The 1,108,625-nt window shown below is 42.0% G+C and overlaps 95 protein-coding genes, 12 long non-coding RNA genes, 4 other non-coding genes and 4 gene segments (V, D, J or C); 50 read left to right on the forward strand and 65 right to left on the reverse strand.

Moving 5' to 3' along the window:
- Positions 1–3,833: 3,833 nt before the first annotated feature.
- On the forward strand, positions 3,834–23,758 carry pde5ab (phosphodiesterase 5A, cGMP-specific, b). Of its 2 annotated transcripts, none has more exons than XM_077543506.1 (28): positions 3,834–3,931; positions 4,003–4,064; positions 4,133–4,320; positions 4,395–4,555; positions 5,079–5,140; positions 5,257–5,405; positions 5,486–11,395; positions 12,806–13,277; positions 14,611–14,784; positions 15,279–15,368; positions 15,491–15,562; positions 15,925–16,014; positions 16,080–16,220; positions 16,774–16,841; positions 17,983–18,094; positions 18,168–18,255; positions 18,423–18,598; positions 18,748–18,798; positions 19,830–19,976; positions 20,044–20,169; positions 20,289–20,383; positions 20,477–20,564; positions 20,648–20,748; positions 20,988–21,065; positions 21,165–21,228; positions 21,880–21,954; positions 22,042–22,125; positions 22,560–23,758. In XM_077543506.1, exons 7-28 carry the CDS (start codon positions 11,316–11,318, stop codon positions 22,677–22,679), a joined length of 2,592 nt encoding a protein of 863 aa, XP_077399632.1. In that variant the 5' UTR covers positions 3,834–3,931; positions 4,003–4,064; positions 4,133–4,320; positions 4,395–4,555; positions 5,079–5,140; positions 5,257–5,405; positions 5,486–11,315; the 3' UTR covers positions 22,680–23,758. The 2 variants fall into 2 exon arrangements, with proteins under 2 accessions (XP_077399632.1, XP_077399633.1); XM_077543507.1 differs by having other exon boundaries at positions 18,171–18,255.
- Positions 23,759–23,884: 126 nt separating this feature from the next.
- On the reverse strand, positions 23,885–26,961 carry mad2l1 (MAD2 mitotic arrest deficient-like 1 (yeast)). The gene is made up of 5 exons (XM_077543508.1): positions 26,740–26,961; positions 26,142–26,288; positions 25,383–25,503; positions 24,254–24,357; positions 23,885–24,161 (listed from the first exon to the last, which is right to left on the reverse strand). Exons 1-5 carry the CDS (start codon positions 26,801–26,803, stop codon positions 23,989–23,991), a joined length of 609 nt encoding a protein of 202 aa, XP_077399634.1. The 5' UTR covers positions 26,804–26,961; the 3' UTR covers positions 23,885–23,988.
- A 2,298-nt stretch (positions 26,962–29,259) lies between these two features.
- On the forward strand, positions 29,260–37,996 carry sh3gl2b (SH3 domain containing GRB2 like 2b, endophilin A1). Its single transcript, XM_077544320.1, has 8 exons — positions 29,260–29,448; positions 31,135–31,203; positions 31,277–31,493; positions 31,607–31,740; positions 31,819–31,977; positions 33,270–33,373; positions 33,439–33,569; positions 35,346–37,996. The coding sequence occupies exons 1-8, from the start codon at positions 29,404–29,406 to the stop codon at positions 35,540–35,542; spliced, it is 1,056 nt and encodes a 351-aa protein (XP_077400446.1). The 5' UTR covers positions 29,260–29,403; the 3' UTR covers positions 35,543–37,996.
- A 1,520-nt stretch (positions 37,997–39,516) lies between these two features.
- Positions 39,517–43,184, forward strand: LOC144035026 (acidic leucine-rich nuclear phosphoprotein 32 family member D-like). 2 transcript variants are annotated; one of them, XM_077544325.1, is made up of 7 exons: positions 39,517–39,685; positions 41,221–41,370; positions 41,453–41,575; positions 41,654–41,837; positions 41,933–42,024; positions 42,168–42,243; positions 42,323–43,184. In XM_077544325.1, exons 1-7 carry the CDS (start codon positions 39,632–39,634, stop codon positions 42,400–42,402), a joined length of 759 nt encoding a protein of 252 aa, XP_077400451.1. In that variant the 5' UTR covers positions 39,517–39,631; the 3' UTR covers positions 42,403–43,184. The 2 variants fall into 2 exon arrangements, with proteins under 2 accessions (XP_077400451.1, XP_077400452.1); XM_077544326.1 differs by having other exon boundaries at positions 39,518–39,685; positions 42,326–43,184.
- Positions 43,185–43,266: 82 nt separating this feature from the next.
- Positions 43,267–48,653, reverse strand: LOC144035019 (coronin-2A-like). Of its 2 annotated transcripts, none has more exons than XM_077544315.1 (14): positions 48,506–48,653; positions 47,045–47,245; positions 46,862–46,978; positions 46,644–46,793; positions 46,372–46,572; positions 46,193–46,309; positions 45,851–45,955; positions 45,656–45,752; positions 45,298–45,413; positions 45,146–45,236; positions 44,927–45,063; positions 43,771–43,935; positions 43,474–43,542; positions 43,267–43,389 (listed from the first exon to the last, which is right to left on the reverse strand). In XM_077544315.1, exons 1-14 carry the CDS (start codon positions 48,518–48,520, stop codon positions 43,321–43,323), a joined length of 1,650 nt encoding a protein of 549 aa, XP_077400441.1. In that variant the 5' UTR covers positions 48,521–48,653; the 3' UTR covers positions 43,267–43,320. The 2 variants fall into 2 exon arrangements, with proteins under 2 accessions (XP_077400441.1, XP_077400440.1); XM_077544314.1 differs by having other exon boundaries at positions 44,927–45,066.
- Positions 48,654–48,877: 224 nt separating this feature from the next.
- On the reverse strand, positions 48,878–51,377 carry LOC144035025 (uncharacterized). Its single transcript, XM_077544324.1, has 9 exons — positions 51,240–51,377; positions 51,058–51,123; positions 50,873–50,976; positions 50,363–50,504; positions 50,262–50,288; positions 50,114–50,193; positions 49,949–50,039; positions 49,353–49,496; positions 48,878–49,280 (listed from the first exon to the last, which is right to left on the reverse strand). Exons 1-9 carry the CDS (start codon positions 51,268–51,270, stop codon positions 49,159–49,161), a joined length of 807 nt encoding a protein of 268 aa, XP_077400450.1. The 5' UTR covers positions 51,271–51,377; the 3' UTR covers positions 48,878–49,158.
- A 1,416-nt stretch (positions 51,378–52,793) lies between these two features.
- On the reverse strand, positions 52,794–61,041 carry LOC144035009 (FHF complex subunit HOOK-interacting protein 1A-like). Of its 5 annotated transcripts, none has more exons than XM_077544297.1 (18): positions 60,937–61,041; positions 60,152–60,254; positions 59,338–59,524; positions 59,078–59,261; positions 58,475–58,696; positions 58,244–58,406; positions 58,067–58,178; positions 56,933–57,034; positions 56,787–56,843; positions 56,620–56,706; positions 56,268–56,435; positions 56,123–56,202; positions 55,793–55,968; positions 55,607–55,718; positions 54,561–55,516; positions 54,093–54,271; positions 53,368–53,488; positions 52,794–53,261 (listed from the first exon to the last, which is right to left on the reverse strand). In XM_077544297.1, exons 3-18 carry the CDS (start codon positions 59,440–59,442, stop codon positions 53,032–53,034), a joined length of 3,054 nt encoding a protein of 1,017 aa, XP_077400423.1. In that variant the 5' UTR covers positions 59,443–59,524; positions 60,152–60,254; positions 60,937–61,041; the 3' UTR covers positions 52,794–53,031. The 5 variants fall into 5 exon arrangements, with proteins under 5 accessions (XP_077400423.1, XP_077400426.1, XP_077400424.1 ...); XM_077544300.1 differs by having other exon boundaries at positions 59,338–59,651; XM_077544298.1 differs by having other exon boundaries at positions 60,067–60,254.
- A 1,021-nt stretch (positions 61,042–62,062) lies between these two features.
- On the forward strand, positions 62,063–71,301 carry LOC144035015 (carboxypeptidase Z-like). 4 transcript variants are annotated; one of them, XM_077544310.1, is made up of 11 exons: positions 62,063–62,360; positions 63,134–63,163; positions 63,830–64,204; positions 66,336–66,566; positions 66,639–66,877; positions 68,360–68,521; positions 68,595–68,753; positions 68,897–69,032; positions 69,156–69,295; positions 69,365–69,464; positions 70,168–71,301. In XM_077544310.1, exons 1-11 carry the CDS (start codon positions 62,273–62,275, stop codon positions 70,518–70,520), a joined length of 2,013 nt encoding a protein of 670 aa, XP_077400436.1. In that variant the 5' UTR covers positions 62,063–62,272; the 3' UTR covers positions 70,521–71,301. The 4 variants fall into 4 exon arrangements, with proteins under 4 accessions (XP_077400436.1, XP_077400434.1, XP_077400435.1 ...); XM_077544311.1 differs by having other exon boundaries at positions 62,174–62,360; positions 66,339–66,566; XM_077544308.1 differs by having other exon boundaries at positions 69,156–69,464.
- A 6,475-nt stretch (positions 71,302–77,776) lies between these two features.
- Positions 77,777–102,493, forward strand: LOC144035030 (uncharacterized). Of its 2 annotated transcripts, XR_013288346.1 has the most exons (8): positions 77,777–77,884; positions 80,018–80,091; positions 82,064–82,116; positions 98,188–98,267; positions 98,342–98,584; positions 99,188–99,270; positions 100,994–101,157; positions 102,400–102,493. It is a non-coding gene; the product is annotated as an uncharacterized LOC144035030 (long non-coding RNA). The 2 variants fall into 2 exon arrangements; XR_013288347.1 differs by lacking the exon at positions 98,188–98,267.
- LOC144035029 (homeobox protein HMX3-like) lies at positions 78,543–81,044 on the reverse strand. The gene is made up of 2 exons (XM_077544328.1): positions 80,568–81,044; positions 78,543–79,227 (listed from the first exon to the last, which is right to left on the reverse strand). The coding sequence occupies exons 1-2, from the start codon at positions 80,749–80,751 to the stop codon at positions 78,812–78,814; spliced, it is 600 nt and encodes a 199-aa protein (XP_077400454.1). The 5' UTR covers positions 80,752–81,044; the 3' UTR covers positions 78,543–78,811.
- Positions 81,647–86,812, reverse strand: LOC144035021 (alpha-2 adrenergic receptor-like). Its single transcript, XM_077544319.1, has one exon. The coding sequence runs from the start codon at positions 86,810–86,812 to the stop codon at positions 85,532–85,534; it is 1,281 nt and encodes a 426-aa protein (XP_077400445.1). The 3' UTR covers positions 81,647–85,531.
- On the reverse strand, positions 88,440–99,311 carry LOC144035010 (protein Dok-7-like). Its single transcript, XM_077544302.1, has 13 exons — positions 99,170–99,311; positions 99,039–99,084; positions 98,332–98,562; positions 97,242–97,442; positions 96,518–96,637; positions 94,689–94,787; positions 93,806–94,488; positions 93,601–93,649; positions 92,745–93,167; positions 91,813–91,901; positions 90,955–91,024; positions 89,654–89,827; positions 88,440–88,931 (listed from the first exon to the last, which is right to left on the reverse strand). The coding sequence occupies exons 1-13, from the start codon at positions 99,221–99,223 to the stop codon at positions 88,795–88,797; spliced, it is 2,376 nt and encodes a 791-aa protein (XP_077400428.1). The 5' UTR covers positions 99,224–99,311; the 3' UTR covers positions 88,440–88,794.
- Positions 99,593–108,270, reverse strand: hgfac (HGF activator). The gene is made up of 14 exons (XM_077544312.1): positions 107,485–108,270; positions 107,360–107,411; positions 107,044–107,137; positions 106,814–106,887; positions 105,746–105,889; positions 105,300–105,431; positions 104,614–104,724; positions 103,667–103,841; positions 102,383–102,480; positions 102,017–102,281; positions 101,305–101,444; positions 100,974–101,114; positions 100,275–100,417; positions 99,593–99,976 (listed from the first exon to the last, which is right to left on the reverse strand). Exons 1-14 carry the CDS (start codon positions 107,548–107,550, stop codon positions 99,803–99,805), a joined length of 1,809 nt encoding a protein of 602 aa, XP_077400438.1. The 5' UTR covers positions 107,551–108,270; the 3' UTR covers positions 99,593–99,802.
- A 94-nt stretch (positions 108,271–108,364) lies between these two features.
- Positions 108,365–132,229, reverse strand: rgs12a (regulator of G protein signaling 12a). The gene is made up of 18 exons (XM_077544296.1): positions 131,960–132,229; positions 129,082–130,860; positions 128,421–128,513; positions 119,034–119,055; positions 118,547–118,710; positions 118,017–118,109; positions 117,806–117,949; positions 117,413–117,595; positions 117,177–117,327; positions 116,999–117,096; positions 115,655–115,846; positions 115,480–115,553; positions 115,267–115,393; positions 115,020–115,116; positions 114,711–114,766; positions 114,383–114,497; positions 113,106–113,645; positions 108,365–109,430 (listed from the first exon to the last, which is right to left on the reverse strand). Exons 2-18 carry the CDS (start codon positions 130,825–130,827, stop codon positions 109,162–109,164), a joined length of 4,164 nt encoding a protein of 1,387 aa, XP_077400422.1. The 5' UTR covers positions 130,828–130,860; positions 131,960–132,229; the 3' UTR covers positions 108,365–109,161.
- Positions 111,557–119,828, forward strand: LOC144035031 (uncharacterized). Its single transcript, XR_013288348.1, has 6 exons — positions 111,557–111,695; positions 114,431–114,786; positions 114,975–115,568; positions 115,673–115,852; positions 119,229–119,405; positions 119,485–119,828. It is a non-coding gene; the product is annotated as an uncharacterized LOC144035031 (long non-coding RNA).
- An 862-nt stretch (positions 132,230–133,091) lies between the features above and the next one.
- msantd1 (Myb/SANT-like DNA-binding domain containing 1) lies at positions 133,092–135,070 on the reverse strand. The gene is made up of 3 exons (XM_077544323.1): positions 134,475–135,070; positions 134,096–134,401; positions 133,092–133,436 (listed from the first exon to the last, which is right to left on the reverse strand). The coding sequence occupies exons 1-3, from the start codon at positions 134,729–134,731 to the stop codon at positions 133,151–133,153; spliced, it is 849 nt and encodes a 282-aa protein (XP_077400449.1). The 5' UTR covers positions 134,732–135,070; the 3' UTR covers positions 133,092–133,150.
- Positions 135,071–136,806: 1,736 nt separating this feature from the next.
- dtx4a (deltex 4, E3 ubiquitin ligase a) lies at positions 136,807–145,744 on the reverse strand. The gene is made up of 8 exons (XM_077544306.1): positions 145,082–145,744; positions 143,164–144,226; positions 141,368–141,429; positions 140,221–140,382; positions 140,079–140,140; positions 139,650–139,970; positions 139,445–139,534; positions 136,807–138,466 (listed from the first exon to the last, which is right to left on the reverse strand). Exons 1-8 carry the CDS (start codon positions 145,287–145,289, stop codon positions 138,236–138,238), a joined length of 2,199 nt encoding a protein of 732 aa, XP_077400432.1. The 5' UTR covers positions 145,290–145,744; the 3' UTR covers positions 136,807–138,235.
- Positions 145,745–145,756: 12 nt separating this feature from the next.
- Positions 145,757–145,828, reverse strand: trnaa-cgc (transfer RNA alanine (anticodon CGC)). The gene has a single exon. It is a non-coding gene; the product is annotated as a tRNA-Ala (tRNA).
- Positions 145,829–149,186: 3,358 nt separating this feature from the next.
- coro1b (coronin, actin binding protein, 1B) lies at positions 149,187–156,449 on the reverse strand. Of its 3 annotated transcripts, none has more exons than XM_077544317.1 (12): positions 156,257–156,449; positions 156,063–156,170; positions 154,980–155,188; positions 154,786–154,908; positions 154,573–154,702; positions 153,265–153,446; positions 153,073–153,192; positions 151,906–152,010; positions 151,689–151,834; positions 151,555–151,612; positions 150,428–150,724; positions 149,187–149,688 (listed from the first exon to the last, which is right to left on the reverse strand). In XM_077544317.1, exons 3-12 carry the CDS (start codon positions 155,181–155,183, stop codon positions 149,566–149,568), a joined length of 1,488 nt encoding a protein of 495 aa, XP_077400443.1. In that variant the 5' UTR covers positions 155,184–155,188; positions 156,063–156,170; positions 156,257–156,449; the 3' UTR covers positions 149,187–149,565. The 3 variants fall into 3 exon arrangements, with proteins under 3 accessions (XP_077400443.1, XP_077400444.1, XP_077400442.1); XM_077544318.1 differs by having other exon boundaries at positions 156,243–156,449; XM_077544316.1 differs by lacking the exons at positions 156,063–156,170; positions 156,257–156,449 and having other exon boundaries at positions 154,980–155,216.
- On the forward strand, positions 156,355–164,942 carry LOC144035012 (oxysterol-binding protein 1-like). 2 transcript variants are annotated; one of them, XM_077544303.1, is made up of 17 exons: positions 156,355–157,652; positions 157,831–158,003; positions 158,917–159,125; positions 159,363–159,531; positions 159,658–159,769; positions 160,242–160,428; positions 160,645–160,762; positions 160,849–160,906; positions 161,376–161,540; positions 161,667–161,912; positions 162,188–162,308; positions 162,371–162,474; positions 162,719–162,814; positions 162,910–163,097; positions 163,372–163,607; positions 163,883–163,921; positions 164,016–164,942. In XM_077544303.1, exons 2-17 carry the CDS (start codon positions 157,867–157,869, stop codon positions 164,156–164,158), a joined length of 2,328 nt encoding a protein of 775 aa, XP_077400429.1. In that variant the 5' UTR covers positions 156,355–157,652; positions 157,831–157,866; the 3' UTR covers positions 164,159–164,942. The 2 variants fall into 2 exon arrangements, with proteins under 2 accessions (XP_077400429.1, XP_077400430.1); XM_077544304.1 differs by lacking the exon at positions 163,883–163,921.
- On the forward strand, positions 157,058–157,146 carry trnar-ucu (transfer RNA arginine (anticodon UCU)). The gene is given in 2 exon segments: positions 157,058–157,094; positions 157,111–157,146. It is a non-coding gene; the product is annotated as a tRNA-Arg (tRNA).
- A 151-nt stretch (positions 164,943–165,093) lies between the features above and the next one.
- Positions 165,094–168,787, forward strand: LOC144035023 (N-acyl-aromatic-L-amino acid amidohydrolase (carboxylate-forming) B-like). Of its 2 annotated transcripts, none has more exons than XM_077544322.1 (7): positions 165,094–166,352; positions 166,424–166,653; positions 166,725–166,920; positions 166,997–167,090; positions 167,369–167,476; positions 167,547–167,659; positions 168,520–168,787. In XM_077544322.1, exons 2-7 carry the CDS (start codon positions 166,424–166,426, stop codon positions 168,757–168,759), a joined length of 981 nt encoding a protein of 326 aa, XP_077400448.1. In that variant the 5' UTR covers positions 165,094–166,352; the 3' UTR covers positions 168,760–168,787. The 2 variants fall into 2 exon arrangements, with proteins under 2 accessions (XP_077400448.1, XP_077400447.1); XM_077544321.1 differs by having other exon boundaries at positions 165,094–166,347.
- Positions 168,781–172,681, reverse strand: LOC144035028 (claudin domain-containing protein 1-like). Its single transcript, XM_077544327.1, has 4 exons — positions 172,204–172,681; positions 171,120–171,227; positions 170,775–170,912; positions 168,781–170,565 (listed from the first exon to the last, which is right to left on the reverse strand). The coding sequence occupies exons 1-4, from the start codon at positions 172,493–172,495 to the stop codon at positions 170,345–170,347; spliced, it is 759 nt and encodes a 252-aa protein (XP_077400453.1). The 5' UTR covers positions 172,496–172,681; the 3' UTR covers positions 168,781–170,344.
- A 2,229-nt stretch (positions 172,682–174,910) lies between these two features.
- On the reverse strand, positions 174,911–178,705 carry LOC144035013 (uncharacterized). The gene is made up of 4 exons (XM_077544305.1): positions 176,091–178,705; positions 175,911–175,975; positions 175,513–175,658; positions 174,911–175,433 (listed from the first exon to the last, which is right to left on the reverse strand). The coding sequence occupies exons 1-4, from the start codon at positions 177,846–177,848 to the stop codon at positions 175,348–175,350; spliced, it is 2,055 nt and encodes a 684-aa protein (XP_077400431.1). The 5' UTR covers positions 177,849–178,705; the 3' UTR covers positions 174,911–175,347.
- A 5,187-nt stretch (positions 178,706–183,892) lies between these two features.
- Positions 183,893–185,662, reverse strand: LOC144035032 (uncharacterized). The gene is made up of 3 exons (XR_013288349.1): positions 184,354–185,662; positions 184,195–184,259; positions 183,893–184,107 (listed from the first exon to the last, which is right to left on the reverse strand). It is a non-coding gene; the product is annotated as an uncharacterized LOC144035032 (long non-coding RNA).
- Positions 185,663–200,470: 14,808 nt separating this feature from the next.
- Positions 200,471–218,126, reverse strand: LOC144035353 (uncharacterized). Its single transcript, XM_077544976.1, has 23 exons — positions 217,984–218,126; positions 217,429–217,631; positions 209,394–209,458; positions 209,142–209,311; positions 208,328–209,049; positions 208,177–208,241; positions 207,922–208,097; positions 207,128–207,720; positions 206,980–207,044; positions 206,725–206,900; positions 206,175–206,551; positions 206,027–206,091; positions 205,772–205,947; positions 205,177–205,571; positions 205,029–205,093; positions 204,774–204,949; positions 204,140–204,573; positions 203,993–204,057; positions 202,312–202,487; positions 201,909–202,114; positions 201,527–201,588; positions 201,296–201,444; positions 200,471–201,219 (listed from the first exon to the last, which is right to left on the reverse strand). The coding sequence occupies exons 2-23, from the start codon at positions 217,429–217,431 to the stop codon at positions 201,128–201,130; spliced, it is 4,473 nt and encodes a 1,490-aa protein (XP_077401102.1). The 5' UTR covers positions 217,432–217,631; positions 217,984–218,126; the 3' UTR covers positions 200,471–201,127.
- Positions 218,127–247,926: 29,800 nt separating this feature from the next.
- On the reverse strand, positions 247,927–255,677 carry zcchc4 (zinc finger, CCHC domain containing 4). Its single transcript, XM_077544591.1, has 18 exons — positions 255,396–255,677; positions 255,202–255,320; positions 254,903–254,985; positions 254,344–254,616; positions 254,050–254,130; positions 253,875–253,947; positions 253,634–253,784; positions 253,456–253,556; positions 253,261–253,382; positions 253,092–253,167; positions 251,698–251,749; positions 251,385–251,522; positions 249,165–251,032; positions 248,810–248,860; positions 248,562–248,725; positions 248,413–248,477; positions 248,170–248,336; positions 247,927–248,075 (listed from the first exon to the last, which is right to left on the reverse strand). The coding sequence occupies exons 1-13, from the start codon at positions 255,481–255,483 to the stop codon at positions 250,944–250,946; spliced, it is 1,446 nt and encodes a 481-aa protein (XP_077400717.1). The 5' UTR covers positions 255,484–255,677; the 3' UTR covers positions 247,927–248,075; positions 248,170–248,336; positions 248,413–248,477; positions 248,562–248,725; positions 248,810–248,860; positions 249,165–250,943.
- A 589-nt stretch (positions 255,678–256,266) lies between these two features.
- Positions 256,267–272,732, forward strand: ablim2 (actin binding LIM protein family, member 2). Of its 5 annotated transcripts, XM_077544313.1 has the most exons (21): positions 257,964–258,126; positions 260,210–260,359; positions 262,004–262,187; positions 263,309–263,421; positions 263,508–263,634; positions 263,715–263,808; positions 263,924–264,011; positions 264,098–264,156; positions 264,546–264,623; positions 264,705–264,848; positions 264,920–265,037; positions 265,182–265,382; positions 268,543–268,650; positions 269,003–269,056; positions 269,329–269,366; positions 269,967–270,075; positions 270,165–270,223; positions 270,410–270,470; positions 270,579–270,586; positions 270,677–270,757; positions 270,916–272,732. In XM_077544313.1, exons 1-21 carry the CDS (start codon positions 258,111–258,113, stop codon positions 271,027–271,029), a joined length of 2,004 nt encoding a protein of 667 aa, XP_077400439.1. In that variant the 5' UTR covers positions 257,964–258,110; the 3' UTR covers positions 271,030–272,732. The 5 variants fall into 5 exon arrangements, 1 of the variants encoding a protein (XP_077400439.1); XR_013288341.1 differs by lacking the exons at positions 257,964–258,126; positions 265,182–265,382; positions 270,916–272,732 and adding exons at positions 256,267–256,647; positions 266,940–266,999 and having other exon boundaries at positions 270,410–270,586; XR_013288340.1 differs by lacking the exons at positions 265,182–265,382; positions 270,916–272,732 and adding an exon at positions 266,940–266,999 and having other exon boundaries at positions 257,965–258,126; positions 270,410–270,586.
- Positions 272,733–273,215: 483 nt separating this feature from the next.
- On the forward strand, positions 273,216–288,952 carry afap1 (actin filament associated protein 1). 3 transcript variants are annotated; one of them, XM_077545260.1, is made up of 18 exons: positions 273,216–273,268; positions 277,931–278,059; positions 278,323–278,405; positions 281,093–281,201; positions 281,282–281,493; positions 281,677–281,856; positions 283,615–283,695; positions 283,831–283,906; positions 284,020–284,175; positions 284,662–284,873; positions 284,983–285,128; positions 285,229–285,343; positions 285,974–286,138; positions 286,608–286,737; positions 287,054–287,218; positions 287,352–287,542; positions 287,684–287,851; positions 287,964–288,952. In XM_077545260.1, exons 2-18 carry the CDS (start codon positions 277,933–277,935, stop codon positions 287,988–287,990), a joined length of 2,343 nt encoding a protein of 780 aa, XP_077401386.1. In that variant the 5' UTR covers positions 273,216–273,268; positions 277,931–277,932; the 3' UTR covers positions 287,991–288,952. The 3 variants fall into 3 exon arrangements, with proteins under 3 accessions (XP_077401386.1, XP_077401385.1, XP_077401387.1); XM_077545259.1 differs by lacking the exon at positions 273,216–273,268 and adding an exon at positions 274,698–274,855; XM_077545261.1 differs by lacking the exons at positions 273,216–273,268; positions 285,974–286,138 and adding an exon at positions 274,698–274,855.
- A 784-nt stretch (positions 288,953–289,736) lies between these two features.
- senp3b (SUMO specific peptidase 3b) lies at positions 289,737–296,323 on the forward strand. The gene is made up of 12 exons (XM_077545230.1): positions 289,737–290,098; positions 291,357–291,482; positions 291,678–292,331; positions 292,485–292,598; positions 292,685–292,796; positions 292,884–293,031; positions 294,622–294,669; positions 294,763–294,840; positions 294,909–295,046; positions 295,203–295,286; positions 295,377–295,427; positions 295,527–296,323. The coding sequence occupies exons 2-12, from the start codon at positions 291,395–291,397 to the stop codon at positions 295,635–295,637; spliced, it is 1,626 nt and encodes a 541-aa protein (XP_077401356.1). The 5' UTR covers positions 289,737–290,098; positions 291,357–291,394; the 3' UTR covers positions 295,638–296,323.
- A 950-nt stretch (positions 296,324–297,273) lies between these two features.
- On the forward strand, positions 297,274–302,657 carry LOC144034969 (eukaryotic initiation factor 4A-I-like). The gene is made up of 11 exons (XM_077544200.1): positions 297,274–297,396; positions 298,476–298,518; positions 298,604–298,736; positions 298,820–298,959; positions 299,029–299,197; positions 299,905–300,014; positions 300,090–300,233; positions 300,302–300,439; positions 300,542–300,631; positions 301,800–301,879; positions 301,964–302,657. Exons 1-11 carry the CDS (start codon positions 297,374–297,376, stop codon positions 302,106–302,108), a joined length of 1,215 nt encoding a protein of 404 aa, XP_077400326.1. The 5' UTR covers positions 297,274–297,373; the 3' UTR covers positions 302,109–302,657.
- Positions 299,658–299,798, forward strand: LOC144035742 (small nucleolar RNA SNORD10). Its single transcript, XR_013288499.1, has one exon. It is a non-coding gene; the product is annotated as a small nucleolar RNA SNORD10 (small nucleolar RNA).
- A 3,288-nt stretch (positions 302,658–305,945) lies between the features above and the next one.
- LOC144035555 (transcription factor Sox-19a-like) lies at positions 305,946–309,174 on the forward strand. Its single transcript, XM_077545322.1, has 2 exons — positions 305,946–306,926; positions 308,061–309,174. The coding sequence occupies exons 1-2, from the start codon at positions 306,283–306,285 to the stop codon at positions 308,317–308,319; spliced, it is 903 nt and encodes a 300-aa protein (XP_077401448.1). The 5' UTR covers positions 305,946–306,282; the 3' UTR covers positions 308,320–309,174.
- A 5,938-nt stretch (positions 309,175–315,112) lies between these two features.
- On the forward strand, positions 315,113–320,271 carry LOC144034840 (centrosomal protein of 83 kDa-like). The gene is made up of 15 exons (XM_077543923.1): positions 315,113–315,225; positions 315,375–315,513; positions 315,711–315,803; positions 316,490–316,621; positions 316,712–316,963; positions 317,025–317,156; positions 317,227–317,341; positions 317,416–317,560; positions 317,647–317,796; positions 317,892–317,967; positions 318,037–318,131; positions 318,216–318,312; positions 318,378–318,481; positions 319,996–320,118; positions 320,244–320,271. The coding sequence occupies exons 1-15, from the start codon at positions 315,113–315,115 to the stop codon at positions 320,269–320,271; spliced, it is 1,794 nt and encodes a 597-aa protein (XP_077400049.1).
- Positions 319,998–328,249, forward strand: cep83 (centrosomal protein 83). Of its 2 annotated transcripts, XM_077544908.1 has the most exons (17): positions 319,998–320,146; positions 320,244–320,402; positions 321,529–321,726; positions 321,802–321,940; positions 322,030–322,122; positions 322,208–322,339; positions 322,413–322,664; positions 323,309–323,440; positions 323,562–323,676; positions 323,769–323,913; positions 323,982–324,131; positions 324,349–324,424; positions 325,155–325,312; positions 326,335–326,464; positions 327,147–327,250; positions 327,333–327,513; positions 327,588–328,249. In XM_077544908.1, exons 2-17 carry the CDS (start codon positions 320,293–320,295, stop codon positions 327,687–327,689), a joined length of 2,217 nt encoding a protein of 738 aa, XP_077401034.1. In that variant the 5' UTR covers positions 319,998–320,146; positions 320,244–320,292; the 3' UTR covers positions 327,690–328,249. The 2 variants fall into 2 exon arrangements, with proteins under 2 accessions (XP_077401034.1, XP_077401035.1); XM_077544909.1 differs by lacking the exons at positions 319,998–320,146; positions 320,244–320,402 and adding an exon at positions 320,500–320,718.
- Positions 328,250–328,399: 150 nt separating this feature from the next.
- LOC144035316 (uncharacterized) lies at positions 328,400–331,191 on the reverse strand. Of its 2 annotated transcripts, XM_077544912.1 has the most exons (4): positions 330,780–331,191; positions 329,634–329,812; positions 329,468–329,549; positions 328,400–329,374 (listed from the first exon to the last, which is right to left on the reverse strand). In XM_077544912.1, the coding sequence occupies exons 1-4, from the start codon at positions 330,907–330,909 to the stop codon at positions 329,160–329,162; spliced, it is 606 nt and encodes a 201-aa protein (XP_077401038.1). In that variant the 5' UTR covers positions 330,910–331,191; the 3' UTR covers positions 328,400–329,159. The 2 variants fall into 2 exon arrangements, with proteins under 2 accessions (XP_077401038.1, XP_077401037.1); XM_077544911.1 differs by having other exon boundaries at positions 329,468–329,812.
- A 337-nt stretch (positions 331,192–331,528) lies between these two features.
- aldh1l2 (aldehyde dehydrogenase 1 family, member L2) lies at positions 331,529–345,214 on the reverse strand. The gene is made up of 23 exons (XM_077544988.1): positions 344,989–345,214; positions 343,876–344,020; positions 342,742–342,976; positions 341,851–342,016; positions 340,854–340,955; positions 339,673–339,762; positions 339,389–339,523; positions 338,787–338,912; positions 338,599–338,690; positions 338,226–338,370; positions 337,158–337,277; positions 336,920–337,047; positions 336,428–336,578; positions 336,094–336,164; positions 335,897–336,002; positions 335,684–335,771; positions 335,503–335,596; positions 335,324–335,423; positions 334,372–334,470; positions 333,981–334,146; positions 333,137–333,242; positions 332,847–333,046; positions 331,529–332,159 (listed from the first exon to the last, which is right to left on the reverse strand). The coding sequence occupies exons 1-23, from the start codon at positions 345,034–345,036 to the stop codon at positions 332,104–332,106; spliced, it is 2,769 nt and encodes a 922-aa protein (XP_077401114.1). The 5' UTR covers positions 345,037–345,214; the 3' UTR covers positions 331,529–332,103.
- Positions 345,215–346,633: 1,419 nt separating this feature from the next.
- Positions 346,634–363,121, reverse strand: sult4a1 (sulfotransferase family 4A, member 1). 6 transcript variants are annotated; one of them, XM_077543179.1, is made up of 9 exons: positions 355,527–355,662; positions 351,819–352,025; positions 351,665–351,738; positions 351,277–351,407; positions 350,922–351,002; positions 349,028–349,154; positions 348,821–348,915; positions 348,493–348,631; positions 346,634–348,332 (listed from the first exon to the last, which is right to left on the reverse strand). In XM_077543179.1, the coding sequence occupies exons 3-9, from the start codon at positions 351,729–351,731 to the stop codon at positions 348,187–348,189; spliced, it is 786 nt and encodes a 261-aa protein (XP_077399305.1). In that variant the 5' UTR covers positions 351,732–351,738; positions 351,819–352,025; positions 355,527–355,662; the 3' UTR covers positions 346,634–348,186. The 6 variants fall into 6 exon arrangements, with proteins under 6 accessions (XP_077399305.1, XP_077399306.1, XP_077399302.1 ...); XM_077543180.1 differs by lacking the exon at positions 351,819–352,025 and having other exon boundaries at positions 355,527–355,674; XM_077543176.1 differs by lacking the exon at positions 355,527–355,662 and adding an exon at positions 362,921–363,121 and having other exon boundaries at positions 346,636–348,332; positions 351,665–352,025.
- Positions 353,507–362,189, forward strand: ttll12 (tubulin tyrosine ligase-like family, member 12). Its single transcript, XM_077543171.1, has 14 exons — positions 353,507–353,710; positions 354,559–354,716; positions 355,496–355,694; positions 355,787–355,946; positions 356,282–356,415; positions 356,523–356,599; positions 357,576–357,692; positions 357,900–358,088; positions 358,336–358,447; positions 359,257–359,408; positions 359,691–359,772; positions 359,871–359,939; positions 361,401–361,539; positions 361,892–362,189. The coding sequence occupies exons 1-14, from the start codon at positions 353,567–353,569 to the stop codon at positions 362,041–362,043; spliced, it is 1,884 nt and encodes a 627-aa protein (XP_077399297.1). The 5' UTR covers positions 353,507–353,566; the 3' UTR covers positions 362,044–362,189.
- A 1,403-nt stretch (positions 363,122–364,524) lies between the features above and the next one.
- Positions 364,525–387,168, reverse strand: LOC144034435 (NACHT, LRR and PYD domains-containing protein 3-like). Of its 3 annotated transcripts, XM_077543167.1 has the most exons (9): positions 386,927–387,168; positions 379,120–379,182; positions 375,387–375,496; positions 370,209–372,036; positions 369,966–370,136; positions 366,468–366,638; positions 366,132–366,305; positions 366,011–366,057; positions 364,525–365,942 (listed from the first exon to the last, which is right to left on the reverse strand). In XM_077543167.1, the coding sequence occupies exons 4-9, from the start codon at positions 371,834–371,836 to the stop codon at positions 365,353–365,355; spliced, it is 2,781 nt and encodes a 926-aa protein (XP_077399293.1). In that variant the 5' UTR covers positions 371,837–372,036; positions 375,387–375,496; positions 379,120–379,182; positions 386,927–387,168; the 3' UTR covers positions 364,525–365,352. The 3 variants fall into 3 exon arrangements, with proteins under 3 accessions (XP_077399293.1, XP_077399294.1, XP_077399292.1); XM_077543168.1 differs by lacking the exon at positions 386,927–387,168 and having other exon boundaries at positions 379,120–379,273; XM_077543166.1 differs by lacking the exons at positions 375,387–375,496; positions 379,120–379,182; positions 386,927–387,168 and adding exons at positions 372,599–372,664; positions 372,971–374,662.
- Positions 366,302–392,836, forward strand: LOC144034443 (T cell receptor alpha variable 19-like). The segment is given in 4 exon segments: positions 366,302–367,586; positions 368,226–368,390; positions 391,990–392,096; positions 392,166–392,836. Coding segments are annotated over 2 exon segments (432 nt in total).
- Positions 388,785–391,368, reverse strand: LOC144034441 (uncharacterized). 6 transcript variants are annotated; one of them, XM_077543184.1, is made up of 5 exons: positions 390,817–391,368; positions 390,698–390,745; positions 389,209–389,415; positions 389,088–389,129; positions 388,785–389,022 (listed from the first exon to the last, which is right to left on the reverse strand). In XM_077543184.1, exons 2-5 carry the CDS (start codon positions 390,735–390,737, stop codon positions 388,907–388,909), a joined length of 405 nt encoding a protein of 134 aa, XP_077399310.1. In that variant the 5' UTR covers positions 390,738–390,745; positions 390,817–391,368; the 3' UTR covers positions 388,785–388,906. The 6 variants fall into 6 exon arrangements, with proteins under 6 accessions (XP_077399310.1, XP_077399313.1, XP_077399309.1 ...); XM_077543187.1 differs by lacking the exon at positions 390,698–390,745; XM_077543183.1 differs by having other exon boundaries at positions 390,698–391,368.
- A 7-nt stretch (positions 392,837–392,843) lies between the features above and the next one.
- Positions 392,844–394,415, reverse strand: LOC144034447 (uncharacterized). 2 transcript variants are annotated; one of them, XR_013288217.1, is made up of 3 exons: positions 394,247–394,415; positions 393,323–393,425; positions 392,844–393,099 (listed from the first exon to the last, which is right to left on the reverse strand). It is a non-coding gene; the product is annotated as an uncharacterized LOC144034447 (long non-coding RNA). The 2 variants fall into 2 exon arrangements; XR_013288218.1 differs by lacking the exon at positions 394,247–394,415 and adding an exon at positions 394,063–394,232.
- A 1,437-nt stretch (positions 394,416–395,852) lies between these two features.
- Positions 395,853–400,398, reverse strand: LOC144034437 (protein NLRC3-like). Its single transcript, XM_077543170.1, has 5 exons — positions 399,370–400,398; positions 398,998–399,063; positions 396,608–398,435; positions 396,365–396,535; positions 395,853–396,202 (listed from the first exon to the last, which is right to left on the reverse strand). Exons 1-5 carry the CDS (start codon positions 399,623–399,625, stop codon positions 395,980–395,982), a joined length of 2,544 nt encoding a protein of 847 aa, XP_077399296.1. The 5' UTR covers positions 399,626–400,398; the 3' UTR covers positions 395,853–395,979.
- A 10,879-nt stretch (positions 400,399–411,277) lies between these two features.
- Positions 411,278–413,337, reverse strand: LOC144034446 (uncharacterized). 3 transcript variants are annotated; one of them, XM_077543188.1, is made up of 4 exons: positions 413,095–413,337; positions 411,702–411,908; positions 411,581–411,622; positions 411,278–411,515 (listed from the first exon to the last, which is right to left on the reverse strand). In XM_077543188.1, the coding sequence occupies exons 1-4, from the start codon at positions 413,132–413,134 to the stop codon at positions 411,400–411,402; spliced, it is 405 nt and encodes a 134-aa protein (XP_077399314.1). In that variant the 5' UTR covers positions 413,135–413,337; the 3' UTR covers positions 411,278–411,399. The 3 variants fall into 3 exon arrangements, with proteins under 3 accessions (XP_077399314.1, XP_077399315.1, XP_077399316.1); XM_077543189.1 differs by lacking the exon at positions 413,095–413,337 and adding an exon at positions 412,828–413,064; XM_077543190.1 differs by lacking the exon at positions 413,095–413,337 and adding an exon at positions 412,380–412,714.
- A 1,503-nt stretch (positions 413,338–414,840) lies between these two features.
- LOC144034444 (T cell receptor alpha variable 19-like) lies at positions 414,841–415,715 on the forward strand. The segment is given in 2 exon segments: positions 414,841–414,975; positions 415,045–415,715. Coding segments are annotated over 2 exon segments (432 nt in total).
- Positions 415,716–415,722: 7 nt separating this feature from the next.
- LOC144034448 (uncharacterized) lies at positions 415,723–418,764 on the reverse strand. 2 transcript variants are annotated; one of them, XR_013288220.1, is made up of 3 exons: positions 418,216–418,764; positions 416,210–416,312; positions 415,723–415,978 (listed from the first exon to the last, which is right to left on the reverse strand). It is a non-coding gene; the product is annotated as an uncharacterized LOC144034448 (long non-coding RNA). The 2 variants fall into 2 exon arrangements; XR_013288219.1 differs by lacking the exon at positions 418,216–418,764 and adding an exon at positions 417,134–417,278.
- A 9,803-nt stretch (positions 418,765–428,567) lies between these two features.
- Positions 428,568–444,182, reverse strand: LOC144034436 (NACHT, LRR and PYD domains-containing protein 3-like). The gene is made up of 9 exons (XM_077543169.1): positions 444,083–444,182; positions 437,045–437,508; positions 436,668–436,733; positions 434,286–436,113; positions 434,043–434,213; positions 430,643–430,813; positions 430,307–430,480; positions 430,186–430,232; positions 428,568–430,117 (listed from the first exon to the last, which is right to left on the reverse strand). Exons 2-9 carry the CDS (start codon positions 437,298–437,300, stop codon positions 429,528–429,530), a joined length of 3,303 nt encoding a protein of 1,100 aa, XP_077399295.1. The 5' UTR covers positions 437,301–437,508; positions 444,083–444,182; the 3' UTR covers positions 428,568–429,527.
- On the forward strand, positions 432,026–438,308 carry LOC144034449 (uncharacterized). The gene is made up of 3 exons (XR_013288221.1): positions 432,026–432,091; positions 432,300–432,458; positions 434,009–438,308. It is a non-coding gene; the product is annotated as an uncharacterized LOC144034449 (long non-coding RNA).
- LOC144034442 (T cell receptor alpha variable 19-like) lies at positions 443,402–445,453 on the forward strand. The segment is given in 3 exon segments: positions 443,402–444,475; positions 444,610–444,716; positions 444,783–445,453. Coding segments are annotated over 2 exon segments (432 nt in total).
- A 7-nt stretch (positions 445,454–445,460) lies between these two features.
- Positions 445,461–452,957, reverse strand: LOC144034439 (putative RNA-binding protein 46). 2 transcript variants are annotated; one of them, XM_077543173.1, is made up of 10 exons: positions 452,812–452,957; positions 451,725–451,907; positions 451,436–451,616; positions 450,658–450,814; positions 449,487–449,616; positions 447,900–447,994; positions 446,843–447,227; positions 446,557–446,756; positions 445,932–446,034; positions 445,461–445,716 (listed from the first exon to the last, which is right to left on the reverse strand). In XM_077543173.1, exons 1-10 carry the CDS (start codon positions 452,828–452,830, stop codon positions 445,697–445,699), a joined length of 1,473 nt encoding a protein of 490 aa, XP_077399299.1. In that variant the 5' UTR covers positions 452,831–452,957; the 3' UTR covers positions 445,461–445,696. The 2 variants fall into 2 exon arrangements, with proteins under 2 accessions (XP_077399299.1, XP_077399300.1); XM_077543174.1 differs by having other exon boundaries at positions 451,725–451,920; positions 452,812–452,910.
- Positions 452,958–454,074: 1,117 nt separating this feature from the next.
- LOC144035177 (T cell receptor alpha variable 20-like) lies at positions 454,075–455,080 on the forward strand. The segment is given in 2 exon segments: positions 454,075–454,151; positions 454,218–455,080. Coding segments are annotated over 2 exon segments (459 nt in total).
- A 1,019-nt stretch (positions 455,081–456,099) lies between these two features.
- LOC144035176 (uncharacterized) lies at positions 456,100–459,816 on the reverse strand. 2 transcript variants are annotated; one of them, XR_013288384.1, is made up of 5 exons: positions 458,833–459,816; positions 456,979–457,185; positions 456,865–456,906; positions 456,345–456,799; positions 456,100–456,215 (listed from the first exon to the last, which is right to left on the reverse strand). XR_013288384.1 is itself a non-coding variant. In XM_077544673.1 (4 exons), the coding sequence occupies exons 1-4, from the start codon at positions 458,963–458,965 to the stop codon at positions 456,687–456,689; spliced, it is 495 nt and encodes a 164-aa protein (XP_077400799.1). In that variant the 5' UTR covers positions 458,966–459,816; the 3' UTR covers positions 456,170–456,686. The 2 variants fall into 2 exon arrangements, 1 of the variants encoding a protein (XP_077400799.1); XM_077544673.1 differs by having other exon boundaries at positions 456,170–456,799.
- A 748-nt stretch (positions 459,817–460,564) lies between these two features.
- Positions 460,565–462,883, reverse strand: rpl18a (ribosomal protein L18a). Its single transcript, XM_077544672.1, has 5 exons — positions 462,771–462,883; positions 461,366–461,545; positions 461,124–461,253; positions 460,946–461,055; positions 460,565–460,710 (listed from the first exon to the last, which is right to left on the reverse strand). Exons 1-5 carry the CDS (start codon positions 462,786–462,788, stop codon positions 460,618–460,620), a joined length of 531 nt encoding a protein of 176 aa, XP_077400798.1. The 5' UTR covers positions 462,789–462,883; the 3' UTR covers positions 460,565–460,617.
- LOC144035737 (small nucleolar RNA SNORA68) lies at positions 461,605–461,737 on the reverse strand. Its single transcript, XR_013288494.1, has one exon. It is a non-coding gene; the product is annotated as a small nucleolar RNA SNORA68 (small nucleolar RNA).
- A 2,057-nt stretch (positions 462,884–464,940) lies between the features above and the next one.
- Positions 464,941–488,251, reverse strand: LOC144034494 (potassium voltage-gated channel subfamily A member 1-like). 8 transcript variants are annotated; one of them, XM_077543285.1, is made up of 8 exons: positions 487,052–488,251; positions 486,657–486,794; positions 486,016–486,242; positions 480,726–480,833; positions 480,551–480,638; positions 472,488–472,573; positions 468,164–468,377; positions 464,941–468,069 (listed from the first exon to the last, which is right to left on the reverse strand). In XM_077543285.1, the coding sequence occupies exons 6-8, from the start codon at positions 472,522–472,524 to the stop codon at positions 466,623–466,625; spliced, it is 1,698 nt and encodes a 565-aa protein (XP_077399411.1). In that variant the 5' UTR covers positions 472,525–472,573; positions 480,551–480,638; positions 480,726–480,833; positions 486,016–486,242; positions 486,657–486,794; positions 487,052–488,251; the 3' UTR covers positions 464,941–466,622. The 8 variants fall into 8 exon arrangements, with proteins under 8 accessions (XP_077399411.1, XP_077399410.1, XP_077399413.1 ...); XM_077543284.1 differs by having other exon boundaries at positions 480,502–480,638; XM_077543287.1 differs by having other exon boundaries at positions 472,443–472,573; positions 487,052–488,250.
- Positions 474,117–482,333, forward strand: LOC144034495 (potassium voltage-gated channel subfamily A member 5). Its single transcript, XM_077543291.1, has 3 exons — positions 474,117–474,938; positions 475,507–476,642; positions 480,527–482,333. The coding sequence occupies exons 1-2, from the start codon at positions 474,300–474,302 to the stop codon at positions 476,497–476,499; spliced, it is 1,632 nt and encodes a 543-aa protein (XP_077399417.1). The 5' UTR covers positions 474,117–474,299; the 3' UTR covers positions 476,500–476,642; positions 480,527–482,333.
- On the forward strand, positions 483,510–489,688 carry LOC144034496 (CCR4-NOT transcription complex subunit 2-like). Its single transcript, XM_077543292.1, has 15 exons — positions 483,510–483,606; positions 485,198–485,343; positions 485,416–485,488; positions 485,747–485,897; positions 486,037–486,222; positions 486,288–486,343; positions 486,674–486,799; positions 486,880–487,010; positions 487,104–487,227; positions 487,299–487,455; positions 487,526–487,587; positions 487,699–487,748; positions 487,813–487,913; positions 487,985–488,129; positions 488,200–489,688. The coding sequence occupies exons 2-15, from the start codon at positions 485,212–485,214 to the stop codon at positions 488,284–488,286; spliced, it is 1,581 nt and encodes a 526-aa protein (XP_077399418.1). The 5' UTR covers positions 483,510–483,606; positions 485,198–485,211; the 3' UTR covers positions 488,287–489,688.
- A 1,832-nt stretch (positions 489,689–491,520) lies between these two features.
- Positions 491,521–506,809, reverse strand: ptprb (protein tyrosine phosphatase receptor type b). 2 transcript variants are annotated; one of them, XM_077544477.1, is made up of 40 exons: positions 506,344–506,809; positions 504,801–505,143; positions 503,513–503,653; positions 503,290–503,433; positions 502,877–503,134; positions 502,523–502,789; positions 501,442–501,558; positions 501,220–501,366; positions 501,032–501,149; positions 500,812–500,963; positions 500,454–500,729; positions 500,192–500,250; positions 499,897–500,101; positions 499,711–499,808; positions 499,466–499,631; positions 499,155–499,279; positions 498,926–499,073; positions 498,438–498,707; positions 498,194–498,369; positions 497,975–498,125; positions 497,140–497,240; positions 496,877–497,042; positions 496,526–496,807; positions 496,173–496,451; positions 495,952–496,101; positions 495,737–495,876; positions 494,998–495,131; positions 494,820–494,926; positions 494,647–494,752; positions 494,477–494,557; positions 494,392–494,409; positions 494,239–494,320; positions 494,082–494,172; positions 493,930–494,006; positions 493,730–493,864; positions 492,587–492,709; positions 492,355–492,521; positions 492,131–492,266; positions 491,954–492,059; positions 491,521–491,863 (listed from the first exon to the last, which is right to left on the reverse strand). In XM_077544477.1, exons 1-40 carry the CDS (start codon positions 506,392–506,394, stop codon positions 491,841–491,843), a joined length of 5,916 nt encoding a protein of 1,971 aa, XP_077400603.1. In that variant the 5' UTR covers positions 506,395–506,809; the 3' UTR covers positions 491,521–491,840. The 2 variants fall into 2 exon arrangements, with proteins under 2 accessions (XP_077400603.1, XP_077400602.1); XM_077544476.1 differs by having other exon boundaries at positions 494,477–494,560.
- A 324-nt stretch (positions 506,810–507,133) lies between these two features.
- ptprr (protein tyrosine phosphatase receptor type R) lies at positions 507,134–517,450 on the reverse strand. Of its 2 annotated transcripts, none has more exons than XM_077544479.1 (16): positions 516,438–516,584; positions 515,644–515,831; positions 514,157–514,270; positions 513,933–514,082; positions 513,768–513,875; positions 513,638–513,706; positions 513,485–513,570; positions 513,316–513,411; positions 512,878–513,055; positions 512,694–512,778; positions 512,505–512,584; positions 510,989–511,126; positions 510,807–510,917; positions 509,185–509,333; positions 508,952–509,065; positions 507,134–508,748 (listed from the first exon to the last, which is right to left on the reverse strand). In XM_077544479.1, the coding sequence occupies exons 2-16, from the start codon at positions 515,644–515,646 to the stop codon at positions 508,637–508,639; spliced, it is 1,593 nt and encodes a 530-aa protein (XP_077400605.1). In that variant the 5' UTR covers positions 515,647–515,831; positions 516,438–516,584; the 3' UTR covers positions 507,134–508,636. The 2 variants fall into 2 exon arrangements, with proteins under 2 accessions (XP_077400605.1, XP_077400604.1); XM_077544478.1 differs by lacking the exon at positions 516,438–516,584 and adding an exon at positions 517,087–517,450 and having other exon boundaries at positions 507,135–508,748.
- Positions 517,451–518,294: 844 nt separating this feature from the next.
- Positions 518,295–521,647, forward strand: LOC144035071 (tetraspanin-8-like). The gene is made up of 9 exons (XM_077544442.1): positions 518,295–518,549; positions 518,989–519,057; positions 519,684–519,800; positions 519,886–519,960; positions 520,027–520,122; positions 520,185–520,298; positions 520,373–520,411; positions 521,004–521,087; positions 521,160–521,647. The coding sequence occupies exons 1-9, from the start codon at positions 518,310–518,312 to the stop codon at positions 521,295–521,297; spliced, it is 972 nt and encodes a 323-aa protein (XP_077400568.1). The 5' UTR covers positions 518,295–518,309; the 3' UTR covers positions 521,298–521,647.
- Positions 521,648–521,970: 323 nt separating this feature from the next.
- rab21 (RAB21, member RAS oncogene family) lies at positions 521,971–526,841 on the reverse strand. The gene is made up of 7 exons (XM_077544443.1): positions 526,303–526,841; positions 525,213–525,272; positions 525,033–525,140; positions 524,901–524,964; positions 522,772–522,826; positions 522,614–522,702; positions 521,971–522,442 (listed from the first exon to the last, which is right to left on the reverse strand). The coding sequence occupies exons 1-7, from the start codon at positions 526,435–526,437 to the stop codon at positions 522,303–522,305; spliced, it is 651 nt and encodes a 216-aa protein (XP_077400569.1). The 5' UTR covers positions 526,438–526,841; the 3' UTR covers positions 521,971–522,302.
- Positions 526,842–529,388: 2,547 nt separating this feature from the next.
- On the forward strand, positions 529,389–536,999 carry myrfl (myelin regulatory factor like). The gene is made up of 23 exons (XM_077543646.1): positions 529,389–529,498; positions 529,922–530,009; positions 530,189–530,244; positions 530,329–530,548; positions 531,092–531,277; positions 531,363–531,558; positions 531,623–531,699; positions 531,762–531,872; positions 531,937–532,042; positions 532,129–532,329; positions 532,397–532,505; positions 532,576–532,685; positions 532,751–532,896; positions 532,970–533,116; positions 533,477–533,530; positions 534,388–534,434; positions 534,923–535,069; positions 535,145–535,192; positions 535,265–535,349; positions 535,421–535,495; positions 535,566–535,677; positions 535,762–535,833; positions 536,820–536,999. Exons 1-23 carry the CDS (start codon positions 529,411–529,413, stop codon positions 536,907–536,909), a joined length of 2,571 nt encoding a protein of 856 aa, XP_077399772.1. The 5' UTR covers positions 529,389–529,410; the 3' UTR covers positions 536,910–536,999.
- On the reverse strand, positions 536,224–538,571 carry cradd (CARD and death domain containing adaptor protein). Its single transcript, XM_077543654.1, has 2 exons — positions 538,104–538,571; positions 536,224–537,314 (listed from the first exon to the last, which is right to left on the reverse strand). Exons 1-2 carry the CDS (start codon positions 538,456–538,458, stop codon positions 537,013–537,015), a joined length of 657 nt encoding a protein of 218 aa, XP_077399780.1. The 5' UTR covers positions 538,459–538,571; the 3' UTR covers positions 536,224–537,012.
- A 787-nt stretch (positions 538,572–539,358) lies between these two features.
- On the reverse strand, positions 539,359–541,824 carry sco2 (synthesis of cytochrome C oxidase 2). Of its 2 annotated transcripts, none has more exons than XM_077543653.1 (3): positions 541,280–541,824; positions 539,818–540,362; positions 539,359–539,747 (listed from the first exon to the last, which is right to left on the reverse strand). In XM_077543653.1, exons 2-3 carry the CDS (start codon positions 540,359–540,361, stop codon positions 539,512–539,514), a joined length of 780 nt encoding a protein of 259 aa, XP_077399779.1. In that variant the 5' UTR covers position 540,362; positions 541,280–541,824; the 3' UTR covers positions 539,359–539,511. The 2 variants fall into 2 exon arrangements, with proteins under 2 accessions (XP_077399779.1, XP_077399778.1); XM_077543652.1 differs by having other exon boundaries at positions 541,266–541,820.
- Positions 541,825–542,129: 305 nt separating this feature from the next.
- dclre1c (DNA cross-link repair 1C, PSO2 homolog (S. cerevisiae)) lies at positions 542,130–547,116 on the forward strand. 2 transcript variants are annotated; one of them, XM_077543647.1, is made up of 15 exons: positions 542,130–542,360; positions 542,439–542,490; positions 542,759–542,843; positions 543,285–543,344; positions 543,417–543,472; positions 543,541–543,642; positions 543,745–543,817; positions 544,056–544,196; positions 544,603–544,704; positions 544,771–544,907; positions 544,977–545,031; positions 545,581–545,669; positions 545,737–545,831; positions 546,201–546,287; positions 546,350–547,116. In XM_077543647.1, exons 1-15 carry the CDS (start codon positions 542,252–542,254, stop codon positions 546,952–546,954), a joined length of 1,848 nt encoding a protein of 615 aa, XP_077399773.1. In that variant the 5' UTR covers positions 542,130–542,251; the 3' UTR covers positions 546,955–547,116. The 2 variants fall into 2 exon arrangements, with proteins under 2 accessions (XP_077399773.1, XP_077399774.1); XM_077543648.1 differs by having other exon boundaries at positions 542,255–542,360; positions 542,439–542,619.
- cpm (carboxypeptidase M) lies at positions 543,850–553,415 on the reverse strand. Of its 3 annotated transcripts, none has more exons than XM_077543650.1 (10): positions 553,307–553,415; positions 552,935–553,099; positions 552,518–552,615; positions 550,405–550,577; positions 550,017–550,116; positions 549,837–549,942; positions 549,178–549,348; positions 548,947–549,099; positions 548,719–548,867; positions 543,850–548,636 (listed from the first exon to the last, which is right to left on the reverse strand). In XM_077543650.1, the coding sequence occupies exons 2-10, from the start codon at positions 553,095–553,097 to the stop codon at positions 548,394–548,396; spliced, it is 1,356 nt and encodes a 451-aa protein (XP_077399776.1). In that variant the 5' UTR covers positions 553,098–553,099; positions 553,307–553,415; the 3' UTR covers positions 543,850–548,393. The 3 variants fall into 3 exon arrangements, with proteins under 3 accessions (XP_077399776.1, XP_077399775.1, XP_077399777.1); XM_077543649.1 differs by having other exon boundaries at positions 549,837–549,945; XM_077543651.1 differs by having other exon boundaries at positions 549,837–549,945; positions 552,935–553,023; positions 553,307–553,412.
- Positions 553,416–558,268: 4,853 nt separating this feature from the next.
- Positions 558,269–573,651, forward strand: LOC144034841 (uncharacterized). The gene is made up of 15 exons (XM_077543925.1): positions 558,269–559,911; positions 559,984–560,154; positions 561,917–562,090; positions 562,165–562,211; positions 562,280–562,852; positions 564,040–564,113; positions 566,898–567,156; positions 567,481–567,546; positions 568,101–569,928; positions 570,001–570,171; positions 571,032–571,769; positions 571,842–572,012; positions 572,176–572,349; positions 572,424–572,470; positions 572,539–573,651. The coding sequence occupies exons 1-15, from the start codon at positions 558,284–558,286 to the stop codon at positions 573,126–573,128; spliced, it is 6,711 nt and encodes a 2,236-aa protein (XP_077400051.1). The 5' UTR covers positions 558,269–558,283; the 3' UTR covers positions 573,129–573,651.
- On the reverse strand, positions 563,572–566,558 carry LOC144034544 (uncharacterized). Its single transcript, XR_013288243.1, has 3 exons — positions 564,308–566,558; positions 563,989–564,202; positions 563,572–563,803 (listed from the first exon to the last, which is right to left on the reverse strand). It is a non-coding gene; the product is annotated as an uncharacterized LOC144034544 (long non-coding RNA).
- Positions 573,652–574,546: 895 nt separating the features above from the next.
- LOC144034540 (thyrotropin-releasing hormone-degrading ectoenzyme-like) lies at positions 574,547–624,991 on the reverse strand. Of its 2 annotated transcripts, XM_077543371.1 has the most exons (22): positions 623,926–624,991; positions 623,159–623,240; positions 610,262–610,479; positions 607,433–607,712; positions 597,833–597,959; positions 591,981–592,135; positions 589,372–589,485; positions 585,333–585,470; positions 585,020–585,085; positions 584,245–584,310; positions 583,798–583,976; positions 581,699–581,787; positions 581,433–581,566; positions 581,305–581,360; positions 579,760–579,907; positions 579,577–579,680; positions 579,394–579,501; positions 578,916–579,083; positions 577,433–577,573; positions 577,286–577,367; positions 575,525–577,208; positions 574,547–574,882 (listed from the first exon to the last, which is right to left on the reverse strand). In XM_077543371.1, exons 3-21 carry the CDS (start codon positions 610,393–610,395, stop codon positions 577,056–577,058), a joined length of 2,442 nt encoding a protein of 813 aa, XP_077399497.1. In that variant the 5' UTR covers positions 610,396–610,479; positions 623,159–623,240; positions 623,926–624,991; the 3' UTR covers positions 574,547–574,882; positions 575,525–577,055. The 2 variants fall into 2 exon arrangements, with proteins under 2 accessions (XP_077399497.1, XP_077399496.1); XM_077543370.1 differs by lacking the exons at positions 623,159–623,240; positions 623,926–624,991 and adding an exon at positions 612,242–614,967.
- LOC144034542 (uncharacterized) lies at positions 598,933–606,436 on the forward strand. 2 transcript variants are annotated; one of them, XR_013288242.1, is made up of 2 exons: positions 598,933–599,737; positions 602,564–606,436. It is a non-coding gene; the product is annotated as an uncharacterized LOC144034542 (long non-coding RNA). The 2 variants fall into 2 exon arrangements; XR_013288241.1 differs by lacking the exon at positions 598,933–599,737 and adding an exon at positions 599,744–601,307.
- A 148-nt stretch (positions 624,992–625,139) lies between the features above and the next one.
- On the reverse strand, positions 625,140–634,337 carry LOC144034541 (tetraspanin-8-like). The gene is made up of 9 exons (XM_077543372.1): positions 634,169–634,337; positions 632,679–632,735; positions 629,408–629,527; positions 629,253–629,327; positions 627,126–627,221; positions 626,878–627,012; positions 626,773–626,805; positions 625,594–625,677; positions 625,140–625,516 (listed from the first exon to the last, which is right to left on the reverse strand). Exons 1-9 carry the CDS (start codon positions 634,226–634,228, stop codon positions 625,424–625,426), a joined length of 753 nt encoding a protein of 250 aa, XP_077399498.1. The 5' UTR covers positions 634,229–634,337; the 3' UTR covers positions 625,140–625,423.
- Positions 634,338–636,443: 2,106 nt separating this feature from the next.
- Positions 636,444–641,388, reverse strand: LOC144034704 (uncharacterized). Of its 3 annotated transcripts, XM_077543662.1 has the most exons (9): positions 639,663–641,388; positions 638,472–638,537; positions 638,274–638,399; positions 638,034–638,108; positions 637,857–637,952; positions 637,714–637,790; positions 637,577–637,670; positions 637,388–637,471; positions 636,444–637,317 (listed from the first exon to the last, which is right to left on the reverse strand). In XM_077543662.1, the coding sequence occupies exons 1-9, from the start codon at positions 639,810–639,812 to the stop codon at positions 637,237–637,239; spliced, it is 849 nt and encodes a 282-aa protein (XP_077399788.1). In that variant the 5' UTR covers positions 639,813–641,388; the 3' UTR covers positions 636,444–637,236. The 3 variants fall into 3 exon arrangements, with proteins under 3 accessions (XP_077399788.1, XP_077399787.1, XP_077399786.1); XM_077543661.1 differs by having other exon boundaries at positions 636,444–637,471; positions 637,577–637,646; XM_077543660.1 differs by having other exon boundaries at positions 636,444–637,471.
- Positions 641,389–641,531: 143 nt separating this feature from the next.
- Positions 641,532–647,295, reverse strand: LOC144034705 (tetraspanin-8-like). The gene is made up of 8 exons (XM_077543663.1): positions 647,113–647,295; positions 644,991–645,053; positions 644,788–644,907; positions 642,493–642,567; positions 642,331–642,426; positions 642,146–642,256; positions 641,984–642,067; positions 641,532–641,908 (listed from the first exon to the last, which is right to left on the reverse strand). The coding sequence occupies exons 1-8, from the start codon at positions 647,167–647,169 to the stop codon at positions 641,837–641,839; spliced, it is 678 nt and encodes a 225-aa protein (XP_077399789.1). The 5' UTR covers positions 647,170–647,295; the 3' UTR covers positions 641,532–641,836.
- Positions 647,296–647,651: 356 nt separating this feature from the next.
- On the reverse strand, positions 647,652–685,241 carry LOC144034703 (F-box only protein 15-like). 4 transcript variants are annotated; one of them, XM_077543658.1, is made up of 14 exons: positions 685,034–685,241; positions 684,767–684,855; positions 670,276–670,416; positions 670,090–670,176; positions 669,342–669,446; positions 669,032–669,265; positions 668,436–668,727; positions 667,172–667,254; positions 666,734–666,852; positions 666,548–666,666; positions 660,889–665,159; positions 660,737–660,820; positions 650,504–650,606; positions 647,652–647,955 (listed from the first exon to the last, which is right to left on the reverse strand). In XM_077543658.1, exons 3-11 carry the CDS (start codon positions 670,377–670,379, stop codon positions 664,890–664,892), a joined length of 1,413 nt encoding a protein of 470 aa, XP_077399784.1. In that variant the 5' UTR covers positions 670,380–670,416; positions 684,767–684,855; positions 685,034–685,241; the 3' UTR covers positions 647,652–647,955; positions 650,504–650,606; positions 660,737–660,820; positions 660,889–664,889. The 4 variants fall into 4 exon arrangements, with proteins under 4 accessions (XP_077399784.1, XP_077399783.1, XP_077399782.1 ...); XM_077543657.1 differs by having other exon boundaries at positions 670,276–670,393; positions 684,768–684,905; XM_077543656.1 differs by having other exon boundaries at positions 684,767–684,905.
- Positions 647,819–664,631, forward strand: ptpro (protein tyrosine phosphatase receptor type O). Its single transcript, XM_077543655.1, has 26 exons — positions 647,819–648,122; positions 651,950–652,211; positions 652,289–652,444; positions 652,576–652,728; positions 652,809–653,246; positions 653,375–653,536; positions 653,664–653,860; positions 653,933–654,053; positions 654,272–654,465; positions 654,548–654,659; positions 654,816–654,979; positions 655,745–655,865; positions 655,943–656,076; positions 656,144–656,282; positions 656,457–656,577; positions 656,657–656,725; positions 657,485–657,568; positions 659,314–659,349; positions 659,456–659,537; positions 659,619–659,709; positions 660,931–661,007; positions 661,218–661,352; positions 661,440–661,562; positions 662,278–662,432; positions 662,501–662,778; positions 662,914–664,631. The coding sequence occupies exons 1-25, from the start codon at positions 648,072–648,074 to the stop codon at positions 662,745–662,747; spliced, it is 3,624 nt and encodes a 1,207-aa protein (XP_077399781.1). The 5' UTR covers positions 647,819–648,071; the 3' UTR covers positions 662,748–662,778; positions 662,914–664,631.
- Positions 671,100–681,852, forward strand: dyrk2 (dual-specificity tyrosine-(Y)-phosphorylation regulated kinase 2). Its single transcript, XM_077544827.1, has 7 exons — positions 671,100–671,226; positions 674,002–674,105; positions 674,722–675,034; positions 675,114–675,277; positions 675,684–676,073; positions 676,654–676,744; positions 676,843–681,852. The coding sequence occupies exons 1-7, from the start codon at positions 671,187–671,189 to the stop codon at positions 677,463–677,465; spliced, it is 1,725 nt and encodes a 574-aa protein (XP_077400953.1). The 5' UTR covers positions 671,100–671,186; the 3' UTR covers positions 677,466–681,852.
- A 1,945-nt stretch (positions 685,242–687,186) lies between the features above and the next one.
- ifng1 (interferon gamma 1) lies at positions 687,187–689,687 on the reverse strand. Its single transcript, XM_077543926.1, has 4 exons — positions 689,526–689,687; positions 689,344–689,415; positions 688,299–688,547; positions 687,187–687,339 (listed from the first exon to the last, which is right to left on the reverse strand). The coding sequence occupies exons 1-4, from the start codon at positions 689,643–689,645 to the stop codon at positions 687,187–687,189; spliced, it is 594 nt and encodes a 197-aa protein (XP_077400052.1). The 5' UTR covers positions 689,646–689,687.
- Positions 689,688–691,237: 1,550 nt separating this feature from the next.
- Positions 691,238–693,911, reverse strand: LOC144035481 (uncharacterized). Its single transcript, XM_077545204.1, has 4 exons — positions 692,856–693,911; positions 692,164–692,235; positions 691,822–692,055; positions 691,238–691,501 (listed from the first exon to the last, which is right to left on the reverse strand). The coding sequence occupies exons 1-4, from the start codon at positions 692,973–692,975 to the stop codon at positions 691,388–691,390; spliced, it is 540 nt and encodes a 179-aa protein (XP_077401330.1). The 5' UTR covers positions 692,976–693,911; the 3' UTR covers positions 691,238–691,387.
- A 2,303-nt stretch (positions 693,912–696,214) lies between these two features.
- On the reverse strand, positions 696,215–699,039 carry il22 (interleukin 22). Its single transcript, XM_077543262.1, has 5 exons — positions 698,360–699,039; positions 697,466–697,528; positions 697,226–697,375; positions 696,971–697,030; positions 696,215–696,449 (listed from the first exon to the last, which is right to left on the reverse strand). The coding sequence occupies exons 1-5, from the start codon at positions 698,534–698,536 to the stop codon at positions 696,372–696,374; spliced, it is 528 nt and encodes a 175-aa protein (XP_077399388.1). The 5' UTR covers positions 698,537–699,039; the 3' UTR covers positions 696,215–696,371.
- On the reverse strand, positions 698,383–706,837 carry mdm1 (Mdm1 nuclear protein). 2 transcript variants are annotated; one of them, XM_077543259.1, is made up of 15 exons: positions 706,571–706,837; positions 705,911–705,998; positions 705,749–705,832; positions 705,472–705,671; positions 703,660–703,878; positions 703,472–703,581; positions 703,275–703,341; positions 701,076–701,299; positions 700,817–701,013; positions 700,670–700,716; positions 700,434–700,599; positions 700,297–700,359; positions 699,169–699,798; positions 699,046–699,094; positions 698,383–698,529 (listed from the first exon to the last, which is right to left on the reverse strand). In XM_077543259.1, the coding sequence occupies exons 1-13, from the start codon at positions 706,580–706,582 to the stop codon at positions 699,689–699,691; spliced, it is 1,587 nt and encodes a 528-aa protein (XP_077399385.1). In that variant the 5' UTR covers positions 706,583–706,837; the 3' UTR covers positions 698,383–698,529; positions 699,046–699,094; positions 699,169–699,688. The 2 variants fall into 2 exon arrangements, with proteins under 2 accessions (XP_077399385.1, XP_077399384.1); XM_077543258.1 differs by having other exon boundaries at positions 699,046–699,798.
- Positions 706,838–707,971: 1,134 nt separating this feature from the next.
- LOC144034483 (ras-related protein Rap-1b-like) lies at positions 707,972–712,685 on the reverse strand. 2 transcript variants are annotated; one of them, XM_077543260.1, is made up of 9 exons: positions 712,668–712,685; positions 712,310–712,430; positions 710,758–710,827; positions 710,582–710,650; positions 710,440–710,496; positions 710,208–710,348; positions 709,943–710,086; positions 709,782–709,877; positions 707,972–709,424 (listed from the first exon to the last, which is right to left on the reverse strand). In XM_077543260.1, the coding sequence occupies exons 3-8, from the start codon at positions 710,812–710,814 to the stop codon at positions 709,791–709,793; spliced, it is 555 nt and encodes a 184-aa protein (XP_077399386.1). In that variant the 5' UTR covers positions 710,815–710,827; positions 712,310–712,430; positions 712,668–712,685; the 3' UTR covers positions 707,972–709,424; positions 709,782–709,790. The 2 variants fall into 2 exon arrangements, with proteins under 2 accessions (XP_077399386.1, XP_077399387.1); XM_077543261.1 differs by lacking the exon at positions 712,668–712,685 and having other exon boundaries at positions 712,310–712,448.
- A 719-nt stretch (positions 712,686–713,404) lies between these two features.
- On the reverse strand, positions 713,405–725,402 carry cand1 (cullin-associated and neddylation-dissociated 1). Its single transcript, XM_077543256.1, has 26 exons — positions 725,085–725,402; positions 723,661–723,736; positions 723,521–723,588; positions 723,288–723,442; positions 723,085–723,208; positions 722,497–722,584; positions 722,259–722,427; positions 722,073–722,178; positions 721,421–721,566; positions 721,203–721,354; positions 720,976–721,116; positions 719,574–719,715; positions 719,202–719,410; positions 718,956–719,124; positions 718,799–718,888; positions 718,471–718,624; positions 717,964–718,201; positions 717,694–717,882; positions 717,479–717,622; positions 716,129–716,264; positions 715,867–716,043; positions 715,703–715,798; positions 715,469–715,638; positions 714,673–714,837; positions 714,477–714,584; positions 713,405–714,350 (listed from the first exon to the last, which is right to left on the reverse strand). Exons 1-26 carry the CDS (start codon positions 725,150–725,152, stop codon positions 714,126–714,128), a joined length of 3,705 nt encoding a protein of 1,234 aa, XP_077399382.1. The 5' UTR covers positions 725,153–725,402; the 3' UTR covers positions 713,405–714,125.
- A 1,390-nt stretch (positions 725,403–726,792) lies between these two features.
- dvl2 (dishevelled segment polarity protein 2) lies at positions 726,793–739,951 on the reverse strand. Its single transcript, XM_077545288.1, has 15 exons — positions 739,429–739,951; positions 735,628–735,697; positions 733,431–733,588; positions 732,379–732,488; positions 732,139–732,268; positions 731,978–732,068; positions 731,798–731,867; positions 731,282–731,421; positions 731,115–731,191; positions 730,956–731,023; positions 730,724–730,858; positions 730,515–730,646; positions 729,458–729,634; positions 729,111–729,335; positions 726,793–728,333 (listed from the first exon to the last, which is right to left on the reverse strand). Exons 1-15 carry the CDS (start codon positions 739,587–739,589, stop codon positions 727,774–727,776), a joined length of 2,304 nt encoding a protein of 767 aa, XP_077401414.1. The 5' UTR covers positions 739,590–739,951; the 3' UTR covers positions 726,793–727,773.
- Positions 731,734–738,151, forward strand: LOC144035535 (uncharacterized). The gene is made up of 2 exons (XR_013288455.1): positions 731,734–731,876; positions 737,396–738,151. It is a non-coding gene; the product is annotated as an uncharacterized LOC144035535 (long non-coding RNA).
- Positions 739,952–740,465: 514 nt separating the features above from the next.
- On the forward strand, positions 740,466–744,320 carry LOC144035532 (uncharacterized). 4 transcript variants are annotated; one of them, XM_077545293.1, is made up of 4 exons: positions 740,466–740,661; positions 740,960–741,129; positions 741,252–741,290; positions 742,472–744,320. In XM_077545293.1, the coding sequence occupies exons 3-4, from the start codon at positions 741,257–741,259 to the stop codon at positions 744,247–744,249; spliced, it is 1,812 nt and encodes a 603-aa protein (XP_077401419.1). In that variant the 5' UTR covers positions 740,466–740,661; positions 740,960–741,129; positions 741,252–741,256; the 3' UTR covers positions 744,250–744,320. The 4 variants fall into 4 exon arrangements, with proteins under 4 accessions (XP_077401419.1, XP_077401418.1, XP_077401416.1 ...); XM_077545292.1 differs by having other exon boundaries at positions 740,468–740,749; positions 741,220–741,290; XM_077545290.1 differs by having other exon boundaries at positions 740,468–740,661; positions 741,220–741,290.
- Positions 744,321–749,535: 5,215 nt separating this feature from the next.
- Positions 749,536–783,598, reverse strand: LOC144035530 (insulin receptor substrate 1-B). Its single transcript, XM_077545287.1, has 4 exons — positions 782,905–783,598; positions 770,889–771,190; positions 766,977–770,088; positions 749,536–752,229 (listed from the first exon to the last, which is right to left on the reverse strand). Exons 1-4 carry the CDS (start codon positions 783,317–783,319, stop codon positions 752,222–752,224), a joined length of 3,837 nt encoding a protein of 1,278 aa, XP_077401413.1. The 5' UTR covers positions 783,320–783,598; the 3' UTR covers positions 749,536–752,221.
- LOC144035536 (uncharacterized) lies at positions 772,662–790,925 on the forward strand. The gene is made up of 3 exons (XR_013288456.1): positions 772,662–772,749; positions 774,515–774,597; positions 790,795–790,925. It is a non-coding gene; the product is annotated as an uncharacterized LOC144035536 (long non-coding RNA).
- agfg2 (ArfGAP with FG repeats 2) lies at positions 785,575–792,937 on the reverse strand. Of its 2 annotated transcripts, XM_077545294.1 has the most exons (14): positions 792,532–792,937; positions 791,383–791,476; positions 790,766–790,881; positions 790,377–790,515; positions 790,212–790,311; positions 790,040–790,129; positions 789,913–789,945; positions 788,361–788,546; positions 787,781–787,853; positions 787,646–787,689; positions 786,735–786,821; positions 786,564–786,653; positions 785,849–785,919; positions 785,575–785,772 (listed from the first exon to the last, which is right to left on the reverse strand). In XM_077545294.1, the coding sequence occupies exons 1-14, from the start codon at positions 792,696–792,698 to the stop codon at positions 785,725–785,727; spliced, it is 1,338 nt and encodes a 445-aa protein (XP_077401420.1). In that variant the 5' UTR covers positions 792,699–792,937; the 3' UTR covers positions 785,575–785,724. The 2 variants fall into 2 exon arrangements, with proteins under 2 accessions (XP_077401420.1, XP_077401421.1); XM_077545295.1 differs by lacking the exon at positions 789,913–789,945.
- A 923-nt stretch (positions 792,938–793,860) lies between these two features.
- On the forward strand, positions 793,861–805,522 carry acap1 (ArfGAP with coiled-coil, ankyrin repeat and PH domains 1). 3 transcript variants are annotated; one of them, XM_077543542.1, is made up of 23 exons: positions 793,861–794,109; positions 795,555–795,612; positions 796,653–796,772; positions 796,849–796,902; positions 797,059–797,117; positions 797,203–797,386; positions 797,463–797,507; positions 797,964–798,059; positions 799,347–799,421; positions 800,355–800,467; positions 800,563–800,614; positions 800,728–800,828; positions 800,888–800,999; positions 801,073–801,263; positions 801,321–801,390; positions 801,464–801,558; positions 801,915–802,105; positions 802,182–802,229; positions 803,252–803,427; positions 803,498–803,607; positions 803,895–804,005; positions 804,080–804,141; positions 805,205–805,522. In XM_077543542.1, exons 1-23 carry the CDS (start codon positions 794,057–794,059, stop codon positions 805,300–805,302), a joined length of 2,274 nt encoding a protein of 757 aa, XP_077399668.1. In that variant the 5' UTR covers positions 793,861–794,056; the 3' UTR covers positions 805,303–805,522. The 3 variants fall into 3 exon arrangements, 2 of the variants coding, with proteins under 2 accessions (XP_077399668.1, XP_077399667.1); XR_013288256.1 differs by having other exon boundaries at positions 793,862–794,109; positions 804,080–804,847; XM_077543541.1 differs by having other exon boundaries at positions 793,862–794,109; positions 804,080–805,522.
- Positions 805,523–805,592: 70 nt separating this feature from the next.
- slc16a13 (solute carrier family 16 member 13) lies at positions 805,593–810,555 on the reverse strand. 2 transcript variants are annotated; one of them, XM_077543549.1, is made up of 7 exons: positions 810,363–810,555; positions 809,855–809,899; positions 808,553–808,786; positions 808,334–808,477; positions 807,923–808,179; positions 807,121–807,652; positions 805,593–806,767 (listed from the first exon to the last, which is right to left on the reverse strand). In XM_077543549.1, the coding sequence occupies exons 3-7, from the start codon at positions 808,782–808,784 to the stop codon at positions 806,550–806,552; spliced, it is 1,383 nt and encodes a 460-aa protein (XP_077399675.1). In that variant the 5' UTR covers positions 808,785–808,786; positions 809,855–809,899; positions 810,363–810,555; the 3' UTR covers positions 805,593–806,549. The 2 variants fall into 2 exon arrangements, with proteins under 2 accessions (XP_077399675.1, XP_077399676.1); XM_077543550.1 differs by lacking the exon at positions 809,855–809,899.
- trip6 (thyroid hormone receptor interactor 6) lies at positions 810,410–835,303 on the forward strand. Of its 3 annotated transcripts, XM_077543544.1 has the most exons (14): positions 810,410–810,555; positions 812,028–812,113; positions 812,239–812,379; positions 814,585–814,767; positions 820,753–820,813; positions 828,802–829,030; positions 829,805–829,908; positions 829,977–830,090; positions 830,708–831,235; positions 832,126–832,222; positions 832,307–832,476; positions 832,637–832,815; positions 832,885–833,005; positions 833,814–835,303. In XM_077543544.1, exons 6-14 carry the CDS (start codon positions 828,811–828,813, stop codon positions 833,943–833,945), a joined length of 1,665 nt encoding a protein of 554 aa, XP_077399670.1. In that variant the 5' UTR covers positions 810,410–810,555; positions 812,028–812,113; positions 812,239–812,379; positions 814,585–814,767; positions 820,753–820,813; positions 828,802–828,810; the 3' UTR covers positions 833,946–835,303. The 3 variants fall into 3 exon arrangements, with proteins under 3 accessions (XP_077399670.1, XP_077399672.1, XP_077399669.1); XM_077543546.1 differs by lacking the exons at positions 810,410–810,555; positions 812,028–812,113; positions 812,239–812,379; positions 814,585–814,767; positions 820,753–820,813 and adding an exon at positions 826,502–826,733 and having other exon boundaries at positions 829,980–830,090; XM_077543543.1 differs by lacking the exons at positions 810,410–810,555; positions 812,028–812,113; positions 812,239–812,379; positions 814,585–814,767; positions 820,753–820,813 and adding an exon at positions 826,503–826,733.
- On the reverse strand, positions 811,073–823,170 carry bcl6b (BCL6B transcription repressor). 2 transcript variants are annotated; one of them, XM_077543548.1, is made up of 12 exons: positions 822,405–823,170; positions 822,246–822,328; positions 821,318–821,506; positions 820,761–820,979; positions 814,828–814,947; positions 814,566–814,743; positions 814,234–814,400; positions 814,076–814,155; positions 812,955–813,044; positions 812,639–812,769; positions 812,251–812,388; positions 811,073–812,164 (listed from the first exon to the last, which is right to left on the reverse strand). In XM_077543548.1, the coding sequence occupies exons 3-12, from the start codon at positions 821,497–821,499 to the stop codon at positions 812,024–812,026; spliced, it is 1,446 nt and encodes a 481-aa protein (XP_077399674.1). In that variant the 5' UTR covers positions 821,500–821,506; positions 822,246–822,328; positions 822,405–823,170; the 3' UTR covers positions 811,073–812,023. The 2 variants fall into 2 exon arrangements, with proteins under 2 accessions (XP_077399674.1, XP_077399673.1); XM_077543547.1 differs by having other exon boundaries at positions 814,828–814,950; positions 822,405–823,168.
- A 545-nt stretch (positions 835,304–835,848) lies between the features above and the next one.
- sst5 (somatostatin 5) lies at positions 835,849–836,549 on the reverse strand. Its single transcript, XM_077545189.1, has 2 exons — positions 836,286–836,549; positions 835,849–836,118 (listed from the first exon to the last, which is right to left on the reverse strand). The coding sequence occupies exons 1-2, from the start codon at positions 836,412–836,414 to the stop codon at positions 835,951–835,953; spliced, it is 297 nt and encodes a 98-aa protein (XP_077401315.1). The 5' UTR covers positions 836,415–836,549; the 3' UTR covers positions 835,849–835,950.
- Positions 836,550–839,292: 2,743 nt separating this feature from the next.
- On the forward strand, positions 839,293–845,427 carry LOC144034471 (uncharacterized). 2 transcript variants are annotated; one of them, XM_077543233.1, is made up of 17 exons: positions 839,293–839,315; positions 839,399–839,439; positions 839,510–839,599; positions 839,669–839,796; positions 839,857–839,991; positions 840,054–840,122; positions 841,204–841,374; positions 841,668–841,764; positions 842,030–842,220; positions 842,790–843,134; positions 843,201–843,318; positions 843,391–843,596; positions 843,681–843,798; positions 844,546–844,718; positions 844,791–844,870; positions 844,987–845,288; positions 845,353–845,427. In XM_077543233.1, the coding sequence occupies exons 1-17, from the start codon at positions 839,311–839,313 to the stop codon at positions 845,373–845,375; spliced, it is 2,292 nt and encodes a 763-aa protein (XP_077399359.1). In that variant the 5' UTR covers positions 839,293–839,310; the 3' UTR covers positions 845,376–845,427. The 2 variants fall into 2 exon arrangements, with proteins under 2 accessions (XP_077399359.1, XP_077399358.1); XM_077543232.1 differs by having other exon boundaries at positions 839,296–839,333.
- A 1,017-nt stretch (positions 845,428–846,444) lies between these two features.
- On the forward strand, positions 846,445–848,874 carry LOC144035542 (uncharacterized). Of its 2 annotated transcripts, XM_077545307.1 has the most exons (4): positions 846,445–846,555; positions 846,626–846,847; positions 848,164–848,406; positions 848,473–848,874. In XM_077545307.1, exons 1-4 carry the CDS (start codon positions 846,544–846,546, stop codon positions 848,641–848,643), a joined length of 648 nt encoding a protein of 215 aa, XP_077401433.1. In that variant the 5' UTR covers positions 846,445–846,543; the 3' UTR covers positions 848,644–848,874. The 2 variants fall into 2 exon arrangements, with proteins under 2 accessions (XP_077401433.1, XP_077401432.1); XM_077545306.1 differs by having other exon boundaries at positions 848,164–848,874.
- arhgef15b (Rho guanine nucleotide exchange factor 15b) lies at positions 848,772–860,733 on the reverse strand. The gene is made up of 16 exons (XM_077545305.1): positions 860,489–860,733; positions 857,735–858,177; positions 855,191–856,057; positions 855,074–855,119; positions 854,926–854,978; positions 853,731–853,936; positions 853,491–853,651; positions 853,268–853,420; positions 853,054–853,183; positions 852,177–852,251; positions 852,014–852,106; positions 851,788–851,951; positions 851,524–851,688; positions 850,147–850,217; positions 849,970–850,074; positions 848,772–849,007 (listed from the first exon to the last, which is right to left on the reverse strand). The coding sequence occupies exons 2-16, from the start codon at positions 858,099–858,101 to the stop codon at positions 848,847–848,849; spliced, it is 2,817 nt and encodes a 938-aa protein (XP_077401431.1). The 5' UTR covers positions 858,102–858,177; positions 860,489–860,733; the 3' UTR covers positions 848,772–848,846.
- Positions 860,734–861,421: 688 nt separating this feature from the next.
- On the forward strand, positions 861,422–876,240 carry hdlbpb (high density lipoprotein binding protein b). 3 transcript variants are annotated; one of them, XM_077544240.1, is made up of 28 exons: positions 861,422–861,520; positions 862,946–863,024; positions 863,848–863,949; positions 864,206–864,357; positions 864,442–864,657; positions 864,724–864,930; positions 866,512–866,727; positions 867,698–867,904; positions 868,419–868,526; positions 868,801–868,905; positions 868,985–869,063; positions 869,138–869,277; positions 869,342–869,446; positions 869,516–869,629; positions 869,695–869,781; positions 869,850–869,981; positions 870,044–870,262; positions 871,268–871,489; positions 871,570–871,788; positions 871,930–872,071; positions 872,140–872,267; positions 872,341–872,445; positions 872,519–872,653; positions 872,721–872,864; positions 873,737–873,916; positions 874,167–874,283; positions 874,367–874,528; positions 876,009–876,240. In XM_077544240.1, the coding sequence occupies exons 3-28, from the start codon at positions 863,874–863,876 to the stop codon at positions 876,099–876,101; spliced, it is 3,810 nt and encodes a 1,269-aa protein (XP_077400366.1). In that variant the 5' UTR covers positions 861,422–861,520; positions 862,946–863,024; positions 863,848–863,873; the 3' UTR covers positions 876,102–876,240. The 3 variants fall into 3 exon arrangements, with proteins under 3 accessions (XP_077400366.1, XP_077400368.1, XP_077400367.1); XM_077544242.1 differs by lacking the exon at positions 861,422–861,520 and adding an exon at positions 861,524–861,652; XM_077544241.1 differs by lacking the exon at positions 861,422–861,520 and adding an exon at positions 861,529–862,732.
- Positions 876,241–878,562: 2,322 nt separating this feature from the next.
- Positions 878,563–897,343, reverse strand: neurl4 (neuralized E3 ubiquitin protein ligase 4). Of its 2 annotated transcripts, none has more exons than XM_077544239.1 (29): positions 897,162–897,343; positions 893,816–894,314; positions 893,207–893,272; positions 892,636–893,129; positions 892,078–892,189; positions 891,917–892,005; positions 891,675–891,747; positions 891,259–891,526; positions 891,001–891,182; positions 890,835–890,920; positions 889,786–889,948; positions 889,480–889,690; positions 887,451–887,527; positions 887,285–887,363; positions 887,050–887,219; positions 886,766–886,894; positions 886,530–886,669; positions 886,244–886,462; positions 886,063–886,161; positions 885,830–885,982; positions 884,587–884,754; positions 884,361–884,519; positions 884,102–884,281; positions 883,938–884,031; positions 882,645–882,752; positions 882,401–882,545; positions 882,209–882,321; positions 881,967–882,126; positions 878,563–880,457 (listed from the first exon to the last, which is right to left on the reverse strand). In XM_077544239.1, the coding sequence occupies exons 1-29, from the start codon at positions 897,324–897,326 to the stop codon at positions 880,250–880,252; spliced, it is 4,809 nt and encodes a 1,602-aa protein (XP_077400365.1). In that variant the 5' UTR covers positions 897,327–897,343; the 3' UTR covers positions 878,563–880,249. The 2 variants fall into 2 exon arrangements, with proteins under 2 accessions (XP_077400365.1, XP_077400364.1); XM_077544238.1 differs by having other exon boundaries at positions 886,530–886,672.
- Positions 897,344–898,212: 869 nt separating this feature from the next.
- shbg (sex hormone-binding globulin) lies at positions 898,213–903,128 on the reverse strand. The gene is made up of 8 exons (XM_077544244.1): positions 902,982–903,128; positions 902,234–902,331; positions 901,838–902,027; positions 901,546–901,707; positions 901,167–901,323; positions 899,430–899,566; positions 899,128–899,332; positions 898,213–898,483 (listed from the first exon to the last, which is right to left on the reverse strand). The coding sequence occupies exons 1-8, from the start codon at positions 903,048–903,050 to the stop codon at positions 898,356–898,358; spliced, it is 1,146 nt and encodes a 381-aa protein (XP_077400370.1). The 5' UTR covers positions 903,051–903,128; the 3' UTR covers positions 898,213–898,355.
- Positions 902,982–912,996, reverse strand: zbtb4 (zinc finger and BTB domain containing 4). The gene is made up of 2 exons (XM_077544243.1): positions 912,975–912,996; positions 902,982–912,222 (listed from the first exon to the last, which is right to left on the reverse strand). The coding sequence occupies exon 2, from the start codon at positions 912,204–912,206 to the stop codon at positions 907,146–907,148; it is 5,061 nt and encodes a 1,686-aa protein (XP_077400369.1). The 5' UTR covers positions 912,207–912,222; positions 912,975–912,996; the 3' UTR covers positions 902,982–907,145.
- A 21,124-nt stretch (positions 912,997–934,120) lies between these two features.
- polr2a (RNA polymerase II subunit A) lies at positions 934,121–946,402 on the forward strand. The gene is made up of 28 exons (XM_077543559.1): positions 934,121–934,473; positions 935,083–935,215; positions 935,290–935,426; positions 935,517–935,690; positions 935,794–936,075; positions 936,256–936,417; positions 936,511–936,731; positions 936,812–936,944; positions 937,036–937,160; positions 937,281–937,491; positions 937,571–937,780; positions 937,863–938,031; positions 938,105–938,199; positions 938,282–938,485; positions 938,565–938,787; positions 940,077–940,260; positions 940,342–940,513; positions 940,599–940,704; positions 940,829–941,034; positions 941,115–941,378; positions 942,047–942,254; positions 942,334–942,434; positions 942,507–942,794; positions 942,905–943,108; positions 943,195–943,381; positions 943,455–943,568; positions 943,660–943,809; positions 943,884–946,402. The coding sequence occupies exons 1-28, from the start codon at positions 934,387–934,389 to the stop codon at positions 945,032–945,034; spliced, it is 5,901 nt and encodes a 1,966-aa protein (XP_077399685.1). The 5' UTR covers positions 934,121–934,386; the 3' UTR covers positions 945,035–946,402.
- Positions 946,403–947,400: 998 nt separating this feature from the next.
- On the forward strand, positions 947,401–954,801 carry capgb (capping protein (actin filament), gelsolin-like b). The gene is made up of 9 exons (XM_077543560.1): positions 947,401–947,522; positions 950,544–950,737; positions 950,820–950,974; positions 951,653–951,814; positions 952,304–952,453; positions 952,535–952,621; positions 952,707–952,839; positions 953,430–953,521; positions 954,552–954,801. The coding sequence occupies exons 2-9, from the start codon at positions 950,545–950,547 to the stop codon at positions 954,615–954,617; spliced, it is 1,038 nt and encodes a 345-aa protein (XP_077399686.1). The 5' UTR covers positions 947,401–947,522; position 950,544; the 3' UTR covers positions 954,618–954,801.
- Positions 954,802–955,174: 373 nt separating this feature from the next.
- On the forward strand, positions 955,175–961,433 carry LOC144035219 (butyrophilin subfamily 3 member A1). 2 transcript variants are annotated; one of them, XM_077544749.1, is made up of 10 exons: positions 955,175–955,249; positions 956,265–956,360; positions 956,444–956,598; positions 956,670–956,774; positions 957,695–957,823; positions 957,898–958,011; positions 958,415–958,543; positions 959,770–959,848; positions 959,945–959,971; positions 960,074–961,433. In XM_077544749.1, the coding sequence occupies exons 2-10, from the start codon at positions 956,327–956,329 to the stop codon at positions 960,595–960,597; spliced, it is 1,296 nt and encodes a 431-aa protein (XP_077400875.1). In that variant the 5' UTR covers positions 955,175–955,249; positions 956,265–956,326; the 3' UTR covers positions 960,598–961,433. The 2 variants fall into 2 exon arrangements, with proteins under 2 accessions (XP_077400875.1, XP_077400876.1); XM_077544750.1 differs by having other exon boundaries at positions 955,203–955,249; positions 956,269–956,360.
- A 286-nt stretch (positions 961,434–961,719) lies between these two features.
- On the forward strand, positions 961,720–964,744 carry hacd4 (3-hydroxyacyl-CoA dehydratase 4). Its single transcript, XM_077544975.1, has 7 exons — positions 961,720–961,785; positions 962,039–962,145; positions 962,250–962,377; positions 962,440–962,549; positions 962,636–962,742; positions 964,402–964,527; positions 964,611–964,744. Coding segments are annotated over exons 1-7 (663 nt in total). The 5' UTR covers positions 961,720–961,783; the 3' UTR covers positions 964,694–964,744.
- Positions 964,733–989,533, reverse strand: focad (focadhesin). 5 transcript variants are annotated; one of them, XM_077544969.1, is made up of 44 exons: positions 989,293–989,533; positions 987,520–987,578; positions 986,597–986,671; positions 986,282–986,436; positions 986,114–986,212; positions 983,002–983,103; positions 982,699–982,924; positions 981,434–981,643; positions 981,268–981,355; positions 980,201–980,394; positions 979,439–979,699; positions 978,512–978,616; positions 978,311–978,412; positions 978,120–978,247; positions 977,044–977,170; positions 976,170–976,304; positions 976,016–976,066; positions 975,858–975,941; positions 975,593–975,737; positions 974,514–974,702; positions 974,245–974,366; positions 973,477–973,569; positions 973,262–973,350; positions 973,151–973,192; positions 972,970–973,078; positions 972,767–972,883; positions 971,350–971,588; positions 971,177–971,266; positions 970,952–971,099; positions 969,457–969,576; positions 969,042–969,164; positions 968,895–968,972; positions 968,579–968,650; positions 968,385–968,487; positions 968,235–968,315; positions 967,202–967,330; positions 967,006–967,121; positions 966,677–966,937; positions 966,519–966,608; positions 965,867–966,044; positions 965,697–965,794; positions 965,109–965,360; positions 964,948–965,023; positions 964,733–964,878 (listed from the first exon to the last, which is right to left on the reverse strand). In XM_077544969.1, exons 2-44 carry the CDS (start codon positions 987,574–987,576, stop codon positions 964,805–964,807), a joined length of 5,433 nt encoding a protein of 1,810 aa, XP_077401095.1. In that variant the 5' UTR covers positions 987,577–987,578; positions 989,293–989,533; the 3' UTR covers positions 964,733–964,804. The 5 variants fall into 5 exon arrangements, with proteins under 5 accessions (XP_077401095.1, XP_077401097.1, XP_077401096.1 ...); XM_077544971.1 differs by lacking the exon at positions 989,293–989,533 and adding an exon at positions 989,121–989,165; XM_077544970.1 differs by lacking the exon at positions 989,293–989,533 and adding an exon at positions 988,522–988,540.
- Positions 989,534–989,906: 373 nt separating this feature from the next.
- mllt3 (MLLT3 super elongation complex subunit) lies at positions 989,907–1,006,386 on the forward strand. Of its 2 annotated transcripts, XM_077543902.1 has the most exons (14): positions 989,907–990,058; positions 990,779–990,959; positions 995,852–995,934; positions 996,026–996,169; positions 996,541–996,579; positions 997,287–997,415; positions 998,734–999,297; positions 1,002,260–1,002,329; positions 1,002,458–1,002,511; positions 1,003,436–1,003,574; positions 1,003,673–1,003,769; positions 1,004,827–1,004,895; positions 1,004,990–1,005,061; positions 1,005,261–1,006,386. In XM_077543902.1, exons 1-14 carry the CDS (start codon positions 990,047–990,049, stop codon positions 1,005,390–1,005,392), a joined length of 1,785 nt encoding a protein of 594 aa, XP_077400028.1. In that variant the 5' UTR covers positions 989,907–990,046; the 3' UTR covers positions 1,005,393–1,006,386. The 2 variants fall into 2 exon arrangements, with proteins under 2 accessions (XP_077400028.1, XP_077400029.1); XM_077543903.1 differs by lacking the exon at positions 1,002,458–1,002,511.
- A 1,609-nt stretch (positions 1,006,387–1,007,995) lies between these two features.
- LOC144034831 (uncharacterized) lies at positions 1,007,996–1,011,059 on the forward strand. The gene is made up of 4 exons (XR_013288289.1): positions 1,007,996–1,008,620; positions 1,009,072–1,009,228; positions 1,009,333–1,009,519; positions 1,009,661–1,011,059. It is a non-coding gene; the product is annotated as an uncharacterized LOC144034831 (long non-coding RNA).
- On the reverse strand, positions 1,011,045–1,013,113 carry LOC144034830 (histone H2A.Z). The gene is made up of 5 exons (XM_077543904.1): positions 1,012,971–1,013,113; positions 1,012,615–1,012,692; positions 1,012,425–1,012,538; positions 1,011,490–1,011,619; positions 1,011,045–1,011,403 (listed from the first exon to the last, which is right to left on the reverse strand). Exons 1-5 carry the CDS (start codon positions 1,012,971–1,012,973, stop codon positions 1,011,342–1,011,344), a joined length of 387 nt encoding a protein of 128 aa, XP_077400030.1. The 5' UTR covers positions 1,012,974–1,013,113; the 3' UTR covers positions 1,011,045–1,011,341.
- A 2,680-nt stretch (positions 1,013,114–1,015,793) lies between these two features.
- Positions 1,015,794–1,037,064, forward strand: lrch4 (leucine-rich repeats and calponin homology (CH) domain containing 4). 3 transcript variants are annotated; one of them, XM_077544867.1, is made up of 18 exons: positions 1,015,794–1,016,394; positions 1,026,798–1,026,942; positions 1,027,972–1,028,101; positions 1,028,193–1,028,298; positions 1,028,383–1,028,629; positions 1,028,697–1,028,793; positions 1,029,721–1,029,838; positions 1,030,022–1,030,122; positions 1,030,191–1,030,243; positions 1,031,385–1,031,558; positions 1,031,666–1,031,737; positions 1,031,808–1,031,862; positions 1,031,930–1,031,999; positions 1,032,199–1,032,324; positions 1,032,402–1,032,493; positions 1,032,573–1,032,710; positions 1,034,182–1,034,259; positions 1,036,804–1,037,064. In XM_077544867.1, exons 1-18 carry the CDS (start codon positions 1,016,223–1,016,225, stop codon positions 1,036,900–1,036,902), a joined length of 2,073 nt encoding a protein of 690 aa, XP_077400993.1. In that variant the 5' UTR covers positions 1,015,794–1,016,222; the 3' UTR covers positions 1,036,903–1,037,064. The 3 variants fall into 3 exon arrangements, with proteins under 3 accessions (XP_077400993.1, XP_077400991.1, XP_077400992.1); XM_077544865.1 differs by lacking the exon at positions 1,036,804–1,037,064 and adding an exon at positions 1,034,683–1,036,596 and having other exon boundaries at positions 1,015,798–1,016,394; XM_077544866.1 differs by lacking the exon at positions 1,036,804–1,037,064 and adding an exon at positions 1,034,683–1,036,596 and having other exon boundaries at positions 1,015,804–1,016,394; positions 1,032,208–1,032,324.
- A 10-nt stretch (positions 1,037,065–1,037,074) lies between these two features.
- Positions 1,037,075–1,038,307, reverse strand: LOC144035292 (uncharacterized). Its single transcript, XR_013288408.1, has 3 exons — positions 1,038,215–1,038,307; positions 1,038,100–1,038,132; positions 1,037,075–1,038,001 (listed from the first exon to the last, which is right to left on the reverse strand). It is a non-coding gene; the product is annotated as an uncharacterized LOC144035292 (long non-coding RNA).
- Positions 1,038,308–1,039,178: 871 nt separating this feature from the next.
- Positions 1,039,179–1,092,180, forward strand: adam19a (ADAM metallopeptidase domain 19a). The gene is made up of 23 exons (XM_077545115.1): positions 1,039,179–1,039,385; positions 1,045,396–1,045,475; positions 1,064,315–1,064,391; positions 1,071,199–1,071,280; positions 1,073,775–1,073,851; positions 1,075,794–1,075,980; positions 1,076,962–1,077,027; positions 1,078,334–1,078,405; positions 1,078,467–1,078,633; positions 1,078,882–1,078,966; positions 1,080,402–1,080,544; positions 1,080,624–1,080,801; positions 1,082,650–1,082,739; positions 1,082,990–1,083,185; positions 1,085,819–1,085,927; positions 1,086,850–1,087,054; positions 1,088,376–1,088,453; positions 1,088,857–1,088,965; positions 1,089,063–1,089,204; positions 1,089,326–1,089,419; positions 1,090,034–1,090,249; positions 1,090,342–1,090,520; positions 1,091,226–1,092,180. The coding sequence occupies exons 1-23, from the start codon at positions 1,039,268–1,039,270 to the stop codon at positions 1,091,269–1,091,271; spliced, it is 2,796 nt and encodes a 931-aa protein (XP_077401241.1). The 5' UTR covers positions 1,039,179–1,039,267; the 3' UTR covers positions 1,091,272–1,092,180.
- Positions 1,092,181–1,092,616: 436 nt separating this feature from the next.
- On the forward strand, positions 1,092,617–1,094,712 carry rwdd (RWD domain containing 4). Its single transcript, XM_077545358.1, has 6 exons — positions 1,092,617–1,092,830; positions 1,092,935–1,093,015; positions 1,093,505–1,093,614; positions 1,093,683–1,093,833; positions 1,093,911–1,094,019; positions 1,094,113–1,094,712. The coding sequence occupies exons 1-6, from the start codon at positions 1,092,807–1,092,809 to the stop codon at positions 1,094,259–1,094,261; spliced, it is 624 nt and encodes a 207-aa protein (XP_077401484.1). The 5' UTR covers positions 1,092,617–1,092,806; the 3' UTR covers positions 1,094,262–1,094,712.
- Positions 1,094,713–1,101,437: 6,725 nt separating this feature from the next.
- ing2 (inhibitor of growth family, member 2) lies at positions 1,101,438–1,103,255 on the reverse strand. Its single transcript, XM_077544635.1, has 2 exons — positions 1,102,958–1,103,255; positions 1,101,438–1,102,319 (listed from the first exon to the last, which is right to left on the reverse strand). Exons 1-2 carry the CDS (start codon positions 1,103,100–1,103,102, stop codon positions 1,101,598–1,101,600), a joined length of 867 nt encoding a protein of 288 aa, XP_077400761.1. The 5' UTR covers positions 1,103,103–1,103,255; the 3' UTR covers positions 1,101,438–1,101,597.
- The window catches only part of LOC144035159 (macrosialin-like), a 7,664-nt gene continuing 2,127 nt past the window's right edge, over positions 1,103,089–1,108,625 (forward strand). The window contains exons 1-4 of one of the 3 annotated variants that reach the window (XM_077544632.1): positions 1,103,089–1,103,256; positions 1,106,038–1,106,363; positions 1,107,587–1,107,706; positions 1,108,252–1,108,318. In XM_077544632.1, the coding sequence (XP_077400758.1) occupies positions 1,103,133–1,103,256; positions 1,106,038–1,106,363; positions 1,107,587–1,107,706; positions 1,108,252–1,108,318 (637 nt within the window). In that variant the 5' untranslated portion in view covers positions 1,103,089–1,103,132. Of the gene's footprint in view, positions 1,103,257–1,104,837; positions 1,105,009–1,105,384; positions 1,105,592–1,106,037; positions 1,106,364–1,107,586; positions 1,107,707–1,108,251; positions 1,108,319–1,108,625 lie in introns of those variants that run through there. The other 2 variants (XM_077544634.1, XM_077544633.1) reach the window with 2 other exon arrangements.

The raw sequence follows: 1,108,625 nt of genomic DNA on the forward strand, positions 1-1,108,625 counted from the left end.
CATTTTTAGACAAATTCACGTTATGGCCAAAAACATTAAATGCTTTACTGGGGAACATTGTGATTAATTTATGCCAAATACCACCCGAACTTTAAAAAATAAAAAACTGAAATAACGGCAACTGCAAAAATTATTTCAATTTCTTGAATTAACGGTGTGTTTCTTGGATTAACTGTGTGTTCACATTTTGCAGGCTCACAGACAGAAACAATGAGTGCTGCACCATGTTTATCAGCCTTGCTACTGCTTTACGGTAAATCTGCCATTTTGTGCTAAGAAGAAAATGACTGCTCACTTGAAATGTAGGCGACTAATCTTTCCAATCTTCATATATTCACCCAAGTTGTGATAACAGGAAGTATACAAGAGGTAGAAACAACAACCGGAATGGCGACAACAACCGGAGTAGAGACAACAACCGGAATAGAGACAACCGAAATAGCTACAACAACCGGAATAGTGACAACAACCGGAGTAGAGACAACAACTGGTGGTGCAACAACCACTGGAGGTTTAACTACAACTGAAGGTGTGACAATAACTGAGGGTACAACAACCGGAATAGTGACAACAACCGGAGTAGAGACAACAACCGGAATGGAGATAACAACCGAAGTAGAGACAACAACAGCAGTAGAGACAACAACAGCAGTAGAGACAACAACTGGTGGTGCAACAACCACTGGAGGCTTAACTACAACTGAAGGTGTGACAATAACTGAGGGTACAACAACCGGAATAGTGACAACAACCGGAGTAGAGACAACAACCGGAATGGAGATAACAACCGGAGCAGACACAACAACCGGAATAGAGACAACCGAAATAGCTACAACAACCGGAGTAGACACAACAACCGGAGTAGAGACAACAACCGGAGTAGAGACAACCGAAATAGCTGCAACAACTGGAGTAGAGACAACAACAGCAGTAGAGACAACAACTGGTGGTGCAACAACCTCTGGAGGTTTAACTACAACTGAAGGTGTGACAATAACTGAGGGTACAACAACCGGAATAGTGACAACAACCGGAGTAGAGACAACAACCGGAGTAGACACAACAACCGGAGTAGAGACAACAACCGGAGTAGAGACAACAACTGGAGTAGAGACAACAACCGGAGTAGAGACAACAACCGAAGTAGAGACAACAACCGGAGTAGACACAACAACCGGAGTAGAGACAACAACCGGAGTAGAGACAACCGAAATAGCTACAACAACTGGAGTAGAGACAACAACAGCAGTAGAGACAACAACTGGTGGTGCAACAACCACTGGAGGTTTAACTACAACTGAAGGTGTGACAATAACTGAGGGTACAACAACCGGAATAGTGACAACAACCGGAGTAGAGACAACAACCGGAGTAGACACAACAACCGGAATAGAGACAACCGAAATAGCTACAACAACTGGAGTAGAGACAACAACAGCAGTAGAGACAACAACTGGTGGTGCAACAACCACTGGAGGTTTAACTACAACTGAAGGTGTGACAATAACTGAGGGTACAACAACCGGAATAGTGACAACAACCGGAGTAGAGACAACAACCGGAATGGAGATAACAACCGGAGTAGACACAACAACCGGAATAGAGACAACTAAAATAGCTACAACAACTGGAGTAGAGACAACAACAGCAGTAGAGACAACAACTGGTGGTGCAACAACCACTGGAGGTTTAACTACAACTGAAGGTGTGACAATAACTGAGGGTACAACAACCGGAATAGTGACAACAACCGGAGTAGAGACAACAACCGGAGTAGAGACAACAACCGGAATAGAGACAACCAAAATAGCTACAACAACTGGAGTAGAGACAACAACAGCAGTAGAGACAACAACTGGTGGTGCAACAACCTCTGGAGGTTTAACTACAACTGAAGGTGTGACAATAACTGAGGGTACAACAGCCGGAATAGTGACAACAACCGGAGTAGAGACAACAACCGGAATAGAGACAACCGAAATAGCTACAACAACTGGAGTAGAGACAACAACAGCAGTAAAAACAACAACTGGTGGTGCAACAACCTCCGGAGGTTTAAATACAGCTGAAGGTGTCACAATAACTGAGGGTACAACAACCGGAATAGTGACAACAACCGGAGTAGAGACAACAACCGGAGTAGAGACAACAACCAGAATAGAGACAACCGAAATAGCTACAACAACTGGAGTAGAGACAACAACAGCAGTAGAGACAACAACTAGTGTTGCAAACACAACCACTCTATCGACGACAACAACCAGGGTAACAGCCTCCACACCTGATTTGGTTGTAGTTGTCCGTGCGGTACTGCTTAAACCATACGTACCAGAACTTGCTGTCCCCAATAGCCCACAATTCAATGATCTTGCTCTGCAAATTTTCAACATTGTGAGTACAGTACATTGTTTGTTTGGTGTTTCATTGTTTGGCAACACTGCAGCTAACATTTGCATTCTCGCTACAGTATGACCCCATATACAGAAGGAGCTACACAACATACATTCTCTGTATTGTTCAACGCTTCAGGTAACATCGCCTCCGAACCAATGCCAATGTCATCATTTAACAATGTCAATAACGCATCACTACTGCAGACCTGCCGTGGCCCTGACACGAATGGGAAACACAGAGGTGGATGTGGACATCTTGTTCAACAACAACAGCACGTCCGGTGAAGTGATTCCTAGCGCAGGCGACGTAGCCACAACGTTACAAGAGACCTTGGCTGACCCCAACAACACCTTCAACCTCACCTTTGATCCTCAGTCCATACAAGTCATTGGTAAGCTGTTGCCCGTCCAGTCTTGGTCCACTTCTGAATTAATCTGCTTAATGTTTTGCAATGATATTCACAGAGAGTAACACAAGCACTGTTGCACCAACAACCAAAGGTTCAACAACTGCAGTAGCAACGACAACTGCAGGTTCAAATACAACCAGTGGCGCAACAACAACCGCAGGTTCAAATACAACCAGTGGCGCAACAACAACCGCAGGTTCAAATACAACCAGGGGAGCAACAACAACCGCAGGTTCAAATACAACCAGGGGAGCAACAACAACCGCAGGTTCAAATACAACCAGGGGAGCAACAACAACCGCAGGTTCAAATACAACCAGGGGAGCAACAACAACCGCAGGTTCAAATACAACCAGGGGAGCAACAACAACCGCAGGTTCAAATACAACCAGGGGAGCAACAACAACCGCAGGTTCAAATACAACCAGGGGAGCAACAACAACCGCAGGTTCAAATACAACCAGGGGAGCAACAACAACCGCAGGTTCAAATACAACCAGGGGAGCAACAACAACCGCAGGTTCAAATACAACCAGGGGAGCAACAACAACCGCAGGTTCAAATACAACCAGGGGAGCAACAACAACCGCAGGTTCAAATACAACCAGGGGAGCAACAACAACTGCAGGTTCAAATACAACAAGGGGCTCAACAACAACTGCAGGTTCAAATACGACAAGAGGCTCAACAACAACCAGAGGTTCAAATACGACAAGAGACTCAACAACAACCAGAGGTTCAAATACGACAAGAGGCTCAACAACAACCAGAAGTTCAAATACAACAAGGGGCACAACAACAACCAGAGGTTCAAATACAACAAGGGGCTCAACAACAACCAGAGGTTCAAATACAACAAGGGGCTCAACAGCAACCAGAGGTTCAAATACAACAAGAGGCTCAACAACAACCACACCAACAACGACCACAACCACAGCAACGACCACGACAGCAACGACGACCACAACCACAGCAACGACCACGACAGCAACAACGACCACCACAACCCCTGCGCAACCTGATAGGATTATAGCTGTCGCTGTGGTATTGATTGAACCATACGTACCAGAACTGGGCGACCCCACCAGTCAACAATTCAATGCTCTTGCTCTGCAAATTTTCATCATTGTGAGTACATTGTTAGTTTGGTGTTTCATTGTTTGGCATCACTGGAGCTAACATTTGCATTCTTGCCACAGTTTGACAACTTATACAGAGCGCGGTACGCAACCTACAGTCTCTGTATTGTTCGAGGCTTCAGGTAGCATCGCTTCCGAACCAATGCCAATGTCGTCATTTAACAATGTCAATAACGCATCACTACTGCAGACGTGCCGTGGCCCGGACACGAATGGAAAACACAGAGGTGGATGTGGACATCTTGTTCAACAACAACAGCACATCAGTTGAAGAGATCCCCAGTGCAGAAGACGTGGCCACAACGTTAAAAGAAACCGTGACCGACCCCAGCAACAACTTTACCCTCACCTTTAGCCCTGAGTCCATACAAGCCACCGGTAAACCATCATTCATCCAGTCCTGATCCACTTCTGAATTCAGCCGCTTAATAGTCTGCAATTGATATTCACAGTGATCACGACAACCGTTGCGCCGTCGACGCGCTCTACCACCGCTGAGGCACTCACGACGCGACGGTTGACATTTCGATCAGCAGGAGAGCAGTTCAACACGGATTTGTTGGATTCATCTTCAGCAGCATTTATCACTCGAGCCTTCACTATCGAGAGAACAGTAAGCACCAGAGCTCGCACTTACTGATATAAAACACTTTGAAATACCTTCAAATGTCAACATTTCTATCATAAAATGCCTGAATATGTCTCATATTTCACTTTACTTTAAATGACAAAACCTTTTTGGAAAAGTGTAAAACATACATCCCATACTTCACCAGTGGCAAGATTACAACTGAAACAAACTACATGAATTGTGGTAACTCGTGCAAAATTATGATACGACATTGTTCATTCAAAATGCTGACATTTTTCTAGTAAAACATTTAGCTTGTAATATATGACCAGCAAAGTAACAATACAACTTTCAAGGTGTCAAATTATATATATTTTTTTCTTGTAAATGACATTTTTCCTTCTTTTTTTCCCCTTGTCAAATGCCAACATTTGTCACACATTATTTCATCAGCATTTAACTTTTAAATGGGCAAAATATTGAAAGTGCCAAGTTTTTTTGTAGTATTTCATCAGTTTTTTGGTAGTACTGCATATGACTTAATCCTGTGCTTATGTTTCCACAGCTTAATCCTTTGTACTTAAGGGAAATCTCTTCATTCCGCACCTCAAACGTAGTTTCATTCAGGTCAGTTGTCGCTCAAGACGCTCAGAACAATAACGATAATAATATAATAGTAATAATAATAATTTAATGATAATACAGATTCAAGGCGTACAAATTGTGTCTTTTCCGTTTGGCAGTAACGGCTCCATCATCAACAACGTGGACATGAATTTCGCATCCAGCTCGGTGCCCAACAACAGCGCCATCGTTAGCGTTTTGGTGAACGCTGCGCCCAACATCACGGCCTTTGACGTGGACACCTCGTTCATTTTTCTGGATGGCGAGCGTAAGATATTAGAAATGTGTCAATTTCCCCTTGAGGTTAGTTAATGGAATCAATGTCAATGTTGTTTCTTGTTTTTACAGAAGTTTCAAGTGGAGTGAGCCACAAGACGAACCTCATCAGCACCTCCTGCCTGGTGCTGTTGTCATGGTTACTGGCAAAGCAGCAATAATTCCGCTTTTTTTGACATCTGCATCCAAGGGAACAGATGCTAATATGAAAAATGCTGTTTTTTGTTTTTTAATATCATGATTCATTGATTGGTAGTACTAGGACTTTAAATATGCCAAATTATTCAATTTTTCTTATAAAATGCCAACAACTCATCCTGTAGTATTTATTTTGTGTTAACTACAATAATACAACTGAACTAGAAAAAATCCCGCGGAAATTTTGAATGGGACTGCTGACTCTTGTAAATGAGCTGAACAGTTTAAAATTTAAACCACTGGAATCGCTCAAGAAATGTGGAAGTTAACCATAATCAACATCAACTAAAAATATCTCACTGTCCCTTTAAGAAAAATGCACTTTCACGCACACACATTTCACTTTGTAAATGAGCTGAACAGTTTAAAATTTAAACGACTGGAATCGCTCAAGAAATGTGGAAGTTAACCATAAATCAACATCAACTAAAAGTATCTCACTGTCCCTGAAAATGTATTTAAAAAAATGTAAATGAGCTGAAGAGTTTAAAATTTAAACGACAAAAATCGGTCAAGAAATGTGGAAGTTAACCATAATCAACAGAAACTAAAAATATCTCACTGTCACTTTAAGAGCGCACACACATTTTTGACTTGGAGCCGTCACGCGCCCCACAAAAGCCTCTCACGACTTAACGGTTTGAGATACAGATTCAAGAAATGGCTCGTTAGAACGGCAAGGGTTTGGGGAACACGAGCATGTTCTCATTTTTTTAATCGGATGAAAAATGACCAAATGAGAGCAGGTTGAAAACTTATGATTTATCAGAAATGCAGGGGTAAAGGCGCCTGAATTTAACATGGAAGAGATAGGAAGTTCGTCCGACTTGTCCTCGCTTAAAGTGAAAATAAAGGTACTAAATGACACCTTAGCCAAATAAAAGTTAGTTTGTCTGAAAGAAGACACTCATGACAACAAAATGTGAGAATTTGATGTCTAGTGAGCAAAGATTGTGGCCATGGTGACGAGTTGAAGTGAAACTTTTGGAAGTACATTTATTTGTTCCTGCCACTCTAAAGTTAATTGCTCCACTCTGGCACTAGCAATACACAACAATGGGAGAAGGCTATTTGTCTGCTGTTTGCTCACTGTCTTTGAACAGAGGGGAGAAGCTTACATTCCTTAAAATAAATTTCGACACTGAGCTAAAGATGGGAATATTGCTACAAAATGAGCTAAAATTCATATTGGCCGGATAACGTATGCGCGCGCAGCGTGTCTTGGAAAAAGGTGCTTGATCTGTAATTTGTCCCCCCTTTCTCCATTCATTTCCTATGGGAGTTTTTTGGGAGTTTTTTGGGAATTGCGTCGCCATGGTAACTCGAAATTCCTAGAAAAGTAATGCCGCACCGAGTCAGATCGAGCCGTATCGTTTGATACCTCATTTGTCCCGGTGCGATCTACGGTACGGGCCGCATTTTTGCGGGAAAATCTGGGGATTTTCTAGGGTGGAGAGTAATATGTGCTGCTTTCAGCAGTCCCATAACTATAACGAAGGGAACATTTTCATGACAAAATAATTTCATTAATAAATAAAAGGCCATTTTTTCTTTTAAAATGCCTACATTTGTCTTATATTTCACCCGTCTGGTAGCTATACGATTTTTAAAGTGACAAATTATGCAGTAGTTCCTGTAAAAGTGTGATGTAATTTACAGTTGACACAAAGTGTTTATTTTAAAATTAGAATAACTTAGTGGGGCTGCATAGCACTTACTAGCGAAAAATTTTTTTTTTTTTTAATATTGAACAGTCAAATGAGAATGTTCTTTAAAATGCTAACATTTGTCTCATATTTCACCATTGTCAAAGTTATAACTTTAAACGTGCCAAATTATGGAAATATTCTCCTAAAATTGATCATTTGACTCATTTAATGGCAACACTTGTCTTGTAAAATTCCAGAATTTACCTTCTAATACACGGGTCTTTTAGCATTAGAGCCTTATTAAATGTGACAAATTATGACATTTTTTCGCTTAACTTTTCTCTTGTTTCAGTAAATATCGACACATGACCCGCATTTTACCACTGTAGTATGACAAATGTGCCAACTGATTACAATTTCCTTTTAAAATGCCATCATTTTCCTTGTAGTAAACATTTGTTTTGTATTTCACCAGTCTGGTAGCATTACAACCTTCAATGTGCCAAATTCATAACATATTCTTTAGAAACACTACGTTTGCTTCTTGGACCAGACAAAAAATGGCAACCTGACCCTTGTAAAATGAGCAAAATATTTTTGGAAAACAATTTTCTCATAAAATAGGTACATGGTTCTTGTAAAATGACAACAGCGTACATCGACGGCCAAAACCTCTGATGCATTTCCAACCGTTAACTTATGACATCCCTGGTTCACTGTATAGTCCAGGAGTCCCCAACTCTGGTCCTTAAGGGCACCTGTCCAGCATGTTTTAGATGTTTCCCTCCTACAACGCCCCTGATTCAAACAATAATGATCGTTATCGGGCTTCTACAGAGCTTGCTATTGAGCTGATCATATGAATCAGGTGTGTTGGAGGATGGACACATCTTGAAAATGCTGGACGGGTGCCCTGAGGACCGGAGTTGGTGACCCCTGGTATAATCGGTCATATTTTTTTGTGTTTTCATTACTGTAAGCGTGGGCAGGAAATGACTTTGCAGATGATCCAGGCAAAGGAATGAGCACTTGCTGCCTCTTCTGCTCTTCCTGTGACATTTACTTTTGTTTGACATTGCGCAGACGCGTTTGTCTGGATTTTGTCAAACTTTTGCCGCATCGAGAGAAGCCGTCAGAGCAGGGTTTGATCTAGGCTGCCGTGCAATTCTGAAGCAAAATTTGTTGAAATTGAGGAAAAACAAAAACTCAAGTTGAAATCATGGCACCGTTGCTGTATTACAAGGTTTTTGTGAGACGAGCTTAAACTAGAAATTTTGCCACAAAAAGATGTAAAATAACAAGAACACAAATAATTTCCATTGACTAACAATGGTGCATGAAATGTTGCAAGGAAGAGAGAAAAAAAATCATTCCGAGAAAAAGAAAAGCCTAGTTTTGTAAGGATAGTCGTAACAGGAAAAAAATCACAAGAATAATGTTGTAACATAAGGAGAATTAGGTGGTAAGTTATTTTGTGAGAAAATAATTGCATTAGAGTTATTTTAATATATAAAATATATCTAAGCAATTTTTGTTTGTTTTTTTATTAGAAAAATTGCAGAATTTGGCGAGAGTGTGAACATAAAAAGTCATACTAAGAAAAAAGATAGTAGTTTAACAATACATGGATTTTTTTTGGCCTTTTTTTTTTTAATTAAAAAATATACAAAAAATATACACATACATAAAAGTATACTACTACTACTAACGTAACTGATACGCCCATAAAAAAGTCTATAAATGCGTATATCTATAGTTAAAAAAAAACAAAAAAACAAGAACCCACAAACATTTTAAACTTATAACATTGGCCTTAAAAATAAATGGCCAACAGATGATTTGATTTTATAAAAATGTACTTAAACGTGCACGTACATGCATGTGGCGAACACTGTCTCAAAACGTAGCTCCTCCCCAACATACAGTCTGAAGCTTGCCTAGCAGACAAGCTAATGGTTACCCATTTAACAACTAGTCGCTAATTTGAGCAAACGACAGCCAACTCTACACTCTCACTCGTTGACTCCCACGTCACTCACCGGGCCAGGTCCCACCTTTTAAAGTCACAGACACTAGTGTAGAACGTGCGGATGGCGACCTCAAGTGGACCAAAATAATACCTGCACTTAACATGCATATTTTGTACTATTGTTATGCATAAAGCTTATAAATATCCATTATTACATTATGCATACCGCTTATATAGACAGTAAATAATAAAAACAATTAGATGCTGGCTACTTTGCGGATTTTTATCTATCAAACCAAGGTCTCCGAACGGTTTGGAGCCTCACTAGCATGAAATAGACTCCCGATTGGGGTGTAATGTCCAACCACCCCCACCAATCCACCCTTTCCTCTCCTCCAGGGACAACGAGCAACCATCTGCCAGTAAGGGAACACCGCCGGTTGGGAAAGGGTGTGGGGTGGGGGGGTCCATCTGGAGGGACCAAAGTCAAACCAACAGACACATAAAAGGCCGGAAGCCATGAAACAATCAAAGTCAAGCATCGACAGGCCACCCTATGCCATCTATAAAAAATAATCCGCCCCTTTGACTATTGTAAAATGTGTTTTTCTTTGTGTGTATGAGCCTTCAGTGTGTTTTTAACCCTGGAGAACCCAAGAACCCTTTTCTTTTTTGGAAAATTATGAATTATACATTAAATGACTGCTATAAGTTCACTGAACACCAAAATATGTGTTTTTTTCAATTTTAACCGTTGTTTTTTTGAACTCTTTGAGCTCAGAGTTGCTAATTTATAAAAATATATCTATAAAACATACTCCTAGGCATTCTGCAACATGATATGAAATAGATTAACAAAAAAAACACAATTTTACCATCTGATGGCTTGCTGAGAAGATGGTTTTGTTTGGATTGATTTCCAGCTCAACAAAACAGCATGTTGCCAGCCATCTTGTCACCACCACTCTGGCTCATGCAAGTGCAATATTCATCCACTAGATGGCCCCATGCAGGGGTCAGAAGTGGCACTCTGTATTGAATTTGTAAAAAAAAACAAAAAAAACTCTTTGTTATTTGAGTAACAGAATTTATAGGGGCCAAATTTGACCCCGTGGGTTCTCCAGGGTTACATGAAATAACACCGTCAGGTTCTTTACAGAGTACCGTGCAATATAAAAGTAAAGCCTACCTAGTATATGCAGTGTCTCAGTGTCTTGCCATAGTTTGGCTTTCAACTCTCGATCGACATACCCTTTAAGTAATACAATGCCGTTCTCTCTTGAACCATAGCTATGAATTCATCTTCTCGATTTTATGTCCAGACAGACATTATAATTACGTCTTTTTTTTTTTTATTCTCAATATATATGTATTTTTTTTTAATGGTAACATTCTGACTTTTCCCCTCCCTCAAAAACGGATAACTTTTATTTATGACTATCTTGGAAAAATACGACTTAATTCTCATAAAATTCTGACTTTTTAATCCGAGAAAATACGCTTCTGTTCTTGTAAAGGTTACAGCTTTTTTTCATTATTCTCACATTAGCCTACAATTTCTTTTCTTTTTTATTCTCAATATTTTTGTATTTTTTAATGGTAACATTCTGCCCCCCCAAAAAAAACGGATAACTTTTAGATTAGTATGGCCTGGACCCAAAATGTTTGCCAACCTCTATTTAACATAAACTTACACGCGTTCCAATGTAAGCGGGGGGTTTGGGGATGGAAGGTGGGCGTTATGTGACTTTGCCCCTGACGCTTGTAACCCCGCGCTCCGCCACTGCGCGTCCGTCGGAGCCGGTTGGTGTCTGTGTTATCTCCGCATGTTTGACAAGAGAGGAAGTGTTTGCCTGATCTCTTTCTTCCTCCCTCACTCTCTTCTCTGAATCTAATCCCACACACAATAAAAAAAATAAATAAATAAAAAGTGGCCGTCCTGTGATTCGCGCGCGTTGCACGTTGTTTACTTTTTCTTGCTCGCTTCCGCGCATTAGTCTTTTTCTTTTTTTTTTCTTCTTCTTTTTTTCCCTGCCATATGGGGGACCGTCGCGCTTTTGTGGATATATAGAGGCAGAGACACGCCATGGAGGAGGACATGATGGAAGCGTGGTTAGACGACCACCTCGACTTCACGCACTCCTACTTTGTCAGGAAAGCGTCCAGGTAAAAAGCGAGCGACGTGCGCGTGCGTGCCTGTTGTTGTTGTTGTTGTTTTGTTTTAACGCGCCTTTATCGCGCTCAAGTGTGCTCCTACTTGCAATGTGCATGTTACATGAAAATTGCGCAGGGGTCATTCAATGATTAACTTTTACTGCACGCTGTTTAATTTGTGCTCTCCAAGGCGTCCTCGTGATAATTAGGCAACAAGGTAAAATATGTGTGCACTTTCAATCACTGGCCGCTTTTTAAAAACACTTAACACATTATTAAGTTTATGTTAAAACACATTCGAGTGAAAAGCGTGTAATTCCACATTTTGCGACGATATTAGGCTACATTTTCGTCAAATATGGCAAATAAAAATGATCATTTTAAATATCAGTTATGCACAAATGAATTTGATTTTAAGGGTTGTAGATATACATTTCATGTTAAAACAATGAATTCTCTGCGTTTTGGTAAAAATAAAAGATAATATTTGCTTGACAAAATATGATTTAATTCGACAAATCATATGCTAACCTTAATAGCAACGACGCTGAAAGGATATTGTTAATAACAGGATAACAGCTAATTTGCCACTTTTGACTGAAAAAAAAAGAAGATAATGTTATGAAACAAGCTACTTTTCTTAATTCGTTAAAGTAGATAACGACAATGGAAATAAAAAAGTCCAAACACCCCAGTTCAAATGCCAGGTTTTTGTGGTATTAAAAACTTTTTCCAACGTTAATGTGACTATGCCTCTATTGACATTTTCCCCCCAATCATTTCAAGAGTCGGAGTAAAAATAAACACCTGAGATAATGCGGTTGCACAAATATGCACACCCTCATAAAACTGGCAAAGTGTCTGGCTGTTTTTAGAATTAACTAATCACATTCAAACTCATGTTACAAAGGACAAAGCACAAATATGCCACCATGTGAAGTCCCTCTGAGTAACCCCAAATAACTTTGAGACGTTCAAGGAGGCTTCTCCTGACTATTTTTTGTAGTCAGCATCTGAGGGATCTCACTATTCAAAAGGTATCAGTCAGGAGACAGGTACGAATTAATTTTTAAAGGCAGTGAGTGACATTACCAAGAACTGGACGTCCCTCCAAAATTGATGAACAAGTACACTCATAAGGTAGGCTGCCAAGAGACAAAACTTGATCTCCTGTCTTCTTTATAAGTCTGGGATATGGGACAGAGTGGGAAGGAAAAGCCTACTAAAACATTAGAATTTTACCTGGGTTAATCAAAAACTCTTTAAAACTGTACTACAACGGTACTGTTTTGCTATTTAGACCAAGCTTTGGCGACATCTTTGGAAAACTCCAAAAGAGCACAAAAAATGCAAACGTTTTCAGTAAATGACTGATGGAGTTGTTGATGATCAATGAATTGACTTTTATGGCCTTCCTAACAGGGACATGGTGAATGCCTGGTTCGCTGAATGTGTCCACGCCATCACACCTGCCTCCAAAGACAATCCATCCTCCTGGGATCCCGCCGTCCTTAGCGTTTTGGACAGTCACGCCCCCGCAACCGCCGCAGTTCCCAACCAACCCTCCGGAGCCCCGACTCGCAAAATTTCCGTATCGGAATTCGACCGCCCTCTCCGGCCCATCGTGGTGACGGACGTGGAGGGCTCGGTGACGTTTTTGAGTGACGTAGACCACAAGAGCGTCCCCACGTGGGGCTCTGGGATGCTGGACGGTGACGGCGGAGGTGGAAGCGCCAAGGTGGGGAGCGGCGGCAGTAACCGAGGCGATCGTTGCGCTCGACTACTGGACCTGGTGAAGGACGTTTCCAGCCATCTGGACGTGACAGCACTCTGCCACAAGATCTTCCTACACATCAACGAGCTCATTGCTGCTGACCGCTACTCACTATTTCTGGTGGGGTGGGGAGATAATATACTCTTAAAAACAGGATGTTTCTTCTCACAATAACACCTCAGGGCATTGCCACTTTTTCATTGACTTGTCAATGGAAAAAGCCCAAATGTGTGGTTTGGGTCGGATGAGTTTGGAGGATAGGATCCATCATACCAGCGACCATAGTTTAGATTAGTGGTATTGAAGGATTGTTTTGCCCAATCAGATCTCAGGCTCCATTTGGTGCCATAGTTGCAAAGAGCAAAAATCTGCGATAATTGATGCTCCCCTAAAGAAGTTTATAATTGAAAATGGATCCTCAATTCACATCAACATAGTTCCTTGGTACCACGATACCGCAAGATTGGCCTCACGGGCACAAAAATAACTAGTGAGTTTTGCAACGAATAACGACTCAACCCCGCCCCCCATAAAGGAAATCCGTAAACAGGTGACTTTGTGAATGCTCCATTAGCAAGAGGAACGTTTCTTTAAGCAACCAGTTTTCAAATACGCCTTGCAGGTCTGAGAAAAACAAGTCCTCCAACAATAACGACCATATCGGTCGTTTTACCATGCACCAAAATACGACCAAGTGTTACATATTGTAGTTTAGCGACCTCAATCAGCCATGTTCTATCAGCCTTGTTAAAAAACAAACAAAACAAAAAAAAGTAATGGGAATCAAACTCAGGTCATCTGGTTGGACGACAAATGTTTAATCTACTAAGCTAACGGGCCAGTATAAATCTTAGTGTTTTTTTTTTTTCTGTGTTCACAACTTTACATGTACTGTGTCAATTCACCGTCACGGACTAATGGTTGGGGTTAGGAATTGGGATGAGACCTTCAGTGAGATTGTACAGTACACGTTACGTCTTTACATGAGACACTAATGGTTGAGGTTAGGAGAAGGCACAGTGAGGTTGTAGACCGCTACAAAACATGTAGTCAACACTAAAATCACTGATCAAATAGCTCAGTCAGATAAACACTCGTCTTCGGACCAAAGATCGGACCGGGTTTGAGAGTTGGTTTTCGCTATTTAACATGGCCGATAGAGGTCACTAAACTAAAATACGCCACACTTGGTCGTAATTTGGCACCTTTTCAAAATGACCTATGTGGTTGTATTTATTGGACTGTCTCTCTGAGAAGGAAGAACATTTACCGCTTCTTGCCATAACAGACAGGGACTCTTAAATGCTACTGTAGCGTTCCTATCCCAGGAACCTATCCAATAATCCAGAGGGGATGAATTTAGTTTATCTTGGGTTACAATAAAGAGAGACATAGCGGTCACTTTAAGGCGACGGCAAGGCGCTATAATAGGCCATTTTGTTTGGGGTTTCAGGTGGGCGAGGACAGCTCTAACACCAAGTTCCTGGTCAGCCGCCTGTTTGACGTGGCCGAGGGATCCACGCTGGAGGAATCGTCCAGCAGCAGCATCCGACTGCAGTGGAACAAGGGCATCGTGGGACACGTGGCCGCCACGGGACAGCCGCTCAACATCAAGAACGCTTATGAGGTAACGTTGACGCTTACACGTTACTATCCAAATCGTTGCCTGAATGTTTAGCAACATTGAATGAGTGCACATTGTGCCTTCATCATCTCTCCTACAGTTGATTAAGCAGGTTCCTCTGATTGCTCTGTCCAATTAGTGCACCTCTTTATGCGAGTGCTCTTGAATGTTTAAGTGTGTTTATCATTATTTATCCGGTTCAAACAGGCTAATGCAGCGGTCTACATCAACTTCCACTTGTCAAACAGATGGACTCACATTAGATTTAAATCAAACTCAACCGCACAGAATTTGATAAGATTAAGGACATGCATTGTGACCGTTCAAAGTTCACGATTTTTTGGGGGTCAAATTCAGACGGCTGTTTGCAATTTTACCTGAATTATGCTAATTTCTCATACAGTCATTGAGTGGATGTTCAGGTCAATCATTTAAGCCGCATCTTTGCTTTTGCATTGGGCATTTTAAATGTTTTTATTCTGGTTTGCCCACCCCAGGACCCCCGATTCAACGCGGAGGTCGATATGATCACAGGTTACAAGACGCAGAGTATTCTGTGCCTTCCCATCAAGAACCACCGAGACGAGGTAATGACGGTATTGTGCGATCATAAAAACAAAAAGAACCTCTGAAAAGCAGTCCACACGAAACCCATAAATGCTCAATGAAAGTGTAAAGGAATGAAGAGTCTCAAACCACCCGTTGGCAGGTTGTTGGAGTGGCTCAAGCTATCAATAAGAAAAATGGCAAGGATGGAGCCTTCAGCCAACAGGATGAAAAGGTACGAAAACTCCTATTTGATAATTTCTTGGCTATTCTGACACTCACCAGGTGTCGAACACTGGGTAATCACTCGTAGAATATTCATTACGTCACTCCGGAATCGAGGAATAATTTGTCATCAAACTCAAAACACGTGTACAGTTCGGTTGGCTCCCCCCCCCATTTGTTGTTGGCCCCGTTACCGGGGTAACCCAGTTGCAATGTTCCGATAATTGAGAGTGAATGAGAATATTCACTAAATGTGAGTTTCACAAGAATACCTTGGTAATGTTACGATAAACAAGAAAAAAGTTGTGATGTTAGCATTTTATGAGAAGTAAGTTAATCATTAAAAAAAAAAATGTTTTTCTCACAAAACAGGACTTCTCAGCTTACTTGGCCTTTTCGGGCATCGTTCTGCACAATGCCCAGCTCTATGAGACGTCCCAGCTAGAAACCCGACGTAATCAGGTACACTAATCTTCTCGTTATTGATACACCTTATGTTGGATTCGTGCAAATAATGATTTGCTCAGGTGCTGTTGGAACTGGCCAATCTCATCTTTGAGGAGCAGCAGTGTCTCGAGGTTTTACTAAGGAAGTTTGTGGGAACCATCCTGTCCTTCATGCAGGCCCAGGCTTGCACGGTCTTCATTGCTGAAAACGACTCCACAGAGGTCAGCACCACAGTGACCCTACAACACCTCTGGCGGGCCTCATATGGGCCACGAGCCATAGGTTCTCCACCTTTTGGCTTTCAGGACATTGACATGCCTGAAGGAAAACATCCTTCTCAAAACTACTTAGCCTTGCCAGTGACCCCAAGTAAAGTCCAAACATTGAAGGATCTTTTTCTATTTAAAGCCCTTTTTATGACCCAAGAGAGTAACGGGCTGCAAGGATTGGGAGCAAAGTTTTCCTAAACAAGAAAAAAAAAGTGATTAGTTTATCTTTAACATCCTGTTAAAATGGGAAAAGAATCTTTTTTTTTGGGGAGTGCATGTTGAGCAAAAACAAGTCCCTATAAGGTGGGCGGGAGCAGAAGAAAGACAAGGAATGTTGAAATAAACTCCCAATCTGGCAAGGTTTAATGTGTAATGGAGCATTGCTTGTAACTTGGACAAGTTGCATTGTCTTAATGGCTTCATTGGAAGAAATAAAGAGGTGATTTATCTTGTGAAAAGTAACTAAAAGGAAGAAAACTTCACTTTTTTTTTGTTTCTTCCCCAGAAACCCTTTTCCAGTGTCTTTCATATGGAATATGACGGGCAGGGTGAAGTCCTGAATTTGCCCAACAGGTAAGGCTGAACGTAAAAGGTATAACGTCGTTACATTTTATTCAGTATAATTGAACAAGAAAGTTGGATTGTCATAAGAAAAAGAAACAGATGCAACTCTACGAGTAAGTCAAAATGATACGGGAATAATGTCGTAATGTAACGAGAAACAAGTTGAAATGGTCCGAAAGCAAAACTTGTTGTAATGTTATACAGGGATGTGATTTGACCAAAGTGAAATTATCTGAAAATTTAGCCGGGGGTCTGGGGGCCGCTGGCACCCAGCTAGGTCCAGGGCAGCGCCCTGGTGGGGGGACAAGGGGGGCCCCAGAGCTCATGGGTTTTCCGTGTTTTTAAGTACTTTCAATGCACTCACATGACAAAGAAATAGACAAAACAACAGCATAAATTTTCAATGTATATTGAACTATCCCATATAAAATGGCAGTTTTAGTCAACTCAAAATCAGTCACATTCAAAAACATTGGACTGCCTTTGCTTTTAAAAACTATCACTGAGAATATCATCATATCTAACTAATGTGATTACTAAGTTAACACATAAATAATGTTGAAGAGTTCAAATTTCATGAACAAATAATTGTATCATGACCAAATGAAAAGTAACTCATATTAGAGCATACCACAAATGTCTTTATTATAGCAGAAGATGTTATCTGTCGGAGTCATGTGCATACACAATGAACTAAAAAAATAAAAAATAAAAAATCTGATTTTTTTTTTGGGGGGGAGATAAAAAAAGCGGAATTCTGCGAATTAGCGGAAAAATCACATCCCTGGTTATAAGAAAAAAATGTCTTGTTACTAGAAGCAAGTGTTGAAACTACAGGAATAAAGTTGCCATGTTATGCGAACGAAGTTTCCACACAAAAAATGCTGCCAAAATATGACAAGACAAGTTATACGACAGAACCAAGTCTGACTTTGCTTCTATGACTACTTTATATTCTCTAGTAGTTTGTTTTTTTGTTTATGCCCTGAATAATACTTTGGAGCGTGCCCATTTACAGTAAACTGTACGGTTCCCCCTTTGGCAAACTGATACAGATATGTCATCCGATGGCCATGCTAAATTCATGAAAAAACTCAAATTTGACATTTTTTTATTTTAATGATGAACATTTTGCTGTAAATCTCCTCAGAGAATCTCCTCGTGTCAACCAGATCAACTACATGTACGCTCAGTATGTTAAAAACACCATGCAGCCCCTCAACATTGCCGATGTCAACAAAGACCAACGCTTCCCCTTAACGGTCTGTATTTAAAAGTTTTTTGGGGGGCTACTTTCTTTTTCTTACTACAAGTAAAGTCTTTTGTTTTATCTAGCAGTGTGAAAAGCAAAACCAGACCAGCAAACAGACAAAGAGTTTGCTTTGCACTCCTATCAAGAATGGCAAGAAAGACAAAGTCATAGGTAGGAGCTGTGGTTGATGGGTAGGATATGCCGCAACTATCAGATTAAGATCGTTACAGCAATAAAAGTTATGTTACGGAGTTTTACGAGAAGCAATTTGCAATGTTCCAAGAAGCAAGTCACAAGGTGTCAATTTTGAGATATTAAAGAAACATCCACATCTGTAGGTTGCTGCCAATTGGTGAACAAGACGGATGAAGTGTCGGGCGCCACAAAGACGTTCAACAGGAACGACGAGCAATTCTTGGAGGCCTTTGCCGTTTTTTGCGGCCTCGCCATCCAGAACACGCAGATGTACGAGACCGTGGAGAGGGCGATGGCCAAGCAGCAGGTCACTCTAGAGGTCGGTACCCGCCGTATGTTCAGCTCAGAAATCAGCTCAGCCATCATTGAAAGGATCAGGGTGATCCCAAATTGAGCCTCTAATGCACGACTACTGCTGTCTGCAGTTTACAAATTTTTATTTTTTATTGCTGCTGCTGTGTTTTGCAGGTCCTTTCATATCACGCTTCTGCTGCTGCAGAAGAATCCCAGTGGCTACAGGTAACCAATATACTTAATTGGAGTATATGGCCCACACTTTGCTGAATTGTTTTATCTTGGTCATATTGGAGGGTTCTTGAGTATAAACTGCCTCTCTAAAGTCATACTATAGTATCTCACATGGATTCTTTTTTTTAGCCATTCAGAGTTGGACTCGGGATGTTTAGGGAACATGTCCTGCTAGAACTGGTAGCCGAATGTCCACCTGCAGAATTTTCTGGTTGGCAACAGAATTCATTGATCCATTAATCACAGCAAGTCGTCCAGATCCTGAAGGGGAAAATCAACCCCAGACCGTAAAAAAAAAACATCACCGTCACGACCATCATGTTTGACTGTTGGCAAGATATTCAAGTCAGTTGCTAACAACTTTAAAAAAAAGTTTCCAATTTTTGTCTCGTCAATTCATAGAATATTTTTCATAGTCTTGGGGATCATTAGGATATTTGTTGGCAAATCTGAAACGAGGCTTTGTGTTATTTTCACCTCATTACCAATAGTTTTGACTTTGGAACTCTCCCACAGATTCCCTAATGGGTCTTTCTTCTGGTCAAGTCATTAACACTGATCTGAACTGAGGTCCGTAAGACTCTGAATGGTTTTGTTCTGGGCTTGATTGTGACTTTTTGGGCGAATCTTCCCTGCACTCTTGGGAGTAATTTTAGTTTTGACTGTTTTTTTTGGAGTCCCAAAGGACTCTGATCACTCTGTTCCTCATTTGTTCTTGAATTTCTTTGGCTTATGGCAAGATTTACTGCGGGTTTTTTTTTTGAGATCTTGTAAGCCTACTTCACTTTGTCTGGTACTTAGGTAGGTACTTAAGTGATTTATTGATTCAACAGATCTGGCGGTAATCAGGCCTTGGCGGAGCCAGTGAACTAGACCTCAAATTTCCAAAAACAGTAAACTCATCATTTAACAAAAGGGGATTATTTTTTCACAAAAGGACAGAAATACTTGTTCAACACCCCCACATGTTTTTTAAAACACTGCAGTAATTGTTAACCAGTGTACATGTGTCCACTGGGCAGGCAGCCACAATCCCGTCGGCCCAGTCGCTACGACTTCTGGACTTCGGCTTCAGTGACTTCGACTTGTTGGAAACCGAAACCACGTTGGGTACCGTGCGCATGTTTGTCGACCTCGACCTGGTGCACAACTTCCAGATGAAGCACACGGTACGTTGTCATAGTCAAAACAATTCATCAACGCGGATGAACAATAACAATGACTTCTACACTTTAGGATTTATGCCAGTGGATTCTGAGTGTGAAGAAGAACTATAGGAAGAATGTGGCCTATCATAACTGGAGACATGCTTTCAACACCGCCCAGTCTATGTTTGCTCTCCTTAAATCGGGGCGCATGCAGGTTAGTGAGGTAGTATTAATGGTGGAGCAGCACAATCATGCACAGTCAAGGCCATTTTTTTGCACAGGCGAGCCAGTAAAAAGCACATTTCAAAATACCTGGCATTTGTTTGCCGACAGAATCGTCTGAGGGATTTAGAGATTCTGGCTTTGATGATCGCGACTCTCTGCCATGACCTGGACCACAGAGGTGTCAACAATTCTTACATACAGAGGTAAAAAAAAAAAAAAGCTGTATAAAAGTGACAAAGGTACGCAATGTAAGTCAGCCACTGGGTATTACTATTTAACATGTGTTAAATAATTAGGAGTGAGCACCCACTGGCACAGCTTTACTGCCACTCCACCATGGAGCACCACCATTTTGACCAGTGCCTCATGATCCTCAACAGTCCAGTAAGTGCACAATTACACTAAACAGGGAGCCTTTTTATTCCCTTGCTGACACATGCATGGTTCTAATTCTCTGACTGTTCCAGGGCAACCAGATCCTGAGTGGCCTTTCCCTGGATGAGTACAAATGCACTCTAAAGATGATTGAGAGGGCTATTTTATCCACCGACCTGGCTCTGTACATAAAGTAGGTACAAAACAGTGCAAATACAAACGAAGTAGGGGAAAGATAATATCCAATTCCCAATTTCTTACCAATAAAATATGCATTATTTTTAACTATTCATGTAAATACGACGTTTAACCTATTCTCTTGTGACTTTAGTGTTCCAATTTAAAACTTTTTGCTAATTATTCCCTTGTACTCCCTCATAATTTATTTCTCGTAAAATTGCAACTTTTGACCCATAATTCGTCTGTCAACAGGAGACGCGAGGAGTTCTTTGAGCTCATTCTTAACGGGCAGTTTGTTTGGGAGACTGATCACCACCGAGACTTACTTAGGTGAGATCAACTCATCGAGCCATGTGGGATCATTTTTTATAGACCGGTACCGTACATACTGCCCCTATATTCACAACAGTTCTGCATTTCCCCATTCAGGTCAATGCTGATGACTGCATGTGATATATCAGCAATCACCAAGCCCTGGCCTGTACAAAAGAGGGTAACCAACCTATACTGGAGAAGAAATATGATAAATCGTGAAAAACCATAAGAGTTTGTGCCAAAACATTATTTAGTTGTTTGTGAAACTTACAAAAAAATTGATCCAGTGTGAGGATAGGTTTGCACTCATTCCAACATTTACCCTGTAAAATTACGACTTAATTCTCATTAAAAAAAATTATAGTTGTCTAATAGTTTCCATTTTCTGATGATTTTTTTTTTGTTATACTATTAAAACAGCTTAATTATTGTATGTGTTTTCCCCTTTCACTTGCAATTGCAATACTGATATTGTTGAACTCTATCCTTCTCTTCACCGTGAAGATCGCAAGGAAAAAACAAAACAAACTAGCCTTGCACAAGGTATCTTGCAGCTGCGTTCCAAATATTTTATCTCCCTGGTGATCTTTGTTAATCTGCACCTTGTTAGGAAGCGCAAGCCTGGTGGAAAAAGCACTGAGCCAGTCATTTGCAAATGATGTTTGTTAACATGATGCAAGCACTTATTTAAGAATAATTACTTGAATTAAAGTTGTTTTAATTGCATTTTCCCTTTAAAATTAATATTTCTCATTAAAGACATTATTAGTGTTGTTCTTTTTACATTTCTTCCATTTAAGTTTGAAATTCTGTTCTTTGTCCATTGCAGATCGCAGAGCTAGTGGCAACTGAATTCTTCGAACAAGGGGACAAAGAGAGACTAGAACTGAACATTGAGCCCAGTGTAAGGCAGCGTTATCACAACTTAGGAATTGCATCCTTTAGTTTTCATTATTATAACACACGTGGCTACAATCTCATTTTGTTTCAGGACTTGATGAATCGGGAGAAGCGAGATAAGATTCCCAGTATGCAGGTCTCCTTCATCGATGCCATCTGCACACAATTATATGAGGTAATTTACTGGTAAATGAATTAACGGCTCAGAAAAGAAATGGATGGATGGATATTTGAAATAAACACTTTAAAAATATGATAAAGTCATGATACAGCCATTCTGTAATAATATACGTATATAATGTAAACAAAACTATTTAAAAAATATATCTCTGTTTTTTTTAACTGTTTAAGCACGAAAACACTTGTGGTTGAAATTTGCAAAAAAAAAAAAACATGCAATACAATATATCAATAAATCGTGATAGGGTCATAGGAATAACTGCTTTTTCAAGTGTAAAAAAAAAAAAGTTTGTCATCTTGAACACAAACAGCAAAAATTACAAGCTTACTGATTTTCTGTTGAATCGTGATAACATTTTGTTAATAAGATGGCGATCGAGATGATTGATCATCGATTGATCACTGTCCCCCCCCCGTTTTTCATCTCAGACCTTGGCGGGCATGTCCGACTATTGCTCCCCTTTGCTGGAGGGATGCCGGACCAACCGTCAGCATTGGAAGTCCTTGGCCGAGAAGTACGAGAAAGGCCTGGTCAACAGTCTGGTGTGATTGCCAATGAGGATGCCCATGTGGCTTGTTCACATTCATCCTGTCTCACTCATTTAATTCAGACTCCCCCCTCCATCCTTTTTTTTTTCCTAAGGTGATGGGAGAGGGGGGGTTGTCATTTTACAACTTATACTTAACAGAGCCATCATGAACAGCAGCCTACTGAACTAACTAAAACTAATGATACTGCGATAGCTCGCCAAATATATTTTAGAGCAATTGTGCAATATACTGGATGAAAACCATCAAAAGTATATCACAATATCGAGTTAGTGCAATTGCGGAGTAACAACGCAATGCGATATATGCGGTACCGAAAGGATGTGATAAATTATTAGTGTCAACTGATACATGACAATATGTTGGCTCAGATTAAAAAAAGGGAAAATAAATTTCCTTGCATGTATTTTCAACCATGAAAAAAGGTAAAGATCTGTGGTTACCATGGCGATGGGTTGGCGTATCGGAGGACCAGCTTGGTCTCATCGTGCAAAACAGTTCGTGTGCAGTGCTTCTCACAAACACAAGTCATTGGTCACTATTGTCTTATTTAGTCATTAAAGTATACGGTACAGAAGCTATTTATTATTATTTTTCACCAAGTGGCTTTGAACTCATAGCTAACACACGGGGAAAAAAAACTTATAAACATTGGGATGCGGATTATATCCACAAACTACTGCTGTGTCACTCTCACAAAGTACAGTCAGCCTGGCATATTTATTTGTTTAATATATTTATTAGTTGAATGTATATTATCTTTTTTTAAAGCACTTTTCCAGAAGATTTTTTTTAATTTGGTCTTTTTCATACTAATTAAACAAAAATGCTTTTTTTTCCACTGCCTTGTCATAAAATCACAAATGCATTTTTGAAAGTGTACAGTGATTAAATTCAACATGGATTGACAGCCTGGATTTTGTAATCAGTTAGTGACAATAGGATTATCCGGACCTACCTCTCCAGTGACATTGCCCCATGAAATAAATTCTGTTCAACGTGTTTTTGCCTTTTTAATGTCACACCTCTGATAATAGTTATTTGCAGCAGATCATTAAAAAGGAACACAAAGAAACACATGTTGAACTTATGCTTGTGCTTACCTTCTCATGCTTGCTTTACGGATGTTTCAAAAAGTCCAAGATGTTTGTGTTAAAGCAGGGGCGGGTGTACAAGTTGTAATTTAATAAAAGCCATACTAAGTATGTGAAAAAAAATATGTTTATTATTATTGTATGTGTGGGTTAGATGTTTGGGATTTTCTTGATTGTTTTGGTTCTTGTCTCCCACCCCGGGCTTTAAATGCGTTTTAAAGAGGGCACGTCTTCTTGTAAGTGACCAGGCTGCACACCTTGTGGATGCTCGTGGTGAAGGAACGCAAGTGCACCTCCTCTGGTTGGCTGATGCGGTGCGGCCCAGACTCCTCCCACTGTTCGGGAATGGCGAGGTCTTTGTCGGTGTAGATCAGGAGGTTGAAGCTGCCTGGTGGGGGGGGGGGGGGGGGAGTGGGAAGACGACATGAGCCGAGGCGGCCGTTGGAGGGGAAAATCTTGTAAGTGGACGACTGGTCTTACATGGCGTTTCCAGCAAGGGTAGGAAGGTCACGGAGGCAGTGATCTGTCGGAGAACAGCGCGGATTTCACCCTGGATCATTTGAATGGGTTTTTCTCGAGTGGCACTAACAAACAGATCACAATCAATACTTGCATTACAGTGAAACCCATATTCAAGATTCAGATTTTTTTTTTAACCTGTCACTAAACAGTTCACATTTTTTGCCATTTTATGCTCAGGCATAAAATATATACCGTACTTTTTTCATTCACATGGTAAATTCAATGCTCCAGTAAAAAAAAAAGCAAAGCAAAGCAATAAAGGCATTATTTTGGCACCGTCTGGTGGCATATCAGCTATGGTGAAGTGAACGGAGAGCTTTCAGTGTGCTTTGCCACCATCTTGTCGCATCTGGTTGCCTAGTAACTATGTTGAAGTGTGTTGGAGTTTCTTATGAGACAAAAAAATACTAGGCTGCCATCTTGTGGCACCCATGATATAATGGAAAATTTTATATTTGATATTGTCTTAAAATGCAATTATTTGAGTAATTTCAATACACAAGAAGCCTACTTCATTCATATGTACTGTATGTAAAATGAAAAGAAACTAATTGCATCATACCTGTAGGAGCATATTATAACATTCATTGTTTTTTTCTGGTTAACTGATCAGTGTATTTGAGTAGAAGTTTGTTGGTTTTTTTTGCCTCAGTGGGTGTTTCTACCGGAACTGGAAACAGTTATTGACCGCACCTGAACTGTCATCCCTGCCGCACGCACACTATACGCAAAAGGTTCTTGTTGTATGTTAAATGATTAAATCATTAAAACATTGGAAAGTTTAGTTTCAACAGATGTGGAATTACGACACTACGTTCCGGTATGACATCACAAAAGTGTCGACTTGCCTTAGCCCTTACAATACGCTCTCAAATTGAACCGTACCATAAGAAATAAAATTGTTCCACTTTAAAATCGAACCATCCTTGAATCGAATTGCATCCCATGTATTGAGATACATATCGAATTGTCTTTTATTGGAGAGATGCACATCCCTAGAAGATATTTTCTCCCTCCTGGCTATTGTAAGGACTTTTGTGGGTATTAGGTAAGTAGGCAATAGTAAAATTAATATGGCGGCACCCACCTGGACTCCATGGCCGACTTGTCACACTCGATGTCAAACTGCCAGCGCTCCAATACCTCGCTCGTATCCAGACATGTGATCACCAACACCAGCTTTTGAACCGTGCAGTTGAGCAGCCACTCTGTACCACGACATAGGAATTGCTATGATATGCGGTGATATGCAAACCTGAGTTTTTGTCCTTAGTTTGAGTTAGAGTGGTGTTTTGTTTTCCCACAAGTCAGAAATCTTACAATTCCCAGCAGAGTGCGCCCATTTACAGGTAGGCCTAAAGGCGCGCTCTGCTATTGGTGTCAAATATTAAAGGGGACCAACCCATTGTGGAAAATATACATTTTAATGTTTGCAAGTAATACAGTAGTTTAATCTGTGAAGTAACTGAGTGACTTTTAGGGCAGTGAGCATTTAGAAACCTTCCATCCATACCCACATCAAGAGGCATCTGCTGGACCCTAATACGGTGAAAATGTACTTTTGAAGGAGGTCAACTAACATCAATGTAAGCATAAGCTTAATTTTTCAAGTCGTTAAAAATCAACCTTTTAGGTCCTGGAGCACCGTAAAACCTACCACAAACACACACATAGATATTCCCAGTGCAGCCCACAATTAAAAATAATTGCACTTAGGAGGGCATGAATTATGCAAAGCCCGGATCATAGGTGAAAACGCAAATGTTACAAGTTGTATCTCATAAGTGCCAGCACCGTATTAGCACAACTGTATTGAAGTAAGAAACATCACACTCTGTCAATTTACCTTTAAGTTGTGACACCACGCTGTCAAGATAGTTCTTCAGTTCAGAATTTGACGTCACTTGGAGACTCATGTCATACTGGCTGACTCTGGTGAATTGCTCCGGAGGATAGATGCCGCGCTGGTACAAGATACTGTTGATGCCATAAGCTGTGGAATGAGTATAAAAATAAATAAATGTCATCATACAACTCATCGTGATTCACTGTGATGATCCCCAATGCATCCTTAACGCTCAGAATAGAAAATCTGTGGTTCCGTTTCAGCACTTATAACAATGCATCAATCATTTGATCAATTATTGATCCTTGTGAGGAATAAGCGGTTCATTATTATTCTTTTGGCATTTAAATTATGTTCCAAGTTAATAGGCGTTATTGTGACCATTTTTTTGGCTTTTTGTTGGTTCTGACCAAGCCATTTCAAAATAAAATACTGCCCACGGGTTAAGTCACGGGTGTCACATGGCATTTTTTTCATCAACGTATCATATATATGTCCCTGCGATCTATTTTGAATAGTTTTGAATGGATTTTTTAAATCGTGTAATGTATTCAGTAGTACTGGGGTCCAAAAAGGATGAGACAAATACGGTACTTACAAAAGAAATCCGCCACAAGCTCCGCGCTTCCTTTGAGAGTGATACCTTTCAGTGTGCTGGTCATTGTTTGATTTTCGTCGCTATTTGTCCTTCTTTTTAAAAGCTTTAACGAACGTGCACCGTGTTTTCTTTCTTGCTAAAGTTGCTAAAACGCTGCCCGCGGTTTTGTTTGAAAATGTTCTACGCATGCGCAAGATATTTTTTTCTTCTTCACCTCTAACGGCGTCTACACTACCGTTTTAATGACGTATTAGCGCCATCTGGCGTCGTTTTTGCTGTGCTTATAGAGTACAGTACAGTATTTCATTTAATTCATTTTGAAATTGACAATGCATATTGTTGAACATAATGGTACAATACCGCAACTGTATTGAAATTAGCATACAGCCAATTTACATTCGTTGTCTATTGTCCGTAAAAGGTCCCCCAAAAGTTGCACTTGTCAAGTGGTCAAAATAAAATGGTAATATTGCAAATTTGCGCTGTTTGTGGCATTTAGCGTCATCTAGTTTTTTTGTTTTTATTTTTAATTTAAAATACAAACAAAAATAGGTATAATCCCATTTCAGTAATTTTCAGAATTATTATGCGTCATCAAGTGGTGAACTAATAGAACGAAACGATTGTCATTGGTGGTGGGGTAGCGAACCCGTGCGAATTTGCAATGTCGGAAAGTGACGGTACCACTCCACCACCTGGAGACCCAGGATGCTCAGAATTGTCAATAGAAGTTTTTCAAAGAACTAAATAAACCACAGCCTAATAATAGTAATTAATAATACCCCACAAGTAGTTTTAATAACACATTAGGGCAACATGACTGCAAGACTTGTAGCAAAGAAATAACTTAGTTATGTTTTTTACAAAATAAAAGCTAATAATTTAGCTAATAATAGCTTCATACCTCCTGCTTTAATACAAACCACTTCAATCTTAACAGATTTTAAGATTTTTTTTATGAAGTTAACCTTAAGGAGCAAATTAATATTAAAATGGGAGCTTCAAATGGTGCAAAAAACTAGTTAACATGACTCCCTCTCAGGCATTATGCTACAATTAGTAAATAAATAGACTAATAGTAACCAAACAGACCAACGGCATGAGAATGAATAAGACTCACTGGCAAAAAAGTTACTTTTCACAAGCACGTGACAATTTCAAACATCCGGGCATTTCTGATATTTCCACAATGCAACTCAGGGCAAATGCTTCGACCACCGACGACGTATTGGATTGCTTTTGCCTGTGACTACTGGCATAATACAAACCAGACAAAAATTACAGTTCATCACATTTTGAAGTCAAAATAATCCTAAAAATCAAATTACAATGATTTTAAATCCAATGCTTTTAATTGCACAGACCACAGAGAGCTTCCTTTCACCGTTATTAGTTGTACCCTTAGCTGGTCATCACGTTATCTTTATTGATTTAGTGTAAAGCGTTAAACTAGCTAAATAGGTGGACATTTGACTAATTTATGCTTAGTTGTTTGTGCTGTATGAGACAGCTACTTCACAACAAAATTATAAGAATTGAGAGCAAACAAACAATACAATTTCACTGGATTCATAACAGTTACAGTGTGTGTGCGCGTGAGTGTCCCACGGCGTCCGTGACCGTGCTAATAACGTTAATGTGACAAAGAGAGAGAGAGAGAGAGAGAGAGCTAGGTCGGGTGTATAACCCCTCCAACCCCCGCCCTCGCATTTAATCGTGCATCTTTTCTAAAAGATTGTGTCAACATTGACCTGTCCTCAGTAAACTGTTTATAAAAAAATGTAAATAAACTTTCCATAAGGCCCTTTTTTGCGAGGGCTGAGAGGGGCAAGGGTGTCAGCACCTGCACTATGGGTCTGCCTGTGCACGCCAGTGCCTCAGACCATACTTTAAGTCTACCTACAAAGAATTCCTACGTTTGAGAAGTTCTTTTTTAAATGAAAGAACACTGAAAATTCGAAACTTCTGCACATTGTCCCACTTCAATCCCCTCGAAATTGTGCATGTTAAAGTTAGTGTGTGTTGCCTTCAGATTTGAATGCCTCGACTAGTGATCCCCCCCCCCCCCAAGATACAGCCGATTGGTTGTTTTTTATTTGTTTGTTTTTTATTTGTGTTTTTTGTCTTGAGATACGATCAAAATTCTGAAATACAAGTCAGTGCGCTTCACACCCCAAGGCTAGATTAGATGGTGGCAGCAAACTTCACAACATGCAAGTGACACGATCATCAATTCACATTGGTTTGATTGCAGTAGTATAAAAAACAGTTTGTGGCGCTACTTCACCACTGAGATAGCAAGAAGTCATGTTTTGTGCTAATCTTTTTTTGTGTTTCACTTATTTTAATTTTCCTTTGTGAGAGTGAGTGCGCGAAAACAAGAGAAAGCCCCATGTATTATTATTATTATTATTATTATTATTTGCAGCTAGCCCAGTGCCTTATTTGATTTTTTTTTTTTTTTAATGCTTCGCTCCTCCTCCTCCTCCTCTTCCTCCTCCTCCTCTTCCTCCCCCTCTCTTGTCTTTTCTGTGGACTGCAAAGCGAACGCAAGGCAGCTGCCTCGCTCGGTGCAATCATCATCACGAGTGGACGCCGAGTGGACGAGCGTCTCGCCCGTCACCACCTTTTCTTCGCATTCGAGTCCATTTTGGAGCCGCGGTGATGTCCGTCGCGGGGTTGAAGAAGCAATTCCACAAAGCCACGCAGGTACGGCGTCGTGTGCGCGCGCGCGCATCCCAGCATCGTTGCCAACATCCAGACGTAAACACGACGCGCCCGCCGGGCTGCCTCCAAGCACATTGCCTCTACGTTTTTCTATTTCTTCACAAGGGAAGTGCACATACGTGGTCTCTTGCAGTTTGTCAAGCATTTTTCAAGGAATTGTGCGTGTGCGCGGGTGTGCAAGCTGTCTACTGGGTGGCTGGCACGCGCACGATGGGATGTAATGTTACGTAACAGAGAGGCCTTTGAGACGGCGCTTCTGATTGGCTGTTGCTGCACACAACAGGGAATTCCCTCCATCCTCCATCACAGCATCTTTCCCTTCTAGATGTTCACTCCATCATCCTCAGTTCGACTTCCTGGCCCCTCCCAATTCAAGTTCTTCACCCTCAAAACGTTCATATCGAACTCAAGTTTTTGTGTGCCCTTAAAAACATCACTGCCATGAACCCAAACAACAAACGTGGACATTCCCACCCAGCAGATCAGAAAGTGGGACAAATCTCTGCATGTGTGCGTGTTTGTGTGTGGGTGTGGGTTTGCGTTAGACCTGAGGCGCCGCAGCGGCCACCGCCATCATCATATGCGAGAAACGAGACACCTCAGTCACCTGACTGAATAAATCATGAGCAGAAGGGTGAGGGAAGTTGTAAGGCCTCTCTTTCTTGGCTGGTTCGATAAAGTGTAACTACTGTACGTTCTGTAGTATTTTGTGTTGGATGTGTGCCTTTCAAGGGCCTAGTGAGTGATGTCACATGCCAGTTCTACACTCATTCGCTGGCACACATGTCACTCACCAGGTAAGGCCGCACCTTTAAAAGGCATACACTCACAAGTCACAGATACTACAGTATCACTATTCAAGTACTGTGTTCTAATTGAATAAATACTTGATTCAAAAATATTCGATACCTGGAGCCCTACTTGGAAATTCTAAGTCAAATGACCACTGTATTTCCATTACATCTTATACGCCGTATTATTCTCAAATGAGTTGTTGGCAGGTCGCCATGGTTACCATCACGACGGCACAGCAGTCTTTAATTTCACAGCGAACTGAAAAAGGCTTTTGTTTTGGCGGGCTCTTGAATGCAACATGTATAATTCCCTACCCCGCACCCCCTGCTGTTCAGAGGATGATGTCGACATGGCAACCGCACACGTGTGAGGGCTGGACGAGTGCAACACACGCACTGCGGTTGGCGGGGTCAATAATTGATGGCCCTCGAGGGAATCACACGTGATGTTAGTGTGTGTGCGTGTTGACGTTTGCATTGACTTGCCATCCAAATTGACGGGGTGGTCATCGGTCGCCATCAAAGATGGCTGCAGTTTTTCCACTTCCTGTTTGATGCGTAGACGCGTCTGGATCGAATGCACGCAAACACACACTCGCACAAGGCCTCGTCTGAGGAGGGAATCGTGTAATAACTTCCGGAGATGTTTATGTAACATGAGGAGGGCCCGTCTCCATGGTAACTGCATCCTCACTCCGCATGTTTGCGTCTTGATGCTCTTTTGTTCAGTTTTTTTTGCCCTTGAGTGGGAGGAGAGTTATGTTTTGTTTGACCCACCTGGTCACATGACTGACCGCAGCTCTGTTGCGCTCTTCTTCATTTTCTTCATGCACTTGTCCGCACTCCTCGTCTTTACGCTTTTCTCCCTCCACAGAAAGTCAGCGAGAAGGTGGGCGGCGCCGAAGGAACCAAGCTTGACGATGACTTTAAAGAAATGGAGAAGGTAAATGCGTTGACGTGACGAGGAAGAGGATGAGACGCAAGTGTCTTTAGTGCTTATACGTTTATCTCGCAAGAAAGTGGACGTGACCAGCCGAGCGGTTTTGGACATCATGACCAAAACCACCGAGTACCTGCAGCCCAACCCGGCCTCCAGGGCCAAGCTCAGCATGATCAACACCATGTCGAAAATCCGCGGTCAGGAGAAGGGACCAGGATACCCACAAGCCGAGTCTGTACTGGGAGACGCCATGTTGAAGTTTGGACGGGAACTGGGGGAGGACTCCTGCTTTGGTAAGGAACCTCCTCTTGCTCATCCAACCCTCATCTTCAGTCACATCCTCACACTCCTCCTTATGCTTTTCTCCCTTATCTTCCTTACCTCGACCTGGTCCTCCGTCACCCAGGCCTGGCACTCATTGACGCGGGCGAGGCAATGAAGGAGCTGGGCGAGGTGAAGGATGCCCTGGATATGGAGGTGAAACAGAACTTCATCGACCCACTGCAGAACCTCCATGACAAAGATCTGAAAGAGATCCAGGTGAGCAGTACAAGGGGGCCAAAGGTGACCACAACCCACACATACTCACATGTCCTTCTAATCATCGCTCCTCCTTAGCACCATCTGAAGAAGATGGAAGGTCGCCGTCTGGACTTTGACTACAAGAAGAAGCGTCAGGGGAAGGTGCAGGATGATGAGATCAAACAAGCGCTGGAGAAGTTTGACGAGAGTAAAGAGATCGCAGAGCAGAGCATGTTCAACCTTCTGGAGAGCGACGTAAGACCTCCACCTCCTCTGTGTATTGCTTTGATAGGCTGTCATCAATTAGGCCAGGGGTCTGCAACCTGCGGCTCTGGAGCCACATGTGGCTCTTTAGTCCCGCTCCTGTAGATCTCTAAAAAAGTTCATAGAAATTTTTATTTTTTTTTAACTTGTTTTATTTTTATTTTATTTTTACTTTTTTATCCTTTTTTTTTTTTACTCAAAATACTTTTCAAATAAGCTAACGATTTAACTAAATATATTTTTTAGGTTGTGAGATAAAGAGCGATGAAAAGTAGACAGTTATTAAATTTACCTAAAAATGTCCAAAAAGGAAGAGGAAAAGCAGAAAATGTACATAGAATGTCCATGAAATTGCCAAAGATGTCAGAAAATTGAATACAAAAGGCGGAAAAGAAAATATTCAAAAAGTAACCATAAAATGTCCAAAAATAAAAGAAAGGCAAAAAATTACCGTAAAATAACTTTGAAATTGGCCAAAAAATCAGACAATTAATTTTAAAAACGATAAGATGTCCAAAAAAGGATATTATAAATATGACAGAAAGTCAGAAAAGTTAAAAAAATAAAATAGAATTACAAAAAAAATTCAAAAATGAAAAGTACACAGTAAATTCTGTAGACTAAATGTGACTCTGTTTAGAGTGGGACCAAATAGACTCACTTTCAGAGTCATAAAAAAATAAACAATTGGGGGAAAAAAGTCACACAAGGGTTGAGAAACAAACTCACGACCTTCAGCTTGGGAGACAGCCGATCTTCCCCCTGAGCCACGCAGCTCCTGCTGTGTGTTAGTATATCGCTCATGTCAACTGAAATCTTCCTAACTCTAGAATGGGACCATTTTACATAGACGAAAACATCGTTTTTGGTCTGTTGGAGATAAGCAAACAGTAGGAGGGGCATAGCTCAAATGGTAGTGTGGCGGTCTCCCAAACTTCCCAAACTGAGTTCATTCCTCAACCCTTGAGTGACTTTTTTTCGTCCCAATTCTTTATTTTACTCTCTTCCAAGTGTAAACTCTAAAACTGAGGCTATTTGTTCCCACTCTAAATAGAGTCAAATTTACTCTACAGAATTTACTGTGTAGAAACAAATTAATGTCTCCGTATTGGACGCTGCTGTCATATTTGTGTGTTGTGGTGCGTTTTGTGGCTCCAGACATTTTGTTGTTATTTATTTTGCCTAAAATGGCTCTTTTGAAAGTTTGCTGACCCCTGAATTAGGCCAATGACAGTACTGTAATCAACTGGAGCAGTATGAGATTCAGTATACTTGCGTTGCAGATTGAGCAGGTGAGCCAGCTGGCAGCGCTGGTGCAGGCCCAATTGGAGTACCACAGTCGCACCGCTCAGATCCTCCAGCAGCTCTCCAGCAAGATGGACGACAGGTATGCAACAACCATGTCGTCATCGGGTTTCTTCATTCTAAAAACCTCCAACCACCAACCATCAGGATAAAGGAAGTGTCCAGTAAGCCCAGGAAGGAGTTTGTTCCTAAACCACGCATGACCTTGGAGCTGCTGCCGCCTAGTGAGAGCCACAATGGTGGCATCCACTCTGCCAAATCGCCCGGAAGATCACCAGGTACAAATCTTTATATACTTAGGTACTTACCTACCTACCCAGACATCAAAGTACCAACCTGGTTACCTAGCTATTGAGGAACCCAGGTACAGAATTTGGATAAACATGGTTCCTACCTTGGTACATACCTACCTACCTTGGTATCTAGCTAAGTACCTACATAGGTAGGTAACAAGGTCCTACCTACTAACTGTACTTAGATACTAATGTACCTCCCTAGCTACCTACACTGGGATCATAGTACTGTACATACCTAGGTACCACCTACAAAGCAACCAAAGTAGATGGGTCACAATGGTTGAACCAAAGTCTTTACTACAGTATGTTAGCATGTATTGCAAAGTGCCTGAGAGTGGCTAATGGTAATTGGGATCAATGTTATGGTAATTTTAAAACTTCAAACAACTGCTACTTTTCAGAAATGAAACTAAGGAGTTGCACTGACTCATTTTCCATTTAAATTAATCTTCGAGGGCAACACTTTTCACTTACTTTTTTCACATACACAATATCACTATTTCGCTCAAATAATGTTCACAAACCTAAATCTAAATCTGTGATAGTGAGCACTTCTCCTTTGCCGAGATAATCCACCCCACCTCACAGGTGTGCCGTATCAAGATGCTTATGCCCCCCCCCCCAATTAAACAAAACTGCACCTTTCAGATTGACCTTTAATTATAGGCAGTCTAAGGCACACTTGTGCACTAATTATGGTGTCTAATCAGCATCTCGATATGGCACACCTGTGAGGTGGGGATGGATTATCTCGGCAAAGGAGAAGTGCTCACTATCACAGATTTAGACTGGTTTGTGAACATTGAGAGAAATGGTGATATTGTGTATGTGGAAGAAATTTTAGATCTTTGGGGTCATCTCATAAAAAATGGGAGCAAAAACAAAAGTGTTGCTTTAAATATTTTTGTTGAGTATACAGTTGTGTTCAAAATAATAGAAGTCTAACATGATTAACCAGATCAGTCACTTTTTTTTTTTGTAGAAAATCGGGCCTATTTATCGCATACCAGGGATCATGGATCAGTTCTTATATATCAAAAGAGGTCATGTTGCCTTATGCTGAAGAAGAAATGCCCTTGAAATTGGTCTTTCAAGAAGACAACGACCCCAAACATACCAGTAAACAAGCAGCATCTTGGTTCCAGACCAACAAAATTACAGATATGGAGTGGCCAGCTCAATCCCCGGACCTCAATCCGATAGAAAACCTATGAGGCGATATCAAAAGTGCTGGCAAAACCAAGAAATGCATAGGGACTGTGGACTGTTGTCAAATCATCCTGGGCTGGGATACCCGTTGATAGGTGCAAAAAGTTGGTCGATTCCATGCAACACCGATTTGAAGCAGTTCTCAGAAACAGTGGGTGTACAACTAAATATTAGTTTAATGGTAAATCCAAGAAAATTTTAAAGTTTATAAAGTAAATATATTTAAATCTGTAAAGAAAAATACAGACACTGCTATTTTTTTGATCAGCACAATTTTCTTTTCTTTTTTTCTTAAAAGCAATTAAAAAATTGACAAATGTTTTTTTCTTGTTTTGATTTAGAATATGATCTGCAGGGTTCCTAACGCATGAAAATAAAAACTATTGGACTACTACTTTAGTATTTTGACCTTCTTTTTTTTTTTTTTACACAACTGTAGCTATCAGGTGTGTGACTCCAGGATTGGGGAAATCTGTTTTATACTATTGGTCTATCCAATAGTTGAAAAACTGCTTGATGAACTCTGAAGTGAGTGCACGTGTTTCGCAGCGCCACTGGACCAGCCGTGCTGCCGGGCGCTCTACGACTTTGAGCCGGAGAACGAAGGCGAGCTGGGCTTCAAGGAGGGCGATGTCATCACGCTGACAAATCAGATTGACGACAATTGGTACGAGGGAATGATCCACGGCCACTCGGGATTCTTCCCCATCAACTACGTCGACATCCTGGTGCCGCTCCCGCATTAGGGCCCCGCCACCCACACGGCCATCGCCACGGTTCTGTTTTAGCATCCTCCTCTTCTTCCTCCTCGTTCTGTCTTCTTCTTCTTTTGCTGTGCTTTGTGCGACTGCGTTGATGTTGGAGAAGGCGAGGCTGCGGGACTCAAGGGGGAGCGAGCAAATGACCACATGATGTTCGCTGGCTCGGCGCCAGGCAGCAGCGCTACCGAATGGGTTAGGCCCACTGCGTGTGCGTGTTGAGTGTGTTTGTTGTCTTGTTTGCGTCGTTCCTGTCAGGGCGCCGTCGCATGGCTCTCACCTCGTCTTCTTTTCCTCCTTCTTACACCACGTCGGGCTGTTTGCATGAGCTAGCCCCTCGCGTGAAGCAGCAATGCATCATGGGATCACAGCTGCTCAGCAATAAGTAAAAGTGTTGGGCAGGTTTAAGCGGACACTTCCAAGTTGAGTGTTTTGTGTTGAGAGGCTGCTTGTTGACCTTTTATGTGGCTTTTGCATGCGGGACGGTTACTTGACTGATTGATTGATTAATTGATTGATTGGTGTTACATACTGTATGTCACAAGGTCACTGAATTGTGAGTGATTTAGTGGCAAAAGCAGCAGTAGTCGTGGCTTTGTTAAACATCACCAGTCAGTATCTATCCGCTGTATTCAACCTACACAGCAATGCAAAACCACACAAGTGTACTGTACTGTATATTCCCATGGCGAGGCCACTCAATGGCGTCCGTTGTGCTCGGATGTCTTGTGTGCATGCCAGCATCCTCCATATCCACGAAAGGAATAGAAACAGTGTTCAGCCATGCTAACTTGACCGTATTCAATATCAGCGGCGGCCGCTAATGGCTAATGTGTTCACATATAAGTGAGTATTTCACACAGTGGTGGGAAGGAGCAAAGTACAAATACACCCTTACTGTACTTGTGTTACAGTTTCAGGTATCTGTATTTTGCTTGAAGGGGGAGTTTTTATTTTTATTTTTTTAAGAAACCACCGCGCACACCTCTACAACCTGACACTGAACCGTTAGCTTTGGCTTCAGGAGTTTTTTTTATTTATTTAATTGATTTTACCTACCAAAACAATTAGTGTTATGCTAACACTATTAAATCTTGCTACCACCGTAGCAGCTGTGGCTAACAGCTTGTTTATATTGCTAATGTTAGCGTATTATTGCTCGCTATTTTGTTGTCGCTTGACAGCGTTCTCTGTGACTAGTGCTACTTGATACAATACAACTAGGCACTTTCATAATTGTGCATGTCACTGTGAAATGAGGCTACAGGACATTCGAATCTTGTGTGCAGTTTTAAAACTTCAAACTCCCCCTTTAAGTATTGTGTATCGGACATTTGTTTATTCATTCATTTAACAAAAAAAATTCTACTCCTAAGTTTGTAGACATAGGCTTGCTACTTTTTTCAATGTCCACGGAGGCAGGAAACAAAACTGGGAAAACAGTGACATTGAGGAACGTGAACTGGGGAGCATTAAACGATGACGAAATTGTTTGATGTTGTCGACTACAAGAATGATTCGTGGTAAATGTGTTTTGTCTGCCAGCCTAAAAACCACCAGCTGCTGGTCAAAAATGTTGTCTAATCTGAAACCCCCACACAAAAGATTAATGTTTTTTTTTCTCCTCATTTGTTATCATCAACTAATTTAGCATGTTTTGTAACTTGGTTAGCAAAGCATGGGAACATGTTTTGCTTGCATAGAATTTTACACTGTACTTCACGTACCGGTACATACAGATTGTGAGTACTTTTGCCACCTCTGATTTAGCAAAGCACAAGGTGACATTCTCAAGAGTGACTGACCCTGCATAACACACAACACAAACACTATCCATATAAACAGCTATCCACTGTGAGGGCAATTAAATAAAAAAAAATCCAATAAGATAATCTACGTTTATGGGCTGCATGCTTTGCGTCATGGTGGCCTGATGCTCTATTGTGTACCTCCTTGTATCCCCTTTCTGAGAGCTTTTTTAAAAATTATTTTGTCTTTGTCAATGGCGGCGTCTATTTTGACCTCAGTGAGGGACCCGTGCGGCCTTCGTCGTCACATCACATCACGAAGCGTAAGCATACTTGAAGATGTATGCAGCGGCATTTTGCCATTCGGACCAGAATCGGTGTGATCGTGTGACCTTGCTTTGCCTTGCGGCTGTATAAAATAGCCTCATACCTGTCTGGTGTCTTCGGCTGAGCTACTCGTGTACTTTATTTATTGTATTTATTATTTATTTATTCCTGTGTCCTTTTGTGTGTGGTAAAGAGCATACACCTGTGGCGTATTTTGGAGGAAGAGATGTGATCCAAGCTAGCCTGTGATACTAACTGTTGCTCTACTCGTATTGAATGATGATATCACATATGATACGATCAGTATATGTATATCTGCTTGTTGTGAGAAGACCTGCAATGTACTGACAATAAAGGATTAACACTACAGAGGCACACTAGTATTTTTACTAAAGGGAATAACTCCCATTAAGACCCTGTAAAGTGAATTCAGATGTTTGTTTTTAAATGTGCAAGTTTCAAGATCATTGCTGAAAATGTCAGACTGAGAACTATGTAATAGTCAATTGTGGGTATGTCGTGTTACACTGTTTTCACTATTTATAGCACATTTGCCACACAGTTCTGATGAAGCTCCTGCGTGGAATTTCCATGAGCTTCAGACTCCGGCTCAAATAGAAAATGGATGAATATACAAATGCATGTAGAGTACTTAAAGGATCCATGTACAGGTGCTGGTCAGAAAATTAGAATATAGAGGGAAAAGTCCATTGACAGTAGTTTAATAATGTTTCAAAAAGGAAACTTTTGTTATTTCACCACACAGAAAGTAAAATTGTACACACCTTTTTACAATGTTAATTATTATGGCAGAAAGACACAAAAATAAAAATAGTCCAGTGTTAAAAAAAATTAATATTTCATGTGACCAACAAAAAAGGATCTCAACACACAGAAATGTTGGCCTTTTGAAAATGTTATTCAAGTTATATGCCCTCAGTACTTTGTTGGGCCGCCTTCTACATTTAATATAGCATCAAGGAGCCTTCTAAACCAGACAATTTATAGACTGAGAAAAACCTCTGCAGTTGTGTTGTCAAGATTGGAACACAAGGAACCTACAATGTTGAGCTTTGTTACAATATTCTAATTTTGCGAAACACTGGATTTTTTTTTGTCTTTCTGCCATAATCATCTAAATTGAAACAAATAAAGGCTTGAAATATTTCACTTTGTGTTGTGAACTAATGTAACATGCAAGTTTCACTTCGTGATTCTGTTTTCATGTAGTTTGCCCATGTGTCCACCGGGAGCGCTGCAGAACTTGTTTTCGTTTTGATTCAGTTTCCCTCCTTTCCTCTGACGCATTTACGTGCTCTCCAAACAGTCGGATATTTAAAAAGAATTATATATATCTTTATTTTTACAAGCTACGTAAAGTCATCGTTACGCTCAAAAGAAATGTACTTGTATACTGAAAAAATAAGTCAACAAAATCAACCCCTACAACCTAGTTTAAAGCAAATTAGCATTTAGGTTACATAAAGCGCTATATAAATTAAGATGAGTTGAATTGCGATGACTTGCTAAGTTAAGTGACTAAATGTATTGTCACGGAAATGTGTTCAAATAATTGACATAGCACACGAAATTTGGAGCAGTAAACGGCTGACCCACTTCTTTTTTTTTTTACTGAAACATTGAGACGAAAGATAGACAGGACTAACACGATTCCATACAGGAGGTACAAAAATAAGAAATCGAATGAACGTAACCTGAAAGAAAAACACACACAAAGAACGTGTGGTAACTTTCAAAATACGCCTTAAAGCATTTTACCGCACCGATATCAATTAATTAAGTTGGACTGTTAGGGAACTTCATTTTCAATTACACTACGAGCTCCGGTTTTTATCCACTTTGAAAAGTCTCCGCCGGAAGTAGTCCGTTTCTCACCAAAAAATACTTCACACTCATCCGGCGTGTTTTGGACCTGCGAGGACCGCGGAGAAACAAGTTTGTCGTGCTAGACACCCGAATTGAATAAAAAAAAACTGAGGAAATGGATTTAAAGAAAAAGCTTTCGTTGGAGCTTGACCAACGGTCACCGAAAGACGTAAGTATCCGCTTTTACGGTTCGTTTTGCGGGAGATACGTTCACGTTACGGCCAAAAACAGCACGGTGTGAAGCTGACGAGCACATGGCGCACTATTTCATGGTTTCGAAACTGTCCAAACGGAATAAAAACCGGTGAACGATGGGCCAAGTTCGGCCAGGCAGTCCGAAGCGAAGGTGGATTTAATGGCCGAATTTCGCTTATTTTGGTAGCCGACGTCTTTCATCTCTGACCCGGCCGTGCGGACACATGGCGCCATGTTCTTTATTGTATTTGGCGTGTGTTACGCGCGTACGTTTTAGTTAACTTTTGTCCTAAATCGGGTCAACGTGTGCATCGGCGTTAGACTTATGTTCAAGTATCTAACGTAAATGAATTATTTTATAACATGTATGAAGCCGATCGGCGCATAAGTGCACGTGCTCGAATCAGCAATAGCATTGAAGTTGAATAAGTAGTAATAGGAGTGGTGCGATAAAAACAAACTAAACGAACCTTCGCGTTTTTTATTATTTTTTTTATTGTGGACTTTTCAGTACCACCATGACTGGTGCTGATGCTAGGACGTTTCCAGGTATTAGTCGGAGCCCGAGTCCGTGGCGCGTCCAGGGCGCGCAGCTAGGCGGTTTGCTAACGCTAGCTGCTAGCTAGCCAAAAGGTTCTTCGTTACGAACTTCGACGTGACTCCCTCTCTGAGCTCAACGTCAACCCCTCTGTATTCCTAACTCTTTGTACACGATTACGGTACCGTAATTGTTAGCTAGCACAAGGCTAGATTAAGCAACGATTGTTTCCAATTTAAGATTTGACCAAGCACAGCGGTTCCTTGATTTAAGACTTGAATTGGTTACATTCATTAATGGAGTAAAAAAACAACAACTGTATTGTGTAAAATCGTCATAATAGAAGACAATTTAAATAAATTAACTGATTGTTTAAAGTGTATTACTGTATAATAGCATTTGTGTTGTTTCTTTAAGGGGCGTGGCCTAGTGGGATGATTAGTTGGAGTCGGTTTGCGACGGCCCTAACAAAAAATAGGGCTGCACAGTATACCGGTACCTGTATTGATATTTCTGCATAGTTCAGAAGAGAAAAAGTAAAGACGAATTGTGTTTGCTTATGATTAGTCAGCCCAGAGAAATGTCTTTATGTGTAAAAATAATATTCACAAAATATATAATATGTATAAAATCTGCACAGAATCAATGACAACACCCTATATATCCTGGACATACTAAAAAATAATGTTTTTCATTGTTAAATATTGCCATAGAATATTGTTTTAAAATGTTTTGCAGATGATGCATGAATCAAATTAAAATATAAACAAAAGCTGTTGTCCAGAAACGCTGTCTATCTATAATTAATCTGTGAAGCGAGTGTAGATTTACAGGATTTTTTTGTAGAATATTTTCAAAATAGCATTATAGACTTTTTTGGGGGGGGGGGGTAGATATTTATTTTAATTTATTTATTTTTCAGCCCATATTTTGAATGTTTTCACCCACCCAGTTGGTTATATTGCACTCAGGTCCAGGAGCTGGTTCTAGACAACTGTCGCACCGTTGACGGGAGAATCGAAGGCATCACAGAGGAGTTCTGCAATCTGGAGACGTTGAGTCTCATTAACGTCTGCTTGACCAGTTTAGCAGATATTCCCAGACTGGACAAACTGAAAAAGGTGGGCGCACGTATACATCATGTAATTCTTTTCAGGCACTGCATTGTTACAATCAGAGAACTGAGTGTTTGGTCCCTCGCAGTTGGAGCTGAGCGACAATAGGATATCAGGGGGTCTGGAAGTTTTGGCTGAGCGGCTGAAAAGCTTGAAGCATCTTCACCTCAGTGGCAATAAGTTTAAAGACATCAGCACCCTGGAACCGCTGGTATGTCTAGCTAGGAAACTAAATCAGAGGTGAAATAACCCCATTACTAAAACCCTGCACACTTCAACTTCCTACCAGAAAAATCTACCTCAGCTGAAGAGCCTGGACCTCTTCAACTGCGAGGTGACCAACCTGGCAAACTACAGAGAATCCATTTTTAAGCTGCTTCCCAACCTGACCTACCTGGACGGCTTTGACATCGCCGACTGCGAGGGGTCCGACTCTGAGGGCGAGGTGGACGGAACTGAAGACGAAGACGAAGGTGAGGCTTCCGGTCCTCATCTCCAGCAACTTAACCGACCTAGCACCCTAACCCCCTCCTTTTTTCTCTTTTTTTTTTTTTTTTTTTACTTACAGGCTGCGACTCGGAAGACTTTGAGGACGAAGAGGAAGAGGACATTGTCGCTGTAGAGGATGATGACGAAGATGACGAGAGTGGTGATGATGAGGTGAATTCAACACAACATTCATGAGGCGCATCGCTGACTAGTGCGTGTGAAGGGATGGAAAAATGTGTTGTAAATAAAGTTTTAAGTGCACCTGAAAAGCTATTGAACTTTCAAACCCCATATCTGATGTCCTCTCTCTGCAGGACGGCGGACACGTGAACGGAGATGCTGACAGTGATGAAGATGATGATGATGAAGAGGAGGATGAGGAGGAGGACGGTACGTACCCACACCCACTCGACCAGCACACTGCTAATAAGCATATTGAGGAATATTAAGGGCGGTTTTGTTGTCCCAGTAGATGACGGCTCGTCTCCGGCCAAAGGAGAGAAGAGGAAGAGGGACCCTGAAGATGAAGACGACAAAGATGACGATTAACTCCCATGTGACCTCTCTCTCGCCAACTCCCGGGCTGCATTCCATTTCTCCAACTGGTACCCTCCCACTGATGCCATGTCACTCTTTTTTTGTGGTTGTGCGTTTTTGTGTTTTGTTTTTTGTTTTTAATAACTGGCATCGAAAGTTGACTTTAAAATTTGACAAGACGTGTTATTCAGTCCCGCGACCCTAGTGCGGATGAGCGGTTCGGAAAATGGACAGATTGATGTTATTCAGTTTTCTGTCGATGACGTCATTGGTGTCATCCCAAAGTTTCTCAGGATTTAAAGCTCCTACTCTGCCGGCATCAAGGTAAACGCATCACAAGAAGGCCGTTAAGCGTTTTTGTTGAACACATCTCAAGAAGGTCAATGAGTGTTTTTGTCATCGATATTTAGAACAGTCACTTTTATATTTAGTCAAGGTAAATATGCAATGCCAGAGGAGGTACTTGCACCCAAATGTCCCCCAATGAACCAACTGATGATGTCGTCAACCCCTCAGAGTGCTCAGGGCAAAATGTTTCCTCTTTCATAGTCTTTTTTTTCTCCTTTTTTTCCTCCTTGCTGCCAACACCCCCCACCCCACCCCCCAGAAATATGTTGATTGTCCGAGTGGGGAACTTTTTAGCCCCGTCCTCACCCTACTCTTTTTGCCTTTACGTTTACACTGACTCGTTTTTTTTGTTTGTTTGTTTGTTTTTGTTTACTTTCTGTAAGTTAAAGGAAAGACTACAAAAAAAACCTACAAAAATGGAGTTTGTAAATAAAATCTTAACATTTTTTTCTGTCTCATATCTGGATTGATTTCCTGGGCCTCCCGTCAGCCCCCAAAACAATTTAATTCAAGAAGTGCACAAATAAAGTGGTTTGATCCTTTTATTGTGGTTCTGTGCTGAAAACGTGAGCATGTCAGCTGTCACCGTGTCGCGCTCTGGTGGTTGTTGCTGCTGCATCTGACTTCCTGTTCCAGCTCGGCGATTCTCACCTGTCAGTCGGCAGCAAGAAGACTCGGGTTAGCAAGGAGGGAAGCCGTGCAATTGTTTTTACGCTGGCAACTGCATATACTGACATCTTTCTGGTCGAGTATTTCTCTGAGACCTCGGATCTCCTCTTGCTGTTTGTAGAACACCTCACGGAGCTGAGAAAATAAGGTCAAGATCAAATTCTCAAGTGATTGATCACCCACTATCGGGTAATTGGAATTGAGCTAATGTTACAGGAAATTTTTATTTTCTAAGAAATCTAATTTTATTGGAAGAAACTATATTTTGAAAATCTTAAAAAAAAAAAATCTTCATGTGCGACCTTTTAGAGCTCACAGTAGCTACCTTCAAATTGTCAATGCTGTCCAAAACCTTGTTTTTACCTCATACTCATTTGTGGGTGGCGGCCTCTCCGTGGGCTCACAGCAGTGGGGCGTGACATCATACATCCACAGCTGCGACTCCTCGTCTGGCTGCGTCCCTGAAAGCTTGTGCTCCGCTCTGTGGTATTTGGCATCCTGGTAGGCCAGCTGCTCCTCCAAGAAGTTCTAGTGCACCAAAAACAAAAGATGTATTCAGTTTTGTTTGCCGTCATTACTCAGCGAATTGTTTATTCATCCACGATGTCAACATGGGATGTACTGTATTGCTTATTACGCTAGAACCGGCGTCACTAAATTTCTGGAAGCTGAAAGCTACTTCTTAGGTGCTGATTAATGCGACGCAACACCCGTTTGATTGCCAACACGTTTGCTCAAAAGATCTTTAATAATGTTATGGTATTGTAATGCCCTTGTATGTATGTAGATAAAGGGTGACACAGTTGCTGTTGCTCCTTCAGTCGCTTTTACTCCCACAAGTGGTTAACAGAATGCATATTCATTCAAGAGCTGCTATCAGCCACAGCCTGCGCCCAATCACTCTGCACATTGACCTCCTCACGACAACCTTCAATAGCACTCTTACGCTTTCATTTGAAATGGTCCTTTGATCATCTGTTGCTTTTCATTTCCTTAGCAAAGACATCAGACACACTTATGACAAAGTTGTTAAGGGGAAAATGTCCAATAGGCAGACGACAGCTTTGATACAAAGATGTGTGCAAGAGAGACTTAAGTTTTGAACATCTACCAGGACAACAACCCTCGAATGATCAACTTGGAGAAAGGCCGCTCCAAGTTCAAGGAGACAGTTGCTGATGATACTCCCGCATCGGATTGGCCAGTCATAACCGACGTTGTACAAGAACAAACACCTAGAGTGCCACTCCTTAGTTTTTTGAGACTGAAGGTTGTTGCCTTGCCCCCAGAAATCTTGCTCAACCTGGTGTTCAGGGATTGCTTGGGAACACAGTTTGACCCTGGAAAATATTTGTCGTTTTTGTCGATGAGGGCGATTCTCCAATGAAATAGGTGGAATCACACTTGCGCCACGGTCGGCGACATGCGCAGATTACTGTTAATCGATGGAGGGGTGCTGCAAGAAGAGCACCGGCAAACCCTGATTAATGATATTCTCACTCACCCCCCTTGTTAGTACCTTTTCAATGAGGCCAGGGGTCCAGTGTGGTAGCACTTCTGTGTCAGGGCCCTTGGGGCACCATCTTTTCTTAGCAAGGCTTTCTGTGTAAGGGTTGACTACTCTAGTGCCAGGATGTAGCGATATCAAGACCGGGCCTGCTGGAGCCAGTGGAAGAGTTTCTGCTGAGTCATTGTGGAAGACCATCATCAGCTGTCATTGTTCAGACGGTTCACTGACCTCTGTTGATTCCTGCTAGCCACTCTTGAGCTGTCATGGCGGCCCGGTTTCCCGCAGTCATTGGGTAGAGATCCTCGTGGAATGTCGTCGACTGATAGGACAAAACATTGAACCTTTCCACATTGTTAACCAAGCTCACAAAGAAAACCAACCTTCTTGCGTGGCACAATCATTGACAACGGTTCCACCAGGCCTTTGACGGCGATGAGGCGATAGAATCGGAAAATCTCGCAGACGTTGACATCCAGGCCACGCTTTGGCATCACTGCTGCAGTGCGACAAAGACCATGTTAGCATAGAGGAAATCATTTGGCCTTTTCAAAACAGCCATATACTTGAACTCTAAAGGTAGCTGCCATTCTCTTGTTGAGCTAGTTTCTGATGTTTGAACTCTGCCACTGATGATTTGATTTTGTTCTACAGCAAAAAAGTAGCCAACTGATTTGAACATTTGTCTTGAATTGTATGGACTTTGAATTTGTCTTGACCTCATGTTGGTCTGCATCTCACCAAGTCCTTTGTGAGGCAGCGGGGACCTGAACTCGGTCAGAAAGCTGATATAAGGTTTCTCCGTACTCAGCTCGTAGTACCTGATGTTCCCGTCACCCTGCGGCACACACACCTCAGCTGAAATTCAAGTATTGGACTTCAATGATGTAAAGCTATGGCAGCTTTGCGAATCACATATTGATTGGATGTACTAACCTTCCCAGCTAGGTAAAGCATGTCGGTGTCTGGATCAAAGAAAGGGAAGAGGACGCCTGCAGAACCGTCTAAATCTTCTTCGTATAGAGGCTCCGACAAGTCATCCTGTTCCCAATACAACACAAGATGATGCTGTGGCTTCCTTCCTGTCTTTTTGTACGATCATAAACTAATACAGAGTCAGGTATATTTGGCTTTTGGGTGAAACTGGATGAACCTAACCCCCAGTACAGGTGATTTTGATTTAACATTCTTTCAACTTTAGAATCTATTTGTCCGACTCTTAAATGTTTCCATACTTTTTGCATTACATGCTAGTTTCTGAAACGGAACAAAATTTACCGGGTCCCAGAGGACGATCTGTCTGTGGTTCCAGGGCGAGAAACCGGTGCTCAGCAGCATCTTTAAGCCTCTGATGTACATGACTTTGCTTGCTCTGTGAGACTTGTTGCAGGACACCTACAGTACCAGAACACAAGGTCATGCATTCTCGTCACAAGCCTCACAAGACAAAAACACACCTGGAGAGTCCTTCCTGTGCGAGGATCCAGCACTCGAACGCGTCTGTCCTTGGACGCAACTGCCAGCCGGTTTCCTTCTTGGTTGAAGCTGACGGACAGCAGCAACATCTCTGACGGGAAGCGGTGGTGGACGGGCGCCATGATTACACGCACCGGACATCTGAGCACCGCCCCATCTTGGGACACGTCCCAGAGGAGGACCTAGAGCCGAGAAAAAGATCTGTTCTGGATCTATTTCTAAGACCATTATTGCCTTTATTTTGGCCTCTAACCTTGTAGTCGTACGCCGAGCTTAGAAGAAGGCTCTCGGCAGTCGGATGCCACTCGATAAGCCCCACCCTCCTAGAATGACCAATCAGAGTCTTCCTGGCCTGGGTTAGGTTCCGTTGGATGCCACAGAGCGGAATGTCCCAGATTTTTACCTGTGTGGTGACACGTTTAGCCGTGTGCGCCAGTAGAACGAGAGCAGAAGACAGGAATCTACAATCACCGTGCAGTCCTCCGAACACGAGGCAATGCAGCTGTCATCAAATGGGTTCCACTTGACATCAAGAACCTGAGCCCTGTGACCGCACACCCTTGGATGCTGAGGGTCGACTCTACCTGTCTAAAAGATTGAAAAGTCAAACATCTCCTTTTGTCAGACTACTGATGATTATGACGGTGTGACTACATGATGGATGGGCAGCACCAGGAAGGACCCGCCCCCAGTGCACTCGGTCACCATGGCGATGAAACAAGGGTTGACGGCGCAGTACTGGTTGTCATGGACACCACGTGTGATGGGAATTCCATCGTAGCTGCGCTCCCTGCCGGATGCTTTCCCAAAGACGTGGCGGAACTTGGAGCAATGAAAGGATGAGCGCCACGACATCTGTAGGAGAGGAACGGAGATGTGTGCAAACTCAGCGGCTTTTGTGGCCCCCTGACCATGAGGGGGGCTGAAAAATGTGAGCATTTAAAAAAAACAAAAAACAACTGTTGTATAGTTGTACTCTGACTCACAAGTGCCCCAATTTATGAGTTTTTCAAGTTTAAGACTGTCGCTTGGGCGTTATGGTGGGAGTTGGCCCCCAAATCAAATTCTGTTTTGGACCCATTAAAGGCTTGGGCTGCAGTGTGTGTGTGCCTACTGAGGTCAATGTGCTGCATGATCAGGTCACATCAATTATGTAAACGTAATTGTTAGGTTTAATATTCTCATCAATAATAAATCAATACACACGCACACACAAAGTGACAAATTGGTCATCTGTAACAGATCACCCCCTCATGTTAAATATTCATAAGTGGCATTTAAACTTCCTGTTTGGCAGATGGGGGTGGAAAGCAAGACAGGAAGATGCACTGAAAGCATCTGTGAAGGAGTCACACGTGCTACTTGATGATGAAAGTTAATTGGAAATCACTTTTTGTAGATGTTCGTGAAGTTAAGCGTACGCAACCATACAACAACATGGCATCGTGTTGTTCTGTGGTTGAAGTAAAGGTTGTTTCACTGTCATACTAATGTTGCGAACACTAAGCAACAGCGAACACCCTAATTCACAGAAACGCTCAAATTGACTCAAGTTGCCAAACAGTCAGAGAATTGTAATTGTTTTTCACTTCCCATTGGTTGTACCACGCGAATAAGAAAAAAAGTGAAGGTGGCTGGTAAATATTTAAGATAGCAGGGCAGTCATTTTTTCAACCAGTAGGTGTTGTACGTAGACCCCAGCTACAGTTTAGAGACATTGTCCAGGGCAGGATTTGGTGCCCAGTTAACATGGTTCTTTCTGTTCTGCAGCCTACAATGGGGAAGGTGCAGAAAAATACATGTTTCAATACTTACTGGCTTGGTTTTCAGTCAAATTTCTTTATTTAAGACACTCTAAAAAATTATGAAAATGGCTGCAGTTGTATCCAGAGGTTAGTGAGAAGTCCACAGACTCCACAATGGCTGGTATGTTACCAAATAGAAAATGATTTCATGTAGCCATGCTTCCCTCTGGGGCCGCATATAATGCACATGCCAGAAACCGCCACGGTGACCACGCCACAAAGCTACAGATTAGCTTGGCACAAAGACTGGAAATGGAAGGACCGGCGTGTCACTTATTCAATGTATGTCAATATTCTTACTCTGTCTTACCTCTGACACAGTCATTTAGAGATGACACCTGGCAACGCCTAGACGACAGCTGGAAAAACACCTGGATGAAAGCTGGGCTACTCAGAAAGCGCAGACCAGTCTCAAGTACCGTAGAAACACTGCGCGTCACATCGCCTCCTGATCTCTGATGTTCTGCCTCCCCGGGCACATGAGCTGAGGGGGGTTTATGCACGGCTGCCCGCACACAAACACACTGCAACATGTGACACCGTCGCCAGACACGCTGAGGTGGCCTGCTGATGACAACTTCACTGCTGCAAAAGGTGATAGCTGAGTTTCACACAACTCAACCTCAACTAACAAACAATCTCTCTTTTAAAATCATGTACTGTAGTATAAAACAACAGAGCATTGTTTCCCAACCTTTATTGAGCTGAATGGCACAACACCAAACAAAAATGTTTCAAAATCACACATTCTGATATAATTATGATATTGTCTCAATGTACTCATTGTGAAATCTGGGCCTGTTTCATTGAACACAAAGCTATAAATCTGTTGTATGAAAGGCAACAGGGTAATTAATACGCAGGTTAATTGTACATTCTGCCATCTAGTGGAAAAACATTTGATTATTCTGCCTATCACTATATGTTGCTGGTACATATGAATGGAAATCTTTTTCAATCTCATCAGTCCAAATAGGAAGAAGAGAGTGAGATTGAGGACAAGGAAGCTTCTGGAGAAGCGATGAACAGGTCTAACGGTAATGGCTCATTCGGGTCCTTTTCAGCCAACAAACCATTGGAATCAGCTAAACAGAACATAAGATAGAACCACAAAATGTTATTTCCACGCAAAATGTAAAACATCTGTGTTGTCTTACGTGAGGTGATGTCGTCTTGGTCAGGCTCCTTTTCAGTGGCTACTGATGAATCAGACTTCTCGGGTGAGAGGACCGGGATTGCCGGTTTGGAGTCTCTGATGTCAGAAGCCTTTGAGTGGTTTACATGCGCCTCTTCTTGTAGCACTACGAAGTTAAGGTACAGTCAGATTCATGACACCCGATTCTGAACTTTTAAGAAAAAACGGTACTGTGCCCCTCTGTTTGTGGAGCTGTGCAGTTGGCCACTGGAGACATGGAATGGTCACAGGGGGTCTCGTGGTCTTATGGGATCACAACATTTGTCAGCATATGGGATCTGAGCTAACGGAATTATCAGCTTTTTTTGCTGGCAAATCTAGTGTCAGACTACCAGTAACTCTTTGCTAGTCCAATTACTTCAGTGTGGTAATAGGATTAATGTACCTTCTGCCATCAAAGGGAAGTTTATGGGCCAGCATTACTGATTCTGAAGGCCCCGTTTTGATTGATGGCCCACAACTGGCTGTAGGTTAGCTGTCTGAACACTTAACACCTTGCACCAGCACTAATCATTACTGGCACCAGTTCAGTGTGAAAAGCAGTATTTAAGAGTGCACCTTGGTCATCCAGGTCGAGGACCTCAAAGTTGCCCGCAGTCTGTTCCGCATCATACCCAGGAGCCGCACGGCGTAGGTTAAACGAGTATGTCTGCAAGGAACATCAAGCAATAAGAAGATCACTTATCCATTCTCAAGGGTGAGGCGTGCCACTGTCACGCTTACCCGGGACGCCCTCCTCAACTGGTAGAGGATGATCAGAAGGATGACTATCACCAGGATCAGCAGCACCAGCAGAGCGAAACCTAACGAGCCGGGGCGGCATTTTGTCAAGGGTCCAAACAGAACATCAACATGATCACATTATTCTTACCCGAAGCATGGGGACCCGCAGGGGATACTGAAAGAGACATCCATTATCAGTAATGCCATCCACTTGTTCTGGGTGCTGGTGAATGTCCATTGTGACTTTACCTGCCTCTGTTGTGACACTTTTTGTGGAAATTGTGGAAACTACAGTGATGTCTGCCGCTGGTGTTGTGGTCTTCTGCTCGTCAGGATCATGGACTTTGCCGCTTGGTGTCTTGTTTTCTCCTTGTGTCCCAGGTGTTTGTCCCTATATATTGAGGTTTAATTATTGTTTCTATGACAGCAAGATTTAAACCACAGATGTGTGTTTAATTTGGAAAAATCCAAGAATCTGAAAAGATCTGAAGAAATTAATGCAGTTGTTTAGAACAATGATTTTCGAAGTGTCATCCGGGTACTCACCGAATATGCTGAAACTGTGCATAATGTAACAGATTAAACGGGGGGTCCCGTTTAAGTTGTATTTAGATATTAATGTAATCATGTAGTCTTTACAAAATTATTATATTTTAATGGATGTCATTATGGTGGCCCTTGAGGAGCCAAGTATATATATATACATTTAGACGGTACTAAAAGTTTGATAACGGGCTTAGGATAAACATGAAGTGGCACCATTGCAGTTGACAGCACATCAAGTTGATTTGCCAAAGTCCGATTCTGATGGGACGCCATTGGTGTTGTCGATGACTCCATGGTGGGAGACGCTAATGTGGGAGCTTCAGGAGCAAATATGAAGAAGAAGACATGAGATGCGGACTGGCAGGAAGACAAACATGTCAACTCCATTTTGACTGTACCTGAGGTGCGGTTCCCTTGCATCGCTGTCTGGTTTTGTCCTTGGCAAACAGACGCTACTGCTAAAACTGAAAAGACCAAAAGTGTTAAGCTTCATCTGGAGACTTTGTTTGTCTATCCATGTGAAGGATGCATGAAAGTCGAGCGCCTTTCTCCAGTGTGTGAGGTCTGAAGCTGCACCCACCGAGGAAGGCGAGTCGAAGGCTCATCTTCATTGCCGTTGAACAGACGCTGATGCAGCTTCACATCTCAGTCTGATGAAATCCCGCCAGAAGGCTCCTCTGCCGGTTTAATACCTTGTAATTTTATTGTGCGACGCTCGCAGCACTGTTGGCCTCCTTTTTCAGGAAATGACACACCAACCACAGGGTGAACAAAGGCCGCAAAGACACAGGATGTAGTTGCTCGCTCTCCTCAGTTATCACACTTAACATGAGATCACTACCTTTTGTCCAGATCAAAAGCTTGAAATGAAGTTAAGTCGGTGGGGTGTGGATTTGCCGGTCAATCTACTGTACATTGCCACCTTCACCTATCGTCACAAGCTGTGGGTCGTAACAAAAAGAACAAGATCACCGATGCTAGCAGTTGAAATGAGTTTACTCTACAGGGTCTCTGGGCTCTCCCTTAATGCCTAGATACACCGATCCGACATCGGCAGTCGGACAGCGTTGAGCCGACGACATGCGCCGTCTGATTAGTTTATAAATTACTGTTGTAAAGTCAGATCGAATTTGAATACGTCGGGGAGGCGTTTTCAGCAAATTTGACATGTTGAATCGGCGTTGGGGCATTTGATCACTGTAATTGACTGTTAGCGAGCAAATCTGAGCACAGGGCAAGAAGAGGAAGTGACGAACGCGGATAAACAGGGCTAATGGAAAGCCTGGACCATTTTTTCCCCGCTCATTTTGCGCATCGTCACCCTGCTGTACCCTTCGCATTTGAACATACAATGTCTGTCTGGACAGAAGATCGGGAAGATGACTTTGTCTCTTTGGTTCAAGAGAGACTGGCATTGTATTACCGTTAAAGGGTATGCCGACAAAGGTATGAAAGCCAAACTATGGCATGACATGGGGACGCGACTGGATATAGCAGGTAGGAGCTACTTTTATATATACGATACTGTGTAAAAAGCCGGAGGGTTTCATTCACATGGGAGGACATCGTGAGAGAAAAAGTAACCGGTATGCATTGCTTACGTTTTTATATCCCGCCCCCGTAAAGAAGTTTCCGGTTGCCTTTAGGAATAATGATTACTACTGCCGATGTTATGGAGGGGAATTACTTCTCGCGCATGCGCTGAATGTACATAATAGTCGGGGTCGGTCCGGTGTGTATTTATGTAATTTTTCTACACGATGTGCCGATGTCTGGCCTGACATCACAGGGGGTAGGCGTCGGTCACATTTGGCCAACGTCGGATTGGTGTATCTAGGCCTTTAGTTGATGAGTGAAAATCTCGGTGGCACAGGCATCTGTTAAGGATGACACAGGGATGCCTCCTGAGTGATATATTCTGGACATGTGCCACTAGGGGGAAGCCCAGAAGATGACCAAGGAGACAGGGGAGAGAAGTCTGCCGAATTTCTTAGGAGCACTTTGGAATGACCCCCAGAGGAGCTGGGTGAAGTGGCTTGGAAGAAAGAAATCTGAGCTTTCCTGCTTAAAATGCTACCCCTTTACCAACCCCTGCATAGATGGAAGCAAATAGATTGATAACACACATTCAGTGTCATAGTGAAAAGGACCTTCCCCAAACTGTCCCCACAAAGGTTTTTCTTTTAATTGTATGATCTATAGAAAATACATTTAATCCACAAAGACACAATGAAAAGAAGGATCAGCACTTGTATTCAACATAAATAGAATCATTTACACATTGCGCAACACAAAATTTCAAGGGCTTCCAGGACATATAAATAACGAAGATGGCTGTTCAAAATGTCATTTTCAGGTGAAGCCTGCCTCTGCTACTCCTCTGTGGTCCAGTCCGGAGTGATGCTATGCTCCAGGGCGATGGCGGCCAGCTCCTTCAGGAATTCTGCATATAGGACAATGGCGAACACTCGGCTTTTGTCTTGGGGTGGGATGGCGGGACAGGGAGGCAGCAGACCAAGGTGGGGGGCTGCTAGAGAGTTCCTCACAGAACCGTTGGGAAAAGGGCGGTCCGGATCTTCAACACCCTGAGACTCGAAGCTCTCTAGAACACATCCAGATGTGTTGGGCCTCAATGCATTTCATCATTAAGCACAGGTTCAGCATTGTTTTGTGGACAAGTAGCCACTGGAGTAGTAACGCTCACTAACCTTGAATCTTGCTGTCTTGGTCTTTAGCCAACAAAAATCTCCATGCCTGTGTGACCATGGCGGGGTACTCTGGTCGGTCCCGGATGTAGCGCTCAATTTGGCCGTGAAGTGACACCAGCACCTACTCAAGCACACACACATTTTGAGAGAGCCTTAAGGCTGTGGTCTTCAAGGGGTCTGCGAGCCGTAACTTGGGGGTCGGCTTTTCTGGTCAGTGATGGGTATGTATTGAATTTAACAAAATTTTATCGAAGTTCCTTTCTATTAAACAGATCTTAAATACAGCGGTGCTTTGAAATATGCGTTTAATTTGTTCCATGACCATCCTTGTAACTCTAAACATGACTTTTAAATTGAAATTGAAATGAATGGAAATTCCATTATTCATTTCCAGCTTCCCCAAAATGAGCCAACAAAAAATGTTGTAATGGTTTTTAATTATCCACCTTCTGGTGTACACGATTTGGCCATCAGGAAGCAGTATAAACAGTCATGATGACACAAACTAAAGTACTAAGTGATTCAATAAACTGCAGTCATTTTCCACCAGAGATAAAGAAGTTATGCCTGGGAGCATTGTTAAATGTTATACATGAAGTAAGTTGAGTTCACTGCCAACATTAAGTATTCGTATCTCAAGCTTGCGCTCACAAGTCAAAGTAATTGATGGCTCCTATTTTGAAAATTTTCTTAAATAAGGTAAGTACAGTAAGTCCGCGTGTTACCTGTTGCAATGTGCACACACCAGCCTGCTGGTGTGTTTGTGTGCTGAGCAGGAATGTTCTTAGCAGAGGTTGCGGGTACGACGCTAGCTGAGCCAGAATGCCTGTCACCAGCAGGTTGACGGCGATCGAGTTCTCCAGTAGGTTCTCCAGCCGGGACAGAAGGACACTGATAAAGGGCCCTGTGGCATCATGAGAAAATATTTGTGTGAATGAGATTTGGTGAAGAAATTTGCATTAATAATTCAACAATGAGTCCGCTGTGAGGATATAACTTTAACCCAGCAAGCTGGTGAACTGAAGGATGTGGAGTGGGTCCACTTGGTTGAGTTGACCCTAAACAATGAAATTGGTCTTGTCTTTTGTACAACTATATGGCTCTGCCTATTGAGGTTGTTTACAAATCGTGCCATCAGAGAAAGCTGTCCTTTTTCACCTGGAAGTTTGTGATGTCATGGTCTATAAACCCACCTGTAAATGGAACACTGTGCCTCTCCCCATCTTCTTCTTCCTCCTCTTCCATTATCTCCTCGTCTCTTTCCTCTCCATCCTTACAATCCTCCTCTACCAGTCTTTGCTTCAGCTTTTGAATCCGCCTCCTGAAGGTGGATATGTCATCCAGGATGTTGTCGCACCCTGGCTCTACCCCTAAAGAGTGCATTAGTTCATGGTACTGGGACAGAAAGTCATGGTTGTCACCCTGGACTTTGTTGTCAGGCAGATTTGGCAGCTGACACGTGGAGTCTGTGTTTGTCAGTATTGGATTGCCGTTGAGTAAATTGTGACTTTGTGCATCCAGTGCGCAGTCTGCATTGCAAACGTCAGTAATGCCACCGTTGATGTCCTCACTTCTTCTCGACTGGCTTCCATGATCCTCACTCCGTCTTCCTTCCTTCCCTCCTTCCTCACTCATCCTCCGTGATGACATTATACAGTTAACGGTTTCATGTACCGTCCTTCCTGAAACGCCGCCTCCACGTGCTCGTCGATTCGCTGCTATCATTTTTTCCAAAATAGCATCCTTGCCATCTTTTTGGGCCACAAGATCGTAGACCAGAACATCCTCCTCAAATTCATTCTCCTCCACATAGGCGCCGTGCACCAGCTTGATGGCGCTGCGTCGCATCTCTTGGATGTGGCGAGGAAGTAAAGGTGGTAAAGGTGCGAAAGAGCCACCAACCGAAGACGATGGATCCTCATCCACAAAGAGGTCATCCCATTCCAGCTCCAGAGTAGAGCCGGGTCTTCCTCCTTGGTTACTCTTAGATACAGTGTCCACGGAGGAAGAGGTTGGAGAGGCACCAACAGAGTCGCTCTTTAGTTTCTGTTCCATGTCTTCATCATTTGTGTCCTCCACTGTTTCAGATAGGTCTTGGACAGGTGGTGGGTTGTAGCCATCGTAAGATGCAGACCAGTACCTACACCCCCTGCGGGACACCATATCAACACAGTTTCTTGGCACCAGATGCTGCCAAAGCAATATTTTGATATCATCGCTATCGTGCAGAACCTCTGACCTGTTGGAGGCGGCGATGGCTTGTCGGGCATCCGAGAGGTAATGGAGGTAGTTGCCTTCCATTAGGAAGTCAGAACCTCGCCAGTAACCAACACTGTCAGCTACTGACACATCTGACCAACACAGAGCACAAGTTCAAATGCGTGAAAGCTACACCATCACCAAATAACCATCACCAAATACCCACCACCTGATCCTTTGGGCCAGTGAATGTGCTCTGAAGCTCCGTTTGTGTTCGGCAGGTGGACAGGGCACCAGGAGGGCAGGAGGAGCAGAAAGGAGGCGGCGCTCGAGGAGCACCAGGCCTTATGCTTTAAGGAGGACCGCTGGTTCCTGCTAAGGTGGCTGCAAGCAATTAAGAACCTGACGACACATGACACTTAGCTAAACAAGTGTTACTCCCCTAAAGCAGGTATTCCTTAAAAAAAAGATTCAAGGAGAAACCTGTCCAAGGACACCCTCATAATCCTAATGCCAAGTGTATCCTGAATTGGCTATTTTTTTTCATCGGGCTGACCTGAAAACGAGCTGCAGCATGACGTCCTCACAGAAGAGACCGATGAGCGTCCTAAACAGAGCCAGCGACACCGTGCCTAACTGAGGAGCACCACGTCGAGGTCATCTCATTGATTTGGATTTGGATGTGCTGTCAGACGCGTTACCTGGAAGGGTGTGTTGACTCTGCTGACCAGCGTGTCCAGGATATGCACGTTGTCGTGGGTGTGCAGCAGGATGAAAGACAGGAAGGTCTGCAGGAGGGCGGGCTCAGAGATGGAGCGCAGGAACAGGTCCAGGTAGGCTGTGGTCGTCATGACTTCCTCCACAGTCAGCTGTACACAGACACATGCATACTTCAAAACTTCACAACTTTACATTGCAAAAAGCTAAAAAAAAAAAAAAAAATTATGAAAAGAACAAGGATGTAATTAAAGAAACGTGAATAGAAGAAGCTTGGGCAATAATGTTGAAAACTTTGAATCAACAAGATGAACAACAAAGGATGTGTTTGTGTACCTTATGTAGTGCAGGGGCCAACACAGGCACCAGGAACCCATTGTGGATGTAACTCAGTAGCTGGGAGCGGATGGAAGGATGAGTCACCTGGGAGAGAGGTTAGGATGAAGCACAATGTTGTTGTCTTTCTAAGACCATTATAGTTTGTGTGAGGGTTTGTCCATTACGCTGGTAACGGCGCTGCAGAAGCCAAGCGAGTGCAGGAAGTGGACAAGAGCCGGAACCTGCCGAAATGTCACATCGGTGTCATTTGCTCATACGCAATAATGCCCCTCAAGATATCACACTCTCTGTGTGTGGTGGTCCTTGTTACCTGTTGCCAGTCGGACCGGTCCAGACAGTGCCAGTCTTCGCTGTAAACCTGCAACCTGGCTGGCAGAGAGGAGTAGAGGCCAGAAAGACCAGTGGCCAGAACCTGCACCCAGTACACAGCTTGATGTTTAGTACTGTCACCGCTAAATCACTGCCAAATTGACGTTATTGAAAAGGAAGACAATCTGTAATTTTGGTACAGATTTGTTTTATTGTGGGCCAAATCACTTCCCCGTGCCGCTCTCCTAAAGGTGAATATAGGTCACAACACAAAACCGAGTTTATGGATCAAAATTCCAGAGTGGATTATGTGGAAAAGGAACACGAGAGATTTTTTAAAAATTTGGTTCCTTAGCCCATGGAAAGGGGAGGAGCCACAGATTCAAGCGCAAATCAAAACAAGAGCAGCGTCAGTGGCAGTGATGCTGCTCCATTCACATGCAGCAGATTTGCTAATCCCGCTCTGGACCGCCAGCCAATCTCGTGCTGTTTTACTAATCTGCTCTCGACAAGGAGATTGAGGTCAGCGTAGTCACATGACTTTAAATCTGAAGGTGACATGTAACGTTGGTTGCCACACACTAAAACTCCTCATATCACTATGTAGTTTTTTTCTATATCGTGGATTAGTGGACTATGTAGTTCACAAAATAAAAGATAACTCAAAATCCCATAGTAGTGATCACGGAGTAGAGAATAAATAAATGATTAAGAACGTTGTGTGTGAATAAACTAAATAAATGAATAAATACGTAAGGAATAAGTAAATGATTTGTTTGTGATAGATTCAACATGGCCTGTAGTTTGCTGTAAATAAACACTGAACCCGGTGTCCTCTAATGGCTGATGGTGAATGTTGCACAGCGCCCTCAGGTGGTGTGGAGCCCTCGCAGTCCCTCCTAAAATTTAACCGGGAGTAACTTTCCCCTGACCAAACTCCTTGAGCGTGTTAGTTTGTTACATAAGGTGCGACAGTGAGATCACAATGAGCTGCCACCTCACCATTAGCGTTATCATGAAAAACATTCATCAACTAACTCATTTTTTAATTATTTGAGGCCCTTTGAGTAGTTGTGGTGGTGTTTGTATGTGCTCATGAATAATGTATGTTGTGTGTGTGTGGGTGGGGACTTACTGGGCAGAAATACGTGTTCTGGGCAATGTGCTGGGCCACGCGAGGTTCGGAAGCCGAAAGCGACATGATGAGCAGAAGAGCTTCTCGGGCCTGCTGACCGACCGGACCTTGTCTGAGGGAGTGGAAGGTTCAGCATGTTCTGCTTGGAAAGATTTTGACTCAATGTGTGTTAAGAACCTGTGTGTGTACGGAATAAGGAGGGAGAAGAGCAGGAAGTTGGCAGCGCCTTGGTCCTCGCTGGTGTGGAAAAACAGTTCCAGCACCGAGGGGTCCTTCACCAGAGTTGCGCACAGCCGGTTCAACAGGAGGACCAGCTCGGCCTCCACACAGCTGCCAGTCTCTAAAAAAGTGAACATGCTCAACCGAGTGGACAATTCTCATGAGACGACATCACAAAGCGTAGCATACCTGTACCAGCGCCGCCGCAGGAGGCCAGTAGCGTCATGAGTGGCCGCAGCAGCGGCTTATGGTGCAGCAGTGGCTGGTGGGCCTCGGTCAGGAGCATTTGGTACATCCTGAGCTGCTCCAGTTTCATGTCCTCAGTAAACTGTCGCCTCAAGCTCCACAGGAACAGGCGCTCCATTACACCCTCCAGAACCACAAACTCCAAAATGGGACCCATCGCTCCTCCTGAGGATTAGCATCACCAGCATGTTTATGGCAGTGTTGGGGGATTCAAGTCATATGACTTGACTCGAGCCAGACTCGTGTTGCCATTTTGTTTCACTTGTCTTTACTGCATGACTGATTTCTATTGTGCGTACAGCACTTTGTATGCAGAAATGGTTGTTTTAAAGTGCTTTATAAATAAAGTTGAGTTGAGAGTTGAGCATAGTGACGTGAAACTTATTTCAGTTGGACTTGTTTGAACCTGTAAGCACCTGCTAAAAATAGGTGAGAATGGTTGTTTGTGCTCTGCAATTGGCTGCCGACCAGTGCAGGGTGTCCCCCACCTCTCCCCCAAAGTCCTCAACAGTTACTACCCGAAAGACTGATTGTTTTGGCACTCACCTTGACCCGCTTCCTCCTCCATGAGCAGCAACAGCATGTGTTCCACATAGTTCTGAACGGCGCTGGCCTCGTCAACTGGGATGGACGCGAGGCGGGCGCTGCCGCTGCCGGCGTGACCCGAGAGAAAACTCAGCGCGCTGGTGCAGCTGCGGCCCGGCTCGTATTTCTCCAGGATCTTCACCACCTGGAGGCCAAGGAAATCCGGTGAACAGGGGAAGCCATCACATGACACTAGTGGCTATTTAGAACTCCAGGCTCACCTGTGCCCAGTGATTCTTAAACACGATCATGCACGTCTCCGGGTCCACTCCTCGCAGCGTCAGCGACTTCCTGCGGTCGCCGCCGGCCGCAGATAAGGCCATCATCCTGACTTGTGGCGGGACGGCTGCGGCATGTTTGGAGGACGGCGTGCGGATCTGGCCGTTGCTCTCAGCCCAGGATCAATTGCTGAACAGTGGCAATGTGTATGAGAGTACAAATCTGATCTCTGACAGTGTTGGCTTGAATTCAATGCACTTTGGGCTACTCCTTCTGGTGTGTGTGTGCCTTGGCCACTTGGGGGCAGTACAATATACTGTAGATATGGAGAAACATGAAGAAGATTTCACAACTGACTCAACTCTGACCAATTTTCGCAAAAGATAATATAATAATAATAATAATATAAGCCTGTTAGTATTGTTGAATTGTCAGTCTACTGTCAGTGCATCGTTTGTACCCAAATATTAGTAACTTAAAGCGCTGTAATGCCGCCACATAGATGCTATGAGTTACCCTGACTATATAGCATTTCTTGTCATCAGCATTAAGCATCATCATCAGCAAAATGAAATACACAGCTCTATTTTACATTTAATTTGACATTAAACATTAAACTGACACCATCTAGAAATTGTGTCATTTTTTTACTCATATATCGAAACACCACACTCGTATCTCAAGGCACCGCCGTACTTTATCGTTACAGAAAAGATTTAAAAAGCACTTACTCCACTTCTATGTTAAAGTGTCCTGAGCAGGACTAAGAGGTTGTCAGCAGCCACATGTAAACAGGAAAACGAGAACGGGACCCACCCAGAGTGTTCCGGGACATTCCGTAAATTCCCAACTCCAAGAAATCCTTATAAGCACCTCCAGCACCGCAACATGGATGTGCCAGTCGCTGTCTGACCGCTGCCTGGGAGAGAAACACCATCAAGTAGCAAGTGCTTACAAAGATCACGTCCACAACGTTCCAAGTAAATCACAATGCCCTACTGTTGAGTTATTTCAAAAACAGGCCAATGAGTTTATCATTTGGTCAGTGGTGGGTGATCACCTTGTCGCCCTCACAAAAATAAAAGCCCTAACGTGTTTGTGGAGGAAGGAGATTAATCTCGAGTGAGATGGTGATGTTTAATCCCAAATGACCTGCGTGTGTGTATGTGTGTGTGTGCTGTCCCCATTAATCTCAGACTGTCACATGCCATCACACAACCAGAGATTAAGCGCACAACACAAAAGGAGGGCTTCTTTTTTTTATTTTTACGTGCTGTTCATTTAAATGACTTGTTCTGACAATGACACAGTGCCATGTTGTACAACACACACACACACACATGTGCAGAAAGGTCAATTTGGAATGTTTTGGAGTTACGGTTGGCCAACATTTACAGTGTCTCGAAATGACTAACATAAAAATGCATTTTTTTCATATTTAAATGACATTTTCAACATTTTATTCATTTGGAATACTAACAAATAACACAATTTCCGATTATGCAAAAGCTGGTGCTATGTTGCTGTCTATTACACAGAACTCAGGGACTAATATTATATTTAAAACAAGTCAAACTAATAATTCAGTTGTTTTAATTTACCTTGGCAGCTGTGATTTAGGGGCCTGGCATGGTAGTCACTCCTGAGGGGCGTCCCAAATACTTCGTGAGCTGAGCTCCACTTCTGGGGCTTTAAGTGTCTGAGCTGTCAATCATTGCAAGTTCATACTTGACCACGCCCACTGGTTGCGCACGCCACGCCCCTGGGGAGGCAGACCCATTTACTTGATGTTTTTCATTTTCATAAAACGCTTGCCTTAAGACTATGGGACCCAATTTCATATTTGCAATAATAAAAAAATTGATATTTTTTTAGGGGATAATTAAAACTATAGTACCTTCTTTTAGCGTTTATTACACACCTATTTTAAATTTGTTTTAACTGAAGTCGATTTTAGCCGTGCCGTTGTTTTGAGCCCCAGGTTGGCCGAGCTTCCTTTTATGGATGTGGACCCCTGCAGGGGATCTTCATTAAATGCTTAACAACCAGCAAGGCAGCATCCCATCTAGTATTCAGTTACTCTGTCATATGGGAGCAGTACAGAGAAGTCCTGGCCACTGTACAGTACTTGGAGAGCTCATCATTTTCAGAGGTTGTGCACTAATCACAGTCTTTCATTTCCAAAATTTGGCTATCATCTAATATTAACAACGGTTTGCATTGAAGAGAGGACAAAAATTTGCTTTAAACTCCGCTAGCTTAATGCAAACTAATCATGGGAAATGCCGCAGACAGGCTAAAGAACAGATTCAGTACTATAACAGTACTCACAGGCTGTTCTTTATCCTCTGCAAAGACTAATTACTACTGCAGCCTACTGAGCAATTTAGAATTCACTGCAAATGTCCAACTTTCATGTAAAATTATGCCACGTTTCTTATTAAAAACATTTCATTCCACAGGTGGTTTCTGGACTCAAATCAGGTTTAAAAAAAGGCAGTACTTTAAAGTACAGTAACCAAATATTTGTACTGTAAACCGGCTATCAATTCAGGGACTCTCCACAGCGGTAGAAGTATTTGTACTTGGATACTTATTAAGGCATCAGCAACATAAAATGACCACAAGGGGACAGCAAACAACACCTGATTACGCCTCCTATTGGCTTACGCGACGTCACGTGACCAAAACCCCAACCTTTACGACAGCTGTTTGACTTTACGACGCGTCACCTGTCAGCCAGCCAATAACGGGCCTCAGAGTTCCCAACTTGTTAGTTCTTAGTTGGTTTTCGCTGGCATCAAAACATTATTTGGGTGGCTCGTAACATAATGTCGATGCGGCGGAGGTTGTAATAAAGTCGTGCTTACGAGGGGAAGTGCTCTCTTTTTTCTTCTTTTTTTTTTTGCCATCTCGCTGGAACACAAAGTGTGGAAAATGCGCATCATGCTCCTCATCGCGCTGCAAATTCTCAGCGCCGCGCTGGTGGCGGCTTTGCCTCCACGGTGTGACTCGGAGGTTCGAGGTAATGTCTGCTTGTGTTTGTGGGTTTTGTTTTGTTTTTGTTTGCCATTCCACTAATTCCATTACGCGTGCATGCTGCGTCAAAACGCACCGTGGTTGCGCTTCTTGGCTTCCTCCTCGAAACTTTCTGTCTGCTTTTACAGCTTTTGCACAATCAAAAAGTTACCCCAGATCTAATAATTAGTCAACATTGGACCGAAGTTGTATTTCCTATGTATGCAGTGCTTTGGACCTCATGTTATGCTATTGTCATAAATCCATTTTGTTGACATTATCGTGATTGTGGCCGCATAACGTTCTATTAAACCAGCTGTGGATCCAGTGGAAGGTTACGTGTTCAATTTGCACATTATTTTGTAATGTTAGGAGAGAGAAAGTGGTCTTTTGTACAAGAATCGAGTAGTATTTCGATGTGAAAGTTAAACATTTTTCAGTTGAAGTTCAAGTAGGCTATGAAAACTAAAAACACTCAAGGCTACCAGAATAAAAGCACATTTTTTAACGACATAATTTAACATATAGATAAAAAAAAATGAATATTATAAGAAAAGTCAGGAATTTTCAGAACTTTTTGATCCATTATTACATGAACAAAAGTCATAAATTCTACATGAACTTCAACAAGAATACTGTCATTTTAACCAAAACGTCATAACAAAGTAATTTTACAAAAGCAGACTTTGGAAAATGTAACCAACATGAAAACACAACTTGATGCTTCATGTCTTCATTTGACAAGAAAATGTGTTCTAACTTTGCCTGCGTGTCTTCCAGGTCACTGCAAGCCAATCTTGGAAGAAAAACGTGAGTGTTAAACTCTTCCGAGGGGGAGCTTTCAAGACCTACAGTAGTCTCTAACAATAAGTCACACTGATGGAATGTGACTTCAAAAGCCATCCGGCCTGTGTCACATGTGTTGCATTTGTAGATGATCCACAGCTGCATGAAATGTTCACATTCTCATTTCCAGCAAACATCATATGAACAATCTCACTGCCAAACAATAATGTTCCCCCAAAATTTTTTATTGGAAAAACCCCATCTCAAATTCACTAAAACACTACTTACTGACTAAAATGGGAGAAAAAAGATTTTTTTTTTGTGAAAACAGGGACTAGTATACCTCAAACTATAAAAAATAAAAATGAGATTGAGAAAGGGCTTTTAAGGGCAAGTAATTTGCCAGTTTTTATCGGCTAATCTTTTTTTTTTTTTCTGGAGAGCTCAGTATTGCTCATCCGGTAATTTTACCGATTTGACATGTCATCATCATTGCTCTCTTTTTATTTTTATTAATTTTTTTTTATTTTAAATTTTGTATGTGGGCTAATCTTTGATCTCAAATCCAAAGCGAGGCAACACCGCCACCTACAGGGATCTGTTAGTCATTGCAATGTTTACAAAGCTGAGTTTCACTTAATAATCACCTTGTTGAAAGTCTATCCCCGCCCTTTTCATTTTGCGCTTCAGCCAAATGCGAGGAGATGCAGCTGTCGTACTGCGACGACATGGCCTACACGCACACGCTGTTCCCCAACATCCTGGGCCACGCTAGCCGCCAGGAGGCTGAGAGCGGCGTCGAGTACCTCCTCATGAGCGTGCTGGAAACGCTGCTGGGCGGCGAGTGCCACCAGGAAGTGCGCATGCTGGGCTGCGCTGTGCTGGCGCCGCGCTGTGAGAACGACAAGGTGCTGAAGCCATGCCGGCGGGCCTGCGAGGCCGCGCGCAAGCGCTGCGTCCATGCCTTCGAGGGGATCCAGATGGCCTGGCCCTATTTCCTGGACTGCGACCGCTTCTTTGTGGCTGACGAGGAAGGATGCTACGACCCGCTCCACGACCTACAAGGTGAGTGCCACATTCGCGGCTGCTATTTTATTTTATTTTATTTTATTTTATTTTATTTTATTTTATTTTATTTTATTTTATTTTAATTTAATTTTTTTACACATGAAAAGTACCTGCAGGAACAGGAACGGAAAACTGTCAGGGACTGTCAGGCTAAAGAAGTTAACGCCAATGAATGACAATGGGGAAAAAAAGACATTTGCCATGCCAGAAAAGGAAGGGACAGCCTGCAGGAACAAGAACTCAGACTAAAGAAATGACAGTCCTATAGTGATTTTTACATTGGACAGGAACGGAACTAAAGGTGGGACTAAAAAAAAATTGCACCAAAAACTGAAAGGAATCTGCTGTTTAACAGGGACGAAGGACAGTTCTCATGCAGTAACAGGACCAGAAAGTCAGCAGGAAACAAGAGATCAGTCCCAACACATTATGTCCCCCACCCTCCACAAAAAAAGCACAATAAACAAAACTGTGAAAAATGACACCTGCAGGAACAGAAACTCATATCAAGGACATTACAGTACTGTAAAAACAGCACTACAAAGGTAAGGACGCTGAACAGCGTTAATTTATAGTTGAAAATTACAACTTTTAGCAGGAACAGAAACTTAGATTGAAGATATTACTGTCAAAATAGCAAGGATTAGGTTACTGAATCATCTTATTTAAATAGGGATAACTCTCCTGTAGAAGCAGGAAGAGGAAGTCAGAGAGCCTGCAGGAACATGAGTGCAGACTTCATAAATTGCTCCAAAAACATCACAGCAGCATTATGACACTCAACTGTTGAGTGAGATTGCTAACTCCGCTGCAGGAACCGGAACAGAAAATCAGAAAAATAAACTTTTTTTCTTCTTCCAAAAGCAGCACTGTAAAGATTATGAAGCTGAATAGAGATCTTGCATGAACGCGGATGTAGATTAAGGATTTTTTTTTTTTAAACATCGGCAAAGGGATGACATAACTGGTCTAGTTAGTTAAAGAATGGCAATTTTGATGCAGGAACAGGAACCAATATCTCATACAACAGGAACATAGACTAAGGAAACTTAAAAAAAAAAAAACACACCGCTAAAAGAATTGTGACACTGATCAGGTTAGCTTTGGTCTTTGTTAGCTGAAAAAAAGACAACTTCCAGGCAGGAACAGTAACAGAGATCCCACAGGAACAGGAACGAAGACTAATTCCTAATTTCCTTAAAAAGAAACGGCACAAAAAGGATGATACTACTGACTGCTCTTTGTTAGTGAATAATCACAACTATCCTGCAGCAACAGGAACAGAGAGTTGTACGGAACAGGAACATAGGCAAACAAACACGCGAGGCAATTTCCTGTTTATTTGCAGTACATTTACAAGAGAATCACTGCTCTGTATTATATATGAAATACGAAACAATATTATCATCTGTCTTGCTTGCCAATATGTCCTTTTGTATTTCATGTCGTCATTAAATTGACAAACAAATCTTATCTTTACTGAAGACTTGTTCCGGTTTCACATTTGAATTTGACTGAACAAATCAGAAAACAATTGATTAAAAAAAAAAGTCTGTGAAACTCAGGGAAAGGGATGCTTCGAGTTAAAAAGTTTTGGTTGAGTTTTGCTGCGGAATGTTCCCATCTGGCATGCACACTTACTCGTCGGGGTCCAAGAAAGTTCGAGTGGAATGCCAGATTTCCCCAGCCTCCCTTTTGGACGCGCTGCCTTTTCTTCCGTCTGTTTTCATTGGACACTTGTTTTTATTTCATTCTGATCTTGATTTTTGCGGTCACGACTTTAGTATCGAGAAACATTCCAAGCCCATGGACAAGTTTTTTTCCCCCCACTCATTACACTGTACAGTATTATGAGAATTAATGTTGTTTTTTTTTAAAGTTGTGAGAATGAAGTTTTTGTTAGAAAAATGTACTACAATAAATTTAAATCAAAGAAAAAATTTGAACTGTTTTGAGAATAAAGTTATTTAAGTCATAGGAAATTAGGCTGATTCAAATTTCCTATACAATTGAACAGCCATAACTTATGTTTGCTATCACTGCTCTGTATTGAATATAAATGAACGGATTCAAAAACATTCGGTTGGCCGGGTGCCAGTTGTTAAAAGTCGACTCATTCCTTTGGCAGCAGCGCAATCGGACGGCGATGACGACTACATGTTCTTAGACGCGCCCCCGGTGGAACCAGCGCTGAAAATCAAATACACGTATCACTCCAACGCTCAGCTGAACAGCATCTTGAAGAGGACGGAGCAGGAATGCGCCGACATCGCCAGAACCTACAGCATCGGCCGCAGCACCGACGGCAAGGAGCTGCTGGTCATCGAGTTCTCCGACAGCCCCGGACAACACGAGTTGCGTAAGTCCGCTTCTGTCAAAACCATCCATTCAGAATCCATCCACTGGTCCTGAGCAAGTATTTTTTGCGCAGTGGAGCCGGAGATGAAGTTTGTGGCCAACATGCACGGGGACGAGGTGGTCGGTCGCCAGATGCTGGTCTACCTGGCGCAGTCCCTGTGCTCCGAGTACCGCTTGGGCAACGAGCGCGTGCGCACCCTGATCAACACCACGCGCATCCACATCCTGCCCTCCATGAACCCCGACGGCTTCGAGGCGGCGCTGTCCGGCCACAACGACAGGAACAGCGGCGCCGACGACGAGGATGAAGTGGTCAGTGCTGATCAGGGAATATTTTTCTTTAAAAAATCTAATAAAAAAATATATATATATTAATTTAAAAAAATCTTAATAGTATGCAAATTCTAATTTTTTAAAATTAAAACAAGACATTTTTTAAGGAAAATTTTATAATGGGAATACAATTCAATTCCTTATAATTTTAAGTTAAATATATGACAAAATGTTCAATGTTACAGGAAAATAAGTACCTGAAAATAAGCACTGAAGTGGTATGGCAATACCACTTGGAGAATCTCGTCGTATCGTTAGAATTAAAATGTAAATTAATTTCAAAATCTGTCATAATACTAGGGGTGTGCCAAAAAAATAGATTCTCATAAGAATCGTGATTCTCATTCAGTACGATTCAGAATCGATTTTATTTAAATTATTTTATACTGTCTTCCCTTTGTTTGTGTGTGCCTTTTAGTGGGAGCGCTGTTCATGTTGTACCCGATTTGACCACTTAGGGGCAGTGTGGTTCCACGTGGTCTCATACACTGTTAAGTTGTAGCCACATTAGAGAGTAGAAGGAAAAAGTCACGATCAAGTTATTCCAATAAAAGTTGGGGATTTTTTGCAGCGTGGAGCCATTCTTTTGAGTAATAAAAGTGCCTCATAAAAGTGCCTCAAGTAGAGCGCTAATTAGCATTATTGAGTCAGACTGGAGTAAATCATTACGGTTCCTTGAACATCTATAAATTGAAGCAAAAATCATTGACAATCAAATCATTTTGAATCAAAAAGCGTTCTTAATCAAAAATCGATTCTGAATCGAATCGCACACCCAAAAATCAGAATTGAATCAAATCGTGAGACATTCAAAGATTCCCACCCCTACATAATACAAGACATATATTATATTACAATATATATATTACAATATTAGAATCCTACTTTTACCTGAGACAGATTCTAGTCTGTTTTTAAAATTAAAAACGTCACATTCGGATTAAAAAGACACAGTGTTATAAGAAAAATGTTGAACTATTATGAGAATAACAAATGGAAAAAAGTCATAAAGTTGCAAAGAAAGTTACAAAATGTTTAATATTATGAAAATAGTGTTCTTTTTTCCAAGTAAAAAGCATAAAAAGGCATAGTATTATGTGAATAACTTGAAGCTTTTAAATTAAAAAAATGTAAAAATTCACCTTGTCATGTGCTAGAAGTTGACAGTCATCATTACCAGAAAAAAAACTGTCATAAGACTTTTTTTTAATGGAAAGTGCGACAGGGGTTCCCTCTGGTGGTGACAAAAATAATCACTTCATTGCCTTACAGATCAGTTGCATTTAATGTGGAAGAAATGTTTGTTTGTAAGCATTTATTTTAGTACAATATTGACTTAACTTTTATGTAAAAAAATTTAATTTGATAGTAATTATTTTTTGAGTGCAAAAAATTTAAATGACTAAATACTTTTTCAGAATAAAACCTGTAACTATTCTACGTTTTGTGTGAATTTTCTAGGGTCGTGGCTATAGTTCCCCCAACGTGGGCAGGAACAACGCCCAGAACATCAACCTGAATAGAAACTTCCCCGATCTGACTTCCATCGTTTACAGCCGCCGCCGCCAAAAAGGCTACCGCACCGACCACATCCCAATCCCTGACCATTACTGGTTTGGCAAGGTACGGCATGACGTTTGGTTTGATCAATCCGGCACAAATAGACACAACCTGTTCTTTTTGCTACTTGGCAAAGGTGGCACCCGAGACGTATGCCGTGATGAAATGGATCCGCTCCATCCCTTTTGTGCTGTCCGCTAACTTCCACGGCGGCGATCTGGTGGTGTCCTACCCGTACGATCGCTCCAAGCACCCGCTGGATCTTAATCTGTTCTCCCCAACGCCGGATGACAAGGTCAGCAACTTTAGAGTTCTTTTTTTTAATGCATTGTTCTGTTATTTGATCATTTTTTTATATCATTATTTTTAGAATATGCTACCTGGTGCCCATATGTAGTCCGTTCTGTTTTGAGATGAATGCAAATGAATATTTTTCAGGTATTTAAGTTTCTGTCCAGAAGCTACGTGAGCACACATGAAAGCATGTACAACGGGAACACTCGCTGCGGCTCGGCTTACTCTCACAGTCACAGAGGAACTGTGAATGGAGCGCAGTGGGCCAGCAACACAGGAGGTGAGACAGTTCCGGACGTGGCCGCTGGAGGGAGACAAATGACCAAAGTTATGCCGCTACGCCTCTCTGGGTTAACGACGCTGTTTCTTTTTCCTTTTTTGTTTGTATTTGTTTGGTGGCCAGGAATGCAAGACTTTAACTACCTCCACACCAACTGCTTTGAGGTGACAGTAGAGTTGGGATGTGAGAAATTCCCACCTGAGGAGGATTTGTTTATCAGCTGGCATGAAAACCAGGAGGCGTTGATGTCGTTTATAGAAGCAGTAAGCATTCTTGGCCTTTCTGCTGTTCTTCTTAAGATGCCTTTAAAAAAAATAAAAAAATCTCCTCAGGTCCACCGTGGTATCAAAGGTATTGTAAGAGATGCAGAGGGAAACGGAATCAAAGGTGCAAGGGTTTCGGTGCGAGGAATACGCCATGACATTACTACAGGTAAATACAATATGTGTTTGCCGGCTGCTCTTAGCATCCGTGTTTCAAATCATGCATTTCTAAATATTTCACTGCTTCATGTCCTTGCCAAATTTAAAATAGCAACTATTTCTATTATTTTAAATTTTTTTTATTGTACATTTAGAACGGATATTTGTGATTAATCGTGAGTTAACTATTGAAGTCATGCGATTAATTACAATTAAAAAAATTAGTCGTCTGACGCCCCTAATTTTTAATAATCTTTCCTTTTCTTTTTTTTATTAGGGGCATCAGGCAATTATTATTATTTTTAATTGTAATTTATCACATGACTTCACTAGTTAACTCAAGATTAATCACAAATTTTATATCTGTTCTAAATGTACAATACATTTTTTTCTAGGTTTTCATACTCTTGTTAACAAAAGTGGAAAAAAATGTGAAACTAATAGAAATAGTTCAAATGAATTTTTGACGTCTATAGCCGTCAATGGCAGTGAATGAGTTAATACAGATTATGTAACTATAACATTTGTTTTTATTTTGCTTTATTACTCAGCATTGTAAATGGGAATCTGTTCTCGATTGCTTAAAATGGATAAATAAAGGTTAATACAAAAAAAATGGCTGACTTGAACTATATAAACAAACACTACAGTTTTGTTGTTAGTGTTTTTTTCAGCAAGTCTATAAATCAACACCCCTTTTTCTCCTGAAACAGCTGAAAACGGAGAATACTGGCGCCTCCTCAGCCCGGGCATTCACATCGTGTCGGCCACTGCGCCCGGTTACTCACGAGCGGCCAAGAAAATCCACCTACCTCCCATGATGCACTCCGCCGGACGGGTGGACTTTGTCCTGGAGAAGGCGCCGCTGGAGCCCGACCAGTTGGAGGAGGAGGCGGCGGCAGACGCCGCCTACGAACGCTTCGATCCCAACAACCAGTACGAACGCTACACCCAAATTGCGGACGTGAGCCAAGGCCGTACGGAGAGAGTGGAGAAGCCCTGGTGGTGGAATTACTTCGTCCTGCCGGGAGCGCCGTCTCCCACCTGGCTGCTCTTGAGCCACTAGCTCACGTTTTTCATGCTTAACGCTTTGCTCTCCTGTATTATCTAATTACATTTGTGCACCTTATTTCACACTTGTACAGTGAACCCTCATTTATCACTGTTTCCAAATCCACACGCCTCTGGGATAGTTAGACCATAAATACGAGTCCACATTTGTGTCCATGTATTTGATTTGATAATTCACATAAATCATTTCAGTGCCATGTTTTTCAAAGAGAGGATTCCTTTCATTGACTGCAACATAATGACATCATTTGTGTTCAGTGTTGAGTGCCGTGGAAGCAACACCGCGTTGTTTTCCATCCAGGACACAACATGATTTATGGCTTGTGGTTACTTACACTGTCCCGTCAAATGAAAGTCATGACTAACGCACGAGAAGACGCCAAACCCCGAGCCCAACATGAATAATGCTGATAAACGACAAGCTTTCAAGCATTCACATCCTTAATGCCGTATCGCTTCCGACAACAGCGTGCGTAAGCGTCCCACATCGCGGTGGTCAGTGTGGTGTAGTGTTTCACATTGTTCTGGCCTTTGCTCATAATATCTTCCATTTTCCAGAAGAAAAGTATGCAGGATAGTTTCCAGAAAAAGTTATATTTTTGAGAAAACAAGTCATGTGATCTTGACTTTTTGACTCACCACTTTTGTGTATTCTATTATTACTGTCTGTCAAAGAGGTCTTACCATGACATTTTGAAGAAAGAAAAAACATTTAAATGGGCATTTTATTAAATGTAATATTGTAATGATTAAAAATAAAAGTCCATCCATCCATGCGTTCTTTGTATGGTTCATTCTGCTGGGGGAAAAAACAGCTGTAAACAATTGTCACAATTGGAGGCTTTTCTACTAGTGAGGAATATTATAGAAATTACAGAACAACATTACACAACTATTCGTCAAAATCAGTCAAATGTTTTAGAGCTTACTCAGAAACCCTGCGTCAGATCTACATCCACATCTAGTTATGATATAGAGAGAAATTAAATATTTACAGTACTATTCATATAGCACCATTTATCATCACAGGTTACATAAATTGTTAGTTGAAAACGCTCATGGAAACATTTTGACATATCTCAAACACAGGCCTACATTCCATTCCATGACACATTCAATATGGCGGACGCGCTTACGTCTCCGTGTAGGTGGGCGCTACTTGATATCTCACTGGGGCATACCAAAAGGATTGAGGAAAGTGGAAACGGGTTAGAAGAGAACCTTGTCTGGTAATTCCCTCCGTTTGTGCGCTTTATGGAAAGAAAGAGTGAATAAAAAAAAAAAAAACTCATATTATATATAAACTCTTGAGAATGTATGCTACATCACGTCACGATGTTGTTTTCTTGTCGACATCACCCCTTCTTAGCCGTGGAAATGGTTTCCATGCTAATGGTTTGCTGTGGCTAAAGATTCGGTGAGTAGGTTAGCTTGTGATTCAGGAATGTTTAATGTCATTTAAACAAAGTCCCATATTCTTTTCCTGAGTTAAGTTTCTCCAAAGACCTTCTGCCAAAAAGTATAAACCATATAAGGCTATCGCTAATGCACAAGAGCAACAGCAACTACATACTATATAAATTACGTTAGCTTGTGCCAATGAGCGATAATGTTGGCGATGAGAGGCGTTCATCTTTAGAACAATACTATTTTGTGCTTATTTTTTTGTTGGTAAAAGAGCACTGCATCATACTCAGGTCTTTCTAATGCTGATTTGCCCCTCATAAAGATACCAATACAGAGCAAATAGTTCAAGTTGTGCTGACAGTACTAATTTTAAATAGTTACCCAGTTAATAAAAACAATCACTGTTGCCAAATTTGCCAACAATAATAACGCCACGGAGGAGGCGGGACTTCCGACTTCCTGGTTTTTACACATCAGCTTTGTTTCCGTTTCCTGTTTGCTACGTGTGGGCCTGTCCCACTTCTTGCTTTGTGCCCCTCGGTTGCACGTTCGGAAACTCATTTCGCCCGCTTGTATCCGGGATCTTGTTCTATTCGGTCACAATCAATAAAACAACAATAATAAAAGTGAGTTAATTCCCACTGAAATTTAGATGAAAAATTGTTTTAGCTTTGTTAAAGAGAGAAAGGAGCCAGTCGTGCACATGCCTATTTATTTAGCAAGCTAGAGGGGGTGTGGTGCGACTCTAGTAAAACATGCTTGATGGTAAGTAACAGAATGTGAATTTCTGAAGTCATTCACTACCTTGGACATTTTTTTTCATCAGCTGGAATCCAACTGTTGTAATATTTCTCGTTTGTGTAAATGTCAAAAACATTTGGACAATTAGATGATTTCACTGTGTTTTTTATTGACTGAAATGAAGACCAAATGGAAGGTTTTTGGAAGGAAACCAGAGAGCCCTCAGATGTCCGCCATTCAGCCATTTAGCTGCGGCTAATGTTTAAGTGAAAGAGACACAACTTGTGACCCCGGTCTGATCTTCTCATAGCACCCGCAGCCACTGGGAGCCTTGTCTGCGCCCATCTCATCTAGCGCCGGTGTTTTGCGGACAATAACACTGAAAACCACACCGCAAACAAGGCGAATTGGTCACATGGTTCCTCTCTAATACTTCTTTGTGTTTTTCCAGAAGGAAGTGACAACATGGGGTGTCCCGTGACTGGTGTCTTCTGAGCTCAAGGGAAGATTTTGAAGGTAAATGTCAACATTTCAGTCTAGAGATGCAACTAATCCATTATCAAAATGATAATGAATCAATTAGATGACTTTTTAATTTTTTTTATTTGAAATTAGCAAAGTCTTATTCTCCGATATCTGTAGTCCTCAATTAAAGCAGCTTATACTTTGGATTACAATTATCAACTTTTTTTGGTCTTCTTGGTAGTCTGACATGGTACAGACTGAACCAGTAATTGTATCCTAATTATTTTGTTAGTTAATTTGAAATAATGCCTTGTTTTTGAATAAAACAATGACATTAATACATGTTTTTGTAAATAATCCAGTTCATCCATTAATAAAAAAAAAACCCGACACTCAACAGATTAATCGATTATTAAAGTAATTGTTATTTGCAACCTTATTTCAGTCAGTGCGACCTTCTTTTAGCACGATATTGAATGATGCCAAGTGAAACACACTTTAGTCACCTAGTAAAAACATATTACGGTATATATATATATATTTTTTAATTTATTTAAAAAAAATTTTTTTAAATTTATTTATATTTGCATTATGACGTGCTAAGGAAAAACCCTTGAAGGATTTTTGAATAGATAAAGAAAATACCTGAATGGGATGTCGCAAACAGAGACTGTAATGATGTAATGAGAAAAAAAAGGTAATATGAAAAATGTAATAATGTGAGAAAAAAAATCCTGAATGTTATCATTATTTTTTTGGGGGGAGGGGGGCTAAGGAAACACTGCGAAAAAAAGAAGAAGATTTTTTATAGAGAAAACAATTTTCATATTTACAGTATGACTATAAAATGTAAAGGCGTGTTTTACTAGAAAAAAAATACTGTAGAAAAAAAAAACTTGTCGTTAAGAGTCTGAGCTAGATCGTACAAAAGAACATGGCAGCTAGCTGCTTGGAGCGCCTGCGAGTCGGCGGCAGCTGGCCGAAATGTGGCAGCGAGTGTCGGGCCGAATCAGCGCACGCTTCTCAGGGTTCCTTCGGCCAAGACCCGGGGCCTCTCGTTTTTTTCCTGCCCTCTTGTCTCAAAAGCAACCGCACTTATGGGCGTGACAACTTTGAGCACGAGCTAACTGCCTCAAAAAAAAAAGAAAAAAGAAGAAGCAACAACCAAAAAACAAACCCAACAATAGCATAGCCTTGAGGAAGAAGGTTGTGCTGCAATGATCTGAACAGATGACACTCGCACCACTTTTTTCATTCTCAGTTCATTTTTGCTGCCATTTTTGCATCTTATTTAGATTATAATATGTCGCCTGTCCAATTTCACAAGTGTTACTTATGCTACTCAGCCATAAAAATGAGACAAAACGAGTAAATTAGTTTTTTGTTATGAAACTTGAATGAGGAAAACAAGTTCATGTTTATTGCATCATTTATACACAAAAGCAAATCAAAAGGGCTTTACAAAAGCAAAGAAATAAGGATTTAAAAAAATGTTTTTAAATAAATGGATGGAATTGAAAACATGTTTTTATATGATTCATTGAGAAATTAATTGACGGAAAAATCGATTATACCAGTCAACAAATTTGACATGTTTTTTTAATCAGTGATGCAAGTAAACTTTTCTAGATTTTGTTTGTGCTGATTCTGAATCTGCCCTTCATTTTTATAATAATAATAATATAGTAATATAGTAATATTCATAAATTAAGGGTTATGTTCAGCAACAAGTGGAATCTTTTTTTCTGAAACGTAATAGCTCGAAGGTAAAATCCGTATCGCGCAAACTTTTATCAGTCAAACTTAAAAGCGAAAAAAAATGAAAATATCCCGAAAACCTAATGAATAATTTTGAAATCATTGCCAAAAATACATATGAAGCCATCTCTGATTGAATTTCACTTTTGACCAACGGCTTGTTGCAGCCCACTAATGGAACACTACAAGACAAGATAACATTACAAGACAATAATTCTGAGCTCATCGTAGCTGGCGGTGGTTTCTGCCATGGGCAGCGTGTGGCCTCTGACAAGAACGAGACCGAGACTAAAACACCTTTGCGCTTGCTAATATAGGCTATTAGGTAATGGCTTCCTCGTCTTGTCATCATCCATCATAATTACACCGCCGTTTCTTCACCTTGCATCCATTTGTGGTGTTGAGATCAAACAGTGGAGTTAGCGGAGCGGAGCTAATCTGTAGCATGTGTCGCGTTAGCGGTAGCAGCTTCTGCCTGCCGGCTATAAGGCAAAAGCAAGCTTTGACAAACTTTTTATGCTCAAGACCCAAACTTGGTACAGTCGGAATAATATAGCATGTTTGTTGCTGTGACATCAACATCTACCCTCTCTCTATATATTTATATTAGAGTTTATAATATTAGCATTCTTGTAGTGCTATCGCCCCCCCCCCCCCCCACCACAAAAAAAAAGTGTCATGCAATCACTTTGAGTTGGGCAAACTCAGACATTGTGCCTCCCGGTCACATGTTCGTCAGTCGATAAGCTTCCATTAAGAGCGGCTAGGCTGTCAAAGCAACCTGCGACCTCTTTCTCCTCTCGCCCCCTTGGAGCCCAACTGGCCTGTGATGTCCGTATCAAAATGAATTCCAGCCTCTTTTACAATTCCCACTGTCCATTAGTGTCAAGTATCAGTTTCCTCCCATGTGCTATCGATTCCCGTATGTATGCTGGTCTTAAAAACACCTCACAAGCGCTTCTGAAGTCTCTTTAAAGAGCCAGCGGCAGTCAATTTTGTCGTAGTAGGAGTAGCATCCATTGTTAAATTGAATCCGTTCATTGTTTATTTTTGGGGAAAATTTCGTAATTTAAGTTAAAACGTCATAATATTATGGCGTCTGTCACATTTTTAGTTCCTTGGGAGGCCCTTCGGGATGAGCATGTTTAACCTTTGGCCTCAGTCATGTCGCCGCCACGTGTGCCTTTCATCTGATACACCCGGGTTGTAATCCCTCAGCCCCCATTCAATTTACAGAGACCCTCTGTCACTGCAGACCGCAACGTCCACCACAGCGACGGATCAATAAGTCCCCTGAAAGCCTGCGAAGAAGGCGGCCGTCCCCCCCAGGTCGCGATCCGGTTTCGTCTCCTAATGAATGGGCTCTTGTTTAGGATGTCAAGCGCCGTGTCACTTAGTCCCTTTGAATGAGCTGCCCTTCGTGCGTATGCAAATGAGCTCCTTCTCTAGACTCTTCAAAAAAAAGAAAAAAAAGAAAAAGAGGACACGGTTGTACTAAGCACTATTAAATAGGAACACACTGAAAACAAAATGGTGTAAATGACAAGAAAAAAGTTGCACATTTCGGAATAGTGTTGGGCTATCAAATATTTTTGGAATTGATTACTCCATCGATTATTCCTTTGGTGAATCGAATAATCAAATACAATTTTAGCTCACTTTTTTTCCCTATTGCTGTTTATTGCCAATTATTGTTATTTATTTGGTATTGTTTAATGATTAAATAACAACAAAATAACAATTAAACAATACTACACAAGAGGGATTACTATTTTAGTCATCAACCTTTTTGAAACGGATTCAATTGCTGGTTCAGTCATTGTTTCCCAAAGGAAAATTTAGCAGATATTTGCAAATGTCTTATTTTAATTAAGCTCAAACAATTACCAGTTTGCTTTCATGAAGGACTACAGATGTCAAAAAATAATTACTGTTGAGCAGCTGAGATCTCAAGATTTGGACAAATTTAAACAATAGCGCTAAATAATTACTTGATTATTAAAATAGTTGTAGATTAACCAATTAATTTTGACACCTCTGATTTGGAATGTTGTGAGAGAAAAAAAAAAGAGAAATAAGATTGTAATGCAAGACGAATGAAGAGAATGAAGTCATAACACAATGAGAAGAAAGTTACGTGACTAAACTTTCCAACATCTCATTGACAGAAAGTCTTGTCAGCATTTCACAATTATCACTTGCATGTTATGCTGAATTGAAACCGCGTGACCCTCAAAATGCGTCAAAATGTCCGACAGCATGAGCGTCAGAAAGTCTGGCGAGCAACTGAAACCCCCTCTGGCGTCAATCTCGGCGTATCTCCAAGCCAAGCGCAATCACCTTTAGCGATGAAATGCACTAACAATGTGACAAAATCACTTCTGTCACTCGGGCCGATTTGTTCCGATTTTTGAAAGAAACTTCCAGGGTGAAACCTTTATTTTGAATTGCAACCAGGCAATTTTGAAATAACAATGGAACTTTAAAAAGCGGAAATGCAGAAGTGCCTTGAGATATGATATTTATTTCTTTTAAAGGACATAATTTTATGATGACCTGTGTGTGGTATTTTCTTTTCTTATATGACTGATCGAAATAAATTGTATTCTTTCATTCAAATAGAATGTAAAGATGAAACAGTTTTTGCATTCGATTTTAATGTGCTGCTCCTTCTGGTGTGCCCACCTTGACCACCGGGGGGCAGTACTGTATAATACAGGCCAGAGCCGTATATAGAGAGAGTTTGGCCAACTCTGTTTCACCATGGTAACAAGATGGCGTCCATTTGTCATGTGACCAGCAGTTGACCAATCACAGCGTGACCAATCACCAACTGCTGGTCACATGACATATGGACGCCATCTTTTAATCCTGCCCAAAGCCGAGTTGGCTAAACTCTCTCAATATATGGCTCTGATACAGGCATGCAGACACAAATGAAGAAGGATAGACTACTTCTTTGATTACTACTCAGTAAATAAGACTACTGTGAGTATTGTTATATGACCTCTCTACTTATCTTCAAATATCCATTGCTTAAAAAGTTGTAAAACGGCTATTGTGACTATTGATGCTAATGGTTGGTATGCTAATTTCCCACTATATGTTAGCATTCAGCTAGCAGAGGTTGTCCAGTGTAGCTTCGTTGATTTAAAAAAAATACGTTTGTTTTGTTTAGTTTTGATTAAACTTGAGCTGGAAGTGGATTTTACGCATTGAAGCTTTTGTTGTTGTTGAATTGTTCACTCTTAGCTGTTGTTAAATCGGATTCATTCAGTTCATTGTCGCCATCAGCGCTCATCAGTCAAAGCAAAAATAAATAAATCAGCCAAATGGCTGCTCATATCTTGAAGAACTCTTATATCGGATGACTCCTATCTCAAGGTGGCACTGTAAAATGTGACTGCAGCAGCATTACAGTAAAATGTGAACACATCCCCCTCCAAAAAAACACCCACAAAATGCATGCAATGCATTCAAAAGTAGAAAATCGTTTACAAATGACTAATTGGTTAAGAAATTATTGTTTATTTTCTACAAATGCGTCTTTGTTCATCTTTCTATCTATACCAGTGATGTATAGTGACAAATAGAACAATTCAATGCTCTTCCACTAGATGGCAGAACATACAGTTTCCCTTCAAGTCCATCAGTTGCCATTCATGCAACAGAATAATAGCAGTCTTCAACTGAGCGTTTCACACTTTTCACAACAACAAAATGGCTTCTTGAGACTTTTGGTGGCTCTATGTTACATGCCTGAAATTTCGTGTCCCAAAGTCAGTTTGCCTGTTGACCTTTTGTGTTCTATGAAACGTCCTCTGCTTACATGCATTGACAAAAACTCAATTGTTGAGCAATTTTGCACGGTCCAAGTAGAAACAGCTGCCTGTGTCTTTCGGGGCATGTCTGTACTCATCTGTCTGCATCGAAAAGTCCAAAACATTTGGCCGTGTTGGACAAGTAGATGTTGTTGGGATAGAAGACGGGGAAGGCCATTGGAAGCAGACATCCGCCCAGTAGACGCTCGCTCTCTTTGTAAATGGCGTGCACGGGCGCGCCCGCCTGCCCGTCGTCGTCCGCCAATAGCTGCCTCTTGAGCTTGTTGCGCCGGTTCTGGAACCAGATCTTTACCTGGGTCTCGGTCAGCTGCAACGCGCTGGCCAGGCCCGCTCGCTCGGAGCTGCTCAGGTAGCGCTTCATGTCGAACGTGGCCTCCAGTTGGAAGATCTGTCTCTTGGAGAAGATGGTGCGCGTCTTCTTCTTGCTGGCGACGGGGCTGCTGCTGGCGCTGGACGTGGCGGGCCGCGCGTCTGATGTGTTGCTGAGGGCTGTCGATAATAATAGAATCCCTGTTAGGTTTATAGGCTTTTTTTTATTTATCAAGCACCAAAAAAACAAAAATGTTTGTTACCAAATGACTGATTAAATAATCAAATCAAACACATTTCTGTTGCATATTTAAAATTTTCCTATTTTTGATCTGAGCCTAAAATTGAAATATGAGAGAAGGTCATTTTGGGGGCTAAAAATACTCTAAAACATACCCAATCATTTTCATGTTGTGTTTTCCAAATTGAAAATGGAAATGCCAAATAATACACTGATTGTAATTCAAAAAAGGCATTCTAATGAAATCCACAGAAGATGTATTTACTTTAGTCATACAGTATGATTTAATAAACTCACCTAGTTTGAAAAGATGAATAAATTCCTCCCTCCCAAAAAGTTTTTATATATTTTTTAATATATCTAATACTCATACTATATTTGATTTATGTCATATTCTTTGTGTACAATACACTTACAGGTTGTAACTATCATTTTGTTATTTAAATAATATATGTGGACTATTCGTGTTAATTTTTACTGTAAAAAAAAACAATTTCATTATTATTTTCAGTACATTTAAAAATATATAATAACACATGTTGCAGGGGTTTTCTTTCTTTCCACATAAGTGCTTTTTAAAAACAACAACCTTGTAGTGGCCATCAAAATCATATTAATTAGATATTATCTGCATTAGCTATATTTTATGTATTTGTACAGTGTTCAACCGGCATGTATTCTGTATTTGCTATTAACGTTTTTCTTTGCTTTTTTTTTTTTTTTAAATAGAATGAAATCAACGTCAACTGGCACGCCTTTGAAAGTCATCCAAGAAAACTGTGCAGAAATGCGCCAGAATTTAAGTACGTGTTTTGTTTTTACTAAAAAGCCTTGTTTTGATAAATTACAATAATTGTGATAAAATACATTAAAACATTAAAAGTAGCAGTAGTGTTAGAGCCTGGAGCACGACCCTATTGAAATGGCTTTTGTTTCTTATTACTAAATTGTATTTATGGGAGTTATAATAATAATAACAATATAATATTAATGTGTTTATTTCAGACAACATCCCAATTGACAACAAAGACGAAAAGAAAAGTACATATTAAATGTTAAAACAAGATGCCTGAAACATATAATAATAATAGTGATCATAACAATAATAAATGATACTATTAGCATTGTTAATCTTATTAGTATTAATTTTAGTAGCCTTATTGTTTGAACGATTTGCAAAATGGCCTTTATAGGGACTTTCATTATTACTATTAATTAACCATTATAGTGAGTGTCATTATCTGCATGAGGCAATAAGTTCTTCATCCAGCTCACTCACCTGTTTCCCGGGATCCACCCTCTCGCCGTTTCGGGGCGTCCCACACCTCCTCAAAGGCGTCCTTTTCATCCATGTTTTGCCGGGAATCATCCTTACCCGACCTCAAGTTGAGGATGTTGTCGATGGTGAAGTTAAAAGAAGCGCTCCGACCGGCGCCGTTCCCCTTACTCATATTCCTCGCCATGTCCCGACGTAACTCCGGTTCGGACGAGGGCCGCGCGTTGCTGCCAGCCACATGGCTACAGAGCGCGCTTGGAAGTGGCCTGCCGTTTCTCGCGCGACCCCAAAATCCTGCTGCGTTTTCATAGGTCAGCTTGTGGGCAGGGCTTCAGGACGGCTGCCATGTTGAAGCATTTTACAGTACAGTGGATCCGAGGGGGTTGGGATGCACTACAATTTGAAATTAAGCGCTCCCCTTGCACACACACACATGCAACAAAAAACTAAAGAAAAACATCCGTTTAACAGACATGTTTAGTGTGTTCACCCCCCAATTTAGAGTTGAGCGCCTTCAGTAGAGTGCCACGTTGTCCCTCAACATATAGGGCAACATAGAGCTTTACAGTAAGAATGAGACACATTTGTTATTTTTTGCGCTGTTAGTACACAGTCACCCGAAAACCGGGACAGCTACATAATATGCATGTGCTCTACTCAACATTTTGAGATTGATTCACTTTGTGATCCAGCTACAAAAAAAGATAATTTCCGGTTCCAAAAGGCCAGCGTGTGAATGAAATGTCGAAACGATAAAATGTCTTTGTGGCTACACGGGAACGCTTGGTGTGGGCGACTAACAGCTTGCAGCAAGCACACTCGGCATCTTGCTCTATTTGGAGAAGAGTGCAAGCAAGTAAATGAGAATAGACAGTAGACACTAACGAGAATACTTTAAAAAGTGTGTTTTATTAACTTAGTATATTTTTAAATGTGTTTAAAAGTAGTAAAACAATTTTTTTTTTCCTGCTCTATTGGAAGTGGGTCTGGAACGTATACCCCCCACCCCCCACCCCCATACACTTTCTATTCCTCAAGGGAAATTTAGTTAACATTTTGCTATTATTCTATTATATGAATAGTTTCTCAATATCTTGAAAAAAGTTTGAGAACTCCCCCTCTCCTACACAAGCACTCTTTTAGAAATGGTCAAACCATAGTGTGACAGCCACGTTGATGTTATCTTGAATGGTGAGAGCTTCCCAAACTGTGGTGCATGAGCGCCCTCCAGTGGATGCGCAAAATCAGAAGTGTGATGTTCATCTGGTGTAATCATTTATTTTTCATGCCAATTATATTATATGTGAAATGGTATTAAGGTACAACATGTTATATATATTTGCAATAATTTGATATTTCATCGCTGTTGCTAGGTGGTGGCATTTGCCAAATCTTGTTTGCTGTTTTACAGTAGGTGTAGAACCTAATATTTAGTTTATAATAATGAATTATTATTTTAATATAAACTCAACTCTCATTCCATTCATTCCATTGTACAGGTGTACCTAATGATGTGACCATGAGCGTGCACTTTTCATCGGGACCACTTGAGGTCAGTATGCATCCATTTTATGTATTTCAACACAGCTGTCCATCAAATAAGACAGCCAGACAGCAGACAACTCCTCCTCAGCATTATGCTCTCATTATGCTAATGAATGTTCCTGCATTAAATCAGCATGTTTTAAAAGGTGTTGTGCATATTAGCATTCATTAGAACCAACTAAAATAAGGGTGAACAAAATAAAATAAACTGGTTTATTCATCATGTTCTGGTGGTTTAAGGTAATTATTACATAAAAGTGTACAGTATATGGAGTTGTATTTAATAGAAGTCCTTCCTTGCTATTAGCAAACGTTGACATCAATATTTTATTGATTTTGCAAGCATCTGTAGTAGATAAAGGTTTTATGATCTGTGACTTCAGACTTTGTTGGCCTTAATTTGTTGTCAAACTTCCTACTAAATGTTTGAGATTATGCAATATTGGGAAGTCTAAAGCCAAAACAAATTAGGAAGTAGACAAACGTCAGAGAATGAATTGCGTTTGAGTCTCAAGGTTCCACTTTGTTGTGCTCAACATTTTTTTTTTTGTCATCTAAGATTAAGATTAATACATTGGGATCAAAGAAATAGATAGACACAACAACTCATGAATTTACCATTCTTCCAAATCTTAAATTTGGAAATCTTGAAAATTTCATGCTACTCGTTTTACTGTTTCTTCCGCTATTTAACTGATGAAATGACATTTTTTGAAATGGTGACAATTTCTTATTCTAACGTCCCTCGACAGTTCGCAAGGCCACCAACACAAGGTCAGCGCGATTTCATTAATTGTGCAGGACTCAATACAGATGTCACATTCGGGGACATTATGCCTTTCCCACTGCAATGAATCACAGTGTGTCCACAGAAACCCCACAGCTTGAATTAAACTGAGCTCACGAGGCAGCGGTAAATGTGTTCCATTTATGATGGGCATAACAAAAGGTACGTTATGGGAAAGAGACGGTGGGCGACATCTTCATTGTTCCGCGACTGACAGCTTATTCAACAGTTCTTTTTTTTTTTTTTACATTTAAAAATATCGTTGGCTCACCTTATACTCACATGTAGGAGAAATGAGACAGGGTTCCTGTTAGAATTGTAACACACATACAGCCTGTATCTCATTTGGAACATCGGTTTTGATTTTACTCTCAAATAAGTACTTCGATTCTAGCGTAGAGTTGCTTCTTGTTGTGCTTCTGAAACAAAAATGTCGTCAAATAAATTATGATTTGCAACGCTACAAACTGACTTTTAAGTTTGACTCAACTTTATTTTTGTAACTTTGCAGTTTTATTTTAGCAACTTTATTCTTGTGAAAATAAAACTTTACGAACTCCATTGTTGAATAGGGTTAGGGTTATAATAAAGAAATCACACAACATACTATCATATTCCCTGCAGCACAGATAGGCCAAGCAATGTAGCATGATCACCTGCAGCCAATAAAGGCCAAGAAGGACGTATCATTACAAATCAATTTGAACCGGATGTGTGTCTTGACCTCCGCCGAACCCTGAGACTGACTCACCGAACCCCTGGGGTTTGATCGAACCCAGGTGAAGAACCACTGAGCTAAGTGATGCTGTGACAATCATCATTTGTAAGCGCAGAGTTTTTTGACATGTCGAATGGCACACATGCATCCTACACTACTGCCAGTACACTAGAATTGTTCTCAGCCAACGAATGCTGCATGCATCCAGTCCACATATCCTCCCTAGCTACAGCCAATAACTGGCAGGAAATTGAAGCCGCTTTGGTGTGGAGCCAAGCTTTGACGGAAAATGTACCCGCTTCCTAGATGGCATAAAGAATTTGTTCTACATTGGAGTGAGGTTAGTTTTGGATTTAAATGTGTATGCATACACCCAGCTCTTGTTGGAGCTTCCATAATTTGAAAACCCCTGGTTCAAAGTGAAAGGTAAAATGAAAAAACAGGATTCTGGCAGAAATTGATTTGAATCCATTTAAAGTGGGAATTGAAAGTGGACATAATACCAAAAATTCATTGATCGATGTATTAATTGCGTCTGAAGCAACTGAGGCAATACGGCACACTACTTGGCAGAAGTGGTGTTGATCCAACAAGTTTTCCGTCTAAAAAAGCGTCAACAATAAGAGAAGGAGAGCTCTATTCACGTGGGCCTTTGCTATGGTAGCGTCATTTTGCTCAGGGCACCACTGTCATGGAAAAAGGAGTACAGAACATTTGGAGAGAGATTCTTTCTTAGTCCTTCCATGTCATCAATCAAGGAACTTCCCAAGTGGGACTCCAAAAAGGTAATCCCTCCAGTCTTGCAAGTACCGAAAGGAAACCACAAGGGAACACAAACTAGAAACAACCAAGAAACCTTCTGCGATATTTTTAATGACTTGTACTGGATGCTTTGAAAGAGCCGCCTGAAGTTGTGTATAAGCAGGTGTAGATTGCTGGGTTGAAGACCTGAATTGGAGTAGGCGGACCTTGATCTCGCAAAAGTCCCGAACACACCATACAGTGTGTTGCTGGAGAAGATCAGGAACCGTTTCTTAAACCTGCAGCCTTTTGAGATTTCAGGTTGCCACTCTAAAAGAACGTTTTCCACAACCCGCATGTTATGATCCGGAAGACCCGCCTGAAGTTGCGGTTGAAGATGGTGTAGATGGCTGCATTGAGGAGTAGAACTTGAAGATGGGGTCTGGGAATAATGTGAACTAGGACTTGCTGGGTTGAAGACCTGAATTGGAGTAGGCGGACCTTGATCTCGCAAAAGTCCCGAACACACCATACAGTATGTTGTTGGAGAAGATCAGGAACCGTTTCTTAAACCTGCAACCTTCTGAGATTTCAGGTTGCCACTCGAGAAGGACTTTTTCTACAAACTTCATGTTATACTCTGGAAGGCCTTCCTGAAGTTGCGGTTGAAGATGGTGTAGATGGCTGTATTGAGGAGCAGAACTTGATGAAGGGGTCTGGTAAACCGGGAACCTGAGATTTCAGGTTGCCACCCTAAAAGGAGTTTTTCCACAACCCGCATGTTATGATCCGGAAGACCCGCCTGAAGTTGCGGTTGAAGATGGTGTAGATGGCTGCATTGAGGAGTAGAACTTGAAGATGGGGTCTGGGAATAATGTGAACTAGGACTTTCTGGGTTGAAGACCTGAATTGGAGTAGGCGGACCTTGATCTCGCAAAAGTCCCGAACACACCATACAGTGTGTTGTTGGAGAAGATCAGGAACCGTTTCTTAAACCTGCAACCTTCTGAGATTTCAGGTTGCCACTCTAGAAGGACTTTTTCTACAAACTTCATGTTATACTCTGGAAGGCCTTCCTGAAGTTGCGGTTGAAGATGGTGTAGATGGCTGTATTGAGGAGCAGAACTTGATGAAGGGGTCTGGTAAACTGGGAACCTGAGATTTCAGGTTGCCACCCTAAAAGGAGTTTTTCCACGACTTGCACATGATCCTTTGAAAGGCACGCCTGAAGTCACGGTTAAAGATGGTATATATAGCTGGGTTGAGTGAGCTGTTGCAGTACCCAATCCAGAAGAAGAACTTAAAAAGGGTGTCCGGAATCTTGCAGGGGTCTCGGCACACGCCGTACAGACTGTAGCTGAAGAAGAACGGGAACCAGCAGACGACGAACACCCCCATGACCACGGCAAGGACGAATGTGAACCTCTTCTCCCGGGCTTGAGTGAGCTTCTTCAGGGCGATGGAGCTCCTCCGTTTCCTTCTGGAGGCAAAAAGATCTATAGATTTGTTGCTGACTCCGGAGATACACGCTGCCTGTTTGGTCAAGGAGCCCCTCCTAGGGTTCCCCCGAGGGGAGTCCGGCTGCTTCCTTCCACCTTTCCCCTCCGATGAAGAGCTCTCATCCAGGTCGGCTTCCTCCGTGTGTTGCCCCTGGGTGGCCGTCCGTTGACTGGGGGTGGGCGGACACTGGCAGTGCCCATTCTCTGTTTGAACTTCACCGCCGTCCGCCCGCCTCTTCTCCGACATGCTCCTGGTTCTGGTTTTGGCCACCTGGTAAATCCTGACATAGACCAGGACCATGATGAAGCAAGGGGCGAAGAAGGAAGCTATGCTGGAGGAGACGATGTACCAACTGTCGTCATTGAGCTCACACTGTGGCTGAGCGCTTCTCTCCTGGTTTCCCTCCGTAGACAACAAGGGTGGTGAGGAAATAAAGGCAGATATGAGCCACACAATTAAGATGATGCACTTAACCCGCTTGGGAGTCCGCTTTAAATTATACTCAACTGCTTGTGTGACCGACCAGTAACGATCCAGGCTTATTGCGCACAGATGCACAATGGAGGATGTGCAGAAGAGAACATCCAACGCCAAATAGATGCCGCACCAAACTTTGCCAAAATACCAGTAGCCCATGAGTTCATTGGCAAGACTGAACGGCATCACCAGAGTGGCCACCAGGATGTCGGCCGTGGCCAGGGAGACCAGGAAGAGGTTTTGGGGGGCTTTCAGCGCCCGGCTTGTCAGCACGGCGATCACCACCAGCACATTGCCGACCACAGTGAACAAGATGAGGAAACTTACGAGGGCGGCGATGCTGGCGACGGTCGCCGATGAGTAGCCATAGGACGAGTTTAGGTGGATGACCGTGTCCAGTCCGGTGCCATTAAGCCAATCCATCCTGGCGTCATAATAATAACTCCCGGTACAATCCGTGTGCACTGAAAGGCAACACATGCAATGTGATGTGTGCGCAGCACGGACGCTCCCTCCCCCGCTTTTTCTCGCATCCCACTGATGCTTCATGTGTCCCGCCCCTCCTCTCCTCTCTTTGACTCTCCTCTTGTCAACTGGCAATCTTTAACAAAATTGATCATTGATTTTTACTCATCTAAATGCTGCAAACTCATCGTGTGCTGAAGACAAACAGGATCAAGTTAAACTAAGTACATGGATCCCATATTTCCTTGAGAAATGGCTCCCAAACTGTGGGTCAGGGCAGTTTCTAGCTTCATGGGGGCCCTAGGCAAGATGCTGTTTGGGGGCCCCTAGTTTGCCGAACTGCAATGAAGAGATTCCTAACCCTTTAGATGGTCTTCAAAGATACCACAATCTATTTATTACACTTTATGATAGGGCTGGGAATCGATTCAAATTTCAGAGATCAGTTAGATTCGATTCGATTCAATTCAATTCAATCGATATTGATTAATTATAGAACATCCATTCTACTTAACTATGAAGGACATGATACAAACTCCACAAACATTAAATTTCAAATATAATTTTGTGGATGAAGTAACTGATTAAATAATTTAGTTTATTAATTAAAGTAACACTGTACGTGTTATAATCACTTTAGTGTTACACAAACATTGACATCAGAATAATACTACAGCTTTCTTGATTTTTTTTTTTCTTGTAAAAATCAGATTTTTCAGTTACATGAGTGTAAAAACAAAACAAAATGCAACTTCATCACCAAAACGCAAATGGTATGACTTACAAGAACTGTGAGTAGCTGGTGCAAAATACTCCCTGATGCTTGTTGCTGTTTCATTTCCCAAAGTCCATTCTGCTGTCTGGTGTGGGTTTCCTGGACCCCAGTGGGGACCAGCGTATTGATTCTGTCGCCATCTTCGACCCATTATCACGATGGTCAGGAAGTCTGCGGTCATCCCATTCTGAATTTGATAAGCAGCTTGAAAAACAACCATTAAACTTTGCAATTATTTATTTCTGTGTGCTAGCGAGCAAACATTAATCAACGCGTTTTTTCCCCTTTCAAACATTGTAGAAAAGAGGGCACGAATGGAACTTTGTGGCACTCAATGTGCTTTTTCTTATCGTTCTTGAGCTGCGTCTTCAATTTCGCCTGAAATGTTCGCGCCTGTTAACTGGCAACAGATCGAGAATGGCCGCCTGTTTAGTGCAATTATGTAACCGCCGCCCAGACAACCACAACAACACATTTTACCTGCTGGCCAGAAAGGAGCCGCCAAAAGAAGAGAAGGCATTGTACAAATTGCTTGTAGCTTTGATAGTGTGTGGATGCAGAGAGACAAGTGTTCACTGTTTATTTTTTGTGCAATGCTGAGATGTCAAAATATGCGTAATAAGTGTGATTGCTGAGAAACGAGCAGTCGCACCACTGCTCTTCAGCTACAAGCTGTTTACACTCATAACATTTTTCTCATGATATTATGGATTTCATTCTCACCTCGTGTCAGCCAAAGGTGCTCATGAGTCCAGTAATCAAAGTGAAGAACGTCGGTCAAATGGACTTTAATGGGTTTGGAAAATGTGATCACTAAACATCATCAGTGTAAAACCAATTGTCTTGTTTTTCTTCTTTTATTTTAAAGTTTTTGCCGGCATAATTTTGTATCCAAATGAAACACAGAAGGAAGTGGTGGTGTTGTTAAAAATGATCATTGTTTTATAATACTAAAAATGGCAGCCATATACTCTTATTTCTCCCATACATGCATCTGGACATGCATGGGGGTCACTGTTATACTTAGCAATCTACATCAATCTGAGAATTTATTTACAGATATATATATATAAACTTTGTATAATTAGTTTCAGTAAAAATTATTAGCTGGGCACACAGTATTAGGAATAATAGTACAAATACTTAGGACTACAAATTCAGAAAACAACAGTACTTGTACAGTAAATGGAGGCTTTTTGCTGTCATAGGCTGGTCCTTGAAGTTAATGCGGCATCCCCTTCTTTCTCCGCTCCAGGGTGTGCAGGCCCTCCTGGCGACCCAGTGCATGCTGGGTACCCACCTTGTGGGCTGTCTCTGTGGCAGTGATGTCAATCTGGGCATATTTGGTTGAGTCCTTCCCTGTTCACACACAGCAGAGATTCTCTGAGTAAATCATGGTAACTTTAGGGTTTAACCTTACCGGTCCAATTTTAGAGACAGAACACCCGATTTGTAAAGTTTAAGGAATGGTCATGTTCTGTGTTTTTGTTGTCTGGATTTTATTAGGTTTTCTCTTACGCTGTGTCTTGTTTTCTTGTGGTTCATGTCTTGTCCTGCATTTTTTTTTTGGTGTGTTTCTGCCTGTGCTCGTCAACCGGTGTGTCTTCCGATCAGCGAACTCAGCCAATCGTGTCTTGTCCAGGTGCTCCTCGTCTCATCAGTTTGCTTGTCTTTAGTTCACTGGTTTCTTTCTGTCTTTGGCAGTCAAGTTTTCCCCAAGTCGTGGCTTGTTTCCTTTTGTAGTTAATGAATGCCCTGTTTCGGCTCGTTAGTTTGAAACTCATTTTTGGACTTTTTTTATTCCTCTTTTTGTTCTTTCAAAATTAAGTTAATTTTTGAGAGCTGTCCTGCCTTGCCTCCCTGCTTTCCTGCATTTGGAACCAAACCAGGCAAAACCCTAACAACGATTTTATTTATTTTAATGGGATTACTGGTAAAGGGGCACAACTCATAACTAGTTCCTTGGTGGGGTTTTGGGGATTTCAGTGTCTCTGGCGGAGTACAGAAGTCCCTATTTGCGTATTAACTAGTGCATGTTCTCAAAGGGGGTTAAGGATAGTTTATTCTGGACACACCCTTACTCTGTGCAGGCGCAGGTACTACAGTCCCCCGGGTGCCAAGGTCCTGCAGCTCCAATTCCATGTAGTTGAGCTGCTTCTTGGATGTTGGACTCACTGGAATATTGACGTACGTCACGGCGTCACCGCGATGCCGTTCGGCAAGTGAAACCTCTGGGGGGTACGCTAACGCTGTGCCTGCAAGAGAAACAGCAAGATGGTTCTTTTTAAGAGTTTACAGTTCATTCAGGTGTTATCAACAAGGCAAAATGTTCACAGTGGCAGATTATTGTATGCCAGGAGTCTAAAAACTACAGCCCACTGTCCTTAAATGTTTTTTTTTATATGGCCCATGTCTCCTAATTATGCACTTTACTTTGGAGTCCTCCTGTAAATGCTCCATCTCTCCACTCATATCCAGAGTCTGCCCTTATTTTAGTGTATTACTTGTTTTTACTTTATTTTGTTACTAAATCACGTTATGTTCAATTGTCTTACGGTATGTCCGATTTGTATTTACGGACAGAACTTGTTTTTAGCTGAGATTTGCGTTCTTCTAATAAAATTGCACTGGTTTTATATAGAGCTTTTCTGGATTTGCAAATACAAAACAATTTACTCTGTACAGTAACTCAACTCAAAGTACAACCTTTTTATTCATAATGCCTAGATGAATACAAATAATTCAGATACAATTGCAAACTGTGTCTGCTGCTTATGGTTGACTTTTGCATCATCTCTACCCTAGTTTTTGATTCACAAAAACAAAAGATGTATTGCCGTGAAGCGGTGTTCTAACCATGTTACATATGAATTCAAAGGTAGCCATTATCAGCAGCTCTGTAGCAAAAAGCCCACAGGGACACTCTGCAAGGCAATTAGATGCCGGTGGAGCCTTTTGGCGATGTCTAAAAGAAGACTTGAAATCTAATTGATCCTTGCACAAGCGCTGTGTTCTGTAATGGGCGCCATTACAGCGAAGGGCTTGTGCCCACATTTAACATACACCGGCGGAGCGTGGCGAAATGTCAACTGCGTTTGAGCGGAAGGCTGATCTAATGTGAGGCGCTCATCGGAACGTTGAATAATAGTACTATTATAGTGTATATAAAATAATACAATAGAACCACTGTTCTGGAGCAAAATTACAAATAGGAAATACTAGAAGTAGAAATAATCCGTCTAAAAAAATGTGTGCAATGTGGTTTTCTAGGACCACATTGAGATCTCAAGTCTCAACCCCAACACTTTGCTGTGCATAAGTAACATGTTAATAGTCAGTAGTGTCATCTGCTGTGCTGATACTGTAATGTGGTCATCCTTGCCTTCCGTCTCTTGAAATAACTTTTGTGGACCACAGCTGAGCATCAGTTCGTACTTTCGTTTTTCATCCACCTGCAAGACAAATATAATGAAAAAATGCTTCTAAAATAACGAAAAACTAATTGTTTTTATGAGTATCGAAGGACAGCACGCGTAACAGTGTAACTTGAGTGGTTTGCACACATAATTAAAAATATGCTGTACTGGTACGACACAATTGCAGCTGCTCACAGTGCCAATTCACAACAAAAGTTATAGATTAAATTTTTATGATAATTTTTTTAGAAGTCTGAAGGACAATTTACATAATACAGCATGATATACAATAGCTGTTTATTGCTGTTATCCATCCATCCATCCATTTACTACCGCTTATCCGGGGTCGGGTCGCGGGGGCAGCAGCTTTAGGAGGGAAGCCCAGACTTCCCTCTCTCCACCCACTTCAAAGCTCCTCCGGCGGGATCCCAAGGTGTTCGCAGGCCAGCCAAGAGACATAGTCTCTCCAGCGTGTCCTGGGTCGTACCCAGGGCCTCCCGCCGGTGGGCCCGGAACACCTCTCCAGGGAGGCGTCCAGGAGGCATCCGAACCAGATGCCCGAGCCACCTCAACTGGCTCCTTTCAGCGTAGAGGAGTAGTGGCTCAACCCTATGTCCCTTTTAGATGACCGAGCTTCTCACCCTATCTCTAAGACACCCTGCAGCCCGGACACCCTGCAGAGGAAAGTCGTTTCGGCCGCTTGTATCCGGGATCTTGCTGCTATAATTTTTATTATTATAATTATAATTATAAGTGATTGAAACTTAGGGTATGTCAGCAGGTGATAGCAGAAAAGCGGATTATGAAGTTTTGTATCGACCTACCTCTGAGTTTCTCTCTGGTGCTCTGCTCTCCATGATCTCATAAGCAGGATCAGATCTGTGCCGCTCCCCTCTGCCACTGGGCCTTTTGTCTGGCAAGGGGTGGGTAAAAAATTATGGAAACCTTAATTTTGTGACGCATGATTCCTGAAATGAATAAGTATAATACAAAACAACAGCACACTCTTAGCCTCACACACAATCGTAGGTTTACATCATGAGAGCATGAAGAAACATACCCAAGCTGCATGCAAGATGCAGATTCTTTTAATACTGATTTTTTTTTTTCAAAAACAATTAAACGGCTGTTTTTGTGTGTGTGTGTTTTTTTAATCGTTGCATTACTAAAATAAAAGGTTAAATGTTATTTAAAAATATGTATGTATCCGGGCATTTGTAGTGTGTACTAAATGCAGAGTATTGAATCACTTAGTACATTTTTCAATTATAAGCTAAAACAGAGTACCTGCATCAGTGTAGCCAATCAAAGACTTGAACAAAGAAGAGGGAAGTGAATGTGTAAAATAGCTGATCTTTACGTTTCAATACTGTATCTTAAAAGATAATGTGATTTATCAAAATAGTTAATTATCTTTAGCACGTCTTAGACATGAGTCTAGTCTCCAACAAAAAATAAAGCAGTTACAGTATCAATCTGATGTTGTATTGGTACAATACCGTAAAAGATTGCAATGTGATATGTCACTATCAAAGTCATATAACCACATCAAGTGTAAGTAGTGGATCATTTCACAGCTGAACTGTGAACAAATAGAACCGGTGATGCTCTGAAAGGACATTGTAAGTGGATCCAGAACAAAAGGAAATCGAAAGATAAGACAGGACTGGAGGGGAAAAAGTCCAAGAAAAAAATCCATGGCTCACTTGTGATGAGAGAGGAAGAAAAAGTTGCAAGGATACAAAGAGGTCCTTACCTTCACTAGTCAATGTCTGACCGTTCATCTCTTCATTTGAACCGTTGGCCTGAAGTGCCTCATGAGAAGATCTTTCTTCTTCTGTGCTTTTCTTTAGGTGCAGCCCAGTTAGGAAGGTCTGCACACTGAAGATTCTGTGTTGCACTTTGGCAGGGGTGCCCCTCGGCGGTGGGCGGCAACGAGCACCACAGCACTTGGAACAGTTTTCGTAAATGACCTCAGTTGATGGTGCATGAGAGCCGAATGGCGGTGGGTGTCTGAGTTGTAATGCAGGGCTCATGGCTTCATACAAGTTATGGTGTTTGGGATTTGATTCCTTGGGTACTCTGGGAAAATGCAGGATTTCGGCTAAAAGGCTTGCTAGTTTCTCCCGGCCTTTTTTGAGAAGTGGTGAACCCTCACTTGTCCTGTCTGACCTGCGAACTGGGACAACAATGCCGACATTGTTTCTGCATAGTGATTTGTCAACACTTTGATCTGCTGGATGGGAAATATCACTTGGGGAAGCAGAAATTTGTTCTGAGCATTAAGGTTCTTGTAATCATGCAGGGGTTCGTGCATGCAAGAGAAAACACATGAGGCGGTGTGCAAAGGTAGCTGTACAGTGAACCCCTGTGTATCCGTGGTTGGGGATTCACAAATTCACCTATTTTCTGTTAAAGTGCTCCATTTGGTAGCATCTTGGTGTCAAGAAAGTGAGTTGTGGAGTTTCATTTAGACCTAACTACTGCTTTGCCACCGTCTTGTGGCATCTAAAGACAATTACAAAGCTTTGGGGTTGTAGGCCAATTACTTGCGGAGTCACTATCCCCAGCGAATAGTGGGGGTTCACTGTTTATCAGATAATTGCACCTACCTGGTAATGCTGGTATCATTGCACCACTTGCAGGGCGGAAGGGCGCCCCCTGTGAAATTATATGAAACATGAGGATTCACAACGATTACTTTGTAGATGAACTGTTGTCAACTGTGAAAACAAATCACAATGGCATTTCCACCGTCTGTGGACTCAAAAATGAAGTATTCAGAAACTCCATGAGAAAACAAAATGACAACCTCACCTGAAGTCCACCGCATACCGAGCAGATGGTCACGATGGTTTTGACTGTGCAGGACTCAAGGCTGTCACTAGAGGCTGCCCCCCTTGTTTTCCTGTTGTGTAAGCTCACTGATTTGAGATGACCCTCAGAGACCCCCTTTAAAGACTCTGTTGCAGGATCAGGAGAGTCCTTAGCTAAACTGGGGTACTCATGTGCCAGACTCCTAGGAGTGTCGTACAGATACCTGAGCGAAGTTGGTACTTTGTACTCGTGTCCTGAAACATTGGGGCAAGAACAAGGGCTGAGATCTTGAGCCAAGTGGGGAGGCAGACAAAAACCCGACCCAAAATCCTCAGTACCGCTAATGTCCAGACTTCCTGTGTATGAGGAAAAACTTCCAGAGTAAGAGAAATCACTACCGGTGGCAATACCGCTGTCTAAGGAGCTCTGGCGACCAATTTCCTGTAGCTGCCTGGGGTCTTTGACTCCTGGTGCATTTCCGCCATCTTGGTTGGCCAACTGCTTTTCTACACTCGCCACTTTGTTGCCTATAACATTGTTGTCTGCAAGGTTGCTCCCGGGTTCGGTCCAAATGGCCAAATGGCTGGAAACGCTACCGTCCGATTGGCTGGTGTCTGAGGTGTCCGAAGAACTGGATATGCTGCGGTCATCGCCTCCAGGGGATGCACAGTACATGGACGACGCTGCAAACAAGACGTTTAAGGGATTTAATCAGCAGCGCATACATTATGCAGCTGCGTAATAACAAAGATAAATCACGAGAGTGAGTGAAGTCAGATCGACAGGCTTAATTTGTATCGTGATGGACTGTTCAACAGAAGAATCATTGTGGGTGGTGCAAACAATGGAAATGCAAGTAATGGTCAGGACTAGTAAAATATACCTGTGCTGTTCCGATTGGAGAGCATGCTCAGTCGCTTCTCAAGTTCCCGCGTCTCATGGTTCAGCCGCTCATCGGAGTTGGTCTGACTGCTGTTTGGATCTGTCAGAGAATGATGACAAGTTGTTAGCTGGTAGGCTACTTTCTTGTTCATGTAAAATGATGTTCAGATTGATCAATGACTATAGTGAATGATCTCAATCAAAACCAAAAGTGCTCTATCCAAGAACGCGTGACGTTCCCAGCGGCCAGTCAGTTGAAGAGAATGAAAATCCTGTGAGACTGCTTAAATATGTAATCTTTTTAGAACCAGCCCAACACACTAAGCGCTGACTGATGACCTCTACTGTAATCAATATTTACATCGATTGCATTCTCACAAACATGCACCTAGTCTTTGAGGCTTAAGGCTTTGAGGCCACGTGTGCACGCATGTCCTTGGAGAGGGTCACACGGGGCGTCTGTGCAACACAACATGGTTTATTAATAGTGCTGTAAGCGTTTAGCGCCACTGTGCGACCATGTGACCCTCTCGTATATTCTTTTTAGTCTGTAACATTCATGTCATTTTAGTTTTTATTTTACTTTTGTGTCACATTAAGATACACTTTACCCAGGAGTGCTGTTTTTACCCGGCAAAACACAGTATAATTTAGTACAGAGTGGTTTAGCAGTTTCACTAATTTTATTATATTAATTAAAGGCTGCAAATAGAAACATATTAATATAAAATAATGGATCAAATGGTGTGTACAGTATTTTATTTTGAGTTGAAGGGGGCACTCTCTACCCACCCAGTGAACAATATCGCAGAATGCTGTGGCCATGTACCATCATGGATGCCTCAAGTGATTAGGTGGCTTTGTCTGCTCTGCTTGTGTGAACCCCTCGCTTCTATTTATTCTCCAACCGGAATAGGCTGCACTTAAGCGTACAGATATGGGAAAATGAAGAATATCCACAAGCCCCCGCAGGTGACCCAAACACATTTACTGTGATGTCGGCAAGAACATTGGCTGTTAAAAATCAGGGAGGTGTTAAAAGTGGACAGAATGAGAGCGGCGTTAAATGTGGTGTTAAAACAAAAACGAGTTGAGTTGGAAGACTTTAAACTTGAACATTGTTATGGAAAGAGTAGACTGCTACCTGCGATCACCTGGTCTTTAGACTTGGTAAAGCAGCATATGGCTATGTCCCGTGTAAGGGTTTCCTTTGTACTCTTTGGTCCTACGAATACTAGTAACCATACAGTAGTTTGTCTTGCTTGGTTTCAGTGTAAGAGCAGTAGCTTTCAGTCACACTTCTTCTAGATAAGGCAATATGTATACCGTAAGGTACAGGAAGTAAGCATCCTCAGGTCTGTCTAAGGCTATGTGTATACCCTCAAACTGATCACGAAGGATGTGGTCAAAATTTTAGGTAAAGCGTGGTTTGGTCATATTCCTTCCATTCATAATTTATTAATTGTAAGTCGATTAGCATCCAGGAGCGGAATATGATGGACCTTGGAATCCCCACTCTAGTTCTCTTTATCATGTTCTATCGAACAATCAACTGAATTTGCTGTTGTAACAGTAGTGGTGACTGCAGGCAGTGCTTAAGGCAGCCAATCATAATGCCAATTACACATACATACACACACACACACACACACAAGAAAACAAAAGCAGCTGCCAGTCATAATTTTGTGGCATCAAAGCAGTTCCATCCACTGTGGAATCCCTCTGACTCATTCTGCCGTTGCACTCGAGGAAGGAAGCACACTGAGTTGTGGCTCCTGTGGGATGTGCCTTATGTCTGGTGGCGCGACGTCAAACATCTCCACTACTGACCTGGCAGGACAGGCTGGAGGCCGAAAGGGCCCCTGGTAGGGGAGATACCTCGGACGATGCAGTCGAACAAGAAGCTTATCTGTTCGCTCTCGGAAGACGTAAGCAAGAAAACGCCAGCCCCTGTGAAGTGCAGGTGGGAAACTAAGGGCAGGAATGTATTAAAACTTCAACAGCATTTTGTCAATTTACCTACAAATAAAACATGAAATTGCAGAGTGAAGATATGGAATTTGTTACACATTTGCTGCGATGACAGCCTCATCGGCCTTTCTACAACATTGCAGAGTGTCTCTCTCTGACCTCCCTGTGGCAACAAACCTGCTGCCACTCAAAGAAGGTCCGAATGTTTACCCTGTCCCGGAGACCACCCACCACGTCAAGACATGGCCCTTACGCCTGATGCTTGCCTATGGCGTTGTCTATTCAATTTAGGAACATGTTTATCTTGTATTCATTGTTGTTAATAAAAATAAATATTATAATAAAGTTCAAGTGGTTGGATCATTCAAAATGGGCCTTTGCTTATCACCAAAAACATGCATTGCCAAGACAATAAAATAGAGCCAGTGAATGACTCATGCCTGTGGGCGTTCTTTTTTCTCAGGACTGAATCATTCCCTGTAAAACATTTATACCAGCAGATGTTCTCCATTGTCCTTAAATCAAAGTGACTAAAGCAACTTTGGCAAAGTTGTTCCTGAGCCTACATGTCCGGTAGACTTACAGTAGCCACAGCGCGTTCCTCCCTCAAACACAAATCCGTTTGGTACGGGCCCATAACGGCGTAGGTCCGGGAGGTTCCAGTGGCCCACGACGACGGGGGATGCGTCTCTGACGAGAGCCAGCAAATTGTTGCACAAATGAAGGGTTGCAGGTCCGCTCTCTAACTTTGTTCCTGCCAAGACTCCGACATTGAACCTGTGAACTGGCCCCGACATAAACGAAATTAATTAATTGAAATGGCATCACAAGCCCGATCCAACTCAAATTGTCATGCAGTGCATGTAGTATTATGTACAGTTCTACTAGAATTGTGTGTGATTTCTGTGTTGGACTATTGTTGGACAGACTGCAGGCACTTTTTATGACTTAAATTGCGCAATAACTTCAGCATGGAATAAACATCCTTCTCCATTAGTGTGCTGCTTGTTACTGTGAATATGAGGAAATGTCAACCTCTTAAAACCTTGGCACATTCACAGACAGGCAAGTGACATTTCTGCTGGCCATGACATACCCCACTTAGTGGCATTATGCGGTCAATTGCACACACAAAAGACTGGAAGGTCCCCGAATGTAACCATTAGTACCCGCCTTAACATTCAGCTGGACCGCCGCCACCAGCTGCTATTAGTGGCGCCTATGAGTTTCTTCCTTATGTAACATATAGTGTTCCTATATAGCACACAGGGCAAACACAGCTTTTAGACTCTACATAAATACCTTGATTCACCTTGATTCTGTATTGTATCCTGAATTGATCTAGAAATTTTTCAAACTATCAAATTAACACCTACAACTTTTTTTTTTTTAACCTTACCTAGAAAGATCTGATCCTACAACATATCAGCAGGTGTGCTCTTGTCAAAAGCTCAATTTGATCTTGAATTCCAGACTAATGACTGATGAGTAAGTGAGGTCTTGTTTATGCTTAAAACCCGATCTACCAGGGTTAGACTAATAAACATTTACATCCTGGATGACTCCTAAAGGTGACCCAGAAAGGGCTGACCCTATGACCAATTAGCAGGTGAGTTCATGTGGACTCAATAGTCTCAATCTGAAGAAGTCCTCATCACAGTGACTCCTCTCACCTTCTCCAAGGCTGTAGCGCAGACGGACTTCCCACGCCTGCAGAGTCTCCTTGCTGTCAAAGCCCAACAGAACCGCCTGGGTCAGGCAGAGAATGGCTAGCGAGAACAACGTGCCCTCGCACCACCGTCCGCTTTCCAGGCCGCAGATCTCCTCCAGAGTGACGCTGGCCCGCTGTTTGTTCCCGTCGACTTTGTCGGACTTGTCTTTAAAAACCAGCAACACAAGGCAATCTGGAGGCGTCAAAGAGTCCGTGTAAGTATGTGGAGCATGCAGTCACAATCAATGTCAATTTACAACTAACGCTGACAGCTGCAATAACATGAGCATGAAAGAGCGGACCAGAGCCAGGTTGTATTTTTCTGGAGAACAAAATCGCCCACAATGTGGAACCAACACGTACAAAATCCAACTAATCGGATAACAATAATGGACACTCCAAACTAGCAAGTTAGAATTTTACGAAGAAAAAGGAGTCATAATTTTATTTTTGTGACAAAAAAAAAGGAACATTATGAATGACTGCATTTTTATGAGAACAGTCGTCATTTTCAAGATAAGTCATATTGTGAGAAAAATCCGAGAACTGATTTGATTAGAATTAATAGGAAGCAGTTAGTCATTTTACAAGAATAAAATCCAAGAACATTGACGAAGTTTGATCATAAAAAGATTTAGAACACTGTCACGTTCACAATTTGTTTTTTACCTGCAACAGGCGACGGCTTGCGAAGAACGATCCACCTAGTTTTCCACTGTGAAAGACAAAAAAACGTCAAGACTTGTTTCATTAAAAATCAATACCAACTTTTAACCCTGGGAATCCAAATAAAGCTTTACCTTTTTCCCCTCTTTTAGTCTGGCGTATCCCTCCACGACAACCGAATCGGTCATCTTCAGTCATGGTTCCTGACAGCTGCACAGTTGGCTGCCCCAATGAGGTGGGTCACTTTCAAAATAGCTGCAGCGCCCTCGCTCGCTCGCTAAGCCACCCCCACCCTCACCCCAAAGTCCCCGCCTTTGAAAACAACAACAAAAAAGAGCAGCATGGAAAATGGCATGACCACCCGAAGAAACGCATACTTCGCATGCCAGCGCATCGTAAAAGCTTGAACACAATTAGCCAAACACTCAGCTTGCTGTGTGCAATTTAAAAATGTAACTATTTTGAGTTGGAATTTCTAAAATGTAAAATTTTAATGGACTTTTATGAGATAGATGTTGTTATCTAAAGGGAATAATGTAGTATGATGACAATAAAAGTTTTACAAGAATACATTTTTATTTGTATGATGAAGTCATGATATATTGTAAGAATAAAATGGTCATTTTAAAAGCGATGTGGTAAGTGCTTAATCATCATTCATTTCTAAATGTATTCAGTCTTTTATTGTTTTCACAGTTGGAGAAAGGTCATCAACAATCAACAGCAAAATAAAACCAAAAATCTTAAAACTATTCACAAATCTCCTTTCACATCTTCTTGGCTTTCCGTCTGATCACAGAATTGATCCAGTCCATGTAGTTGGCCACTTTAGTGTAAACGCCCGGCTTTCCTGAGCGGCCGCAGCCCTCACCCCAGCTGATGATCCCATACAGGAAGTTGACGTCGTCCTTCGCACAGGCTAGCGGGCCCCCAGAATCCCCCTGACCAAAAGTGCATGCCATAGCTGCATTAGCGACGTCAATAGCGTACCCAAAGTGAACAATCCTTTTGGCACATTGCTTTGGAATACAAGACATAACTAATAAATGACTAATCTCACGCTAATTGCTAATCTAATGTGAATTGCTGATCTAGCGCTATTTGGTATACTAACACTTAAACAAAAACTAAAAGTCATTCGGTCAATGGTGTTCAAATTTGGTCAAACTTTAGATCTCAACATTGACTAAAGAAAACGTCTCTTGATTTTTGCCAGCTTTACAGATGTCACCTTCTTACCTGGCAGGCGTCCACACAGCCGTTGAGGCCAGCACAGATCATGTCTGCGGTGACATGGTTGCCGTACACCTCTGCCCTCCTGCAGGTGTCAGTGCTGATCAACCTCACTCCTGCCTCCTGCAGGCTGGAATAACCGTCTGCTTCTGTAAAAAAAACAAAAAACAAACATCAGACTTCAGTAATCCCCAGCTATATGGTTCACCTATTGTATCCTTAACGATCGTTCAAGGCTCACTTCACGGTACACCAACAGCACCATGTCAGGCAATGGATTCTAGAGTCTAGAATAATTATGGGCATTTTCAAGGTTTCGAACGACCATGCTAATTTAAGTTAACATGTCTATAGCTTTTTGCATTACATCTTAGCCTAAAGCTAGTGGACCTTATGAAATTGTATGGTTTGATTGAACGTTTTGGTGTTTAATATGCAAAATTTATTTATCTTGGTTTATGGGTCAGTTTTAAACTTTAAAATTCAACTGGGAGTGACAAACAGCTTGAAGCAAGCACACTGCGAGACTCTTATTTGCCCACGCGATTTTGTGAGAACAGGTGTGAAGGAATACCTTAAAAGTTGTGGTGTTTACAATGTGTTTAAAAAGTGTGTTATAAAAACTTTGTGTTTCAAAGTGTGACGGAGGGTTTTTTAAGGATTAAACTATTTACAAATACAGTACGTTTGTATGATCTCACTCACTCTCATGCATGTGTCCCCAGCCACTGATGGAGCAGCAGTAGTTGTCCGGGAAGGCCACGCCTTTTTCGGGTAGACATATGGGCCTGATGAATGGCGTCCGCCTCACACAGCGGCCGTCTTGCTTCTTCAGTTTGATGAGAACTGGCCCATTTGGGAGGTCAAGAAAAGAAAAGAAAAACAAACGGTAAACCTTTTTTTGGTTTGTTTTATGAGGGGAGGGGGCGCGCAGGGACGCAGCTGCTAAGTGACGCACAGCTGTGCACGCATGCATGAGGTCACTTAGTTTGTGTGATTCATCAGTGTGTATGTGTGTGTGTATGTGTGTGATTACCGATGTCATGGAGTGTCGGGTTGAACACGGAGAACTGTTTAGGAAAGATGTACTTGTCCACTCCAAAGGTGCGTGTGTCGGGACCGCTGACGTTGAAGTGGTGCTGGCCGAGCACCACGCGAAGCTGTGACCTCAGGGGACTGATGTAGTCACCAAAAATCATAAAATACAAATTAATTTGTTTTATTGTAAAGAAGCATACCTGTAAAATTGATATCTCTCCTTGCCCACATACAATGTCATGCATTTTCCAAAGTTTTTCTGAAGTTAACTCAAGCAGCAACATATCTAAAGCTTACACATACCACAAATTTTGGCTCGCAACATAAAGCAAAAAAAATGGACCCAGCAACTGCACCCAACTTGACTCTGGCCAGGTACCATGATACGTTTATGAAATATGTTTGTTTTAGACAGGATTATACTTATATTGTAATCAGACTTATTATGTTATAGGGGGCTTAGGGTTAATAGCCTAAAGCTCTCATTCAGTGCCATTGACGGCTGTACACGCCAAAGATCCATTTTAACTGGGCTGGCAGTGAATGATTTAAACACTATGAGCTCTGAATGCCCTGGCCGAATTATATTGACATGGCAATACAGAGGCTGAAATCTGATTGGCCACAAATATCTAACAGTCGCATCCCTGACTTCCCACCAATGACTCTGAAAACCAAGTGGCTAACTTGTTTTGCGAAATGAGACATACTTGCGGAAGAAGCAGTGCGCTGCCGAGAGGACCCAGCAAGAGGCGATCAAGTTTCCAGCGCAGAAGTCGGACTGTCCGATATAAACGGCAGCCATCCAGGGGTGGCTTCCCGGCAGAGCCGAGTTTCCGCCCATGATCCTTCCTCTGGCGACGGACACCCGCTTCTTGTGCTTTGTCCCGCAAACCGGCTTCTTGGCTGGCACAGAGCGGTCCGAGTCGTCCAATTGGGGTAGCGTGTTGAACATGTTCATCCTACGGGAAGACGCTATGCAAAGAAATTAATTAGTTAATGCTACACTGTTCATTTTCATCATCATTTTGTATTTTTTTTTCCATGACCATATTTCCCTCAGCATGTATACTCACACACTGGCATTTTGCAGGAGGGCACTGCGCAGTACTCCCAGGAGATGGCGCTCTTGCTCAGAGTGTAGCACCATGGCATCTTGTCTCCATCAGGATTCCTGCACACACAGGCATGTTCTGACTCCATTTATATATTTTAGACTAAAACTATTCATGTTCATGTCAGTCGGATTATTTGTCAGAATTTATTTTAAAATATTTTGTGGGATTTTTTTCCTTGACACTATGAGAAAAAAAGATATAGTAAAAGTATTAAAATATTTTACTATTATATTTTTTTACTATGTGTAAATATTCCAAATACATTGTAATTTAATATTTTTTTTCTGGTCATTCCCACCAGTCAGTTTGTGAAATATCCTGCCTTGACTCCAATAGCACGGGAAGAAAAAAATAACGAGTAATTGATGCGCCACCCCCGCAAAAAATGTTTATGAATGCAATGTTTATGTATTAAGAGTTGAAATGATATACAGTATGAATCACCAAACTATGATCAAACAATGATTTGATTTTGAAGAAAAAAAATATACTGAAATTGCTCATGTACATGCACATGCGACACTGCTTCCGACCTGCCAAGCTAAACTTAATATATAACTAAATCTCCATGACATACAAAACTTGTCTCTCATTCTAAATGTACTTCCTTGATACCAATTCCTATTCAGACAGATTTGGTGGCATCTTGGGGAGCACCAAAAACAGGAGAACTTGTAAATAGTGAACCGTGAATATGCGGAGAATTACTGCATACCAACTCACTCAACTTTATTTCTAGAGCAGCTCTAATAATGTGCTTTATGTTAAAAAGATTAAACATGAAGCATAATAGGCCATAATACTATGATAATAAATAATTAAAATATTCATTTCTACACACCAACTCTTGCAGCGCCTCCCTTTTGTCTTGGACCTGCCACATCTATGTTGACCAACTATTGTGAGTTATTATGCATAATTCCTTTCAAGGTTCTCTCTCAAGGCGCGGTAGAACTTAGGCATATATATATTGCATATCGTCAGATGTTTTGTGCATTGCTCATAGGTATGTATGTATTATACTTCATTTATATTTCATTATAAATCACTTTCAATACAATAGAGTAAATTAATACACCTCCCACACTGTACAGATATTACTGTAGCATTATCATATATAATAGTCTCTAAACGGCTGAGATGGCTCCAGGCTCCAGTATGTCAACGATGAGGATAAGTGGAGACAGCCACATAGACAGCCAATTAGCAGAGAGGCACTGCATATGCACACAACATACACACCTGCAGTATGCATGCTCCCCGAGACCCCTGAGGGGCGCGGCAACCACCGTGCCTACATGGAGCTCGTCGTACAGCAGATCCGAGTTCCACGGCAGACAGCGGGCACCAGACGCCGTCGTGGACACCACGCCTCGGTAGCTCGTGCCCCGACTGTTGTAGCACTCGCTTTCTGGCTCTGTTTGGAGAGAAAAAAAGACGGGTTTTTTTCAATATTTTTACTCCAATTTGAAAACAAGTCAAATGTGACACCAGCATGCGGATGTGGGCTTAACACTGGCAGTGCCGTTATCGAGTGCCTCGTTGTATCAGCATAGACGTCAACAGATACTTGAAGATGCCATATTTTGGTTTCTCAAAACATGTAGTCGTGTATGCATAAGAAAGATGCTAAGGTCGCATCGATTTTTCCAGGTATTAGCAATGGCATTTGATTGATATTTGAACGAGGCTTGATTTCAGCAAATCTAGCGCACACATCCAAAGAGTTTGAGAGCAGAGCGAAGGGTTTCGAGGGACAGTGTCACGGTGTAGTCACGGAGCGGCGTGATGTCTGTCGGGTGTGTGGAGTAGAGGACCCAAAATGCAGGGAGGCAGGAGAACCACGGCAGGAGTGCGGGTTAGACTGACGTATTTTATTGTCCAAAATCAAATCAAAATGACAGAACGAACTCCGGGGGATGACCGTGACAAACGGCAATGATCCCACGCCGACTGATCACCACCCGGGAATTAAATACACCCACACTAATTGGGGGACTAGTCACACCTGGGGCCAGGCACAAGTGGCTGAGGGCCCGGATTGGTTAACCCGCGGAAGGGCGGGAACCCACTCAGGGCCCTCAATTAAAGCCAGATCTTCCCAGACATGACAGACAGTAGAAGAGCGCTGGAAATGGAGCCGAAGGAAAGGATGATGAAGAGTCAATGTCATATTTGTTTATACTCACTGAAGCTACAGTGCGGTCCACCGTAGCCGTGTCGGCAGTTACACACCTCCTTGCCGGTGGCTGTGATCATCCGACATGTTCCATCATTCTGACACGGGTTGGAGCGGCACTCTGGATGCATAAAACGTGTGATGTCAGGCCATGCTTTACTGGGTTGCATACCGTAGTCATTTTTCATAGAGGATAAAGAATATATGCATGTGAGTATCATTATGTCAATATTCAATGGTAGCATTAGCATTTCAATGGCCGTTTCCATTTATTTTAAGTGAATTTGAGGCGACATAGTTTTGATGTTCTTTGCTTTGTGTTTACAGTTGATCATTTGGATGGTTGTCCATGAAATATGGCGGCGAGTGCCTATTCAATGATGCTTTGAGCTTTAATCAGTGTCCGTTTTCTCCCATGATAAGATCAGATTAACTCGAGGAAGCCTGAAAGCACCTCTGCGGTTTCACTCCTTTCTGCTGTAAATACTCATGAACCCAACGGACCTGTGGGTGTGTCCAAAAATACCATTCCTTAGTCACCGTGAGTCATATAATCTGTCTTTTCTTCCATCATGATCAAAGGAAGGGTGTGGGGCCTGTATAATATCTTGGCCAGGAGCTGAGTATATTTAATATGTGCTACCGTAGGTGTCGGTAACTAAAGCAAATAAGATAGCCGTGTCGCGTGAGTCTTACTCATATAGCGAGCTCGTTGGCACTCGATTTTGCCACCAACACACGTGCACTGTTCCACGCTGCGGAGGTGAATACGGCCCCAAGACTCGCCGGCATCATAATGGCGCAGGTGTATGGTTTCGTAGCACTGTTCTAAGAACACAGCAGACGCAAACAAAGGTGAATGAAACAAAAGAAACCCGACTGTGCAGTTTTGGACTCCTTTGCATTCCATAGTGTATTTTCTATTTCTTACAGAGCGGTAATTCACTGTAGTTGATGCTGTTTTTTCCCATTTATAATTTGTATTTTCTATTTAATGCAGAGCTCTGTTTTCATAAACATTCAGTCCTACATTTGAACACAAGCAGTCAGCACTTATTTATCTACGTTGATGCGCCTTTTGACTATTAAGCCGCTAAAGAACAGTCAATAAGAAATTGTATTCTCACATGTGGCATACTCACTGCGCTCGCACAGTTTTCCAGAAAAGCCATCAGGACAGGAGCACTCGAACGCGAGCCCCCGTGTGATTAGCGTGCAGATGCCACCGTTTTGACACGGCTTCACCTGACACGGATTGGTGATCCTTCGCGACACGTTGACAGAGACTGAAGAAAAAAAGCAAAGTGACTCAGAAAATGTTCAAATATGTCCTAGTATATAAACACTAGTGCTTTCAACCAAGGCACATTGTATATTTTTACATTAGAACAAAATCTCACGGAACACCAGCAATCGTTCCTTGCCATCTTGATTCCGTTTTCGCGGTCTCACTATGTTAGATTTTTTTTTTTAATCGTACCAATCTAATTTTAGGTCACTGATTTAAAAAAAAAAAAAATCTGTATTGCAGGGTTTTGATGTGATCATTTTCCTCATGGATTAATATCAGTGCAGATTTACATAGTAATAAGTGTCAGCAGAGGAAGGGTACATAATTTTTTTTATTTGATGATGAAGTTCCAAATATTTGGAATCATTTCACACTTAAAAAAAGATTCAATGCAATATGTCTACTACAAAACAGAATTGGCCTACACAACTGCACTTCTATAGTAAAGTAAACATTCATTTAAACTAGGGGTGTCGGGCGATTACAAATTTTAATCATAATTCATCGCATTGCTTCAATAGTTAACTCACAATTAATCGCAAATTTTATGTGTGCTCTACATGTACAATAAAATATATGTTTTCATACATTCAACATAAAAGTGGGAAAAATGTTGAACTAATAGAAATATGACTGTCTTTTAGTCATTGATACAGTAATTTCATAATTCATAAAATTGAGTTAAAATTAAAAAGATGTACTGTAAAAAAACGAGTATGATATTGATTTGCGTTAAGGCCATATTTCTGCCACTAGATGGCATAATTGCATTTGTAAGACGGTGACAGCTTAGTTCATTTTTATTTTCATATTAAGAGCTATTTAATCTTTAACATGAAGTAACTTGTGAAATTGTGCACATTTTTAAAATTGTAAAAAAAAAAAAAAAGCATACTGTACTGTATAAACTCATGCTAACCATTGAGCTGTCTTCGTTCAGGCAAACAGAAGCCCCACTTTCGGTCCCGGTCGAAATTAGATGTAAGAGAGCACCTGTGAGAAGACAAAAGAAACCATACAGCACTCTTTGGAATAATTTCCATCAGAATTTTTTAATTTGTATTTATTACAAAGCAGGAATTGACATTTCGGGCTTAAACATTACAGCGTACTTGACTATTTCCCTGTTCGTCCGCCTTGAGGACTTACCATGGTCTCGAGGCGATGACAGTGATGCAGTGGTGATGAATTCTTCCGCCCTGGCGAAATGGAAGTGCACATTCCTTGCCAGATGTGGTGACAACTGTTCATAGAAGGAAACAAAAATTTCAACATTTGACACTCAGCATTCTCACAATAAATTGTATATTTGTGGATACTTATGAGGGCTTGAAACATTCAGCATTTGCACAAAATTGTGACAATACAGTAGTGTGAACGCTTGACTCTGAGCATTCTCACAATCAAGAACAAAAGTGTGAATGCTTGTCTTTCAGCTTTGAAGTTCATGACCGTGTCGTGTTACCTTTTTGACTCTTTGTATATGGCTCTTTTGAGATAACGGTCTTGTGCGCAGGCTGAAAAAAAAGTGCGCACTTTATCACAGAAACATTCATGTTGATCTATTTGTTTAATGTGCATTCTACTTACCCCCTGCATGCTGAGAACAAATGGAAGAAAAAGCAAGAGCCCATATGTCATGGTGGAAGTATGCATCGATGTGCCGCGGTAAGAAAAAAAAAGGAAGCTGCCTTCACGTCATGTGTGGAAGTTTGAAGCGTCTCGCCACGCTTTTACGCGCGTTGATCCCTGCAAGTATTTTCCTGTCCCATATTGAGTAAAGCCCTTGCGTCATTGGGCTTGTCCATGTTGTGGCATATTCCGCCACCTCCCGCCCCGGTGCTTCCCCCACGGACGCGCCGCACACTCTGCCTTGCCTCAACCCTGACAAGCCCCCTCACAGACCTGCATGGAGGGTGGGTGGGCAAAGTGGTGGGCGTGGGTGCTCTCTCAGACCGGAAGTGCAGACTTTCTCGGCTTGTTGCTGATGCATCAGTTGATAGCAAGACATAGTTTGGATCTTTGAAAAGGAATGGAGTGCCCGTGTATGGGAATTTACGTTTAAAAAGAATGGACATTTTTCAGTGAATAGCCAAAAAGTTTACAGTAAATTTATATGACAAGTTAAGATAGGTAGTTGTAAAATACATCTTGAGATATTCGAGATGGTGCCTTGAGATGCGTGTTCAATTCGTTTTTGTGAGCATCCTTGTATTTCAAATCATCTTTCTCCATTGGAATAAATGAAAACGGTAATAATGCTTTGGACATTCCTGTAGAGACATGTTGTCAAGAAAAAAAAAAGAAAAAACACGTCCCATTATCTAACCTCCTAATTTCCACCAGCTGTCACAATGGCCTGGTCCAGATGCTAACAAGCTCACCATACAAAGAGACGGCTGCACCACTCAATTTTCAACGCAGCAGGGAGGAAGTTGTCAGTTTACAAACAACTCAAAGAGGAATGACAGCCATTGAAGATTTTCTTTTTAATCGACAACTTCAACCACAGAAGCAGAAAGCACAGGAAATATTCAGCCATCAGGAAGCACAAAGGAGGATTTTCTTTGTTGATCCTAAAAAAATTATGGTTTTGGTTTCAAGTAAAAGTAAAATTTTGAGAAAAAAATATTTGGGAAGGAAAAAAGGGGAGCGAATGTGGTTGAAAAAACATAAAAATAATGTAATAACATTGGTCCATAAGTTGAGCCTGTCAAATGTAATTTTAAATAAAACAACTAATAATTTGCTTGGATGGTTGCGAAAATACCAAATAAAATAATAATAATGTTCAAAATCCAAATTAGAACAATACCAGGGTTTTGATAAAGTCCTCAGAGGGACATACTAAATAAAAGAAACTAATACACCCCCCCCCCCCAAAAAAAATTAACTATTTTAGAAGTTGCCATTTTTCCTTTGCTGGTAATAGAATTGTCAAATGTAATTTAAAATAAAACAACGAATAATTTCCTTGGATGGTTGAGAAAATACCAAATAAAAAAACAAAACAAAAATAATGTTCAAAATCCAAATGAGAACAATACCTGGTAATAGAAAGTTCAAGCTACTGTATACCAAAAACACAAAATTATACCGACCAAACGTACCAAAACACCAGAATTCCAATTTACAATAGCTATCATTTCATCGAGGGGAGGCGTTGACGGCTTTTTACATGCAGAGTTGTTCGACTCCTTCCCTTGGGGCTTTCAAAGTGCAGCAGTGTATTCACGGGGGTGGGGTGGGGGGGGTTGTTGGGGCCGGTTAGACCACAGTGGCCTTAAAGAGGTCCGCCTTGCAGTCTGGCTCATCTGGGCGAACGGCGGCCTGCGGCATCTGCTGGGCATTCCTCATCCGACTCTGGCAGTGGCGCAGCTCGGCCACGTAGCCCTGGAAGCTCAGGCTGAGCTCCGATTCGTCCTCGCGAGGGGTCTCAGGCGGCGCGCCCTCCTCCAGGTGCACCCCCTCCACGTCCATCACTTCTTGCGCCGAAGCTTCTTTCTCGCCAGGTGTGTTGGCGCCGCAGTTGGTGCCTGAAAACGGAAAAGAAGGAACACTTAAGCTAACCTTTACAGGTGAAAACAACAAAAGAAAGCAAACAAATTGACATAATTTTTTAAAAGTTAAACAAACTTAACTGGAAGAAACTTCAGATTACAGACCATTGCTGGCCCGTATTTAGTGATGCTATTTCCAATTCAAAGTACGATTAATTGTCATACCCACCTAAGTGGGGCGAAATTCGTTCTCCGCAAATGACCCATCTCCTGAGGGAGGGGTGAGCAGCAGCAGGAGCCGCGCTCAGGAATCATTTGGTGATCTAACCCCCCAATTAATGCTGAATATCAAGTAGGCTGGCAAATGGGTCCCATTTTTATAGTCTTTGCTATGAACCGGCCAGGGACTGAACCCACGACCTCCCAGTCTCAGGGCGGACACTCTACCACTAGTCCACTGAGCTGGTCTATGAAGCTGGAAATGAAGGACAAGCCTCAATGCTTCCATCTTACAACTGTTATTTAACCTTCAATGGCTCTGATAGAAGCAGTTGAACAAACACTCTGGATAAAAAGAAACATGCTATTTGGAATATTTATTGATCTTAAAAAAAAAAGTATTTGATACATAAAGCACTCGCTCTTACTAGTTAAGTTAATTAACTGAAACAAACACAATACGTAAAAATGCGTGAACATTTATCTGCTAAACTTTGTATTATTTGTGGTGTCCCACAGGGGTCAATGCTGGGTCCTCAGCCGTTTAAATTGTACTTAAATTACCTATTTAATGTATCTACGTTATTAAAACTAATATTGTTTGCAAATATATTCTATAGTGGTTATTATAATAAACTTGTGGGTACAGTAAATACAGAATTTGGATCGATAATAAAGTAATTCTAAATGTAAATAAAACAAAAGTATTAATATTTGGTAACTATAAAAGTAACCCAGAATTGATCATTCAAATTGGGCTCGCCTCAATGTTCCATCTTACTACTTCAGTCAACAAAATATAGTTTTTCAAATTTACTATTCGTTGCTCTCCTTCAATAAAAGTAGACCAAATCAATCAGGAGTTCAAATTGCCATTAGCAATTTATGTTCCAAAAGAAGGACCAGCCTATAACTTTCATCATCAGTTAACAATGCATTTAAAAACTTTTTTTTAAGGTCCTATTTTTCCTCTTGTTGGGAGTTCAGAATTTGACCAAAATTGGCAGAAAGTAGCGGTTTGAACATCAGTTAGCAATTTTTATTTTTTTTAAACGTTACTATTTTTACTCTCGTCAAATTCAAAATAGGACGAAAAGTGTAGGGAAAATGTGCTTGACACGACTTTTGTAATTGTAATTGCGGCCAGCTGCCGTAAAATAAATATTTCTTAATAATAATATCACTTAAACAGTCAGTGATTCAGTGCCGCTTCAGTGCTGATGTAAACACCGCCTCCAAGCTCCAACAGCTGACCTCCTTCAAGGAATAAAAAAAAAAAAAAAGGTGACACAATGCAGTGGGATTGGGTAACAACCGCACCAGGAAGTGATGTGTTGACCCTGGTATGTAGTGCTGCAATTCTGACACTTCCATACAATTAATCATAGTTTCTCGATACTCTCCATGCGGTGACTCCAAGACATAATTGGTATTTTTTATATTATTTGTTCTTTTCTGTTTTCTTTTGTTTTTGTTCCAGGGCAGTTTTGGGAGAATTATTTTTTTTTTACCAGTAGTTAGATATATGTATTTCATGAATGCATTTTTAGTAATATATATATATATACATTATTTTTTATTTATATATATATTTATTTTTTTTTTTCATTAATTGTATTAATTCATTATTTCTTCTGTACTTTCCTGCACCAAGCTAATAGTGGAGCTGGGTTCATGGTGAATAGGTTCGTCTGTGCGATGGCTCCCTCTTGTGGGCAAAAAAACGGATGCCTGTCTATCACAGGATTAAAAAAAGCCCAAATGTATTTTGAATTTTGTATAAATATACAGTATAACAGTAATATCTATTAGCATTCGTGTCACTGTAGGGCATTACCATAGAAGTTATTGTGTATTTGGATCCAAAACGAAGTCCATTGTTTTTCTTGGAATGTTATTATTATCATCATCATCATTATTATTATATGTTTGTTTCAAAATAGGGAGAAGAAGGGCTAGAAATCAGAGGTGACACTTTGGAAGCAGCTGGATGAGGTTACCATGGCGCCCAGCGGCAGCGGGAAGAATCAGGCATAGGCGCGCAGCAACCAACAGTATGGCAGCCATTTTGAGCACACGCAGGTGAGGTTAGAGCAAATGTTGGAATTGTTATTGTGATTCGGAGGCGCATGTTCTCAGCGTTTAACTGCCGTGGTCTGCGGGATTATTCCCCAGCGTCCAATCAGATTGCTTACAGCAGTAATTCTCAAAGTGTTGGAGAATGGGAAGAATCATTAAATTAAATGTTCAAAATGCATACTTACAGTTATATTTAATAATTTACAACTTTTTTTATTACCATTTAAGGTACAATCTATTTAACTTTTTACGTGTGTTATATTTTTATTGTAGTTGTAATTTCCTATATGTGAGCGCAGTGTTAATTTTCAAACTGCGCATAATGTTAGAGTGCTTTACAATAATATTAAATATACTTTTTAGGAATTAAACCACTGTATCGTTTTTTTGTTGAACACATAAGCCTACTCCACTACTCTTTATAAAAATTGGTCATGATGGTGGCACTTGAAGAGCCATGTTTTATTAGTTTTTTTAAGTGGTACGTGGTACCACTGGTTTGCACTAGACAGCACCAGGAAATAGTTTGGTGTCTCTGTTAACTGTTCTTTATGGTATTTAGGTTTCATTTCCATTATTTCCTATGGGGAAGAATGTTGAATTGAAAAATAGGTTGTGGAAACAGACGGACAGGAAAGATGTGGCGGCATAGGCAGCAAGTCAAATCCAATATCATGGCATCCCTATCGCCTACTATAATACGCCCTCATAAGCCAAAACCGAAGATGGCGTCCTATCAAGCCTTTGCAGACAATCCACAATGCGCCACCCTAAAAGTAACCACCACCTACACCGCACAGCTCGAAAGACGCTAGCGATAGAAGCCAAGCAAGCACACATCATTATTCACACCCCCGTGCCGTCAAGAAGCGCATGCAGCAACAGCAAAAGGAGATGATGAGGACGACGCCACCAGGCAAAAACATAGAAGGCATGCGGAGGCGGATCAAAGAAAAATGAGCATCACATCCGATTGGAGCTTTTATTCCATGGATTAAATGACGGGTACACAGTTGATTGACAAGTCCAAAGACAGATACAGAATCACAACCATTAGCGGCGCTATTGCTCCGACACGCTCATTTCATCGCTCCCGATTCTGCTTCCTGACAACATAGAAAATAATTTGGAAGAACTGTGCTGTTTTGGAATGTTATCCTGCATCCTTTTAGTGGCTTGTGGGGGGAAATCTTCCACATCCTACTGCTGTGGGCTGACATTCCATAATTGACACAAAATTCCCAACTTATTTTCCAAAATTGTACAGCCAAAAATCCAAATTCCTGACCAAATATTTACAAGTGTCTGTTTTAATCAACGGATGAACAAACAGAGAGAATCCAAATCTATTAAAGTGCACGAGGTGGGGAAATAATGGAATGGAAACGGGAGCTCTGGTGTACTACGCAGTACCTGGAGTGGACTTTGCGTCCGCGTCTTGAGGGTGAGGGCAGGGCGGCGGTGGCGGAGTGAAGTTGGCCTCGGGCAGGCTTCCCTCCAGGGATGGCATGGGTGACGGAGATGCGGGCAGCAGCGTGCTGTTGGGGCTGTTGATGTCGCCCTCCCCCATCAGGGTCAAGTCGGCGTGAGCGTCCTCCTCCACGGTGCGGAGGCTCGACCGGGCCTCCGGGGGGCGCGGGATAGGGGACAAGTGGGAGCCAAAGGGCGTGTGGCGAGACGGGGGCATCAGGCACCGCCTGGCTCCGGAGTGTCCGAGGGAGGAGTCCAGACTCTCGGAACGGAGGCCCGAGGCCAGCGGCCCTCGAGGGTAGCCGCCGTTCTCGCGGCTTTGCTTCAGAGAGTCCGGTGTGGAGCACGCTGGGTCCGAGGAGGGACAAGCGGGAAGGGGGACCAGACGTAAGAAATCGGGAAGCACCAAGTCCTCTTTGGTTAGTAATCCGCGTTGGTCGTTGGCCCGGGTGCTTTGCGCCCGGCTTAGCATCTCGAAGAATTCTACAGGGAAAATAACAGTTTGATTTGCTTTAGTTTGGCAAACAGGCGAGCAGCTTCTAGATGGAGACATTTGGCATGCAGATAAGCCAGGAAGCGACCCCAGAGACCAAAGTCAGGCTTTGAAAAGGCGAGGGAAGTCTACCATGTTGTTTTCGAGCAGTCATTTCAGTCCTTCAAAAGCAAACTCCTCTTCGAGATTTTGATCACATGTACTAGCCCAGTGATCCCTCATTGTGTTGTGAGAGATCATCTGGTAACAAGCAGAACAATTACATGCTTTTCCACTAGATGGCAGAATGCTTGTATCCACTTGAAGCCAGTCATACAAGAGAATATGGGGAAACCGAAAGGCTGATTTTTATCTAACCTGTAACCTGTTATGTCTAATGTAAAAACTTTAGGGGAGGAGCTTTATTGCTTATTGAATAAGAAAAAATGATTTGCGCCACCTTGTGGCATCTATATGAAATTACAATTAATTGCCAAACGTTTGAGTTTATTTCCCTGTGCGTGGCCGGAGTTTCACATCTCACCCTAAAAACAAAAAGTTTCGTAAATCCTTGCCTCCACAAGGTCTCATCCCGTCTGACTTACCAACATGAAATTCGGACATGAGTACACCCATAATAAAGAGGTAAGTCTGCCATTTTGATTTGTGTGACTGAAATTGAGTTTGCATCCCTGCTTCGGCGGCAAAGCACAGCTGAGCATTGAGAGATGAAACAAGGGAGGTTTACCTTCGGCTTCATCTATATTAATCTTTTTCTGTTTTCTTTTTTCGCCAGGGAGTGCCAAGTCCGGTCCACCTGCTCGCCCACAAAACTCCTTTGGCGCTGTTGACCTCTCATCTCCCTGCAGACGCAACAATGATAACGCTGTTAGGGGACGGCGTGGTCGGACCGCGCCGTCCTTTGCCGCCGTCCGCCGCGTCGCAAGGATGCGAGTCAGTTAGTCAGCCGCGTTAGGGTGAAGAGGAAACACCCGCCCGTCGCATGGGCCCAGTTGTTAATGCGGGTGAATGGAGACGGCACCCAGCCGACGCGGAAGCAGACGGCGTAGACTTACTGTTGCCGAAAGACTCCTGATAGGCGGTTGATTTTTGAGGGAGCTCTTGGATGCGTCTGTGGACAACAAACTGCATGTGAGACCTATCTATTTGAGTCTATTCAAGCCAATTAAAACTGTATTTTTGTGATATACACTATATTTTTCTACATTATATGGTATTTTTCTTTAATTATCTGCAGGGTAGCATTTGAAAACATATCAATTCTTTTCATCTATTTTAACAAATAATGATACTAATGTATATGTTTTTCTTTTACACAGTATGACAGAGGTTCCCACTATTTGACAAAAGGTAAAGCGCCGTACCTTTGGCTGAGGCCGGGTCGATGCGCTCCAGCACAATGCGCAGGCCGTCCAGACTGGATATGGGGGCTCCCAAGTCTAAAGGTTCCGTCTGGCCACTCTACAACAAAGCAAATGACGCGTTTGAACTGCTGGTAGAACACGGGGTAAAAGTAGAAAGCCACAGGACTCAAATAAACCCCATGGGTGACGAGGAATAATTGTAGCCCTGGTACTCCACCCTGTGGCACTCCGAGACCACACAACTTACTATTTTCACCACCAGATCATTGAGCAGGAGGCCATACTTGGCTACCACGGGGCGTAAGACTTCAGCGACTGGCTTGGTGGGTTTGGCTTTCAGCCCCACTGAGCGGTTAATGGGCACCAGGTCCAGTCTGAAAGGAGAGAGGAGAACACGATCGTCACGGTCACATGCAGCGAACATGTACGCGAAACGTGTTGTCATGGTGACGGTTCGCACCGAAACAAGGTCCTCTTCTCCAGTCGCAGATCTCGCGAGCTGAGGGTCATGCAGTCTTGGTCCAACACTAAAGGCTTTAATTCAAAAAAGTAATAATAATTTTTATTCATCGTTACCTTTCAAAAATCTTTTTTGTTTGTGTGTTTCATCATTTCATTTCACTTCATTTGGTCACCTTTTCACCTCCCACCAGGAAGAGATCCACCGCCGCCACGTTGACATTGATGCTGTGACAAAGAACTTGGAGGACCTCCCGAATAGAGGAGCCTGGCCGAAGGTTGATGGAGGAGCAGGAGCCGTTGGGTAGCGTCACACTGCAGTGTTTCGGGGAGCGCTCCCACACACCCACTGAGTGCCGATTGTCTGACTACAAGTGAGTAGAAAACCATTTTGGAGGTTTAATGTTTTCAGGCTTCAGCACTCTAAAAAACGGTTAGTTAAAAAAATTGACCAACCCAACTGTTTGAGTTATTAAACAAACTTAATTAATAATCCACAAAACAACCCTTTATTTTGGCTCGTTTTGTGGTTTATTCGTTTGACCCAACTTTTTGGGTTCATTAAATAACACAACTGAATTTGGTCAAATATGAACTGACCCAACTTTTTGAATTATTTAATTCAAACCGTTGGACCATATTAAATAAGAACCCACAAAGCAACTTGGTTTGTTGGGTTGTTTTGTGTGTTATTAAAATTTTCCCAAAAGTTCAAGGGTCAAATGAATAACCCACAAAACAACAATTGAATTAGGTGAAAAATGAACCGACCAAACTTTTTGAATTATTTAACCCAAAAAGTTGGTAAAAGTTAAATAAATAATCCACAAGGCAGCCAAATTTTGGGTTGTTTTCTGTGTTATTAATTTGACCCAACTTTTTGGGTTAATTGAATAACCCCAAAAGTTGAGTTGGTTCCTTTTTGAACCAATTTGGGTTATTTTTGACCCAACTGTTTTTAGAATGAGGGAACTGAAAACAGGTTTGCCATCCCTGCTATACTACAGACCAGTTTGCTTGAAAAGATTAGGCACCAGGTTACTTCCTACCTTTTACCTTCAAAGGAACATTTATATTAAAGTAATATTAGCAGTCTCCTCAACGATCATTTTAACTGTATGAATTTCAACCACGTCCATTTTTGAATCAGTTAACCTGCTGACATGACATGTAAATTACGGCCAGCCTAAGTAATTTCCCTCATTTAACGTCTCCTCATCGACTGACATGTCATACATTCGAACTACAGTGGTAGATGCAAAAGCTAAATATTCATTCAAGCAGTTCTCCTATTTTCTCAATGGCTCTGCCTTGGTCCAATGACATAGAAGTCTGAATTTTCACCACCTGGAAATACATGTGCGGTCATGCTGCAATGTCTTTCTTATACTATGCGAGTTTGTTTCTTCGAAATGTGTGCCAAGAAAAAAAAAATATGAGTGGGCTAGCAAACAAGAAGAACGAAAGAGAAAAAGTGGACTCTGTGTGTTGTCATGGTGATCTGCCCAGTGGAATCTTACATCTATCTTGCCAGAAGAGCAGGAAGTGGCCATCTCCAGGCTGGTACTGGAAGACAAGGACCCCTGGGACTCCCTTCGGCCGTTACTACCCCAATAGTCTGCACAGAATCAGAAGAAACCCCCTTTAGAGGAAAAGGAGAAAAAAAACTTCTTCTTTGAAGTTGTGGGTTACACTTACCGAGGTTAATGTCGGCAATGTCCTTCTTTTTGGGACCCTTGCCAAAGCTCCGATTGCGTGACCATGAGAAGAAAATCCCACGTTTTTTGTCGGCGCTCTCTTCTCTATTGTCCTCGTTGAGCGACCTCCCGGAACGCTGCTTCCGGCCGTCCTGCAAGGTATGCCGACAAAAGACGACATCAGCTCAACTGATTGGAGTTTTTGTTCTTCAAAAAGCCGCGGAGAAAAAAAACGACCTTTTTGGGAGTGGAAAGCGTGGAGCGGTCCGAGCTGGCGCTGTGTTTGGATGGCGCGGGACTGCAGGGGATCTGGTAGGGATCCGGCAAGGGAAGGCCATCCACCTCAGCACGCATGCACTCCTTGTAGAGGGAAGACTTGAGAAAACGGGAGTAGCTGTCAAACTTCATCAGGTTGAAGATCTGCAAATGGGAATGCGCAGGGCAAATTAGGCCTTTTGGGCTGGCGAAAGAAGGGCATGCTGCATTTTTGCACAGCCTCGTGCACAGAGGAGAACATTTGTTCCACTGTACTAGAATAAGGCCGGTTATGGTGGGCAAATTCACTTTAGGATTTCATTCATTTTGAACCCAAAATGGGCTTGTATTTTTTTTAAATCACAAAAGCTGTACCTGCAGCTGCTGCGTCTTGAACATGTCGGGCATCGGGGACGTGAGGACGTCGTCAGCCAGCTGAGCTTGGCTGTCGATGTTGACCGGCATGGTTGCCTTGCTGGACAGGAAGCTGTTGTAGATCTCGCCGGCTCTCTGGGACAGCTACGGGAAACACACGTCGGGTCATCTTTGAGAACACCGGCAAGGTGGCGACATTTGGCGGACTTACCTGTTTTTTGTCAGTCGCAGGAACATGACTGAAGTATTCGCAGGCCTGCCAGAACAAGATATTCTCCTCACTAAATTCTTTCTTGAGAAATTCCTGTAGAGACGTAAATGACAACTTCTTATTTGAGTTCCAAGTGCCTGTTGAAATTTAACTTTTTTTTGCATTTTTGCTTTATTGATTGCGCTGGCGACAGAAGGGGTCAAATCTGTTCCACAGCACAATTGAGCTTGATGAGCGTTTGGCAGTATTTTGTTGATTGTGACCCAAAATCAGTGCACTGCCTTGCTTTTGTGAGATGTGGTTTTAAAATTCTGCTTTACAGCTGTTGTGGATGCAATTTGTTGGATTTTGGGTCTACATTTCTGTAATGATGCGTTGGCGAACCAGCAAAGGCACTCTATCATTCCTTTGTAGAGTTGCTATTTTGTTGGCCAATGGAAATCCTAATTTTCCACACTAAATCTTCATTTGAATAGCGTTGTCATGCTGATGAAAGAAGCGGGGGGAGGTAGAGCACTTTGTGGGCGTACCGAAAAGTAGCGCACGCCCACCGGGTCCTGGAGAAGGCGCTCGAAGCAGGCGGCCCAGCTGGCCACGCGTTGTTCCGGAAGTCCCCGGTGGCTTCCCGGGAGGCTGCCGTTACTGTTCAGGCTGCTGTGACTGCAGCATCCCTGCAACTGCACGCCACTGTAATCTGCAAGGTTCAAAACACGCATTAGACTGACAAGCTTCTTTTGAATCTTGTTCAAGTGAATCTTGTTTTATTGCTTCCAAGTTGGAGGATGAACTATGAAGCTCCAGTATGTGCGCACTTTATGTCTATAATGGGGCCACAATAACATTTTGGTCTGAGAATTTGTAATCACAAGAGTGATCATCAAAATTTCACTCAGTCTCGCACAGTTGTTTTTGCTTGGAATTTTGAACTCCGGCGATCACAAAATGCTCATTTGACAAATGTGAGACCAAATCAACAAGGCAGACGAAATAGGCTGCAAATAAAAGTACCGTACTCACCGCCGTCCGAAGAAGCCGCCGACTGAAAGAGAACAAAGAAAGACATGAGTGAGAGGCTGCTGTCATGACCTCCTGCAGAGTGAGTGGATAGCAGCGTCTCCGGGCATCTCAACACTCTCGCTCGTGGAGATGGGTGTTAATTTGTGCGAGGGGGTGGAAGGATGGCCTCTTTAACAGTTGTTCACACCTCCGCAGGGAGGAGGGCGGGGAGTGTAGGAGCCACCCCGCCTTGTTTGATGTGATCCTCAGAGCCCTGAAAGTAAGCATTCTCACAAGAGGGGCCATCAGGGCTCTAATGGTCCTCCATTCACTTGCTAATAACACCATTGAGTGCTTTTATGTGCACAGGGAGATGCCCTCGACAAAAAAAGGGTAAGTAGGAGCAGACCCCCATGTAGTCAAAGTTATGTAATTACTTCAAATAATCCATCATTGTTTCTCCCACTACAAGGCTGAAGGTGCATCATGAACCTGTGTAGCCAACATTTGCTTGTTGGTGTGCCTTGATATTTTCTAAAAAGATAGAGAGACACACAAAAAGGCATGGAAGAAGACATCCCGGGAAATTTTCAAATTTGCAATCGAGTTCTTTGTTAGAGAACAGTAATTTGTGTAAAAAGTGCTGACAAAAATGAAAAATTGTCCATGTGCATTCAAATGTTAGATTGTAAAAAAGAAGCCCCTCCCGTAAAGTTTGCTGTGTATTTTTGTATTCATCTTGAAATTTCACTCAAACTCTTAACTTTTTGGGAGTACATGCCTGGGCTCAAGTCAATAAATAATGTTTGTCACGGTTTCAGTGCGATTGTTTTGAAAAACCTCCACTGGCATTTGTTGTGATACAAAGGAGCAGTTTTTTCTAGCCAAATCATTTGTTTTATTTACAACCAGGGAATTGCTGGAAATCTTTGAGAAAGATAATAGCCGACATGTGAAAGATATTATAACATTTTTAATACCTAATTTCATATATCAACTATTGTTACACATTATGAACATTTTAATTCTTCATATTAACCTTGTCGAAATGTTTTGTGTCCTGAGCAGAGCAGATGATGTTGATCTCGTATGGTCTGACCTTAGGCTGGTACACATTGATTGGTCCAAAATTCCTTGTTTTATTTTGTACACGCACATTTCGGTCTTGAAAACAAAATTTGCTTTGAAATAACACACACACACACTCTTTACTTTCTTCATCAGTCACGGCCACTGTAAATTTGGTTCAACTTGTTTGTGAGATTTTGTTATGGGGAAAAATAGAACCTTCAACTATATAACATATTCAGTCCCGAACACACACCCAAATCTGACCTTGTTTACGCCATCTGCTCTGGAAAAGTACTGAGATATGTTTTGTCTACAAATAAAAGAGAGGAGGTCCTTAAACAATAAAAGCCGTCCGCCACCCGGAAGAGACACATTTGACGCTCTGAATCCCACGATGTTTAAGTGATGATAGAGGCTGTTATCTGTCCAGAGATCTCTGATTGATTAAAAAATCATTTTTGCAAAGGTGTATTTTTCTTACATTAAATCTATCTTCATTTTTGGAACACGCAAAGAGGACAAAATTCCTTTATTCCTCTTCACATGGAGCTACTTATTTTTTAAGTAAAATTAGTAAAAATACACACTCACTATTTCGCTGAATGTAGCTGTAATATGTACGAGCCCTACGTATGTCAGTTCAATGAGCTGGTGGCCATCTTCGTTAATGGGGGTAGACAATGACATGCAAACTGTGTTACGCATGTCCAGGCAACTCCAGAATTTTGGTTTGGTCACCGTCATTTCAGAAAAACTGTTGGATGTTTGGAATGAAAGCAAGGAATTCAGTATTTTGTTTGGCAAATCTGTGGATTTTCCGCCTTAATTTGAATCCAGGCCTGTCTTTAAGGCATGGCTGCCTTAAGTCACGCTAACATGAACGCACCTTGAAACCTGATGCAAGCACTAGACTAAAAACCCAAGATTTGAGACTCAATATGTTGTTTTCAACATTGTCGACGGGCCACAGCAGAGGCTCAGACATGCCGTGGCCATCGTGCCGCCTGAGCCCCGATCGTGACGTTTTGTTCCGTTTTTGGGATTGTGACCACATGTGAAAGCTCCATCAGACGCAACCCAATAAACCGCTAATTGTCTGTCGTAGCCTCTTTACAACCCTCCAGCTGCCCGTGTTCAACCCCGTGTAGTAGACACCCAGGACCCCCCCCCCCCCCGCCCCACCTTCCGCGGTAGCCACCATGTGTGTGGAGTGGCAACGTTAAAGCGAAAAAACAGAAGCAGGAGAACACAGACTGACCATCTGCGTGTCGCTTTGGAGCTAAAAACAACCAAAACCTCAGACCGTAACTACATAGTGACTGTTATGGCTTTTGAGGAAGAAAGACATCACACTTTGTGACGTTATGTTTGCTTTTGAAGCAAATGTTCTGAACTTGTGAAGCATTTACCTACTGAGATGACAAATGTAAAAAGACATCCAATTGTAGGAATGGAGCATCCGGTGAAAAGCAGTAGGCTGTTGATAGAATCACTTTTTCGTGTTTTCGAATTTTATATTATGTTATTTACAAATCCAATGATAGGACAGCTTAAAGTCACTCGATGACCCGTCGAAAATGTGGCAAGCGCGGTAAATACTTCAACTTACGAAGGGTACAAAGTCTACGTATTCATGAGGGACCACACACGCAACCATCCTTGTCCCCTAAGCAATGACCCAGGCACACTATCACCCTTCGCACTCACACACTCCCTTCCTCCTTTGACGCCTTGGATGACAAGTTGGTCCACAGTGGGTGGCTGCAGAAAGGGGACTGCTCCTCTTTAGATTTCCCTTCGACACACAAAGAAAGTCCACCAAATGGGTTAACTCTCAGTTAGCCTGTATCGATCGGGTACCGCGTTAACTTTGGTTGGTAAACGCACTTCCAACATTTCTGTGGTTGCTGACTCTAGCGTACCTGGACACCACATGCCGAAGGAAAATGCGAGACCCTGACAAAAACAAACTAATACCGATGCAAATAAGTCAACCTCTATGATATTGTCACTGGTTAGCGCCTCTGGAAGAGTAGCTTAGTATTTCCTTTGAGCTTGTTGAGGCATGCTGTTGGTATTAAAAACCAGATGAGCGTGTATCCACAGTCACCGAAAAAAGTGACACAAATAACCACAAGCCCCCACTACTTCAAACAGCTGTTCCCAAGCAAGGGATGAGCCACAAAGAGATGCGAAAAAAAGCTGACTCGAACAAAAAAAAACAACCGCAGGGGAAAAAAAAAAAAACTACTTACGGTGTTGAAGTTCCACGTCCTCTTGAAGGAAAGTCTCTTTTTGAGACTCATTGTTCCCTTTACTGCTCGGCGAGCAGCACGTAAGGCAAAGTAGACGCGCGCATACCTGAACATTCCCCACCCATAGCCAGGCCAACCATGTCTGTACAAGTCAAGGAAAGAGAGGGAGGGGGAAAAACCCTGAAATTTGACATGGCACTGGACTAAGAAGAAGAAGGGGGTGGAGGGGGGTGGTTTCCTCATTTGGCAGCAGTTGCCATGGAAACCCTCCCGACGATACATACAGTCTCTCCAACATTGTCGAGAAGGAATCATAAGCCCCCCTTCTTTCCCTTGACAAAACCACAATGCCCCCCTTCCTTTTAGTACTCTGGTCTCGCTTAAAAAAAGAAGAAAAACACAGTCGGGATAAATTGAAACCATATGAATCCTGTTGAATCAAACGTCAAAGTTTGCGACGGGGATCACTCCAACTGGTAATTTTTTGTGTTATTTTACATCACGTTAAAAAGTTTTATACATTTTATATTCAAAATGTTACAGCTATTAATGAACAATTCTGATTTGGAGCCTTCTAGCATCGCAATACAAGCGTATATGAACAGGTGACGCCACTAAGTAATTTCCGAGAACCGTGTGCTCAACCCTTTAAAAACAGTAAAGTTAATCTGTAGCCACCAAGAACTTTCAACAGACCTTTTCTACCATCAAACCTACAAAAAAAAAAGTCACGCTAACATGAAGCCACCTGATACATAGCGACGCAAGGGTAGCGGTGAGAACACAATACGTGACCTGGAACTAGCCAGAACACCTTGGCGGGGGCTCCTAAGCATGTTTGATTATGTCTTGGGCCAGCTCATACATGAACTGTATTATTGCCACTACAAAAATGAAGCTATGAAATATATAAATTGAATCTTACGTGAGTGCCGTGCCAGTTTTTAAGAACAAAAGTCAATCGTTTATGACAAAAAAAAAGTCACAAATGAACAAGTAGAGAGTGGAGCAATTCTTTTTGTTGGCATGCCACAGTAATAAATGGGTTTCATGTGACGCTTTGCTTGTCACAAGATGCCTAATTACTTACATATTAAGATAATCGCAGTTATCTGCTATGGATGACAAACGAAAATAACATCAAGGCGACTTCCTTTTGGAGGAGAGGGAGCGACAGGGTGCGGCGAGCGACTGATAAGAGAGGAGAGATTTCCTTCCAACGCAAGGAAAGAGTGTCGCTAACGATGGCGAATGTCATGTTTTGGGCGTGGTAAATCCCCATTTTACGGTGAAGAGATTGACATTTTTATGAGAATAAAGTCTCCGTGGTCGAAAAAAATGGTCAGGAGAAAAATCTGAATATTACGCAGATAGAGTCGCAATTACTATGAGACCAAACACGGCGGTTTTACCAGGGAAAAAAAGTATGAGAGAAAAAAACCCCATAATACTGTGCAAATAAATTTGCAATATTGTGACCACAAAAAAAATCGTTTGAAGGAGAAAAAAAAGTTTCAATAAAACATTTTAAATAATAAGAATGAAGTAATTTAAAAGAACATTTAAACGGAAATACTTATATATATTTTTTTAAATAAAGCTTTAGTTAGAGGCAACAAAAATCAGATTTTGCAGTTTGTATATAATCTAAATTGATTTGGAAATACATGGAACGTATTACAGGAATAATGTGTCAGTTTAATCAGGAAAAATTATTAGGGCTAAGGAATATTCCGAGAAAAAAAATCAGAACAGTAAAAGGAAAACATTTTTGGGAAATAAAGATTTAATTTTATGATAAAAACATAATTTACATTTCATGACAATAACATTTTCACAGGCCCAGTACAGAAAAAGCTACAAGAAGAAAGTCATGCAATTAAGGTTTTATTTAATTTTTTGGGAATGTTGACCCACAGGCTGTAGGTTGCCCTGCTGTAGAGGGATGATGGGGGAAGTAATGCAATATGTAAAATGAACGCCCGACTCCATAAAAGCCCCTCCCCTCAGAATGTATTATCAAAAAGAACGGCCTGCGCTCGCTTGAGCCTAGAGGGCAACCACATAAGACGTGACCTCACCCTCACACTGCTATTCCGCTCTCATAAAAAACACCCCAAATGGACTTTCCGAGCTTGAAACCTGACACGTATAATTAGCCTGGTGACTCTTGCCCCCGTTTTCCCATCTCACAACAAAGCTCAGTGTGGGCACACTCGGCGTGATGCGAGGGCGAGGGTGATCGTTCACTTCCTGAGTTTACGTTCTGACATCTAATCGCTTTGGTCATGCAGGGAAGCTGAGCTGCTTGGAAAAAAAGGCACTCAAAAAAATAGCTTCATCTTTATTCCTTTAGGACAGATTCATTCTAACATCCACAATAGCAAAATGCACTATTTGTTCTATTAGGGGCCTCCATTCTGATAAAAGCCATGCCCTGATTAAACACCAGGTCCATTTGAATAAAAAAGCAAACACCCCAACTAGGCAGCTGGCACTATTTGCTGTAACAGTAGGCTACGTTCTAATAAAAGACTTGCCCCAATCAATTAATTTTTGCGTCCACATGAATAACAAATGTCATACACCACGCAGACGGTCTGCAGTATGTCCTTTAATTGTGGTCTGTAGAAGCCATATTATATTTCAATCGCTACCTACGACCATTGAAAACAAACACCAAACCCTAAATAGACAGTGTTTCTTCTTTTAGTCGGCTCCATTCTTATAGAAGCCATGCCACAATAAATTGTTTTCTTGGTCCACTTGAATAAAAATACACTACACTCAAAACAAAATAAAAATAAAATAAAAAATAAAATAAAATAAAATAAAAAATAAAAACTTTCATCCCCCAACTGACACACCAATCTTCAGATGCCTCCGAAAAAATAAGTGGAGGTGGCAACTGTAAATTTGAAAGTTGAATTTCAAGAGATTGCACCGCTTTTGCGTGATTGTGTGTCGAGCATTTGGAAATCCTCCTTGGTTGTCTTTGCAGATGATGTCATGGCAACGCGAGATTTCCAGCGGCGGTCAGTCGGTCAGAGAATGAACTCGGCAACCGCAATCACATCTGCTCCTCGGCTTATTTGGCTGTCGCATATTCAGACGCAAAGCACGTGGGCAGCAGAAGACAAAATGAAAGCGGTGAGAAAATGTCTTCTCCTCTGGCAGCGTTCGCCCGACAACACCTTTTGCTGACAAACAAAAGTTTGTTGTGTTCCGCCTGTGTCGCCAGATTCACACAACTGAACGGCAACTTATTTTTCCATCTAAACGCCCGCTTAACATCAACAGACAAAAGAAGTTGATTGCACTGTTCAAAATAACATATTTCCTAGCCCCGCTCTAAATTAAGCCGTGCCCCAATAATTTGCCAGGTCCACCTGAATACAAAAACACCACATCACAAACAGACTACTTTCTAATAAGTTGGCTCCGTTCCTATAGAAGCCTTACCCTTTTTGCCAGATCCTCCTAATAAACAAATGCCTTACTCCCAAAAATTTGCTGATGGTATTTCCTCTTACAATAGTTATGAAGCAATTAAATTATCACCGGGTCTACAGGAATACACCCCAAAAGAGACAACTGCCATTTTTCCTCTAATCGTGGGCATCTATCGGAGCCATACCCGAAATAATTAATTGCCAAAGACATCTCACTCCAAACCAGACAACAGGCGGTACGTCCTCAATTAATGATTTCCATTCTTCCATTCCATTCTGTGTGGCACAATCATTTGCCAGATCCACTTAAATAAAAAAGCGCTTTACTTCAAAACAGATATGCAGTATTTTCCTTTAATAGAAGAACAAAAAACAAACAATGTTGTACCTGCAGAATTGGTCAGAAATCACTGCCCATGTTCTATTAGAGGCCATACTCCAATTAATTACCACTTAAACGCCGCATCCCAAATAGACACCCACTCAGAAAAATAATATTCTGTCTTTGGTGGAAGACGGCAGTGACATTTTTTTTATCATGCCCACACAAAACATAAAGCATCGGAAAGAAAAGTCACCTTTTGGCTGTTCACATAAAAATGATCAACTTGATCACTTTGCATTTTTACAAGAATAGATGGCCCGACCCGATACACGACCAATGAAGAGAAACATTCCGCAGCAGTGCACAAAGCCAGCAAGATGAGAGGACTTACAGAGTTGAGGGTAATGGTGGGCTCCATGTATGGCACGGAAACGGGTCCATTCGCGGAAGCTGGACGTGCGGGAGAGCCCAAAATCCCAACAGTGACTGGGAGACTCGTACCGTGACTCTCGCTCTACCTCCCTCCCTCCCTCCCTCCCTCCCTCTCTGGCTCTCTCTCTTTCTTTGGTCGCGGCAGATTCCTCCTCTCTGTTTACCTCCCACATCCCGCCTCCGTGTCTTCTTCATGCCTTCCCTTCGACGCCCACAGGCGCCACGGGGAAAAAAGTCAGTCGTGTCTAATGAGCGACAAGGGTGCAAAGCAACTAGGACAGGAATGCCGGAAAGAATTTCTTCCTGTTCCAGCCACACTAAAACTAAAATTTATTTTCCCATGTTATTAATAAAATAAAGAGCACTGCAATGTATAAAAACATAAGCGTATTTAAAGACGAACTGGTTTTAGAAAGTGTAATTATAGTACTTACTGTAGTATTGGTGTGTTGGATGTGTGCCTTTAAGGGGCGAGGCCTAGTCAGTGAGGTCAGGAGCTGTATGCATGCATGTGAGTAGATGTGCGTTTTAGCCTACAGCAGCACACAGTGTTGTAATTTCATATTTGTGTGTTGAAATGCATCGGCGACTGTGGCTCCCCTTGGCCACATGCATTAGAATCCAACCGTTTACTGCCACCGACGAATATATTCGTCAAGTATGGTTTCAAAAGGTAGGCATGGAAGGGGGTCTTTCCCGGCTTGTCAGTGAAATTCACGCTTCTACATTACTGTAATGATGAAGACACGCCAGTAAATGATGGTAATGAATCATTTCAGAGTTTGTATTTTAGAAGAAAGTAGAACAAGTTTAAGCCCCAAACACACAAACATGTATGTAAGTGTATACATCTCTTCTTGCTTCTTTTTTCCTCCATGAATACAACAAAATGATGCCCCCCAGGGAGGAACTGCTTAGTGAGTGCCTCAGACAACAGACGCCCGCTAAGGAGAAGGAGCCAGATGGGCTGTCATGGAAAGACACTCCACCAACATGTACCACCAAATAGAAGTGACTGACATTGACAAAACAGGCCAGTGGCTTGAAAAGACTGGACTGAAAATTAGCAAGAAGGCATTAATCATGGAAGCACAAGAACAGTCCCTAAACACAAGCGCAACAGAGCCTTGGGTCCACCACATCAGACAGTACTTTAGGTGAAGGCTGTGCAAAGAAGGCCCAGAGAATGGTGCAGCATGTCACAACAGGGTGTAAGATGCTAGCTGGCAAGGCATACATGGAGCAGCAAAACTCGGTGGAAAGAATAGTGTACTGGAACATCTGTACCAAATATGGACTACAGGCCTCAGAATCAAGACGAAGATGCCAGCGAAGGTGGTTCTGAACAACCAGGCCGAGATCTTATGGGACTTTCAGATCCAGACTCACAAACTGGTGAAAGGTAGTGGTGGATAAAGATCAGAAGATAGCAGTTGTGATAGAAGCAGCAATCCCAATTGATAGCAACATCTGGAAAAAGGAGCATGAAAAGGTGCAGAAATACCAAGGACAGAAGGAAAAACTAGGAAAAATATTGGTGGGTAAAGGCAGCAGCGGTGATCTGGGCACTGGTACAATAACCCCCAAGCTGGGTGGATGGCTCCGGCAGATACCAGGAACAACACCCAATATCACTGCGCAAAAGTGTGTTGCATTTGTAAGACAGGTTGACACACTTGATGGAGTGGATGGTGAATGCGATGTAAAAAAAGCCACTGATATTAAACTCGAGTCATGCGAGTGGGTCAGTGTCGATTCAGGCGCGTTTCTTAGTTGTATATCCGTGAATAAATGTTTTGGGCATCAAAAGCAATTCTCAGTCTTGTTTTGGTTGTGGTGGTCTGTCACCATGCACAGTAAATGCAAAGCTTACCTCGAGGTCGTCCAGAGATCGGGCCAGGCTAAGACGCTTTGAAGAGCGGCGTTTGGAGGCACGAAGCACACCCAAGCCCCAAAACCTGGAGCCCTGTCAGAGGACAAATCATATTTTTTCTTTAATTCAATGAAATATACAGTGATCTCCTGTTCATCAAGATAGTTACGTTCCAGACCTAGCACCGATAAGAGAGACATTTAAAATATTTTTAATGTAGCTTAAGCTTTAATATGCCCCTCCTTCACAATAGAATTACATTAAAATGTATTTAAACACACTTGTAGACACATTCTAAACTTATTTAACACAAACATAATGTGTAATTTTGAACAGAAAAATCTGTGATGTAGTGGGACCAGATTGTTGTTATGAGAAAGTCATCATCGCATGAGGTGCGTTTTGCTAAGTAGATCCACAGCTACATCTTGTGGGCATGATTAAGTATAACAACACTTTGGAAGCCAGCTTTCTCATACGACAAGAAAAGGGTTGCATAAAAAGTCATTCTACCCAAAGAAAGTAAATAAAAGTTAAATAAGTAAAAAAAAAAAAAAAAAGTTTTTTCTTTAAAATTCCAACTTCTTCATAGTGTTATGATATGTAAAAAATGGTCTTGTAATTTGAAGGGGTCAAATGCCAGTTAAGTTTGATAACTCACATTTTTCCCACGCTCATTCTTCCGGTGGACAAACGCTTGGGTCCATTCCTCTTTGGGGGGCATCATTGGGAGGATCTCGGCAGACCGATACCGGTCTGAGGGAATCTGGCTCATGGCGGGTGGCAGGTTCTGTGTACAGGCACCCAGGCCGATGCCGGCTAACCAGTTGTTGTCGTTGTTCCATGTCACCTGAGGCTCTGGGTCACCACTGAGGGTTTTGGGCCACTTTGGCTTTGAGAACCAGCGTTGGCTGCCCAGAAGAAGCTCTTCTGAGAGGCTATTCTTGTTACCCAAAAAGGGAAGAGGAGGTGGGGGCTTAAACTGGAATTTAAGCCGAGGCGGGGGCCCTCCGTAAAAGTCGGTGAGAGAATCGGGCCCGGGTAGCGACTCAGAGAGGGAGTGTGTGCTGCCACTGTTCTCTGGATGATACCTTTGGCCATTATTGTAGAGGTTTCTCGGGATATGATCTGGGGATGTGGGATTATCCCATGGACAGGTGGGGAGGAGGACCCCAGGGTGGTTTTGGATTACAGAAGGGAAATCCCTGGCGGCTCTCTCCTCGGGGGGTGAGGCGTTGTCAATTCCGCTGTCTCCGATACTATTCGCACTCCCATGTTGGACGTTCTTCTTGGCTTGCTGCTGAGCCTCCGCGTCCAGTTTGACTCGAAGCCTCTCCACTCCGTCTCCCATGTCGCTGTACAAGACCGTGACAAAATGAAGGACATCTGGCGGAGCCTGGGGGAATTCCAGGCAAGTGGCGGTGTCCGGATCGGGGGTGCAGTCGAAACCGAAGCGCCCGGCGATGCCTGCGTGCTCCTCGTGGTTTACCAGCTCTGGGTCGATGAAAAAAACATGGCAGGAAGCTCTCAGCGGAGAGTCTTGTAGAGCACAGCCATTGATAATGTGCGCGGTGGTCACCAGGCAAAAAAAACGAGGGTCCTCGGCGCAAACAGCCCCAAGGACTAGGTTCTCGGTGGGAAAGGCCGCTAAAATGGCTCCCATGTCGTCGCAAAGTCGTATGCAGTCAAACGTGATCTTCATCACGACCAGCGTGTGGGTATCCTGCTCCGTGCCCAGCTGGCGTATTCGCTCCCGAATGGCCTTCAAGCCGTCGTCCTCCGATTGCGCCGTATTCAAAATCAGCTCTGTGGAGCTGAGGTAGCCCACCACCAAGGTCATGTTTAAAATGCTCCAGTCTGTATTAGCTTCCTCGCTGTCTGTAAAAACTGAATGACGTTCATTCTTTGGCTCTTGTGTTTCGGCGCTCCGCCGTTTGGACCACTGGGACATATCCGGCTCTGACAGTGGCCTCTGCTTGCTAGCGAGCATGTGGCGCCAGTTGTCGGAGTTGGTTGAATCATGCGAGATGGCGCGGAGGACGCCGGCCTTTTTGGGGCTTATTATGAACTTTTCGTCATGTAAGATGGGGTTCCCGATGACACGGCCTTCGGTGTGCACGACCAAGCGCAGCGGTCCGATGCAGCGACCAATCATCTGCACCACGGTCTCATGCAAAGCGGTAGACACGTCGGCGCCGTTGATCGCCATGATGCCGTCGCCTTGTTTGAGTCCCACCAAGTCGGCGGGACTTCCCTCCAGGATGCTGCTCAACAAACATGGCCACTGTCCCGAGATGGTGAAGCCGTAGCCTGTCCGACCACGGTGGACCTCCACGCGTCGCAGCTCGCCGGATGCGCTTAAATCCAGGCGTCTCCTTGCACCTTCCGGTTGTCTCTGGATCCTCATCTTGGTTGCCAACACTATTGTGTTGTTGTCATACTATGGTTGCACAAAAAGACAAGGACAGTTAAAACTGTGGTGAAAAGATTGTGAGTTTCAACAGTTAACCAAAAGTGTTATTGATGCTCACAATTGACCCTTAGGACCAGTACAAAAAAATCGGCCCTTTCATTTTGACTTAGGCACGCCGGCCCAGCCCGACTAACATGCAGTTCTGCCACTGATGTTTATTGATGATGTTTCAGTTTGCTATCTATATTCGAAATGGATTAATGGACTGATACCCTCTAAATTCTGGGCCAGTTTCTTGGAGTAAAATAATAATTAAAAAGCACTGCATCGGCCCCAAAAGAGGCCAGCCCACCGGGTATCTGCCCTGTATGCCAGATGGCCAGTCCAGCCATGCTTACAACTCTAACAGAATACTAACCCCAAACTCTTGATCTTAACCTGAACACCAGAGTTTCGCAAACACTGCCTCGTTAGCCCCGCTGCACGCCCCTGCCAAACACCAACCTCAAATCTACACCCATAACCCGTAACACCAACGCTATTAACTCTAATCCAAAACCCTGAAAGGCGAATACACCGTGACCCACTCAACAGTGGTTAACATCTTTTTACAATTTCATACAATTAAGACTAGTCAAATGTTACTTCAAATTGTTACTGAAGGATTAATGATATAATTGCTTTTTTCCCGTTTCCATTGAAAAACGTGTTCAAGTTACATTCATACTAGAACTTCTAATAAATAATAATCAAATATCACGTTCAAATGATTGCATAGTAAGTAAGAGATCCAAGTCTGTCTGGTTTGGGTGAGTTATTATCTGTCAAGGATAAACGCACAGAGGGCTTTTATATCCTCCTCCGGAGCAGAGTGCCAGCTGGCTCTCCCCTTCAACAAGAGTAGTTTAATGACAACCAGACGTTTGGTTTTTGGTCACTTTTTTTTTATTTTTTTAAATGGCACACATTTGAAACATGTTGCAAGTAAACCGCAGGAAGAGATTGGGTTTTTTCTTGCTTTCTGTTTTGCGCTTTACAACCCGTAGTCACAGACATTAGCGACTCCCGCAGCAACTACTACTTTACTACTATCTGTTACGAACGCTGCCGAACTTTTTATATTTACCTTGTACGATGCTGAAGGCTACAAGAAAGAAAGAAATCCACGCAGCTTTTAAACGTTCCAAATGGACATTTTTACGCCACGGATACCCTTTCTTTTAGGGGTAGTTATTCCAAACAATGCATTCGTGTCGTGATTTAAGTGTCCTCCATATGCGGCGGTGTCGTGAACGCCCCACCTCTTGACATGAACGCGCATAAGGCAGTTTGAACAAAGCGACATTGACGGTAACCATGACAACGTAACGTCTGCGCGTCACCTTGTCCGTCCTCTCCCTCTGTCTGGCCAATCGCCGCAAGGCTCAGTATTCAAAACGCATGGTTCGATCTTATTGGCTGGTATTCTGGGTGGGCGGGGGCAGTCCAAAAGCGAAACAAGCAAATGGTTTAAATGCTTTTTTTAATTTAAGATAGATTGTAAAATATAAACAAAATGAAATTGATAAAAAATGGAGTTTAGCAATAATTAATTAAAATAGGATTTTTGCTCAGTATTCTATTTATGCAGCTAACAAATGCATATCCTTTTACTTAAAAAAAAAAAAGTTTGAAAGAATATTAGAAAAAAAAACTTGTTTGCGCAGTCGTCTCTTCCTCAAGTACTAATTTAATTCTAATGCAAAAAAGTATGTTTTTTAAATGACGTATTTCTGAAATTATTTAATTTGGTTAAGTAGGAATTGATTTATTTTTTTTATTAAATGACATAACAGGCACAATATTCTATTTCCAAATGATTCATTCATTTATCAATTAACACTTAACACAAGACTTATGATATATTAGTTTTACTTTTAAAATACATTTGATTTTAGAAAAAAAAATCTAAAAACACATATTTAGCACAGTATCCTCAAAATGATTTTTCTATTACCGTTTGATTTTTATATCATCTATGGGGTTTTTTGGTATGATTTTAAAATTCTCTGTCAATAAAGTAGAGTTCAGAATTTGCTGACGTGTCCTCCCGCGCTGCTGTAAACAATTCAACTCAGGTCAAAGTACTACAATGAGTGATTTTTGGTTTTTCCCCACAGTGTGGGGAACTACGGAAGCTCATCAGGCCACAGAAATGACTTAAAACACACACACCACCTATATAATGTCAAACTTTTTGATTTAATTCTACAGCAAGTCTTCTACAGCAAGTCAAACAAGCTCATGCATTTTTACATGCATGTATTACATTTATAGACTATAAGGAATCTACATTGGAATTTTTTATTTGGTTCTTGCCGCTTGTGGATGACGGCAGAATCATCTTCTCCAGAAGGTTCATCATGCGCTCCTGCAGCTGCATACATTGGACCTGAAGCAGGTTCTGCTGGTGCAGGGCCCGCCGGACCTCCCTGCACGTGTCCTCGATGGCTTGGTTGGAGCGCTTTTGTTGCCGCAGCATGGCCTGCATCAGATGCAGCTTCTTCCGTTTCAGGGAATGCTGTCTTTTTGTGCTCTTTTGCTTGCTTGAAACCGGATGGGAGCTGAGGAGAAGATAATCAGGGACAGCGGGTTGATGTCATGGCACGGGCGCAAGATAAGAGCCAGGACTCGATTCACAGAGGGAAGGAGTACGTGTGACATCACGGTGATTTGGTGGTGTTAGATATTATCAACATTTAAATTATTTACTTCATATATTAACCATTGTTATACATTATTAACATTTTAATTCTTTATATTAACCATGTCGAAATGTTTTGTAGATGTGAGGTAGTGTTGAACTCAGTATAATTTGACCTTAAGCTGGAACATATTGTTTGGTCTAAAAAAATTCCTTCTCAGTGTTCTGTGCGAAAACCCATTTAGTCCTTGAGAACAGAATCTGTTTCGAACACACACACCGCTGACTCTGTTTGCGCCATCGCTCACGGAAAAGTACCCAGAGAGTATGTTTTGTCTACAAATGAAAGAGAGGCGGTCTGTTTAACTATAAGAAGCCATCTTCCCCGCGGAAGAGACACATTGGGCACTCTGAAATTCCATCTGTGACGTGATGTTTGGAGTCTGTCACGATGTCCAGAGATCTCTGTTTTTAAATAAATCATCTTGCAAAGGTGTTTTTTCTTACATCAAAAATCTGTCTTCATATTTTTGGAGCAGGCAAAAGAGGACAAATAAATTTAACCTCTTCAGTGGTTACCTGGAACCTTGCGTGCGCTCGCTGTCAGAGCTCCAAGAGTCCAGCTCCTGCTTGACCTCCATTTCGTCCGAGGAGCCCGTGTACTCGGGGAGGAAGCCCATCACCTCCTCCTCCGGTTGAGCCAAGGTGTTGTCGGCGGCTTGCGAGGAAGTCCCGGCGCCCGCCGAGGTCTGGGACTCGGCCCGGTTCTCGGCCCAGTTGCCTCGTCCGCCGACCTCCAAAGGCTTGGATAGGATTTTCTCGATGGCCTTATAATACGGCCAATCGGGCGTCTCGCTGCTTTCCGTGGCATTGGATTTAAGTCGCCTGTTTAAAAGAAAAAGAAAAAACAATAAGTAACACTTTTAGGGCGAGATGGAGAAGTTTGAGATTGACTAGCCTGTACTGGAAGGACATGTTTGTGATCTTCATCTTGATCTCCTCTTTAAAGCGTTGCTCGCCCGTGAGCTGGAAGAAGCGCTGCGACATCCTCTCGTAAACCTTGGCGTTCCTCTTGCTGGTTTTCAGCTCATTGTGGTTCTCCTCCCAAACGTAGAGCAGGGCCTTCATTTCACCGTCGGTCCAGTTGGGGGCCCGCCGGTGCTTCTCGCCCAGGTGGGGAGGAATAAGATAGCCAAAATCATCTCCCGCAGCCATTTTTTTCCCCCCACCAAAATGGCCTTGGCTTTGAAAGGCTTTTATGGTTCGGTGTGGTGCAGTGAGCTTGCGGGGTGAATAGGGAAGCAAACGCTAAAGCCTGCCTTTCCACCTCCCCCTCCCGGACAGACTGAAAGAGCACTCAATAAGGGGCCTAAAGCGGGAGAGCAATCCGGTTAAAAGCTTTTAGTGCTCGATGATGTCACAGTTGCCCCGGCGACGGCAGAGGGAGGCCTTTCTTTTTCACTCGAACCACTCCCACCCTCCCCGCCCCTGCCGCTCGGCCTTCCTTCCTGCTGCTGCATTGGGCTGTGACATAAAAAGCTTTTAGCTGAAAGGCAGCAGTGTGAGCGGGCGCCATTGCTGAAATGTGAGCGGCGGGCGGGGGAGGGGAGGAATGAGCAGACTGGCTTTTGTTTCCCTTGACGACCAGGCAGCCCAGACTGTGCTTCCTCTAAAAGCTTTTGTCAAATCAGTTTATTCTCTGCGGTGTGTGCTTCTCAAACTGGGGTCTGCGACGTGAATTATCACGTCGGATCATTTTCACAAAGTGCGAACAGTACATATGGGCACCGTGGTGTGCGCCAATAAAACTACCATCCCAAAGCAATTACTCTCCCTCCTCCTTATTTTGGGCCACTTAAAATCTCTTTATGAGAATGACATGTCACATAAATATGGCATCGCTGCAGAGATTAAGTTGATTTTTAAATCATTTTTTAGAAGAAAAAAAAAACCCATTATTACAAGTATAAAGCCCTAGGTTTTTTTTTGTTTTTTTTTAGAACAAAATGTGTTTGAGAATATAGTCCAATATATTGTACTCTACATTTGTATAGTTGAACTTCACTTGTTCATATTACTTTCTTCCCTCATTAACGTTAATCAACATTGATAATATAAAATCCTGATTTTACCTTCACTTACAGGGCAATAAAACCCGATTCTGATTTTTCCCTCTAAAAAATATATATATATAAAAAAAATAAGGCCAACAATATGACAATTACCAATTTACCCAAAAGGCAAAAAAAAAAAAGGGTGCGCCAACTGGCTAACTTCTCTTTCTTTTCTTTTTCAGGGTTTAAAATGGAAGTAATCCAGACTGTTAATCCAAGGGACAGACTAATCTACAGATAAACCGGCGCAGCTCACGTCGTTCAAGTAATTGACTGTTTGAAAAACTTTTTTTTTTCCCCTCAGGGCATTGAATCGATTACAACTGGACAGCTCTGTTTGTCTCAGAAGACGTTTTGGCCTCTCATCCAAGAAGGCTTCATCAGATCATGCAAAAAGGCTTGATTAGGACAGACCGCGGCAGCTGTTAGTATGGAAAACCCAACTATTTATGCTCTAAATTGGAAACGCTCAGAAATGCATATCATTCTTTTGGGGTGCAAACAGCCATCGTTCTACGACAAACAACAAAAACAAAGTCCTCGCTGACTGCACTGCAGAGGTAGTTTTTACACTTGAATGGAATATTAATGAGGGAGTTTCCACCTAACGACTTATTGATCGACAAAGGCCTGCAAGGCATTTTAACAATGATCGTTTACAACCTAAGGATGTAAACCATTTCTGCTGGTGGGGTGCATAAATTGGAGCATAATTATGCACCTGTGCATGAATATTTGGGTTTTCCACACTAAGTCAGGTTGGGCTGTCTAACCAAGCCTTGTTGCATGAACTGGTGAAGCCTTCTCGGATGACAAACACAGCCGTTGTGATCAATTCAATGCACTCTATATATGTAAAATTTCATATTAAAATGAATTAGGGATTTAAGGTTGTTTTAAAAAAAAAAAAACTTTTAGAGCAAATTCAGTTAATTCTATTTATATTTGCGTATTCTGTTAACAACTTTAATAGTTTAATGTACAGGCTATTTTTTGTAATAAAATTAAAAAATATATATTTTTAAATTAATACAGTAGTTTTTACTGTTAGTTTTAAGTGTTATTTAAATAAATCTTTCAAATGTGAATTTAAAATAGCAAAAATAAAAATACACTTATTAAAAATTGCTGTTTCGTAAATAAAAGAGGTTCTGCTTTAAAAGAACACAAATGAAGGAAAAACAAGCAAACTTTAATGCAAATTTGTGCACATATATAACATATATATAACACACACATACAAGGTGCAAACATCCATACATAAAATATAAACGCTTTTGTACCATTTCATAGCAAAAATGACAAAAAAAAAGTAACAACAATGACGCATTAACAACTAAGAAATGTTCATCTGTACATAAAATAATGCAAATAAATATAAAAAAAACAAGTCAAAGCAAAATCCAAATACAAACATATGACAGCTGAAGGTTTTATAATATTGTCAGAAGTGACAAAATGAACAGAATGGAATGCGGTTGATAAAAAGTAACTCTAGAGGTCAGCAAACGTCCATGCTCAAATGAAGTTGCCAGGGTGGCACTTAACATTCTTGACATGAAGTCTCACAGTATGAAGTAATTTAACACTGACTGACTTGTACTAGATGTGTGCACAGTGGTGTCAAAACGCAATATCGCAGGTCATGCAACCCATCACGGTTAATGTGGGCTTTTTCTTTTCTTACTGTGCCTTTAAGACAGGGGTGGGGAAGTCCTCAGAGCACCATCGTGAATGCATGGGAAAATATTGTAAGTAACATGAAAAACAAGAACAATTTGTTTTCTCGGTTACATGACATCAATGTTTTTGAAAGTTGAAACGGTTAAAAACGGAAAATCACCGTTTTCCATGTAAAAAGTGAAGCATTTGGAAAAAATGCAAAGACAATGTTAAAAATGGACAAAAGATATGATTGATAACTTTTTAAAAAACAGCAAAAATGTCTTAATGTTAAGCAAACCTTGGAGTGCGGCTTTCTACATTCCATTTCTTTTGTAGGGTTCGTTTACATGTGATGGATGGATGAAAGATGTTCTTTTGTTGGCTATTTTACATGACATCATCCTTTTGGAGCCTGAAAGCAAGTGCGTTGCAAGTTACGTGTCGCTCGGGAGACGGACGCGTTATGGGCACGATGAAGCCAGACGTTCAAAGTACCACCTTTGACGGATTTGCTTAAAAAGTTTGTCTTTGTTATTTTACATGACATCAGCATTTTTTTTTAGCCTAAAGACGCAATTTCAAATAGAAAACAACTGTCGCTTTTTTGTTAACGCTAAAAACGTCTGTGAAAACGCTAAGACTAACTTTAAGCACACGCTGACGCATGAAGGACAGATTAAAAATGGTGTTGGTAGTTTTACGGGAAATTTATGTTTCAGAGCCTAAAAATGCAAACAAAAGTCGTTTTTCCATTCCGACGCTGTAAACGGTGGTTATGTGCATCTGCGCCAAAGTATGAGCGTTTTGGGGCTTTCTAAAATGCTCTTCTGAGGTTCGGCAGACGGGCCAGATTAAAAACTAGGTTCCCCCACCCCTGCTTGAAGGTAAGAATGACCTCCCCCGAAGATGATTTTCCACATGATCCGTTTTATCGTTTGGCTCATTCTCCGGTAAGACATTCGTCCTCTGTGATGCCCTGAGCCTTGAGCTCCTCCAGAACGTTGTCCAGGTGGCCCGGGTCGGGGTAACCGTGGCCCGTCAGGTTGGAGCCGAACTCCGTCTTGTGGTGCACCTCGTTCCAGATGACCGTGTCCGATTCGCCGGTGGTGCTGGAGGTGCCCACGGAGAATATGATGCGGCGGTCCCACGCCACCAGGAGCAGCCTCAGAACCTGAACAAGTAGGGCCGTCTTACACTTTCTGAAGCTTTATGCAGGCGTCAACACACATCCACTTATCAACGCTGTGCTGGTTTTTTTTAGACTACTGATTCTCAAAGTGTGCTATGTGGGCTCCCTCTAGTGGCAGCTCCAAAAAATTGGCTTCAACTTTTTAGTATAACGACCGAGGTAAAACTAGCTTCCGTTTTTAAGTTTTGTGACCACTAATGGGCGTGGGGGTGAAAATTTACAAAAACATGCACATTAGGGAGTAGCGGTCCGCCTACCCCATGCGAATAGCGGGGGTTGTATTTAAGTACAATTTTTATTTACCTTATGCAATACATTTGAATGCGAGAATGACTATTTATATACAGTTTTACTTACTTGGGGAGCTATTTTTAGGTGCTGCTTTGGTATAAAAAGTATGAAAACAACTGTGAATGTTTTCAAAAGTGTTTGCAGTGTGTTTAAAGCAGACGGCTAAAACTACATATATTAACTCATTCACTGCCATTGACGGTTATAGACGTCAAATACTCATTTTAACTATTTCTATTAGTTTAACATTTTTTTCCCCACTTATATTATTATATATATAGTTATATTATTATATAGTTATTTCATGAAGTCATTTAATTAATTATGATTACAAAATTTAATCGCCTAAGGCGATTTGAATTTTTTAATTGTTTTTTCCCCTGTTTTTCTCCAGAAAAAATAAAAATAAAAAATACATTTTTTAATTGTAGTTAATGACTTTAATAGTTACCTCATGATTAATCATAAATGTTATATGTGTTCTAAATGTACAATAAAAACAATTCTAGTTTTTCATACTCTTGTTAACAAAAGTGGAAAAAATTTAAACTAATAGAAATAGTTCAAATGAATTTTTGACATCAATAGCCGTCAATGGCAGTGAATGAGTTAAGAAAAAAACTATATGTTGCCTATCATGGTTTTTCCAAACGGGTGTTCTCTGCATACCTTGCGGCCTTTATCGCTGTCCGGGAGGTAGCAGTGTCTCGGGAAGCCGCGGGCTGTGAAGGGTTTGCCAGGGTTTGGGTGTTCCAGGCCCTTAAGAAAGCAACAGGTTCATTACCTCAACAAAAAAAAACTGCACGTAGAAATAACACAGTGGAATTCTAAATATAAATACGAGAGGTATTGCAAAATATGACGTCGGCTCTACCTGAATGCCAGGAGGAATGTTGTAAATGATGCGGATGGTTTTGCAGTCGGGGTGTCCGGGTAGCGAGTGGGGGATGACGTGGTACTCCATTTTGCCGGGGGGCTGGTTCCCGGTTTTGACGCCGTATATGGTCTTGCAGGTGGGGCACTGCAGGCTGCCGTCCTTGTTGCCGTTGTTATACATGGCCACCAGGCACTGCAGGTGGTACTGATGGCCACACTGCGCCAGGCGGCCCACCGACTCAGCGCGGGAAATGCCGCCCACGCCGGGGCCTTTGTAGCCCGACGGTCCCGACAGGACCTCCATGCAGATGGTGCAATCCTGCACAGTTGCAAACATTATATATCAGTAACTGCTTTTTTCTTTTTTTTTTATTCCCACATTTTTAGGGACATTTCCAATATTTTTGGGGATTAACCAATAAATTACCTCTTCAGGGGGATTACGGACTTTTTGAAGGTATCTCTTCACTACCTCCTCTGGGGTCCTACCTATGACAAAAAAGCAGAACTTGATGCGTTTTGATGCACTTCCTGTCCTGAGCATGTTTTTTTGTTTTTTTTCTCCAAACCTTTGCGGGCCTGCTTCTTGGTGGTTTTGCGACAGCAGTGGCCCAGGCCGGGCACGGGTTTGATGTCGCTCTTGCTGACCGGCGGTGGATGGAGCACCAGCTTGGGAGGACGGGTCAGGCAGACAGGAAGTCCCGCCGCGCTCATGAGGATACCGGTAATCCCTAAGAAAAGAACATGTTACACTTTTTGTGATTTTTCATGATCAGAATGAAAAATCATTCGCTGCCATTGACGGCTATAGACGTCAAAAGATCGATTTTTACTGGGCTGGCAGTGAATGAGTTAAACTGATACCGGTAATCCCTAAGAAAAGAACACGTTAAACTTTTTGGCGTTTGTGATTTTTCATGATCAGAATGAAAAATCATTCGCTGCCATTGACGGCTATAGACGTCAAAAGATCGATTTTTACTGGGCTGGCAGTGAATGAGTTAAACTGATACCGGTAATCCCTAAGAAAAGAACACGTTAAACTTTTTGGCGTTTGTGATTTTTCATGATCAGAATGAAAAATCATTCGCTGCCATTGACGGGTATAGACGTCAAAACATCGATTTTTACTGGGCTGGCAGTGAATGAGTTAAACTGATACCGGTAATCCCTAAGAAAAGAACACGTTAAACTTTTTGGCTTTTGTGATTTTTCATGATCAGAATGAAAAATCATTCATTTGCTGCCATTGACGGGTATAGACGTCAAAACATCGATTTTTACTGGGCTGGCAGTGAATGAGTTAAACTGATACCGGTAATCCCTAAGAAAAGAACACGTTAAACTTTTTGGTTTTTGTGATTTTTCATGATCAGAATGAAAAATCATTCGCTGCCATTGACGGGTATAGAGGTCAAAACATCGATTTTTACTGGGCTGGCAGTGAATGAGTTAAACTGATACCGGTAATCCCTAAGAAAAGAACACGTTAAACTTTTTGGCGTTTGTGATTTTTCATGATCAGAATGAAAAATCATTCGCTGCCATTGACGGGTATAGACGTCAAAACATCGATTTTTACTGAGCTGGCAGTGAATGAGTGTGAATGCCATAAATGTTTTTTTAGAGGGAAAAAAAAGGTTGTCATGTTGTGAGACTCAAGTCTTCAACTGTATAGCTGTTATAACTTGCTCCAATGTTCATCAATATGCTTACCAGCCAGGGCAGGGTGCACAGGGCTGGCGCCATTCAGGTTCTTCACGGGAACCGTCGGCACCCTGCACAAAAGACATCCACTGATAAGCGACAGGTCAGCGTTAAGGTGCTAATACCAATCTGGTGTGAACAGGTGGTGTGTACACACAGCTGGCTGCAGCATATGTCATGTTCAATCCCACGTCAGCAAGTTAAGGAGCTTTTGCACAGTCATGGTCTTGAGGTTCAGTTGTTAAAGCACTTTTAGAGGTTAAAAGAAAAAAAAATGGGGACAGGCCTTCACATGGTGTATTTTTATTAACAAAATACTGGGAGAACCAGAAAACATTCATCAAGAGTGATCTTATGAGGTATGAACCCATGTGGTTTGTTGCCAACTAAATATACTTGTGAACTATAGAGTTCCCATCTCAAAGAACAAAATGTGCTATTTGTGTCATGTTACAATTAGTGTGCGTCCGAAGTACAAGTACATTAAAATCAAGCATTCACACTAATGGCAGAACATTGTTTTCTGCTTTAAATTTTCTAAATAAAGGAAACAAAAGGTCTATTGATACTTACGGTCGGCCACATTTGATTACGGTCATCTCCGAGAATATTTCGATAATCCAGACGGGGACGAAATAAACGCTCGTGCTCCTTAGGTTGAGTTGAACGGCGACGTGACTTGTCGCGCCGCGCCTCGTCTCCTGCTTTTATAGCGCTAATCCGTCTCTTCCCATCTGGTGACTTAACTCGGGTTGTAGGCCATTCAGTCGTCACATCATGGATTACCCGTGAGGCCATAAGGAAGCTTATTTGACCAGCATAGCTCATCTTTCCCTCTGTTAACTTTCACAGAATTTAGCTAATCCTAAATTGGATTGTAACACTAAATCTTTTTTTTTAACCAAGAATGGTACTTTTTTATTTAAAAAATTAAATTAATTTATTTACAATGTCACACCCTTTTATATGCTAATTTTATTGTATTTTTTTTTTAAATAAAAAATATGTCGAGATTTCAATGACAACATTTTTTTTTCTGTGTAAGGGCAAACAAAATTATTCATTTTCTAGCAGGATATCTTTCACTATTCCAGTTTAATAATGCAAACTGACCACATTTTTCATCAAATCTCTTCGTTAAACTCCTCTCAAAATGCAGATAAACATCAAACAATAGGTTAGTTTACTTCCTGTTCCGGTCAATGTTATTACATTCTCCCTGTAGCAGTCTTGGTTTGTTTACCAACAAGCCAAGGAGAAGCATGTCAGCAAGTCACGTTCTTTGGATTGCAGCTAATCTCCCGGCATTAGGCATTAGGACAGCCCTCCATCTGGGAGGAAGAAACCCTTGTACATGAGCAACCCTTAAATCAAGTTACACATATCCGGTTATTTTTTTATTTTATTTTGGAATATCAGGCGATATCATTATTATTCCACTTTAATACAGCAAACAACCCAGTAGAGTGCCCGTATTTTTTTTCCCAAACCACAATTAGTTGAAAAAATAAATAAAAACATAAATTTGGCCTGGTTCCAGAATTTCAAGTCCTGAAAAAGGGCAACTAATTTCTATTGCAGCATAACTGCTAAATTACAAACCAAGAGACCAGCAAAAAGTAATCAAATAAACACCTCTTGCCCTCTGTGCTCTTGGCGAGATAATCAGTGAGCAACAGGTGGAGCTCTCTGGATTTTGACCGGAAGAGCTCTGCTCGCCCATCTGCCGGATGTACTTTCACCTGACAACGTGACTGACTGTACAAATGTGCAAATGATCAAACGTGTCAACCGCTTCTACTCACCCTGAGGCGATGAGGGCGCGGGACTGAGCCATGGCGAGACGCTGCAGCGCCGGTCGGCTCAGCCCCGCCAGGCCTGACCGCTGCGGCAGAGACGTAGACAACGGTCCCAGGACGCGGGCGGAAGGTGAGGGTGCGCGGGCCGAGGCGAGAGGCGGGCCCGAAGTGGGCGCCGCCGGACTCGGACAGGGCGGCGAGGCGGAAGGGTGAGGCGGGGCGGTCAGCGAGGGCGGCGGTGGCGGGGGGAGCGACGGGGGCGGCGGTCGGCCGGAGTTGAGGGAAAGGGCGGCGGTGGCCGAGCTGAGAAGGGACAGTGAGTGTGCGAAGCCGCCGCCGATACCTGGACTTCCCATACCCAGACCGCCGCCCACGACGCCGGGGCCGCCCATCGCCCCGACTATGGCCGTCCTGTGAGGGGACAGTGACCGTGAGATGGATGGCAACCGTGGGAGTGTCAGTGACAAGGCCCCTCCAGAAGTCAGGTGACTGTTATGTTTGGGACTGGGTGGTTTAGTCTGCGGCGGTCTCCGACCCAAAGTTTGAGCGCTGGACACGGTGCCCATCTTGACACTGAGCAGCAGCATGCACTGCTGGCAGGCACAGGGCGCTCCCAAAGAGGTGACAGCGGAAGCGGGCAACGCCCCACTGGGGTACGCGCTCCCATTACCGACCCCTGCCCCACCCATCCTGATTCCCGCACCCCCAGCGGGAAGGTTTACGATTCCTCCTGGATGAGGCGCAGACGCGAGTGCCCACGCGTGGTGGGTTTTGGGCAGGGGCCCCGACACCAAGGGGTACGCCAAATCGGCGCGTCGCTGGATGCGACGGCAGCGCTGCGTCTGCCCGTTGATTTGCGTCATGCTTCCGAAGTCGATGAGGTAGCAGAAACCCAGCGGCGCCAGGTCCAGCCAGGGCTGCTGGCGGTCGCGCGCCGCCTGGATGGCGATGCCCACCTCCGTGTCGTACGCAGTCCAACTGCCCACGTCGTTCTCCCACTCCCACAGCCAGCCCTGGCCGGGCGCCGAAGTGGGCTCGTAAAAGCTGCGTCGGACCGCTCGAAGGGTGCCTGGGGAAGGGCACAAGTGGCTGCATCAATTCTACTTTGTCTCAGACTGATACCAGTTCAAGCACTCGCTCTTTGATTCACTCACCGATACCGAGTACTGTACTTAAGAAATCTAAAATTTAATTGAACACAATGACAAAACATGGTGAATAAATATTTTCTTTCTGACGCAGATGTCGATGCTCCAATGTGTCAAAACTGCTGCAGTATAGCGCCAACTACAGCCGAGGAGGACTGAGTCAATGTCAGAATTTATTTGCCTTGTGACTGGTATTGGCAGCCTCCATGGGTACCCGATATATAAAAATAAGGCCAAGATTGACCCGATACGGTTCTCTAAAACAAACCCCTAGAATTTGCATTGTCATTCCACCATGGAGCCGTAAGCCGTTTATAAGCAATTGCTATGGAAAGTCAAGCTGGCATTTTTTTATCGTATCACAGCATAAATATAAACATTGTGTTTGTCATAAGCAGACATTCAATCACTATAATACAGCCGTGTGGAGCTGTATCTGCTTTAAAATCGTAAGTCGGGTAAGTCGTATCTCAAGGCACAACTGCACTACCTCTGAAGGTGTAAAATGTGATGGCTTTGATTTCGTTCCATTATTCGGGGTCGCTGCCGTTTACACAGACCACGGGAAAACGCCGGCTTTTAGTGAAATGGACTCGAATTTCCTCCATCTTGAATATTACCCCTGAATCAATTTGTTTCTCTGCCGATTGATGCGTTTTGACGCTTGACGTTGTACGCCCACCGCGTCCCATTACTTTCGGACTAGTTGCACAAGTGCAAAAACAAGACGTCATTCATTTTGCGCTAGAACTAAGATGGGAAGGAAGATCACTCACCCGTGTCCTGGCGGAACTGGTGCATGGACTGCAGGTCGATGATGTAGGGCGAGAGGCGAGAGTCCACCTGGCCGAGGACCACGCTAGCGCAGCGCGGCTCGCTCCGGATGACCGCCTCGATGTGGTGACACACTGCCGGGCTGTAGGGCCGCCAGCGGCCGTGCTCGTTCAGCCATTCCCACACGACCACGGCTGACGCGAGTAACATCCTACTCGGCGTCGTCCCGACACATCAGTAGCGCCTCGACGGCAACGCGACTACCCGCCAACGTCCATCTTGTTGTGTTGACGTTGTGCGTGCGCGTTTTTAGCGACATATTCGGCACAGATGCAAATCCTACCTGCTGTGTTTGTAGTTCCGGGTGTGCAACAGCAACTGGTCGACCGCCCTACCACCACTCGATACCCATCAGCCCTTACAAAAATAAATAAATATATACAAAACCATCAATAATAGTAATTTCGTTATTTCATTAAAACATATCCGCAGATGAATCTAAATAAATCCGTTTACGGTTAATCCTCCAACCAAAAGCCAATCAAAATGGAGATAAGACTCCCTTTAGCCAATCATAAAAACACCTCGATGAGATGCCTTGCTGTTTATATAAGATTTCACGCTTCTTTTCATGACGTTGGAACCAGTCTTTTACAAACTAGCTGTAAAAAAAATAGTGGAGATGCCGGGGATTGAACCCGGGACCTCATACATGCGAAGCATGCGCTCTACCACTGAGCTACATCCCCAGATAAGATTTAATGGACGTAAGTAAGTATTTATCCATAGACTTATCTATCAGTGGACTTTTTTACCCTGTGCTGTAGACATTCAAATTAATTTGATGTCTCATAAAATACTGTCTATGACATGACACATGGAGGTCGTTATCTGTCAAGGGGAATATTTGACTTTTTTATTTGTAGTGTTTATTTATTATTCAAGCGACGATGATCAGGGCATCTAATAGGCCCAAATCCACATATTGTAGAAAATAGAATTTCTGAAGTCATTGAGGACTTTTGGAGCAAATCCCGGATTTCTTAACTTAACGTATGAATGGGGGATGTCTATTCCAGGAATGGCATTCATTAATTCAAATGCACCCGACAATGAGTCGAGTCATGATTAGAGCGGAGGTCACTAGCTGCGGATATTTGGAGAAAATCCTTGATTTAAAAAGACTATGTAGGTACAGCATGTGAAGGAGGCGTGCCAATTTCAGGTGTGGCATTTATTTTCAAGTACATTCACAGTTGAATCAAACCATTTATTCAAGCAGGGACCAATATTTGAGGAATATTACATTTCTGAGGTCAATCTGGACTTTTGGAGAAATTACCTTTTTCTGAAACTGGTGAAGGTGTCTATTTAAGGTATGGCATTTATTTATTCAAGTGCACTGACTCAATTTGAGGAAATAGGTTATGTCCAAGGTCAGCGTTCTTTTGGAGAAATCCGAGATGTCTGACATGTGAAGGAGGCATATTTGAGGTGTGGCGTTTACTGGCGAGTGAAAGGAAACTTGAAGGTTCTCATGTTGTGTGATAGGCATCCTCAGACCACATGACACTCCCAGAGAACTGATTTAAATTTACAAACACATCAGCGGTCTCTTCCGTCTCACTCTCTCTCCTTGCCTTGACGTCCCACCCCTGTGGCTTGCCATCTTCTTCACCTTCACTGGGCTGGCTGTTGCTGCTGCTGCTACATCTACTACTACAACGCCGCTCCATTTGTCTGGGCTCCTCCTGAAAATCCTGCATTTCTTCCCCGTCCTCTTCGGAAATGCTGCGGGGCCACAGTTGGACTCCCAGGCGAGCCTCCAGGAAAGCCGCCGCCCTTCTCACGCGGTCCCGGAGCCCTCCTTCCTTATAGACGACACGCCGCAAGGTGTATTCCCCGTTGGTCTCCTTGTTCAACTTCTTGTACAGGACGATGAGCAACGCGACCAGGCCGACAAAGATGAAAAACAGCAAGAGGATGCTTTTGGTGGAGTCAGCCATACCTGAAACAAAGATGGACGGACAGCAGTCACAGCATGAAGGTTTCTTATAATTAGTTGGGCAACATACTGTCCCACATTTGTCAAGACAAATCACACGCACAAAAACAAGAAAAATAACTTTGATTCAGGATCTGTTAGGAAAAAAAGAAAATGTTCACATTTTTTCCGAGAGGCTAATCTCATCTTCGGTCATCGCTTTCAACGCACTTCTGCTCCAGAACCACTCGGCTGCGGAAATGTGAAAATTGGACCAAGCTTACATCCCCTCTGTGCGCACTATTACTAGCCCACCACATGTTTGAAAAGTTGGACTTTTTAAGTGAGGCTGAAGTGTGTTTTAGCGTGATTAGCTTCATGCAAAGGTATAAATGTCAACGATAACAATAGAGGCCAATGCATCCAAAATTGTGCTTTCCGAGGAATCCCCTTCTTGAATCATGTTTCAATGTACCACTCCGGAACCACTGTAGCATGCGTTATTGCATTTCAAAGCAATCCACCAAAATGATTTAACTGTTATGAAGCCATTCCATTAGTTGACATTATTTAGACCTTCTCACAATGCTGTACGTTGGAAATGCGTTGAAAATTCAAGCTCCTTGCAGGTTTCTACTTTTGGGCCACATTTAAAATAAAGTTAATAATAGCATTAACCACATTACTGTTCCAGTGTCAGACAATATGTAGGCTACGTACAGATAAAACGATAAATAGGTCTTCGTGCACAGGAAGTGAGCAGACAGCTTGCAGCTTTGCAGGTTTCCTGAAGCAATCCGACAGCTTTCATTGCATGGAAGCTATTTTAGTAGTCCAACAAGTATAATAATAATAATACATTTAAAAAAACAACAACAACCTTATCAGTAGTAAAAAAAAAAAGACAGCTATAGCAACCGCGTGGCAACAAAACTGTAATTACTATACTGACAGTTTCAAACCACAATGTGGAAATTATATATATATTTTTAAAAAACTCATAAATGTGGCAAAAATAAGTACCTACCCACGTTGTGAGCAAGTGCTTCGTTAGTAAGAAAAAGATGTGGCGGCGCAGCAGACTTGACTTGTTTCGAGTCCAACGTGCGAGAGAGAGAGGGGAGGCGGAAAAATGCAAGCTGAGTTGAGGGAGAGATGAGGCGGAGAAATAGCAAATGCCGTACATTCGATATATAGAAAGAGGAAGACATTTCAAAAACAGTGGTTAAAAAAGTGATACTTAAGTTTGGATGGTAAGAATTTAAAATACTGTATACAAAATATTGTAATTATGAATTAGACTTGATCAAATAAATTTTCATTTAAAAAAAGAAAATTTGTCAGAAAGTAAAGTGATATTACTAAAAAAAGTTGACATAAGAATAAGAAAATGTCCCTAACGTGACAAGTCGTAACGTTAGGAGAATGAAGTCTGTAATTTTACGACATTTGAAAATATGTACAGTAAAGCCTAAAAAGTTTGGACACACTTTCTTCTTCAATGTATTTGCTTTATTCTCATGGCTGGTTACTTTTGTAGATTCTCACTGAAGGCATCAAAACTATGTAAGAACTGATGTGTGAAATGACGGAAAACAGATTCTTCAAAAATAGCCATCCTTTGCTCTGGTTACTGTTTTTGAATACACTTGGCTTTCTTACGTTGTTGGAAAACCCTTTCAGGCGACTACCTTTTGAATCTCATCGAGAGAATGCCAAGAATGTGCGAAAAAGTCATCAGAGAAAAGGGTGGCTATTTATGTATTTATTTGATTATTTTCACCTTTTTTTGTTAAGTGCATTACTCCAAATGTGTTCAATAGTATTCATAGTTGTCGTCATAGTTTTGATACCTTCATTGAGAATCTACAATGTACAGTCATGAAAATAAAGCATAGGTGTGAGGTGTGTCCAAACTTTTATATTTTATATATATTTCAGATTATTGCTGTATTTAAAAAATAAAGAAAACGTTTAAGATGTATTTTTGTACAGTTTACCAAATTATTACGCTGTAATTTTGTTCTAGAGAATAAAACAGTAGACTTTTTTTTTTCTTCTTAAAAATATTTCTAGATGATGTGACCTTTATTCCAACCCAAAAAGTAGACAAAAAAAATCAGTTGTGTGAATACAAACGACACTTTATTCCATTTGCTACAACCACATCGAAAGTGTTGCGATCAGTGCATATGAAGGTGGGAATGTACAACAGACCGAGTAACAAATCATTCCAAATGAAAATAAAAGCAAAAAACTTGAACAGCGATACAAGAAAACCCACGTTCAACTGACACCAAGTTCTAAATTCACAAAACTCGTCAACTAATCCTTCACAGTTGGATTTTCTTCTACCACCAGCCCCGAATCAAAGAGTACCAGATTACCTTACGCGCTACATGGTAAAATTGAGGTCTTGGATCTGATCACAGTTTAGCAGCGTTCAACTACCTGATTAAATAGCCCTAAAGGTTCTTCTTCTACGGGAGAGCGAAAAGGTGCTCATACATCGCCATCCTCGATACGAGCCAGCTGCCTCTCCAGCAACTCGATGCGCTGGCTCTGCGCGAGCACCACGGCACGCAGCGCCTTCATCTCCGACAGAAGCTCGTTCAGAATGTCGTCCTGCAGAAAAAAAAACGCAATGTATATTTGGTGTTCCGAGACAAAACATAAACCTGACATTAGCTGTGGAATGCACAGACTTGACACAATATCTTTCTTTTTTTATTTTATTTCACCGTTAGAAGAAAATTAGCTGCTTAATTTAAAATGTCATAATAAATTAACTCATTTGCTTTGCTAACTCATTTTACGTTCTATTTTAAATAAGTGTCCCAAAGACGTATTTTTATGTTTTTTTATGTTTGTCTTTTATGCTAGAGCATACAGAAGGCTTTGATGCAGCCTCTCAACTAGAGAATAGGGTTGAGGAAATAGTAGTTATTACAAAAATGGCCAGCAGGTGGCAGCAGAGGAAAAGAGATCAACCAGGGCAATGTTGAAACAAGCTTTTTTTTGCCAGTGTTTTCAACAGGTTGCAACTTAGCTATATTATAATGCTAATTGCTGCGAAACTGAAACAGATAGAAATATACTTTTTTTTTCCTAATGAAAGAATAGACTCCAATTTTTTGTTTTGGTAGGTTCCATGTTTTTATAGCAATAGAACACAATATTCTGTGCACCTTGCAAAATTAGTCAAAATCCAGTAAAACAGCTGGGAGCAAAGGGGGTTGCTTCAGTGAAAATGGCTGGGAGTGAATGAGTTTTAATTATAATTGTTGGACTAAAATGGCTGCCCAGCCTTTTTTATTTTTTTTTAACTTGACTCCAACAAGAAAAGTAGCATGTTGTGACGCACCTCTCGCTTAGGCCTCTCCATGTTCCCGCATGTCTCCCTAGTAGCGGCGCGTGGCTCCTCGTCCTCGGGCTCCTTTGCTGCGGGGGCCGCCGCCGGTGCACCCGATGCCGAGTCCTGCGAGGCCAACGCCGGCTTGCTCCTGACCGTGTCCCGGTGCTTGGACGGCGGTGCCGCGTAGCCTCCGCTCAGGGACACCAGGAGGGGCGGCGCGTCCCGGCCGGCGATCCATTCTTCAGCGAGAAGTGCTGGCTCTAAGCCGGCCGTGTCTGGGTAAAGGTCCCCTTGGAACAGATCCGACTGGATGAGACACAGCGAACAAAGATAAGTGGCTACGGGAATAAAACATTTCATGTATAAATTGTCTGACTATTATCAAGAAGCCTGTAATATTGGTGGCATTAATTTGAGCAGTTTTTCCTTAAAACTGGTTCAAATGTGTTATATTTATTTATCTCCTTTAACTGATTAGCTCCCAAAAACGTATAAATATGTTCTATTTTAAATGTTTTAAGTGTCTCAAAGACCTATTTATACGTTATTATGTTAGAGCATAAAGTAGGCTTTGATGCAGCCTCTTGCACAAGACGCACAATGGTTATCACAAAAACGCCCAGCAGGTGGCAGCAAAGCAAAAGAGATCAACCAGGGCCATGTTGAAAAAAAAGCTAATTTACTCACAGTTCTAAATAGATTTGTGAATAATGATGAAACTTAGCTATATTCTAATGCTAATGTCTGTAAAACGGAAACAGATAGAAATGTACTTTTTTTCCTGATGAAAGAAGAGACTCCAATCTTTCTTTTGGTAGGTTCCATGTTTTTATAACAACTGAACACAATATTCTGTGGGCCTTGCAAAATCAGTCAAAATATAGTAAAAACAGCCAGGAGTGAAGGGGATTGCTTCAGTAAAAATGGCTGGGAGTGAATGAGTTAATAAGTGGTAATAATTTATTTATTTCAACAACAGTACAGTACAACAGCAAAAATACACCAGCAATATAAAGCTAACATTACTAATTATTATTGTTTATTAAAAAACAAAAATAAAACAATAATAATTAATAAACCAACCAAAAGAAAGCTACACTTAACATATAACGACTGGCAGAACAATTACGCTTTACCTTTCTAGGTACGGTCATCGAAATGGGTTCCACTTTCCTTTCATGCAGTTTGTAAAACCTATGACCACAAAGAAATCACTTTTCAGACTTTGTCATCATCCCGCTGACCAAATTCAGTCTTGCGGAATTCCTACCTGGCAATTTCACACTTGTTGACGTCCACCCCTCGTTTACTAAGGAAGCCCGCCCCTCTCTGGGGCTCCTTGCTGCTGTATAGGCTGAGGAAGTGAACGTAGGGGGATTCGTCCGTCACCTCAAAGTAGCGAATGGTGCAGTCTCCCTGGAAGCCAGATAACGAGTGCGTTAACGGCGGCCCGGGAAAACGGCCAACACGAGGCCGCGCGTCCTCACCTTGCCACACAGGTACACCATGTTGGTGTCGGGGTCATAAAAGGGGAGTAGAACGCCGTTGCTTGTGTCCATCTCCTGAATGGCCATTGGCTCCGAGAGATCCTTCTGCAACATGACAAATGGACGACTTGAATTTCTATAAGTGTGCATTTGGGAATAAGAAAGCTGAAGGACTAAGATGGAGGTTAAGCATTTCCAGGGGTCTGCAACCTGGGGCCACATATGGCTCTTTAATACCTCTCCTGTGGTAAAAAAAACAAAATTAAAAATAAAAAAAAATTGTAAAATTTATGTTTTTTTTTTATAGATAAAACAATGTGTTTAAATGAATTAATGATTTAGATGAAAAAAAAACAATTAAATATTCAAAAAGTCAGAGTGCAAGTTTTTAAGTTGTCAGAAAAAGACAGACGGAAGGTAGACCAAAAATTAACCATGAAATGTCCAAAAGGGAGGATAAAAAGCATAAAGTTACCATAAAATGTCCATGAAATTGCCCAAAAATATTAGAGAATTAAATTTAAAAAAAAGGTAGAAAAGAAAATGTTCAAAAAATAACAAAAAAAGAAATCCTGAAAATTACCATAAAACTCACACAAACTTGCAAAAAACAGTCAGAAAATTGATAGCAAAGAAGGCAGGGGGGAAAATGTAATAAAAATAGCCATATATTCGAGGGAGAAAAGGAAAACGGGAAGAAAATAGGCAGAAAATGACCATATGTCCATAAAATTACCTAAAATGTGAGACATTTGATAGAAAGGCAGAGAAATCTAAAAATGCATGCAAAACAAAGTCTGAAAAAGTACAGTAAAAAGTAAAGTAACAGAAGACAAAAAGTAGAAGAATACTGGATGCTGCTTTTTTTTGTTCATCAGAATCTCCAAATGTTTTGCGGCTCCAGACAGATTTTTTGTTATTTATTTGGCCTAAAATGGCACTTTGGACAGTAAAGGTTTCTGACCCTTTATATACAATGTACATATTTTGCTTTTGACAGAAGAAGCAAACAAGCTTGACATTTCTTATACACAGTCGGGAAAAGAACTGTTGATCCTCCGGGAGCTACAACGGACATCAAGCGTTTGGTCTAAATTTGACCATTGCAAGAAAACTGGCCGCTGGGCTTGAAATTTGGAATCTACACGGACACGCTTGTGCTCGTACCGTATCCCACAGCGCCACTTGTCGGTCACTCATCCGGCTGAAGCCCGTGGTCAGGATCTTGCCGTCGGAGAGGAACACGGCCCGCATGGGTCTGGTGCCGTCGTGGACCTTTTCTCTCACCTGGAAGCATACGACACCGTCATTCCATGTCAGAATTAATTGAAAGACTCTCAGATGAGCGTGGCGGGAAACCTTGAGGACGGCGCCCCTCCGCGGGTCAATGACGCGCAACGCCTTGTCTTTGCACACGGTGCAGACGGCACTTCCGTTCTTGTTCCAGCTGACGCTATAGATCAGGTCCGGGTGGGCGTCGGCCAGTTGGTACACCAGCTCCCCCGTGCCCACGTTCCACACCACAATCACGTTGTCGCAACCTTGGGGAAAACCACGTCAACTGATGGCTTGGTTTCCGCTATGACAGCAATTTATTTACTCAGGTAGAGAGGTGACCAGCAAGGAGTTGATTAACTCATTTTTTGCATAGTCTCACGTTATCTGTTGATTAGCTCATAGCCTCATTTTTTTGCATAGTCTTACGGTATTTGTTGATTAATTTATAGGGTCATTTTTTTGCATAGTCTCACCGTATCTGTTGACTTGACTCATAGCCTCGTTTTTGCATGGTCTCACCTTATCTGTTGATTAACTCATAGCCTCATTTTTTGTATAGTCTCACGTTATCTGTTGATTAACTCATAGCCTCGTTTTTTTGCATAGTCTTACGATATTTGTTGATTAACTCATAGGATATTTTTTTGCATAGTAACACGGTATCTGTTAATTAACTCATAGCCTCATTTTTTTTGCATAGTGGCACGGTATCTGTTGATTAACTCATAGCCTTGTTTTTGCATGGTCTCACATTATCTGATGATTAACTCATAGCCTCATTTTTTTGCATGGTCTCATGGTATCTGTTAACTCATAGCCTAATTTTTTTGCATAGTCTCACGGTATCTGTTGATTAACTCATAGCCTCGTTTTTTGCATAGTCTTACGGTATTTGTTGATTAACTCATAGGGTCATTTTTTTGCATAGTCTCACGTAATCTGTTGATTAACTCATAGCCTCATTTTTTTGCATAGTATCCCGGTATCTGTTGATTAACTCATAGCCTTGTTTTTGCATGGTCTGATGGTATCCGTTAACTCATAGTCTCATTTTTTTGCATAGTCTCACAGTATCTGTTGATGAACTCATAGCCTTATTTTTTTGCATAGTCTCACGGTATCTGTTGATGAACTCATAGCCTTATTTTTTTGCATAGTCTCACGGTATCTGTTAATGAACTCATAGCCTCATTTTTTTGCATAGTCTCACAGTATCTGTTGATGAACTCATAGCCTTATTTTTTTGCATAGTCTCACGGTAACTGTTGATTAACTCATAGCCTCATTTTTTGCATAGTCTCACGGTATATGTTGATAAACTCATAGCTTCACTTTTGCATGGTCTCACGCTATCTACTCCGAGAGCGCTCATGGGATGTTTTTTGTTACCTGCCGTTAAGAGGATGTTGTAAGCAGTCGGGTGCCACGCCAGGATGCCCACCCTTTTACTGTGCCCCTCCAAGGTGACGACGGCTTCGGTCATGGGTGCCGTCAAGCCCCCGTCGGGGATCTGCCACACCTGCACAAACCAGAAGTGACAAACCAGCGCAGCAACTCGAGGCAAATAAAGAGAAGAAATTCAAACGGTTAATGAAGACGGACCTTGACGGTGCAGTCCTCCGAGGCACTCGCGATGATATTGTCGTCATGAGGAGACCACTGGATGTCCAGCACCGGCGCCACGTGGCCGCACACCGTCGGGCTCGACTGATCGATCCTGCCGCTCTGTTTGCAGGGACAATGTTGTCAAAGGGCGCGCCGTAAAACACGCAAAGGTTGAGGAGGCGTACGGAAACCTTGCCGATCGGGACCACCAGGAAGGCCCCGCCGCCTCCCGCTTCGATGATGACGGCCATGAATTTGGGGTTGACGGCGCTCAGCGGGCCGTCCCACGTCACCCGCGACACTCGGACGTCATCCAGGCAGTGCTCGGCTTTCCACGCCTGCGCGAACACGTGGCGGAACTTGCTCTGCCGCACCACACCTCGCCGGAAAGACATTTTACCTGTCAAAAATACAAGCTTCATGTCTGTATTGGTATTGAAAACTTCTGGTGAACTTCTACTGGCCGTTTTGTCTTTAATGCTCGCTATATTGTACTAACAGTAACTACCAGAAAACTGTACTCTATATACTCAGAATATTATCAGTTAAACTAGCTCAAGACACTTATCTTCTTCTGTTGCTAAAAGGACTAATCTAACAGTATCACAGTTTGCTTATATAATGACCAATTATGTTTATTTACTTAGCTGCAAGGAAGACCGGACATCAGGAATTTACAGTATCAGTGTGCAGCCAATAGGGCTAATTTTATCAAGGTCTCACGGTATCTACAGTGATGTCACATTTCCTCATACAGTCACCACTGATCAGCTATGTTTAATTACTCAGCTGCAAAGATGACCAGCTTTTGGGTGATGAGTCTAGAAATAAACAGCTAGCAATGGGCCATTTTGCAATCTGCAGGTCTCATGGAATCTGATGTAGATTTGGTGTTATTCTTAATCCTATTTTCATTGCGATCATTTATTGCGTTTATTTTTCATTGTTTGAAATGTCCACTTGTGTAATCTGCAAAGGCAGACATAAGGGGGAAGGGGGAGGGGAGTTGGGCTGTTGGTAACTCTAAACCTCCATTGAAATAATAACAGCAACGCTCCCTGGAAGCACAATGGCTCCATACAGGGATTGGTATCCTCTTTAAACAGGGCCTGCAGTGCGTACTGGGCCCGTGCAACGTTGCTTTTGTTTTTCCTGTCCTGGTGCAGGAATAACGGGGTTCCCCGTTCCAATTGTCTGATGAGCGAGAAGTGCGCATGCGTGTGCTGAAACGTTATGGGAGAGAAAAACGAATAATGTTGTATTTCACTGCTTACCTGGTTTCTTTTCGGCGATTTAGCGAGAAACAGCGTGACAAGAAAGAGCAGGCCAATAATCCAACTGTAACTTAATCCACTCCCAAATTCCGAAGTTGTGTTCACAACCTACAAAACACAAAATACTGGCATGCATTTTCAAAATAAATCTTTATTCCAGTTCTTGGGAGCAGCAATTACGCATTTTCGCTGACATGATGATCGAGAATGTCGCCGTTTTGCTGTGACTGGAAAACTGCGTGGCTGGAACCCGCGGGTGATGAGGAGGAAGAGGATGATGATGGATGAAGAGGATGATGAAGATGACGATGAGGATGATGATCCGGAATGCGCATCGAACAACGAGTCTGCTCTGGAACGGAGGATAAGCCAGCTCGTCACGTGACTGGATCAAACCAATCACATTGGTCCCTCAGACGGAAAGTTCTTAAACTAGACAGTGCACGTTTGTTGCGCAATATTCAACCTAAATTAAAATGACAATTAAGACATATTTATATTAAAAAAGAGCTCTGATAACATTCAGCGCTCGTGTAAATCGGTTTAGAAGCCTCTACTGAACACGCTGAGCCATTTCCGTGTTCTCATGTAGACTACTTATCCCACAATGCACCTTAGTGTGGTTTGCGTTATGAAGACGTTCAGCCAGTAGAGGTCAGTGTTTATCAATAGTTGCATAGTTTAATGATTAGAAATAAAAATGTATCGCCTATTCGTACCGTATATGCAGCTATAATAGTGTATGCAGTGCGAGTAATGTGCATGTTTCTCTTAAATTAACGACAGCACAAATTAGAGACGTCGTAAATTACATAAAACGCCCCAATTATGCAACCATAGGCACAGACGTGAGCGGCGCTTTTCTTGTTTTTCTAGTTTTACATAACATAATAAATTAAAATCACATATTTATACTTGTTTAAAGCTTACATGGGTGATACATTTATGGACTACGCATAGCAATATCTAGTCACAGTCTGGCATGACCAACAGGTGGCTCCGTGGCGCAATGGACAGCGCATTGGACTTCTAGACTGACAATGTAGTAATTCAAAGGTTGTGGGTTCGAGTCCCACCGGAGTCGCTTTTTAGAAAAAAATAATTTTGATTATACCTCAACATTTATTCTACCGACATTTTAAAGGGAACATTTAAAAAACTTGTGCGCCCATTGGCGGTGAAATCAAAAACAAACATCCACGTCGATACTTTACAGGCAACTGTGCGCATGCGCAGGGGTTGTTTCTCCACGGACTGCAATTAGTGTGGCACCGGGTGGACCCACCTAGCACTAAAGGCTAGTTAGAAGTAGCTAGCTAGAGTTGTGCGCAGCTATACAGCGAACACAATTCACACGCGAGAGAGAGAAATGTTTCAACCACTTGACGCCGACATTGCAATCTATAGCCACGCCAGCTGCTCTTTTTGGACGCTTTTCGCCGCGTTTTGTCCCCCTTTGTCGACCTTAGCTTGCTGGTCAGTTAGCCTCCGTGAGCTAAGTAGCCATTTTTAGTATAGGTGTTGTCAATATTTGCAGTGACTTCATTGGGTGCCCGCTCGCCTGAGCTCTCAACTTAGGGACACGTCAAGGTAAACATGTTTTTGTTGCATTTCATCGCATGGACGGGACAATAAATGATGTGTTATTTGCACTTCAACTAGTTGAACTTTGACCTGTCAGGCCATACAACAGTAGGGTAAAAACTGTGCCCCAACTCATCACACTGGAGAGTCTAAAACTGTTTTCTTGTCTGGTTGTGTCTTAAAGGTTCTGTGCATTGGTGTCTGGGTTCAGGGGGTTGTGATGTCCGAACCCAAGACAGCCACTCCAACCCCAGCTGGAGACACATACAAGGGATGGGTTTTCAAGTGGACTAATTACATCAAGGGTTATCAGCGACGCTGGTTTGTCTTGAGCAATGGCTTGTTGTCCTACTACAGGTATGACATTGCTGAATAACAAAGAAGATGTCTGCAGTTTCATCTGAATTAAGAGTGCAAGAATTAATCAGTTTATCAGAAACCATTGATTATCAAATCAGTCTGAAACTACTTTGAAACTCATAAATCTTTCAGAGACTCTAAATTCACATTGTCTAAATCCTTGAGTTTTAAGCCTCAAAACAATAAATATTGTCATAGTTCTCTTGTCCTCCATGAAAGCCATCTGATTATATTTTAGTTTTTCAAAATAAGACCGAAAAATGATAAACACTTGCAGATTTTCTGATGTGTTATAGAACAAACCAGTAACTGAATCATTATCAGTTTGTGTGGTTGTCTTTTTGAATGTCCTGATATAAATAAAATAGTTAGTTGGAGCCCTAGGTTTTATTGATTTATTATAGAATGATCTCATGTGCTCATTTTATTGTCATACTTTATTCATGTCTTTTTTAAAATGATCTGGACCCATGTGAAAATGGGTTACACAATTTTTTATTTTTTAAAGGTGTCATCTTATATATGTCTTTAAAAAAAAGATATTGATTTATTTGTAATTTAAATGGCTTTAAATGTATGAACATATAGTTTGTTGTTGGGAATATTACATTTATTTAAACATTTTTAGGGATATTTTTTCCATAATTTTTATTACTTGTCATCTTATTTTTTGTAATGTATTTATTATTATTATTATTATTATTATTTTACAATGATTGTTTTTCCTTTTGACTTTCAGAACACAGTTGGAAATGCGCCAATCAATTAACATTTTATGTTATTAAATGTCTAAATGATTTGATGACTTTCAAGGCCACATAATTATGTACCTTTTGCTCTATTTATTATTTTTTTGTTCCCAATGATTTGTCGTTTCGGTGATAATTTGTTTTTCCTCTTTACTTTTCAGGACTCAGGCGGAAATGGGCCACACTTGTCGCGGCACCATCAACTTGGCGACAGCGACCATCACCGTGGATGACGCATGCAACTTCGTCATCTCCAACGGCGGCGCGCAGACGTACCACCTGAAGGCAAGCTGCGAGGTAGAGCGGCAGCGCTGGATCACCGCATTGGAGCTGGCCAAGGCCAAAGCGGCACGCCTTCTAATTGAGTCGGGTAAAACAAGCAAAGCAGCCAAAACTACATTAGAATTTTTTTGTCGTATTTTGGGCTATTTGTGCAATGAGAGCTTTTATCATGTAAAATGGCTTTATTGTCAGTACATTTCTCAAAATATAAATACCTTGTTAAAGTACAACTTCTTTTGTATTATGATTATCACATAAAAATTCTTGCATGTCAACAATCAAACTGCAAATGGTATTGATTTATTCTTGCCCTCTTTGTGAACAGATGACTCGGGTGACGACTTCTCCCACTTGCCTTCGTCTGCACCTTCCAGACAAGGAGGCGGCTCACAGAATTCCGAAGTCCAGTCGGCGCTTCGGACACTTGGCAGTAAGGTGGAGGATCTAAGCACGTGCAACGATCTCATCTCCAAGCATGGCTCCGCTCTCCAGAGGTCCACCCATCTTCAGCTATGCAATACATATTATAATAATTGGTCACTAAAGAGTTTAAAAAAAATGATGGTTAGCAATGAAAACTGTGACAGCGTATGATTTACGGCTCGTCAACTGTGGCGCAGGTCTTTGTCGGAGCTGGACAGTTTGCGTCTGACGGGAGATGCGGGAGATAAAATTCGACAAGTGACGGAGAGAGCCACGCTGTTCCGCATCACCTCCAACGCTATGATCAATGTCAGTTTGCACTTGATTTGCACAACGTCTTGTACTGGTACATTGCAGAAAAACTAACACTTTATTTTTGCTTTTTAAAAAAAAAAATCTTGTACATTTATCATTTACAATGATAACGTAACTCTTGTAATGATACAAGGTTTTTCTCGTAATCTCATTTTCTCTTCTCATAATAGTCTGATAATATATATACACGGTAGCTCTTAAAATTTCAGCACTATTCGTTCCATAATATGACTTGTTGTTGTGTAAAATGACATGGTTATTCTCATAAATACACTTATTTAATATAGGAAATCTAAAATAAATAAATAAATAAACATTACAAATTGTTTTCGCTATTGTAAATTGTTATTGTTGGAATATTACTTATTTTTATATCAAGTTCTCACTTTATTCTTCAACATTACTAGCAATAACGTGACCAGTTCCTTTCTTGTAATGGCGTTTTTGTTGCGATGGAACTTTGAAGGCATGCCGAGACTTCCTGGCGCTGGCGCAGGCGCACAGCAAGCGTTGGCAGAAGGCGCTCCAGGCAGAGCGGGAGCAGCGGGTGCGACTGGAGGAGACTCTGGAGCAGCTGGCCAAGCAACACAACCACCTGGAGCGAGCCTTCCGTGGGGCCGCCGGGCAGGCCAACGCCACCGCCGATAATAAGTGTAAACAGTCGCAGCGGCCGCTGGATTCCATAATTATGATTTCATTTGCGTCATACGGCATTCTATCTTCATGACGTTATTCCTGTGGTTATATAACTTTTTATCTCTGGAAGTTAGGGTTTTACAACATAATTATCTTTGAAAGTAGAATGTTATCTTTGTGCAATATATTCCAATTCTATTTTTCAACTGCGATTTCCTCATGGGATTGGTTAGGTGCCGTCGGAACTGCGAAAGGCGAGGCCAGCGACGAGGACGATGACAACGAGTTCTTTGACGCCGTGGAAGAGGCCCCCGAGTTCATCACTGTTCCCGCGGACCCTCACTTCCACAAGTAAGCACACACCACGGAAACGCAAATATTCTTCATTTTGTGTGTGTGTGTTGTTAATATTAACATTCATGTTTTTTTTTTTTCAGAAGGTCGAGCAGTAATGCCAGCGGATTCAATAGTGAAATGTGTTCAGATGATCAGTCGGTAAGTGACTTTTAATTGCAATGCTATGTTCCGAGCAGTGACGCCAAAATCTGTGGTTAACTAACGCCCCTCTCAAAAAAAAAAAACAACCAAGTTTACAGTTGTCTATAGATGTCCTAAGATCCAGGAAAAGCACTGCATGAATCTTTTAGGCTCACTTCAACATGGTTTCTTTGCAAATTTTAATGTTATTCTCATAACATGTCATTTTATAAATTACAATTTAGGTTAACAGTTGATTGTTGTTATTCCTTTTTTTTCCCCCCCTCAATTCTCGATTTCATCTCATGTCATAGAAGATTTTCTTGTAATTCGGACTTTATCCTATCAAATGTTACAAGGTTGATCCTCAATAGCAGCGTCTTTATTTTTGACCTTTTAATGACAACTTTTATTCCTGGGCTGTAAAGAGTGTTATTTCTATGAAATGACAACTTGATTTCTTTTCAAATCTTAATTACCGTTTTAGCTGAGCGAGGAGCCTCTGGCCATGAACCAGGAGTCGCCTTCGCAGGATTTGTTGCCGCTGAAAAAGAGGCGCACGCGCATCCCGGACAAGCCCAACTACTCCCTCAACTTGTGGAGCATCATGAAAAACTGTATCGGCAAAGAGCTCTCAAAAATTCCCATGCCTGTGAGTGGCCAGGATTTAAGTATACTCCATATCTATGTACATGTGTATGTTACTGTAAGTTTCTCATTATTTTATTATGTGTGAACACTCCACTGTCTTGTCATAATATGTCTTTCGATCCCCTAGGTGAACTTCAACGAGCCCATTTCCATGCTGCAGCGTCTGTCCGAGGACCTGGAGTACCACGAGCTGCTGGACAAGGCGACCAAGTGCCACAGCTCGCTGGAGCAGATGTGCTACGTGGCCGCCTTCTCCGTGTCGTCCTACTCCACCACCGTCCACCGCACGGGCAAGCCCTTCAACCCGCTGCTGGGAGAGACGTACGAGCTGGACCGCCGGCGGGAGAGCGGCTACCGCTCCCTCTGCGAGCAGGTGACGATTGCGGCTGCCCTGTTAGCTTCTTGCACTTGTCGCTTGTGAACCAAATGATTTAGCGACACCTTGTTAAAATAACCGCCCAAGTAATTTTTTCATATTTTCCAGAAAACACAAAAAAATTAACCATTTGCATCATGAGGAGATGATTTAGGCAAAAAAAATATTTTTTTTGCAAAAAACTGAACAATTATTTTTAGAGGGTGACAATAGACGATACTGATCACTGATTCGCCGGTACTAATATGCTCGGCACTCGTTGCTCCTTCCAGGTCAGTCACCACCCGCCGGCCGCGGCCCATCACGCCATCTCCGATCGAGGCTGGACCCTTAGGCAGGAAATCACCGTCGCTAGCAAATTCCGGGGCAAATATCTCTCCATCATGCCGTTAGGTAAGAGCACTTCACAACACAAAGCATCCAAACATTCACTGGTACGGTGTGCATCTCCGCAGGCACCATTCACGCCATCTTTAACAAGGGCAACAATCACTACACGTGGAAGAAAGTGACTACCACAGTGCACAACATCATAGTTGGGAAACTCTGGATCGATCAGGTTAGATTCAAAAGCTGCCCTTTGCATACATTTTCCAAATTCATCCCACTTCACCATCCAAAGATAATGCACCCTTTTTGGACCATACACCACAGAAACGCAAATAATCTTCATGTCTGCAACATAATTCCTGCAATGAAGTTAGTTACAGTCATTATGCATAAATCCATAACCACTTTCCTGTTTTAATGTTGCCGTGTTTTTGGATGGCGGTGATGGTTATGAATATCTTCTTTAATCTTAGTCGGGAGAGATCGATGTGGTGAACCACACTACAGGAGACCGCTGTCATTTAAAGTTTGCGCCTTACAGTTACTTTTCCAGAGATGTGGCCAGAAAGGTGAGATTATTTTTTATTTTTTGTGTCTTTTACTCCTTATGGTGGAATTTGCTCACAAGGACTGACGTCTCTGTCTCGCCCATCGCCCACCTCAGGTGACCGGTGTGGTGATGGACAAGGATGGCAAGGCCCACTACGTGCTGTCGGGCACCTGGGACGAGAAGATGGAGTTCTCCCGCGTGATGCAAAGTAGCCGCGGCGGAGAGAACGGGTCCGAGGGCAAACAGAAGACCGTCTACCAAACCTTGAAAGCCCGAGAGGTGTGGCGAAGGAACCCTCTGCCGTAAGTAGTTGAAAATATCTGCGGAATGACAGCACCTGATAGAGCAAAAGCAACTATTTGAGAAAATAAAGGATTTAAAAATATGAACAATAAGGAGTTGTGGTGAAATGAAGTCCATGTAGGCGTGGCTATTTCAGGTGCGGCATTTATTTAAGTGCACCAGCCATTAAATTAGAGCACATCAACCAGCAAGAGTGGAGATTACCATTTGAGCAACTTTGGAGCAATCCTTTAAATTCTATTTGACAGTTTGTCATATTCTGCTGGTCCACAGTGACGGCGCGGAGACCATGTACTACTTCACCTCCTTGGCGCTAACGCTAAACGAGCCCGAGGAGCCCGCCGCGCCCACGGACAGCCGGCGCCGGCCCGACCAGCGGCTCATGGAGGACGGTCGCTGGGACGAGGCCAACGGCGAGAAGCAGCGGCTGGAGGAGAAGCAGCGCATCGCCCGGCGCGAGCGCGAGAGAGAAGCTTTCAGCCAGCGCGCCTCCAGCCACCCCGATGAAGGTTCGAGCCCATTCCATCCAATAAGCTTTACTTCCTCTCTAACCGGGATAGGGCGGTCCTTCCAGGATGTCTGCCTATTTTTTGGTCAATTCCGTTTCTTTTACAAATGAGCTCCTTTTTGAGCGTTTGCTGCCAAGTAGTGACCCATGTTGATTGTGAAACAGTTTTTGAGGTTGTGGCGCAAAGCAGCAAAATCCTGGAGGGACTGATCAGGGGATTAGCAGAGTAAGGGGCAAAAAAAAAAAAATCCATGTTCCAATTCTCTTTTTCAAAAGCTGTCGATGAGGATTCTCTTACTGATCCGTCACTGAAAAGCAAGTATTCCTTTCTTTTCATCTTCCCGCGCTCGCCTATAACCTATCGGGGATTTTCGCTCCGTCACTAATGACGACTTTTCGTTCTCCCTAGGCGCACCTCATGACCTCTACAAGGCACTTTGGTTCGAGCGCTGCCAGGACCAAATCACAGGTGAGCAGGTCCACATCTATAAGGGCGGCTACTGGGAAGCCAAGGAGCGCTGCGACTGGGAGGGCTGCCCAGACATATTTTGACCACCGACTTCAACCCGCTAAAGAAACGGATGATGAAGAAAAAAGAAAAAGAAAAAAAGAGCTCCTTGTAGGTTCTCTGTTCTAAGAGACCTCCAGGACGGTGGTGGGCCCACAAGCTTGTCGTGAGTAGTGCTTCCTTCCACATCCATCTCTCAAATCTGTGCGATCAATCGGTGGCCTTCATGAAGACAAGTTCTGGTTTCTCTGATTATTTGTGTCTTAATGTAACGTCGCTTGCTGTGCGAACGTGTTTGCGTGTGAGTGCGGTGGGAGAAGGGGTGTTATCTATTTCAACTGTGATAGTTAGTGTGCTACATCTCTCCTCCTCGCCTTAGACAACCTGCGCTCACTTGTCAGAAAAATGTGTGAGTGAACTGGACGCTCAGGTTTTAATACGGTTGGAGGCGAAAGTCATTTTTTTTCTGTTTTAAAAGAGAAATGTGTGTTTTATGGTGTGAAGAATAGACACATTTAAAGTAAATGCAGTGCTGATTTAAAAAGAGAAAAAAAAAACTTACGCAAGCACATTTTGACACCAAAAAAGTGTTTCGTCTTTTTTTCTTGTTGTCTGTAAGTGTACTTAATCAAGACAAAGAATCTAAAAACATTTGATTTTATAAATGTAATGTATGGAGAACGGTGAGTCATTTTTCTGTTTTATGTCACCAAAAAGGGAGATTCCGTGGATCCGTGTTTGACTGAGAAAAAAAAGACATAATTACATTGTTTGCGATTTTGTATCCAAGTCGAGGAAATCTTTAATAAATGCTGTAATGTCAAACAAGTCTTTTTTGATCACTTTTATTTGACATGCATGATATGTGGAAAAATGCTTCACCATTCCACTTTTTACCCCTTCAAAGCATGCAGCAAAATGTCACATCTGTTTACTATTGTCTGCCTTGCTTTTGAAATGATGTGTGTCTTAGGCTCAACTACATCTTAAGTCTGTACTCATTTGTGTAAAGAAAAAAAAAAAATCACCCTGGCCAGTATTCATTACCACAGGGATGTGATTTTTCCGCTAATTCGCGGAATTCCTCTTTTTTTATCTCCCCCCCAAAAAAAAAAAATTTTTTTATTTTTTTAGTAGTTCATTGTGTATGCACGTGACTCCGACAGATAACATCTTCTGCTATAACAAAGACATTTGTGGTATGCTCTAATATGAGTTACTTTTCATTTGGTCATGATACAATTGTTTGTTCATGAAATTTGAACTCTTCAACATTATTTATGTGTTAACTTAGTAACCACATTAGTTAGATATGATGATATTCTCAGTGATAGTTTTTAAAAGCAAAGGCAGTCCAATGTTTTTGAATGTGACTGATTTTGAGTTGACTAAAACTGCCATTTTATATGGGATAGTTCAATATACATTGAAAATTTATGCTGTTGTTTTGTCTATTTCTTTGTCATGTGAGTGCATTGAAAGTACTTAAAAACACGGAAAACCCATGAGCTCCGGACCTAGCTGGGTGCCGGCGGCCCCCAGACCCCCGGCTAAATTTTCAGATAATTTCACTTTGGTCAAATCACATCCCTGTTACCAGATGGATGATTATGTTAGCATAATGCCAAACGTTAGCATTTTATCAGTTCTGATTTGAAATACTACCCAAGGATGTAAAATGAAAGTAATTTGAAAGTAATGTCCTTGCGCTTTCTGTGCTCAGCTTGCTTTCTGTTAGCTTATTAAATCAATAGTAGCCTGCGTGCAAATAATATTATGAAAAAAAAATCTTATCGAGGAGCCTAAGTGCTTTTATTTATTTAGCTATCATTCTGTCATAAATGCAGGGTAGAAAATCCTTATCTGCTGTAGCGCTTTTTATACTTTGTACTGCCTTCCCACGCTGCATCTGCAGTTGATTAAATCAATGCCTCCCTCCCAGCCACTGTTAGTCACCAGACGGATGACGTCATCCTCTGAGCTTGCAACCTGGTCTCAAGGGTGAGCTCTCTTGTCCGATACCGTCCCGGGACACACCCTGCCTGCGATGCAGTGCAGTGCATGCAAAAGCAAGAGTGCTGACTCGGGGGAAGCGCCGTGAATGCCCGGCCAGAGGGTGCAAGAGCGTAAACGAGCGGGGAGAGAAAGATAACGGCGGCGGGTGGAGCTGGTGAGAGGAAATTCCTGTGCCATCTGGGATTTTTGAATGCCGAATAGTAATTTAGTTCATAAAGTAAGGTAAGGTGTTTAACTTACTGTGTATTACATCAAAGGGAGGACAAATCTAATTTGCATGCTATACAAATCAGATGGATGTCCGCTTGCCGAGGTTGTCTCGGGTCGCCGTCTGCGGCGGTACTCATGGCAACGAGCTCTCCGGGATCTACTTGGTCAGGGAGCTGCTGAGGACGGCGACGGGCGCCGAGGCAGGAAGGGACGCGCCCATGCAGGCGGTGCTTTCCAACCCGCGCGCCACCCAGCTGTGCAGCCGATACCTCGATACCGACCTGAACCGATGCTTCACCCACGCCGCCCTCAGGTAAGAGCGCCTCACTTCCTGTTGGATCGCAAGAGCTCTTCCCATCTTCTGTCCCCGATCGTCACCCTCAGCGGGCCCTTGTCCGACGAGCCCCCCTACGAGATGGTCCGAGCCCGGGAACTGGACGCCCTGCTGGGGCCCAAAGGGAGTCCACAAGCTGTGGATCTCGTCTGCGACCTCCACAACAGTACGTCCAACATGGGCCTGTGCGTCATCGCTTTCTCCGACTGTGACTGGATCTGCTTGAACATATTTCGACACCTGCAGGTATGTACCAAAAAACTGTAAATAAATCTTTTGATCCATGAAAATATTGACGCTCCGCCTTCCATGTTTTTCCCAGAGGCTGATGCCAGATATACCAGTGAGGTACATACATTTTGATGTCCCTGACAAGGAGTCATTTTCTCTCGATTCTGTGGGAAAGCATGGTTTTGGTACGTGTTGTTGTCGCAATACACCAGAAGGAGCAGCGCATTGAATTGAATTGCAGCAATAAATCATGATGCATACATTATAATATTGTATTTGATAATAAAAAAAAAAGGAGTGATAACATGATTAAACAGAATGTAAATAAATAGAGTACTATTTTCCCTTATTAAAAAAAAAAAGTTTTTGGGACAGGTGGGCTGAAATGATTCCAATGATTTCAATATGTAAAGATGATTAGAGTTATGACAAGTCGTATCTCACAGCACCGCTGTTCTTCCAGCTTTAGAAATCGGCCCTCAGCCTCACGGCGTGGTGAGGTCTAACATCTACACGACCATGAAAGACGGCCTGCAACACACGCTCGACTGGATTCGGCTCTTTAACTCGGGTACGAGAGAAAACCGCAAGCGCACGTGCGGAACGGGTCCTGTCTCACGTGCTCGTCCTTTGTGGTCCAGGTGCTGTTTTCGAGGGCGGGCCGGTGGACGTGTTCACCGTGGTGGGACACATCGACTACCCGAGAGAAAGCGGTTCTCAAAACATCACGGCGGCGATTCATCCTCAACTTCAGGTACAAAACTCTTATGAAGATAGGAAATTCCACTTCAAAACAGTTTCTCCTCGTGACAAGTATGACCTTAGTCTTGTATGATTGCAATCATACTCATAATATTGCACCCAAAAAAATATTCCAATGTAAAACTTTTTCTAAGATTTGCTTTACTCTATAAAAAAATAAAGAAGACTTGACACTTTGACAAAAATTCGACTTTATTTAAAGTTGCAATATGGAACTTTTTTCCCAAAAATAACTTTACAATAAGCTTTTTATTTGACCATTTATGACTGAAATGCCTTCTAATTAGTAGATTAACACCGTAGCTGTTCACAATGGGTACTCCTGCAAGTCTCTGGCCGATAATTTTCAGACTGGATTCGGGTTAGAATTTCCCGCGCCTTGTCTGGGGATGTGACGTAATGTGCGTGGTGTGTATGCGAAGAACCGAATGTGCAGTTTCATTTTTCGTCAGCAGGTGGCAGTAGCGATTTGAAATGGAATATTCTATGTTCAGTAGCTTTAAGGTTGCAAGACTTGTTTCTCATGTTTTATTTTTTGAAGGATGTGATTTCATTCTCCTCGATATGATTTCATTGTCAAAAAAAAATCCTAGTTTTTCTTTAAAAAAACAACCTTGTTAGGCATTTGTATTCTTGAAAAAAATAGTTTTTTCCTTTGTTTTTCTCAAAAGCACGACAATTATTGAGGGGAAAAAACATTTTGTGGTAAATAAAACCTTTTTTCTGTTTAGGGAAATCCCATTTTTTTCTCTGACAGTTACAAGTTCTAACTGTAAAAAAACAACAATAAAAACAGGTCTTTATTTCTTGAGAAAATTAATTGATATAAAAAAAAAAGATGTCTTTTGGCAGGACCGAGATTTCTGCCTGCTGCGCCCCGAGGAGCCCGTGTTCCAGACGTTTTCAGGCCAAACGCTGCACTATAAGGGCAGTGAACCTCTTCATCCTTTCTTCATCAATGAGTGTGCCTACTACGAGAAGGGCGTGGCGCTCTACCTCGCCAGGAAGAGGACCGTGACCATGCCAACGCTGCGGGTGCGCAAAGAAGGGCATCCGGCGAACTTTGTGTCGGAAAAAGAGGAGGAGGAATGAAACCAAAAAACAAGACAAACGTACGGAAAAAAGGTTTTATTTAAAAACAACACATGTACGCTTACATATCACACTAACAGCAGGTCGCACATGTATTGAACCAACATTTGTCATTAAATAGCATGTCATGGAAATCTACTGATTGAAATGTCCAAAAAGCAGAATTTCACAACAACCCGCAAATTTTGAAAATAATCTAGTAGCAGCTGTGTCGCAATATGGCCGTTAGCATACATTCATAATGCTTGAGGAGCAGGGATATCCATTAAAAAAAAAATTCCACTTCAGCAAAGTATTTGTGTGTTGTTTCAAAACAAAAACAAGAAATATGGAACTGAATAAACACAAGGAAATGAATTAAATCATAGACTAATACTGGCAAAATATTAAATAAAACAAACACGCACATTCCAAATGATAAATAAATAAATAAATTCAATAAATACCAACTTAGCTTACAAATTATTGTACAGTTTTAATTGTTTACCAAGCAGCTATGGCCACTGAAAAGAAGAAAATCAAAATTGAATGAAAAAAAAAGAAGGTAATTTCAACAAGAGAATGGCATTAATCCATCATGAACCTAAATGCAGCTATAACTTTGTTCTCAATATTGTACTTTATGGCCCAGAGAGACTTTTTTTCTCCCCAAGATACGCTTTTATTCTGGGCTGATTCAGTTGTTGGAAATATTTTAATTTTTTCTTTAAAAAATATATGACTATTATATGATTCCAACTTTTGTGTTTTATGGAAATATCAAGTTTTATCTTGAGCAAAATAATACTTAGACCTTGTAACCGTATACCCTTTTTTCCGCTCGTTAAATAAATAAAAAAAAATCTCATAACGGTGTCTTTAATCGAAATATCAATTTTTTCCTCAAATGAAATACAACTTTAAGTATTTTTCACCCCCCGATGTTTGTGCTCTTGTAACATTGTCTTTCTCAGAACATTACATATCCCCCCCCCCTTTGTGTGAAGGTACTCAAGAAACTCAAGCCTTGTAAGTTCATGCTCCTTTTTCTTCACAGTAAAATGTGAATTCTATTCTTATTTTCTAGAAATATTAACTTTTTTTCCTGAAATAAATGCAGCTGCCCCCCCCAAACAAAATTACTCTTTACATAGGAATTGTCTCAAAATATTTTTCTCACGAAAAGTCACTTTATTCTTGTAATCGTATGATTTTTCCCCCTCAAAGAAAATAGGAATAAAACAAATAAAAATAAATTTGAAAGAAAGAAAATATAAATATTCTTGAGAAATGTACTGCTTTTTTCCCCTAGTAATTCTCAAATAATTTCATCTCCTGATTTTTTTTCTTTTCTTCTTATAATAGCATTATTTTAGTAAACTATTTGGTGTATTTTTCTCCCCAATGTAGCTTTCATATTCCAAGTTATATTCACCACATAGGTAAGAGCTACCTGTTTGATAGTGACGGCCCCTTTTGTGATGTCATCAAAGTGCGTCTCAACATAGCGGCCGGAGTTGCAACCATTACACCAAGCGCTGTTAAACACCAACAATGAGGAGTGCCTTGGTTTGCACTCTCGGGAACAAGGGCGTCGTCCGGCTGGTTAGGCCACGCGGTATGCCGCCATGCGGTAGTAGTTGCGTCCGTGGCTGCGCGCCGCCCACACCAGCAGGGCGGCCGCCATCATGTGTAGAGGCGAGGACATGAGCGCCAAATAGAGGGACCAGCCCAGGGAGCCGTCCACCTTGTCGGGAAGCACAGACACCCTGTGGAGCAGGTCCGTCCCTGCCAGGTAGCAACACACCGTGGCCAACGAGCACAGACCTGAGATGTGACACATGGGGGGTACTTTATTTAATAGAAATTATTATTATTATTAATTTATAGTTTCTCCCCCCACAAAATACAACTTCAAGTACAAATGTATCTGAAAATAATACAACTGCTTTATTCCCTCCCTCCCCCATAAAAGTAATACAATTATTCTCTAAAAATTCAGACGCATTCCTCATGAAGCAATTAAAATAAGTTACCTGTTAACAGGTGAAGTACGCCAATGGCGAGCGTGGGCGTGAGGCTTTGGCAGAGGCAGGCGCAGAACCCGATCAGACCCGCCAAGACCTCCAGGCCCAAAGACACGAGTGGCAGGAGGAACTGGAATCGCCACAAGTCTACAAAAATATCAGGCAGGTTGGGATGTTTGGCAACCGGCTTATCATGATCAATTTGTGATTAATAGAAAATTTTAAGCCACGGCATTTCGGGAGGTCACTTGTTGCTAGGCAGAATTGATGTTTTCATTTTGTAACTGCCCCTGTGGCCAGTGAAGAGGAGCTTCCCGAAGTAATTCTTGCATACGTGGTGGCTGGTGGACTTACATGTGCGCAGCATGTCCTCGCCACTGTTGTGGTTTCCGGGTTCCTTGTATTTGGGTGTGAGCTGCTGCTGCACGGTGAAGCTTCTGCACGTTAACGCCATCTTGGCACCTGAGATCACCAAAATAGGAATACATGTGAGAATGGTAAGTAGCGAGATAACGGTGACTGTCAGTCAGCAAAAAAATGTTTGTATGCGAAAATGAAATGAAAATGATTGTTTACATTTTTATGAAGCAAAAACAAGGTATATATTCTAAAAGGTAAGTACATTATTTAATTATATTACATATATTTTTCCCCTCAATGTATTGGTTTTCATATGATTAATAAAAATTAAACCAATCCTTGAATATGACAGAATTTGAGCATTGTTTTTGAAGGTGAAGTAGTCCATATTTACATTTGACTATTTTAGCACGTTTTTTATTTGTGCTTTTACTTTAAATACATAATCTGAAACATATATTTCTATATATATATAAAAACAATCCATGGTGACAATATTAAAATGTTGTTGTTTTTTTAATTAAAGTTGGTAAATCTCTAAATATATAGATATATTGGTATTTCCTGGGTATTCGCTGCTTGAGTATATTTTTTCTGAAACATTTTACAAAAACGTGATTACAGAATTTGAATACATTACTAAATACTGGAGATGCATTTTAACGGTTGAAAGACACCCGAGGGCGGGTCAGTTCGCCAATCGGCCACTAGAGGTTGCTAAAGTAGCCCAAATAATCAATAACAATTTGTAAAAATGTCATTGTTCCTGTGACGTTCTATCTAATTACGAGAAAATGTTTTTTTTGTTTTGTTTGTTTTTTAGGACAATCACGCCTTAAATATATATATTTTTATGAGACCTATATTTCCAAAAATATCTGAGAGTGACAATATTTTAGAAGTAGCAAAATATTTTTTGCCGAACCAGCGTTCAAATCCCTGCAGGGGGCAGGTTCGTTCTCCCTTTGTCCGCAAGAGGTCGCCAAAGTGTCCTAAGTGACGTGAAGTCTAAAGACTACTGTAACGGGACGTTCCCTTCCTGGCCTACCCAAATGGCACCCGTGCCGCGCGCACGTACCTGGCTCCTTGTCCCAGTGCGGGGCGGCGGGCACGACCACGCAGCGCCACCACAGGCCCACGCTTCCGTTGAGTCGGAACAAAGTGTCGCTGTACGTCTTCTCGTCGAACTCTCCGTCCATGAACTCTTCGTAGAGGCCGCGCAGCTCGGACACGTTGGCCTCGCCTCGCACCGGCGGGCTGCTGTACTGGTACCAGTGCTGCGTGCCCACGCCCACGCACAGATATACTGTGGCCATGAGGCTGAGCACGCAGGAGATGACCAGCGCCGTGGCGTAGCGGTTGTCCACCATTGTTCCCACGTCACGAGTGGAGGGCGTTTGTGGGGGTGGGGGTGAGCATCACTTATGCGCGCCTGTGTCCGAACGCTCTGGCCGGGATGAGGCGCCGACGCCGCCGTGTGTCCCCGCCCAGTGGCCCACTTCCACAGATGGCGCTCGGCTTTGCGCTCGATTCGATCGGCCGCACTAATCCGTCGCCTTTCCTGTTCCGGTCGGCTCCAAAATAACGCCTCGCCGTCAAGACAGACAAATCCATTGTTGGTACAGTGGTTGATTATAATCTCTCGATTTTCTGTCAAAAAGTCATCCGATTTTTGTGATTGTGGCTCAAAGAAAGAATTTCAACCTCTTATCTTTCATCTATTTTTTTTCATCATAGATATTGTTTTTTTTCCCCCTCCAGAGCTACATATCAAGTCATGTGTTAATTTTCTTTCAAACCTGAAATTTAAATCATTTGAAAATAGCTTTCTATTAATTATAACCTATTATTCAATTTTTAAATGTTTTTTTTCTTAAAATTAAAATGATGTAAGATTTATTCGACTTAATATGTGACTAAATATGAGAATGAATGCGTCCATGTCATGTTTTTTAGCAGTGGTTTGCCCAAAAAAAAAAAAAAGACCAGCACATAAAACAATGTGAACATACTCCTTATCAAAACGCTCGCTTAAATATGATGGTTAAACAATATTTATTTACTTTGTATAGCCTTTACCTGCTAATTCTTTCATTTGCTTTTCCCATCAGCGACTTATTTCATATTTTAATAAATGTTTAAGCAAATCTATAGTTTGTATTAGCTTGGATGTAAGCCGTTAATATTGACATTTTAATTTTATTATTCAAAGCTTTTCCTCAATAGATGCAAGTAAACTTTTCTAGATGATTTTTTTTTTGCACTGATATTGCCTCTAGCACATTAGGTTTTCATAATAGCAATAAAATATATAGTTTTAGTAATATAAATGAAGGGTGGGGTTTAGCAACAGGTGGAATATTTTCCGCCACGTCATAGCTATAAATTGCAACACATGGTGAAATTCAACAAAAACTGAAAATATATGAAAAACCTGATATGCTAGGGAAAACGTCAAGACATTTTTTAAAATCAAGTTCAAAAATACGTTGAGGGACGCATAAAGCCCTCATTACAGCTTGCTTTTTTTTTTTTCTCCTTTTTCCCAGGAGAGCTCAGTATTGTTCATTCGATTTGACATCATCATTGCTCTCCTTTTTTTAAAAAACAAACAAACAAATAAATTAAAAAAATTTAATAAATGTTTTTTTTTTTTTTTCAATATATATACATATATATATACATATACACACATATATATATATATATTTTTTTTTTTGGTGTGTGTGTGTGTGTGTGTGTGTGCGTGCGTGCGTGCGAGCGTGTGTGTATTCATCAGTTCACCTAAAGCCCATTAAAAAAAATCCCATACTAATAATATAATATAATAATAAATTGCCAAATACAGAAACATCAATGTAAGTTATCACGATGTGGTGGCTCTCGCTAACAGAGACAGAATTAAGTAACCGGAATTAGGTTAAAAAATTCTATAGACCATGTTTCTATAAATTTTGATATTTGGTTTTTATTTGAGGCAGATATTTTTTCCATTAAAATGTGATTTATGAGGAGGTTAGACCATTGGTCGATAATCAGAGTTTGTTTATTTTTCCAGTTAACAAGAATTGTTTTTTTAGCGATAGTAAGGGCTACAAGTGTAGATTGAAATTGTTTATGTGGTAAGTCAGTTGTTGTTAGGTCACCTAGCAAACACAAGTTTGGAGATAAAGGTATCCTACAGTCCAAAATAGCGGAAAGTTTTTCTAAGACTTTAGTCCAGAAATACATAACCGGAGTACATAACCATAAAGCATGAACATAAGTGTCATTACAGCTCATTACAGCTTGCTGTCATCCAGTATCATACTGAACAATACAATTGATGCAATTAAGCGTACAGTAATCATTTTATTGCTATTTAGTGATGTATTAAATGCGTGGGTGTATTCATACGAACTATACAAGTTGTAATAATTGTTCTCATTGAGTGATGAATTCATATTTTTCTCTGTTGACGTCAAGAGTTGCCTTGTATGTTGAGGAGTGTTTCTCGCATTGTATGTTCATTTCATGCGGCTGTTATGAAGAAAAGCCGCGCTTGTTTTGCTTTTGTTTTTTTGTATCTGTAGGTCAAAACCCAAAAACAAACAAAATGCCTCTTCAAGTCTCTTGACAAAGGGGCCAAGCCTTTTGTTATTATTCCGCCAAACCTGATCCACTGGCATTTAAAACAACAAGTCTACACATCTATTGTATTGAGTTATTGCAGGAAATGTCACCGGGCGTGTTTTTCATATCCCACATTTAACCGGTCAGGACTTTCAAATAACCATCACACAAACTTGAGAACTCCATTTTTTTTTTATTGCGTCTCACTGCTGCATAAATAAAGTACATAAGGCATCGCATGAATCGATAAATAACCACATTGTGCGTTTTAAATAGAATATATTAAAAAGAGAATTTAATAACCATAAAAATACCTCTGAAAGTGCATATCTTGTTTGAAACCCTTTGTTAGAATTAAATAACTAAATCACGGTCAAGAAGGCGATGCGTCTTTGCATTGATGACTGCCAGCAGGGGGGGCCGATGAATCTCTTAGGGTGGGACCTCCGTCACTCATGTTGAAGAAGACATTTGGTATGGCTTTGACTTTGTGGTGCTCAGTTACCGTCCGCTGGAAATAACCAAAATGGCCGCTCCAAATACAAAAAGGCAGATTACACGTCTTCCAACTCGTATGTTAAGTGATGCCGGCGTTGGGGGCTGGTGACGCTTATTGCTGACTGGACAAGATCCACGAAAGAACCGCCAGACAGGACGCGCTGACCAGGCTGATCTTGTGGCTGGTTCCGCTCGAAACTGGAAAAACACAATCACAATTTAGTTCTCAAATGAACTCAATCCAATTCTGCTTGATTTTTGGTCCATTTAAATGTACCGATTCCTTCGACGGTGATGGAGGTTTCCTCGATGTCGAAGCCGCTGACAACCGGGGCGGCGTCAATCAGGACGGCGGAGATTGCCGTGTTGTTCGGTGCCGTGTTGGTGAACTGGAGGTCCATGTCGTTGATGACTGAGCCGGGTCTGCTCATAAAGACGACAGGATATATGCATTATTTTTATTAATTTTTTAAAGGACACAAAACAATAACATCTCGTTTTTTCTTCTTGAGAAGTGAACATGAACTAAAAAGTTGTCGCTGAACTGAAATTAAATGTGCTGAATTAATTGACAATTTTGACGCTGGAACTGAAGTTTCGGGACAAATTAGTTGCAGAATAATTGCTCCTCAGCTTCCACGCAATAACCCAGCAAAACTGACACGAGCTTGTTACCTGAATCCGATGATAATCAGGATCCTGAAGATGGTAGGAAATTCTCTTTGGAATAAAGGTTGAAGCTGCCAAAAAAAAAATAATAATAATAATTGAATGCTTTAATGCTTATTTATAACAATTCTGTTAAGAACTCTCATAAATGAGTTGATGCGTTCTCACTTTTTCTTTTTTTCTTACCTGACTTTTTATCATGGTCGATCGGAACACAAACGCGGGAGACGACTGATTTAGCAGGTCGTTTGTAAACGTGCTTTGAAGGGATCTGAAAGAAACTCGTCTGGTTATTATGGCAACGGCAGTTGCCGTCGTCGTAGTTGCGACTTGTGTTGCTCCCGGCATGGTTGCCGCGCCGTTTCCCGTGGCTGCATTTGTCGCGGCGTTTCCCGTGACTGCATTTGTCGCGGCGTTTCCCGTGACTGCATTTGTCGCGGCGTTTCCCGTGACTGCATTTGTCCCGGCGTTTCCCGTGACTGCATTTGTCGCGGCGTTTCCCGTGGCTGCATTTGTCGCGCCATTTCCCGTGGCTGCATTTGTCGCGGCGTTTCCCGTGACTGCATTTGTCGCGCCGTTTCCCGTGGCTGCATTTGTCGTCAGTGCCCCTGTTGACTCGGCCAGTATTGCGGTTGTGCGTTCCACGGTTGTTGGCAATGAAGTTGCTCTTGTTTGCGTCATTTCAGAAGGTGTTTTCGTAAATGCCTTTGTTGTTATCGGATCAGGTGTTCTTGCAGTAGTTGTTGCGACAGACGCAAACCCCGCTGTTGATGTTTCTGAAGCCGTTGTCGGAATTGGTGTGCCTTTTGTGCCTGTTGTTGTCTGTGATGGCCTCGTAGCAGGTTGTGCTGTTGCTCCAGTGGTTGGTCCTGATAGAAAAGATGTTTCTACAGCTATCCCAACTGTTGTTCCAGACTCTGCAGCTGTGGTTACTGCAGTTCTTTCAGCAGTTGCTGCCCCGGTTGCCACCCCAGGAGGTGTGAATGTTTCACTTGTTGCTGCAGATGTTGACAGTGCTGCTGTTGCTGTGGGAGCTGATGTTTCTACAGTTGTCTCAACGGTTGTTCCAGACTCTGCAGCTGTGGCTAAAGCTGTTGTTTCAGCAGTTGCTGCCCCTGTTTGGGCCCCAACAGGCGTTAATGTTTCACTTGTTGCTGCAGATGTTGTCAACGCTGCTGTTGTTGTGGGAGCTGTGGTTTCCACAGTTGCCTGACCTGTTGTCTCAGATTCTGCTATTGTGGCTACAACTGTTGTTTCATCAATTGATGCCCCAGTTGACGCTGCAGGAGATGTTTCTGTTTCACTAGTTGCTTTGGATGTCAACCCCGCTGTTGTTATTGGAGCTGATGTTTCTCTGGTTGTCTCAACGGTTGCTTCAGATTCTGCAGTTGTCGCTATAGCTGTTGTTTCAGCAGTTGCTGCCCCTGTTTGGGCCCCAACAGGCGTTAACGTTTCACTTGTTGCTGCAGATGTTGTCAACGCTGCTGTTGTTGTGGGAGCTGCGGTTTCCACAGTTGCCTGACCTGTTGTCTCAGATTCTGCTATTGTGGCTACAACTGTTGTTTCATCAATTGTTGCCCCAGTTGACGCTGTAGGAGATGTTTCTGTTGCACTAGTTGCTGTGGATATCAACCCCGCTGTTGTTATTAGAGCTGATGTTTCTCTGGTTGTCTCAACAGTTGCTTCAGATTCTGCAGTTGTCGCTACAGTTGTTGTTTCATCGATTGTTGTTGCAGTTGACACTGCAGCAGATGTTGCTATTTCACTAGTTGCTGTGGATGTCAACCCCGCTGTTGTTATTGGAGCTGATGTTTCTCTGGTTGTTTCAACGGTTGCTTCAGATTTAGCTGTTGTGGCAACAGCTGTTGTTTCATCGATTGTTGCCTCAGTTGACGCTGCTGCAGATGTTGCTGTTTCACTAGTTGCTATGGATGTCAACCCCATTGTTGTTATTGGAGCTGATGTTTCTCTGGTTGTCTCAACGGTTGCTTCAGATTCTGCAGTTGTCGCAACAGCTGTTGTATCAGCAGTTGCTGCCCCTGTTGCCGCTCCAGCAGGCGTTAATGTTTCACTCGTTGCTGCAAATGTTGTCAACGCTGCTGTTGTTGTGGGAGCTGCTGTTTCCACAGTTGCCTGACCTGTTGTCTCAGATTCTGCTATTGTGGCTACAACTGTTGTTTCATCAATTGTTGCCCCAGTTGACGCTGCAGGAGATGTTTCTGTTGCACTAGTTGCTGTGGATATCAACCCCGCTGTTGTTATTAGAGCTGATGTTTCTCTGGTTGTCTCAGCAGTTGCTTCAGATTCTGCAGTTGTGGCTACGGTTGTTTCATCGATTGTTGCTGCAGTTGACACTGTAGCAGATGTTGCTATTTCACTAGTTGCTGTGGATGTCAACCCCGCTGTTGTTATTGTAGCTGATGTTTCTCTGGTTGTCTCAACGGTTGCTTCAGATTCTGCAGTTGTCGCTACAGTTGTTGTTTCATCGATTGTTGTTGCAGTTGACACTGCAGCAGATGCTGCTATTTCACTAGTTGCTGTGGATGTCAACCCCGCTGTTGTTATTGGAGCTGATGTTTCTCTGGTTGTCTCAACGGTTGCTTCAGATTTAGCTGTTGTGGCAACAGCTGTTGTTTCATCGATTGTTGCCTCAGTTGACGCTGCTGCAGATGTTGCTGTTTCACTAGTTGCTATGGATGTCAACCCCGCTGTTGTTATTGTAGCTGATGTTTCTCTGGTTGTCTCAACGGTTGCTTCAGATTCTGCAGTTGTCGCTACAGTTGTTGTTTCATCGATTGTTGTTGCAGTTGACACTGCAGCAGATGTTGCTATTTCACTAGTTGCTGTGGATGTCAACCCCGCTGTTGTTATTGGAGCTGATGTTTCTCTGGTTGTCTCAACAGTTGCTTCAGATTCTGCAGTTGTCGCTACAGTTGTTGTTTCATCGATTGTTGTTGCAGTTGACACTGCAGCAGATGTTGCTATTTCACTAGTTGCTGTGGATGTCAACCCCGCTGTTGTTATTGGAGCTGATGTTTCTCTGGTTGTCTCAACGGTTGCTTCAGATTTAGCTGTTGTGGCAACAGCTGTTGTTTCATCGATTGTTGCCTCAGTTGACGCTGCTGCAGATGTTGCTGTTTCACTAGTTGCTATGGATGTCAACCCCATTGTTGTTATTGGAGCTGATGTTTCTCTGGTTGTCTCAACGGTTGCTTCAGATTCTGCAGTTGTCGCTATAGCTGTTGTTTCAGCAGTTGCTGCCCCTGTTTGGGCCCCAACAGGCGTTAACGTTTCACTTGTTGCTGCAGATGTTGTCAACGCTGCTGTTGTTGTGGGAGCTGCGGTTTCCACAGTTGCCTGACCTGTTGTCTCAGATTCTGCTATTGTGGCTACAACTGTTGTTTCATCAATTGTTGCCCCAGTTGACGCTGTAGGAGATGTTTCTGTTGCACTAGTTGCTGTGGATATCAACCCCGCTGTTGTTATTAGAGCTGATGTTTCTCTGGTTGTCTCAACAGTTGCTTCAGATTCTGCAGTTGTCGCTACAGTTGTTGTTTCATCGATTGTTGTTGCAGTTGACACTGCAGCAGATGTTGCTATTTCACTAGTTGCTGTGGATGTCAACCCCGCTGTTGTTATTGGAGCTGATGTTTCTCTGGTTGTTTCAACGGTTGCTTCAGATTTAGCTGTTGTGGCAACAGCTGTTGTTTCATCGATTGTTGCCTCAGTTGACGCTGCTGCAGATGTTGCTGTTTCACTAGTTGCTATGGATGTCAACCCCATTGTTGTTATTGGAGCTGATGTTTCTCTGGTTGTCTCAACGGTTGCTTCAGATTCTGCAGTTGTCGCAACAGCTGTTGTATCAGCAGTTGCTGCCCCTGTTGCCGCTCCAGCAGGCGTTAATGTTTCACTCGTTGCTGCAAATGTTGTCAACGCTGCTGTTGTTGTGGGAGCTGCTGTTTCCACAGTTGCCTGACCTGTTGTCTCAGATTCTGCTATTGTGGCTACAACTGTTGTTTCATCAATTGTTGCCCCAGTTGACGCTGCAGGAGATGTTTCTGTTGCACTAGTTGCTGTGGATATCAACCCCGCTGTTGTTATTAGAGCTGATGTTTCTCTGGTTGTCTCAGCAGTTGCTTCAGATTCTGCAGTTGTGGCTACGGTTGTTTCATCGATTGTTGCTGCAGTTGACACTGTAGCAGATGTTGCTATTTCACTAGTTGCTGTGGATGTCAACCCCGCTGTTGTTATTGTAGCTGATGTTTCTCTGGTTGTCTCAACGGTTGCTTCAGATTCTGCAGTTGTCGCTACAGTTGTTGTTTCATCGATTGTTGTTGCAGTTGACACTGCAGCAGATGCTGCTATTTCACTAGTTGCTGTGGATGTCAACCCCGCTGTTGTTATTGGAGCTGATGTTTCTCTGGTTGTCTCAACGGTTGCTTCAGATTTAGCTGTTGTGGCAACAGCAGTTGTTTCATCGATTGTTGCCTCAGTTGACGCTGCTGCAGATGTTGCTGTTTCACTAGTTGCTATGGATGTCAACCCCATTGTTGTTATTGGAGCTGATGTTTCTCTGGTTGTCTCAACGGTTGCTTCAGATTCTGCAGTTGTCGCAACAGCTGTTGTATCAGCAGTTGCTGCCCCTGTTGCCGCTCCAGCAGGCGTTAATGTTTCACTCGTTGCTGCAAATGTTGTCAACGCTGCTGTTGTTGTGGGAGCTGCTGTTTCCACAGTTGCCTGACCTGTTGTCTCAGATTCTGCTATTGTGGCTACAACTGTTGTTTCATCAATTGTTGCCCCAGTTGACGCTGCAGGAGATGTTTCTGTTGCACTAGTTGCTGTGGATATCAACCCCGCTGTTGTTATTAGAGCTGATGTTTCTCTGGTTGTCTCAGCAGTTGCTTCAGATTCTGCAGTTGTGGCTACGGTTGTTTCATCGATTGTTGCTGCAGTTGACACTGTAGCAGATGTTGCTATTTCACTAGTTGCTGTGGATGTCAACCCCGCTGTTGTTATTGTAGCTGATGTTTCTCTGGTTGTCTCAACGGTTGCTTCAGATTCTGCAGTTGTCGCTACAGTTGTTGTTTCATCGATTGTTGTTGCAGTTGACACTGCAGCAGATGTTGCTATTTCACTAGTTGCTGTGGATGTCAACCCCGCTGTTGTTATTGGAGCTGATGTTTCTCTGGTTGTCTCAACAGTTGCTTCAGATTCTGCAGTTGTCGCTACAGTTGTTGTTTCATCGATTGTTGTTGCAGTTGACACTGCAGCAGATGTTGCTATTTCACTAGTTGCTGTGGATGTCAACCCCGCTGTTGTTATTGGAGCTGATGTTTCTCTGGTTGTCTCAACGGTTGCTTCAGATTTAGCTGTTGTGGCAACAGCTGTTGTTTCATCGATTGTTGCCTCAGTTGACGCTGCTGCAGATGTTGCTGTTTCACTAGTTGCTATGGATGTCAACCCCATTGTTGTTATTGGAGCTGATGTTTCTCTGGTTGTCTCAACGGTTGCTTCAGATTCTGCAGTTGTCGCAACAGCTGTTGTATCAGCAGTTGCTGCCCCTGTTGCCGCTCCAGCAGGCGTTAATGTTTCACTCGTTGCTGCAAATGTTGTCAACGCTGCTGTTGTTGTGGGAGCTGCTGTTTCCACAGTTGCCTGACCTGTTGTCTCAGATTCTGCTATTGTGGCTACAACTGTTGTTTCATCAATTGTTGCCCCAGTTGACGCTGCAGGAGATGTTTCTGTTGCACTGGTTGCTGTGGATATCAACCCCGCTGTTGTTATTAGAGCTGATGTTTCTCTGGTTGTCTCAGCAGTTGTTTCAGATTCTGCAGTTGTGGCTACGGTTGTTTCATCGATTGTTGCTGCAGTTGACACTGTAGCAGATGTTGCTATTTCACTAGTTGCTGTGGATGTCAACCCCGCTGTTGTTATTGTAGCTGATGTTTCTCTGGTTGTCTCAACGGTTGCTTCAGATTCTGCAGTTGTGGCTACAGCTGTTGTTTCATCGATTGTTGCCTCAGTTGACGCTGCAGCAGATGTTGCTATTTCCCTAGTTGCTGTGGATGTCAACCCCACTGTTGTTATTGTAGCTGATGTTTCTCTGGTTGTCTCAACGGTTGCTTCAGATTCTGCAGTTGTCGCTACAGATGTTGTTTCAGCAGTTGCTGCCCCTGTTGCCGCTCCAGCAGGCGTTAATGTTTCACTCGTTGCTGCAAATGTTGTCAACGCTGGTGTTGTTGTGGGAGCTGCTGTTTCCACAGTTGCCTGACTTGTTGTCTCAGATTCTGCTGTTGTGGCTACGGTTGTTTCATCGATTGTTGCTGCAGTTGACACTGCAGCAGATGTTGCTATTTCACTAGTTGCTGTGGATGTCAACCCCGCTGTTGTTATTGGAGCTGATGTTTCTCTGGTTGTCTCAACGGTTGCTTCAGATTCTGCAGTTGTGGCTACAGCTGTTGTTTCATCGATTGTTGCTGCAGTTGACACTGCAGCAGATGTTGCTATTTCACTAGTTGCTGTGGATGTCAACCCGGCTGTTGTTATTGGAGCTGATGTTTCTCTGGATGTCTCAACGGTTGCTTCAGATTCTGCAGTTGTCGCTATAGCTGTTGTATCAGCAGTTGCTGCCCCTGTTGCCGCTCCAGTGGGTGTTAATGTTTCACTTGTTGCTGCAAATGTTGTCAACGCTGCTGTTGTTGTGGGAGCTGCTGTTTCCACAGTTGCCTGACCTGTTGTCTCAGATTCTGCTATTGTGGCTACAACTGTTGTTTCATCGATTGTTGCCTCAGTTGACGCTGCTGCAGATGTTGCTGTTTCACTAGTTGCTATGGATGTCAACCCCACTGTTGTTATTGGAGCTGATGTTTCTCTGGTTGTCTCAACGGTTGCTTCAGATTCTGCAGTTGTCGCTACAGCTGTTGTTTCAGCAGTTGCTGCCCCTGTTGCCGCTCCAGTGGGCGTTAATGTTTCACTCGTTGCTTTAAATGTTGTCAACCCCGCTGTTGTTATTAGAGCTGATGTTTCTCTGGTTGTCTCAACAGTTGCTTCAGATTCTGCAGTTGTGGCTACAGCTGTTGTTTCATCGATTGTTGCCTCAGTTGACGCTGCTGCAGATGTTGCTATTTCACTAGTTGCTGTGGATGTCAACCCCACTGTTGTTATTGGAGCTGATGTTTCTCTGGTTGTCTCAACGGTTGCTTCAGATTCTGCAGTTGTCGCTACAGCTGTTGTTTCAGCAGTTGCTGCCCCTGTTGCCGCTCCAGTGGGCGTTAATGTTTCACTCGTTGCTTTAAATGTTGTCAACCCCGCTGTTGTTATTAGAGCTGATGTTTCTCTGGTTGTCTCAACAGTTGCTTCAGATTCTGCAGTTGTGGCTACAGCTGTTGTTTCATCGATTGTTGCCTCAGTTGACGCTGCTGCAGATGTTGCTGTTTCACTACTTGCTATGGATGTCAACCCCACTGTTGTTATTGGAGATGATGTTTCTCTGGTTGTCTCAACGGTTGCTTCAGATTCTGCAGTTGTCGCTACAGATGTTGTTTCAGCAGTTGCTGCCCCTGTTGCCGCTCCAGAGGGCGTTAATGTTTCACTCGTTGCTGCAAATGTTGTCAACGCTGCTGTTGTTGTGGGAGCTGCTGTTTCCACAGTTGCCTGACCTGTTGTCTCAGATTCTGCTGTTGTGGCTACAGCTGTTGTTTCATCGATTGTTGCCTCAGTTGACGCTGCTGCAGATGTTACTCTTTCACTAGTTGCCCTGGATGTGAACCCCGCTGTTGTTATTGGAGCTGATGTTTCTCTGGTTGTCTCAACGGTTGCTTCAGATTCTGCAGTTGTGGCTACAGCTGTTGTTTCAGCAGTTGCTTCGCCTGTTGCGGCCCCAGCATGCGTTAATGTTTCACTCGCTGCTGCAGATGTTGTCAATGCTGCTGTTGTTGTAGGAGTGTTTGTTGCCACAGTTCCGGATTCAGCTGATGTCGTAACTGGCATAGTTGCCTCTGTTGTTGTCATACCAGAGGTTGCCATTGCAGCAGACTGTGTTGACGCATCAGTGGGTGTTGACTCAACATTGATGGAGCTGGTTTCGATATCAAAGCCACTGACGACTGAAGCCGCATCAGACAAGACGTTTGCAATTTGGGTGTTGCTTGGAGTAGATGTGGCTGTGAACTCTGCATTCATGATATTGACGACTGAGCCACTCCTGCAGAAGAAATCCCGCAAAACAATTGTTAACTGAAAATACCATGATTCAATTAATCTGTTGGGCAAATTAACAACAGAAAAGTACCGGAACGTGATGATGATCAGGATCAAGAAGGAAGAAGGAAATGCTGTAGAAAATCTGGGCGTAAGCTGTGAGAAGAAGCAAAACAATGAGGTTAAGCTTAGTTGATTGTCACTGTAGTTTGATTACATTTTGTTACATACATTTCCTAGCATTACTTACTTGTTCCTTGATCATGGCTGCTCTTTTTTGGAAATCCTGAGAGGTTTTGTCCTGCAAAGCAGCTGTAAATGTGCTTTGAAGAGATCTGAAAGTAACTTGTTTGGTTACTCTGGCAATAGAATTTGTTGTGGCAACTGTTGTTGTTTCTGCTGTTGTTACAGCAAAGCTTGTTGTGTCTCCAGATGTTATGGCTGCAGCTGTGGTTGAGTCTGTTGTTTTGGCAATTTTTGTTGTTTCGGCAATTGTAATCTCAGCTGTTGTTTTCTCTGCCATTGCTTTTGCAGTGCTTGTTTCCGCGAAACTTGAGTTAGAGTCTGCAACTTTTGTTGTTTCTGATGTTGTTGTAGCAACGCTTGTTGCTTCCGCAGATGTTGTGACTGCCGTTGTGGTAGACTCTGTTGTCGTGGCAGCAGTAATTGTTTCTGCCATTGTAGCAACGCTTGTTGTATCCGTAGCTGTTGTGACTGCCGACGTTGTAAAGTCTGTTGTTCTGGCAGCAGTTGTTGTTTCGGTAGGTGCCATCACTATTGTTGTTGTGGCAACAGTTGTTATTTCTGGAGGGGTTGTCACTGCTGTGGTTGTGGGAGTGGTTGTTATTTCAGCAGTTGATGTCACTGCTGTTGTGGCAAGTGTTGTATCTGTCGTTGTTGTAGCAGCACTTAGTATTTCTGCAGGTGTTGTGACAGCCGTTGTCGTAGAGTCTGTTGTGGCAATTCTTGTTTCGGCAGGTGTCTTCGCTGCTGTTGTTGTGGCAACTTTTGTTGTTTCAGCAGGTGTTGTCACTGCTGTTGTTGTAGCAGCACTTGTTGTTTCTGCAGATGTTGTGACTGCTGTTATGGTAGAGTCTGTTGTTTTTTCTGCCGTTGTAGCAATGCTTGTTGTTTCCGCCGGTGTTGTGACTGCCGTTGTTGTAGTGTCTAATGTTGTGGCAATTGTTGATGCTTCTGCTGTTTTTGTAGCAACTGTTGTTGTTTCAGCACGTGTTATCACTGCTGTTGTTGTGGCAACTGTTGTTTCTGCTGTGGTTGTGGCGGTGGTTGTTGTTTCTGCAGATATTGTGACTGCCATTGTAGTAGATTCTGTTGTGGCAACTGTTGTCGTTTCGGAAGGTGTAATCACTGGTGTTGTTGTGGCAACTGTTGTTGTTTCGCCAGGTGTTGTAGTAGCGCTTGTTGTTTCCACAGATGTTGTGACTGCTGTTGTAGTGGAGTCTGTTGTTGTAGCAACTTTTGTTGTTTCCGCAGGTGTTGTGACTGCCGTTGTTGTAGAGTCTGTTGTTGTGGCAACTGTTGTTTCAGCAGGTGTAATCTCAGCTGTTGTTGTTTCAGCAGGTGTTGTCATTGCTGTTGTTGTGGCAACTGTTGTTGTTTCGGCAGGTGTTATCATTGCTGTTGTTGTGGCAACTGTTTTTTCTGGTGGTGTTGTTTCTGCTTTGGTTGTGGCGGTGGTTGTTGTTTCTGCAGATATGGTGACTGCCATTGTAGTAGATTCTGTTGTGGCAACTGTTGTCGTTTCGGAAGGTGTCGTCACTGCTGTTGTTGTGGCAACTATTATTGTTTCTGCAGGTGTTGTCACTGCTGTTGTAGCAAAACTTGTTGTTTCCGTAGGTGTTGTGACTGCCGATGTTGTAGAGTCTGTTGTTGTGGCAACTTTTGTTGTTTCTGCAGATATTGTGACTGCCATTGTAGTAGATTCTGTTGTGGCAACTGTTGTCATTTCGGAAGGTGTCGTCACTGCTGTTGTTGTGGCAACTATTGTTGTTTCTGCTGTTGTAGCATCGCTTGTTGTTTCAGCAGGTTTTGTGACTGCTGTTGTGGTGGAGTCTGTTGTTGTGGCAACGTTTGTAGTTTCAGCAGGTGTTGTCAATACTATGGTTGTGGCAACTGTTGTTGTTTCCGCAGGTGTTGTGACTGCCGATGTTGTAGAGTCTGTTGTTGTGGCAACTGTTGTTGTTTCTGCTGTTGTAACATCGCTTGTTGTTTCAGCAGGTGTTGTCACCACTGTTGTTGTGGTAACTGTTGTTGTTTCTGCTATTGTTGTAGCAGCACTTGTTGTTTCAGCAGGTGTTGTGACTGTTGTTGTGGTGGAGTCTGTTGTTGTGGCAACGTTTGTTGTTTCGGAAGGTGTCGTCACTGCTGTTGTTGTGGCAACTGTTGTTGTTTCTGCTGTTGTAGCATCGCTTGTTGTTTCAGCAGGTGTTGTCACCACTGTTGTTGTGGTAACTGTTGTTGTTTCTGCTATTGTTGTAGCAGCACTTGTTGTTTCAGCAGGTGTTGTGACTGTTGTTGTGGTGGAGTCTGTTGTTGTGGCAACGTTTGTTGTTTCAGCAGGTGTTGTCAATACTATGGTTGTGGCAACTGTTGTTGTTTCCGCAGGTGTTGTGACTGCCGATGTCGTAGAGTCTGTTGTTGTGGCAACTGTTGTTGTTTCTGCTGTTGTAGCATCGCTTGTTGTTTCAGCAGGTGTTGTCAATACTATGGTTGTGGCAACTGTTGTTGTTTCCGCAGGTGTTGTGACTGCTGATGTTGTAGAGTCTGTTGTTGTGGCACCTGTTGTTGTTTCTGCTGTTGTAGCATCGCTTGTTGTTTCAGCAGGTGTTGTGACTGCTGTTGTGGTGGAGTCTGTTTTTGTGGCAACGTTTGTTGTTTCAGCAGGTGTTTTCAATACTATGGTTGTGGCAACTGTTGTTGTTTCCGCAGGTGTTGTGACTGCCGATGTTGTAGAGTCTGTTGTTGTGGCAACTGTTGTTGTTTCTGCTGTTGTAACATCGCTTGTTGTTTCAGCAGGTGTTGTCACCACTGTTGTTGTGGTAACTGTTGTTGTTTCTGCTATTGTTGTAGCAGCACTTGTTGTTTCAGCAGGTGTTGTGACTGTTGTTGTGGTGGAGTCTGTTGTTGTGGCAACGTTTGTTGTTTCAGCAGGTGTTGTCAATACTGTGGTTGTGGCAACTGTTGTTGTTTCCGCATGTGTTGTGACTGCCGATGTTGTAGAGTCTGTTGTTGTGGCAACTGTTGTTGTTTCTGCTGTTGTAGCATCGCTTGTTGTTTCAGCAGGTGTTGTGACTGCTGTTGTGGTGGAGTCTGTTGTTGTGGCAACGTTTGTTGTTTCGGAAGGTGTCGTCACTGCTGTTGTTGTGGCAACTGTTGTTGTTTCTGCTGTTGTAGCATCGCTTGTTGTTTCAGCAGGTGTTGTCACCACTGTTTGTGTGGTAACTGTTGTTGTTTCTGCTGTTGTTGTAGCAGCACTTGTTGTTTCAGCAGGTGTTGTGACTGTTGTTGTGGTGGAGTCTGTTGTTGTGGCAACGTTTGTTGTTTCAGCAGGTGTTGTCAATACTGTGGTTGTGGCAACTGTTGTTGTTTCCGCAGGTGTTGTGACTGCCGATGTTGTAGAGTCTGTTGTGGCAACTGTTGTTGTTTCTGCTGTTGTAACATCGCTTGTTGTTTCAGCAGGTGTTGTCACCACTGTTGTTGTGGTAACTGTTGTTGTTTCTGCTATTGTTGTAGCAGCACTTGTTGTTTCAGCAGGTGTTGTGACTGTTGTTGTGGTGGAGTCTGTTGTTGTGGCAACGTTTGTTGTTTCAGCAGGTGTTGTCAATACTGTGGTTGTGGCAACTGTTGTTGTTTCCGCAGGTGTTGTGACTGCCGATGTTGTAGAGTCTGTTGTTGTGGCAACTGTTGTTGTTTCTGCTGTTGTAACATCGCTTGTTGTTTCAGCAGGTGTTGTCACCACTGTTGTTGTGGTAACTGTTGTTGTTTCTGCTATTGTTGTAGCAGCACTTGTTGTTTCAGCAGGTGTTGTGACTGTTGTTGTGGTGGAGTCTGTTGTTGTGGCAACGTTTGTTGTTTCAGCAGGTGTTGTCAATACTGTGGTTGTGGCAACTGTTGTTGTTTCCGCAGGTGTTGTGACTGCCGATGTTGTAGAGTCTGTTGTGGCAACTGTTGTTGTTTCTGCTGTTGTAACATCGCTTGTTGTTTCAGCAGGTGTTGTCACCACTGTTGTTGTGGTAACTGTTGTTGTTTCTGCTATTGTTGTAGCAGCACTTGTTGTTTCAGCAGGTGTTGTGACTGCTGTTGTGGTGGAGTCTGTTGTTGTGGCAACGTTTGTTGTTTCGGAAGGTGTCGTCACTGCTGTTGTTGTGGCAACTGTTGTTGTTTCTGCTGTTGTAGCATCGCTTGTTGTTTCAGCAGGTGTTGTCACCACTGTTTGTGTGGTAACTGTTGTTGTTTCTGCTGTTGTTGTAGCAGCACTTGTTGTTTCAGCAGGTGTTGTGACTGTTGTTGTGGTGGAGTCTGTTGTTGTGGCAACGTTTGTTGTTTCAGCAGGTGTTGTCAATACTGTGGTTGTGGCAACTGTTGTTGTTTCCGCAGGTGTTGTGACTGCCGATGTTGTAGTGTCTGTTGTTGTGGCAACTGTTGTTGTTTCTGCTGTTGTAGCATCGCTTGTTGTTTCAGTAGGTGTTGTGACTGCTGTTGTGGTGGAGTCTGTTGTTGTGGCAACGTTTGTTGTTTCGGAAGGTGTCGTCACTGCTGTTGTTGTGGCAACTGTTGTTGTTTCTGCTGTTGTAGCATCGCTTGTTGTTTCAGCAGGTGTTGTCACCACTGTTTGTGTGGTAACTGTTGTTGTTTCTGCTGTTGTTGTAGCAGCACTTGTTGTTTCAGCAGGTGTTGTGACTGCTGTTGTGGTGGAGTCTGTTGTTGTGGCAACGTTTGTTGTTTCGGAAGGTGTCGTCACTGCTGTTGTTGTGGCAACTGTTGTTGTTTCTGCTGTTGTAGCATCGCTTGTTGTTTCAGCAGGTGTTGTCACCACTGTTTGTGTGGTAACTGTTGTTGTTTCTGCTGTTGTTGTAGCAGCACTTGTTGTTTCAGCAGGTGTTGTGACTGTTGTTGTGGTGGAGTCTGTTTTTGTGGCAACGTTTGTTGTTTCAGCAGGTGTTGTCAATACTATGGTTGTGGCAACTGTTGTTGTTTCCGCAGGTGTTGTGACTGCCGATGTTGTAGAGTCTGTTGTTGTGGCAACTGTTGTTGTTTCTGCTGTTGTAACATCGCTTGTTGTTTCAGCAGGTGTTGTCACCACTGTTGTTGTGGTAACTGTTGTTGTTTCTGCTATTGTTGTAGCAGCACTTGTTGTTTCAGCAGGTGTTGTGACTGTTGTTGTGGTGGAGTCTGTTGTTGTGGCAACGTTTGTAGTTTCAGCAGGTGTTGTCAATACTGTGGTTGTGGCAACTGTTGTTGTTTCCGCAGGTGTTGTGACTGCCGATGTTGTAGAGTCTGTTGTTGTGGCAACTGTTGTTGTTTCTGGAGATGCCGTCACTGCTGTTGCTGTGGCAACTGTTGTTTCAGCAGGTGTAATCTCAGCTGTTGTTGTTTCAGCAGGTGTTGTAACTGCTGTTATTGTGGCAACTGGTGTTGTTTCTGGAGGTGCCGTCACTGCTGTGGTTGTGGCAACTGTTGTTGTAGCAGCGCCCGTGGTTTCCACAGATGTTGTGACTGCCGATGTTGTAGCGTCTGTTGTCGTGGCAACTTTTGTTGTTTCAGCAGGTGCTGTCACTGCTGTTGTTGTGGTAACTCTTGTTGTTTCTGCCCCTGTTAGAGCTATGGTTGTTGTTTCTGCAGGTGTCGTGAGTGCCGTTGTGGTAGAATCTGTTGTTGTGGAAACTGTTGTATCGGCAGGTGTCAACATTCCTGTTGTTGTGATAACTGTGGTCATTTCTGCCATTGTTATAGCAGCAATTGTTGTTTCCGGAGTTCTTGGGAATGAAGTTGTCGTAGAGTCTGTTGTGTGTTTTGTTTCAGCAGGTGTTTTCACCGCCATTGTTGTAGCGGCGCTTGTTTTTTCCGCATGTGTCGTAATATCTGTTGTAGTCGAGTCTGCTCTTGTGTTAAATGTTGTTGTCTCTTCTGTTTTCGTGGCAGCTGAGGTTTTTACGGTCATCTGAGCAGCAGCTGTCACCGTAGTTGCTGATTCAGTGGATGTAATCACTGGCATAGTTGCCTCTGTTGTTGTCAAAGCAGGGGTTGTCGTTGCAGAATATTGTGTAGTTGACCCTTCTGTGGCTGTTGACTCAACAGTGATGGAGCTAGTTTGAATGTCAAATCCACTGACGGTTGAAGCCGCATTGGACAAGACATCTGCAATTTGGGTGTTACTTGGCGTAGATGTGGCTGTGAACTCAAGATCCATGACATTGACGACTGAGCCACTCCTGCAGAAGAAATCCCCCAAAGCATTTGTAAATTATAAATACTATAAAATTCAATTAATCTGTTGGACAAATTAACAACAGGAAAGTACCTGAATGTTATGATGATCAGGATCAAGAAGGAAGAAGGAAATGCCTCCGAAAATATGGGTGTAAGCTGTGGGAGTCAGAAAAACAATCAGGTTGAGTTGAGTTGATTGTTACTGTAATTGCATTACATTGTGTTACATAAATTTTTTTGACATTGCAGTAGTCCCTCGCTACTTCCCATTTCACTTATTGCGGATTTGTATTTGGGTCCAAAATTTGTACATTACGGGATTTATTTTGGGGTTGTAGCTAGCTATTTTGCAGATTTTTCAGAGATGATCCCCCCAACCACCCGCACCACCCCTCCCGGATTGATGGCTCAGTAGAAGCGTAACTTGGACCCCAAAACAAAAATAAAAACAGAAACTTTTTTGTAAACTTTTTTTTTAACGTCTTCTGCTCGGGTTTGCGTTGAACATAATCCCCGCGAAAAGGTTAGGCAACACTGCACTTACTTGTTCCTTGATCATGGCTGCTCTGGTTTGGTAAGGTACAGAGGTTGAATCCTGCAAATCAACCGTAAATGTGCTTTGAAGTGATATGAAAGTAACTCGTGTTTTTATTTTGGCCTGAGAGTCTGTTGTAACAACTGTAGTTGTCTGCGCTGGTGTCGTCAGTGCTGTTGTGCCAACAGTTGTTTCTGCCGTTGCTGTATCAGCGCTTGTTTCCACAGATGTTGTGACTGCTGATGTTGTCGAGTCTGTTGTTGTGGCAACTACTGTTGTTTCGGCAGGTGTCGTCACTGCTGTGGTTGTGGCAACTGTTGTTGTTTCTGCTATTGTTGCAGCGCTTGTTTCCACAGATGTTGTGACTGCTGATGTTGTCGAGTCTGTTGTTGTGGCAACTACTGTTGTTTCGGCAGGTGTCGTCACTGCTGTGGTTGTGGCAACTGTTGTTGTTTCTGCTATTGTTGCAGCGCTTGTTTCCGCAGATGTTGTGACCGGTGATGTTGTCGAGTCTGTTGTTGTGGCAACGACTGTTGTTTGGGCAGGTGTCGTCACTGCTGCGGTTGTGGCAACTGTTGTTATTTCTGTCGTTTTAGCAGCGCTTGTTTCCGCAGATGTTGTGACCGGTGATGTTGTCGAGTCTGTTGTTGTGGCAACTTTTGTTGTTTCGGCAGGTGTCGTCACTGCTGTGGTTGTGGCAACTGTTGTTGTTTCTGCTATTGTTGCAGTGCTTGTTTCCGCAGATGTTGTGACCGGTGATGTTGTCGAGTCTGTTGTTGTGGCAACTTTTGTTGTTTCGGCAGGTGTCGTCACTACTGTGGTTGTGGCAACTGTTGTTGTTTCTGCTATTGTTGCAGCGCTTGTTTCCGCAGATGTTGTGACCGGTGATGTTGTCGAGTCTGTTGTTGTGGCAACTACTGTTGTTTCGGCAGGTGTCGTCACTGCTGTCGTTGTGGCAACTGTTGTTGTTTCAGATGTTGTTGTAGCACCGCTTGTTTCCGCAGATGTTGTGACTGCTGATGTTGTCGAGTCTGTTGTTGTGGCAACTACTGTTGTTTCAGCAGGCGTCGTCACTGCTGTGGTTGTGGCAACTGTTGTTGTTTCTGCTGTTGTTGTAGCAGCGCTTGTTTCCGCAGATGTTGTGACTGCTGATGTTGTCGAGTCTGTTGTTGTGGCAACTTTTGTTGTTTCGGCAGGTGTCGTCACTGCTGTTGTTGTGGCAACTGTTGTTGTTTGGGCAGGTGTCGTCACTGCTGTGGTTGTGGCAACTGTTGTTGTTTCTGCTATTGTTGCAGCGCTTGTTTCCGCAGATGTTGTGACCGGTGATGTTGTCGAGTCTGTTGTTGTGGCAACGACTGTTGTTTGGGCAGGTGTCGTCACTGCTGCGGTTGTGGCAACTGTTGTTATTTCTGTCGTTTTAGCAGCGCTTGTTTCCGCAGATGTTGTGACCGGTGATGTTGTCGAGTCTGTTGTTGTGGCAACTTTTGTTGTTTCGGCAGGTGTCGTCACTGCTGTGGTTGTGGCAACTGTTGTTGTTTCTGCTATTGTTGCAGTGCTTGTTTCCGCAGATGTTGTGACCGGTGATGTTGTCGAGTCTGTTGTTGTGGCAACTTTTGTTGTTTCGGCAGGTGTCGTCACTACTGTGGTTGTGGCAACTGTTGTTGTTTCTGCTATTGTTGCAGCGCTTGTTTCCGCAGATGTTGTGACCGGTGATGTTGTCGAGTCTGTTGTTGTGGCAACTACTGTTGTTTCGGCAGGTGTCGTCACGGCTGTCGTTGTGGCAACTGTTGTTGTTTCAGATGTTGTTGTAGCACCGCTTGTTTCCGCAGATGTTGTGACTGCTGATGTTGTCGAGTCTGTTGTTGTGGCAACTACTGTTGTTTCAGCAGGCGTCGTCACTGCTGTGGTTGTGGCAACTGTTGTTGTTTCTGCTGTTGTTGTAGCAGCGCTTGTTTCCGCAGATGTTGTGACTGCTGATGTTGTCGAGTCTGTTGTTGTGGCAACTTTTGTTGTTTCGGCAGGTGTCGTCACTGCTGTTGTTGTGGCAACTGTTGTTGTTTGGGCAGGTGTCGTCACTGCTGTGGTTGTGGCAACTGTTGTTGTTTCTGCTGTTGTTGCAGCGCTTGTTTCTGCAGATGTTGTGACCGGTGATGTTGTCGAGTCTGTTGTTGTGGCAACGACTGTTGTTTCGGCAGGTGTCGTCACTGCTGCGGTTGTGGCAACTGTTGTTATTTCTGTCGTTTTAGCAGCGCTTGTTTCCGCAGATGTTGTGACCGGTGATGTTGTCGAGTCTGTTGTTGTGGCAACTGTTGTTGTTTGGGCAGGTGTCGTCACTGCTGTGGTTGTGGCAACTGTTGTTGTTTCTGCTGTTGTTGTAGCAGCGCTTGTTTCCGCAGATGATGTGACTGCTGATGTTGTTGAGTCTGTTGTTGTGGCAACTTTTGTTGTTTGGGCAGGTGTCGTCATTGCTGTGAGGGCAACTGTTGTTGTTTGGGCAGGTGTCGTCACTGCTGTGGTTGTGGCAACTGTTGTTATTTCTGCCGTTTTAGCAGCGCTTGTTTCCGCAGATGTTGTGACTGTTGTAGAGTCTGTTGTTGTGGCAACTTTTGTTGTTTCGGCAGGTGTCGTCACTGCTGTGGTTGTGGCAACTGTTGTTGTTTCTGCTGTTGTTGTAGCAGCGCTTGTTTCCGCAGATGTTGTGACCGGTGATGTTGTCGAGTCTGTTGTTGTGGCAACTACTGTTGTTTCGGCAGGTGTCGTCACTGCTGTTGTTGTGGCAACTGTTGTTTTTTCGGCAGGTGTCGTCACTGCTGTTGTTGTGGCAACTGTTGTTGTTTCGGCAGGCGTCGTCACTACTGTGGTTGTGGCAACTGTTGTTGTTTCTGCTGTTGTTGCAGCGCTTGTTTTCGCAGATGTTGTGACCGGTGACGTTGTCGAGTCTGTTGTTGTGGCAACTACTGTTGTTTTGGCAGGTGTCGTCACTGCTGTCGTTGTGGCAACTGTTGTTGTTTCAGATGTTGTTGTAGCACCGCTTGTTTCCGCAGATGTTGTGACTGCCGATGTTGTAGAGTCTGTTGTTGTGGCAACTTTTGTTGTTTCGGCAGGTGTCGTCACTGCTGTGGTTGTGGCAACTCTTGTTGTTTCTGCTGTTGTTGTAGCAGCGCTTGTTTCCGCAGATGTTGTGACTGCTGATGTTGTTGAGTCTGTTGTTGTGGCAACTTTTGTTGTTTGGGCAGGTGTCGTCATTGCTGTGAGGGCAACTGTTGTTGTTTCTGCTGTTGTTGCAGCGCTTGTTTCCGCAGATGTTGTGACTGGTGATGTTGTCGAGTCTGTTGTTGTGGCAACTTTTGTTGTTGCGGCAGGTGTCGTCACTGCTGTTGTTGTGGCCACTGTTGTTGTTTGGGCAGGTGTCGTCACTGCTGTGGTTGTGGCAACTGTTGTTGTTTCTGCTGTTGTTGTAGCAGCGCTTGTTTCCGCAGATGTTGTGACTGCTGATGTTGTCGAGTCTGTTGTTGTGGCAACTTTTGTTGTTTGGGCAGGTGTCGTCACTGCTGTGGTTGTGGCAACTGTTGTTGTTTCTGCTGTTGTTGCAGCGCTTTTTTCCGCAGATGTTGTGACCGGTGATGTTGTCGAGTCTGTTGTTGTGGCAACGACTGTTGTTTCGGCAGGTGTCGTTACTGCTGTGGTTGTGGCAACTGTTGTTGCAGCGCTTGTTTCCGCAGATGTTGTGAACGGTGATGTTGTCGAGTCTGTTGTTGTGGCAACGACTGTTGTTTCGGCAGGTGTCGTCACTGCTGTGGTTGTGGCAACTGTTGTTGTTTCTGCTGTTGTTGTAGCAGCGCTTGTTTCCGCAGATGTTGTGACCGGTGATGTTGTCGAGTCTGTTGTTGTGGCAACTTTTGTTGTTTCGGCAGGTGTCGTCACTGCTGTTGTTGTGGCAACTACTGTTATTTCGGCAGGTGTCGTCACTGCTGTGGTTGTGGCAACTGTTGTTGTTTCTGCTGTTGTTGTTTCTGCTGTTGTTGTAGCAGCGCTTGTTTCCGCAGATGTTGTGACTGCTGATGTTGTCGAGTCTGTTGTTGTGGCAACTTTTGTTGTTTGGGCAGGTGTCGTCACTGCTGTGGTTGTGGCAACTGTTGTTGTTTCTGCTGTTGTTGCAGCGCTTGTTTCCGCAGATGTTGTGACCGGTGATGTTGTCGAGTCTGTGGTTGTGGCAACGACTGTTGTTTCGGCAGGTGTCGTCACTGCTGCGGTTGTGGCAACTGTTGTTATTTCTGTCGTTTTAGCAGCGCTTGTTTCCGCAGATGTTGTGACCGGTGATGTTGTCGAGTCTGTTGTTGTGGCAACGACTGTTGTTTCGGCAGGTGTCGTTACTGCTGTGGTTGTGGCAACTGTTGTTGCAGCGCTTGTTTCCGCAGATGTTGTGAACGGTGATGTTGTCGAGTCTGTTGTTGTGGCAACGACTGTTGTTTCGGCAGGTGTCGTCACTGCTGTGGTTGTGGCAACTGTTGTTGTTTCTGCTGTTGTTGTAGCAGCGCTTGTTTCCGCAGATGTTGTGACCGGTGATGTTGTCGAGTCTGTTGTTGTGGCAACTTTTGTTGTTTCGGCAGGTGTCGTCACTGCTGTTGTTGTGGCAACTACTGTTATTTCGGCAGGTGTCGTCACTGCTGTGGTTGTGGCAACTGTTGTTGTTTCTGCTGTTGTTGTTTCTGCTGTTGTTGTAGCAGCGCTTGTTTCCGCAGATGTTGTGACTGCTGATGTTGTCGAGTCTGTTGTTGTGGCAACTTTTGTTGTTTGGGCAGGTGTCGTCACTGCTGTGGTTGTGGCAACTGTTGTTGTTTCTGCTGTTGTTGCAGCGCTTGTTTCCGCAGATGTTGTGACCGGTGATGTTGTCGAGTCTGTTGTTGTGGCAACGACTGTTGTTTCGGCAGGTGTCGTCACTGCTGTTGTTGTGGCAACTGTTGTTGTTTCTGCTGTTGTTGCAGCGCTTGTTTCCGCAGATGTTGTGACCGGTGATGTTGTCGAGTCTGTTGTTGTGGCAACGACTGTTGTTTCGGCAGGTGTCGTTACTGCTGTGGTTGTGGCAACTGTTGTTGTTTCTGCTGTTGTTGTAGCAGCGCTTGTTTCCGCAGATGTTGTGACTGCTGATGTTGTCGAGTCTGTTGTTGTGGCAACTTTTGTTGTTTCGGCAGGTGTCGTCACTGCTGTGGTTGTGGCAACTGTTGTTGTTTCTGATGTTGTTGTAGCAGCGCTTGTTTCCGCAGATGTTGTGACCGGTGATGTTGTCGAGTCTGTTGTTGTGGCAACTTTTGTTGTTTCGGCAGGTGTCGTCACTGCTGTTGTTGTGGCAACTGTTGTTGTTTGGGCAGGTGTCGTCACTGATGTGGTTGTGGCAACTGTTGTTGTTTCTGCTGTTGTTGCAGCGCTTGTTTCCGCAGATGTTGTGACCGGTGATGTTGTCGAGTCTGTTGTTGTGGCAACTACTGTTGTTTCGGCAGGTGTCGTCACTGCTGTGGTTGTGGCAACTCTTGTTGTTTCTGCTGTTGTTGTAGCATAACTTGTTTCCGCAGATGTTGTGACCGGTGATGTTGTCGAGTCTGTTGTTGTGGCAACTGCTGTTGTTTCGGCAGGTGTCGTCACTGCTGTGGTTGTGGCAAATTTTGTTGTTTCGGCCGGTGTCGAAACTTCTCTGGTTGTAGCCATTTTTGTTATTTCTGCTGTTGTTGTGGCAGCACTTGTTTCCGCAGATGTTGTGACTGCTGATGTTGTCGAGTCTGTTGTTGTGGCAACTTTTGTTGTTTCGGCAGGTGGCGTCACTGCTGTGGTTGTGGCAACTGTTGTTTCTGCTGTTGTTGTAGCAGCGCTTGTTTCCGCAGATGTTGTGACTGCTGATGTCGTAGATTCTGTTGTTGTGGCAGTTATTGTTGTTTCTGCAGGTGTTGTGACTGTTGATGTTGTAGAGTCTGTTGTTGTGGCAACTGTTGTTGTTTGGGCAGGTATCGTCACTGCTGTTGTCACAGCACTGGTTTCCGCAGATGTTGTGACTGCCATTGTGGTAGAGTCTGCTGTTGTGGCAACTGTTGTTGTTTCTGCTGTTGGTATAGAAGCTGTTGTTGTTTCTACAGATGCTGTGATTGCCGTTGTAAATTCTGTTTTTGTAGCCACGGTCATTTTTTCCTTAGGTGTTGTCCCGGTAATTGTCCCTGCATTTGTTGTTGGCTCAGGCGTTGTCATTGTACTTGACGTTGTTTTTTGTGCATTGGCTTTTCCCAAACCTTTGTTGTGGAAAAAAAAAAACGACTTTTGAATCCTTTTCTATTTTATGCAGGAGTATACAACACATGTGACCCGCTGTGTTTGAATAGATCAAGTTACCTGTTAGAATCAGGAACGTTGCCATCATCCATCGAATGAGCATCTTGTTTGGTTTGTTCTATACAATGGAGAAAATTAATTAAACAAAAATGCAGATGGGTGGCACCTACTGTATGTGTGCCCTTACAATCTTTATTCCGACTCATTGAAATATTCTAATAAACTAATATATTGCCTATAATTAAATGAAAAAAATATATTTTTTAAATGGCATGTCACAATATCCCACCACACACACACATTTGTTAGTATTGTTGTTGTAAATTAAAACATTATCAATAAAACTTTTTTTTTTTTTTTAAATAAAATGAGATATAATTTGAGTTTGGGAAAAAATGAATAATTGAAACATGCAGTTTTCATTTGTCTTACACACTTTCCATAATTTTGCTAAAATGATTAAAAATATTTATATGTTCTATATATACAGTATTACATAAATATATTTATATACTGCTTTGTTTTCCCTTCAGTTGCTGTTTAAAACAAGTTATAAAAACAATTGAAAAGCTGTTTTGAAAATTAATACTTTAAAATTATAAATCCTGCGTATCACGTTAGCTCAACTTATTAATTATATTGCTAAATGATTTAATATGCATTAGGAAATAGTTCATAAATCAACAAAAACAATGAAAATACTAATTAATACTGTTAAGTTAAATAAAAACTACCAAAAAAATTTGTCTTGGAAAAACACTACCAGAATTTACATTTACCAAATTTATTGTAATGTAAGAGTTAATGAAACAAACAAAAGAATACATACCTGAAATGATGATAAATAAAATCAATCCTGAAATTTATCTTGCGGTTTCCTGTTTTTCCTTTTTTCGTATTTTCGTATTTCCAGTTTGAGGTTTCACCCTGTTGACTGTCACCATGTATCTTTTCTCAGCGTTTTTTATAATGTAACGCTACAAAAGGCGTTTGGCCTGACCCCAAGGTGATGCATTTGGCAGCAATGTTGTAAAACATTATTGAACAATTCGGGGCTGTCAGCTGTCACTCACACCCGCCTTTCTTTTGTCGCTTGGCATTCCACTCCAACAAGCAAATAAAGAATGAGCAATGCGGGCGGTACCCTATGTGTCGCTCACTTATATTAAAAAAAACAAAAAAAACAAAAAAAACTAAATTTTCATATGGTATAAGCAGTGGTGGGATTAATGTAATTAAATTACTTAATTACATAATTGGTGTTTATTTTTCCGGCAACTTTTTACCTATCACCTACATTGGAAGATGCATATATGTGGTTTCTATTGATTACATGATCAAATTATATTGGTTTATGTTGGTTCGGGGGATGAATGAACTTATTTTGCTCGGATGATGACATGATGTAAAAAGAAAAGAAAAGAAGCCTTTCTCAGTGCACAGATTGTATAAGTTAACGAAAGGAAAATAATTTCTGTGTGTAAATATTGACAAAATGTGTATTGAAGATGTATGAAAACACATTTTTGCTTTTGTAATTAATTGCATTTCAGAGTCTATACTGTATGTAGTTACTTTTACTTAAAGTACAGCACTTGAAACGGTACTTCTCCTTTTACCACTGTATTTGTTATATACAAGTCTCTGTATTTCTGCTCAAATACAGTGTGTGAATACTAACCATCCAATATTGAGTAATTCTAATTTCCAACTATAAGGTGGCTAATTTTAGTGACAACGATGCACTCCCAGGGTTCTATTGTACCACACCAATGAGAAAAAAATGATCCCCGTGACGTCTGTTTTCATTCATGTCACACAGTTGTTGGTTTAACATTTGTAATGTCGCACTTTTGGAAACAAAACAATGTTCAACGTGACGCCTCCGTATTATGCACAATGCCTGCTTAATGCTGTGAAAGCCACTGATTCCATGATTCATCCCTTATGTCATGTGAAAGCAAAACTTGCACGCAAGATATTGAACTAGTAATTCGAGTTTAACGTAATTAAGTTTTATTGGGAGTGATTCCTGGGGTATTGGGCTATTCAAGGTAAATAGGGACATTTACCTTAAATAGCCCAAAAATGATTATTTATTGATGACTAAAAATGCAGATTTGTTCATCTAGACCAGGCATAGGGAACCCTGGTCCTCAAGAGCCACTGTCCTGCCTGTTTTCCATGTCTCCCTCCTCCAACACAGCTGACACATGTTATCAGCTTATCAGCAAGCTCCGTAGAAGCCTGATAACGATCAAATCATCAAATCAGCTGTGTTGGTGGAGGGAGACATGGAAGACAGGCAGGACAGTGGCTGTCGAGGACCAGGGTTGCCTACCCCTGATCTAGATTCTACATGCCAGCTTTTCAACTTTATGGCACAAAGCACATTGAGGAACCTGTTGTGATACGTTTTCTTGACATCGCAGAAGGCTTGTTGACCTGAATTCCTGCTCTGTATTAAATATAACGTTCATATTGGAAAGAAAAAATGTCACTGCCATCTAACGATGGAACGCAAAACCACAGAATGGACACAGAATTTTACATTTTTCCTGCCCACAATGGCTTTAATTCTTATATAGTGTGCAATAACTTTCATTTGTATTCACTGTACAGTGTTTCCTCGCTATAACGCGGGTTCACTTTTTGAGGCTTCACTTTATTGCAGATTTTTTTTGGTGCAATTTTGCATGCATTTTTTTTTTTTTTTACAGTAATGTACCTACTTTATTAAACTTATGAAGGTTTGAACATTGAGAATGTTTAAACAAGAGAGAAATGTGGAAAAAAACATAATGCCTCACTAAGAAAAATGTATAAACTGTGTGGTGAGGAATTTTAGAGCATCAAAACATTTATAATAAATGTAAAACATAAAGCTAACTCCTTCGCGGATATCATTTATATTACGGGTATTTTTGGGAAACTAACCCCAGTGTAAAACGAGGGAACACTGTACAACAAATTTGTCTCAGTGTACAAAGACTTTAATTCTTATACAGTGTCCATAGTTTTATTTGTATAAAGTCAGTGGCCAGACAACAAATAATAGAGAACAGTGTTGGTAAATCCCAGAAAAAGTTTATTATAGTAATTAGTTCTTAGTCACAGTCACAATTTTCATATTGCTACTCATGAGTTGTTGTTTTTTCACATTTCCTGAAGTGTCCAAAGGCTTTAATTATTATATACTGTACAAAGGCTTTGTTCTTATACAATCTACAAAGGATTTAATTAGTATAAGTTTTTAATTTTTAAAGATTTTAATTCTTGGTCCTATACAGTGTGCAAATACTTGAGTGACCACTTGAATTTATAAAGTGTCTAAAGTCTTTAATTCTTATACAGTGTACAAAGCTTTCATTTGAATAGTGTCCACAGGCTTTAATTTTTATACAGTGTCTAAATGCTTTAATTCTTATACAGTGTGCAAAAGCTTTGATTTGTGTACAGAGTAAAAATGCTTTTATTAGTAGACACAGTGTACATAGGCTTTTATTTATATGCAGTTTCAAAAACTTCTTATAGTGCTTAAAGGCTTTAATTCTTATACAGTGTTCAAAGGTTTTAATTTGTATACAGTGTTCATTAAAGACTCACAGAAATTATATCATACAACATCACCATAGACATGTAACTTTATGATCAGTCAATCGGCGAGCCCGAGGGACCAGTTTTGGGCCCCCTGATCCTAATTTGGTGAAGCAGCCCAAAGATGCTACTGCTGACTCGCCAGTAACCATGACAACAGCACCATGCCACATGCAGTGATCAGGCTCGTCGTCTTCTGGCTCGCTCCACTGGAGACCACTATTTAAAAAAGAGGGGGGGGGGGAAGTAAGACGCTAACAATTATGCAAAAAACACTGTTATTAAAATAGCTTACGCGTGCCATCCACAAAAATGGATGCGGGGTCCACGTTGAAGGCCGAGATGTTGGATGCAGCATTGATCAAAACGCGACCAATGGCATTATTGCTGGGCACTAAGTCAGATGCGAATCTCAAGTCCATGTTGTTGATAATGGAGCCATTACTGGGGGGGGGGGGGGGGGATTATAATACTGAGTCATAAGTATGAATATCTTGTGCTTTTATTGTTGTTTTTTGTACAATACCTGAATGATGTTACTGTCAGATCTTTAAATGAAGAAAATGTGATTTCGTAGAGTGGTTCAAGCTGTGGAAAAAGTATCATAATGTATCAGCTTTGTTTCTTTTCTTATTCTCATCATTCACAAAAGAAGATTTTGAACTTTCAACTAAATTATTGTGAATGCTTGAGTCCCAGAATTCAATCAAACTAACACTTTTGTAAGCTTCGTAATGCTTTTGTCATTGTTGTGCAAGTGCGAAGAAACATGCGTTCATGTAATAATACATATTTTAAAAGCCAATAAAATTGGTTAAGATTCTTTATTCTGATTGTATTGTGAATCCCAAAACAAAAAGTTTTTTTCCTTTTTTAAATTGGGTGAGGGTGCATTGCAAGTGTCTCACCGTCGTCTTGATGATCGCTGCTCGGTTGATAAACGCGGAAGACGACTGATTGAGCAAGTCGCTCGTGAACGTCTCGCCAACGGACGTAAACCTCAAAGTCCGCGTAGTGACTGGCGTGGTGCTACTAGTAGGTTTCTTGGTTGCCGTTGTTACTGGGGCTGCAGTGGCGTTGGGATTTGCTGTCGAATTTGTTTTGTGCGGAGATTCTGGAAATACAATCGGAAGACACTTGGTTAAAATTTGTCCCCACAACAAATGTACTAAAGCAAAAACTAAGACTACAAAAAATGCTACAACTACTAGTACCTGTTAAACAGCCAAACTGATGGCACAAAAAATGTCAAATGTACAAAAAGGGTTTGAACATCACGACAGCTGCTATATGTCGAAGCGGTAAACTCACGAATGACTGCAAGGGTTTCAGCGACGATGCTGATGTTGAACGTGTTGTTGGGCTGACCAAGTGTTTCCTCTAAGGTGGCGACGACAACCTCGTCCGCAGGAGTCGAAGATGTGTTCCTGAACTCCAGTCCTACGTTCACTTGCGTGTTTTCCATTCGCGTCAATACCACAGCGCGGCTGTATTGAAAAACGTACAATGTACTCTTAATTGGACACACCCTTATATCCATCCATCCATCCATCTTCTACCACTTATCAGGGTTGGGTCACAGGGGCAGCAGCTTTAGCAGTGAAGCCCAGACTTCCCTCTCCCCAGCCACTTCACACAGGATCCCAAGGCATTTCCAGGCCAGCCGAGAGACATAGTCTCTCCAGCGTGTCCTGGATCATCTCCGGGGCCTCCTGCCGGTGGGACATGCCTGGAACACCTCTCCAGGGAGGCGTCCAAGAGGCATTCGAACTAGATGCCCGAGCCACCTCAGCTGACTCCTCTCAACGCGGAGGAGCAGCGGCTCAACTCTGAGTCCCTCCTGGATGACTGAGCTTCTCACCCTATCTCTAAGGGAGAGCCCAGACAACCTGCGAAAAAAAACTAATTTCAGCCGCTTGTATCCGGGATCTTATTGTTTCGGTCACGATCCACAGCTCTTGACCCATAGGTGAGGGTAGGAACGTAGATCGATAGGTAAATCGCGAGCTTCACCTTTTCGGCTCAGCTCCTTCTTCACCACAACAGACCTATACAGAGTCTGCCTCACTGCAGACGCTGCACCGATCTACGTGTCGAACTCCCGCTCCATCCTGCCCTCACTCGTGAACAAGACCCCAAGATACTTAAACTCCTCCACTTGGGGCAGGAACTCATCCCCGACCCGGACTGGGCACTCCACCCTTTTCTGACTGAGGACCATGGTCTCGGATTTGGAGGTGCTGATCCTCATCCCAACCACTTCACACTAGGCTAAGCGAGTGAGGGTTTGAGATTGCGGCTTGAAGAAGCCAACAACACCACATCATCTGCAAAAAGCAGAGATGCAATGCTCAGGCTACCGAACCGGACCCCCTCAACGCCTTGGCTACACCTGGAAACGAATCAGACTTACTGCCGACAACGCCGACCAAACTCTGACATCGGTCGTACAGGGAACAGCCCGTATTAGGGTTTTAGTACCCCATACTCTCAAACCACCCCACAGGACTCCCCGAGGGACACGGTTAAACGCCTTCTCCAAGTCCACAAAACACATGTAGACTGGTTGGGCAAACTCCCATGCACCCTCGAGTACCCTACCGAGGGTAAAGAGCTGGTCCACTGTTCCACGGCCGGGACGAAAACCACACTGCTCCTCCGGAATCCGAGATTCGACCTCCCGACGGACCCTCCTCTCCAGCACCGCTGAATAGACCTAACCAGGGAGGCTGAGGAGTGTGACCCTTCTATAGTTGGTACACCCCTCCAGGGGGACCACCACCCCGATCTGTCAATCCAAAGGCACTGTTCCAGATGTCCATGAGATGTTGTAGAGGCGTGTCAACCACGACAGCCCCACAACATCCAGAGCCTTTAGGAACTCCGGGCGGATCTCATCCGCCTTGCCACCAAGGATCTTTCCAACCACCTCAGTGACTTTGACCCCAGAGATAGGAGGATATATAATCTCAAAATAAATGCATAAACTTACAAAACCCGAATAACAAAGGTGCGGATGAAGATGAAACCAAATCTCTGCCTATAGATGATGTCACACTGTAACATGGAGGAAAGGGAAACAAATTAGAAGCCAGAAAAATTAGACGAAAAGCATAGTGAGGATAACAACTGTACTCACCGCGGTGACTACTCTGTTTTCAAGAGCTTTAAACTGCACACTGTTGACATCATTGAATTCTTCCACAAATGGTTCCTCCAAAGTAGCCGACAGGACAACAACCGGTGGTGAAGATGTGGGGATTGCTGCTGCAGTTGTTGAATTTCGAACTGTTGGCCCTTGAGTTGCAGGAACAGGGGTGCTGGTTGGCCCTTTAGAGGGTATTGGCCCTTGAGTTGCAGGGACATGAGTGGTGGTTGTTCTATGAGTGGTGGTTGGTCCATGAGTGGTGGTTGGTCCATGAGTGGTGGTTGGCCCTTGAGTTACAGGGACATTGGTGCTGGTTGGCCCATGAGTGGTGGGGACATGGGTGGCAGTTGGTTCATTTGTAGGTGATGGTCCATTTGTTGTTTCTGATGTTCCAGCTGTTGTCGAATCTGTTTGGTGTGGAGATTCTGGCAATACAATCGAAAGACACGTGGTTAACATTTTTTCCAACAACAAATGTACTAAAACAAAAACTAAGACAACAAAAATTGTTGCTTCTACTAGTTAAATAGCCAAAATGATGGCACAAAAAATGACAAATGTACAAAAAGGGTGTGAACATCACAACAGCTGCCATATGTCAAGGCGTTCACGGCGGTAAACTCACCAATGACTTCAAGGGTTTCAGCGACGATGCTGATGTTAAACATGTTGTTGGGCTGACCAAGCGTTTCCTCTAAAGTGGCGACGACAACCTCGTCCACAGGAGTCGAAGATGTGTTCCTGAACTCCAATCCTACATTCACTTGCGTGTTTTCCAATTGTGTCTGTACCACAGGGCGGCTGTATTGAAAAAAAATGCACAATGTACTTCCAGTTGGACACACCTTTAAATATTCTAAGAACAATTGCATAAACGTACAAAACCCGAATAACGAAGGTGCGTATGAAGATAAAACCGAATCTCTGCAAGTAGATGGTGTCACACTATAAGGTGGAAAAAAGGGAAACAAATTAGATGTCAGAAAAAAATAAATGAAAAGCATAGTGAGGATAATAACTGGACTGACCGCCGTGACAATTCTGTTTTCAAGTGCTTTGTACTGCGCGCTGTTGACATCATTGAATTCTTCCACAAACGGTTCCTCCAAAGTAGCCGACCAGACAACAACCGGTGGTGAAGATGTGGGGACTGCTGCTGGAGTTGTTGGATTTCGAACAGTTGACCCTTGAGTTGTCGGGACATGGGTGGTAGTAAGCCCTTGAGTTACAGGGACATGGGTGGTGGTTGGCCTTTGAGTTGTAGGGACATGAGTGGTGGTTGGCCCTTGAATGGTGGTTGGCCCTTGAATGGTGGTTGGCCCTTGAGTTACAGGGACATGGGTGCTGGTTGGCCCATGGGTGGTGGCGACATGTGTAGGTGATGGTCCATTTGTTGTCTCTGAATTTGTTTTGTGTGGAGATTCTGGCAATACAATCGGAAGACACTTGGTTAAAAAAATTTCCAACAACAAATGTACTAAAACAAAAACTAAGACAACAAAAATTGTTGTTTCTACTAGTTAAATAGCCAAAATGATGGCACAAAAAATGACAAATGTACAAAAAGAGTGTGAACATCACAACAGCTGCCATATGTCAAGGCATTCACGGCGGTAAACTCACCAATGACTTCAAGGGTTTCAGCGACAATGCTGATGTTAAACATGTTGTTGGGCTGACCAAGCGTTTCCTCTAAAGTGGCGACGACAACCTCGTCCACAGGAGTCGAAGATGTGTTCCTGAACTCCAATCCTACATTCACTTGCGTGTTTTCCAATTGTGTCTGTACCACAGCGCGGCTGTATTGAAAAAAAATGCACAATGTACTTCCAGTTGGACACACCTTTAAATATTCTAAGAACAATTGCATAAACGTACAAAACCCGAATAACGAAGGTGCGTATGAAGATAAAACCGAATCTCTGCAAGTAGATGGTGTCACACTATAAGGTGGAAAAAAGGGAAACAAATTAGACGTCAGAAAAAAATAAATGAAAAGCATAGTGAGGATAATAACTGGACTGACCGCCGTGACAATTCTGTTTTCAAGTGCTTTGTACTGCGCGCTGTTGACATCATTGAATTCTTCCACAAACGGTTCCTCCAAAGTAGCCGACCAGACAACAACCGGTGGTGAAGATGTGGGAACTGCTGCTGGAGTTGTTGGATTTCGAACAGTTGACCCTTGAGTTGTCGGGACATGGGTGGTAGTAAGCCCTTGAGTTACAGGGACATGGGTGCTGGTTGGCCCTTGAGTTGTAGGGACATGAGTGGTGGTTGGCCCTTGAATGGTGGTTGGCCCTTGAGTTACAGGGACATGGGTGCTGGTTGGCCCATGGGTGGTGGCGACATGTGTAGGTGATGGTCCATTTGTTGTCTCTGAATTTGTTTTGTGTGGAGATTCTGGCAATACAATCGGAAGACACTTAGTTAAAAAAAATTCCGACAACAAAAATTGCTGCTACTACCTGTTAAACAGCCAAACTGATGCCACAAAAAAAATTACAAATGTACAAAAAGGGTGTGAACATCACAATGTCTGCCATATGTCGAGCTTTTCACGGCGGTAAACTCACCAATGACTTCAAGGGTTTCAGCGACGATGCTGATGTTAAACATGTTGTTGGGCTGACCAAGCGTTTCCTCTAAAGTGGCGACGACAACCTCGTCCACAGGAGTCGAAGATGTGTTCCTGAACTCCAATCCTACATTCACTTGCGTGTTTTCCAATTGTGTCTGTACCACAGCGCGGCTGTATTGAAAAAAAATGCACAATGTACTTCCAGTTGGACACACCTTTAAATATTCTAAGAACAATTGCATAAACGTACAAAACCCGAATAACGAAGGTGCGTATGAAGATAAAACCGAATCTCTGCAAGTAGATGGTGTCACACTATAACGTGGAAAAAAGGGAAACAAATTAGACGTCAGAAAAAAATAGATGAAAAGCATAGTGAGGATAATAACTGGACTGACCGCCGTGACAATTCTGTTTTCAAGTGCTTTGTACTGCGCGCTGTTGACATCATTGAATTCTTCCACAAACGGTTCCTCCAAAGTAGCCGACCAGACAACAACCGGTGGTGAAGATGTGGGGACTGCTGCTGGAGTTGTTGGATTTCGAACAGTTGACCCTTGAGTTGTCGGGACATGGGTGGTAGTAAGCCCTTGAGTTACAGGGACATGGGTACTGGTTGGCCCTTGAGTTGTAGGGACATGAGTGGTGGTTGGCCCTTGAGTTGTCGGGACATGGGTGGTAGTAAGCCCTTGAGTTACAGGGACATGGGTGGTGGTTGGCCCTTGAGTTGTAGGGACATGAGTGGTGGTTGGCCCTTGAATGGTGGTTGGCCCTTGAGTTGCAGGGACATGGGTGGTAGTAAGCCCTTGAGTTACAGGGACATGGGTGGTGGTTGGCCCTTGAGTTGTAGGGACATGAGTGGTGGTTGGCCCTTGAATGGTGGTTGGCCCTTGAGTTACAGGGACATGGGTGCTGGTTGGCCCATGGGTGGTGGCGACATGTGTAGGTGATGGTCCATTTGTTGTCTCTGAATTTGTTTTGTGTGGAGATTCTGGCAATACAATCGGAAGACACTTGGTTAAAAAAAATTCCAACAACAAATGTACTAAAACAAAAACTAAGACAACAAAAAATGCTGCTACTACCTGTTAAACAGCCAAACTGATGCCACAAAAAAATTACAAATGTACAAAAAGGGTGTGAACATCACAATGTCCGCCATATGTCGAGCTTTTCACGGCGGTAAACTCACCAATGACTTCAAGGGTTTCAGCGACGATGCTGATGTTAAACATGTTGTTGGGCTGACCAAGCGTTTCCTCTAAAGTGGCGACGACAACCTCGTCCACAGGAGTCGAAGATGTGTTCCTGAACTCCAATCCTACATTCACTTGCGTGTTTTCCAATTGTGTCTGTACCACAGCGCGGCTGTATTGAAAAAAAATTCACAATGTACTCTCAGTTGGACACACCCTTAAATATTCTAAGATCAATTGCAAAAACGTACAAAACCCGAATAACGAAGGTGCGGATGAATATAAAACCGAATCTCTGCCTGTAGATGGTGTCGCACTGTAACGTGGAGAAAAGGGAAACTAATTAGACGTCAGAAAAAAAAAATGATGAAAAAGCATAGTGAGGATAACAACTGGACTGACCGCGGTGACTACTCTGTTTTCAAGAGCTTTGTACTGCACACTGTTGACATCATTGAATTCTTCCACAAACGGTTCCTCCAAAGTAGCCGACCAGACAACAACCGGTGGTGAAGATGTGGGGACTGCTGCTGGAGTTGTTGGATTTCGAACAGTTGACCCTTGAGTTGTAGGGACATAACTTGTGGTTGGTCCATGAGTAGTGGTTGGGCCTTCAGTGGTGGTTGGCCCTTGAGTTGTAGGGACATGGGTGGTGGTTAGCACTTGAGTGGTGGTTGGCCCTTGAGTTACAGGAACATTGGTGGTGATTGGCCCATGAATGGTGGTTGGCTCTTGAGTTGCAGGGACGTGGGTGGTAGTTGGCCCTTGAGTTGCAGGGACATGAGTGGTGGTTGGCCCTTGAGTTGTAGGGACATAACTTGTGGTTGGTCCATGAGTGGTGGTTGGGCCTTCAGTGGTGGTTGGCCCTTGAGTTGTAGGGACATGGGTGGTAGTTAGCACTTGAGTTACAGGGACATGAGTGTTGGTTGGCCCTTGAGTTGTAGGGACATGAGTGGTGGTTGGCCCTTGAGTGGTGGTTGGACCTTGAGTTACAGGAACATTGGTGGTGATTGGCCCGTGATTGATGGTTGGCTCTAGAGTTGAAAGGACATGGGTGGTGGGGACTTGGGTGGCAGTGGGCTCATGTGTAGGTGATGGTCCATCCGTTGTTTCTGATGTTTCAGCTGTTTAAATGAAAATAATAAACAGCAAAAAAAAATCAGCATTGATGGTAACTGAAGATAATTTGGTGGTGATGACAGAAGTCTTAACTTACAAATAACTGCAATTGAGTTTGGAATAACAGTGAGTGGGAAATTGTTGTTGGGACTATTCACAGCTTCTACCAATGTCTCAACGACCACATCAGCTTCTGGGATCTGATCACTTGATACCGAATTGTTGAATTCCAGGTCCATTTCCACTTTTGTGTTTCCCTGTTCTGGACTAAAAATAAAATATGAGATGACATATTTAGATTGGAGTGCAAGTTGAAATTTCCAGATGCTTCCTGTATTTAATCTATTACCTAAATCCATTAACGATGGTGCGGATAAAAATGTCTCCAAATGCTTGCAAGAGGATCGAGTCACACTGTAAGAAGAATCAAATTTGACGTTATTAAAAGTGGTTAAGTAAAATGGTTGCATTAGTAAAATAAGTCATGAAATAGTCCATCCATCCAACCATTTTCATATGTACATCTAAGTGTAGGTGACAGGGCTGCAGTCTAAACATATAGGTGCAGACTTCTCTGTCTCCAGCTCAACTGGAGGACACCAGTCCCGAGGCCTTCTCCTGGTTGGACACCAGTGAGAGGAACCGCGGACAGGCTTACGAGTTGCCTGAGCCATCTCAACCTTCTCTCCAGGGTCAAGAAAGAGTGGGCAATCTGGGAACCTTCTACACCAGAGCTGAGCTGCACATGGACATTCTCTCCATAAAGATACATAACCCACAACAGAGGTCCTGCCTGGAATTGTAATAAATTGAATCATTACGCACCATTGATACCACTTGTGTTTCGAATTCTTTGTATTGTTTGCTGCTGCGATTGTTTAATGCTTCCACAAAAGGTTCCAAAAGAGTAGCTTCAACAGACACTACTCGTGAGATGACTGCAGTTGTCTCTTGAGTTGTTGTTGATTCATCCATTGTTGTTGATCTGTCAGTAGTTGTTGTTGGTTTGTCAATAGTAGTTGATGATTTGTCAAGAGTAATTGTTGATTTGTCAACAGAAGTTGTTGAGTTGACAGTAGTAGCTGGTGATTTATCAGTAGTTGTCATTGGTTCTTCAGTAGTTGATTCGTCAATGGTTGATTTGTCAAAAGTAGTTGATCCTTCAGTAGTTGGTTTTTTAATAGTTTCTGTTGATCTGTTAATCATAGCTGTGGATTCATCAATAGATTCTGTTGGTTTGTCAATAGTTGTTGATTCGCCAGTAGTAGCTTTTGATTTATTAATAGTATTTGTCAATTTGGTAGTTGACGATTTGTCAATCTCTGTTATTGATTCGTCAAAAGTTGTCGATTCATTAAAAATTGTTGACAATCCCTCAACAGTTATTGATCCTTCAGTTGATTGGTTAGTAGTTGCTGTTGATTCATACGTTGTAGTTGATTTGTCTGTAGTAGTTGGCTTGAGAACAGTCACTGTTGGTTCATCAAGAGTTCCTGTCAACTGATCAACAGCAGTAGTTGATTTGTCAATGCTAGCTTTTGATTCATCAGCCATAGTTGATTCATCAACAATGGTTGCTAATGCGTCATCTATAGTTGTTGAACCGTCAAGAACAGTTGTTGACTCATTAGTAGTAGTTGTTCTATCAAAAGCATTTGTTGATGCATCAAAAACAGGTGTTGATTTGTCAATAGTTGTTGGTTCATCAAAAGTCGTGGTTGATCGATTAACAGTGGTTGTTGATATGTCATTATTAGTTAACCCATCAGCAACAATTGTTGGTTTGTCAATATTAGTGGTTAAGTCATTAATAGTCATTGTTGATTTGTCAGGAGCTGATGTTGACTCGTCATTGGTAGTGAATTTGTCAATAGTTGTTCTTGAGACACCAATAGTTGTTCCTCTGTCAATAAGTGTTGGTGCATCAACAAGAGTTGCTGATGCAGCAAAAGTTGCTGTTGATCTGCTTGTTGTTCCGTCAGTAGCACTGGTTGATTCATCAATAGTAATTGTTGATACATCAAAACTCTCTGTTGATTCGTCAGTAGTTGCTATTGATACATCCGTTGATTGGTCAATTGTTGATCTGTCAACTCCAATGGTTGATCCATCAACAGCTGTCGAGCCATCAATACTTGCTGTTGATGTGTCAGTTGTTGATTTGTCAACAGTTATTGTTTCATCTTTAGTAGCTGATTTGTCTTCAGTGGTGGTAGTTTTTGTTGTAATAGTAATTGATGATTTGTCAAAAGTAGTTGATTTGTCAGTTGTTGATTTCTCAATTGTTGATACAACAGCTGTAATTGTCGACTTGTTAATAGTAGTTGTTAATCTGTCAATAGCTTCTGTTGATTTGTCAATAGTTGTTGAACTGTCAGCTACTATTGTTGATCCAACAACAGCTGTTGATTTCTCAAAAGTTGATGTTGATTTATCTATTTTTGCTGTTGATTCATCAATAATAGTTGATCCATCAACAACAGTTGTTGATCTGTCGACAGCAATTGTTGACGCATCAACAAGTGATGTTGATTTGTCAACAGTAACTGATTCATCTATAGTTAATGTTGATTCATCAAAAGTCATTGTTGATTGGTTAGTAGTTGTTGATTTTTCAATAGTTGTTGATGATCCATCACCTACAATTGTGGATGCATCAAAAAGAGGTGTTAATTCATCAATAGTTGCAGTTGATTTGTCAATAGTTGCTGCTAACGGGTCAATAGTTCCTGTTGATTCGTTAGTAATTGCTGTTGATTCTTCACTAGTTGCTTTTGATTTGTCAATAGTTGTTGATGCGTCAACAGCTTTTCTTCCATCAGCAGTAGCTGTTGATTCATTTAAAGTAGTTTTTGATTTTCCAGAAGTTTTGTCAATAGTGATTGATGATACATCAATACTTTCTGTTGATTCGTCAGTAGTCGCTGTTGATACATCCGTTGATTGGTCAATTGTTGATCTGTCAACTTCAATTGTTGATCCATAAACAGCTGTCGATTCATCAATACTTGCTGTTGATGTGTCAGTTGTTGATTTGTCAACAGTTATTGTTTCATTAGTAGCTGATTTGTCTTCAGTAGTGGTAGTTTTTGCTGTAATAGTAATTGATAATTTGTCAAAAGCAGTTGTGAATACAACAGCTGTTGATTTATCAATACTTGCTGTTGATTTGTCAATAGTAGTTGTTAATTTGTGAATAGTTGCCGTTGACCCGCTTGTTGATTCCTCACTAGCACTGGTTGATTCATCAATAATAGTTGATCCATCAACAACAGTTGTTGATCTGTCAACAGCAATTGTTGACGCATCAACAAGTGGTGTTGATGCGTCAACAAGACGTGTTGATTTGTCAACAGTAACTAATTCATCTATAGTTAATGTTGATTTATCAAAAGTAATCGTTGATTGGTTAGTAGTTGTTGATTTTTCAATAGTTGTTGATAATTCATCAATGTTTTTTGTTGATACATCAATACTTTCTGTTGATTTGTCAGTAGTCGCTGTTGATACATCCGTTGATTGGTCAGTTGTTGATCTGTCAACTTCAATGGTTGATACATCAACAGCTGTCGATTCATCAGTACTTGCTGTTGATGTGTCAGTTGTTGATTTGTCAACAGTTATTATTTCATCATTAGTAGCTAATTTGTCTTCAGTAGTAGTAGTAGTTTTTGTTGTAACAGTAATTGATGATTTGTCAAAAGTAGTTGATTTGTCAGTTGTTGATTTTTCAATAGTTGTTGATGATTCATCAATGTTTTTTGTTGATACATCAATACTTTCTGTTGATTCGTCAGTAGTCGCTGTTGGTACATCCGTTGATTGGTCAATTGTTGATCTGTCAACTTCAATTGTTGATCCATAAACAGCTGTCGATTCATCAATACTTGCTCTTGATGTGTCAGTTGTTGATTTGTCAACAGTTATTGTTTCATTAGTAGCTGATTTGTCTTCGGTAGTGGTAGTTTTTGCTGTAATAGTAATTGATAATTTGTCAAAAGTAGTTGATTTGTCACTACTTGTTGATTTGTCAGTTGTGAATACAACAGCTGTTGATTTGTCAATACTTGCTGTTGATTTGTCAATAGTAGTTGTTAATTTGTCAATAGTTGCCGTTGACCCGCTTGTTGATTCCTCAGTAGCACTGGTTGATTCATCAATAATAGTTGATCCATCAACAACAGTTGTTGATCTGTCAACAGCAATTGTTGACGCATCAACAAGTGGTGTTGATGCGTCAACAAGACGTGTTGATTTGTCAACAGTAACTAATTCATCTATAGTTAATGTTGATTTATCAAAAGTAATCGTTGATTGGTTAGTAGTTGTTGATTTTTCAATAGTTGTTGATGATTCATCAATGTTTTTTGTTGATACATCAATACTTTCTGTTGATTTGTCAGTAGTCGCTGTTGATACATCTGTTGATTGGTCAATTGTTGATCTGTCAACTTCAATGGTTGATACATCAACAGCTGTCGATTCATCAGTACTTGCTCTTGATGTGTCAGTTGTTGATTTCTCAATTGTTGATACAACAGCTGTCAATTTATAAATACTTGCTGTTGATTTGTCAATAGTAATTGTTTTGTCAATAGTTGTTGATCTGCCATCTACAATTGTGGAGCCCACAAAAGCTGTTGAGTCAGTAAAGGAACTTGTTGATTCATCAGTAGTAGTTGATGCATCGAGAGGTGTTGATTGTTCAACGGTAATTGTCGACTTGTTAATAGTAGTTGTTAATCTGTCAATAGCTGCTGTTGATTTGTCAATAGTTGTTAATTTGTCAATAGTTCTTGACGTGTCAGCTACTATTGTTGATCCAACGACAGCTGTTGATTTCTCAAAAGTTGGTGTTGATTTATCAATTTTTGCTGTTGATTCATCAGTAGTTGCTTTTGATTTATCAATAGTTGTTGATCCATCAACAGATCTAGTTCCAACATCAGTAGTGGTTGATCCTTCAGTAGTAGTAGTATTTTTTGTTGTGATAGTAATTGATGATGTGTCAAAAGTAATTGGTTTGTCACTATTTGTTGATTTGTCAATTGTTGATTTGTCAATTGTTGATACAACAGCTGTCGATTTATTAATACTTGCTGTTGATTTGGCAATAGTTTTTGAGCCGTCATCAACAATTGTTGAGCTAACAACAGCTGTTGATTCTTCAAAAGAACTTGTTGATCCATCAACAACAGTTGTTGATTGGTCGACAGCAGTTGTTGATGCATCAACAGTAATTGTGGATTTATCAATATTAGCTGTTGATCTGTCAATAGTTCTGGATTTGTCACCTAAAATTGTTGATCCAACGACAGCTGTGAATTTGTCAGTAGTTGCTGTTGATTTGTCACTAGTAGTTTTTGATTCATCAGTAGTGCTTATAGATGCATCAATCGTCGTCGTTCCACTAAGAACACTTATTGATCTGTCGATAGCAATTGTTGATACATCAAGAGGCGTTGACTTGTCAACATTAATTGTATTTTTGCCAACAGCTGTTGATTTGTCAATGATAATTGTTGAGCCAATAACAGCTGTTGATTTGTCAATGTTTGATCCGCCAAAAGGACTTGTTGATTCATTAATAGTTGATCCATCAACAACCGTTGTTGATTCCTCGACAGAAAGGGTTGTTTCATCAACAAAAGGAGATGATTCATCAACAATAATTGTAGATTCATCGGTAGTAGTTATTTTGTCAGTAGTTGCTTTTGATTCAATAATTGTTGATTTGTCAATAGTAGTTGTTGATTCATCAATTGTTGCTGTTGATTTGTCAAAGATATGTGTTGATTCAGCAATAGTAGTTAATCCATCAGCAGTTGTTCTGTCGCCAGCAATCGTTGATGGGTTAATAAGAGTTGTTGATTTGCCAATAGTGGCAGTTGATGCCTCAACAGTAATTGTTGATTCCTCACTTATTGCTGTTGATTTGTTAATTGTCAGTGTTGATTCCTCAGTAGTAGTTGATTTGTCAGTAGGTGTTGATTTGTCAATGATATTTGTTGAGTCAAAAAAAGCTGTTGATTCGTCAATAGTTGCTGTTGAGTAGTTAATAGTAGTTGTTAATTCATCAATAGTGATTAGTCTATTAACAACAGATGTTGATTCGCCAACAGCAATTGTTGATGCATTAATAGCAGCTGTTGATTCATCAAGACTACTTGTGGATTCATCAGTAGTAATTATTTTGTGAGGAGTAGCTTTTGATTCAGGAGTTGTTGATCTGTCAATAGTAGTTGTTGGTTTGTCAATAGTCAGTGATGAGTCCTCTGTAGTAATTGATTTGTCAGTCGGTGTTGATCTGTAAAATGTAATTGTTGATCCAACATCAAATGTTGATTCGTCAGTAGTTGCTGTTGATTCATTAATGGTAATTATGTCAATAGTTGTTGTTGATCCGTCAACAACTGTTGATCCGTCAAAAGCACTTGTTGATTGATCTATAGTAGTTGATCCATCAACAACAGTTGTTGATTCATCGAGAGCTATTGTTGATGCATCAACAAGAGGTGTTGAATCAGCAACAGTAATTGTGGATTTATCAATAGTGGTTGTTTTGTCAGTAGTTGCTGTCAATTTGTCAATAGTTATTGATCCGTCAACTACAATTGTTGATCCAACAGCAGTTGATTTGTCAGTAATTGCTGTTGATTTGTCAAAAATAGTTGTTTTTGCATTAGCAGTAGTAGTTATTGATTCATCAATAGTCTTTGATTTCTCAAAAATAGTTGTTGAATCGTCAATAGTAGTTACTGATTCATCAATAGTTGATTCACCAACAGGAATTGCTGATTCATTAATAGTCACTGTGGATTCATCAGTTGTTATTGTTATTTTGCCAGCAGTAACTGTAGATTTGCCAAAAGCTGTTGATTCCTTAATAGTTGTTGATCCATCAACAGCTGTCGATCTCTCAAAAGAAGTTATGTCAGTAGTTGCCGTTGATTCACCAATAGTTCTTGTTGAATTCTCAGCAGTAGTTGTTAATTCATCTAATGTAGATGATTTTTCAATAGGTGTTGTTGATTCATTAACGTTAGTTGTTGATCCAACAATAGCTGTTGAACTGTCAAAAGTAGTTATTGATTTATCAATAGCTGTTGGTACATCAACATCAGTTGTAGATCTGTCAACAGCAATTGTTGATACATCAACAGGTGTTGATTTGTCAACAGAAATTGTTGATTTGTTAAAAGTTACTGTTGAGTCGTCAATACTGGTTGATTTGTAAGAAGTTGAGTCGTCAAAAGTGGTCTTGGTTGTTAATTCATGAGTTGTTGGTAAAGGTCTGTTTGTTGTTGAAGATCCCTGAGTTGTTGTTGTTGCTGCAGCAGCTACATTAAAAACAAAAGGAAATATTAGTTTATCACTGCTGAAACATTAATGACAACAGAAGAGAATGTGAAATGTTGACTTACAAATGACTAATATTGAGTCCGGGTCAAAAGTGAGGGGGAAATTGTTTGGAATGTTCACAGCTTGTACCAATGTGTCTACGACCACCTCAGCTTCTGGGATTTCATCAGATGGTATTGTATTGTTGAATTCCAGGTCCACTTCTACTTCAATGTTTTCCATTTGTTTACTGAAGAAAGTAAAAGTAAAAAGTTAACTTCAAGCCTGGATCATGTAAGTTGAGTCACACAGTTAATACATTTCCAATATTACCTAAATCCAATAACAATGGTTCGGATGAAAATAGTTCCAAATGCTTGAAAGAAGATTAAGTCACACTGAAAGAAGAATCAAAGTTTACAACAAATGAGCAAGTTCCATTAGTCGTTTCATTTTGGCAGATGAGAATTGCTGCATTTCAGTATCACGCCTCCAAGAATAACCTTGATGTGATCAATAGGTTTAATTGATGTGATCAATAGGTTTAATTGCCCAAATGATTCTAGGAGCTACGTACTGTATGTTGTTGAGGGCTATATGCCCCATAGCTTTCTCCCAAACTATTCAACGTTGACATGCAAACAGACATTGCTCCAAAAGGCTCTCATGGACTCAACCGGACAGACAGACTGTACCCCAGAAATTGGACAACCGGAACCCCACCACGGAGCAAGGCCCAGAGGTTGGATCTGAAAACAGGATCCCGAGCCCGCTCCAACTGTGAGGATCCCATGGGTCAGATCTATGACACTCTGTATACTCTGTATATAGCAGGCCTTGGAGAACCTCGGTATCCCCTGTTAGACCTAGAGGTGGGGGCTGGAGACACAGAAGTCTAGGTTTCCTGAATTATTCTGCTGCCTCCCATGACTCAGACTCACATATCTTGTGGAAAACAACTTGACAGATGGATGGATGGATGGATGGATGGATGGACAAGCTCATTACCATATAACATTGTAATCACTTAAATATATACCCACCATTGAAACCACTTGTGTCTCAAGTTCTTTGTATTGTTCGCTGCTGCGATTGTTCAATGCCTCCACATAAGGTTCCAACAGAGTGGCTGTAAGTGACACGGCTGGTGGTGGACCTGAGATTGCAGTTGCTGATGATGAACCAATAGCGGTTGTTGTTAAACGTTGGGAGGACGTTGATCCTTGGGTGGTTTTTGGTACTTTAGCTGTTTTGGTAAAAGTAGTTTAAAATAATTGATTAATTTTCATTTGGAAAAAGGCATTATTCTTGTTTACCAAATAAAATTGTCCATCAAGACAAGCAGAAGTCAATGAACAAATGAGACAGTGGGATGAAGTCCTGAGGAACACCGTGAGCAGGGTTGGGGAATCCACGCCAAAAAAAAGTAAAAACCCTGCCACAGATTGGATTTAGCCACAGATGCTTCTATTCAACTGACAGTTAAATTAGCTCGTCTCCACCTGTTGAGTGAAAACACCTGTGGCTAAAGCCAAACACTGTCAGGGTATTTACTTTTTGGACCTGGGTTTCACACTTTTGACCGTTCTGTTACTTACAACTGGCTGTAATAGAGTCTGGATCCAGAGGGAGGTTGAAAGTGGTGTTAGGATTAGTCACAGCTTCTTGCAACACTTCTACGACTGCATCGGCTTCTGGAATATCTTCAATCGGTGCCGAACTGTTGAATTGCAGTTCCACGTCTACTTGCGTGTTTCCCATTTGTGGCCTTGAATGATGAGAAAGCGCTATTAATTTCAACTGTGCGCCGCAAAAATTGTGGTATAAGGGTAGTATATTTCAAATCTTACTGAAATCCGATGACAACGGTCCCAAAGAAAAGGGAACCAAACTCTTGGAAGAAGATGAAGTCACACTGTAAAAAGAATCCAACTTTAAAAACATCGGAGTAACTGTTGTGAAAGAATCACCAAATTTCGAAAGTTTACATGTTGATCGTACGCACCATTGACACCACTTGTGTTTCAAGTACTCTGTATCCTTCGCTGCTGCGGTTGTTCAATTCTTCCACAAAAGGTTCCAACAGAGTGGCTGTAAGTAACACAGCTGGTTGCGGAACTGAGAGGGCAGTAGTTGCTGTCCCTTGGGTCGTTGTTGATGATAACCCATCAATGGTAGTTGTTAAACCAAGGAAGGATGTTGGTCCTTGGGTGGCTGTTGGTACGTTTGCTGTTTCGGTGAAAGTAGTTTAAAAGAACTGATCAATTTTCATTGGGACAAAGGCATTATTCTTGTCTCCCAAAGAAAACTCAATATAGGAAACGTCATTCAGAAAAGGTCAGAGCTTGAATTGCCCCTCAAGATAAGCAGAAGTCGATGAGCAAATGAGACGATGGGACGAAGTCCTGAGGAACACCGTGAGGAGGGTTGGGGAATCCATGTCCAGAAAGTAAAAACCCTGCCATAGACTAGCTATAGTCACAGGTGCTTCTATTCAACTGACAGTGATATTAGTTCGTCTCCACATGTTGAGTGGAAACACCTGTGGATAAAGCCAAATACTGTCGGGGTTTTTACTTTCTGGAACTGGGTTTCCCAACTCTGACCGTGAGTCATGGAAGTGGATCTGAATGTGTTCATAATGATAGCTTTGAAATCAGTTGGCATTCAGAGAATCTTGTGTTACTTACAACTGGCTGTAAAAGAGTCTGGATCCAGAGGGAGGTTGAAAGTGGTGTTAGGATTAGTCACAGCTTCTTGCAACACTTCTACGACTGCATCGGCTTCTGGAATATCTTCAATCGGTGCCGAACTGTTGAATTGCAGTTCCACGTCTACTTGCGTGTTTCCCATTTGTGGCCTTGAATAACGAGAAGGCGCTATTAATTTCAACTGTGCGCCGCAAAAATTGTGGTATAAGCGGGGTAGTATATTTCAAATCTTACTGAAATCCGATGACAACGGTCCCAAAGAAAAGGGAACCAAACTCTTGGAAGAAGATGAAGTCACACTGTAAAAATAATCCAACTTTAAAAACATCGGAGTAACTGTAGTGAAAGAATCACCAAATTCCGAAAGTTTACATGTTGATCGTACGCACCATTGACACCACTTGTGTTTCAAGTACTCTGTATCCTTCGCTGCTGCGGTTGTTCAATTCTTCCACAAAAGGTTTCAACAGAGTGGCTGTAAGTAACACAGCTGGTTGCGGAACTGAGAGGGCAGTAGTTGCTGTCCCTTGGGTCGTTGTTGATGATAACCCATCAATGGTAGTTGTTAAACCAAGGAAGGATGTTGGTCCTTGGGTGGCTGTTGGTACGTTTGCTGTTTCGGGGAAAGTAGTTTAAAAGAACTGATCAGTTTTCATTGGGACAAAGGCATTATTCGTGTCTGCCAAAGAAAATTCAATATAGTAAACGTCATTCAGAAAATGTCAGAGCTTGAATTGCCCCTCAAGATAAGCAGAAGTCGATGGGCAAATGAGACGATGGGGCGAAATCCTGAGGAACACCGTGAGGAGGGTTGGGGAATCCACGTCTAGAAAGTAAAAACCCTGCCATAGACTAGCTTTAGTCACAGGTGCTTCTATTCAACTGAAAGTTAAATTAGCGCGTCTCCACATGTTGAGTGGAAACACCTGTGGATAAAGCCAAATACTGTCGGGGTTTTTACTTTCTGGAACTGGGTTTCCCAACTCTGACCGTGAGTCATAGAAGTGGATCTGAATGTGTTCATAATGATAGCTTTGAAATCAGTTGGCATTCAGAGAATCTTGTGTTACTTACAACTGGCTGTAAAAGAGTCTGGATCCAGAGGGAGGTTGAAAGTGGTGTTAGGATTAGTCACAGCTTCTTGCAACACTTCTACGACTGCATCGGCTTCTGGAATATCTTCAATCGGTGCCGAACTGTTGAATTGCAGTTCCACGTCTATTTGCGTGTTTCCCATTTGTGGCCTTGAATGACGAGAAAGCGCTATTAATTTCAACTGTGCGCCGCAAAAATTGTGGTATAAGGGTAGTATATTTCAAATCTTACTGAAATCCGATGACAACGGTCCCAAAGAAAAGGGAACCAAACTCTTGGAAGAAGATAAAGTCACACTGTAAAAAGAATCCAACTTTAAAAACATCGGAGTAACTGTAGTGAAAGATCACCAAATTTCGAAAGTTTACATGTTGATCGTACGCACCATTGACACCACTTGTGTTTCAAGTACTCTGTATCCTTCGCTGCTGCGGTTGTTCAATTCTTCCACAAAAGGTTCCAACAGAGTGGCTGTAAGTAACACAGCTGGTTGCGGAACTGAGAGGGCAGTAGTTGCTGTCCCTTGGGTCGTTGTTGATGATAACCCATCAATGGTAGTTGTTAAACCAAGGAAGGATGTTGGTCCTTGGGTGGCTGTTGGTACGTTTGCTGTTTCGGTGAAAGTAGTTTAAAAGAACTGATCAATTTTCATTGGGACAAAGGCATTATTCTTGTCTCCCAAAGAAAACTCAATATAGGAAACGTCATTCAGAAAAGGTCAGAGCTTGAATTGCCCCTCAAGATAAGCAGAAGTCGATGAGCAAATGAGACGATGGGACGAAGTCCTGAGGAACACCGTGAGGAGGGTTGGGGAATCCATGTCCAGAAAGTAAAAACCCTGCCATAGACTAGCTATAGTCACAGGTGCTTCTATTCAACTGACAGTGATATTAGTTCGTCTCCACATGTTGAGTGGAAACACCTGTGGATAAAGCCAAATACTGTCGGGGTTTTTACTTTCTGGAACTGGGTTTCCCAACTCTGACCGTGAGTCATAGAAGTGGATCTGAATGTGTTCATAATGATAGCTTTGAAATCAGTTGGCATTCAGAGAATCTTGTGTTACTTACAACTGGCTGTAAAAGAGTCTGGATCCAGAGGGAGGTTGAAAGTGGTGTTAGGATTAGTCACAGCTTCTTGCAACACTTCTACGACTGCATCGGCTTCTGGAATATCTTCAATCGGTGCCGAACTGTTGAATTGCAGTTCCACGTCTATTTGCGTGTTTCCCATTTGTGGCCTTGAATGACGAGAAAGCGCTATTAATTTCAACTGTGCGCCGCAAAAATTGTGGTATAAGGGTAGTATATTTCAAATCTTACTGAAATCCGATGACAACGGTCCCAAAGAAAAGGGAACCAAACTCTTGGAAGAAGATGAAGTCACACTGTAAAAAGAATCCAACTTTAAAAACATCGGAGTAACTGTAGTGAAAGAATCACCAAATTTCGAAAGTTTACATGTTGATCGTACGCACCATTGACACCACTTGTGTTTCAAGTACTCTGTATCCTTCGCTGCTGCGGTTGTTCAATTCTTCCACAAAAGGTTCCAACAGAGTGGCTGTAAGTAACACAGCTGGTTGCGGAACTGAGAGGGCAGTAGTTGCTGTCCCTTGGGTCGTTGTTGATGATGATAACCCATCAATGGTAGTTGTTAAACCAAGGAAGGATGTTGGTCCTTGGGTGGCTGTTGGTACGTTTGCTGTTTCGGTGAAAGTAGTTTAAAAGAACTGATCAATTTTCATTGGGACAAAGGCATTATTCTTGTCTCCCAAAGAAAACTCAATATAGGAAACGTCATTCAGAAAAGGTCAGAGCTTGAATTGCCCCTCAAGATAAGCAGAAGTCGATGAGCAAATGAGACGATGGGACGAAGTCCTGAGGAACACCGTGAGGAGGGTTGGGGAATCCATGTCCAGAAAGTAAAAACCCTGCCATAGACTAGCTATAGTCACAGGTGCTTCTATTCAACTGACAGTTAAATTAGCTCGTCTCCACATGTTGAGTGGAAACACCTGTGGCTAAAGCCAAATACTGTCAGGGTTTTTACTTTCTGGAACTGGGTTTCCCAACTCTGACCGTTAGTCATGGAAGTGGATCTGAATGTGTTCATAATGATAGCTTTGAAATCAGTTGGCATTCAGAGAATCTTGTGTTACTTACAACTGGCTGTAAAAGAGTCTGGATCCAGAGGGAGGTTGAAAGTGGTGTTAGGATTAGTCACAGCTTCTTGCAACACTTCTACGACTGCATCGGCTTCTGGAATATCTTCAATCGGTGCCGAACTGTTGAATTGCAGTTCCACGTCTACTTGCGTGTTTCCCATTTGTGGCCTTGAATGACGAGAAGAAGCTATTAATTTCAACTGTGCGCCACAAAAATTGTGGTATAAGGGTAGTATATTTCAAATCTTACTGAAATCCGATGACAACGGTCCCAAAGAAAAGGGAACCAAACTCTTGGAAGAAGATGAAGTCACACTGTAAAAAGAATCCAACTTTAAAAACATCGGAGTAACTGTAGTGAAAGAATCACCAAATTCCGAAAGTTTACATGTTGATCGTACGCACCATTGACACCACTTGTGTTTCAAGTACTCTGTATCCTTCGCTGCTGCGGTTGTTCAATTCTTCCACAAAAGGTTCCAACAGAGTGGCTGTAAGTAACACAGCTGGTTGCGGAACTGAGAGGGCAGTAGTTGCTGTCCCTTGGGTCGTTGTTGATGATAACCCATCAATGGTAGTTGTTAAACCAAGGAAGGATGTTGGTCCTTGGGTGGCTGTTGGTACGTTTGCTGTTTCGGTGAAAGTAGTTTAAAAGAACTGATCAATTTTCATTGGGACAAAGGCATTATTCGTGTCTGCCAAAGAAAATTCAATATAGGAAACGTCATTCAGAAAAGGTCAGAGCTTGAATTGCCCCTCAAGATAAGCAGAAGTCGATGAGCAAATGAGACAATGGGACGAAGTCCTGAGGAACACCGTGAGGAGGGTTGGGGAATCCATGTCCAGAAAGTAAAAACCCTGCCATAGACTAGCTATAGTCACAGGTGCTTCTATTCAACTGACAGTTATATTAGTTCGTCTCCACATGTTGAGTGGAAACACCTGTGGATAAAGCCAAATACTGTCGGGGTTTTTACTTTCTGGAACTGGGTTTCCCAACTCTGACCGTTAGTCATGGAAGTGGATCTGAATGTGTTCATAATGATAGCTTTGAAATCAGTTGGCATTCAGAGAATCTTGTGTTACTTACAACTGGCTGTAAAAGAGTCTGGATCCAGAGGGAGGTTGAAAGTGGTGTTAGGATTAGTCACAGCTTCTTGCAACACTTCTACGACTGCATCGGCTTCTGGAATATCTTCAATCGGTGCCGAACTGTTGAATTGCAGTTCCACGTCTACTTGCGTGTTTCCCATTTGTGGCCTTGAATAACGAGAAGGCGCTATTAATTTCAACTGTGCGCCGCAAAAATTGTGGTATAAGCGGGGTAGTATATTTCAAATCTTACTGAAATCCGATGACAACGGTCCCAAAGAAAAGGGAACCAAACTCTTGGAAGAAGATGAAGTCACACTGTAAAAAGAATCCAACTTTAAAAACATCGGAGTAACTGTAGTGAAAGAATCACCAAATTCCGAAAGTTTACATGTTGATCGTACGCACCATTGACACCACTTGTGTTTCAAGTACTCTGTATCCTTCGCTGCTGCGGTTGTTCAATTCTTCCACAAAAGGTTTCAACAGAGTGGCTGTAAGTAACACAGCTGGTTGCGGAACTGAGAGGGCAGTAGTTGCTGTCCCTTGGGTCGTTGTTGATGATAACCCATCAATGGTAGTTGTTAAACCAAGGAAGGATGTTGGTCCTTGGGTGGCTGTTGGTACGTTTGCTGTTTCGGGGAAAGTAGTTTAAAAGAACTGATCAGTTTTCATTGGGACAAAGGCATTATTCGTGTCTGCCAAAGAAAATTCAATATAGTAAACGTCATTCAGAAAATGTCAGAGCTTGAATTGCCCCTCAAGATAAGCAGAAGTCGATGGGCAAATGAGACGATGGGGCGAAATCCTGAGGAACACCGTGAGGAGGGTTGGGGAATCCACGTCTAGAAAGTAAAAACCCTGCCATAGACTAGCTTTAGTCACAGGTGCTTCTATTCAACTGAAAGTTAAATTAGCGCGTCTCCACATGTTGAGTGGAAACACCTGTGGATAAAGCCAAATACTGTCGGGGTTTTTACTTTCTGGAACTGGGTTTCCCAACTCTGACCGTGAGTCATAGAAGTGGATCTGAATGTGTTCATAATGATAGCTTTGAAATCAGTTGGCATTCAGAGAATCTTGTGTTACTTACAACTGGCTGTAAAAGAGTCTGGATCCAGAGGGAGGTTGAAAGTGGTGTTAGGATTAGTCACAGCTTCTTGCAACACTTCTACGACTGCATCGGCTTCTGGAATATCTTCAATCGGTGCCGAACTGTTGAATTGCAGTTCCACGTCTATTTGCGTGTTTCCCATTTGTGGCCTTGAATGACGAGAAAGCGCTATTAATTTCAACTGTGCGCCGCAAAAATTGTGGTATAAGGGTAGTATATTTCAAATCTTACTGAAATCCGATGACAACGGTCCCAAAGAAAAGGGAACCAAACTCTTGGAAGAAGATAAAGTCACACTGTAAAAAGAATCCAACTTTAAAAACATCGGAGTAACTGTAGTGAAAGATCACCAAATTTCGAAAGTTTACATGTTGATCGTACGCACCATTGACACCACTTGTGTTTCAAGTACTCTGTATCCTTCGCTGCTGCGGTTGTTCAATTCTTCCACAAAAGGTTCCAACAGAGTGGCTGTAAGTAACACAGCTGGTTGCGGAACTGAGAGGGCAGTAGTTGCTGTCCCTTGGGTCGTTGTTGATGATAACCCATCAATGGTAGTTGTTAAACCAAGGAAGGATGTTGGTCCTTGGGTGGCTGTTGGTACGTTTGCTGTTTCGGTGAAAGTAGTTTAAAAGAACTGATCAATTTTCATTGGGACAAAGGCATTATTCTTGTCTCCCAAAGAAAACTCAATATAGGAAACGTCATTCAGAAAAGGTCAGAGCTTGAATTGCCCCTCAAGATAAGCAGAAGTCGATGAGCAAATGAGACGATGGGACGAAGTCCTGAGGAACACCGTGAGGAGGGTTGGGGAATCCATGTCCAGAAAGTAAAAACCCTGCCATAGACTAGCTATAGTCACAGGTGCTTCTATTCAACTGACAGTGATATTAGTTCGTCTCCACATGTTGAGTGGAAACACCTGTGGATAAAGCCAAATACTGTCGGGGTTTTTACTTTCTGGAACTGGGTTTCCCAACTCTGACCGTGAGTCATAGAAGTGGATCTGAATGTGTTCATAATGATAGCTTTGAAATCAGTTGGCATTCAGAGAATCTTGTGTTACTTACAACTGGCTGTAAAAGAGTCTGGATCCAGAGGGAGGTTGAAAGTGGTGTTAGGATTAGTCACAGCTTCTTGCAACACTTCTACGACTGCATCGGCTTCTGGAATATCTTCAATCGGTGCCGAACTGTTGAATTGCAGTTCCACGTCTATTTGCGTGTTTCCCATTTGTGGCCTTGAATGACGAGAAAGCGCTATTAATTTCAACTGTGCGCCGCAAAAATTGTGGTATAAGGGTAGTATATTTCAAATCTTACTGAAATCCGATGACAACGGTCCCAAAGAAAAGGGAACCAAACTCTTGGAAGAAGATGAAGTCACACTGTAAAAAGAATCCAACTTTAAAAACATCGGAGTAACTGTAGTGAAAGAATCACCAAATTTCGAAAGTTTACATGTTGATCGTACGCACCATTGACACCACTTGTGTTTCAAGTACTCTGTATCCTTCGCTGCTGCGGTTGTTCAATTCTTCCACAAAAGGTTCCAACAGAGTGGCTGTAAGTAACACAGCTGGTTGCGGAACTGAGAGGGCAGTAGTTGCTGTCCCTTGGGTCGTTGTTGATGATAACCCATCAATGGTAGTTGTTAAACCAAGGAAGGATGTTGGTCCTTGGGTGGCTGTTGGTACGTTTGCTGTTTCAGGGAAAGTAGTTTAAAAGAACTGATCAGTTTTCATTGGGACAAAGGCATTATTCGTGTCTGCCAAAGAAAATTCAATATAGTAAACGTCATTCAGAAAATGTCAGAGCTTGAATTGCCCCTCAAGATAAGCAGAAGTCGATGGGCAAATGAGACGATGGGGCGAAATCCTGAGGAACACCGTGAGGAGAGTTGGGGAATCCACGTCTAGAAAGTAAAAACCCTGCCATAGACTAGCTTTAGTCACAGGTGCTTCTATTCAACTGAAAGTTAAATTAGCGCGTCTCCACATGTTGAGTGGAAACAACTGTGGATAAAGCCAAATACTGTCTGGGTTTTTACTTTCTGGAACTGGGTTTCCCAACTCTGACCGTGAGTCATAGAAGTGGATCTGAATGTGTTCATAATGATAGCTTTGAAATCAGTTGGCATTCAGAGAATCTTGTGTTACTTACAACTGGCTGTAAAAGAGTCTGGATCCAGAGGGAGGTTGAAAGTGGTGTTAGGATTAGTCACAGCTTCTTGCAACACTTCTACGACTGCATCGGCTTCTGGAATATCTTCAATCGGTGCCGAACTGTTGAATTGCAGTTCCACGTCTATTTGCGTGTTTCCCATTTGTGGCCTTGAATGACGAGAAAGCGCTATTAATTTCAACTGTGCGCCGCAAAAATTGTGGTATAAGGGTAGTATATTTCAAATCTTACTGAAATCCGATGACAACGGTCCCAAAGAAAAGGGAACCAAACTCTTGGAAGAAGATGAAGTCACACTGTAAAAAGAATCCAACTTTAAAAACATCGGAGTAACTGTAGTGAAAGAATCACCAAATTTCGAAAGTTTACATGTTGATCGTACGCACCATTGACACCACTTGTGTTTCAAGTACTCTGTATCCTTCGCTGCTGCGGTTGTTCAATTCTTCCACAAAAGGTTCCAACAGAGTGGCTGTAAGTAACACAGCTGGTTGCGGAACTGAGAGGGCAGTAGTTGCTGTCCCTTGGGTCGTTGTTGATGATAACCCATCAATGGTAGTTGTTAAACCAAGGAAGGATGTTGGTCCTTGGGTGGCTGTTGGTACGTTTGCTGTTTCGGTGAAAGTAGTTTAAAAGAACTGATCAATTTTCATTGGGACAAAGGCATTATTCTTGTCTCCCAAAGAAAACTCAATATAGGAAACGTCATTCAGAAAAGGTCAGAGCTTGAATTGCCCCTCAAGATAAGCAGAAGTCGATGAGCAAATGAGACGATGGGACGAAGTCCTGAGGAACACCGTGAGGAGGGTTGGGGAATCCATGTCCAGAAAGTAAAAACCCTGCCATAGACTAGCTATAGTCACAGGTGCTTCTATTCAACTGACAGTTAAATTAGCTCGTCTCCACATGTTGAGTGGAAACACCTGTGGCTAAAGCCAAATACTGTCAGGGTTTTTACTTTCTGGAACTGGGTTTCCCAACTCTGACCGTTAGTCATGGAAGTGGATCTGAATGTGTTCATAATGATAGCTTTGAAATCAGTTGGCATTCAGAGAATCTTGTGTTACTTACAACTGGCTGTAAAAGAGTCTGGATCCAGAGGGAGGTTGAAAGTGGTGTTAGGATTAGTCACAGCTTCTTGCAACACTTCTACGACTGCATCGGCTTCTGGAATATCTTCAATCGGTGCCGAACTGTTGAATTGCAGTTCCACGTCTACTTGCGTGTTTCCCATTTGTGGCCTTGAATGACGAGAAGAAGCTATTAATTTCAACTGTGCGCCACAAAAATTGTGGTATAAGGGTAGTATATTTCAAATCTTACTGAAATCCGATGACAACGGTCCCAAAGAAAAGGGAACCAAACTCTTGGAAGAAGATGAAGTCACACTGTAAAAAGAATCCAACTTTAAAAACATCGGAGTAACTGTAGTGAAAGAATCACCAAATTCCGAAAGTTTACATGTTGATCGTACGCACCATTGACACCACTTGTGTTTCAAGTACTCTGTATCCTTCGCTGCTGCGGTTGTTCAATTCTTCCACAAAAGGTTCCAACAGAGTGGCTGTAAGTAACACAGCTGGTTGCGGAACTGAGAGGGCAGTAGTTGCTGTCCCTTGGGTCGTTGTTGATGATAACCCATCAATGGTAGTTGTTAAACCAAGGAAGGATGTTGGTCCTTGGGTGGCTGTTGGTACGTTTGCTGTTTCGGTGAAAGTAGTTTAAAAGAACTGATCAATTTTCATTGGGACAAAGGCATTATTCTTGTCTCCCAAAGAAAACTCAATATAGGAAACGTCATTCAGAAAAGGTCAGAGCTTGAATTGCCCCTCAAGATAAGCAGAAGTCGATGAGCAAATGAGACGATGGGACGAAGTCCTGAGGAACACCGTGAGGAGGGTTGGGGAATCCATGTCCAGAAAGTAAAAACCCTGCCATAGACTAGCTATAGTCACAGGTGCTTCTATTCAACTGACAGTTAAATTAGCTCGTCTCCACATGTTGAGTGGAAACACCTGTGGCTAAAGCCAAATACTGTAAGGGTTTTTACTTTTTGGAACTGGGTTTCCCAACTCTGACCGTTAGTCATGGAAGTGGATCTGAATGTGTTCATAATGATAGCTTTGAAATCAGTTGGCATTCAGAGAATCTTGTGTTACTTACAACTGGCTGTAAAAGAGTCTGGATCCAGAGGGAGGTTGAAAGTGGTGTTAGGATTAGTCACAGCTTCTTGCAACACTTCTACGACTGCATCGGCTTCTGGAATATCTTCAATCGGTGCCGAACTGTTGAATTGCAGTTCCACGTCTACTTGCGTGTTTCCCATTTGTGGCCTTGAATGACGAGAAGAAGCTATTAATTTCAACTGTGCGCCGCAAAAATTGTGGTATAAGCGGGGTAGTATATTTCAAATCTTACTGAAATCCGATGACAACGGTCCCAAAGAAAAGGGAACCAAACTCTTGGAAGAAGATGAAGTCACACTGTAAAAAGAATCCAACTTTAAAAACATCGGAGTAACTGTAGTGAAAGAATCACCAAATTCCGAAAGTTTACATGTTGATCGTACGCACCATTGACACCACTTGTGTTTCAAGTACTCTGTATCCTTCGCTGCTGCGGTTGTTCAATTCTTCCACAAAAGGTTTCAACAGAGTGGCTGTAAGTAACACAGCTGGTTGCGGAACTGAGAGGGCAGTAGTTGCTGTCCCTTGGGTCGTTGTTGATGATAACCCATCAATGGTAGTTGTTAAACCAAGGAAGGATGTTGGTCCTTGGGTGGCTGTTGGTACGTTTGCTGTTTCGGGGAAAGTAGTTTAAAAGAACTGATCAGTTTTCATTGGGACAAAGGCATTATTCGTGTCTGCCAAAGAAAATTCAATATAGTAAACGTCATTCAGAAAATGTCAGAGCTTGAATTGCCCCTCAAGATAAGCAGAAGTCGATGGGCAAATGAGACGATGGGGCGAAATCCTGAGGAACACCGTGAGGAGGGTTGGGGAATCCACGTCTAGAAAGTAAAAACCCTGCCATAGACTAGCTTTAGTCACAGGTGCTTCTATTCAACTGAAAGTTAAATTAGCGCGTCTCCACATGTTGAGTGGAAACACCTGTGGATAAAGCCAAATACTGTCGGGGTTTTTACTTTCTGGAACTGGGTTTCCCAACTCTGACCGTGAGTCATAGAAGTGGATCTGAATGTGTTCATAATGATAGCTTTGAAATCAGTTGGCATTCAGAGAATCTTGTGTTACTTACAACTGGCTGTAAAAGAGTCTGGATCCAGAGGGAGGTTGAAAGTGGTGTTAGGATTAGTCACAGCTTCTTGCAACACTTCTACGACTGCATCGGCTTCTGGAATATCTTCAATCGGTGCCGAACTGTTGAATTGCAGTTCCACGTCTATTTGCGTGTTTCCCATTTGTGGCCTTGAATGACGAGAAAGCGCTATTAATTTCAACTGTGCGCCGCAAAAATTGTGGTATAAGGGTAGTATATTTCAAATCTTACTGAAATCCGATGACAACGGTCCCAAAGAAAAGGGAACCAAACTCTTGGAAGAAGATAAAGTCACACTGTAAAAAGAATCCAACTTTAAAAACATCGGAGTAACTGTAGTGAAAGATCACCAAATTTCGAAAGTTTACATGTTGATCGTACGCACCATTGACACCACTTGTGTTTCAAGTACTCTGTATCCTTCGCTGCTGCGGTTGTTCAATTCTTCCACAAAAGGTTCCAACAGAGTGGCTGTAAGTAACACAGCTGGTTGCGGAACTGAGAGGGCAGTAGTTGCTGTCCCTTGGGTCGTTGTTGATGATAACCCATCAATGGTAGTTGTTAAACCAAGGAAGGATGTTGGTCCTTGGGTGGCTGTTGGTACGTTTGCTGTTTCGGTGAAAGTAGTTTAAAAGAACTGATCAATTTTCATTGGGACAAAGGCATTATTCTTGTCTCCCAAAGAAAACTCAATATAGGAAACGTCATTCAGAAAAGGTCAGAGCTTGAATTGCCCCTCAAGATAAGCAGAAGTCGATGAGCAAATGAGACGATGGGACGAAGTCCTGAGGAACACCGTGAGGAGGGTTGGGGAATCCATGTCCAGAAAGTAAAAACCCTGCCATAGACTAGCTATAGTCACAGGTGCTTCTATTCAACTGACAGTGATATTAGTTCGTCTCCACATGTTGAGTGGAAACACCTGTGGATAAAGCCAAATACTGTCGGGGTTTTTACTTTCTGGAACTGGGTTTCCCAACTCTGACCGTGAGTCATAGAAGTGGATCTGAATGTGTTCATAATGATAGCTTTGAAATCAGTTGGCATTCAGAGAATCTTGTGTTACTTACAACTGGCTGTAAAAGAGTCTGGATCCAGAGGGAGGTTGAAAGTGGTGTTAGGATTAGTCACAGCTTCTTGCAACACTTCTACGACTGCATCGGCTTCTGGAATATCTTCAATCGGTGCCGAACTGTTGAATTGCAGTTCCACGTCTATTTGCGTGTTTCCCATTTGTGGCCTTGAATGACGAGAAAGCGCTATTAATTTCAACTGTGCGCCGCAAAAATTGTGGTATAAGGGTAGTATATTTCAAATCTTACTGAAATCCGATGACAACGGTCCCAAAGAAAAGGGAACCAAACTCTTGGAAGAAGATGAAGTCACACTGTAAAAAGAATCCAACTTTAAAAACATCGGAGTAACTGTAGTGAAAGAATCACCAAATTTCGAAAGTTTACATGTTGATCGTACGCACCATTGACACCACTTGTGTTTCAAGTACTCTGTATCCTTCGCTGCTGCGGTTGTTCAATTCTTCCACAAAAGGTTCCAACAGAGTGGCTGTAAGTAACACAGCTGGTTGCGGAACTGAGAGGGCAGTAGTTGCTGTCCCTTGGGTCGTTGTTGATGATAACCCATCAATGGTAGTTGTTAAACCAAGGAAGGATGTTGGTCCTTGGGTGGCTGTTGGTACGTTTGCTGTTTCGGTGAAAGTAGTTTAAAAGAACTGATCAATTTTCATTGGGACAAAGGCATTATTCTTGTCTCCCAAAGAAAACTCAATATAGGAAACGTCATTCAGAAAAGGTCAGAGCTTGAATTGCCCCTCAAGATAAGCAGAAGTCGATGAGCAAATGAGACGATGGGACGAAGTCCTGAGGAACACCGTGAGGAGGGTTGGGGAATCCATGTCCAGAAAGTAAAAACCCTGCCATAGACTAGCTATAGTCACAGGTGCTTCTATTCAACTGACAGTTAAATTAGCTCGTCTCCACATGTTGAGTGGAAACACCTGTGGCTAAAGCCAAATACTGTCAGGGTTTTTACTTTCTGGAACTGGGTTTCCCAACTCTGACCGTTAGTCATGGAAGTGGATCTGAATGTGTTCATAATGATAGCTTTGAAATCAGTTGGCATTCAGAGAATCTTGTGTTACTTACAACTGGCTGTAAAAGAGTCTGGATCCAGAGGGAGGTTGAAAGTGGTGTTAGGATTAGTCACAGCTTCTTGCAACACTTCTACGACTGCATCGGCTTCTGGAATATCTTCAATCGGTGCCGAACTGTTGAATTGCAGTTCCACGTCTACTTGCGTGTTTCCCATTTGTGGCCTTGAATGACGAGAAGAAGCTATTAATTTCAACTGTGCGCCACAAAAATTGTGGTATAAGGGTAGTATATTTCAAATCTTACTGAAATCCGATGACAACGGTCCCAAAGAAAAGGGAACCAAACTCTTGGAAGAAGATGAAGTCACACTGTAAAAAGAATCCAACTTTAAAAACATCGGAGTAACTGTAGTGAAAGAATCACCAAATTCCGAAAGTTTACATGTTGATCGTACGCACCATTGACACCACTTGTGTTTCAAGTACTCTGTATCCTTCGCTGCTGCGGTTGTTCAATTCTTCCACAAAAGGTTCCAACAGAGTGGCTGTAAGTAACACAGCTGGTTGCGGAACTGAGAGGGCAGTAGTTGCTGTCCCTTGGGTCGTTGTTGATGATAACCCATCAATGGTAGTTGTTAAACCAAGGAAGGATGTTGGTCCTTGGGTGGCTGTTGGTACGTTTGCTGTTTCGGTGAAAGTAGTTTAAAAGAACTGATCAATTTTCATTGGGACAAAGGCATTATTCTTGTCTCCCAAAGAAAACTCAATATAGGAAACGTCATTCAGAAAAGGTCAGAGCTTGAATTGCCCCTCAAGATAAGCAGAAGTCGATGAGCAAATGAGACGATGGGACGAAGTCCTGAGGAACACCGTGAGGAGGGTTGGGGAATCCATGTCCAGAAAGTAAAAACCCTGCCATAGACTAGCTATAGTCACAGGTGCTTCTATTCAACTGACAGTTAAATTAGCTCGTCTCCACATGTTGAGTGGAAACACCTGTGGCTAAAGCCAAATACTGTAAGGGTTTTTACTTTTTGGAACTGGGTTTCCCAACTCTGACCGTTAGTCATGGAAGTGGATCTGAATGTGTTCATAATGATAGCTTTGAAATCAGTTGGCATTCAGAGAATCTTGTGTTACTTACAACTGGCTGTAAAAGAGTCTGGATCCAGAGGGAGGTTGAAAGTGGTGTTAGGATTAGTCACAGCTTCTTGCAACACTTCTACGACTGCATCGGCTTCTGGAATATCTTCAATCGGTGCCGAACTGTTGAATTGCAGTTCCACGTCTACTTGCGTGTTTCCCATTTGTGGCCTTGAATGACGAGAAGAAGCTATTAATTTCAACTGTGCGCCGCAAAAATTGTGGTATAAGCGGGGTAGTATATTTCAAATCTTACTGAAATCCGATGACAACGGTCCCAAAGAAAAGGGAACCAAACTCTTGGAAGAAGATGAAGTCACACTGTAAAAAGAATCCAACTTTAAAAACATCGGAGTAACTGTAGTGAAAGAATCACCAAATTCCGAAAGTTTACATGTTGATCGTACGCACCATTGACACCACTTGTGTTTCAAGTACTCTGTATCCTTCGCTGCTGCGGTTGTTCAATTCTTCCACAAAAGGTTTCAACAGAGTGGCTGTAAGTAACACAGCTGGTTGCGGAACTGAGAGGGCAGTAGTTGCTGTCCCTTGGGTCGTTGTTGATGATAACCCATCAATGGTAGTTGTTAAACCAAGGAAGGATGTTGGTCCTTGGGTGGCTGTTGGTACGTTTGCTGTTTCGGGGAAAGTAGTTTAAAAGAACTGATCAGTTTTCATTGGGACAAAGGCATTATTCGTGTCTGCCAAAGAAAATTCAATATAGTAAACGTCATTCAGAAAATGTCAGAGCTTGAATTGCCCCTCAAGATAAGCAGAAGTCGATGGGCAAATGAGACGATGGGGCGAAATCCTGAGGAACACCGTGAGGAGGGTTGGGGAATCCACGTCTAGAAAGTAAAAACCCTGCCATAGACTAGCTTTAGTCACAGGTGCTTCTATTCAACTGAAAGTTAAATTAGCGCGTCTCCACATGTTGAGTGGAAACACCTGTGGATAAAGCCAAATACTGTCGGGGTTTTTACTTTCTGGAACTGGGTTTCCCAACTCTGACCGTGAGTCATAGAAGTGGATCTGAATGTGTTCATAATGATAGCTTTGAAATCAGTTGGCATTCAGAGAATCTTGTGTTACTTACAACTGGCTGTAAAAGAGTCTGGATCCAGAGGGAGGTTGAAAGTGGTGTTAGGATTAGTCACAGCTTCTTGCAACACTTCTACGACTGCATCGGCTTCTGGAATATCTTCAATCGGTGCCGAACTGTTGAATTGCAGTTCCACGTCTATTTGCGTGTTTCCCATTTGTGGCCTTGAATGACGAGAAAGCGCTATTAATTTCAACTGTGCGCCGCAAAAATTGTGGTATAAGGGTAGTATATTTCAAATCTTACTGAAATCCGATGACAACGGTCCCAAAGAAAAGGGAACCAAACTCTTGGAAGAAGATAAAGTCACACTGTAAAAAGAATCCAACTTTAAAAACATCGGAGTAACTGTAGTGAAAGATCACCAAATTTCGAAAGTTTACATGTTGATCGTACGCACCATTGACACCACTTGTGTTTCAAGTACTCTGTATCCTTCGCTGCTGCGGTTGTTCAATTCTTCCACAAAAGGTTCCAACAGAGTGGCTGTAAGTAACACAGCTGGTTGCGGAACTGAGAGGGCAGTAGTTGCTGTCCCTTGGGTCGTTGTTGATGATAACCCATCAATGGTAGTTGTTAAACCAAGGAAGGATGTTGGTCCTTGGGTGGCTGTTGGTACGTTTGCTGTTTCGGTGAAAGTAGTTTAAAAGAACTGATCAATTTTCATTGGGACAAAGGCATTATTCTTGTCTCCCAAAGAAAACTCAATATAGGAAACGTCATTCAGAAAAGGTCAGAGCTTGAATTGCCCCTCAAGATAAGCAGAAGTCGATGAGCAAATGAGACGATGGGACGAAGTCCTGAGGAACACCGTGAGGAGGGTTGGGGAATCCATGTCCAGAAAGTAAAAACCCTGCCATAGACTAGCTATAGTCACAGGTGCTTCTATTCAACTGACAGTGATATTAGTTCGTCTCCACATGTTGAGTGGAAACACCTGTGGATAAAGCCAAATACTGTCGGGGTTTTTACTTTCTGGAACTGGGTTTCCCAACTCTGACCGTGAGTCATGGAAGTGGATCTGAATGTGTTCATAATGATAGCTTTGAAATCAGTTGGCATTCAGAGAATCTTGTGTTACTTACAACTGGCTGTAAAAGAGTCTGGATCCAGAGGGAGGTTGAAAGTGGTGTTAGGATTAGTCACAGCTTCTTGCAACACTTCTACGACTGCATCGGCTTCTGGAATATCTTCAATCGGTGCCGAACTGTTGAATTGCAGTTCCACGTCTACTTGCGTGTTTCCCATTTGTGGCCTTGAATAACGAGAAGGCGCTATTAATTTCAACTGTGCGCCGCAAAAATTGTGGTATAAGGGGGGTAGTATATTTCAAATCTTACTGAAATCCGATGACAACGGTCCCAAAGAAAAGGGAACCAAACTCTTGGAAGAAGATGAAGTCACACTGTAAAAAGAATCCAACTTTAAAAACATCGGAGTAACTGTAGTGAAAGAATCACCAAATTCCGAAAGTTTACATGTTGATCGTACGCACCATTGACACCACTTGTGTTTCAAGTACTCTGTATCCTTCGCTGCTGCGGTTGTTCAATTCTTCCACAAAAGGTTCCAACAGAGTGGCTGTAAGTAACACAGCTGGTTGCGGAACTGAGAGGGCAGTAGTTGCTGTCCCTTGGGTCGTTGTTGATGATAACCCATCAATGGTAGTTGTTAAACCAAGGAAGGATGTTGGTCCTTGGGTGGCTGTTGGTACGTTTGCTGTTTCAGGGAAAGTAGTTTAAAAGAACTGATCAGTTTTCATTGGGACAAAGGCATTATTCGTGTCTGCCAAAGAAAATTCAATATAGTAAACGTCATTCAGAAAATGTCAGAGCTTGAATTGCCCCTCAAGATAAGCAGAAGTCGATGGGCAAATGAGACGATGGGGCGAAATCCTGAGGAACACCGTGAGGAGAGTTGGGGAATCCACGTCTAGAAAGTAAAAACCCTGCCATAGACTAGCTTTAGTCACAGGTGCTTCTATTCAACTGAAAGTTAAATTAGCGCGTCTCCACATGTTGAGTGGAAACACCTGTGGATAAAGCCAAATACTGTCGGGGTTTTTACTTTCTGGAACTGGGTTTCCCAACTCTGACCGTGAGTCATAGAAGTGGATCTGAATGTGTTCATAATGATAGCTTTGAAATCAGTTGGCATTCAGAGAATCTTGTGTTACTTACAACTGGCTGTAAAAGAGTCTGGATCCAGAGGGAGGTTGAAAGTGGTGTTAGGATTAGTCACAGCTTCTTGCAACACTTCTACGACTGCATCGGCTTCTGGAATATCTTCAATCGGTGCCGAACTGTTGAATTGCAGTTCCACGTCTATTTGCGTGTTTCCCATTTGTGGCCTTGAATGACGAGAAAGCGCTATTAATTTCAACTGTGCGCCGCAAAAATTGTGGTATAAGGGTAGTATATTTCAAATCTTACTGAAATCCGATGACAACGGTCCCAAAGAAAAGGGAACCAAACTCTTGGAAGAAGATGAAGTCACACTGTAAAAAGAATCCAACTTTAAAAACATCGGAGTAACTGTAGTGAAAGAATCACCAAATTTCGAAAGTTTACATGTTGATCGTACGCACCATTGACACCACTTGTGTTTCAAGTACTCTGTATCCTTCGCTGCTGCGGTTGTTCAATTCTTCCACAAAAGGTTCCAACAGAGTGGCTGTAAGTAACACAGCTGGTTGCGGAACTGAGAGGGCAGTAGTTGCTGTCCCTTGGGTCGTTGTTGATGATGATAACCCATCAATGGTAGTTGTTAAACCAAGGAAGGATGTTGGTCCTTGGGTGGCTGTTGGTACGTTTGCTGTTTCGGTGAAAGTAGTTTAAAAGAACTGATCAATTTTCATTGGGACAAAGGCATTATTCTTGTCTCCCAAAGAAAACTCAATATAGGAAACGTCATTCAGAAAAGGTCAGAGCTTGAATTGCCCCTCAAGATAAGCAGAAGTCGATGAGCAAATGAGACGATGGGACGAAGTCCTGAGGAACACCGTGAGGAGGGTTGGGGAATCCATGTCCAGAAAGTAAAAACCCTGCCATAGACTAGCTATAGTCACAGGTGCTTCTATTCAACTGACAGTTAAATTAGCTCGTCTCCACATGTTGAGTGGAAACACCTGTGGCTAAAGCCAAATACTGTCAGGGTTTTTACTTTCTGGAACTGGGTTTCCCAACTCTGACCGTTAGTCATGGAAGTGGATCTGAATGTGTTCATAATGATAGCTTTGAAATCAGTTGGCATTCAGAGAATCTTGTGTTACTTACAACTGGCTGTAAAAGAGTCTGGATCCAGAGGGAGGTTGAAAGTGGTGTTAGGATTAGTCACAGCTTCTTGCAACACTTCTACGACTGCATCGGCTTCTGGAATATCTTCAATCGGTGCCGAACTGTTGAATTGCAGTTCCACGTCTACTTGCGTGTTTCCCATTTGTGGCCTTGAATGACGAGAAGAAGCTATTAATTTCAACTGTGCGCCACAAAAATTGTGGTATAAGGGTAGTATATTTCAAATCTTACTGAAATCCGATGACAACGGTCCCAAAGAAAAGGGAACCAAACTCTTGGAAGAAGATGAAGTCACACTGTAAAAAGAATCCAACTTTAAAAACATCGGAGTAACTGTAGTGAAAGAATCACCAAATTCCGAAAGTTTACATGTTGATCGTACGCACCATTGACACCACTTGTGTTTCAAGTACTCTGTATCCTTCGCTGCTGCGGTTGTTCAATTCTTCCACAAAAGGTTCCAACAGAGTGGCTGTAAGTAACACAGCTGGTTGCGGAACTGAGAGGGCAGTAGTTGCTGTCCCTTGGGTCGTTGTTGATGATAACCCATCAATGGTAGTTGTTAAACCAAGGAAGGATGTTGGTCCTTGGGTGGCTGTTGGTACGTTTGCTGTTTCGGTGAAAGTAGTTTAAAAGAACTGATCAATTTTCATTGGGACAAAGGCATTATTCGTGTCTGCCAAAGAAAATTCAATATAGGAAACGTCATTCAGAAAAGGTCAGAGCTTGAATTGCCCCTCAAGATAAGCAGAAGTCGATGAGCAAATGAGACAATGGGACGAAGTCCTGAGGAACACCGTGAGGAGGGTTGGGGAATCCATGTCCAGAAAGTAAAAACCCTGCCATAGACTAGCTATAGTCACAGGTGCTTCTATTCAACTGACAGTTATATTAGTTCGTCTCCACATGTTGAGTGGAAACACCTGTGGATAAAGCCAAATACTGTCGGGGTTTTTACTTTCTGGAACTGGGTTTCCCAACTCTGACCGTTAGTCATGGAAGTGGATCTGAATGTGTTCATAATGATAGCTTTGAAATCAGTTGGCATTCAGAGAATCTTGTGTTACTTACAACTGGCTGTAAAAGAGTCTGGATCCAGAGGGAGGTTGAAAGTGGTGTTAGGATTAGTCACAGCTTCTTGCAACACTTCTACGACTGCATCGGCTTCTGGAATATCTTCAATCGGTGCCGAACTGTTGAATTGCAGTTCCACGTCTACTTGCGTGTTTCCCATTTGTGGCCTTGAATAACGAGAAGGCGCTATTAATTTCAACTGTGCGCCGCAAAAATTGTGGTATAAGCGGGGTAGTATATTTCAAATCTTACTGAAATCCGATGACAACGGTCCCAAAGAAAAGGGAACCAAACTCTTGGAAGAAGATGAAGTCACACTGTAAAAAGAATCCAACTTTAAAAACATCGGAGTAACTGTAGTGAAAGAATCACCAAATTCCGAAAGTTTACATGTTGATCGTACGCACCATTGACACCACTTGTGTTTCAAGTACTCTGTATCCTTCGCTGCTGCGGTTGTTCAATTCTTCCACAAAAGGTTTCAACAGAGTGGCTGTAAGTAACACAGCTGGTTGCGGAACTGAGAGGGCAGTAGTTGCTGTCCCTTGGGTCGTTGTTGATGATAACCCATCAATGGTAGTTGTTAAACCAAGGAAGGATGTTGGTCCTTGGGTGGCTGTTGGTACGTTTGCTGTTTCGGGGAAAGTAGTTTAAAAGAACTGATCAGTTTTCATTGGGACAAAGGCATTATTCGTGTCTGCCAAAGAAAATTCAATATAGTAAACGTCATTCAGAAAATGTCAGAGCTTGAATTGCCCCTCAAGATAAGCAGAAGTCGATGGGCAAATGAGACGATGGGGCGAAATCCTGAGGAACACCGTGAGGAGCGTTGGGGAATCCACGTCTAGAAAGTAAAAACCCTGCCATAGACTAGCTTTAGTCACAGGTGCTTCTATTCAACTGAAAGTTAAATTAGCGCGTCTCCACATGTTGAGTGGAAACACCTGTGGATAAAGCCAAATACTGTCGGGGTTTTTACTTTCTGGAACTGGGTTTCCCAACTCTGACCGTGAGTCATAGAAGTGGATCTGAATGTGTTCATAATGATAGCTTTGAAATCAGTTGGCATTCAGAGAATCTTGTGTTACTTACAACTGGCTGTAAAAGAGTCTGGATCCAGAGGGAGGTTGAAAGTGGTGTTAGGATTAGTCACAGCTTCTTGCAACACTTCTACGACTGCATCGGCTTCTGGAATATCTTCAATCGGTGCCGAACTGTTGAATTGCAGTTCCACGTCTATTTGCGTGTTTCCCATTTGTGGCCTTGAATGACGAGAAAGCGCTATTAATTTCAACTGTGCGCCGCAAAAATTGTGGTATAAGGGTAGTATATTTCAAATCTTACTGAAATCCGATGACAACGGTCCCAAAGAAAAGGGAACCAAACTCTTGGAAGAAGATAAAGTCACACTGTAAAAAGAATCCAACTTTAAAAACATCGGAGTAACTGTAGTGAAAGATCACCAAATTTCGAAAGTTTACATGTTGATCGTACGCACCATTGACACCACTTGTGTTTCAAGTACTCTGTATCCTTCGCTGCTGCGGTTGTTCAATTCTTCCACAAAAGGTTCCAACAGAGTGGCTGTAAGTAACACAGCTGGTTGCGGAACTGAGAGGGCAGTAGTTGCTGTCCCTTGGGTCGTTGTTGATGATAACCCATCAATGGTAGTTGTTAAACCAAGGAAGGATGTTGGTCCTTGGGTGGCTGTTGGTACGTTTGCTGTTTCGGTGAAAGTAGTTTAAAAGAACTGATCAATTTTCATTGGGACAAAGGCATTATTCTTGTCTCCCAAAGAAAACTCAATATAGGAAACGTTATTCAGAAAAGGTCAGAGCTTGAATTGCCCCTCAAGATAAGCAGAAGTCGATGAGCAAATGAGACGATGGGACGAAGTCCTGAGGAACACCGTGAGGAGGGTTGGGGAATCCATGTCCAGAAAGTAAAAACCCTGCCATAGACTAGCTATAGTCACAGGTGCTTCTATTCAACTGACAGTGATATTAGTTCGTCTCCACATGTTGAGTGGAAACACCTGTGGATAAAGCCAAATACTGTCGGGGTTTTTACTTTCTGGAACTGGGTTTCCCAACTCTGACCGTGAGTCATGGAAGTGGATCTGAATGTGTTCATAATGATAGCTTTGAAATCAGTTGGCATTCAGAGAATCTTGTGTTACTTACAACTGGCTGTAAAAGAGTCTGGATCCAGAGGGAGGTTGAAAGTGGTGTTAGGATTAGTCACAGCTTCTTGCAACACTTCTACGACTGCATCGGCTTCTGGAATATCTTCAATCGGTGCCGAACTGTTGAATTGCAGTTCCACGTCTACTTGCGTGTTTCCCATTTGTGGCCTTGAATAACGAGAAGGCGCTATTAATTTCAACTGTGCGCCGCAAAAATTGTGGTATAAGGGGGGTAGTATATTTCAAATCTTACTGAAATCCGATGACAACGGTCCCAAAGAAAAGGGAACCAAACTCTTGGAAGAAGATGAAGTCACACTGTAAAAAGAATCCAACTTTAAAAACATCGGAGTAACTGTAGTGAAAGAATCACCAAATTCCGAAAGTTTACATGTTGATCGTACGCACCATTGACACCACTTGTGTTTCAAGTACTCTGTATCCTTCGCTGCTGCGGTTGTTCAATTCTTCCACAAAAGGTTCCAACAGAGTGGCTGTAAGTAACACAGCTGGTTGCGGAACTGAGAGGGCAGTAGTTGCTGTCCCTTGGGTCGTTGTTGATGATAACCCATCAATGGTAGTTGTTAAACCAAGGAAGGATGTTGGTCCTTGGGTGGCTGTTGGTACGTTTGCTGTTTCGGGGAAAGTAGTTTAAAAGAACTGATCAGTTTTCATTGGGACAAAGGCATTATTCGTGTCTGCCAAAGAAAATTCAATATAGTAAACGTCATTCAGAAAATGTCAGAGCTTGAATTGCCCCTCAAGATAAGCAGAAGTCGATGGGCAAATGAGACGATGGGGCGAAATCCTGAGGAACACCGTGAGGAGGGTTGGGGAATCCACGTCTAGAAAGTAAAAACCCTGCCATAGACTAGCTTCAGTCACAGGTGCTTCTATTCAACTGAAAGTTAAATTAGCGCGTCTCCACATGTTGAGTGGAAACACCTGTGGATAAAGCCAAATACTGTCGGGGTTTTTACTTTCTGGAACTGGGTTTCCCAACTCTGACCGTGAGTCATAGAAGTGGATCTGAATGTGTTCATAATGATAGCTTTGAAATCAGTTGGCATTCAGAGAATCTTGTGTTACTTACAACTGGCTGTAAAAGAGTCTGGATCCAGAGGGAGGTTGAAAGTGGTGTTAGGATTAGTCACAGCTTCTTGCAACACTTCTACGACTGCATCGGCTTCTGGAATATCTTCAATCGGTGCCGAACTGTTGAATTGCAGTTCCACGTCTATTTGCGTGTTTCCCATTTGTGGCCTTGAATGACGAGAAAGCGCTATTAATTTCAACTGTGCGCCGCAAAAATTGTGGTATAAGGGTAGTATATTTCAAATCTTACTGAAATCCGATGACAACGGTCCCAAAGAAAAGGGAACCAAACTCTTGGAAGAAGATGAAGTCACACTGTAAAAATAATCCAACTTTAAAAACATCGGAGTAACTGTAGTGAAAGAATCACCAAATTCCGAAAGTTTACATGTTGATCGTACGCACCATTGACACCACTTGTGTTTCAAGTACTCTGTATCCTTCGCTGCTGCGGTTGTTCAATTCTTCCACAAAAGGTTCCAACAGAGTGGCTGTAAGTAACACAGCTGGTTGCGGAACTGAGAGGGCAGTAGTTGCTGTCCCTTGGGTCGTTGTTGATGATAACCCATCAATGGTAGTTGTTAAACCAAGGAAGGATGTTGGTCCTTGGGTGGCTGTTGGTACGTTTGCTGTTTCGGGGAAAGTAGTTTAAAAGAACTGATCAGTTTTCATTGGGACAAAGGCATTATTCGTGTCTGCCAAAGAAAATTCAATATAGTAAACATCATTCAGAAAATGTCAGAGCTTGAATTGCCCCTCAAGATAAGCAGAAGTCGATGAGCAAATGAGACGATGGGACGAAGTCCTGAGGAACACCGTGAGGAGGGTTGGGGAATCCATGTCCAGAAAGTAAAAACCCTGCCATAGACTAGCTATAGTCACAGGTGCTTCTATTCAACTGACAGTTAAATTAGCTCGTCTCCACATGTTGAGTGGAAACACCTGTGGCTAAAGCCAAATACTGTCAGGGTTTTTACTTTCTGGAACTGGGTTTCCCAACTCTGACCGTTAGTCATGGAAGTGGATCTGAATGTGTTCATAATGATAGCTTTGAAATCAGTTGGCATTCAGAGAATCTTGTGTTACTTACAACTGGCTGTAAAAGAGTCTGGATCCAGAGGAAGGTTGAAAGTGGTGTTAGGATTAGTCACAGCTTCTTGCAACACTTCTACGACTGCATCGGCTTCTGGAATATCTTCAATCGGTGCCGAACTGTTGAATTGCAGTTCCACGTCTACTTGCGTGTTTCCCATTTGTGGCCTTGAATAACGAGAAGGCGCTATTAATTTCAACTGTGCGCCGCAAAAATTGTGGTATAAGGGGGGTAGTATATTTCAAATCTTACTGAAATCCGATGACAACGGTCCCAAAGAAAAGGGAACCAAACTCTTGGAAGAAGATGAAGTCACACTGTAAAAAGAATCCAACTTTAAAAACATCGGAGTAACTGTAGTGAAAGAATCACCAAATTCCGAAAGTTTACATGTTGATCGTACGCACCATTGACACCACTTGTGTTTCAAGTACTCTGTATCCTTCGCTGCTGCGATTGTTCAATTCTTCCACAAAAGGTTTCAACAGAGTGGCTGTAAGTAACACAGCTGGTTGCGGAACTGAGAGGGCAGTAGTTGCTGTCCCTTGGGTCGTTGTTGATGATAACCCATCAATGGTAGTTGTTAAACCAAGGAAGGATGTTGGTCCTTGGGTGGCTGTTGGTACGTTTGCTGTTTCGGGGAAAGTAGTTTAAAAGAACTGATCAGTTTTCATTGGGACAAAGGCATTATTCGTGTCTGCCAAAGAAAATTCAATATAGTAAACGTCATTCAGAAAATGTCAGAGCTTGAATTGCCCCTCAAGATAAGCAGAAGTCGATGGGCAAATGAGACGATGGGGCGAAATCCTGAGGAACACCGTGAGGAGGGTTGGGGAATCCACGTCTAGAAAGTAAAAACCCTGCCATAGACTAGCTTCAGTCACAGGTGCTTCTATTCAACTGAAAGTTAAATTAGCGCGTCTCCACATGTTGAGTGGAAACACCTGTGGATAAAGCCAAATACTGTCGGGGTTTTTACTTTCTGGAACTGGGTTTCCCAACTCTGACCGTGAGTCATAGAAGTGGATCTGAATGTGTTCATAATGATAGCTTTGAAATCAGTTGGCATTCAGAGAATCTTGTGTTACTTACAACTGGCTGTAAAAGAGTCTGGATCCAGAGGGAGGTTGAAAGTGGTGTTAGGATTAGTCACAGCTTCTTGCAACACTTCTACGACTGCATCGGCTTCTGGAATATCTTCAATCGGTGCCGAACTGTTGAATTGCAGTTCCACGTCTACTTGCGTGTTTCCCATTTGTGGCCTTGAATAACGAGAAGGCGCTATTAATTTCAACTGTGCGCCGCAAAAATTGTGGTATAAGGGTAGTATATTTCAAATCTTACTGAAATCCGATGACAACGGTCCCAAAGAAAAGGGAACCAAACTCTTGGAAGAAGATGAAGTCACACTGTAAAAAGAATCCAACTTTAAAAACATCGGAGTAACTGTAGTGAAAGAATCACCAAATTTCGAAAGTTTACATGTTGATCGTACGCACCATTGACACCACTTGTGTTTCAAGTACTCTGTATCCTTCGCTGCTGCGGTTGTTCAATTCTTCCACAAAAGGTTCCAACAGAGTGGCTGTAAGTAACACAGCTGGTTGCGGAACTGAGAGGGCAGTAGTTGCTGTCCCTTGGGTCGTTGTTGATGATAACCCATCAATGGTAGTTGTTAAACCAAGGAAGGATGTTGGTCCTTGGGTGGCTGTTGGTACGTTTGCTGTTTCGGTGAAAGTAGTTTAAAAGAACTGATCAATTTTCATTGGGACAAAGGCATTATTCTTGTCTCCCAAAGAAAACTCAATATAGGAAACGTCATTCAGAAAAGGTCAGAGCTTGAATTGCTCCTCAAGATAAGCAGAAGTCGATGAGCAAATGAGACGATGGGACGAAGTCCTGAGGAACACCGTGAGGAGGGTTGGGGAATCCATGTCCAGAAAGTAAAAACCCTGCCATAGACTAGCTATAGTCACAGGTGCTTCTATTCAACTGACAGTTAAATTAGCTCGTCTCCACATGTTGAGTGGAAACACCTGTGGCTAAAGCCAAATACTGTCAGGGTTTTTACTTTCTGGAACTGGGTTTCCCAACTCTGACCGTTAGTCATGGAAGTGGATCTGAATGTGTTCATAATGATAGCTTTGAAATCAGTTGGCATTCAGAGAATCTTGTGTTACTTACAACTGGCTGTAAAAGAGTCTGGATCCAGAGGGAGGTTGAAAGTGGTGTTAGGATTAGTCACAGCTTCTTGCAACACTTCTACGACTGCATCGGCTTCTGGAATATCTTCAATCGGTGCCGAACTGTTGAATTGCAGTTCCACGTCTACTTGCGTGTTTCCCATTTGTGGCCTTGAATAACGAGAAGGCGCTATTAATTTCAACTGTGCGCCGCAAAAATTGTGGTATAAGGGGGGTAGTATATTTCAAATCTTACTGAAATCCGATGACAACGGTCCCAAAGAAAAGGGAACCAAACTCTTGGAAGAAGATGAAGTCACACTGTAAAAAGAATCCAACTTTAAAAACATCGGAGTAACTGTAGTGAAAGAATCACCAAATTCCGAAAGTTTACATGTTGATCGTACGCACCATTGACACCACTTGTGTTTCAAGTACTCTGTATCCTTCGCTGCTGCGGTTGTTCAATTCTTCCACAAAAGGTTTCAACAGAGTGGCTGTAAGTAACACAGCTGGTTGCGGAACTGAGAGGGCAGTAGTTGCTGTCCCTTGGGTCGTTGTTGATGATAACCCATCAATGGTAGTTGTTAAACCAAGGAAGGATGTTGGTCCTTGGGTGGCTGTTGGTACGTTTGCTGTTTCGGGGAAAGTAGTTTAAAAGAACTGATCAGTTTTCATTGGGACAAAGGCATTATTCGTGTCTGCCAAAGAAAATTCAATATAGTAAACGTCATTCAGAAAATGTCAGAGCTTGAATTGCCCCTCAAGATAAGCAGAAGTCGATGGGCAAATGAGACGATGGGGCGAAATCCTGAGGAACACCGTGAGGAGGGTTGGGGAATCCACGTCTAGAAAGTAAAAACCCTGCCATAGACTAGCTTCAGTCACAGGTGCTTCTATTCAACTGAAAGTTAAATTAGCGCGTCTCCACATGTTGAGTGGAAACACCTGTGGATAAAGCCAAATACTGTCGGGGTTTTTACTTTCTGGAACTGGGTTTCCCAACTCTGACCGTGAGTCATAGAAGTGGATCTGAATGTGTTCATAATGATAGCTTTGAAATCAGTTGGCATTCAGAGAATCTTGTGTTACTTACAACTGGCTGTAAAAGAGTCTGGATCCAGAGGGAGGTTGAAAGTGGTGTTAGGATTAGTCACAGCTTCTTGCAACACTTCTACGACTGCATCGGCTTCTGGAATATCTTCAATCGGTGCCGAACTGTTGAATTGCAGTTCCACGTCTACTTGCGTGTTTCCCATTTGTGGCCTTGAATAACGAGAAGGCGCTATTAATTTCAACTGTGCGCCGCAAAAATTGTGGTATAAGGGTAGTATATTTCAAATCTTACTGAAATCCGATGACAACGGTCCCAAAGAAAAGGGAAACAAACTCTTGGAAGAAGATGAAGTCACACTGTAAAAAGAATCCAACTTTAAAAACATCGGAGTAACTGTAGTGAAAGAATCACCAAATTCCGAAAGTTTACATGTTGATCGTACGCACCATTGACACCACTTGTGTTTCAAGTACTCTGTATCCTTCGCTGCTGCGGTTGTTCAATTCTTCCACAAAAGGTTTCAACAGAGTGGCTGTAAGTAACACAGCTGGTTGCGGAACTGAGAGGGCAGTAGTTGCTGTCCCTTGGGTCGTTGTTGATGATAACCCATCAATGGTAGTTGTTAAACCAAGGAAGGATGTTGGTCCTTGGGTGGCTGTTGGTACGTTTGCTGTTTCGGTGAAAGTAGTTTAAAAGAACTGATCAATTTTCATTGGGACAAAGGCATTATTCTTGTCTCCCAAAGAAAACTCAATATAGGAAACGTCATTCAGAAAAGGTCAGAGCTTGAATTGCCCCTCAAGATAAGCAGAAGTCGATGAGCAAATGAGACGATGGGACGAAGTCCTGAGGAACACCCTGAGGAGGGTTGGGGAATCCATGTCCAGAAAGTAAAAACCCTGCCATAGACTAGCTATAGTCACAGGTGCTTCTATTCAACTGACAGTTAAATTAGCTCGTCTCCACATGTTGAGTGGAAACACCTGTGGCTAAAGCCAAATACTGTCAGGGTTTTTACTTTCTGGAACTGGGTTTCCCAACTCTGACCGTTAGTCATGGAAGTGGATCTGAATGTGTTCATAATGATAGCTTTGAAATCAGTTGGCATTCAGAGAATCTTGTGTTACTTACAACTGGCTGTAAAAGAGTCTGGATCCAGAGGGAGGTTGAAAGTGGTGTTAGGATTAGTCACAGCTTCTTGCAACACTTCTACGACTGCATTGGCTTCTGGAATATCTTCAATCGGTGCCGAACTGTTGAATTGCAGTTCCACGTCTACTTGCGTGTTTCCCATTTGTGGCCTTGAATGACGAGAAGGCGCTATTAATTTCAACTGTGCGCCGCAAAAATTGTGGTATAAGGGGGGTAGTATATTTCAAATCTTACTGAAATCCGATGACAACGGTCCCAAAGAAAAGGGAACCAAACTCTTGGAAGAAGATGAAGTCACACTGTAAAAGGAATTCAAACATCAAAAACATCGGAGTAATTGTGGTAATAGAATCACTTTATTCAGATTTTTCACTTTAAATCTTTATACGCACCATTAATACCACTTGTGTTTCAAGTTCTTTGTATTGTTTGCTGCTGCGATTGTTCAATTCTTCTACAAAAGGTTCAAGCACAGTGGCTATAAGAAACACAGCTGGTGTTGGAACTGAGATGGCAGTAGTTTTTGTTATCGGTCCATGAGTTGTTGATTCTTCAGGTGCTATAAATGGCAAATAGACCACAAAGGAAGTCATTCATCATGAAGCTATTGTGGGTTCATTGTTTATTGATGAATATTTTAAATCTTTGCTTACAAATGACTGCAATTGTTTCTGGAACAACATTGAGTTTGAAAGGGTTGCTGGTACTATTCACAACATGCAGCAGTATGTTTACAACTTCATCGTCTTGTGGGATTTCTTCATGTGATGTATTCCTGAACTTGAGTGCCACTTCCACTTGCGTGTTTCCCATTTGTGGACTTAAAAGTTGGGGGGTGGGGGGAAATGCAGATTATTTGAAATGTTCACAATATCAAGTTATCCATGAAATATTACCTAAATCCAATGAGGGTGGTGTTAATAAAATTCTTCCTAAATGCGCTGATGTAAATGAAGTCACACTGTAAGAAGAATCAAGATCATTAAGAAGGTTATTAAGAAGTCAGAAAATGAGTTTGCTTCAATGTTAACTTGTACGCACGCACCATGTACACCACTTGTGCTTCAAGACGTTTGTATTGTTCACTGCTGCGATTGTTGAAGTTTTCCACAAACGATTCCTTCAGTGTCATCACAAGAGGCACGTAAACTTTTGTTTCGTTTTTATTCACATCATGTCCGCCAACAGAAATGCAAAATGAAATGGTCCCTAGGGTTAAATAAAAGTCATGGTCATACTTCCAAAGTCATTCCTTTGTCACACAAATGTAGATTCCTTTTTTTTTTTACTCACCCAGAAGGACTATCACAGTCCCGGCTCCCATTGCGTCCCTTCTTGCACCTGCTAAATCATCCCATGAACAGATTCACTTTCAACAGTAGCCAGCAACAAGAATCACAATGATTTTGTCACATTTACTGAAAACGTTATTTTTTTCTAAAGATGAATGAAATTACAAATAATCTAAAATCTTCAAATCAAATAAAAAAAATTCAGAAAACATTAAGAATTTGCTCACAAAAATTGAGTACAAAAATACTCAATAATTCCAAATGTTTACAAAGACTCTGGTTAAAAAAGCAAAATTCATTTAAAATGTTGGTCAGAAACAAACTTTAAAATAAAGACCTTTAAAAGATCAACTTACCTTAACCAGAACAAAGTCAATTGAGTCCTTTTTAAGATAAATCCTGTCTAGGTGGACGATGCCACAAACCAACAACCTTTTGTGGCTCACCTTTTGGGCATGGAAGCCGTTTTATCAAGTTATGTGGTGACAATGAGACATCTTTCAGATATGTCACTCTTAATCCGCCAACAATATGCAGCTCTCAACATGACAGCATCTTGGCTCACTGCACTTTGGTGTCCTCCCTGCCTTTTGTTCGGCAATAAAATTTAAAACAACTCTTCGAGATCGCCTGTCAATCAATATGCCACTTTGATGATGAGGCTATTTGCTGACGCGAGTTTATGGCAGAAAGAGTTTTGAACATGACACGTGACAATGAATATAAAAGGAACAAAAAGATTGCTTAAAGGCAAAAAACAAAAATTTATATTAGTGCAAACGCTCTGGTTCATGATCATGCCAATTGGATACGTGATGACAGTTATATTTCCTGTAAGGTCAGAATTAAATTGGAATTATTGTGAGATAATTATTATCATTTCTAATATTAACATTTTGAAGAATGAATTATTGGTATTATGAAAAAATGTTGCACTTTATAAGTTATATTACTACAATAAGTAGGTCCTAACTTTACAGTTTTTAATATTACAAGAATCAAGTTATGATACATTTGAACACATTTTACACAAGAAAAAATAAAAATTTTACCCAAACAGAAATTCATCATTTTTACAACAGATGTAAATTCAGGAGAATCAAGTCTGAATATTGTGAGAAAAACTTGAAAAAAAATTGAAACTATCACAACTTTATTGGTTTCGGTGTAAAAAAAAAAGAAAGAAAGTGTGAAACACGTGCAAATGTGGAGTGACGTGTATTTAACGGGACTTGGTCACAACGTGCTCCATCTTGCGTAACCTTGAAAAGGCAAAATTTCACTTGTCATTTGGCTACCAATTCCTGACGCGTTTTATTTGTTTTCCACAAGTTCCACCGGTTCACTCGCAATCCGACGGCTTAAGTGTTTTCAAAACAATCTGTGCGTATACAGCATATCGACTGCGTTTCGGAGAAATGTGAAGTGAAATTATGATACATCACAATTTCAATATTTTGGCGTATCCCTAGTTCTGACTCAGGTTGGGAATCACAGAGCAACCCACTGCAGTACAACATCACTGCGATATTTTGTTGATAATAATGTGATACCGTAGTTGTGCGCTCATTAATACACTGCGGGAAAACCACGTACTGTATTGTAAGAGTTCGATAGAAGACTCGTTCGGAATTGGGGTCGGAATCGCAGAGTCATTTTCATAGTATTTAGCTTGCTTGCAGTGCTTATCATATGTTGACCTCAAATCAAGTGTAGACTACAGCTTCCTTCCATTTTTCCATATACAGGCTGCAATGGAAAAGGTATGAGTGTGGCTAATTTGAAGAAACTACGATATAAAACAAATTTTCAGTTATTTCACCTTTTTTTTTTTTTTTTTTTAAGTACATAGCTCCATGCGTTCATTCATAGTTTTGATGCCTTCGGTGTGAATCTGCAATGTAAATAATCATGAAAATAAAGCAAACACATTCAATGAGGTGTGTCTAAACTTTTGGCCTGTACTATACATTCATGATAAAGAATAAATTCAATGCCATTTTTTTTTAAAGCAAATTGTGTGCTCACTTGCTTGGCATTTTTCAATTTCAGCTTCTCGGTCAGATTACTAAACTGGAAATACAACTTCACAAAGTGGTAAATGAAAAAGGGAGCCATTTTTTCCCCCATATCTTTTATTTCTTACTACATGCTCGCTCTTTCTTTTTTTTCTTTTCTCTGCTGTGTCTGGATGACGCAACCTTTCTTCGATGTGGACCCATGACTGTGGAATACAAAATAAAGGATAAGAATAAAGTCAAAAATCCTTAAATAATGATTAGATTGAAATGTATTGCACATAAAAGTTACAGTTGTGCCCTACAGGTATGTCAACTTTTGAGCGCACTTGTATGGTGAGAAAAAGACTTAATGCCCATAAAATCCAACATACTGTGACAATTGTTTTGATATTTTCAGAGGTTGAAGTTGACATGAGTATAGATGAATTTTGGTGACGAGTCATAGCAATTTTGTGTCATTAAACATAACATTACATTACAGTTGTGCTTGATTAAAAAATACCGTTGAAGTCACTGTAATATTACACAAAGTTGGAGCATTTCCTTTGGACTTGCCTGCTGATGCTTTTAAAGGACAAGCTTTGCGTTTGTGTCCCGGGCTGGCACAGTTGTAGCAACCCTCCTTGCCTCGGCTTTGGTCACACGAGTGGTCCGGGAGGGCGCAGCGGCCACATGATTGACAGTGTTGCCATGCTTCGGGAAGAGTTGGAAGAAGAAATGTTTGTTAAAAATAGAAACATGGTATTTGGTCTGATTTTTTTACTTTTTTTCACACATGGGAAATCTCTTCCAGTTACAAACTGTACATCTCATATTTTGTTAAAAAAAAAAAAAATTTAAAAGCCCTAATGTACTATAATGCACTTACATGGTTTTACACATCGCTCACACACAGAGCAGTGTTTCCACTGGCGTCCATCCTATAAATTGAAAAAAGAAAGTGTAAAAATAGTCAAATGTTTCAATCCAAAGTTTTAAAAAAAAATAGACTTTTTTTATCCTGTAATGGGAATTCTCTGTTGCCATTTCTTTTCTCATAACACACTTTTTGAGCAAAAATTATATTTGTGACTCCAAACGCACCCGCCCTCAGTTTGTGTAAAATTAATTTTTCTCATTTTAGTTACAGCTTTTCTCGTAGCCTTAACATTTTCCACTGAGACATTTTTTTGTTGATCTTGTGAATTCTAAATGTACTCAAGTAACATGACAAGGTTATCTCATACTGTAAAGTTAGGACTTTTCGCTTAGAATATTCTTGGAAAATTGAGATTTATTCTCATAAAAATGATGTCTTGCAATGTTCTGTTTCTCTCCTAACATTATTTGTATCCTCATTTATTTATTTTCAAAAATAAAACTAGTCTCTAAAACTATAGACTTTAATCATGTAAAATGACAACTTTTCTTGTCTTTATCCTAATACTAATATGATTCTTGTAATATTTTTTCTCATATTTTCTGACTGTTCAATTGAAATGACAACTTTAATCTCGTGTTTTTTTCTTTTGCCTCGTGACAATTTTTTTTACTTATTTACTCTAAATTAAGACTTTATTCTACCTTTAAACTTTTATGTCACAGCATTCCCATTTTTCTTTTAATTCAATATTTATACAACTAAAAACTTTCAAATTTAATAAATTGATGGAATGTAACCACCTTCAAATAATGTATAAAGCCCATCATGAGATTTTACCAATAAACATGCAAATCAACTTCCAAAAAAGGGGAAAGTGAGTACAAATTAAGAGGAACAGATTTTTTTCCCTAAACCTAAATACAGAACAAAACAAAAAGAACGATGTAATTAAACTCAAGGTGTCAGTTTGTGGAACAATCTGGATTATTAAACTAAATCATCTCAGTCAATTTTTTTTTAATGTATAAAAGCACAATTATTGGAAAAATATATATAACACAAGGTCATGGCGTTGAATAATTTTGTTTGTTACATTGAACGTGTCTTGACTGCTTGCTGTCATTTATTTTGTGTTGTGTTGTTTTACTTCTTTCTGTCCCCTTTCATTTCTTTTTTGTAAAGAATGAAATGAAAAATGTGAATTGAAATAGCATTGTTATTTTTAATTATATCATTGGGATTTTTGTACTCATAATATTCTGAAAATGTTCCTCATATTGCTATTTGCAATAGACCTTGTATGCGTTCAAAAGATAAAGCTTGGTGTTTTATGACCTTTTTTTTTAAATCAATGTTTTGGGTTGGACAGCGATGACAAAAGTGATAAAGCTGGAAGTTACCTTGGATGGGCAGACGTTGCATTTGTTACAGTGCTTGTTGAGGGACCACACGTATCTCGCACAAACGGCACAAAATCTAGCGAAATGAGAAGCAAAAGCATTGTTGCTGGGTCGCAACTCTTTCAGAAAGTTGTCTTTTTTTCAATTTTTTGGACGAACATGGGATTACCTGTAACCCTCCTCCTTGGGGAGGACAATTTCAGCAGGAGTGATGTTGGTGAACAATCGGACTGGTGACTGCTTCCTTCCCGTCTTGCCGTGCTTGTACAGGGAATGGTTGTCATAGGCCACCTAGGAGACAAAAATAACTTCAAGATTTCTTGGCATCAAGATGCCACAAAATAGTGGCAGAGTGCTTTCTCACCTGGTAGTCCAGCATAATTAGGGAAGGGAAGCAATCGAGGATGCGAGCTTCGAAGAAATACGGGAAGATCCATATCATGGGCATGTCGACATTACTGCTGTCTACATGTACATAAATGAAAACCAGTAAAATACTTTCCGCATCAGAATGTTCTGGATGCTGAATGAAAAGCACTGACCAGAGCTTTGCTGATTCTTCCATGCCTGTGAGATACAAGAGAAGCTGTTGGCTAGGGGTTTCACCAGGCCCCCAAACGGAGGGTCAGTCACCATCACCACCTTCTCCCCATTCGACTCTCTGAGAAAGTCCTGGAGCACTGCGCTCGAAGCCTAATAAAGAGCACATTTGTTACACACATTTGGATCATTATGTATATTAGTCCCACACTTATTTTTACTACGTTGGGGATCATTAATTACCTCGCTGTCAAAGAAGTGATGATTGAACATGTTATAGTGGCAGAACTTATCTTGGCCGTAGAATTGAGCGTATCTGAGACATAAAGGACATGGGAGGATTTTTTACATTGGCACAGCGCTTGGTACATTTTTCAGAGACGGTTGTGAAGGGTTCCCATGATATGCGCAAGCTGACCTGAAATCAATGTCCAGCAGAAGGCTCTTTATTGGCTTTGCCTTTCCGTCCAAGTTTTCCAACATAATCAGCTCGTGGAGTCTGGGAAAAAAAAATTGGAGTTTTACTGCACGCACACATTTGCTGACTCCCACGTCAATCACCAGAATAGGCCCTGCCTTTTAAAGCCACACACATTCAAAGTCAGTCCAGGTGGTGACGCCAAGTGGACAAAAATAATACCTGCACCTCGTGTGTATTTTTTGTGTTCGGGAACACTGTGTTGAGTTCACTGGCAACAAAAAAAATGCTTACCTGGGTGTGCCCAAGCACAGCACCTTGTTGAAGCCCAGGGTAACCACAGTGTCCAGCAGGAAGCGGGTGGTTGGCTCGGTGAACAGATACTGCGCGTTGCTCTTCTTGTTGTCCAGGGGACGCAGTAGCCTGCTGGGCCGCCTCAACTGGGCGGCGGCCAAGGGGACGCAAACGTGGGCGGCATGCGTGCCTGTCTCGTCGGCGAGGAGGAGGAGCTGGCAATCCTGGCAGAACTTCTTTTCGTCAAGCGGAAGGGAGATGAACTGTTGGAGCCTGCAGGGGTGTGCATGATGATGCAGTCACATTTCACGGCCATCAGACAAGTCCAGTGATTTGCATTTGTGTGCTGTGAGCGATTTATTTAATGTTGATTTGTAGAGTGTTACTTTTTCATGTTAGAAAAAAAACACATCACACAATATGTGTTGGTTCTTTGGGGAGGCTGAAATGACTTCATAGTAAAATAAAATTGTAAAAACACCAAATAAATATGGTAAAAGAGACAATAAAACATTTTATCTGTATTTAAGCCTTAAAATACCCCTTGCTCCTTTTTTACCTTGCGTAGTACTGCTGCTGGCTGAACGGAGGCTTCCTCCTCTTGTTCTCCACCACCCTGGCCAACAATCGGGCCTCTGACAGCTTCAAACCAAGCAGATCAGCCATTGAAACTTATAGAGGTTTTGCATTTGTATAATTTATTGAGTCAAGGCACACGTTACATCAGATTTATTAACACAGGTTATTTGTACCTTCTCCTTCTATCATCTAGTGGACGAGCATTTTATTGACCTGTCTGACTTTACCTTGCTGGCATAGACGAGACCTAATAACAACAACTTTCTGGCAAATGCCTACCTTTTCATCCTCCCACTGGAAAAAGTTGCAGTCTTTCCTGTCTCTGCAAGCCGAGCACGCGTAAAACCTCCTTCCTGTCTCACCTCGTTTCCCTACTTTCTCAAATAATAAAGTCGGTCCTGCAAACGAAATGTTATTGTTATCGCAAAGACGCAGGCTCCTGATCGATTAGCTGGGTCTGGATTCATGTTTACCATGTGGGCATCGCGGCGTTGATGTGTCGTCATCCGTGAGAATAACCTCGTATCCTAAACAGCTGTCACCTAGCCCTCCTGTATCCATTAGGTTAGCGTGTAATTATTATTATTATAAAATCTGTATAACATAAGAAGATGAAACGCGCGGACTCATGTTGTCGAGATACGATTGAGCTTGGAACTTTGTCCCTGTTTGAAAGGCGTGGTCTTGGGCGTAATTGAACGAACAGGAATCACGTGATTAGAAGACTTCCGTGTAGTAAACATACAACCCTTTTTAAACGTACATTAAAAATAATGATAATAATCCAAATTTGCGCTATAAACGAAATTTAACAAAACTGGTTATTAAAAACAAATGTGTAACAGCAGTGTATAGCCGGCAGTAAGTCACGTGACCAAGTCACTTCCTTTTCCTGTTATTATTCGCCCTTATACTGCAGTTATCCTTTTCTCTTGTCACTCTTTCGTTTTTTTTTCTTTTCAAACTAGGAATTGTAGCGGGGATCAAGTGTGGTCGCATACACACACAGACACACTCACCAATAGCAACCCCCTTTTATTATTATTAGTAGTAGTAGTATTAGTACAGTTAAATTAAAGTGTCATGCCCCAAGCTTTGTAGTCCAAATATGAGGCGCGCTTGGCAAAACGAGCTGGGTTGCATTCCTTTGGGGACTACAGTACCCATGTTGTGTTGTACCGCACTCTTCTGCGCGAGCTGCCAGATTAACACCGTTCAGTCAAGGAGGTTCAGGAATTGTCCTTTCATCGTAAAAAATTTTGAGACATAAAGAAAATGTTTTTAATACCTTTGTAACTTATCGATACTCATGGTTAACTATGTAATGAAGTAATATCTTTAATAAAATGTAAGGTTTCGTGGGTGGTTGTATTTGATAATATTTACTAAATACTGTGCTTTTATTTTGGGAATGCTACAAGGAAACTGGTGGACTCCTGCGTGTATCTTTACAGGTCCTGTTTTGCAAAGTGCGTCCACGCCCAAACTGTCTGCGTTAGAGAGGCGTTGCCGCAGTGTCTGCGGGCCCGAATACATCAGTAACATCAAACCAGGAGCCACCAGGCCTCTCCGTTGGGGCCCTCCCAACGAAAAACTCCCCCACGCACCCAAGTAAGGTGGTTAGTGGGCGGCGCGCCGCAGCTGTTGGCATCATTCATGCAGGGCCGGTGAGGAGAGGCTCTTTATTTACAGCGCATCATCTGAATGACAGCATGAGCAGCACTGGTAAGACATTTTGATTGGAGCTAGCCTGTTATGATGAATTATTGGTACTATGCAACCATGATAAATGTGGGAAATTATATTATTACTTTCAGTTTTACAATCTAGCTCCTGTCAATGTGTTTGGTACCCCAACAATCCAACCTATGTACTATTTGGTTCTTGCATGGTTTTCTGATGTTTCCACTGCGGATGGTGACCCTAGCAGCAACGCTCACCCAGCAACCATCCTGAGACCAAGTACTACAAGCTAGTGCCCATCAAGGTGTTAGTTCCGCCACAATCCCAAGTTTTTTCTCCCTGGTGTCAAGGGCTAGACTGGCACAAAAAATCGTCCCTGGCATTTTGACTTAGGCCTGCCGGCCCAGCCCAATTCGTGAGCCCTTGGCTTCCACGTAGCTCTACCACTGATGTTTATTAGTTCAGTTTGCTCTCTATATTGTAAATGGAATATTGGTCAATCCAGCTCTGCTGGTGTCCATCATTGGGTTCTGGAGTTTGTGATGCAGGTGGCGGTTGGCATCCGCAACAAGAACGCTCACCCAGCAACTGTACCAAGATACAGTAAGACAATATCCATCCCCTGGTGTCCACCGCTGTGTTCTGGGTTTGCCACTGTGAATTGACGGAGGGCGTCCCCAGCAGGAGAACACTCTCAGCAACTGTACCCACTCGCCAGACAGAGTACGACATTCTCGTCGTCGTCAAAGTGTTTGACTTCGCTCCAACACTCCAACCTCTTCACCCTGGTGTCAACCACTGGGTTCTGCGGGTGCCACTACGGGTGGCGAATTATGTCCCCAAACTACTAATGTTCTTTGAACTAGCCAATGTTAAGGTGTTTGGTGTTTGGTTCTGGTTTTAGCATTCGGAGCTTGTCACTACAACTGGCAGCTAGTGGTTGTAACAAATGATAGCATGTTTGTTGTTAAATGTTAAGGTGTTTGTTCGCATCTTGTAAGGCATACAGTAGATATTTTCATTATGTGTTTCCATTTTCCTATCATATCACAAAAAATATTATGTTCTCACGATTATGGCATTTTTCTGGTTGAGACAACTTTTCAATTATTATAGAATTTAAGGGTACACATAGTATTTTTTTCTTTTTTGGCATTACGATTATGAGGGAATTGTTGGAAAAATGTCCCCATGTAGGAATTCCTGGACCTAAGAAGTTTGACAACCCCTTATTTAGGGGACCATAATGCAATAGGAAAAACACCCCCAACCCACCTAGTGTCATTCTCTTTGCGCGCCATATGCTTCTATTTATACCACATGTCTGGAATAACACAGAGCGAGAGTGAGCGAGAAAGTCACATGACCGGCGGCTCATTCCAGAGCTGGGGATAGAAGGCACGCTCTATTTTATTATTACACCACTGCTGCATAGCAGACGATCCAGGAGCTCTGAAAAGGTTGCTCGGATATCGTTGAAGAAAAGAAGGATTTAATCCATTGCAATGCCAGAAGAAACAGGTAGGAACGAGCTTGCCATGCCATGAGAAAAGACAAAAAACATATTGGGCTGCTTAAGTGAAACACCTGCAGCAGGTCGGGCCTCTGGTTATGTAAGTGTGGAGCACAGCTCCAGCCTTGAGGCTACCTGCTTTACGAATGGAGCATTTCATATTTGTTTGGAAAATTCTTCACATCATATGTAATATGATGGGAATGTACCTGAGCATTCCAGACTCCCTATCTTAAAAAACAAGTAACATTAAAAATAATTTTAATGGGAATGATGAGTTTCTGTGTAGTATAATATAAAAAAAACATATATACATTTAAAGAAGAACATTAAGGAAATTATTGGAAAACTCAGAATGCTTTAACCTTATGATTTAAAATTATCTTTATGCACTGTATTTACATGTATTAAAAAAATGTCTTGATGCTTTCACATTTTATTAATAATGATTTTGTAACCAATTTTATCTTGTTTTTCTAATGTTTGTTTTACCATTAGAATTATTTTATATTATTGGGGATTTTTGCATGTTCTGCACTCCTATTTCTCACTAAAATAATTTTCCCATTAAAAAAAAAAGCTCTGAACATATCTTAATGTTCTGAAATCACAATTTTTGATATATACATCATATTTTATACAGTAATAATTATCATACTTTACAAATTAATTTAGTTAGTTTTATTCTTTTTTTTTTTTAGTTATTATGGAATAGGTGAGTCTCTGAATGTTGTGTACTTTTGTTTTTTGTTGAAAAATGTAGTTTTCAAAAATCATTGTGAATGTATTTAATTAATTATTTTTTTTAAAGTGCCTTTGGGATGGGAAAATATCCCCCAGCAAATATATTATTTTATGTTAAGAAAAACAACATTTTATTGTTTCCATGTATTGTAAAACAATAATATTATATTGTACAGTATTCCCAAATATAATTATTAAAATATATATATATACATACATATGTGTTAAAATTTAATCTTGTTTTTCTATTTCCTTGGCCCTCTTGTTAAACCTGCTCAGCTTGTGTTTTGGCTGTACAGTAACGCTGCTTCAAGAGTTAACAACAATGCACAAGGCTTAATTTGTGAGCCAGTCACACCCACATTGAGATTTAAGCATCCTTTGTATTTGGGTTTACCTGTCAAAATCTTTTCAAACAATGTTGAAACCATGGCAGGTTTTCGGAATATTTGGAGCTCCTCTTTCCATGCAAATGTTGTAATGAGTTTTAGTGAACAGATGGGCGTCAGTGCTGTGGGAAGTTAACACAAACACTCCATTAATTAATTAATTTCTTTCACTATTATTTGAATATGTAGGTGGGGCATGAGGGGAAGCAGAAGTAAAACAGGCCAAAATCCAGATGTATGTATGCCCCCCCCCCTTTACATAAGGAAAATGCTGAAGCAACACATAGTGTTGTTGGGCTTCTTCAGACAGCAAAGTCAAGTCAAAGTTGCCCGCTTTGGTAATGTGAGCATTGGACCACGCCTCCAAATGCGATAGTTCAGGAACAGGAATGCTGTTGAGTATTATGGGGTATCCTATTTTTAAACAGAGCATACAGTATAGCCTGGCACCTTTAAAAGGGGTTTCATGGTATAGTCTAAGGGTGGGCAAACTCGTGGGCTCATCCAATAAAAAAATAAAAAATAAATCCACCTGGTCGTTGGTAGATGAGCTGAAATAAAAGGGTTTTATTTAAGCTAATAAAATGTATCCTCCTTCAAGTTTTAGTTCCTGTTAGTTACTAGTTACACACATGACCTTGAGCAAGGAACCGCATGCTGCTTCACCGAATCTAATAACAAAGACATTTATTTTCTGAGGTCGAAGTTGGTCTCAGTTCACAAGTGAACTTGAACCTCCAGGCTATGCGCACTACGGATGAGGGGATGAAACCGGTTTGCTGACATAAAAGTTTCCTGTGAAAATGAAGGCAATTAAGCCAAACCCTTAAGGCAGCTTCCTGGCAAAGCTCATTCACCAATGAAGATGAACAGCAGCTCCAATACTGTCAAATATGCATTCCCACGCACAAATTCTTGACGTCCGTCTGTATTTGTGTGTGTGTGTATTGCCCTTTAGTGATTCAGCAGCAGGCTGTGCAAAGCCCAGCGGCACAGCAGAAACCAGGACGAGGCCCTGTTCCCTGCCAGAACTGCGGGAAGCCTTGCAAAGGGGAGGCCCTGCGAGTCCAAAATAACCATTTCCACATCAAGTGCTTCGTTTGTAAAGGTGTGTACCACTCACTTGTTTGTCCTCAATTTTCATGTTGCAGTGAATGAAAACATGGATGCGCTAACTTTGGCAGTCTTGGGAACCTAACTTTATGAGTTTGGCAGATTGGAACATCGCTCTAAGAATCACTTTTTAATTACTGAAATTGCGAGGATGGTCTCGTTTTGACTTGCAAACTTGACCGGTCTGGGGAACCTTACTCCATTATTCTTTACACACAAAAGCAGCATAGCTAGGAGCAGTCCAGTAGAAAAAAAGCACAAACTTATGTTGACTTGCCATGCATTTCCGGTCTTATTTCAAGATATTGGTACTCGTGACGGCCCTCTTATGGCCGTTTCACAATCAGGAAATGAAAATTAGAAGAATAGAAAATTGCCATTAATTTCATGCATTTATAAGGGAAAATGCTATATTGCTATATATAGGTATTTCTTTAAATATATCTGTCATATTTTTTCGGCGAATTTTATGTATTAAAAGTACTATTAGTATCAGTACTTGGTATCGGTGACTACTCCCAAAAAAATCTATTGAAAATCCTAATTGACTTGCTTGCTAACTTTGCCTGCCTAGGGAGCATTACTCCTTTGCTTAATTAATACGGTGTAGGAGCATAGTAAGTATAAGTCCAGTAAAGAAAAACATCAGCTAACTTAAGTTGCTTCATGTTTACTTGCTAACATTGCCAACTTGGGGAACCTTACTCCATTATTCTTTACACACAAAAGCAGCATAGCTAGGAGCAGTCCAGTAGAAAAAAAAGCACAAACTTATGTTGACTTGCCATGCATTTCCGGCCTTATTTCAAGATATTGGTACTCGTGACGGCCCTCTTGTGGCCGTTTCACAATCAGGAAATGAAAATTAGAAGAATAGAAAATTGCCATTAATTTCATGCATTTATAAGGGAAAATGCTATATTGCTATATATAGGTATTTCTTTAAATATATCTGTCATATTTTTTCGGCGAATTTTATGTATTAAAAGTACTATTAGTATCAGTACTTGGTATCGGTGACTACTCCAAAAAAAATCTATTGAAAATCCTAGTTGACTTGCTTGCTAACTTTGCCTGCCTGGGGAGCATTACTCCTTTGCTTAATCAATACGGTGTAGGAGCATAGTAAGTATAAGTCCAGTAAAGAAAAACATCAGCTAACTTAAGTTACTTCATGTTTACTTGCTAACTTTGTCAACTTGGGGAACCTTACTCCATAACTCAACAACATAGCACCATAGTAAGTGTCAGTTCAGTAAAGGAAAACAGCAGCTTTTAAATGACTGAAATTCCAAGAATATAGACATATCAATGCTCTAATTTCGCCCTCCTGGAGAACCTTAAACTTAATTCTTCTCACCATATGAAAGCAGGCATCAAATCCTAAATCGGGACAAGAATGTCCAAATAACTAGACTGTGAGACATACAATGCATACCTCTCACATTCTTGCAAAAAGACCCAACAAACCTTCACACATTACTGCAAGTTGACACGCATGTTTGTGCAAAATGCTTCGGCTTGGAAGTAAACATGAGAGTAAAGATACCGGAAAAAAATCGACTCCAACCTACTGGTCGCTATGTGGAACTATTTTACTGTGAAATGATGGCGCTCGCTTTTGTTTGCCTTTGGACAGCATGCGGATGCGAACTGGCCAATGGGGGCTTCTTCCTGCGGCAGGGCGAGTACATGTGCACACTGGACTACCAGCGTCTGTACGGGACTCGCTGCTTCAGCTGCCAGGACTTCATTGAAGGAGAGGTGGTGTCCGCCCTGGGCAAGACCTACCACCCACATTGCTTTGTCTGTGCCTCCTGCAAGTAAGAAACCAGAAAATCAAAACGCGTTGTACACACTGAATATGTGGGAGAAAAAAAAATTAACTACTATTTTATAGTCTTTCAAGTACATAAAAAATGATCTGTTTTAGTTCTTACGTAAATGCGTGTAGCTCAGCTGATTTCTTTATTTTCTTAAAATTGTTTGTGTACCATAGGAACTATAAAGATATTTTAGCTCTAATGTAGTTGAAGTTAGCTGAGAAAATGTCTTTATTTTTCTCAAGCTGTCTCCTGGCTTATCATTAGAACTCCAAATCTAGAAATTAATATAATATATACTTTAAATGAATTAAGTTAAGCACATTCTTTAATTTTGTTCAATTAAATTTATCCATTTGAGCTCTCCAATACGTGGATTTTGCTTAGACGATCTCTTTATTTTGCTCAAGCTGTCTTTTCTCTTACAATAGTAACTCAAAATTAATTTTAGCCTAGAATTTTTTTTTTTCTTAGGCTGTCTTCTCTCAACCTTGGAACTAAGAATTCATTTTGTCATCTTAAATATACAATAATATAATGGCCCAAGTCATATTTTGACAAAAATATTTTTTTGCCTTAAACATCTTCTCAGGATGCTGGCCACATCTGTTGCAATGTAAAAAGGTGGGTCAAAAATAATCCAGTTTGGGTCAAAAATTGACCGGTGCGCTATTTGGGACAATTTGACCCTTTTTTTTGTTTTGTTATGTACAAACAAATTGTGTTAAACAAAACAGACCCAAAAATGGGTGAAATTGACCCAGTTTTGTGCAAAATGACGCACGTGGTCCAGTTTTGACACAAATTGGTTATTTTTTTTACCTAACTGTTCTGAGCGTGTAAAATTGGCTTCATAGTTAGTTAAACAGATCATTCAATTCTACCGCTGAAATTAAATTATTACTTATAATATAATCATTATTTGGTTCAATTTTTCGTCTTTCCTGAAAACATTGAAAAAAAAATCATTTTAAGGAGGGTGACAATTTATAACGAAGGAGAATTCAGTGCTATGTTTTGCTCAAGCTATCTCCTCTCTTACCATAGAGACAAACAAAAAGAATCTTATTTTCCTTGCAATGTTTTCAAAGCTGCTGCATTATCATCGATTTATGTTGCAGGCAGCCATTTCCAGCTGGTGACCGAGTGACTTTTAATGGGAAGGAGTGTATCTGCCAAAACTGTACCCAGCCTCTTCCAGCGAATAGCCCTGCGCCCATCCAAGCTGTCCACAGTCAGTAATGCCTTCATGACACCATCAGGGGTTTTCACATGTAGCTGTACATTTCAAAGTCAACTAGATTGTTGGTTCCCGTCTAGATTGCTGTGGCTGCGGGAAAGAGTTTAAAAATGAACAGTCCCTCGTAGCCCTGGACAAGCACTGGCACCTCGGCTGCTTCAAGTGCAAAGTGTGCAACAAGGTCCTCAATGCCGAGTACATTAGCAAGTGAGTCCTTCGACGGCAGCCGCCACGTGGATAATATTTCTTTCTTTTTTTTAAAATTGGTTCCTTCCTGTTTTTACAAGGGACGGGATCCCCTTTTGCGAGATGGACTACCACGCCATGTTTGGCATCCAGTGTGAGAGTTGCAAGAAGTACATCACTGGAAAAGTCCTGGAGGTAATCCATTTTTATGACTGATGGCACTCTGCATGGCTCCACCTAGTGGTCACATGGCAGTTTCAAGTCTCCAAACTCCCAATGGTCTTAAGAGGGTTTGTTTGTCGCTCAACAGGCCGGGGAGAAGCACTATCACCCATCATGTGCTCGCTGTGCCCGTTGTGAGCAAATGTTTGCGGAAGGAGAAGAAATGTACCTCCAAGGTAGAGCCAAAAGACATTTGGAGAGTTTGCCCAAATGTATGCGGGCGACTATCACCGAGGACTAAAAACTTGTCCCTGTCCTGTAGGATCTTCAATCTGGCATCCCCCATGCAGACAAGCTGCCAAGCAGGAGGAGAAGAATAAGGTAAGGACTTGGCACTAATACAGTGCAGACTTTATTATGTGTTCCAGGCAGGGTTATTATTATAGTTAACAAAAACTAAAATTGGAAAAAAAAGAAAACTATAGATTCAAATTCAAACATTTTACGTTTATGAAACTAATTAAAGCAATTAAAACAAATTAAACTATAATTAGAGTGAAAATGTCCTTTGTTATAATACTCCATATTAGAAACAAGTACTAAAACTAAGAAAAACTAAACCAAAACCAAGTAGTTTTTATTTACGTTGAAAATAACAAACTTGCTCTAAAAACTATTTAGAATGAACTGAATTTAAAAAAAAAAAAGCCAAAATGAAATAAAAACTAACTTTAATGGAAAATCCCAAACTATTATCACCCTGGTTCCAGGTGACTCGGACTTCGTCTGAAAGCATCACGTCCGTCCCGGCGTCCAGTGCCTCGGGCTCTCCCAACCGAGTCATTTTTGTAAGACACTTGCAGCGATTTGACTCAACTCTCCAGCTGTTAGCAATTCATTCATTCCCACTTTTTCATCTGGGTTGCCAGGCCAAGCTCGGAGAAGAAATGCTGGACTACAAGGACCTGGCAGCCCTTCCGAAGACCAAAGCCATCTACAACATAGACCGACCGGACATGCTGTCATACTCGCCCTACGTGAGCTACGCGTCTGAAGAGCGGCACTATGGCGAGGTAGACTAGTGGGGTGACAAGGGTCTGGTGTCATGGGTCGGATATTTATATATTTAATATTGCGCATCCAGGGCGACGGGGAGAAGTCACCATGTCAGCATAGGCCCGGCAGCCCCAGTTCCAACAGCTCCATGGGGGGCTACGGACGTTACACTCCGTGCCGTTCCCCTCAGAACAACAGCCGACCAGGTACTGCTGTTGACTATCTCATGATGTCAACCATGCCATGAATTCACCGTGTTTATCATATCGCTTTAAATATGACACATTGAGTATTATGCAGTGTTCCAGTGTTTTGGAGCTCTTCCATGTGACACAATATTTGACATTCAGGACCAGAAGTAGAGTGCAAGTTCACCTCCAGCTTGGCCAGGGATTCCCCTTCCCTCCCCGTGCACCATTTCCAGGGGACTGAAGGGTGTAGCGGTGCCGCTAAGGCCACGCTATGGGGTGGGGGTAGAGGTGTGTCGTTACACCTGAACCCAACCACCTTGTCCATGCTACAACAGCACAACTTCATCCCTTACTTCCGAGGTATCTCCACCGAGGCCTCATTCAATGCAGGCAGTGGGCAATTTGCTGGATGGGGTGGGCAAAAGCTCCCACAAGAGCCTCTCAGTCCATTAAGGAGTATATTCTGCTCATATCATGATTGGGGTACCAGGCATCTATTATTCCCACATAGATTTCGAGGCCTTTGTTGGTTTGGATGCATTTTTACGACACCAATTAATGACGTGGTAATAATAATGAATGTAACAGTACAGTATTACAAAAGAGCATGGGTTATAATTAGCTCATTCAAACCCAAAAACTTCAAAATATGATTTTAATACTTTATCCTGCACTCACAAAAAACGTATTTATATGTTTTTTATACTAGAGCATACAGAAGGCTGTGATTCAGCCTCAGACCTGAAGAGGTCGCTTAAAACAATGGTAGTTATTACAAAATACAGCCAGAAGATGGCAGCAAAGTATAAGAGACCAACCAGGGCCATGTTGCAAAAAAGCTCCTTTTCCCCAGTGTTTTGAACAGGTTTGTGAATAATGATGAAACTATATTCTAATGCTAATGGTTGCAAAATGGAAACACATACAAATATATATTTTTTTCTGATAAAAGAAGAGACTTTAATCTTTCTTTTGGTAGGTTCCATATTTTATAGCAATAGAACACAATATTCTGTGAGCCTTGCAAAATCAGTCAAAATCCAGTAGAACAGCCGCAAACAAAGTCGGTTGCTTCAGTGAAAATGGATTAATGACCGCCTCTTAGTTGCAAAGAATTCCAGTCACAACACAGCAGACACGTCCACGTCAAATTTTAGCTTTAATAAATTTAACAATAATGCATCTATTTGTGAAGACTGAGGTCAAGTTGTATTTTACGATTTTGAAAATGTGCAGAATTTCACAATTTACTTCATGTTAAAGATTAGATAGCTCTTAATATGAAAAGAAACACAAATCAATATCACACACGTTGTTTACAGTACAGTACATATTTTTAATTGTAACTCAATTTTATGAATTATTCTGAAATTACTGTATCAATGACTAAAAGATGCAGCCATATTTCTATTAGTTTAACATTTTTTTAAAGCATGAAAAATTCGAAAAAAATATTTGATTGTACATTTTATCTTACATTTAGAACAGATACAAAATTTGCAATTAGAAGTCAATTATTAATTAATTACGATTAATAATGTAAATCGCCTTGTACCTCTAGTTATAATTAATCTAATGACATTGAAATCCAACCCCAAAAATACCTGATTTTATTATGGCTTCCGTGGCTGACTGAATAGTAGATTTTTGTTCTTTTTGCCTTACCATTCACATCCATTGTCACCTTTAGCTTTACAGATGCCATGCCTAGGTGTTTTAGTACCGTTGACCATATTGTTCCGTACCATCAATAGCACCAGCAAATCCCCCATTGTCTGAATTTCATTTGGGCTCCAGTGGACTTGAAGAATGGCGTGCTGTGATGCATCCCGGCCGGCTTTTCACCAAAATTTCCGTCCTTTAACGGCTGTTTTGTTTGAAGCATGACATCCTAATAATCTCCTAATTATCTCTCAGGGTTCAAACAGGACCCCCTACCTAGGACATCCTTGCATCTCGCTTTCCCTTCCCCTAATGGTAAAACACCGGTTCTCTTCCATCCCTCCGCCTCAGTGGAACGGTTAGCCGCTTTTTGTGATGTCGTCATGTTTTGTGGTGTCGTCGGGTCCGTTTGATTTTCTCATTCTGCTTGCTCCACCCTCATGTGTGTGTGGATTTGTCAAGCTTGTCGCCACTTCTAGGGTGTTCGTAGAGGCATATAAGTCCCCGTACATTGTCATTAACTCCATGAACCTCATCGTGCCTCACTTTATGCTACCTACCGTGAAGCATACTTCCTAAACTTGGCCAACTTTCTACATGTTAGTATTTCTCACCCCCATATCTTCCACTCAAACACTGTGCTGATCTCAAATCCAAAGTGAGCCATTGACAGGGTTCTGTTCATCATTACTGTGGTTTACGAAGCTGAATTTTACAGCCAAGCTGTCGGAGACCATTCCGAGCTGCTGTAACAGCACTGCTGTGTGTGTGTGTGTGTGTGTGTGTGTGTGTATGTGTGTGGTCCGAGTGACGCTCTTCCACAACCAGTGACTGGTATTGCCTGTGATAGGTAAGGGGCTCTCAAAACAAGGGTCCTGGATTTGCAAAAAAATTATGTTGTGTCATTTAAAAAAGTGCATACCTACAAACGGGGACCACTGTCCAATAAAACAAACATACTGAACTAAATCCTCCTCAATAGCTTAGCTCTAGTGTTAATTTTATCAGCCATTTTTAAATTTTGTCTCAGTTTTAGTCCGGTTTCAATCATGCTTGTCGACTATAAATCTAGCATTTTAGTTTTTATTTTAGTCCAAGAAAAGCATAATTTTATTTGTCTAGTATTATTTTTTGTCAGCAGAAAAAGTTGAACATTTCGGATCCAAAACTATTTCACATCAAATTCTCATCTTTCCGATGAAAAACAACTTGACACACAATTGCAGTATATCAACAAGAGGCTCCATGCTACAAGCTAGTGTCACAGTGACAGATTAGCAGAGACAAGATTTTAGAAAATCATATAATTTTCGTTCGTTTTTGTTCATGCACTAAAAATTTCCACACATTTTATTACAGTTTTTCTTAAGGGAAGTACATTTTCGTCTCGTCTTCATTAGTCGACGAAAACGCATACTGATTTAGTCCCAGTTATTGTTTATTAATGAGTGTTTTAGTCCAATCTAGTCGAGTTTTAGTCCGGTGTAAAATGTGTGTTGTCAAAATTATTTTTGTTTAGTTTCCATTAACTTAGCTCGGGCCAATTAAAATCTATAATATGATTATGATGCGTCATTGCATAAATCGGACACCCTTGCATCAATTAAAACGTTTTTGTCTTTTTGAATGAATTTGTTATCGCAACATAGCCAACTTGTTAATAATTCTTTTGCATTTTAGGGTACATACAAATTTCTCCCTGGACCCTTAAAGTTTGAGAACCCCTAGCTAGCATAGTGTGGTGCATCCGTTTGAGCCATTGCTAGTGAGAAACGTCAACGACTGCGGCAATTCACTAACCCGACTCCACGTTGCTCTTTGTACCCGATGCTCACCTGTCATCCGTTCCCGACCGGAGGAAGTGAAAGTGGTCGAAGTACCCCCAGCCTGTCCGCCTACTCTGACGGAAAATCCCCGTCGTCCACCTCGACGTACATGGCTGCACCTCGCCACTTTCACATACCAGGTAGGAAAATAACACACAACTTGCACCAATTAAGTGCTTTTTATTTGATGGATTTAATCTTATGCTCATGAATAACCTCTCAGTGCCCTGCGACACAGATCAGTGACTGTGTTACATTTACAAATTAAATGCATGGATGACATGAAATTATTATTTTTTCTGTCTTGACCGGAGCTCTGCAATGCAAATTTATTTTGGCTTGCCATCCCAAATAACTGCTAACTCATGCTTCTCTCTCTCCCTCTGTCTCTCTCTCTCTCTCTCTCTCTCTCCACTCCACTCTTCCTCTCTCTCTCTCCGATGTTGGCTTCTTTAATTTGATTCCCCTCTCTTTGCCTATTCCCATTTTCAGAGACTGAGGTCAAAGATAATATCTATAGAAAAGCCCCCATCTACAAACAGCATGGTACAGTCCACTTCCTATTTAACACTTCCCTTTCTTAGTTTAGTGTTTCGCATGCACCTTTTCTGCTCCTCATTCCTTGCAGACTCATCAGAATGACATGCATTGGGTAAATGTAAAAATGCGTTTTCCATAACATAGCTACTTGCTAAATATTCAAACATATCTCTACAAGAAGATACTCAACCGTACAGGACGATCTATTGGAAAAATATGACTTAACTTTTTATCCTGGTCTGCGTGTGACTTTGTCCAAACGTTCGACTCTTTCGCAGCTTCCAGAACATCCTGGCAGGATGGCGACGATGGCAAGGTGAGCGAGTCATTTCCAATTTGTTGTCGCTATTCTTTGTTTTTCCCAAGATGATGTTCTTTTTTTATATCTTTCAAGAACAATTGTGTATTTTTCAGGATATACAATGTATACAGTATATGATAGCACAGTGGTGTCAAAGTCCGGTCCTCGAGGGCCTGAGTCCTGCATTATTTAGAGGTTTCCCGTGTTCAACACAGCTGATTCATATTTAAGCTCATCAGCAAGCTCTGCAGGAGCCTGATAATTATCCTGATCATTGAATCGGGTGCGTTGGAGAAGAGAAACCTAAAAAAAAATGCAGGACTCAGGCCCTTGAGGACCGGATCTTCACACTTGAACAAATGCATATTGTTTCAAGAATGTAGTCTTAGGGTGTAGGTTTTTTTTTTTTTAAGAAAAAGAGAATTTAGATTTTAATTCCAAGAACAATGTTAATTTTCTCAACAACAAAAATAAAAGCCATATTTTTTCAAGAATAAAATGCATATTTTTCAACAATATTCCGGGGGGGGGGGGGGGGGGGAATTGGGGTTCTGAGAACAAAAGGCAAAAAATGATTATCCCACCAAAATATTGTTTTTCTTTCTTCCATTTTAGAGGGGCAGTTGGATGATCATGAAGAGCGACATTGATGGACATATGGGTCCCGAAGACCACGACCCGTCCAAGTCAACCTGCAGTTTGCCAATGAATATCTCTCGGCCAAGTGAGTCACGTGTTTGTTTGGGAGTGTGGTGCCAATTAAAAAGACCTCGACCCATTAAAATAAATGTGTCTTTTCTAATTTTTTGACAGATTTTCCTCATAATAAATCTGCATCTTTACCTGGTTACGGAAGGAATGGCATCTACAAGGTGAGCTACAAAATGTATTTGAAAGAGGCATCAATTTATTATTTGTAGAGATTTGATATATATAGGATATAAAAATTTGACACACCGCTTAGTCAAGGTGGACTTCAGCTCTCTAAAATTATATTTAAATGATTTATTTTGGACTTTTTGTTGATGTTATTATTATTTTGTATTTATTTTTTAAAGGCTGCTGAGATGGCTGAGGATGAAGTCGATCCAGACTCACAAAGCTGGGGAGGCACGAGAGGTAAGATTTTTTTTCACTGAAGTATTAATGGCTTCTTCTTCAAGTATTTTTTTTTCCATTTATGCTTCATTTTATTAATTCTACATTTTTTCCTTTGGTGTTGCTCAGAGTACAAGGTACGTTTCGATTTTTGTGAGTAAATGTGAATATTTTACAATTAGATACTATGAGCATTTAATAAATTTGGCTTAAAATAATACCTCCAGGTGTACCCTTATGAAATGCTGGCGGTGACACATCGAGTAAAAGTGAAGCTTCCCCGAGACATCGATCGCACCCGACTGGAGGTGAGCGTCAATCAACATTTGCTCAAATCATTTCCTAATGACTACATAGGGATTTAGAGTTGACTTTGTAGGAACTATCTATATAAAAATCCCTAAATAGTGAATAAGCAAAGAATTCTGAACTCGGCCGCTGACTTTTGTCTCTCCTGGTTGGCCAGAGACATCTCTCACCTGAAGACTTCCAGAAGGTGTTCGGAATGACTCTGGATCACTTTGAGCGTCTGGCCCTGTGGAAAAGAAACGACTTGAAGAAAAGGGCTCGTCTGTTTTAGAAAGGAGCCGACCAGTGTTCAGCGTTTGCAGCCCCCGCACCCCTCGCTCCAAAGCTTTATGTGTGCAATATGATGGGAATGTTGGACTGGCGACCTTACGGATGAGCTGCAGTAATGTGTGCATGCCCCGTGCTTGTAGCGTCACCCACACTCAAACATCAGCTTTAAGATCCCTTTCCTGCCCGAGTTTTCTCAGCATCATTTAGCCCAAAAATCCTATATTCACGTCCGTCGCCATGGAAAGTTGCCCATTTTTCTTCATTCAAGTTAGCATTTTTTTCCAATTAATTCCCGTGGAATTATGATCTTTTTTTTCACATATTACCAATTTATGCTTGTCACATTGCGCTTTCTTCCTCCTCATATTCTGACTTATTTTATCATAACACTACAACTGTTTTATCGTAATACTAAAACTTTATTCTTGTCAGTTTCTGACTGTCTCATATTTCATTTTCTGCTTAAAATTGGGAAGTTGTAATGTTATGAGAAAAAGTTGTCATGTTATGATTTTTTTGCTTTTTATTGTGATGACTTAAGTCTTGTAATGTTACGCCATAAAGCTTGATAAAATGTCAACTTTGTTGTAATATCATCACTTTATTTCTTGTGTTTTGACGACCTCATTGTTGCATTGCAACTTTATTGTCATACATTTATGACTAACACTGGGTTTGAGAATTTTGTCATATTAAGACTTTTTTTTCTAATATTCTGATTACTTTTTTCATATGACTTGACTCACATAACAATACAAGTTATGCTTGTAATATTCCGGCTTTTTCGTGTTTTATTACAATTTTATTTTCATAAACTTCTGACTTTTTTCTTGTAATGTTACTTTATTCGTGTAAAGTTTCAACATTTTCAGATGATATTACAATTTTCCTCTGATAACATAATGACTTTTCTCGTTATATTAAGATTTCATTCTTGTAAGTTTCCAAATTGTTCATGTAAATTGTCGGACTTCATTCTCAGAACATTACAAAATTGTCTTGTATTGTTACGACTTTACTCTCATAACATTCTGACTTTTTTCTTGTAATATTACAAGTTAATTCTTGTAAGTTTGCAGCTTTTTCAGGTAATATTACAGTGTTATTGTCATAATATCAACATTTTTATTGTAGTTTGTCTCTCATATCGTTGCTTCCCGTTCATTTTTGCGGTTTGCTGCTAAATTTTCGTAAGAACATCAGATGTCATGTTTTTCCACTGGCCTCTAAATTTTTGGGGATACACACACACACACTCACACTGTACCATCTTTTCTTTCTATTTTCAATTTTGCACTGAGTGACTGTTGAAGCCATGAATCCAAAACTATAGCGTAGTATATCGTTTCAGCTTTATTTATTCATCCCGCTTTGTTTGTTGTTTGAAAGCTACATGACATAGTGCAAAACTAAAACAACAATACTGCAAGATGTAAGCATCTACTACTGACTACATAAACAATATATTGTATAGGATGTATTTCTGTATACAACCATTGCATGATAATGATACTTTTTTGTTAGAATTATATTAAGTGAAATGAAGGATCAGCTGCTCGCCATAATTTAGGGATGTTTTGATTTTATTTGTATTTTTCTGAAGTTACATACATATCGAGTTTATTTTGCGCCTTGTAAGTAAAACACTAACGGTTTCCTGTTTCTATTATTCCTCTGCCATTAAAGTGCTTTAACCAACTGCAACCTGGCCAACTGTTAATTGGAATTGTGTTTATTTTATTTTATTATTTAACAATAATATAAATATGTATTTTAATGTGTAATCATGTCTATCTACAGTTTTAAAATGTATTTCTAGTACTGAACAAGAAGGAAGAGCAGTGGCTTTAAAATGTATTAATCATCCTATCTTTTAAAATATATTTTTAATGAATATAAAGTATTTGTTTATATTTAAAAGTAGATTTTATAATTTGAAATATATGGGGGCTTAACAATGTGGTAAAAATGCATCTTAATTATGCACTTTTTTAAATTTAATGTAGCCCAAATTAATTTATATTTCTTTTTATAAATATGAAACAATTTCTCTTTTACAAAAATAACGATTAAAAAAAAAATTGTTTGTAGTTTTTTTTATGCAGTGTTGTAACGTTCTGTCGACAAATAAGCCTCGCCCCTTTAGCGCTGATTGGCTGTGGACTGAGGCGTCACTTCCAGCCCATCCTCTGATTGTCCACCGGTAAGCGAACAATAAAGCAACCTGAGAAAGGAACGAGGTGAGCTACGTTTACATTAATTCACCCCCTTTCATGCTTTTTCTTGATGTTTTTGTGTGTTTTTTTTAATATTTGTGCTTGTGAGTTGTTACTTGGAGAGCATGTGGCTGGAAAAGGGAGGGGAGCTGGCCGGCTGGCTGGCTGGCTGATTGGGGGGGGCGTTGTACTGTATTGTCTTGTCAGAGAAACAAATGGAAGCTAGTTTTATTGATCGTCAAACAGACACGATGTCTTAGCAAAAATATTGTCTTTTCTCATGCACGTTCGTTGTTGTTGTTTTGTCTTTTTCAAGTGCTGCTATTTAGTTATTCATTATACCTACATGTCCATCAACATCTTATATTTCAGAATGTTTGGAACCCTGGGATGACCCCAAATGTCTCATATTTGTCTTTTTTACCTTGATATTACCATATTTATGTAATTTTGTTGTTAAAATATTATGTTTTCACAAAATACTGTATGTTAACACACTCCTCTATAGCTTATTTTAATAGTCAAGTCAAAAAATGACATGTGTACATTAAAAAAAAAAATAATCTCTTAAATTTTAGGGGATTCATGGATGGGCAAGAAATGCCCATGCGACTTTTTCCTAAAACTGCTAATTTTTCCCATATGACTGCTTTATTTTTATTAAGATTGTATTTATGTATTTTTTCTCTCTCGTATTTTCTCTCTCTCGTTATATTACAACTTTTTTCATACAACCTTATCTTTCATCCTAGTACCATCACTTTAATCTAATGACACTTTCTAATTGGGTTATGATTCATTTATATTTTTTTGTTTTTTGTTATAATACGAAATTTTTATTCTCATGACATTATGACTTTTCTCTCATAATATTACAAATTTATTCTCGTGGCATTAGAACTTTATTCTCTCATGTTTAGGGCTTTTTCTTTATTACAACTATTTTATTTTGTTATGACGACTCCAATCTTGCGAAGTCTGATTTTTTTCTCTCTTAACATTTCAACTTTGTTCTCGCAACATTACAACTTTATTCTCCAAAGATTACGTCTCTTTCCTCATAGCTGTGACTTTTTATAGTATGATCACAACTTTATTTCTCGTAACAAAAATCACTTTGTTCTCGTAATATTCCAACTTTTTCTCTCTTTCTTATGATACTACTTTCTCGCAGTATTACATTTTTTTCTGTATTCTTATAATATCATGACTTTATAAGTGTGTGACTTTTTCTCAACAACATAAGTCTCTATATTTGAAAAGATTAGGACTTTATATATATGAGTATCTATATGAACTTGTTTTTCCTTAAAAAAATAATAATAAATAATAATCATTGTTTTAATCGGTACCATTACTGTAGTAATAAAAAAGAAAAAGAAAATATGGTAACTCCGAGGGTCCGTGAAGTCAACACGTCCAGGGCGGTGACGAAAGAAAACGGTGGGGGAAAGTGAGAAGAAGGAGAAGGAGGAGGTGGAGGAAAAATCGAGGAAAAAACGCCTGGAACCACGGCAAAAAGTAACAGCGTGGACGTCTAACCCTGTATAGACTGTCATTTGGCGGATTACATGATGAGGAGCGAGCCTGTGCTTTTTACATCCAGCGGGGGTGAGTTTCTGATTGAGTTCGTGAGTTGCCTCAACTTAGATGCTTTTTTTTTTCTTTTTCGGACGTGACGGCGACATTTTACGGTCTTTATGTACAGCTCGACTTAAATGCTCATTTACACTCACCGCTTTTGCTTCGTGTTTCGAGTTATTCGTCGCCTAAATGGGGGTGTTCTTGCGAGATGGATGTACTACTAATTAAGAACAGTCTTTGTTTTCAGTATGTTCAGAAGAGTATGATTTATGTAGGTCATAGCCCCCACTCCGTAATGCACCCACCCACCTCCAATCGCTTACCTTTTTTTCCCCCTAACATCTACTTTCACACCTCCAGGCTACTTCCAGTCTAATTGGGGGGGAGCCAGCAGAGTGCCTGTAAAAATGTCAATATCCACACTGCTAACAATTTGTTTCACCCATAGGAAACAATGCAAACTCTATTCCAGAGTCAAAATGTCCCACAAATGTAGGAAACAATGCAAACTCTATTCCAGAGTCAAAATGTCCCACAAATGTTACGTTCTTTATCAAACAATCCAAACTTCTCAAGAGTAAATGTACTATTTCTGTCATAAATATAACTTTTTTTAGTTGCCATTTAATCAGTGGGAAACTGAAAACTCAATTCCCGTTTCGAACTGTCACATATGTGTTAACAAAGAAGACAATCCCAAAACTTTTTTTGTAAAAGAATCAAGTCATTCTTTATATAAATATGTATTTCTCGTAAACACAACTTTTTTGGAGCTATTTCACAGGTAGGGAACTGCAAACTCAATTCCAGCGTTAAACCATCAGAAAAAAACACAAGCACAAAAAACATCAAAATTTTACCACAACAAAGTAAATAGTGTTTTAAAAAACTCTACATTTTATTAAAACCAAGTAGCAATTCCCCAAGGATAAAGTACAACTTTATTTATTTAAAAACGTGTTTTTCTCACAAATACAGCATTTTTGCCTGTTCTTTTTTCTTTTCTTCTTTTTTTTGCTATTTCATCCATAACGCAAACTCTGTCAATCTGCTTCAGTCAGACTTTGATGCAAGTGTTACAAAAAATAGTGTTGTTCCGATACCGGTATCGAGAGAGGCCCTGATACTGCATTAAAACAGTGGTATAAGCATCGGCGAGTACTAACAAGTAAAATGCAGATACTATTATTTCCGACACTGATATAGGACTTTGAGATTGTGTCTTGCTCGTGCACCACATTCACTGATGTGTAACGTGTTCACTGCATGCCGAGCCAAGCTATCCTATTGGCCCTTGAATGCTCCGAACCAATGGCAGGGCAGCTTTTTCATGTTGAGAAAACAAACAAACTTGGTATCGGTACGGTATCAGCATCGGCCGATGCTGCAAAACTGGTTATCGGAATTGGTATTGGGGGCCAAAAACGGTATCGTAACAACACTAACAAAAACCTAAAAATATATATATATATATATATATATATATACACATACACACACACAGGTATATGATCAGAACAATGATTTGTGATTTTTATGAAAATAAATTCCAAACTTAGATATAAATTCTTCACCAAGTGGAAACAGTGCTAACTTAACTTGATTTAACTTAAACTTGACTTCTGTTTGTCCTATTGAACTGTATTACGGCTTTATTCATGTAAGTTTACAAAGTTTGTCATTTGAATTGTACTTGTTTTATTCCTATTAAAAAATCCTAAATACAATGCTTTGTACCCCAAGATCACAATTATTTAACATCTAGCTTTTTCGCACCATTGTCATCAGCGTAGGTCGTAAAAAGCTACGTTTTCAAAAGTGCGAAATACAGTGAGCCCTGGTTATGTTTCGGATTTACGCAGGGTAGGTGAAAGTTTGTCTGACCATTTAGGTTTGTTTGTTTTTGTATTATTAAGTTTAACCCCTCTTCCTCACACTTCAAACACATTAATGACTGCTAGTTTAATGCTAACATATAATGAGAAATGTCATAGACGGGCTAACACCAATTAGCACAAATGCTACGATGATTTGAAAGTTTAACAACTGCTACGACTAGAGATTAGTGGTGCTAGAGATTATTAGAAGAGACGCAATCAAATCAAGTAAAGAAATACTCACATACAGTACAGATGCCTGAATATTTTTTTTTTTACTTCGTTACTTCCCACCACTGGGTATATGAATGTTGCTCGCTGTGTAACACTCATCTCATTCATCCCAGGCTGTTGGCAGTTTGGAGGCTTGTGGTTAGCATCCGAGCACCCTCTAATTATCGTTGGGAAAGAAATACCAGAGGGAGCATCTTCACTCTCTCCAAACTGACTTAGCCCTGATCCCTCCAGCTCCACGCGGAGGTTTTGCAGATGTATACTTTCGGGTCGGAAAACATCTGCTTGTACGTTAAACCACCTGTTTGATAGCAATCAACCCGGCCCTGTGATGTTTCGACCGGGCTTTCAACGGAATATCGCGAGCACCGCAACGTCGTAATTACAGAGCCGGGACTGCTCGTCTTTCGCCAGAAACTAATGCTGCATCGGCCATCCTGTGATTTGTTCGTAAGAGTCTCCCGTTGGGTGTAGTTCCTAGTAATGCTCAAGGGGAAAAAATACTTTAGTGACTTAAGAGAAAAAAGTTGTAATGTTACAAGAATGACAATGTAATTGAGTAGAAAAAATGTAGAAGAAAGTTTGATAAGAGATACCATACCTTTGAGTATAGCTTACAACGCTATAATTTCTTCCCCTGACAAATGAATGAAATTAATGTATTAGGGACAAACTGAAAAGAACAAAACAATACAATTATGAGACGAAAAAACATAGTAAAGTTACGAGGATATTGTTAACAACAACAAAAAAGTTGTTTTGGTCGTAAGTTGTCTATGTCTGCACAAAAAATAGTTTTAGGTTTAAATATACAGTCCAAAACAAAAATGTTTTTTTTTATTATACAAAAGTCACTACATTATTAGAATAAGGTAAAAATGCAAGGATAATATTAAGAGAAAAAAGTCTGAAATTTTTGTTACAAAAATCTTTTCTTTCTTAATGTGCGACTGATCACATTAAGCGTCTTTTTGTATCACTGGTTGTGCAGCAATGGAGGAGTTGGTGTACGAGCTCCGGCTGTTCCTAGACCTGCTGGACCGGGAATATCTAAGTGCCGGAATCCGTGAAAAGAAAACGCACCTCTCCAACATTCTCAACCGAGTCCTATCGGAAAAAGGTGACACTACACTTTGCGGCAAATTAGTATGTCCCCAAAAATGAGATGTTTGGTGATTTTGCATCTGTTTGTTTGTCTGTAGATGCTGCTGTTTTTATTAGCAAGTTCAAATTGGTTAACTTGTTACTGTCCGTGTGTGAGCAATAGCTTGAGATAATTCCAGTTACTACCTGTGTTTTATTTTCTATTGGGCAAGCGGATGACAGAAACTGTTGCTTATTATTTGAAATACATTTGTGTGCCATTTTGTCACTTTTCCACAGAGCCATTGTGTAAAGCAGAGATCCACAGTGGATTACCCGCACCGCCTCAGATGCCACTCCCTGAAATCCCTCACCCCTGGCTGGTAAGACCAGACCCCAAATGTTTGTCTTTTGTTGTTTTTTACAAGTACGGAATTGTAATTACATGGAAAAAGTTTGAACTTTCATAATAAAGTTGTAAAACGTTGCAAGAAAAAAAAAACACTTTCATTACAGGAAAAAGGTAGTAAAGTTACCTGCTAGTTTGAAGTGTAATTTTGGGAGTTACATGTTTTTAATGTTTTCATTTTACAAGAAAAATGTCGTAAATTTTACGAGGAGTCATAAAACACCAAAGGAAAGATAATACTATACTAGGAGGGAAATGTTTTAATTTTGCGAGAAAAATGCTTGTATTTTACAAGTGTTCATTTTGCATGAAAAACGTTGGAAATGGGAAGGCAACCCAATTTTTCTTTTCAATATGTTCTATGCAGCCCCACTAGTCTAAACACAGTATTCTGATTAATATTTGTGAAATATTAATTAGGCAGCAAACTCCAACTGTTTTTATCCATCTCAGGGGGCGACCATTTTGCCATTTGTTGTAGTTTGAAAATGTTGCTCAGGGCTCAGGTAACGACCAATCACAGCTCATTTGTTTTCTGAGTTTGGTCATTTGACATTCGCAAGATGAGCCGTGATTGTTTGATTGAGTGAAGTTGTAATTTAAAATGCTTTAGTTTTACAAGAATAAATGTATGATTATTGCAAGAAAAAAATCTAGATATGACTTAAAAAGTCGTGTAACATTACAAGAAAAAAGTTATGAAGTTACTAGTACTGTCAAAGTCAAAGCGTTAACTGAATCATTAATCACAAAAAATTATCGCATTAATCATGAATAAACGCAGATTAATCACACTATTAATTTTTACCATAGATCAATCATCCTTTAGCGTGACAGCGGATGATAATTACATGCATTAAAGTAAAGCATTTAATATGCGTATCACATGTAGAATATTTGTTCATGTCAAAATATTGGGGTCATTTTTTTGCCCATTTTAAATTATGCAAGTAATTAACTGATTAGAAAAAGATTGGGATGAGCGTGTGCTGTATCAAAAATGTTGAAGACGTCCTCATAACATTAAATGTCAAAAGAATTAACACATAACCGGTGCTCTGCAAATTTGGCGGGGGGGAAAATTTGATTTAAAAAAAGCCTTTTTCATTAAGCAATTAATTGTGATTAATCAAAAAACTCTTAAGATGTGATTAATCTGATTTAAAAATGTAATTGTTTGACAGTTCTAGAAGTTACCCAATAGAGGTAACGTTGTCTTTTGTGCAAGAAATAAAGATGTAATTTAGCAAAAAAATAAAAAGTTCTAAATATGACCCCAATTTCCATATTATGAGAAAAAAGTAGATAGAATCTTACGTTATAAAAATGAAGTGGTTTTTTTAGGGTTTTATCGTCAAGTTGTTTATCGTGGGAAAATAAAAATCCTCGGTCTAGTTAGTCCCTTTACCAGACTAAGTTTCGGTGCGTGGATAACATATTGTTATCCGTGAGCGAAAGAAATGAACTGTGCGAGAGCGGGTCAGCACGGGGGAGGAAGAGACAGCCTTGACCACAGTCTGTCTGTGACCCGCGCGAGCCCGGCCAAACCAGCACGCTCGGCGAGACTTCCAGCCTGCGGCTTTTCCGAGCTCCCGACAATGCGCTTTCCATCCTGCAGTCTGCGCTGGCCATTTGGAGGAATCACAGTAACTCCAGGGACTGTGAGCTCTTGTGGAGGGGTCGCCTGCGTTTACGAGGCAATTGCCATGCTGGCCACTTACAATTACAGTTTAGAGGGTCATAAGCAGGATCACTGATAGGCCTACTCATGATCACAGGTGAGAGCTTGGTCGCAGTTAATTACCAGGCACGGGACAGATTGTGCTGTGGGATTTTCAACTCATTGGGAACGGCCGACTGTCCAGGAAAATGTTTGGCGGTACTTCGCACCTACTTCCAGTTACGTCAGGCGCTACATTTTGCGCAGCGGTCCTTTCGATGGCGCACAAATGATTTCCATATGTGTTGATGTTGGAGAGCGATGCCGGCCCCCCTCCTCTCTCGCTAACCCCCTCGGGTGGGACCCTCCCTCTGCTTGGCAAGTCAACACACAGGGCGTTGCGTCACGCGAGCGCTAAAATTCCAAAGCATACATCATTTTTGTTGGCTTTTGTTTTGCTCGGCGTATGTAGGTCACCGGCATGTCGACACGGTTCTGCTTCCCTCCCTCCAGCACGATTAGAGGTGGGCTACATTATTTGTAAACATATAATATAATATTTAATTCATTATTATTCAATTATAGGCAGAACACCTTACCCCAAAGACATAAATGCCATCAAGCAAACCGTGCTGACGTTTTCTGTTAATTTTTTAGCTTTGACTCTCAGTTTTACAACTCAAACTCAATTCCATTCATCGTTGCAAGGCGTAATTATATATCTCTCAAACCCAAAGTTGTCCTTGGCCTTTTCCTTGTTTTCATCTGTCGTGCAGTACCGTGTAATTATTGTCTTTTCCCCCTCGCAAACATTCTTTCGACAGATCCTATACTGCATCTCATCTCTTCTTCTTTCTTGTTTTTAATTGACTTGCATCAAATCATTCAGGGCAGATTCCAGATCAGGTTCCGAGCAGACGCCATTCTGATGTTCTTAGTCCAATTTATGCCCATTTGGGAATGTTGTTCCTAAATTTTGCAACGTTTTGTTCTCCTCACAGGCTCCAAATAACGGCCCTCCTCCTCTACCCAGCTCCTCGCTACCAGAAGGTTATTACGAGGAAGCAGTGCCTTTAACCCCCGGCAAAGCACCGGAATACATCACATCGAGTGAGTGACGTGCACTTTCGCAAGAGACGCATCAATCAGTCCATCGTTTTTTATTTCTCTTTGATAACCTCCGCTCGCAGACTACGATTCGGACGCTATGAGCAGCTCTTACGAGTCATACGATGAGGAAGAAGAGGACGACAAGGGTCGGAAGACGCGGCACCAGTGGCCCTCCGAAGAGGCTTCCATGGATTTGGTGAAAGACGCCCGCATCTGCGCTTTCCTGCTGCGCAAGAAACGCTTCGGCCAGTGGTCGAAGATTCTCTGCGTCATTAAAGATAACAAACTTCTGGTGAGCAGTTCTTCTTCGTTCTTCCCAAATCTGAACTGAAACGACTACAGCAAGGGAACAAAATTGAAAATAAAACGGGCAGATTTAATGTCCTTTATAAAACATCCACAACATCTTACGGACAATATATTTTCTTTTTCAGAAAGTGCAACATCAATGCTGTGTTCTGTTTTTCCTTCATAGTGTTACAAATCGTCCAAAGACCACACGCCCCAAATGGAGCTGACCCTGTCAGGCTGCAGCATCACCCACATCCCCAAAGACGGCAAGAAGAAACGGCATGAGCTGAAGATTGTCCATCAAGGTGCAGATGCCCTGGTACTCGCCGTGCAGAGCAAGGAACAGGCAGAGGAGTGGCTCAAGGTAACAGGAAGCAATTTTCAAATGAAAAGGAACATGTATGTTTATGTTTTTTTTGTTTGGGATTAAAAAAAAAAAAGTTGCAGTCTTAGAAGTTGCAGAAACATCATCTCCATGAATGGTGCCGCTTGGTCACATGCTAAGTGAAGGGGAAAAAAAGATGATGTTCATTTTTTCCAACAACAATTTAAAAAAATCATTCAATATAAGTCAAAGTTTAAGGGGCACAAATCAATATTTGAAGAAATGAATTTCAACGCTGCAACTTCATAATATTACTCCTATAGGAATGTATTTTGTCTGAGTAAAAAGTCGTAATCTTATGAGAATAAAGTCATATTTTTCCATTATAAAGTTGCAATACTAGGAGCCGAGGACATTAAAGTTAATGATTACAGTGGAAAGAAAGTTTAACAAGATAATAATTAAAAAATATATATTTATTCCTTATTTGTATTATTTGTACTTTATTTTAATTGTTGGATTATTAGGCATTTTGTTCGAGTAAAGATACCTTTATCCCCCCACCCCAAAAAAAAGATGCCTATATTCTCAAAAAGAAGTTGTTTGTTAAAAAAAAAAAAGTGGACTATATTACTGTAATACACCAACACTAAGGAGTAGTAATTGCTGTATGCTGTTTTTATGGCGCACTAGTTCACATTATGTAGATGTGCACTTCTTTAAAAAAAAAAAAAAAAGATACAACACAATAATTAATTGCAAAATATTTTGTGGAGCCCAAATTTGACCAGCTTTTACGAGCCTCAACTTCAGAGGTTCCAAGTGTACATGTGTCTGCCGCACTCACTGGTCTCCTTCTGCCAAAGCCATAGAGCCACAGCCTGTCATTTCCCCCTACAAACATAATTGCCGTATGCTCTCCCTAAGCCAAGAGCAGCGAACTGAGTGCGCGCTGGCTCCAAACACAGGAAGATGAGGGTGGACGTGCATCACCCAGCCTCACTGGCAGATCCATGTCCACAGTGCATGAGGGTCACTGTAATGAATGCTGGCGCCCCGTGCAGCCCTGCAAATCTCATTAACCCTTACTTGGCATGATTGCACCAAGATTCCTCAGCCATTGTGAAACTCTGGATCACTTGATGTGTGTAGCAGCGGTTTCACTTAGCAACGGGAAATTTGGTAGGCATGCCCAACACGAATTCACCCACAAAAAAAGTCTCAAGAAGCCAGGCCTGAAAAGACACGGCAAGTCTGCCATTTTGTTTTGTAGTGGCCATTTTGGGGTTGTTTTGGTCATTTGCATAAATTAAGCAGTTTGTGTTCGTATAAGCTTTATTTATGGTGGGGGTTTATACGTAGGTTGGAGGAAAGAAAATTTGTTAATGTATTTTGACAACGTAAGGAGTAGTAGAATGTACAGATCAGTTTTTAAAAGTAAAAGGTAATTTGAAAACTGGAGATAGAGTACCAGCAAAATGCAGTAGAATGACGAGGGGTCAGAAATATGGAAAAATCTCCTCTGGGCTCTCCAATTTCCTTCAAAAGCTATACATTTGCATGATGACCTACGTACTTATTTAATCTTAATGAATGAGCATCTTAATTCTGTGGAAATATTTCAGGATTCCTAATCCAGCCATGTTTTATGGTCCTAACTTTCCGCTAGCCAAGCGAGGCTCAGCACCATATAAACCCCTCCGCAATCCTCAGAATGCGTGTAGATTTTCCATTTCTTTTAATGGCAATGACAGTCACTTGTGGCTAATGCTGTGTTACTGTATTACATGTTTCTAGGTCATGAGAGAGGTGTGTGGTAATGGGGCTTTTGAATTGGATTGCTCCGGATCCCCAGTCCACAAACCTGAACTGGAAAAGGTAGAACCATAAAAAAAATAAAAAAAAAAAAATTGTACAATCAGCAGATGTTCGCGTACCACTATTCTTGTACATATGCACCCTTTTATAGGTTTTTAGTATTTAATAAAATATTTTTTGGTCCACTGTTTTCAGAAATCCTCTTGTGACAGACCAAGCTCAGACGGCGAAGCAACGCATGAGAATGGACACGTCGACAACAAGGACCACGGTATGTATCAATATGAAGATTGGAGATGGAGACTTTTTTATTATTATTATTATTTTGTGAGGGTTCTTTTTGTGCAAATCCATCCACGGCATCCTTCTGTGGTGCCATTCCAGGAAAAGGAAAGAAAAATTCCAAGTCGGAGCAGGGCAAGACCGGGACTGTTGGGAAAGGCGCTGGGAAGAAGATCACCAAGATCATTGGGCTGGGCAAGAAGAAGCCATCCATGGATGAGCAGACTTCATCAGCAGAGGAAGATGTACCCATGTGTGGTAAGCAGTGGTGGAAAGGAATCAAGTACAGATACTTTAAATTTACTTAAGTTGATTTTTGGTCATGACGATCCAATTCACATTCCCAAAAATCCCACATTTCCACTAAAGCAAACAGTGGTGCTTTGATGCAGGTTTCATTTGAAAATAGTGGGCTCTCTAATATTGTGCTTTATAAAATTATATAGAATAACATAATTAAATAGAATATAGAGAATTAAACAGTTTGTGCATCATGATAAATGATGGTCCTTCTGGTGTACGTTACTGTATACCATATTTGACATACTAAACCTCCTCCTCAAACCATTCCAATTTCAAGTTTCACATTCTACATTTCCACAATAAATTTCATTTCAGTTTAGCGTGGGCTCTTCAGCTTTTACATTCCCAAAACTTTATTTCATAGTGAATTAATGGTTTTACTTATATTGTGGTCGTTGCAGTAAGTTTCATTTGTGGTCTTACCTTTTGTTTGATTGAAAGGCTACTTGAACGTGCTGTCCAATAACCGCTGGAGGGAGCGCTGGTGCAGACTCAAAGATAACCAGCTCCTGCTGCATAAGGACCAGGATGACCTGAAAAGCCACATCGCTTCGCTCCCACTCCGAGGTTGCGAAGTCAGCCCCGGCCTGGACCACAAGCACCCTTTTGCCTTCCGCCTGTTACGCAATGGTCAGGAAGTGGCTGTACTGGAGGTAGTTGAAGCTGTCATCAGCGTCTAGGGCTTTTTTCCCCTCAATAATATATGCATGCTAATGTTAATAAAAAGAAAGGATTTGTTTCATTTTTCTTGTTTCTGTTCAGGCATCCTGCTCTGAAGCCATGGGTCGCTGGCTGGGGGTCTTATTAGCCGAGACGGGCTCCATCGCAGACCCGGCCACCTTGCATTACGACTACATTGACGTGGAGACCACCGCCAACGTAATCCAGCTGGCCAAACAATCCCTCTGGTAAGAGACGTGCAACGGGTGGCCCCATCAGACATCAAACTAGCCAATCGACACTGGCCAGAATTCTTTAAGCGACTAATTACTGTAATGTTTCTTCCAGTTTTACCAGTAAGCGTGCAGTCTCCCCTAACCCGTACTTGGACAATACAGTCGGCAGCTATGCCTGCCCCAGCGGGATGGCTCTGCACTACCATGACGTACCCATCAATGGAATGGTACGACTCACGTTTCACATTTTCCTATAGGAAATCATGGAAATGATTCATTCCATTTGGGGGTGATGGGAGATGAGGGAAGTGGTCAATTTAACTCACAAAAAAAAGTCTCCAAAAACTGTGCCCGAGTAGACCACGTGGTCTTCACTTAACAATATGAAATTTGGTATCCATGCCAATCGTGAGCAGACCCACAAAAAGGTCTGAAGAAGCCATGCTTGAAACGATTTAGCAAGTTGACCATTTTAGTGTCATTTTGACCATTCACTCAAATTTGAAAATTCAGCCCGGAATCCGGTTTCTCTAAGTAACATGATATTTGACAGGCATGTCAATCATGAAGCCATGCCCAAAAAAACACGCAGGAAATTTTCGTTTGAAGCAGGCAAAAGATTTTGTCAGATGGCTATGTTGTCATGATGTTATAATGATAAAACAATCACTAATGAAGGCTTTTGTGACTGTCTGAGTGAGCATGGCAACCAAATTTGCTTACTCCCATTGATTTGCTTTTAGGTGTGAATGCCTCTGTCCTTTAGATGCTCATAATCTACTAACATCTGTCCTTCTAAACACCCTTCTGTCCGCTTGCAACGTCTCTTTTCTTCCTTTCTTGGCGTTAATGTGCAGCACTCCAGTCCCGGCACAGGTGGGAAAGAAGCGCACGATGAGAACTCCTACGAAAACATACCCTCGGCCAAGCTGACCGTCTCTACAAATCACTATAAGACACCTGTTTCTAAAGTCTCTTCTAAATTCCTCACTACTGATACTAAAACCAAAGCTGCTGCTCAGGTGACTAACATTGTGTGACACTTTTTGCTTTTAGCATCCCAATGGAAACCTTATTAACAAGCTTGCCCTTTCAACTAGAGCTCTTCAATCATAAAGCCTGCAAAATTAAAGCTGCCATAGAAGACAGGCCAGAAGATATCGGCCTGAGCCTTTTACACGGAATTCCCAGTACATGCTAACACTTTCACTAAGCATAACGGGCCATACGGAGTGTTGATTATTGTTTTCCAAAGTAAAAGCACATGTTTTTAATGTCTTATAAATAAAACAAGATATTCAGTCCGCTCTCATGGAGGATTTCAGAAATCTGACTATATTTACAGTTTGAGAGGCTGGCATTCTGAGTATTTGGACAATTTAAAGTTTAACAAGGTCTTGAATCGATTATCAAAAATTATTATTGATTAATTTGATAACTGATTAGTTGTCGATTAAACGTTGCACCTCTGCTGTGTTCTATTCCACTTAGTTTAAGGGAAAGAAGGGAACCACAAGCAATGGGTTGGCATTCAAACAGAAGGCAGATCCAAGAAGTCAGCAAAAGAAGAACGGAATCGCTAGTATGAACGGGACAGCGTCACTCAAACGCAATAACTCCAGTAAGTACCACAAAATTTATGGTACTTGGTTCCACTCAAATAAACCTTCCATCTCAGTCCTAGGTCCATGTAAGATAATAATAGAAAAATAAAAAAAAATGTATAGCTACAAAAATGAAAATGATCAAATCCTGTTCCTGTCAACTTTTTGATTTGAAGGAAGGAGGAGAGACTTGATTCGGCAGTAAAAGAGACCAAAATCCAGATAACCTATTTGACCTGACGTTTTTGTGTCTAATGTCAAATTTAATCTGGATCTGATCCATATTGCATCTCTGGCACCAATTGTAATCCAATCCACTCATTTGCATTCCAGATGCGGAACAATGTAAATATGGGAAAAACCGTGTTGAGGCGGACGCCAAGCGGCTGCAAGCCAAAGACAACGAGCTGACCAAGAAGAAACTCGACCTCAGGAACCACCTGACCGCTCTGAAGAAGGAACGCAAAGACCTGCGCAGCGCTATTGAGGCGGCCTCAGGTGAGACAGAGCATAGAGGCAGGCATACAGGCCAGACAACTACAATGCTCCCTCACTATATCGCGGATCACCTACCGCGGACCCGCTCCATTGGCAGGTTTACAGCCAAAGTTGAACTGGTTTGTCCCAACAGGCAAGCGATCGCAGGCATCGCTGTCGGAACGCCTGAAGAAGGTGGAGGACGAGTGCAGGCAGAAGGAGGAGGAGCGAGTGAACCTGGAGCTGGAGCTGACCGAGGTCAAAGACAGCTTGAAGAAAGCCCTGAGTGGAGGGGTCTCCCTGGGCCTCACCATTGAACCCAAACCTGCTTCAGCAGCGGTCCAGGTCACTACGCCACTGCCTCCATAACAGCTTAGATTGATATTTGGGGGTTGTTTTTGTCCTTTACTTCGTTATCCTATAGTGTTTGACTTTTTTTCCTCCCAAAGTTACACATTTATTCACTTACGCAATTTTGCATCGTAGTCACCGGCAACGTTACGACGGGTCCAGGGGTCTTCGCCCTTCTCTAGCTGCGACACCAGCGACGCAGAGACTTGCTCCCTGCCCGTCAACAGCGCCTCGCTGCTCCGCCGCCAGCAGGGCATTCCTAAGGCCTCGCCGGTCCGAGGACACGTCCTGCGGAAGGCCAAGGTCAGTGGTAATAAAGACAAAAGAAATTGCAATGATTATAAAATACTGTATGTTAAAGTTTTCCAATGCAAATTTTGAAAAGTAAAACAAGTCATAAATGTTTGTTTTCCAGGAATGGGAACAGAAGAGTGGAACCTAAAGCATCACAACTGGCTCTTTGGTTCTCTTCTATAGGAGACATTGCCTGTGTATTTATTTGTAACGGTCCTTCCCACACTTTTTTTGTTTAACCCAAAAAACAAACAAAGAAATGCTCGTTTTTCAGACACGTTTCTACTGTTGAGCATGTTTGGTTGTGTACATAACGATTTCTATGCATATTGTGTTGCCTCACTTAATTTTTGTGCTTTTGCTCCAAAGCCTCTCTCCACAGATTCAGTCCAAATCCAATATTTATTTGTAAATGTTTCAAGAAAAGCTGTAATAGCTTCCCTCTATTTATGTTGATATATTTAAAGGATATATGTAGAAAAGGAATTTCTTACACAGCAGGTTTCCCACACTTGGGGCTTATGGCCCTTAATCATTCCTCACCAAGAATTGCAACCACTCTGAAAACAAAAAAAGTCACATAAATACTCTACCAATCCAATCAAACAATACAAGATAAAATTGTAATTTTACTGGAAAGAAGTCTTCATTTAACAATAATTCAAAGTGGGGGAGGGGGGGGTCAACATAAATATACTACAAATAGACAAAATTTAGGAGATGACGTTATTTTGGAAGAATATTGCCTGAAATAATGCAATATTACAAGGGAACATTATCTCATTTATCTGTTCAGTGCCGCTCTCATGGTCTTATGTTGTCTTGTAAAATAATTGATAATATTTAGTAAGCATGGTAAGTTTTATGCTGTTAGCATGAGGTGGTGGCTTTACTCTGTCAATAAATGTGAACTTGCCATATGTAGCATAGCTTAGTTTAGCAGATTGGTTTGGGGAGTAGGTATGTGTGTTTGTTTTTTGCACCTTATAAATGTTCTACTTCATTTCATATTGGACAGTCGTCACTTTGACGACGATAACATGCTTTGTGCATATTTTGAGAGACTTTCTGTGTTTACTGAGTTATATAAATAAATATCTTCTAAAGTTGTCTTGTTGCTCTTGTAAATTCATGTACAAAAACACAACACGTTTAGCTGGACATTATATTACAAATCAATCAATTTCTCTATACCACTTTCATTCTTTGCCTTATCTCTTTTGTCCTCCCATAACTTCTTTCAATTCATCCTTCCTCCCTCCAGACATTTTTTCACATCCTGAGTATCTTTTCTTCATCCCTCTTCCTTCCATCCTCCTATCGTTTCTTCTTACTTTCCTTTCTATCCCTCATTGCTTCTATGCTTTCTTCAGTCCTACTTGCCTCCCTTCTCTCCCATGCTTCCTTCCTGACTTCCAACCTTTCTTTCATAACATCCATCCCTTATTACTTCTATACTTCCTTCCATCATATCCCCTTTATGCCTCCTCTCTTCCTTTCATCCCCCCCTGCCTATCCTTCATCCCTTCCTGTCCACACACCTTCCTCTTCCTTCCAACTGTATTGCATCCATCCTGCCTTCATACTTCCTTTTCTCCTTTTATGTTTTCTTATCTCCTTTTTAAAAAACACTTTTGTTAACGTCTCACCCTCGTTTTTTTCCCTACCGTCCTCTCTTGCCTGAAGAAATGAATTCTTAAAAGTATATTTCAACTTTAGGCCGACCTATGTATTGTATAATAAAAAGACCAAGCGAAGTTTTATTGAATCAGCACATTGTATAAATATTTTTTTAAAGTATGTTTTTAAAAAGCTTAATTATTCGACTTCACGTTTTTAGATTGAAACAAACACGTCAAAAATGTGGATTTGTGTTCGCATTCCCCCTCGGAACTCTCGGCCGCGTGACGCTTTTGCTGTGCGACGGCTTCGAAGACATGATGACGAGAGTCGCTCGCATCTGTTAGCTCTCTGAGCCAAATGAGACATTCCACCTTCACGTTTGGCGTTATGCGGACACTAAAATTTACCCCTTTGAGTTTTTGCTGAATTTAAAACCGTCGCGTTCACCTTTTTTGGCCAAGGAGGCGACAGCTGGCTCTCTCCAGTCTCCCGACAGCCCCCCACACCTGACTTCATTCAATGAAGTGTTAGCATCACACTTAGCTTCTGCGCTTTTTGTCACGAAAAAGACGCACTTTCGACACGCTTCAGCATCCTCCGGGCACACTTTTGCACAGCATCGGTGAATTAACGGTAAGCGTCTGCGTTTACTGCGTATCTATGCCTCATCGAGATTACGTGATGTGACGTTACGATTTAAGAAAATGATGCTAACCAGCTAGCCTAACTGGCGTTGCTAACGACAGCATGGCTAACCCACCGGCAAAAAAATAATCAAAAAAGAAAGCGTGCGATAATGAGTTGATTTTCCCCCGTGCTTTTTTTCGTTATTCACCGCCGCTGGACTTTGCATTTATTGTCCAGAAAATTGGTTTCCACCAAAGCTTGCCTCGGCTAACATTAGCATGCTAACGAATCTCTAAAGGTTCCGTATTGTCTCCTTACGGCACAAACGTTGGTTCGATTTTGGTCTTCATGTGTGGACAGAAGCGATTCGCAAATCTTTTTGTTACCAGGCTGCAATTATTTTTTCCAAATAACTTCTCAAAATACTACCCCTACCTAAACAATATTGCCATGTGTAAACCTAAATACCTTTAGAATTAATGATTAATATATATATATATATATATATATATATATATACCTTATTATTCACAACCTGCTTCCAACTTCCCTCCCTTCATCTGTCCTTTCTTGCTTCCATACCAATTTCCATCCTGCCTTCCTTGCATAGTTCCTCCCTTCCCTCCATCCTCCCTTTTATTCATCTGCCTTTCCTTTCTCACATCATTTTTCCCTTCCACCAATGTTCCTTCCCTTCACTCATCCTTTTCCTTTTATTCTTTCAATCTTCCCCTTGTGAACATTTGCTCCTTCATTGCTTGCTTCCTCCCTTCCTTGTTACCTTTTTATTCTTTCTCCTTTTCTTCCACCCCTCCACTCCCCTTCTTCAAATCTTCCTTCATTTATCCTTCCTGGCACTCTACATTGTTCCATAATTTCTCATTTCTCTTTTTTTCATTCCTTCTTTCCAGCTTGCCTGCCTTCATTCATTCTTTCCTTCCATTTGTCCAGCCTTCCCTCCTTCAATCATTCCTTCCACCTTCTCTCCCTTCATTCTCCATTCTATTTATTATAGATTCTTCCTAGTCCTACATCCTTCTTTTTTCCATTCATTATGGACTTTCTTCTCTCCTTCCCACCCTGGTTCCATTCTTACTTACTTACAAATGTGATCTAAAAAGTGTATTCCTACTTTTGATCCACCCAGTTACAAACTGATTATATGCATACAATATACTGTATGTTATTACAAAGCCAACATATTATAAAATTCAGAATTTTCTACCTACCTTTCTGTTTTTATTCATTGTTTTTGTGTGTGTAGGTGACGCGCTGGCGCAGGTCGCGGGGTGTCCGTGGATAATGCGAGACAGTGGGGGTAGCCTGACCCAGAACCGCTGGCAGGGAGATCTGGGTCTGACTGCTGTGGGCCAGGAAGACACTGGAGGAGGTAGTTTTTTCGGTGCCATTTTGAATGGTCCAGTGCCAGTACATTCTGGTCTGGTCCATCAATGGCCTTTGTAGCGGAGAACCAAGTGTCTTGTTTTTAGTGTATTGCAAAGAGATGGACATGTCAACCCAGAAAAATCAAACAATGTATCATGCATCATTTTAATTTGATGAATGTTTCTTATGTGTATGATAGGTGGAATTCCTGGAGACCACCTCATTGTCCCGGTGTCCGACCACAGCATCCCCAGCCCCATGCATCTCCGCCTGGGTCAGAAAGAAAGAGTGTGGAGCGATGAGGTGGAAGAGGACGTGATGGGCCACATTGACGCCGAGGATGCTGACGATGAGTTCGAGGGCGGCTGCTGGGAGGAAAATGAGGAGGAGGAGGAGGAAGAAGTAGAAGAAGATGAGGATGAAGAGCAGGCAGCTGTGGTGGAGTGGGACGTGGCAGACTTTCCCCCCCAATCCACCCAGCTTTACCAACACGCAAACTTCGGAGCATTACAGAAGGATGAAGATGTGAGGACGGAGGAGAACGAGGCGGCGCTGGTCCCCCAGGCTGGAACAGGACGACAGACGTCGGTGCTCCACCAAAACAGATTCTGGGCTCTGCGACGCGCCCAGTTACGGCGCCAGCCGCGATTCCACGGCGCCCTGGGCTCCCGGCTGAGCCAGAACTGGAAGAGCTGGCGACAGCGGGCCCAGCGGGTGTACTCCCTCCGCCTACGTTGGAGCTTGAAAGGACTAAAGTACAATTGTTACAGCAAGCAGCGGAGGATAAAACGCTTTCGTCAATCGCTGTGCACTGACGACGAGATCAGCGACGATGACAGATTCACAGATTCTGGTAGAATTACTGGTTAATATAAGACTACCTTAAATCACACACAAGTTAAACCGGTTCAAATAAGATCCCTAAGAGTTGTACCAGTTCGAAACAAGAGCCCTGCAAAATCCCCCAGAAGTTTCACTCTAAATATTTGTTATCTCGTTTGTGCAGATAAACAGAGGAGCGGCTACTCTCCAGATAGGCACAGGGACCGAGGCAGATGGGAAGTGGAGGAGAAACGAGCGGAGCCGGCGCTTTCTGAGGAGCACGTGAGCTGTGTAACAGGTCGGGGTCCATTGCCCCTTTTGTGCAGTCTACTCGCACAACAGCTAATGTGTTGAGGAAAGGTGTCTTTTGTTGTCACGGCCCAGGTATTCTGGAAGAATCCCTGCAGAAATACGGCAGTTTGATCCCTATCCACGTGGAAGACATTGTGGAGAGGCTTCAGGACATCTTCAGTGAGAACTTTGCACAGCCACACAGGTTAGATGCACTTGGTAAACTTGCTGTTTGTTGTCTCATGTAATCTTAGGTTGTTCTTTTTTCCTTCTCTACCTGGATGTCGTTTAGGAAAACCATGGTCCAACATTTGATACAATCCTTCCAACGGTCTTCGGGATCAGCTCTGGCGAAAACTTTCAGAGTCAACTACAAGCGTCACGTTCTTACCATGGATGACCTCGGCACTCTTTATGGGCAGAACTGGCTCAATGACCAGGTATGACTGAACAGTTGCAAAATTCATACATGTAACCCAAAGCTGCAGTTCACAACGTTATTAAAACTAATCCTGACAGTTCACAAGATTAATAGACATATTAAGAATGACCCGGTAATGCGCTACGTTACTACGACTTCACAATATTAAACATGACAAGTCACAATGTAGTGAAGCGTTTAATTCTATTTGTATCTCAGATCATTTAAAGGTTAACTCAACACTAAATCTACTTTTTATTTGCTGATAAACTGGTGTCTATAAATGCTGTCTACATGTCCTGGTCATTATTTTGACATTTTAGTGCATGTTTGTTGAAAGCTTGAATTTGGGGCAAAAGGCGTGTGTTTGCGCCAAATTCAACATAGACATAAACACAATTTGGCTGTTTGTCCTCTTATTACACGAGAAGTTGAATATTACGTGACTTTTGGATCGTGACGTGGTCGCCCCCGCCACTCGCCACTTGGCGAGTTGCTCTGGCCAATCACAGCCAGACCACGCCCAATCCTCTTCACATTCGCAATCCAACGGTCCTCCAGGCAACACCCCTTTTGAGCGCCTATTTCAAATCTTATGCCGCTTTTCCATTAGTCCCGCACGGCACGCTACCACACCGCACCTCACAGAACGACACTACATGGCCGCCATTGCATTTCCATTACAACATGCGCGCAGCGTGTAGGGGGCGGGATCATTTGAACTGTCCAAGCCAAACTTGCACTCCCGCAGTGCCATAACATTTCATGAGTGACAAATCGCGCCAACATTGAACCTATTTACAATTTCATATGGACCACCATGGATGAAATATTGCGATTTTGATTTCACGAGCGGCTTGCGTAGCTCGCCTGCGCTATTTCTGAATGGAGAACTCAGCCTCATTTATTTAACTGTGGCTCAAGCTCTCATTTAAGTGAATGGGAACACACGATTTTTTTAAACCACAATCATTACAGATCCATCCACAAGTAAATTGTAAATATAGTTCAGCATTGTTGTAAAAAATTATTATATTTATTCTATATACTGTATTTTTATTACTTTGGCGAAGACCGGCGGGCACCTCTGCCTCTCTCACGTAAAACCAGGAAATGGGCGTGTGCCACAGCATTGCTTGCTGCGTTGGTGTCGGCCAATCAGATGACAGGTGGCGACACGCCCCCGCTTGGCCCCAGACGACCGGCGCTGCAGAACCACCTCCAAGATGGTTCTAAACAGCGGTTCTGTTGTAACGAAAAAGTCCCAAGGAGACGCAAACATCAGGGGACAAAAAATGCCGCTTCGGTGTGGTACCGGTCCGGTGGAAAAGCGTCATTAATGAGGGGTGGAGCAAGAGTCTGACTTCCTGTTGAGTCACCCTTTAATAGAATGTAAAGAATGAACAATTTGTGCATCATGATAATTTAATGGGCATTGTGCTGCTCATTTTGGTGTGTGCCTTTCCCACCAAGGTGCAGTATAATACATGTAGAAATCTTAATTCAGCCGCAATAATATTAGTTGGGTTTATTTAAGAGGATAAACTACAATAAATACCTGCTCATTTATAATTTTCTTGTCTTGAAATATGTTTTCTGGTTTGTTCAGATTATGAACATGTATGGCGACCTGGTCATGGACTCGGTTCCAGAAAAGGTGCGCACCGACCAATTCAAACTTTTGTGTTTTCCAGCAGGATTCCGTCACTGTGTGTCAGAAGGTGATGACCGTTTTCTGTCTTCTCTTCAGGTTCACTTTTTCAACAGCTTTTTCTACGACAAGCTAAGGACAAAAGGCTATGAAGGAGTCAAGCGGTGGACGAAAAATGTAAGCGAGCGCTATTTGAAGCGTGAAAGGCGATGATTCATGTACAACTATGGCTCCCTTGCTGGCAGGTGGATATCTTCCAGAAGGATCTGCTGTTGATCCCCATCCACCTGGAGGTTCACTGGTCGCTGGTCAGTGTGGACATTCCCCGGAAAGCCATCACCTACTTCGACTCCCAGCGGACCCTTAACAGACGCTGCCCCAAGGTGGTGCAGAAAATCCAATGATTTTACATTTTACTCGCGCTGTGAACAGTAAAATAGCATAGGAACATTGTACACATTTTGGACTTGAACCCCTCACACTGCCTGACACCCAAATCTCTCTCTGTCCACCCTCCACCCCCCAACCCCACCCCACAGCACATTTATAAGTATCTGCTAGCGGAGGCCATCAAAAAAGAGCAGCAAGACTTTTTGACCGGCTGGAAAGGCTTTTTCAAAATGGTGAGATGCTTGATTGTTTTTCATGTCGGAACCAACACGCTTCAGTCACACTGCTGTGCGTTACTGAGACTGTCGCGATGTGTGTTTTAGAAGGTAGGCCGGCAGAATAATGACAGCGACTGCGGGGCGTTTGTGTTACAGGTAAGTCAAGGTTCCACTGTAAATGCAATCCACCTAGCGTTTGGCCAAATTGGACTGACTATTTGTCTGTTTTGTCGTTCCACCACCTCAACTGCACAGTACTGCAAGTGTCTGGCTCTGGGGCAGCCGTTCAGTTTTGGTCAGCAGGACATGCCTCGCCTTCGGAGGCAAATGTACAAAGAACTGTGTCACTGTAAGCTTACCCTGTGACCCTCCCCCCCCACACCCACCGAAACCAAACCAGCCACAGAGGGATGGATGGGGGCACCCAAGACGGAACACTCACAGCCAACACCTCGTCGTAGATCGTCGCAACCATCTTGTGGAAGCTACTCGTGTAGATAACCCCAAAAAGTTCTCACTTTCTTTGTTAAACGATGTCCGAGTATACAAACAGGTCAATGGTTCATGAGGTCATGTGATCAGACCTACAAGCGGTTAATGCCCCTAAAATAGAACAAACTTCTGTCTTACTTTTTCTGAAGGAGGAATTTATTCAAAGGGTTCCCTAGCCCTGTGCCGACAGCTTGGCAACTGTCTCTTCGACATTTTTTTCATGTTTATTTTTTGCCACGTGACGTGTCCTTTATTGAGGCAATTTACTTTGCATTTATCTGTTGATTTTTTTTTATATATATATACACGTGCGTTCATGTCGGAAACTATATTGCTATGCTTTTACAACCGTTAATACAGGAGATGTATTTTTTTGGGGGGTGGGGGGTTCATTGGCTAATTTTTTTCATCAAGCAAGTTGTCCTCCATAAGCTTTTTTTTGTAACAAAATACTTTGAGCCCCTGCTGTACCCTCCTAAAAGTTGTGATTCAACTGTTTTATATATCTTCTACAATACATAATGGTTGCTAGAAATAAAATAAAAAAAAGTTGGCCTATGGATATGTGTGTTTCTGTAGTGGAAGAAAACTGATATAAATGACTTCCCGTGTAAGGACAAGACATTGAAATGTATTTAGCTGGACACAAAATGAGTTATGAAACGTAGACAAAGCAGTTCAATTCACTGTATCTTGAGGAAAAGTGCTGCAGAAAATGGATGGCCAAAGAAAAATTGACCAATCAAGAAGAATATTGTTCAACACTGGGATCCACAATTTGAGGTGCAACTTTACCCTCTTGATATTGAATCATTCACAATTGGACTGCTGTGTTCGCCTTAGAAGACATTTCACCTCTCATCCGACAAGGCTTGTTTGTTTTCCCCTCCTTTTGGATGAATGTCAATATCCACAAGGAACTTTACACTTATGAGGACAAGTACTAAAGAAAATGGACGCAAGAGTGGCCGAATCGAAACTGACCCATAGGTCAAAAGGAGTGATGATAAAGGTTGTTTATCAACATTGGTCAATGCAAAACTGTTTGTTAATACTGGTGAAATGAGGAAATGAACAATGAATGTAGTTGTAGTGTTGAGAAGAGTGCTGGAGAAGAGAGATTATTGACATGATCAGAAAAATATCCAGACATAGAAATATAAACTGAAAATGTAGTGGAAACTTAATTAAAGCGGGTAATAACTGATACGATTTGGTTAATTGCGAAGAAAAAAAACGTCTGGGTTCTTTCTGATCTGGACCCGATGAAATGTTTATTAATGGACGACCTGTGCTCTTAATATAGACCTTACAAATATGTGACTGAATAAAACCACCAATGTATCAAAGCCAGAAAACATCATTTACGTCATTCCGAGGTAAGTAAGCTCAAAAGTTGAAAGGGAAAAACAACTAATCTCTAAAGCGGAAGTAACGTAACTTGTATTGCTTCTAGCCCACCCATTAATCGTTGACGTACATTTGGACCAATCACAAAATGCTGTAGGCGGGATTAACTGTAAATGACGGCGGTCCGCTGCAATAAGAAAGCCTGGTTGTGCCGTCGACATATATAAGAAAATTTCGCCATACTTTCTTTCTTTGTGATAATGTCGGCTAACAACGATGATAGGTAAGGAGAGTTCGTGTGACCAAGCGAGTTAAAGCAACTTAATGGAATGAATTTTTCCTCTATAATGCTTTTGCGCTCAATATATATTCATACAGCGTTGTACATATAGCGATAATTCCCGTTTTCGACGTAGCATGACTTGAGTTTGTGCCGGGGCCTCTTAAAGCAAAAAAAAATGTTCGATATTCCTCACGAAATTGCCGAGTTTTGCCAGCTCAGCATTCGCATGTTTCGTTTTGTGTGTGTTTTCCCGAGTATATTACTGTTTAATTGTTTATTCTCGAGTGGTTTATCGCATTTTTGCGTTTGTTTTACGCTTAGCCGTTAGCTGGAGCCAATGTCGCCGGGTGGCGTAGCATGTGACTGCTTGTGAACCTAGCGGTAGGTAGGCCACGTGTAAAAACCTCTTTTTAATCCGCAATCCGTCTCGCTCTGTGGGCATTTTATTGGCACACTCGGTATGAAATTGTCTCTTTTGCCTCGTTGACCGTTGACTCGGAGGCCTGATGTGATAAAAATGAAGTGTGGAGCTTTTTCTCTAGCTGGCACATGTTGGTAGCGGACACGCCTGTGGTAACAATGCCGGAAGAGTAGGCCGCATCCCGCCGATTGTTGGGAAAGTTGTATTTTGTTCCTTTTGTGTTGGCGGGGCGGGGGTATTTTGCTTTTTTGTGACTGCTGATTCTGCAACAGCCGAATCTACATGAAAAAGCGAGAAGGGGGGGCCGCGCGAAAGAAAAGTTAACGCCGGGATGTTAAAGCGAAATGGCATTTCTTGTTCCTTACGATCATTATTTCATGACCCAACGCGACTGATTGGGGTCGAATTGTGCGAATTAAAGCTGAAAGTAGCCGAACGGATTTGCCAACGATGTGATTTATTCCGTTAGCATCTCTCTCCTACCGGCCGTGGAGCCACCATCTTGAACGCGAGAAGCTAAAATGGCGGACTTGTTTAAATGGACGTGTGATTTTCCTCGAGTTGCTTCTTCTCATGACTGGTTGATTACACGTGAAAAGCAATACACCTTTGTAAGAAAAAAAATGGGCGAGGTGGAATAATAGTTGTTTGTCCACAGAGACAATGGGCCAGAATGCATGGAGCCAGATGGCATCATTGAGGTAAGTTTCCACCTGAATGCCAGACAATTCAGGCAGAATTAATTTGGGCCAGTAACGTTGACATTTTTCATCATGCTCCATGCAGAGCAACTGGAACGATATTGTGGAAAGTTTCGATGACATGAACCTGCGTGAGGAATTGCTCCGGGGAATTTATGCCTATGGTTTTGAGAAGCCTTCTGCCATTCAACAGAGAGCCATTCTTCCTTGTATCAAGGGTGAGTTTTTAGAATGAATCCCTCAGTCGATCTGGCCTATATTGTTTTTATAAGAATAATTGGCAAATCTTTTTGTGTTCCAGGTCATGACGTGATTGCCCAGGCCCAGTCTGGTACCGGAAAGACTGCCACCTTTGCGATTTCCATCCTCCAGCAGGTTGAGGTTACGCAGAAATGCACTCAGGCTTTGGTCTTGGCCCCCACTAGGGAGTTGGCTCAACAGGTAAACAGTTGTTCACACACGCAGCGTCCCCAAGTCGACCGTCGCTCTGAAAATGTCACTCCCCATCAGATCCAGAAAGTGGTGCTGTCTCTAGGCGACTACATGGGCGCCGGTTGCCATGCGTGCATCGGTGGGACCAACGTCCGCAGCGAGATGCAGAAGCTGACGGCTGAGGCCCCCCACATTGTGGTGGGGACACCGGGCCGTGTCTTTGACATGTTGAACCGCAGGCATATTGGTGAGTATCCCTTGCAGTCCAAGCACATGATTGTGCAAATAGGTTCCACCTGAAACAATTAAGCGCCTCATTTTTTTAAAAAAAATTACATTTCCTCAAGCGTGGCTTTTGTGGAAATAGTCTGATGCGTCCACAAAGAGTAAATTTGTGATTAGACAATACACACACATCTACTGTATTTCCACCTATTTTGTAAATATTGGCCACGTCTTATAGTGGTCATCTCCCAACGAAAAGGTTGTGGGATCAATCCGTAGCCCTGTTGACCATATTGAAGTGGCCTTGAGCGAGACACTGAAGCATAACTTGTTCTCAGGGGGACCTGGCAGACCCTGTATGGTGGTAACCGACCACTTGTGTGTGTATGTGAATTGTGACTCATTATCTAGCGCTATACAAGTTAAATTATATAACAAAAGCTTGGTATTTTGATAGCAATTGAAGTACTTGTGCAACTTGCTGTATGGTGATGAAACCCATGCGTGTCAACTGACTCTGGAAGTCCCCTGGTGCATTGTGACTCTGGCCGACGTTTTGCCGGCCGGAGTTTGCGGTTCGCCAGGCATCCCGAGACGTGATCAAACTCACACTTCTGAATACAGCTCACTCCAAATTGCAGTTCTTTGTCAACCCAGTTAATGGCAACCATAAGACCTTTGTGTCAACAGTGCGGTGTTGGACTAATATTTTTTCATTTTCTTTTTAAGAGCCCAAGTCCATCAAAATGTTTGTGCTGGATGAGGCTGATGAGATGCTGAGCCGAGGATTTAAGGATCAGATCTACGAGATCTTCCGGAAACTGAATGGCTCCACACAGGTCAGTTCCTCATGGCTCTCTTTGCAAACCTGCTTTTGCGTTTCTCTTTTTAAGTTTTAATGTATTTTATTTTAGGTTGTCCTACTGTCAGCCACCATGCCGGCTGAAGTGTTGGACGTGACCAAGCATTTCATGCGTGAACCTATTCGCATTCTGGTCAAAAGAGAGGAGCTGACCCTAGAGGGTATCCGCCAGTTCTACGTCAACGTGGAGAAGGAGGTTTGTGTGGGGTCTGGGCGAGGGGCTGGGAATGCAGGCTCCTGAATGACCCCCGTCGACCATTGCAGGAGTGGAAGCTGGACACGCTGTGCGATCTGTACGAGACCCTGACCATCACCCAGGCCGTCATCTTCATAAACACACGGAGGAAAGTGGACTGGCTCACTGAGAAGATGCAGTCTAGGGACTTCACCGTTTCAGCTATGGTAAAGCATCTGGCCTTGAAACCGTTGGCCGTATATGGCCACTCGCTTGTGTTGCTTCTTAGTGAAGATGTAACCGCATTGTCGTCACCTTTTGTGTTGCAGCATGGTGACATGGACCAGAAAGAGCGCGACTTGATCATGAGGGAGTTCCGTTCTGGCTCCAGTCGAGTTCTCATCACCACTGACCTGCTGGTTTGTACCTTCATTTTGCTGACAGTAGAATCAATCAATGTATTTCATTAGTTTTTAAAAGACAATGTAAAGCAAAAGAATGAAAGGGGACAGAAAGAAGTAAAACTTATTTTGTCTGCCCCTGATCAACTTTAAAAAAAAAAAAAAAGATGCCGGGCGGTCGAGATGCTTTCGGTGTTACAAGATCATTCAACTGTGTCCTTGTGCTATGTGTGTGTATTTTGGCAGTAATTGTGCTTTTATTCTTAAAAAAAAATAGATTAAGATGTTGGTTTACAATCCAGATTGTTCAAATGCATCGTTCTTTTTTTGTTTTATATTAAGGTTTGGAAAAAATGCCTGTTCCTCTTAATTTGTACTCAACCCCCCTCCCCCCCCCCTTTTTTTTAAAATCAATTTAGTTTCTATATTAACTGGTAAAATTTCATGATGGGCTTTGTACAATATTTAAGTCGGTGAAACTCCAATTCATTAAATTTTATAAAGTTTTTAGTTGTATAAATAATGGGTTAGTGTGGTCCCTGTATCCACAACACAAATGGCACGTTTCTGTAAAAGAAAGATGGATTCGGTGTAGGTTTTGGCTGCACACCCCCACAATGCATTAGCTCAGGTATGGAACACTCAATGAATCGTATAACAAATGATTCTTTGACCTTGTGTAACACGGCTACGGTTTGTGACACCTTAGATTTGGCATCTTCTATATGTGCTTTCAATGTTAAATGCTCATTGAGGACAAGTACAAGTTGGCACATAATGTATTCGCCCCCCTCCCAAAAAAAAAGGACCCAACTATAGTCTTACCCGTGCCTCAATTAATTGTGCAGAAAGTTTACTGTGCGAGTCTTTCTGATAACGGAAGGCAGACATTTTTATTAAAATGTCTTTATGGTTTAGTTTAGAATAATAAACTGATATGATTCAATCTTTCTCAGCCACTGTTTACAATGGCATTTTAGGGATGAGGAAAAAATGTCCAGGATTCCCTCTCCTCCCAACTGTGGTGTTGGTGAAGGACTGAAAGATTCTTGGTAGAGAAATTGCCGTCTGCCCTCCACTGTGGCTGGGCTCATGTCCCAGATTGACAACTAATTGGCAGACCACACACTCGCGTGACAAATGAACGATAGCCTGGCATGACAAATAACCCACTCGTCTCTTTCAGGCTCGCGGCATTGACGTGCAGCAGGTGTCTCTAGTCATCAATTACGACCTGCCGACCAACAGGGAAAACTACATCCACAGGTAAGTCGTGCTGTCGTCATGACAAACCAACACCCTCCCTCCCTCCAGCCCCCTCGTAACCAACTTCCTTTGCTTCTCCTTTAGGATTGGTCGCGGGGGGCGTTTTGGCAGAAAAGGAGTCGCCATCAACATGGTGACCCACGACGACAAGCGCATCCTGCGCGACATCGAGACCTTTTACAACACCACCATCGAGGAGATGCCAATGAATGTGGCCGATCTTTTCTAAAAAAAGAGCGAGCAAAATCCATACGGCCTCGTTCATCCTCCCCCACATCTACAGTTTTAAAAAGAAACGAGGGGAGAAGCCCAACTTTCTGTTATGACAAATTCGAATTACGTGACTGTTTCCCACTTGGGAAGGAAGACCTTTCAGCCTTGATTCCTCCCCACTCCCAAATCGGTTGACTTGACCCGCTTAACACTGTTTGCCACATAGTCTCACTAAGATTTAATTCAATGTGGACATTCCAACTTTTTTTTTTTTTTCCCCTTGTTCTAATTTGCATCAGCATGAAGTTTTTGACTTGGACCCTCCCACCCTACAGCCAAAAAGCACAACCTTTTGTCACAGCATCCCAAAACGAGGATTAAAAGTTAACATTAAGAAGCAGCATCCATGAGGCCACCTCTTGAAACTTTTGCCGCGAATGCTAAAAGGAAAAAAAGATGCAAACAATGTTAGGTGACCTCCAGTGTACTTAACTTGGATCTAGCTCTTTGGGGCTTAGACTTACACAGGGCATGTTCAATAAAAAGGCCTGTATAGTAAAATCAACTTTGACCGTTTGGCGCCTCTTAACTGCTGTTTCATATTCTAGAGCATCCCCCAAAAAAATTGGACAGAGCGTTTCGTTTTTTTAGAGTTGCTCCAGCAGCATCCTATTTGTCCATTTTTTGGGCCATTGAGTGGAGGAGAGCTACCCTATGGATATTTACGGTGAGTTCAGTTCATGCTGGTCGGGATTTTTTTTATTATTATTTTGGTCTGTGTATTTTAAAGACTATCCCCCTCATCGACTGCCCGCTCAAATTTGTAGTTTCTGTATTTAAAGTGTTTCGTTTATTTTCTATCCAGATGGTGACCACGTTGTGTGATCTACCTCAGCAGAAATGTGTGCTGGGTGGGTGGGTTGTTTGCTGTTCTTTAAGGACCAAACTTGCAGTTCAGAGATTCCACAGCCTCCTTAAACTCTTTAAAACCTGCCTGGGAGAATCTTGCTTGGAGGTGTTTGTGTTTTTTTTTTTTTTATGAAAAATAAATGTTAACCTTTTTCAGACAGAAACAGTGTATCAGAATTTTCTACATTGGATTCTGTATAGTATTTATTTTTAATGGTCTTTAAAAAAGTTAAAATAAAGGTGTCATTTTATAACGGTGTAATTTGCCTTGTTGAGTTTTAAGTGTAACTAGTAATCAAATGGCTTATCTTGAAATTTAGCTAGCAGATTCAAAATTTAAAGAAAGAACGCGACAACTGTTCGATCATTTAGATTTCGAGGAGACTTCCTGCTTCCGTTTTCGTGACAGCTCCGCCCCAAATTTTGTTTGTGCCAACGTTGGAATTGTGGAGGTGTTGAGGAAGCTGGCGTGCAACCAAACCAACTAAAAACATTGTCTAAATATTTACACGACAGAAAGGTAACATTTGTTGTAATTCATTCTAAAGGACGACGTCAATTGAACAGTGGCGACCGACCTGAAGCCTTGAAGGTGCTATTATAAACTAGTTTCATTTCGCCACTGGAGGGCGCAACTGGCCTTCATCAGCAATATGAGTCTTCGTTCAAATGACTTTCGGGTGATCGTTATACATTACGACGTATTTAATCATCTTTGAAGTCTTAATCCAAGTCTAAGGTCACAAAAAGTTTTTAAAGATACAAATAATTCATATTAAGTAATTCCCAATTCTTGCTTGCAAGCTTCAATCAGTGGCTTTCTTTTTAGCATTGAAGTAGCTTGCTGATAACTTCTGCAGAGGGAATCAAACTCCACAAGGGGGCGCCAATTCCCCGATACAATCACCAACGACTTGAGGTTGAACTACTACTTGATGTGGAGTGGTCTTGTCCTCCCACACGCAGTTACAAAAAAGGAAAATAATTCATATTTTACGCAACTTTCCCCCCCACATTTTGTCAAAAAACTAAACATATATAAATGTTCAATACGATGAACGTTTTCTAACAACTGGGAGGACAAGATCACACTGCATCAAGTGATAGAGTAGTTGTAACTCTCTTTCTCCTAAATAATGTATGTTTAGATTGTATTTTATCTGCATGTTTTGTTTTTACAGCACCATAAGTCTTACAAATTGATAGTTTCACTTCATTTTAGTCTCATTATACAGCAGTAAGTTTTCTTACTTTCAGTGTTATTAAACAGGAGTGCTTTAATTTTAGGTTATATCTATTCTTATATACTGTGTGTGTGTGTGTGTGTGTGTGTGTGTGTGTGTGTATATATATATATATATATATATATATATATATATATATATATGATACGCATACATAAGCGCTGTGCAAAGTAAACGCACTGTCGTTCCAAGGTGGCCCCTTCTTCTCCATCTTCTTCCAGAGGCATTTTGGGAACTACGCCCCACGCACACCCATCCCCCCCTACTGCTCCATCACACACACCCCTGTCACCCCCTGTTGGGTGCTGGGTGGGGGGGATTATGCGAAGTGGGAGGCTTGTAAAGGGTCTGCCAGGCTCTTTCTGTTGTGTGACGGATGGCTGGGAGGCTGAACGGGGGCCTGCTTTGCATGAGAAGAGGAGCCAGCAGAGGGGAGAATAGAGGCCTATTCAGGGAGGCCTGTCACCCTCAAATCACCCCCCCCCCACACACATACACACCGCCGCCTCCCATCCACCCTCACCCTTCCTCATCCATCCCTTTATCCTTTTCATCCCTCCATTTCGGCTTCCATCATTGCGGCCATCCTTACTTATTGATTTCATCCCCGCTTCATTTCTGTTCCTTCTCATTTCCCCTCCTTTCCATCAACACCCCTACGCACCCCAACCACCAAAACCATCCAGTGAGTTCCGTAACATGGGAGTCAGGAGTCACGCTAATGCAAAAGCATGTCATGTGACTCGCTGCTCGCCAAGACGCAGCGTCCACATTTGAGGTATAGCGGGAGAAGTTAGAATGTCGTTTCTTTGGTGTTATTTGTTTGTTTTTACAGCAGACTGTAAAGTTGAGCCACTAGGGGGCAAAAATCACACTTAAGACTTCCTGGAAAGTCGAAACACAACATGAGTGGTGTCCTGGCTGGTCTACAGATGCTGACGAATGCAAAGGCTTAATGTTCCTCACCCATCAAATGTCCATTTAATGTTATTTTTATTTTTTCCTGTGTGTGTTGAGAATTTTAGTATTTTATATGAATTTCTGATTCATTATTTTGTCATTAAATATGTTTGATGTAATAAACATGTTTACATTTATCATTAGTTTTTTACCTTATTTGTATTTGTTATCATTTGCCATTTTATTTATGTATGATTTTTTTTTTTTTTTTACTTGTTTATTTTTTACTTTCTATGTGCTTGGGGGGGGGAGGGGGCTCAATGTGTAATCCTCTTTATTGTCAACTGTTAAAGTGCACGAGTTTTTGATGAATTGTTGACCAAGTGTTATTGTCAAGTGAATCAAGTTGAGTTGACTGCCACCATACAGGCAGTTTGCACTCAAGTCAAAGCCGGGGGGGAAATGGCAGCATGATAGCTTGTATCTCAAGGCACCACTGCTGCTGTAGGCTGAAGTGGTTCTTGTATTCTTCGATTTTTCTGTATGCAGCTCTTGAAAGAAAAAGTTTGACTTTCTTTTCCAGTTCAAAGAAAAGCTTGTTGACGTTAGTTATGAAAGATTGACTGATTTATTTATTTTTTAAGTGGAACTCCTGCAACACTCCTTGCCCCCCCCCCCCCCCATATTAAGATATTTTCTCCCTCTCCTTTCGCCCTAAAAAGTCTTTCAGATGGTAATAGTCGCGCTCACTCCTGATTGGTCGGCTGCAGGCCGGCTGGAGAAAAGGATTTGGGGCGGGAGGGGGGTATCAAGTTGGGCTTGAATCGGGAGAGCGCGCTCGAACAACAAGTGGTTCAGAATAACAAGTTGTGGTGACGAGAGCCAACTATTTTTTCAAGCGTCTGCTAAAAAAAAAAAAACGCGACAAAACAAAGTTGTGCGTCGTTTTTGCCGGACTTGAAGAAAGCAGCTGTGCGGTAGGCGTCGAGGCTAATTAGTTGATTAAGTCGGTTCACCCGGTGCTCCCGCGCAAGCTGCGGGAACACCAGGTGGACTTCGCCGGCCAGGTGAACGGCGACCCCCCCCCAAAAGCGGCAAAAATTAGCTCGGCATCGCGCTCGCACCTTCCCCTTGAGCATGTACAGCATGATGGAGCACGAGCTGAAGCCCGGCGGGCAGCCGGTGCACCACGCGGCGCAGGGCATGTCTCCGGGCAGCATGACCCCGGGCAACGGCGTGGCTCACCCGGGCTCCAAAAGCGGCCTGGCCTCCGGCGGAGGCGACCCCATGGATAAGGTCAAGCGGCCCATGAACGCCTTCATGGTGTGGTCCCGCGGCCAGAGGCGCAAGATGGCCCAGGAGAACCCCAAAATGCACAACTCAGAGATCAGCAAGCGGCTGGGCGCCGAGTGGAAGCTGCTGAGCGACTCCGAGAAGCGGCCGTTCATCGACGAGGCCAAGCGGCTGAGGGCCGTGCATATGAAGGAGTACCCGGACTACAAGTACAAGCCCCGTCGTAAAACCAAGCCCGCGCTCAAGAAGGACGCGCAGGTGCCCAAGTACCCGCTGGCCGCCGGCAACCTGCTGGTGGCGGCGCAGGGCCAGGGCGCCAGCCCCAGGATGGAGAGCTACGGCTGGGGCCCAGCGGGCGGTTACGCCGGCATGCAGGGCGACGCGCTCGGCTACACGCAGCAGCTGCACCGCTACGACCTGTCGGCCCTCCAGTACCCCCCTGCCATGACCGCCGCCCAGACTTACATGAACGGGAGCAACTCGTACAGGTCAGCTTCGTCTCGGGCAACACCGACAAATATGTTACGTCATCAAGATGAAGAATGATTTGAAATATCAATATTAAGAATAAGTTCAAGAAATGTTCTGAAAGTGCAAGAAAAATATCTGCGTACAATTACTTTTATGAAAGGAAGATTTGAAACGGGCATTGTTGTCCTAAAAAAATTTTTTATTTACTGACAATTTTCAAGAAATGTGTTTAAACCTTTAAAATCTTTTCCATAAGATTTTTTTTTTAAAACATCTCAAGTGACATTTTGTACTTTCACAAAAATATTATAAAATCTATCTTAAGTGGCATTGTCTTTTTGGACCCCAGGCCATGTGAAATTAACAGTTATAAATAGCTGCATATTTTAGATTTTTTTTTTTTTTAAACTGAACAAGGAATTTTAAAAATAAAAATATTTTCCTATCCTTGAAAGTTTTTAGAAATTACCTTTAAGTGTGGCAATGCGCATAAGAGGCGGGTGTGTGCACTCCTATTTGTTGTGAGTGTGCTGCACTCATCCGGGCTCGTGTCTGGAATGTTGATCAGGAACACTTGATTCTGCGTGTGTGGTCCATACCCACAATGCCTCACTGCTGCATCAACACCTTGCCCCTCATAAACACCTGCTACTCTCTGCAGTTGAGTAAATGCATAATATTCACGTCATTATATGTCAAAATGTATGTGTACAAAAAAAACTCCCAAAAAAGCCTTACCCCAATAGGGATCTGGCACGCTTGCAACGGTGTAAATAGATATTAAGTAGTCATTAGAGAAAACTCATATGCATTTTATTTAAAAAGAAAAAAAAATGAATGACATACTTGGTACTAGTAGCGCCCCCCCCCCCCAAAAAAAAATAATAGTAGCTTTTGCTGATGTTAAAATGCACATTTGCATGTATTGATAAAATGAAGACCTCACCCCAATAAAATATTTGGCCTGTTGCATGCCAGCTACTCTGTGCAACTGTAAACTAACCAAAGTAGGCCTAACCTATTAAAAAAATGATTATATATAATGTCATAGACGGAAATGAGCATGCTGCTGTTTTTGACACACTGAGCAGGCATACATATTGATCCTTCTTCATGTATCTGCTGCTAACTGTCACAAAAATCCCCCACAGCCCGATGTCGTACAGCAGCAGCCCCCAGCAGCCCAGCCCGGTCCCCATGTCCATGGTGAAAACGGAACCCATGTCCCACTCTCCTCCGACGCCCACCCACCACCGGGGCCCCCTGCAGGGCGACCTGCGGGACATGATCAGCATGTACATCCCGGGGGGCGGCGATGGCGGTGACCCAGCGGCGGGGGCCGCTCCCAGGGGCTACGGCAGCGTCCAGCAGCACTACCTCACCGGCACAGTACCCCTAACACACATCTAGAACTGCACGGGACAATCTGCACTTGCATCGAATGGCTTCATTCCGCATTGTAGGCCTACATGGTTTTTAACCCTTTTTTTTATTTTTTATTTTTTTGCTTCAAGAAAACAAATTAGATGACTTTGGAAATGCTGCATTTCAGTAGATTTACGTCAAGGGTGCGCAAGCTGTTTTCTCGCCCTTCATTCCCATGCTTGTTAAGTTTGTGTAAAGACGATGATGTATCTTGTTAACTTTGCTGTTTAACTTAACCCTCCAAACCAGTGGCAACTAGTCAAACAACCTCGCTGGTCTTTTCTCACAGCGTGCCAAACCTTTCGAGAAAGTGTACATACTGAAAATAATCATCAATTTACTCACAAATGTGCTTTTCTGTTGTCTGAACGTGAAGTGGTGGCAGGTTAATTGTACCTTCTGCCATCTATAGAGAATGAATTCATGACATTTTATGTTGTTTTTTTTTAAACCCTTAATTTCCAAGTGAAATTGGGAATTGCTGCTGTAAACCAACAAGCACGTTTTTTTTGTGTCCCTCAAACCATCGGCTGCCATATGCAGTATGTGCATGTGTGTAAATATTGTACAGTATGTAGCTGCTGCTATGGACCTACATTTGGTTTATTCATCCATCCATTACTAACATATACTTTTTTTTTTTAATGCCATGTGTGAATGTTTACATTTTTAACTGTTCTTTTCTTTATCCTTTGTGTAGAAACCTTTGTGCGGTTTAGATACTGTATGTAGCGCTCTTGTAAATAATGTACACATTTTAGGCTCTTATACTAAGGGTCTTGATGCCTTTTTGATTAAAAAAATGTGGCCTTCATGACTATTAATAAACAGTAAATGACACGGTTTCTTATCATTCATGTATAAACAACTCTTGCAGGCTTTTTTCTTTTCTTTAAATCCTCTGTGAAGAGCGACTATAGTGCGGCTTTCTTCCACATTTTTCCTGGGGCATAATTTTTTTTTGAAAAATGACTTCTTAATGTGGAGTAAAATGTGTATGTATATATATATTTTTTTAAAAGTGTTTTAAAACAACCCTGCTTAGTATTTAAAATACGACCGTCTGTATTACCAGGAATTCTAAAGTTACACAGGATAAGGAAAACGGCCATATATATGACATGGTCTTATTTTCTTTATTTATTTTAATTACATGTGGTATATTTTAAAAGCCCGACAATAAGTTGTTTGAAAGAGTTACAAAACAACAAAAATATAGTTTTTATATTATTTTTTGTGTGCGTGCTGTCTACGCCATTGGCCACAAGGCGACGCCATCTCCCACGGAAGCTGAAGGGCGATTTTTTTCTTCTTCTTTGTTTCAAACATACACACTCATATCAAAGAAAAACATATATACAAAAATTATGGCTTTTGTTATAGCACACTACAATATTTGAAAATGAACTAGTATATAATCTAAAATAAAAGACACAACAGTAAAATAAAATACTTTTTTGGGGAGTGAAAGCTAAAGGACGATGTCGATTTCAATGACTTCCTAGTTACGTCACGTGATGGCAATACCCATACCCGGAAGAAGCGCCGTTTTTGAACTGCTGTCATGGCACAAGAGACGCTGATATACTGACCTTTATTTTTGTGCATGTTTGAATAAATTCGCAGTTTGGACTTCGGTTTGCCTTCAATTGCAGGGTCAGGCCTTGAGATAATTGGGAATCATCATGTGCACAAAATGGCTGCTAGCACTAGCAGCAAGATGGTGAGCGTGTGGGCAGCATTTTCTCAGGTATACTGCAACAAGTCTGGTTCAGGAAAAGTTTGAGGTGTGGCTTTGTTTATTTTCTGTATAGATATATTTTTTTAAGATGGCAGCCTTTTAAAAAAAATTGTAAATGACACTTCTCTGGTGCTGTTCTGGCTCTTTGTAATTTTCTTGTTATGAAGTTTGCAGTCCACTTTGTTTTTTTGTGCCTCACCCCCACCCTACAAAAAAATATTTGGCATTGGAATACCTTATTCTTTATTTTCAATTAGGCAAGGAATAGTAAATGCCATGTTCTGGGCTGCTTTTGTCCATCTGGCAAACTAACTGCAATGTTCAAGAATTTACATTGTTTGTGCAATAAAATAAGTAAAGGCTGCCATCATTTTCGTACATTGTTGTTAAATAATACTGTAGAATGACAATTCAAAAAGTAATGTCTGCTTTTCATTGTTTAATTTTCATTCATGTTTAATTACTTTTGTCAGATTAAAGCCATTCCTGTGAGTATTTGGGTATTGTGGGTATTTATATACTTAACTGAGGGGTAACAGCAATTTTGTCCACGTGTGTAAGTAGTGGCACTTTAAACATGATGTCATGCCGATACATCGAGGATGACGTATCAGTCATTGCCTTGGCTGCATGGGAACATGTCTGTGAATTGGGGGGGGGGGGGGGGGGGGGTTGATTTAAAGCTTTACTTTCTTATCTTTGTCCTCTTTAAAATTCACTTTCTCCCCCAACCAACACGCACGCGCGCGCGCACACACGCACAAATGCGGTGGATGGGCCGCGCGTAATTGGCCGTTTCGGAGGCTCATTGTCCGCCGCCTTTCAGCACGCAGGTGCATATAGTAAAGCCCGAGTCTCCGCTCCTCCCTCGGGCGTCTTTGTTCCCATCTCCCGGCCCCCCCGCTGTGCAGAAAATGAGGGCTGCTTTCTGCTTTGCTTGGTCCTCACAGGCTTAACCCTTTCACCGACCGCCGCCTTTCTCATGGAAATGGGCCAGAACCCTTGCACCGGCTAATCGGTCGGCGAGGGGAGGGGATGGAGGTCGGGAAAGAGTGGGGGGGCTTCCACAATCAAGTAAGATTTACCAGCCAAAAGTGTTCCAAACTTCCCTAATGTTGTTGTTTGTATTTTTGAAACTTTAACACAAATAAAAGTATTCATGTCATCATCATTGGGTGTTGTGTGTAGAATTTTGAGGGGAACGAAATGTATACAGTATATTTCCATTTGGTTAATAGCTGTAGAAAAAGTACATACTTTTTGGATATGCCCCCATCCTCTTGATGCGTTGACAAAAACTGAAGTCTGAAATTTTTCCACCTGACAATAAAACATCACATTTCTGTTTGTGTTTTACTACAACTTGCCATCAAGCCGTGAGAAATTAAATTCCATTTTAGTAATTTACTCGTTTTTGCACTAGTCTGGCATGAAGAAATGTTCCCGTGTAGATTTGAGGCCGGAATAATTAAAAATCATGTCAAATTAATGATAAATGACGGTGTTGTTTTGGCTGGAGTCTATGGGGGGTGCTTGGGGGTTTGGAGGGTGTGTGTTTGGGGGAGTTCGGGGGGTGGGGGTGGGGGGTGACGGTGGGGGGACTCAATGGAGGGATTTTCTGGTCCAGTAGCTCAAATCACCTAGCAACAGGCAGCGAGGCTTCAACAAGTGGTTGCCATGGATGTGCTGAGGCTGACTTAAAAGTTTGGTACAAAGAGCCGTGTGTGCGTGTGTGTGTGTGTGTGTGTTTGTGCGTGCGTGCGTGTGTGCGTGTTGCGTTTTAATTGTACACATTTTAATCGAAATTATATTTTGGAATGTGCTGCTGGTTGGGAGCTACTCATGAAAGTATGTGATTAAATGACGGGCTGCAGGTTCTCCTGTGCAGGAATTTGGAGGAAAGTACTTAAGCGGCAACAGGTTGATGTTCCCAAGTGTTGAGTTTGACGTGTGCAGCTTGCTTGACTACTCTGGTTCACACAAACCTTTTGTCCGTGTGGTGAAGAGCAGTCATTTTCATGGTAAACCAAAGCAGTTATCATGAGAGGTCACCGGGTGGCGCTAGTGTGCAAACTGCAGTTCAACAAGCAGACGAAGAAGGTTGGCTTTGATTGCGTTCGACCTGCAGCTCATTTGGAGACAGGTGTGTAGGTGATTACTACACTATAGATAAACTTCAGGTAAAGTTTTCCATGTTTCATAAACAAGTTCTATTAGCATGGTTCCTTAAATATAAGCACAACTTCTCACCCCATAAATATCTCATTTGGAATAATAGAAATATATTATACAAAAATACGTCTTTATTTTTCTGTAATTGGGTTGAGAAACAGCTGTTTAATAACAATAGAGATTTATATCCTACACTGAATTTTTAGGTTCTTACAAGTTTCCAGCTACCCCTGAAGAATATGCCATACTTTTTTGGTGGCATTCCCACGGGTGTAATAATGTTATTTATATCCTTTGTTTAGGACATAGTCTTCCCTCCGCCCCTTTTATTTCGGTTTGTGATTTGTTTTTAATGCTGGCAAGCTTTTTTTTTTAATGTGAAATAAGTTTCCGTAAGAAAGACCTGTAAGAGGTCAAAATAATTTAGTTGAAGGTGAAATGTACAACCGCACAAATGAAGCTAACCATACAACTATTCTACAAAGTCAAGAATCAAGCTGCACAAAAAGTTGACACGTATGTTGTGTGCGCTGTGAGCATATGAACAGGAGGGGGCAGTGTTGCGCTTTGTGACGCACCTTGGTTGACCTTAGGCTGTGCTATAAAAAGGTTGTATTGAAATGATAGCAGGTGTAGAACTAGAAAGGGTTCGGAGAGCTGATTGTTGGCTTTCTAGCTTGAGATGGTCTGTAGTTGTGGCTTGTCTGGATCCAGAGCAGCGTTTTCTTGTGAGGACGTCAGTTGAAAACCGGAGTGTGCAAGGCTAAACTGTCAGCCGATGTTGCTGTTCGGCAATAAATTAAAGACTAGACTGGTAAAACACAGCATGCTGAACAGGGTAGCGCTACTCCTGAATGTGACATGCACTTTCAAGAGTGCTGAAATAAATAGACTTTTTCAGTGATTCATTTTTGCTGAAGATGAACCTGTGTTGTTTTCGTCTGACATTTTTATTCAATAATGCACCTGACTTTCTAAAATATTCTATGTAATGGTCTGGAAAATGGAGCAGATAATGATGAATTGCTTACAGAAAATTTAGTCAACTGTTTTTTTAATAGTCCACGATGAATTGTTGAGTTACAATTAGACTATTAATCTCTGCAGCCCTCAAACACATATTGTTCTTTTTTGTGTGTGTTTAACTGTTCTTCCATAAACTGTTATTTTGATAGTTGACCAATGCTTAGGAAACATACACATTTCAAAGCAAAAACATTTAAAAAATAATCTTTAACCAAAACATTTTATATGTTATTGGTGCAGAATAAACGAAACCACGTCTCTTCTTGAGCAGGGGCAAGATGGAGACCTATACAGCTTAAATGGCATAGCAGCAACATGTGTACATGATTCTCCTACACAGGTGCAGAGGACAGATGGCTCAGGGTTTGAGAGGAGCTTCTTGCAGGCGTTGGGAGTTCATCACCTTGGGTCAAAAAGACAACAAATGTTCAATGTACTGTATATGTAGCACGTGAAGTCAAAACACAGCATTTTAAAGGTATGGATTTTCTTCATAAATCAGGTTTTGGTTGACAGACTACTACAGTACAGTTATACTGCACACTTGATTACAGCTTTGAGATTGAGGTGCAGATTTGAGCCTACACACTGTCTAATTATAGCCATGGCGACCCCTTTAAACACAGACCGTGAATGGTAAAACACAATTTTCTAGAGTATAAAACTAGATAGCTTTCTTCATTCATAAATATTCGCCATAACTCCACGTAACACAACGTCCGTGACAGTATGCCGCTATCTCCCTGCATGAAATGATACGGTGAATTACTGGAATGCTTATAAAATAAGATTAAAAAATAAATAAATGAAGCAAAATTGCGAAAAGGCACGTTTGTTGGAGGTCAAAATTAGTTTGGGGGGCCAAAAACCCCCAAAAACAATTGTTATCACTATCTGCCATTTTGGTTGTATACTTTCGCCTCGAACGTTTTCAGGTCGGAAGTGGGAAAAAATAACTCTGATAAATCCGACTTCCGACCATACTCGAATGCAGCTTTCAAACATTGACGTCTATGTTAAACGACGCCATGAGAACCCATTCCTGTGTTGACGTCGCCGCCATATTGGATGTGAAAATGGAGGTAATCGTTTCACACAAATATCTACGATGTCGTATAATATGTAGCATAATATCCACGGCGTAATGTTTGATTGATATTTCTATGTTTTGACTTCTGTACCATTGGCTGTTATACTGATTTGTCTTGAAAAAAAGATCGTTTGATTCTTGCCATTTTGTATGTTGTACTACTTTGTTCAACTAAACCGTTATAAAACCAACCTAAAACTATTTGCAAGACTATTAGCAACGATAAATGGTACGGCTTGTTACTGAATTTACTTTTAACCCTGTTGGCTGTAATTGCTTAATTTGTTTTAAATAAATCTGGGTCTTGTAAATTACTGTTTGAGAGAAATTACCATCGCTATGAAAATTAAAAGCTAGTTTAGCACAGGAAAATCAGTGTTGCGTTCAAGAGCGTTCCTTAACCTCGAAATACCGCAGCCGGAATAATAAATTAAATAGAATTGTGATATGCCAATCTTACACTGGTCAATCATATTTTATTATTATTACTATTCGTACTGGTTAAGTTTCAACGCATTGCACTTGCCATTTGTAACATATTAAGACGAATGCTGAAAATTCCTATTATGCAGAAGACGTTATGTAGCGTAATTTGTGACGTCAGACCCCTGATCCTGTCTGACGTCATAAACAGTGCTACATAACGCCTTGTCTTACACATTACTTTATATTCTTCAACCCCCCCCCCCCCCCCCAGGTTGGACAAGACCGACACTTCCAGATTGCCAATGGTACCGGCTGGGACAGGGATGCCTGGATTGGAGGGTGCTGGGATGGAGTTTCAGCACATGCTGGGTGATCTACAGGGGAAGTGTGAAACCTATAAATCAAATTACAACGTTCTCAAGATAGAACATTCCAGGTACTCCTTTCATTTAATGAGTGTTGTTTAAACCAGTGGTTCTCCACAACTTTATGGGTGATCATTTTTCGGCTACTGTTTGCAGACCCTAGTTTAAGAACCCCTGGTTTAACTACTGATGATTATTGATGTTTTTTTTTTTTTTTTAGTTTGCAGGATGAGCTATCACATGTACAAGGGGAAGTGAAGCGTCTCCATGGCCAGCACAACAAGCTCCAGTCACAGTTGGCTACGCAGTCAAGAGAACTTCTGGACAAAAATAAGGAGACAGAGGAGCTTCGGCTGCAGGTAATGAGATATGCAATAAAGACCTAAGGTTTATAAACGCCATACATATAATCAATTTAGCATAGAGGTTGGGCGTTAAGTTGTCTCAACGGGAGAAAAGGCTTATAGGCTGTATTTAGTTTGGTTGTCTCACTGTTGATCTGATATGAATTGACTGAAGTGAAATTATGGAACCCAATAAATGTCCCAAATTGCAGGTGATGACTCCAAAGCGTCTGGAGTTGCTCAGGGCTCAAGTGCAGCAGGAGTTAGAGGCTCCAATCCGAGAACGCTTCATCAAACTGGAAGAGGTCATGTTGCCAGTCTATACACAAGCTGATACACATTTATGGCACAAGAAAAGAAATCAATGTTGCCATTTATGATACATTTTGTCATTTTTATCAGGAGTTTGTCATGAATATTTCCCTCGTCCAGTTGCTAATGTTGCAAAACCACAAAAAAACTGTACATGTATTCAACACCTAACGACAGAACCACACAGTTGTAATTAACTCATTTACTGCCATCATTGACGACTATAAATGTCAAAATTCATTTGAAGTATTTCTATTAGTTTAACATTTTTCCCACTTTTGTTAACAAGAGTATGAAAACCTAGAAACAAAATATATTGTACATTTAGAACAGGTATAAAATTTGTGATTAATCGTGAGTTAACTAGTGAAGTCATGCGATTAATTACAATTTAAAAAATTGGGGCATCAGGCGATTTCAATTTTTAATCGCATGACTTCAATAGTTAACTCACGATTAATAACAAATTTTTATATCTGTTCTAAATGTACAATAAAAAATTCTAGGTTTTCATAATCTTGTTAACAAAAGTAGAAAAAAGATGTTAACCTAATAGAAATAGTTGAAATGATTTTGGGACGTTTATACCCAATGTCAATGGCAGTGAATGAGTTAAAAAGCAAACAAATGACATTGAAACCTACGAGCTCATCTTTTCTCACTGACCTGTGGCGTGTAGGAGGCAGAGAAGTACAGGTCCGAGTTCAACAAGCTGCGCTACGCCTTCACTTTCCTCAATTCCCAGTTTGAGCACCAAAAGGAAGAACATGTTGGGGTACTGGACGGGCAGAAGATGCGCTTTGAAGTGGAGGTCAGTTGCTATTTGCGACTGAATGGATCAGGAAGTGTCACAATTTCAGATGGTCATAAATGTCGTCAACTATAACATCCGGTTTGTTAGATTGCTCATTTGAAGAAAGAGAAGGAAACTATGCTGGCCCAGTTTAAGAATGTGGACCCGTTGCATGAAAGGAAGCAAGTGGAGCTTCTGCTCAAGGAGAAAACGCAGCTCACCATGTTGCTGAAGGGTCTGCAGGCGGAAGTGGACGAGCTGCACGCGATGAAGGACAGCTCGGATCAGCAGGTGGAGAACATTCAGCTCGCTCAGAACAGACAGCTTACGGAATCGCAGGCTGTGGCGAAGTCTCTTGAGGTGAGCCCTCCCACGCAGTCGGAGTTTGATGGCGGTTGGTTTTAACGGAAGCCGCTTGCAGTCGGAGCGCCAGTGCATGTCCCTGCGACTGGAGCGCCTGGAGGCCGAGCTGCGTCTCAGCCAGGAGCGGAACAACCAGCTTACCGGGCAGCTACACAAAACTAAAAGGGACGTGAACTCCCTCACCTGCCAGGTGAGAAACAAAAGAATGACACAGAGCCAACATTTGCTACCATGTTGTTGTCCATTTGACGGATTGTCAGATGGAAAGCCTGAAGCTGTCACACAAGACCGAGGTGGACAACGTCAAACTGGAGTTCACCCGCTCGAAAGGCGAGGTGGAGAGGGAGTGCGATTCGCTGAGGGGGCAGAAGGAAAGTAGGTTTACAAGCACTTCTTTCAGCTGATGGTGGCCAGCCATGCAAAAAAAAGTTTTCATTCTGTCTCATCAGGTCTGCAAACGGAGGTGGTGGTTCTAAAGGAAATGCTGGAGAGACGCAATAAAATTGTGGTTGAGAAAGAGATGGAGATGGTCAGGAAGGTGAAGTCTGTCTGTGACGAGGAAATGTACAAGACAACTGTGTTGCTCCAGGAAAAGTGTGAAAACATTTTGGGGGATTTAAGACTTATTCAAGAAATAAAGAACACATTATATACAATTTCTCTTTTTTTTTGGGTGCTAGGATTGATTTGGAGCAACATCTGATGGAGTTTGAACAACAGAAGGCGATGCAGGATATTAACATGCAAAGCCAAAAAGACGAATGGCAGGAGCAACTTGGGATAGCCAATAAAAGAGAGGAGTCTGTCCGGAAAGAGCTTCAAGTCCTGAAGTCAGTTATACTCTCCATCCTAAACTCATTTTTAAAATTTCAAGCCATGAAAAAAAAAAAAACTTTCATTGAGTGTCAAACATTCTATCTGTCAGAACCAAATTAAAGCAGCAAAGTGATCAGCTTGAGGAGCTGGAGAGACACAAAATGGAAGTGATCGACTTAAAGGAGGTGGGCAGACAAACCCTCATTAGTATTGTCACTGCGGAAAATACATTTTTTGTGTGTGTGTGTTAACAGAAAAACCAGGAACTATCACGATCTGAAGTCGAACTGATGGAAGCAAACAATCGTCTGAGGGAAAAACTGGCCATCATTCGAAGCGGGGTGGAGAGGTACAACTGGAAGCTTTTCCTCAAATCAATGAGCATAAAAATCCCTTATTGTTGAAATATTCTCTCCACTTGTCACTCCTCCAGGCTGGTGGAAGACGGTAAAGAACGAGAAGCCAAGCTGGAAGAGAAATACTCCCAGCTCAAAGACAAACTGCAGAAGGTAACATCTGTGGAGACGAAGGTAATGACAAGCTAATGACAACATTTGCTCCCAGCATAGACTTAATGGTCCATTTTGTTGTGTAGCGGCGAGACAATGAGGAGAAAAAAGAGCAGAGTTTTCATCGGACAATCCAAATGCTGAGGAAACAAATAGATGAGCTGAAACAGGACGGTGCTACAGCCAAAAAGTGAGTCTCCTGCGAGGCCTTTATTTTGACAAAAATACATTTTTATCATGGTAGTAAAGGCCATTTTTCTCCATCTAAATTATATGGAAAAACATGCACTCGAAAAAACAATTAGAAATCACTACAAAATTATATTAGTCGGGTTTCCATCCAATTGTTTTGAATTTTTTAAGCCAATTTATTACTCTACTAGGCGACTTATGCCTGTTTCCACCTGTTCTTCTTTTGTGAATATTGAGAGTGGACTCCGCCGCTGTAGGTGGCGGTATACACCATAGATATGAGCTCCACCCGTAATTTAAAAGAAGAAGACCAGGAAGCAACTGAAACATGAAATGACGGCGTATGAGTTTACTTTTTTTACTAAACCGAAGCGTGTTTTTGCTGTTTGTTAATATTTGCTTCTTTAATTCCAAAAAGATTTCTGTTTCGTCGTCCCCCAAAACATACCTTATTTTATCGTCCGAGATTGTTTTTTTATTTTCTTCAAGGTTCTTTATTCATAAAAATCCAAATACAATTAGAACATAAAACACACCAGGGGAGGTTAAAGCATATAAGCTAAACAAAATAAAATCAATAATTTAACAAAAAGAGAAAAATACAAGATCATCCAAATAAATAATAAAGTTTACAAAAATTTTACATTTTTACCGCTTTCAGACACATACAACCAGACAATGCTGACATTTTTTTTCTCATGTTTATACAAAATTCAATAAAAGATGGTTTCTTATGTTTAAATTTAGATATGTGAATATAAAATTTCGCTAAAATAATAAGATTTATCAAATAAAATTGTGTATGGATATTTTTATCAAATACATACACCAAATAATACATGTTTCCATAATAAGGAGAAGTCTGGATAAATGTGGACTATGATAAATTGTGACAATGTACCCCAAAATTGCTTTGTGTATGGACAATGCCAGAACAAATGGACTAATGTTTCTCTCAAATCGTCACAGACACTGCACTTAACATCAAGGTCTTTTTTAAATTATAGCAGGTACACGTTCGTTGGGTAAAATCTATGCGCCATTTTAAATAAAATTTCAATGAGTGTGATTTCTTTTTTTTATTGTTCAAATTTTGTACTTTTTGAAGGTACATTTCAGTTGCATTTATTGTTCACTGTATGTAATACATTTTAATCAGATATTTTTTTAAGTATAGTTTTTTTCTTTCAAACTATGCACACTGTTACTGTGGCTTACAAAATAAAGATACGTTTTAGGAATCATTTACCTCATTTTTGATGAATACTCTGGCTCACTATGTTTCTGTTTTGTATGGTGATACTTGGAGAGTATTTTTTGAGGTGGCACTTGTGTAAAAAGTTTTAGAACCACTGATCATTTAAAGCAAAAAGTTAAATTTTCCCATTGTGGGGGGAAGGGCTTATTTTTTCTTTAGCTATAACTATGAATATTTAAAATAACAAGCACACTCTTGTTTGCACATCTATTCAGTAATCTGATGTTAATGCAACTGTAATTCCACTTCCCCAGAAAGTTGATGGACTATCAGCAGCGGCATAACGAATTCCGACGCCTGCTGATGTGCAATAATGGTTCTTTCAGCGTCAGCACAGCCCAAATTGCCTCCGCATGCAGCCCCGCTCTCTTCCTTGGGTCTGAGATGATGCTTTCCAAAGTCCAAGTATGCCTCACCGGCCATGTTTTACAACGTATGTACTCATTTTAGTGTACTGTACATGTGTTAACTTTCAGATTATGCTTGATCATTGTGTATTTAGGAAGAGGATGAGGAGCAGAGAGAACTAACCCTACTACGTCAGAGGGTGGATGACCTGGAGAAAGTCCAGCAGCGGCAGATGGAAGAGCTGGGATGTATTGAGCAGAAGTAGCAAGACAAGGGCTCTCTATGACGATGTTCATCTTTTCCACCTATCCAAGTTAGTAAATCATACTTTTCAACGAATTAATGATTGTGAATTTAAAAGTGTCAAACGTTTTAAAAAAACACTCACCGTTGGAGAAAATCTTCCCATTGCAGTTTTCGTACAATCCACAAGATGGCGCTATATAATTTTGTTTAGGCGCCGATCAACACCCTCACAAAGAATACATCTCCCATGATGCTCTCGTTTGTAGTTTCTCAAACGCGCTAGCTACTTAGCTAAAAGGCTAGTGAACTGACTATGAGACAACTTTGGGGGAAAAAAGGAATTATAAGCGTTCATGTGCCCGTTTCAACACAGAATTAGAACTGTAAGTAATAGTTTTGTTTTGAGTGGACGCTAAAATGCTCGCGCCTTATCAATATGCACACACCAAGTTATCGATCTATTAACCTTAGTTCGGGTGTTGCCAGAAAACGATTTGTTTTGTTCTGTATTGTCTTTAAAACATTAACCGGCCACTTTTAGATTAAATGTCAACCCAATCTTGTAGTTGTGGAAGGGGTCTGGTTGGACACTGCTTGAGTGGCGGGTGACAACGCGCGATATTTGAATACCGAACTTAAGATGTTGTTTTTGTTATAATAATCCCAGTGCAACGTCAACATAAACTGAATCACTGCAGCAATATTAATTGCACAGTCCTAAGTATTGCTGTGCCTTTCTTTTTCTGGCTTGTTCACATTAGGATCACTAAGGGCACTTATTTGGGCTGTGTTAACATATATTACGTTGCAGAGCTGGTAACAATAGCTTTATTGGAAATGGAAGAGGATGTTTGCCATTGAATGATTTTGTCGTCGTAATCAGTTGCACCAGACTCATCTCGTCTCCACAACAGATGCTGCAGTCAAGCAAGGGAGCTAACTAATCACTTGAGGTTGATTAACAGCCTCGTCCTGACAGCTAAGAGGCTGTGATTGTATCAAATAATGGCCCGACTCTTCGCATAGCTGCCATGGAGACTGACAACAGACGGACACTCTTCAACCGCTACACCAACTTGACTCAGGGGTCCTCTTTTTGCGAGGACTGTGTTGTTATTATTGAGCCAGCAGCTTGTGGAATCAGGCACTGGCCTGCCTAAGAATCCTTTGTGCTTACCTGACTTTTGTTACAGAGATGGCATGACCTCCTCGGCCCTCCAGCAGTCTTTTTTGCTTGGGCCGAGCCTGGGGGCCGGCGCGGGGACGTCTGCAACCATGCCGGGCTTGTCCGCTGGGGCCGAGATGGAGCTTCAGAAGATGCTCATCGACGAAAGGACTAAGTGTGAACTTCATCGAGGAAACTACGAGACTCTTAAGGCCGAACACGCCAGGTACGTGTTAATCTCGCAAAAGAGTATGTTCAATCAGCGTCCAACATTTTTATTTAAAAAAAAATGTTTTCCCAGCTTGCAGGATGATTTCATCCAGGTACAAGAGGAAGTAAGGCATCTGCAGGCTCAACTCGAGAGGCTGCAGGTACAGTTAGCTGAGCGCACAAGAGAAATTATGGAAAAAAACAGGGAAATGGAAGATCTCAGACTGCAGGTACAGCGGCAAAGCTCGTAAAAAGAGGAAAAACTGCTTTGCTGGACTTTCCCAATGGACTGATATGCTTGTTGTGTCAAATATGCCAGGTGATGACTCCTCAGCGTCTGGAGTTGCTCAGAGCTCAGGTGCAACAGGAGATGGAAGGTCCAGTTAGAGAGCGCTTTGCCAGACTGGAGGAGGTCTTTTAATCTAATTCTGATGCATTATTATTGTCATTGGTATCAACGCCGACGTTTCTTTTTACTGATTTGTGGTTGTGTGTAGGAGGCAGAGAAGTACAGGTCAGAGTTCAACAAGCTACGCTATGCCTACACGGTGCTCAATGCCCAGTTTGAGCACCAAAAGGAGGAACACGCTCGAGTCGTGGAGGATCAGAAGCTACGCTTTGAGGCCGAGGTGAGTGACTTATGTTTATGTCGGGGCTCCAGACGAGTCGTCACGCTCAAGTCTGCGCCTTTTTCCCGGCCAGATCGCTCATCTGGACAAAGACAAGGAGAACCTGATTGCCCAGTACCAGAATGCAGACTCGCAGCATGACAGGAAACAAGTGGAGGTTCTGCTGAGGGAGAAAACTCAGCTCACCTTGCGCTTGAAGCGTCTGCAGGCAGAGGTGGCCGAGTTGCAGGCCCAGAAGAACCACTCGGAGCAGCAGGCGGAGAACGCTCAGCGGGGTCAGAACCGGCAGCTGGCGGAATCTCAGGCTGCTCTGAAATCTCTGGAGGTCAGACATCCACCATTACATCTTCATCACAATACGCTGGAGTCATATAGGTGACGGGGTTTTTGACGCAGAAATTAGAAAGTACAGTTTTGCATCAGGTTTTTTTAAATGTAGCAAGTAAAAGTCAAATTGGACCTATTTGTACTGTGTTACTTTACATCACCGCAGGGTATTTAGATTTAGACCAATTTTTTTTTTTTTTCAGGACCGATACTGATTATTAGTAGTCAAGGACGCTGATAACCGATATTTGGAGCCGATATTCATTTTCACTAAAAGGAAAGGAAATATCAGCATCAAAATAAAATATAAAAAACTCCAGCACTTAATTAAAAATATATATTTAAACATGTTTATTGAACAACTTTTAGGCATCGTAAAATATTGGAGTTTAAAAAATAAAATAGTCTATCGACATTTTTGTTTTAAAAATCTGACCTATCCGCAAAATTAAATAATTAGTTCCCTGAATTTTTTTTTCCCTTGAACATGTTTTAAAATGGATCTGTTGTCGGCCGTTTGATTCTTCAAAATTACCGTTGCCAATATTTGTCAAAAAGCTGAATATCGGGCCAGCCAATAATCGGTGTATCCCTAATGGCAATACGTAACAGAGTTGTTCCCCATCTAAAATGTTGTTACAGGCGGAACGTCAGTCTTTGCGCTTGCGGCTGGAGCGGATGGAAAGTGAACTCGGGCTGAGCAACGAGCAGAATAGTCAGCTCACTGGCCAACTGCACAAAGCTGAGAAGCAACTCAACTCCATTAGCGGACAGGTAAAAAATAAATAAATCTTTGTTGGATACAAACTTTAAGTTATATTAGAATCAACAATTCTTAGGACATTTTTTGAAAGCACAAGGTTATAGTTGTGTTTTGTGGTGTCTCTGTTGACAGATTGAAAGCCTGACGCATTCCCACAAGATGGAGGTGGCAAGCGTCAAGCTGGAGTTTACCCGTTCCAAAGGCGAGCTGGAGAGGGAGAGAGACATCCTGAGAGGGCAATTGGAAGGTAACGGGTTTTTTCCTGATCGAGTCACGTGGTCGCCTAAGCCTGAGCAACAACCCCCGTTACTCCCCATTGCCTTTTTATTCATATTCAAGGCCTGCAGACGGATGTGGAGGTGCTCAAGCACGCTGTGGAGCGCCACAAAGAAGTTGTTGTGGAAAAAGAGAGGGAGGTGGCCAGGAAGGTGCAAACAGCTCGTGATGAAGAGATCTGCAAATCCGCTCTCTTACACCAGGAAAAGTAAGATGAGGAAATAATAGTGAGGCAAGGGAGGACCCAGGAAGTCAACGTTTGCTTGGTGACATTAGGATGGAGTTGGAGCACCGCCTTGCTGAGTTTGAACAGCAGATGGCGCTGCAGGACACAAAAGTGCAAGCCCAGAAAGAAGAGTGGGAAGAGCAGATCCGCACAGCCCAAAGAGGAGAAGAGTCTGTACGCAAAGAACTGCAGAGCCTGAGGTCAGTCTTGTTATGAGAAGGCCAAAATTATTGATTGACGCCATTTACCCAGTTTTATCAATCACTATGCCTTGGACAAATGAAATGACATTATAGTGAGAGAGAGAGAGATCCTAATGAACTAAAACACAATGAAACCACCAGCTTTCTTGCAATTTTCTTGGGTCAATTATTAGGTTTTTAGATTTTCTGATAACGCTCATTGTTTGTTTTTCAGAGGTAGATTAAAGCAGCAAAGTGCCCAGCTGGAAGAGCTGGAAAGACAGACAACAGCCGTGTCAAATTTGAAGCAGGTATGACACATCGTTACGGCAAAATTGGCCATTTTGGCTTAAATTTAGGGCGGAACCATTCAAATCGACATCACAATGCAATTTTCAAATGGCGGAGGCTGCAATTTTTTTTTTCTCAAATCGCAATTTCAGTATTGAGGAAAAAACTTAATTTAATCTTTCAAACCTACATAAAGTTGCATCCCTCCCGCTCTCTCCTTGAATTAGAGATGGGACAATGAAGCCTTGTGAAGCTTTTGAGGCTTTCGGCTGATTGATTTGGAAAAAGAGTCGAAGTTTCAAAGCCCCATAAGATAGATCGTACCGGTGACATCTGGTGGTCAGCTGGAGTCATAGCAGCTATAATCTTCAAAGTGATTCTCCTGATTGATTTATATTCCAACATAACACCAGTACATTCAGTCTTACATTTGTGTCTGTCTAATGATCATCAGGTACACATGGAAGTGTTGCAATATTTTGACACTGTACCAGTACTATGGTTCAATGTGATGTCCTGTTACTAATTCGATTTTCATAAACACACAGCTGACACCGCGCCAAAAGGTTTGAATCAGTTACGTAATTTCCGGTATCTCATTAGCGCGCATAAAGCCGCGTACGTCATCAGCACGTGGTCACGGAGGTTTCATCGGGGCTTTTGATACATTGTTTCGAGCTGTCTGTCTCACTCGGCTGACACATGCTCCGGAGTCTCAAGTGTCAAACGTCCCATCTCTACCTTGAATAGAAAAACGAGGAGCTGTGTGCAGAGCTGGGTATGTTGTCACGGTCTGAAGCCGATTTGATGGAAGCAAACCTGCGACTGAAAGCCAAAGTGGACGGCATGAGGGAGGAGCTGAGGACCGCCCGAACCCAAGCTGAGAGGAGTCAACATGAGGCAGAACGGTACATAAATCACTACTGTTACGTGCCAGAGGATGGTAAGATGTTAAAAAGCCAGGTAGAAAAAAAAAACGTGGAGCAGGTGGAATGCCTCAAAAATAAAAGGCTTGAAACATTCATCAGGAGATGTGTGAGGGGTAATAGCTATGGTGGGGGTAACTGCTAGGTGACGGTGTTAACTAATCCAACCCCTTTTCCTTTTGGGACGGCCATCTTACGTTTAACCACGTCGCAGTGTGCTATTTTGCGACCCGTCTTGTGGCAGTAAAACCATTGCCTGACCTTTACAGGTCTGGAGCCAGTTGAGGTTTGGAGTTGAGTTGTTTTCTCATTTTGGCCAGCCTTTAATGGAGCCGGTTCACGCTTAAAAGCGTTTTTACGAGTGAGGGAAAATTCATCCGCCAAAACAGCGGCCCGCTGGAGCGCAGAAACTTTCTGTTCATTCATGTACACGAGAATGCGCTCGGGTAGACAGTTTTTAAATTGTTTTAGCAGGACCAGCTCGCGCAAGGCGTTAAAATCCGCAACCTTGCTAGCAGAACACCACCTGTCAAATAGCACTGACTTCTCTCGAGCAAAATCCACAAAACTTTTAAGCAATTGTTTTTTTTTTTTTCAAATCCCGAAAACGTTGCCTGTAGGCGTCGGGCACCAAGTCGTAAGATCTCAGAATTGCACCTTTCAATAAGTTATTGTCAGAAATTGACACAAAGAAGCGCAGGCTTCTCGAGCTTTTCCAGTTAGCTTGCACTGCAACAAAATTGCCCAAACATCTTTCGGCCAATGCAGCACGAACTAAGAAAGCGCACACTCGCGCGCAGCACCTATTCGATGTGTGAGAAAGTTCCGACGCACAAAGCAATCCCAGATAGCTACCTAATGAATGAAATGCCGTCAATGCAATCCAGCCCACCATAAAACCCCACCAGTTTGCAGTTAATAAGTTAGCCGCCGCGTACCTTTACATTCTAAGTGTTAAAGCTTGCGTGTCTCCCTCTTCTTTCCATGCGTCGTTCCTCCGGCAGGCGGGTGGAGGAGAGTCAGATCGAGTGGCTGGAGGAGAAACACAAGCTGCAAGAGCGAGAGGCAAAGATGGATGAGAAGTACTTCCAGCTCAAAGACAAAATGAAGAGGGCAGCGGTTGCCCAAAAGAAGGTTCGACTTTATCCTTGAATTGTCTTTAGTGTGGAAATAACCACAATGTTGTAGCGTGACGTGTGGACAAAAGCCTACTAGAACATCTGGACTTTATTTGGGGTTATCTAGAAGCACTTTAAAAGCTGGCAGGTTTGTGCTGACTGCCATTTAACTCGCAGCCATTTTCTTTTTTTCTTGTCAAAGAAAAAATATAAAACTTGCAGCCATTTTCACTGAAGGAATCCCCTTCACTCCCAGCTGTTTGATTTTGCAAGGCTCAATGAAGATTCTGTTCTATTGCTATAAAAACATGAAACCTACCAAAAGAAAGATTAGTCTCTTATTTCATCAGGGGAAAAAAAGGTATATTTCTATCCTTTTCCGGTTTGCAGCAATTAGTAATAAGCAATATAGCTAAGTTTCATCAATATTCACAAATCTGCTTAGAATTGTGAGTAAATTAGCTTTTTTTTTCCAACATGGCCCTGGTTGATCTCTTTTGCTCTGCTGCCACCTGCTGGCCGTTTTTGTAATAACTACCATTTCTTCAATCGCTCTTTGCAGTTGAGAGGCTGCGTCAAAGCGTTCTGTATGTTTTAGCATAAAAAAACATTTAAATACGTCTTTGGGACACTTAAAAAATTTAAAATAGTACGTATAAGTATAGAAATTGTATATCTTCTTTCATTTTTTTGTGTAGAGACGAAACCAGACGGAGAACAAAGAGAAAAGCCTGCAGAATAAGATCCAACTGTTGAAGGCTCAAATTGAGGAACTCAAATTGGAAGCTGCAGCAGCCAGCAAGTGAGCCTCACATTGACACACACAAAAAAAAAAGGTGTAATATTGGCATTCTTCGGGGTGATACAAGTGCCGTCATTTCCAGACGTTCCCTTCACTCCGAGGAACACACGCACCTCCGCAGAAGGATGCGAGAGCTCCAGCGGCGACACAACGAGTTCCGGCGCCTGCTGCTGGGCGACCAGAGCGGCTTCAGTTCTGGCCCCGCCATCCTCACCTCCACACAGAGCCCATTCGTCATCAGGGATGCGGCATCTAACGTACCGGTAAGCAGACATGTTGACGTGTAACCGCGTAGCGGGATGCAATAAGAGCTCCGCCGGTGTGTGTGTGTGTTAAGGAAGAGGAGGAGAGCAGGGAGATGGTCCTGCTGCATGAGAGGCTGGATGAGCTGGAAAGAGCGCAGCAGCAGCAACTCGAAGAACTCGACGGGCGTGGATGAACGTCAACAGAAGAATTATGGACTGTATTTTCATTTTTAGCTTTTAAATTAAAGTCACTCAGGTCCATTTTTATGTACTCGTACCAATGATAGTGATTTGGCCAATTTTGATTCGATAGTATCAAAGCATTTTGAAGTTCACAAAATAACATGGCCAAAAGTTTGGGAGTGGGCCAATTCAGTCCCGCAGGTTTTGGATGTTTTCCCTTCGACATATCGGATTGATATGATCAGCTCATCAGCAAGCTCTGCATAAGCCTGATAACGATCCTGTTTATTGGAATCAGGTGTGTTGGAGGAGGGGAACCTCTAAAACCTGCAGGACTCCAAGGACCAGAATTGCCTGTTTACGACCATGTACAGTAATTACGTTTTTTTAATTTATTTTTTTAAATAGCTTAATAGTAAGGCTTTTTTTTAAATTTTCAACAAAGGACTGTGTTAGGCAAGCCATTTTTTATGTGTAAAAAGCTGCTTTTTTTTTTTCACAGCCAGACGCTAAGGTGCTAAAAAAAAAAAAAGACCAAATATCGACATGAAATACAAGCTGGAATTTTTAACTTTTGTCTCACATTCTTCTTCTGATCTGAAACTAAATGTCTTCACTGTACAACACAAACAAAGGAATCGACCGTGCCGTTGTCATCACAAACAAAATCATTTGTATGTATATCTTGATGTAAAAACACAACATTGGTAGAATATGTGGATTATGTTTAAAAGATTTTTATTAAGCAAATATTTTGCAGGTAAGCTCTGTCAGCAGTAGCTATTGCGTGATGACATCAGGACAAGTGGAGTCAAATTCATTTGAAACAGTGTTGTCCATGTCCGTATTCCAATGCCCATTTTTCCTTGACCCGATGATTTATTCCAACAGAGATTACGTACCGGTGTCTTAAAGGTTAGGACATTTGACTTTCCGAAGGGGCCCTCTGGTCTGACGATGCCTGGATTCTGTCGGAAGAACTGGACGGGGTAGTCCGACCCAGCAAAAAGTTGTGGGTTCTTGTGTGCTTTGTCAAATGACATCTTTGCGAGAATCTTTGACTGCAAACTAAGCAGCCAAAAGGTTTCTTGCCAATGTGTGTCCTTGTGTGACTTCTTAAGTTTCCCTTCTGAGAGAAACTCTGACCACAAACCGAGCAGGTAAAAGGTTTCTCGCCAGTTGTATTAAGTTTCCCTTCTGAGAGAATTGTTGACCGCAAACAGAGCAGGAAAACGGTTTCTCGCCAGTTGTGTGTTCCTGCGTGACTTCTTAAGGTTGTCTTATGAGAGAACCTTTGACCGCAAACTGAGCAGGAAAACGGTTTCTCACCAGTGTGTGTCCTTGTGTGTTGTAAAAGGTTTTCATTCCGAGAAAATCCCTGACCGCAAATTGAGCATGCGACGGGTTTCTCGCCTGTGTGTAGTAATAAACTTCCTCTATGTGGGAACTTTTGACCGCAAACTCAGCAGACTAAAGGTTTCTCATCGGTGTGTGTACTTATGTGTTGTGATAAGCTTTCTTTCTGAGAGAATCTTTGAGCGCAAACTGAGCAGGCAAAAGGTTTCTCTCCAGTGTGTATTCTCATGTCGTTTCAAATGGTTCTTATAGGAATAAGCGTTCTCACACTGAGAACATTTCCAGCGCTTGTTGTCAGAGTGACATGCCGTACCACCTTCAGACTGTTTGTCACCACGATCTGTGTGAAGAGAGTGTGACGTGATGTCCTCACTATCTGACAGTGGAGCCAAGAGGCCGTCGGCTTGTGATTCTTCACAGTAGTAGCCATCACCTTCCATTGTCATGTGTTGACATGAGCTGCTTCTTGGAGGCTCCGCCCCTCTGTTCCCCTCAATTTGACCTTCATCTTCCCTCTGCAAAGAGACAAATGTCGACGGCAAATTGATATCGTGGGGCTGCTTCTGCTCTTTAATACAATCGCGCTCCGGCTTCTCAACTTTAGGGTCCTTGTCCTGTTTCTCTTTGAGAAGTGGGGGCTGCTGCTGCTCGTCTTCTGCTTTAATACAATCGAGCTCCAGATCTTCCTCTCCTTTAATGTATGGGTGCTTTTCATCCTCCACCTTAATGTGGGTGGACTCTGGCTCCTGCTGCTGAGAATCAAGATCTTCGCTGAGGTCTGCAAAACACACACAGCAAGATGTGGAATAAGCAGTTTCGATTGAATAACAGTCCAAATTCACACTCAAATGAGTAAATAGCAAAACTGACAATCATGGATTTTAAAGAAAAAAAGTTTTCCTGGACTGGACATGGCGCAATGGATTTAAGTCACCTACGTGCAAAGAGATTGACGTCAAGGCAACCTCTGTGCTACTTTTGTTGCACCAGCAAGCTAGCAACATGCTAGTATTCTTACGATTGGTCTAGTAATGGCTAATTATATTACATAGGTTGCGCTGCGACGTACAGGAGGTCGACATGTTTCACCTCAATCTTTCCGCTACTGATGCCCGAAGAACTTTGCAAACGTATATAGCTTCTGGTAAAATAATAGTTAGCTGCACCCCTACAATTTACCCCTCAATTAAACTCCAAAGACACGAAAAGATAACTCTAAAAAAAAAAAACTTGTGTATTTTGTTTTCAATTGAAATGCCATCAATAATTATTGACAGTTCTGCGCTCATTTTAAAATGCTGAATATGCGTTATTTCCATTTTCTTTTAGAATTTATGTCGGTCCTTATTTTACTTAGTTGATTATTCACAGTATTATTTATCACTGGAATCTTTATAAAAAAAAACATAAAACGTGTTTAATAATGCCCATGTTTCATCCACACATACCAAAGAAACGATTAACTGGCTCTGTGTTTGTTTTTGTTTTTTTAATGAAGCCACATACAATTCAACGCCTCCGTTAGGGGTGTAAACTCTGCAAGAAAATCCAACAATTGTGACTTTGGATGCCAGTTACCTACCTTGTGATTTTTAGACAAAAACGTTACTTACATGACTACTGTGGGTTTTTTCCCTTCCATTAACAGAGAGGTAACAACAATCCACAAGATGGACAGACAGCATATTAATAATGTAATAATTGGAAGCATTTCCTAAACAAGTGAGAGTAAGAAGTGACCGGACCTGCTCCGTGGACAATATTTGGCCGCATCTTGCCAACGGCGTCCAGCATTTGACATCGTCGCTCGTTGTCCTTTTTTGCTTCACAAAGTTCCTCCTCGTTCTTTGCTATCCTTTTTGTAAACATTTTCATACGACAATCAAAACACTTTACGCTCACACTTGATCTCTGCTGAGATCACAAACACGTCTTGTTAACGGTTAGCAAGCAAACAAGGCTAAGCTAAGCTTCGGCGCGCACCGAGACGACTTTAAGCGAACATGAAAATTAAACAGGTAGTGTTTTAGTGCAGAGAAGTGGTAATTGACTGCCCGGGTCAAGGTTTAGCACGTTCGCTACAAATTCAGGAAAATATTGAAGCGCCTTTTGGCTTCTTTCGCCCCGTGGTGGTTCTTCGTCAGTATAGCATAAACGGCGGTTCGCAAACTCAAGCTGTACATTACCGCCACCCAGCGGTCTGCGGTGATTACTGCATTGATTTACAAGTTTAACTTAAGTTTTCTGCCACCATTTGGTAAATAGTGTGCACAAAAGCATGTTTTGATGAACACTGGTAATTATGCTAAGGTAACTAGCACAAATTAACGCCATAGTGAGGCTGAAAGACAAATGACTGAGATTTATTGAAGCATATTTCTCGACTTGTAATTTTTTTTGGGAGGGGGGGTGTATTTATTTTCCTTTTTTTTAACTCCTCTGAGTCCTGAAAAAGTACAAAGCATACCTGTAAAAAGATTACAACGAAAACATATCTTGTCTGAACTGTTTATTGGAACGTAACTTTTGCAGCAGCATAAGCGTTGTCTACGCTTGTCAGGTTGCGATTCCACACACACACTCACTCTCACTCACTCACTAACACACTCACACACACTAAGACTTACGCACTGCTCTGAGCACCGTTTCCACAAATGAATGTGCACCAGGATTCATTTTCTTAAATACACATTCCCATATATTGCACATATGTACTCTTGTACATTTGAAGCACTTGCAAAAATCTGATCTGTATCAAATTGTAAACCACATCCCACTGTGGTTTGGAATCATGCTAGCTCAAATCTGATTTTTTTCCTCAGACCTAATAAAATCAAGACAAATAAAACAAGTTGGAGATTACAAAGGGCTGCCATTCTGAAAAAGACTAAAGTCTAATACAAATTGGTTAAAACACTATGAAAATTAAGACCATTGTAATTAGATTACATGGTTTTGATCGAATGATGATAAGATCAGAAGAAATGATTCTGAATTGCACTAGCTGTCTCAATGGAGCTTTAAGTTCCTTCTGATTAAGTTGTGCTAGACATCCTGTGAAAAAGTGTCTCAATATTCCACCGTCACTGCTTTGGTCTTGAGGTATTCCATGAGCGCATCCTCTCCTGTGAATGAGAAAGCGACCCATTAGCGCTGTCGCAACACAAATATCCTGTTAACCATCCAAATCCGAAGCTGTCGGCGGCGACAGGACAACGCGCTTGTTTTTCAAATCACCGTAATTCCTGAACCTCTAGCGCTAGCAACGTAATTCCAACGGCCTCTGAAATCAGATAAGCGGCGTTTTACGTGGATACCACATACATTACGGTAGCTAACAGATGGTCACGTGTGAAGGAGGGGGAAGTCCCGCGTCTTGGATAGGCGTAATTTCAAAGTACCGTAACTCCGGAACTATTTGTGCTATCAACGTAATTCCAACGGTTTCTGAGAGCGGATAAGCAGAGTTTTGCATCGATTTTACATACACTACGGTAGCTAGCAGATTTATATGTGTGGAGCATGTCTTACAAATGAACGTATTCACGGACCCATTTGCGCTCGCAACGTATCTGAAAGCGGAGGAGCGGAGCTTTACGTCGAGAAAATAAAAACCTCAAAACAATAAAAACAAGCGGACTGCTATGATAATAGTACTAAAAGGGTATGACCTAGTCAATGGTCTCCAGATAACTTCTATTGTGAATTGGTGCTGTTCAAAGAAAATGTACGTGACTTGACAAAACAAACAGGAACATGGACGGACAGAAGAGTTGAAACGAAAGACTGGTCAATTCCCTGCCACAACTTACCAAGGTCTTTCCCAAAGCCAGACTGCTTGAAGCCTCCAAAAGGTGAAGCAACATCAGTCTTGTTATAGGTGTTGATGAATACTGTCCCAGCTTCCAAGTGTTCACTCACATACATGGCTTTGTTTATGTCACGGGTAAACACACCTGAAGCCAAGCCGTACTCTGTGTCATTGGCTCGTTCGAGCACACCGTCCACATCCCTGGAATTTGTCAGTACGTATGCATAAGAAGACTTTTTTTACACAAAATCTACAAGACAATACCAGCAAGAGAGTGTTCTGATTACTAACCCATCTTTAAATTTGGACACAACCATGACAGGCCCAAAGGATTCCTCTTTGGCAATGAACATGTGGTCCTCCACACCAGTGAACACAGTGGGCTCCATGAAGAAACCTGTCAGAAAAAAAAGTTAGTATTTTAACACAGAAAAGTTATACAAAACGGTTGGTGCAAAGCTGAATGTGTCTTGCCCTATATGTTAAAAAAAATAGATAACCAGAGTGGAAGCATGTTTTACTGGTACGTCTACTTAAACTGCTCTTTAAAACACAAATCAGAAGCAAAGTCTGATTTTGATTGGTTTATTTTTATTTACTTATTTATAGCAAAACTGCCTCCATCTAGGGTCCTGGGTTCGCTGTCTGGCTAATTAGATTTTTTGGTGGGGTTCAATTTATGGAATTTTGGGCTTGTTTTGGGAATGTAATTCCACTTTTGGCCACATGGTGGCGGCACACAACTACTATAAATTTGAAAGCGTAAAACTGCAAGCGACAACGTCATTTTGCTGAAGAGTTTACAAAGACAACTTTATGTATCTATCTTCAATCTTGCTTTTAACGTATGCAGACTGAAAAGAAAAGGATGTATGTACATCTTTAGCCATTGTGAGATACGTTAAAGTTGTTATTAGTTGTTAGTATAGGAAAAACGGGATTTGGTAACTAAACAAAGGGATCAGTAAACTGTTAGATGATTGTACAATATTTTTTGTTTTATCCATTATATGAGCTGTATCAAGCATTTTGCAATTTTTTTCTTATCCATTATATGAGCTGTATCAAGCATTTTGCATTTACAAAAATAATAGTTTTATATCATGGATGTTTTTTTTTTTTTTGCTGTATGTACCTGGTCGGTCCACTTGTTTGCCGCCATAAACCAACGTGGCTCCTTCCTTTATTCCAACATCACAGTACTCCAGCAGTTTGTCCAAGTGTGCTTTGTGATTCTGAGGTCCATGGTCTGTGGATCGATCCAGCGGGTCCCCGATCTTCATTTTCTTTAACTCCTCCACCTTAGTAGAGGGGATGAATACAGAGTTTAAATTTTAACAGCATCGCTCTTGTCAGTCTTTTTTTTTTTGGGGGGGGCAGATTTTAATCCCAGAGAGGAAGTTACGTTTTCACTCGGCTTTATTTTGATATCGTATGTAGTACGTACATTACGCAAAAAACAGCTCACACAATGCAGGCATGCAGACCCCAGTTTTTTTCTGTTCCCCAATTTTACAAAAACTCACCACACGGCTGATGAATTCATCATGAATGGACTCCTCCACAAAAAGGCGCCCAGCAGCAATGCAGTTTTCCCCTTTGTTGAAATACACAGAGCTCATACCCTAAGAGAAGAAGATAACAAATTTTAGAAATGAATTGAGAAAGCCCTTGATATTTTTACAAGGACATGGATCTTAAAATTTGCATCCAACCATCATGGTAACGTTCTTTTAAGATGTCTTCTGTGATTCACTCTGGTTGTAATGGATCAATACTTTTACTCTATAAAAAACAAACATTTTTTTTCTTTTAAACTGTGTATCAAATACAAATTTAAATAAATACTTGTGCAATAACAAAATATATTTCATTGGTCCAATAACTTTTGGAGGGGAGTTTATTTGCTAATTCATTTAGTGACATTAACTTGGGTGAACGAAATTAGATGCTGTAATTACAAGACACACTAACAAATAAATGCTTAAACTTTTTTTTTTTTTTTTTAATTCCTGTTATAGTTTTACTAATTAACTCATTCACTGCCATTGACGGCTATAGACGTCAAAAATTCATTTATTTCTATTAGTTTAATTTTTTTTCCACTTTTGCGAACAAGAGTATGAAAAACAGATATACAATTTGTGATTAATTGTTAATTAACAAGTGAAGTCATGTGATTAATTACAATTAAAAATTGTAATCGCCTGACGGGCCTAATTAAAAAAAAAAAAAAAAGTGGTGTTTAATTGTAATTAATTGCATGATAATTTTATATCTGTCATAAATGTACAATAAAAAAATCTAGCTTTTCATAAAAAAAATGAAATGAAATGAAATAAATGTTAAACTAATAGAAATAGTTCACATTAATTTTTATGTCTATAGTCGTCAATGGCAGTGAATGAGTTAAGGACTAATCAAAAAAAATAAAAAATAAAATAAAATAAAAAAAACAACAAAAAGTGATTCTCTCACCATGCGAACAGCCTTGTCCATATCGCAATCATTAAAGATGATGAGAGGCGACTTCCCTCCCAGCTCCAGAGAAACTTTCTTTAGATTACTGAGTGCACAACTTCAAGGAGAAAATACAACAGTCAAATATCAATGGCAGGAAATAATGGGCAGCATATTTCTTATTTATCAAGTCACACCTTTTCATGATTTGTTTGCCAATAGGTGTCGAACCAGTGAAACCCAGTTTCCGGATATCTGGGTGATCAGCCATTCGCTGTCCCACCATTCCTCCTACAGAAGAGCAATTTCTTCCATTCGGTAAGATTCAAAATTCAAACAGGTAAGGTGTTCTATTATGTTTTGTGAAATGCCCGTTACCTGAGCCTGGTAATATGTTGACAACTCCTTTTGGAATACCAGCTTTTACTGACAACTCAGCAAATTTTAATGCAGTCAATGGCGTTACCTACATATATGAGACATTGACGACATTAATAAATGACACAAAATGTGGCTCAAGCATACTTGAATTAGCCTTTTAGAGAATCATGGCTGCTGTATTAGTGCATTCTTAATACTGCGTATGATCACCTGTGCAGGTTTAAGAACAAGCGTGTTACCAGCTGCAAGGCAGGCAGCACTTTTCCATGCCAACATCATGAGGGGGTAGTTCCAAGGGATGACAATAGCACAAACGCTGATACAGAAAAATGCCGTTAACAAGAATAATAAACACAAACAGAAACATTCAATGAAATGAAATTCACGAACCGCTCCATCAAACTTACCCGATTGGTTCTCTTTTAGTAAAGGTGAGGTTGTGGTTGGGCCTGGCCTGGTTAATGGGAATTGTCTTGCCCTGTACACAGAAGTGTATTGATCGAGCATTTGCAAAGTCACACATCGAGTCATAACATTCATGTCTCAAGTTGCCGGGACTTGAAAGTCAAGTCACTTTTTTTGTGTGTGTGCAGACGTCATTTCATCATCACTTTCTGTCCAGATCTACGTGTATTACATGAAAGTACTCATTCAGTTTTTTGGGTGGAAAATGACTAGTAAAAATGTACACAGCTTGCACGTCCGTTTCTGTGGCGAAAACCTGATGGAAATCCTTTTTACCTGTATCTTGTCACACCAGCCGGCAAAGTAGCGAAACGTCTGGATGGACATGCCCACGTGAGTTTTCAGGGCCAGCGTGTACACAGCCCCGGAATCAATTGCCTCGATAGTGGCCAACTCCTCTTGGTGTTGCTCCATCAAGTCTGCTAGTCTATAAGGTAAGACAATAATCAGACATTTTTGGGTTAAACAATATTTTGTTTAAAAAAAAAATATATATATATATATATATATATATATATATATATATATATATATAAACCCTGTTTCCACAAAGTGCATCTACAAAAGATTTTTTAAAATTTTTCCTCATCAAACAAATCTGTTGGTGTAAGAAAATATAATTTTGAAAAATGATAACAGTGTTTCTTGTACAATATTTCAGGCCACGTTATTCGGTTTTTGAATGTATTAGTCTTCTACAGTCGCATTATTCATGGTTTACTGAAGAGCTATATGCACAGCTATATTTATCCTTTTTGGACGACTCACTTATAAAGTAGATTTCCTCTGTCTCTTGGGTTCATCCTGCCCCAGGGCCCATGATCAAATGCTTGTTTAGCAGCTGCCACTGCCTGGTCCACATCCCCCACTGAAGCATAAGACACTTTACAGATTACCTAGTAAAAATTGGGATTAGCACAAACAGTCCATGAAGTACTTTGGATCAAAAGACGGATGAGCTTTGTTGTTGTTGTTTTTTTAAATCTCAGCATCTCGGCTCGCTTACCGATCCGTCGGTGGGATTAATGGTATTGTAGGTTTTGCCATTTTCAGCATCCACAAAAGCGCCATTGATAAAACACTGGTATGGCATTTTCACTGTCATGTTGTTAACGTCCTTGATTACCTGGTAGAATGCAGCACATCAGTCAGTACTGTAATATCAGTCATAAATCCACCACAAAGACCAACGGCAAGAATTTCAGATACTGTATGTGGAATACGCCAAGATTTATTGAGCTTTTGGAAACCATGGGTAAATCCAAGAAAAAATAAAATCTCTCATGCCTCACGGGTTAAACTGTGTGTAAAAACGAAGATCACGTCGACAGCGAGGCTCAGGAGCAAAAATAAAAATAAAAATAAAATCACATTAACCAGGTGAAATAAATACTTTTAATTGACTATTATTTTGCAAATATATATTTCAGTGCTGCCGCAAATATTCTACTTGGCGAATGTAAAGTTGTTTAAGGAACTGCCTCATGCTCCTCTTTTCGCTAAACCACAGCCAGGCCTGGACTGGCCAATCTGGAGAGCCGGGACAATTCCCGGTGGGCCGCAGGCAGCATTTGTTTTGAAATCAGCCCGTAATATTATATATATATATATATATATATATATATATATAGCACTGACTGCCTGCCTTTGTTACTAAGAGTGTCACCAAGTTACAATAATTTAGTATCAAAAGTAGCAAAACTTTAATTCATGAATAGAAACAATAAACATTATTACTATATTAAACCTTGTCTGTACAAAAATAACACATAAAAGAGGCAACACACAATTGACTTTTGCTTTAAATTGACAAACACTGGCGACAAGCCATAATCTAAAACCCTCATCCGGGCAACCCCAAAAAATCAAAATCCAATTTCTGGGGGAAAAAAGAAGAAACCATGAGAAGGCACCACAGATAAGGGCCTGAACATGTGCAAAAACTGTCCAGGCACATCCAGCGGAGACGTTTATAGCATTTACAAAAAAAAAATCCAATTCCAATGTGCCATTACCGCACCAATAGCCCAACGTGGCCACAGCTGTTACAATTGTAAGAAATCTGTGGACTTACATGGTCAATGACTAGTTCATCCTCCTCTTCTTCCCCTCTCATTTTACGCACAAACATCTGGACGAAGTCCTGGAAAGTGGTTGCCATGTAAATGTCCTCATTTTGCAGGAGGACACCAGCTCGCTGCTTTACCTCCTCCACTAACCTGGACAAGTAAATAATAATATGGTCTATGTAATTTTGGTCCAGTCTTGTTTCATAAACGGGAATTTTTTCCCCCCAACTATTCTGTTGTACCACAATTCATTTAAAATGCAAAAAGTGATTTCCTTGGATATTTTTATTTGATTTATTTTTTATTACCGGTATTTTTTCCAGTTTCAAGTTGTTGTTTCTTTTTATTAACAGATGTGTACCAACTATTTCTCCTTACCTGACCACATCCATGGAAGCAGCTCCGGACTTGAAAAAGTCTGTAGTGTCCTCAATAGCGGGGACGTTACTGAGAATGCTCTTCCAGATATTCTGTAATCAAAACAATTACAGTAAAGGACACCTAATTCGGATACGCAACGCGACGGATTAGTGGATAAAATGTTAGAAAACAACATGAAGACTTGCCCTCATCTCCGTCACTATTTCTTTCTCGCTGTCAGTTAATTCCACACTCTGAGTTTCACCGGTGGAAAAGTACTTTGAAGCAGCTATCATTTTTCCATCTTCAAACTGCAGATTCTTCACGAGAACCTAAGGTCAAACATGACAAATACAGAAAAGCAAATTCTTTATAACATTGTGCAGTTTATCGTATTTGTATTTGTTATTTGCTTTGTTTTACTCTGCTGTGTGTAGCTTGGCCGGATAAATAACAGTTACGATAAAATGAAAATAAAGAAAGTATTTATGGACTACTGTAGCTGTCTCAGCCAAAGTCCTCGCCCCTCCCCCCCAAAAAATAAATAAATAAAATAAAATAAAAAACAATACAAATAAAATAAATAAATAAAAATAAAAATAAAAATAAAAATAAAAATAAAAATAAAAATAAAAATAAAAATAAAAATAAAAATAAAAATAAAAATAAAAATAAAAATAAAATAAATAAAATAATAAATAAATAAAAATAAAATAAAAATAAAAAGTCTAATTCAATACAGAGGTAAGAAAGGCAGACCTGTAATGACAAAGTATGTTCGTTCATTTTGTAAGATAGTGGCACTCACTGCTTTTCCATCACTTCCATTTAGGACAAGCCCGTTTTTTGTGACCAGGCTTTGGCTGGCTGCTCCTTCGATGTCCAGTGGCTGGCCAGGTGGTACTGATCCTTGCAACATTGATGAACCATATAAGGTAACGGGCTGGGGGTCGAGAAATATTGAATTGAACTTTTGAACAGGCATCTTTCAATTAAGACTACATTATACAATACTTTTATTCTTCTACATGCTGTATCCATATCAATGTCTTTTAGAAAGGTGTGTGATTCCACGTGTTCCAAGAAACGCACCTTGCCGTCAATAACAGTCCAGGCGCCAGGGATTTTGTCATGGCCACGTATCCAGTTGTGAATTGCCTCAGCTGGCTGAGCCAGATTGATCTGATGGAAGAAAAAAAGTCAACATGCATAATGTCCATCACAGGTAAATGTCCTTTATTCTTATCCACTGTAGGAGCCCCATGTTTGATTTGTATTTGCCTCCAACCACTGGGGGGCAGTGTTTTTTTGTTTGTTTGCCTGAGCAATGAGCAGGTGCCCAGAGACTACTTAATTAGGATTCCGCTGGGAGACAGGTGTCACTGATTGGGGAAGAAAACAATTTTTGACGGGTGTTTCTTGTATTTTGGGCATTTTATGTTGTTACTTTGAGAGTTATAATTTTCCAACCAAGACAGAATTTCGTGGGTTTATTTTATTTTATTTCTTCGCCTTTTATACAAGAACGTCAAAATTAAACAATCAGTAACTGCAAGTGTAGCAGACAAGTAAGTGGTGGTGGATAATCCCCTACATCCACTTTCAAGGTTTTAAGTTTAAAGCAGTCTTGAGTTTAAAGCACTTGCTTTTGAAACTTTTATTCATCAAGTTCCCAATAAATATTCATTTACTTTAAATAAAGTACCAATTTCACTGTTTTACTCTATGTCAATGACCCTTGAAACTTGTTCACAAATCTAAATTCCTTGACATATTACAAGGTTTTACAAAAAAGTAACACAAATTACTTCTCCAGGTAACTAATTACATTTCTAAAGAAGTAATTCCATAACTAATCAAATTACTTTTGGGGGGTAAAGTAATCAATAACTATAACTAAATATATTTTTAAAATTATTTACCTAACTGCTATTTCACATTACAGAAAACTAACCTTTTTTTTTAAAGTAAGAACATTAGAAATAGAGGCAAGGAACTCATTCCTCCACCCATCCATCCTCTGAACTGCTTCTCCTCACTAAGGTCACTTGTTATGCTGGAGCCTATCCCAGCATCCTGAATTCCCCTGATAAGGATTTGAACTCATGACCTCTGCTAACTTGCCTGCCACTGGTCTGGACTATCTCACTAAGACAGTGAGCTTGTTGGCAAATTGGGGAAGTTGGAGCCCAGGAACAAATCAATTCTACAAACAGCCTCCAGGAAGGGATTGTGTTGAACGTTTGCATTCCAGCTGCTATGAGATTCCTCACCTTGGCATTGGATTTCTTCTGAATGCCTTCATAGCTTGCACCCTCCTCTGGCTGCGGAATTCGCGGGGCCTTGCCATCAGCAACAAGCTGCACTGACTCAACCTACAATGGCAAACACACTGGGATTAATTACTCAAACAACATACATACATACATACATTTTCTATAGCACTTTTTACCCCCCCCCCTCCCCTTTTTTATATATCATTTTCTTTAGCACTAAAAGGCAACAATTGACAGATTTTGTTTCAAAACTATTCATTCAACGGGTTGGTTTTTATTTATTTTTAAAATGGGACCACAACTTTCAATAAGAATCTGGTAAGTTTTCAAGAAAAAATGTGCCTTAAAAACATTTTACACGAGTGTGCGTTATTCATAGGATTTTATGGAAATGTTTTATTTAATTTATTCCCAATTGGATAATAGACTACTCTGGCATCAAAGTGTTGCTGTAGTTGTATTACGATTTTGAATATAAATTTAGTCATCACTTTAAATTCCTGGATGTTTTGTTTTTTTGACAGTTAATTATTGCCCGATTTCAAGAACCCATGGACATGACCCTGAGTTTCTTAACCAGAGGTTTTTATTGCTGCCACCTTCAGTCGTTGTTTGCTAAGCCCAAAAGTTCTATCACAGCATTTAGGCCTTTAGTTAATGAGTGTCCATTGATGTCACAATTGCGATTAAAGCTTTTCTAAACTCTACTAGTATTTTTACTGTCCCCTGTTCGGCAGTCAGCAAACTTTCCAAACCTTTTCCACTTGAACTTGTTTATTAACGACAAATGTGAGAAATGCAAATATTAGTTTAATGGTATTGCATCATTGTTTGTTTGGTTATGTGCTTTCGTTATTAGTTGTTGCTAGCTTGTATTTGCTTTCCATCAGGTACATGAGCACTGCCGAAAGCAAAACCGCCTTCAAAATATCATGTGAGTTTTGACAACTTGACAGCAGGAACAGAATGACCAAAATGACCTTTCAATGGTTACCATTGCCTTGATGCCTTCTGGAAAGAGGAAACGGTTGTAGAGTGTGTCCACAGTGTCATTGGGTTCGACAGCACACTCCCGCTGCAGCAGGATTGGTCCGGTATCCAGACCATCATCAGCCCAAAATATTGTGAAACCAGCTTTCTTATCACCGTGGATCAAGGACCTGATGGATGACACAGTGACAAATATACAAAGTAAGAAATAAATTACTCTATAAAATGGATTTTTCAAGATGCCCTTCTTTGACTCCTTGGTTTCATTTTAGAAAGTGGTTTTGTTTGCAAGCACCATTTCAATGGTATGAAAGTGATAGTTTTAGTTGATGAGTTAAAACAATGTGAAAACATTTTGCCTCTAACTGTACTACACTGACTTGTCAACAAATAGCAAAACCAGATGTGTTGGGGTTGTTTTTTTGATCAAACTACCAATAATAATATAAACAATGGATTATATGGAGGACCAAAACTGTCAAAATTCAAAATAAATAAATGACTAAATAAATTTAATTTAATGACTAAAAGTGACAATAAAAACAGATATAAAAAATATATATAATTCAAATTTTTAATCCCAAAAAATAAATATAAATGAAAATTAAAAAATAATAATAATTATAAAAAATACATACATAAATAAATATAAATAAATTATATATATATATAAAAATAAATAAATTATTTATATATATATATATATATATATATATATACATAAATAAATAAATTTTATATATATATATATATATATATATATATATATAAATAAATAATTTATATATATATATATAATTATTATTATTTATTTAGTCATTTATTTATTTAGAATTTTGGCAGTTTTGGTCCTCCATAGGATTGCGGTTCTCATTAACCACCCAGTCCTCCTTACCAGTTGATGGCTGAGGCTCCTCTGTGCAGGGGAAGGATGGAGGGGTGGTAAATGATGGAGCCGTGCTTGGGAGAATCAATGATGTTCATGGGGATGAACTGAGAGCAGAAAGGCATCACATTGATCTCAGCATTCACCGCCATGTAGGCCTCGACTACTTCTGGGATGGGCTTTCCCTTAACTCGCCACCGTGGGAACTTGAACACTGGTGTGCCATCCTTCTCTGCTGCCAGGGCTGAAACGGCATGGTAAGAAAGATTGGCTTTTCTATCGTCATTCGCTGAAATGTGGTTACTCTCAAAAACTGTCATCGTTACAATTTACAAACCGGCCAGTGGACCAACCCTTTTCCATGCTTATCTTTCCTTTACAAACATTTGAGGGAAAGGCGTGTAATCACAGGTTGGTCAGTGTCAGCATGACATGACCGCAGCGCACCGGTAGCTCTAAAAACGGAGCACAAAATCTTTCTCGACCCCTGTCAGTGTGATGTCACGTGACCTCAGCACACAGAATAGTGTAAAAACATTGCGTGTGTCCACAGATTGCCACGGAGTTGCATCCCTGCGGTGGCAATGTAATCCGCATTTTAACAAGTTTGAAAAAGCCAATGTCTTTCATTATAAATAATGAAACAGACAGTAAATAAGCATACATTATTTTGCTACTACTGTCACTATGTAAGCTTCTAGCTTTGTTTTATTATTATCATTATTATTATTATATATTTTTTTACAGTAGTCATTCTCAAACGCCTAAAAAAAATACATAAAAAGGACATTTTCAAAAAGCCGTTTTCGCATTATAGGAAATATTTAATATGTAAATAAGCTTTTCTCCGATTGGGTCTTTTTAACAGCTTTCCTTTGATTGGTTAGTTGTCGATCAGCACGAGAGGAGACAATACCATTAACATGGAATTGATATTCCCATACACCTTTAATTTAAAAGTTGCTTGGCCCAAACAGCTGTTATTAGACTGCGCCAATTAAGGCTGGAGTGAGAGCCAAAAACGGTCAGCAAGTTGAACAATGCCTAAAAACTCATTCAACAGGTCCATCAAAAAATATTTATAGATATGTTCTTTCATCTACTTCTACTAACAATATGAAAACAAATATTGTTCTTACTTACCAAGGGGGTCAGCCTTGCCATCTTTGTCAGGTACAGTGAACACGCCTACCACCTTGTGACCCTGCTTCCTCAGGTTGCTATACACCTCCTTGCCAAACAAACTTTGACCAATTATAGCTAGTTTGAGCTTATTCTGGTAGTGATTCTGTAATGACACGGACAAAGAAATTACTTGGAGGCATTATACTGAGTTCCAAAGTATTTTTTTATATGGTATTTAAGTTGATAATAAACATGTACATTTATATTATTTGGGTAAGTTTTAGCATATTTTGTCTTCTGTGTGTTTTTTTCCTGAGATAAATCAGGCCTTGATAATTAGGTTGACTAATGAACATTTCTTTGGGTTGTTCCAACTTCCACATCATTTAACAAGAACCTGTTTTATGCATGGTGCATAGTTTTTTTTTCTTCCCCTCTCTCAATAGGTTTTAATAGGAGGAATGATGATTAAGTGTTTGTCACTCAGTCAGTTCCGTGCACTTGTTGCCAACACTGCATTTCCAAGAATCAAGATGTTTGCCTTCCACATTTCCAGTTTTGTCATCAGGTCTACTTATCATAAGCATTTGCCATTGGCCAGAAGCAGGGCCGAGAAAAGCTACTGGCTGAATGACGATGACGTCTACACCCTCCCCATTTGACCAAGACACGTGTAAGGGGAACAGCGGTTCGAGTTTCCCGTGCAGATTTTTGAGTTGGCCCTGTCAAGTGCACGAGGCAGCCGGTGTCAAATAGCATGTTGCAAATTGTTCATCGCTACTATTCACCGTTATGTCGGCATTTCGGTGAAATTTGAAATGAAAGAAGTCGTCGTTAAAACATATCTTTTGATAGTCTGTGATTACACGATGTCCAATATTGTCAAGAAGTCCTGCACGGTTGCATCCCGACCATCCAGATTAAAAAAAAAAAAAAAAAGCAGTGCTGATGCAACTCCTCTACGTTTTGCACTGTGTGTACTGTACTGTAATTACAGTGCATGTGAATGGAGACGTACGCAGGTTTATGGAGGGGAGAAATCTAAACTTGCTAAAACCAAGTACATTCCCATCAGTCAACAACGGCAACTTTGTATTAATACAGCAAAAGCAGTTGGAATGATTTACTCACAGAAGAGGAGGAAAATTTCCTGAAGATCTGGCTTGCTGTCCACAACATGCCGCCGTTTTGTGTGTATGAAAAGAGCAGCGAAATAAAAGATTGTAAAACTGCGTTAGCTGCCAACAAATGTACAATGACCACCTTTTACGTGTCAGAGTGAGAGAGCGACTTGAATCTCTTCACATGCACGTAGCACCAAAGCGTACGTAATGTGCTATTCAGTGTGCGTGCGCGGTCTCGCTGTTGTCTCCGCCTCCGCGGGTACGCGCATTTTTTTCCTCCGGGTTGATTTACTAATTTACTTGATAATCATTGACTTTTTTTTTCTTTTCTTTTTTGCAGGAGCGCCTACACTTCCTGGATTGTCGTCATAATGTTCCAATTATGAATGCGAATGAGTACATTATACAAATGAGGTACAGTATACGTTTTGCGTTCTACACTAAACTCAATTTTCACGTTTACATTCAGTTGGCGTTTAAAATCTAAGCACTGCAGCATAGTATAATATAATGAAAGGAACTAAATATGTTTACTATTTCAAATCTTTAAGTAATGTACAACTTTTGAAATGCAAATTTACCGTTGTGACAATGTAGGCAACACTTGTGATCATAAATATCAACAACAACAACAATCTGGGCTCCTGTTAGTTTTCTTTTAACAGCCTCACTAGAAGCTGAGAGACTGAAAAAAACCCTTAACCCTTAACTTTTTTTTTTTTTTTAATTATTATCTTTAGTGATGTTTTAATGATAGATACCTTACATAAGACTATTTTTTACTCTATCATTTTACTTTCCTAGCTACACAAGAAAGAAAAATACCATTACATATACACTGCATTTAAATAAACTGACTGAACACACTCATATCACATAACATTTGCCCACAGGTAACTAGAACTGATATGGAATACGGATTTATGGTAAATAAGTATGATGTCAAACGACTATGATAAAAGCCCATCATTAATTTTGATGGGCAGCCAGTCAAAAAAGGTTTTTAATGGCAAACTAAACTAAGCAGATGTAGCTCACCAAATAGCCAACTCTAGCCAACCAAGCAAACAAAGCTATCTTACTCACAAGGACTACACAGTAGAGTAGAAAAAACTGTGTGTGTGTGTGGGGGGGGGGGGGGGCATATGGTTGTGACAGCTGTCAATCGGGCCTTGCTTCACACCGACAGCAGCGGGATTTGAAGATCTCTGGTGATCAGCAGTAATCTCACCCTAAAATGTTCTCAACATTTTTAACAATCCTTTATCAGTTCAAAAACGGAGAAAAAAAAAGAAAGCTTTATTTCTTAGGTGATCAGTATGAAAACCAAACAAACCTGATGCCGTCAGTATTTCCAATTCATTTCTATGGATGTCATCTTCCGTGTTTCCAAATTGATGCTGGGGATTTGTGAAAAGGCCTCCATGACTTCCATCTGAAAAACAAATAACTGTTCTTGATTTGTGGGATTGACAACATTGTATTTATTTTTGCAAAATAGTGTGCATGAAAACATTTAGTACAAATTAAGAGATATTAACATAGACAGCAATATAAAAAGAATGTAGTAGTATTATTTGTGTGAGCGTGTGCTCTCTAACTCTTGTTACACCAGTTCACAAATGTGTCCTGTGAACCTTAAATACCCAACGCCACTGCAGATATTAGAGAACGACAAAACAAAACAAAAAAGTGTCCAAGGTGAATAGAAAAAATTATCAAAAACGTTGAGGCTCTCCTTCAAACTGTGCTGAAACAGATTCTCAGCTTTGGTACTTCAGCGAAGGCAACATTAAGGACATCCAGTGGAAGAGCGAAGTCAAAGCAACCTGAAGAGTGAAACATTCAATCGCAATTAAAAGTAAAAATAAAAATGATATGGATCAATATATTATTTATGGAAGACTGTGTTAATTTAAATTGGCAAAGTTAGGATGTTTTTTCATAAAGTCAATGTTGGACAAGCGTGCATCTTATTATAACCAGAGTATTTGTGAACAGACAACATGACACAGGGCAAAGATATATTTACAGTTTTTTTTTTTTATTAAGAACTAACAATTTAGTTTTCGGCGGCTCCTCTTTCCAGTTTTTGAAAATATGCGTTCAACATTGGCTGGAAGGCATACTGTAACATACAGTACGCACACAAAAAAAACCATCACATTGTTTATAGTTTGGTGGCCATTAATACAAGTCAACTCTGAAGCAGCATTTGGAAGCCGTGTGACTCAGGTATCGGGTTCATTTGATCTCGAGTATAAGGTGAAGAGAAATGGAGAGATGACAGGACAGTCTCCATAATCCCTGACCACAATCTCGAATAGGGTGCTTCCGAAAGTGTCCAATGGGTGGCCTGTCTGACAAGCAGTGTGTGAGATACAGGAAATAAAACACATATTTAAATATGCGGACAAATCCAGGTTTATATTACAGCTTTTGACTGTGAAGAAAAATGTGTCCAAATCATGTTCGATTTGACAGAAGCAAATATGTCTGTATTATTAATTCACATTTCTTATGACTTTGGGGGATTTTTGTAGCCCCTTCAGACCCGCATTTTTTTCTGCTGGGCAAAATTCCTTTATTTTTTTGCTGATTTTGACTTTTTCCCCCCCACCTAAGAACATGGAATTTTTTTTTTTTTTTTGGGGGGGGGGGGTATCTCACAGTTTTTTGTTGTTATAGTGGACGTCAGGATAATATGGCTGTAACGTGTCACAGCTTATGTGCAACATTTTTAATATGAACATCATGCAAATCAACATCCAAATTATGCGTTTTATTGGTTTAGACACACGAATATGTCATGTCCACTGCAACCATCTATGGGTCTGAAGGGGATATTTCGTAAATAACTTCAATGTAAATATGACCGTAACATCCAAAAGGATACCTTTTTAAAAAAAAATCCAGGAAAATAAAAGGTTTATTATTATTATTGTTGTGTACAGTAATTCAAACAGATCATCCTTAGCAGGGGTAATACTACACTTTCTGGAATATTGTAGCTTGACATACATCATTTCTACAATTAAACAATTTATACATACATTTATGTGCAAAAATATGTGTGTGTTTTGTTTTTTTTACCTGATAATCACAAAATTCAAGTCACTCTATGACATAGATGTCGTTACACGGTAAGCACACCAAAGTATTCAGTGACTGGACAGAGTATGAACTGACTAGCTGTGAATTGTACTCAAGTGGATTTAAGGGTGGGAACGGGCCTTTCTCCGAGGCAGAAATCAAACTTCAGGTTGGAATTTCCCATCTTTTGTCTGTACACGGCATCAAACTTGTCATTCATTGACACAGTAAAGACGTCCTTCCACAGACCAACACGACCTGCACGGAGCATATATGATGAGAGGGAAGGTTAGTTGTAGTTGTTTATCACACTAAGAGACAGTAATAACAATGAAAGGGGAAAATCCATCAAAAGACAAGAAAAAAATGCAATGAAGTCCAGATCACTCCGAGAGCAGGTATTGTTGATTTTACTCACCCCTGCAAATGGACAGCGCCTCTGAACTACAGCATTGTTCAATGAGCTGGTTGCAGCTTTCCACCATAGCCTCGTGCTGAACCTTGTCACAAGATACTCCCAGGAACCAGGCTAACTGCTCCACCAATGCCCCAAGATCCTAAGAGAAGTCAGAAAAATAACCGTGGGAAATGTATGAAGTACAGATGTCACAAATGAACACAGCCTCACTGTTCAAATTAGATTAAATTCCATTATTACATGTATAGCATCAAAAGGTCATCCTCCTCACATGAGCTAATTATTAACGCATTTTGTTAGCACATGTAGCATGAGCGTGCAATTTTACCTTGTACATGTCCTCATATTTCAAGAAGAGAACATTTGAGTCCATACGATGTTCCCAGAATCCTAAAACATGCTCAAACCAGGAACCATAACCAACTACAGAGAGGGGGGGGGGACAACAACAAATGATGTACGAGTTTGCGGACAGAACAAGAACCAGAGCAGTAAATGAACGAAACGAATGTCATCTGGTAACCTCCGTACTTACGCTTGTCATTCATAAAGCGCTGGCAGAATTCCTGAAAGGTTCCTCGGTAGCTCATGGTCCGAAGAGATCGATGAAACTCAAAGTAGGATACTACCAGGTCTTTGGGGTTACGAGCCATATATATTATCTGGTGGAAAACAACAGAAGAGGAATTTGTTTTTTTTGTTTGTTTTGTTTTTTTTTGGGGGGGGGGGGGGTGCTCAGAAAGAACGAATAGATCATTATTTACATTTTTCTATTTTAGGTTTGTTCATTTTCTTGATTTTTTTTTTTTTAATATACCAGAAAAAAATTCTAGACAAATGATAGAAAGTAGGGGTGTGCCATTTTTTTTTTAGTAGGATTCAGAATTGATTTTAAATTTCCCCAAATTGATTTTATTTAAATTATTTTATACTGTCTTCCCTTTGTTTGTGTGTGCCTTTATTGGGAGCGCTGTTCATGTTGTACACAATTTGGCCACTTAGGGGCAGTGTGGTTCCACACGGTCTGATACACTGTTAAGTTGTAGCCACATTAGAGAGTTGAAGGAAAAAGTCACGATCAAGTTATTCAAATAAAAGCCGTTCTTTTGAGTGATAAAAGTGCCGCGAGTAGAGCACTAATTAGCATTAGCGAGTCAGACTGAAGTAGATCATTACGATTCCTTCAACAACTATAAATTGAAGCAAAAATCATAATCAATAAAATAATTTTGAATTAAAAATCGCTCTTAATCGAAAATTGATTCTGAATCGAATCGCACACCCAAAAATCCGAATTGAATGGAATTGTGAGACATTCAAAGTTTCCCAGCCCTAATAGAAAGTTGTACAGGATTATTTCACGATTTCTTCAAAGACAAATGTTTACAATTGAGTTAAGCGAGCCATAGTGCGTAGAAAGATTAGGGGGAAAAAATTGTAAAAACATCCAGGAGAGATAGTAGCCTTCGCCAAGGTCTAGACAACATAAGAGATGCTTTTAGGTCAAACTGACTTTTCTTTCAGTCATCCTTAACTTCGTCTCTGTCTGGACCTCTCAATGGGCATCAATTAGCTGAAAATGTGGTCATTTCTTCAAGGTGAGCTGTCGACTGCTCCACGTTGCTTTCCATCTGGTCAAGAAATGGCATCCAGTCTGGCATCCCCCCCTTATCCTGGTCTCCTCATTGAGAAGACTTGGTCCATTGTATTGAGAGTCCAGCTGATTAATTCCATGATTTTGATTTTGGAGAAAAACGCAACAGGAGGCTCGAGTGATAGCATTTAGACAAAAAAAGACTATACAAGATAAAGCCAGCGAGCAGGAAAGATAAGGGAAGAGAAAGTGTCTGCCGCCGATGAGAGCAAAGAAGAATGAATAAATGGGAAATGTATTATTACTAAATAACTCATTCCACTGTTGGCACTCAGTACTTACATAGTGGGGAAGGGCTGACTCATGCAAGAAAGCCAGAATCCATACCTGGGCTTTTCTTTTTTATTTGTTTGTTATTTTAGGCCCAAAAAATCCGGACAACTGAAATGATTAAAAAAAAAAAAAAGACTTTAAAGCTACATCTCAACACTTCATACCACATTTCTCTTCATCTTTGCAGCAAGAATCTACACTGTTCATTTGTAAAAACAGACCAAATAGACGGGACTAAAGTTCTCATTCAAATATCAAAGTCCTATTAATGCAACTTGGTAAATTCAAGGATACCAAAGAAGGGCAGCAAGGTAAGCAATACGCTGATAAGCTAGCAACTAACTGCACGATTTCAAGAGTTAAGGTTCCAAGTCTCTTTGGGTTGCAGCATAAGCTAAGAAACGACGTCACTTTTGTTGTTCTACCTGTGATGTCAGTATATTTTAACATGAGCCACTCATTTTTTATTTTTAACCTAAGAAGAAACCAAAATAAAACTGACCTTAGCTTCTCCGTTGTGCATTCCTGTGGGAAGGAACCGGTAGGGGAGATGACTTTTGATGAAACGCGGGGACGTGAGTTCCTGCAGGAATGGAAAACGTTCGTGTGAAGAGTAACAATGTGGATAGTTTTAAATTAATGTGATCCCACTTGAAATTTCAATTGGGTTTGTGACGCTAATCACAGTAAAAATTAAGATCTTATTAAAGTGCTAAAGGTGTCAGTTTTAACCTTATTGGATTTTACTACTGACCATGTTGCAACACTCCCAACCATTCATCTGCCTTGCTGACCGTTTTTTTCAATTAAGCCGGTGAGAAGCAAAATCAATGCTAACATCATTTGAAATACAATACCTTAATGATGTCCAAGCCTGGTTGAGGGTACTCTAAGACAGGTAACTGTTCATCAATGTTCATAAGGCCAATTTCATCTGGGTCGGCTCCTTGACTCACAAGATACACAACCTCTTGAAGTAGACTGGTGCCTAAAATTACAAAGCCAAAGCCATTCAAATTTGTAAAATAAATAATTAAAAGACATACACAATTCAATAATTTATTGCACAATTTTTTTTGCAAAAAAAAAAATAATAATATTGTGGGGGTCTACTTAAGATTTTTGTTTACGACAGGGAAAACAACATATGAAATAAGGGGCAGCCCAAGAGTGTAAAATTAGGGGGGCATCTGACGTTTGCAATTATTGTATTACATGTACATTGGTGAAGGAGATGTTGTTTACCTGATTTGGGGTATGTAATAATCCATATGTCGCTCCCTCTGAGGGAGAAGTTGGCGATTTCCTCCATCTTTCCTCTGCAGAAAGGCGGCAACCGAATCCCATCAAATTCAAAGTATTTGCTGTCATACTCAATCGGTGTACTTGGCGTATTTACTTCGCTCTCTGCCATCGTACAGCGAAATTAGCTCTTAATTCCAGTTTCGGATGAAAAGGAGTGACGCATCGGATGTTGCGGCCGATGGAGGTTGCGGAGCTTCTTCACAGCTTCCAGGGCGAATCAAATTCAAGAAAAGTGACGTAGCGCGTCTCATCAGTCCTCTTGCAAGACTCAAAGATGCGTGCACCTGCGCATATTCCCTTGCTATTACAAAAACACACCGGTATTATACATCATATATCTTTCCCATGCAGTCCGACATCATGAGCTATAGTCACACCCTCTGACGTTATAAATACTCGTTCATTCACCAAATGCCTTAGACGCTTAAAAATAAGTAGTTTTAAATACAACGATTCCAAATAGGAACATCCTCTTTAAGTATGATTGACATGATCTGTAACATGTCTGTCATTAAACTACATTTCCCTTTGTGTGAACAGCAAATGTACAAATAAAGCAATAACAACATTTTAAAAAACAATAGAGGGTATTCATAATCGCTTTTCACATCTGGGCAATTTTGCATTCATCTAAAATGTATATTTGTGTAACGTGAGCTTGTAGTACTTGGGGAAGGCCATGGAGAGATCTCAACATTATTTATAAAGCACTAATTAAAAACAATAACAAATGTAGATATAGAAATATAAATAAAACACTGAACATAATGCACTTAAGACAGACAGACCAGGGCCATCAAATTTATGGTCAGTGGGCCAGAACTAACCCATGAAGGTGTCCAACTCGGACCACAGGTATTACAATTTATCATAACTCATTCGCTGCTATTTTTTAGATTGCCATTGTTTCCCCACCCAATAAAAGTAACTGTTGTTGCTTATTGTGTCCACTGGAGAGCGCATTTTGAAATTGGCTGTTTGTTTGACACGCGTAACGCACTTGTGAACGATAAAATATACCAAGTTTCAGGAGTAAATCAAGTCTACTTCATATAAAATGCTGTAGAAATATTTCAAGACTGAAGAGTGCTAAATGACGGCCCACATTTTAAGTTCAAAAGAGGTGGGTTTGGATAGAACCTTCTCATGGCTTTTGCACTACTACATGACAAAAATAGTTAAAATATCAGGGCTACATTTTTTAGAAGTTGATTTTAATTTATAAAGTGTAATTTTAAAAATGTTCTGAGTTAAAGGGTGTCCAGATCTGTAGTATGTGTTATTTCACAGTTGATCTCATTGTGTTAGATTAACTGTGCAGGCGGCTCTCTCTCCCTCTCGTTTAAGTTTATTTTTTTGGTTCTTATTTTACTTTTTTGGTAAAGTATTCGACGAGTTATGATGAATTTGTTCAGGCCAATAGTAACCACACAAGAGCTCGCCGGGTACTATACTACCTACCGGTTAAAGATGGCGACTAGTTCCGAACAGACCCTAGATAAGCACTCAATCCCTCAAGCCACCGTGCCTACGTGACGGCCATGTTTGCAGGGGCCTGGACATTGAATTTACGCCGTAGCCTGTACATTTTCCACTCAATTTTCACAGTTTACTCTTTTTTTTTTGTCAACGTCAAAACGTGTGCTAGCAATGCATCAATACAAACCCGGAAGCTTCCCTAACACACACACACACACCCGTTGACGACATTGCCCCTCCTTGCTCAGCTATTGGGACGCGTCTTAAAAGGGGCGTGTCGTATTAAGTCATCTCTACGGGTAAAAATAATTCTACTCACTTCCGGGTTCCACTAAAGTGGAAAAATAGATCATTGCTGTAAAAATGTCAACAATTGCTGGCAAATCTTTAATAATGGACGAAGATGAAGAATTTAAAACCTTTGAAATTGTATACCATAACGCATTGCAAGGGTCAGCGATACCTGAAACTTACTGGAGGAGCCTCTACCATAAACTCACCAACGAGGTCAGTGATAAGTTTTCGTTGTCCCCGTAAAGTACTATACCACGTGGTAACGTCAGCGATCAATTAACGTCACTGCCGTGTTTTGTAATAAGGGTCTACCAACAGTTCATATGAAATAACACATAATTTGCTGTTTATCTTAGATCAAATACAAAGTGTGAATGAATAGAGACTACGGCACACGTTACTCGTGTTGGGCAACATGCTGCACGCCTAGCTGTGTAGGTTAACAAAGCATTTTTTTTTTCTCACGTGGTGAAAATCCACTCCTTTCTTTGTTGCTAGCAATGCTTTAGTACAGTAGCAACTAAAGCAACGTGACAAGTGGCCGCCATCTTGGTGGAATTATCTTAATAATAATAATACATAAATACAATGATGGAATGAGCAATTAAAACGAAAGTCCTCCATATCAAATACATTCAATATAAAAAATTATTTACCAAAGCACATGACAATATACAGCCCGCACTCCTCTTCACATGAATAATGTTCCATTTGTGCTATTTAAATCCAGTTTTAGGGCAAGTGACAGTTTGAAACATCCCAGTAATTCTCCAGAGTTGACTGGGAGCACACCAACATTTTTAGCTGAATCATTTCAGCTAATTGAAAAAGGGCTTCCCTGCGTAAACTGGAGGGCATTAAGTATGCCCACACCTGAAATAAATAGACATACAAATCCCTCCACCTCGATAAGGTGACGGCTCAGGGAGGGCAGGTCTCATATTGTTTACACTAGTAAACAAGCTTTATTTATATAGCGCTTTTTACAGACAGAAGTCACAAAGCGCTTCTCAGAGGACAGCCTCATGCAAAGCTATATATATATATTCTTTTCCTGACAGATTTACGATGCTGGTGAGGTGTTTGGAATCATCCGAATTCAAGAAAATGATGACAATGGTGTTAAGAATGGCATGGATGAGGACAAGCCTGGAACAATGACGCACTCCAAAGTGGTTGTTACCTGCAAGAGTGGACTGCAAGCTTCACAGCCTACAAGGTATAGCCAACATGTCTTGTTATAGTACATATATTGCATTCCAAATTATTATGCAGATAGTTTTGGATTTTTATTTTATAGTTTTGGATTATACTTAGTTTTTCAAATGTAGTAATTTTTTTTAATTTGTTTTCAGAGCTGATTTATTAGTTTTTTTTCTCCAAAAATGCTGTTTTTGTTGGGTGTATTTCTCATGTGCAAGTTTAAAGAAAACACCGCGGTAAGTATTGTGTAGTAAAAATTAGAAGTACAAATATTTTAAAAACATTCACAAATCAAATACCACAGGTACTGTGTAAAAGTCCACATACTTTGAAGTACAATAAGTGCAGTACTGTCATCTCCAGAGCATAGTTTATCTTCTTTTTAAGTCATTAAAACCTTTGCAAACGATAAACCAAATATGTGTTTGTTTTTTAAAATATTGCAATATATATAGTATTGCACATAGCATAGAGTAAAAGATGCAATGTCTTATCCATGTGTTCAAAATAAATTATTTTGTTAGGGGCATCATTTTTGTCCAAGCCCATTTCATTATTATTATTGTTATTATTATTATTATTCAATTGACCCACAAATAAAAAGCAATGCCAGATTTTTATTGGTTAAATTTCACTATTATTTTTTTTTAATTTATCAACTTTTGTCAGTTACCGTTTATACATTTTATTTGAGAATTGTTTTTTCTGCAGAACTTATTCAAGGAACTTTAGAGTTTTGAATGAGCTTTTAACTGAAACACATTTAAACCCACGTGCAACACCTTGTGTCTGCAGTATTTTCCTGGTGGACCACGCTTGGACATACCGTGTTGATCATGCTCGTCAGCAGCTGGAGCAGATTCCTGGCCTGTTGCCCAGAATGGCCTCCCTCATGGGCTTGGACTTAAGTGGGAAGAAGAGCGATGCTGATGGAGTAGAGCTGGTGATGGAGCACATGTGGCTGTACAACCAGACCTATCAACTTTCACAAGGGGTACATAGAAAATAACATCGGCAATATGTGGCGGAATACTGTAGATAAGGCCATGCACTTGTTTTCTATTCCTAATATGATGTGATGTTTAGTGTGCGGAGGAGAAGATTCCAGTGTGGTACATCATGGATGAGTTTGGCTCTCAAGTGCATCACTCTGACAAGCCAAGCTGTGGCATGGCGCCCTTCTTCTTTGCCGAGGCCCAAGCAGCCTTTACTGTACTCTGGCCGCTCAGAGACCTGGAAGAGGGAGGTGATGGCAAACACACCCATACACATCACAGATTAGGGATGAAACATCTGGAATGTTCCAGATGGTTACACTGCAATCTGTAAATCAATGGAAAGCATCTTACTAGGCTTTCAGAAAATACATATATTTCAATTTTTTAAATTTGACCCAAGCGATCTGTTTTGTGCTAGAGGGTTACATATGACAAAAACTGCCTTATTTTTCCCTTTATTTATTTACTTTTACTGTAAACTCCCCCTTGAAATGTACCTTCCTACATGTATGAATTTGAACACATTTCCCTGTGTAAAATTAGGAGATAAATGGTTTACTCATTTTGAATTATTTCATTTCAGATGAAATAACCCGTGACTTTGCATATGGTGAATCGGACCCTCTAGTTAGGCAGTGCCGTTTGTTACCATGGATACCTGCTGATCTACAAGGAGTTTGTCAAAATACCACAGAGCCAGCAGATTCATACTATGAGGTGGGGAGCGTTACTGTGTTGAATGCATAAGTTCTTATTTTCTTAAATTCAAATTCCATTTAATTATTCAATGCATGGGTTCTCACTGTTGTGTCTGCTATATCTAGATCGTTTTTCAGGAAAACAAAGAGCAACTTCCTGTGGAAATTCATCCCTCACCACTACCCAAGGACAGAATACTTAAGTATGTACAAACTCAATTCCCAAAAAGTTGGGACACTATACAAATTGTGAATAAAAACTGAATGCATTTATGTGGAACTGCCAAATTTCAACATTTTGTTCAGAATAGAACATAGATGACAGGTCAAAAATTTAAACTTAGAAAATGTATCATTTTAAGGGGGAAATATGTTGATTGAAAATTTCATGGTGCCAACAAATTTAAAAAAAAGAAAGAAAGAAAAGTCAATTGCACTTATTAAAAAAAAAAACAGCTGGAAGACCAGTTACCACTAATGAGTTCCATTGGCAACTTGATTGCAGTATAAAAAGAGCTTCTCGGAGTGGCAGTTTCTCTCAGAAGCGAAGATGGGTAGAGAAACACCAATTTCTCCAATGTTGCACAGAAAGATAGTGGAGAAATATCAGAAAGGTGTTTGCCAGCGAAAAATTGCAAAAAGGTTGAAGTAATCATCGTGTGGCATGTGCAGCCTCCACATCTGGAACGGCATCGTCAATGCAGAAAGGTATATTCCGATTGGAGAACAACATATGCTCCCATCCAAGCATCATCACTTTCAGAGAAGATCTTGCATTTCTCAACACGATAATGCCAGACCACATTGCAGCATCAATTACAACACCATGGCTGCGTAGGAAAAGAGTATTGAAATGGCCAGCCTCCAGTCCACTTCTTTTCACCTATAGAGCACATTTGGGCGCATCATACCACCATGGAATTTGAAATCAACAGTTTTCCATTAAAATGCTACATTTTCTCAGCTTAAACTTTTGACCTGTTCTCTATGTTCTATTCAGAATAAAATATTAAAATGTGGCACTTCCACATAATTGCATTCAGGTTTTAATTCACAATTTGTATCGCGTCCAAACTTTTTTTAGAATTGGGTTTGTTTATCAACATTATGACATGTCAGCATATCTCAAGGTTGCCTTGCATAGGCTTACTTTTCTACTGTTTTCAACTTTGTTTCCAGGGTGTACTCTGAAATGTCCCAAGTGATTAACAACTTGAAGCATGCACGTTTCCAGATGACAGAGAATGAGGAGGAGGCGGACATTATTTGGAGCTACAACCACATCAAAGACTACAGGTTGGGAAAAGAGTTACACACTTTCATCACGATACACAGAGTGAATTTTAGTTCATCCGATTTCTTCGCACCCATGTAGAATACGCCCCACAAAGTGCCTATTGCATTTTTATCCAATGCTTCAGCCCGAAATTCCGCAATTGCTTTATGGAACTACACGCTTTCCTCTGTAAAAAAAAAAGATTGTAACGTCTTACTTTCTGACAGAAAGCTCAGCGTGGAGCGACCTCATGTCCTGCTTAACCAGTTTCCCTGTGAAAACCTCATCACTGTGAAGGATTGCCTCGCTGCCGTGGCCCGGAGAGAAAAGGCTGCTTCCGATGTCATACCCGAGACTTACAACCTCCAGACAGAGCTTCCACAGTTCATAAGGCACTATCAAGAGCGACAACAAAGGTTGGTATTTTTTAATGTTTTTTTTTTTTTTTTACATCAACAATTACTGTGTGTTTACTGGTGCCAACAACATCATCAGATCACATGCAGGTTAGTGGTTTACAAAGCCAGATAAATACCAGATCTGATGTCTTAGTGAATTAATATTTAATTCATCGCGGGGAAATAAAAATAAAAGTTTTTTTTTTTTGCTTGTTTTGTATTTATTTATTGTTACAACCAACATGAGATTTTGTTTTTATTTTAGTGGCCAAGATAACAACTGGATATGTAAGCCATGGAATTTGGCCCGTGGAATGGACATGCACGTTACCAACAATTTGAACTACATAATTCGACAGCGAGAGAGTACACCAAAGGTATTGCTGGCCCAAACTAGCCGGTGTTACAATGCATTGTATACAGAAAGAAACAGTCATGTTTGTTCCCCCTCACAAATCGAAAAATGATTACACTATCATTCCATAGAATTTTAGGACCTTAACTTATCATATGAAATACAAGACATTTTGAGCACTCTATTTCAAGAGTATAATTTTTCCCCCCTTTAAAACCTTGACATATATGATCTGACACATGCATTGCACGGATAATCCATTAGAGGGCAGTATCACCAAGCTTTTCCAGCGACCTTGTAAGATGGCCCCAATTGAGAAATGAGAGACACCTACACTTATTAATAGTGGGAGTAGTAGTTCTGATTTTTGGAAATACTAATATGTTTGATATGTCTGTTTATTATTATATTTTTGACAGCTTTAAATGTACAAATTTAATGCATTGTGACCGGATGTATTAAATATGATGCATATCAAAATTCAAATGTGGAAGTTGATTTTCCCCCAAAATTTTTGGGGTTTGTACAAAAGGACCAATCAATACTCTATTTACAAATAATTATTTATTCTATATTTCATGGTTCAGGCTTTATAAGGCTAAACAAATCTAAAAGCTGTAAATTAAAACTATAACCATCCATAAATATCCTGACTGTTGAAACATTTCACTGAACGGCAACTGGGCTATTGTATTGTGTCACACACTTTGCTTGTTTTATAAATTACAAACTAGGAATTCATTTAGGACTTGGAATATCATAACACTATTAACCCGCAGCATCTGTAAGAATTTATCTAGAATTTATTTTTTATTTATTTTTTTACTTCAGGTTGTGTGTAAATACATCGAGAACCCGGTGCTGTTCGAGAGGGAGGACGTTGGACTGGTCAAGTTTGACATCCGTTACATGTTGATGCTACGCTCTGTGAACCCTCTGCGTCTCTATGCCTACAATGTCTTCTGGTTGCGCTTTGCAAATAGGTACTGTATACTTCTACAGTGGATGTAAAAAAATAAAAAAAATAAACTTTTTTAATGATATTTTGTGATGTGTAAAAAATTTGAGGCCCAGATTCAAAAAGTACAATTGGGAAAATCAGATGCTAGTTTTGACTTAGTCATGCGCCTAATTATGTGTGAGACGAGTAAAAGCGCACAAATTTACGGTAACATCCTGCTTTGTTGAGCTCAATGTGAAAGGCACACGCTTTCTGTATGTTGTACTGTATATGCTATAGCAAACATTTTTCTGAACCTCTTCAGACCTTTCTCCCTGGACCATTTTGATGACTACCAGAAACATTTTACTGTCATGAACTATACAGAGGGTGTGGAGCTAAAGCAGGTACTTTTCAATGCGTTTTAAACAAAGTGTTTCTTTATGTTTCTTCATGTTCTCATTATCACATAGTTGCTATGCTTTGCGATGATCTCTGTCTCCAGGTTCACTATAATGAGTTCATCCCCATGTTTGAAAAACAGTACCCCCAATATACATGGAAGGAAGTGGAAGTAAGTGACTTAAATCTACTGAACTTTCATGATGGGATATAGGAATCAAGGGGGGGGGGGTGTTCTGTTGCATTATTATTATATATATTTTTTTGTATTTGACTCGATTTCAGTCTGGGCTAGTTGGAGTCATTAAAAGTCAAACTAAATCAGTTTTTGTTTCACAATAAGGCCTACCGTGAACAACACTACCCTTACTAGCCTCTATAATAATAACGTTGTGCCGATTGTGAAAAACAACTAAGCCATTTTAACTATATTATTGTTAGCTAGACTAAGTGCAATTTCTGCAGAAATTGCATGGGAATGCTAATAGCTGAATGCTAAGCCGAATGCTTATGAAGTACAGTAAATTAAAAGATCAATTATGTGAAAATTCCAAAGTATTAATTGTAGTTGAAAGATAAATGAATAAGAAACACTTGAACCCAGGGGGCGAGAATTTTTGAAGCAAGTTGAAATTTATATGGAAAAGTGTTATCTAAAAGTACCCTCCATTCATTTAGATGGAAAAGTGGAACTAATGAGATCCAATGGAAAAATGCACCAAAATAAATAAATAAAATAACTCAATAGCGCCACCTAGGCATGCAGTACTATTCTCCATTCATTTACATGGGAAAGTGGAACTATGATAAGTCAGTTGGTATACATTTATATCCCTTAGCACAATTGCCATGGATATATTATTTGCAATGTACATTCGGAGGTGGGATTCGAACCCACGACCTCCTGGTTACTGGACAAGGCAATTTACCAAGTGCACCACTGAACAGTATAAGAAAGCTGGTAATGATGGTCAGTTGTATGTATGGAAGTGGGCGGGGAAAGTGGGACTTAGAAAAAGCTCAAGGTCAGTCCCATTGCAAATTAATGGGGAAAAGTTGATATTTAACGTTAACTTGTGTCAATACTGTAAGTAATGTGGAATCCGACGATAAATACCCCGGAAGGCGTGAATTTTTGAAGCAAGTTGAAATTTGATCGGTGTAAATCGGATGTATTATGTGGGAGTTATTGCACGGCAAAAAAAGTGAGGGGAATGAAATGCTGTAATACAAGTAAGAATAATAAAAGCATACAAGATAAGTAAAATACAAATATCACGAGACAACATCGACGAATGGGCAACGTGGAGAAGCTAATAGGAGCAATCACGAGAGTAACGCAATGTGGTGGCAATAAGGACGATAAAAAACGCAGCGTCTTCCTTCTGTTTCTCCCGTGTCTAAATTCCCGGCTAATGATAATGACAAGTCAGTGCGATACAGGAGACTCCGCCCACAAAGATCAAACAACTACAAGTAGTTTGGCAAGTACTTTCTTGAGAATCTTGGACAAAACTGGAGGTTAGATAGCAGTCTACTAGCTGACATCATCTGAATCAGGCAGACTAAAACCTTATAATCATTTTGAATATAGCAGTGGACAAGTACGTCATAATTCTTTTCCTCCTCTCAGGCACAATTGTTTGAAGCGTTCAAGAGGCTCTTCCAGGCTTCTTCATCGCGGCCTGCCCCATATGGTATCTGTTCGTACCTGTCCTCCCGAGCAATTTATGCTGTCGACCTCATGCTGAAGTGGAGAACGGAAGACAATGGCAAGTATTTGATCGGTTCTTTGTAGATTGGTGGGAATAGAAACATCTATTAAAAGCAAGCGTATGCTTTTCATTGGTGCTCCTTATGGTGGATCATATTGAGTCACAAATTGTTCTTATTTCGTCATTAGCTTTGAAAAGTTGTACATTTTAAAGTGGAAGCAATACTTGGGATCAGAAAGATTTGCAGCTACTTGAGCATTGCCAGAAGACTGACTTGTTTTTTTGTTTTTACATCCTTTCTACTTTTTCTTACTGCTTGTTGCATTTATGATGCAATTTCAATCTAGTGAGAGGAATGTATGTGTAACGTAATGAAACAAATGCCCGTCTTGTTTTAAATTCACGGCAGGTGAGCGAATCATGATTCCTCAGATTCTTGAGTTCAACTTCAGCCCAGACTGCCACCGGGCCTGCCTCTACCACCCGGACTTCTACAACCACATGTTCCAGACACTCTTCTTGGACGAGCCTGAAGGCTGCCCTGTTACACAGATTGCATGATCACGTTACGCACTACATCGCACAGTCAAGATTTCCAACCTCTCCTTCTCCGCCATCTGCTCATTTCCTTTGTAAAGCTGAAGGTGGTTTGTTTCATTGTGCTTTTGGAAAATAAACATACAAATGACAAGGTTGTCAAAAGTACAGATATTCCATTCGTGATTCCAAAGAAAAAAATACATCATTTTAAAGGCACACCTATAAATCCCAATACAGTACTTTTCCTTAAAATTGCACGACATAATTTTGTAACTCTCACAGCACATCCCTGTCTCATTCTGAAACAAACACGCACAACACAGTGTAAGGCTTCTTATTCAGTGGTATTGTCAAGCGCTAATGTAGAAATTTCAGGATTTTGTCTGCTCCGCTGTATCGCTGAGGCAAATACTGCACTCTATTGTACAGTGCACCCCCCCCCCCCCTTGAACAATATGTCAATGAACACAAAAACAATTTCCAAAATGATGACAAGACTAAACTTATATAACATTTGTTTGACTTATAACATGAAAATAAGGTTAATAATATGAATTAGAGAACAACATTTTCAGTTTTACTCAAATAAGTGTGTTGCAAAAATGAGTACACCCCACAGAACGTCGCTGGAGTTAAGCTCAAAAAGCCCAAATTTTAGACTACAAGTGTCTACAAGTGAGTCTCATTATTCATTACACAGGTGTCAAACAGACAGTTGATTATAAATGGTTGTTACTTAAAGAAACACTTTCCCACTTGTTTTTGTATTCTTTGAGATATTGTTTAAAACTTTACTTTTCAAAGGTTAAAGAATATTCCTTTGCGGGGTGACTTCATAAGACAAAACTTAAAAATACTACGGGCCCTCCCAAGTTCAATGAGATGAAGAAATACTTACAGCTGAACAGTTACTCACTACTTTTGGGTCCCCAACAGGCGTCGATCTTTTTGCTGCTGCAGTCTGTAAGTGGCCATAGACGCAGTTAAAATATTTGTCATTTTTGGTAACTTGACAATAAACTTTTTAATTTTTAACGTTTTCCTTTCTAGTCTCGCTCACTGCTGTCGCTTCGCGCCATTCCGCCCTGTTCTTTTGGCGCATGCACATGCGCAGTAAGATGGACTGCTCCATTAGTGGAAACTGAGGGGGGGTGGGGGCAAGATACATACGACACAAGAAGCCTTCTGCTGGCATTTTAGCGAAATTATTTGGATCAAAAACATAATTATTGTACGTAAATAAGTAAAAACTGTATTGGCCATTAGGGTATGAGGAATTTTATGGGGCCCTCTATTAACGTGAGGCCCTAGGCAACTGCCTAGGTTTGCCTAATGGTAAGTTCGCCTACTTGTATACATTATTTATATTCAACATTTTTACATGTTTTGTAAACGGTTTTGTTCAAATTAACTAAATAGTTAGTTTCTAAAGTTGTTTATTTGCCTAGAAAAATTATTTGCTGGAAAAGAAAAAAAAAACTCGAAGTCAAGTGTTTCCGGTAGAGGTCACGTGTTTCCAGTGGTTCCACTCGCCCACCGTCTGCAGCTCGACACTTATGACCGCAGTTGGCCACTCGCCTGCTCTTAAATTGCATTCGTAAGTTTCACCACTAGATGACACCCTTGTACTATTTTTTTTCAGCTCTTGACCTTTTACCTTTCTTTAATAATGGGAGGTTTCCTTGGTGATACTGTAGTTTTCAACAGCCCCACTATGACGTGCAGTAAACTGCCGTGCACACCAAGAGCCAAGGTCAAGTCCATCTGATCCCATTCCAAAGCATAGCGAGCATATGCTAATGTCATCACCTGAAGACCAGCAGCAGGGTCCCATCCTGACCCCACGCAGAGAAGAGCTGGTAATGTGGTGGCGGCAAGCTGTGCACACAGCAATACATGTCCAGCAGGCTGACAGCAGTGTTGATCTGACAAGGTCGGAGCAGCTGCAGGCTGGTTTGTTGCATTAAAGAATTGCCTTTGTTTCTTAACATAAATAAACCTTTTTTTACTTCATGTAAATTTATATAGTTTTTGAATGTTGACACAAATTCACAATCAAAATTTTTAAGATGTCTCAAATATTTAACGCTGTCAAAATTTCAACATTAATAGGAAAGTTTAAATGAGAGATCTAATATTTTTCACTACTATTGAAATAAAAAAAAAACATCAAATGAATTATCGCTTTGTAATATTTTTTTAGGTTAAAATAATTTACAAAAAAACTCAAGCAAAATTAAACCATAAATGCATGAAAACTCTTTAACAAAAAGTGGATCAAAGCTTCCATATCTGACCAGCTCAGTGGATTAGTGGTAGAGTGTCCGACCTGAGACTGAGAGGTCATGGGTCTAATCTCAAGCCGGGTCATACCAAAGACTATAAAATATGAGACTCATTTGCCTCCCTGCTTGGAATTAAGGGTTTAGATCACCAAATGATCTCCGAGGCCAAGCCCCTGCTGCTGCTCCAAAGTTAATGTGTCAAATGATAACAATAATAATAATAATAATAATAATGGATTTAATTCATAATGCAATTTACATACATCAGCGTCTCAAAGTGCTACAAAGTAAAAGAAAAGTAGTAGAGTAAAGGTCGCAACAAAAAATAAAACAGTGAAAAGATTAAAAAGGCATGAAGTTCACCCCACTTAGATGGGCGTTACAGTCAGTGGTACTTTAACCTTTATATTTAGCATTGAATCGAAACATAAATGTTTAATATATTACATAATCTAATATTAAACCAACCAAAAAACACACCGAAACATTGTAAGCATTAGTATGCTATCTGTATGATATCCGCTCAGCTAGCGCTAGCAACATTGCCTTAAAAAAAAAAACTAAAGATACAAACAAAAATGTTGGCTCACTACATAAGCATGTCATACAGTTGCCTTACTTGTATGATGACAATGAGTTGAACAAATGAGTTGTTCACTGTTCCGTTCACCGATGAGTTCTAATAGCACAGTGCTGTGCGCCAGTGTGCGCTGAGTGAGGCACGGGCCCCCTCTGCTGCCCCGGGTGTTGATTACAGTACCCAAATCCATCCCACACTGATGACTTCACTTCACACAGTATTGTGAAACATGTCAGTGTGGGTTGTGTTGCAGAATGGGCTGAGAATAGAGGCTGTCATTTATATGGGATCCTCCTGGTAGTCGACTTTTTTTTTTTATGTAGCTGACCTCCAAAATTGGAGCGGTACAGGAGTGGAAGTCATTCTGAACGGGAGCAGGAGAGGAGTGAGAGTTGTACAGGACAGATTTTTTTGCTTTTTTACCATGGTGTTGGTCTGGGACAGGATTTTTCTGTGGGGGTGCTTCTATCTTAGAGGGGGGTGGGTAAATGTGGGCTCGCTTGCCACACTGATCGACACAGAATGCCCTAAGTTGTGATATGTATGATCAGAAGGGAAACCGAAAGCCGGATAAAGTGGCTTCGTAAAGGTGCTGTAGTAGCTGTGTAGGAGTATCATCTCCTCCGAAGTCACTTTGTAGAAGGACAACTTGCCCCGGGGATGGTCCAGGAATACGCCTACCCTTCTAGATGCCCGAGAGGAGCGGACTTTGATATTGGTGAAACTGTTCTGGTGGAGCGCCGAAAAAGTGCCACTTTCATAGCACAGCAGCACCCAAGAGGCTTCCGAGAATCCGAGATACGCGTCGTCACCAAACCCGATCCGCCGGATGCTGTCGTACGTCACGGCAATCTCGACCTCCCCCTCCAAGTACACCTCCCAGTAGCAGCGTCCACTCAGTCCGTTTTTGCAAAGAACCTGACGCCAGCAAGTGAACATCTGCGGGTTTAGGGGGTACTGCTGCTCCTCCAGCACCACCGTCACCGTCTTGCAGTGGTCTGATAATTGGAGGAAGTTGTGAGCCGTGTTGGGGTCCAATGTGGGGCTACAGAAATCTGAAAGAGACAAGAAGGCATCTTTACATCTTTAAAGTCTTTAGTCATTAACAATTAAAACAACTCACATTTCTTTGGGCCAGGAATCAAACGTTCTATGCCGCTGCAGTCCAGACTGAAGAAAGATGCCAAGTGTCATAATTCAACATGAACAAGCACTTTGAAAGATCAACACTGTTTAGATCCTACTTGAGAGTCTTCAGGCTGGTGCTAGGATCCATTTGGACCTCCGTTAAGGCCCTCTTTCCCTCCTCTCCCGGGTTATTGTAGCTCAGGTCCAGCACTTGAAGGTGGGAGGGGTTCAACTTGAGAGCCTTGGCCAATGAAACGCATCCTGGAGTTGTGATCATGCAGCCCGACAGCCTGCAACAAAGGAAAATACCGCCTGAAGTCAGGACAGGAACATGATAAAAACTGGAGCTTCCATGGAAGTCTTTTGAGATTCTTCTGCTTGGCTATTAAGCGCAGTGATTCCATTGATTGTTCAACAGGAACCACTCAAGATCTATAAGAAGAGATCCTTACCTGAGGACTTGTAAGATGCAGTGTGGCTTTGCCAGTCCGGCCGAGAGGATCTCGACTCCATCGTCGTACAGGTCGTTGTCACTGAGATCCAGATCCCTCAGGTTGGATGGTGAGCTGAGAACGGAGGCCAACATCTCACAGCTTTTCTTGCCCAGTTTGCAGTTCTTTAGCCTGGAGAATACAAGCAAGAAGCTTGAATCACCGCAAGCTAAACATGATGCCTGCTGACTTTAGGGCACGGACAATGATTTTTGAGAAGCCTTGATCACTGGTAGGAGCATCGCGAACCCTTTTCCCGAGGCACAGTACCGCTGAAGGTCAAAGCAATTCATTGCTTCGTCAAATGTCAGTAAGAAGAAGACCAGGGCCGACCATATGTCCAGAGGGGTACGTGTCGTCCAAAACTGTCCAAAATTTAAGAAAGATTGGATAATATCCTGCAGGGAGTCATCTTTCATCTCCTTTAGACAGTAGAACAAGTTGATGTTCTTCTCTGGAGAGTTCTGCTCTATCCTTTTCTCGATCAATAGGACAGTTTCTGAGTCCTGAGTCCTTAGGAGCCTTGAGCAGTTCACTAAGGAGGTCCTGGTTGGACTGCAAAGAAAGGCCCAAGAGGAAGCGGAGAAACAAGTCCAGGTTTCCGTCGCTCTTGGAGGCTTTGTGGATAGCAGTCTTACGGACCCTTCTTCTTCGTCATGAAAAGACTTTCCAGTGGCCGCTCCGAATCGGCTAGGACGTTCTTTTTGTCATGGAAGAAGCTGATCATCACGTACAGAGCAGCCAAATACTCCTGGATGGTCAGGTGGATGAACTGAAACATCTTGCACTGTTGGTTTTTCTTTAGTGGTTGTACCTCCTTAAACACCTCAGTAAACATTCCAGTTTATTTTAATCTGTCATTTTCATTTTCTGGTTTTATTATTTCATGATAATAAATGTACAAATTGTTGAATATAATTATTGAAATTGTTTTCAAAAGTGTTTCTTTTTTAAATGAAATAAGTTCCTGTCACATTTATATCAAGTTAACGTTATTGCGGGCCGTGCCGCCATTCAGAAGGAGCGCTCCCTCGTGCTCGCAGGCTCGCGTGGACTTCGGCGGGCGGAGGACGCACGCAGGTAAGTGAGGCGTTGTGACGTCACCGGACCGACGTTTCAGGAATATTTTTCAAGACGCTTGTCATGTATATGTGTGTACATATATAAATATATATGAGAGAGAGAGAGAGAGAGATACAGATAGCAGGGATGTGATTTGACCAAAGTGAAATTATCTGAAAATTTAGCCGGGGGTCTGGGGGCCGCTGGCACCCAGCTAGGTCCAGGAGCTCATGGGTTTTCCGTGTTTTTAAGTACTTTCAATGCACTCACATGACAAAGAAGTAGACAAAACAACAGCATCAATTTTCAATGTATATTGAACTATCCCATATAAAATGGCAGTTTTAGTCAACTCAAAATCAGTCACATTCAAAAACATTGGACTGCCTTTGCTTTTAAATTTCATGAACAAATAATTGTATCATGACCAAATGAAAAGTAACTCATATTAGAGCATACTAAAAAAAATAATAATAATAAAAAAAAAAAATCGGAATTTTTTTTTGGGGGGGGGAGATAAAAAAAACGGAATTCCGTGAATTAGCGGAAAAATCACATCCCTGAGATAGTAATCTGTAGTATTGTAAATCTATACTAGTATAATTCTATAAAATGTACATAGTCTCGTTTAAATACAGTTTTTTTTGGTCTCTGCAGGCATGTCACAACTCTTCCTCTTCCTCCTCCTCATGCTTGTCCCCGCCGCCATGATGCTGGACTTTCGTTACCATAGCAACCGAGAGACGGAGAGTTACCTCCTCCAAGTAAACGCCTCCAACCCAGACATTGCGCACCTGTACAGCATCGGACGCTCTGTGGCAGGTACGCACACACACATATGGCGCAGACACAGGTCAGGTCTCGGGTGACGCTGTGGCAACTGACACACTGACTATGTGGTTTGTGCGATCATGTAACCTGACTGTAAACTCGAGTTAATCTAATCTGGCTAATCACGCACACATACACACTGGACACGAGCAAATTGGTGTCCTGGATTAACTCAGATTTGACATTGCAAATTCCTGTTGTGCTCATCATAGATTACCACACGCATGAACACACGCTATAAAAACACTATACACTATCGGGCCGATACCAGGCATTATTTAAAGATATTGGTACTCCCGACTGGTATCAGCCTCCCTTTTGTGGCCATTTTTCAATCAAACTAGAAATTAAAAGAATAGAAAATTGACTTTAATTTCATGTAATTTTAAGGAAAAAATGATATATTGGGGTATTTAGGCCTTTCTTTAAAGTGATCAGTTTTTTGTGGGGAAATTTTATGCCTCAAAGGTACTAGTGGTACTTGTGCGCTTGCGTGTGTGAGAGAGAGAGGTTATTTTCGCTCATGTTTCAGTTTGTACAGCCTGGAGTTTTTGTCTTATGTTGAATGGCTGAGAGACAAAAAGGGGGTGGATCCAACTGACAGCTCAGGTAAGACTCGTGATGGATACACAAATTCCACATGAATGGAACACACACGCACAACCTGTGATGGCGCAAACAGCATCACGGCATGTGTGCGTGTTAGACAGTCACCATGGCAACGGGTGGCCAGAGGGCGGCTGGTCCCGTCTTGACTTGCGTTGACTCGTTTGCACCTTTCCCACCCTTCTCGTCTTCCTTCCTCCTTTCATCACACCGCCGTTCATTCATCCGCTCTCATCCAGGCTTACTCACGACGTCACTTCCTGTTACGCACCCTCCTTCGCAGCCATGACACAGACTATGCCTGTGTCCAAATTCATCGCTGCCTCGTCCTTGAGGCGGAAAAGATAAACGAGCATCGTTCAGACGACAGAAAAAGAAGATAGTGAGGAAAGAAGTTAAGGAAACAATTTGAGGTGGAAAGTCATGGAGGTAACCGTAAGCCAAAGAAAAGGTGTTGGCGCCCTCTTGAAAGATGGACATTTCCTCTAACGCATGCGTGTGGTTTGTTTGTTTCTCTGCGTGTTTTTTTTTTTTGGGTGTACGTGTCTTGTGTGTTTGTGTGTGTGAGAGACAAATGAGCTCTGCAATTGACTGCGATGGGAGGAGTCGGTGTGAGGAGCTGATTGGCTGATTGATGGCGCTGAAGCGACAGTGTCACATCGTTGGCTTTTGCTCGTCAGTCTTCTTAATTGGACCTCCTGCCAGGGGCCAATGGCGCGGCCCAGATAACACGGTGGGCGGCGCTAACGGGTGTTTAATGTGCTGACAAACCGCTAATGGCACAGAAAATGTCACCGCTAATGCTAACATGTGCTTTGTTCAACATGAAGGATGACTGATATGATTTTACCCACAAAGTAAAACAACATTTAATATTAAAACTAGCACATAATAAACACTTCTTAATTCCATTGATTGTTCAACAGGAACCACTGAAGATCTATAAGAAGACATCTTTACCTGAGGACTTGTAAGATGCAGTGTGGCTTTGCCAGTCCGGCCGAGAGGATCTCGACTCCATCGTCGTACAGGTCGTTGTCACTGAGATCCAGATCCCTCAGGTTGGATGGTGAGCTGAGAACGGAGGCCAGCATCTCACAGCTTTTCTTGTCCAGTTCGCAGTTAATTAGCCTGGAGAATACAAACAAGAAGCTTGAATCACCGCAAGCTAAACATGATGCCTGCTGACTTTAGGGCACGGACAATGATTTTTGAGAGGCCTTGATCACTGGTAGCAGCATCGTGAACCCTTCCACCGAGGCAGAGTACCGCTGAAGGTCAAAGCAATTCATTGCTTCGTCAGATGTCAGTAAGAAGAAGACCAGGGCCGACCACATGGCCGGGGAGAGACTTTCCATGAAAAACGGTCCTGAATTTAAGTATATTTGGATCGTCTCCAGCAGGGAGTCATCTTTCATCTCCTTTAGACAGTAGAACAAGTTGATGTTCTTCTCTGGAGAGTTCTGCTCCATCCTTTTCCTGATCAATAGGACTGTTTCTGAGTTGCTACGTCCTGAGTCCTTAGGAGCCTTCAGCAGTTCACCAAGGAGGTCCTGGTTGGACTGCAAAGAAAGGCCCAAGAGGAAGCGGAGAAACAAGTCCAGGTTTCCGTCGCTCTTGGAGGCTTTGTGGATAGCAGTCTTATGGACCTGAACGATGAGCTTCTTCTTCGTCATGAAAAGACTTTTCAGTGACCGCTCCGAATTGGCTAGGACGTTCTTTTTGTCATGGAAGAGGCTCATCATCACGTACAGAGCAGCCAGATACTCCTGGATGGTCAGGTGGATGAACTGAAACATCTTGCACTTTCGGTTTTTCTTTAGTGGTTGTACCTCCTTAAACACCTCAGTAAACATTCCAGAATGTTTTGCGGCCCCAAAGTAATCAAAGCCACTTTTCTGCAGGTCCGTCTCAGAGAAAATATGACTTTTTTTCAACAGGTGGTCAAACGCAAGCTTTGCGAGTGCTTTGACATACTTGATGCTCTCTTTTGTCTCTCTTTCCTGAGACTTATCCAGGTGAAAAAGTAGGAACTCTGTGTACAACTCAGTCAGGGTTTGGGGCAGCTCTCCCTCCTTTCCAGTGTCCAAATAGTCCTGAAGAACTGTGCTGGTGAGCCAGCAGAAGATGGGCAGGTGGCACATGATGAAGATGGTGCGAGATTTCTGGATGTGCTTAATGATGTACTCCTCATCTTTGAACCTCTTCCTGAAGTAGTCCAGCCTCTGGGAATCACTGAATCCTTGCACCTCTGTTATGCTGTTGATCAGGTCCGGCGGGATGTCGTGAGCCGTCGCAGGCCGTGTGGTTATCCAAACCCGGGCGCAGGGAAGAAGGTTCTTCTTGATGAGGTGTGACAGAAGCACCTCCACAGGGTAGGCTTTGGTCACGTCAAGGTCCACCTTCTTCTTGTTGGTCAGGTCCAGTTTGAGGCGGCACTCGTCCAGTCCGTCCAGCACAAACAAAATCTTGATGCTGCTGCTTTCGTAGTCAAGCTTCCCGGATTCTTGCAGCTTGACAAAGATATTATCTAACATCTCCTCACTCATGGCCTTGGTCTCCCAAATGGAGTGTCGGATGAGCTTTGCCAAGGAAAATGTTTTCCCTTCCTCAAAATTCAACTCGCGGAAGGTGAAGGGAAATATGAAGTCCACGTCTTTGTTTTTTTTTTGGCTGGCCCAATCCAGCACAAACTTGCGCACCAGGAAGGTTTTTCCGATCCCCGCAAAGCCAATGGTGAGCAGCATGCGTATCGGCTGCGGCTTCCCACTTGCGCTTTTAAAGAGGTCACACGGTTCGATGGACTTCTTGGCGAAGCCGCACATCTCCATCTGAAGGACTTCATGCTGCTTGTTCGGGATGGCGTCAGAGCCGTGGGTAATGTGGATATCCGTGTAGACGTCCTCCAGACACGGCTGCCTGCTGAGCTCTGTGACACCCTCTGGAGCGTTGAAGTAGTTAAAACGCAGGTTCTCTTGCAGCTCCCACTTCAATTTGGTGATCTGAACGTTATCGGCAGAGAAGATGCTACCTGAAGGAACACAATGGTCACACGGTATGGAAAAATGACTGGCTCTAATACAGAGAATACCTGAAATAAATCTTTTAAAAAGAGCTTGCACAGTTTATTATCTTTGCAAAGTTGTAAGATAGCAGATATAGCTTTCTGAAATCTGGCCCCAAGGAGGTCCCACCTAAACCCGTCTTTATAGGTCCGTGTGGATACCTTGTCATCCAGGTCATGATAATCCACAAAAGCTTAAAGGGCGCAACTGGACTCGACTTGGTTTTCGAAGACGCTTTACCTTTAATCTAAAGGCTTCTTCATTGTTTCTAAATGTAGGGCTAATTATTTCTGCAAGACTACAAGAATATTCTGATAAGTGGCCATTAACTGGTCAGCCACACATGGCACTATCAGTAATCCTTGTAACCACCACCAGGGGGCAAACCTACATGAGGGTTGGGGAATCCCGCTCCTAAACGCGTCCTCAGCAAATGAAATGTCCTGCTGCCTCCATTCAAAATTTGCAGAGTATAAATCAAGGCATCTTTTTTCAAGATTAAGAAGCAAGATGATGAGCTCTACTCACTTTCTCTATTCAACCCACAGGCCTCTCTCCTCCTCCCCTCTGCGTTGCTCTTACCACGCTCACGGGCTGCACAAGACAGACATGCTTACAAAAGCTTGGACAAGAACCAGACTCATGCAAACATGAAGGCACACTCGTATTCCAGGGTAGGAGGAATTCATGGAGGCTATTCCAAAAAGGAGGTTCAACAAATGAAACCTAACCTTGAAATCTTGGGTTCAATGGTGATTGGCTCAGAGTTTCTTTTACACCTTCTGCAACGGATAATTCGGCTTCCCTCATCTCAAGGTTGACTTCCTCCGAGTTTTCACGTAGCCTGCTTTCTGGAATACCCCCACCACCCCCGCCATAGGGACATTCGGTCTACCTAACCTTTGATTCGCGCTATGTCGTTGCGCAGCGTCTGGGCCAAGTTGCACTCCTTAATCTTGTCCAAAATCTCGGCGGTCTCCTCCAAAGCGTTCTCGCTGTACCTTTTCAGCAGCTCCTTCACGATGTCCTCCACGTCTGCGTTTTCATGTACGCTCGTGGGCAGACGCGTGTAGAATTTAAACGACTTGAAGCTGACTTGCCCCAGCTCGATCAGCGTTTCCCTCAGCAATTCCTTGCTCTCAGCATTCCGAGCCATTTTTCTTTCAAGGAGTCAGTCTGATGATAATTAACACACTCGCTGTCCAACGTACTTCGACCGTTGATAGGGCATCTCTTTATGACTGTTTTTATGGCCGTACGGGACCTTGAGCTCATAAAGTTATTTGCACTTTTCTGCACTGTTGATGTCAACAACTACTTCCTGGTCCTCAAGGCTTTAACAATGACTTTACTGCTGGTGAGCACTCTGACGTAACCATAAGTTAAATCCAACTGTTTGACCAAGCATTTTCCTTCCGTTACATTTCCAAAGTAACTGACCGAGCAACTGACAAACGCACCAAAAACCTGACCAATCAAAAGACTAACCAAAAACTTAAAAATAAAATAACCAACCACCCAAACAACCGACTAATTGACCAACTAACAAACCGAAAATGGAAAACAAAATAACCAGCCAATCAAATAATAGACCAACTAAATAACTCAGCGACGAATGAGCAGACCAACTGACCGACCAATAAACCTAAAATAACCTACTATCCAAGAAGAAGTTGACTTCTACACAAATAGAAAAGAAATATCAAAGTGCACGCAGGAAGTAGCGCACAGAACACAACACACAGACACAAAATAGGATGCAGGAAGTAACACACCAGAGTTAGGACACGATAAGTAGCACACATAAAGTGTTGGACACAACATAACACCGGAAGTTTGAGCCAATACTTGCCTTGTGTAGTGATGTGCCCTACTGTGCCGAGGCGCCGATGCGTGTGCCGAGTAAACCGGAAAAAAAAATCTGCAAAGCCCGCATCGAGGCATGTGTCGATTACGCTTGTGGCCACGCCCGAAGCCTCGGAACGCTTGTGGCCACGCCCGAAGCCTCGAAACGCGCGTTGCTACGTCCGAAGCCTCGCCAGACGGACTTCCTACGTCATCGCCAACACATAGTTTCGTGGGTGATTCGAAATAAAATGGCGCACCGAGACGACAATGAGCTCACAGGTGACACTGACACAACTCGCATCTGCAAACCTCAATTCAATCGGATTCGTTTTGCAATGGACGCACCGTCCAGTCCACAACGAAAAAGAAGAGAACATCCCCTGTCTGGGATCATTTTGACTATTTTCAAAAGCAGGAGAAATCCTATCTAAAAAAAAGAAACCGTTTAAAGCCAAAAACTTTGGAAATGCTAGTTTTCCTCAATAAAAATGAATGGAAGGTGTGTCTTGTTCCTTGTTTATATGTCAATGTCTAAAATAAAGCAATCATTCTTTCAAGTACCACACGCACATTCATTCACATCACAACTCCCTGCCCTTTTGACCACATCAAATCCATGGTATCATTTTAATCACTCTGTCTGTCATGACATTTATTTTCCACATGAAGGCGCAATAGAACAAATGAAGCCTCATGATACTTCGGCCCAGGAGCGAACCAGTTGGATGGAAGGCCTCATTGCTTCATGATGCTTCAGTTTACCATCACTAACGCTGTGCAAAAGTGCTCGGTTGTGCTCCGCGTTTTCCGGTGTTAGCATCGCTAGCCTGTGAAGCTTTATGACGTCGTCATAACCGCCGCGTCAACGCTTCCAACTTCGGCGTCAACCTCGGAGTCACCATCATCATCAATGATGATCATCGTCGTCATCAATGTGCTCTTTAGCGTTGGTCGATGCTTTTCGTCTTTGAATAAAATGTCCGAGCGTGAGCTGCTTGCAACCGGTCGCCATTATGGCTTCCTCAGCCATTGTCACCTCAACACTCTAGCTCCGCCTCACGTCTTCTACCGACGCCTACCCAATCTTGTCAAAAGAGAGTCTTGCTGCCATCTAGGGGCCAAAAATAGTCATTGGACTTACTAGATCTGCTTGGAGCTTTCACCAAAGCTGGCCAAGGCTTTCCTCCACCCATTTCAAATAAAAAAAATTTAAAAATTGGATGACGTCTTTTAACGTCATTGGCGGCCCTCCGTAGGTTTTTACTTTACGTCTTTTAACGTCCATGACAGTAAAAGAGTTAACGTCCTTGGCAGCCCTCCGTAGGATGTTACTAAACGTTATTGGTAGTCAAAGAGTTAAACAAATGCAAACTCTATTGGATGTAACAAAAGTATCGCTATTATGGGTTGGCCGGGCACTGCTTAAAGCACGTTCTTCAGGGGTCTCACCAAGTTTGAAATGCCTTACCTTAAGTAGAATCTCCAGCAGAGGGTAGTCGGATGGGCGTAAAAGCAGGCTGGGCAAAGACCACCTCTTTGGGAATGCTGGAGCCTTGGGCGAACATTGCCTATTTGGAACTGCAGATGGGTGTATGTAAAAAGGAGGCCAGGCACAGTGCTGAATGTTAGCCTGCATGCTACTTGATACACTAGCTAACTGTAGACAGATATTTAATAGCTACACAGAGCAAGTTTTGTTTGACTCCAATAACTTCAAAATAATAGTGATTTTGACAGATTGGTCTGTTAAAAACAGGCATGCAGCTATGATACAAACCATTTACGTTATTTTATAAACAGGGCTTTAACACATACCATCGCGGGACTTGTTCATCACGGAAGCCACAGCAGCTTGTATGAACCATGCGTGTTCTGCTTTCACTTTCTAAATGATCACTTATAATTTCTAAATGTCTTCCACAGCTTGGCAACTTGTTCCACTCAGAGAAGAAAAAAATAAGTCCCAGGATCAAAACGAGCAGAGATAGCGACATACACTGAACCTGTTTCCAGATGACAGAGAATGAGGAGGAGGCGGACATCATTTGGAGCTACAACCACATCAAAGACTACAGGTTGGGAAAAGAGTTACACACTTTCATCACGACACAGAGTGAATTTTAGTTCATCCGATTTCTTCGCACCCGTGTAGAATACGCCCCACAAAGTGCCTATTGCATTTTTATCCAATGCTTCAGCCCGAAATTCCGCAATTGCTTTATGGAACTACGCGCTTTCCTCTGTAAAAAAGATTGTAACGTCTTACTTTCTGACAGAAAGCTCAGCGTGGAGCGACCTCATGTCCTGCTTAACCAGTTTCCCTGTGAAAACCTCATCACTGTGAAGGATTGCCTCGCTGCCGTGGCCCGGAGAGAAAAGGCTGCTTCCGATGTCATACCCGAGACTTACAACCTCCAGACAGAGCTTCCACAGTTCATAAGGCACTATCAAGAGCGACAACAAAGGTTGGTATTTTTTAATGTTTTTTTTTTTTTTTACATCAACAATTACTGTGTGTTTACTGGTGCCAACATCATCAGATCACATGTAGGTTAGTGGTTTACAAAGCCAGATAAATACCAGATCTGAGGTCTTAGTGAATTAATATTTAATTCATCGCGGGCAAATAATAATAATAAAAAAATTAAAAATATATATTTTTTAGTTGTTTTTTTCCCTGTTAGTTTTGTATTTATTTATTGTTACAACCAACATGAGATTTGTTTTGGATTTTAGTGGCCAAGATAACCACTGGATATGTAAGCCATGGAATTTGGCCCGTGGAATGGACATGCACGTTACCAACAATTTGAACTACATAATTCGACAGCGAGAGAGTACGCCAAAGGTATTGCCGGCCCAAACTAGCCGGTGTTACAACTTCGTAAGACAAAACTTTAAAAATACTACCGGCCCTCCCAAGTTCAATGAGATGAAGAAACAGAAACAGTTACTCACTACTTTTGGGTCCCCAACAGGCATCAATCTTTTTGCTGCTGCAGTCTGTAAGTCGCCATAGACGCAATGAAAATAGTTGTGATTTTTGGTAACTTGACAATAAACATTTTAATTTTTAACGTTTTCCTTTCTAGTCTCGCTCACTGCTGTCATTTCGCGCCATTCCGCTGTTCTTTTGGCGCATGCACATGCGCAGTAAGATGGACTGCTCCATTAGTGGAAACTGGGGGGGGGGGTCAAGATACATACGATACAAGAAGCCTTCTGCTGGCATTTTAGCGAAATGATTTGGATCAAAAACAGAATTATTGTACGTAAATAAGTAAAAACTGTATTGGCCATTAGTGTATGAAGAATTTTATGGGGCCCTCTATTAACGCGAGGGCCTAGACAACTGCCTAGGTTTGCCTAATGGTAAGTCCGCTTACTTGTATACATTATTTATATTCAACATTTTTACATGTTTTGTAAACGGTTTTGTTCAAATTAACTAAATAGTTAGTTTATAAACTTGTTTAGAAAAATTATTTGCTTAAAAAAAAAAACTCGAAGTCAAGTGTTTCCGGTAGAGGTCACGTGTTTCCAGTGGTTCCACTCGCCCAGCGTCTGCAGCTAGACACTTATGACCGCAGTTGGCCACTCGCCTGCTCTTAAATTGCATTCGTAAGTTTCACCACTAGATGACACCCTTGTACTATTTCTTTTTTCATCTCTTGACCTTTTACCTTTCTTTAATGGCTACTTTTGTGCCTACTTCATACTCATTCTACTTAAAGTATGACTAATGACACAGTGCATCTTATCAAATGACAACATCAGATGTACTAGTAATAGCAAAGTAGTAGTAGTGGCAAAACGACAGTAAAAGTCACAGGCAGTTTGAGGCGTGGCTACAAATGATGACGTTCTCAGGGAGGAGCTTTTAAGAGCTGGAGTGCAGAATAGGAGTTGAAAGAAATTCATTCAGCATGCTGCTGTCAGCTTGGTTGCTGCTCGTCGTCATGGTGGCAGGTGAGTGCCAAAGAGTCACTCAACATGTAACCGAAAATTGAATCTTATTTGATCTCATCCTTCAGGCACCAGCGGTGCTCTGGCGCCAGTCACCAGTGAAGTGTTGACATCAAAAGGCAGACGGGTGACACTGTCATACATTTACGACAGAAAGGCTACTACTTCTGATTATTTCTTCTGGTACCAGCAACTTCCTGGACAAGCGCCACGCTTCCTGTTTTCCATGTTGGGAAACGGCAAACTTCTAAGCGACATGCTGGGAATGTCAGCGAGCGTGGGGAGTGACCAGGAACAAATGCACTTGCACATCGAGGATGCGTCACTTGAGCACTCCGCAGTGTACTACTGTGCTGTGAGGCCCACAGTGGCGCACACGCCACATTCCCCTGACAAGAACATTCCCTCATCACACTTCTCTCTAGTAGAGGAACAACTTACAGAGATGTACAAACCCCAATTCCAAAGTTGGGACGTTGCATAAAAAGTAAATAAATACAGAATAGAGACAAGATATTTAAATGTTCAAACTGCTTAATATATTTATTTCTGTTCTTCAAATATTCTCAGTTTGAACCTGTGAATGTGCATTAACTTGGTTAATGAAGATACTTTTAATTGATCAACCCTCGTCATGTTTGCTGTACAGTAGCTCTGGGTTTTAAAAAAATGAATAATCGATATCGAATTGATTTTCCTATTTGAGCATATTGATTCATAAAACCATTCATTTATTATTTTAATATCTTTTTTCCCCCATAAATTAACAAGAAAATAGAATTTTAGAGGCCAATTTTTTGTTGTATCTTACTGTTCACATGCATTTAAAAGTATTTTCTTACATTTCTGAAAGACCTGACTTAATACATTACATTTTCGTGATCGTTTATTTCCAGGGGTGTGCAGTCAGTTTTACTCAAATAAGGGTGTTGCAAAAAAAGAGTACACCCCACAGAACGTCGCTGGAGTTAAGCTCAAAAAGCCCAAATTTTAGACTACAAGTGTCTACAAGTGAGTCTCATTATTCATTACACAGGTGTCAAACAGACAGTTGATTATAAATGGTTGTTACTTAAAGAAACACTTTCCCACTTGTTTTTGTATTCTTTGAGATATTGTTTAAAACGTTACTTTTCAAAGGTTAAAGAATATTCGTTTGCGGGGTGACTAAGTAAGACAAAAGTTTAAAAATACTACGGGCCCTCCCAAGTTCAATGAGATGAAGAAATACTTACAGCTTAACAGTTACTCACTACTTGTGGGTCCCCAACAGGCGTCGATCTTTTTGCTGCTGCAGTCTGTAAGTCGCAATGAAAATATTTGTCATTTTTGGTAACTTGACAATAAACATTTTAATTTTTAACGTTTTCCTTTCTAGTCTCGCTCACTGCTGTAATTTCGCGCCATTCCGCTGTTCTTTTGGCGCATGCACATGCGCAGTAAGATGGACTGCTCCATTAGTGGAAATTGGGGGGGGGGGGGGGGTGTCAAGATACATACGATACAAGAAGCCTTCTGCTGGCATTTTAGCGAAATGATTTGGATCAAAAACATAATTATTGTACGTAAATAAGTAAAAACTGTATTGGCCATTAGTGTATGAAGAATTTTATGGGGCCCTCTATTAACGCGGGGGCCTAGACAACTGCCTAGGTTTGCCTAATGGTAAGTCAGCCTACTTGTATACATTATTTATATTCAACATTTTTACATGTTTTGTAAACGGTTTTGTTCAAATTAACTAAATAGTTAGTTTATAAACTTGTTTAGAAAAATTATTTGCTTAAAAAAAAAAACTCGAAGTCAAGTGTTTCCGGTAGAGGTCACGTGTTTCCAGTGGTTCCACTCACCCAGCGTCTGCAGCTAGACACTTATGACCGCAGTTGGCCACTCGCCTGCTCTTAAATTGCATTCGTAAGTTTCACCACTAGATGACACCCTTGTACTATTTCTTTTTTCATCTCTTGACCTTTTACCTTTCTTTAATGGCTACTTTTGTGCCTACTTCATACTCATTCTACTTAAAGTATGACTAATGACACATAGTGCATCTTATCAAATGACAACATCAGATGTACTAGTAATAGCAAAGTAGTAGTAGTGGCAAAACGACAGTAAAAGTCACAGGCAGTTTGAGGCGTGGCTACAAATGATGACGTTCACAGGGAGGAGCTTTTAAGAGCTGGAGTGCAGAATAGGAGTTGAAAGAAATTCATTCAGCATGCTGCTGTCAGCTTGGTTGCTGCTCGTCGTCATGGTGGCAGGTGAGTGCCAAAGAGTCACTCAACATGTAACCGAAAATTGAATCTTATTTGATCTCATCCTTCAGGCACCAGCGGTGCTCTGGCGCCAGTCACCAGTGAAGTGTTGACATCAAAAGGCAGACGGGTGACACTGTCATACATTTACGACAGAAAGGCTACTACTTCTGATTATTTCTTCTGGTACCAGCAACTTCCTGGACAAGCGCCACGCTTCCTGTTTTCCATGTTGGGAAACGGCAAACTTCTAAGCGACATGCTGGGAATGTCAGCGAGCGTGGGGAGTGACCAGGAACAAATGCACTTGCACATCGAGGATGCGTCACTTGAGCACTCCGCAGTGTACTACTGTGCTGTGAGGCCCACAGTGGCGCACACGCCACATTCCCCTGACAAGAACATTCCCTCATCACACTTCTCTCTAGTAGAGGAACAACTTACAGAGATGTACAAACCCCAATTCCAAAGTTGGGACGTTGCATAAAAAGTAAATAAATACAGAATAGAGACAAGATATTTAAATGTTCAAACTGCTTAATATATTTATTTCTGTTCTTCAAATATTCTCAGTTTGAACCTGTGAATGTGCATTAACTTGGTTAATGAAGATACTTTTAATTGATCAACCCTCGTCATGTTTGCTGTACAGTAGCTCTGGGTTTTAAAAAAATGAATAATCGATATCGAATTGATTTTCCTATTTGAGCATATTGATTCATAAAACCATTCATTTATTATTTTAATATCTTTTTTCCCCCATAAATTAACAAGAAAATAGAATTTTAGAGGCCAATTTTTTGTTGTATCTTACTGTTCACATGCATTTAAAAGTATTTTCTTACATTTCTGAAAGACCTGACTTAATACATTACATTTTCGTGATCGTTTATTTCCAGGGGTGTGCAGTCAGTTTTACTCAAATAAGGGTGTTGCAAAAAAAGAGTACACCCCACAGAACGTCGCTGGAGTTAAGCTCAAAAAGCCCAAATTTTAGACTACAAGTGTCTACAAGTGAGTCTCATTATTCATTACACAGGTGTCAAACAGACAGTTGATTATAAATGGTTGTTACTTAAAGAAACACTTTCCCACTTGTTTTTGTATTCTTTGAGATATTGTTTAAAACGTTACTTTTCAAAGGTTAAAGAATATTCGTTTGCGGGGTGACTAAGTAAGACAAAAGTTTAAAAATACTACGGGCCCTCCCAAGTTCAATGAGATGAAGAAATACTTACAGCTTAACAGTTACTCACTACTTGTGGGTCCCCAACAGGCGTCGATCTTTTTGCTGCTGCAGTCTGTAAGTCGCAATGAAAATATTTGTCATTTTTGGTAACTTGACAATAAACATTTTAATTTTTAACGTTTTCCTTTCTAGTCTCGCTCACTGCTGTAATTTCGCGCCATTCCGCTGTTCTTTTGGCGCATGCACATGCGCAGTAAGATGGACTGCTCCATTAGTGGAAATTGGGGGGGGGGGGGGGTGTCAAGATACATACGATACAAGAAGCCTTCTGCTGGCATTTTAGCGAAATGATTTGGATCAAAAACATAATTATTGTACGTAAATAAGTAAAAACTGTATTGGCCATTAGTGTATGAAGAATTTTATGGGGCCCTCTATTAACGCGAGGGCCTAGACAACTGCCTAGGTTTGCCTAATGGTAAGTCAGCCTACTTGTATACATTATTTATATTCAACATTTTTACATGTTTTGTAAACGGTTTTGTTCAAATTAACTAAATAGTTAGTTTATAAACTTGTTTAGAAAAATTATTTGCTTAAAAAAAAAAACTCGAAGTCAAGTGTTTCCGGTAGAGGTCACGTGTTTCCAGTGGTTCCACTCACCCAGCGTCTGCAGCTAGACACTTATGACCGCAGTTGGCCACTCGCCTGCTCTTAAATTGCATTCGTAAGTTTCACCACTAGATGACACCCTTGTACTATTTCTTTTTTCATCTCTTGACCTTTTACCTTTCTTTAATGGCTACTTTTGTGCCTACTTCATACTCATTCTACTTAAAGTATGACTAATGACACATAGTGCATCTTATCAAATGACAACATCAGATGTACTAGTAATAGCAAAGTAGTAGTAGTGGCAAAACGACAGTAAAAGTCACAGGCAGTTTGAGGCGTGGCTACAAATGATGACGTTCACAGGGAGGAGCTTTTAAGAGCTGGAGTGCAGAATAGGAGTTGAAAGAAATTCATTCAGCATGCTGCTGTCAGCTTGGTTGCTGCTCGTCGTCATGGTGGCAGGTGAGTGCCAAAGAGTCACTCAACATGTAACCGAAAATTGAATCTTATTTGATCTCATCCTTCAGGCACCAGCGGTGCTCTGGCGCCAGTCACCAGTGAAGTGTTGACATCAAAAGGCAGACGGGTGACACTGTCATACATTTACGACAGAAAGGCTACTACTTCTGATTATTTCTTCTGGTACCAGCAACTTCCTGGACAAGCGCCACGCTTCCTGTTTTCCATGTTGGCAAACGGCAAACTTCTAAGCGACATGCCGGGAATGTCGGCGAGCGTGGGGAGTGACCAGGATCAAATGCACTTGCACATCGAGGATGCGTCACTTGAGCACTCCGCAGTGTACTACTGTGCTGTGAAGCCCACAGTGGCGCACATGCCACATTCCCCTGACAAGAACATTCCCTCATCACACTTCTCTCTAGTAGAGGAACAATTTACAGAGATATACAAACCCCAATTCCAAAGTTGGGACGTTGCATAAAAAGTAAATACAGTAAATACAGAATAGAGACAAGATATTTAAATGTTCAAACTGCTTAATATATTTATTTCTGTTCTTCAAATATTCTCAGTTTGAACCTATGAATGTGCATTAACTTGGTTAATAAAGATACTTTTAATTTATCAACCCTCGTCATGTTTGCTGTACAGTAGCTCTGGGTTTTAAAAAAAATGAATAATCGATATCGAATAGATTTTCCTATTTGAGCATATTGATTCATAAAACCATTCATTTATTATTTAAATATCTTTTTTCCCCCATAAATTAACAAGAAAATAGAATTTTAGAGGCCAATTTTTTGTTGTATCTTACTGTTCACATGCATTTAAAAGTATTTTCTTACATTTCTGAAAGACCTGACTTAATACATTACATTTTCGTGATCGCTTATTTCCAGGGGTGTGCAGTCAGTTTTACTCAAATAAGGGTGTTGCAAAAAAAGAGTACACCCCACAGAACGTCGCTGGAGTTAAGCTCAAAAAGCCCAAATTTTAGACTACAAGTGTCTACAAGTGAGTCTCATTATTCATTACCTGTGTAATGAATAATGAGACTCACTTGTAGACACTTGTCAAACAGACAGTTGATTATAAATGGTTGTTACTTAAAGAAACACTTTCCCACTTGTTTTTGTATTCTTTGAGATACTGTTTAAAACGTTACTTTTCAAAGGTTAAAGAATATTCGTTTGCGGGGTGACTTCGTAAGACAAAAGTTTAAAAATACTACGGGCCCTCCCAAGTTCACAGAGATGAAGAAATACTTACAGCTTAACAGTTACTCACTACTTGTGGGTCCCCAACAGGCGTCGATCTTTTTGCTGCTGCAGTCTGTAAGTCGCAATGAAAATATTTGTCATTTTTGGTAACTTGACAATAAACCTTTTAATTTTTAACGTTTTCTTTTCTAGTCTCGCTCACTGCTGTAATTTCGCGCCATTCCGCTGTTCTTTTGGCGCATGCACATGCGCAGTAAGATGGACTGCTCCATTAGTGGAAATTGGGGGGGAGGTGTCAAGATACATACGATACAAGAAGCCTTCTGCTGGCATTTTAGCGAAATTATTTGGATCAAAAACATAATTATTGTACGTAAATAAGTAAAAACTGTATTGGCCATTAGTGTATGAAGAATTTTATGGGGCCCTCTATTAACGCGAGGGCCTAGACAACTGCCTAGGTTTGCCTAATGGTAAGTCCGCCTACTTGTATACATTATTTATATTCAACATTTTTACATGTTTTGTAAACGGTTTTGTTCAAATTAACTAAATAGTTAGTTTATAAACTTGTTTAGAAAAATTATTTGCTTAAAAAAAAAAACTCGAAGTCAAGTGTTTCCGGTAGAGGTCACGTGTTTCCAGTGGTTCCACTCACCCAGCGTCTGCAGCTAGACACTTATGACCGCAGTTGGCCACTCGCCTGCTCTTAAATTGCATTCGTAAGTTTCACCACTAGATGACACCCTTGTACTATTTCTTTTTTCATCTCTTGACCTTTTACCTTTCTTTAATGGCTACTTTTGTGCCTACTTCATACTCATTCTACTTAAAGTATGACTAATGACACATAGTGCATCTTATCAAATGACAACATCAGATGTACTAGTAATAGCAAAGTAGTAGTAGTGGCAAAACGACAGTAAAAGTCACAGGCAGTTTGAGGCGTGGCTACAAATGATGACGTTCTCAGGGAGGAGCTTTTAAGAGCTGGAGTGCAGAATAGGAGTTGAAAGAAATTCATTCAGCATGCTGCAGTCAGCTTGGTTGCTGCTCGTCGTCATGGTGGCAGGTGAGTGCCAAAGAGTCACTCAACATGTAACCGAAAATTGAATCTTATTTGATCTCATCCTTCAGGCACCAGCGGTGCTCTGGCGCCAGTCACCAGTGAAGTGTTGACATCAAAAGGCAGACGGGTGACACTGTCATACATTTACGACAGAAAGGCTACTACTTCTGATTATTTCTTCTGGTACCAGCAACTTCCTGGACAAGCGCCACGCTTCCTGTTTTCCATGTTGGCAAACGGCAAACTTCTAAGCGACATGCCGGGAATGTCGGCGAGCGTGGGGAGTGACCAGGATCAAATGCACTTGCACATCGAGGATGCGTCACTTGAGCACTCCGCAGTGTACTACTGTGCTGTGAAGCCCACAGTGGCGCACACGCCACATTCCCCTGACAAGAACATTCCCTCATCACACTTCTCTCTAGTAGAGGAACAACTTACAGAGATATACAAACCCCAATTCCAAAGTTGGGACGTTGCATAAAAAGTAAATACAGTAAATACAGAATAGAGACAAGATATTTAAATGTTCAAACTGCTTAATATATTTATTTCTGTTCTTCAAATATTCTCAGTTTGAACCTATGAATGTGCATTAACTTGGTTAATAAAGATACTTTTAATTTATCAACCCTCGTCATGTTTGCTGTACAGTAGCTCTGGGTTTTTAAAAAAATGAATAATCGATATCGAATTGATTTTCCTATTTGAGCATATTGATTCATAAAACCATGAATTGATTATTTTAATATATTTTCCCCCCCATAAATTAACAAGAAAATAGAATTTTAGAGGCCAATTTTATTTTTTTATTTTAATGTTTTCTTGAATTTTACTGTTTACATGAATTTAAAAGTATTTTCTTACATTTCTGAAAGACCTGACTTAATACATTACATTTTTGTGATCGCTTATTTCCAGGGGTGTGCAGTGACCTTTGGAGGGGCAGGTGCTCAAAGCAAAAAAAATAAATAAATAGATAACATGCGAGCACTATCCACCCACTTGGGGTTCGAACCCATGTCACCACCGAGCTGCCATGTGTAGAGCGGTGGGTGGGGGGATGGGTGCTTAAAGTACAGTAGATGGAATAGCTCAGAAAATTGATAATGTGTGTATGAAGATATGTGCGTGTGTGGGGGGTAACCAATGTAAAATTCCTAATTGAAATAATGGCTAAACAATAGATTACACATAATGAAACTGCTATTTGTCAGCAATGCCAATGGCAATCACCATAAAAACGTTTTGAAATTTGTGTATGAAGAATCATTTATAAACAACACATTTACATAAATAAAAAATATTATGTAAAATGTACATTAAATTAAAATTTCAAATAACACAATTAGTATTTTCCAATGGTGCAAGTAGCATACAATTGTCTTGCTTTACATTTAGCTTGATTAAGAGCAAATGCCTTTTATTATTTTTCAATAAATATTTAATATATTTAATATTATTTTAATATTTTATTATTGGGACAGTGCCCAACAATTAACTGCCACATCTCAGCAAGCTACAGTACGTTGTTTGTTTTTGATCAAATACTGTGATTGTTGTTTTTTCTTATTTTTCTTTTTGATTCTTCATTGTACCCCTAATTTCTGAACACATTGCTACCTGTTTCTTATTAGGACTTTACTCTGACCGCAAACCCTCAAAAACGAGCTGTTAGTTCAAATAAAAACAAAGATCATGTAGCAATTTCCACATATATTTTGAAGTATATTTCAATTCAGCTAACATTGAGTACATGCTACAAGTCGGAGTCTTCAGGAAGAGTTTATTAAAATTGTAGGCGAGAGATACAAATTTCGACATATTCTGTGTACCTTAAACGCATCAGTAGTTAGAGCAGAAGCTGCTCACACTACACAAACTCTATGCCCGTCTCAATGGAAGAGAACGTTAGTTTTACCGGCGGAGATTTATGCCGTGGTGAACGTGAATGGGAAGGATCGTGGTCTTTATGAAACTGAAACATCTTCCCCGCGTCCTCAGAGCCAACTGCGGCCAAATGTCAGACTTCATCATAGTTGCTAAACTCATTACTGTCACGTTTCAATTTAAGATAGGCTAGCACGCTCTGTGTATACGCTGTGACCATGTCTACAAGATCTATCAAATTAAGGCATTGGTTTTGCTAGAGTTTTCTGCATTCTATGACCTTGGCTTTTGTTTACTGTGAGTGAGACTACGTAAATACAAACCGAGCGACCAACTTACCGAGGTGTGGTGGCGAGCGACCTGGCAAAAAGAGAGCGCGTCCCGTCTCGTATATGACGTCATCCAAGATAACATAATAATCATCATAATTTGTTTTATGTAAATTAACTTGCTGAATTTTAGTTTTGAACGGCAACAAAACTACGTTCACAAACCAAAGTATTACTATTTTTTAAATATAAAATAAATAAATGGACAAAGGGGCACTTTGGGCATCAGTGCCAAAAGAGCCTGTGCACCGGCACCCATAGCCCCCTCCCCTATGCACGTGCCTGCAATTAACCATACGGAAGTCAGCTGGGATCAGCTCCAACACACGCAGCTGTACAGAGTGGATGAATGGATATTCATCCGGAAAATGATTCAAAAGGACATTAATTAACATTTAAAAAAAAAAAAGTTTTGCCAAACATAAAAACAACCATTCACATTCACATTCGCGCCATCACTGTGGAGAAACGGAATCTGAAGCGCCTGCATAAAAGTCACGCGAGAGACCAGTAGGGGGTGCTGACGGATATTGAACGACATGTCAAATGCATTTCGAAGTGTTCACACATGACATGCACACTTGATGTCGCAATGCATCCCCTCGTGCAAACTAGGAGTAAGCCCATCCAGAGCTACTTGCAAACTGGGGCCGCCCTCCGATGGTATTGCTCTACACATTGTTCCTACTCTGCATATAGGGAGCGGCGGCTCTGGTCAAAAAATGTCTTTACAATAACATATTCTATGCGTCCACTGGCCGGCTCCTGCAGTTCAACATTAGTTGCATTCGGTTTTAAATCCTTTCATATTAATTTAAGCAACAACAACAGCAAAAACTGTAACAAACTTTCCCCAGCCCTGGAATAGTATGTGCCACTTCCGCATAGAGAACCGGATTGCGCGCTCTCTGTCACGTGACCACATGACGAACAAATTTCGTTGAATTTAAAATGTAAACTTAATAAAGCCATTACAAATCGGAAAATATCGGAAGTATACGAAAGTAATGCGTAAGTGTTGACAGCTCTGGCTGCTGGTGTTCAGTGTAGTGTAGTGTAGCCACTAATGGGTTGCCAGATTGTCAAGAAATGGGAAAAAAAACTTTTTGATTTCTGTCTTCCCTCCGTAAAAAAGGCTAAAGGTGTTAAAATGGAGGTTTTCAACTGTAAACAAGGGCTTATCAAGTCATGTGAATCAGTCAAATTGAGCCAGATACTATAAGTCCCATGTCAAGTCATGTTTTGGGCAGGCACGTCGCCGAAAAATGGCAACCCGAGTCACGAGTTCCCGATCTGCGAAAGAGAACGTGACAACGTGTGCGTGACCCCAAAGCAGCCACACACACTTACACAAATACACTTCCTGCCTGAGGCAAAAGTGCACAAAACAAGCCCCCCCCCGCCCCCCGCCATCGAGCACTACAACAGTGGAGGTAGGACCTGCAGTGTAAATCCAGCCTTTGAAGGAAGACAGAGAGCAATGTTACCCGTTATACCTGACCTCCATTTCCTACACACAACATACATCCTGTCCCAGTAAGCTTTTGAGATAGAAACCATAACTGCTGTCATCGAGCTGTGATGCAGGTGCCATGGCGACCGCTTCCTGTGGAAAGAGCAGCATAGACACAACACACAAACACACTCCCATTTATAATGAACATTTCGTAAGCCTAACAACTCAAGTCATTTTTAACAAAATGCCAATATGCTTGCTAAAAATTGTTTTTGTTTTTCCACCTGTATGTGTGGACAGGTTCTCAGTCCTTTGATGTCATCTTCGTATTGTGTTCATAACTAATAGTCACTGTGTATTTAGAAGCTCAACGGCCTATTTTTATTATCGATACAATAATGAAGAAACAATCTTTTACAGAACTTAATTTTATTGTTTTGTTTTTGTTGATGACACATTTTATAGCTCATGTAGAAAACCTACAAGTTTTAACACAAACACAGGAACAAGAATAAGGTGGTGGCGTGACACTGGCTATTTATGTGCACCAAACCACAGGCCCAATGTCATGACACAATTGATGGCGAGCGTCTTGGCGAAGACAACACGCAGGGCAAGGACGGCGAGGGAGACGAGGTTCACCTTTTCATCTGTCAACGACATGCACAGTTAACTCAGCCTCACAAAGTGCGTCTCTCACAAACCCAATACCAACCTGGCACCAATGCTTCCTGGCACCGCCCTGGTCCATTGTCACCTGTGGTGGCAAAACAGGAAGTGGCATCAGATGGTGACTCCATTAAAGTTAACTCGAGGCTTTGCCCCACGCTCCTCACCTTCTTCGCACGTGTCGTTATGTGCAGCTGTTAGCAATGCCACCTGGTTGTAAAGCGAGTCGCCTGACACTTGGACGGCACGAGACTCCTGGAACATGTGTCCTTTTCCCGCCTTCTCCGTGGCATTGTGTCGGCTGAAGCCGGTGGCGAGACACGCCGTCAGGTTGCTCGCCTCCATCTTGTAGAAGGACGGTTTAAATTCCTCCCCTAAACCAATACAACAGCAATTGAGTAACAGGTATCAATTTAAAAAAAAAGTTAAACAAGTTTATTCTTTACAACTGCAAGAACCCTCCAAAACTTCAGGGACAAAATAACCTTTTTGTAACCCCCGTTTCCATGTTTTCACCGAGTGATTCTGTTTTAGTTGTGGTGTAGTCACTTGGTGGGTTTCCATCCACCTATTTTTATTCCAATTTTCAAGAATTGCGAAAAAGAAACTGAATGTAACCGCCAGAAATTCAAAAAAAAGGCCCAAACTTCTCAAAAAAAAAGTTTTTACGCTTGAAGGGGGTGGTTTTTGAAGCATATCGAAAAAAGGAGAATGCGCATTTTGGCAATGGAAACAGGTTTTGCGAATAACTGAAAGACCGGATATACGTCACATGCACGTTTGTAGTCACAATAAATGGCGGATGATAAAGTAAGATATCTTTGGGGAGACGAAGGAACACGATTTTTTAAAATATAATTAATTAAAGAAAAAAAACATTTATGCAATTTTAGATGGCTTCATTAACATCAGCTCTCAATGTAACGACACACTTCACTTACATGTGGGAAGGAAGCCAACGAGACAAACTACTTCCGTTCAGTCCGTCAAAACCAACATTCCCACCTGGAACTCCCCATTGTCCCAAATTTCCGTCACTACAGCGTCATCTCGCGGCGCATATTCGCAACAACAAGAGCGGATGGAAACGGGCATAAGTCGCATGGCCGTTTTGCGCATTTTCATAAAATTTGCTTAAAAAATTCAAAACATTTGGATGGAAACCGGATTACTTAAATTAAGTATTTAATTAAGTGAGAATTCTGAGAATAAAGTGAGAATCCTGCCCCCCCAATTATTATTTTTTTTATCTCTTCACTGGCCCTAATCCACTTCTGTAGCATTAAAAAAATATATATATATACCATGTTTTTGACGAAACAACGGTGTCAGCTTTTGATTTAAACAAACAACTCAGTATCTTCTTTAAAAAAAAAAAAAAACACTTACAGGCCTCAACTGTCAATCTGGCCCCACTTCCAAAAAGTAACGTGTTGGCTGTCACACATTAGTTGTTTCCTTAACAAGAACCTCATGAGATGTTTGAACAAAAACCTCACACATACCCTATATAATATCAAAACGTATTTGCATAAAGTTAAGTCCAGCGGTATAATAAACGGACAGCGAGAATGTATTTGATCAAATCTTTTTTATCACGTTTTTGACATAGTGACGCAGTTTGGTTGCGGTGTTTATATTGTAGAAAGAACTTACGGGCCTCCACAGTCATTCTGGTTCCACTTCCGAAAACCATTCTTGTGCCTGATGACACACATCAGTTGTTTCCTCAACAAAAACCTCCAGAGAAGCTTCAACAAGAAAACAATGCCAACCTGGAATGCCTCAGGTTGTAGAATTGTAGATTCCCAGCCTGAAGGTTGTGGGTTTAACCCTGAGTCCTTATGAATGCTGAAGTTTCCTTGAGCAAAATGCGTAACACCCCAATCACTTCTGATGCTGAGGAGTGTTATAGCACTGTGAGTGCCTTGAAGGTGGAAAAGCACTATACAATCAAAATCACATTTGTCATTTATGTTCCCACACACAAATAATAACACAAAATCGTTATCATTTGGACAGTGTACCAATTAACTTGTAGTTCCAGCTGCATGTTTCCATTTACCAGATGCCGCACTCATAAAGTTTCAGATCAGATGAGCAGTCACAGTAGCATCCCTCAGCGCAATATTCCCACTTGACTTTTGTGTCAAAAAGGCATCGGTTCCATGTGCATTTGATGTCATGAAGCATGTTGGCTCCGTTTGTTGCATCCAAAAAACAGATGGGTAAATTTTCCTCAACACATTCAATGTGTTGCCTTTTGTCACTGAGGCAAGATACTCAAATCCATGAAGAAGAATCAAATCCAGAGACAAATCAAATGTTCACAGAAAATGATGTCAATGCAAGTGATGGAAAATACAAGCTACAGTGTAAATAAGGATCCTGTTTTCCACCGTCACCCTTGTCCCGCCCACAAAGACGACAAAGTCTTGTAGCCCACAACAGCATCCACGCTAGAACAATCGCGAGTTAACTAGTTAAGCCGTGCGATTAATTACGATTGAAAACTTTAATCGCCTGACGCCCCAAATTTTTAATAATCTTTTTTGATTTATTCACTGCCATTGACGGCTAGAAACGTCAAAAATTCATTTGAACTATTTCTTTAACATTTTTTCCCACTTTGGTTAAGAGTATGAAAGCCAAATTTTTTTTTATTGTACATTTAGAACAGATGTCAAATTTGTGATAAATCGTGAGTTAACTAGTGAAGTCATGCGATTAATTACATTAAAAAAATTGTAATCGCCTTGTGCCCCTAATTTTTAATATATATTTTAATGAATTTATGGCATGGAATGAGAACAAGTGGACACCTAACAAGACTGACGTTAAAAAGGACACAGGGAATAAACATCAATTAAATAAATACCTAATGATGACTGTGAACAGCATGTCTGCCTATTCAAAAGCGCCCTGATCTCCACTACAATCTGCAACAGGAAGTGAAGGTCCCGCCTCCTCAGCTACAAGTCAGTGTTCATGCAGACTGGGAATGCAGACATGAGGTGTGCGCTTGTATGTGTGCTGATGGCTGCTTGGAGCCTTGGTAAGGTCAACATGTGAGGTCACTGCCACTTTCAAATGATGTCTGACCATTTTTGTTGCCTTCTAACAGGAAGCAGCGGCCAGATAGTGCGCCAGTCGGCACGGGACGTCCATGCAGTGGAGGGTGAAACAGTGACGCTAGACTGTAGCTATGACAGAGCAGGAACCACCGACTACATCTTCTGGTACAAACAAGAAGGGAAGGCAACACCCGAGTTTGTCCTGAGCACATCAGAGAGGGTTGCGGGCAAGACAGCGGAAAAATACAGCGACAGGTTTGACTGCAGTATGGACACCAGCACCCAGCAAGCTCCTCTACATGTCAAGCGTGTGAAGCCCAGCGACTCAGGAGTCTTCTACTGCGCCCTGCAGCCCACGCTGACACATCCACTGGCGTGCCTGCACAAAAACACCTGCAACCATCTCATGTCATGAGTTACATTGGGGGCGTGGCTTCACAGGAGCAAATGGGTGAAGATTTTGGTTTGCGATGTCTATTTCATATTAGTCTTTTTCAAGAGCATTGCATGTCTGCATGGTCTGAGTAGCTTCTAAATTTGTTTGCAGTGTAATAACAAATTTAAGAACGTTATTGATCGATCACAGATTTGTTCACCAAATGTTCATACGCACGATTTAAGCACAAATTCTCCCCTACACTGTTTATGAAGAGGCTCATTATGTTTGATTGTATTGCATTGTGTTTTGAGACCTATTAGGAAATAAGACTCGAGATATATACTTTTTTTCGTCTTTTTTTTAATATTTCACTTAAACACAACAACAACAAAAAGTCTGTGGAGCATGTTTGCTATGAAACTCAAAAGTTTCAACTGGACCCCCTTTGAACATGCCTGAAAGGCAAAACAAAAACTACCTGTGAGTATATGTATGAATACAGGTTGGTAGGCTGGGTCAACACACAAAGTGACAACTTTAGCATAACGTCGGAACTGGTGCCATCAGACTGCATCGGTGACGGAATCAGTCATGGTATAGTGTACCTGGTGGCGGGGGAGACATAATGAATGAATGAACTATTGCTTTACTCTCATATACAAGCTGATTCAAAAAGTAGTGACAGACAGAACAATGAAATGCCCTGGTTAAACAAAGGTTTGGAACCAATGCTTCAGAGACGGCCAATAATCGGTCATTGTCGACTTGAGTGTGTGTGCCAGGCTTAATGGAAGACTATGTGTGTGTGTGTGTGTGTGTGTTTGTTACCGAGATTCCACAGTGCGTTTTGTGCAGCTAGCTCTTTAGCATCTTCCAGGTGCACACATAACTTGTCTGGCATGTAGGCCTGTTGTGTCAGCAGCATCACCACCTACACAAGCACACAAACACAAGTGATTCACACAGAGCAGCATGGTTACTCAACATTAATTCTATTGAACACATGAACAGTGTAATCTACTACGGGAAGGCAATTACGGCCATCTATAGGACTGGAGTGCAAGACAGAAATTCCGGTTTCTGTCTGAATCAGTAGGTGAGTTTGTAAACAATGTAAGTTTCCCTTAATTTCCTCTCCGCGCAGTAAAAACTTCAAGCACAAGGTCACGTGAGGTCACGCTCTTTTCTTTTTGTTTGTCACAAGGATCTTAATAGGAAAAGGGTTTGGTGTGGGAACTAAACCAAAAGCAAGACTTCAACGCAAAATAGACTCTATGCTTTTAACTAATAATAATCAGGATCAGGACAATATAGAAGGCTACAAAATACCAACAAATGTGTGTACAACTCAAGCAAATTACTTTCATTCAATGCTTCAAAAATAACATCTCAGTTCATTTTGTTAGTTGCCATGTGGCACAAGCAATATGGTGCATTCAGGGTACTTTCACAATGTCGGGAATTTACAAACGCACATTAACCGTTTTCCTTCGACGGCCTAACAATCAATGGTTTTAAGATCGTGAGAAGCCAAAATCGAAATCACAAATTAAATACCATGTTTCTACCTCCTGTGACGCTAGGTGGGGGGAGTCGCTATTTGAATTTAACAATGGGAGATTTCCTTGGTGATACTGTAGTTTTCAACAGCCCCACTATGACGTGCAGTAAGCTGCCGTGCACACCAAGAGCCAAGGTCAAGTCCATCTGATCCCATTCCAAAGCATAGCGAGCATATGCTAATGTCATCACCTGAAGACCAGCAACAGGGTCCCATCCTGACCCCACGCAGAGAAGAGCTGGTAATGTGGTGGCGGCAAGCTGTGCACACAGCAATACATGTCCAGCAGGCTGACAGCAGTGTTGATCTGACAAGGTCGGAGCAGCTGCAGGCTGGTTTGTTGCATTAAAGAATTGCCTTTGTTTCTTAACATAAATAAACCTTTTTTTACTTCATGTAAATTTATATAGTTTTTGAATGTTGACACAAATTCACAATCAAAATTTTTAAGATGGCTCAAATATTTAACGCTGTCAAAATTTCAACATTAATAGGAAAGTTTAAATGAGAGATCTAATATTTTTCACTACTATTGAAATAAAAAAAAAACATCAAATGAATTATCGCTTTGTAATATTTTTTTAGGTTAAAATAATTTACAAAAAAACTCAAGCAAAATTAAACCATAAATGCATGAAAACTCTTTAACAAAAAGTGGATCAAAGCTTCCATATCTGACCAGCTCAGTGGATTAGTGGTAGAGTGTCCGACCTGAGACTGAGAGGTCATGGGTCTAATCTCAAGCCGGGTCATACCAAAGACTATAAAATATGAGACTCATTTGCCTCCCTGCTTGGAATTAAGGGTTTAGATCACCAAATGATCTCCGAGGCCAAGCCCCTGCTGCTGCTCCAAAGTTAATGTGTCAAATGATAACAATAATAATAATAATAATAATAATGGATTTAATTCATAATGCAATTTACATACATCAGCGTCTCAAAGTGCTACAAAGTAAAAGAAAAGTAGTAGAGTAAAGGTCGCAACAAAAAATAAAACAGTGAAAAGATTAAAAAGGCATGAAGTTCACCCCACTTAGATGGGCGTTACAGTCAGTGGTACTTTAACCTTTATATTTAGCATTGAATCGAAACATAAATGTTTAATATATTACATAATCTAATATTAAACCAACCAAAAAACACACCGAAACATTGTAAGCATTAGTATGCTATCTGTATGATATCCGCTCAGCTAGCGCTAGCAACATTGCCTTAAAAAAAAAAACTAAAGATACAAACAAAAATGTTGGCTCACTACATAAGCATGTCATACAGTTGCCTTACTTGTATGATGACAATGAGTTGAACAAATGAGTTGTTCACTGTTCCGTTCACCGATGAGTTCTAATAGCACAGTGCTGTGCGCCAGTGTGCGCTGAGTGAGGCACGGGCCCCCTCTGCTGCCCCGGGTGTTGATTACAGTACCCAAATCCATCCCACACTGATGACTTCACTTCACACATTATTGTGAAACATGTCAGTGTGGGTTGTGTTGCAGAATGGGCTGAGAATAGAGGCTGTCATTTATATGGGATCCTCCTGGTAGTCGACTTTTTTTTTTTATGTAGCTGACCTCCAAAATTGGAGCGGTACAGGAGTGGAAGTCATTCTGAACGGGAGCAGGAGAGGAGTGAGAGTTGTACAGGACAGATTTTTTTGCTTTTTTACCATGGTGTTGGTCTGGGACAGGATTTTTCTGTGGGGGTGCTTCTATCTTAGAGGGGGGTGGGTAAATGTGGGCTCGCTTTCCACACTGATCGACACAAAATGCCCTAAGTTGTGATATGTATGATCAGAAGGGAAACCGAAAGCCGGATAAAGTGGCTTCGTAAAGGTGCTGTAGTAGCTGTGTATGAGTATCATCCCCTCCGAAGTCACTTTGTAGAAGGACAACTTGCCCCGGGGATGGTCCAGGAATACGCCTACCCTTCTAGATGCCCGAGAGGAGCGGACTTTGATATTGGTGAAACTGTTCTGGTGGAGCGCCGAAAAAGTGCCACTTTCATAGCACAGCAGCACCCAAGAGGCTTCCGTGAATCCGAGACGAAACATGTCGTCACCAGCACTTGAAGGTAGGAGGGGTTCAACTTGAGAGCCTTGGCCAATGAAACGCATCCTGGAGTTGTGATCATGCAGCCCGACAGCCTGCAACAAAGGAAAATACCGCCTGAAGTCAGGACAGGAACATGATAAAAACTGGAGCTTCCATGGAAGTCTTTTGAGATTCTTCTGCTTGGCTATTAAGCGCAGTGATTCCATTGATTGTTCAACAGGAACCACTCAAGATCTATAAGAAGAGATCCTTACCTGAGGACTTGTAAGATGCAGTGTGGCTTTGCCAGTCCGGCCGAGAGGATCCCGACTCCATCGTTGTACAGGTCGTTGTCACTAAGATCCAGATCCCTCAGGTTGGATGGTGAGCTGAGAACGGAGGCCAGCATCTCACAGCTTTTCTTGCCCAGTTTGCAGTTCTTTAGCCTGGCGAATACAAGCAAGAAGCTTGAATCACCGCAAGCTAAACATGATGCCTGCTGACTTTAGGGCACGGACAATGATTTTTGAGAAGCCTTGATCACTGGTAGGAGCATCAGGAACCCTTCCACCGAGGCAGAGTACCGCTGAAGGTCAAAGCAATTCATTGCTTCGTCAGATGTCAGTAAGAAGAAGACAAGGGCCGACCACCAGACCAGAGGGAGGCTTTCCTTAAAAAAACCTTTTAATTTTAAGTACATTTGGATCTCCAACAGCAGGTAGTCATTTTTCATCTCCTTTAGACAGTAGAACAAGTTGATGTTCTTCTCTGGAGAGTTCTGCTTTATCATTTCGTGGATCAATAGGACTGTTTCTGAGTTGCTATGTCCTGAGTCCTTAGGAGCCTTCAGCAGTTCACCAAGCAGGTCCTGATTGGACTGCAAAGAAAGGCCCAAGAGGAAGCGGAGAAACAAGTCCAGGTTTCCGTCGCTCTTGGAGGCTTTTTGGATAGCAGTCTTATGGACCTGAACGATGGGCGTCGTCTCAGAAGGGATGAGAAGACTTTCCAGTGGCAGCTCCGAATCGGCTAGGACGTTCTTTTTGTCATGGAAGAGGCTCATCATCACGTACAGAGCAGCCAGATACTCCTGGATGGTCAGGTGGATGAACTGAAACATCTTGCACTTTCGGTTTTTCTTTAGTGGTTGTACCTCAAACACCTCAGTAAACATTCCAGAATGTTTTGCGGCCCCAAAGTAATCAAAGCCACTTTTCTGCAGGTCCGTCTCAGAGAAAATATGACTTTTTTTCAACAGGTGGTCAAACGCAAGCTTTGCGAGTGCTTTGACATACATGATGCTCTCTTTTGTCTCTCTTTCCTTAGACTTATCCAGGTGAAAAAGTAGGAACTCTGTGTACAACTCAGTCAGGGTTTGGGGCAGCTCTCCCTCCTTTCCAGTGTCCAAATAGTCCTGAAGAACTGTGCTGGTGAGCCAGCAGAAGATGGGCAGGTGGCACATGATGAAGATGGTGCGAGATTTCTGGATGTGCTTAATGATGTACTCCTCATCTTTGAACCTCTTCCTGAAGTAGTCCAGCCTCTGGGAATCACTGAATCCTTGCACCTCTGTTATGCTGTTGATCAGGTCCGGCGGGATGTCGTGAGCCGTCGCAGGCCGTGTGGTTATCCAAACCCGGGCGCAGGGAAGAAGGTTCTTCTTGATGAGGTGTGACAGGAGCACCTCCACAGGGTAGGCTTTGGTCACGTCAAGGTCCACCTTCGTCTTGTTGGTCAGGTCCAGTTTTAGGCTGCACTCGTCCAGTCCGTCCAGCACAAACAAAATCTTGATGCTGCTGCTTTCGTAGTCAAGCTTCCCGGATTCTTGCAGCCTGCCAAAGATATTATTTAACATCTCCACACTCATGGGCTTGGTCTCCGTGATGGAGTTTCGGATGAGCTTTGCCAAGGAAAATGTTTTCCCTTCCTCAAAATTCAACTCGCGGAAGGTGAAGGGAAATATGAAGTCCACGTCTTTGTTGGTTTTTCTGCTGGCCCAATCCAGCACAAACTTGCGCACCAGGAAGGTTTTTCCGATCCCCGCAAAGCCAATGGTGAGCAGCATGCGTATCGGCTGCGGCTTCCCACTTGCGCTTTTAAAGAGGTCACACGGTTCGATGGACTTCTTGGCGAAGCCGCACATCTCCATCTGAAGGACTTCATGCTGCTTGTTCGGGATGGCGTCAGAGCCGTGGGTAATGTGGATATCCGTGTAGACGTCCTCCAGACACGGCTGCCTGCTGAGCTCTGTGACACCCTCTGGAGCGTTGATGTAGTTAAAACGCAGGTTCTCTTGCAGCTCCTGCTTCAATTTGGTGATCTGAACGTTATCGGCAGAGAAGATGCTACCTGAAGGAACACAATGGTCACACGGTATGGAAAAATGACTGGCTCTAATACAGAGAATACCTGAAATAAATCTTTTAAAAAGAGCTTGCACAGTTTATTATCTTTGCAAAGTTGTAAGATAGCAGATATAGCTTTCTGAAATCTGGCCCCAAGGAGGTCCCACCTAAACCCGTCTTTATAGGTCCGTGTGGATACCTTGTCATCCAGGTCATGATAATCCACAAAAGCTTAAAGGGCGCAACTGGACTCGACTTGGTTTTCGAAGACGCTTTACCTTTAATCTAAAGGCTTCTTCATTGTTTCTAAATGTAGGGCTAATTATTTCTGCAAGACTACAAGAATATTCTGATAAGTGGCCATTAACTGGTCAGCCACACATGGCACTATCAGTAATCCTTGTAACCACCACCAGGGGGCAAACCTACATGAGGGTTGGGGAATCCCGCTCCTAAACGCGTCCTCAGCAAATGAAATGTCCTGCTGCCTCCATTCAAAATTTGCAGAGTATAAATCAAGGCATCTTTTTTCAAGATTAAGAAGCAAGATGATGAGCTCTACTCACTTTCTCTATTCAACCCACAGGCCTCTCTCCTCCTCCCCTCTGCGTTGCTCTTACCACGCTCACGGGCTGCACAAGACAGACATGCTTACAAAAGCTTGGACAAGAACCAGACTCATGCAAACATGAAGGCACACTCGTATTCCAGGGTAGGAGGAATTCATGGAGGCTATTCCAAAAAGGAGGTTCAACAAATGAAACCTAACCTTGAACTCTTGGGTTCAATGGTGATTGGCTCAGAGTTTCTTTTACACCTTCTGCAACGGATAATTCGGCTTCCCTCATCTCAAGGTTGACTTCCTCCGAGTTTTCACGTAGCCTGCTTTCTGGAATACCCCCACCACCCCCGCCATAGGGACATTCGGTCTACCTAACCTTTGATTCGCGCTATGTCGTTGCGCAGCGTCTGGGCCAAGTTGCACTCCTTAATCTTGTCCAAAATCTCGGCGGTCTCCTCCAAAGCGTTCTCGCTGTACCTTTTCAGCAGCTCCTTCACGATGTCCTCCACGTCTGCGTTTTCATGTACGCTCGTGGGCAGACGCGTGTAGAATTTAAACGACTTGAAGCTGACTTGCCCCAGCTCGATCAGCGTTTCCCTCAGCAATTCCTTGCTCTCAGCATTCCGAGCCATTTTTCTTTCAAGGAGTCAGTCTGATGATAATTAACACACTCGCTGTCCAACGTACTTCGACCGTTGATAGGGCATCTCTTTATGACTGTTTTTATGGCCGTACGGGACCTTGAGCTCATAAAGTTATTTGCACTTTTCTGCACTGTTGATGTCAACAACTACTTCCTGGTCCTCAAGGCTTTAACAATGACTTTACTGCTGGTGAGCACTCTGACGTAACCATAAGTTAAATCCAACTGTTTGACCAAGCATTTTCCTTCCGTTACATTTCCAAAGTAACTGACCGAGCAACTGACAAACGCACCAAAAACCTGACCAATCAAAAGACTAACCAAAAACTTAAAAATAAAATAACCAACCACCCAAACAACCGACTAATTGACCAACTAACAAACCGAAAATGGAAAACAAAATAACCAGCCAATCAAATAATAGACCAACTAAATAACTCAGCGACGAATGAGCAGACCAACTGACCGACCAATAAACCTAAAATAACCTACTATCCAAGAAGAAGTTGACTTCTACACAAATAGAAAAGAAATATCAAAGTGCACGCAGGAAGTAGCGCACAGAACACAACACACAGACACAAAATAGGATGCAGGAAGTAACACACCAGAGTTAGGACACGATAAGTAGCACACATAAAGTGTTGGACACAACATAACACCGGAAGTTTGAGCCAATACTTGCCTTGTGTAGTGATGTGCCCTACTGTGCCGAGGCGCCGATGCGTGTGCCGAGTAAACCGGAAAAAAAAATCTGCAAAGCCCGCATCGAGGCATGTGTCGATTACGCTTGTGGCCACGCCCGAAGCCTCGGAACGCTTGTGGCCACGCCTGAAGCCTCGAAACGCGCGTTGCTACGTCCGAAGCCTCGCCAGACGGACTTCCTACGTCATCGCCAACACATAGTTTCGTGGGTGATTCGAAATAAAATGGCGCACCGAGACGACAATGAGCTCACAGGTGACACTGACACAACTCGCATCTGCAAACCTCAATTCAATCGGATTCGTTTTGCAATGGACGCACCGTCCAGTCCACAACGAAAAAGAAGAGAACATCCCCTGTCTGGGATCATTTTGACTATTTTCAAAAGCAGGAGAAATCCTATCTAAAAAAAAGAAACCGTTTAAAGCCAAAAACTTTGGAAATGCTAGTTTTCCTCAATAAAAATGAATGGAAGGTGTGTCTTGTTCCTTGTTTATATGTCAATGTCTAAAATAAAGCAATCATTCTTTCAAGTACCACACGCACATTCATTCACATCACAACTCCCTGCCCTTTTGACCACATCAAATCCATGGTATCATTTTAATCACTCTGTCTGTCATGACATTTATTTTCCACATGAAGGCGCAATAGAACAAATGAAGCCTCATGATACTTCGGCCCAGGAGCGAACCAGTTGGATGGAAGGCCTCATTGCTTCATGATGCTTCAGTTTACCATCACTAACGCTGTGCAAAAGTGCTCGGTTGTGCTCCGCGTTTTCCGGTGTTAGCATCGCTAGCCTGTGAAGCTTTATGACGTCGTCATAACCGCCGCGTCAACGCTTCCAACTTCGGCGTCAACCTCGGAGTCACCATCATCATCAATGATGATCATCGTCGTCATCAATGTGCTCTTTAGCGTTGGTCGATGCTTTTCGTCTTTGAATAAAATGTCCGAGCGTGAGCTGCTTGCAACCGGTCGCCATTATGGCTTCCTCAGCCATTGTCACCTCAACACTCTAGCTCCGCCTCACGTCTTCTACCGACGCCTACCCAATCTTGTCAAAAGAGAGTCTTGCTGCCATCTAGGGGCCAAAAATAGTCATTAGACTTACTAGATCTGCTTGGAGCTTTCACCAAAGCTGGCCAAGGCTTTCCTCCACCCATTTCAAATAAAAAAAAATTAAAAATTGGATGACGTCTTTTAACGTCATTGGCGGCCCTCCGTAGGTTTTTACTTTACGTCTTTTAACGTCCATGACAGTAAAAGAGTTAACGTCCTTGGCGGCCCTCCGTAGGATGTTACTAAACGTTATTGGTAGTCAAAGAGTTAAACAAATGCAAACTCTATTGGATGTAACAAAAGTATCGCTATTATGGGTTGGCCGGGCACTGCTTAAAGCACGTTCTTCAGGGGTCTCACCAAGTTTGAAATGCCTTACCTTAAGTAGAATCTCCAGCAGAGGGTAGTCGGATGGGCGTAAAAGCAGGCTGGGCAAAGACCACCTCTTGGGAATGCTGGAGCCTTGGGCGAACATTGCCTATTTGGAACTGCAGATGGGTGTATGTAAAAAGGAGGCCAGGCACAGTGCTGAATGTTAGCCTGCATGCTACTTGATACACTAGCTAACTGTAGACAGATATTTAATAGCTACACAGAGCAAGTTTTGTTTGACTCCAATAACTTCAAAATAATAATGATTTTGACAGATTGGTCTGTTAAAAACAGACATGCAGCTATGATACAAACTGAAGACATTTAACATTTCTAATTTATATTTTTACTGTTTTTGAATTTACTTATAAAACATATAGATGTGATATAATCATGAGTGTTTAATAGAATACAGTGGAATAATGATTTTGTGAACTTTATTTTATCCTCTCACCCTCATAGCTATTAAAGATAGGAATGTGCATGATGTTATCAGAGCCTTTTGTCCTTAGAGACTAAAAGTCTGGGGTAAGATCCTGACTGCATTTGTTCCCCCAGTCAAGAAGGGGAACTGTATGTAAATATCTGCTTGCTAATAACATTACACCTTTGTTAAACCTGGAGTTGACATGTCTGTATGAAAATGTCTGCTTGCTAATAACATTACACCTTTGTTAAACCTGGAGACGACATGTCTGTCCTTTGATCAACTTAGGAGGGGAAGAGGAATCTTTTATCTTTTGGCTATAAATGAATGGATGTTCTGTAGATTGACACACACTTGGGGTCATCACGTTGCATTCAGATGTGGTGTCCTAACGGTGTCTTTGGAAGCTTTTAAATAAATCCTTGCAAGGAACCTTGTTCATCAGATCTCGGATACAATCATTTTGAACACGCAAAGATTACATTTAATATAGTAATCAAACAATTCCTTCAAAACCATTTACGTTATTCTATAACCAGGGCTTTAACACATACCATCGCGGGACTTGTTGATCACGGAAGCCACAGCAGCTTGTACGAACCATGCGTGTTCTGCTTTCATTTTCTAAATGATCACTTATAATTTCTAAATGTCTTCCACAGCTTGGCAACTTGTTCCACTCAGAGAAGAAAAAAATAAGTCCCAGGATCAGAACGAGCAGAGATAGCGACATACACTGAACCTGTTTCCAGATGACAGAGAATGAGGAGGAGGCGGACATCATTTGGAGCTACAACCACATCAAAGACTACAGGTTGGGAAAAGGGTTACACACTTTCATCACGACACAGAGTGAATTTTAGTTCATCCGATTTCTTCGCACCCGTGTAGAATACGCCCCACAAAGTGCCTATTGCATTTTTATCCAATGCTTCAGCCCGAAATTCCGCAATTGCTTTATGGAACTACGCGCTTTCCTCTGTAAAAAAGATTGTAACGTCTTACTTTCTGACAGAAAGCTCAGCGTGGAGCGACCTCATGTCCTGCTTAACCAGTTTCCCTGTGAAAACCTCATCACTGTGAAGGATTGCCTCGCTGCCGTGGCCCGGAGAGAGAAGGCTGCTTCCGATGTCATACCCGAGACTTACAACCTCCAGACAGAGCTTCCACAGTTCATAAGGCACTATCAAGAGTGACAACAAAGGTTGGTATTTTTTAATGTTTTTTTTTTTTTACATCAACAATTACTGTGTGTTTACTGGTGCCAACATCATCAGATCACATGTAGGTTAGTGGTTTACAAAGCCAGATAAATACCAGATCTGAGGTCTTAGTGAATTAATATTTAATTCATCGCGGGCAAATAATAATAATAAAAAAATTAAAAATATATATTTTTTAGTTGTTTTTTCTCTGTTAGTTTTGTATTTATTTATTGTTACAACCAACATGAAATTTGTTTTGGATTTTAGTGGCCAAGATAACCACTGGATATGTAAGCCATGGAATTTGGCCCGTGGAATGGACATGCACGTTACCAACAATTTGAACTACATAATTCGACAACGAGAGAGTACGCCAAAGGTATTGCCGGCCCAAACTAGCCGGTGTTACAACTTCGTAAGACAAAACTTTAAAAATACTACCGGCCCTCCCAAGTTCAATGAGATGAAGAAATACTTACAGCTTAACAGTTACTCACTACTTATGGGTCCCCAACAGGCGTCAATCTTTTTGCTGCTGCAGTCTGTAAGTCGCCATAGACGCAATGAAAATAGTTGTGATTTTTGGTAACTTGACAATAAACATTTTCATTTTTAACGTTTTCCTTTCGAGTCTCGCTCACTGCTGTCATTTCGCGCCATTCCGCTCTGTTCTTTTGGCGCAAGCACATGCGCAGTAAGATGGACTGCTCCATTAGTGGAAACTGAGGGGGGGCAAGATACATACGATACAAGAAGCCTTCTGCTGGCATTTTAGCGAAATGATTTGGATCAAAAACATAATTATTGTGCGTAAATAAGTAAAAACTGTATTGGCCATTAGTGTATGAGGAATTTTATGGGGCCCTCTATTAACGTGAGGCCCTAGCCAACTGCCTAGGTTTGCCTAATGGTAAGTCCGCCTACTTGTATACATTATTTATATTCAACATTTTTACATGTTTTGTAAACGGTTTTGTTCAAATTAACTAAATAGTTAGTTTATAAACTTGTTTAGAAAAATTATTTGCTTAAAAAAAAAAACTCGAAGTCAAGTGTTTCCGGTAGAGGTCACGTGTTTCCAGTGGTTCCACTCACCCAGCGTCTGCAGCTAGACACTTATGACCGCAGTTGGCCACTCGCCTGCTCTTAAATTGCATTCGTAAGTTTCACCACTAGATGACACCCTTGTACTATTTCTTTTTTCATCTCTTGACCTTTTACCTTTCTTTAATGGCTACTTTTGTGCCTACTTCATACTCATTCTACTTAAAGTATGACTAATGACACAGTGCATCTTATCAAATGACAACATCAGATGTACTAGTAATAGCAAAGTAGTAGTAGTGGCAAAACGACAGTAAAAGTCACAGGCAGTTTGAGGCGTGGCTACAAATGATGACGTTCTCAGGGAGGAGCTTTTAAGAGCTGGAGTGCAGAATAGGAGTTGAAAGAAATTCATTCAGCATGCTGCTGTCAGCTTGGTTGCTGCTCGTCGTCATGGTGGCAGGTGAGTGCCAAAGAGTCACTCAACATGTAACCGAAAATTGAATCTTATTTGATCTCATCCTTCAGGCACCAGCGGTGCTCTGGCGCCAGTCACCAGTGAAGTGTTGACATCAAAAGGCAGACGGGTGACACTGTCATACATTTACGACAGAAAGGCTACTACTTCTGATTATTTCTTCTGGTACCAGCAACTTCCTGGACAAGCGCCACGCTTCCTGTTTTCCATGTTGGGAAACGGCAAACTTCTAAGCGACATGCTGGGAATGTCAGCGAGCGTGGGGAGTGACCAGGAACAAATGCACTTGCACATCGAGGATGCGTCACTTGAGCACTCCGCAGTGTACTACTGTGCTGTGAAGCCCACAGTGGCGCACACGCCACATTCCCCTGACAAGAACATTCCCTCATCACACTTCTCTCTAGTAGAGGAACAACTTACAGAGATGTACAAACCCCAATTCCAAAGTTGGGACGTTGCATAAAAAGTAAATAAATACAGAATAGAGACAAGATATTTAAATGTTCAAACTGCTTAATATATTTATTTCTGTTCTTCAAATATTCTCAGTTTGAACCTGTGAATGTGCATTAACTTGGTTAATGAAGATACTTTTAATTGATCAACCCTCGTCATGTTTGCTGTACAGTAGCTCTGGGTTTTAAAAAAATGAATAATCGATATCGAATAGATTTTCCTATTTGAGCATATTGATTCATAAAACCATTCATTTATTATTTTAATATCTTTTTTCCCCCATAAATTAACAAGAAAATAGAATTTTAGAGGCCAATTTTTTGTTGTATCTTACTGTTCACATGCATTTAAAAGTATTTTCTTACATTTCTGAAAGACCTGACTTAATACATTACATTTTCGTGATCGTTTATTTCCAGGGGTGTGCAGTCAGTTTTACTCAAATAAGGGTGTTGCAAAAAAGAGTACACCCCACAGAACGTCGCTGGAGTTAAGCTCAAAAAGCCCAAATTTTAGACTACAAGTGTCTACAAGTGAGTCTCATTATTCATTACACAGGTGTCAAACAGACAGTTGATTATAAATGGTTGTTACTTAAAGAAACACTTTCCCACTTGTTTTTGTATTCTTTGAGATATTGTTTAAAACGTTACTTTTCAAAGGTTAAAGAATATTCGTTTGCGGGGTGACTTCGTAAGACAAAAGTTTAAAAATACTACGGGCCCTCCCAAGTTCACAGAGATGAAGAAATACTTACAGCTTAACAGTTACTCACTACTTGTGGGTCCCCAACAGGCGTCGATCTTTTTGCTGCTGCAGTCTGTAAGTCGCAATGAAAATATTTGTCATTTTTGGTAACTTGACAATAAACATTTTAATTTTTAACGTTTTCTTTTCTAGTCTCGCTCACTGCTGTAATTTCGCGCCATTCCGCTGTTCTTTTGGCGCATGCACATGCGCAGTAAGATGGACTGCTCCATTAGTGGAAATTGGGGGGGGGGGGGGGGGTGTCAAGATACATACGATACAAGAAGCCTTCTGCTGGCATTTTAACGAAATTATTTGGATCAAAAACATAATTATTGTACGTAAATAAGTAAAAACTGTATTGGCCATTAGTGTATGAAGAATTTTATGGGGCTCTCTATTAACGCGAGGCCCTAGACAACTGCCTAGGTTTGCCTAATGGTAAGTCCGCCTACTTGTATACATTATTTATATTCAACATTTTTACATGTTTTGTAAACGGTTTTGTTCAAATTAACTAAATAGTTAGTTTATAAACTTGTTTAGAAAAATTATTTGCTTAAAAAAAAAAACTCGAAGTCAAGTGTTTCCGGTAGAGGTCACGTGTTTCCAGTGGTTCCACTCACCCAGCGTCTGCAGCTAGACACTTATGACCGCAGTTGGCCACTCGCCTGCTCTTAAATTGCATTCGTAAGTTTCACCACTAGATGACACCCTTGTACTATTTCTTTTTTCATCTCTTGACCTTTTACCTTTCTTTAATGGCTACTTTTGTGCCTACTTCATACTCATTCTACTTAAAGTATGACTAATGACACATAGTGCATCTTATCAAATGACAACATCAGATGTACTAGTAATAGCAAAGTAGTAGTAGTGGCAAAACGACAGTAAAAGTCACAGGCAGTTTGAGGCGTGGCTACAAATGATGACGTTCTCAGGGAGGAGCTTTTAAGAGCTGGAGTGCAGAATAGGAGTTGAAAGAAATTCATTCAGCATGCTGCAGTCAGCTTGGTTGCTGCTCGTCGTCATGGTGGCAGGTGAGTGCCAAAGAGTCACTCAACATGTAACCGAAAATTGAATCTTATTTGATCTCATCCTTCAGGCACCAGCGGTGCTCTGGCGCCAGTCACCAGTGAAGTGTTGACATCAAAAGGCAGACGGGTGACACTGTCATACATTTACGACAGAAAGGCTACTACTTCTAATTATTTCTTCTGGTACCAGCAACTTCCTGGACAAGCGCCACGCTTCCTGTTTTCCATGTTGGCAAACGGCAAACTTCTAAGCGACATGCCGGGAATGTCGGCGAGCGTGGGGAGTGACCAGGATCAAATGCACTTGCACATCGAGGATGCGTCACTTGAGCACTCCGCAGTGTACTACTGTGCTGTGAAGCCCACAGTGGCGCACACGCCACATTCCCCTGACAAGAACATTCCCTCATCACACTTCTCTCTAGTAGAGGAACAACTTACAGAGATATACAAACCCCAATTCCAAAGTTGGGACGTTGCATAAAAAGTAAATACAGTAAATACAGAATAGAGACAAGATATTTAAATGTTCAAACTGCTTAATATATTTATTTCTGTTCTTCAAATATTCTCAGTTTGAACCTATGAATGTGCATTAACTTGGTTAATAAAGATACTTTTAATTTATCAACCCTCGTCATGTTTGCTGTACAGTAGCTCTGGGTTTTTAAAAAAATGAATAATCGATATCGAATTGATTTTCCTATTTGAGCATATTGATTCATAAAGCCATGAATTGATTATTTTAATATTTTTTTTCCCCCATAAATTAACAAGAAAATAGAATTTTAGAGGCCAATTTTATTTTTTTATTTTAATGTTTTCTTGAATTTTACTGTTCACATGAATTTAAAAGTATTTTCTTACATTTCTGAAAGGCCTGACTTAATACATTACATTTTTGTGATCGCTTATTTCCAGGGGTGTGCAGTGACCTTTGGAGGGGCAGGTGCTCAAAGCAAAAAAAAAAAATAAATAGATAACATGCGAGCACTATCCACCCACTTGGGGTTCGAACCCATGTCACCACCGAGCTGCCATGTGTAGAGCGGTGGGTGGGGGGATGGGTGCTTAAAGTACAGTAGATGGAATAGCTCAGAAAATTGATAATGTGTGTATGAAGATATGTGCGTGTGTGGGGGGTAACCAATGTAAAATTCCTAATTGAAATAATGGCTAAACAATAGATTACACATAATGAAACTGCTATTTGTCAGCAATGCCAATGGCAATCACCATAAAAACGTTTTGAAATTTGTGTATGAAGAATCATTTATAAACAACACATTTACATAAATAAAAAATATTATGTAAAATGTACATTAAATTAAAATTTCAAATAACACAATTAGTATTTTCCAATGGTGCAAGTAGCATACAATTGTCTTGCTTTACATTTAGCTTGATTAAGAGCAAATGCCTTTTATTATTTTTCAATAAATATTTAATATATTTAATATTATTTTAATATTTTATTATTGGGACAGTACCCAACAATTAACTGCCACATCTCAGCAAGCTACAGTACGTTGTTTGTTTTTGATCAAACACTGTGATTGTTGTTTTTTCTTATTTTTCTTTTTGATTCTTCATTGTACCCCTAATTTCTGAACACATTGCTACCTGTTTCTTATTAGGACTTTACTCTGACCGCAAACCCTCAAAAACGAGCTGTTAGTTCAAATAAAAACAAAGATCATGTAGCAATTTCCACATATATTTTGAAGTATATTTCAATTCAGCTAACATTGAGTACATGCTACAAGTCGGAGTCTTCAGGAAGAGTTTATTAAAATTGTAGGCGAGAGATACAAATTTCGACATATTCTGTGTACCTTAAACGCATCAGTAGTTAGAGCAGAAGCTGCTCACACTACACAAACTCTATGCCCGTCTCAATGGAAGAGAACGTTAGTTTTACCGGCGGAGATTTATGCCGTGGTGAACGTGAATGGGAAGGATCGTGGTCTTTATGAAACTGAAACATCTTCCCCGCGTCCTCAGAGCCAACTGCGGCCAAATGTCAGACTTCATCATAGTTGCTAAACTCATTACTGTCACGTTTCAATTTAAGATAGGCTAGCACGCTCTGTGTATACGCTGTGACCATGTCTACAAGATCTATCAAATTAAGGCATTGGTTTTGCTTGAGTTTTCTGCATTCTATGACCTTGGCTTTTGTTTACTGTGAGTGAGACTACGTAAATACAAACCGAGCGACCAACTTACCGAGGTGTGGTGGCGAGCGACCTGGCAGAAAGAGAGCGCGTCCCGTCTCGTATATGACGTCATCCAAGATAACATAATAATCATCATAATTTGTTTTATGTAAATTAACTTGCTGAATTTTAGTTTTGAACAGAAACAAAACTACGTTCACAAACCAAAGTATTACTATTTTTTAAATATAAAATAAATAAATGGAAAAAGGGGCACTTTGGGCATCAGTGCCAAAAGAGCCTGTGCACCGGCACCCATAGCCCCCTCCCCTATGCACGTGCCTGCAATTAACCATACGGAAGTCAGCTGGGATCAGCTCCAACACACGCAGCTGTACAGAGTGGATGAATGGATATTCATCCGGAAAATGATTCAAAAGGACATTAATTAACATTTAAAAAAAAAAAAAAGTTTTGCCAAACATAAAAACAGCCATTCACATTCACATTCGCGCCATCACTGTGGAGAAACGGAATCTGAAGCGCCTGCATAAAAGTCACGCGAAAGACCAGTAGGGGGTGCTGACGGATATTGAACGACATGTCAAATGCATTTCGAAGTGTTCACACATGACATGCACACTTGATGTCGCAATGCATCCCCTCGTGCAAACTAGGAGTAAGCCCATCCAGAGCTACTTGCAAACTGGGGCCGCCCTCCGATGGTATTGCTCTACACATTGTTCCTACTCTGCATATAGGGAGCGGCGGCTCTGGTCAAAAAATGTCTTTACAATAACATATTCTATGCGTCCACTGGCCGGCTCCTGCAGTTCAACATTAGTTGCATTCGGTTTTAAATCCTTTCATATTAATTTAAGCAACAACAACAGCAAAAACTGTAACAAACTTTCCCCAGCCCTGGAATAGTATGTGCCACTTCCGCATAGAGAACCGGATTGCGCGCTCTCTGTCACGTGACCACATGACGAACAAATTTCGTTGAATTTAAAATGTAAACTTAATAAAGCCATTACAAATCGGAAAATATCGGAAGTATACGAAAGTAATGCGTAAGTGTTGACAGCTCTGGCTGCTGGTGTTCAGTGTAGTGTAGTGTAGCCACTAATGGGTTGCCAGATTGTCAAGAAATGGGAAAAAAAACTTTTTGATTTCTGTCTTCCCTCCGTAAAAAAAGGCTAAAGGTGTTAAAATGGAGGTTTTCAACTGTAAACAAGGGCTTATCAAGTCATGTGAATCAGTCAAATTGAGCCAGATACTATAAGTCCCATGTCAAGTCATGTTTTGGGCAGGCACGTCGCCGAAAAATGGCAACCCGAGTCACGAGTTCCCGATCTGCGAAAGAGAACGTGACAACGTGTGCGTGACCCCAAAGCAGCCACACACACTTACACAAATACACTTCCTGCCTGAGGCAAAAGTGCACAAAACAAGCCCCCCCCCCCCACCCCCCCCCCCCCCCGCCATCGAGCACTACAACAGTGGAGGTAGGACCTGCAGTGTAAATCCAGCCTTTGAAGGAAGACAGAGAGCAATGTTACCCGTTATACCTGACCTCCATTTCCTACACACAACATACATCCTGTCCCAGTAAGCTTTTGAGATAGAAACCATAACTGCTGTCATCGAGCTGTGATGCAGGTGCCATGGCGACCGCTTCCTGTGGAAAGAGCAGCATAGACACAACACACAAACACACTCCCATTTATAATGAACATTTCGTAAGCCTAACAACTCAAGTCATTTTTAACAAAATGCCAATATGCTTGCTAAAAATTGTTTTTGTTTTTCCACCTGTATGTGTGGACAGGTTCTCAGTCCTTTGATGTCATCTTCGTATTGTGTTCATAACTAATAGTCACTGTGTATTTAGAAGCTCAACGGCCTATTTTTATTATCGATACAATAATGAAGAAACAATCTTTTACAGAACTTAATTTTATTGTTTTGTTTTTGTTGATGACACATTTTATAGCTCATGTAGAAAACCTACAAGTTTTAACACAAACACAGGAACAAGAATAAGGTGGTGGCGTGACACTGGCTATTTATGTGCACCAAACCACAGGCCCAATGTCATGACACAATTGATGGCGAGCGTCTTGGCGAAGACAACGCGCAGGGCAAGGACGGCGAGGGAGACGAGGTTCACCTTTTCATCTGTCAACGACATTCACAGTTAACTCAGCCTCACAAAGTGCGTCTCTCACAAACCCAATACCAACCTGGCACCAATGCTTCCTGGCACCGCCCTGGTCCATTGTCACCTGTGGTGGCAAAACAGGAAGTGGCATCAGATGGTGACTCCATTAAAGTTAACTCGAGGCTTTGCCCCACGCTCCTCACCTTCTTCGCACGTGTCGTTATGTGCAGCTGTTAGCAATGCCACCTGGTTGTAAAGCGAGTCGCCTGACACTTGGACGGCACGAGACTCCTGGAACATGTGTCCTTTTCCCGCCTTCTCCGTGGCATTGTGTCGGCTGAAGCCGGTGGCGAGACACGCCGTCAGGTTGCTCGCCTCCATTTTGTAGAAGGACGGTTTAAATTCCTCCCCTAAACCAATACAAACAGCAATTGAGTAACAGGTAACAATTAAAAAAAAAAGTTAAACAAGTTTATTCTTTACAACTGCAAGAACCCTCCAAAACTTCAGGGACAAAATAACCTTTTTTGCGAATTGCAAAAAAGAAACTGAATGTAACCGCCAGAAATTCGAAAAAAAGGCCCAAACTTCTCCCAAAAAATATTTTACGCTTGGTGGGGGTGTTTTTTGAAGCATATCGAAAAAAGGAAAATGCGCATTTTGGCAATGGAAACAGGTTTTGCGAATAACTACAAGACCGGATATACGTCACAAGCACGTTTGTAGTCACAATAAATGGCGGATGATAAAGTAAGATATCTTTGGGGAAACAAAGAAACACGATTTTTTAAAATATAATTAATTAAAGAAAAAAAACACTTATGCAATTTTAGATGGCTTCATTAACATCAGCTCTCAATGTAACGACACACTTCACTTACATGTGGGAAGGAAGCCAACGAGACAAACTACTTCCGTTCAGTCCGTCAAAACCAACATTCCCACCTGGAACTCCCCATTGTCCCAAATTTCCGTCACTACAGCGTCATCTCGCGGCGCATATTCGCAACAACAAGAGCGGATGGAAACGGGCATAAATCGCATGGCCGTTTTGCGCATTTTCATAAAATTTGCTTAAAAAATTCAAAACATTTGGATGGAAACCGGATTACTTAAATTAAGTATTTAATTAAGTGAGAATTCTGAGAATAAAGTGAGAATCCTGCCCTCCCAATTATTATTTTTTTATCTCTTCACTGGCCCTAATCCACTTCTGTAGCATTAAAAAAATATATATATATACCATGTTTTTGACGAAACAACGGTGTCAGCTTTTAATTTAAACAAACAACTCAGTATCTTCTTTAAAAAATAAAAAATAAAACTTACAGGCCTCAACTGTCAATCTGGCCCCACTTCCAAAAAGTAACGTGTTGGCTGTCACACATTAGTTGTTTCCTTAACAAGAACCTCATGAGATGTTTGAACAAAAACCTCACACATACCCTATATAATATCAAAACGTATTTGCATAAAGTTAAGTCCAGCGGTATAATAAACGGACAGCGAGAATGTATTTGATCAAATCTTTTTTATCACGTTTTTGACATAGTGACGCAGTTTGGTTGCGGTGTTTATATTGTAGAAAGAACTTACGGGCCTCCACAGTCATTCTGGTTCCACTTCCGAAAACCATTCTTGTGCCTGATGACACACATCAGTTGTTTCCTCAACAAAAACCTCCAGAGAAGCTTCAACAAGAAAACAATGCCAACCTGGAATGCCTCAGGTTGTAGAATTGTAGATTCCCAGCCTGAAGGTTGTGGGTTTAACCCTGAGTCCTTATGAATGCTGAAGTTTCCTTGAGCAAAATGCGTAACACCCCAATCACTTCTGATGCTGAGGAGTGTTATAGCACTGTGAGTGCCTTGAAGGTGGAAAAGCACTATACAATCAAAATCACATTTGTCATTTATGTTCCCACACACAAATAATAACACAAAATCGTTATCATTTGGACAGTGTACCAATTAACTTGTAGTTCCAGCTGCATGTTTCCATTTACCAGATGCCGCACTCATAAAGTTTCAGATCAGATGAGCAGTCACAGTAGCATCCCTCAGCGCAATATTCCCACTTGACTTTTGTGTCAAAAAGGCATCGGTTCCATGTGCATTTGATGTCATGAAGCATGTTGGCTCCGTTTGTTGCATCCAAAAAACAGATGGGTAAATTTTCATCAACACATTCAATGTGTTGCCTTGTCACCGAGGCAAGATACTCAAATCCATGAAGAAGAATCAAATCCAGAGACAAATCAAATGTTCACAGAAAATGATGTCAATGCAAGTGATGGAAAATACAAGCTACAGTGTAAATAAGGATCCTGTTTTCCACCGTCACCCTTGTCCCGCCCACAAAGACGACAAAGTCTTGTAGCCCACAACAGCATCCACGCTACAACAATCGCGAGTTAACTAGTGAAGCCGTGCGATTAATTACGATTGAAAACTTTAATCGCCTGACGCCCCAAATTTTTAATAATCTTTTCTTTTCTTTTTTGATTTATTCACTGCCATTGACGGCTATAAACGTCAAAAATTCATTTGAACTATTTCTTTAACATTTTTCTCACTTTTGTTAAGAGTATGAAAACCTAAAAAATTTTTATTGTACATTTAGAACAGATGTAAAATTTGTGATAAATCGTGAGTTAACTAGTGAAGTCGTGCGATTAATTACATTAAAAAAATTGTAATCGCCACTTGCCCCTAATTTTTAATATATATATTTGAATGAATTTATGGCAGTGAATGAGAACAAGTGGACACCTGTCAGGTTCAGATGTAGACATTTATCAAATAAAGAGAGAAGAAGCATCTGGTTCCAAATTTATTACTCATGAGGACTCATGAGGAAGAGAAAACTGCAGCCTTAGTTTGATCGGTACAGAGTCTCTCTTCGTTCATCACTCAAATAGTCCCCTTATATGTACTAATCGGGGCATCTGATTACATGACAGAAAGAGAAAAACAACTCCTATCTCACTTCACACTCTCCAATGCGGCATGCAAGTCCAGGGGGCCCTGGCGTTCACGTGCGTCACGTCTTCTTATCAGTTGTCCCCACTCGGCAGCTGAGTCGTCCACTTGCAACTTCACCAAATACAATAACACTCCTTTGCAATACATAGCAATCCTAAACAGAAATTACTACACTATTACGTTGACTTGTGTTTCCCAAGAGGCAATTCACTTCAACACGGCAAATGTATAATAATCCTCCAAAATAATTCTTACAACACCTAACAAGACAGACGTTAAAAAGGACACAGGGAATAAACATCAATTAAATAAATACCTAATGATGACTGTGAACAGCATGTCTGCCTATTCAAGAGCGCCCTGATCTCCACTACAATCTGCAACAGGAAGTGAAGGTCCCGCCTCCTCAGCTACAAGTCAGTGTTCATGCAGACTGGGAATGCAGACATGAGTTGTGTGCTTGTATGTATGCTGATGGCTGCTTGGAGCCTTGGTAAGGTCAACATGTGAGGTCACTGCCACTTTCAAATGATGTCTGACCATTTTTGTTGCCTTCTCACAGGAAGCAGCGGCCAGATACTGCGGCAGTCGGCACGGGACGTCCATGCAGTGGAGGGTGAAACAGTGACGCTAGACTGTAGCTATGACAGACTAGGAACCACCGACTACATCTTCTGGTACAAACAAGAAGGGAAGGCAACACCCGAGTTTGTCCTGAGCACATCAGAGAGGGTTGTGGGCAAGACAGCGGAAAAATACAGCGACAGGTTTGACTGCAGTATGGACACCAGCACCCAGCAAGCTCCTCTACATGTCAAGCGTGTGAAGCCCAGCGACTCAGGAGTCTTCTACTGCGCCCTGCAGCCCACGCTGACACATCCACTGGCGTGCCTGCACAAAAACACCTGCAACCATCTCATGTCATGAGTTACATTGGGGGCGTGGCTTCACAGGAGCAAATGGGTGAAGATTTTGGTTTGCGATGTCTATTTCATATTAGTCTTTTTCAAGAGCATTGCATGTCTGCATGGTCTGAGTAGCTTCTAAATTTGTTTGCAGTGTAATAACAAATTTAAGAACGTTATTGATCGATCACAGATTTGTTCACCAAATGTTCATACGCACGATTTAAGCACAAATTCTCCCCTACACTGTTTATGAAGAGGCTCATTATGTTTGATTGTATTGCATTGTGTTTTGAGACCTATTAGGAAATAAGACTCGAGATATATACTTTTTTTCATCTTTTTTTTAATATTTCACTTAAACACAACAACAACAAAAAGTCTGTGGAGCATGTTTGCTATGAAACTCAAAAGTTTCAACTGGACCCCCTTTGAACATGCCTGAAAGGCAAAACAAAAACTACCTGTGAGTATATGTATGAATACAGGTTGGTAGGCTGGGTCAACACACAAAGTGACAACTTTAGCATAACGTCGGAACTGGTGCCATCAGACTGCATCGGTGACGGAATCAGTCATGGTATAGTGTACCTGGTGGCGGGGGAGACATAATGAATGAATGAACTATTGCTTTACTCTCATATACAAGCTGATTCAAAAAGTAGTGACAGACAGAACAATGAAATGCCCTGGTTAAACAAAGGTTTGGAACCAATGCTTCAGAGACGGCCAATAATCGGTCATTGTCGACTTGAGTGTGTGTGCCAGGCTTAATGGAAGACTATGTGTGTGTGTGTGTGTGTGTGTGTGTGTGTGTGTTACCGAGATTCCACAGTGCGTTTTGTGCAGCTAGCTCTTTAGCATCTTCCAGGTGCACACATAACTTGTCTGGCATGTAGGCCTGTTGTGTCAGCAGCATCACCACCTACACAAGCACACAAACACAAGTGATTCACACAGAGCAGTATGGTTACTCAACATTAATTCTATTGAACACATGAACAGTGTAATCTACTACGGGAAGGCAATTACGGCCATCTATAGGACTGGAGTGCAAGACAGAAATTCCGGTTTCTGTCTGAATCAGTAGGTGAGTTTGTAAACAATGTAAGTTTCCCTTAATTTCCTCTCCGCGCAGTAAAAACTTCAAGCACAAGGTCACGTGAGGTCACGCTCTTTTCTTTTTGTTTGTCACAAGGATCTTAATAGGAAAAGGGTTTGGTGTGGGAACTAAACCAAAAGCAAGACTTCAACGCAAAATAGACTCTATGCTTTTAACTAATAATAATCAGGATCAGGACAATATAGAAGGCTACAAAATACCAACAAATGTGTGTACAACTCAAGCAAATTACTTTCATTCAATGCTTCAAAAATAACATCTCAGTTCATTTTGTTAGTTGCCATGTGGCACAAGCAATATGGTGCATTCGGGGTACTTTCACAATGTCGGGAATTTACAAACGCACATTAACCGTTTTCCTTCGACGGTCAAACAATCAATGGTTTTAAGATCGTGAGAAGCCAAAATCGAAATCACAAATTAAATACCATGTTTCTACCTCCTGTGAAGCTAGGTGGGGGGAGTCGCTATTTGAATTTAACAATGGGAGATTTCCTTGGTGATACTGTAGTTTTCAACAGCCCCACTATGACGTGCAGTAAGCTGCCGTGCACACCAAGAGCCAAGGTCAAGTCCATCTGATCCCATTCCAAAGCATAGCGAGCATATGCTAATGTCATCACCTTGAAGACCAGCAGCAGGGTCCCATCCTGACCCCACGCAGAGAAGAGCTGGTAATGTGGTGGCGGCAAGCTGTGCACGCAGCAATACATGTCCAGCAGGCTGACAGCAGTGTTGATCTGACAAGGTCGGAGCAGCTGCAGGCTGGTTTGTTGCATTAAAGAATTGCCTTTGTTTCTTAACATAAATAAACCTTTTTTTACTTCTTATATAGTTTTTGAATGTTGACACAAATTCACAATCAAAATTTTTAAGATGTCTCAAATATTTAACGCTGTCAATTTCAACATTAATAGGAAAGTTTAAATGAGAGATCTAATATTTTTCACTACTATTTAAATAAAAAAAACATCAAATGAATTATCGCTTTGTAATATTTTTTTAGGTTAAAATAACCTACAAAAAAACTCAAGCAAAATTAAACCATAAATGCATGAAAACTCTTTAACAAAAAGTGGATCAAAGCTTCCATATCTGACCAGCTCAGTGGATTAGTGGTAGAGTGTCCGACCTGAGACTGAGAGGTCATGGGTCTAATCTCCAGCCAGGTCATACCAAAAACTATAAAAATGAGACTCATTTGCCTCCCTGCTTGGAATTAAGGGTTTAGATCACCAAATGATCTCCGAGGCCAAGCCCCTGCTGCTGCTCAAAAGTGGATGGGTCAAATGATAACAATAATCATAATACTAAGGGATTTAATTCATAATGCAATTTACATACATCAGCATCTCAAAGTGCTACAAAGTAAAAGAAAAGTAGTAGAGTAAAGGTCACAACAGTATAAAAAAATAAAACAGTGAAAAGATTAAAAAGGCATGAAGTTCACCCCACTTAGATGGGCGTTACAGTCAGTGGTACTTTAACCTTTATATCTAGCATTGAATCGAAACATAAATGTTTAATATATTACATAATCTAATATTAAACCAACCAAAAAACACACCGAAACATTGTAAGCATTAGTATGCTATCTGTATGTTATCTGCTCAGCTAGCGCTAGCAACATTGGCTTGAAATGAAATCTAAAGATATAAACAAAAATGTTGGCTCACTACATAAGCATGTCATACAGTTGCCTTACTTGTATGATGACAATGAGTTGAACAAATGAGTTGTTCACTGTTCCGTTCACCGATGAGTTCTAATAGCACAGTGCTGTGCGCCAGTGTGCGCTGAGTGAGGCACGGGCCCCTCTGCTGCCCCAGGTGTTGATTACAGTACTGAAGGAATGTCCTCTTTGCGTGTTCCAAAAATGAGGATAGGTTTAATGTAAGAAAAATACACCTTTTGCAAAAATGATTTAATAAAAAACAGAGAATCTCTGGACATTCCAACAGCTTCCGATTTCATCACTTAAAAGAACGTGGGATTTCAGAGCGTCAAATGTGCTCTTCTACGTGTACAATAGCTTCTTATAGTTAAAAAGACCTCCTCCTTTTCATTTGTAGACTAAACATACTCTCTGGTACTTTTCCGTGAGCAGATGACGTAAACAAGGTCAGGTGGATGTTTTTGAGACAGAATGTGTTATATAGTTGAAGGATCTATTTTTCCCCATAACAACATCTCACAAACAAGTTGAATCAAATTTACAGTGGCCGTGACTGATGAAGAAAGCAAAGAGTGTGTGTGTGTTTGTTGGGTCTGATATTACAGATCCCCTTAGTTACCGACTGTGCACAAAGGAAAAACGAGGCAGAAGCTGTGCTTTGTTTCAATGCAACCGCGGCTGGGGAGAGAAGGGGAGACGTGAGACGTTAACTCACGCTCGGCTCCGTCCGACTCCCTCTCCTCCCCCGGCCACAAGTCGCTTTTATTACAGTTAAGTTTCAGTTTCGTTTCATATAAACATGGTTAAGTTTCTGTTTTCATATGTCATGGAAAAACACAGAACAGTTTGAGCAAGTTGAGCCGCGCCTTAGGCGCCGCCTCTAAACGACAGTTGATAATATAAAAACATAAAAATATATACAGGATATTCTTTAAAATACACATAATGTTAAGACTACTGTTTTAAGCAACTTCACATTCCCTCCTGTTGTGGATTTAAAAGGACATCAGTAAATACTAAAACAATTAAGTTTTCTCAGTATTACTTCATTAATAGATTCACAACATTTGAACCATTCTCAGGAAATGGCGAAAACCCTTAACTTAAAGGGAAAAAATTCCATAACTCCCCCACCGCACGGTGACGAGAACTTCTTGGTCTGAGAATGGAACTGAATTTGAAGTTAGGAAAACACAATAAGATGAGGGTCACACTTTTGTGTCGGTCTCCACAGTGTCAACATAATCCTCTACGCGCAGTAAGTTATATTGATACATCTGGGCCACGAACATACGGGCGACTAACCTCTTAGACATTGGGACAATACAGCAGGAACAAATAACACATAATAAGATAAACATTATAATGATCACAAGGAAGGGGCCCAAAATTTTAAGGAGAACCTGGGACCAGGAGCCAGAGAATAACCAGTCTAACCAGCCAGGGGTAACCTGGTCTTCACGTGTCATGATATCCCTAAGGTTCTTCATGGTGTGTAGGACGTCTATTATGGTTTGGTTGTTGTCAGGGATGTAAGTACAGCAATGATCTACAATCATTGAACACACTCCTTTGTTCTTCTTCTTTTTGACAAGAATCAGGGGGTAATCCCTTATCTGAGTTCGGTGACCTTTTTGCAGTGACTCTGGTGGATCCACGTCTCTCTCTCAGCGATTTTGAGAGCGGTGGGTGTGGTCAGGAGAACAACGAATGGGCCGTCCCAGCGTGGGCTCGACCATGTTTTCCTTTTTATCACCTTCACCAACACCAGGTCACCCGGGGTCACCGTCTCCTGTGCAGGGGGAAGAGAGGTAGAGGGCAGATCATTTGCTCTTGACACAGTCCGTTCTTTAAACAAGTCACATAACCATTTAGTCAGTGGATCTGCCTCTCCTGTTTTGTCTGACCATGGCTGATTTTCCCATAAGGGGAGCACAAAGGGTCTGCCTGTTACTGCCTCAAAGGGCGTGATCCCTTGTGGGTTTGGCGTTATTCTCATGTAAGTTTTTACTAGAGATAAACACTCAGGCCATGGTTTTTTGGTTTCTTCCATGGTCTTTTTGAGTCTTAGTTTAATAGTACCGTTGGTCCGTTCAACTAAGCCTGCGCTCTGTGGATGGTATGCACAATGATTTTTTAGGGTGATCCCTAAATGGATGGCCATATTGTCAACGATGGTATTTACAAAATGGCTACCGTTATCACTCCACAAGACTCGTGGAATGCCATGTTCTGGTATTATGTGTTTACAAATAGCTTTAGCTACTGTGAGGGCGTTTGGATGTTTTGAAGGAACAAGTTCAACCCATTTAGTTAGTGAGTCTACTAACACTAAACAGTACTTGTGCTGACCACTTCTGTGTAGTTCAATAAAGTCCATGTGTAAAACTTCAAATGGGTAGGAGCCCACTGGGCATTTCCCTCTCTGTGGTCTTAAGTTTCCCTGAGCATTGTGACGACAACACACCATACATGACCTACAAAAAGTTTTAAAATAGGTTTGTAAGCCCTGTGGTATTGTCATTGTCTGTTCTACCATAGATATCATCCCTCCTGTTGAGACATGGGACTTCCCATGACTCAATGTGGCTACTGCGTGGAACAGACTGCGGGGGATGACTGGTCGGTCTTCTTTGTGGTAGAGGTCTTCTGGGGTGAGTTCAATGTTCATCATTTAGTGTTTTTTCTTTGTCTGGAGCGTTGTTTTGCATGTCAATTAGTACTTGTTTTGGAATGTTGTTGTGTTGTTGTGTTTCTTTGTGGTTGGCGAGCATGACGATCTTTGTTTTGTCTTGGCCTGCTTGCCTGGCTGCCAAATCTGCTTTTGCATTTCCTACAGAAACGGCGTCTTTTGCTGAGGTGTGAGCTTTGCATTTGCATACCGCTATTTTGGAGGGTAGCAGTACAGCGGCCAAAAGGTCAGTGAGTAATTTGGCGTGTTGAACAGGTTTTCCTGTTGATGTTTTCATTCCTCGTCGAGCCCACATGGCGGCAAAGATGTGCAATGTCGAGTGGGCATATTGGCTGTCGGTCCAAATTGTTACTGCTTTGTCTTTGAATAATTTACATGCTTCTGTTAGCGCGATGAGTTCTGCTGCTTGTGCTGACAGATTTCCTATTAATCGTCCGCTCTTCAGTGTCTTTTGTTGTGTGACCACAGCATAGCCTGTGTTGGTGTTGCCTAGTTCATCTTTGCTTGAGGAACCATCTACAAACACTGCTTCTCCTTCTTGTAAGGGTGTGTCTAACAAATCTCTTCTTGGTTTGCAGATTTCCTCGGTGGCTTCTGTGCAACTGTGTGGTGTCCCATCTGTCTCCACTGGGAGGAGACTTGCAGGATTGAGAGTGCTGCATCTCTTGATGGTAAGATGGGGTTGGGACAACAGTACAGCTGTTAGGCCAAGATGTCTTGCTGGTGAGAGAAATGACATCTTTGTTTGAGTCAAAAGAACATCTACTGAGTGTGTTACTAGTAGAGTGGTGGGATGGAACAACACCAATTCGGCGGATGCTTGGACAGCAATTGCTGCGGCACACACTGCTTGGACACACTGGGGCAGGGCTCTGGCGACAGCATCAAGTTTCTTTGAGTAGTAGGCCACTGGTCGCATTTGTGTACCATGTTGTTGGAGTAGGACGGATGTCATGAATCCGTCTTTGCAGTCCACTGTTTGGGTGAACAGTTTCTTGTAGTCGGGTAGGCCCAAGGGGCCTGTGCTTGTGATGGTCTGTTTTATCTGATTGAACTTCTCATTAGCTTCTTTCGTCCATGTGATGGGATCGGCCAGGGCGATGTCTTCTTGGTAAATTAAATCCACCAGTGGTTGCATTATTTCGGCGAAGTCCAGAACCCATAGACGGCAAAAGTTCACTAGGCCTAGGAAGGCCATCATCTGTCTTTTGGTCTTTGGTTTGGGGGCATCAAGGATAGCTTGTTTCCGATCAGAGGTTAGTTTTCTTCCTTCTGCCGATATGATGTGACCTAAGAAAACTACTTCGGTCTGAGTCCACTGTAGTTTGGTCAGTGAGGCTTTGTTTCCTGTCTTTGCCAGGTGTTGACACAGTTTCACTGCTTCTTCTTGATTTTCTTCTTTGGTTGGACTGGCGATGAGAATGTCATCTACGTAAATCAAGATTTGAGTGGTTTCACTGTGTTCATGGAGGCTCAGACAGTTGTTGATTTCTTGAGAGAAAATGGTGGGGCTCTCTGCATAGCCTTGGGGTAGTCTCGTATTGGTGTACTTCTTTTGATTAAAGGTGAAACCAAACCAATGACGGGCAGACTCGTGCAATGGGATGGAAAAGAAGGCGTTGCTTAGATCAATTACTGTGAACCATTTCTGTTGTGGCTTCAGCGCATTGAGTAGAGTGTGGGGGTCGGGGACGCAGGGGGCTCTCTGTTTTACTGCCTGATTTACGGCTCTTAAGTCGTGGACCATTCGCCAGGTCGTGGTGTCTGCTTTCTTTACTGGAAAGATTGGAGTGTTACAAGTTACCTTGGGGGCTTCTATGAGCACTCCAGCTTTTACCATGTTCATGATTACTGGTGTGATTCCTTCTTTGGCATCAGGTTTGAGTGGGTATTGATTGATTCGTGGGCGATAGTTTGTTCTTGGTTCAATTGTTACTTCTGTGGCTGTGGTCATTAGGCCCACATCGTTTTTTGACGCTGACCACAGCTGAGGTGGTATTTGATCCATGGCGTCTTTTAGTGCCAGGATCGTGGCTTCCTCCGGATGTCATGTACTTAGGTGGGTGTTGGGGACAAATGTTGTCACCCAGTTTAGTTTTTTCCTCCAGACCACGTTTCCTGATGACATGATGCGTTTAAATCTTCCATCTTGACATGGAGTCCACGGGAGTCGTTGTTCGGACCATGTTACATCTCTTATTTTTGATCCTATGTCTTTCCATCTCCAGCCTGTTGGTTTTGCCAGTGAAATGTGGAAGGGAATGCCAAAGCCTTCATATGTGGTTAATGCATATATGTAATCTGGAAAGATTACTGTGGCTGCCATCCATCCTGCCTGTTCGTCCCAAATTAGGTCCTTTATTTGGGCCCGCATGGTTGTCAATCGGGACCATTGATCAAAGAAGTCTCTGTCCTCTTTGTTCGGGGCGAAGCGGATGGTGGAGTGAAGTGGATACGTGGTTTGGGGCACCCAATTTGAATTTGGTAGGATTTGTTCTGGCATCTGTTGCAGATTGTTTGTTACTGATGTTGGACCTTTTTGGATCGGATCCAGACTGTAGAATGGGCGTGGTTTGTCTTTTCCTTCTAGTACTAACATCTGCATTGGTGTTTCTTGTCCTCTTTTTGTCATGACCATGCTAGAGCCTTCGACCATTAATACAAGGCTCATGGTTTTTATCAAATCTCGTCCGATGAGGTTTTCAGGACAACGAGGCACGTAAACGAAAGTTTGATCTGGGTATTCTGTTCCGTCTTCATCAATAATGGTCAGTGGTTCCGTAAAGTAATGGATGGCTGGTCTACCTCCCACTCCTATGACCATTATTGTGCTTTTTGACAATTTGACACCTGTTGGTAGATCAGTGATCACGGAGGATTGTGCTCCTGAATCCACAATGAATTTCAATGTTGTAGTAAATGGCCCTAAGCCTAGTTTTCTTACTGCTGGGTCAATAGAGGACATCTGGCTAAACAGGACTGTCAGGTCAAGCACCTCGACGATCGTTCTGGTGTCATCAGGGTTTTCATCACTTGACCTTTCCTGCTCGCGTCATTCGGTTGGATCCCAGTGGTCAGATTTTGGGGTCTCAATTTTTTGTTTGGAGCGGCAATCTCGGGCAAAGTGGCCGTACTTGCCACAATTGTAGCACACATCCTGTCTGGTGGCTGGTCGGCCTCTTCCTCTTCCGCGTCCACGTCCTCTACCCCGATTGGGTTGGTTTTGGTAGTAAATTGGTCCAGAAGGTGGAGGAGAGGCATGTTGAAAAAATGTGTGCATGGCATTGAAGACTGATGATTGCGCTTTTTGTCTTTTTAGGTCTTCAGCGTGTGAGGCCCAAGCTACGAGATCATTCACCGGGGCAGTTCTCCAGGTGTGGTAATGTTTCTTGATAAAATTGACTGTACCGTCCACTAGTCCATCCAGGAATGTTGCCCGCAGTAATGTTTGGTATGTGCTTTGTGCCTCAGTGCTTTCTTCGATGCCACCATGTAGTTTCAGTACGTCTTGGAGGCGGTCCACATATTTTTGTGCGCTTTCTTCAGGTTCTTGGCGGCATTGGCGGACTTTAGTTAAATCAGGTGGTTTCTTGAACACTGCGATGGCTCTTTCTAAAAGAGTATTTAGGGCGTTGTCTAGTTCTTGGCCTGGTTGGTAGACCTGGCCTCGTTGGTTGGCTGGAGCAAAGGCTCCTTGGAATCTTCCGACTCGATGTCCTGCGGTCAGACGTAGGACGCTTAGTAATTCATTGCCATTGAGGTGATAGGATCCATGTAGTTCTCTAATTGCAGCTGCCCATTTTTCAACGTTGTCTTCAATGGGAGGAACTGATGCGCATGCGGCTACTTTTTCTTCTTCGGTCCATGGGCGATAGAGCAGCAAGGTCTGTGGATGAGCAGGTTGACCAGGATTTGGCATTCCATAAGCTGGGTTGGCTACAGCTACCATGGGATATGCTGCCACCTGCTGAATGTCTGGGTATAATTTTGTTGTTGCAGCCAGGACGTCTGCTGTTGGTTTGTTTGATCTTGTACGGCTTCCAATAGGAGGGGAGGCTCCGTCCCCAAAACTCGTGGAGGTGGAGTTTGGGGAGGAGGTAGACGGGGTAGGCGGTTCCCGCTGTTGGTTGATGTTTACTTCCTCTTCTGGATCATTTTGCTGTCGCACTTCAGCCGGTGCATTTCCGTTGTCTCTTCGTCTGGCGCCGGTTTCTTCCGTTGGTCTTATCTTCATCTGGTACATTTTTCTTTCTGTCTTTTCCTTTTTTCTTTCTTCACTTTCCAAAATGCTTTCTGCCCTCATTTTACACTGTTTTATCACACTTCAACAGCACGTAGTTGTGCTTCCAATTTTTCTACATTCTTTCCCTTTTTAATCTTCTTTGCTCTTTTCTCCACTAAACTTTTCTTAACTTCCTCTTTGTTCCTGACATCTCTCAAAGACGGGTTAAAATCATACTTGGTCACCCAGGATTCCAGATACTTGCACGCATTAGCGTCAAAGCTTGCAATAAACTTAACATCCTGGTGTTGTTCTATTTCTTTTCTCAATGACTGGCCCATTGCTTCTACTCCCAAGCGGGCAGCAGTTACTCCCTTCTAACCTTATCTCATAAACACACATAAAGTACACACCCACACACACACACACACACACACACACACACACACACACAAGCACACACACACAAAAACTCACACACAAACACACACACTTAGTCTTTTCTGTGGTGCACCACTTTCTAATTTAAAACCATGATTTGTGTTTTAGGCGATTATTTTTAATCGCAGTCAGTTCTGTTCTGACCTAATAAATCTTAGTTATATTGAACACAGATATTTTGGTAAACAATGAGTGGGGAGGTGTAAATTATTACGTATTTACGGCAACGTTTAATTTCCTCTACCCGGGCACCCGAAAACTACACTTTTTTTTAACAAGTTAAAAACTAGTCAATAAAAGTATTTTGGATCTCATCTAATAAAACCGTGATCCCTTTGATGCCCGGATCATATATACCATGGGTTTTTTTTCTTCTTCTTCACGGGCCAACGCCCAAGCGCTTTTCTTTTACTCCCCACTTTTCTATTTTTCTCTTACTTCTTCAGTATATTTAGTGTTCCTTTTTCAAACTTCTGTGTAAATCGTGATAATTAAACAGCATAATACCTGTTAGTCCTCGGTGCCGGTCTGGTTCGCAGGACCCGGTGTCCGGGCGAACGGCCGTGGCCGGAGCGACGAGACCCGTCACGCAAGGGGAGACGCTGTCGACAGATTCTCGGTGTCCTCGGTTCGGCGGCGGTCGTCCGTCCAGATGCAGGTCCCAGGTTTCGGCACCAATTAAATGTTGGGTCTGATATTACAGATCCCCTTGATTACTGACCGTGCACCAAGGAAAAAGGAGGCAGAAGCTGTTGCTTTGTTTTATTGCAACCGCGGCTGGGAGAGGAGAGGAAACGCAAGACCTTAACTCACGCTCGGCTCCGTCCGACTCTCTCTCCTCCCCGGCCACCTCGTCGCTTTTATTACAGTTAAGTTTCAGTTTCGTTTCATACGTCATGGAAAAATACAAAACATTAGAGAAAGTTGAGCGGCGCCTCTAAACGACAGTTGATAATATAAAAACATAAAAATATATACAGGATATTCTTTAAAATACACATAATGTTAAGACTACTGTTTTAAGCAACTTCACAACCGTCCACTAGTCCATCCAGGAATGTTGCCCGCAGTAATGTTTGGTATGTGCTTTGTGCCTCAGTGCTTTCTTCGATGCCACCATGTAGTTTCAGTACGTCTTGGAGGCGGTCCACATATTTTTGTGCGCTTTCTTTAGGTTCTTGGCGGCATTGGCGGACTTTAGTTAAATCAGGTGGTTTCTTGAACACTGCGATGGCTCTTTCTAAAAGAGTATTTAGGGCGTTGTCTAGTTCTTGGCCTGGTTGGTAGACCTGGCCTCGTTGGTTGGCTGGAGCAAAGGCTCCTTGGAATCTTCCGACTCGATGTCCTGCAGTCAGACGTAGGACGCTTAGTAATTCATTGCCATTGAGGTGATAGGATCCATGTAGTTCTCTAATTGCAGCTGCCCATTTTTCAACGTTATCTTCAATGGGAGGAACTGATGCGCATGCGGCTACTTTTTCTTCTTCAGTCCATGGGCGATAGAGCAGCAAGGTCTGTGGATGGGTGGGTTGGCCAGGGTTTGGCATTCCATAAGCTGGGTTGGCTACAGCTACCATGGGATATGCTGCCACCTGCTGGATGTCTGGGTATAATTTTGTTGTTGCAGCCAGGACGTCTGCTGTTGGTTTGTTTGATCTTGTAAGGCTTCCAATAGGAGGGGAGGCTCCGTCCCCAAAACTCGTGGAGGTGGAGTTTGGGGAGGAGGTAGACGGGGTAGGCGGTTCCCGCTGTTGGTTGACGTTTACTTCCTCTTCTGGATCATTTTGCTGTTGCACTTCAGCTGGTGCATTTCCGTTGTCTCTTCGTCTGGCGCCTGTTTCTTCCGTTGGTCTTATCTTCATCTGGTACATTTTTCTTTCTGTCTTTTCCTTTTTTCTTTTCTCACTTTCCAAAATGCTTTCTGCCCTCATTTTACACTGTTTTATCCACACTTCAACAGCACGTAGTTGTGCTTCCAATTTTTCTACATTCTTTCCCTTTTTAATCTTCTTTGCTCTTTTCTCCACTAAACTTTTCTTAACTTCCTCTTTGTTCCTGACATCTCTCAAAGACGGGTTAAAATCATACTTGGTCACCCAGGATTCTAGATACTTGCACGCATTAGCGTCAAAGCTTGCAATAAACTTAACATCCTGGTGTTGTTCTATTTCTTTTCTCAATGACTGGCCCATTGTTTCTACTCCGGAGCGGGCAGCAGTTACTCCCTTTCCTTATCACACACACACACACGCACACGCACACGCACACGCACGCACGCACGCACACACACACACACACACACACACACACACACACACACACACACACACACACTCTTTTCTGTGGTGCACCATTTTCTAATTTAAAACCATGTTTTGTGTTTTAGGCGATTATTTTTAATCGCAGTCAGTTCTGTTCTGACCTGATAAATCTTAGTTATATTGAACACAGATATTTTGGTAAACAATGAGTGGGGAGGTGTAAATTATTACGTATTTACGGCAACGTTTAATTTCCTCTACCCGGGCACCCGAAAACTACACTTTTATTTAACAAGTTAAAAACTAGTCAATAAAAGTATTATGGATCTCATCTAATAAAACCGTGATCCCTTTGATGCCCGGATCATATATACCATGGGTTTTTCTATCTTCACGGGCCAACGCCCAAGCGCTTTGCTTTTACTCCCCACTTTTCTATTTTATCTTACTTCTACAGTATATTTAGTGTTCCTTTTTCAAACTTTTGTGTAAATCGTGATAATTAAACAGCATAATACCTGTTAGTCCTCGGTGCCTGTCTGGTTCGCAGGACCCGGTGTCTGGGCGAACGGCCGGGGCCGGAGCGGGGAGACCCGTCCCGCAAGGGGAGACGCTGTCGACAGATTCTCGGTGTCCTCGGTTCGGCGGCGGTCGTCCGTCCAGATGCAGGTCCCGGGTTTCGGCACCAGTTAAATGTTGGGTCTGATATTACAGATCCCCTTAGTTACCGACCGTGCACAAAGGAAAAACGAGGCAGAAGCTGTGCTTTGTTTCAATGCAACCGCGGCTGGGGAGAGAAGGGGAGACGTGAGACGTTAACTCACGCTCGGCTCCGTCCGACTCCCTCTCCTACCCCGGCCACAAGTCGCTTTTATTACAGTTAAGTTTCAGTTTCGTTTCATATAAACATGGTTAAGTTTCTGTTTTCATATGTCATGGAAAAACACAGAACAGTTTGAGCAAGTTGAGCCGCGCCTTAGGCGCCGCCTCTAAACGACAGTTGATAATATAAAAACATAAAAATATATACAGGATATTCTTTAAAATACACATAATGTTAAGACTACTGTTTTAAGCAACTTCACAGTGTTATTTCAAAGCAAATTCTGTTTTCATGACCGAGATGTGCGTGTACAAATAAAACAAGGAATTTTGGACCAATCAGTGTATACCAGCCAAAGGAGTGTGTGTGTGTGTTTTTGAGACAAATTCTGGTTCAAGGGCTAAATGTGCTTTCGCACAAAACGCTGAGAAGGAACCTTTTTAGACTAAATAGTATGTCCCAGCTTAAGGCCAGACCATACGAGGTCGACATCATCTGCTCTGCTCAGGACACAAAACATTTCGACATGGTTAATGTGAAGAATTAAAATGTTCATAATGTGTAACAATAGTTGATATAGGAAATTAGGTATTAAAAATGTTATAATATCTTTCAGTACCCAAATCCATCCCACACTGATGACTTCACTTCATACGGTATTGTGAAACATGTCAGTGTGGGTTGTGTTGCAGAATGGGCTGAGAATAGAGGCTGACATTTATATGGGATCCTCCTGGTAGTCAACTTTTTTTTTTATGTAGCTGACCTCCAAAATGGAAGCGGTACAGGAGTGGAAGTCATTCTGAACGGGAGCAGGAAAGGAGTGGGAGTTGTACAGGACAATTTTTTTTGCTTTTTTACCATGGTCCTGGCCTGGGACAGGATTTTTCTGTGGGGGTGCTTCTATCTTAGGGGGGTGTGGGTATGTGTGGGCTCGCTTGCCACACTGATCGACACAGAATGCCCTAAGTTGTGATATGTATGATGATAAGGGAAACCGAAAGCTGGATAAAGTGGCTGCGTAAAGGTGCTGTAGTAGCTGTGTAGGAGTATCATCCCCTCCGGAGTCACTTTGTAGAAGGACAACTTGCCCCGGGGATGGTCCAGGAATACGCCTACCCTTCTAGATGCCGGAGAGGAGTGGACTTTGATATCGGTGTAACTGTTCTGGTGGAGCGCCGAATAAGTGCCACTTTCATAGCACAGCAGCACCCAAGAGGCTTCCGTGAATCTGAGATACGCGTCGTCACCAAACCCGATCCGCCGGATGCTGTCGTACGTCACGGCAATCTCGACCTCCCCCTCCAAGTACACCTCCCAGTAGCAGCGTCCACTCAGTCCGTTTTTGCAAAGAACCTGACGCCAGCAAGTGAACCTCTGCGGGTTTAGGGGGTACTGCTGCTCCTCCCGCACCAGCGTCACCGTCTTGCAGTGGTCTGATAATTGGAGGAAGTTGTGAGCCGTGTTGGGGTCCAATGTGGGGCTACAGAAATCTGAAAGAGACAAGAAGGCATCTTTACATCTTTAAAGTCTTTAGTCATTAACAATTAAAACAACTCACATTTCTTTGGGCCAGGAATCAAACGTTCTATGCCGCTGCAGTCCAGACTGAAGAAAGACGCCAAGTGTCATAATTCAACATGAACAAGCACTTTGAAAGATCAACACTGTTTAGATCCTACTTGAGAGTCTTCAGGCTGGTGCTAGGATCCATTTGGACCTCCGTTAAGACCCTCTTTCCCTCCTCTCCCGGGTTATTGTAGCTCAGGTCCAGCACTTGAAGGTGGGAGGGGTTCAACTTGAGACCCTTGGCCAATGAAACGCATCCTGGAGTTGTGATCATGCAGCCCGACAGCCTGCAACAAAGGAAAATACCGCCTGAAGTCAGGACAGGAACATGATAAAAACTGGAGGTTCCATGGAAGTCTTTTGAGATTCTTCTGCTTGGCTATTAAGCGCAGTGATTCCATTGATTGTTCAACAGGAACCACTCAAGATCTATAAGAAGAGATCCTTACCTGAGGACTTGTAAGATGCAGTGTGGCTTTGCCAGTCCGGCCGAGAGGATCCCGACTCCATCGTCGTACAGGTCGTTGTCACTGAGATCCAGATCCCTCAGGTTGGATGGTGAGCTGAGAACGGAGGCCAGCATCTCGCAGCTTGTCTTGCCCAGTTTGCAGTTCTTTAGCCTGGAGAATACAAGCAAGAAGCTTGAATCACCGCAAGCTAAACATGATGCCTGCTGACTTTAGGGCACGTACAATGATTTTTGAGAAGCCTTGATCACTGGTAGCAGCATCGCGAACCCTTTTCCCCGAGGCACAGTACCGCTGAAGATCAAAGCAATTCATTGCTTCGTCAGATGTCAGTAAGAAGAAGACCAGGGCCGACCATATGGCCAGAGGGGTACGTGTCATCCAAAACTGTCCAAAATTTAAGAAAGATTGGATAATATCCTGCAGGGAGTCATCTTTCATCTTCTTTAGACAGTAGAACAAGTTGATGTTCTTCTCTGGAGAGTTCTGCTCCATCCTTTCCTTGATCAATAGGACTGTTTCTGAGTTGCTACGTCCTGAGTCCTTAGGAGACTTCAGCAGTTCACCAAGCAGGTCCTGGTTGGACTGCAAAGAAAGGCCCAAGAGGAAGCGGAGAAACAAGTCCAGGTTTCCGTCGCTCTTGGGGGCTTTGTGGATAGCAGTCTTATGGACCTGAACGATGGGCTTCTTCTTACAAGGCATGAGAAGACTTTCCAGTGGCCGCTCCGAATCGGTCATGGAAGAGGCTCATCATCACGTACAGAGCAGCCAAATACTCCTGGATGGTCAGGTGGATGAACTGAAACATCTTGCACTGTTGGTTTTTCTTTAGTGGTTGTACCTCCTTAAACACCTCAGTAAACATTCCAGTTTATTTTAATCGGTCATTTTCATTTTTTGGTTTTATTATTTCATGATAATAAATGTACAAATTGTTGAATATAATTATTGAAACTTGAAAGTGTTTTCAAAAGTGTTTCTTTTTTAAATGAAATAAGTTCCTGTCACATTTATATCAAGTTACCGTTATTATAATGAATTCACCAGTTTTTTTTTAATCAAATCAATAAAAACAATTTTGATTGATTTTTATTTGATTCAGTTTTCTGCGGGTACTCTGAAGTGGAAAGTTTAGGAAAAAACACTCGACTCTGACGCCGCTTGCTTGCTTTTGTTGGGACGTGCCTGCAGGCGGCGCCAAATAACCACTGAGTGGTCATCGTGCGTGTGAGAGGTCAGTCTTCTGTTGTGGGCGGGGCGCGTCAGTTGAACTCATTAACCTGCTTGAATACGACAGGGTGTCGGGGGCGTGGTGTTTTAAGCTCCCCGTCCCCTCGCTCCTCCCTTGCGGGCCGTGCCGCCATTCAGAAGGAGCGCTCCCTCGTGCTCGCAGGGTCGCGTGGACTTCGGCGGGCGCAGGACGCAACGCAGGTAAGTGAGGTGTCGTGACGTCACCGGACCGACGTTTCAGGAATATTTTTCAAGACGCTTGTGTCATGTATATGTGTGTACATATATAAATATATATGAGAGAGAGAGAGAGATACAGATAGTAATCTGTAGAATTGTAAATTTATACTAGTATAATTCTATAAAATGTACATAGTCTCGTTTAAATATAGTTTTTCTGTCTCTGCAGGCATGTCACAACTCTTCCTCCTCCTCATGCTTGTCCCCGCCGCCATGATGTTGGACTTTCGTTACCATAGCAACCGAGAGACGGAGAGTTACCTCCTCCAAGTCAACGCCTCCAACCCAGACATTGCGCACCTGTACAGCATCGGACGCTCTGTGGCAGGTACGCACACACACATATGGCGCAGACACAGGTCAGGTCTCGGGTGACCGTCGCTGTGGCGACTGACACACTGACTATGTGGTTTGTGCGATCATGTAACCTGACTGTAAACTCGAGTTAATTTAATCTGGCTAATCACGCACACATACACACTGGACACGAGCAAATTGGTGTCCTGGATTAACTCAGGTTTGACATTGCAAATTCCTGTTGTGCTCATCATAGATTACCACACGCATGAACACACGCTATAAAAACACTATACACTATCGGGCCGATACCAGGCATCATTTCAAGATATTGGTACTCCCGACTGGTATCAGCCTCCCTTTTGTGGCCATTTTTCAATCAAACTAGAAATTAAAAGAATAGAAAATTGACTTTAATTTCATGTAATTTTAAGGAAAAAGATATATTGGGGTATTTAGGCCTTTCTTTAAAGTGATCAGTTTTTTGTGGGAAAATTTTATGCCTCAAAGGTACTAGTGGTACTTGTGCGCTTGTGTGTGTGAGAGAGAGAGAGGTTATTTTCGCTCATGTTTCAGTTTGTACAGCCTGGAGTTTTTGTCTTATGTTGAATGGCTGAGAGACAAAAAGGGGGTGGATCCAACTGACAGCTCAGATAAGACTCGTGATGGATACACAAATTCCACATGAATGGAACACACACGCACAACCTGTGATGGCGCAAACAGCATCACGGCATGTGTGCGTGTTAGACAGTCACCATGGCAACGGGTGGCCAGAGGGCGGCTGGTCCCGTCTTGACTTGCGTTGACTCGTTTGCACCTTTCCCACCCTTCTCGTCTTCCTTCCTCCTTTCATCACGCCGCCGTTCATTCATCCGCTCTCATCCAGGCTTACTCACGACGTCACTTCCTGTTACGCACCCTCCTTCGCAGCCATGACACAGACTATGCCTGTGTCCAAATTCATCGCTGCCTCGTCCTTGAGGCGGAAAAGATAAACGAGCATTGTTCAGACGACAGAAAAAGAAGATAGTGAGGAAAGAAGTTAAGGAAACAATTTGAGGTGGAAAGTCATGGAGGTAACCGTAAGCCAAAGAAAAGGTGTTGGCGCCCTCTTGAAAGATGGACATTTCCTCTCTCGCATGCGTGTGGTTTGTTTGTTTCTCTGCGTGTTTTTTTTTTGTGTGTACGTGTCTTGTGTGTTTGTGTGTGTGAGAGACAAATGAGCTCTGCAATTGACTGCGATGGGAGGAGTCGGTGTGAGGAGCTGATTGGCTGATTGATGGCGCTGAAGCGACAGTGTCACATCGTTGGCTTTTGCTCGTCAGTCTTCTTAATTGGACCTCCTGCCAGGGGCCAATGGCGCGGCCCAGATAACACGGTGGGCGGCGCTAACGGGTGTTTAATGTGCTGACAAACCGCTAATGGCACAGAAAATGTCACCGCTAATGCTAACATGTGCTTTGTTCAACATGAAGGATGACTGATATGTTCTTAGTTCTTACCCACAAAGTAAAACAACATTTAATATTAAAACTAGCACATAATAAACACTTCTTAATTCCATTCATTGTTCAACAGGAACCACTCAAGATCTATAAGAAGACATCTTTACCTGAGGACTTGTAAGATGCAGTGTGGCTTTGCCAGTCCGGCCGAGAGGATCTCGACTCCATCGTCGTACAGGTCGTTGTCACCGAGATCCAGATCCCTCAGGTTGGATGTTGAGCTAAGAACGGAGGCCAGCATCTCACAGCATATCTTGTCCAGTTCGCAGTTAATTAGCCTGGAGAATACAAACAAGAAGGTTGAATCACCGCAAGCTAAACATGATGCCTGCTGACTTTAGGGCACGTACAATGATTTTTGAGAAGCCTTGATCACTGGTAGCAGCATCGTGAACCCTTCCACCGAGGCAGAGTACCGCTGAAGGTCAAAGCAATTCATTGCTTCGTCAGATGTCAGTAAGAAGAAGACAAGGGCAGACCACATGATCAGAAGGGGACTTTCCTTGAAAAACTGTCCTGAATTTAAGTATCTTTGGATCTGCTCCAGCAGGCAGTCATCTTTCATCTCCTTTAGACAGTAGAACAAGTTGATGTTCTTCTCTGGAGAGTTCTGCTCTATCCTTTCCTTGATCAATCGGACTGTTTCTGAGTTGCTACGTCCTGAGTCCTTAGGAGACTTCAGCAGTTCACCAAGCAGGTCCTGATTGGACTGCAAAGAAAGGCCCAAGAGAAAGCGGAGAAACAAGTCCAGGTTTCCGTCGCTCTTGGAGGCTTTGTGGATAGCAGTCTTATGGACCTGCGTGATGGGCTTCTTCTTTGTCATCAAAAGACTTTCCAGTGGCAGCTCCGAATCGGCTAGGACGTTCTTTTTGTCATGGAAGAGGCTCATCATCACGTACAGAGCAGCCAGATACTCCTGGATGGTCAGGTGGATGAACTGAAACATCTTGCACTTTCGGTTTTTCTTTAGTGGTTGTACCTCCTTAAACACCTCAGTAAACATTCCAGAATGTTTTGCGGCCCCAAAGTAATCAAAGCCACTGTTCTGCAGGTCCGTCTCAAAGAAAATATGACTTTTTTTCATCAGGTGGTCAAACGCAAGCTTTGCGAGTGCTTTGACATACATGATGCTCTCTTTTGTCTCTCTTTCCTGAGACTTATCCAGGTGAAAAAGTAGGAACTCTGTGTACAACTCAGTCAGGGTTTGGGGCAGCTCTCCCTCCTTTCCAGTGTCCAAATAGTCCTGAAGAACTGTGCTGGTGAGCCAGCAGAAGATGGGCAGGTGGCACATGATGAAGATGGTGCGAGATTTCTGGATGTGCTTAATGATGTACTCCTCATCTTTGAACCTCTTCCTGAAGTAGTCCAGCCTCTGGGAATCACTGAATCCTTGCACCTCTGTTATGCTGTTGATCAGGTCCGGCGGGATGTCGTGAGCCGTCGCAGGCCGTGTGGTTATCCAAACCCGGGCGCAGGGAAGAAGGTTCTTCTTGATGAGGTGTGACAGGAGCACCTCCACAGGGTAGGCTTTGGTCACGTCAAGGTCCACCTTCGTCTTGTTGGTCAGGTCCAGTTTTAGGCTGCACTCGTCCAGTCCGTCCAGCACAAACAAAATCTTGATGCTGCTGCTTTCGTAGTGAAGCTTCCCGGATTCTTGCAGCTTGACAAAGATATTATCTAACATCTCCTCACTCATGGCCTTGGTCTCCCAAATGGAGTGTCGGATGAGCTTTGCCAAGGAAAATGTTTTCCCTTCCTCAAAATTCAACTCGCGGAAGGTGAAGGGAAATATGAAGTCCACGTCTTTGTTTTTTTTTTGGCTGGCCCAATCCAGCACAAACTTGCGCACCAGGAAGGTTTTTCCGATCCCCGCAAAGCCAATGGTGAGCAGCATGCGTATCGGCTGCGGCTTCCCACTTGCGCTTTTAAAGAGGTCACACGGTTCGATGGACTTCTTGGCGAAGCCGCACATCTCCATCTGAAGGACTTCATGCTGCTTGTTCGGGATGGCGTCAGAGCCGTGGGTAATGTGGATATCCGTGTAGACGTCCTCCAGACACGGCTGCTTGCTGAGCTCTGTGACACCCTCTGGAGCGTTGATGTAGTTAAAACGCAGGTTCTCTTGCAGCTCCTGCTTCAATTTGGTGATCTGAACGTTATCGGCAGAGAAGATGCTACCTGAAGGAACACAATGGTCACACGGTATGGAAAAATGACTGGCTCTAATACAAAGAATACCTGCAATAAATCTTTTAAAAAGAGCTTGCACAGTTTATTATCTTTGCAAAGTTGTAAGATAGCAGATATAGCTTTCTGAAATCTGGCCCCAAGGAGCCCCCACCTAAACCCGTCTTTATAGGTCCGTGTGGATACCTTGTCATCCAGGTCATGATAATCCACAAAAGCTTAAAGGGCGCAACTGGACTCGACTTGGTTTTCGAAGACGCTTTACCTTTAATCTAAAGGCTTCTTCATTGTTTATAAATGTAGGGCTAATTATTTCTGCAAGACTACAAGAATATTCTGATAAGTGGCCATTACCTGGTCAGCCACACATGGCACTATCAGTAACCCTTGTAACCACCAGGAGGCCACATGAGGGTTGGGGAATCCCGCTCCTAAACGCGTCCTCAGCAAATGAAATGTCCTGCTGCCTCCATTCAAAATTTGCAGAGTATAAATCAAGGCATCTTTTTTCAAGATTAAGAAGCAAGATGATGAGCTCTACTCACTTTCTCTATTCAACCCGCAGGCCTCTCTCCTCCTCCCCTCTGCGTTGCTCTTATCACGCTCACGGGCTGCACAAGACAGACATGCTTACAAAAGCTTGGACAAGAACCAGACTCATGCAAACATGAAGGCACACTCGTATTCCAGGGTAGGAGGAATTCATGGGGGGTATTCCAAAAAGGAGGTTCAACAAATGAAACCTAACCTTGAACTCTTGGGTTCAATGGTGATTGGCTCAGAGTTTCTTTTATACCTTCTGCAACGGATAATTCAGCTTCCCTCATCTCAAGGTTGACTTCCTTCAAGTTTTCACGTAGCCTGCTTTCTGGAATACCCCCACCACCCCCGCCACAGGGATGTTCGGTATGGTCTAACTAACCTTTTATTCGCGCTATGTCGCTGCGCAGCTTCAGGGCCAAGTCGCACTCATTAATCTTGTCCAAAATCTTGGCAGTCTCCTCCAAAGCGTTCTCGCTGTACCTCTTCACCAGCTCGTCGACGATGTCCTCCACGACGGCGTTTTCACGTACGCTCGTGGGAAAATGCGTGGAAAATTTGAAGGACTTGAAGCTGACTTGCCCCAGCTCGATCAGCGTTTCCCTCAGCAATTCCTTGCTCTCAGCATTCCGAGCCATTTTTCTTTCAAGGAGTCAGTCTGATGATAATTAACACACTCGCTGTCCAACGTACTTCGACCGTTGATAGGGGATCTCTTTATGACTATGAACTTGAGCTCATAAAGTTATTTGCCTGACATGACGCAGATTTCCCAGAAAGCATCATAACGTCGGATAAATGTTCTTACTTCCTGTAGGTGCTCACTGGTCACTTCTTTAGGTAATGCTGTGGGATCAAAAGACTCGTTTTATTATACTGAATACCTGAATGAAGTATTTGATGACAAAATGACTTGCATTTATAATTTTTGCAAAGAAGTCAGATAATTTTTCAAAGACCAAAAGCATCGCTGAAAGAGCACATTGTTGACGACGATGATCATCATCGATGATGAAGATGAGGGTGGTGACTCCGTGGTTGGGAAGCATTGACGCGGCAGTAGAAGACGTTAGATGGAGCTAGATGGAGGAGGGAACGGGCAATGGCGAGTGTTTGCAAGCAGCTCTACACTTACAAGACGAAAGGCATCGACCAACGCTAAAATAGTACATTGATGATGAAGACATTTAACATTTTCTATGCATATTTTTACTGTTTATGAATTTACTTATAGTATATAGATGCCATATAACTGATAATGTTTGTGTGAAATATATTGGACATATAACTGTAGTGTAATGAATAACACTTTTCACTCCCTTCCAGCTGGTGAGATAGGAATGCACATGGGAGGCATGTTCTCAAGTTGATAACACTGTGGGTCTGAGGGAGTCTAGGTCGCATACCTGTCTAATCATATATTTCCGGCTTTGGACGAAACTGGAGTAAACATGTCAATGAATCACTTGTCTGTCTATTATAATTGCTAACCTTTTGTCCAGCCTCAGAGGAGGAGTATGCTTTTTTCCTCTATAAAGCGACTGTGTGTTTTTCATATGGACACACTCGAGGCTTAACATCACTTTTGAATGTAAGCATGTCTTGTGTCTTTTAGGAGCTCCTAAAATAAATCTTTTGCAAAAGAAGCTTCTTCATCAGATCTCATTTTTCAATTATTTTTGAACACGCAAAGATTACACTTAATATAGTAATCAAATAATACCTTCAATTGGTGACCCTCGACGGCGACAAATTGGGACGTTTTTGCAACAGCTGTGATGATTTTGGACAACTGAATTTCTAAATGCGCAAATATTAACAAGGTGAGTGGACAAATTATCCACGTAGAGAAATTCTGTTTGTTTGGGATTACTCAGAGCTGCATTACGTCCGTACCAAATTGTATTTGAGATCTGTGAACAAGTTAGGGGGGTTTTAGAGTCGTATTTGTTACGGAGGGATGTGAAAGTCCTCGATTTTGACAATTACTACGACATTGAACCATGCATGGGTTGGCCCGTTGAATACGGAAGTGACGTCAAGTGGGAGCGCTCCGCCGTTCGGAAACGGCATATGAGATTTGTTCCGCGGTGGAATAGGCTGTCTTGTTTTTATTTTTATTTTTGTATGAAGAAGCCGCTCGTGTGATATAATTCACATTGGAAGCGAGAGCTGTGAAGAAGCCGCCCGCGAAGATCCGGATAAGTATTTATTAAGTCGCGCAAAAAGATATTTAATTTCTGTTTCGTTTTTCCTTTTTCTTTTATTTTTCTAAAAAAAAAAAATATATATATATATATATATATATAATAATTTTTGGGGGGGATTAATGAGAATAGTTTTGATCTGTTGTATTGTAGTATCATAAGTGAGACGTCACTGACTTTATAAATATTATAAACGACTAAATTACTACACATAATGGACGACATTTTTGACCGAGACTCAGGGTGGTTTGATTTGCGTAAACTTCCGGTCCATACTCAAAGCTTGTCGCTAAGCGAACAAGTCACGGCCGCAACACTCGTCATGGCTGAAGCGCTGCCACCACGGCGACGGCGGAAGATGAAAAATCTTTTAAATGAATGGATGCGGTCTAATTGTGATAAAGGTTGGTTCCCACCGTTAAAATCTGAGACATGTCTGATTGCATTAATGAAGTCTGTAGAAGTTGATTGTGTAAACAGCGCCAGATGCTGATTACCTCCGTGAAAAACACATTTATAGTTTCTTCGAATGGAAGAAAAGTTAGACGGTGTGGGGTCGTGGACCAAATGTTGGTTTGTGCTAGAATGCTTGCGTTGGGTAGCTCTGTGAAAGTTGCTCGTAAAACTGTTGAGCGAGTCCGCTAGCCACGGCTCGGCTAACGACAACGTGTTAGATGAACGCATGGCGAATGCTTGGCTAAAATCTCCGCCAGCTTAAAATTGTTGGAAATGAGACATGACCCGGAAAATAGATTAAATAAGGCAAAAATTTTTGGATTGGAATTGGCTCGGCATGCGGAGATTGCACAGTGTATTGGTTCTAGATGGCGTACTAATCTGGAGCAAGTGTGACTTGTGTGATTAGGAGAGAATGTTTTTTTTTTTGTTATAAAATGACTAGGGTCAATTGTGTGATTATAATGGGAATGTTTCTAGTTGGTATGTGTGTGCGTATGTGCCCCAAAAGTTTGAAAAAGTTGAGAGAATTGTTGAGTAATCGAATGAGACCTAGATAAGGAAAGTGGGGGCTATCCGGGTGGTTTAGAAGTTAACTGAATCTGTAATTGGGAATAAGAAATGTGTGGATGGATATTTCATTTGTTTTTCTTTAAAATCTTTAACTGTATGTTTGGTGTTGTTTTTGAGTAGAAAAGACTGGTGTGATAATGGCGTTTGTTTTTCGTATAGGAATGTAGAAAAAAAATAGGTTTTGAATGTGATTTTCCCTCCCCCTTTTTTCTGCTCCTTCCCTGTGTCTTGGAAGAGAGGAGGGGGATTTGTGTGGAAAATAGGAGTCAGAGGGCAATGTGTCCTGTAATGGGAGCTTTTCTTTTTTCTAGGTAAGAGAAGAATGCGGAAAGATAAAGAGGTCTAGATGATAACTACAGGCCACTATCCATATTATTTATTTTTATTTTTTTTAAATCTGGTCTGTGTTTTTATAGTTGAATGAGTAATAAAACCAAATTTTAATATAGTTGAATAAGTAATAAAACCAAATTTTAATTGAAATAGACTTTTCATTTTTGATTTTTTGATTTCCCCTGCATCTCTGATAACTTATTCGTAGGTGTGAAAATGATTTAACCTTTGTCCTTATCTGAGTCCCATTCTAGAAGTCTGAGAAGTCCTGGAATTTGAGACTTCCCTCCATGTGGAGGCATAATTTAAGGTAACATGTAATGAAGAAGGAGTCTATGGTAGACATATGCGTAAATATAGTAATACTACTTGCTATAGTGTAGTGAACATATTTAAATAAAACTACAAAATACATATTTTTTGAGAAAATTAGTATTTTTAATTATAACAAGCATATAAATCTCTTGCTGTGATCTCATCTCCCTCTGTCTGTTCCGAGTGTATAAGTGTTTCAGGCAGGTTCAATCTTTGACGAGAGGTGTTGTTCTTGGGTGTCTCCAACGTGCTGGAATAACCTGGCTGTTGGGCACAGAGTGGACGGCGAACTGAACAATGGTCACTTTCAGGGGGGGGGGGAAGTGATCACACGGACTGCGAAAAGGATGGTATACTGCAAATCCGCTCGCCATGAGACTGTTCAATGACTCTTATGAATTATCTGAGCAAAATGTCCATCAACTCTTTGAGCAGACATCTCAAACTCTCATCACAGCCGTCCTGATGAAACTGTCAGGGGTCTCCAGTGACAGCTAAGGCCTGCTTTGAACTTTGCCCTGCATAAACTGCTATCAACAAGGACAGGAAGGAAGGAATATGAACTCCAGTGTGGACTCAAAGTTCGAGTCATCTGAGATCGGCCTTTGAGTCATATTTTGGTCTGTTTTGAGTACAGTTTGCACTCTGTACTGTGTCGGTAAAGGAGATGTGATCTATAGCAACGCAGTTTCGGAAGTTGAGAACGGCTTATGTGAATTAGGGTAGTATAAAATGTATTCTAATCTTTAATACTATATTTTCCGTTGTTTGATGCTTGTTGAATTTGGTCTTCTAATTTTTTGCCCATTTTCCTTTTAAATTTTAGCTTCTGGATTGGACTCAGATGTGGAACGCTTACGGCAAAATTGCTGGTTAAATTTTTTTAATTTTGATTAAGGTCGCAGCACTGATTTTTAATTGGGTCATGATCTGCAAAGTTGCCTACTGTGTTTTACAAGCCCCGCTACTATGTAGAAGAGGGGAGGATAATTAGCATTTTAAGATTACTTTTTGGTTTATTTGAAGTAGGTATTTTGATCTTTTATCTTATTTTACAGTTAGTTTGTTTTTTCCTCACCCTGTGTTGCCTGGACAGAATTCAAATTTGCGCCTCCAAGGGTTTTGTTTTTAGGAATTGTTGCAAGACTAAGCAGGATCTGCTCCTGTAGTCTTGGTGTTGGCCAAATTGCCCCAATTTGGTTTTTATTATCAACAGGACACAAGGTGTCAGTTTTTTTCCCTTTTTGAAGCAGCAATTTGTAAGCGGCTGCAGTTTTCACATTCAGGTCTGAAATGATCAAAATTGATCTTTATCAGATGAGGGAGTCAGTTACTGGTCTGTCTGTGTGTGTCACGAAGGAAGGTATGCACACAAACAGTTCATGTTAAATTAAATCAATATAGGACTATAAGTTAGTCTGAATAAGGTGATACTTCTATAGTATGTGAGTGAATTAATTCACAGATGGAGAATGGAGAGGATTTGACTTGGAGGGAAGTTAGTTCTACAAAGATGACAAAAGACAACCCGAATAGCAGAAAATAAGGTAAGTATATTCAATTTCAGAAACAATTGAAAAGTATAATTTCTAGAGCCCATGGAATTTGCCATTTAGGTGTGGAAGGAACATTGGGACACCTGGTGGACATTATTTTATGAGACAAGTTGTAAAAATGAACTGTAGGACTGCAGTGTTTATTAAAGGTATAAATATATATAAATCTCTTCTCAGACTGTTTATGGCCCGGCCGGACATGAATAGTTCTGAGTTAAGATGATGTTGTTTTTAAATGATTTACACTGCTATAATAAAAAACAGCGTAAAAAATACAGAAATTTGATGTATGATAAAAAGTACATTTATGCTAAATCTACAACAGTAAATATCATGGTAAAATATTTGATTAATCATTATCTACTATTATAAGGGCTTCTTAGGAATATTTGATTAGACAAACCCATTTGAAAAAACAAAAACTTCATAAGATATAAAAAGGCTGGACTCCTTGGGAGTCACTCGTTGAGAGGCCCCCGGTAATTAAAGAGATAGTGTCTACATTCTCTTTTGCAAAAGAAGCTTCTTCATCAGATCTCATTTTTCAATTATTTTTGAACACGCAAAGATTACACTTAATATAGTAATCAAATAATACCTTCAATGACGACGATGATCATCATCGATGATGATGAAGGTGAATCCGAGCTTGACGGCGAAATTGGAACCGCTGACGCGGCGGCTATGACGGTGTCGTAACGCGGAGCATAACCGAGCACGCACAGGCGGACGTTCGATCGGACGACGGAGAGTGCCCCGAGTCCAATGCATATTCATCGGAGGAAGTGTGTACAGTCTGCTACTTGCTTTTTATTCCCCGGAAAAAAAGGCCGTCAAGAAAATGTTTGCACGCAAAACGGACCAATGCGAAAGTGAAAGTAAACTGTTGTGCGAGTCCTGGCGTCTCCTTGCACGCAGGAGAGCGTTACAAAAGGAAAAACTGTATTTGAAACATCCACATAATTGTAAGTAGTACCACAGTTGCACACATTTGTAAATAGTTTGCGAAATTGTTTTGTCAAATTGTTACACTGTTGAATGGAAATAAACGTATTTTGCAATCAAAAAACACTTTTTCATTGTTGGTGAAAGCGTTTTACAGAAGTAAAGCACTATTTAGGTGTTTGTGGCATCATTCATGGACAAAAAGAAGTGTACAATTCACTAGAGTGCATGAAATAACATCGTTTCACAAAAAGCTCTTTTTCTCCGTTTTTTGTTTCAAAACAGAGAATTTCGGTGAAAGTAACCATTTTCTATTGTTGATTACTGAAGAACGGAATAAGGTAGAAACAAACTTTTTTTTCTGATGAAAGCTGAGAGTCCAATCTTTCATTTGGTAGTATGTGTGTTTCCATAGTCCAAACACAACATTTTCTGTGGACCTTGAAAGATCACTCAAAATGCTTAAATCGGCTGGCAGTGGGGACAACCCGTTTCTGAAAACGTCTGGCAGTGAAAGAGTTAACAATGACTTTACTGCTGGTGAGCACTCTGACGTAACCATAAATTAAATCCAACTGTTTGACCAAGCATTTTCCTTCCGTTACATTTCCTAAGTAACTGACCGAGCAACTGACAAACGCACCAACCAAATGACCAATCAAAAGACTAACCAAAAACTTAAAAATAAAATAACCAACCACCCAAACCGACTAATTGACCAACTAACAAACCGAAAATGGAAAACAAAATAACCAGCCAATCAAATAATAGACCAACTAAATAACTCAGCGACGAATGAGCAGACCAACTGACCGACCAATAAACCTAAAATAACTATCCACGAAGAAGTTGACTTCTACACAAATAAAAAAGAAATATCAAAGTGCATGCAGGAAGTAGCGCACAGAACACAACACACAGACACAAAATAGGATGCTTGAAGCAGGAAGCAACACACCAGAGTTAGGACACGATAAGTAGCACACATAAAGTGTTGGACACAACATAACACAGGAAGTTTGAGCCAATACTTGCCTTGTGTAGTGATGTGCCCTACTGTGCCGAGGCGCCGATGCGTGTGCCGAGTAAACCGGAAAAAAAATCTGCAAAGCCCGCATCGAGGCATGTGTCGATTACGCTTGTGGCCACGCCCAAAGCCTCGGAACGCGCGTTGTTGCTACGTGCAGACACGCCAGACGGGCTTCCTACGTCATCGCCAACACATAGTTTCGTGGGTGATTCGAAATAAAATGGCGCACCGAGACGACAATGAGCTCACAGGTGACACTGACACACTGACACAACTCGCATCTTCAAACCTCAATTCAATCGGATTCGTTTTGCAATGGACGCACCGTCCAGTCCACAACGAAAAAGAAGAGAACATCCCCTGTCTGGGATCATTTTGAGCAGATCTCTCCTAAAAAGGTACAAATTATAATAAGCAGTGTGAATATATATTGTAAATTATTGTGACAACACAGTGTATCACTCGTTTTAATGTCTTTCTTCTACTTGCTGATATTTCAAAAGGTGAAGTGTAAACTTTGTTTGTGCAACAGGAAGTGAAGGTCCCGCCTCCTCAGCTACAAGTCAGTGTTCATGCAGACTGGGAATGCAGACATGAGTTGTGTGCTTGTATGTATGCTGATGGCTGCTTGGAGCCTTGGTAAGGTCATGTGAGGTCACTGCCCCTTACAACTGATGTCTGACCACTTTTGTTGCCTTCTCACAGGAAGCAGCGGCCAGATACTGCGCCAGTCGGCACGGGACGTCCATGCAGTGGAGGGTGAAACAGTGACGCTAGACTGTAGCTATGACAGACTAGGAACCACCGACTACATCTTCTGGTACAAACAAGAAGGGAAGGCAACGCCCGAGTTTGTCCTGAGCACATCTAAGATTGGTGTGGGCAAGACAGCGAAAAAATACAGTGACAGGTTTGACTGCAGTATGGACACCAGCACCCAGCAAGCTCCTCTACATGTCAAGCGTGTGAAGCCCAGCGACTCAGGAGTCTTCTACTGCGCCCTGCAGCCCACGCTGACACATCCACTGGCGTGCCTGCACAAAAACACCTGCAACCATCTCATGTCATGAGTTACATTGGGGGCGTGGCTTCACAGGAGCAAATGGGTGAAGATTTTGGTTTGCGATGTCTATTTCATATTAGTCTTTTTCAAGAGCATTGCATGTCTGCATGGTCTGAGTAGCTTCTAAATTTGTTTGCAGTGTAATAACAAATTTAAGAACGTTATTGATCGATCACAGATTTGTTCACCAAATGTTCATACGCACGATTTAAGCACAAATTCTCCCCTACACTGTTTATGAAGAGGCTCATTATGTTTGATTGTATTGCATTGTGTTTTGAGACCTATTAGGAAATAAGACTCGAGATATATACTTTTTTTCATCTTTTTTTTAATATTTCACTTAAACACAACAACAACAAAAAGTCTGTGGAGCATGTTTGCTATGAAACTCAAAAGTTTCAACTGGACCCCCTTTGAACATGCCTGAAAGGCAAAACAAAAACTACCTGTGAGTATATGTATGAATACAGGTTGGTAGGCTGGGTCAACACACAAAGTGACAACTTTAGCATAACGTCGGAACTGGTGCCATCAGACTGCATCGGTGACGGAATCAGTCATGGTATAGTGTACCTGGTGGCGGGGGAGACATAATGAATGAATGAACTATTGCTTTACTCTCATATACAAGCTGATTCAAAAAGTAGTGACAGACAGAACAATGAAATGCCCTGGTTAAACAAAGGTTTGGAACCAATGCTTCAGAGACGGCCAATAATCGGTCATTGTCGACTTGAGTGTGTGTGCCAGGCTTAATGGAAGACTATGTGTGTGTGTGTGTGTGTTACCGAGATTCCACAGTGCGTTTTGTGCAGCTAGCTCTTTAGCATCTTCCAGGTGCACACATAACTTGTCTGGCATGTAGGCCTGTTGTGTCAGCAGCATCACCACCTACACAAGCACACAAACACAAGTGATTCACACAGAGCAGCATGGTTACTCAACATTAATTCTATTGAACACATGAACAGTGTAATCTACTACGGGAAGGCAATTACGACCATCTATAGGACTGGAGTGCAAGACAGAAATTCCGGTTTCTGTCTGAATCAGTAGGTGAGTTTGTAAACAATGTAAGTTTCCCTTAATTTCCTCTCCGCGCAGTAAAAACTCCAAGCACAAGGTCACGTGAGGTCACGCTCTTTTCTTTTTGTTTGACCTTAATAAAAAAAACAAAAGCAAGACTTCAACGCAAAATGGACAAAATATACTCTCCGCTTTTAACTAATAATAATCAGGATCAGGACAATATAGAAGGCTACAAAATACCAACAAATGTGTGTACAACTCAAGCAAATTACTTTCATTCAATGCTTCAAAAATAACATCTGAGTTCATTTTGTTAGTTGCCATGTGGCACAAGCAATATGGTGCATTCAGGGTACTTTCACAATGTCGGGAATTTTTCATCACCTTGAAGACCAGCAGCAGGGTCCCATCCTGACCCCACACAGAGTAGAGCTGGTAATGTGGTGGCGGCAAGCTGTGCACACAGCAATACATGTCCAGCAGGCTGACAGCAGTGTTGATCTGACAAGGTCGGAGCAGCTGCAGGCTGGTTTGTTGCAGCGGCATGTCGGGAAAGAGTGGGAACATTTGCTTGACGGCTTTTCCTGAACGCAAACGGAACGACACTGCTGAAACAAAACATTACCCACTGACTTGGTTCTCAAGTGACTGAAGTCGTCTGATCATTTACCTTCTCCGACAGCACAGTGGGGACTAGGGTTGAAATGAAGCTGCGGGTTGATGGATTCCACAACGGGACTCTCATTCAGGCCTTCCTGGGGAGGAACAACCGTCTCCTTGGCTATTCCTCCTCTCTTCCTTCCCCAGTAGACTTTACTGTTGGCTCTCTTGCGCTTCTTATCCCTGTTGTACTTAGCGAGGGTCACTGTCACCACGTTTCCATCGATTACGGTGCCATTCATGATGCTGGTGATAGCGGCGGCATCCTTGTGGGAGTTGAAGTGAAGAAAGGCGTGGTCGGTGAACTTTTTCACTCGCACCACCACACCTGCTTTGTAGCGCTGACACTCGCGCTCCAGTGTTTCCTCTGCGGTGCTCGGCGAAAGGTGAAGTACCTGAAAAAGGACGCCAGACTTTCTCAATAGGAGAATGCTCATGTTTTAGTTTGATAAACATGCTCTGCTTTATAGCACAGACTTTCTTGTGATGGATTGCTTTAGTGTTGTCACAATACCAGAACTCTAACTTCGATACCTATACCTGCAAAAAGTACCTTGACAGGATACCACATTAAAAAATTCAAATTATATGGATAGAAATGACAAAGTAGGTTACTATTGATGGATAGAATAAAAAATACATTTTAAAACACATTTGAACACAAAACATTTAACATTTTGAAACACTAGTGAACATTTTATATAAACAGAACGGGGCAGAAGTCTTACGCCACCAAACGATTTGCTGTTTTACCAACGTCATACTGAGCTAGGGGTGCAGCTATTAACCAGTTTTACGGTTAACCGTGGTTTTTAAACAACGGGATTATATAACCGCAGCCGTTCAACAATACACCTTATTTCTGCTCACAACAGTGCGTCAGTTTAAACTCACGTGCGGCGCAAAATGAGTCATGCGGCATACTATTAATGTAAAACTCTAAAAGGGTAATTACATGCTAATGCTGTTTTTTGAACCGGTACTACAAGCAACCCAAAACAGCTTTTTTTCCTGATCAATAAAATGGTTTAGATATTAGCCATTCAATTAATCAAGACTTCACTTACATGGGCAACTCTGATAATTTGCACGTTTTCTCCTTTTGCGTGTCTGTCCGACTTGGCCCAGTTCACCCAGTGCGTACGGCCCCATAGGCTCCTTGCTGTGGTGATAAGAAAATAGTCAGGGACCTAACAATAATGTTCAATGAGCTCAGCAACTTATAGCATCCATATCATTAGCACCGCAGCACTTTGATGCAGGCGTTGTTCGTGAAGTGGTAAGTTCATGTCTGCTGTCACCATCAGAGCTGTACAAAATTCTAAACGTAATTGAGAATGATCCTTAATTTTCAATTCTATTCTTGAATTTGAATTGAGGTGGCAAACAGAAAGCAGAATGGAATTTCAGGAAGTGCAATTAAAATTCTTTATGATGTAAAATGACAATAAAGCTTTACAATATATTAGCCTATTTACAACATAAATTCCATGCTAATATTATTGTAAGCCATTTTATGTACACAAAATATAATTATAAGTTTATATGCATTGAATTGAACTGAATTTTGATTTTTGCACAGCCCAGGTCTCCACCTGGTGGTCCAATCATGAATGTGTGTTCAAAATCAAAGCCAGAGATCTGCAACCCTCCTCAGTCTTAGAGCCTCATCGGCTCCTTGATTTTGCTTACCGGTAGAAACATTCCGGGATTACTTTGAGGATATGTCGTCTAAATTGTAAAAATTCTCTGAAAACATGCCAAGTTTAAACAATTAAGCCACCTCTAAAAAAAGGTTACTCCTGACCAGTGATGGATGCCTGACCCGATGACATATCCCAACTAAGGTTAAAGAAAGGTGGCAAAAAGGTTTCGGTGATTTGACTTTCTGAAGAGGCCCCAAGTTTATTTGTCAGTGACCTGGACAGTAATCTTAAAATACTAGATCTCAATTGTCTTAAATAGGGTATGAGGAGCAAGGAGGCTCCACAGAGGAGCAATTATCAAAAAACACTTAGTATATCCTTTGTGAAAGTCTTTTTCCTCCTCGCCTTGGATTTTACTGTTCTTCACAAAAAATTTGTTCACACATTTTTTTTTTTATTGTAATTATGATTGTGGTTTAAAGGCACTGGTAATAGTAGAATTATACCTTCTGCTGACTTACATGCAGAGAACAAAGGTTAAATTATTGGCCAGTGCTCTATCACTCAGCCGCTGCCAGTCCTTATCCCCGTTAAACATTGGGTGGGTTGCATCAGAAACGGCAAGTGGAGTAAAAACAGTCGAACAAATCATGCCATTGACTTGCTGTGGTGACCCTGAAAGTCATTTTGGTTTCAAGATGAATATTTTTGCAGCATCTTCACTATTTTTGATTCAACTTCGATTTGGTTCATGGTCACAATATGCAATTACATTCTATAATTATTAATGTTCTAAAACGCCATTAGCGACATCAATAAAATAAAATAAAAAATATTAAGAATAATATTGGCATCATATTTATAATAATGGTGGATTCAAATCGATAGTAGTGCATTCGATTTGGAAAAGCAGTGTTTTGTTGATCCTATTTTGCGTTTCATGAGGTTAAAACATTCTTCAAGGAACACGTGTTGTAACTGGTGATGCTTCCTGAGTGGAAAACTTACTAGCAATTAATTCTTTGCGGGCAAATGCTGCTGCCTTGTGTGTCTCATACTCCAAAAAGGCGAAGCCTCTACTTTTGGCAGGATCTCTGTAGCTTGACTTCACGGTGACATTCAGAAGGCCCTTTGTAATCTAGGAGGTCAACGTGAGGTTCATGTGACATGCTGCACAAGTAGGGCTGAATGAATTTGAAAAATAATCTAAAAGCATTTTTTCCCTCAATATGGCGATTGAGATTTAACATGTGATTAATTACATATACTCTTTACTAATTAGGGATGTAACTATAACGGCAATATTAAATCGTGATATCGCGATATTAAAACTGCCACAATATCGTTGTCGTCATGTCATGATATTAAAAGTAGCACATCTGCAAAAAATAAAAATAATAAAGTCAGGTTGATTTCCATTTGTGCAGTTATAGAACCCTCTAGTGCAGAGGTGGGCAATCTCGGTCCTCGAGGGCCGGTGTCCTGCAGGTTTTGGAGGTTTCTCACTTCCAACCCAAGCTGATTCCAATCGACAGGGTCGTTATCAGGCTTATGCAGAGCTTGCTGATGAACTGATCATATATCAGCTGTGTTGGAGAAGGGCAACATGCAAAACCTGCAGGACTTCGGCCCTCGATGTCCACCTCTGCTCTAGTGCCTAGTTTTTTTTAGTGCAGTTTAATTTTCACAAGGCATGTTTTGGCCTTTCTGTTTAAAATCCACACTAATGGTCAGATGAAGGGGAACGTAACATGCTTGTGAAGCGAGTCAATATGTGGAGGAATTCAATATGTGCGTGCATTAGCAAGTAAGTGCCTCAATATTAAGTGTTAATAGAGATTGTATGTTGTTTATAGCTCTTTTTTTTTTTTTACAATATTGTGACTTTTTTTGTATCGCCAACGTCGTCACAATATTGTGATAATTATCGTATCGTGACCTTCATATTGTGATATCGTATTGTGATGTTTGGATATCGTTACATCCCTAATACTAATACATAATAATAATAATGACAATAATAATAATATATAATAAAGCCTATAAAACGAAGCAGGGTTTTTCTCCTCAAAATTGCAGCAATTGTGATTCGAAAATTGCATCCTACTACATTACAAAGTTGATTTGAATTGGATTAAATGTTCAGCTCTAATTCACAAAGACATCCTTATGCAGGTACCTTCTTGACCTCCTCCATGATCTCCTCCTTACTCTTGTCGTTGGGAATGCAGCCGATAAAGAGGCGGCAATTATTCTGAGCGGCGCACACAGCAATATACATCCCTGGACGAATCTCAAAGTCGTTCAGCATATGGATCGCTGTCTGGGCTTCCTCCCTGGAACACAATTATCAGTCATTATCATCATCACTTCTCCACAGGCAGGAGAGTTGCATCATGATATCAAGTTTCATATTCAATAGGGATGTAACGATAACGGCAATATCGTGATATCAAAACTGCCACAATATACCGTCGTCATGTCACGATATTAAAAGCAGCACGCCTGTTAAAAAGTCAGGTTGATTTCCATTTGTGCAGTTATAGCTGGTGGCTGCTTTTTGTAGTGCAGTTTAGTTTTCAGAAGGCATGTTTTGGCCCCTCTATGTTTAAAATCCATGCAAATGGTCAGATGAAGGGGAACGTAATACTGTATGCTTGTGAACAGAATCAATATGTGTGGGAACCCAATGTGTGCTTGCAATAGCAAGTAAGTGCCTCAAAATATTATATTTATATTTTTTTATATTTTTCATTGCTGTTGTGTACAAAAACACAATATCGTGTGTGTGTGTGAGTGTTTTTAGTATAAGCTAATTTTTTTACAATATTGTGACCTTTTTTTGTATCGCCAACCTCCCCCAATATAGTGATAATTATCGTATCGTAACCTTCATATCGTGATAATATTGTATAGTGATGTTCGGATATCGTTACATCCCTAATATTCAATGTTACCTATTGGTGTACTTGACAAAGGCGTAGCCACGGTTGTCTCCATTAAATTCCATCAACAGCCTCATCTCGTAGATGGTTCCAGCTGTCTCGAACAGAGGGACAAGCTCATCTTCATACACGTCTCTGGGAATGCTTCCCACAAACACCTCACAGTCAACGTGTGGCACGGGACCCTCCCATTCTGCAATTAGTAAGTTCTTGTCAAGTTTTCAATTGATTGCATAAGTATAAATACAAATTAAATATACAAACAAGGAGCTTAGAACATCTCTTTGCCATTTACACTCACTTGGTGGCGGTCCACCATACTTCCTCTGTCCATTCTCCTGTAGAATATCATATCCTGTCTTGTCCATGAGTTCTACCAAGGCCCTCTGAACGGACAGTGACTTCATGAACTCTTCCGAGCCCTTCACAGGAATGGCTGCCTCAGAGGATGCTTCCGTTTGTACTGCCAACTCGTGTTCAAAGCCTGGAAAACAGGACTTTGGTAATAGAAAAGCACACACTGAGGCCAGCCCCTTACAAATACAAAACATAAATATGCAAAAGGACAACAAAATTCAATAGAATTCTTCCATAGAATTCATGAAGACTGTCCTTTCATTGGCGCACAGACATTGTACACACAATTAGTTTTCTACACATGGTGACATTATGAGTGATTATAAGCGCAGACATTTTTAAATAAAATAAAATATTGCTTTATGTGACACAGGTCTGTAGGGCAAGAAATGTTGGGGACTACTGCTGCTGTTTTGTTGTTTGCTGTTTGTTTTGTGAGCTGCCTCTATTGCAAGTAAATTTAAATAACTCCTCAAGACACAATTTTAATTATTTACTTTTACTTGGCTTTTGAAACATGGCCTGAGTGAGTAATAGAGTATGTGACATGTTTTGATGTGTTATTTGTTATTTAACTTGTTAGCAGTCCTTAACGCAAGTTTAGACTTAATTGAAATGGCCACAGCTAGCAATACACCTACACATATTTTTGATATAAGCCAATTTAAACTTTCATGACGGGTCATTTTTTAACAAGGTAACAATCTATGTGTCATGTGTCACGATGTGCGCCATTTTGTGGATTATAGGCCCTCTGTTACATATGCTAATTAACAGAACGCAGAACGTACTTTGGTAAACTACAAACAATTTACAGATTAAAAGTAGAAACAATTATGTAACTAACTACGTTTTAACTACTATTATTTAAGTAACAAAAACACCAAACAATGTCCGCTAGCCACCAAAATGTCGGCAACACGGATGGCGCAAATGGCCGTTCAATTCAATAAAGTTATCCTTCATGCTAGCAGCTCCCTTTTGTTACTGGTTTCTACATAATATTTGTAAAGACTACCGTAAATACTTACCAGCCTTGAATTCTGCCATTTAATGCGATATTCAGAAAGGACTTCAAACTCTAATCAGCAACAGTTTGGGAATATTTCCTCTCCGGATAGAAAAAAAGAAGAAGCTAAACGCGAACAGGCCACCTGTCGTTGGCGACCAATCAACTCTTCCAAACTTTGATTGACATGAATTTCAGCCCAGCTCTGAGCGAATCAGCAGGTCTAATCTCCATATGGTAACGCAGGGACTTCACGTTTGCTAGCAAAACGTAAATTACAGTAAAAATAAGCACAATACACGAAAAGAATACTCATTGATGAAGTTAATGTCAAGAAATTGTCCAGGAAAACAAATGTCATAAAAGGTTTAAATAAAAATTGGTCAACTTGTTTGAATCTCCCAAGTGAAAAGCAGATAGTCACAAGATTGGACAATTATAAAATTTCACTACAAAACGTAAAATATTACTGTAAAGTTAAACAACAATGCACGCAAAGAATACTAATTGATAAAGTAATATGTCTGGAAATTGTCCAGTCAAACAAATGTCATAAAAAGCTTAAATAAAAATAAATAACCAATTTGTTCATCTCCCAAGTGAAAAGCAGATTGAAACAAATTTCAATTTGGTTTTAAAGAAAGCAAGGTTTTATGCATTGTGTGTGGTTGTAGCCTGAGAAAATGAAACATAATCTTTCATTATGTTTATTCATTAATCCAAATATGGGAGTTGAAAACATCTTCTCATTTGTAATGCCAACAGAGTAAAAGCAAAAACAAAAAAATATATACAGACAGACTGACAGGCTACATACAGGCCCTTTTATAATGCTTTTTTTTCACAATTGGAAAAACAATGTCTGATTTTCAATGGTTAATTTTCAGTATTTATTTATTATGACTATTATTACTCTTCTGTCATTAACACAGGGATACCAACAATTTTCTCCACGTGAATTTGTTGCATTAATTTATCAAAATTTTCATTATTATTTTTGTCACCATTGCAGGATTTCACCCAAAGACCGTGTGGTGACATTTGAGAATGTAACGCGTCGTCACCAGTTTGTTTATCGGAAGTTGGCTGCTTTTCTCTCCAACGCTGCTTATCAGTCAGAACTAAAAAGAAGATGCAGACAAGACAAAGATGACGTTTGGACGAGAGAGAAAAGCCACAGTGTGCTACTGCGACTTCTTCTCACAGCAACGTATGACTTCCAACGTGCAGTGCATGTGTGACATCACTGCAACAGGAAGTGAAGGTCCCGCCTCCTCAGCTACAAGTCAGTGTTGCTGCAGACTTCAAGTGCAGACATGAGTCGTGCGCTTGTATGTATGCTGATGGCTGCTTGGAGCCTTGGTAAGGTCAACGTATGAGGTCACTGCCACTTTAAAATGTCTGACCACTTTTGTTGCCTTCTCACAGGAAGCAGCGGCCAGATAGTGCGCCAGTCGGCACGGGACGTCCATGCAGTGGAGGGTGAAACAGTGACGCTAGACTGTAGCTATGACAGACCAGGGAGCAACGACTACATCTTCTGGTACAAACAAGAAGGGAACGCAGCGCCTGAGTTCGTCCTGAGCAAATTTAAGATTGGTACGGGCAAGACAGCGGAAAAATACAGTGACAGGTTTGACTGCATTATGAACGCCACCATCCAGCAAGCTCCTCTACATATCAAGCGTGTGAAGCCCAGCGACTCAGGAGTCTTCTACTGCGCCCTGCAGCCCACGCTGACACATCCACTGGCGTGCCTGCACAAAAACACCTGCAACCATCTCATGTCTTACGTTACAGTGGGGGCGTGGCCTCACAGGAGCAAATGGATCACATTGTAGCAGAGCTGCAACTCAGCGTGACAACATGCTGTTTCTGTGTTAAATCCATGCCATTGAAGTTCAAAAATGTGTTTGAATGCAATGTTTGAGAAGGATTGGATTGATACTATATATTTATAATGATCAGGTGAGAATGAAAATATTGGGGTGCAGCACTTCAGCCGTCACCCTTTTCACTTTTTTGTATATATGTTCTTGATTGTTTGACAATCACATTGTTGTTATTTTTTATGGTCCCAAACCACCCTTTCTATTGTCGATAACTTTGTCATCTCAAATAAACATATGACAGGCATCAAGTTTGAGCAGAGTGCTAAAACTGTCTTGATGGATTTTGTAGTATTGAATGAAGTTAGACAACATCAGTGTTGTGTCTTTAAACATTGCGTTGCTATTCTCTCTCTCTTTTTAAAGAATAAATAATAAAATGAATTTGATTTTCAAGATTAAATTGAGTGGTGTATGTGGGGTCTGTGCCTGTCTGTTATTGATGAAATTTTGTATATAAAAGTATACTAATATAAGATAATAATATATTTTTTTATATTATATAATATATTATTTTATTATATTATATAACAATGTAAAAAAGTAAATAAAAAACCCATACATTTGAGAATGTTTTTGTTGATTTTTCAGGCTATAAACAAACATAGATTCCTACTTAACATTTAAAGACTTTTAAAAGATTGATTCAATTCACTTTAATGCCAATTAAGACCTTGTTCTTTTGTTTCATTGATTCAGTGCCATTTAAGACCACATCCGCTAGAACACCGTTAGTGGAAACTGAATCCATGCTGCCAACACAAAAGTCAGGTGTGTGAACCAGTGGCTTATTGCCTATAGTTAAATTAAGATATGGTATTATAAAAACACATTAAGTAAAGGAAAGAGCACCTGTTTATTCGTCTTTGTTTTTGCATTGTGTGACCACAAAGCGGCTGCGGTTGCCGTTCACAATCATGCACTTCTTGCCGCAACGATGCACAAAACAAGCACGATGCTGCTCTACGACCTCATCTACTTCCTTTCACATCGTGATGTGTCGATTACAAACGATCCAGTTCTTACATCCGGCTCTTTTAAGTCATGACAATATGTGTGTTAAAAAAAAAGTACCATTTGGATACATTTGAAAGGCCCTGTAAAGTGAATTCTAAATTTATTATACATGTTTGAAGATAATTCTTAAAAAATATGTGCAAAGACTACATTGTACTCATTTGCGGACGTGTCAGGTTAACCCCCCCCCACCCCCAAACTTTTCATTTTTCCTGATGTTTTGGGCTAAGCTAAAACAGTGCCCAGTGTTGCACTTGGGCATCCAGCATGACTTGCCCCTTCCCCACTAATTAAGAACTCAGCACCTGCATTTCATCAATTGTTATCCACAGCAATTGAGAGTTGCTTAATTTTAATTACATGGCTTATTCCTACAAGCCCCACCCCCCCCCCCCCCCCCCCCCCCCCCGAACTCCATACAGTATGTTTGCCTAGATGGTGACATGCTGTACCTGCAGGCTTTGGAAACCGAAACCATAACTGCTGTGATCTGTGACGCAGGTGCCATGGCGACCATTTCCTGTGGAAAGAGCAAAGAAGACAAAGCCCACATTGAGATGTGATAAAACGTTCAATGATTTGCTCTTGATCCGCTTAATGTCTTCGGTTACATTAACTACAAAAATAAAAGGATGAAAGCAGAACTTACCGGCCTCCACTGTCATTGCTGACGCTTTTGAGAGCACAGCAGAGCCACAGAGAACTTGCCAAACATAACATTGGAGTTTATTCTTGTACTGCTTCAAGATGTTCACTTTCTTCTTTTGTCTTGAATAAATGTTCGTAAATCCTGCAGTCAGTATTATTTCATAGTATTGAGCAGCTGGATGGACTTTTTTTCCATTACAATGACAAAAATTAACCAAACAAAATTTTATAGTTTAAAAATGTATTTAATTATTGATTGACATGAAAAACGCATACAAACAAACTGCAACAATTCCACCTCCATTCAGGGACAGGAAGGTGATGAGAGCGTCGCACTGGCTACTCAGGTGCGCCCAAACCACAGGCCCAGTGTCATGACACAGTTGATGGCGAGCATTTTGGCGAAGACAACGCGGAGTACGAGGACAGTGATGGAGAGGAGATTCACTTTCTCGTCTGTCAACGACAAGCACATTTAACTCAGCCTCACAGAGTGCGTCTCTCGCAAGTTCAATACCAACCTGGCACCAACGGGTCCTGGCACCGCTCTGGTCCACTGTCACCTGTGGTGGCAAAACAGGAAGTGGCGTCAGATGGTGACTCCATTAAAGTCAACTTTGCCCCACGCTCCTCACCTTCCTCGCACGTGTCGTTATGTGCGGCGGTTAGCAGTGCCACCTGGTTGTAAAGCGAGTCGTCTGATATTCGTACGGCACGAGACTCCTCGAACATGTGTCCCTTTCCCGCCTTCGCCGTGGCGTTGCGTCGGCTGAAGCCGGTGGCGAGACACGCCGCCCCGTTGCTGGCCTCAAGTTTGTAGAAGGATGGCTCAAACTCCTCCCCTAAATTAAGATCAACCACATTAAACAGGGTACAATTGGACAAACTGTGAGCATAAAAAAAACTTTCTTATTATTATTATTATGCTACAATAGCTTTTAAATGAAGTTTGGTAGAAAGAACATGGAGGTTTCACACAAAAACATGCTTGTTGATGTCACATTGGAACAATTTAGTTCACACAAGTTCTGACCTGTTGCACAAGCAGAACATTAAGACAACAAAATTTCGACATTATATCAAATTGAACCACCAAATGAACTTTGCCATGTTTCCACTCACCAGGTTCTACATTCAATCTCAGTCCACGTCCAAACCTCAATACATTCGAATACACACAATGTGTGGCTCAAACACAAAAACTATGCACCAGCTAAGATTCCCTTTCAGCTTACAAAAAACAAAAAACTGTATAGTAGCTAGTTTACACTTACAGACTTCAACTGTTAATCTTGCCCCACTTCCAAATTCTAATCTGTTGACTCCTGTCACACATTAGTTACTTCCTTAACAAAAACCCTAAGCCTATCTGATAAGAGCCTCACACATTGTTTGGAGAAATATAAGAAACAACTTAGAACAGTCCCAGCGGTATTGAAAATGGACATGGAGAATGTATTTAATGCTTTTCATCCCATTATTTTACTAGGTTGAGGTGTCTACGTTACAGAACTTACGATCTTCCACAGTCACTCTGGTTCCGCCTCCGAAAATTAATTTCCAGTTCCCTGACACACATTGTTTTTTCCTTCAACAAAAACCTCAAGAGAAGCTTCAACAAGAAAACCAAACGGATCTTGATGGGGCGGCATGGCTCAGGTGGTAGCGTGGTAGTGTCCCGACCCAAAACCTGTGGTTCCGATCCTTTGCCCCTGCCCAAGTGTCCTTGAGCACTGTCTGTGTCAGAGGTGGGCAATCTCGGTCCTCGAGGGCCGGTGTCCTGCAGGTTTTGGAGGTTTCTCACTTCCAACCCAATCTGATTCCAATCGACAGGGTCATTATCAGGCTTATGCAGAGCTTGCTGATGAGCTGATCATATATCAGCTGTGTTGGAGAAGGGCAACATGCAAAACCTGCAGGACTTCGGCCCTCGATGCCCACCTCTGGTCTGTGTCATCATCAGTAGATGAATGAAGAGAGAGTGAAAGCGCTTTGAGATCCTTGAAGGTGTAAGAGTGCTATATAAGCAGAAGCCCATTTACATTTATATCCCCACACATGAATAATAATACAAATATCATCAGTGTGCCAAATGAGTTGTCGTTTTCCATCTTCCAGTTGCTACACTCAATCTACTTTCACATCCAGAGGTCTTAAGACCAAAATCATTAACACACTATTCTTTTCAAATAAAATGATGCATTTAAATATAAAAAAGCACATTTTCTCAGCTGTTGCCACCTTCAGGTAAACATTCCTTGACCCACGTGATTTTCATGTCGTCCATGTTGACTGGCCAGCCCTCGCTGAGTACATTTCATGTAATGAAGCAAGTTAGCCTCCATGTTTGCATTGGAAAAAAAGTCTGGTAAAAGTTCAATATTCATGTTACCATCATGAAAGCGTGATACGACACATCCAAGAATATAGCGGAGAAAGAAAGATAAGACAATGGAAAATACATGCTACAGTATATATAAAGATCCTACTGTTTTCAACCGTCACGCGTGTTCCACCCCCGAAGATGGTCTTGAAGCCCACCGCGCCATCCACACAACAACACACACTGTGACACAAACCTACGACCACATTGGGCACGCCCACCACTACCTCTGACCTCATTATTTTCTTCAACTGATGACATGTTGGTTCTGTTCAAAGCCCCACTAAAAAACACACACACACACACACACAGCTAACTTCATGTCACCAGGTGGCAGTAAGAACACGGACTTTCTTAAATGGCTGTCAGACCTCATATTTCGCACGAGAACAAGTAGCTTACAAATATATTAATCATGTAAAACACACAGGGATGTAATGCTGAGCACGACATTTCTTGAAAAATTAAAAGGGTCATTTGCTTCCAAAAACGTATAAATAAGTTTTATTTTAAATGTTTTAAGTGTCCCAAAGACGCATTTATGTTTGTTTTATAATTATGCTAGAGCAGGCTTTGATGCAGCTTCTCAACTGCAATGAACGATTGAAGAAATGGTAGTTATTACACAAACGGCCAGCAGGTGGCAGCAGAGCAAAATAGATCAATCAGGGGCCATGTTGAAAAAAGCTCATTTACTCACAATTTTAAATGTGTAAAATGAATAAAGCAGCAAAATCAACCAGTTTGTATCCATCTCAGGGATTGGCCATTTTGCCACTTGCTGGCGACTAAAAGTGACATAACATTTGTTTGGGGTATCAAGTAACCACCAATCATAGCTTATCTTGCAAATCTCTTATGATCAAACTCAGAAAATAGGTAAGATATGATTGGTCTTAGTGTTGTACCATCATAACATGTTTTTTGGCCCCCCAATACAGATTCTGACACCCGTTGGCTGTGCAGTACTGATACGTCTTTTCTTTTGTGATCCTAAACAAATGCAAACTCAATTGGATGTAACAAAAGTATCGCTATTATGGGTTGGCCGGGCACTGCTTAAAGCACGTTCTTCAGGGGTCTCACCAAGTTTGAAATGGCTTACCTTAAGTAGAATCTCCAGCAGAGGGTAGGCGGACGGGCGCAAAAGCAGGCTGGGCAAAGACCACCTCTTTGGGAATGCTGGAGCCTTGGGCGGAACTTTGCCTATTTGGAGCTGCAGATGGGTGTATGTAAAAAGGAGGCCAGGCAGAGTGCTGAATGTTAGCCTGCATGCTACTTGGTACACTAGCTAACTGCAGAGACAGATATTTAATAGCTACAGAGCAAGTTGTGTTTGACTCCAATAAATTCAAAATAATAGTGATTTTGACAGATTGGTTTGTTAAAAACAGACATGCAGCCATTTATGTTATTTTATAACCGAGGCTTTAACACACAGATCATTGTGGGACCACAGCAGCTTGTATGAACCATGCGTGTTCTGCTTTCATTTTCTAAATGATCACTTATAATTTCTAAATGTCTTCCACAGCTTGGCAACTTGTTCCACTCGAGAAGAAAAAAAATAAGTCCCAGGATCAAAACGAGCAGCGATAGCGACATACACTGAACCTGTGTGTGACTGTCATGCAAGAGCAATACACAAAAGTTCTATACCTTTACGCACGTGCTCTTCCGCCACCAGCTTAAGGAGAAGCACGTTGGAAAAGCGATGGGCGTCAACAAGATTGCCTTATTTGAAGCAATAAATAAAAAAGACCAGGGTAGGGATGCTCAAATGTTTGAAATGAAATTAACGCTTGCTTTGTCGTTGGAGCAAAAAGGAGATGAATGAATGCAGGACGTTCCAAACCAGAACAGCAATTTATTTAGATTTTGCCCAAAGAGTTTAGAAGAAGGTGTTTGGTCTCTTGGTGGTGAAGCGTGGTTTGTGCTGGCGGCGCAGGACCCGATGGGGCAGCGGGAACTTGATCTTGGAGTCCTGTGGAACCAAAGCGACATGGGGTCAGTTGACACAAACTAACGGGAAGCGGGAACAGGCGCATTTGTGTCGCCAGTTTCAGAACCGCCGGACCACAAGATGATAGCTCAAAGTCTGGAAGAGGAATCTGGTCTTTTTCATCTGGCGGCTTTAAGTAAAATCGGAGTGGCCCCACATGGTGAAGGGGCGCCCCGGAGAGAAAGCCGCCGGGGAAAGAAAGTGAGCGGCGACTTACGTGGAACTGCTTGATGGCTGGCCTGCGACACTTGTTGGCGGCGATCACCTGGACCTTCATGATCTGGATCGAATGGGCGCGGGCACGGTGCCGGGCGCCCATGTCGCGGTCTGCAGGAAGGACACGGCAAATTAGGGACGCACCAAAATGGGATGAGGGCTCAGGAGTCACGACTCACAGCACTGAGTGACGGCTCCGGATGTGGTGAGGTCTCTGTACTCGCGGTACATGTTGTGAGTGCCGCTCCGTGAGTCGTAACGCAACCATATGCCAAAGTTCTTGACCTTCAGGGGCGTCTTCTCATGGACCTGCACGCACAAAAAACAGGTGAGACAGGAAATCCCTTTTGAGCCAAGAAAGGAGGTCTCCTCAGGTAGCCCCACCGTACATGTCTGTTACCAAGACGACGGCAATACATACCAGTCCACAATAGACAGTCTCGCCGGACGCCTTCTTCATCTTCCTGAGTTGGGACACGAAGTACCAGAAGCGAGACTTGGCCACCACGTGGTTAGGGGCGAAGATGCGCATGCGGTACAGTGGGGGGGTCGGGTTCTTGGGCGACGGCAGCAGACGCCCGATCACCTTGTACTCTCGCAGCTACTCCGCAAAAACACAACAAACCAACATCACGGTTAAACATTGATGGGTGAGGGATCACATGTGAGGCCTTGGTTTCACTTTCAAAGGCACGAAAGAGTCCCAGAAAGGCGACAAGGCCAATTTTGCTGTGCGCATGCCAAGCTCGGTCACACCACTGACATGCGTGTGACCTTTGGGTTTGGCTGCAAATGCTTCACTTCTCAAAAAACGCACACACCGCACCGAGCGCATCACACCATTTTTTTCAACGTTGTCGGAAAACCACGAGAGAACAACGTTACCTCAATTCCAACTTTGCAAATTATTTTGATATGCATGACTGACAATCTACCAATCCCCAAAAAGTTTGGTGAGCACATTTTTGGCAATTGACAAAGTTGGCAGTTAACTAAAAATTTGATTCAATAGGTCGAAACTGATTTATTCACAATTAAAAAAACAAAAACGTTGTTGGTCTATCGGTGCCAGCTAAGTTTAGTGACAGCCAGAGTAATTACAATCCAAAATTTTCCGAAATACACAATGCTAAAAAATTGTTTGGCTATACCTTGAAATTATTGCTTTGTTAGTTTATATATATTTAAACAAGAAAACGGGCCAGTGTAATTTGAGAATCAGACATTGAAAATAACTAACAGACAATGAAAAGGATGTGTTGGACAGTTAACTAGCTGCTTGGCCAACGTGAAAAGAATTGCGCAAAATGTACGCATGCTATACAAGCATAACAGCTCCAAGTATTGCACATCCTTTTGAAGTACCCGCAGTTTAAAAACACTTATTGAGTCATTTTCGAGAAAAAAAAAAGGGTTTCGCTAATCCGCTCAAACATTCATACACACAACGTGAAATGCACGCACGTTAGCATTAGCTTCTGTAGCATTCAGTTCGCTTAACGCTCCTTTTGGGCTCACTTTGCGTCACAAAACCCAAATGATAATTTTTAAAGGTGTGGAAGCAAAACTGAGAAGTTTTTCTCCGATCTGGGCTGCCTACGAGCAACATGACGTCGCCTTCGCCGCCGTCCACATGGTGCCGCCGACCGACGCCATGTTGCGAGTCAACAACGCCGGAGTGAAAAAGACGAAAATGACCAACATCTAACCAACTTTGAACCCACGCGAGCAAACGAATAAGTCGCGCGTTTGCTTACAGAACAACATCGACGGGCAGGGATCGTTTGCAATCAGCCATTAAGTAGAAAACTGGCATTTTTACGTACAGTGCCGGACGCCTTCATGGTGTCTCGCTCACAGCCGCAGGAAAAGAGGATGTGACGAGCCCGCACTGTCACGTCTACACGGAGGAGGCGGAACTTCCGCTATGACAACGCCGAAAACGTCAATCAAATAGACGTGACGTCGCTGTTATTACAACTTAAACAAAAGTACAACATTTATGTTAAAAAGCTGTTTAAAACTTGTTTATTATAATGTTTAAATTTCCCCCTGACTCCTATGTTCCATCTATCCATTATCCAATTGATTACTTTTTGGGGGGTAAAGGGAATATTTTTCAATACAGATTGGCAATTGGTTGCTCTCCACCATTTAATTTTGTATTTATTTAAGTAGATGATTATTTGGTTACAGATAAAAAAATATGAAGCTTTGCTGAATAGTCATCTAGAGGGTAAGTGCCATGGATATTTAAAAACAAAAAACATTAATGAATAAAATCTGCCTCCATGTATACCCTTTCTTTTCCTTTGTAGTGTATTTTGACATTGCTGTACATAACGAGTTATTGTCTCAACTCAACTTTATTTATAAATCAGTATTAAAGATAGATAAATAGACATGTTGCTAGATGGAGAGTCCACCTGCAAAGAGGAACTGAGCCGAGATTTGAACCGCAAACCGCACAAATGTGCTGCAGACACTCGAACCCCTAAAGCGTCCACATGAGGGCAGTATTCACTAAATATTAGCATTTTATTAGCCTCTCTACTGACTTTGTGGAAGGTCACACATAGGATCAATTATCACCGAAAAATCATCAGCAGTGAGAGAATTTAGTGATCAATAATTAAAGAAACTCGTTCATCAATAGTGAAAAGAATTTAAGGTTACTTCAGCTGTGGCTGCGTCTGCGTAGGACACGTGTTGCCATGGTTACTGTACATCATTCTATTAGGACGTAAACGAAATACTTGAACAGAACAAGCATGCTTTTGGATTGGACGCGAGAACACTCGACACATCTAGAATGCAATAGCTCCTTTGCAGTCTCTTTGCTTCTGTTCTAATGCCAATGCGCAGTGCTTGTGTGTCAGTGTTGCTGATGTTGCCATTAGCTCATTAGCATGTCTGGGCCAGAGGAGGTCAGCGAGCGGCCGCCGTGCTCCTGAATATTTCACGTTAGGCAAAGTGATGTTGGCAGGCTTCATTTAAAAAATAAAAAATAAACACTTTTTAAAAAGACTACTGTTTTTTGTTTTTTTTTCCATTTAAAGCAAACTTTCAAATTTAGGTTGAAATGGCAATTTTCAATTTTTAAGGCAACTTAAAAATGACTGTTCCAAGGGCTGTCATTCATTGAACACTTTCAGGTAGATCTAAATAATTAATTGAGTTTAAAATGTTAATATTAAAGCTTTTTCTAAGTCAAGAATGCTCCACCAATGCCAAGATGAGTACAAAGAGCCTTGACTTGTTAACTGCAACTGCATCTCAACAGCTTGTATCTCTTCAGTGTGGGGCGAACAGTTTATTGGGGGTGGGGAGGGGTGTAGTGGTAAAGGTTGACTTCATACTCATCCCCGCGGACATTTAGTGTTAGTGTATAACACAATTGGGATGGAAGGTGAACGGTGAGAAAAAAAGAGGCTGGCTTCGAACACAGCCCAAACTCCAGCTCAGACAAAACAAAAAATTGAAAACAAAACAAAACAAAAAAAACTGAAGACTTTATTCGAGCGCACGTCCTCACATGTGCACCATGCATTAGCTTCACACAGAGGCTGCAGTTACGTTTTAGGCCAGAAGTGGCGGTTGCGAGTAAAAAAGTTACAAACTCCACAAAGCCCCTTTAATATAAAATAAATAGTTTGCTTCGCCGTAAGAAATGTGTTTACATGGAATACATTTTTTCAGGTTACACCAAATGAATTATTTACATAAGTCAAAGCTAAAAAACAATAGTCACATCAATTATTTTAAAATATATATATATTTTTAGGTTCATAATTTATTTCCATGTAATTTCCCTTGCCTTTTCCCGCCTCCTCCATTTTAGCTTCCCTTCTTGATGCTGCTAATGTGTTAACGGAGGTCACCGCGACTTCTGGCTAGCGCGCGGAGCTGCTTGGCGTGCTCGGCTATTTTTGGTTCCTCCTCCTCCTCGTCTTTGACTTTGTAGCCGAGAGCACAAATGGGAAGTAAGAAGATGAGTGGCTCATCAAGAAGTTTATTCAAAGTGTCGTTTGCACATTGCACAGCGCCACAAAATACATCCAGGAAGGAAATCAGTGTCTTGCCTTTAATGGGCTCTAGGGGGCGTTGCTATGTACACAGAGAACAAAACTATTTGGAGTATTCTGGGATGTGGCTTGCTATGACAGGACAGTGACCACAGTAACAGAGTCATGTCCAACTTCATCAGACGCAGAGCACTTGCAGCGGCAACTACGACAACGATGACAACAACAAGAACAACAAGGTGATGCCTCATCATCAAGGCGAAGGCACTTGGTGAGACCGGGGGTCAAGGTTCAAGGCACTGGACGTGTGCGGTGATGAAGACGAGGAAGCATGCTGACAAAGAGCGCAGTTTTCATGGTTTCACGGGCGACTGCAGGCCACGCCACCTCCCAAATGTCAACAAAGAGTTCCCAGTGCATCAAAACAAGTTGCAAAATTCCAGAGTGTCCTTGTGCGATTCTGGAAACTGGCAGGAGATTGTGCGCTCAAAGTAGAAAGTAGCCAAACAAGCAAGTTAGCTTTATTTACAAGCTGACGCTAGCAGCTAAAATGTCTGCAATGTCAACACGACAACCAAAGGTGGATCGTGCTAACGCTGCTAATATCATGATGTTAATGTTGCTCACGTGTCATCTTGTTTATTGTGCATTGGCTAGAGCAGGAAATACAAGGAGTGAGCTCAGGGGTGGGCAAAGTAATATCAAATATTTGTTGCAGTTTTTCTACCCCTAAAATGTATTCATTCAAATGAATTTCTTCATTATTTTTATGCACTGATATCAGCAATTGGTCAATGGATTTATTGTAAAGATACAAAATATAATCGTAATGTGCAACAACTTCACAGTTCATATATATTATTTAACTTTTTTAATTGAATAATTAATTTATTATCATTAAAATTTCAGGAAAAAAATAATATATTTTTTAAAAATTGAATTATAAAAATAAACCTTATATATTTCACATGTATTCATTTTAAAGTTATTTTTATTCATTCATCTCATATATCTGATTAATGGCGTTTTTGTAAAACACAAAAATATTACAATAATTTTTTTAAATGTACATTTAGCAGTTTGGTGCATTTTTGGGGTTAAATAATGACCTTATCAAACACAATTCAAATAATTTTAAATAACCTAAAAATAATATTTGTTTTATTCTGAAAATAAAGTATAAAGTATTTTTGTGGATTTAATCATTTTTAAAGTCATTCCTTTTATTAAAAATAGGCTAATGGATGTATTGAAAATAAATTACAAAAGCCTAAGCGAAACAATTTTACTTGTACATTTAACAATTTAGTTTTTTATTAAATTGCCAAATTAATAACAATCTTCCTAAAAAAAAAAAAAGAGAATGACTATATTAAAATAAATTATTCAAATTTGTTTTAAATTGAAAATAAAATACTAAACTATTGAGCAAATAAACAAATGTCCATTTAACAATTTTGTATTTCTTTTGTAAAACAATTGAACTATTAATCTCAAATAAAGGTATTCTAAAGAATAAGAATGATTTTATTTTTGAAATCAGCAAAGGTTTGCCCAGCCCCGAGTGTGTAGCCGGTGCTTTAGCACGACGACAGCTGCATCCAGAATGGCCAATGACCAGGAAGCGGGCGCCTCAGCACCGGGAAAGGTGCCTCACACGTCCGTCAGCATCTTGGCAGCGGCGTCGACACAGTTGGCGGTGCGCAGGTTGGCCTCGCGGAAGTTGTCGATGCTGTTGTCGGCGTACTCGGACTTGCTGAGCAGCGAGGAGGCGTCGTCGTGGTCGTCTGACAAGTTCCGTTGGCTGACCTGGAGTAGCTGCGCCTGCTCCTCGCCGTCCGTCTCGCGGTGGTAAAAGTAATTGAAGTTGGACACGATGACGGGCACGGGCAGCGCGATGGTCAGCACCCCGGCGATGGCGCAGAGCGAGCCTACGATTTTGCCGCCGATGGTGACCGGGTACATGTCACCGTAGCCCACAGTGGTCATGGAAACCACGGCCCACCAGAAGGCGTCGGGGATGCTAGTGAAGTACGACTCCTTCTCCTCAGCCTCGGCGAAGTAGACGGCGCTGGAGAAGAGGATGACGCCGATAAAGAGGAAAAAGATGAGCAGGCCCAGCTCGCGCATGCTGGCCTTGAGTGTCTGACCCAGGATCTGCAGACCCTTGGAATGGCGCGACAGCTTGAAAATGCGGAAGACACGCACCAGCCGGATGACGCGCAAGATGGCCAGCGACGTGGCCTGTTCACCGCCACCACCCTTGCTGTCCTTGTCGTCCGAGTCGTCGGCCAGCTCAGTCCCCAGCGTGATGAAGTACGGGATGATGGCCACCACGTCGATGGAGTTCATCATGTTGCGGAAGAAGGCCGTTTTGCTGGGGCAGGCAAAGAAGCGCACCAGTAGCTCGAAGGAAAACCAGATGATGCACAGCGTCTCCACCATGAAGAAGGGGTCGGTGAGGATGTCGGTGCGGCGGGAGGCCGTGCCGTTGCCCGCCGCCGCCACCGCCACCCGCCGCCGCTCACCCGCGTCCTCCTTCAGCTCGGGCAGTGTCTCTAGGCAGAAGATGACGATGGAGATGAGGATGACCATGACGGACACAATGGCGATGCCCCGCGCCGGGCCCGAGCTCTCCGGGTGCTCAAAGAGTAGCCAGATCTGTCGCTGGAACTCTTTGTCGGGCAGGGGGCGCTCCTCCTCGCGGATAAAGCCCTCATCCTCGCGGAATTTCTCCATGGCCTCGGCGCCCAGTTCATAAAACTTGATCTCCTCGGAGAACATGTCCAATGGGACGTTGACGGGCCGCCTCAGCCGGCCGCCTGACTGGTAGTAGTAGAGTATGGCGTCGAAGCTGGGTCGGTTGCGGTCAAAGAAGTACTCATTGCGTAGCGGGTCAAAGTAGCGCATCCTCTTCTTGGGGTTCCCCAGGAGCGTGTCTGGGAAATGCGCCAAGGTCTTGAGCTGCGTCTCGAAGCGAAGCCCTGACACGTTAATGACCACGCGCTCGCAGCACTCGTGCCCGTCGCACTCGTCGTCCTGCGGGTGACCCGGCAAGGTGGCGCACTCGTCTGCATTGTCGGCCGACACCACCGTCATCCTGGTGGGGAGTGGGGTCAGGAAATGGGGGTTGGGAGGAGGGGGGAAGGGGGGTGCCAACCGGGAAGTGCGAGTTCCGAGTGGCGGGCTCCTACCGAGCCTCCATCGTCGCCGTCGTCGTCATCTTCGTCACGTCACGGGTGGGAGATCTGCTGGACGCGCTCGTCTTTCGGCGGGATGAAATATTCATGGCGCTGCGTCGTTGAGGTGTCGCTTTCCCGCTCCCGCCGGCCAATGACGGAGCCGCATGCCGCCTGCAGGTGCCCACACTGCGGCATCGGCGTCGCAAGGAGAAGACCACCAAGAAGACTGAGAAGAGGAAGAGGAAGACCCTTCAGCGTAATGCGGCTCCAGGCGGGCTCATCGGAAGCATACTGTGCTGGTGAGGACGACAATGTGGAGGAGGAGGAGGGGAAGGAGAGGGAGGGAGGAAGAGGAGAGGCGGGGGGGTTCGACGCAATGCAGACATGCTTTTGGCGCCATGGAGAGAGAGAGAAAAAGGGTAGAGGGAGTAGGAGAGGCAGAGAAAAAGGGGAGACCGAGAGAGAGAGAGAGAGAGAGAGAGAGAACCAGTAACAGGGAGAGAGCGTGAGAGAGACAGGAGAGGAAACAACAGAGACAGAGATTGAGAAACAGCAAGAGTGAGAGGGGGACAGAAAAAGAGTGAACAGAGAAAAGATAGTCAGAGACACAGAGAGAAAGACAGAAAGAGAAAAGGAAAGGGAGAGAGAAATAGAAAGTGAGAGAGACAAAAATAGAAGAGAGATGGACAGAAAAAGAGTGAAAGATGGAGACGTAGACAGAAAGAGAGCAAGGGAAGAGAAAGGCAGTGAGAGAAAAAGATAAACAAAAATTAAGACAGAGAAAGAGAGAAATTGAATGACGGGTGGAAAGAAAGGGATAGAAAGAGTGAGACAGAAGCGGAGAGGGACAGAAAAAGAAAGTCCAGGACAGAAGGATAGAGACAGCGACAGGGTAAGCGTGAAACAGGAAGTGAAAAAGAGAGAGAAAAACAGAAGGCAAGACAGGGACAGAAAAAGACACTGAGAAAGAGATAGAGAAAACAGAGCAAAGGAGAAAAAGGGCAAGAGAGACAGAAAGACAAAATAGACAAACATAGAATGAGAGTCCAAGTGAGAGAGTGAGAGAGAAAAAGACAAGAGACAAGGACAGAAGAAGACAGAGCGAGAGAGTGAAAGAGAGAAAGGTAGACCAAGAGCGACAGAAAGAGTGAGAAGGACATACAGAGATGATGAAAAATAAAGCAAGGGAGAGAGAGAGAGAGAAATAGAGCAAAAGATAAAGAAAGGGATAGAGTGAGAGAGTGAAAGAGCAGGAGACTGACAGGACACAGTGAAAGAAAGAGAGAAAACAGCGAGAGAAAGAGACAGACAGAAAGAGACAGAGAAAGAGAGACAGAGAGCGCTTCTCCGATTGTCTTCCCCGTCTTCCTTTCGTCCTTCCTCTTTCTCTTTCCCAGCCCAGTAAATATTCCCTATGTTGCCATGGCAACAAGCCTACTCCCCCCCACCCCACCCCACGTGACTCTATACATGCAGATGAGTTTCCACAGTAACCGTGCTTCAGCAAGGTCACCCATGCGACGACATGCATCAACTTGTCAGGTCACGTGGGGTCACACAGGTGCATGTGTGTTGTGGTGACCCTTGACCTTAAGGGCCATTTAGGAATGACAGATAACTATCGGCAACACGGCAAGTGGACAAACAAAATGTATTCATTCAAAAAGTAAAATTGTATGGGGGTGGCCATTTTGACTGAAAATTACATCACAGTTACTCAGGTAACGACCTCACCTTTTTTCTGAGTTTGGTCTTGTGACGTTCACAAGCTGTGTGCTGGCAGAGCCCTAAGCAACTCTGCTGTCCTTTTCAATTGACAGCAAGTGGCAAAATGGCCGCCCCCTGAGATGAATTAAAATAGGGAGGATTTTGCTGCCTAATTCATATTCTACAGATTCAATATAATTCAGAATACAGTCTTTATACCAGTGGGGCAGCATAGAAATTTTGTTAAGATTTTTTTTTTTTACTTGACTACCCCTTTAATAAATGTTTTATCGTAATTTTTATGGAGTTCAAATTTATTTTACCGGTAATTTATATATTCATTGTTAATAATATCAATATAAAATTAAATGTGAAATATATGTAAAATGATATATGTCCTGTAATAACCTTACATGAAAAATAGTTTATTATAATAACACAATTCTCATCTTTTTGTTAGCTGTTTTTAATTATTAAACCAAATACGTTTCAAAACCGTTAAAAACAAGTACATAAAAAAAGAGCCACAGGCAACCGGTCGGTTGTATAGCGATTCAATGAATTTAGCTTTGAGTCGCATATTGTCAATTCGTCTCATGTCGCGTGCTGAAAAGAACAAGCTCCATGCATGTTGTGATGCATACAAAATGTTATCTTGTTCCCGTACGCTCCTACGACGCTGCGAGCAGCAGCTGTGAGGAGGAACCCCCCAACCCCCCCATTCATAAAGGCACACGGTGCTTATATAACGGATCCCCTCATTAGTCACGACTATTTTTAGCATGCGGAGAAAAGTGTGAGGCCAATTTGTCCTTCAAAAGCGCGGGTGAGCTATTCTTGGCAGCATGTCACTTTGGGGTGGGAGTGGGGGCAAACATGCTACGCTGACGTCATCACAAAGATGGCAGAGGTGGGATAGACGTCTGGATATATACAGTAATTCACCAGACATTTATTTGGACTAGAAGTCCTTTCGCAGTTCGGACCATGCTAAACTAAACTAGGTTAGGCTAAACTGCAGTGACATTTTGGAAACAATCAGAACGCTGAGCCAGTCTTGAGTTAGGGTGACTGTGAGAAGTGTGATGAGAACCACTGTGAGCAAAAAAAAAAAAAAAAGGTTCAAATATGCTAAGTAAAGATAAATTAAGGTACCTGTTGATCATCTATCAAGTCTATCAGCTGAGGTTTATTTGCCCTCTTTAGCTTCCTCTTTGGAACATGCTAAACTAAGATAAGCTAAGCTAGGCTAGGCTAAAGAGACATTATCTTATCAAAGTGATCCAATTGCTGAGCAGAGCAGCATGTGGAAAGTGAGGTGTCTTGTTCTCACATGAAATATTCACGTGCTGCTCCTTGTCTTGCTTTTGCGTGACATCACTGTGCTTCATTTACTTAGCCCCGCCCCTCAGCTCCCTGCCTCCTAGCTCATTTGCATAACGCAGCCAGCATGAAGGTCATGTGAAGAAAACAGCAGCTGAGCGCCACAAAAGAACGACGGCACCGCCTGCTGGCCCGCGCGCGCCTCCGCACCCGTCACGTGAGCGGCCGTGGGCGGCCTGCGCGTGGCGCTTGGCAACAAGCGTGTTGCCATGGCGACCAGCGCTTAGATGCCAAAAATCAGGAGGACGCAAAACAACAAATGTGCTTGTGACGTCACAAGTTACAACAACAAGACGAGATAGTATTACAACTCTACAAGAACAAGACAGTAACTACGCCACTGTTGCTACTTTATCACAACAACAGTACATTAAATATCTTATGTGACAGTGTTACCGGACAAGATGGCGTTACACCAAGACAAGACAGTGTAACAAAGACATCATGTGATGGCGTAACAACAGCACAACAATTACAATGTTACAAGATGACAATTGGACAGTGTTGCCGTTAAGCAAGAGAAAACGGTGTAACAACGCAAGGCCCAAGAGCACAGAACACCTTTGACCTCACAACAGGTCAACGATATTACAACAACAAGACAGCAAGGACGACTGTGGAGTCCAGCTGTGATTTTTGTGTCTTGTGCATTGTTTGCCTTTTGCGGACTGTCACTGAAATGCTCGACATGCTCATGTCGACTTCCTGTGTATGTGTGTGAGAAATCTTCCTGCGGGCCTCTACACACTCTGAAGAGGGAGGGAGGGAGGGGGGGGGGGTGACTTGTGAGGAGCACAGGCCACCGATTGGCTCTCGCTTCCTGCGCTCCCATTTTCCACTTGAGCGCTCATCCAGCACACACGCACCACGTGCTAAGCTAACGGCGACGCGCTCGCAGGCTCCTCTCCTTTCTCCGCTCACGATTTATTTTTGCTCCTAATCTGCCAGTGGTGATAGGCAAACGGCAGGGGGCGCCGCAAAAAGAAAGACGCGTTTGTCCACCATCTTGGAACGCGCTCGTTGAAAGACGTCGCTGTCGCTTTAAGAGCGCATGCGAGATTGACGGATGCATTTAGCAGCCTTTTTGCACTTAATCTGTTTTTTAATCTGCGACAGGAAGTGAACACTTCAAGTGAGGTGGTGCTCGCATACGCAAACACACATACGCGCGCGGGTGTGAGATGTGCCTCAGGTGACTCACGTGACGGTGAGCACCTCTGATTGTGCGCCGGCTGTTAGCTGTGACCTGTTGCCATGGTGACCGTCTCCATCCCAGTTTGCATCCAGAAACACTCGACTGGCTGCAGCTCCCATGTGCACACACACACAAACCTGCCAATCAACATACACAAATATTAGGATTATTCAAAAATCGGCATTGTCCATACCACTTTTTTTTTTTTTTTTTTTTACAGTGATACCAGTACGAGTATTCCCTGATACCGGGTACCAATACAATGAGTACTTTTGAATAGGCATGTCCCGATCACATTTTTCAGAGACCAAGGCGCTTCAGCGGATATCTGGGCAATTGGAAAAACACTTCAAGTTGATGTATTTGGTAAGAATTATTATTATTTTTACCATTTGGCGATGAACCTCAGTTTTTTGTCGCTTTGTGACCTTTCAGAAGGAAGACAATAATTTAATTTAATAATAATAATAAAATTCTGATCCTAATAAGATGATACACATCAAATCAAAACCGCGTTATCGGACAAGCCTACATTCGATACATCAAATTTCACCCCGATCGTGAGCAAAGACATTTCCTTCTTTCCAACATGATTTCCCCATGTCAAACAGCTGCAGTGTAGCGCCACCTACTGGTGAGGATGACTTGACAGTCAAATAAAAATAAACTTTTTCAAATGACGTCATGTTGAGTGTGCGATTTCTGACTGGACCTGAACTCACCGCCTGTCAGCCTGAATTAAAGCAGCCTTGTGTCATGCTGCCCTCAAGGACCAAAATACACACAAACACATACAGTACACACACGCACGCACACACACACACGCATCTTCTGTTTGCTGGAAAATGCTGCACTTGCGACATTATTTGTAAAAACGTCCTAATGGTCGCCTCCTTTGTGTGGATGGTTTTGCCTGTGGGCCACCTACTACTCACGTTGTTGTTATTGTGGTGTGTGAGTAGGGTGGTGAGTTTGTGTGTGTGTGTGTGTGGGGGGGGGGGGGGGGGTGGCATGGGGGGGCAGTGTTGGTTAATCCAAGGGGGGATGCTGATCATGATCAGGCTGCAGCATTAGATAAGGAAAATGGATAAATATAGCATTCATGCTTTGTTTTCTTAATCCGACCGCAGGGCGAAGAAACTAACCTTTTAAATAGGTCACTGTGTATGTGTGTGTGTGTGTGTGTGTGTGTGTGAGTGCGTGTGTGTGTGTCCAGTGTAAGTTTGGATGACTGAGTACATTTGAGGTTGGTTGCTCTTAAAGGGCCAGTATGGACAAATAACCAAATCCAAGTCAAAGATAAGACAGAATTTCTCAAGTGAAGATCATCATTGTGGGTAAAACACCATCAAACCAGACATTGCCTAAAGTTGTGTGTGTGTGTGTGTATGTGTGTGTGTGTGGATCTACCAAGCAGCACAAAGACAAGTGATGCACGCGCAGTCGTGTCATCTTATATAAGATGACGAGGACATCAACGGGCCTGATTTGCATGACTGAATCATTTTTTTCCCCCCACATTGAACTAAAAAAAAAAAAAAACGACGGTGACATGAAGATGTTTGTTGATTGAAAAAAAAAAGGAAAAAGAGAATAAAGAGAGAAAAGAGCGAAAGAGTCAGCCGCGCGCACATGGGGGTGGGCGGCGGGTCGGTCGGGGGCGGGGGGGTACTTGCGAGCTTGGGGGTGGAGAGACGCCGTTCCTTTGGCGTCCTGGCATTCTCACTCCACTCCTAGCGGGGCTTCATCGCCAGCGCGTCGTGTCCTCTTCCTCCTCTCGGATCCTCCGGGATGCTGGCGGGCTCCATCAACAAGTGCGCGTGAGGAGCGAGCCAGCCAGGAACGGCACGGCACGGCGCGGCCATGGAAGTGGCTCTGGTGAGCCTGCAGGAGAACGGAGGCACCAACAATGGAGAGCAGCAGCAGCTCCATTCGGCGCTTATGGACGACTTGGGCAAGGAAGTGAACGCTCCTCTTCATCATCAGCACCACCAGCATCCTCATCCTCCCTTGCCTCCTGCGTGGAGGATCAACGACATGAACAGCGCGCTGAGCTGTAGCGAGAACGCCATGGATGCGCTGCTGCGCGCCGACCACAGCCCCCACGTGTTTGATGACGAGCTCCTGGACCTGGATTTGGACTCGGACAGCAACGAGCGCGTCCTCATCAACATTGCCGGCCTCCGCTACGAGACGCAGCTGGGCACACTCAACCAATTTCCCGACACGCTGCTGGGCGACCCCGCCAAGAGGATCAAGTACTTCGACCCACTGCGCAACGAGTACTTCTTCGACCGCAACCGGCCCAGCTTCGACGGCATTCTCTACTTCTACCAGTCGGGCGGCAAGATCCGCAGGCCCGTCAACGTGTCCATCGATGTGTTCGCCGACGAGATCCGCTTCTACCAGTTGGGCGAGGAGGCCATGGAGCGCTTTCGTGAGGACGAGGGATTCATCAAGGAGGAGGAGAAGCCGCTGCCGCGAAACGAGTTCCAGAAGCAGGTTGGTGTCGAAAGCCCTCCCGGTATTATTCCAGATCCGTGATAGCCAGCTTATTAGTATGCTTGTAAGCTATTTGTCCACACAAAGACGATCGGGCTGTTATTGTCCCGGTTCTCCCACTTCCAAATCTTATGTCTTCTAAGATTGTCCTGGTACATGGTGTGCTAAGAGTGGACATGTCCTCATAATTGCAACCGAACTGTGTCAGGCCAATAATCTTAATATTAAACGGGTTCAATGTTATCCACTAAAACTCTCGATGTGTGTGGGGAGACTGAAGTCTCACAAATCACAAATCGATGAATGCTGACATGGAACGGACTGTAGGCAATCAAAGAAGCGCCCTGACGGACCAACAAGGAAACAACCAGAAATAAAAAGAAACCCGTTTGACTCAATGCCTTTTTTTTTCTAGTGAGTTCCCCCAGACAGCAGGAAGTAATTTCCAATAAATCTATTGTTTGACGAGTGAGCAGAACAATCTTACTGGTCAGGACAAAGACCGTGCCTAGTAGGACACAAACGATTAGTAGGTTCTGGGCTTAACGCTACGGCGGTTTGTTGGCAGGTGTGGCTGATCTTTGAGTACCCGGAGAGTTCGAGCCCGGCGCGCGGCATTGCCATCGTATCGGTGCTGGTCATCACCATCTCTATCATCACCTTCTGCCTGGAGACGCTGCCCGAATTCCGGGACGAGCGAGAGCTGCCAGTGAGCGGGCGTCCGGACAACGGTACGACGGCACGACCCTCGCTGACCTTCAGCGATCCCTTCTTCATCATCGAGACTACCTGCGTCATCTGGTTCACCTTCGAGCTCTTCGTGCGCTTCTTCGCCTGCCCCAGCAAATCAGAGTTCTCCAAGACAGTGATGAACATCATCGACATCATGTCCATCATGCCCTACTTCATCACGCTGGGCACCGAGCTGGCCGAGCAGGGCCAGGAGCACCCCAACGGCCAGCAGGCCATGTCGCTGGCCATCCTGCGCGTCATCCGGCTGGTGCGCGTTTTCCGCATCTTCAAGCTTTCGCGCCACTCCAAGGGTCTGCAGATCCTGGGCCAGACACTCAAGGCCAGCATGCGGGAGCTGGGCCTGCTCATCTTCTTCCTCTTCATCGGCGTCATCCTCTTCTCCAGCGCCGTCTTCTTCGCCGAGGCCGACGAGCCTGAATCGCACTTCTCCAGCATCCCCGACGCCTTCTGGTGGGCCGTGGTCACCATGACCACAGTGGGCTACGGTGACATGCGCCCCGTCACGGTGGGGGGCAAGATCGTTGGCTCGCTGTGCGCCATCGCCGGCGTGCTGACCATCGCGCTGCCCGTGCCCGTCATCGTGTCCAACTTTAACTACTTCTACCACCGCGAGACAGACCAAGACCAGTCATCGCTCAAGGACGATCCGGCGCCACCTGAAGCCAAGGGTGCGCCGGGTCCAGAGGGAACCAAAGAGTCATCGGGGGCGCCCGTTGGGGGCAAGAGCGACGTCAAGGCCAATAGCGGCTTGGACCTGAAAAGCTCGCTGTACGCTTTCTGCCTGGATACGCGGGAAACCGACTTGTAAGCACACGGGACGTTGTACAGGGAGACAAAAACTTTTGACTTTCAACACTTACCTGCCTTGTGTGCGCTGTGCGTGCGTGAGCGTGACCCCTTCCTCTCAGGTTTGGTTTGGATACATGATGCGGTCGACGGAACTCATACCGGGTGAGTGAACGCCTCATGATGACACCATTAGTGGTTCGGAAGTTGGGAATGAGTCCGTGATCACCAATGCAATCTTTAGTTGACATCATAGGGAACCATCTCGCTGGAGTTCTGCTCCGTTTTTCCTTGGTGCCACTTCCCATTCCTCCACCTTTCCATTTCTCCAATTTCTGGTCCTCAAACAACCAAACATTCCCTTTTCTGACTTCCTGTGCCTTCCTACAACTTCCAGTTCCTCTAAATACCCGGTCCCCACAATTCCTCCTGCTCCAACTTTCCATTCCCTCAATTTGTGATTTCTCCTTCCAACTTCCTCAAACTTTCTGTTCCTGTTTCCTCCCACTCAGTGTTGATATTACATTGCATTTCCTCCTCCATTAAAAGGCAATCAACCACAGCGAAGCCACTTCCTGTCATCTTGACCGGTCACCTGCATTGGCACCACATTGATTGTGTAACGTTTTTAGTGGCAAAGAGGCGCGGACGCCGTGGGCGGCGGCGCAGCATCTGGACGCGGCCGAGCGGAATTGGACGCACACCTTGGCCCCCGCATCTTTGATTACTTTCATGTCAATTCACGCCGTAATTGCAGCGTTGCCGCGGCAACAACGCTCACGCAAGAGTCGCGCTTTCACACTCCTGAACGCTCACAAATGTGACAGATGGATACACGCTAATAATGTGTCGTCACGTGTTCAGCAACACGCAATCATAATCGCACCTTCTTCATCTCCCGAGACACTTTTATGTAAATGCGACTAACGGTGAAGCGCGGAGGACGGCAGAAAGATCCTCTTCACGCACATAGCGGCGGACAGCTCCGCTCCAAGTGTCCTTGAACGCCTAGCGTGGTGTCGTGCGGTGTTGGGAGATTAGAAAACTTAAAAATATCTCGTCAAAGCTGTCGAGTGATCGACGTCTCGTTTGGCTGCTGACACTAAAACTGCGTTGGCTTTAATCCCTCACTTTATTTCCATAATCTCCACCGCACGCACGCCATTCATAGAAACACACACACCACGTACACAAACATGCACATACCACACAACATACACACAAAAAAACAAACACCTACACACTATCAACCACACACATACACCACCCTGCCAATTACATGCAAACACGCACAAAACCAACAACACACAATCCACCAACCAACAACACACACAGACATTTACACACTTAAACAAACACTCACAACCAATCACACATTCATAAACCAAGCGCACACACACACACATTGCCAACCACACGCACGCGCGGTATTTAAGTGTGCTCCACCAGAGTGTCGAACCCAGAGGAGATCTTGTCCACTTTCTTTGTGTGAGTTGTAAGCTGGTCTTGTCAGAGTTAGGGAAGCGCTGGAAGCGGTCGAGACCACGCCATGAGGAGGAAGTTACATAACGCGTGCACGTGCACACACATGCACGGTGGCGGTCCTCAGCTGCAAACTCACTACTGCTGGGGGGAAAAAAAGATCCCGTTGATGAAAATGGGAGGACAAACGCCATTTGATGATGTCATTGTGGCGTGACATCATGGCTTGATGACATCGTCAAACTTTGCGGATGCGTCGCAAACAGAAAAATGGCCGGCAACGACGCGCTTATGTAAGCTAACAGTTTAGCCTGGCGGCGGCTAGCTTTGATTCGTCACTGGTCACACGCACGCACGCGCACACATACACTTGTCTTTGCGTCATCGTGGGGCCATCTCATTGACATAATGCATTTCCTAGCCTCTTCCCCTGACCCCAACCATCAAAAATGATTGCCTACCCCCATTCCTTAACCTTACCTTAAATTACCCAATTCAAACCTAAATTCTAAAACCAAGTCTTGACCCTCAAAAAGAGGTCAGAACTTGTGGGGACATTTCCACAATTTCAAGTCGCTCCCCACAATGGTAGTTAAACCTGGCAAAACACGCGTGTATGGGGCCCCACAATGTAGCAAAGACAAAAGCACACACACAGATAGGGAGGAAGCGAGTCAGCCGTCACGTTCCGTCAATCCCACTGCCGGCTCGTCATTATCTATAATTAGCGGGAATCACGTGGCCCGGTGGCGCCCCCTGGCACACGGCGATGATGGTGAGCGCCCATGCGTAAACTCAGAAAACGTCCACGCCGCTTTGTGTCCTCCTTTTACGCTCCCCTGATCCTTTTCTTCCCACCGCCTTTTAACACGCACGCACGCACGCGTGCACCTTAGCAGCATCCCGCCGGCACACAACAACAACATGGACGTTTAAGACGGTCGAACACTGAAAAGCGGAACCTAATTGGTCCAACCTTGACAAGCGGCACAGAAGTGCAAACGGTGACTAACCCACACCTAGCCACGATCGTCAAAAAACACCAGCAGTGAACTTCTTATCTGTAAAGAACGGCTGTGTTGGAAATCATTCACTCGTTCCCTTGTTTACGTGTCCGTGTGATTCGTTTGTTGTGTGTTTGCAATTGGTCGGCGGTTTGAATCAGTGTTGACCGTCCGCTGTCAAAAAGTGTCCTTAAGCAAAACACGGAACCCTAAATCGCCTCAATTGATCGTTTCAGGCCTAGAGTAAACTACATAGTCCGTGATATAAAAATCCCGTGGTAGTGATTGGCGAGTAGGAAATGAGTGAATGATACTAAACACAGTGACTGCCGACTCCCTGATGCCTCTACAGAGATTGTTTGTGGACTTTTTAGGGAACTATCTAGGTCTTTGCGAAGCGCTGGCGTGAAAGCCAAGTGGGGAAAGCGACGGGTCACGCTGGATTTGTCCCAGCAGGCCTTGCATATGCTGCACTGGATTAAAGTGATCCCAACTTAATGCCCCGGAGCGTGCAATCATTCATAACTAGCGCGCGGCGGCGGAGGCGGCGGCGGCGGGCACGCGGGCAGCCCGACGCACGCCGCCATCTGCCGCAACGCCGCGGATTAACTTCCAGGAAGATGGACGGGGGAGGGGCCAAAACAACATGGTGCTGGCGACATGTACCATACGACGCAATCGAAAACACAAAGGGAACAGAAGTGGTTCAAGTCGAGTTAAACCGTGTCGTCTAGTCATAGAGCTTAAAATAATAGAACAGAGTGACGTACGATAGCGTCCAACGTGGTGGACAATTGAATAGAGTCAGATAGAATAGAATACAATGAAGCCTTCGAAAAGAATGGATTAGATTTGAGTAGCCAAGTCTAGCACAGAGAATGGTAGAATTTAGTAGCATGTGAAGCTTACAATAGAATATACTGTAAGAGAATACAATCGTATAGTAGAATACAGTAGAGCAGAATGGTGAAGAGTGGAGCAGAATAGAGTAGAAAAGATGTGGCAGAAGACTGAAAATTGAGTATCTTAAACCAAAACAGAGTAGAATTGTGTAAAAAATGTGGTCCAATGTGGGACATACATTCGAATAAAGTAAGTAGAATAGAATATAGAAGAGTAGAGTTGAGAAAAGTAGAATATTGCTGGAATGGAAGAGAGGAAAGCAAAGTATAGTAGAATACAGTACAATAGAATACACAGTAGTAGTACAGTAGAATGGGACAGAGTAAAATAGAGGTCAGATGTAATCAAAACAGAATGGAGGAGAGTAGAGTAGAACACTATACTGTATAAATGAATATTGTATATTAGGTAGAATGAAGTGCAAAGTAGTAGCAGACAAGAGATTAGAATACATGTGAAACAGAATTAAGTAGAGTTCATTTGAATGAGGTGGAGTAGAGTATACAGATACACTTTTTGTAATTGAATAGAATACAATGGGGGGAACACTGTCGAGTGGATTGCGGTAAAATTGAACAATAAAATTGAGTAGAATTTAGATGTGCGCCAAGACGTCATCATCATGTTTAACATACCGGTTTTGTTTGTGCGTCCATACAGAGCGGATGACCTCTGACCCCTCACCTGCTGCACGTCCCGCCCCCTCCGGACCTGTGTGCCTTGGAGCCAATCAGCGGTCGGCCGGCGAGGAGGAGGAGCAGCCTCGTCGTTGCTGCCGTGAAACAAAAATCATATCGACTCGCTTCTTTTTCTAAAAGCCATACGTCGTCGGACGACGACATGAGGCATTTCCACGCACCTGATGCATTCGAGGACTCTTTCTATGCCGCGTGGCCTCCTCCTTTAAACTTTCTGTTCCCGCACGGCAAAATCCCCCAACTCACTTTTCACAAAAAAAAAGGTGCTGCTGAAAGAAAAAGAAAAAAAAGCAGCCAATGGTAAACATGGACTATATTTTCACACAAAAAGTATCACTGGTGGAAGGAAGCGGCAGTGGTCGAACGTGGAGTATATTTTCAAAATAAAAGCATTGCTGAAAAAGGAAGGAGCTATGAGGGGGAAAAAATCAAACATGGACTATTTTTCCACGATAAAAGTGTGACTGAAGCAAGCAAATTGCTGCTAAAGAAGGAAACAGTAGTGAGAAAACATCCAGGATGGACAGACTTTTCACAATAAATGAACTACTGTAGGAAGGAAGCACAAGAGGTCAAACAAAGTATATTTTTTAAAAATCAAAGTGCAACAAAAAAGAAAGTTGGAGTAATGGAATTAAGGATTATATTTTCACATTAAAACTGCTGATGACGAAGGAAGGAGCAGTCATCAAAAGTGGAATATATTTTCACAATAAAAGTGCTGTTGAAGACGGAAACAGAAGTAAGCAAACGGCTGACTTTTCACAATACAAGTGCTACAATAGGAAGGAAGCACATGTGGTCAAATGGGAGCATATTTTCAAAACAAAAGGAAACAGGAGTAATCAAACATGGAATATATTTTCACAATAAAAGTACTGCTAACGAGGAAGCAGCAGGGATTTAAAAAGTAATCATTTTTTACAATAATCGTGCACTAAACGGCAGGAAGCAGTCAAAATTGACTATTTTTCCACAATAAAAGTGTCATTCAAGAAGCAAGCGCCCACCATCAAATATGGTGTGTATTTTCAAAAGAAAAGTACTACTAAAACAGAAGTAGCAGCCATGATTAAACATCGAAGATGTTCTGACTTTTCATAATAAAAGCATATCCTTATATTAACCCTAATCCTAGGAGGACATTTTCATACACAAAAAATGTGCACTAAAAGGAAGCAGTCAAAACTTGCCTAACGTTTTACAATAAAAGTGTCACTAAAGAAACACCCATGATCAAACATGGAGTTTATTTTCACAATAAAAGCACAGCTGAAAGAAAGCAGCGGTAAAAAAAAAAAAAATAATAATTAAGAAAAGGACAGAAAGAAGTCCGAGTATATTGCCAGATGAAAAGTTTTGCTGAATCGGAAAGTGATCAAATATGTTTAGTTTTGTTTCGTTTGTGAGGGTGATGCTTTTGACTGATCAGCTGCGTTTGCATCTCCAAAACAAACAAAAGAAAAAAAAAGAACGAAAATGTGGGCGCTTCATTCATCTTGCTCTTCCTGTTACTGTTCATATTTGTCTTTGGACTGGTGTGCACGTTCTCCCTGGTTCGTACGAGATGCAACACGCATGTTTGCCCCCACCCCCGTACTGTCCAGAACAAGTCCGGTTCGGTCCAGTCCGGTCCCTTTAATTAATGACTCCTCCCACTTTACGACGCTGCCAAAATGGGTGTGAAAAAGCCAAAAGTTTTTGTGTGCGCGTGTGTCGTGTTTGTTCAAATGTTGATTATTGATTGAATAAAATCACTGCCAACTCTGCTTGTCGGTTTTCGTGAATTTCCTCTAGCATCCACTTGATGGAGCCATTTACAACGCTATCAACTTCATTCCCATTTCCACAGGTCTAGCACTAGACTGAATGGAATACAAGAATGGAAAATAATCAAGTAGAATACAGTAAAATGTGGTCGAGTACAATATAATACTGTACTGCATAATAGAGTACTAAATCACTGCATAATAAAGTAGAACAGAGACGGGCAACTGGCAGCCCCGACCACACGCTGACATATTTATTTTTATTTTTTTACAACCCCCCAAATAGTTGATGCTTTGATGTTTTTCATGGCAGAAAAAAAAGTCTGGAATATGCAGGGATCGATTGTAGTTTTAAGTTGTAATATCACCATACGCCAGTAGACGGCAGACCTGGCTTAGATGCGCTTACACCGGGTCTACTACCCTACCATAACGCGAGTAGGCCTAATACTTTTTTTTTGCGGATTTGGAATGATGTGCAGGACAAACTGTGTGTTTTTTACACTCAGAAAAAATCAGGTAGAGTAGAGTAGAGTTAATAGATTTGTTTAAAACGAAATACAATCGAGTCAAGTAGAAAATAATTGGATAGAATAGAATTGACATTGGCTTTGCATGCTTTTTTCTTTCCTCTCTCTATTATTTTTTTGTCCTTGTACAACACTTTGTGTTGCATTTTCAATGTATGATTTAATTGGAAGTGAATAGTCATCTTCTTAGTTTTGATGAGCAGAAGAAAGTGGAATAGAACAGATTTGTGTTGATTAGGAGGGAGCAAAATAGAATACTCTACACTAAAGCCAAGTCGAATAAAGTACAGTTCATATGGCAAATTATGTACAATCAAATAGAATTGTATAAATTTTGTATTCAATTTATTTAAATACACAACCCTATGGGTTAGGAGTAACCTAACCCTACTCCATTATATTCTATTCCTTCATAGTTGTCTCTACTTTAATCTACTGACAGGTCTTTTCTACTCAGCTCAACTACAATGCTTTCTACTGTATTATTTTCTATTCTACTATATTCGACTACTTGATACTCTAGTCTATTACTACCGTCTATTGTATTGCACACAACCCCACTTTACTATATTCTACTTTTTTATATTACAATAGAATAAAATGGCATCAATCGATTAGAAAAGAGGGGAAGTATGATAGCGTGAATTAGTGGCGTTCCGGTCCACTACAACTCCCAGAATGCTTTCCGTCTGCAAAGCAATGTCGGCCATCTTTGAATGTAGCGGTGAAGAAAGATTGATGCGGTAAGCTCTTTTTTTTATCTTTTAAATTCTTCCACTGCATTTCGTTTCTCTTCTCGGGTGCATCGACTAAACATTTAAGCTGCAGGGGCTTGTCGTTCCCTCACCCTGGTGACCTTTCTTCCGCCACGAGGCTTCCTCAGCCTTTTGTTGTTGTTGTTCTACTAGCAGCTAGTCGAGCTCCAGGGGCCCAAATTGCAAGAAAAAATAGCATACTAGAGAACTTTTGACCCAACTCTACCCGGAACCGGCTCCACTCGATCAATTAATTCACTCGATGGCCCCAGAGATCCTCTGAAAGGATTATGACGAATCCATTAGTTGCTTTAGCTTCATTTAGCCACAATGCTAAGAGTCCTCTCCTGTCAGTCAGTAAGCTGCCAACTGATGTGACGTCAAGCTCCAATTCTTCCTAATATGTTTACCAGCTTTACTAAACAACAAATGAAAACGTGAGCTCCACTTGCTCGCTCACCGGCGTGGGAAAGTAATGACGTTAGCTTTCGTGGCTAACTGTAGCCGTTTGCGACAGTGCCGCACGTCAAGCGTCACGTCAGCCACGCAGCCACCCGGCGCCAACTTTTAAGATTTGCGCCACAAAATGAGAAGACAAAGACCTTCTAAGAAAAGTCCAGTCTTCTAACCTTTATGCCACCTTTCATTAACCTTTGTTGGATGATGTCATTGGGTCAAACAGAAATGAAAAGGTGCTTACTGAAAAGGTGCACTGGTTCAAAATCTCAAATAACGCCACTTGTCCTAACTGACGTCATAGCGTGACGGCAAGTATTGCTGACGTAAAGTCTGCGTCCAGCAAAATATTAATAATAAAATGGAGGAAAAAAAGTCTTTGTGAAGGTTCACTGATGATGTTTTTCATTGATTTTGGAATTATTACGAGAAAATGGTCATTTTCTAGTAATTTGTTTGTATGGAAGCGCAGTAGCAGTAGCACACCTTGTCTTTTGCTTTGAACATACATTTCTTGGTTTCATCGACTATCCTCTTGTGACCAAAAACTTTTTTTTTTAAACATTTATTTAAAGTCTCGTTTGTGTGTGTGTGTGTGTGTGTGTGTAACTCGAGCATCTTTGCGTAATCTGTCAACTATGTCAGTACTTTTGCATTAAATATTGCTGCCATAAAGAATTGTGGGTAATATCTTTTTCATAAAGATTGTACAAGAGTGGACTTAAAGGTTGTATCCAGGCACCTTTCCTAAGCATTTGTAGAATTTGAATGATCTTATCTTCCAAGCACTTTTGGCTAATCTTACTCCGATAAATTAGGGACGGAAATTAATTTACCAAGCAAAAACGAGAATCCAAAAAGGCCCAAAATGACAAATGAAAAGTAGTCTGTAATTACTGAAAACTTGTTGGAGAAAGTCACGTCATGGAAACAATTTAGCTCAAATAAAATGTTCTTTTTGTGGGACACTTCACATGTGAAGACTAAAATCATGTTTGAAGTCATGTCTCCTTATTTCCTGAAAAAATGACATGGAAGGGTTTGTCTACTAGTCGTGCTGTTGATATTTTCGCCACGCTGAAGTAGGTATTGTGTAATTTTGTGTGTGTGTGTATTTTGTCAGGTGACACGGCGGACATGTTTGGGGCTAACCGGAAGAAGTTTATGGAGGCGGGGCTGGAGGGCGACTACGTGGCGGCGGCCGACGAGTCGAGTGGCCTCTACTACAGTCAGCCGTCCGTTTTCCCGCCGCACCGCGCCGACAAAGACGTAAGCGGCGCCGTCGATGACCTCATCAACATTAAAGCCGGTGGACGTCAGCGGGATGACTTTGTTTTTCAGATTATGGCGTCGTCCTCTGCCTCGTCCTCGGGACAGCTTTCGCAGCTGGGGGCCAGTCTCTACGGGCCTCAGAGTAAGTCCCCGGTAAACCATCCCCTCCCTCCGTGGGGATGTGGGTCGGCAGCAAATGTCAGGTCACACATAGATGAAGAAGCATTCACATCTATGGCAATTTTTCGTCTTGTATGAAGCTAACACGTTTAGGAATGTGGGCAGCGAAACTCATTTTAGTACAGAGAAAACCTGCAAACGGCACACAGGAAGGCCTGAATTCGAACCTCTTGACCAACCAGGTGCTGATTCCTCTTGTTGTTGTTTGTGGTGCGTTCAGGTGCGCTCGGCTTCCCTATGCGCGCCATCAACAGCAGCGCGGCGCCGCCCCCACTAAGTCGAAGTGGACTCGGTCAGTCAGGCGCCGGACAGCTGAGCGGTCACGCCGGCGCCCCTGCCGGCGGGATGCACACGCCGCCCTCGCCTAGCAGGTACGCCGCACCCACTTGCAACTCAACATACGGAATCGCAGCACAACTAGTTGCAGGCGGTCAGCAAATGATCAAAACTAGTTGCAGAGGAACAAAAACTAATTGCAGGTGGTCATACCTTGTGCGCGTGTCTTGACAGGGGGATTCTGCCAATGAACAGCCGCAGCGTCCTCAACCATAACCAGCAGGTGGGCGGGCCCGCGGGCCAGCCAATCGGGATGGGAGGAGAACGAGGGGGCGGGGCCGGGGGGAGGAGTCCCGGCAGGTCGTCGCCCAGCATCATCGGAATGCCCAAACAGTCGCGGCAAGCCTTCACCATCAACAGGTACCCCATTGACCTTTGACCTGCAAATCAGGAGGTCATGTGACTAGTGTGCATGTGTGTGTCAGCATGTCAGGTTTCGGCGTGAGCAGGAATCCTGGATTCAACATCTTCAACGGCACAGGTAAACATAAACAATATAATTAGGATGGATCATCTTCAGCGCTGTGCAAAAGTCTCAAAGGGGAAGTCAACCTAGAATCTGAATTCAGCAGCTTTTTAATCCATCTGAGCGGCCATTTTGCTACTTGCTTTCGACTGAAAATGACATCACAGTTGCGCAAGGCTCAGGTAACGACCAATCACGGCTCAGCTTGCGAATGTCACATGATCAAACTGAGAAAACAGGTGAGCCGTTAGGGTTAAGGTCGACTTCCCCTTGAAACTTTGCCGACTACAATTTGAATACTGCAGTGTTACTCGATTTCATTTCTGACCTGTATCGCGTTTGTAGACGGCAGCGAGAACGTGACGGGTCTGGACTTGTCTGACTTCCCGGCGCTGGCGGACCGCAGTCGGAGGGACGGAGGCGCCAACCCCGCGCCGCTGCTCAACCCGCTGGCCGGGCGGGCACCCTACGGTGAGTGAGCAAGAGAGGGAGGGATTCGTTTGGTCACGGTCGTCACGGCGACACCTGTGACGCCGCGCCCCTCCCCGCAGTTGGCATGGTAACCAAGCCGTCCAGTGAGCAGTCGCAAGACTTCTCCATCCACAATGAGGATTTCCCAGCTCTACCGGGCCCAAACTATCAGACCAAAGACCCCAGCGGCACCAGCGACGACTGCAAAACGGTGAAATGCACACACACATAAACAGATGCGCACAAACTCACTGTAAAGCTGTGTGTGACTTCTGGTCAGCTGACTCTTATCTCCACCAATCAGAACCTCAGCTCTTCAGGTAAGCCCACCTCCAACTCAGATGGTCCAAAGTTTCCGGGTGACAAAAGTTCTGTGTCGGCGAGCAGCAACAATCAGCACAAGAAAGGAATACAGGTGCTTCCTGATGGTAAGACGCACGCACGCACGCACGCACGCACACACACACACACACGTGACTCGAACCCGTGTGCACAACAGGGCGCGTGACCAACATCCCCATCGGCATGGTAACGGATCAGTTCGGCATGATCGGCCTGCTGACGTTCATCCGGGCGGCCGAGACGGATCCCGGCATGGTACACCTGGCCCTCGGATCCGACCTCACCACGCTGGGCCTCAACCTCAACTCGCCAGAGTACGGCTGCGCCGTCGCCACGGCAGCACCGCCTCTCCGGCACCGCTCATTTTCTCTTGTCATCCTTCAGGAACCTGTACCCCAAGTTTGCGTCTCCGTGGGCGTCGGCGCCGTGTCGGCCGCAGGACATCGGTCAGTTAGGAGACACACACACACACACACACACACACACACACACACACACACACACACACACACACGAGTGCAGAGTAATTGGAGCTTGTTTGTTTTTCTCCCTGGCAGACTTCCACGTACCATCGGAATACTTGACCAATATCCACATACGGGACAAGGTACGGCTGTGTGTGTTTCATGTCTCTGTGTGTGTGCGTGTGTTGACATTTCGCTGCCGTCCAGCTGGCCGCCATCAAGTTGTCACGCTACGGTGAGGACCTCCTGTTTTACCTTTACTACATGAACGGCGGCGACCTGCTGCAGCTGCTGGCCGCTGTGGAGCTGTGAGAGCCACGCACGCACGCACATGCACATGCACGTCGTACCCACTCACGTGACCATGCGTGTGTGTTAGCTTTAACAGGGACTGGCGCTACCACAAGGAAGAGCGCGTGTGGATCACGCGGGCACCTGGCATGGAGCCGTCGCTCAAGACAAATGCCTACGAGAGGGGAACATACTACTTTTTTGACTGCCTCAATTGGAGGAAGGTTGCCAAGGTAACGTGCGCATGCACAAACACATGCACACACCGACGCACACACTCACCAACGCCCTCCACCCAATCAGGAGTTCCACCTGGAATATGACAAACTGGAAGAGCGACCTCACGTTCCCTCCACCTTCAACTACAACCCCGCCCAGCAGGCCTTCTGATTGGCTGCCCACCCGCCAGCCCTCCTACCATTGGCCGTCCGGGACGAGGGTGTTTCCATTTTAACTGGCATTTTTCTGACCTCTTTTTTTCCAAGGGGATCCTTTTTCTAAGGGGATGTTGACGTCCAATTGCGGTCGGCACCCTCAGCAGGTCAGGACAGGAAATGGACGTTGTAGCACCCTTTCACAATAAAAGAGAAAAAGCATCATGATGTCATGTGCTTTGGGGACATCGCGCACACGGCCACGGAAAGCCCGCTAAGCAGTTAGTCCAACTTGTACATGTACTAGTACACTTTTTGTCCTCACGGTGTCACTAGTAAAGATTTTTCCACTAGTGTGCAATTAAAATTTACTAGTAAACTACTGTGCTGCATTTGGAACAGTACGAGGCTCAACTGGTTGTCATGTGACTAGTAGCCTCCTGGACACTACTTGTACAGTGTTCCTTCTTTTATCGCTAGTTACTTTTTTTTTTTTTTTAATACCTGCAAGTATTTTTTACATTTATTATATATATATTTTAGGAGTATAACCCCTCACCACACACTTTAAACACTTTTTCACAACAGGCATTAATATTTACACTCTCAATGTTCAAAGCTTTATAGATTTTAAAAACTTGGTACGCTACTGTAAAAACAAAGAATGCAAAATTAACATTACATGTCCTACTAGTGTGTAAAATGTCTTGTGTAGGTCAAAAGTGGCAATATTAGTGGAATAAGCATTAGTAGTAAAACTAGTAGTTGTCCGACTGGTAGTCGTTCTACTAATGCGCAAAAATGTCAAGCCTTTTATTTCATATCCTTGACATAAAGCTGAAGGTCCGTGTACTAGTACACTGTTCGTCCTCACTAGGACAAACCAGCGCACTAATAGAATGACCAGTTTTACAACTAGTAGTTTTTCCACCTCTGCCTTTCATGACACGATGACATTTCTGGGCACTTGTAGGACAACTACATGTTTATTGTGTGGCAAAGCGGTGTACTATTTGACATCTAGCGGGAAGTTAAATGTTAACTAGTAGGAGCTTACCGGTTGAATTTGTCACTTAATAGCCTGACCCGTCCTACTAATATGCCAAAGTTGACCTGTAATAGGACAAAGTGTACTAGTACACACCAGAAGTGGAATAATTGCTCATAGGGATTTCCGCAAACACGCCTCCATTACGTTTTTCGTTTGTCATCCAAGCAAAGAGGATGTCCCCGCATTCCTTAGACTCTCCACAGGAGGGCGCCCGCAGCCGGTTGCCATGGAGACAGCCTCCTGGGCCCCTGCCAGTTTCCATGACAACACTTCACCGGACTCAATATGGCAGCTAGTGTTTTCATAGCAACAAATATTTTTTTTCATTTTTTTTTCATAGCAACAAATAAATATTCTGATAATGAAACTTTTGTCATCTGTCAACCAATTACTAACCAAGCATCGTGACATCACTGCGCTTCCTCACTTTGTCCTCGTGGTGGCGCCATCAGCTGATGGGAGGAGTAAGACTAGGCGGAACCTTAACTCAGGGCTTTCATAAATATAAGAAAATACTTAAATAAATTCATGTAAACGGTCAATTTCAGTAAGATACAAAAAAAAAATACCTTAAAAATTATATTTTCTTATGAATATATGGGAAAAAAGACATCGTAACTCGGATCTCTGAGTTCAAAGTGCACACTTCCTGGTATGAAGTCGGAAAAATCAACCTCAACCTTACTTGAATGCAGCATACTTCTATCGGGGAGGAAGGCGATTGACAAAGGAGTGAGGCAGGTAGAAATATTACACACATACGCACGCGCAAAACACGGTCATAGTGAGCACGTAGTAGTGTTTTATTGTGAAAGGTGACAGGAAGCCGTGCTTGTGTTTTCCTCGTTGCTCAGAACCGACGACTGGTGAGACAGAACACTGACGAGTGACGTGACCCTTTTGTTTTCTCACGACGTGATGGGACGCGCTTGCTCATGTCGCTTTGACAAATTTCCCAAACCACCTCGTGCAGCCTTGCATTACCGACCAGCTCGCTTTGCTAGAGTCGAGCGTCATGTCATTCACGCAGTCATGCAACTAAACCGGAACTTTCAATCTGTCACGCGGCGTTTTTCTTTGCGCGAGTTCATACATTTGATTCACAACAGAAAAAGAATGTTGACGTACCATTTCTCAATTCTCATCATCTTGTAGCGTTAGCATTGACTCGGGAGACTTCCTGTTTTGGGTTTGGCTCTGCCTTCCTCCTAGTGCCTCTTGATGCAAGTGTCAATATTGGTATGGTGGTATAATTATTATTAGGGATGTTCACTACCACTTTTTTTTTTTAGAACGATACTCAAAATATTCAGTACTCACCGAGACCAAATTAAAAAAACAATGACAGATCAAAAAAAAAAATTTAAAGACACAGAAATTTCCTTAAAATTAATGGCATTTTTTTTTTAAAGTTTGCTAACAAACGTCATTTTGCATACAGCACACAATAAAATAAAAATAAAATAAAATAAAGAAATTAAATGAAACAATGAATCCATTGGCCAGGAAGAAATAAGTCCCAATCAAAATATGTGCTTGTACAACTTCCTTTTAAAGCAGAGGTGGGCATCGAGGGCCGAAGTCCTGCAGGTTTTGCATGTTGCCCTTCTCCAACACAGCTAATATATGATCAGCTCATCAGCAAGCTCTGCATAAGCCTGATAACGATCCTGTTGATTGGAATCAGCTTGTGTTGGAAGGGAGAAACTTCCAAAACCTGCAGGACTCCGGCCCTCGAGGACCGAGATTGCCCACCTCTGTTTAAAGGAATACAGTGAAGTGCAAAGAATTCAACTGAATACAATAGTAATTTAGTAATATCTTCCATGTTAAGAATTCCTCAAGCTCTTTAGTGTGTGATGTTTAATTATATCTTGCTTTGAAATCCATGCTTTTAATTTGAAAGGGTTAGGGTCTTCGTTCGTCATTCACCCCATAGCAGTGCAGTGGTCAATCACGATATACTAAATAATATACAAAGATCAATAAATGCAAAATAACCATTTTCTGACCGAAAAACGGCCACAAGAGCGGGGGCTGATACCAGTTTCGATGTTTGTCGCGATTACAGATACCGTGGTATCGACACTCGCCCCTCCCTAATTCTTATAATAATAACAATACATATAAATATCTAATAATAATCAGTCAGGACACATCCCCCCACACAAAACAGTAATTGACATTCAAGCACACGACTTCAAGCTTTAAGTGTATTGAAGTTGTTAAACAACTAAATATATTTTTTACAGGACATACATTTTCTTCATTTTGTGGCTCAGCTAAAACTAAAATAATACATCTATAAACAAGTGCTTTTTTTTTTTTAGCTTAGAAATGCTGACATTAAAAAGTGTTCAAATATATACTTCCTGGTATTGATTATTCATCATATTTACATCCAGTAATAACTTTAAATATGGACGTGAAGAAGTCGAATATAAAAATAAATGCATTCTCTTTCCTTTTCTCATCAATGACACGTGACCTCCCGTCTCCGTGACGACGCTTCCTGTCCATCAGCGGCCTGAGTGGATCAGCTCTGAAACGGAAACATGGCAAGGTGGCGTGAGGTGATGTCATAGGGTAATGAGATGGTGATGTCATGCGACATCGCGACACTCGTTCTCACCGCGGCACAAGTCCGGGTCGAAGTTTTCGTAGATGGCGTAGTCGCTCCGATGTTTGCGTGCTCTCAGGACGTCGCGCACGCATTGATGCAGGAAGGCGTACTGACACTGCAACAGGAAGTGACATCACCAGGACGCGTCCGTGCCATTGGGGCATGTGTGGGTGGGCGTGGCCTCACCTCGGTCTGCACCATGTGCTGGCGGTGGAGGCGCAGGTCAAACACGCAGCCATACACGTCCACGCTGCCTTTGGCGTCCAGCTGCTGCAGCAGGCGGTCCAGCGCGATGAAGGTTCCCGTGCGGCCCACGCCCGCGCTAAACACAAACATACGCTAAAAAGCCGTACTTGGACCCAATTTTGGGGGTTTCTGTGTCACATGGTAAAGAATGCGCGGGGTTCAACCTGCAGTGGACGACGGTGGGCCCGGCGGTGGAGGTGGCCGAGCGGTCCACGAAGTCGCGGACGGTCCTGACGAACTGGACGAGGGAGTGCGTGCCGTCGGGGACGCCGTGGTCGGGCCACACGGTGAAGTGGAAGTGGCGGACGGTGCGGGGGCTGCCGCCTCTCTCCTGCAGGGGGCGCAGTCGCGACACTTAACGGATGCCCAGGGTAACAGACGCTCACGGTGACTCACCGAGGAAATCCGGAAGTCGCGGACGGTCCACTCGGGAAGAACCCACTCGGATGTCATCTGGACCAGCAGCTCACCGTAGTACGTCGCCTCCTTGTGGCAAGGCCAGTACTGCTCGCACTTCACCTGCACGTGCCAACAATGCAATCGTCATTGCGTGACGACATCATAACATTACGAAGACGTCATTGTAGAGGTGCAATAATTAATCGACAACTAATTGATTATCAAAGTAATTGGTAATTATTTCTAGTAATCAAATCGTTTAGATATCTAGTCTAGGTAATGTTTGTAAATAAGAATTAGTTCTCAAACATTTTTACCTGGTAAAATAAACATTGGAAGAAAAAAAAAAAAAAAAAATATATATATATATATATACACACATATACACATCACTTCATGACCATCGTAATGACATCATGGCATGATGGCGACATGGAAAAAAACACATTATGATTGTGACGTCATCGCAATATCATGACATCATTGTCATCCCATCATCATCCTCAACGCGCTGATCTAAATATATGACTGGATAGCTGGTAGCCCACAAATGCCCATGTAAGCCGTTGAAGCGACAGGGCAGCCATCTTGCTCCTCCCATCTCGCGAGCAGACTACTGTATAAACTATATGGGATATGTACAGATTAGACATATACAGCTCGTAGGCAGTTAGTATAGGGCCAGGGGCGGGGTCGGAGGGTGGTCACTATTTTTTAACAAGTAAATCAATAAATAAATAAGTGGACCGTATGTGCTGCTTTGAAGACCCCCTTTTTCTTTTATCACTCAACTCCAATATTAGATTTGGCAGAGGCATTTTTTGTTGAATTACAGGTATAATAATTATTTAATTAAAAATATACAAGTTTCCTCCAGTAAACATCATTAGGCATATCATTTATACATGTATTTAAGGCAAGTTGTAAAATGTCTGAAGTCCTCTTGTTTATGTTTAACAAATTAAAACATCATAAATCCGTCTGTCCAATTTCGATACTGTAAATGTATAAGATCGTATGCCGAGAAACATTTCTTGGGAGGAGCAATATGGCGGCCTCGCGGCTTCAAAAGTCTTGGCCTATCGGCTATCCAGTCATATATTCAGATCAGTGCCTCAACGTGACAAAATCCTGACCTACCCGTCCCTTCTCCACGCACTGCGTCACCATGACGACGACGCGCACGCCGTGTTCCCACAGCATCCTCCAGAAGTCGTCCTTGGTGGCGGGCAGTGGACCTTGCGTGGCCACGTACTCGCGACGGAAGTTGTGACCCTGGAACACAACCGCGACGCGTTACAAACGGGACACGGCCAAAGCGTGCGTTCGTGCGCACTTACGGGAACGTAGCTGCCGTTGATGTAGTCGGAACACGAGTCGTCGTCCAGACACGACAACTTGACACGCGTGGAATCATCTAGAAACGAGCAAAAGCGTTAAACAAGCGGAGGCGAGCGATCAGCGGGCGACGACTGACAGGAAGTGAACGCACACGGCAGGATGTTGTTGTAGCGGTTCTTGCCGCGGTTCTCGGGCAGACGCGACGCCTCCATGGTCTGACTGCGGCCCACGTCCTTCAGGTCCTTCCAGTGACAGCGCAAGTTAGCTCGGCTGGCTCCGTTGCTCGGACTCGCCCGCCGATTGCTTACCTCAAACTCCTCGGACATCAGCACGCTGGCGTCCGCTTGGAGCTTCAACACGTGCGACTCAAAGTGACTCGCTTTCACCGGGCTGCACGCACACACACGCACTCGTCAGGTTGCGTCACACGGCAATCCGGAACAACTTCGGCCCGCACTCACCTGGTCACGCGACGAGCGCTGTCGAGGACAAAAAGCACATTAGTCAGCATGAAATGCGCACGCACACACTCACGCACACACTGACCTCTTGACCCCCACGTACATCCCAGCATTGGGCACCTCCTTCCACAGATTCATCCTCATCACTGGGTTCTCTTGCGCCGCCCTGCTGAATGAAACATGGAACCACACGCATTGAGGAGCCGACGGGAAAATCCCGAAAAATCCAGAAGGTGCCGGCTGAATAATACGTACACTTTCCTCACTCGGTGTCTGTACAGGAGCAGGGACACCACGGCCACCGTCACGCCTAACAGGAACATGCTGGCGCTCAGGCCCTCCACTGCGCCCCCTAGTGGCTCTAATAGCAACCACGCACGCACTCATGTCACGCAAGAGCTGTGTGTTTACATGCGTGTGAGTCTTACCTGCGTGTGTCCTGAGTGGCGAGGACAGGTAGGTGTCGCTAAAGAGCGGTTGAGGAAACTCTTTGCCGGTTTCGTCAAACAGTCGTGTGAACGCTCGCACGCCAAGTCTGCACAAACACAATCAGCAGCTTGTAAGTGTGTTGTTTCCTATGAAGAACATGCGCCTCCTGGTGGCGACCTGTAAGAAGTTCTCTGCTTGAGCGGGCCGTCGCAGAAGTCTCCGTAGCTGTCACTCAAGTAGGAGTCGTCACGGAAACGGTCACAGGCCCCGCCCAGTCGGTCGCCTCCTGCCCCCAAATTGACCTCCACCAACTGAGCAAAGGGGTTGGTGGGTCAGCTTGCATACGTGTGTGTGTGTGTGTGTGTGTGTGTGTGTGTGTGCCTTTGCGACATTGTGGGGCCCATACACGTGTGTTTTTTCAGGTTCAACTACCATTGTGGGGACTGGCTTGAAATTGTGGGGACATTTTGGTGGTCCCCACAAGTTAAGACCTCTTTTTGAGGTTCAAGACTTGGTTTTAGAGTTTAGTTTTGAATTGGGTTATGGTTGAGGTTAGGGTAAGGAATGGGGGTAGGCAATCATTTTTGATGGTTGGGGCTAGGAAATGCATTGTGTCAATGAGATGGCCCCACGATGATACAAAGACAAACGTGTGGGTGTGTGTGAGTATGCGTGCAGGTTTATATCACATCATGAGGACCATTTTCAGGGGTTTTACTATCATTGTGGAGACAGTTTGGTGGGCCCCATGAGTCCAAACCTCTTTTTGAGGGTCAAAACATGGTTTTAGAGTTTAGGTTTGAATTGGGTTTTGGTTGAGGTTAGAGTAAGGGTCTAGGAAATGCATAATGTCAATGAAATGTCCCCACTACAAATGTAAACCCAAAATGTTTGTGTGTGTGTGTGTGTGTTAGACCTGGCTGGCTGCCATGTTGGCATCCTGCGGGCATCTGTTGACGAAGTAGGCGCTCTGGTAGGCCCTGACGGAGGCGTTGTTGACGTAGTGGCGGTAGGAGGGCAGCGGGTGGCGCTGCTCTGGCAGTAGAAGGTCGTTGGCTGTTTTAGAGCAGAAGCGTCAGCTTAGAAAGTGACAGGAAGTGAAAGACGCCTCATCAAAATAAAAGAGAGTACCGTCCGACTGGGCCACGATGACGGCGAAGTATCTGACGGCGCCGTTGACATCGCTGAACCATGAGCAGTTGAAGCGGAACAAGATGGACGACGACGTCAACTTGGCCGCGGTGGAGCTCACGCTCATGCTGGGGGGCGGGGCCGGGGGACCTGGGAGGACAGCCGTTGGACAGTCAGCCTGTCAATCAAACACCTGAACGTGTGTGTGTGTGTATACTCACGGTCAATCATGGTGACGGCCGTGTGTGCTGTTGGTGTGCTCGTGTGTCCGTGCGACGCCACCCTCACGGTAACCGCGTACTTCCTGAACGCGTCCAATTGGTCCAGGGTTACCGTGGTGACTTTGCCCCCCAGACGCAGGGCCGATGTCAGCTCTCCGTCGTCATGGCGACGACACTCGACCTCATACGAGTCCAAGTCGGACGCCGGAGGCGACCACGAACAAGACACGCACGATGATGACACGGGGACGCAGTGGAGTGAACGCAGAGGGGACGGACCTGCAAGCACACGCAAGGACGACATTTCAGGTCACACACACTAACACACACAGATCAAAATGTCCTCCACTCACTTATTGTGACGCTCCTCTGCATTGGTCGACTGGTGACGACAGGTCCGTCCCCAGTCCCGCCTCCGCTGACAGTCGCCACGGTGAAGTTGTAGCGTCGTCCCGGAAAAGCGCCGCCTAGCAGGCGAACGGTCAAGTGCGTGCGAGTCACGGACAGGCGGTCCGGGGGCGTCCACGCCACGGCGAAGCTGTCGTAGTCTCCGGAGGCGGGGCCGGCCCATGACAGCTCCAGCGTCTCATTGGTTGGGCCTTGCTTGATTGACAGCTGGGTGGGCGGGGCTGGAGCTAAAAAGGAAAAAAGTTCAAGATCAATTTATGTTTAGACGAGTTGTTTTCATGTGTGTTTGTGCTTACTGGTGCGTCCGAGCGTGGACGTGTTGCTGCTCATCTCTCCGCTGCGCGTGATGACGTCAACGCGATACAGCCTACCAGGAGCGAGACCCGTGAACACGTGACTGCTATGCTCCGCCCTCAGCAGCTTGGCTCCAACCACGGCGTCCGACATGTCCGACAATGTCACCTGACATCAACACCCAATCACATCTCACCTTTTTCTCACAAATATCCCATTTGAATGTTTTTTTGGAACGTCGTCAGTTTTGCTGGTTTTGTCCGACCTGATAGGAGCTCCGGCGTCCGGCGCCATGACGCCAGCTGGTTGTCAGTTTGTCTGTTTGTCCAGAACTGTCTAACTGCAGCCACCCGACAGGAGAGGGCGCTATAGACAACACAATCAAGAAGGCATGAGTGACAAGATTGGTAGGAAAATGACATCATCATCATCATCATCATCATCCTCGTCATCATTCTCGTTTCATCATCTTGATTCTCCCCATCATAATCCTCATCATCATCATCAGCATCATCCTCTTCATCATCATCCTCCACCTCCTCATCCTTCGCATCAAAGTCTTCATCCTCATAATACTCATCGTCATCATTATTGTCATCTTTATCATCATCATCTTCATCTTCACCCTCGTCATCATCACCCTCGTCATTATCCTCATCATCATCATCCTCATCTTCGCAATCATTCTCGTTTCATCGTCATCATCCTCATCAGCATCATAATCCTCAACATTCTCATCAACCTCTTCCTCATCCTTCTCATTATCGTCCTCATAATCTTCATCATCATAATAATCCTCATTCTCGTCATCATCATCATCCTCATCGGCATCATGCTCCATCTCCTCATCCTTCGCATCAAAGTCCTCATACTCATCGTCATCATTATTGTCATCTTTATCATCATGCTAATCATCATCATGATCCTCATCTTCACCCTCGTCATCATAATCCTCATCTTCGCAATCATTCTCGTTTCATCGTCATCATCCTTATCCTCATTCTTCTCATCAGCATCATAATTCATTCTCATTATCATCCTCATAATCTTCATCATCGCCATCATTATCCTCCTCATCATCATCATCCACACCGACTAACCGGTCCTGGCGAGTACGGACGAGTCGCTGCTCAAATGTCGACTCCAGCTGACGACTTGCAGCCGGTGCAGACTTCCCGGCTGCAGACCCGTAAACATGCACGCGTCCACGCCCGGCAAAACTTTCTGGACTCCCACCGGCTCCCCGAAAACCTGCGCCGCAAACAGAAACCCACGTTAAAAGCGGCAAATGAGGGAAAAGTGAACCTCCACAAATGCACCTGCTGATGCTGCTTGTCGCCGGCGGTTTCCTTCGCTTTGTCATCGTCTGGCTGCTCGGCCAACGCGAAGAGCGCCACCTCGTAGACGTCCACGTGCCCGTCCGAGTGGTGCCACGAGAAGCCAAGAGATGACGAGTTGGCAGACGTCACCGTCAAATTGGACACGGCGGAGGGACCTGAACATGTGCGTTACAGGTAAGCAAACAAAAAAACACACTCCTACCCCCAACCGATTGTGACTCACGCGTTTGCCCTTCGGCCGTGACCTCGGCAGAGGCCACGCCCCCGCTGAGCGTCAGCACGGTGACACGGTACCACTTCCCGGCAGTCAGTCCATCCAGGCGGTGCGAATGACTGCTGGCGGGCAGGGTCGGCTCGGCCAGCGTGATGCCGGAGCGGTCGCTGAGAAGCAGCCTGAAGGCGTCGTAGTGTCCCGCCGGCCGCTCCCATGTGACGGTCAGGCTGTGCGGCGTGTGCTCCTGGTCTGCCTGCAGGGCGCTCACGCGGGCCGGAGCTGGCGAGAAAAAGGACAACGCACAACAGGAGACTGGTGTTAGGTTGCGACCAATTACTACTTTCCTATTTTTTATTTCAATGACTGCCAAGTTATCGTGACTTTGGGGTATTAGACCTTCAAGCCATTTGACTTTCGAGACTTTTGGGGTGTTTGACTTGTGGGGTACTCTTTTTTTAGGGCTTTGAATTTTGAATTTTGAGGCTTTTAACGCTCACTTGTGCGACCGGACACCATGTTGCTGTTGGTCAGTTCGCCGCTGCGTGATTGGATGGTGAGGTTGTAGGCGTGGCCCGGGATCAGATCCAGGAAGTTCAGAGATGAGACGTGTTTGGGGACGAGCCGAGTTTCCACCACGCCGCCGCCCTGCAGAAAGGAAGTGATGGCAGGAAGTGACATCAGGACTTTTTTTTTTGGGGGGGGGGGGGTAAGTGGTGCCCGACTCACCGTAGCAGACAGCGAGACGACGTACACATCCACGTCACCAAGAGCCGGCGTCCATGCGGCCGCCAGTCCCCCGTCCACAGGGGGGTGCTGTGGCATGAGGTGGAGGTTGGTCACCTTGGCCGGAACTGGACAGAAAGCCACGACGGCCAATCAGAATCAAGAAGACAGGGAAAATGACACTCACTAGCATCAAAATGACCTCTCATACATACATTGAAACACTCTCACACATACTACGGAAATGCTCTCACTAGGATGGAACAAAAAGACGATTTGAATCAGAAAATTGCGAGATGGGTGTCGCACGGTACCTGTGCGTCCCTGGATGAAGAGCGCCCTCTGGTTGGGTCCGCTGAAGGTGGACACGACCATCTTGTAGAGGCGTCCAGCCGTTAGCGACGTGAATTTGTGTCGTCGCGCGTCGCTGCCCAGCGTGACCGGCGGGAACACACGCGTGTCGTTGAACAGCAGCGTGACCTGCATACACGTGAGCGCAACACACATGCTACGCTAATATGCTAAAGATGGAAACGAGTCAAGTGTCATTCTGCTGTACCTCATAGTGGTCCACATCTCCGGGGGCGGGGCTCCAGGTGACTGTCAGGTCAGCTGATCCTGCGTTGCTAAGCGACAAATTGGACACAGAGGCTGGAACTGACAAAAAAAAAAATATTTTTTTTACATAACATCAAAGAGGGCAGGTACACCTGGACTGGCGGTCGTGTGCATTTTGTCAACTGACAGGTGCGTCCATCCGTGGAAGCGCTGCTGACGAGGTCTCCGCTCCACGTCTCCACGGTGACCGTGTAAAGCCGCCCGGGCGTTAGCGAGCCGAAGACGCAGTCGCTGCGTTCGGGCGCGATGCTTTGCTTCTGCACCACGCTGTTGTTGTACCACACCTCCACAACGTAAGCACCCACGTCGCCCGACGCGTGACGCCAGTACACCTGACAAACGACACACGGCCGCTCTCATGCTCAAGCTAAGGATGCTAATGCTAAGGCAATTGTTTGCAGCGCACGGACGAGCTAACGCACCTTGAGGAAGTCGTCTCTAGCTGAATGCACGGCGGTCGGGTTCTGCACTGGGGCAGGTTCTGTGACACGGAACCAGACATTAAAGACGACAGAGGGTAGCAAGAAAAAAATAAGCAAAAATAGAAAACAGGAACAGAAAGACAATATTATGACAACATAAACAAGACATATTATAAAACCACACATGGTAGACTAGAAGCTTTTTTCAACTTTCAACGACGTAAAGCAGTAAAATCAACAAGAAGTAGTCGGCGACCCTTACGTGTGCGTGCATGAACCCGGGTGGCGTTCTCCAAGCTGCCACTCCTGGTTGCTATGACGACAGTGTACATCCGTCCGGCCGTCAGGGAGCTGAATGAGCACTCGGGTGGAGACCACCGCGAAACGACCTGAGTGTGAACCACCGCCCCGCCGCCGCCGCCATCCTCAAGGCGGACCAGGTAACTGTCAACTTCGCCAACTGCAGGATGCCAGGACACGTGCAGCGTATCCGGATGCCCGCCATTCACCACCGTTACCTCGGTAACAGATGCTGGGTCTGGAGGGCGCGAGAAAAACACATAACATCCGAAGGAGAATCTTTTCTGGGGATTTGGACCGTGTGTAGTCGCTGGACTCACTGGTTCTTCCCTCCAGACTTGTGGCTTTGGACTGCACGCCGCCACTAACAGTAACAGCTTCCAGTCTGTAGAGAGCGCCAGCTGTTAAACCACAAAGCAGCAAGGAGGCGGGGCCAACAGGAACCGGAACGCTGTGGTTCTGAACAACAAGGCTGGAGAACAGCACACAACAGGTTAATGCTTACCTTTCACACACGACATATTTCGCCGTCAATACCACCTGTCCTTGAGTAGTGTGAGCATGTACGAGTCGACGTCCCCACGTGGTTTTTCCCACGATGCATAGAGGCTGTCCACGCCGACGCTGCGGAGCGTCATGGCGCTCAACGCCATGGGAACTGGAACACACACACTTGACTTCAGCACCAAATACGCACACATACGCAAGTATAAGAAGAAGTCGAGGACCTGTCCGTCCCTGGACGAAGACAGACGCATTGAGATTTCCACTCCTTGTTGTGACGGTGATGTTATAAATCCTCCCGGGCGTGAGGACGTTAAAGGTGCACTCCCTCATGTGAGGCTCCACCTCCCTGGTATCCACAGTGACGTTACCTGCACGACCGCAAAGTAGCCTGTTAGCCGGGAGCTGCCGCGTGAGAGCTCGTGGGCCGTTTGGGGCGGGCTTACCGTGGCGAAGGGTCAGGAAGTAAGCGTCGCGTGACCCGGAGGGGGCGTGGCTCCACATGGCGCTCAGGGACGTCTCGTCGGCGTGACGAATGTGAAGGTCGCATGCGTGTGTGGGAACTGGGCACATCGCGATAATTAATCTACATGTGAGCAGGGTTATTATAGTTTTGGAATTTTCATTTTAGTTAGTTTTATTTCATTTTGAGTTTAGTTTTTTAAATTTAGTTAGTTTTAATTAGTTTTCTGGGTGGTTCTGTTATTAGTTTGAGTTATTTAACCTTCGGTAAATAGATGATTGCAGTGGACATGACATATTCGTGTGTCTAAACCAATAAAACGCATCATTTGGATGATGTCAACACTTCTGGTTTATGATTGGATCCTCGCTAACCAATCACAATCGCAAGTTGATTTGCATGATGTTCATGTTAAAAATGTTACATTTAAGCTTGGTAAGTTTACAACACGTTACAGCCATATTATCCTGGCGTCCACTATTACAAATATACGGAAGAGGATTAGGGCCAGTGAAGAGAGAAAATACATGTTTGGCAAGTTTCTCACTTTATTCTCAGAATTCTGAGAATAAAATCAGAATTCTGAGAATAAAATCAGAATTCTGATTTCGTTAGCGCTACTATTATTATGACATTAAAGTCAGAATTCTGAGATTAAAGTCAGAATTCTGACTTTATTCGTGCTTTTTCTCCCTTCACTGGCCCTAATCCTCTTCCGTGCAAATAAAAACATCAGATAACCCCACTTTTTTTTTTATCCACGTTGTTCTTATGTGGGAAAAGTCAAAATCAGCCACAAAAAAAAAAGCGCAGAGCAGAAAAAATACAGTCCCTCATGCATTAATAAATAAATGACCAAAGACTAAAACAAAGTACATTTTCACTATATTATAGGTAGTTGTAGTGTCAGCTAGTTTTTTAAAAAGCATTTTATTTTTTATTTTATTTTGTTAACAAAATTGTTTTTAGAATTGTAGGCTTTTTTTTGTTAGTTTTCGTTAACTACAATAAACTTGCACATGAGACATATTCGAGTATGTGTGTGTGTTTTATGCATGTCTCACGTGTGTTTCCTTCACAGCTGCTTTCTGTGGCCAGCCGTCCACTTTTGACGGATAGCAAGGCTCGGTAGCGCCGTCCAGGAAGTAGTCCCGTCCCGGGGAAGGTAAAATTGACAGCCTCCTTGCCCAGGTTAGCTGCGACTATTTCCTGGGAGCCGTCATAGAGGACGAGTCGGTAGCCGTCCCAATGACCGGCGGGGGGCGCCCATGACAAGAAGAGACCCCCGGCGGGGGAGGGCATCAAGGCCAGGTGAGACACCACCGCAGGAGCTAAACACCAAGACGTGAGAATTGTTTAAATTAGATCGATATCAGATAATTGATTGAAAAACGACGGGACGCACCACCCGGTCCCACCTGCGCGTGCATCAATCTCCGATGAGTTGTGCAGCTCGCCGCTCCGGGAGCTCACCGTCACGCGATAGGCCAAGCCGGGGGTCACCCCGTTCACTGTGACCTCGGTGGCGTTGGGATGAAGAATCATCCGTCGCGGGCTGGAGTCGTCCGACCGCAGCGACACCTCCAGGGCGTCCACATCGCCCGCGGGATGTCGCCACGACAACAGCAAGGCGGCACCGTCGGCGGTGGCCGTCAGGTTTGTGACGACGGCCGGCGCTAAAGACGAAACATTAGGGACGGCACAGGGCGAACTTTACACCAACTGAAAAGAAAATTTGACTTTGCGTTTTGATCAATTTGCTGACAGAAAAAGCAAATAAATGTCAACAACGTTAATGAACGTGTACTATGGCAGCCATTTTGGTTGGTACCCGTTTGAGTCTGGATGCTGGTGTGGTTGCGCAGACCGCCGGCCTCCGTTGCCATGGTAACTTTGTAGCGTCTGCCCGGCGTGAGCTTGTCAACAACGCGTGCGGTGGCGGTGCTCTCCAACGTCTCGTTTAGCAGCAGATGCGCTAGTGGGAGGGGCATACAGTCACATGACTCATCGGATGCTAGAGCAAACAAGTTGCGGAGACGCGCGAGGTGACATACCAAAGTCGTCGTGCGCATCTCCGGAACGTCCCCACAGAAGGAGCCTGAAGCGCTGAGTCCTGCCTGAGCCCGCCTGCCAGGAAAGTCCCAGGCTGTCGCTCGACCTGGATGTCACACGCAGGCCCGATGGTGCTGAAGGACCTGACACACAAAAAACACACACAGACAAGACAGATGCACACACACACACATGGTTAGAGCATCTCTGCTGCCCCCAGTGGTGAAATCAGGAAGTTACAAGAGGCCTACCATAACAACCTCAAAGACATTTAAAGGTCAGACAACTTGAGGGAAAAAAGTGAAAAGGTGACATTTATATAACAATGTTGTACTTTGGGGCGTTAACACACAGACACACACACGTACACGGAACAAAAGAACAATTGAGGACGGGAAATGAAGAGAGCTCGACCCAGCCTGGAATGGAAACAAAACAACTTCTGTTCTGGATGCCTTCCAACACACACACACACACACACACAGGCCCTATCGCCTCCCGTCAGCCAGCTCTCACTTCCTCTTTCTAATCAGAGGATTAGCGAGGGGAAGCTCCATTAGTGGCGAGACGTGCGGCCATTTTATTCCACTCACCAAGAACGCATGGAAGCGTTAGCTGCATGCTAAAGCTAACCGCAAAAGCGAGTGTCGAGTTTGTGTTTGTACAACGGATTTTTGCAAGTTTGGGAACAATATGACTAAAGCAGCCAAATTCACCTGTTTACACCCATCTCAGGGGGCGGCCATTTTGCCACTTGCTGTCAACTGAAAATGACATCACAGTTGTTAAGGGCTATCATGGCTCACCTATTTTCTGAGTTTGGTCATGTCATGTCTACAAGCTGAGCTGTGATTGGTCATTTCCCTGAGCAACTGTGATGTCATTTTCAGTTGAAAGCAAGTGGCATAATGGCGGCCCCCTAAGATGGGTGTATTTTGCCGCTTTATTCATAGTCCACAAAGCCAATATTAATCAGAATGCCGTTTTTAGAGTAGCAGAGATACAGCATATTATTGTAAGGAAAAAGTTTGGTGTTGAGTTTTCCCATTTAAAAAAAAAAAAAAAGTTACTCTTAATTAACCTTAATTAATCTTGAAGATGCCACAAGATGGCAGCAAAGCTCAAATTGTGAGCAAGAAACAGGGTGCCGCAGCCGTTGCGATCTCTGGCAACAATCTGAAGATAGCTCACATATCAAATTTTGGCACAAAAAAAACACAGCAGAAAAAAAATTGGAAACACCTGGTACGTTTGGTGGCAACGTGGCAGTGTTGTGTGCTGCCAACTTACTGGTGCACACGCTGATGTTGGCCACTTCCCGTATGCTACCGGAGTGAACGTGCAGCACGTACGCACTTCCCGGTTCCAAGTGTTGCAGCTCACACGTGAAGACGCCATCTTGGAACCCCGACCCCTCACTTTCAGTCATGTTAGCCTCCACTTCCTGTCCTCTGTCTTGGTGGCGTTTTCTGGCGCATTGGGCATCTTCGGCGTCCGCAGACGACACAGCCAAGGAGCAGTTGCGTCCTTGCGCGTTAACGGTTATCTCCACGCTATCCCAACCGGACGTCACGTCACGGATGGACGGGCGACAACCATCGGACAACTCATCTGTCTGAGCCAAGATCAGCGCCTGATGGACATCAACATCATCATCATCGTTTTGTTTGTTTGTTTTTATCAAAACATTTTTTTTAAATATATAAAACAGTGTTATTCATACATTTAATTAAAAATGGCTTATCAATTACAATTGAATTGATTAAAGAAAAATTGGATGATTTTGTTGCACTAAAATTTTCATTTAAAAAAATGTTGAGTCAATGTGTGGTATTTTGTTAAATAATTGCTAAACTGAATTATGGTAAATTTTACAAAAGTGCTCGAACCACTATATAGAGGGATAAGCAAGTACTGATACTAGGCATCAGTATCAGGTCAATATTAGGCCTTATTTGAAAATATTGGTACTCTCGACGGCACCCTCTTGTGGTCGTTTTACAATCGGGACCTAGAAATTATACGAATAGAAAATTGACATTTCATCATGTTATTTTAAGGAAAAATGCTATATAAAGACAAATAAATCTTTCTTTAAAATTATCTGACATTTTAAGAAATTGTATGCATCAAAAGTAGAAGTGGTATCTGCACTTGGTATTAGTACCAGTGACTGGTATTGGTCTGGGAAAAAAGTGGTATCGAACCTAGTCAAATTAATACTTTCATACAAGTACCTAGCAAAATTCAATAAATTACTATTATAAACATCAAACTTATTTATTACTTATGACGGAGTTGAATGAATTATTTTTATTAACTTTTTTTTAAACTCCAAAATGTGTTTCATGAAATAATTGAGTTATTGGAAATAAAACTGCAAATTAATTATTTACATTGTGCAATTAGTATTTTTTTTTAAACTACTTTTCAAAAATATTAGTTTAACTTTTATATATATATATACACATTTAACATTTGAATTTATTTTATGATTTGGTATATCATATAAAATAATTTTATCCGAAAATAAAAACTTTTAGTAAATAAAATAATATTAGTCAAACACTGTCCTGGAACTGTTGATCATAATATCATAATTGCAAACTCGCTCATTTAATTCCCCCAAAAAAAAGAACAAAAAAAGAATGAGAATGATTTTTTTCTCCCCCTACTTTCTCTTCTTTGACCTTGTCTACAAACAAGCTGATTTGAAAAGTTGAAACGTTTTTGTTTGTCCTTGCCTGCTTCAGGCACACAAAACAAGTCAATCAGAAAAACCACACTGCCTTGCTCAAGAGCACCTCGCCAACAAAAACAAGATGAGGCTTACCTGCAGCATCCACACAAAAGGCACGCTTCGCCAAAAGGAACGTGCCGCCATTTTGAATGTGGCGGGGAAGGTCGCAGCGTTCGTTCGCGGTGTCAGGCATGCTCGGCCGCTGGCCGCTTCTGCTGCGTGCGTGGAACGGTCGCTTTTCCGCCAGCGCCGGGACAACTCCGGGAGCTCCGCCTTTCCTGTTCGCCTTCTTTGTCCTCCGCTTCCTGTCTGAGCGTGCTACAAATAAATTGAGCACCCACAAAAACACCCACTTGCATGCTGCAGCCGATTTCCACAGCGCTCGTCTTCGGCAGGCTGCAAGGTCGGCCGCAGTCTGGCCCCACCCTTGATTGGTCGGCAGACAACCGGCACACGGATAGACAAACGGTGGACTGGTCGCCAGTCAGCGTCTGGGCACGTGTCTTACTTGTTGCGTGACACAAGCTTTTATTATGATTCACCTCCAAAGTGCAAGCCAGACACGCTAACCACTAAGGCAGCGTCCGGCCTTCTGCCACTGATCCTTTTTATGCATTTGTCGTGAGTTTCTGCTAAAGAGGAAACTCGTTGCCTTGAGAAACTTTCTGCTGTGAGCTGCGCATCCACACCTTCTCCTTCCTTCCTTCCTTCCTTCTGCATTCCACAATCGCCAGTCACACTTGACCTGTGAAAGGTCAGACGAGCCGCTCACGCTCACCACTTTCGTAACTTTTCACTCATCACCATGTGATGATGATGGTGGTGGTTATTTTTAATCTGAAAAAGGGCAGTTCTGTTGTGGGTTGAGCTAAACAATAGCAAGAATGCCCCCTTTAAGAAGCGGTCTCTTTTTTAAAACATGGATGAAGTTCTGCCGGAGGTGGGAGTTGAAATACATTCTGAACCCTGGCTAGAAAGTGCTTTGAGAGAACATGTGTTGTGAAGTGGCGCAATCAAAATCCAAAAGGACCCGAATAGCTGCGGCGCCTCCTTTAGGCCGAAAGGTGAAGTGAAGGCCAGCTTATTTTCTTTCAGTTGACTTTAATGGCAGAAATAAAACTTTGTGCCGATGACAATCGCACTTTGTAGCCGACCACGAGACGCATGAACACGACGACGACGATGAAGGTCTAAAGTGCTTTTACATCATCACAAATGGATCAAGGTCGACATTTCAACATTTTTTTTTTTAACATGTCCATTACACTCAAAGATTTAACACATTTTGCAGTATTTTGCTAAATGTTTTCTTGCTCACACACTCACACAAAACCTGGAATGAACTGTATAAAAATAAACTTCTTATTAGCTTCAATAAATAAATATACAATCAAAGAGATGCCTGCACCATTGTGAATGAAAACAAAAAAAAAACTGAAAACAAAAATATTTTTGGTCAAAAGCAGAAGTGGGCAAGATCCGCATTTAATTATTTTTACAACATCAACAGTGCGGAAATTCAAATGGATTTTTTTTCGTTTTAGTTAGCGTAAATAAAATAAAAAAGGTAAAATGAGAAAAATAGATGTAGCTTTTTAAAATTAATTATATCATTAATTGCAGACAAAAAAATGTCGGTAAAATAAAATATTCAAAATTTTGAAAATTAATTTGTAGAAATAATGTTTTCAAATTAAACTAAGGTAAACCATTATTAAATTCCATTTATTTAAAATATTGTAAAAAAATAAAAATAAAAACCCGAAAGATGCATTTATTTCCCAAATATTTTTGATTGATACTAAACTAACAAATTGGAGGAACTTCATTGTGGTGTGGAACTGTGTTAAAAATAAAACTCTTCATTTTACTCATATTTTTCTTTTGTTATTCACAGAATTTAATGTAAATATTAAAACATTTTAACAGCCCACACAAGTTTTGAATATAGTTCAAGACTCTGTTAGACCTTTTAAATCTATTTGAATATTTTTCTAAACAAAAAAATGTCACCATGGAATAAAAATAAAACTTTAAGACTTGAAGTCTTTAAATACACCTGCTATATGCTGTGATATTGTCATCTTTTTTAAAGAATTGGTCAAATAAACATAATTCAATAATATAAAATATAATTTCTAAATTATAAACAAGCTTGTTTCTTTGGCAATTTGAAACTGAAACGTTGCCAATGTTGGTTTGCCCACCCATGTCTGGTGCGTAAGGAACATTACGCAGTGCCGGAAAAGTCGCAACAGGAAGTTGACAGCGCCGCAATGCTAGCAGGCTACGCTAACTGGGTAGAGCCGTCACGCCGTGAGCTCGCTCCCTTGTCAAAGGGTACCTTCCCTCCTGTCCATCCCAGTCAACAAGCTCCGCCTCTGCATCACAGCGCACCCACCGAGGCCCGGTCGCCATGGTGACGCCGGCGCGACTCGTACAGGCTTAAGGCGTGATGAACAAACTCGTACTGCTCTGCCGTTTGGATCATTCCGCCCCTAAGGGAAGACAACGTGATCTGTTGTTGCACTACTTTTTTTTTATTGTAGTAGTTCCTATTGTGATATTTTTTATTATTTTTTTAATAGTTGTTTGTATAGTAGTAATTGCAGTGATTTGGTTAGTGTCATAGTAGTTGCAATAGATGAACTGTGCATTATAGTACTAGATAATGATGTGTTTTGTTTTTTTTCCACCTCACCTGTCAAGGCGCAGGCGGCAGGTGATAGCCAGCACATCCACGACGCCCTCAACCGCCAGCTGCCTCGCGCCCACGCTGGCGGCGATGAAGCAGCCCGTGCGGCCGATCCCGGCGCTACAGCATTCCATTGTGGCACAAGTGTAAATAAGCAGCACAATCACAATAATTTCCCCTTAAAAAAAAAAAAAAAAACAGAAAAAAATGAAAAACCTCTGAGGATGACCTCAAGTTACCTGCAGTGTACGATGACGGGCCCGGCGGTCTCCGCCGATGCCTCCACGTCGTCCATCAGCTGCAGAAGCGGCAGAGTGGCGTCGGGCGTCTTGTGGTCCGGCCACGAGGTGAACCAGAAATGATGCAACGTGTGGCTTCGGGGCCCGCGCTGCATGCACGCAAACGCACACCAAGGGTCAACACTTTGCAAGGGTCAGTATAAGCGGTTTGGCATCGCGGTTCTTTCTTTTCGGAATTGTTTCAATTGGACTGAAAAAAGCCAACACGGCAGGGTCTGGAGAGGCTCAAGTTTTTAACTTTAATTTGTTTGAAATCGCCACGTGCATACTAAGGATGGGACGATACGGGTAACTCACGATTCGATACTGTGACGATATGTGGCCCACGATAACGATATATCACGATATTCAGTATGTGAGTGACAGTGAAAACTTGCAGACACTTCTTCGCCAATAGTGTCTAGACAGCAGTTCTTCGCCACTGCTTCTGCCTACTTCGGCACCATTTAGGGATCAGCACCCCCCACAAACAGGACAGGAGAGATTAAGTACTGACGGTGACAGCAAAGGATCACAAAAGTCACGGTTGGGATTGGATAATGGATTTGAGTCACGGATCGAATCGTTTTTTTTGGGATCAGAAAACAAAACAAGATAAATTGATTTATTTTTCTAAACACTTTTGCCCATTAAATAATAATAATTAAAAAAATCACTTCAAAATGTCTGATTTGGTCATTTAGGAACACAACTTTAAGTGCAATAAGAAGCAGATACATTTTTTATTTTATACCTGGTCCTTGTATAAATTAAGGTATTAATGGCTTAAAGTTGTTTTCTTGAAATCTAAACGTCAATATTTGACATTTTGAGTTGAATGTTTTTATTTATTAGAAAAGGTGTTTTATAAAATAAATGAAAACAAAGCTCTATATCTTTTTTTTAAATAATGACAAAGACAAAGGGCAATTTAAGTAAGTAAGTATTCCTCTAAACATATAGAGTGAATTACGAAGTAGCCTAGGCCCAGGATATTAAAAAAAGTTAAGACAGCAAGCCAGGTAGGTGTCACTCATTACTGTTGCCAGCCCTTTTTTGCACTTCAGGGCCACCGTATCAGCCAGGCACGAATGCTAACACTAGCTGCTAGCTAGCCACTAACGTCGGAGACTTGCGATTTATCATAGAATGATGACGTAAATTAACTAGCGGTTTCTTAGCATCCCAAATTAGCGAACAAATATACTTCCGGGATGACATTGTGAAAATGATGGTAGAAAATATGTAATTTCAATAAAAACTTCAATATGTAAGCCAACTTGTTGAAAAAGGAAGTCAAGCTGACGGTCACGTCGCCGCGCAGGCCGACTTCAAAGTAAAAGCCCACACAAGCAATTGCATTGACAGCAATGTATTGTTTAGTAACGCTTTTTTTTAAAGTTAGCCTTGGTGTAGGCGGCGTGTTACGTTGAGTATGTTTCCAGCTTCATTGACATCCATTATGTGCTTTGCGCTGGTGTGCCGTCATAAAATAGCAATATGACCGTTAGTGTATTGATATATTTATTACAACAGAGCAATATATTGCAATACTGATTTTTTGCCCCACCCCTAGTGTATACCTTGAGCGTGACGTGTCTAGCGGTATAGTGCTGACACTCTCGCACGCCGTTGACCTCCACCTCCACCCGCCCGTATATGCCACGTCTCTCCGGCCAGTAGAGGACGCACTTCTGTCAAACGGAACAAACGATGAGCCGAACCTGCCGTACGTCGTCCTAGGAATAACGCACACGGCGCTAACCTCATTCTTTTCTTTGAGCTTGGTGATCATGACGATGGCGGGCGCCGCTTCCTGCCACGCCATCAACCAGAAGTCCTCCACCGTGTTTACCATCGGGCCCTGAGTGGCGATGAAGGCCTTTTCGTCGCCGCCGTAACCCTGAGACATCACGCACACGTTAGCAAAAGTGCACTTGGTCAATACAGACACAAATAATACTAGAGTTGCAACGATTAATCGACAAGTAATTGATTATCAAAGTAATTAACTCAATCACTCTAAGCCATTTTTACTGAAGCAATCCCCTTCGCTCCTGGCTGTTTTACTGGATTTTGGCTGATTTTGCAAGGTCCACAGAATATTGTGTTTGATTGCTATAAAAACATGGAATCTGCCAAAAGAAAGATTAGAGTCTCTTTTTTCATCAGGAAAAAAATAGATTTGTATCTATTTCCATTTTGCAGCAATTAGCATTATAATAGAGGTAAGTTTCATCAATATTCACAGACAAAAAGCTTGTTACAACATGGCTGATCTCTTATACTCTGCTGCCACACGCTGGCCGTTTTTTGTTTTAACTACCATTGCTTTAAGCCACCTCTTCATGTCAGAAGCTGCATTCAAAGCTTGTTTAAAGAACATAAAAAATACATGTTTTGGGGTTTGAATGAGTTAATTATTTTTGATAATCAATTAATCGTTTCGTTAGCTTTTTTTACTTTAAAATTGTCCAACTGCTTAGAATTTCAGCTCCTCATCTGTAAATATTGTCCAATTTCTGTAGTCCTCCATGAAACTGTGATTTTCTTTTTCTTTTTTTTTAAACAAAATATGACAATTGCTTTTACTATGGAAAACAATGATCAACATTTTTGCTGATTTTCTTCACCTTATAGACCAAACCAGGAACTGAATCCTAATTAATTTACGTTTGTGCACTGTCAATCTAAAATAATATCCTGTTTTATTTTTTTTGGGGGGGGATTGAAACTTTTTTAAAATATCTGATTCATCAATTAATTGAAAAACGAATAATTAACAGAAATAGTGTTTAAAATTAAATTAAAATTAATTAATATCAACAATTTATAAATTAAACAATGTTATAGTTTTGCTAATTTTTTCATCATTAGCTCACCATTTGCCACATTTACTCTATATCAACCAATTGTTTATTTAGTATTAAGTTTTTTTTTTTTTGTTTTTTTTTAAATAACCAAAATTACATGTGGGATTGACGTTGCACTTCCCAACCTTTTCGAAACTGATTCATTTACTGGTTTGACAATCAGTCTGCTTTCATGAATGTACACACACACACACACACACACGCACGCACGCACGCACGCACACACACGCAAATGGAGCACAGAAACACAGGACACAAACTCACACAGACACAAGTCACACACACAGTTTGATTTTGCAAGGAAATGTTTGGAAACTTTGTGTTCTCGCTGCTTCCTCACAGCCAAAGGGTCATTGTGGGAAAAATTTCACTCCACGTGTACCCTATGACAGACACACACACACAAACCCGGATGTAGTTGGCGTTGATGTAGGAGGCGAGCGGGTCGGCGTTCCTTCCGGCCTGCAGCACGACTCTGGAGCGAGGATCTAGGACGAGCACATTTCAATGAGGACGTTGCTCTCTCCCGATTGGTCCGATAACATCCAGACGCTTCCTGCTTGAGTTTGGTGTAGTTGCCTAGCAACCGGGACTCACTGGGCAGGATGGTCTTGTAGCGGTTCTTGCTTCCGTGGTTGGGAACGTCCACTTGGTTGTGCTCCGTGAAGTTCATGGGGATCTCCTGACATCGCAGGCGCGCACACAACACACACAATCCAGTGTCCCATTGTTACCGTGGCAAAGAGAAGGTCTCCATGTCCAAACTGGTCACATGACTCACCGCGAACTCTGCGTGTAGCATGTGCGCGTCTTTGACAACGTCACGCAGTCGCTGCGGCGTGAGGGTGCGCCGGGCGGCCATCAGATACTCGCGGGTCGCCTCCTCCCGTGGCGGCGTCACCACGGCAACACTGACGGGCGCCGACATGTCCAGAACGAGCGACACGTTGGAGCCGCGTCTGTGGACGACATCGGGACGACTTCAAGAACAAGTCGGCTTTCGTGAGGAGCGACTTCCTGTCTGAAGCGCATCTTTGAAGCTGCTATTTCCTGCCTAGCTGATTGCTGATTGGCTGATGTCCAGCATACACACATTCACACACAAACACCCTGCTCTCATCTTTCTTTATCACATGCGGACATAGAGGTCGTTAGGAAACAATGGCCTTCAAATCAAGGTCATAATGTTAAAAGTTCACACACACCCACACGTGTTCACCTCTCTTGTAGTCCTGATAGCGGTTTCATCCTGAAGGGGGAGGGGCACGGCTTGAGCTCATTCATCACCGGTGCGATTTGGGAGGGAGGGGCTGGGCTAGAAGGAGAAAACGACAAGGTGGTCAACAGGAAGTAAACGTGACAGTTACTTTATGGGAAAGGGGGCGTACCTCGGGGGCGGGACAGCGGGCGGAGGAAGTGACCGGGCTGCCGTGATTGGCTGCTGCTGCCGGAGAGCGGGCGTGGCTGTAACCACCTATCAACGCAGGTCAAAAGGTCAACAACAGCGACGGCCAATTGCAGCTTACCTTTTCAGAGAATACCTTGGTGGTCAGGTGAAGGGGCGGAGCTTTGCGCTGTCTGTTTGAAGTTGTCTTGAGTCGATACAAAAGCTGCAAGAATGTAACAAAGTTGGAAGGAGTTTGTGTGAATTGGGTTTTTGTTTGCACATACCATCAAGCAGACGACTGCCATGATGAGGATGGCGAAGAAGAGGATGGCGGTATAGAAGCGTTGTTGCCTCAACGCGTGCTCTTGCAGCGCCCCCTGCAGGACGTTCTTCTACAAAAACAATTTACAACTTTAAATCGAAAAATTTAAATTTTGACTTTTGTGTACCTCGGTGGAGACTTCGGTGATGCCAAAATGCGCCAGTTGGCGATGAAGCACCCTGATGTTCAGCGATTGGACAACGTCCCGAGCTGGGCGGGGCTCGGACGCATCTGGCCGCTCTGAGGACACAAACAGCTCCACGCCGTTCTTATTCTCCTGTTGCAGGAAAAAAAAATTTTTTTGATCAATCCATTGATCTAGAAGTGAAACTGAGAGGTGCGTGTCCTTACATCCAGAGCGTTGATGTGGACGAGGCCGACAGGAACTCCCAGCGCCGCCGCCACGCCGCCGCGAAACCAACGAAGAAGACCTGCGTTCAGACTGCGGACGTCCAACGCCAAAAACTGCAAATGCAGCACAGCATATTACAGGGAGGATGGATGTATGGATGATTACAGTAATTTCTAAACTATAAATCGCTACTTTTTTCACTTGTATTGGACCCTGCGGCTAATACAAAGGTGCGGCTTATCCATTAGATCACAAGGGGGCACATTATAAAGGAAGTGTAAGAGCGTCAGGCAGAGCAAAACAAACCAAGTGAGCCCAAATACATGAGGAGAAACAGAACAAGAGCGAGACAATTTGCACCCTCATTATGGAAAAGAAAGTAGCGAGAACCCTTATATACCGTTGCGAAAACAGTAAAACTGCGGCTTACAGTCGGGTGCGGCTTTTGTGTAACAAACTCGAGTATTCCCCAGATTTAGCTTGCGCGGCTTACAGTCCAGAAATCGATTTTGGCTTCTATCTTTAAAACGTTATAATTGAATAAAAACAATTAATATGCAGAACAGCGTGGTGCATTTATAAATTCCCAACACTTATAAAGTACCCTGAATGCACCATGCGTATGTGATTGTGCCGTCCCTGAGCGTTGTGTTGTGTTTAATGACACCCTAGTTGGGGTTTACTGTCAAATTAAACACATTGTGAATTTAAATACAAAACATGCTCCGTTTCAACAACATCGCTAACCGCTAATGCTAAGCTCTATGTAATGTCCTACTGAAATGCTAACATTAAATTAGCAGACTTCAGGAGTGATATTCCTTCAAATGATGAACATTCACATACAAACCCTGCAGAAAAACATGCACACAGTTAAGATAAGATTACTCAAAGCACAAATTCTTCCTAATGTGTGAAAAAATTAGTTATTTTAAGAGTTCAATCGCAGTTTCTTGTCTAATTGCAAGTGTGTAGTTCATCTGTGCGTGGCACCACACTGCCTCTCAGAGGCCAAAACATGCAAGCACAGTCGGTATTTGCTTTTTTTTTTTTTCAATTGCGATTATTTTAGTATACAGGTACTGTATTGTACGACGGCGTACGCTGGCACAAAAGATCATCCCTGAGCCCAGTAAGGCCTAACACTTGTGAAGATAAGATAAAAAAATAAATAAATAAGGGCCATGCTCGAGAATGAAAATGAGGAATGAAAATACAAGTGGCTCGAATTTCACATGACATTTACAAGGTCATCTTGTACTTGACAAAAATAATAGTGTGTTCAAGAATAAAGTGTTCAACGTGCAGGAATGAATGGACATGAGGCTATGATGATAGTTTTGAGTTGTTGAGTTTTTGTAGTTGAATAAATACAAATTTTTCAAATCAATCATCATGATTTTAATCTCAATCAAAATAATTGTGATTATTTATTTTTTTACATAATCGTCCAGCCCTAGATGGATGTTGACAGATGTCATCTCACCATGGTAACCAGATGGCGTGCGGCCACGGCGGCATGCTCCACGTGAATCTCATCATCCTGATGATGAAGATGATGATGATGGCGGCGGAGGAGATGGTGGTGGTGGAGAGGCTGCTTGCTGCCATCAGGCCGCGGGTTCAAATCCGAGGAGTCTGCAACACGTGGCTCGCCCTCATTTGATGACGACTCTGAGGAGATCAGCAGGTCACGTTAGACAACACAAACGTGGCCCACCACCTCCAGCTTCGGTAAACGACAACAACATCCTTGACATCGTTTCACAATAAATTGTGCAATAATGTGCAGCAAGCACACACAGGAAGCACCGCTCACTCTCTGGCGACAGCATCCTGTTGCTATGGTATGTCAACCATCAACCGAAACGTGCTCTGATTGGACAATTTAGCTGGCATGAAAAAACTACCGGCCAATCACACATGGGATTGGAAGGGTGCTGACCACACACACAAAACATGAAGGAAGCTGTTGTTAGCATGTGAAGCTAACAGAGATTAAACAGAGACCAAGCTAACCTGACAACATTGTGATTTCCGAGGAAGGTTGTCCAAGTTATCTTGTTTAAATATAATGAAAGCACTTGCTGAGATTTCTTGAAATAGTGTAGCATATTTATGTTCCTTGTTAAATCATTGTTCAGAGAAATCATAAACACAATAGATGATTATCATTAATTTTACATGATGAATAATATTTGTGCCATTTTTCCAGGATTCCAAAGTTTAAATTTGAGACCTCAGCAGGGTTTCAATGCATTAATTCATTCACTCACTCACTATTTCTTGGTTGAGGTGTTGAGTTCACGAATCATGTTCTGGACAAGTTTGACATAATTGAAACTTGACCCAATTTTAAAGCATCCAAATGGTGAAAGATGCCTAAAGAGTGCCATGAAAAAGCTCATTCTGTTGCTGAGATCTGCTCCCATGCCCTCTCCAAATCCGACAGACTTGAGGCGGCCATCTTACTTTGAACCCTTGACCCTTGCAAGGAGAGCACGCCTCCAAGTGCAGTAGCCACACCTGGCCGCTGGGGGCATACAGGCAAAAGCACTTCAACAGCGCAACTCAAATCAAATTTACAACTTCAATTTGGCATCTATAATCGAGTCCTTTATTTTATTTTTACAGCCAATAATCTAAAAGTAATTAACAACAAAAAAACATAAAGGTCATTCCAGAAGTGTGCGTCAAACTGATAACGTTTTGCATTAATGTGCCCAAAAAATATTTCAAAACGGTTGTTGGCGCCTGCTCTGACGAATTAAGACGTTTATTGTTAGCCGGTGAAGCTTACGGAGGCTGAATTTAATATAGACATTATTACTGTTAGCATGTGAAGCTAGCCGAAGCTAATCTAAATGGAGTTTGTAATTGTATGCACGTGAATGAAGCTAATTGTGGCCGATGAGGTGTTGTCTCTCACCCGCGCACGTCAGCCTGCAGCAGAGAAGCGTCAATACCAGCAAATATCCTCCCGTGACCCTCATCATCCTCATCTCCATCCACAGCGGACACAGGAGGAGACCAGAGGTGTCCTCTCGTCCACACAGCCACGATCAAGCCGGAAAGGGAGGAAGGAAGCAAGGTGGCGAGAGGAAGGATGGCTGACGATGAGGATGATGACGATGATGATGAAAAGAAAAGGGCATTTATTTGACACAAGCTGCAAGGAGGGAAGAACTGATGGACAGTGGGCAGCTATTCTTCTATAAGAATTATTAACGTTAAGCGCTGGCTTGAAGATTAGGACGCGATCAGGCAAAAAGACGCTGCGGGTGAAGAAAGCGAGACTTGAGTGCCACCTGGTGGTGAAAATGACTTAGGGCAACTAAACTATGGACATTGTCATATTGGACAACACACACGCGAGCGCGCGATTTTTCTTTTATTTATCAGAGGTGGAGATTCTTGGTCCAGAAAGTAAAAACCATGCTTTAGCCACAGGTGCTTCTACTCAACTGGCAGGTAACGACCTCGTTTACTTGCAATTCTCCCCCTCCGTCAGTGGTAGTCGTATTCCATTGTGTGAAGGCCATTTTATTGAATATGTTTTCAAATCATTCCGCAATTTGTATTCAGCTTCTCAGCCTTGACAGGCAATTATTATGATAGTATTTTTAAATCATTTTATTATTAGTTGTAGTTTTACAATTAGTAATATAATTTTTAATCAATTTGCCTATTTTTATATTAATTTTAAATACCATATGTATAATTTGTAGTATTTGTCATATGTGTGTGTGTGTGTGTGTGTGTGTGTGTTATTAGTCGTACATTTTTTGGAGTACAGTAGTACAGTAGTTTTGTTTTATTTCGCTTAGCTAAATGTTAGCGCCACCTAGAGGCCATCTCAAGGCTTACAGGTGTGATTAAGCAGCGGGTTTCAAACAAGCGTTTGAAAAGAAAAAAAAAGCCCCACACCCCCAGCCACTTTTTTATGTGAGAAGCAAATTGGAGTGGATGCTTTTGAAATCATAACACGACAACAACAGAAGATGCTTTTGTAGAAGGAAAATTTGACTAACTGCGTTCGTTTGCTAAAAGTCATGTGATCATTTCTCCAAACATTTTGGCGAACTTGGTAACGTCTGACTTATTTAAAAAAAATTCCATGGCTTTACCCGGAAATGCCGCACATAACCGGAAATGCCCATATATGTCAGGTCAGGTAGTCATTTACGGGAACGGCCACCCCTCAAATACGAGCAGTCCTTCTCCTTTGTCGTCATCAGCCTCATTTGTCGAAGAGAGTCGGAGGTGATCAGTAGTCCAGACTTTACCTCATTTTTTTTTCTCCCGCACTTTGTCAAGCGTAAAGAAGCTAACATGACTCAAGTGAACATATGCGTCAAGTTGAGCTTGATCCTGTCTAACATTTTCTTCGCGGTAAGTTAAACTATTCCACACTTCCGGTTCCCAAATTGCGCACTTACTCGTCCTCGTGCTAACGTTAGCCTCTTCCTTAGCATCTTTGTCAGGACATTTGTCTGCTCATTCCCTCTTCAACCCCTCCCCCCCCCCCTTTTTTTAACTAGTGTGAACCTTTCAACTTTAGAACTGAAATAGTGATTAGCAAGTGCGTCGCACAGTTGAGATTCTTTGTTTGCATCTCTTCAAAAGTTTGTAGGTTCTCATAGCTTCATTAACCCCTGGGCGTTATTTTATTTTGAAATGGCTTGGTCAGAACCAACAAAAAGCCAAAAAAGGGTCAAATAACGCCCAGGGGTTAAGCTAAATTTTTCCTCCGGTGTGAGTACTTGTTTGCCAATTAGAATGTAAAACCAGTCGTTGTGACGAATGTTGAAAGGCTGTCTTTTCATAACAGATTGTAGGGGGCGCCATCATCACCCTGGCTTTGGTGCTGCAGGTGGTCACACGCTTCAATGACGTCTCGGTAAGTGCACACTGTTAACTCCCTCGCGGGAATTTACAGAATCCCAGTATCTCACTCAAGCTTACCCAAATTCACATTGTACTTCATCTGTGTTTCGGTTCGCCCAAACTCACCACATCCCCTCACTGCTCTTGCACTAGGTGTGATATTTTGATGGAGTACAATTTTTACTTGTGTTTCCATTAACCAGTCTTGCAAGATCTCATAATTCTTGTAGGCGGTGCTCATGTAATGTGCGAGAGTTTTTTTTAATTTTTTTAGGAAGACTAATGCCCGTAATTGTTGCGATACTTTTTAAAAACCTCTCTCGCACCTTCATCGGGCGGGATCGGGCATTTTGGTGTTTCTCACAGTGCTAAATTGTCTGTGTCTTGCAAGGCTCGATAGCTAGATCGCTTTGTGGTTTAAGTATTGCTATCCCTTGGAGAGGCAGTTCTGACACAAGCGAGTGGCCTCTGTACTTGATGCTTCCTTTACTATGTGACCGGGCGGGCTCATGACTACTGGAAATGCTGAAGGAAAAAATAACTAGGGCGGGCACATGGCGACTGGAAATGCAAGAATAATGGAAATGCACTTACACACAGTCTTATGCACACTAGCTGGCTCACCTTGTATGTTTGTAGGTGGAGGGCCGCTACACCGCCCTGACCACGCTTTACGTGGTGGGCACCATCACCATGGTGATTGCTGTCGTGGGCGCGTACGGCGCACACCGCCAGAGCCGCGCCGCCCTCATCGTGGTGAGTCCGCTGCGTCACACGTACACTCTTGTCCGTCAGCTTCCTTTTTAGACAGGAAACGTGACACTCCTTTTTGTGCGTGCAGTTCCTGGTGTGCATGGTGATTGGCACGCTGATGATGATGCGCGTCGCCATCCCCCTGGCGGCTGTGCGTCCTGAGGTAACGACACCTGTGAAGATGTGCATTTGCGCCACTGTTGTCATAGTAAATGTTGCCTTGTCACAGGTGGAGGGCGCGATGTCAGACAAGTTCCGCCAGCTGCTGCCATTGGACGAAGCTGACGAGCAGACCAAGGAAATCGCCAACGGTGTTCAGGAAATGGTGAGGTCGTCGTCAGCGATGTGGCTCATGTCATCACAAACTGACACCGTTTGCGCGCGCAGTTCCAGTGTTGCGGCCTGTTCAGCTACGACGACTGGCGACAGAATATTCCGGACTCGTGCTTGTGTGACGACGAGGCGCGCATGGAAGGCAAATGTTACAACATTGACTACAAAGTGAGAGCACAAACTAAAATTGCCATCAAAATCAGAATTGGTGTTGACTTGACTCACCCATGCGTGTGTTGCAGTTCATGATGCTCCAGATGAAGAAGTCCGTCTTCCGCCAGGTGGGTTTTGTCAATCAGGTCATGTGACCGCAGAGTTGAAAGTGGTAACATTTTACTGTTTCAATTTATATTTTAACTGTTTTGAATTTAGTTATAGCTGTGTAGATGTAGGTATAACTTTGTTAACTTGATAAATAAGTCTTTGTTCTCTTCCCTGGGAAAGGAATGTGTAATAAGGTTCCTGTGATTTATCTAAGGAGTATATGTTTAAAAGTGCTGTCAGTGTTTCTGTTAATCAGTTATCCACATAAATTTTCCAAAAGCTGGGAGTGAACTAGGATATGGGCTGTCAGAAGTCTTATCAGTTTTTTCTCCTACACTCTTTTCCAAGGACTCAGGGAAGGGAGGGGAGAAGTGATATATTGTAGACACTGTTTGAAATTGTATAAAGGTGCTGTGAATCCGAAGAAGGATACACATTTGGAGGAATCACTAATTGAGTGAGCTCATTGTGTCTTCAGAAACTTTTTGGAATAAAACCTCTTCACCCATCTCAAACTCTGATTTTTATTAAAACACGCAAGAAAACAATAACCTGTTTTCTATCAAAAGTTACTGATTTTAATCAATTTGTTCCCCTTTTGCGCAATAGCCATGTTTCCCGATCATGGTCCACTACGTCCTCTTGACCTATGACATCATGATGGGCATCGCCTTCATGTTGGCCTTCTTGGCGGTAAGAAACATTTGCGAGCTCATGTGGGGCACGTTGACGCCGGCACTGACATCACTTCCTGTTCCCCTGCAGCTGCTGGGCCTGACTCTGTCGTCCATCCTCATCCACCAACTGCACAAGGGCAGACGCCCCACCGTCATGTTGGTGCCCGCCATCTTCAAGCCGGCACCCCCCAAGTACGAAGAGCTGCATAACGCACCCGTGTACTAGTATGCAGGCTGTCATGACAGATTCTGCCTTAAACCACTGAAGAAACCTTCTGCAGTTACAAACGTGCAAATTTCAAGCACGTCACACTTTTGTTTGTAAACATAGCACTATCTTTATCTCGATTTTTGGCTAGGACTACTATAGTTAGATGTGTTTTGTCTTCAATAAAGACCTTGGTCAGTGTGACAATGTTCCAGAATCCTTTGAGTTGATACCCTTGCTTGTTACTTGCAAGTTGACTCACACTTTTGTTTGTAAACATAGCACTATCTTTATCTCTATTTTGGCTAGGACTACCTGTAGTTAGATGTTTTTTGTCTTCAATAAAGACCTTGGTCAGTGTGACAATGTTCCAGAATCCTTTGAGTTGATACCCTTGCTTGTTACTTGCATCCTTGTGTTTGTCCATGACTATTCTCTTTTTCTCACTCTTATTTGTATGAGCAACCTTGTCCCAAGTGTACTAGTAAACTAAAATGTTCCCTCACTTTTCACTGTTTTTTTGGGGGGAGGGGGTAGTTTATTATTCAGTGACATGTATAGGTGCCAAATGTGCATTGTAACTGGCAGTGAATTAGTTTGACTACTGTTTATGCAACCTAACATTTTTAGGGAGTGGTGTCTACAAAATTGAGCGCCCCGTGTTGGCCAAAATACACAGTGCACAGGTGACTTACTTTCAATAAACATTTAATGAACATTTTTTTGTAATCAAAGCCCATTACACAATCAAGCATGCACAATATGACCACTCGCACGCACACCTGTTAATCATGAGGAATGTTGCCTATTGGAGGCCATTCAACTACTTTGTGCTTCACCCCAACCAAACGCCACCATTTTATATCAGACAGGAAGTGATGCCATGCATCCGCCTTCACGTCAATTAGACAGGAAATGAGCGCTTGCATGATTCCTGCTACTTTAACTTTTATTTATGAACTTCTCCATGATCTTTAGCAACATTGACAGACCAGAGAAAGTGTGTGTGTGTGTGTGTGTACGTTAGCCAGACGAGCAGCATCCCCCAGTGGGCGTGGCCTGTGGCTCATCATCGACAATCTGTACACCTCTCCGACTGGATGCCGTTTGGCTGCCACCGTTTCCCTTGGACCGCTCCTCGGCCTGAGCAGCCTCCATCATTCCTAAGTAAACACATGTCACATGACCCATCGCTATGACAAAACACATGATCATATAACACACATGCACCCAGCCAAGAACAGCCACACACATGGGCACGGAGAACGCATGGTCTACTGTCTATTTTGTCCACTGCATTTTGTACTTATGTCAGTGAAGTTGAAGTTTCTTACGTTTACACAAGTCCAAGAAGAGCTCTTCGATGCCGCTATTGAGCTTGGCTGACGTCTGGTAGTGCTTGGCCCCCACTGATGCTGCGTAACTATGACGACAGACGCGTTGAGAAACCGCCCTGTCACGGCCGCAATGACGTCATTGTTCACTCACTCACCTTTCAGCCTCCTCCGTGGAAACATTCCTGTCTTTGTCCAAATCAGTTTTGTTACCTGCACGACATTCAGACACACTGGTTAAGGTCATAGGTTAAAAAACTGTGGGTCCAAGGAGACATTTTCCAGGGACCCTGCCTCATAATCCAAACGCCAATCAAAGGGGAAATACAAAATAAATACATTGTATGCGCCAGACAAAAGAACATTGCGCTGGTGGTGTAAAAATGAAACTGAATGGGCTCTTTGCACAAATCCTCTACTTCCTGAACTCAGTACCACGCCTTCAATTCCTGTCTTTCATGTTTGGACAAATTGATTAATCCAGGTGTGCCTGACCTCAGTAACCACGACGACAATGGCAAGACACACCTGGATTAATCAATTTGTGCAATCATGAAAGACAGGAAATGAAGGAGTGTATTCAGTTCACGAAGTAGTGGATTTGTGCAAAGAGCCCATTAATTCATCAGCATGAGGCGCGGCGCCATGTTGGGCAAAATCATCAACGTGATGATTTTGAAGTGATGGCGCAGCTGCTGTTATTTTTCATATCGTCCCATCTCAATTATCATCTTGATTTTTAAAACAAAATTTCACAAGTACCAGTTTTACTAAACCTAACAACCAAAATGAAGCAAATTCCTATTTTCAAGGAAAAAAAGTTGTAATGTTACCATAAACAATAGAACATGGATGACATGTCAGAAGTTTAAACTGAGAAAATGTATCATTTTAAGGTTGGGACAGGTAGCAATAAGAGGCTGGAAAAGTCAATTGCACTTTCATAAAAAATAAAAAATAAAAAAAAACAGCTGGAAGACCAGTTACCACTAATGAGGTCCATTGGCAACTTAACATAAAAAGAGATTCTCGGAATGGAAGTGTCTCTCAGAAGCGAAGATGGGTAGAGAATCACCAATTCCTCCAATGTTGCGCAGAAAGATAGTGGAGAAATATCAGAAAGGTGTTTGCCAGCGAAAAATTGCAAAAAGGTTGAAGACAATCTGTGTGTGTAAGGGTCAAGGCCGAAAAATCATACTGGATGCCCATGATCTTCGGGCCCTTAGACGGCACTGCACCGCAAACAGGAATCTTTACTGTAAGGAAAATCACAGAAAGTGCTCAGCAATACTGCCAGACAACATTGTGGGTGAACACAATCCACCGTTCCAGCCGCCGTTGCCAGATGAAAGTCAACAGTACAAAGAAGTCATTTCTAAAGCAGACCAAGAAGCGCAGGCGTTTCTCTGGGCCAGGGGTTATTTAAAATGGAGTGTGGCAAAGTGGAAACCTGTTTTGTGGTCAGACGAACCACGATTCCAAGTTCTTTGTGGAAAACTGGGGCGCTATATCATACTGACTAAAGAGGACAAGGACAACCCAAGTTGTTATCAGCACTGCATCTGTGATGGTATAGGGTTGCATGAGTGCGTGTGGCATGGGCGGCCTCCACATCTGGAAGGGCATCGTCAATGCAGAAAGGTATATTCCGATTGGAGAACAACATATGCTCCCATCCAGGCATCAACACGATAATGCCAGACCACATTGCAGCACCAATTACAACATCATGGCTGCGTCGGAAAAGGATCCGTCCGGGTATTGAAATGGACAACCTGCAGTCCACTTATTTTCACTTCTAGAGCACATTTGGCACATCATAAAGGGTAATAAAGAAAGCCCAAGACAGTTGAACAGTTAGAGAGACGCGTGTTAGACAAGAATGGGACAGCATTCCTATTTCTAAACTTGAGAAACTTGTCTCCTCGATCCCCAAACGTTTGCAGACTGTTGTAAGAAGAAGAAGGGGATGCCTGACAGTGGTGAAAATGGCCTTGTCACAAGTTTTTTGAGATTTGTTGACACCATGGAATTTAAAATCAACAAAGTTTTCCCTTAAAATGATACATTTTCTCAGTTTAAACTTTTGACGTGTTCTCTATGTTCTATTCTGAATAAAATATTACAATTTGGCACTTCCACATAATTACATTGAGTTTTTATTCACAATTTCTATAGTGTCACAAATTTTGGGGAATTGGATATATATATATATATATTTTTTTTTTTAAAGACCATTCTTTTATTTAAATACTTCTTGTTGTGGTGACTGACGACCGGCACTTACCTACTATACATAAACAAATGTCGTTGCCCAACATCTTGCGCAGTTCTTTCACCCAGTTCTTCACCTGCAATGCAAACGCCAGCTCAGACCAGATCTAAAGACCAAGACGTATCTTAGCACGTAGCTCGTTACCTTCTGGAAGGAGTCTTCATCAGTGATGTCATACACCAGGACAGCTCCATTGGAGTCTCTGTAGTAGATGGGACCTAACGCGTGGAAACGCTCCTGACCCGCCGTATCCTGCACGCACGCACACACACGCACTCATGTGACCTGCCCCATGCCAAATGCGCACTGAGAGCGCCGTCTTACCCAGATGGCAAGGTTGACCCGCTTTCCCGTGATGTTGAGCTTCTTGGTGAGGAAGGATGCCTGGAATGACACACACACACCAAATAAATATGCAATATTCTAAACACACAAAATCAGAGACACAAGGCCATACGGTGTTGAAATCAAATCAGATTTATTTATTTTTAAAGATCTCAGTAACGTTTTAATCAATTTGTTCCCTTTTACTTTGAGAACAATGACATCAATCAAAGCAAATTTTGCTTTGTTATTGTCCTCCTGTCCGGAATTTCCTTCATTTGTCACAATTCCATACAAGCTTCAAACTTTTGCTTCCCAGCTTTATTGGCCGCATAACTTAATTTTTCCAATAATAAGTTATTTCTTATGGAAACATTGTAAACCTGACCCTCAATAAATTTGCAAATTAGACTATAACATGAGCCATCAAACTACAAGGATCGAAGTGTGTGTGTATCTGGATACACACACACACATATATACACATATATATATATATATATATATATATATATATATATATATATATATATATATATATATATATATATATATATATATATATATATATATACATATATATATATATATATATATATATATATATATATACAGAGAGAGAGAACTCATAGAGATAGTTTAGTAAATGCAAAATTTGTCGTGTTTTAACAAGTACACCTGCCAATGTGTTTCAACTTGTTTTATAGCACCATGACTTAACATACGCCCCAAAAACGGCTGTGTGACGTAACATTAGAAACCAGTTTCGTTTCAATTGACACTCACAAGTTAGATGTGTAATGTGTAATAAACATTTATTCAATATTCCTGAGAAGAAAAGTCAACTTTTCGAGTTGACATTTTCTTTCGAGCAATCGGGGACGCTTGCTCTCGACACCTGTGACATCAGAAGCCACAAGTATGGAGCAAGACAGTCGGGAGACAAAACACGCGTACACCAACACCGCCGGGTGACAGCTTTCAACACACCACCCAGCAATCCGAGATGCTTGTTTTTCTACTTGCGACATCCCGATTACAGGCACCGCTCAAGAACGACAAACTGCCCCGCCCCCGCCGCGACTCTCACCTGAAGAGTAGTTATATGCTTGTCGTTGAATTTGTTCTCGCAGTACCGCAGCACCATGGACGTCTTCCCCACACAACCTTCCCCCAAAAGGACCACCTTGAACGAGAAGCTTTTGCCGCCGCCCGTTGCCGCCATGGCGGCCGCTAGATGTGTCACAACAAGCTAGCCCCCCCTTTCCCCCTTCCGTCCGCTAATGCTAATATTTAGCACGTAGCAAGCCACCTCCTGCGTAGATAACATCGACTTCCGACCAGAGCGGGGAAAGGAGCAAACAAATCCAAGCAGACACGTCGACAGCTGTATTGACTTTGAAACTGAACCAAGACCGACTTGTCGACATCAAAGTGGGATAAATCCTCGTCAGAGTGACGCCAATGCAACTAATGGCGTCCGTTTGCTACAGTTAGCCGGCTAGCGCCACAGATCGTTTATTGAACATGTAGGACCACTTGGTCACGGGAGCGGCGAAATCACATTGTCGGTTATGTTAAAGCTGAACAAGATGTGAAGTCAACTCCATCCAAACTAAATGTCACTCACATGACATTGTAACATTTCTACGCTGCAAGAATAAAACGACCCGGTCCAAAACACACGGTCACGACTACGCAAAACCGAGGGAAACCTCTCTTGATAGACGATCTGCAGTGTCACATGACGAGGTTTGCGCTTCCTCATGATTCTGCAAACATCTGACAGCAAACAAACACACACACATCAGACATCTGACACATGTCAGTGTGACTCCGGCACAATTAATCAACAACACGAGTTGCATTCATCATTTCGTACACTAGCTTCTCTGGGGCAAGGGGTTCGAGTGGGCAGCACGTCTGTCTCGCAGAAGGTTCGCGGTTTGAATCCTGGCTCTAAAAACACGCACGTTAGGTCTTCCAGGTCGAAATTTTCCCGAGTGTGAATGTGAAGGCTCGTTTGTCTCGATGTGGCCCAATTTTGGCTGGCGACCAGTTGTTTGCCTTTGTCTTTTTCCACAAACATCTGACAGCTACCCGTGTGACACTCTGACAGCTACAAGTAATCAATTCATCGCGGAAGACAATACGAGCTGTATTCGGCTTTTCACATGTTGTATTTCCGGGGCAGTGTAAGACTTGAAGGCATTATTTAATTACTTTATTAAGTGTAATATTTTGCGTGTTCAAATAAATCAGAATTGAGATCTCATGACGAAGTTTTCCTTGCAAGGATTTATTAAGAGCTCTTAAGACACAGGAAAAAAGCTTACATTCGAAAAGTGATATTAAGCCCCCAGTGTGTCGAATATGAAAACACACAGTCGCTTTATACTAGTAGAAAGGATTCTTCCCCCTTAGACTTGACAAAGAGTTAGTGATTATAATAAGCAGACACATGATACACCAATATGATTATCTCAGCTCCCCACCAGCCTCGGAGAAATTATGTAGACAGGCTTTGACCTTGGACCTTCAGTTTTTACGACCAAATGACTAATGACATGAGAACTTGACAACTTTTAAAACATACACATTCTTATCTCAAGAGCTGGACGGGGGTGAGAAGTTCAAATATATTTCACAAAATCATTATCACAGTGTTATTCATTTAACTACACATAGTTATATGGCATCTATATACCTATAAGTAAATTCAAAAACAGTAAAAATATAAAATGAAAATGTTAAATGTCAACAGACTTCACAGTTCTGAGGTCATGGGTTTGATTCTCGGCAACATAATTTCTGTTTTCTACACAGAAGCGTATAGAGGGGTTCGACCCTTTGTGCTAAAAATAGTACCATATCCCATAATCCCATACGGTCGTCCATATTGAGAGGCTGCATTTACCAAGAATTGTGTTTACATTGGTGCTTGCCATTTCATTCACACGTATTCTATTCCAAATTAATCAGTGGAAAGTTAAAATATCGCCAAAATCAGGACGACGTAAAAGTATTCGGAGTCACTAGACAAGAAGGCTTTTATTCACAATGGAGAAAACCGCTGTAATTGGGGCTGAAGATCCGTACTAGATTGACAAGTATAGCCACGATATCCTCCCAACGATTTCATACCTGGACGTTATCTGATTTGTGTGTGTGTTTCTTTTCTACCCAACCCATTTTACACTTTGAAGGATTTTCAGAACTACAAGAGTCTATCTAGAAAGCTATGGCCGGTTTGTGCATGGGTTCATGACAAAGACGCTAAAGTCAATAAATATAATAAATATTTTAAAGTCGTATCTCAACCCACCACTGGATGTTAGCTTCACTAAAGCATTTGTAAACGTTTCTTTGTCACAAACTGGCGACCAGTCCCCTGTTTGTCTATATGTGCCCTAACAATGACTGGGGACCAGTCCAGGGTGCAACCCACTTCTCACTCCAAATTAGCTTGGATAGGCTCCCTCCCGCTCACCTGAGCTCAGATGACGATACAAATGCATTTTGAACAGTGATCGCCGCGCACACCCACGCACACACAACAGGTGTGTGACACACCTTCCTGTTCAAAGCTCAAAGTCCACCTGACGCAAACCAGACGGACGCCACACAGAAGCAAAAAACACTTCTGACTCTATCTCTACTTCCTAGACATTTCTGGGGGAAAAAAAAGACATTTTCAAGGTCCAAACATGGACGTCCAAAGTAGCAAACAGATTAGACACTGAGCAGGACGACCAATCGGATTGACGGACGGACAGACAAGACGATCGGTCTGTGGTCAACAGACTGGAGCCGCGTCGGCCATTTTGGACTGAAAGGCGGGTGAGCGAGAACAAACTCCCGACTCACATTCACAATTGTGTGTGTGTTTGTCAAGTGTATTGTTTCAGGTGTTTCAAACAAACAAGGACACACAGTCACACACATTACGCCTTTCCTGTTGCCTAGCAACACTCATGCTTCTCCTCTTTGTCAGGTGTTCGTGTGTGAGTGAGACTCAAAAATAGGCCGAGAGGCTGTTTGTGTGTGTGTCTGTGACAATGTTTGTATGCGTTGAACAGTGTGTGATTTTGTGTCTGCGAGAGACTGTGTGTGCACTGCATAACTTAGTGTATCAGTATTCCTGTGCGTGTGCGACTGTGTTACTGCTGCCTAGCAACCCACATGCTAAGGCCATTTAATGTCTCCACCTCAGTGCCACCTACTGGCCAGCATGGAGGCTGCGGCTGTGCATGGCGAGACGGAGGCGCTGCAGCAGTTCTTCCGCGGTGAGCGTGCAAGACAGCAACACGCACATTTCCTGTTTTGCGACAATTGGGCTTGAAAGTGAAAATTGAGGATGAACTGCAACTTTTTCAACTCAATTTGACCAACTTTGACCAACTTTCGAATGTGGAATGACCAACTGGCCAATGTTTTCAGGACATGTGGTCATTCATCCATTTTGAATTCCATCCACTTGGATGCCTTTCTGTGGCTCCTCCAGTGACCTGGCCACTTCCTTCTGTGAACATCCTGTTGACGCCAGTTGCAACAGAGATACGGAGACTGGAAGTGTCACAGAAAGTGGACATCCGTGGAATTCAAAATTTGACGTGTGCAAGAGGTAGTCAACATTTGAAAGCTGACAGAAGGTCAACTAAAGTTGACCTTTCAAGGTCATCTGATGACAGTGACGTGATGACGTGCAGGTCACGACGTCAGGCAGGTTCTGGACAGTTCGGTTGCCGTGGATACCAGCATCCTGGAGCAGTACCTCAGCAGCGACTTCAACGCTTTGTGAGACTCCACACACGCCGCTGTGTGTGTGTGTGTGTATGACTGTATTTGTATGTAACCGTTTGTGTGAGTGACTGCATGTGACTGTTTGCGTGGGTGTGTGATTGTGTGCGACTGACTATGCGTGGGCATAGCAGGAGTGGTCCATGACGTGTTTTTGTCTTCTGCGTGCTTCTTAGCGCGCTTCCTGAGTCTCCTCCAGACTCGGATGTCTGCTCACCCGAGCAGATCCCAGGTCAGTCGATGGCTCCGCCCACATCTTCCATCAAACACCCACGCTAGTGCTAAGGCTAACGTTAGCACGACGTCCGATTGACAGATTTCCAAACTAAGCTTTCCTATTGGTCCGAGCGGCCGAGCCACTCCAGCTACATCCCTCCCGAGGCACCAATGCGCCTTGCCGAGCCGACCGCGCTGCATTTGCATTTTGGCCAATCGGAGGGCGACTCTGCAGCTGCGGCGCCATCCGACGGCTACAGTCACAGCTGGGTGTCTCCGGCCCCGCCCTCCTGCATGCTTGCCTCCCCCTCACAAAACTGGTGAGTAATTTTTAAAGTGTCGTACACGTACCACTAATGGCACGCAGGCTCCCTGTAGTGGTGCACAAAAGAATAATTTCTTACTTCGAGTCCAGTAAGTTTTTAAAGGCGGAGTCAATCCCCCAAAAATCTTTGCACAGTATTCTGATTATTGCATTTGTGAATTTTTTCCATTTCATGGGGCAGCCATTTTGCCACTTGCTGTCGACTGAAAATGACATCACAGCTCAGAACGGCGAGTGGCAAAATGGCCGCCCCCTGAGATGGGGGGAAAAAAGCGGGCGGGTGGGTGTTGCTGCTCAATTCATATTCCACAAATGCAATATTAATCATAATGACATATTTAGACTAGTGGGGGTGCATAAAACATGGAAAGATTTTTTTGGGGTACAGTTCAGGTTTATTCAACTTTTTCATTCATCTCACGGGAAAGCCATGTTGGGTCAGAAAAGCCGCAGGAAAAAACAAATTGTCCAGCTGAACTCAAATGAATAGATGGAAGTGGCCAACTGTAGTAAAAAGCGCCCTGGTGTTTGTCTTGAGCTCCTCCGACAGAAGCAAAAGGAAAAGAAGCGAGTCGGAAGATTCGTCGTCAGGACCTGACCGACTTCCGTTTGGGGACGATGGCGACGGGACCCGAGGAGGACTCGTCCCCAGCGGCTGCTTGAGGTGGGAGACGTTCCGCCAGACTGAGTGGAATGCCGTCCTGGATGCTAACTTGCACGTCATGTGAGTCCGCCACCTGCTCTTTGTAGCCATGTGCATGCCGTGGGTGACAAAGTTGACTCCCATGATGTTTTTGGTGTTTTCACAGGCATCCTCCAGCGTTGGCGGTGGCCACGGACAAAGGCTTCAACTTCTCGCCGGCCGACGACGCTTTCGTGTGCCAGAAGAAGAACCACTTCCAGGTGACAGTTCACGTGGGCCTTGCCATGGAGCCCGCGTACGTGAAAACACCACACGGCGTGCGCCAACTGGACCACCTCAACATCAACGTGTTTGGGGTCAAGGTTAGCTGCCATTAGCTTAGCGCAGTTAGCCAACAACGCTAATGGGCGCTAATATTGCCGCCAGATGGAATCTCCCGAGCATCACGTGACTATGGAGCAGTCTCAGGCCGACCGCACCAAGAAGGCTTTGCGGCCCGTCAGGTGGGCGCCGCCGCCGTGAGGTCGCCACGTGGCTCGACGTGACGGTTGTTCGATTCCCGTAGGGTCGGCGTGGCGAACGGTGCCATGAGCAAAGTGACGCTAGGACGGCTTCACTTTAGCGAGACCACCGCCAACAATATGAGGAAGAAGGGACGGCCCAACCCCGACCAGAGGTACATCTGGGTTTTGTGAGTATGTGTGCGTTTTTGTCCGCATGTGCTAATTGTGTATGTACAGATATTTCCAGATGGTGGTTGGATTGTACGCCGCTATCAAGGAAGAAGACAAAGACTCGTCGTCCTTCCTCCTTGCCGCTCTCGTGTCCGAGAAACTTATCGTCAGGGTAACCGCTCGCTCGCTCCCGCCCACCAACACCGCCGTTTTGTTTTGTGGTTTTCTTGACACGCGCCCTCCGGAACGTGCACACAGGCGTCCAACCCGGGCCAGTTTGAGATGGACGGCGACGCCCTGTGGCAGCGCGGGGCGGCACAGGATGCCGTGGCGTGCCACGGCCGGGTGGGCATCAACACGGACGCCCCCGACGAGGCCCTGGTGGTGTGCGGCAACGCCACCGTCATGGGCCGCGTCATGCAGCCCTCCGACCAGCGCGCCAAGTGCAACATTCAGGAGGTGCGGACAGGAAGTGATGCGTCTGTGAAGCTGGCGTGGGTGTCTTCTAAAAATCTTGTGTGTTCAGGTGGATGTTGAGGAGCACCTGAGGAGGATTACGCGGGTGCGACTGGTGGAGTTTGACTACAAGCCAGAGTTTGCGTCTAAGATGGGCATCGAACACACGCACCAGACAGGTCAACAGCAAGCTGGCGTGGGGTGCCTGTGTAAAATGTCATTTACGTGTGTGTGTGTGTGACGTTTCAGGCGTGCTGGCTCAAGAGGTGAAAGAGCTTCTCCCTTCGGCTGTCAAGGAGGTTGGCGACATCACGTGCCACGATGGCCACAAGATCGACAACTTCCTGCTCATCGACAAGGTATCTCCTCTTCCTCACAACCTTCTCCTCTTCCTCGTCCCTCATGGCCGCCTTTCATCGTCCAGGACCAGATCTTCATGGAGAACGTGGGCGCGGTGCAGCAGCTCTCCAAGATGGCCGACAGCCTGGAGACGCGCGTGAGCGAGTTGGAGGTCTGGAAGCGACGCCTGGCCAAGCTCAAGAGCCTGACAGGAAGTCTGCGCTCCACAGGGTACTTCCTCTTCTCCAACTTCCTCTTCTCCAGCGCGCTTTCAAAATAAAAGCTCTCCGTCTTCTCTGGACAGGACATCGAGGAAGCCGAGCATCGCGTCGGCGGCGGCGCAGAGTTTGGACGCGCGACCCAAAGTTTCTGAGGCGGACGCCGACGGCTGCGCGCCGCAGAAGATGTTCCGGGCTGGCGTGCTCACGCTGTGCCTTGCCGTCGCCGTTGGGTAAGCGATGATGTCACTTCCTGTTTGCTCCCATACTGACGTCTCGACAGCGACACCATTGTGTGGCTTGAGAGCTTCCAATTCACTGAATTGGGCAAAAATTCACGATTTCCTGACTACAAATATTGTCCATCTGTCTATGCCAGCGATGTATAGTGACAGGCAGCACAATTAAATGCTCTTCCACTAGATGGCCAAAGGTACAATTTATCTGCATATTGCCATTCAAACAACACAATAATAGCAAGGCGTCCAACTAAACAGATCCACAATTGAGTCGTCATCATTATGTTAATATTTTTGTGACATTTTGGACAATACTGAACAAGAGTGTGTGTGTGTGCGTGTGTGTGTGATCAGCATCATTACCATCGGCGCCATGTACCTGCTCAACTTACCTGCTTCTGGCGTCAGGTGAACACTTTTACTTCTCACTGCATGTATTACTATTTGTATAGTAGCTGTAGTGTGTTTCTACTTACATGTGCAGTGGTGCCTTGAGATACGAGGTTAATTTGTTTTGTAATCGTGCTTGGATCCCAAATCATCTTTCCCCACTGAAATGAATCGAAAGTAATCTGTACCAGACCCCCCAAACACACTTCAAATAAATTTTTTGTGGGTAAGGAAAATTTCCCTTAGCAGTCTAAAAACATAGCGTAATAAAATATGCAGGCCACATAACCCTCAAAGAGCACAAAACTTAACTGTACCCAATGTGTTGTCCGTCTGTTCTTGTTCTGTGGTGTTTACTGGCAAAGCAGCTTAATGACTCAATAGTGCCCCCAAGGTATATTGTCCCTCCACTGCAAGGAAGCCAATGTGAACTGATGGTGGTCAGATGTTTTGAAGTGTGCTGCTGCCATCTAGTGGTGAGGGGTCTGAAGCACACTTTTACTTCATTCTCAAGACCAAAAACTCTGAAGTCAAGGCACTCGCATTTCAAGGCACCACTGTGTTGACACTCGTACTTATTTTTACATGATTTGCAAAGAAAAACAAGATGGAGGAGGTGTTACTTTACTTGAATAAGTATTGATCCTTCTCTGCTTCATCGGCATCATCAAGATGACGACTTTATGTTTCTGAAAGTAGACACACACAAAAAAAAAGGTTTCAAGATTTGCTCGGTACCCAGAAGCAAATCACACAAGGGGGAAATAAAATCGGAAATTCTCTTTAGCAATTTTTCTAAATTTTTGGGCAAAACATCTGAGATATTTTAAGGCCTCATGGCCCCAAAAATGTGTTTTTGTTTTTGTGTGCATCAGTAACAGCAGCGTTCTTCCGACGCCGACGGCAGCCAGCGGCACCTCAGGTAAAGCGTCTTTCTAACCAATTAACTCAATGACTCCCAGCCATTTTCACTGAACACTCCTGGCTGTTTTACCCACAGAATATTGTGTTCTATTGCTATAAAAACATGGAACCTAGCAAAAAAAAGATCAGTCTCTTCTCTCATCAGGAAAAAAGTATATTTGCGTCTGTTTCCGTTTTGCAGAAATTAGCATTAGAATATAGCTAAGTTTCATCATTATTTATAAATTTATTTAGAAATGTGAGTAATTAGTTTTTTTTTTAACATGGCCCTGGTTGATCTATTTTTGCTCTGCTGCCACCTGCTGGCCGTTTGTGTAATAACTAGCATTTCTTCAACCGTTCTTTGCAGTTGAGAGGCTGCATCAAAGCCTTCTGTATGCTCTAGCATAAAAAACAACATAAAAACGAATATATATGTCTTTGGGACACTTAAAACATGTATACATTTTTGGGAGCAAATGAGTTCATCTCTGGGTTTTCTCATAGCGCCACCTATCGCCCCCCCGGGGCCTTGGCCCCCGGATGTGCACTTCTGCGAACTGCTGTACTGCGACACCGTGTACTGCTGCCCCGCTCAATCGGGGGGCGGGCATTACGTCAACGCCGCCCGAGCGCAAGCGGGCGACGGGGCGGGTGAGTGCCGGTCGATAGCGCGACCGCGCGTGGTCATTTGACAGGAAGTGACAACGGATGTTTGTTTGTTTGCAGAGAAAACTACAGACCACTTCCTCGACAAGATTCAAAGTTCCACAGATTGTACGTACGAATATTCCTAACGCTGTGCGTGCATAAGTGTGTGGAAGAAATGTGTGTGCGTGTGTTTGACAGGGACCAACACCACCATCACATCCTTCATGATCAAAGAGAACCAGCAGGTGATTGACAGCCGCTACTGCGTGCGAGACGAGTGCGGGTAAGTTTGCGAAAAACACAAAAAACGCCCCCTCCCCTAAATTCTTACGATTGCCTGTTTGGCGTCTTCAGACCCGGCAGGTTCGTCTTCCAGGTCCCCGTCAGCCCGTTTGTACCACTCAACATGCGAGTGACCCTCCTCATGAAGTAAGGCTCGTTAGTGCCACGCACGCACATGCACATGACCTCTTGTTGAGCTATATACGCGCGTGTTCAGTTCCACCGAGCTCCTGGTGGTGCACCTGTGCGCCTCTCACGAGTCGACCGCCTGCGCCGCCCTGCACGACAGAAACCTCGTTAACGCCGGTCCATATCTCTCAAACACGCAGGTTCCACAAACACACCTTCACTTGAGTCTTGACTTCTCCGAGTAACCTGGATGCACATCACTGAATGAACTTGCTTGTTTGCAGGGGGAACACGAGTGGCCGCTGCACGTGGCTCGGCTTTACCACAGCTCGTACCACTTTCGATCCACGGTGGCCGTAAGAACACGCACACACACTTTACGAAGACACCAAATACAAGCAGAACTATGTTTTATGTTTCACATAAAAAGAACGCAACAACTAATCGATTAATCGCACCTCGGCCACCAGGGGCAGTATAATAAAATTATTTAAATATGCATAGATTTGTCATTCCTAAACAAGCCCTACTAATAGTAATTCTTCACAGAGGATAAAGAATATATGCCTGTGAAAATTGTCAAATTATAAGAGATGCAACAATTGAATCAACTAAACAATTTTGATAATCGATCGTTCAGAGAACTATTTTAACGTAAAATTGTCCTGCTCTTTGGAATTTCAGCCTGTCAGCATTAAATGCAGATTTTTTTTGTATTGAATCAAAATAAGACAAATGCATTTCTTTCGATCTTTAATTTCAAAAAACACATTGGTCAACATTTTCTGACGGATGTTACGGGCCAAACAAGTAACTAAATCATAATCAATTTATGATTGTACATTTTCTACACAGTTAATTTGAAATAAAATGTCCTGTTTGTGAATAAAGGGATGGAAATTAAATGCGTTTTTTTATCTGACCAATCAGACAAAAAAAACAACAGATCAACAGATTATTAAAACACTTGTTAGTTACACAGATAGCAAGATAACAACTTGAAAAATACAAATGAAATAATTGATTAGCCAAAAGGGTCGACTCGACTATTATCGTCTCAGCGTCAACGGCAAAAAATAAATAAAAATCTGAAATTGTTTATTCCCTACTTACTAATCACTACATTGGAATATTTTGTGGATGTTATAGTGATCTTACTCTATTGCATAAAGTAGCACAAGTTAAATACAACTGAGCTGTTCTTCTGAAAGTTCCACTCCAGAAAAATCCCTTGATTGGGTTTGGGGAATTTGGCAATGGGTTCACAAGTCTGAACACAATTTTGAATCATTCTGCTCATTCTCAACTCTTAAATCACAATTCTATATGTATATACACACAGGGTCAAGCCGACTGCAGTACCGACCATCACTTCGGGGGGGCGCTGTTCACAGACTACCATTTCTACTTTTACCGCCGCTGCAGCAACTGACACCACTTTTTTGTCTTGAAAATGTGATTGAATAAAAGAAAAAAAGTGTATATTAAAAATGTAAATAAAACTATTCAAAGTCCAGACGAAGCTTCGGTATCTGTCACGTCATCAAAACGTCCAGCAGGACGGACGAGTGGACGCCTGCAGCCTGCAGACTTTGTTGCAGTCTTCGCGTGGTGGCGTTCTTCCCTTGCGAGCGTCGCCACAGCAACAGCGCCGCCAGCGCGGCGCCGTGGCAACATTGAACGTTGTCGGCGCGGCAACGAAACAGGGCAGCCGATGACACGCCCAGGTCCATCGCGACTGACTCCCACTCGCCACCCAGGACCGACGCCAGGCGCGAAAGCTGACGCTCGGAAGGCACTTGCTGGGCCACGTCGTCCGGAAGGCCGCACGCGTCGTCTTGACACAAAGCACACAATAACATCAAAGTCACTCGAGGGCCACTTGATTTTTTTTCTTTCCTCCATTTCCTCATCCCACTTAAGCCTCGTTTCCACCGCCGGTATCTACTCTACTTTACAAAAGCCCCTTCTCCACCTACAAATCTACCCGGCTCTACTCTACTCGCTCTTTCTGGTACCTGCTCCGTTGCAGTTCTAAAAAAAAGAATTAAAAAAAAATCCCAGCTCCAAAGCCTAACGTCATTTTTTTTTTTTTTTTACAGAAATGTGTATTAACTGTTTGAATTGTTAGCTTTACATAATCAAAAATGCTTTTAATTATAATTCATTATTGTTACTATAAGAATAACTTTTTTAACCTCATCTCCAAATGAGCTGGCCCAACGTTCAGTTTGAAAAAGTTTACCCAATCAGTCCTAATCTAAATACGTTCACCAAACATTTATTTCACAATAAATGTCATATTTGAACGCTTTCACAAGAATAATTGAAAACTAGTGACGTCACGGACTTGTGCTTTTCTCATATTAACGATTACAACTATTATTTGATGTTCTAGTTTGAATTGCTACACAAATAATTCTGAATAAATGATGCAACAGCGTGATTTTTTTTTTACGAATTTCAACTTTTAAAATTTTGATTCAAAATGACTGCTTTATCATAGTAATAATTAAGTTATTTATTATATGTTAATTGTCATATTTATATACTTTTAATTGAGCTAATTTAAAATAAATAAAATGCATGCATTTTAAAAGACAGTAACGTTGTGATGACGTCATACCTGTAGTCGACGACCTTCCTCGGTGACTCGTCGGAACCTCCTGGGGTGAGCTAGCAGTCCTGGTCCCGGTCCCGGTCCGGTCGTCGAGCTCTTGCAGCAGTCGCTCTCGGAGCCACGCGAAGTCGTCGAGCGCTCGGAGAAAGCACTCGAAGGCTTTCGGACCGCGCTTCGGGAGCAAGTCAAGCATCTTGAGGCACCGCTTCCGGTCGGTGCTCTCTGCTAAAATATCCTCTACCTGCGCGGCCGTCAGGATGTCCTCTTGATACAAGAAGGGCAGCACGCCGTCCGACACCAATAGCTGCTCAGATAAATCCAGGCGCATCTTTCGCAGAACTTCTTTGTGGACCGGATCCATGGCGACGCTCCTTACTTCCGCATTTGTGCCTTTTGTTTTTGTGTCCGATCAGAAACAGAGGCAGAACAAATGGCATTTCCTACGACAGTCCTATTGAGGACTTGCGTTCAAACTATCACAAAAAAAGGATAAATAAGACGTATTTTGAAATATCGGTGGTATGAAATGAAGTATTAGGAATAGACAGATTATCAGGTTATTGGCACTGATATTCGACAATTTGACAAATATATCGACCTTAAAATAAAATCTGTCTGAGATAAATTTCAAACCATGTCAACCTCAGGTAAGAGATGCTCCTGCACATTTTGTTTGGTTTGAAATTAAAACTAAGATCAGCGGAAGTTGAACATTTGAGTTATTTTGAAAAAACTTTACTGAAGATAACTATCAGAAGCCATTTACTTGTTTGAAGTTTCCATTGAACTTTGTAAGACATGCTCATATGACCTTAGCCTTGCAGTTCCCCGCTAGTGAGAGAACGGTTATCTCACAACTCGAAGGTTGTGGGTTCGATCCTGAGCCCTTTGTAACCGTGTCCTTGATCAAGATACTGAAGTTGCTCCTGATGCTGTGTCATCAAGAGATGCGGAGACGATTGGTGTGAAAGCGCTTTCAGTACCTCCAAGGTATAAAAGCACCATCCAAATGAAAGCCCATTTACCATGTATTGTATAATATTAAAAACAAATCTGAAATGTTCAATAAACATGCTTAAAGATATTTAAACTAAATGAAAAGTTGTCTTCTTTTTTTTTTTGGAACGCCAATATAATCCCTTTTACTGGCCTACTAACAATCAGTATCAGCCCTGGAAAAGAAAACAAAGAAACATACCGTTTTTTGTCAGAGAATTATGATTGAAAAATTGAAGATACTGTGAGATCATGACGACGAACAACTGCATGTTCTTTTTGTAGTCACAAAAAGTATGTCACAAAAAAAAGTTCATAATTATTCTTCAACATGATAGCTTTCAATTTAAAGTATCCGATGAGGACTACTTGCAAAATCCTCCCATCTCTCTTTTGACATGTCGATTTACTGGAATCGTCACAAGTGTTGCGTTTGGAGATGGTCGGCAATGTGTTGGCGTATGCTTTGCACGATGTGCTCCTTGTCCTTGCGGCGGTTGTAGTAGTCGACGAGGAGTCCGTCGGGACTGACGAGGTAGATGAGGATCGAGTGGTCCACCAGGTAGTCGCCATCCTCGTCCTTTGGGCCGCGGCCGGCGTATACTCGGTAGTCGCGACCCGCTTCCTGCACCTCTTCAGACGTGCCCGTCAGGCCTACCTGCGCTCACGCCAAAACCAACAAAAGTTTAGCAGAGAAATTTGGAGAAGTTTCCAAGTTTCCAACCTACCAGCCGAGGGTGAAAGTCTTTGACGTAGCGGGCCAGCGCATCCACACTGTCACGCTCGGGGTCGACGGTGATGAAGAGGGGCTGCACGGGCGGCAGCGAGGCATCGCCGTCCAGCTCGGCCACAGCGGCACTTATCTTGTCCAGCTCGTCGGGGCAGATATCAGGACATCGAGTGAAACCGAAGTAGAGCAGCACCCAGCGGTCCAGGAAGTCTCGCTTAGTGCGGCGCTTCCCGTGGTGGTCCACCAGGCTGAAGTTGCCCATACCCAGCGCCGCCCGCTGCAGCAGCTCGGCGCGAGCTCGCCGATCCTTCTGCCGCTTCTCGGCGTCCATCCACGCCCACGCCGCCAATACTCCGCCGCCCGCCAGCAGCGCCACGGCCACGCGCGTCTTCAGCTTTAGCTTGGCCGGCGATCGTTCGCCTTGAGACAAGAGGCGGATAGCGGGCGGCAGAGCAAGTCTGCGCGGACCTTGCCCAAACGTCTTCCGTAGCCGGAAACCTCCACGGAGATCCGCCGCAATGCACCTGAGTGCCAACATCCTGAACACAAGCCAATCAGAAATATGTCAGGGGTTTTTTCTTTATGTTTCCATCATTAGAACTGGAGCTTCCTGATAAAAAAACTAACAAATTGTAAATCGACGCTCGCTAGATTAAAAAAATAAAATAAAAATGACATAATTCTTAGATTTGGTGTGTAATTTGCTTCAAAATCTGGTAAAGCCATTTATCGATTTCTCATATCGCTCGACAATTTTGATAATTAAAATTGCATAAAAATATTCAGAATTTTAGCCTCAGCACATATTCTCAGATGTGTCTAGTCCTCCATGAAAGCAGATTGATTCTCAAGAGAGAGAATATAAAATATTGCCAGACATCTACTTGCGCTTTAAAAAACAAATCAACATTTTTCTTGGCTTTCTGCATGTTACAGACCAAATCAGGATCGTAAACTATCATTAATTTGTGTTTGTGCTGTCAGTTTAAAATGATATCCCATTTTGGAACAGATATGAAAATGTTAAATTCTAATCTAAAAACTAATCTATAATTAAAATAACCGTCAGTTGCAGCTGTAATCACAACAAATATCAACTATATTAAAATGTTGATAAAGAGCCTTTAAAGAAAAAGGAATCACCTTTTAATATATCAATTTAAATTTAAATATCACCCACCAAATATTATTTGGTTTGATTTTATTTGTTTAAATAAATTAAACAATAATCACCCACACCAACTTTATACCAAGCATAGAAAAAATAATTAGACTGCAATAATCGCCCCCGCCCCCGAGACATAAATGTAGGGGGTAAATGAGAATATGACCATAATTCCATCCAGATAGCAATTTTGTAATGGAAAATGACCTCAGTCCCTGCTCAAATGATCCGTGTTGCACTCATCCACGCTTCCAGCTTGAAGGAAGTTGAAACTTACCTCAGCTAAATTACCTGTTGTCACTTCCACGAGCGTCCACTTGCACAAAAACACGGCGAAGAAAACGAAGACAAGAAAAAGAAGGCTCTCATTTGACTGCTAGCTGTCATTAGCACGATGCTATCGGCTTCTTCTTCTTCTTCGCCTTTTTCTTCTACAGCTGTTTTTCCCCCATGCGTTCAATGGAGGTTAGCAACCAGTATATGCACATTACCGCCAACTAACGGACTGAAATGCGTCGTCTTTTTTTCATGTTTTCATTTCATATTTCATATACAAAGAAAATTACTCTTTTAGCTTAGCGTCCGAGGAGCGAGAGCTTTTGTTGTTTGGACAAATATAAAAATGACAACAGAAATAGCGCATAGGAGTTTAATGTAAGAGCAGATATTGAGCTATTGTCTATGGTTTCTTTGCTTATTTATGTCAAAGCAACACATTTGTTGAAAGAAAAGCACCTCAATCTTAATAAATAAAAACATTTACTGTTTTTGATTTACAGCAGTCGTAAGCGTTCATAAAGTGAGCTGCATATTTTCAGAAAACAATTGACTCGCGTGTCACTACTCCTCTCTTGTGGTGTAAACCCAAAACTACACTTGTAAATTCACAGAGCCATAAACGTAATCAGATATACATCCATTATACATTACATACTGTATAATCAATTTATTCAAAAAATCTCCAGAATATTCTCAGGTTTTCAATACTTTTCTATAAACGTTAATTTAAGCGCTTAGATCCGACCGTTAGCGGACACTGAAAATGCTTTTTTGCTTGAATGTGAATGATTCCCAACATCTAACACAGCAGCTTTTACGAGACACGGACCGTTTACGCCACAAGAGGGCAGAAGTGACGTATACAACAACACAAAGCCGTAGAAGGAGAACGCACCCGATGGGCGGCACAGACAAAATGTCAACATAGACACCAACTTCCTTCTTTTCAGTTTCACTCTTTTTAATGGCCAAATCGATGCAAATATGAGCTCATTTGCGGGTCGAATGAAAGAATATCCAAGCATTTCTCTGGATCGCTTCGACCATGAAAACTTGCACGCGCGAGCCTATTTCCTGTCGCACTGTCACAAAGGTGAGCTAAGGCTAGCTGGCTAACTGCTAGCCCGAGTGAGCGAATGCGAAAATCCAAAAATCTTTTCTTTGCCATCAGACCACATGAGAGGGATTAAAGCACCCAAGATGAAGAGAAGACTGCGCTCCAGGTGATTCAAACCTTTGCTTATCCCGGGGTGATGCGTAGGTAGTGACGCACGGGGACGACTCAAGCCAATTTTATTTACAACCAGCAAGTATCATATCCAACATAAAAACAAAATGTGAGAAACGTGAAGGTGAGTGAATACATTCCGGAAATAGTTAGTGCTAGACTTTCACAATAAAAAAATAAATCATTTTGGAGTGAAACAACAACGTATGTGGGATAAAGTGAAACACTTCAGTTTTTATGTGTTGACTTGTTTTGTTTTTCAGCCGCAGAGTCAAACTGTACTGCTCACTGGTGACCAAAGAGCTTCTGCTGAGCAGCCGCAAGCACCTTTTCTGGGAAGAATTCATTGTGAGACCCCTTTTTGGGGGGGGACTACAGTAAACCCCCGCTTAGTAGATAAGGACTGGGCTCTGCTGGAAATGGCTTAAATTCACAATTGTCCACTCGTTGTATTGTTTAAACCAGCGATTCATCAAGTGCTTTCTTAAATCTCTCGCTCTAAAAAAATAAAAATAGAACTTCCTGAAAAAGTTAAAACATTTTTTTTTTTTAAAAAAAACCTTTGTCACAAAGACTTGATTTCTGGGAAAATAAAAAAATAGATAAAAAGAAAACCTAAGAGATTTTCTTGGGGGGCAAAAACAAGTCTGTTTCACACAAACTTTTTTGTTTTGTTTTTACCCCACCCAACACTTATTCTCGCTTAAGCAATTTGTAACAATTATTGCCGTTTTTCCAATTCATGGTGGGGTCCAATGTTTTTGGCTTTTCAATGTTTCTTTTGTTGAGGTTCCCTTGGAGCTGGAGAGCCCCACCCAGATTTCCCTGGTGGATGAGGCATCAGGACAGGTGAGCCGTTTTGCCAACACATCTTCCTCAAAACTCTGGAAAAAGTACAAATGTGAAACGTGAACTGCGCAGAGCGAGGAGCTGGTGGTGACGCTGCTCCCAGCCGGACACTGTCCCGGCTCCGTCATGTAAGTCTTGTGCTGATGTCGTGGCCGGAAAAAACATTTGATTGTAATCTTGCCACCGCCGTGTTTAGGTTCCTGTTCGAAGGTTGCCGTGGAAACGTTTTGTACACGGGAGACTTCAGGCTACCCGTGGGGGATGCCGCCAGGATGGAACATCTGCACTCGGGCAGCAGGTGCATCACCACCATCTTCCTCTTTTACTTCCTGTTGTGTTGTCTTCTTCCTCCTCTTTTTTTCTACTTCCTGTTTTAACGTGATTGGCGTTGGCCATGCAGGGTGAAGGACATCCAGAGCGTCTACGTGGACTCTACGTTCTACGACCCACGCTTCTACCAGATTCCTTCCCGGGTAAACAGAAATCAAAGTCATAAAAACACAGCTCAGGTTTATTTGGCTTTATTACAAAGTACAAAAAATAGTATTGAATAGTGGAGGGGAAAAAAATTATCTCCACATTTTTCAGATTTTCCACGTGAACACGTCAGCATGAGATGTGGGGAAACTATAAATTCAACAACTGAAATAATATCCTTAAAGTGATGTCAATCGTTTGTGTGTACTTGCATGTGTCTGCGTGCGTGTGCAGGAGGCATGTGTGAGCGCCATCTTGGGTCTGGCAGGCGACTGGATCGCCCGTAGTGCCCTTCACGTGGTTTGGCTCAACTGCAAGGCGGCGTACGGCTACGAGTTCTTGTTCACCAGGCTGGGCGAGGAATTCAACACGCAGGTGCATCTCAAAGACGTGCAGATCTCAAAGACGCACACCACAGAGTCACACACCTTATGCTTTACTGCTTCTTTAAACTTTAGAGTCTAAAGGCGCCACAAAGCTACATGCGCCTACAGGTCACACACCTCAAAGACACGCACCACAAAGATGTATAAATTCATGCAAAGATTGTTTCAAAGGCCTTAAAGTCACGTCTCGGAGACACGCCAAAAGGTCAGGTGCCATAAAGATGCAACAGACATTCTCAAAGACACATCTCTTTACATTAACAGACCTCAAAGACACATGCCACAAAGATGTGTTCCAAATCCATAAAGTCACATGTCTGATGCCGCAAGTCACAAAAACACGTCTCAACAAGCCACACCTCAAAGACACGGCCCTGACACCTTGACACCCTCAGGTGCACGTCAACAACCTGCTGATGTTCCGGAGGATGCCGGAGATCCTGAGATACGTGACCACCGAGCGCCGCACGCAGATTCACGCCTGCCGATACCCGAAGGTGACAGCGCGCCGCAAAGGCGCGTGAGCCTCAAAGACACGCGCCTGAAAGTTTGTTTTTGTGTAGAGCGAGCAGTATATCCATGGCAACCGGCTGCCCTGCGGTTGCACCTCTCGGGACGGCGCCAGCCTGCGCGTGCTCAGGATTAAGCCGTCCACTATGTGGTTCGGTGAGAGGACGCACAAGACCGACGTGCTCGTCAAGTAAGGCTTAGCCGGCGTCCGCTTCCGTTTGGCCGACACGCCGCGCTCATTCTGTTCTCGTTTTTGCAGATCGGGAAGCGACGCCTTCCGAGCGTGTTTCAGTTTCCACTCGTCCTACTGTGAGGTTCGCTTCATTCGCCAAGGACATCTGGGCCGTCTCAATTTCACATTCTGACTTTGAATTACTCATTTTGAATTTGAATTTCAAATTCTGAGTTTGAGTATGAATTTTTGATGTCAAATTTCTGAGTTAAAAATGTTCATAATTGAAATTTTTGTGTCAATTTCCAAATGGCAATTTCTGAGTTTTTCCAAGTTCTGACTTTGAATTAGAACTTCTGAATAAGAATGCGACAGTTTTAGAATTTACATTTTTGAGTATGTGTTCATTTATGATTGACCATGATTTAGAATTTCTGAGTTTGAATTTTTGAATTCATATTTATATAAAACTTGAATGTAAATTCAAACTCCAACTCAGTTAGAGCCAACATTTGGCCACCGAGGAGGAGCAATGGAAGCTCTCTCAATTGATTTGAGGTCCGGCCAACCTCCATTGGTCATGTGACACTGACACTCATCAAACTGAGTGGTAGCAAATCAAAGTGAAACTCAGATGGCAGGAAGATTCCGGGAAGTTGTCACGTCGCTAACGCTGGGCGACTCCTTTCAGGTCAAAGACTTTCTGTCCTACCTGCAGCCCGTGCACGTGTTCCCCAACGTGGTCCCGATGGGACGCACCATTGCCGAGGTCACGCGCCTGTGAGTCGTAACAGGAACTCCAAACCCCAACTCATGCGATGTAAAAAGTGCAAAAATGTTCCGGCAGGCTCCAGACGACGTGCAGGATAGCGCCACAGGAGGACGTGGCTTACAAACCACTGGGGGTGCTCAAACGCTGTGGCAGATGGACGCCTCCTCACGGTGAGACGCGCGCATCCAAGACACGTCACAAAGACACCTCATGACAATTTTCACAGACACCACATAGACATGTCAAAAACACAATGCTTGTCCCAAAGACATGATTTAAAGACGGTGTTTCAAAAGTTACGCACCTCAAAGACATCACCAACATGCCGACTCAGACATGCCTCAAAGACATGTCACAAAGTGTCGCCTCACAACATGTCACAAAGTGTCGCCTCACAGACAACTCGTGAAATCATTCCCCTCAAGATACACGTTGCAAACATGAGCCTCGAAGACCTTCGAGTCGACTCAAATGTTGCCAAGACACAAGACGGCACCTCAAAGACACAACTTCAATCACATCCATCTTTGTCCCGTCAGGTTCGGACAGCGACGACGACCTTTTTGATGGCACCGCGGTGACTCCGCCGAAGAGGAAGCCACCGGCGAGTCAGCGCATCCCCAAAGGTATGTCCACATTTAGCCTGCAGTTAGCGTGCGCGGGCTAATCACTCTTGGCTGTTTAACAGACCACAGAGCGCACGCCACAGCGCCCCCCGCCTCAGAGGAAGACTCACTACATCCCATCATGCTCGACCACAACAACACAGAGAACAAGAACAAAAACTTCTTGGACTGTACCGAGTCCAACGACGATGATGATGATGATGAGGACAGCGAGGAGGATGACCAAAGTGAGGAAGATGAGAGCTCGACTAAAAGAGGAAGCGTGTCCAGCGAGCCACCCAAGTGGGAGGACTTCTTCACCATGGAGCCGCTTCCCGGCAGCCAGAACAGCCTCAAAAGCCAATGCCACCTCTGCCCCGCCCCTAGCTCCGCCCCCTCCGGGCAGACAGGCTCACAGACACCGGAAGCATCGAGCGAGCGGGAAGACGACGTGGATGGCGACTTTTCCCTCTCGCTGTCCGCCTCGGCGTCCAATCACTCTTCGCAGAACCACGACCCGGCGGCCGGCGACACCGTGTCGGAGGCGGACGAGCCGCCGGCCGGCTCACAAGCCTCATCCGACTTTGACGTTCCAAGCACGCCCGACTCCAAAAGGCCAACTACCGAGCAACTGACACATCTGTATAGGAAGTTGGCAAATGGAGATGACCTTTCCTGTCCTGACTGAGCCCACCCTCCTTATCAAAGATGCATTCCTATCTTTCCAAAGATAACTATATTTTTTAAAGGGGGGAACGGGCTAGAACTAGGACGCGTCATTGCAGCAAAAACAAAAATGGCTGATCGTGTTGTATGTATGAACATTAAGCCAAATAAAGTATTAAGCAAATTTTAAGCAATTTAATTTAACATTCCAATCCATATCAATGCAACATGCATGGACACACAAAGACACACACCTCAATGGGTCACCAAAGACACATGACACTAAATACTCAGTACATATACATGCCCCAGATACACACAACAAAGTATGCCACAAAGAAAAAATTCTTAAAGACACGACACTACACACCTAGATTAAAAATAAGATAAACGCAAAGACGTGCAGTCAGGCTGCAAAAATGACAAAAAAAATGTCTTAAGTCACATACCTCAAAGACACATGCAATAGGTGCCTTTCCACAAATACTCAGTCAGATTTCTCAAAGACACCACAGATATGCAACAAAGACCCATGCCCCAAATACACACAGCTTAAAGCTACATGTCTCAAAGACATGTCACAGACAAACACAAAACATGGCCCACAGGCACATCTCAAAGACACACCTCTAATACATACCACCAAGTGTACACCTCAATGACACCCACCACTAAGTCACATGCCTCAAAGACACACAAGGCATGCACACACCTCAAAGATATGTGCCCCAAGGACACTAACCTCAATGACACGTGTCACTATGTCACATGCATCAAAGACACCTGCCTCGAAGACACACATCTCAAAGACAGGCTGCAAAAAAGACAAGAAAATGTCTAAGTCACATACCTCAAAGACACATGTAATAGGTACCTTGCCACAAATACTCATGCCTTCAAGACAAGCCACAGGGACACACACCTCAATGGGACACCAAAGACGTGACACCAAGTCACATTTCTCAAAGACACCGGCCACAAAGACACATCCCTTAAAGGCACCTCTCATTGACATGCCACAAAGACCTATGCCCCAAATACACACAGCTCAAAGCTACATGTCTCAAAGACCCGTCACAGACTAACACAAGACGTGGCCCACAATGGCACATCTCAAAGACATGCCTCTAATACATACCACCAGTCCCACCACTAAGTCACATGCCTCAAAACCACACAAGGCATGCACACACACCTCAGACACGTGCCCCAAGGACACTAACCTCAATGATACGTGTCACTATGACACATGCGTCTAAGACACTCACCTCAAAGACACCACAAAAAAATGCATAAGCTTGAAAGGTAACTAACCTTAGCCTGGTTTGTGTTTGTGCCGTGCTGACATGTTCCTGTGGAAAAGCAAACTAAAATATTCCGCCTTCGATACGACAGAAAAAAAAAAAGTCGTCCCGTGCATTGTCCATATGTGTCTTTGTAGTTTTTTTCTAATGTCGCACGTCAGCTGATCATGTTCTGGAACGTGAGCGCCATAACGAGCGCTGCTAGCGTCCATGTAGGTGTCATGGCGGCGCCCAGTGAGCCCTCAGTTAACAACAAAGATGAAGAGGATGGGAGCGTGGGGTCGCCTGTTGCCGTGGCGACGCGACGCAACAAGAAATCATGCCTTAGGGCAGAGTTTCGCTCCGGACCGTAAGGGACGAAAAAAGTCTCCGTCAGCACTTCGTGACCAGGATACGTCACCTGGGGGAAAAAAAACATGCACGTTGAGCTACAGAAATTGTGTGTGTGTGTGTTTATCTTAGTGTGTGCGTGTGTACATAACGGTGAAAGTGTAGTTGGCAGGCAGCAGCAGTCTGTAGAATTCTCCATGTTTGTCCGTCCTGAAGGGACACATATTGCGGCGACCGGTCACCTCCACCACAGCGTCCTGGACCGCCACTCCTGACCCATCAAACACACGCCCTTTGACCCCTGAACACACACACACAACAGTTAACATGTTGGCACGGGGCTACGATGACCTTAGCACCAGACCGGGCCGCGCTTTTACCCAAGTGGACTTGTCGGATGAAGGCCAGCAGGCTCTTCCTGTTGTCGGCCCACAAAGCAGGAAGTTGCCGGGCGGGGGGGAACTTGCAACACGACACCTCCAGTGTCACCTCCAGACAACGAGCCCAAACGTAGTTATAGTCCTGCATGCCGCCTGTACACAGTGAAGGCCTTATTATGGGATGTTGGCGTGTTTAGAGCGATTATCCAACTGAACCTACTCGACACTGACCTGTGAGCGGGTACCACTGGTACCCATTTGTGATGCCCTCTTGAAAGGGTCCCTGGTCTCCACAGCGCCCCCCCTGGTGCATGCTGGCATGGTTGTGCGAGTACACCTTGGCCAGGTGGACGAAGACGTCGTCGTCCGGCGTCAAGCTCGCCTGACCCACCAGCTCGCCACCTTAAAACGGGAAATCAACCACCCCCCACCAAAAAAATTATTGACAATAATATGTTCTTATCTAAATATGGTGTTCTGGTTAATATTGTGTTAGTGGAATATGATTAAGCTGCAAAATCCAGCAGTTTTTAAATCAATATCAGAAGCGGCCATTTTGTCATTTGCTGTCAAAAGAAAATGGCATCACAGTTGCTCAGGTCTCAGGTACCAACCAATCACAGCTCAGCTTCACAAAACAGGTGCGCTGTGATTGGTCGTTGTCTGAGCCCTAAGCAACTGTGATGTCATTTTCACTCGACAGCAAGTGGCAAAATGGCCGCCCCCTGAGATGGACAAAAACAGCTGGATTTTGCTGCATTACTCACAAATGTAATATTAATCAAAATGTCATGTTTAACCTAGTGAGGTCACATATAACATATTGTCAAGAAATGTCAAACCCATTAGTTGTACCTGCGTGTGTGCCATCGTGTAACAGACGCACTTACCGCCATTACTGTTGTCGTAAGCGTAGCTGGCCACCAGGGCGCCGCCGTGGAGGTTGGCCGAGAGGACAAACGTCTCCATCTTCAACCAGCCAATCACAGCGCGGACCTGCTGGGACACATGCGCACACAAAGTGAAGAAGTGAAATACAATCACACACGCAGAGCGAGACGATGCCTGACCTCGGCTTCTCTGTTGGCGTTGTAGAGGTCGTGTTCCCCCAGCAGACCAGCGAAGGCATCGGGGAAGTTCCTGTTCAGGTCCACACCGTTATGGTTGAATCTGACACACACAGTCACGTAAACTTTAAGGGGAAGTCAACCCCAACATTTTCTAATTGTAAGCAGCAAAATCCCATTTTTATTCATCTCAGGTGGCGGCCATTTTGAGACTTGCTGTCAACTGAAGATGACATCACAGTGCCTAATGGCTCAGGTAGCGATGAATCACGGCTCACCTATTTTCTGAGTTTGGTCATGTGACATTCGCAAGCTGAGCCATGTTTGATTGTTACCTGAGAACTGTGCCGTCATTTGGGTAATTGCAGCGGACTTGTGTACGCACGCGTACCTTCCTTGGCTGAGGTGACAGTTGGTGCCAGCCCGGTCGAAGCCGTCCGGGTTCATGGTGGGCAGGAAGTGGACGCGCGTGCTGTTGAGGATCTGCGTGGCCCAGCTCTGGTTGCCACGGTAACCACGAACTAGGTCTTCCACTAGCTGAAGAAGCAGCTCACGGCCCAAAACCTTCACACGCACGCACACACAATGAAGGATTGTGATTGGTTAAAAAGGTCACAGCGCCACCTGCTGTCATGAAGCCAGTCGACTGAAATAGAGTTGGTGGGAAGGCCGAATTTGTCGGCTGCATGACGTCACTCCCGGCGCGACTCGACAGGAGGACGCACGGACTTACATATAAATTGATTTTTTTCTTTTTTTTCCCTCTGAGCACATTTAACGGTGCTGTCAAACAAGACAATACTCATACGAATGGATTGTCAATGCTGGTTGTCGGTAGCGCATTGACCGACTCTCCATTAATGTGTAAGTCTGTGCGTGTTGTCGAGTCGCGCCGGGAGTGACGTCATACAGCCGACAAATTCAGCCTTCAGAGGACTCAGCCTTATGAATTTGGACACAGGCATTGTCTGTGTCATGGCCGGGAGGGAGTGTGCGTAACAGGAAGTGATGTCGTGAGTCAGCCTGGATGAGAGCGGATGAATGAACGGCGGCGTGATGAAAGGAGGAAGGAAGACGAGAAGGGTGGGAAAGGTGCAAACGAGTCAACGCAAGTCAAGACGGGACCAGCCGCCCTCTGGCCACCCGTTGCCATGGTGACTGTCTAACACGCACACATGCCGTGATGCTGTTTGCGCCATCACAGGTTGTGCGTATGTGTTCCATTCATGTGGAATTTGTGTATCCATCACGAGTCTTACCTGAGCTGTCAGTTGGATCCACCCCCTTTTTGTCTCTCAGCCATTCAACATAAGACAAAAACTCCAGGCTGTACAAACTGAAACATGAGCGAAAATAACCTCTCTCTCTCACACACACAAGCGCACAAGTACCACTAGTACCTTTGATGCATAAAATTTCCCCACAAAAAACTGATCACTTTAAAGAAAGGCCTAAATACCCCAATATATCATTTTTTCCTTAAAATTACATGAAATTTAAGTCAATTTTCTATTCTTCTAATTTCTAGTTTGATGGAAAAATGGCCACAAGAGGGAGGCTGATACCAGTCGGGAGTACCAATATCTTGAAATAATGCCTGGTATCGGCCCGATAGTGTATCGTGTTTTTATAGCGTGTGGCAATCTATGATGAGCACAACAGGAATTTGCAATGTTTGCCACGTAGCGAAATCATGCGCAGACAAAACAAGCATCACACACTTGTTGAGTGTCTTTACAAAACAGGACGTTGGCGACCATTCCCCGCCTGAGCTTCCTGGCAGCCTTCAAGTCAAAACATTTGAGAACAACTGGTCAACAAGGCGCCTTAGAAGTAAAAAAAAGAAAGAAAAAAGAATACATTTTACACTAATGGTCTCAAGTTCAGCAGCGCAACGGCGCCAAACAAGCATTTCACATGCTCCATTACACAACTATGGCTGCCATCTTGGTCAGGTATTAACGAGGCTTTGCTAAACTTTTCCATTGGTTGGCTACTGGTTACCAACTCACCTAACACTTAGCAATCCTGCTGTGCCTGTCACATAATCACATGAACTTTGAACTTTTTCCACATGGGCCACATTCCTGATGTTAATGTGTACGTGCGTGCAATTGAGTGAAAAGGTCTTTTTCTGGAAGTTTTGTCTGAGCCAGAAAATGACCCTATTTACTTAGTCTGTGTTTGTGTGTGTGTGCGTCTGTGTGTGTGCGCCCAGCCATGACTTGTCTATTTAAGGACATTTCCACTAAGTTTCATGTATTCGCCATGGTTACCAGACAAGGCTTCTTGTTGTCTGTGTGTGCGTATGTGTGCAGGGGGTCACACTTGACCTTCACTTGACATTGTCTGTAGTTGGAAGAACACACAGAGTGTGTTGGGCTGTGACCGGCTTTTGTTGATCTCTTTAGTCTCCTTTTAGACCCACTTCCTGTCCGCAGGGAGGGACCCTCCGAATGAGAGTGTGTGAGTGCGTGTGTGTGTGTGTGTGTGTGTTGCCTCACCTCGTTACCGTGCATGTTGGCCACATACTTGAACTCGGGGATGCCAACAGTGTGGCGGCGGGGGCTCAGACCCAAAGCCAACACCCACAGCTCTTGACCTGCCACATGCACGCGCACACGTGCACTTTATACATGATGTCATTATCATATGATGCTTTTGTTTTATTTAATGGTCATGTGACACTTAATAACTCACACACACACACACACACACAAATCTGAGTTAATCCAGGACACCAATTGGCTCGTGTCCAGCGTGTATGTGTGCGTGATTAGCCAGATTAGAACGTGGCAGATTAACTCGAGTTTACAGTCAGGTTACATGATCGCACAAACCACATAGTCAGTGTGTCAGTCGCCACAGCGACGGTCACCCGAGACCTGACCTGTGTCTGCGCCATATGTGTGTGTGCGTACCTGCCACAGAGCGTCCGATGCTGTACAGGTGCGCAATGTCTGGGTTGGAGGCGTTGACTTGGAGGAGGTAACTCTCCATCTCGCGGTTGCTATGGTAACGAAAGTCCAGCATCATGGCGGCGGGGACAAGCATGAGGAGGAGGAAGAGGAAGAGTTGTGACATGCCTGCAGAGACAAAAAAAACTATATTTAAACGAGACTATGTACATTTTATAGAATTATACTAGTATAGATTTACAATTCTACAGATTACTATCTGTATCTCTCTCTCATATATATATATATATATATGTACACACATATACATGACACAAGCGTCTTGAAAAATATTCCTGAAACGTCGGTCCGGTGACGTCACGACGCCTCACTTACCTGCGTGCGTCCTCCGCCTGCCGAAGTCCACGCGAGCCTGCGAGCACGAGAGAGCGCTCCTTCTGATGGCGGCACGGCCCGCAAGGGAGGAGCGAAGGGACGGGGATCTTAAAACACCACGCCCCGGACACCCGTCGCATTCAAGCAGGTTAATGATTTCAACTCACGCGCCCCGCCCACCACAGCAGAGTGACCCGTCACACGCACGATGACCACTCAGTGGTGATTTGGCGCCGCCTGCAGGCACGTCCCAACAAAAGCAAGCAAGCGGCGTAAGAGTCGAGTGTTTTTTCCTAAACTTTCCACTTCAGAGTACCCGCAGAAAACTGAATCAAATAAAAATCAATAAAAATTGTTTTTATTGATTTGATAAAAAAACAGGTGAATTCATTATAATAGCGGTAATTTGATATAAATGTGACAGGAACTTATTTCATTTAAAAAAGAAACACTTTCAAGTTTCAATAATTATATTCAACAAATAGTACATTTACTATCATGAAATAATAAAACCAAAAAATGAAAATGACCGATTAAAATAAAATTGTTTACATATCGTGGCATCTTTAAATGTTGAAAATGTAGCTTTACAGGAGAGCCCCGTTAATTACTGGTAGAAACTATAAAAAAATAGCATGAATTCCATCTACTTAATAATTAAATAAACAGTTTTCACATACATTTAAAATCTATTAACTCTTTGACTGCCAAAAACGTTTAATAACGTTTAGTAAAATCCAAATGAGGGCTGCCAAAGACGTTCACTATGTTTTTTTTTTTTTTTGGGGGGGGGGGGGGTGGAGGAAAGCCTTGGCCAGATGTGCTGAAAGTATCAAGCAGATCTAGTTAGTATAATGACTATTTTTGGGCACGAGATGGCAGCGATGACTCTCTTTGGACAAGATTGGGTAGGCGTCAGTAGAAGACGTGAGGCGGAGCTAAAGTGTTGAGGGGAGAATGGCTGAGGAAGCGAAAATGGCGACCGGTTGCAAGCAGCTCACGCTTGAGCATTTTTTTCAAAGACGAAAAGCATCGACCAATGCTAAAGAGCACATTGATGACAACGATGATGATGATGGTGACTCCGAGGTTGACGCCGAAGTTGGAAGCGTTGACGCGGCGGCTATGATCACGTCGTAACGCCTCACCGGCTAGCGATGCTAACGCCGGAAAACGCCGGAAAACGTGGTGCACAATCGAGCACTTCTGCACAGGCGGACATTCAATTGGACGATGAGGAGTACCCCAAGTCCAATGCATATTCATCGGAGGAGTGGGTACAGTCTGATCACGGAGAAGACACTGGTTCTGGACTACGATGCCACCATGAATAGAGTGGATAAGATGGATCAGAACATCTCTTACCACACGGTATAGGAACTGAAAGACATGAGGAAGCCAGACGTAACACCAGGTCACGTCATGATCCTTAGAGTAGACTTGATGGCAACATGGCCAAACACATACTACAGTATATACTTGCTATTTCCCGGAAAAAAAGGCCGACAAGAAAGTGTAGCATCTGCATGCGAAGGGGCAATCGCAGTGAAACTAATCTGTTGTGCAAATCCTGCTGCCTCTCCTTGCACGCAGGGGAGTGTTACGAAAAGAAAAAAAAACTGTAGTTAAAACATCCACATAATTGTAAATAGTACCACAGTTGCACACATTTGTAAATAGTTTGTCAAATTGTTTTGTCAAATTGTTGCACTGTTGAATGGAAATAAACGTATTTTGCTATCAAAAAACACTTTTTCATTGTTGGTGATAGCGTTTTATAGAAGTAAAGCACTATTTAGGTGTTTGTGGCATCATTAATGGGGAAAAAAAAGGTGTCAAATTCACTAGAGTGCATGAAATAATATCGTTTCACAAAAAGCTTGATTTCTCCGTATTTTGGTCCAAAACAGAGCATTTGGGTGAAACTAACCATTTTCTATTGTTGATTACTGAAAAACGGAATAAGGTACAAAACAAACTTTTTTTTCTGATGAAAGATGAGAGTTCAATCTTTCATTTGGTAGTATGTGTGTTTCTATAGTCCAAACACCAAATTTTCTGTGGACCTTGAAAGATCAGTCAAAATGCTTAAATCAGCTGGCACCCACAGCATCCCTTTTCTGAAAACGGTTGGCAGTCAAAGAGTTAATATTATTAAATAGCTGGATAAAATATAATGAAGTTCATGCTACTAGCAGGACAACGCCTTATCCTCAGTTGTGGCTTATGTACTTGGCCACACGCACAATCAGGGTGTAGTTATGACCTCAGATTGCCATGGCAACAAGGACTTTGCCTTCACGACGTTCACAAGACACACAGTGAGACGAGACAACAAGAACAAGAACATGAAGTTGACGTAAGTTTTCCTTTCTACATTTCAATACTAGACATACGTACAGACACACCTTGCTACTTAAAAGAGGGGTTGGTAAGTTAGTTTGTTGTTCGGTCAGTTAGTCGGCAGTACAATCAGCTGGTTAGATGGGTTGTTCATAGATTTGTTGTTTAGCTATTTCATTGGATGGCCAATCAGTCAATTAGTTACTGGGTTGGTCAGTTAAGCAGTTCATTGGTATCAGTTTAGCTGGTTGATTGGTTATTGAACGGTTCACTTAGTTCGCTTGTTAGTCAGTCATTTAGTTTCAAGTTAGTTGGTCGGTCAGTCAGACAGTTTATAAGTAGAAGTCAACTTCTTCTTGGACAGTAGGTTATTTTAGGTTTTTTGGTCGGTCAGTTGGTCTGCTCATTCGTCGCTGAGTTATTTAGTTGGTCTATTATTTGATTGGCTGGTTATTTTGTTTTCCATTTTCGGTTTGTTAGTTGGTCAATTAGTCGGTTGTTTGGGTGGTTGGTTATTTTATTTTTAAGTTTTTGGTTAGTCTTTTAATTGGTCAGTTGGTTGGTGCGTTTGTCAGTTGCTCGGTCAGTTACTTAGGAAATGTAACGTAAGGAAAATGCTTGGTCAGACAGTTGGATTTAACTTATGGTTACGTCAGAGTGCTCACCAGCAGTAAAGTCATTGTTAAAGCCTTGAAGACCAGGAAGTAGTTGTTGACGTCAACAGTGCAGAAAAGGGCAAATTGGGTGCTCGTAAAAGTAAGACTTTAGCCTCTATTGGCATTTTATCGGAAATCAGGTGACCTTATAATGAGCCAGGAACCTGCCTGACTGGATGGTTTGGTTTGAATGCTATTTGACTGCCCAATGTGATGGATAACATCAACATACTGCCTGTCACTCCTACTGATTATCTGACTTCTTTGCAAAAATTATAAATGCAAGTCATTTTGTCATCAAATACTTCTTTCAGGTATTCACTATATTAAAACGAGTCTTTTGATCCCACAGCAGTACCTAAAGAAGTGACCAGTGAGCACCTACCGGAAGTAAGAACATTTATCCGACGTTATGATGCTTTCTGGAAAATCTGCGTCACGTCAGGCAAATAACTTTATGAGCTCATGTTCCCGTATCGCCATAAAATAGTCATAAAGAGATGCCCTATCAACGGTCGAAGTACGTTGGACAGCGAGTGCGTTAATTATCATCAGACTGACTCCTTGAAAGAAAAATGGCTCTGGATACTGAGAGCAAGGAATTGCTGAGGGAAACGCTGGACGAGCTGGGGAAAGACAGCTTCAAGTCCTTCAAATTCTACACGCATTTTCCCAAGAGCGTATGTGAAAACGCCGTCGTGGAGGACATCGTCAACGAGCTGGTGAAGAGGTACAGCGAGAACGCTGTGGAGAAGACCGCCAAGATTTTGGACAAGATTAATGAGTGCGACTTGGCCCAGAAGCTGCGCAGCGACATAGCGCGAATAAAAGGTTAGTTAGACCATACCGAACGTCCCTGCGGCGGGGGTGGTGGGGGTATTCCAGAAAGCAGGCTACGTGAAAACTCGGAGGAAGTCAACCTTGAGATGAGGAAAGCTGAATTATCCGTTGCAGAACGTGTAAAAGAAACTCTGAGCCAATCACCATTGAACCCAAGAGTTCAAGGTTAGGTTTCATTTGTTGAACCTCCTTTTTGGAATAGCCCCCATGAATTCATCCTGCCGTGGAATACGAGTGTGCCTTCATGCTTGCATGAGTCAGAGTTTTCAACAAAGTTCTTGTCCAAGCTTTTGTAAGCATGTCTGTCTTGTGCAGCCCGTGAGCGTGATAAGAGCAACGCAGAGGGGAGGAGGAGAGAGGCCTGCGGGTTGAATAGAGAAAGTGAGTAGAGCTCATCATCTTGCTTCTTAATCTTGAAAAAAGATGCCTTGATTTATACTCTGCAATTTTTGAATGGAGGCAGCAGGACATTTCATTTGCTGAGGACACGTTTAGGAGCGGGATTCCCCAACCCTCATGTGGCCCCCTGGTGGCGGTTACAAGGGTTTCTGATAGTGCCATGTGTGGCTCACCAGTTAATGGCCACTTATCAGAATATTATTGTAGTCTTGCAAAAATAATTAGCCCTACATTTATAAACAATGAAGAAGCCTTTAGATTAAAGTTAAAGCGTCTTCAACAACCAAGTCGAGTCCAGTTGCGCCCTTTAAACTTTTGTGGATTATCATGACCTGGATGACAAGGTATCCACACGGACCTATAAAGACGGGTTTAGGTGGGACCTCCTTGGTGCCAGATTTCAGAAAGCTATATCTGCTATCTTACAACTTTGCAAAGATAATAAATTGTGCAAGCTCTTTTTAAAAGATTTATTTCAGGTATTCTCTGTATTAGAGCCAGTCATTTTTCCATACCGTGTGACCATTGTGTTCCTTCAGGTAGCATCTTCTCTGCCGATAACGTTCAGATCACCAAATTGAAGTGGGAGCTGCAAGAGAACCTGCGTTTTAACTATTTCAACGCTCCAGAGGGTGACACAGAGCTCAGCAAGCAGCCGTGTCTGGAGGACGTCTACACGGATATCCACATTACCCACGGCTCTGACGTCATCCCGAACAAGCAGCATGAAGTCCTTCAGATGGAGATGTGCGGCTTCACCAAGACGTCCATCGAACCGTGTGACATCTTTAAAAGCGCAAGTGGGAAGCCGCAGCCGATACGCATGCTGCTCACCATTGGCTTTGCGGGGATCGGAAAAACCTTTCTGGTGCGCAAGTTTGTGCTGGATTGGGCCAGCAGAAAAACCAACAAAGACGTGGACTTCATATTTCCCTTCACCTTCCGCGAGTTGAATTTGGAGAAAGGGAAAAAATATTCCTTGGCAGAGCTCATCCGACACTCCATCTCGGAGACCAAGCCCATGAGTGAGGAGATGTTAGATAATATCTTTGTCAAGCTGCAAGAATCCGGGAAGCTTGACTACGAAAGCAGCAGCATCAAGATTTTGTTTGTGCTGGACGGACTGGACGAGTGCCGCCTCAAACTGGACCTGACCAACAAGACGAAGGTGGACCTTGACGTGACCAAAGCCTACCCTGTGGAGGTGCTCCTGTCACACCTCATCAAGAAGAACCTTCTTCCCTGCGCCCGGGTTTGGATAACCACACGGCCTGCGACGGCTCACGACATCCCGCCGTACCTGATCAACAGCATAACAGAGGTGCAAGGATTCAGTGATTCCCAGAGGCTGGACTACTTCAGGAAGAGGTTCAAAGATGAGGACATCATTAAGCACATCCAGAAATCTCGCACCATTTTCATCATGTGCCACCTGCCCATCTTCTGCTGGCTCACCAGCACAGTTCTTCAGTATTATTCGAACACTGGAAAGGAGAGAGAGCTGCCCCAAACCCTGACTGAGTTGTACACAGCGTTCCTACTTCATCACCTGGATAAGTCTAAAGAAAGACAGACAAAAAAGAGCATCAAGTATGTCAAAGCACTCGCAAAGCTTGCGTTTGACCACCTGATGAAAAAAAGTCATATTTTCTCTGAGAAGGACCTGCAGAAAAGTGGCTTTGATTACTTTGGGGCCGCAAAACATTTTGGAATGTTTACTGAGGTGTTTAAGGAGATACAACCACTAAAGAAAAAGCAACAGTGCAAGATGTTTCAGTTCATCCACCTGACCATCCAGGAGTATCTGGCTGCTCTGTACGTGATGATGAGCCTCTTCCATGACAAAAAGAACGTCCTAGCCGATTCGGAGCTGTCACTGGAAAGTCTTCTCATGCTTTGTAAGAAGAAGCCAATCACGCAGGTCCATGAGACTGCTATCCACAAAGCCTCCAAGAGCGACGGAAACCTGGACTTGTTTCTCCGCTTCCTCTTGGGCCTTTCTTTGCAGACCAACCAGGACCTCCTTGGTGAACTGCTGAAGGCTCCTAAGGACTCAGGACGTAGCAACTCAGAAACAGTCCTATTGATCATGAATAGGATAGAGCAGAACTCTCCAGAGAAGAACATCAACTTGTTCTACTGTCTAAACGAGATGAAAGATGACTCCCTGCTAGAGCAGATCCAAAGATACTTAAATTCAGGACAGTTTTTCACGGAACGTCCCCCTCTGGCCATGTGGTCGGCCCTGGTCTTCTTCTTACTGACATCTGACGAAGCAATGAATTGCTTTGACCTTCAGCGGTACTCTGCCTCGGTGGTAGGGTTCCTGATGCTGCTACCAGTGATCAAGGCTTCTCAAAAATCATTGTACGTGCCCTAAAGTCAGCAGGCATCATGTTTAGCTTGCGGTGATTCAAGCTTCTTGCTTGCATTCTCCAGGCTAAATGACTGCAAACTGAACAAGAAAAGCTATGAGATGCTGGCCTCCGTTCTCAGCTCACCATCCAACCTGAGGGATCTGGATCTCAGTGGCAACGACCTGTACGATGATGGAGTCGAGATCCTCTCGGCCGGACTGGCAAAGCCACACTGCATCTTACAAGTCCTCAGGTAAGGATGTCTTCTTTTCGATCTTGAGTGGTTCCTGTTGAACATTCAATGGAATAACTGCGCTTAATAGCCTAGCAGAAGAATCACAAAAGACTTCCATGTAGAGATGGGACAATGAAGCCTTGTGAAGCTTTTGAGGCTTTCAGCTGATTGATTTGGAAAAAGAGTCAAAGTTTCAAAGCCCCATGAGATAGATCGTACCGGTGACATCTGGTGGTCAGCTGGAGTCATAGCAGCTATAATCTTCAAAGTGATTCGCCTGATTGATTTATATTCCAACATAACACCAGTACATACAGTCTTACATTTGTGTCTGTCTAATGATCATCAGGTACACATAGAAGTGTTGCAATATTTTGACACTGTACCAGTACTATGGTTCAATGTGATGTCCTGTTACTCATTCGATTTTTATAAACATGATTTGGATATGACACAAGTGTGTACACACGATTTAAAAATAATGCATAATTGGAAACTTTAAATGCATCATCGTGGGAGTACTTTTGTTGGAAACATACCGAATGACTAACTTGTCCAGGTGAACATATAGTGAAGCAAATATCTACATGAGGGAATTGTGCGCCTGACACCACGGCAAAAGGTTTGAATCAGTTACGTAATTTCCGGTATCTCATTAGCACGCATAAAGCCGCATACGTCATCAGCACGTGATCACGGAGGTTTGATCAGGGCTTTTGATACATTGTTTCGAGCAGTCTGTCTCACTTGGCTGACACATGCTCCGGAGTCTCAGTGCCAAACGTCCCATCTCTACTTCCATGTGTTGGAAGACTATCTTTGTCATAGCCAAATGCGGGAAGACGAGGCGAGGAGGCAGTGGTTCACTCAAAAAATAATTTAATTTCTATGACAAAAAAAAGATCTTCAAAGTACAAAATAAAACCAATCATAAAACAAAACATGAACCAAAACATGGGCGGGACCAACAAGGAAAAACGAGCAGCATGACATGGGGAAAAACAAACAATGAACCCACACAGACAGAGGGGAGACAGCAGACTAAATACACAAACACTAATGACACAACAAGACACACCTGGGCAAGACACATGTGGCTGAGGGCACTGATTGGATAACACGAGGAAGGGCAGGATCACAATTAACAAGACAAGGAAGACAGAAACTAAACATGACAGAGATAACACGAGGAAGGGCAGGATCACAATTAACAAGACAAGGAAGACACACAAGGAAAACAGAAACTAAACATGACAGTCTTCTGCGTGCTCGTTGTTCGGGTAGAGAGAATGTTGATTTTCTGAATACAGACTGGAGATCGGTGAACAGGTCCTTCGAAGGATTTATTTTCCAGAATATTCCGGACACAAGCAAGTTTACAGACAAATGGCTGCAGTCCTCTCGCAAGTGTGTTGTTACAGCGGACTCACAGAATTCTTATACTATCTTGAAAACCCCCCAGGAAACAGCCCCCAGCCCGGAGTTCAATACACATGACGACAGCCGGAAGTAGATAAGACTTTTTACACTTTTACAGCATGTCATCCAATACACCTTGACTTCAACCCCAGACACTGGCCCATTGATGTGGAAACAGACGAGGCCCCCTCCCCAGACCTCATTCAATACACTCACCAAGCTCTACTGAGGAAATTAAAACAGTTATGACTAAACTAAAACAGTTATAACTAAATCTGGGCAAAAGACCCTCAACACATGGAACCTCCAATTTTTATCATGTTCCTGTCCTGACTTCAGGCGGTATTTTCCTTTGTTGCAGGCTGTCGGGCTGCATGATCACAACTCCAGGATGCGTTTCATTGGCCAAGGCTCTCAAGTTGAACCCCTCCCACCTTCAAGTGCTGGACCTGAGCTACAATAACCCGGGAGAGGAGGGAAAGAGGGTCTTAACGGAGGTCCAAATGGATCCTAGCACCAGCCTGAAAACTCTCAAGTAGGATCTAAACAGTGTTGATCTTTCAAAGTGCTTGTTCATGTTGAATTATGACACTTGGCGTCTTTCTTCAGTCTGGACTGCAGCGGCATAGAACGTTTGATTCCTGGCCTAAAGAAATGTGAGTTGTTTTAATTGTTAATGACTAAAGACTTTAAAGATGTAAAGATGCCTTCTTGTCTCTTTCAGATTTCTGTAGCCCCACATTGGACCCCAACACAGCTCACAACTGCCTCCAATTATCAGACCACTGCAAGACGGTGACAGTGGTGCTGGAGGAGCAGCAGTACCTCCTAAGCCCGCAGAGGTTCACTTGCTGGCGTCAGGTTCTTTGCAACAACGGACTGAGTGGACGCTGCTACTGGGAGGTGGACTTGGAGGGGAAGGTCTATATTGCCGTGACGTGCGACAGCATCCGGCGGATCGGGGAAGGTGACGACGTGTGTCTCGGAGCCACAGAAGCCTCTTGGGTGCTGCTGTGCAATGAAGATGGCACTTACTCGGCGCGCCACCAGGACAGAACGACCAATCTCGAAGTCCGCTCCTCTCGGGCATCTAGAAGGGTAGGCGTATTCCTGGACCATCCCCGGGGCAAGTTGTCCTTCTACAAAGTAACTTCGGAGGGGATGATACTCCTACACAACTACTACAGCACCTTTACGCAGCCACTTTATCCGGCTTTCGGTTTCGGCTTTGATAATGGCTTTGACGGCTTTGGGGATTCTGTGTCGATCAGTGTGGCAAGCGAGTCCATATATACCCGCTTCTAAGATAGAAGCACCCCCACAGAAAAATCCTGTCCCAGGCCAGGACCATGGTAAAAAAGCAAAAAATTTTGTCCTGTACAACTCTCACTCCTCTCCTGCTTCCGTTCAGAATGACTTCCACTCCTGTACCGCTCCCATTTTGGAGGTCAGCTACATAAAAAAAAAAGTTGACTACCAGGAGGATCCCATATAAATGTCAGCCTCTATTCTCAGCCCATTCTGCAACACAACCCACACTGACATGTTTCACAATACCGTGTGAAGTGAAGTCATCAGTGTGGGATGGATTTGGGTACTGTAATCAACACCTGGGGCAGCAGAGGGGGCCCTTGCCTCACTCACCGCACACTGGCGCACAGCACTGTGCTATTAGAACTAGTGATGGTAAACTGAAGCATCATGAAGCAATGAGGCCTTCCATCCAACTGGTTCGCTCCTGGGCCGAAGCATCATGAGGCTTCATTTGTTCTATTGCGCCTTCATGTGGAAAATAAATGTCATGACAGACAGAGTGATTAAAATGATACCATGGATTTGATGTGGTCAAAAGGGCAGGGAGTTGTGATGTGAATGAATGTGCGTGTGGTACTTGAAAGAATGATTGCTTTATTTTAGACATTGACATATAAACAAGGAACAAGACACACCTTCCATTCATTTTTATTGAGGAAAACTAGCATTTCCAAAGTTTTTGGCTTTAAACGGTTTCTTTTTTTAGATAGGATTTCTCCTGCTTTTGAAAATAGTCTTTCGCAAGGGACGGATGAGGCCGGGGTAGAGAGAAAGGTTATTGCTAGTTTGTAGCGGTTTGGGTAAACATGTTTGTGCAGCTCCCTGCTTATGTTGGGTTCCCCCAGGTAAGTGTGGACTTCCACAGTCGCATCTGCGGTCTCACTCTGGGTACTTTGCATGACTGTGTGGTCCAATCGCCGCCACAGTTTGTCACCTAAGACACAACAAACAGACTAACAGCCAACAGGCAGTTCTGGCTGCCCATCGTAGAGATGGGAGCAAAAGAATGCCTTATCCCACAATAATGCACTGCCGCTCATTTCCTATTGCTTAATTAACACCATTAGAATGTATCGAAGAAGAAGAAGGAAAGAAAAAAAAGAATGTATCGAATATTACCTTGCTCCACAGGCTGGGAAGCTTCTGATGTGTCCGGTTGTGTTGATAAAGATGATGGGTTGGAGGAGGAGGAGGAGGAGGAGGAGGAAGATGCCCTGTGCCGGATCACTGTTGCACATTCAGCTGTGAGCCTCCTCTCAGCCTCTTGTGCTTTATTGGGGCTAAAGAGTGTCCTCTTGGTACCCAAGTTCAAAGAACAAAGTTTACACTTCACCTTTTGAAATATCAGCAAGTAGAAGAAAGACATTAAAACGAGGGATACACTGTGTTGTCACAATAATTTACAATATATATTCACACTGCTTATTATAATTTGTACCTTTTTAGGAGAGATCTGCTCAAAATGATCCCAGACAGGGGATGTTCTCTTCTTTTTCGTTGTGGACTGGACGGTGCGTCCATTGCAAAACGAATCCGATTGAATTGAGGTTTGAAGATGCGAGTTGTGTCAGTGTCACCTGTGAGCTCATTGTCGTCTCGGTGCGCCATTTTATTTCGAATCACCCACGAAACTATGTGTTGGCGATGACGTAGGAATCCCGTCTGGCGTGTCTGCACGTAGCAACAACGCGCGTTCCAAGGCTTTGGGCGTGGCCACAAGCGTAATCGACACATGCCTGGATGCGGGATTTGCAGATTTTTTTTCCGGTTTACTCGGCACACGCATCGGCGCCTCGGCACAGTAGGGCACATCACTACACAAGGCAAGTATTGGCTCAAAGTTTCTGTGTTATGTTGTGTCCAACACTTTATGTGTGCTACTTATCGTGTCCTAACTCTGGCGTGTTACTTCCTGCATCCTATTTTGTGTCTGTGTGTTGTGTTCTGTGCGCTACTTCCTGCGTGCACTTTGATATTTATTTTCTATTTGTGTTTAATGTTTGTTAAATTTTGTTATTTCATTAATCAAAAAAACAAAACAGATAAAAACACTTCATGTTCACTACTTCTAGTGTGCTACTTCCTGTTCAAAACTTCCTGTGTGACTTCTGATGCATAACTTCCTGTGTGTAATACTTTGATAATAATGGCAAAACAATTTTTTTCCAAATGTAGATTTATTAAATGTCGACCTTTGTTTTTGATGTATTGTAAGGAAATTGAAGAGTTTGGAAGGACATTGCGGAGGGTGAAGACGAAGCAAGCCTTGTCAGTATTTAATAACTTAAAAAGTTTACTGTCCGATTAGACCTTTTTTTGTTTTGTTTTGTTTTGAGTGTTTTCTTGTTTGACAGCACCGTTTATGTGCTGAGTTTGAATTGGATTTTGAAGTGTGAATTAATAACGAAAGCACCCCAAAAATAATATTTTTTTTTTTTTAAAGATTACCACTAGTTTTTCAAAAATAAACTGTTAAAAAAATATCTAAAAAACAAAACAAAAAACTTCCTCTATGCTGTACTTCCTGTGTGACCTCTGATGCATTACTTCCTGTGTGTTATGTTGAGTCCACCACTTTTTTTTGTGCTACTTAATGTGGCCTATCTCTGGTTTGCTACTTTTTGTGTACTACTTTCTGTTCGTAATTTTCTGTGTGCTAATTCAGGTACTTCCTGTGTGATCATTCTTGTGTGTAACTGCATACCACTTCCTGTGTACTTTAAAAAAAAAAAAAATTATGACGTGTTAAAATGTGTGGTCACAACTGTCTGTGCTACTTCCTTTATGCTTGCTTTACTGTCCGATTAGACCTTTTGTTTTTTTGTTTTGAGTGTTCTTTTTCTTGTGTCCTGTTTGACAGCACCGTTTATGTGCTCAGTTTGAATTGGATGTTAAAATGTGAATTAATAAAGAGAGCAAAAAATAAAAATAATAAAATAAATAAATAAACTTCCTTTATGCTAATTCTAGTGTGCTACTTCCTGTTCAAAACTTCCTGTGTGGCCAATCAGTCAATTAGTTACTGGGTTGGTCAGTTAAGCAGTTCATTGGTATCAGTTAGCTGGTTGATTGGTTATTGAATGGTTCACTTAGTTTGCTTGTTAGTCAGTCATTTAGTTTCAAGTTAGTTGGTCGGTCAGTCAGCCAGTTTATTAGTAGAAGTCAACTTCTTCTTGGATAGTAGGTTATTTTAGGTTTTTGGGTCGGTCAGTTGGTCTGCTCATTCGTCGCTGAGTTATTTAGTTGGTCTATTATTTGATTGGCTGGTTATTTTGTTTTCCATTTTCGGTTTGTTAGTTGGTCAATTAGTCGGTTGTTTGGGTGGTTGGTTATTTTATTTTTAAGTTTTTGGTTAGTCTTTTAATTGGTCAGTTGGTTGGTGCGTTTGTCAGTTGCTCGGTCAGTTACTTAGGAAATGTAACGGAAGGAAAATGCTTGGTCAAACAGTTGGATTTAACTTATGGTTACGCCAGAGTGCTCACCAGCAATAAAGTCATTGTTAAAGCCTTAAGGACCAGGAAGTAGTTGTTGACGTCAACAGTGCAGAAATATGCAAATTGGGTGCTCGTAAAAGTAAGACTTTAGCCTCTATTGGCATCTTATCGGAAATCAGGTGAACTTATAATGAGCCAGGAACCTGCCTGACTGGATGGTTTGGTTTGAATGCTATTTGACTGCCCAATGTGATGGATAACATCAACATACTGCCTGTCACTCCTACTGATTATCTGACTTCTTTGCAAAAATTATAAATGCGAGTCATTTTGTCATCAAATACTTCTTTCAGGTATTCACTATATTAAAACGAGTCTTTTGATCCCACAGCAGTACCTAAAGAAGTGACCAGTGAGCATGGAGCACCTACAGGAAGGAAGAACATTTATCCGACGTTATGATGCTTTCTGGGAAATTTGTGTCATGTCAGGCAAATAACCTTATGAGCTCAAGTTCGTAGTCATAAAGAGATCCCCTATCAACGGTCGAAGTACGTTGGACAGCGAGTCCGTTAATTATCATCAGACTGACTCCTTGAAAGAAAAATGGCTCTGGATGCTGAGAGCAAGGAATTGCTGAGGGAAACGCTGGACGAGCTGGGGAAAGACAGCTTCAAGGACTTCAAATTTTACACGCATCTGCCCAAGAGCATACATGAAAATGCCGACAGGGTGGACATCGTCGAAGAGCTGGTGAAGAGGTACAGCGAGACCGCTTTGGAGGAGACCGTCAAGATTTTGGAGAAGATTAAGGAGTGCAACTTGGCCGGGAAGCTGCGCAGCGACATAGAAGGTTAGGTAGACCATACCGAACGTCCTTGTGGCGGGGGTGGTGGGGGTATTCCAGAAAGCAGGCTACGTGAAAACTCGGAGGAAGTCAACCTTGAGATGAGGGAAGCTGAATTATCCGTTGCAGAAGGTATAAAAGAAACTCTGAGCCAATCACCATTGAACCCAAGAGTTCAAGGTTAGGTTTCATTTGTTGAACCTCCTTTTTGGAATAACCCCCATGAATTCCTCCTACCCTGGAATACGAATGTGCCTTCATGTTTGCATGAGTCAGAGCTTTCAACAAAGTTCTTGTCCAAGCTTTTGTAAGCATGTCTGTCTTGTGCAGCCCGTGAGCGTGATAAGAGCAACGCAGAGGGGAGGAGGACAGAGGCCTGCGGGTTGAATAGAGAAAGTGAGTAGAGCTCATCATCTTGCTTCTTAATCTTGAAAAAAGATGCCTTGATTTATACTCTGCAAATTTTGAATGGAGGCAGCAGGACATTTCATTTGCTGAGGACGCGTTTAGGAGCGGGATTCCCCAACCCTCATGTGGCCTCCTGGTGGTTACAAGGGTTTCTGATAGTGCCATGTGTGGCTCACCAGTTAATGGCCACTTATCAGAATATTCTTGTAGTCTTGCAGAAATAATTAGCCCTACATTTAGAAACAATGAAGAAGCCTTTAGATTAAAGGTAAAGCGTCTTCGAAAACCAAGTCGAGTCCAGTTGCGCCCTTTAAGCTTTTGTGGATTATCATGACCTGGATGACAAGGTATCCACACGGACCTATAAAGACGGGTTTAGGTGGGACCTCCTTGGTGCCAAATTTCAGAAAGCTATATCTGCTATCTTACAACTTTGCAAAGATAATAAACTGTGCAAGCTCTTTTTAAAAGATTTATTGCAGGTATTCTCTGTATTAGAGCCAGTCATTTTTCCATACCGTGTGACCATTGTGTTCCTTCAGGCAGCATTTCCTCCGCCGATAAAGATCAGATCACCAAATTGAAGGGGAAGCTGCAAGAGAACCTGCGTAGTAACTACATCAACGCTCCAGAAGGTGACACAAAACTCAGCAGGCAGCTGCGTCTGGAGGACGTCTACACGGATATCCACATTACCCACGGCTCTGACGCCATCCCGAACAAGCAGCATGAAGTCCTTCAGATGGAGATGTGCGGCTTCACCAAGAAGTCCATCGAACCGTGTGACATCTTTAAAAGCGCAAGTGGGAAGCCGCAGCCGATACGCATGCTGCTCACCATTGGCTTTGCGGGGATTGGAAAAACCTTCCTGGTGCGCAAGTTTGTGCTGGATTGGGCCAGCAGAAAAACCAACAAAGACGTGGACTTCATATTTCCCTTCACCTTCCGCGAGTTGAATTTGGAGAAAGGGAAACCATTTTCCTTGGCAGAGCTCATCCGACACTCCATCTCGGAGAACAAGGCCATGAGTGTGGAGATGTTAGATAATATCTTTGGCAGGCTGCAAGCATCCGGAAAGCTTGACTACGAAAGCAGCAGCATCAAGATTTTGTTTGTGCTGGACGGACTGGACGAGTGCAGCCTCAAACTGGACCTGACCAACAAGACGAAGGTGGACCTTGACGTGACCAAAGCCTACCCTGTGGAGGTGCTCCTGTCACACCTCATCAAGAAGAACCTTCTTCCCTGCGCCCGGGTTTGGATAACCACACGGCCTGCGACGGCTCACGACATCCCGCCGGACCTGATCAACAGCATAACAGAGGTGCAAGGATTCAGTGATTCCCAGAGGCTGGACTACTTCAGGAAGAGGTTTCCAGATAAGGAAGACATCATTAAGCACATCCAGAAATCTCGCACCATCTTCATCATGTGCCACCTGCCCATCTTCTGCTGGCTCACCAGCACAGTTCTTCAGGACCATTTGGACACTGGAAAGGAGGGAGAGCTGCCCCAAACCCTGACTGAGTTGTACACAGAGTTCCTACTTTTTCACCTGGATAAGTCTAAGGAAAGAGAGACAAAAGAGAGCATCATGTATGTCAAAGCACTCGCAAAGCTTGCGTTTGACCACCTGTTGAAAAAAAGTCATATTTTCTCTGAGACGGACCTGCAGAAAAGTGGCTTTGATTACTTTGGGGCCGCAAAACATTCTGGAATGTTTACTGAGGTGTTTAAGGAGGTACAACCACTAAAGAAAAACCAACAGTGCAAGATGTTTCAGTTCATCCACCTGACCATCCAGGAGTATCTTGCTGCTCTGTACGTGATGATGAGCCTCTTCCATGACAAAAAGAACGTCCTAGCCGATTCGGAGCGGTCACTGAAAAGTCTTTTCATGACGAAGAAGAAGCTCATCGTTCAGGTCCATGAGACTGCTATCCACAAAGCCTCCAAGAGCGACGGAAACCTGGACTTGTTTCTCCGCTTCCTCTTGGGCCTTTCTTTGCAGTCCAACCAGGACCTGCTTGGTAAACTGCTGAAGGCTCCTAAGGACTCAGGACGTAGCAACTCAGAAACAGTCCTATTGATCAGGAAAAGGATGGAGCAGAACTCTCCAGAGAAGAACATCAACTTGTTCTACTGTCTAAAGGAGATGAAAGATGACTCCCTGCTGGAGACGATCCAAATATACTTAAATTCAGGACCGTTTTTCATGGAAAGTCTCTCCCCGGCCATGTGGTCGGCCCTGGTCTTCTTCTTACTGACATCTGACGAAGCAATGAATTGCTTTGACCTTCAGCGGTGCTGTGGCTCGGGGGAAGGGTTTGCGATGCTGCTACCAGTGATCAAGGCTTCTCAAAAATCATTGTACGTGCCCTAAAGTCAGCAGGCATCATGTTTAGCTTGCGGTGATTCAAGCTTCTTGTTTGTATTCTCCAGGCTAAATAATTGCGAACTGAACAAGAAAAGCTGCGAGATGCTGGCCTCCGTTCTCAGCTCACCATCCAACCTGAGGGATCTGGATCTCAGTGACAACGACCTGTACGACGATGGAGTCGGGATCCTCTCGGCCGTACTGGCAAAGAAACATTGCATCTTACAAGTCCTCAGGTAAAGATGTCTTCTTATAGATGTTGAGTGGCTCCTGTTGAACAATCAATGGAATTAAGAAGTGTTTATTATGTGCTAGTTTTAATATTAAATGTTGTTTTACTTTGTGGGTAAGAACTAAGAACATATCAGTCATCCTTCATGTTGAACAAAGCACATGTAAGCATTAGCGGTGACATTTTCTGTGCCATTAGCGGTTTGTCAGCACATTAAACACCCGTTAGCGCTGCCCACCGTGTTATCTGGGCCGCGCCATTGGCCCCTGGCAGGAGGTCCAATTAAGAAGACTGACGAGCGAAAGCCAACGATGCAACACTGCAGCTTCAGCGCCATCAATCAGCCAATCAGCTCCTCACACCGACTCTTCCCATCGCAGTCAATTGCAGAGCTCATTTATCTCTCACACACACAAACACACACAACCACGTACACTGTTGGAAAACGTTCTTTGTTTTCCGCGTGTTCATAATGTTGATTCTCAGAATCAGACAATGAGATCGGTGAAATCAGGTTTTTCTTCGAAGGATTTATTTTCATAAGCTTATGAAAACACAAAGAGCGGCGGCCAAACGCCGCCATTTTCCTTCCCCATGTGTAACGCTCCTCCCACGTGCAAAACACTAATATCCTTCAGTTATCCCAAAAGCCCCTCCCCTTTCGCTTCCACCAATCCTCAGCCGTGCCCCTCCTCTTTTTCTTCTTCCTTTACTGTCCCTCCCTCTGCTGCCCCCAAGTAGTCACAAGATAGAAAACAGAACATCGATGAATTTGAACACAGGCATTGTCTGTCTCATGGCCGCGAAGGAGGGTGCGTAACAGGAAGTGACGTCCTGAGTAAGCCTGGATGAGAGCGGATGAATGAACGGCGGCGTGATGAAAGGAGGAAGGAAGACGAGAAGGGTGGGAAAGGTGCAAACGAGTCAACGCAAGTCAAGACGGGACCAGCCGTTTACTGAGGTGTTTAAGGAGGTACAACCACTAAAGAAAAACCGAAAGTGCAAGATGTTTCAGTTCATCCACCTGACCATCCAGGAGTATCTGGCTGCTCTGTACGTGATGATGAGCTTCTTCCATGACAAAAAGAACGTCCTAGCCGATTCGGAGCGGTCACTGAAAAGTCTTTTCATGACGAAGAAGAAGCTCATCATTCAGGTCCATGAGACTGCTATCCAAAAAGCCTCCAAGAGCGACGGAAACCTGGACTTGTTTCTCCGCTTCCTCTTGGGCCTTTCTTTGCAGTCCAACCAGGACCTCCTTGGTGAACTGCTGAAGGCTCCTAAGGACTCAGGACGTAGCAACTCAGAAACAGTCCTATTGATTGAGAAAAGGATGGAGCAGAACTCTCCAGAGAAGAACATCAACACTTTCTACTGTCTAAAGGAGATGAAAGATGACTCCCTGCTGGAGCAGATCCAAAGATACTTAAATTCAGGACGGTATTTCAGCGGAAGTCTCCCTCTGGCCATATGGTCGGAACTGGTCTTCTTCTTACTGACATCTGACGAAGCAATGAATTGCTTTGACCTTCAGCGGTACTCTGCCTCGGGGGAAGGGTTTGCGATGCTGCTACCAGTGATCAAGGCTTCTCAAAAATCATTGTACGTGCCCTAAAGTCAGCAGGCATCATGTTTAGCTTGCGGCGATTCAAGCTTCTTGCTTGTATTCTCCAGGTTAAGTAACTGCCACCTGAACACGACAAGCTGCGAGATGCTGGCCTCCGTTCTCAGCTCACCATCCAACCTGAGGGATCTGGATCTCAGTGACAACGACCTGTACGACGATGGAGTCGGGATCCTCTCGGCCGGACTGGCAAAGCCACACTGCATCTTACAAGTCCTCACGTAAGGATCTCCTTCTTATAGATCTTGAGTGGTTCCTGTTGAACATTCAATGGAATCACTGCGCTTAATAGCCAAGCAGAAGAATCACAAAAAGCTTCCATGGAACCTCCAGTTTTTATCATGTTCCTGTCCTGACTTCAGGCGGTATTTTCCTTTGTTTCAGGCTGTCGGGCTGCATGATCACAACTCCAGGATCCGTTTCATTGGCCGAGGCTCTCAAGTTGAACCCCTCCCACCTTCAAGTGCTGGACCTGAGCTACAATAACCCGGGAGAGGAGGGAGAGAGGGTTTTAACGGAGGTCCAAATGGATCCTAGCACCAGCCTGAAGACTCTCAAGTAGGATCTAAACAGTGTTGATCTTTCAAAGTGCTTGTTCATGTTGAATTATGACACTTGGCGTCTTTCTTCAGTCTGGACTGCAGCGGCATAGAACGTTTGATTCCTGGCCTAAAGAAATGTGAGTTGTTTTAATTGTTAATGACTAAAGACTTTAAAGATGTAAAGATGCCTTCTTGTCTCTTTCAGATTTCTGTAGCCCCACATTGGACCCCAACACAGCTCACAACTGCCTCCAATTATCAGACCACTGCAAGACGGTGACGGTGGTGCGGGAGGAGCAGCAGTACCCCCTAAACCCGCAGAGGTTCACTCGCTGGCGTCAGGTTCTTTGCAACAACGAACTGAGTGGACGCTGCTACTGGGAGGTGGACTTGGAGGGGAAGGTCTATATTGCCGTGACGTACGGCAGCATCCGGCGAATCGGGGATGCTTACGCCGCGTGTCTCGGACTCACGGAAGCCTCTTCTGTGCTGCTGTGCAATAAAGATGGCACTTACTCGGTGCACAACCCGAGCAGAACGAGCTGTCTCGATGTCCACCCCTCTCCGGCATCTAGAAGGGTAGGCGTATTCCTGGACCATCCCCGGGGCAAGTTGTCCTTCTACAAAGTGACTCCGGAGGGGATGATACTCATACACAGCTACTACAGCACCTTTACGAAGCCACTTTATCCGGCTTTCGGTTTCGGCAGTGATCATAGATTTGACGGCTTTGGGGATTCTGTGTCGATCAGTGTGGAAAGCGAGCCCACATTTACCCACCCCCCTCTAAGATAGAAGCACCCCCACAGAAAAATCCTGTCCCAGGCCAGGACCATGGTAAAAAAGCAAAAAATTCTGTCCTGTACAACTCTCACTCCTCTCCTGCTCCCGTTCAGAATGACTTCCACTCCTGTACCGCTCCCATTTTGGAGGTCAGCTACATAAAAAAAAGTTGACTACCAGGAGGATCCCATATAAATGACAGCCTCTATTCTCAGCCCATTCTGCAACACAACCCACTCTAACAGATAGCATACTAATGCTTACAATGTTTTGGTGTGTTTTTTGGTTGGTTTAATATTAGATTATGTAATATATTAAACATTTATGTTTCGATTCAATGCTAGATATAAAGGTTAAAGTACCACTAACTGTAACGCCCATCTAAGTGGGGTGAACTTCATGCCTTTTTAATCTTTTCACTGTTTTATTTTTTGTTGTGACCTTTACTCTACTACTTTTCTTTTACTTTGTAGCACTTTAAGATGCTGATGTATGTAAAGTGCATTATGAATTAAATCCATTATTATTATTATTATTATTGTTGTTATCATTTGACCCATCCACTTTTGAGCAGCTGCAGGGGCTTGGCCTCGGAGATCATTTGGTGATCTAAACCCTTAATTCCAAGCAGGGAGGCAAATGAGTCTCATTTTTATAGTTTTTGGTATGACCCGGCTGGATATTAGACCCACGACCTCCCAGTCTCAGGTCGGACACTCTACCACTAATCCACTGAGCTGGTCAGATATGGAAGCTTTGATCCACTTTTTGTTAAAGAGTTTTCATGCATTAATGGTTTCATTTTGATTGAGTTTTTTTTGTATATTAATTTAACCGAAAAAAATATTACAAAGCGGTAATTCATTTGTTTGTTTTTTCAATAGAAGTGAAAATTATTAAATCTCTTATTTAAACTTTCCTATTAATGTTGAAATTTTGACTGTTAAATATTTGAGACAGCTTAAAATTTTTGATTGTGAATTTGTGTCAACATTAAAAAACTATATTAATTTACATGAAGTAAAAAAGGTTTATGTTAAGAAACAAAGGCAATTCTTTAATTATTGGCCACTTTAACCAATTAGTTTTCTACAACTGGACCAAGTAGCAATTTTTTTAGGTTGCACTAAATTAATTATTTACATGGGTCCAAGCTAAGATAGTAGCTTCAAAATTTTTAAAGCTCATCTAATGTTTCCTTTTTACTGTATGCAGGTTATTAAGAAGTGTTTACTATGTGCTAGTTTTAATATTAAATGTTGTTTTACTTTGTGGGTAAGAACATATCAGTCATCCTTCATGTTGAACAAAGCACATGTTAGCATTAGCGGTGATTTTCTTGGAAAATTTCTTCTTGGACCCAAAAAGGTTTTTCAACCACTGTGTTGTAGTATTAGACATGCTGTTATTCTGAATATGACACTCAAATATTCTCCCTATTTACACAGCTTTATTTACAGCACACCGTTTTGCATAGAGAAGTTGTTGCCTTGGCAACGAGCCACCACACTTATCAGAAAATTACACTTTTTCACTCTACCTTTTTTCTTAAGCTGCTGCCTTATCTGGAATGGTAGACGGCATTTTTGAATGCTAACAATGTGTCCAATTTCTCATGATCATTTCTCCTTCCTTTCTACTTTCCCTTCATATTCTTTAATATATTTATACATTCACTTTCCTCACAATTATCTCCTCCTTCTTCCTCCTCGTTTCCTCTCCAGCAAAAATCTTGCAATTGGGTGAAAGAACACGTCAGGATGAAGCTGTCAGGGAAAAAAGGCGGAACGAGGAAGAGGATTAGGCTCACACACTAAACAATCCGAGAAACTTTCCAAATGTATGCAGGAACACTTAGAGAAGGCGGTGTAGCATTTAGCCTCCTAGCATGTGGCCAAAGGTGACAACTGCAGTAGCATTCTCTAATTTCTGTCATCATCTGAATCAAACAAAACCTTTGCTTTTAGTTTGCAAAACAATGATCAACATTTTTTTTTGCCTATTTTCTGACATGTTATGGACCAAAGCAGTAACTTAATAACACAATTAAAGTTTGTTCATTTTCTGCACTGTCAATTTGAAATAAAGTCCTTTCAAAAATAAATAAATAAAGGGAGGGAAATTAAATCTTTCTTATCTCAATTCAGGAATCACTCAGCAAAATATCAGGGAAAAAAAAAAGAGCTCTCTCTCTCTCTCTCTCATTCTCATTCTCTCTCTCCCCCCAAAAAATCAGCAAAATAAACGACAGATTGAATATTAAAATAATTGTTAGTTGCTATTAAAATTAAGTGGGATTTTTTTGTTGTTGTCCCCAGTCAGCTAACATGTAGCCTGCTAGCATGCTGATTGCTAGCTCCACAGCTGAAGCACATTAAGTGAAAGAAGTCAAATAGAAAGTTGTGAACCTTTGAAGAAGTTCCCCAGTCCAGGTGGTCGATTTTAGCCTGCTAATAAGTAGCCTGCTAGCATGCTGACATCCAGTGTGTCCTGCTTGCTCAAAAGTGAATACATTTGTCAACCTCTGAAAAACGTCCTGCAGTCCAACAGTTAGCCTTTTAGCACACCAGCATTGTCACTATGTAGCCTTTCGAGGAGATCTGCAGCTGAGGTGATTAAATGAAAGCAAAGCAACATGTCAACATTTTCATTTATTGTCCAAACAGAAGACAGGAAAGCACAGGAAGCAGTCCGAGGAAATCATCTTCTACTTCCTCTTTCCACTAGTTCACGTTTTCTTAAACAAATCGTCAATAATTAGCTTTTTTTTTTAATCTGTCTCTTAGTTGACACTTAAAAGTATAATTAAAAGTATAAATTCTTTCTTAGTTGTATGTGCTTTTTGGCCTGGAAACTGCTGACAGAATCAGAAAAGTAATTACAACAATACTTGCGCACACACACGCACACACACAAGGCGAGTGTCTGGAAGCAGGCAAAGTAGTGAGTGTTTGGTGTATGGCTCAAATGTTTGCACACTTTTGGATCAGAAGAGAGGAAGAATAAAGGGGATTTACTACACTTGAGTTCCAATCCAGTTGAGATCTTTTCCCAAATTTGATCTAGCTTGTAATCCGTTGTGCACTGGTTTTGAACTGGTTCAGATCCGGCTTAAAAACAGGCTCGGCTCCTGTTTCAAACCAGTTGGGATCTGGTTTTGAAGTAGTTCCAAACCAAGTTAAAATCAGTTCTGATCCCGTTTAAAAAAGTTTGCCCCAGCTTGTGATCCATTCTGCTCCAGTTCCAAACCAGTTTGTAATGCAGTCTGCTCTAGATCCAAACCTATCTTGATTCCATTTTGATCCAGTTCCAAATTAGATTGACCCAGTTTGTAATCCTTCCTGCTCCAGTCCTGAACCAACTCATATCCAGTTCCAAACAATTTCGGATCAATTTCCGAACAAGCATGTTGATCTGATAGTTCCTTTTTCATGGTGAAAACAAAACTAGTCCAATTTTGCTGTTGCCATGGTGACACATGCTCGTCAAGGTACTGGTGGACGTTTTAGTCAAGTTGGTCAGAACTTGCTCCTTTGCTTATCTTTCAAATGTAAATACGAGTTCACGCAAAGCCTCCATCAGAGTGGCTGGGAAAGCCCAGGTGGGAGGGGCTTGTCGTGGGCCGGGCTTCCAGATCTTTTCTTGTACAAACACACCAGTTAAGAAAATAAAAATACTTTATAATGAGGGGGATAAAACGCATGCTTTTATTTTGAAGGGCTGACAATCCCCTCTAGTCTGACTGATAAACTGATTGCAATCAGACATTAGGGTCACGTGACTGTTAGCCACTAGCTGCTAACGGCTAACTGACCTGACCGCTGCTAACTTGCTTTTTTCTCCAGATGAGGTCAGGAAGTGAGAGGCAACGAGGCAGCCAATCACGCGAGTCCTTCCAAGTCGTTAACCTGTAAGATAGATGTTGCTAGGCGGAGGACTTCAGCCGTGGGCGGGGCTCGGAGCTTTGCGCAGCCATTGGTAGAAGTGTCGCCGGTGGAGGCGGTGCCAGCGCACATTGCCCTCTACGATCTCCAGCGCCCGCGGCAACGCAGGACCCGCACCCACGCCACTGGATTGGATGAATTCCTTCAGCTGTGTGTCAAGATGTGGAAAGTCACCGTTAGCGAGTGATGGGCGTTAACCACGACGATCTTAACGTGGGCCGGTACCTCATCGAGCTCCTTCTCCGTGTTGAGGAACTCGGTGACGCCGCTGATCAGCTTGGAGTTCATGAAGAGCGCCTCACCGTACCTGAATTGCCCGGACACGCGTGTTAGACACGGGGTCATGCGACGCACACGCCTGGTGTCACTCACCGCGCGTTGAGGACGTCCCACTTCTCGCGGAAGAAGCGCCACGCCAAGTTACGGCCTTGAGGGTTGCGGCCCACGTGGATGATCACGTCGATGGCGTCCTGCTCGGCCACCAGGTCCGACGTCAGGGACAAGTTCAATAACCTGACGAACGCAAGGCAAGTATTGGCTCAAACTTCCTGTGTTATGTTGTGTCCAACACTTTATGTGTGCTACTTATCCTGTCCTAACTCTGGTGTGTTACTTCCTGCATCCTACTTTGTGTTTGTGTGTTGTGTTCTGTGCGCTACTTCCTGCGTGCACTTTGATATTCCTTTTCTATTTGTGTTTATTTAATGTTTGTTAAATTTTGTTATTTCATTAATCAAAAAAACAAAACAAAAAAAACACTTCATGTTCACTACTTCCTGTTCAAAACTTCCTGTGTGACCTCTGATGCATAACTTCCTGTGTGTAATAATTTGATAATAATGGCAAAACAATTTATTCACAAATGTAGATTTATTAAATGTCGACCTTTGTTTTTGATTTATTGTAAGGAAATTGAAGAGTTTGGAAGGACATTGCCGAGCGTGAAGACGAAGCAAGCCTTGTCAGTATTTAATAACTTAAAAGTTCACTGTCCGATTAGACCTTTTTTTTGTTTTGAGTGTTTTCTTGTTTGACAGCACAGTTTATGTGCTCAGTTTGAATTGGATGTTGAAGTGTGAATTAATAACGAAAGCACCCCAAAAATAAAATATATATTTTTTTTTTAAAGATTACCACTAGTTTTTCAAAAATAAACTGTTAAAATATCTAAAAAACAAAACAAAAAACTTCCTTTATGCTGTACTTCCTGTGTGACTTCTGATGCATTACTTCCTGTGTGTTATGTTGAGTCCACCACTTTTTTTGTGCTACTTAATGTGGCCTATCTCTGGTTTGCTACTTTCTGTTCGTAATTTCCTGCGTGCTAATTCAGGTACTTCCTGTGTGATCCTTCTTGTGTGTAACTGCATACCACTTCCTGTGTAGTTTTTTTTTTTATGACGTGTTAAATTGTGTGGTCACGACTGTCTGTGTGCTACTTCCTGTTTGCTTGCTTTACTGTCCGATTAGACCTTTTGTTTTTTGTTTTGAGTGTTCTTTTTCTTGTGTCCTGTTTGACAGCACCGTTTATGTGCTCAGTTTGAATTGGATGTTAAAATGTGAATTAATAAAGAAAGCAAAAAATTAAAATAATAAAATAAATAAATAAATAAATAAACTTCCTTTATGCTAATTCTAGTGTGCTACTTCCTGTGTGACCTCTGCCACCATGTTGTGTCCGCTACTTCTAGTTCAATGGCTTCCCGTGTGTACCACTTCACGTTCACTACTTCCTGCGTGAGCTATTTTGTGGTCACATCTGCCTGTGTGTTACTTCCTTCTCATTGTGCGTATGTTGTGATTGCAGGATACTTGGGTGAAAATCGATTGCTGGCAAACACTTAAGCTTGCACACCTGTTGAGCAGGAAGGCATTATCGGAGCACGTGAGCGCCTCCAACAGGATCTTCTTCTCCGAGACGGCGTTTGAGGAGTGGAACTTCATCCAGATGAACTCCCACACGTCTTCGTCCATCAGACTCACGCCCGTGCAGTAGACCACGTCGCGGATGTTGGGAGGGATCCTACACGCACACGCAAGGACACACAAAATGGTTGTGCTTCACTTCATCTGGCAGCTGAGTTCAATCATCTCATGCTTAAATGACAATTTAGGTCAACTTCACGATCACACACACGCACGCACACACACTTCTTGCATTATTAATGATTCAGGCCAGTGATCAGCTGGGACAGCCGATGAGTGTGTGTGAGTGTTTTATGCGCTTTAAACATTAACTTTAAATGACACACACGTTCCGCCTACCCACACTCATGCACGCTCACACACACATATAACTGTAGTTCTGTGAGTGTGTGTGTTCTGCACTTTACCTGTTCTTGTTGCTGGAGATCCAATCTGAGATGTAGGCGACGGCCTGGCGGTGGCACTGCTTGTTCCCAAAGCTACACGCTAACATGATTAGCTCCCGCTGTAGCTCCCTGGACAGACGAGCAGTGTGTGTGAATGTAGGTATGTATTTAGCGAGTGTGTGCGCGCGCGTGTGTGTGTGTTACTCAGTCTGGTAGGATGCTTGCAGGATGCCGCCCTCGCCGTTAGCCGCGTTGGTAGGCCAGCCTATCTGATGGTAGCGCGTTGCCACTTGGTTCAGTACGTAGTCCTGCAAACACACGCGCAGAAAGAAAGATGGAAACACGCTCCGGGTGATGGACAGGCGCTCGTGTGTGCGTGCGTCTTACGCTGAAGAGGTTGTAGTCGTCGGTTCGGTCGAGCAGCTTGTCGAGCTGGTAGAGCGCCCGGCTGGCGGCGTGCCACGGCAGGAAGGACGCCTCCTCGGGCAGGTAGGCCATCAGCTGCAGCGGCACGCCCTGCGGGAGGTAACCCGCCCTGCGGCCACCACATCAGACCACTTACAGTACAAAGACACCGGGGGGCGCACTTGAGGGGCCTGATGGGCTTCATCGCTTATGGAATGTTATTTGGACAGGAAGTTTTCTGTGTATGTGTGTGTTTTCTTTATTATTAAATTATTAGTTTATTAGTGGGGGTGGACGGCGGACGACATGCACTGATTCCTATTTGTCGAGGGGAAATTGATCAGCCATTTGGGATACTACCAAATTTACTGATGGCCACCATGACCCTGTGTGTGTGAGTGCAATTGTTATTTGTATGCATGTGTGTTCTTTATTATGTATGTTTTCTTACCTTGTATGCATGTGTTGTTCAATTGTGTGTTTTATATAGGAATGGGCGAGTACCGATACCAAGCCTTATTTCAAGGTATCGGTACTCACGCCGATACCATTATCAGCCAGCCTCATGTGCTCGTTTTACAATCTGGAACTCGAAATTAGGAATTAAGGAATAGAAAATTGCCGTTAATTTCATGTAACTTAAGGAAAAATGCTATATATGGATACATACATCTTCCTTTAAAATGATCTGTCATTACCAGAAGTACTAGTGGTATCGGTACTTTTTCTTCAAATGTTTTTTTATTTGTGTGTGTAGGTTGTTCATTTGTGCGTGTGCGCGTGTGAGATTGGCGCCGTTGCAACAGTGGATGTGATGCCAGTTCTTTTTATAGTTGTGTTTTCTCACCGCCAGCACGGGAAAAAGCAACGCTTTGTGGATGAGTGTGTGTGTGTGTGCAAGTGTGTGTGTGTGTGTGTGTGTGATAAAGATGTCAAGGAGAAAGTTGGCGAAAAGAACGGCACAGGAGCGGTCGTGGGTCGGCGTGGCGTCCTCTATGCATTCATTAACATTTATTCACCTGCCAGCGGCCCCGCCCCCTTGCTCATGAATATTAACGAGGCCAGTCGCTTGGGGTACATTGTGCACCGTTCGAGTTATTTCTTTTATTACTTGTGATGATGGATGTTCAGCACAGCGACCAATCGCACGTCAGGCAGCGCGTGACCTTAACTGGGGAGCTGTCAATCAAAACCACCGTAAATAAGTCCGTCGCGTTGCCCGTCTTTCGTCTCATTTCCATTCCCGGCACGCACCTGGCCGATGCGCATTATCATAATCATCCGTAACGGTCGCCACGGCAACCGCATCAACGCTCGAATGTTTGTGTACGGCGGAAGCGCGCCATGTGACCGCACATTAACCAGCTTGTTAGCGCTCACTTCATTGTTGGGCCATTAGCGAGGCTCAGTGGACAGCTAAACACCCTTAGCGCTTAGTGTGTGTGTGTGTGTGTGTGTGTGTGTGTGTTTGTGTGCGGTTAATATCAAACCACTGATAGTGCTGTCTGTGTTTGTGTGTGTGATCACCTGGCCAAGTTGAAGGCGTCGTCAATGAGTCCCGCGCGGTTGCCAACAGAGATGACCTGCGTCACATGGTCACATTGAGTCACATGGTCACACGTGGTCACATTGGTGACATGATGTCATGGCGTCACCTGAGGGTTGCTGTGCAGCTGCTGAATCAGCAACTTCCAGTTTTGGAAGTCGTAGTTGACGCGGAAGTATCCCGTCTGGTTGATGTTGCCTAGCAACCACGTCTTGTCGTCCATCTCACTCATCATGTGACTCTCTGGGACATCACCGGAGAACCAATCAATCACAAGATGAACATTTAAGACATGCTCTGATTGGTTGATTGATGCGTCACGCTAGCTGCTAGCTAATGCTAACAGAAGACAATCCAGTGTATAAAAACTAGTACCTGTCTTATTGTGGATCCAGATGAGTGTCTCTGAACACACCCAGGACCCGTTTCCCACGGCAACCGTCAACGGCACCTGCCACTGTAAACTAATGAAATACACACGCACACGCAGGCATCATTTCATGTCATTCTTCCAGTCAAAATTGGAGACAAAATGATAACAAAAATGCCATTGTGTCCTCACTAAATAACATTTTGATGCGTGTGTGAGTGCGTAATTGTTCAACTGTCAATCACAGTGATAGAAAAATATGAGATGAATTATTGAGTTGCCCGGCGGCCATATTGATCCAGTGCAGCCTGCAGTGCTGCTAAGATCGTCTTTCTCGCTAAATGTACAATTGTGGTACAATGACCTCCAATTCGCCTCTCTATGTGTGTATGTGTGTGTGTGCATGCATCATGGCAACCATTTTGTCATCCCCCGCAGAGCAGCGCATGAAGGTGTGCAAGGTCACTGTGGAGCTCAGGTTCAAGCTCAACCAGCACTTTGTTTTATTTGTTGTGTGGTAACATATGTTATCGTGGCGGGTCGGGTAGAAACCTCAAATAACCACATTTTCAGCAAAAAGAAAAAAAGCCATAATGTCTGAGTGACCAAATGTCCCATTTTTGAAGTTTGATTGATTATACACAAACATCAACACAATACCAAATATGCTAACAAATTTATTAATTTACCTTCATGGCTGACCTCTCCTTGTCATTTCAAGTCAACTCAATTTTATTTGCAAAGTACTTACTAAAAAAAAAATCAGTCATGAAATAAAGACATGTTATACAAAATAACACAAAAACAAATTAACTCATTTGCTCCCCCAAAAATTATAAATATGTTCTAAGTGTCCCAAAGACGTATTTATATATTATTTAATATTTTTTTTATGCTAGAGCATACAGAAGGCTTTGATGAACAAAACAGTTGAAGCAATGGTAGTTATTACAAAAACGGCCAGCAGGTGGCAGCAGAGTAGAAGAGATCAACCAGGGCCATGTTGCAAACAAGCTCATTTACCCACCGTTCTAAACAGATTTGTGAATAATGATGAAACTTAGCTATATTCTAATGATAATTGCTGCAAAAAGGAAACAAATAGAAATGAATGATGAAAAAAGAGACATTAATCTTTCTTTTGGTAGTAGGTTCCATGTTTTTATGGCAATAGAACACAATATTCTGTGGGTCTTGCAAAATCAGTCAAAATCCAGTAAAACAGCCGGGGAGCAAAGAGGATTGCTTCAGTGAAAATGTCTGGGAGCGAATGAGTTGATAAATATAATAAATACTATATATCATAGTATCTATCATAAAATATTATACAGTATATAAACATAGATAAATATACTGTATACAGTAGATATAGTAACAAGCAGTCTTGTTTATGAGTGTGATGTCGGTGCTGCTCTCTACTTCCTGCTTCACATTAGCATTTGAATATTGGCCACTTCCTGTCAGCTGCACGTCTGCGTGCTCATCACTGATTCAGCAGGCGACGCTAAGCATCAGGAGCATTTCGGCTTATTTAGCCCAACGCGTTTTCCTGCTTGTGACGCCTCTTCCGCTTCTAACATTCGCTTGAAACATTTCTTTAAATAGTCGTGATGCATCACTGCGCAACAGGTCACAACGTGTCACAACAAATCACAACATGACACAGGTGTTTGTCTGCAAGCCACCTAGCAAAACAAACGCAGTCGCGACGTCTGAGCGGGGCCCCGCGTGGCCCCGAGACGCTCGCAACGTTCCGACTTGAAAGAATGGGAACGAGGGCGTCGACGGCAAGTCAGAATGTTTGAAGGGTTTAAACGTCGCACAAAAGCGACAAAGAAAAGAAAGAAAAAAAGTGTGAGATGAAGTATTGATGAAGCAGAAAATAGGTTGAAAAAAGTGGCAAAGAAAAGGCGCGCAGGCGTGAATAAAACATGACAATCAAATATAAATGATGGCAATGTGAGCAATGTGAGTGCTTCACTAGACAGCGAGACCACTGAAAGACCCCCAGCTGACCCCCAGCTGACCCCCAGCTGACCCCGCTACGCGCCATGACACGACACGCCACATCACGGCCACGGCACAACGTGTTACGCCAACTCACCTGCTGTTGCCCCTCCCATCCTGCCCATACAGGAAGTGCTCCTGGCTGACTGTGATGTAATGCGTGGAGAGCTGCTCTGATTGGTTCTTGCTGATGGTGACCACTGGGTATCCCATTTGCAGAGTCCACCTGTCCATCACGGCGCTGATGTCGATGTCCCGCCCCTCGGATCGCATGGCCTGCACACAAACGCACGTGCCAAAAATAAATTTTGGGCGATCACATCTTTTGCTACAAGACTAACGAGCTCATGGTCTGATGTCTAACTGGCAAAGTTAAAAAGTAATCAGGGAGGTTTTTTTCCATGGTGGTCCGGCCATCACGTTGCCAAGGCGACAAGCTTTCTCATCTCACCCAATCCGTCGGTCCGGTCTAAGAAGCTTTGTTAGAGTTGCTTCCTTAAATAATTAAGAGCAGACTGGCTGCTCGCTCGCTTGGCACTCGTACCTCAGACAGTTTCCTCCACAGGTCGTCACGCGCCGCGTTGCCGTACATGTGACTCAGCAGATAATCCTGGACAGACACAAACAAACATGTCACTGATTAGATAATCCAACAAACACCCAACAAATGTGACTCATCAGATTACCCTGAGGAGAAAACAATATGCAATTTATGACATCATCATGCAATCTACATATGACTCATTAAATTATCCTGTTTTCAAAAAATGACTAAAATAATCCTGCATTCCACACGTGACTCATCAAATAATCCCAACGCAAACAAAAATGAAAAAAATATTTGTGGCCTGCATTTAACTAAGCAGTTTAGGAACAGATGGATGCACATGCACTCACCTCATTGGCTGATAAATCAGTGGGAGGTGCTTATTATGTTAATGAAACCCACTATTACATCACAGTGAAGAGGAAGCGCAGAATGTTTTGCTTAAGAAATACTCGAGTCAAGTTACTGAAGAAAGTATTTGGATACAACACATTCAAAGCAGGTTTTCCACAAAGTAGGTCCCAACATGGTGTAAAAATCATTTTCTTGGTAGTCATTGTGGAGACGTTACGCACGTTACGGCTCGATGAATAATGCAGCGACCGCTCACGTCACTTTTCCACAACAAAATCACGCTCGCTTTCATGCGGCTGACATCCAAAGACAAACATTCTCAAGATCTGAGATCCCCGTCGTACACGCTTCACCTCCTCTCATGCTTTGCGTTATTTGTTCCTGCTGAACGACAGCAGGGGGCGTGAGTGAAGCTTACGTTAAGTCCTTTCCGGAAGAGTCGCTGTCCCATCACGTTGGCCAGCATCCGGATCAGTGCTGCCCCCTACGGGACAGACAAAAACAAAATCATCCAGCCATCCCTTTTCTGTCCAACGCTTCATTTGAGAAGATGGAGTCTATCCCAGCTGACTCGAGTGTACACCCTGGACTGGTTGCCAGTCAATAGCAAGGCACATATAGACTAACATCACCTTAGAAGGGGTCCCCCACGGTTCAATTTTAGAACCACTTCTCTTTCTGTAAATAACATCTGTACTCACACATCCTGCATAGACAAAGGCATTTTGTACTTTTTTGTATGCGATCCAGTCAAAAACGCGGTCGATGTCAGCGGCGTCCTGCACATCCTGCGAGATGGCGTGAGAGGAACTCAGGCCGTCCAGCAACATCACCTCGTGGAGGACGTCCGTCAGGAAACGTTGCTTCTCCTGCAAACATAAAACACTATTTGAAACCTCATTTAAAAAAAAAAAAAAAAGTGCACTTTATTGTTTTTTTTCCCGCAAACGAACCCATCGATCTTTACCGAGTGCTATCTGTCTCAGGCTAAATCATGGAGCGTGTGGCCCCAACTAATTAGCGCTTACAGTAGAGATTTCCTTCTAATGAATGTCACAGTTAATCAGCCACAGTGCATTTTTTTCCCATTTAACTTTTTGCCGGGTTTTCGCTGCTAATTAACTTAATGAAGAGCAACTTTTTCATTAAGAGCATCAGCTGGGATCAGACTAATTCAAGCATTGCGGAGATTTACTGGATTTACTTTTTAATGAACCTACATTGAGTTTTCTCTTCTTTTTTTTTACTGTGATTATGTAAAATGAAAACGTGCTGCTTGCTGCGTGATTTACAAAAGCAGAAATTCCAAAATAAAATCTACCAAAACAAGTAGCTGTTGTAAATAAATTTAGTGTTGATCACCTGGACACAGCAGACTCACACCTGGACACTGCCTGCCAGCACATTTTACACAATTAGCCGTAATTAGCTGTCGTTAGCCGGACGCCATGTTTGGATGTGAGCGCTTGATAGCAAAGAACACTAATTAGCCCGGACGCTAATTGAGCGGCAAGGACTGTGTGGCAGATGGGTCCTCGCGTGTCCATGTGTGTGTGTGCAGTCACAGGGCTGTGCATTCGCAGATGGAGGGAGCAGATTATTTCCTGGAGAAGCTGCAAAATAGCTGTCAGTCATCCTCTTTGACCTCCATGAACGCTGACCAACATTTACAACCGAAATTCAAATGCAGTCAGTGTCATTAGAGTGCTTCGAGATGCGAGCCGTCACTTGGCTGATATTTTTGTCTTCAGATAAGAGCAAAAAATTTGACATACAAGAGCGCCAGATGGTGCCAGAAAATGTGGCGACATCTGCCATCATCAATACATGTTGGTTTTCCTGCAGTGAAAGACAATATCAGTAGGTGGCGCTAATGCACATTTAAGGCTTGCCAACTGCCAAAAAACACCACAGAAGAAGAACAAAGGAACATATATTGGGTAAAGTTGTGTTTTCTGTTCCCATTTTCCATTCTGGCAGGTTACTGTGTTTGCAAACAGTACAAAAATGTTGAGCACACATTTCTTCTGAGAAACATGAATAAAAAATTATTTTGATTGTGTTGCATTTCCATTCATTTCACCGGGGAAAGATGATTTGAGAAACCAGCGTTGAGATACGAGCGTCGTCCTGGAATGAATAAAACTCTTATTTCATGGCACGGCTGTATTTGCTCCAGCTTTTCAACACATATCTACAGAAAAGCGCGATATAAATCTGATGCGTTATTATATTATTATGATATGTAGATAATCAATTGTGGTCTAATACGATTTCAGCCTCTTTATCTCTTTGACTGCCAGACGTTTTCAGAAAAGGGATGCCGTGGGTGCCAGCCGATTTTAAGCATTTTGACTGATCTTTCAAGGTCCATAGAAAATTATGTGTTTGGACTATGGAAACACACATACTACCAAAAAAAGATTGGACTCTCATCTTTCTTCAGAAAAAAAAAGTTTGTTTCTACCTTATTCCGTTTTTCAGTAATCCACAATAGAAAATGGTTAGTTTCACCTCTGTTTTGAAACAAACGTCTTTTAACGTCTTTGGCACTCCTCCATAGGATTTTACTAAACGTTATTTAACGTTTTTGGCAGTCAAAGAGTTAAGATGCCATGTTGATATAACCTGCCCCATTTCATAGTGCCAATTCATGCGACTTCAACTAAGGTGCGTGCTCTCATTTCCCCCCGTTTCTATCCCTTTATTTATTTATTTATTTATTTATATACTTTTATTTCTATATTAACCCAGTTAACTATAGGCATATAATGATGAAATCTTACCTTTGACACACTTGCAATGTAATTTCTTATGAAATATGAGTTATTTCGGTGGCTATTTTTCTTACCCGGAAGTCAAACGCTCGGTTCAGCATGACGTCGTCCGAGCCGGCCGCTTCGCACAACGGCCACGAAACATACAGATAAAATGGACTCTAAATTTCCCGGGCTGCTAGATCTCCGCGTTCGGTCACGCAAGCCATCAATTCTTGAATAAACATTTGAAACAAAACGGGTCCTTGCCGCAAGAAATCGTGGAAAAGGAGGGGAGCAGAGAGTGTTAGGGGGAAGAAGGAGGAGGGAAAAAAAGCACCAGGGGTGCCCAAGTCCAGTCCTTGAGAGCCCCTGTCCAGCCTGTTTTCCATGTTTGTCTCCACACACCTGATTCAAGATCAGGATCGTTATCAGGCTTCTGCAAAGCTTGCTGATTAGCTGATCATTAGATTCAGCTGCACTGCAGGAGGGAAACATGGAAAACAGGCTAGATTGTGGCTCTCGAGGACCGGACTTGGCCACCACTGCACTACACCATCCATTCATTTAAATTCATCAGCGCAAATGTTTTACTTGTAGTTTACACCCGTGTCAACCAATGGATTATTGTCATTTCATTGCACTTTGGCATTGCAAATGTGAAGAATAATTGATTGCTTTGAATTCATTTGGACAGACTGTTTATTGATAAAGGTTACTTTTGTCATTTCCCATGGGGGGAGGGCTCAGAGAAAGTGGGCGTGCGTTTAGTCCGCATAGGCGGTGCAGGAGTGGAGCCGCACGTCAAACCGTGCCAACAGCTCGTTTTTTCAGGTTGGGAGGGGCTGGTGCTTGGAGAGCAGAATAACCCAGAATTTCTCATACAGGGGCGAATGGAGTTTTTTGGTCATGTTTTTGGTGAAGAATTAGCATTTAACTCTTTGACTGCCAAACACGTTAAATAACGTTTAGTAAAATCCGATGGAGGAGTGCCAAAGACGTTAAAAGACGTTTGTTTCAAAACAGAGGTGAAACTAACCATTTTCTATTGTTGATTACTCAAAAACGGAATAAGGTAGAAACAAACTTTTTTTTCCGATGAAAGATGAGAGTCCAATCTTTCATTTGGTAGTATGTGTGTTTCCATAGTCCAAACACATAATTTTCTGTGGACCTTGAAAGATCAGTCAAAAGATCAGTAAAAATGCTTAAATCGGCTGGCACCCACGGCATCCCTTTTCTGAAAACGTCTGGCAGTCAAAGAGTTAAACATGGCTAAAAGCTCCAAAAAGTTGATTTTTCATGTTGCAGTCCCTTTAAGGGTATTAAAACTTCAACTAAATTTGCAATGGGACTGTCTTGTTCCTCGACCCAATCACAAACAGATGACATCAGAAATTTTGCGATCTTTGATTGGTTGGTTGGTCAGAGCAAAACTATTTGACTAGCAAAACGCTTTCACGGATGAATAATTTTCATATTCAGAATCACTGCTGTGTAGGATGTCTTTTATAAATTTTTGTACGTTTTTGTCACATTATTAGACACCCAAAGCACGGCTCTCCTCTCCTCAGAACTTCATGTCAGTCAATCACGCAATTAGTCAAATGAGACCTTTGTTTTGCTGCGGCATGCAAATGCAGATAAAGAAGAAGAAGCGAGTGAAGTAAATGTCACGCAAGCGGTCCTCTTCATCATCATCGAATCGTAATTGGACAAACACTTTGTCTCAATCCCAAGTGATGCAGCCTTGCAAATGACAAACGCGCTAAGTCACTTTTAAAAAGGCTACCTCGCTTTCTGTGCGTGCACGTGTGCGTCCTGTACTGCGCTCTTTGCTGCGCTTAAATGTAAACTTGTGGTGCGTGACCAAGTGTTGCTGTGAAGACTGTGAAGCGGGTACGAATGGGGGCGTCATTGTGGAAAAGCTCTTGTGATTTGAGTACATATGGAGGCATAGATAGAGTAGATGAATGTACATATGCATAACGTCGGGTGTGCATGTACATCTCACCATGTTCCACTTGGGGAAGAGGAAGTCGGTGCCGACGTACTCGAAGTAGTGAGCGAAGCCTTCTTTCAGCCACACGTCCTCCCACCACACCGGCGTCACCAGGTCACCGAACCACTGCCATGCACAAACACATCTTATATGTCACGTGACACTTGTTAAACATAGTCTCATACGTCACATGACACTTGTCATACATTATGTTACACGTCATGTGACACTTGTCACACATGGTCTTACACGTCACGCGGCACTTGTTACACATCAGTTTGAATCTCCTATGAAACTTCTTACGCATAATCTTACATTTTACACATAATCTTACACGTCACGTGACTCGTTAGACATGGTCTTACACGTCACGTGACACTTTTTGCACATTGTCTTACATGCCACGTGACACTTACTATGCATAGTCTTATATGTCATATAAAACTTATTACACATAATCCTACATGTCACGTGACACTTGTCACACATAGTTTTACACGTTACGTGACACTTGTTGCACATGGTTTTACATGTCATGGCACTTCTTACACATAATCTTACGCGTCACGTGACACTTGTTACACATGGTCTTACACGTCACGTGACACTTGCTACACATAATCTTACACGTCACGTGACACTTGTTACACATTGTCTTACATGTCACATGACACTTGTTATGCATAGTTTTACATGTCACGTTACACTTGTTACACACGTCTTACATGTCACGTGACACTTGTTACACATCATCTTACATGTCGCATGACACTTTTTACACAATCTTACACGTCACACTTGTTACACATAGTCTTACATGTCACACTTGTTACACATAGTCTTACATGTCACGTGACACTTGTTACACATAGTCTTACATGTCACAAAATTTAAACACATCAGTGCATGCTTATTACATGTTCTGCATCACAGGTTGTGTGTGACCTTGAAGCAACATGGACATGGTTATGAAACCGCCAAAAGCTCTGGCCTCACCCTTAACCAAAACAAAGAAGGCGGCATCGCGTTAATTGGGCCTCATTCAATTAATTATGCTCACAAATGCAGAAAGTTGAAAAGAGGAGGGTGGGGTGGAGGTGGTGCCACCTTTATCTTCCTCCTCCTTGTCCTCCTTTTTCTTTTCTTCCTCATCTCCACCAACAAAAGAAACTTTGATGAAGATGCTGGCGGCTGACCTCGTTAATATTCATGAGCGGCGCGTGCAGCCGGCAACGCGGAATGAGAAGAGCTCGACAAACAACACTGGACACAAATCAGATGCCCTCAACACACAACAGCAAAATCACAACATCATCATCGCTACCCTGAAATTTTAACATTGAAGTGCCTCACCAGCTACTTTCAACCTTTCTCATTTGGCAGAAAAAAGACATTTGTGTCGGCAAAAGTTGGCTGGGGAGCCAAGAAGAAAGGCTTTTATACACACACACGGACACACATTGATTGCTACAAAACCATTTTCTACTTCACTATAATGCATGCTTGTTGACCGAATGATTTTTGTAGGCGCTGTGTGAACTCCACACCTACAGGGGGCAGCACAACACAACCAGCAGGAGCGTTTACGAAATCCCCCAAACAACTTAAGATTCCGTTTTTGAAATGCGTCCTTCATTTGCACATGTTAAGTCGCTTTTGTCCTTGCGAGACAAACTCAAGCATCTGGAAGCAGAAGAAGAAAAGACGGAAAAGAAGAAAAGAAGGCGTAGAAGAAGAAATGCGAAGAAGAAAGGAGGCACTCAAGTGGAGACCAACAAAGAAAAAGAAAAAAATCAAGCCAGGTGGAAAGAGAACAATGAGATGATTCATGGCTGCTTGCTTCTCATCAACAACATCGGACACGGAGTGCATGCGCGTACATTATGTGTGTGTGTGTGTGTGTGTGTGTGTGTGTGTGTGTGTGTGTGTGTGTGTGTGTGTGTGTGTGTGTGTGTGGGATGTACACACATATTCATATCTGTGTGTGTGTGTGTATGTGTCTGCGTATTTGTTAAGTCTGAGTCTGTGTCTATGCAAGAGTGTGTGTGTGTGCAGTGAAGCCAATGAATCCTAATGAGACTTCTCCGCGCGACTCTCTCATATCACCACATTGGACAAGTTGTCTCTGTGCGCTCGTTTCCACGACAACAGGTCCAAAACAGATGTGAGACTTCCTCGGAGACGAGCCAACAACACCTACGAGCATATGCCTTTGTGTGTGTGTGTGTGCCTGTGTGTGTTTAATTCAAACTGACAGACGCTGGAGCAAGAATACACATTGGCTCATTTGAAACACACACACACACACACAAGCTGTGTCCAAATAATGTTGGAAGCGTTTTTAAGATTAAATACGCAACTTAGAAGTAAATTTGTGTCACTCACACACAGACACACACTTAACAGACATTATAATCTTTCTTCTCGCTCTACTTCCTGTTTCCACACCCCCTGGGCCCGCCCTTCATGGCTCCGTCAGTCCCCTTCTGCGCAGCAGCCGCCATCTTGTTGCATTTGTCTTTTGGCGTTGACGCCCTTTTGTCTGCTCACGCTCGCCTCCCCGCTCAAAACGTCATCAACCTTATTTCCGCCATTAGCATATAGAGCTTGGGCAAACTCACCTGGTGGCAGATCTCGTGGACGACCACCATGGTCAGTTCCATCTGGTAGGACGATGACGACACTTGGGCGTCCAGCAGGATTTTCTGCTCCACGAAGACGCTGAGGCCCCAGTTCTCCATGGCGGCGTACGGGTGTTTGGGCACGGCCAGCAAGTCTGTAACACGCAAAGCACAAAAAACGGGTCACATAGTCCGTCTGATATTTTTGGCCTTCTGGGCAGCGGCTTAGACTTTAACAACAACAACAAAATTAAGCATTAAAAAAGGTGTCTTGAAAATGTGTTAAACAACTTGAGTTTAGATTTTTTTTAAAGCATTCCTAAAAATTGGTAATGTAAGGTGTTCAGAAAAATACTAGTGATATTATTAGATAAAAGTGTTTTAGAAAAGTATTTAAAAAACATTTGAAGTATATTTTTAAACGTGTTTTAAAGTGTTTAACAAAAGTGGCAAAAAGCCATCACGGTGTCATTAGACATGATGATGATGATGATGAAGGTGAGGAAGAGCACTCCGCTTTGACAGCTGTCAATCATCTGTCAGGCGTCCATCTTGTTAGCCTGCTGCTAGCTAGCACCCCAAATGACAAAAAAAGTGCTGAGTTGCCATGGAAACAGACATCCAAAATGCCCCACATGCACCCCCTCGACCAGCAGCCAATCACGAGACAGCGTTTGCTGACAGGCCCAAACCTCATTGGTTTCTTTTTTGGCACGATTGAGCATATCCCGACAGCTGATTGGCTGGCGGGCGTGAAGGCGCCGCGTTCACCCAAGGCCGATATGTAAATGAGGTTTAAGGTGGAATATGCAAATGAGACATTAAAGGAATTACACATTGAAATTGAAGTGAAACCAATCGTTTCGTTTTACCGCAGCGGCGCCTGCCCGCACACGCGCACGCGCACACGCACACACTTACTCGCACACAAATGAGATTGACTTTGAGAGTGCGGCAGCGGCGTCTCATGTGATTCACCTGAAGTGTGCCGGAGGCCTTTGCTTGTCTGCATACAACACACACACGTAGGCTGACACTTGAACATAACACACACACAGCAGTGACATGCACACACACCACCATGCATTGATACACACGCACACAGCGACACAATCGCGCCCACACATGACATGTCCTGATGCTGAAAATAGCGTCAATGTTTATTTTTGTACGCGGATTCTTTCTTCTTCTTTTTTTCTCGTCTTGCTTTCCGTTTCTTCATCACGTTTTGTGGCACATCGTCTTCCTCTCATCTCGCTTCCTTTCGTCGCGCCTTCTCTTGTCTTCTTCTTCTTCCTTGTCCTGGACACATGAGGAGTGTTTGTTGCCGCGGCGACTGTCTGGAGTGAGGACAATGAGTCATAATGGTCGACGAGGTCAGCCTGCTTATGTTGCCACCTTCTTCTTCTTCAAGCACACACACACAGTTGTCCCATTGCTGGCAACGTGGTCGTGCGGCCTCCGAGAGGATCAAAGTTGACGTGTGCGCAATTAGTGGATTAGTGCGCTAATGTCTGCGGCTGGTCGAGCCCTCGAGCCGCCTCCCGCGCACGCCGGCTCATTACGCTACCGTGCAGTCCGGCGGCGGCGACTGGAGGCTCCGAACCGGTCAGAAGAGGTCGCGTCTGGAAGTGTAACTCAGGAAAGTCTGTTAAGAGGACGGCAATTAGTCCTCATCTCGTCAACTTTAAAGTGGAAGTCAACCCCACATTTTTTTTTGCAATATGTTCTAAATATGGTATTCTGGTTAATAGTGCGTTCGTGGAATATTATTAGGTATGGAGGCATATTGCATTCAGTTGAAAACAATTAAAAAAATTTAGGAAGCTTTGTTTTTTTATATATTTTTTCTTTTCTGAATATTTTTTTCTGTTTTACTGAATATTTTTTGTGTCATAATTTTTGGGGGGAAAAACGGGAAATAATTATTTCAGAAAAACAGAAGGAAATAATACTAAGAAAAATGGGGGGAAATTATTAAGAAAAACAGGTGGGGGATTTAGAAAAAAAACTGAAAAAAAGCAATTTAATAATAATAATTTAATAAAAAGTATATATATATATTTTTTTTTACTTCTGAACTCCAAGTGACTTGTTGCAGACTGGCTACTAGCGGAAGCGGACACGTTCCCGCATACCTCCAACGTACTTTCTGGGTCAGTTAAGGTAAGGTATGTACCGTAGTTAGTAACACACACACACACACACACACACATACACACACACACGCACACACACACACACACAGTATTATTAATGTTTTAGAGTAAGGTATTCAGAAAAAGAGAAAAAAACTTTTTATAAAACATGGAAAAATTAATCAGAAAAACAGAAAAAAAATATTCAGAAAAACTGAAAATAAAGAAAAAATTCCTCAAAAAACAAAGCTTCCCCCCAATTGTATTGCAAATGCAAAAAGGCCGCCCCCTGAGATGGATTTTGCTTCATAATTCATATTCCACAAATGTAATATGAATCAGAATGTCATGTTTAGACTTTAGGTTACATATAACATATTATTGTCAAGAAATGTTTAAGCTTGACTTCCACTTGAAGCTGACGAGGATGCATTGCGCTTCCGCCATTAGCATGTAGCATTAGCATGTAGCATGTGGATTATAAGTGGTTAGCGAACGTTTAAAACGTGACAATGTCAGCAGAAAGGCTCAGTTGATGAAAAGAGGCTGAGTGTGACAACAAGAAAGATTGTTGACTTTCTCTTTGTCTTTATCGCCTGTGATGTGACACACGCACGCAAGACTAACATCCTGCTTTCCCCTTCATCCTCTTCTTGTTTGTTTTTCCAGCTCACAGACATCAGTCGTACCCGTGAGGACCATCCACGCGCAATACGTACACACACACACACAAGCACAAACACAGACTCATGTCACTCATTGTTTTGTAAAACATTAGAGCTAAAACAAATTGGATTCATCGGAGTTCTTTGAGAGCTTGCGGCAAAGCTGATCAGAAATAAGCGCGAGCAGGAAGTCACACAGGAAGTGCTTTTGACGCGCCCTAATTTCATCGGCACACACACACGCACGCACTCACGCCCTCATTTGCTCGTTAATGAGCGGCCGAGCGGATCCGCCAGAGCCGATGCGTCCTCGTCACGCCCGAAACCTCTGAGGAGAAAAGTTGCGTGAAGTTGCGTAACTTCGCTCGGTTGTCGCAGATGGTGAGAGTGAGAGAGACGTTGCCGTGGTAACAGATGCCGGGTCAATGATTCGCTGAGTGGTCAAGGATTACAGATGAACCTTGGTCCTGATGTTGTAGCTCACTCCAGTCAACAAGCTTGGCGGCTGACGAGCAACAAACAACAACAGTTTACAAGACTACACGTGTTGCTATGGTAACAGCTCCAGCCAGGTAGGTTGCAACGGTAACTGCTACATCGACTCACATGAGTCACTATAATAGACATGGTAACCACTACAATCCATTTACAGGTGTTAACGGTCTCCATGGTAACTGACAGACCCATTCAAGGGTGTCACTATGGTAACTAATTCAGCCACATAACATGGTTGCCAAGGTAACTGCTACATCCCCATATAAGTGTTAATGTGGTCTCCCTAGAAACCCTGACAGTCACTAACAAGTGATGATATGGTTGCCATGGCAATTACAACAACTCTCAGGTGTCACTAAGGTCATCACAGTAACCAATACAACCACTGAGTATTGTTGCTACATCCACAAACACACTACAAGTGTCCATATGGTTGCCATGGCAATTTCTACAACGACTCCTAGGTGTCGGTATGGTCATCATGGTAGTCGCCACATCAATATGGTTGCCATGGTAACTGCAACATTCCAAAAACAGGTGTCACTCTCATGGTAACCCCGACATTTATATACAAGTGTCCATTTGGTAGCCATTACATCCACTTTGAGTTGTTGTGGTTGCCATGGTAACTGCTCCGCCCATGAACAGGCATCACTATGGCAACTACTTCACACACTTACAGGTGCTGCTATTGTTGCTGCATAGCTAAGTCACTATGTTCGCCACTAACACCCACTAACTGCTGTTGTCATAGTAACAGCTATGCATCATCCTCATCATCATCATCATAATCCTAAGAGCCCCTCAGAGGGTCTGCAAGTTTCATTCGGGTCACAATATTAGGAACAAAAGAGCAGCAGGGATCTTGTGTAACTTCTTGTTCTTCTCACAAAGTCAAGTAGACTCGTTGCGACTTGAGAGCAGCATGCAGACAGCTGACTGGCCTCAAGCTTTCTCCATGTGTGCGTGCGTACGTGCGTGTCACATAGCAGTGTGTGTGTTTTGCTTAAGTCCATCTGTTGTTGCATGTCGGCCCGAGGCGATGCACTAGGCCGACAGACAAAGACAGAAAAGCACACATGGTGTAGGTGTGCGTGTGTGAGCCCTGCGGCGGTGCCATGTGTGTGCGGATCCCAGATGGACGCAGAACTCCACGGAACACATCAGTCCACACACGTCGCGTCCAATTGTGCGCGAGGGCGGATCACCTGAGCCTCAACATTGCCGCTGAGGCGCAAACAATCCCGCTTCTTCATCTTCATCTTCCCACTGCTCCCCGTCACACACGCCAACAAAAGCAAACTTCCAAACCCAGGATTGGGATAGCCCCGAAAAATAAATGCTAATAAATAAATAAATAATAATAATAATAAAATGCTTTTTTTTTTAAGAATTTTCACTTAATTTTTTTTTATTATGAAATACATTTTTCATTAGTTTTCGTCAACTGTAACAACCTTGTTGGTGATTGTCGTAATCCAGGCTCGCTATTGGTCGAGCAGTATGAGGAGCGGAACCTGTGCTGAGAATACCATGAATTCTGCCAATTTCACATCGGCAAGAAATATGCTGTCACAAGAATTGTTGACGCTTGGATTATTTTAGCCACAACCGAAAACTCTTTCAAATTGTGGGGAAAAAAATGCTGAATCCTTTAGTATAAGCAAGAAAAAAAAGCAGCATGTTTATTTTTAGGACCTTTGCAGCGCCATCCCTTGGTGGTCCTTGGGGGCCCGAACGACAACAGATGGCGCCCGGCGGCTCGGGGATGTCCGCCACGCTCGCACGCGTCCAGCGAGCTGCCGGCGAAAAACGGCCAAAGGAGGAGAGCAAATTCAGACGTGTCAGCACGACTGGACGCGCTCATCAACGTGGCCGCCATTCGCACGAGCAACAGCTGCCGACATCTGCCAGATGCCGCAAGACGACGACACCGCAAGAGATGTTAGCATGGCCAGCCCAACATCGGATAGATTATTCAAAGTCTTATTTTCATTAATTGAAAATAACACCACTATTGGATATGATATCAAGTTTTGCATAAGACCGGAATGTTCCATGTGCAGCGACTGTCTTAGAGGCAAATCACAAACCCAAATCCATAATTGCTGCCAAATCCTGAATTAATTCAAATGAGTGACAAATTTTGCCAAAAAACACCTCATAGTCCACAAAAATAAATATAAGTAAATGAAGGGCACTTTTAGTGCTTTATCTACACCATATGTTGTCCAAAGCACTTTATCAAGCCTTCAATTCAAAGTATGCCGACACGCTAAAGACAATGTAGCATCAACCTTTAGTTCAAGAAAACGTATTTGATCCCTTGCCACACACTGTCGAACAGCAGAACCCAGGTTGTTCCTCCAACCATCCATCCATCCAATTTCTCAACCATTTATTTTTTTAAACCAATTGCAAATCCATCCGCTTATGATCTTGCTGCTAGCTAACGCTAAGCTAACCTGGATATTTTGAACGCTTCCCCATATGAGCGGACAAACAAAGACGTCAAGTGACAAAAAGGCGGTGAGAGGAAGCCAAGTGCTCTTACCCAGTTTGGGCAGTGAGTACTGGACTTGGAAGAAGTCCTGGTAGAAGCCCAGAAGACGCTTGGTGATGTGTAGCGCATAGTCGCCCGCGCCGCTGGCGATGGCGTCCGGTCGGGCGAACAAGCGGATCTGAGGGAGGGAAAAACGCTATTAATTTATATTCAGATGTGAATGATGCGCAAGTAGCTTGATCCAGTCAACTGAATGAGTATATAAAGAAATAAGAATATAGAAAAATGTCAATGAGGGAGATGAATCACACACACGCTAACAAGTTAGCTTCACTCACACACTCACCGTGTGCATGTGTCAGTGATAAAAGGAAATTCGACTGGAATGACACGTTTGCTGTATATTATTTATTTGGTTGTTACTAACCCAACTATGAGATTCATTTTTCAAAAATCCTTTCTAGTTTAATACATTATGGAGAATCTATTTGGACGTATGCCGCCATTGTTATTTATGTCGCAACGCATTCAGTGCTTAGTGACTAGAATGGCGGCTGGCTCTCTGCCGAGCAATGTGAAACGCCTATAAAGAAAGCAGGGTAAGTTTCCGTAGCGTTCCTAAAGGGACGATCAAAACTCTTGAATGCGTTTAGTGAATGTCGAGAGCACGGCGTGGGGGAGGGTGACTCTCCCGACCGCATGTTTCACATTGCTCGGCAGAGAGCAGCCGGCAATTCTACGTCACTACGCACTGAATGCGTTGCGACGTAAAAAAAAAACAATGGCGGCGTACGTCCGAATAGTTTCTACAAAATGTATTAAACTGGAAATGATTTTTTGAAAAATGAATCTCATAGTTAGGTTAGTAACAACCAAATAAATAATATAGAGCAAATTTGTCATGACAGTCGGGGTTCCTTTTGAATACAAATGTTCTCTCAACAAGTTGTAAAAGGCGCAACATGCTAATGTATTAGCTTTACTAAATGCTAACCGGTGTGTGGTGATATCTAGTGCGACATACTGTATGTACTGTGAGTGTGAGTGCGTGTGCACATGATACGCAAGAACAAAAGAGGACAATGACATTTTGCAAATATAATTCATTCCTAATCACTTCCATTCACAAAGTTAATTTGCATGATACTGAAAGATATAATAACATTTTTAATACCTAAATTTATATACCAACTATTGTTACACATATGAACATTTTAATTTTCCATATTAACCTTTGAATTAGAAATCTTGTGTCTCAGCAGGGCACATGATGTTGACCTCGTATGCTCTAACCTTAAGCTTGAACGACGTTGTTTTGTCTAAAAAGTTCCTTCTCCGCACTTCTTTGCCAAAACACATTTGGCTCTCACAGTCTGCCTAGACACTGATTGGGCCAGAAATTCGTTGTTTTAAATACACGCACATCTCACCAATGAAAACAGAATTCGTTTTGAAATAATACACATACACATACATTATTGTCTCTATCAGTTATGTCCAGTTCGGGTTGTTTTGCGAGATATTGTTTTGGGGAAGTCAGACCCTTCAACTATGTCCCAGTTTATGCACCAAATTTGCCCCTGAACGTTTGTTTACATTAGACTTCGTCTTGCCACCTCCTTTGGAAAAGTACTGGCCAAAATTATCAGAGGGGCGGATTTTAAGAAACTATATATAGCGTCTGCAACCCGGAAGAGGGGACACATTCTGACGCTCAGAAATTCCACGTTCTTAAGTGATGTACCTGAGTGTTGAATGTTCCAAGAGATCTCTTGTTTGATTAAAAATCATTTTTGCAAAGAATGTATTTTTCTTACAACAACTCACCCTCATATTTGAACACGCAAGGAGGACAAAATACCTCCAAATCTTTCAATTGGCGACCACCGACGTTTCGACAGTTTCCAGCGGGGCGTTCAGGGACGGGCAGAATTCTACGGCCACATAATAATTAAGGTAAGTGGACAAATGAATCCACGTTTTAGGAATTCTGTCTGTTTCAGGGCGCGGCGGCTGGTAAATTCGTCGTGTAAAATTATTTTGAGGCTGGAGTCTGTGTAAGAAAAATAGTGATGAATTTTGAAATCGTTTGCTTGGACGTGAAAGTCCCAGATTTCGGATTTTACCACGGTGTTTGAACTATACACGTGGTGACGTGGTAGTGTATGCGGAAATGCGCAGATGATATGCGATCTTTTTGGAGTTATAAAGATTAATAACGATCGCTTGTAAGTCAGTCTGGGAAACATTTTGTCTTTACAATTTGGTTTTTACAGACGATAGATACGTAGATAATTGATTTGAAGTCTGTGTATATGAGGTTAAGAATAACGATCGCTTGTAAGTCAGTCTGGGAAACATTTTGTCTTTACAAATTTGTTTTTACAGACGATAGATACGTAGATAATTGATTTGAAGTCTATGTATATGAGATAAGAGATATAAGATGAAGTTGAGAGTAAGTCAGTCTGGGAAACATTTTTGTCTTTACAATTTTGTTTTTACAGACGATAGATACGTAGATAATTGATTTGAAGTCTGTGTATATGAGAGTAAGTCAGCTGGAGAAGCATTATTCTTTTACCAGCGTTAGATGTGTGGGCATTGGTTTTACGTCCATACATATTTAAGTTGAGAGAAGTCGGCTCAAAAAGCATCTTTGTCTTGATCCCTGCCTGATGCGCGGGAGAGACAAACACTTTGTTTTTATGAGTAATAGATTCTTGGGTAATTAGATACAAAGATCCTTGAATAAGTGTTGCCGATTAAAGCTGCGGGAGGATCGACTGCTTCATTTTCTAGGGACAAAGGACTCAACTTATAGGAAGTCAGATTGACATAAAACGGATTTAGTACGCCGTTTTAAGATTAATCGATAGGTCTATGAATAATTGGATATTGACATTTTTAGACAAGATATAAGAGATAAGATGTATTGACTCAACTCGTGGAAGTCGGGCTGACTAAAGCATATTTGATACGACGCTTTAGATCAAGCCAATAGGTCTATTGAATATTCGTGATTAAAATTCAAAGACAAAGAAACTGTTGAAGCTGGGGTAGCGCAGTTGACATCCGGATATTTATGTGTTGATATGTCGTACAAAACGACATGTCTTGTCTGTCCGTTGTGTGTATGCCGTCTGATCGGTGAAGAAACTCTAACGTTACGGTAAAATCTTAAAGGGACCGCGACGAGAACAGTTGATTAATTCTGTTATAAGTGAGACGTCACTTCATTTAAATATTAATACAACTGAACTATGATAATCTATAATATAATATAATACAAATCAATAAGCTATAAAATACCTGAGTTAATAATTAAGACGAAACATGGACACTCTATTTGAACTCAAAACACAGTGGTTTGACCCAAATGGGATTCCGTTGAGTTTAGATGGGATGACGCTGGATAAACAAATTGGGAACGCATGCGCTGTGGCTATAGGGATTTTACCTACAAAGGCTAAACGAGAAACAAAAAAAGAACTTTGCGACTGGATGCAAGACGGCTGTAGAAAAGGTTATTTTCCGTCATTACAATCTGCAGTGTGTCTAATCTCTTTGATGAAGAACGTTGAACTTGCATGTGTGAAAAAACGTCACGAACTAGATGAGCTGGTGCAACACACATCTGTAATTTCTTCGAGTGGAAGAAAAGCCAGAAATGATCGAAAGCTTGTTGACAAAATAATGAATAATGCTAGAATACTAGCTTTAGGTATTTTTGTGAAGTTATAACCATGTATATAACTAAATAATGATATAAGACTAAATGATTTGACCTGATATGACTTCCGCTAGTCGGAATTAAAGCTTCCGGATTAATCATACCGTTTAAATAATGACTTAAAATGTAATTAATATTGAACGACGGGACTTGATTATATTGTGAAAAAGGTTAGTTTATTCTAATAAGATATGGCATTTGTTCGATGGTTTTAATGACGGCAATTTAACTTTGAATGTGCGTACACGGCGACCGCCCGTTAATAATGTTATGAGTGTATGTAATTTTATATAGAGGAGAGTCCCGGACGTATCTTTAAGAAAAGTGTATTGAAAAAATGATGAATACTGAAATGTTGCTTTGCAAATAAAATAACTGTATAATACAAATTTATGTAATAAAACAAATTAAGCCGTTTAATAAGCGCTAAACGGGATAAATTAATTAGACGGTAAAATTACTAATAAAACTTCTAACGCTAAAACCCGCAATTGTCTGCGTTAAATAATTGAACGACATTATATAAATTGTTGCCGTAACTGATTTTATAAGCCCCTTACATAAATTTCTTAAGCACTAACGTTGAATACTTAAACTGGCTTCAAGAGTGCAAATACGTCATATTTAAAAATTATGTTTGCTATAAAACGAACGAATATTAATACACAAATAACATAGAGAGGTATAGTTTTAAGATATTATAAAATTTAGATGCATGTCTTATGCTTGTAGAGCATGGGTGGCTTTGACTGATTGTAGTTGCTATGACTCATTCCCTTTCTCGGGTTAAAAAATGCCAACAGCCATCAATCTTTGTAATGAGGTCAAATAAAATGTTTTTATAAAAGGTAATGTTAATTGTGTGATTGTTTTAGATTAAATAGTTTAGTCTCTACTCTTATTTTAATAATAATAATAATAATAACTAAAAACAAATAACTTGGATGGCAATTAATGTGGAATAATTCTTATATAGATGATTGTTTTTTCCCTTATGATTTTGTTTGTGCGCGAGAACATTGTTTAATAAATTTTAAATATCTTTTCAGAATCAGGAGACACACCCATTAAGGACAATTGGGGTCGCACCAAAGTGCCATGTTCCGGTCCTGGGGATGAAGTAATGTGTTAATTATAATTTAAAAGGAGTTTTTTATTTATTTTTTTCTCCGACGTTTATAAATAGAAAGTAATTTTAATCTCTCCTGAATATATTTAACCTTTGAATTCGACATTTGAAGTCTCATTACAAACAGACTGGGGAAGCTATCTGGAAGAAACACATTTTTGACATAATTTGAGGTGCTATGTAATTAAAATCATTCCTGCTTTGACGTTTGACCAAAGGCTGACTTTACGGGCTGCGGCCTCCATTGAGAAAACATTAATTGAAAACTACACACTTATTAATTAACTATATTTGTAAATTGTTAGAGTATATCTGTCCTATTTTATCCTAAGTATTATTTATGAAGGTATGCAAAACATATTAAATTAAATATTGTAAACCATAACAAATATTGACATATAATTAGCAATTATTTAAAATTGTAAACTTTCATTGTTTTAATTATTATTTTTTATTATTTTTATTTAATTTTTTTAATAAAAGAAGTTTTTGGTTTTAATATTTACTGACATGTTATAACCTAAATACTGTTGGGGCAGATTTTAATGTTTTCAGTCGAGTGAGGATTATTGGTCAAGGGTCATTATTTCGGAACAAAGTCAACTGGCGGGACACAGACCTCTTTAAAACCCCCACCCACAGAGAAACTGCAACTGCCACCTGTCACCACCACCAGCAGGGCGGTGGAAAAAGATGCCGCCATACCTGACTACACCTGCAGCCTGCTAACGCCAGATGGAAGGGCGGAGATTCCTGCCGACTATTGCCACAAAGACTGTGCCATCATATACAAATGTGAAAAAAGAAAAACTGCTCCACTGCCAAATGAACTGTTCTATGAAACTGCTCCAAATATTCTGCACAAGCGTCTTCAAAGCGTTCCTGCGTCCAGAACTGTCCTACGAAAGAACTATGCCATACGAAGGCCACACCCAACAAACAATGCTCTCTTTGAATTGCTGATACCGGGCCATATGATTTGACGCTGACTGTTTGCACTGAAATCTATATTTTGACATGGGTAGGGTTATAACATTTACAGTAAAACATTTGGTAAATTTAACTAATTGATTGACAACATTTTATATATACAAATTTTTTATATTTTAAAAACTTTTTGATGTCTATTTTTGATTTGATCTGATTTGTTTATTTTGCTATTTTAAAACAGTCAGTTTTTTGGACAAACATCAAACAGGGGGACTAGTAAGCTTAATGGTAATATTAAAACTAAGGGCAACTTTATGTATTGATAATATTTGATTTTTTGTTAAATTTATTGGTTAAGCTACAATATTTTAAAGTACAAAAGATAATATTGGTAAATTTAAAGTTTCAGAAATTGAAAACAGCTAATATGAATATAGATAAGATATAATTTATTTGAACCTTAATTATTATATTTTATTTTTTAAAACTTGGTCTTTTGATATTTTCCCAAATTCTCTTTTCAAATTTAAACACTGGCTTGGGATGCATTGTTGAATTTACTGGTTAAATATAAACTTTTTCCCCTCTTTTTAAAATAAATACACAAGCTAAATTTAGGTACTGCAAAACTTTATATATTAGTCTGAAAAATTCTCTAAAGCGATCTTTTTCAGAAGGGGGAATTATTAGTTGGTCTGGGTATGTCATTGCGAAATAAAAAATAAATATAAAATTAAAAGTTAGTCTTAATATGATAATTAGAGATAGTCCGTGAGAACGAATTTTATAGGAGGACCTTGGGGAATTTTTTGGACCATGGAGAAGGAGTAAGTTTCGGCAGAGACGACAAATTAAGGTGAATATGTTCCATTTCTATTTTTATTAATCCCTGGGGCCCTGGGGGAAGTTGTTATTTTTTGATTTTATTATTGAGGCGAAAGTTGCATTTGTTTAATGGCCGGAAGCACATTTGACATGCTATATCTATAACAATAAGTATTATAATAACATATTTTAATAATCACATTCTGTAAACAAAATTGGCCTTGTCAGATTTGAACTGGCTAAAAAAGATCTTTATTTTCCTTGCAATCAATGTGCTTAGGTCATTAAAAAACCAGCCAAAGGCTGGATCATAATTGAATGTCACAACATACAGAATTTTTTCCACAGGACGGGCCTGCAGAACTTTACTAAAAATTTACTAACCCCTAACTAATAACACTACCAAAATGCTCTCTCTCAGAAGAAGGGATGTGAATAAAATGTTTATTAGTGACTAATAAAAATGTCCTGCACTCAGACCTGAGGTGATGGAGGGGTCAATCAGTCCAATGACGCCGACACCTGGTTCGTTCAACATCCGGCCTTCAGACCTGCCGGGTCCACTTCCTACTCAACCATTACCTTCAGAGAGACCACTGCTCGAGCCACCTGACCAACTGCTCGAGCCACCAGGGGGAGTCAACAGAGAAACCAGTCGACTGCTGCTTCCAGTGTCAGCTAACGAGCTGAGCATTACCCAATGGAAATAGGAGTAATGTGTCCCTTTTCCCCGGCGTTCAAAAAAAAATGAGCCATACTTTCAGGAAACAAACCCCAATTCGATGAATTCCTACATCTCTGGCAGTAGATGTGGGCTAAAGGATTCATCCATCCATTCCCCTGACCGCTTGTCCTCACAATGATTGTGGGGGTGCTGAAGCCGATCCCAACTGGCTTCGGGCAGGAGACAAGGTGCAACCTGGACAGGTTGCCAGCCAAACGCAGAGCTGAAGGACTCTGTTTGAAAAAAACAACAACAAAACGCAAGCAACAAAACCTCCCTAGCCCAAACGACGACAAGTCTTCAATCGCGTCCCGAATTGCACATACACAATGACACTCCTTTTAATCCTTAACTGCCATGCCAATTTCCTGAAATCCCCTGCTACAATTTTTTGACATAATCATAACCCACTGTCTTTATATGTGATATGCTTATTTTGCTGAAAAACCGAAAAAACTGAAAAAACAAAATATCTTCTGATGAATCACACTGTTTGACATATGACGGGCGTCCTCTCTTGTTAAAAGGGTGTTTTTCTTCTTCCTGTGTTGCACCTGCTATTATGATGATGAAGATCCCGTGGGAATCCTTTGGTAAAAATGTTTAAATATTTAGTTGTTGGGCTTAGTTAGTGTTTACGTAAGCCCAAAGGGCGGACTGAAAGATATAATAACATTTTTAATACCTAAATTTATATACCAACTATTGTTACACATATGAACATTTTAATTTTCCATATTAACCTTTGAATTAGAAATCTTGTGTCTCAGCAGGGCACATGATGTTGACCTCGTATGCTCTAACCTTAAGCTTGAACGACGTTGTTTTGTCTAAAAAGTTCCTTCTCCGCACTTCTTTGCCAAAACACATTTGGCTCTCACAGTCTGCCTAGACACTGATTGGGCCAGAAATTCGTTGTTTTAAATACACGCACATCTCACCAATGAAAACAGAATTCGTTTTGAAATAATACACATACACATACATTATTGTCTCTATCAGTTATGTCCAGTTCGGGTTGTTTTGCGAGATATTGTTTTGGGGAAGTCAGACCCTTCAACTATGTCCCAGTTTATGCACCAAATTTGCCCCTGAACGTTTGTTTACATTAGACTTCGTCTTGCCACCTCCTTTGGAAAAGTACTGGCCAAAATTATCAGAGGGGCGGATTTTAAGAAACTATATATAGCGTCTGCAACCCGGAAGAGGGGACACATTCTGACGCTCAGAAATTCCACGTTCTTAAGTGATGTACCTGAGTGTTGAATGTTCCAAGAGATCTCTTGTTTGATTAAAAATCATTTTTGCAAAGAATGTATTTTTCTTACAACAACTCACCCTCATATTTGAACACGCAAGGAGGACAAAATACCTCCAAATCTTTCAATACGTAGCTCAAAGGAGCTTTCATTAGAGGGGGAACAGGAAGTTACACGCACGCACACACACACAGTCTGCTGCCTCAAGATACTAATAAGAATGTTAATATGAGATTAATTTGGACACTGAGAACACTTCCTGTACACACACACATGCACACACACACACGCGCAGACACACACGCACAGGTAAAATGATACATGAGCATTTGTTTCTTAAATGACAAGACGCAGACCTCCGCCAAGGATGAGAATGTGTGAGTGTGATTTGTGACATTTTCTTCCAGCGTGTGTGTGCGTGTCCTTGAGTGCGCGTGTCCGTCAAGACGGATGATGTGCAATTACGCTGATGGAGAGATGATCACAGAAGGAACAAGGTCGCGCTCGTCTTTGTCCTTGTCGTCCAATATTATCATATCTATGTGTGTGTGTGTGTGTGTGTGTGTGTGTGTGTGTGTGTGTGCCCGCAAGTTGGAAAAAGAAGCCAAAGCGGCAAAAAAGCGTCCCATTAGAGCGCCACCAACGGGCCACAGCTGGCGCCGCGTGTCGTGCGCTAACGCGGCGCAGCTGCGTGCAGCAATGGCAGGAAGTGACCCGTGTCAACTTCCTGGAGGAGGAATGTGATGACATCATCTCTCCAGATACTCAAAGTGACGCTAACTACACTTAATTTGACTTTCATACGCATGTTGGCTATGGGACACGATGAGGGACATGATGTGGACATTGCGAGATATGAGACATGATGGGACACAATGAAGAATCATCATTATTAGGGACGTTATGGGACAGAATGGGAACTAATATGGGACACGATGGACAATTAGGGCGTCATGGGACATCGTGCGGTCAGCATGGGACCAAATTGGACATGATGGGACCTGAGGAACTTGATGAGGAAAGAGGGGACATGATGGGTGGCGAGTCTCACCGCCACTCCGCCGTCGGTGCGCGTCTCCTTGGATGTGAAGTTGCATACGGCCCAAGCCAGGTAGTACGTGGACATGCGTGGCGTGCGGGCGAAATGGCGTGTGGTCCAGCCGTCCTCGCCGTCGTCCTCGCCGCTCTCCACCGCCGGCATGTTGGCCAGCGACGTGTACTGAGGGTGGTGACGCAGGCTCAGCGAGAAGGTGGCCTTGAAGGCCGGCTCGTCGAAGCACGGGAAGGCTTTACGGGCGTGCGTCGGGCTGAACTGCGTCACCGCCAGGTAGCTGAGCAGAAACGCAACGCCAGTCGCACGTCAAACATCGCCACTTTCACAATTAGGCCACTAATTCAATTTTTTTATACAATCAATTGATGAGTCCTGTTTGCAAGATTAGTTGCGAAACGACATGCTAGAAATGACGAGAAATGACATCCAGTTTTATACTGGATTTTTTGACTAGTCTTGCTTTTATATGGTATTATTTGATGAGTCATGGAATTATTTGATGAATGTTTGCAGGATTAGTTGAAAAACGACATCCTGTTTTATACTGGATTATTTGATGAGTCATTCTTTGTTATCTGGGATTATTGGATGTATCATGTTTTAATTGTGAGTCACATGTTTTTATATGGGATTATTTGATGAGTCGTGCTTTACATAGGGTTATTTGGTGAGTCATGGGATTATTTAATGAGTCATGTTTGCAGGATTAGTTGAAAATCGACATCCTGCTTTATAGTGGATTATTTGATGGTCATGCTTTGTTACGTGGGATTATTTGATGAATCATGTTTAACTATGAGCCATGTTTTTACATGGTATTATAACAAATCACAGAGATGTTTTTAAATGGGATTATTTGATTTGCAGGATTAGTCGAAAAATGACTTGAAAAATGCTATTTTATTTGATTATCTGATGAATCATGTTTTTTTTGTCTTTATCTGTTAAGGCACATGGTTTTATCAGGATTGTTTAACCATTCATGGTTTTGATACTGTATTAATGATCGAGTTTTTCATGCAGGATTATTTGTAGTGATTATTTGCCAAATTATATGTCGCCTGCAGGATAAATGGATGAGTTCTATTTTATACCTGATTATCAGATGATTTACATGTTTTTTAGATGGAATGATCTCATGAGTTATACATTTTCTCCATGGGATTATTTGATCAATCCTGTCGTTGTTTGGAGGACTACGTGCTGAGTCATATTGATTGTGGAATTATCTGATGAGACATGTTTTTTTAAACAGGATTATGTGCCGAGTCCAATTGCTTCCAGGATTATATGATGATCTATTCACTCTAATTTGCAAAAATCTTGCCTGGGGCACATGAAGTATACGCGCACGCACACACAGACACACACACACACACACACACACACACACTCTCTCTCTCTCTCTCTCAGAAGATCATGACTCAACAATTTCGCTCACTTCTTTGAATTCTATGGCACGTATCGTTTTACAAAGGAAGTGGACGAAGGCGCTGAGTCATCATTTTTGCAGCAAAATGTGCGTCCAACGGTGTCGGCTTTCGCACACTGGATACAAAACACAAACAACGGACTGGTCGCCAGTGTGCACTGCACTGACCCCGTTTCCCCAAACATGACATTTAGAAAAAAGTTAATGTTGTGTGAGTGCAAGTTAACATGTTAGCTGTCTTACAATGACATGCTTGTACTTTTATACCTAAAAGATGAAGCCGGTTTTCACCGTGACAAATTAGTGAATAAACTATTGATATTTTTCATCATCGCCTGCTTTCAAGTGGCTGTCAGGTCATGTGACATTTCCAACTGACTGCACCTGTGTGTGTGTGTGTGTGTGTGTGTGTGCATGTGTTGTAATTAATTTTAGCACCTCCAGCACCGACGCGTTTAAACTGTCCTGAGCTTCACGATCATGTTAGCTTGTGATTTTAGCCGCTTCGCTGCATCCTGCTAATCCTTAAAACCAATACACACACACACACACACACACAGACCCATGCACACATTAGAAGTCTCTGCATGCTGATGTTTTGTCAACATTTGTGGTAGGAATATCTTTTGAATGGATGACTAAGTGTGTGTGTGTGCGTGTGTATTGATTGAGTATTGATGAGGGAAAGCGGCCAGCGGTGAGAAGCAGACCAAAACAAATGTGAAACATCGCAGCTCGGCAGCTAAAAAATTCACACGTAAGGGGAGTAAGCAAGTAGGGATGTATGTAAGGAAGGGAGGAAGGAAAAATAAAGATAAGAAGGAAGGGCGCGACGAAAGAAGGATGGAGGGAGGACGGATGGAAGTAAAGGAGGGAAGGAATAGTGGAATGAAAGTAGGACGTAAGAAAGGAAGGAAGGTGTTGAAAGAGTGTATTCAGTCTGTTTTAATGGGCCACTTTTCCGGCAGACTCAGCAGCGACAATGCTAACACGCTAAATGAAGCGATGACATCGCAGTAAACAGTGTTTCATTGGCCCCAAACACACACACACACGACACACACACACACACGTTGAAAGTGTAGTGAAAAATGCATCAGTCCGTTTCCCATTCGCACGACAGCGAGGAGCGCTGCAGCGGACTTATGGGAAATTCATAAGATAAGGCGTGTGTGTGAGTGTGAGAATGCGCATGCGTGTGTGTGTGTGTGTGTGTGTGTGTATGACTTAGAGAGTTAATCAATGTTGTGGTTGTGAAATCTGACCTTTTGGGGTGGAAACCACTTGCTGCAGCACCACAGAGTACCTCACCATGTGTGTGTGTGTGTGATAGTGTGTATGTATGAGTAAAATAATGTTCATCAGTGTGTAAGAGGTGATTCTGAATTCTGTACCGCCTTTCCCCGTCAAGGGTGTAGGAGCTCCTGAAGAACCCGAGCAGCTCGTCCTCGATGGCGGCGTCGAAGGTGACGTTGAGGCGGTACGTCCTGGAAGCTTTGAGTTCTCGATGCAGAACCAGCACAAGCATCTGATTGGCCGGGAAGGGGAAGTGGCGGTGGACGCGGATGGCTCCGCCTCCCGGCCTGTTGGCCGTCACCGACACGCTCGACACCTACAGCCGCAACATGAAAGCGACTCGACTAGTAACTTCATTTGGGACGAGAACCTTATTCAATGGGACAAGACCATTATCTTGGGATTTCCTCTCAAGACTAAAATCCTTTCTTCATACTAGACTCTTTCCTTAGATGAAAACCTTATCCTGGGACTAGAAACTTGACTCGGCACTAGCACCTCCCATTTGGGATGGGAACCATATCCTGGGACAAGAAACTTCATTGAGACAAGAACCTTCTTATGAGACCAAAACCTTCTCCGGGTAGTCAAACTTTCTCTCAAGACTAGAATCTTCTCTGAGCACTAGAACCGCACCTTGGAATGAGAAACTTCTTGGCACAAGAACCTTTTCTCAGGACTAAACCCTTCTATGAGGATTAGAACCTTCCCACAAACTCATAATCTTCTGGGACTCGTACATTCACTCAAGACTAGAACCTTCTCTCAGCTGACCCTTCCCTTGGTATGATAACATTAGCCCGGGACAAGAACCTTCCCTCAGAACTGTCATTCAGGACTAAAAACTTCTCTTAGGACAAGACCCTTCTCTTGGGACGAAAACCATCTCTCAAGGCCATTTTTTTATTAAGCTTGACTTGGAACTAAACTATTCTCTTTGGACTTGTGCCTTCTCTCTGGACTCAAATCTTCTTTTGGTTCTGGAACCTTTCCTTGGTACAATTATATTCTCTCAAGACAAGAACCTTCTCTGGGGACTTATATCGACATTCGGTACAAAAACCTTCGCTCAGAGCTAAAATGTTATCCCGGGATTATAGAGGCATGACTTGAAACTAAAGCATTCTCTTGGGAATAGTAACTTCGCATGAGACTAGAACCTTCTCTAAAGATGACAACAATTTTGGAGGATTAAAACCTTTTCCCAGAGCTAAAATCCATATTCTGGAATATAGATCCTTCACTTGAAAGTGAATCACACTCACCAGACTAGTACCTTCTCTGGACTAGAACCCTTGCTGAGGACCAGAACCTTCTCTTGGGGCAAGAACCATCTCTGGGAACTACATCTGTTTCTCCGGACAATAACCTAGCGGGATTAAAGCCTTCCCTAAAGACTAAAATCTGTTATTAATGCTAATATTTTGGGACTAGAACCCCCCTCTGAGGACTCGTACCTACTCTCAAGGGGAAAACCTTACCTGGGATAACACTACAACCTTCTGCCGGGAGTAAACTCTAGTCTCAAAACTAGAATCTATTATCAGGACTAGACCTAGCATCCCATTCTCTGAGGACCCTCCTGACCACCAATACCAACAGCTTGGCGTCTGCCGGGCCCAACATGAATCTGCTGTCACGCTAGAGCCAAGTTAGCCTCGCCGCAGGCGCGCTAACCTCACACATAAACCTCAACATCAACCTAATGAACCCTAACAAACACGTAATTAGCTGCAACAAGGAAACAACCAAAATAAACCTCAGCAGCAGGAAAAATACACAAATACACATGCACACAGGCTGTTTTCTGATTGGATGATGGAGGAAGGGGGCGTGGCTGTGCTGACAGACTGCTGCTCCTCCAGTCAACCACGTCTTCAAACAGGAAGTGATCTCACTGACTTTGTGTGCAATTAGTGGCGTCATACATAATGACATCAACCAGGTAGGGTGTCAAATGTCAAATATGGAATCAAGAAGGTAGGGTTAAGCATCAAAAATGCCATCAAGTAGGGTGTGAAATTTATGTTACTTGCAATTGGTAGAGCAAACGAGCGTCAAGTAGAGTGTGCTCGTACCTCGAGTCTGTCGGCGTGCAGCAGAATGAACCTGGTGGCGTTGACGCACTCGATGTCGATGCTAACGTCACCCGAGAAGGTGAAGTTGTCCATGTAAACGGCGACGTTGAGGTCATAGTGGCGCGGCCTGATGGCGCCCGGCAGCCGGCTCCGCCTCCACGGCTGCGCCGCCTCATCCTCCGCCGCCGACACCCGCTCGCCCCTGCCGCCGTTCGGCCTGTTGGCGCCCCGGTGCCCCGGCGATCCTGCCGCGTCCGTCGTCCCCTCCTCGGGTGGCCCGCACTCCTCGAAGCGAACACCCAGCGCCACGGCCACGGCGGTGACGACGATAAGCGTCAGGATGGACAACGCGAAGGCCAGGACGAGTCGCTTGTGGACGCCTGCCGGACGTTCGCCGCCGCCCACACGTGGACGCCCGGAGGTCACGGGCGCCGCCCACTGCTCAGACATACCGCGTCCGTTGCGCATGACGCCCGACGTCAGGTCACGCAGGCCCATGCGCCCAACTGCAACTCTGAACTTTCCTGTGATTGGCCCGAAGTTTAATCACATTGGCGCCAATAACTGGAAGCCTCCTCAAACCGGGAAGTGGTGAATGAGGAAATATTGCTCTGAGGCGACTTGCGAGCGAGAGTAGAATGTAAATAAGTATTTAAATATAAAAATACATCAATATGCAAATGAGCCTCTGATATGCAAATAACCCGCAGCGCACGAACAAATTACTTGTCCCGTTCTCCCCATTACAGCTCAAATATTAATGACTGAATCAATCAGATTAATAAAAGTCGAATCATACTTTACACAACAGCTCCACTGTAAAAAGAAATGAACATTAAAAGTTTTTTTTTAAAATGTGTTTGTCGAGCCATCACGTGCACACGTGCCCCCGCTAATTGATGATCGGAAGCTGATTGGCTGATTGCTTCCGTCCAGTCGCGGACTTTGCTGAGTCCGCAAGAAGAAGCTGACGGGATTCTTTTTCTTTATTTTTCTCTCCCAAATGGCTTCCTTCCTTCCGCTCGAGTCCTGCGCAGGTAAAAACAAGCCGAAGCCGCGCGGGAATCCGTCACGAAGGAAGCCTCAGTTGGAAGCCACGAAGCATCCCGAGCACAGCGGCGGTAGCGGCAGTGGACGGACCCACAGCCGACGGATGGGTGAGAGGGATCCGCTCCTCCGCCGAGGCGAGCGGCAGCTTCGTGTCCACGCTGAACAAATTGGAACCATCCCGCGCGTGCAGCGTGACGTGACGACGCCGTCCGGAAGCGTCCCAAGCAGTCGAACCTTTTGTCGTCAACTTGTCATCCCGCTGCGCCGCCGCTTCTGCTGCTGCGCTCACATCCTCTTGCGGGAGGATAAGGATGATGAAGAGGAGCGAGAACGAGGAGGAGGAGGAGGAGGCTGGGCTCGTGCGCGCGTTGAGACCGCCTGCTCGGCTACGCGCGCGCGCACACACGAAGATACGAACCATGAACTTTAAGCATGATTTGAATAACGTGATAACAAGTTTAGAACTTTCAGCATCAGCCAATAGAAACGCAGGAGGGACGTCAAGTCACGTCACACGCCAGCTGCAAAGCAGACATCAGGATGCAACTCACCTGTATGCCACTCGTGACAAGGTGTCCAATCACAGACGGAGCAGGTCATGTGACTTCTGCCTGCCACCTTGGGAGAACACCTAGTGACTATTTGCATGCTTACACGCACAAGCTAGCAATTGAGCAACAATTAACCAACTACCCCGTTAATGAAAAATAGCTAACCAATTAAACTCATTAACTCACACACTAATTTATCACCCGATTAAAATAACTCATTCCCTAAACAAAAAACATCCAATAAGCAACTAACTCATTAACTTACCCTTCATTATATGACCAGTTGAATGTGAGTGTGTGCGCCACATGAACATAATTGGCGATCAATTAACTTGCATATTAATTTGCTAACTAATTGTGCAAGTAACTCACGAACAATCAACAGACTGTCATTAACTGAACAACTGATTCATGAACTAACCAAATAACTCATTAACATCAGACATGAACTAACTAGTAACTAATTTACAAAGTCATGGACCACATAACTAACCAATTATCATTAACTTTCATTCAACTCATTAGCCAACCAACCAATGCTTAAACTATCCAATTACAGTAGCTCATGAACTAGCTAATTAACCTATTAACTCATTTACCAATCGACTAAGCAACTCTTGGACTAACTCCATAACTAACCAGTTTACCAACTAACTCATTACCTAACCACCTAACTCACTAAGCAACCAATGAACTTGAATCAACGCATTGACTGAGCAACAAACCAACCAAACGCACAAACAAACCAACTAACTCATTAACTAACCAACCAACTAGTGTCAATGATGAATCCAGCCTCTCCAGAGCCTGCAAGGTGCAAAGATGGGCTTTTATCAACCAATAGGCTTTGTCTGACACACACGCACGCTCACACACAGCCGTGCACTCTCACACGAACACACTCGCACTGTGTTTGTGTGAGTGCACGGCCAATTAGAGAGCAGTTTCAGCCAAGTGGATCAAGGTGGAGGACGGCGGGCAGAGTGGGCGGGAACTTTTGTCTGCCTTGGGAAGATGGATGTCAAAGGCACCCACACACACACATACACACACCCACACACAATAGGACAAACATGTCATGAATGTGGATCACTGGTTTGGGCGAATGTGCGGGTGTGTGCGCATGTGCTTGTGTCGACATGTGTGAGCGTGTATATGGATCTTTGTGTGCACGTGTGTGCATGTGAGTGTGCGCGTGGAATTGTGTGTGTGTGTATGCATGTAACCTGCATGTGTGAGTGTGTATGCGAGTTGCGTGTGCACGTCCATGGCCCTTGACACTGATCAAGCAGGGGAGGCAGATTTTGAAAGATTAAAGAAAATGAGCACACGCACGCACACGTTTTTACTACGCCAGCGCCTCCGTGCGAAGAGTCAAGAAATCTGGCGGCGTGCCTGACGGACGCATGCCACGTGGCCCACGCACACACTTCCAGTTCCTTTGCTTTAGGTGTGACGTCAGATTTCAATATGGCCGCCGGTCGAATCTCCTGTGGCATTACTGCAATGCTATCACAATCAAAAATGGTGTGTGTGTGCGTGATATATATATATATATATATATATATATATATACATATATATATATATATATATATATATACACATATACAAAAATGGTGTGTGTGCTTGATATATATATATATATATATATACATGCATACACACACACACATACAGTATATATATATATACATATATAATATATATTAAGCCTTCTGCAGTCATACACCATTTTTCATCATGTTACAGCTGTGCGTGTCTGTGTGCCAGGAGTGTGTGTATGTGTGTGCGAGAGCAAGACGCTGATTAAACGTGAGAATTTTTTGATTGCCTCTACACTTGGTTGAACTGTTAGCGTTTACACACACACACACACACACGCATACACACACACTTGAGGTTTAAAGCAAGTGGAAGTTGAGCGCTGCAATGATGACAAATAGCAGTAGGGGGCATCATTTTGCAACTAATTTGCAGTCAAACATGTTGGCCAACAAATATTTATCCCCTCTGTGTGCCTGAGAAACGTCTTTATATTTCTTTGTGTTGCCTTCTAAAAAAATGCGGTCACGCACACACAAATAAAATCAATAATCAGATTATGTGGATCAATTAGCAACGAGCGCCTCACTAAGCCGTTCTTTGTCTCCATCTGTGCGTTTCCTCCGAACATGAGCCTGGTGATACCCGCAGCATGCCAGCACTAGGCTAGGCTTTATGCTAATTAGCTTATTGGCTAAATGAAACGTGTTGACACAAAATTCTGAAGCTCAGAGACATATGAGGAGTGAACAACAAATAAAAGTCAATGTGTGTGTGCATGTTGAGTGAGTGAATGCTAGTGAGTGAGTGAACAAGCTTTTGGGTGTGTGTGTGCAATTGCATTGAGTGCGCTAGGCTAGGCTAAGCCTATCAGCTCACAAGCTACGTTAAAAGCAGCGAGACAAAACGGCCACTCGGCGTCACCGAGCTCGACTGCGGCTGCCAGATAACGACACAACACGTCACGTGAAGGCGGGTTTTTACACACGCCACCACCAAATCAATCGACGCGACTCGCCTTGTCCGATAACAAATAGATAAATAAATAAAGGTAAGAAATAAATACGAAATGAAGTCGGAGTGACTGGGCTGGCCCGGATCATAAATAAAGAGGCCGGCGGCGGGCGCCAGGTCATCAGCGAAGCTCTCGAACTGCAAATTGCGTTGTAACTCAGCACAGCACGTCGAGTGCGAGTGTGTGTGAGCGTGTGTGCCACGTGAACTAAATTGCCCCCACGGTAGCCACAATGCATCTGGAGCTGCTTGAGAGTTGCCCGTCCCTTAAAGCCAAAAACACTTGCTTCATTGTGACTGCACCCCTCATCCTAATCCATCCCATAACCCCCCCCCCCCCCCCCCCCTCATGTTGCCATTACCATGGCAACCAACATGATGGCCAAACACAAGCACATGATTGGATTGGATGGATGTTTGTGTCACCATGACGACAACAACAACATCACCTATCAAAGTACTTGAAGTGCATTTGTATTGTGTGGTCACGCGTGAGATGATGCTGTCATTTACCGAGCGCCAGCGAACGCAGCACGCTCGCACTCGCACACAATTACACGCTTGTACACACGCACTCGTTTCTTCATGTCACACGTCAGCAAAAGTGATGGATGCGGCAAATAACATCAACTTCTTCACTCTCACACATACAGTCAAGCCGCACCGCACACATAGGCCAACTCACTCACACTCACACACTCACGCATAGGTGTGTACGTAACGCAATTAAAGTTATTGTCATCTGACTGCTGGAATAAAAACATTTGATTTGGTTTCCTTGGTGGAGGTTTCATGCCGCGAGTGTGCGTATGCCGCTCATCCACCAAAGCCCAACAGCGGCAATAAAAGCAATCAAAGCAATAAAAGCCATAAAGGCGTTAGCGTAGCGCAGATGCCGAGCGCCGCGCCGCTCAGCGGCACGCCGGCATCGAAATCGGCCATAAAACAACCGCGGCGCACGCCGTCACAAGCTTGGTAAGGTCGTAGCGATGACGACGTACGGCGCCCCCCGGGGGATGTTGGCCTTCTTACGCACACTTGGCCTCCTTGCGCCGTTAGCGTTAGCTTCCTCTTGCCGACAATAGCAAGCTGGCTAATCAGTGAAAACTGTGAGGCAGTGTGAGTGTGTGTGTTTGTAGTGGTAATGGAGCAGCGGCAGCCTTTAGCGCAGTCAGCTAAATGCTAATCGCGCGTCTCAAGCTCAACTAAGCTCATCAATCCTGGAGTTGTTTGTTCACTTCCTGTGTGTGATGTCATCAGTTATTGTGCAATACCAACACAAAGTTGTGGAGACATTAAAGTGTCTTTCCGTAGATATTTTGTTGTTGCTCTCACCACTTAACAAGATGGCCGACTGCCTCGTTTGGACCGCCTCATTATGACACTTTCCGTGTGTGCATGCGTAGTCATTGATCAAAGTGACAGAGACTTATTAACAGTGTGGCTATCTGGAGCCACGCTTAAGCGTGTGTGTGTTTGGTTTTGTCTTTCCTACATTGTGGGGCCCATACGCGTGTGTTTTTCCAGGTTTAACTACCATTGTGGGGACCAACTTGAAATTGTGGGGACAATTTAGTGGTCCCCACAAGTTTAGACCTCTTTTTGAGGGTCAAGACTTGGTTTTAGAGTTTAGGTTTGAATTGGGTTATGGATGAGGTTAGGAATGGGGGTAGGCAATCATTTTTAATGATTAGTTTAGGGGGAGGGGCTAGGAAATGCATCAAGTCAATGAGATGGCCCCACAATGATACAAAGACAAGTGTGTGTGTTGTGTTTTTGAATGTATTTAAGTGTGCACGTGCGTGTGGTTTTCTCTCTAATGACTTGTCAGCGACTGTCATAACTGACACAAATGTACACGTGCACACGCGCAAACACACCCGGTTGTAAACGCACACACACTTTAGAGACTTTGTTCATTGGCATACACCCATCATTTGTAAACAGACAAATGTAACACGCGTGCGTGTGCGTTTGTTGAGTTGTGTTTGTCACAAGGATTTGTCATGTTGCGCGTTTGGCATGTTGGTGTTTGTTGTTTGTCATGTGTGTAGTAGTCATGTGTGTATAATATCTGCCACGTATGGAATGCTGAAAATGACATGTATGTTGATTATACATTGTTGTCGTATGTGTGTGTGTATATATATACAGGGATTAAGGATACTCACACACACTTTTTCTGCAAGGGCACGATAGCATTTCCTATTTCAAGTTGACTTCTACAAATTCACTTTTGACGGTCATGAATTTGTTGGCGTGCAACTGACATGTCGTCATGTCACTTCATCATTCATGAATGGCCGACATTCGCATTCTCGTCACGTATGTTGACAATGATGAGCATACATGACGGACGCGTCGCTCACACCAGGAGTCCATTTTTTATTTTTTTAAATCCCAGGATGTCTTTTGCGAACTCCCTCATTGCCATGGTAACACACAGCTCACCAGCTTAGACAGAGTCTTGATGATTATTATGGGATGTTCCACTGAGGACACACAGAGAGTGTGTGCGCGCGTGTGCGTGTGTTTGGAAGGACCACCCAGCAGTAAATCTCATTAGCAAGTGAGGATGAGAGGAACTTGCCTAAGGATGCGCGTGCACACACACACACACACACACACACACACACTTTTTGGAATCTCACACACACACCATATCTTTTGCATGTATACCGTATCCAAATTTTTTGCACACACACACACATGAACACACAAAGAGATACAAACACATAAAATAAACATAAACGCACACAAAAGCACACCTTCACAAATACACTAACATGCAGAAAACCACACACATGCACACGCACACACCCTTCAAACCCACACACATACATTGCACACCCAAACACATGTAGTAAACTCACACACACACACACAAAATAAACACACACAAACACGCGCGCACATTCAAAAATATGCATGCAGACACACAACAACAAACAAAAAACAAAAACACACAACAAAAAACACACACATACACAAACACACACTCAAAAACATGCATCCAGATGCACAAAAAAAAACAAAAAAAAGATGCACAACCCACAACAAAAAACACACACACACACACAAACACATGTGCACACACTCAAAAACATGCATGCAGACGCACAACAAAAATGAGCAACGCACAACAAAAATACACAACAAAAAAAAGGGGAAAAAAAGAAAAAACACATTTCACAAACACACGTGCGTACCAGGGTTAATATAGTTTTGGAATTTTTCATTTTAGTTAGTTTTTATTTCATTTTGAGGTTTTTTTTTTTTTTTTTTTTTCGTTTTCAAGGTGGTTCTGTTAGTTTTTATTAGTTTTAGTTATTTCATAAATGCTAAGTTTTAGTTTAGTTTCAGTATTAGTTATTTTTTTATTTTTTTAAGTGTATTACTTGTGCGCAATATTTTTTTACATTTTTTTTCTCTCCTTGTGCGCAATATTTAAAAAGCACAAGGGAAGCAACGTCATCTGAAGGTGCTGCTAGATTACGTCATTTTTGTGTGACACACTTTCAAATAAAAATAAATAAAATAAATCATCCCTAAAGGTTCATGCATTAAATTGATTACCAAAGACTAAAACGAAGGACATTTTTGCTATAATTATAGTTAGTTTTAGTTAGTTTTTATTGTATTTCGTTAACGAAATTGTTTTTGGAATTTTAGTTTTAGTTTTTTCGTTAGGTTTAGTTAACTAAAATAATTTTGGTGTGCACACACAAAAACACGCATGCAGACACACTCCCAAACATTAACATACACACCACTGTACAAACACAAACAGACACACAAACCCACACATGCAGATGCTAATAACATGTGGACACTAGGGGCGGGAATCTTTGAATGTTTCACGATTCGTTTCGATTCCGATTTTTGGGTCTGCGATTCAATTCAGACTCGATTTTCGATTAGGAATGATTTTTGATTCAAAATGATTTGCTTGACAATGATTTTTGCTTCACTCTATAGATGTGCAAGAAATCGTAATGATCTACTCCAGTCTGACTCGCTAATGCTAATTAGCGCGCTACTCGCGGTTCTTTTATCACTCAAAAGAACGTCTCCACGCCGAAAAAAAACAAACTTTTATTGGAATAACCTCATCGTGACTTTTTCCTTCTACTCTCTAATGTGGCTACAACTTAACAGTGTATTAGACCGCGTGGAACCACATTGCCGCTCAGTGGCCAAACCAGGTACAACATGAGCAGCGCTCCAAATAAAGAAAATCTATTTTGGAACATTTAAAATCGATTCTGAATCGTACTAAATGAGAATCGCGATTTTTATGAGAATCGATTGTTTTGGCAGACCCCTAGTGGACACACACACACACACACACACACACACACAAAGTCATACATAACTGCACAAATACTCAAATAAATTCACGGAACCATACACACGCACAAACAGACACCCAAAAACACGCTGCCTGACAGTAATAGATGAGGGAAAAGTGTGCATGTGTGTACAGTATGTCAAATGGCCAGGACGCGCGCGCACGCACACACATAATGTCATGTCCTTTTACAAGTTTCTATGATGGACAACTGATGCAACAGGCAGAAACACACACACACACTGAACTGGAAAGTGTGTGCGTGTTGAGGCCCATGATGAGTTGTAGACCTTGTAGTGACATTTGCTCAAATGAGGAGTCTGCAAACACACTGTTTAAACACAAGCTGTGTGTGTGTGCGTGTGTGTGTGTGTGTGTGTGTGTGTGTGTGTGCGCGCGCGCACGTGCGAAACAAAAGAGACACACTTGTCATTGTGTGTGTGTGTGTGTGTGTGTGTGCCCCTTCCTTCACCACGGGGCCCAATAAAGTGTGTCGTGCACGACCTTGCGCAAGGACGCGCCGCACACCTAGTGTGCGAGCGCGTATGTGTGTGTTAGAATCTCACTTTTAACTCTCAGACGCGTTCAACATTCACAAGTCCTCCTCGGTTCATTTTGCGCGCTCTCGCTCGAGAGCCGCCTTTGAAAGAAAGTTTGTGTGTCATTTTTATGCTGCCACTGCAACTTGTTGTTATTGGAAGACAGCTCAGAGGATTCAGCAGCGCCGTGCGTGTGTATTTGTGTGCGTGCGTGTGGTGTATATGCGAGCGTTGACGTCTTGAGGTCTTGACCTCGGCTCAGCTTCTGCAAAGAATCCAAAAAGATGGCGAAAAGAAAATAGGGCAGGCAAAAAGTGCGTAGCTGTCTGTGCGGAGGAGAATGACGCGCTTGTATCTGATTGATATTTGATTTAAAGATCAGCGGCAAATGGGATTAACGGGATTATAAAGCAGATACTCGCACACCACAGAGGACACAAACAAGGCCGCGCAAACGGAGCTAACCGGATGATAAGAAAGCAGCTAACGCTAACAAAAGGACAAACGTACGTGTGTGTGTGTATCTTCTGAGTGTGTGTTTATTTTGCGCAGTTTTGAGTCGCTTGTTGGACTTCCGAAAAGTAACATCGAGACGAGACGAAATGTGAAAACGTTTGGCAGCTGCGTGCCGGCGGCAGAAGTCTCAAACGAAGCCGCCATCTGAGGCCGGCGGCCGGGGGGCGTTCGCTCTATGTGCCGGCGCGTCTCCGTCGGGATGGCGACCGTGCCAAGCGCTCACGGTGCACTCCATGCATGGGGGGGGGCGGGCACAACCTGTGGACCTGTGTGTGAGTGTGTGTTTGTGGATGTGTGAGAGTCTGGGTTTGAATAGTTTGGGAAGCCGATTATAATCGGACAATTACTGCCCTTCAAACATCTGTCAAAACAATGGCCGATTAGTTTACGACGCTGTGAAAGTACCTTGAATGCACCGTTTTGCTTGCGTAGCATTAGCAACTAGCAAGTGTGTAGCATGCGTTATTCCGGTTATTCTGTCGTCCTTTAAGCTATTTAATGACACCCTCGTTAGAGTTAACTGTAAAACTAAACACACGACAATAAGAATTACATTCACAGTATATTTAAATACAAAACATGTTTTGTATTGTTTTTTTAAACATCGCTAGCCTAGCGCTAATGCTAAAAGCGAAGGGGGGATCCATTTAAATGCTAATGGAAGTTAGCATTGACTGTTTTTCCTTCAAATAGCAAATAGTCACACACGAATGCTGTGGGAACACATACGTGAAAAATGAGTTATTTTAATAGAATTCAATCGTAACTTTCTTCTGTACTCAATATATATATTTTTCAAAAATAATCAGCAGATGAATCGATAATAAAAAAATGCATATTGGTCAGGCCCTATTCATTATAGTTAGTTTTTATTTCATTTTGAGATTTGTTTTCTAAATGTAGCTCTTTTTCAGTTTTTATTTCATGAATGAAACGTTTTTTTTCAGTTTGACAAATTTTTTGGAGGGTGTGTGCGTACTTGCGTGCGCTTGTGTGTGTGTACATTTGTCTTTATATTTGTGTGTGTTTGTTCCTGCCTCATTTGAGATAGAGGATGAAACATTGTCAGTAAACAAACAATTTGATTGATAGCTGCTATTTTAGGACAACAACATTGCCCTCTTTGTGTGTGCGTGTGTGTGTGTGTGTGTGTGTGCGTGCGTGCGTGCGTGCGTGGCCTGCAGGTCTCGTCGTCAGGCCCCATTAAACACACACACTCACACGCGCACACTGCAACTCCGCCTTGCTCCTTTTTCCACCTCCTGATCATTTTCTTCGTCTTTGGACCAGAACATCATTACACACAGAGGTGGAGCGTTTAGTGTGTGTCTGTGTGAGTGCGTGCACTGACTTAATGACGATCCTGGAGGACCCGCAGGAGGTGGTCTAGCTCTGTGGTCTGAAGATCACATGCATGTTGTGGGCAGATGGTTCTGGAATGAAACACACACGTTATATCTGGTCCAAATATACAACAACAAGATTTTCAAGTTTATCATACTCCTGTTAATTAGCATGAAAATGGACACATATTGTTACTAAAAACAAATGTTTGTATCTTTTTAGTTCATTGATCAAGTACTTTTATAGTAAGTAATTCATAAAATTACAGTTGACAGGTATGGTTGAAAGGAGTGTGAAACATTGACTCATAGATTTGTGTTGAGGTCATTTTTCTGCTACTAGGTGGCATTAGTGTTTCATGTTGGACCTCAGCGACATGAGCACTACATTTTTCTTTTCGAATTCAGAGCAATTGGTATTTGGAACATGAAGCAAATTGTGGACTCAAGGCCATTTTGTTCATTATAATAATAATAATAATAATAATAATAATAATAATAATTGTCACATGTATTATTGCTAAAATCAATTTACTTTTAATACTTTTCAATGACCCGCATAAACACTGTAGATAATCACAAAAATATTCAGAAGCATACAAAAATTGACACACACGAAAAAATAAAAATAAAAACATAAGCAGTCACAAAAGTGACACATTTCCTGCGCGTATGAAAACGTCAAAGGTCAAAGGAGATTGTCAGCCACTTTGCAAATTTGACTTGAGCACGTGAAGGCCTTAAACAGATTGCAGGGAAGCAGATCGCCACTCACCTTCTTCAACTGCTTTTGTTGTTTGAGTGCATGTTTGTAAACAGTCCACAGCACCAAACTGGTCAAACGCACTCAAGAGAAATCCAACATGGAGCTTTTGTCTGGCAACAGTTTCCTTTCTGTGCGCGTCGCCGAAATAAAAATCAAATGCAAAACCACATCAGCGTAGACTCTCAGTCACCTAAGACCAAATGTTTTGTGATCACAAAATTCATTGTCCTGATAAAAATAATCAATTAGCGTTGTTGCTGTTGCTGGGCGAGTTTATGAACTCGAGGACAGGAAGTGAGCCAAGTGAGCGGACCATCGCCTGTTCTGTGCTGCCACCTGCTGGCGCGACCACAAACCACACGCCAGCAGTTCTCGAAGTACGTGACTCAAAATAATCGTACCTGCTTTTTAGCTGCTAAATATTGTCCTACTAATGAAGCCAATTTTTGATATCCAAATTTGTTGATGTTAGCAGTTTGCTCTTTCTGTGGAAATGAAACTCGAGATGTCTCATTTCTTCTTTGATTGTGTGACCACGAAGCATTTTTGGTCTAATTTTGTGGTTTATTTCCTGAAAGCCTTTAAAACTCTTAATCTGAAAGATGTTGTTTGCTATTATAATAACCTACGTGATAACAATTTTCAAATGTAATTAATTTTGTCGTTCTTTATGACAATTTTTTTTAATTGATATACAAAAATGTTCAAGTCTGTCTAGATTTGTGTCTTTCCTATTGGAATTAATATCCATATTTAACTTGATCAAAAGTTTTGAAACTGCTATTTTTTTTACTGTAAAATATCCAGAGAACCTGTTTTACTGTGCTTTTTTTTTTCTGCTTAATGTCCTTTTTTCTTGATAATTTTAATTTTAAGATCACACATGCAACTGATAATTGTTTTACTGACCTTACTGTTGTATAACTTATGAAGTTATATAACGTTGAAAAATTATGCACGTTGAGGTTTAATAATGTATATTTGTTGATGGATTCAATAACATTTATATTTAAAAAAAAAAAATTGTATCTCAACATTTCCTCATTTAAATGAATGGCAATGCCATTAGTAATTGTGAGTAATTTTCAACAGTAAAACTATCACATAACTACAATTCTAAAGTTTTTGTCACACTACGGACTTTGTTCTGTGGGTCTTTATTTTTGTGCCCACCTGGTGGCAGTATAAAAAATATATATTTATGGCACACTTTTGTATTGTTAAAAAAAAGACAATTTAATGCAAATCAGACATCACAGACTAAAACAAATGTACAGTGAATAACTACTCTACTTTGTAAAAAATTATAATAATAAAGTCATAAAAAAACACAGTTGCGGTCCTTTATACTTTTACTGTATCTATATCAAAGGTATATTTAAAAAAAAAAATGCAGCAAAAGCAGATTGTAAATGTCTAATCGTTATAGTGCAAGTGGCTGTAAAGGTTTTCTAGCAAGTAGAGCTCATTAAAAAAAAAAAGCAAAAATAGTGCTGATGTTGCCATGTCAGTAACCCTTCATGGCCATGGACGAGGTCCCAGCCTGGTCGTGACGCCTGACCTGGTGGATCATCAGGAGGGCGACCAGCAGGCCCAGGAGCTAAACGGCGTCGGCACACGGCACAACGGTTAGAAGGCGGCCTCGCCAGGCACAGGCTCGCTCGCAACCCAACTCACCGCCGTGATGGCGAAGCCGAACAGGAAGCCGATGGCGATGTTGAAGAACAAGTCGCTGTAGGATATGATCACCTCGCCGCAGGTCTGCGGGGTAGATGCTCAACGCTTACAAAAAGTCTTTGTCGTGTCTTGGGCTCATTTGGAGAAATCCCCCAGTAGGAGTGAAGTCAACAAAATGGCTGCCTAAACTAAAAATGGCTGATTTCCTGTTTGTTTTCAGCCATGGGTTTGAGACTTTTTTTTATGCTTCTTATCACGATTGCCAAGTTCACTCAATTTGGTGTAGACCGGCTGATTATATTTCACATTTTTGAATTGCCCAAAGCGACTGCTTCAAACCAAAATGACCGACTTCCTGTTACTTTTCTGTCATGTGCCTGAAACTTTTTCGTACCTTCTGTTATGATAGACATGTCCGCCCAATTTAGGAGCGATTGGTCAAACTACGGTTGAGGGCTGATCCACCCCCCCTCCCTCCCCCAGCTTTAAAATACTTAAAAATAACCCAGATTGGGTCAAAAAGGCACCAACTCAACTTTTTGGTTATTCAAATAAATAACCCACAAAATTAACCAAAAATTGGGTTATTTTGTGTGTTATTAATTTCATTTAACCAAACTTTTTGGGTTAAATAATTCAAAAAGTTGGGTCGGTTCATTTTTCAACCAATTCAAGTACGTTATTCGATTTAGCCAAAAAGTTGGGTCAAATGAATTAAAAACACAAAAATAGGGAAGCTTTGTGGATTATTATTTCATTTGACCCAACCTTTTGGATTAAATGACTCGAAAAGTTGGGTCGGTTTGTTTTCGACCAAATTCAGTTGGGTAATTAAATTAACCCAAACAGTTGTGTCAAATGAATAACGAGCCCAAATAAAATAGGTTGCTTTGTGGATTAATTACTGAATTAATTTAATTTAATGATTTAATTTGTTTATTGTTTACTATTATTATTATTTTTGCCTTTTTAGAGTGGAGGGAGTTACTACTACTGTACTACTGAGGCAATTAGCCCAAAAGTGCCTTCTTCAAACCAAAATGACTGACTTCCTGTTAGTTTTCAACCATGTCCCTTTGAGTCTTTTTTTGAGCAGTCGTTTGCCAAATTTCGTGCCGTTAGGTTAAACTGGTGTCGGGGCTTGAATTTTCGTCATGTGTGTTGTGTGTGTGGTCTTACTTGCTGGTAGATCTGATTGGGCCCAGTGGTTCCCTGCAGACAAAATGGCGTCGCTCAGTGATGCGCTAGCGAATGAGCAGTTAGCGCAGTTAGCACAGTCGCTACCTGAGGTTTGGCTTTGCACCCGCTATGTCCAAACATTCCGTAACCTCCGAAGCCATCCAGGCCGGGTTTGCACTTGCACGTGTCAGGAATCTCTTCACCCCAATCGCTGGCGCTCCCCAAACCGCAACAATGACCCTAAGTTAGACACACACTGAAATGTTCCTAAGGGTGCCTTACAGATATGCGTGTGGTTCCTGATTATGAACGTGAACGTGGGTTTGATTGTGCTCTTGTAGTTTTGCTCTCACGCTCTCCTGCAGCTGCTCAAGCATGTCGCGAAATCCTTTCTCCGCCATGAACGGCTTGGCCACCTCGGCCGAGCTGCTGCGGAAGATCTCTCGTACCTACAGCCGCAACAAAATGTGCACTTAACGTTACTTCCACTGCTCTCAGTGCCGCTTGACATGGGAATGCAAAAAACAAAGCAATATTTGCCAAAAGAAAATCATGTAAATTCATGATTCATGGGGTTCCATGAGTGCCAAAAATATGTTGTTGCGCCTATGTCTTATGTCTATTGAAGACATTTAATATTTTCAATTTGATGTTTTACTGTTTTTGAGTTTACTTATAGGCATATCAATGTGATATAATCATGAGTGTTTAAAATAATACAGTGGAGTAATGATTTTGTGAACTTTATTTTATCCTCTCACCCTCAAAGCTATTGAAGATAGGAATGTGCATGATGTTATTTAGAGCCTTTTGGCATTAGAGACTGAAAGTCTGGGGTTAGATCCTAATTGCATTTTTCCCCCAGTCAAGAAGGGGAACTGTATGTAAATGTCTGTTTACTAATAAGATTACACCTTTGGCCAACCTGGAATCAACATGTCTGTATGTAAACGTCTGCTTACTAACAACATCACACATTTGGTCACTAGGAGTTGACATGTCTGCCCTTTGTTCAATCAAGAGCCGGGAGGAGGAACCTTTTATCTTTTTTGTATAAATGAGTCGATGTTTTGTAAATTGTCACACACTTGGGGGGATCCACGTTGCATTCTGATGTGGTGTCCTGACTGTGTCTTTAGAGGCCTCTAAATAAATTCTTGCAAGAAAACTTCTTCATCAGATCCTGAATACAATTATTTTGGACACGCAAAGATTACACTTAATATAGTAATTTAATATTCCTTCACTATCGGCGTGGGACGTGGCATATGTTTATCGAACGTTGAACTGTCCTTGTGTCCATGCTACGTGTATATGTACATGCCTATGATGAGTGTATATGCCAGTGCATATGCTACGTGTCTATGTATGTGTCTATGCTAGGTGTATATGCATGCATATGTTAGCGCATATGCTATGTGTCTATGCTAGGTGTGTACGTGTATATGCTAGGTGTGTACGTGTATATGCTAGGTACCTATGTACGTGTATATGTACGTGTCTATGCTAGGTCAATATGCTATGTATCTACGTGTATATGCTACGTGTCTATGTATGAGTCTATGTATGTGTCTATGCTAGGTGTATATGCATGCATATGCTAGCACATATGCTATTTGTCTATGCTAGGTGTGTACGTGTATATGCTAGGTGTGTACGTGTATATGCTAGGTGCCTATGTACGTGTATATGTACGTGTCTATGCTAGGTCAATATGCTATGTATCTACGTGTATATGCTACGTGTCTATGTATGAGTCTATGTATGTGTCTATGCTAGGTGTATATGCATGCATATGCTAGCACATATGCTATTTGTCTATGCTAGGAGTGTACGGGTATATGCTAGTTGTATATGTACGCGTCTATGCTAGGTCAATATGCTACGTGTCTATGCTAGGTGTATATGCATGCATATGCTAGCACATATGCTATTTGTCTATGCTAGGAGTGTATGTGTATATGCTAGTTGTATATGTACGTGTCTATGCTAGGTCAATATGCTGTGTGTCTATGTGTATATGCTACGTGTTTATGTATGTGTCTATGCTAGGTGTATATGCATGCATATGCTAGCACATATGCTATTTGTCTATCCTAGGAGTGTACGGGTATAAGCTAGTTGTATATGTAAGCGTATATGCTAGGTCAATATGCTATGTGTCTACGTGTCTATGTATGTGTCTATGCTATATGCTACCACATATGCTATGTGTCTATGCTAGGAGTGTATGTGTATATGCTAGTTGTATATGTACGTGTCTATGCTAGGTGTATATGATATGCTATGTGTCTATGCTAGGTTGAACATATAAATAAATATATACAGTATATATATATTTCATACATCCCAAAAATCTAACCCAAAAATATTTCATGTCACTTTTTCATCAGCGAAGACGCACTTTTAAGTTGGCTAACTGATTTGTTTGTAGTCATGATGGGCACCAAAAGTGACTGAAGTGTAAAAAACGTTTTGACCTTGTTCCTCATGACGACCACCACGATGCCGAAGATCAGCATGATGATCATCCCCACCGACATGAAGCCGGCAAACTGCCAACACATGCAACAACAACACGTTAGCGCTGCGCACGCGCTGCTGTCATGTGACTTTTGCGTGGCCGGCCGCGTACGATCTTGAGGGCGAGCTCCTTCTCGGATACTCCCGCGTAGATTCCCAAACAGGAAATGGCCAGGACGCCAATGGCAAACACCCACACCCAGCCCAGGCCCGGCGCGCCCACCGCCGACAGCTGTGGCAGAAATTACAAGTGGGGAATGACAATGACACAAACAACAAACAGAATTTCATGACAAAATAATTAATTGTAGTTTTGATTATTGTTCATTATGTCATTTTTATTTTAAAGCTACGGAACGCAGAACATTGAATTTCGAATCACTACTGCCTCCTGTGGCCAAAAAATTAAACTGCATTTTCCCTTCTTTACCTACACAATGCGCAGGTGATGTCGCATCCGCAGACAGAGGGCGGGAAATTCGAACCAGTCTGAAAACTATTGTCCAGAGGCTTGCAGGAGTTCCCATTATGAACAGCTAACAGCCATTTTCACTGAAGCAATCCCCTTCACTCCCAGCTGTTTTAATATTAATATTAATAAACAGAATATTGTGTTCTATTGTTATAAAAACATGGAACCTACCAAAAAAAAGATTGGGGTCTCTTCTTTCATCAGGAAAAAAAATATTTCTATCTGGTTCCGTTTTGAAGCAATTAGCTTTAGTATATAGCTACGTTTCATCATTATTCACAAATCTATTTAAAAATGTGAGTGAAAGAGAATTTTTTTCAACATGGCCCTGGTTGATCTCTTTTGCTCTGCTGCCACCTGCTGGCCGTTTGTGTAATAACTACCATTTCTTCAACCGTTCTTTGTAGTTGAGAGGCTGCATCAAAGCCTTCTGTATGCTCTAGCATTTAAAAAAACAACAACATAAAAAACGTATAAATATGTCTTTGGGACACTAAAATGTATTTATACGTATTTGAGAGCAAATTATTTAAAACATGTTTCAGTCATAAATAGTAAAATAAATAGGCTATGGGCTGTTTGCACAAATCCACTACTTCCTGAACTCGATACCACTCCTTCATTTCCTGTCTTTCATGATTGGACAAACTGAATCATTCAGGTGTGTCTGGCCATTGTCGTTGTGGTTACTGAGGTCAGGCATACCTAGATTAATCAGTTTGTCCAATCATGAAAGACAGGAAATGAAGGAGTGGTGCTGAGTTCAGGAAGTAGGGGCCCATTGTAACGATACATTGGGCAAATTGTTACAAAGTGCAGATTTTGGTTGGTTGTAAATTTAAAATGTGTATGTAAGTTTTACCTTTGAATAATGTAACTCATTCTTTTTTTTTCTTATACAATTGAATTATTATACATCTAATGAGTAAAGCAATGATCTACTGTAAAAAAATAAATTTCAGTAATAAACAAATACATTGAAAAACTGTTTAGATGGAAACAACGACAAAAAATTACTAAATGAAGGCCAGAAATATTTTGTGACTTTGACTGAGGCGAAAGCTTTGTTGGTGGAGTTACAGAGGGGCAAAAAATCCCCTACCCCGCCCACAAATAATGCCCATCTGCATGAATTAAATAAATATAAAGATAACATGACATTGTTGCGGTTGCTGTTGTTTTTGTTATTGGCCATAGTGAGGAAAAGTCGCTGTCGGGTGTGTGTGTGTTTTCTGTTTTGTAAAAAACTCCGGCGGGGAACTTTTGTCTTCGCCTCCTCGCCACGCTAATCAACTTTTTCCTCCAAATATAACTTGTTGACTTATCTGCCATCTGTGATTTCACTTGGAATGAATCCACTCTGGCTGCTCACATAACAAGGGGTGGAAGGGTGAGGGGCATTTTGGGGAGGGGGCCCCATTGAAGTAATCCACATCCACACACATGTGGATTGTTTGACATTGGCACAGGGGAAGGATTTTTTTTCTTTCTTCGCTATTACGCTGTTTCCCGCAACGGCCTTCGCGAGCATTCCAGGAAATTGGACACCGTCCTCCCTACACCAAATGCGTGCTCATCACAGATGCTACGAAGCTAAAGCGCTAACGCGGTTGCCACTCCATTGGTCCGGAATCGTCGTCGCTTGTAAAAAATCCGAGGGAAAACAAAACACAGCAAGTGGAGGTAATTGCAAACATGTGCGGACAACTTCACACTTCCTGCACATTGTTGGAGTTTTTCCGTTCATTTGAAAGTTGTTGTCAGAGTCGTACTGTAGTCAGTTTTGTAGTAGTAGCAACAACAACTGCTACATATAGGCAGAGGTGGGTAGAGTAGCCAAAAATTGTACTCAAGTAAGAGTAGCGTTACTTCCAAATAATATTACTCGAGTTAAAGTAAAAAGTAGTCATGAAAAAAATCACTCAAGTGCAAGTAAAAAAAATAATATTCGCTGAAAAGCATACTCAAGTATCGAGTAACTGCTTGAACATGAAGTCTGATTTATTTTTTAAAAAACAATGTCATCAGATAGACAAAAACATAAAATTATGTGCAAATGCTGGCATCTTCAAATCATTAAAAAAAAAAAAAACTTACTCTCCTCTTTGCTCTGTCTCACTGTGACTTGTGTTCTAATTTCTGCCATTGTGCTAAAGCACGCATGCGCAGTTGCGCGTAGTCCTCTTTTCCTTTTTTCTTTATTCGCTTGCTTCTTAGCTTAACGACCCACTTACAAGTTAATTGTTTGATTGACGCCAATGTGCGCAGATGAGGGGGGGGGGGGGTAAGGGGCTTGAACGGCTCTCAAGTTGAAGAGCCGTTCAAAAGACTTGATTTGTTCGTGAACGTCACATCTCTAGTGTCTGCGGAAATGCTCACGCAGTCAGTCAGTCAAGCGGAGCGCTAACGTGAAAGTACGGTAAATCTAATGTATGACTGGGGCGTGTTACTTCCTCACACATCTACTCAAGTAAAAGTAAAAGGTATTGTGTGGTAAAACTACTCTTAGAAGTAACCCCCCCCCCCCCCAAAAGGTTACTCAAGTAAATGTAACCGAGTGTAAATGTAACTCATTACTACCCACCTCTGCATATAGGAGTAATAGTTGTTCACATAGTTGACTTTATAGTGGTTTCTGTAGAGTAATAGGAGTAGTTTTCAATAGTTGCTGAAGTAGTTTCAGTTGATTATAGTAGTTGTAGTATTGTGATTAGAGTTTGTTTTACAGTACTTTTGTCATAGTTGGAGTCGTTTTAACAATTCCGCTTAAAGTGCTAGGAGATTAAGTCGATTATTATTATTATTTTTACACTTTGTAGTAGTAGAGGTTTTATTTTATATTTTTTTTAACCCAGTGTTGTGTCTTGAAAAGCAGTTTATTTTGAACGCGGTCGTCGTTTGGGTCGCTTACCTGCGCACTGAAGACGCTGGCCTTCACTGCCCCAAAGATCAGCAGACATCCGATGATCTAAAAATAAATAAATAAATAACAACACACAGCCAGAGTGCTTATTATGTGGCCGAATTCTACATCAGGTCATGTATGTGTAACTTTTTGACAGAACATGAACAAAAAGTGAGCTTCAAACAAGAGGCAAAGTGTGTCGGAGACATCATGTCGTCTGATGGAGCAAAAGATAAGGTAAGGCAACGTGACAGAAAGGAAACGAAACCTAACGAAAGACATGGATGACGTCATTAATCTCAGTCTCACCTTGCATAACTTCGGTTTTTGTCCCCATACCAAAAGCTAAAACACAATTTGAATCTATGTTTAACTTGTAAAGAGACGAAATCCCCCACCCCGGCAGTAAAAAAAAAAAGAAATGAAACCAGACATGTTGCAGCTGGAAAAGGAGAATGTGCGTGTATCTTGTTTAAAATAAAATAAAAAAGAAAAGTGTTGGAGTGATTTGAAATGGGTGTGAGTGGTGGTGGTCTTTCCACTTTTGCCTTTGAGGGGAAACAAACACATCCTGAGCTGAACTTGCAACCTTTTTGCTTTTTTTCAAGTGGAAATTTACTCCGAGCTCCTGGACATCATCATTGTTGCGCGCGTTGTTACGCAACCACATACATTCTTCCGGGAACTCGATTCCCTCCAAATTGAAAACTTTAGCCGTGCCAAACTAATTACTTTTGTGTATTTTTTCCCTTTAAAAAACATTTATTCACAGAGCAGTTGCATTGTTATGACCTGACATATGTTTTTGATTGAGACTTGATCACCTCCAAATAAATACATTTTGAAAAACCTTCAGTTTGCTTCCAAAAGTTAAAAACACAAATTACATTACTTTATCTTTTTTTTTTAAATAAATAAAATAAAATATACTCGCCTTCAAAAACAGGTTGTATTCTTATACATTTTGAAAAACCTTCTATTTGCTTCCAAAAGTTAAAAACACAAATCACATTTTTAGAAATAAATAAATAAATAATAAACTCGCCTTCAAAAACAAGTTGTATTCTTATACATTTTGAAAAACCTTCTATTTGCTTCCAAAAGTTAAAAACACAAATCACATTTTTAGAAATAAATAAATAAATAATAAACTCGCCTTAAAAAACAAGTTGTATTCTTATGCAACAACATGTAATTATTATCACTCAAGAATAACTTTTGGTTGACTTCAAACAATAAAAACTTTTCTTTTTATTTAAATAAAAAATTGATTTAAAAACATGGCTATACCAACTCATTTTATTCTTACGAGCATTGATTTAAAATGGAATCCTCACCGCAATTTTTTTTTTTAAATCAATAAACTAAAACAATTCTGTTTGCTTCCAATGGTAGAAAAAAAACATTTTATGTGAAAACATTAATTCAGAAAAAAAGAGTCTACTACAGTATGTGGTATGTGGTAAAAGGTGTTGTTAGCAAGCAGCCGTACTTACAGCAAAGATGACATTGAAGAAGACAAAAAGACATTTGAGGCAGCTGTTAATTTTTCCCATCTTGACACTGCAGTCGGAGCTTGTGCGTGCGTACGCGAGTGTGCAGCTGTGTGTCTTGCTTTGATGAGCTGCAGCAGATCCGTGCCAGTAGAGCTACGACATCTACAGATCCTCCCCCCCCCCACCCACTTCCTCCCCTGCCACCCAAAACATACACACACATGCACAATTTTGGACCATAAAGGCTAAATAATAAAAGTTAAAAGGTGTGTTTTTGGTCACTTTTGTCTCCAGCTGTTTGACATGTATGACGGGTTTAAGTGTCTCATGAAGACTACACACCCACTCCCTTGGCATGTGTATGTATTTATCTTGTACTTTTGCCAAGAAGGCGAGAAAAGGACCCAGAGAAAGTCCCAAACAGATAAACTGTTCCTGCATCCCGATTGGCCGCCTGGGATCACGTGACTGACGTGTTGATGTAAATCCTCCTTCATTAGGCCCCATGGGGGAAATGCAAGAAGGCCTCAAAACAACCTGAAACATTTCAACTTTGCTCATCAAAAAGTTTCTGGCCCGTTGCCATGGTTACGCACACAAGCAGCCAATAACGGCGTGACACCGCATTTGAGGAATGTGCCTTTTATTGTGAAAGCGCTTGAGAAAGGAAAGATGTGTTATGTTTTTTTTTTTTCGTATCAGGAAGGAAGGAAGGACATAGTTGATCCCAGGTGGGAATTGGGGACAGGCTTGGTCCATCTAACAGGAAAACATGACCAACACAACACATTTTTCTTTTGATTAGTTTTTTTTGGTCACATTTATGGAAATGGTTGTTCTTGCTTAAAAAAAAAAACGTTTCAAAAAAAGTTTGTGGAATCGTCAAGGGTGAAGTCAAACAACCGAGTAGAGCTTTTCTTATTTGACCCTTTCTGAAAATGTCATAACAATTTGTATAATTAATTTAATAATTAACACAATAATTAACTTAATTAAGCCAACAGGTACGCAGAGCTGCAAGGCACCACTGTTCTAATTCTACTACAAAGTAGTTCCTTGACAGCAACACACAATGCAATACTTTTACTGCTGTCACTGAGAACAAGAAAAAAAGTCAAATAAATAAAATAAAACGATACGGCTCGTCGAAAGTGTTTTTCATGTTGGACACGAAGGATAAACGTTGGGAATGTTTGTTTGTTTGTGCGGCAAAACTTACCGCTTGAAGGAAAAATAAGGAATGGTCCACCGTGATGTCACCTCCTGCTGGCCTGGAGGCAGAAGGCAGACATTCCTGTGGGTGAGCATCCTGTTATCATACATGCACGCACACTTGCCCAATTATTTTATTTTTTTTTAATGACTCACATACAGCCGCAGGTGATGAAGAAGGAATGAGCATTCGTTTCTCTCGTTGAAACTGGTCTGGGTTTTCTTGCAAACGAGCACTTGCGCAAGATGATCTTTTTGCAGTACAAGACTTCGCAATTAATGCAGAAGATAATACAAGAAATATCATTGCACTATCCTACACGTGCATTTTTCGGGGAGGGATAGCTATTTTATTTTTTTTTCAAGTGCACTACAATTGCATTTGTTAACATTTTACTGTTTCAATTTATATTTTAACTGTTTTGAATTTAGTTATAGCAGTGTAGAATTAGATATAACTGTGTTAACTCAATTTAACTTGATGAGTATACTAATGTGAAAATGTTTTAAGATTCTTCTTTCCTCTTCTCTGGGAAAAGAATGTGTTAAAAGGTTCCTGGGTTTTATCTGAGGATGTGTATGTTTAAAAGTGCTGTCAGAGTTTCTGGTCATCGGGTCATCGGGTCATAAGGTCAAAGGTCTAAAGGATGAGCTGGGTCCACATCAATTTTCCAGAATCTGGGAGTGAACTAAAATATGATGCTGTCAAAAGTCTTATCTGCCTTTTCTCCTGTCTACCTTCTCAGGACTGAGGGATTAAAGGAGGGGGAGTAGTATCTTGTAGGCTTGTAACACTTTTTGAAAATTGTATAAGAATGCTGTGAATCCGCTGTAAAGATACACACTGAGAGAAATCACTGATTGAGTGAACTTGCTGTGTCTTCAGAAATTTCTGAAATAAAACCTTCGAAGGAAAACCTCTTCACCGATCTCAACTCTGATTTTGAAAACACGCAGAAAACAAAAGATGGCTTTCTAACACATTGTACACACAACAATGGCGCCTTGAGAAATGAGCTACATTCCGTCCTGGAGCATGCTCGCCACTCAAAACGCAAATTAATTGGTTTTAATGTGTATTTTAATGAGCAAAAATATCACTGCATAATATGACACTTGATCAAAACATACTGTAATGGCATCACTAACTAGTTTAGGACGCACTCCCGCATGGGCGTGGCTAAGACAGTATACATTTTTATAGATTTTCCCAACTTCTTGGCATCTACCAAAGAGCCAAACTGAGACACGACACTCTTCTGCTCGCTCACGTTAGCGTAACAAACATTCAAGCTAACCGAACCGGCACAACTTTTCAATACTTTACAAAGATCATGAGACAACATAATCATCTTTTTACAACAACAACAAAAAACATCTTCTATGGCTCAATTTCAGCTGCTGCATCTTTTAACGCAACAAAAAGGGGTACAAAAATAAAATAGTATGACAAACTGTTCAGTCACGATTTTGTGCAACTACAAAACGATTTGTTTTTTTGTTCAGCATGAAAATAGATCAACTTGATATCACTGCCCCCATTTTATCATCTTATGTCGCTGCGGGGTCAAAAGATATTTAAGATGGCAGCGTGTCAAGAAGAACTCATGCGCTGCTCCTAAAATGTCATCTTAGCTTTATCCAAGTCACACGCATTACACGCACACAAACATTTCTGTGGCTGAAAAGTCCGTCGAGAGCCGATCATGCCTCATTGTCTCCCCCATGTGGACAAAATAAGCAATTTGATGGAAGTGAAACGTTTAATTTTTTGCTCAAGTGCGACCGAGATCATTGATTGGTTCGTGAAACGTGAAGGAGGTGTGGCCACGCGGGGGCTCGTCGTCGTCGTGTTGCTATTTGATGGGCGTGTTGGACGCGTCCGCTGGAGCGCGTTGGCTCAGAGCCAACGTCACCGACATCGCTATGGCCGCCACCTGCAACACGTGGACACACGGTCACGTGTTTTTGTGCGGGCGCTTGTGTGCGTGGTATTAGCGTGTTTACCGCCAAGGTGGCAAAGGTTGAAATGATGCCGATCCTGAGTTTGATGGGGAAGCTCACGTGACTCTTCAGGATGGGACCGCACGGCTGACAAAGACGCGCATGCGCACAAATGAATGAAGGTCAACACGCACACATGAGAATTAAAAAAAACACAAGTGCTGATTGTGTTACAAGTGTGTCACTGGATACCTTGGAATGAACAAAAGTCTCACGAACTTCGGGAGCGGTCGCCAGTGTGCATGGATCATGTGACGGCAGACTGACAAACAAGAGAAACGTTTTTCTAAGCACACACAAACTCAGACCTTGCACAAACACTCGCCCACCTGTCTGGAACGCAGAAACAGGAAGCAGGAAGTTGTGCCCCCCAGTCGTTGGGGCCTCTCAGGCCGCAGCAAGCGTCCTGCATACAAGACGGCAGCCGTCAGGGGGCGTCGAAGGGCATCGGCGAGCGGCAGCGGGGACCCACTTGAGCCTGCAGCTTGTCCATCTGGTCCCGGACGTACGGGTCGGCCAGGTGCAGCGGCATCACGTTGACGAAGGCCTCGTCGACAGCGGCGTCCACCTGACAACAAAAGGGAAAGGTGGTAGGTGCTGTAGCGGCTGTCGGCCAGAGGGGGCGCCAATGGCGCTGGTCTGCACTTACCTCCACTTGCAGCTGCACCAGCGGAGACGACGCCACCAGCATCGACACAAACTCCACGAACATCATGCCGCTGAACTGAAACGACACAAACACGCGTCTGCTACAAATGTGTGTGCGTGTCGGTTAAATGCAGGTCTATCATCGTGGGAATAAGTTACAGTATGTTTCTATGAATACAATGGTCACGTGACGCCCTCTGGAGGCCTTGCACAAATAACTGTGTGCGCGTGTGTGTCTCACCAGCAGCAGCAGCGTCCTGAAGTCCAAAGCAGCAGCACAGACGCCGACGAGCGACAAAAGGACCGTGAGCGGTCCAAACACCTCCAGGACCAGCAGACCGTCGCGACTGGAAACTTCCTCAAACAACTGAACGACGCACACGCACACCGTCACATGTGGTCATCATTTGTATCTGTGTGTGTATGTGTGTGTGTTCACCTCAGCAACAGGGACGCTGACATCAACGGAGGAAAAAGCAACAGCTATCATTACCACACCGCACACCTGCACCACATGACAACAGGAAGTAAACGTACTTTTGTAAACGTGTATGTGTAAAATACGAAATTGATATTCCTAATGGATGAACCGGCTTGCGCCATATATTTATATATTATGTTTTCAATGTGGTAAACGCATACCGATACGAAAACATCCTGATGAATGCAGACATCATGGTTTGCTTTTTTTTTTTTTATTATTATTATTTTTTTTACACGTATTCTCAAATATTTCCGTATAAAGCAATTTGCGGCTCTGGAGCCACATGTAGCTTAGTAGTTTACCTCTCCTGTGTTTCCCTGTGGAATGAGTAGAAATCAACATTTTTTTTACATATTTATTTTTAGATGAAATATTATTCAAATTAATAAATGATTTAGATTCAAATCAATTATAATCTTGATTTTGGAATTGTCAAACGAGTCAGACAATTGAAAATAAAAATTAAAAAAGGCAGAAAAGAAAATGCAAAAAGTAACTATAAAATGCCCCAAATCAAAAGAAGAAATCCCAAAAATTACCATAGAATGTGCTAAAAATTGTCCCCCTCCTCCAAAAAAAAAAGGAAAATAAAATTGATTTAACAAAAGGCAGAGGAAAATCTTCAAAAAGTAACCATAAAATGTCAAGTAATAAAAGAAATGTTAAAAACTGCCATAAAATGTCTACAAAATTGTAAAAAATGTCAGAAAATAGACAAAAAGGCAGAAAAGTCAAAAAATGTAAATGTATGAAAAGCGAAGAAAAGGGAAAAGTAATGGATGCTGCATATTTTTCTGTTATAAATTATAGTACAGCTACAATTAGCTCTTGGGCCCTCAGTACATTAGACAAACAGTAACACACAGATTTGTGCATCACAACGTGTAGATGTCTCCAGACAAATGTTTTGCTATTTACTGGCCTAAAATGTCTCCTTTGACAGTTTTGGTTGCTGACCCCTGGTATAACACATGTCCACATATTTGTAAAATGTACCAATATAATAAAAATAATAACACCTCATATTAATTGACAAAACACCCTAAAAGTGACCCGAAACTTCAAGCAATTTTGGTTCAGAAAACAACTCTCCTCATGCTCCTGTCTCGGTGACGTCACCACAGGTGAGGTTAGCATTTGGCTTACCGTGAGCATCAACGTGACGCAGATGTCGAGTCCTCGCAAGTGACTCCTACAGCGAGCCATGACCGACGCCTGTGAGAACCTAACCCAAAATAACCGCCAGCCACCACCAGCGAGCGTGTGTGCGTGCGCGCGTGCGTGATGGATGCGCATTTCTGTTTGAACATGACCAAGTTTGGAAAATCAGCTGCAGAGGAGACAAGGGAAGGAGGCGAGGACAAAGAGGGAATCAGATGCGGACCACCCCAAAAAAAATTATAAATAATTGGTTTGGTCAAACCATAAACATGATGAAACATGTATAGGCTACCACTTAGCTTAGCAAAAAGAGCAAGTGCTTAATATTGTCAACTTGTTGATGAAAAGATAAAATGGAGGGAAAGAATTCAGTGAGGTCATTAACGTCAACACTGTTGACTCAAGGCTAAAAATAACACCCATATGTGTGTGTGTGCGCGCGCAAAGTACCACTCCGGGACAAGTGGATGAAAGTTCAGAGTAGTTAGCAACAACTGGAATAAATCTAGAAACAACCTGGAACTCGTGGAATAAAGAGCCGTAGCTTAGAACTAGTAGACCAAAGTTGGGAGCACCCCAGAACGACTGAAACAAACTTAAAAGCACCTTGAAACAAGTGGAATAAATATAAAAGACCTTGGAATAAGGAATAAAAGTGGAAGCACATTTATAGATCAAATGTGGAAGAAGCTTGAAACAGCTCTCGAAGAACTTGAAACAAATTAAATAAAAAGTAGAAATACATTGGAACAAAAAAATGAACGTAATTTTCTACTCTGCGTCTCTCCAGCCGGCCTTCCTGTTTAAAAACGTTTCAAACAGTTGAAAATCAAGCAGACAAGTCGGAGGAATGACGGCGAGTCCTGCTCTTCATCACTCACACAATTGTTGCAGGAGAAAAGAGGAACAGAGAACAAGACAGCTGGAATAAGGACTGAACTCCGTTGGAGGACCAAAACTGTCAAATTTCAAAATGAATAAATGACTAAAAGTGAAAATAAAAACCTATATATATATATATATTTAATTTTTAAATTATATTTTTATATAATTAGTTGGGAGTCCAACCCAAGACACGTGTAGGACCGCCCCCTCATTTGAATAAACTGCCAAGTTTAAAAATAAATAAATGACTAAATAAATAATTAAGTAAATGACAACATAAATAAATAAATGACTAAAAGTGTAAATAAAAACGGATATAACGAATATAAAAAAATATTTATTTATGTATATATATATTTGTTTTTTAATTTAATTTTCAAATTATATTTTTTTTACATCCATTTTTATTTTCACGTTTAGTCATTTATTTATTTACTTACACATTTATTTATTTTGAATTTTGGCAGTTGTGATCCTCCATACCCTTGAAGCTCCTTGCAACAAGTGGAATAAAGTTAAAGTCACCTTAGAAAAGCTGGAACAAAGCTATAAGCAGCTGGGAACAAGTGGAACAAAGTTAGAAGGACCATCCAATAGCAAGAACAAAATCAGAGCAACTCGCAAAAAGTGGACTAAAGTCAGAAGCACCTTGGAACAGCTGGAACAAATTTACAAGCGCGTTAGAAGAAGTGGAACAAACACTGCAGCACCTTGAAACAAGTGGAACAAGGGTAGAAGTGCCTCGGAGCAAAGTTGGAAGTGGAACAAACGGCGGCAGGACTATGGAAAAACTGGAATAAGTTGAAAAGGCGTGCGTGTAAATGAATCCTTATTTTGTGTCATTTAGGTTCTATTAAAGCGGAAAAAGATTGTTTACACGGAGAAAACAATCAGCACATGTGGAATAGGAAACAATTTGCGCAAACAACAAAATCACTCAAATGGTACATTCAAAAAAGGAATCAAATGGTAGTTGTGACAAAATGATGATCATTTATCAAATTTGAATGTTATATTCTAGAATAATAAACATTACAGCAGAGTGATTAACATATGAACGGAACTTTTTTTTCACTATAACAATAAAAAAAAAAAGAAGCTTTTTATTCCTCCAATGAGATTATGAGGTCAACTTTGTCCACATCGTGTCACGCAAAGTCCTCAATAAAAAAAGAAAAGAAAAAATAAATCATCTGGAACGACGTGCAGTCCAAATTGTTCCTTCAGTATAAAAGTGTGCTTGGACGTCAGTTGCGTTGATGCACTTTCAGAGTTTAGGCGGTGGTGGCGCCGTCTCGCTTTGTGATCTGACAGTACAGGATCATGGAGAAAACCATGCCGGCGATCTACGGACACACAACATTGTTAATGGCGCGTGTGTGCGTGTAATCGCGAGTGCGTGTGTGTGTGTGTGTTCTGACCAGCAGTATGGCGATGGCGAACGCGATGCCGATGACCACTTCCATGTTTTTCTCCATCAGACGTATGATCTGAGTGGAGCACGGCTGCACGGCAATCACACCGATTTAACACTCACCAACAACAAAAACACGCCCACCCCCCATCTGGTTGCGTGTCGTTACCGTGCTGTAGAACTGGTTGGGGCCGCATTCAGGCTCGGAGGCGGTGCATCGGCACGAGTCGGGCACGGTGTCCCAGTCGGACGCTCCGTTCACCAGGCCGCAACACTTGAGCTGCAAACGCCGGCAAACGCGGCCGTTAGCACGTCGCTATCGCACGCGTGTAGGTGCGCGACACGTCACCTCACCTCCGTCTGCAGCTTCTCCAGGTCATTCCTGACGTTCTCGGGCTGACTGGAGAGCGGCGTCAGCTTCTGCAGACGCTCCTTCACCCAATCCTTCACCTGCACGCACACGCGCGTTACGTCCTCCGCCCCTCCATCGGCAAAACAGTTGACGAGAGACTGTACCTTATTCTCGCCCACGGCGCCCAGGATTCCTGCCGCCAGCAAGAGGATGAAGATGAGGAGGAGGCTGGCGAAGAACTGCAGCAACAACAACATGATGGCAATGTTGTCAACATAGCAAAACTTTTTGTGTGGACCAAATTCCAGTTTTTTACTAGGGGTGGGAATCTTTGAATGTCTCACGATTCAATACAGATTTTTGGGTCTGCGATTCGATTCAGAATCGATTTTCGATTACGAACGATTTTTGATTCAAAATGATTTGATTGACAATGATTCTTGCTTCAATCTATAGATGTGCAAGGAATCGTAATGATCTACTCCAGTCTGACTCGCTAATGCTAATTAGCGCGCTACTCGCTGCACTTTTATCACTCAAAAGAACGGCTCCACGTTGAAAAAAAATAAAACTTTTATTGGAATAACTTGATCGTTAAGTTAAAAATATGATAAAGAAAAAAATTCCAACACTTCGGGGTACGCTCCAACCGCCTGTTTTAGCTAAAGATATTAACAAGCTTTCTCCGACAACAACAAAAAAACTTTCAAAAATATATAAGTTACTTTTATATACTGATAAAATGTCTTTACCCATCTCGAAATGGGAGACAGACTTGTCTATTGCACCGGAATCTGATTTTTGGATTCAAGTTTGTGAAAACGCATTTAAAATGACAAAACACACAAATTTACAACTTATCCAATATAAAATTATTCACAGAACATACATTACTCAATATATGATGAAGAAAATGGGACTCTCAGACTCCGACATTTGTCTCCAATGTTTACAAAACACTACAGACACTTATGTTCATGCTTTATGGTTATGTACTCCGGTTATGTATTTCTGGACTAAAGTCTTAGAAAAACTTTCCGCTATTTTGGACTGTAGGATAGATACCTTTATCTCCAAACTTGTGTTTGCTAGGTGACCTAACAACAACTGACTTACCACATAAACAATTTCAATCTACACTTGTAGCCCTTACTATCGCTAAAAAAACAATTCTTGTTAACTGGAAAAATAAAAAAACTCTGAATATCGACCAATGGTCTAACCTCCTCATAAATCACATTTTAATGGAAAAAATATCTGCCTCAAATAAAAACCAAATATCAAAATTTATAGAAACATGGTCTACGTATATAGAATTTTTTAACCTAATTCCGGTTACTTAATTCTGTCTGTTAGCGAGAGCCACCACATCGTGATAACTTACATTGATGTTTCTGCATTTGGCAATTTATTATTATATTATATTATTAGTATGGGATTTTTTTTAATGGGCTTTAGGTGAACTGATGAATACACACACGCATGCACATACAAAAAAAAAATATATATATATATATATATATATATATATATATATATATATATATATATATATATATATATATATATATATATATATATATATATATATATTTAAAAAAAAAACATTTATTAAATTTTTTTTAATTTATTTGTTTGTTTGTTTTTTAAAAAAAAGGAGAGCAATGATGATGTCAAATCGAATGAACAATACTGAGCTCTCCTGAGAAAAAAAAAAAAGGAATAACTTGATCGTAACTTTTTCCTTCTACTCTCTAACGTGGCTACAACTTAACAGTGTATTAGAACGCGTCGAACCACACTGCCCCTCAGTGGCCATACTGGGTACAACATGAACAGCGCTCCAAATAAAGGCACACACAAACAAAGGCAAGAAGTATAAAATAATTTAAATGAAATCGATTTTGGGACATTTAAAATCGATTCTGAATCGTACTAATTGAGAATCGTGATTTTTATAAGTATCGATTTTAAGGCACACCCCTAGTTTTTACCATCATTGTGGGGACCACAGGTGCTTTGTGGGGCCGGTTAAGGTTAGGGTGAGGGACTAGGAAATGCATTATGTCAATGAGATGTCTCAACTAGGAATTATGAGCTCGAGTGCGTGTATGTGTGTGCCTGTGCCTTTATTTTTGCTACATTCTGGGGCCCATACACACGTGTTTTTCCAGGTTTAACTACCATTGTGGGGCCAGACTTGAAATTGTAGGGACATTTTGGTGGTTCCCACAAGTTCAGACCTCTTTTTGAGAGTCAAGATTGGTTTTAGAGTTTAGGTTTGAATTGGGTTATGGTTGAGGTTACGGTAAGGAATGGGGGTAGGCAATCTTTTTTGATGGTTAGGGTTCGGGGAAGGGGCTAGGAAATGCATCATGTCAATGAGATGTCCCCACGATGATATAAAGACAAGTACGTGCGTGCGTGTGTGTGTGTGTGTGTGCGTGCGCGCTCCCAACCAGTATGAGCATGCATCTGTTCTCCTTGATGGCGCCGCAGCAGCCCAGGAATCCCAAGAGCATGATGATGACGCCAACGGCGATGAGGAGGTCGATGCCCGGGAACGACTGGTTGGTGATCTGATATTTAAAAATAAAAATCCTTCGTCAACTATTCAGCCGGAAGACGAATGGAGCCGACACAAATCCAAATTGTTTCTTACGCTGTTGGCGTCCTTAGTGACTTTCAGGTAGATGGCCACACCCAGGATGATGCAGCCGCTCAGCTACACGCACGCACACATAAATCAAAAGTCTTGTCAGCAATCTGAAGCAACTGCTCGACAGGTCGCTCCCACTGCGACCAATCGGCGGCGTTGCGTTCACCACGCTGTGCGATCAGCTGATCAATTATTCATCAGACAATTAGCCGCCACTAACCGACCCTCATCAATATTTCATTGTTTCCATAGAAACAGACTACTCACTAACTAACAATGATGTCATAGAATGATGTCATACAACACGGGCGGGCAAAATATCCCACAATCAGTTGTTTCGCGGAATATCGTAATTTACGACCACTCTCCAGCACAATCGAAGACGATTAGTTGTTGTCTGAATGCCAATTGACAGCTTTTACGTTTGAACACTTTTTATTATAACATTTACAAATGTACACAAATTATTACTTAACTGTTAAAATGAATGTAATAAGAGGTGGAGTTCATATTTTGTTACGACTCATGTGGCCTGCTGGTGGCGCCACATAGCAACAAAAATGACAGCAAATGTGGCTAACGCGGCTAACGTTGCTAATGCAGCACATTCCATACACTGCTACGCTAGGGGAAGAAAATGCTTGAGTGTGTGTGTATACATCAACACATTGTCTTTAAGTTTTGTCCTCAACATGATACACTTGCGTCGACGTGTTTTTGTTTTGTAACAAAATACAACACGCTCGATGACCACTGGAATGGGACGAGGGGTGCATAGCAGGCCCACGCCCTGAAACCAGGTGTGTGAGTGTGTGTGTGTGTGTGTGTGTGTGTGTGCTTGTCAGGGAGAGGCAGCCGACAAACCCGTTCTGAACACAAAAGCCCTTCAGGTGACAGCATTCAAAACACACGAGCAAACACTTCCATACATAAAATAGACTACTAAATACTCAAAACAAGAAATAAACATGTTAGACGTTAAGTACACTAGTCCAGGAAGTAGACTAGTAAAAAATCTAAAAACAAAATGTCGAGTACAAGACACTCAAAAGCAGGCTAGCAAACAGTCGAAATGTAAAATGTTGACTAGAAAACTAAAAAAATATATATATATTTTTAAATATTTAAAAAATAAATAAAAAAAGGAAGACAAGTCAACAGCCAAAACAAAAAAAGCAGACTAGTAAACAGTCTAGATTTAAAAAAAAAAAAAAAAAAAAAAGTTTGACTAGTAAACGGTCAAAATATGAAAAGAGACTAACAGTCTAAAAAAGTAGACTACTAAACACTAACTACAAAAGTAAGGTAGTATACAAAAAAAGCCTACTAAATAGTTTAAATTAAAAAGACTAGTCATTAGTTGAAATAATGTAGACTACTACAAAGCTTTTAGAGTAAAACTATTTAAATAAAAAGTACACTAGTTAACACTAATTAAAAAATAAAAAAAAAATAGGCAAACTGTCAAAAAAGTAGACTAATAAAAAGTCTTAACTACTTTAAAAAGTAGACTACAAAACAATGTGAATTAAAAAAAAAAGTAGACCAGAAAACCTTCCAAATAAAAACATTACCGTTATCGATAATAGGCTGTTAACCGGCATTATTTCAAGGTATCAGTAATCGGCTGACACCATCTTGCGGCCATTTTATGATCAGGAAATTAGAAACTAGAAGAATAGAAAATTGGCATTTATCTCAAGCAATTTGGAAGAAAATGCTATATAGGGACAGCAAGTAGACTTGACATAATAATACAAAAAGCAGAGTAAAAGTAAGCTAGTAAACAGTCAAAAATACATTTTAAAAAATGTGATTTATCGTGTTCCGTGGCTACGGGTAACTGAAGCCAACCCCATTTGACATCAGCAAAAGACAGACTACACCCACATTGGTCAGACTCGTGGACAGTCAAAATAAAATAAAATAAAAAAAACTGACTTGTATACACTCTAAATGGAATATATATGATTTTTTTTTTTTAAAGTGCAACACGATAGCTTTGGAAGTACACTAGTACACACTGTGAAGGGGAAACGCACAAGTAAGCCAGACAAAGGTGAAGTCATTGAGTAGTAGCGTGTCATCATCAGGTTGTTGTTGGTGTTGTTGGTGCGAGACTCACCCAAAAGAGAAGGTTGAAGAAGAACAGAAGATACTTGATGCATTTGCTGACAGCCATGGCGTCCCGATCCTCGTTGCCCGTCCAGGTGAAACTTCTTCACTCCTATGCTCATCCTGCTCTACCTGTACCCACAGGCCACGCCTCCTTATAACTACGTCACAGTAAAAAAAAAAAAAAAGAAAGAAAAAAAAAAAGAAGAGGCTCCGGTTAGGTGATCGACAGCAACTTCTGCCAGAAGATGGCGCCACCTGCATATAAAAATAAGCTTGAAAAAGTACGGTATAGTTTTTCTTCAATGGAGTTCTTTTAGCACTAAAATTTGTAACAATTACATGTGTTAAATGAAATGAAATAATTCTAAACGTTAAAAATGATTTCATTACTTAAATCAATATTTTATATGTACATTAAGACTATCATTAAATCATTTAATAGCAAAGTACAATAAGGCTGGAATAAATTTGATAAAAATACACTTACATCTTAGAATTTTTATGTTATTAAACAACGGGTCAATTATAATTATTAATAAAAATGAATTTCAAAAAATGATTTACTTTATTAAAAGAAACTGTTACTGATACATTAAAATATTAGGTACAATTAACAATTTTAAACTTTTTTTTTTCTTGAGCATCAAGGATGATAGCGATGATGAAGATGAAGATGGAGGCTGAAGATGAAGATGGAGGGGGAGGGTGCGCGCGCGTCGCTCGGTCGCTCCTGGGCGGGGCTTGGCGTCCGTCCGTCCGTCGCAGCATCTTCTCGCGCGTCGGGTTCGGCTCCTCGCTCACAACGAACGGGCGGCCCGCTTCCGGTCCGGTCCGGTCCGACCTCAGCTGCCTGCGCGTGAGTGAACGTGATGAAGATGAAGATGCGGCAAGGCTAAGCGCAGACAAAGACACGCACGCACACACGCGGAGGCGCCATTGTCTCGTCACACACGCGCACGCACGACGATGCTCGCGTCGTGGCTCGTGCTCGCGGCCCAGCTGCTCGGTTCGGTCCAGGTAAGACGGGCTTCGAACCTCCGACGTCTTTGTGTGTGCATGTGCGTGTGTGTGTGTGTGTGTGTGTGTGAGAGAGAGAAGTGGGTCAGTCGGCTGCAGTCTGGCGTGCACGCGCACAGGGCCCGGTCTGCGCGCCCGCTGCGATCAGCAGCTGGAACGTCCGCGTGCACGCGCAGTTAGTGAATGTGGTCACTTAGCATGGGTACTAGTTTGTTAGCTGTGGCTATAGCAGCAAGCTAACACAATGGGGGTGACAGTGAGGTCACGTGGCGATGTGACACGGTATAGCCGAGTGGGATGCCTCGCACTTCTCTGGTTCTGGGTTTGAATGCCTCAAACGTTGTCCATTGCAGCACAATTACAATTACTTTGCCAAACATTGGCTGGCGACCAGTTTGTTTATGTCAACATGTGCCCTGAAATTGACAAGCCACCAGTTAGTTTGTCTACATGTGCCCTGTAATTGGCTGGCGACCAGCTTGTATGTGCCTTGATATTGACTAGTGACCAGCACCTTGTTTGTCTATAGAAGTACTGATCTTAGATGGCGACCAATTATTTGTTTTACAATGTGCCAGCGACCAGTCCATTGTCTGTCCTTCACACGATGTGAATTCCTTCAGTGCTGCTTGTGGAAGCTGAAAGCTAACAGGAAGTTCTTCTTTTTGCTCATCTCCCCACTTTGATTGGTCACAATGGGCTCAGTGTTGCTTACGAGACCCCCCCCCCCTAATCCCTAACCCCCCTGCCCCCACCCGTTGCGTCTCATCACTCGTTAGTCACGTAAGTGAACCGTTTCCTCATTAAGTGCCCAACGATAGGTCACAGTTGATGCAGGAAGCCTCAAATAGGAATCCGAGGCACAGCTTCAGATTGAGCGAGCGCCACGCTAACGGGTGCGCGCCAGTTCATGGGGCCTTTGTTTGGCTAGCAAGCTTGACATGACAATGTTGTCCTCTCAAAGACACAAAAGTGTAAATCAAGCAGAGAAAACATCGGAAATCTCACCATTAATGAAGACCTCACACCTGATAAATGCTTGTTACTTTCTACCGTTGACTAAACAAACACCCAAGGAAATTACATTTGTGAAAGTGTTTGTGAAATTAAAGGCCTTGCCCTTTATTCAACACCTTACACCTAATAGACGTCTGGCACTTTTGACAGTTGAGAATATAAAAGTGATTTCATTTGAAATTACATTTGTGAAAATCGAGGTCTCATCCTTAATAAACACTCGACAGATGAGGGGATCAACCAGGGTGAAATGCAAATCGAGTGTAGGGTAAGATTAGCATTAGCGACATTAGCATTCAAGCCGCCCAAGGGGGCTGACGGGGGGGCGGCCTCAGTGTCTATGGCGATGCTGGAATCTGACACACTTAATGAGCATCTCCTTTCATCTCCGTTGCCATGGAGACAGCTCAGCACAGCAGCCAGCTTGCCTGCAATCCATCGCCAGAGCTTTTTTTTTTTTTCATTCTTCTCTTGCCTGCTTGGAGGCCGGAGAGCTTTCCAACGTTTCTTATGTGCAAACACGCTCTTTCCCAACTTGGGGTCGGGGGGGTTGCCACCCAAAAGTGGGCAGCAGACCTACCACGCGTGGGTTGTAGAAAGCTACAGTAGGTACTCCCGGAAAGAAAAAAAAAGGTATACGAGTAAAAACGAGAAAAATTTAAGATGAAACATAACTAATATTACAACCAAAAAAATGAACAAATAGGAAAACACACAAGTATTTGAAAGAATGTAGAGTAGTAAAAGAATAGAAAAATTAGATGATAAATATTGAAGAAGGTAGAAAAAATTATGATAAATACAAAGTATATAATATACACTTACACACACACACACACACACACACATTGAATATACATATATACATACATACATAAATACACCTGATAAATCCATAAGATACTACAATATTCCGTAACCCCATAAAAAATACCCCCCCAAAAAAAGTCAGAAAAAACAGACATGATACAACAAAATGAAAAAAGGGGTAAAAATACAAATAAACTATGGCCCCCAAAAAAATCAAAAATATTTGAAGAAAATTCTACGTAATTTCGGGGGTCCTCAGTTTATGGTGGTCCAGACTGGATGTTTCAAAGTTATAAGTAATAGAGGAAAAAATGTTAATCAGGAAAAAGTAGAAAAAGATTAGAAAATGACTGAACTGACTAAACTGAAAGTGATCAGATAAAAAACAATCACAAATATTGCTACATAATTAGGAAAAAAAACAGATTTTACTGACATGAGGTGTCAAAATATGATAGAGTGTAAATATTGAATGAATTTGTGAACTGCAAGTTTAAAATACATTAAAGTGAGACAAATTAAACAACGTGTGTCAACAATTGAGAAGCACCAACCTCGTTTGACGATGACGGCAGGAAGACGTGGGGGAAGTGGGGTGGCAGTGATGGGTTTGGGGGGGGGGGGACACGCTGTGGTTGTGGTCATGTGACAGCTGAGCTGGAGACACAAAACAAAGAAGAACTTGATGGACGGCGCGTGAATGAACGCGCTTATGCGTTCACGGCTCTCCGTCACAGCAGCCCTGACAACATCTGCACTCAACTCGTGACTTTCTCCCGCCGCGTCTTCGGAATCCGAGCCATCGGTTCCTGCCTCTTGCTCGAGGCTGAAAGTCCAGACACGCTGACACATTTATTTAATGAAAGGCCACATGATAGCGTCACAGCAAAAGACTTTTATACAGAACCAGAGAAATGGCAGAAATTGCCCGTGAATGCTGAAGAGCTTAACTGAATCGCTGTAAAATTACACACAAAGTGCAGGGAATGTAGTGGAATGGAAGAATTGAAAACGTTTTAAACTATAACAAAAGATCATGGGTACAAGTGTCCCAAATGCGTTTTTTCCGCAGGGTGTCCAGGCTCTCTGTTAAAAATAAGGGGAAAAGCTTGCAGTAGAGAGGTGCTGATGTATCTACTGAGAATTATTTCTGGATGCCTCCTTAGTGAAGTGATTAGGCCACACAAAACATGACTGGACCTGACGGGACCTCACTGCGCTACTCCTCAAAGTCCAGAGTCATTTACACTAACTGTGAACAACCAACCAACGTTCATCAGCACAGCCATCCCTTCATAAGTTCCACAGCCTTCACTTTCCTTTCTCTTCTTTGGTCCTTCCTCGGGTCTCCTGAAGGCCTCACGACTCTGGCTGGAAGTGTTCGGTTTAGGTGAACGGTATGGGATTTTTTAATAGGTTTTAGGTGAACTAATGAATACACACACACTCACACGCACACATACTCACTCACATAAAAAAAAAAAAAGCGTAGCGCAATGATGATGAATGACATGTCAAATCGATAAAATTACCAAATGAACAATACTGAGCTCTCCAGAAAAAAAAAGTTCCACAGCCTTTCCGAAAGAGCATACTAGTGAGGAGGAACCAAATCCAACGCTCGGGGAAACCTGAGCAGTTTTTGGTGCAAACACAGGAGAGTCGTTTAAAAATACTTGAGGAAATAAAGTAGGAAATTAGGGGAAAGGAGCTAAGCCGAGACAGACGAGGTGGCTCTGGAATCTGGTTCAGACGTCTTTCCCATGAGGTGATTCCGGGCGTTTCTCACTTGGAGAAGGCTACAGGGTAGACCTAGGAAGACACACCAGGGAGACACAAATGGCTGTGAATAGGAAGTATGGAAAGATAACTGAATGGACAAATGGAAGAGTCATTTGTTAGAGCTGGTCCACTTTCCTCATGAATAATAAGTATTTCCCATCCAGCCTGTGACAGAAGCGCACCCAGTAATGTGACATACTGTCCTTCCTTTATTTCAGGTGATTCCTGCTTTCCAGGTGAGTCTAAATGATGCCGGTCAGATTGTGGCTACCCTGGAGACTTCCGACCTTCGGGAGAACATCTCCGCGTACGCGGCGCAGATCTCTGGCGAACCTCGACCTGCCGTGATCCTGTTCGGGGGGGCCGGCGAGACTCTGCTGTTCAACACGTCTTTTCACGGCCTGTGCTACAGCGTGGGCCTGCTGCTACAACGAGGAACGCTGTGGTCCAGGCCCGTCAAGACCGTGTCACTCCTCACCAGTGAGCAGACCTCAAGTAGTCCTGTATTGGCCCTGACCTTTCAACCTTTCATTTTGAGCCCTGTTGTCGCCCCTCAGGGCCGCTTCCTGTGAACAGCGTGCAGATTTCAGACTACAAGGACTCTCCAGAGACCGGCGTGGTGTTTGACATTGACACCCCGACCGGAAACATTTTCAGCAGAGTCAACATCAGCTACAGCGAAGGAAGCGAGAGGCGCTCTATGCTCTACAAAGGTGATCACATTACGACCAAAATCCATAGATACGTCAATATCTGTCGGCAACTAATTAAGACTAGTTGCAGATGGTCTGCAAGAAATGAAAAGTAGTCGCAGATGGTCGGCAACGGATGTGTTGTTTTTCAGACTTCTACAAGGGCAAGACAGTGTTCAAGCACTGGCTACCAGGGGTGTGTTACCGCAATATCACCTTCCAGCTCATCTCTGAGGCCACTGCCTACCAGACAGCAATGAGGGCGCAAAGTGACATCACCCACATGCCCGTGCATCACAGAACAAGTACAACTACAACCTTATCCAGATATTGGGACTTTTTTATCGTGCCACTAAGACCTCAAAGTTGTTGTTCTTCTCTGCAGTGCCGTATCCCCCCCTCGACATCTCATGGAAGATAGTAGACTTGAGCCAAAGCCCGACGCAGCAAAGCCAAAGGGCTAGCCGGCATTCCCGTGATGTCCCACTAATTGAAGAGGAGGAGGTGAAGCCCTCTGAGGAGCCACCGGTGGCTTCGACCGAGGAACCGGCACACAACCTGAGCACCACCACCGAGATCACGGACGCCCAAAACCTCTGGTTTGACACCACCATAGAGCCCCCCGCCGACAGGGAGGACGAGTTTGTCAACGGCGAGGTGCATGAGTATGAGGACTCCAACGACGCGGGTTCGGCGATGGGTCTCCCTGTAGAGTCATTGGTCCTGCCCACTAAGATGCCTCCCGTCCTGCTGGAAGTGCGCTGGCTGCCCCCCAGAGCGCCCACCAGCTATGATGGCTTCAACATCTATGTTTGCAAAGACAGTAAGCGGGACAGCAACACTCCGTGGGTGGCCTTGAAATGTGTATGCGGCGCAGGTCTTTGAATCAGACTTGAGTCGCTGATTTCAGGACTTGCTTTTTAAATCTGATTTCCTCCCACCCCTGTCCAGGTAACACCACACAAACTGCCAGCGTGGATGAAAGCACTCATGAGTTCTTCACCGAGGTGACCGAGGCGGGAACGTACGGTCTAAGAGTCACCACGCTCAGCACGGCAGGAGACTGTGAGGCCAGAGAGAGCTCCGCAGACGCTGGATTCACCTTCTACCTTGGTACGTCACTGTGGCGTTTTCTTTTTGCAAGTCTAACCGGTGGCAAACTCCAGTCTGACCCTTAAAAAAAAAAAAAGGGTTGACATCCCTGCTACCATCATCACCTGACTTGAATTGTACCTGCCAGGTCCCAACGGTGAGCTTCTGCATGAACTGCGCCAACGTCCACGCGCAGTCACAGTGCGCTTGCTAGACTCCAGCACGGCTGCCGTGTCCTGGGCACAGTCCTCGGAGACCCACAACGGCAGCGTGGTGTCGGTGGTGTCCGCCACCTGCCTGAAGCCCAGCCTGAGCCAAAGGATGGAGAGCAACTATTGCGGCGAGGTAACACCCGCCACTGACTCACTTCCTGTTTGACATCTCGGGAACATTAACTTCACCGCGCGTTGTGAACAGGAAAATTCAACCAGTGACATCATCAACAACCTGATGCCGGGGGCTCAGTACCGCGTGGTGGTCTACCACACCAACGGACCCTTGATCAGTCCTCCCTCAGAACCGGTCATCATGGATATTGGTGATTAGCTCTCATATTAGTGTGGTGTTAATAATTGCAAGCGACATATGAAACAGCAATCCTCAGTTGACCTTTTCCAAAGACAAACAGGGGTATCCTATACCAGAACAGGAGAAGCCTTTAAGACTTAACAATCAAAGAGTCTATTTACCTCCATTCAACTTTTGCAGACATACGGCGGTCATAATCTAATATGATGACTATCGTTGTTGCGCCAGAGCCCACAGGCGTTCAAGAGCTGGCCGTGTACCCGCTGGGCCCCACGGCGGTCATCTTGAGCTGGCAGCGTCCGTATCACGTGGCCTTCCGCAAGTACGTCCTCCAGACCTTCTTTTTCAACCCCGTCACCCTGATCTCCGAGTGGACCACCTACTACGAGATCGCCGCCACCGCCTCCGTCATAGCATCAGTGGTAAAAAAAAAAAAAAAAGTAAACCACAAATGATCTTGCCGTGAGGTTTTGATGTTCATTATCTCACTCCGTTGTGCTCCAGAGGGTGACTGATCTGTTGCCAGCTTGGTACTATAACTTCCGCGTCACCATGGTGACGTGGGGCGATCCGCCGCTCAGTTGCTGCGACAGCTCCACCATCAGCTTCGTCACAGGTACCCAAACCAAAAGAAGAAAACCCTAACCCTGTAGCCCCCTATTTTATTATTATTATTGCACCATGGGCCGTAATCGGGGCTCCAAGCCTTCCTCTGTGTAGTTGCTGGAGTGCGAGTTTGTGCTCTCAACATGCAATTGCTTTTGTCGCGCAGCTCCGGAGGCGCCTCACATCTCCTCTGTGGATTACTCCCACGGTGTTCTGTATGTTCGCTGGACATACGGCGAACTCTTTGTGGACCTGTCGCACTCCAGGATCACGCATTGGCAGGTGGTGGCGGTCGGCAAGAAAGGTCCCGAGAGGAGCTACTCGGTGGACGTAAGTGTTCAGTTGTTGCTATGGCATCGCCGTGCGCTTGCCAACTTGCTTTTGGTCGTGACTTTTATTACTAAGCGCTCTCTGTTTGGTGCTTGGAAGTTCTTAGTGGGAAAATCCAAGTTGACCCAAATGGTTCCAGTGAGGCGCTGTGGAAACTTGATAGGCATGTCCAAGTTGATTCTGAACACGTGCTTGATGCAGTGTTTTTCTTTTCTTGTTTATTTGGTAGGGACTTTGTGCAAGTGACAATCAGGAAGAAAATGCAGTTCTACAAAAATGAGTCTAGCTCTGGGAGCCAATTTCCATCTGTTGTCCTCACGCACCAGAAATTACCAAAAAACAAAACGAAAAACAAATTGTAATTTCAAATAAGTCGAAGTAAATAGTCTAAGTAAGACTCTACTAGTTTTGTCATGCACTAGGTTTGCCCTCCTCTAGCTTCATCTGCTAGCTTTGTTCCAGTGCCTTCTATTTTCACTAGTTTTGTTTTCTATTGACTTCTGATCATTTATGTCTTTTACTAGTTGAATCCTTATGTCCTTGACTAGGCATTTCCATACCTCTACTGGTGTGCCATCAGGACCAGGAGCCTTACCATTTTTCATCTTCCTCATAGCTTTCTTTCTTGTACCTTCCTGACTTATTCCCTCTACCTCACCAATCTGTACTGAACTCCTTTTGTCCGCGTGTGTCAGACCTCTTGTACAACTCACAAAGCACTTTCCACTCCTGTCTGCTCCACACATTCTCCATCTCTGTTGCCAGGTGACTCGAAACGTGATGCGTGCCAGCTTGCCTCTTCCGCCCGGCGACATCTACAACCTAACGGTGACGGCATGCACGGAGCGCAGCCGCAACACATCCATTCCCAGCATCATCAAACTGGGTCCGTGCGGTCACACGTGACGATCAATCCGATTGACGAGATTCTGACAAGCCGCGTTCGGCGTGTGCTCACTTCAGAACCGGCGCCTCCCAGGTCTGTGTACGCAATCAACGCTACATACTCGTCGGTCACTCTGCTATGGAGCGAAGACGGCGTGGTGGACCACTACCAGGTGCTCTGCAAACCCAGCCCAGGCGGCAAAGAGGTTAAGGTGAGCGCCCAAGAGATGTCTAAAGCTACTTGAACTTTTTCCTCAGCTTCTTCTCGGCCTTCTTCAGGCTCGAGAGCCGCAGCTGTCCAGCTCACATGTGCTGACCATTTTGGGCCTGATGCCGTCGTCCAGCTACAACTGCAGTGTGGTCAGCGTCAGCTACAGCACACCAAGCAAGCCCGCCCACATCACCATCACCACAACTGGTAGGTGGCGCTGTTGCACAGAAGACTAACATTCATGGAACAACCATGACAGGACTCTTGCCATTGTAATTGCTTGGTGGATTGGATGAAAGAAAGGAATGGGCCATACTTTGCTCAGCCTCCAGTTAGCATCACGTGTTAGCGTCATTAGCATGGGTGTGTGTGTGTGCGCAGCCAAAGAGATGAACCCCAGTGTGGCGGCCATCTCGGCCTTGGCCGTCCTGAGCGTCCTGCTGATCAGCCTGTTGGTTCTCTTCTTGCTGCTTCTGCGCAAGAAGCACTTGCAGATGAGCAGGTAGCAACAAAACCACGGCCGACTTCCACTTCTAAATTCCACGAGCGGAATTTCACGATCCTCTGATCTCATGTTTCAGGGAGTGTGGCGCTGAGACATTTGTCAATTTTGCTTCGTTCGAAAGAGACGGGAAGCTGCCTTATAACTGGTACGATAATGCTCTTCTTCTTCTCGTTTGTGGATAATGTCAGACATTTGATGCATGTTTGTTTTTTTATTTCAAGATGACACTTATTCTTGGCATGGAGAAGATTGTTATGGCATTGTACTGGCAAAAACTGTGCTTTTAGGCATTCCATGTTTTGCTTTCGGTCTGTTAGTGGTGCATTCAAATGAACAAGAAATCGAAGAAAACAAGCTGTATACATAAAATGTGGTCACGATTTCTTGTGCATACGTTATACACATCATTCGTGGCTACAATTGAATATTTTTGGCCACAAATGAACATTTTGTGGTCATGCTTTGTGTTTTTTAGGGACAATATTATGATCTCTTTCTTTTGTCATGTCCGGGTCTCCGTAGTTAACGCTTATTAAAAAAGTGCGATTTATGATTAATATAAGAGCTGAAAGACGCTCAGTCAGTCGTCACTGAAAGCTTGCAGTCCGTCACTGTTTGTGGCTTTTTGTGTTCATCAATTGACGCGAGGGGGAACAAACGAAGACGACAAAGTAGACGAGCGAGTCGATCGTCGGCTACCATTTGGTGACGTCACAGTCGAGGTGGCGGCGCAGCGCCGTAAAAAGAGACCGCGCTCGTTTCGGCCGTCGTGCATGAGTCATCAAGTGTGTGTTGATCACTAAATGTTCCACTTTGACGTGTACTAATGCAGCAGCAGCAGCGTGTTGGTGTCTCTCTGTTGGTGTTTTTTTATTCTTTTTGTGTTCTATTTGAACCCCCTCAGGCGAAGAAGCCTCTTTGCCCTCCTTACCCTTCTGCCATCCTGCCTTTGGACTGACTATCTTTTGGCTTTTTATATTAATCCATGGTAAGTAAGCGAGCGAGCGAGCGAGCGAGCGAGCGCCTCCGTTGTCCAGCAGGAAAAGTCTGGTGAGCAGGCAGGCAACAAATTTTTCATTTTATTCTGTATAATTAAGTTCATGACACAGAGGCAAATATTTAATACATTTAAGCGGTTATTTTACTAAAGCGCTTTGCGCAATATATGGTGTAGAAAGTGCTATACAAGCTCATTTACCATTAATATTTTTCTATTTTATGATTGATAATTTCACTCAAAGTTTTGTCAATTACTTCTTTGAATGATAAAAAGTCGATTTTAGTTATGAATTATCATTTATGATCATTTTTATTTAATTACTCATTACAATGAATTAGAACAATGTTTTTTTTTTACCATTTTGTTAATTATTTTAATAAAATAATCTGTGATCATTTTTGTTGTACTTATGATAAATTATAATGAACAATCAAGTATTAAATAAAGTACAGTAAAATTTGTTATTTGACCAATATTTTTGTATTTTATCTGATATTGCTCATTGTATTATGATAATTCATGCTCATTTCGTAAAAATGCATAACTAATTATCCAATTAATAAAGAAAATGTGACATTTAAACAAAGGCTGCCAATCAAATTTTAGGACCATTTTTGTCAACAAAAGTATCACCAGACTTTTCCGCAAATCATTTTTGAAACTTTTTGTGAGCTTTGGATGTGGCATGCTGCTATAACTAACCTAACGACATTTTTTAGCATAACATCACTTTGAATGTAACCTTTTTAACGTAACGACAATTAATGGAACAAAATTTTGTGATTGGTGGATATGGAATGCTGCCTACTAATGTAACAACACTTTTTTTAACGGCACACTTGTTCTTTTTCGGAACTTCTTGTGAGCTGTGGATGTGGCATGCTGCTAGCTAACGTAACGCCGGGGTTTGTGCTGGTGTATGGCAAACATTCCACTTGCATGACGACGCGCACAAATCAACCGCGTTTGACCTTCAAGTCGGTAAAAAGAGTGCATGTTTAAAATGAGAAGGCTTCCTTTCAACTTTTGGTTTTTGTTGGGTTGGACCAATGATAGGCTGAATATGAATATGCAAGTGATGTGCAAAAAGCACGGTTCACACAAGCGCTCGCCTATCTACTTGACACGACGTCCCGATCTGCATGTCCCAAAACCAAATGAGCATGTTCGCTTCATCAGGTGTGACCGACTCACCACCAACAGTCCTTGGTTTGTCCATTTGTGCCTTTATAGTGGCTGGTGGCCAGTCCTTTTGTCTACATGTGCCTTGGTATTAGCTGGTGAGGACACCTCTGTTTGTCTATACGTGCCCTAACATTGGATGGCGACCTATCCTTTGTTGTTCTATACGTGCCTTTACATTGGTTGGCGACCACTCCATTATTTGTCTAGACCAGGGGTGGGCACACTCGGTCCTCGAGGGCCGGAGTCCTGCAGGTTTTGGATGTTTCCCTTTTCCAACACAGCTGATATATGATCAGCTCATCAGCAAGATCTGCATAACCCTGCTAACGATCCTGTTGATTGGAATCAGCTTGTGTTGGAAAAGAAAACCCTCCAAAACCTGCAGGACTCCGCCCCTCAAGGACCGAGTTTGCCCACCTCTGGTCTAGACAGTATGTGAGCAGCATTGGCTGGCGACCAGTGTGGAAAAAGGGATGTGGGTTTGCGCTAGTCGGAAGATGGGCGGAGCCTAGTGTTGAGTGGCGAGTTGACTTGTGTTTGTATCGTAGGGGCAAGACCGCCTTAAAGAAGCGCAAGTTGACAAGGTAACACAAACCAAACGCACGATGGTGCCCGTGTACTGATAAGAAGCCAGAACACACAGCAGCCGCTGTTTGAATGACTTTCGAATCGCTGGTGTGTCTTTTCTAGTCCCGTGCAGCTGGACGACTTTGAGGCCTACTTCAAGGAGATGAGCAAAGACTCGGCCTACAAGTTCTCGCTGCAGTTTGAGGTGAGACCAACGTTGTCCCGCGTTACACACATTTTGCAGTCCAAAGGTCCATCAATGGCACATATCCGTCAACGCTTGCAGGAGCTGAAGAGCGTGGGCCTCGACCTTTCTCACGATGCCGCCGACCTGCCCATCAACAGGCCCAAGAACCGATACACCAACATCCTGCCCTGTCAGTAGGCTTGCAACTAACCATTACTTTCAGTCATCCCTGCATTACCTTTGCCATTCATTGATGAAATCCATACAAAAAAACAAACAAACATTAGTTTTCATTCTTTTGACATTACTTCAAGTGAAGAGTGCGAAAAACAGTCCCAAACATGATTCAGTTCCTGGTTTGGTGTCTTGGGGAGGGGCGGAGTTTTTCTTACCGCTTTGAGATTGTGCACGTACTTACACCATGAATGAGCCTGACACAGATGCTGCAGTTACGCTTTGGGCCAGAGGTGGCAGTCGCGAGTAAAAAAAAAGTGACAAATTGCACAAAGATCCTTTAAATATATATATATATATATATATATATATATATATATATATATATATATATATATATATATATATATATATATATAACATTTTGATAAGTTTGAAAAAATGTTTAATAAATTTGGTTTAAGACATTCCAACAGAGTCAAGATGAGTAAAAAATGTTGACGCCAATATTACCCCCCCCCCCTTTTTTTTTTTTACTGTAAATGAATATCAGCTTCAAGTATCAGTTATCGGACACCTTGACTACTAATAATCTGCATCGTTATCGGCCCTGAAAAAAAACATATCTATCTCTACAGCAGACGTTTGCAAATGTCTTATAAGATATAATGGACAATATTTACTACCGAGAGGCTAAAATTTCAAGAATTTGGACCACTTTTAAGTTAAACTAAACCTACATTATTATTATTTTATTTTTTTAAATTTTTTTGCAAGAGTACAATGTATGTGCTCCCACTAGTCTAAGAACATAGTATTCTGATGAATATTGTATTTTAATGGAATAAGAATTAAACGCGTTTATTCATCAATTTGCACCCATCTCAGGGTCTCGATTGAAATAAACGTCGACTGCTCGAGCTTGAGTTGCAAACATGAGTCTATATCCGCTAACCTGTTTTCACATTAGCGGACAACTTTATCATCTCTCATTTTTATTTGAAGCCAATTCCTGACAACTCAACAAAGAGAAAGAAACTTACCAGGTAGCTTTAGTATCAGCATGGGACCTAAAGTGGATCCTTGTGGCACTCCGCGAATACACAACAACACCTCCCGTTGGGCAGCTGAAAGGTTTCAAGGCAAATGAGTTTCTTATAAATTAAACGATATGTCAAGGACCAGTTGCAATTACCTGAAGCAAAAATGATTGACGTGGATGTTTGTTCCTCGGCAGACGACTTCAGTCGCGTCCGGCTGATCTCCATGCACGACGACGAAGGCGCCGACTACATCAACGCCAACTACATTCCTGTGAGTACAACTCACACAAACTACAAACATGGCTGGCTGACGTTTCACTCTGAAGACAAGCCAGCCTAAATATGTAAAAAAAAAAAAAATTCTGAATCAATTTAAAACAGATACTTTTATCAATAAATACTGCATTTGTTCACTTATTAATATTATAGATTAATATTCGTAATTCATTTCATGATAAATCAATTGTTTTGGTGCATGCAGGGCTACAAACACGCCAAAGAGTACATCGCCACGCAGGGTCCGCTGCCGGAGACGCGCAACGACTTTTGGAAGATGGTCCTTCAGCAGAAGTCGCCCCTGGTGGTCATGCTGACGCAGTGCAACGAGCGGCGACGGGTGAGTGTCATTTTCCCGCGAGGGGCGCCTCCCTTTTAGCGTGGCGTGCCGCCTAAACAAGCATGTTTGTATGTTTGCGTCATTCAGGTCAAGTGCGACCACTACTGGCCGTTCAGCGACGAACCCGTCATGTACGGTGAGATCAGCGTGGAGATGCTCTCGGAAAACGAGTCGCCTGAGTGGACCATCAGGAAGTTCAGACTCGGATACGTGAGTCACTAATTAACTAATTCAAACCCCAAAACGTGTAAAAACTTTTTTTTAACACTTAGTCCTTCACTCCCCACTTCTGTTTATTTTTATTTTTATGCAAGAACATACAAAAGGCTTTGATGCAGCTTCTGACATGAAGAGATGGCTTAAAGCAATGGTAGTTATTTTAAAAAAAACGGCCAGCAGGTGGCAGCATAGTATAAGAGATCTTCCAGGGCCATGTTGCAAGAAGCTCTTTTTGTCAGTGTTTTCACCAAGAATGAGGATATTGATGAAATTTAGCTACTGCAAATTTGAATGCTAATTGCTGCAAAATGGAAACAGATACAAATATACTTTTTTTTCCCTGATGAAAGAAGAGACTCTAATCATGTTTTAGCAATAGCAATAGAGCACAATATTCTGTGGGCCTTGCAAAATCAGTCAAAATCCAGTAAAACATCCGTGAGCGAAGGGGGTTGCTTCAGAGAAAATGGCTGCTGGGAGTGAACGCGTTAACTTCTTTGGCGTGTGTCTTCGTTTACTCTTTATTACAGGTTTGAACGTACTGCAAAGTCGTTCGAACTTATTTAGAAAGCCGTTCCAACCTATTGCAAAGTCGTTCGAACGTATTGGTAAAGCCATTTGAACATATTGGTAAAACATAGGCTAAATGCTAAATTTCTCTGGACTCGAGTTCTAAATTGACCACGTTGCAAACGGGTGCCCGCAGGTGGACGAGACTCGGGACATCCTGCACCTAAACTACACCTCGTGGCCGGACCACGGCGTTCCCACGGTCAACGCCATCGAGAGCATCCTGCAGTTTGTCCACATCGTGCGGCAGCAGGCCAACAGGACCAAGGACCCCATCGTGGTCCACTGCAGGTACAATACCTTTTTTTTTTTTATTGCATGCATGTTGCCATGGTGACAGTGTGCATTTGTGCTTGCAGCGCCGGCGTGGGCAGAACGGGCACCTTCATGGCCCTGGACCGCCTGATGCAGCACATCCGAGAGCACGAGTTCGTCGACATCCTAGGGATGGTGTCGGAGATGCGCTCCCACCGCCTGTCCATGGTCCAGACGGAGGAGCAGTACGTGTTCATCCACCAGTGCGTGCTGCTCATGTGGCAGAAGAAGAAGCAACAGCAACAGTCGCTCGCCTCTGACGTCATCTACGAGAATGCCGGCAAGACATAATGGCCGAGCGCTCCCGCGCCTGACTGAGCGAGTGAGTTAGTTCGTGCCGCGTGATGCCACATCCCGGCCCAGTTTGAGAACCACTGCTTTAAAAAAAATTCAACACATTTTGATTATTATTGCGCATGAAGCCGCAATGACAGAGCCCCCGCTGCTTGTCTTGCAGGCGGTGAACGTGCCACCCATGTTTCATCATCATCTTCAAACACAAAGAGAGCTTCAAGGGGAATGGAGTTCTGCCTTAAGGAGCCGTCACAAGCATGCTGATTGAAGGATGCCACTGGAGGACATTTTGTTTTGTTTTGTTCCACTCAGGAGAACTTTCACCAGGAAACCAGACAAAAGAGGAAGCCCCGCCGACTCAAAGTAGCAAGCAAACTGTGAAAAACAAACAAGATGTCCGACTTGTCGCTGCTTAACGGTCAAAGGGAACTGAAGGCGGCCATGTTGAAGGAGAAATGTTTTTCGCCTTTTTGAGCACTCAAACACAAGATGACTTTTTCACATTTTGGTAGGCATTTTTGGATGAGCCTTCTCCACTTTTAAGGCTCAATTTCTTTTCCTCACTTAAATATCTTTGAAAAGATCAAATCAATTTTTTTTTTCCAGCGTTTCCACATTTTTGCTCAGCATTTGACTTGCAGAACAAACACTAAGAGGACTTTTTCTTTTCTTTTTGGCCCACCTCACACTTCAAGATGTACAAGCACATTAGAATAGGAAGTTCTGATAGAAAACATCAAACGTGACCTTTTTTGAACACTATTGATGAGCAAACATCTGTCAATGTGCATTAATGACATTGTTCCTTTGCGCTAATTTTAATGTGTAAAGACGTAGACGACGCTTTACGAGAACATTTAAAGTTATCGTGCACTTGATCCGGGTCACTTTAGGTTCTGCTGCCATGATTTGTGTAAATATTGTGTAACTGCTGTTTTTACTTGCATTACTGTAAAAGACACTTTTTTTAACGTGTTGTTTGTGAACCAAGGGTGGGCAAAAAAAAAAACGGCCAGGCTGTACAGGGTGCACACTGCACAACATTCTTTAATCTGGCCCATGAGCAAAAGTCCTGGAATATTTATTACATTCATTTGGACACTTTTTTAAATAAATGAAAAAACATTTAGCTTGTTTATTTATTTTGTGAAATTAATTTGTCATAAATTTAAAAAAACAACAACAATAATTTAAATTTTGTTTTTTGTAGTACACTGGCTACTTGATTTTAATTATTTTAACAATGCAATGTAAAAATAGGTAAGAACTATACATATGCATTAACAGAAAAAATAAATTCCCCAACAGATTGTACAACTATTAATATTTTGCATACATTTAACCTTAATTTAATTAAGTAATAAAATGGCGGTTAAATGCATATTTGTGTTCATTTTTTGTTCTGACTGGTTTTCATCAAACAATTTATAATTACAATTTATTTTATTTTTTTACATAAAATGTTGAATGTATATATACATAGTTTTACAGACATTTACTTTGTAAAATATTAAGTAAATAAGTAATTGTTCTTTGTTAATTAAATACAACTGAAAAATGAGAATCATTATGATTTGCCGATCAAAATGAACCAGTTGACATATCGTGCATACATTTTTTTTTACTTCTCTGAATAAGCTTGCCCAGACTCAAAAGTCAAAAGTGGCCCTGGAGCCGGCAGGTTTGCCCACCCTGAGCTGCGCCGCTCAAACGCACTTTGCTAGCACAAAATCTCAGCGCGCTCCACTTGTGATGTCATTGGTGCCATTCTTGTGATTGTGTCACTTTGAAGGATGATTCAAATGTGTGTGTGTGTGTGTGTGTGTGTGTGAGAGAGAGAGAGAGAGAGAGCGAGAAGAAAATAAAAAGTGTTTCATGTGATTCATTTGTGTAGAATAGCTTTTTGGTCCAAGTTGAACGGCGAGGCAACCAGACTTTTGCTGATTGTGGAAGATGTTCCGATTTGAATCCAATAAGTTTGTTGTTGCATGCAATGCGTATTTTATTGGTGAGCCCCGTTCAAACGGATCATAGCAGAAGCGGCGCCGCTAATCAAACCTGCGGGACTTTAAATAGACAACAGAAAGAACCCTAAGACGAACACAACAAAAGCCGGCTTCTTGTCAAACCAAAACGTCATTAAAGAAGAGAATTTTGTAGGCCGGCGAACACACTGACTGCCAGGCTGACGATGATGAACACCTGCCGCTCCTCCCTCACCCACACCAGCTTCATCTTCAGCAGGCCGCGCGCATCCTTGTGGACCAGCTGGAAGTGCTCGCCGCCCAAGTAGTTGTCGGAGGGGCCTCCTTGGGGCTCGCTGATGGGCCTGATGCAGACGGGTGTGCTGACACACCACAGCGGCTTGTAGGCCTCCTCCACCACCGTCAGTGTCATCATGCAGCAATTCTGCAACCGTGCACAACGCCGAGTCAGGGCTCGTACAAACAACGCTTCGCGGTTCATCCATCCATGCCAGCGACATACAGTGGCATCAGCTACGTGTTTGGCTAAACATGCCCACAGCAGGGTTGACATTGTTTTGGAGATTTCATTTTAGTTAGTTTTTATTTAGTTTTGTTTTTTAAATGTAGTTAGATTTAATTAGTTTTCAGCTTTTATTATTTTTAGTTATTTAAAAAAAAATGCTTAGTTTTAGTTTGTGCGCAATATTTAATAAACACCATGGTAAAATGAAAAAAAGTAACACATTTCTTACCTAGCGTTGCATTTCGGCTGAGTTAAATGAAAAAGAAGGTGAGCCGAGCCTTTGGAGCCAAAAGTCAAGCACGCAAAATTGTCGCCTAGGAGTGATGTCATCTGAAGGTGCTTTTCTATTGGCTGCTGCTAGATGACGTCTTCTGTGTGAAACACTTTCAAACATCCTTATTCCAGTTAATACCGAAATAAATATACTTAAGATCACATTTAAAATCATCCCCGAAGGCTCATGCATTAAATTAAATACCAAAGACTAAAATGAAGAACATTTTTTGCTATAATTAATTTGTTATTTTTGTAAAAATAAAATTTAGTTTGTTAGTTTTTTTGTTTGTTTTTTACATTTTGGTTTTTATTGTATTTTGTTAACTAAATTGTTTTTTGAGTTTTTGTTTTTTTTTGTTAATTTCCGTTAACTAAAATAACCTTGGCCGACAGTGGTGCCTTAAGATATGAGTTGAAGGCACTCCCTGACCACACTCATAACCCAAAACATTCACATTTCAAATCATTTTTCCCCCTTGAAATGAACTCAAATGTTATTTATTCGCTCCAGCAGAGAAAAAATAGCACTCGAGTATTGTACTTTTTAAAAACAATCATTAAAAAAATTAAGTAACACGTAAAGAATTCAACAATTTGTGAATTATGACTTCATGCTGTAATTCACATCAATGTGTTGCTCCTTCTGATGTGCCCACCTCGGCCACCAGGAGGCACTAGAATGCAGACAAACTATAAGTGACTCAGTAAGATGCTGTCATATTCCTTGTTTTTCTCAGAGGATAAAGAATGTGTGAACATTTCTGCCTTCAATGGACTGGCTGTTTGAGATTCTCCCAAAATTCCCCGTTGGCAAACAAAGCCCCTGGTTGAGGAGCATAAAACTGGACTTTCTTTGTCAGTCAGGAAGTTTGACAGAATTAAAAGGTCTTGAAGACATTTAAGCCCAATACCATTACGACAAGATTAAGATTTTAAAATATCATCTTTTAAGTCAAGATTTTGGGACCAGTGCGATGTGGTCAAGTTTCCGTTGCAATCTTCCTAATTCTGGAACACATGAAGCTCATTACCTCCAAGCAACCTTCCAGCGCGTTGCTCTTCCATACGAGACGAATGTCGCCAGGCACCTTGCGGTAATATGACAAATCGCCTCTGTTGATGGGCCGAAGTTCCAGCATGTCGCCCTGACCTGCGAGGCACCACAAGCCATCAGCGAACAGCGGAAGGAAGCGGCTTGTAAAAGCAAAATCTAGCACCTGGCATGCAACTGACAGGATGGAAGCACGCCGACATGATGTCGGTGAATGCGTCATGCAGGCCCAAATGCAGCGTGTACGTGTGCGCCCGCGAGCGCTCCTCGGGCTCCCAATACAGACTGTTGGGGACACCGCATCGTTACCACAAGAAATCGGGTGAGCATTGCGACGTCACAGTATTACACTTGATCAGTAAGAACAACATCTCAGAAGGTCAAAAGGTTTTTTCCACACGTTATTGTGGTTTTTATTCTCCTCACTTTTTTGCCGAGAAACAACTCCCACATAATAATTCCGATTTACACCCAAAGCCCAACGCAGCAGAACGGGGCACGGCAGGCCCACCAGGCACCCTGCCGGCCCAGCTCCCCCCCAGTTTGCCGGCAGTGTAAAAACAGGTTAGTAAGTGAGAGTTTTTCCATTGTTGGGCCCACATACCTGATGGGAGATCCCAGCAGGCACCTTTCCAGCAGCTTGTCCAAGTGCAGGCTGACCATGATGAAGGCCACACTTTTATTACTCTGCGCGCACACGCACACACACAATTATTGGTTGGCAACGCCATACTTGTCTGCCAACAAAGGTCAAGTCAGCACCAAGTGGGAATGCTTTAAATTTGTGTTAAAAACAATGTTTTTGTTTTTTTTTACATACCTATGATTGAGGTCCTTTAAAGCACTTCTAAAATAAATGTTCACAAAAAATTTCTTGCAGCATAAGTACTTTAGGTAATTTTAGTAAGCTAATGATTATTTATTTGTCTTCAAGTCTTGTTTATATGCTTTTCATATGTATTTTTAATTACGAGTTCCCTTGTGTATAAGCTGCCTTGCCTTATCGACATCATAAGCGACATAAAGCCGGCGTGCGCAAACTTTTGTACTTAAAAGCCCACATTTGATTTTGAAAACAGACAGATGAGCCGCTTCATTTGTTGATGAAGTTAAAAAAAAGAAAAAAGAAAGGCCAACAAATTCTTAATGTTAATATGTCATATAAAAACATTTCTAATGTTATCATTTACAATTAATGTGGTAATTGAACAATTTTGGCAATAATAATAATAATAATAATGAAATGAAGTATATTTAAAAGGATTATTTTAACTCATTCACTCCCAGCAGCCATTTTCACTGAAGCAACCCCCTTCGCTCCTGGCTGTTTTACTGGATTTTGACTGATTTTACAAGGCCCACAGAATATTCATGGAAAAAAAACATGGAACCTACCAAAAGAAAGATTAAAATATTTTCTTTCATCAGGAAAAAAATGTATATTTGTATCTCTTTCCGTTTTGCAGCAAATAGCATTAGAATATAGCTAAGTTTCATCATTATTCACAAACCTACTGAAAACAGTGGGAAAAAGATCTTGTTGCAACCTAGCTGTTTGATCTCTTATACTTTGCTTCCACATGCTGGCCGTTTTTTTTTAAATAACTACCATTGCTTTAAGCAACGTCTTCAGGCCAGAGGCTGCATTAAAGCCTTCTGTATGTGCTAGCATAAAAAAAAAAAACACATAAAAAACGTATAAATACATTTTTGGGACCACGGCAATATTTAAAATAGAACGTTTTTCTACGTTTTTGGGAGCAAATTAGTTAATAATAAAATCCCTCACTCTTATTTTTAGAATTATATTTCACTGATCATTTAACAAAAATAAAGTACAATTTAATCCTTGAACAAAGGCCACTCACCCTCCAGAAGCCAACAACGAAAGCAGGCGGGTAAAAGACAACCTGGACCCGCCTGTCTTTCCCCAGGAAGCGAGCAGGTGCCTGCTCCGTCCGGCAAACCAGCGTGTACCAGACCGTACCCTTACGCAAGGTACACAGCCGGATGTTGCGGACATGAGGGTGTTCCACCAAGTGGGTCCCGCTCCAGTACATCACGACAGATGTCTTGAAGACGGACACACCTCTCAGCTCCGGGATGATCTCTCGCCCGCAGCTGTCCTGCAGCGTCAATTCCCACCACACGTTTATGTTCCTGAAAAAAGAGACAGGGAGATTCATACTTTTTTTTTTTTTTTTTAACAAAAACAAAAGAAAAAAAATTTCTGGAAAATATACTTGTTTGGAAATACAGAACTTTTTGGAGGAAATACACAAGTTTTTGGAATGATGATTAAAAAAATAAATAAATACTGTTTCCCCAAAAATGTCTCAAAATATGACTTATTGCTTTGGCCCCAGCACAAAAACAGCAAATTGGGGGGAAAAAATTGTGTTACTCCGCATATAGTGAGGTTTGAGAGTGCATGAAGCAAAACACTTATTTTGATGTGATGTACCTGAAGATATGCCCCATGCGCTGCGGCAGACCAGTTAAGGGGTCAAAGTCTCGGGTTTCCCTCTTCCACTTGCAGAACTCCTGCCCGCCCATCTTCCACAGGTACTTCTTCTTCCAGCCAACAGGCGGGCACTCCTGAGCGTCCGCTGCCGCGCTCGCCTCGCTGTAGTTGGACGGCCTGAACCTCAACTCTTCCCACCATAAGTCGGCCATATAAAGTTTGTGCCACGTGAGGCTACAAGGAGAAACGGCCCAAACGTCACGGAGGAGCTCCAGTGTCACCATCCCCACCGAGAATGTTTGTAGTCTACTTGTCGTTGGCGAGGTGGCGGAAGTGTTTGTTAACGTGACTGAGGCTCAGCAGCGAGGCGGCGTCCAGGTGAGACAGGATCTTCAGCAGGATCTCGGGCGGCAGCCTCAACAAAAACAAAACAAAAAAACACACAAATTGTGGCTGCTCCTACCTTTGGTATACAGTTTGTAATGTGCTTTACCTTCACCAAAATGATCCTATGTCACTTCAGAAACGTATGAGTCATTTACAATAACACATCGGTTTGATTTGAAATTGATTTAATTTGATAGAGTAAATGAACTCATTCACAATCACTGCCGTTGACAAGTATGCTTGTCAAATACATTCTTTTCAATGGGGCCATATGGGGGAGAATCTGATTATGCTCCACGGTAAATGTCAAACTTGGAAACAACTTTAATGATGCACAACCACCAGTAGATGACATCGTAGCCCCATTTTGTAGGAAATGAACAGTTTTGTTAGTCCATGATGGGAGTAATGGCTGCATTTTGTACAACCTACATTTTTCTACTATCGCTTATTAAAGAAAGCGAAAATACGGTTTATATATAATTTATTGAACATATCATGTGGGAATTGAAATTTTTTTAAATTTTCTAAAATGGCTGGCAGTGAATGAGTTAAACTTGTAAATCATGTTGTGCTTTGACATGTGCTGCACATGTGACTTTACTAAAGCAAAAATTGTAAAGAAGCGTTTTTAAAGTCCTGATTAGCCTGGTAGCATCTTACTAACTTACCTTTCCAGAAGAATCGTCACAGATGGCTTCAAACAATCCGGCATGCGTAAAAATTCCCTGGTGTCATTTCTTCTCGGTTCTAGGTGTCTGCCCAAAAAATAAACCAATAACCCAAGCAGAATCAATGAGAGATCAAGGTGAGCTAAAATAAATTAAGATAAGGTAAGTTACGAACAAAAAGTTCACCTGCTATTAGCTCCACGATATGTTTGCTTTCTTGGGCGACCCCTGAGGGTCCGGTAGTCCGGAATAGGCCTCGGGGCGACCGTCTCCCTCTGTTCGCCCTCCATCAAGCTCGGAGACTCTCACGTGCAGTCGCCATGATAGCATGTCATGAAGCATATATATATATATATATATATATATATATATATATATACACATACACACACACAGATAGATAGATAGAATTGCCTAGTATCTGGCAATCCAATTCGTATCATGATTAATTAATTAATCCCGATACGAATCTATAAATTGATTATTGCAATTTTTTTTTTAACTCAAATGTAGAAAATACTAATCAATAAACTTGTAAAATTCTAATTAGTAAACTTGTACATGTACACTGTAAGATTTGTATGAAAATGTATTTATTTATCTGAAAATTCTGGCTTATAACTGAGCCACTGCAATTAACAAACAGGTTGCAGTCTGTTTCATGTTTGAACAGCACTGAAATAAAATATTAAGGCTCAATGTTCCATTAATATAACATTCTTCCATGCTTAATGTGTAAATCCTAACCCTAAGTAAGACGTTTTGTTGAATATTCCCATAAAAAATTGATGTTTAAAAATCGATGCGGCCGCATATCGAATCGATTCGAGAATTGCGCGCTGTAATATCCCGATATATTGCCGAATCGATTTTTTATTACACTCCTAATATATATACATACATATACACACGTGTACGCGCAAAGAGGGTAAAAGAGGACAAGTGGACTAACTCCACTTGCACTGAAGGACTACGACTTTTGGAGATTAGCGCCAGAGGAGGAAGAAGAGGGAGAGAAGGAGGAAGCGAAAGAGGAGGAGGCGTCCTGAGGGTGCGTGTGTGCGCGTGTGCGCGACCAGAGGAGAGCAGCGGCCGCCATGTTAACCAAGAAGCCCGGAGCCTCGGTCCTCTCGACGGGTGAGCACAGCCCACTGTAGCTGAGAGGCACGCCGCCGATGCAGGCGGCCCGGGTCGGGGGTTGGGGGCTTTGTTCAGGCGCATATCAAAAATGAAAATAAATAAATAAATAATAAAAATAAGGGAGAAAGAGAAAAGACTGCCCGCGAGATGCTAGCTAGGTAGCATGCTAAGTGTTAAAAATAGTCTCTTGTGGGCTGTTAGCATTAGCGGCTATCTAAACAGTCGCTTTTGCAGCACTGACACTCGATTGAATGCAATTTATTTGCTTTTTTACGCGCTGCTCGACACAAACGCGACTCTTGTGTGACATCATGACTACTTTATGTGGAGCTTTTTGTTGGGGTGGAATAAAGCAGCAGTTCAATCCAGCTAGCTGCTTGCTAATGCCCGTCCATAAACTGTAATGCACTAACTGTGTAATAATAATAAATAATGATAAACTTGTGAAGCTGTCGAACGACAAGAAGCCACCGAGGCTAAGAATGCTAACCATCCAGTAAGCATGCTAAGTGGTAAAAATAGTCTGTTAGCATTAGCAGCTATCTGAATGAGCACTGGCAGTTGATTAAATGCAATTTATCGACTCTTTCCGTGACTTTCGTGTGACATTAGTACTTTCTTTTGAGCTTTTCAAAGGAAATAAAGCAGTAGTTCACTGCTGCTAGCTGCTTGCTAATGCTGATGTTTTTGGCTGTTGTGTATTTACTATGTAATAGTTGTCAAGCGTACCTAATAAGATGGTAACTGTTGATTTATTAACATGTATTTTGTTTTTAGTTGGTGCTCTAGACACTAGTGTGACAGAAGTAATATTTTTGTTTTGAGCATTTTTGGAGGAAATAAAGCAGTTCACGCGGGCTAGCTGATTACTAATTAAATGTTTTCTTGTCACCTGGATTGAAATAGTTTACTCTCCTAGTGAAATTGAGTCTACCCTCGGTCTTGTAGCACCCAAATACCCTATATAAGACCCAATTAAGCTGGAAGCAGTCCATTTTAAAACATTTTTTCCCTTTTCATATTGCTGCTCAAGACGCTCACGCAACGCAAGTGTGTTCACTTATTCATTCATTCTCCCATTCGCTGATCCTTTCAGTGACGGGCAGAAAATGAACAAAGAAAAAGAAAAATGATGCTTATTACATGTTTTTGTCTGTACTATAACATCCACCCACCAGAAAATCGGCAAAAATGTTGATCCCTATTTTCCAAAGTAAGAAGTTACCAATGTCTGCAAAAGGCTTTCTATTGAAAGATAATGTTTTTGCTTTAATGGAGGACTACAGAAATTGCAGAATATTTACTGTCGACAGGCTGACATTACGAGGATTTGGACAATTTCAAGTTAAAAAAGGTCTCTGAACAATTATTGTATTATTAAAATAGTTGTGCATCAATTTAAGAATACCATTAGTTGTTAAATTATTGATTCATATTTTGCACCTGTAGTAACAAATTAATTAAAAAAATTAAATGCTGGACAACGTAAGATCAATCCATTAACAAAATTCTGACCCCCAAAAAGAACGATTTATCAATTACATCAATTAATCATTAATTAGTTATGCTGGTGAAAGGAAGTCTGCCACAGAGCGATTTTTTTGTTTGTGCAAAATAATTTTGTAAGGCTCGTTTCATTGCAGGAAGTTACTCGGGATAAAGACGCTACTTGGTTAGCAGTCATCACCCTCTGGGTTTATTTTGTCTCGTCATGGGACAGCTGCTGAAACGCTTGTTCTTGTGTTCTTGAAAGCGTTGTGGCTGAGATTTGTGTACTTCAGTCATCGTACTTTTTGTGGACTCTTGGAGGAGGCTTGGGGCTCTGCCGATGAGGAAAGTGGATATTTTGTGCCCGTCTTACTTTCGACTTACGTCTCAGCTGTGTGCGCGTACATTTTCCCACTCCTCCTGTCCGGCAGCATGCCGATCGTGCTCGCCGCCTCTCTGGCATTTCCAGCGTGGCGGTGTCGGGTTCACGAATGCATCGCACTTGCTCTTGCACTTGCATTTAGCCCTCCCCATAAGAGCAGACTGATGATTATTGTGGTTGTTGTTTTTTTAACCCAAAATAAGACATTTACAAACATCTGCTTTTATTTTGAAATAGAACGATCAACATTTTTGCGGATTCTATGGACTAAACAGGTAACTGAATCATAATCAACTTATGTTTATGCATCTGTACTGCTAATTTCAAATAATGTTTTGCTTTAAATCAGGATAAAGAAATTAAAATTATTCATCGATTAATTGAAAAACGTAAACAGATAAACTGATTATTAAAATAATAATTACCAGTAGTTGCAGTGCATACACTAAACATGACTGAACAGAGGAGCTTGTTTCCTTAACGTATGATTACCGTTTTGTTTTTTAGTTGTGTTGGGGGTGACGCACATACTCAATTATTGACGATTGATTGCGTGAGTGGCAAGACAGGAAGGTAGCTTGTTGCCCTCATTAGCGGGATTACACGCCGCCTTCCGATTAACACCGCACACACCATCTGTCGCCTTCTTACTCAGACACACACAGGCCGTGCATCGAATGGTTCTAACTTCTGTCAACCAATCAGAGGCTGGTCTACTGATTGACAACGGCTAGCATGCTTAACTATTTTAAATTCTATACATTTTAACGGTATTTTTCTTTTAAAGGCAAATGTGGCCCCTTGACCACAAAGGTTTGCACACCCCTGTGCCAACTGTAGCTGACTGGACCCATGCATTTGTGAATTCACACTTTTGGGCGCTTTTGTTTTTTTCCTGGCAGGCAAAGCGGGCGAGCCGGTCTTCTCTCCCGGCCACGGTGGCTCCCTGGCGACGTCGCCAATCACGTTGCCGCCTCTGCGCAACAGCAACCTCAACCCGCTGACGGTACGTTTGCAAACATTGCTCCGATTAGCGTGTTAGCCTGGGAGGAGCGACCGCAGGGTTTAAGCACGCGCACGCGCATGGAGAAGTGTTTAAAGCGCACGCTGTTATCTAAGAGGGCCCAGGTGTGCAGTCACCATGGCGACGAGGAAGTGACTCACAGACACACAATCAACACGGCGGACGTGCGTTTGTGTACACGTGAGGCGGCTTTCCGTGATCTCGATTGCCACTCAAAACATCCGCATCTCAAATCGTCTTTGCTCATTGGCATGAATGGAAATTCCATAAATTTGTTCCAGTCCTCTGAATGAATCCAATTTTGTCACACTGCATCTAATGAACGTCCGTCGTGCGGCTCTTTCTGGTGGGCCCGCCTTTTCTTCTTCACTGCGGATAAAAAATATATCACTAAGTAGAGCTGTGCGATATAATGGTATATAATCGTGGATCATTAGATTTCACTCACTACTACTTTATCAAGTAAGTTTGTTTCTTTACATGATAAAAATAATGTTTTTTGGGAGAGCTGGAACAAATTCTTGCTATTTGAATGGATTTCAGCGTGTGAATTGGTAAAGCAAGGTACCGCATTCATATTCAAAGTGTTTCCCTTCAGGGTGGCGCTAAAGCGGCCATGTCGGAGGGCGTGCACATCACGCAGCTGTTCGACGACAGCGGCGTCAAGCGTCCGCAAGCAAACGGCCCGCAGCCCAACGGCCTGGCGCCGCTCACCCCCTCCCGGCCGGAGCGCCACGCCGCCACCGCTGCTGGCCCGGACCCGACCCACCATGGGCGCCCCGGTGCCACCTCGCATAAGTCGACCGACAGCAAAGCCAAGGCGACCGTCTCCACGCCGGAGCAGTCTATGAAGCAGTTCATGTCCAAGATGTCGTCCTTCGAACACCACGAGGTCTTCACCTACCCTGAGGGTGAGCCGCCGCCGCCACCATGCGATCCTCCGACGTGTGGAGGCCGCCGTCTTTCAACCTTGTTGTATTTTCTGCCTAGTTTATTTTGTGGGTCCCAATGCTAAGAAAAGGGCGGGGGTCCTGGGGGGCGCCAACAACTGCGGCTACGATGACGAGCAGGGTTCCTACATCCAAGTCCCGCATGACCAGATCGCCTTTCGGTACGAAGTCCTCAAGGTGATCGGCAAGGGCAGTTTCGGACAGGTACGAGCACACTGCGACACTTAAGCCACAACTTTATCCAAATATCAAGTTCAAAGGGACGGAAATTGAAACGTATTTATTTTAGTTGCAGTCCTAATTGCTAAGATGTCACGCTATGATGCAACATCATGTTTAGTAGTAATGCTACAATGCCACGTGGATATCCCGCTACAAAACCATGCTAAGACTACATCATGCGATGTAACACACTCGCACTATGGCAGCACACTATGACGCTACGCTAGAGTCACATGCTGCGATGTCAATCTACAACATCACATGATGAAGCCGAGCTCCAACGTCCAGCTACGGCGCCATGCTATGACACCACACTGCGCCAGCACACTTTGACTACACATTATGCCGTCAAGATATGCACGACTAACCCCAAGTCGACGCACCGCAGGTGGTGAAGGCATTCGACCACAAGATGCAGACGCACGTGGCGTTGAAGATGGTGCGCAATGAGAAGCGCTTCCACCGTCAGGCGGCCGAGGAGATCCGCATCCTGGAGCACCTCAGGAAGCAGGACAAGGACTCCAGCATGAACGTCATCCATATGCTGGAGAACTTCACCTTCCGCAACCACATCTGCATGACCTTCGAGCTGCTCAGCATGAACCTGTACGAGCTGATCAAGAAGAACAAGTTCCAAGGCTTCAGTCTGCCCCTGGTGCGAAAGTTCGCGCATTCCATCTTGCAGTGTCTCGAAGCGCTGCACAAGAACCGCATCATCCACTGCGACCTCAAGCCCGAGAATATCCTGCTCAAGCAACAGGGACGCAGTGGAATTAAGGTGAACGGCGGCACCAGCCACACTTTAGATTATGTTCAGTACAACTTTGTAAGGTTCCCCACTCCAGCAGTACTGTAGTTGTTGACATTATTGTTGCTGAAGGTGTGTTGTTTCTCATGTTCAAGAAGCAATTGTTTGAAGGGCTATAATTATCATATTGATATATCGTATCATTGATGTTAAAGTATTTTAGCCAGTCTATGGCTTATTACATTACATTTTAGAAATAAGATAGCAGACTTCTGCTAGAACATTTTGGAGCTTAAATAAACAAAGTTCAATTAGTTACGTGACAAGATTTGCCAGAAATGACCGTGTGCCAAAAGGCTCACTCTTGTTGGAAGGTCATTTTCAAACAACGCAGCAAGAATTTCGGAAATTGCATGATCGGTTCTGAAAAAATTGTTTTTTCAAATTAAGCGGTTTTACATTGCATTTTGCTCCTGAATCGCAGTGCTCATTCCGTGTATTCCGTGAGAACAGGTGCTAAATGAATACTGAACCAAAGTCGATGTCGTAGGGGCCTGTTATTAGCCGTCCACAAGAGGGCGCTCATAACAAGTGCTGATATGTTTTTTAGGTGATCGATTTTGGCTCCAGCTGTTACGAACATCAGAGAGTTTACACATACATCCAGTCCAGATTCTACCGGGCACCAGAAGTCATCCTAGGTAAGACGTCAAAATTAAAAGTAATGTGCCGTGACGACCTCGAAACTGGACAAAGCCGATAGATCGGTCGCTGACATGCTGCTGTCTGGCCGTTTCAGGTTCGAGGTACGGGATGCCCATTGACATGTGGTCCCTGGGCTGCATCTTGGCTGAGCTTCTGACGGGATGCCCGCTGCTGCCAGGCGAGGATGAAGGTGACCAGCTGGCCTGCATCATGGAGCTTCTGGGCATGCCCAACCAGAAGCTCCTAGACGCCTCCAAGCGGGCCAAGAACTTTGTGTCATCCAAAGGGTACCCGCGCTACTGCACCGTCACCACGCTGCCCGACGGCACCACGGCACTCAACGGCGGGCGCTCGCGGCGCGGGAAGCTGCGAGGTCCGCCGTGCAGCAAGGACTGGGGTGCGGCGCTGAAGGGCTGTGACGACGCGCTCTTCCTGGACTTCCTCAAACAGTGCCTGGAGTGGGACCCTGCCGTCAGGATGACGCCCAGCCAGGCGCTGCGCCATCCCTGGCTGAGGAGGCGACTCCCCAAACCGCCCACCGGCACCGCCGCGGACAAGACAACCTCGTCCAAACGCGCACCCCCTGCCGACAGCACCATCACCTCCATCTCCAAGATCTCCACCACCTCATCCAAAACCAGGACTAACCTGGCGCCCATCACGGATGCCAATGGGAACATCCAAACGCGGACAGTCCTGCCCAAACTGGTAAGCTGAAAGTGAGCGCACCCCTGCCCCAATGAGGAAGTGTTCACAAGCTCGCACATGCGTTGTTGCCGACAGCAGAGTCAGTTGACTTGAGGCTGGCTGGGGTGCGTTCAGGACATATGGGAAAACGCAGCTTCCTCAGTGGTGCGTTCAGGCTCCTCCATTGGAGTGACGCAGACAATCAACACATATGGTGCTGACAGAGGGAACAAGGCTGTTTTCATCTTTTAGCACATTATCAACAATTAGACACCAAAAAACGTGTTCTTTTTTTTAACCATCAGCTGTTTTTATCTGGAGGCACGGACGTATATATGATGCACTCACAATTGGCCCTTTGCAGCTGAAGCCAGTCGTTGGCCATCTTGTGTTGCCACCGTTACTTCCAACTTCTGGCTGAAAACCCTGTTATAGTGCATGTTTTAGTGTCATGAGAACAAACTTCACTGTTTGCATTGATCATGGAGCGTACGTTATCCCAGTATCGTGAATCGCGGATTACAGAGGTTAGGTTTACATTTTACAACCTTTTTTTTTTTTCCTGATAAGCTTTGTTTTAATTTCATTGTTCATTGATCATGGTTCTGACATGACACAGATGAATCTTTGAGTACGACTTGGAGAGATACCTTATAAGAAAAATTTATAATCGTATTTTTACCGATTTAATGTGCATGTAGTGCTTCTCCCAAACTTATTGGTGCAACCAAAAGCCACACATTGTGGAATTTTTGCTGTGAAGCCAGAAAATAATGTGAAAACACCACAGATAAATCAGTATAATCGAATGTGCTTGACAAGTGGCAACGTAAGATGGCCGCCAGCCACTTCTCTTCTCTAGGGCGAGTAGGCAACATTGTGAATTTGTGAGTTCATCTTATATACATCCGTGCCAGAAGGATGACGCTCACATAATTAGTCGTGCGCCTATGTAGCTATTGGCACACAAATTCACATCGGGAACTGTTAGCCACATTGAGCTACTAGCGGGCTAACCTAGCAAAGAAGTCTTATATCACATTCAATAACTTGACTCATGTGCTTTGTTTTCATTTAGCACCTCTATTAGCATCGTTCTGAAAGAGTCTTCTTGTTTGTGTGCAATTAGACTCATGAGACGCCACCATGCTGACTCTGATCAGAAGCTAATTCAGGACAGACGCTACGCACATAAAAAACATACAATGGCTTCATTTTGCTAATACTGCCAATTCAACTCCAGCTGTTTATGGTGCTGGGGGGGAGGGCTGGCGATGATGAAGATGAAGAGTCCGTGTCAACACAATGTGTTACACTTTGGGGGCGTCAGCCATTTTAAGCCATTTTCTATCCTCGTGTATGTGTGCGTGTGTGCGCGTGTCCAAGTGAAAAATCTCACAGCAAGTGAACGCCTCATGAAGACGCGCAGGTGGGATGTTATTTATGAATATTTATTATCAACATGTTTTTTTAACCAGGACACGCAGCAAATACTTGAATGTGTGTGTGTGTGTGTGTGTGTGTGTTCATGTTTTTTTGAAAGCGAAAACACAAGTGGCAGTGACTATGACGATGATGTTAGCACATGGGCGAGCCAACAAGAACAAACTACCTGCTTTGTAATTTATTTATTTTTTTAAATTTCTCCCCGAGCGAGACGACAAAACTTTTTGTGCCTTTTAAAGATCTTGACGCCAAGTCACATACGTTCAATAACCGTTGGAACTTTTCACAACAGGAAGTTGCCGTTGTGAGAGGCAGGGCTTGGCGCAGACTTGTAATCAGCCAGATGATGTCACTCGTCACAACGATAAACTCGGCAGGGCTAAGCTAACACTAGCCAATCTACCGCTAGCGTCAGAATGCTAGCCAATATGCTGCACTGACGTTTATATTTGTAATAGTGATGTTAGATCCACTGCTAACAATGAGTGTACTAAAAGCTGTTTTTGTTGAGCGCTCAAACTTGTTGCTAGCATTAGAGTTATTTGTTTTTACTGGGTCAAGCTAACACTTGCCAATTGCTAGTGTCTGAATGCTAACCACTGGGGTGCACTAATGCTCCAATGCTAATAGCACTAGTAGCGGGTTGTAACAATCTGTCAATGTAGCCGTTAGCATTAGCATAATTGTTTCGGTGGGGCTAATATAACAAGCCAAATAACTACTAGCATCCAGAATACTAGGTGCTTTGTTTTCTACTAGTGACGCTAATGGCACTCTTGCCAACTGCTAACAGAGCATGAAGAGAAGCAGGTTGTGATGAGCTAACTGTTAGCATTAACATTATTGTTTTTTGGACTTAAAACTCAGCTTGGTTGTGATGACCACTCAAGGCTGGTGGATTCAGGCAAAACGCAGTCCTTTACAAGGCTAACACAAGCTAGCTATCCAAAAAGATCAAGATAAAAAGTTAACATTAGCCAATCACCCGGTAGCATAAAAATGCTAGACATCACTGCAGAGCTCAAGTAGCAGGTTTTAAGAAGCATTTTGAGATAGCTGTTAGCATCAGCATTATTGTTTTATTGGTGCCAAGCTAATGCTGCATTCGAGGATGGTCGGATATATCCGAGTTGGTTTTTCAGTTTCAACCTGAAAGCGTTCAAGGCAAAAGGAAACAACCAAAATGGCGGATAGTGATGAATTGTTTTTTATTTTGGTCCTCAAAACTCATTTTGACCACAAGCAAACTTGTCTTCTCGCAATTTTGCTTCACGTATTGTTTTTATCTTATTTCATAAGCATTCAATACAATTCAGTAGTTCACCATATAATTTCATGCAGGGAAATGGCGGCATACCATTACGTACATTGTGTTACGTAAAGTTATTTTGAATATTTATGAATGAAGAAAGCTATATAGTTTTATACTCTGGTAAATTGTTTTACCACTCACGGTCTGTTTCCAAAGGGGTCGAGTGACGTCACTTTGTAGTCCGTCGGTGAAGTCGGCGTACTTTTTCCCCCCTCCGACTTCGCAAGTGGGATTTTTTAGTTTAAGTTCCCGTACACACGTCCTGGTTTGAAGTCGGAAAAGTCCGACTTGCAACCATCCTTCGAATGCAGCATAACACTGGCCAATCAACCCTAATGTCAACATTTGGTTGCTATTGATTTTATTTGTCAAACTGACAATCGGGAATATTTTTTATCAGTATTGTAAACATGATTATTAATCACAATTATTCATCATCTTAAGGAAAACAGATCTTTTGCACTACTTCAAAATGTATGGACAATTTTGAACACCCGGGGATTTCTGATATTTCCGCAATGCAACGCACCTTACATGGTGAAAACAAACAACGTATTGTATTGCTTTTGCCTGTGACTAGCATACAAACCTGGCAGATTGTTATAGTAGTCAAACAAACTTTCATCACATTTAGAAATTAGAATTTTAAATGAAAATCTCTTGACGATTAGGTTAATTTACCAAAAGTTTAGCAGCCCAAATTGTGATCACAAAAAAATATATTGTTCAGCACCAACACTGGTAGCGGGTTTTAATGAGCACTCAAGCTAGCTGTTAGCATTATTATTTTTGGTAGGGCTAATCAAACACTATCCAGTCAGTCGCAAGCATCCAAAATTGCTGCCGTTGCACTAATAGTGATTGTAGTATCGCTCGCACCCACTGTTAAAGGCTAACAACACTAGTAGCAGGTTTTTACAGGTGTTAGCAGTAGCAGTATTTGTGTAGTGAGGTGAACTAACACTAGCCAATCGACTGTTAGCATCCAAATTCCAGCCTCTGCACTATCACTGACGGGTTTTTTTCTATTAGCGTTTGCGACGCTAATGACACAAGCCCCTACTGCCTACAGAGCGCTAGTAGCATTAGTACTGATGCTAGCTGTTATCGTTTTCTGTACCTCAAAGTCAGCTCAGCTGTGATGACGACAATGTGACAAACACCCAGGGCATTTGGTTGATTCTACCAAAGTGCATTCCTTGGCTAGCGGCGAGCTAGCGGCGAGCTAGCGGCGAGCTAGCGGCGAGCTAGCGGCGAGCTAGCGGCTCGAAGAGACGACAGAGCAAGTAGACAAGAACAAATATAAGTCAAGTTTTGTTCAAGTCTGCAGTCATGCACGGCTAACCTCTTGTGAGCCTGGCAAATGCTACATGTTGACTGCAGCTAACCTGCTAGCTGATGACGCTAGCTTGTTTTGGACAGACGGCCGGACAGAGAGACGCTACTGTTAGCTGCGCTGTATTTTTGTAGCGTTTTTGATGTGTATGTATGATGTGCGGATAAATGAATGCTGCGGCCAGTTTTACAACGTACTGTATCCACTGTACACTACAGACACAACGCGTGCGCACACGCGCGCACACACACCTTTTCTAGTGAGCCTTTGTTACTTTTTATTGTGGTGGAATATAAATATTAATAAATCTCTTATTGACCACATTTGAGCATGTGTGCAATTAATGAATTAATGTTCGTCAAACAAATACTGTGGTGTTTAAGGAGCCTCTTGTTGCCTTGACAACGACTCACAGCCAATGACAACTGTGTTACCAGGCAGGAAACCATTAGATTTGTTGTCATGGTGACCAGCTAACAGACCTGTCACTTGCATTCATTTAGTTTTACATTTTACGAACCATTTATCCTCACTAGTTCTTTTCTCCCTCAAATGTGTTCATGTGTTTATTATTTTTATTTGTTTATGTTGTTTGTTTGTTTTTTTCTGTTTATGTTGGGTTTAAAAATAAAAAAATATTTTAAAATTGTAAAATAAACCAAGTTATCTTTATTTTATGAAATAATTGGTTTGTTTATCCTAATTTAATTCAAATGAAACCAGCAGTTAATTATTTACTTTTACATTTTTAACATGAATACAAAGACATTTGTGTTTTTTAAATATTTCATAAAAATAATTTGTACAAATCACTAAAAATACGTTTGTATGAAACATTGGTTGTATTTTTTTAGAGCTGTCAAACGATTCAAATTTTTAATCAGATTAATTGCATCTTAGAATTTTGATTAATCACGATTAATCGCTTAACAAAAAAAATGTCCTCGCCAAATTTGAAGAGCACCAGGTTATGTGTTAAATCTTTTGACATTTAATGTTATGAGGACGTCTTCAACATTTTTTTAACCAATGCACACACTCATACTCCTCTTTTTCTAATCAGTTAATTACTTGCATCATTTCAAATGGAAAAAAATGACCCCAAATAAAAACAAATATTCTAAATGTGACACGCGAACATTTATTAAATGCTTTACTTTAATACATGTAATTATGTTTATTGCTCAAACACAACCTGTGCTACCTTAAACGTACCCATCAACTGTCATGCTAAAGGATAATTTATGGTCAAAATTAATTCATGATTAATACGAAATAAAATGTTTTTTATTAATTAATCAGTTAACGCTTTAACTTTGACAGCACAATTTTTTATTTTATATAAAAATAATTTGTTTTTATGAAATATTGGTTGATTCATTCTAAGTTAATTATAAATAAAATGTAAAATATGCCTAATTATAGACTACAAAGACATGTACATACAATGTTTTATATATTTGATTACGTTTAAATAATTCTAAAATTATTAAACCATTTAAAAGAAGCATAAATTATAAATAATCAGCATGAATATTAATAATAAAATCAATTATTACAATAAACCTTTAAATGGAATAATCAAATAAATGGAATAATCAAAACTATGATGTAATAATTGTTAAGGCATGATGACGTCACATGACTCCTCTAAATAACAATTAAGCATGGGCTCGCACAAGCTGACGTGCTGCCTGCCTATGAGGGTCTCTGAGTTCGTCCCAGTGGAAAAGTCTACGTGTGTGTGGGTGTGTGTGTGTGTGTGTGCGTGTGTGCGTGTGTGCGTACGCGGTTTCAGATTTGTGAGAGGCCAGAGTTCAATTTATTTACAGCAAGTGTCTTCATCACACACATGTGCGAGCGTGTGCGACCGTCTTTATTAGCAATTCATGTTGTACATGCACGATTGTGTCTTAATGCAGCCCCCGAAAATAATATTTTAATCATTTATTATGTATACAGAATATTATATCTTAACATTTAGAGGATAAGGTGATATTGTCATCTTAACAAAACGGAACATATTTTTCCACTCAAACATATATTGTCCACTGCAGCTAGCTGGAGTTTACTGTCCCAATGACTTCAATAAAAAGTCTCAATTAAATTCAGCGCTGATTTTAAAACTGACAGAGTTGACACAAACACAGGACACAACTTTGATAGTAGATTTTTTTTTTTTGTATTTGAAGTTCACTTTGTGCATTGTTTTATGAATTAATAACCTTTTTTTTTTTTGTTAAAATACATATATTACCAAACTTGTGAAGTTTGTTGAACGTTTTTTAGGCGTTTCAATATTGTGAAATCTTGTAGAGGGCAGATTGAATATCATATATCTCCTGATGCAGACCAAACAATCAAATTCACACACACACACACACACAAAAGTTAAACATAGATTATATATTACTTTCATATACAGTACATAATTCCTTCAACTATTTAAGCATGTTAATTTGGATGAATCTATTGATTTTTAATATACCCGGTAAATTAAACTTTCTCATATGTATGACATGTTTTGTCTCAACTCTAAGGAATCTGTGAAATCTTTAAATACTTATAGTCACTAAATACCACTTTTAAACACAAGAGCAGTCAGTTAAAAATATAGATGAGCACAATATATTCAGTGTTTGGTTCAGTTTATGCGCTTTCGGAAGAAAAAAGAAAATTGGCTTAATTTCAAAAAGGCATATTGGTTTACATTTAATCAAATGTTGACATTGCAGCATTTCAAGACAGAAACTATTTCATTTTTCTCAGGCTAAGCACTGTATTTGAGCATGTACAATTTTCACTTTTTATTAACTAACTCTTAATTTGAAACACAACCCTGCTTTTATTTCATAAATTAAAGAAAATTACACAAATGTGCTCATAAATTAGATTACCTGGACAGGATTGTAAGATGTTCATAGAATTGTATTTTTTTTTTTTTAAATCACAAAATCACATATTGACTGTCATGCATTATATATATGTTCACATCAGTGCTACTTGACATAAAAAAAAATGCTAAAAGGTCTGGACTGAAAAAAATAGGTACTGATTAAAAGCAGATTCAACAACTAGACTACTTAAAATGAAATATACCACAATAAATAATTTGATATTATACGGGCATTTCATTTAAGAAATGTTTCTCAGACTGCACCTCCCTAATTTCAGTTGAATATCCCTTATGTAAATGTTGATTTACGGCATAAAAATATTTCAAAGTGTTTGCACTTACCAAAAAAGGTGAGCTCGAGGGCAACATAAATGACGTCCCTTTGAACACTTGACAGCAGCGAGAACTACAGTCAATCATGTGCTGCCATCTAGTGTACAAAATATGTCACTGCAGCATCCTGCCAGCAGAATGTTCCTCCTGACATACAAGCATTCAAATGACTTGTTAACACAGTGCTACATTACTTGGCACTTTATTTGTGGCGTCAACATTGTTATTTGGACAATACTATAATTTATAGGAGGAGGTGACCTGTGTTAACTTACGTATGCTAGCAGTCCCACTAGGATGCAGTCAAGTCTGTAATGTTCACCAAAAGTCTCAACTGCAGCTCAACTGTTTTTCAAACTCGTCCAGTTGTCAGGCTTTTTAACGTTTCTTGTTAAAACAAAAAAAATCGAGTTGTCAGTGTACTGTAGAGTTTTGAATTGACGAGTTGGAAAGCTGCTCAAGATGGCGCCTGTTCATTTTCAATTTGCCGCTAAAGTTTTGTTTACCGAGCTGTTCTTCTTCTGTGGTTTTTAATGGCGGTTGAGTAACCAGCTTAATTTTGGTGCATTACATACAGCCAACAACTGGACTGGAGTGTAAAACGGAGTACAGAAACATATACCTACCAACTTAGTAACAAGTACATTTTTATAGCACAAAATTAACTTTATATAAAATACAAGCAGCATTGCACGTCAAATACAAGATGACTGCCATTTAATCACACGCAGTTGTCTTTGTACAGTGGTTCATTTCGTGTCCACCAGATGTCAGCAAAATACAACCTGCGTAGCATAACACAACACAACGTATGCAAAACAAAACAATGCACACTCGAAACAAACACAACACATCAATAGCACCCACAGAGAACACAAACTACATAAACGCAACACGTAAAAAATACAACACAGCACACACATACATTTACAACACAAACAACACATCATAACACACACAACACAATACAACGAAACACAACACACACATAACAAGCTCCATAATAAAAATGTCATGTTGAACGTTTCAATAAAAAAGTGCCACGTTGTGTAATACACACACACACACACACACACACACACACACACACACACACACACACACACGCACACACACACACACACACACACACACACACACACGCACGCACACACGCACACACACACACACACACACACACACGCACACACACACACGACATAATACAGCAACACAGCAGACTACAGGCACGATAATCGAAATGCTATTGTCAATTTGATGGTTTTGTAAAGTGAACGAGTGCATACATGACAACGATGATCTTAATTTGTCACCTGTGACGTGCTTGTGGAGTTCCCCTTGTCACCGTGCCCGACCTCCTTTGCTTTTACTTTAATATTAGTGAAGTAGGGGCGGGGAGGGAAAGAATGTGCATTGTGCATCATGATGTCTTGCTGCGTTTTCCGGTCACCAATGTCATCTTCTTTTCACGGCAACATTGACACTTACATTTCCGTGCCACATTTTTTTTTTTAGGTTGAGAGGGCACCAAAATAAGTGGTAGTATAAAAGTATTTCCATATGCTGTCAAATATGATTACAAATCAAATAAATATTCCACATCGTCTGAATGTCTGACACATTTTTTAGAGATGCAACAAGTTGTTTCCTTTTCCTGTGCCCGCTGCTGACTCACAGCGAAACACACACAAGCAACGACGAAGGTGGAGGAACCTTTAACTCTCGGCTTCTCTCTCTCCATCATGTCACGGGTTGGTTTATCGCGGTTGCAGCCGCCCCCAAATAAACCGAGCAGCACACCAAGCTGTGGTTAAAGTTAAATGTGTGTGTTTCATTTATGGGATTTGACAAAGCATTCACCTAACATCACCTCTAAAATTAAAACTTAACCTAGCCAGTTAAAACTTAACCTAGCCGGTTAGATAATATTTTCAAACCTGAGCTAAGCTTCTGTTAAAGGGAATTTGACTTAACTCCAATTAATTTTGGAGTAGGTTTCGTTTTAACAAGTTTTTTTTATTTATTCTATGGGCAGACCATTTTGCTTCAAAAATCAACATTCCAGACTTGACACTTTCACATTTTCATCACTTGTTCTTTGGACCTAAGCGCGCGGGCTGCGATGTCACTTCCTGTGAGGCATCTTCTTGTAAGTGTCCAGGAAGCCGCCTCCTCTCACAAAAAATGATCCCCACCAAGCCGGTGGAAATGTTTTCATTGTTCTTCTAAGAAGTCCAAGTGCGTGTTTCCCCTCCACTCTGCTTACTTTCGTTTTTGTGGAAGTGGTAATGAAGAATGGCAACAGCCAATAAAATCGTAACATCTTTATTATGTGCCAATCAATAAATAGCTCATAAATAATCACAAATAAAGCTTTAAATAGCATAATAAATATCTAGGTGCGCGATGTGTGTTGTAATAAATAAAGTCAAACATGATTTTGTGGTTGGCGGCGGCGGCGGCGTGTCGTTTGCCTTCGGCGCCGGTGAAGTGGCGGGATGCTCTCGCCCAATGAGCTGGCCTCTTCATACAGCCAGGGGAGCTCCCACAATGCTTTGCTCTGGACCACCAGGTTGTCCATCTGGAGGAGGAAAAGAGGCTGGAGTTACATCACAGCAGAGGAGACCAAGGCTAAAGGGCATGTCAGGTCACGTGTGCTTAGGGTCATGGGTAATATTTGATTTTTAAAACGGATGACTACTCGAAATAGTTCAAATGTGTTTTGGAAAAAAAAAATCACACACAAAAAAATGATTACAATTTTATATTTTGAGTATCACTTAAAAATGTTTTTTTTTTTTTTTCAAATCAATAATTATTATTTTTTCCATTCTGTAATTTCTAAGGAATTTCATTGTAATTAATTCAGTAAATGTGTAAAAACAAAACAAAAACAGTAAAATAATAAACTTTTTTTCATATTACATTTTACAATAAACTGATTATATAAATTAAGAAATAAATTCAATAAAATAAATACTCTTTCTCAATGTATAATAAAATCCTCATTTTTATCATCAATTATGGGGAAAAAAATATATTTAATTGCAAAAACACCAATTATTTAATAACATGCAGTTCATGTAAAGTAAAGGTAAATTCCACTGATTGTCATATCCAACCTGCCTGGTTCTCAATTTTTTTCTAAGTCAACCAATCTTCGAAATATTTTCAAAGTGCCACCTCTGGAGCCTCTGCAGCGGGGGCTCTCGCCTGCCATACCCGACATAGGAGCGCTATGGGCGGCCTCCCTGTATCATCGTAGCTTAAAATGATAATAATAATAATAATAATAATAATTATAATAAATTAAGTTTATCAGCGGCTTTTAAGACACCCAAGGACACTTTACAGGGTGTAGAGGAAGCTAAACTAAAACAGTGAAAAACAAACCCCCAAAAATTGGGCAGAAAATATTTTAAAAAGGCATAAAATCAATACAATAAGAAGGACAAACTGGAAGGAAACATTAGATGGCATAATAAGTTGTATGTAGTTGATTTTAATGACCGAATATTGAAAAGAAGGTCGGCAATATACCTGAAGGTCTCGGATCTTGTGCAGCCAGTCAAGAAGTTTGTCCTGCGATTGATATCGGCGCTTCCTCAGATCCTGCACGCGCTTCAGCAAATAGTACAGATGGGCCCGGGCGGCCATGTTCGACCCAGGATCGCAGTCGGCGGAGTGGTCGACGGGCGTTGGCACCGTTGGGCCTGGCAGCCGCTTCAACATGCGCCCCAGCAGCTCCTCGTACGTCTGCAGCACCGCCGACATCAGCATGGCCTTCGCCTGAAGCACACGACAATCAATTGTGAGTCAGTGAATCCTAATTTTGAAAATTGCATTGTACGACATTGCCATGCATGTTGGTTTAAATTGGATTCATCGTCAATAATCAGCAGCGTTACACAGTAAAATGGAAACAATAAATGGTGGGAATTCCGATTATTAGCATCTGAGAATGAAATAAATATACCAGCATCAACTATACTGTACATGAATAGACACCATGTATTCAGGAAGGTAGTCAACAGCAAAATAAGAATGCAATCAATAAACAGTTGAGAAAAAAAAGAAACAAAAAGCAGCAAGAATAGTCAGTAGCGACTAAACGCACGCATAACATAAAATGACCCACAGACATTTTGTTTTTCTGAGTTGTTGTGCGACAATGTTGTCACAATGCTGAACAAGCTAAGCTAAGCTAATGTAACGCATTGTTTGCCAGTGTGTGTTTTTATTTACTTGTAATTGACATATATTTGTTAAGTGAATGATTATTTTTGGTTTTGTATTTGAGTTACACCTCAGGTGTTTTGTGTACTGCGCATGTCATGAGCCGAAAAGAGAGAGAGGTGTAACCGAGCGAGCCTCGTTCGTTCGTTCGTTCGAGAGAGAGAGAGAGAGAGAGAGAGAGAGAGAGAGAGAGAGAGAGAGAGAGAGAGAGAGAGAGAGAGAGAGAGAGAGAGAGAGAGAGAGAGAGAGAGAGAGAGAGAGAGAGAGAGAGAGAGAGAGAGAGAGAGCCTGGAGAAACCACAGCAACATCTTAGGGTTACACTAAGATCGGCTAACAATGTATTTTTACCTCCATTTTGGTGCCCAGGATTTCTCTGGAGAAGACGGGACGGCCGTTAAAACGTTCTTTTGGCGGGATCTTCTGCAAACACAAACACACACACACACAATAAAATTAAGTTGTCAGTCATGAAAAAGCAACAAGGTGAGTCCATTAAGAGTCCAATTTAGAGCATGTGTGTGTGTACTCACATAAAGTTGCAGTAGGTTCTGAATGGTTCTGTTCATCTTCAAGGGCACATGAGAGGTCCTGACTCGACAGAAACACAAGTACACGCACACTCCAAGCATCGCTCTCGCCATGGCAACCATCCTCAACTCTTTGTGTGTGTGTTGCAGGTCCAATTCCCAAACCGGACCTTGACTTGGTGCCGGTAGAGCTGCCGATGTGAAGAAGTGTTGCCTTGTCGGCGACGTCTCGCATTTAAAAGATAGCACGCTTACACTTGCTCACGCACACACATTGTGATGATTTAAGTGTGAAAATGTGGTTGAGAATTTCCTTTAAATCACCAAAGTTCACAGAAAGACAAAGTGAGGGGTCTCCCACACGCACCACCTACAACCACACAATGCACAACAGACATGATATATACACAGGTGTGTGTCTGTGTGCGTGTGTTGGACTCGAAACAAAAAGGAAGTGATGAGGTTTAGAAGAACTTCTCTTGAATTTCTTGCGATTCCATTCGAGCAATTGCGCGAATGCTAATGCTAACACACTGAAGACGCAAAGTTCCAAATGTTATCTGGATGTTGGGTTAGCAATTAGCGCGGTATGCTAATGCTAATATGCTAAACCCAGACAGCATTTTTCGGACATTCGTGTTAGTTGCAGCAAAAGGTGTCTAAAATTAGCTTGGACTCGCAGTCAGATGGCAGCCATCTTGCGTTGCCACAGTTACTCAATTTCTGTGCATGTTTGACGCCAGGATCCCTGTATGGGGTCATTTCAGGCTCTCAAAGAATTAAGTGACAGTTCTGACAACATGATGCAGACGACTCTTTCAGTAGCACTCGGAATATAGGCTACTTTATGAGAGAAAATTGATCACGCGTTCTTCCTGATGTAATGTGCATGTAGCGTTTCTGCCAGAATTATTGGTACAACTGTATGCCAAACGGCGTGGAATTTTTTTGAAATTGAAATTGAAAATACCGGGCACTAGTCGGAGTTAGGCACGCTTAGCGAATAGCAACACAAGATGGCCGCCGGTGATTTGACTTCTCACTATGGCGAGTAGGCAGCATAAGAAGTCCAGGTTATTTGTAGGCATACGTGTAGAAATTAGCTCTGCATGCTAATGCTAACAAGCTAAACTCATGCAATGTTTCACACATTCAAACGGGAGCTGCGTTACTAACTCTGGCTGTTAGCTTAGCAATTAGCTCTGCATCCTAATGCTAATCCTAACACGCTAAGTACCATGTGGTGTGCAAAATGTGATGACATGAAGCCGATTTAGCAACTTTAGCTTAGCATAGCATCTGCTTCAGTCATGCGGTTGTTTTGTTCGATTTTTTTTTTTAATTTAGTGTGTGTTTTGAAGCTAATTGTAATGATCATCTGTGTTTGTCTTATGTATCGATGGCAATATATATATATTTTTAAAGATTCCCAAGGTGATTTCCACAAATACGCTTCCGTAGATTTCAACCTTAAACATAATTTCAAATAAAGTATCAAGGAGAACATGCATCATGCAGCAGTGGGAAGACCCAAAAAGTCCCTTAGAGTACAAGGGAAATTTCTCACAGGTTAAAGTGCACACGACATCATCACTGAGTCATAGGTTGTCAAAGAGAAACTGGCAGAAATGGAGAAATGTAAAATGAGTGACATCACTGCTTTCAAGGAAACGTCAAGGCGCAAACTTGAATTTTGGACATGTGCTTTTATTTAAATGAAGCGCCACAAAAAAATAAATACAATGAAGATGAAAGAACCAATCAACAATGTTTCTGTTGCTTCCCCTAACAAGAATAAATTAAAGTACAGGATGGGATTAAATAAAGGTATAAATTAGAAGACGAATAAAAGGCGAAAAAATGGTTCACGGTGAGGCCTTGGTGGGTGGGGCCACAGCGCGAGAGCCAATCACAGTTGCCATGTTGTACACTTCCAGGAACTGAGAGAGCGCCCTCTTCTGGAACAACACGTCATCCACCTGCACACACGCACAAATTTTGTCTTATATTTTTCGAGATGAATTTTAAGATATGTATTACATTATTTATTTTTTTCATCACGTAATTTTATTTTAAATGATTGTTATTTTTGTAGCTTTTATTTTGATTATTAATTTGCCAAATTATTTTCATTTAACTTTTAAATATGTTAATTATTTTATCAAGTACTAAGATGTGTGTATACATATGGTACACATGTTTTTTTCATTTTCCTATATTATTGTTCATACATATATTAGCAATCATTTAAAAATGTAACCTTTTGATTTAAAAAAAATAATAATTCCGTAGGCCTCACCTTGAGTTGCGTGAGCTTCTGGAAGACTTTACTGGTGTCGGGGCAGCGCGGACGTGCCAGGATGGCGTTCAGGTGGCGCAGCTTTTTGGTCAGCTGGCTGACATTGTGCCTCAAGCGCTCCCGCCTGCCGTCGTCGGGTATGTCCGTCAGCAAGGTGGCGTTGTTCAGGATGCTGTCCAATATGCGCACGTAGACCTCCAACGCCGACTTGATCAGATTGACCGCCTCTCGGTTCTGCGGGGAGCGGAAAACAAATGTGTCAGCGCTGAGGCCCGCCACCCGATGACCTCGGGTTCGATTCTCCGATGAAACCGGTCTCCGTGTTTGGGTTTTTATTCTTACCTGACACGCTTTGATGCTCTTGATGACATCGTCGAAGGGAGGATGAGTGCTGATGTTCACGCTCTTCAGATCCTGATAACACACAATACTTGTAAACATGCTGAAACACGCTGCATGTGAACATACATGAGGCAACACACAAAAAAAATCATAAAAAACATTCATGCTGACACACATGCAAGAGAGTGCCAGGAGAAAAAAATATATATTTCCATTATACTCATTAACTGCCATTGACGGTTATAGACGTCAAAAATTCATTTGAGCTATTTCTATTAGTTTAACATTTTTCCCCACTTTTGTTAACAAGAGTATCAAAAACTAAAATTTTTGTATTGTACATTTAGAACAGATATAAAATTTGTGATTAATCGTGAGTTAACTAGTAAAGTCATGCAATTAATTATGATTAAAAAATTTAATTGTAATTAATCGCATGACTTCACTAGCTAACTCACTATTAATTAATGAAAGTCGTCCAGGTCCTGGAGAGACAACACGGCCCCAGACCACTATTATGATGTTCACATGCTGAGACTCAGAAAATGTGAGCATGCTGAAACTCAGAAATATACACGAGTTGCCTGAAAAAACACACAACATGCTGAAAAATACAAACAAATGATGGCAGTAAAAGTCGAATGAAGTGAAGTGACTCTAAGCATGATCCCTGATGGACGCCATCAGCTCACCACATCTCTGGAGATGTCCTCCAGGATTTTCCTGAGTTCGGGGTGCGGGTCCACGGGATTGGCCTGTGCCACCAGAGCACCCAGCAGGACCAGTAGACCCAGACGACACGGGGACGACATGACGGCGAGGCGAGTGACCAAAGACGAGAGGCGGGTGCTGTGAGAGACGAGAGACGAATGACGAGCCCTGAGAGACGGCGACGGGTTTTCAGGTCAATTTGCTGAGCGCCGCTCGCATCTTTTATACACGTCTTTTGCTTCATTGTGGTCTGTGGCCGCTCGCAGCAAACACCAGAATCTTCCTCTGAATTATGCTTCTGCTCAGAAACGCACGCACACGCACACACGCACACACACACACACACACACACACTTGTAGGGCCTTCCTTGATGGCATTTCCACTCACCTTCATCTTGGGGAGGACACTCCCGGGTCACCGTGGTTTTCATCAGTTTTCGCGGAAGCCTCAGGTCCAGGATGACGTGTGCGCGTGTGTGGTTCCAAAAAGTTTTGTCAAGACCCAAAACTCTGAGACAGTATTGACCCATTGATATGTGTGTGTGCATGCATGTGACTTTGTGTGTGTATGTGATGCAAGTAAACTTATGCTAAGATGCTAGTTAGTACCAATATGTGTGTGTACATGATTGTGCATATGAGCATAACAAGTAAAGCTATGCTAAGCTACTAGTTAGTGAGCGTCCCATTGTGGGTGTGTGCGTGCGTGTGCTGCTAAATGGCTAAAGGCTAAAGAGGCCACAAGGCGGACAGCTGAGCTACTTTCAGCGGCCGCAACGCCAACTTTGTTTCCACAGAAAGTCCAAAAAAGGCTTCATGAATCATTATTTCTTTTTCCACCTGTTTTCTTCACTCTATCGCTTTTTTTCTACTTCCATCATATACTTCATGTCAGATGACCCATCAATAAATTGTTATATAAACACACACACGCGCAGTCGAGCGTTGACCGATGTACTTTGTGAGTTGTCCTTGCTGAAGTTGAACTCATTCACTGCCATCGACGGCTATAGACGTCAAAAATTCATTTGAACAATTTCTATTCGTTTATCATTTTTCCACTTTTGTTAACAAGAGCATGAAAACCTAGAATTCTTTTTATTGTACATTTAGAACAGATAGAACATAACAGTCATGCGATTAATTACAATAAAAAAAAAAATCACCTGACGTCCCTATTTTAATCATCTTTTTTTTTTTTAAATCGTGTCAGGCAATTTACATTTTTGATGGTAATTAACTGCATGACTTCAATAGTTAACTCACGATTAATCACAAATTTTATATCTGTTTTGAATGTACAATAAAAAAAATATATTCTAGGTTTTCATACTCTTGTTAACAAAAGTGGAAAACATGTTAAACTAATAGAAATAGTTCAAATGAATTTTTGACGTCTATAGCCGTCAATGGCAGTGAATGAGTTAATGACCCAGACTGCTCGTTAAACGCCCCCCCCCCCCCATGAAAATAAATAAATGTCACGTTTTAATGTTACCAGTTTGACACTTAAAGTTATTTTTGTGTCTTTTAAATCACAATGACCAGCCACATAAATATGCTTCTCTTCTATAATACTTTGATCCAATGATTTTTTTTTTCTATTGCAGCAACAACAAAAAAAGTCCGATCAGCTCGAGTCAGTCTCATAACAAGATTCTTTTCCCATGATTTACATTCCAGGGATTTTTCATTCTTCTTTTCTACTATTTCTATTGCTGGATTATGGAAATTAATTTCAATTCCAAAATTCAATTCAATTATTATTTACATATACAATCCAAACGCGTTTTTAAAAAAAATTTTTTTTTACTCGGTTTGGTTTCATCGTACAAAGCGAGCATAGGAGTCCAAATGTTATGAACAGAAACGTTATATGTTACTGTCTTCCAAACACCGCAACAGTGGTTTGTGGTGGGGCTTGAAGTGCACGTTTGTGTGTGTGTGTGTGTGTTAGGAGGGCTAAACGTATAACAATCATTAAAGTGACAAGTGTATAAAATTTTCATTTCGAACCACACACATTATGGTGACCACAATTCGTAAGCCTACCACAAGTTCTTATTTTGCGTGAGAGAACGAGCATCTCATTTGAGCGATGGCAACTTAGCAGCCCAGTGCGACCTCGGCGAGCGACACCGAAAAACCAAGCAAGCCGGATTCAGCCGGAGCGGATAACAGTGGCTAGCGTCGGTTAGTCGGAGCCATAGGCCGGAGTGGCTAACGAGCGGCTAGCGGAGAAGCTAGTAAAAGCTTCCGAGGGCAAAGCAGAAGGTAATAAAGCATCGGGAGCCCGAATCACAGGATGCGGTAACGACTACCTTCAGGCCCCAGCTGTGAAAGTTAATGGGCGGTCAACCTATTGGGCCCAATACTCGAATCAAAACTACGTCAATGGCGCGCCTAATATTGAGCTGTGCCTTTTGTGTGCAACAAGTTCCAAAATCTAAATGCTGTTGTGTGACTTCTGTGTGAGAATATTTCCGCGGACAGAGTCAACTGAAAGATGGCGTCTTCTGAATACCATTTTTGGCTACTCTAACCACCTCAGGGAGCTGCACCTGACATATTTCCTTTTGTTGTTGTACATGATAGTTTCAAAAACACAGTGTTAAGGGAGATTTTTATTTATTTATGAGGATCCACCACAGAAGATAATTTATAAAATAAATTTTTGACAAGGTGCTTTTTTATTGCGACACACATATACTGTATTTATGGTTCTAACTTCTAAGTATGCACAGCAGAAAACGAGGCAGGTATTATTAATTAATACAAATTTGGGAGGTCATAAATGTCCTTTCTTTCAAGAAAACCAAAAATAAACAAACACAGCAAAAATAATATGTGCTGCTGTGACATTGTTTGCTTGTGTCGTTCTAGCTGATGGCCAATAGAGGGCGATGTTGCCCGCGAATGACGTTTGAGTTGACACGTGGAATTAGAACAAGAGCAAGTAAAACGTCACATATTTTGACATGAATTCATTAAGACATTAATGAGGAAGATGAAGATGCCGTTTCAAAGAAAAAGATGAGGATGGGAGCTCGGGATAACACAGCAGTGCCTACATAATAGAGCAAATGACTGTGTGTTCACCTGTGTGACATCATCTAGTCATGTGATCTGACACAAAGAGGAAAGATCTAATTTCTCACACACCCACTACAATGGATATTAGTGGGTGTTCTGGCCCTTTAATGCACACAGACATAAACACATGGTAAAAAAAAAAAAGTGCACACACAGACGCAACTCAACACAAAAAGGCGTAACGGCCCTTTAAAAAAGTACCCTAACACTGCCAGCCTTCCCGATTGGCCAAAACAAGACAGTAGTCTTTTTGTTGTTGTTGTTGAAAGAAGCAAAGTTTATTTGAGTCTCAATACTGTAACACACGTCTCCATGATAACAGACAAATAAATAGTAAGTCAAAGATTAAATAAGCCAATAAATAAAGTTGATGTTGTTGTTCGTGCACGTCAGTGGGTGGCGCTCTAGCACGTTTCGTGCAGATACGTGAAGAGAATGTCAACCTCGCTAAGCGCCTTGTTCAGGGCGCGCCCACTGTCCATCTACAAAAGACCCAAATACAAATTTTAAGTTACTAATCAGCAACCGTTTCTTTTTCATTGTCTTTACATTCTTTAAAAACACACAAACACACACAAAAAAAACAAAGTAGATTTCTTAGTATTTCAAGCCGCTGTGAAATTGCATGTTTTAGCCCAGCTGCCACGTCATTGGCAGGTGAGGGGGCATGACTGTGTAAATCAGCTCCACTGTGACATCACAATCTGAATGGAGAAAGGCTTGATAATTAAAAATAATAAATAGATGAGTTAATTGTTCTATTTTCATTTCCCTGTGTCCATTTTGCCGAATATGTCCCCTAGAAATGCTGACAGGCACCCTTTTTATATGAATTTATTATCATTATTTTTATTTTTGGGGGGGGAAGTTTGGTAAAAAATAATAAAAAATAATTTAGGAATTTTTATTCATTTATTTTAATTCGGGAAAAAATGTTTTGGGAAAATTCAGAAAAATCAAATTTGAAAAATGTTTGTGGTGTTTTTTGTGATGTTAAGTTTACCATGGCCAGCTTGTTGCGGAACTGCACGGCGTGCTGGTGGTCTTGGTAGTGTGTCACATTCTGGAGGGACAAAAGGTCAAAAACACAATTTTCCAACAGTAGACCTCACACCACAAAATCATTCCAAAAATCATCTGACAACATTACCCTTGAAAATGACCAACTTAGCACTAAGCATGTACGATTCAAAACCAGTCAACAAAGAGACAAAGATGCGTGGACACAAGGACAAGCGGACAGAAAGACGCCACTCACACATCCGCGCCTCTGGAGGTCGTCGCTGGCTTTGCTGAGGTCGCTGTGCAGCTGGTGCATTTTGGGATGCTGGTTGTCAACGTGATTGAAGATGTTGTTCAGGTAGAAGTCCAGGATGTTGGCGTGCAGGCAGCAGATGGTTATGTGGTCCTTTCGGGAAGGGAAGGTAGGAGAAGTTCAGGAAAGGTCAAATCAGGTAAGACACCTTGAGGAGTTGAGGAGTTTGAATTTGGCGCTTACTCTCGCATTGGCCTCGACGTTCAGTCTGATGTTGGACTCGTCCTCCGTCTCAGACCTCTGAGCCTGAAGAAGGACACATTAAGAATATACATAAACACGGTAACACGTCATATTAATAAAATGCTCATCAGGAATGTCATAAACACATTAACTCATTCATTGCCATTGACGGCTATAAAGGTCAAAAATTCATTTGAACTATTTCTATTAGTTTAACATTTTTTCCCCACTTTTGTTAACCAGAGTATGAAAACCTAGAATTTTTTATTGTACATTTAGAACAGATATGAAATTTGTAATCAATCGCGAGTTATCTACTTTAGTCATGCGATTAATTACAATTAAAACCTTAATCGCCCGACGCCCCGAATTTTTAATAATATGGTCTTTCTTTGTTTTTTCTAATTCATTCACTGCCGTTGACGGCTATAAACGTCAAAAATTAATTTGAACTATTTCTATTAGTTTAACATGTTTCCACTTTTGTTTACAAGAGTATGAAAACCTAGATATTCTTTTATTGTAAATTTAGAACAAATATACAATTTGTGATTAATCGTGAGTTAACTACTGAAGTCATGGGATCAATTACAATTTAAAAAAATTGTATCACCTCTTGCCCCTAATTTTTAATAATCTTTTTTTTTTTAATGAATTTATGACAGTGAGTTAATAGTACACGTCACATTAGCATGTTCACGTCGCATTAGCATGTTTATATCCCAATAACACATTAAGATGTCACATTAAAAACAAATCTACGTTATGCTCACATTTTGCAATAATAGCATATTTGTCACAATAATTACACTTAAACATGTCGCTGAAAACGTCGCATTAACACATTCACAACGTAACAATAATAACAACACGTTCCTATGTCAGGTAACTTACGTGCAGCGAGACTTCCTTTGCAGCCAGGAATGTGTCTCGATTCCTCAAAACACTGCTGCGCGTCGGATGGACGGGCCCCGCCTCCCCCTGGTGGACGCAGCCAATCAGGAGAAGCGTCAGCACGCCGGCGCCAAGATGGCGGAGGGAGACGAACGCGGTGGTGCCGACGGCTTTCATGATGATGATGATGAAAAAAATGAAGAGTTGACGAGGTGAGGGGCAAATGCGCTGATGATGTGACCCGAGCGCACACGTTGCATTTTATACACACAAAGCCTCCGCCCCCCCACAAGAAAATAGGACAAGCAAAAAACCCCAACACACACACACACACACACACACACACACAAGGTCAATGTGTTTACTGTCACCTGGAGGAAATGAAGTGTCAGTCAAAAAAGTGTGACAACAAATAATGTTTGTTATTAATCTGGACTAGTGACATCAATTCCTCATTTGTAGTATGTGTGTTTTGTATGTAAGAGTGAGTTAATGTGTGGCGGAGGTAATATAAATGTTTACCTGGCATGTTTGACACGCGTCACTGTCAATTAATGAAGCCCATAATTACATGACATAAATGCAGCGTGATGATAATGATGATGATCATTATCGCCATCATCATCATCTTCTCAAATGTGACGTCACGGACGACAAACAAATCGTAAAACAATCAATCAACGTACCTTCCGTGGGACTTTGATTTCGTCACACGACAGGAAGTGACGTCACGAGCTGGCCAGAAAAAGGCAGTATTTGCTGATGAGGGCTAACAGGAAGTGATGTCATCCGGTGGACTTTCTACTCACCTGCTCGCATTCGTGTCCCAAAAACAATTAGTGAAAAGGAAACAATAGGATTGAAAGTGTAAGCAATGAGAATTAAATCATGAGAATTAGAATTGAGAATTAGAGTAATTAAATAAAATTAAAAAAGAGAGAAGTACAAAGAATTGAGAATTTGTGTAATTAAAAGTAATAATAAAAATATAAGTGAAAGAGTAAATAATTAGAACGCAAGCCTGGATAAGAGTAAAAGAAAAATAGAAATGAAAGAATAAGAATTAAAGTACAAATAATGAAAATTAAAGAATGAATAGCAATAAAAGTATAAAATAGAATTAAAGTGTAAAAAAAACAAGAATTAAAGAAAGGCTAAGAATGAAAGTGTCCAGCAAAAGAATAAAAAAAAAAAAAACTTTTTGAGAGTGAAATAAAAAGAATGAAAGATTTAAAAACAAAAAAATGAAAGCAGAACGAATACGAATAAGAGGTTAATTTAACGAGTCCAAGTCAAAGCACATCTGAGGTTGCTTTCCGTGGCGACGGCTCAGTTCCCCCCCCAGAATTCCCGTCGCCTCCTCTGCGCTCGCTCTAGCACGGCCGCCGCCGCCGAGCATGACGCCAAGGAGTGGCTCGACATGACCGACAGACGCTCATCTAGTCGAAAAAGGACCGGATGCCACAGTTAGTACCAAAACAAAATCATTCGCACATTCCTTAATCACAACGGTGGCAATATTTATATACTAGACGTGGATAGTGCCACTAAAAATCCCAAAATCGAACGCAAGGACTGTAAACAGTTTTTGTCGCAATTAAATGGACAATGCGCAACCGGTGCTAATTTTGTGAGCCTGTTAATGGCATTAGCCATTATGTGTTAGCATTAGGCTAGAACGGCAGAATTATGTTGTTGTTGTGACACAATGTGAGTTAACTTAACGTTAATGCATTTAATTATAATTTCCCCCAACAAATAATCATGGGTAATTTTAAAGAAAGACAATAAAAATAAATAAATAAAAGACATATAAAATAAATTGCATGAAATTAATCGCAAAATTTCTATTCTTCTAATTTCTAGTTTGTAAAATGGCCACAAGACAGTGGATAGCAACAGAATCTGCCAAGAAAAACAAGAGAAAGATGAGTCACCTTCGTCAGAACAGAAGTAGCTTGTAGAACCTGGATGCGACCGGAACCTGAGGCCCAGCTCACCTGTCCACATGCACACACACACACGTGTGCCATCATCATGACAAATGATCGATTGATTGACTGACTGGACTTACCGTTGTGTTGGAATTCCGCGTGCCTCAGCCGTCCTCGGATGACGTGTATTAGGGGCGGGGCCGAGCTCCGCTTGGTCACGATTGGTCGGCACTGCAAAACTGAGCCGGGCCAGCGGACGTGGGCGGAGCTACAAGGCGGCGCCTCTTTAGGAGTATGCGCAAGCCTCTGCACATGCACAGACTGGGTTATCAATTTGTCAATTTGCCAATCAGTTTCAAGTGATCAAATTGATTACCTGAAAAGCTTCTTCTGAATTGGATCTGCCCACCAGGATGGCGCCCCCTGTTGGAAACACACGCGTCAGACAACGCAAGCGATTCTGCTTGTTTAGCTTCCGTATGTTGCACCTGTGACAGGCGTGCGTGTTTGTGTATGTGTGTACCATAGACAGGTGTGGTGACATCAAGATGCGTCCTACGAAGTGGCCTACTGTCCATCTCAGGAGTGGGCGAGCGTCCCACGCGTTCATCACCCTCATCCTCGTATTCTTTTGCCACCCAGGCCGTCTTGCAACCTGTGGGCGGAGCCAGTGACCGGCTGTGGGCGGGGCTTGCCGGTCCAGAGGAAGAAGTGGAGCAGCTGCGGAGAGGTGACACAAGTGGGATGACGAGGTCACGTCGTGCTTAAGGTCATGGGCTCACCTGGCGAGGTCCAGAGCCTCCACGAAGGGAGGACTGTGGGAGTCTGAGGTGGGAATGCAGGGGTCCGGGGCGGGGCGGGGGCTGGGAGTGTCGCTGCTGCCGTCACTGCTGGGCTCCCACAGGTAGTTGTGCTGGGACCTGAGCTGGCTCAGGTGCTGACTGGAGAAGTTGGTCCCCCACCCCCGCTGGCGGTACCACGAGGCCTTCTGCCTCAACAGTGCCGCCTGTACACACACACACACACACACACACAAAACACACCTGTCAAAGGTATACACACAACCAGTGTGTGTGTGTGCAAGTGTGTGTGTCCCTGCCAGCGTGTGACGGATGTGACCCAAATGAAGAAGAAGAAGCGGTTCTGAGAAGTGAGTCAGCGCTTTGAAGGCTCAAAAAGAGTTCTGGTAAAAACCAAGCGTGACCTCCATGACCCCGATGCACATTTGCAAGCCGCACAGCAACAGGAAGTCAACATATGTCACTTTCTGTTGAGGCGGCTTTGGCAGAGGAGGACTTTTTATCAGGTACACCTGAGGATTGGAATATTCATCCATCCATCATTCAGCCGTACCTTGAAATTGTGTGAGATTTATCTAAAAAATATAACCGCAAACACACATTCAACAATTCACAAGCAGAACTGAAGTTAAAGGGCAGGTCAACCTTAAACATTTCTTTACAATAATATATTATATGTGACCTCACTAGTCTAAACATGACATTCTGACGAAGCATCTAAGGGGGCGGCCATTTTGCCACTTGCTGTCCACGGAAGATGACATCACATCAGGGCTCAGGCAACGACCAATCACAGCTCACCTGTTTTTTTGAAGCTGGGCTGTGATTGGTTGTTACCTGAGACCTGAGCAACTGTGATGTCATTTTCACTCGACAGAAAGTGGCAAAATAGCCGCCTTCTGATATTGATTAAAAAGTGCTGGATTTTGCTGCTTCACTCATATTTGTATTCCACAAATGCAATATTAACCAGAATACTGTATATAAAATAATTCGGCTGCATAGAACATATTATTGTCAGTATGTGCTGTCTATAATTTTATGTCATTAAAAAATATAGATATATTTAATAAAACTTAATTTTAGAGCAAAATTTTATGTCTGTTGTGTTTGTAAGTTGAGGACTAGCTGTGTGTATAATGCACGCAGCATTTACAGTATTTGGAGTGAGTTGTAAATAGTATTGTACAAATTATTGTACAGTATGTATTAAGTCCTGATTCTCCTTATTACGTTAAATCCCAAAAAAAAGTCTTCTGAACCATCAAAGGAGTTTTATTTTTTGTATATGGCCAAAAGCATTTTAGATGATATACATGATACAATAACAATCCATTTTTTTTGTCACAAGGCAGACCAAATAGGCAAATCATTTGTGATGTAAAATTCTTAAATGAAATTTCCCGTTGTGGTAATTTGACATCTTTGGCAGGTGATGCCTCAGGAGATGAATTGTAAATTTAAAGGGATCCTCAAAGTTTATTGGGGCTGAAGCCAAAATCACCTGTTGACATGTCAAACATCCTCAGCTTTTAAAGTGTTATAGTCTTTCATCAGTTGCTGAATGTTTAGGGTCAATATCTGCTTACTAAAGTACTGGTAGACATTTTTCTCAAAATGAAGGATTTCAAACCGGCAACATTGAAATTGCTGTTAACTTCGTCAATTTCTGAGGTAATGGATTAAAGAGGAGCAAGTGGAGAATTAGAATACATGAAAATCTCTCTTTTTTTTGCCTATCAGAGCCGATCACATACTTGTGTGAATAATTGAGACAAATCCCTCTCCGTGCTGATCCTTCAGTGCATGTTTGAGTGGTGAACGGACAAAGTTGAGAAAACTGCCGTTGTTTACGTTACGTTATGTATCTTTTGTGTTCTATGTTCATGTTCAAAGCACTTTTATACAGCTTGATTTTTAAAGTGCATTATAAATAAAATTTAGTTGAATTGAATACATGCATGTGTGTGTGCGTGCGTGCGTGTGTGTGTGTGTGCGCGTTTGTGCAGCTTCCCCGAAATCGACTGTTGTGGTTTGTTGCTTTCCGCACACGCCATTTCTCATGTTCTTGCGCTGACTCATCAAGTCACACAAGCTTAGCTTAGCAAATACGGCTAAGCTGGTTAGTTACGATGGTTAGCTAAGATGTTTAGATTTGGAGTCATGTGACCCCCAACTCACCTGAGGGGTTACATCCACACCTCCACGTAGGGGAGAAAGAAAGCTGGCTTCATATTCCGTCAGCTTCCTGTCACACATGGATGCACATATAATAGCGTATATTAGCAACACACAGGGACTATAACACACACACACCTGTAACACATACGTACAAAAATAGCGCACCAGCTACATTAGAACATAACACACGCACGCACCTGTGTCGTCGCTGAACCTGCGGATGGGCGGCGCCTTCCCACTCATTGGTGGAGTCAGCATGTTGTGGGTGGGGCATATTCTCAGACTCCTCCCTCATCTTCTGACTCCTCTGATTATACAATAGCAATGACATCATCACCATCGGCAACAACACTGGCATATTGTGTGCGCATGTGCGTGTACATACATTGCGTGTGTGGAAGAATGGAACTCTCGAGCGGCGTTCCAGATGTTTCCGCAGGCGGGGGCCACGAGGTGGAGACAGACCCTGGAAGCTGCGGCGGTACTCCGTTTCCATGGTGATAGGATGGCTCTGCGTTTCCATGGCGGCAAAGTGTGGTTTTGTTTCCGTGGCAACGGGCTGCATTTGAAAGGGAGAGGTTGCTCTTCTGCAGGGGCGTAGAATCTAGGACACAAACAAAGTTTAAAAATACAAATGCCTTTGTACAATAATACATTTTTAACTCATTGCTCGTTTTTATGCTAGAGCATACAGAAGGCTTTGATGCAGCCTCTCGACTGCAAAGAACAGTTGAAGAAATGGTAGTTATTAGGGGTTAGGGTTAAACGGCCAGCAGGTGGCAGCAGAGCAAAAGAGCTCAACCAGGGCCATGTTGAAAAAAAAAAAGCTCATTTAACCACAATTCTAAATAGATTTGTGAATAATTATGATACATAGTTATATTCTACTGCTAATTGCTACAAAATGGAGAGATTAAAGAAGAGACTCTAATCTTTCTTTTGGTAGGTTCCATGTTCTTATAGCAATAGAAAACAATAATCTGTGGGCCTTGCAAAATCTAAATCCAGTAAAACAGTGTGAAGGGGATTGCTTCTGTGAAAATGGCTGGGAGTGAATGACTTAAATAAAAAAAGTTATATAAACCTTTTTTTTTTTACATACACATTTATTTTGATCATGAAATAATAAATTACATTAGAAAATAAAACATTTCTCATTGTATTACTTATAATTAAAAATATCAACAAACAACATTTTTATTTTATTTATTATTTTTAAATCGCATGATTCATTATTCATTTAACAAAATAAGTAATTAATTCTGATTACAAATAAATTAAAATTGTCAAAATTTGAAAAATAAAAAAATATTTAATAGTAACATGATTGGGTTATTTTTTACGCTATTATTATTTTATTATTTACAGTTAATTATTATTACAGTCTTAAATGTATTTGTAAAATTGTTTGTTTTAATCACTAAATAATTTATTATGATTTTTTTTATTACATTTTTTTTAGTTAAATTTATATTTTCTTTACAATGGCATGTTCTATGAAGAGCCAGTAATAGATATTCTAATTCAAATTGCGTAAGTGGAATATGAGTTAATCAGCAAAATCCACCCGTTTTTGTCCATCTTAATGGGTGGCCATTTTACCACTTGCTGTCAACTGAAAATGACATCACAGTTGCTCAGGTCTCAGGTAACGACTAATCACATATTGTAAAGAAAATCTTTGGGTTGACTCACCCATTCTTGTTTAAATGGTGTTATTTATGATGATGTAATTAAAGAATATTTACTAATTCAGCTTAATTTCAAATACATTTTACAAGAGAATTTTCAATAGTAAAATAAATCAGTCAGTGTTTAAATTTCATTTAAATTTATGCCATTATATATACAGACTCATCTTACATGTGAAATTGTCTATTTTGATAAATAAATAAATAAAACAATTCATTATGATTTTTTAAATCATAATGTTTATAATATATTTACTCTTAATTAATCAATTATTTACTGACCTAAATATGTGTTCACTATATAGATCAAATTGTAAATTATTTACTAAATAAATCAGCCACTTATTATATCGTTCAAATAAATGACTAAAAAATGAATGCATCTATTTTAAATAATAAAGCACACCCATCAGGAAAGGGATAAATGACGGTATAGATGATCATGTGAAAAGTGAACATGTAGCGTGTAGCACTAGCGAATGCTGACATGGTGTACTGCAGCTTACCTGTTGTGCTGTCAGAAGAGGTGACCGAGCGACCGTGGCATTCCTTGCCAACGCCTCTGCTTGCTTGGTGCATAAATCTTCACGTCCCAATCTTGATCCCGGTCCTGGTTCCGGTTCTTCGGATCTCGGCCCTGCCGGTGGATCAGTCCCGGGAAGACCTGTTGTACGTTTGCAGTGCTGGTTCTTGTCCTTCTTGCAAGCTGAGGGCAGATGCGTAGCATAATTAGCATCGTTAGTATCAGTTGGCCTATATATAACATGTGGTGAGCATTTGGACCTGCACGGGGTGCCACGCTGTGAGCCTGTGGGTGAGGCAGGCTGGATCTCCTCTCATGATCAAGTTTGTCTTTCCTGCTCCGAGCTGATTGGACAAAAATGAAAAGAGGGTCAAAGGTCATCAAGCATGCATCATATATTGGTTTTGTCCAATCACGCTTACCTTTGTGGTGAGTGCAGCATCCAGCCAATGAGACACCCCGCTGTGGAGAAACGCTCCGAGAACGTCCATAACTCCTCTCGTATTCACTCTGACAAACCACATTAACATTAAAAATACGGGAATGGTCGCCAGGTACTGTCAGGGCACATACAGACCAGGGACTGCTCCAGGATTTTTCTCTCCCGGTGCTAAAGGGGGGCTTGAGTGATACAAAGTGGGGCTGAGAAAATCATTTACAAATATATTTGTGAATATTAAATGAACTGCTGGAGGGACTGAAATAGCACCATCCCTGCAGACCAACAATGGACTGGTCAATTGCAAATTTTAGGGCATAAATAGACAAACAATTTACTGACTGGCTGACTGTCATTCACTGGTCATCAATAAACAAGCAATGGACTGGTCAATGGCCAGTCAATGTAAAAAAATAGCGCGACTGGTGACGTAATTTCTACGAGTCCGTGTTTAGAAAGCAGCAGCAGCGGGAAAGAAAAAAAAGCCGCGGCAGGGATGCAAGTTGAAGTAGCTACCAATTCTCTAGTATCAATTTAAAAAACGAGTCAATGCTTTGATAAACACTCTTCTTAACAGCAAGCTAATTACCTGGGCAGCATGCTATTTTATCCATGCTAACAGCTAAGCTAATCATTATCTTACCTTGATCGTCATGACGTTTCCGGCGACAAGAGAACGTGTCGGCGGGCGTCCTCGTCCGTCAACTTGGCAACCACAAGTTGTTTTACGTGTAGGAGCGAAACGAAACAACAATAACGCTAACAATAATGAAAGGAACAAAAGGTCGCAACGGCCTCAAGTTGAGGGGCTCACCTTCGGCAAAAAGACGCCGCCGCCACCGTTTCCATGGCAGCAGACGGATATGCGCATGCGCACAGACTCCAAGAAGAGACGAGTTTTTAATCCGCTTTGCAGAAAAACTACAAAACGTGTTGCACAAGTGTGTGTACTGCTGCAACTGTCTTGTACTCTGTGTAGTGCACTGCAGTGTGTACTATATTTAAGTGCGTTTTACATTTGTGTTTACTACAACTATCTTTTGCACTCAATGTGTACTATAGTATGTAATGTGTGCTATATGTATCATGCATACTACATCTTTATATTTGTATATTTATGTATGTTACGGGAAAGCCACAATGTCACCTTGCTGTTAAAAAATGGCACCACTTTTATTCATTTAAGGCTTTTGAAATTTTGACTTTACATTTGGCTTCAACCCCCCTCCCCATCCTCCCAACAAACGCACACACATGCACGCAAGCAACAGAAGCAGAACAGAACCAAAAGCACTTTTGTGGGCTCCATTGGTCAACATCATCAACATGCATGTAGGAAACAAACTAAACAAAAGTGCATAAAAGTTTTCTTTAGCCTAGTTTACATTGCATGCCGACTCAATGGGGGTCATCCTAGAGGGCGGGGCTACTCTGTCCCTCAAGTCACATTTGTTTTGTTGACAACAAGCAGGGTAACAGGATGGCGTCCGTTTGTCATGAGACCAGCAGTTGACCAATCACATCGTGACCAATCACAACATGATTGGTCAACTGCTGGCCACATGACATATGAACGCCATCTTGTTACCCTGCCGAAAACCGAGTTGGCCAAACACTCCCTGTATATGGCTCTGGTTGACAAGCCTCGGTGGCGTCCTCTTGTGGCCACACGACGGCTGTTGCGAGCATGCTGATACCACGGCGCCACCTGGAGGCCGAACGGACAAATGCTAGCATGCTACATGACCAACACGCACCTACACAAACCCTCCACACACACAACCTCCCCACAAAACCTCACGCACACAAATGCACAGACACACGACCATCAAATATATAGACAGACGGACGACAAATTTACACACTTTCACAAGAGACATCCATACACTCACACAAACAAAACATCCACATACAAACTTCCATACACAAAAACACATTTACACTAACACACATCCACACAACTATCATACACACTAACTTAAGACAGCCACACAAGCTCCACACACACACAAAACTCTCACATGCAAACACACAAATGCACATATTTCAAGACTTAAAAGGCTTTTAGTGGCTTCAACAATCTCCTCTTCCATCAACACTGAGGTTAAGCGTCAAACACAAAAGACACAAAAGGCCGAGAGTAAAAGCAGCACAACAATCGCACAATCTCATCCTCCTCCTCATCATTTACACAACCTTTCTCACGTGTGTGTCTTGTGTATACTTAATGTCCATAAACATGTCATGACATGTCAATAATACAATCTGGACTCACATGCACGCACGCACGCACGCACACACAGTAGTGGACCAGTGTGAGTCTGCTGTCCAAAGGCAACATGTCCGCCACAGGAAGTGGAAGCAGCAGCAGCAGCGAATCTGGGCTCAAACTCACTGCTAAGAGCTCACAGCGCAAAGCCACACACGAGCTAACCTGCTAACAGCCACAATAATTAAAGTGCGGCCAAAATAACTGTTTCTGTAACGTTGTAACTGTTAGTTGACATTAACAGGCAGAACAAAAAAACATTCCGTTAACAGCGCCACATGCAGAAATGCCACACACGAGCTAACTGTTAATATCTCTAAAGAGATGCAGCCAAAATAAAAAAAAATTAAACTGCTGTCAATAGGCACTGTAAGTCATTAAAAAGGGAGTGGGTGGGAAAAAAAACATGCATCTAATAGCAACATATGAAGAAATGCTACACACAAGCTAACCCACTAACAGCTAATATCGCCATAGAAGAGCAGGCAAAATACGTTTTGTAATGTGTTGTCAAAAAGGGTAAGCCAAAAGCACGTCGCTAACAGCACCAAATGCGGCATTGCCGAGTGCTAAAAACATAAAAACACGGCACTAATGGCAAACGGTGCCACATGTGCCAATGATACACGTCAGCTAACCCGCCAGATGCTAATATTAATGTGTCTCATCAACCTTGGCACTTACAGTTATCATTAAAAAGCGGTGCTAAAAATACACCGCTAACTGCTAACGGAGCAGCTGAGGTTGACGTTAGCCATGCGTTAAAATGGCGAGCTAATGCCAAAATCTGGTGCTGCTGCTGCGTCGCCGCCCCCTCCCGGGAAACAAACAATTCACATAATGAGCAAAACAATCAAAAATTTCACAAACGCTGTACAACCAGAGCCACGTACACACACGCACGCACACACACACAGTCAGCCATGTTGGCAGTGACATCATCACTTTGCGCCTCTGGTCTGAAAGATTGAAAAGGAAAAGAGAAAAATAAAGCAAGAAGCAGAGAGCATGATGGGAAATTGGCAGCCCATCATCATCATCATCATCATCATGACAGTCTTTTGACGTTTGGTTTCCAAGGCAACCGAGGAGGAGGACAAGGAAGGATAACAGACGCGGTTGTCATGGCGACAGACTTCCAACTTGATGGTCATGTCGTTGGGGGCGAGGCTAGTCGGAAGATGTCCTCTGGTTGGTTGCTTGGTTGATGTTGGTCAAGTGAGCACAGCTGCAAACATGAAACAGTAAGTCAGAGTGTGTGTGTGTGTGCTTTTGTCTTTGCTACATTGTGGGGCCCATACACATGTTTTTCCAGGTTTAACTATCATTGTGGGGACCGACTTGAAATTGTGGGGACATTTCGGTGGTGCCCACAAGTTCAGACCTCTTTTTGAGGGTCAAGACTTGGTTTCAGAGTTTAGGTTTAAATTGGGTTGTGGTTGAGGTTGAGGTTAGGGTAAGGAATGGGGGTAGGCAATCATTTTTGATGGTTGGGGTTAGGGTAAGGGGCTAGGAAATGCATCATGTCAATGAGATGTCCCCACAATGATACAAAGACAAGTGTGTGTGTGTTACCGACACATACCTGCAGCCATTAGAGGAGCTGACAAGTGGACTTTTTGCGAGTTCTCCCGGGAACTGGACTCTTCCTGTTGATCTGTCTTACCAGATCATAGAAAATCTGTACACACAACGCACACACACGTAAGATGGCGAAGCTCCGTGATGCAGCACGTGCACACTCACCTCGTTGACGTTAATCTTGCTCTTAGCGGACGTTTCGAGGAAGGCGCATGAGTTCCATTGGCGAGCGAGGCCCACACCCGACTCTTTGGCCACCACACGCTCCACCTCCAGGTCACACTTGTTGCCCACCAGGATCATCGGAACCTATACACACACACACACACACGTGAGCACAAGATCTCAAGTTATGGTCGTGGTCCTGGACCTTTGTCAATGTGTGCGTGTGTGTGTGTGTGTGTGTGTGTACGTGTGTGTGCATATGTACATCATCTGTGTCCTTGACGCGTAGGATTTGCTCTCGGAGGTCCTGAAGGTCATTAAAGGTCGACTGGGCCGTGATGGAGTAAACCAAAGCGAAGCCTTGACCGTTTTTCATGTAGAGGTCGCGCATGGCCGTGAACTGCTCCTGAAACACACGCACACACACACACATGCACGTCACCTCCTGTATCCAAGGTGAGTGTCAACACATTTGTGAAATCATAAAACAAGCTTACTGTCCCTGCCGTGTCTAAGATCTCCAGCATACATTGCTGGCAATCCACCTCCACTTGCTGCACACATAAACACACACACGAGAAAAAAACGCATGAGGGTGTTGATGTAGTGCGATGGTGGTGATGCATTCACTAGTCTTACCTTCCTGTAGGAATCTTCTATCGTGGGGTCATACTTTTCTACAAAGATTCCCTGAACAAACTGGACCGTCTACACACACACAAAATCAAATCCAAGGAAGTAGGGCATCAGTGTGACACTGCATGTGTGTGTGTGTGTGTGTGTGCGTGTGCAAGATACAATGAAAAGTTTCTTACCAGAGCAGACTTGCCAACGCCACCAGATCCTAAAACCACCAGCTTGTATTCACGCATCTTGACCTAATCTCTACACACACAAGCACACACACAATTATGTTAATGAGCAGGTCACATGGTCACACAGCTGGTCATGATGTCACGAATGCGGAATCAAACCGTTGCCATAGCATCGTGTAAGCATGTTCGTGCGTGCGTGTATGCAAAAGCAAACTTATGCCTGAGTGAGTGTGTACGTGCGTTTGTGGCTGTGAGTGTATTCCTTAAAGTGTGAGTGTGTGCATGTGCATACCAGTCATGCCTGGTGTTGTGCTTGCTGTAACAAGACACAACATGACAATACACACACACACCATGCTTAAGTGAGGGTTGCTGTAGTGATGGGTGCGTGTATGTGTAAGCAGATGACAACGCTTGCATAGATGATGATGATGATGATGTGTATTGTGTAGTGTTGAGGAAGATGGAAAATTGCAAATTCAACAAGTTGTGACGGGTTTAGTAGTGTTGACACATGCTAATGCTAATGTAGCTTCAATTGAAATACAAATCCACATAGCGACTGGTTGTTGGACACTGAACGCTTCACATAAACATGAACCCAGAAAACGACAAAACATACATTTTTCCTATAGTCCCTGAAGTAATCATCACAATGTAGTAGTTGGACACTGAACACCTCACTTTCTTAAATACACTGTACACTCAAATATATGACTAAAATGCCCCCTTTAAAAGAATCCTTGAATGCCTCATCATGTTCGTGTACCCATGTTCGTGTACCAGAGTAAAGTTGTTTATTAACATGCAAGCTGTTCTTTATTGGCCAAATATATTTAAAAACACACATCTCTTAGTCTCTGGTAGTTTGGGCCACACTATTAACTCAGTAAATAACCCACAATGGGGGGAAAAAAGTGATTGCTTATCTGAAGAAATTGGTCCGCCTACAGTCCTTGAATGCCTCATTATGTTCATGGAATCAGTCAAGTTGCTGGACCCTGAACGCCTCATGTCACACACACTCACTCAACTAGGTGGGGTCTGTCAGTACTCATAGAACGTGTGCATGTGTGTGTGACAGACAGTCAACACGGAGATAAAGTAGGGCATAGACGTAAACAAAAAGACAGACAGACAGAAGTTGTCGTGAATAAGACGGAAGTTCCTGTATTTCCGCGGCCGCCCCGGGAGCTCGCCTGGCCGTCCAGCTCTCCGCCAGGCCCCGCTGAGTGTAAAGAGCTGAGCGGGGGACAGACGGGCAGGCCGCCATCACGTCAATAAAAGCACAACCACGGCGACATCCTGTCTGTCAATTTGAATTCCCGTCTGTCTGTCTTTCCGTGAATCTTTCGCGACTCGCTTCCGCAAACCGGCCCCAGCTCGCCTCGGCCTGCCCCCCCCTCCAATCCACCCCTGCAACCCCACTCGAGCCCAGCCCAGCCCAGCTTGTCTGTCACAAGTGGTCGCGAAGCGTCGTGTCTCCGGTGACACGCAGACGAGAAAAAAAGTTAAAGTAACGAGAGGGAAAAATAGTGAAAGAAAGCCTCACCGTCATCCAGCCGTCGGCTGCTCTTCTCTCTCTCCTGTTCTGTGTGAACGTCGCTCGACCACGAGCCGCTCCCTCCTCAGACCGTCAAGTCAACGACAGGAAGACACAAACGGACGTCCGACTTCACATTTCAAAATAAAAAGTATAACGGAAGTTGATCTAAATTGTACTAAATAATGTCCATATTTCAAGCACTTTTATTAAACACAATCAGGTTAGTATTTAAAGGCTAACATGATAATATATACTACTTATATATATATATATAAATGTCACACAATAAAAACACCTCTAACAATTGCACAAACAAGCAGACATTCTCATATGTGCTAAATACAGTTAGCAGTCACACACACACCTAAGTGTTGTGAAGCCACACCCAAAGAGGAAGGAGTCACCAAGAATATATTATATATATATATATATATATATACATATATAATATAAATAATATAATATAATATATATATATACAATATATAAATGTCACAATAAAAACACCTCTAACAATTGCACAAACAAGCAGACATTCTCATATGTGCTAACATAAGGATAGCAGTCACACACGCACCTAAGTGTTGTGAAGCCACACCCAAACAGGAAGGAGTCACCAAGAATAGCGACTTCCCTTTAACGCACACACACACACACACACACACACACAGACACACTTCCTGTTTGTGAATTGCTGCTGATAAACGAACAAGTGGAAATTCTTTATTTTTTTTTAAATAGATACCTTCAAGTTTTTACACCATTTCACTTCTTCTTTCTTATTATTTCTTCAACTTTGATGGAGCTAAATCTCATCAGCTTCGAAATTGAAATGTTTTGCAAATGGGCAGTGTGGAGGACTAGTGGTTGGCATGATTGCCTCGGATTTGACGTTCTCAGTTCGAATCTGAGCTCGTATGGATTGCTTCTCCCACATCATCCATGACTGTTTTGTTTCTGCAACGTGGAAGTATTTGTTAAAAACACCCATGCTGGGATTCAAACCAAATCTCACAACTGAGGCATACATGACCACTGGTTCAGCATGTCGCCCATCATGCTGCTTATTCGCGTGAAAATATGACACGTGCGAGTATGAAGGCAGGCAGAAATGGACCTTTATTTCTTAACTTTGGGCGATAAACAAGAGCAGACCAGCTCAAACTAGACAGAACCAGTTGCAAACGTTACCATGGTAACTACAAACATCCCGTTAAGTCTGCAAACACGCGCCAACATTTACTTCCTCTCTTCCTTCCGTCTTCAGGAGGCGGCATTGAGGGCAAGTTTGTGTGTAAATGGGAGGAAACGGAGAAGCCGATTGGTCCAAAAAGGGGAACAACCTGCCTCACAAGCATCCAACTGGTTGCCACCGCCATCCCATAAAAACAAAAAACGAAAAACACAAAGCTAGTAAACTCCCATGGCTCAGCAGGCCTCAGGCAGGAAGTGCAACTTGCCCAGTTCGTAACGCAGCGGCGGCCAATCAGGTCATGGTACCTGTTCTTCGCTTGGCAACAAAAAAAAAAGAAAAAAGAAAAGAAGCCACGATGGAAAAACGAGAGGAACTTCCAATCTTGTCGATGAACGGGTTTCGTTTTGTCCGTGTGGCCGCACGACTTTTCCAAGCGCTGATTTCAGTGCAATGCATCATGGGAACGACCAATCGCTAGGAGGGTGTGTCACTACGTGTATGTGTGTGTGCGTGTGTGTGCGAGTGTGTGTGTCGTCATGGAAACATGCCGCGGGGTTGTCGCTTCGGCAGCGGGGTGCCCTGTCGCATCGTGCGTCCGTCCGTGCGTGCGTCTCTCCGTCCGTCGGCTTAGCTGGTGTCCATGGACTCCATGTTGGCTGAGCTGGAGTCCCGCTGGATGGAGTCAAAGATGGCCGCCAGCTCCTGATTGGATGAGATCTGCGACTGGAACTCGGACATGAGCGGCGACTTCTCGGCTTCGGGGATAGTCAGTAGCGCCACCACCGCTCGCATCGCTGAACGCTTCAGCTCGTCCTGCTTCTCAAACTCCTGCTTCACTGAGTTGGCCTTCACCTGAAACACACTTTATTTGTAAACACACACACACACGCACTACATATCCATTCACATCCCAAAAATGTGTGTGTGTGTGTGTGTGTGTGTGTGTGTGTGTGTGTGTGTGTGGGTGTGGAGGGGCACCTTGGTGGTGCAGGTGGCTCTGAGGGGCTCCACCAGTCGGTCCAACCTCTGCAGGACGGCGCTAGGACAAAGCGAGGACAGCCGGGCCAGCATGAGGAAGGTCAGCATCTGCGAGGGCGACAGACAAGAGAGCGCGTCAGGCGGCGGCGGCGGCGGGTGAACGATGCCGGCCAGCGAGCGAGCCAGCGGTCGCCACCTTGATGTCGTAGTGGTCTTTCAGGCCGTCCTCCACGTGGTTGAGGAAGGTGAAGATGTCGATACGGTCCAGGCAGCTGTCCAGCAGCGTGTACATGCACTCGAAGGCCGCCTTGCGCAGGTCTAGCCCGTCGTCCACCGTGTGTTTGAACGGGCCCATCTCCACCTGCACGCGCACATCAATCAAGTTATTATTTAAAGTTCACAGATTTATTTACAAGTAACATTAAATATGTTTGCGTTAAAAAGACAACTGCCTGATAATTAAATATTCAAATTAAGGAAACAAAATGATTTTCATTTAATAATCGGTTGTGACATTCTGAAAAAAAAAAATCCTTTCAATTGTATATTTACAATAGATACTAGCTGCAATTAATTTATGATTAAAAATTGTAATTGCTTGACAGCCTTAATAGGTGAAAACTGGCAATATAAAATAGTTACATTCAGGGATGTGATTTGACCAAAGTGAAATTATCTGAAAATTTAGCCGGGGGTCTGGGGGCCACCGGCACCCAGCTAGGTCCAGGGCAGTGCCCTGGTGGGGGGACAAGGGGGGCGAAGCCCCGCGGAGCTCATGGGTTTTCCGTGTTTTTAAGTACTTTCAATGCACTCACATGACAAAGAAATAGACAAAACAACAGCATAAAATTTCAGATTCAGATTCATCAATGAAGATGTCTTTTGACTACAGGAGCTAATAAAAATGAAAAAAAAAATATATATATATATAGAGCTAAATTCAGCTGGCGCTGCAGTCGTCCAGAGATGTTGTTGCTGTCGTCGTCATTTACCTCTCGAATGAGCTCCTTGCGCACTTTGGTCTCGTTGTAGAGCTGCGGCAGGACCGAGTCCAGAAGCTCTCGGATGAGGCTGGGCTTGTTGTGTGCCGCAGAGTTGAAGGTCACCAAGGCCACGCGCCGCACATTCAGGTCTGGGTCTTCCAGCGTCTTCAGGAAGTCACCTGTCGCGCACACACGCGTCACAGCGAGCTCGCGCGCAACGTGCGCGTAACCGCGGCAACGCACCTATGCAGTTTTTCAGCAGCGGGTCGATGGGCTGCGGCTGGTCCGAGATGGTGAACTTGACGGCCGTCACCACCGAGCTCCGGGAGTACGACGAGCCTGCAAGTGTACACGGGAAGCACGACGTCAGTACAAACACACACGCATGTGCATGCGCGCGCACTTACCTGAGAACAGGTATCCTTTGAGTCGTGGCAGCAGCGTTTCGGGGTTGATGAGCGTGAGTTTCCCCAAGCACTCGGCCACCACATTGCGGGTTCCTTCCTCCTGGCACTCGCAGTGCTTGAGCAGCAGCGTCCACACCGACTCTACGTACGGCTTCAAGCCTGACACCGACGCGGAACCTGAACGCGCCGTGCCGTTAATACACACGTGCACACTACAACCGTGTACGCTTGTACACACACACACACACACACACATACTCACTGATGATCTCCTTGAGCGAGTGCAGGAGCAAGTACTGGCGCTTGGACGAGGAGATCTCCTGCAGGACGAAGGGCAGATATTCCGGAAGGTTCCCCACCGCGATGCTGCCCAGGGCGTACGACGCCGCCGACTTCACCTGAGACGGACCACCACAAAAACCGCTACTTGTCAGATCGCCAGGATGTCCACTACATAACTGATTAAAGCAGAGCAGTTCAATACTTCCCCCACTAGATGACAGAAGGTAAATAATTGATCTGAATTCTCAGCGGTGACTCCACTTAGAGGTTATAGCGTTAGCTCAATTATAACGCTAATTAGCATCTAAGTTGCCGTGCTGTAACCGTTTAAGCAACGGATTAAACACAAGCAGTGCATCAACAATATGTAGACTCAGTCATACACTTCATCCTCTGTGTAGTAAGAGTAACATTAGTCCGTACTGATGATCTGAGAAAAGAGTTAAAACTACGCTACGAATCCCGAGCTCTAGGCAAGGACTGCCACAAACGCTAGCGGGATTCACAATGATGCTTCAACAGACAACAGTCTGTTTTACACTGCCCCCAGGTGGCCAAGTTAGGCACATCAGAAGGAGCAAATTTAAAATGATGACGTATGACTAAAACATTCATTGTTTTTAATTTGATCGAATTATGTAATTAAAGGTGTATTCAAGGATCTTTTGTCGCCGCGTCTTCCGGGTGAATCATCTTAACGATTGGTTCTCAATCCCGTCAATCAATCGTGCATGCTCGTACCTAGATGCGCATGCGCGCTTCCGAGTGTTAGTAGCATGCAGCCGCTGAGCTTTGGATTCAGCCATTCATCGTTGTAGCTCCACCGATCCCACCGCATTGAAATTGGCTGAGAGCCGCAAGAGGACATCCGTCTATGAAATGAGGCCGGCTGCAGAGACTGATGAAGATGAGGTCGTGTGTTCCCGACATTTGATTTACTGGGGGGGGGGGGAACTTTTTTTTTTCACATCAGAAATTCTAGTTAAACTCTTGTAAAATGTACTTTGAATTTGAACCTTTATTGGCTTTTTAAAGTAAATATCACTCGATTCCCCCGGACGAGCAGGAGAGCTGGTAGGATGGTCGTTTGGCTTCTACTTTGAGCAGATCCTTCAATACACCTTTAAATTCCATCACAGTATGAATAAAGTATCTATCCAGCTATCCATCATGACTGTATTAGGAAAAAAAAAAAGTAAAATATACGAGTGCTATTTTCCTCCCTTTTCCTCAATCTCTCATCAAACATTTTTTTTAATATTCTTTTTTTTGTTTAGCGGTTTGCCCTGAGAATGTTCTTATCTCAAATATGTCAAGTTTGGGATGTCACCTCCTCACTGGAGGACGAGAAGGCGTCCAGGATGACGGTCTTGAGCTCCGGTTGGCCGCTCAGGTCCACGTGATGGCCGACCTCGCCCAAGGAGAGCAACGCCAGCAGCCGGATGGAGTCCGTGGAGCGGCTGTTCTTCACGTCCTGGCGGGCACGAGCACACGCGTAAGCCACGCTTTAAGGTATCAAAAACACATGCGAGCACAGTTACTGACCTGTATGAACTGGCCCACCACGGCAGGCCCCTCGGCCGGACACGCCCTGGTGAGCGCGGCCACGCATTTGGCGATGGAGCAGTAGGCTTGCTTGTGAGGCAGCGCCGCACTCTGGGAGTAAACCGGACCCGTCAACATCCGAAGCAGGTCCATGTAGCCTAGGCCCGCCGTGTCCGTCGACACCAGAGCCTGAACGCAAACACAGACATGTAAGGAAATTGACTTTTAGCTGTAAAGCGTTTTTCCACCTTCCAGATACTCAAAGTACACCTGGTAGAAGTCCAACATGGCGGCGAGGGCGCCGCCCTGCAGCAGCGGAGACCTGACGAGTGCGATGAGCTGCGTGAGGATGTTGCCGCTGCTCAGCTGGCCCAGCAGCGACGGGTGCGTCACGGCCAGCGTGGACAGGAAGCTCAGCGCCATCTGCGACACGTGCATGTCGCTCTCCGAGATCAGCGGCGGGAGCTCGGTCAGCACCGCGTCCACCATCACCGGCGTCACCGCCGAGCTGACCACCGCGACAACAGAAACAACGAAGATTAGTGGCAAAAGTACTTCAAATGCATACTAAGATACTTAGAAACTATTGGAAGAACAAGATAAGTACCGACTCAACGCCTTTGCTGTTTTGACTTTCGGCTTGTACTCAAGTACTTAAAACGTATTTCTTTACATTGTTATTACTTTCTTTTTGGGGGGGAACATATCTTCTATTATTTTCAGTAAAAAAAAAACCTCACAGCTCCACTCATTTTATGATCAGACGAAATGCAGTACCTGTAGTTCCGGAGCAGGATGTCAAGTGCGGCCAGTGTGCAGAGCTTGAGCGCTCGCTGGTTCTTGCGCAGGAAAGAGGCCAGGATGGGGATGGCATCGGGCAGGACAGGCCGCAAGTCGATTTTCAACGGGGAGCCAGCGATCAGCGTCAAAGCTTTATTTAGAAAAAAAAACACAAGAATAAGCACTCGTCTACATGATCTCCAAATGAAATCCCAGATTTCTCCTCCCCTAAAAATCTATTTCCCCCCCTGACAAACTGGAATAAATCATCCAGGCCTATTAATAGCGCTCATTTGCATGTCTGAATATTCATGAGGGTGTTGACCTTTAACAGTGGTGAGGCGTGTGATCTCGTTCTTCAGACGTTCCAAAAAGATCAAGAGTGTTCCGTGAAGTTCAGACGGAAGGCGGTCACCTAGGGAAAAACAAAACGTTGAAGCACAAATCACCACTCATCACATTGGCGGCCATTTGTTGGTTACCTAGGTTACAGATGATCTGTCCCATGCAGGAAATGGCACGCTCTTTGACTTCCTGGTCGATGTCGGCGGCTTTGAGGCGTCTGATTGTACAGCTGAAAAGGTCGTTGATGTAGGGGGAGGGGTCAAAGCTTTCCGAGCTTTCTGATTGGCTATCGAGCGGTCTGATGACCTGTCAGACAGAAGCAATGGAGCGGGTGAAAATCTGACCTTTGGGAGAAAAGCAAAATGGAGGCCGGCGGCGATCACCTTGACGAGCTGCTGTGTGACCAGGAGAGCCTCCGAGGTGATCTTGTAGAAGGGGTCTCCCACGCACGCCACCACGGGGGGGACCAGAGCAGGGACGTGAGTATGGAAGGCGTGGGCGGGGTGCGTGACCATGATGATGTGGAGGCACGCCAGCGCGTCAATCTTCAGGTTGGAGCTGCTCGACTTGTCGTTGAGGGAGAAGATGATTCCTGAAAAACAGTCGCTCTCATCACACGACACGAAATGGTGTCATTTTGGACTGCAACTGTCGTATTTCAATTAGCCTACGAATAAGACAGAAATAGCCCCAGCCCCGCCTCGATTGAGCGCGGAAAAGCCCCGCCGAGCGCAGCATTTCACGTGCGGCGCTACCTGGTATGAGCACGGGGATGTGCTGTGTCAGCGCCCCCGGAAGCACGTTGACGAGCTCCGTCAGCATGTTGAAGCAACACTGGCGCGTCTTCACGCTCTTCTCCTTCAGCTGCTTGTGCAGAGCCTTCACAATCATGGCCACCTACGGAAGCCACACAGGCATCAGCACATCACTCAGCACATGCAATCACGCAAGATGGCAATCAAGCTTGAACTTGTCTTTACTGTTTGTTTGTTGGTACTTGTTGTAACTTCAGTAGCTGTTTTTTTTTGGGGCCACTCTTCCTCCTGCAACTTATTAATAAAATAATCCATGATGTCCCTAATTTTTCTCATGTCCAACAGTGTGTGTGGCTCATTAGATCTCCCTCCCTTTGAAAATATATAATAAAAATAAAAATATATAAGTGTTTTGGGATCATAGTTCGGGGAATATAATAGGCTTTAAAGTAGACAGCACAGAGTAATCCAGCCTAATATATAGATAGTCAGAATTGTGTAATATTTGTTGAATTAATTGCACTTTTATAAATTCATAAATTGTTTAAAGTGCAATAATACTGATTTGTATTTATTTATTAAAACGTAGTGAGTTTTTTTTTTAAATAAAATTATTTTCTTTATCTATCCATTGATATATTTTAAACAATATAAGAAAATTACATACATACATTTAGTGTTTTTATAAATTTAATTAGTAAATATATTCGTCAGTAAACCAAATCTATTGATAAAATAATTTCACATATATAATATATTGCATATATATTTTCAAATATAATTGGTTAATTAATTACAATTTACAAAAAAAACAGTTATGAATTACCATTAATTATTATTTTACTATTGAAATTACATATTTAACAAATGATTAAATTACAATTATTGGATTTTAATTTTTTACATAATCTACAAATGACTTGTCCCATTGGCCCCCATTGATATATTTTAAACAATATAAGAAAATTACATACATACAGTTAGTGTTTTTATAAATTTAATTAGTAAATATATTTGTCAGTAAACCAAATCTACTGATAAAATAATTTCACATATATAATATATTGCATATATATTTTCAAATATAATTGGTTAATTAATTACAATTTATAAAAAAGTTATAAATTACCATTAATTATTATTTTACTATTGAAATTACATATTTAACAAATGATTAAATTACAATTATTGGATTTAAATTTTTTACATAATCTTCAAATGACTTGTCCCATTGGCCCCTAAAATGAATAAATAAATGTGGCCCTTGACAATAAAAGTTTCCACAACCCTTGTTTTAAGTATAATTATAGGCAATGATAAATATTTTTAGAGGGTGTTTACTATTTGCTCAACAACTACTAATAGTGAGGGCGGACTGGGGCAAAATTTTCCCTGAGGTCACCTGACTCTGCAGCATGGTGAGGGGCGTATCCCCCTGTTCCATGGCATCCGGGTCAGCCAGCCAGCTCTGAGCTGGCCGCGTTTGCTTGAGCAGCGACAGGTAGGCATGAAACACGTCTGCCTTCACGTTCTCCTCTCTCTCCTAGTGGCGAGGCACATAGACGGGTTAGTCCGTGCGTGCTGCCCATGTTGGACTAAAAAAGCGGGGGGTGAGGGGGGCTGTGTTACCTTGAAGCGAGAGACGAGCGCGGGCGACACGGAGCGGTAGAACTCGGGCAGCATCTCGTGCCGCGTGGAGACCACGGCGTCCAGACACTTGGCCGCCGCCCGGCGAACCTTCCAGCTCATGTCGTCATCATCGCTGTACTCGTCGTCGCTGCCTGGACGCGCCCACAAAGTCAAATTTATTTATTTATTTGAAAAGAAAAAAAAGGGGGTGGGCACACCTTGATAGTCTTCGTCGTTCTGCTCGGCGTCCATGGCGTTATCGTCCTCATCCTCATCGTCAAAGTTGTAGTTGGGGTCATAGGTCAGGTAGCGCAGGCAGATAGAGATGACTGTGGGGACGTGGGCATACACCTCTTTAGGACACCTGAGGAAACGTCAACAAGAGTTCAATGTCCACATCCAAATGTAAACAACTTTAAAAGGTTAAATAAATCTATCTTCCACTATTAAATATAATTTTCACGTGTCATTTTGAATATGTTGGGGGGGTTGCTGCATGTGAAAATTCACTTTGGCTGTTGCCCTTTACAATTCCTAATGTCAAAAGGTAAATGGGTTGAATTTTGTGGTAACATTAAATATGTTTTTGTGTTCATTCTGTTCTGTTATCTGACCCTCTTATATCAATGTAAATACTATGTGCAGCAGTAAAAGAGAAAAAATGTCAATGGAAGGAAAAATGAAAACAGAATTTTTTTTTAAATAGGGTTGGCGATTTTATATTTTGCATGCTTTATGGAGCATGCATGTATGATTTTTTTCTTCTTCTTTTAACAGTATCTTTCCAATACCAATAATCATAAACATTTTAGGGACGACAATTGTGATCTGTGTTCATTGTGATTAATCTCTAGTGTGTATGTGCCTTACCTCCTGACAAATGACTCAAAGGCCTGTATGCAGTACTCTCTCAGCTCATCGTCATCCACATTGCAGAACTTGACCACCAGTGGGATAATCTTCTCCAGGTATTCCCCTGAGCGAATGCAGAAAACCACAAGTGAGCGTCACGTTGTGTTAAAATTGCACGCGTTAGCATGTGCGGGGGGGGCTGACCGATCCGGTGTCCAGCCTGCCTGCTGATGGCGGCGGTGCACTGGATGTACGTCCTGGTGGTGGACATGTTGTCGTTGCGTCCCAGCTCGCTCAGCAGGTGCTCAATGAGGTCGATGAAAACCAGGTTTCCGCACGACATAACCAGGTGTCCCAACGCCATGATGGTCCGCTGGAGGAAGAGCGCGCCACGGTTACAGACATGCGCATGCACACACGCCCGCATGCCAAGTCACCTTACCTTCCTGACAGCCAGCCTTGGCGAGGTGAGCTGAGGAAGCAGGCAGCTGAGGATGGAGGGATGGAAGTTGACCAGCAGCCCCCCCTGTCTGAAACACATGACATGTTAATCCACATCATCCATTCATCCAAGTTAATTTCTCAGTAAAATTATTTGGACTTCAAACAACACAATTGCGAATAGTCAGGAACTTTTTTTTTTTTAAAGTGACCCATTTGCTCATAGCTGGGTCTTGTGTTGTTAATTGTTCCGCCAGAAAAGCATTGTATTCCAAATCAAGGGTTACACAAAATAACTAAATGTTACAAGTTTGAAAGGGCCTCATTTAAGAAAAATAATTAAGTACAGGTAATGTTTTTTTTGGTTTTATTTCTACAACATTCAATCAAACAACTACAGTGAAGGAAATATGAAGAATTTTTTTTTAAGAAAAAAACAACCATGCATAGTAATGTATAAACACACACAATGTAATTGAATGTACATGTTTCAAGAGGCATTCACATTACCTGTGTGTGCTTTTTAATTTTTTTTATAGATCTTAAAAAAATATTTTTTTAATGTATTTTATGGCTCAGCCCTTAATACCTGCACAGCATATCGGCCATGATGTCCAGCGCCTCCAGCTGCACCGACACGTCTTCCTGTTTGGCGATGGCGCTGGTCAGTCGACCCGTAATCTTCTTGCACACGCTGGCGGCCAGGGCCGAGCCTGCGATGAGAGACGATCGTCAGACACAATGTCGTGATGATGATGATGATGATGACGACGACGACCGCGACAGGCGCACCACTGGACGCGGGCGGCAGCTCTCCGATGACGGTCTTGAGGCCAATGGAGGAGATGTCTCGCAGCTGTTCTTTGTCGGACAGCATGTTGGTGCACAGCGTGTCCACGATGGTCTCCACCTGGTACTCCTTCACCTTGCTCACCAGCGGGCCCAGGCTGCGCACACAATAATGATTGAGAAAAACAATTACCAGACCTCTTCAGCCTTCATAGAAGTCCCATTTTTCATTTTACCATTTGACTGCCAAATTCTGAACTTCTCCATTCTTGTCCTCCAGCAGCTTCAGAATCATTCTCACCACCTGTCAATCACAACACCGATTACCACAATTAGGAAAGCTAGCGTAATGTCAAATTGTGAACTTTGAACCTACCTTCCTCTCGCTGTCGTCGTCCAGTTTGATGGAATCCTTCTGCAGTTCTGTCATCAGGTCGTTTGTAGCCATGAACCTGCACACCGCAACCAATCACATCATTTCACTCATAAGCATGCAAAATGATTTGCATCTGAAGAAAAAACATTCAGCATCATCAGAAACAAATGAAATGACTGAAATGTCAGCATCACAGATGGTCACAGCAAGCCCTGATAGTTCATATCATGACATCAAGATTGCATTTCTACCTGTTAAATCAAATTTGTGAGGAAATCAAAATAATAAGTCATGATGGCGTACACTGCCAATGAGTGACAGGCATCACATCACAACTACTCCTGTTCCCATTGATTCCAAGGCTCCTACGATGTCATCACGTGGCTATGCTAACAAGAGTAATAAATGTCAACACAGCGAAGATAACCTAAGCTTGCCAACAGTCACCTCGCCACAATTTCGGCTAACACTAATATGTGCTAAACTGGCTTTAGTTGGGATGAACATGCAATATGATTGACAGGTGTTTTCTCCCCATGAGTTTCCACAACTTTGAGGCTGCTAAGTTTGTGACAAAAACTGGCCTGGTTGATCACAAGCTGGGTTAGAATTGATTTTTATAGTTAATTGTTTTTTTCTTTTGAACTTTTACTTCTTAAATTCAGTTAACTGAAATTTGGACTGTTTAGTAATTTGTTCCATTTGTTTTTATTTTCCTAAAATGTTTAGTTTCAGTTTGATAGTTATTAGTTTTAGTGTTAGATTTTTTTTATTTTTATATGGGGTATTTCACAAGTCAATAAGTATTGCGTAATAAAATGCAACATACAAAAACATGTAAAAAAAATACTACATCAACGTCCAATTCACATTTGGTCCTCTTCACTATTCAATTTGATAACAAATCATTCTAACACGTGATAGCATTGAGAATGATTGACAGGTGTCAACTTCTGCGTTCCCACGGCTTTGAGGTTGCCTCTGTGACGTCATCCCGTGGCCGTTCATGTACAAACACGCACGAGCACACGCACGCACACGGTGCAACTATAGCATATTAGCGTGCTAGCATGACACAAGTTGCATTGAGTGGGGGATGAAGCTAACTAGGCGCAGCTAACGGCTAACTAGCCTCGGTTGTGTATGTGCAATGAGTCGTTAGCGTCACAGTTTGCATCGTCATGACACCGTGGCGCTAATACGCGCTCCCAACAACCATAAATTAGACATTGAGGTAAAAAAATGTCATTTTTCGAAGGTTGTTTCTTCGCGGGCAACCTGACAACGATCAGACAGGTGGCATGATGCTAACTGCTACCATGCTAAAAGGCCTGCTACACAGAGGTCGCCTCTCTCTCCCTTTTATTTTTAGCACACGCGTCTGTTTCAGTGTATAAAGTGTCGCGAGTCAACGGCCATTTTACCTGAAATCTTTGTCGCTGGAAGTCATTTTCTCCAGCAAGTTGGAGATGTGATACGAGGCGCTCGCCATGTCGTTAGCCGTTAGCCTAGCTGCTAGCGCGGTGCTCGCTCTTCAGTGAGTGTGTATGTGTGTTCCGGTTCCGACTCTGTTTTTTTTTTTTTTTTACTCCGATTCTGGTTCTGGTTGCCGCTAATGTCTCCGCTCTTGTCTTTTCTTTCTGTCGTTGTTTCTTTTCTTTCGTGTTTACGCTACGGCGGCGGCGGCGGACGGGTGGGCATGGGTGCGTTTTTAATGTTTCAATGGAACTCCCGTTCTCGCTGCAGAGGGGCGGGGTTAGCGAGACTGGACGCTGCGGAGGTCAAAGGGGACGTACGCACGCACGCACACGAACACACTTGTTGGACCGTCTTCGTGAAATGATGATAAAAAAAGAATAAACTACATTAAGCAGTTTCTGGAGAAATTGCGTGTGAATGCTAAATGCGAAATAGTTAATGGCAATGATGCTTTTGTTTTTACAGGTGAGTAAAGTTCCTCTTTTTAAGTGTGAAGAGGAGCTCAGTCTTAGGGTTTCACTTGTTCATTTTTAAACTTTTTAAAATGTACAATGTATAGCTTTGTTCGTTAGTTTTTCTATGAATCGATCCCAACCGCTAAAAAAAAAAAAAGTATATAAGCCTGTTTTTCAAAATGGTACTGAGTAGAAAGTACAGATATGTTTCCAAATGTCTGGCCTAAACGTAAAAAAAGTCAAAAAAATTGAAACAGTAAAGCAACATCACCCATGATAAACACAATCATTAATCATCATTCCTTCTTATCCTTCAGTCAGGTCATTGTTTTCTGGATTTACTCAAGGTACTGTATACAAAATAGTGGATGCCAACATGCAAATATTTACAAATACAATACATACATACATATTTTGCAATTACGTTAGAGCATATTTGCAAGTATATTCACATTTATTCGTAGGCTAAATACTAAAAACCTTGTAATGACGCTAGTAACTACATATATGTATCGTCTCAGTCACTTGTCATATTATGATATATTTCAAATTTAACAGGTTACCAGCAATTTTATCCACATGCGTAGTTGGGTGCTTGTGGATATCACAATACCGTTTTCAACTTTTCAGAAGGCACGCTATCGCCATCTCCTGGTCAGTCTAAAAAATGCTATCGATGACAACTTCCGGGTTTTATTTTAGAAATATAAATTTTTAATCAATCTGTTCATTAGACTTTTTTTTTACTTGTTCCAGACAACAAACGAGAAAATCAAGCTGTATTAAACGTGTTTCTATTTTAAAACGAAAATCAAATGAGTCGTTTTTCCATTTTTCCAAACGTAAGACATTCATTTACCAAGAGACACGGAGCTGTAAAACACACGCGCGCGCACAAAGCGTGGCCTGGAACAAAATATATATGATATTCTAAACTTAATTTACTTTTTTTCCCCCAAATAAAAAAAGTGAAAAGCAGAATATGCAAACATATTCATAGGGTAATACTTTTACAAGGCACTGTATATATATGGGTCCTGATTTTATTTTTAGGTGGTAGCGCAAAAAGTTGAGAACCACTGACTTAGATCACATTCTACAAGCAATTTAAGCAGAAATCCAAGTAATTCCAAATGTTTCACCTACATTAGCATGCAAGCGCAAAAAAAAAAGAAAATAGAAAAAGAAAACAAAAAAGTAGCAGAGCGTCAAAATCAAGTTTTATTCTTTTGACACAAAAGGTGGCAGAATGAATGAGACCTAATCTCAGGCGTTACAATGATGACAATTCTTTTAATTTCGCACCTTGGTATTTGGGTTATACATGATCTATATAATCACACGTAAAAAAAAAAAAAAGGAAGAAGAAAAAAAGAAAAGACAAAAGAAAGTGTGTGAATAAGGCGAGTCAGTAACACAAGAGTTGTGAGGCTTGTGGATTGCAGCTAACATCTACAGGTTTTTTTTCTTTCCCCAAGTACCGCTTTCTGCATGGTTTTTGCCAACTTGTACCACAAAACAGCACATGTACAGTACACTTTACAATTAGTTAAGTGACCATGGAACACAGTTGCTACAAAAGTTGACCACCTGTTTTGGACCTTTTTGTCTTTCACATTATAGCTTGTTGTGTGTTGCATCATTGGAAGACATACACACGTTCATTGTCAAACAATGCCGTACAAAAACATCATTCAAAGACTTGACGTTGGGTACCTGGAGTGTGTTAATGCCAAGGCACTCAAAATGGTGTTCCGCCAGGATCTAATCCATTGTCCGGCACATTCTGTACCTGGTAACCTTAAGCGTTCAACAGCTTTGCACACATTCTGGATTGCCATGGCGTCCGAATTGAAAATCAGTCACAATGGGACTAAAAGTGGAAAAGGGCAATGACCAGAAAAGGCGTGCAAATGTCCAAACTTAATGACACTGTTCACATCTGACACTAGATTTGGTACATAACTCGAGTAGGACTTTGAATCAGATGACACTACACGGACAAGTCAATTCCACATTGACTGTTTGAATATCTTAGTTGTCAATACTTAACCCTGTTCTCACCAAATTTGGAACAAGTGCCCTCAATCCAATAGGTCTTCGTGAGAAGCACTATCAACTACTACAAGCTCTAGTCGCACATCGACTTCACACGAGCGGTCGGTCGTTGCTGTGACGACTACATAACATCCACAAAGAACTCGCTGGGGTTGCCCATGGCCAGGTGGAAGGACTGGCGGGACGCAGTCAGCTCAGGGGGCACGTTGCCCAAGTCGCGGGTGGGCGGCGCGCCGGGAGGTCCGGCGGAAGTTGAAGAGAGGGCCGGCGCTAAAGTCGGGTGCATGGGGGCCGTGGGCAGCTGCTGCGCGTGAGGAAGGCCGTGAGCGGTCGCCAGGGCCGGGTGCGGGTGCTGGGGTACCATCATCACCATCATGGGGTTGTAAGGCATTATGCCCGGAGGGTAGGGGGACATGTGGGGGGGCTGGGGTATGCGGTGATGATGTGAGCGCTGGGAGGAGGCGTGGCTGTGCTCGCTGGGAGCTGCCGAACTGTGGCCCCGCCTCAAGCTGCTCCGGGTGGAGTATTCCGATTCGCTGCCGCTGCCGGAGCGCGAGTCGCCCCCGCCACCGTCCCCCACGCAGGGAGACTTTTCCCCGCCGCCCGCCGTGCTACCGGGTCCTTTGCTGCCGCCGCGGCGTCGCTCACCTTCGCTTCGCGTTGACCCACTGCTTCGGCTCCCTGGGGACACACAGACGACGATGTCACACCAAAATGGGTGAGACTTTAGCTCTGTGATTGGCTGGCTGTAATATGATGAGGCCATTACAAATTTACAGTATAACGGTTTCAAAAGTCGACACAAAATCTTTGCCCCGCGGATGTAGAAACCAGTAAATTAAAATTAGGAGATGGCCGAAAATAGGTGAAGGTGACTGCCTCCAAATTTGAAGTTGGGCCTAATTTTTAACTAGCTGCAGAATTATGCCACAGCGACTGTGTGACGCTGTATCCAAACAAGTTGGATGTAAATATTGTTTCATTTGCAACTATTCAAATTAAGCTTTTAAGAAAAAATATTCCAGGAAGCCGATATTATCAATTGCGCAATCAAGTATTCTACCAATTATCCTATTGATTAACTGGATAAAAATCTACATTGCAATAGTGAACACAACGTGCATGTGACGCTGCTATTTTATTTTTCCACTTGGGATCATCATCCAGGAGTTGATGTTCTTTAGTAGTAATAGCGACTGAATTTGTACAGCTTTTAAAAACGGGGCCTAGTGTTGTGAGTGACGTGGGCGCCAGTGAATGTGAGTGCAGAGTTGGCTGGCTGTTAACTGGCCAACCCGTGAGCTTGTGTGCGAATGTGCTTATGACGGATTAACTATATTACCGTTTGTTTAAAAAAAGTAATTAACAAAACACCAGTGCTCTGCTTATTCTTCTGCCTAGCACATAAAAACGCTAAAAATAATAAATAAATGAAAAATAAAAAACGCTCATGCTCACCTTCACTGTGCTGGCTGCCGGTGCTCCCTGGAGTGTAGCTGTAGCTGGTGAGCTCGTGGTACGGTGGAGGCTGGCTGGAGTAAGGATGGGTGGCGTAAGGCTGGTAGGGGAATGTGTGCATCATGGGCCACGGTGACGCTCCAGAGATGGGAAGTGGGGCCAGGGTGTCCTGGTCTGAGGCCCCGCTGGAGCCGTCGTTGTCGTTGAGGGAAAGGTTGGCCATATCTGTGTGGAAGATGAGAAAATGTGGTTTTCAAAATGTGTCTGTATTAAAACACTGCCAAGCCCAAGCATGTGTGATTCCCAGAACACTCCGATGCAGTCTGAGGTTTGCACGAGTTACTTACAATTCTCACAGTCACTTAAGTCCCCGAAGACATAATAGCATTGTTCCGAGAAGGTGATCTTGTTGACCGTGTGACGAATGAAGCCGGCCTTCAGCAGATTGCTGGCATACTTCCTGGCTTCCCGCCGGTCCTGGAATCCCTCGATGTGGTGGAACAGCCACTCCACCACATCCGAGCCTGGTCACACATTGCGTGCAGTGGAAATTAACTCATTCACTGCCATTGACGGCTATAGACGTCAAAAAATCATTTGATATATTTCTATTAGTTTAACATTTTTTCCCACTTTTGTTAACAAGAGTATGAAAACCTAGAATTTTTTTTATTGTATATTTAGAACAGATATAAAATTTGTGATTAATCGTGAGTTAACTAGTAAAGTCATGCAATTAATTACGATAAGAAAATGTAATCGCCTGACGCCCCTAATTTTTTATAATCTTTTTTTTTTTAATCGTGTCAGGCGATTAAATGTTTTTAATTGTAATTAATCGCACGACTTAACTCATGATTAATTGCACATTTTATATCTGTTCTAAATGTACTATAAAAAAAATTCTAGGTTTTCATACTTTTGTTAGAAAAACTTGGAAAAATGTTAAATATAAATAATTCAAATGAATTTTTGACGTCTATAGCCATCAATGGCAGCGAATGAGTTAAGATGAGATTTACACACACGGGGCCCTTGAAAAAAACAGCTATGGAACAAATAGAGTAGCCATGTCGCTACTACTATATTAGCTAGTGACACCAATGCAAAAAAGAAAAAGAAAAAAGAACAGAAAAAAAGTTGGTCAAGTAAAACACCATAAAAGGAAAGTATGTAATTTAAAATAAAAAAAACATCTAAAAAGGTGTTTTATTGCTTCATGTGATTCAACTGCAGGTGATTTCAATTTAACAGATGTTTTCAAGCCAAGACAAGCGCTCACACATTTGGACTGTGCAACCCTTCCCCCTCTACAAATCACACGGTTTTAATTCCCGGAACATAATGCCTGCCCTGTGAAGTCATGTGAAGTGTGGAGATTAGCGGGTTATCGTGCTCTCTTACCGAGGAAAGCGTTGGGGATGGTGATTTTGAGCCACATGCGATCCCTGACTTCCAGCCCGGACTCAGGTGAGGCCATGGCCTTGGCGACCGATGCCATGTCAGAATGGAGTGACAAATTGAAGTCATCGAATCCTGAAAGACAGATGTTTTGAACTAGAACGCTTTGGAGTTGTGAAAAGGACACAGTTGTAATCAAATGCAAATCTCACGTTCGGTCTCAGTGACCGATGAGGAGGAAGTGATTGTGCTGAGGGAGGAGCTGCCTGGGAAAGCTGGGTATGCGCCAGCCATGGCAACCGAATGGCTGACCCAAGCTGCCGGGTCAATTGGCCGGATGGGTTCATCTGCACAGGAAGAACGCACGGTTATAAACCTGCTCAAAAACGCAGCCCCCCAAAAAAATTCTGTGAAGTTCACCAGTTGGGTTTTTCTGCTACTTACTACGTGGCAGAGTGAAGTAACCTTGTGGTGACGGGTCCCAGCACTTGGCCACAGTGAGGATGATGGGCCTGGCAAACATCACAGACAGCTCACCACCATTAATCGGCGAGCTCACGGATCCGCTTCGGGACGCCAAAGTTTACAAAATCATCAACTCACCCGGGTTTGTGCACAATCTCTCTCAGAACGCGCACCGCGTCGTCGTTGCTCATATTCTCAAAGTTGATGTCGTTGACCTTTGAAGAAAACAAAACTAACCTTTGAACAAAACTAATTGGTGCGTCATTCACACATAAACCACAAAGTAACCCGATTTGTCCCGTCACCTGCAACAGCATGTCACCGGGTTCGATGCGTCCGTCCGCGGCCACAGCTCCGCCTTTCATAATGGAGCCAATGTAGATGCCGCCGTCGCCCCTTTCGTTGCTTTGGCCTACAATACTGATGCCCAGGAAGTTGTACTTCTCTACAGAGTGGAAAACACAAGTACATATAAAATGCTGTTTTTCTTAAGAGGGGAAAAAAAATCGAATCCTATTAATTATAGCAAGTAATCCAGGTCATGAATTAGCAAAGCAGCCCCAGGTCCATCACACTGCCACCACTATGTTTGACTGTTGGCATGAGTTATTTTTTCAGCATATGTAATAGGTCACATGCCTTCCAAAAGGTTCAACTTTGATCTGATTATATCCCAGAATATTTATTAAAAATAGAGGATGCTTTGTGTACCTTGATGATCAAACACATTAAAGAGTGATATGCAAGAATGTCAGAAATCAGGAAGGAATAATTCTTCACAGTGCTGCATATACTATACATGTATAGAAGAAGATACAGACCCATGTTCAAGGTGACAGTGATGATGTTCAAGGACATTGTGGAATCTGTCACGCTGCTGAAGGAGGAAGCCTAGAACAGGTAACAACTCATTTTAAACTTTACCCACAAACCCACACCAATCAAAGAAAATAACGAGATTGGGCAAAAGCACATCAGACACAAAAGTGGCGTGGTCGTACCCTCTCCAAGCGAGGAGGGCGCTGTTTCCTGCGCCGTCTATGCCGTTTCAATAGTCTCGAGGCGGTGCTCTGTTCTGTCGCACTGCTGAACCTACAGAATTACAAGTCGAAAACACAGAGGAGTAAATATGAATTCATTTGCGTTAAAATGTGTGCCTCACCTGCTCATGGTGTCGTCGTCCTCGGAGTCGCAGAAGCTGGTGGTTTCCAGCTCGCTGCTCATCATGGTGCTGGAGCTCTCGTACCCTGCCAAGTGTCGCTCAAGGCGAGTCTGGCCGTTCACGCGAGGTCCTGAAAAGGGAGAGACCAGACGTCAGGGTTTTGACTTTCTTACAGACTTCTCGCCATTCTTTGATTTTATCACGAGAACGATGGCGGCGTGCCATATCTTGATAGCTCACCATGTTGCTCCACGCTCTCCCTGTGCCGAGGTCTCTCTCTCCTGAAGGAAACTACCGACTCCGTTTCGGTCTGCTCGTCCAGAGTCTCCACGCTGCCCGTCGCGTTGGGACTGTGAGAGATGTGGGAAGTTGGACTAGACCCGATTACTCAAACCCATTTGGATTGAGTATGCATTTGTAAAGAAATCCAATGTTGGGTCGATTACAGTTAAACATGCTAACTTCATCATCAGCAGACCTCACAATTGCACATCTTGTGACGTTTCAGAAAGAAATATGATAATATGTCAACTTAAAAAGCACTAGTTACACGATGATTAGTTGAAAACTAACAAAGTAACTAGAACTAAAATTGAAAAAGCATTTTTGTGAGCAAAGTAAAATGAAAAATGCATTTAAATAAATGAACACGAACAAACTACATCTTAGATTTATCAAACTAACTATAATAAATTAATTATTGTACTAAAAATGTCAGTTAATTTCATACATGAGCTTTTGGGGTTCATTTTAAATTCATTTTGGTATTACTGTACATTTGTAGCAACAGAAGTAAGAAGGTCAAACAGTTTGAGAATTGTAGTTTAATTTACTACGCAATACTTAGTGGCCTGCTTTTTAACAAATATCCCATATAATGTACTTAAAAAAAAACAATACTAAAACTATTCAAATCTAAACATAACATTTACAAAAAAGAAATACTAATAAAAATGAACAAATTTGCTCTAAAATTTAATTGAAATGGATAGAAACAAAAACGAACTAAAAAACTAAAAAATCCAGAACTATTATAAACCTGCTCGTTCTATTTGTAGCACTCCATTTTTAAAAGGAACACGCTCATCTGATTTTTAGAATTGCCAGTGAATCAACTGCCCTATAATCTTCTAAAGGTGGTGTTAATAAGGTGGGTGTCAAATTCCTTTAAATGAGCACTGCCTCCATTCTTGCAGCAAATTGATAGCGGGGCTACACGACCACCAGGGAAAAAAGATGATTGTGCTTACAGCTGTGAAACCTGTTGGGAGCTAAACAGGGTGTTTGCTTACTGGAAGGAGGGCGGTCTGGAGTCTCCGATGCCCCCGGTCCTTTCCGCAGGCGGGGGCGGCAGAGGCGGCGGAGGGGGCGACGGCTGGATGGATGTCTCCACTGAGGGGAGCGCCACTGGAGCTGCAGGCTCTGCCGCTGGAACGTCCGAAGACACCAGCTGACATAAAAAAAAAAAAAAAACGCACAAAAAAAAGTTAGAGAGAGGAGCGGGGGCGGGGAGGGTTGCATGAACGGCAATGTAGAAAAAAAGAGGGAGGATTGGGAGGTAAGATGTCAATTATTTTGACACGCAAACACTGCCCTCTTTTCATGCGAACATCTCACGGGGATCACTGAAACACTATCCTCCATTTTGACACGTATCTCTATCGTCAAACAAACGCACGTCACCATTCAGGGTAAATGTGCAGCATTTGACTCCCTTACTCATGCAGCAGGAAATGTGCAAAGACTAGCTTTTCATCTTACGTCTGAGCTGGTACGTACTTGCTAGGCAAATGGTTTCTTGCTCAATGTTGAAATATCAAAGTGTGACCCATTTTCGAACAAAACAATTCAACTAAATAGGGTTTAACAGGCACTTTGGCCACTCTCCTCAACCCCCCCCCCCCCTCCAAAAACACACACACACACAAACTAATGGCTGTGTGAGCATGACGCGTCTTTTGGGATCCCTCCACCCTTCTTAGCGTGCAGCTCACATATCGCTCCCCCGGGTCCATTCGCTTTAAAGCGCTTCCCTTCATTCTTATGCACTTAACAGATGCTTGAGCCTCAAACCTGCTCAACTGGGCCAAGTCCGCTCGCAGTGTTTTGTCTCTGCTTTAAAAGTGACATCCTGGCCAGGCAACGAGTAAACGAATGTTTAACAAACGTTGCCAAGCTGTCCTGATGATCAACTGGGACCTATCAGGGCAGATCCAACTAAGATCTGACCGATTAATCAGCCGGCCGATCATATCGGTCAGTATTAGGCCATTCAAAAACATGAATAATCAGTCTGTGTTTTGCAGACTAAGCGCCAATATAATCTTACTTTCAAATTGGGTGTTATGATGACTTTTTGCATATCTGGCAGAATTTTTTTTTTTTTAATTCTATGTTAATTAACCCTTCTACATCCTCACACTGTTCACTCTGAAGTACACTGATGACACCCCAGTAGTCACCCTCATCAAAGAGTCAGTCTGCATATCGACAGGCAGCTGGTGCTCTGGTGTGACCAATACAACCTGGAGCTGCCGAACACGCTTAAGACTGTAGTGATGATCGTGGACTTCAGGAAACAATCCTTCACCATTAAGTCCCCGCCAAAAAGAGTTGACTTACAGTTCCATAGTAGCTTTGTGCCAAAACTAACTTGATTTTGCACAAACCTGTGCCAGTCAGATCTCTACATATTTGTGTAGGACTTGTTGATCAATATTTCACTACATTAGACACTTTAAGTGCTCACAAGGACTTGTGCATCATTGCACAAAAGTCGTCGTATCATAATTACTGCACTACTGGTCACTTTTTAGATGTGCACATTTCTCCATATCATCTGCATCAGCTGTCATGACATTGTAACACTAACTATTATACTGTTGGCCACTTGTTTTCACTCTACTTTTTCTTGATGACTCTGCATCACTTGAGCAACCGTCATTGTTCGGTACTACAGCACTAATGGCACACGTAATTACATAAAGACTCCCTGTTCATTTTGTTTTATTCTTGCTTGTTTTGCAAGACTTGAGTGGCTCATACTCTGTCCTGAAAACGCATTCCTTCTGTATTTTTACGTACAGTACTTGGCTAATAAAAATGATTTTGATTGAAATCTAAAGCTAAATTAATCAGTTCATGCTTATTTGCATGTTTTTGTACTTAAAACTACTCTGTTGTAAAGTTTAATACTAAAGGAGAAGGTATTTTTTGTGAAATAATAAAATTGTCTGCCTGTAATTTTTTCCTTGTTGTTGTTAGTGTTAAGTGACCCAAAAAAATCAGTCATTTTATTCATTATAAAGTATATATTTTTAAACTATCTGCTGTACATTGTACTGGACATTCAATCTAGATCTGGAGCAACATTCGTTTTTATTACAGTTTTTTTGCAGGCTGTCACGCAAGATATACAGTTTCTTTGGGGGTCTTGGTAAAAATAAATAAAGAGGTTGTGGAAAGTAGCATTTGATACTGAGTACTTACCCAGGACACCACACGACCATTAAAGCACGGCAACTTGGCGCCATCGTCCGAAATCTCTTCCTTCACCACCCTGCAACAGCGAAACAAACAAAAAATGATTCTAAGCTCAGAAGGTTAGCAGGACTGAAAATGCTACTAAACAATGTCATAAAGAAAAACACTCGCTTAGACACTCAGCAGTAACTACATGAGACCAAGCGTTGGGGGTTTTCCTCCATGTTTGGCAGACATTTGTGTGTTCCCACCCACACCACAATGTTATTATTAAGTAGTTAACAGGAAGATGGACTGGGCGCGCAGACTCCCAATGATGAAACTTGGTCAGGCTCCACTGGCTTTAAGCAGCTGTTAAGATTTGGTTTTGTGGGACGGCGCTGGCGTGAGAGCAGGAACGCTCGCGGGCTGGTCCGAGTGGTGCGTGGTGCTGTTGAACGTTTGCGACCAAATTTAGGTTTAAACCATATTCCAAATGACAAAACAATAGCATGTAATCGATTTTTGAAAAATAATCCAATTGTGATTTTTTTTCTTCTTCCTGTGTATTAGTCTTATAGTTTGGCTTTAATCAATCAACGTTAACTTATTAATAGGGACGTAACGATATCCAAAGATCACAATACGATATTATCACAATATGAAGGTCACGATGCGATCATTATCACGATATTGTGGGGAGGTTGGCGATACAAAAAAGGTCACAATATTGTAAAAAAAAAAAAAAAACGCTCATACTAAAACACACACACACACAATATTGTGATTATGTACATTACAGCAATGAAAAATACTATAAATATTATATATAAAAAATATACATATAATAATATATATATTGAGGCACTTATTTGCTAACGCAAGCACACATTGAGGTTCTACACATATTACCTTTGTTCACAAGCAAATTACGTTCCCCTTCATCTGACCATTAGCGTGGATTTTAAACATAGAAGGGCCAAAACACGCCTTGTGAAAATTAAACTGCACTAAAAAACTAGCCACCAGAGGGTGCTAGAACTGCACAAATGGAAATCAACCCGACTTTTTTTAAACAGACGTGCTGCTTCTAACTCTTTGACTGCCAAAAACGTTAAATAACGTTTAGCAAAATCCTATGGAGGAGTGCCAAAGACGTTAAGACGTTTGTTTCAAAACAGAGGTGAAACTAACCATTTTCTATTGTGGATTACTGAAAAACGGAATAAGGTAGAAACAAACTTTTTTTTTCTGATGAAAGATGAGAGTCCAATCTTTTTTTGGTAGTATGTGTGTTTCCATAGTCCAAACACATAATTTTCTATGGACCTTGAAAGATCAGTCAAAATGCTTAAAATCGGCTGGCACCCACGGCATCCCTTTTCTGAAAACGTCTGGCAGTCAAAGAGTTAATATCGTGGCCTGACGACAACGATATATTGTGGCAGTTTTAATATCGCGATATCACGATATTGCCGTTATCATTACATCCTTACTTATTAAGCATTTTGACTTGCAGTCTTTTAAGTGTTTCAAGTGCAACTACACTCAATTCTACTAGACAAATGCGGCGTACCACACATGACACGTATCTGTTATCAAGCAGCGGGTTCATCAGTATGAAGCGGGCCATACTTTTCCCATCCCTGGTGTTAACCAACCCCATGAAGAGATGCAAAATCTTCATTCTAACAGAAATATACTTAGTTCTGTTGGATTTTAAGTAAAAAACAAATGTTGTCTAGCCGCACACCCCGTTTTTCCACTCCCTTTTAATGTTGAATTTCTCACACAGCGCAGCATCACATCTGAAATGAGGAATCTAACGAGAAGACTCCATGGTGCCAGCCTGAGGCTCAGCAGAACATCCAAGAACAACCCAAAAATCCTCTTCTCTCTACATATGACACAGACACCCAGCAAATGGTTCATGTCCGGCCCCAGTTTCCCAGCACTGGTCCTAGCCTGCTCACTCCTCACAATCCCCACCCCCTCCCCCCAACAAAAACACCACACACACACTACTGTGGCCGACAGCTGGCCTCATACCAGGGCAAATGAAAACACACTATTACACACAGTCATCTAGCCGGGTCGGATGGAGGGAGGCGTCGGTTCGCTAGATTGGCCATCTCACACGGAAGTCACATTTGAAAATAGCCAGAACTCGGTTGGAAATATGCAAATGAGGGTGCTTGACGATGCCAGGTTGTACTATTAGAACTTCCAAGAAAGAGTGTTCTATTTTACAAATCTTTTATGTTTGTGGTCAACACCAAGTCCTACATCAAGCTTTGTATTGACATTCCCTGTTCAAGTTTAAATGTCAAACTAAACATAAAACAGAAAGAATTACACGCTGTGTATTTAAAACAACCACATAGCTCAGCTTTTAACGCTGCTAGTTTACTACTAATAGCAACACCATAAACGTGCTAACTTATAGCATCATCTATGTGGCGGTGTTATAATACTTTCAGCAACAGATGTTTGCCGCAAATTATTATTTTTTTGCTCCTATTCGAATAAATTGCAATTGCACATCACGGCACCCGTCTTTCATCGTCAGTTTGTTATTATTTTAACAGAGATTTCGTCACCACTACAAGGGTTGTTTTCACCCCCCCGCCCCCAAGTCTTTATTCATCAAACGCAGAATGCAGGTGATCAGTGACCATAGTAGTGCTGGACTGGTCTCGAATGGTCTTGATCAAAAATCCGCCCTGTCCGAAACCAAGACATGACAGAGTAAAAATTCCTTAGATTCTGAGACGAGACCCTTAAAAAGTGGTCACGAGACAAGAGATTTTTTGAAACCATTCCTTCCTCCATAATTTGCTTTTATCACCTTGTGTACATTGCAGAGCAGAAAGTACACTGCAAGTTTTACTTCGGACATGTCTCTCATATTTTAAGAATAAAAGTGGATATTTTGCAGTGATTGGCAACTCGCCACTTAGCGCTATTTTGCCGTGAATCACTCAAGAACTACAAGTACAATGTGCCAGTTAATGTGTATTAGCATGTAACATAATGGTTAAGGCAGTCACCCCGAAGACGCAGGATCACTGGTTGGAATCCTGATTTGTGTGTGTGTTTTTTTTAACTACAATTTCTTGACAGCCTATATGCTCTTAGGGTTAAATTTAGGATTGGGGTGGTAATGCCGAAAAGAGCCTATCTTCGGTAGCAAAACAAAATAAAAACTTTATGAAAAGACACAGAAGGGGGTGAAGGAAGCAGGAACCACGCCCAGTGCATGACTTGGTCCTGAGATTGACCAATCAGAGCCGTTCACTGCAAAATAGTGGTAGCAGGAAAATTGCCAGTCACGGCAAAATATTCACTGCCTTTAAAAATCGGTTACGGTAATAAATATTGGTACATGTGATTCCCCCACTAAGGACGAGGGGTCTAGCTCGGTGGATAAACCCCAACCACAAACACCGCACTCTTCTGCAGGATTAGCAGCCGGCACAAAAAGATGAATTGATAGAGAGGAGATTGTTGGTTCTATCTGGAAGAGAATGCAGGGGGGGGGGGGGTCTTTGGAATGAAAGGGTGGCTGGCAGGCCAAAATGTTAAAGAGTTGGGGGACAAAACAGGATCTTGCATGATGGACTTAATGAGAAGAGGGAGGGGGTTAGGATTAGTGTAAAGAAAAGCGGCAGGGACAGGTAATGCCCCCCCCCCCAACCCACTCCATTGTAATGATGATGTTTGCTGAGATCCACGGTCACGATGCCCACGCAAATTTTCACTTTATAACAAACTTTTTTCTTTTTCTTTCTTTTTTTAACAAGAGCGAGTAAACTTACTACAACTTACCCAAAGTCCTGGTCCATAGATTTGAAGAAGAACTTGTAGTTGGGCTTGTTCAAGACTTGTTTAAAATCCAACAGCGTGATACTTTCGGCACCGATGGGTATCTTCACTAAATACGGAGTCTCCTCTTCATCAATGTGATAGATTATTTTGGTTTCCGCCATGTCCACGGTTGCTTTTTTTTGTGGTCCTTGCCGAAGCCGACCACAAGAAACACAGGAGTTGAGGCAGTTAGCCTTTAGCAAGCTAGGTAGCTAACCAGACGGCAGAGGTGAAACGACGGTTGTGGGCGCTGAGATTTTTTTCCCCCCCTTTACTCGAAGCCCACCTCGTCCCGTCGCTGTTTTGCCTGAAACCAATATCGACACTTACATTTTACCCACACTAGCGAAGTTAATGGTACATTTACGCGAACCGAACACGGATCAACTTTACCCCCAACAAAAACACACGGGGGAAGGGGAGGGACGGCAGGGGGGGAGCTCGAAAAGTTTTCACCACTTTTTTTGCGCGAGCCAACGCGGCGTGTGACGTAATCACGTACGCCTCATTTTACGTACGTTCCCAGCCACGCTCATCCCCCCCATTCATAAGCATTTCTATCCACTGGGAGATTAAATAATTAATTGAATTAAATTAAGCGCCATTACTCCCCCCCCCCCCCAACAAAATATCTTTAGTAAAGAAACATAGCACTGTATTGAAATATATAAATCTAAAACATATTTAAGACATAATAAAATACATAACTTGTATGCACGTTCAGGCACACTCGCACTTGTTTGTGGTTGCTAGGCGACTGACCAGGAAGTTACCTGGTGCTTTTACCTGCTGGTTTGCTCAGCAATATTTGTCACTGTTTCAACACAATAAAGTCCTGAGAAGGAGATGTGACACAAGTAAAGCATGTGTGGCTATAGAAATTTTATTTTGAGCTAACATTTATCAAATTAAAAGCTTATTTTTTTTAATCACACATTTAAGGCCAGTGTTTGGGTTTGAAGTCCAAATGTGGGTAAAAGTTGAACTGGTTGAGACCTTAAAAGTGATTCATAGCATTTGTCCTTTTAACAGAGCAGCACACGAGCCACATTGTTGTTATGACAACAATCACATTTCTTCTTCTCTTCCCTTGGGGAATCTATAATCAAGACTTCATAAAGCTTGAGACCACCAATAGGCTGCAAGCGGGACTGCGTGGGGAGGATTGTGACAGTTTGGCGTAAAGACACAGAGGTGGCACTGCTGGAATAATAGTCGACTTATTGTTATATATACAGTATATGTGTCTGTATATGTATATATTTCCAGGCCTCTCTTGCATGTAATTCGGCAATCATCGTTATTTGAACACTCCTCAACTTCATACAACACATGATTCATTTCTTGTTTTTCCCCCTCACACCTCTGGCCTATTGCTATGGTCTTTAACACATAATTGTGTAATTCACTTGTGCCACGTTATGTCTTTTCTATACATATAAAATCAAAAATGAAATATAGTCCCACCTGGTTGTTGCATCTTATCTTTTAGATGAATCACTCAGTTTGGTGGTATTCCACTGAAGAAGTAGACCAGGTGAAAGGGATTGCCTCCAATCAGACTCCCAACCAGTTTGACAGGCAAAAGAAAACACACAACTAACCTTTTTGACCATCGCACAAGCCAAGGAGGAAGTTGCCAATAATGCCCATTGCCACTCGGTAAATATGCTGTTTGCGGTTTGTTCTTTGATCACATTTTGCAGCAATGCACAGCTTGTTTTTGTTGTTGTTTTGCCTTACCATCTGCAGACACCTCTTTGTCTTTGTGCTGGTCTGTGCAGCTGTCATGTCATCGATCACACGCTTGCATTTCGCACGAGGTGAGCCCAAAACGTACTCTCTGCTTGCTCCATGTCGGAAAATTATCTTCTTTTGTTAAGTCAAAAATAAATACAAATCTTTTTTTTTTTTCGAACCCTCCTGCTATGTTGCCTGTTAAATGGGCCCATTTAAAAAATATTGACAAAAAAATGTAAAACAAAGAAAAAAAAACTGTTTTTTTACTATTCTTTTTCTGTATTAATTTTCAATAATATACAATGAAATTGTTACTATTTTTAACACTTCTGTTAAACTGTGAGCCAAATTAACCATAAATCCCAAAAATATTTTTAAAAACAATCTTTGTGCTTATTATTGTTCTTTACTTCTTTTTCTTGCTTTTGAAATATTTTTCATAAAAATATATTTTAATGCTTTTGTTATCATGCCAGTCAAACTGACTTATTTATAATTCCATTTATAAAACATAACTGACCTATTTGGATGTTTAAAAACAAAAAACATTTTTTTTACTTCTACTGATCGATCCAATTATGTATGTACTAAAAGTCTACACACCCCTTCTCAAATGCCAGTTTTTTTTTGTGATACAAAAATTAGACCAAACCATTTCAAAACTTTCCACCATTATTTGTAATCTGAAACATGTGCAACTCAGTTGAAAACAATACATTATTTTCAAGAGGAGAATTAAAAATGAAATAATATGGTTGCACATGTCTGCACACGCTCTTTGTAACTGGGGGCGTGGCTTTGTCCGTAATTAACTAATTACACTCTAACTCGGATTAGATGGGAAGCACCACACAACATTTAAAGTGCTTCTAATTAACCCCACATATATTTCAGATGTTCTGGTTGGCTTTTTCTGACATTTTTCCCTTTTTTTTTTTTTTTTTTTTACCTTATAGCAGAAGCCTGCAGTGTTATTGCCATGCAGGTTTCATTAGACCATAACACATTCAATGGTTAATTCTGAACATAGCCACATATGAAAACACTATGTCGGTGGTTTATTTTGACTTTCTGTGTTTTGAGTTGTACAGGTTATTGGTCATATTGACCACAGAAAATGTTTGTTTGTTTTTTAAATAACAAAATCCTTGCATTTAAATACGGGTTTGTAGACTTTTTATATTTTATACTTTGTATGCATTGCTTTATTATTGTTGAATATAGTGAACACAATTTCTGCTTTCCAATTTCTTCTCACTTGTAGCCAGTCCAGTGAGCGTCCTCGGTACTGATGTTATGAAGGCGTCGTCAAATTCTCCGTACAGCCAGTACCTGTTGCCCTCTTCTGGACATCAATCAAGCCAGCTGCAGAACACAAACTATTTTCGTTCCCGTCAAAGGGGCCAAGATTACAAACCATTCCAACCAGAGATGACAGGACCGGCAAACAGGCTTTTCGTCAGGCAAGGCAAAAACCTCCACCAATATCCAGTGGTCGTCCTGAAATCAGCTCCTGGTCATCCCTTACATCAGAGCTCCAGGAACGCTAAAGAAGAGCCAAGGTTTGAAGAGGTCCCCAGATTGGATGCTCCTAAAATTCCTGCAAGAATGAGAGGTCAATCCGGAGTCAAATCAGTGTGGCAAACGTCCTCCGTCCTTTTGACTGGAGGACGCAAATTCGCTGACGAATCTGCCAAAGCGGAAGTTCCGAGAATGTCCAGCGGTATTCGACCTGGCAGATTTCCGCTGAGACGTCTGACCTCCTCCTCGGAGAAAACCATGGAAGTCTCTGTTTTCAAACACAGTCCTCAGCCGGAAAAACTGACATCATCCCTCGCTAATGATAAAGAGGTACAGTCGTTTCTCTTCAAGCCGTCTTTCGTCAGACGAGAAGAATTTGGGAAACCTTTGAATTCCCTTGCAGTGTCCAAGATTGAGACGGACGAAAGGGTTCCGAAGTACAGTAGGACAATGTCGGCCAAGGAGGAAGACAATGCAAGAGTATACTTTCCGCGACACTTTGCAGCTCAAAGTCACAAAGACAAACATTCGGCAAATGTTGTGCCTCCTGTTTCTGCAATCGGCTTCATGGCCGTGACAACCAGAAAGCCTGTCCATCTGACGTCCTCAAGAAGTAATAGCAAGTTGCTCGGAGTAAAAAGATCACGCTGGCCAGGCTCTTTGGCTTTTGCCAGTGACTCTCCAACCAATAAAGGAAAAAGCTACACATTCAAAATGGCAAATGTTTACCCCGCTCTATCGTCCAAATACAGTTTCAGCCGGAGAAAAGTTGAGCCTCGAACTACAGCTGCTTCGTCCACAACTGAATTTCGACATCCCCCAAAACTGGATCGCCGGCTGCTAAGACAGCCGTCAAATCAGGTCAAGGGTGCCAATACTGCATCTTCTAGCAAATCTGCCGTTCAGCAGAATTTTGAAGGTCTGGACCAAAACATTTCTCAGTTTGCAAGTACAAGCCCAATTCCGGAAACGTCTTTGCAACACGGAAACGAGGTCCTGGCATTTGGAAACGAGCAAAACGGAACACAGACTGAAAGGCAAACATCGACAGGAGCGATGGCGGGTCGTGCCGCATCGGAAGGCACCGGGCGGACGCTCGACGAGGGCAAGTCGAGGCTCTTCGGCACGTCCACCAGCAGCACGGTGCGAGGCCGGCGCGTGCACAGCGCCCATCGCGCGGGCCTCAACCGTGTTTCTGAGAACTCGCCCATCATCAGGCTGAATAAGTGGCCTAAAAGTGAGCTGATGGGAAACGCGTCAACAACTCAGACATTGGCTACTGCGAGTTTTCCGAACGTTACAAAATTAGGAGTCAGGTTCTTTAGTGCTAGGGTACCGGTCCCCAACGGCGAAAATAGAAGCCCCTTTGATATAGACAAAGAAAGTAAGACGATCATTAAAACGAACAATGAATCAAGTGACATATTTGACAGCGGGACGTACGAGACACTGCTGGAAGATTTGTTAGAACTAAATTACCTCCGAATTTCAACAGGGAACGTCTCCTTCAAGTCCATCTAAGGTTCAGATCTAGATGGTTCAGATGATTTGTTATTAAATAAGACCAATTAAAAAAAAAAGGTGGAAATCTACTACTGTAGCTGTGGTTTTGTTACTCAAAATGGCTTGTTTCTCGATATTCATACTCACTTCCAATCATTCAAGAAAAACTCGATCATCAGATCATCCTGAGCGATTATCCTGTGGTGTTGGGGTGTGTTAAGTGAGATCCCACCCTGGCTGGATCTGCTTGAAATATGGTCATGTTTGACAATCGTTGTTGTTAAAATGGTTCAATACACTCTACACTGTACAAAATTGTGTTAATCAACACTGAAGAAACTCAAGATTGTCAGCGGCAGTATCGTGTGTGGTGTGTCGTGTAGGTCATCACCACATTATGACAGCAGATGTTTTTCCTCGTAGGGTCTTAGACTCTAACAATTCCCACTCTAAAAAGTTTTTTTAGGTCACAAAATTCCAAAGGATGGTGCCGCTTCCTGAGAAATTAATTCTTCACGCAATTCAAATTGAGAACAAAGACTGTATTCCCGTTCCTCTTGTCCTCATTCCATCCCATGCAGGCGGCAGCTTCTGAGTGTGCTGACACAGATTTTCCGTCCCCCCTTCTGTACTCTCGTCAAGACTCGAGCATGCTGGTGAAATAACGACGAGATGGAAAAAATGATCTGCTCGCTTGTACAACTTTTTTGTTGTTGTGCCAGAATACATAAAACAGAGGAACCGAACCAGTAGCTACTTATTATCAAACATGAAAGAGACTATTTTGGGCGTGCATTGACAACAACATCAGACTATTGATTCACATTTAACCACATAGGATGCCCTCCTACATATTTCGCGAAGTGACTATCAGAGGATTGGGGCCACCAGTGCATTATGGAGGCTCCTGCTACCACTAGAGGGCGTCGCTCACCTATTAATAATTTGCACACGCCAGTTTAAGACTACATGTTAGAGCTTTTAAATGAGTCAGTACGTGTTTTCATTTATGCAGTTTAAAACAGTTCTCGTGTCTCAAAAATATATGTCTGTTATAACTAAAAAACCTTAAGGATCAAGAATTATTGCGAGCCTAGCTATCTTTAGATTTGGGCCCATTAAAAGTGGTGACATGGCTGTGACATAATCACATAAATTGAATAGATTTTTCAATCTGACATGTCTTTCTTCTCTGTATATTGTAACATTTTAAGTTAATTCACCTAACAATGTACGGAAGCGTATTGCATTCACTTGGGGAAAAAAAAAGTCCTGTTTTTCTGACTAATTTTTTTTGGGGGAGCGTTGTTTTTTTGAATATTTTCCCCCCGTTTTTTAAAATAATTTTTTTCCTGTTTTTCTGAATAATTTTTTTGGACAGAAAAAAAATCAGTAAAACTGAAAAAAATATTCAGAAAAACAGAAAGAAAAAAAATACTCAAAAAAACAAAGCAACCCCAAAAAATTAGTCAGAAAAACAGAGAATTTTTTTTTTTTTAAACTAAAAAAAAAATATTTAAAAAAACAGAAAAAAAAATATTCAAAAAGACAACGCTCCCCCCAAAAAATTAGTCAGAAAAACAGGACATTTTTTTTCCCAAGTGAATGCAATACGCTTCCGTACAATACGCTTCCGTAACATTCAATATGTTTGAAGATGCTGTAAACGTGCGGCTTTAGCCACAGGCGCTTCTCCTCAACCAACAGGTAAACAAGCTTGTTACCTGCCAGTAAAGTAGAAGCTCCTGTGGCTAAAGCCAATCTGTGGCAGGGTTTTTACTTTCTGGACCTGAATTGTCCACCTCTGCTGTGATGTCATTTTCAGTCAACAGCAAGTGGCAAAATGGCCGCCACCTAAGATAAAAACGGATGGGGTTTGCTGCTTAAGTCATAGTCCACAAACGCAGTATCGATCAGAATGTTGTATTTAGATTAGTGGGGGCGCATAGAACATATCATAAAGGATATTTTTGACTTGACTTTAAAGGAAAGGCAACTGTTAATGTTCGCCAGCCTGCGAGCTCGAAAGCCTACGAGCTATCGAGCTAACAAGCTAAAGATCTTTCGAGCTAACAAGCTATTGCCTCACTGTGTGTCACTAAAACGTACATTATCTGCAGTTTGTACCTTTTAAGTAAAGCCTCACATATAAATGAGTCTGTCTTTTAGTACAGCCGAGACAACCAAGGGGCATCAAGTCCACGCTAAGCCGAGATCGGAGCCGCTAACAGGTTCCTTTCACATCACCTGACCCCCTTCACCCTTTTCCCAGCCAGCGAACTGAAAACTCCACCTAAAATACCAACACTTGTCCCGAGTCGCCAGCTCCTTCAAAGAGAGGCCTTACGGAGGTGGAGAGTGTTGAGAGGGGCCCTGCCAGTCAAACACATTGTACATTGGATTAACACTGCCCCCCAGGTCCTTCCACTACTCTCTGTGGCGTGGAAAGTGTAGGACTCCACTTTCCCATAGAGCTGAACTGTATTAACAAGCGTAATGTTTGCGCTGCTTGATTTACACGTTCTTTTCATGTGTGCGGACTACTTCCTCCATGTATTTAGCCGCATGGTGTCTTCTTGCAAGCCCCCCCCCCTTTCCCTCCTTCCCTGTCCCACCCCCAAGTGAGGGGGAATTCTGTAGCATGTGTCGACGCTTTTCAGGGAGCTTTCAGTCAAAATGAAGCCTGGGCACGCCCTCACTTCATTCCCTCTTTCCTCCAACTCACTTTCTTCATGTGGCATTTTTCCTGATGACTGCTAATTTTGCACGTAGCCTTTGATAACAAGAAAACTATAAGGGCAGCAACTAAAAAAGCGCGTGGGGTGTGTATGTGTGTGAAAGGAAAACAAAGAAAGGCCTTTTGTTTTCCTAAGTAAGTGAAAGAGGGGGTGGGTTGAGTATACTGTAAGAAAATGGTTGCTTCTGCATTTGTGGTGAGCGGGGAGGAAATAACTCAGATTGCCCAACAACAAGCCAACCCTTACAGTTTTGGCCATGATGGCATGTTTAAATTCACTTTATTGAGTCTAAAAATTAAATGGGTAGATGGCTGCGGGGTCGGGGGGAAAAAATCCGGAGGATTAGCACAAGTGTCTTTCAGTCTACCAAGTGTAATCCATAGGCTTTTAGTGGCTAAGGGGAACTGTTTATCTTGGTCAAACACATTCAGCAGTTGCTTAAAGTTACTGGAAAAGCTAGATAACTTTTTTTTTTTTTTTTTTTAAAGTGTCAGCTGTGTGAATGTATGTGAATGATTGGAAGGAAGCAATTAGTAATTCAAGCAGCAAGCAGCAATGAACGACTGCTAGTCTGAGTTAGTCAAAGTTAGGAAAACAGAATTAATACAAAATGACTGCCTTCCTAAATATAGATTTAATCCAAAATGGCTGCCTTACTGTTCAATTTCAGGCATGGGACCTGCAACTTTTTCATGTCTCTTATCATGATTGACTATGAGATTCCCTCATTTGCTATTGGAACAAAAAGCTATTTCCTTACATGCAGGCAGCTTCCCGTGCTCGGCACCGTGCAGGAAGTCATAAAGACAGAAAGACTTCCTGTAACGTTGCCACCCTGCAGTGAGCAGGGCAGACTGTACGATGGGGGAGACGGCTGAGGTAACCAGCCATAAAAGCAGCCCTCTCGGCCCATTCAACGAGACCAATAGACGACCACGGAAGAGCGATTCATCCCCGTTTTAGTCCACACTTCCACTCCAGGGCACAGGTCCTAAAAATGCTTTAATTGCATGACACGTCTTGTTTATGGTTGCCTTCAGGTGACCACTTAAAGTGTGAAAGTACACAATTAGGTTTTAGTGCATACCAATATTTTAAGGTCACGGTTCGGTTCACATTTGATCCAGTAAGAACAAAACCTGGTTATGTGTAAATGGGAACATCTGGACATCTAGAAGGAAACGGCAACAGCTTAAATCTTTTCTTTTTAGGAAACTGTTTTTCTTCATTTTTTTTTTTAAGTATGCAGTTTGTCTACTTTCTAGAAAAAAAACAAAGACATGATGGACATTAGGTTTCCAACTTTGTTGAGAGTTGTGGGGTAAGTTTAGAGCCCCTTGAAAATGCAAGCGGGCATTTTAAATTTGATTGTCTCCTTGTGTTTCGGGCATGTGCAGCTCTTGTGTAATATTGTAACCTAGAACTGTTGAATTATGTAACTTAAGAATGAAGTAATGTGTCATTCACCCCTAACAACATTAAAAGCTGGGTTTAAACAATCCTTCAGTTGTACCAATATTAGCATTATCAGAGAGTACAATATGTACTATGTATATGCTGATTAAGAGTCTGAACCTAAATCCTGAAGTAACCCACCTGCTGGCCCCCATCCTTTGGTCATTTGAGCTCTGTGGCTTCCCGCCCTGGGGCAACCCGTCCAACAGTTCGACCTTATCTCCCCGGTCCTTGGAGGCAGGACAAGCACGTCGCCACGACAACAGCATGGCAGTTGTGCCTATTCTCTCCGTCCCAACATCCCTGCGAATGTGGAATGTAGCTAACGTTTGACTTTACAACAATGATGTGGTGTCAAGATGAGACGTAGTGCAATGTTTGTTTGTCTTCTTTTTAAGAACCTGAAATGTCAAATAATGTGTGTTCTTTTTGAGGAAATCAAATAGTTTGGCGTAATTTGAAGTAAATGCAACATTAGTCATTTTTATTTAGAAAAGCACATCGATAGTTTGTCTTCTTTTTAGGAAACAACTTCAATAGATTGTCTTCGATTTAGGAGACTGCAATATCAATAGTTTGTCTTCGCTTTCAGAAACAGCGATAGATAGCAATAGCTTTTGCAAAGGTGGCTAAAATTGGCCTTTACAACGACATGGTGTAACAATCGCGTGTGACAAGTCTGCTTTTTTTTTTTTTCATTTTACATCATCTGCAGATGCTAGCAGATTTCTCATTTCTATTCATTTCTACAGTGGGCGCACAATCACTAGCTGTTCAGATCAGGTTACTTAGCCATCTGTGGATGAGCCAGTTGACAGGCAGCTAATTGAACATTTGCTGAGTGATAGGAGGGGGCTGTCAACTAGAGTGCATAATATCTTATCTATGGCTGCCAGTCAATTATAGGTCCATATAGACAAGCAACCATCCCTTTTCTATAGCACATGAGTATTGTGCAGGGGTCACCAACCCTGAGAAAATTGTTGCAAGCACCAGGAAGACTTCATGTTTGAACTAGTATGTGTGTAACATTCACGCTAGCTAATTCTGCCTCGGACTCGTCCCAAAAAGCAGCAGCCCAGTTTCACAAAACAAAACACACAAGTCCATCTGTTGTTTGACTGAATTCTTTAGTCAAGTTTTTGTTGTTGTTTTGTTTCTCAAGCAACAAATCAATGGCAAAACTCACACGTTCTTCCCATTCAGTACTTTCCCACATTACAAGAGACAATGTTGACTTTTCACGATTAAACAAATGAAGTGTATTGAAAGGAACAAGCAGTGACCATCAAAGTGGGCAGGATTGTTGAGGGAAGTTTGAACAAATCCTGTCGCGTTCCTGATTAAGGATAGTAATGCAGGGGTGGGCAAATTTTCATTGTCAAAGGTGACATTTAAAAAAAAAAAAAAGATACAATACTGGAGGCTCAGTTCTCTCAGATTGTCAGTACGGCAGGATTATTAGTTAATGTTAATTTATCTGTCTAAATGTGTTGCGGCAATTTGTTGTTCTGATATCAGCTGCTTAAATGGGAAAATAGCCAGCGCTAATTGTTAGCCCTATGGTGTTTACTATTTTACGTTAGCATTAATCTAGCATATTTGCAACTCTTTGTTTTACATTTAAAAGAGTTTAAAAAACAATAACTCAATTCTGTTTTAGGGAAGAAAAGCTACATTTTCCCAACACATTTGTTGTTGTAATTTTGACCACACATAGTCATACATTGCCCACCCCTGGTTTGGAGACATCACAAACATTTCATGTGTTTGCCAGTTCTGACTGCATGGAACTACTTTGGTAGCTGCTAATATGGGGACAATTACAAATGGCAGATCCAAATCTGTTCCCAATGAAGTCCAGTTTAGGAACATCACAGACGCGCAAACACATGAAGGCAATTTGCAGCAATGATGATGATTCATGGTTGGTGGTGGTTGTGGTTGGCCGGTGGACTTTGTCGTCATGCATTTCTCAGCTTGTCCAAGCGTAATCGAAGTTAAAACACCAAGTCTTCACAAAAACAGCTTTATCTCGAGTGTCACAATAACTGCGAGACGAGATAGAGACCAGTTCTTCCACTTGCTTGCAAAAAGATAACAGGCGGGGGCGGGGGGGTTACATTTAAAACAAAGCAATGCATCCAAAAGTTGAGCGATGTGGGCTGCGTCTTGAGGAAAGTCTCTCCTGTCGAATTTTGGCACTGAAGTCTCCTCATCAGAGCCACGGCCGACCATAAAGTCCCCTGATAGATGTGTTTTACATCAAACAAGTTACAGTAGGCTATATACATCCAAAAGAGATAATGTACAGAAAAATAGACGTGGTGTAGGACAAGGACGATCCGTGTGATGGGTCAAATAAAACAAAAAAAAGACAGGCACTTAAGTGCTGATGCAGATATTAACATATGAGGTTGGTGAAAAGTTCCTTTGAGCTAGCAGGTTAGCATTAGCCTGGCCGTCAACACGGTTTTGCAGATCCGCAAGTAATACATTATTAATTGTCCTGAGAGGAAATAGGTTTGAGTGAGACAGCTAACTATGAGGTGCTGTATAAATCAAAAACAACATTTACCCTTCACACACACACCAAAAAAAAAATAAAAAAAACTCTCCCACTCAACTCAAAAACTCTCATGTTCACCAAAAAAAGCTCCAATACCAAAAGACCCCAAAAAAACTCACAGACACAAAACTCTCACACATTCACAATCTCTCACATACCCCATAAAATCTCTCATACCTCTCGCATCACAAACATATCTCATTCTCACCCCCCAAAACTCTCATACATACACATAAACTCCCAAACTCACCAAAAAAACAAAACTCATTACTCAAAAAAAAAAAAAAACACACACACAAAAAAAACTCACAACACTCGCCAAAATAACTCACAACACACAAGTAATAACCTCCCAGCTTCACCAAAAAACTCTCAATCTCATCTAAAAACTTCTCCCACTTAACAACTTGCTAACTAACTTATTGCATGAGAGATTTTTGGACCGAGTGAACGTTTTTTTCTTTAAATATTTGTGACAGTTTTGTTGTGTGTGCGAGTTTTTGTGCGAGTTTTTTAATTATTCGTTTTTTATGTGTGTGTTTTTCTAGTGAGTGTGAGAGTTTTTGGGCTGACTTTTTTTGGTTTAGAGGTCTTTTGATGAGCATGAGAGGTGTTAAGGTGTGAGTGGGAGTTGTATGTGTGAGAGGTAAATGTAAAATTTTAGCCAAGAACTAACTGTACAGCTCGTCCTGAACTGTATGGTATGCTACGACATTTTTTGCTACTAGTTTCCACACCTCGTTTACCAAATACTTGTGGCGTGCGTATGGCTCTATTTCATGGCAAAAAATGAAAACATTTGAGAATACAGGAAAAATAAATGCTAAAATGCGGTGCTTAATCTCACCCCATATGACAAGATTGTTTGAGGTGATAGCCACTGTTATCAGTGAATTTTAAAAAGCAAAAGAACATAATGTACAAAATCTGAAATAGGCACTTTTTTAAAGTTCCACACCTGTAAAGATTTTCTTTTCCATACACATTACGATTTGACTTGATCTTTCTTATAGGAGAACTTGAATTCCTTAAAAAAAAAAACACTTTTGTGATTGGCTCCCACTCACGGGATGAAAGCTAATTTTTTGCAAACGTCATTAGGTTTTGCGCAACCGAGCAAGAAAAAAAAAGAGAAGTAGTTTCTATCCAGGGATGACTCCACTTTCCCCCAAAAAGGAGCAAGCAGAGATTTGAGTGCTACCAGATTGTTTCTCCAAGGACGCTGGCATCAGCACTCTGCAAACAGACACAAAAAAAGCGTTTGGTTAGAACAGTTGATAAATATACAAAATAAAATATAGTACCGTCGCCCTACCATTGCGGGTTCGAGGTCTGCTATATCGCTGATATATTCCGTACAGTTTATATATTTTGGTCTAACGCGCTTTTGTATTGGGTGTATTTTCACTGTCAACCACTAGATAGCAGCACACTTACTTATCTGTAGTGTAAATCTGAAAGAAGAACGAAACAGGCCGTGTGTCCAAATTCACAAGGCTGGGTCCCCCGAAGGGCGAATTTGTCGGCTACATTACGTCACTCCCGGCGCGACTCAACAGCACGCACGGTAAGTCAGTCTAAGTAAATAAAATAATTTTTTAATTAACTTTTTTTGTGCAGTGAATTTTAATTTCATCATTATTTTAGCATGTTTTATTTTTCACAACTGAATTACTGTATACTAATTTTGGTCATTACAGTAATACTTGGACAGCTAAGCATTTTTATTATAAATGGCTTGGTTTAAAAAAAAAAGATTGATAACCACTTTGTATAACACTGATACAAAGGAATAAATAAACACCCTCACAAGTATACGAAGTGCTGTTTGCATACCAGGAAAATGATATTAAATAACTAGTAAATCGCAGCCAGGAGAACACAGTGACCCGAAACTACATAAAGGGTGGTGGAAAACATTGCGAGCAAACAGACTAAGAGGGAGAAAAAAAGTATAAAGGAAAGAGCGACGGCACATGATGCTTGTTTGTTTTAACAATCAGGTCATCGCTGCGGCCAATGAGTGCATAGCGCTCAAAGTTAATGCTGTTGTGCACACACAAAAAATTCTGCACACAGTGATACCCTCTCCAAACTTATCTCACAATATACATCAATAATCATGTCTAAAGACGTACCTATTATAAAAGGAACCAACAGTGGGCACTTTTTGTAGGCATAAAAAGCAGGATTGAAGAGGATTGACGCTTTTAACAATCTTGAGCAAAAATGAAGGTGAGTTGAAATAATGCACTTCTTGTTTACATCTTCATCCATTCATTTTCTTAACCGCTTATTCCTCACAAGGTTTGTAAAGGGGCGCTGGAGCCTACTGTTTACATCTTCTATTGTCAAATTTACAGTTTCAAACTAGTGTGCGACCAGCTAGTGGTCGACAGTGGAACTACATGATTTAGTGTTTTTCTATTTGATTATCCTATCGATTATTCCACTGAATAATCGCATTGATTTTTAGCTCAACGCTTGACTGCAGTATCCACTTTCCACCAATAGAAGGTGCTAATAGACCGAAACAGTCATGAGTATTAAAACAGTATAGTGGAGATTTGTGTTTATTGGAATTGAAATGTCTGTGTCTATGTTTTTTTGTTTGACTTTCCCTCAGCCCAAAAAACTGATGTTATTTACAATCTTAATGCTGTAAATAAGCGTAAAAAATAAATAAATATATATTTTTTAAATACACACGGTGTCTGTATGTGCTAGTAAAAATGAAGAAGGCCTCAGGGTTACATTGTGAATGATATTCCGAAAGTGTCTGCATCGCAACAAAGCGGAGCATGAAAATTTGCAGAGTAGAAGTGCTACCCTCACTCGAATGACTCATGCTCAAAGTAGCCACGCTGCCATGAGCCAAAACAACAAATGCACAAACGAGAACTCGCCCCGCTCCCTACAATTTCCCAGCACTGCTCGAATCCTTTAATTGCTGCTCTATATTGAAGCCCCTCCCTCTCTCCCGGTTTGTCTTCCTCCTGATGCAGCGAGCTAAATTTAGCCCCCCCCCCCCCCGGTACAAATGCAGCCATGACGGCCTAAAACACGGATAGGCGTCCATATGTGAGACACCCCCCACCCCACCCCACCCCTCGCGCCAAAACGACGGGACGCTCTAGTGTGCTGCAATGACACGCACATGCACATGAGACATAGACACAGACACTATATTTAGTCTCATAATGATGACCCTTCTTCAATAGCAGACATTTTAAATTATACAGGGAAAGATTGGTCCACTTCCCGAGGTTAATTCACTGACTCACACTCTTTTTTCACTCTGTCAAAAGAAAAATCAAACTGATCTTCTTCATTTCCTTCAACAAGTACACTTTTTTTTTGTAAGGATGGGCAAGTACAAATAGTTTAGTCAAGTGTGCCTTTTGCATAAGAACCTTAAAATTGCACATGCGAATGTTGAAAATAAAGAGGTTACAGACAGCATTATCACCCTCCAGAGTCCTGTGCGTCTGTAATTAAGCGTCTGGGTCATTGGGTTTTACAGTATGTCTCAATCTTCTTGAAAATTGAATGCCTCCATTTTTTATTTTTTTTTGTTGGGGAGGAGGGGCTTGGTGGTTGTAAATCCAGCGGGTCAGTCAGTCATTGCTTCTTCTTCAAGTTGTGCAACTAGAGGATTCATCTCGTCAGCAAGCTTATGTGTAACAGCGCGCGTGCGTGTTAAATTAACAGTTATTAAAAGGCTTATAATTATCATGACATCTATGCTAATTTCCAATCCGTTCTGTGGCTTGTTTTGCTTTTTATATTAGCATTAAGCTAGCAAACTTTGTCAGATAAAATCTTATGGTTTGGTTGAGCATTTTGGTGCTTAAATATAGTGTACATTCAATTCTATTTTGTTTTATGTGTGAATTTTACAGTAAACTTTAACTGGTACGTAGTGAATCTGGGCGGTATTGCGGATTTGTAGCAATTGTTTTCAATTTTAATGTTTGCAGTATACAGGCAAATCCAGATTTTGATTCCACCCTTTCAGCATAGTTTTGCGTTCTGCCACATGTCGGGCAGTTCTATTTATTTGTCATTCTTAGTTGAATTTTACTGTAAAACAGGCAGAAAGAAAAGGCAAAATTAATTTGTTTTAGTTGAAAATATGCACAACAAAGGAACTAAAGTAGCCTACAGTTTTAAAACATTTTCATTCGCAATAAATAGACGGAGATTTATGTGCCGCTGCGTCGTGATATGCGATGAGAAAAAATGTAGTGAGCTGGCTGTCCGAATCGTCAAACAGAATGAGGGCACTACATATTAGGCCACTATATACTGCGGGGCTATGTACTGAATGAAGGGTTAAGGGATAAGGGAGGACATTCAGACACAGCCAAGGCTAACGTAAATGAGCACAGATGCTGACATTTGCTGTAAGGCTGAAGCACAAAACAAGATGAGCAAATATTGTATTTTTATATGCCTAAATGTTCACCCTAACTATGTAATTTCATCTAATGAACGTCTGCTAGCTTAATGCTAACATATAGGGCCCAGACGTGCAACCCCGTAAATTAGCATAGAAATTGACGTTTTCTGTAAGGTTGACACAAAACAAAAGAGACTTAAACATTGTATTTTTAAAGACAAAAATATTCTTCCTAACCATGTAATTTCATCTAATCACAGTCAGCTGTCTTAATGCTAACATATAATCACAAATGGTAATTAGAAAACAAAACAATCATATTGTATTTTTAAATATCAAAATAAGTAACCTAACTATATAATTTCATGCAATAAAATGTGCTATCTTAACATATAATGCCGAACACCCAAGACAGGCTAACATAAATGCAATGCTATTATGCTAATTTACATCTAAAGATTTTTAGCTGTAAGACTTAACCCTAACCCTAACCCTAACCTTATAAAGCTAAAAAGAATTAAACATTTAAAGCACCAAAATAATTTATTAATATAATTTCCTAAAACTAGGCAGAATGTGAAAACAGACAGATGAGCTAACCGAACTTAGCATAGATGCTATGGTAATTGTGAAACTTTAAATAACTGATACTTATACACGGAGCAGCAACACAACATACATTAGCTACAGGTATATAATTGATATTAGTGGAGTTAATTGCATGGGGAGACGTAAAAAGTTGGTGACAAACACGAGGGGGCTATGAACGCAGCGCAATGTGCTCTTCAAAGTTATTTGCCAAACATTACACTGCGCGCAGCTGGCGGGGCCGGCGCAAAGGGCTCGGAAAAACGAGTCCAGTGTGCACTTTCACCCTGTCGCCGTCAATCACTTTTTAAACAACGCCGACAGTTACGTAACAGCTAAATGGCATACTGAACAAGCAGGTCTGGGTGTGTATAGCGCTCACGACCGCGGACGAACCTGGATAACGGTTAATAAATTGCAATGTGTTTAAATTTTGCAGTTTAAAAGACTGAGAAATGAAAGTGCTCACGTCATTGTGTATTTCCCTGAGTGGGCATTCCAGGAGCTGGAATGTGTGGGGACAGGAAGTCAGTGCACCAGTGCTGAGTGGGGGGAACAAGGCAGTGAGAAAAGCATTTTGAGGGGCAGTGGGGGTTAGGGAACGTCGTGTTATCCTATGGGATATGGCCTTAGAAATGAAATGTCCTATTTCTCTCAATTCACATCAAGGAGCAGTCACTCTCAAAAGAAGGTTAGAGAATTTACACGTGTATTTAACACAACGACTGAACATTACCACTGCTAGCTAAATGCTAACTTACAATGGGAAACACTAGAGGCATACGGGCTAACAATTAGCATCGATGTGGCAGCCGCCCATAATATTGCACACTCACATTAGAGGTGTCAAAATGATTAATCAACAAATAATTGATCATCAAATTAATTGTCAATTATTTTGACAAACAAATAATCATTTAGGGTGATTGTTTACCTAAAATAGTCAAAATCTTCTCATTTTAGCCTATCAACAGTTCAGATTTCTGTCATTAAAATATGTCGCGCTGCAAAAACGACACCTCCCCACAATTCATGCATCCAATCTTCACATCAGGAAGAAAACCTGAAAATCCGCACGTGCTACCCTGCACGCTCGGGCAGAATCGGCCAACTTGCTTTCTTGTGCAACATGTACTGAAATGTGACATGGGACATTGTGTCCTTGGCCCATCACACACACGGACCACCAGCCAACATGACGAAAGGCTTTTGGGGATCTCATTTAATCTCTTTCTCTCTTTCTGATGGATTCTAAATCTGAAATCATTTAGAAGATTGGTGCTGATTATAGTAACCTTTTGTTTTAGTTGACCTTGATATTGACCTTGTGAATCACGTGATTTCAACATTTTTCATAAATTGTAATTTCTCACATGTTCTTTATGACCTATAAAAGTTTGAGAAGATATTTTTTGTTGTTGTTTAGGACTCGAAGCAGTAAATACTTAAAGTAACCAAAACCTCAGATGCTCATTGACTATTCATTAAACTTTCAACTTTAAATGAATAGCTGAAGAATTGACTTCTCTGTAGCTTACAATATGCACCAATCTCCTAAATGATTGCAGATTTGGAATCTTTTTTGATTTCCCTTTTCAACAAACACTGTTTTATGGAAGATGGAGCCAGTAGTTTTCAAGTTGAATGGTTTCAAAGAAAGGCAGCCACGCCCCTTTATGCAAAATATGTCAATATTCGGGCGGGCTCTACCTTCCAAACCATTGCTCCGATTGACCTCAAATTTGAGATTTAGCGTTGTGAGGTCATTAACAACAAGTACAGCAAGTTGCATTCAAAAAAAAAAATCTGCTTGGTTCAACCCATGGAATGACCCACACACATGTAACACTAGCACACTCTCACACAATTTAGTCACACCGTAACATATCAAGATGCTTTCACTGATACTCATAAACTTACTTGAATGTGCATGCACACACATGTGTTTGCAGCGTGAGGCCTATGTGATAACATAAACAGGTGGGGCCCTCAATTCAGAGAAAAGCCTCTCCCAGAATGTCACACGGTTGAAGTGTATGACATGCATGGACTTCTTTCTGTTGTCAAACACTACAAACAAATTAGCTTTTTGTGAGTAGCGTGTTGTAAAATTACTGGTTTTCATGTCTTGTATTCAAATAGTTGGGTCTCGGGGTATAAGGTGGTGTGGGTTGTGGCAGGCTTAGGTCATAGCTGTACATGACTAGACATGAAAGGGACACACAAAGAACACATGAAAGCCCCCCTCTAATTTATCACATATGCAGCATTCGGCGGGCGACGTCAGCGCGATGACGCACGCCCCCGGGCCGCCGCACATTTAGATCCGCGCGTGTGCGCTCTGGACAAGATGTGGTTATTCCTATGCACAGGCTGCCAGACCCCAACATCCCCCCACCTCACCTCAATCCCTCCCCTCCAACAAAGAACAAAATGTCACCACCTGGCAAGTATGCAGCATGTCCCTTTCAGCCCAAGCGCTTCTGAATACAAAGTATGTTATTAATGGAAAGCGCAGGGAAATTGAGCAGCTTTCATTCGCAAGCTCGACTTCCTGCTTCTTGAACGCGGATCGCTAATAAGTTCAAATCAGAGCCCGCGGTTAGTACATTGCCTTAATAGTTAGGATGACGCAATCAATTGCTTGAGAAGCTCGTTGTGCGGTGGCTCTCAAAATGGGGTCCATGAGTCCTAGCTTAGGGTTCACAAAATGGCAATAAAGTGTACGTAGCGGCGCTTCACTGGGATAAAAGTTGCACTTTGTCGCTATCTTGTACACATCTTAGTGCCAAGCAACTATGTTAAAGTAAGATTAGAAGCTTAATTTAGACAAAAGTAGTGCTTTGTCACCATCTCGTAGGCATCTTAGTGCCAAGCAAATTGTCAGAACGGGGATGCTTGGGAACCCAAATGCGGGAAGACGAGGCGAGGAGGCAGAGGTTCACTCAAAAATAATTTAATTTCTATGACAAAAAAGATCTTCAAAATTTCCAGATAAAACAAAACATAAAACAAAATATAAAACAAAATATAAAACAAAACATGGGATGGAAAAAAAAAAACAAGCAGCATGACGTGGGGGAAAAACACACAATGAACACACACAGAGCGGAGACAGCAGACTAAATACACAAACACTAATGACACAACAAGACACACCTGGGCAAGACACAAGTGGCTGAGGGCACTGATTGGATAACACGAGGAAGGGCAGGATCACAATTAACAAGACAAGGAAGACACACAAGGAAAACAGAAACTAAACATGACATAACAGAAACTAAACATGACACAAATTATGTTGAAGTAAATTGAGGAGCTTTATTTAGACAAAAGTAGTGCATTGTCAACATCTTGGTGTCAAGCAACTATGGTGAAGTGAGTGGATGAGCTTCATTTAAAAAAAAAAAATAGTGCCCTAACGCCATCCTGTGGCATCCAAGTGCCAATGGATAAAGTTGAGAAGCTTCATTTAGACAAAACAAGTGCTCTGTCATCATTTTGGTGCCAAGCAACTATGCTGAAGTGAGTTGAGGAAGCTTCATTTAGACAAAAGTAGTGCTTTGTTGCCACCTCGTGACACAAGTAGTACCTTCATATTATTTTATGGCATTTTAGTGCCAAGGGACTATGTGGAAGCAAGTTGAGGAGCTTCATTTAGAAAAAAAAAAGTCATGCTTTGCCACCATCTTGTGTCATTTTAGTGCCAAGGAACTATAATAAGGTGGACTGAAGAGCTTTGTTTAGACGAAAGTAGTGATTTGTTGCCAAAGAACTATGTTGACATCAGTTGAGGAGCTTCAACTAGACAAAAGAATCAAGTTGTATTTGTGAAATTCACTTCACAATTGTGACTTTTTTTCTGAAAAACGGGCAACTTGAGTTGGTTCTCGGAACAATTCCTCCTCTTAGCACTTGTTGTTCGCTGCCAAGTGAGGACGCAAACATCCTGTGGAGACATGCTGCGCTGCTAATGCGGCTAATTTAAACCCCGTCAAAGTTGCACATAATGACCGCACCGCCCTGAAAGAGGTGCCGGGCTGGTCACTCTCACATTCACACTTGACTCACCCACACACAGTTACACACTCTCAATATCACACACACAATCTCTCTCAGTCATAAAATGTCACACTCACACATACTAACGTACACACTCACACACACATACTGTACATACACAGTGCCCAGCGAAAATGCGGGCAATTAAATAAAACGGAATCTGCAAAGAACAGGACGCAGTTAGCGGTGTTCCGTTGCCGCCGCTGTCGGCAAGGTGACGTCGAGTCGCGCCGGTGCACCAAAAGGTTAACGACCGCTCTCTGGACATTAACGGCAGCGGTGAGCAAACATGTCCGCTGCCCTTTTTTCGCTTCCATCTGCACTCACTACTTACGTAAGGTCTTCCTCCTTTTTGTCCTTCGAGGAGGAGAGTTGGAGTATTTTGACAGGTCGTCAAAGAAAAGAACCTTCAAGCTGTTTGCAGTTAGACTAAACAGAAAACAAACAGAATAAGACACTGAGTATTTAATTAAAGCAACATAGCTTTGCTTTGTGAAGAAGTCAGCTTAGCTTAATGCTAACATGCTTTGATACAGATATGATTAGCTATGCTAAAAAAAAAAAAAAAAAAAAAAAGTTTTTCAATTTTTCTATGTGAACACGTTGAATCGTGTCCAACTTGTGGTCAGAGGCATTTGAGCTGACCCTGCAATCAACTCTGACCTCGTCGCATCCGCTCAGCCGGCTCCACCTGACCCGACCGCTTAGCTTGCGCATGCGCGCGGCCAAACGCGCACCGCGGCTCACACGCAGACACGTAAACAAACACTATTAAAGCCAGACGTGTTCCTTGTATGAGAGCTGGCATGTTAGCGAGACGCTAATCAGCTTAGCGCTCACCGGGGATAAGCTCTTTACGGACAAACCCGGTTAGCGGCGCAGCTCGGTGATGCCCAGAACACACATAATGCACACAGCTCAGCCCAGAGACGGAGATGATCGCGGCGAATACGTGTGACGACACACACGCTTAAGGAGGAAAAGATTGACAGTGTTGCCGGGAGTGTGTGGGGATGGAGGGAGGCCTGGGAAAATAAGGAGTGTGTGAAAAGAGGGAGAACGGTCCCGGGATCCCCCTCCCCTCTTTCTCCTCACTCTATGCACTCAGTCACCTCAGTGGGTTGGTGGGTGGCCGCACCCGGAGCTTTTGCTGGTTTGCTGGGCCGGCACAGATCCAACATGCCGCGTACAATCGACACTCTGTGGCCAAGATCGTGCTTGGACGAAAGGCTGGCCCGATGCCACATGCGTGCGCACGAACACGCATGCGCAATCTACCGTTAACAGTCACACACTACTGGTACTGGTTCCGTTCAGTACCTGGCTTCACAGAGAGACATCAGAGTCTGGAAGAGCTATTATTGGAAAGTCACCTCTGCACAACACAAGTCAAAGACTCCTCTAGCTCACGCGATGGTAGTTAAAAAAAAAAAAAAAAGAAAGAAAAAAAGTAAGCCCACATGAGGAGAGCTTCTTTGGAAAGAGGAAAAACAAATAATGGAAAAAAATCTGAGAATTGTGATGTGTTGAAACAGTTCTGTCTGCTTGCCAAGGTTATTAGAGTTAACGAAAATGACCAAAATAACTAAATTTAAAATTGAAAAACGTTTTTGTTAACCGAATAAAATAAAAACGCATTTAAAAAAAACAGAAGCTAACAAAAAATTACAAATTGCATCTACATTTATAAATCTAGCTAATAACCGCGTTTTACGAACCTTTGAGCATTCGATTGATTGATTATTTTGTGAAGCATTTTATGTTGAATAGTTCTATTCTATTTGTATTCTAGCAGTTTTTCTCTCTGTCCCGCCCCAGAAACCTTGACTGCTTTCCTTTCCAATCATTGTGTTGTGCAAAAAGCCATAAAAGAACCTCAAGTGTTTGAGTATCACTTGACACATGATGAAAAAGCTCTTTTTAACACAATAGATACACATTGCTGGAAAATAAACAATTGGCACATCCATGCCGAGAGGCTTACTTACAAAAGGCGGGGCAAGATTTATAGAGGATCAAAGTTTAACCTTAGTGCAATATTAATGAGAATTCAAATGATAAAAACACAATCCGTGACAAAAATCCACAGTTGCGTTCAAGGTTGCAAAATTTTCCCTGAAATTCACAGAAAATGACTTGTGTGCGTGCGTGTTCACCTCAGATTACCCCAACCAGCCCTTCGTTTTGGCCTAATTGCACAGAAGTGCTGGACTGTAACGGGATAATGTTGCCGTGGCGGCACACGCGGACGACCTCAATTAAAAAAAAAAAACCTCCGCCTTATTATTGTGGGGATGAATACACACACCCGTGCGGTCTACGCACACAGCCTTCAACACTCCCCCACAACCCAAACACAGACAAGCTTGTCCATTTCCCACCCAAACAGAGTTGAGCCATCTCAATCTCCTTGAGTTTAACAAACAAGAAAACTTATCTGACCTCTAACTCAGAGAGTCTTATCTTAAAGGGGATATATTATGGAATATTAACTTTTTAATGGCTTGGATATAAATAGTCGACTCTCTGGAGTGGCTGTCCAGACATCAAAGGTGAAATGTAACAATCATGATAATAATCATAACAATTCCACAGCATTTACATGGATTATTCTAATTTGACATCTTGGCGATGAAGTGCTGCCTCCATGAGTGAAAATCCAATTGAATCTGGTTTTATCTGGTGGAGATAGAGTTACATTAGCAAGTAATGACTTTGCGCAAGTGCCATTCATTTGCAGTCTAGAGGTGGATGAAGTCTCCAACTTTGTCTCTATTAAAATCACTTGAATTGATTACTGTATTGATGAATGGGGAATATTGATATGTAGGAGTTCTAATTTCAACCAGAGTGTGACAACTGCATGTGTATACGCTGGCATCATTTCTAATATAATTTTTCAATTCAATTCTTTATATATCATGAAAAAAAATACATGCCAACTTCAATTCGATTTAAAAAAAAATGGACGCTCTCCACAAGCTCATTTACATAAGAGGCACTCATTAGAATAAACGCGCTAACCATAAAAGCCCCGCCTGATTGTAGTTTGCATACAGTGCAAAGTAATCAATTAAGAGTGATGCTATATCGGCTGCTAAATCTTCAGAGCCGAGCGGGTTTAAAGACACGCGCGCGTAAAGCCCTCTGAGGGGCGTGGGGGCGAGTAGTGGGATCATGTACCGGCCACGTGGTTGTGGTTTACATAACTCGCTGTTAGCCTGACCTGGATTCCGCAGCCGGGGGTAGGGGGGGGGACACACCTGCCATCATAAACTATCTATAGTGTGTGTGTCTTTTAAAGGAAAATGTATGTACATGCGGTCATGAATCCAGCCACCAATTATGCAACATTTATTGGTTCATCGCCCGCAAGTCAAGGAACCACTGTACTGCGCAAATTCACGTGTCTTCATCCTACTTTAAAGTGGAATAAAATTCACCTCACATGCAAAGTGTCTAGACAAGTAGGAGACAGGGAACACACATGCAGTGGATAGTGATCCAATTGGCCAGTTATGCATGTGTTTTGTCCAATTAGCAGAGCGAACAAACCTGCCTCTGTCCTCTGGGGACACCAAATAACCTTTGTCATTGAGAACTTAAGGAAAGGGGGAGAACTATTTTTTCAGGTATAAGATGATATGATTATGTGCAAATGGCTGCATTCAAAACTTTGATCCTGAAGTCGTGTGACGAAAGAGGCTTAAAAAAAGGGGAAGGGAATAGTGTTAGTGGCGCTCGCATACCCCCTCCAGATGGTTAAGACGTCAAATATTTGGAACAGTGGATAATAAGATTCTGTCATGTGCTTTCGCTGGAGGGGATGGCAAACATTGCGCCTGATTTCATCCAGGCTCACACCACTGTCATGTATGTTATAGGCAACCCCCCCATCCCCCTCCAAAAAAAAAAAAAAATTGAGATACAAGTGATTTGAGTTTTAAGCATGGTCACAGAAAAATTCAACCTGTAAGTCAAGGTTTTTCTAATACAAAATAATTTATGTGTATTGGTTAACTCTTTGACTGCCAAAAACATTAAATAACGTTTAGTAAAATCCTACAGAGGAGTGCCAAGGACGTTAAAAGACGTTTGTTTCAAAACAGAGCATTTCGGTGAAAGTAACCATTTTCTATTGTTGATTACTGAAGAACGGAATAAGGTAGAAACAAACTTTTTTTTCTGATGAAAGATGAGAGTCCATCTTTCATTTGGTAGTATGTGTGTTTCCATAGTCCAAACACATAATTTTCTGTGGACCTTGAAAGGTCAGTCAAAATGCTTAAATCGGCTGGCACCCACGGCATCCCTTTTCTGAAAACGTCTGGCAGTCAAAGAGTTAAATAAATCTTGGGAAGCACTGAGCTATGTTTGTAGACCGATTAATCAGCCGATGTTGATGCTTTTAAAATCGGTAGGTAAGGAAACCACTGTCACGGCTCACTTGTTTTCTGGGTTTGGTCATGTGACATTTTGCCTTAGCCAATGTGATGTCATTTTCAGTTGACAAATGGCAAAATGGCCGCCCTCTAATTTGGATTAAAACGAGTGGATTTTGCTGCCTTAGTGCTTATAATTCATATTCCACAAATGCAACATTAATGAGAGCAAATTATTGTTAAGCACATTTTTGACTTGACCTTCCCTTTATTGGAAGTCAATTTTTTTTCCTGGACACCCTCTATAATGATGCTTTGTTTTTAGATAAGATTCTTGTCATAGAAGCAGTCATAACATTAAAAACACATGACGACCAAGATAAGTTATTCATTCCAAACATTTATACTTTAAGATTGCTCCTGCGCTCATTGACGTCATCCGGTGTGAGATTAGAAAAAACGCCTTTAAAAGGATCGTATGTAGTGAGAGAACAGCGGGGTCGGAGACTTCAAGATAGGCGAACTACGTTATGGAGAGGGAATTTCAAAAATCCATCATCTGACGACAAAGCCATATACAGAATAAAACAATGTGGTGAACATCAAGACACCAATCCGGGAGTGTAAGGGAATTCGGGAGATCCCAAACACTTGAACAAAAGGATCATTTGTTGGCAGAGGTGGAGGGGGGTAAGCGGGATCCGGGAGATGAAAGAGGGGGCGAGTGCAGTCCAAAGGCATTTGCGAGACGGTGCGAGTGAAACTCTGGCCCCGTCTCACATTCACAGTCAATGTGTAACATTCTTCCCCGCCTCAGTGGCAGCCTGCAAGTATTTCTATCTAAAAACACTCAACCCGTGCGGTCTGCGAGGGCGACGTATGGCAAGCTTAGTTCGATTCGAGTCAAGGTACTAAATGTTTGCGGAGAACGCAAGTGAGGATGCGATTCAAAGTGGGAGCTCACAGGGCCGCTACGCAAACAGTGAGGCTTGGCAGTGCGCAGCCATCACAAGAGCCCCACTGTGGGATGGTTAAGTAAGACGACCGAGTGTTTTACTGATGCACATAAATCCACACAGCAATTGAAATGCTCCTCTATCTGCTAAGGCTGCAGGCGCCAAGCTTCTAACAGGCCAATTCAGTGCAGACAGTGGCTAAAAAAGAATGTTTTTCTATTGGGGGTTAGGGGGGAACATCTCACAGGATTTGAGGCCTTGTTGAGCTGTGGTGGTCCCCCTTAAAGGAACATTCTTGGCATGCAAAGAGCGTCAACTACAGTATATGTGACATTTCTCTTCAAAATTACAGGAAGGTATTAAGTGTGTAGCAAAAACTAGTTTGAATGAAGAAATCACATTTGATTCAGAAGATGTGAGCAGACTGAATCGAATATATCGAAATCCAGGGTGTCCATAAAGTCTCTTTACCATTTCAAAAATGTATTAAAAATGCAATTTATTAGATATTTTATTTTGATTTGTTCTATTGTATTCAGCATTTATTAAAGTTTTTTTTACCTCTTTTAATACACTTCTACATGGGCACCATTAGTTGCACGAAGCACATCAAGACGGTACTCGATTTCTTGCCATGTTCGATGTAGCATAGCCTCATCAATTGTGGCAATGGCATCAGTAATCCTTTGCTTAAGGTCAGTAATGATAAACATTGTGTGTTTTTTTAAACACTGAATACAATAGAACAAATCTGAATAAAATATCTAATCAATTGCATTTTTAATAAATTTTTTAAATGGTAAAGAGACTTTATGGACACCCTGTATATCAAGCTCCATATCAGATCAACACTAATATACATAGAAAATGCCACATTTACAGTACTGACAAGTATATTTATATTGCAAAACGACAACAAAAAACTCATTGCATCATACCCTCCCGAACTAGCCGTACCGTATCGAATTGAATCGGAATCCCATTGACTCGACCCAAATCCAATCGTTTCACTTCACAACGAACCATCCTTCAATCATATTGCACCCCATGTATCACGGTACGTATCAAATCATCTTTTATCTGAGAGTTGCAAAACCCTACAAGGTAAAGATCTACTAAACCTGAAAGTGCGCTAAAATACAAAACCACGAGGCAAATCAAATCCTCTAAACCACGGCGGGCCAACGTTGTTTGACCCAAGATCTACAGTACAGCAGCTGTAAACAAATTCATGCATTCACCAGATTTGCTAACTTCCTTGCTGCTTCAAAATACCCCCCTTGCCCCTTGCGGTCGACTTGGAACCAGTCCGCGGTCTACCAGTCAACCACGATCGACTCTTTGGGCTCTCCTGCTGTAAATGTTCACGTCACACCGCAGGATCAGTAGTTCAACTCTGAGTGGGATGCTTCGATGGCAAGTCTGAATGCTTCCTTTGTCTGAAACGGTGCTTCAGTGAGATGCTTGCGACAAGGAAACAATGGCTCAAGCCGAGCGGAAGCTTAGGCGATTGTATTATGTATGGAACAATAATAAGACTACAGCATATGCCATCCCAAAAAACGGTGGATATATATTTAAAAAAATAGTTACCTGTTCCCTCCTTATTTCCGTTCTGGTGTGTCCGCAGCTCCTCGGATTTGTAGAAGTCAATGCTGGCGTAAGTGTTGACGCTGGAGCCGCTGCTGCCAACCGCTGCAGTTCCTCCTCCGACCCCAGAACTTGCACCCAGCACAGCAAAGAGGCGTGCAGATGCCTGGCTCCCCAGGGGCCCATCCAGGCCTAAATGGGGACTCTCCTTGTTGGCCAGATCCAAGTCTATGTAGTTAAGGCCTTGCTCTGCGGTGGGTGTTTGACTGGCAACAAGTTGCTGCTGTCCCGGGAGTGGTGACTGAGTGGCGGTATCTGGGATGGCACAATTGCGCCACGGCGTGCTTTCAAAGCCCTGTCGGCGAGTCCCGGCTTGTTCTGGGAAGAGTGAGGCTGTGGACGAAGAGGAAGTTGAACAAGGAGTGGAGAGGGACGATGAAGCGAGGAAGCTTTCGGAGCAATGTCGTCTACGTCCCTGGGGGTCAGCACGGATAACTTTAGCTCCGTGGTCCGGGTTGGGTCCCGATTTGGCTAAAGGAAAGTCTAGACCCCGTGACGTAACGGAGGGTTCAGCCCTGGTAGGGGAAGGAGATTTGGGTGAGACACTGGAGGATGGCCTGGGAGCAGTGTTGTTATTCAGGCTGAAGGCCATCACTGTGTAGTCCCCGCATGATGTGGGCGATTCCGACTCTGGGACGATCTCTCGGATTTTCCTTAGCGGTGCCTCTGCAATTGCTGCCACCTCTTCACGAGGGACACTTGATTCGGCGTCCGGGACTTTGGAAGCAAGTGCTAGGGTTGGAGGTGTAGGAGGGGTGTGGAAAGGAGGGAAAACGAGCGGGGTATGAGGTGAAGGTGAAAGAGAAGGGCCCATGTCCATGTTGACATATTCAGAAGCAGCTGGGGGGGTAAGGGGGGTTGGTGGGCTGTGGGATACGGGGATAAAATTCCCGAGGCAAGACACAGGCCTGTGTTGAGGATGCTGGTTGTTTGTACTATGAGGGTTTGAGGACCCAAGCCTGAGGCCCCGGCCACGCCCTCCCGCAACCCCAGGCGAGTTGCTCTTCTCCCCCTTAAACTCAATACTGACATACTCGCCGGGGCTCTTAGGTTCTGAGGGCAAGGGGTTCTCACGGACCCTGGGAAGCGTGTTGGCCTTGGATACGTCAACAAACAAGCTCACAGGTCTGCTTCGAGAATGAATGCCGTGTTTTGGCAACCCACCAGAGCCTCGTCGCTGCTGAATCTTAGCTCCATCTTTGGACCCCCCACCGATGGCGCACGCTGCTCTTTCCTCACTTTCTCCGAGGCTCTCACTGCTGGCTGAGCTGGACGAGTATGAGGAAGAGGAAAGCGACAGGTGCCGCCCTGCCATTGAGCTGCTTGCGACCGTTTGCTCCTGACGGCCGCCGATTGTTCTACCTCCGCCCACCCCCCTACCACCGCTCCCATTCGACCTTCTGCCACGGCCCGGTCCGTCGTCAAAGTGTCTGGAAGAGGGATTGTGTTTGTAAGATCGGGGGAGGGAATAGTAAGAGTAAACCATCTTGGGGGCTTGTTGTTGAGAACTGGTCTCCGAATGACTGTGTTCTGAAGGAGGCGGGCTACCATTTACAGAGCGAGCACTGATAGGCGACATGTTCATGTAGTCGCTGCCTGCCCTGCTGTCTGCACTGCCACTGCCCAACCAAGCCCCTGAAGCGAGACCACCACGTTGATCAGGCGAACAGCTGCTATTAGGAGACATGATCATATAGCCATCAGAGGTGGGTGGAGGTCGGATCTGTTGTGGAGGGGACACACTGCTGTTAGGGGTCATGGCCATGTAATCATCTGCAGGTTTCGGCTCTGAGTCCGGGACAGAAACAGCCAATGATTGGGAGAGAGACGCCGGAGGCTGAGTGACTCCAGGCAACATGGACATGTAGCCGTTATCCACGCCTAAATCAACATCACCACCTGATCCTGCACCTGTTTCACCTTTGAACTCTCCTGCCACATCCAAGTAACCCCCTCCTCCCCCTCCTGACCCAGCACCCATGAGGAATTCCCTCTGCGTAGTTGAGGACGTGGATGAAAATGATTCACGGCTGGTGCTCCTCGACATAACGGCATAGTCAGCTGAGTCTTCCTCTGCCGGCTCCTCCCCTCTGTGCTGACACGGGACCAGCCTCTCCAAGGCCATAGGAGGTAAGGAGGCACGTTTGCTCAGCAACCTACGTTCGGCTTCAGATTCCCGGCTAGAGGAACGGCGAAGCACTCTCCTTGTGTGGGCTTGGGAGACACAGACTGGTGCACCAGGTGCTGGCAAGGAGCTGGACGTCACGCTGCTTTGATTGCTGCCGCTATTGCCACCACTATGCTGGCCCATTAAAATGTAATTAGCTCCCTCCTCGCCAAGGGACTGGCTGCCAACACTACCAACCGAACTTCCAGGCAGACTAGGGGAGACTAGCAGCGTCTGTTCCCCCGGACTGGAGCCATATTCATCTGAGGAGCCGTAGTCACTGGGTGAACCTGAGACTGAGGCGCAATGCATCGGGACACGACTGTAGGGGCCGGTCCCTGCCCCAGACGCTACGCACCCAAATTCCGATCCATGCCCAGAGCTGGAGGACAAGCTTGGGGCCGGGGAGGGCGCTGGCGTGGAAATGGAGCGCATCAGACCAAGAGGTGTTTTAGCAGTTGAGGTGGGGACCGAGCGAGTCGACTTTGACCTGAGGATCGGTGTGGTGGAACAAGAACCGTTTGCCGAGGGACTGGAGCTGGAAACTCCTGTTAGGCCCTCCTCAACTTTGCTCCCATCACTGGCAGTGCGAGACCTTGGAAAGCTGTGTCGAGGGGTGGGAGAAGCGCTGGCACTGGTAACCCCTGTTCCTCCATTAGCTCCACAGGGAGGCTCGGTTCTGGGTAGACGGGTGAAGCCCACCTGGCTGGGCGGAGGGTTCGAGTGGTGGCGGCGTGTGGGAACACTGATGGGGTTGGAGGCCGTTGCACCTCCTCCTGGACCGGAGTTCGACTGAGATTTACTTCGCTGGCGAAACTCCTCGCTGAGTGCCTTCATTGCCTCCAGCAATGTTTCATGCATGTTCTGGGCAACCACGGAATCATCCACCTGGACATTTGGGCAAAACACAAAACACCACTCACGTTAAGCCAAAATTTAGAGTTGTGTGCCTTCGGTTAGGAACATTTTGCTGCTGTAACATCTACGCTAATTTCCGTTAGCCTGTCAATCAATGACATTTGTAAGTTAGCATTAAGATATGGACTTTGGGAAGTGAAAATTATATGGTTTGGAGTGTTTCCCACAGATTTGAAATCTACTTGGGGGGGGGGGCTTTCTTAGTCCTTTTCGTCTCATCTAGCCTCACTATCCACAAAGTGACAGTGAACTAACATTACATGCGGTATATCCGGTCACAACACGTTTTTGTTTTTTAAATATATTTTTAATAAATTTTCTTGAAAACTTCTTGGGTGGTGGCCAGTTTACATGGTGTTGGAAACACTGGTTTGATTGAGCATTTAGGGGTTTAAAGACAAATAATTATTTTGTGTGTTTTTTTTAATTACTTTTACAGGAAAGTTTTGCTGAGATTTCCCAAAACAACTTGAAGAACTGTGAGAACGAGAGATATCTTTAGTTTCTTGAAGTATGCACGCAAATGATAATTCATTTCTTGAAAGCATGAGAGTGAGAACAGGCGCTAAGGTATACTTTTAAAAGTGTGTTTTAATAAGTTTATATATGTTTAAAATGTGTTGGAGTTCTTTTATATGGTCTCTTTCTATATTGCAGATTTTTACAATGGCTGAGTCTGGAACGGGGGTTTGTATAAGGTTTGGTTATTTCTATGTTTTTTAGATTATAGGGTACTTTTAAATGAAGGGGACTTGAGAGGAGAGACTTACCTGCATCCAGAACTCGCCCGGGCCTGTCACAGCAGAGCGGCCAACCTCGACGAAAAAGAAATTTTCAGAATGCCCGCAGCGCCGGACGTTCATGAGCTGCAGTACAACAGCAGCGGCATCGGAGTTGAGCTTGACAAAGTTGATCGTCTTGTCGGTCAGGCAGAGACGGTAGATGCCCACCAGGTTTTTGGCCTGACCCAGACCTTTGGGCCACACTTTCACCTGCCAAACCTCCTTGAAGGCCGGCCCAGGGTTGGGGATACCATAGTCCCCAGCAGCTCCTTTGTCAGAGGGGTTCTTACCTGAAGATTACAGAAACAGAAATGCGGGTTTGGTTAGATTGAACCGTGGGAATCAACATACTGTAGCGCTGATTTGAACACTGCCACTATTTACCACGCTTTGTTTTATCAGCTGTGCCGCAGCTTTTCAGATTTTCAACAAGATAAGAGAGCCAAGTGAGCATGCACGAGCTTGTGTGACCGGCTCTGTACCTGCGGGCTCCATACCTGGGGGTCTCATTTGTCAACCACACACATACACCCTGACGCACAAACACAAGCGCACATACCAGCGTGGAAAGAGTTGACTGCTGACATTGATGAAAAGTTCTGGAAGGAGGGGGGAGAGTAAAGCAACACTTAATAATGGAATGTCTTTAAAAAAAAAGGCTGAAAAGGTCTGGGAAGGTCTTAAAATCATTGAGGGGAAGAGTCAAAAGGTTCTGCTCACTTTGTCAACTCATAAAATCTGTCTTTTCATTAGCGCCGGCAGCCCATTCATCTTTTGTGTGCATCCACAAAGTGGCTCTTATTGAAGAGAAAGCGCTTGATGACTTATTTAAACAATGAGCAACATTTGGCTGCTTTGTTGGCGCTCACTCATCAGACGGAGGAAATATGCCGTTCTGGTTTCTTTTACTTGTAACTGAAAGGGACCACACATCTGTTGACTGAAATGCTGGGATTGAAGGAAAACCTTGTTTGCATTCGTGTGGGCCAGTATTACCCTACTACATATTCAAACAGGTCTCCTCAAAAGAAACAGTTCCACAATAATGCACGTGTTGTAGGAATGTAAAAGAGCTTTAAAATGAAACCAAATAAGTTTTCTAAGTGGTGTAGTTTCAAAGACACCGTATGTTTGAAGTTGAGAGATAGGATATCTCCAGTTAACCAAAGGTTTGTTAGCCTATTTCTCTCTACTTAATGTCATTTACAACAACAATATTTAGTATTCTGGTCTTTTCCTGTGCATTTTCAACCAAATTCTGACGACAATCAGAGATAAAGTGAAAATTATTGGTTCACTTTATATGGAATGTCCTGTATGAAGTTGTAGTGCTAGCTCTCGTGGTTTAAATTTCACTAGACTTTCAGCTTGTTGTGGCTATTTCTGTCTATACAGTCTGTAATTTTCAAGATTTTCGAAAGTGCTTTTTGCTTCTTTCAATTCATTTTTGAACTGACATCAATTATTTTCACTCATGTAAAATATCCATTAATTTTTATGGTTCAACCCTTCAAATATCAGTTTGTTTGCATAATGCATAATATTGCATAACTCTCTTGTTCACAAATTGATAAATGAGGGTGTGTGATTTTTTTTAAAACTATGATTCACAATCAATATCAAATGTCGCAAAATCGATTTGATTTTAATTATTTTATACAGTCTTGCCCTTGTTTCTGTGTGCCTTGGGAGCGCTGTTTATGTTGTACACGATTTGGCCACTTAGGGGCAGTGTGGTTCCGCGCATTCTGATAAGTTGTAGCTACATTAGAGAGTAGAAGGAAAAAAGTCACGATCAAATTATGCTAATAAAAGTTGTGGTTTTGTAGCGTAGGAAGAGCATTTACCGGTGAGTTATGTTAAGACTCTTATTTGTATACATTGCTGAAGCGTTTTTGTATGAATAGCCGTTTTTTTGAGTGATAAAAGTGCCGCGAGTAGCGCGCTAATTAGCGTTAGCGATTCAATGACGCTTTCCAGTGTGCGTTAGCCTTGGGGTAACTACGTTCGGGAAAACAAGCTAAACAAAGTGTGTTTGCATTTAAATGCCCATTGTGTGTAATTTTCTTCGTTTCGTGTGTTTTTAGATGTACAGTTAACCTCAACTGGAGTATAATAAACGGCTTGACACTGTAACAAAAATGGGGTATATCCCCACGGAGCAGGCGGGACCACCGACTTCCGTGTGTAGCATACCTGTGCTTCGGGTGCGAGTGTTGGGACGCGGCCAGTGTGTCGCAGCAGTGGCCGGAAACGGCGTATGTTTGTGACTTGTGGAAGTCGGAAGTCCGTGGCATCTACCCCATAGGATTGTTAGTTTGAGTTAATGTTGCTTGGGGACTGATTAGAGTGAGGTAGACCAAACGTGTCATATGACCCTGGAATAATGTATTTACTATAATTACTGTGTTCACTTATGCAAATAAATACAAGTAAGTGAATCACTGCTTTAATCGTCCACTCTGTATGGTCAGTGAGAATGGAACAGGGTGAAACATTAGACTCTTTTTGAGGGACTGCTTGCTGTCTGCTAAACTGTAATCAGTCTGCTCAGGGAGGGCAGGAATATTCTATAAAAGTTATAGAATTTATAGCTAGCTACATAGAAAAGCAGTTGTGGTCCACACACACTGTTTTTATGTAAAAGGGCACTTTCCTTACAATTCAAAACTTAATAATAAATGTATTAAAAATATATATATATTTTATCTCCATTTGTCATTCTGTTTTGCAAACCAGACTTGAATAGATAATGACGATTCTTTGCACATCTAGCGATTGAAGCACAGATCAGTGTCAAATCAAATCAAATCGCAGACTCCAAAATTAGAATCGAATCGAATCATGAGACATGAAAACATTTTTATAACGACGTGTTCATGGATTTTACCTGGCCCAAAGTGGCCACGATAGAGCCAAAAAGTACAGGTTACTGACATTTATGTTGACAAATAACCCAACGATACCAATATGCCGCCCAATGACGCACATTAGCCGGGCTTCCGCTGTTACTTTGGTGTATCAGATATCTCGCCGCGTCAAAAAACTGGAGGAGCCTTTACAAGTTCAAAGCCAACCTAGAATAGATGCTGTGCTGGGAGCCAGTGGAGTCTTGTGGCTTCTTTGCCGTACACTGCGTTAGATGACTAACTCAAGGCCATGCGTGGCTGTTTTGTGCTTCTTTCAATGCGCCTCCATTAAGATTTACAACAGGAAGGAGTTGATATTTGGGGATTTTTTCTCTCTAGATAGGACCAAGGGAATGGCGGCTTTACGGGAGATATCATCGACCGTAAAATTAAAACGTGTGAAAACAAAACAATTTCAAATGCCAAGCCTGAGTGCTAATTAGGGTTTAGCAGTTTTCATTTCAAGAGGCCACACACAAAGAGTGTTGTTTGTTTGGAGAAGGGCACAACCTTAAACTTTACACACACATGGCACTCTCAGGCTCACCCACCCAAAGAAAAAAAAATAAAACCCTGAAGTACAGTACAGTGAAGTCTATAAGAATCCATCCTCTCTTGGTTACGTAAAGCAAAAATCAATCTTTGGTGGAGTATTATGAATTATGGAGCACCTCTGCCTTTCCTCGCTCTGGCGGTGTCTTCCAGGCAGTCTACAAAGACAGCAGAAAACCGGCAGCCTAAAAAGTACGGGGAGGGACTCGTGCTGGATAAAGCAAAACACCTGGAAGGTACAGTATGACGCATTTGCTTTGAGCCTGCTGCCTCAACAACAACCTTGGGGTGCATCTGATTTCTGTTCCTTCAAGGCAACTCAAATCCTTTAGCAAAGCGATTCTGAAAGTGTGCTAGGTTTACCAGAGGTGATTAGAAAAATACTTTATAAAAACATAGGGTAATTACATCATTAAATATAATTAAAGAGAATCAAATAGATTTTGTCACTTTGAATGGCCAATGTGTTAGTGCACACCTCGGCCAGTTGGGGGCAGTACAGTATAGATGACCCAGCTCGTCTCATCTCCTCGCAGAGGATAAAGAATATGACTGTGGTAGTCACATTTTGAATGTCGAAATGTGTTGCTGTGACATTTGTGTTCAAGTATCACTTGCTTATATATGAGTGCCATTATGCATCACCAATAGCACTAAGCTAGCAGAGGCTAAAATATGTGGTTGGTTTAAATACACGTTTAATGACTGCAAGTGTTTAGTAAATTAAATTTGATTGAGGTAGATTAAAAAATAACTGTTATTCATATTAATTTAATATATATAATATAATATTTTAATTTGTCTTCATTTTAGCCCAAGAGAGAGCAAGAGATCAAAACATTTATGTATAATAAATTTGAAAATTTTGTTTAGCATGCAGATTAATTTATTTTTTGTGTTTGTTAAAAAATATATGGGTGGAGGACCGTGGAAAAAATGAAATAAATTCACTGCCATTGACGGCTATAGACGTCAAAAATTAATTTTAACTATTTCTATTAGTTTCATTTTTTTCCACTTTTGTTAATAAGAGTATGGAAACCTAGAAAAAAGGTATTGTACATTTAGGACAGATATACAATGTGATAAGTCATGAGTTAACAATTGAAGTCATGCGGTTAATTACAATTAAAAAATGTAATCGTCTGACGCCTCTAATTTTTGAATATTTTCTTTTTTGTTTAATTACTTAATTATTTAAACTCAAGATTAATCACAAATGTTATATCTGTTCTAAATGTGCAATAAAAAAAATCTAGGTTTTCATACTCTTGTTAACAAAAGTGTAAAAAAATGTGAAACTAATAGAAATAGTTTAAATGAATTTTTGACGTCTATAGCCGTCAATGGCAGTGAATGAGTTCAATCGCAATCACAAAATTGAGGGAGGAAAAAAAATCCAATTACATTATTTAAAAAAAAAAAGCTCTTCTCACACGTGGGCCTACTACGTCCGTTGTCTTGTCATAATGGTTGCACTAGGAGAGCTAAGTTTTGATTTTGGTTGTAAATGATGTGCAATGTGCCGCCTTTCAAACCACAAAAGCAAGCAAAAAAAAAGTCTACATTGCCACAATTAGGTTTGAACTCAATAAGCCGGTTGCAATTCATTTGAACTGTTTCCTCAGCCGCGTTCAAGACGATTCCAATTTATGGCATTATAGAATCCCTTTCCATAGCCAGCATCCTGTAAATCAGAGCTCGGCTCCTCGCATTTCCAACGCGTGACCTCATTGCCGTAGCACGCCGTGATGCTTTTCGACACCGCAAAGACTGCAAAGAAGCCTGTTTTTTTCCCCTGCTGTTCTCGGCTACCTCCCCCCCTCTTACCCTGCCCACCCTCAATTCCCGCTTTGTACTTTTCCCAGGGCCATCATGTGTGGCCCCTTTCCTCGTTTCAACCTCGCCACTTCCTAAAGCTTCACCCAGCCGTACCGTGCATAATCCCTCTATCCGGGCCTACGCTGGAGAACGCGACGCTTCTCCACTCCGCCGCCGCCGCCATCTGCCTAAAGTTAAACTTGCATGTGTTCCGAGTTATCCAGACTGCCAGAAAAGGAGGCATTTAAGGATGGGACACACAAAAAAATAAACATGAAGAGAACCTCAAACTACTGGCGTGCGTCTCCAACTTGCTGGTTAGCCTGATGTTGAGGTAGTAAACATAGCGACTGGGAACAGAACGTTCCTGCATTCTTTGACAGTCTGTAAAAATACTGTACCAACAAAATAAAACCAGTTAAATACATACGATTGAACAATTAATCGACTTTGCAATGTAGTAGAATGCAATGTAGTAGAATGCAATTTTCAAAACGCAAAAGGCTGCAATTTGAAGGGGAAAAAAAGCGCTAAAAATACATGGGAAGAGGACCTTGAAAAAAATGATTGCATATTAAATCGCAATCGCAATATTAAGATATTTTTTTTTAATTATAATTAGGGCTGGGCGATATGGCCCAAAAATAAAATCTCGATTTTTGCAGTCATTTAGGACGATTACAATTTTAATTGATTTTTAATCTAATAAACCAAACATTTATTTAAAGGTTTCATTTATTCAGAAATAATTCCTGTGCAAAAATGTTTCGACAACAATAATGTATACTAATTCTAAATTCGTTTTAACATAAATTTAACATTCATAGTTTGTTCTTAAATGCCACAATGAAGTAGTTGGTAGCTATTGTAAACATGTCTTGTAAACCACCCATCCAGCATTCTGCCACATCTGCAAAATCACAACTCACAAAAACATTTCAACGTAACAAAACAACAGCTTTTAATAATCCAAAACACAAAATTAGATTTCACGATTAAGCACATTTTCAACGATTGGATTTTTAAAATGACAATGTATCAAATTAATTTGATTTATTGCCCAGCCCTACCTATAATGCTGGAGGGTGCAGAAATTCAAGGAATCAAGTTTTCCAATTCCTCCGTGCCAAGCGAGTGAATATTTCATGTCACCTAAATTTAAAAACTCCTGAATTTTTAAGTTGCGCTTTGCTGCAGAAGACATGAGGAAAAATGGAGCACCCGAATGAAATATACAAAGCATCGCGTTCACGACAACGGCTGAACTGTAGGCTGTAGCATTGATACATACCAGAAATGGAGCGTATTTAATTGCATCCCGGAGGACACATGGGGAAATAGAGAGGGCGGGGCCAGTAATGTAAAGCTGATAAATTTGGGGCCACTTCCTGACCGCTACAACCAACCACAGAGCTAATGTGATCCCATCAACAATAATCAATACTGTAAAAGCTTCAGATTGCATTTAGTGGAGGCACAATGGAAAATGGCAGCATGGTGGTGAGTGGTTAGCAAGTCTGCCTAACAGTTGTCAGGTCTTCGGTTTGAATCTGGAGTAGACTTTGTTTAATCATTTGGATTGGAAATGCCCAAGAGAATTGATTGAAATCTTTCAGGCCCACTTGAAGTCAAGGTACCACCGTGTTTTGGACTTTCAAGCACTAAAATGTCCGAAAATGCTACCACGCACTATCTAGCAAAAACACCATCATGCCCCGCAGTTGCTACAACCTTGCTCTCAGGTCAAAGCCAAAAGATAAGCAGAGCTGCGTTGTGTTTTGTCGAATGCACAGATTAGCCAACAGCGTTAGCGTTTGCTAAGCGGTGCTTGTTTGTTGTGAAAGAGCAGCCCTGGAAGCCAATAATAACTCCGAAGACTTCCTGCGATGGCTTTTTCGGGACAAAGGCCGCACTGTGCCACAAGCAGCGGACACTCGAGACAGCAATTAGTGTCTAATTAGGGGGATGAGCACCACTTAGCATGGCTTAACGCCTAATCGGGCCATGCAGATCTCATTGGCCCATGCAGGCATCTAAAGACAGCGGTTTGATTACTATCCCTTCTGCGCAACAAAGTTTCTTTATTATTATTATTATTATTATTACATGTAGATTAGGGCGTTAGGGTGTCTGCTATCGAATATTTTTATTCGAGTGTTGTATCCATCATCTATCGATTCACTGGATCAAAATTGATGTTGCATTATTGAACACAATAATGTGCATGAATTATTTTTACTCACTTTTTTAAACTTAACCCCTTCAGACCCATAAATGGTTGCAGTGGACATGACACATTTGCATGTTTAAACCAATAAATCGCATAATTTGAATGATATCAACACTTCTGGTTCATGATTGGATCTTAACTAACCAATCCCAAGTTGATTTGCATGATGTTCACGTTAAAAATTATTTTGCATATATATTGGTAAGTTTACAACACGTTACAGCCATATTATCCTAGCGTCCACTATAACAACTAAAAACATGACATAACCTCCCCAAAATAATTCCATGTTGTTCTTATGTGGGAAAAGAGTTAAAATCAGCACACACACAAAATAAATTTTGCCTAGCAGGAAAAATGTGGGTCTGAAGGGGTTAAAATTTGCAGAAAAAGTGTTTGAGCAACAACAACAAAAACGCAACTTTTAGAAAAATTGGCCACAAAATCTGGCATTTTAGTCCGCAACAATCGTGAAAAAAGCCTGCGAAATCCTGGAGGAACTGAACCATGAATTGATATGAAATACTTTTTTAGAGCTTTTAACTTAATTAACACTTTGACTTGAAGTCTATTAATTGTTCAGTCTTACTGGTGAGTGACATGGGCGTCAGCAAATCAGAAGTTGGCTGGCTGTTAACTGGCTAGTGGCTAGCCAGTGCAAATATGCTTTTTACTTGTTTTTATTTTCTTACCGTTTGTTCAACTGACACTGCTAGAGTTACTCGATTAATTGTTGCCGCCCCAGCGGTGACGTCCGGCAACCTTGAGAGGAAAAGTATGTGACGTCTGGAGAACAGCTCATTCAAATGCATTAGATAAATTTTATGAAGACCGAAAGACTTGTAACAACACTTTTACGCTGCCAACACCGCGACATTCACCAGCCTCCATCTGTGCGGAGATACAATTTCCGTCTTGTTTATAGCCGGCGCTACGGCTCCAAATTTGGACTCTGCTATTTGGTTTTATGGAGGTCAACAATTCCTGAGGTGGTGCCAGAGCCTCGGGGGCAATTTTCCTGGCAAACGGCGAGTGTGGGGCCGCACCCCCGTGCTGTTCTGTCGAGGTTAAGCCTTTACACACTCCACTGACTCCTAATAGCTGAACAAATAGCCGCCCTCAATATTGATACTGTACTCATTGCCCGAAAGGGCCTTACTGGACTCAGCTGAATAAATAACTGCAATCCGTGTATCGCCCCGCACGGCAACGGGCTCGTGTTTGTGTAATTAGCATCCACTCGAGGAGAGCGCGTGGAATACCGGGCGCTTCCTGGGTCGCTTTAGGCCGCTTTCCCAGGATCCAGTGAGGCACTGTGCGGGACGAAATCAAAAGTGCATTTTACCGAAGCCTAGTCCCCAGCAGGGTTTTTATTTTTTCGAAAATACTTCACTTTAGTTTTTATAGTATTATTAGTTTGTTTGTTTTTTAGTGTAAGAAAAAAATAAGTCACGAGTATTGTGTACTAAAGGAAAGTGAACTACATTTCTCAAATTACTGTTTGATCTTCATTCTTCTGTATGGATGCACAGCAACACCGAAATGAATACATTTAATATGCACCACAAAAGCTTTTTTTTTTGCTATAATTATAACTTGTTTTAACATAAGCTGTAGCTTCAGTTAGTTTATATATATATTTTTAAAGGAATTTCATTTAACTTTTTTTCATTAACAAAAATGCTTTTACAGTTTTAGTTATTTCATTCATTTTCATTAATGGCGGCAACGTGCCATATATTCTTTATCCTCTGCATAGAATGACTAATATTAGTGCTGTACTGACGAGCTGAGAGGAGTTGACATGTCCTGATGTACAGTATATCAGTCTGTCTGTCTATAGCCCCCAGGTGGTCAAGGCGGGTACACCAGAAACGGCAGCGCAGACACCCATAATGAGGCCTTTGCTGATTTTCTGGTGTAAAATAGAGATGTGAACACATGTTAAGATTGTAGAAGGGTGCCTGGAGCAGTCAAGTGTTTACTGTACACCACTCCCCTGGAGACGCCTGATTATTTCAAACTTTAATCCAAAGCTGCGATTTCACCTGCAGCGCACCACTTTTGCCCACTCAAAATTGCGGCTGCCAAATCTCGCCACGCTTTGAAAAGAGCCTCTCACAGCAGTTACCGAGCTGAGGGTGCGGCTTCAGGCAGAACAGTGCAGCATCTCTTGGCTGCCGGCCCCTCCGAGTTCCCAGTCTGCAAGCTGTGAATTTTTCAAGTAGGAGACAAGTTCTTCACTGTACTGACGGCTGTGCGGCACATACCAGAGGCCGGTTATTAGCGGCAGGAATCCTGACAGTGTTCAGTGTGTCTGTCAAGACCATTTGCCACTGCAGATTTTGGCCATGACCTTTTTCACTCCTGTATGAGCTGCCGTCATGAGGGAGGGTGTTGATTTTTTGCTTTTTTTTTTCGCCTACCGTTTCAAAGACCCCCGTGTATGAGCAGCAGCAGCAACACAACAGCACTAAGAGGGTGTAACATGGCCCGACACCAGTTTCACCAATCAACACGAAATTTGGTGGCCACGTCTATCATAACGTGACGCATGAAAAAGTCTCAAGGAGCCATGCCTAAACTTTAACAGGAAGACAGCCATTTTGGAGTGATTTCCATATAAAAAGAGGGATGGAAGTGAGGAAAAAATTATCCTCTGTCACCAGTTTCCTAAATGGACAAAAAATCTGGTGGACATGTCTGTCATAAGTTGCACGAAAAAGTCTCAAGGTACCATTACCAAATTTGAACAGGAACTTTGCCATTTTGGGGCTAGCCTAATTCCATGAAAAAGGTTCCTAAAAAGTTTTACAAAAATAGCCCCTGTTACCAATTTAACAAATTGAGATGAAATTTGGTGGACATGTCAAAAAGAATTCAGCTATTTTGGTTTGAGTTGGCAATTTTGGCTTGTACTTGCTGTCAGTAATTTGGTGGCCACGCTCTAAAAACAGTTGGGTCAAAAATAACCCAACTCTGGGTCAAAAATGGACTGATCCTCTACCTGGGTCTATTTGACCCAACTTTGATTCAAGAAATGGGTATTTTAGTTTAAAACAACTCATAAAAATTGGTGAGATCCTTGAGTTGGGTCCAAAAAGAAATTGGGTCATTTTGTATAAAACGACCCAGAAAGTTGGGTCAAACTGATCCATAAAGTGGATCGGTCCATTTTTTGATCCATAATTGAGTTACTTTTGACCCAACTGTTTTTAGAGTGCAGCATGTATCCACAGTACACACACATTCCCTAAAGGCTCGCAGAAACATGCTAAATGCTACGCAAAGGCGACTTGCACATAAACACAATCGTGTTAAGACAAAGTGTCCACGCTCAGGTGCTTCACCGCCACCGCTAATCAGCTGCTTTATGTAACAGAGAAGCAGGTCATGTGTGAGGAGCACCTTGAACTCTTGGGATCTTGTTTGCCCGGATTGCGTCACCCACCCTGAGAGGAGAGGCGAGCGAAGGTGGAACAGGTGACTATGTAGTGGCCACGGTGCGCACCGTCGCTCCGACAGCTGTGTTTACACAGCGGGCCGATAGACGCCGATTGTGGAATGTGCGCCTTTGGCCCACTTATGAGCACTTTAGGCACCATTAAGATGCATCAACCTGCGGGAGGAACGCATCGTTTGACGCGAGGCCTTCGGGAATGACGGCTGAACCTTCTTTCTTAGCACTGGAGACACTGGAATGTCTGCATGTGGACACATATTGGGGGCAGGTGCTTAAGCTTAAAAAACATACATCTTAATACTACTGCTGTATGTGTCAATTTCTATTAACATAATCAACATAGTTGATACATTTGTGTCAGTCAGTCTCAGTTTTTATCTGTAAAACACAAAAATATAATGCTTTGTTTACAAAATTTGCCGTCAGGATTCTGGAGTTAGAAGTCGTAGATAATAACACAGAGATAGGGTGATGTAAAAAACGACATCATAGGCTAGTAATTTCTTTATACCATATCGCCAAAGTAATACCCATCAGCTATCAAAACACTTTTTGGAGGAATTCGCCACAGAATGCCCAAAATACATGATTTCCAATTGATGTGCACGTGCCTGCACTCACTCACTATGTATGAAAGCATGTAATTTGCATGCTCTTTTCTTGAGAAAAAGAGGGGGAAATGAACACACAAAAAAAGTCAACTTGGACTGGCTCTCGAACATGTTGGCATTCTCGACGTAAACAAGTTGAAAATATCAGCCTAGTGTTTCCAAACTCTCCCAGATGAGAGAAACCACACACGCACGCGCGCGCGCACACACACACACAAAATAACATGCTTCTACTCTCCCTACAAAAATCTGTGATGCTGCTTCTTTGGCCTGGACATTTAAAAAAAAAAAGAAAAAGAAAAAAAACTAAAACACAGAAAAACTCTACAAGCACACACGCACACGCACGTTTCTAATGGTCCCTGCAGCCGCTTTCTGCCACGTTTGTCTGCTCGTGCACGCGTGTGCATGTACTCACTTTTGCACTGCAGGTCCACCATGGCCTGGTACCACTCGTCCTGGTCCGCTTCGTTCTCGGCGGCCACGGCGAAGCTCTCAGCCCGGGTGTACAGCACGATCATGTGCTTGTTCTTGGAGTCGGCCCGCTTGTTGATGTTGAAGCAGGTCTCCAGGAGCACTGCCTTCTTCGGTACGGGGGCCTTGCCGCGAAATTTCTTCTCGCTCTCGTAGTACTCCAGTCGGGCAGCGCCGCGCTCCGAACCCGAGCGCAGCACGAAGTATCGCCGGTGCATGGACTTGTGCTTGCGGAGGTATCCGCTCTTGCGCACGTCCTCGCTGTTCTCCGCCGCCTGGCCCTCCATCACGTCCGCCGCCACCAGCGCCCCCCAGCCGGGCGACGCGTTGTGTCCTCGAGGCGAGCTGGCGGAGCTCATTCAAACATCTCCCGGCTTCCCCCACTCGGCCATGTGAGGTGGAGTGCCAAGTCTTGTTTACGTCCCTTCTTCTCCTCCTCCTCCTCCTCCACACGCTTTGCGCGCGCAACTTTCGCACTCTACTCCGCTACTACTTACTTCGAGCGGTTCCCAACGCGATTTAATCGCATTTCGAGCGTGTGTTTATCCGCCTGTCTATCCCGCCGCCTCGGTTCCGCGTCCGCGGTGGTCCACTACTGTGGGACTGTCACTCAAACTCGACACGACACGGTGTCCTAGTAGTACGGTGCGTTCACGGACCTCAGCGTGAGCTCAGACAACAGAAAACTGAATTGCGTAGTACTTATTCAACTCGAGTATTTCAGTAATCCTAAAAAAGTATATACTCTGCAATGTACATTGTATTTGATAACTTGGTAAAACGAGAGAGAAAAAAGCAAAATTTTAGGTCAGTGGTGTTTTTCTTCTTCTTAGGAATTAAAAAAAACTATTTAAACAATCTTACAATAATCTTAGATGAGAATAAAGTCATTTTCCCAGATAAAACCATATTATCATATTAAAAGTAAAAGTTTAACTAGGGAAGAACGCCATATTTTGACAAGTGGCCGTGGGTTTCAAAAGTTTTATTCAATTTTATTCCCATTATATTATACCTTTTATTCTGGAAAGGACATCTTTATTCACAAAAAATAGCACTACATACGATACTGTATATTCTATATACTCTCGGGGAAAAAATGTACGTGGGTGCCCTCTAGTGGTGCGTAAAAAAAAAAAAACACTGAATGGAGTAGATGCCACGTACTTCCGACTTCCGTAAATTACACACCTATACTGTTTCCGGTTACTGGTGCGACATAGAGGCCGTGTCCCAATACTTGCATGCACTGCCACCTATGTGCCCCTCAATTGCGCGTTCCCATTGATGGGTGTGAGTGTGTAGGGTGTCTCAGTTATTCAAAGCACTCTGAGACGCACTCGGCGAACTTAGACACCCCACACACTCGCACCCATTAACTGGAACGCGCAATTGAGGGGCACAAGGGTGGCATTTCGAGTATTGGGACACGGCCTATTACGTCACAACAGTAACCGGAAACAGCGTAAGATATATACCCCCATTAATAGTGCAAACAGTGCATAAGCAATATATTATATTTCATTATATTTAAACATTTATTTAGTAATTATTATCTTTTACGTGCAATGAATGATCATGGAATCATTAGTGGACCCCGCATACTCTGCAAATTCTCTTTTTAGCAGATTTTTGTTTTTTGTTTAAAAAAATAATTATTTTATTTAAAAAAAAATTGTGTAAAACATAGTGCCAGGTTATCAGCGTTTTTGGATTTACTTATTTTTGAATGAAAAAAAAAGTAAATACATTTCAGTCGGCGTCAATAACTGTATACGCGGATTTTTGCTATTTGTTAGCCCCCCCGTTAATAGCGAGGGTCCACTGCACTGTATAGCGCAGTTTAAGCACAAAGTCAAAAGAAAGCAATGCATCCCATAATTCCGGTGACGTTCCTAAAATAGGAGTACTATTCATGAAGCAGGCTGCGTGTTACGCAACTGCAACTGCATCCCAAAGTAACCTCGAGGCCTTGAGAAAAATAGGCAACGTGCGACCCCTGGTGGAGAAGTCCAGAAGATGGAAGTTGTTGTAAAACTGCTTTATTTTCTGTAAAACAACGACGCTTCTTACACCCAGCAGTAAAGCATCGAACTGATTTTTATGAATACTTGCCATGACAAACAACGCGGTTACACAAAAACTTCACCCCACCCCCATGTAAAAAAACAAACAAAAAAAAAACATTTTGGTCCAGTATAAGAAGCATTATCATTTTATACAGTATTATAAGTTATTCTGTAATTGCTTTTTTTTTTTTTTTTACATTCAGTAGCATTTTTTTTTAGCCCTCAAAGCTCATGCAGCCTGGCAGTGGTTAAATTCCTAGAAAGGAAAACAAACAGAAGACAGGCATTAAGGCGGCGATCCTTCAAAAACCTAAAAATAAATATTTGGGGTGACTTTCCTTCTTTCCTTTTGGCAAAAAGTATTCAAAACAGAAAAATGGATGTTGTCTTTTTTTGAAGCAGGGGGATGAAAGCAATGTAGCAGCACTTTCAGTGTATGTTTATGCCCCCCATAAAAAATTATATTGGCGTTAAAATAGATCTTGCTAGTTTGAGTCATAATTACATTCAGGCTTCTTTTTTTTAACACACACACACACACACACACACACACACACAAATGAACACATATAAATAAGAGGACATTAGGAAGAGGAAAATACTCCAGTCGTTGAAATGGCGGCGGCCACTACTACAGTTCACTTTTCCCAGAGATGAATGGGTGAGGGGAATAAGGGTGGTGGGGGAGGTGTTAGTCAGATGAAAGGGTTTCGCGACGTGCCCCGACTGGGATAAACATTCCCCTGAAAAAGAGTGAGACATAAACAAAGTTGTTGACGACGCTTCCTACATGGAAAAACAGGAAAAAGGAGTACTCACGGTAAAAGGGTTCACCGACATGGGCCGGGGGACTTTGGGCTGGGAGTCGCACGTGGCAAAGGCGGCAAAGCCTGAAAAAATTTGGTAGAAAATATAACAATACTCACTGGCATGTATTCTTTATCTTCTGCAAAGAATGGCTACAATAATAATTAGACTAAGTGCAATTTCTGCAGAAATTGCATGTGAATGCTGAAAGATGAATGCGAAGCTGAATGCTTATGAAGTAAATTGAAAGATAAAATATGTAAAAATTACAAAGTATTAATTGTAGTTGAAAGATAAATGATTGAAAAGAACAATTGAACCCGGGAGGCGAGAATTTTTAAAGCAAATTGAAAGTTATATGGAAAAGTGTTATTTGAAAGTATCCTCCATTCATTTAGATGGAAAAGTGGATTTATGACAGTCAGTTGGTTAGCATTGAAAGCCATTAACATAATTGTCATGGATATACTGTATTTGCAATGTACAGTAGGAGGCGGGATTTGAACCCGTACACTCCTGGTTACTAGACAATGCATTTTACCACGTGCCCCACTGAGCAGTATCAGAGAGCTGGTAATATCAGTTGTATGTATGGAAGTGGGCGTGGAACGTGTCTTCCAGCATTCCCACAATAGTGCTTGCACAGTAAATCGCAATTGCAATATTGAGGACACAAAATATATATATTTTTAAATGGTTCAGCTCTTAAGGGAAGAATGTTCGTCACCGTTGGCTTCCTGATTATTGGCGGCTTCTTGGGGAAACGAGGCAGGCGGCGGGAACACCGAAGTGGGCGAGGTGACAAACGTGCTGTCGCCTTGGGGGGAGAGAACGCAACAGTTTGTGATTGGTCGCTGAGGTGGCGGGACTATGCACAAACCCGGCCCCCCAAACTCACCTCCTGGGGAGCTGCTGAAAGGGTTACTGGGGGAGAGCGCAGCAGGCTGCTGGGAAGTGGAGCTGGAGCTGAATGGGTTGGGGAAATCTAACACACACACACACAAACAGGGAAAGGGGGACGGGATTTGGAGTGGTGGGGGGTGTTCAGCGGGTCAAAAAGATAATTGACAGTGTTTGGGGTCAACGGGCTGCATGCCACACTATTCTGCACAATACTACCCAGTGACACACACCTCACAAACACATTCATACAGTCTCTCTCACAATCTCTCTCTCACTCACAGACTCTCACGCAACACGCTCTCTCACAATCACACATTTTTCTCGTAAAAAAAAAAAATATTGACAGTATCTCTCAGGAAAAAAAATTGCAGTATCTCACACATTCTCGCCAACCCCCTCTCTCTCTCACTCACTCACACACACAAACATGCTATTACACACACACACACAAAAATTCTCACATTGCACAGACTCTCACACACATGCACGCGCTTTCACTGAAGCACACACACTCATGATCTCACACTCTCTTACAAACACACTCTCATACAAACAATCTCAGGAGCATTCACACACTATCTCTCTCTCATTCAACTAACTTTAACTCACCCTTTGGGATTTACACATATTAACAGATGTTGGCAAAGTAGATTGCACTATTAGTATGAGATGGCGGCAGATTAATAACAGAGGTGGACATTCTGTCACTGACGGACAGCCGTTATACCCAGGGCGGCAACCAATGACTAATGACGGACCGGCAAAATTTTGTGAATTTCCCACCTCTCATTAATAATTGTATTGTTTTGGCCTTAGCATAAAATTAGAAAACTGTGAGTGTTTCAGTGAATAATGAGGATAAGTTAGAAAACAAAAAATCTAATTTAAAAAAAGTCTTCAGCTTACTTGCAAATGTTTGAGAAGTGGACATTGTATCAACACCTGGGGAACTGGTGGGAGAAGAGGTGAAGAATTTAATATTGTCTGGTAATGGCATAATGAATAATGGTATTTGACAAAAAACAACAACAACAAAAATACCTGGCAGGTGTGGAGCCAGTAGAGAGTTGGCTGCCAAACAGGGTGCTATACTGCGGAGGCCCAGCAGGGGGTGCTGCGGACAAACATTTTCACACAGACTTTTTCGCTTGACCCAAGTGAGAAAACACGTGGTTTAAATCCAATACTGAAAAGAAAAAATAAAGTGCTGTGACAAAGTCAGTAAAACAAACTCTCCTCCTCAGCACATAAAAAAAAGAAGTAAAATCTGCCTTGGCGAGTCAAAAGCGGCTGATTTTAAACCGATTAAAACGAGTCAAGGGAATCCTTTGAAGCCAACTGTGCGTGATGCGGAGCAAACACAATGAGCGTAATTCAGCGGTTAACAGCTTTGGCATTTGGAGGAAGGACGTTACGCAACCTAGCTGAGCAGCCCGTGACAATCTGGATCACACGCAGACGCCACTGCACTCCTTTATGAAAGACAAACTATCAATAGCGCTACTACAACAAAGTGACTGGACTGTGGATTTCTGCTAAGAAATAAGTCATCATTTTGATGTACATAGGAATTGGAGTATCACTAAATTTGAAGGTGAATTGGCTGTAGAAAGTGGCATACCTGTATCCGAGAAGACGCTGTCCAGGTGGGACACCGCAGCGTACCTGTCCTGGGGGTTGGCAGTACTCTGGTGCTGCTGGGACAGAGACTGGGGAAGAGGAGGGTGTGGCTGTTTCAGCCCTCCGAAGTCCAAACTGAGAGATTTGGGGAAGGCTCTGAAGGGCCCCGATGTTGACGTGGTGCGACCTAAGACCCACACACAAAAAAAGGAAGAAGCTCCAGATCAACACAACACCAAGATCCCAAAATGAATGTAAACAAACGCCCAAGGTGCTTAGTAATGCAATGTTTTCGTGATGTAAGAGATATCAAGGGTAGTTTGAATTCTTAAAGGGGAAGTCAACCCCAATATTTTTTGGGGGACAATATATTCTATGCAGCCCCACTAGTCTAAATGTTTATTCTGTTTGATAATAATATGAGTTAAGCAGCAAAATCCAGCAGTTTTTATCCATCTCAGGGGGCGACCATTTTGCCACTTGCTGTCGTCGACTGAAGATAACATCAATGTTGCTCAGGTCTCAGGTAACAACCAAACACAGCTCAGCTTTAGAAAACAGGTGAGCTGTGATTGGTCGATATCTGAGCCCTGAGCAACTGTGATGTCATCTTCAGTCGACAGCAAATTGCAAAATGTCCACTGAGATGGATAAAAACGGCTGGATTTTGCCGCATATTCAACACATGTAATATTAATCAGAATGTCGTGTTTAGACTAGTGAGGTCGCATATAACATATTATTGTCAAGAAATGTTTCAGGTTGACTTCCACTTTAAAAAGAATTAGCAAGCTTGCTGCTGTGTCATTTCAGCACACAAAAATGAAAGGTTAGCATCCATTAGCCACAGCAACATTAGTCACAGAGCATGCTAGCAGCGGATACAGCCTGTATTTCTTTTCCGAATCATGACATTTTTATGATACTTAATAATTTAGATAATTAGCTAACTTAGCTTAACTTAAAACATTACAGACTGTAATAGCAGATACAGTTTAAAGTGTACAAGAGCATAACTGCCGATAATATGGAATATTTCAGCACACAAAAGAAAGATTAACATGGTTAGCATCTTAGCCGACAGCAACCATTAGCCACAGGGCATGCTAGCATCTGATAAAGCCAGCCTTTTTTTTTATCTTGAATGACACATTATTATTCATTTTTATTCAAATTGGCATAATTTGCTAACCTCTCGAAACCAACTTGAAATAACAGGCTTGCTGATATAAAATGTGCAAAAGTATGCAAGTACAGAACTGCTGATGTGTTAACATAGTTGTCTAGATAAGGACTATTTTTGGAAAACCGAACGTGTAGGCACTGCGGGATTACATCGGTGCCCCACATTTATTTTAAGTGCTTTGACGCCGCAGACGCGGAGTGAAATATCAGCAGCCCGCCGCTGACCACAGGCAGCAGCCGCGGCCTCCTAAAAATAGCAAAGTGAGGACCCGTCTGATCGGAGCGGCAAAGGACTCGATGCATGAGAGATGATGCTTATGGACATCAGGCATACAGCAAATGCACCAGTGCGACGAGGACGGTCTTACCTAACGTGAAGTGTTTTTTGAAAGAGCTACCGGCTACAAGGTCAGGAGACACACACACACATAGCATAAGAGGCTGTTAATCTGAAGGACAAATCAAAAAGCACCAGGAAGCAGGTGGGATGCCCACCTGAAGGCCGGGGGAGGGCAGGGAAGGAAGGACCGTGAGCTGAGGACAGTGACCCCGGGCGCTGTCTCTCAATCCCGCAGACATTCTGGTCTACAATTGAGAGACAGAGGAAACACAAAGGGAAATGCTTTGATTGGATGATGGCGCAAAAGAGTCAAGCAAGTGATGATACCTTTCAGCGGCGGATCGCGGAAGCTTTGAGAGCGCGAGGGCCGTGCGGTGAACGCGTCGGGCCGGGCGTCGGCGGGAGAGGCGGCCGGAGCTCGATCCCACTGCGAAGACGGAAAGATGGTGGTTTTGTAGTACGCATCACGACTGCAGACAGAGCATCTCTCACCAGCGTCCTGGCAGGCCGGGCGTTGGGGGGCAGGTTATGAGGGGGCTGGCCGGCCAGTGGACCGTGAACGAGGACGGTCTGGACACCTGGGCTCCAAGGTCCCTCCACATCTCTCCGGTTCTTACATTTGGAAAAATGCCTCGAAGGGAAAACACGTTGGACGAAACAGGGATGAATGTTGCACGATGGGACAATTTGTAACTTAAATGTAACATGTAATATGAAAATAACTTTTTCTTATAATCTTGGCTTCGCTTCCATAAGATGATGTCACTCACCTTGTTGCAAGCCCCTGTACAACTTCTTCAACCAAGAAGAATCCTTGATTTAATTCCCTAACGTTAAGACGCCCGAAAATGGTTTTATAGCGCGTTCGGGCATCGTCTTACCATTTCTTCTTCTCATATTTGTCCTGCAGGAACTCCTTGAACTTCTGTGAATCCTTCATGTCAGAGCAGCCGTCCGTCTTGGGGTCAAACGCGCACAGCCACGTCTTCCTGCCGACCTGAGCACAAACGACACAGGACGGGGGGCTGATGACAAGGCAAGCAAGCAACAATTAACTTAATTAGAGCCTTTGTAATTAATTCATCTTCATTAAATGAATTTAATGTAATTTTAATTTGGCTGACAGAAGTCTTTGTGTTAGCCTTGGTTGCTCTGAGGCCCGCACTGCCCCACTGTCATATGGTGTTCCACAGGGTTCCATTCTGGGGCCTCAGTTGTTTTAATTAGATCTGCTCTGCTGCCCCTTAAGAAAACATTTCCTTTCACTGCTATGCCTATGACTATCAGATCACACTTTTAGGGTACTGTTTATGTCCCAACCACCCATAAATAGCAACACACACATGCTGGCCAGCAATCAAACAAAAAGCACTCCACCTAAACGCTTCAGTGCCTAATCACCCATTATCCTTTGGATGGGATACTAAAGAGCCTGAGAGGAAGTGGACTGATGTTTGGGCGGGGCGTTTTTCTGCTGGTTTGATCGAGCGTCACTCACCTCGTTGCCGTGGTTTTGGAGGAATTCCACTTCCTGTTGGGAGAAGGTCGTCATGGAGATGGACTTGACCCTGTGCGGAGGGTTGAGGCCTCGCCTGGGGTGGGATGGCAGGTGGTTAAAAAAACAAATAAACACAAGCAGAACTCGTGAGTTGTCATTCCGGGCAGAGGAAACAGCAGGTGGGCGTGGAAACATCTCCATGGTGTGTGTGCTTGTGTGCGGGGGCCTTCTAACGTGTGTAAACCTTCATCCATGCTGGGAGAGGGCATATGGAAAGCTGTTTGAGCGTTTATGTGATATATTTGATATCAAGCTTAAGATCAATATACTAGTCCTCACTAGTGATGCAATTCTGTGCATTAGTAAAACAACTAGTATAGTTTATTAACTATTTGTGTCAATTATGGCTAGGGCTCTGCCTCACTAGGTACATGTAGTTGTCCTATGGGAAAGTAATACTAATAGTGTGTAGAAATGTTACAGTAGTTAATACTAGTTCACTACTCTGAGAGGGGGAAAAAAGTTTGAAATCTCAAATGTTATATCTTAATTTATTTTTACTCCATTCTCTGGTTAATTCTTTTTAAGTCATGTTTGTTTATATTTTGAAAAATAAATGTATTACAATTTTGGATATGTTTTTAATAAATAAATAACATTAAATTATTACTATATTGTAAAAACACACAAAAGTACAGAAAATTGCCACCGATATCGATTCCCGGTGATACTCGTTCCTTGCACTAAGTGTCATAAGTCATTCTGTTGTAAAAGTGTGCTGAATGATCCTACTAATTGGACTTTATGGACTTTAGACTGGATATCAAGGATATCGACTAAATGCTCAAACACAGTTGGCTTGGGCAATAACAACAGAGAGGCCTTCCTGTGGAGTACTGGGAGTGGGCTGAACATGCAAAATGTGTCCACACATAAACACACACGCCCACACTCCAGAGGAGCTGGTGGAGGGGACGGAAAGAAACAAACCTTGCACCGAATGACTCGTTTTAAAACGCTGTGGGGAAACAGACAGTATGTAAATACGCGTGGAAACCATCTCTCTATATTACTGCACCAACATGTGCAACGGTGGTGCAATCTCCGGGCCTGCCACTTAGCTCTACTATGGCTGCAGATGCTACTCACAGCATTCCGGAGCACGACGTGCACACGAAGGTGCCCACGGTCACGTCCGTGTACGTCACCCCAGGCTGGTTGCACTCGAAGCAGTGTTTGTTTACTCCGGACTGGGCCAGCTCCCGAACCTTGCGTGCGCAAATCTCCTGGTTGTCCCGGTGCTTGCGGTTCGACATCGTGGATCCGGAGGAGAGGCGGGGCGGGGTGGGGGGGGTGCTCGAGCCTCCGTCCGAGCTCCGTCTCCCAAGATCTCCACCAGACCTCCGCCACTTCACCGCCGCATTGTGGGGCGGGGGGCTTGTGGGGTCGAGGGGCGGGGTGGTGGTTGGAGAGAACGCCACTCCGCTCCTGCTTCGCCCCTATGCGAGGCAGCAAGGAGGGGGAAAGTTTGACTGAATAGGATGCGTCACATACCGGAAACACGCTTTACTTTTTTCAGAATAAAAGTATTCAACCGGAAAGATTTAGTTGGTTTTGAAAAAAACGGGCCATATATTCCACAAGTGCGCAACGAATCTGCGCATGCTTAAAATCAAGTTTTAAAAATAGCTACAGGCGTCATTGTAATTTAAATACAAGCGACTACTGAAACGATAAAAGTCAAGTGTATGCCAGAGATACATGAACTACATGTTACATTGATTGTGTATCTGAAATACCTATAATTTACACTCATGCTGTGTTGTTTTATGCTGCTTGTGTATGTTGTTTCAGTATTTTGTGCATGGACTGTTTGTTATTTTATTTGGTAGGATGACGGAGAAAATGTCCTTCAATTCTAGAATGACTTGTATTTTTAGAGCATAAAGTAAATATTTTAGACAAGTCGAGACGGTTTTTGGTCAGCAGAGGGAGCTCGACACGTTCGTGTCGCATGATTTGCCCGGAATACCGCGACTGTTCAGAGTTCCGGGTGTGGGACGTCATTCGTGGGGCGTTCAAAGCCCACCTCGAAATTGTACAATGGAAATTACAAATTTAAACTGTCGTACGACGCGTATTTTCGAGCATGAAAAAATCTTTTTCGACACGACATTTGACCTAAAACAAATACACTGTAAACACTGTCATAGCTTGTTCCGAGTCATTGAAATCCGGGGTGCGTGACATTAGTCAAGGTTCAACTTGAAAGTACGTGTTTTTGTGTATACGTATTGTTTGTTTGCACACTGTGGGCGGTATTGCGTGCTGCGTGGGAAGAAAACTGGTTGCCAGTCAAGAAAAACACACACTGCGTGCGTGGCGCGCGTGTGTGTGTGTGTGTGTGCGTGTGTGCGTGTGTGTGTGTGTGTGTGTGTGCGTGTGTGCGTGTGTGCGTGTGTGTGCGCGCGCGCGTGCCGATGACGCGTCAAACGTCTGCCGAGCTCAAGCGTACACAGCAGCCATACATCTAAAACAAGTCAAACAATCCGGAGCCCACAAAATGACAAAGTAAATCTTGCCAGGACGAAGTTGGATTTTTTTAAATTGTTGTTGTTGTACTTTTAATTTTTTTATTAGTTTGTTGTTTTTTCGCGTCTAAACGAAGGAGATTATGACTATTAAAGTGGATTTTGAGGAGTGTTTGAAAGACTCCCCACGCTTCAGGTAACACTTTACTCCATGTGATAGAAAAGAAAAGGTGCTATGGGTGGATTGTAATGATTTATCATTTGTCATAGTGTCTGTCTATTTATTTATTTATTTATTAGGGGGGATCTATCTCGCTAATATAAGACGATTTAATAGGTATCTTTATCCATACCTGGAGCACAAAAGTCAAGGACGGTAGTGGAACAATTCAATTCAGTTCAATTTAATGCGTACACATCTTTATATCAAAACCGATTTTCTGATTTAAATCAGTTTTGTGAGATTGCGAGAGAATGTAAAATATGGATCCTGTATGTGAAGTACTGTTTGAGCACTTTTAACAATATGCATGTTAAGCCATAAAGTGAGCATGTCAAGGCAAGCGGTGTTAAATGGTGTTGTTGTAAGCATGTAAGCCGGCGAGAGTAGTTTTTGGGTGTGCCCCGGGTCTGAGTCAGAGTATTGTGCCTTGCAGCTGATCTGGCATCTTTCAAACTTGACTTCCCCCTCTACACACACCCACCATGTGTCCAGAGAAGTTTGGCAGGGTAAAGGAATGAAGGGAACGGAAAACAAAAAGGTGACGCAGAAGTAGAAGTAAGGTGTGGGTGCATATGGTAGCGTGGACATGTTTTTTTTAACTTAAAGAAAAGTGCAGCCTCCAGTTGACAGGTAACAGTTGAGGTGAAAAGGAAGGAAGTGAGCCGAGCGCTGCAGGAAGTGTGAAACTTCACTTTTGGGCCACTGGCATTGACACAAGAGAGAACCCTTTCCTCTCAGAGGTCCTGTTATGAATAAATAAACATAGCACTGTATTGTAAAATATAAAAACAGAATAAAAGAGAATGTAGAGTAATAACTGGTTGTATGACATGTAATAAAGCCAAATATATATATCTGACACACACAGACACACAACTACATCCTTGTGTTGCACCTGTAAATGGCATGGTGAGTGTCATGCAAATCTCTCCCTTCTGTGCACCGCAGCTGCTGATCATTTACGTTTAAAAAAAACGTCAGCTTCTTAATAACACAATCACTTCACTTGAAAAAGTCACAGAATTTTGAAAATAAAGTCATGGTTTTGGTTGCTAGTTGTAGATAAGCAGAGCTGCAGTGTTAGCGCAGGTTAGCTTCTAGCAATGTTACATGCGTTCGCGTGTGCTAACCTGCACAATGCAGATACATGAATGTTAGGCTAAGTAATCGATGTGAGGGTTGAGGGGTTATTTGGCTATTTGCCCGCTGCATGCACCACATGCACGAATCCAAATGCTAATTGACAAAGTGTAATCTGATGGCTCCAGTGCTGCCTCCACTAGTGAATGTACAATATGGACGCAGTGTTGTGAATGTCTCCAGAAGTCCAATAACATTACAAAAAGTGGCTAGATTTGTTGCTAGTCAATTGAAGAAAAAGCTAATTTTCCTTTCCGCGTGTGTCTTGTGTGTTTCAGAGCTAACATTGAGGCTGTCCAAACTGATGTGGGCGAACTTGAGACACGATTAGACAAGGTGAGATTTGTGTGAAAAAAATGAAGTCATTCATTTGTTTTAAAGATAAAGTTGTAATATACTGAGAATAAAGTTGTATAGTGTATTTCAAAAAATATATATATTCAAGATAGAGTTGTATATTATAAAAATAAAGTCATATATTTTCGAGAAGAGTATTTATATTTACATTACATTATAAATGCAATATTATGAAAATGACATATATTTTTTTAGATTAAAGTTGTGGATTTTTTAATTCCTAATATTAGGAAAATTAAGTTGTATATTTTCGAGAATTAAGTCACAATTTTATGAGAATTAAATTGCATATTTTCAAGAAAAACGTCATATAATTTCAAAGTTAGTCATACTGTTACAAGAATAAAGTTGTATATTTCCAATAAAAGTTGTAAAAACGTGTAAAAACTAATAATATAAGGAGAATAAAGTCATGTTAGGGGTATATTTTTTTAGATTAAAAAGTTTTGTAATTTGGAGATTGAAGTTTTTCAGCAGGTCAAATGTTTGCAAGATCAAAGCTTTGTTTTTTAGATCAAAGTTTTAATACAACAACAATAAAGTAGTAATTGAGCTAGAGTCTTATAGATAAAAAGTTTTTGTTTTTTTTATATATTACTGTTGTAATATGACAAGAACTAAACTGAAAGTTTTATATTTTCAAGAATAAATTGATAGTACTACAAAAATCAAGTAATTTTTAGGCTAAATTTATAATATTATGAGAAAAAAACATGTATTTTTTAGAGATTAAAAAACTGTATGGTTTGAAGATCTAAATCGTAGGGCTCCATTTTTGAACAGGCATAAATTCTGTAGCACATAGCATAATTCCACGCAGAGGCTGGTTAGACCCGATGTTAGTATTTTTGCGAGTGCAGTAGAAATGCAAGAGTGAGAGCTGCAACACTGTAGGAGTGGTCACAGTCAACTTCAGTCATCACTAATCAAAGTGGGCACTTAGAGACATTTTTATTTTTCAGACACTTTTTTTTTGTTGCTATTTTTTACCACACAAACACACCTATGTTGTCTTACAGCTCGTGAAACAATGCCAGGCCATGCTGGAGGCCGGCCGAGTCTACTACCAGACCAGCAAGAGCTTCGTGAACGGCCTCCAGAGTCTCGGACAGCACTGCTCCGGGGACACCACCATGGAGGTGAGGGGAGGACGTTATCTAAAAGACTCATTTGTGCAAGTTGCTTTGCATCCAAACAATGTTGGTTTTCCTACAGGAATGTTTGCAAAAATTTTCCGAAAAGCTGTCCTTCGTCTTGGACGCGCAGGGGGTGAGTTAGTTTGTCTTCTTGTTGCACTTGAGGCAGTAACGCGACTGCAAAATTATTTTATTTATTCAATTTTTTTTCTTGTGATATTACTATTTTAATCTTGAAAATAGGCCTAATATAATACATATAACCCCCCCCCCCTTCTTCCCTTTGTAGGAGGTGATTGATATCACGCAGAAGTCAGTCAAAACTAAACTCCAGACCTTTGTAAAAGAGTAAGTCACCATGCACAAAAGCCGTACAGTCAAGCACCGACCTTTACCAAGATCACTCCGCCTCAGTATTTTGTGCTTTTTCCAGAGACGTGCGCCGCTTCAAGGACGCACGCAAGGAGTTCGAGCGTAGCAGCGAATCCCTGGAGGGGGCTCTGGCGAGGAACGCTCAGGCACCCCGCGGGAAGTCCCACGAGGTGGAGGAGGCTAGCAGCGCGCTACTCAACTCCCGCCGGGCCTTCAGATCCGGCGCCTTGGACTACGTCCTGGAGGTGAGGAAGAGGTGATGTCAATTTTCGGGTGGACTTCTCAGTCTTTAAACCGGAGCTCTTTGTCATTTTGTTGCAGATTAACATCATCGAGGCCAAGAAGAAGACTGAACTGTTGATGGCCGTGAGTTACGCCTAATCAAATTCATACGTCGACTTTTTATGGAAGTTTTCAAAGGGCACATTGAATAATACATCCACAAAGTATTTACTTCATTATTGGATGGATCATGTTGAAATCATACAGCATTTGATCTTGAAAGTATGCGGTACATCTTTTTTCCTCAAAAATATATAACTGATTTCTCAAAAGGTTACAACTTTAATCTGGAAAATCTGGAAAAAATACAACTTCATTGTTGTAATATGACTTTTAATGTGTTGAAACTTTTGTTCTTGAAAATATACAATTTATGTCTCACAACTTTGATCTATCTTGAAGCTGTACGATTTTGTATCTTATATGAAAATACGGGAATTTTTTTATCCCAAAATACATAACTTTATTTTACTAATGTAACTATTTTTTTTTTCAGTATGACTGTTTTTCCTCAAAACTTCACAATTCTCATCCTGCCAGATGTTGTCACTAATGGACGCTCAGGCCCAGTTGTTCCAGAATGGCTACCAGTCCTTATCAGAACTAGATCATTATCGGCAAAAGCTGAGCGAAGAGGTAATTATTCTTATTATTACATGTTAATATGATTTAAATCTAAAAAAAATATATGGTCTTGAAAATGTACAACTTTATTCTCCTAATATTACAACTTTTGACCTAAAAAATATAAAAAAAATTATCTGGAAAATATAAAACTTTATTCTCGTAATATTCCGATATACAGGCGCTCGTCAAAAAATTTGAAAATCCTCCAAAAATTTAATAATTTCCGTAATTCTCATTCAAAAAGTCAAACTTTCATAGATTATAGATTCAGGGCCCACAATTTAAGGGATTTCAAGTATTTAATTGTTCATTTTTTACATGATTTGGGCTTCCAGCTCATAAAACCCATGAAAACAAGATGTGCCATCCATCCATCCATCTTTTATTTTTCCATGCAAAACACTGGGAAGTATGCATTGGTGATTTCTTCACATTATTCACATTTTTTGACACATTGTTTTAGTGGGTTTTATGAGCTGGAAGCCCGAATAATGTAACAATAAACAAATGAAATCACTTAAATTGTGGGCCCTGAATCTATAAACTATGAACATTTTTGAATGGAATTACAGAAATTATTCAACTTTTCGAGGATATTCAATTTTTTGGACGAGCACCTGTAAATCTCAAAAATATATGGCTTCTTTATTCTCATAAATTCTCATAAAAAATGATCATGTTTGGGATTCCTGCCACAGAAACGAATGCAAAAAACTGCTATGCTCCAGTTGAGCATTTGCATACCACGGGTAGATATGACATTACTCTGGCGGCGTGACAGGAAATAGCGAGCAGCAACAGGAAATATTTCACATGGTTTAGTCTAACACTGCGTGTGTCATAAGACAGGAAATTAACTTGTTCTGTGGCATGGTTATTACGTCAAATATCAGATGATAAATGTTAAAGCACAGGCAGGCGCTTACGAGAGAAAGGAAACTAAGAAGACAAAAGTGAATTAAGGATGAATGCTGAGAAAAACATTCATATTTTTTTCCCTCCAAAATATGTTTAGCACATGATTTGAGTGTACAGTGGATCCATTCATAGTAGGTAGACAATCCATGTAAAAATAATGGGCATGCGTTGAGGGGGAAATCCCACAGAATTTGTGAAAAAATGCCAATCAACAACAACAACAAAAAATGGAGAAAAAAATCAAAACTAAAAAAAAATGTTGAAAAAAATTCTGGGGGTGCCGAACCACGAGTATGTAGGTCTATTGTAACCCTGGGTTGGTCACCAATAAATTGTTAAAAAATAAACAAGCATTACTCTTTTGTTATGTTTCAACAGCATACACAGTTTGTCCTGAATTCTGCACGGGAGAAGAGGGACATGGAGCAAAGACACGCCGCCATTAAAAAAAAGGTTTCAAACACCCACTCAATGATTGTATCTATTAATATCGAGCCTGCTTTTAGACACACTGATTGTTCCACCTTTCTCAGCTTATTCAAACCATACTAACTTCAAGTAATAACAACATTCAGGAGATTTATCCACATTCCCCAAATTTCTACTTTTTAAGCAATTCAACATTTTCTGTGAAAATATTTCTCATTTAATATAAATAATTTGAGACATTTTACAAATTTACCAACATTTTCCACAAATTTCAACCAATTCAAACGACTTCAATTTTAAAATACAGTATTCACAAAAATTCAGTGTGTCCCACATTTTTATTATTTCACGTTTTCCATGACATTTCTAAGTTAATGCATATTTACATACTTTTACATTTTACAAATGATTAAAATCATTTCAAGTTCTAAATGTTTTTCACATTCCTTAAATTCCCACATCTTTTAGTTTTCCACATCTTCCATGACAGCATTTCCAAATCAACGCAGACATTTTTCATATATCAATATCTTGGGATTTTTTTTCCACATTCTGAAAATTACCCCCATTTTTCAATATTCCATGACATTCCCAGTTCAATGCAGACATTTTACACTCCCTCCTCCTTCCAAATTTCTCAACTAATTCAAACCATTTCAACTCAAATTAAAATGTCTATACAGTATCCAAACAATTCCAACTTCAAACTGTTCACATTTTTTGAATTCTATATTTTCCATGACACAATTCCATAAGTAATGGGCACATATTAAAATTGTACCTCCATCATTTTCAGTGTCACATTCAACATTTTTTCCATTTAAATTAATTGCACACCATTTAAGTCTGCATCAGCAATTCCAAAAAAAATAAAAATAAAAAATCGCCCTGCATTCTCGAGTTGAAAAAGACATGCGTTGCATCAAGTCACACGAAGATGGATTGTCGGTTTTCCAGGATATTTCCTACGACGACTCCATGATGGACTTCAATCCGGACTCTGCGGATGGGGTTGCCATGGAGGGATACCTCTACAAAAGAGCAAGCAACGCCTTCAAGACTTGGAGCAGGTGCGACCATATATAAATAAATAAATAATAAAAAAAAATATATATATATGCAAAAACTAATTTGGTGCTTTGGGTCTCATAATTTCCTCTCTCAGGCGCTGGTTCTCTATTCAGAAAAATCAGCTGGTGTATCAGAAGAAATTTAAGGTAAACTAGCAAAGAGTAGGGTTATGCTCTGAAAATGGGAGATAAAGACGTAGCCAAAAGGAGTCTTGTGGGTGGCGTGTGGTCTGCATGTTTGAATGTGTAGTGTCCCTCAGGACCAGCCCACAGTGGTGGTGGAGGACTTGCGTCTGTGCACGGTGAAGCCCAACAGCGAGAACGAGAGGCGATTCTGTTTCGAAGTGGTCTCCCCGTCTAAGTGAGTCTCCGTGATTGTGTGTGATGGTGTCACAGTGACTGACTATAACGTGGCTGCAGAAGCTGTCTGTTACAGGCCGACTCCGAGAGGCAGCAGCAGGCGTGGATCAGCGCCGTGCAGAACAGCATCGCCTCGGCCTTCCAGGATCGCAGAGATGTCCAACACAGTCCGGTGAGAATGCGCGCGCACGCCGCTCGGCACGCCTTTCCGCCTCTCCCCGTCAACCGTGTCGTCATTTTTGCAGCGGCAGCGGTGCAACTCGGCGTCAACGGGCAGCCCCGTCGCCAGTCAAGAGAACGAGGGCTGCAAGGCCTTGGAGGAGGTTCAAGCCATCGCCGGGAACCGAGAGTGCTGCGACTGTGGGGCGCCGGGTCCCGAGTGGGCTTCCATCAACCTTGGCATCACGCTGTGCATCGTGTGCTCGGGCATACACAGGTACACACTGGCGGACACACGTGACTTGGCCCTACGTCAACTTCATCATTTTTTTAGGAGCCTTGGGGTCCACTTCTCTAAAGTACGCTCCCTTTTTCTGGATTCCTGGGAGCCAGAACTCATTAAGGTAACTTTCTTATTCTGTGCGCACAAAAACTAAAAATATTTTGAGACTGCTGTGATCTTATTGTGTCTTGCAGTTGATGTGTGAATTGGGCAACGGCGTCATCAACGGCATCTACGAGGCCCGAATTGAGGAGATCACCTTAAAGAAGCCCCTTCCCTCCAGTCCAAGGTACATGCAATGGAAAATAAGAAGCTCTTATTTCACGGTTGGTCAGCTGAAATCAGGCTTTTTTGGTCATTGGTTGATTTTGCATGGCTGGTTGCCACATGGGTACAAGCCAATCAATCAGTGTGATTTTTTGTTTTCAAAATTCGACCTTGGCTAATGATTACATGATAGCACTTCCTCATTTCTACACTATCGCAGGAAACAGGAAGTGTAGAAAGTACACGTACTCGATGTTTCATGTTGTGACCGCAAGCTTAGTCTCTGCAGTACCGTCACTCATGCTTACAGTACCTATTAGAGTGTATTTAACAGCAAATTCCAAGCCCTGACAACAGCGTCTCCGTATGTGGCTCAAGGGGGGACAAAGAGGCCTGGATTCAATCCAAATACGTGGAGAAGAAGTTCATCCAAAAGCTGCCGGTGACGGGTCGGAACACCTTGCAGATGCGTCCAAGTGCCAAGAGGAGCAGGGCGGCCACGCAAGACCGCACCGCGCAGAAACCGCCGCTCAAACCAAAACCGGGCCGAAGCACTCTGCCTCGATCGGGTAATGTGGACCCACAAGGTAACAGAGGAACCTCCGGTGAGATGTCCGCCACGTCACGAGTGTTTTCTCTTCTCAGTGTCAAGCCCGACTGAGGTCCAGAAGAACAACACGGGTTCCCACATAGGTCAGCACACAAAAGTTCACGCACACACAATCACACGCACAGGAAAAAAGAAAGCATTTTTCATCTTCCGTAGAGAAAGGCGGGACCCGCGCTCGCCCCTCAGGAAAAAACAACCTTTTCTTTAAAATGTATTTTGTTTTTCAGAAATAATACAATTTTGTTTTGGAAAAAAAATGAAACCTTTTTCACGAAAATATACTTACTTAATTATATTTACTTACTTACTAAGTTTTTTTTTTAAATAAATATATCACTTATTACAGAAAATGTCACTTTTACTAATTTAACTCTTTTTTTCAAACTAATTTGTTTTACAAGAAAATATGAATTTTGCCCCCCATTTTTTTTTTTTACTTTTTCTAAAAAATAAAGACTTATTTAAAAGTATAGTTTTTGTGGGACATAAGTTTTTCAGAAATATATTTTAAAAAATCTTGAAAATATGATTTATTTCTAGAAAATATACTACTATATACAGTACAACCTTTTGCAAATAATATATGACTCTTTTTCAAATCTATGACGTTTTCTTGAAAATTAAAAAAAATAATATTTTTTTCAAAATATGACTTACTACTTTTTTTCCAGAAAGTATTCAACTTCTTCCCAAATATACAACTTTGTTTCTAGAAAATACAACTTTTTAAGAAACATAACTTTTTTTCTGGAAAATATCTGACTAAAATATGTATGTTTTTTCTCTAAAATATACCCCCATTTTTTTTTTAATTCATGATTTGTCTAAAATATTCAACTTTTTTCTAGAAAAACTGCAAACTCACATACCATACTCATAATTTTTGTCCTGTATAACAAACTATTTACTGACAGACGCACCTATTTGCAGGTTTTATTTTTGCCTTGCCATTGATTAGAGAGCGATGCTAATGAAAGTACTCTATTCATATATAATACACTATTATATGGATACAGTATATTAAATAGACATTTTGAAAAACGTGGAAGTACGTGCATGCTTTGGTGTATTTTCCATAAATTATTCTATTTTTATTGTACCTTAGATATGAATGACGAAGAGGAGGATCTGAGCGGCCTTCACCCAGGGGCGTTGCTGTACCGCTCGGCAGCCCTGCAGAACTTCCCCGTCATGGCGGACGCATTGGCCCACGGCGCCAACGTCAACTGGGTCAACGCGGCAGAGGAAGCCTGCACGCCGCTGATCCAGGCCGTCTCTGTGGTGAGGGTTCCTACGTAAACCGCCATGACACCAACCATTGGCTTTTATTGATTTTTTTTCCTCCTACCAGAATGCCCTGGCGGCGTGCGAATTTCTGCTGCAGAATGGCGCTGATGTCAACCAGGCGGACAGAAATGGGAAAGGGCCGCTTCATCACGCCACTATCCTGGGTCACACGGGGTACACACACACACACAAAGTAGTAGACCGGATAAAGGATCCATAAACAGAGAACAGCCTTGATCACAATCTTTAGTGTGCAAAATGAGATTTTGTGTGCAGGAAGTGGCTGTGTGTGCGTGTGCATGTGTGTAGGTTACAGACTAGCAGCAGTTAGCAGTCAAAGTTTGCACAGGACTTTTTCTAGCATAGATAATAGTGCTAATTCTGTATTTCAATCCATTTCAATGGAAACATTTGATTTGATATCCAAGTAAACTGAGTCACACGCTTGTGTGTAAACGCAGGCTGGTGTGTCTCTTCTTGAAACGAGGCGCAGACTACAACGCCAGAGACAAAAACCAGAAGGACCCCATAACGATCGCCGTGGACAACGCCAACGCAGACATCGTCACTTTGTAAGCATCATGAACAAATTTGCCCCCCTGAACCCAAAATTGAAACCTTGACTGGTCCTCTTTTTGTCTCCCAGACTGCGGATTGCCAAGATGAACAGAGAGATGCAAGAGCTGGATGGATCTTTGGGAAAATCAGGTCTCTCAAAGGGTCAAGCGATCGGGAGTGGTGGGACAGGGAGTGGGCAGGGCCAAACCAGGAAGAGCCTCCAGGCTTTAAAGCACCAAATAAGTGGATGGGCTCTGGGAGGACAAAATGATTAGTTCAACTCTGAAAGGAATTGGAACTTTTTTAGTTCGGCAATATAAAAACACTGGTTTTACAGTGTTGCCTTTTTTTCTACCATGCAAAGTTACACAGTTGGAAATCTCATTTGAGATGGGCGGCGAAGGGAACTACGCCTTCATTGAGAAAGCGTGAAAATCCAGTTTTCTATTCTGAATCAATGATGAAGACCGGTCGTGACAGGACAATAGAACAAAGAGTCTCCTATCACCACTAGTCATTCTTCCATTTGCACATAACATATGGCACTTTGAAACCAAAAAAAATTGCATAATACTGTGAAAATTGAGTAGATGTTGCTGACTGCACATTAACGGGGGGGGGTAACGCATGCTCACGTCCTGTTTGCATTGCGGCCTTCATGGTCATGCATTGTGTTTTTGCTGTTCAGGCTGGCTTCTTGTACCTTGTTTTGTTCGTGTGTGCTTATTTCAAAACAAAACCAAAAAGACCCTGCTGGTCAGCATTTCTGATTGTGTCTTTGTGTGTCCTTGCACTCCTGAGACATGGAGCTGGTCTCACCAGTTTGTGCAGTGTGCCACCTGCTGCAAAGTACAAGGTAAAGTGTATTGCGCATGCTTCCTGCTTCCTACACTTCCTGCTTCTCTGCAAACCGGAAATAGACTTGAAAGGGGACTTTTAAAAAAAAAACATATCCTTCTTTCTTTTATGTATATCTCGTTGTCAAAGTCTGAAGGCCTGTTTTTACTGAAACAAATGTTTTATTGACATTTTGAACTTTGTCTTTCTCTTGGCAAAACGCTCTACTTCTGCGCCTCTTGAGCCGACAGTGCCATCTGTTGGACTAACAAATTATTGCACGGCACATTTCGAGCAGTTTACTTGTTGGGCTTTTATTCATTTATTTGTTTGTTTGTTTTTAAAGGGTTTTGTTTACCTCTTTTATGTCTCACAGGTGATGAAACCTACCAGCACATCTTCAGAGACTTCTCGCACATGGCTTCCAACAACCCGGAGAAGCTTAAGCGTCGCAGCGCAGATGGCAAATTTTAAAAAAGGAAAAACAAACAAACAAACAAAAAACGCTGCGTAAAAAAAAAAAAAATTATAATGTTCCATTCCTTCCGCCAGCTATTGTCCGAACAATGATATTTTTTTACAAATAATTATATTCAGAAAATGGTGAAAATACATTTAACTGAACTTTGTGTTTTGTCTATGCCTTAGAGTCTAAGGAGTGTTGTCAAATAAAGTTTTTTTCTTCTTCCCGTAATTCTATTTTAAATGTGCAAAATTAACTGGTTTACACAGTGGTATAGGAATGAATACACTGTCACGCGGCACAAGAATGTACACTTTATTACTGTTTTTTTATTTGGTTATTTTACAGTTAGGACCTAGAAATGGTTTTCATTCCGGTCTGTATTGTAATTATGACAACAACAACAAAAAACTATAAATAAAAAGAACTAAACTAAAAAAAATAATGCCAATACAAAAATGCAATAGTCAAAGAGCATCGTCAGCAAATGGCAGTACTAGCAATACTAAGCTAGCATTGGCACTGTAAACACGACAATGTTAGCCACAGCTGCTTTGTTAGCATGATTAAGCGACCTGAGGCCCCACTGTGCTGTTTATTTGCTAATCTTATGCTCAGGCATTCGCAAACAAGGGATGTTTTTTTTTTTTTTTTTTTTAATGAAGTACTAGCTAACAGCTCAGTGAGAGACTGCAGGAATGTGTTGTGCCAATGCAGAATGATCAAACAAAACAAGTACTGTAATCAAGTCACCACCAATCCCATGTTTATTATGGTCTCCAAAAGTACCACATATGGATATAGTTATTGTCTCTGAAAGAAATGGCACTTAAAGTAACAGCAGTCTTGTATTCCTGAGTATGAGAGACACGCTAAAGCCCATTATTATTATTATTATCATTACAATTTTTGGTCTCCGGTTAAGTCATTGGTGCGACAATTTCACACCAGTTGACAGTGTGCTACATCTTCCAGGTATTCACAACAGCAATTACAAAAACACTCCATCTCATCTATAATGTGCAAATGTGATTTTTAAATAAGACTAAATCATACAAGGCCGGGGCAGCCCCTTCACACACACACTACTCACAAAAAGATAGGGATGAAATCAGAGGATGAACACAGAAATGCAACATGACCTTTTACAAGAAAACTTCATTTCACTTTCTCTAAACTTCTGAATGCACATGTCAAGTACTCAAAGCCGAGCTCAATATTCCTAAATTTCTGTGAGTAGCGCATACACACTTGCTCCTCAGTGATTGGCGTCCCCAGGCAACTCATTTATCTCCTCCGTCTCTGAGCTGAGACGTTGGGTCTCCGCATCCGGCAATGGTGGGGGCAGTGGCGGCGGTGGATCCGTGCGGCAGAAGTAGTGTGGCAAGGTGGCCATAGTGAGTGTGCCGAGGATGAGGAAGGAGCCCGACACTGTGAAGGAGGCCAAGTAGTTGCCTGTGACGTCCCGGAGCAGTCCTAAATAAACATAGGAGAATGGTCAAATATCTCTATGGTCAATGTTTGACAATCTCAGTCGGCATTTTCATTTAGGTCATGACATGTCGAGCTGACATGCAGTGTATAATATGATCCACTGCTTGAATTTGGAGTTTACTCACTTGCCCTCAACTTTGCATGTAGCTGAAAGTTCGGTTCATTTACTTCAACTTACAAACAAAAGTATACAACAGGAAAAGGTTGACTCTAATTGGCTGCTGTCATGCACATTTCTGCTGTTTGATGGAGTAAATAAACTCAAAGCTGATCACTGCAATCGATCAGAAAATGATTACGATCATGAATCTCAATATGTCCGTCACTGCAACTACCTGACAGAGGCGATCCCAGCAGTCCCGCACAGCTCTCGATGAGCTGCAGTAGCCCGAGCGCCCCCATCACGCGCTCCGCCCCGGCCACAGTCGGCACCACGGTGAAGGCCAGCGAGGTCAGCGCCCCGGAGCAGAAGCCATAGAGGAGGCTGACAGACACCAGGCCGGCATAGGAGCCCCACAGGGTGCTCACGGGGAGCAGCATGATGAACAACCCGGCCAGCGCCGTCCACACGCTCAGCAGGTGGATGAGCCGAAAGTGGCCCATGTCCGAGAACCAGCCCGAGGCCACGCGGCCGAAGATGTCAGTGATGCCGGCGGCGGACATGACGAAGGCGGCCTGGTACTCGGAGAAGCCAGCGTGTCGGCTGAGGGCCACCAGGTGGACGTAGGGCACGAAGTAGCCCACGTTAAGGAGCGTGATGGCCAAAGTGTAGGTGAGGTAAGGCCTCTCGCACAGCAACGACAGCTCCAAGTAGGAGGCGACTCGCCGCCACATGCCAGCGCATGACGTCCTGCTCTCTGCATCCACCTGCAAGACAGGACATTCTGAAATTCATTTGATTTCAATATGGAATATTACATTTGCAAGATAGCAAAAAGCTGCAAGTAACTGGAGCACCTCTAAAAAGATTTAGAATTTCCTACACATGCCACAAGATGGTAGCAAAGCACTATTTTTGGCTAAGTGAAGCTTCTCAACTTCAGCATGAAATCAAGTCCCTCAATTTCACATCAACAAAATGCCACAAGATGGCACCAAAGTGAATGATTTCTTCATGCATCGTGTATTGTGCCCCACCTTTGCTGTGCCCTTAGGCCGCCGCCGTGACCGGATGAGCGCCCCGCACGCCACAATGTTGAGGCTGAGCCCGCCAAGGATGAGCAGGGCCCCGCGCCAGGCGTACGTCTCCACCAGGAACTGAAAGAGCGGGTTGAACGTGAACGAAGACAGGCCGATGCTGGAGAACGCCAAACCCAAGGCAAAGCTACGCCGCCGGGTGAAGCTTGCCATGACTGTGGCCACCATGGGCGTGAAGACCAGGCCCCAGCCCAACCCTGGAGGTCAAAGGAAAAAACTATTCAGAATTAAAACACTCACGCAAACACGCATACAATTCCAGTACAATGTGTGCAGAAATTAATTTCAGCAGTCCATTTAAATTATTTATATCCTTGGTGGCTCTTCTAGGACCCAAATGTAATGGTCTACCTGAAATGAGGCCCATGGTGAGGTAGAGGTGAAGCAGACAGGTGGCCTGTGAGGCCAAGATGAAACCCAGCCCGGCCAGGAAGCCTCCCGCCATCACCACCAGGCGCGTGTCGTACGCATTGGACAAGGCGGCACCCAGGGGGCCTGCGACACATCACAGTAACTACTTCTGGCGTGCCTAATGAAGCGTCCAGCAGGACCTCCACCAGGGGGACTCACTGAAGAACTGCTGCGCCGCCAGACCGGTGGAGGAGATCCACGAGATGGCTTGAGCACTCTCCTCAAAGTACTGCACGAACTCCACGAAAAAGATGCCCAAACCACGCATGAGGCCGAACACCAGGCTGGTGCTGACGAAAAGGGCCCCGACCAGCACCCAGCCCCAGCCTCCTTCGGGGCCCTCGGCTTCGCCGTCGCGCCGCCTCTCGGCTCCCGGTCGGACGCTGGCCATCGCTGAGCGATCGGAGAAAAAGTATGTCAAGGAAGGGCTAACAGTTGACATCATGGTGCGCGCGTAATCATTAACTTCCTTTGAGCCAGTGTGAAGAGGCTCCTTAACACATCAGCAGGTTAATGATAAACAACTTGCAAAACCTTCACTGAACAACGTAACTATATTCATTGACAGCATATAGGACACATATATAGTACCAAATTTGAAATTGACGGGGGCAAAATTTTATTATAATAAAAAGATAGTGTTGCCGATGCACTTTCAGCTATTTATTAATGAGGACACACACACACACACAAATACAAAATGAATACACTCCAAAGGAGTAAAAAGATGCATGCTCATACTGAACTAACGGAGTAAATGGCCAACTGGAAATGACAACATATAGTAGTAACTTGTGGCAACGTGGTAAAATGTAAAGTAACATGTAAAATGTATTTTGTGACCACAAATTAGAAATGTGTGTAAATGTTATACAGGTACCTCTTTCATCGCGACAAATTATTATTTTGTATGGCTTTAACTCCTATTTTTGTGGCCAGACTTTTATCATTTAGTGCGCAGGCAATAACTATTTAGTCAATATATATATGTATTTGGTGCACGTTATGCCAATTTTGTGGACACAATTTAGCCTTTTGTGCACAAACCACACTATTCCTATTTCATGGCCACAATTGTTTTGTTTTTTTGATTTCCTGGCCACTAATCAGTATTTCATGAGCATATTATATCTATTTTGTGGCCACAATTTAATATTTAGTGCACACATAATTGTGGCCACAAATTATTATTTTGAGTGCCCAACATATGCGTCCATCACAAGCATTTCGTGGCTACAAATGAGTATTTTGGGTGCACGTTATTCCTATTTTGTGACAGCAATTAAGTATCTCTTGGCCATGAAATACTCATTTGTGGTAGCCTATTATGTGTGTATGTTAGATCTATTTCTATATATCTAATTAAAAATTCCCCCCTCATGTCATGTGTGCGGCTCTGAAGAGGGATTAGAAATTTCCCAAAGTCACTATTTTAGGTGGACTTTGACAGACCATACCCACCTGCTGAAGGAGAAATGCACTGCAAAACATGTGGTTTCAGTGGAGCTGAAGGACACACACAAATTGTTTTTTTAAACAGAATTTCCCAGCATTTTTAATTGAATATTAGCAGTTTAGCACCAACAAAATAACTGACGTGAATATATTAAAAACAAAATAAAACTGAGGGGGGAATGACAGGAAGAAAAAAAACAGCGTGAACACCGTTTACGCCAACGGAGTACGTCAAACCATAAACGTAAGTAACTATGTACATCACGTAGCACTGCCGTAGCGCATGCGTACTGGCGACAAACTAAATTGCCCTAAAGCCGAAATAAAATGACGGGCAAAACGAAACGAAACAGGTAAATTACTTTAAAATTAACAACCCCTCGATTGGACACAATAAATAAAATAAAGTTATTCTTGTATTGTAGCGGTGGTCATGCAACGCACGTAGAAGTCAAGTGTGTTTCGCTTTCGAAGAAGCTGTTAAATAACGGTAAACTGTGTTAGCAACACTTACCTCTTGTACTTCTAACCTTCTCTGTATTGCAGCGGTCATGTTCTGCTGGTCATATTCTGCTTTATTGGCTCGGTCCGAACTCGATGAAGTCAAACCACATGGCAAACCCAGCCGGTACCACTGGACGTTTGTGTCGTGTCGCCGGTGTGTAGGGGGCGGGGCTGCGTTTTAAATGGAACGAACGCACTACCGGGTGAGTGAAATGCTAGCTACTTTTTTTTGTGTCTGGTAACGTAGTTAGCTAACAGTATTTGACTTAATTTATAGTCATATCGTACTTAATTCATTTTACTAAAATCATGTTCTTAAGTAAATAACTTTTCCACCCAAAAAAATGGCTGGAGAGTTTACAATTTGGCAAGAAAGCTTAAAAGTTGATTTATTAAAGTGATTGTCTATGTGACTTATGTGTGCTAGCCTTCTTCGTGCACAAAGTCATCTCGGATAGGCTACAGTTCGCTCGAGGCCCTAATGGAACGCTGAAGGTGAGGGACACACACACACACAAACACACACACACACACACACACAAGAAAGGTTTGGAAAGCCCTCTCAAACCTCCACTATTTTCCTAGAGTGCACAGAAAATGCTTATAGTTATAATTCATCTTGCTCCAGAAAGTGAGGATGTACTTGATTCATACATGCAATCAAACATTTTGTACGTTATACACTGTCAATTCTGTTATAAGAAATAAAGAGACATGTCATCCAAGTTCCAATTTAATTCAAATAATACAAACCATCTTTGTCCAGCAAATGGACCAACCAATTCCTCACTGCTTATGGACAATAGTTTATCATTTTTATGGTTATACATCAGAAAAAGTCATTTGACTGCTTGAATTTTTTCAAGTCGATATGGCTGCATAAATTATTGCAAAGAACACGCTGGGCACCAGGCCTCACACGCGGAGTTAAATAAAAATGTGTGAGTGACACAATCATGATTCAAAGTGCTTCTGAAATGAATTAGGTCAGATATCAACACTGCTCAAACTTCCTTCAAACCATCTATAGTGGATCCTCGCTCTTCGTCGGGGTAAGAGACCAAGACCATAGTGGACTGGACACCCCACTAATTATTTTATTTTTTTTTTAAATTATAACTTATCTAAAATATACCCAATTTGACTGTTTAATAATACTTTGTTATTTTGACATTAGTTTAGCTTCACAATAAAGAGAAAAATTGGCAGATTTTTTTTCAACATTTGTTTGAATGTCAATATCTTTATCTTACATTATGTGTTTTAAAAAAAACTTTGGGGCTGCCAATTTTTAAAAATTTGATCAACGGGTTAAATTGGCTGTCCGATTAAATGGTCGGGCACTAGTTTTAAGCACCTAGGTTTAGTTAGATAGAAATTTGCAGTAGCTTAGTCGTAGACAAAGGTTCACTTTACATACTCAGACTTCAAAACCTCCTTTTGCTCCTTTTCATCATCATGACTATCATGACTCCTCTCAAACTCTTCACAAACCAACAAAAACACTTCCTGTAACACTCTAATACAACGTTTTCATCTCGAATGCAAGCTTAGTGAGTGCTATTATTTTTTTACAGGCAGCTGAACCTCTTCTCTCAACCAAAAATGGTTCTTTTAAATACACTACTCTCAAAAAGGTAACAATATTTGTCTTTTTTTCCCCTTTGTTTTTCAGCAGGCCTGCAGAACAGGCGGGTATGGCTCGGTCAGGACCTTGTAGCGGACTTTGGTGTTGGTAATGGCGCCGTGCTTCTGGCGCAGGTGAAGGCGCAGCTGGCTCTTGTGGCGGAAGCGGAGATCACACTTTTCGCACTGCCAGAAACAAACCAAAAAACAAAACAAATGAAAATTTGACCTTGTCTTCTTTTTATTGCTGTTGTTTTTAGGCCCGGACTCACCGAGTAAGGCTTTTCTCCGGTGTGGATGCGCAGGTGGCTCTTCAAGGTCTGCAGGTGGCGGAAGCGGGTGCCGCACGTGTGACAGGGGTACGGCTTCTCGCCCGTGTGGATCAGGACATGCGCTCGTAGGTGAGCGACCTAAACGTAAAACAAAGAAATGTACACTGAGTGAAAACAACCGCATAGCTTAGCTTTTAAGTCCGCTTACTTATGAGTCAAAGTTCATTCTATTGAAGTATGTCACTGCTGTATGTTTGACGCCAAGAGGCTCATATAAAAATTAAAAATAAAAACAAAAAAAAAATATTAATTAAATTAAATACAAAAATGCAAAACAAAATTTGCATTGGCTGTCAAAGGCTGGAAAGGCGTGCTTGTGAACCCTCACCTGAACGAATCGTGCGCCGCAGGTGTCGCAGCGGTACGGCTTCTCGCCCGAGTGGATGCGAGCGTGCGTCTTGAGGTTGGCCGGCCGGTTGAACTGGGCGCCGCACACGTTGCAGCGGTACGGCTTGTCGCCTGTAGGTTTTGAATTGACGTGTTAGAGGAATCAGACTTTGAATTGGCAGCACGGTGGACAAGTTGTTACGAATCAGCCTCACAGTTCTAAATGAAAGCGTGACATGTCACAAGACACCTGTGGGCTGATTTGAATTGGGGGGGGGTTGCATATAAGTCTCCATTAAGTGTTGTGCCAGCTTCACCTGAGAGGATCGTTTTGCATCCTTTAGCGTTGCCCGGGTAACTGTAAGACATATAGTAGCACTCTGTCTTGACGGCTTGATGAGTGGTAGCTGTGGAGGGTGAGAAAAAAACAAGGTGGGTCAAAAGTATGTATGCACTTTTTTTCATGAAGTTATTCAACTTATGCAACCCCTGTCACTCCCGGCTGTTTTACTGGATTTTGACTGATTTTTGCAAGGCCCACAGAATAATATTGTGTTCTATTGCTATAAAAACATGGAATCGACCAAAAGGAAGATTAGAGTCTCTTCTTAAAAAAAATATATAAATATTTGTATCTTATCATTTTGCAGCAATTTGCATTAGAATATAGCTAAGTTTCATCATTATTCACAAATCTGTTTCGGACTGTGGGTAAATGAGCTTGATCTATTTTTCTCTGCTGCCACCTGCTGGTCGTTTTTGTAATAACTACCATTTCTTCAACCGTTCTCTGCAGTTGAGAAGCGGCATCAAAGCCTTTTGTATGCTCTAGCATAAAAAAAAGTATCAATACGACTTAAAACATTTAAAATAGAACGTATTCATACGGTTTTGGGAGCAAATGAGTTAGGATGGGATGGAGGGAGGGAGAATGGAAGAAAGGATAGGAAGTTAGGATGGTATGAAGGAGGGAAGGAATGAAAGTGGGATGGCATGAAAGGATGACTGAAAGGTCAGAAGGGGTACCAAGAATGTTATGAAAGTAAGAAAATGAGGGAGGAAAGAATAAAGGGATATAGGGAATAAGGATTCATTGATGTAATGATTTTATAATAATAATCATAATACATTATATATGCAGTATAATGTGCCTTGCAAAAATATCAGCCCCCTTGAACTTTGTAACCTTTTGGGACATTTTAGGCTTTAAACATCGAGATATAAAATTAGATTTTTTTGTGAATCAACACCATGTGGGACACAAATGTGAAGTGTAACAAAATGTATTTGATATAAAAAATAAAAAAAAAACATTAAAGCAAAAAAGTGAAAAGTAGGATGTGCAAAAATTTTCACCTCCCTTTCTCTCAGTGCAGCCTACTGACTCCAGAGCAATTTTTGAATTATCCACTGTTGACTTGATGATTCTATTACGTACCTGTTCCTTCCTTCGCGGTGGTGGGTGGCCCGAGGAGAGGGGCTCGGCCAGAACCCTCGTAGCAGGAGGCCTGCCCCTGTCTGGTAAGGCGAAGAGAGTGAGCTGACGATTGTACCCACTCCCTCCACCACCACTCCTACTCCCACCTTGCCTCCTACCTATCAATCTGACCGGGCACTTCTCCAAGCCACGCCTGTGTCACGGCCATTGCGTCACATCGCGGCTCCTCCTTCATTGACGTCCCAGCACAGAGAGGGTTGAGGACAATGTACTTGTATTTTTTCCAGTTGCAGGACTTTGGGTCCGGTGTCGTTTTGGTGCCACACTGAGGGAGGAACACATTTAAACAGTCGTGGTTTTTAAAACCTGCACCATAATATAACTGACAGATAGTTCCAATTCTTTAATAAAAGTGGAGTCGACATTGGGTTTTCAAAAATCTATTTTAATATATAACTTTCAATATGTATCATATAGTCTTTGAACTCACCGCAAGATTTTTGTTGCAGGTTTTAGATTCCGCGGGGGAGCTGGGCTGGCAGCTGGATCGTGCAGGGCTGTCAGGAGATGGTGGGGGCGAGTCAGGCTCCTTCTTCAGCTCCTCCGAACCGTGCTTCCGTGGCGGGAAAGCTCCCGGTGTAAGCGGGCCATCGGCCACACCCGGGACCCTGGAGAATATAGAAGTTGAAGAGGTGAGATCGACCCGTCAAAAAATAAATAAATAAACAGGGTATCAGTGGAGTTCTTCTTACCGGACTATCCGTGCGGCTTGTGGCGCAGGATTAGGCAGGTCTCCACCTTTAGGGGCCACAGAGGCCACAGACACCCCGGGGTCCAGCTCCAATTGGGGGTGTCTCAAGCTCATGTTTTCCCTGCTACAAAAAGTTCAATTTTTAAAATGGACAGATTTTTTTCATTAATAGATTATCTTAAGAATATAAAATAGAATGTATATGTTTCCTCTAGTGATGGGCAAATACCGTTACGGGCTTATTTTAAAGGCATACTTGACTCATTGAGCCATTTTCAGCAGTAAAAAGTTAATATTTTGTCCAAAATTAATTTGATAACGTCATGATTTTTCTTGTACCATTAATAACTTTAAATATAAATGTTTCCACTTGCTGTTCAACTGAAGATGACATCACCTGTGTTAAGGAAGTAGATAACGACTAATCATGGCTCACCTGTTTTATGGTTTGGGTCAGAAATCTGACCCATGATTGGTCGTTACCTTCTTCCTCAGCACAGGTGATGTCATCTTCAGTCAACAGCAAGTGGCAAAATTAGTTTTTAAAGGGATTAATTCTACATGAAAAATAATCAAGTTACCAAATTCATTCTGAACAAAATATTAACTTTTTGCTGCTGAAAAAGGCTCAATGAGTCAAGTATCCCTTTAAAGTATAGGGTACTTGTGGGGGCTGCTAATATAGCAGTCACCTAACCCTAATGTAAAACCCTAGTTTGAAACCCCAACCCTAATTTGAAACCCTAGTTTGAAACCCTAATCCTAATGTAAAACCCTAGTTTGAAACCCTAACCCTAATGTGAAACCCTAGTTTGAAACCCTAACCCTAATGTAAAACCCTAGTTTGAAACCCCAACCCTAATTTTAAACCCTAGTTTGAAACCCTAACCCTAATGTAAAACCCTATTTTGAAACCCTAACCCTAATTTGAAACCCTAGTTTGAAACCCTAACCTTGATGTAAAACCCTAGTTTGAAACCCCCACCCTAATTTGAAACCCTAACCCTAATGTAAAACCCTAATCCTATTTGGAAACCCTAGTTTGAAACCCTAACCCTAATAAAAAACCCTAGTTTGTAACCCTAACCCTAATATAAAACCCTAGTTTGAAACCCTAGTTTGAAACCCTAACCTTGATGTAAAACCCTAGTTTGAAACCCCAACCCTAATTTGAAACCCTAGTTTGAAACCCTAACCCTAATGTAAAACCCTAATCCTATTTGGAAACCCTAGTTTGAAACCCTAACCCTAATAAAAAACCCTAGTTTGTAACCCTAACCCTAATATAAAACCCTAGTTTGAAACCCTAGTTTGAAACCCTAACCCAAATGTAAAACCCTAGTTTAAAACCCTAATCCTATTTGGAAACCCTAATATAAAACCCTAGTTTGAAACCCTAATCCTAATGTAAAACCCTAGTTTGAAACCCTAACCCTAATGTAAAACCCTAGTTTGAAACCCTAACCCTAAAGTAAAACCCTAGTTTGAAACCCTAAATTGAAACCCTAGTTTGAAACCCTAACCCTAATTTTAAACCCTAGTTTGAAACCCCAACCCTAATTTGAAACCCTAGTTTGAAACCCTAATCCTAATGTAAAACCCTAGTTTGAAACCCTAACCCTAATATAAAACCCTAGTTTGAAACCCTAACCCTAATGTAAAACCATAGTTTGAAACCCTAACCCTAAAGTAAAACCCTAGTTTAAAACCCTAATCCTATTTGGAAACCCTAATATAAAACCCTAGTTTGAAACCCTAACCCTAATGGAAAACCCTAGTTTGAAACCCTAATTTGAAACCCTAGTTTGAAACCCCAACCCTAATTTGAAACCCTAGTTTGAAACCCCAATCCTAATGTAAAACCCTAGTTTGAAACCCTAACCCTAATGTAAAACCCTAGTTTGAAACCCTAATTTGAAACCCTAGTTTGAAACCCCAACCCTAATTTGAAACCCTAGTTTGAAACCCTAATCCTAATGTAAAACCCTAGTTTGAAACCCTAACCCTAATGTAAAACCCTAGTTTGAAACCCCAACATTAATTTTAAACCCTAGTTTGAAACCCTAATGCGAAACCCTAGTTTGAAACCCTAACCCTAATGTAAAACCCTAGTTTGAAACCCCAACATTAATTTTAAACCCTAGTTTGAAACCCTAATGCGAAACCCTAGTTTGAAACCCTAACCCTAATGTAAAACCCTAGTTTGAAACCCTAATTTGAAACCCTAGTTTGAAACCCTAACCCTAATTTTAAACCCTAGTTTGAAACCCCAACCCTAATTTGAAACCCTAGTTTGGAACCCTAATTTGAAACCCTAGTTTGAAACCCTAACCCTAATTTTAAACCCTAGTTTGAAACCCCAACCCTAATTTGAAACCCTAGTTTGGAACCCTAATTTGAAACCCTAACCCTAATGTAAAACCCTAGTTTGAAACCCTAACCCTAATGTAAAACCCTAGTTTGAAATCCTAACCCTAATTTGAAACCCTAACCCTAATTTGAAATCCTAGTTTGAAACCCTAACCTAATGTAAAACCCTAGTTTGAAACCCTAACCCTAAAGTAAAACCCTAGTTTGAAACCCTAATCACATTTGGAAACCCTAATATAAAACCCTAGTTTGAAACCCCAACCCTAATGAATGTGAATTTAACCCTAATTAGGGTTAGGGTTTCAAACTAGGGTTAGGGTTTCAAACTAGGGTTTTACATTAGGGTTAGGGTTTCAAACTAGGGTTTTACATTAGGGTTAGGGTTTCAAACTAGGGTTTCAAATTAGGGTTGGGGTTTCAAACTAGGGTTTTACATTAGGGTTAGGGTTTCAAACTAGGGTTTTACATTAGGGTTAGGGTTTCAAACTAGGGTTTCAAATTAGGGTTGGGGTTTCAAACTAGGGTTTCAAATTAGGGTTGGGGTTTCAAACTAGGGTTTTACATTAGGGTTAGGGTTTCAAACTAGGGTTTTATATTAGGGTTTCCAAATAGGATTAGGATTTCAAACTAGGGTTTCAAACTAGGGTTTTACATCAAGGTTAGGGTTTCAAACTAGGGTTTTACATCAGGGTTGGGGTTTCAAACTAGGGTTTTACATCAAGGTTAGGGTTTCAAACTAGGGTTTCAAATTAGGGTTAGGGTTTCAAACTAGGGTTTCAAATTAGGGTTAGGAATTCAAACTAGGGATATGGTTTTAAACTAGGGTTTTACATTAGGGTTAGGGTTTCAAACTAGGGTTTCAAATTAGGGTTAGGGTTTCAAACTAGGGTTTTACATTAGGATTAGGGTTTCAAACTAGGGTTTTACATTAGGGTTAGGGTTTCAAACTAGGGTTTCAAATTAGGGTTGGGGTTTCAAACTAGGGTTTTACATTAGGGTTAGGGTTTCAAACTAGGGTTTTACATTAGGGTTAGGGTTTCAAACTAGGGTTTCAAATTAGGGTTGGGGTTTCAAACTAGGGTTTTACATTAGGGTTAGGGTTTCAAACTAGGGTTTTACATTAGGGTTGGGGTTTCAAACTAGGGTTTTATATTAGGGTTTCCAAATGTGATTAGGGTTTCAAACTAGGGTTTTACATTAGGGTTAGGGTTTCAAACTAGGGTTTTACATTAGGGTTAGGGTATCAAACTAGGGTTTTACATTAGGGTTAGGGTTTCAAACTAGGGTTTTACATTAGGGTTAGGGTTTCAAACTAGGATTTCAAATTAGGGTTAGGGTTTCAAATTAGGGTTAGGGTTTCAAACTAGGGTTTTACATTAGGGTTAGGGTTTCAAACTAGGGTTTTACATTAGGGTTAGGGTTTCAAACTAGGGTTTCAAATTAGGGTTGGGGTTTCAAACTAGGGTTTTACATTAGGGTTAGGGTTTCAAACTAGGGTTTTACATTAGGGTTAGGGTTTCAAACTAGGGTTTCAAATTAGGGTTGGGGTTTCAAACTAGGGTTTTAAATTAGGGTTGGGGTTTCAAACTAGGGTTTTACATTAGGGTTAGGGTTTCAAACTAGGGTTTTATATTAGGGTTTCCAAATAGGATTAGGGTTTCAAACTAGGGTTTTACATCAAGGTTAGGGTTTCAAACTAGGGTTTTACATCAGGGTTGGGGTTTCAAACTAGGGTTTTACATCAAGGTTAGGGTTTCAAACTAGGGTTTCAAATTAGGGTTAGGGTTTCAAACTAGGGTTTCAAATTAGGGTTAGGAATTCAAACTAGGGTTTTACATTAGGGTTAGGGTTTCAAATTAGGGTTAGGGTTTCAAACTAGGGATATGGTTTTAAACTAGGGTTTTACATTAGGGTTAGGGTTTCAAACTAGGGTTTCAAATTAGGGTTAGGGTTTCAAACTAGGGTTTTACATTAGGATTAGGGTTTCAAACTAGGGTTTTACATTAGGGTTAGGGTTTCAAACTAGGGTTTCAAATTAGGGTTGGGGTTTCAAACTAGGGTTTTACATTAGGGTTAGGGTTTCAAACTAGGGTTTTACATTAGGGTTAGGGTTTCAAACTAGGGTTTCAAATTAGGGTTGGGGTTTCAAACTAGGGTTTTACATTAGGGTTAGGGTTTCAAACTAGGGTTTTACATTAGGGTTGGGGTTTCAAACTAGGGTTTTATATTAGGGTTTCCAAATGTGATTAGGGTTTCAAACTAGGGTTTTACATTAGGGTTGGGGTTTCAAACTAGGGTTTTACATTAGGGTTAGGGTATCAAACTAGGGTTTTACATTAGGGTTAGGGTTTCAAACTAGGGTTTTACATTAGGGTTAGGGTTTCAAACTAGGATTTCAAATTAGGGTTAGGGTTTCAAATTAGGGTTAGGGTTTCAAACTAGGGTTTTACATTAGGGTTAGGGTTTCAAACTAGGGTTTTACATTAGGGTTAGGGTTTCAAACTAGGATTTCAAATTAGGGTTAGGGTTTCAAATTAGGGTTAGGGTTTCAAACTAGGGTTTTACATTAGGGTTAGGGTTTCAAACTATTTTTTCAAATGAGAGTTGCGGTTTTACATTAGGGTTAGTGTTTCAAACTACGGTTTCAAATTAGGGTTAGGGTTTCAAACTAGGGTTTCAAATTAGGGTTCGGGTTTCAAACAAGGGTTTTACATTAGGGTTAAGATTTCAAACTAGGCTTTTACATTAGGGTTTCAAAATAAGGTTAGGGTTTCAAACTAGAGTTTTACAATAGGGTTTCAAACTAGGGTTTGAAATTAGGGTTGGGGTTTCAAACTAGGGTTTTACATTCGGGTTTCAAACTAGGTTTTCAAACTAGGGTTTGAAATTCGGGGTGGGGTTTGGGTTAGGGGTTAGGGTTAGGGTACCCTAATTTCAAACCCTAGTTTGAAACCCTAACCCTATAGTAAAACTCTAGTTTGAAACCCTAATCCTATTTGGAAACCCTAATATAAACCCTAGTTTGAAACCCTTACCCTAATGCAAAACCCTAGTTTGAAACCCTAGTTTGAAACCCTAACCCTAATGTAAAACCCTAGTTTGAAACCCCAACCTTAACTAACATATTATTCAATGAAATATGTTAAATGTTTAATGTGTGTGAAGTGCCTTGCCCATGGACACAACAACACATGACTCGGGGAGAGCGGGGATCGAACAGCCAACCTTCCTCCTGAGCCACGGACGCCACACAAAATGAATAAATACATTTAATTAAACAATGTTAGCAGAAAATGCTAAATTATGAGTGCAACAAATGAAATGGTTTATAACTAATTAGTTGTACTTAATTATCCTTTTTTAATCAGCTCGAAAAAATGTTAAGTGTTGCACAAATGAAATTGTTTTTAAGTAACTCTTGTGTTTTATTACTTCTATTTATTTAGTATTATCAATGGATAAAAACATTTCTAAAAATAAATACATACATTTAAAAAAGAATAAATGCATATTAACCATTTGAAGAAAATTTAGATTTTATGTAATTTTTTTCCAGGACCTCACCAGTGCAGCCGCATGAAGTCCCGACAGGTATCAGCAACGTGGTCCATCTGCAGGTAAGCCGCCACGGCAAGTACGCCGGGGGCAGTGGCGGGTGTCAGGGGGAGGCGGGACGTGTACATGAAGTCGAGCAGGACGGAGACGCTGGTGGGCTCCAGGTGGCCTGGGAGGGACACGCTCATGTGCTGCAAGTGCGGCGAGTAAAGCGCATAAAAGAAGCCGCTGCAAAAGAAAAAAACAAAAGAAAATTCTCAGACAAAGCTGACTGCTTTATTGCTTTGCTGCCATCTTATTAATGTCATTTAACTATTTGTTCAGTGGCGTACAAAAGGGGGGCCAAGGAGGTGAAGGCCCAGGGCTTCCACCTGAGGGCTGGGGATCCTACCACCAATTTTTTTTTACTAGCAGTCAATGCACCTGACGCATTGGAATGCAAAAAGGTTTCCGTCCGCCCCACCCCATTGACAAAAGTGTTCCAGGGAGCATCCACATTACAGAGAAGTCGGTAATTTTCAAAATCGTCCCACCGCCACTGTAGTCGGTAACCAGACCACACCTACCTACAGGCCACCAGCACAGCCGAGTGAGCCCGTAAGCGCGCGTCGCCCACCGCCAGGGTGGCGTCCGTCAAGATGCCGCGGTGCCGCAACTCATTGAGGTTGAGCAGCACGTCGCTGCTGTGGCGGGTGAACTCCTTTACGTAGCCGGAAGACGCCTCGTGTCCTTCTGCTCCCGATGCCATTGTGTTCCTATGTGGGGGACATGACATCTAAACAAATACTGAATGGGATTTACAGAACAGTTCAGTTGTATCTAATTTTAATCTTAATATTTGCAATTAGAACTATTATTTCTGTGCCATTTTTACCACACTTTTATGTGCCTTATTTAACCTTTTGAAATTACATGACACATTCTCATTCATCTTCCTCAGTGAAAAGTGTGATATCGTCAAACATTCAACTTTTCTTCATTTCATTCATTTTAAAAGTGAGCTCTTCCAATATTTAGTTCCGATTCGATCACGTGATCAAAAATTAAGGCCAATCGTGTGATTTTCAGATTGGGATCGGCTGAAAAAGATTATATTTTAAAATTTTCTTAATTTCTTAATCTTAAGTCAATAAAATATTTTATTAGTTTATCATGTTGGTATAATTTTAGCTAAATAAATTTAAAAAAAAGATGACATATTGAAATATTTTGGTTGCGCTCTTTTTTTTCTCCGTAATGCCTTACCGAGGTATCGTGACTTGGACTTGGGTGCAAGACATCTCCACATTTTTGTAATCTTCTCATGCAGACCATGTTATGAATTTATTGTTAGAATATGTGACGGGCGAATAAAAGAATGCAAATGGCCCCAGGCCACACTTTTATCACGACATAATTTAGTTACATCTACCACTAATTTAGAGTACCTACCAATGCAATAATAGTAATAATATTAATAATGAAAAAATAATGAACAAAAAATTAAGTACTTACCAATGTGTACAGTTAGTGAGTGAATAAATAGACACAAGTGTGCCAGACACATGTGTTAGGCGAGACCAGCTCCCTACTCGTACCTGTGAAGAAAAACTCAACTTTGACCTCTATTTTCATTTTTGCGTGTCTTACGTTTTGTTTTTGTCCCCGACTCACCCCGACCAGCAGGGACGAGAACCGACGTGCCCCCGTGCGGACCTCAAGCCCCTCGCCTTAGGCTCCTCCAGTCAAATACGAAAGTGGGGCTGAGCTCACCTTGACTTCCACTGGCAGCAACAGTGTTTGGGGAGGCAACAGGGAGGGCGACTCTTTATAATGTCACCCACCCTCCTCCTCGTACTTCCTTTTTCCTCAATGGCCCACGCGCAGGAAAAGGCCTGGCCCAGCACTCCGAGCTCCAAGTATTTTTAGTGGGCTATTAGTTTTTCTAAACCCCCATCACGCTGAGCAAAGTAATGACAGGAAATGGCTCGTGGGGTCCCGTTGAAAAAAAATTAAATATGAAGACTCTTGGGGAAAGGCGCTACGTGCCTGATTGTCCTGGGACGAAACAGAAAACATCGAGAACTGTCGCTTTTTCGATGACCCTCGCATTTCTCGGGACAGAGGAGGAAAAATATTGACTTAGTTACAATAAATGTCCATGGCAAATTATGACAACAAATGCAAGTTAAAACTCAATCATACTGTACAAAGTAAAAGCCATACTGTACATCAACAACATCCAGAAACGCCACAGGCTTCGCTGACCCCAAGCTCACTGAGAGGGACTGTCGCAAAGTGGAAATGTGTGCTGTGGTCTGACGAGTCCACATTTCAAAATGCTTTTGGAAGTCATTGCCATTTGTGTCCTTCGGAATAAATGGGAAAAAGACCGTCTGCGTTATTATCATGCCTAAGGTGCTAATCGGTGAAGACATCATTAACTCAATTGCTCCAAAAAACGTATAAATACGTTCTATTTTAAATGTTTTAAGTGTCCCAAACACGTATGCATACGTTTTTTAATGCTAGAGCATACAAAAGGCTTTGATGCAGCCTATCAACTCCACAGAATGGTTGAAGCAATGGTAGTTGTTACAAAAACGGCCGGCAGGTGGCAGAAAAATAGAAGAGATCAACCAGGGCCATGTTGAAAACAAGCTGATATATCCACAATTTAAAACAGATTTGTGAATAATGATGAAACATTCTAATGCTAATTACTGCAAAACGGAAACAGATAGATATATACTTTTTTTCTGATAAAAGAAGAGACTTTAATCTTTCTTTTGGTAGGTTCCATGTTTTTATAGCAATAGAACAGAATATTCTGTGGGCCTTGCAAAACCAGTCAAAATCCAGTAAAACAGCCGGGAGCGAAGGGGATTGCTTCAGTGAAAATGGCTGGGAGCGAATGAGTTAATGCTAAGGTACATAGCGGTTTTGGAGCAAAATAAGCTGCCATTCAAGCAACGTCTTTTTCAGCGACATCCCTGCTTATTTCAAAAAGACAATGTCAAGCCACGTTCAGTACAAGTTACAACCGTGTGGCTTCGTAGTAAAAGTCTGCAAGTACTAGACTCACCTGCCAGTAGTCCAGACCTGTTTCCCATTGAATATGTGTTGGGTACTATGAGGCACAAAATATGACAATGGCCTGGACTGTTGAGCAACTGAAGTTGTACATCGAGCAAGAATACAGCATAATCATTTCGAACACTGTTTAGCGAGGTGGAAGTGTTATGAGGACAAAGAGGAAGGAAGCGAGACAACACCATCGTTTAGAGATGGGGGACACCTTCTCCTTGATGGTGAAAAACAACCTTTTCCCTGCTTTGAGCGAAACGAAGCTGACAGATGTGAAGGAAACCCCCTCCACCCCCCATCAAAAGCACACACACATTTTTAAATGCATCCTGCAAAGCTGCTCAGAGACATGGATGAAAACGCCTGCGCAGGACATCCGTCAATAATAAAGCTAGCAGGAGACGAGGGAGGAGAGAAGGTAATGAGGGGGGGACACAGGGTTCACATATTCACAAAAAAAAAATCGGCGGAAAGTTACCTCATGCTGGGTGTAAGCCGGGTTCAAAGATACACTTGTTAAGTGGCACAAGATAAAGAAGCACTGCCTCTTGAAGAGAAAAGTGCATCCTAATTGAAAAAAAAAAATCTGGATTTTTAATCAAAATAATGTATGTGCCGTTTTCTCCAAACTCCACAGTTTTATTCTCTTAATAGTACCGCAATAATCTTGTAAATATGCAACTTTAGTTTAAAAAGTATGAAATTCCATGTAACAAGGGAGCGTGCACTAATTTCCGTAACAAAATTCTGACAATGTGCTACAGTATATGTTTGTTTAAAAAAAAAATAAAAAAATTTAATTTTCATTAAATGATGACTTAGTTTAACTTAAAAAAATATTTTGTATCTCCAAAGTTAGCAATTTTCTACCTAAAAAATACTAGATGTTTTTGAGAAAATATACAGTATAACTTTACTCTGGTAAATTCATGACTTTCATTTAAAAAAAAATATCCCTGTGCTTTATCCTCATGATATTATGTCTTTAATCTTGAAAATATGACTTTATTCTCTTCAAATGAAAACTTTCATCTTGAAAATATACATCTTTTTTTCTAAAACATTTTCGTCAAAAATAGGAATTTACTTTAATGAAAGTAGGACTAATCTAAAAAATGTAAAAGATTTTATTTTTTATGACATTTTCTCAAAATTATGACTTAATTCAGGTAAATAACTGTACAACTTTATTCTAGAACGTATGTGACTTTTTACCTCAAACATGCAATTTAAACAAACAAAAAATTGCTAACATTTTTAGCTAAAAAAATTATGCCACTTTTTTTTCTCAAGAATTCACATTTTTGTCTTGAAAATACAGTCCAATTTTGCAACTTTAATTTTGAAAATGCATGACGTTATGTAGTGAAAACACGACAATTTAACTAGGAAAATACTACCATTTAAAAATAAAAAAATATACTGAACTTTTTCTGTTCTCGTTGCGCTGTTAATCTCGAAATATACAATTTTGGTCTTACAAATATAAAACTTTTTTATTAACTATATTACAATATTCACTTAATAATACCACTTTAATCTTGAAAATATGCACTTATTTTTTTTTACCTCTAATACCTTTTCAAAAGATAAGTATGACCTATGTTTGTCTTCTTTGATCAAATTACATGAAATTGCAATTTAGTTTTCTGCTACACTTTAATGTGCATTTGTATTTTGCAACACAGTAAATAAAATATGTTTGGGAGTGTTGCATAGTCATTGGGTCAGCTTTGTAATAAAAGGAAAGCACATAAAGGAAAACAGGGATAAAGAAAACAGAGGTGGTCTCGGCCGCTTCCAGGCATTGTGAGAACAACGGATGAGTAGAAGTGTGTGTGTGTGGGGGGTTAAGAAAAAGTGAGACCATTACTAAACGGGTTCTCCAATGGGTGGAAACCATTGAGTTTGTCCCGTTGGCAAAGCTGGGGGGCAGGGGGGGGTTTCCTGCCCTTCACATGTGTGTCAGTATTCGCTAGCCCCAACGTTGACCCAAATCCCTCAAACTGGTGCCAACGTGTTGACAAAAACAAAGACTTCCTGCAATTTGCCGTCTGTGTGGACATATAAGGGCAAGCATCAACCGGACAAGGGAGGAAGTGGGGGATATCCCAGGAAACCGTCTTTGTTTGTCCAGGTTTTTGGCAAGAGTCGTCGTCAACGCTTTAATCTTGAAAACAATAAATATATATATATATATGTTTCAAAATATACATATTTTATCTAAAAAAAAATACATATAGGCCCTACAGCTTTTAATATTATGCCATTAATCTTAAAAAAAAACGAATTTCTATCTAAAGAATTATCAACTTTTTGACCTAAAAAATACTGAATTTAATTCCTGCAATAATATGAGTAATCTCGACATTTTTCTCTTTTCTTTCTTGAAAACAAACTACTTTGGTGTTGTAATGTAACGACTATTGTGGAAATATTATGAATTCATCCTCATGATGTTATGACTTAATCTTAAATACATGATTTTTTAAATCTATATAAGTTTTTTATGAAAACAAATAACTATTATTATTTTATTATTATTATTAAACTTTATTTATGTAAGATAACGACTTGAATTGCATAGACCAATTTTTTGACCCCTGTCTCAGTGTTATTCTAGTCCCCTCGTCCAACTGATATGTGTCCGTTGTTTTATTTTGACAACTTTACCCGGTCACGCGCTCAAATCACGTTCCCGGCGCGCCCACGTCCGTGTACGTTGACTTACGTCACACGTCGGGAATGCGTCGCGAGGCTGCTCTGTTTCCAAGTAGGCCTCCGGATCCGAGGCAAAAGTAGGTTAACGACGCCATCTCAGCAAAAAAAAAGAAAGTTTTGTTCGTTGGCGACAACTTTTCGCTCGCAAGGTTTCATGGGAGCTGCGCGTCAGTCTGCTGTTCGCCGTTTCTGGTGGTAAGCGTCCCTTCTCTAGGTTTTGTTGTTTTGTTTTAATTCGCAGTGGATATTTTGCCGTGACCAGAAACTTGTCACCGATTTTGTTATGAGAGACGTTCACGGCAAAATAACTCTAGCAAGAGAGTTGCCGGTCACGGCAAAATATCCTCTGCCATTTTAATTTGGTCGTGTTGCGAAGTTTAGGGGAACGTCTGTCTCACATTGTTTTTTTCCCCCTTGCTACTTCTGAACGGAGTCACATTTTTTTTATTTAGGCCTGTTCAGTTGTGATTTGTTACTGTTGCGCTGCTGTTTGCACGATTTAGTTGGCGATGAAACGCTACATGTAGCTAGCTGCACGCTGTTTGCTAAAGCCTTCAAAATAAAAGCGAAAGCTGAATTTGATTTTTTAATTATGTATCAGTTTGTTACATTTTAGTATACGATGCAGACAGATTCGAGGATACAAAGAACCGCTTTTCATCACGTTTGTTTATTATGGGTGTATCTTCCATTTTCAATGTCATGTACTTTTACTCCGAAAAGAAGAAGAAACACCGGAATACGCTTGCGTTTGACGCCCTGTCACCCATTTTTGATGTCAAATCTCAATTTATTTATTAGTAAGTTAACCTTCATTTCTCCTGATCCAAATCCAGACCTGCAGAAAATTAAAACAAGGCAAAAATAATGATGATACAGCAATACCAATAAGAGTTTTTTCCATTTATAAGCAGCTGTGAAATGTTTAGTTTTTTTTTTTTTAAGAATTTGTACTATGCCTCGTTAATGTCAATTGTGACCATGTTTTACAGGGACAAAAAAATCCAATGTTAATTTCAATAATATGCCCAAAAAATCTATCACATAAATATACTTTAAAATACTGTATATATATATAATTGTAGGTTTAGTAAACATTAATTATATTACATAGGTCGCGCTGCGCCTTATGGCTGACATGTTTCGCCTCCACTACCTCGGGATTAGGAGGTGAATCGTATCGCATCAGAGTTGCTTGCTTAAGTATTTTTAATCTATTGCATCATTGGTAGTGTATCGAGATGTATATCGTATCTGCCACATGCACAGCCCTAACGTCTTTTTACAGTTTTTTAATTGCAGAAGTTAAATGTAGTGTATGAAATAGGGTTGGGCGAAATGACTAAAAAATAAAATCTCGATATACACCCCCATCCCACTCCCCCCCAATCGTTCAATACGATTATGATTTTAATCTAATAAACCCAACAAACATTTATTTAAAGGTTTCATCCTGTACAAAATGTTCAGATAACAATAATGTATACTGATTCAAAATCAGTTTTAACATAAACTAACATAATAACATAAGTTATTAATTTGTAAACATGTCTTGTAAACCACCCATCCAGCATTCTGTCACTTGTGCAAAATTACAACCCAACCCATAATAACATTTGGATTTAACGGAATTTAAGAACAACAATTTTTAATAATCCAGAAGACAAAACTCGATTTTACGATTTAGCAAATTTTGAACGATGCAATTTATAAATTGACGATTAATCAAATTCATTTGATTTATTGCTCCGCCCTAGAATAAAAAGTGTTGAAGCTTACACTTGAAGTTGTGGCATTGGTGTTTATTTGTGGTGCGACGTCACGGTTCTAATCCTCTTAGCGATGAGGATTTATAACGGCTAAACGACCCAAATTCTCTCGATCAGTCTTAGTGACTTATTATTTTTTTTGCCCTCTAGTATTGACTCTAATATGGACCAAGTTGCACTGTATTGTTTTGTGCCAGGTGCTATCATTCATTACACAACATTTCCTTTTTTGGAAATGCTCGCCATACTGGTGTAAACAGCTAAAGACAATAAGCATTGTGGGTGGCTGGCGGCGAGGGTGCGAGAGTCGCAGCTGCGTGCGCGTCCAATGTTTTCGGGGGGCCCGCTGCTGGAAATCCCCAAACCTTTCCGACTGGCTGCTGCCTTCCTGCTCCGAAAGTCCATTGTTCGTGCTGTCGTTGCCACGGGAAACGAAAAAACAGCGACGCATCCCTTCCGCTGGACTCATTGGCCCCCCCTGTGTCAATCCGCAGAATCTCGCCATGTCCGGTCCTACCTGGCTGCCACCGAGGACTCTGGATAGCCCCGAACGAGCCGTCCCCCAGATGTCCCACTCTGCAAGCTCGGCTGTCTACCGAGCCCCCAACAAGAAGGGTGCGCCTGACTTCCGGCCAAAATACAACCCTTATGACCAGAATGGAGGAGGAGGAGGAGGGGGAGGTGGAGGGATTGCGACTCGGTACATGGCGACTGGACCCACAGGTAAGATTTTTTTTGTCAGATTTGTTTTTATTGCTTACTGCAGTGGCTCTTCTGGTTGATCTCTTATACTCTGCTGCCACCCGATGGCCGTTTTTGTAATAACTACCATTGCTTTAAGCAACCTGTTCAGGTCAGAGGCTGCATCAAAGCCTTCCGTATGCTCTAGCATAAAAAAACGTGTAAATATTTTTTTTAGGGAAAAATGGCAATATTTGCAATAGAACGTTTTTGGGAGCAAATGAGTAAACATTGCGCTTACTTAAATAATGATCATATAAAAATATATTGCACATAAAAGTTTGAAAACAAAATCTTTCTAAAGAATTAAAGGCAAATGTGTTATTAACGTTATATACAATTGATGTGTATTCAAATGTTCTGTACTGGATTTTGAAAAAAGAAAAGCCACTTAAAAATCAATGCAAGTTTGACCATTAATAATTTATTGTAAGTGATAAAAAAAAAAAAAAACTTAAAAAAAAAAGTCATTTTATTCCATTTTTATATTAATTTATTTTTTAAATGTGTTTCATTCACTTTTAATTATATATATATAATTATTTAGTTTGTATTTTTATCTTTTAAATTTGTTTGTTGCTTTGATGCTAGCTTCAAATTTGCTCTGAAACATTGGCCAGGATTTGGTGGCTGAAAAACTCGGGATCGGAGGCAGAGGAAAATAGCTAGAAGTCAAATTACCACGATATAGGCGGGATTTGTCCATAATATGTCCCCTTTGAGAATTCCCTATAATTTCTATCTGTTGTGGCAAAGGTGTGCCTATCCATCATTCACCTGGCGATCACTATTACCTGCCTCCACACGGGCCCAAAGACGAGCGCAACTGGAGCCCCCACACGGACGGCTACGAGCTGATCGTAGGTGTTTTGTCAACATTGCCCAGCGAACCTTCTGTTTTTCAAACGGGGAACTTGCTCTCATTTAGCAGCGTGGCCCCGACAAGACCGCCGGCCACCACTCCAAGATCGACGCCGAAATTGACTCGCTCACTGCCATGCTGGCCGACCTCGACGGCCAGCCGCAGGACGCCAGCACACAAGTACGACACCTTCTGCGCTTTGCAAACATATTGCAAAGAATATTTTGGCCTTGAGTTTGACTTGAACTAACGTCAGGGCCCTAATTTCTAGGGGTGTGCCAAAAAATTAATTCTCATTTTGTACGATTCAGAATTGATTTTAAATGTCCCAAAATCGATTTTATTTAAATTATTTTATACTGTCTTGCCTTTGTCTGTGTGCCTTTATTGGGAGCGCTGTTCATGTTGTACCCGATTTGGCCACTGAGGGGCAGTGTGGTTGCACGCGGTCTAATACACTGTTAAGTTGTAGCCACATTAGAGAGTAGAAGGAAAAAGTTACAATCAAGTTATTCCACTAAAAGTTGTTTTTTTGCAGTATGGAACCTTTCTTTTGAGCGATAAAAGTGCCGCGAGTAGCGCGCTTATTAGCATTAGCGAGTCAGACTGGGGTAGATCATTACAATGCCTTGCACATCTATAGATTGAAGCAAAAATCAATGTCAATCAAATCATTTTGAAGCAAAAAACGTTCTTAATTGAAAATCGATTCTGAATCGAATCGCACACCCAAAAATCGGAACCCCTACTAATTTGTCCACACAGAGGAATGACCACTTATCGTTTGTTTTCCGCAGCTATACGACAACGTGCCTTACAACAAATACCTCTCAGGGGATCACTACAACGCAGTCGCACCCCAGAGCCGGCCCACCTCGGGGTACCCTCCTCACCCCCAGAGCCAGTACCACCCGCCGACATCTTACCCGGGTGAGCACCACGCACCCCCGTATACCGCATCTCACCAGCCGGATCGCTACGCCGCGACCGCCTCCAAACCGTACCCGCAGCCCGTGCCGGCGTCCTACACCACAGCCTCCACCCCGACCGGGCCCAGATTCAGCGTGCAGGTCAAGACGGCCCAACCCGTCACCTACTCACAGACGGGGAGGCAGGCCGAGCAGGCCTACGCGCCGCCGCCACCTCGCCAGCATGCGCCGCGCCTGCCCCCTCAAACTGGCCCGCAGGACTGGTACCCCGCGCACCCCAGTTCGCAAGCTCAGGAGATGCAGAGAGGAAGAGGCGGCCAGGTGGCCTTGTCCAAAAGAGGGATGGAAAATAATCAAATGGGAGCGGCGCAGAATCCTGCTTATCAGTCAGGCAAGGTGGGAGCAAACTACGTTTGAGTTTTAAAACGGACAAATGGGCACCATCATTCAAAGAAGTCATGAAAAAAAACGTGCACAATGGGACACAGATGCTGCAGTTACGCTTTGAGGTGTCAGTCGCAAGTAAAAAAGTGACAAACTGCACAAAGATCCTTTAACGCTAATTATTTTTGTAAAAAAAATAAAACAAATAGAATTAACAACTGTTAAGCTAAATTATGGTAAATTACAAAATAAGTTGTATTTTTCATTTGATTAACAACAAGTTATTGAAAACAGATTTTTTTTTTTTATTCATCAACCTTGTAAAACAGAAACATACTCATTGCGATAAATAGATTACAATAAATACAAAAAATTGTTAAGTAGTACTTTAAGTTTTATTTACAATCAATCATTAAGAAATGGAAAATATATTTGCCATGAATCTTGTACATAAAATTAACTAGTTTAAGAATAAAAAGTATTAATTTTAATTTATTTGCAAATAATGTATTTGACATAAGGATTTTTTTGTTTTTAAATTGATATTAGAATTTTTAGGTTATACTTTTTTTTTTTTAATAACAAAAAACCTAGTTCTTACATATTTTAATGTAGCTGAGCTAAAAGTCTAGGGAGTGATTTTACGTACACTTTAATATCTATTCATTTTTTACAATATTTTTTATAACAAATTAAAGATTAGTTGTCACTTAATTAAATTTATAGAGGATTTTTAAAATAATACAATTTTGATTTGTATTCAATTAACTAATTATTTAGAGGCGATAAAGTTATAATCATTGACATAAATAGATACATTATTTGTAGTAAATAAATCATTTAAATAATAAAAGTATAATAATAATAATAAATGAAATTTCTTTTTTTTTCTTTTTGCACAGCATGTGCCAGCACCAACCCGCCCAGAAGAGGAGTTGGACCGTCTGACCAAGAAGCTCGTGTACGATATGAACCACCCGCCTGCGGAGGATTATTTCGGTACGACCTATTAGAAACCCCAACAAGAGAACAGATATCCAAAACGTCGACCCATTTTCCTCCCCACCCGTCCTCCCCTTCCAGGCCACTGCGCACGCTGCGGCGACAACGTGGTGGGCGACGGCAGCGGCTGCATCGCCATGGAGCAGGTGTTCCACGTGGAGTGCTTCACCTGCATCGTCTGCCACGCCCGCCTGCGAGGACAGCCCTTCTACGCCCTGGACAAGAAGAGCTACTGCGAGACTTGCTACATTGTGAGTGATGACACCGTGCCTGCAATTTATTTATTTTTTTCATTTCCTTCAAGTCTATTTTGAGGTCAACTGTACCTTAAGCTTGGATATTAAAAAACGGCTTTCCATATGCAAAGCTACAAACTGAACTGAAACTGAAACTTTTTTTTTCTTTCACCAGAGTACACTAGAGCAATGTTCAAAGTGCTCCAAGCCCATTTTGGACCGCATCTTGCGCGCCATGGGAAAGGCGTACCACCCTCGCTGTTTCACATGCGTGGTGTGCAACTGCTGCTTGGACGGCGTTCCCTTCACGGTGGACGCCACCTCGCAGATACACTGCATCGACGACTTTCACAGGTACGCGCGCAGCCCCGCACGCATATGCCGAGCGCCCGCTAATTGAGCCCCGCCCCCCGCTCCCGACAGGAAGTACGCGCCTCGCTGTTCTGTGTGCGGCAAACCCATCATGCCCGAAGCGGGTCAGGAGGAGACGGTCAGGATCGTCGCGCTGGACCGAAGCTTTCACGTCAACTGTTACGTCTGCGAGGTGAGTCTTGTGCGACAGCTAACCCACAACGGAGGCATGGAGTCATGTAACATGATCGTGCACATGCTTGATGCACGGCACAACGCATCTTTTGTTGTTATGACGACGGTTGGTGGACTAGGGTGTTGTGGCTAGGTGAGTAGCTCAGAATGTGTTATTGAGCGAATATTCTGTTCTATTGCTGTAAAAACATAGACCCTATCAAAAGAAAGATTAGAGTCTCTTCTTTCATCAGGGAAAAAAATTATATTTATATCTGTTTCAGTTTTGCAGACATTAGCATTAAAACATAGCTAAGTTTCATCATTATACACAAACCTGTTGAAAACACTAGCAAAAAGAGTTTGGCATCAGATGTTATACTCTGCTGCCACCTGCTGGCCGATTTTTGAAATAACGACCATTGCCTTAAGTGACCTCTTCATATTACTGGATTTTGACTGATATTGCAAGGTCCACAGAATATTCTGTTCTATTGCTATAAAAACATGGAACCTATCAAAAGAAAGATTAGAGTCTCTTCTTTCATCAGGAAAAAAATATATATTTATATCTGTTTCCGTTTTGCAGCCATTAGCATTAGAACATAGCTAAGTTTCATCATTATTCACAAACCTGTTGAAAACACGAGCAAAAAGAGCTTGGCAACAGATGTGATACTCTGCTGCCACCTGCTGGCCGATTTTTGAAATAACCACCATTGCCTTAAGCGACCTCTTCATATCAGAAGCTGTCTCAAAGACACAAAAAAAACATATCAATACATTATTGTGAGTGAAGTGTTTAACGCCTTTGCTTTCTTGAGCAGGAATGCGGCCTCCTGCTGTCCTCCGAGGGCGAAGGTCGCGGTTGCTACCCGCTGGACGGCCACATCCTGTGCAAGGGCTGCAGCGCCCGGCGGATCCAGGACCTCTCGGCCAAAATCTCCACCGACTGCTGACCAGCGCGCTGTTGGACGCTAACGCTTTTTTTTTGTTTTTGTTTTTACATCGCGCAGCTTTAAAAGTCCGCATGCCCTTTTGTGTTGTGTTATTTTCTAGTTTCTGTATTGTTACTGATCCAAATGAGTGACATTTGAAGTAGCCGTTGTCATGTTTTGGTACATATTTTTGTCTTACCACACCGTTACTTGCACACAAATTTCAAACTGAAGGATGACAGGGGAAAAAAAAAATCCATAACTGCCTCAAAACACAATAACTGTGACTTCTACATTTGAACAGGCCGTGTTGTAGCCTTATAGAACTGTAGGTTAAAGGAATGTAGTATTTAACATTGAATTGGTTTGACAAGTTTCGCCGTAATGAATGTGTACAACAACAACAAATACTATTTTTGGACTGTTACAACGGTGCAATGAAGTCGACGGTTTGATGGGAGTATACAGGGTGAAAACAGCCACCGAAAATCATCAATCAAGACTTCCTCCTCCAATGTGGATGTTTGCTTGTGTACCTTTGCACTTGTTAATTTGTACGGCGCCCCAGACATGACGCAGGGCATTCGATTGTGGCCATAATATAAGTAGAATATGCACAAAATGATATTTTTTGGGCCACAAAGTACAACATTTTGGCTTCAAAATAAAACAGATGCAAAATACTAATTTGTGCCCACAAAATCGTAAATTGTGGCTACAAAATAGGTACGAAATGGTCATTTGTGGCAATGAAATAATAAACTGTGGCAACAAGATAGGGAAGCCGTACACAATGTGAAATTGGGGCCAGGAAATGTTAAATGTTCACAAAATACTCATTTGCATCCAACAAACTAAAACATGTATAATAGTCAATTTGTGGCCAAGTAAAATATATCATGCAGTGGGTTCAATATTTGCATGAACAATATATATATTGACACTAGAAATGGCAAATATTTGTATTTTGTGGCCACAAACAAAGCATTTTGTACGCATGTTACCTCTATTGTGGATGCAATCCCGCCCCCTCATCATGTCGGGGGGGCCTTGTCATTTTTTGAGCCTCTGTGGTTACAGTATTTACCGTCTTTGTCGAACCGCCGTCCCTCTGTTGCCTTTGTTTACTAAAGGGCTAGAAACCTGTACGGTCAGATTGTTGATCCCTCTCTTGTGAACTCTCAATACCTTTTTTTGTTTACGCGTCTTTACAGTCAGAATGTTCTGTCCAATTGCACAATCAGCCATATAGCTTTGGCTTCATCTTGTATTTTTGTTTTGATTTTGGTTCTCCGTTTTGAAATGCTGTGAAGTGGAGCTCACGGTACTGCAGCACGTCCCTTTTTGGTGACTGAATAAAAAAAAAAATTAAAAAGTTTTTTTTAAAGTGTCTTGTGTCTAATTGACTAGGGTAGTGGACTTCCGAATTCCGATTTTCACTCATTAGCGTCGTTTCCGGTCACGGATAGCCGCGTTCCACTCACACCCCCACCCTTGCGCCCCCCAACCGCGCCTTCCCGCGGATGCTCAGGGCGTCTCAACTCTCTGAAATGCTTCGGACAACTGAGACAGACACGCTCGCACCCGTCGACAGGAACGCGCAACCGAGGGGCAGAAAGGCTGAAGTGCACAAACTGGGATGAGGCCCACACATTGCTAACAGGAAGTGGAAACAAAGCTGATGTGTGAAAACCAGGAAGTCGGAAGTCCCGCCTCCTTCGTGGCATATACCCCCTTGACTAAGCACGAAGCTGAATTAAATTTATTAAAATGCATAAACTGGAAATCGACACTGCAACAATAATGTCTACAACCGCTGGCAACAAAAGTGAGTACACCCCTATAAAAATGGGTAGTAAATTACTTAGCCAAGGCACATACTTTATTTATATGAGAAATCTCACGGGAAACCACCAAACACAAATGTCACAAATCTCTCATCTCAATTTGCTCAAAAGTTGAGCATACATTTGGCATTCCGGAATTTTAACACACTAAATCATGGGAATATATTTTAACAATCACATCAACAGGAGGTGAAAGTCTTCCAGAAGAAATTGCGGCAACCCGCCTTGCGCTCTCTTTGGGAAAGAGGAAGATTTCGCCGCATCAACGTCACGCCAAGCTCGGGGAGAGCCTGGTCGCTCGTCGCCACTTCGTAGATGAGCCTCAGCAAGAGAGAGCGAGCCCAGACCTAAAAAACAAACAAACAGGAACTTCATTTCCCTCCTTATAAAAATACTTAGCTGTGCTCAACATACAATAACATCTTAAACTTAAAAAAAAAAAAAGTATTTACAGATGTCTTTAATTTTTTTTTTTTTTAAAGTCAAGTACAAACACTTGAAAAATCGGACTCACCCTGTCCAGTGCCGCCTCTGCTCCGAGGGCCTCTGCGAGCAGGTCTGCCGCGTCGGGGGCACCGGTGCCGACCTGCACCAGCACCCCGGCGGACAACAGAAGCACAAGCAGCACCTGCGGCTGAAGCATCTCCTCGAGATCGTGGGTACGACCGCTCGGGCGTGCTCGGGCTCATAAATAGCCTCGTCTTCCAAGGATGCTGGCGTGCGATTGGCTGAGGGTGAACGGCTGCGGGGACGTGTTGGGAGATGATGAACGTGTCACTCGAGTAGACAAGGCGATCTGTTTTGCTTGTTTGTTGTGAAAAGTGAGTGTGAAATGCAAGCAGCGCGGTGGACGAGTAGTTGAGGTTCTAGTCTCAGTTTATGTGTAATAAATCTGATATATATTCATTTATTTCTTTAATTAAAAAAAAATTGGCGTACATGTGATGAGCACTGGGAAAAATAATCAAAATGAAATCGCGATCATACAGAAGCATACATTTACTTGAAAAAAAAAGTCATTTATTTTCAGGCTGTTTTTCTATTTATTTTTCAGAGTATATTGTTTAAATATATTTTATGGATTTTATTTTTCCTGAGGGAAAAAAAACGATTTAAAATTTTTTTCTGGCATTTTTTTTAAACATTCTGAAAAACAGGGGGGGGGGGGGGGGGATCAAAAGAAATGAAAAAAAAATATTCTATATAAAAAAAAATCCAGGAACGGAGGAAAAACAGAAAAAAATGCTGAACAAAAAAATAATAATTTCAGGAAAAACTGGGAGAAAATAAAATCTGAAAAAAGAAAAAAAAAACAGGGGAAAAAAACAGAAACATACAATGATTCCCCCCCAAAAAATAAGAAAATATTCAGAAAAATAGGCGCTAAAACAGAAAAAAATACTTTAAAAAAAACAGAAACTAAAAAAAGACCAAAAAACAAAGCCATCCATCCATGTATCTTCTACCACTTTGCCACGGTCATGTCAAGGGGGCAGCAGCTTTAGCGGGGAAGGCCAGACTTTCCTCTCCCCAGCCACTTCGTCAAGCTCCACCAGGGGGATCCCAACGTGCTCTCAGGCCAGTCGAGAGACACAGTCTATTCAGCGTGTCCTTGGTCGTCCCCAGGACTTCGTGTCGGTGGGACATGCCCATAACGCCTCCCCAGGGAGGCGTCCAGGAGTCATCCAGATGCCCAAGCCACCTCAGCTCAACATGGACGAGGTTGACTCTCAATTACTCTAAAAATTTCAAATAAAAACAACACGCTTTCGTATAATTGCAATATTGAGGAAAAAAGCAACTGCAGTTTCATTACTTGTTTTAATCATTCAGCCGATACCCTAATCGAGAGAACAGAAAATGAATGGATGAGTATCAAACGCAGCTTGGGTCGTGTCGGTCAGGATAAGCCATTATAGGCGTCCAAGCACAACGTGAGGCCCCCGCATGCTGAGGCACTTTGTTAATGACACACAGTGACTCAAATGTTAACGAACAACAATGCGGGCCGACACTCCACCAACCTCTCCGCCGCCAGCTTTAGTCAGCGGAGTACACAATGGGGGGCCATTATGCAAATGTCAAGGCACTGTCGTTAAACTCTTCCAACATAGTATACGAGCCGGCCAGTTCAAGATAGTAACCTCGTGTATGTCCCTTTGCAGCGGATCAATCCGACCACGACTTGTCTTTTCGAAGCGGGCGAGCGCCGGGGGCCAGTCGTGAAGCGAAGACCAACACGGCGTAAATGTGTTTGCACCTTGTCAGGGTCGATTGAACGTCTTCACCGACGTAGGCGGAGGAACACTGCCTCACGACTGATTTTCAGTAATACCGAAGCGATTTTTGAAAAACAATGTACTGTAAGTTACTCTCGTTACAGTAGCAGAGTAGCAAATCAAATTTAATGTTATCGTTTTCTCACAAAATATTTGTGTTAGCTGCTATGCTAACTGGTCAAGAACAACCTTATTGTAGCTACAGTATAGCCTATACAACGAAAACCTGAAACACGTTGATATTAGTAGCCTAAGCCAACATCTTTCTCAGAAAATATGAATAACAATGCAAGGTTGCATTGGTTTGAGTGATACACCCCATTATAGAGTCATGTAGTTCAGTTTTTTTTCTCTGTTCCTCAAGATGGCTAAAATTATTTTAGTTTCAACGTTGGGTGTATGATGACAGACAATTTCAAATTGCAATTACTACTAATAATATGTTTGTGATAAAACACAATGCTTCACAAATAGAAGGAAGCCATACAAACAAAATCATTTAAGAAAAGCTTATTTAAAACAAGCTAGGCTATTATAGCTGTGTCCAAATTCACAATGCTGGGTCATCCGAAGGCCGAATTTGTCGGCTGCATGACGTCACTCCTGGCGCGACTCGACAGCACGCACGGACTTACATATGAATGGATTCATGTGTTTGTGAACTTAAAACACTTTCATAATGATACTATTTCTATATAGTATATAATAAATATCTATATTTGTATTTGTACAACTTATAAACTCTTTGAATGCACGTAACCTATGTATGTAAGATAAGATAAGATAAGATCCACTGATTGTCACACCCATCTAAGTGGTACCCCCTGGCATGTATTTGTTCAATTGTATACAACTTTTTTTGTATACTTGTTCTTTTGAATATGGTTAGTAAAGAAAAAAATGAAAAAAGTTTTTTTAAAAAATTAAAAAAAGATTCATGTGTCTGCGTGTTGTCGAGTCGCGCCAGGAATGACGTCATGCAGCCGACAAATTCGGCCTTCGGAGGACCTAGCCTTGTGAATTTGGACACATGGCTTTATGATATGCAAGTTGGTCAAGTTGTTGCTATATTTTGCGTACAGACTATTTGAAATTTCATGTGATGGACTGAAAATGTCCTCCAATTCTGGAAGGACACACAAACACAAACTGCTGCTGATTGATTGCTAATGAGCGCCACCCTCGGGCGTCACAACGAGGGGCATCTGATTGGTCGGTTGGCTTCATTAAAAGCTGGTTTCCTGGTGACCGGACGTAACTATGGCGTGGGTCTTTTATTTGTGGTAAGACTACTGTATTGTGAGACGAACAACTATCCAATTTTTTTTTACATTTGTTTGTGTTTCAGGGTGTGGCTTCTGCCCACGTTGGCGGATCCCATTCCCGATGGTAGGGAAGAAGCGGCCTTCGTAGAAATTCCAAGCACCACTTGAATGATTTTTTTGCATTTTGTTCACAGGAGTTCTGGACATGGAGTGTCACGATCGTTCCTTCGTGATAGCTGTGGACATCTCATTCGCCGGGGATGATGCTCACTTCGAGGCCGTCGGTTAGTCCAACGGTTTAATACTGTTCATTGTACGTGAAATATTAATTTAGCGTTTCTTTTCATCCGTAGACGGGACGGGCACGCACGCCATTACTGAGCAGTACGCGGCCAAGTGCGGCTACAGCGTCACGGTCTCCCCGCAGAGTGGTCACCTGGAGCTGCGTGCGTCCTACTTCAGCTGTCACACGGAGAAACAGGTCTCTGTAAATGCTCAGTGAAACCAAACAAGAATTTCTGATTGGTTTATTGGTTGTTAGGATGAGCGGGTGTTCGCATTCAGCTTCAACCTGTTGAGGGGTGACGGCGATGTGGTCTACGGTCTCAACAAGACCTGCTCCCCATCCCTGGAGTGGTCTCCTCGGGAGGTCTCCTGTGAGCTCAACTACATGGAGGTGTGTTTGTAGCTTCAGTTCAGTTGCGTTCAGGGTTCGAAGGTGTGCTGGTTTGTCTGCAGGTGTCCGTGAAGAGCGAAGTTTCATGTGCTGCCAGGAAGGAGGACGACAACTGGAATGTTCTCAAAAATGTGAGTTGTAAAATTATGCTTGGTCAACTATGACTGTAAACAGTTGGGTCATAAATAACCTAAATTGGGCCAAGAATGGACCGAACCAACATTTTGAGTTATGTAACCCAAAAAGTACGGTCAAATGAATAACCGACAAAACAACCCAAAAATTGGTTATTAATATATTTTTAATGTCATAAAAAGTTGGTCAAATTAGTAACCCACAAATCAACAGTTAGGGTTGCTTTGTGGATAATTAATTTGACCCAATTTTTTGGGTTGATTAAATAAATAACGCAAATGAATTGGGTAAAAAGAGCTGACAAAGTTGGGTTGATTAACCCCAAAAGTTGGGTCAAAATAAATTAATAACCCACAAAGCGACCCATTTTGTTTTAAAGTTGTTTGCAGGTTATTTCACTTTTTTGAGTAAAGTGAATAACCCATTGAATTGCGTCAAAATTTGAAGAAAAAAAGGTTGAGTCAGTTTTTGTTTTTTATAAAAAAAAAAAGAAGTTTTGTTTACGTGCTCTGGAACAGTTGGGTCAAAAATAACCCAACTATGGGTCAAATGGACCAATCCTCTACTTGGGTCGATTTGACCCAACTTTGAGTGAAGAAATGGGGCTTTCAGCGTAAAACTCATAAATATTGGTCAGATCCTTTACTTGGGTCAAAGACTTGGGTAATTTTGTATAAAACAACCCAGAAAGTTGGGTCAAATTGACCCATAAAGTGGATTGGTCCATTTGTTTAAAATCCATAATTGGGTTACTTTTGACCCAACTATTTTTAGAGTGAGTTTTATTTGACCCAATTTTTTTTGCATTGATTGAATAAACTAAAGAAAAGTTGGGTTCGTTGCTTTTTGACCCAATTTGGGTTAGTTAATTTTTTAAAACCTGTTTTTAGTGTGGTCTCTTTACTTCTCACTTGGTTTCTGCCACACTTGACAGCAGAACCAAAAGCCTTCTTGATTCTTGGTCTCATCAGACCACACAACTCGTTTCATTAAGCCATGATTGTCTTCAGTAAACTGTTAACAGTATTTAAATGTGTAATGTAAGCGGGTTTTGGGATCCTCTTGTGTACTCCGCAGGCAGACGACTCATCAACTTCGGACTGGCATGTGATGTTCCAGAGGGATGAGGAGCAAATGGAGCCGATGAGCCTCTCAGACGCCCTTGAGCGAGGGTACACGTTCGACCTTACTGAAGAGAGGCTCGTGTTCCGCACACCCTATGGACAGCCGGAATCGTTCATCGTCATGGTCAGAGTTCCCGAAATGTTTAAAGGTGGAGATGTTTTTGGGAATTTTGGGGAATTAACAGATTTACAAAATTGATTGGTGGCTTCTTTTTTATTTTAGCACAATCTTTGCTAACGCAACCAGATTTCACTGTTCTGTAAAATTTGGTTCCATAACACATTATACAACTCAATTTTCATCAAAAGCTTCCAATTTGGTATATTCCCCAAATTTCCTAGTTTAACATCGCATGAAATCTTTTTTCTGGCAATTTTGAATCCCTTTGCAAGCTCAACCTGCCGTCACATCTTCAGGTGAACGGCATCCCTGTTGAGGTGGTTCATGCCACGCTCTTCTCCAGACAACGCTGGTTGGTCATCATGGTGGACCTGGTGGCTACCTGCTCAATGCGTCTGTATCCTCTCTCGCTTGCCTACACTCTAAAAACAATTGGGTCAAAAATACGATTATATTACTAAAGCAACTCGTACATTTTGGTCAGATTCTTTACTTGGGTCAAAAATGTGGGTCATTTTGTATAAAACAACCCAGAAAGTTGGGCCAAATTGACCCATAAGGTCGATCGGTCCATAATTGGGTTATTTTTTACCCAACTGTTTTTAGAGTGTAAAATGTCCGTCATCCCTCACTATCTAGTCACGCATCTCTTGAACAGACCAGGGTGCTTACGAGGAGAGTGGCCACATGGTTTTCAAGACTCCCGAGGCGCTCTATCCCGGTTCTGATACCACCCGGGTCAGTGTCGGCTTAGTCGGTGGCCGTTTTGGGGACGGTGACGACGTGGTAACGGAAAATGACACGGTCCAGATTAGAATCCCCTTGGATGCGAGAGGTGGATTCAGGAAGGTCAGTATTCAAAGGTGACAGCGTTTTCTTAACTCTTTGACTGCCAGACGTTTTCAGAAAAGGGATGCCGTGGGTGCCAGCCGATTTAAGCATTTTTGACTGATCTTTCAAGGTCCACAGAAAATTATGTGTTTGGACTATGGAAACACACATACTACCAAATGAAAGATTGGACTCTCATCTTTCATCAGAAAAAAAAAGTTTGTTTCTACCTTATTCCGTTTTTCAGTAATCAACAATAGAAAATGGTTAGTTTCACCTCTGTTTTGAAAAAAAAAACGTATTTTAACGTCTTTGGCACTCCTCCATAGGATTTTACTAAACGTTATTTAACGTTTTTGGCAGTCAAAGAGTTAAGCCACAATGAAAGCGGCAGAGGCCCAAGAATTGAACCCTGCGGAACACCATACGTTCTGTTATTCATGTTTAGCTAACAGTGCGATGCAGAGGTACTGATTAAACTCTAAAGTACAAAAAAAATATGGTGACATGCTGAGGCTGATGGTATAAAAATACTCACAAACTGTTTTGTGGACATTTTTAAAGCTTGCTCCTCCCCTTTTTTATAGAGCTTTGCCAGTGGCGACCTTTACGAGTTCTACACCTTCCATGTCTACCTGGAGCAAATGTTCGAGCATGAGGAGGCGGAGACCAGGCTGCGCCTTCACCGGCTGCTGACCACGCCCCTGTTGCCACGCCCACTTTTTACCCAGAACCGAAGTATCATTGAGGAGCGCCTCTTTCAGGTCTACCTGGGCGACGTGCCCGAGGACGTCCGCTTGGTTTTCCTCCGGCTCAACGGACGCGAAGCGTTGTACACCAACTCGTGTTCAGTCGCCGACGTCACGCAACCCGCGCACGGCCACGGCTACTTGCTGAAGGTGTCTTTTGACGACCCTGCCGTCACACAGCAGGTAGACGCTGCCGTTTGAATCCGTCATTCGAAGTGGTTTCGCTCATGAGCGTTCTCCCCCCGTTAGTACTACGGAATGTACGCAACCGTGCAATACAGTTTGGACATCAACTACACGCTGAGCGTTCTGCCCGAAAATGAGCCCTACTACTACTCTGTGGGCGTCAGTGCACTGGCGGGCCCCTGTGAGTCCAATATTGTCATCTGAGCTTGATTTTTTTTGGGATATGAATGATGAAAAAGGAATTCCGCTTTAGCTCCGCCAGTCCTGGATGCGGTTTGCTCGGAGTCCGGCATCACCTTCAACGCGGACAACTGGGCTTTCGACTTCCTGTGGTCCATCGGCGTGGGCTCGCACACGCTGACGCCAAAGCTGGCGGCGCAGCGGGGCTACAAGATGAGCAACGCTAGTGAGAAACTGCAGCTGGATGTGCCGGTCTACTCGCAGGGTTTCCATTATGAGGTCGGCCATCTTGGATCTGATCCTATTTTGTGTAGGTTTCGGAGAACTCAGATTTGTTTTTCCCCGTTTGGTCATTTGTTTTAGGAAATCACCTTGGAGAGTTTCTTGGGCACTTTTGAGATCCTTGTGAAAGATCGTCAAACGGGGGCTGTTCAGAAATCGGTTAGGAAGACTTGTCCTTTTGTGACCTCAGAACTTATTGGTAAGTAGAGCTGTATTTTTCATGTTGAAACGTGCTACTGTAGTATGTGAATGTGTGTATTGCTTTAAAGAGCAGGGCCTGGTGAGTGACATGGGTGTCAAGAAATGAGTGTAGAGCTTGGCTGGTTGAGTTGGCATGAGTAGTCGTGCTTTTGTATGGAACTTGTGTGTTGAGGACTAAACCTCTGAACTGGTTATTTAGGATTAACCACAACTCTCTGGTAAGAGAATGCAAGTCTTCAGTTGAAATTTACAGAATATGGAAAAATAAAAAAACTACTACATTTAAAGCAACTATTTGAGTGCTTCTATAAATCAAAAGTAAATTACTCTTAATGCCAAAAACTCAAATATATAAATGTTTACAGGGTGTTTTGGATGAAAACTTACTATATTGTTGGTCTTCATTACTCATATTAGCAAGTTACTAGCAGTTAGCTATCAACTACTGAAAACAATGTACAAAAAAATGAACATATGAGAGGCATTAACACTCATAGTTTCTGACTAAGCACAGATAAGAACGCATCAGCATGAATTAAAATGGGAACGAATCTGAATGGACACTCGCGTCGTCATTTACTGATGTGGGCGGAAAGCAGGAAGCGGACATATGGTGCGCGGCCTTTCAAAATAAAAGCATTGGTGTCAAAATAAGACATGAGTAAACTTTACAACTTGAAGAATTCTTAACATTGAGTTTTTCTGCTTGTTACCAAAGTTGGGTGATCCTCATGCGTGTCTTTAGTGTGTTCCACTCACGGGAGGATGACGGTGGTGGCCGACTTGTCTGTGATAACCCCCAGCGGTGTAACCCCGTCAACAAGCATCCTTTTGGACACTTTCTGCAGCCCTACGGAAGCTGATGACACCAGGGCACTTTTCTCTTTCCCGCTCAATAGCTGTGGCTCCAAAGTCAAGGTATTCATATGACTAATTTGTAACGTGTGTGTGTGGGAATTTTTACATTTTTTTTCCTCCAATTCCTTTTAGCTCAGCCATGGTAACGTGATCTATCAAAATGAGATTTTCTACAGCAAGAATGTGGATGGCTCTGAGGATGTGAATAAGAGGTTTGTTGGTCTTTTAAGAAGTTATTTACAAAACGAATCTGGAAGTTGCCAGTAGCTTGAATAAACTATTTACTAAAAATATGCAAACTATGAATGTGTACACTGTTGATCCTCAGGCTGGTGGTGCAGTGCGCGTATCCTCTGGAAGGCCTCCACAGGCTCTTCTCAATGTACAGGTTTGAGTCGGACAACCCCGGCACAGGTAGCATGATTTCCACCAAGCAGCTCCCGGAAGGAATGGGCACCACGACCCTTCGCGCGCCCGTCACGACGAGAGCGGCCTCGACGAGAGCCCCGACGACACCTGTGGCAGTAAGGACCAGTGCGGCTCCGGCCCGGAAGCGTTTTGGCTCCAATCCCGCTGTGCGCTACGTCCGCGTGTCGAAACAAAGCAAACCTCACCCCAACGGCAGAAAAGGTTGAAGCATCCTTCAATTGTTTAAATTGTCCTTCTGCAATAAAACTCTTTAATTTCTTTGCAGGTGCTAAACGATGGAAGATTTGAATGGGTTGCTGCTTTTAACTGTAAATTCAATAAAAGTGTATTAAATCTTAAAGCACTGTGAGTCATTTTTGAAAAGCTGAGTTTTCTTTTCTTTTGAAAGCCCATCTAAAACTGGAATGACTGAAACTGGATGGCTCTTTTGTAGTCTGAACAGTCACATATCCCATGAAATCTGATTTTTGGAAGATGGATTGAAACCTTCTGGAGGTAGTTTTGTATTTCATTGATTGGTTTTGACTCTCCATGAAATCACTCCTAAAAAGGCACGCTTGATTAATCTGTACATTGGCACTTGTAAAAGGTATGTATGTAAAAATGTCAGCACTAAAATTACCCCCCCTGAAAAACTTTTGTCACCTATTTCCAACCTGAATGTAGTTACTCAGGTCATCCACAGGAGGGCGCTATTTCATCGTATCTGAGTTGCTTCTCCGTTTTCCTCCAAACTTTCACAACTTTGATTGGCTGCAGGCTTGGCTAAACATCTCCACCAACACGGATTCTCGACGATTCTTTTTCTTTTCTTTTTTTTTTAAACATTTCCTTGGCGGCTTTAATGATGCGCGTCTTATTACGGCACGCTTATTGTTTTATCACATTATTGAACAAATGGACAATGACAAACAGGCCGGAACCCGGAGAGTGCGCCATCTGCTGGGGACATATGGTACTGCACGCTTGCTGATAAAATGACATTGCAATCACCAGCATAGCGTCCCGAGAACTAGGGTTGAGAAACACTGGCCTAGAGTAGAGACTCAAAATCAACGTCGACTCCCTCATTTAAAGGCCCATGAACACGCTGGACGTGCTTCAGCGGGTTAAGGATCCTCTGTTCAACAAGAATGGACGTCAAAAATGGCCGTTTCGACCACTTCCGTCAAAACGTTTATTAGTTCCGCCCCGACTGACTGATTTGTAATTTTCGATGGTCCATCATGTGAAAAAAAATAAAAAATAAACTGGGCGTCAAAATACGGCGCATCACTATATCCCCCCCCCCCCAAAAAAAACTTTTTAAAACCATTTTGTTTAAAAAAATAAAAAATCATTGTGGGCGGAGTCAAACGTTTAGGTCCACCTCACGTTGACCTAGACATCTGCTGTAGCTGAGCCAAGGTTACTTGTCGAGCTTCAGAACTTGTCCAACCTCCCCAAGTTTCGGACCATGAGCGATAAAGTAAGTGTCCCAACTTAATTTTCCACATGTAACCAAAGCATAATTGGTGTCCAAATCCCCCCCCAAACAGAGTCCTCAGCGTGCAGTGCAGCTGCCGTCCTCACACAGGACCCTGCAGCAGCCCTCTCAAATGCCTCTATACATGGCTGCAGGTCTATCACCCTCCGGACAAGGTGAGTCACCTGCTTTGACCCGAACTTGTGACCCGGACTCCTCTTCAGTTCCTACCCCGAGCTACACCGAGCCTACCCCGTGGGGGGAAATGATCCCTAACAATGTGAGACAATTGGGGGTAAGTGTCAATATTTGATTTCTTTCAATCTCTGCCGGCGTTTACATTTTCAAATAATCACTTCTACAACATACATAGAAAATCACCATGTCTCATCACTAATGAGATATTTTTTTTAGAACAGGCCTGGCTACTCAGTAGTTTTAGTCTAGTCTACTTTAGTACTAGTAGCTGCTAGAATTAATTGAGCATTATTTTACTTTAGTAAAAAAATATTGAATAAAGTGTATTGTTTTTATTTTTACCCAATTGGTTAATTGTAGAACAATGTTTAACAAAAGTAGTGTAAAATGTACGCATTTTTTAAATTTTATTAAATTGGTTAATTTATTTAGAGTATAGTAATTATAAGATAATGTAAATTTGATTTAATTTGTATTTTGTGTATTTAGTGTAAAAAGTTCGAAGGTATGTACGTTTTAAAATATTTTACTGAATTTTTTGTTTACTCACAGCAGACATTTTGATATATTTCAGCAAAAAAATTATTTAAATAAAATGTTGGTCAAATAAAGTGTTTTATATATATACATTAACTTGATTAGTTAATGTAGTTTACATAATTGAATAAATTAATTAAAAATTATTGATTTAAATATTTTATTAAATAATGTTTATTTAGCGCGAATAATCAACTGGAAAATAAAACACAATTCTCTACATTTAAAATGATTCTACATTATTCAATAATGGGTAATGTATTCAGTATGAAAATAAAATAAGCAATTGTTTATGTATTTACTAATATTTGATTAAATTGGTTCATTCATTTAGTATAAACAAAATAACACAAAAACAACATTACATATACTTTTCAAATACATAGAAAACAAATGTTTAATATAAAACTACAGACCATGAAAATAATTGTATAATAAATGTACTAAGTGTAAAGAATTAAGACACTTTTACATCAGTTTAAAAATATTTTATGAAATAATGTGTAAATAATAAAATGCTTAACAACTAAACAAGTCTACTTATACATACTGCATATATATGCATCAATTATATTTTTAAAATACTGTATTAAATAATTGGTTAACTTGTTCAGTGTAAATATGAAATAAAAAAACATTTATTTAGTGTAGATAAAATTTAAACTTCTACATGCAGTAGGATGCAGTATGAAATTAGTTTGTGTATTCAGTGTAAAAAATGTTTTTTTTACATGTACAGTGCATTTAAAAATATATAATTGTTTAAATATTTAAAAGAAACCATTTATTAATAATGAAAAAAAATCTGCCCCATCTGTCAATTTTAATCATCAAAGAAGCACAAAATGTTGCAAGCCGTTATTATCCCCCCTGTAGCCGGCGTCGAGCAGCTTCCAGCTCAACCTTCCCCAGCCGCTCATGTGCACAAGCCCAGCTCCTCCCACTCGAGCCGACCCCTTCCGACGTGGGCCGCACGCCTTCCGAGTCCTGGGCGGCCCCACGTGGATGATGTGCTCAGACGATATCCCGGCCCAGACGGTTCTCCAGCTGAGCGCTCGGGAGGAGCTGGCGGTCACTTGTCTTCTCGCGCTGCACTACCAAGACCTGAACGATTCTCAGGTATGTTTGCAAAATATCGGGAACTTGTCAACTTTGAATGGCAATGAACAATTGACACAATTGAAGGTCGGCGAGGGAGGCTTGCGTGCAACGGATGAGGAGGGGGCACCCGATGTTGCGGCGGCGCCTCCGAGTGGCGCGGGATGGACGGAAATCGGGCGACTGGATGACGTGGAGTATTATGAGGAATACCTGCTGCCAATTCCGCCGCCATCCACGCATCAGGAACATCCCTGATGCCAAAGACGTCTTCCTGTCTCTTAGGGGTCACGACATCAAAACGTGTCCCAGTTCACCAAACAACTGTTCTGTTTGGATTTATGTATAGTTTGTTATTGTTGTTTTAAAACACAAGTAAGCATAAATAATGGACCTTTTTTTTATTTTTATCACTGGTGTGATGAAAATGAACGTCAATAATGTCAATGCGAACGTCCTAATTAAAGTTTCTTGATGGTTGTGACCTGGCAGGCGGCCTGAATGACTCGATAGCGCTCCTTCAGGTTGCGTCTCCTTACGTGCTCGTTAGTGATTTCGATGATGTTGCTGACGGGGAACCAGCCCTTCTGGCCGTCGGACAGGCGGATCCCCTCGTACCATCCTGCGGGCGGGGACAGGGGGGGTCGGCGAGCACACAAAAGGGGCGGGAAGCGGAAAAGTGGTTTTTGATTTTGTTCATGCGGGAAAAGGAAATCAATAAACTGCTGAGGTGCAGGGGTGGCGATTGCGGGAACGAGGATAAAAAAGAAGCGAGGGTGCGAAGAGGGAGGGGGTCCAAGTTAACGATCCTAGCTGCAAAACCTGCCAAATCCGTCTGGAATTTGTTCTTTACATTTTCAATTGGCAATTAGACTTTTTAAATCAACTCATTTGAATGGAATTGAGTAATTCTCAAAAACTTGTATGCGGGCTCCCTCTAGTGGCATTTTAAAGAATTACAGATTTATGTTTTAAATCCAGTACAGTAGATTTGTTGAGTTCATTTGTATTTAAATAAAAGTACAAAACATTTACATTTATTCTTTATGAACCTTTTTAAGGTTTCTAAAGTAGTAGTAAATGTCTTAAGTAAAGGTCATTAAATATTAAAGTAAACCTCAGTAGTGTGTCCTGATTTTAAAATTTTGGATTTTTCATCCAAGTCAAGAATTTAAATATAAAAAGTTGAGTTGGTTTCCCCCCCCATTTGCTGTTAGATATTCGGGTCTGACTTAATTAAAAATTTAATACAAATTTTTTTGGGGTACACCAATACTTACAAAAATTAAGAAATGAATGAGTTTTCCAAAACATTGTCCATTAGAATTTGCAAAAGAAAAAAAAATAGTCAAATAAAAAAGGGGGAATTGGAAGGGAAATGTTTGAACATCATTATCTTGGTCTTACGAGGAGTTAACGTGGTTTAAAAAAGAAAAGAAAAAGAGGCAATATCAGCCGATTAAATCTCCCGGCTGATTAATTGATATATTGGATTTAAAACCAAATAACAACGTGCCCCTTTGTCATCTTTCAATTGCCAGTTAAAAATGGAAATATGGAACGATCCCGGCCCATTTGCCTTACCCTCGTTTGTTTTGCGTATAACGTTGACAATCTCAGTGGGCTCCAGGTTGAGCTCGTCGGCCTGTTGGGCCACATACTGCTCCACACACTGCACCTGAGGGCAGTCTGACACACACAAACACATACAGAGTGAATACTTCAAGTAAAACATTTTTTTTTTGTCCTGGACGTGCTCACCCCAGGCATCATAGACCACGTCGTCTTCTTCTTTGTTTGGAAAGGCTGCCATCCACCTGTGCATGTCTGGCCTGCCCAAAAAAAAGATGTTAAGAAATTGATGCTGGGCAAATTAATCAATGTTATCAATTACTTTCAGTTTACTTGTCAGGATATATTTTGAAGTGACTTCCATAGTTTTTCATTTTCCCGGAACATTTTCACATTTTCTTTGACAAGAAAGGAGACTAGTGGAAGGCAATCAATCCCATTTAAAATTGGGCAATATTTGCATTTGCATACGGCTGCAAAATTAGCATGTAAATGAGTGTGCTTTAAGTTGTTTAATGACACCACAGTAATAAACCAAACACACGACAAAATGAATTGCACACATTGAAAACTTAAATACAAGACATACGTCTTTTTAAAAACATCGCTTGTGCTCATGCTAGCAGTCAATGTAAAATCCCATTGACAGGCTAATAGAAAATTAGCATTGAGTACCAGGAGTTATATTTCTTCAAATAATGAATATTCACACACAAACACTGGTAACATACAGTATTCTTCCTAATCTGTAAAAAAAACAAGTTACATATTAATAAAGCTAAATAGTAGGTTTCTTCTTTATTTTTATTTTTTCTTTATTTTTTATTATTTTAATTGTTTATTCTTCTTGTACTCTTCTTGGCGCAACCAGCCTTTTTTTTTTTTAAATTGCAATTATTTAATTATAGTTTTACTTTGTGACTAATTTATTTGCTGGCCCTTCTTACAAGTTCTTTTCAAAAGTTGAGTTATGCTAGTTGAATAAATACAACGTTTTGAAATCAATGAATAATCATTGTTTATTAACTCATTCACTGCCATTGACGGCTATAGACGTCAAAAATTCATTTGAACTATTTCTATTAGTTTAATATTTTTTCTACTTTTGCTAACAAGAGAATGAAAACCTATATTTTTTTATTGTACATTTAGAACAGATGATTAATTACGATTAAAAAAATGTATCGCCTGACGCCTCGAATTTTTAATAATCTTTCAAGTCGCGTCAGGCGATTACAATTTTAAATTGTAATTAATCGCATGACTTCAATAGTTAACTCATGATTAATCACACATTTTATATCTGCTCTAAATGTACAATATTTTTTTTTTTTAGGTTTCCATACTCTTGTTAACTAAAATGGAAAAAAAATTTAAACTAATAGAAATAGTTCAAATGAATTTTTGACGTCTATAGCCGTCAATGGCAGTGAATGAGTTAATCATAATTTCAATATAAATGAAATGTTTTTTTCCATAGTGGTCCGGACTTATGCTTCACTATTTTGCCGCGATCTTTTAAAGTGATGTCATTGTTGTTATCATTGATGCTTTTCTTGTACTCACTTTGAGGGCGCTTTGATGAGGCGCTCGATCATGCGCCCGTTGTGGTTCTCCAGCAGAATGAGGTTGAAGCAGTTCTCGTACGGCCCGGTGCTCCGTTCGTCCTCCAGGGGCTGAACCTGCACCAGGGAGCGGTGGGCGTAGTCCAGCATCACGAAGCGCTCGGCGCTGTTACAATCAGGGCAGGTCGGGTCAGGCAGCGGAATAGCAGCAGTTGCGCTAACTTGAGTTTTGGTGAGCACGCTTGCCATAACAAAAGTGTCTCACCCCTTCTTGGCAGTGCTTGTGGTGATGATGAGCAGGTCGTTAAAGAGGAAAACGTAGATGGGGTTGAACTTGACTCTCATTTGGAAGACGGTTCCTCCTCTGGACATTTCCTGGAGTTCTCCTTTCTTCTCCAGGAATCGAGTCTGGGAGATGATGGGGATGGCCTGCCAAGGAAGCAAATCAGTTATGTATGGTGAACCTCGACCTTTAAACCTAAGCTGCGTACCTTGAGCTTGTCAAACTCCAGCGTTTGGGAGATGAGGATCAACTCCTCCATCTGTCTCATCTTCCCCACTTCTGTGTTACACTCGTCAATGATCTGCGCAAGCATGAGAGGTAAAATGATGTCAGTTGCAAGCCCAAACGATGAGTCGGGTTCGTGACGTCACCTTGGACACGGAGGCCAAAGCCTTGGAGGCCATCTGCTCCTCTTTGGCACCCTCTTTTGTTCTCTTGAGGATGTTCTGGAACGAACAAACAAAGAAACGCATTCAAATTGACATTTCTTTCCGTCGTCGTGTTTGCGGAGAGACTTGAGCGGCAGGAAATGATGTCGTAATGAGGACATTACGCAAGCCAACGCAACGTGATGAACTCTGACCTTGGCTTCGATTGGATTCGCTTGAAATGGTTGTGGACAATACGCAGCGTGTGACAAAACAGGTGCGCTTGGTATGTGCTCGGGCCCGGCCAGGGTTATAATAGCTTTTCATGTTGCATTATAATTCATTTGGATTTCATTGACTTTTTTTTTTTATTATTCAGTCAGTTTTCATTCATTTTAGAACAATTTTTTTTTTTATGATTCATTTTAGCGTTTTTATTTATTTTTTACTGAATGGAGTATTTGTCAAGTGCAAAATAAAAACAAACAAAGAAAGGGGCAAAATGAGACCTGTTACATCCCTGCTTGACACTCAGGCAAAGTTATCCAAGCGTAGAAAATACGTGTGTATTTTAAGAAAATACTTCGATTTATTACAGCTTGAAAAAAGTCACTATTACTTGTTTTTAGTCCAAAAATACTCTTTTCAAGACCGCTGTGGTTGATATGGACTTAGTATCTCCTACAGGTAAATTTAAGTAAAATGTTCTTGTTCTGTTGGCACATAATTTTGCTTATTTGAAGTAATAATTTTCTTGTATTTTTTCTTGAATTTTCTACTGTTCTTTTAGCAGCGTATTTTCACTTTACAAATGCTATTTATTTTAAAGCCATGTGGCCCAGTCAAATGTTCACGTGGCTCCGCGCGTTTTGCCGCTCACCTCAATCAGCATTTTGATGCGCGTTATCCGCTGGAAAGGCAGCAGCAGGAAGGACATGAACGGCAGCCGCTGGCACTGAGGCGACTCCTGGAGGCGATTGATGACGGCGGCAAAATGCGTGTTGTTCTTCCTGTAGCACACGCACATACATGTATGTGGGCTTCCCCGCATGTTGCGAACGGTCACGAGAAGAGAAAGCGAGGCACGGCCGTACATGAGCGAGGTGTACGTCTTCTCCTGGTAGATCTGGTTGCGGACGTAGTCGATGTAGGCCGGGAAGTTGTGCTGGGAGTGGTAGTGGATGATGTCGCAGATGTCCGAGAACATGATGTTCTCAAACACTCGGTCCTCCAGGTCCTTGAGGAACCTGAAAGCAAATTGTGACGTGGGGCTCCCTGACCGCATCTTCACACTTTTCATCTGCTTCCCCCTCTCACCTCTCGCTGATCTCGCGCACCCTCAGGATGTTGGAAAAGAGGGGCTTCTTGTCCCTGATGACCAGCGTCTCTTCCAATTCCCGATTCTCCAGGAAGTGTTCCGTCAGGACGTACAGCGAGCGGAGGTAGGAGGCCTCTGACGTCAGAACCTCGAACATACTCTGCGTGGAGCGGCACATTTAGAGGCCACGTTCCGCGGATATAGTCCAAAAGAACCGACTTGATGGATCGATCGCTCACCTCCTGGTATTTGCACTGTTCTGGGCTGAGCTGCTCCAGGATGCCACTTTCGCGCACCTTGGGGAGGTTCTGCCACAGGGTGCCCTCGTTCCGGCTCAGCAAATCTGCGGTGCAGTCTGCGGTCGTCGTGCTGATGTTCCGGCAAACCGTCTGCCGGCGGATCTCTTTGGTGATGACGGTGGCCCGGTAGGTCTGGTACAGAGGCTCTGATGGGGTGACAAACAAGCTAATCTGCTGCCTATATGCAATGTGCTGATGTTTTGGACTCATTTGTATCTTGATGAAAGCATCCTACTGTCACTTTGAATTAGACTAGAGCGAACCCAAGTAATTTAAAAAAAATTACACAACATGGTGCCAAAGCTTTAATAAATATAAAAGTAGCCATTGTGAGAGATGACATAACTATTTCTATGTGAAATAGTTTTAGATCCAAAATGTTCGACATAATCTGCTGCCCAAAAAAAAAGAAAAAACAGGAGTTAAATGATTGTCCGGACTAAAATAAAGACTAAAATGCTAGATTTATAGTAGATTAAAAGTTAACTAAATAAAAACGGGATAACGTTGACTAACTATGATAAAAACTAACAAGCGTGATTGAAACTGCACTAAAACTGAGAATAAATTTAAAAATGTCAGATTAAATTAACACTAGTTTTCAGCATGTTGGTGGTCATTTTTGGCCAAATGTTACAAAATTATGAATGAACACACATGGAGTTATGTACTTAAAAAAAGGAAAATAAAAATTGCTTTATAGTCTAGTTTCTTCAAAATAGTCACTCTTTGCTCTGATTATTTTTTTGGGCAGAGTCGTCACCTGAAATGGCTTTCCAACAGTATTGAAGAAGTTCTCAGAGGTAAGAATGCCAAGAGTGTGCAAAGCAGTAATCAGAGCAAAGGGTGGCTATTTTGAAGAAACTAGAATATAAAACATGTTTTCAGTTATTTCACTTTTTTTTTTTAAGTACATAACTCCACATGTGTTCATTCTTAGTTTTGATGCCTTCATTGAGAATCTACAATGTAAACAGTCATGAGAATCAATCAATTGACGCATTGAATGAGGTGTATCTAAACTTTTGGCCTGCACTGTAAATATGTTTTTGTTTCTTTTCCCGCAGGCCTGCGTTTTTCTCTCCCACACCTAGCGGGGCTTTTACTGCACTTGTTTTACAACTTCATGACTCACCATTTTGCAGCTGGGACTTCCAGCTGTTGGAAAGTTCTGTCTTAATCACAGACCTGCGACGGGAAAAACAAGAAGACAAGATTAACGAGTAATATGCACAATGCGACAACAAGATCTGGTCCATGTATGTGATGTTGCGCTAACTCACAGTTCTTCCGTTGAATCCTCCTTCCCTCCTTCACCGTTCTCTCCTTCTAAAAGACCAAGCACATGCACATCATTTATTTAGCTCACGGATTGAAGGAATTGCTTGTTGCTTACAAACCATTTCGCTGTCCGGCGGCGTTATTGCTGTCCCTGCTGAAATCTCCCTTTGGCAGTAGCGGTGGGGGTCTGTGAGGCAAAAGGGGGCTGTTGGCCGGGGGCCGAGGACTGCCTTGCAATGTTCGCTCCTCCGCCATGACCAGGGGTGCGAGGCTACGATTGTCCTGAGTGATGGGCATTCGCGGCGGGATGGCGGGCGGCACGTAATCACCGCTCGACCCTGAAGCGGCTTCCCGCTGGATCTCCGGGAGGTTCGACCTACGAGCCGGTGTGGGCAACTTGAGCTGAGGAATGTCCGCCTCCTGAGTGGCTTTCTTATTGTGATTGGGATCAACCGTGGGTATGCTAAACTCATAAAAATTTTCTTCTTCCATAGTGGGTTTGTGCTTGATTGGCAAAAATGTATTCAGTTTGGGGGGCACAGGGGAGATCTGAGGATGTGACACAAGAAAGTGAGGCCCCGGATCCGAGAGTCTTCTTTGAGCCTCGCCCAATATAACACCCAAAGAGCTTTGGAACTTTGCCTTTTCCAGCTTCATCTCCCCACTCGCGCTCGTGGTGTAACCCTCGACCTCGTCGTCAGCCCTGCTGCTCCCCTCATCGCCCTCCTCCTCCACCTCCACAAGCCTGTCGCCCTTCTCGCCGTCCGACCAGACCAAGTCGGAGCCTTCCTCCTCCAAGATCTCGCCGCCCTCGCTGCCGTCCTCCCCCTGCAGCGGCACCCACACCAGCTTCATGCCGGGCCGCTGGAGGTGGCACACGCAACCGCAGCTCGGGTCGCAGCAGATGCTGGAGGGCCCATCTGGAACATCCTCGTCCTCTGCTTTTCCAACCACGGACTGGGCATCCACCTCTTTCCCGTCGGGGTCTGCAGGAAGCAACGTGAAACTTCTGCGTCATTCTCAAGTGCCTCACCCTCCTACTTACAGTTTTGTCAGCCAATGAGGCGTCTTTAAATATTAATTAGAGTTTGGAGGGATGCCGTGCTCAAACCCAAAGCAGGTGAGTAAATGGGAAGTGGTGAGAGGGAGAGCTGCATAGTTTCAAATTCCTTTTGCTTACTAGCAGTTGTTTGTTTACAGTATGCTAGTTTTCGTTTGCATTAAAGGTTAGCATTTGGTTAGTGGGCTAAGACTACATTATATGGTTTGATTTGATATTTTGGTGTTTTGTTTTATGTGTCAGTTTCACATACATTTTCAAATGGGACCAATACACAGCATGGCAAGCATGCCTTGCATCTTATTTGGTGATTTCAAAGTGATGGTCTACCATTAGCAGCAAAAAAGGGAGAACGGGTGCAAAGGAATACTTTTAAAACTGTGTTTTATTATGTTTAAATGTGTGGTAGGGGAAAACAACTGAATTCTTTTTTTTTTAATGTGGTGTCTACATGGCACATTTTCACATCGTGGGAGGGTCGAGAAGATCTCCCCTCCTTGATAACGCAAGAACCGTACACGATATACCAATGTATTGCTTGCCTCATACAGAAAAATGGAAGAGCGTTTATGAAAAAAAGAAAAACAAGCTAATCAACAAAGTTAAAAAACAATTCATTGCGTTGTAGGTCAACACATGTGAAACAGCTGAATTTAAAGAAAAAAAATATTAGTATAAATGGTAAATTTTAAAATGTATATCTTTTGACATTCAATTTAAAATAAACAATAGTGTTATTTTATTTATATATTCTATGTCTATTATTATTTTTAAACATTTTTATTTTAAGCATCAGCTATTTTTTACATTGTCAATTTAACTTTTAACATTTTGATGAGCACCATGTTTATATTTATTATCAGAATATGAAATGGACCAATAAAAAAAAGCATGCTGCCTGGACTTTGGACAGCCCTGCTCTAAATCAATTAATCAGTAAGCACACCATAACAATGTGCAGTCAGTGGTGGTTTCTGGCATGTGCAGTATGTGTGGCTGCATAGGGCAGCGGCGTGCCCAAAATAAAAAATATAAATGTGCAAAGGATTTCTATTAAGCGTCATGATGTCTGTCAAATATTTGGAAAGGGAGCGTGACGAGTTACATTTTCAATCATCTGAGATTATGACGGGGAATTAAAACAGGGAAGTGATCTTGTTTCATAAGACAGAAACGTAGAGAACCGTTTACATAGAAAGTAAACAACAATGCACAGAATGTCACCGGTTCTGTCATGTTGCATTTTGTTGACAGTACGAGATGAATACATTTCATTGCTTGTTAAACATGATGTGACTAATTTACACAAATAAACATATCAAGATGATCACACACACACACACACACACACACACACACACACACACACACACACACACACACACACACACACACACACACACACACACACACACACACACACACACACACACACACACACACACACACACACATCAAATGTGAAACTAGTCATGTGACCAGCAGAACCTGTTTATAGTTCTGGGAACACATCTGCCGCACCTACATACTGCGGGACACCACGGCAGAATTTTTTTTTTTTGTTGTAAATTATTATAATTAGCACAAGAGTAACATGGAGTACCTGAGCGGCCTCCTTCGGCGCAGAAGCTGTCGCCATCCTCCGATTCGGTGCTCTTAAGCTGCGGGAGGCGAGTCCTCTTCTTGGGCAGCGGTGGCGGCTGGAGTAAGCTACTGCCAGGACTGGGCATGGGGTTGAGCACTGGCTGCCTTTTTATTAACTGCTTTTGTGTCACCTTGGCCGGCGCGACCCGGTGTTTGCTAAACTGGTTCACCATCCTCTTGACGTTTACGCCCGAGGGGCTCGCGGACCTGTCGTCCTCCTCCAAAGGGAGGGAGGATGCTCGCTCCATCGGCTTTGGGGGGAGGTCCGGCCTGGGTTTGACCTCAGCTAACTGGGCACGTGGCTGAGCTGCTTCCTGGGCAGACATGGTAGCTGGAGATTGTCTTATCCAATCAGAGGACAGGCTCTGAAGGAAATTGTCCACCTGAACGCGTCATCCACACCTGTTGAGGAGAAATTGAAAGCCTAATTAGAGGAAAGTGGTAAGGGGAGATAACATATACAGTACAGTGCAGCAGTGTTTCCTAACCGTTATTGTGCCAACTGGCACATATTTTATATTAAAAATAAATACATTTCACAGCATACCACCAGCTGACAAAGTACACACTAAAAAATGCTGGGTTGTTTTTCAAATCTACTTGCTGAGCAGCTTGTGATAGTTTTACCCAAGGTTGGGTTAAATAATTTGGCCAAGCAGATTGCGCATATTTGTGGTAAGGCATTTACAAATTTGCTTCTTTTTTTTTAACCTATCCTCCATTATTTGCTGAAGGATCACGTCTATTTGCGTTTTTTTTGTACTTAGGCCAAAGCAATGAATGACTTTTGTCAACATCTGGTGGAGTCTTGGTGTTTTTTGTTCAGTTTAATTGTTTTTGTCACCTGTGTTTGACATACCCTCCTTGTGCTTGAATGCATTTGGTGTGCCATCAAAAGTGAAACTGAAAGTGCGTTTTTGCTTCTGAGCCGATACAACTACCTATAGCCCGTGTATTTTGTGTGTATTCTATAAAATTAAAGGGATAGTGTGCAGCATTTTTCAATGATCGTTTATTTAAAAAAAACAACACTATTAATTTCAATAATATGCGCAAAATATGTTCTATCACATCAACATACTTTTTTTTTCTTGTTTTTTTTTTTACAATCATAAGTAGTAAACACTATATCACATGGGTCGCGCCGAGTGGAAAATAAACTTTGCACAAGGAGTTAAGCCCTTCTGCTTGCACGCCCTTACAAGCCCAGATATGAAACAACAGGTATTAAGATGTAACACTTTGAGCAGCTAAATGTGTCAAGGATATTACAGCTGATCCCCAAACATCAACACAATCAAAATCCAACCCTTGGAGGCAACAGTTGAACCAAAACAAAGTCACCAAATCCAGCTAACGAAGACAAATCTTGTTACGCTACCACAAAGAAAAACACTTTGGATTTGTCAATGATTTCTACCAAACAACAATTAGTCCATAAAATTAATTTGTAGTTGTAGATTGCACATGAAATAATATTTTATATAGCGCATGAGTGAGTGCCTGCATTTTTTGATGATCCAGACAGTCCATTGCTGTGCCAGTTCGACACCAGTTTGTTCGAGAGAACGTAAACCAGCTCGTCTGACCAGTTTGGAGAGCGGCAAACGTGTGCCACTTAAGTCAGTCAACTTGTTTTGGAAAAAAGGAGGTGGTTTCAGGTTTCATTCTGGAACTTTTTTTTATTGGGGGGTGAATCTGATATCGATAAGAGAACATTTCATTGTCAAATTTACTATTTTACTCAATTTTTAAGGACATAAGTATGGCAAACTTCTAGGTTTTGCCATTGCCCAATGTGACAGAAAACCCCACCTGACTTTTACTCACTAGTACATACTTTCTCTTCTTTTGTTACGTCGTCAGTCACAGTGGTTGGAAGATACTGTGATGAAGAAAGTACAGATGTTCGTTTTCAAATACATACACTCTTAAAACTGTCAAAAGTAACCCAAATTGGGTGATATTGCTACCGCTACCCCCCACCCCCCATTCCCTCCCAATATCACAATCTGACATCACCCCTTTTGTCTCCCCTTTATCTGATTTGTTCAATATCCTCCTGTCTAGTGGACACTCAACACACACTCAGGCCGGGTTCATTCCTGTAAATATGTTTGTACCGTAAATTCAATACATATTGAATATGGCATGATGCCTTAAATCAGCCCAGCTTGTGCACAATCCTTAAGTGCCTAAAAGGGCTTCCAATAACACAATGATGCCGTGTGTGCGATGTATGGGTGTGTGTGCCATCTGTTGTGGAAACCAGTGGGTCAGTGTGCATAAAATAGTGTGTGGGGGATGCTTTTAAGAGATGACAACCACAACAAGCTCCACGTTGGTCTGTGTATGGACAAACAGACACACACAAAGGCTCACAAAAGGGGTGGGGGAATTGGGGAAAAGCATCCCTCATTCATATGTTAATGAAATGTTACTTGGCATTCTGTGGCTGACAGTTTCATGAGGAGTTATTAGTTAGTTACTACTAAGGTTACAAGTTTAACTTCCTTTTATATGAGATGACAAACATACCGGTTTGCTCAGTAGTTCTCAGCAAGGAATGTTACTCTATAAATGAATCTTATCAGGCAGTAGTGTCAATAAAATATGAGTAATTCACTGCACAAAAGCGCAGCACAGCCCCGGCATGTCAGTTGTTAGTAAAATGTCCAATTAAAAAAAATGAAACAAGGCACAGAAAACTCACCGGGATAGGTCGGACGCAAGTAAACATTACTTGACAGTCATTCGGCTCCTGTGGGCTCCAACATTATTATTATTTTAAGTCCAAGAGACCGAGCTCACCGATTAAGTAAGTACTGAACGAGCAAAAATTAACAATTAAACTACAAAATCCACCCAACAAAAAAAAGTTACAGGATGTTTGCCGGTCCCTGAACCCACAATGGTTTTCTCTTCTTTGTTGTAACCGGTAGGAGCGAGTGGAGCGGACTGAAGACAGCACAACACCCCCTCCCTCAACGGAGATACATATAATCAAGCTTCACTATTTAAAATCAACAATCCTGTAATGAATTTCAAAATAAAACAATAATTACACCGAATGTCTAATTGTACTTTGGTTACATGTCTTTTAATGTGAAGGCTACAATACCACAAACCGGGTATAGTATTATTAATTTTGATACAAACCGCACCTTGTTCGTAGTCGGACACTTGGTGAAATGTATTGTACTTATTTGCCATTCACAAAGTGTTTTTCTTTTATTTATTATTATTTTTTATTATTCTTTTGATGATAATAATAGACACTTCGTTCTGACTAATGGTGCTTACCTGTGTTTTATTTTGGAATGCGACTTCCACCTAGCGTCCAAAACGGAAAATACGCGACAAATAAAGAATAACATCATTTTACGTTTACTTTGGACGTACTAATAATAGTTTTGATCAATGATCGCTTAGAGCTAAATCACAAAACAATAATAAGAAACATTATAAAAACAAAAAAAACTAACAAACAAAAAACAATAAGTTTGTGCGACCACTGGTTATACTATCATAATTGCATTAAAATCACATTAACCGGGGTCTATTTTATTTGGATGCTGTGGTGGCGTAAACATACTGCGGCAATTGGCTGGACCGTCTTCGGACCGCAGCGCATCTCGTCGTATTATTCCGCCCCGTCAGAGGAAATGCTCCTAGACCAATCACATCTGTGTTTACACCATCACCTGTCAAACTCCCACCCTCCGTTACATTTTCTCTCTGTAAGGTAGGAGACCTTTGCATGTTGTTTATTTACATTCTTATCAAAATGACAACACCGTGATGGATGCTCCACATCCTCCGCATCAGATAAGAAGCCGGTTCGCAGCCACAAAGAGACGCAGGCAGGGTTAGCAAGGTTAGCGCCACCGGAGCTAGTGCGCTGGAGCGAGCGAGCGATCGGGCTGCTGGCTGGTTTTGTTGTTATTGTTTTTAGCCGATCATAAGAAATGTATTAGCGCCTCATCGTCTCTGTAGCGACGTGGGTTATTTGAGCCATATTGAACATAAATAATAATAAAAAAATATATGTTAGATTTCAACCGGCATGCACGGAAAAGCCCCAGCTAGTAACGCAGTCGACCGGCTAGAGATTGGATTAACGCCCCCCCCCAAAAAAAAGAAAGGAAAAAAAATACTCATTAATGACCACTTTAGGAACACGGCCATTGTGTTGAAAGCCCCTCCGTCTTTCTTTCTTGATCAGAGAGCTCTGATGCCCATGGCTACATTGAACCCCGTTTATCCTCATTACCCATTGGTTGAACTAGACAAAGATATCAAACAGGAATATGCAAATTCTGTTATTGCCCAATATTATCACTCTGAAACTAGTGTCAAACTCAAGGCCCGCTACATCGCTTTATGTGGCCCATGAAAGCAAATCAAGAGTGTCAACTTCCATGATTCAAATTGTTGTAGTTAATGATGTTGAAATACTGCAAGCATTTTCCTGCCACCAAAACCCCATTTAACAATATTTGAACAGTGTTAATCTTGACTGCGGGTTTCAAAATTAGGTATCCATGTTGCGTAAATGGTATAATATGAGGTAATATAGGGTTTTGCTGTCATAACAGCCCTCTGAGCGAAGCCATGCTAACGTTTCATTACTGAAAGGCAAAATTAGTTTTGCCAGCCCGCATCTTTATCTTTAGTGCTGTGAATACATTGTGGCTTTCTATGACTATACACAACCCTTTAAGTGAGGAACAGAGAGCTCAAATGGGTCTGATTGGGTCATACAAAATGCAAGTCGAGACAGCCTTTTTGTATGTTAAGTCGAGTTCTTGTAGCCTGAAATATTGATATTTTTCGGCAGGTTCAGAAGACAGCGCATGACAGTTGTTGTTTTTTCCCCCCACAGTCCATCTATCTATTTTACAGTATGTAGCGCTTGTCCTCATTCAGGTATCAGGTGAGCTGGAACATGTGTAAGGTAAATATAAATACTATACAGGTTTTCAGCTACATGCTATGTAAATAAGGCACTTTGAAATCTATAAATGAAAACTACTCTGACAAGTACAAACTATCTAAAAAGTTACTTAAAAAAAAGGGACTGTGTGAGGATTTGCAGTATGTACCGGCTGTCGTGATTTAAAGTCGTTATGCTCCTCGTGTTTTACGTTTTGACCTGCTATACGTTCAGGAGCTGAAAGACAGACTCGCACTGAAGCGCCTACGGTAGCCTCTACCTGGACGGACTCTCTGGCAATTGACCTTTGCAGGTAAAACTCTGCACCTGTGTTTTTGTTGTTAGAGATGCAACAGTTAATCGACAACTGTTTTGATAATCAATTAATTGTTTATCTTGTTGTCCAAATCCTTGGAATTTCGGAACAGTAAATTCTCAGATTTGAGTGTTTCTCTATGAGAGCGGACTGATATTCTTTGTGGTGTAGTCAAAACATCAGCTTTTACTTTGGGAAACAATGATCAACATTTTTTACACATTTTCTGACATGTTACAAACCAGTAACTAAATCATAATGTATTTGTTTGTACATTTTTTCCTTGTCAATTTGAAATCATGCATTTTTAAATACAGGAAACATTTTAAAAACAAAAAGGAAATGATTCTCTCGCAGCTGCTGAGATTTGAAGGCTTTTAAAAAATATAATAATTGCTTTTCAGACTATCACAAAACACAGCTGGCTAATTGGTGGCAGTGTGCTCCACTCCATTAAGCTACAAAAAATGTAAAGTGATCAATTGCCTTGTCAAACGTAACCAGTCGGGAACAAGTTTGCTTGTTACAAACTAATTACAGTGACTCTCGTTTGACTCGATCACATTAGCTAACCTGTCGCTCAAGAGAGGAGTTTGGCCAAATTGTACTGTCGTGGAGGTTTTCCCTCCTCTAGTCTGAGTAAGCTTTTCTAGCATGCTTTGCACACAGGTTTTGTCGTATCTGCTGGCTGTGTATGATTTCACTGCGTGCCTGTTTTTCGTGGTCATTTGTTTTCTGTCTGCCTTGTACACATGCCATAAAAGGGGTCTCAAACTTATTATATAAAATAAGTGGTTATGTCATTTTACTCTTGCCTCAGTGGAATAGCGGAAGAAGTCTTGAACTATGAGCTCAGTGGCAGTGTTGACCCCCGAGAGCTTTGCGGAGCACCGCAGCGGCCTGAAGGACCGGGAGATTACAGGTAATATTTTTGGAGGGCTGAGCACACCATTGGACTGGTCGCCAGTGAACAACCGTACGTCCACCCATTTTCTATTGCACTTCACCTCATAAGTGTTGAGGGTAAATGGAGCTTTTACTAGCTGTCTTTTACCCAAGTGGCCATCTTGGAGAGTCTGCTTTTATTTACAACTTGCTTGTGAATCGCACATATGTGACTTGCACCTCTGGTAAATATGTTGGTGTATTAATTGGTCTTCCTCACCTGTGTGGTGCAGGCTGTGTCCCGGAGGATGAGGCCTACATCCCCACCTACCTGGAGGCCTTCCCTCCGCTGCCGGAGAAGGGTGCGCCAGGGGAGAAGGCAGGGGAGGCGGCACCTGCGTGGGGGAGCAAGATCAAGCCCATTAAAGCCTCTGTCATCACCCAGGTGGGTTTGCAAACATTGGATACTCATGACTTAACCATAGGCTTTTAAAAAATAAGCAAGAAGCTGACCTGTGTTGTGTCGCAGGTGTTCCACGTGCCCCTCGAAGAGCGCCGTTACAAGGACAACAGCCAGTTTGGGGAGGGTGAAGAAGCAAAAGTGTGCTTGGACATCATGCAGCGGACAGAAGCCCACATTGAGCTGTCTCTGGCTAAAGACCAGGGCTTGTCCATCATGGTCACCGGCAAACTGGACTCTGTCATGAAGGCCCGCAAGGAGATTGTAGCACGACTGCAGACTCAGGTTTAAAAAAATAAATAAAAAATAAATCAGCAAAATGCCAGTTCATTACCTTCCCTGTGTCTCCAGGGTTCAGCCACTGTCATCATCCCCAAGGAGCACCATCGCTTTGTCATCGGCAAGAACGGCGAAAAGCTGCAGGAACTGGAACTGAAGACGGCTACCAAGATCGTTATCCCACGCCCGGACGACCCCAGCGCCAACATCCGCATCACCGGTACCAAGGAGGGTATCGAAAAGGCGCGCCATGAGATACTGCTGATCTCTGCCGAGCAGGTTGGACATTCTGAACGCCAACTGGCTGTGTTGGAGACATTATCGTTACTTGATAGCGAAACGCGAGCGAGATTCCACTGACCTGAGCTGAAACAACGGGTTGGAGGGAATGGGGGTGGGTTAGGGGAAGTGGCAGTAAACAGGTGTCTCACAGGACTAATAATCAGCTTTACCAACCGCTTTATTTAGGTGTGTGGGAGCAGAAAGGAATTACACATCTCCACCATCTCTTTTCAGATATGTTTATATCATATACACCCTTGCTCCAAAAATACAATATAAAAAACGGAATTTTTTTATATTATCTACAAGTTAAAAATATGATAAAGAAAAAAATTCCAACACTTCGGGGTACGCTCCAACCGCCTGTTTTAGCTAAAGATATTAACAAGCTTTCTCCGACAACAACAAAAAAACTTTCAAAAATATATAAGTTACTTTTATATACTGATAAAATGTCTTTACCCATCTCGAAATGGGAGACAGACTTGTCTATTGCACCGGAATCTGATTTTTGGATTCAAGTTTGTGAAAACGCATTTAAAATGACAAAACACACAAATTTACAACTTATCCAATATAAAATTATTCATAGAACATACATTACTCAATATATGATGAAGAAAATGGGACTCTCAGACTCCGACATTTGTCTCCAATGTTTACAAAACACTACAGACACTTATGTTCATGCTTTATGGTTATGTACTCCGGTTATGTATTTCTGGACTAAAGTCTTAGAAAAACTTTCCGCTATTTTGGACTGTAGGATACCTTTATCTCCAAACTTGTGTTTGCTAGGTGACCTAACAACAATTGACTTACCACATAAACAATTTCAATCTACACTTGTATCCCTTACTATCGCTAAAAAAACAATTCTTGTTAACTGGAAAAATAAACAAACTCTGAATATCGACCAATGGTCTAACCTCCTCATAAATCACATTTTAATGGAAAAAATATCTGCCTCAAATAAAAACCAAATATCAAAATTTATAGAAACATGGTTTACGTATATAGAATTTTTTAACCTAATTCTGGTTACTTAATTCTGTCTGTTAGCGAGAGCCACTACATCGTGATAACTTACATTGATGTTTCTGCATTTGGCAATTTATTATTATATTATATTATTAGTATGGGATTTTTTTTTTAATGGGCTTTAGGTGAACTGATGAATACACACACGCTCGCACGCACGCACGCACACACATACACATACAAAAAAATGTATATATATATATATATATATATATATATATATATATATATATATATATATATATAAATGTGTGTGTATATATATATATATATATATGTATATATATATATATGTATATATATTTAAAAAATTAAAAAAAAACATTTTTAATTTTTTTTTGTTTATTTTATTTCTTTTTTAAAAATGGAGAGCAATGATGATGTCAAATCGAATGAACAATACTGAGCTCTCCTTAAAAATTTTTTTTAAAAAAGGACTAATAATCAGCTAATCTAATAAAAACTAAACCAAAATGAAGCATAAAAAATAAAAAATAATAAAAAAATAAAATAACAAACCTGCTCTAAATCCATCAGGACAAGCGTGCTGTGGAGCGCCTGCCCCTGGAGAAGGCCTTCCACCCCTTCATCGCCGGCCCACACAATCGGCTGGTGCAGGAGCTGAGTCAGGAAACGGGCGCTCGCATCAGCGTCCCCCCGCCTAGCCTGCCCAAGGACGAGATCGTCATCACCGGGGAGAAGGAGGCCGTCGCCCTGGCACTTAGCCGCATCCGTGCCATCTACGACGACAAGGTGTGGAGATATGAGGACACATTCTCAACAGCTTATTTCAATCCAAGAACCAATGAAGTTGCTAAATATAGGGAGCAAATTGCAAAGTTGGCAACACTGATGTTGCTTTCATAAACTAGTTTCACTGTTCAGAGCCACGTCAGTGAAAGCAGTGCATCTCAGCTAGTTAAGTTCATTTCTACTAAATGATTGATAAATATTTCAGTTAGGAAAAAAAACTTAGATATGCATATGGTAGGTATGTTCAATTCATTTGTTATTGGTTCCCTGGGTTTAAAAAAGGTTGACAATGAATTGCAAAAAAAAAAAGATATTCTATAGACATTGAATGTGAAAAATTAATAGCTCGTGCTAATGGCATTGTTGAAATGTTGGAAAGAATCTAAATCACAAACAGTACTTTAAATAACCTGAATGAAGTGACCTTTCTGTTATTGGAAAGGTTTGAATCGGTTGCGAAATTTGCTAAGACAGGCTAAAATTACAAAAGGTCTTCATTATGGATTTTTGGGGGGAAATTCTGGGTAATTTGAAATTTTCAGAATATAAAGAATTGCTCTGAAGTTGTAACTGTTAAATAAATAAAGTATTAGGTCCACTTATTAAATTGTGACTTTGTCACGTAAGATGTTTAACATAAAAAAATGTAATAATTTTTGGAACGGGAATAATTTATTACATGTCCTGAATGAGTTTAAGTTTGCTGGAATGGTTTGAACAGGTAGTAAAATTTTGAAGAATATATTACATTAGGAGGACGTCTAATGGATTTTTTTTTCATAGACAACGAACATTTTTTGAATTTTTTTTTGCCATGATGCCGAGAACGACGTGAATATTTTAATGTCTAAATAGTCTTCACTGTAGGAGAAATGTAAGGCAAAAAAGTGACATAATACCAATCAAATGTATTTTGTGGGTGCAGAATATCATGTAAACACAATAATAATTTACTTTTCTAACCTAACAGAAGACAAAGACCACCACAATCTCCGTGGAGGTGAAGAAGTCGCAGCACAAGTACATCATCGGCCCAAAGGGCAACACCCTGCAGGAGATCCTGGAGTCCACGGGAGTTTCAGTGGAAATGCCACCCCTGGATTCAGGCTCGGAAACCATCATCCTCAGGGGGGAGCCTGACAAGCTGGGGCCGGCCCTCACGCAGGTCTACTCTAAGGTGAGAAGAGCAAATTGCAGGGGGTCCTCAGTTCACAACAGAGTTCCCTTCCATGGCAGCAACATAACCAGAAATAGAATTAACTCGGAATGTGCCGTAGTCTGTCACTAACAAGCTACTACTAGAAGATACAATTTCTGTAGGAATTATACATGCATGCTAAAGAGCTAATGCTAAATGAACTAAAATGCTGTGGGGAAAAAAGAAGAAGACAAAATTAATAATAAATTTAAATAAATGATAGAGGGACTTTTTTTTTTTAAATGTGTAAAAAATTATTTAATTGGTCTTAATCGGTGAATCTGATCAAAATAAATCAGCCTAAGTAGGAATTGGTCTAAAGGAAGTGTGTTGAAGTCATACATTTCAACTAAGAGATAAGCATTGGGGGAGCCATAGTTTGTTGTATATTAATGGTTTAAACTATTGACATAGGAAATGATGACGTTTTATGGAGGGCGGGGCATGAAGGCAAACGTCTGATGTTTTTTTCTTCTCCCAAACTGCTGCGCAGGCCAAGAGTGTGATGGTGGTGGATGTGATGGCTCCTGCCTGGCTGCATCGCTTCATTATCGGCAAGAAGGGACAAAATATCGGGCGGATAACACAGCAGCTACCTCGAGTAAGTGAGAATGAAAAATTAAAAAGCGTGTCCAGGTGGAGGGGAAATATGAACAGTTCCAAAAAACAGTAATACACCTTCAGAGTTCTGCTAGAAAGATGAAGAGGAACTTCTTCTTTTCAGTTTGACAATGACCGCACAGATATAGGTCACATGCTGATAGAGGTGACAAAAACCTGCTTCAAAAACATGAGCATCCGTCAACGAGAGGACGGACGGACAGACGGAAGCGTCCACCTCTACATGCTGATAACTTGCCGGTATGTGTGTTTAGGTTCACATCGAGTTCACCGATGGCGAGGAGCGCATCAGCCTGGAGGGGCCGACGGAGGAGGTGGAGCAGGCTCAAGCGCAGATGCAGGAAATCATCCAGGACCTGGTGTGTGGGGAATGTCCACTGTCCGCTTCCCTTTCTGCCATGTTCCAAGTCTCTCACTGCATCTTTTACGTGTTTCTAGCTTGTGAGGATGGACTACACCGAGGTGCTCATAGACCAGCGGTTCCACAGACATCTCATTGGGAAAAATGGCACCAATAGTGAGTATCACGCTAAAAAAACACAAAGACACACTTGGATTCGTCACGAGGGTCAACTCCCGGTTATTTTTCAGTCAACAGAATTAAGGAGCAGTACAAGGTGTCGGTGAGAATCCCGCAGGACTCTGAGCAAAGCAGCCTTGTCCGGATCGAGGGGGACCCCAAGGGTGTCCAGCTGGCTCGCAGAGAACTCATCGAGATGGTCCAAAGAATGGTGAGTCAAAGTTTACTGTGACAGATAGCGAGAAGGAGTGGAAGGAAAAAAATGTCACCTCCAGGAGAACGAGCGAACCAAAGATCTGATAGTGGAGCACAAGTTCCATCGGACGATCATCGGCCAGAAGGGAGAGAAGATAAAAGAAGTCCGAGACAAGTTTCCTGAGGTGAGGGTCTCTTGGACTGTCTCACTCCTTCAGGACTGCAAAATGAAGTCTAATCCAGTCAACCTCCAGGTCATAATCAACTTCCCTGACCCAGCGCAGAAGAGTAACGTTGTCCAGCTGAGAGGCCCCAAGAGCGAGGTGGAGAAGTGCGGCAAGTTTCTCCAGAAGATGATTGCCGACTTGGTACGACAGCAAAAAACACCCTCAAAACGGTGACTCGTGCTTGAGATGTCTTTGCCTGTATGCAGATCGAGAATAGCTTCTCGCTCTCGGTTCCCATCTTCAAGCAGTTCCACAAAAATATCATCGGAAAAGGTGGCGCCAACATTAAAAAGGTAAGGGCCAAAGATCTGTTGGAGCGCGTTTCGGCTCAAAACAGTCAACGTGACATCGTTGGCGACAGATCCGCGAGGAGACCAACACCAAGATCGACCTGCCCACTGAGAACAGCAACTCCGAGATGATCGTCATCACGGGCAAGAAAGGAAACTGTGAGGCAGCCAGAGATCGAATCCTTGCCATCCAGAGAGAACTGGTGAGTCTCAGCAAAGCAGCCTATTAACAGAGCAGTTCTCACTGATGTCTCTCTCCCTCCAGGCCAACATTAAAGAGACGGAGGTCATCATCCCGGCAAAGCTACACAACTCCCTAATCGGCTCCAAGGGCTGCCTGGTCCGTGCCGTCATGGAGGAATGCGGCGGCGTCCACATCCACTTCCCCGCCGAGGGCTCCACTTCGGACAAGGTGACCATCAGGGGGCCCGCCGGCGAGGTGGAGAAGGCAAAGAAGCAACTGCTGCAGCTGGCTGAGGAGAAGGTAGGCGACAAAGAAATCCAGACAAATGCTGATGATGGGGCTCAAAGTTCGATGGGTGAAACGCACGGAAGGGCCATCTATATGATCATAGCCTTACGCCCATTCATCCTTTCATGCTGAAAAAGTTCAAATAAAAAATAAATACAACAAAAAATACTGTATACTAAAACAGTAATTGCAAAACAAATACTGGGTGTTCCTGCGCATTTTGGCTCCTTGGGGGCAGTGTGGTGCCGTGCATCCATGATGTACACGCTTACAATGAGAACAGAAGAAAGTTGCGATTGAATTCTATTAAAATAACTTGTTTTTCACAAATTGGGAAATATTTGTGCCTTTGAGTTGTGTTATCTTACTTGTGGGTATGTGATTCCACAGCATTTGTGTGGGAATATTTGTTATTTGAAGGACTATTACTCCCGAAGTTGATGCTAACTTCCTGTTGGCATTTGAATGGGATCCCCCATTCACTTGCATTAGCATTAGCGCTAGGCTTGCGTAGTGTTAAAAACGAACCATGTTTTGTATTTCAATATACACTATGTAATTCTCCTTATCTTGTGTTTAATTTTATAGTTACCTCCAACTGGAGTGTCATTAAATAGCTTAAAGGACGCTTAGGAACGGCAGAATCACACGGATTCGCTCCGGGCTAGCTAGCTACAAGCTACATGGTGCATTTAGGGTCCTTTCACAACGTAGGAAACTTGTAAACACACCGCAGCGTTCTGCACATGAATCATTTTTCTTCGGTCGTTACATTTTAATGATCGAGAGAAGCCAAAATCGAAATAAAATGTACCTAAGATTCTTAAGGCAGAGTCTCAAAATGTCTGAAATACCAACATCTGGCAATGTTCAGCGTAAAGAGTTCTATCCTGAATTTTCAAGAGCAAATTTTTCAATACATCATGTTTTGTATTCTATATTGTGGGCACGGAGATGCCCAAAGTAGGCGCCTCGTATTGTATTAGTTTCATTTTATGTTTGGTCTCCTCCATTCAGCAAGTCAACAACTTCACAGCCGAACTCCAGGCCAAGGCCGAGTACCACAAGTTCCTGATCGGCCGCGGCGGGGCCAACATTCGCCGCGTACGGGACAGGACGGGCGCCCGCATCATCTTCCCGTCAGCTGATGACACCCAGCAAGAACTGATCACTATTGTGGGGAAAGAGGAAGCTGTTCGTCAGGCACAGAAAGAACTGGAAAACCTGGTCAAAAACCTGGTAATGGCCTTCACGTGGCTAGCTAGACTAGTTAGTTTACAATCACTGCCACCCGTGTATAATTTGAATATCCTCTCAAGGATGACGTGTTGGAGGATAGCATGGATGTGGACGTACGCCACCACCGCCATTTTGTGTGCCGCAGAGGCCTGGTGCTGCGGGAGCTGGCCGAGGAATACGGCGGCGTGGCCGTGAGCTTCCCTCGCACGGGGGCCAACAGCCAACGGGTGTCCCTGAAAGGAGCCAAGGACTGCGTGGAGGCCGCCAAGAAACGCATACGGGAGATCATCGAGGACCTGGTAGGAAGTGCTGACCAATCAAAATGGATTGGGTTAGCATGTTATGTGGGTAACCCCAACTACATGTGACCTGTGATCAAAACAACTTTTCCCCTCCTGGCGATTTCCAATGTTGTCGTCTTCTGTTCCTCCCATGAGCAGGAGTCCCATGTGAGCGTGGAAGTGACGATCCCGCAGCGCTACCACCGCGCCATCATGGGCCCCAAAGGTTGCCGCATTCAGCACATCACCCGCGAGCACGAGGTCCAGATCAAGTTCCCCGAGAGAGACGACGCCAGCGCAGGTTCCAAACGCGCCCGTCTCAGTTCTGCGCTTAGCGACGACCTTGACTGTTTTGAATCGTGGTCCAAGGTCAAGAGGCTTTGCCGCAGGAGAACGGTGATGTCTGTCCAGACGTGGAGTTTGTCCCCCGGAAGTGTGACGTCGTCACCATATCGGGGCGAGCTGAGAAGTGTGAGATGGCCAAAGCAGCCCTGCTTGTAGGTTCTGGGAGGTTTATTTGAACCCACATCCCTGGCTACGTCCATTCAGTTGTTTGTTTTCCTCCTTCAGGCCTTAGTGCCCATCACAGAGGACGTGGAGGTGTCCTATGAGCTTCATCGCTACATCATCGGCCAGAAAGGCAGCGGAATCCGAAAAATGATGGAGGAATATGAGGTTAATATTCATTTTAATGAAATAATATGGAGGTTCAGGTCCATATTCTGTGTGTGTGTGTTTGCACATGCAGGTGAACATCTGGGTTCCGCAGCCAGAGATGCAGCAGGATGCGATCAAAGTGACGGGCCTGGTAGCCAACGTGCAACGAGCCAAGCAGGGGTTGCTGGTCCGAGCCAAAGAGCTCCGGGCAGAGCAGGAGGACCGGGTAAGCGCGCATCTTTCCTCACCAAAGTCCTAATGTTCTCACACGGATTCGGGTTTCTTGGTCACAGGTGCTACGGAGCTTCAAGGCCACCATATCGGTCGAGCCCAAGTTTCATCCCAAGATCATCGGACGGAAAGGGGCGGTCATTTCTCAGATCCGAAAAGATCACGACGTCATTATTCAGTTCCCCGACAAAGGAGATGAACAGCAGGTGCGTTGCGTACTGATGTGGGTCCAAATCAGTGGCGGCTGGTGGAGTTTTCTCCACAGAGAGCGCTTTAACTTCAAAATCGTCGAGCAGATGTTTGAATGTCATTATCTTTGTCTTGTTGCAATGGGTTAATGTGTAAAAAATAAATAAATAAATAAGCCACATTTTCCTTACCAATTTTAAAATGTCTAATATCAATCGACCAATTCTTCCGCCATATTATGAACCAATTTAGATGACAAAAAGTATGATGAAAAACAAAATTACATTTTTACGGAAGAGGATTAGGGGCAGTGTAGAGAGAAAAACAGTTTGGCAGGATTCTCACCTTATTCTCAGATTTCTCACTTTAAAGTCAGAATTCTGACTTTATTCTCAGGATTCTGACTTTAAAGTGAGAATTCTGACTTTATTCTCAGAATTCTGACTTTAAAAAGAGTATTGAGTGAGAATTCTGACTTTATTCTCAGAATTCTCACTTTAAAGTGAGAATAATAATAGCACTAATAAAGTCACAATTCTTAGAATAAAGTCAGAATTCTCACTTCTTTAAAGTCAGAATTCTAACTTTATTCTCAGAATTCTGACTTTAAAGTGAGAATAATAGTAGCACTAATAAAGTCAGAATTCTGAGATTAAAGTGAGAATTCTGACTTTAAAGTCACAATTCTGAGAATAAAGTCAGAATCCTGCCAACCTTTTCTTCTTCTCTTCACTGGCCCTAATCCTCTTCCGTAATACGTAATACGAGTCAAGACTTTGGCTAAAACAAATTCCAAATTTGCTGCTAAAATCTAACACTGATCGGCCTCGCGACACCTTGTAATAAAAAGACATCACACTATTTTTCCTTTCCTTTCCGCTCATCTCAGGACCTGATCGTCGTCTCGGGATACGAGGGGAACGTGGAGGAGGCGTGTCAGGCAATCCGGCAGCTGGTGGCCGAGTTGCAGGAGATGGTGAGCCAAGACGTGCGTCTGGACCCCAGGACACACGCCCGCATCATCGGTGCCCGTGGAAAAGCCATCCGCAAGCTCATGGAGGAGTTTAAGGTTTGGCCGGGGGACTTGTACAGTGGGGGGAAATTAGCTCCACAGGATAGCTATTTTCTCTGGCTGCTTACTGATTATGGTTAGGACTGAGTAAAATAAAAATAAAAAAGATTTCTGCAATTGGTAATTTTGAGTGTCTTCTATTTTGGAACAATGGTACCAATGGTTGGTTGAAAAGAATGAAAACTCAGATGATTATTTCTCGCGCCGTGCGTTGCACTACCTTATCAACGTTTGTGGATGTTTTCAGGTTGACATCCGGTTTCCTCCGCCTGGCTCCGACGAACCCGACAAAGTGACGATCACGGGCCTTCCCGAGACGGTGGACAACGCCACCGAACACCTGATCAACCTGGAGGAAGAATACGTGAGAGACTTAAATCCTCCGTTGATAGGACGTGACAAGAACGGCGTCCGCGCGTCACGTTTACGCACCTGCGACTCTTGCAGATGCTCAGCGTGACGGAGACAGAGAGGATGGCGGCGTACATGAAGCCTCCGTCGCGCTATGGAGGAGGCGGGGCCGGCGCAGGGGGACCGGATGACGGCAGCGGGACTCCGGCGAAAGGCTTCGTGGTGCGTGACGCCCCCTGGAACGCCGCCGGGAACAAGGTGAGACCTGGCGGTGGAAGTGGGATGTGGGCGTGGTTAATTAAATGTTTAAAATGTGCATTATGTTACACAACCTTTTTTTTTCCTATCAGGTACAGTAAATGCAATACAATATCGCATTTACAGTATTGCAACATACCAGCCTGAAATACTGACGCGAGCTCGTTGACGGACCGGCAATGCCGAGCTCTGTATTTATTTTAGAGATAAACCGATATTATTTTTTCAGGACTGATACCAATACCTATTATTATTAGTCCAGGACACCGATAACCGATATTGGAGCCGATATTCATCGTCCAAAAGAGAAAATATTGGGTATCAAAATTTGAAAAAATACGAACTCCAGTGCTTAAAAAAAAAAATATATATATATATATATATATATATATTTATATGTTTGTTGACCAACTTTTATGGTTTGTTAAATATTGGAGTTAAAAAAAAAAACTTTAGTCAATAAACATCTTTGTTTTAAAAATCTAACAAAAAGTTCAGGGATCTGCCAGGAGTAGCATGGTACCGATAATTGGTCTATCCCTAATTTATGTATTGATTTTTTTTTAAAAAAAACTGTTAGGATTATTTTTAGGTACAATTGTTTGTTTAGAATTGCCCAAAATAATAGCTTAAATTAAATCGTAATATCAAGGGGGGAATTGTAATTTGATTATTTTTCAAAATAGTCCCACACAGGTGAGCTTTAAATGCCCCTCAGCAAAACAAAAACATACAAATGCAGTGAAGACAAATACCCACTATGTTTAAAAATAAAATAAAACAATAGTAAAACTAATCAAATCTAAACTAAAAAAAATAAAAATAAATAACAAACTTGATCTAAAAACTTCAAAATAAAAAAAAAACTATGATGAAAAATCCAAATTATACAACCCTTACCAGCTTTAGTCAACATCTTGAAAAGGTCTTTTGCTTTTGTTTTTGGGTTGATATGCATATTTGAGACCAGAACACTCTAGGACACAGAATCTGTCTCCTTCCTGATGGCTGGACATTCCCGTGGTGTTTATACTTGTATACAATATTGTATACAATAATTGGAGCCGATGAACGTAGCACTTTCAGGCATCTGGAAATTTCGGGAGGATTTGTGGCCAGTAAACCAGAAGCTTCTAAAAAAATATGTCATCATCATCTGCATTTCCCCAAATTGTTTAAAGACTCGTGTGACTGTATACTCCTGACTAAAAGAAATAAAAAATCATGAACATTTTGTTTTAAAAAAGTCCTTCTCTCATTACTTTAGCATTTAGCAAATACAAGTACATATAATGTTGGTAAAGGGAAAGTTAAGTAAGAAAAATAAACGTATCGTTATATGGTGTATGTAGGTTATACTTTTAAAAAAATCTTAAAATTATATTTTAAAAAATATCGGATTTACATGAGCCTGTCTGGCCTTTTGTATGCCCTAAAGAGAGCCCGGCTGGTCATATTTGTGTTGGTGGCTCGTTTCCAGGCCCCGGATATGAGCAGCGCAGAGGACTTCCCCACATTTGGGACGGGAGTGGCGCCCAAGTTGACGTCCGCCTGGGGCCCCAAGAAATTTTGAGAGACAACAGAAATCGAATTGCTGCTAAGTGCTCACCTTCCTTCTTCACATCCATCTTCCTTCGTATACTTCCCAAACCAGCCACTGCACATTCTGAGGAGAGAAATTCTGTTCTCCTCCTTTTACCTGACTACACAAAAAAAAAAAATGGGGGGGGGGGGGGTGGGGTTAATAATGTCGCACTGAAACCTTGGGGGGGTATACACAGACTGCCACAGTCTCTTAAACTCACTGCTGTATGATAAAAGTCTTAGCATTCTTTCCCGTGGTTGGCTGCTAATGGAAAGCCTTTTAAACATTTATTAGATATCCTTGATATCCATCTTAAGGAGGGCTACTCGTTCCTCTTTGAACTATTAAAACAATTCAGTAAACTAGAAGAATACTATATGAATAGACACAAGTGGTTTCCTTTGACTTTCCCCTCAAATTCACCGCAGTGAAAACAAAATATAGTATACATAAAGAGTGTACACACGTGAAACATGTTACTTTTACATAAAGTCACAGAAACAAAGTAAATAGAAATAAATACCTCATTGGCTGCGCCTGCGCATCACAGGTGCGTTCTAGCCACTCTCAGCTTTTGTGACCTCTATGCTAACGGCTAACGTAGCAAGCTGAACAACGTGAGAGCAGACCAACAGGATTTACATGTTTCAAAATAAAAGCTCACAAGGAAATACCATTGTACTAGATACCTTACACTGAAACACATCATTCTGACAGTATGTTCACTAGTTGTACTAGCAGCACATGGTTGTACTAGTGCAGTCTTGTCTCACTCGTAGCATTGTCGTTGCCCTACAAGCACCTTAAGCTGGATATCAAAAATATCAAATAAATGCTATTGCATAACTTTGTGTAGAAATTCTTACAAGGCAAACCGGCTGCTGTAGTTTTTTTTTAAAAAAAGAAGAAGAAAAAAAAAACACCCTGATGACAGACGACATCCTGCACTGATTACTTGTTGTGAAGGTTTATTTATTCTCAAACATGAAATGGAGCCATTTTATTTGGACTGTACTGTGATTTTTCTGTTTTTTCTAAAAGCGGCCGCTTGTAGCTTATGACGGACGTTCATCAGGGTTTGGGAACATGTTATCCACAGTTACTGTACGTCAACAAAGAGGTTTTTTGCTATTTTTTTAAAGTCAATTTTTTTGATCGTGGCGGCAAATGTTGCAGTGTGTGTGTGCGCGCGCGTGACTGCTTTAAGATGTATATTTTAATGAAGCTGAACCAAACTTTTACATGGTCTTTATATTTTTGTCTGAGCTCCTCATCAATGCTTGATATTTTTGTCAACACAAATGCTGCTTGCCACCCTTAAAAAAACAAAACAAAAAGCAACTGGTCCTCCTAAAAGAAAACTGTTTTTACTACTGGTTTTATGACAGTTATGATGACACTGAATCTGTCTGTCTGTCGGCTCCCTGATCAAATTCACAAAAATCACATTAGACCAGCTGCGCCAATATTTAGACATGGTCTGAACATGTGGCATGTTGCAGAGCTTTAGCGCAACAATTAGGACACACCAGCATTTCCACATGCGTCATCTACGAAAATAGAGCCCGACAACTCCCAGCGACCTCTCCCATCACGTCCCTAACTGGTATGGAGAGCCTTCTGTGCATTTATTCCATATCCTTGATACTAGTACGCACTAGTAAGACAATTCAGGTTCACTAGTGGAACGAGTAAAGACTACTAATGTGTGAGGTCTACAAATTGGGCTTTGTAGTGTTACTTGTGCAGCACAGTAGTGTATTAGTAAGGTTTAATTGTATACTAGTAGGCCAAAAGTGGCACGAGTAGTAGGGAAAAGCCTTACTAGTGAGGACACGGCATTAACTAGTATATGGATGTCAGGCATATCTAATAAATGCTCAAATGGCTTGTCATAATGCAGGAGAACAGTGTACAATTCGTTTTCTTTTTCCATTTTCAATTGGCAATCAGAAATACAGATTTTTTATAAATTTTATTTTGCGGATTATACACTTATTCGGAGGCTACGGTTGGTTAGCTGCATTTTGAATAACGATGTATCCAAAGTGACCAAAACTGTCTTTTAGGGAAATTTTTTAACAATAATATAAAATCTTAAGATTCAATCTGGTACATACTTTGGTGTTTTAATAGCAGATGGCTGACTATGCAACCCAGGGATGTACTGTATCAGTTACTGTACTTGGCTACAAATACTGCGTCATTGGTTTTATATTGCTTTTTTTTTTTTCATGCTTGTTGTCTAAACGACAGGACGGTGAGAATTTCTGTGAAAAGCAAAGATGAAAACACTATTGGCCTTAAGAATTAAGAAATCAACAGCATTTTTGACACAGGTGTGATTGTGTATTGCAATAAAAATGTCAGTTTCCTACTCTAAATAAAATTTGACAGAAAAAATACATCCCATGTTTTTTGGGGGGAGTGGAAAAACAAACCATCCAACTGTCAGTTTATTTTTCTTTATTTATATATATATTTATATAAATCAGGAAGATATTTATATACAATGCAACATACAGGGAGAAAAAAAAACATTTACAAAGCAGCACTGGGCCATAAATTACCCATAAAGTATTTTTTCACATTTTTGAATGTAAGTTTGTTTTTTTTTCCTTTCGCCAAACAAACCCCTTCAGATCTGGCTCGGATCCCAGCTGCTCGTAGAAGGTTATTGATCTTCAACCGGGATTGAGAACGCAAACAAAGAGAGAGGAAAAAAAAAACAGCCCTCGTAAATACCACTCTCAAAGAAATGTTGGCCATCTTATTAGGATGACTCCTCGTTTTTTTGTTGACATTCGGTGATTTCTGAATCATGAACGCTTTTGAAGATGTAAAAAAAAATAAAATAAATGCAGTGGGAAGAGTAGTCGTAAACATGGTTGCCAGTTTTGGGAAAACTCCGTTAAGGATAATCAGAATTCTCTAAAATACATTTGTGGATTTTCTCCCTTTAACCTAGCCTTCTTTATTCATTGAAAATGCACCTATTTGCTGTTTCTGTGCTCATTCTAAAATGCCATAAAATGCCACAAGATGGCCCCAAAGCTCTGTCTAACAGAAAAGTAATCCTAATTTCTATTTTAATTACAATGGTACCTTGTCTTACGAGCACTCCAACAATTTTTTCAATACGTCAGTCTATCTTTTTTTGTTTAGTTTTTTTTTCCTTGTGGTGACCAAAAAACTTGACCAACATCACCACTTTACATCTGCATTTACTTTCCTCTTTTGTGCTTGGAATCTCTTTTTTTTTTTTTCAATGTACGATGAATTAAAGCATGAAATCATAAAAATAGAATAAACCTTTCTTCCCCACAACTGTTAAAATTCTATACATTATTGTTATTATGAATTAATTTTTTTAGGCCCATGTCGATAAATAAAATTCCGATGACGGATTAATTTGCAGAGTAATTAATATATATATAATACTGTATATATAATTAATACATAACTTATTTATTGGTCCCTTAACACTTGAGTTGCGAGCATGGTCTCGGAACATAAACTCACAAGTCAAGGTATCACCGTATTAATATAGGCAGCTGTAAACCTTTTCAGGAGGCGCATAAATACGTTACGGCTTGGGCTCAATCCCTTATTTGGGTATTATTTAGTGAATATTACCCCCCCAAAAAAGTGCTGACAACCTTTTTGTCTGGATAATGTCGATCAAGAAACGGAGCTGCTCTAGAGAAAACAGAAACCCGGTTAGGCTCCTAACAACAAAGAGGACCGTAACAGAACTTGTAAACAATCCAGTTGTAAAAGCTCACTCTTAATATTCAAGTTTTTTTTTTTTTTTTTTGCATTTAAAAACAATTCAGTCGTAATTTAGTGACGGGCCCCGTCGACATTGGGCTCGGAGGAGGAGGAAAAAACGGCCCAAACTAAAGGCCGGGTGTTCAACAAACATAAATGTGTCATGTTGCTATTTAGTCCAGTTAAAAAAAAAAAAATGCCGAAACATAAAGTGCAGGCAGTGTCTGTTCTTCTTTGAAACCGCCAAACTCAAAAACAATCATTAGGATCGAGTGGATCCCAGAAGAGTCTGTTGCTCAAAGGCAGGGCTTGGATTTGGTAGTCAGTTCATCAAAAGTCTCCGGACGGCGTCCGCGGTCGGGCGCTCACTCCACCCGCACGAGCAGGCCGTAGAGGAGCGTGCCGCCCTGCTCTTTCGTAATCCACTCGATCTCAGAGTTGCTGAAGCGGGGGTCCAGGGGCTCGCTGTGGCCGAGCGTCTGCTGCGGCCCCACCTTGTAAGAGCCTGGCCGCACGCACACCTGGAAACCCACCTGGGCCTGGTGGCAGCGGTGAGAGCGGGGATCCCGAAATCTGTTCAGGAGAATATCACCAAACCGGGTCAGTTTGTGGTTGAGGACTTTTCATGGCTACTTGTATTCTCTCTGCTCTTTGCGAACAAAGACTGGAGATTAGTTAGGTGGCCTGCTCTTGTATGTCTCATTGTTCAATCGCAAGGAATTGTGGGATTTCATCGTATACGGTCTATCATCAAAAGGTTGAAAGAATCTGGAGAAATCTCTGCAAGAAAACAAACGTTTAATCCCGTGACCTTTGATCCCTCAGGCAGCACTACATTAACTCATTCACTGCCATAGACGTCAAAAATTCAAACTATTTCTATTAGTATCACATTTTTTTCCACTTTTGTTAACAAGAGTACAAAAACCCAGAATTTTTTTTATTGTACATTTAGAACACATATAATGCTGACTTTTGAATTTTGTACAGATAATCTGGACGGTCATTGATAATTTCCAAATAAAATTTGAAATGTGGACTCGTCAGACCACAATACACTTTTCCACTTTGTATTTGTTTATATAGTGACAAACTGTATACTGTTGACTGTCAATGTTTTTTTTATACGCGTGTTCTTGAACCCACGCCGCAATAGCCTCTTCGCAAAGAGGCTCTTTTTTTTTTTTTTTTTTAACTCATTCACTGCCATTGACGGCTATAGACATTTTTTTCCCCACTTTTCTTAACAACACTATGAAAACCCAGAAAAAAAAAATATTGTACGTTTATAAGAGATATATAATTTGTGATTAATCGTGAGTTAACTATTGAGGTCATGCGATTAATTACAATTAAAAAATGTATTCGTCTGACGCCTCTAATTTTTAAATAATATTTAGTTTTTCTGTTTTCATCAGTCGTTTTTTTTTAAATTGTAATTAATCGCATGGCTTCACTAGTTAACTCAAGATTAATCACAAATTTTATATCTGTCTAGGTTTTCATACTCTTGTTAACAAAAGTGGGAAAAAATGTGAAACTAATAGAAATACTTTGAATGAATTTTTGACGTCTATAGCCGTCAATGGCAGTAAATGAGTAAAAAAAAAGAAAAAAAAAGAGAGAGCCTCCTTGCGAAGAGGCTATTGCGGCGTGGGTTCAAGAACACACATATAAAAACATCGACAGTTTGTCACTATATAAACAAATGCAAAATCGAAAAGTGTATTGTGGTCTGACAAGTCCACATTTCAAATTGTATTTGGAAATCATGAATGACCATCCAGATTGTTATCAGCACAAAATTCAAAAGTCAGCATATGTGATGGGCCCTAACTAACACATCTGTGAACGTCTTTTTCACGTAAATCTTTTTTTATTTTAGAAAGACAACACCAAGTCACATTCTGGCTTTGTCGTAAAAGAGTAGTAAACTGGCCTGCCAGCAGTCCAGACCTGTCCCCCCTTGAAAATCTGTGGCAACAACTCAAGTTGTACGCCAAGCAATGTGGAATGTGTTGCCGGCATCAAATTCATAATGAGTGAATATGTGCAGAAAAACGTTTATCAGTTTGAACTTACTGCACTTTAGGAGCAAACGTCTCCAAACCCGAGTAGCGCATCGTGGGCGAGAGCCTCACTCTGGGCACCTCCCGACCGGGTGCGCTGTTCTCCTCTGGATCGCTGTAGCCATCCGGCCCCTCCGCCTTCACCGGAGCCACAGAGAAGATGGACGACGACCCTGCCGCAAAAATTCACCCGTACGGTCAATTGCGATGTGAGGCGGTCGAAAAAGAACGGCGGCGGATGTTGCGACTCCGTACCGGGCAGCAGCTGGCTGTGGTCCAGCGTGCGCCGCAGGGCCCCGACGCCGGTGCCGTGGTACGCAATGTGCCACTTCTTCAGTGCATTGGAAACCTCGCAGTGCGGCTTGATCCTAGAAAGACAAGTCACAAGTGGGTCTCAGGTTTGATCCAAGGTGTGCCCTATAATGAGCAGCCTTCCTTTCCTCTCACCTGAGGGCGAAGCAGCACCATCCGAAAGGCAGCGCGTAGTCTCGGGGCGGCTCTCCTCTCTTGTAATAAGCCTCGTCCCCCCGCAGCTTGTGGCACGACTCGCAGTAGCACAGGTTGTACTTTGGATCTTCACTGAAGTACCCGTCTGGCGCCACGGATAAAATGAGGATCGTTACACATGACTTATTTTTTGCTGTGAGTACTTTTGCCACCCCTGAACATGTGAGGTGAGAGTGAAAGTCACCTGGTAGGGTGAGGAGGTCCTTGAAGCGGGAGCACAGTGCTTGGTACTCGCAGGACTTGTTGGGGTTGACCTCGGGAGGGGGTGTCCAGCACACGCTCTCTTTGATGCCTGCATGCCAAACGAAATCAAAGTCACAATTAATGGTTTGTTTTAGTTTATCTTATACGAGTTGAAACTAGGGCCGGGTAACGATTCTAATTTCCTCAATCGATTCGATTTTGATTCACAAGAGTTCGGCTCGATTCTTTTTTTGATTTTTTTCAGATTCGATTCACAGGCAATCTGATATTGATTAATTATGGAACATCAATTCTGCTAAAAATGTCAAGGGCATGATAAAAAACACACAAATATTCAATTATAAATTACATTTTGCAGAGGCAGTAACTGGTTAAATTATATAATTTATTAATAAAACTAGCACGTGTTACATAAAGATTGACATCAGCAAGGATGAGATGAAAATATTTGCATAATTCAAATTTAATAATTGTAAATGTAAATTAACTCATTCACTCGCAGCCATTCTCACTGAAGCAACCCCCTTCGCTCCCGGCTGTTTTACTGGATTTTGACTGATTTTGCAAGGCCCACAGAATATTGTGTTCTGTTGCTATAAAAACATTGAACCGACCAAAAGAAACATTAAAGTCTCTTCTTTCATCAGGAAGAAAATTATGTTTCTATTTGTTTCCATTTTGCAGCAAATAGAATTAGAATATAACTAAGTTTCATCATTATTTACAAATCTGTTTAAAACAGTGGGGAAATTACTTTTTTTCAACATGGCTCTAGTTAATCTCTTATACATTGCTGCCACCTGCTGGTCGTTTTTGTACTACAATTGCTTCAACCATTCTCTTCAGTTAAGAGGCTGCATCAAAGCCTTCTGTATGCTCTAGCATAAAAAACATTTAAAAAACGTATAAATACGTTGTTGGGAGCACGTTACTATTTAAAATAGAACATATTTATACGTTTTTGGGAGCAAATGAGTTAAAAAGATTCTCAATTGTCTTTAAGTGCAATAAGTCAGGTCTTTCGTAAATGTAAGAAATACTTTTAACTTATGTTGACAGTAAATTTCAAGAAAACAGGAAGATACAGAAACATGCCTTTAAAATTAAATTTTAAGAATTTATGGGAAAAGAAGATATTCAAATAATTGATTCATGGTTTTATGAATCGATATCGGGCTCAAAAAGGAAAATCGATTCAATATTAATTATTTCATTTTTTTTTTTAAACCCAGCCACTTTTAAGTAAATAGGCTAAATAGTTTTAGTCATCTACCGTCAACCATGTCCGCTTTCTCCATGTCGCCCTGACAGCGGGCGTCCCCACCTTCTCCACCCACTGCTGGCACGTTATTGGTTACTATAGTAACCTGACAGGATGACAGGAGGTGTTAATGCGTGGCAGTTTTCAAGATGCCCAACGTGTTATATGACGTGTACCTGTTCACATTGGCCATACAGGTCAATGAACGGGTAGCAGGGGGAGGGAATGTCCTGCGCTGCCACCCCCTGGTCCATGCCGTTGACGTAAAGGTGGAGACAACTGTTGGCGTCCACCAGCAGACCCAACACTGTCCCCTCAGGACACGTGTCCAAGTTAGGACCGTAGTTCTCGCATATCTGAGGAAGAAAACAGGTTCCGGTAAATTTCCGGTTACGTTTCTGTTAAGGGACGTTATAAGCGCTTTTGTGCGTCTACTTTGAGGGAGTTGTGGAAGATGGAGTCCCTTTGCAGCAGCCATGTGGAGCGTTTCAGGCAGCACGCCGTCGAAGGGAAGTTGAGCCGGTCCGGGGAGTGGCCGATCACGCCTAGCGACAGCGACGACGTCCACGACGGATTCAGGCGGTCGATCTGAAACTGGGCAGCAAAAGGAGGAAACATTGTGAATATGAAGCCAGGCAGAATATTTCCTATGGCGTCATACCTGGAAGAGCTGCTGCTGGGTCAGAGGTTGAGCGGTGACCAGCAAGCCCTGGTTGTAGCTGGACACTCTGGCCGCCGTTAGCTTCTGGTCGGACAGCTGGATGTTCTTGCCGTGGTTTTCCAGGAAGGACATGGCGGTGGGCACCGGTGCACACGGCTCAGTTGCCGCCTGGAAGAAACAAGTGGCAAAGATACGGTCACACTTTCATTCTCATCTACGGACAATTTAGAGCCTTCTTAGGTCAAGCTAACATGCATTCATATCTTTATTGTATTCATTATCTTTTTTTATTATTATGAATCGTACGATTAGTCGGTTATTGGAAATTTGTTCTGCCAAATGCTAGAATTTGTAGTGGACTCAAAAAATCAATAGTGTCCTTTGTTTGTCTATAGCATATTGCATGTTATGATTTACCAGTAAATTGATTTATAGCGGCCATAGTCATTGCGTATTTTTTCGCTCGCAAATCAATGCAAAAAGACAAAACATTTGGTGAAGCAATGGCTTGTATCTCAAGAAACTCCGAATTTGGGTGAATTTTCATTTCATTTTGACTTTTGTATTTTTTTAATTTATGTTTTTAGAGTGGGTTTGTTGGTTCTTATTTTTGTAAATTCTTTACTTTAGTTAAGCTTTTATTAGTTTTAGGATTTGATTGATAAATATTTTTTTTAAACATATGGAGTGAATGTCCGGTGCAAGATTTAAAAAAGAAAAGAAAAAAAAGTTCCCCAAGTACTGTGTAATAAAAGCAAACTAAATTACAATTTTCAAACATCTGTTTGGCTTTCCTTTTTCTGAATGGATGTACAGCAATAAATTTAAATAGTAATACAATATATTTATTTAAAGCAATACATTTTAAATGAACCCAGAAAGTTCATGTATGATATTGACAAAGATTAAGGACATTTTCACTAATTATAGTTTTTAAAAAATAAGATGTAGTTAGTATTTGTTTTTCATTTTATATGAACAAAAACGTTTATATTTTGCTAATGAAAACCAGCTTCTACTTTCATTTTTTTTTACCAATGGTTGCCAGATGTTTGAAGTTCACTGCTGCCATCTAGTGGCAAAGTTTTATTGCACGCAACAAAAAGCTAAAAATAAATATATAAATTAATTTAAAAAACTCATATTTTTTAAAAAAAACTGAATTCAAGGCATTTGCAAGTCAAGTTACAACAGCATTAGTATTTTTTCACTGTACTCGGAAATACAAAAGCATGTCCCGTACCTCTCTGACCGGCGTGCTGTCGTCCTCTGCTTCACTGCAGCTTTCCGAGGAGAGTGACGGCGCCTTGACGCCCTCCACGTCCTCAATTAGAGTAGAGCTGACGATGGACACGGCTGTAATGCGCCCGTACAGGTCCAAAACTGCATACACGTTCTTTCACCAAAAACAGAGTCAGCCATTGGAGTACACATTATACACAATGCGTGTGTACGTTTGTGTGTTTTTAAGTGTACCTTGGCTACCGCAGTGGCTGCAGGTCCCATGTCCTCGCCATCTATGAAGATGTGCATGGTGTCATCACTGCATCGCTTCACACCCACACGGTTCCCAACCTAATAAATAAATAAAAACATAAATACATTTTAGTAGTTGGAAAAACATTTCTTTTAGGGGCGATGTCAGATCACGGCTCACCGTCAGCCTGTCCAGCGAGCAGCCGTAGTTCTGGCGCTGCAGCATACCGTTACGGCGGACCTCGGAGCCGCAGAGCAGCCACGTGACCTTGGTGCGAAGCTGCGGGAGCGAGGGGGAGAAGCCGGAGAGCGGGCACGACGGGAGCTCGGGGGGTGGCAGGGTGGTCAGGCCGACGTGCAGCGAACCGCACCACTGCTCGTCCACCTCGTCGATCCGCACCTGCAGGCCCACGCGCACAGAAATGTTTCATGGAGATTCAAAATGGCCGCCAAGGCAGCGATTTTACCTCAAACAGCTCATCCACTTTGAGTTCCTTGGCGCTGAAAACGATGCCGTGGGCATAGCCACCCGCTTGGACGGCCTGGCACCCTTCGCCGAGGAGCACCACGTTCTTACCATGTTTGCCATGGAATCTGTGGGCGACTCCTGCTGCTATGCAAACACACACACACACATGCAGAGATGTGGCAAAGTACCGTAGTTAGCAAATAATTCTGCTCCAAGATCTTGTATCTTTCCCACCTGGAGACTGGATTGGGAAGCTCTTCTCGGTGATGTTGCTAGTGCACAAGCTGTTGTCCAGTGGGCCAGAGGAGCTGGTGATGGACACCTGAACACATTGCCCATACAGGTCGATCACTGCAAACACATCTACGGGAAGAAAAAAATAAAAGAGAGACAAGTTGGTTAGTCCAAGTTTATCCCCTCGCATTGATCGAACATTCCAAAAATTACACCATCAAACCGTTAACATTTCGTTTTTAGCAATACTCCAAGAGCAAAGTCGATTTCCCCCTTTCTCTGACCTGGTGGCAGACCGGAGCAGGCGATGCCCTGGTCCACGCCGTTGATGTAATAATGAAGGTCACCGAGGGCCGAGCGCATCATGCCGATGCGCGAGCCCGACGTTAGCGAGTCGAGATCGCAGCCGTAGTTGTTGCGCATCGTGTTACCGTCCTGCATGATCGCCGTCCCGCTGATGAAAACATTTTTACAATTAGTCGGGCTAGAGAACATGGTTTGAAAGCTACACTTGCATACCTGAGCATCCACGTATCATAGTCGATGTCAGTCATAGTGTTGGGAAATTCAAGCTCTTCTGGCCTGATGGCAGTCACCCCTACATACAAACACACACAATGTAAAAATGTTTTTGGGCAACTTTACAAATTCAGCAGGTGCTCAGATGATGATGTAAACTGCTGACCTGCTTCTATTGAACCTGACCAGCGGTCCACCATCTTCTGGATGTTGATCTCAAAGAGCTCCCCATCTCGAAGGCACCTAAAATGAGCCGAGAAGTCCGTCCATCTCAGTACATCAACAGAGGACACCATGTTCATGTTTTTACTAAGGCTGGCAGTTTAACGCGTTAATATAGATTAATTAATTACGTGCAAATTAGTGCGTTAAAAAACAACAACAATTGATCACCAGTGGCACCTCAATGCGCAAGCGTTTGAAAGTTGGCCCATAGAGCACAGCCAGGAGAGCAAGGCAAACTTATTTGGACCTAGATCTCCCAGAGCCGTTATTTTGAAGGTTCTATTCTTTTCAAGTCGCCGGGACCCGCGGAGTTGCGCCGCTGGGCTTCCGTTGCCGCCGCTGCGGCAACTGCCATTCGGCATGGAAGCTACAAGCTAGATCACCATGGCAAATAAGGAGCGTTTCTGGCCATGAAATATTGAAACTGTCGGGCCTCTATCTCCTCAACCCAAGTGAAGTGGGCAAGAAATTGAACATTTGCCGGCCCTCTATCGCCATCGTGGACACAGACATCGTTGGAAAGCTCTCGTCGAGACGAGTCCTGGGATGTGTTTATCTCCCAGATAGGACGTAGTGTTACGGAGATATGGGTGGGCGGAAACCCCAAAAAACTTCCCCGCCTGCAATGGTTCCTATCCCGGGTAAAAATCTTGGGTTTGTCGTCCCTCTATCTCCGGAACGCAATATCGTGGAGCGCTGACACCAACACCGTTTGAAAGCTCTTGTCGCGACGTGCCCGGGGACACCCCTATGCCCCATGTAGGACGTACGGTTTGGGAGATACGGCCGCCCAAATACCTCCAGGAGACCGAGGATTTTCAAAATTGTAACCCGCCTGCAATGGTTCCTATCCTGGGTAAAAATCTTGGGTTTGTCGTCCCTCTATCTCCGAAACGCAATATCGTGGAGCGCTGACACCAACACTGTTTGAAAGCTCTTGTCGAGACGTGCCCGGGGACGCCCCTATGCCCCATGTAGGACGTACGGTTTGGGAGATACGGCCGCCCAAATACCTCCAGGAGACCGAGGATTTTCAAAATTGTAACCCGCCTGCAATGGTTCCTATCCTGGGTAAAAATCTTGGGTTTGTCGGCCCTTTCTTTCCGGAACGCAATATCGTGGAGCGCTGACACCAACACCGTTTGAAAGCTCTTGTCGCGACGTGCCCGGGGACACCCCTATGCCCCATGTAGGACGTACGGTTTGGGAGATACGGCCGCCCAAATACCTCCAGGAGACCGAGGATTTTCAAAATTGTAACCCGCCTGCAATGGTTCCTATCCTGGGTAAAAATCTTGGGTTTGTCGGCCCTCTATTTCCGGAACGCAATGTCGTGGAGCGACGGGGCAGACACCGTTGTAAAGCTCTTGGTCAGGGCTCTAAGCCCACTAATGGACCCCGCGGTCCGGTTTAAGTTTCCCACCCCCGCCTGAACAGAGGAAACTACAGCTACATTCTGAGACGAAACTTACAGGGAGTCTGACGAATCCCGATGAGAGTTTGCTGGATTACTTGGGAGTTCCAGACAGCAAGTCAGAAGAAGACCAGCCCACCCCGGGCAGTTGAAGGTAAAGTAAAAGCTTGTAGTAAAAAAAAAAAGGCTGCTAGATGTGATGGAGTCATGACGTTTTTGGCAATACAACCCGTCCGCCTCAGAAAAGCAAGAGAGGGGTTTTATTAGCTACTCAAAACGGCGAGTAATAACTATATTAGACTCAAAATGACGGCTCTGGGAGATCTAGTTATCTAGAAGGACACTTCAACAATACAAACGTGGATTTCAAATCTTCTCTTCTTGATTAGTCATGCACTACAATTTTGTAGTGTCCTAGAATTCAAATTCTTTATTTGGGACTTTTAGCCGATATGAAATTAAAATAGATTAATTAGAATAAGTAATTAAAAATCCTGTAATTAATAAGATTAAAATTTTTAAATCGCCTGACAACACCAGTTGTTACCATCCACACCTGTTGGAAATGACAATGGCGTCGTTGAACTCGCTGCGGCAGTTCTGGCGCAGAGCCGTGCGCCCCCCGTTGGTGATGACGGCGTTGGTGCCGTGCAGGTGGTGGAAACGCAGGTCAGTGGTGGTGCTGACGCCCAATACAGAACAGGGGCTCCCAGGGGACATGGCTGTGGGTCCCTCGGAGCTGTCCTCCGGAAGAGGGGGGAGGTCCACTGAGCAGCGGAGGAGCAGAAATAGCAATTTTACACCCACGTTTTTTTTCAAAAGGAGAATATCTGGCCGTTGGTTGTGGGCATCTTGCTCTCACCCATGTCGTCCATGATGGTGGCCTGAGCCGCCTGGCCGTAGAGGTCCACCACGGCGTAGACGTTTGGGGGCACGTTCCATGCTGCTGGGCCCTGGGCGACACCATTTACAAAGAAGTGGAGGCTGCCGTCTTCTTTGCGCACGACGCCGACGGTGTCACCCGCCTGTGAGAGTCAAAGAAAAACAAGAAAAACATTAAAGGGATACTTGACTCATTGGGCGCATTAAAAAGTAATTTTTTTTGTCCAGAAATAATTTGATAACTTATACAATTAACACCTTTAAAAACACATTTTCCACTTGCTGTCGACTGAAGATGACATAACCTGCGCTGAGGAAATAAGTAACGACCAATCACGGCTCATCTGTTTTCTGGGTTTGGTCAGCAAAATGAGCTTTGAATGGTCATTACCTGTTTCCTCAGCACAGGTGACGTCGTCTTCAGTCGATAGCAAGTGGCAAAATTAGGTTTTAAAGGTGTTAATTGTTCATGAAAAATAATGACGTTATCTCATTATTTATAGACAAAATATTATCTTCCTCCAGTTGAAAGTGGCTAAATGGGTCATGTATCCCTTTAATACGCGTCCATTGTTTGTAGTAGCCAATGTAAAGCCAAAATCAGCCATATATTGGATAGGGCCCGAACAATATGGATTTTTTTTTTATGCAGACGCCAAATCCGATATTTGACAAAATAAATTTCAGATAACTTATTAATTGGCTGATCAGTATAAAATAATATAGAATGAATAAAACAATTTTTTGCTCTCTTAAAAAGGTATGAATTACAGGCTGAATATTTTACTGTTTTACATACATCACTTTGTCCTTAAATTTAAGGTTGTCCAAAAAATTCTGCAAAAATTGGCAGATTTTTTTTTTTTTAGGGTTTTGGATTTTTCATTGTCATCATCTTTGTATTGTATAATATTGTAATGAGTTAATGTGTTTAAAAAATAATAATACATTTTTAAACAGCTCGTATCGGACGATTAAATCATCCGGCCCCTAATATTGAATATAAAAAATAAAATAAAAACTACACACTTTGAGGCGGTCTAGGTTGTGTCCGTATTCATCCAGAATTGATGTGCCATTGTGCATCACACCATTCCCTGTCATCATCCATGTCCCTGGAGTCAAAAAAAAGAAAGAAATTGGAACACCAAGACCTTTTCTCAACTATGTTCCTTTAATTGACATTTTTGTTTACCTGAGCGCAAGTTGGTCATGGTGGAGGGCAGCTGCAGGTAGGCAGGGTTGTGCGTGGTCACACCGATTTCGATGGAACCCGCCCACTTGTCCACCATTTTGTCGATACGAACCTGGAATACTTCGTTAGAGCGTAGCGGCCGGCTGCTGAGGACAACGCCGTGATTGAAGTCGTCCGTGGCGCTAAGAGTCAGGAAATGACGTGTGTTATGTTTTGTATAAAAATCTCCAAAAAGTGAAAAGCAAGCAAATAGCTCACTGCGGCCTCAGCGCCGTCCTGCCATCGCTGATGATGGCGGCTTTCTGGCCGCAGTTGGCGTGGAAGAGCAGCCGGTCGGGCGTGTCGGCGTCCGGAGTGAGAGCGGGCCGGGGCCGCCCCACGTCGGGTGACATGGCCCGCATGATGGCGTTGTTGCGGCGGAGGCGCTCGCTGTGGTTGTGATTGTGGACAATGGTGACCTTGACGGCCATGCCGTAAAGGTCGACCACGCCGTAAACCACGGCGGGGGTCTGTGCTGCTGCAACACCTAAAATGGAGTTGACGTTCTTAATCATTACATAAGTTTGGAGGTCAAATTTGACCTGTTTTGACATTTGACAGCAATTTAAAAAATCTAAAAGGAGATAAAGCTGAGGGGATGTTCGTTTTTTTTGGAGGTGGTCCACTCGTCTCACCTTGGTCGATGCCATTGATGTAGAAATGAAGCGCACCACTGGCTTTGCGCATCAGCCCAATGTGATCGCCCTCCTGAGAGCCATGACAAGAAACCCGATGACATCTTAATCCTGATATTTAAAGGTTGAGTCTTTCAATACATACATTTGGATCAACCAACACGAGCGGGGAAAACAGCTAAACTACTTCACACAAGTGTGTGTGCGTGTGCGTGTGCATGTGCGTGTGTATGCTTACAAACCTGCAGTTCATCCAGGTTAAACTCGCAGTATTCCCGTCTGGTGCCTTTCCCGTTGGTCAGTATACCACAACCGCTCATCATGATTGTACCTGCCATGAATGGGTTATGGTTAGTTGGTTGGTTGGTTTGGTGGCACATGCTTGATAAGGTTTTTGTGTTACCTGAACGCAGATTGGTCATAGTTGCAGGATAGTCCAGATTGTTTGGGATGTGCGTGGTCACGCCAATCTCGATTGAACCCGACCACTTGTCCACCAACTTCTCAATGCGGATCTGAAAATGCATTTTGAACACATAAAACATAGAATCTCTTCTTCATAGACGTTCCCTTTAAGGATACTACAAAGGTTCTCAATAGGGTTCAAGTCGGGGGGGAGAGCATGGTGGTTCCCGCCCCCCCTTTTGCCCATAGCAGCTGAAGCAATTTTGTGCTCAAGGCTTACATTAGATTTCTAAAACAGACAGATGGCCCAGGTCATTTGTAGATAAATTTTTTTTTTTTTTTAAAGAAGAAAAAATTATATAATTTATACAGGCTATACTAAAACCAAACTCATGTTTTATTTGCATTACATAATTATTTGTTATTTATCAACCTATTATTTTAAAATAGTTACTTGTGTATGTAAACTAGTTAATGAACCAAATATATTAAAAAATACTACTTCCAATTCTATATGTATATATATATATATATATATATATGACATGGTTTTCACCTCGAACATTTCGTTGTGCCGCAGCGGCCGGTTGGTCATGACCACGCCGTTGTTGAACTCGTCCAGCGGTCGCCTCCTCTCTGCCGTCTTGTTGTTATTGCTCAGTTTGATCAACGTGCCGCACTTCTCGTGGAAGAGCAACACGTCATTAGTGGTCAAGCCCGCAGCCACGGTCGCAGAAGCTCCTCCTCCTCCTCCTCCTCCTCCTCCGCTACCGGTGGGGCTACTGTTAGGGTTCCCGGCGTCCCCCGCTCCCATCCCGCTGTCATTGCTCGGCGCGCCTCCTCTGCTGCCGCTCCTTGTGTCGTTTCTTGTGGAGGAGTTGTCACTTGCTCCGCTTCCTCCTGTGCCACCACCGCCGCTGCCGCCGCCGCCGCCGCCGCCGCTGCCGCCGCCGCCGCCGCCGCCTTCTTCCCCCCCGCCCTCATCCTCGGCTCGGTAAAAAGACACGATCGCGTTGTTGAACACGTCAAAGAGCTGGTGCTCTGTTAGAACTGACAAGAGGTGAGAAGAGCAAAATTAAGAGTTTGCGTTACAAAGCATCCGTAGCATCAAGAACGGGATTTTGTACCTGCATCTGGCTCCAGGTTGTTGGGGAACTTGTCTGGTCTGCTGTGACCGCAACTAAGCTCAGGCACTGACAACGACAAGAGGATATAAATAGTAATTAAGCAATGATATACTAATTACATTCCACATCATTTGATTATTTCCTAAATAGTTTTAAACAATCTTTTTTGCACATCAATATTGTGATTGCGATTTAAAATGTAATATTTTTTTTCCAAGGTCCCTTTTCCATGTATTATTTAGTTGTTATTTATTATACATAAATGTTTTAGTCTTATAGGCTAAAATAAAGGCAAATGAACCATGAATCAAATTGTGATGTTTCATGAAATTGAGATGTAAGTGTGGACTGTATTTCTTCATGCCCAAGTACAGTTCAGCTGTATTCAATATTTAAGGACACTGACTTAAGTCTTATTTAACATGTAATAATTTTAAATGGAATCAGTTTTTCCTATACTTAGCGAAGTCTTGATGTTTATGCTATGCATAACCTTACAATATTTTTAAAACCGATATATCAATATCGGTCAACATGTAAAAAGAGTTTTTGCTGCATCTGACATGCGTGATCATTTGGAACACTGTGTGGTATTAGGCGTTCCCTTACCTTCGTCTCCTATCATGACTCCATTCATTGCTGCCACATTCATCAGCGCCGTGATGCCCGCATCCTCTCGCACCCCGCAGACCACCACCTCTTCCTCCTCTTCCTCGTCCGCCTCCTCCCGGACGACAGCCTCTCGCTCGGCAGACGGAAGCGGCGGTTCGCAGCTCACCACCGTCACCTGCGTGCACTTGCCGTACAGGTCCACCACCGCCCACAGCTTTGGGGGCAAGCCGCTGGCGGCCGCGCCGCAATCCTGGCCGTTGACCCATAGGTGGAGCTCTCCGTGGGAGCTGCGCTGGATGCCCACGCGGTCGCCCTCGGCCAACTGATCCAGGTCGCGGCCGTATTCCTCCAGCACCGAGCGGCCGTCCCGGAGCACTGAGCAGCCCGACACGATCCAGGAGCCGCCCTTCAGGCCCGTGGCGCTACTCGGGAAGTCCAGCAGGGCGGGGTCCAGCGTCGTCACGCCGATCTCAATGGAGCCGCTCCACGAGTTCACCTGGGATGAGTTGAAAAAAGGAAAAGCTGAGAAACATGGGCAAATGGCACAGGGCAGGAAAACATTTTCAGCAGATCACGCTGGAGCCTGAGAGCTAGTGAGAAACGACTCAAGTGTTGGGCTAAATATTGCAGGTGGATAAAAGAAAGTGGTTTGATCTACTGGGATATATTTAGCTAGGAATGTAGCTTGTGCAGAAAAAAGCGTATTGGTGACGGGGGGGGGGGGGGGGGGGGTGGTCGCAGCAGTAAAAAAGATGCAACATTTTAGCATATTCAGGACGACATCAGAAAGTAAAGAAATGCCACATCACAAGCAGCAGATGTACCAAGTACCGACCGACCAAATTGCAGCCTTTGTGATAATAAATAAATACATTTTGCAATTTCAATTTGATTACCAGAGACCTCAAAAAGTCAGATCTCACATATGATGAATTTGACGTTACAAGGGTAAGACACCTGCAAACCGTTTTCAGTTGTGGAGAAAATGCATGATGTCTCCAATTTTACTAAATGTGTAGACACAAAATCTATAATTATATGATGCTCGGTCACATTATGCTGTCAGAGCAAAGCATAACACATGACAAACCGCTTCAGAGTTCATCTCCATCCCATAAAAAGAAAGCCTGATAACGTAACACAATATCGATTCGAATCTGTTTTTTGTTTGGTTCACTTACCAACGACGGTGCCGGACAGCTCACAATAAAGCAGCTGGCAAGCGTCCTGCTACGGAATGCCGGCACACACGCACACAAAGTGACCTTGAGCATCACAATGAGGCCAACGCGGACACGAGGTACTTGAACACAGCAGACGAATGCAGTGAGAGATTTTTATGAATCGAGGGTTAGATTACTATTGGCGCTTAATTCTAACTCTTTACAAGGCATTTTGGACAAATCGCCTACTTGCCCTCCAGCTCCACCTCCACCTCAAAGGCGGTTTGTAATTACCTATAGATGACACAAGATGGCGGCAAAGTAGTCAAAACAGAGAGGACCATAAAGCATCAACACTACACATCTAGCATATACCCAATCATCAGCCGACGTTACATAAACGATTTATCCAGCACTTCAATTTGCCAACACAATCCAGATTATTTTTGGGCTGTTCAAGGTTACTTAACAAGAACAAACGAAATAACTCAAACTAAAATTGAAAAAAGAAAAAGAAAATACTTTTAAAAAGATGAAAACTAACAGAGCACAAAAACAGCCAAAAGATGACATTTTCAGTGACAGTCACAGGTTCATAAATGTTGAAAAATGCATCCACTTCCTGTGGAGCTGAATGGGATGCAAACAGGATGGGTAACAGAGCCAATCTAGATGCGCTGTGATGGAAGGCCATTGATTTTCTGACGGGCTATATGCATAAATTCGATGAGAGATTGAGAACATCACATGGGCTGGAAGGATTATCACTGACAAGGTGATATGTACTCAATTTTGAGAAGAGGGAGGTCCACATTCATGTGGATATTACATTTTTGAATCTGACTGTAGTCACGGGAAAATCAAGCTGTCTGGAAATGGTCTTATAGCCTTTAGCTTTAAAATGCTTGTCCATCATTTTCTTTCAAATCTCCTGAGACAACTCTCTCCATCGCTTCCTCTGGTCAACTTTTAGTGTGATGCATGCACACCATGTCATTAAACAGCACAGTGACAACTTGTCACCTTTTAAATGGGTAACATGACTGATGACAAGTTTGAAAAAACCTGTGATGCTAATTACAGGGCACACCTTGCTCAAATTATTTCCTATATTTTCTAAGGGTGCCATCATTTGTGGCCAGGTTGGTTCGCTTCAAATAATTCTGTTATACCACCATTCAAAACCAATGTGCCATTTTTATTCGTTAGTTGTCATTAAATGTTTATTTATTATTACTTTTGTCAGATTAAATTATTTCTGTGGCCACTGTGGGTTTTACTTTCATAAACAGAGGGGTAACAACGATTTTGTCCACATGATGTGTAACAATGGTACACTTGACTTACAATTAGTTCCGTAACCAAGTTTGTAAATTATAATTTTTTTGCATATAAAATCAGGTTTCCCTATTGAAATTAAATGAAATAAAATGCCATTCAACGTTCCAGCCCAAAACTCTTCAAAAGTGACAGGCTAAGAACCAAAACATCCTCCATCTGGTTTGTGATGGTTCATTTTCATACACATGAAGTTGTCTTAAGTAATTTGGCAAAATATAAACCTGCTGATATATCACAGCAACATATAAGGGTTTGTTTACTAATGGCGCCATCTGATCGCTTGCCACCCGGAAGTACATGTTATGACGTCACTGTGAAAAGGACCATTGATCAGGACATTAGCCGAGATGCTAACAAGAGACGGCGAAGACAACAACCAAAAAAACAAACAAAACCGAACTGCATTGCCTAGCTCACTTGAGTTCGACTTAAATTGCACTAGCCAATAGTCGTTTCGCCTGTGAGCAGCCCATTAGCGTGGCTAACTAACACGTTGTATAATATATCGTTAGCAAAATAACCAATTAAAACATGTATACACAGTAGTGTCTGTGTGTGCTGTGCATATATATATATATATATATATATATATATATATACACACACACACACGCGCGCAAGACGGTATGTTAATCACAAACAACAAAATCGCTTTCTAAGAGACGTAGTGAAGAGCCGCTGTCAAACAGCTCGTTAGATCCCCTCCAGCGAGGAGGGAGACGAGGACTCTCCGCCCCGTCCCAGGGCTTGCTGTCCTCGCATTCCCCGTCTCATCACCCCGCCCGCCCCGCTTGGAGCAAGCAGCAGCAATGGCGGGGGCCTGTGGTGCTAGTTTTTACCTTCTTATCAATACGGACAGTGAAGACGTCCCGGTCCCTAAGCGGCTCCTTGCTGAGCACCAGGCCGTGGTTGAACTCCTGGACCGGCTGGTTGCGCCGGGCGGTGCGGTTGGAGTTGGACAGGCCGACCAGCTTTCCGCTCCGGGGATGCAGCTCCGCCGCCATCTTCAGGGGGCGGCCAGTTTTCACGACCATAGCGTTGGTTTGCGACAGTTACGTCATAGCAGAGGCTCATTTACGGCAGCCACCCGACTGTTGTTTACCTCTAGGTTTTAGTTTGCTTTTGTTGTTGTTGCTTTTTTATTGCACAAAGGTTCTAACATCAATTTGTGCCTTACTATAAATATCCGTTCATTGGATTTTTCATCTCTTCATTCTGTTTTCAGCTATAAGGTAAAAAATTAAATAACAAAATATTACAGTGAAGTAAGGAGATGCAAATGGCCAGCATCAATCCCAGAGGGCTACGATTAATTAATAATTTTTCATCATGTGTAAGGCAGAATCTTTATTCTGGATAACCAAGTATTTAAATTATAAATACTATTGTAATTTTTTAAGAATCAAGATGTATATTTGTCAGATGCACAGTTAAAAAAACAGTGAATTAAATTATTTGCTAGCCACATTCCACAAATACAGTATGTATATATATATATATATATATATATATATATATATATATATATATATATATATATATATATATATTTTTTTTTTTTTTTATCTAGGTTTATTAAAATATCCTTACTCATATAGCTCACTAATACTTGGTTAATTGATTTACTGAAAATAAAACGAATTTTAAACACTACATAAAAGTATATTTAAATTGAATGAATTGTCTTCCCGATCATTTCATGTTTTTCTTTAAAGGTGAACATTTTATGCGAAATGTAGCAAGACTAAGCCATACATTTTTATCAAAAGTCAATAAATAACTCTAATGCAATCCTACAAAGAGCAGAGGTACGGCATACTAAATGCATGACGTCACCTGAAAAAAAAAATTCAGAAATCCACTAGAGGGAGCAGAAACGCCACATTGTCATCTTATTCCAGTAAAGCATTTTATTCACTATTGTACATGGTTGACAATTTTAGTCTAGCTAGCATAGTTATCCCAAATATATCAACATCAAAAGCCTGAATTATTTATTGGTCTTTCTATAAGCAAGACCAGATGCTTGTGGTTCACACGGGGCAGCTGTGAGAGGAGATGGACCGGTGTTTGATAGCCTGATCCAAGTCCACATCTTTTCCTTGGATCTGGACCTTTTCCAGGCAGCCTGTCAAGAAACGGGAGCCGGCATCGTTTTCGCCTGAGGAGTGAAGGAAGGAGAGTGGCAGAGTTAACGATTGTTCCACGGTGGCACATGCATCTTGGCTTATGCATTTAATTTGTTTCACGCTTGTAACTAAAATCACTCGTATCTTAAATCAATTTTGCCCAGTATTTTGTTAGCTTGTCAGGGGTGTTTTGCATTGCATTAAGCTACACTATCGGAAAAAAATGGTGTCCATTTTTGTTCCCCTTCATACAACTTTTGTCACCCTATATACTATGTACTGTTTATGATTAGAAAAAGTAACTCAATATTCCAAATTGGCAACAACAAAAAATGCCACAAAATCAATCATGACCGAACGGTCTTTCTTCTTCTTCTCCTAAATGATGTCTGCCATCTAGTGGTAAAGGATGTTCTTGCAACTTAAAACTAATCAATCAAATATATATCTTAAGGTATATATTTGCTTATGAATAGCACAAATTGAAGACATGACAAGCCCTTGTACCCTTAAAGGTACAAATTTAGCACTGTTTGAAAGCGCTATATAAATATAGACGACTTGACTTTTTTCTGACCGTGCACTGAAAAAGTTCTGGCTCTGACGGATTACAACTCAAAAATTCACAAGCTGGGTCGTGAGTCAGAGTGTCACGATGCCTTAATATGAATCTCACCGAGGAGGCCGCCGATGGCAATGTGGCTTTCTCTCAGTTGGTTCAAAAGCCCAGAATTCTTAAGCGGGTTGAGGTAATCCCACTGGATCTTTGATTCATGTCCACCGTGTCGTACTTCTAGTGAATCAGTCCCGAAGGTCATTTCTAGTCTCTTGAAGTTCTCTTTCAGAATCACCATGTGACCACCGAGGAAGAGTGTTACTTTCTGCAAATCCCCCCCCACCCCCCCAAAAAAAAGAGTATCTTTTATTATCTGCCTTTTGCTGAAAATATGTCTGTTCATGTCTGGTTCATGTACATACCTTCGTGTTATTATTGGCGCCTAACGCAAACACGAGCGCCTGCCCGGGAGTCATGATGCTTAAAATGGTCCCGTCCATTTTAGAGAAATCTCCCCACAATTCGATCGTCACACTGCGGTCGTAGTCCGTCTGCAAAACTGTTCAAGAGACAGAAAATGATATTCATTCAATGAAAATGTATTAATGTATTCCAAACATTCTACTCTGAATGTTTTGTAGAGTATGAGGGCGTTAAACTTGTCTTGCCCAATCAGATTTTAGCTTCTATGTATGTGTCGCCATGTCAATCTAATCTGCCCAAGGACTTCGGAATCAGTAGTGCTCAGACGATGTCAACTATATTAGCATTAGTAATGTTTCTAAACCAATTAGATTTCAATTTCAACCTCATAGAGCAAAGAGTGCTGGCCTTTGATGATGTCAGCAGTTTTGGCCTCCTCTGATTGGTTGGTCAGAACAAAACAGCTAACAGTCTCTCCTATCCTAAATAAATAAATGACTAAAAGTGAGGGGGGAAAAATGGCTATAATTTTTTTTTTTTTTTATTGAACAAAAAAACAAATATACATGGAAATAAAATAACAAAATTTATACATAAATAATTACATTTGTATTTAATTTTGGAATTATGTTTTTTATATTCGTTTTCACTTTTAGTCATTTATTTATTTATTTAGTCATTTATTTATTTTGAATTTTAGCAGTTTTGGTCCATACTGCCAAGTCGAAATGTTATTCAAATGAGGGGGCGGTCCTACGCGTGTCAAGTCGCAAGTTGCGGTGACAGTGGACAAGATAGTCGTCCATTGCTGGAGCTCTCCATGCAAGCCGGCGAGACTTCCTTCTTAGCAGAGCCGCTCACTCGACCAACGATGGGCAGTTTGCAACGGCGGAGTCCAACCCAAGACACGCTTAGGACCGCCCCCTCATTTGAATAACATTTCGTCCTGGCAGTATGGACCAAAACTGCCAAAATTTAAAATAAATTAAAAAAAATTAAGTGAAAATAAAAATGGATATAAAAATATATAATTCAAAAATTAAATAGAAATTTATCTATTTGTGGATATATATTTTTTGTATTGTTTTTATTTCCATTTATATTATTATTTTTTAATTAAATTTTCGAATACATTTTTTTATATCAGTTTTTATTTGTTTGTTTATTTATTTAGACATTGATTTATTTTTAATTTGGGCAGTTTTGGTCCATACTGCCAGGACAAAATGTTATTCAAATGAGGGGGCGGTCCTACGCGTGTCAAGTCGCAAGTTGCGGTGACAGTGGACAAGATAGTCATCCATTGCTGGAGCTCTCCATGCAAGCCGGCGAGACTTCCTTCTTAGCAGAGCCGCTCACTCGACCAACGATGGGCAGTTTGCAACGGCGGAGTCCAACCCAAGACACGCTTAGGACCGCCCCCTCATTTGAATAACATTTCATCCTGGCAGTATGGACCAAAACTGCTAAAATTTAAAAGAAATAAATGACTAAATAAATAAAAATTAAGTGAAAATAAAAATGGATATAAAAATATATAATTCAAAATTTAAATAGAAATTTATTTATTTATGGATATATATTTTTTGTTTTGTTTTTATTTCCATTTATATTATTATTTTTTAATTTAATTTTCAAATCATATTTTTTTATATTCGTTTTTATTTGTTTGTTTATTTATTTAGTCATTGATTTATTTTTAATTTGGGCAGTTTTGGTCCTCCATACTATCCCACCTGATGTGTTGACTATGGCCAATCCGTTCCCGGGGAAGAAGCTGCCGGGCCGGATGGATTGATAGCACGGGCGGAGCTCGTCTGCGTCCGTCTCCCAGGGGATACTGAGGTTAAGCCAGCTGCCTTCCTGCACGCAGGCGTCCATCTGAGGCTCAAACTGCAAGGCAAAAAATGCGTCTGTCAACCCAGATAGCATTTAGCATTAGCTAAATAGCACAACTAGCCCTGCCCAAAACACGAGTTTAACGCTAGGCCTATATATTAATCATTCAGTACTAAATTCTTCCCAGTCCTGGCATATTTTCATCACTTAGTTAATGAATTTAGAAATCACAAAATTGACTATATAATACTTTAACGGATAGCTATCTTGCAGTACCTGAACAACCAGCCTGTCTTTCGGAATCAGGATCCCGCCAAGTGCTAGTCGAAGGGACCCTGAAACGACTTCCTCTATGGCATCAGACTGCAGGCCTACTACCAGCCCCCGCGAGCCATTCACATCCAGGACCACAAAATGGCCATGGTTGCTCAGCTCCAGCTTGGCGACCACAGGGGGAAACACAGGTAAGAAAAAAAAAAAAAGCGCATCCAGAAATTTTGGAAAAAGACTGAACATAAAATGTGTAAAAATGCAAAGCCATATGTTTACACGCCGCCACGGCTCTCACCGTGTGCCACCGGCCGTCGTTGAGCTTGGGCCCTCCCACCACGTTGACGAGGACCCCGCTACGGCTGATCTGCATGAACGGAACGCCGTCTTTCAGGGACAAAATGAACCAGTCCCTGCCATTTTTGGTGTCCCCATAGAAGATGATTCCCTCTGGATCGTACGTCCTGAGCTTAAAGGACGACTTGATGCTAAACAAGAGGACACAAAGGTCACGGGAGGAGCCCCCTGAAATGGTTATAATGTTCTACAGTAGTGGTTCTCAAACTTACTATTAACAAATGATTTAATTAAAAATAAAATCAAAACAAATCAATAATCGCAATTGAAAAGATTATTTTATAACACAATGATCACAAAACATTTGAGAACCCGTGACCTTTGAACCCTCACTCACTCTCTTATCCTGGTGAGGTTGACTGAGATGTGAATCAGCGGCCTCCACGCATCTCTGTGCTGGCCCAAGTAAACAGCGGTGCTGCCCGGTATTTGTTTCTAGGAAAAAAAAAAAAAAGTTTACCCTCCTATGCCGTTTGACATTATTCAGTATACATAAAAAGTCTACACACCCCTGTTCAAATACTTGGTTTGCATAAAAAATGACACTGAGCATTAATTTGACCTTTAACCTTTACAACTCAATTGGAAAAATATACATGTTTTTTCAAGAGGGGAAACAAAACAACTCAGATAATGCGGTTGCAAAAGTATGCACACCCTCATAACTGTGGCTGCGGCTGTCCTCACAATTAACCAATCGGATTCAAACACCTGCAAACATTTTAAGGACCTTTGATCAACACCAAATAAAATTAAGATGTTCTAGTAGGCTTTTCCTGACATTTTTGTAGTCACTCGTTACAAGAAAAAAAAAAAACACATTCTGAACAAAGACTTTTCATTCTGAAGCATAACGATTCGCCATATGACAAACTGAAGTAGTATAGCGTCAACTACAGACGAAAACAGATTTATTCAATGACAGATTTGCCTGAAGTATCTGCGGCTGGTATTAGCAGCCTCTACGAGTACCAATACCTTATTGATAATAAGGCGTGTATCAGCACCGATAGTGATACCTGGTACCGGTAAAAAAAAAAAATGTTTTCCCCATATCTATAGTCTCTATCATGGCTGTACTATACCTTCCCCTGGATTCCCCACGCGAGCGCCGTGATGCTCAGAGTTAGAAGCAGTGGTCCACCCGCCATCATCGTGCCAGTCTAGCCGCTTTCCGAGAGGTTCCCGAGGAGTGTATAGTATTGGACTGTGCGCCAGTCCAGAGGGCAAGCAAGCTGGCGCCGCATCGATTTGCACGCTGTGACAAGCAGGATAAACAAATGGGGACAACACACAGTTCATCATGCAAAAGGGCAAAGTGGCGGCAAACCTGTGAAAGACGCTTTTTAGCATTTTTAGCTTTGTGTGTGTGTGTTGTAAGCTACAGAAAAAGGAGTAAAAAAAAAAAAAAGTTGAAGTTAAAATCTGTTTTGTTAAAACAGTTCATTTTTAATAGTAACATAATTCAAACATTTTTATGCTTAAAAAAAATGTAAATCCGTCATGTAATTGCTCATTGCCTTTTTTAGAATAATGGATCAATGTTACTTGTATTTGTATTTCCCCTCACCTCTGAACTACAGGACAACCTGTAAAACGCTTAACTTTAAACAATATTGTGAGAGACTTGCAAAATTTCATTTTTATATAACGTTGGATTTGTCCAACTTAACTTTTGTTGCATTCGCATGTTCCATTTCAGTATCATTTATTATTTTCCATCAACACTAAAATTGACTGGCCGATTTGCTAAGATAATGTACGGTAGTTTAAATTTAGTTCATTTGTTTGAATCAAAACTATTCCTTCAATTTTTTTGCTCTAAACCACACTAAATAATTTCTTTAATTATTACCATAAAATAAAATATGTCATATTAAGTGTGGATTTTTTTTTATCATACACAGATCACACACACATATGTTTATATATTTTATGTTTGTGTGTATATATATATATATATAATTGTTATAATTTTTTATTTATAATTTCACACAAAATAAACTCATTAATGGAAACAAACATTTTGACTGTAGGCTATAAGTATAATTTTTTAAATATATATATATATTTTTTTTTTTATAAAATGCAAAAATTGTTGAGTAACATTTCAATTTTACACTGATTAACGATTTAGTAAAATATACTTTTAAATGTACATGTAAAAATGTTTTATCTACCATTTTATTATACTAAATAAATGTCGCCATTTTCAAAAATAAAATATATATTTTTTAATATATGTAACAAATATTTTAAAATGTACATGCAAAATGAATGAATATAGTAAAAAATGTCAAATTATTTATTTTAAATTATTTTATATAATTTTACCAATATTTTACATAATGACATACAATAGCTCAATTACCAACTATTTATTGATATTACTGGTAATAAATAAAATACTTGGGATTTGTGGTCTAATTAGAAAAAAACAAAATCTGACTTTCTTTCGTTGGGTCATCAGGTTAATACTTTATTTTGTTTGACTGCAGCAAAGAGACAGAAGGGGGGGGGGCAAGGTTGGGCAGTATTGGGTCAAGAAGAGTTATCGGAAAGGAGACTACAGACTTTGGGAGAGCTGAGGCAACGAGCCTTTGTATCAAATCTAAAGACAAAGTCCTCAGGCAACATAAAAACATCTTTTTTTTTCCTTTCAAAAAAATAACCAACATATTTCGAGGGCTCTCTATGGCACAGTATTATCCTAGACATGATACACGATACCCCCCCCTCCCCAAAAAAAAAAAAACTTTAGCCACATCCCTATATCTATGAACAGCTTCATAGCAGACAAAGCCGTGAGATCTATCTCCAAATGATAGCTAAAGAAAAAACAAAACAAAAAAACTTTCATTTACAAATCTAATTTCTTATGCCGTAACAAGGCACCATAACATCGGAAATCTGGCAGATCCACATCTTAACTATAGATAATTATTTAAATATCAAAGCAGAGGCACATTCATTTCAACGAAAACGTACAGTAGACAGTTGTATAACGCCACCAGATTCCAGTCCAGTCACTACGATATGAGTCAATTTGCATGCTTTTGGTCTGTATGACATAAGAAACGATGGTCCAAAACACATCTACAGGAATGGATTGGAATATTGCGTCGGAGACAGCAAGGCTTTTTGTCTTTTTTTGTCTTCTTTTTTTTTTTTTTTAGTTTTTTTTCTTTGTAACACAGAAAAAAAAAAAAAAAAAAACAGGTGGCCTGTTTTGTGAGTGCCGAGGATATGCTGACTTTGTGGCTTTTGGTTTTTCCTCACGTGCGTTTAACCCGCTCACCCCTGGAAAAAAAAAATGACACACCCGGTGGAGTTCAGCCGACTTTGGCCCTCAGGTGAGAATCAAAAAAGACAGATATGGAAAAATTGAGACGGGAACAGAAAGGGGGCGAGAAAAAAAAAGAAAAAAAGAAAAGCTGTGCGCACAGTGTCAAGATTTGCCGAGCGTAGAAACGGTTAGGAAGCAAGTGGCGCTCATGCTTTTGTGGATACGGAACCCAAGTTTACTGACGTGTTGCTAGGACTACTGTATATATGCATACCAGACTGTTATATTGTTCTGTAATAGGTTATTTATGTGAAACAAAAACAAATAACAAAGAACTGAAACCGTGTCTTGTAAAAAGCCGTTTGAGCATATAAACCATATCTTTCATTTACAGTTAAAGGTCCACGGACTAATAAACTCTTTGGCCTTACTAGTGCGATAACAATGTGTTACTAGTGAGACAAAATTAGATGACAACTGTGCTACTAGTGACATTATAAAATTGTCCCAGGTAACAGTAAGCCACAGTAAAATTGGTCAAACCTAACAGAAGATATGACTATTATAGTATATATATATATATATATATATATATATATAAATCAGCAAAAAAATTCAGCAGATTTTTGCTAATTGTAGTTTGGCTTCACTAGTAACATGTCCCACTAGTATGCAGAAATGTAACAGCAGTGGCAGGCAGTAGTGAAAACCGTCGTTTTACTAGTGCGCTGAATTGTCTTAATTGTGAGTACAAACAACGTACTAGTACACGGACCTTGAAGTGGATATCAAGGATTTTGAATATATGCTCAAAGGGATTTTCATAGTCTACCATAATGCAGCTGTACTTCATTGACCGCGTGACTTAAAATTTACATTCAGTTTTCTCGGTTTAGGCCCCCCCACAACCTCAAAGCCACCATTGCGGGAGAGGGGAGGGGCTAAATCATCAACAACGTTGAACATACAATAACGACATGGGGGTTGTCCAGGCATCACTTTGGCTGTTGAGCTCAACCTCATTGGAAGTCAAATCTTTGCTTCCTTTTTCCCTACCTAGAAATAACTCAATACCCTGAATCCTTAATTTTTTTTTGTCCATCTCCACGAGGGATTTGGGGGTGGGGGGTGGGGGCGGTGGGGCATTTTATTTCCTCTCTCGTGTAAAGGAAATGAGATGAAGAAGGGAAGTGCAATAGTTACCAGCCTGCATTTTCTTAACCCAGTGACCAGCTACATATCCAAAGCAGCTACAAGTGCTCCCCCTTTAAGTGACCACTACTTTTACTATTATTGTGCACATAAGGTATAAACTATGCTATACACATCCTACAGTGTCGCCTGACCACAAACTCACGTGGTGTGTCGAGACGAGTTGTCGTACACTCTTCCGGACGACATATCCCTTCTAAACGCGCGCTTCTACACAATGGCGGTGCTCACACCGACTGAAAGAGGAAATGCTGTGTCGGCCCCGAGCCGCGCATATCCCGTTAGTCACAGCATGCGCGCTAACTACAAACTGTCCTCAATACAAGCGCGCAGCACATCCGTGGAGATTCGTCCCCGGGCTGTTCAAATTCGCTACTCGCAAAACGTAAATTGGGCTGTGGGGTGAGATTTCAGCATTCAAAGTTCAAACGTGAAGGTTATACTGATCTTCATCCTGAAATCTCACCCAACATTCTCGAACATTTTGGAAGTATTGCATGTAACTGGCTTGGAGTTCGCTCTCAGGCGCTGCTGACAGGCTACAGCTCCGACGGGGGCGACAGAAACACACCCTGTACGCAGTTCGTATTCATATATTCAAGATAATAGAATCAAGTTCTAGAACTACGACACACTACGGCAAAACAGCAGAGAACAAAGACGGGAAGAAGGTGATGATACTTCACTGGAACATAGGCCACCCCTTCCCTCCCCAGTCCTATCCTCTCTGTAATAGAATCCTTTTGGCGTCCTATGGTTTGTTGCTGCTGCCGTCTCGTTGCTTCTTGCCACCGCCGTAGAAGCTGGGGTTGGCCACCAGCGGGTGCGGCGCAGTGCCCATATAGGGCCCCGCGCCGGCGGTGTAGTTGAAGATGGCCGGCAGGAAGGGCAGAGGCTCCACCTTGTCCGCGCCGGGCGCCATCATGTTGAGGGCCACGGGAAGAGCCGCCACGTTGTACGGGTAGGCCAGAAGCTGGGACCCGTAGAGAAGCTGGTATGGGTCTGGGTAGAAGGGCAGTTTGGCCAAGTCGGCGCCATTCGGGACCATCATCTTTCCCAGAGGCCCAAATGGAAGAGCTCCTGTAGGGTAGGAGGACACAAGCAGGTTGTCTTCCTGCTTCTTAGCTGGCTGATAAGTGTCCGGCGCGATCAGGGGAAGGGGGTAATCCTGGACAGGGTAGCACACAGGCGCTGGTTCCATGTGCTGTGAATCCCTAGAAGGGTCCGGGTGCTCAGGTGCGGGTGGTTTTGGTGCCCGCGGGAGAAGGAGAGCATGGGCAGAGGGGCGATCCCCCCCGCTGGGTAACGTGAGCCGGTCCAGTTCTTGGACTTGTTGGTTGGCTGCGGCCAAGAGTCCAGGGCGGCAGGGGGATTTTGGAGTGTATCTGTGCAACAGGGGCCCATTCGTAGTGGTCTGAGTGGGGACGTGTTGGGGGGACGGCACAGGACTCAGAGGCTCTTCTTTGGGAACTAACAGAGGTGTTTGGTCCACTGGGGTCTGTTCATGTCGACTCATGTGCTGGACCCTCTCCATTTCTTTTCCTCGGTCTTTGTCCCTCCCCCGTTTCTCAAGCTCCCTCTTTCTTAGTCTTTGCCTCTCCATCTCCCTCTCTCGGGCTAGTATGGAGGACATGGTCAGGTCTTGTGCTTCATTGGGAGATGGACTGCGGGACACGGACTGAACTCGGCGATCTTGGACCACGGGGGGTTCCTTGTAGGTTGCGTGCAAAAACAAACCACTCCGAGCCTGCCTCTCTCTGTCCATAATGACCCCATCTCGTGTCACGAATCCTCGATCGGGGCTGTTCACGGTTGCCATGGAAACGGGGGGAGCAGCAGTGGTTATTCTGGTCTGTGGCATCATGGACACATTAGCGGAGGTGCTTGGGGCTGCCATGCAGTGCACAGGGCTCGCCATTCTTTCTAGGCTCCGTTTGCCTGGGGTGCGGTAGTCCAAACATTCGGGCCTGTTCATGACCAGCACGCTCTGGAGAGTGGGGGGTGTGGCCAGTGAGAGTTGCGCTTTAGCAGGTGCAAGGTTTACTGGGCTCTCGCTCAGTTTGGGTTGCCTCTCGGGTTCTGGGTACGTGCGCTCGGCCACTTCAGGCTCGTCACCGGATTCCGCTTGCCGATGTTGGGTTGTCGGCTCACCGTGATGGTCTGGTGCTGATGAAGGGTCGCAGGTTTTAGAGGGTTCTGCTGTCGAATAGTTGATGACTGAGACAACTTGGCCTTTCTCAGGGACTGCCTCTCTGCTCACGGCAGTTGTTTCGGGCTGCGGGACGTCTTCTTCCTTTTCCCTCTCAGGAGAACTGTTGAACTCGTGACGCCGGATGTGGCGATTGAGCGCAGAGGACGTCTTGCACACCTTGTGACACTGTGGGCAGGTGTGCCGTGACAATGCTCTCCTGCTGAGGCGAGCCGGACTGGAATGACTCAAGTTGATTTGATCCTCCTTTTCGTCACCGCACTCGGGTTTGAGCGCATCGGGATGTTCGCCGAGCGCCACTTTTTGGGAGGCTGATGATGTGTCTGCAGGCTTGGGATGCTGGATCCTCTGGTGGTCTTCCAATTTGTCCCTTGAGGGAAAAGTGGCGCGGCAGAAGAGGCACACGAATTCCAGAAGATGACTCAGTTCGTGTTGGTCCCGCTTGCTGGAGCTGGAGAACCAGCAGCCGCAAGTAGCGCACTCCGCAGCGTTCCCGTTGGTCCAAGGCCGCCTTTTGTGTCCTGAAGGAGCAAGCGGATGCTTCGGGGCTGGCGGAGAAGGGGCGGAGAGTTCATGACAGCCCTCCTTAGCTTGTTTGTCTTCTCTTTCACATCCTCCCTTGTCAGTGTCTGACGGTTTTCCACCCTCCTCCTCATCTTGACATTTCCCCATCTCTTTATTCCCACGCTTTTTCAGCTTTTCCGCTCTCCTCTTCAGCCGCAGAGCGCGCTTAAACTTGAGTTTTCGCTGCCAGCTTTTAAACCTCTGCAGATGCGCCTGGGCCTTTTTCTTGGGCTTGTAGGAATAGTAAGGTCGCCACAGATTGTCCTCCATGTCGTGGTCGCTCTCCTGCTCGCGCACCTTTTGTCGGAAGTTGTACTCTCTCAATTCGTCGTCGGAGTTGCCAGTGTTTTCCGCAACTTCTTCTTTGCTTTCTCCTCCAATATTGTCCTCCGGTCCCTGGCTAGCCCGCCGGTGGATGTGGTGTTTGTGATGGGCGGCCTTGACCGAAGATGCCTCTCCTTTCTTGCTTTTGGGAGGAGAGCGGCTTTTGTCTCTCCTAAGGTCTGTCTCGGAGATACTGCGTTTCACGATGGCCTCTTCCCCAATGCGTACGGTGATCTGGCACAGCGGGCCTGTCTCCTTGACCAGTGGGCCCACCGATGGCGACAGCTGCTTTGACTTAGATAGGTCGTTCTTGCTGTGGGATTTCCTGGACTTGAAACACGACCCGTCTGTCTCCATATCGTGTTTTGTCGGACCTGAGCTATCTCGGGACCTCTTTCTGTGGCTATTGGTGCCATCCCTGTGTCTCTTTAATGACCTTGCACTGCCCTTGTGGGAGGTCTGACTGACGTTGATTTCGGGGAGCTTGTTTTGTTCACTTCCAGGCGAGACCTGGTTGCTGTGCACGATGACGGAGGATGACACGGTGGTTCCGTGAACTATAACTGAAGGTTTTGAGTGTCCGTATGTGATCACAGAGGGCGTGCTCGTTGAGTCTGTGCCTCTCGCAGCTTTGTGATTTTTGGTTTTGCTGCTACTGGACGTTTTTGAGCTGCCTCGAATCGGTTCTAACTCGTGGGCTTCATTGTCGTGTTTTTTAGGCTGGGTCGAGTCTGTTAGGGGTAAGGGCGGCGACGTTGGGTGGTCGTGGTCAGTAGCCAAGACGTCATCGGAAAAGCCGTCAGGGTCAGGCTTAACACTCTGAGGATGGGCCCCACTGATGAAACTTTGTAGGTCTCCAGGTCCCAGAGCACAGCCCAGGTCAGGTAGGGAGAGGGAAGGGGCTTCAGTTGGTGACATCAGCAGGCCATTATGCAAAGTGTCACTGTAAGTCTTGTACGGTCTTTTCTGTGAGCGCATGGGAAGGAGGCGGTAGAGCTTGAGGGCATTTGCCTTTTGCTTATAGCCACCATTGGCTGTCTTTTCACTGGAGATGAGACTGGGATTGATGCCGTGAATGGTCTTCTGGTGAGTTTTGAGATTGTAGTAGGTAGCAAAAGCATCCCAGCAGAAAATGCACTGGTAGCGCCGCTCCCCCGTGTGCCACACCTCGTGTTTTGTGCGGTACTCGGCCAGGGCGAAGACCTTGTCGCAGTAATGGCACGGGTACCTGCGTCGCCACGAGTGCACGTTAGAGTGACGCTTAAGGCTGGACAGCGTCATGTAGGAGCGCTCACACACAGAGCAGAAGTAAATGACATTGCCATCCACCACCTTCACAAAATGGCTCTCATCACTTGCCATGAGCTCTGTGGCTGCTGCATCATCATCGCTTTGGATACGTGCCAAAGGGCTATCTGTTTTTTTCTCCGGCCTTGCCTTGCTCATGTCTGTTTCCCCTTCTTCAGCTCGTATTTCGCCCTCCTCCAGCGGCTCCTCCTTTGGCTGCACGACAAGAGATGGGCCCAGTCTGGAGGGCAGGCCCGGCACTTTGCAGGAGGCCTCGTGAGATTGCAGCCTCTTGCTATGGATGAAGACTTTGCCGCAGAAGCGGCAGCTGAGGGCGCGGCTTCCACGGTGCAGCCGCATATGGACAGTGAGTGAGGAGGCTGAGCTGAAGAGCCGGTGGCACACCCCGCAAATCAGCTCGGGCTTGACGCTTTCGGTGGGGGAGTAGGAGGAGGAGTGTGGGGGTGCTGTGAGTCCCTCAGACGGGGGAGGAGGGGGTGGCGGCAGAGGGGGCGGGAGGTGGAGTGTAGGTGGGTGTAGACTGGGTCCATGAGGGCTTCCCAGCTTGCCAGCTGGTCGTCCTGTTATTTTCTCCTTCTTCTCCATGTCCCCACCTCCTCTCTGATAGGCCGAGGCGCCCAGGCTGAAGAGGATCTGGGCCGTTTGCGAGGGCGAGGCTGTGCCGTTGGCCAACTTGTGTCTCTCGTCCCATCCGTCTCCGCCATAAGAGCTTGCTAAAGAAGAGCTGGAAGAACCAGGCGCCGACTTGTGAAACTGTGTCTCTGGAGAGAGTTTAGAGCACTTGAGCGGAGGCGGGGATTTTATATCCTTCCTGATAAGTGCGTGAACAGTCATTGGGGACGAGGAGGAGGAGGGTGACGAGGACGGAGAACTGTCGTGCCTCGGGGGCTTAAAAGGTCTGTGCTTTACATCCATGGTGGAGTCCAGTTTCCATAGAGACCCCTCGTTGGAGCTTTTAGAAGAAGGCCGGCGTCTGTGCGGGGAAGAGGATGACGCGGTGTTACGGCAATAGCTGGATGACGTCAGCGAGGCCGGGAGGGGCCCGGCGCTAACTGGGAAGCTTAGGGTGATTTTTGCATTTTTAGGTCCATCGGCTGTGCTTTCCAGCCTGTCCTCCATTATCACATCCCCTCGGCCGCAGTGCTTTTTCCCCTTCATCTCCAGCTGACGCGATTCCTCGCGAGTGTCCTCTTTGGCCCGGTTTGAGCCAACAGGCCGCTGAAGGGCTTCTGCGGTTACTTGAGACAGTGGAGGGGAAGACAAAGGGCTTTGACTCTGGTGGCAAATGGCGTCCTTGTCGACACGATGTATGACAGCGCAGGGGGGCCCTAACTCAGAAGCCTCACTCAGACGAGAGTGAATAAGGCCCGCGTGGAGGGGGTCCCACGCCTTCACCCCGGACACCATGACCAGCACCCGAAATCTGAAAAAAAAAAAAAAAGTGTGTTAAGCACCAGGTCCAAATCAGGCTGTCCGCAAAATTCACTCATTCAAATCTTTGTTAAGATAAGGCACAAATTTACTTCAGAAAAATCTCACAGGACACTACCAAACAAAAATGTCACAAAAGGAACTGTATTTGAAAACAATGATCTCAATTTTGTTTTTCTGTGTGAAATCTGGGCCCCTTTAATTGAACGCGATTGAAAAACAGCTATTATTTTGTTATAAATGGCAACAGTTGGACACAGGGGCTTTTGTACTTTCTTCCATCTAGTGGAAGAGCCGTTAATTGTTCTGCTTATCACCATACGTCGCTGCCATAGATAGACTTGACTCAACTCTACTTCATTTATATAGACTCTCACAAAAAAAAAGACCTTTACAGAACACATGAGATAAAACATGAACAATAAGCAACAAAATCTTTTTCTTCATCCCGATATGCGCTTTGTTTTTTGAAAGTGTGCTTGCTTTAAACTGCTCATTTCTACTCCCAGTTAAGTTTAGTATCAAACTAAATCCGAAATTCAAGTTTTTAAAAAAAATTTTTTATAAACTAAACCACCTAACTTTGCCTCATAAAAGTCTGCTGCCCTTAACACTAACAAATCATACGAAGCGACGTAGACAGGCTAACAAAACTAGCAAAAGAAGTGCAATAGTGATAAAAAAAAAAAACTAACTAATATTTGAACATAAACAGAGAGAAAAAGAACATAAAATAATACTCACAGGTACGGGTTCTGTTCTGTAAAAGACTAGTAATTTCACTACAGCTTTTAAGTCTTTGTGTCTTTTTGTTGTCTTTGTGTTTCATCATCAAAGCTACATGTGTGCAATATACTGCCCACTAGTCATCAAGGCTCGCACACCAGGAGCAACATGAAGTCTACTGAATTAAAGGAAAGAATGTTGCAAAAATTCTACAATTCTTTACATTCAAAGTCATTCTGTGACAACTATGCAGTGTGCAATACTAGTATAGAGTGCTATTGTTCTAATATTTAAAAAAAAAAAACTACTTTTTTTGGGGTGTTTTTTAGGGAGCTCAGAAGGATTTAAGGCAGGGGTGCTCAAGTTCGGTCCTCGACAGCCCCAATCCAGCCTGCTTTCCGTGTTTCCCTCCTGCAGCACAGCTGAATCTAATGATCAGCTAATTAGCAAGCTTTGCAGAAGCCTGATAACGATCCTGATCATGAATCAGGTGTGTTAGTGGAGAGAAACATGGCAAACAGGCTGCATAGGGGCTCTCGAGGACTGGACTTGAGCACCCCTGATTTAAGGTATTTCCATTCATTTCAAGGTATCGCTGTATATGAGTTATGAATGATTTTGATTGATATTGAAATCACACACAACATGATTGATGTCAAGACTATTTAGTCAGCTAGCAAAACTCAACATTAAACTTTAAACATGAAAGAAGAACCAGAAAAGAAATAAGTAACGCAATAAAATAATAATACCGGTATATTAAAATAATAACAAATAACATATTTTTTTAATTATTCGTTTTTAGTTGCTATTATTTTAAAATACATTATTTTCCTGCCATGTGCGCCTTGGCCTCTTAGGGGCAGTGTGGTGCCGCACATCCATGGAATACACGCTAACATTAAGATAAAGAGTAGACGAAGAAAGTCAATTAAGCTTTATCAATATATACCTAATTTTTCACAGATTGGGAAAAACACATACTTTTAAACATTCTTTTTTATATTACCTATCTGTCACTGTAACTACAGTGTTTTATGTATCACTCTTGACACAACACTCCCTCTTCCACACATTTTAGTTAAGACTCCATATCAATTCAGATGAATGACACTATCGCTAATAAAATCAGTCACGTTCTTGTTGGACATTCCTGGCAGGGGTTCGTATCTGCTGGATAGGAATTGAACTATTTGGTTGTGAGGGCGAGGGAAAATGAAAAGGGAGGAAGGGCCAATGCAAGAGAGAAGTACTCACACTTTGTATTAAAGTAGAAGTAGAGATACTAGTGGGGGGGGCTGTAAGTACTTATTCAACTCATTTAATTAGTAAAAGTTGAAAAAAATGTTATGAACTAAATAATTAATGTTGCTGTTTAACTCATTCACTGCCATTGACGGCTATAGACGTCAAAAATTCATTTGAACTATTTCTATTAGTGTAACATTTTTTCCCACTTTTGTTAACAAGAGTATGAAAACCTAGAATTTTTTAAATTTTATTAGAACAGATTTTAAATTTGTGATTAATCGTGAGTTAACTAGTGAAGTCGTAATCGATTAATTACGATTAAAAATTGCAATCGGCTGACGCTCCTAATTTTTAATAATCTTTTCTTTAAAAAAAACCAACAAGATAAAAAATTAGGAGAAAAAAAAGATATATATATTTTTTTTTTTAAAGATTAAAAATTAGGGGCAGCAGGTGATTACAATTTGTAATTGTAAATATTCGCATGACTTCACTAGTTAACTCACGATTAATAACAAATTTTATATCTGTTCTAAATGTACAAAAAAAATTCTAGGCTTTCATACTTTTTAAAAAAATAAATAAACAAATAGAAATAGTTCAAATTAATTTTTGACGTCTAGAGCTGTCAATGGCAGTGAATGAGTTAAGAGGTAGCTAGGAATAACAAATCCTTTATGCTAGCAAAATAACGTTATGGCCGTTCAATTGATGCAGTATGATGGAAACTAAAAAAAAACAAAAAAATCAACATAAGTACAGTCACAACATATTTGTGCTGCATTACTTCCTGCCACTGCACAGCCGACGTTTGTCTTGCCGCCTTGAGCGACCGGATAGAACGCAAGACAACGAGCTATTTTGCATTTTTTCCCTTCTTACCACAGGCCCGGGCTGAAGCATGTGACGACGCCACACATAAGAGCACCGGGCCGACAGCTTGCAACGAGCGTTGGCGATTACTTATTCAAGAGGGGCAATTTGTAAAACTGCTGATTGGCAAGGGGTGGGGGTTGGGTGGGCGTCCTGCGTAAGAGCGCAAATGACGCGAGGAGACAAAAATCCTCAGTCATGCTTTGCTGCCTGCGTTTTCAAGCGGCAAGGCAGCCAGGAAGGCAGGCCGCTGTAAAATTCCACAGGCAGCACTGAACAAGCAGAAACTAGGTCAGCGCTGTTATTGCAGAGGGAAGAGCAAGGCAAGAGAGAGTCAACGGGTGACAGAAAAAGGGAGCCGGAGAAAGGCTGTGTACGCGATCATTCACTCAATCCAGACTCCCTAAACACTATATACGACTATATAGTTCACTCATCAGGCATGTGCACCATTAATGACATCATCACTGTCGCATACAAGTGAGGCTGGGCGGTTAGGGAATAAATAATAATCACTATTATTGTTGATTGATATTGAAATCACGATTAATGAACACAATTATGCCAAACTTAGTATTTATTCAACTACCAAAACTCAAATTTAAATATATTGTAACTTGAAAGACCAACCAGAAATTGAATTAGTAACAAAGTAAAACAATAATTTATTAAAATCATTGCAATAAATGAAATAAAAGTTAAAAAAAAATAAATTAACTCATTCACTGCCATTGACGGCTATAGACGTCAAAAAATAATTTGAACTATTTCTATTAGTTTAACATTTTTCCCACTTTTGTTAACAAGAATATAAAACCCCCCCCAAAAAAAAATTGTACATTTTGAACAGATATGAAATTTGTAATTAATCATGACTAAAAAAAAATAAAAATTGTTCGTTCACCACACGCCCCTGTCAAAACTAGCTTGCACCCCACAAGCCATAATGCACACGCTGCACCCTAACTTCTAATTTTTGCTAACATAAATAATATATATAATTATCAATTATTTTTGGTCCAAAAGGAACTTACATAATTACAGTGTATCTGTTCTAAATGTACAATTTATTTTTTTTTGTTTTCATACTCTACAATATATTTTTTTAATGTTTTCATACTCTTGTTGACAAAACTAACAGAAAAAGTTCAAATGAATTTTTGACGTCTATAGCCGTCAATGGCAGTGAATGAGTTAATATTGTTGTTATCAAGAAATGCTACTTAGTTTCTACATTCCACACACTACTTTCATTTTTATTCATCTATTATTGCCTTAATACATTCATTCCTTCTGTTTGTTAACAAATACATGGAAAGAGGACTTTGAAATAAAAAAAATTTGCATATTAAATCGCAATCACAATATCGAGGGGCAAAAAAAGAAAAGAATCGCCATTAGATGATTCTTTTCATGACACATTCAATAGCGTTACAAAATGGTCAACTGACTATATAGGGAGTGATCCCAATTTCCGAAGATAGCCATAGGGTGCGAGCATGAGACAGAGAGGAAGAGGAGGATGAGGAAGGGCGGATGTGAAACAGGAACGGTCAGACAGCAGCGCGGGCAAACACGCACGACGACGGCCACACCAACTTGCGGCGCGTGTGCGCACCGTACTGCGCACGCATGCCCCACAGGCCTGAACAACAGACGTCAACAAAGTAGGCCCGCTCTTGAGCGCAGGTGTCACCTGCGCCCAAGCGCGACGTGACGCGCGTTCCTAATAAGCCCAACAACAGGCACGTCCCTAATCGCGCCGCTTTTGGAAAAGCCGTTTTCTTAACTCATTCTGCTGCCATTGACGGCTATAGACGTCAAAAATTCATTTCCACTATTTCTATTAGTTGTCATTTTTTTTCTCCACTTTTGTTAACAAAAGTATGAAAACCTAGAATTGCTTTTATTGTATATTCAGAACGGATATAAAATGTGTGATTAATTGTTTGTTAACTAGTGAAGTCATGTGATTAATTACAGTTAAAAATTTTAATCGCCCCTAATTTAAAAAAAAAAATTTAAAAATGAGGGGCGTCAGATGATTAAAATTTGAAATTAAAATTTTTCGCATGACTTCAATAGTTGACTCACGATTAATCACAAATTTTATATCTGTTCTAAATGTACAATAAAAAAAATTCTAGGTTTTCATAAAAAATGTAAAGAAAAAAAAAGAGTTAAACAGAAAAAGTTCACATGAATTTTTGACGTCTATAGTCGTCAATGGCAGTGAATGTGTTAAGGCCCATGTTTGTACATGTAAGTGCACTAGTAAAATGGCCAGCAAGGCTTTTTTTCCCCACTCCTAGTATAACTTTTGGTCAGCTAGTATACAAGTGCTGCACTAGTAACAAAGGATGGACGAGTTGTATCGTTACCGGGTAACATTATTACTTTTTTCAATGTATCGGGTACTCATGAATGGTGCTGGTACCAGCCACAGATATTTAAGGCAAAAAAATATATTTAAAAAATCTGACATTGAGTAACTCCTCCTCCCCAACAGTTGGCGCTACATATGTTGATGAATCATCACGTGTGTCAGAAAAATGAATTGATATCTCTTATATCAGAAGTACTCGTGGTATCGGGCCTTGGTATTAGCTGCAATATGGAACTTTTCCCCCCCAAAATATCTTTACAGTAGCCTTTTTATTTGACCATTTATAACTTAAATGTCTGCTAATAAGTAAAAAATAAAATGAAAAAAAAACACCTTAGCTGTTCACAATGGGTACTCCTGCAAGCCTCTGCCCAATAGTTTTCAGAACTGGATTAGGGTTCGAATTTCCCGCGCCCTGTCCGCGGATGTGACGTAATGTGCGCGGTGTGTATGTGAAGAAGGGTATGTGCAGTTTCATTTTTCGTCAGCAGGTAGCAGTAACGTTTCGAAATGCAATATTCTACGTTCAGTAGCTTTAAGAGTGAATACGCTTACTGGTATTGGTCTGAATAAATCCGTCTGAAAGCTAGTACTACTACTCAAGCACCAAATGTAAGTCTTTGTTCTCACTAGTAGCACAACTTATACTACATATTATTAGTGAGGCAAAACGGTGCACTAGTTGAAGAACTGGTTGGTACTACTAACTCATTCACTGCCATTGACGGGTTTAGACGTCAAAAATTCATTTGAACTATTTCTATTAGTTTAACATTTTTTCCCATTTTTGTTAACAAGAGTATGAAAACCCCCCTAAATTTTATTGTACATTTAGAACAGATCTAACATTTGTGATTAATCGTGAGTTAACTAGTGAAGTCATGTTATTAATTATGATTAAAATATTTAATCGCCTGACGCCCCTAATTTTAAATAATCTTTTCTTTTAGAAAAAGAAAAAAAGAAAAGAAAAGATTATTAAAAACAAAAAATAAAAAAACTTATTATATATATATATATATATATATATATTAAAAATTAGGGACGTCGGGCGATTAATTTTTTCCCCGTAATTTATTGCATGACTTCACTAGTTAACTCACGATTAATCACAAATGTTATATCTGTTCTAAATGTACAATATTTTTTTCCTAGGTTTTCTTACTCTTGTTAACAAAAGTGGGAAAAAAATGTTAAACTAATAGAAATAGTTCAAATTTTTTTGGACGTCTATAGCCGTCAATGGCAGTGAATGAGCTAATGACATTATAAATTCGACTAATTAACGTTCTTCACTAATGGTATTAGTTTTCAGACGTTTGAACATTTGTTTGATTGCCATGATTTGCGTTAAAGACAAAAGTAGTAGAGCACGGACTTGCAGCACTACTAGTGTGTAGAAATGACATACAAACAATGTGAAAGAAACAATTATTCTACTAGTGCGCCGGATTGTGGGGATGAAGAGCGTACTAGTGCATGGACCTTAGGCCGGACAGGATGGCTATTGAATAAATGCTGAACGGCTTTCCACACAGGCCCAAGCCACACGCCGGTCGGGAAATCCCTGACGCCAAGCGCCCTGGTCGGCGCCGAGTGGGCGGACTCGGCGAGAGACGGCGCTCGGGCTAGAATGTCAGCGTCTCATCTGACGCCTGCGCCGGGAAAATGCGTGTGACGCTCCCCCTTCCTTTCGCAGCCGGCCCCCCCCGCCCCCACCCCCGGCTATTTTTTCATCTCCCTGTGACGCACGCGAGCGACGTGCGAAGGCAGAGTCTGCACGACACCCGCGTCTGCCGGCAAGAGACAGGCAGGAAGACACAAGGTTTTGTGACAACTAAAGCCCGACCAATATATATATATATTTTTTTTTAGGTCAGTGCCATTAAGAAATAAGCAAAAATAAAATTCAGATAACAGTAATAATGGCTGATTAATTTAAAAAAAATATATAATAAATTAAATAATTTTTTGGGGGTCTTTTAGTATATAAAGATATAAATTACAGGTAGATTTTAATCGGTAAAAAAATGAGCAGATTTCATTGGCTGGCCGATTAATCGGTCAGGCCCTAAACATTATCCTTAAAATTACAGAGGTGTGTTGACATACGACTGACCTGATGTGACCTAATTTTTTTTTTAAAGGATACTAAGATACCGCTACTTGGGTCACTTTGACCCAACTTTCCGTGTTGTCAATTTGAACTAACTATCTGGGTTGTTTTATGTATAAAATAACCAAAAAAGTGTGGCTTTATTTAAAACAACCTAGAAAGTTGGGTCAAACTGAACCACGTAGCGGGCCAGTCCAATTTGTGTCCAAAATTGTGTTATTTTTGACCCTGCAGTTTTAAGAGTGTATACTTTATTTTAATAATAAAGTAATAAGTAATCATTCATAATTGTACATAATATTCATAATTTGTTATGAATTAAACCATTTAACAAAATGAGTACATAGTGTATTTTCAATTTCAGTAATAGTCTAATGTTGTCATACATTGCACATTCATGGCGTTACCGCTAATCTGTGTAACATTGCGGTTTTCCACAGAAGAAATTTTGCAGAATGACGGCTATTCCCAAATTTCCGATTACTGGAAGTGTGGACGTGACGTCTCCGCCTCGCGAGCCGTAACCATCCATTATCCCGGAAATAAAAGTTGTGAGCGAGCAGTATAATGCCTTAACTGTCTGCCATTTTCGGTGTGTGTGCGAGGGGTGGAGGGGGAGTGCCTGCGGGGAGGAATGCGGGGGCCTCGGTGTTCCAGCTGGCGAGCCTGGCGGCTGGGAGCATGTGGGACGGACGGGGAAGGTGTCGGTTGGGCTTTCTCCCCCGCGAGGGGTGGCCGGAGGGGCCTGAATCAAAGCAGCGGTTGGTCATCTGTGAAGAGGAGTGTGTGAAGAAGCGCTGCTGAACTTTCCACAACCCCCCCCACACTGCACACCTCCCACCGCCAAAGACCACGTGGAATGGGACGAGATGGTGGCCCACACCACACTGGACCATCCCTCCATCTCTTCGCCACGATCCGACGTCTTTCAATAAGAGGCAAACGGAGAAAGGGCCCTAAGAGAACTACTGGGACCCTCAGATGACAGTGACCTTCTGGAGGTCGTTTCCAAGGCAAACCAATTCCAATTTCAACGATTACTTGTTGGTCGTAAACAAAAACAAAAAAAAATAGTGACGGCCCACGTCTGCCTTGGCTCACGCTATTTTCATTTGGAAACAACCACCGCAGTTTTCTGGAACCCACGTGAAGCAGATACAATGAAAAGAGTAGAGGCCCCAGAATTGAACTCTGTGGAACACCATACGTTCCGTTAGACATGTCAAATTATATTGCACACCTTTTTCTTTTGCTCGACATTCATTGGTATGAAAGGATTACAATAATAAATAAATCGCACAACATCCACAAGTCGACTATTAAGCGGACAATTAATCGGTTATGGGAATTTGAATCTGCCAAATATCAGAATCTGCATCAGCCTTTTAAAAAAAAAATAAAAATCGATATTTTTCGGGCCCTAAAGATGATAGTCACAAATGGCACGCTTTTTTTAACACAATAAGTTGATGCAAGCATAAAAACGATGATCGAAAATACTGTATGTATTGTAGTATCTGCGTGTTAGTGCTATGTGTCTTTAAGAGGCGGGGCCTAGTGTAGTAGCATGTGACATTAGAGAATCTGTGTGTGAGTGTCTGGGCGTGAGCTATGGGTCACAGCAAAACCTCCCGGAGTTCAATAAGCCATGAAGCACAATGACGACTGTGGCTCTCCTTTCCCACATGCAAGGACATAACAGATTTCCGAGGATTTCCACGATAGACAAGTACATAGGTTGCACCAAGACAATCTGGTGTGCCCTTTTTTTTTTACTCCCATATTTGGCAGAAAAAAAATTCCGATAGCCGATTAATTATCAGTACATAGTAAATAAAATAAGTTGCTTTTTGGTCCCTTCACAATCACAGGTCCTTTAGTATGTATTTAACTCTACAACAGAGGAAATAGCAACCAAAAAAAAAATGGAAAAATATATCTTATGTTGCATAGTGTTAATGTGCAAAAAAAAAAAAATATTTAAACGAACTGATATTGCTCCCGCCTTAGTTAATTTAGTAACTTGCTGGCTTTAAAAAAAAAAATATATTTTAACTGTGTTAATGTAAATGACTTTCCAAACATTCTTATAAAAGGTCAATAATAAACGGTTTACCTCAAACTTTTGCCTCTATTGTGGCCACTTTTTTAAAAAAAATTATTCCTTCCTAACCCCTGGAAGGAATCATAATTTCAATCAATCGAGAGACTCAACATCTGCAAATTTTGGACAAGCGAGTAATTTTATGTAATATTTTTTTGTTTAGGCAGTTAAGCTAGGCTGGACTTTTAACAAATTAAAAAAACGTGGTACAAAGAATATTCAAGAATTTAATAAATATTAAATTGGTTTTACAACCTGCGCATTTGTGCTAACAAAATGGAATTTGAAGGGTAAAAAAAAAAAGAATGGCAAAAACTGAAGCTATTTAATAAAGAAGGAATTCAACAATAAGGAAGCGTTTAAGTTTCAGTGGCCTTGCTATTGTGAGGGGGTCCTTGGAAAAAATGTCCCTGAACCCCAAAAGTTTACGAACTCCAAGGCTAAATCACCAAAACAAAACCTGTCATCGTACCTATGACCTCTACCCCTTTGGCAGTGTGCATCATACTTTCCATACGTTAATGATGGGGTTGCTTGGAAACCATGGAAACCATGGAATGCCGTTGGCAGCTGATGCGTGTCTGTTTTGGAAAAAAAAAAAAAAAACGGTGTGGTCGGGCATATTGATGCCCTCCAACAACCTCCAGCACAACAACAGTCTGCTAAAATGGACGACACACACACGCATACGGGGCGGCCCCACAACCAAAACAAGCCACAGGGACACTCAACGGAAAGACATGTGGTGGTGGTGGTGGGAAGGGGGGGTGGGGGGGGGGGCTTCCCAACACCAAGTCCGTTGAACGCACATTCTGACCTGTCATTCCCCTATGCCGAGACGCGAGCCACTCGGCCCAATCCAAAAGTTTCACCGCCTGCCCTCGGAAAAAAGAAGTGCGACAGAGGCCGAGGATGAGGGTGACGAAGGCCTCGCTGAAGGAGGCCGGCCAACGCGCGCACGTGCACGCGCTCGGATCACCGTCCGCGCACACCCACCCGCCCGCCAGCGCTCACGCCCCGACGCACGCATGGCATAAAAAAAAAAAAAAAACAACAACAAAAAACGCGAACCACCAGCTCACCAACCACCCGCCCCCCACCCTCCTTCTCTTCACGCGCGGAAAAGCAGGAAAGGCAAACCGAAGGGGTGGGCTGACAACACAAGTCTGCCTCTCCTTCCGCTTATTCTCCCGCTCCGGGTGCCGGGAAGGCGAGCATAGAAGGGAACGTACCTCGGAAAGCCTCCTGCTGCATCTCTGCTGCGATGTGTTCTCTCCCCTGCGCTCCTCTCTCTCTCTCTCTCTCTCTCTCTCTGTCACACTCGCCCCCCCCTCCCCCGTCTGTGGTCGAGAGAGAGAGAGAGAGGAAGGGAGGGAAGGCAAGAGAGCAAAAGAGAGAGAGAGAGAGAGAGAGAGAGAGAGAGAGAGTGTACACAGGCGGCATATGAAGACAGAGGGCAGGAGCGATTCTCACACTCCAACTTTCCCCCTATCTCTCTCTCTCTCTTTCTCTCTCTCTCTCCAGGTTTTACCTCACACACACCACTCAGAGTGTTTTTCCCATTCCCCCCTCCCCCTGCAAGTAACTCCCCCCCCCTCACCTTCCTCCCCTCACACCCCACCCAAATGAATCCAATCTTCTTTTTATTTGGAAGTGTTGTTCCCTTTATCCCTCCACACACACACTAACACACACACACACACACACACACACACACACACACACACTACTTTATATACACAAAGCCTGGCGATAGGGCGAGGGAGGGAGAGGCAGAGCGAGCCGCGAGGACGCCATTTAAGCAGTTTGTCATGAGCGCGGCGAGTCCCCAAAATGGCTGAAAACAAACAGGAACCGAGCCAAGTCGCAAAGACCCCGGGCGCGGGGGGGGGGACGGACGGACAGAGCGGGAGACGGAGCGAGAGAGATGACAGAGCGGCGGGAAGGCAAATGGCGGATTGGGAATGCGCTTGTGAAGCGAAGCGAAAGTTGGAGAAAGAACGATGGGCGGGTGGGGGGGCGGGGTCAAAAGTAAATGGAGGTTGGGTGGCGGACGTCCATTAACTGATAAAGTAAGTCCAGGAAGGTACGGCCTCACTTGCAGGCCACCGAGGTCACCAGCCAAACGCGAGCCAGTATTTAGACAACTGACGATTCACGCTCACGAGCACACCTGTGGACAATTTACAACGTGAACAGTTCATTCAAATAGCAGTTTCGAGCTGTTTAATGCCATTCCCAGTAGAGGTTTACAAACATAAAGCAAACAAGAGAATTACACGTCGGCTACAGTAAAACAACCAAACTCTATTGACTTACAAGGCCACTGCTAACTTAATGCTAACATGTAATGGAAAATTCGAATGTCACGCTAGCCGTTAGCATCGATAGTTGTAGTTTTAGTACAACAACTTAAAAGGGAAGTCAAGTATGACAGATCATTTAAAGAAATACTTTTGCATCCCAATTTTTCCTAAAAATCATATGAAATTCATGGCAATTTTATATTATTCTCGTTTCTATTTACTGATTGTAAAATGGCCACAAGAGGGCAGCTGATAACGAGAACAAAAAAAAAACAGATTCCATTTAACGGATCATTGTCTCCAACAGCTGACGCCTTCCCCAAACTAGTCGGTTAAAACGAGTTTCCACTGTATATATTCTTTATCCTCTATAAAAAATGACTAATATTACAGCAATTTAAAGGGTAGTAGAAGCAGCAAGACTGTATGTTACTGCCACCCTGTGGCCAAGTCGGGCACACCAGAAGGAGCAGCGCACTGAATTGATTTCAGCATTAAATCAAGAAGATTATCATCTGATCGGAGTCAGCTAAGGCCTGTTTGTCGGATGTCTCGCAGAGATTATCCTGTGGTGCGTCGGGTTTGACCATCGTAAACATTAAATTGTCCAAATATGTTGTTGCTGTAATGCTACTTCCCCCTGCCCTTTTGAGTAACCCCACTGCCCCCCCCCCGCCCCAAATGCACCAACTGAATCCTGACGCCAGGCCCCTGCCTGCCCGCTCGCCCGCCCGCCTCCTGCCCTTTCTCTCTCACTCCCTTTCATCACTCTCTCTCCCTCTCACCCTCATTGTGAGCCGCCACGCTGGTCGCCATGGGAACCGCTCCGGGATTGGGTGTTGTTCTTGTGACCTCTCTGGCGGCTCTCGGGAGTTGGAGGACAAACTTCTTTTCTTTTTTTTTCCCAAACCACCCGCTCCCCCACCGCCAACTCGTTCACTCCAATGCAGTTTCACGTGACAAAGAATTACATCTCGGCGGAAAGACCGAGCGAAAGCAAGCGAGAAGTTTGTAAGAAGCGGCGTGCCTGGTGGCAAAGACAATAGCGTTAGTGTGTGTGTGCGCCGAATCCGCACGTGCTCGCCATCGGCTTCGCATTCAGAGCGCCCCCGTCGTCCGGCCGCCCCTATTCATGGCGCTTTGGCCCTAACGTGATCACGGCTTTTCATACTGTGCTACCAAGCGACATCTGAACGGCGAAAGGAAAAACAACCCCCCCCCCCCCCTAAAAAAAGGAAAGAAAAACACAGAGGAGCGGAGGAAGCCATCTTCTCTGAAAACGCGGAGCCGGCCAACTAGCCAAGGTCGCACCATAAATAGAAACATTAGTGAAAATCAAATTGACGAAAAGGCCACCTAGTAAAAATCCACAAGAAGCACCAGGACATCTGTTTGTCTTAATGTATTAAGTGAGGAAGTTTTTTTTTTAAGATTCTGTCTGACTGTCTCACAGCTCTGAGGTTAGGGGTTCAATTCTGCAGCGATTTACCCACCCATGTTTTGGCAGCTAGGCTGGGTGAAGATCCGCCACGTTCAAGTGACTGAATTGTCTGATACTATTATGACATAGTCAAAAGGTAAGCAGAGCTGCATGGCGTTGACAATTCGGCAGCTCGTCCAATGAAGTGCTGCCGAACACAATGGAAAAACATCATCTGTGCTGTCTTTGCGGGGGTTCTCGTATACTTCAGTTTCTTTATAAACACACACAAAAAAAAGCAGTATTTACGGACACATCCTCAAAAAAGGCTAATTTCAGCACGACAAAAATAGAGTGCTTAAGGCAGGGCCTGATTTGATATTTTTGGCCAGTATTAACTAAAATTATGTTGTTGTTTTTTACATGTTAACACATTATAAAAAAATATATATAATAACTATGATGATTATTTTATTCATGATATAATTTTTGTAATTAATCATTGGATTTATCAGAATCTGCATCTGTCTCAAAAAAAATCCAAGTGTGTCAGGCCATAGTTTAAAGAGTGCGATCATTTTATATGAAAGCATGTCACAGACATTTGGAAACTATTTTAAATTACGGAGAAATGTTGTCCTTTTATGGTGCCCGCTAGTTTACGGTATATGAAGTGGCATATTCATAATTATATGACATCATGTGTGACAAGGTCACTTTGGAGGTCAAAGCTTTTTCTCCATGTGAAGGCCAGTGTAGAGTGAGAGAGAGTTTATAAAAAAAAAAAAAAAAAAAAATCAAGGCTGAAGAGAGATAATATAAAAATAGCACAGCGTGTAAACACATCTGGCCCAATTTTAGCAGTCTGACGCCATTGGCTTACAATAAGAATGTTTTGTGTCTTCCATTCAAATCAATTAGGAATAGAAATGTGCTTTTAGTCAACATTTTAATAGTTGCTCATTGAGTACTGTGTATCATTTGTTTGCTGGGCCAACAATAATAATCCATCCTCTTTTATTTCTTTCTGCCAAATATCGGAATCAACACTGGCCTCACTAAATCCATATTATCGCTTGGCCTCTAATACAGTCAAACAATCCATCCAATTCTTCTGTAATGTCAATTTCTATAATGACAATATAGAGAATTCAGTCGGACGAAGCCGGAGCGAACCGAGAAACTCCACGAAAAGTCAAGATTCGAACCCAGAACTGTTCAAATGTAATGCATTTGATGCATACCGCCCGTTCTGCTACAATAAAGTCAATCAAGTGACTCACAATCGCTTTCCCACAAGCGCAGGCTCGCCAGTTCAGAGCTGCCTTAGCCGGTTTCACCCAACAAACAAACAAAAAAAAAAAACGATTCCAAATGACGCAATGAATCAACATGTTTTCCCCTCCCGAGCGCAGGCTGCGAATATGTCTGGGTGTAGAAGCAAAGAAGAGCCGAGTGTCAGCACACATCCTCGGTGACCTCGAGAGGGGATGACTAACCTGCTATCCAGCTGACTTGGACGCACTTCACAAGTGGGAGGAACCAAAAACTTTGAAAGGCCTCGAATGTCAGCGCTTTCCTTCAAGGGGCCGAGGCAGCTGTTTTGCGGCCGCCGCGCCACAAAAAATGCGAGGATGCGGAAAGCAAATGTTGACGCTTGGACACACACACAGATTTGTGTGTTTTTTTTTTCTTTTATTGCTTCAGCTGTAGTCATTAATATATAATATCCATTCATTCTTTCTTTCTTTTTCTTTTTTTTTTTTTAACTTTTCAAAGTCCAGTTTACAATGCACTGGTTGGAAAACAACTTCAAAAATGATATTTTTCAATATTCACGTTTGCCCTGTTGAGTGTTTCAAACCCTCACCTACACACACACTAGAAACAAGCGCCACCAGGGCTAACTACGTTTGCGAAGTTGTCCTTTGGGCATCCGTAGCAAGAAGATGGTGGAGAAACATGTTAGCCTCTTGTAAGGTGAGGCTCTACCCATGTAATATTTATTATTAGTGATTACTAGGCTTACAATTACATAAACATTGCTCTATATTGTCCTTAAACATATTGTATGTAAATGTATTAAAACAATTCAACTATAGTTAACAAATGTATGGTACTTTTTTAAAAAACTGGATAAAAAAAAAAAAAGTGTTTCAAACCCTCACCACTAGATGGCAGCAGCAAATGTCACAACATTTAACCAGTGTTTTAATACAGTACAATACTACTGAGTGCAATTTTTTTGTATTAAAACCACATTTAAAAAAATATTTTTTGGGTGTGTTTTGTAGGGCCCGAACGATAAGGTTGCGATACCCGATTAATTGGCTGACTTTTTTGTTTCCTTAACTCTTTCAACAGCAAAAATATGAATTGAAGGCATACCAATTGACTGTGTTAAATAAGATTGTTTTTCTTCCTGTGTGTTATTATCTATGATATCATGTTAACAATTTTAAAAAAAGATCTAAATGGCTGATTAAATCAGACGAGCAATCAGTCGGGTCCTAAAATTTTGAGGGGGAGGTAGTGTTGAAATGGATAAAAAAAAAAAAAAAAAAAAAGTAGTCCTACTTTTCTAATAAACGGGGCTTTGGCACCCACTTGTGGCATCTTGGTGCAAAAGAAATACGTTGAAGTGACCTGACAAGCTTTGTAAGTCAGACTCAGGGAGAAGCAAAAGAGAAGTTACTATATGAAAGACCACGCGTCGACATATTGTATATGTTTGAAATTGTATTAAAGTTCATTCGTTTGTGGATCCTTGGTGGTGGTATATTTACAATTCAAATTATTTATAGTTTTCCCCTGCTATTCATAGAAAATATTTGACGCACCCTGATATTGGAAAAAGGGCCTACAGATGCCGCAAGATGGCGTCAAAGCACTACTCCTCAACTAACTTGAACTTAGTTCCTTGGCACCGATCTAACACAAGATGGCGCCATAGCAGTACTTTTCTAATCAATAGAGCTTTGGTCTGAGCTCAAAAACAGTAATTAGAGCAATTTGAGATTTGAGACTGTCGAAACTAGGACAAAGTGCCAAGAATGGATGGAGAGTTCCTTCCAGCACAAAATGAAAATTCTCACCTTTCTTGGCATCACTTGAGGAGTTTGCATGCCGGACGCTGAAGATGGTGGGCCTGACCTGCAAAAAAACAACACAGGAAGCCTCTAATTAGATGTCAAGCACCCGCGAGGGTTTTTAACGAGGCCGCCCAACAGTTGTCGCGGATTTCTAATAAACCTGGAGAGGCGTGTCAAATGACCGACGCCGCACAATCGTCGCACAGAACACGAGCGCTCAAACGCGGTTGTGAAAGCGCAAGGAATCGAACGCAGGAGACGAAGAGGGGACTGAGTGTGTGCATGTTGCCAAAGGAGACTGGGAAGGATAGGTGGAAAATAAAGTGTGTGTGGGGGGGTGGGGGGAGCAGCTGCTTTTTCCACTGCCTAAATCAAATTAATTAGCTCCTTCATCTCCAGGCAGCTACTTGGGCATGCTGGCAAAGAGAGAGAAGGGGCGGGGCGTGGGGGGGGGCGAAGAGATAGGACATGGCGGCGGCGCTAGTGAGGAAAAGGGAAAGCGCGCGGCGTATGTGCGCCATTCTCGAGGACACGCCGCGAAGGGGAGGGAGGGGGCGCATAATTCTCCGATAAGCATACGGTTTGTTTTGCTTCGGGAGGAAGTGGCGGCGTGTACTTCCTGTTTCGAGACAGCCTGTACTTTTGAGGCTGCGGTCTTTTTTTGTTTTTGTTTTGTTTTTGTCGGTGCCCTCTGGGACGACAACAACAAAAAGTCATTCAATAAACCAGTGCTTTTTACGCTTAAAATGACATACAGCACCTAAAAAAATACTTGACTGTCCAAGTACCACCATAAAGACCAATATTAAAATAAAGTAACACATTAGGCCCAAGTGTTCATCAAAAAATGAGGCGGTTTTCTTCCTAAAAAGTACATTTATTGTTAACCACTGTAACATTATGCACAGTTTGAACTAGTATTTCGATTCTGACATGACATAATAAAATCCCAATAACCAATCCAACGGAAAAATAAAATATATACATATATATCCGATACTAGAAACAAGCGCCACCTTAAACATATTTTATGTAAATGTATTAAAACAACTCAACTATAGTTAACAAATGTATGGTACTTTTTTAAAAACTGTATTTAAAAAAAAAAAGCTGCCGTGTCACTAAATAAAAGAAACAAATAAAGGAAGTGATGCTTCCTAGGTACCATAGGAATGAATGGTGGGCTTTTATTAGGCTGCTTCTGTCCGTCAAGTTTTCGTAAAAAGTGCAGTATTTCGTTACATATTGTGTTAAGAGATGGGATGGTTTCGTGCATTTGTAGCTAATGAATAAAAAAAACACACCATCTTACTTGATTTTGTATGGTAGAATGTGACACCAAACACCCACATCAGCCCTTTAAAGCCTTTATACTTCTCAAAAGCAAACGTCTGTGGTTATGTAATCTTCCCCAACTATTTTTCAAAGGTTTTCGAGCTGTGAGTGATGCAGTGATTAAACGTTTTTTTTTCCAAGTAGTTGCAAAAATAAAAATTGTAACCAAATTGCTGAGTTGCCAACACTGACTCTGCTTTAAGTAGCTTCTCTCTAATTGCAGTCGTGTTGTTAGTGGCAGCAAGATAAATTTGTATTTGTAACCCTTTGACATAAATATCTACCAATGTGTCAAACGGAAGACTTATTTTGACACAAACTGGCAGTTTAAGTGACACAGTCTCAGACGGGCCGAAAAGGCACACAAGACCTTCCTTCCAGCGAATGACGCCATTCGGAAAGAATGCTTTTAATTGATGAACCTTTGGAAGAGGGTATGAAGAGGCACGTAGGTGATAAAAAGGAAGACTGGATGACAGATGGCAGCGGCCCTGGGATGACGTCACCTAAAATAAACACTTGTGGAATAGGACAGTCTGGACCAGGTCTGGGCCCGGAAAGGGGATGGATGGAGGGTTGAAAGAGTGAGCACTGCCTCCCATGATAGTCACTCACTTTTAACATGAAACACATCATGATGTGTTAGAAATTAAACAGGAAAAACATCCATTTCTATTTCACATGTCCTAATTGGGGTCAAAAGAAAGCAGCGGTCTTTTCCTAGCTGACTTTGGTCAAGAGGCCTAGTCACAAAGTAGCTTCCAACAACAACATAAACAATCAAGAAAACCAACAAAAAGTCTCTTGAGCTCTATTTATTGAGATACTTTCCCTTTTATCCGCCCCCCTCGTTATTGATTTGTCTATCTAAATTTGATGTTTCAAAGGTCATCTTTCAACACGCTAATGTCATACTGGGAATGTGCCCCGTCGTTACGCGCATTCGCACTTCTCACATGAGTTATGACGATTTACGGCTATTTGTATTGTAAAACAATAATAATATCAGTCCGTTTACACGATTACTTCACGACGACTAAAAACGCTGCTACTCGGACATTTATACACAGTGACGCACATGAATACAGCACCACGTTGTCGTGTACACGCGACGTTCGTGCGTGTGTGCGACGTACCCTTTATCACAGAGGACGGGGTTGCAGCTTTACCTTCGCGTAAGCAGCAAACTGGAACTACTTCAGCGTACCTTTACGTCACAAAATGGCATTAAAAGAGCGCATTTTACTTCCAATGTCCGCCTTCGTGCAACAACCTTATTGGAACAGCAGAGGGCGCAAGTTTGAACTCTTGAGCACCGCCCATTTCCGCTTTGGTCATTCGTATTGCGTAACAGCTGGGTATTGCTGTGGTTATTTGGAAAAATAGACACGCGGGGGCGCTATTACGCCAATAGGGTGCTTTTTTGTAGTGACTACACAGCCATTTTTTTGATGGATACAGGGTGGGCATTACCTTATCAGACTTAATAATCATCAAGTATCTATGTAATATATAACTAGTAATGAAAGAAGGGAAACAAATGATATTAAAAAAAAGGATGAATTGAGGGAAGGATGGTATGAAAAGGATCAATTAAGGAGTGAAGGGGCTGGAAGCCTTTATTCAAATCCCAACTATAAACCATAACTCAGGCTAGAAACCCTTGTCTGTATTTACGACATTGAACTATTTATTGTAATGCACAAGTGCAATTGTAATAATGGCATTACTGTGGTCATTCGGTGTGCCATTGCTCGATGATCTCACCCTGCTGCACCTGCTACAAAAGTCAAACGTAGCCCACCTGTACATTGTCAGCAAAATTACCAAACAATTGTAGCAACAAAAAAAGCTTCCAAAAAATTACAAACAAGTTATGCTGGTTCAAGTGTCTTTATTCAAACAGAAAATGAGGAAGATTTATGACATTTTGTTGTTGCCGTTGAACATTAACATTGTTTAAATGTTTAATGCACATATTAAAATAATATATATTACCTACTTCTCTAACAAATCATTATTTGAAACTGATACTAAACCCTAACTTCTGCCATACAATGCAAACCCCGACAAGCCACCCTTAACCTGGCTCAAAACCTTAATTTGAAACGCTAACACTTGACTTGAAGCCTTTTTTTTTTCTCTGATTTGAAATACTACTAATAATTCAAGTTGAAACTTGATAGCATACTTTAACCTCCTACTTTGGAACTCTTTTGCTTGACAGTGGGATAAATTAAGAGTTCATCTCAGTAAACCTTGTGGAGTTGTATGGTGCTCGTGCGTCGCATTGTGCAGTAAAGGTTTTTTCAAGTATTTATGAGAATAATCCTACGCAAAACTGTTAATATTTTTTAGTTACACACTTGGAGATGATTTGACTTCGATTTTCTACAGGCTTCTGGACCTACTTGCTTTCCTCTTTAAAATTGGTATCTTTAAAGTGGAAAATGTGTTAGAACGTATGAGTGACAACTACACTGTAAATAGAAATAAATGAAACATTTCTACCTACTTTTGGTCAATCGTGCCTGTAACCTGTAAATTAGTAGCGGGCACGTCTTGCTACAGCAGTGGACAAATATGCAATGAATAACAATAGTCGGTTAGCAAAATGGCTTCTGTATTCGACAACAATTCTCGACTCTTCTAAATACAGGCCCAACAGCGTCTTCGTCACACCTTGTTCGTTCGACATATTCTAAATATACTGTACATGCGAATTACACATTGTGAATTAATGTATTTTAAATGCGCAGCTTTTTAGCCGGGGCATTAACAACGACGTTATCCCCCGGGCTCCATTTTCCCTTCAGTCTGTCGGCTAACTCCGCCATGTTGTGCCCACAGCTAAGCTAAAACTCAGCTCTCGTCGAAATCACCTAAGCCCCTCGGTTAAATAATAACACGATGTCGTCCTTTAAACGTGTTATGACGAGTTTAGTCACTCAAACGCGGTGAAAACAACACAATGCGAATCCAATCGAAAGAGTAATGACGACAAATGAAACGTGTAGTAGAGTCGCGAAGCTAACGGTGATGAGGACGACTAAGCTCCGAACGTAACGGTTAAAAAACATTTTCGCAGCAAAAGTGGTTATCAAGAAAAGCCCAAATGGCCTAAAAAGCATTAGAATATTAGAGGTCCAAGCTAACAATGTAATCGCCTTGAGGCCATCACTCAATAGTATTTGAACTAGTTAGTTCAAATACTTACGATTAACACTATACTTACATGTTATACAAGAATTCCAGTAAGGCGATTAAAAGTTTAAAATGAGAGCATCGGACATTTTGCTGGCCAAGTTAGTTTCTTCACCGTCGAGAACTGTTTTCAAAACGTAGGCCTGCGACCAACTCAGTCGTTTAAAAAATAGTTAAAAGGGTAGAAAAAACAGTTGAGTACGGTCTTGAGTGTTATAAACAAAATGATCAACATTTCAACATTAGTAGTCAAAAACAGCGACGTGACAACAAATAGCCAACACCGAAGGCTTCCCCGGATTTTCCTACTCAGCATGCCGCCTGTCCAATGCAGCGTCCGGCCTTCGCAATCAGGCGAGTCCGAGGCTTTCGACAAAGTCCCACGGATTCCAAAGGGTCGATGATGAAAATCCAAAACGTCGACGTTGAGGGAAAAAAATGAAAACAAAGAGTCCAATACACGGTGTTTTGTTGTAACAATACACTGTGATTCGACAATAAGTGTGTGTTTAATCACACTATTTTAACGGGCCTCAACTCTGAGCCTCCTTTCTTAGCGCCCAGGCTCACCCACAGCGAGACGAACCGGGAAACAGACTTTTTTTTAGTTTTGCTTGGAGGGAAGAATCCCACATCGGCTATCCTCGGCAAAAATCGGAAACGGGGTGTGTTTTGTTAAAATTATTATTAGAAGGCATCAATCTTTAACGTGATTGGACAATCATTTCTTCCTACTTGATATTAACGAAAAAATGCACCAATCGGGAGAAGCGCATTTACCATTCGCACATTCCAACGTTTGCCATACGTAGGGCTGCATAATCGGTAGTGAGTTGGCCAATAAAAAGAGTTTTTGAGCATACCAACGCCCGCCTTTTATTGTGATTGGCTGGGAAACTAACCGTGCGTATTCATTGGCTCTACGTAAGACAAAATAATTTATTCATACAAGTCACTTGTGCGACCAATGAACGTTCTCTTACAGCTTGGAATGTCCCACCCACTGGAGTGTCAGACCCTGCTTTCTTGACTGTGGAACCCCGTAGCAGGCACACAGTCTATATAACGGCTCGTTGGGCGTTCTACAGCTCAGAAGCGCTTTGAGCGCACCACCACGTAGATCGGAAAAGGGAAAGGGGGTCGTTAGTCGTCTCCTATCCCGACTAAAAGCACGTTTAAATCGTTTTTAAAAGGCGATTGACAACAGAGGTCCCTGGGATACCGCCACCGGAGACTTTCCGGTCACCGTTGGTGGCCTGCTCGGGACCGTGGTGAATACTTACAGGCTGTTCCTGCTCACAAAGCGACGTGTCGAGGAAGGACGCGTCTTTTGAATAGACAGGATGCACGGACCGCCCTCCGGCGACAGCGCATGCCCCTTGCGCACGATCAAGAGAGTTCAGTTCGGCATCATCAGCCCTGATGAGCTTGTAGGTCTTCTGTCGGGGGGAACGGGGGAGATTTGTATTTCTGCATTTACAAATCATACACACGACTTCCCTGATTTCGCGACTGATGTTGTAGTTTTGACATTTGTGGCAAAGGCTCGAGTTGCAGTGAACAATGCTAGCCGTTAGCCTAGCCTAGCTCGCTGTTTCCAGGCTTGGGCTCGAGCTAACGAGCATGTTCGAGGAAGTTTACAAACTTTAAGCACACCACTTTCAGTCAAAAATATTCACGTGATTTCTTACAATTGTTTTTGTTTGTTTTTTTGCCACAAATGATCACAGTACGTGAAATGTTTACTGCTCTTTTTTTCTTGTCGTCGCGTGGTAATGAATGGAGTAATACCAATACTGATAAATAAAAATACATTGGAAAAATTACAGTTATTGCTTTTTTTTTTCTTGCCCTCAGATTGTTTGCACCAAGTACATAATGTTTATGCAATAAGTACCAAATTATTAGTTGGAAAAATGCCTACATGTGACTAAGGTTGCACAATGATGGATGGAGGTTAAGCAATGCTTGTAATTAGCTCCCAAGCTTTTATTGACGGCTTATGAAGCTGTGGCGCTGATTCTACATGTCTCTTTTAGAAACGAATGTCGGTTACCGAGGGGGGTATCAAATACCCTGAAACTACAGAAGGTGGTCGTCCGAAACTTGGTGGCCTTATGGACCCGAGACAAGGGGTCATCGAGCGAAGTGGAAAATGTCAGACGTGTGCAGGTACAATATACAGTAACTGCGTCGCAACTTTGTGTGTAGGACATTTGTCTGACATTGAATTTGCTCCTTTTCAGGCAACATGACTGAATGCCCGGGACACTTTGGACATATTGAACTGGCAAAGCCTGTCTTCCACGTCGGCTTCATTTCCAAAATAATGAAGGTCATGCGTTGCGTCTGCTTCTTTTGTTCCAAGCTACTCGTGGATTCGGTAAGATGCTTAAACATTGTCACATTCTAATATTACTTGAGTGGGAATCTGTTGTCAATTTGTAAAAAAAACAACTATGTCTATCTACAGAACAATCCAAAGATCAAAGATATCCTGATCAAATCCAAAGGGCAACCCAGGAAGCGCTTGACGCACGTGTATGAGCTGTGCAAAGGCAAAAATATCTGTGAAGGAGGAGAGGAGATGGACAACAAATTCGGGATGGAGCAGCAGGAGACAGAGGAGGACATTACAAAGGAGAAGGTATGGCAAAGATGCTATAAGTACTGACACGCTGTACATAATAAGTCTATTCATATATTTTTTAAAAATTGCAAATTTCCCTAACGATAACAAAACTATGCAGGGACATGGTGGCTGCGGGCGCTACCAGCCTCGCATCAGACGCTCCGGCCTGGAGCTGTACGCGGAATGGAAGCACGTGAATGAGGATTCGCAGGAGAAGAAGATCCTGCTGAGCCCCGAGCGCGTGCACGAAGTCTTTAAACGCATCTCTGATGAGGAAGACATCATCTTGGGCATGGACCCCAAGTTTGCGCGACCGGAATGGATGATCGTCACCGTGCTGCCGGTGCCGCCTCTGGCTGTCAGGCCTGCTGTAGTCATGCAGGGCTCCGCTCGGAACCAGGTGAGACTGCACGTAACGCGTTTAAAATACTGCTAATAAAAAAGGGCCTTAAAAATTCAATTAATTTGTAAAAGCATATATATATTTTTTTACTTTATTGACAATGTCTAGGCAAGTGTATTAATGTTAAACTTAAAATATACTGTTTACTTAATTATCAGATTATGTTCCGTTCTACAGGATGACTTGACCCACAAGTTGGCCGACATTGTCAAAATCAACAATCAGCTGAGGCGAAACGAGCAAAGTGGCGCCGCAGCTCACGTCATCGCAGAGGACGTCAAGTTGCTCCAGTTTCACGTGGCTACCATGGTGGACAATGAACTGCCGGGCCTGCCCAGAGTATGTTTGCGCCTCATTTGCGTACCTTCCCAAACTTGTCATTGGACCGTACAAATTGTAAACCTTGTCACATTTTTGTCCAACCGCTCTCAGGCAATGCAAAAGTCTGGCCGCCCTCTCAAATCTATCAAACAACGTCTAAAGGGCAAGGAAGGCAGAGTCCGAGGCAACCTGATGGGCAAACGTGTCGATTTCTCAGCGCGAACCGTCATCACCCCGGATCCAAATCTCCAAATTGACCAAGTGGGCGTCCCGCGATCTATTGCTGCCAATATGACTTTCCCGGAAATTGTCACTCCTTTTAACAATGACAGGTAGGAGAAACATTTTCCAGTTGGACAACATCCAATTGTGGAAAAATAATTCCTCCTTGTTTTTTTGCACTTTTTGTTAGACTGCAAGAGCTCGTGCGACGAGGCAACAGCCAGTACCCTGGAGCCAAATACATCATCCGCGATAATGGAGACAGAATTGACTTGCGATTTCACCCCAAACCAAGTGACCTTCATTTGCAGATTGGCTACAAGGTGAGATTCAAGTCATCCCTATTTCTTTGAGAAGGGTTAAAAAAAAAATTTTTTTATCACCGTTGACTGACTGAATGCCTTCTTCTCTTAGGTGGAAAGACACATGTGTGACGGCGACATCATCATCTTTAACAGACAGCCCACACTGCATAAAATGTCTATGATGGGGCACAGGGTTCGAATTCTGCCTTGGTCCACATTTCGACTCAACCTAAGGTATCAGTGATATTTTCAAATATATGATGACCCATATGTTCTACAGAAAAAAAATCATATGATGATGCTTTGCTACACAATTGGTATTAAAAAAAAGTTGGATTAACTTCCCCCCGCTAGTGTCACCACCCCATATAATGCCGATTTTGACGGGGACGAGATGAACCTCCACCTGCCGCAATCCCTCGAGACGAGAGCCGAGATTCAAGAGCTGGCCATGGTGCCGCGTATGATCGTCACGCCCCAGTCCAACAGGCCCGTCATGGGAATCGTGCAGGACACCCTGACAGCCGTGCGCAAATTCACCAAGAGGGACGTCTTCTTAGAGCGGGTGCGGAGTCGGGGCGCCGGACTAACGTTTCGTTTTGAGTTTGCCGTTTTAAGATAATCATGTTCCTCCTCCATCACAGGGCGAAGTCATGAACCTCCTCATGTTCCTCTCCACCTGGGATGGGAAGGTGCCCCAGCCGGCCATCCTCAAACCCCGCCCGCTGTGGACCGGCAAGCAAATCTTCAGCCTGATCATTCCCGGGCACATCAATGTCATCCGCACGCACAGCACCCACCCGGATGAAGAAGACAGCGGTCCTTATAAACACATCTCACCCGGTGACACCAAGGTAAATTTGGAGTCCTTAATTCACAAGTCAAAGTGAAAAGCTTTTGCAAGAAACCTTACGTTTTGAGTGTTTGCCTTTTTAGGTTATAGTGGAAAACGGCGAGTTGATAATGGGCATCCTGTGTAAGAAGTCTCTGGGAACGTCAGCTGGTTCCCTCGTCCACATTTCCTACCTGGAGATGGGACATGACGTCACCAGGCTTTTCTACTCCAACATCCAGACTGTGGTCAACAACTGGCTACTCATTGAAGGCAAGGCTGAAAAGGACACAGTTGCAACTTTCAAAGAATGATCAACTAAATCATTTTTTTCCCCCCCCCTTAGGTCATTCCATCGGTATCGGCGACTCCATCGCTGATGCCAAGACTTACCTTGACATCCAAAACACGATCAAGAAGGCCAAACAGGATGTGATAGAAGTAAGCGTGAAGCATTTCGCAGATGTTATATAACATCTAATCACCTTGAACAAAGGTTTAATTTTTTAAATCTGCCTGCCAGGTCATTGAGAAGGCCCACAACAACGAGCTGGAGCCGACCCCCGGCAACACGCTGAGGCAGACCTTTGAGAACCAGGTCAATCGTATCCTCAACGACGCCCGTGACAAAACGGGTTCCTCGGCTCAGAAGTCTCTGTCTGAATACAATAACTTCAAGTCCATGGTGGTGGCCGGGTCCAAGGGCTCAAAGATTAACATCTCGCAGGTAGAGATGACGCCGCCATGACAGGTGATGAAAGGCTTGAATCCCCATCCCACAAACTCAATATGATCTGTTCTCTTAGGTTATTGCTGTGGTGGGACAGCAGAACGTGGAGGGTAAACGAATCCCATTTGGCTTCAAACACCGCACGCTGCCTCACTTCATCAAAGACGATTACGGCCCAGAGAGCAGAGGCTTCGTAGAGAACTCCTACCTGGCTGGCCTGACGCCGACTGAGTTCTTCTTCCACGCGATGGGAGGCAGAGAGGGTCTTATCGACACAGCCGTCAAAACAGCTGAGACTGGTAAGCCGATAAGAAAAGCCTGGTGGGCCACCGGGCCTATAAAGCACTCAGTCTTTTTTTTTTTTTGCGGAGACGGAGTAAAAATCCAACATGGCTGCTAGCCAAAGAGAGTAGTGAATGACCTATGTCGTCGTTGCGGGAAAAACTTGAAGAGTGACGTTGCTCATGAAGATGACGTCACGCAAATAGACAAATTTGATTGGCCGGCCTGTTATCGCTGTCTTTTTTTTTTTTTTTTTTTTTCAGGAGAGCTCAGTATTGTTCATTCGATTTGACATCATCATTGCTCTCCTTTTTTTTATCTTTTTTTTTTTTTAAAAACAAACAAGTTAATTAAAAAAAAAATTAATATATATTTTTTAAAATATATATACATATATATACGCATACACATATATATATATATATTTTTTTGTATGTATGTGTATGTGCGTGCGTGTGTGTGTGTGTGTGCGTGCGAGCGTGTGTGTATTCATCAGTTCACCTAAAGCCCATTAAAAAAAATCCCATACTAATAATATAATATAATAATAAATTGCCAAATGCAGAAACATCAATGTAAGTTATCACGATGTAGTGGCTCTCGCTAACAGACAGAATTAAGTAACCGGAATTAGGTTAAAAAATTCTATATACGTAGACCATGTTTCTATAAATTTTGATATTTGTTTTTTATTTGAGGCAGATATTTTTTCCATTATGTTATCGCTGTCTTAAGGACGCCTGTCCAGACCAACTTTCTTTTTCAAGAAAGTGGGTGTGGCTTGCCAGGCTAGGGAAACCCTGGCTATTTAAAAGTCTTGTAGTCCTAAATTTAATTTGCCTTAAGATGCAGGAACCCCGTAGATAAAATCGGTTCTTAAAAGTGCAGCCCACATGTTTACATATCGTTTCATAAAACATGAAACGTTGGAAGCGATAAAGCCACAGATTTGGAATACTGTCGTAATCTGATTTCTGACTCACTGATTTATGTTTACGCCACACTTGTTTGGTCAAAGGACTCTATTTCCATCTTTAAATAAGTTAACACTAATTGAAGGTAGATAAATAAACTTGCGTATAAATTCATGGTTCATCTGCATTTAATCTAATATTGTTTATAATAACACAGATTAATGTATTGCTTGTAAACACATTGAAAGAAGACCTTGAAAAAAATAAAAGCGTTTTAAATCGAAATTGCTATATTAAGAGGGGGGGGGGGGCACAATTATAGATTATTTTTCAGAATCATTCAACCCTATCGGTAACTGCAGAAACATCAAATATCTGTGGCACTCTTCTAGGTTACATCCAGCGACGTCTGATCAAGTCCATGGAGTCTGTGATGGTCAAATACGACGGCACGGTGCGAAATTCCATTAACCAGGTGGTGCAGCTGCGTTATGGCGAGGACGGCCTGGCGGGAGAGAATGTCGAGTTCCAAAATATGGCGACACTCAAACCATCGAATAAAGCCTTTGAGAAGAAGTATGGCTTATATCCATGTGTTCTCACGGAGTTAATTTAATACGAGCGGACCTTGTCAGTGAACTTGTCCCGTCTTTTTAGGTTCAAGTTTGACTGCACCAACGAGAGAGCGCTGAGGCGAACGCTACAAGAGGATGTTGTGAAAGATGTGATGACCAACGCCCACGTGCAAGGCACACTGGAGAGGGAGTTTGAGAAGATGAAGGAGGACAGGGAGAACCTCCGAACTATTTTCCCGACCGGCGACAGTAAGGTGCGCCCCATCCCCGCCGCCACGTTTTCATCCGCTCTCATTGTTTCAGCGACTCACTCGCTGCAATTCCCCTCCTCCCCTACAGGTGGTGTTACCGTGCAACCTGGCGAGAATGATTTGGAACGCTCAGAAGATCTTCCGCATAAACCCTCGAACCCCGACAGACCTCAATCCAATTAGGGTTGTTGAAGGTTTGTCGGAAAATAGTTTTGTATTCACGACACGTCATTGCGACATGACTGGACTTGCCCAAGATGAAATGACTTAGTTGAAATGTCAAGGTTAAGACTTGAGACTTACTCGAGACTTCTTCAGGTGTCCACGAGCTGAGTAAGAAGCTGGTCATTGTGAACGGCGAAGACCGGCTAAGCAGGCAGGCCCAGGAGAACGCCACTCTTCTCTTCAACATCCACCTGCGCTCCACACTCTGCTCCAAGCGCATGACGGAGGAGTTCCGTCTCTCCACCGAGGCTTTCGACTGGCTGCTGGGAGAGATCGAGACCAAGTTCAACCATTCTATCGTGAGTTCAGCATTGCGCGGCGGCGGCGGATCCCTTACGAGTCTAGTCGTTCATCGCGCGTCGCCTTTCTTTCCACCCAGGCCCATCCGGGTGAAATGGTTGGCGCTCTGGCTGCTCAGTCTCTCGGGGAACCCGCCACCCAGATGACCTTGAACACATTCCACTACGCCGGCGTGTCGGCCAAAAACGTGACGCTCGGCGTGCCCCGTCTGAAGGAGTTGATCAACATTTCCAAGAAGCCCAAAACGCCCTCGCTGACGGTGTTCCTGCTGGGCCAGGCCGCCAGGGATGCCGAGAGAGCCAAAGACATCCTCTGTCGCCTGGAGCACACCACACTCAGAAAGGTCAGCAAAATGTATTTCTCACTGAGTCACTCCGGTGATATCCAACCACTGTTGGATACATGAAAAAGTTTTTTTTTTTTTTTTTTGGGTACTTCCGTATTTTGTAATTAACTCATTCACTGCTATTGACAGCTATAGACGTAAAAAATTCATTTGAACTATTCCTATTAGTTTAAAAAAAAAAAAATCCACTTTTGCTAACAAGAGTATGAAAACCTAGGAATTATTTTTTTGTTGTAAATTTAAAACAGATTAACCGTTAACTAGTGAAGTCATGTGATTATTTACAAAAAATGTTTAATCGCCCGACGAGCCTAATTAAAAAAAAAAGATATATATATATAAATAAGGGGCATTTAATCGTAATTAATCACATGATAATTTTATATCTGTTATAAATATACAATAAAAAAATTCTAGGTTTTCATAAAAAAATTATGAAATGGAAAAAAAATGTTAGACTAATAGAAATACTTTTTTACATCTATAGTCGTCAATGGCAGTGAATGAGTTAATCAGTTATCCGAAGTTTATTCTACCAAATATCAGAATCTGCATTGGCCTTAAAAAAAATAATCTTTATCTGTTGGGCCGTTTTTTTTCTCTCTCCATTATTCCCAATTTAGTGTCTGCAGAACTGACCCTCCATAAATAACATTTTGTTTCAGGTGACTGCCAATACTGCCATCTACTACGACCCCAATCCCCAAAACACGGTGGTGGCCGAGGACCAGGAGTGGGTGAATGTCTACTACGAGATGCCGGATTTTGACGTGACGCGCATTTCCCCGTGGCTGCTGCGCATTGAGCTGGACCGCAAGCACATGACCGATCGCAAGTTGACCATGGAGCAGATCGCGGAGAAGATCAACGCAGGTGCGGCTGCGCATTCAGCAGCGATGTTTTGACAAAGGGGGCGGCGTGCTTTTAACACCTGCCGCTCGCGCTCCCAAAGGTTTCGGAGACGACCTGAACTGCATCTTCAATGACGACAACGCAGAGAAGCTGGTTTTGCGAATCCGAATCATGAAGAGCGACGAGAACAAGTTCCAAGAGGTGAGCAATAATCTCCTGGACAGAAGTTACTCTCAAGTCGCAATATTAACCTCAAATGACTTTCTTGGCCAGGACGAGGAAGTCGTGGACAAAATGGACGACGACGTTTTCCTGAGGTGCATCGAGTCCAACATGCTGACGGACATGACACTTCAAGGCATCGAGCAGATCAGCAAGGTGTACATGCACCTGCCCCAGACGGACAACAAGAAGAAGATCATCATCACCGAGGACGGCGAGTTCAAGGCGCTGCAGGAGTGGATCCTCGAGACGGACGGCGTCAGCCTCATGAGGGTCCTGAGCGAGAAGGACGTCGATCCAGTCAGGACCACGTCCAACGACATTGTGGAGATCTTCACGGTGGGGGCCGAGCGATCAATCAAATTTGAATCGACATTGCGGTGTAGTAGAATGCAATTTTTAAATGCTGCAATTTGTAACGGCGGAAAACGTGTCCCGCTCTAATGCAGGTGCTCGGAATCGAAGCCGTGCGAAAGGCGCTGGAGCGGGAGTTGTACCACGTCATCTCCTTCGACGGCTCCTACGTCAACTACCGTCACTTGGCCCTGCTGTGCGACACCATGACATGCCGCGGCCACTTGATGGCCATCACTCGTCACGGCATCAACCGGCAGGACACGGGGCCGCTCATGAAGTGTTCGTTCGAGGAGACGGTGAGAGGGCGGCTTGGGTTTTTCATGAACGCTAAACTCTCACAAAGAATAGGAGTTGAACTCCCGTCCTCCCCTTCTTCGTCCAGGTGGACGTGTTGATGGAGGCGTCGTCTCACGGAGAAAGCGATCCGATGAAGGGCGTGTCTGAGAACATCATGCTCGGCCAACTGGCTCCCGCCGGAACGGGCTGCTTTGACCTGCTTCTGGATGCGGAAAAGTGCAAGCACGGCATGGAGATCCCAACAAACATACCCGGCATCAGCGTCGCCGGACGTAAGTGGAGAGGAGCTCGGGAGGGTTTCATTGCTTTTGTGATACATTTCTGACTGCTCTGTTTTACTTTTAGCCACTGGAATGTTTTTTGGCTCCGTGCCGAGTCCCATGAGTGGCCGCTCCCCTGCCATGACCCCTTGGAACACTGGAGCAACACCGGCCCATGGCGCCTGGTCTCCCAGTGTTGGTGAGCGGTCGCTTCCACCACATGTATTTTTCAACACGCACATTTGCTAGCACCAGTTTCTATATCTTGTGACCTTCCATTTCTCCTCCAGGAAGCGGCATGACCCCCGGGGCAGCAGGATTCTCCCCGAGTGCAGCGTCAGACGCCAGTGGCTTCTCTCCGGGTTATTCCCCGGCTTGGTCGCCCACTCCTGGCTCACCCGGATCTCCCGGACCCGCCAGCCCGTACATCCCATCTCCGGGTTAGTGGAACTTTAAAGTTAGCCTTGTAATGAGCTCAGGATGACATTAAGGTGAATGTACGTTTCCTTTCCAGGCGGCGCCATGTCACCCAACTATTCGCCCACGTCGCCCGCCTACGAGCCCCGCTCCCCTGGTGGCTACACCCCGCAGAGCCCAGGCTACTCGCCAACATCGCCTTCCTATTCCCCGACGTCGCCCTCTTATTCCCCCACCAGCCCCAATTACAGCCCGACATCTCCCTCCTACTCCCCCACGTCGCCTAGTTACTCCCCCACGTCTCCCTCATACTCCCCCACGTCGCCTTCGTACTCCCCGACGTCCCCCTCCTATTCCCCCACCTCGCCGTCGTACTCCCCAACATCTCCCTCCTACTCGCCGACGTCGCCCAGCTACAGTCCCACTTCACCCAGCTACAGCCCGACGTCGCCAAGCTACTCCCCCACCTCTCCTTCTTACTCCCCTACCTCGCCGTCTTACTCCCCCACCTCGCCGTCTTACTCCCCCACCTCGCCGTCTTACTCCCCCACCTCTCCCTCCTATTCGCCGACAAGCCCTAGCTACAGCCCCACGTCGCCCAACTACACGCCCACCTCGCCCAGCTACTCCCCGACGTCCCCCTCCTACTCTCCCACGTCCCCCTCCTACTCCCCGACCTCACCCAACTACACACCGACCAGCCCCAACTACTCCCCCACCTCCCCCTCGTACTCTCCAACTTCACCATCCTACTCGCCCTCCAGCCCGCGTTACACCCCGCAGTCCCCCACCTATACGCCCAGCTCCCCCTCATACAGCCCCAGCTCCCCCTCCTACTCGCCCACCTCACCCAAATACACCCCGACCTCCCCCTCGTACAGTCCCAGCTCGCCAGAGTACACCCCCACCTCGCCCAAGTACTCCCCAACGTCCCCCAAGTACTCCCCCACCTCGCCCAAGTACTCCCCAACATCCCCTACCTATTCTCCAACGACACCCAAATACAGCCCCACCTCGCCCACCTACTCCCCCACCTCCCCAACTTACACGCCCACCAGCCCCAAATACTCCCCCACCTCGCCGACATACTCGCCGACTTCGCCCAAGTACTCGCCAACGTCGCCCACGTACTCGCCAACTAGCCCCAAAGGCTCCACATACAGCCCCACCTCACCCGGATACAGCCCCACCTCGCCCACCTACAGCCCGGCCATCAGCCCCGACGACAGCGACGAGGAGAATAACTGAGGGGCTGCGGAGAGGAAGGGGCTGAGGGCGAGCGGCGCCTGGAAGCCCGTCGCCTTTTTGACCATCTGACCAGTTTGTTCTATGTTCGCTTCCCCAAATAAGTTAAAGCTATCATTTGAAAGACAAACTGCTTTGCCTGAAAGGCGGGGGGGGGGGGGGGGGGGGAAGGCTGCCTTTTTCAGTTTTATAAATGTTCCCCCACCAGGCAAAATCCAAAGGCCGACAAGGAATTATTATTTTTTTCCCCTTTTAACTTTATAGTTCACTGCATTCGGCCTCTGAAATGTTGGGCGTAAAGCTATTCTGAAAAGGCAAACATTTTGCCAAAAGCTTTTTCAGAACAAGGATTGTAATTTGCTCTGGCGATAAAGGGAGGAACGGTTCCCCTTAAATCACGACCCGCCCCTTTTTTTTTTTTTCCTGTTTATGGCATAGTTGGCACGATGTGTCCTCCCTGCTTTGTCCTCTGCACCCCAAAGACTGAATGATGTCTTAACCAGCCACCAGCAGCCTCCCAACTTCTGGCATCTTGAAGGCAAAAAAAAAGACAATGTTATTCCTTTAGGGCTGGGGAATTATTTTTTTGTCTTTAATTTTGAAGTTATGAAGAAATAGGCGGTGCTTTGGGCATCATTTGCATGTGGGGTAATACATGTTAATCCAACTGTTAGGTTGAAATATTTCCAGTTCAAATTATTTTGACTATTCCATGTATTTAAGAAAGAAGGTTGAAACTACTATTCCGTGTGAATATGATTCTTGTTTGTGTTTTTTTTTTCTCCCTCATTTGCTATTGGTTACTCAAGTTCATATGGATTAAGAGATGTTCACCTTATGTCTCCAAAGTTGTGACCCTACATGGTCAACATAGGTTCTCTTCTCATGTTTGTTTTGATTAACCAGCCACAAGATAGTTGGCTTCAATATGACTGTTTTTCCAGATATTGTCTAGTTCATTGAAAGTGGTTGACTTGCTTACCTTTTCCGGTCTTCATCCAATGTTATTTTTCTTAGCTGTGTCTGCATTGTGGATTCTGTCAGTTGTGACAGGGAGTCCTATGTAAGAATAAATGTAACCGGCACACAATGTTGCTTCTCCCCGCAAAAAAAAAAAAAAGGATGACAAGTGGTTTTTTTTTTGTTTGTTTTTTGCACTTGGTAAACTTGTGTCCACTACACTTGCCTTGTCAGGCACCGTTTGGTCTGTTCAGAAACATTAGCTTGTACGAATGAGTGTCCAAGGGCAGGACAGGGTTTCATGCAGAGGAATGAAGGAAGTAAATGTGCCGATGTATAAAAATAATTTCACAATCTCATTGTGTTCTCTGTTGTTTTTGACTTGGGAAAAATAAAAAGTTTTACAACTAATGTGTGGTTTTTTGTGTGCTTTTGTCTCAGCTGTTTGATGTGTACATTTCAAAGTATTTGCACTGAAATACTTTATAACAAGTTTGTACCATAGTTATGTTTTGCAACTGGCTACATTTTGTGATTTCTATTCACATTTACATTAGGGTGGGCAAAAATTACCATAGTGATTATATTACTAGATTAAATTTGCAATTACAAACAAGAAAAACTTTTAACTACTGAATATTAAATTGAAAAATTTATCATTGGCTCGCAAGAAAGCACAACTGTATATTGCACCGCCACATGACACAAGAGGGCGCTGTTTCCTTGCCTATAAAGAATTGCCGTGAGTGGAAATCCCCCCGCCCCCAAATTCTTTGACAAATTGAAATCTACAACCACAACATAGCGCACAGAAGCAAAACTAAACATATATTAGACGGTATACCGCATACACAACAAATCTCAATAACAAAGATAAAAGAAAAAAATAATTACAAGAAAACTCAAATTGCACATCCCTACTCATGTAATAAACTTAAACCTATGAAAATATCAAAACAATTGCCACTGTATTTTGGATTTTATGGCCAAACAGTGCGCTCATAAGGGGTTTGTGACAGTTTTTTTACATCCACTGTACATTCAAATAATATAAATAAAAACGATGGTCGCTTGAGAACGAAACAGTACGCATATCAGTTATTTAAGCACCATCTTGCATGTCTGAACACGTTCTAGGGTGAGTCATTCAAAGGCTAACCTCAGTACCTGCGCAGGTATTCCCCTTAACCTAGTGAGATCGTGTTACTGCAGCTCTTTCACTGTAGTAGTCACAGTGATTTAACTCTTTATCATTATTTATCCGAGTTTGAAGTGTCAAATGTCATATTGTGAGTCATTAAGTGACTTAAAACAGTCACCATTTGCCCCCCATGTCTCCATTCAATCACATTGGTCTTGTGTTTGAGACAGGGGGGCTGGGCTGACACAGGCAGGAAATATGTGGTTTATGTGTGAGTCAGTGTGTGTGTGTGTGTGTGTGTGTGAGAGAAAGAATTTGTGTGTTTGGGGCACGACAACTCTTTTCTCCACTCCTTTCCTGTTTGGTCCCGCACTTACTTTCCTGCCTAAGGTAAGTCTTCAACCTTCCTCGTCAAAATACTTTCCTTCTTTGGCCTTCATTTTCTTTTTTTGCTCATCAAATACTTCAGTCCAATTCAGTGTTGGTGAAAAGGTTATTTTACTGCACTTATCCTCCGCATCGAGTGGCAAGTAACTGCGGCCTTGTTTTTTTTTTTTGGGCTGCACCATCACACTTTTTGACACTGAATGGGGAAGCTGCTCACTACTGCAGTGAATTCCAAATATAAAAAATTGTAATCCCCTTTTTCCTTTGCTTGTAAATAAAATAAAATAATACTATTTACCACAGATAACGAGTCTTTGTTTATCTACATCAGTGATGTATTGTGACTGAGCAAGAGTAATGAATAACACAAATATTGTACAGTGCAAGAAAAATACTATTTACCACAAATAATGTGTCTTTGTTTATCTACATCAGTGATGTATTGCGACTGAGCAAGAGCAATAAATAACACAACTATTGTACAGTGCAAGAGAGAACTAACAAAATTAACTTACTGTATCATGTCACAATATACACCAATAATCATGCCCAAAGATAGGGCATTATAAATTAAATTACAGCTGCCACTTTCTGACGATATTCAAAAGTTGTTCCGAAATACTTCCAAGTTCCTGTTTTGTTCTTCTTCTTTCAAATTAACACTGCCTCAAAATAAACACGTGTGTCGCCAACTAATGGTAGAAAGTGGAATTACATCGCATATAAACGAGAGTTAAGCCAAAATAGTTATTAGCTGTACCAACAAAACAAAACAAAAATAGGAAAAAGATCAGCAATATTTCATTCCCTCACCCAACTAAGAATAAAAGGAATTGGATTGATAAGCGGTATTGATAATAAAATTGAGATTGCTAAACACACAGACACCATTCACTCTTACATTCACACCACACGATGTACGTAATATGTGGTGTATAGAAATCCAATTATATTCTGTACCAACAAAAATGTGTGGAAGCACTCTGATTACTTTCTGTGTGCACTTTATGCACTGAAATTGAGGGAACACTAGTTAACTTAATAGTGAGTCTCACAGTAGACATGAGGGCTCTGTCCCTAAAGTGCCTGTATCGAGGAACCCGACTCTCCCACAACTCCATCCTCCCCCGCTTCCACCCCAGGTAGGCTTTCACCGCACCGACTTCAGTTACCTCTTACTCACTGTATAAAAAAACAACAACAACCCAGAACTGCTGAGCACAAACTCTTCGCCGGAACCCCTTGATCCGACTCTCCAGAACCCGTTCAGGATGGAGCTTGAGTCGGACAGCATGGCACCAGGCCACATCATCCAGTTGAGTGCATCTTGCTCTTCTGCGAGGGTTAAATGGTGTCTTCTGTTATTTTGAGGGTGCGTTTTGTGTTCAAATTTTGATATCGTCATGGTGGATCCGTGCCCTTTGGTGTCTGCACGCACTACGAGGCGAATTGACACTCGCGGGCCTTGTTTATCTCTTACGGCTGCACCTTGGCGCCTCTGTTGCGGTGAAACACAATCTGCTGATTTCCATTATAACTTTGGCGTTATATATGCTCCACCCTTGTTGTCTTAATATTTATTCAGCCCTCCGCAGTAACACGATAAGCAACTATATTACCCAGCTAGAGCGTCTTCATTATCTTGCTCCTCCACATAAGCAGAGGTTATGAAACATTGTTGACTCTAGTGTCTCCCAACTTTTATTGAGTCAAGGCCCATATTTTACATCCCAAGACACAAACACCAAATCGAAATATTACAGAGGGTACGTTTTCTAAAAAAAATTAAAGATTATAAAAGATATCTTCATCCCTTTAAAATATCATCCAAAGAGGAAGTATGCTGCAAAAGGGAAGTCAAGATCTGATTGTGACCATGTAGAAACTTGGTAAAGATTGTGTGCTTTCACTTCTCCTTACAGCGGTCTAGCGAAGTATCCTCTTTTTTTTCTTCCTGAGAGAGCTCAGTATTGTTCATTCGGCATCTCTCTTTTCCCCCCCAACTTTTTTTTATGTGCGGGTGTGTGTGCATATTCGTGCGTGTGAGTGTGTGCTCGTTAATTCACCTAAAACCTATTAAAAATCCCATACCGTTCACCTAAACCAAATACTTCAGAAACCCGCTAGAGTCGTGAAGTTGTCAGGAGACCCGAGGAAGGATCAAAGAAAAGAAAGAAAAGTGAAATCCAGCACCGACCAGACATCACCTACTACCCACCGGGTTACCAACGAGAATCTTTCACCAACCCCAGAAACATCTCAATTCTAACCAATTAGGGAGACCTCAAGAGACCAAAGGACCCTCCGCACCCCACCCACACCCACCACAACCCAGCCCCCGCCGCTCCCAGGCCCCCATAACCCCCAGACACCCTCCACCCAGCCACCCGTACCCTCCTACCTCCCTCCACCAAGCCGCCACCCCCCGACCCCAACCCCGCCAGCCCCCCAAACCCCGGGGACCCCCCGTATCCAGGCATCAGTGCCAGACAGCGGAGCGGCGAGAGCACCCACTGGGGGCAGAAGAGGAGATGGGAGCACCGGGAGAAGGGCGGCACCCCCGAACCCCAGGCCCGGCGGGGAAAGGTCCCGGTCGTCACGCCAGTGTACCTAGTGAAAGCTAACCCTGTTACTGAGTTTGCCAGCTCGCCGACCAGCGAACTCTACCCCGACACCGTGGGTGTGACCCCGCGTCTACCTCCAAACACCGAAAAACACATATAATGGCCAGGGCAACGACAAAGCAAAAAAAAAAAAACATAGGGGCCGCAGTAACGTTAAGTTTTGATGTCAAACATGGGACCGCAAAATATCATCCTGCAGGCTGCAAATGGCCCCCAGGCCACGTGTTTGAAATCCTCACTCTAATATCTATGGTTGTGAATGTGAGTGTCATTACGACCAACCCAAACCCAGCTGGGATATGATCCTGTTCTCCCACAACCCTAATGAGGACAAGCACTGGATGGATGTCTTATGTTTGATAAATGACATCGTCACTCACCTCTTCATCCGTTTGTGCAGTATGCTCCCCTTACAGGCCGCAGCAGGTCAGTTCGGTCCAGAGGTCCGGGCGCCGGGTCTGCGCGTGTGGCGGGTGGAGAAGATGAAGGCAGTCCCACTGCCTTCATCCGACGTGGGGGTGTTCTACAACGGCGACTCCTACTTGGTGCTGGAGAACCGCGGCGAACTGGGAGCCGACCTCCACATGTGGATAGGTGAGACTAACTGACACTAGTCGGAGCCCAATGAGGAGATCATTTCTAATATTGGTGTGTTTGACCTTAAAACAAAATTTAGGTGAGAAGTCATCACACGACGAGCAGGTGGCATGCGCCATGCTGGCCATCCAACTCGACAACTTTCTAGGCGGAGACCCCATTCAGCACAGGCAGGCCCAGGGCTACGAGTCCTCCGAGTTCATGGCGCTTTTCCCAAGAGGTGTCAGCTACAAGGTCTGGCCTTCAGCACCACACCAGTCACTACTTAGAAAATTATTTCACTTTTTAAAATTTTATTTAAATTTTTTTTTTTATTAAAATTTTATTTATTTATTTATTTATTTTAAATTTTGTATTTTTTTTATATATTAAAAAAAGAAAAGAAAAAAATATTTCACAAGTGTCTGTTTTCAAGAAAACCAATCATATAAATCAACTTCGATGAGATATTTTGTTTGTCAAACTTTACATTTTGTTCTTTACTACAATCCTGTTAAAGGTACTCAGATACTGAAAACTATATATTCAATTGCTGAATAAAATCTTTACAATTGAATGAAGACAGCTGAATTGTATTTGAAAGCTAATTGAATTCTATTCTTGCGCAATAGCGAGGTTGAAAGTCAATGCGCTGAAGTTAGAATTTGGCATGCTAGTTGTGTTAGCTGCTATGCTAACTGGTCATGAACAAACGTAGCTAAACAACTAAAATGAACAACTTTGATATTTTTGTGCATTTTCTCTGATAATGAGTAGCAAAACTGTTGGTTTGAGTGATAGTTAGTTCAGGAAAAAAAATCAGAAGCGATGACTTACCTTAGGTCTACGCGTGGTCGGAGCACTTAGCTTGCGCAAACGTAATAACTAAGATAAAATAAAATAAAAAAGCATAACAATATGAAAACTTCACAGGACGGAGGGGTGGAGTCGGGGTTCAGGAGGCCCCGGGGCTCAGGGACGGTGGTGCAGCGCTTGTACCAGATTAAAGGGAAACGCAACATTCGCGCGAAGGAGGTGGAGTTGTCCTGGAATAGCTTCAACAAGGGCGACTGCTTCATCCTGGATCTTGGAGAGGTGATGACCACAAGTGGCACAAGTACCCACACTTGTACGGGAAAGGACTGTTAATTTACAAGTAGGCCTACTGATTCAACTCAGGTACATAAACTGTAAATACAAGAGCCTTTTCACTGTCAATTATGCACAAACAATACTGTATTAATCATTTAGCTACAAGCTAGCTAGCTAGCATTGGCTGGATTTCTATTCTTTCAAAAGTGTTCGTACAGCTAAGCTAATGTTGCAAACTGAATAACAAAAAAAAAAATCATTATTTGGATAATGATGATAATGCCACTGAATAAGTTGCTAAGAAAAGTTCAAAGAAAACCATACTGCAATGAGAAAAGTCATGTACTTAACAATAAATGTTAAATTCATAAGAACTGACAAACGCGGTTGATGTATCCTGTTTCTGTTCAAATCTTTTCCACATCGTCATCCATGGAAATAAAATAACTATTTTGTCAGGACTAAAGTAGCCTACCTGTCTCCAACATGCAGGTCATCGTGTCCTGGACTGGTTCGCAGGCCAACGTCTTTGAGAAACAGAAGGTGCGGGAGATTGCCTCGCTGATTCGGGACGCGGACAGACACGGGAAAGCTCGCATCGTGGACTCCAGCGAGGGGGAAGAGCCTGCCGAAATGGTTAAGGTAAATCCAGAGAAATTGAGAATTTGACAATCTCTGTGAAGTATTGGAGGGCAGTCCAGAAGTTGGATGTTTTGTGAACAGGTTTTAGGACCGAAACCAGAACTGGCTGAAAGCACACCAGAGGAGGACAGCAAGGCAGACGCCTCCAACGCAGCCTTCCTCTACAAGGTCAACACCAGGATGCTCTTATATTGGGGTCAAGATTTCAAACACCACCATCACCACTGTACTTTTCTTTTCTTTTTTTTCATAGGTATCCGACGTGACCGGCTCCATGTCTCTGACCAAAATCGAGGGTAAGAGCCCATTTGCCAAGGAGGCGCTGCTTCGTGACGATTGCTTCATTCTGGACAACGGCGCCAATGGGAAGATTTTCGTTTGGAAAGGTAACCACTTGGAAGAAGAGCAGCATGTGCAAATCTTTTTTCGGACCCCCTTTTAGCCCTTTGTGTCACGAGGAGGTCATAATATTTAACCCTGGAGAACCCAAGAACCCTTTTCTTATTTGGAAAATTATGAATTATACATTAAATGACTGCTATAAGTTCACTGAACACCAAAATGTATGTTTTTTCAATTTTAACCCTTTTTTTTGACTAGCTCAGAGTTGCTAATTTATCAAAATATATATATATATAAAACATACAAAAAAAAACACAATTTTACAATCTGATGGTTTGCTGGGAAGATGGTTTTGTTTGGATTGATTTCCAGCTCAACAAAACAGCATGTTGCCAGGCATCTTGTCACCACCACTCTGGCTCATGTAAGTGCAATATTCATCCACTAGATGGCCCCATGCAGGGGTCAGAAGTGGCACTCTGGACTTTTGAAGTTAAATTTGTAAAAAAATAAATAAAAAAGGTCTTTGCTATTTGAGTAGCAGAATTTATAGGGGCCAAATTTGACCCCGTGGGTTCTCCAGGGTTTAATATACCGTGTGAATAAAAATATATCATAAATAAATATCTTACAGGAGTCGGGGCCAACGCCAAAGAGAAGGAGGTGGCTCTGCAGATGGCGGACAAGTTCATTGAGCAAATGAACTACCCTAGGATGAAAACACAGGTGCGCGAATCATTTTCCGCCAGCTCCTTTTGTGTTCATGTTTTCATTGTGGGTGACGTCCTTATCACCTGCTCCTGCAGTTTCCTTTTTATTTATGATCACTTTAGCACAGAGTTGGCAAAAGTACACTCAGTTAAATTGAAGTACAGCTAAAAGTCAACTCTTGGAGTCAATATTAAATAATAATAATAATAATAGACTATAAAATGTACTTAAGTATATATATATTTTTTTTTTATCCAATTATAAAAGAAAAAAATAATGTTTTAAGAATAAGTCATTATGTTATGAGAAACACTCGTTCTGAGGGGTTGGGGGGGAAATAATGGTAGCTCAATTAACAAGTTGTAATGTTACGAAAAAAATTGTCATATTGCAGGGTTGTACATTACCAATGGCCCGGGTCCACCATGTGAGTGAGTTGGGCCACTCAGAGTTCGCTGACGCGGGCCCAACCGGGTCAGAACAAATGTCAAATAAATATGATTAAATCAACACATTCTTGCCATTTTAATATTTACTATTTTGAGTTTTATCCATTTAAACTATCAAATCGTCATGATACGAGAAAAAGTCTTAATCTTACGAGAAATGTTTTCATTACGAGAAAAGGTCGTAATGTTATCCGAAAATGTATTGTTACTACGAAAGGTTGTGATGGTTTTTTTTTTTTTTTTTTTACTATAAAATGTCGTAACGTTAGAAAAAGTTGGCTATAAGGAAATGTCCTAATGTTACAAGAAAGAATAATGTTAACAGAAAAAGTCATGTTGGTGTTGGGAAAGGCAAGGTTACGAGAAAAAGTCTAGAAAAAGTTATGTTAGAAGAAAAAGTAGTAATGTTATGATTTAAAAAAAAAAAAAAAAACGTTTAAAGGGAAAAAACGTTACCTTATACAGAAAGTTGTAAAGCTATGAGAAAAGATCGTAACGATACAAGAAAACATTTAAAAGTTGGGAGTCAAAATAACAAACAAACAAAAATGCTGAATTTATAACTGAAAAAAAGCTCTCTGTTGTTTTTGCTTTAGGTGGAGATCTTGCCACAGGGGAAGGAGACCGTCATGTTCAAGCAGTTTTTCAAGAGCTGGAACTAATGAAAGGGGGGGTTGAATGTCTTACAAAAATAAACATCAACATTTTTTTATGCATTGACTGAAATGTACAGAATACAATATGTAAGGTACTGACCTGACCATCTGTAGGTTTGTGATGTCACTTTTATAAATGGAATAGGTTTCGTCTGTTGATGAAATAATAAAAAGTACAAAGAGAAAAAAAGGTTTTATTTCATGTATTATTCTACACACACACACACATACGCACTAATGGTCATAGGATACGTTCCAGCTCACGTGCAACCCAAATGAGGGCAAATGCTATAAAAAAAAAACTTGGCTGGATGGTTGCTCCCCTCCCAACATGAACAGACTTTTTAAACCGCACGGCTCCGTAAACAAATGCCAAGTAGAGCTACTGTAAACTCATCTTGTGCGTCATACTTAGTGATAGGCAAAGTTTTAGTATCACTGCTGTAAAACTTAATTCGTCAGCGTGTGCGTGAGAAGGTGGTAGACTCCTCCCAGGCAGCCAGGCGAGTCTCCCCTTCCAGTAAATAAAGAGTCCAAAGATCAGGAGCAGTTCCATCAAAACGACTGGACAGGCGGCGCAGGTCGACCACTTGGCCTTTCCCGCTGCTGAGCTGCATCTCCGCTCCGTCCGACTACAGGTACTCCTCAGAATTAACGCTGTAATTATTATTATTATTATTTTTTAAATTAACCCTCAGGCCTCGTTTGATTTTCCAATTAAAATATATTTAGCCATGTAGAAGCATAGACCGCAATTTTGAAATATTTACTTTTAACTAACATCAGTTCTTGCCATTGGCTATTCATTTTCATGATCTAAATTTATATTTTGTTTGTTTGCAAATTTACTTCAAGAAAATAATTTTTTGACAAATATTCTCCTACTGTGATGCCTGAGCATTTCATGGTGGTTTATCTCACCATCAAATAAGCTAACTTATAAACCAACCCAAATTTCCAAAATGTGTTACTTTTTTTATTTTTATAGAGTTAACCCTCTATATAACTAGCTTATTAAGGAGCTTGATATCTAAGTAACTAGACATCAATCTAGCTAACTACCCGACCAACTAGTTAGGTAGGCAACATTTGAACCAATCAACATTGGAAAATGTTTGACATTCTAAGTACTAACTAACCGAAGTTCTGTATGCCATACTTTATATACTTATACTACTTTATATCTACATAACTTGATATCAAACTAGCCCGATATCTAACTAACAACATATCAGATTAGCTTGATGCCAAACTGACCAATTAGCTAGCTAGGTCGCTAGCCTTAAGAACCATTGACTCAGTAACTAGATATCAAACTAGCCACGCATCTCATTACCTTGTTATCTAACTCCATTTATTCTCTCTAAACTACTAACTCACTAACTAGCTACTCAGGAGCTTCATATGTAAATAACTAGATATCAAACGAGCTCAAATATCTAACATATGAACCAACCAACACTGACAAAATGTTTTACATTTCTTTCTGAAACATTAACTAGCTAATATCTACATATGTAATTATTAGCCAGATAGCTAGCTAACTAACTAACTAACTAACTAGTTAGGTAGCCAGCAGCCAACATTAACAAAATTATACAATTTCTGTCAAAGTAATAAATGAATGAACCAACTAACTTAAGTACTAACTAGCTAGCTAACTTGCTTAGCTAGCTAGCTAGTTGCTTGCTGTTTGTAGGAGCCAGGAGACGATCATGGAAATGAAGAGCATTCTGAAATCGACCAGAAGTAAGTTTTGATGCCACATTTGGGAGATGACGCGCGTGACACGCCGCTGAACAAATTGCGCGATTTGTGATTCGTCTCTTCAGGGAACAGCTTGCTGATGAAGGCGCAGGATTACAGCACCACCCAGAGCAGCTCCATTGGGGCCCTCCGCTGGAACCTGCCCGAGGAGGACATCCAGGTCCACAGCTCAGCCCCCAGCAGGCCCATCACAAGCAGCAAACTTACCGGAACCTCGCAGGTGAGCAAGCAATGTTTGTCGTCGTGTTTGAAGCGTGTGGGAATGGTCAAGTTCAACGGATTTGTTTGCAGCACCAACAGCAGCATCGCCAGAACAGCCTGAAGGACCTGCGCAGCCTGCAGGAGTGTGTGCAGTTCATCCAACACTGGAAGGAGCAAGTGGACCAGGTTTGCAAGGTACTATGGATCCACGCTTCCACAAAAATAGTTTACTTGATTATTTAGGCCATACCTTCATATGGGGATGAGTGCAACAATAAAACATGGATCATAATATAGAAACGTGCAATTTCTGTAAATAAATAAATTAAATTGTATATGAATGCGGGAGGGATAATGCCGTTCTGAAATGCTGGGGAATTCATTAAAATGGAAGAAATGTTAAATGTGAGAGGTGGGCAGGGTTTTTTATTTTACCATTAAATTAATCATGCCATTAAAATATGCTTTTGCTCATGTAAAGATTACAACTCATTTTCTTGAGGGATTTAAAAAAATAAATGAAATTACAACTTTTTATCGTGACAGAATAAATATGATAAAAATGTCAACTTTTTTTTCCCTGGAAACATTTCCGATTTTATTCTATTGAGATTGCAATTTCTTAGTCCGACAAAATTAGCATGTTTTTGTAAGCATTATGGCTTTTTTTTCTTAAAAAATTACATTATTCTTATTAGAACATTATGAAATCTTAGCAAACAAAATGTCTTTGTTCTTGTTAACATTATTTTTTTCCCATTTAAAATATTTGACTCATTCTCATAAGATTTTGAGTTATCCTGACAAACCTTTCTTATTATTCTGATTAAAAAAATATTTATTTCTATAAATAACATCTTTCTAGGATTTTTTAAAAACTTTATTATCATTTAAAAGGAACCCCGACTGTAATGACAAGTTTGATCTATTAGTTATTTAGTTGTTATTAACATAACTATGAGATTCACTTTTCAAAAATGAATCTTATAATTATGTTAGTAATAACCAAATAAATAATATAGAGCAAATTTGTAATTACCTTTTTTTTTTTTAACCTGACAAAATATGCCTTGCACTTTTTTCATTCAATGGCACATACCGTTTTGGTTTTCTAGCGCACCGGATCCGATCCAGAGGCGTCGTCCAGCAAGGCCGAGAAGTCCGACTCGCGTACCGAGCGCAGTCTGGAGGAGAGCCGTAAACTCATCTTGGAATGGGCTAACGAACTACACCATGTGGACAAGGTCAGTCCTCACTCCGACCTGACAAGCGACATTGCTCAAAAGCGGTCTCTCAGGCTGACTTGTGCGTCCTGAAGGTTCTGAACCCCTCGGCGCCTGAGACTAAAGAACCCAAGAAAGACTTAGAAGCCGATGAGGTTGTACAACTGCGGGTTATGGAGTGGGCCAAAGAAGTGCAGAAAGTTTCTGAGGTGAGGAACGGCTCCAAATAAACACGTTGAAGCGAGTTGAGAAGCTTCATGAGTGTAGTTTTATAATGATCCATGCTATCCATGCTAATTTCAGCTAGCCAGTCAATGGTGTTTGGCATTATATGTTAGCATTAAGCTAGTGGACTTATGACTCAAGACAAAATTATTGTGGCATCTTATTGCTAAGGAACTAAGTTGAAGTGAGTCGAGAAGCTTCATGCAGTGTAGTATAATTACCCTATGTAACATACATGCTAATTTCCCTTAGCCTTAGTCTATGGTGGTTGGCATTATATGTTAGCATTAAGCTAATGGAATTTCAACTTTGACAAAATTAGTATATGTTTTTTTGGTAATTAATTTGCATTTAAATGTACTTCACAACGTCAAATTCTCTTTTCAGAGCTGCGGAGTGCAGAGCGATGAGCTGGGCAAAGTGCTGCGCCTGCTGGGCCTCAAAAAGAAGCGACTGGTCAGCCTCCTGCCTCTGCTCGAGTTCATCACCTGGTCGCTCCTCAAGGAAGACAGCATGGTGAGCCGGTAGTGTAGAAATGTGGAGGAAATTTCAAAAAAAAAAAAAAAAAAAAAAAAAAAAGGGAAAAGAAGAAGATCAGTTTGTTAAGACGCAATAAAGCAGTAAAAGGAAACATTGGGTTCAGAGTCATTAAGCCGGGTGATAAGGCACGACTTATATAATGCCAAACCCGCATGTGCGTGCAATAAATGAGTCAGGTCACTCTGTTTATATAAGCGCAGTTGTGTCGATAACCTATGGCACACTTGCCTTGCCACAGTCATTGTGTACTTACTGTAAGTATGTAGCTAGTTAGTCACGCACTATATGCAGCTTGGAAATAGCTATGTGAAAACTTTTGTTGTTATTTTAATAAGTTATTAATAGATGAGGTTCATATATAGTTGAAAAACGTTAAAATGTGCGTAAAATTTGTCAAAATTATTTTAATTTTAGTTAATTTTGTATTTTTTATTATTTAAGTTTATTTTAATGAATAATTTACTTTTGTTAACTAAGCCATCACTTATTAAAAAATACACTCACATTTTGTATTTCATTGCCTTCTATAAATAAATTATGGAATTAAATCAATATAGATCAAATAAAGTTTTTAAAAAATTGTACAAAAATCACTTATGCTCAAGGACCACATTTGAGTTTATGGCAAATTATTATAATAATTATTGTTTACTTCTATTTATTTTTATTAACATAGTTTACAATTTAAAAAATTACATTTATGGACTAATTATTAATTTAAAAATTAATAAGTTTGTATTTTATTCTTTTTGTTTATGTAAAATATTTTTTAAATAAATGTATTAGATCTTATATTTTATTGTTTACATTTTGTGAATTCATAATGTAATACTTTAATATTACTAAAGTATTTTATATATTATAAAAAATATTTTATGATTAAACAAAACAAATATTTAACATTTCATTATAATTATAAAATAATTTAATGAAAAAAAAAGACCAATAATATGAAACAAGTGGTGAAATTAATAAAAGAAAAGTTAGAGGAACTTTGAAAGTGTAAATGTTCGGTAGTCCAGATTAAATTTTGGCCCACGCTAAAAGGACAGTTTTGTTTGATTTCCTTTTTAATGCTCAAAATGACACTTTGAACTTTTCGATTATTGGTCTTGTAAAGTTTTTTGTTGGCTCGCTCGGGTCAAAGGTTTACAGTTTTGCTGGGAAGTAGGATAACTGACACTTGTATTCAATTTTTTTAGGGGATGATCCCGCAATTATGGTTGCCAGTCAAGCAGCGCAAGTGGGAAGCGGGGACATCAAAATACATCCCCAACTCAGGTCGGTTTTTATTCACCGCACAACTTAACTGCGCGGCCTGATTAATTTATGATATGGGAATTTGGACTCACGTGCTTCAACGTGTCTTGTTTTCAGTTTGGAGTTGGATCTGCAGTGGAGAAGGTGAGGCCAACACACACGCTGCACATTTGCCAAGTGTGGGGTATACATACCAATATTTTTGACCATATATAATCAACAAAAACGATGTACCTGCCTTCACAGCTGATGTGATTCTGGACCCAACGACCAATCATCCATGGTTGACCCTGTCTGACGACCAACGCAAAGTCCAGGAGGGCCTGTCGCAGGCCGACCTGCCGTACAGCTCGCAGCGCTTCGACAGCTGGCCGTGCGTGCTGGGCTGGGAGGGCTACAGCCAAGGCCGCCACTACTGGGAGGTGGACATCGCCAACAACGGCTACTGGCGCTTGGGGATAAGCTCGGTTAACTCCAAACGTCACGGCCGCTTCCCTATGAACCCCAAGACGGGTTATTGGTGCCTTTGGCGGGGAACGCATCAGTTCTACGCCAGCACCAAGCCCGAGACGACGCTGCCCGTCGGCCTGGTGCCGCAGCGGATGGGGATCTACTTAGACTATGAGGAGGGCCAGGTGTCCTTCTACAACGCCGAAAGCAAGACACACATCTACACTTTCACAGGGAACTTCAAGGAGAAAGTGTACCCGTTGTTCGCGCCGCTCGACGGCCGCACTCTCCTGAGTATCATTCCGCCGCAATCCGTCTGAACCAGGGGCTTTGCTATTTTTGGGGTCCAGGGGAGAGACGTTTTTACACAGGAATTCCTGTCATACTCCTAATGGCAATGACACATTACCACCACGTGTAACCCTAAATTCCATCAGAATAAAAAAAAGTTGCCGATTTTTGAGGGAAAAAGACGTAATGTTACGATAACAAATGATTATCTTTCGAGAAAAGAAGCTGCAAATGTTATGAGAATAAACTCGTAATTTTTACGGAAAATAAAAATCGTGGAACTCATCGAGATATGTCGAATAAAGTTAATAGTAAAGTCAAATTTTGTCAAGCTAAAAAGTCAAAGTTAAAGGACGACAGTAATGTTTTATTTTTGCACTATTACACCTTCTATAAAGGACTTTTTTATTCCTATTTTTTTTCAACTACGAACCGCTATTCAAAACTCATGTATAGGACCTTTTAAAAAAAACTGTCCAAGCATGATCAGCTCTTTCTCTGTCTGCGTATACAGAACAACAGAAACTTTGCTCAAGCCACAATAATATCAAAGTGATAAGATTGCGACTGTCACACTCTATACAGTATATGAAATCATCTTTCACCTGTAAATGATTTACATGTCAAGCCTAAACACGCATGCATGCACTTTATAATGTACAGGTTTTGCAAGAATCTATTTTTTTGGGGGGGGTCTCACTTTTCTGTTATATCCTGAAAGCAAAAAAATAATCCACCCATGCCAACAAGAATGTGTAATACCTGTAAATGTATTTATGTATGTATTTACCCTGTGTGTGTTCACTCGCCATATTTGTCAAAAGAATTGTTTGAATACAAATAAAATACTGTAATCATTTTGGGATTTGCTGCTGACTTAATTTAATTTAATAATAATAATAAAAATCTTTAAAAAAAAAAATAAACCTTACATTTGTGGATCTATTTAAAAAAAAAAAAAAGATTAACATTGTGGGTTAATTTAACAAAATAAGTTTCAAAACTTATTTTAAACGCAACTAAAAGTTTGTCCCAACCAGGCTTTCGCACAAACACGTGTTTGAATGAACGTCAAATATTCAAAGAGCGATAATCAGACAGAGGAAGTGCAGCAGAGCAAACACTACAGCTCTTTTCCTGCTTCCGCTGTTGAGGCGGCTGGAAATAAAAAAGCCGTTACGAGGGAGAGAAAACAAACAGGACTGCGAAGAGACAATGTAAGTGAGCGATATTCATTTGATGAGCTTTTTTTGACCTCTTAGAATCTTATTGCTTCATTTATTGAGGCAGAATATGCGTTTGTTTACGTATCTACTATAAGTACAGTATAAGGTGCTGTATAAAAACAAAATAGTTGAATTAAATAAAACTCCACTCTGGTGTATAACACGTCATACAAGCTGCGGCCACTAATTGAGGATCATAATTGTGTGTCCTCGTCCATGTTTTTTTTTTTTTTTTTTAATGCAGGCTCAGCGTCAGGCTCGCCTACATTTTCTCCTACAATCTGTTTCAGTTCTGTGGACACACGTGGATACTAACGAACACGGTCGTCAGGTTTCTCACTTTCGGACCAGGTCAGCTTAAAGGTCACATGAGTGGCAAACTAGCGTTGCCTTCAGTGGGTCGGTTATAACGGTGAAGGCGCAACAATGTATAACCCATTTTTTTTTTTTTGCAGATGCCCTAGCCGACACTTTTCACTCGGTCGGCTTCGTCATGAGTCTCTGCCAGCTGCTCTCCATCTTGGAGATTTTCCACATCGCTGACCGCCTTGAGAAAGCCAGACTGCTCCCACGCCTCATCCAAGTACAAGCGATCATATTTATGCTGATGTGGTCTGACGAGACCTGAAAGTTGATTGTGTCTAGGTTTTAGAGAAGAACCTCCTCCTGATCACGCTCATCCGGTTAGAGGAGGTTCAGAGCAAACCAGTTGTGTGCCTGCAACTCTTTTTCTGGAACGTCTTGGACTTGCTGAGGTGCATGTTTACACATGATGAAAACATACAGGCCTCAAACCGGATCTTAAAAATGATTAACATGGAGCCATCTGGTTTGGGCCCAGGTACCCCCATGAAGTTATGTGCGCGATGGATGCCCCCTCCGCGGTCATGGTGTGGGCCCGTTACACCCTGTGGATCCCCATATACGTCCTGTCTGTCGTCACAGAAGGTGACCTTGTCAGCAGTTTCACCAAACATGAAACGAATTGCACAAAAGTGTCTCATGGACCCGCGCAAGAATTTAAACATGAAGCCATTTTAGATTAATAGCCCAAGAAGTATGAAAAGACAGCCTAAAAAAAATTGCCCGTCATCAGTTTCACCAAATTTGATAGATAGTGAAAGTGTCGGGTATCTTTGCCAGAAAATGAACAGGAAGTTGGCCATTTTGGTTTGAAATGGCCAGTTTGGGGCAACATTTCTTGAAAAAGGCCTGGACCAATCAAAACGACATTTGGTGAACAAGACGGACAAAACACTCTAATACGTAAATCCAAAGTCAGCCATTTTAGTTTGACGCATGACATTTTGGGACAAATTCCAGGCCTCATCCTTCATTAGAACGTTAGAAAAACACTTCTTACTCAATATATGATGAGGAAAATGGGACTCTCAGACTCCGACATTTGTCTCCAATGCTTACAAAACACTACAGACACTTATGTTCATGCTTTATGGTTATGTACTCCGGTTATGTATTTCTGGACTAAAGTCTTAGAAAAACTTTCCGCTATTTTGGACTGTAGGATACCTTTATCTCCAAACTTGTGTTTGCTAGGTGACCTAACAACAACTGACTTACCACATAAACAATTTCAATCTACACTTGTAGCCCTTACTATCGCTAAAAAAACAATTCTTGTTAACTGGAAAAATAAACAAACTCTGAATATCGACCAATGGTCTAACCTCCTCATAAATCACATTTTAATGGAAAAAATATCTGCCTCAAATAAAAACCAAATATCAAAATTTATAGAAACATGGTCTACGTATATAGAATTTTTTAACCTAATTCTGGTTACTTAATTCTGTCTGTTAGCGAGAGCCACTACATCGTGATAACTTACATTGATGTTTCTGCATTTGGCAATTTATTATTATATTATATTATTAGTATGGGATTTTTTTTAATGGGCTTTAGGTGAACTGATGAATACACACACGCTCGCACGCACGTACGCACACACATACACATACTCACCCACGTACAAAAAATATATATATATATATATATATATATATATATATATGTGTGTGTATATGTATATATATATGTATATATATTTAAAAAAAAAAAAACATTTATTAAATTTTTTAAATTTATTTGTTTGTTTGTTTTTTAAAAAAAAGGAGAGCAATGATGATGTCAAATCGAATGAACAATACTGAGCTCTCCTGAAAAAAAAAAAACACTTCTGCCTGTGACAATGGTTTTACATATTGACATGGGATTTGGTGGACGGATGAAAATGTCACAAAAATTCATGTCTAAAATTTAACAGGAAGGCAGACATTTTGACATGAATGCCAGGCCTCCGTCATGTAAGGAAAAAAAGAGAAAAAAATTCAGCTCGTGACAATGGTTTCACCAATTGACATGGAATTTGGTAACAGGACACATAAAAAGTCTCAAGAATCCACGCTCAATATCGAATAGGAAGGTAGCCATTTTGGGTGACATTTCATGGCTTGTACTTTCTGGCTAAGCCAAACTCTCTTGATGACGGCAATTAAAGTGCGCAGAGCTTTGAATCGCACTTTGATCACTTGAGCTTGAGGATGTACAACACTAGAGGTCTGTCATTATCCCGTTATCTTCTAACAGGGGTCACGATATGCCAGGTGATGCGTTACATGGAGCAGGAAGCATCGCATGTGGGGAACTCCACAGCGTCTGCGCCCGTAAACCGTCCACTCGTCCTTGTGGTTTTGCTGCCTCTCCTCATGTTGGGTATGATGTACAGTATCTTAAGTCCTTGTGAAAGTAAAAATAGTAATAAATGAAAATCCTAAATCCTACTTTTGTTTTCTCAGGAGCGTTGCTCACAGTGTGGCAATCGCTGAAGGAAAGACGGCATCAGCTGGAGAGGTGGGCCAAGAAGATAAAGAGGACGTGACCGAATGATAAAAAAAATAAAACGTCACGTAGTTTTGAATCTCAACTTGGCTTGGCATCACACCAAAGCTGTTTGAACATTTATTCCATACCCTAACGGCTTGCCGTCGATTTACCAGCCGTATGCTCTGGTCCACACTGATTTCTTCTTGAACTCCGGGGAGCGCCGCAGGGCCAGAAGAGACGCTGTAACCACGAGAAAGACCAACTTAAAATCTCAATTGAATGAAAATCTAATTCTTTGCATTTTGTCACCTCGAGCCACGTCCACTGTTGTCGATGACAAACTTTGTTCGGGACCCTCCACAATACCGAGAAGCCACTCTATGAACTAACACACGCATACACACTTTACATCAACTCTAAATGGTTAAGTCTCCAGGACCGGATGGATTTGCCGGCGGTAGGTGAATGACCTTGTGCAAATGGCAGTTCCAGGGTTCTTTGTTGAGGAGTGCTGGCAAACTGTGGGGCAGTCCTAGCAAACATCGCGGCAAGGTGCCCTCCGTCAGCGACTCGGTGCCGTACAGGGCGTGCGTTAGGGCGGCGGGCTTGGAGGGCGCGCTCCACGGGAACCAACCGGCCCTGATCCCGAGCAAGAGGGGCACGGAGTGGTCGCCCCAGGAAACGACGGCAGCGGCAAATACTTGGAATAAGAAGTCTGTAGCCTACAGAAGGCGAGATAGCAAATACTATTTTTTCTTTTTTAAGGCAAGTCAAATGTATTTTTCATTTTTTATTTGAAGAAATTAGTCAGAATACTTGCACCAAAAAAATGACAATGAGAGCTCAAGACAAGCCAGAAGACACCTGTACTTTTACACTTGCTATCAGCTTCTCTGCTGCCATCTAGTGGTGGAAGGCCTGAAGCTCACTTTTAAATCAAATTTTGGCTCGCAAAATAAAGTAAAAACAACTCAGCCAAGGTTCGTGACATGAAAGCTTTTTAAGTCAAGGCACTGATAAGTAGTGGTACATCGTAAAAAGTGAGACGCCATACACACCATTTTGGTGTTCCCACATGTGACAGCGGTGGTGCCGTAGGCTACATTCCGGATGAGTCCCATCAACTCTAGCAGCCACTCCATCCGCTTGGAAACGCCTGCCACACAAAATGCCAGTTACACCTCACGTTTCCTTGCGTTCAGAGCAAAAAAATGTTTTAAAAAGTGACCTGTAGCGACACTGGCGGCCAGACGACACTGATAGAACGTCTGCAGGAGGATCCAGCCCACTCGGTGGCTCGGCCAACCGCGGAGTACACTGGCGATGACGTCGTTCAGAGCCAGCAGCGGAATCCTACCCCGAGATGCCAGGTAAGCCAAGACAAAGCAGGTTTTCTCCATCTGAGTCTGAAAAGTCATAGCATTAGGTACAGTGCGTCCAATTTTTAACCAATTTGCGCCGCCTCCTGTTTATTTTGGGTGTAATTCCTCTGTTGTACACTAGATGGCGGCACACTATTTTAACACAGTAAATTTGAAATACCAATAAATAGAATGAAAACAGCATAGTTTTTGCTTACCATTCTAGAAAGTCAAATTCTCTTCAATCCTGCTTTTTAAACCTACAGAATGCAAACGCTGCAGGTTCATTTTTAAATGTACATATTTATTGGGTCTGGTGTGTGTGTGTGTATGGGGGGGGGGGGTCGTGCTCAAGAGACTAATAACAAAAAAATGGAAAAAAGTAAAAAGTAAAGCCCTGTAAATACTTTCCGAGCATGTGGTACAACTAATGCTATCCAATGTTCATTTCTGTCTCCTTGAGAGTGGCAAAAATATTACCAACACCTCTTTGGGTGACTTTCACGGATGACGTTGTACCTCGGTGACACCTGCGATGCGGTCAATCTCTGTATCAGACATCTCAGACAAACATTCGGCGACTCCCACATAGAAATCCACTTCACTATCCTAAAGAAGAGGAACAAAATTCAATATTTGCAAAGTCGTTTTTGAAAGTGATGAATGAGACTTGGCACCTTTATCTGGTTGGGCAGGAGGCTGAGCAGCTTTTCGGTGGTGGAACACATGACGGTCCAGCAGGCGCTGGGGGGGTCGGGTGCGGCCATGGCCTGCGCAAGGCCCCGCAGCATTGAGCGCCGCAAGGAAAGACGCAGGGGTCCGAGGTCCTCCCGGAAGGTCTGCAAGCCGAGAGTATCCACGAAGAACTGGAGCTTGTCCTCGGGGACATGCTTCATCCACAAGGAGAGGTTCTCGTACAGGAGGGCCCTTGTTTGGTACTAATTGATGAAAAAAATAATAAAGTTATTTTAAGTTTGTGCCCAGCTTGAGAAGTGTGCATACTTACACTGAGACTGTACACAAGAGGCGAGGACAGCCAGGAGCCCAGAAAGAGCGAAGCACTCTGCGAATACTGAGCTTGAGCTGCAGCCAACGCCACACATTGATGCTGAACCTCTTCACCTGTCAACACAGGAACAAAAAAAAAAAATTCTATCAAGAGGTCGATTTCGAATGCGCGTGCCCTTCAAGTGAGCGGTTACCAAAACTGAGTCTCATCAGAGGGGACAGGATTGCGCTCCAGTTGATGGGCGGGTACTGGACGGCGGTTCCAACTGAGGCCAGAGGCGTCAATGCGGTCTGGACCACACTTGGATGAGCAAACTCAGGACCTGCAAGTATAGGCTTCTTTATTTTTTATGTATAAAAAATGTACAAAAAAATAAAATAAAATCATTTCGAGTGAATATTGATGGGGGAATATATATATTTTTTTAAATTATTTAAATTGTATAAAAAAATAATTGATTCATTAATGATCAATTTACAAAAAATGCATATAGTTCATATTAATTCTGAATTTAACATTTTTTTAATAATATAAAATAATTGATTTATTAATTTTATGTTAAAAAAAGTGGTAAACTAAATCTATGCATTTGGCATTTATTTGATTAAATATTTAGCCAATTTTAGGCATAAATAATAGAATGTCAAAAAACTACATTAAAGAATTTCAATTGAACATTTTTAATTCCTTTCTAACTTTATTTATAATTTATAATATAATAAAAAAATTAACAATTTTACATATATATTTAACCTTTTCATTTTATTTTATTAAAAGTTACTTAAGTAATATAGAATATATTTATATAGAGATGGGCAATATTTTTATTATATTATTATTTATATATTTATTTTTATTTTATTTCAAGGTGTCAGTACTTGCGACGTGGCCGCCCTCTTATGACCATTTTATAATCAGGGACTAGAGGTAAGGAATTAGAAGATTAGAAAATTGCCATTCATTTCAAGACAATTTAAAGAATATGCTATACTGTGATACATAGATCTTTCTTTAAAATTATCTGTCGTCGTTTTTGGCGGGGCATTTTATGTATCAAAAATACTAGCGGTATCGGTGGCTCGACAAGAGTTGAGTATTGGTCTAAAAAAAAAAAAAGTGGTATCAAACACTCCAACATTTAACACATTTACACACACACGTGTAAAATAAACTGTACATTTAACACAGTTGTAGACATATTTAAACGCATAACTGAATGAGCAAACCTTTCTTTCCCGCCTCTGTGAGCAAGTCCACGATGGCCCTGATGACACTTTTCTCCGTGAGGTAACTAAAATCCTGAGGCACTGAATGGATGACAACATTAAAAGCATTGTCACGTGTCTATGGCCTCTGTCTGTTTTGTTTGTACCGACCTGCTGTGTGACTGTGACTGGTGAACATGTGCGACAAATGCAAGTGGCCCAGAAGGCCGGCACAGTTGGACTGCAAGCCAATCGCTCCTGAGAAGGTTACAATCTAAGACGCACACGTTATAAAGGGATGACCACAGCCTAATACTGCAATGTGCATTAGTAGCACCGTTTGGATGACATATTCGTGTGGTTACCTGCGAGACGGCCCGGATGACCTCGTTAAGTCGACTCTGCTGATTGGAGGAAAGCTCCAGCTCACTCTTGAGCTGCAAAAGGGAAACAAATGCACGTTGTATACAAAGAAAGACAAACGGATCTGACGTCAAAATAAAGGCGGTTGTTTTTCCTTGCTTCTTGTTCTTCTTGGAAGAAAAAATAAATAAAAAAATTTAAAAATTAAAAAAAAATAAAGGCGGTTGTCAAATCGGTAAAATTACCGAATGAACAATACTGAGCTCTCCAGAAAAAATAAAAAAATGAATAAAAAATAAATGAATAAAGGCGCTTCACCTGAATGAGGTAACTCTCGGATCCCACTAAAGCCACCAGTCCGTTAACAGCTGCCAGGCGCTGCATGGTGGGACAACCCTGAAAGCAACAACAACCGTGTCAGTTTGACACAAAAAAAAGGGGGGGGGGGGACTCAAAATGCTGCACCTCTGCCAGTAAAATCTTGACCCAGGCGGCCAGGAGACGAGGTTGGAGGTCTTCTGCTTTGCCGTTGCCGCACAGAGACAGGCCGTGGACCACCAGGCCCAGAGCCACGGAGAAGCCTGGTGTCTGAACAATAGAAAAAGTAAGACCGGCATCTCAGGTGTTGCCGTGGTGACGCATCGAGCTATGGGCGGGACCGGCGGTATGAAAGGAAAGCAGAATGATGTAGGCAGCGAGCAAGGAAGGATTGTAGGATAAGTGAAAGGAAAGTAGGATGTATGATAGGAAGGGAGGATACGATAATTGTATGTAAGGAAGGAACGTTGCAAGTTAAGAACAACAGAAGGAAGGATATAAGAAAAGGAAGGAAAATTAAGAACCACAGAAAAGAAAGGATAGAGGAAAATAATCCAATGACCTGCTGGCTCTCCTCCGTCAAGGTGCGCAAAGTCCCTACGACCTCGTCCGCCTTGGCGGGATCGATGATGCCTCCGGTGAAGGCCGAGACGCAGACGCACGCCGCCGAGTATGCCAAAACCTGCACGCAAGGATTTTAAGGCGGAATTTACGCTGCATGCTTGCAGTGACACAATTACGAGTTTCAAAATGCCTCTGCCCAAACCATACAGAAAATCGCATTTAAAAAAAAAAATTAAATGAAAAATTGTATGTGCACATTTAAAAATATTTAAATATTTTATTTATTCAGTAATTGGTTGATTTATTGACAGTAAGAAATAAAATATTAAAACTCAAGAGTTACACTTAACATTTTTTATTACATAAATGATTTATTTAGTGTAAAGTGTTTTCTTTTTTTTTTTACCCATATCAGGGGGCGGCCATTTTGTCACTGAGGCACTGTGATGTCATTTTCAATCGACAGCAAGTGACAAAATGGCCGGCCCAGAGATGGATTGATTTTGCTGCTTGAATCATATTCCACAAATAAAAGTAGGAAAAAACAAGATCTCAATCTGAAAATATAAAACATACAACTGAAAAAAAGAAGACATCAAATGTCAAAATATATCTGGAAGTGAAATGAAAATAAATAATCTATTTAAAAGAATTATAAAAGTGAATCAAAAATATATTTAACCTGAAAAAACATTTCACACACTTATTTTCACTTTGAATACATTGTTGTATTTTCCCAAATTCAAGATCAACACATGATTTTTGAGTATTTCATAGGACTTTTTCCAATACAAAACTTTTGACCTTAACTCATTTGCTCCCAAAAACGTAAAAATACGTTCTATTTTAAATGTTTTAAGTGTCCAAAAACATATTTATATGTTTTTTAAATTGTTTTTATGATAGAGCATACAGAAGGCTTTGATTCAGCCTCTCAACTGCAGAAAACGGTTGAGGAAATGGGCGTTATCACAAAAACGGCCAGCAGGTGGCAGCAGAGCAAAAAGAGATCAACCAGGCAATGTTTAAAAAAAAGCTCATTTACCCACAATTCTATACAGATTTGTGAATAATTATGAAACCTCTCTGCCTATTGCTGCAAAACGGAAACAGATAGAAATATAAAAATAAAAATATTTTTTCGTGATGAAAGAAGAGACTCGATTTATTCTTTTGGTGTAGGTTTCATGTTTTTATAGCAATAGAACACAATACTCTGTGGGCCTGGCAAAATCAGTCAAAATCCAGCAAAACAGCCGGGAGCGAACGGGATTGCTTCAGTGAAAATTGCTGGGAGTGAATAAGTTAATGTAACTGCATTGGACTTCTCCTTTAATCTTACCTACAAAAGACATGCCCACCTGTCCGTTTTAAAAATCAAATAAATGAAATATCAGACGTAGGCACTGAATGATAATTATGCAATTGGACCAGCAGTCTAAATCACAAGTGTTCCTTATAAGGATTTCTACTTTTCACACTTATTTTCCTACCTCCTGCATCACGCGCCCCTGTTCGCCGCTGTCCTGCAGGGTGCTCAGGAGTTTGTCCAATATCTGGGTCACACGGCCGTGTTGTTGCGTCTGCCCACCATTGCAGAGAGCTGAAAGCACCAGACCCAGACCCAACGTGCAGCCGGGACTGAGCAAAGCGCAAGAAGGGGGCGGAAAAATTAGTATAGTAGCGTCCCCTTGTCGCAATCCCCCTGGCGCACTAACTTGTATTCTGCATCGGCGTCGAAAGAGCAAGCTTCCAGAGCCGAGAGCGCGTCGAGGAAGAGATCGGCGTCTTTCTGAGGAGAGACGTCACTAAAGAGACGGAAGAAAACACGCCCGTCAGTAATGGAAAGTCTCGCATAATAATTTAGAACAATTAATAATAATTTGTGCACCTGAGGCGTTGCTGATGTAACCCGGACAGCACCATGCCGAGAGCCAGGCCGGAGTGGAACTGAATGGCCTGAGAGTCGTCGGCGGTGGGCGACCCGGGCAGGCCGGCCCGGAGCGCCGACAAGACCTGGTTCACACTGTCTTGATGCCACAGAACCAGCACCGGCACCAGCAGGGACAGCGCCAGGCTGGCGCAGGAGCGAGCGATGGCACTCGCAGTGTTCTCGCCCGAATAGGAGCGCTGAAGAGATTGACCAGCACAAATGCATAGCAGATATAGAAAGTCTACACACCCTGTGACATCACAGGTTTTTGCTGATGATCAAACATTTTAAAACCTACAACTTGGACAGCGCAATGGAATTTTGGGGTTACATTTTTTCGAGAGGGTAAGTAAAAATGAACAACAAAAATGTGGTTGCATAAGTGTGCACACCCCCTTCTAACAACTCACTAAACTCCTGTTTAAATAAAAAGGCATAAAAAAGCCTCTAATTAACCCCAAATAATTTTCAGATGTTCTAGTAGGCTTATCCTGACTTTTTTCTTTCTTTCTTGCAGACTGACTTGCTATTTAGAACTGTTCATCATTTATTTGACCTTATCTAATAAGACCCTATTTTCATTTAATTTCACTTTCATTTTAAGATTAATGGGGCAGCAAACATAGCTAAGAATTATGGCCAAAAAGTTCAATGCTGGCTTCATCAAACCACAACATATTTTCCCAATGTTTGAGAGATTTTGTTACCATTTAGTTACCCTGGTTAATTTTAATTTGGGCCACCATATTGTGACGCCATTGTGTTGATACCCATCAACTCATTTGCTCCCTAAAACGTATAAATATGTTCTATTTTAAATGTTTTTGGTTTCCCAAAGACGTTTTTTTATAAGGCTTTGATGCAGCCTCTCAACTGCAAAGAACGGTTGGAGAAAGGGTAGTTATTACACAAACGGCCAGCAGGTGGCAGCAGAACAAGAGAAATCAACCAGGGCCATGTTGGAAAAAAGTTCATTACTCACATTTCTAAATAGATTTGTGAATAATGATGAAACTTTCCTGATGAAAGAAGAGACTCTAATCTTTCTTTTGGTAGGTTCTATGTTTTATAGCAATAGAACACAATAATCTGTGGGCCTTGGAAAATCAGTCAAACTCCAGTAAAACAGCCGGGAGTGAAGGGGATTGCTTCTGTGAAAATGGGAGTGAATGAGTTAATTACTATTTATGTGATACGCCAGATCACTTGCCTATGGATGTAAATATGTCATCCATTGTCCGAACTGGTCAAGAATCGGATATTTATTTATTTAAAATGCATTTGGATGCCGTTTTTTTTTTTATTTTATTTTTTTACCAAATACAGTATATTTCTCCTAAGCACCACAGGTTCACTTTCAACAGGCGCAACTTACATGCAAGTACCATGGAAACACTTGTCCTTTGGCCTTGTAGCTGCTGCTGATGATGCTGAGCAGGGTGTCGAGCACCATTGCCAACCAGCTACTCGTGGGTACAAACTCCGGTCCAGCCTGAAAGCAAGAACGGCATCCTTGAAAGCATTTTCCATGCAACCCTTCCTTAAAAAAAAAAAAACAGATGCACAGCAGCGTCTTACTCTGAGACCGCCGTCGTTATCGGTCGGCATGTTGCGCTCGTATTTCGCGACGACGGCAGCCAGGCTGCTCAGAGCCAGTACGGAGTTTCCCTGAACAACGGGACCATCCCTAAACACCACATATGCGCATGAGCCTCTAAAAAAATAGCAGTGCCGTCTCAAGAGTTGTGTTGTCACTCACTTTGTTGCACCTCTGATGGTATCTGTTAAGTGATCTCTGGCCCTGAGAAGGAGTGAGGGAGAATGATGTGAGAGATGATTTATGTCGTGTGAGAAGAGATGTGATGCTCACCACATCCAGGCGCAATGTTGGTTGTACTGCAGTTCTTCTTGGTGCTCTTGGCCTTTTTTACGTTGCATTTCCAGATCAGCACGTCGACCCTGAACACAAAGAGAATGGCTTGGACCTCTAAAAAGGTACATTTTAAGCAAAGTTGCACACATATAGACATATTTTTGTCCTCTGAAAAAAAATACATCTGGAAGCAAGATAGCAAAAGAACCCACCTCGAGGACTGCATGGAAAGTGCGATTCATGAAACCGCGCCACGCCTGAGGCAGGAGCAGCGCGCGGTGCCATTCGGACGGCTGAATGTTCACCTGCGGGCGGTACGAAAACGTGAGGCTTATTTCACCTTATCATAAAGCAACAAAAAAGAAGAAGAGGGGCATGCGAGTACAGTGTTCCCTCGTTTCTCGTGGGTTCATCAGTCATGCAGTCCCGCGGTCAAAATGGGTTTACATGTCCTGCCTTACAGTATATTTTCATCACTAAAATTAAGATTGTCCGGCCAGAACCATGCAGTCGTGCCCAATGACGGCTAAGCGCGGGCCCGCCGGCCACGAACGCTCGAGTGAGAGAGTGTATAAGCCTATTGTGTTTAAATAAGAGATACAGTATGTGAGAAAAATTATAACGCCAATCAAGAAAAGTGCATGAATAAAGGGGCATTAGCCTTAAAACATGTATAATAAAGGAAAAAAATATAGTATGAACGAAAAAACATTTGGAATAAACGGAAAAAAACATACTGTGTTGTATAATAAGTAAATTAAAAAAATACTTTTAATAGAAAAAATGAAAAAAACATATAAGATGAATGAAAAAGCATTCATAATAAACTAAAAATCATACAAAAACAAAAAAAAACATAATCAACAAAAAAATAGATATAATTAACGGAAAATAAATACAATGAAAAATTTACGCGGATTTCCATTATCGCGGGTAGTTTTTGGAACGCAACACCCGCGAGAAACGAGGGAACACTGTACTTCGTGAATGAGGGCGGTCATGGTTTGTTGATAGCTACGGCTGCGGCTAAGGAGGTGGCGGTGCATGGGTCGACCTTCGCGGTCCGTCTGTTGTGGTAGCTCATAGCAAAGCAACAGGCCAGCTGAAACACACAAAGAGAAATAAGTGATGTTATGTGAATCAAAATAAGACATTGTTTACTGCCACACAGTAAAGGGAAAGAATCTCGGACCCGGCTTTCTGGTATAGTAAATGTATGTACATTGTTAGCACAATTGCTAATCCTCACCTGCAAGGCCTGGCTTGAGCCCGGGCTGCTTGTTCTTCTCGTAAGACTTGAGCATGAAGGCTGGGATCCCCGCCATAGTTTTACCCTGGTCCGAACGCAGGTTGCCTCCCCGCAGGGCAGAAAAATACACACCCCTCGGCATCTGGCTCATCTCCTGCTTGACGAGCGATGTCAGGAAAAGCTCCAAGGCTGCAGTGTGGCGTATGTTGAGAGTTTAGTCCTTTTTTTTTTCTATCATTGATCAAAAATTTGACTTTTGATGGTTTTAGTTTGTTAACACTGTAACATTATGCACAGTTTTAACAGTAACAATGTGCTTATAGTAATACACTGGGGAACACATTTTTTGCTGACTTAACAAATTTTTGGGTGCGGAATCCAAAACTGATCTCAGTTTTCTCCATCAAGTCACATTTTTGAAAATAAAATTAGTTGCTTAACTGATTACTTGCTTTAAAAAGTTAAAAACAAGTTCATTTAATAGTTACATTTGGCAGACACCGACCACCCTTCTTAACATAAAAATGTTGCCACTTACATTCAAATTGTCCTTTTAATAGTGGCATTTAAGAACAAAGCTTTTTTTTTATATTAAAAATAAAATAAAGATGGCAACCTTTTTGACTTATTATAATTATCTTTTATATTTAAAAAAAAAAAGAGTATTTTCTTTCATTTCATGTAACAGATTTGCTACTTGTTTTTAATTTTTAAAATAAAATAAATAGACAGTCTTTCTAGGGTTCACTTTACAAAAAAATATATATTTTTGTCTTTATTACTTACCTCTTACTACAGCTAATGAGTAGAAATCTGCTTATCTGGAGAGTAAGTTATAAGGGAAAAAAAACCTTGACATGATGGAAAAAAACTGATTGTAATTTTAAAATTAGCATGCCAATTTTAGTTTTAAACATAAAAATCTAACTCAACAAATTTTCTTTTCTTCAACTTGTTCCCTTAGTAACATCGGACAATGATTATTTTGGGTACCACTAGAGGGAGCCATACCACACTTTGAGAATCACTTCTCAAGTGAATGCATTTAGGCAGATAAGAGTTGCTGTGATGTCATTCACCTGGTAGAGCAGGCGAGGGCGTGAGAGTCAGCAACTTTACATATGATGAACCACTGACTGAGAGGTCTTCCTCCTCCTCCTCCTCCTCCTCCTTCTCCGCCTGCTCCTCGTCCTCGTACTCAGGCGGCTTGACAGCAGGCCTTGCCTACGACAGTGAACAGTGAGAAACAAAGGAGATGAAGAAGGGTGCGTGCTTTTCGTGCCTTGAAATAACTTCTGTTGTGAGCTGGCACTATAAAAATGGAGCTAACTTGACTTAACTTACTGCCTCGGGAAGATGATTTACTGTGTGAACCGCTTCTGGGAAGTCTGCCAAGGCCCGAAAACCACAGCTGGCCACCTCTGGGTCCTGTTGCAAAAAAAAAAGGGTCAAAGGGGCATCTGTCACAACTTTGCATTATGCCGTGTGTTTTCTACACAGACCTTGTTGACCGCGTAATGCCAGAGAAAGCAGACTGCTTCTTCCTTTAGTTTCTAAAAAAAAAAAAAAATGGCGTCAAGGATGTAGGAAGTGAGTCTGGAATATATCTGTAATGCATTTACTAATTTTTTCTGCATGCGTGACTTAAGCAGGCACCTCATACGCCTCAGACTTGACGGCAAGTTGGGGAATTAGAGCCAGAAGCTGGGACACGGCCTGAACCATCAGTGGACGAGAGTCACACCTCAATTCAGGTCCGAGACTTCTCCAAGTCGACACGATGTCCACTACCTGCAAAACATGTTGAAATTTTGAAGCAAAAACTTCAAAGTGAGGTTCAGGCACTCTAACACTAGAGGGCGGTGATCTCCATAAAGTGTGAACGTACAGGTCAGGAAGTTGCGTTTTTGTACTTTGGTGCTCCCATTTTTTATGCAGGTGTTCTGCAAAATCGCTTCAAATGGCAAACAGTTTTTCAAAAAAGAAATGGGTGCTTGCTTTAAGGTGGTATTGTCACTCCAAATTAAAGTTTACAGTAAAACTAAACAGAACAAATACTTTAAAGCGCCATAGACATGCTAATGAAATTAGCATCAATATTAGAAGTTCTATATCTTTAAAAGTACATTGTGCCATTTAAAAAGGTAATATTAAAGCTTTTTCTACATCATGCATGCTCCACCAATGCCCAGATGAGTACTAAGAGCCCTGACTGTTTTACTCTGACTGCACCTATCAGCTTTAGCGTTTTAGCGGATTAGGCAGACGCTAGGGCCGCCCGTTAGCTCACGAATTAGCGGCAATTTGGTAGTAGTAACTGTTAGCCCGGGTGCTAACCGTTAGCTCGAAAAATTGGAAGCTATTAGCGTGCCCGCGAGATAACCATGAGCTCGCGAATTAGCGTGCGGGCGGGCTAACGAACAGAACAGAACAAAAAAAATTCAAGATAAAGTCGAGGTATGTCTGTATAGATAATCATTAGTTTCCAAAACCCCGCGGTTGTAAAATTGTAAAACGTTTCATAGCCAACCTCTGCACGGCACAGCTCCTGTAGTCCTTGGAGGGCGAGCACGGCAGGGGTCACCTGGTCGGGTTTGGTGCATTGCTTCAGAGTCAACGCAATGGCGGCCAACATGTCACTTCCATGCTGGTAAGGCCTGTTACACACATACATCAACATACGTTCATTTTATGATGAGCTGAAGCTAACTAAATAAATCCTGATTTTTTTTCCTCACGCACACACTATTGAAAAGCTCTCATAGACTACCAACATTTTTTCCACTCACAGCCACAACTTAAAGCTATCACACGCAACACTCACACAAACGAAACACCTTCAAAATGCAAACACTACTGAAACTCTCACACACACAACTGATAAGGTTTCACACATTTCCCCCCGCTTATTACTGTCAACTTTTTATTCATATACACTACTGAAATGTTCTCACACTTACAACTGAAATTAAAAAATACATACACTACTATTTTATTTGCTGACTCATACACTAATAAAACACTCTCACACTATTACTTTTTCTCACTCATACCTACTAATTAAACATTCTCACATATGAAAAATAATCACTCACACAATCCTTAAACACTCTTACAGGCACTACTAAACTGCTAACACACCACTACAGTACTAAAAAGCTTTTAATAAAAACACTCTCAAACACACTACTGAAGAGCTCTCTCTCACACACACAACGGTAACACACTCACAGGCAGATTTGTTTCTCATATTACTGACTTTTTTTCCACTCAAAAGCACACTGTTGAAACACTCTCATACACTACTAAAATGCTCAAACAACAGATTTTTGTTTTGTTTACAGATTCTCCTGAAAAGCTCTCACACATTGGATGAAACATACACACACACACGACTAATCTTTCTCACACAGTCACATTCACCATTAAAATGCTCACACACACACTGCTGAAACACTCTTATACACACTACTGAAATGTGTACATTATATTACAGTATATCTGAAAGGATTTCATTAATGTGAATGAGAACATTTCAGTAGTGTGTGAGAGGTAATCCTGAATTATGCTCCAGACGGTTACTAAGCACGCATTCAGTGATCAGACCTCTCTCGGCAGATGTCTCGAATACAGGCCGCTCGGGCCAGCACTTGCTCCCATTGTGTTTCCCTCCCCGTCACCACCCTGTTGTCCGGCTGAGCCAACAGACGCTGAAGCTCGGGGTAAACGCGGTCCTGGTGTAAAAGCAAAAACAGGTCAACAACTGTAATGGTGGAAAGATTTGAACGGTGACCCACCTGTTTCTTCCAAAGAGCTGTAGTGAGCCGCGTGGCTATCGCTTTGAGTTTAACGTTGCTCGCGAGCGTGCCGAGAGTCTGCAGGACGGTGGGCACACACAGCTGCAAAAAAAAAAAAAAAACACTTTTTAAAGAAATTCTATCTATACAATGACTGCCGCTTTTATCATTCTTTTTATATACAAATCTACTTTTCGGTACCTTGTGAGTCCCGAGGTTTGGCAGACAGTCAAGCACCGCGTGAGTCAGGCATGGATCCTTTTCTTTCCTCAGCTTGAACAGCAGAACCGGTAGAAGGGATGGGACCTACAATGCAGAGGTTATCATTCAAATAAGGTAGCTAGATGACACCTTTAACACCGAGAACCGAATCCACCAGTAAAAATCTAGGTGACTGTCAAAAGGTAGTTAATCTGATTTAGCTGTCTTAAATCATAGTTTGAACTGTCTTGTTGTATGACTAACTTGTACAGCACTGCAGCGGTGGTTTGGTTGGTGCTCTGTAAGCAAAATAATTCTGCCGGAGCACCCCAAAAAAAATAAAAAATCACTACATCTTTAAATATTATTACATTGGTCCATTTCAAATTATTTTTGTGACCATTGCACCCCCCCCCCCCCCCCCCCCCCCCCGTCTTTAACAGGAGGGTACCAACAATTTTCTGTACATGCAGACATGAGGTGCTGGGCTAGGCTGAAGAGAACAATCCAATTTGTCAACAGGCTTCTTCTACTACATAAATGCCCTGTGCAAGTGGCACTGTGGGAGCAATTAGAACAGCAGGGGAATCCTCTTAACGAGCAGCCTTGGCACCGGGTGTTATTTCACATCATTGTCTGGAGCGGGAATGACTCACATTGCAGTCCCACAGGCTCAGAGGGAAGTCTGACAGCAGCAGAAAGCCCACGGCAAGGCTTTTTTGTTTATCATTAAAAAATATGTGCAGAAATGACATTTAAGTAGCCAGTGGAGAGCTACAAAGACTGGAACCATAATTTGACAAAGATTCACATTCATTCAGTAGCCCAGAGATAGTCAAAAGCAGCAAAAAAAACGAACGAATAACCAAGTAGCATTCAAACCAGTGCTGCTTCATGATAAGCAGAGGTTGGGACGAAAACACTCACATGGTGGGGGTCGGCGGCCGCAATGGCTCGTACGGCATCCAAAGCCAACCGACAGACGTCGTCCTGACCCGTGAGGAGGAGGTGGGCGACGATGAGGGTGAGGGAGCTCGGCAGGCGCTGGATTGACGACAGGGCCGAGGTGAGCGAGAGGAGCCAGTCGACGGCTGCCGATGGATGCTCGACCGCTTGACGTAGCGTGGACACGGACACTCTCAGTTCACTGAACCAGGGGGTGAGAAGACGTGCCTCTGGTAGATGAGACTGACAACAAGGAGAGGGTTGTCTTCAGGTCAGAACGGGTGCACACAATGAGAACTACAAGCAATGAATGGTTTGAGTTAAAACTGCGACAACATTATAAACTATACCAAGTGTGCATGCTTCAAGCCCACACCCAGTTGACGTTTATTGGAAAACTAAACATAAAAAAAAAAAACATTGCGTATTTACACAAACGACATAACTTTGTCTTACAAAAATCTGCTAGCTTAATGCTAACACACAATGCAAACCGTCATAAAGGGATAACGAAACTAGCATTGATCTTGTGGTCGTTATAAATCATTCAAAAATAGATATTTGTGTTTTGATATAGTACTGCAGAGTACTATTTTCTTTTTTGTTAACAAAAATGTTATTTGTACTTTTTGGGGGGGGCTAGACCGGATTAATGGCATTTTCATTCATCTTAATGTCAAAAGATGATTTGAGATACAATCGATGCGAATTATAAGCACAAATTCATTTTGCAATTCAAGGTACCTGTTGGGGTTTCGCGGTCTGCCTGGTGACGCTGTGTAAAACGCTCCGAGCCAGCTTCTGGTTGAGGTCGTGCGTGCGGCGCTCCGCAAGCGGCTCGGTGAGATCCGAAAAGGACAGAAGCTGCAGCACGGGAAGAACCAGGACCGGACTCATCCACTGGGACAGATCGGTCTGTTCAGGAACTAAAGTTTGTACTTGAAAGTGGACAAAAGATTGGGGAAATGGGAGGAAAAAAATACGTTACGTTTTAAATCAAGTCTCATAATGTAACTTGTAAATTCTTCCTAATGTGTGAAAAACGAGTTATTTTAATAGAATTCAATCGTAACTTTCTTCTGTACTTATTATAAGTGTGTACACTATGGATGCACGGCACCACACTGCCCCCAAGAGGCCAAAACGCACAGGAAGCGTCAGTACAGTATTTGTTATTGTTTTTTCAGTTACTATTATTTGAGTACAGCATATTCTATTTCACGTTCTTATTTTTATTTTGTCATTGTCCTTTCAAGTTATATTTAAAGTTGATATTTCAAGGATTTTTGTTGTTGTTGTCTTAACACATTTCCACATGACACAAAATACAATCCCCGAGATAAAAATATATAAAGCATAAGGTTCATTCTTAGAATGAAAATGAGTAAGAAAAAAACATGAGGCTTGAATTTCACATAATATTTACAAATTAATTTGTACTTAACAAAAACAAAGTGCAGGGATGAATGGACAGGTAACTTTTAAATAGTTGAGTAGCTTTGGTAGTTGAATAAATACTAAATTTGGAAATCACAAATTGTTTTAATCATGATTTCAAACTCAATCAAATAATCGTGATTGCTCTATCCAGCCCAATTATGTACTATAACCATACAGTATAGCAGTGAAGTGTAAACAAGTAAGAATGGTTTTATTATTGACACATATCTATACAATAATCTTGTATACTTCATGAAATTTGTTCATAAGGTCATACAAAGCAGAGTAAATCTTAATAGCGAAAGTTAGTGCGAAAGTGACATCTATTTTTAGGTACTATTGTTCACATTTATTATATTATTTTTTTTTACCGAGACTCAGCAGGCTACTCTGCTGTGCTGCAGGGGCCTCCAACAAGAGCAAGGCCACACCCATTAACAGCTCATCCAAAGGCAGCGCCTACAAACAAACGTATTACTAATAGTAGTAGTCTTGACACACAAATGATGATTAAAGATACAATTCTTGCTGCCTGACCTGTCGGCATGTCGGGATGAGCTCGGCCATCAGGCCGACGAGTGGTCGAAAGTCTCCGCTGAAGCTAAGGCTACTCTGACAGGCGCACATCAGGTGGAGCAGGAGGCCCGCTCTCTCGCTCCTCCACAGTTCCTCGTGCTTCTCTGACAGGCTGGGAAGCAGAGCGCGGACGAACCAGTGAAGCTCCAGCACCGCCTCCACGCCGTCCACCTGCCATTATAAATATTCTAAGGGTTTTAACTAGAGATAGACCGATATACTTTTTTCAGGGCTGATACCGATTATCGGTAGTCAGGGAGGCCGATAACCAATATTTGAAGCCGATATACATTTGCAGGGAAAAAAAAGTTGGTGTCAAAGTTTTTAATAATAAAATAATAATAAAAACTCCAGCACTTGACTGCTTAAAATGCCTTCAAGTACATGTTTGTTAAACAGCTTTTTTGATTTGCAACATGTTAAAGTTTTTTTTTTTGCCATCAGCTTTTGCACGAACTATAATGCCAACTCCCAAATAACCACTAATTCACGGCTAACTGTTAGCTCGCAGGCTAATCATTCACCCACACGCTAACCCCGGGATAACTCCTAAATAGCTGCTTAAAAAGGGCTATTAGGTTAGCCCGCGAGCTAACCGTTAGCTCACGGGCTAACCCAATAGACGTTAATTCGCGAGCTAGTCGGTTAGCTCGCGGGCTAGTAGCCGCTAATTCACGAGCTAACGGTTAGCTCGCGGGCTAACCATTCACCCGCACGCTAACTCCCAAATAGCTGCTCATTCGCGAGCTAACTGTTAGCTCGTGGGCTAACTGTTCGCCCACACGCTAACCCTGGGATAACTCCAAAATAGCCGCTAAAAAAACGCTATTAGGTTTAGCCTAACCTAATAGCCGTTAGCTTGCGGGCTAATAGCCGCTAATTGCTGCTTAATGGCTGTTAGCACTGCAAGAGCAACCAATCAGATGGTGCTGTGGGCGGGCCAATGCTGCAGGGAGTCAACAGCCGCTGACTTAGAGCAGACAGAGGAGAAAAACGCCCATCGGAGCAAAAATAACAGTTTTTAATATATCAGCCATCAAAACAAAAAAAAGAGGCAGATGCCGATATTCATAAAATACTGAATATCGGCGCCGATTATCGGTCCATCCCTAGTTTTAACTGCAGCTAAAATTTGGAGGCAGCGGTTGTTATTTAGTTGGTAACTTTAAATTTAGATTGTAGTATTAAGATAATGACAGATTTATTAATGCTTTGTTCTTACTTACCGGCATGCGCGGCACCAGCTGACAAAGACACTGAAGCAAGCTGTCGGACACCGGCGAGTTCTCGTCTAGCTCCTTGTTTTGAGGAGCGGGCGTGCCGACCGGATCTGCAGGGAGTAGCGTCTGGAGGAGACCCTGCCGCAGGAGGCCGTGCTCTGGCCGCCTCTCGGGTTCGCAGTAGAGGAAGCAGAGAAAGGGGACCAGCATGGCGACGTAGGCGGGTTCATTTCTGGGTTATCACGGACAACATCACAGGTATTACTGTGAGCAGTAAAAGATTTCGGATGGGATGTTCAAGGTGATTACCTGTCAACGGCCTGCTGAACAAAGTCATTGATCACAGTGAGAATGGCAGGCCAGCAATTGGGACGGTTCTCCAGGGCCGTTATGTATGGGTGGGGATTACTCCTGCGTAAATGACAGGACAGAAGGTTTTAAGGGGACATAGTAGTTATTGGTTTTGTTGGAAACTGTTATCCATTAGAGGAAAAAGCATTTTGTCTATACAATGCTGTTACATCCTTCTTTTAAAGTGAGAGGAATTGTCGTGTAATAATTCAGCACTACCTCTCTTGCCTGTGAATCTGCAAGCCCATTAAGTCCAGTCTAAACATTTGCAGTCAAATCCAAGGTGAAGTCTTGAGGGTCACCCCGCCCCATCTCCTGACACTTAAAACTAATCTTGGGTCGCATCAATCCACACGGAAGGAAGCCCAGTGACCGAGACTGACTGACCTGTCTCTACTTTGCCCACTCGTCCCCATTTTTGCACACTAATAATAATCTCGGTGACTAGAAGTGTGCCCAAAAAAATCAATTCTGATAAAAATCGCAATTCTCATTTAGTACGATTCAGAATGGATTTTAAATGTCCCAAAATCAATTTTATTTAAATTTCATACTGTCTTGACCTTGTTTGTGTGTGCCTTTATTGGGAGCGCTGTTCATGTTGTACTCAATTTGGCCACTTAGGGGCAGTGTGGTTCAGCAGTTGGCTCGGCTACACTGTTAAGAATGTAGCCACATTAGAGAGTAGAAGAAAAAAGTCACCATCAAGTTTTCTTCCCCCCAATTTTTTTTCCCAGCGTAGGAAAAGCAAAAGCTGGTAAGTAATGTTAAGATGCTTCTCTGTGTACATTCCTGTAGCATTTTGTATGAATAGCCGTTCTTTTGAGTGATAAAAGTGCCGCCAGTAGCGTGCTAATTAGCATTAGCCAGTCAGACTGGAGTAGATCATGACGATTCTTTGCACATCTATAAAGTGAAGTAAAAATCATTGTTAATTAAATAATTTTGAATCAAAAATCATTCTGAATCGAATCGCAGACCCACAAATCTGATTCGAATCGAATCCCTCATCCATCAGCCTCTCAATCATTCCATTGCATTACAGTGAATCATACCATACTGACAAACTGGGCAAAAAAAATAATTAAAAAAATCCACAATATAGAAACCATCCAAAAAAAATATTTAAAAAAAAGTTTTACCCATGCCACACGTTTAATTTTTTAATGTAACATGGGTTCATCATTGTGTACGTGCTAGATGCAATGTGTTGATGCTTTGGCGGTGATTCTTTGTCTCTGCTGTTACAGGCCACAGAGAAGATAAAAATAAAAATCCTCATGGAATACCAATCTGTCTCTGTTTGAAATTGTTTGCCACCATTTTGTGCTATCTGTAGGCAACTTGGTGCACAATGTAGAAATCCATAAAAACGATCACCATAAACGGCAGATTTTCACAATGTAGTGGGGGCACAAATAATGAACTGCCATATAGCGGAGAAACACTGTAGGCTACTTTGCTTTCATTTATAACGCTCTTACATTCTGATGAAGATTTCACAGCAGTGTCCCTCAGCAGGGTAGACCAGATGGATTCTGACTTTTTTTGGGAACGGTGAATTGAGCTAGACTAACTCCGACCAATGGGGCACAAGTGGCTCCAGATTTCATCTTGCAGATTGCGCAGGAGACACCGACGAGCAGACGGTTAACAATGGCCGCCAGTGTGCGTCCTTGATTAATCCATTGGCACTTACAGTGACCCAGCGGCAGTGCCAGGCCAAGGCACCAATGGCGGCCAAGACATTTCCCGGCCCCCAGAAATGCATTCATCTTCCCACCGGGGAGGCAGACAGATGCAGAGAATGGTGCGGGAACAAGGAAAACACAAGAGGACAAAGGAACAGGAACGAATGTGAGTGGTGAAGAAAATAGTAGTTAAAATAATAGGAGAAAGGGAACGACTTTTTTTTTTTTTCCCCCACAGTACAGTAATATGTTCTATGTAGCCCAACTAGTCTAAATGTGGTATTCTGGTTAATATTGTGTTAGTGGAATTTGAGTTAAGCAGCAAAATCCAGCCATTTTTATCCATCTCGGAGGGCGACCATTTTGCCACTTGCTGTCGACTAATGCTGCATTCGAGGATGGTCGGAAGTCGGACTTTTCCGAGTTCAAACCAGGAAGTGTGTGTCTTGGGTGTGGGGAGGGGAGGACCCCGACTTCACCGACCGACTACAATGTGACGTCAATCTACAATGGCGACACCTTTGGAATCATAGACCGTGAATGGTAAAACACAATTTATTCAAGTATAAAACTAGATCGTTTTTTTCATTCATAAATCTTCGGCATAACTCCACGTAACAGAACGTACATGGCAGTATGCCACTATCTCACTGCATGAAATTATGCGGTGAACTACTGAAGTGTTTCAAATGCTTATGAAATAAGATAAAAACACTAAATTAAGCAAAATTGCAAGAAGGCAAGTTTGCTGGAGGTCAAAATGAGTTCTGAGGACCAAAATAAAAAAACAATTTATCACTATCCGCCATTTTGGTTGTTTACGTTCACCTCGAAAGGGGAACTAGAAAAAACAACTCGGATCAACTTCCGACCTATCCTCGAATACAGCATTAAGATGACATCGATATTGCTCAGGTCTCAGGTAACAACCAATCACAGCGCAGCTTCAGAAAACAGGTGAGCTGTGATTGGTTGTTGCCTGAGCCCTGAGCAACATTGATGTCATCTTTAGTCGAGTGGCAAAATGGCCGCCCCCTGAGATGGATAAAAACGGTTGGATTTGGCTTCATAACTCATATTCCCAAAATTTAATTATAATCAGAATGTCATGTTTAGACTAGTGATGTCACATATAACATGTTATTGTCAAGAAATGTTTAAGGTTGACTTCCATTTGAAGCAACTCAGCCTTTTTACGAACCAGCTCAAGTTAGAAGTTACCAAATCAGACAAAAATCTACACTCCTGTGTATTTTCATTACATTTGCAGTAACATGGCTAAAATTGTATTTAAAAATACAAACAGGGTTAAGAGAAACTAGCATGGCGCACCTGATGGTATGATTTCACAGCACATTAATGTGCCACAACAGACTGACCTGATCCCATAAGGACAGGTGAAGCATGCGTCCCGATCTCGGTGGTCCGCCTGCATCTGCAGCAGCTTGCCCACGACTCTAACCAACCCCTGGACATTCCTGAGGACGACCCGAGTCAAAACCAACACAAAAGGAAGGAGCCAATGAGGACTGACTGAGACTCTGTACCGCGCGGAGGGCAGCAAGTTGAGGATGCTGTTGAGGACGTGGTGCAGGTCGCCGTGGCCTTGATCCACCAGCAGCACGACCACGCCGCAGCAGGCCGAACGCACCGCAGCGCAGTCGCTGCAGCACTGCTCCCACAGGGTCTCCAGTGCAGAACCCTGACATACAGGAACAACCACTTTAGCTCGCATGGACTTTTCGCCAATCGCAGGGCACACACGGAGACAGATTACCATTCACACGCACAGAATGGAAACTGAACCCAGGCACCACACGGCAATCACTGACAAACAAAAACAGAATTTTAAATGGATTTACCTGAGTGGAGGACAGGCTGATTTGTCCAGTCTGGCCTTTCTCTTTAAGCACAGCAGCAACAAGCCTTCTCACCGCCTTGCACAACAACAACAAAAATCAGTGGAATACTACATTAGAGACAAGAAGTTGCAAGTTTATCATTATACAAAAGAGTAAATGATTGTTTGAGCCAGTGATAATTTTGTTGATTAACTTATTCACTCCCAGCCATTTTCAGTGAAGCAACCCCCTTCGCTCCCATCTGTTTTTACAGGATTTTGACTGATTTTGCAAGACCCACAAAATATTGTGTTCTATTGCTATAAAAACATGGAACCCACACCAAAAGAATAAATTGAGTCTCTTCTTTATATAAAATAAAGATTATAGTCTCTTCATTTATCAGGAAAAAAAATAGTATATTTTTATCTGTTTCCGTTTTGCAGCAGTTCACAAATCTGTTTAAAACAGTAGGGGAAAGAGCTTTTTGCAACATGGCCTTGGTTGATCTCTTATACTCTGCTGCCACCTGCACGCCATATTTATTAGATTTTGTCCTCAGCATCTCTCCTATTGGATAAGTAGAGAGTGTCTAAAATGTTTTTTCTTTTTCTTTTCAATTTCAATTCTTGCGTTTGCCATTGAACATCTAATGCCTCCGAGAAGATTCGGGAGAAAGTTGTGTGGTGAGAAGAACCTAAAGTTGAGCTATTTTGGAGATGGAAATATGTGTGGGGGTTTCAGCAATCTCCAGACCTCAACCCGATAGAGAACCTGAGGAGGGAACCGAAGTGCCACATTTCCCAGAGGCAAACCAAGAAACATGAATGATTCTGAGAGACTTTTACTGTAATAAACCTTAAAAACTAAAAAGTGAACAAACTTGAAATTTCAGCAGGGGCTCAAATCATTATTTTCCCACTGTACACGCATTTGCAGCTCACCTGGGCTTGTATGATGGGGCTCTGGAAGTCAAGTTGCACCTTTAAGGCCTCCATCATGCCTAGGGAAAGCGACACTACTAGGTAAGGAAATCAATATTTTTCAGCATGGTCACAAAGATGGGGTGGGGGAAGATTTAGCCCCACCCTGCCATTAAAAAAACACAAGTATCAGGTTTCAGCCTGTGAAAGGCAAGTGATGCGGCCACCTGTCACCTCTCACAACGATTCCGAGGACGGTAGCGCTCGGAGGTATACAACATCGAGGCCTTTGAAAGACGATCCCTGTCCCGTGTAGTCACGTTATCAGCCTGAAGCCGTGACATAAATCATTATTACATTATGCCAACAGAATAGCGGGTCGACCTCCATCCATCTCACATGAGTGGGCCAAAAATGTACAGTTAGAAGGAAATGGTTTGTATCAGCTGTTTTAGCAAAAAAAAAAAAAGTGGAACGCTTGATATACAAGTAGCATCAGAAGCATCAGCACACGTAAGCCGATATAACGGTTTAACATTACTAGAAACACAAACAACAAGCCTAAACCTAGCACCCACCCAAAACACATGCAACCCAACCCTCCCCTCAAAACTGTTATCTATGTGATAAGCCAGTGTGCTCTACTGTCCAACAGCAGCACGCCTGCCCTCTGGCTCTCACCACCAAGCTGCTTGAAAAGCGACATGAGCAGGTAAGTCTGCTGCACCTGCTACAAAAAAAAACATACTGCAGAGAACAGGACAGATTTCAAATACTCCTTCTTGTACTGTCATTTCAAATTAACATCTGTGAAGCTTGACAAGGTGCTCAAGATTCATTCTGCTCTCAAAACATGTCTCTAGTGTTTTAGATTTTCAACTTTACTCAGTAAAGTCTCTAAGCATTTGTGGATCAATGTGTTCCAGCGGTTTCTGTGGCATATTTTCCATACTGCTGAACAATATGGACCTGCAACTGCAAAGGTCTGCATTAGCGACAGAAGGGAGGACAATGCTGCAGTACTTGTTGAGCCAACAGAGCTTTAGAAAGGACACCAACGAGGCTTTGCTGTGCACACGCCAAATACAGAACATGGGAGTCTGACAGGCCTTTCAGGTGCCACATCATGGCCCACCACCAAATATCAAATAATGTTTTTTCCCCAAGCCAAAACCCCCAAAATATTCAAAACTTCAAGTTTTTTTTTTTTGTCTTATCATGACAAAAAAGGCAGAAACAAATTTAGTATAAAATTACTTACTATCACAGTGGTGGTTTACTGAAAGAAGTTTGCAGAACAATCGAACATAAAACATGCGCAGAGTGAGACCCTTGCCGAATAAAAGTGTATTGTATGTTGTAACACGCACCGTTTCCAGTGGACGTTAGTGTAGAATAAAATACAGCTGACAAGTAAAATGTTTTAACAACGGGACTCATTTGTAAATGGGATTCTGTCAAGTTAACTTAAACATAATATTATATCAATCAAGGCAGTGGTGCAGTTGCGCATAACGAATCCTATTGAGATCTATTCGGACATGTGTATTATTTAATAAAAGCGTATTTATATTTGTCTGGTGATAACAGTTTGTGACTGTAATAGCCACTCGGAGGCTAACCTGCTAATAGCTACACCTTAGCTGACAGCTCTCAACGCTGTCAAGTTAATCGCCCCGTCAAGTCGTGCAATATAATATCTACTGTGCATCAGGCATATACAGTTTCACAATGAGTAATATTGGCATCTCAATTAAAGCGGAAACTTTACTTTGTCTGTTTTATAAACTTTACCTCATTCGCAGACTCGCCGGAGCATGGGTGTACGGCAAGCACAGTGGAGCAAAATTGACGAATAAAAAAAAACGGGGTTTTACGGCTGTCACAAATGAACAGCAATGTTTAGAATTAACATGTCTTGAATATAATATTTAATATATTTTAAATTGAGTATCAATGTACATGACTCCTTAAAGACAGTCAAGGACAAGAAATAAACATGTGGCTTGTTGACTAGTTTTCCCAGGAGGACTTGAAGGCAGCGTGAATGCTGCTTGCCTTCTGTTCTCTCATTGGTTATTTCCCTCTCGTGCTTGCTTTAACTTTGGCAGAGCATGCGCTTTGCCGCTCAGTCAACAAGGTGGCGGAATTGAGCAGAAGAATACGGGTAGACGAATGTATTGTTGCATTCAAAATCAAATCAAATAGTTTTTCAGCGTTATAAAAGATACAACGAGCAACGGTGTAGTTTTCCAACAAAATATTGCATGTGTTTTAGGTTTATTTTCACTACTATCTAATAAATCATGCTTAATGCACGTTAAGTAAAAGCGAGTTAGCGTGGGTTTGTATTATTTTGAAAGTCTATACCGGATGTACTTTTTTGATAATTGCTCCCTTGACCGCCGGCGAGTCTTGGAAAGTCTTGAATGTGACTTGGAGCGCAGTGAGTGGTCACCATGTCCGCCGTCTCGAGCAAACTGGACTTACCTCCACGCTCTTTCCCAACTCAGTCTCCATGAAATAATAGTAACGCGGGGCCTCAGGAATGGCCAACTCGGTGAGTAGCCATTCGGCAGGGCTTGGTGCCGGCTCGCCCGCTTTAGTCAAGGCAATGGTTGGATGTGTCACACTCGAGAAGTCGGTGCTTTTCACTCCGTAAGGATTTGACCAGCACGTTAGCTTTAGCCTGTTCGTGCCGCTATCTTTCTTATTATTATTATTTTTTTTTAAACGGCTTTAAAGTACTGTATACGCAAACGTGTAACTCCACATGATACATTTATTTAATAGTGTAGTAATGATGTGTGGAGTTGTATGGATATTCCTAGGTAGTCACTATCAATATTCACGTTTTTAAAATACTGAAATTGTGATGAATAGTTGTTGTTACTCTACTTTATTATTTAGGCCTCATTGTGGAGTTTATTTTCCATACTACTGACTTGTCTACGATTTGAATGTATCGCTAGTCAAATATTCACCAGCAGTGCCGACTAGTTCATTAGGTACACCTGCTTAATCTGTTTTCTGAACATAAAAAAAAGTTGCTCAAATACGACTGGTGTAGAAAGGCACTTTTTCTAATGTTTACCAGATGAGCAACATATTAGTAACCCCTCAGTATGATCTAGCGTTCAGTGAAGGTGAGTGCTTTTAAAGTAGTGTGCACACTTAAATAAAAGAAGTTGCCTTGCTGCCCTCAAGCAAATGTTTAAACTCTTGTGATGAATTAGTCGTGATTTACACAGGGATGTAAAATCAACATCTCCCTTCCCAGGGTGCCGTTCAGGTGAAACTCGAACTTGGCCACCGCGCCCAGTTCCGTAAGAAACCCACGGTGGAAGGCTTCACCCACGACTGGATGGTGTTCGTCCGAGGACCGGAGCACAGCAACATTCAGCACTTTGTGGAAAAAGTTGTCTTTCACTTGCACGAGAGTTTCCCCAAACCAAAAAGAGGTGAGGTGTGCTGCTTTTCGTACTTTTGAATTGCAGTTGTAGATGTTTTACACACACAGTAGATCTCTTTGAACTTTAAACCACACTGTAATAAGACTAATAAATTGTGCAGTTGGTATTGGACCACGTTGGTAAACTGTGACGAAAAGGATTGAGTGTTCATATCTGTTGGGCTGATTATGAGCTAATTATCGGCAAGTCTGTATTTGTCTTAACACCCTCCACACCATAGGATAACCACTTGGGTCAGGATCATCTTTTGGACCCATGTGATAGTCCTGTTTTTACAGACTTTGACCAGAAAGGGAAAAATGGGCTCAAAATCAGCCTGATTATCGTTATATCTATACTCATTTTAACCACCTCACACCACAGGATAATCCTTCAGGATTATCTTTTTAAACGTGATAATCAGGCGTTTGCTGACTTCGATTATCGGTATATCTGTACCTGCAATAATCCACATTTACACCACAGGATCATCTTTCAGAGACATCTATCTACTCATCAACCTCTTGGTGACTTTAATCGGAAGGAGGAGATTGTGCTCAAAATTGTCACGATTATCAGTAGGTTATTATCTGGCCCCACACCACAGGACGATAGAGACATCCGATATATCAGCGTTTGCCATTTTGATCGTTAGAGAGCTAATGGCTTCAAAATTGGACCAATTATCGGAATGTGTGGTCAGGTTAGGGATTGGCTGATTATTGCCTGTCATGAGCATTCTGACGCACTGTACAAAAAGCACGAAGAGGGCTAATTTCACAGCTGTAGATTTCTCCCAAGTTCAATGGCAATTATTCCCAGATAATCAAGATTTCATACTCATTTAAGAAGAATTAAATACTGAATTCTGGTAATACCAATATTGCATCGAGTACGGGGTTCAACTGTTGCACTAATCCCATTCTGAAGAGATTTAGGGGTGCATTGGAATCTCATTGCCGCCTGGCACACTCGCAGGCCCGATTCAAAGTCTTTTGTTCGGATCCATGTCACGGTTTACGACCGCCAAGCACCAAGCCGGAGTCTAAACAGACGCTTCCTCCTCGCTGGCGCTCCCGTCACTTTTTATGTGAAGTGTTGAATGACCCAAAAAAAAAAAAAAGATGCTGCTGCTTCATTATTACCTCGAACAGTTCTCGGGTAGTTGCCATGGGAACAGCCATTGGCAAAGCCTTCTCGACACATGGAGTCAAGGAAGACCCAATGCGTTTTTTTGTTGTTGTTTTTTTTTCTTTTTTTCTCTCAACGAGGGCCTCGGCGCCACTGATTGGGCCTAATGGCTTTGAGCTCCAAATAGGAACGATGGAGGGACGACTCTCATTTTGAAAGCTGAACGCGAGTCTTGAAAATGACTCCATGGCCAAGCGCTAACGGCGAGGTATCCCCATTCCTGGAAGAAAGGGCTTACTGTCGGCCAACTTGGCGACAGTACACACGCACACACACAGTCTGATGGCGTAATGATTGGTCCAACATGTTCGCCCCCTGGCTGTCTTTTGGCCTCTGCTGAGCACTGGCACAAACCCTTTTCGCTTCCCTCGATCCCTGCATTGGCGGTTTCATTTTGTGGCTTGCTTGTGCAACCACACGTATAAGATGCACATCCTCCAGTTTCCTAGCTTCATTAATATGCTTTTATTTGTGTTATATTTAAAAGTATTCCCCTTTATCTATGTCTTTCAATGAGCTAACGCGCGTTGGCCCGGGCTTTTGTTGTCAGTATGTGTTCCTATTGCTTTACTAACGTTTTGATTTGACTAACAAACATGCTAAATGAGCCAATGATAACTACTTTTACAGATTAGACAAATATTTTTTTAAGCTGTCAAAATACAGACACAATCATGCATTCTTCATGAATGATTCTTGGAGCTAATGATTTTAATAATCTATTAATCTGCCAATTACTTTACAGTAATTGATGAATGGGTGAAAAATAAACTTTCTTTTTTTTTTAATTTCCATCCTTTTATTTAAAAACAGGATATTACAGTATTTTAAATTGTCATTGTTTATGATTCCCTTACTTTGTAGCATGTCATAAAATTACCCCAAAAAGTAATGAGCCTATTTTGACAAACTTGTAGATAGACAACTACCATGCTACTAAAATCTATTTAAGTACCAAAAATGGAGTATTTGTTCCTTCCCACCACCGCTGTCTGTTCACAATAGAAAGCACACCAAAAAAAAAAAAATCCTGGCCAAGAGGTGCAATACAAAGAGAACCTGGCCAATGAAAGTTACGGACAGAGTGCTGCTGGCAGCATGAAAGGACCGCAGAGGTGGGGGGTGGAATGGGTGGGGTGCCGATATTTGGGGGCAGCCACCACCACCTAAGAACAGGAACTGAGCCGTAAATCCTGGCTTTCCTTGGGTTCACTCAAAATGAGAGGAGCATGCTTCATTTGAGAAATCTCTTGGCATGTCTTTAAGTCCTTTTTGCTATAAAGCGTGCAGGCCACACTACTTGTCTCTCCAATTCAAAAAGAATACGCCCCAAAAAGATGGTTCAACTTGCCGGAATAGCAAGTGCTGATGAGTTCCATTCTCTTCAAGTCAAGTCGTTGTCTTCGTCGCTTTAAGCAGGTTCAAGTTCAAAGTCCAGCAGAGTCAAACACTGGATATTGACTGTATCTACCATTAGCTAGTCAAAGGTCACCCGATTGTCAAACGCATTGAGCCGTGCACAAATGATATCAGATGGTTCAATTTCCAGCCAATTTATCAGTGTTGCTGCACACGATGCAATTGGCTTCTTGTGGATTTAGTTCAATAGATGGCATTGCTTACGATAGCGTTTTGAAATCTGTGTTGGTTATTATTTTTTATTTTTTTTGTAGTACCCCTGCCAAAAAAAAACATTTTTCCCTTGACCCCCACTAGCCGTCGCATAACTTCTCCAGACTGGCCACCTGCGGCGTGTCTTACGAGTGACTTGGCTGACAACACAAACTTGGATGTTTCTTGGAGAGCCGGCCTTTTAATCTTGCCAGATTAATCTCAACCCCGTTCGCGTTGTCCAGTCTCGCTGTTAGCTGATTAGCGCCAGGTCGTTTAGGTCAGCCCGGGCTGTTAAGAAAACATAGTGCGAGGTTGTTTTTAAAAGACTGGGCCTGTTCAACCGTGCTGCATCGCTAATCACCACCCACTATTGTCAGGTCACCTCCTGTCATAGACCATTATTTAAAAAACAACTAGATATATACACTGTTGCAATTTTTTTTAACAAACAAATCTGAAGTCTTTGCATTTGTACTAGTACTGTACTAGAAAAGCTTCAATACCACTATACCAAAACCACTTTACCAGCCTGACAATACCGTCCACACATATGTCTCTTATCTGCGTAGTCCTTTTATGTCGTACATTTTAATCTCGTTTACTTTGAATTACAATATTTCTGTTAGTGTCTTATATTTTCAATTGACAAACCAATCGTGAGTAGACACAGGTCACATTTGACTTGGAACAGCCTTGGTGTTCTAAAACCATTTTATTTTTTATTTTTTTATTTTATTTTTTTATTTTATTTTTTCTTTTTTTTTCTATATTTTTTTCTTTCCTTTTTTTAATTTTTTTTTTTCTAAAACCATTTTAAATATTTTGACTATTTGGGTGTCACCAAATTTCTATTTGAAAGAATGGCGTGTTAGATGAATAAGTGTAATCATGATTGACCTGATAGGTGTCGAAGCACTATGTGTGTCCAAATGTCGTGTGTGTGAACATCCACTTCAAAAGCTAAGGACGCTCGCCATACAAATGCTAACATTTATTGGAAGTCTACTGTTAAAATGAATGGCATTGCCGGGATTAGGCATTAAGAGTCTGCAAACGGAGGGATTTACTTTTTTTTTCTTTTTTTTTATTGCCAGTCTTTTTGTTTCCCCCCCTTAAGCTCAGTGTCCGACCTGGCCTCATTACAAGGCAGTCTGTGGAGAAAGGCCAAATACAGAGTGACTGGCATTGTTCTGTGATTGGCATCTCATCTGAAACCAAGACTTGTGTGGAAAGAAAGGGAGAGAAAAAAGGCTATGAGTGCTAATTTTCTCTTCCAGGTCAGTGGTTACTTTGTGACCGCTCAATTCCACTGTCTTGTCATGTTTATTGGCTTTATTTTTTATTTGTATTGTATTTATATCCTACAACTTTTTATCATACCAATTTTCGGATTGTGTTAGTGACTACGGCACATTCCTATTTTCCACCAACTTCGGGTGTACATCGCCACTGTAGCAACAGAATGCCATAGACAGAGGACCCCTATATATTTTTTTTTAGGTGTATTCAGAGCAGTGTTGATTCTAAAGTCATCCAGTGAGTCAGTGAGCCCATCGCTTCCTCAACACATTGAATGGGCCTCTTTTAGCTGGATGTCATTGAACGTGACACAATTAACTCCAACCCATAATATTTGCTCAGCAATGTTGGGCTTTGGTGGTGAGGTTGACCTCGGTTAGAGCTTGTCGGGGCCATCAATCTCGGGGAAAGGGGAGGGGCCTCCAAAATGAAGCGCACAGAGATGGAGTGAAATCAGCGCCGTATTTTAGCAGTTTCTTTTTCTAGCAAAGCGTCTCAGGCCTCCCGCCATATGCTGCGTTCAAGTCCACTGGGAAGACAGGCTGGCAAACATGCACCTCTGAGCCAAGAACACCTGAGCTCAAGTTGAGTTTGTTTATCCTTAAAGTCCATGGGGGAAGTGGGGGAGGAGGGGTCTTTATACTCCCTGGCATTACTGACAAGGTGGTGATTTTGAAGCTTTTCAAGATTATTCTTTTTGATTGTTTAGCACAGCGATGGGAATGTGAGTTAATTATCCCTGGTAAGGAAATGGCTTTGTTGAGTGTGTAGTTGCATTCAACTCTTTTCCATTTCAGTTTGCAAGGATCCGCCGTACAAAGTGGAGGAGTCTGGATACGCCGGCTTCATCTTGCCTATTGAAGTTTACTTCAGGAATAAGGTACGTTTATGAACGGTTGATTCATTTTGTCACCCGAAATGGATTTCCCTGGTAAAACGTCATTTCTTCGCGGGTGACCGCTTCGCTTCAGGAAGAGCCGAAGAAAGTCCGCTTCGACTACGACCTTTTCCTCCACTTGGAGGGCCACCCGCCTGTCAATCATCTCCGCTGCGAGAAACTCACCTTCAACAATCCAACAGAAGAGTTTCGGCGCAAGCTACTGCGAGCCGGAGGGGTAGGTGTGCCCCACGTTTATTTCGTTTTGTGTTAAACGCCATCCATACCGGACAGAGGCTTCGTACCGTGGTCGCACCTACAGTATCCTTGCAGCTCTGAAACGGCAGCAGCTTCCATTTTATCTGCTGGCCCACAGAAGACCCCTGTAGTCTGCAGGTTTTTTACGACCTGAGCTAAGTGTTCTGTGTTTACTTTGCCTGCACGCCTTTCTTAGCCTTCAAAGCAAACCCACATTCCCGCTCGGTGTCGCTACTGCCGGGTAGAGCAATTTAAAGCCTCGCCTCGCCTCGCACACAAATGCCGATTTTTTTTAAAATGAGTCGATCATGAGGAACACGCTAACAACTTCTCTTGTCTTTTCTTGAACAGCAACGGGATCCGCACAAACGCACCTCGGAGGACTCAAAAGTAAGATTTGAATCGTATAGTAATAGGAGTTGACCTTCAAGTCTTCATTTTTTTCTTTGTGACATACATGGATTTTTTTTTTTTGGTAGTAGAAGTATTATTTACTATAATTCTAACTTTGATCCTATGGTAGCGCAGGTAGGAATTCATGGTCACACAGGACAAGAATTTAGATCGTCCCGTCCCTCTTAGGTGCTTTTCCTCACATGGTTTCTCTGTGCCCCCGCCATGTCTTCTTACATAGTTCTCCGTTTGCATTTTTATGTATGAAAAGTGCTACATTAAGTTTGATTGGATTTGCTTTGAAACGTCTTTCAATCTTTTATTTGCACATGCCTTCAAATGTTGTTAATGTACGTTCTTTTAGTCATTTTTAATAAGCTACTTTTGTTCTCTTTGCGCTTTGAATGCCTTGAGCTGTTCTGTTTGTAAATACTTTTAGGTGTTGTGCTTTTGGTTATGTGGAGCACATTGAGTTGCCTGGTGTAAAAAAAAATATATATATATATATATATATATATATATATATATATATATATATATATATATATATATATATATATACATAAAAATAATGCTAGATAACCAAAGCTAAAGTTGCCGACCACTGAGTTAGCATTAGACAAATCTAAAAGCGAAATCTGGATGAATGAAAGAATGTTGGGCCTACAGTAGCTAACTGTGGATTGTTGCTGTTCTTCTGGCAGGTGATGGTAATGCAGGAGGGTTCAACATCCTTGCTTGGACCACACATGAAGCTCCCTACACTTCCCAACAGCTCCTTGGCATCCACCTTGTCTGACGCAAGGAAGAGCAAAAGTTCCCATGGACCCAAGGTCAGATATGCATCCATGAACTGGCAAACTGTGAGGGGTCTAATCCTTGACTTTTGCTTACAAGTTGTCCATCTGCCTTTCGGATGCATAATCTTGTTAGACAGACAGTAGTTTTCTTTTCTAGTCTTCTTTTTATTGGCGCTTCAAAGATCACCCGCTTAACTCGACCGTGTTGTCGTGCCGACAGGCTTGATAAAATGCCCTCCATTCAGGACTGTTCACGGCTGCGCGGTCACTTCAGGTCTCTCGCAAAGCACTAAACGGTTATTTTATGTTCTGCCGTGGAAGGGGAATAGCTTTACTGCTGTGACGGAGCATGCTTGAGTTTAGAATGAGCTGGCAGCTTTATATCCTCAAGGTCCCCGGGTCACGGGCCGATAGACAAAATAAAGGCTTTGGAAGTGTTTGGGAGTTGGAACACACCCCATCGTCTAGACTTTTTTTTTAATGGCTTTATTGCATCGATGAAATATTGACAAGCGGTCCTGAGGTGAGACCCGGGGCCAAATGACCCCCGTCGTTAGAATCAATCCATTTCCTCTTTTTCCTCAAAGTCGCCGTCTGCTCCACTTAAAGAACCGCGCACGTGTGTAGCTGTTGAAAGACACCTCACTGAAACGGCTTTGTTCAAAAAAGCAGACATGTACTAGCTATTTATGTTATAGAAAATGTACTGGGCTAGGCAGGTTTGATACCACTTTTTTTCTGACTGATAAAGTCTTGAGTAGCCACCGATACTGATAACAAGTACCAATAACATGAGTAGTTATTGGCCTGATACCGATACCTGGTAGCCGTACTTAAATTAAATCTCCAGATTTGTTCTAAAAAATCAGATTTCCATAAAAATAATATAATTTTTCTTTACAGATAATATGACAATTATTTATTTCTTTTACGAAACCTCAGTCAACTGATTTAATCGAGCGATATTGGCTCTGCTAAGATTGGCACATTATAAATGGGGGTCATGTCTTTGCCAATGTTCAGCACAATTGACTCCCCATTACAATCGATTTAGTGTGCATGCACTTTGAACTATGAAAGCTTTAGAAAAAAAATAAATCGTATTTTTACCTAAAAATCATACTGACCCGTAAACTCAATTTAGCCGTTAAAATGTTTAATGCCCAGAGTCGTCATGGTAACTAAAGCCACATTCACCATGTAGTGCAGATAACAGCGTTGGCATTTGAAGGAAGGACGTTACGCAACCTAGCCGAGCAGGCCGTGACAATCTGGATCACACGAAGACGCCACTGATTTATCGAAACGGGCTAACTCAAATATACTGTACAGTAATTCTTGTATCCAATAGGACGGCTCCAAAGGAAGTGGTATGACCCTTCTCACGACGGCCACAACCACCAGCACCAACAGCAGCAGCTTCTCCAAACTCCACAAGCCCTCCAAGGACCACAAAGACAAGCCTCCAAAAGACTTGAAAGAGACCAAAAGTGCCTTCAGAGACTCGTGCTGGGAATCCAGCAGAGCCCCGAAAGAACCTTCCAGAAAACCCAAAGAGAACCAGCCACTTCGAAATAGCAATCCTAAAATGGGATTCAAGGAACCCAAATCTTTGTCGCATCGGAGCGAGGTGTCGACGAACCACGGGGCGAACAAGCGACTATCCGCCCCCGATGGGGACAATCACGTAACCAAAAAACGCAAAAGGGGATTTGGGGATTTTCCCGGGAAGCAGACATCCGGGTCCGATGTTCAACATTCCGATAAGAAGCTACTGAAGGACAGGCAACAGATGCAAAGCAATAAATTGCATCCAGAGGGTGATGAAGCGGCGCACCGGAAGGCATCCACGCTTCCACCGTTCCAGGGAGTGGTGGACCCCATCGATTCCGACATGGAGTCCACCAAGTCAGATGTAAGTAGGACAAAATACAGAACAAGGTTATTATAATGAAACCACTTAAACTCAAATAGGAAAGAACTGTTTCGTTAATCAAAATGAAAAATCCACGACTATTACAACCCTGCCGAATAATCACATTTGTTTCCATTCGTGTTGCAACAGTTGCTTTTATAGGAATTTCACTTTCAAGGGAAGTGGGTGAGGAAAGACATCCTATTCTCCTCCAGGGGGAGGATTTGTTGGTGGTCACTTGTTGGTGTTGCGGGGGCTATAAAATCCAATGCCAAACAGGGAGAAAATCAGCTTTTATGATGGCCTGCTCGGCTCCAGGGGTCTTGCGCGGAGGATTTTGTGGAAAGGCTCTGGGCACCAATAAAACAAGAGAGGGCATTTGTATGGATGATGGCCAACCAGGAACTATTTGATTCTGAAACCAAATTGGGCCTTTTCACAAATCTTGCTCTCGAGAGAAAGATTTGATTCCTGTCAAAGGGCTGACGTTTGCCTACTTTACACACATTTCGGATGAAGGACGTCCCCATAAAAAGGGTGTGTGTTCAAGCCAAATAGTAGACCGATGGGGAGGATTTATGGTTTTACAACACCCGAGGATACTGAGAATCACGGCAGTGATTAGCAATAGAATAGCAGCGAGTCGAGCAGTATACGGTACTCGCTGGTGGTTCCATTTCTTTACTTCCAGTGCTTACATCAAGCTCTTTGTTTTTAATGTAAGATGCAATCCTTTTTTTTTTTTTTTCTTCTTCCTGTCTTAGTTGTGTGGAAGTGCCTTTCTCGGGGGGCTGGTTATAAAAAGGGATTGTGGGGGGGGCTGAATGGGGGGGTGGGTGACAAATGCCAGGTGTTTGATTCTTTTCAGACTCGCAACCCTGGTGGCCGCAAAGCGCTGGCCCTCGTTTGTCATGTGACCACTCGTTTGATCTTCCTGTTCCCGCTGCTCACTGGACCAGAAACGGCAGAGACGAAAGGGGAAATGTGGATTAGGGGGTTATACGCTGCCGTTGGTGGACACTCGTGAGTAGGCCTGAGCAATTAATCAAATTCAAATCGACATTGCCGTGTAGTAAAGGGAAATTTGGAAAACAAAAAAAATAAAGAGATTTTTTGGGGGAAGTTGTCTTAGTGAACGATGTAGCACCTATAATGGCATAATTGACTGAAAATAAATAAAAAATTGCAGTTGGCTTGATCAAAAATGTCGTAAAACACAATGTAATTTTCTCAATAATGTAAAAAAATATTAACTCATTCACTGCCATTGACGACTATAGACGTCAAAAATTCATTTGAACTATTTAAATTGGTTTAACATTTTCCCCATTTTTTTCCCGAAAACCTAGATTTTTTTAAATTGTGTTAGAACAGATATAAAATTTGTGATTAATTGTGAGTTAACTAGCGAAGTCATGCGATTAATTACGATTAAATAAATGAATAATCACCTGACGCTCCTAATTTTTAATAATCTTTTCTTTTTCTTTTTTTTCCAAATTTAAATTTAAAAAAATAATAATTACAATTATTTATTTTTAAAAAGGAAAACATTCTTAAAAATTAGGTGCGTCAGGTGATAATTTTTTTTAATCGTAATTAATCGCATGGCTTCGCTAGTTAACTCATGATTAATCACAAATTTTATATCTGTTCTAAATGTAAAAAAAAAATCTAGGTTTCATACTCTTGTTAACAAAAGTGGAAAAAAATGTTTAACTAATAGAAATAGTTCAAATGAATTTTTGACGTCTATAGCCGTCAATGGCAGTGAATGAGTTAATAATTTCAGGAAATGTATTCTATAGGATGCCACATGCCCCATTACTATAACAACACTAAAAATCTAATGTAACAATGAATTTAATATGTCTTGATTGTTTCATGTACTTAACATTATTAAATAATAGAGAAACGGGTACATTTAACCGTAGCACTTCAGCACTCCCAGAAAGTCTTTGCGGCAGTGCAGCTCTAATAAATTGGGCCGAGTTACTTTGATGAACTCTCTGCAGAGTTGGTCTAACACGAAATAAATCAACTCTGTCAACTAGACTTTGGAGGTTAAAATCAACTCTGACACAGTTAACACCAAAATTTTAACACGCCAATTTTTGTTTAATAAGTTAACTGTAATTTAATTAGATAAGCTATTCATGATTATTTTTGCATTTATTTTAGACCAAAGCATTTATGTACAATAAATCTGCTCTTGCTTATTGTAATACATTTTTACTTTTTTTTTTTTTTTAAATATATGGAAAGACCTTCAAAAAAATGAACAGTTATTAAATAACAATCAAAATATTGAAGGGGGAAAATGCAATTATATTATTTTTCCAAATCGTTCAGCCTTGCTTTGAAAGAACAAGCAAGCGTTGCAAAACCGAAAGATTTCCTCCTAACATACTTTTTTGGGAGTACCAACGATCCCTCTGAAAGATACCAGCTCACGTCCCAGTGGTCGAGGACCACCGTTTTTAAAGTGTCCTTAAACTGCTACTAAAAGTCAATTGATTGTCTTTGAAGAGGGCTTTTTTTTTTGTGGCTTTGAGCAAGGCAGAACAAAGGCCTTGAAAAGAAGCAGCGGAAAGATTTGTGGCACTCTGTCCACACCGTCCCATAAACCAACAGAGCAGCTGTGTGTTGTTGGGGTTGGCAGGAGGCGACAACTTTTCAAGTCCCCCTCGCTCGCGCCTTTTGTGCTCGCCGCTCTATTTTGCCGTGTTTAGCACTCCTCTTTTTTTTCCGCATGCTCAGACCTCTTTTGGTGTATTTTTACCTCCACTTAAGGGGGACACTTTTCACCCTTGGCGCTCGTCATATGTTGTTGGACACTTTTTAGCTTTGAATGAACGCTGGTTTCATTCGCAGATGCTAAACATACCTGCCAGTTCAAAGAAAAGTTCATCCGTATTTATCTATTTATTTCTTTATTTTTTGTCTCCCGCCTCTCCGCTAGTCGGAACAGCCCAGTCCAGCCAGTTCCAGCTCCAGTTCAGGCTTTGCTCCCACGCACCACAAACGCCAAGGTAATGACTGTGTTAAGTATTTGATTATTATCTTCACAGCAAATACCGCATCCGAGTTGGAATATGCTACTGTGTAGTGAGCTCTTTGCTGCAAATGGTGTGTTTTGTAATTTTTGCTCTGGATGCAGTGGTGGATTTGATCATCAGAAAAAGGGTGGCTGTTCCTGACGCCACCCACACAGGTAAAAGTCTCCCACGAGCAGACCTGCGACCCGTGCATGGGGGATGATTATTCGGATCCACTTGTCGCACGAAAAAGCATTCGTTCATGTCTCTCTCGCTGTCCTTTCATCTGTAAATCGTGTTCTCTGTCTTGTCGGGAAAATTCATTACGTTTCTAGCTCATATTTTTTTTTGAAAGGGGTGGCACGGTGGATGAGCGGTTGGTACATTCGCCTCACCGTTCTGGGTTTGAATGCAGGCTCCCGCCTTCCTTTTGTTTGTGTTTAATTAATCAGCGTTATAATTTTACTCTTTAAAACATCACAACATCAGACAAAGCGATATTTAAAACATTCTCACCAAAAAAGAGAACCAAAAAAAATAGATTTTTGTTGTGTATTTTGTAAATTAAAGTAGCACTAAGGAACTTTTCAACCTCCAATAAAATATTTTCACAACTCTTCTGATGAAACATCGACTTAAAACTAGTTGAACGGTAGCTTTGCCATTGCCTGAGGAATCTGTATCATTTTTACTGGCTTGTAAGAGCACTGCCACACAAAAAACTACAAATGTGCTGACTGCTTTATGGCATACGTCACTTCCCCCCTTTCCCCATTCATTTCAAAGGCGAAAATCAATTTGAGCTAAAAAAAAAAAAAAAAAAAAAAAAAAAAAACGACGACGCAATGTGCTTGTCCAAATGGGAAATGTGATCTTCCTTCAGGCATAACATTACCACTTTTGTCCATATGGCACCGCCATAAATCAACATAAACTGAAAGTTCTTTAGTGTTGCTTTAACCAGCTCATTAATCAGTTATTGGAATTTTGTTCTGCCAAATCAGACTCTGCATCTGTCTCCCCCCAAAAATCTTATAGATGATTTTCATGTTAATCTATGTTTTTCAAAAGTTGCTTTTGCTACTTGTCCTCCTGCATAGTACTTGGCCCGCTGCAGTCAGTGATGCAGGACCTGCACTCGGATGACCACGACGATAATTCTGAGGAGGACGACGACCTCGACTTGGATTCCGACGGCGAGCGGCCGGCGCACATGCATCTCACGCACCACCAACGCAGGTTGGCTCACAAAAGGCCCTTATAGCTGCTAAGCTCAAGCCTCCAAACCTATGAATACAAAACACGTATACCGAATCGTCCTGTGGTTTTGTACCAAGGGTCACTTTGAGTGACGGCAGTGAGAGTGACAGCTCCGCCCCTTCGCCGCCTTCCCGCAATGATTTCACGAGCTTATTGAAGAGTACAAGTAACCAGGTAAGATGTTTTAGCACGGATCAGGGACCACCCCTAAATAAATAATGGCATTCATTTATGTATGCAAGGTGATATTTAATTTACCATTACCAAAACAATATACCTTACAAAATTCTGCTAGCTCAATGCTAACACACATTACAAAACACCATAGACGAGCGAATATGTAATAATTACAGCCAATGAAGTGGCGGATGCTGGCACACAAACCGGTGCAGCAACAAATGTAGACAGAGCATCTAAAAATACTCACAGGCATATATTCTTTATCATCCACAAAAAACAACTATTTTTGTAGTTTATTGAACTTGGAGGAGACTGTCTTTGTGTATTTACTTGGGGTGTGCTAAAAAATCGATTCTCCTTTAGGACGATTCAGAATTGATTTTAAATGTCCCAAAATCGATTTTATTTAAATTATTTTATACTGTCTTGCCTTTGTCTTGTGTGTGCCTTTTATTTGGAGCGCTGTTCATGTTGTACCCGGTTTGGCCACTTAGGGGCAGTGTGGTTCCACGCGGTCTAATACACTGTTAAGTTGTAGCCACATTGGAGAGTAGAAGGAAAAAGTCACGATCAAGTTATTCCAATAAAAGTTGTTTTTTTGCAATGTGGAGCCGTTCTTTTGTGTGATAAAAGCGCCGCGAGTAGTGCGCTAATTAGCGTTAGCGAGTCAGACTGGAGTAGATCATTACAATTCCTTGCACATCTATAGATTGAAGCAAAAATCATTGTCAATCAAGTCATTTTGAAGCAAAAATCGTTCTTAATCGAAAATCGATTCTGAATCGAATCGAATCGTGAGACATTCAAAGATTCCCATCCCTAGTATTTACTGAACAAGTATTATACTGCCCCCTGGTGACAAAAGAGCACTAGCTTTTCTGTAATGGGTAGAAATTGAAGGTTTGACATAAACGGTGCATTTCTCAGCAAACAAATTCAGGAGTCAGTAAATTGCGAATTGGTGAGCTTTCACTGTGCAGTAAATATAAATGTGAAAGACTTCTGTTTAAATCCTTAATGTAATTTTTCTACTTTGTTCTCCCACCATCAGATCCTGGAAGTGAAGAGTCCAAACAAGCAGGGCAAGCAGGACAAAAACAAAAATCTAGATTGTGACAAGGTAATAGTTTTGTTTTTTGTGCATTGTTTGCTGTTGTGGTCATTTTAATATCCGGCAACGCTTGAGTTATTCCATGTTGCTCAACACTTTGCAGGCTTACCTCGACGAGCTGGTGGAACTGCACAAAAGACTGATGACATTAAGGGAAGGTCACATATTGCAACAGGTAAACGGTTGCTGGTTTAAACGAGACCTATTTGGCATTTTTGTCCGCAGTTCAAAACTGATTCCAGTTCCCTGATGTGGACCACATGTTAGAGAACAGAGACCGTCCCTTCCACCTGTTTCTAAACGGTCCACATCAAACGATTGCCAGCGAAAGTAGCGGCTTCTTTGCTCAGTCTACGTCGCCTCTTGTTTTCCAGATTGTGAACCTCATCGAAGAGACGGGCCACTTCCACATCACAAACACGACTTTTGACTTTGACCTTTGCTCCTTGGACAGAAGTACCGTAAGGAAACTCCAGAGTTACCTGGAAACTTCAGGACTGTCCTGAAGTTCTCAGAAGCTGGGCAGCTTGAGTTCTCTACGTATAACTTGGCTTCTTTTTTTATATATATATATTTGGCAATATTGGATGCAATCTAAAAAAAAATAATAAGGCGGGGGGGGGGACAGGGGTTGTCAACCAATCAGATCACCCACAAAGCCTTGAAACCTTTACTTCCCTCCCAAAAAAATGTGGAGTTATGAACTTTTTGCTCTTAATGAATGTGTGCGTGCTGATAGTTGCCAAGCGTGCGTCTGGAATGCGCGGTCAACATTGCCTTACAACGCTGTAAAGTCTTATTTATTGCATTTGAATTTGCCTGTGGTGTGAATGCGCGTGTGTTGCAAATAGCAAGAGGAAAGAAAATGAGGTTATTGAAGCACTTCACAGCAGGCGTTTCGCAATTGTTTGTGTGACAGTGGAATCCGACAATATTGTGGTCCAACAAGCTTTTTTTAGCGAAAAGTTGTATGTTGAAATAAATATATGCAAGCGGGCGGCCAGTTATGTTTTTGAATGGATGACTGAATAGTCTCAATTTAATTTGAGGTTTGACCTGGAATTTCACCTGAAAGCTGAATACCCCTTACTTTTGGTGAGTCGTGTATCTTGGCAAAAAAATAAATAAAAATTGGACCAAATCCATGAATGATGTGCTGCTCGGTGGCTGGAAAAAAAAAAAAACGTCGGTAACAAGCAATCACGCAAGTGCTAGCCCAACTATTTGGGTACAAAGTCAGTTTTCCATATTATGGCCCCGTTTTGAGGCAAACTTGTTGACTGGAATGCATTGGATAAAAAGTACTGTTACGGGTGTATATGATTTAAAATGTTATTTATTTTTGTTTGACAGGCAGCTGTGGCCTCAAAGCTCAGCATAGGACATGTTTTTGTTTCATTTGTAAATGGATGGCGGTAACACTCACGGGGCCTTCTTCTGGTTTCTTGTGTATTTTGTGGACATACAATAAATACTCTGTATGGTGTACAGATGAATTCAGCAACTTGTGGATTGATTTTTGTTTTTACCGTCAATGTGCCGCAGGATGAAAATGTTTCGTTTTTGCCTTTGCCCAGCAGTTCTATAGGAAATTGAATCTAAGTTTCAAACCATCTCGAAGGCGATCAACTACCTTGGAGTATAAATCCAATGTTTTTGTTGTGATTTTAAGAAGGTACTGTAACAATGATGTCTTGTATTCTTTCTTGTTCAGGCGAGCTCACAAGATTGGGACTGCTGCCTGCCCAAACCTCATCGATTAATTTACGTTTTGCTGAGGAGGTGATGGAGTCATTAGGTGAAAGAATGGAGCTTTCTTGTGTTGCAGGAGGGCGGGGGGGTTCGACTGGTCTGGAGTCCCGTCTGGCCAGCAGGACATCCTGTTTTCCTCCAGTAAAAATAAAGGGGGGAGACCTTCCAACTAATCTCCCACAGAAGAGACTTTGATTGTCAACCTGGCACAAGGCCAAGGCTGAGGAGAAAGCACCCCCCCCCCCCCACACACACACCCCCCCTCTTTCCCACTGAGTCCGAAAAGCACCTCAAGGAAGTCATTAAGGGTAAATTGAGGATGAGGGGAGGTCAGCCCTCTCTCCTTAAAATCTGACTTATTCGCTCGCACAAGCAGGTGGAAGTCGGCTTCAATATGGCCTTGAAAACATTAGATTCAGATTTGATTACACAAAATAATCTGTTTGTATCAACAATTGTAATTAATTATATATTGTAAATGTAATATAAATTTTTCCAAGAAGGGCTTTCAAACAGTTTAATGTCACTCCGACTTTTAAGTTTAACGTCAAAATGAAACCCTTTCGTCAGCTAGCTAAATGCTAACACATTTGAGCTGCATACTTATGGCAACTCTAAAGCAAAGGAGGGTCAAAATCGACAGTAAGAAAGCAAAAAGGCCAAGGATGCGGGTGCGCATTGGCAACAAAGTAAATCTCAGGAAAATCGTTTCACAAATGAGCAAATTGCGACTTCTTTTTATTTTCATGCATTGCTTTTGATGGCAAAGTCGCCCCTCCCAACAAGGCTGCCACGTTTAGCCAAGCTGCATCAGCAAATTACCAATCAAAGGCTAGTATTTTGGGTCATGAACTCTAGCATTGCAACTGTTGGTATGCTATTGTTTATGGAAAGTGGATTGCCAACCTTATTTTAGCTCATGAAGTAGAATTATTAAAATAATGAATATGAAATAAGCCAAAGAAAATCGTCGGCTTTATACTGATTCCTGTATGTTTGATATGACAAAGGCAAGGTAATGAACAATTGTTTTTGCTCTATTTTGCCATAATTACTGAATTCTTTAATGAATACCTTCTACATAATGTGATTTTTGAACACCTTGCAATGTTTATTTTTTGAAAATTAAACTTTAAATCAAATATGGTAGAAGTTTGACCTACTGGACTGTCTGGACCAATACATCATGTAAAGGTGCAGCAAAAAGGAATAAATGCAGACAGACAATGGACTATATGCCACATATAGGGGGCGGGACTTTCGGGGTTTCACCCATCAACGTTGTTTCCGGTTATGACGTAATTGGCCGCGTCCCAATACTCGCACAAATAACTTAAACCCTTTGTCTTTTTTTGAAGATGACGTGGATGAATGTGCTTTTATTATACGACTTACGTCCGACAAAGCAAGTTGAGGTCAATTGAACAGAGAACGAGTGAAAAATAAAGTCATTTTGCTTGGACGGAACCAGAAACGACACTTTTGCCGGTAGTGCGTGGAGGTGGAAAGCCAGTATTGGGACGCGGCCAACAGTAACCGGAAACATTATTGCTGTGTGTTTTTCGGAAGTCGAAAGTCCGTGGCGTCTAGTGAATAAAGCAGTACTCACACCCTGTGTCCAAATTCACAAGGCTGAGCCCTCCGAAGGGTGAATTTGTCGGCTGCATGACGTCACTCCGGCGCGCGTCTACAGCACGCACGGACCTAAGCCTCGTTTACACATGAATGGACTGTCTGTAAATGTGCTACCAACAAGCAGCATTGACAATCCATACACATGTAAGTTTGTGCGTACTGTGAGTCACGTCATGCAGCCGACAACTTCGCCATTCGGAGGGCCCAGCCTTGTAAATTTGGACACAAGCACAGCCACATATGGTTTGTCCTCTGAAGAGCAGCCGTGTGAGTTTATACTGCCCCCTGGTGGCCAAAGTGGGCACACCAGAAGGAGCAGCACAATGGCCATTGCAGTGACAAAAACGGTTTGTTTCTATTTTATTTTTTTTTTATACAATATTATTGAATGCTATTTTTCTCCTTATTTTTGTTCTTCTTCAGTGTTCTCATTGTAAGTCAAGGTCGACAATAGTTCTGGGAAGTCTGCGCTTTTAAATATTCGCGGTCGCCGAGGCGATGCATCAAAGACCACCAAAAGCGCTTCCCTTTTAACCACACCAGTATTGTCTCTTAAATTTACACAGAGCTGAGCTAACCCCCCCCCCCACCCCCCCCAAAAAAAATCAAAAGACACTTATGTTCTTTTTGGAACCCTGTCGGCTCCCCCTGTGGAATTCTGGGTGGCGCGCAAATTAGCCTAACCAAAAACAAATCAAGTTATGTAGCCTAATGAGCAAAAGCAAGCAGACTTCATGAGGCTCAGATACATCGCTGGATGTAATCATTGTTTTTAACCCCCCCCCCCCTCACAAATAGAGTCCAGCTTTCGAGAAGGGATCCCAATCTTGAACGCCGTCTTTGATTTCAAGCGGTTTGGCACTGTTCCTACCCCTAGCCCCCTCCCCTGCTTTGTTCCTCTTGATGGATCCAGGCGGCCCGGCGAACCGTGACCCTGCCAGCCCACCCCGACTGTGTAAGTACACACACACACACATGCACACGGAAAAAGAGAGGAGATGGAGGAGAATGGCAGAGCAACGCGCTGAAAGAGGATCTCTGATTCTCATCCCCTGACAGAGATTACAGGCGCGTCGAGTGTGGTCGCCGCGTCGGGTTCATTGTGTCCGACCGTTCTGATAAATCGGCCATGTGTGATGGGCGACGAGGAGAGTCTAGACGGCAGGCCCCCATTCAGCTGCTCCCAGCACCTGTCGCTGCGTGAAGCGGGAAGAAAAAAAACAAAACGAGGAAAGAAGCATTAGAGGTAGCTCAGGCCCCTCCTTGGGCATGATTTGCGATTTCAACTTTCTGTGTATGGCGTAGATACGAATTAGAGATCATGGCATTGAATTTAGTGCAAAAGTGGATTTGTCATGAGGCCTGTGTATGTGTGTCATCTCCCCAGTTGGTGAGGCCACATGCTGCCTAATGGCTTCCAGAGAGCATCAGGAAAGTCCGGCCTGGAGGTAAGCACTTCACTTCCTTTGCTTGAATTGGAACCAAATGAAAAAGACCCCCAACCAAACACACACATACCAGATTTACTCCTAATTGACCTTAATGGCAGAAAGACTGGAGCGGGTTCTCTGAGAAGGCGCAGACCGACTGATCGTGTTTTGTTTAATGTGCCAAGTGCAGAAATGTATGCCTTAACTTCACAGTACTATTTGTAAACCAAAACACTCAGATCTAAGGTTGTCTTTTCCAGTTAAAATAATAGAAATGCATGTAATCTGTTACAGTGTCCTGAGTTTTCTTTTTTTTTTGCTAATGTGGTTTTCATATTTTCAAATTATTAAAAATGAAATGAATAAAAAACACACACACGTAGTTTTAGCATGTACGCCTTGGCCACAAGGTGGCGGTATAATACATATAGGTATTCTACACTTGCACAGAAGAGACCTGTTGTGGTTGTTTGCTATGACGGGTCAAATGCAAAGGTAAAATTTTGTTTACATGACAAAAAAAAAAGGAAAACAAAGATTTGCATCTTTCAAACAAAAAGCGCGGTTCTGTGGCACACAAAAACGTAACCAACTACTGATTATTCATGGTAAAAAAAAAAAAATTTGCACGAGCTGTTAAAACTTTTAGGCAATTTCAGCAGCCAGCATCCTGAGATTTTTTTTTTTAAATCTCAATGACAAATGACATTTATAGGCCATTAAGTTTGTACGGTAACAATGCACTGTACATCTATTATTGTGATACAAAGATTTATATGGCTACCTTTTTCATTAGTACTTCAATCTCAACTATACAAATGTTGCAAAAATAGGCCTATTCTCATACCATTTTAATCTTGAAATTACAGTAGGCCTTTACTCTCACATACGCATCTTGAGTAACTTTATATTGTCCAAATTGTATTTGCCTCTGCCCGTCATTTAGATGCAAACTACTGCCACCTAGTGGAGAGTTTTTACCCTACAACTAGCCCAAACTTGTAAGTTTCAGCTTTATTTTAAAGATTAAATATTTCTAGCTAAATTTCTGGCTTTCAAGTTTTTTTTCCTTTATGACCGCAGTGTATAAAATGTCATTCAAATGGAACTTCCCGCTGGTGTATTTTTCTCAAAATTGTAAAAAGCAACTTCAACTCTAATAGATTGTTACTAAATTTTCCCCATTCAAATTGTACAAGTCTACTAGCCCCATGTTAATTTCTTTCGACTACCAAACATTGCAAAATCCAAATAAAGTTTTTTCCAAATGCGAAAGTTAAGTTGAATGTGTCACAAATGAAAAGGAGCAAAACATTTTTAGGAAGCCAATACAGACGCACATGCCCCATAAGAGCTTTATTAAAACACCACTTTTACAAGGGAATGCCACAAAAAGCAAATTAAAAAAGGAACTGCAGCACCAGTAAAGAAATAAAAAAACAAACAAAAAGAGCTTCTTTGAAGCCACTTTTCTTTTTTTAAAAATACCCCCAGGTGAGTAGATGCAAGCTCGAACCATACAGACTCCTACCTACAGGTGTTCTACACTAAAGACAATGGAAAAACGGCGCGATGCAGACGTCGTCCTGAGATGGCGCAACTTCAAAGAGGACTCCCCCCCCCCCCTCCCGCTCCCCGTTATACGGTCTTCTGCTGGCCCTTCTTTCCAATCAGAGATTTGTGGATGTGAGGGATCACGCCTGCGAAAAAAAATTGAATGTTTTTAAAAAAAATGTTGACACCCTGCAGGACGCACGCAACCGCGGAGCAAGCGCCGCCATCATACCTCCGCCTGCAATGGTGGCCTTGATGAGGGAATCCAGCTCTTCATCCCCTCGGATGGCCAGCTGCAAATGGCGAGGGGTGATACGCTTCACTTTCAGATCTTTGGAAGCGTTTCCAGCTAACTCCAGAACCTAAACGGCCACACAAAAAATAAAAAATCCAGAACAGTAGGATCCGAAATTTAAAATTTTGAGTTACCGCTCTCTAAGCTAGAGACATTTTGCGGGAAATTTTTTTAATGAGCTGATTTTTTTTTTTTTTTAATTACGTTTTTGGCTTTTATTTTCAAAAAAAAAAAAAGTTTGACTTGACAAATTAACCAATTTTAAACTGGAATGTTTGGATCAGTCAAAAATGTAGAAATGAGATGATAAAGTCCCCCCCAAAAACGTTGTCTTTTTTTTAGTGGGGGGGGGGGGGGTAGAGGAGATTAACAATTTAAAATTGGGATTATTACTTTTGTGTATGGATTTTTTGGGGGCACAGCAGAAGTCACAATTACAGGTGGCTCAATTAAGGGGTTAGGTTCCAATGTTAGGCATCGAGTCCACGTGTGTTTAGTGTGGAATACAACAACCTAAAAAGTGGCCATGAGCTCCCTTCTTCCATACAATCCTTTCCCTACCTCAAACCCTCGTTACCTTTACAACATTCCATCCTCACTCCCTAACCGAATCCCCGTTTCTTACCGTACTCATTTCATCCCTCCCATACAACCCATTACCTTTATTTCATACCATCCAAGCAGCCTACCTTACATGCAACACTTCCTTGCCACCTCCCACTGCAAGTTTTGTTCGTTATCCGCCCCAACCTGTTACACTTTTCCTTTCATAACACCCACGTTTCCCTTCATCCTACCATTTTTACCTTCCCTCCACTAAGCCCATTTAAAAAGCGCACCCAAAACCAATCGAACGGGGGCTTTTACAGTACCTCGGCGGTGAGGTATTCAAGGATAGCCGCGCTGTACACGGCTGCAGTGGCTCCAACCCTGCCATGACTGGTGGTCCTGGACTTGAGATGTCTGTGGATACGTCCCACCGGGAACTGGGGAGGGAAAGGATGGAGGTTAATGAGTTTGGAGCTCGATGCAAGTCTTGCGGAGTGATGAATGGTAGCCAACCTGCAATCCGGCTCGCTGAGAGCGCGAAATCGCCTTCGTCTTGGTCTTTCCGGAGTCCTTGCCCGCCTTGCCACCAGCCTGGAGGAAGAAACGAGCAACCGCACGTTCACGAGTTAAAGTCACTCGACAGCCACGCGGTATGAGAAAAGTCAATTAAATCAGCGATGTTACGCTTTACCGCCATATATTTAATTGATCACTCGCGGTATAACGAGGCTAAGCTAAGCATGCTAAGCTAAGCGTAACAACTCTCACGAAATACGAACGCATCGGTGCAGAGTAGAAAGCCACGACGTTTTAGTGAGGTGTAAAAATGTGCGCCCCAGTGGCTCACTTAGCGAGGAGGACGAACTTACCATGTTTATTATCTCGAATAGTTTCGGGCCGCTAGAGCACAAAAGCTAACTAAAAAAAAAAACGAATGGTACTAGCCGCAGTACATCGACGGACGGTTTGAACTACAAACCCCGCCTACAATTGTCCCGTATTATATAGTCGCGTTACATCCGGGATCGCCGTGAGGAAATGTCTAAGCTAATCACGTTGTACTGTGAGGGACGTTCAACCAATCAGCAAGGGTGGAATGAGTTTTGCGGGAAAAGACACTCATTTCCGCCCTTGAGTTTTTATGGGTAATGTAGTTGTATCTTATCAACCCTTTGTATTGCTCTAACAATAATAAGGGAACCGTTGGGTTTTTGTTTGTTTGTGGAACCCTAATGTTAAACGCAACTAACTAGATTCAATATGCGCTAATTTCTCAAATGTAATTTATATTTTAAAGAAATGGAAAAGAGAATTGAATTGAATTTGCAGTATATCTAGTTTTTAAATAAAATGACAGAGCTCCATTCAAAACTTACATTCACACCGAATGACTGCACGGAAGTCAGGCGAATGTAAATTCAAATGGTTATTTTATTATTATTATTACTAGTATTTTAAAAAGATTGCTTTCTGTCGTTTTTTCAGCTGATTTGTAAATTGAAACGTATTTATTGATTTTGATTGTTTTTGCATTCATTTATCTCATTAAATAATTTTTGGAGTAAGTATTATCAAATAATTAACTACGAATGTTATTTAAAAGTGGTTTTATTGTGATTTTCGTATTAGAATTCACTATTTAACCTATTTTATGCACACAGTTTACCTTCCTTTTTACGACCACAAAAATGTATCCTCTCCAGATGCAGCGTCTGAAATGTATAAAACTGCCACACGATGGCAGTAAAAGATCAATGTTCAACACGCAATGCCTAATTGAAAAGCAAATGAAAAAAAAAAGACCATATTCAAAACAAGTCTTCTGAGATTTGCTTTATTTCTCCTGCTACTAAACAAGCTTTGATAGTTCCCCCCCGGCATGTTATTTCCCCACGGCATGCATCCGCTTCCACAAAAGCTATACAAAATATTTTTCTCTTAACCAATAATGTGAAAGTAAGCCATTTAAAAATCCAGGCACATTAAATACCAGTGCGATTGCTTCCTGCGCCACATGCACAGCAGTTGTTGGGGCTGGTCAGCATAAATCACGTGCCAGTCATTTTTAGTGGCGCTCCCCTTGCAGCAGGCACTTTCTCCCTTGACCTCGAAAAAGTCATTCCACCCTGCTGCCTCTATAGCTTACAATACTGCTGTGTTGCTGTGGATTTTGAGCTTGACTGGGTTCATTTTACCCAAGGTTCGGTTAATTATTTTCACGCAGAAAATTGAATTGAAGAAATGTTGGTAATAAAATTTGCATTGTTTTTACTGTTGTTACTGATAACCTGGTAACATGTTTCTTACTTTTATCTCCTGTCTGTCTGTTGGATACAAATCTTGATCCGATGTGCTGGGTCACATCCTCAACCTCAACCCAATGCACTGAGTGTAAATAACCCCTTTTGGACCTATAGAAAATGCATGGTTGTTTGTGCCACTTTTCAAAATAAATAAAAGACAGCTTTAACTGCACATGCAATAGCGAAAGACACCACTTTGACACAGTTCCTTCTGGAAGATGCAAAAGGAAGTGACATTGAGAGCCCAGAGGAAGAAGGGACGGACAAAGAGCGTGAGAAAGTCTGACCCTTTCTGCTATGGGCCTCGAGAGGGTGACCCAGAAGAAGCCATCATGGTGAGAAAATACTTTAGTCATCCACTATATTTGTTTACATACTACATATATGTTAATCACTAAAGCTTCTGTTTCATTTCCATATTGTGGTATAGAGGGAGTGGGACATTTTTAAATATTAGCACCAAGAGTGGTGGGGTTGCATTATTTTCACAGATTGCATGGAGATGCAGTACATTGGATGAGATGATCTAATGACTCTTAAGGGATTTTACATATGCATAGCCCACCCTCCCAACTTACATGCACATTAGTCCCAGTTGCAGCCGGGGGTCCGGCAGCACTTTGACAGATGGTCCAATGAGGATGCAGGGGTGGGAGGAAGGGAGGAAACGAGGGCTAAAGAGTGGGCTGGATGAAGAGGACAATGCAAATTGAAGTGGTATGTGTGTGTGTCATCTGGTACTGAAAGAGGAAAGACAGCAAACATGAAAGATGCAATAATGGTGTCCTAGTGACAGTGCATTTGCGTGGACATTTATCCATCCATTTTCTGTAACGTTTTTCCTCGTTATTTAGGATCTCAGGTGAGCTGGATCCCATCCCAGTTGATTTTGGCTGCGACTGCATGGTTGTGCCAGCCAATGGCATGCCACATATAGACAAACAACCATTCACATTATGATTACCTGGCAGCCAATCCAGGGTGTAATTGTGGTTCTGATCAGGGTTTTACGCCGCTGAATTTGATTTTTCAGGAGTGCGATTGGCCAATATTGATACCGATCACATGGATTAATTGCACATTATTTAATTTTAGAGCTGTATACTAATGATTGTTTTAATAATCGATTAATATGATTATATATATATATATATATATATATATATATATATATATATATATATATATATATATATCAATGCATTAACACATAAATTTTATTTTTAACTTACTCTGCTCTCGCATTTCTGAAGTGGGACTAATGCTTGGTCGGTAGCGTTGTTTGGCACTTCTAGGCCACCGTAGCAAGTAGAGGGGCCCGCCCTGTCAAGTACCACTCCTTATGTGAGTTCTGGGTTGTAACTGTCAAAGTAAATATATACAAAACGACAACCACTTAAAGCGCTACACATTTCGTTTACAAAACACAAGACGGTAGGGCAACACATCTATAGATATTTGATGTGGGCCGGAATGACAACTGCTGGATGTTATTGTTCTTTAAGTTAATGAGTTGTGATCTTTTATTTTGTAAGAAAATGCCGACTTCCGGGGTTATTGTTACGACACACGCGTGTTCGACGCCACTTCCTGAAAGATTGACAGCTTCACCCCACTCTCCAGTTGTAGCGGTGACGCGAGGTTATGTTGTGTGACGGCCACAACGAGTGTCGAACACTTTTTGATTGGATTTTCGCTACCATGTTCACCAGTTGGTAGTTTTTGTTTTTTTTAATTAAAGGGGACGGCGTGGGGCCAGGAGAGCGACGCAGGCGCTGGAAACAAAGTAAAGAGAGCGCCCCCCAAGGCGAGGGTTTGATGGAGGCTGGGGATGGAGCCCAGCTGCCGGCCACAGTCGCGGCCAGTCGAAGTGTAGAGAAAGCCCTGGAGGACGCAGCCGCCAGCGGGGCTCTTAACTTGGTCAACCGAAAACTGAAAGAGTTCCCCCGCAGCGCCAAGAACTATGACCTATCCGACATTACACACGCAGGTAAGTTAAAGTTTCGCCTTTTGTTTTGTTGCCTCCCGGTTTGGGGTTCCACCCCTAATCTATTATACGCGTCACAACTATTGTTTATGTTGAAATCACTCCTATTTTGAATCGATGTCCTACTACATTAAAATGATTGACCACACCATCATGTAACAGGATTTTATTAAGAATAGCCATTATACATACTAGTGCATTGTTTAAAACCATAGTTGTAACAAAATAAAATACTATTTTTTGTTGTTGTTGTCGTTTTGACAAAGCTAAGCAATCATGGTATCTCTTTTATCTTGCATTATAGCATTTATTAACTCCTCCTACTTCATTATTGTAAAGAGCGTAGAAGCAAGGGGCGGAGCTACGTGGCCCATAGTGAGTCGTTGTGCACCCTGGCTAGTTTGGCCACCCCACTGGAGAAGCTCGTACTGCTTCACACAGTCCTCTGCACACCACCTTAGAACCCAGGGTTGGAGGGGAAAAAAAAAAAACTTTGACAAAATGCCAACAAAAACACAGAAAATGCAAGCACATATTAATACTTTCACTGTGAGATACCAATGTGAACTGATGGTGACTGAATGTTGCGAAGTTCACTTCCACCAGCAAGTGGCAAGGTTATATTTGTCTCCAACACATAAAAAAAAAAAAAGAAAGGCTGAACAAAGATTTGTATTTTGTGATAGAACTGGAAGTAAAGATTATTTCAATAATCAATTGATCTGTTGATTATATTTGTTTGTTTATTAGATTATGGAATACATTTTGTTCATTAAAAAATGCTTGAAAAAGTCATATTTTGATTAAACAAAATGTTCATGGCTTTCTTTGAGGATTACAGAAATCTGTGAGTAATACTGTAGGTGTGAAGTTTCTTTTTTTTTTTTTAGACAATAATTGTTTTTCCTCTTAAAGAGAGAATCCTCTTACTTCGCTGTCACTTCAGCCTCTGTCAGACGCGTCACACCAACTTTGCGTGATCTGTCTAAAAACCGCTGATTGAGTCAGGCAAACCTTCAAAATAAAGGCTCCCCAACCCAATCAGAACTGCACCCCACCCGCCAGGTGACCTGGTGACCACAAGTAAGTGTGACAGCTCTGACGGAGGCTAAAGTGACAGCTGAAACTGTAAGCAAGGTAAGAGAAATCTGTCTTTACTGGGGGGAAAAAATCTTTTTGTCTGAAAAATAGAAACTTCAAAAAGAAATCAAGATAGAACACAATAGTGCTATGTGAATGTTTACTGTTGAGGTAACGGTTAACAGATTATCAAAACAGTTGTCTTTTAATGCATGTATGATTTTAACTCATTCACTGCCATTGACGGCTATAGACGTCAAAAAATCATTGGAACTAGTTTAGTTTAGTTGGAATTAGTTTAGCATTTTTTCCCCACTTTTCTTAACACGAGTATGAAAACCTAGAAAAAACGCCTGACGCGATTTAAAAAAAAAGAAAAAAAAGATTATTAAGAATTAGGGGCGTCAGGCTATTACATTTTTTAATTGTAATTAATTGCATGACTTCAATAGTTAACTCACGATTAATCACAAATTTTATATCTGTTCTAAATGTACAATTAAAAAAATCTAGGTTTTCATACTCTTGTTAACAAAAGTAAAAAAAAAAAAAGTTAAACTAATAGAAATATTTCAAATATTTTTTACGTCTATAGCCGTCAATGGCAGTAAATTAGTTAATTGACTTTTTCGCTCTAATTAGTTTGAGAAACAAAAAAAACTGTAGTTTCAGTTATTAAAAAAAAAAAACACTTTCATTTTTTTGAATTTTTATTGAGTTTTGTTTTCATTAACTATAAAACCTTACTCTTTACACACCACACAGGATAATCGCTCAGGATAATCTTTTAGCGATATCAGACCTTGGCTGATTTTGATCTCAAGGTGAGGAAAATGCTCACATTTGGCCCGATTGTAAGTATCCCTGTACCTTGGTTTAGTTTTGGCGTTTGATGACTTCCGCGTCGGTCGGCCTCACGCTTGGATTACGGCAGACTACCTTGTCGTCACCGTGTGCGAAAAGAGGATTATGCCGTCCAGGTTGACTCAAATCAATCTTCAGCTCTGCCTTGACCTAAAGCAACACCCACTGTCCTCAGCTAATTATGACCATCTGCTCATAACGAGCCAGGTGTCCGTCCAACAGGGACGAAGAGGCAAAACACACAAGCTGACTTCTTTTTCAAGGTCTCCTTGTTTTGGATAGTTTGCCGGTGAATTTGGTCTTCGTGTCGAGAAGGTGGCTGAGAAATCCCAGAAGTGTTCGCGATTAAAAAAATAAGCCCCCTCCTTCCTGTCTTCCTCTCTCCCTCCCGGCAACTTCCCAGCTCCATGAAGGTCAAAGGTTCGCGCACACGCACGCAAAGACGACGCTTCTGGCGAGAGGCGAACAAAGCTCGGGCCTTGTACGCCCCGCGCACACCCACAAGTGTGTGTTTTTGTCTCGCGCGGTTGCCGTTTGATGAGCAAACGCGCCGGCCATCCTCAGGCTGGACAAACTATCAATGCTCTACTGTAGACACGATGATATCTAATATCTTTGCTCCCGGACTGACTTTGATAGTGATGCTCATGTTTGGAAGTCACTGCAGACAAGGTGCAGCATTTTCTCACGAACTGATAGTAATCTTTGTAATAATATTATTTAAAAAAAAAAAAAACATTCAACAGAGGATGTTTCTATATTGCACAAAAAATTGCTTCAAGATGTCCTCTGGTACAGGCTAAATTAAAAAGAAGTATGAAGAGCTATGTAAAAATAGACTGGTAAAAGTATGAATTGGACTGTCAATAGGACCCTGACAGGTGAAGCCAGAGGGCAGCCATCTTATGTTGCCACTTTTACTGATAACTTATTGTATTTTTTCCGCTGTATGGAGTAATGAGAGCCTCGCAAAGACTAAACTGGTTGCATTGACCCTTTATTATCTCAATAATAAAGGGTCGTAAGGTTTACATTTTGCAGCAAATGATTCCCGATGGGCTTTACTTTCACTTGATTGTTGATGGTTTTGACAACATGAGGCAGACTAATCTAAAGATACACATTTTTTTGTACATGTAGCACTTCTCCCAGGCTTATTAGCACATCTATGTCATACAGGTTAGCATTTTCGCATTAAAGGTAGAAAATAATGTGAAAACGACACTGAGAAATCAACGTATTAAAGTCGGGTGGCCTTTGCGAGTGGCAACGTAAGATGGCCGCCAACGGCGAGTTAGCGACATTGTTAGTCCATTCAAATACAGTAAGTCTGTGCATTTAACACGCAAACGAGCTAACGGTTCGCCAGTTAACTCATTCACTCGCAGCCATTTTCACTGAAGCAATCCCCTTCCGCTCCCGGCTGTTTTACTGGATTTTGACTGATTTTGCAAGGCCCACAGAATATTGTGTTCTATTGTTATAAGAACATGGAACCTACCAAAATAAAGATTAGAGTCTCTTCTTTCATCAGGAAAAAAAGTATACTTTTGCCTGTTTTCGTTTTGCCGCAATTCACATTAGAATATAGCTAAGTTTCATGATTATTCACAAGTCTATTTAGAATTGTGAGGAAAATTAGCTTTTTTTTCAACATGGCCCTGGTTGATCTTGTTTGCTCTGCTGCCAGCTACTGGCCGTTTGTGTAATAACTAGCATTTCTTCAACCGTTCTTTACAGTTGAGAGGCTGCGTCAAAGCCTTCTGTTTGCGCTAGCATTTAAAAAAAAAAAACAACAACGTATAAATACGCCTTTGGGACACTTAAAACATTTAAAATAGAAAGTATGAGTGTTTGATGTAATCATCCATTCATTCGTTAGGGACAAACAATTCTCTTGTGTGTGTGTGTGTTCAACATGGAACGAGCTGTTTACATTTGCTGCGTGTGGTTTAGTGAGACCGTGTGCATACACCCGCTTGCTTTATTTCCTCCAGGCAGCGGATGTGGGCTCACCGTTCACTTCTGCTTTGTCTTGTCTGGCTGCTATAAACTTGCGACGTATTTCCGTCCACACTTATGCTCTGGTAACATTTTGAGATTCGGCTCACTGTCAACTGATGAGAAAGAAACGGTCAGTTTTTCAAATGTTTGCGGTTGACCCCGGAAGCGCTTGGTTGATGATTCAGATTGTGAGTTGCACTTTGAAAGTATGTTAAAGCTCGATGGCAGCTGGTTGAAAGGGGATGGGGGGGGATTCAGACCCTCCCCAGTCCCATGGGAGGTAACCAGAGCAAAGGCAGTCTGCCTACAAGTGCTCACTTGACTGGCGCAAGGCCGGATTCAAGGCGCTACTTTTTGGTGTTTAGTTTTGTTTCCTGGCCGCGACACAATGAAACTCGATGAGGGTGTGTAAATAACTGACTGGTTTGTGTGTGTATGCGTGTGTGTGTGTGGCGGGACTGACTGGTGAATAATGAAAGGCCAGGCTCTGTGTGTCTTACGTAACCACGCTGATTCATGAACCTCCCCACCGAGGAACTTGATGATACGGTGCGTTCGGGGGGGGTCGGCCCTTCAAGTTCTGCTTAGACGGCCGCAGATGAACCTGCCATTCTGTGTTAATAGGTCACGTGACATGGTGGAATGTACAGCGGCGCGTCGGTGGTAGTACATACTTTCTCGCCGCTGTGTTTTCACAGCTCGACTGTGCGCATGCCGTTGCCACGGTGATCGGAACGTGTCGCTACCGCCGCCATCTGTTTGCATGTCGCTCGCTTATCAGTGCTTGTCGCACTGTGGTCGGATTTCGACGCTGCGCCATTAATCCGATATATAGCCCCCTCAAAAACACACAATTTAAATAGTTTTTTTTTTTTTGTAAAAATAAATAAATAAAATGGCACTTGTACTACATAAAAACACAATTAATTAGAAAGTAAAGAAGGAAAAAAAATTGCATTGTGATTTAATGCCTTATTTTGATGGACATTGTGCTGCTCCTTCTGTGGGGTGCACCTTGGCCTTCAGGGGGCAGTATCATAAATGCATACAGTTTGGCTAATTTGATTTTAAGCCAACCGGGAAGCAATACGTTACTAGTGAGGCATAATGTAAACACCCGACTTCAAGCGGGTTTGTGATGCCAAAATGCATATTTATGCTGCCCAGCGTTTGCCCTGAGCTGCAAGTCAGTCAGTGGGAGTGAAGGCTGCGCGAGGAGGAGGTGAAAATGGAAGCGTGTGGGAGGAAGTCAAGTCAAAAGGGATTTCTTCGCCAAGGACATTGCACTCCCCATCATCTGCCGTCGAGTTAAGCATCACTCAGCGCTGTTCTCTTTCGCTTAAGCGCTCTTTCCCCAAGATAAGCGCTTGTAGGACAGCGTGTAGAAAGTTAGAAACACTCGATACATTGTGGCGACTATTGTGAAACTGCCTGAGGAAGCTTTTGGTTGCAAAGTATTCAACAGTGAAACGTCGCAAATGTTTATTATTGCCCTTAATGATTTCTGAGTGCCGCCATGATGAATGAGGAAATTATTGACAGTGTTATAGGGAGCTTCTGCCGTACTGCCATGTGGCCTGAAGTGCTTGTGATTCACCTTTGGCCACACCTCAAGCAGTGATTTCATAGCAAGTGTTTTGTATTAGCCTGCCTTGAAAGGCTGTGGAGTGCACATCACATCTTTTTTTTTTTTTTTCTTCACATGATTCAGACACTTTGGCTCTAGAAAGCAGCAGCAAAAAAGATAATTATGATGTTGCTTTAAACCTCTGTAATACAGCCTTGGATACTCTTACAAAATAAAAAATATATCACTGTCTTAGTCAATCAAATCTCTACTGCACACTATGCATTACTTTACTTTACTATACTTTGAATGTCTCACGATTCGATTCCGATTTTTAGGTGTGCGATTCTATTCAAATTTTTTTGAAATTTTGCTTCAAAATGATTTGCTTGACAATGATTTTTGCTTCACAATGATTTTTGCTTCAATTTATAGTTGTTCAAGGAATCGTAATTATCTACTCCAGTCTGACTCGCTAATGCTAATTAGTGCTCTACTCGCGGCACTTTTATCACTCAAACGAACGGCTCCACGCTGCAAAAAAAACAACAACTTTTATGGAATAACTTGATCGAGACTTTTTCCTTCTACTCTCAGGGATGTGATTTTTCCGCTAATTCGCGGAATTCCGCTTTTTTTATCTCCCCCCCAAAAAAATGATTCTTCTGCTATAACAAAGACATTTGTGGTATGCTCTAATATGAGTTACTTTTCATTTGGTCATGATACAATTATTTGATCATAAAATTTGAACTCTTCAACATTATTTATGTGTTAACTTAGTAATCACATTAGTTAGATATGATGATATTCTCAGTGATAGTTTTTAAAAGCAAAGGCAGTCCAATATTTTTGAATGTGACTGATTTTGAGTTGACTAAAACTGCCATTTTATATGGGATAGTTCAATATACATTGAAAATTTATGCTGTTGTTTTGTCTATTTCTTTGTCATGTTGAGTGCATTGAAAGTACTTAAAAACACGGAAAACCCATGAGCTCCGGGGGGCTTCGCTAGCTAGCCTAGGTGGGTGCCAGCGGCCCCCAGACCCCCGGCTAAATTTTCAGATAATTTCACTTTGGTCAAATCACATCCCTGTACTCTCTAACGTGGCTACAATTTAACAGTGTATCTGACCGCGTGGAACCACACTGCCCCTAAGTGGCCAAATTGGGTACAACGTGAACAGCGCTCCCAATAAAGGCACACACAAACAATAAGAAGAAGGTATAAAATAATTTAAATGAAAAAGATTTGGGGGCATTTAAAATCAATTCTGAATTGTACTAAATGACAATTGCGATTCTAATGAGAATCAATTTTTTTGGCACACCCCTAATGCGTGCACACGAACCGTTACGCAAAGTTAACATTCATACACAAGAACTGAAGCTATCCCCCATTTTGGTTTCACGTTGCATTTTGCGGGCCAAAATTAGCATTTTGCGCCTCATCAAAACGCATTGAATAGCAAAACTGAGTGTCAAACCCCGAGACAACCGTCAAGATTACACATCTTCTTTACATTGTTACCTTATGACATTAAAGACAAAGAAGAAAAAAACAAATATAGATTAGCTTTCAAAGAACTTCATTACCATTGTTTTTTAGTCTGTAACAGAAAAGATTTGAAGTGCCCCCCCCCCCTCCCAAATAAAAGGAGAGAGCGCCACTGCCATCTACTGGAGTGGATGTGAAACAAAAGTTTGCACAATGTGAATGTAAGAAATAAAAACTGTTGATTTGATAATAAAAGCAAACCAATTGTTCATTCATTATATTGTCATATTTGTATTGTTTAATGAAACATTTGCTTCAGTTTCTTGGGATTAACCTGCAAAAAACAAGAATTGCCCTACAAAGTTAGGAAGTCCCTGATTGGCAAAACTTCCCCGCAAAAAGAAAAGAAAAAAAAGATATCGAAAGAAGCTATATAATTTGTTATAAGAGTTTTACCCCTTCAACATCCTTGAAACACATTTAAACATTAAACATTCTTGGATTCATTCAAACAAGAAATGGCCGCCTATCATATAACAACATAGCTTCACGCTAACATAATGTAAAAGCCTATAGAAACTGGTTGCTTTCAAATCTGCGAAAACAACACTACTTTCATTCAGTCGAGTGAAGAGAAATATCCTGTCCCGGCCTTTCCTCTTGTATCGGACTCGCTATCGTGCCGCTTGATAAGGAATGTTTGTCCCACTTCTTGCGGGACTGCGCAGCATTTTTATCCCTTGTCCAGTGACCCACATAGAAATAAAAGGAAACGCCAGCCAAACAAAGGCTGGCTGAATGGATGGATGTTGACATGGAGGAACGCTGCTGTATAAATCTGTTCACAGCGACAATTGAAACGGGGCTAAATAATGATGCGTCGCTCTGTAACGGTTGTGTGTGTCAGGATTGCGTTTCTCCCCGCCGTGACATGTTGGCAGCTTGTCTGCCCTGACGCCAGCCTGCTTGTGTCATGCTGAATCATGGCAGAGCTTGGTGTTTTTTATACACCAGGAGGTGTCAGCTCAATGTAGTCGAGGGACCAGATGTCAAGTGGGCTGGAACAGTCAAATCGTAGCATAATTAACTCATTCGCTGCCATTGACGGCCATAGACGTCAAAAATTAATTTGAACTATTCATATTAGTTTAAAAAATTTTTTCCCACTTTTGTTAACAAGAGTATGAAAACCTTGAAAAAAATATATAGTACATTTAGAACAGATAAAATATTATTATTATTTATTTTATTTTATTTTAAATTTTTAACTATTGAAGTCTTACGATTAATTACGATTGAAAACTTTAATCGCCTGACGCCCCTAATTTTTAATAATCTTTTCGTTTCTTTAAAAAACAATTTTTTTTTATATTATTAAAAAAAAAAGTATAGGTTTTCATACTCTTGTTAACAAAATTGGGGGAAAAAAAGTTAAACTAATAGAAATAGTTCAAATGAATCTTTGACGTTTATAGGCGTCAATGGCAATGAATGAGTTAAACAACTGGGTTGTTAGTCCCCCCCCCCCCCCCCTTATACCTGTGAGCATTTCTGACACCCAAAACACGTATTTTGGTGCCGTTCGCCAGTCTCTATAAGTTTTTGTGCATGAATCACCGAGGACATGTTATATAACTGTTAGCTGTGCGCTGACGTTTTGGCTAGCATTAGCGCTATTTTACACAGCTGCAGCTTCCTTCGAGAACGAAGCAGGGCAACTGAATATTGATGGCGTACTGTATGTAAACAAATGACAGTTTATAGAGTACAAAAAAAAAAACTGTGTCCGTTTTATATATCGAATGATAATTCGATAATTATCATGATAGGTAGGCCCGGTTAGCAACACAACAATTATTGACCAAAGAGGCTAAGTGCTTGCTGGCTGAAAAAAAAAAAAAGTTGGCTGAAAAACTAAAACTGAAAATGTTGATGTTCGGCGCACCTTCTTTGGACATCTTTGGCTGTCTGTTGCACAATAGATAGTTGGATACGGCTAGCAAAGGGGGCCCCGCCGTTCCATCCCCCCAGCGGAGACACACACAGCTTCCCACCCCCACCTTTTGTTCACACGGCTCCCCCGCAGCTATGGGACGGTAAAGATACATCGCTACTGTACACCCATTTCCATCCATTCTGTATGCTTCGAGGAAAGACACACACACTGTGCTGCTGTGTGTAACTTGTATGATTCCCTTTCCATGCATTTTGTTGTTGTTTTTGTTGAAATGGCTTCCTCCAGCCACGCCGCTTCCAAAAACAAATCAATAAACGGCCACCGGGCAGTCTGCCATTGACGGACTTCTGTGTCAATGAAAGCTTTGCGCTAATGGGGCTTTTTAAGACTCACCAATGAGGGCTTATTGCACTGGTTCTCAAAAAAGGATTTGTATAAATTATGTTGTATCTTTGTAAAAAAAAAAAAAGAGCATACTAAATGTATCATCGCTGTTGGCGGAAACCTTTTATGTCCAAATGTGGTCAACTTTTTTCCGTAAATCAACAGTATTGGTCAGTCCCCATGTTGGTCTATTGTTTTTAAGAATTATTGACCAATCGAAAGTGTTGGAAGCCGATGCACTAATAAAAAAAAACCTACAAAAACTAACATTTAAATAAGATTTTCATTACCAAATAAAATGAAAATAAGAATGCTTTAAAAAAATAAATAAAATACTGTATTAAATTTCAGGTTTATTAGACTTGTTTAGAAAACTAACTACATGTCTTGAGTTTATTTTAAATGCATTTATTTTGGTATTACTCTTCAACTGTACAGAAGTGAGATGGTTGAACATCCGTTTAAAAATTGAAAGTTGACTATATTGGAAACATTTTATTGTGACATTTTTTGCTTGCAATCTTTAAATTCTCCATACATCTAAAACGAATACTAAATCTAATAAAAAAATATATAAAATATTAAAAAAAAAACGAAGCATTTTCAAAAAATAAAAACAAACCTGTGCTAAAAGCGAATTAAAACTGAATTTTAAAAAATCTAACAAAAAAAACTAATGAGAACTCGATTATAACCCTGGCAAGGCTCCCTCTGGTGGTATTCAAAATAATCACTGAATTAACTGTTGAAACTGCATAATTTTACAATAGTATTGTTTAAGTGGAGTTTTGGTTTATTTATTCCAATTAATGGTTTAAGGCTGTTTGCGTTCAAACATTTATTTAGAAATGACTGAATCGTGAAATTAAGTCTTTTTTTTGTGTGTGTTTTATTATTTAAGCCTTAAACTGCACATCTGTATTTGTACTGTACTGCACTAGTGTGCCAAATTCAGTTGAATGGAATGTTTGAAAGTAGACTACACAGTGAATGACAGAGCGAGAATTGGAGACAAATTGAATAAGATTGAAATTTGTTTTTTTTTCCAGATCTGTCAAAAAATCGACTATGTGATCTGCCGGAGGAGCTCGGTCACTTTATTTCATTGGAGACGCTGAGTCTTTACCACAATGGGATGCGTTCACTCTCCCCTTGCCTGGGGAACCTCCAGGCCCTTACCTACCTCAATCTCAGGTAATCTCCTACCCCTATTCCTTACCCTAACCTCAACCATAACCCAATTCAAACCTAAACTCTAAAACCAAATCTTGACCCTCAAAAAAGAGGTCCCAGCAAAATGGCCCCACAATTTGAATTCCGTTTCCACAATGGTAGTTAACTCTAGACGTTTTCAGAAAAGGGATGTTGCCAGTGCCAGCCGATTTTAAGCATTTTGACTGATCTTTCAAGGTCCATAGAAAATTGTGTGTTTGGACTATGGAAACACACATACTACCAAATGAAAGATTGGACTCTCATCTTTCATCAGACAAAAAAGTTTGTTTCTACCTTATTCCGTTTTTCAGTAATCAACAATAGAAAATGGTTAGTTTCACCTCTATTTTGAAACAAACGTCTTTTAACGTCTTTGGCACTCCTCCATAGGATTTTACTAAACGTTATTTAACGTTTTTGGCAGTCAAAGAGTTAAACCTAGAAAAACGCGCGTGTATGGGCCCCACAATGTAGCAAAGACAAAGGTGAACACAAACACATGCACACAGGTTTGTTTTACTATCTTTGTGGGGCCACCTCATTGACATAAAACATTTCCTATCCCCTTCCCCTAACGCCAACCATCAAAAAACCCTAACCTCAACCATAACCCAATTCAAACCTAAACTCTAAAACCAAGTCTTGACCCTCAAAAAGAGGTCTAAACTTGTGAAGCCCAGCAAAATGGCCCCACATGGACAAGGTGGGCCCCACAATTCTTTGAAATCCGGAAATGTTGGGCAGAACGATAAATCCAATTCAGAATGACATCACAATGTAGTAGAATGCAATTTTAAAATTGAAAAGGCTGCAATTTGACAAATAGAACAAAACAAAAAAAACGGCTTCATTTCAGTTGGTTGGTGGCAAGATTGTGATAGTTAACGGAAAATAACAACTACAACTAACATTGGGAGAAAAAAATTGCAATTCGATTAAATTTCAAAAAAGCTTCAGCCTTAAAGTACAGTAAACCCACATAAATAATATTTTCGTTTTCGTCCACAGCCGTAACCTGTTGTCCAGTTTATCCGCGTCCGTGTTTGAGCTTCCGCTCCTACGAGTGCTCATCGTCAGCAACAACAAGCTGTCTTCGCTGCCTGCCTCCGTATTCACCCTCGCACATCTCCGGCAGCTGGTAGCATAAACACACACACACACACACACACTCGTACCAATATGATCCAATAATGTACACTTTGGCATCACTTTTTTTTTTTGCTCGTCAGGATGTGAGCTGCAACGAGCTGCAGTGCTTACCCCCAGAGCTCGGCCAACTCGAGTGTCTGCGGGACTTGAGACTGAGGAGGAACCGGCTCACCACTTTGCCCGAAGGTACGAAGAAGAAACACCCTTAGGCAAAATTGAGCTTGCTTTCTCTAATAATGACAAATATTCGCATTCCCCTCTCGTGCGCAGAAATCTCCGAGCTCCCCCTCGTCCGCCTGGACGCGTCCTGCAACCGCATTACCCAGGTGCCCCTGTGCTACCGCCACTTGCGGCATCTCCAGACCATCTCACTGGACAACAACCCGCTGCAGATGCCCCCAGCGCAGATCTGCTCCAAGGGCAAATATCACATCTTCAAATATCTCAACATGGAGGCTTGCAAGAGGAGCCAGGAGGAGCTGGAGAGACACCTGAGGCCCACTGGCTTTAACAGCTGGTTAGTGACTCGAGCCACTCGAACCTTTTCTTTGCACGCCTATAAGTAACCCATCCTCGTCTTGCAGTTTGTCTGACCAGGAGCTATTCGTGAGTCAGTTCGGAGGCCTGGACTCTGGTTTTAACAGCGTCGATAGCGGCAGTAAAAGGTGGTCTGGGAATGAGGTAAGTCCATGCTCGAACCTCCGTCTGCTACTTTAACTCATTCACTGCCATTGACGACTATAGACGTCAAAGATTCATGTGAACTATTTCTATTTAACATTTTTTTCATTTCATTTAATTTTTCATGAAAACCTAGATTTTTTTTGATTGTACATTTATAAAAAATATAAAATGATCATGCGATTAATTACAATTAAACGGCCCTTATTTTTAACTCATTCACTGCCATTGACGGCTATAGACGTCAAAATTTCATTTGAACTATTTCTATTAGTTAAACATTTTTTTCCACTTTTGTTAACAAGAATGTGAAAACCTAAAAAAAAGAATTATCGTGCATTTAGAACAGATATAAAATGTGTGATTAATCGTGAGTTAACTAGTGAAGTGAATTAATCACAATTAAAATTTTAATCGCCTGACGCCCCAAATTTTTTATAATGTTTGCTTTTCTTTTCTTTTTATCGGGTCAGGTGAATACAATTTTTAATTAATCACATAACTTCAATAATTAACTCACGATTAATCACAAATTTTGTATCTGCTCTAAATGTACAATATATATATATATTTTTTTAGGTTTTCACACTCTATTAACTATTAACAAAAGTGGGAAACTAATAGAAATAGTTCAAATGAAATTTTGACGTCTATAGCCGTCAATGGCAGTGAATGAGTTAATATATTATTTTTTTAATTAGGCCCGTCAGGCGATTACATTTTTTAATTGTAATTAATCACATGACTTTTATATCTGTTCTAAATTTACAATATATTTTTTTCTAGGTTTTTATACTCTTGTTAGCAAAAGTGGGAAAAAAATGTTAAACTAATAGAAATAGTTAAAAGGAATTTTTGACGTTAATAACCGACAATGGCAGTGAATGACTTGATAACAAACACCTCACAATGCATGTGTGCGTCTAGTCAGCAGATGACTTCTCCGAACGTTCCCTCCGCATTTCTGAGGTCAGCAGAGACCAGAGAAACCTGGAAGAGGAGGAAGAGCAGGAGGCGGAGGAATCTCCTCTAGAAGCCAACAAAGGTGAGGCTGACGGCCATGTTGAGGTCTTCTCACACGGACGATGAACCTTTTTCCGGGAAATGTTCAGAAACAGTCTCAGTAGAAATATAAGAAGCGTGGCTAACTGCTAGCTAGTATTGTAACGTGGTGAGTGACTTGGGTGACAAAAACTTACCATAAGTCTCCATACGGCCGCGTTCATAGTCAACGGCCGAGCCGAGCAGGCCGACTTCATTGACAGCAGCGTGACGGAGGAAGAGGAGGAGGAAATAAAGACGGATCCTCCCACACCCCTCTCAGCGCTGGTACGAGGCAAAAGATGCTCATTGCGCAACATCCGGTTTCTGTTGTTGATTGTGTGACTGATTTCCAGGAGCTGAAGGAGAGAAGCGCGTCGCCCCATAACAAGGATTCTGCAATACGCCGGTATGTGCTGTCGTCATCGGTTACATGCTGACTACTCGCTTATGGATTTTTCCCGAGTCCACAAGGTCACTTGATACAATATTTGAAGAGCTGGGGAAAGTCAATAGACGAGCGTTCCCATCCCTTACTTGTCAGTCAGACGTTGCCTCGGCTCGACGGCTTTCACGCGGATCACAAAATAGATTCACGGCGCTTTATTTTGACCACATTTTGTGTTGCAGCCTCATTCCAAGATGAAATAATCTATACACAGCACTTCATGATGACAACGTTTCTTAGTTTAGAAGTTTGACTTAGTGGCTGCATCAAGAGCGTAGCAGTTATTTCAATTAGTTTAATTAGCGACTTTTACCAACAAATTTATGGCAAAATAGAAGAATGGTGGTGCACATTTGATTTGACCTTTTGAATGCGTCTGAAATTAGTGATCTTACATAATTAAGAGACCTGAGTGGTTACATTTGGATGGTTTCGATTGATTACATTTTCTGTTTGATTACAAATACATATCTTGAAATATCTTGTCAGGTGTTTTTTTTTTCATTCTATTTTAGTTTTTGCACATTAACTCATTCACTGCCATTGACGGCTATAAACGTCAAAAAATAATTTTAAATATTTGTATTATTTTAACATTTTTTCTACTTTTGTTAACAAGAGTATGAAAACCTAGAAAATAAATTATTGTAAATTTAGAACCAATATAAAATTTGTGATTAATCGTGAGTTAGCTAGTGAAGTCATGCGATTAATTACGATTACAAATTGTAATCGCCTAAAACCCCAAATTTTAGATATTCTTTTATTTTATTTTTTTAAATTCATTCACTGCCATTGACGGCTATAAACGTCAAAAATTAATTTTAACTATTTCTATTAGTTTAACGGTTTTTTTTCTACTTTTGTTAACAAGAGTATGAAAACCTAGAATTTTTTATTGTTCATTTAAAACAGATAAAACATTTGTGATTAATCGTGAGTTAACTAGTGAAGTCATGCGATTAATTACAATTAAAAAATGTAAATGCCTGTCGCCCCTAATTTTTTATCTTTTTTTTTTTTTTTTTATGAATTTATGGCAGTGAATGAGAATACTGTTTTTGTTTGGCTGGCTTATTATTTCCTGCTGTCTCCGGTACAGATCCAATCTTCACGTGGAGATTGCTGCCCCGCCTCCGCTGACCTCGCCGTCGCCCCAGTGCCCCTCCAGCCCCTCCACTGAAGAGCGCCGTCGGCCGGGAACGCTCCTCATCTGGCAGGAGCGGGAGCGGCTGCAGCAGCAGCAGCAGCAGCAGAAACAGGGAGAGAAGGCCAGGTAAACATTGTCCTATTATACAGGCCAAATGTAAAAATGTCCCCTTTATATCCTAAAGTAAAGATTCGATTTTTGATCACTTTCATGTGACGTCTCTATTTTTGCAGCTTGCTCAAGTCACTAAGCAAAACAGGAAGTTTTGTGGCCTCTACAGCGCCTACAGGAAGTAGTAGCTCCAAGTGAGTTGAGACACATTTTACCGCCACAGCTACTACAAATGCTCAGAAACGGTCCTCTGTCTCCCTCTAGTGGCGCATCCCCAGAAGGCAGTCCCTCCCACTGTGGCCTCCGACCGAGATTGGCAGTGAGTTGGACTCCTCCTAAGTGATTCACACCACATGCAAACATGTTCACTGTGGTCTTTCCTTCAGAGCACTGAACACGCCACCGCTCTGTGTTCTTCGGCAACGCAGCATCTTCAACGCTCCAGGAGCAGAACAGGTAGTTTTATATAGACTGTTGGGGGAAATATTTTATTTTAGTGTAGGCCTAACCTAGAAGACAAAAACATTTATGTGCAATACATCTGATGTTATTTATTGCAGTAAATATTAACTTATTTCTTGTGTTCAAACAAAAAAAAAATCGCAAGCCATTAGCTATATCATGTACCAAAAGGGAATAACAACTTACAAATGAGGTCTTCCAGAGGGACCGTCCTCCCCGAAGACGACAACGACGACGACGACATCACCACCGGCGCCGAATCAGAAACCCAACAGCTTCCTGTTCCGCACGTCGTCCCGCAGCAATGTCCGACCCGCAGGTAAACAAAAAACAAAACCGACCCGCGAGCTCAGCGAGGCCAGTCCGAGTTCGGCAGCGTCTGTCGTCCGTCCACAGGTTCGTCTCCAAGCGAGATGAGCAGGAGCGAGTCCCGCACGGCCGTGCGCTCGCCTAAAGAAGAGAGAGCGGACGTCGCGCGGCTCCGCAAGGTCAGTCGGATGATTCGATGCCATCTGGAAACGTGTCCGCAAAATCTTGTGCGCTCACGGTGGGGGGGTTTCCCCGCAGGCGCTGGAAACACGACTGAAGATCACCCTCGGCGAGGACGTTGGGGAGGCGCTGTCTGACGGCACCGTCCTCTGCCAGCTGGTGAACAGCATTCGACCGCGCTCGGTGTCCATCATCCACATTCCGTCCCCAGCAGTGGTGTGTCTTCTTTGAGATGTTAAACACAGTTGGGTCAAAAATAACCCAACATGGGTCAAAAATGGACTGATCCTCTACTTGGGTCGATTTGACCCAACTTTGAGTCAAGAAATGGGTCTTTCAGCGTAAAACTCAAATATTGGTTAGAGTCTTTACTTGGGTCAAAAAATGGGTCATTTTGAATAAAACAACCCAGGAAGTTGGGTCAAATTGACCCATAAATTGGATCGGTCCATTTTTTATCCATATTTTTTTTTTTTTGCCCAACTGTTTTTAGTGTGTAAGATCACAAATAGTGGGCTCACTGTAATAGCAACAAGGGTTATACAAGTAATAGTTTTAGATTTTTCAAATGTTAGTTTTTATTTTTTAGTTAATTTGTTTTAATTCGTTTTTAGAGCTGGGTTGTTAGATTCTTCTTTTTTTTTAATGCTTAATTTAATTTTATTTTTATTTTTATTTTTAAATTTTATTTTTTATTAGTTTTAGTTTTAGCAGGGCGGCTCCAGGATTTGACCGACATATAGGTGGTCTGCGGACTTTAAAAAAAAGGGTTATACAAGTAATAGTTTTAGATTTTTCAAATGTTAGTTTTTATTTTTCAGTTAATTTGTTTTAATTAGTTTTTAGAGCTGGGTTGTTATATTCTTCTTTTTTTTGATGCTTAATTTTATTTTATTTTTTAATTTAATTTAATTTTTAATTTTGAAATTTTATTTTTTATTAGTTTTAGTTTTAGCAGGGCGGCTCCAGGATTTGACCGACATATAGGTGGGCTGCGGACATAAAAAAAAAAAAAAAAAAATCCATTCTACAATATCAAATAAAATCCCGGACAGGTTTAAAAGCTCATGCAGGAAATTAAATTGTCAAAAATGAAAAGAAAGGCATTTTTGCATAATTGCTTAGTAATAAAGTTTCAGTTTAGTTGGCAACAGGTGTAAAAGAGACCCCCCCCCCCCCACACACACACACACACACACACTTACACATTACAGCATTAGACAAAGATAAGACCCCCAAAAAAAAGTAGCCCCCAAAAAATAGATTTTTTCACTCTGTTGTAAAAGTAAATACTAAAGGCAAAGGGCAATTTATTGAAAAAAATCAAATCTACCTGTGATTTATATTTTTATTGATGTAAGCGTTATTTTATCCATTATATACAGTATATATATATTTTTTTTACTTGGCCGATTAATCTGTGATATGAAATGTACTTTGCCAAGTATCAAAATCATCATTGGCCTAAAAAAAAAAAATATCCATATTAGTTGAGCCTAGCCTAATCATGGAAAATTGAAGTTTGAAGTGATGGCAATGGAAGTGTTAGCGGAAGAGGCACAAACATTACCGAGTTACAGAACAGAAACCTGTCAATCCACTCATAGATCAGCTTCCACTTGCATTTGCATCCGTTTTTTTTGCATGCGCATCCCTTTTCGTAAATGGTCTTTTCCTTGTCTTTCAGCCCAAACTGAGCTCAGCCAAATGTCGACTCAACGTGGAAAATTTCATCGCTGCTTGCCGCAAGCTGGGCGTCCCCGAGGTAGGGTAAAAAAAAAAAAAAAAGGAAAAAAAAGCACATAACTTGAATTCATATAGCATCTTTCTGGGAACAATAACTCAAGTAGGGATTCAAATGTGTTGTATGATTCATAGAGTACTAACTAGACGGCCCGCTCAAGTGGGCTTGTAATTGCGTATAGCAGCCACAAGATGGCGGAAAAGCATTACTGTTCTGTCAGCCTCTCTAGGCTTACGTTGTCCCTCAAACTTGTGACTGCTTTCCTAACTATATCAAGTGTTATGTGTCGCCCGTCACGTTTTGGACCGACGACTCGAGCATCCTCAAAACGCACAAGTCGCCGGTCCAAACTCAGTCTTTGTCAACCCCCAAAATTCTAACACTCTTCCCTGTCATGTGTTTTTTTATTTTTTTTTATTTCTTGCCCCCCCCACCCCCGTCCAGACGGACATGTGTGTGTGCTCTGATGTGCTTCTGTCTAAGCCGCCCCGCGTGCTGCGCTGCGTCGAGGCCTTGCTGGCCCCGGAGGACGGACCGACGCAATCCCCGCTGCTGGCCGCGGATTTCCTGCTCTTCTACTGCGCCGCCATGGTGCTGCTCTACATCCTCTACTACTACCTGCTCGCCTAAGACCAAACACACGTTCACACAAAAAGCACTGAAATGCCTTCGCTTCGCCTTGTACCACATAGAAAAAAACACTACAGGTCCTCCATGTTCTCCCGAGAATGTCCGTCTTTATTTATAGCACATTGTACAGGGTGACAAGATAGTGTTAAGCGTTTTTTTTTTTTTTTTGTATCCTTTATTTGTATGTTTTGCACAGCTTGGGTCTGAGAAAAAAGGAAGTGAAAATCCTAAAGGGGCCTCATAAGCTGAAGATGAACTGTGAATGTCTACCACATGATCGTTTTTTTTACCATTTTTGAACATGTGCAAATGAGACCCGAGTGCCTCCGAACCGACAAGACTTTTGACTTGTTTCCAAACTAGAAAGGTACAAACTACACACGATATATATGAATAATATATTAGGGGTGTGCCCCCCCCCCCCCCCCCCCAAAAAAAAAGAAAATACGTGCGTCGATAGGATTCAAGGTTGATTCATTTCAAAATGATTCAATTGGGTTTAATTCAGTGGGATTCCGGTTCGATTCGATACGGTACGCCTCTGATCGAGGGGGGGGGGGGGGGGGGGGGGTGATGATGCAATGAGATTCTAGTCATGTGATAACACGAATGAACTTGTACGTGCTGTAAATGTGGCCATCAAAGAGTTTTCTCCAATAAAGGACGATTTGATACGGATTTTGATATAAAAGTGGAACGGTTCACTTTTGAGTCGTTTTTAGTACGATTCGCCGAGTCATTTTCGAATAATTTTCTGATTTTGTTACACCCTTTATATATGTACGTGTGTAAATATTAAACATGTCAGTGGTCTTTGTCGACCGGCTGACTTTTGTATAAATGTAAACAGGTTATTAAATTATATATATTTTTTATTTATTTTCAAGTTTTTGTTGTGTTGCAAGTTTTTTTTTTTGCTAGTGAAAGCTCCAACAGGGAAATTAAACGTGATCGATATTCCATTATTCAGGCTTAAAATAACTGAAAATTGATTTTTTTATTTTACCGTTCGTAAATCATTAATCCCCCCCAGAGGCTTTACCCACGTCTACCTGACTTTCTCTCACTTCACATTTGAAACACGTATGAAGCATTTCTGCGTTGATACCAAGTTAAAATGGATGATGCAAATGTGGGGCGGGGAGAAAAAAAAAGATCAAATTCGCTCCCTGTTATCAATACTGTATGTGTGTTCCGCTTCATGTCTACGATTGTCTGCTCGGACCGATTTCCAGTCCTGACAATCGAGCTTTTGCTGACTTTGGATCCCAAGTGGGGAAAATGGTCAGACGAGCCCGATTATCAGTACGCGTTCCTGATTGATCTGCCTTATTGCACATATTACAGTCGATGTCAACTAACTTGCTGCACTCATTTTTTTGTGTGTGTTTTGAAACCAAGGTCAATCGGATGACAGCTGTTGAACGTTTATTTCTTCTTGTTTTTGCTTTCTTCAATTTGTCCCGTTAGTTCTGCTGGCTCCTGCTGCTGTTTTCTACTGTTACCGTCTTTTCTATCGGCCTACTGTTTGCATTTTATGTACACGATAATTTCAAAATGTCTATTTTGTAAGTCGGTTTTACGAATACGTCCACAGAGCAGAAATTCCCAATTATGTTTTTTTATATTTATACATTATCGAGACTCCTTTTTCAAATGTATATAAATATATTTGTTACATTTGTTCTCCCCTCCTGTTGTGAAGAATTTATTAAAAGTGGAATTTCATGTGTTGCTTTTTGGGTGGTATTTACTGTAAAAAAAAAAAAAAACATTGGACCACACATGCAAAATATCCCAATATTGCCTTTATGGAAGTTGGACCTGCCAGTGTGAGTATTATGGAGCTAACAATCTGAAGCTTGCCCTTCAAATTTCACATTAATCATGTATATTCTGAAATGTAACCGTTTATCTTTCCTCCTCCCGGCCTAGGATGCCTTGTGCTCACCCCAGCTCACCACAGAGGATGACGGCCTGAGCCGGTTGGTCCGCACCGTCCATGTTCTGGAGGGACTGGCTGGCTTGAAGTGACTCCAAAACGGCGTTGCCATTTCACTGGTCAATTGAATTGACTCGTGCAATGTAGGAATGAATTGGAGGCCACACTCAAATCAAATTTCAATTTTTTATTTTTTTTCTGATGACTACCAACCATAACAGATCAAATAAATTAAATCAGCGTTTGAGGTCTGATTTTAATGTCTTGTAATTGTTTCATCAGACATTTGAAATGTTATGCTCTGAAGATGTCTCAGTATAAACATAAATCTGTTACAAACAACTTATAGAGAAAAAAAGTGAGCTACATAACCAAGCAAAAATGGCATCGTTCATTTTACTTTTACACTTGTCTGTTTTCCGTTTAACCCTGGAGAACCCACAGGGTCAAATTTGGCCCCTATAAATTCTGCCACTCAAATAACAAAGACCTTTTTTTTTTCTTTTTTTTTACAAATTTAACTTCAAAAGTCCAGAGTGCCACTTCTGACCCCTGCATGGGGCCATCTAGTGGATGAATATTGCACTTACATGAGCCAGAGTGGTGGTGACAAGATGGCTGGCAACGTGCTGTTTTGTTGTGCTGGAAATCAATCCAAACAAAACCATCTTCTCAGCAAACCATCAGATGGTAAAATTGTTTTTTTTTTTTGTTAATCTATTTCATATCATGTTGGAGAATGCGCAGGAGTATGTTTTATATATATATATTGATAAATTAGCAACTCTGAGCTAGTTAAAAAAAAAGGGTTAAAATTGAAAAAACATATTTTGGTGTTCAGTGAACTTATAGCAGTCATTTAATGTATAATTCATAATTTTCCAAAGAAGAAAACGGTTCTTGGGTTCTCCAGGGTTAAAGTAAAAATGACTGTCCTCCAATACTGGAGTGGCCCGAATAATGGCTTATGGTATTTTTGGTCACCGGTTTTGTGTGTTCAGCAAATCAAGATACACACTTAAGGCTATAAAGGACAAATGATGGACCAAGAAAAACATGCATGGATTGTTGTGTGCGGTTGGGCAGGTTAATAGTTCTTTTTATGTGGTCGTTTTAAAAGGTTTGCGCTTGGAGGGTTTTCAATCAGGTTAATGATCCCTCTGGTCAGCCTCTTCTTGCCCTTGAGTGAGACTAAAAACAATACATTTGAGGACAAACACTAGTCGAGGAAATTGGTTCAATATGCAACAAGATCAATGGAATGAATTAATAAGAGATACTATACTTACCCTTTGGAGTAAATCAAGTTTAATCCGAGCGATCTAAATAAAATAAAAAAATAAACATTCCTGAATTATCTTAAATATTAACATGAATGGACTTTTACATAGATTAAATGTTTACCTCCTTTAACAATCTGCCTGGTTTCTACAATCTAGTCGCAACCTCGACGGAGTTTTTACCGTGTAAAGGAAGCCAAGTAGTCGTCTGTTGTTCTGAGTACTTTGAATGCCTCACTTGATTTGCATGTTCTTTGTATAAAACAGGTGTTTTGCAGGAATAAAAGTAATAAGATCTCTCATTGGTTTTTAATACTTTTACTAATCCATCAAAAATTTACAGATAATCCCTTGCCTGAGGTTACAATCCCTGAAAGTTTCCAAATTGTTTTACACCAAATAGTTGTCAGTTGTCCCAAGTACCGTGAACGCTTCGCCTGATTGGCACCAGTACCAAACAGGTGTTGCTGGCAATCGCTCTAATTCACACTGAATAAAATAATAATTTACGGTGAAAATATTATAATTAATTTGGCAATACTTCTTGATAAAATAAATCGTAAAAATTCAAAAATGAAGCTGATTTAAAAACAGTCTATCTCACGACAAGTATTGGCATTTATCAAGATAAAAAAAACGGATACAATCTAAATTTAATTTATTTAAATTCAGTATTGAAGTAATTCTATGTAAATTTAATTTCATTCTACAAGCCTCATATTTTCGAAACGTCAAGGACCAACTACCTAAATATTCAACAGGATTAAGTGTGTGTGTACGTGTGTGTGAGTAAACAGCGGATTGAAAATAGAACCCATTGCATGTATTATTCATCCCTTCTCTTATTTTCATAGCTGGATTTATGAAAATGAAAGAAAAAAAATAATTGAGCATAGAGGGAGGTGGCTAATGCATCTGACCTCTTGTCATCAAGTTAAATGTCGTACAGGCCAATATTTCTAACTTCATAATAAAACCCAACCTCGTGGCCCATGCCCATAGCTAGCTTTATTTTGAAAGCCCCAGCCGGATGTGTCGTCGTCGCCTCCTGCGAGTGGTTGGACACTCAGAGGAACCGGAGAACGGAGGGGAGGCACCGAGGCAGGCAGAGTTGAGCAGCCGGGCGAGGACGAGGGAGGACGGGGCGGCCGCGGCGGCACCACGGAGGGTCACAGGGATGTACAGTAAACACAGGCAAAAAAATGGCCACATATCGCCGGCGGCGTGCGCATCTTTGTTCTTGTTTCTCGCTTTCTTCTCGCTGAACGGCGCCCCGGGAAGAGCCAGCGGAGCGGGTGAGTAAAACTTGGATTCAACCAGTTGCGCGTGGATGCTGACGGAAAAAAACAACCATTAATACAAAGAGTCATTTCGAGGCTTTTTTTGGTGGACTGATTATACTAATGTAATAATGTCGGTGGAACTTTTTAAAACGCCAAGTTTGTTCACCTTTTGGCGTAATGAGTCATTCGCCAAACGCTTCTGCGTCTATCGTGACTGCTGCCTCGAACAAGTCGCAAATTGGCATCTTCGACTTCGGTGCTGCTCCCCCTTGCCCCTTTTTGTTCTTTGTCCTTAAAAGGCAGAATTTTGCTGGATCCAATACCGTGTTAACCAAATGACAGGGGTGTCCTCAGTTACGACGGCACTGACATACGCCTTTCGAGGTTACGAACGGCGCTTGCAGCAGGGGCGATTCTAGGATAAGAAATTTAGGGGTGGTGACAATTTTGGCACAGTAGCCACCTGTAACATTTCCTTTTTTTTTTTTTTGTGGTAACAATTCCAAGCTAGCCAAAAGGTCAGATAACTCCAACCTAACATGAACAGTGATTTTTCACCAAACATTTAGTATTATGACGTTACCACTGTGTTAGCATAGGTTCGTAATAAACTACTAAATATGACCAAAATATAAATCTGTTTTTTTGTTTGTAATACAGGATAGACTTCAGTTGTAAACAGAGGACTCCCTGTGATTTGAATATACTAACAAGACTCCAAGTGTCAAGTGTGACGCATGTCCAGTCATGTGAACTGCAGACGAGCGGAACAATAGCCGCCATTCATGAATGTGTAGCATTCAGTTAGTCTTTTCGCAGTGAAACTGAGATCTGTGATGCCGTGAGGTCGCAGCGGAGTCTTTCTAGTCACTGCGCAACGTCTATTATCTGCGCTTCTTCAACGTTGCCACATCCTCCACGCAACAGACATCTCGTCGGAAGGAGAGGTCGCCTCTGGTGGGCTTGCGTGGGCTCCGTCGCGTTAGTCATAATTGAGTTTTTTTGGCCGTGTGTAAATGCTCGTGGAGTAGGTGAGGAGAGCTCTCCATTATCGACGCTTCCTGTTCTGCTCTAAATGCTCTTGCAGCTCTTAGCCAAAGGACCTACCAAGGCGTAAAAAAAAAAAAAATAGTAACACCCACGGATGTTTAATGAGCACATAACTTTTTTTTGTTGTTGTTGTTGCTTGTATACAAACTAGAAATAACTGGTTCTGCCTTTAGCACTGTGAATAAATGTGATTATATCATTTTTGCCAGAAGGCCCAAGTGCCGCCCCTGGTCGTCATGGTAACAAAAGGCAAGACCACCTATTAGCTACTATTTAGCCGTTGTCAGCAGCTCCCTCATCAAGAGCTAATTTTGCCAAGTGTTCAACCGTGTCAATTGTTAAAAATACACGATGATTGAGAAATTACAGTAAATTCCCAATGTAATCCTTGAAGTAACAGATTGAACGCAAACAGTGCAGCAGCACATTTAGAAAGGTCATGTTTGTAAATGAGAATTAGCTCTCAAACATTTTTACCTGGTTAAATAAAGGTGAAATTAAAAACTAAAAAGACAATATAACAGGACTCCCAGTTATGTATTTTTTATCCTCTGCGAAGAATGACAAATATTAGTGCCGCACTGATGAGATTTTTTTTGTTTTTCTCAAAGTGCAAATAATTTTTTTTTTTTAATTTTCAGGGGAAAGTTGGAACAGATAAATTGAATTTCCATTGTTTTTAATGGGAAAATATGATTTGAGATGCTCACCTTGATCGACTGCCTTCAATAGGCTCCTCTCTCGTTATATGTAAAACCTCCATCTTTTTTTCAGCTGTTCACATATAAGGAGTGGAAATATTCTGTTTTGCACAAGAAAACCAAAACGTTCTGCGCGGGACTTTATCAAACAACACCCAAAAAAATCAGCAACATCGGGTCCAGTCAGCCATGAAACAAGCGTCAGACACCCGGAAATGACTATGAATAATAATAATAATCATCATCGTTAGTTATAAAAGTCTTCCTTCCTGTTTCTTTCCTCTGTAATTATTTTTGTAGTCTCAGGTGGCTTCAAATCCCTCACTGTGTCATTTGCCGTCTAATATCCAAAGCACAAAGGCAACGGGGATGAACAATTGTTTATTATGCAAAAGTGAATAGTGGTGAGCGGGTGACTTTTCAACACTACACTTAAAAATCAGCAGTTTACGGAAGAATTAGAAAAAAAATGCAAATGACGTTCATGTTGCCGTTTTGCAACCTGTAGAATTGTCAAATCTGCCATTAACCATCTTAGCTCCTTTTTTGACTCAGTGATTAATGGATAGTATTTGAACCAAATCCGATTGTTCCCATTCTTAAATCTCATCATAACCAATGTACCGAGAAAGATGATTCAATACGTTTTTTATTTTAGCGCGTGGCTTGCGAAATGATTCAAGGGCGGTTTCATTTGAAAGAAGTGGAATGATTCAATTTGCTTCAACCCGGTGGGATTACTTTCGATTTGATATGGATACGTATCTTGATTATATTTCAAATGGGATGATTCGGTTTGATGCACTCGCATGTTTTAAATAAAAAAAAACTTTTTTTCCAGTTCAAATTGTTTTTCATTACAACCCTAATATATATATATATATATATATATATATATATATATATGATCCTCAGTTTGTTCGCCCTTGCAGCATCCCTTTGACAAAAGGGAAATCCAGCAAGCATTTGTCAAGAAGATAACGAGGGCCATGCCCATCCCTCTTCCTCTCCTTCCTATCTTTGTGCCGCCTGTCTGATACAGTAGATCTCGCCGCGCCGTTTGAATGAGTTATGAGTGCCAGTGTCACCCGAGAGTCCCTCAGGGGGCCCACGGAGGAAATGGCAGAATGATTGAAACAGAAACGGCGCGGCTTGAGTGTCAGAGGTCTGTATGCTGTATGACCATGCATATTCGGGGGGGGGGGGGGGGGGGTTCCTGAAAAGTGATATTGTAGGCGTATTCATGTCTGACATGCTTTTGTCAAAAATGCTCAATGGATCAAGAAAAGACCAAAAACATTGAATGTTTTAACAAATCTGATATTGTTTATTATAATAAATAAAATAATCACATATTAAATTACAATCACAATGTTGAGCGGGAATTTTTGTTGTTGCAATTATTGTTTTTTAAAACCGAACTGAAACATAAGGTGGCACAAATGAAATGTGATCAGTATCGCATCTCATATCCAGGTTACAGCCTCCCCGTTTACCCCCCCCCCGGTCGAGATTGATCGTTTTTTTCCTACGCTGCACCCCGCACTCTGCCGCTGTAGTCACAGATTGTCGATTGTAGTCACATTATTCGCTTGTTTCCACTCCGTAAATCACGAGCCAGCGAGCTAACGATCACCGCCGAGTATGCCGAAGCTTGAGAGCCCCCTAATGACGACTTCTGCCTCGTTTACTCACTCCTCAACGGAAGTCTGCTTAAGACATGCGAGTTCAGCCTCAAATTAGTTTTTTTTAATGACTCCCCAAAGACACGCCACCTTTTGTCATTGTTTTAAATTGGTAAGTATGCTGTGGCCACAAGGGGAAACATTATCCTTTAGGATTTTCTGGTAAATTCTTGGTTCGATTAATCGCAGCGAGTCCTCCAGGTTTTGAATTCGCAAAGCAGCCCTAGACCATCACATTACTACCGCCACCATTTTTGACTGTTGGTATTAGGGGTGTGTGTGACTTGCCTACTACCTGGCGATTCGATTCGTATCCCGATTCATCAGTCACGATTCGATTCGATACCGATTAATCCCGATACAAATCTTTAAATTGATGATTGCGCTTTTTTTTAAACTCAAATTTAGAAAATACTAATATGTAAACTTGTACATGTACACTGTAAGATTTGTACGAAAATGTATTTATTTATCTGAAACTTTAGGCGAGCCACTTTATTTAACTCATTCACTGCCATTGACGGCTATAGACGTCAAAAATTAATTTGAACTACTTTTATTAGTTTAACATTTTTCCCACTTTTGTTAACAAGAGTATAAAAACCTAGAATTGTTTTTATTGTATTAGAACAGATACAAAATTGGTGATTAATCGCGAGTTAACTAGTGAAGTCATGCGATTATTTACGATTAAAAATGGTAATCGCCTGACGCCCCTAATTTGTAATAATCTTTTCTTTAAAAAAAAAAAAAGGAGAAATTATTAAAAATTGGAAAAAAATAATTACAATATATATATATTTTTAAAGGAAATATTATTAAAAATGATGGGTGTCAGGTGATTAAAAATTGTAATCGTAATTAATCGCACGACTTCACTAGTTAACTCACGATTAATCATAAATTTTATATCTGTTCTAAATGTCCCCCAAAAAAATTCTAGGTTTTCATACTCTTGTTAACAAAAGTGGGAAAAAAATGTTAAACTACTGGAAATAGTTCAAATGAATTTATGATGTCAATGGCAGTGAATGAGTTAACAAACAATCTGTTGCAATCTGTTTCATGTTTGAACAGCATTGAAATAAAATATTAAGACTTAATGTTCCATTAATATAAAATTTTTCCATGCTTAACGTGTGAACCCTGACCCTAAGTAAGACGTTTTGTTGAATATTCCCATAAAAAAATTTATGTTTAAAAATCGATTCAGCCGCATATCGAATCGATCCGAGAATTGTGCTCTGTAATATCGCGATATATTGCCGAATCGATTTTTTTTTAACACCCCTAGTTGGTATGATGTTCTTTCTCTCACTAGGTCAGGAAGCTTTGAATAGTTTTTGTGGTATTGAAGAACCCTAGTGTTATTAAACATTAAAGTGGGGAAACGATGCCAAAAAACTCATTTTAGAAACACTTTTTCATGGCACTGTAAGTACGCGGTTTTCTAAAAAAGGTCAACAACAGTGAATGTTTTTTCAGAACAACTTTTTTGTATGCTGACTTTAAAAAAAACTCAATTTTCCACAATAAGAAAGATTTTTCAAGCTAAATTCGTAGGGCTGGCTTGTGCGTTTACACTACGCACTCAGTCGCAGGTGCGCGTGTTGGCGTGCACACGTAGTTGTCACCGCACAGCATCTGGGGAGAGCGTTTATGAATGTAGGGCAGTTCTCTCCAAAGGATGATGATGTGAATTTCAATTTTGTTATGGTTGTGTTTTGGAGCCTGCACTTGCACAGGGTGTCCAATTCTGTTTATTTGTACAGCACCCAATCACAACAGTTGATTTCTTTCTTTCTTTTTTTTTTTTTTAAGAAACGACCCAACCTCTGCTCAGAAGCACAAGAAAAATGAGTGTTTTAGCGATTTTGATGCGTCTGCATTCTTTTTATTTCATACAAATCAATTTGCCTCCCCTCTCTTCCTAGTTAGACTTTGTGTTTTGAGATTGCGTCAGCGTCTCGTTCCCCGCAATTGAATTTTATGCAAATGAGAGGTTCTAAATGACGGACGAGTCCAGCGCTGGGGAAACGGCCTCTCCTTTTCAATTCTTCTTTTTCTTGGCTCAAATGCCACTGACGTGTTTGCTCTCGCCTGTCGGGAACCATTCCAGGCCCAAGTGCCGCTGCTGACGTTTTATGGATTCTTTTCCGTGTTATCCGCGAATAATTATGACTTTTGCTGGATGGGGAACGGGGGGGGGGCATTTGATCTGCCTTACCTTGAAGAAACAAGTCGATCAGCAATTTTGCCCCCCCTTCTTTTTTTGCTAGAAGGCACACATCTCTCTGCCAATCTTTGTTGTTTAGCGATGCAAATGGAGCACTGCGAGTCTTTTGTTGCGCTCATCGCTTTCCCGCTTGAATGAAACCTTCCAGATCCAATGTTTGTGTGAATCACACGACACAAATTCATGTCTGGAGATTTGTTTTTGACCAGCTTGCGGTGAGGCTCGTGATTCTTCTCAGTGAAACGAGTCATGGAAGGAAAACAGACGAGCCACAGAGCTTCATTTATTTAAAATAATAGAACAGACTGCACTCTGTTAATCTTCTGCTTGTGTTTTTCCGCTTCGCAAAGGGTTACAGAGAGGACGGACGGTGACGGCAAGATGGCTTTCTCAAGGCCGAAACAAGAGAGAGGCGGACATCTCAGCTCAGGTCAGTGAACTCATCATCTGTCTCCTCATTGGTGGCTGTTTTGTGGAAAACACTACTTCACCTTTATATTTTTAGGCAGGATCGCGAGTGATCGGCGGTAACAATGAATACACAGAGACTGATATACTGTGCTAGAATAATTGTGCCTTTTATTCCCCGTAAACAGCAATCAACACCTGTAGTGTGCTAGAATAATTTTACCTTTTATTCCCCGCAATCAACACCTGTACTTTGCTAGAATAATTGTACCTTTTATTCCCCGCAAATAGCAATCAACACCTGTACTGTGCTAGAATAATTGTACCTTTTATTCCCCGCAAACAGCAATCAACACACCTCACTTTACTAGAATAATGGTGCCTTTTATTCCCCGCAAACAGCAATCAACACCTGTACTGTGCTAGAATAATTGTACCTTTTATTCTCCGCAAACAGCAATCAACACCTGTACTGTGCTAGAATAATTGTACCTTTTATTCCCCGCAAACAGCAATCAACATCTGTACGGTGCTAGAATAATTGTACCTTTTATTCCCCGCAAACAGCAATCAACACACCTCACTTTGCTAGAATAATGGTGCCTTTTATTCCCCGCAAACAGCAATCAATACCTGTACTGTGCTAGAATAATTGTGCCTTTTATTCCCCGCAAACAGCAATCAACACCTGTACTGTGCTAGAATAATTGTACCTTTTATTCCCCGCAAACAGCAATCAACACACCTCACTTTGCTAGAATAATGGTGCCTTTTAGTCCCCGTAAACAGCAATCAACACACTTCAACGCTAAGCAGCATAATATGATCATCCTCAGCGCTTACCTTGACACTAGACCGGAGAGCCAACGGTCCGGGTAGAACGAGCTACAAAACGGCTGGGCAATCGTACGTATTCCACAGCTGACTCTACCCCGGACCGTGTGCCGCTCCGTCTTTTATTCGTTAACAAAAAGTTGTGAGCGTGAGAAACCGGGCTGTCCAAGCCCTCTCCCAGGCACTCTCGAAAACATGTTTGCGAAGCAGGGAAGACTGTAGTATAAACAAGGCATTCACTCCCAGGCTGATTCCGCCCTTTATTTACAAATTGTTCGGCACCTGGATTCGTACAACAGTTCAGGACAACAACATATCCTTATATAAGAGGTTACATGAGGACATATCAAACCATGGTTGTTTTCCCTTCAGCGGCTATTACAAATGATTAGACCAGTGATTTACCAAGTGTGGTTTGCTAGTAAGTTGAGGATAAAGAAACCATAGGGACCTTGCAGCAGTTGCTGCGAGGGCCCTAACTAGAGCTGCAAGCGGCTGTAAAGGGCCCTCATCTGTGGTTCGCAAGGTTCTTCTTTTCAACGCAAAAGAGGTTTTGAGTTGTTCCTTGCCTGGTTACTGGGTGAATATCGGCTTGTCATGTTCATTATGTGGGCGAGAAATGCCAACACGCAACACTGGCACAGATAATTGCCCCTGGCATTTTGGTTTCGACAGGTGCATGCACGTGTAGGCTACTCGTACTTGCAACCCTCGCTGGAATTGAGAAGTCGTCGTTTGTCCTATCATCCACAGTCTGGGTTTCATGAAATAAAATGCACACATATCCAGAATTTACAAGTCTGCTTTGAAAGTGTCTGTCGCTAATTGTGGCAACGATATTTAATGTTGGCCATCACGGCGGTAATTCGAAAACGAAGAAGTTGTTGAGGTGGTGCTTGTAAAGCATTCGAGAACCACTAGGTTACATTAATAAAATATCCTAACGAGTTACTCGAGTGTCTAACAAGACTCAAGATCAATTCAAGCAGGGCTTTTAATGCATAAATTAAAATGTATTCATATCTGTCCAACAAATAATTGGATTGTTTGCAGACAATCTGATTAACATTGTGCTGCAGCCTGCCAGGAAAAGGACACAAGACAATTGTGATACCTGTTGTCATTGACTCGACCCGCATGGTCGGTCCATCTGTGTCTTGTTCGGGCATCGTCCTCACCAAGCTCTGTACCTGTCATTGCTCAACATTTCTAACTTGGGAATTCGTCCGTTTTCGAACCGACCCAGCCAATTCAACCCAACCATGCGATACGTTATTGTTGACACGCAGTTGGCTAAGCTTGCGGATGTAAAAGAATGGAAACATGGCTTGGTGCCGTTTTTGTACAGCTGTCCCCGTTTGGCCCGATGACGGCCATCTTGGCAGTGGAGGACAAATGAGGTGGATGGTTTTATGCTATCAATTGCTTGTTCATGGTCCGTACTGCAGACCAACCTCATTTCGCGATTGACATGAACCGGAAAGAATGCTCATAAGTGAGATGCCAAAATGTGTAATTTCCAAACCACACAACATCGATCTTTTCTCTTATTTGTCACGAGAATGTCGTGGTTGAATTGGATCTGTTACAATACAGACAGCGAATGATCAGTAAAAGCAACAACACCATACATCTTGCATGTACACAATCCTGAGCCCATGTTACATAAACCAGTATCCTAGCCTTCATTGAGCCAAGGCATCCATTTTACATAAATCTCATAGCACACCACCAAGTAAATAATGAATTTGAAAAAGTCCTTTCTTTTCTTTGGTCCTTCCTCGGGTCTCCTGACGGCCTCACGACTCTGGCTGGAAGTGTTCGGCTTAGGTGAACGGTATGGGATTTTTTAATAGGTTTTAGGTGAACTAATGAATACACACACACGCACGCACACACGCACATACTCACCCACATACAAAAAAATAAAAAATAATTAAAATTAAAATTAAAAAAATAAATAAAGGAGAGCAATGATGATGAAATGTCAAATCGGTAAAATTACCGAATGAACAATACTGAGCTCTCCAGGAAAAAAAAAGAAGAAAAAAAAGAAAAAGTTGAATCCAAAAAGTTTGTCCACCTAATAAATTCAAAGACAGTCCAGTTTTTACGTCTTTTGCTGTTGACGATTCCTTGACCACGCTTTGTGGAACCCGTGCAACTGACAGTGATCGGCGAAGGCTTTCGCGCATCCTAATGCCAACCGTGATGGAAATGAATGGAACGGAGGAAATGGGAGTCGCGCCGAGAAACGTAACCGCGCCGGATGACTCGCGGTCACGCATTCATCTGCGTAGCAGCGTCGGCATGCCGGCGCGCATGCTAACGAGCGGACGCTCAAATGGTCGGGAGGGAAGATACGATACACAATGGAGTGGTCTGTATTAAGTAGTGAGTCACATATGGTATGCGCGAGTCATAAATCTGAACCTTCAAGTTTCAAGCAAGTCCCAAGTTACTGTGGCGAAAATCTAGAAAGCCAAGTCAAGTCTTTACCAAAGCTCAAGCAAGTCTAATCAAATCTTGACAAACAAATAAGTCAAGTCATGCTCGGTCACAACAACAGTACATTAGTTAGCTTTACTGCACGGTCTCAAACCAGCCTTCGTTACCCTCAAATAGTTGCGTAAAAAATAACCCAAACTGGGGAAAAAAGGAACCCATCCAACTTTTTGGGTTACCCTTTAGTTTATTATCCCGTTTGTTCCATCCTCTTTCTTAATTTAAGTAACTGTGAATTTTGAGCAGATTTGATCAATTTAACCCAAGGTTGGGCTAGTTATTTTGACCCAGAAGATTGGGTTGAAGATTGGATTTAAGAGTGGAAGATGGTCCTCATTTTGGACACAGTTTTGTAAATAACTGTCAATTTAATGTAACAAAATTAGGTGGGTAGCATCAGGTGTAAAAAAAAACGTGCCAAACCTCGTCTTAGAAAATGTGAGTAACAAAACTAGTACTGTTTTGTACCACAGCTATACTGATAACCTGGTAACCCAATTCCTGTTGGATCAAAATCTTGAGTCATATGCTGGGTGAAATCCTCAACCAAATGCGTCGGTTATAAATCACCCTGCCTTGGCTTGGTCCCTTTTGGACCCTGCACTGGGTTAGCTATATTTCACAAAATTTTGCTTACTTTTGACCCAGCAGTTTTAATTAAGATTGTAATGACGGATTAAGTGTAATAGATGTGGTCTCTTTAATATTGGAGTTCTTTTTACCATTTTCATCAAGAACATAACTCTTGAACCAGATTTCATGATCTGTACTTGCTTATCATCACATTTCCCCCCCCAAAATCCCCTACAATCACTTGTCTTGTAGTTCAAGTCAAAATGAAGTCGAGCTTCATGAACACCAAAGTCGAGTCGAGTCATTCAACAGTTTTAGCCAGGCAAAGCCCCAAGTTCTCTTTTTTTTTTTTTCCTGGAGAGCTCAGTATTGTTCATTCGGTAATTTTACCGATTTGACATGTCATCATCATTGCTCTCTTTTTTTTTTTTTTTTTTTGTGGGTGATTATGTGTATGTGCGTGTATTCATTAGTTCACCTAAAACCTATTTAAAAATCCCATACCGTTCACCTACACCGAACACTTCCAGCCAGAGTCGTGAGGTTGTCAGGAGACCCGAGGAAGGACCAAAGAAAGGAAAGTGCCATCCAGCACCGACCAGACACCACCCACCAGGCCAAGCCCCAAGTTCTAAAACGGGCGGCTTAAGTCTGACTCGAGTCAAGTCATGGGATTTATGTGAAGTGATGTGACTGGAGTCCCTCGTCGACGGTATTTAAGGCTAACTAAATCAAATAGAAAAAGAATGGCTTGGTGGGAGAGGGATCAAAACCTTTATCAGGATGTGTTTCAACAGCTCGCAAAAAATGGAGACCTAGAGTCATATCTGTCACCATTTTGTTTCGCAAATAAGTGTCAGAGCAGCTGCAACAAGGTCCTATCTCTTCACCACACGCCTCTAATGATTAGGCGATAAGTCACACCGCCGAGCGCGGCGGCGGCCATATTTCACCCAGTTGGCATTAGCAAGCGCGCATATGGCGTCAGCGTTTTATGGCGCCACGTGTGGGCATACGTTGTTTGCCGACGCGCTCTTTTGTGTTCTTACAAATTCGGTTGCTCACAGGGGACATGTTATAGAAAATGCGCTTTTTTTTTTTAAAATAGGTTTTAGGTGAACTAATGAATACACACTCACACGCACGCACACACCCACATACACATTCTCACTCACATACAAAATAAAAAATAAATAAATAAATAAATAAAAGAGAGAGAGCAGTGATGATGACATGTCAAATCGGTAAAATTACCGAATGAACAATACTGAGCTCCAGAAAAAAAAAGAAGAAGAAAAAAAAGAAAAAAAATCACTTTGGTGGTGTGACTTCTTGGTTTTTGTAAAAAAAAAAAATACAAAAAAATAATCACAATTACCGTAGATGTTTTTTTGGGGCTAACATTTAGTGGCTTGCAGACGCTAAAGAAAACACATTTCAGTTGACTTCCAAACAGCCGAATAAGATTTCACAGCGTGTTTCCTCCAATTCCCAAACGGTCGCAAATGGCCCTAGTTGGGAATTGTGCCTGTTGGCCCGGCGTGTGCGTGCTTTCTTCATGCAGTCATCGCCGCTTTTTTGCGCCCCAAATAAGCCTGGGATTGTTTGAGCCTCTGGACAAGAACCTTACACACAGCACTGTGGATAACCTCTCACCGGCTGTGCAATGTTTCTAACTACTCGTGTGCGGTCTTGATATACAGCTGAGACAACAAGATGCAATCCGGGGAATTCATTAATCCATAATTCATACTCGCCCCTGCGAGCTTTGCCGGCTAATAGAATTCCACTGTGCAATTTACATGCAGAGTGTTGGATGTGTTGAGAAATGGACTTGGAGGAAGTATATATTTTTTTTGTGTGGTGGATAAAAGCTCCCACAAGTCTCAATGAAATAAATGTGCCTTGAGAGAAGCACTTTTTCCGCACCTGTCTTTGCTAAATGTCATTTAAAGCGATGAAGAAATCTCGTTTTAAAATAGACTTTTAAATGGTATTTTTAGTTCACCTTAATCGTCCAAGCTATTTTCGCTCTTGTTCATTAACATAGCAAGAGTTGTTATCGTCTGTCATCTCTCTCCAGGGAAAAACAAAGTGAGGCAAATGGCAGCGCCGACAGAGCCAGATGACATGTTTGCTTGTTTCCCGAGCTCTGATAATCACAGATCGGGCGGATCTCCGCTGACACGAAAGGAGCCGCGCAACACGTCTGCTTCTTTCCTCTCTCTCTCTCTCTCTCTCGCTCGCCCGCTCTCTCTCTTGCTTTGTCTACATCTGGATTTCGTACGCTCCTCCGCCGTTTCCGCTCGGCGTCGATTGAGCAAAGTCAGCAGTAAGCCGCCATGCGTGCGCCCGCTTGCCAAGCTTCTCATTCAGCCTTTTGCTTTTCAGCTCCCAGCCATACGTTCAGATTCAAACTTTTTTTTTTGTTTTCGCTGGTATCTTCGTCGAAAAACGATTTTCTTGTCAGGAGCATGTCATCGATTAGTCGGTGGTTAAAAATTCTGCCAGTCGTGAGAATTAATTGCATATTGAATAGACGCTACTTGTTTTGAAGGGGAACGCTCTTTTTTGAATATGTTATTTTTCTAGGTCGTTTGCCCCCTAGTTCACTGAATTTCAGGAAAATAAAATCCATAAAAGGAGTGTTTTTTTCCCCCCCTTGAAAAAATCTGGTTATTCTTGCAGCTGTTGACTTTTTACAAACAAACACCGGCAGGCAAACCCTAAGCTGTCCGTCGCAATTACAACAACGTGGGAGTGGAAGAAAAACGGTTGCGACTTTCCGTCGATGACGCAAATCTGTAGATCTTGTCGAGGGGACTCACAAGTGTCGTTCGGTGATGCTTTTCACGCCAGTCAATGGTACAGTCCACATTTAATATTAAAACATTGTACTGTAATAAAAAAGACACAGTAAGCTTTCTTGAATACTAATTTGCTTACAAATTTTTATTTTATTTTTTTTTTGTTTTCTGCTTTGTTCAGCTAAAACACATTTACTCGTATATAGTCATAATAATTACCCAGCGGGTGCAAGTTACCTCAGAACATAAATTGAACTTTTCAGAAAAAAACAACAACGCATGCTCTTTAAAATTTAAACCCTTCACAAACCCTCTGCATGGTGCAGACTATTGCGCGCAAAAAAAAAAAAAACCCACTGTCCTCATGTCTCAGCTAACAATGGGATGTTAAGCTTTTACAGTGGACATCTGTTTCCTTCCCTTATGAGCATTATTGAGCAATAATACATTGGCAAAGCACTTGCCAGTAAAAGCTCCATCTGGACACACATGACACAAGTGGCTTAACTTGTGAGCTGATTTTTAAAGGGGATATATAATGTTTTTTTTTTTATTGTTTATTACAGTTTGGGCTTTGGAGAACTTTTACATGTTTTTGCATGTTAATAAATATGGCAAAAAGCTACAGCCATACCATATCGATTCAAAAACATAATCTCACTGAATTGAACCGAATCGTACCGTTGCATTTTAACCCTGGAGAACCCACGGGGTCAAATTTGGCCCCGATAAATTCTGCTACTCAAATAACAAAGACCTTTTTTTTTTTTTTTTTTTTTACAAATTTAACTTCAAAAGTCCAGAGTGCCACTTCTGACCCCTGCATGGGGCCCTCTAGTGGATGGAATATTGCACTTACATGAGCCAGAGTGGTGGTGACAAGATGGCTGGCAACATGCTGTTTTGTTGAGCTGGAAATCAATACAAGCAAAACCATCTTCTCAGCAAACCATCAGATGGTAAAATTGTGTTTTTTTTTGTTAAACTATTTCATATCATGTTACAGAATGCCTAGGAGTATGTTTTATATATATATTTTGATAAATTAGCAACTCTGAGCTAGTTAAAAAAAAAAGGGTTAAAATTGAAAAAACATATTTTGGTGTTCAGTGAACTTATAGCAGTCATTTAATGTATAATTCATAATTTTCCAAAGAAAAAAAGGGTTCTTGGGTTCTCCAGGGTTAAAATCATTATCTCGAATCATATTGCGACCCACGTATCGACAAATGTATCGAATCATGTTTTGTGGAGAGATGCACACCCCTTTTGATTGATGTGGAGTAAGTGGGGAAAAAATGGATGGTAGGATAAAGCTCAGAAAAAGGGAATTTATTTTCAAAAAAAAAGGTAAAACATAATGTAACAAACATAGGAGGATAAAATGAATGGGGTTATCGGGTCAAGCCGTTTTGCGACGAGAAGTATAAATTTGCGCAGATGACAGAATAATAACCTCGAAGGGGGATGGAAAATGACTCTTCTGCCATTCAGAGGACTTGAAGTCGCAAAAAGCAATCACAGCTATTAATGTTTTTATTCAAATCAGACACTGAGTTTCAATCATCTTGGAGGATAAATGGATTTCGATGTTTTATCCGATGAAGGTTATGGAGGGAAAGCGACAGACAACGGCGGCAGTGACGGAACGCGCGGCTCGATCCTTCGGGAGTCTTGTTTTGATCGCAGCGGGCCGCGCTTGTGAACGCCATGCGGGGAGAGTTGAGAGTGCCGCTGTTCCAATAGAACGCCGCCTTTGATCAGGCCCTCTTTAGAACGCCGAGATGTCTTGTGACAATGAGACGGGAGACGTCAGTCTGTTGGGGTTTAGGGATATTTCAGGGAGCGCAAACGGGATACGGCTTGCTTTCAAAGGACATTTGGGGGGTTTGAAATGTGAGCAGTGCATTTTTTTTGCCGACATACCCCCACTGTCTTTGGGGGGAAAAAAAGTAGAATGTCAAGGCTGAATAACGCTTATTTGAATTGGAGCGTTCCCAGTTGCGAAAGCACTGGCAACAAACAGAAGGGAGTCGACTCATGCCGTTTCCAAGAAGTGGGCCAGTGACACACGGAACTGGGGTCCGCCCGCCCTGCTTCTAAATTCTGCTCCCTGGAGTCATGCCTGATCAACATTAAGACAGAAGAGGTTGTTTTTTTTTCCTGACAATCTTATCACGATAGCGTCTTGTCAAACATTTGCCCCGAAAGGCTAAACTGATAGTACTGAAGCTCATTAAGGCCGACAGCAAATGATGTGCTCATGTGGCAAAAGTGGTTGATTTTTACTTTTATTGTGGCTTTTTTTTCAAATTGAGTTAGATTAGGATAGGTTTGATATTTGTTGAAGATTTGAAGACAGTTTTTTTTTTTCTGGAGAGCTCAGTATTGTTCATTTGGTAATTTTACCGATTTGACGATTTATTTTTATTTATTTATTTATTTTTTGTATATGGGTGAGTATGTGTATGTGCGCGTGAGTGTGTGTGTGTATTCATTAGTTCACCTAAAACCTATTAAAAAATCCTAAACCGAACACTTCCAGCCAGAGTCGTGAGGCCGCCAGGAGACCCGAGGAAGGATCAAAGAAAAGAAAAAAGGAGATCGGTTGTCTCAGGTTAATGTGTTTTAGCTTTGGAGGGGGGGTTAGGATAATTGGACAACACTGCTGTAGACCTACAGTAAAGCCAGAAACACAAAAAGACACAGAACGTACCGCCATTCCGGTTTAAAGTAGCCATTTTAGGCTCATTTTGGCCTTTTCCAACTTGTTCTATTGCTACCAAATTTCTACCAATTGTACTAGGCACATTCACAGCTCTTTTTTTTTTTGTCTTCTTCAACCAAGATATCATTTCAAACCAGATGGCATGAACATTAAATGGTTGAGCGCTCCAAAATGTCTCCTTTTTTGTGTTGAAATTGATTGCTTTGTTGACTTGTAAGAAATGCAGTCGTAACGGAGAGAGGGAAATGAGCCCCCCATGTGAGCCGGATAATTGCGATTGTCCTCTTTCCAGTGACTAGATTGAAGATTGGCACTTTAATAAAGCTTTTCTTTGCAATTTCATTGTTTGCTCTTCAGTGATTTTTCTCGTTGGATTGTCGGTGAAAAAGAGAGCTATCATGGCGCTGAAAGGGATTGAATGAGTTGTAAAAAAAAAAAAAGTGCTGAGGAAATAATGGTTTTAATTTGGGCAATGATACGCCGTCCGAGGGACAGGACGTCAGATGCGACTCTATTGTGTCCGCTGAGGATGAAGTTGAGGCGCGATGGGGTATATTAATGTACTCCACTAATTCAGTCTTCACATGGCAACCGTTTTTTCTAACCCTGGAGAACCCAAGACCCCTTTTCTTCTTTGGAAAATTATGAATTATACATTAAATGACTGCTATAAGTTCACTGAACACCAAAATATATGTTTTTTCAATTTTAACCCTTGTTTTTTGAACTAGCTTAGAGTTGCTAATTTATCAAAAATATATATATAAAACATACTCCTAGGCATTCTGCAACATGATATGAAATAGATTAACAAAAAAAAAAAAAAATTTACCATCTGATGGTTTGCTGAGAAGATGCTTTTGTTTGGATTGATTTCCATCTTGTGTTGCCAGCCATCTTGTCACCACCACTCTGGCTCATGTAAGTGCAATATTCATCCACTAGATGGCCCCATGCAGGGGTCAGAAGTGGCACTCTGGACTTTTGAAGTTAAATTTGTAAAAAAAAAAGGTCTTTAATTTGAGTAGCAGAATTTATAGGGGCCAAATTTGACCCCGTGGGTTCTCCAGGGTTTTAAACACATTATTAGAAAAAAACAAATAATGCATACCGTATAGAGTGTACTGATGCCTCTATGTGTTACTAACAAAATTGTCTCTGATGGCAATGCATCGCAGTACTTTTCTCGTACCAGTATTCCGTACAATTCTATTGTACACAAATGACTGCGAGTGACTTACCAAAAACAACAACAGTTTAAACGTACGTCTGCTCGTGATTAGTGCGTTTGCACTATAATTGCCGCCGCCCAAGTCGCGTTATGGTGCGCCGTGTTCTCGCTGAAGGTTAATGAGGTGTTACATATTTAACGCCCGCTGCCATTCGTCATGTGGGAAAAGGACAGCGCATCCCCCAAGTGAGATGCGGGTCGACACTTGAATGGAATTTAAACACTGCCTATAAGTTACATGAACATTTGAGTTTTTGCTTTTTGTGGTTTCTCTGTCTGTGAAATCACTCTTCCATTCTTTTTTTGTATCTGATGCAACCTTCTAATGACTCTGTGTGACTCATTTTGGGAACATTCTGTTGAAAACACACAGGTGACAAAATGATCTCTGTGATTATATGTTAAGCGCCTCGCTGTCAATTTCCTGCCATGCTATAAAAAGAAGAAGAAGCTTCCGCAGTGAAATAGTCACGCAAGATAACTTTGCATTCCCCCGTGTTGAAGCTTTAGCTGCGATGGCTAGAAAAGGGAGAAAAATTACCTTGACTATTTAGGAAAATGAACAAAAACTCTAAATACAGTGCATAATAATTAGAAACACATTTGCCAGTTGGAGGCTTAGTTGTGGGCAAGGTCGAAGTTCTCAACTAACAAGACGAATGTTTTAATCCACCCTTCCAAAATGTGAGCTGAGCTCAGGGTTCAAAGTGTGTGGACCTTCCACATGTGACTCTTTTTTTTCTTCTTCTTCTTCATTTTTTCCACTCTCTCTTCTGACCGAGACTAGTGACTTTCCAATCAGGATTAGGTCGAGCGCATTAAACATTAGAATGTATTCCGTCCTAAAGGATTTGGATTTGTGTCTAATTTCCGACGGGATCTCGCTTGTACAGGCTGGGTGACGCATCGGGATTTCGCTAGCACTGTTGGGCGATACTGAATCTGGATCTACAACAGTCACTTTTACTCCCCCCCCCAAAAAAAACGATACCTTAGCATAAATCGTTGGCAACTCAGGCTGGTGCAGTCTTAAGAACTGGGTGGCACTACTAACTCATTCACTGCCATTGACGGGTATAGACGTCAAAAATGTATTTGAACTATTTCTATTAGTTTAACATTTTTTCCCATTTTTGAAAACCTAAACATTTTTTATTGTACATTTAGAACAGATTTGTGATTAATCGTAAGTTAACTAGTGAAGTCATGCAATTAATTATGATTAAAATATTTAATCGCCTGACGCCCCTAATTTTCAATAGTCTTTTCTTTTTAAAAAAGAAAAAAAACAAAAAATTATCAAAAACAAAAAATTTAAATAAAGCCAAAAAATCTCCAGGAAAAAAAAGAAATAAAATAAAGCCAAAAAATGGTCACAATAACGCCTAGGGGTTAACCAAGCAACTGAGGGGTTCGGTATCTTGCTCAAGGACACTTTGACTTTAATCGCCTGACGCCCCTAATTTTTAATAGCCCCTAATTTTTAATAGTCTTTTCTTTTTAAAAGAGAAAAAAAACAAAAAAATTATCAAAAACAAAAAATTTAAATAAAGCCCAAAAATCTCCAGAAAAAAAATAAAATTAAATAAAGCCAAAAAATGGTCACAATAACGCCTAGGGGTTAAGCAAGCAACTGAGGGGTTCGGTATCTTGCTCAAGGACACTTTGACTTTAATCGCCTGACGCCCCTAATTTTTAATAGCCCCTAATTTTTAATAGCCCCTAATTTTTAATAGTCTTTTCTTTAAAAAAAGAAAAAAAACTAAAAATTATCAAAAACAAAAAATTAAAATAAAGCCAAAAAATCTCCAGAAAAAAAAAAGAAATAAAATAAAGCCAAAAAATGGTCACAATAACGCCTAGGGGTTAACCAAGCAACTGAGGGGTTCGGTATCTTGCTCAAGGACACTTTGACTTTAATCGCCTGATGCCCCTAATTTTTAATAGCCCCTAATTTTTAATAGTCTTTTCTTTAAAAAAAATAAAAATAAAAATTATCAAAAACAAAAAATTTAAATAAAGCCAAAAAATCTCCCAAAAAAAAAAGAAATAAAATAAAGCCAAAAAATGTCACAATAACGCCTAGGGGTTAACCAAGCAAATGAGGGGTTCGGTATCTTGCTCAAGGACACTTTGACATGGTTACAAGGGTTGAGGATCGAACCCTTAATCTTCGGGTTGGGAGACAACCATACTACCATTGAGCCATGCCACCTCTCGATCCAATCCCGAGAGCCAACACATTTATTTAATAAGAAGAATAATAGCACTAGTACTGTTTGACAAACAAATTGTATTAACATAACTAAACAGAATGCAAAAAAATGGAATCGTTTCGTCCATCCTCAATCTGGTCTCGAAATGACCAAAAAGTGAACATGTATGCCGACCAATTCCTCTCTTGGCTTATTTTTCCTGTCTCGAGTGTAAAGTTCACAAGTGTCCTTCACGATAAGGACCGATTGTGATTATCTAATACTTTTTCCTTTTCCTCGTTTTTATACTTCTACTTGCTGTTTGGGGGTTTTTACGGCCAAAAGTGCACTGCTGGTGCTCTCACAGGAGGCTGGGTGGGGTGGGGCCTGTGAGAAGCAGCGAGAAGGGGGGGGGGGGCAATGTTGACCTAAATGTGGCTCTCATTAAGATGGCCTGCACATGAGGCTCGGAGGAGTGCATACAAGCCCCCCCCCCCCCTCTCTCTTTCCTGCTGGTCTTCTCCCATTCAGTCTGTGGCCTCAACATGCTGTATTTATTATGTATCTCCAACTCTCTTCCAGGTTTTTCTTTTTTGGGGCAAGTAGGAAAAAAATTCCTTTGCAGCAGCCTCTTAAAAAAAAAAAAAGAAAAGGCAAGACTTCCTTTGAAAATTCTTGTACATCATATTTTTTTTCCTTCTGTTTAGAAAGATTAAGGTGCTGTTTTTTCTTTTCTTCTCTATTCACGCCACGTCAGGTATGCGTTTAGAAAATGTGAAAGGATGGCTGACACAGTTTTTTTTATTGCTTTTGGCAAAAAAAAGTGGAAAAACAATTACCAAAGGAATGAAAGTGCTCAAAACATGAATGCACAGCAGCAAAATGAAGCAACCAGAAGGAATGCGGCGACGTATCGAATAACAATTTCTACCACACTTTTGCGTGGTGGGAAAAAAACAACAGCAAACAAAACAAGTCTAGTTAGCGCCGTTATCGACTGCTTTGACTTCATCGCAGAACTTTGCTTGTTCCATTTGCCAAATCAACTCCACGCGTACCTCGTTCATGGTTTTCTATGAGCTTGAATCCAGTTGTCATCATTCACTTTTTCTTCTCAGCGCTCACTTTCTCGGCAATTTAATCGGCCAAAAAAAGGAAAAAGGAACAGATAAGATACTTTCTCAAATGATGGTTGTGTCCTGAAAGGCACCATTATATCAAATAAAACAATAGTTACCTGTATTTGTGCTGGGAATCGAGCCTGCCCCACTCAGATAAGGACTCCTGCCTCCTTAAGCGTATCAGGTCTCATTACCCCCTGCCGGACCGCATTCCCCAGGGAGCTCCTCTCAGAATCCATCACTACACCCCCCCCCCCACACCCCCACACCTGCGGCCGCTCCCTCCCCAAGTAAGAGTGGAGGCGCTTACGGCGTCAGAGGTGTGAACATGAAGGGATGAAAAAATACCAAGGTGCATCATATATGATACGCACTCATCCAAAGTTTGGAGTCGAAAAATTGACCCTCACCGCTGGCGGGCTCAGGAGAGTTGCCGAGCCGGCCTCTAATCCGCCGGCTTGATCCCCGCCTCGAGTGATACGCTCAATCTTAAGTAGCTCCTAATGGCCAAGACGGCACCTTGCCTGCAAAGCCGCAGCCAGGTTGGGGCGAGTGAGCAGCAATATCGTAAAGTGCCTTGACCAGCGTTCAGAAAAATTGCCGCTGCGGTGGTGTCTGGTCGGTGCTGGATTTCACTTTCCTTTCTTTTCTTTGGTCCTTCCTCGGGTCTCCTGACGGCCTCACGACTCTGGCTGGAAGTGTTCGGTTTAGGTGAACGGTATGGGATTTTTTTTTTATAGGTTTTAGGTGAACTAATGAATGCACTCACACACGCACATACACATACTCAGCCACATACAAAATAATAATAATAATAATAATAAAAAAATAATAATAAAAAAAAAGGAGAGCAATGAAGTCGATAAAATTGCCGAATGAACAATACTGAGCTCTCCAGAAAAAAAAATAATAATAAAAAATTGCCGCTGCGGCGGTGTCTGGTCGGTGCTGGATTTCACTTTGCTTTCTTTTCTTTGGTCCTTCCTCGGGTCTCCTGACGGCCTCATGACTCTGGCTGGAAGTGTTCGGTTTAGGTGAACGGTATGGGATTTTTTTTAATAGGTTTTAGGTGAACTAATGAATGCACGCACACACGCACATACACATTCTCACCCACACACCAAAAAATAAAAAATAAATAATAATAAAAAAATAATAATTAAAAAAAAAGGAGAGCAATGATGATGACATGTCAAATCGGTAAAATTACTGAATGAACAATACTGAGCTCTCCAGAAAAAAAAAATTAAATAAAAAATTGCCGCTAAAACCCAATATTGTCCTTGACGTCTTTTGACAGCTCTCGTGACTGTTTATTTCTTTGTGAGCAAACTTGTCAATTCAGCAGAGGACAAATAATGCATCACGAAATCTGTGTTGCTTGAGAAGAAGAAGAAGAAATTATTCTTTCCTCCCTCTATTGTTAAGGCGTTTTCTTTGTGTTCAAGCCTTCTAGATCGTAGCTTGTAAACACTCGTCCCTTCAAACGGTTCTCTTTGTTCACCGGTGCCGAGGCCAACCATTGGACGAGAAATATATTGCAAAGCTCGCTGGCAGGTGGCAAGCGAGAAACTCGACCTCGCTTTAATAAGAACATTCTGTTTTTTGGTCCTCAATACCGAATCGCAATATCTGAATTCCCCTGTGATAGATGGTGGTAAATATGAGGGCTATGGTTTGCCATTAGGGGGGTTGGGGGTGGGGGGGGGCACCATGTGTATTGGTAGAGTGGATCACGGTGCTGCAGGGTGCATGTGATTAGCCTGAATACGACCGCATGTCTTCACGTCACGTCAAGACGGTGAGCAACATCAAAAAGAAGCTGGTAGTTAATGAAGTGCGCATTCGTTGCCCGTGTTTGCACGTTTTTTGTTTGTTGAAAAGTATATCTTGAACCTCGTTTTGGTTAGATGCCGTAGATGTGATTTTATAAATCTATATAAATGAGCTTGACTTGATTTCAAGATCGTTATTTGCAGTAATTGTTTATTACATTCTCATCCCTGTTTCAATCAAGGCCAACGTGTTTCCTTAGCAACTGCGTGTTTACTGTAAGGTCTGAACATGTCCTACTTGCACGTGATCCGATTTTTTAGTCTGTACCCTAATCATGATTATGTTTATCCAGCCGTTTTTTTTTTTTTGGAGAGCTAAACACAGGAAGGGAAACATAAGGGGGAGTACTATAGGCTAATTCAGTCATCCTCCGAATTCCTGAAAGCAAATGGCTGTCACTTTGTGCTGCTCTTTTCTCACAAGTAAAGCTCCATGCCACTTTCCGCAGTCCTTATCCACACCGCTTGACTGACCGGGAGAAATTGGACCTGAGAAGAGTGACATTTCTTTTACCATACGTTTGGCCTAGTTTCACTCTGATAAGGTGGAGAGAATTGGAGACGCCGGTGTGTACGGTTTTAAGCCTCCAATCGTCGTAGTTTTGGTGATGTCAAGCTCACATTCACGGGATTTTTATACACATTAGCACTATAGGCTCAAAATATATTTTTAAAATAAAAAATTGGAGGGGAAAAATGAGTTAAATGGATATTAAGTACTTATCATTTATTATCTTCTATTCATATGCTTTCAACACCAACAAAATTAGCATATGCTATATGGTTAGCACTCGCGATTAGCATTAGCCTGCTAGCGATGACCACTTAATGTAAACAAACCCTAACTACCATTTAGTTCACACATACATCATTATATCTACATTTCACATGTAATAGTGTCTTAAAATGCTTCAACATTATTTCAAGAGTAAACAAGGGTAGAGCTAGCTGTTAGCTACATGAGCTCAAATTAGCATATGCTAAATGGTTAGCGCTCGCGATTAGCATTAGCCTGCTAGTGATTAGCATTAGCCTGCTAGCGATTACCACTTAATGTAAACAAACACTAACTACCATTTAGTTCACACATACGTCATTATATCTACGTTACACATGTAATAGTGTCTTAAAAGTCACTTACAGACGATGCGTCAACATTATTTCAAGAGTAAACAAGGGTAGAGCTAGCTGTTAGCTACATGAGGTCAAATTAGCATATGCTAAATGGTTAGCCCTCGCGATTAGCATTAGCCTGCTAGCGATGACCACTTAATGTAAACAAACCCTAACTACCATTTAGTTCACACATACGTCATTATATCTACGTTACACATGTAATAGTGTCTTAAAATGCTTCAACATTTTTTCAAGAGTAAACAAGGGTAGAGCTAGTTGTTAGCTACATGAGGTCAAATTAGCATATGCTAAATGGTTAGCCCTCGCGATTAGCATTAGCCTGCTAGCGATTAGCATTAGCCTGCTAGCGATTAGCATTGGCCTGCTAGCGATTAGCATTAGCCTGCTAGCGATTAGCACTTAATGTAAACAAACACTAACTACCATTTAGTTCACACATACATCATTATATCTACATTACACATGTAATAGTGTCTTAAAATGCGTCAACATTATTTCAAGAGTAAACAAGGGTAGAGCTAGCTGTTAGCTACATGAGGTCAAATTAGCATATGCTAAAAGGTTAGCCCTCGCGATTAGCATTAGCCTGCTAGCGATTAGCATTAGCCTGCTAGCGATTAGCATTAGCCTGCTAGCGATGACCACTTAATGTAAACAAACATTAACTACCATTTAGTTCACACATACATCATTTTATCTACATTACACATGTAATAGTGTCTTAAAATGCGTCAACATTATTTCAAGAGTAAACAAGGGTAGAGCTAGCTGTTAGCTACATGAGGTCAATAGCTTCCTGTTCCGACTTGGTTGACTTTTTTTTCTCGATTATTCCATTGATTACTCAAGTAATTTATGCGTTGATGTAATATTCCTTATGCCAGACAGGGAAGATGACAAATATTGGATGAGGCAAATATATTCTGAACTTCAACTTTGAATCTGCTTTAAAAGTAAAATAGCTCCACGTAGACTTCATTTCTCTTTCGCCAGGAAAGGAAATTGATATCTGATGTGTTTCAGCATTTGTATTTCCCTCACACACACACACACACACACTTTTTCAAATTCTGGCTGGCGCTCCCTTATCGCGAAGCACCCCGAAAATGCCAGTGTCACTCCGAGTTGTTATTATCAAGCTCTCATGTAGGAAAAGCGCATTTGAGAGAGTAAATGGTAAAATGTCGGAATGTTGCAGAGTACCCGAATACCAAACTTCCACGCATGCCTTTCTTCCTGTGTCTCTGTCATTGTCTGCCATCAACAAAATCTCCTTCTCCGTCCTTTCTAAATCCCCACATCCAATCTCTCATCTTCTCATTCGCCCGGCTAGGATTTGGCCAACTAATGAAATCCCAATGACATTCAAAAAAAAAGAAGAAAAAAAAGCACCAAGTCACTGCACACGAGGTAAAGGCAGCTTTGTGCATCACGTGTCACGCGTGGGCATGCGAGGGTGAAGATTAAACCTCTTTCGCCGTAACTTGACTCACGCCACGAAGAGCAGAAACACACAAAAAAAAAAAAATTTGAAAAGCGTTTTTTCAGCACGCGCGCCGTATGCAGAATCAATCAAATGGAACTATAAAGACATGCGCGTGGAAACAAAGACGACTGCTGTGCCGCTTCAGAAAATGCAATACAGTAGACTCGGGAGCGAGCTCTGCTGCCAATTTCGAATAATTGACGCCCACTCTAAAACCTTGTACAATATAAATGCCTATATTCATAGTTTAAATCATAAATCTACCACAAACTGTTCATTCCTGAAACTCCGGCCCGCATAGTGGAATAGAAAGAAGCCAATGGTGCCGTTGCGGGAAAAAAAAAAAGCTCTCTAGGAACGTTGACTTAATGATCTGACTCTCCAAAATGTCTCTTCTTAAATCCAACAGGATGAACAGCCAATTAGAGGGGAAATTGTGCTCTCCTCCGGTGACCTCCAACTGGTGCTACAAGTAGAACATAACCAGTGAGTATTCCCATTACACTTCTTTCCCAAATTTCCTCCTTAGCCTCTATAAATGTCTGCTTTTCTGTCTTTGAGAAAGCACAACCTTGAGTTGTTTGCCGCTTGGAGCGGTCCAAAAAAAAAAAAATCCACGATTTTATTCACTTTGGGTTTATAAAGAGACCTGATGCATTTTCCCAGGTGCTTTAAAAACATGCCTGTTTGTCAAAATACCCCGGGGCCGGGGATCGAGAATTATATCACGCTTTTACACCGCTGCCTTCTTTGAAGTCACACCGGCTTCACAAATTTAATTTGTTCCTAAACTCTGTTTCAAACTGAGGTCGAAATACTGTAATTATATAGAAGTACTTTTTTTTGCTTTATCAAGAATAGTACACATGGTAGGTTTCGCCAAATCATTTTAAACACCACAAACTGTGTAACGAGATCAGAATCGCAAACAATGTTCAGCAATTATTTCCTTCCTTGTTTCAGCCGTGAGGCAATTTGGCTCACTTTTTGCAGCTTTTATTTGCTTGGAGGTCATCTTGATGAATTTAGAGAAAAAGAAAAACTGTGAAGTGGTACCTTGACTGACAAGTTTAATTTTTAACACAATTTAGTAGGGCCTGAACAATTAATCGGCTGATATTAACTCTTTTAAAATCGGCAAAAATCTGCAGATTTTTTTAATGCTGATTTTTGCTGAATTTTATTTTTTTTTACACATTAACACATTACAACTTAATACAAAGATAATGACATTAAAATATTCAAATATCTCCTCTCAAAATAATACTAATATATATATATTTTTTAAGAAATATTTTAAATATTATATTATATATTATAATATTATAATATAATATTTTATAATATTTAAAAAAAAATCTGCCAAATATTCTCTTCATTGTAAAGTTAATATATAATTAATATAGGACAAAGTATTGTAAAATAGTCAAATGTTGTGGCTGTAATTCATGTCATTGTTAATGGAACAAAAAAAGAAGTTATTTTACTCATTATGTTTTAATAATTGGCCGATTAATCGGTTATCAAAAAAATGTCTGCAAATTTCAGAATTTTGGTCATCCATTTTAGTCGGGCCACTCAATTTATTCAGCTCTGAAAGTGTCTAAAGCTTCTCGATACTTCAAATTTTACCTGGCAACAAAAAGCCACAAATGATGATAAGTCATTGCACCTGAATGAACCGAAACAAGATTGGTTTGACAACAGGGTTGCCCGTGAGCCGAGGTTTTGACTCCCATTTGTAAGAAAGCAAACAGCATCTTGCATCATGTTGACTTAAAAGCAACACTATCTTGTAGTTTGACATGAACATAACAAACTGGATGCGGCAGGCTCCAGTTGCTTGGAAACAGATTGACGTGTGTAGAGAAGCGGGCGCTTTTCGGAAGGTCAGCGGCAAAAACAAGAAAGACGTGGGACCAAAAAAAAAGTTGGCGTTCATTGAAGAAGGCACGGCCGCATCGCACAAGAGCTGATCAGTGTTAGTAGTGCACAAGTTTGGACCAGGGAATGTAGATTTCAAACAGATGGAGGTGATGGGGGCGGTTATCGTCACGTCCAGGTGAAGTTGAAAATTAAGGGGATTTTTTTTTAACAAAACGACAATAGTGTTGACATGAACATAACATAACATTAATATATATATATATATATATATATATATATATATATATATATATATATATATATATATATATATATATATATATATATATATATTAGGGGTGTTAGAAAAAATAAATTCGGCAACATTACAGCGCACGCAATTCTCGTGATCGATTCAATATGCGGCCGAATCGATTTTTAAACATCAATTCTTTATGGGAATATTCAACAAAACGTCTTACTTAGGGTTCGGGTTCACACGTTAAGCATAGAAGAATGTTATATTAATGGAACATTAAGCCTTAATATTTTTATTTGAGTGCTGTTCAAACATGAAATAAATTACATTTCCATTCAAATCTTACAGTGTACATGTACAAGTTTACTAATTAGTATTTTCTAAATTTGAGTTTAAACACACACAAAAAAATCGCAATAATTCATTTATAGATTCGTATCGGGATTAATCGGTATCGAATCGTGACCTGTGAATCGTGATGCGAATCGAACTGGCAGGTACTAGGCAATTCACAGCCCTAATATATATGTATATATATATATATATTATGTCATTTAACTGTACAACTCATAAACAATGAATGGATCTGTCAGCCGTTATCTCCTAAATGTAGTGTAAAAAAACAACACATAATACAAAACACTGTAGACAGAGCAAACGGACCTCACATCAATGCAGTGGTTGGTTGGCCACGCCTTTTTTTTTTTGAAATTCAATACCATGAGACTGGTATGACAATAAAAGTGTGCCGTCGGAGTTTGTTGCATGCCTAGCGGGAACATTCCGGAGAAGGCCGGATCGGGCGACCACACACACACGTCGTCAAATGTTTGAATAGCGAGTGTGTGAGTCACAGTCTGGTATTTGTGTAATCGGAGAGAGCTGGTCTCCAGGTCCAAACCGCACAAAGGACAAGAGGGTGACAAATAATGTCTAACAAATGGGCGCTATCGTATCTCGCTTTTCTTCAATCCCTTCCTTATCTTACTGCAACCCTCAACCAACCATTTCAACCCGAATATGTTGGATTATCATTATTATTATTTTTTGCCTCCAGTCTTCTATCAAGACCATCAGAAGAAAGTCAAAGCTCTTCTTCCCCCCCCCCCAAACAGGGAAATGCGTCCCAGATAATGTGCTGACTTAAACCTAACGTGTTGACACCCAACACGACCAGGTGGGAATTTGGACTCCCGCGAGAATCCAGATAGCTTTATGGAATGGCATCAGTCTGTTTTAGTAGCCCACTTTTCTTCATTGATTTCTTTTTCAAACCCGAGGAAATGATTTGTTTGAACTCGGCGTCAGCCGCTCGGCGTTTCCACTTTGTGATTTCAAATCAAATACACGCTTTGTTCTTCTTATCGGAGTCTATTCCGGCTTCGGGATGACATGGCTGTGATGATGACTGGCAGCTCCAAGTCAACAGCGGTGTGGGGGGGGGAAAAAAAAAGAAGAAAAATGCTGATGAGTTTTCGGCTTGCAGGATGTCGGTCCTCCCGGGAGGGGCGGATAATACCCGATTCAGTCGCAGTGCCGTACCTTGACGTGCACGTTTATAAACCACCAGTGATAGGACATTGTAATTTCCTAGAAATGTTATAGATTGCATCATTTGGAAATGTGAACAGATTTATAGAAATTCAGTGATACACATTTAGATGTATTTGTTTCCTGATTATTGTGAGAAATCCTTAACATGATCAGTGCTTTCAAATGAATGAATATCATTATTTAAAATAAAAAAAAACTAGAGCTGCAACTAACGATTACTTAAATAATCAATTATTTTGTACGGAAGAGCATTAGAGCCAGTGAAGAGAGAGAGAAAAAAAAGTTTGGCAGGATTCTCACTTTATTCTTAGAATTCTCACTTTAAAGTCAGAATTCTAACTTGATTCTCAGAATAAAGAAAAGAAAAAAATTTGGCATTATTCTGACTTTATTCTCAGAATTTTCACTTTAAAGTCAGAATTCTGACTTCATTCTCAGAAAAAAGAAAAGAAAAGAAAAAAGTTTGGCAGGATTCTCACTTTATTCTTAGAATTCTCACTTTAAAGTCAGAATTCTGACTTGATTCTCAGCAAAAAGAAAAGAAAAAAGTTTGGCATTATTCTGACTTTATTCTCAGAATTTTCACTTTAAAGTCAGAATTCTGACTTCATTCTCAGAAAAAAGAAAAGAAAAAAAAGAAAAGAAAAAAGTTTGGCAGGATTCTCACTTTATTCTTAGAATTCTCACTTTAAAGTCAGAATTCTGACTTTATTCTCAGAAAAAAAAGAAAAGAAAAGAAAAAAGTTTGGCAGGATTCTCAATTTATTCTTAGAATTCTCACTTTAAACTCAGAATTCTGACTTGATTCTCAGAAAAAAGAAAAGAAAAAAGTTTGGCAGGATTCTCACTTTATTCTTAGAATTCTCACTTTAAACTCAGAATTCTGACTTGATTCTCAGAAAAAAGAAAAAAAGAAAATAAAAATTCTGAGAATGAAGTCAGAATGCTGCCAAACTTTTTTTTCTTTCTCTCTCTTCACTGGCCCTAATCCTCTTCCGTAAATTTTAAGAAAAACGTCCTTTCCTGAAAAATAAATAAATAAATAATATTTAAGAAAAACGTGTTTTCATTTTCATCCCTTCATTCAATAACAGGACTTTTTTTTTTTTTTTTTGAAAATGCACAAGCATCAATTAATTATGATTCAGTTTCAGGTTTGGTTTGTAGCATCGGTAAATTGGCAGCAATGTTGATCACTGTTTTCCAAAATAAAAGCAGATATTTGCAGATGCCTTATTTTCGAAAATAAAAATAAAAAACACAGACAAAATATAGTCAGCCCGCTTTCATTGAAGACTATAGAAATCTGAGATTTACTGTCGGGAGGCTGAAATTCCAAGGGTTTGAAACAATTTTAAATTAAACAAGGTCTCTAAACGATCAGTTGATTAGCCGAATGTTGATCCATTCGTTTTAGAATCAAGTAGTTGTCAATCAATTAATCATTGTATCTCTGTTAATTATTATAATTATTATTTTTATTATATTATATATATTATTATTATAATATATAATATAATAATTATTAACCTGGGCGTTATTTTATTTTGAAATGGCTTGGTCAGAACCAACAAAAAGCCAAAAAAAATGGTCAAATAACGCCCAGGGGTTAAATGAGAAATGTGTTTTTTTTCCCAGAAGTTTCATCAATCTCGATTTTGGCCTCATTGTGTTGGATTTTATTTCCTACCAAACTAGTTAAGATAGGCAAGTGACGTTAAATAAGATGATTGCATATTTACGCAGTTAGCCCTTAATAGTGCATATTTGCATATTGTTTGTAAAAAAAAAAGTAGGACAAAAGATGTTTCCCTGTCGCTCTAGTACAAAAACGTGAATTTGGTTTTACAGTAAACTTTAGCTGGGAGTGTGAATTGAAAAACTCTTCGGGGACCCTAAAGTCAAGATATCACTGTACTTGAAAGACTCGCATGAAGTGGCGGAGAGTAAGTCGTGCACGGCAGCAGGATTCCGTTGAAGACCGAGAACAGGTGCTGCGGTCAAAACCCTCGCGCTTCCTGCCAAGTTCAGGAAGTCGCCGACTTGATGCCGCGCGGCGTCTCCTTCGTGGTCTCGCTTAAAGAGCAGGTGGGCCTCATCGCTCACAATGTGACCTTCTGAAAGCGATCGGTCGAGACGGGCCGCGAGCGCTGCGCCGTCCTGCAGGGGCCTGCTTGCCATCTTTCATTTCGCAACACCCCCCCCCCCCCCTTTTTTTTTAAGTTTCCAATATCTGGCTACAGCAAATGGCACCTCGCTCACGTTCTCACTTCTCCAGAGGCATTTAAAGTGATAAAAAACTGCACACAGCAAGAGGCGTGTTTTTTCTTTTTCTTTTTTTTTCTCTCCCACGAATGACTTATTTAAGCTCTCAAAGTGTTTGTCTGGGAGCTTCTTTTTTTTTTTTTTGCGTTTGTTCCCTTCACTTGGTGCGGATGCTTTTGCATGCAAATCCGCTCCCATGTTCGGAATGCAAGTGTGCACAAGACCAATAATGTGGCCTTGAATTGGCAATTGTGAATGAATGCTTGGGAGACAAAAACGTGTCAGAAAAAAAGCCTACTAGAACAACTGAAATTGAGTGTTTCACACTTGTGTAACCAGTTGTTTTGAGTTCTACAAGTTATAGGTCATATTATTGGTGGAAGACGTTTTAGTCTCATTTCACATAGCACAAAAAAATACTGCCATTTGAGGAGGGGTGTGTAGACTTTTTTTTTGTATCCGCTGTATTAAAAATATATATATTTTTTTTTAGGCCAATTTTGGCACCTTAAACTTCCAATAACCTTTTTTTTTTTTTTACAATAGAGAGACAGACATTTATTTATTTTTTTTAATGCTTTTTTGGCCATTTAAACATCAACATCCTTGTCTTATGTTGTAATGTGTTAATGTGAAGACAAAAAAATCTTTTTTGTGCATAATCATTTTTTGCCCTCCATTAAGCAGCAATCATGTGTTTGATTGTCTGCAGTGTGTAATTGCTGTCTTTCGAGGGAGCACAAATGCTAGGTCTGTTTTTCCAGACGTCTCATGGAGAAGACTACAATGTAATCACATTAACTATAGCCAAGCCATTGATTTCTATTCTTTCTTTTTTTTGTCCTTTTTTTTTTTTACCACAGAACATAGATGATTTTTTTTTTCAATGTCATGCTACAACGCACAACAAAAAGTAACAATTGAATGTTTCCATGGAAAGAAAACATGCTATTTTTCTTTCTGGCTCCACACCGAAATGTAATTGCGCCTCATTTGACCCTCTTCAGCCCATTTTTATTTCTGACTTTAATTAAAGCCACAGTAGGTGTCGATTTTAAAATGGACTCATGCTAATGCGTACAAGCCTTCGGTGGTGATGGATGCGTTTTCTCCGTAACGACTGCCGGCAAAAACTGTTAGTAAAGCGGAGCGACTTGCTATATTTAATATTCAGCATGTGACAGGCGATCACAAACCGGGCACGGTCCGAGACAACGCAGTGTTTCAGACCATCCTTGTGAGTCACCAACATGTGACGTTCGCAGCATTTATAAGGCGTCTCTATCTGACGATCATAGTTAAAGTAAGGCCTGTGTTTTAAATGTAATGAATTTCTTCTTCTCATTTAGTGAACTTTTGGGTCCGTACTTCACCGAGACCTACTACACAGGTGATGGGCAGCCGGTGACCGTGACTAGTAGGAATTACACTGTAAGTATAATAATGAATGCTAACTTGCTAAGCTTCTTTTTTTTTTTTTTTTCCTGGAGAGCTCAGTATTGTTCATTCGGTAATTTTACCGATTTGACATGTCATCATCATTGCTCTCTTTTTTTTTTGTGTGTGTGTGTGCGTGCGTGCTAACTTGCTAAGCTAACTGCTTGCTATATGGCGTGGTACGGAAGCGTGGAACTACCAATGCGGAGTCAACATTTTTGACCCATACTGATGCAGACGTACGTATTAAACGACAAAGCAGTTGTAGGCTAAATGCTACAAACATAGCATATTTTCCCATAATGCTATGGGTGAAAAAAGCACTTTTTTTGTCCCACATTATACCAAAACTTCCATCCATTTTCTTTTACCGCTTGTCCTCACAAGGGTCGCGGGGTTGCTGGAGCCTATCCCAGCTGGCTTCGGGCAGTAGGCGGGGTACACCCTGAACTGGTTGCCAGTCAATTGCAGGGCACACAGAGACGAACAATCATACTCACAATCACACCTATGGACAATTTGGAGTGTCCAATAAACCTGCCATGCATGTTTTTGGAATGTGGGAGGAAACCGGAGTACCCGGAGAAAACCCACGCAAGCACGGGGAGAACATGCAAACTCCACCCAGGAAGGCCGAAGCCCGGACTCGATCTCACGTCCTCAGCACTGGGAGGCGGACGTGCTAACCAGTCAGCCACCGTGCCGCCTACCAAAACTTTCAAAAATAAAAAAGTTTATTCATAACTTTTTAATCATTTTTATTATGTCTGCAGTGCATTAATTAGATTTGCCATTTTTTCCGCATAATCTCTAGCACTTGAGAAAATATTTTAGCCTACAAGTACATTTGAATGTATTTAACTCATTCACTGCCATTGACGACTATTGACGTCAAAAATTCATGTGAACTATTTTTATTCGTTTAACCATTTATCCATTTCATTTTTTCTGAAAACTTTTTATTTATTTATTGTACATTAATAACAGATATAAAATGATCATGCGATAAATTTTTTTTAAATATTTTAATTAATCACATGACTTCACTAGTTAACTAATGATTAATCACAAATTTTATATCTGTTCTAAATTTGCAATAAATGTTTTTTTCTAGGTTTTCATACACTTGTTAGCAAAAGTGGATTTTTTTTTAATTAATAGAAATAGTTCAAAAGATTTTTTTACGTCTATAGCCGTCAATGGCAGCGAATGAGTTAAATTCTCTATGTAACTAATCCTGGCCTCCGTGGCGGCAAATAAGCTACACTTATAATAAGCATCGTTCACTAGAGGCGGACAAAAAGTAGCCTATAAGCATGCAACAGATGAAGCCAATGCTAGTTGCTAAGCTAACGTGTAGCCAAACACCAGACAAAGGGCTTTAGTGTACAGTAGACTTTTCACAGATGCCTGGAACCACGTTAAAGCGCAAGAGCAATCCAAAAATGACAGAATGATGTTCTGCTTACATGGCAGAAGATTTCATATTCTCCACTTTCCCTTCAACACTAAACTGATTTGGGCGAGACACTCATTCGATTAGGACTTGTGAGGTTTGTCTTTCCAAAAGCAATTACAGCGTAAGGTAATTTCATAAATGCAGCAGCATCCAAATGCACCGGCGGTAAAATGTCACAGCCCCCTTATAGATAGCTGCTTTTTTTTTTTTTTTTTTTTAACATCCATGGTCCTGAATAGGACTGAAAATTTTTGAACAATAATCCATTTTGCGATTTTTCTCCTCAATGTGATTGTGATTTGGGACATAGGTTACGTTTAAAAACTGACAAAAAAAAAAGCAAGGTAAATAAAGAAAATGCTTTTTTTTCAATTAAAATTCAGCAGATTTCAATTTAATTAATTGTTCATCCCTAGTAATGAAATATGCGAGGCTGCAAAAATGCATCTCCGTTTGGACACCACACCACACATGAGAGCCCCTGCATTCAACTCACACCGTGGTAGTAGTTAATTGCTGGATGTTGGGTGGGAGGTGGGCCAGTCGTCATCCCCCCCCCCTCCCCCCTCCTCCTCTCACTGACAATTAATTTGTATGTTCGCTATAACCGAGCTGGAATGAAAGAGCTCATTTCACGCTCTGATGAACTGACAATTTGGGATGGTTTCAAAAAAAAAAAAAAATCCAACCTGCTTGCATAATTTAAACCTGGTGGCGATAAAGTCTCCTTTTAACATTAGCAGCTGGTAATAAGGCCGAAATGGCTGCTTTTGACATGGTGAGATACTGTGATTCTTTTATACTTAAACAAGGATTCACAGCAGCCTCTTTGCTTGTGGACTTTGATGTCACTTGAAACTCAAAGGGAAAATTCCAATAGCGTAGCACGCTAACGTAACAAAAACTTTAATGATAATTAAACATATGGCGATACTTATAAACGTACGTGACGAGCAGAAACGTTGCTAATTCCGTGTCGTTTTTTCAAGCCGTGTATTCATGAAATGTTTTTCTTTCCGTTTTCTCTAGGATCACTGTTTCTATCACGGCAGCGTAAGAGGACATCCGAATTCTTGGGTGGCCATCAGCACGTGCTCAGGTGTCAGGTGTGGACAACATCCAAACACTCTTGGCTTTTTTATTTTATTTTTTAAAGCTGGAAATTTTGAGGGGATGGGGCTGCATTTATGGAGGACCAAAAACTGCCAAAATTAAAAAATAAATGACTAAATAAATAAATGACTAAAAGTGAAAATAAAAACGGATACAAAAAATTATTTTCAAAAATTAAATTAAAAAAAATAAACATAAATGGAAATTAAAAAAGTACTTATATGCATAAATAAATAAATAAAAGTTAAAAAAAAACGAGATTCAGAAAAAAAAATTGAAATAAATACAAAAATAAATATATAAATAGAATTAAATATCAATCAATAAATAGCATTTCTGTGTTTTTATTTATTGATCAATATTTAATTGTATTTGTATATTTATTTTTGTATTTATTTTGACATTTCTTTTTATATTTATTTTTTGAATCTTGTTTTTTATTTTTTAGAAGACATTTACTGCACAGCCACCGCTAGCGCTTTAGGGTCTCGTACAGTTTCACCTTTGTTAATATTTCAACAAGGAAAAGAGATGTGATTCATGTCCTGACTGATATGCATGCAAATTGGCTTGTGTTCCCGGCACAGGTATCGTCTGTGTGATTATTCCCACTTTTGCAGAAGATCCTCATTAATCCTGACAGACATTCGTCCTTGACTCATTTGATCCTCTTAAGCAAGTGCTTCTCAAACTTTTTACTCGCGCCCGACCGATTCATCGGCTAAGACGAAGACATTTGACCCCCCCCTGCAAAAATCTGCAAATTTTTACAGATTTTTCTGTGTTGTGAACACGTATTAGAAAACAGTCCAAAAATGCTCACATCTTAGTTATTTAAGGGATCAAAACATAATCTACTTTATTCATTTTATATTCTATAAATTAATTGGCTGATTAATTGGTTATCAGAATTTTATCATGCCAAGTATCTGATTCTGAATCAGTCTTAAAAAATACATCATGGGACGGCACTACTTTTTACGCCAAGAACCACCTAACTATCAATAGCTGCTTTTTCACCAACAAGCCCAGGATCTTTGAGTTCTGGGTAAAGGAAGAAATTAATGACTAAAAGTGCAAATAAAAACGTTTACAAAAAAGTATTTTCAAAAATTAAATCCAAAAAATAAATATAAATGGAAATTTAAAAAATCAAACATATACTGTATGCATAAATAAATAAATAAAAGTAAAAATAAATACAAAAATAAAAAACAAGATTCAAAAAATAAATATAAAAATAAATGTCAAAATAAATACAAAAATAAATATACAAATAGAATTAAATATCGATCAATAAATAAAAACACTCTGCTCTCACATTTAATTATTTCATGCTGCAGACACTCTGCCATGAAGAAATGTTATTTATTGATTGATATTTAATTATATTTATATATATATTTTTGTATTTATTTGAACATTTATTTATATATATATATATCTATATATATTTTTTTTACTTTTATTTATTTAATTATGCATATATGTATTTTTTTAATTTCCATTTATATATTTTTTTTTTATTTAATTTTTGAAAATGATTTTTTGTATCCGTTTTTATTTTCACTTTTAGCCTTTATTTATTTATTTAGTCATTAATTTTTTTGAATTTTGGCAGTTTTGGTCCTCCATAAGTGCAGCCCCGTCCCCTCAAAGTAAGAAAAAAAGCAAGACCCTCCTGCTGAGATAGTCCTCGGATGTCCCCTAGGGAATTTAATAACCCCGGAAATTTTTGTTGGTGGAAAAACGCGCAAACTGAATTTTACCAAGGTAAATTGAAAAGTTCTCCAAAATATCCGGCGGTGGAAAAGCCCCTTTTGTTAACCCGTCTTGGCGTTTAACATCAAATTAGGGTTGACACCGAACATAGTTTGTCTGTCCTCAAGTTCAACCAAATGAAGTTGAACACGCTTGTCATTACCTTTGACCCAGGGGCCTGATATCTTTGGATTTTAACAACACTTACTACCTGGAGCCAATGGTCAGCGCGGGTCCTCCCCACCGCCATTCCTTGCTGCCCGCCGAACAACTGGAATTTAAAGGCGGAGACTGCGGCCAAGGCCATCACGTTGCATTCTCCAACCACATCTCCGACTTCCTCAGACCGCATCATTTAAGGGTGAGTGTAAAAAGCAAAACAAAAATGGATCCAGGCATAGTCATTAGGTTATCACTTTTCCTTTGAGTACATTTTCCTAGATGGATGCGGAAGTCTTTTCTTAGCTGGATGTAAACCATCTTGAATAGCTCTCAGGGTGGCGCTTCCAACTATTTGATGTGTCTTCACAAAGGAAGATTAATTGAATGTAGCTTGCTTAGCTCCACTTCTCCTCGGTATCCTCCGCCATCATTTGTCTTGAACGCTTTGTGTATTTTCTTTCTAATTTATTCCCCCATATTTATATCATCAATCACTTTAAAGGGTTCACATCATTAGCTGAAGCGCTCTTAGCGCTCCACTGGGGCACCATCCATTTCTTTATCTTCCTTATTCCCCCGGCTCTCCATTTTCCCGGCGCCGGCTACCCATTAACCATCCTGGTTTGGAGTGTAAAACTGACGCCACCTTGGCTTTTGTGTGCTTCTTCACAAATAAAAAGAAACAGTGAACCACGTACACAATCATGAAACCATGTTACATTTAAAAAACAGTATTCAAAAGTCACTTTTTCCTTCTTAGTATTGCAATTTAATACACAATTTTTTTTTTAAACAAACACACACAAATTTAGGCTTTTGATCACGAAACAATGATATGTAATTGTGGACTGCACTTCTTAGGCACTGAATTTATGACACTATATAAATAAATAAAAACAAAATAAAGCCTATGGACTGAAATTAAGCTCTTTTTTTTTTTAAATTGCCGCCTTTGTGATTTGAAAATTGCATTCTGCTGCATTGCAATGTCGATTTGAATGTAATTAATTGTTTAGCCCTAATATAAGCTTACCACACATTAAACAACGGAGGTTATTTATTTTCACCCCAGTAGCTTAGTTTATGACTTTTGACCTGAAACTGAAAATCGACAAGTGCCGTCCAAAGATTTCAAGTGTATTTCACACGAGTGAAATCTTCCTATCCCCTTAATTTCCAGGTGAAAAGAAACACGTGGGGCACCACTAAGTACATGGAGCTCTACATTGTGGCTGACAACACGCTGGTAAGCTACGCCTCCATCCATCATCTCAACCAGGAGCTAATGGCGCGCTTATTTGCACTACTCACAAGTTTGGGATATTCAGCTTCCAATTAGGGCTGAAGGATTTTGAAAAATAATTTAATTGCGATTTTGTTTTTAATATGTGATTATCTTTTCAAAGTCCTCTTCCCTTTTTTTTTTTTTTGTTTTTACAAACACAACCAATAAATTAATCTGAAAATGTGACTCAACATGAGGTGCAAAGATTTGTGCACTTTATGAAGTCTAAATGCAAGCAAAAGGGGCGTCTGCACAGGACAAAAGGCTCCATAGATGAGGCGTTCTGTCTTCATAAACGTCACTTTAACTCATTTGCTCCCAAAAACGTATAAATGTGTTCTAAGGTTTTAAGTGTCCCAAAGACATATTTATATGTTTAATTTTATTTTTTTATGCTAGAGCATACAGAAGGCTTTGATGCAGCCTCTCAGATGCACAAAACGGTTGAAGTAATGGTAGTCATTACAAAAACGGCCAGCAGGTGGCAGCAGAATATAAGAGATCAACCAGGGCCATGTTGCAACAAGCTGATTTACCCACAGTTCTAAACAGATTTGTGAATAATGCTGAAACTTAGCTACATTCTATTGCTGCAAAACGGAAACAGATAGAAATATACTTTTGCATGTTCTATTTTAAATGTTTTAAGTGTCCCAAAGACGTATTTCTCCATTTTGTATGTTTTTTTAATTTTTATGCTAGAGCATACGACGCAGCCTCTCAACGGCAAAGAACGGTTGAAGAAATGGTAGTTATTACACAAACGGCCAGCAGGTGGCAGCAGAGCGAAAGAGATCAACCAGGGCCATGTTGGAAAAAAAGCTCATTTACTCACATTTCTTAAAAGATTTGTGAACAATGATGACATTTAGCTATATTTTGAATGTTAATTGCTGCAAAACGGAAACAGATAGAAATATACTTTTTTTTTTGATGAAAGAAGAGACTCTAATCTTTCTTTTGGTAGGTTCCATATTTTATAGCAATAGAATACAAAATTCTGTGGGCCTTGCAAAATCAATCAAAATCCAGTAAAACAGCCGGGAGCAAAGGGGCTTGCTTCAGTGAAAATGGCTGGGAGTGAATGAGTTAAAAAATCTCCGCCTGTTTCACTAAGACTTTTCCTGCAAAAGTGCAGTCCCAGCCCCGTATAATTACAATGATGGACACGGGTGAAAGCAGGACTGATTGGGTTACATTGTTCTAAATCTAAACTGTTTGACCTCATTATTGCCGCTGATGCTCGGCTGTCTTTCCTTTACTGCAGTTTAAACGACAGAATAGAGACTATGAGAAAATCAAGACGAGGATCATGGAAATTGCCAATTACGTGGACAAGGTAAGCCGCACTTCCGTGGAGGAATTTACCACATGATCGACGGGGAACTCTTCGGTTTCAGTTCTACAGGGCTCTGAACATCCGCGTGCCTCTTATTGGTCTGGAGGTCTGGACCGAGCGGGACCAATGCATTGTTACAGAGGAACCCAACGCCACACTCTGGTCTTTCCTCCAATGGAGACAGAAGTTGAAGTCCCGCAAGAAGCACGACAACGCGCAACTGCTCACGTGAGTTGTCGGTGTGCGGCGGGCCCAAGGTATATTATTTGAGTCGCGGTTTAGTTTTTTCAAAGTTCTGCCAACATAGCATAAAAGTTGAGCCGACACTTGAGTTTGAGAAGGTGGACGGAGGTTGTCTGAGTGTCCTCTTCCATCCTGGCATCAGCGATCGATGTGCATCCACTGTGAAGTCACTAAATCAACAGGGAGGAGGAGGCGGCGGTTGAGTGATGTTTACGTGCGTGCCTCTCCCACAGCGGCGTGATCTTCAAGGGGACAACGATAGGGATGGCGCCGCTGGAGGGCATGTGCAGTCTGGAGAACTCCGGAGGGATCAATGTGGTATGTGGGAATGACTTTTCTCCTCCTTCTGCCTCACTGATCAACATGAAAGCTGTTTACATGACCAACTGATGCTTGGGTCAATTTGATCTTTTTTTTTCTTCTTTTAGTACAAAAGTTTTGTGCAAAAAATAACCCAATTATGAGTCAGAAAATTGGGTTGTTTTGTACGAAAGAAGAAAAATAAAAACGCTTTTGTATCCCCTTTTTGAGTCATAATTTGATAATTATTGGACATCAACTTTTGTACAATCATGTTTTTTTTGGTTACTTTTCTACAAAATGCTATTTTTGGGAGGTTTATTTTAGCTTTATTTTTTTAGGTTAGGTCAAAGCAACTCACAATTTTTTCTTTTTCTTTTTTTTTGGGACAACAACCACCAAATGACACATGTAGCGGTCGGTCCCTTTTCACCCCATAATTTGATAATATTGTACAACACATTTTTTTGTGGTTATTTTTGTACCAAACAACAAACTTTTGAGTTGTTTAATTGCATTGTTCTCCAAAAAACAAAAACAAAGAAACAAGCAAAAACGAAAAGTCGAGTCAAATTGACCCTAGTAGCAGTCGGTCCCTTTTTTCCCTCATTATTGGGTTATTTTTGTACAACACAATCCAATTTTGGGAGTTCTTTTTATACACAACAATCTATTTTTTTGTATTGTTTTTACTTGTTTTGACCACAAAAAAATATGTTGGAGTCAAGAAAATGTTATCGTCAAATTTGAAAAGTTGTGTCAAATTGACCCAAGTAGCGTTCGACCTCTTTTTAACCCATAATTGGGTTCTTTTCGTACAGCACAATACAATTTTTTGTGGTTGTTTTTGTGCAAAATAATCCAATTTTGGGGGGTTATTTTTATTCAAAACAATAAATTTTTGAAATAAAAAGTTAGGTCGACAACAAAAATTTTATGTTGTGTGAAAAAAGACAAAAGTCAGGTCAAATTGACCTAAGTAGTGGTTGGTCAGGTTATTTTACTTTATTTTATTTTATTTTATTTTATTTTTACCCACAATTGGGTTATTTTTGTACAACACAATCCAATTTATGGGTTTATTTTTTATGTGCAGAAATACAAAAAGTTGGATCAAACAACCCCCCCCCAAAAAGTTTTTAGTTGAGTGGTCAAAAGAAAAAAGAAAAAAAAAGTCAAATTTACCCAAGTAGCATTGGGTCCCTTTTTGACCAATAACTGGGTTGTTTTTGTACAAAACAGTCCAATTTGGGGGGTTATTTTTGTACAAAGCAATCTATTTTGGGGGGCATTTTTTTTGTGTTGTGTTGTGAAAAACAGAACAATTTTATTAATTAAAAAAATATATATACTGTTATACTGTTGTTCCATAATTGGGCTATTTTTGCCCTAACTGTTTTTGGAGTGTGTGTATTGTGATTGAATAGTAACCGTGTTTATTGGGACCGTCCAGGACCACTCCGAGCTCTCCATCGGCGCCGCGGCCACCATGGCCCACGAGATCGGCCACAACTTCGGGATGAGTCACGATCACGACGGCTGCTGCGTGGAGGCCGCGGCCGACCAGGGAGGCTGCGTCATGGCCGCCGCCACCGGGTGAGTCCCCGCCTCCCGGGGGAAGTTTGCGCCACTCGCTTGCCCTCCCTGTGATCGACCGTCCGTGACTTCTTCCCAGGCATCCGTTTCCGAGGGTGTTCAGCCAGTGCAGCAAGCGTGACCTTGACAGCTACTTCCAGAAAGGAGGTGGCATGTGTCTCTACAACATGCCCAACATGAAGGACCTCGTGGGGGGGAAACGGTGCGGCAACGGCTTCGTGGAGGATGGAGAGGAGTGCGACTGTGGCGAACCGGATGTGAGCATGTCGCATCTTCTTCTTTTAGTTCAGCCCTTCAGTGATTGAGGTGGTCACCGGGCTTTTATTTTTATTTTTTTTATTTTTTATTTTATTTTATTTTTGCCACAAAGGATTGTCCACGGTTTCCTCAAACGTACACAAAATGTTTGCTGTGTAATGTGAAACCTCGATCAAATTGGTGGCTGTGAGGTACTGATTCTTAACCCGTGGGCAGTATTTTATTTTGAAATGGCTTGGTCAGAACCAACAAAAAGCCCAAAAATGGTCACAATAACGCCTAGGGGTAGTAAAAAAAAAAGTACGGCACAGAAGTCTGTCAGTTAGATACAATACCAATTTTGATGACTTGGCACATTGCTTTATGCAATGATAATTCAATCATTGGTTATTTGTCAAGCGACTGTCAGAGCACACAAGCGCACGTTGTTGTTGTTGTTGTCATCGCTCATAATCCCCTCTGCGTTCTGTCACGCCAGGATAATTTGCCCTGCTTCCCCCATGCTTGAATCAACTCTCACATTTGTTTGGAGGAGCAGAGCGGCGGGCTCTACAGAGGGCGCCATGGCAACAGCGGATGCAGTGTGTGTGTGTGTGTGTGTGTGTCGAGTGTGCAGCGTGACATAACAGCAGCAACGTGTCGCACCTCTGCGTTTTTATTTTTATACTCGGCGCCCTACCCCTCGCTCCTCGCTAACATTTTGTCAACTTTTGACTCGCCTGTCATCTTCTTTTAATCGTTTTGCCGCAGAATTGACACCGTAAAGCGTCTCCAGTTTAACCCTTCCGGAGTTTATTTGCCATTGCCGCCACTTAAAGCTTATCCCTGTCAGCAGAGGGAGCTTCCACTTCTTAACCCGCAATTTTTCTTTTCATAAATATGTTCTCAATAGTCTAAACATAGAATTCGGATGAATATTGTGTACCCGTTTTTTATCCATCGGATGGCGGCGGCCATTTTGCTACTTGCTGCCAACTGAAAATGACATCATAGTTGCTCTGGTAACGACCAATCACGGCTCACCAGTTTTCTGACTTTGGTCACGTGGCATTCACAAGCTGAGCCGTGATTGGTCGTTACCAGAGCCCTGAGCAACTGTGATGTCATTTTCAGTTGACAGCAGGTGGCAAATTGGCCGCCCGCCGAGATGGATGAAAACAGGTGGATTTTTGCTGCTTTATTCAACTCCTACGGGGAAAAAAAACATTTAATGGGAGGGCCTATTATCGCTTAACCCTCATCATTTGAACACATTTTTTGACAAGTATAAGTAAATAATACCTTCATAAAGTCAACCTCAGATACCTGTCAAGTGAGACATGGTCTATATGTTATGTTGCTTGTCTATGGATGGTCATGTGGTCTGAGATTGTTTTCCCTCTCCCCCCACTGGTGAAAAAGGTCTTTCCAATGTAAGTGCAATATTCATCCACTAGATGGCCCCATGCAGGGGTCAGAAGTGGCACTCTGGACTTTTGAAGTTAAATTTGTAAAAAAAAAAAAAAGTAGGTCTTTGTTATTTGAGTAGCAGAATTTATAGGGGCCAAATTTGACCCCGTGGGTTCTCCAGGGTTAAAATCAAAATTGCCTAATTCATTTGCTGCGTTGGAGCGCAGTAGTAAGCCATTAAACAGCTTTCAGAAACACAAAAATGCTCCCCTGTGGTAAAAACAGGATGTTATTGAGAAGAGCGGACGTCAGAAATGACCAAATCAGACAAAAATTTATTCCATTTGAAATAAATACACTAAAACAGTAAAAAAAAAAAAAAAAGGCGAAGTGACACAAATGTCCAGCATGTAGCCCACGGAGTTAAGAAATAACAGCTGACTGTTGTTTGCTTGCAGGAATGTACCAATGACTGTTGCAATGCCAACAATTGCACCCTGAAGCAAGGAGCTCAATGTGCCCATGGAGTGTGTTGCCAAGGTTGTAAGGTAGTGCAAGCACACACGCGCAGACACACACATCCTCAAACGCTATCTCATCTCTGCTCTCATCGCTTCCTTCAAATGCGCATATTCTGATATGGCAAAGACAAGCTCAGTCAACTTTTCACCTGACACAAGTGACAAAATGACGAACTTTTTCCTCTCTAGAGCGATGATGAGGCCTTAAAATAAAAATCGGATTTCTGATACGAGCAATTCAAAATTCCACAAGAAATCTTTCTGCTTCTCATGCCAGTTGAAACAAGCTGGTAGCATGTGCCGGGGCCCGGCCGGGGCCTGCGACCTCCCCGAGTACTGCACGGGTGCGTCGCCCTACTGCCCCACCAACGTTTACCTGCTGGACGGCTCCTCATGCCAGTACGGGCGGGCCTACTGCTACAACGGCATGTGTCTGACCCACGAGCAGCAGTGCTTGCAGCTGTGGGGCTCCGGTAAGGACAACTCGGCCACACAAACTCACCGGGAGCTTTTTCAGTTCAGTTATATAGTGTATGTGGATTGGTTTTCAGAAAGGAGGAGCTGTGGATTTTGTGCAGATTGGGTTACGTTTGCCCAACAGATTGGGTTGAAGATTGAATTTGAGCAGGCTGAAGCTAGTTGCCGTTTTGGACAGTTTTGTTGTCTACTAAAGTTCATTTAACATTTTTAGGAAATGCTGGTAAATGATTTTTGGGGTTTTAAACAAAATGACCCAATTTTTTGGGTTGTTTTGCACTAAATGACGCAATTTTTAGGGGGCTGTTTTAAACAAAATGATTATGCATGATACAACTTCATTTTTGGGGGGTGTTTTAAACAAAATGAGCCAATTTTTTAAAATGTTTTTAAATTGGGTCGTTTGTTGCCAACAGTCCAATTTTTTTAGGATGTTTTTAAAAAATGACCCAATTTTTGGGGTGGTTTTGCACTAAATGACATAATTTTTAGGGGGTTGTTTTTAACAAAATGACCCAATTTTTTGGGTTGTTATGCACGATACGACTTCATTTTTGGGGGGTGTTTAAAATAAAATGAGCCAATTTTTTTAATTTTTTAAAATTGAAATTGGTGCCAAACAACCCAATTTTGGGGGGATGTTTTTAAAAAATGACCCAATTTTTAGGGTGGTTTTGCACTAAATGACGCAATTTTTAGGGGGTTGTTTTTAACAAAATGACCCAATTATTTGGGTTGTTATGCACGATACGACTTCATTTTTGGGGGGTGTTTTAAACAAAATAAGCCAATTTTTTGAATGTTTTTAAATTGGGTCGTTTGTTGCCAACAGCCCAATTTTTTTAGGATGTTTTGAAATAATGACCCAATTTTTGGGGTGGTTTTGCACTAAATTACACCATTTTTAGGGGGTTGTTTTTAACAAAATGACCCAATTTTTTGGGTTGTTATGCACGATACGACTTTTTTGGGGGGTGTTTTAAATCAAATGAGCCAATTTTTTAAAATTGAAATTGGTGCCACACAACCCAATTTTGGGGGGATGTTTATAAAAAATGACCCAATTTTTAGGGTGGTTTTGCACTAAATTACACAATTTTTAGGGGGTTGTTTTTAACAAAATGACCCAATTATTTGGGTTGTTATGCACGATACGACTTCATTTTTGGGGGGTGTTTTAAACAAAAGGAGCCAATTTTTTGAGTGCTTTTAAATTGGGTCGTTTGTTGCCAACAGCCCAATTTTTTTAGGATGTTTTGAAATAATGACCCAATTTTTGGGGTGGTTTTGAACTAAATTACGCAATTTTTAGGGGGTTGTTTTTAACAAAATGACCCAATTTTTTGGGGTTCTTATGCACGATACGACTTCATTTTTGGGGGGTGTTTTAAATCAAATGAGCCAATTTTTTAAAATTGAAATTGGTGCCACACAACCCAATTTTGGGAGGATGTTTTTAAAAAATGACCCAATTTTTGGGGTGGTTTTGCACTAAATGACACAATTTTTAGAGGGTTGTTTTTAACAAAATGACCCAATTTTTTGGGTTGTTATGCACGATACGACTTCATTTTTGGGGGGGTGTTTAAAATAAAATGAGCCAATTTTTTTAATTTTTTAAAATTGAAATTGGTGCCAAACAACCCAATTTTGGGGGGATGTTTTTAAAAAATTACCCAATTTTTAGGGTGGTTTTGCACTAAATGACGCAATTTTTAGGGGGTTGTTTTTAACAAAATGACCCAATTTTTTGGGTTGTTATGCACGATACGACTTCATTTTTGTGGGGTGTTTTAAACAAAATAAGCCAATTTTTTGAATGTTTTTAAATTGGGTCGTTTGTTGCCAACAGCCCAATTTTTTTAGGATGTTTTTAAAAAATGACCCAATTTTTGGGGTGGTTTTGCACTAAATGACGCAATTTTTAGGAGGTTGTTTTTAACAAAATTACCCAATTTTTTGGGTTGTTATGCACGATACGACTTCATTTTTGGGGGGTGTTTAAAATAAAATGAGCCAATTTTTTGAATTTTTTAAAATTGAAATTGGTGCCAAAGAACCCAATTTTGGGGGGATGTTTTTAAAAAATGACCCAATTTTTGGGGTGGTTTTGCACAAAACGACCCAATTTTTAGGAGGTGTTTTAATTAAACAAAATTACCCCATTTTTTCATGGGTTGTTTTAACCAAAATGACTAAATTTATTGGGTTGTTATAGCAAAGTGGCACATTTTTTTCTTCAAAGCAACAAATTGAGTCACATTAAACCAAGTAGCGGATTGACACAAATCGGGTTATTTTTGACCCAATTGTTTTTAGAGTGTTGGATCAAAAGCTTGACGCAATGTGCTGGGTCAACTCCTCAACTCAGTTTAATATCAGTAGTATAAGTAACCCATTCCCTTTTGAACCCAGCACCGGGTTATTTATTTCACACAATTTGGGTTATTTTTAACCAAAGTTGGGTGAAATTGCTAGTTTTAAGAGTGTTCCAAATCCCTGTCTAAATAGGATTTTGTGTGGGCGGTTAAATTTTTTCCTTTTCGGGGAGGAGCTAACTTTCGCCAAGAAAATCATGGGGAGTCTTCCAGCACATTTTTTCCCGCAATTAAATCGCTGTGTTTTCCAGGTGCCCGTCCGGCCCACGATGCCTGTTTTGAAGACGTCAACGCAGCAGGGAACGCTTTCGGGAACTGCGGGAAAGACGAGCGCGGAAACTATGTCAAGTGCGCCAAAAGGTGATCGCGATACCGTCAGCGACATCCACAGTGAGGACGAGCTATTGCCAACGCCAAAAGGAATTAGTGGATAAGGCGTGCACATAATCCTTTCCAATGTTAAGGATAAACAAATCTGCCAATTTATGTGCAGCAACTATCTGATTCTTTTATGTTTTGTGTCCAAAAATTGCACAGCTGAGTGCACACACTGGAGATGATTTGTGGGCCCATGTGTTCTCCCCCTCCAACATCTGTTTTTTTTTTAGGTGGGGGGTGGACCGTTTCCATGGCGCGCTGCTCCGGCTAATTAATGGATCCAAATGAGCAATTTAGTTATGTTAATGAACCTGCGGATTAAGGAAGTTGATTGCTGCGCTGCCCACAATGATTATGTGGCCCCACAGGAATCATTAGACGTTGTTGCGGTCGCGGCGAGGCTGATTAGAGGATATGTAAATGCGATATCTCCCCTGTTACAATCTGACTAATCTTTGCATTAGTCACTGCAACAACTCTGCTTCATCGTCCTGTAATTGTCATCTTTTTTTTTTTTCTTCCCCAAATGGCGTGCGTGTGAGTTTGTGTACTTGCCTGTTTTCATTTGCATATCAATGAGAAAGAAGTTTAAAAGAATTTAGAGTACGTGGAAAATGGCCTAGTTGATCTTTTTTTTTTTTATGTGTCTAGTGGAGGATCATAATAGTTTTGGATTTTTCATTTTAGCATTTTTTTATTTCAGTTAGTTTTAATAAATTTTTAGAGCAGGTTTTATTTATTCGAAAATGCTTTGTGCTAATTTCGATTTTATTAGTTTTAAAAAAAAATTGAGTATTTGTCAAGTGCAAGATTTTTAAAAAATCACTTCACTACCGATTTTTTTTTTCCAATTTTACTTCATTTCTTTGTTTGTTTTCATGAACTGTAATAACCTTTTGTCCAGTGACGCCAAATGCGGCAAGATCCAGTGCCACAGCGCCGCCAAGAAGCCCAAAGGCACCAACGCCGTGTCCATCGACACCACCATCAAGACGGGAGGCATCGAGGTCAAGTGCCGCGGCACCTACGTCTACAGCACCCAGGACGGCCAGGGCGACCTGCCCGACCCCGGCTTGGTCATGACGGGCACCAAGTGTGGCGAGGGCAAGGTGAAGTACCGCTCACTTAACGTGCACTTCCACACTCTTGGTGGAATCTCTCCGTCCTGTTTTGTGTTTGTTTTTTCTGAGACCTTTCAGAGACCAAGAAGAAGCTTCGACTATTGCCTGCCAGACAGTATATTAAATTGGCCTCTCAAGACTAGATTTATTTACAGTATATCTTATTTTTTTTTGGTATGCCGTTCGAAAGTGCATATATTGTCATGCAGCAAACATTCCCAACCAAACCTAGCAGGGGGCACAATAATTGGACTGTTTTGCATGAGCTGTTTAAAAATAATACATATAAATAATTTATTTTTTCAAAACTCAAAAATACGAACAAAAAAAAACAACTTTTACTGTATCAGTGTGAATAAAAGCCAACCAAAAGATAGAGAGCAAAATATTAATGGTGCCCCGGGCACTTTTTTACCATCTCAATAGCTACTGTGAAATTCTAAATAAAACAGCAAGCAGTAGTCCGCCCTTTCATCCATTCTGCCTCTCATCTAAATTTTTATTTGCTTAGACTGTCGTGCCGCTTCTTTTTAATGTGATCAATCATTATTATGACACTGGAATATGGAAGGGGAGGGGGGAATGCTTGAATAAGTTTGGATGGAGAGAGAAATAGAGAAAGTGAGAGAGTGAGTGAGCGAGAGAGCATGAGCGTTTGAGAGAGAGTGTGAGAGAGAGATTCTGAGAGGGAGAGAGAGAGGTGTGTGAGAGTTCCCAAGAGAATATGTGCGAGAGGCTTTGTGAGAGTGAAAAAAGAGTGAGTGAGAGAGAGAAAGTGAGAGTGAGTGAGCGAGAGAGCATGAGCGATTGAGAGAGTGTGCGAGAGAGAGAGAGATTCTGAGAGTGTGAGAGAGAGGTGTGTGAGAGTTCCCAAGAAAATATGTGCGAGAGGCTTTGTGAGAGTGAAAAAAGAGTGAGTGAGAGAGAGAAAGTGAGCGAGTGAGTGAGCAAGAGAGCGCGAGTGAGAGAGCATGAGCGAGAGATACTGAGAGTGTGAGAGAGAGGAATGTGAGAGTTCCCAAGAAAATATGTGCGAGAGGCTTTGTGAGAGTGAAAAAAGAGTGAGTGAGAGAGAGAAAGTGAGTGAGCGAGAGAGCGCGAGCGAGAGAGCATGAGTGTTTGAGAGAGTGTGTGAGAGAGAGAGAAGCTGAGAGTGTGAGAGAGAGGTGTGTGAGAGTTCCCAAGAGAATAAGTGCGAGAGGCTTAGTGAGAGTGAAAGAAGAGCGAGTGAGTACCTGTTTGTGTGTGCGTGCGTGTGATCTCACCCAGCGTGTGAGTCCAACCCAACTTGCTCGTGTTATCTTTGCAGGTGTGCCGGGAGCGCCGATGTCAGAACGGATCCTTCAGCGAGCTGGAGTCTTGCATCTCACGCTGCCATGGCAACGGGGTGAGGGCACAAAAGCCGCCCGTCACGCTGCGCGCACCTGTCGTAAAATGGCAGGAATAAGACAAGAGCAAAAATCAACAATGTGTGTGAGGATTTATTGGAGCAGCAGAATAAGGCAGATAAGGAGACATGCAAGATTCATGAGTCCATAAACCTCTCGGCGGGTCAGCTGGCTTTTGGCTGATAATGGAAGCAGCAGCTGGAATTGTCCGCCATCGCAATCCAGCGCCGCCTTATTATCAAGTCATCCCATATCGGACTCGGCCGAGATCGCACGTGTGTGTTTACATGTTGTAAAATTCATTAGCGCATCATCCCTGCCACCGAGGCTCACGGGGGCCGTTTATGCGCCGGCGAGCTCCTTCTTTTTCCCGCCTTGACCGGTTTTGACCTTTTACCGTAGGTGTGCAACAGCAACGGCAACTGCCACTGTCATCGAGGGTGGGCGCCCCCTTTCTGCGAGAAGCCGGGACTCGGAGGCAGCGTGGACAGCGGCCCTGTGCAGTATGATAGTGAGTACGCACACGCACGCACGCACGCATGTGGGCACTGTGAAAAGACAACAAGTTTTGGGAGCTGACGAGCACATTTCTAACGTCGTGCGTGCAGGTCAGGTGGGCTTGGTGGCGGGGCTTTTGTTCGCCTTCCTGGTGCTACTGCCCAGCGTGCTGCTGCTCTTCTACTGCTACCGGATCAAGACCTCCTACTACCACAAGTGGCTCGTGCAGAGAGAGAAGAACAAGAGCAACAAGTAGCGAATCGATTCTCAAAGTCATCATTTCTCTTTGCGGTCGAGCCAGAACGGCTTTGAAAGACTGCTTTGGTTACCTGCCATTGGTTGTGATGCTTGTATTGTGCCCTCTTGTGGTCAGGACGAAGATGGAGAAAGCCAAGAACAGCCACTTGAATCCTGCCTTTCACCTGAAGGTTGTCGGACCAATCAGCAAAGCCAGCAGCCACAAGGGGGTGAGTTCAGGGGGTCCTTTCAATTAATCTCATTAAAAATAACATTTAAAAAATATTTTTATATATGTATATATATATATATATACATATACATGTTTTTATTTTTACAGTATTTATTTATTTATTTATTTTTCTCCTCTAGTAGAAACAAAACAATTATATTGTTATTGTACTTTTAAAAAAAAATTATTTATTCATTTATTATTATTATAACATATTTTTTTAAATCATGTTTTTATTTTATTTATTTATTTGTTGTTCTTTAGCAGAAATGTTTTAAAAAAATCATATTTTTATTTTATTTTATTTTTATTTAGATATATTTTTTGTCCCCTAACAAAAACAAAACAATTATATTGTTATTGTACATTTTTTTTAATAGTTATTTATTCATTATTATTATTATTATACTTTTTTTTTAAATCATGTTTGTTTTTATTAATTTATTTATTTATTTTTGTCCTTAAAGCGGAAATGTTTTTTTAAGAAAAAAAAATAGAATAATAATATATATATTAATTTTTTTCCTCTCGCAGTATTTAAAAAAAAAATCAAGTTATTATTTTTTTGATATTTAATATTTTATTTTTATTCATTTGTTTTCTGCCCTCTAGCTTTCTGCCACCAGCAAAGAGGTTCTTCCTCTCCGACCAGACCCGACGGCAGGCGGCACCCAGCCGGTCAACATCGTGCGGCCCCTGCGTCCCGCCCCGTTGACTCGGGATGCCAAGGGGCCCCGTCCCCCACTCCCGGCGGCCCCCCGCAAATCCCCGCAGCGACTGAGCCCGCCCAAGAAGCCCCTGCCCCTCAACCCGACGCGATCGCCATTGGTGAGGCTGTCACTTGATTTTATTCAAGTCCCACAAAGAAATATTAACTAACTATAATATGATGATGGCCACTTTTTTCCTTTTTTTTTCAGCCCAGACCGTCTCCCTTGCCCCCGCAGAGGCCCCTTCCCCTCAGTCCCGCCAGGGGAGGCTCCCCAGTGAGGGTGCTCACCTCAAAACCCTCGCCCAGCCTGCTGGTCATGATGCCACCAGCAGGAGGACTCCAACCTGCGGGCAGAGTGTCAGGCAAGCCCCCTCACAGAGCTCTCAGGTGAGGATTTTGCTCGTCGTCACCTACATGTACAGTCAACGTATTTTTTTTGCTTTTTTTTTTATATTGCTGTAAATATTCTGTAGTGTTGATAATAAACATTGATTAAAATGAAGTGCAAAGTTAGTATGTATATAAAACCACCTCAACATAACAACTGGCTATGGAACTTCATACCTTAGGCATTACTGCCATCTAGGGGTAGCTTTTAATAAAAATTTAATCAGATATCTTTATTATTATTAATCACATTTTATGTAAATGACCGATATGTAAATATGAAAACACACCTTTTAAACACTTTAACTCTTTGACTGCCAAAAACGTTAAATAACGTTTAGTAAAATCCTATGGAGGAGTGCCAAAGACGTTAAAAGACGTTTGTTTCAAAACAGAGGTGAAACTAACCATTTTCTATTGTTGATTACTGAAGAACGGAATAAGGTAGAAACAAACTTTTTTTTCCTGATAAAAGATGAGAGTCCAATCTTTCATTTGCTAGTATGTGTGTTTCCATAGTCCAAAAACATAATTTTCTGTGGACCTTGAAAGATCAGTCAAAATGCTTAAATCGGCTGGCGCCCACGGCATCTCTTTTCTGAAAACGTCTGGCAGTCAAAGAGTTAACATATTGAAAATATATTCAGAGCATGTTGGAATAGCTGATTGAAGCGGTTCTTGTTACCTTTGTTCTCTCCCCCCTAGACCGGTCCCAGGTGCCAAACCCAACGCGGCCTCACCTCCATCGTGAAGACGGCCTTCCTCTTCTCCCTCCAAGCCTTTTTTTGCACTAAAGTAACATTGCTATGTTGGTAGACCACCGGGCGGTCCCGGCACACCGCGGTGGGGGGGAGGACGACGTTTCAACGAAACCGACGGGTCGGCGCGCTGGAAATCTTCGCCACATTTGACGCAGTTTTGCACTGAGGCCTCGCAGACTGAGACGAAGCGGCACCGCATTTTTGCCAAAATCGGTTCTTTTAATGTCATTTTTTAAACATTTGTGTACGAAAACTGTCATCCTGTTTACAATTTGTCTCGGATTTGTGTTCTGTGCCAAAGAGGTCTTTTCCATGCGTGGGGAGGGGGTGTCCAGAATTGCTTGAAAATCGTTACCACAAGTCCAATCCTCAATGGAAAGCCGTTTGAGCATTTATTGACGACAAAGTGCACGCTAGTACACGGACCTTAAGTTTGATATCAAAGATACGGAATAAATGCTCAAATGAATCATGAACGTCGATAGCCAGCTGCACACCGACCAACAAATACCACTTTATCATTGTGAAAACATAACTGAGTGAAGAAGATATACTACCAAATATTGTTTTGGTAGTATATCATAGTATGTAGTTCGGGGTAGTTGGCATGTGCCAAGGGGTAGGTCACCAACTGGAATTTGTTTGCAGTTCTGTCTAATTCACTCACCTGGTGTGCTGCTGGTTCACAGTGCGTAACTCCGGAGACACAGAAGAAGAAGAAGAAGAAGAAGAAGAGCTTCACCTGCTTCTTTTTAAACACTGTTTACATGTTGACCGAGTACTTGATGGAACACCTCCATCCCCTTTGTTCCTCCACATACTCACATTGATTTGAATGTCTTTCGCTTTGTTTGTTTCACCACTTTTGTAAAGGTACATAAAATATTTTTTACAAAACGTTCGCTACTTTCATTGACTTCGGACAATCCATGTTCTAATTTCCTCTCATTGGTCATTGGTTGATTTCTAAGCATGTCATAACACTGATCATATTTGGCGAATCTGTCTAGGTTTGCTTCCTAATGGTGTCATAAATTGGATTCTGGCTCTCTTGAGTTAATAATGGTGTCAATATGGTATGGTCCATCCATCCATCTCAATTTCAAGTCCAAAAAACAAAACAAAAAATCTTCAAAAACGCTGATAAACATTCATTATGTTTTCCATGAAAAAGGTAGAAGGGTAGAAAAACAATTACCCCCCCACCCAACCCCCAAAAATGTTTTAATATAAAGTGTTAATCCGCGGTTGACAAACCGCGAGTATGGTAGAGTCGATATCGTTTATTTTCTTACTCACTCTGTCGACTAGGTGGCGATAAATGCGTCTTGGCGTTGGTGGTTTGACAACGACCAATGAGCAAGAGGATTGCTCTTTGCGCATGCGCGAAAATGTCACGGTGGTACTGTTAGTATGTTACCGCACAAGTTGTAAACTATCGCTTTTTACTGACAGCCATGGCTTCTTTATCGTGAACGTGTAGCTCCGCGGAGAGAGCACGCCACGGTCCAACGAAAACGAAACCATGACAGCGAATGAGGATCAAGAGGTAGGGCGTGAATGGACAGTTAACGTGGCTAGCGGCAAAATGCTAACTGCCTAATAGTAGCATGTTAAAACTAGCATTGCAGTCAGTAATGTGCTTGTTTTTAGATGGAGTTGGAGGCTCTTCGCTCTATCTACGAGGGTGACGAGTGTTTTAAAGAGCTTAGTCCAGTTTCATTTCAATTAAGGGTGAGTATTGCTTGTTCTTTTGGTTGGAGTAAAATTCAAAAAGCAGGATTGTCTTGTTGCTTTTTTTTAATGCAATACATCAACAAAAAGGAAACCTGGAGAACCTTCATTATTGCGTTTTACTATGTGATCTGGATTATAATCACAGATTCATTAGACATATACAGTATGTTTCGGTCGGATATGATCTAAGAATCTATATTAAAGACAGTTGATGAAAATGGTGATTTGAAAACCATTTGTTGAAGCCCTCTTCACAGCTGCGGGTGATGTGGGTGTTAAATGCTTTCACCAGAATAAAAGTGCTGCTGTTGAAAAACCCACATCCCTCGCAGGTGGGACAAAAACTGGGTTGAAACATTTCTGTGGAAAAAGTGTTTCGACAACCCCATCTTCATTGTTATAAAGGATAAAAATAAAAATGATGTTATTCTATTCATTATATGTCGGTCGGATGCTAATTATAATTTATAACCAATACATCGACAGATAGGAGACCTGGAGGACTCCAAAGCATTCATCTTGGACATCACGTGGCCAGAGACGTACCCCGAGACTGCTCCTCAAATCTCCCTGGATGGTTTTTTTAACAATCGAATGTAAGTTACCCAGTGAGCCGCGTGCTTCAAAATTGACAAATAAAATTAAATTGCTCCGCCAACGTCAGCGCCCCCGAAACCAAGCAGCTCATCCTGTCGAAGATGAAGGAACAAGCGGAGGCCAATCTGGGCGACGCCATGACGTACACTTTGTTCGAGTGGGCCAAGGAGAACCAAGAAGCACTGATGGAGAACCACAGACCCCTGGTCACCGCCGTGGTCGGTTTAAAATTCGTTGTAGAGCGTCGTGAGCGTATGCCATGGGCACTGACCCGCTTCTTTCCCGTCGCCGTCAGACTTTAACGTCCGGCGGTGAGGCCATACCGAATGTTACAGTAGCCAAAAAGAAAGAGCGGAAGGAGCAGCTCACTAAAGCGCAGAAGAGGAGGATCATCAATCGAACAGGTGTGGGGGGGGGGGGGGGGGGGGGGGTCACAGGAATCTGACCATCAACCATATTGTTTTTTTTTCATGTGAACTGCTTGATTTGGCTTTCAGATAACAAAGGGGAACTGCCAAGAGGTTGGAACTGGATTGACGTCATCAAAGTACGTACACTTAGTGGTCCTCTACATGCCTTTAAGCATAGAACACAATTAATTTTTTTTTTCTTCCTCCTATCGTTACAACGAACATCCAGCATGTAAGTAAACGCATCATAATCCATTTTTTGAACAAGTCACTTTTGTTGCGTCATAATGGCTTTTATTCTACTTTTGTGTGTTTTAGCTGAGTAAAACGGGAGGCAAAGATGACGATTAGGCACCCCGAGCTGCCGCGTCACTGCTGCCATTTTGCATTCGAGCGGGGGGGGACGTCTTTTGCGCTCGCCGTGGCCGCCCGCTACCTCCAGAACAAGCGAAGTCCCAGGGCCACCCATCAGCGCAATGTGTTTCGTAAAGGTTACTCGAAGGTACCACCTCTCACTGCCTGGAACCTTGAATGAAGCATTGGCCTTACAAGCTTGCAGGCAAATAATTCCATCGAAATTTGACTTTTTTATTTTCTCATTTGTTTGACCTGAACTGTTTTTTTTTTAGTCTATTCAAATAAAACTCGATTTGGAGTGACCTCTTCCTGAGGTGACTTTATATTAAATGTTTTCTTTTACTGGTCTATATATGATCATAAAAGTATAGCGCACATTCTGCAAGAATAGGGGAAATATTTGCCGTAAATCAGTGGTCCCCAACCACCGGGCCGCGGACCTGTACCGGGCTGTGGGCCCCTTTGGACCGGGCCGCACAGTTGAAAGAATAAAAAAAACGTACTGTACTCCCGGTTAATTGATTAGCCGAGGCTTAAAAATATTTTATTTTGAAAAGTGACCAGATTCTCTCTGTTTACGATGGACTCTTTACACATGTCTTGATTAGCCGAGGCTTAAAAATATTTTATTTTGAAAAGTGACCAGATTCTCTGTTTACGATGGACTATTGACACATGTTTTGATTAGCCGAGGCTTAAAAATATTTTATTTTGAAAAGTGACCAGATTCTCTCTTGTTTACGACGGACTCTTGACACGTTTTGATTAGCCGAGGTTTAAAAATATTTTATTTTGAAAAGTGGCCAGATTCTCTGTTTACGATGGACTATTGACTCATGTTTTGATTAGCCGAGGCTTAAAAATATTTTATTTTGAAAAGTGACCAGATTCTCTCTTGTTTACGATGGACTCTTGACACATGGTTTGATTAGCCGAGGCTTAAAAATATTTTATTTTGAAAAGTGACCAGATTCTCTCTGTTTACGACGGACTCTTGACACATGTCAAGATGCTAATTATCTCTTGTCGCGTTTTGTTACCCTTGTTATGGTAGTGGACTTGCGTTTGTTGTCGTAGCCTTTTATTAATCAGCCGACGAACAGCCAAGCGCACCCCCCCACCCTCAACCCACTGGGTTGCCGGTCCGCCAAAGTTGTGGACACGTATGAACCGGTGCGTGGTGAAAAAAAGGTTGGGGACCACTGCCGTAAATGATACCGTCACCGGGCAAAGTTTGGTAAGGGGTGTCATGTGACTACGTAATGAATGTGATTATGGAATTAGCAAAGCGGAGAAAACGTGGAATTCCATTTTTATTGGAATTGGTACATGTGTATGTGCTACTTTAAACAAGTACAGTCAGCGGACTGTCGGTTACCGTCCATGTTACCGTTAAAATCCTCCACTAAAACTGAGGGGATCTTTTCGCAAGGTCTGCTTACTGCTTTGGCGGTTTATCCGCAGAACCTTTTTCAGGCATGTAATCATTGACTACATCCAAGAGACCCCTTTTCAGGGATTTTTCTAACCTTTTGGAAAACTCCTTTTTAAACATATTCTCAAAGAAGCTATGGATATTCTGGCCGGCCGCCATCGACTGTGCAGATTTGGCCCTCAAGAACTTCTCCTCATCCTCGCTGGGCGGCAACTCGACGGATTTGATGGACGAGGCAACAGAAGCCTCCCTGGCCTTTTCGCTGGAGACTTTTGCACGTAGCGGTCTCTCGACTTTTCTGTCGCACTTGGCTTTCACCCTCTTGCTCTTCCGCCGCCGCCCGTAGTGAGTCTTCCACATCGACTTGACTTTTGTGAAAATGGGCCGAATAATAGCCGGTTTTGTTCTGATACAGCTCATGAAGGCAGCGGGACAGTCCTGCAGAAGTGGCTGTGTCCTCCTCTGACTCATTCGTTTCCACCTGGTCCAAAGGGAGGTCCTAGTTTGGAATTTGACTCGCGGTGTCTTGTCAAGGCTTGATGTCAATTGGGGTGAACTTTCCTGCTCAGACAATTTTTTGCAAAGTAGTGCTTCTGACAAAGACCTGGATAGCCGGTCTCTGGACCATTTATGCTCATTGTCTCCCAGCAGTTTTGACGAAGACCTCCCTGATATCTGGTCTTCTAACAATTTCGAGACTTCGCTTGGCGTTCTAGATGAAGACCTTCCGGATATCCGGTCTTCTGACAATTTGGAGATGGCCTCGGCTGCAGACCTCCTTGAACTCCGGCCTTCTGACAGTCTCGAGATGGCTTCCACTGCTGCTCTTGACGAAGACCTCCTTGATATCCTGTCTTCTGATATTTTTCGAATGTCCGGCGCTTTGGATGAAGACCTCCTGGATACCCTGCCTTCCGACAATTTAGGAACGTCTACGTCCTCTTTGGATGAAGACGTCCTTGACACCCTGTCTTTGGACAATTTACGAAGAACTTCTGCTTCGGATAAAGACTTGCTAGATATCCTGTCATCGGACAATTTACGAAGAACTTCTGCTTCGGATAAAGACTTGCTAGATATCCTGTCATCGGACAATTTACGAAGAACTTCTGCTTCGGATAAAGACTTGCTAGATATCCTGTCGTCGGACAATTTACGAAGAACTTCTGCTTCGGATAAAGACTTGCTAGATATCCTGTCGTCTGACGATTTACGAACAACTATCGCTTCTGCTGGAGAAAAAGACTTCCTAGAAAGCCTGTCTTCTGACAATTGAGGTTTAACCTCTGCTGGCACAGGATACAAAACTGCTTCAGCTGAGGGCTTCTTGCTTGCCGTGTCATCAGACAATCTTGTGTCCGTATCGACAGCCATTTCATTTGAAGACATTGCGAGCACCTTTCGTTCTGACAATACAGCATCAACATCTTCTACTGTTTCTATTGATGGTATCTTAACATCAAACAACGGATGAGCAACATCAGTCGCTTCTTCCAAAAGAGGACTCATTACCACTTCCTGGTCTTCATATAGTTGAGGGTCAGCGTCTACTACTGCTTCTACCGAGGGCGTCTTGGCATCAAACGCATCAAACAATTGTTCGTTTTCCAAGGGAGGCGACTTGACTTCCTGGTCTTCGAACAATTGAGGCTCGGCATCCACTGCTGCTTCTGATGAAGGCAGCTTAGGTACCCCGTCTTCAGGCGACTCGAGGTCCTCCTCGCTTATTTCAGACAATCTCTTTTCAGTGATGTCTTGTGGCCACTCAAGGTCAGAATTTCCGACTAATTCTAATGAAGGCTTCCTTGCGAGCCTATCTTCCGGCCACAGAAAATCGGTATCTACTTCTTCTGTTGAAGACACCCTTGCTACGTCCGGATCTTGCCCATTCAGATCAACATCCGTAGCTGGTTCTGATGAAGGTGCTTTTGCTACTACGCTATCTTCAGGACATTGAAGAACTGTATCTTCTGCTTCTGGTGAAGAAATCTTAGCAACATGCTCTTCTGGCCCCGGAAGATTATCTTCCATTTCTAACAAAGAGTTCTTTGTTACCGGGTCGTCTTGCCACTCCAGATCAGCATCTGCTAATTCCAATGAAGTCCTCTTTGCTAGCGGGTCTTCTTGCCACTCAGGACCGGTATCTACCATTTCTGTTGAAAACATATCTTCGACTCGGTCTTCAGGCCACTTCTGATCAGCATCGAACGCTCCTTCTGGCGAAGGGCTCTTGAGTGTCTGGTCTTCCGGCGACTTAAGATCATCCTCCGATGAAGACCTCGTTGTTATGCCGTCGTCTGGCCACTGAAGGTCACTCTCTGCTCTTTCTTGGTCTATCTGCTGGTCCATTGGCAACTTCAGCTCATCGACTACTGCTTCAGGCGAAGGCGTATTTACAACACTGTCCTCTGGCCACTTGAGATCACCATCGAGTTCTTCCGGTGAAGAGATCTGTGGTATGTGGTCTTCAGGCAAAACCGAGTCATCTACTTTTTCTGGCGAAGGCGTCTTTTCTAGTCTGTCCTCTGGCAACTCGAGATCGGCATCTACTATTTCTGATGAAGGCATCCTGGCTATGCTGTCTTGTGGCAACTCGAGATAACCATCTACTGCTTCTGGCGGATACTGGTGGATATTTTCTTCGCTTTCTTCTGGTAACTCAAGAATATCATCTACCGCCGCTGATGAAGACCTGCTTGCTAGCCTTTCTTCCGGCAACTCAAGATAGTCATTCACCGCTTCAGATGAAGGCCTCCTTGCTAGCTCATCTTCTGTCGACTCATGATCAGAATTGGCTTCTCCTTCTGGTGATCCGGTGCCATCAGAAGCAGGAACTGCGGAGGACCTACCCTGCGGTGAATCCAGCCCACCCGCTGATAAATCTTGAGCGGCGTCATCATCATCCAGGTTACTCGCTGTACTTGCGCTCTCGAGTGATCCTGTGGAAATCCTTGAAGAGTCGTCGTGGAGAATCAGTTCACTGGTGCTGGGAATTTTGCCAGGAACACGTGTGGCCTGATTGTCAGCTTCTGCATCCTCAGCTGCTTCTTCCAACAAGCTCGAGTCACATCTTTCCTCCGTCGCCACTTGATCAAAGATATCGGGTTGCAGCGGGCTCTCGGCTTTGCCGTCACTCAAGTTTGGCGACGCAGCCGATGAGAAAAAATTGGCCAGATTTGCCGTCCAGCTTTCCTCGGATGTGGCCGAAACGCTTGCGGCTGAATCCCTCTCCGAGACAGAGGACTCCTCATCGTCTACCTCCTCCTCCTCCGATTCCTTTGGCCCAATTGTTTTCTGCAAAGTGCACTTGACTTTTTCCACAATTGTTTTGCCTGCTGTGTCGATGCCAGCGACGACGGGGTTAATCACTTGGACAATCAAATCTTTGGCCTTGTCGAAGCAGTTGGGTGAGATGGAGGTCAACGAATTGGGAGACGGCGAGCCATCTAATGTTTGCGACAAGCCGTCCAGAAGGCTACGTCGATCATCTGAGCAGGCGCTCGATCCCTCGTCGGTATATTCCTTCTTGATATCCCAACAATCTGTTTCTTGAGACTTCGTGGCGCTTCCCCTCGCAAATATCCTCAGGGCCGAAGCGTCACCGGCACGCTTACCCTCTTCCTGCTCTGCGATCACGAGCCGCTCGGAGAAAAAAACCTTGAGGTGTTGCTTGATCTTCTGCTGGGTGACCACGCCGTACGCTGACTCGTCGATGAAGGAGTCGGACACGGCGCGCTCCTCCTTGTCCCAGAGGGAGATCATCTGCCTCAGGTTGGCCAGATCGAGGGTGCTTTTCTCCACAATGTTCTTGATGATATTGTTGATCTTGGCATCTTTATCTTTGTCCTTTAGACTAAAATTGATATTCTAGAGTAGGAAAACAAGCATCTGATTAGCATGTCTTGCGAGTATAATTCACTTTGTGTTCAGTTAATTGCTTATCGAGGGGGGATATGACCAAAATAACGGCATAAAACATCTAAATGTGGGACTGAACTGTATTACATGGAAGGGTTGTCGACCTCAATAATATGTTGTGGCACTTGAAGACTACATTCAGACTTCTACAGTAAACTGTTAAAAAAAAATGTTGACGTCTGTGGTCGTCATTGGCAGTCAACGAGTTAAAAATGTTTGCTTAAAAATCTGCAACAGCTCAGATGATGAACACCGATTTAGTATGGGGCACTCTGTGATTAATGTAAGACGCATTCATTACCTGCCCAGCCAGACAATCTTTCGCGTCGTCGCCAAACATCCCCCGTTGGGCAAAAAAATCCTTAATGCCATTTTGAATCTTTTCCAGAGCGAGGAGGTCGGCTCCCGGCCCAAGTGTGTCACTCTCATTGCTCATCTCAGGGCCGTGCGCGCAGTCTTCTCTTTCGAGGGGGTTATGTTTCCGGAGCTTCGAGCTCCCAATTTTTTGGGGGAAGATTTTTCCACTAATCGCAAGCCCCTCTGTGAACCAGGTCAACAAAGGCTGCTGGGACGCGACATCGTCCGTCTTTGTCATGAAGCGGCGACATCACGCTTTGTCGTCAAGGCTTGCCGCCGGCAGGCGTTGTCATCAAAGCACGTTACCCCGAGCGTGATGAGCTCCTGCCAAGTCAGTCCGGTATGAAGTCATTAATCAAATGGAAACTTCAATCTTCAGGTTCTCTTCAATCTTTCTCTGTAACAAAATATACCTACTGGATCCATTTATCCGTTTTCAATGCTGTTAATACTCGGGTTCGAGTTGAGCTGGAGTGTAAACTGGCTGAATTTGGACCGGAGGCCGGGATACCCTGGGCTGGTTGTCAGCTACTGGTACAGCTAATATACCATCACCTTACTAAAATAATGGTCAGACATATTTTTTTCGGCGGAAAAAAAGTACTGAACTAACTGCTGATTATATAATCATCAATAAGTTCATTTCAGGGGTAGAATTAATTAACTCATTCACTGCCATTGACGGCTATCGACGTTTAAAAAAAAAAAATCATTTGAGCTATAGCAATTATTTTTCACATTTTTTTCCACTTTTGTTAAGAGTATGAAAACCTAGAAAAAATATATTGTACATTTAGACCAGATTTGTGATTAATCGTGAGTTAACTAGTGAAGTTATGTGATTAATTACAATTTAAAAAAAAATGTATCACCTTATGCCCCTAGTTAAAAACAAAAAAGAAAATATTAGATTAGGGGCGTCAGACGATTAATTTTTTTAAATTGTAATTAATTGCATTATTTCATTAGTTAACTAATCACAATTTTATATTTGTTCTAAATGTACAATAAATAAAAAAAATCTAGGTTTTCATACTCTTGTTAATAAAAATGGAAAAAATGTGAAGCTAGTAGAAATAGTTCAAATGAATTTTTGACGTCTATAGGCGTCATTGGCAGTGAATGAGTTAAGATGTAGTCGATCATAGCAGTTAGCAAACACTCCAAGATGTTTAAGGTAAAAAAAACATTTTTTTTTGCCAAACTGACTTAAAAATGTCTTACGAAGGTGACAATAAGCATAATAGAGGAAAAAGATGGATGGATTCAAATTTGCTAAAAGTTGTTGCATCATGTACTGAAAATGACATCGATATCCACAATGAAAAGACACTTTGCTAGCAAATGGTGATGCTTTAGTTGCATTTATTTTTCTAAGTCAAAAATAAAGAACCTTCTCACGAAAACAAATAAATTGCTGAAAGTGTCACAGCACAAGTTGTCCTGTGTGGCTGCCTTCGATTGTGCTCTTAACGTACGGTGAAAAAAAATCTGTTGGTGGGTCACTACCTGGACCGGCGGTCTTTTCTGTTCTTGTCCAGACTTTTGTCCATGGTCTTTTCATTGTCCCCCCTGCATTTGGGACAGTACCACTTGCCCTTGGGTTTGTAGGTCAGCCCCACGCAGGAGAAATGGAACCACTCAATGGGGCACTGGTCGTTATCGCAGCCGATCATTTCGCCGTAAGACACCTGCTCGCACAAACAGTAGGTGGGCTCGTTGGGGTCGATGGGGAAATCCACCGGCGATGCGTCCTGCTTGGACTTGCGCTTCTTCTTCTTGGCAGACTTGGACTTCTTCTCTCTGGGAAGCGGGACGGGCGACTCCTCCGCAGCGTCGTCCGCCACAGAACCGTTGGCCGACGGGTGGCTGGAGTCTCGGCTCTCGCTGTTGCGCTGGCGTCGCGGCCGACGTGCCGAGGCGCGTTCAGTGGTGGCCGGGGAGGCTACGGCTGCGGTGACGGGGGGCTCCTGGACGCTGGGGCGCCGCTCCGTCGCCACGCGTTCGGGATCGGCGGGCTCCTGGAGGCACAGGGAATTGGAATCCATCTGGCGCGAGCGGTTCTCCACCAGCTCGGTCATCTGGGTCACCACGTGGATCTTCTCGTCGCCCAGCTCCTGGCTCACGATGAGCGCCCGTTGCAACTGGACTTGCAGGCGCTTTCTCTGAGCGCCATCCTGCTCTGCCTTGTACTTCTCAAAGACTTCGTCCACCTCCTTCAGCACTTCTGCAAATAGGAATACAAATAAAATCACGTTATCTAACGTACAAAAGAATTCCAACCCAACACTGTGTAAGCTCACACATGTAAAGCGTTCCCACATTCCGCTAGAGTTATGTTTAAAATAAAATGTTAAATCAATGTTCAAACTTTATGAAATAGGTATCTTACTGTAAAAAAAAAAAACGTGAAAAGAACACTATTTTAAAAAAATTTAAACAACCCGCCCAGCTCTCCCTCTACCGGAAGTGACTACACCGGGTGATCACGTGACGGGGGCGGGGCACTGAAGCAGCAGTTCTTTAGCTGCTACAACGCGCACTGAAGCACAGTGTACCGAGCGCCACCACGGAGCTGCCAACGTACCGATTTCACCATCACATTGTGTTAGCGTCGACGATAAATTGACTCCTAACGTCGTAGTCCGACCACAGTAACTACCGCGGATAGCGGAAAATGTAGGAATGCACGCGTGTGTCTGTTATCGGGAACAAATGTAAACAAATGGCCGCTTTTGCCAATTGAGTTTGGTGCGAGGGTGCCAGGCTGCGTTGACGTAAATGGAGAGACGAGGCAGATGCCTGCCTGCACCCCGCCATCGCCACACAAACTACTGTCGTAAACACGCATCGGACTCTGGTTACCTTGATACTTTGCGTCGATTTCCCGGAGCACAGAAACATTTCTTTGTATGTCCAAAGGCAGCGACTCCACGCATTCCAGATAATCCTCCACGTAGTTGGCTAGTTGTTGCGACTTGTCAGCATTCGGGTAGTGGTGGCCTAACATGGTCTCGACGATGCATCGAGGAGCGGTGGAATGAGCGGGGTGGAAATGTGCAGAAATGGTGCGATTCGATTCAAATGCCGGACGACTTTCGAGCTTGTAAGGGCAGTTCCAGGCAGCAGTTCACTTCAAACAAAACTGCCAGCAGTGCGCATGCGTGAGTATTTTCCTTTTATGGCGTTGGACGGTTTTCTCGCCCTCCAATGTCGTCATCGAAGGCGGTGCCGGTGGGGATGCGGCTTCGCGATTGGTTGAGAGCAGCCCTTATTGACTTAGTGTTTTCCCGGGAAGTTGAGCAGAGAGGAAATGCATTTTTATTTCAAATATATACATGTGCTCGTCAAAAAAAATTGAATATCCTTAAAAAGTTGAATAATTTCCATAATTCCATCCAAAAAGTCAAATTTTTATAGATTATAGAAAATTGAGGTGATTTCAAGTATTTATTTGTTTAGTTTTACATTATTTGGGCTTCCAGCTCATAAACCCCATGAAAACAGGATGTCAAAAAAAATTGAACAATGTGAAGAAATCACCATGCATATTTCCCAGTGTTTTGCATGGGGGAAAAAGATGGATGGATGGTATTTTCAAAACGATATGTCAATCTTAAATAGTTGATTGGATTTTCTTTACCATAATCACTGCCTCGATGGGCCGTGGCATTGCCTGTGGGTCATGGCAGCCCAGGCTTTCTTGATTCTTGCTGTCAGCTCTTTGTTTTTGGGTCTGGTGGCCCTCATTTTCCTCTTGATAGTACTGTATTACAAGAGGAAAACAAGGGCCACAATACATTATGAGAGTCTTTTTGTGTGATGGGAAAAAAACTACGAGTCAGACTGAAATTATTTTAAAATGATACGCCTGTTGGTAATTTCTTGAAGTAAACTCTTATTAAAGTTAGTTTCGTTTACTTTAAGACTTAGGTCACCACTAGAGGTCTCTGTTACGCAGCTTGCTGAAAATGGTTTGTAAGGGTACTGTACTATTATTATTATTATTTTACGTATACTGTAAATGTTGATAAAATCTTGGATTTTTTTTTATAAAACGTCATATTTTAAAGCAGAAAAATTATTAGATGAGAGACATTTCTCAACACAAAGATGAGAAAGACTTTAAAAAAAATTGTGTTTTCATATTTCAAGAACACTCATATTTTCAGGAGGAAAGGTATGTTTTTGATAGTAAAGTCGTGTATTTTAAAATCAGTAATAGTCACAAAGTTATATATTTTGAGTTTCAACGTTTATTTGCGATAAAGTCATAATATTCTGCGAATAAAGTAGATCATTTTTTTAGTTTAAAAAACACACTTTCATCTCGAAAGCAAACGGCTCAATGACAAATATCTCTCAAATAGAAAACTTTTGTCTCATTCTATTACAAATGTAATCTAATTGTTTTTTGTTTTGGTCATTTGTTGATTATCTCGACGCAGTTTCCCTTTTTTGTGAACGGCCATCAACGACCTCCTTCCGAGCTGAATGAGGCTAGTTTCGTTTCCCGAAAATTACTGTATGTTAGCAATTAACAATTTCCACCGACCACTTCTGCTTTCAAAATAAGAGCCAAGTGGTGGGCGTTAACGTGAAACAAGTTTGGCAAGAGCTGGGAGTCACCCATGCCCGATGAGGCTTGCCTTGTAATCACTAAACACCTGGACGTCTCAAGCGCGACGAGAGTTTGACTAATGAACAATAAAGCTTTCAAAGCTAGGTTTTATTTTGACTTGGTCCGTGCGCTTCCGGTCATACCGTGTTTTTGTTTAAATATATCTCATTGTAGGACCCGAGTCGTCATTCCGTCCGTCCGTCGTCTCTGAGAGGTTTAAAAAAAAAAAAAACGACACACACACCTGTCGCCATGGAAAGTGCACTTTTAATTCTCTTTTGTTGCGGATTTTCAGGTAATGTGCCGCTTACGAACACTTAAAGTACACTGTTGTTGCTCTGAATTATTATTATTAATTATTCCAGCGCCGGTTTAGTTCTCGTTTTACGTAGACCTACAATTCGTGACGCACTAGTATTAAGTGCTTTAATGGCTTTTAAAATGTGGAATACGGACTCTAAATGTTTGGGTTTGTGTGTTAAGTTTATTTTATTTATTTTTAAAGTTCTATCACACGCTCTCTTTTTTTTCCTTTTTAGAAAGTTTACAAATACGTGGGGCGTCTAAGGTTTGTTTATAGTTCATAAGTGTTTCTCATAAATATTAACTGTCATTATGACGTTCATCAAACTGCGGGACGTCTCAAACGCTACGAGGGTTCGACTATCGAGCAATGAACGATCGAAGCAGATCAAAGCTATCTTTTATTTTGACTGCGTCCGCGAGCTTCCGGTCGTACGCGTGCTTATCTTCGTGCTTCATTTACTCGTCGTAGGACGGAGTCGTCATTCTGTCCGTCGTTGTTTTCGAGCTGTTTCAAGCTACACCTGTCGCCATGAAAAGTGCACTTATAATCATCTTCAGCTGTGTTTTACCAGGTAACCCCTTATGAACACTTTTTAAATAGTTTTTTTGATATGAAAGTTTTTGCGGTGTGCGTCGGTTCGATTTTTGTTTTTACGTATTCGTGCCGTACATACGATAAAGTGCTTTAACGGCTTTTCAAAATGTGGGGTACGGACTCCAAAAGTTTGGAGTTATTCTTGACCTTATCTATTTGGAAGCGTCATAATTACGTCGTGGACTTTTGAACTCGTGCGAACGCAATGTCATCAGGCCATTTCGACCCAAAAGTCACTTGGCTCTCACTCTTGATTGACGCTGTCTAATATATTTTTTTCTCGCCCTTATTTAAACGGACACAGGTCCTCGGTATATTATATTATTATACAAATGTCTTATGGCTGAAAGTGTTTTCAAAATATTTTATTGTAATTATGACTGAACTTTTCTCCTCTCCAATTCTTGTCTTTTTTCAATGAAGCACTGTCACTGGCGCAAGATGTGAAATCCCCCGCGACTGTGACTGCCGCTAAAGAATTCTTCCCAAAAAGTGAAACGACGACACCCGGCGAGCTGACAACTCTGGCTGCCAATGGCACAACCAGTGGGGTCCCCACGACAGCCCACTCTACAACTGCACCCATCACCAATTCGACCGTCGCGCCTCCCACCGCGCCTCCCACCGCGCCCCCACCCAAGCCCACTCCACATACTGACTTGAGCACGGGAGAATACCGGCTGATGAAGGGCAAAGTCGTTTGCCTGATGGCCCGTGTGGCCCTGGAGCTCCGACTCGTTACACCAAAGGTACCTTTTTGCTCTTGTATAAATCGTCTTGACTTTTTGTGGGGGTTTTTTAAAAAATTTTTTTAGGTTGAAACAGATGAACTCATTCATTGCCATTGACGACTATAGACGTCAAAAATTCATGTGAACTAGTTCTATTAGTTTAGCATTTTTTTGCATTTCATTTTTTATGAAAACCTAGAATTTTTTTATTGTACATTTATAGGAGATATAAAATTATCATGCGATTGATTACGATTCAACGCCCCTTATTTTTAATATATATTTTTAAAATTAGGACCGTCAGGTGATTACATTTTTTAATTGTAATTAATCACATGACTACACTAGTTAACTAATGATTAATCACAAATTTCATATCTGTTCTAAATTTACAATATTTTTTTTTCTTCACTGCCATTGACGGCTATAGACGTCAAAAATTCATTTGAACTATTTCTATTAGTTTAACATTTTTTCCATTTTTGTTAACAAGAGTATGAAAACCTAGGAAAAAAATATTGTACATTTAGAACAGATATAAAATTTTAGATTAATTGTGAGTTAATTATTGAAGTCATGCTATTAATTTTAATCGCCTGACGCCCCTAATTTTCCATCCATCCATCCATTTTCTTGGCCGCTTTTCCTCACTAGGGTCGCGGGGTTGCTGGAGCCTATCCCAGCTGGCTTCGGGCAGTAGGCGGGGTACACCCTGAACTGGTTGCCAGCCAATCGCAGGGCACACAGAGACGAACAACCACACTCACATTCACACCTAGGGACAATTTGGAGTGTTCAATTAACCTGCCATGCATGTTTTTGGAATGTGGGAGGAAACCGGAGTACCCGGTGAAAACCCACGCAAGCACGGGGAGAACATGCAAACTCCACCCAGGAAGGCCGAAGCCCGGACTCGATCTCACGTCCTCTGCACTGGGAGGCGGACGTGCTAACCAGTCATCCACCGTGCTGCCCGCCCCTAATTTTTTAATATTAAAAAAAAAAAAGATTATTAAAGGAAATGTCTAGGTTTTCATACTCTTAACAAAAGTGGGGATTTTTTTTTTAAACTAATAGAAATAGTTTAAATGAATTTTGGGCGTCTATAGCCGTGAATGAGTTAATAACGTTCCGATTTTTATTTCATTGGTGAAAGATGACTTGAGATATAGCAACTTAAAAGTATTTGTATGTTATTACAAGACTGCTTTTATTATTAATTGATTTTATTCCCTTTCTAGGCCAGCGGGACGTTCATGGTGCAGCCCAATAAGACAAAAGCCGTTGGGCAGTGTCTGGAGAACAGGGCCAACCTCACGTTGGTCTTCCAGGAGGGTTTCATCACCTTCATGTTCAACAAGGTTCACTTCTCTCACAGCTGGCCAAAAATACTCCCACTCTGCAATTGAGTGGAATAAAACAAAAAGAGTGTAAAATAGGGCTGAACAATTAATCCAATTCAAATTGCCATTCCAATATTGAGGGGGGGGGGGGTGCAATTCGATTATTTTTCAAAATTGTTCAGCCCTAGTAAAAAGAACAAATGATGAAACAAAAGTTGTTTCAACTTCTTAAAAAAATAATAATAATCGCCATAATCTACTTTGTATTTTGTGACTTCCTATCACTGTTTTCTCTTGATGGGTCACAGATTTATTTGACTGCCGGAGGTCATGTGATTTTCAACCTCAAGCTGTCACGGGAGAAAAAGTCGTTCGAAAGAGGAAGTAGACTTGACGAGCCAGTTATTTTTTTTATTTTTTTTTGTGTGTGCGTGTCATAGCATGTGATATGGATCAGTCAGTGCCTCACCCGCACAACCACCGTTAATGCCTGGACTAATTTGTTGACATGGCAAATAACAAGCACAAACCAACATGTTTTTTCTTTTTCCCAATTTCCTCAGACCACTGCCGAAAATATTGCCTACGTTGACACTTTATTGTTCAACCTCGTATACCCCTTAAGCAACGGTAAGGCCGTTTTTTTGTTTGTCGTTTTTTTGTTTGTCTCCTTTCATGTGTGTGAGTGGATGGGGGATGTTGGACCCAAATGCAGGGAAACAAATCAAGTGTAATGCGTGGTACTTTAATTAACTCATTCACTGCCATTGACGGCTATAGACGTCAAAAATTCATTTGAACTATTTCTATTAGTTAAACAAATTTGCCCACTTTTGTTAACAAGAGTATGAAAACCTCGATTTTTTTGTTTATTGTATTAGAACAAATATAAAATTTGTGATTAATCGTGAATTAACTAGGGAAAATCATGCGATTA

The sequence above is a fragment of the Vanacampus margaritifer genome, chromosome 15 (assembly GCF_051991255.1).
Source record: "Vanacampus margaritifer isolate UIUO_Vmar chromosome 15, RoL_Vmar_1.0, whole genome shotgun sequence".
In the NCBI taxonomy this organism is placed as follows: domain Eukaryota; kingdom Metazoa; phylum Chordata; class Actinopteri; order Syngnathiformes; family Syngnathidae; genus Vanacampus; species Vanacampus margaritifer.

Bases quoted from the DNA above. Each gene is read 5' to 3' on its own strand.
- LOC144035542 (XM_077545306.1), top strand. The intron at 846,848-848,163 runs GTAAGTGTCAAT...TCCCCCCTGTAG, and splicing joins ACAATGTGAGACAATTGGGG to CCGGCGTCGAGCAGCTTCCA.
- LOC144034841 (XM_077543925.1), top strand. From the start codon at position 558,284: ATGGAGATGTGCGGCTTCACCAAGACGTCCATCGAACCGTGTGACATC. The intron at 559,912-559,983 runs GTACGTGCCCTA...TGCATTCTCCAG, and splicing joins AAGGCTTCTCAAAAATCATT to GCTAAATGACTGCAAACTGA. The intron at 567,547-568,100 runs GTGAGTAGAGCT...GTGTTCCTTCAG, and splicing joins CTGCGGGTTGAATAGAGAAA to GCAGCATTTCCTCCGCCGAT.
- LOC144035028 (XM_077544327.1), bottom strand. From the start codon at position 172,495: ATGGTGGACAACCGCTACGCCACGGCGCTGGTCATCTCCTGCGTGCTC. The intron at 171,228-172,203 runs GTACGTGCGCGC...TGGTGATCTCAG, and splicing joins GCACTGGGACAAGGAGCCAG to GTGCCAAGATGGCGTTAACG. The intron at 170,566-170,774 runs GTAACTTATTTT...GTCACATCTCAG, and splicing joins CGTACTTCACCTGTTAACAG to GTCTGTGCTCGTTGGCCACG.
- arhgef15b (XM_077545305.1), bottom strand. From the start codon at position 858,101: ATGTCTGCCCAGGAAGCAGCTCAGCCACGTGCCCAGTTAGCTGAGGTC. The intron at 853,937-854,925 runs GTGAGTCATGAA...TCACCCCATCAG, and splicing joins GAAGTCCCAGCTGCAAAATG to AGCCTCTGTACCAGACCTAC. The intron at 853,652-853,730 runs GTGAGCGATCGA...CGCTCCACGCAG, and splicing joins AACAGTGCAAATACCAGGAG to AGTATGTTCGAGGTTCTGAC.
- dclre1c (XM_077543647.1), top strand. From the start codon at position 542,252: ATGAGCTCATTTGCGGGTCGAATGAAAGAATATCCAAGCATTTCTCTG. The intron at 543,643-543,744 runs GTGCATCACCAC...TTGGCCATGCAG, and splicing joins CATCTGCACTCGGGCAGCAG to GGTGAAGGACATCCAGAGCG. The intron at 543,818-544,055 runs GTAAACAGAAAT...GTGCGTGTGCAG, and splicing joins TCTACCAGATTCCTTCCCGG to GAGGCATGTGTGAGCGCCAT.
- cand1 (XM_077543256.1), bottom strand. From the start codon at position 725,152: ATGGCGAGCGCCTCGTATCACATCTCCAACTTGCTGGAGAAAATGACT. The intron at 722,428-722,496 runs GTAAGGTGACTT...CTCTTCCTCCAG, and splicing joins CAAGGCTGGCTGTCAGGAAG to CGGACCATCATGGCGTTGGG. The intron at 715,639-715,702 runs GTGCGTTGCCGC...TGTGCGCGACAG, and splicing joins GCTGCTGAAAAACTGCATAG to GTGACTTCCTGAAGACGCTG.
- myrfl (XM_077543646.1), top strand. From the start codon at position 529,411: ATGTCTCCACCTCAGTGCCACCTACTGGCCAGCATGGAGGCTGCGGCT. The intron at 531,873-531,936 runs GTACATCTGGGT...GTGTATGTACAG, and splicing joins CGGCCCAACCCCGACCAGAG to ATATTTCCAGATGGTGGTTG. The intron at 535,496-535,565 runs GTAAGGCTCGTT...GCGCGTGTTCAG, and splicing joins CGAGTGACCCTCCTCATGAA to TTCCACCGAGCTCCTGGTGG.
- LOC144034705 (XM_077543663.1), bottom strand. From the start codon at position 647,169: ATGGCTGTCAGCAAATGCATCAAGTATCTTCTGTTCTTCTTCAACCTT. The intron at 644,908-644,990 runs GTAAGAAACAAT...TTTAAATATCAG, and splicing joins TCACTAAGGACGCCAACAGC to ATCACCAACCAGTCGTTCCC. The intron at 642,068-642,145 runs GTAACGACACGC...ATTGCCGTGCAG, and splicing joins CCAACCAGTTCTACAGCACG to CCGTGCTCCACTCAGATCAT.
- slc16a13 (XM_077543550.1), bottom strand. From the start codon at position 808,784: ATGGCCAGCGTCCGACCGGGAGCCGAGAGGCGGCGCGACGGCGAAGCC. The intron at 808,180-808,333 runs GTAGACCATTAC...TTTGACCTCCAG, and splicing joins CACCATGGGCCTCATTTCAG to GGTTGGGCTGGGGCCTGGTC. The intron at 806,768-807,120 runs GTAGTTGCAGTG...ATGTTTATTTAG, and splicing joins GCTGGGATCGCCTCTGTCAG to GACTGCTCCGGGACGTCACA.
- msantd1 (XM_077544323.1), bottom strand. From the start codon at position 134,731: ATGGCTGCGGGAGATGATTTTGGCTATCTTATTCCTCCCCACCTGGGC. The intron at 134,402-134,474 runs GCTAGTCAATCT...TCTTTTAAACAG, and splicing joins AACATGTCCTTCCAGTACAG to GCGACTTAAATCCAATGCCA. The intron at 133,437-134,095 runs GTAACCACTGAA...TCTTCTCCTCAG, and splicing joins GAGCGCACGCAAGGTTCCAG to CTCCCATCCGGTTTCAAGCA.
- LOC144035021 (XM_077544319.1), bottom strand. From the start codon at position 86,812: ATGTGTTGCCTTTCAGTGCACACGGATTGTACCGGGAGTTATTATTAT.
- LOC144034840 (XM_077543923.1), top strand. From the start codon at position 315,113: ATGCCTGGATTGGAGGGTGCTGGGATGGAGTTTCAGCACATGCTGGGT. The intron at 317,157-317,226 runs GTGAGAAACAAA...ACGGATTGTCAG, and splicing joins TGAACTCCCTCACCTGCCAG to ATGGAAAGCCTGAAGCTGTC. The intron at 317,797-317,891 runs GTCAGTTATACT...TCTATCTGTCAG, and splicing joins AAAGAGCTTCAAGTCCTGAA to AACCAAATTAAAGCAGCAAA.
- LOC144035010 (XM_077544302.1), bottom strand. From the start codon at position 99,223: ATGACCGATTCGGTTGTCGTGGAGGGATACGCCAGACTAAAAGAGGGG. The intron at 99,085-99,169 runs GTAAAGCTTTAT...TGTCTTTCACAG, and splicing joins GACTAAAAGAGGGGAAAAAG to TGGAAAACTAGGTGGATCGT. The intron at 98,563-99,038 runs GTAAAAAACAAA...TGACGCCTCCAG, and splicing joins CAAGCCGTCGCCTGTTGCAG to ATTGCCTTGTGTTGCTGGTT.
- ifng1 (XM_077543926.1), bottom strand. From the start codon at position 689,645: ATGGTTGCCATGGCGAGAGCGATGCTTGGAGTGTGCGTGTACTTGTGT. The intron at 688,548-689,343 runs GTAAAAATACAT...CGTGTGCTTCAG, and splicing joins TCCTGGGCACCAAAATGGAG to GCGAAGGCCATGCTGATGTC. The intron at 687,340-688,298 runs GTATATTGCCGA...TTCCTCCTCCAG, and splicing joins ACAAGATCCGAGACCTTCAG to ATGGACAACCTGGTGGTCCA.
- afap1 (XM_077545259.1), top strand. From the start codon at position 274,816: ATGATGAGGAGCGAGCCTGTGCTTTTTACATCCAGCGGGG. The intron at 278,406-281,092 runs GTAAGACCAGAC...TTCTCCTCACAG, and splicing joins AAATCCCTCACCCCTGGCTG to GCTCCAAATAACGGCCCTCC. The intron at 284,874-284,982 runs GTAGTTGAAGCT...GTTTCTGTTCAG, and splicing joins AGGAAGTGGCTGTACTGGAG to GCATCCTGCTCTGAAGCCAT.
- rgs12a (XM_077544296.1), bottom strand. From the start codon at position 130,827: ATGAGGATCCAGAGACAACCGGAAGGTGCAAGGAGACGCCTGGATTTA. The intron at 115,554-115,654 runs GTGACCAAATGA...TTTGAATTAAAG, and splicing joins TCCTGGTGGGAGGTGAAAAG to CCTTTAGTGTTGGACCAAGA. The intron at 109,431-113,105 runs GTACTGCGTAGT...TTCCGTTTTCAG, and splicing joins GGACGCAAAGTCCACTCCAG to GCACCAACTGCGGCGCCAAC.
- LOC144034446 (XM_077543188.1), bottom strand. From the start codon at position 413,134: ATGGTTTTCGGAAGTGGAACCAGAATGACTGTGGAGGCCC. The intron at 411,909-413,094 runs GTAAGTTCTTTC...GTATTGGTTTAG, and splicing joins CAGAATGACTGTGGAGGCCC to GGGAGGAATTTAAACCGTCC. The intron at 411,516-411,580 runs GTTGGTATTGGG...TGTCGTTGACAG, and splicing joins CCAGGAAGCATTGGTGCCAG to ATGAAAAGGTGAACCTCGTC.
- LOC144035176 (XM_077544673.1), bottom strand. From the start codon at position 458,965: ATGAGGTCAGAGGTAGTGGTGGGCGTGCCCAATGTGGTCGTAGGTTTG. The intron at 456,907-456,978 runs GTGAGGAGCGTG...TTGCCACCACAG, and splicing joins TAACGACACGTGCGAGGAAG to GTGACAGTGGACCAGAGCGG. The intron at 456,800-456,864 runs GTTGGTATTGAA...TGTCGTTGACAG, and splicing joins CCAGGACCCGTTGGTGCCAG to ACGAGAAAGTGAATCTCCTC.
- polr2a (XM_077543559.1), top strand. From the start codon at position 934,387: ATGCACGGACCGCCCTCCGGCGACAGCGCATGCCCCTTGCGCACGATC. The intron at 937,161-937,280 runs GTATCAGTGATA...TCCCCCCGCTAG, and splicing joins ACATTTCGACTCAACCTAAG to TGTCACCACCCCATATAATG. The intron at 942,435-942,506 runs GTGAGCAATAAT...TTTCTTGGCCAG, and splicing joins ACGAGAACAAGTTCCAAGAG to GACGAGGAAGTCGTGGACAA.
- ptpro (XM_077543655.1), top strand. From the start codon at position 648,072: ATGCTCGCGTCGTGGCTCGTGCTCGCGGCCCAGCTGCTCGGTTCGGTC. The intron at 655,866-655,942 runs GTCCGTGCGGTC...TGCTCACTTCAG, and splicing joins TCCCAGCATCATCAAACTGG to AACCGGCGCCTCCCAGGTCT. The intron at 656,726-657,484 runs GTACGATAATGC...GAACCCCCTCAG, and splicing joins GGGAAGCTGCCTTATAACTG to GCGAAGAAGCCTCTTTGCCC.
- hacd4 (XM_077544975.1), top strand. The intron at 962,378-962,439 runs GTACAAGCGATC...GATTGTGTCTAG, and splicing joins TGCTCCCACGCCTCATCCAA to GTTTTAGAGAAGAACCTCCT. The intron at 962,743-964,401 runs GTGACCTTGTCA...ATCTTCTAACAG, and splicing joins CCTGTCTGTCGTCACAGAAG to GGGTCACGATATGCCAGGTG.
- cpm (XM_077543649.1), bottom strand. From the start codon at position 553,097: ATGTCACAACTCTTCCTCTTCCTCCTCCTCATGCTTGTCCCCGCCGCC. The intron at 549,349-549,836 runs GTAAGTGCGTCT...TCCCGTTTTAAG, and splicing joins TTACGACAACAGTAATGGCG to GTGGCGAGCTGGTGGGTCAG. The intron at 548,637-548,718 runs GTTATGTACACA...TTTTTCCCCCAG, and splicing joins CTGCCAACTACACTTTCACC to GTGACGTATCCTGGTCACGA.
- dvl2 (XM_077545288.1), bottom strand. From the start codon at position 739,589: ATGGCGGAAACCAAAATAATCTATCACATTGATGAAGAGGAGACTCCG. The intron at 731,024-731,114 runs GTGAGTTGATGA...GATGTTTGCCAG, and splicing joins GAGATTGTGCACAAACCCGG to GCCCATCATCCTCACTGTGG. The intron at 728,334-729,110 runs GTGAGCATGAGC...GTGTGTCCCCAG, and splicing joins CGGCAGCCAGCACAGTGAAG to GGAGCCGAAGCAGTGGGTCA.
- LOC144035029 (XM_077544328.1), bottom strand. From the start codon at position 80,751: ATGGCGAGGAATATGAGTAAGGGGAACGGCGCCGGTCGGAGCGCTTCT. The intron at 79,228-80,567 runs GTGAGTGAGCTG...TATTATCGACAG, and splicing joins GGGTGGATCCCGGGAAACAG to CCCTCAGCAACACATCAGAC.
- bcl6b (XM_077543547.1), bottom strand. From the start codon at position 821,499: ATGGCATCGGGAGCAGAAGGACACGAGGCGTCTTCCGGCTACGTAAAG. The intron at 812,389-812,638 runs GTGAGGGTTCAC...TTTTACGTTTAG, and splicing joins GCGGCGCACGATTCGTTCAG to GTCGCTCACCTACGAGCGCA. The intron at 812,165-812,250 runs GTGAGTCCGGGC...TGTTTCTGGCAG, and splicing joins CCGGAGAAAAGCCTTACTCG to TGCGAAAAGTGTGATCTCCG.
- LOC144034704 (XM_077543660.1), bottom strand. From the start codon at position 639,812: ATGCGCATCCATCACGCACGCGCGCACGCACACACGCTCGCTGGTGGT. The intron at 637,953-638,033 runs GTAAGTGCAGAC...TTTTGTTGTCAG, and splicing joins TGGTGCAGCTGCAAGTGGAG to GTGGACGCCGCTGTCGACGA. The intron at 637,671-637,713 runs GTGGGCGAGTGT...GTGTGTGCTTAG, and splicing joins TGTTTCTGCGTTCCAGACAG to AAAAACGTTTCTCTTGTTTG.
- sult4a1 (XM_077543176.1), bottom strand. From the start codon at position 351,833: ATGGCAGAGAGCGAAGTAAATACGCCAAGTACACCGATTGAGTATGAC. The intron at 351,003-351,276 runs GTATTGTATTTC...CCATTCCTGCAG, and splicing joins CAGGCTTGGACATCATTAAG to GAACTCACGTCCCCGCGTTT. The intron at 349,155-350,921 runs GTCAGTTTTATT...GTTTTCCACCAG, and splicing joins TGCACAACGGAGAAGCTAAG to ATAATATATATGGCTCGTAA.
- sco2 (XM_077543653.1), bottom strand. From the start codon at position 540,361: ATGTTGGCACTCAGGTGCATTGCGGCGGATCTCCGTGGAGGTTTCCGG. The intron at 539,748-539,817 runs GTTGGAAACTTG...GAGCGCAGGTAG, and splicing joins CTTTCACCCTCGGCTGGTAG to GCCTGACGGGCACGTCTGAA.
- neurl4 (XM_077544238.1), bottom strand. From the start codon at position 897,326: ATGGCGGCGGAGCTGCATCCCCGGAGCGGAAAGCTGGTCGGCCTGTCC. The intron at 894,315-897,161 runs GTAAAAACTAGC...AACTCATCCCAG, and splicing joins CTGTCCGTATTGATAAGAAG to GTGAACTCGTGGAGCGGCTC. The intron at 884,032-884,101 runs GTACACGTCATA...TCATCCTGTCAG, and splicing joins TGTATGGCCAATGTGAACAG to GTTACTATAGTAACCAATAA.
- dtx4a (XM_077544306.1), bottom strand. From the start codon at position 145,289: ATGTTACTCGCGTCAGCCGTGGTCGTGTGGGAATGGCTGAACGAGCAC. The intron at 140,141-140,220 runs GTTTGGAGAAAA...TTTTTGTCATAG, and splicing joins CAAGAAGCAGGCCCGCAAAG to GTAGGACCCCAGAGGAGGTA. The intron at 139,535-139,649 runs GTAGAGCCGACG...TGCTTTCTTAAG, and splicing joins ACATTCCTCCTGGCATTCAG to GGCCTGGAACACCCAAACCC.
- ttll12 (XM_077543171.1), top strand. From the start codon at position 353,567: ATGTCAACAATTGCTGGCAAATCTTTAATAATGGACGAAGATGAAGAA. The intron at 354,717-355,495 runs GTATAGCCAACA...TTGTGTCTGCAG, and splicing joins CAAGCTTCACAGCCTACAAG to TATTTTCCTGGTGGACCACG. The intron at 355,947-356,281 runs GTGATGGCAAAC...ATTTCATTTCAG, and splicing joins CAGAGACCTGGAAGAGGGAG to ATGAAATAACCCGTGACTTT.
- rpl18a (XM_077544672.1), bottom strand. The intron at 461,254-461,365 runs GTATGTATTGCC...TTGTGCGTGCAG, and splicing joins AGACTGTCTATTGTGGACTG to GTCCATGAGAAGACGCCCCT. The intron at 461,056-461,123 runs GTGAGTCGTGAC...TCCTTCCTGCAG, and splicing joins CGGAGCCGTCACTCAGTGCT to ACCGCGACATGGGCGCCCGG.
- cradd (XM_077543654.1), bottom strand. From the start codon at position 538,458: ATGGATCCGGTCCACAAAGAAGTTCTGCGAAAGATGCGCCTGGATTTA. The intron at 537,315-538,103 runs GTATGACGTCAT...CTTTGTGTCAAG, and splicing joins AGGAAGGTCGTCGACTACAG to ACGACGCGTGCGGCCTTCCG.
- focad (XM_077544969.1), bottom strand. From the start codon at position 987,576: ATGATGGAGGCCTTAAAGGTGCAACTTGACTTCCAGAGCCCCATCATA. The intron at 971,589-972,766 runs GTAAGTTGCGCC...CAATCTCTTCAG, and splicing joins TGTTTCCATGGTACTTGCAT to CGCTCCTATTCGGGCGAGAA. The intron at 967,122-967,201 runs GTAACCGCTCAC...CTGTGTTGACAG, and splicing joins TCTGATGAGACTCAGTTTTG to GTGAAGAGGTTCAGCATCAA.
- LOC144035555 (XM_077545322.1), top strand. From the start codon at position 306,283: ATGTACAGCATGATGGAGCACGAGCTGAAGCCCGGCGGGCAGCCGGTG. The intron at 306,927-308,060 runs GTCAGCTTCGTC...AATCCCCCACAG, and splicing joins AACGGGAGCAACTCGTACAG to CCCGATGTCGTACAGCAGCA.
- LOC144035013 (XM_077544305.1), bottom strand. From the start codon at position 177,848: ATGGGGTTGACATCCATAGCAACTAGTGAAACAGCAACATCTGCAGCA. The intron at 175,976-176,090 runs GTAAGAAAAAAA...TTTTTTTGGCAG, and splicing joins CGACCATGATAAAAAGTCAG to CTTCAACCTTTATTCCAAAG. The intron at 175,659-175,910 runs GTAACAAGCTCG...CTTTATGAGCAG, and splicing joins CTGATTATCATCGGATTCAG to ACCCGGCTCAGTCATCAACG.
- il22 (XM_077543262.1), bottom strand. From the start codon at position 698,536: ATGAAAGCCGTCGGCACCACCGCGTTCGTCTCCCTCCGCCATCTTGGC. The intron at 697,529-698,359 runs GTAAGTTACCTG...GTCCTTCTTCAG, and splicing joins CAAAGGAAGTCTCGCTGCAC to GCTCAGAGGTCTGAGACGGA. The intron at 696,450-696,970 runs GTAAACTTAACA...GGTCTTTTGTAG, and splicing joins TCCGCAACAAGCTGGCCATG to ATGGACAGTGGGCGCGCCCT.
- ablim2 (XM_077544313.1), top strand. The intron at 264,849-264,919 runs GTAGACTAGTGG...TTGCGCATCCAG, and splicing joins AAGAGCGGCACTATGGCGAG to GGCGACGGGGAGAAGTCACC. The intron at 268,651-269,002 runs GTAGGAAAATAA...TCCCATTTTCAG, and splicing joins TCGCCACTTTCACATACCAG to AGACTGAGGTCAAAGATAAT.
- mad2l1 (XM_077543508.1), bottom strand. From the start codon at position 26,803: ATGACCAGCACACTGAAAGGTATCACTCTCAAAGGAAGCGCGGAGCTT. The intron at 26,289-26,739 runs GTAAGTACCGTA...CTCATTCCACAG, and splicing joins GCTTGTGGCGGATTTCTTTT to CTTATGGCATCAACAGTATC. The intron at 25,504-26,141 runs GTAAATTGACAG...GTCGTGGTACAG, and splicing joins CGTGGTGTCACAACTTAAAG to AGTGGCTGCTCAACTGCACG.
- capgb (XM_077543560.1), top strand. From the start codon at position 950,545: ATGCTCCCCTTACAGGCCGCAGCAGGTCAGTTCGGTCCAGAGGTCCGG. The intron at 952,622-952,706 runs GTCAACACCAGG...TTTTTTTCATAG, and splicing joins ACGCAGCCTTCCTCTACAAG to GTATCCGACGTGACCGGCTC. The intron at 952,840-953,429 runs GTAACCACTTGG...AATATCTTACAG, and splicing joins GAAGATTTTCGTTTGGAAAG to GAGTCGGGGCCAACGCCAAA.
- LOC144034436 (XM_077543169.1), bottom strand. From the start codon at position 437,300: ATGGCTCGGAATGCTGAGAGCAAGGAATTGCTGAGGGAAACGCTGATC. The intron at 436,114-436,667 runs GTGAGTAGAGCT...GTGTTCCTTCAG, and splicing joins CTGCGGGTTGAATAGAGAAA to GTAGCATCTTCTCTGCCGAT. The intron at 430,481-430,642 runs GTAAGGATCTCT...CCTTTGTTGCAG, and splicing joins TGCATCTTACAAGTCCTCAG to GCTGTCGGGCTGCATGATCA.
- hdlbpb (XM_077544240.1), top strand. From the start codon at position 863,874: ATGAGCTCAGTGGCAGTGTTGACCCCCGAGAGCTTTGCGGAGCACCGC. The intron at 868,527-868,800 runs GTAAGTGAGAAT...ATGTGTGTTTAG, and splicing joins TAACACAGCAGCTACCTCGA to GTTCACATCGAGTTCACCGA. The intron at 872,072-872,139 runs GTTCCAAACGCG...TCGTGGTCCAAG, and splicing joins GAGAGACGACGCCAGCGCAG to GTCAAGAGGCTTTGCCGCAG.
- LOC144034541 (XM_077543372.1), bottom strand. From the start codon at position 634,228: ATGGGAAAAATTAACAGCTGCCTCAAATGTCTTTTTGTCTTCTTCAAT. The intron at 629,328-629,407 runs GTACGCGGCCGG...ATGTGTTGGCAG, and splicing joins AGGAGCTCGCCCTCAAGATC to TTTGCCGGCTTCATGTCGGT. The intron at 625,678-626,772 runs GTAAGACCACAC...TCTACCCCGCAG, and splicing joins CCAATCAGATCTACCAGCAA to ACCTGCGGCGAGGTGATCAT.
- LOC144034969 (XM_077544200.1), top strand. From the start codon at position 297,374: ATGTCGGCTAACAACGATGATAG. The intron at 300,015-300,089 runs GTCAGTTCCTCA...ATTTTATTTTAG, and splicing joins AACTGAATGGCTCCACACAG to GTTGTCCTACTGTCAGCCAC. The intron at 300,234-300,301 runs GTTTGTGTGGGG...CGACCATTGCAG, and splicing joins ACGTCAACGTGGAGAAGGAG to GAGTGGAAGCTGGACACGCT.
- LOC144035481 (XM_077545204.1), bottom strand. From the start codon at position 692,975: ATGTCGTCCCCGTGTCGTCTGGGTCTACTGGTCCTGCTGGGTGCTCTG. The intron at 692,056-692,163 runs GTAAGAATAAAA...CGCTCCCCGCAG, and splicing joins AGAGCATCAAAGCGTGTCAG to AACCGAGAGGCGGTCAATCT. The intron at 691,502-691,821 runs GTGAGGCCTACG...GCGTGTGTGCAG, and splicing joins AGAAGCTCACGCAACTCAAG to GTGGATGACGTGTTGTTCCA.
- LOC144035023 (XM_077544321.1), top strand. From the start codon at position 166,321: ATGCCGAATAGTAATTTAGTTCATAAA. The intron at 166,654-166,724 runs GTAAGAGCGCCT...CGTCACCCTCAG, and splicing joins TTCACCCACGCCGCCCTCAG to CGGGCCCTTGTCCGACGAGC. The intron at 167,091-167,368 runs GTACGTGTTGTT...CTGTTCTTCCAG, and splicing joins TGTGGGAAAGCATGGTTTTG to CTTTAGAAATCGGCCCTCAG.
- LOC144034471 (XM_077543232.1), top strand. From the start codon at position 839,311: ATGGCGTGGGTCTTTTATTTGTG. The intron at 841,765-842,029 runs GTCTGTATCCTC...TCTCTTGAACAG, and splicing joins GGTGGCTACCTGCTCAATGC to ACCAGGGTGCTTACGAGGAG. The intron at 843,135-843,200 runs GTAGACGCTGCC...TCCCCCCGTTAG, and splicing joins ACCCTGCCGTCACACAGCAG to TACTACGGAATGTACGCAAC.
- pde5ab (XM_077543506.1), top strand. From the start codon at position 11,316: ATGGAGGAGGACATGATGGAAGCGTGGTTAGACGACCACCTCGACTTC. The intron at 14,785-15,278 runs GTAACGTTGACG...TGCCCACCCCAG, and splicing joins ACATCAAGAACGCTTATGAG to GACCCCCGATTCAACGCGGA. The intron at 15,369-15,490 runs GTAATGACGGTA...ACCCGTTGGCAG, and splicing joins TCAAGAACCACCGAGACGAG to GTTGTTGGAGTGGCTCAAGC.
- sh3gl2b (XM_077544320.1), top strand. From the start codon at position 29,404: ATGTCCGTCGCGGGGTTGAAGAAGCAATTCCACAAAGCCACGCAG. The intron at 31,204-31,276 runs GTAAATGCGTTG...TTATCTCGCAAG, and splicing joins ACTTTAAAGAAATGGAGAAG to AAAGTGGACGTGACCAGCCG. The intron at 33,374-33,438 runs GTATGCAACAAC...ACCAACCATCAG, and splicing joins TCCAGCAAGATGGACGACAG to GATAAAGGAAGTGTCCAGTA.
- LOC144035012 (XM_077544303.1), top strand. From the start codon at position 157,867: ATGTCCGAACCCAAGACAGCCACTCCAACCCCAGCTGGAGACACATAC. The intron at 160,907-161,375 runs GTAAGTGACTTT...TTACCGTTTTAG, and splicing joins TGTGTTCAGATGATCAGTCG to CTGAGCGAGGAGCCTCTGGC. The intron at 163,098-163,371 runs GTAAGTAGTTGA...GCTGGTCCACAG, and splicing joins TGGCGAAGGAACCCTCTGCC to TGACGGCGCGGAGACCATGT.
- LOC144034494 (XM_077543282.1), bottom strand. From the start codon at position 472,587: ATGTTGATTGGCAGGTTTGTGTGTGTGTGCACATGGGAGCTGCAGCCA. The intron at 468,378-472,487 runs GTCACAGCTAAC...TCCTCTTCTCAG, and splicing joins GACGGTCACCATGGCAACAG to TCTTCTTGGTGGTCTTCTCC. The intron at 468,070-468,163 runs GTAGGAGCCCGC...ACTCCCCACCAG, and splicing joins ACGGCGACGATGGAGGCTCG to GATGACGGTGGTGTCGGCCG.
- LOC144035532 (XM_077545289.1), top strand. From the start codon at position 741,176: ATGCACAGCTTGTTTTTGTTGTTGTTTTGCCTTACCATCTGCAGACAC. The intron at 741,291-742,471 runs GTGAGCCCAAAA...TCTCACTTGTAG, and splicing joins ACGCTTGCATTTCGCACGAG to CCAGTCCAGTGAGCGTCCTC.
- mdm1 (XM_077543259.1), bottom strand. The intron at 705,672-705,748 runs GTCCAAATGCTC...ATCTGCCCTCAG, and splicing joins CAGCGTGGCACCCCGTGCAG to CTTGCAAGAAGGACAAGAAC. The intron at 700,360-700,433 runs GTAAGTCCAGTC...GCATGTGGACAG, and splicing joins CGCGGAATTCCAACACAACG to GTGAGCTGGGCCTCAGGTTC.
- dyrk2 (XM_077544827.1), top strand. From the start codon at position 671,187: ATGTTAACCAAGAAGCCCGGAGCCTCGGTCCTCTCGACGG. The intron at 675,278-675,683 runs GTACGAGCACAC...GACGCACCGCAG, and splicing joins GCAAGGGCAGTTTCGGACAG to GTGGTGAAGGCATTCGACCA. The intron at 676,745-676,842 runs GTAAGACGTCAA...TGGCCGTTTCAG, and splicing joins GGCACCAGAAGTCATCCTAG to GTTCGAGGTACGGGATGCCC.
- zbtb4 (XM_077544243.1), bottom strand. From the start codon at position 912,206: ATGGTGTCCGGGGTGAAGGCGTGGGACCCCCTCCACGCGGGCCTTATT.
- LOC144035530 (XM_077545287.1), bottom strand. From the start codon at position 783,319: ATGAGCTCCGCCAGCTCGCCTCGAGGACACAACGCGTCGCCCGGCTGG. The intron at 771,191-782,904 runs GTGAGTACATGC...TGTAATCTTCAG, and splicing joins GGTGGACCTGCAGTGCAAAA to GTAAGAACCCCTCTGACAAA. The intron at 770,089-770,888 runs GTAAGTCTCTCC...CCAAATGTCCAG, and splicing joins CGGGCGAGTTCTGGATGCAG to GTGGATGATTCCGTGGTTGC.
- LOC144034495 (XM_077543291.1), top strand. From the start codon at position 474,300: ATGGAAGTGGCTCTGGTGAGCCTGCAGGAGAACGGAGGCACCAACAAT. The intron at 474,939-475,506 runs GTTGGTGTCGAA...GTTTGTTGGCAG, and splicing joins GAAACGAGTTCCAGAAGCAG to GTGTGGCTGATCTTTGAGTA.
- rwdd (XM_077545358.1), top strand. From the start codon at position 1,092,807: ATGACAGCGAATGAGGATCAAGAG. The intron at 1,093,834-1,093,910 runs GTCGGTTTAAAA...CGTCGCCGTCAG, and splicing joins GACCCCTGGTCACCGCCGTG to ACTTTAACGTCCGGCGGTGA. The intron at 1,094,020-1,094,112 runs GTGTGGGGGGGG...TTTGGCTTTCAG, and splicing joins GAGGATCATCAATCGAACAG to ATAACAAAGGGGAACTGCCA.
- LOC144035026 (XM_077544325.1), top strand. From the start codon at position 39,632: ATGGATTTAAAGAAAAAGCTTTCGTTGGAGCTTGACCAACGGTCACCG. The intron at 41,371-41,452 runs GTGGGCGCACGT...GGTCCCTCGCAG, and splicing joins GACTGGACAAACTGAAAAAG to TTGGAGCTGAGCGACAATAG. The intron at 41,838-41,932 runs GTGAGGCTTCCG...TTTTACTTACAG, and splicing joins AACTGAAGACGAAGACGAAG to GCTGCGACTCGGAAGACTTT.
- trip6 (XM_077543544.1), top strand. From the start codon at position 828,811: ATGTCCGGTCCTACCTGGCTGCCACCGAGGACTCTGGATAGCCCCGAA. The intron at 829,909-829,976 runs GTAGGTGTTTTG...GCTCTCATTTAG, and splicing joins CGGACGGCTACGAGCTGATC to CAGCGTGGCCCCGACAAGAC. The intron at 830,091-830,707 runs GTACGACACCTT...TGTTTTCCGCAG, and splicing joins CGCAGGACGCCAGCACACAA to CTATACGACAACGTGCCTTA.
- zcchc4 (XM_077544591.1), bottom strand. From the start codon at position 255,483: ATGGATACAGGAGGGCTAGGTGACAGCTGTTTAGGATACGAGGTTATT. The intron at 254,131-254,343 runs GTAAGCATTTTT...TTTTTTTCCCAG, and splicing joins CTGTGCTTGGGCACACCCAG to ACTCCACGAGCTGATTATGT. The intron at 253,168-253,260 runs GTAATCCCATGT...TCATTTCGCTAG, and splicing joins CCCAAGGAGGAGGGTTACAG to ATTTTGTGCCGTTTGTGCGA.
- LOC144034496 (XM_077543292.1), top strand. From the start codon at position 485,212: ATGTTTGGGGCTAACCGGAAGAAGTTTATGGAGGCGGGGCTGGAGGGC. The intron at 487,228-487,298 runs GTAAGACGCACG...TGTGCACAACAG, and splicing joins AATACAGGTGCTTCCTGATG to GGCGCGTGACCAACATCCCC. The intron at 487,914-487,984 runs GTGAGAGCCACG...CGTGTGTGTTAG, and splicing joins CTGCTGGCCGCTGTGGAGCT to CTTTAACAGGGACTGGCGCT.
- LOC144034437 (XM_077543170.1), bottom strand. From the start codon at position 399,625: ATGGCTCGGAATGCTGAGAGCAAGGAATTGCTGAGGGAAACGCTGATC. The intron at 396,536-396,607 runs GTCCGTGCCCTA...TGTATTCGCCAG, and splicing joins AAGGCTTCTCAAAAATCATT to GCTAAAGAACTGCAAACTGG. The intron at 396,203-396,364 runs GTAAGGATCTCT...CCTTTGTTGCAG, and splicing joins TGCATCTTACAAGTCCTCAG to GCTGTCGGGCTGCATGATCA.
- rab21 (XM_077544443.1), bottom strand. From the start codon at position 526,437: ATGGCGGCAACGGGCGGCGGCAAAAGCTTCTCGTTCAAGGTGGTCCTT. The intron at 525,141-525,212 runs GTAAGACGGCGC...GCGTGCGTGCAG, and splicing joins GGGTCAACCTTGCCATCTGG to GATACGGCGGGTCAGGAGCG. The intron at 522,443-522,613 runs GTAAGAAACTTC...GTGTTTACTTAG, and splicing joins CTTCTTGGACTTGTGTAAAC to GAATGATGGAGGCTGCTCAG.
- LOC144034435 (XM_077543166.1), bottom strand. From the start codon at position 373,226: ATGGCTCGGAATGCTGAGAGCAAGGAATTGCTGAGGGAAACGCTGATC. The intron at 372,665-372,970 runs GTTAGGTAGACC...TGTCTTGTGCAG, and splicing joins CGACATAGCGCGAATCAAAG to CCCGTGAGCGTGGTAAGAGC. The intron at 366,058-366,131 runs GTAGGATCTAAA...ATCTTTCTTCAG, and splicing joins ACCAGCCTGAAGACTCTCAA to TCTGGACTGCAGCGGCATAG.
- hgfac (XM_077544312.1), bottom strand. From the start codon at position 107,550: ATGCATACTTCCACCATGACATATGGGCTCTTGCTTTTTCTTCCATTT. The intron at 102,282-102,382 runs GTGAGTATACAT...TTCTTTGCATAG, and splicing joins CTCCTGCAAAATGCCAGTGT to CGTCTTCCCGTAGGATGAAC. The intron at 101,115-101,304 runs GTAATCACACAC...CAAATGGGCCAG, and splicing joins CCCGACACTCCATGACATCG to TTCTCATCAAACTGAAGAAG.
- LOC144035015 (XM_077544308.1), top strand. From the start codon at position 62,273: ATGCGCATCATGCTCCTCATCGCGCTGCAAATTCTCAGCGCCGCGCTG. The intron at 66,567-66,638 runs GTAAGTCCGCTT...TTTTTTGCGCAG, and splicing joins CCCCGGACAACACGAGTTGC to TGGAGCCGGAGATGAAGTTT. The intron at 69,033-69,155 runs GTGAGACAGTTC...TTTGGTGGCCAG, and splicing joins GTGGGCCAGCAACACAGGAG to GAATGCAAGACTTTAACTAC.
- LOC144034830 (XM_077543904.1), bottom strand. The intron at 1,011,620-1,012,424 runs GTACTGTAAAAG...GTGGCCGTTTAG, and splicing joins TTGAATACCTCACCGCCGAG to GTTCTGGAGTTAGCTGGAAA. The intron at 1,011,404-1,011,489 runs GTATGATGGCGG...TTTTTTTCGCAG, and splicing joins GGCCACCATTGCAGGCGGAG to GCGTGATCCCTCACATCCAC.
- cep83 (XM_077544908.1), top strand. From the start codon at position 320,293: ATGACCTGGAGAAAGTCCAGCAGCGGCAGATGGAAGAGCTGGGATGTA. The intron at 322,665-323,308 runs GTCAGACATCCA...ATGTTGTTACAG, and splicing joins CTGCTCTGAAATCTCTGGAG to GCGGAACGTCAGTCTTTGCG. The intron at 324,132-324,348 runs GTCAGTCTTGTT...TTTGTTTTTCAG, and splicing joins AAAGAACTGCAGAGCCTGAG to AGGTAGATTAAAGCAGCAAA.
- sst5 (XM_077545189.1), bottom strand. From the start codon at position 836,414: ATGCTTCAGCCGCAGGTGCTGCTTGTGCTTCTGTTGTCCGCCGGGGTG. The intron at 836,119-836,285 runs GTGAGTCCGATT...TTTGTTTTTTAG, and splicing joins CAGAGGCGGCACTGGACAGG to GTCTGGGCTCGCTCTCTCTT.
- LOC144034441 (XM_077543181.1), bottom strand. From the start codon at position 389,737: ATGCTTCAAAAACCACCCCCTTCAAGCGTAAAAACTTTTTTTTTGAGA. The intron at 389,416-389,526 runs GTTATTTTGTCC...GTATTGGTTTAG, and splicing joins GAAACGGGGGTTACAAAAAG to GGGAGGAATTTAAACCGTCC. The intron at 389,023-389,087 runs GTTGGTATTGGG...TGTCGTTGACAG, and splicing joins CCAGGAAGCATTGGTGCCAG to ATGAAAAGGTGAACCTCGTC.
- coro1b (XM_077544316.1), bottom strand. From the start codon at position 155,210: ATGAAGCTTGTATTTTTGACAGGTAAAATGTCTTTCCGGCGAGGTGTG. The intron at 154,703-154,785 runs GTCCGTCTTCAT...TGGTTTGTGCAG, and splicing joins CGGAGGACTGCACCGTCAAG to GTGTGGCAGATCCCCGACGG. The intron at 151,613-151,688 runs GTAGGAATTCCG...TTGTGGTCATAG, and splicing joins AACAAGTGTGAAATTGCCAG to GTTTTACAAACTGCATGAAA.
- acap1 (XM_077543541.1), top strand. From the start codon at position 794,057: ATGACTATTAAAGTGGATTTTGAGGAGTGTTTGAAAGACTCCCCACGC. The intron at 801,559-801,914 runs GTACATGCAATG...ATGTGGCTCAAG, and splicing joins CCCCTTCCCTCCAGTCCAAG to GGGGGACAAAGAGGCCTGGA. The intron at 802,106-802,181 runs GTAATGTGGACC...TTCTCTTCTCAG, and splicing joins AAGCACTCTGCCTCGATCGG to TGTCAAGCCCGACTGAGGTC.
- shbg (XM_077544244.1), bottom strand. From the start codon at position 903,050: ATGATGGCGGGTGGACCACTGCTTCTAACTCTGAGCATCACGGCGCTC. The intron at 901,324-901,545 runs GTACTGCAAGAT...TTTGCCTTGCAG, and splicing joins AAGACAGGCTGGTTGTTCAG to TTTGAGCCTCAGATGGACGC. The intron at 898,484-899,127 runs GTGAGATTCATA...TTCACTCCTCAG, and splicing joins TGCCATCGGCGGCCTCCTCG to GCGAAAACGATGCCGGCTCC.
- agfg2 (XM_077545294.1), bottom strand. From the start codon at position 792,698: ATGTCGAACCGCAAGCACCGGGACAACCAGGAGATTTGCGCACGCAAG. The intron at 790,516-790,765 runs GTAAGACGATGC...TTTCCCTTCGAG, and splicing joins AAATATGAGAAGAAGAAATG to GCATTTTTCCAAATGTAAGA. The intron at 786,654-786,734 runs GTGAGTTTGGGG...TCTCCCCCCAAG, and splicing joins TTTCAGCAGCTCCCCAGGAG to GCGACAGCACGTTTGTCACC.
- LOC144035353 (XM_077544976.1), bottom strand. The intron at 206,552-206,724 runs GTGAGTTTACCG...TTGTATTGCCAG, and splicing joins TGAAACCCTTGAAGTCATTG to AATCTCCACACAAAACAAAT. The intron at 205,948-206,026 runs GTACGTTTATGC...TTTTCAATACAG, and splicing joins ACCTTCGTTATTCGGGTTTT to CCGCGCTGTGGTACAGACAC.
- LOC144035019 (XM_077544314.1), bottom strand. The intron at 46,979-47,044 runs GTAGTCACACCG...TCAATCTTTTAG, and splicing joins TGGTGCTGCCCATCCATCAT to ACAGGTAGAGTCGACCCTCA. The intron at 45,956-46,192 runs GTAAATTTTGTT...TATTGGGAACAG, and splicing joins AGATCGTCCTCTGGGACCCG to GATGACTTGTCGGAGCCTCT.
- mllt3 (XM_077543902.1), top strand. The intron at 996,170-996,540 runs GTAGGTGTGCCC...TTTCTTGAACAG, and splicing joins AGCTACTGCGAGCCGGAGGG to CAACGGGATCCGCACAAACG. The intron at 996,580-997,286 runs GTAAGATTTGAA...TTCTTCTGGCAG, and splicing joins GCACCTCGGAGGACTCAAAA to GTGATGGTAATGCAGGAGGG.
- senp3b (XM_077545230.1), top strand. From the start codon at position 291,395: ATGCGAGACAGTGGGGGTAGCCTGACCCAGAACCGCTGGCAGGGAGAT. The intron at 292,332-292,484 runs GTAGAATTACTG...TCGTTTGTGCAG, and splicing joins TGACAGATTCACAGATTCTG to ATAAACAGAGGAGCGGCTAC. The intron at 295,428-295,526 runs GTAAGTCAAGGT...TCAACTGCACAG, and splicing joins GCGGGGCGTTTGTGTTACAG to TACTGCAAGTGTCTGGCTCT.
- LOC144034540 (XM_077543370.1), bottom strand. From the start codon at position 612,739: ATGGGCCTGCGTGACCTGACGTCGGGCGTCATGCGCAACGGACGCGGT. The intron at 581,361-581,432 runs GTGACGCCATGA...CATGTGACGCAG, and splicing joins AGCTGCACAGCAACCCTCAG to GTCATCTCTGTTGGCAACCG. The intron at 579,681-579,759 runs GTAAGACGCACG...GTGTGTTTGCAG, and splicing joins ACGACTACAACCTCTTCAGC to GACTACGTACTGAACCAAGT.
- LOC144035025 (XM_077544324.1), bottom strand. From the start codon at position 51,270: ATGAAGATGAGCCTTCGACTCGCCTTCCTCG. The intron at 50,194-50,261 runs GTAAGAATAATG...CCGGCTCGTTAG, and splicing joins TGCGGGTCCCCATGCTTCGG to GTTTCGCTCTGCTGGTGCTG. The intron at 49,497-49,948 runs GTGCACTCTTAA...TTAACTTCGTAG, and splicing joins CCTCGACCTGGATGACCAAG to TGCTACAAGAAGAGGCGCAT.
- lrch4 (XM_077544865.1), top strand. From the start codon at position 1,016,223: ATGGAGGCTGGGGATGGAGCCCAGCTGCCGGCCACAGTCGCGGCCAGT. The intron at 1,016,395-1,026,797 runs GTAAGTTAAAGT...TTTTTTTTCCAG, and splicing joins ATCCGACATTACACACGCAG to ATCTGTCAAAAAATCGACTA. The intron at 1,032,000-1,032,198 runs GTAGTTTTATAT...CTTACAAATGAG, and splicing joins ACGCTCCAGGAGCAGAACAG to GTCTTCCAGAGGGACCGTCC.
- adam19a (XM_077545115.1), top strand. From the start codon at position 1,039,268: ATGTACAGTAAACACAGGCAAAAAAATGGCCACATATCGCCGGCGGCG. The intron at 1,045,476-1,064,314 runs GTCAGTGAACTC...TAAATCCAACAG, and splicing joins AGGCGGACATCTCAGCTCAG to GATGAACAGCCAATTAGAGG. The intron at 1,087,055-1,088,375 runs GTGAAGTACCGC...TTATCTTTGCAG, and splicing joins CCAAGTGTGGCGAGGGCAAG to GTGTGCCGGGAGCGCCGATG.
- LOC144034439 (XM_077543173.1), bottom strand. The intron at 451,617-451,724 runs GTGAGTGTAAAT...TACTAATTGCAG, and splicing joins GTATGGTGGACCGCCACCAA to AATGGGAGGGTCCCGTGCCA. The intron at 446,035-446,556 runs GTGATGAAAAAT...GTGCTTGTGTAG, and splicing joins CCCTGCTGCTGGTCTTCAAG to GTGGTGATGCTGCTGACACA.
- LOC144035009 (XM_077544297.1), bottom strand. From the start codon at position 59,442: ATGATGGCCTTATCTGCGGCCGGCGGCGACCGCAGGAAGTCGCTGACG. The intron at 58,407-58,474 runs GTATGCTACGCT...TCACTTTTTTAG, and splicing joins CTGCGGCGGCGCTGGTACAG to AGACTGGCAGCTGTGTGGAG. The intron at 56,844-56,932 runs GTAACAAGGACC...ACATTTCGGCAG, and splicing joins ACCGGTCCGACTGGCAACAG to GTTCCGGCTCTTGTCCACTT.
- ptprr (XM_077544478.1), bottom strand. From the start codon at position 517,165: ATGGAGATGAGGATGATGAGGGTCACGGGAGGATATTTGCTGGTATTG. The intron at 515,832-517,086 runs GTGAGAGACAAC...TGATCTCCTCAG, and splicing joins CTGCAGGCTGACGTGCGCGG to AGTCGTCATCAAATGAGGGC. The intron at 514,083-514,156 runs GTAAGGACACGC...TTCCTGCAACAG, and splicing joins TCCACATCAACGCTCTGGAT to GAGAATAAGAACGGCGTGGA.
- LOC144034483 (XM_077543260.1), bottom strand. From the start codon at position 710,814: ATGCGTGAATACAAGCTGGTGGTTTTAGGATCTGGTGGCGTTGGCAAG. The intron at 710,349-710,439 runs GTAAGCTTGTTT...CGTGTGTTTCAG, and splicing joins TCTTAGACACGGCAGGGACA to GAGCAGTTCACGGCCATGCG. The intron at 709,878-709,942 runs GTGAGTGTGCAC...TTGTGTGTACAG, and splicing joins GCAAGATTAACGTCAACGAG to ATTTTCTATGATCTGGTAAG.
- LOC144035316 (XM_077544911.1), bottom strand. From the start codon at position 330,909: ATGAAAATGTTTACAAAAAGGATAGCAAAGAACGAGGAGGAACTTTGT. The intron at 329,813-330,779 runs GTCCGGTCACTT...TGTGTTTTGCAG, and splicing joins AAATATTGTCCACGGAGCAG to ACCTCAGCGAAGATCTTGAT. The intron at 329,375-329,467 runs GTGATGGCTACT...CTCTTCACACAG, and splicing joins TCAACACATGACAATGGAAG to ATCGTGGTGACAAACAGTCT.
- aldh1l2 (XM_077544988.1), bottom strand. From the start codon at position 345,036: ATGTTGTGGACAGCAAGCCAGATCTTCAGGAAATTTTCCTCCTCTTCT. The intron at 339,763-340,853 runs GTGAGGAATCTC...TTCTTCCATCAG, and splicing joins AGAAGAAATCCAATGCCAAG to ATCAATCTGGCTCAGCCAGC. The intron at 335,597-335,683 runs GTAACGGGCATT...GCTCTTCTGTAG, and splicing joins CAACATATTACCAGGCTCAG to GAGGAATGGTGGGACAGCGA.
- LOC144035219 (XM_077544749.1), top strand. From the start codon at position 956,327: ATGGAAATGAAGAGCATTCTGAAATCGACCAGAA. The intron at 956,599-956,669 runs GTGAGCAAGCAA...ATTTGTTTGCAG, and splicing joins AACTTACCGGAACCTCGCAG to CACCAACAGCAGCATCGCCA. The intron at 956,775-957,694 runs GTACTATGGATC...TTGGTTTTCTAG, and splicing joins AAGTGGACCAGGTTTGCAAG to CGCACCGGATCCGATCCAGA.
- LOC144034703 (XM_077543658.1), bottom strand. From the start codon at position 670,379: ATGGAGGGCGAACAGAGGGAGACGGTCGCCCCGAGGCCTATTCCGGAC. The intron at 668,728-669,031 runs GTACATCACATC...CTCTTTTTTCAG, and splicing joins CGCATGGGGCATATCTTCAG to GAACATAAACGTGTGGTGGG. The intron at 665,160-666,547 runs GTAATGAGCTTC...GCACGGTTGCAG, and splicing joins CGCTGGAAGGTTGCTTGGAG to AATTGCTGCATGATGACACT.
- LOC144035071 (XM_077544442.1), top strand. From the start codon at position 518,310: ATGCCCATATATGTCAGGTCAGGTAGTCATTTACGGGAACGGCCACCC. The intron at 518,550-518,988 runs GTAAGTTAAACT...TTTTCATAACAG, and splicing joins TGTCTAACATTTTCTTCGCG to ATTGTAGGGGGCGCCATCAT. The intron at 521,088-521,159 runs GTAAGAAACATT...GTTCCCCTGCAG, and splicing joins TCATGTTGGCCTTCTTGGCG to CTGCTGGGCCTGACTCTGTC.
- ing2 (XM_077544635.1), bottom strand. From the start codon at position 1,103,102: ATGTTAGGCCACCACTACCCGAATGCTGACAAGTCGCAACAACTAGCC. The intron at 1,102,320-1,102,957 runs GTAACCAGAGTC...TCCTATTTGCAG, and splicing joins AATCGACGCAAAGTATCAAG to AAGTGCTGAAGGAGGTGGAC.
- ptprb (XM_077544476.1), bottom strand. From the start codon at position 506,394: ATGGCGGCACGTTCCTTTTGGCGAAGCGTGCCTTTTGTGTGGATGCTG. The intron at 494,561-494,646 runs GTACGTATTATT...TGTTTCATTCAG, and splicing joins AGACACCGAGTGAGGAAAGT to CAGGGCGGCGCAAGAGAACC. The intron at 492,267-492,354 runs GTTGAACCCCGC...GTTTGTGTTTAG, and splicing joins CCCACCGTCGTCCACTGCAG to CGCGGGCGTGGGCCGCACGG.